We start from the raw sequence: 1,073,124 nt of genomic DNA, 5'->3' as shown, positions 1-1,073,124 counted from the left end.
AGCAGATGCTAGTGGGTCACCGGAGCCTGCTGCACCTAACGAGATCTGTCCTAGTCTTTCCAATTACCTGAACAAACACCTGTCCTTTTATGCTAACCCATGACCCCACAGCGCATGCTGAGGGCCCCGCTCAGGGATGCCTCTGCAGAGCCTGGTCCAGGACCACACTCCCTCCTCAGCACTGTCTTCCCACGTCCAGCACAGCAGGGTGCACACACAGGACAGTGCTAGCAAGGCCAAGAGCACCTTGCTGACAGGGGTGGCCTTGGCTGTCTCTATGGCCCCCTCCATGGATGCTCCTGCCCTCTACGGGGGCAGCACGAGTGGGCAGGCTTCTGTGATAGGGAGGATCCTGGCTCACTGGTGGCCTGTTGTCAGTAGCACTGGGGAGACGTGCAGGGACTGGAAAGGAGCCCCCTGTGCACACAACTCCCGAAGAGAGAGATGAGGGAGGCGGGCCTGCTCCGAAACAAAAGCGTTGCCATGGTTACCGCTGAAGAAAGCGACTCAGCCAGCTTAGGGAAGGGTGCGGCAGCCAGCCCCCCATCCAGGACAAGGACGACAGGCTGGTTGCCACGGAGATGGCCCGGCTGACCAGGCTCTGCAGCTTCCTAGGGGGCCCAGCCAGGGCCAGCTTAGGGTCCCCAAGATCCATCATCTGCCATACCTCCCCCCATCTGTAAGACTGGTCCTTGTGCAAGGGACATGTCCTTGAAGAGCTCAGCTTATCATGTGCCCTTTGACCTTGAGCTCCAGGTCCCCCACCAACACCACCACAAGCTCAGGCACAGCGACCAGACAGGCTGAGCTGGCTGTCTGTCCCCAGCTTTGGAGTGGGTAGATTCTGTTCTCAGGTTTACCTGGGGCAGGGAGAGGACGCTAGTCCCCTAGCCTCAAATTCACCATGTAGCCAAGAATAGCATTGAACTCCAGGCCCTCCTGCTGCTGAGATTAAAAGCTTGTGCCGACACCACACCCAGCTCTCTAGCCTTTTAACATATGTAGTACCCACCCAAGGGTCAGCAGCTGCCTTCCCAGGTCTGGTCCCTGGTGCAGGGTCGGTTATGTAAGCCTTCCTACACTGGAAACAGGGTTTCTTGGGATCACTTCGGGGTGCCTTCATGATCATTGGAAAAGCCAATTCCAGAGGCATAGTTCTCTAGGAATGGGATGGAAGGGTGTGGCAAAGGGCAATGGTGACCCGGGGCCCTGCCCTGATGGTGATCATGATGGTGACATTTGCAGTAAACCTCAAGTGCCCTATCTGGTGTCACCCTTTGCAAGAGCCATTCAAGGCGACACATGTCGTAACTCCCACTTTACAGATGTGCAACCCAACTATGTGACTCCCAGTACTGTGTATGGCTCAGTAAGATCTTGTAGGCCAACAGACTGGCCAGGCCCAGCCCCATGGCAGTCAAGGAAGCCAAGCACTGTCCAGACCAAGGTATGCTGTGGACACAACGTTCCAGTTTTCCCAAGGGGCTGTGGCTGCATGTCCAAAAGTCATGTGGCAGCTGCAGCTGTGGGTGCAATTATTGGTGTCTGAAGTGTGCTGGTCCAGTGGGCTGTTCACGGGAGTGTGTGTCTCCTCCGGAATTGCTCTGGGACCTAGCCATTCTGGAAAGCCTCCACAAGGCAGAGTGTGAATGATCTGCACCTTTCCGTCCCAAGTGCTGAATTGAGGGACATATCATGGGTGGACCTAGAGGCCAACCCAGACCTGGGTTGAGGACATTGAGAACATTGGACAGGGGCTCTCTGACAAAATTCCCAGGATCCTCTCTCAATTCTCTTAGGCAGGGGAGAGGACTAACCCTTTCCCACATACATGCTTTCCTCGACCACAGCTGACCTGGTGAACATGCCCAGTCATCCTGCCTCCTGTCTTTGTCCATGAACAAGGCAGAGCCAGATTTCTGTTCTCTAATCTGCAGAGGAAACTGAGACGCACAGAGCAGGGACAGCTAACCCAGGTCCAGGCTGTCACCACCCATTGCCCTGCACCCTAGTTCACTCTTACCTGTTGGCCAGGGCTCTGAGCTCTATCTGTTCATCTTGCCCTGTTTACTGGGTAGCCCCACCAGCCTAATCAGGGTGTGGCATCCAGGAACTTGGGTGGCTGGCATTGCAGCCCCACCTGGCCCCAGTGATGCTGGCCTGAGGCTGTCCCTGCCCTACACTCCTAGGCTCCCAGGCAGAGCACACCATGGAATCTTCCATAGGGACACAAGCTGGGCAACCAGTGGGCAGCCTGGCCACAGAGGCCTGGCCTAGCTCACGTGTCTCAGCTGATTTCTCCCAGCCAACTCTCAAGTCTCCTCTGCAACGTGACGGTGCTGGCTTCCCTGTTGGGAGGGAGGGTATTTTTAGGTTAAACCCGCCTCGTGAGGAGACAAGTTATCAATAGCAGCCGTAAAGGGTTTTTTCTTGTTCTTTTCCCCCATGGCTTTGGGACATGAAAAATCTACACTCATTAAACTCCCAAAAGCAAAACAGGAAAAACTGTTCTTCCGGTAAACTTTTTACCCTGCAGCTTCCTCCTTGTTGTAGGGAGTTGTCCTGGGGTGACTCATCTTCTCAGCAGCCCCCCCCCCCAACTTTGCCTCTTCAGGGAAGGAAGCTATATCAACCTGCCCACTGGCAGGTGACAGACCCAGCTGAGTGTGGGGCTCAGGACCAGCTGGAGTAAGAAGACAGGGGAGTTGAGGGAGGTCCCCCCTCTGCAGTCTGCTTCTAGCATGGCCATGGATCCTGTTCTGAGCACCATGCTACTTGCTGAGTATTTACTGGGGGCTTGTTGTGTGTCCAGGACTGAGCTGAGTGAGTGTCCTTGAAGGCACTATCTTGGCTAAGTGCCCAGCCACCCATGAAGTACAACCAGAAGGCACTGAGGAGTCTGCCGGCGGGAGTCCCGAGGCCTTGCTGGCCACTCTTGGGAGTTTCTGGAGAAAAGGGGTCTATGGGGACCCTGCCCACAGCTTGACCTACCCACAGGAACCCTCTTCCCCCTCAGGGCTGTCATGGCCCCTCACACTAAGTGGATGGAGGTGCAGGCCACCAAAGGGTTTTATGAGGCCCTGGGCAGTTTCTGCAAGACACTGGAGTGGCCTCCTTCCTTACTAGAGGAAATATTTGAGCCAACTTGGCTGCCGGCCCTTTAGGATCAGTTGGAGCTTTGTATGTGAGAAAGCTCAGAGTAACCAGCTCCAACAAAATAGAAATGTGCTTGTCTCTCATGTGACACTAGCCGAAGCTTTTCAGGCTGGCAGGGGACTATGCACTTATTGTATCACTCTCCTAGGGCTGGCGTCCAGTCTGTGTCACCTCAGAGCCCAAAACAGCCAAGGGTGCTCTAGCCATCACTAATATGTCTGACCAGAAAGGAGGAAGGGAAAAAAGAAGGGCAGGAGTGCTGCCCCACCAGATGAGTCAGCGTTCTTTGAGAATCTGTCCCTGGATGAACCAGGTGCTACTGTTCACATCTAACTGGCCGGAGCCTCATCTCATGACACCGTGTGTGTGTGTGTGTGTGTGTGTGTGTGTGTGTGTGTGTGTGTGTGTTGTGCAGATGAACATATAGGCAAGAGGACAGCCTCAGGTTCCATTCCTCAGCCTTCCCAGTGCTGGGAGTACAGGCATGCACCACCACACCCAGAAGTTTTACAGGGATTCTGGGATCCTGACTTGGTCCTCATGCTTGCAAGGCAAGCACTTGACAGACTGAGAAAATCCCCTGCCACTTGTGACAGGACAGCACTATCTTAGCCACATGTGTTGCCATCCTAAATTAAACAGGGACTAAGAAGACACATATGTGCTAGTCACAGACCTACCTGCCCTACCTAGGGGAGACCCCGAGATCACCTGGGCCCATGCTAGGCCTGCGAGCAGTCCCAGATCAGATCTCCTGCAAGCTCAGAACTCTAGAGGTGACCGTTAGTGTCTTGCACTGGTCAAGTGTGGGCTTGCAGTACTGCATGGGAGCGAGGATGGTGGGCAGACAAATGTCAGGCAAAATTGAGCTCACATTCCTTAGTGCTTCTGCCACATACAGCCTTGTACTGCCACTCTGCCACATTAGCGTGTGGCTCCCCTTCCCATCCCATCTGTACCCTGGTGGATGAATGGCAGGCTCCCTCCTCTCCTCCCAGCACCTCCAAGCACCTGCTGCCTGTTGGCCCTGCCCCGGACCTCACCACAAACCCAGAGGACACACAGGCAAAGGAGTTGCCCATTTCTTGCCTCCCCCCAAGTCTGCAGGGCCCACGTGGGACCAGAAGGATGTGCGCACATCCGTGTGCATGTGCGGGGGACTGGCAGGGCAGGAGGAGCTGGAGGAGCGACAGCTGGGCTGGGATAGATTTAGCCGGGAGCCAAGTGCGTTGGCCGGAGCCGCTGGCTGGGCCTCAGTGCCAGGGAAGCTGTGCACGGGATGGGAGGGGCAGTTTAAACACACATGGAGGTAGAGCAGAGGTGGGGTCTGGACAAAGGGAAGCGGGCTCTTCCTGGATGTAGGCACCCACCCTCCCTCTCTGGCCCCAGCAGCTTGCTCGGGTAAGAAACAAGCCAGACTTTGGGGGCTCTTTCCTCAGAAGAGGGTACACTCCAGCCCATTCTGGGAGAGGAAGCCAGGGAGAATGCAGCCACAGACCGCAGGTGCGCTCACCATGCATGGCCCATGGCTCTCAGTGGAGAAGGTGAGGTGGTCCCTTGGGAGCTCTGTGTCCCCACTGGGAGTCTCACTGGACACAGCTCTGTGCCATCACACATGGCCTGAGGTGAGTTTACTGCTCCGCCATTGCTGTCTTGAATTTCTTAGTCATCTTGCTATAAAGACCTGGCTTTCATTCTGAAACATGTCCAGCAAGGCCCGCAGGAAGGTGGGGGCAGGGTGGGAAGCAGACCCATGGGTACTCCCTCTCTAGAGTGGCATGCAACCAGTCAAATGACTTGCTACCTCCAGGAATGGTGATCGGCCAGGTGAACAGGCTGGGGTTGTTTACAGAAAGAGCTGGAGGGGGCAGTAAGGGGCCTCATGCTGGGTCACCTAGGCCAGGAGAAGACTCAGGAAGGCCACATCCGGGATTTCAGAGGTCCTTGGGGCCAGGTCTCCCTAGGGTACACTTGGAAAACAAGGCCAGCCTGGTCTTCCACAGCTCCCCAGCCCAAGAGCAGCCTAGCCTGCCAAGCCTCTGGCCAGCCTCAAACAGTAGGTGTTCAGGAAACACCCTGCTGTCCACAGGAGGTGGCACAAGTGAGTCTGTGGGTCTCAGCCCAGCCATTTGCTCACGAGGGTCTTAGCTTCAGAGGCTTTTGTGCATCTCCATCTCCTGAGGCTTTGTGACAGGTGTGAAAGCCCTCTGGGCACTGGGCGCTCTCTGCACTGAACACCTGGGGCTCGGCCCAGTGTCCAGTCACTTCTAGGAACAGCCTTGAATCCCCCCAACCTCTGAGCCCAGACAGGGCCGCGTGTGCTGCGAGTGGGGCCATCAGCTGAAGGAGCCAGAGTAAAGAGAGTGGCATGCTGAGAGAAGAGTGGGGCTGGAGAGACTCAGGTGCTGATGCCAGTGGTCCAACCCTGGGGCCAGCCATGCCCCAGAGAAGCACCCCCATCACTGTGCCCTTAGGAGCATGCCAAGGTTTCTGGTCTAGTAGATGACTCTGACCAAGAGGCCCATATCTCCACCTGTGAAGAGGGAGCCACCTCGCCCATCAGGCACCCCAAGCTGGGGTCACCTTTCAGAATGCCACCCAGGTGAGTCACTCAAGACAGACTCTAAGAGCCGGGCTCTGTCAACCTCAGTCAAGACCCAGTGCTGCAACTTTACTCATGACCAGCCACCATAGCCCCAGGCAGAAGTGGAAAGGAATCAGGCCACTTGGCTGGGTCTATGGGAAGAAGCCTCATCAGTTAACTCTGTGCACTTCCTGCTCAGAGTCCAGTCACCTGTATCTTAGCCCTGATGTCACCAGCAGGTCTGGGAAGGTCCCGGGTGACAGCCTGTCCCCTAGTTTTCTTATGTGTTCAAACTCGATGTATGTGTGAACATACCACAGAAGCAGGTGGGAACGTGCCGTGTGGTTGCCAGCACGTGTCTGAGACTTCCACCCAGACTCAGGGCCAGGTTTCCATCTACAGCCAACTCTTGCTGCCTTCTCATTGTCCCCAGGACTGTATGAAGGAACAGGACATTTCTCTGACACTGATCTGTCCCTACAGCACAGAGAGACATGCTCACTTCCTCCTGATGCCCTCGGCTCACCAGACACACTCAAACATACCCATAGCCATGTCCACAGACTCCCCCACACACAACCTCACTCTACTCCTTGGAAGCAGCCTGGGTCCCACCCTTCTTCCCTGAAGGACCCACGGGACTCACTGCATTAATTGGATCAGTGCTATTGGCTCATCAGTTGTTACTCTCTTGGCACTTTCTGTGTCCCCAAGGAACTGCCTGACTCTCCGGGGACATCAGGAGTAAACAGAGCCACCTCACGGGACTAGACTGCCCCCCCACCCCCAGTGGTTCTGAGGCTGTGTGTGCTCAGCCTCCCCTGCTCATGAGGCTGTGGCAGTGAGGGGTTCTGTGGCTCTACAAAGGGCCTCGGAGTCCACATACTCAGAGCTGTGTGCACCACCTGGACCTCACAGCCAGAGCTCTGCAGAGTGCTCATAGGCTAAGCCTGAGGGTCTGTATCTGGGAAAAGGCTCAGGGTGCAGGATGAGGTAGGCACCTGCCCCCACCAGGCTCCAACTTGGAGGGTACTCTTCTGCCCAACAGACTCCCCAGGGTAGCTCCAGTGGCTCTGCCCAGTGTACTTCCCCACTCAGAGCTGGGCCAGGTAGACAGGGCGTTCTTGGCCTTCCCTGTGACCTCAGCTGCCCAGGGAAGGGCTCTCTAAGGTCTGGCACATATGGCTCCCAGCCCAGCACCCGGCCTTATACCACCAACAAAACGGACAAAGGTCACCATGCCCAGTCATGGTGCTGTCACCGTGTGATCCCAGCTAATCTCCGTAGGAAGGCTTGGCGGGCAACAGAGAAAGAGGGAAGGAACTCACCTGTGCCAAGTAGGCCAGAAGGGGCATTTGGGCTGGAATGGGCTGGGATGGTGGCACTGATGGGCAGGGGGCACAGAGCAGATTCCCGTGCAGAGGAGGCAAGTGGCAGGTGGCCATCCGTGACTGGCCATAGGCCAAGACTCCAGATGAAGCAGAGGCTCAGACCCACCTGGCGGGAGCCAGGCCGAAGGTGGGGAGGGCTAGAGTGGGTGTCAACCAGGCCTGGGGAGAGGATCCTTTTCAAGGGCAGCAGACAGCAGAGTTGGGCATGAGAGGCTGTGCCTCCCCTCTCCCCATGGCTGGACCCTCCATCAGAGCAGCCCATCCCTATCTCTGGCCAGACCCAACACAGCCCCATAGTTTGACATTTATCATCTACAGCTGCTTGGAAAGCTGTGATTCAAAGACCCCAGAGGGGTGCTCTGGGGAGCAGTGTTAGGCAGGCCTGGCATGTGGTCCGGTCCCATAGCACAGCCATCAAAGGCTCTGACAAACATTCCTAGGTCTGGATGTGGTGGGGGGATTCTGGTAGTGGTATCCACACAATTGCAGGCCCTCCTAAGAGCCCCACACCAGTCTGCATCCCACACAGGAACCTGGAGAGATGGGGAGAGGGCCATTCATTACTTTTGTCTGGCTTCCGGACTCAGTTTCATCTCTCACCCAGAAGGTGCCTATGGGGGTGCTGGGGCTCCCGTCACATGGCTGAAGGAGCTTACTACCCACCCTGTTCACACGTGAGCACCAATATGATCTGTGGTAGCACTTCCAGGAGTAGGTGCCCTTCCTCCAGACAACAGAAAGAAAGAAAGAAAGAAAGAAAGAAAGAAAGAAAGAAAGAAACAAACAAACAAACAAACAAACAAACAAACAAACAAACAAACAGACACCTTCAGTCTGGGCTGGAGAGATGGCTTAGCACTTGCATACAAAGCCAAAGAACCCAGGTTCAATTCCTTAGTACCCATGTAAGTCAGATGAACATGGTGGTGTATGCCTCTGGAGTCCTGAGACCCTTGCATTCCATTCTCTCCTTACCTCCCTCCCCCTCTCTCTCATAAATAAAAATAAATATATATATTTTTAAAACCTTCAGCCTGGGGCTGGGTGTGGTGGCACATACCTTTAAACCCAGCATTTGGGAGGCAGAGGTAGAAGAATTGCCATGAGTTTGAAGCTACCCTGAGACTACATAGTGAATTCCAGGTCAGCCTGAGCTAGAGTGAGACCTTACCTCAAAAAAAAAAAAAAAGGAGAGTGGCTGGAGAGATGGCTTAATGGTTAAGGAGTTTGCCTGCAAAGCCAAAGAACCTCGGTTCAATTCCCCAGGACCCAGGTAAACCAGATACACAAGGTGGCACATGCATCTGGAGTTCATTTTTAGTAACTGGAAGCCCTGGCTCACCCATTCTCTCTCTCTCTCTCTCTCTCTCTCTCTCGCTCATTCTCTATCTCATACACATTCTTTCCCTCTCTTACTCTCTCATATAAATAGATAAATAAATTAAATTTTTTAAAATTTTTTTGTTTATTTTTATTTATTTGAGTGACAAAGAAAGAGGCAGAGAGAGAGAAAGAGAATGGGTGCACTATGGCGCCTCCAGCCACTGCAAACAAACTCCAGATGTGTGCGCTCCCTTGTGTATCTGGCTAACGTGGGTCCTGGGGAATGGAGCCTCAAACCAGGGTCCTTAGGCTTCACAGGCAAGCACTTAACTGCTAAGCCATCTCTCCAGCCCAAATAAATTAAATTAAAAAAACAACACCCAAGTCTCAGGCTTCTCAGCAGCCTCTGCCCTCAGTGGACAGGTCTGGTGCCCCTCAGACCACAGCTTGGCAGTGGACATCCACTTGCTAACCCTATGGCCACCCCACCCTGTGGGCAAGGGAGACACAGGTACTCAGAGAGGCAGCTGCTCCATGGACCCTGAACTGGTCAGGCCATGTCCACACAGGACATCACATGGGCTTCTTGGTCACCCTGTGCAGGGCAGCTTTTCCTGCTACCGCCCCCCTTTATTCCTCTGTCCTCCATGGCCAGCATGGGTTCAGTTTGAATGAGAGAGATCCACATCAGCATGGCAGACTCTTGACTTCTGTTGGTAGCGCCCTCTCCCCATCGGGTGGGGAAGAGGGGACAGGCGCAGCCACAGGAAAGGATCTTGGGGACTCTCCCAACCTGCAAAGGAAGCAAACACAGCGAGGCAGGGGAGAGCTAGGAGGAGACAGCTGTCCTTGGAGAGCCGAGGCACAGCTATGCCTAAAGCCCATCTCCCCTGGATGCCTTCAGTCTTGGGGAACAACAAATGCGCCTTTTCTTTAGGACTTCCTTCAGTTGGTTTCTGTCACTTCCAGCTAAATGACAGTAACTCTACCTCTGGACCTCCCAGTGCCCTGTCTCCTTCCTAACACCTGGGCCTTGGGCCCGATTCTGCTTGGTCCTCAAAGATAAAGTCAGACCCAGCTTTTGTTCCCCAAATCAGTGGCCTCAGGCACCGTTTTTATCTCATTTGGGCCCTGAGCTAATCAGGATGCACCCAGAGCAGGCTCAGAATGTCACGGGATGGGGGGGGGGGCAAAGAACAAAAAAAGAAAAATCTGCATTCTCATATTCAAATGAGCTTCTGCAGAGGAGAGAGCAGAGCAGCTCCCCCGAAGCAGTGATATGGCAGTGAGGGACCCAGACCCAGGCAGGGCTCAGCCTCGGCCACCATGAGCAGGACAGCTGTCCTACAACTGGCCCAGCAGCCTCTGCTCGCTCTCATTATTCCTCATTAGTGAGCAGAGCTCTGTGGGCTCGCCCTCTGTTCAAGGGAGAAAGGTCTTTTCTGACAGTGTGAGAGAAGCTGGAAGCAAAAGGCCACCAAGGACAGCACCAGGGGACTGCACTGGCTGGACTGAGCCTGTGACGCTTTCGGGCCACCCTGGGCCCAGGTTACCTAATCAACCTCTTCTCTCCACTGCAATTGCAACAGCACCTTTGGGCTGGAGAGATGGCTTAGTGGTCAAGGTGCTTGCCAGCAGAGCCAAAGAACCCAGGTCCAATTCCTCATACCCAGGTAAAGTCATGCATAAAGTGGCTCATGCATATGGATTTCATTAGCAATGGCTGAAGGCCATAGTGTGCCCATTGTTTCTTTCTATTTGACTCTCTCTCTCTCTCTCTCTCTCAAATAAATAAATAAAATATTAAAACACACACACACATATCACAGCCGGGCATGGTGACATATGCCTTTAATCCCAGCACTCAGGAGGCAGAGATAGGAGGATCTCTGTGAGTTTGAGGCTACCTTGAGACTACATAGTGAATTCCAGGTCAGCCTGGGCTAGAGTGAGACCCTACCTTGAAAAACAAAAACAAAACAAACAAAAAACCCCATATCACCCATTACCTCCAACATGCTCATGCCATGGGTGCCAATTCTGCCCTTGGTAGTAGTGTTTTGTTTTGTTTTGAGCCCCAGACTATGGAGGAAGATTAGTCCTCTCTTTTGCTCACCTCACATAGCTTGTGTCAGCCTCCAAAGATATCCAGAGTCTTCAGGTCTCCCACCTGGACATCATTATGCAACTGCCTGCAGCAGGCTCCAAGCTTCTGCCCTTATCCTACCCTGGAAACCCCCGTTGCAGTCCGAGTTCTGCCAAGATGACTCTCAAGCTCTCCCAAAGTTCCCGCCCACCCTGAAGAAACACCAGCATCCTGACCATGACCCCAGGTGCCTCGCAAGCTGCTCTCGCACCTCTCCCACCTGCAGTCTCACTGGCCCCTGGCTGTATCTGGACTGTGTCACCTGCTGCTGCTACTGCTGCTGTCCCACCTAAAGCTCCCTTTCTCCTTGAGGTCTGTGGCCTGGGAGAACCCTTCTCAGTGGAGGCTCCCCGGCTGCTCTTTAAAAGTCAGAACCTGGGTTGGAGAGACGGTTTAGCAGTTAAGGCGCATGCCTGTTGTAGCAGACAGCTTCAGGTTCGCTGAGATGAACTTCCAGACCAGGCATAGTTATGGAGGAAGGGATATTTATTGAAGCTTACAGATCCAGGGGAAGTTCCATAAATGGCAGAAGAAGCTGGCCTGCCTTCACAGGACCAAGCAGAGAGAGAGAGAAGTACAAGCCAAAAAGTCAAAACCCACATAGCACACTTCAGGAACTCCAGCTGGGTACACTTTGTATATATTTAGATTGAAATCTGAAACCCACCACCACACCTTAAGATCACACAGTGACATTGCCTCCAGCCAGGTGACTGCAGATGCAAACTACAAACAATAAAAAAACTGAATATATTGGGGGCCATCTACTCAAACCACCACACCTGTGAACCTAAGGACCCAGGTTCGCTTCTCCAGGTCCCACGCAAGCCATAGGCACATGGTGGCACATGCATCTGGAATTAATTTGCAGTGGCTAGAGACCCTGGCGTGCCCATCCCCCCCTCTCTCTTTAATAAATAAATAAATTTTAAAACCAGAACCTGGGGCTGGGGAGATGGCTTACTGGATAAAGCACTTGCCGTGCAAGTGAGCACCTGAATTCAGATCCCAGCACCCACATAAAGCCAGTCATAGGAACATGTGCAGCTGTAATCCCATGTCCCCAAGGCAAGATGGGAGGTAGCGATAGGAGAATCCCTGGACCCTCAGGGGCCAGCTAGCCTAGTGAACACAGTGGCGAACAATGAGACCACCGTCGGAAGTTGTCCTGTGACCGCCACTATTGTGTGGCACATGCATGCTCACACTCACACGTAAAAATGTGCACACATGCAATCAGAACCTGGGGGGCTGGGGGGAAGGCTCAGTCAGTAAAGTGCTTGCCGTACAATCATGAGAACATGAGTTCGAGAGGGTGTTTCTCTTTGTTTTATTTTATTTTATTTTGTTTTTATTTATTTGAGAGAGATGGAGAGAGAGGGGGGGAGAAAGAGAGGGAGATAAAAAGAGAGAGAGAGAGAGAGAGAGAGAGAGAGACAATGGGTGTGTCAGGGCCTCCAGACAATGCACAGTAACTCCAGATGCATGTATCCCTTGTACATCTGTCTTACGTGGGTCCTGGGGAGTTAAACCTGGGTCCTTTGGCTTTTCAGGCAAATGCCTTAACTACTAAGCCATCTCTCCAGCCCAAGAACTTGAGTTGGATATCCACAATCCATGTTAAAAATATAAAAATAAAAAACACCCACAGGCACAATGGCATGTGCTTGTAATCCTGGAGCTGGAGAGATAGAGAGAGGAGGTTCTTGGGTTCGCTGACCAGCCAGTTAATAAACACTAATTGGCTAGTTTTAGGCCAATTACAGATCTAGCCTCATAAAAGGTAACTGGGACTGAGCATGGTGGCTCATGACTGTAATCCCAGCAATAGAAAGGCTGAGGTAGGAGGATCTCCATGAGTTCCAGGCCAGCCTGGGCTACAGAGTGAGTTTCAGGTCAGCTAGAATGAGACCCTGCCTCAACCACCCTCCCCCCGCCACCAAAAGGCAAATCAAATTGCTCTTAAAGCATGACACAGTGACATCTGAGGATGTCCTTTGACCTCTACATGCGTGTGCATACACACACACCTACACACACACTTGCATCCATACACATGTGATCACACACAAATAAATAAGTAAAAACTCAGATCTTGGCTTTAGTCCAGGCAGGTCTCACAGAAGATTCTAAGCTGGGGCTGGAGGTGTAGACTGGCCAGTGGAAGGAGTGGCAGGGCGTAGGTGGCTGGCCTCCAGTCTCACTGACACAGCCTCCCTCCCTCCCTCTCCAGTCATGTGTAAGGCGTGTGAGCTCTGGCTGCTGTGCCTCCTGCTGATGAGAGCCACTTGTCCTTCCTGACCTCCTTGTCTGCTGAACCCTGGGCATGAGGAGCTTTGGAGACAAGGTCCTGTGACCTCGAAGAGCCTGGTGGGTCATTTAGAGGGATGCCACAAGGACTCTGTCACCACTGAGTCTGGCTCCCAGTCACAGTGCTCGTCCATCCTTTGTAGATGCAATGCCATAGGAAGGCCCCTGGATCACAATTTGCACGTCATAGCACGTGCCCTCACAGCTTATTGTCCCCAGGCTGTGTGCCTGCCGGAGGCTGTCCCTGCAGCCCAGGACACAAACTGCTCCCCAGTGGTGTGAGCTCCAGGCTGTGGGCCCCTCATGTCCTCCTTACTGAAAGTAGGCACCTGGCTGGATGCTGCACATATTCATGCCTATCGATGGGGACGCTGGCTCCCAAAAGGCAGAGTGGGCAGGCGGGAAAACCTGCCCGTGGAGCAGGTGTGGAGCCCTGTGAGGACAGGCTAGCAGGCCACGGGCTCAGCTTGTTACTGGGTGTTTTCCCTGAGGGCCCGGCCCTTTGGGATCTGGACCTATGACCCGACATTCAGAGGCAGCAGGAGCAGGGGCTTAGCCAGTGGATGTGTTCCTGGGCCCACGTGAGACTCGAGTGTGGCCACTGCACTTAGCTGTCATGACAGTCTGGGTGGCCAGTGAACGACAAGAGCTTGTTGCTGTCACCCCTTATGGTGGATGTGTTGTGGTGGGTGTCTGCACGTGACACACACACTGTCAAGTCACGCTGGTGCCCACAGTCACATGCCAGCTATATGGCTCTGGACCAGAGTTCCTTGTCTCTGTCTCCAAGACTTTCCTCCCAGGCCCCTGGGCACTGGCCACTGCCTCTGGATTCCTCCACATGAGCTTGCCCTTTCTGGGATTGTGCTCCATGGCAGGTGCCACACAGTGACCTGCCTGTCCAGTCATCACCTTAGCCCAACCAGACAAGGTACAGTGCCTGGGTGTTGCCACGCTGGAAATTTTTTTTTTTTTGGTCTCAGAGGCCCCCACTTAAGGGCTGAGTCAGGAGTGTGACTCTTGAAAAGGTGAACTCCAGGCCTGTGTGACCCTAGGCAAGTAGCTCTACTTGGGGCATCTGGGAGCTAATGAGGTCATGCTTGTAAGTGCTGGCAAAGAGTCTGGCCAATAGGGGGCGCCCATCACTGCCAGCTGCTGTCCTTACTAAACCTCTGGACTGACCCAGCCTCTCAGCTCTTGCTGGTTTCCATTTTAGAATGATGAAGACCTCCAGGCTCAAAGAAATAGGGTAATTTACCCCCAAGGTCACGTGGCTGGGCTCTCAGTGCTAGGGTATGAGGGGCATGCCCTCAGGAGCTTGGCTTCCTTCTCAGACTTCCCATGAGGGTGGAGGGAGGTGACCTGCAGGACATGGTCACACCATCTGCCCTCTGTGTGTGTGTACCATCTGCCCTCTGTGTGTGTGTGTGTGTGTGTGTGTGTGTGTGAACCATCTGCCCTCTGTGTGTGTGTGTGTGTGAACCATCTGCCCTCTGTGTGTGTGTGTGTGTGTGTGAACCATCTGCCCTCTATGTGTGTGTGTGTGTGTGTACCATCTGCCCTCTGTGTGTGTGTGAACCATCTGCCCTCTGTGTGTGTGTGTGTGTGTGTGTGAACCATCTGCCCTCTGTGTGTGTGTGTGTGTGTACCATCTGCCCTCTGTGTGTGTGTGTGTGTGTGAACCATCTGCCCTCTGTGTGTGTGTGTGTGTGTGTGTGTGAACCATCTGCCCTCTGTGTGTGTGTGTGTGTGTGTGTGTGTGAACCATCTGCCCTCTGTGTGTGTGTGTGTGTGTGTGCACCATCTGCCCTCTGTGTGTGTGTGTGTGTGAACCATCTGCCCTCTGTGTGTGTGTGTGTGTGTGTGTACCATCTGCCCTCTGTGTGTGTGTGTGTGTGTGTACCATCTGCCCTCTGTGTGTGTGTGTGTGTGTGTGTGTGTACCATCTGCCCTCTGTGTGTGTGTGTGTGTCATATATCCCATAACACAGAGGGGCTGGGTTGCCCCTGCCCAGTTGCTGGGATAGGGAAAGATCTACAGGGAAGTATCCTCTGGGCATGGGCAAAGCAGGAATAGTTCAAGTGACCTGGACATTGTGGGTGCATGGTGAGGGAAGGGAATAGCAGGTAGGTCTCCATGTCACCCAGTTCCTAGTTCTGAGTGGGGTCTCAGCCTCCAGTTATCATACTCAGGCTTGGACAACATCCTGCAAGTTTCTGGAGTAATGGCCAATGCCAGGAGAGCTGGGGCTGGGGCTGGGGTTGACTGAGGCTTTGCAAGGACTCTTCAAGCTCTTGATGACACTGAACTCCCGCAACCTCATGCCAAGATAGGGACATTGAAGCTCTGGCCAGTGAGAGTCAGGCACCGCCCCTCTAAACACTCCCCAACTCCATCTCTTGAGGTCCCTGGAGGTCCCATGCTACATGTTTGTCTGGGACAGCCTCTGGGATGAGGTGGTTGGAGGAAAAGGACCTGGGGGGAGTATTGGCTGGGGCCGGGTGAGCCTTGCCCAGCAACACAGGCCATGAGAAGCTTTGGAGGACAGGTTTCAAGGGGTCCACTGAGGACAAGTAGACCTTTCCGCGCAGCTCCAGGGAACTTTGCACTATGATCACTAATTAGGTGCTGGCTCCAGGTATAGTCCTTGTGCCCTGAATGAATTGGTGTGGGGTGAGGGGAAGCTGAAGGGTCTCGAAGAGGAGGAGGTCAGAGAGGACTTCTGGGAAGGGATGTACTGGAATTTGCCCCTCCCCCAGAGCAGACTCTTCAGTCCCCGAGGGGCTGGACTCTTGGGCTTGGAGCTCCTCCATCTAGAGGTCCCTGTCCCTACTCCCCAAAGTTTCTGGGGGCCCACAGGGTTGGGGGAGGGGTGAATCCCCACATGACCACCAGCTGTTGCCAGATTGGGGGTGCCTGGCATAGCGCCTGGGGTCCTGCAGCCCCTCCTGCTCCACCCACACAGACCAGACCGTATCTCCGTTCTCTCGGAGGCATCCACTGATGTGTGCCGCTGGTGACAGAGGAGTCTCTGCTTCCCTCTCCCTCGGGCACTGTTCCCTGTCTGCTGTCTGATGTCTGACTGTTCGCGGGTCCCTGGCCGTTTCCCTGACCGTGGGTGTCTGTGTGTCGGAGTGTGGGCGTGTCTGTCTGTCTGTCTACAGGGACCCACTCTGGCTCACTCTGTCCTTGACCCTAAGTATCTAAGCTCAGGAATGTTGGAGGAGGGGGCTCCCTCCCACCGCTCTCCTCCCCTCCCCCTCCCCCAGGCGCTAACGCAGCTGCCTCTACCGGCTGCACCTGGCGCTCAGTGACCCCGCCTGTCCGCTGCACCAGTGACCACCCAACGAGCTGTCTCCAGGGAATAGGTGGTCTGCTCCAAGCTGCTGGCGGGTCCTTCCTCCACCTGGGGCCGCTGAGTCTTGGGTGAGCATGCACTGCTCCAGGCTGGGTCCGCTTGGTCTCGATTTTTTTCCCCTTATGTAACTACACATCTGTGTGCGCCTTGCAGGTCACCCTGGACCCTGCTCTGGGGCCTGACCATGCGGAAGCTGAAACCCACAGACCCGTGCATACGAAGGTGGAGAGATCCCTGGCTGTAAAAGCACTCTTAGAGACCCCTCCCCAGCCCTTCTCCTATGGACATTTCTTCCCTTGCAAACCTATTTTCTCAAAGCAAGAAGCAAGACGGGGTCCCGCGGGCAAGTACCTTGGAGCAGGGTGCAGGCATTTCCCCCCAACCCCACCCCAGGTCTCCAAAGGCGCAGGGGCTACGGACAAGAGTCAAGCAGGGGTCACCGGGGCCGAGGACACAGGAACGGGCGGGCAGTCCAGAGACGGGGCCCCAGGCGCGACCTCAGGTGAGCCCCCAGCCCCGTGGCCCGGGGGTGCCCGGGTCGGGCTCCCTGCCAGCTGCCTTGAGCACCGGGGCGGGGGCTCCAGTCGGCTGGGCGGGCACGCGGCGCTGTCCGTGGTGCTGCCCGCGCCGGGCGGGGCGGGGGCGGGGCGGAGGCGGGGCGAGGGCGCCAGCCAATGGCGGGGGCTCTGCGCGGGGCGCGGGGGGCTGCCGACCGGGCGCGGGGCGCACTCGGCTGCGCGCTGTGCTCGGGGGTGCACGGACGCTCGGAGGGCGCCTGGGGCTCTGGCTTGGCTCCCGCTGCAGCAGTCGCGCCGCCCGCCCCGCTCCGGCTGGACTCCGGCCCCAGCCCCCTCTGCGCCGCCCACCCCGGCCCCGGCCCCGGCCCCGGCCCCGCGGACCATGCGCCGGGCGCCCCCCGGGAAACCGGGCTGGGCCGAGAGCCGGCAAAGACGAGGCTCCCGGGCGGGGACCGCCCCTGGCCGCCCAGCTCGCGGCCCGCACCCTGCCCCGCGCCCGGGCGCCGTGTGAACCCGCGGGGCCATGGAGCGCGCGCAGCCCGACGGGCTGCTCAACGCGTCGGGGGCGCTGGCGGGCGAGGCGGCGGCGGCCAGCGGGGCAGCGCGCGGCTTCTCGGCCGCCTGGACCGCGGTGCTGGCTGCGCTCATGGCGCTGCTCATCGTGGCCACGGTGCTGGGCAACGCACTGGTCATGCTCGCCTTCGTGGCGGACTCGAGCCTCCGCACCCAAAACAACTTCTTTCTGCTCAACCTCGCCATCTCCGACTTCCTCGTGGGTAAAGGCCCCAGCCCCCGCCCGCTGGTGGAGCCCGGGGCGGGGGGCGCGCGCGGAGCCGGCCGGGGCTCGGCCCTGGGGTGTCTGCGGCGGGCCGGGGAAAGGGCGCGGTGGGCGCAGGCGAAGTTCCTCGCCTCCCAGGCGGCGGGACAGGGGCTGCCCCGGGAAGTCCCCGGGGAAGCGGCCCCAGCCACCGGGCGAGGGTGCAGCGCCGGTTCCAGCGCCGCAGCCAAACAAAGGCGGCGGTGTCGGCGGGCTCAGGACGCGGGGAGGGCGCTGGGGGAGACTTGGGGGAGGGGATTTGGGGAGCTGTGTTGGGGAAGGGGGCCGTGGGGAAGGCGGGGGTGGGTGCGGGAGATGCTCCGAGGAGCGTGCTCTCACGTGTCCCTGCTCTGCTGCCGACTGGGGGGCGGGGCCCCACGCGGAGGGGGCCGGAGCGCCAGACACCTGTTGGGGCTGCGAGCTGCGTCTCCCAGACGCTGGAAGCCGGGTTTGGCGCTGAGAGCGGCTGGCGGAGCTGCAGCCAAGCGCCCTTTAAGCCGAGAGAAAAGATTTCTCGGTTTTTAAGCTGAGGAGGAAGGCTGTGCGACAGCCAGGACGGGGGCTAGGCTCCAGCATAGGTGATGATTAGAGAGGCTAGGCTCTGTCTTCCCCCTTCCGAGGCTGACAGAGCTGGCAGAAGCCCAGGCTCTGATCTTAAAACGCTCAAAGGTCCCCTTGTGGGGGTCCTTCCTCCTGCCTTCAAGTCCAGGAGATGCCTGTGGGCTTGGGGCACCACGGGTACCGAAGGTTGGTAGCCATTCAGATTTGCGCCTGGCGAGGAGGCGGGTAAGATAGAGTTGGTCCCAGAAGGGTGGCTGCCCTGTGATGTCCAGGCTTCTCCCCCTCTCTCTGCCCCCAGACCCGCCAGCGGTGGTCCTCCCATTTGCCTGCTCTCCCACCCCATCCCTGGTGGTCCCACCACAGTCTCTTTCCCACAGGCGCCTTCTGCATCCCGCTGTATGTGCCCTATGTACTGACCGGCCGCTGGACCTTTGGCCGAGGTCTCTGCAAGCTGTGGCTGGTGGTGGACTACCTGCTGTGTGCCTCCTCCGTGTTCAACATCGTGCTGATAAGCTACGACCGCTTCCTGTCCGTCACTAGAGCGGTGAGTCCTAGGACGTGGGGCTGGAGTTTGCTCTGTAGGGCGGGGAGAGCTGGGCACGCGACAGCCACTTCTGAGCTGCGAGTTGGTGTCCAGTGAGCGTGCTCCTTCAGTGGCCATTGGTTACCAAATAAGACTGGCACCGGCACTGGCAGGAGGCAGGAGACCGGCCTGGTGGCTCCTGGTGCTGCTTCTGCAGGAAGGGCGTCAGACCCCCAGCCTTGCTCTGTGGTGGGTCCAGCATCCTGTGAGTTGAGGGCAAGTCTGCATCCCTCCCTTTCATGAATGTGAGGTGCACACACAACTCCGGGGAAGCAGACCATCATGGCTCCTGACTGCACAGGGTCCCCTTGTCATGAGTGGCTGGAAACTCCCTAGAGCCACCTGCCTGGGAGCTAGTTGGGCACTGGCATAGGGTGGGGCTGCAGTGGCCACTCTTTCACTTTTTCTTTTCTTTTCTTTTTATTGTTTGCTATACTGGGAATTTAACCGAGGGGCTCAAGCATGCTAGGCAAGTGCTCTACAACTGAGCCATGTGTCCAGCCCCACTTCCTCATCTGGATGACTTGCCCACAGCAGGTTTTTTCCCTTGAATATTTATTTATTTATTTAAAAGAGAGAAGGGGAAAGAGGCACATAGAGAAAGAGAATGGACATGCTAGGACTTCCAGCCACTGCAAATGAACTCCAGATGCATGTGCCACCTTGTATGCATCTGGCTTCCATGGGTCCTGGGGAATCCAACCTGGATCCTTTGGTTTCGCAGGCAAGCACCTTAATCTCTAAGCCATCTCTCCAGCTCCACAGCAGGTTTTATCAGGAGCCCTCTGAGGAATAGTGTTCAAAGAGGAGCATGGGACCCTCTTGAGCCTCACCTTGTCCCTTACACCCCTCCTTGAGCCACCAGGAGAGTGAGGCAGTTGTAAGCCTCCTGTGAGCTTAAGAAAGGTGACATCCAAAAGGCCCTCAGCGCGGTATTGGCACACGGCAGGTGCACCCTAGTGCTGTGGTTAGCAGTAGCTCTGACCCCCATCTCATGGTCCCCAAGACAAAAGCTATCAGTGTCAGGGCAGCTATCAGGACCTCCGGGCTTCTTCTGGCTGTCCCATCAGGACCCTTGCCCCCTCCTGCCACACTGCTCCCTGCTGGCCGGTTGCTCTGGAGGACTTGCCGGTCCCACCTTCTCTGAGCATGCTCCTTGCAGAGGTCGTGCTGTAGAGGCGAGGTACTTGGCTCTTCTGGTTTGTGTGAGAGGGCTCTCCAGCAGTGGACCGGTACATGGCTTCATTCCTGCATTTCTAGCTCGAGGGTTGAGGAGTGAGCAGCACAGCAGAGACAGGGCTGGGTCCTCTTCCTTCGGCACAGCAAGTCTCTAGAGATGACCCAGGCCCTTGCAAGGTCCTCTCATCAGAAACAGTTGTGTGTGGCTCCTGGGCATGGCTGACAAACCTGGAGATGGTGATACAGTAGCCAAAGGCAAGCTCACGGGTGATGAGGGATGATACCAAGGCAGGATTCTCGTTGATTGTGAGAGGCTTTGGAAGGGTGTCAGGATATGGCTAGCCAGAGGGCACAGGCAGGGAGGGTCTGTGGGGAAGCCGGACATGGCTGCAAGCCCAGAGCAGTCACAGGTGCATAGAGGGCACCCTGCGCTCTCAGTGCAATGACCCTTCCTCTTACCTGCATGTGCCTCTGCAGGTCTCATACCGGGCCCAGCAGGGGGACACGCGGCGGGCGGTGCGCAAGATGGCGCTGGTGTGGGTGCTGGCCTTCCTGCTGTATGGACCAGCCATCCTGAGCTGGGAGTACGTGTCTGGTGGCAGCTCCATCCCTGAGGGCCACTGCTATGCTGAGTTCTTCTACAACTGGTATTTCCTTATCACGGCCTCCACGCTTGAGTTCTTCACGCCTTTCCTTAGCGTCACCTTCTTCAACCTCAGCATCTACCTGAACATCCAGAGGCGCACCCGCCTCCGGCTAGATGGGGCCCGTGAGGGTGGCCCTGACCCTCCTCCAGAGGCCCAGCCCTCGCCACCCCCTGCACCGCCCAGCTGCTGGGGCTGCTGGCCAAAGGGGCAAGGGGAGGCCATGCCTCTGCACAGGTATGGGCTGGGTGAGGCAGGCCCTGGTGCTGAGGCTGGGGAGGCGGCCCTGGGGGGCGGCAGCGGCGGAGGAGCTGCAGCCTCACCCACCTCCAGCTCTGGCAGCTCCTCGAGGGGTACCGAGAGGCCCCGTTCACTCAAAAGAGGTTCCAAGCCATCGGCATCCTCGGCATCCCTAGAGAAGCGCATGAAGATGGTATCCCAGAGCATCACCCAGCGCTTCCGGTTGTCACGGGACAAGAAGGTGGCCAAGTCCTTGGCCATCATCGTGAGCATCTTTGGGCTCTGTTGGGCCCCATACACACTCCTGATGATCATCCGAGCTGCTTGCCATGGCCACTGCGTCCCCGACTACTGGTACGAGACGTCCTTCTGGCTTCTGTGGGCCAACTCGGCTGTCAACCCTGTCCTCTACCCGCTGTGCCACTACAGCTTCCGCCGAGCCTTCACCAAACTGCTCTGTCCCCAGAAGCTCAAGGTCCAGCCCCACGGCTCCCTGGAGCAGTGCTGGAAGTGAGCCACTGCTCTGCCCTCCGGCCGCCACGCCCTGCGTTCTCTTTCCTGGGCAGCCCCCAGGTGCGGGCCTTGCCTTGTCCACGGCACACTCTAAACGTCACAGCAGCCCCTTAGGTCATCTGCCCTGCAGTAGGGCAGCCTGGTGGGCTGGCTGGGGAGCCCTCGATGGTGGAACTGGAACATGCTGTCTGGTCCCTCCACCGCATCCCACTTCAGCTCAGAAGGGACAGTCCAGGGGTCCCAGGCATGTTGTCTACCCCACAGACAGTGCAGTGGCCCGTGATGTCCCCCTTTTGCACACTTAGTGGTTGGTGTACTCCCAAATGCAGAATTGTGTGTGTGTGTGCCCCAGGCTCCTGCCCCAGCAGTGTGCCCTGCATGTGCACACACTCCCCACACACCCACCATACAGCGCATACCTTCCCTGTTCCCAGCCAGCAGGGAATGCTGCCCTTTTTGCCTCTATTCTTGCTTAAGCCCAGGGCCTGGCTCCTTCATTCTTCTCCTTCCCAACTCTCTACCCAGTCAAGTGTCAAGTGCCCCAGGAACCTAGAAGCCGTTCTCTGCTCTTCCATTCTGGGTATTTTCAGGAAGACGAAGAAGAAGAAAACACGTCTGTGAACTTGATGTTCCTTGGATGTTTAATCAAGAGAGACAAAATTGCCAAGGAACTCAGGGCTGGATTGGCAGGTGTGGGCTCCCACGCCCTCCTCCCTCCATGCTGCGGCTTCCGGCTGAGCTCTTCCAGCTGCTTCTGCCCGCCCCGCCTCCGGGCTCAGGACGATGCCCAACTGGTAGTGATGCCTGCTTGACTGTCCAGAGCCTGCCCCTTCTGTGCAACCAGGATTTCTCTAGGAAGGGTCCTAGCTGTGTCCCAGGGTACCCAAGGCTTTCAGGAAAGTCAGCAGGAGAGCGGAGCTGGGGACGCCTGGGAGGGCCGCTTTGCCTTGTCCTGTGCAACTGCCTCAGGCACTCTGCATGCTGTGCCATCCGTGCCCGCTGCGCTGCCTCTGCCAATGTGAAGACACAATAAAGTGTATTTTTGTATGGGTGCTGATCTCTGAAGACTTTGTGGGAGTGGCCAGAGCTCCAGGGCCCTGGTGGGAGGCCCCAGGGAAATGAGAATGTGAAACACAGACCTCGACAGACCTCGTCGTTGTAAGTGGGGGACTACTGGACAAAAAGCCAAGTGGCCACCCCAGGGTTCAACCGCCACAAGAGGTTGTGCCCTAGCATTGCCCTCACTGAGGGACCCCACACTCTTCAAGTTCTGGCTTGAAGTGGCAGGAGAGGGGACCTGGCTTCAGGAGTGTGACATGGTGCTGGCAAGGGCTCATATCTGCTTAAACATATGGACCCACAGCCTAAATATAGCTAGGCCACCCCATGATGGGTCTCTGCTTCCTTGGCAAATTTCATCCATCTTCACGACCATGACCTTGCACCTGGTAGTGGGGCTGTGCTATATCAAGATGCAGGGTCCAGTGAGAGTCTTGGGCATGTCCTATACATCAAGGGACAGGGGTGGCCTAGGGGCTGGAGGGACCATAGAAGGTTTCTAGGGGGTGGTGGATGCAAATGGGTTTGCTGGTGGTTGGAGATAGAGAGGTGCCATCCCAGGCAAAGGGCTGGCAGTGGTTGGGGCAAGTGAGAAGATGAGAGGATGGAGAGAGGGTGGTGCCCTCCTCCATGAACAGTCACAGTGGTCACCCTTACCTATGTGCCGAACAGTCCACTTGGAACAGGACAGCTTGGAGGGCCTTGCCCTTGGCTCTCACCTAACCATTGCCTCACTCTGTAGGGTCCTCATCTTCCCTCCCCTGAGCACAGGAGAACCTGCCATCTTGCAGCCTGGCACTATGGAGTGGGCTTTGCCACAGCATGGGCCAACAGCCCACAAGACCTTTCTTCGCACCCCAGCTAAACCTGCATGTGCTCTTTCCCAACTCCCTGGAATGCTTCTCCAACCTTTTGCAGACCCCTGTGCCCTCTGACTCTTTCCTACTTCCCTTGAGTTCAGGCAGGACACTCTTCCTGACACAAAACACGCAGTCTCTTCCTTGGTCACCAGAGTGCGGCATACGCTTGGGGACACTGGGCCTTCCTTTACAGTTCTTGCCCCCTGTGACTCCCTGCCCCTGGGCTGGGCCCTGTCCTCGGCTGTTGAAAGCAGTGAGGAAGGATGCCACCTTCTGCACCAAGGGGTCCCTCCTTCCAGTCCCTGGAAGGTCCTGCCCTTCACCTCTGCAGGTTGGCACTGGCCTCCCTCGCTGTGAACCAGGTGTGGCCTCCCCAGCAGGTGTCTGTCCCTGAAGCCCAGAGAGAGATGAGAAGGACAAAGGACTGCTCTCCTCAGCGACGGGCACTTCCACGCGACAGCACGGCCAGCACCCGGGCTGCCCCTCCACCCGGCCCTGCTAAATGGCTACAAATTGGAGGATAAAAGCATGGGCTTTCAAGCAATTTTGCCTTCAATCTCTGGAAACTGCCGCTCCTGGAGCCGCTGTGTGGGGATGGAGGAGGAGAGAAGAAAGACACGGAGCCTATTGGGCCCGCGTCTGCAGCAAACAAACAGCGGAGGGGGTCTTCTGCAGTCCCAGCCCTGAGGAGACAAAGCTGAGCCAGGGCCCAGCAGCGCAGCTGTTGTTGACTGAGCACCTACTGTGCACGGGCGTGGGGAGGCAGGCGGGCGGTGGAGCAACACACATGTGGTCCCTGAGCTGGAGGCTGCAGACGGAGAAACAGGCAGTGCCAGGACACAGCTGCCCTGGGGCTGGGTGGTGGCTGGCCACCCACCAGAAGCCATTGTCAGCCCACCTGGAATAGGGCCATGAGCAGGCTGAGGACTGCCTGGAGGAGTGGGGCTCAAGGTGAGCAGGGCCTGGGGCTGGCACTGGCCGTGGGTGTCAGTTGACTCCTCTGCCCTGCTGCTGGTTCTGAGAGTGCCCCACGGGCACAGCTTTCGGACACAAGCCGGCTGGGGCGTCTTCTCAGCCTGCATGGGCACTGTCAGCCCCCAAGGACCTCAGCAGGCAATCCTACTTGGCTGTAACTGGTCAAATGTTTGTGAGCCAAGGCGGTGAGCAGGAATGGCTGGGGTCTCCCTGGAAAGGCATCCAGAGCCCTGCAGTGCAGGATTTCTGCTTGGCTGCTGTGGTCTCTCTGTGCCCCATCCTGCCCCGGCGCTACTGGGAGGGCTCTGGGGGTATGAGGAACCTTTCACCAACAGTTGTTTGATGCACCAGTTGGGTGCTGGCCCAGGTGAGCACCTCAAGTCCTCCCAGGGACGCTTTCCATCCTGTAGAGCAGACAGCTGGGCCGGGAGGCTGGGGACGCACCACGCATGGCACAGCAGTCTGCAGGGGTCGGTGTCTGAAGCGTACTCCGGTGCCAAGGCCACGGTCCTTCCAACCCATTGCTTCTTCCTGGAGCAATGCTGAGCGCTGCTCCCATGAGATGGCCGCGTCTGAGCCAGTCCCTTCTGTGGGACTGTGCCTTCCTGAAGGGTAGGGGGTGGGGGGCAGAGTCTAAGCCCTGTCACCTATGACCTATGTGCATGGCAGACAGCAGAGTGTCTTCAGGATGGGGAGCACAGTGGGACATCTGGGAAAGGTTCCATGAACCCCAGAACCAATCCTCAGTTCTATTCATCTTAGCACAGAGCACTTGCTGGCCACCTCGTTGCATCTTCCACTGCGTTGGCACGGCAAGAACCAGAAAGCAGCCCCTGCCCTCCCCAGACCCTTGCTGAGTCTGTGCTGCGGGGAAGAGAAGGCAGGAGCAGCAGCAGTGGGATCAAGGCCCAATTGCCCAGGTTGCACAAGTACTTCCAAGGGAAACTGAGGCCCAGGAGGCAGGAGTTGCCCCAGTCTCACTAGTAGGTATGTGTCAAGGCATCCTAAGAGGGTGGCCATGCCAGCAAGTGTCAGAGGCTGTGTGGAGGCAGTGGAGGTCATGGGCTCTGCTTCTCCTCTGAGGCCTGGGGCAGCATAACCCCAAGATGGCTCACAGGCCCGCCCCCGCCCACCCGCCAGCAGGAAGTAGCTCTTTGGGCCGCTGCAGGCCTCCCTGTCATTACCAAAATTGCTGCATTGTTGGCGGTGCCTGCACCTGCTGCCAGTGGATAGCAGCGTGCTAACCTGTCATTAAGCACCCGCAGGGTCCCCCCTCCTGCAGGCGGGCGGACTACGGGGGGGTGGCTGGGGGAGGGCCCTGCTGCCCCAGACCTGGAGGGCTTGCCTCCCACAGCTTCTCTCTGCCCGCCTCACAGTGAGTGGGGTGAGAGCACAGGATCCGTGTTCAGCCCAAACATGGCAGCTTTCTCACTGTGGAGCCAAAGCAGGTCCTTTAGCCTTGAGGACCAAACAGGACCAAATAGGACAGAGGGACATCTTGCTCTGGGTACCCAGGCCCTTGTGGTACCTGAGTGTTCAGGGCTGGGGTGGGGCACCCAGGGACTGGGAACTGCACAAGCGGAGTCAGGGTTAAGGGCTGGGAGACAACTGCACAGGGGCCATGGCAGGAGCTGAGGGATAAGCAGGACTTCCGCACCTGCCTGGGAAGGGTCACCACGGCACCACTCCAAGAAATGTGCTCGGGCCATAACATCAAGGACAACTTGAGGCTGTAACACATCACCTCAGGCTCCACTTGGAGCCCTTTTCTTAAACTTCTCTACAGTGGCTTCTGTTCTTCCCACTTCATGATGATGAAACCGAAGCAGAAAAGGGTAAGTGACTTGCTCAACATCCCACAGCTGAAGAAAAGCCACACTGGGGCTGGCTTCTTATAGAACCATGTCCTAACTCAACGTGGCTCTCAGGGCCACCATCTCACCTGCTCAGGAGATGTTCTTCTCTACAAAACCACTCCTTCCTCACAGTTGGCTCTGTGGGGTCACCTTGTCTTGAGCTCAGGATGGTGGGCTTCCAGGATAGCCATGTAGAGTCACCAGGATGGGCTGAAATGGCACATATCCTTCCAGCCAGTCACAGTTGGCTGGATCCCTGGGAAGGATAAAACTTCGAGAGCTGTAGTTGCTCTGGGCAGTATCCAAGACTGTCTCACCAAGGCCACTGATGGAGGGAGCGCACCTGAGCATCCAACATGGGAGGAAAAGTGAGAGGAGAGCTGGAAGGAGACAACTTCCTGATGCCATTGTTGGAGCAACTTGATCCAGCCTTGCCTGAAGCTGACATAGTGCCTGGGTCATAAGTCACCAGATACACGTTTCCTAAAGCCATATAAGATGTGCTTTTGTAATTGTCATGGGAAAAACATCCCTTCCCAACATGGCCCATGGTGGTCTCCTACCATCTCAGGGCAAAGCAGATCGTGTCTACCCATGGCATGTCTGTGTCATTGACTAATAAAAACAGGGGTCCATTATTAGTCAATAACAGATTTGTTAATGTGTGTTGATAGGAAAATATCTCATTATTATTATTTATTTATTTGAAAGAGAAAGAGAATGGGCACACCAGGGCCTCTAGTCACTGCAAACAAACTCCAGACATGTGTGCCCCCTTGTACATCTGGCTTATGTAGGTATTGGGCAATCAAACCTGGGTCCTTAGGCTTCATAGGCAAGTGGCCTAACTGCTAAGCCATCTTTCCAGCCCTCACTGTTTTTATCACGTGAGCTTTAATATTTATTTACTTATTTACTTGCAAACAGAGATAGATAGATAGATAGATAGATAGATAGATAGATAGATAGATAGATAGATATAGATGGATAAAGAGAAAATGGGTCCACCATGGCCCCTTGCCACTGAAAATGAACTCCAAATGCATGTGCTACTTTGTGCAGTCGGCTTTACATGGGTACTGGGGAATTGAACCTGGGCTGGCAGGCTTTGCAAGCAAATGCCTTAACTGCTGAGCCTTTACCCAGTGCCCATGTGAGAGTGGATGTGTGTGTTTTGGTTTTTGAGTCAGAGTCTCGCTGTAGCACAAACTGACCTGGAATTCACTCTGTAGTTTCTGGTGGGCCTTGAACTCACGGTGATCCTCCTATTTCTGTTTTGCAAGTGCTGGGATTGAGGGTGTGCACTACCACGCCTGAACTGTGTGTGTTTTTGAGACAGGGTCTCACTCTGTAGCCCAGACTGGCCTCAAACTCATGACAATTCTCCTGTGTCAGTCTTCCAAGTGCTAGGGCCACCATGCTCAGCACCAGTTCCCACTGTCAACATGGCTAAAAGCAGCCAGTAGTATATACACGCCTGTATGGTGGGGGGCTGCCGTGACGTTTTCTTCCCAGATTAGCTAGTCCACTACTTTTCAATTCAGCCTCAATATCTCAGGGCACAGACGCGATGTCAACAAATCCCTGGCCAGGCTGTAACATGAACAGCCTCTGGGCTCATTCCAATAGAAGATCCAGTTCTACCTGAAGCCTTGTCAGCACAGGCTTTATGGGCTACATCTCCATCCGCAATCTGCTTGCCTGGTACCCACAGGAATTGTTTACTGAGATTCGGCCTCACAGAGCCAGGAGTGGTGGCTCACGCCTGTAATTCCCGCACTTAGGAGAGTGAGGCAGGAGGACGGCTGCAAATCTGAGGCTAGCCTGGGCTAGAGAGTAAGAAACCCTGTCTCTCAAAATAAAGAATTCATCTTCTAGCATTCTAGTGCTTCTCTTGTCCCTATCTTCAAACTCTTCCAAATTCCTCTTATAAACCAGTTGTTCCAAAGGTTTAAGAATCATGGGGTCATATTTAGTCACAATAATGACCCCATTTATGGTACCATTTTTTTTTTTTTGTACAATATAACCTTGGTATCGCTGTGAGAAAATACCTGAAGAAAAATACTTATGGGGAGAAAGATTTACTTGGCTCACAGTTTCAGAGGGTTCAATATGTGGTCACTTGGTGCCATGGGGCAAAGTGTCTTGAAGAACGGCTTCTTCACATCCTGGCATACAGGAAACGGAAGAAAAGACAAGAACCCAGGATAGCCTTTTCAGACACAGCTCCAGTGCCTGTGTGGGTAAAGTGCATGCTCACATGTACCAGGAGGGCATCTGTGGGAGGAGGAGCTTGCTTTTCCTCCAGCTTCAGCCGTGTGCTGGCCTGTTCTAGGTGCTACTTCACCCAGAGCTCCAATTGGGAGGAAAGAGCTCCTTGATCTTAGCTCCTCCCTGAGGCCCCTAGTAGGGTGCTCTGAGGCTGTGAGGATCTGTGGGGGTCATACAGACATCTCCAGGGACCAGATCTGGCCTCAGGACATCCCTTTAGTCCCCCAAGAGCTCCAACTGCTCCTCCATGGCCCCAGTGGGCTACATAGGTGAGGCCTCTTCACACAAAGACAGGTGTCGCTGGAGAGTGGCAGCTACTGGGCTATACTACAGATGCTAGGGAGGGCAGCTGATTTCAAGTGGCTGTGTCCCAGAGTTCCTGCTGCCACCTGGGTTCATCCTCTCCACAAACATTTCTGAGAGTAACTGGGGAACTGCTGCAGCTGGGCCCTTCCCAGAGTCTCCTATTGAGATCTGCCTCTTTCTTCTTACCTTCCTTCCTTCCTTCTTTTTTTTTTTTTTTTTTTTTTTTTTTTTTTTTTTTTTTTTTTTTTTTTTTTTTTAAGGTAGGCTTTCACTCTATCTCAGGCTGATCTGGAATTCACTATGTAGTCTCAGGGTAGCCTCGAACTCAAGGTGATCCTCTTACCTCTGCCTGGGATTAAAGGTGTGCACCACCACGCCCGGCTGCATATTTCTTTTGAGATTGCCACAGATTTGCATGCTGTTGAGATTTGAAGGAATAGCCCTTTACACTGTGGGACCTGGGGCAGGATGGTCAGAAGCCGCAGGTCAGGCCAGGAGATAGCCACCACCAAAGCATTTAGTGTTCATCCCACCACATCTCTGTGCTTAGTTCTACCTCAGCAAACTTACACTGTGGTGAAGCATATACAACATAAAGGGCTCCTTCTGGACTCAGTGGTTAAAGGGCTTGCTTGCAAAAAGCCTGACAGCCTGAGTTCGGTTATCCAGTTCCCATGTAAATCCAGATGTAAAAAGTGGTACATGCATCTGTAGTTATTTTTTGCAGTGGCAGGATCCCCTGATGTGTTCATTCTTTCTCTCTCCCTCCCTTTCAAATAAATACAAATATTTTTAAAAGTTTCCTTCTGCCACCTCTGTGTGTGTGTGTGTGGGGGGGAACTTTTTGCCTTTTTGTTTTTCGAAGTAGGGTCTCACTCTAGCCCAGGCTGACCTGGAACTCACAACTTCATTCCCCCATTAGGCCCATTCAGTGCCATTCGTGTTATCTTGTGACTGTTATCACCCATCTTTGGAACATGTTTTGTGTTGTGTTTAGTTTAATTTTTTTCTTTCTGGTTTTTTGAGGTAGGGTCTCACTCTAGCCCAGGCTGACCTGGAATTAACTATGCAGTCTCAGAGTAGCCTCTAACTCATGGCGATCCTCCTACTCTGCCTCCCAAGTGCTGGAATTAAAGGCGTGCACCACCATGCCCAGCTAATTTTTAAAAAAATATTTCATATTTACTTTTTCATTTTGGGAGTGAGAGAGTGACAGCGAGAGCAAGAGCAAGAGAGAGAGAGAGAGAATAAGAGAATGGGCACGCCAGGGCTTCCTGCCACTGCAAATGAACTCCAGATGTATGGCCACCATGTGCATCTGGCTTATGTGGGTCGTGGGGAGTCAAACCCAGGCCATTAGGCTTTGCAGGCAAGTACCTTAACCACCAAGCCATCTCTCTAGCCCCATAAATATTTTTATTTATTTATTTGCAAGCAGAGAGATAGCAAATAGAGAGAGAGGCCATACCAGGTTTTCAGCCACTGCAAACAAATTTCAGATGCATGTGTTACTGTGCATCAGGCTTTACATGGATACAGGGGAATCAAACCAGGGTTGTTAGGCCTTGCGGGCAAGGGCTTTAAATGCTGAGCCATTTCTCCAGCCCTTTAGTTTAATTTCTGAGACAAGGCCTCATTCTGTAGCCTAGGCTGGTCTTGAACTCCAAACCCTCCTGAGAGCTAGGATGTCACTACCATGCTCAGCTCTTAGGAACATTTTCTTCTTCTTCTTTTGTTTTTGTTTTGTTTTGTTTTGAGGTAGAGTCTCGTCTAGCCCAGGCTGACCTGGAATTCACTATGTAGTCTCAGGGTAGCCTTGAACTCACAGCGATCCTCCTACCTCTGCCTCCTGTGTGCTGGGACTAAGGGTGTGCGCCACCACACCCAGCTTTTTAGGAACATTTTCATCTTCACACTGGTGCCTGCAATCAGTCACACACAAAGTTCCAAGAGGCTTTTCACACATGTGGATCCCACCTCTGAGGATCCCTCCCACTGCCTTCTGCTGGCCGCTTCTCCAGCTCCATTGCTTCCAGAACAGTGTGTGGACAGGAGCTCTGCAGATGACCTTTTGAGACTGCCTTTTCTCTTAGCCAAGTCTCCCAGAGCCCACTCTCCTTTCTGTCTGAGCAGTGTCCCACTCTTGTGTCTGTGCTGTCACCAGTTAGCTTCTTAGCAGGGCCCAGGGTGATGCATTAGAAACAGCGTTCCCCAGCACGCACAGACTCCCTTCCTGTCTCCAGCCTCAGGCCAGTGTTATCCCAGGCTTGGGGCCAGCATAATGCATGCTGAGCCCTTATAGAACGCTGGCAGCTTCAAACCATGGTGGTCCATTCTGTGAAGGCTGAGTGGGCGTGTGGGCTGCCCTCAGCTTCCCAAGCAGAGGCATGTCATGGGGTGCCTGTGCAGAGCATTGGGCACCGAGAGCAGAAGCCTGGAGTGCAGCCTCCATTGGCCCAGGACCAGTGGTTGGGCATCAGGGCATGGGGAGGCAGCACTGTGAGCTCTGTCTGTGAGAAGGCAGAACGTTTCACAGGCTGCTGCTTCTTGGAAGAAGGGCCAGACCCAGCAGGGGGACTGGTCAGATGGCTTCTGTGACAATCTGAGGGAGGAGTTGGGTTCTGGGTAGTTCTATGTTTGAGCTGATGGGCTGCTGTGGACGAGGAGAGGAAACTGGGTCACAGGAATGCCTAAACTAGCATCTTATGAACTTTATGCATATCTGGCTTTATGTGGTTAATGAGGAATTGAACCTGTGCCCACAGGCTTTGCAAGAAAGAGCCTTTAATGACTGAGCCAGCTCCCCAGACCCTTGTTATGCACTTTATGACATACACAGGATGTGAAAATGATGTTCAAGCTAGTTGTGGTGGCACACGCCTTTAATCCCAGCACTCAGGAGGCAGAGGTAGGAGAAGCACCCTGATTTTGAGGCCACCCTGTGATTACATAGTAAATTCCAGGTCAGCCTGGGCCAGAGGGAGACCCTACCTTGTGTGGGGGGGCAAGATGTTCAAAAAGAAGGGAGAATGTGTGGGGCTCAATCACATCCACCTGGAGCTTCAGTGTAAACCTCGTTTGGAAATTCTGCAAATGTGGTCCATTAAGAATGTAAGAGAGGGTCATCCTGGATTTAGAGTTGTCCCTAAGTCCAATGAATAGTGCTCCTAAAGGAGGAGCTGGGCATGATGGCACACACCTTTAATCCCAGTACTCAGGAGGCAGAGGTAGGATGATCACTATGAGTTTGAGACCAGCCTGAGACTACATAGTGAAATCCAGGTCAGCCTGGGTTACCCTACCTCAAAAAAACAAAAGAAAAGGTGGTCTTGCATGCCTGGAATCTCAAGCACGGGTGACTGAAGCAGGAGAATCAGTTTAAGGTCGACCTGGGCAAAAATAAATAAATAAAAAAGGCTGGCGCGGGGTTGGAGAGGGACATGCTATGCCCCTTCAAGATGGAGACAGAGATTGGAACGATGCAGCCACAAGCCAAGGACACCAGGAACTACTGCAAATGGCAGACAGGCTCTTTCCCAGAATCTTGAGAGGTAGTATGGCCCTGTGATACCTGCCCCATTCCCAGCCTTTAGAATGGGCAAGACAACTTCTGTTTTTTGTGCAGTTTCTCTCACCTTACACACACATTGGAGTCTCTGCCTGCCGCTGTTGTTCTGCTTGACACAAGGGATCCTGCCTGAGTCATGTGCTGTGAGCCAGGGAGCACTCACAGCACGAGATGCAGGCCCCTTGAGGCCTAGTCAATGCCATTGTGTTGGTCAGGGCACCCAGACTGGAAGGGTGAGAACTGGGCTTCACTTCCTCGGGACAGTGATCTGCCATCTAAACAGCCACAGCCTGTAGCTCACAGCTACCTGATGGAGTGCTACCTCAGGGCCCTGGGTTTGTCCAGCCATGTTCAGTTCCTGTCCACATGGCAGTATCTGCTTGCTTCTATTCCCACTTTAAAAAGGGGGCTGGAGAGAGGGGTAGCAGTTATGTCACTTGCCTGTGAAGCCTAAGGCACCGGGTTAGGTTCTCCGGTACCCACATAACTCAGATTCAAAAGGTGGCTCATGTGTCCGGAGTTCATTTGCAGTGGCTGGAGGCCCTGGTGTGCCCATTCTCATATATATATATATATATACATACACATACACACACACATATACATACATACATACATACATATACACACACACACACACACATAATTTTTTTTTTTTTTTTTTTGCTTTTACAAGGTAGGGTCTCATTCTAGCTCAGGCTGACCTGGAAATCACTCTGTAGTCTCAGGGTGGCCTCGAACTCATGGCAATCCTCCTACCTCTGCCTCCCGAGTGCTGGGATTAAAAATGTGTGCCACCATGTCCAGCTAATAATATATATATTTAAAGGACTATGGTAGCAGAACCTCTACGCAGACATGGAAGAGTGGATGTGGGACCTCCACAAAACCTGGTGGCATCTGTGAGAACAAGTTGACAACAAGGACGAACCTCATCTCCTAAAGCCGTGCAGGAGCTGGAGGCCAGCCCCCCAGGACAAGAGGACAGGAGCTCTGGACGAGGGCACCAGGCCTGAGAGTAGAATGCATAGCTTGAAGCTGAGCATAGAGACACTTTGCAGCCTGAGCCTGGAGATTCCCATCCTCAGGCCTGCTTCTGGAAAGGCCAGACGTAGCTGATGCCCACAGGGCATCACTGGGGGGTGACCACTGACAGGAGGGTGCCTCGGCAAAGACAGGCCAAGGGCAAGGCATGGGAGGACACCCCGGAGCAGCGGGAAGCTGGTCTGCTAGGGAAATGTCACCTGTTGGTGGGGACAGATGTTGGGAGGTGGGAAGAATCCAGAAGCATAAAGGGAGGCAGTAAACAACACAGGGCAGGTGCATGCTCGTGGCGCTGTGGCTCCTATAGGCAGCACAGCCCCAGCATACGGCACAGTCCACCGTGGAGAGAGGCAATCAGAAACGTGGCCAGCTCTGTGCAAGTGGCACGTGGCTGGCGGCGGCCAGGCTGCTGCAGTCTTGCAGCACCACTTGACTTTCAAAGTGCTTTGGAGTGAAGAGGAACCGAAATGTGCCTAAAACATCAACATTGCTTACTCATCCCCAACACTTGTGTGCTTCCTTGGGATCAGGTCCACCGACGCTCCTGGGCACCAGCCCAGAGCCAAAGGCCTTGGCATCAGAGGCGACCCAAGTCCCAACACGAGGCGCAGCGTGTACCTACCACAAGTGGCTGCAAGGATGGTGGGCCAACACTGGCTCTGTCTGTGGAAGTCCAGAGGCCAGTCTGTGGGCACAGGAAACAGACTAGGAAGCCTGGGACCCTGGGAAGGGAGACTTGCTAATGGAGACAGGACTGCTTCTGGGGGATAAGTGTGTTGGAAGTGGGCCATACTGACAGCAGGAACTTGTGACCCTGACATACACTGAGTAGCATGTTTTACTTATTGCTATTTTTAGAGGCGGTTTCACGTACCCCACATAGGCTTTGAACTTGCTATCTAGCAGAGGATGACCTTGAACCTCTGAGTTTCCTATGTGTGGCACCGTTCCTGGCTTTTCAAACTGCTATTGTTGCCAGGCATGGTGGTGCACGCCTTTAACCCCAGCACTCAGGAGGCAGAGGTAGGAGGATTGCCATGAGTTAGAGGCCACCATGAGACTACAGAGTGAATTACAGGTCAGCCTGAGCTAGAGTGAAACCGTACCTCGAAAAAAAAAAATTACTATTGATATGTAGTTTTTGTAGTGCTGAGGATTAGAACCCAGAGCCTTACATCTTAAGTGCACTGCCACCAAGCCACGGCCCAGCCCTCCATGGCCTACTTCAATAGGACCACTTTATGACATGTGAACTCTCTGTCACAAGCCTGAAAACACTTACCTCCAAGACTGACAGCACCAGGTGCTTTTTTTTTTTTTTACAGAGTTTTTGCATTTTTTTTTTATTCTTTTATTTTTTTTATTTTTTTTTATTTGAGAGCGACAGACACAGAGAGAAAGACAGTGGGAGAGAGAGAGAATGGGCGCGCCAGGGCTTCCAGCCTCTGCAAACGAACTCCAGACGCATGCGCCCCCTTGTGCATCTGGCTAACGTGGGACCTGGGGAACCGAGCCTCGAACCGGGGTCCTTAGGCTTCACAGGCAAGCGCTTAACCGCTAAGCCATCTCTCCAGCCCACCAGGTGCTTTTATGAGGAGACCAAGTCTAGCTTCCCCCCAAAAAAACAGAGCATTAGGGTGGAAACCAACTCTAGCAACAGTGAAAAGTATTCCACAGCTGTGGTCCTAGGGGTAATATTGGACCTCAATAACCTGTGTGGCAATGGAGTCTCGGCCAAGGATGGCTGGTGGGTCCCAGGACACACTGCAGCTCTGAAGAATCAGCCCAGGTCTCTAAGCCCTGGGAAGGTGGGCAAGGGTCAGGGCAGGAGGCATATTGAGCCCCTCCCCCCAGGGCTGGCACAAAGATGAAAGCTAGTGGCGGATAATTAACGCATGCTAGCCTGGCCTGGCTACAAAACCCTTTGGTGGCTTGAAAGAGAAAGCAATAGATGTGAGACCCGCCCTGGCCTCCAGAACATGAGGACCTTTGAAATTATAAGACATTAAAATAAAGCTTCGGGGAAAAGGACCTCGTGTTCCACTCTGTAGATCAAAACGGAATTGCTCCTGAAAGTGGAGAGCAGGCTTATGTTTCCAGCAGCCTACTTCTCATGTAGAGGGACACCCGTCCTCAGCATGCCAGCTGCGTACCTAACTTCACCCTGGGGCAAGGGTCTCCCCAGAGGGTGAGTCCTATTTCCACCTGCCCCCTGTGTTTCTGAAAGGCCCCTGGGCTATGCTAAGACAGCAGCTTCCCGGGGGAGCATTTTGGGGCACACAGTCCTCTGCCAGTGCGGCCTGCCTCAGGGAGGTGCCAGGGACAAGGGGTCACTCTCCAGAGGGCAGCACCTGGAAGAGCAATGTGGCTCTCCTGATTGCAGCGTGCCCCTACCTCTGCAAGAAGATGGCCCACAAGGTCACATAGGAGTGTCTTGGTGAGCTGAGTGCCTGGTCCTGGCCAGGGCAGCCTGGAAATTCACCCTCTCCCACCACCCTCTTACACGCCCCACTGGGCTATCAGGAACAATGCTGGCAATTCAGGGCTCACGTCCCCTTTTGTTGACAACTAGCTGGCGCATCCTGATGCGGAGCCAGAGGCCGCGTGCCTCGGTCGGATATTGGGTGCATTCAATCGTGAAGCCTGAGGCTGCCTTGGCGTTCGGCCCCCACACTGTTCAGCACTGCGTTCTGGAAACGACGGGGAAGGAGTCGGCCCTCCCTATTCTCGTGTGGCTGGCACTGGAGAACAAAGCAAGGCTGCTGCACTGTCACCCTGACTTAGCTGAGACCACCGAGACTAGTGAGAGGCCCCATGTTTTGTAGGATCGTAGGGTCACAGGTTCTTGGGTTAGGCTTGACTCCATGAGGAAACCAAAGGGTTGCTGTGCTGCAAATATAGCCATGCATGAGAAGCCCAGCAGCAGCGTCTGCTGCCCTCAGCTAGCAGCGGGTCCTCCTACTAATTAGGTGGTAATTAGTGCAAATGAGTCAACTCTGGCAAACTAGTCAGCAAAGGTGACAGGTATGCCAAGTGCTGGAGCAGAGCGGATGGCAAGGAATATTCCATCATCCCAGGCCAGAGGGTGGGGGTCACCTTAACAGAGAGCCCCAAATTGGTGGGAAGACAGACACACCAACACTCTCAAATATTTATAAGTATTTTCTCTCAGGCATTCAAAACTGCCATTTTACAGTCAACATCCGCCCAACCCCGTGTGACACTCTGGGCATGTCACTACCACCTGAGAGGCTGGTGGCTCTGCCCCAGCTCGACCTCCATGTAGGCGTCATGTAGCTTCTTCAGATGCCACAACAGCTGCTCCAGGTTCTCCCCCGTCAGCGCCGACAAGGCAATGACCTCCTGCCCTAGGTGGGCCTGGAGCTGGGGCAGATGGGCTCTGGCCTGTGGGAGGTCGATCTTATTTGCAACGATGGCATGGGGTCTCTCAGACAGGCCTTCTTCATATTTCTCTAGTTCGTGCTTTAAATCCTCGACCTGAGTCCATGGCTCGGGCTGGGACAGGTCAACCACAAACAGGAGGAAGCGGCAGCGCTCGATGTGCCTGAGGAAGCCGAGCCCCAGGCCCCGGTTCTGGTGCGCGCCCCGGATGATGCCCGGGATGTCTGCAACTGCAGGAGGTGAGAGAACACAGCCAGGTTGAGACCCCGTCGGGTCAGGTCGGGTCACAGCTGCCCCGTGAAGCCTTCAACACTGGGTCAGGAGAGGAGACCTGGAGACCCTTCTGGGCCCAATCCCTGGTATTCTACAACTTTCAAGGAACACCTGAAATTAAAGCCATTCATCCACCCCCAGGTGACTCAGCAGGCCAAGCGACATCTAGGCACCTCAGCCTTCAGGTTTACAACACGCTCTGGAATATTTGGGTGACAGGCAAGACGGTTCAATCTAATGAGGAATTTTTAACACATTCCTGTCTCTCCAGCTTCAACTATGATTCAGAAAAGGGGAAAATGGCTTCCTGCACTCTATGAATAATTTGATTACAGATAAAAATCATTACAGAGCACTTTGCAGATATAAAGTGCTATACAAATAACCTTACCAGCAGGCTTACTATTTTTAATGGGTACATTATCTTCTGGAAAAAAGTTTTCCTCTCAAAATGGTACAGGGAAAGCTTTTAAAATCACATGTTGTCTGCATGACTGATGTTGCCGGGTTCCACAAAAGAAGAGAAGAAAGGGAGCGAGAAGAAAACTCTCTCCTCAGCTTTTAAATTCACACTCGTGTTTATGAACTGAACTGATCAGATTTCTGAGACAAGGTGGGGGCGGGGCTAATTTTGATAGAGAACAATTGGCTAAAATTGTTTCAATTAGGGAAAACAATGCCACTTTTTAAGTAGGAAGCTAATCTTAGGGTTACATAATTATTCTCTTGAGTCAGTCAGAAGATCCAAACCTGCAGGAGTCTGAGGCTCTACTCTACCTGCTATCTGCTGGTGGCCTGCATAGTGAACGATCCCCACGTGGGGATTCAAGGTGGTGAATGGGTAGGAAGCCACGGCAGGTTTTGCATTTGAGATGGCTCGGAGGAGCGAGGATTTCCCAGCATTGGGGAAGCCAACCTGGAAGGAAAAGAAAGTACCATGTGACCTCACGGGGGGGGGGGGCTTTGTCACTGGTTCCTGCAGCTGGCGGAGGGAAGGGTAGGTGAGATGGGTTAGAACATGCTTGCAGCAGCTCACCAGGTTCAAAGGACAGCTGCCATTCTCTCCCGGGGCCCCAGTATGTGCCACTGTCAGGAACCAGCATCCCAGCATATGCCAATGATAGGGACCCCCATCCCAGCATGTCCCACCATCAGGAACCAGCATCCCAGCATATGCCAACGACAGGGACCCACCATCCCAGCATGGGCCATTGTCTTGAGTTCCAGGTAGAGAAGGCGCTCCTGTCCAGGTTGTCCAGGGGTGCATGTCACAGGGGCACGGTTATCATTGGCCAGGAAAAAGCGGTTGCCTTTTCCTCCTGCACCCCCAAATGCAGCGATGTACTCGTCACCGGGATGGGACAGGTCAGCCACAATCTCACTTCCCTCCTTCACCAAAGTGCCCACAGGGACCTGAAATGCAGCGGCATGCATGGTAGGGCTGTGTCCTATAATCAGCCAGACGGAGGTCCGTGGGGCACTCTACCCTTGCCCTTAGCCTCTGAGCACAAAGAAGAGTGTCCAGTCCTCAACAGCCAGCCAGGAGGAGGGTGCGCTCTCAGACTCTCTTTAAGGTACCCCCTCTCAACTACCCTGGATCATAGCATGAAGCACCACACCAGTGCAAAGGTCCTGGTGTGGGCATGGCACACCTGCCTGACTTTGTTTCTCACCATGTCTCCAGTCACCACCCATGGATCAATGACAAACAAGGGAGCAGTGCTGGACCCAGCCCTCAGCTTACCCGGATGTAGAGGGCAGTACCACCTCGTCCAGAGCAGTTCTTACTGGCCCCATCTTCTCCACTGAAACCCTGATACTGGGACAGGACCGATGACAGAGACTTGAGATGCTGGTCCACTAGAGTGAGAGCAAGAGCCTCAGGTTGTCTTCTGTGAGGCCCGCCACCATGGCCTGTGCTTAGAGCCTCAAAATGTACCTGGATATGTGGCATGATGCAGAAGCAGAGGGACCAGTATGCGCTTCAAGGAGGGGCATGATTCATACTTGCCCTCCTTGCGTGTGTGCTGCTGGTGAGCCCAAGCGTGTCCTCACCTGTCCTAGCCCAGGCAGAACATAACATATTTTTTTGGCTTTTCCAAGTAGGATCTCACTCTAACCAGGCTGACCTGGAATTCACTATGTAGTTTTAGTCTGTCCTCGAATTCAGAGACCCTCCTACTCTGCTTCCGAGTGCTGGGATTAAAGACATGTACCACCACGCCCAGCTAGAACATGACATTTAAAATATATATACATGTATGTATGTGTGTAGATCATATGTGTGTGTGTGTGTGTGTGTGTGTGTGTGTGTGTATAATTTATTAATTTGAGAGAGAGAGGGAGGGAGATGATGGGCATGACAGGACCTCCAGCCAGTGCAAACAAACTCCAGAGGCATGCGCCCCTTGTGCAACTGGCTTACAAGGGTTCTGGAGAATTGAACCGGGATCCTTTGGCTTTGCAGGCAAATGCCTTAACCGCTAAGCCATCTCTCTAGCCCTAAAACATGACATTTTAATTTTTGTTTGTGCATGTGTGTGTGCTGGAGGACAATCTTGGATGTCATTCACCAATTTGGCTACAATGGCTGGCCAGAAAGCTCCAGGGATCTCTGCTCCCCAGGCTGGGATTAAAAGTGGCCACCATCATGCCTGGTATTCTATATGGTTACTAGGAACCAATCTTAGGTCCTTACACTTGTGCAGCAAGCACTTTACTAATTGAGTCATCTCCTTATCTCCATTTTTTTTTTTTTAAATGAGAGCAAGGGAGCAAATTGGCACACCAGGGTCTCCAGCCACTGCAATAGAACTCCAGACTCATGCGCCACTTTGTGCATCTGGCTTATGTGGGATCTGGATAGTAGAACATGGGTTCATAGGCTTCGCAGGCAAGTGCCTTAACTGCTAAGCCATCTCTCCAGGCCCTCCGCCAACTTTTTTTTTGTTTTTGTTTTTGTTTTTTTGAGGTAGGGTCTCACTTTAGCCCAGGCTGACCTGGAATTCACTATGGAGTCTCAGGGTGGCCTTGAACTCATGGTGATCCTCCTACCTCTGTCTCCCAAGTGCTGGGATTAAAGGCGTGCGCCACCACGCCTGGCTTCAGCCAACTTTTTAAAAACTGGTTTGAGACAAAATCTTATTCTCTTAGTCCTGGCTGGTCTGGAACTTGCTCCTACCTCTGGGCCCGAGTGCTGGGATTATAGGTACACATCACCACAAATAGCAGAATGGGATAAGAAAGCAAGCCAATATCTTACTTGCCTTCAAAACACATGCTCATTTCTGGAAAATCTGAAGTTCTCTTAATACTATCAACTAAAAACATAGCTACACTTCATCATGCTGCAGGCACTTCTGTGTGAACACAGTCCTGGCCCTCTGCTGCACTTTTGGAGGCAGTGGTACAGAGGCGACCTCTGACACATACTATCAAGCAAGGTTCCCGATGGGAAAGCATTTTCGGATTCCTGAGATTAAGCAACCAAGTGGCACCCAGAGCTGCTGAACAGAATCGTTTGTAAAAATGGTGCCCGCACAGTATAATTTTTCATGCCAGGACAGTGTGAAACCTCAACCCACCCCATGTAGCCCTGCTCTTTCCCAGCTCCCAAGACACGTGCCTCTCAGGATGACATGGCCACCGTCGCCGCCATCCCCTCCGTCGGGACCTCCAAATTCCTTGCGGGGCTCACTGTGGAAGCAGCTCATGCCAGAGCCGCCGTGTCCTCCACGGACCAACACTCTCCGGCGGTCCACAAAATGCTTTTTCTACAGAGAGTACAAAGTAACCAGATATTAGTGACCTTTGAAGTCCATCCAGGAGACCTAGCACCCACTCGATTCCTGCCTCTTGTCTGTCAGAGCCAGATGTTAGTAATGCTCTCATGTTATTACTAATCACTCTTAAAACCCACAGGAAAAACCCAGTTTCCACAAGTCTCTAGAACCCACAGGCTGAGGTGAATCACAGCATACACCATGGGTGGCAAGTATGGAACACACTTCAAAAGAGAACTGAGCAATTCCAACCTAAGGAGAGCACAGCCTGTTTAGGAAATGTTCCTTGAACCAAGTGTCCTTCCAGCTTCTTTCAGACAAAATCGCATTACTGAAAAACCAGGTCTATCTTTCTTAGTGGAAAGCTCTAGATCCTTAAGAGGCAAGAGGGAATGAGGTAGAGCCCTTATTAGACAATCCTAGGCTTTAGCTACGAAGAAAGACAGCTTTCTGTGGCATGAACACCAGGGCTTCTGTGTAAACTGCAGAGATGTGGCTAGAACCTTTCCTGGAGAGAAGGCCTCTCTTCTGAACCCTAACATAGGAACGACCAGCTGAAGAATGAGAGCTAACCCACCAAAGCCTCCTGCCACTGCAAATGAACTCTAGATGCATGTGACACTTTATGCATCTGGCTTTATGTGGGCACTGATGAGTTGAATCCAGGCTGTCAGGCTTTGCAAACAAGTACCTTTAACTGCTGAGCCATCTCTCTGCCTCCCCCCCAGGCCCCGCCTACGGTTTAGACAGGATTGCATTCTGGAGCCCAGGTAGCCTCCAGCTTGTGACCCTCCTGCTGCACTCTCCCAAGTGCTGGACGCTACCATACCTGGCTGTTGTTAGCAGCCACAGCAGCTCATCATGCAAGTTCAGCTCCCAAAGCTGCTGGCACCGCCCTTACTGGTGAACTTCAGATACCATGCCACAGAGCATCTTCAGGACAGCTGTGTTTCTATCTAAAAAGGCTACTTTTTTTTTTTTTTTTTTTTGTACACTAGAGATTAAGCCCAGGGCCTTGACCATGTTAGCCAAATACTGGAACACTGATTTATACCCCCTGCCTGTTTTATTATTAAGAGGAGGAGGCCAGGCAAGGTGGCACACACCTTTAATCCCATCACTAGGGAGGCTGAGTTAGGAGGATCACTGTGAGTTCAAGGCAAGCTTGAGACTACATGACCTCATAGTGAATTCCAGGCCAGCCTAGGTTATCTTGAAAAAATAAAATAAAAAATAAAAGAGAGAGAGAAAATAACCCAATTGTACATCCCGCAGCACATGAGTATTGGGGAATCAAACCCAAGCCTGAAGACTTTGCAAGCAAGCACCTTTATTTATTTTTAATATTTTATTTATTTATTTGAGAGAGAAAAAGAGAGAGAGAGAAGGAGGGAGGGAGAGAATGGCACCAGGGCTTCTAGCCACTGCAAACAAACTCCAGATATATCTGCCACCTTGTGCATCTGGCTTATCTGGCTTTACATGAATACTGGGAAATCGAACCTGGATCCCTTTGGCTTTGCAAGCATCTTAACAACCACAGAGCAATCTCTCCAGCCGAACTCTCAAAAAAAAAAAAAAAATGACAGCAATTCTTTTTAGGGCTGTCTAGAATGCACATGGCTCTGGGTTCAATTCCTAGCAGCGCAAATCAAGAAATGAAAAAAACTGCTCACCTGCCAAGCCAGGCACACAGGCGAGAAAGAGACAGTGCACCGTCCTGCCCCAACCAGGCTTTTACCTGGGCTTCTGACACACGGAAGTGCCCAGGCCCCTCTTTGAGCTGCTTGGTGTGGCCTCAGTGGCATAACCAGGGCCAGCCAAGGTGGGAAAAAGTCAAAGGGTCTGGGGAGATGGTTCAGTGGCTGAAACACTGGCTATGCAAGCATAAGGACCAGTGTGGATCCCACAACACCCCCGCAAATGCTGGGTGGGCATAGTGCCTGTGAACCCAGAGCTGGAGGCAGACAGGGGATCACCAAGGCAAGCTGGCTGCTAAAGTAGCTGAACTGGCAAGCTCTGGGTTCAAATGAGAGACCTGGCCTCAGTAGATAAAAAGTGGTGATGCTAACTGCCCAGTAAGCACTTCTCTTAATGTTCATACCCATATATTAAGGCTACTCTCACTTTTGGTTACAGAAGCTTCTCTTTTCAGATGGCAGTGACCTTGGGATGACTCAGGAGGCATCTTAATGCTGGGAAGAAGTGACAGAGGAGTGCTCAGCACTGCAGTATCTCCATCACACCTTTCACGGCTCAGGGTACACTGCGGAAGAGGTGGTGGGAAGAATGTAAGAGCCAAAGGAAGGGTAGGACTCCTTACAGTGTACTCCTCCAGACAAAAAATGGGGGGAGGGCTGGAGAGATGGCTTAGCGGTTAAGCGCTTGCCTGTGAAGCCTAAGGACCCCGGTTCGAGGCTCGGTTCCCCAGGTCCCACGTTAGCCAGATGCACAAGGGGGCGCACGCGTCTGGAGTTTGTTTGCAGAGGCTGGAAGCCCTGGCGCGCCCATTCTCTCTCTCTCCCTCTACCTGTCTTTCTCTCTGTGTCTGTCGCTCTCAAATAAATAAATAAATAAATTTAAAAAAATATAAGAAAAAAAGAAAAAAAATGGGGGGAGGGAGGGAATTAACACAGTACTTTTTTATAATCATGGAAAATGCTAATAAAAATTAAAAAAAAAAAAAAAAGGCCTGGATATCCATGACCTCACAGTGCCTAACACTACGTATACAAGAACATCATAACAGGAGGAAAAGATCATGACATCAAAATAAAAGAGACTGGGGCTGGAGAGATGGCTTAGTGGTTAAGTGCTTGCCTGTAAAGCCTAAGGACCCCGGTTCAAGGCTCAATTCTCCAGGACCCACGTTAGCCAGATACACAAGGGGGTGCACACGTCTGGATTTCGTTTGCAGTGGCTGGAAGCCCTAGCACGCCCATTCTCTCTCTCTCTATCTGCCTCTTTCTCTCTCTGTCACTCTCAAATAAATAAATAAAAATGAACAAAATAAAAAATAAAAAAAAAGAGAGACTGAGAGGGGGAGAGGATCTGATGGAGAGTGGAGTTTCAAAGGGGAAAGTTAGGGGAGGGAGGGCATTACCATGGGATGTTGTCTACAATTATGGAAATTGTCCCCCCGCTCCAAAAAAAAGGGTGAGGGAATGGGTATGATAGCACACACCTTTAATCCCAGCACTTAGGAGGCAGAGGTAGGAGGACCGCCATGAGTTTCAGCCCACTTTGAGACTACATTGTGAATTCCAGGTCAGTCTGAGCTAGAGTGAGACCCTACCTTGAAACAAAACAAAAACTGGTGAATGACCAAGAAAAATAACTGACATCAATCTCTGGTCTCCACACGCGCATATGTACATGTATATCCACACATATTAAAAAACACACAGGGCTGGAGAGATGGCTCAGAGGTTAAGGAACTTGCATGCAAAACCTAATGACCCAGGTGGATTTCCCAGTGCTCAGATAAGGCCAGATGCACAAAGTGGTGCCTGCATCTGGAGTTTGTTTGCAGAGACCCTGGTGCACCCATTCTTTCTTTCTTGCTCTGCTTGCAAATAAACAAATAAAAATATTAAAATCTAGCTAAGTTAAAATTGCTTTAAAAACAACAAAACATGGATACTAGCATGCACACCAGGCCTATGTTTTAAAAAAAAAAAAGCCTTCAAAGTTTGCCTTGCCCTAAACTGACACTCACCATTTTTTTCTCAGATAGTGGCCTCTTTCCTGGGGGCTCCCGATGCTTGGTGCAGTCTGCACAGCCCACCGACAGTGTTCTGGACAACGCCTGCAGAGGAAGGAGCTGGCTGGGCTTGAAGTCAGCTCGTGTACACAGAGTCCACAGCACCACACCCTCTGACATGGTGCGACATTTTGCAGCGAGAAGCCTGGCAGGTATCATGGTCCTAGTGAAAGTCAGACACCAGCTTTAACCCTACACGTCAAACTGAAGCTGGCACACAGCACACCCAGAGGTGTGTGGACACCCCGTCTGCGCATGGGGAAGGGCCTGTGTACAGAGCACCTCAGACATCAGTTTGCTTTGAAGCTGGGGAAGTTTCAGTACCTGTTCAGGGAGGGTACTAACTAACTAGGAGTCTAAATCTCAAGTCAGAATCCCTCCAAAGCAACAAATGGACCTGAAGCACCCAAGACAATGGGACAAATGCCTAGCTCCGCTGCTTTCCTGGGTGACCCAGGCAAGGTCGTGTACCTGCCACCTCAGTTACCTCACCTGCAAACGCATGGCTGGGCAAGGCTGAGATGATACGCGTGGGTGCCCAACAGTCTTCCTGTTCCACCGGGACACAATGAGCAGTATCTATGTGACATGGGCCCTGTTCCAGACAAAGCTCCAAACCCTTCTAATTTCCTGAGCAATGGGAGTGATGGGCACATCTGACCAAGAGTCCCTCAATCCGAATGACAGGAGACTCTGGCTCTAAGGAGGTTACACTTTATGGCTTCTCGGCCTTTTGGCTAAGATCAAGTGTAGGAGGTGACACTTGGGCCCCGGATGGCTTCAGGGCAGGTTAGTCTCCACAAAGACTGGCCAGGACTGAGGCTTGGTACTTACACCTCACCCATCGCCCAGCAGGACGAGGCGGACGGGTCCCCAGCAGCTGTACTCATGAAGAAGCCTGCAGAACCCTGTGGCCAAGGGACAGCTTAATGCCTCTCTATTCATTTTATCCATGTGTGGCTTCCAGGGGAGTCAGTGAGCTACACTGTTACTACTAGCACTTACTGTTATTATTTAGAGACTCAGACTCCAACTGTCCCTGATTTGGTCGGCAGAAGCCACCTCAGGCTTTGTGCACTCCTAGCCCTGTCTTCCTTTGGCCCAGTCTGCAGATGCCTCACATCCAGGAGCCCTGGGACTAGATCTAGGTGCATCCGTTGATTGCTAAAGGAAGGTGCTGTCCCCTGACCTGTGGTGGACAGAGATGGGAGTGTACGTGTGCCTGTGCCTACCTTCCACACTTACCTCTACGGTCATGTCCATCACATCAGGTCTGCTGGAAACCACAAGTTCACATGGTCATACCCAATCCAATATCAGTGTTAATCTAATGTTCCATCTGTCTTTGCAACTTCACTCTCTGCAACAGCTCAAGCTTCCAGTCTCCTTGAAAGTTTTTTTCTTGAGACAAGGTCTCACTCTAGCACAGGCTGGCCTAGAACTCACTATGTAGTCCCATGTGGCTTTGAGCCTATGGAAATCCTCCTGCCTCAGCTTCCATGTTGGGATTAAAGGCATACACCACCACACCTGGCTTTCCTTACTGCATTTCTTTTTTATTTTATTTTTTTGGTGTTTTTTTAATTTTTAATTTTAATTTTAATTTTTGAGATCGGGTCTCATTCTAGCCCAGGCTGACCTGGAACTCACTCTGTAATCCCAAGCTGGTCTGGAACTCAGGGTGATTCTCCTACCTCTTCCTTCCAAGTGCTGGGATTATAGGTAAGTACCACCAAGCCTGGTCCTTACGGCATTTCCTTTTTTTTTGGGGGGGGGGAGGGATGTTTTCATGTAGGATCTCACTCTAGCCCAGGCTGATCTGGAATTCATTTTGTGGTCCCAGGCTGGTCTAGAACTCAGAGTGATCCTCCTACCTCTGCCTCCTGAGTGCTTGGATTAAATGTGTGTTAGTGCATTTCTTTATGTGCCCAGTAAGTGGCCTCACCCCATGGCCTACCTACCTCATCCTCTCTCTAACCTGGGCCATCCTCCTCCAAGGGATTCTCTCCTCTTGCTATCCCTCCTACGGGAGGTTTTTATTCCTAGTGCTGGGGAGTGAACCCAGGACCTCATATATGCTGACAAGTGCTCTGCCATGGAACTACACCCACAGCCCTGCCTGTATAAATATGCTTTTTCTCTTTTTAAAATCTGTACTCACTTGGGAGACAGTGGTAGGAGGATCACCATGAGTCCAAGGCCACCCTGAGATTACAGAGTGAATTCCAGGCCAGGCTGGACTAGAGTGAGACTCTACCTCAATAAATAAATAAATAAATAAAAAATCTGTGCTTATATATCCTTGTGTGTTTCACCCCATCCCTAGTATTTTTCAAACTAAGTCTATATGGGAATGACTAAATTTACAGAGAAGTAGCAAAAGCATTCCTGTATCCCTCTAGTCTCATGCTCAGACAACCTGAACAGTTTCCAAACAGGCATGTACTTGAAAGATTCAGCTGACCCCTCACCCCAAAAGAAACCCAGATAGAAGAATCAGATAACCAGATAAACACAGGGACAAAACAACAGGCCCATATCTACTCCAGAAAATGCATTTGCCAGGAAAGAGCATTCCCAAGACAAACTCCAGACTTGAGTTATTTTCTTGGTAAATTCCATCACACATTCAAGGAATAGATAATGCCAATCTTATATTATCCAACCCATCTTACTAGGTGTGGTGTGATGGTTTATATTGATTTTCCACTTCATAGGACCTAGAATTACCTGTGAGGGATTATCTAGATTACTTTAGCCTCTAGGCATGCCTTCCAGGGAGGGATTATCTTGATTAGGTTAAGTAAAGGTGGAATGGGCACCTTAACTGTGGGTGGCACTTCATGGACAGGGTCCTGGACTGTGTAAACAGGGGAGCTGGCTAAGCAGAAGTGTCTGTTATTCTCTGCCTCCTCAGTGTGGACTGCATGTGATCAGCCAGCTGAAGCTGCTGCCACCATACATCCCCGCCACAATGAACTGCACGCTGAGGGAAGCCTTCCTTCTCTTAAGTTGGTCCTGTTGGGTCTTTAGTCTTAGCAATGAGAAAGTAACTGATGCACGGGGCAAGTGTAGCCCTGATCCAAAACTTGACTTCACACACACACACACACACACACAATTTAGTGGCTAATACCTGTCAGGACCTTGGACAAGAGAGCTTAATGGGCAGCAGTAGGGCAAAGAGCTCCCCACCAACACCCAGAAGGCCTGGTGTGAGGCATCACAACCTCTTTCAGCAGCAGAGCCCAGCTGGAAGCCTCAGCACATGGCAACCCTGAGACCCATTCAAGAACAGGAAGACCAGTACTTCAGCAAACAAGAAGGGAAAGGTATGTCACCAGCTACAGGGCAAGGGGTGAGCCTAAGGTAATGCCACCCTTAATGCAAAGAGTGAGAGCTACCCTGCGACTGAGGGAAAGGCAGGACTGCCTGTGCTCACCTCTCCTGTAAACTACGGTCCTCTTAGATGCTGCAGTAAGGGGACAGAAGTGACATTCCTCCACTTGCAGGAGTGGACTGATTCCACAGAGCATCCAGGGAGAGCTCAGCAACCACCAGAATTAAAAATGAAGTGGGCAAGGTTGTAGATGGTAACAAGGATAACCTGAAGCATCACGTGGGGGGCATTAGGGATACAGCTCGGCTGAGTTAGAGTGCTTGCTGTGCAAGTGTGAGGGCCTGAGGTCAATCTTCTGCACCACACGAGAAACAGGCACATAACTGTAACCCCAGCCAGCACTTGGGGGGGCAGGGACAGGAGGATTGCTGGGGCTCCCTGGTCAGCCAATCTAACCAAAAAATGGTCTGAGCTCCAGGTTCAGTAAGAGACCCTGTCTCAAGGAAATAAGGTAAGAAAGTGATGGATCCCCGGCTCTGCACACATGTGCATCTTCAAACACATGTGCATGTACCACATATCTACACATGCACACATACATGTGTACACATCCACACACACACACACACACACCAGAAAAACCAAATATTATTTGGGCTGGAGAGATGGCTTAACAGTTAAGGCACTTGCCTTCAAAGCCACAGGTCCCAGGTTTGATCCACCTAAGCCAGATGCACAAGGTGGCACATGTATCTGGAGTTTGTTTGCAGTGGCTGAAGGCCCTGGTGCACCCGTTATCCCCCCCCCATAAAAAAGTCAAGTATATTTTTATATGAACTAAAACTATGATGGCAATCTCATTTATAGGAGTACCAAATAAAAAAAACAGATAAATTTAAATAACCGTAAGCTAGATGTGGCAGCTCATTCCTATAATCCCAAAACATGGGAGGCTGAGGCAGGAGGATTTCCATGAACTCTAGGCTACCTGGGGCTACAGAATGAGACTGTTTCAAAAGGCAAACAAGGGCTGGAGAGATGGTTCAGTGGTTAAGGTGACTGCCTGCAAAGCCTAATGATGTGGGTTTAATTCCCCAGTCAAAGTGGCACATGCATGTGGAGTTCATTTGTAGTAGCTGGAGGCTGTGGCTCTCCCCTACCTTATGTGTGCTTGAAAGAATCAACCCATTACGCTGTGTTGTCAGGTCCTAACAGATATTAGCCTCTACTTCTCCCTCCCTCCTTAAAAATAAAATTTGAAAACAAAGGCAAACAAACTATCTCAGTATGATGTCACACACCTGTAAACCCAGCACTTCAGAGGTGAAGGTAGGAGGATCATGTATCCACAGTCACCCTTTCTTTACATAGCAAGTCTGTGGCCAGCTTTTGCAACATGAGAACTTGTCTCAAAAATCAGCCAACCAGGGCTGGAGAAATGGCTTAGTAGGTAATGTGCTTGCCTGCAAAGGCTAACTAGCAGAGTTTGATTCCCTAGCACCCACATAAAGCCAGATGTACAAAGGAGTCCGTCTGCAGTGGCTGGAGGTCCTGGTGCACCTATTCACTCTTGGTCTGTTTCTCTTTTATCTCTCAGCTTGCAAATAAAGAAAAAAATAAATGAATTTTTAAAAATTAATCAACCAACGTACCACTCAAACATTCCAAATCCCTACTTCATTACTTCTGAGATTCTGTTCTATTTGAGTTTCCCGAGATTAACTCATTTAACTGCTCATAAAAACTAAGTGAAGAAAATTATTTTCCTATCCCCACTGTACAAAGGAGTAAACTGAGACAAAGGGAGGGTAAGTGGCTTACCAAGGTCCCAAGAGATTGGATGAAAGGGGCAGGGCCGGAGAGTGAAAGCAGGTAGCTAGGGGCCAAATCACAACACAGCTGTTCTCAGCTGCTCACCACCGCACCTGCAGGACACAGGCCGTCCACACATCTGTGTGCAGGAAGCTAGGCCTCTGACATTGGTGGAGAACCTGAAGGTTGGAAACAGGAAGGGGGATCAGATTCAAAGCCCCCCGCAGCCCTGAACTCTGCACTGAGCCCAATTTGGCACACTTTCTCCTTTCTATCCTTTCAATTTGTGTGGAGACACACTGAGTAACCTCTTCCTATTGCTGTTCAGCCGTCCCATTTTCCTCCTAGGGCTGTTCTGGCACTGTCTGCTGCGGAATCCACGAGCCACATGGGGCCACCAATGATAAGATGAAACAAAATGGAAAGCATTTGGTCCCACAGTGCCACATGCGCCATGACATCGCATCACCACAGGAAAGTCCCACCAAGCAGCATCCACCTGAATTTCACAGAGGGAGCCCATATCCGTCCATGGAAGACCCCTTTGCCACACCCAGTGGAAACTGGCAGAGGATGGTGCTTAACCGCTTTTGCCAATGCTATCAACAGGCGCTCCCACTGGGAAGGATGGCTCATGGCCACCGCTCCTCTACAGAACGCTGAGCTCATTATCAGTGCACAGCGGGGCCGCCAGGAATCTTCTGCAGACTTTATACCTTCCTTGGCCCCGAGCACGGTGGAACATGTCAGCTTTGTACGTACGTGTTTGTGTGGGGGTGTATGTGCGCGAACATGCATGTGGAGGCCGCACTTCATCTTGGTTTTTGAGCCGGGGTTTCTCACTCAACCTAGATCGCATCCATTCTGCTCAGCTAGCTGGCCAGCAGGCCCTGGGAGTCTTCCTGACTGCACCTCCCAGCGCTCTCATGTGGGCTTTTTTGTTGTTGTTTTTGCATGTTTTAAATTTCACCTATATAAAACGCATTCCTTCCAACAAGGCTGCTGTCCGGCAGCCCCCAGGCGCCGGCTCGAGGCCGCGGGGAGGCCGGGCAACCTCGGAAGGGATGGAGACGCGCCCTCCTCCGTGCCGGCTCGGGGCGGGCAGCCCGAAGCCCGCGCAGAGCGCCCCCGGGGCCTCCAGGTCCCGGCAATCCTCCCGCCCGACCCGGGACGAGCCGCCGCGGGCGCGCGCCAGCACGCTCGGACAGCCCTCACGGAACCAACTTCCCGCCCTCACACCTGCCCCCGAGGAGCCCCGCCGCCGCGAACCCCCGCCCGGAGCCGCGCGCACCCACCAGCTCCCGGCAGCCACCGCTTCCGACACTTCCGGGGCGGGCTCGGGCGCGCCTGCGCCTGCGCACTGCCCAGCGCAGGCCGGGCCAGGCCCCGACTCCGAGCGGAGCGAGCCCGCCCGCCGACCCCAGCCACTGGGGCTGAGGCAGGAGGATCGCCGCCGCCTCCAGGCCAGCTTGAGCTTCAGGGAGACCCTGCTTCAAAAAACAGAAACAAAAGAAAAAAAACTAGAAAAGAAATCCAGAATGTTTTCAAAATAACAAGACGGATTCGACCACCTCAATAAACAGAAATGAAGGAATGGCTAAAAAAATTTAATGGAAATGGAAAAAGGTCTTCCTCTTTTTTACAAATTTTAATGGACACCCGACATTGGAACTGACAAACGCAGAGGCCGCCTGTCCTGCAGTCCAGAAGGAGGAAGGCTTCTAGAAGGTTCCAAGCCCTGAGCCTCTGTCCCAGGGCTGTGCTCAGTCCAGAGATCTCGATTCTGCCGCACACCAGCGCCCAGGACACAGCAGCCCTCGCCCTCATGGATGTCGGGAAACGGGAGGAAGAAAGAGCAGCAATTTCCACCTCACTCTTTGCATCTTTCCTGGCCTTCCGTAGAAGGGTTATAAAAACGGCACAACCACACCTGCACGAACAATTCCATTTCCTAGGCTTTTTCAGACATTCATATCACAGAAGAGAAGGTACAGAACAGGTAACGAAAAGGAATTGCTGGCATCACTTTTCGCCACAACATTACATAAAAATGGACAAAACATTAAATAAACATTATTAATCATTAAATATATTAACACCAGGAATCATTATAAATTAAGAAATAAATGTACAAACTATTTCACAAAGTGCTCTTTAAAATATATGTACAACATTCAAGAAATTCTTAATGTAAGACATTTCAGATTGATGTTTTGGGGTGATACATCTTTTAAGTATCCTTTTCTTCCAGAGTATTAATACATCACTTAAAATACACACACGCATGAGCGCACACACACACACACACACACACACACACACAGCATATTCCCAAGTTGGCAAGGAATAAAGCCCATTTTCACAGTTACTTAAAACGTTCTGATATTTTTCAGTGGGAGATTTTTGCCCCCTCTTGAGCTTACAGAATAATTCTATAAAAACTGCCAGAAAGAACAAAAACAAAAGAGATGACTCCCTAAATGATGTTGCCAACACTGTCACTGGACAAGTAGGAAAATCTTGTTTCTGTAAATTTAACATGGTCACAGTGTTAACCAGTGTTAAAGAGTTTGCTAAGACCTGCGCCTACACTCGTATGCCCGCATTTATTGATACCTGTCCTGCAGGAATGTCCTGGAAAAGGACCAGTAGTCAACACAGACCTTAGCTCTTAATCTGCTAATGGAAACAGTCCTGGCTCCATATTGCCTAGTGTGAGCTATCAGGATTAATTCAAGAGAAAAAAAAGTGCTTTAAGAATTCTAAAGCACTAAAGTTTAGATTTAAAAAATTAGTTTTTAAAACATAAAACGGTATCAAACACATCTGAGCCAGGCATGGTGGTGCACACCTATAATCTTGGCAGGAGGACCAGGAGTTCAAGACTAGTCTCAGAGAAAAAAGCGAGTTTAAGGCCATTCTGGGCTACATATGACCCTACCTCAAATAAATAAAAACAAATAAGAAAAAATAAAGAACAAGAAATGTATCTGCTTTGGTGGGCCTGATACGCCAAGTATTCGGTAACTGGATACTTTTTGTATTTTCTTAGTGATTCTCAGAAATACACCCAACACTTATCTGAAGATTTGTTTTAAAAAGGATTCATAGTAAATATGGTTATTATTATCTAAACAAGACTGATCAAATATCCATGCTGCTTGTCTTTAATGTTTGCACAGAATCCAAACAGAATTCAATGTCCTAGGGACATAAAAATCACTCAAATTTTACTATGTAAAATCTTTGCTTCTCATTTGAAAGAACACAGTAAAGATACTGGGTTCTTTTTAAGAATGACTGGATTTCAGACAGCCCTAAGAAAAAAGAACACTCACTTGGAGATCCAAACAAGCAGGTCTTGGAAAAGATAATATAAAATAAGCCACTTGCTGCCTGTTTGGAAAGTTTGTTACCAATACTTACAAGCTTAGGATCAGGCATATTCAAACCCTACAAACGACATCAGACAAAGGCAAAGACACACTACAGATGGGCCTCACTCTTCAGTACACCACCTTCCAGCTGTCCACACACTGTCCTCATGGACATGTCTGTGGAACACGGTCACGTTTTAATAGAGAGATGCATCCCTTTATGGGATCATGCGCACTGGTGAGACATCAGCCCTAGGCGAGCCCTGGAAGTAAGGGCTCACAGCTGCTCCAGGGGAAGCCTATTTTCTGTTCTGGTGGGAAAGAAACTGGCCCAAGACACAGATGGTGCCCTTAAACCCCACTGAGGCACAGGCGGCAGTGGTCACCCAGAGCTCTGTGTGTATCCGGCTACAGTGTAGGCAGTTAAAGAAACATTTACAATCCACACTGTGACAACGGTGCGAGGAGTTGGGGCAGACCAGGTCTGTTTACGGGACTACGTGGGGCATGGCGTCTCTGAGATTGTGTCCCATCACTGAGCACAGACGAACACTCTGGTGACAAAATGACCCCCAGAGCTAGCTAAGAACACTGAAGAGGGGTAAGGGGACAAAAAATGGACACTCTCTCCATTGTATCGACATACAATACTATACACAGCACCAAATATGTCACACCACTGCAGCGCTGTCTTATGTCAGCGGTGCACACTCGGCGTCATACCCAGCACAAAATGAGCACGCTTCACATGCAGATGTGGCATTGGGCAAAGGGTAACCAACATGTCACAATTCATCAGAACTGCCACTGGCTCGTCCATCTCCTGGGTGAGCGTACAACCCCACGGGCACCATCTTGAATGCTTGTCCCTTATTGCTGATAATTTCCGTACTGGCCCTAAAAGAGATAGAGACATAGATTACTCCTCCATAGGCCAGGCAGACTCCTACCACAGCCAGCATCCCCATCACAGGTGGAGGGATGGAGGTCCAAAGGCACACGAAGAGTCTGCCTGAATTACTCGTTTTTTTATTTTATTTGATAGCAAGGCAGAGAAAGAGAGAATGAATATGGATGTGCAAGGACCTCTTGCCACTGCAAACAAATTCCAGGCGCAGGGCTGGAGAGATGGCTTAGCAGTTAAGGTGCTTGCCTGCAAAGCCAAAAGACCCAGGTTCAGTTCCCCAGGACCCACATAAGCCAAATGCACGGGTTGCATGCGTCTGGAGTTCATTTGCAGTGGCTGGAGGCCCTGGTGTGCCCATTCTCTCTCTCTCTCTCTTTCTCAAATAAATAAATAAAGTACTTTTTTTAAAGTTCCAGATGCATGCACCACTCTGTGTGTCTGGCTTTACATAGGTGCAGGAGAACTGAACCCTGACCAACAGGCTTTGCAAGCAAACACCTTTAACTTCTGGGCCATCTCTCCAGTCCTAACTTTTTTTTTCATTTATTTTTGTGTGAGAGAGAACAGTATGGGCATGCCAGGGCCTCTTGCTACTGCAAATAAACTCCAGATACATGCACCACTTTGTGCATCTGGCTTTATGTGAGCACTGGGAATCAAACTTAGGCCCCTGAACCAATGCTGGCAAGCTTTTCAAGCAAGTGCTTTCAACTGCTGAGCTATCTCCCCCAGCCCAGTCTGCCTCAATTTATGGGGTAGGAAGTAGCCCTTTTAGAATGTCTCTCTCATCCTGTGTGATGATTTATCGGATGATCCGAGAGTTTTGTGACCTCATGAAGCAATGGACTCCCCTGGGGGCTGGGCCTGGCCATGTGCCTAACCAGATATCATGTTGGCCCTACCATTACGACTAGGCCCTAAGCTTCTTAAGAGTGACTTGATGGGCAGTGGGGCTAATATTAACTCTAGTTACCCCCACCCCTAACTTGGTAGGAACTGGGGGTGAGAGTGACCCAGGTAACAGGATCAATCAATACAAGATCTGAAGAAGAACAAATTGGAGCCCATGTCTCTTGGATGCAGGATGAAGGCTGAACGAATGGGTTTATCCCTGAGGAAGTTGGCTGAAGGGCTGCTGTCCAAAGTGAAATGGGGCAGTCAACTCAATCCCATTCTCCCTTCAGCTAATGAGCAGGTCTTTGTGCGTTCACAGAAAGGAGCCTCCAGCGCGGCTCCAGTCTGATGGCCTGCTGGTGCCTGTGTCTAGGTGGGCAAAGCAGAGGCACGATGGGCCCTCAGTTCAAACTCCAGGGCAAGGGCAGCCAGCAGCATAGCTCTGCTCAGGCTGGCTGATTTTGCCCCCAGGGAACAGCTGGCAGTACGTGGAGACATTCTAATTGTCAGAACTAGGGACTGGGATGGCAGTGTGGTTACTTGTTTAAATGTCATTTGTCATGATCATAATGGTTGGACAATCTTTTTTCTTTTTGTTTTTTTAGACAGGGTCTTGTTAGGTAACCCAGGCTGGACTTCGTTGGACAGAAACTAGGAACACTGTAAAATACTCACAGTACACATGACGGCCCTGCTTGCCTAGCTCCGTAGGAACCTCATGGACCATACCTAAACCTGAACCCAGAGAATGCATGAGAGGGGGCTGGAGGGATGGCTTAGAGGTTAAGGTGTTTGCCTGCAAAGCTGAAGGATCCAAGTTCAATTTCCCAGGACCCATGTTAGCCAGATGCACAAGGGAGCATCCGCATCTGGAGTTCATTTGCAGTGGCTAGAGGCCCTGGCATGCCCATTCTCTCTCTCCCTCTTTCTCTGTCAAATAAACAAATAAATAAAAATATTTAAAAGAATGCATCAGAGGGATGCAGAGATAGCTTAGTGGTTAAGGTGCTTGCCTGTGAAGCCAAAGAACCCAGGTTCAATTCTCCAGGACCCACATAAGCCAGATGCAGAAGGTGGTACATGTGTCTAGAGTTCATTTGCAGTGGCTGAAGGCCTAGGCATGCCCATTCTCTCTCTCTCTCTCTCTCTCTCTCTCAAACAAAAATAAATAAATAATAACCACAATAAAAGCCTTTGGGTATAGCACTCCTAGGCATATATCCAAAGGACTCATCTCATTTCCTTAGAAGTACGTGCTCAACCATGTTTATTGCTGCTCAATTTATAATAGCTGGGAAATGGAACCAGCCTAGATGTCCCTCAACAGATGAGTGGATAATGAAGATGTGGCACATTTATACAATGGAGTTCTACTCAGCGGTAAAGAAAAATGAAGTTATGAAATTTGCAGAAAAATGGATGGACCTGGAAAGTATTATACTAAGTGAGGTAACCCAGGCCCAGAAAGCCAAGCGCCACATGTTCTCTCTCATATGTGGATCCTAGCTACAGATGATTGGGCTTCTGCGTGAGAATGAAAATACTTAGTAGCAGAGACCAGTAAGTTAAAAAGGAGACATAAAGGGTAGAGAAAGGAAGGGAGGAGGATACTTAATAGGTTGATATTGTACATATGTAATTACAATGAATGTAATGGGGAGGTAATATGATGGAGAATGGAATTTCAAATGGGAAAGTGTGGGGGTGGGGAGGGAGGGAATTACCATGGGATATATTTTATAATCATGGAAAATGTTAATAAAAATTAAAAAAGAAAAAGCCTTTGGGAAAAAAAGAATGCATTAGAGTTCTGGGGTGAGGACACTTGAAGATGTCACAGCCAGACCTCCTCCCTACAGGCAGGTATGTTTAGTTCAGTCTGTGATTTAAGTTAGCATGCCGCTTGTCATTCTACAAATTCCTGACACTCTTTTCAGGCCTCTGGGGAAAAGACCTCTGTGTCCTCAGGACAATCCTGGTAATTCTAGCTCAGTGGTGGTTCCTCCAAGGAGCCAGCTAGCTCCACGTCACCATTCCTCATGATCATAACAGAAATCCTTGCCATGCCTTGACACATGGTGGACAGCACGGCTGACCACATCCAGAAAGCTTGCCTGCTCGTAGCCATAAGGTCGCTGTTGTTGGGCAGAGGGTCCTGTCTGCGATGCTCTGTAGCTTCCGTACTGTTGGCCTTGTCCTTGCTGGTAGCTTGAGTACTGAGAGGGAGCTCCCTGGGCAGGGCCTGTGAAAACAGCAGGGGCTGTGAGAACAACCAAGCCATGTTCCAGCTCCCTGAGCGGTATCCCTCACTGCACGAGCACTGTGCTCCAGCTCACCCACCTGCCCGCCCTGTGCCCGCCACCCTCAGGGGCTTTCCCCGGACTCCTGGCTTGCCACTTCCTGGAAGCAAATGGGTGGTTCGCCCAGGACCAGCTGGTGTAGGTTACAGTGCTTAGAGAGAGTTGGACCTTAAAAATGACAGGAATGGGAAGACCCCTCAGGCCGGAAAGAATGTCATTCTTCCTGTGAAACTAAGTTGAAGGTGTATAGGAAAGGACTGATGAAGACCAAAAAAATGTCAATGCTTATTTATTTACCCTTTTTTTGTGTATGTGTGATGCTGGGATGGAACCTTGGCTCATTACACTACCCAACTACACCTTAGCCCCCTGGTAATTTGTTTAATAAAGGTTGGGCAGTCTTTTTTCTTTTAGACAGGGTCTTGCTATGTATCACAGGATATATAACCTCCTGAGGGCCAGAATCAGGTATGCATCACCATGCCTAGCTCAGTGAAATCATGTTTTATATAAATTTTTATTTATTTATTTTTGAGAGAAAGAGGCAGATAGAGAAAATGGCTGTGCCAGGGCCTCTAGCCACTACAAACAAACTCCAGACACATGCACCACTTTGTGTATCTGGCTTTATATGGTTACTGGGGAATTGAACCTGGGTTCTTTGGCTTTGTAGGCAAGCGCCTTGACCGCTAAGCCATTCCTCCAGCCCTCAAATCCTCTTTTATTATTAATATTTTTAGTGTGTGTGAGTATGTGTCCATGGAGGTCAGAGGACAACCTTCTGGGGTCGGACCTTGACTTCTACCTTATTTTGAGGAAGGGTCTCCTGTCCACTGCTGTGCTGGTATGAGTTTCCAGGAAATTCTTGTCTCTGCTTCCCATCTCACCCTCAGCATAGTGGGGTTACAGCAGCCTTCCACAGCTTTCCTCAGCCTTCCATGCGGCCTGTGGGTATGAGCTCCAGCACTCCCACGTGGGCAGCAAGTGCTTTTTTTACCTAGTGCACTGTCTCCCCAGCCCTCCAGCCATCTTCAGCTGTGGTCTCTTCCTCTACTGAGGCACAGCTGCCTGTAAGCTTGAGAAGCCCGTTCGGGACTTTCCTGAGAGCAGAGGCATTACCATGGCTGGTCTGTGGTGGGCCCAGCTCCTTATTTTTCAAAAAGCTGCTCAGGGGCTGGACAGATGGCTTAGTGGTTAAGCGCTTGCCTGTGAAGCCTAAGGACCCTGGTGTGAGGCTCGATTCCCCAGGACCCATGTTAGCCAGATGCACAAGGGGGCGCACACGTCTGGAGTTTGTTTGCAGTGGCTGGAAGGCCTGGTGTGCCCATTCTCTCTCTCTGCCTCTTTCTCTCTCTCTTGCTCTCAAATAAATAAATAAAAATAAACAAAAGTAAATTTAAAAAGCTGCTCAGGTGATCATCAATGAACCTTACTTCCCCACACAGTTGAAACTGCTATGAGGGACAAGGCAGCAGTCTGTGGTGTGCAGGAGGAGTGATGGGCTCCAGCTGGGGGAGATCCAGGATCACATGTTTACATTTCACTTAAAATGTTCTGGATTGGGTGTGTTTAAGTGAGCATGGGCATGCTCACTCTTTTTGTTGTTATTGTTTTTCAAGGTAGGGCTTCACTCTAGCCCAGGCTGACTTGGAATTCACTCTGGTCTCAGGGTGGCCTCAAACTCACAGCAATACTCCTACCTCTGCCTCCCAAGTGGTGGGATGAAAGGCGTTCGCCACTACTCCTGGCTTTAAGCTCGGTTTTGATGTGTGTGTCACCTGCTTGTCCTGATGGATCAGCAGCACACAGCCTTCTCTGTGATATGGGCCTCAAAGTGGATTAGGGACAGCCTACTCCTGCCCTGACCCTGGGTCTCCTCTGTCTACCTGTCTGGCTCCCACAGGTCCTGAAAGCAGTTTGCTGATAACCCATCAAGTGTGGGGTAGATTTAGCAGTCATTTCTCACAACACTGAATAAACATGGATAAGTGGTGGTGGGTGTATCTGACCCCACGACGTCACTGCCCACCCTAGTGGGGCCATGCGTGCCAGGGTGGGATCTCTGCCTGCTCGACCTTGGTTTCCATCACTCCTCTCCAACAGGGGAGTCAGGCTCCTTAGAGAAGTGCTGATGCAGGGAAGAGCAAGGAAGATGACATTGTACAAAAAAGTCCTGATGTGGGGCTGGAGAGATGGCTTAGTGGGTAAAGACACTGGCTTGCAAAGTCTAAGGACCCAGGTTCCATTCCCCAGGACCCATGTAAGCCAGATGCACATGGTGGTGCATATGTCTGGAGTTTGTTGGCAGTGGCTGATGGTCCTTGTGTGCCCATTCTCTCTCTTAAATAAATTAAAAATAGAGTATTTTTAAAAATCCCAAAGTATTCAACAAGCCACAATGAGAGCATTTCAGCTGAAAGAGCTTCTAAGGCCCAAACCAGGATAATCTGACACAATAAAGCAGAACTGCATTCTCACCCACACAGGCCTCAATACACACGAGCACTATGATGATTACTCTATGGCTGTCAACTTGACAGGCTTTAGAATCACCATGAAAATGCATCTCCAGTCATGTCTGTGAGGGATTTGCTAGATTAGGTTGCCCTGTGTGGGCAGTGCTATTCCATGGGCTGGGGTCCTGGACCGTATAAAAGGAGAACATGCTGGGCGTGATGGCGCACACCTTTCATCCCAGAGCTCGGAAGGCAGAGGTAGGAGGTAGGAGGGTTGCTGTTTGAAGTCACCCTGGGCTAGAGTGAGACCCTATATGGGAAAAAAAGAACAAAAGGCAAGAACACAAGCAGCATTCACCTCACTGTTCTCTTTGCTCCTTCCCTGAGGACATGTCGCCACCATGCTGCTTTCTGTCCCTGCTCTGCCTCTTCCTGCCACAATGGGCTCTACCCTCTGGAAGCAAAAGCTGAAGAGATGCGCTCTTTGCTTTCCTCAGCGCCTTCAGCCTGGGCGTTCTGTCCCAGCAATGAGAGTCATTTATACAAGCACATATTAAAATCGGTAAGTGAGTGCGGGGAGAAGGAACAAATTTTTCTCACTGAAGAATTCCATGGGCTGGTAAGATGGCTCGTCAGTTAAAGGTGCTTGTTTGCAAAGGTGCAGGCCCAGGTTCAATGCCCCAGTATACACGCAAAGCCAGACACAAAAATTGAAGCACGTGTCTGGTATTTGTTTCCACGGGAAAGAGTCCCTGATATGGCCATTCACACATGCAGATAAATTTAAAAAAAAATTTTTTTTTTTTTTGGTTTTTTGAGGTAGGGTCTCACCCTAGCCCAGGTGACCTAGAATTTACTATGTCGTCTCAAGGTAGTCTTGAACTCATGGCAATCCTCCTATATCTGCCTCCCAAATGCTGGCATTAAAGGTGTGCCAACATGCCCTAAAAAGTATTTTAAAAAATAATTCCAGAACTGGAGAGATGGCTTAGCAGTTAAGGCGCTTGCCTGCAATGCCAAAGGACCCAGGTTTGATTCCCTAGTACCCATGCAAGCTAGATACACAAAGTGGTGCATGTGTCTTCAGTTTGTATGCAGTGGCTGGAAGGCCTGGTGCACCCATTCTCTATCTGCCTTTCACTTTCTCACCCTCTCTCTGTCAAATAAAAGAATAATGACAATTCTAAGAAACACATGCAGAAATCCCCTTTTGCATGGAACTCAACAATACACTGCCAAAGGACGCAAGGGGACGAGACAAAGAGGAGCGTGACGGTGGAGACGCCTGACACACATCACCACGGCCAGATGCCAGGCCAGTGTCTTCACAGAAGAGCCAGGCAGGGCCCTGCTCCTTTGTCTGCTTTCCAAATCCAGAACCAGGCTCATCTCCATAAACCCTACTGAGGGGTGTTCTCCACAGTGCCCATCAGTCCACCCCAAATGGTCCAGGCTACAAAAGCAGAGAAAAACGTGAGAAACAGGCAGGGACAAGAGGCATCCATGGACACGACACCTGTGAACGCTACGTGGGATCATGGGTGAGGTCTGGCAACACAGAAAGGAAAGGGCGTGTGGGAAAAATAGTGACGCCTGCACCATCCTCCCAATTCCTCCGGACACCAGTATCTTTACCAGATGAGTTTAAGCACCTGCCTGAATGACAGCACTGCAATGTGTGTAGCCCATTCAGGGTGTGGGGGGGGGGGGTCCCCTATGGAAACATGCCCTCTCTCTTACCGTAGCCTTGCTGCTGCCCTGGGTAGCTCTGCTGGTTGGGGTACTGCTGCTGTGAGTATGTCTGCTGCTGGGCTGTGCCCTGCTGGTACCCAGCCTGCTGCTGACTGTACTGGGAGTTCCCTGCAAAAAGAAATGAACACAATCTCATTTGAGCCTGTGTAGGTGGCTTGCTGTCACCCACAAGAGTTCTCCCTTCTCAGCTGTAAAATCCCTAGACCAGGTCTACTGCAGCCATACATTTTCTTTCCACAATGAGTCAATCACTGTATGACACCCCCTGACATTATTTTATAAAATACAAATGGGAAACCAGAAAACATGAACTGCGAATGCAACAGTTAAGACAGGAAAACAGCTCTGCTCATTGACCCTGTCTCCCCTGTGACGGCTAATCTTGACTGCCCACTGGATCTGGAGTCCCCCCAGGAGACAGACCCCTGGCTGTGTCTATGAAGGTATTTTTCTAAGAGTAAAGGAAGGTCCACCCTGAATGTGTGTGGTACCACCCCACAGGCAGGAATCCTGGAGAAGCACGCTGAGTACTGGCACTCTCCTCTCTGCTTCCTGACTGCAGATGCAACGTGACCAGCGTGTCATGTTACCGTGGGCTGCACTCTCAAACCATGAGCCAGAACAAACCTTCCTTCCTTTAAGTTGTTTCTGTCAGGTTTTTTTTTTTTGGTTTTTCGAGGTAGGGTCTCACTCTATAGCCCAGGCTGACCTGGAATTCACTATGAAGTCTTAGGGTGGCCTCAAACTCACGGTGATCCTCCTACCTCTGTCTCCTGAGTGCTGTGACTAAAGGCGTGTGTCACCACGACCAGCTTCTGTCAGGCATTTTTGACAGAGCAATGAGAAAGTAAGTAACATACCTCACAGACATGTGAGTCCCAAACTGTGAACGGGACCTGATACAGCAACAGGGTCTCTGCAGACATAATAGGATGAAGTTTTCTTTTCTGAGGTAGGGTCTCACTGTAGCTCAGGCTGACTTGGAATGTACTATGTACTCTCGGGGTGGCCTCAAACCCATGGTGATCCTTCTACCTCTGCCTCCCGAGTGCTGGGATTAAAGGCACGTGCCACCATGCCTGGCCAGGATGAGATCTTCTGATTACTAGGCCTGGAGTCCTTATGAGAGGAGGGAAATGCAGACAGATACACAGGATGAACATGTGACAATGGAGGCAGAGACTGGAGTAGATGATTGGACCATTGCCTGATTCCAGCACTGGCCACTGCATGTAATTGCAAACAATGCAGCTAAACCCAGGTGGGCATGGTAAAATATGCCTGTAAGATATATGCCCCATCACTTGGGAGGCTAAGGCAGAAGGATCATGACTTTAAGTCAGCCTGGGCTATGGTGTGAGGCCCTATCCAAAAAGGAAAATAAAAGCCATATTCCCACTGCACAGATTTTGGAGAAACTGAGGTACAGATCTAGCAAACAGAAAAGCAAAGATTCAAACCTGGAAGGCCTTTCATCCTGGGAAGCCGGTGAAGGCAGGGGCCTGTGAATTGGGAGTAGACACATATTCTGTCATAAGGCCACTGCCCTCTCCCTAACTTGAATTCTGTGCTAACGAAGTGGGGCCAGCCGTGTGATGGGGTTACAAGCACACTGAGGACCACCACCTGGACGCGCCCGTTAGTGTGAGCTCCGCTCCCCGCAGTCCAAGAGCGTGTGGGGTACCCTGGCTTCAGCAGCACGTGCCTCCTCCTGCATTTGCTGGCAGAGGTCAGTCAAGGTCCCAGTTCTAGCTTGTCCTTGTGTCCTTGTCATGGGTTTTCCCTCCTCCTCAAAGCTTGTGCCAGACATTAAGAGGCTGCTACTTAGATATCTGGGCTGCTCCTCAGAAGTGAGGTAATGGCGCCCTCCATCTTTACATCTTTTTGCAATTGCTATTTACTTCCCATCCTTGGTTTTGTCTTATCCTACACTTCAGATTTCTATCTGGTGTTGAACTTGCTTTTTCTCAGATTGAAAAGATGACATTTCCCCACGAGCCAAAAATAAATGGGAATTGACAAAAAACACGAAGAAAAAGGCAGGCAGGCAGGCAGATGTAGCCAGCATGATGGTGCATGTCTTTAATCCCAACACTCGGGAGGCAGAGGTAGGAGGATCACCATGAGTTTGAAGCTATCCTGAGACTACATAGTGAATTCCAGGTCAGCCTGAACTAGAGACCCTACCTCAAAAAACCAAAAACAACAACAACATTTGGTGCCTTTAATCACCTGAGCACAAGGGTCTCCACTCATTATAGAACAGCTAAGGGAGAGCTGGGGGCTGCTCATTTTGCAGAGGGCTTGCCTAGTGTACACAAAGGCCTGAGTTCAATCCCCAGCACCATATAAACAGGGTGTGGTGGCACATACCTACAACTCAGCTCTCAGGAGGTGGAAACATGAGGATCAGAAGTTCAAGGTCATCCTCAGCTACATAGCAAGTTTGAGGCCAGTCAGGGTTAAAACTGCAGGATACCACCATTGTGAATGTCCGTTCCTACAAGGACATGTAGGTCACCATCTGACAAAGCCCTGAGAAATGTCCCACACCACACAACTGTGGGTTGTGCGCCTCTAGGAAGATCAATAGTGTGGACAGCCATAAACCCAGGGTCCTTCTCAGTGACAGCCAACAACAATCTACACTTGAACTTTCACTTCTGAGCATGGAAGAGTCTCATGGTTCTCAAGAGGGAAAAGCTGCTTCCCTCCACACCTACACTACTCAGCCCGACCACCTGGCAACCACTGTTCTTGGCTTCCTGTCTGTTTTTCCAGTTCATGGTGTGTACATGGGATTACTCAGAAATGCACTCACACTGCCTTATTTCCCTTGAACACAAAAGGCGCATCCAATCTCAACAGGATGGACCATAGTTGTGTCAAGACTGGGCCACAGGCTCACTTTGCAAATGCCACTAGATTTTGGACCTTCTTCACCATACACTTCCTCACCACCCAAGTACTACATGTGCCCCATAGCACCCTTTAGCGTCCTACCTGGCTCTCTAGGGCCTTCCTGCCGTTGGTCCTGTAGTCAGTGCAATCTAAGTTAACAGGACTCCGCTAGGTTCCTGCAGGTCTAGCTGCCCAGGACACACAAGGTTCATTTGTTATGGGACTAACTTTGAAAAGTCCTGTGTGTTGGTCTCAGCTTATGTAATTCTAAATGCTATTCAACCCTATGCACAATGCCATGGGCACTATATGTTTAAAGTCAGGTGCAACCTGCCTCCCAGTCTTCTCAAAACAGCACCCCTGGGCCTCTCACCCACATATGACCTGTGGCAGTACCACTGTGGGGTGACAGAGGTGTGTTCTGTTTGCAAATGTGTCTCCATGTTGGAGCCTGATTAGCAAGAGCGAACAAGATGTTTCTGAATCAAGAGGAAGTGACATCGCTTGCTGCCTACTGCTAGGGGCCACTGAAACACTTAAGCAAACTTGGCAAATAAGGAAAGCACGAATATATAACTCAAACCAGGGTATAAAAATATGTACTTTGGCTGGGCCTGGTGGTGCATGTCTTTAATCCCAGTACTCAGGAGGCAGAGGTAGGAGGATGTCAGTTCCAGGCTACCCTGAAACTACATAGTGAATTCCAGGTCAGCTTGAGATAGAGTGAGACCTGACCTGGGGGGGGCGGGGGAGTACTTTGGTCGGGTGTGGTAGTGCTTTTCTTTAATCCCAGCACTTATGAGGAAGAGGTGGAAGGATCACCACCGAGTTGCCACTCTGACTACACAGTGAATTACAGGTCAGCCTGGGCTGGAGTGAGACCCTTCCTCAAAACAAACGAAGAAAAAAGTACTTCAAACATTAAAAAGCAAGCAGTACATCCTAGGTTTGTCTTTGGAAAGGTTTCTGTCAAGGAAGGCAGGGTGGCTCCTCAGGGGAAGAGGACAGAGGTCTACTCACAGAATTCCCAGAGCCAAAGATGGCTCCTGCCAATGACCTGCATGCTTGCTTGCTTTAAACATTTTAGGCATGTGTGTGTAGTTTTTCTCTCAATTTTTATTAACATCTTCCATGATTATAAAAAATACCCCATGGTAATAACCTCCCTCCACCCACTTTCCCCTTTGAAATTCTATTCTCCATCATATCTCCTCCCCATCTCAATCAGTCTCTCTTTTATTTTGATGTCATGATCTTTTCCTCCTCTTAGGATGGTCTTGTGTTGGTAGTGTCAGGCACTGAGGTCATGGATATCCAGGCCATTTTATGTCTGGAGGGAGCATGTTGTAAGGAGTCCTACCCTTCCTTTGGCTCTTACATTCTTTCCGCTACGTGTGTGTAGTTTTGAGGTAGATTTTTGCTCTAGCCAAGGCTGGTCTGGAACTGGTCTCAGGCTGGCCTTGAACTCCCAGCGATCTTCCTACCTCAGCTCCCGAGTACTGGGATTAAAGTCACTGTAGCAGACAGATTCAGGTTCACTGAGATGAACTTCCAGACAGGCACAGTTATGGAGGCAGGGATTTATTAAAGCTGACAGATCCAGGGGAAGTTCCATAATGGCAGAAGAAACTGGCCTGCTTTCACAGGACCAAGCAGAGACAGAGAAGTACAAGCCAAAAGCCAAAAGCCACAGCACACTGCAGGAGCTCCAGCTAGGCACACTTTGCATGTCTTTAGATTGAAATCTGAAATCCACCATCACACCTTAAAATCCACCCAGTGACACTGCCTCCAGCCAGGTGGCTGTAGATGCAAACTATAAACAAATAAACAACTGAATATATTGGGGGCCATCTATTCTATTCAAATCACCACAGTCAGGTACCATTACTCCCAGCTTTAGCTTCTTTTAAATCTAATTTTCCTCTTAATTTTATCAAGGTATAATTGGCATATAAAATTATTTCTATTTTAAAATTGTTTGTTTATTTTTATTTATTTAAGAGTGACAGAGAAAGAGGAAGGGTGGGAGAAAGAGAGGGAGAATGGGCACACCAGGGCCTCCAGTCACTGTAAACAAACTCCAGATGCATGTACCTCCTTGTGCATCTGGCTTAAGTGGGTCCTGGGGAATTAAACCTGAATCCTTTGGCTTTGCAGGCAAAGGCCTTAACCTCTAAGCCATTTCTCCAGTCCTCGAGTTTTTTTTTTTAAGATTTATTTTTATTTATTAGAGACAGAGTGAGAGAGAGAATAGGTATACAGGGCCTCCAGTCACTGCAAACAAACTCCAGGTGCATGTGCCACCTTGTGCATATGGCTTACGTAGGTCTTGGGGTACTGAGCCTTAAACTGGGGTCCTTAGGCTTCACAGGCAAGCACTTAACCGCTAAGCCATCTCTCCAGCCCCTATAAAAGTATTTCTGCGTAGCAGGGCGTGGTGGTGCACACCTTTAATCCCAGCACTCAGGAGGCAGAGTTAGGAGGACTGCTGTAAATTTGAGGCTACCCTGATACTACATAGTTAATTCCAGGTCAGCCTGAGCCAGAGTGAGACCCTACCTCAAAAAACCAAAAAAAAAAAGTATTTCTACCTACGGATATACACATCTATAATCTCAGTCCTGGGGAGGCTGAGACAGGAGGGTCTTGAATTTGGGGCCAGCCTGAGCAATATATGGAGACTCTTTCAAAAATAGTAACATGGCATGTGTGGTGGCACAGTCCTGTTAGCCCAGCACTTGGGAAGTGAAGGCAGGAGGATCAGGAGCTCGAGGGTATTTTCCGCTATGCGGTAAGTTTGCAGTCAGCCTGGGCTACATGAAACCCAGGATGAAAACAAAACGAAACCAAAACAACAAAGTAAATGTGTGTGCAAATACAGGGTGCTGCTGACACATGCACACACCTGCATGGTTGACTTTTTCACAGAAGGGGAGGATCTAGTAACAAATTTTCAGATTCAACTTTTGAAAAATAACTTCAGGGGCTAGAGAGATGGCTCAGCAGTTAAAGGTGCTTGCCTGCAAAGCCTGATGACTCGGGTTCAATTCCCCAGTACCCATGTAAAAACAGATGAATAACGTGCTGTTTGCATCTGCAGTTCGTGTGCAGTGGCAAGAGGCTCTGATGTAGCCATATCCTCACACTCCCCCCTTGCAAATAAATAAATAAAAGTATACTTAAAAGCCAGGCATGGTGGAACATGCCTTTAATCCTAGCACTCAGGAGGCAGAGGCAGGAGGATCACTGTGAGTTCAAGGCCACCCTGAGACTACATACGGAATTCCAGGTCAGCCTGGACTACAGTGAAACACTACCTTGAAAAACAAAACAAAAAATAATCCTAGCTACAGATGATTGGGCTTCTGCGTGGGAATGAAAATACTTAGTAGCAGAGGCCAGTAAGTTAAAAAGGAGACATAAAGGGAAGAGAAAGGAAGGGAGGAGGGTACTTAATAGGTTGATATTGTATATATGTAAGTACAATGATTGAGATGGGGAGTTATATGATGGAGAATGGAATTTCAAAAGGGAAAGTGTGGGGGGGGGAGGGAATTTCCATGGGATTTTTTTATAATCATGGAAAATGCTAATAAAAATTAAAAAAATAATAATACGCACACACACACTTGAAAGGTGGGCATGGTAGTGCATGCCTTTAATCTCAACTTTGGGAAGTGAAGTTGGAGGATCCCCATGAGTTCAAGGCTAACCTGAGCCTACATAGTGAGTTCAGGTCAGCCTGGGCTACAGAAAGACCCTAGTTCAAAAAACCAAAAAAGAAAAAAAAAACTTGGAAAATGACTGAAATAACCTCACCAATGAACATTAAGGTTGCACCTGCTTTGCACACCTGGTGAACACTCACAGGAACTCTCCCTGTGGGTAGGACAGGACCTCCAACACCCTCCAGCCCAGAGGCTCCCCATGGGCATCACCAGACACGAAGCCAGACTCTCTAACACAGGAGCAAGGAAAAGGCAGGTTAAATGGGCATGATGGTGGCAGGCATGTCATTCCAGCACAGGAGAGGCAGAGCCGGGAGGATCACCACCAGTTTAAAACCACCCTGGTCAAAAGCCAGGCGTGGTGGCACATGCCTTTAATCTCAGCACTCGGGAGGCAGAGGTAGGAGGATCGCTGTGAGTCTGAGGCCTCCCTGAGAATACAGAGTGAATTCCAGGTCAGCTGGGGCTAGAGTGAGACCCTATCTTGAAAAACCAATAAATAAATTAAATTAAATACCCTGGGTCTCCAAGCTGGCCAGAACTAAAGAATGAAATCCTCTCAAAAACAAAAAAACAAGGCAGGCTAAAATACTACTAGTCTACAAAACTGAACCAAAACATTTCAGATGATGTCTGTGCAATGAACAGGGGACACCAGGTGCCTGTGAGCAGTTGTGCTTTGAGACCCTTGGGAGGTTTTGGTTCTCTCGTTTCACATTCATTCTTAGGTGTCTACCCCAGCCAGGTCACTGCAGTGGCTCTAAGAATAGACAGGGACAATGGAGAAGTGCTCCTCACAGGCCCATAGATCTGGGCACCACTGTGTGGCAGGCTGACTGCACTGCATAGAGAGCAAAAGGGTCAGTCAAGAAGGGGTCCAGAAGGTGGCTGTGAATATGTGAGTATGTGAAGATAGAACAGGGACATACAGCCACATTCACTGCAGCCTTACAGAGGATAGCGAAACCATGGGAGCCACCAAAGGGTCCGTGGGCAGAGGAACAGAAAACAAACTGGGTATCACTGTCTTCAGAGAAGGAAATCTTGATGAGCCATAGCACATGTGAAGTTTAGGGACGAGGTGAGTGAAGGACCCAGTCACAGAAGAACAGACACTGATCTACTCACATGAGGTCCCCAGCAGCCAAATTCTGAGGCAGAAAGAGGAATGGTGCTGGGATGGGCAGTGTGAGGTAAAGAGGTACTTAACAAGGTATACCTTTAGTACTGCCTTCTGGAATATTCTTATTCTGAAGATGGCCTGAGGGCTTTGCAGTGATAGAACTGTGCTTTGTGCCACTGGACCAGCCATTTAAAAATGGTTATGATGCATCCAACTTCTCCCAGCTACGGGAGCTTATGCTTATCCTCTCAGTACTTGGGAGGCTGAGGCAAAAGGACTGTCATGAGCTCACTACTGGCTTGGGCCACATAGGGCGTCCCAGGCCTGTCCAGCCCCAAGCCGTAAGCATCGGGTGGGCATTTTTCACACCCTACGATGGGCCAACCATGGAACAGTTTCACTATGTGGGCTTATTAACCACAAATAATTTTTTGGTGTGTGTTGTGTGCACACCATGTAATTGTGTGCAAATGCATGAGCCTTGTACATACATATGCAGAGGACAGTGAAGGACATCTGGTGTCCTCCTTCACTGCTCTCCTACCTTATTCCCCTGAAACAGAGCCTCTCACTGAACCTGGAGCTCACTGTTTAACAAGAAGCCCACTGACCCTTTGGGCTCCACCTCCACCCTCGGTAGCGGGGTTACAGGCACCCGTGCCGTGCCTGGCTTTCTACATGGGCAACAGCGATGGGACTCAGGTCCTGATGCTTGGGCAGCAGGCACTCTTACCCACTGAGCCAGCCAGTTCTCCAGCTCCACAAATACTTTTTGTTTTTTAAGTGTTTTTAAATTTTGCCAGGTGTGGTGGTACACACCTTTAATTCCAGCAGAAAAGGTAGAAGTAAGAGGATTGCTTTGAGTTGGGAGGTTAGCCTGGGACTACAAAGTGAGTACCATGTTAGCTTGGGCTAGAGTGAGACTCTATTCGAAAAACAACAGCAAGAACAAGCTGCATCATTTGCAGGCCGCCGCGGCTTTCTGCTTTCTCTCCCCTTGGGTCTAACAGTGGCCCTTACAGCTTCCCCACAACAGCTAGACCAGCAAGTCCGAAGCCTGAGGCAGCCAAAGACTGACCAAGTCTATGAGTAGTGTCTGCTCAGGGGGCCCCCTCAGCCTGCTCAGGGCCTGACTCATCTGCCTCAGTTCCTCAGCCAGAGCGGACAGGTCTAGGTCAGAGTGGGCAGGTCTATATCAGGAGTGGGCAGGTCTATATCAGGAGTGGGCAGTTCTAGGTCAGAGTGGGCAGGTCTATGTCAGAGTGGGCAGGTCTATGTCAGAGTGGGCAGGTCTATATCAGGAGTGGGCAGTTCTAGGTCAGAGTGGGCAGGTCTATGTCAGAGTGGGCAGGTCTAGGTCAGAGTGGGCAGGTCTAGGTCAGAGTGGGCAGGTCTGTATCAGGAGTGGGCAGGTCTATGTCAGAGTGGGCAGGTCTGTATCAGGAGTGGGCAGGTCTGTCAGAGTGGGCAGGTCTATGTCAGAGTGGGCAGGTCTGTATCAGGAGTGGGCAGGTCTATGTCAGAGTGGGCAGGTCTGTATCAGGAGTGGGCAGGTCTGTCAGAGTGGGCAGGTCTAGGTCAGAGTGGGCAGGTCTGTATCAGGAGTGGGCAGGTCTATGTCAGAGTGGGCAGGTGTAGGTCAGAGTGGGCAGGTCTATGTCAGAGTAGGCAGGTCTATGTCAGAGTGGGCAGGTCTAGGTCAGAGTGGGCAGGTCTATATCAGGTCTATGTCAAAGCGGGCAGGCCTATGTTAGAAGTGGGCAGGTCTAGGTCAGAGTGGGCAGGTCTAGGTCAGAGTGGGCAGGTCTATGTCAGAGTGGGCAGTTCTAGGTCAGAGTGGGCAGGTCTATATCAGGAGTGAGCAGGTCTATATCTGGTCTAGGTCAGAGCGGGCAGGTCTATGTCAGAGTGGGCAGGTCTATATCAGGAGTGCAGGTCTAGGTCAGAGCGGGCAGGTCTATATCAGGTCTAGGTCAGAGCGGGCAGGTCTATGTCAGAGTGGGCAGGTACTACAAAGCAAGGCTGCTTGCTCAGAGTCATGCTCAAGGCACGCAGCTGCCTGACCCCATTCCAGAACAGCCATCCTGCACTACAAAGATTTTCCACGTTGGAGTCACAAGCTCCTGGCCAAAAGATGTACTATTTAGCCAGTGGAGGTTAGAAGAAATGCCAGGGCCAAATGCACAGTTCTGTCACCCACAAGCATGCTTGGCCTGTCTCAGGAGGCTATGAGTGCATTCAATCCTGCTGAACAACCATGTCTGGATGGCTGTGAAAGTCACTTCTAGGCCTCAGCTGCTTGATTGGAAGGATGGCTTGCCCCAAGTAACCCTGACCCCACATGGCCAGGTGAACCCTGTCTTGTTCCCCAAATAAACAAGGCAAGCGAGATCCTGATGCACAGCCCGGCACTTGCAGCTTTCAGAAGTAATCCCCACTTCACAGAACCACACCAGCCGCGTGCCCTCTGTGCCTGTTCCAGTGACACAGGAGAGACCTACTGGATTGGGCACTGCTTGTTCCTAAGAGGGTGGCGCCATAACTGCTGGGCCCACGTGGTATCTACGCTTTCAGGCCAACACACACCTCCCGGTTTCCTTACCTCCCTCATAGTAGTGCTGTGTGGACTCCTCAAATGAACGGTCATAGCTCTGCTCCGTGTAGGATGACTGCTGGTATGCGTAGTCACCGTGGCCTGCAAGGAAGAGACAGGCTACTGTCAGTGGTGACCTCTTCTTACCCCAACTCTGAGGAAACAACCAGGCCCACGGAACAGGGCAGAGTGCTCAGGCCAGGGGGGCAGACAAGGCTGAGCTGGCCAAGCCTGCCCGCCCCGAGCCTCCTCTCTCTCTAAAAGGCAGCCATCAAGTCCCACCTCCTGCTGCCATGAAGCTGCTGCAGGTCACAGGCCCGAGTTGCGCATGGCCGCCTCCCGACTGCTCACGCTGCTCTCTACTGCCCGTGCCTGCAGCACCTGGGCAGGTGACTGACAGGAGGCCCACAGCGCATGCACCATCTCGTACCAGGTGCTATGTCTTGCCCCACGGCTGCTCTCTGCACTTACCTTGCACCCGTTCCTTAGCCAGGCGAGTGCTAGGATTATAGGCATAGGCCACCATACCCAGCATTTAAGATCATTTCAAATGCTATTTCTACAAATCCTGGAATGACTTAAAAGTTGGCTGAAAGGTGACAAAGAACAATTCGTAAAAGTGACAGCAGGAGGCTGGGAGTTTGAGCCCACCTTAAAACACATACGTGGGTGACAGGAGGCCCCGCCTACTGCTTTTTGGGGATGGAGGTGAGAGGCCCCAAGAGAGTAGGTGTGGATGGCGACATGAGCTGAAGCTTTTCTCCAGAGACCAGGACCACCCTACGTCCCTATGTGCCCACACAAAGGAGACATGGGAGGCTCTGACTGCAGACCACAGGGGTTTTAGGTCCCAGAAGTCGTGAGCTGGCAGGCCTTACCATCTGGGTAGTACTGCTGGCTCATGGGCTCCGCAGCGCCCTGGCTGTGGCTGTACTGTTCACTGTAGTACTCGTCCTGGCCCAGGTACTGCTGAGAGGTGCCTGAGGGGGTGAGGGGACACTCAGAACAGTAAGCAGTGCGGTGTGGCCACCCAGCTGAGCAACAGAGCCCTACCAAGCAGCCTGGCCCATTGAGAACACCCCAGGGCCACCTGACTACAAACCCTCCCTCTCCTCCTATCTCCAGCTCCATGATGCTCTTGACCGTGCACCTGGAATAGCCACCACCTGCTCCACGGACAGCTGATGCATGCATGCTTGGTCCCCACCACACCTCCAGGCTCAACATCCTGGTTCACAGGAAAGAGGAAACCTCACAACCCCAGGTTCTACAGAGACATAGGAGTACCGGCCCGTGCATGCAGCTCTACCTTGCTGGGAGGGCCGGTAGGGTGCCATGGGCCTCTGCCCCATCATGCTGCTCCCTTGGCCTCCCTGGCCCATCATGGCAATGGGCGACTGGCCCTGGTAGTGCTGGCTCCCGCCCTGTGCAGAGTTGTAGTGGGATGTGGCCGCCTGCTGGTGCATCATGGAGACTGCATGAAAGGACAGAGACCTCAAAACAACCCTCAGGAAGTCCCCCCCTTCCTTCCCAGTGAACACCCAACTCCCTCCTCATTACACTGATCCCTTATTATTTTTCTAAGTTACCATAACTCCAAACCACAGCTCTGGAGATGCCCTGGCACATGGTCAGACCTTTGCCCTTAACACCAATATTTAGCCAACGCAGAAAAGATCATTGGGCAGAACAGCCTGGGCCCCCATGGCAAGCAGAAAGAGGCACTTCCCTGCCCATCCAAGGTGACAGAAGACTGAGTATAGTTCTCTGCCCCATCATTAGTCCTGGAGTGGTCACTGTTATCCCGACCACCTCTTGACAAAGTAACCCTTCTCAACTGGGGATAAGCTGTTCCCACTGCTGGTCTGTTCACACACTGCCTGCTTAGAAACTCTCCAACAGAAATGAGATGAGAGTCATACATTAAAGTATGCAGGAAGCCAGGGTTGGTGGCAAATGCCTACCATTCCAGCTACTGGAGAGGTTAAGGCAGGAGGAACAAAAGTTCAAGGCCATGGCTGGAGAGACGGCTTAGCGGTTAAGGCGCTTGCCTGCAAAGCCAAAGGACCAGCTTTGTTCTCCAGGACCCATGTAAGCCAGATGAACAGGTGGCACACGCATCTGGAGTTCATCTGCAGCAGTTAAAGGCCCTAGTGCACCCATTATTTTTATCTGCCTCTTCCTCTTTCTTTCTCCAAATAAAATAAAAGTTCAAGGCCACAGAATGAGTTTAAGGCCAGCCTGGGCAACTTATTGAGACTCTATTTGACGATGAAAGTAGAAAGGGCAAGGGTGTAACTCAGTGGTAGAACATTTGCCTAGCATTCACAAGGCCCTGGGTTCAATACCCAGTATTGCAAATAAGTAAACAAATAAATAAGCTTTTAGTAACCATGCTAAAAAAGTAAAAAGAAACAGGTGAAGTCAACTTTAACAATATGTTCTGAGTATTTCCAAAATTAGTGGTTAGCATGTAATTGTCATAGAAAATGTTAAGAAGATACTTCACAACCTTTTAGTAATATGTGTCTAAACCTAGTGTCTATCACTCAGAGCACATCTGGATTAGGACCCGCTAGCTTTCAAATGCTTCATTGTCCCATGACCAGCAGCCGCTATCACCGAAGGCCAGCTCGAGAGCCTCCAGTCTGCAGAGAGGCCTGGACCTCCAGCCAGGCATTTGGAGCTCTTGCACCCTGGCCTCTGCCAGGATGTCCCTGCATGGGAACCACTGTGCTCCACCTCTGAGCCCTGTGCTGTCCTTCATGATCCACTTCCCTGAAGCCTCTGAGAAACAGTCCAGGGCTGGAATTGCTGCCTAACCACAGCCCTTCCCTGAGGAAGTTTCCAGGCAAGAGCAGCAAGCAGTGCCTACTGGCAAGGCCACATGTCAGGGACGGCAAGACCCACTCATGCTTCCCAGGGCCCGGGGCCAGACCCGGGCTCCCTGGTCACCAATGGATGGGGTTGTTACCTGGGTTGGACTGCATGTTGATGTTGGTCCGAGACACATAGTTGCCAATGGCACCTTGGCCCTGCATGGGGACGCTCTGTGAGGTGGGTCCTGAGTGGCTATAGCCAGGCCCAGTACCATGGCCACTGCCGGACATGCTCATGGAGGTTGTGGGCAGCGTGCTCTGGGCCGTCTGCTGCATGGACACGTGGTTTGGACCTGCGGGAGGGGTAGAAGAGGGGCATGTCAGGTGCTGGGGACCAGGTCACCACTTATAAAGACACCCTTCTGGTGATGTTGAGGGAGGCTACACCAAGGTCAGCAACACCGTGAATGAGTTAATGCTGAAGTGAGTAATAAAATGTGCTAATGAAGGACAAGAAACGCCTGGGCCTGTTGTAACCCACTCAGCCACTGCTAAGAGTTCCAAAGCCAAAGCTTTTCATTCTTAGCAGCGAATTCACAAGGAGCCCCACATTCTGCTTCTGCAGTGAGGTACACACTGGACATAATCACATGGAGCTGCTCAGCTTAAGTCACAGCCTCATGCCTTCCACGTTTTTACTTTACCACCCATACACCAGGCACTGGCAGCGGGTCTGTAGCCAGGATGGAGAGGAGTCTTCACCATGACCAGCCCTGCAGGGTGTATGTGCCCTGCCACAGCAGCCAGCCAGCCACAGCTGCCTCAGTAACCTCATAAGTGAAAAATCTACTCACCATTACCAATCTGGCCCTGCATGAGGGAGGCGGGAGGCAGGCCTGTGCTGATGGCATCACTGAGGCTGCCCTGAGGGTGCAGGCCCTGGCTGGAACCACTCTGACTCAGCGCCCCAGGGCCCAGGTTCATGTTCTGTGTGGGAGGCTGCAGGAACAGGAAGGTCAGTGCTGAGGACAGCTACCACAAGCCACCCGAGTCAATGGATCACAAGGCTTGCACAGACATCTGCTGCGTGTCCACACTGTGACCACTGTCACACTTAGCAGGATGGTGATGGTTTCAGGCCAAGATGTAGACCATATAAAACATGTGGTCTGTGTAAGCCTTCTGACACAAATGAGAGCCAAGTTCATCCACATACATTTGGAAGTTAAAAACTGGCTCCTGGGCTGGGGAGATGGCTCAGTAGTTAAGGCGCCTGCCTTCAAAACCTAATGACCCCATTTCAATTCCCCAGTACCCATGTAAAGCCAGATGCACAAAAGGGGTACATGCATCTGGAGGTCATTTGCAGTGGCTATAGGCTCTGAAATGCCCATTCTCTCTGTCTCGGTCTCTCTATTTGCAAATAAATAAGTTAAATATTTTTTAAAACTGGCTCCTTCCTAGGATGTCAGGGAATCCCTTCTCTTGCTACCATGCTGTGCCCACCCCAACCCTCACGGACTCAGCTGTCCAAGTGACTGAGGGTCCTTGTGGAGCTGGCTTGCCGTCAGATCCCTACACTCTCACTGCCTGTATGCCCTCCTTCTCATCCTCCATCTCCTCAGTCCCAGGACAGAACGAAGCTGGGAGGTGACACATACGGGTGACGCTCAAACTCCCAACCAGATCAAATAACAGCTCCAAAGACTTGCACACAGAGGCTGCCTGTGCCTGACCAACAAGAGAGTCTCCAGCAAAGCCTGATGGCACAGGGTTAGAATCTCAGCTCATTGGGAAGTTGACACAGGACTATGGCAAGTTTAAGGCCTGACTAGGTTACAGAGCAAGTACATACTAACCTTTATTGAGCTGTTTTGTGATCCTGGTGGAGCACACTTTTTTTTTTGTTTTTTGGTTTTTGGAGGTAGGGTCTCACTCTAGCCCAGGTTGACCTGGAATTCACTATGGAGTCTCAGGGTGGCCTTGAACTCACAGTGATCCTCCTACCTCTGCCTCCCGAGTGCTGGGATTAAAGGCTTACACCACCACACCTGCACACACACATTCTTTGTAAGTGCTCATGTCATTCAGAAGGGCTCACAATGTTAGTGAGAATACCTTCTTGCTCCTCACTGTCTGCCCGGCATCATTGCACCATTCCTGGCTGATTCTGGGGTCATTTCCCTCTACTACATAAGCTGACCATAACCTCACTTATTTACCTCAGCCACTGTATCCTCAATCCTCACCCGTGTGACAGGGAGGATCACTTCATGGTCATTTCTACCCCATTTCTGATGCCTCACAGTGCAGGGTTCCTGGTGAACTACGTGAGGTGACATACTCAGAGCCTTGCAGTACTCACAGCAGGGAGTAGTGACTGCATGTTCTGGTTGGAGTCAGCTATTGTAGCCAGGTAGACCAGGTTCCGGTGCAGGATCTGCTGGTACCTGTGGGGGAAGTACATGGGTCACTTAGGAAGACAAACATGCCATGCTTGAGGCAGATCTGAGGAAGAAACTGTTTAACAAAGTCAGCCTTGACCTCCAGTCAAACCCTGTCCAGGACACTGGCCTCAGTGACACCCAGGCTCAGGCCCAGCTGGAGACAAGCAGCCATTGCAGCTCTCCATGGTCAGGAAGGAGCAGGCTCCTGTTCCATACAGAAATCCTGAAAAGAGGGAGGCGAGGGCCAAGAGGAAGGTGGCACTGGGTCTGCTCAAAAAATGAAAAAGGGCTGGAGAGATGGCTTAGCGGTTAAGTGCTTGCCTGTGAAGCCTAAGGACCCCGGTTTGAGGCTCGATTCCCTAGGACCCATGTTAGCCAGATGCATAAAGGGGCACATGTGTCTGGAGTTCATTTGCAGTGGCTGGAAGCCCTGGCACGTCCATTCTCTATCTCTATCTGCCTCTTTCTCTCTTTGTCCGCCGCTGTCATATAAATAGATAAAAATTCTTTCTCTCTCTGTCTGTTGCTCTCAAATAAATAAAAATAAAAAATAAAAAAATATTTAAAAAATGGGCTGGAGAAATGGCTTAGCGGTTAAGCGCTTGCCTGTGAAGCCTAAGAACCCTGGTTCAAGGCTTGGTTTCCCAGGACCCATGTTAGCCAGATACATAAGCGGGCGCAGGCATCTGGAGTTCTGGAGTTCGTTTGCAGTGGCTGGAGGCCCTGGCACGCCCATTCTCTCTCTCTCTCTCTGTCTGTTGCTCTCAAATAAATAAATAAAAATAAAAGATAAAAATTAAATCAAAAAATGAATAAAGCGGGAAGAAGCCATGGAGGTAGAGCGTGAAGTTAACAGAGAAAAGAAGGTCAGAGGTGCTGCTCCATGGAGCCAGGCATCAAGCTAACTCCCTGGCAGTGGATCTCTTGAAAGCCCAGCAAGGAAACAGGAATGACCAAGGAGCCCAAGGTGTCACCCACCATCACACCAGGTAGGGATCCAGGCCTCACACATACCACATGCCCAGGCCCTTGGCATCTCACACAATACCTGAGGGGTCTGAAGCCTTCGTACCACTTGTACCTGGGGGCACAATGCCCCACATGAGGGTCATCAGTGGGAAAGGAGAGACCTGAGGTCCTTTACAAACCTCTTGCCTCTAGGTAGGCCAGTAAACCCACTCTATCCACCCAGAGACACTGGTTGTCCCTCAGTGTTCTGCTACTGCTCCCAGGGCAGCGGGATGTGGCAGGCCTGCACCAATGGTTTTCCTCCCGCCCACTTCCCACCCTGGTGACAAGGCTTCCCACCTCCCTCAGGGCTTGTCCTCTAGGGTCCTATCTGACCTCCTCAGGCACAGCTTGCTCTGCACTCAAGGAAGCTTTCCCAGTACCTGGAGAAAACGAGGTGGTGCTACCTGGATGGGGGCCAGGCTCGGTACCCAGGCCAGCATGGTCACTTACTGGGTGCACTCGGCTGTCTTGCCCTTGCTCTGGTAGTCCAGGATGCACTGGATCAGATGGTGGTTCTCATCCAGCATCTGTGAGGAAAATGGTGTAAGCAGGGAGTGTGGTGCCCTCAACACTCACCTTCAACAAGATCCCACCAGGTTAACAGCATGGACGCCAAGAGCACACGCTCGGGTGTGTGTGGGACAATCAAGATCCTAGTGCCCCCACTGCAAAGGGAGGGTACTGAAACCATAATTGCACAAGCACACAGGGCCACCAGAGGTATCCCTGGGGCAGGAGACTCACATAACTGAAGAGTTTCATAAAGACTTCCCACAGGGGCTATGTTCAGTCAGGACCAGTGAGGGAAAGGAAGAAGATAGAACCACCAGTAGGAATCATGAGGAGCCACAGATATAGACTTGGGCTAGCTGCATGGGGTGGGTGGGGGGACTAGGGAACTATGGGCTACCAACTTTCTGCCTCACCCCTCTTGGTTCCCACAAGCCCTGAGCTCAACAAAAAATAAAGTGGGGAGCTGGAGTGATGGCTTAGTGGTTAAGGTGCTCGCCCGCAATGCCAAAGGACCTAGGTTCAATTCCTCAGGACCCATGTAGGCCAGATACACAAGGTGGCACATGCGTCTGGATTTTGTTTGCAATGGCTGGAGGCCCTGGCATGCCAATTCTCTCTCTTTCACTCACTTGCTCCCTTTCACTAGAAATGGGGCAGTCTGTTGGACTTTCCTCAAAAAAAAAAAATTTTTTTTTTTAAATGCAGTGGGGCAGTAGGACCAGTCTGTGGTCTAAAAAAGTCAATACTGCTCTATTACCCTGTCTTACTCATATTGTAGGTATGTGCGTATGCACAGGCTCATGACCTAAAATCCTAGCCTGAGACTGATCTCACTGAGTGATATAGGTTAGTGACCAGACATGGGCACTCCAGAGATGGTCCTGGGCTCCCAGCTCCGTGGGACAGGCCAGAGCTCCAGTCTCAGCAATGTTGGGAACTTGTCAGAAACCCCTGACTCTGCTCTGCCAGTGGCTGGTGCACTCATCAGTGCAAGAAAGCACTGGGTTGTGATCCCAAGGCCGCCTGGGTGTGCTGACAAGTCTGCAGGAGATACTGGAATGCTTGCTGAAGCCAGCTGTCTGAAGGCCTGTCTTCCGTAGAGCCCAGGGATCCTGCACACTCTCATGTGCTAGCTCTAGCTGTGTGTGGCATGGGTGGGAGCTAGGGGATGGGAGCCGGGCATGAAGACGTCTGTGGGTGGGTGCCTCACATCAGACCTTGGGCAGGTAAAGCACACTTAACCCTCCGCCGGGAGTGCCACTTGGGGGCAGCACTAGAATGGCTAGGAAGAGTTGGAATTGGAGGAGACAGGAAAGTGTGGTGGATCAGAAAACATACAATGGCCAGGCAGGTACAGTGTGGGCTGTTCCTCACCTGGAGTGACCAGTGACCAGCCTCCCAGGGGAACCAAGCCCAGTGACCTGCTGCCTTCTTTTAATTTTTTTTTGTTTATTTTTATTTATTAATTTGAGAGCAACAGACAAAGAGGTAGCGAGATAATGGGCACACCAGGGCCTCCAGCCACTGCAAAGGAACTCCAGATGTGTGCGCCACCTTGTGCATCTGGCTTAGGGTCCTGGGGAATTGAGCCTCAAACCGGATTCCTTAGGCTTCACAAGCAAGCACTTAACTGCTAAGCCATCTCTCCAGCCCATTCAAAGCCTTTGTTTGCCACTCAAAGACAGCCCTTTTTCCACCTCAGCCACAGGAGTCACCATGGACAGTGACTCTGCAGGCCCAAGAAGCAGGTGGAGTCCTCCTGGCTGTGAGGTGGGGGAGGGGCACGTTCCTGCTCTGTTCCCCTTACTCTGCTCTGTAACATGGGCCCCTATAACTGCTGTTTGCCGGTGAGTCAACTGAGCTCAGCTTTCTGCTCCACCCTTTAGCTTGCACAATCTCTTCTGTCCCTTCTGTCAGCTTCAAGTCTTCTCTCTGCTATTTACTGCTTTCACCCCAAGGTGAGGTGATACTATACCCAATATACCGTGCTCACCACAAAAGCTGTTCCAATACAGCGAACCACCAGGTGGCGCTGCTGGCCAGAACTGCCAGTGAGCTCATCTATGCGCCGTGGGGGCGCTTTTCCACCCAGCTCCTGCACACTAATCGCTGGGAAACAACCTCCAGAAGGTACAGGACTTCCTCCCAGGTTTCAGGTGCCCCTCCTACACTCCTGACTGCTCACTCGCAGGCAGGGATTCTTTCCAAGGACGCAAAGTAAACCCCACAGTGGTATGGACAGGATGTCACTTGGCATCAGGCACAGTAGGTAAACAAGAGGGAGAACCCACCCATTATGCAGCATTTACAAGTACAAGGAAACACTGAACTGTTACCATGTTCTCCTAAAGTGCACATAGTGTGTGTGCTAGCTTACTTCAGTAAAAAACATTCATAGTGGGCTGGAGAGTTGGCTTAGTGGTTAAGCGCTTGCCTGTGGAGCCTAAGGACCCCGGTTTGAGGCTCAATTCCACAGGACCCACGTTAGCCAGATGCACAAGGGGGCGCACACGTCTGGAGTTCGTTTGCAGTGGCTGGAGGCCCTGGCATGCCTATTCTCTCTCTCTCTCTGCCTCTTTTTCTCTCTGTCGCTCTCAAATAAATAAATAAAACAAAAAAATTAAAAAAAAACATTCATAGTGGGGCCGGGTGTCCTGGCACACACCTTTAATCCCAGCACTCAGGACGCAGAAGTAGGTGGATTTCTGTGAGTCAAGGCCACCTTGAGACTACATAGTGACTTCCAGGTAAGCCTAGGCCACAGCAACAGCCTACCTAAACCAAACCAAAACAAAGCATTCATAGTGGGGTTGGAGAGATGGCTGGATTCAATTCCCCAGTGCCCATGCCAAGCCAGATGCACAAAGTGGCACATACACCTGGGGTTTGTTCACAGTAGCAAGAGACGGTAATATGTCCATTCTCATATTTTCTTTCTCTCTCTCTCCTTCTGTCTCTGCTCACAAATAAATGAAAATACTCCCAAGACAAGGCCACAGAAACTCTTGAGCCCAGAAGTTCAAAAGGCCAGCCTGGCAACACAAGATTCCATCTCAAAAAGGGGGGGGGGGGGCTGGAGAGATGACTTAGTGATTAAGGCACATACCTGTGAAGCCTAAGGACACAAGTTCAATTCTCCAGGTCCCATGTAAGCCAGATGCACATGGTGACATATGTATCTGGAGTTCATTTACAGTGACTAGCGGCCCTGCTGTGCGTACCCATTCTCTTTCTGTCTCTAATAAATGAATAAATAAAAATAAAATCTTGGGCTGAAGAGATGGCCTAGCGGTTAAGCACTTGCCTGTAAAGCCTAAGGACCCCGGTTTGAGGCTTGGTTCTCCAGGACCCACGTAAGCCAGATGCATAAGGGGGCACATGCGTCTGGAGTTTGTTTGCAGTGGCTGGAGGCCCTGGCGTGCCCATTCTCTATCTCTATCTGCCTCTCTCTCTCTCTCTGTTGCTCTCAAATAAATATAAATAAAAAATATTAAAAAAAGAAACCCAAGTTTAAAAAATAATAATAAAACTTAAAAAAAATCAGGAGTCAGAGAGCTGGGGATTTGGCTCAGCAGTTAAAGACCCATGCTTGCAAAGCCTGCTGGCTGAGGTTTGATGTTCCAACATCCATGTAAAACCAAATGCAAAAAAAGTAGCTGCAGCCGGGCGTGGTGGGGCACGCCTTTAATCCCAGCACTTGGGAGGCAGAGGTAGGAGGATTGCCATGAGTTCGAGGCCACCCTTAGAGTACATAGTGAATTCCAGGTCGGCCTGGGCTATAGTGAGACCCTACCTCGAAAAACCAAAAACAAAACAAAACAAAAAAGTCATTGCATGCATGTGACATTCATTTGCAGTAACAAGAGGCCCGGATGGCCCAAACACAAATACATTTCTAAAGAGTCAGAAAATAAGAAAGGTAATGAAATTATAACAATGTTTCAATTGGGGACAAAAATCAATTACACCCTAAACAGGAAAACATGGGGAGACTTTCAAAGGAGGGATGACACGAGGAGCCATCTTGTTGAAGGGACTTTTGTAGGACAAATGCCCTTGCTTCCTGAGGAACAATGACTTAACTGACTTCTGGAGCAATGACCTAACTGTGAAGAGATTTTCAGAGAAGTGATGATCTGAGAAGGCGTTGGGAAGTATAATGACCTACCCACCCCTGAGGGACACAGTCAGAGAATTGATGACTTAATTAGAAGACTTCTAGAGAAACCACGACCTAACCCTGAGGAGACCTGGGAAGAAGCAGTGATTTCATTCTGAAATTTCTGGATTCAAAAATGACCTAAGGAGGCTTTTAAAATTTTTTGTGTGATCTAGGTATAACGGCACATGTCTTTAATCCCAGCACTTGGGAGGCCAGAGGTAGGAGAATGGCTGAATTTGAGGCCAGCTTGGTACTACAGAGTGAGTTCCATGTCAGTGTGGGCTTGAGTGAGACCCTGCCTTGAAAAAACAAAACAAAATTGTGTATATGTGTGGTGTGCATGCATGTGTGTGTGCACAAGCATGCAGAGGCCACAGGACAACCTCACTGCTACTCTCAGTGGGCTGGCCACCTCTTTTTGAGTTAAGGTTCTCAATTAAGCTAGAGTACCTGGACAGTGAGCTCCAGGGACCCACCTCTCTCCCTTCCCAGTTATAGGTGTAACCACGACTGGCATTTATGTGGGTACAAACACAAGTTCTCATGCTTGTGAAGTGAGCACTTTACCAACTGAGCATTCTCCTCAGCCATAAGGAGACTTTTGATGACGCAAAGATCTAACCATGAGATTTCCAGAGTGGAGTAATGACTTAACCCTGAGGAGACTTCTGGAGGCATGGTGATCTAACCCTGAGGAGACTTCTGGAGGCACAGTGATCTAACCCTGAGGAGACTTCTGGAGGCATGATGATCCAACCATGAGGAGATTTCTGGAGGTATGATGATCTAACCCTGAGATTCTCTTGCTTGAGTTTCAAAATAGCCACACACGTACACACATAAATGTGTTTGGGGGGTGCTGGTTCCTGGCTTACAATCTCACATTTGGTACACATGTCTAACTAAAATACAAACAAAAAAAAAAAAAAAACCCTTTGCTGGAGCATAGTGGCACACACCTTTAATCCCAGCACTCGGGAGGCAGAGGTAGGAGGACTACCGAGAGCTCAAGGCCACTCTGATAATACAAAGTGAATTCCAGGTCAAACTGGGCTAGTGAGAGACCCTACTTCAAAAACAAAAACAATAACAGCAATAACAAAAAGTTTTTATTCGCACTTGTGTGTATGTGTATACATGGATATGTCAGAACCTTTTGCCACTGCAAACAAATGCCTACCCAGCTTCACATGGGCTTCCGGGGAAGTGACCTCGGCCAGCCTGCTTTGCAAGTACCTTTAAATGCTAGACCACCTTCCAGTTTTTAAGCCCAATTTTCCAAGACTTATCTAAGCACATGGTAAAATACAATGATGCTGACACAAGAGCAAACAGATTTTCACTTTCCTCATATGACACAGGTTTCACTTTCTGCCTGTGCTTCTCTGAATGCTTAGAAATGCAGGTTACCACAGCTCAGCACAACCACATCATCCTGCTGCCATGAGAATCTTCTCAGGTTACATTAACATCCAGGCTGTGGGGCTCAAGACAGGGCTCAGCAGTTTAAGGTGTTTGTGTGCAAAGCCTGGCAGTGCAGGTTCCATCCCCCAGTTCACACATCAGCCTGATGTACCAGGTGGTGCAAGCATCTGGAGTTCACTTGCGGTTACGAGAGGCCCTGGCACTCTCTCTCCCTCTGCTTGCAAATAGATAATAAATTATCAAAAATAAAAACCAGGGCTGGAGAGATGGCTTAGCGGTTAAGCGCTTGCCTGAGAAGCCTAAGGACCCCGGTTCGAGGCTCAATTCCCCAGGACCCACATTAGCCAGATGCACATGGGGGCACACGAGTCTGGAGGTCATTTGCAGTGGCTGGAGACCCTGGCATGCCCATTGTCTCTGTCTCCTTCTCTCTCAAATAAATAAATAAAAATAAACAAAAAAAATTTTTTTTTAAAAAAGAAAAGCTGGCAAAAGAGGCCTTAGCACAAAACCTGAAATGTTTACAAGAAGTTCCTCTCTCTCTCCTCTCAAATAATAAATAAATAAACATAACATTTAAAAATTAAAAAATAAAAAAAATAAAAAACCAGCCAGGCGTGGTGGTACACGCCTTTAATCCCAGCACTAGGGAGGCAGAGAGAGGTAGGAGGATCACTGTGAGTTCAAGGTCACCCTGAGACGACAGAGTGAATTCCAGGTCAGCCTGGACTAGTGTGAGACCCTACCTCGAAAAACCAAAAGAAATAAATAAAGAAATAAATAAAATAAAAACCAGGCTGTAATAAGCACATCGTGTCCTCGTGCCAGTAACGGCTTCTTCTTTACACGACTCTTGACTGGCAGTCTCCTAAGGTTTGCCAAGTGCCAGAGACAATTCTGGCCCTCTCCCTCCTGCTCAAGTGCCCCATCACAAGGGTAAAGACAATCAGTTACAACACTGGGCTCGCCGATCACTTCAGCCACAGTATAGCTTGTCAGGTCACATCACCTGCTTGCTGAAAGCAAGCAAACAAGCCCAGAAATCATACGCAGGAATCAGAGAATTTGAGCCCAGTAAGCCTAACGGGCCCTTCTTTACCTCCCTCAGGTCTGAGAATCGTATCTGTGCCCCTTTAACAGGCAGGCTAAGTGGGCCCTGCCCATGGTTCCTTCTGCACTGCACCCCCCAAGCTCTCTTCCTACCCCCATGCTGGCACCTTCTCAGCTGTTGGTTTTCTCTCTCCTTCACATGCCACAGGCTCAGAAGTCGGGCACCACATTTCCCCAGACTGCACGGGAATCAGAGGACAACAGCCCACCCCCCGAATTCCTTAGCTGCCAGCCACCCAGGGCTGCTGGTAGTCCTACCCACCTTTATTCAGCACCTGCTAGGGGTGACTATGGCTGGCCCTTCCCAATGCCCAAAGCTTGGAGATTTCTGGGAAGTGGCTCTGGGACTCCAAGTACAGAGACAGGTGCGGGGTGAGTCCACTGGCTCAGAAACCCAGGAACATGCCCGGGGCATAAAGAAAGAGCCACACCGGCAGCAGCTGTCCTCTCACTCACCCAGTCTCCACACAGCTGAGAAACCCCAGGGCCTATCCATACAGGAGGGGTGTTACAGGGAGGTGGGCAGCACTCAGTCCTGCTCCCAACACCGTCCCTCTTTAGGCTAGGGCAGACCAGAGACACCACTGGAGTGCTCAGTGGGGCACCCAGCCAGGCCTCACTGAGTAGATAGCATGGGCCTGCTGGTGCCCTCAGAAAACACCTGTCCCTGTTCCTCCTTGCCTGCCAGAGCACACTTCTCAGATCCAAAGGCCCTGCAGAGTGGCTCCTTTGCCTGACAGAAGGCAAAAAGAAGCAAAAGGGCTGCCCCTTCCCTGGTGGACCCCAGGACAGAGTAAGCGAACATCACTCCTGCCCATCCTAGAGGCAGAAATATACACCTGTGCTGGGCGGGGGGAGAGTGGGACCCCTGCTCAAGAGCAGATACCTGGAAGTCATTTACCACTGTAGGGACAGTTCTAACTTTCTAAAAGGCCAAGCTGACATCTCAACTGGATTGGTCATGTTCTCTGCTCCACATCTCAGGAAGGCACAGGGTGACTGCTGTCTGCTCAGCCCCCGAACACTCTTGCGCTGCCCACCCTCACCTAGGCTGGCTCCTTGCATGTGGGCACAGGTGCCCTGGGACCAGGCTGCCTGCGCACTCCTGGTCCAGGCGCCCTTTGCTGGCTTTGTCGTCTTGCCCATCCGAGCAGACACTCCTGCTCCCACAGAGCTACCCTTGTCAGCGTCCCACCTGTTCCTGAGAGCGCAGGGCAGGGGAGGGGGCCTTCCACCAGCAGACAGACACCTTCCCATGCTCTAGCTAAGGACACAAACACAGTAACCAAGACATATAACTTTTCCTGAGCAGTTACTGTGTACCAAATGGTAGGAAGCAGCCAGCATCCTCCTCATGTGCCCAGGAACGCAGCCATGAGCACCACTGCACAGACACAGGGTGGAGTACGTCAGGGTTGGTCCCGGGCCACTAGGGTCCGTGGGGTTACCACTCAGCAACAGCTCAAGGTCTCAGGCCCGGTCATGTCCCCGCTGTCCTCACCAACACCCAGCTCTCATCACATCTTCCCCATGCACTGGACTCAATCACCACAAGGCCACTGGCTCCGGGTCAAGCCAGCTCTTCTTCAGACCTTCTGCTCTTGGTCCCTGCTGCCTACACCGGCAGGCCATGTGCAGGGCTGCCCTTGGCCATACACAGCAGGGTTGCTGCCTGTGGCTTGCTCAAGTTTGCAGATTTCACTTCTGCTTTCCTGAAAAACCCCTCAACTAGCTGGGCGTGGTGGCGTACGCCTTTAATCCCAGCACTGGGTAGGCAGAGGTAAGAAGATCACCATGAATTCAAGGCCACCCTGAGATTCCACAGTGAATTCCAGGTCAGCCTGAGCTAGGCTGAGACCCTACCTCAAAAACAAACAAACAAACAAAAAAAAAAAAACCCTGAACTTTGCAAACTGATCAAATTAGGATAGGTGGGCACCTTGGATTAGGTGACAGTGAAACACACACAAGGATGCCTCAGAGGCTGCAGAAGCCACCAGAGCCCAAGAAGGCAGGGTGAGGCAGTCTCCCTGACACCTTGTCAACTGTAAATGAATGAATGAATAGTGGTTGTGGGCTGGGAAGACGAATGAGCCACTCAAATATGAGGGCTGGAATTACAATACCCAGTAAATGCTGAGTGGGTGCTGCGGCCCACTTGTAATCCAAGCATTTCAGCAAAAGCACCAGAAGCATACAGGGATCCCTGGAAGCAGCTGATCAGCCTGACTGGTTCACTGGCGAGCCTTTCTCAAAAAGGTAAGGGGTAGAGTGACCGAGGAAGACACCCAACATCAACATCTGGCCTCTACATGCATGCACACGCACTTGCACACACACAGGAAAAAGGCCCAATACCTTAATGCCAGGGCCAGTGTGGTGGCACGCGCCCTTACCCCAGTACTCAAGAGAATGAAGTGGGAGGATCACTGAGTTAAGAGGCCAGGCTGGGCAACAAAATGAATTCCAGGTCACCTTCCCATGCATTTAATCCTAGCACTCAGGAGGGCTGAGGGAGGTTGAGGCAGGAGAATCACTGTGAATTCAAGGTCAGCCTGGAGGGCTAGAAAGTGAGTCCCTGGTCGGCCTGGGCTACAGTGAAACCCTGCCTTGAAAAAAGAAAAAAAGCTTTACCAGGTCAAGGGCAGTTACTCCCTAAACTAAGGACTACCTCCAAGTGCCCACGGGAAGATTTTCTGTCCGGCATGCTAGGGCGCAGCCAGCAAACCTCCTTTTATTCTGATGTGATATTAGGGGCAGCTCTCCAACACACTCTTGTGCTCGGAGAGTCTGGGGAGCTTCAATGAAGAGCAAACAGGAACACAAATTTCTGGATAAATGAAGCCAAAGGTAGCTTTGGCAACAGTGACTGTCAGGCTCCAAAACCACACGGTCAGTACACCCTTGGGATTTCTACCACCTGCCTGGTGCTCAACCCTCTGAGTACTTCAGTCCCCAACTAATGGGCACAGTTACAGCAGACCCGGAGCCACCATGAGGGAACCCTGCCTAACTCTACCACTCAGCCTTCCCATGCCTCAGTTTCCTTTGTATATAAATTCGGAGAAGCATTAAATGAGAAAGATCTCTAAAGCCTTTCAAATGGAGCCTGGAACGCAGCGTTTATAAAGCCAACTAAAAAGCCGCATTACAAACCACACGCTCCGCTCCAATAATCTCCCCCGTTCAGAGCTGGCTGCAGTTCAAGCATCTGTGAAAAACCTCACATTCCTAAAGATTGGGACACTAAGGGCGATCATAACGCGGGGGGGGGGGGAGGAGAAAGGGAGCCCCAGGAGTCCCACAGCTCTCCAGGGAGAAGCGGTCACCAAGGCCCAGGAGTTCAGAAAGACGGTGCATATTGCTAGGATGTCCAGCAGCTACAGAAAATCAGCAACAACGGCAGTCTCCACGCTAAAACTTAGGGCTTTTGTTAAAGATGTGCCCAAGCCCATGCAAACGCCATCTCTAGAACACGGGGACCCGAGCGAACAGAGGCTGCCGGAGGAACCCGGGTCTCGGTGAGGGTAGCGGGCAGGCGGCGCGGGCTTGCGCAAGCACAGTGACCGGCGAGGGGCAGGGCCGCCCGGCCGGCTGCGTACCGAGAGCCCGAGATCCGGCCGCGGCAGCCGCGCGCACACCTCGGCGTCCCTTTGTACCCGGCGCGTGGGCACCTCCGGGCTGCGCCACTCGTCAAGTTGCGCTCGGACGCGCGGCCGTCGCCACCGAGGCTGTCAGCGGAGCGCGACGCGCCCCCGCCTCGGCCGGGCCCCGAGGGGCGGCGGGCCCGGGGCGGACCGCACGGCCGCGGCCCGCCGCGCGCTCCGGGGCTGGCACCTCCGGCTGCCGTCCGGCGCGGTCGCCCACCGCCGCGGGCAAAGTTGGCGCAGGATCTCCGGTGAGCGCCCGGGGCCGCCGTCGGGCTCTGGGCCGCGGGGCTGCGCCCGGCTTTGTTCACGCCCGGCCCCCGCCCGCAGCCCCGCGGCGCGCGGCCCGGCCCACCTTCTGGATGGTCTGCTGCGTGACCTCGCCCTTGCCTCTGGGCCGCGCGGACGCGAAGGCCACGGACATGGTGCGGGCGCCGGCTCGGCCCGGGATCGTCGGGGTTTATTCTCCGGCTGCGTCCCGCGGCCCGCGGCGCCCATTCTCCGCAGCGCGGGGGCGGGGGCGCGGGCGCGGGCGCGGGGGGCGCCGCGCCGTGGGCTCGTCCTCCCGCTCGCCGCCGCCGGGCGCCCGGGCCCGCCGCGCCCCCGCGCCGCGCGCCTCCGCCGCCCCGGGCCGGGTCCCGCGTGGGGTCCCCGGGCGCCCAGCCCGCGCTCCGCGCCCGGCCCGCCGCCGCCGCGCCGCCCCCCACGCCGGGCGCTGGTGGTTCCTCCCGCCCCGCCCCGCCCCGGCGCGACGCACGTCCTCCTGACGCCGGACGCCGGACGCCGCCGACGCGGGCTGCGTAGCGGGCGGGCGGGCGGCGCGGGCCGTGAGTGTGCGCTTTTGAGCGGCGGCGGCGGCGAGGCTCCCGCCGGCATGAGCTACGACCGCGCCATCACCGTCTTCTCGCCCGACGGTCACCTCTTCCAAGTGGAGTACGCGCAGGAGGCCGTCAAGAAGGGCTCGACGGCGGTGAGCCGGGCCGGGCGGGGAGCGGGGCGCGCGCCCGCCGCCTGGGCCCCGCACCCGCGCGCCTGTCTGCGCGGAGAAGGCGGGCGGGAAGGGGACGCGGGACCATGGGCCGCGTACAGCCGGCCGGCCGGCGCAGGACGGCGGCGGCGCCACGCTCGCTGGCGGGGTCGGCGGCCCTGGCGAGGGTATGCGGGCCACGGTGCCGGAGCCATCTTGGCCCGGTCCGCGCGGCGCCCCGGCGGAGGCCGCGGTCATCTGTCTCCCCGGCCGGGCCCTGGGTTTGCGTCGTGCACAAAGGGCGGCTCGGCCCGTCGGCCCTGCGCGGGTGACGGGCCGCTTCCGGGTCGGCCTGTCCCTCAGACCCTGGGTTCTTGTTCCCGGCGGGCCCCTGTCGACTATCCTGGGCTGTAGTTCAGGGACCTTAGCGACACTTGGGAAAGGTGGTGGCGTCTTCCGGACACACTCGCCTGGCTTTGCAGCGATGTGGGTGGGCAGAAAGCAGCACGCGTGATTCTGAGTCTTGAAGCGCCCCCATTTCCCGACTTTAATCACTTTGAAATTAATTAAGATCCCCCAAATCTGAAACACTCTCTGGCAGGGCCAGGTTCTGTAATCTCCACACTTCGGAAGCAAAGGCAGGAGAATCTCGATAGCTTCAAGGCCGGCCGTCAGTAAGACCAGGACCCAAAAGCGAAAGGAGTTTGCGGGGGCCCATCCCCAGTTACCCTCCTGCCAGCCACCTGCAGTTACCTGCTGCACCCACTTAGCTTCTCTGGGCCCTTGAGTCATACTGCAGGTTGTGAGAGTCGGCACAGGAGGCTTGTGAAAACTGAAACACTGCAACCTGGGCACTGTGGGCGGAGCTGCTCACTTGTACGGGACTGTGTAGAGATGTTCCTGGCAAGTAGAGGGTCAGGGCCAGGCACATTACTCATGCCAGCTACTGGGCTAGCACCCTCTATGCCAGGCATGTCTTATCTGGTTGGTCGTTCATTTGTTTTTGCTTCTTTTTTTGAAGAAATATTCATTTGAGAGAGTGAGAGCAAACGGCAGTGAGAATGGGCACACCAGGGCCTCTAGGCACTACAAACGAACTCCAGGTGCATGCACCACTCTGTGCATCTGGTTCTATGTGGATAACTGGGGTATTGAATCAGGGTCAACTGCCTTAACTGCTGAGCCAGCTCTTCAACCCTGTTTCTGCTTTTTTTCTTGATCCAAGGCTTATCTGACAGTTTGTCTTCTTAAATGTGTGTGTGCGCACGCGCGCATGTTGTAGGGGAACATTAGTCTCAAAGATACTTGCCTTAAGTGGTTCCTGGGGAGTTGAGTCCAGGCTGACAGGCTTTGTAAGTAAGTACCCAGCCATTTTTTTTTTCCCAGAGCTGGGTGTCCAAACATGCTAGTCCAGTGGTCTTCCACTGACCCAGTCCTTTCTGCTATTTTTTTAAAAAAATTTTTGTTTTTATTTATTTGAGAGTGACACAGAAAGGGGCAGATTTGAGAGAGAGAGAATGGGCGCGCCAGGACCTCCAGCCTCTGCAAACGAACTCCAGACGCGTGCGCCCCTTGTGCATCTGGCTCACGTGGGTCCTGGGGAATGGAGCCTCGAACCAGGTCCTTAGGCTTCACAGGCAAGCACTTAACCACTAAGCCATCTCTCCAGCCCTTTTTTGCTATTTTTAATAATAGCTGCATCCTTTTCTAGGATACTAGCCATAAACAGGGAAAAGATATTTACACATAGGAAGTGGTCCATCTGGTAGCAGAGACCCTTCCCCCAACACTGTATGCACTGGCCAAGTGGGCAGGAGAGTGAGAGCCATAGTGTGGCTGTGCACTAAGAGGTTCCTCAGTCCACCGGGTCTTGTGCAGGACTACTTGTTGAATGAAAACATTGACAGTGCCTGCCTTCCTAGGTTTAGTACATGTGTAACTGCCTCTGTGTTTTAAAGAAATGGGAAAGCCAGGCATAGTGGTGCACACCATTAGTAAGCCCAGCACTTGGGAGGCAGAGGTAGGAGGATGGCCGTGAGTTCTAAGCCACCCTGAGACTACATAGTGAATTCCAGGTTCGCCTGAGCTAGAGTAAGACCCTACCTTGAAAAAAATACGAGGGAAGGCATGGGATTGGACACCCCAGTCCTGATACTTGCACTAATCCACAAGAGTGGATCCATGTCCTTGGTGTGGTAACAGTGTGTGACACGTAGTGCAGGGCCGAGTGTAGGGATCACACAGTCTCGTGTGGCAGCTGTCCTAAGCCTTGTGTGGCCTGTGCTGATATCTGCCCTTATGCTGTGTGTTTGCTTAGCTGTCTCAGTTTGGTGTGCCAGGTTAAGCTCTCTCCTGCTTATGTAATTCTTGGACTCTAAAAAGTGACTTGTGCATTGTTGTTTAAGGTTGGTGTTCGAGGAAGGGACATTGTTGTTCTTGGTGTGGAAAAAAAATCAGTGGCCAAACTACAAGATGAAAGAACAGTGCGGAAGATCTGTGCTCTGGATGACAATGTCTGCATGGCCTTTGCAGGTACATGTTGGGCTGCCGGGTCTGCCATCTCCAGCGTCTGTGTGAGATAAGCGGAGCTTTGGTGGATGGTGGGGTGATTGTGGCACCTACCTGTACACTAGATGAATGGAAATCTTTCCCCCCCCCCCCCCCTGTTTTGGTTTTTCAAGGTAGAGTCTCACTAGCCCAGGCTGACCTCACTATGTAGTCTCAGGGTGGCCTCGAACTCACTGTGATCCTCCTACCTTTGCCTCCTGAGTGCTGGGATTAAAGGCGTCATGTGCCGCCACACCCGCCTGGAAATCCTTTCTAAGAAATGGATTTGGTACGAGAATAGGACTTCTCCACTGGGGTAGACCCAGCCCAGGCAACTGAGCCACAGGTATTTTTGGATCTGAGAGGCCAGTAGCCTCCCATGTGGCTCCCTCATTGACATTGGAGGGTACCTGTGGCATGAAGAATAGTGTCTCTCCTCTGCCTTCCCCAGCAGCCACAGTGCTCCCATCAGTAAGGCTTCCTTCTCTTCCTTCAGATCTCAGTTCACCCAAACAAAACTAGGGATTTTCTTGAGATTCCTGAGCACTCACTCAGCCAGCATGTTTAAAGAGGATGTGATACAGTCTGTCATAAACTGCGCTGACAAGCTTTCAGAGAGCAGTTTGTTTTGGAGTGTGACTATACAGTTTTTTGGGGGGGGAGGAGGGAAGGGGGCTTTCGAGGTAGGGTTTTACTTGCTAAGGCTGACCTGGAATTCTCAATGTAGTCTCAGGGTGGCCTCAAATTCACATTGGTCTTCCTACCTCTGCTTCCCGAGTGCTGGGATTAAAGGCATGGGCCACCACGCCTGGCTACCTTTTGTAATTCTTTACTCATTGCAGGCCTCACTGCAGATGCAAGGATAGTCATCAACAGGGCCCGGGTAGAGTGCCAGAGTCACCGGCTGACTGTGGAGGACCCAGTCACAGTGGAGTACATCACCCGCTACATCGCCAGTCTGAAGCAGGTGGGTGCTACACACTCACTTGGTCTTGGCAGGTGTGGCTGTTTTCTTGCGTGCATGTAACTTAAATCTAGCTTCTCCATTTTTTTTTTCTTTTTGTTTTTTGGAGGTATAAGGTCTCACTCTAGCCCAAGCTGACCTGGAATTTACTATGTAGCCTCAGGGTGCCCTCAGACTCACAGCAGTCCTCCCACCTCTGCCTCTTGAATGCTGGCATTAGAGGCATGTGCCACCATGCCAGGCAAGCTTCTATAGTTTGGTGGCACAGTTCTGATGCCATCTTCTGGCTTGGGACCATCCTAAATTTTTGTGTTTCTGGAAGGGTAATACTGGTTTTAATGTTATTTTTTAATAAACATTTTTACTTATTTGAAGTGGGGGCAAGAGAGGGAGAGGAAGAGAGTGGGTATGGGTGTTTGGGGTCTCTTGCAACTGCATAGGAACTCCAGGCATGTGCATCACTTCGTACATCTGGCTTTACGTGGGTACTAGGGAATCAAAACTGGGCTGACAGGCTTCTGCAAGCAAGCACATTTAACCACTGAACCATCTCTCTTAAGATGGAGTACTAGTATTACCTTGCTGTGCTGAACCACTTTTTGCCAAGCATTTGTCTGGGCTGACAGACATCTCCACTTCATAGTGTGCTGTTAGAGTCATTTGTAGCTTGGATGTGGCACTGACTTTCTGGTAGCCCCAGGTAAATTCTATACTGCAGTCCCTGTCTCTAGGACATCTAAGGATGAAAATGCAGAAAGGGAGGCTATTGAAAGCTGTCGGCAGGGGCCATTTGTTGTTGGAACTGTGGGTTGCGTGGAGTGGGCTTAGTGGCGGTCTCTTTCTTGCAGCGTTACACACAGAGCAACGGGCGCAGACCATTTGGCATCTCTGCCCTTATTGTGGGGTTTGACTTTGACGGCACTCCCAGGCTCTATCAGACAGACCCCTCAGGCACATACCATGCATGGAAGGTGAGTTCATGGCAAGACACAGGGACTTTGGGCTGCTGGAATGTACCGGGCTGACTGCCCTGTAAACTCCGTCCGTGACTGGTGACAACTTCTTAGCTCGGTTCTGCACCCATCACCTATTCTGTGACACTTCTACTAGTGAGCACAGACAGTTTACCTTTACTGTGGACAAATTATTACCTCATTTATTTGAAAAACAAATGAACTCCAGATGCATGCACCACCTTATGCATCTGGCTTACATGGGTACTAGAAATTTGAACCTGGGTCTTTAGACTTCACAGGCGCCTTAAACTGCTAAGCCATTTCTCCAGCCCAACAGCTGTTTAAATAGCCCTGTGCTGAAAAGAGCAGGGCCTGGGTCTACAGGAGCTCAGGTACTGCTGGAGAACCACTGGCAAGCTCTGGGTGTCACACATGGTGCTATGTGATCCCACGTCTGTTTTCAGGCCAATGCCATAGGCCGGGGGGCCAAGTCAGTACGTGAGTTCCTGGAGAAGAACTATACTGATGAAGCCATCGAGACAGATGACCTGACCATCAAGCTGGTGATCAAGGCACTCTTGGAAGTAAGTGTGTCTGGGAAAGATAAGCGTGATCTGTGCCACAGGCTGTCTTAAGTGCTGCTCCTCACAGAGCTCTGGGGAGGTGGTGTGGCTCTTGATTCTTTTACACGGTTGAGGCTAGGCCAAGGGTGGAGCATAAGAAACACCATCCTGGCCTTCCAGAGGCCTGTGGAAGGAAAGACCAGGGCTGACGGCTGCAAGATGAAGCAGGTGGAGCCAAAGGGAGCAGCCAGGCGATAAGTGCTGGCTGGAAGTGCCCACTGTGCAGAAAAGTCGCCTAGGCAGCTTGATGAGAGCATTGGGACAAAGTGCAGGTGTTCACACTCCTGTGTGGCAGTGTAGTTGGTGTGCATTGTCTGAGGTCCCTTTAAGACCAGCTTTGGTCTTGACAGTAGACCTCCTTTTTCAAGGTGGTCCAGTCTGGTGGCAAAAACATTGAACTTGCTGTCATGAGGCGAGATCAGCCCCTCAAGGTATGTGCCATACTGTTCTTAAGTTTATAATCTCCCTGCCTTGGCATCCCTAGTGCTGTAATTGTAGGTGTGCACCCCTCCCCCCAGTTGTTTCTTCACCAGAGTTCTGAGCCAGGAGTGAAAACCTTTCCTTGGCTTGATGTTTTCCTCTGAAGTAGAGAGCCTTGCCAGCCGCCCTTCCTGCTTTCGCTGTAGCTCCCTGTGAATGTCTAAACTTCCCTTCTGTAGCTGGAGATAGTGTCTGCATGCTCTCCCAGCACACTGAGGCTGCCAGTTGCAGCTCTGCTGACCAGATTGGTCAGTTGCCTAAAGCCTCTCCACAGCGGCTGTGAAGTTGCTGTCCTACCCCGAGGTGCTGGTACCATGTGGACAGTTGTTTAACCTTGTACTTGTTTCTTTGGGGCAGATTCTAAATCCTGAAGAAATTGAGAAATATGTTGCTGAGATTGAAAAAGAAAAAGAAGAAAATGAAAAGAAGAAACAGAAGAAAGCAGCATCATGATGAAATAAGATTGGAGCAGCTTTTAACGTCAATCATGAACCAGTTGTGGTGACATGTAGGCCTTCCTTCCCATCCTCTTGCCCATCCCTGAGTGCCCAATAAACATCCCCATTTTTTATCCTTTTCTTGTGAAAACTATTATTTAGGTGCAGCTGGCAGTTCAGGTGGGCTCTTCCCCATTTCTCACACGTGAGTGCCTGCGTTCCTTGTTGGCAGGCCCCAAGCCAATGGAAGGCAGGTAGGCGGGTCTACAGAATTCCAGCAACTGACAGGCCAGACCCAGGGTGGTCCTTTTGTGGTACACAGTGAGCAGTCCTTCAGGTTTCAGTCATGTCTTTCCGGCCAGGAAGGGGAGTTCCTCCAGGCTTCAATCTCGTGAACACCCCATACTGCCCCTGCCTCAGCTTCTCCAGCCCTCACCCTTTACACCAGTCTTGTTAAAAGGAGGCTTAGACCAGCATCAAGTGTGTGATTGATAAAATGACTAACAAGGTTAGTAGTCACAGGTGGTACACTATGACTTAATGTTTAGATTCTTAGCAGGATCACCAGTGTCATGCTGGCTTAGACTGCAGGCTATGACCACCTGCACTTAGCACATGAACTAAAAGTTTACTGGTCAAGGACAGGGGCATTTGTCACCATCCCCAGTCTGCCTGTCTCCTGAAGGCTCTTACCCTAGAGTCTGCCGCCATAGAAAGATAATGGATGAAACACTGACCATTTACATGTGCTTGATGGCCCTCAAGAGGACTCTAAGCATCACCTGCAGAGTCACAATAGAGCAGGCTGCTTCTATTCAGTCTAGACAGGGTGTTCCTCCCAGCAGGGCAGTGGACACCCATCAGCAGCAGCAAAGTCACCTCCTTTCTGGAGTACATAGAGCCCACATCTTCCCCTCCTTCCAGCCCCAAATCCTACTAGCCCAAGTGTGGTCCAGGCATGGTAAGAGCCTGTCTCTGGGCCCACATGGACATAACACACATGACAAGGGCAGAATTTGAAAATTTGCATGTTTATTTAGAGCTTACATTACCCTGACAGAGTAGCCCCAATGCTATGTTCTATTCTCAGCCATGACATCCTACAAAAATAAATCCAAGCTTTTACAGTGTGACTTCAATACAGAACTAACGCCTTTTACAGCTATTTGAAGGGAATTTAGTTATCAAGGTGCTTATTTTCAACAAAAATGCCCTGTCAATCAGAAGATGCATGCTTATACTTAAAGTCAGACCCATTTTTACTCATGCAACAAATTTATATTCCCACCCTCCCTCATCACCTCTAAAATAAACACAGAACTATTTACAATTGAGGAAAGAAGGTCAAGTGACCCCCCCCCCACAAAAAAAAAGACTGGCTCATTTCCAAGTGTATGAGAACCCTTGTGTTCAGTCAAACACTGACTGCCCTGGGCTGGAGGCTGCAGGGACAGGACAGAGGGTCAGGGGCAGGCTACCTGGCCTTGGACCTGAAGCCTTGCTGCTTAAGTAACCCAGGCTCCATATGACCTGACAGTATTCAGGACACTGTCCATGACTTTACCCATAGTCAGCCCCCCCCCCCAAGTCACTGGTTCCTTACATAACATGATCCATGGGACACCCACCCACCCCACATACCTCAGACCCACCCTTAGTAGTAGGGAGCCAGGCCAGATAGGCTGAAGAATGATGCATTTGGCCACCACATGTGCCAAATAAGGTTTGGTTCCATTTTAAAAGTCACAGCTGTCATTTTAAAAAAAAAAAAAAAAGAAAAAGAAACAAACAGTCATAAAGTAAGGATAGAGCCTTCCTTATAGAAACCTTTTTGCAAAATACCAAAAACCTTAGAATTAGGCTGTGTGCAACCAAGAAGGAAATGTAGGTCAAGAGACTAACTACAAATGCTTCCCCAAAACAAGTGGTTCTAACCTAGACCATGTCCAAGCTCAGTTAAGTCCAAAACACAAGTAGCAGTGTGGGGAGTTTTCCAGACTTGGTCAACAGGACCCATGTCTCCTGTGAGTATGGCATTCCTATGTCATATGTCGTCACTGATGAACATCGCCTGCTGCTTCCGCAGGAGCCTGCAAGAGAGGAAGTCACCAGGCACTGCTGCCTGCAGAGGACTGGGGATACTTCCCCCACACACACACACACACTGGCCAGGCTGCCCACTCTTATCACCTCGGGGACCAGGAGGCAGCTAGAGGCAGGATGTCCTGGCTCCTCCAGGTCCTATATGGTACTGTACAGGGATGCTCTAGCCAGATCAAGAGTGCATGCAAGTCGGGTGAGGCCTTGCTAACAATAGTCTCCTGCTTAATACTGACAGGGCTGTGATGTTCTTGCTTGCAGAACAAAAGCCAGGCCCCAGGCCCCAGATGGTTGACTGCACTGCAGTCTTCATCTCAGATGAGAGGCAGGGGCCTGGGTCCAACACCAAAGGCCCAAGTCAGGGCCTGACCCAAAGCTCCTAAAGAGCTAACTGATTCTGGGTCAATACTCTCTGTGTCCTGCATGCCCTTATTTCTGTCTTGGGTCACCAGTCCTACCAACTCCAAGCCAAGGATCCAGAAGCCTCCCCACTCACCTAGGTTATATGTACCCTTACACACGACCAGTTCCAGCTCGATGGGATGTTGGGTTGCGCCGGGTTGTCCCATTGCCCCTGCCTCCTCGGAATCCACCACGGGAACTACGGCCACGAAGAAACCTCCCTGATACCCCAAAGGTCTCGGTGTTAAGCTTCCTCTCTTCAGCCCATGTTGTCCTTCTGGAACTAAACCAAACAAGGTTGAGTTCTGACTGCTATGGGCAACAACATGAAATAGGTTTCATCCTCAGAGAGCCAAGAAAGAGGAATGGACTTCTACTGCAGCCATTGCAGAGGTGGGGATACAATCAGGCCTAGAGCTGGAGGCTAACAATGCACAGCTCTGGGAGATGTCAGACAATACAATGGGTGACCAAGGAAGCACTGAGCTTGCAAGGCAAGGAGAGGAGTGCTAGGAAAACCAGGCACACTGTAAACCATAAAACACAGAGCCCTCTAGACTGGGTTTCTCCTAAGTGGAGCCAGATCCCATGAATGTGTTTGCTTTGGGGGGAGGTGGGAAGATGACAACAGTACCAATGTGCTCTGCTGCCCCAACATGCAGAGACGGGGCTCCCGTGTCCAAATTGTGTGCCCAAGTGTTTCCACTGGGTGGTCTAGGCAACTGATCCCTGAGCTTGCTGCACACATTAAAAAAAAAAAAAAAAAACTTTATCCTTCAGCTATCCAAGACCCTGACAGTCATCTTGGACTTCCCATACACACACTGTCAACCTCATCCTGTTAGCATTACCACAAAACAAACTCAAGCCATTCCTGCTCCAAGACACTTTGATTCGTTCAAGCCACCTACCCACCTTCAGACACTCTCCCAAGATGCTGTACAGGGTCATCCTGTTATCCTGAATGACTACCCCTCAGCTCAGAACACACCATCATCATCACCCTGCCCACCCGACTCAGCCCCACAGCACAGCAGAGCTTGGCTCCATCTGGAAATAGTCCCTGCCCCACTCCCGCAGTTGCTGCCGAAACCCGACCACGTCACTCCTCTCTACAGCTGGGCCTCCCCGGTGAGTCCTTCCCTCATTTTCTATGTTCTGGCCAAGTCTCTAGCTGTGCAGACTGCCAAGCAGTCTAGGGTGCTCATTCACCATGCTAAAGATCAACACACACTGTGGGCACAGGCTGTCAGCACCTGGAAGGCCTACATCTTGGTCAGAATGTTCTACCTGTTGCCTCAGATAGAAAGGATCTTAGGTGGGCTGGAGAGATGGCTTAGTGGTTAAGTGCTTGCCTGTGAAACCTAAGGACCCCGGTTCGAGGCTCGGTTCCCCAGGACCCACGTTAGCCAGATGCACAAGGGGGCGCACGCATCTGGAGTTTGTTTGCAGTGGCTGAAGGCCCTGGCGCGCCCATTCTCAATCTCTATCTCTTTCTCTCTGTCACTCTCAAATAAATAAATAAAAAATGAACAAAAAAAGAAAGAAAGAAAGAAAGAATCTTAGGTCACTCAGGCCAGCAGGCAGGCCAGGCAAAAACAAAACAAGTTAGAATGGCGCACTCTTGATTGTAGCCTAGTAGGGGGAGAAGGTGCAGGGCTGGGCTTCAGGAGTCCCTATTAGGATGGGTGATAGCCAGAGGCTTACAGTGTCACATCTGAAATTCTTGTTCCCACTGTGTAGAAATGTTAAGATCCCAGAACATGCCCTGATCATGTAGCTCCAAGTTTGATCTTCACCTCAGTCATGAGCTTCTGGGACTCACAGAACAGCCACCCTTTTCTTCACTCAGGCCTTACCTGGTTTTGAGTTCAGAAGAGATGTTGTCAAAGAAGGACTTGGATTTGTCATAGTAGCAGTTGGGCCCCAGGAGGTCTTCCTCAGCAGGAGTCTCATCATTCTGGGTCATTATAGTGGAGTCCTTTTCTTCCCCTATCTCAGCTTTGTCATCTATAAAAGCAAGTACAAGGAGGAGGATACTTAATAGGTTGATATTGTATTTATGTAATTACAATGATTGCAATGGGGAGGTAATATGATGGAGAATAGAATTTCAAATGGGAAAGTGTGGGGGTGGGGAGGGAGGGAATTACCATGGGATATATTTTATAATCATGGAAAATGTTAATAAAAATTAAAAAAAAAAAAAAAAAAAAGCAAGTACAAAAGTGCAGAAGCAGACACCAAACCCAGGTGGTCTCCCCCAAAGGTCTACTTCCTGTCTTCAGGCCCAGAAGTGACCTATGTCTCATGCCAACACAATCCCTTCTTCTCTTCATGTAAAAATCACAACAGGGCTGGAGAGATGGCTTAGTGGTTAAGGTGCTTGCCTGCAAAGCCAAAGGATCCTGGTTCGACTCTCTGGGACCCACATAAGCCAGATGCACAAGGGGGCACATGCATCTAAAGTTCAATTGCAGTGGCTGGAGACCCTGGAGTGCCCATTCTCTCTCTTAAATAAGCAAATTAAATAAATAAATAAATCACAACAGGCCAGATATGGTGGCACATGCCTTTAATCACAGCACTTGGGAGGCAGAAGTAGAAGGATCACTGTGAGGTCAAGGCCACCCTGAGACTACATAGTGAATTCCAGGACAGCCTGGGCTAAAGTGAGACCCTTTCTCCAAAAAAACACAATAAAGTCACAACAGTTTCACAGAACCACTCAGTATCTCATCTCATTAGCTCCTCAGATACTCATTTCCAAACTAGTTAGCACCTCAGCTGGCTCCACGGACACCCTAGTTGTCCTCATATACTTTAGGAATTCTCTTGAGTGAAAACTTTCAATATGAAAATTCTTATTTTCAGACCTTTAAAATTCAGTTTCTTCTTAAATTCTTTATCAAGCTCCTCTCGGTTGAATTGGGCATTTGCACTCTCAAAGTCAAAGTCTCCTTCAAACTTAATTGTGTTTTCCTTAACATTCGTGGGACGGCTTTGCCCTCTGGATCGATTCCTTGTCCGCCGGTTCCCTGATTGGAGAAAGGACAGCCACGGCTGAAGTCAGTCACCACCCAGTTTCCAGCTGATAGGCGCTCTGTAGACTAGGGGGAAGGGACACTGCACAGTGAAGCACCCCTCAGTCCCATCACCCGAGGAAGGCCAAGCAAAGCATAGGATGATGCTCACGGCTGCAGGGTTACCTGACCGCCTCCGTGGAGGTCTTCTGTTCTCATCATTCACCTGCCCTTGAGTGTGCCCAGGTGCCGACTGGACTACATCTAAGGTGCAAAGGGGAAAGTGAGGCAAAGCTCGCACAGAAGCAGAGCCCAGCCACCAGAGCAAGTCCACTACCGCAGAGCCATGGCATGGGGCCGAGAGGCCCATAGGCCTGCCCGGCCAAAGTATGTGGGGCTTAGGATGGGGTGTTAATGCTTAAAAACTAGCCCAGTGAATAGTGCACCACTTTTGTAACACAAAGCAAACTGCAGGGGAATCTGTTCAAGTACCGCTGGCAGTCTTGCTGCTTGGCTGGGCCTGGCGACCATTTAGCTGTGTTCCGGAAGTGCCCTTGCTGGGTAACAACTTCTTGGCATTCAAGTTATCAACAGAACCAGTCTGGACAGCCTGCTCCACCATGGGGCTCTTGCCGACTGGGGTAGATGGAAAGCCAGCTCCTGAGTTGAAAGGGAGGAAGGTTTAAAACGATAAAGGAAAGCTTTCTATTTCCAGCCACTTCTCTTCTGGCTGGCACTTGAGGTGGAGGAGGGTAACTGCCTAGAGGTTTGAACCCAGGACAGATCCTCCCCCCACCCCCCCAAAAAAAAAGGAAAGAAAGAAAGGCCTAGTCATAGGTTGGGTCCAAGGCCAGTTCATGTTTAACAGCTCCAAAATTTGAGGAAACTGTAAGGAGGGGAGTCACTATGCCTACTAATGGGTACCTCCCCAGAGGCTTATGAATGGCTTCTCCAAACAAGCTCTAACCAACCCTGAAGGAGTCCATAGCCCTGAGATGAATTCTGGATCCAAGAATGCTACATTCTGGTTCATACTGAGACCCAAGTCTGGGATCTTCCAGATCAGAAGCATCTAACATTTTGACAATGTCTTCATTTACAAATGGGTTGGGCCTCATTCATTGCTATCCATGGGATACAAGTTGGATCCTCCTATTCTTTGTATAAAGTGCAGTGGTCAGACTATTTAACAGTCCCTCGAGAGTAAAGGATCCTTGCAAATAAGGGTGTGATCCATGTGGCCTTGGTGAGGAGCTATGCCTCCAGAACTGCATGGGATTCATCTCCAAAACTGAGGCTCAGTGGGAGTCCCAAAACAGATCCTATGTGCTGTCTACTCTCACCTGTCCCAGGCCATTAGCCATGGGAATTAACTAAGTCCTTGAGCCTGGATGGAAATGGACTAAGATTTGAGACAGGAAAAAAAGTCCTGACCATGGGTAACAGAACCTGGAGAAATTGAAAGAGAAATTTTTGCAACTGGGTCAGAGAAGCACTTCCAGGGCAGGTGTCCATAACATCCTCTCTGACAGGAACACGGACCACTTCTCAGGTCTATTATTTCGGCAAGATCATCCCTCAGAGGAAAAGGAGGCAGTCACATAAATGGATAGGGCAAGAATCTTGGGCTCATGTACTGTTTATAAAACCAAACCAGCTAACATAATTCTGCCCTATGGGCAGATTTAAGTAAGTGGTCCTAAGGACAATGAAAGCATCTAATAATGCAGTAGTTCTCAGGTGGGAAAAGATTAGATTAGGACTGCTCTAACTCAGACAATGAACCCTGCAGGACTTGGAAAGCAATGTACAAACAGATCAATACTCATACATCCTTGAGGCCTCAAAAGAGGCTCATGCTGTGGCAATGGACAGGGCGTGGTGTGTGAAGCACAGGCACAAGCGTCAGTGTGAGAATGTTAAGAAAGCCAAAATGTCCAATAGGAGCTGCGCTCTCGGCAGCGAGGTGGTAGACACCAGCACTGACCAGCTAGCCCTCAGGACAGTACTGCTTACGTAGGCAAACATCCAGGGATTGTCATGCAAGTAGAAGAGTGACAGACATGCCACATCTGAGCCACTTAGGAAAGTTCCATTGCAGGAATAGAGAACATGTTTAGGACCAAGCAAATCCCAGGGAAACAGCTCTGTAGTTTCCCATGCAGCAGCTAGGGGCATGTCAGACCCTGAACCCAAGCAGAGTGAAGAGAGCACTCCAATGACTCACAAACCCTTCTTTAGAAACCCTGATAATGAATCAGGCCACATGCTGAATCAAACAGAAACAGGGTCCCTGGTCCCTGGGCCTAGTGCACAATCTGCTCTGGTCTTGCCATCCTGGCTCTGTTTTACCCCCTGGCTCTCAGAATGGTCTGCAAGACAGCATGCAGTTAGTTCTCCAAACTGCTGTTACCCTTGGAAGTGAGCTGAGGTGGCTCTGAGGACATGTCAAGCTCTGAAACGGGCTGTGGAGATGGAGAAGAACTAGGGCTGGAAGCAGCGGCTGAGGCTGGAGGGCTTACCAACTTCTCTACAGAAGGCAAAGGGGAGAAGAGCAGAGAGCACACAAGTCAGTCAGGACAGCCGTGTCTGGCAAGCTTGGAAAGAGCCAAGCACTTTCTTGTCCAAACTTATTTTAGAAACAGCCAGGCTAAGAGGCTACCCAACACACACAACAAACAAGTGATCCACAGAATTGGTTTGGGCCTAATTAGCACTCCCTGCCTTTGCTGCCTCATGCTGAAGTCTGAGGCAGAGTGGGGTGGTCGACAAACCAACTCTATGTTCTAAGCACAGCTATAGAACTATGTCCAGGTCAAGGACAAGGACGATCTCTCAACACAGACTAGATCCTTGCTCTAGTCTAGTCAACCTTGGTGGAGACCATTTTTGTGCAGGGCACTTACAGTAGAATAATAAGGATGTAAGTTACAGGGTCTTAGATGTGCCAACAGCTAGACCTCATCCATAAAACCTACAACAGCATTTCTTGTTAGAGGCAGATGTACCAAGACTTTGGACACTTCAGATATTTGTGTTATGTTTGCCAGATGCACATGTGTGTGGTCAGAGGATAGTGTCATTCCTCAGGAACATGGCCAAACTTTTTTTTTTTAATTCTTTAGACGGAGTCTCCTGCTAGCCTTGAACTCAAATAGGATAAACTGGAGGGCTAGCAAGCCCCAAGGATCTACCAGTCTCCACCTCCCAAACACTGGGACTACAAGCATGCATCACCATGCCTGACTTTTTTTTTCTTTTTCTTTCTTTTTTGTTTTTTTTTGTTTTTCGAGGTAGGGTCTCACTCTAGCCCAGGCTGACCTGGAATTCACTATGGAGTCTGAGGGTGGCCTCGAACTTATGGCAATCCTCCTACCTCTGCCTCCCGAGTGCTGGGATTAAAGGCGTGCGCCACCACGCCCGGCATGCCTGACTTTTTAAGTGTGACTCCTAGATAATGTGAATCCTGGAGTTCAAACTTAGGTTCTGCATGCTTGCAAGGCAAGCAATTTACTGTCTTCCCAATCCTAGATATGTTTTGATTTGAGTCGTCTGGTGTAAAGCCCGGGTAGCTGCCTCTTAGTCTCTGCTGACAGTCAAGTAAACGTTCTAACAAGCTAAAGCTGCACTGGGTAGTTCATTGAGTGGCCCGACAGGTAACTGGTATGGGAACTGAACAAGACATGAGGATGTGTCCCACCCTCAGGATCTATGGTTCTACCTGGTAATCATGAGGAATGGTAGCTAAGCACACAGAATGGTCACTCACCTAGACCTAAGGAGGCGGCATACTGCTGGCTGAGCAGGGAGCTGGCTGCCAGCTGGCCGTAGGGCGGCATCCCTCTGAAGGGGCTGTAAGGCACATGTGGCTGGAAGGGCGAGGCGGAGGCAGAGCCCAGGGAGGACTGAACAATGAGACACACACAGAGGTGAGAGCAGTGCAAGGCCATCCAGTCACCCTGCCGGTCTGTACACTGGGCACTTGCTCAAACAGGAAGAGGGCACCTGCTCTGTAAGACTGCACTCCTGATATGCACAACAGTCCTGGAGGAGTTTTCATTATGGCCTAAACTGCCTTTTCCCCAACATTTCATTCCTAGCTGCATGAACTTCCAACCCCATTAAAACACTAATATCTCTCCTCTGCCAATGCCAGTCTGACCTTCCTACAGGAAGAAATGCCACCCTCAGTTGGAAGTACACTGCCCTGCAGAGGTGTAGGTGTGGGGCCAGGAACTACATGTGCCTCCCCAAACATCCATCTTCTTCTCCCACCCCATCCTTTTTCTCTATGACCCCCACATATCTAGAAGCATGGTTTTTCCTAAGTCCCTCATTTGACTGCATCCTCCCAACTTCTCAGGCCTATTTCAGTTACTTTCTTTTGAAAACCCTGAGTATCCCTTCTAGTCTTCAAAAGTCTACTTGGGCTGCTTCAAGTGCCCTGGAAGCCCACCCCACATGCTCCCATCTGGCAGGTATATCCCCACCTCAGAACCCAGAGCAATCTAAACCTCAGAGGAGCCAACTAAGGCCTAAATTTGCAAAAGAGGGACTAGAGAGACAGCTGAACAGTTAAAGGCACCTACTTACAGAACCAGGGGGCCAGTGTTTGATTCCCCAGTACCCACATAAAGCTAGATACACAAAGGGGCACATGCAACTGGAGTTCATTTACAGTGACAGGAGGCCCTGGTGCATCCATATTCCTAACCTGCCCCCCAAACAAATAAACTTCTTTAAAAAAAAATTTACAAAAGAAAACAATGAGCTGGGACAGCCTGGTAATCCTGGGCCATAACCTAGCAGACAGCCAAGTGGCTTAAGACCTCCAAGTTAGTGCCCAAGCACTGAAATGTAACAGCTGGATACAGGCAATGAACACTGTTAAGCATCTCATGACACGCACCATGCCACTCAGGGTATGACTTCTATGTCCTGGGCACCTGAGGTCTAGAAAGATCGGCACCAGCAACCCCTGAACACCACAGCAAGTCATAGGCCTCTTTCCTGAGGAGTCTTGCTATACACCACTACTCAGTGCATGCTGCATGAATGAACACTTTACATGGGAAGAGAAACTGCCCAAATAGAAACATGGCCAGTGTTACTAAGCAGAAGACGCCAGGTTCCGCCTCTGAAATGGTCCACTCAGCTACTGCAACACACTTACCTGAACGATAGCAGGATCCTGAGGGAGGGTGTGCTGAGCTTTCGGAGGCTCACACACAGTGATATCCTTGATATCACTTCCCCGGAAAATGATGTACTCATAAATTTCCTCTCTTGGGGGAGCAGGTCTATCTGTGGGACGGTCTTCAGTACCAAAGGACCTCACTTAAAAGGTTAAGAAAAAGAAGTGGGGGTAAGTTGTTGTTCTGTGCCAAGTCTGTTCCAGCAATCTAACGTTATGGCTTCTGAGCACCCTCCCTAACACAGAACAGTCTACAATTCAACAGCTGTCCAATCTCCAGGCAAGGAATCAGTTGAAGCCTGCAAGAGTTTGAAGTCACAAGGATGACAAGGAAATTTTCACAGGCTTCTCCTGGTTTCACGAAGTTCCCCATTCTCCAGCACACGTGCAGAGCGCTCTGCAAAATCTGCCTCCTCACATCTGACTTTGCGGATGGGCCAACCATTGCGCTTGAACCTCACTAAACGCTTCAGCTGGGAAGATCGTTTTCTTAGGCAAGTACCAGTAAGCTGTAAGTTGCCCTAACCCTTGTCACACACCCCGCTTTTGGGTAGCTGCTGCAGAAAAAACGGGAAAAGGAAGTCCCAGAAGTTGGACCCCCAAATGCTAGCTACTTAGTAAGGAAATCCTGAGCCCATGGGACCACCGTGGTGTCTAAATCCCCTACCCACAAGATTGTAGGAACGCTACCATCTCTCTTTAGGAGGGCTCCTGGCTTGAAGTAGGTTAGGTACCCGGCTCCATCTAGTAGAAGCGCAACTCCCGAGGACAGGAGCCTACTCTGAGCCTCAGTTTGTCCAATTGGGGCTCTCAGGTCGAAAGCGATACGCTATGGAGCTCAAGTGAACACAAAGCCTTGGAATCCTGAGCTCTCCTGCAGTGCCGCAGTCCGAGTACCAGGCTTCAAAAGCAGCAGCCCCCAGCGCTCGGGATGACCGTCTCCAGGCCGCAGTGCTCTCTCTGGCCTTGGCACACTGGCCTCTCCTACCCTCGCCCCCTCCGTCGGGACCCGCAGGAGTTCAGGGGCGGGCTCAGCACCCACCCAGGGCTGCAGACAGCAGCAGGAGAGAGGGAAAGCGCGCCCCATCTTCGCGGAGGACGGAGACAAAGAAGCCCCGGGGGCCTCACGCTGTCGGCCCTGGCGCTCCGACTCCGGACTTCCTCTAACCCCATGCCCACCCCCCCCCCGAAGGCCGCCAGCGCCCACGGGCGTGGGTCACAAAAGACAGCCAGGTCGGGATGTCCGGACAAGGGCGGGAAGAGTTCAGAGTTGGGCAGCCCCGGGTTAACCGACGTCTATCTCGGCAGGGGCTCCAGCAGGACGCCCCGGCGACCCACCTAACGGGTCCCATTGCCCACCCCGCCCGCCGGGGAGCCCCGGGCCACCCGTCGCCGCGCAGGGGACACCCCGCGGCTGGGGAGGAGCGGCAGCTGGAGGGAGCCCCGCCCCCGGGCCTTTGCCGCCCGCCCGTCCGCGCCGCCCCCGCGGGAGCGGGGAAGACCATTGTGCGGGCCGGGGCGGGGGCGCCCCGAGGAGGAGCCCGCGGGCTAGGAACCCGGCCAGCGGCGTCCAGGCTGTTGGGGCGGCGGTTGGGCGCGCGGCGGCGGCGGCGCGCGCGCTGCTACCTTTGGCGAGAGCCACGGTGGAATTGTCGGTGTCGATGGTGTAGAGGATGCCCTCGTAGCGGATCTGCGCCTTGGAGATGAGGCTGATCTTGCTACCCAGATACGGGGTGCCCGACGAGCCGCTCATGGCGGCGGCCGGGGCGCGCTGGGCGCGGGGAACCAGCGCCGGGCCCCGCCCGCTCCGCCGCCGCGCGGCCGCCCGGCAGCCCGCTCCGGCGCAGCTCCGCGCAGCCTCCGCCGAGGCGCCTCCTGCCTGCCGCGCCCTAAGGGCCTGCGGGCCGCGAGCGAGCGAGCTAGCGAGAGACCGAACGGAGCGGAGCCCGCAGCCGGGGCTCTGAGGGGAGCGGGGGAGGAGCGGCGCCGCAGCCACATCCGGGGCCTCGCGCCGCCACGCACCGCCCCCCGTAGCTCTCCACCCATTGGCTCACTGCGCCCGCCGCCCTTTAAATATGGCCGCACGGCTGGCAGGAGGCGGGGCCGCGCCTGCGCACCTGCGGGCAAGTGACCTGCCTCTGAGACTTTTCTACCGCTGGCTCCCGGCAGGCCCCGCGCGTGGCTTCGGCACAGGAGACGGAGCGGGCGGGGCGGCGGGCGCGTGCGCGCGGAGGGAGCGCTGCCGCTGTTTGCAAACTGGGGGGCGGGGCCGGGAGGAAAGCCAGGATCCACCCCTCGCGCGTGCCGGCTCCGCCCCCCGCCTTGGGCACTGGGTCCCCCACTTCGTTGGGTTTCCGCGTCTGCCGCGGTGGGGAGCCTGGTGAGTCTCCGACTCCTCGGGTGTCCGGGCCTGGGAGCGCGGGGGACCGCGCCGCGGGGTCCAGCCACGCTTCCCGCGAGGCGGCCCCCGAGCGGAGCGCGGCTCGTGGAGCCCCGCCCCCCTCCAAGCCTGCGGCGCCTGAGCTCTTAAAATAAACCCTGACTCGCCGTGGCTCTGACTCAGGGAGCGCTCCCCCTTAGCGTCCAGTGTGCTTTCCTTGCGTGGCGTGACTGTGCGTCTGGTTTGTTTTTGTTTTGCATCTTCACCGTGAACATCATCACATCAGGGCTCACTAAGTTACTCTGAGAAATTGGGTCAGTAGTGACCAGTATTTTGTAAAAGATAAATGGAGTGAGGATGGGGGAACAGCAAAGATGTTTGTTTTGTGGAGCAGGGCCTTTACGTCTCTTGTCCATGTATTACTGTGGAACATAAAGTGTGCCTTGCTTATCACCATGTCAGATAGATGGTGGAAACCTTTTCAGTTTATGATTTTCTACTTACCTATTTTAATTATTTTTTGAGACAGAGGCTCACTCTGTATTCCAGGTTGGCTTGGAATTCATTATGTAGCCCACGTTGGTCTCAAACTCGCAAGTCTGCCTTAGCCGCGAAAGTGCTGGGATTAGTGTGAGCCATCATGCTGGGCACCACTCTGGACTCACTTCCCCAACTTTATAGAGGCAGAAACGAGCCCAGTGTGTAGGTAAAGTACAGGTGAGCCAGTACTCTGAGATATTAGCCTGCCACCCAAGTACCACACACCACATTTCTTGCCTTTGTGAAGCCCAGCCAGTACCACCAGAACCCACCAACATCTACCCCGGAATGGTCAAAGAACAGGAACCAAGAGGAGGTTGAAACATGTATGTTCCAGAATTACTTCTTGGCCCTTGAAAACTGCTCAGGAGCACTGAGATAGCAAAACACAGCTCTAGCCCTGCTGGGGGGAGAGATGTCTCCTGTCTGTGGCACCCAGGCCCTCAGCACAGCACGGCTGCTGTATACCTCTGCCAACTTCTGCCTGGGGTCCTCCTTCCAACTTAGGAATCCAAGGTCACAGAGTGGATCCTCATGCCTCCCATTTCCCAGCCACAAGCCTGCGTGTGCTGGGGCATGTGCATTCTTCCCTAAGGGAAGCTGATTCTGTCTTGCTAAAGGGAGTTGCTTCCCGAGCCTCAGGATCTGAGATGGTGGGGGTGCAGCTCCTAGAGGTCCCCAAGTGCCCACCAGGCTCCTGTGTCTGCAGCTGGGTGGTTCCCTGAGGACACTAGCCACAGTGTAGATGCCCACACAGGGCAGAAACTAAAAATATACACAGTGCTGGGGTCCAGGAATACAGGCCCTACCATTCATTCCTGGTGTCCTGCCCAGCAACAGGAATGAAGGGTGCTTGGGAAAAGCCCAAGAAGGGGAGTGTTGTGCTTGACTGAAACTTGACCTGGGCCTCCACTGGTGAAGTTTGTTACTAGGCTGTGACATCTCCACAATGTCAGCTCTCCTTAGTGTGTGTGCAGGTCTGTAGAGCCCACCCATTTCATATCACCAAGCCAGTGGCAGGCTGGGGATTTTGTGGTCAATTGCTCTACCCCTGAGCTCTACCCCCTAGGCTGGGGATTCTGATCTAAGTCGGCTAACTGTTGACCCTCGGTTCTGAGCCTCTGGGAATCCTACCTCATGGATCTTTGCACTCAGCCCTGGGGACAGAGAGCCCAGATGCCTTTCTGTCCTCAAGCACAGACTCCACAGATGTCTGGACAGAGGCTGTCCTGAAGTTGCATTACAGCAGTGGGGGAAAGAAGCTTATTTCTCCAAGTGTGTTGCTGGGACAAAACATCCAAGCAGCTTATGGAAGGAAAGAGTTTATTTCTGGCTCACAGTTTCCAGGGGAAGTTTCATCAAGGTGAGGAAAACAAGGCAAAAGCAGACATCAAGTGGCACACTTTTTCAGCAGGGAGGAAGTGAAGCCCTGGCTAGCTCTGGCAAGCAGAGCTGAACTATAAAATCCCAAGACCCACCCCCTAGTGACACACCTCCTTCTGCAAGGTCCACCACCCAAAGGCTCTGCCAGCTGGAAATTAAGTATGAGATTTAATCACAAACACATGAGGCTATGGGAGACATTTTAGTCAAACTACCAGAAAGGGTGTCTTCTCTTGGATCCACACTAAAGATGCAGGAAGCCTCCAAGGAAGTTGCCATGACAACCCAGAAGCCTACCTGGGAGCATCCCAGCCAGTCTGGGCACTTCTGGCACCTGTCTAATTGTACACGGTGGCTGCTGGGCAGAGCCACTGTCCCAAGAGTAAGGTCATGTGAATAGAGGAGTGCCTAGGTTCCCCAAGCCAGTCCTCAACCTTCTGGGCATCCTTAGCTGACTTAGGACACTTGTCCCTGTTCTGAGGCTTTCTTACTGCTAGGCCATAGCATTCTGCTATTTTTACTCACATACAGGTTTAACACTATAACCCATTCCTTCTGTCTCCACCTTAACCATCCTGAGAGCAAAGGCTGGATCAGGGCTCCAGGTAGTGGAACTATTGAGCTCCAGGGCTGAGGGTCACAGAGGCCTGACACTGTCAGGAAAGCCAGCATTAGGGTGGTGGAGCATTTTAGCAGGAGGGGCAGAGATGGAAAAGCCGGGTGAACTAGGGGTAGCCCATTTCCCAACGCACCCCGGCCTTCTCTCCACAGTTTCAGTTAGTACCAGGTGCTGCATGTGGGAGCTCCTGCCTCAGATACATTCCTGATAGCTCGTTTTGTTAAGAAACAGTCCCCACCATAATTATCTTTCCCAAGAACCAAAGCTTGATGCTTCCTCTGGCCTTGAGCGTCCTATAGGATAATAACATTGTTTTAAGTGGCATTCTCCAGTGATGGGGGCTTTAGAGCCAGCACTCCAGCATGTGGCTTCTTTTCTGACCCAGACCCATTTCTTATCCATCTATTTGTTTGTGTAACAGTTTTGTTAAGGAACACTAATTTCTACAAAAGTCACTCACACATGAACATGTTTAGCATGTTCAGAGATGTGCAACCATAATCCTAAAAGGAAACCCATATTCTGTTTCCTACCCCTCCCACTAAATAATTTAAGACTTTCGTCCCCATGACCTTCCTAGTCTGAATATTTCACAAACATTTCATATAAATGGAATCATAATATGGAAGTACAATGATTGTGATGGGGAGGTAATATGTTGGAGAATGGAATTTCAAAGGAGAAAGTGTGGGGGGCCGGGGGAATTAACATGGGATTTTTTATAATCATGGAAAATGCTAATAAAAATTTAAAAAATAAATAAATAATTTAAATACAAAAAAAAAATAAATGGAATCATACAATAGTGTTTTGTGACTGGCTTCATTCATTTGGTGTATTTAAAAAAAATCTCTCTCTCTCTTTGTTTGTTTGTTTGTGTTTGTCAAGGTAGGGTCTTACTCTGGCCCAGGCTGACCTGCAATTTACTGTGTAGTCTCAGGGTGGCCTCAAACTCATGGCAGTCTTCCTACTTCTGCCACCCCAAATGCTGGGATTAAAGGCATGTGTCACCATGCCAGGACTTAAAAAATTCTTTAAATTTAGAATTTTTTTTCTGATTGAGTCAATTTATTAAAATAGTTGACACCTGGCTCCATTCTGATGGAAGTCATCTGCTTACCAATCTCAGAAGGGTTGTAAGTGTGTGAGTCACTGTGGATTCTCGTCTGGAAGCTATCCCTTGTCACAGAACCTTCACCATGAGCTGTTTTTCCTGTAGTGTTTGTCAAGGCCTCGGTAGCCATTGGAAATGGTCTTCTCACTTTCAAATTGTTCTTGCTCCTCCAGTCAAGTCACCACACACCTTCTCCAGAGACTGCACCCTGTAACTAGTGAGGATAATTCCTATTAAGTGAATCTCCACATTTGGTTCCGTGGGAAATTTTTTGGTATCTTTAGAAGCTATGGCTTAGAGGCCCAGAAGATGGCTCAACAAAGCCTGCCAGGTTCAATTTCCTGTCACTCATGTGAAGACAGACAGAAAAGTGGCACATATGTCTGGTGTTCATTTGTAGGCAAAACACCCTTGCACATGTGCACACACATATGCAAATAAAAAAATTTATTTTTGGCTTTTCAAGGTAGGGTCTCACTCTTGCCCACTACTCTGTAGTCTCAGGGTGGCCTTGAACTCACAGTGATCCTCCTACCTTTGCCTCCTGAATGCTGGGATTAAAGGATAAAAAGGATTGCCAAAAATTAGAGGCCAGCCTGGGATTAAAGGGTGAATTCCAGGTCATCCTGGGCTCGAGCAAGATCCTACCTCAAAAAACAAACAAACAAACAACGACAACAAAACGGTGTTTTTAAACGCCTTTAATCCCAGCACCTGGGAGGCAGAGGTAAGAAGATCACTGTGAGTTCATGGCCACACTGAAACTACACAGTGAACTCCAGGTCAGCCTGAGCTAGAGTGAGATCCTACCATGGAAAACTAAAACAAACAAACAAACAAATGAAAAGCTATACCGTGGGGATTGAAAACTAGCTCAGTGGCTAAAGGTGCTTGCTTGCAAATCCTGTTGGCCCAGAATCAAATACCTAGTACCCATGTAAAGCCAGATGCAAAAAGCAACACATGCATCTGGCATTCATTTGTAATGGCAAGAGGCCCTGGAACTCCCCCACACACCATGCAATTAAATAAAAACATTAAGAGAGAAAAACCATAGCTGTGAGGGCCTGGAAATGGTTCAGTGGACAGTGCACTTTCCACCCTATCATGAGGACTGGAGTTCAGATCCCCAGTACCTGCATGAGTGCCAGGTGGGTATGGCAGACCACCTGCAATTCTAGCATGCAGGAGGCAAAGACAGCTTGACTAGCTGAATCAGCGAGCTTTGAGTTCAAGTGAGAGACCCCACCTCAGAAGGGGAAAGCAATAGAGGACCTGTCAGCCTCTGGCCTCCACAAACACAGAACCATGGCTTGCATTGTGGCTACCTGACTGTCGCCACAGGGTCTGCTGCACCCAGAGCCATGTCTCAGATGCTCATCCCATTATCATGTGATCAGTGCTTCCTTCCTTTCATGCCTGGATAGTGTTCCTGTCTACTGTGCTGCTTCCCTGCCCATCAGCTGATACACATTTGAGTTGTTCCCTCTCTCTTTAGCTGTCACTTCATATGAGCTGCTATGAACATCTTTGTATAAAATTGTGTGGCCACTTTTCATGCATCCTTCGTATAAACCCACGACTATGGCTTCTGTATTGCTCAGAGGCTCTGCATATCACACTGTAAGTAACTACCAGCTGTTTGCCAACGTGGCTGTCCCACTCCACATTCCCAGCAGCCACATGTGAGGTGGTTCTCTTTCATTGGGGCTGATGATGTGGCGTTCATGTCTCAGTGGGCTCTTTCTCTATTCGGGGACAGGGTCTCATCCTCACTTCACTTGTCCAGGGGCTCAGAGGAGCAAAGTGGATAGAAGCATCTTTCCTAATGGAGACAGGTCTAGCCAACCCCTCCTGGGTAGAGTGACTGGGGTTGCTGCCCACCCACAAAGCCTGTCTCACTTCAACCAGTCATATGGGTGCTTGAGAACAGCAGCTGTCTACCCACAATCCTCAGTTCTTAGTCCCCATCTTTTTTTTTTCGAGGCCTGGACCTCATTCTATAGCCCAGACTGGCCTTGGCCTCCCTAGTGCTGGTATTAATAGGGGTGGGTCACCTCACCCAGATTTCCAGTCCCCACCTTCATTCCTACCTGACATTTCTGAATAGAAAAGCCAATGGAGCAAAAACCTTAAGATGCATGCTGCAAAAAGAAATGACAAAGCTGGGCATGGTGGCACACTGCCTGTAATCCCAGCACTTGGGAGGCAGAGGTAGGAGACCACCCTGAGACTACATAGTGAATTCCAGGTCAGCTGAGCTAGAATGAGACTTTACCTCAAAAAAAAAAAAAAAAAAAAAAAAAAGGAAAGAAAAGACAGCAGAGACTGGAGAGATGGTTCAGTAGCTAAGGCACTTGCCTACAAAGCCTAACTATCAGAGTTTGATTCCCCAGTACCCATGTAAAGCCAGATGCACAGTGGCACATGCATCTGGGGTTTGTTTATAGCAGCTAGAGGCCCTGATGTGCCAATTCTCTCTATCACTCTCTCTCTGTTTAAAATTAAATTAAAAAATTAAAGAAAAAAAAAAGAAATGACAGCAGACTAATTGTCATTACTGAGTGGAGTGTGTGCCGAGCATTGTGCTCAAGAATCTACATAGATGACCTCAGAACAGATTTTATAACTGGCCTCATTTTACAGACATGAAGTTGAGAATCAGGGCAGATGCAAAACATGCTTACCATGCCAGCACAACCAGGATGCAAGACCTGGGTTGGGGAACTGTAGAAATTACCTGTTTTAAAAATATATTTTTATTTATTTGAGAGAGAGAAGGAGGGAGGGAGAGAGAGAGAGAATGGGCATTCCAGGGCCTCCAGCCACTGCAAACAAACTCCAAATGCTTGTGCCACCTTGTGCATCCAGCTTACATGGGTCCTGGAGAATCAAACCGGAGTGGCTTTGCAAGCAAACGCCTTAACCACTAAGCCATCTCACCAGCCCATGTAGCAGTTAACTTTTCATTGCTGGAACAAGACACCCTGCCAGAAGCAATTTATGGAAAGAAAGGGTTTGTTTCTAGCTTACAGTTTTGAGGGTGGGGAAAACATGGCAAGAGCAGACAGCCAGGTGTCACATCTCATCAGTAACAGGGAGGAAGAAGAGAGTGAATTATGTGTGGCAAGCAGGGATAGAGTATAACAACCCAAGGCTTGCCCCCAGCAACACGCCTCCTCCAACAAGGCTCCACCTCCCCAAGGTCTCACCAGCTGGGGATTAAGTATGAGGTTTAATCACAAACACTTGAGGCTATTGAGGACACTTAAGATTCCAACCACCACAGAAACCCATGGTCTTGAGTATAATGTCACTATCCTCCCAAAACGTTTGTTGAGTGAATAAATGACCCCACTCAGCCCTTCCCATCTGGCATTGCACACAGATGTGTGAGAAGGCATTGTGGAACCCTGGCCTCCAGACATAACATGGCATTACCAACCCATGTGTGTACGTGTGTGGCATATATGCATTTGTATATGCATGTGAGCAAACGTGTGCATGTGGAAGGCAGGGGTTGACAATGGGCATCTTCTCCTTGCTCACTGCGATAGGGTCTCTCACTTGAACCCAGAGCTCACCAACTCAGCTTGTCTAAGTAGCGAGTTTGCACAGGGGTCATCCTCTGCCTCCACTTCCTGAGAGCCAGATTACAGGTAGCTGCTACACTCACCCAGCACTTCCATGGATGCTGGGAGTCCAAATCCCAGTCCTTGTGCTTCATTCACTGAACCATGTCCCAGCATCTTAACCAGAGCAGCCATGTCTACCCATAGCAGACTGTCAAAACACTGGGTTGGGGCTGGTCATTAGATTCTCACTTGACAATCCAGCCACTCCCTCCTGTGTTCACCTCCAGCTGTCTACAATTCTGATCAGGCCACACTTGGTGCTAGGAGGTACTGGAGTACACAAAAGGTGCAAGTTTAATGGACGGAGGACTCTAGCTCTGCAGCTTTGGGAGGTTGTCATCATGCTAGAGTGAGATTTTTCAGTGATATAGTTGTTTAGGAGTCACCCATGCTCCTGTAAGTAAGCCCAGTGAAAAGCAAGAGGAGGGAGGAATGGTTCCTGTCACCAGGGCCCTACCTGAGGTGAAAAGGTGTTTGTGTGTTCACATCTTCCCAGAAAGGGCATGCAGCCAAGGGCTGTGTACCCACTCCTCTGAGACGCAGGTGCTGGGTTCAGGAGGAGGTGGTAGTGAGAGAATGACATCTGTGAGAACTGAAGTGGAGAAAGCAGACTCGGGCTGGAAGCCATCACCAGGCCAAAGTGCCAAGTCCACAAGTCTCTGCCAGGCCAGCAAGAGCTCTGAGAACAGTGCCCAGTGCAGAGCTCCACAGTGGGTAGGAATGGCTAGTCCTAGGACTCTGGGGTGGCAGGAAGACACAGCCCAGCCCTGTCAGCAGCCTGAGGAGTTCTCTTTCTCCATAGGAACCTTTACTCAGGTAAAGCCAGGTGCTTGACTATACTGCAGGAAAGGATTTCAGGATAAGCTAGAGGAAAGCAGAGTTAGTGATATGATCCGGCATTGAGGCAGGGTCATGTAGGACAAGGGCAGTACACACCTCAGACATGGGCATGGGCTTGTCAAGAGAGTGCATTTAGGCGTCTTTACAATGACTATATATCTGATCCCGTAGCCTTAAATTTTTTTTTTTTTTTCGAGGTAGGGTCTCACTCTGGTCCAGGCTGACCTGGAATTAACTGTCATCTCAGGGTGGCCTTGAACTCATGGCAATCCTCTTACCTCTGCCTCCCGAGTGCTGGGATTAAAGGCGTGCGCCACCATGCCCGGCTTTTAAAATATTTATTTTTATATGTGTGTGTGTGTGTGTGTGTGTGTGTGTGAGAGAGAGAGAGAGAGAGAGAGAGAGAGAGAGAGAGAGTGGGTGGGTACATCAGGGCCTCTTGTTGCTGCAAACCAATTTTAGACACATGAGCCACTTTGTGAATCTGGCATTACATAGGTACTGTGGGATCAAACCTGGGCCAGCAAGCTTTGCAAGCCACTGCCTTTAACCACTGAGCAATATTCTCAGGCCTGACCCTGTGACTTTCTAAGTTATATTCCTTAAAGGATGTCATTTACAAGGTTTTAAGATTAAGCTTAAATTTTAAGTAAAAATATGTGAACCAGTCTACTAAATAATTTCCTCCTATAAATTAACATGTAAAGTGATTTTATGAGGTGCCTTGTTTAGATTTAGAGATGAGAGAGGAGTGCTGATATGGTAACACTGAAAGTTACGATCATTCTGGCCCTAAGTCAACACAGTACTTTTCAAAACATTTATGTATTTATTTTTATTTCCTTTTAATTTTTTATTTATTTGAGAGACAGAGAGAGTCAGTAGGGAGAGAGAGAGAGAGAGAGAGAGAGAGAGAGTGAGAGAATGAGCATGTCAGAGCCTTCAGATGCTGCAAACAAACTCCAGATGCATGCACCACCTTGTGCATCTGACTTAAGTGGGTACTGGGGAATTGAACCTGAGTCCTTTGGCTTTGCAGGTAAGTGCTTTAACCACTAAGCCATTTCTCTAGCCCAGTTCATTGGTGTTTTTTTTTTTTTCTGGGGGGGGGGTAGGGTCTCTCTCCAGCCCAGGCTAACTTGGAATTGATTATGTAGTCTCAGTGTGGCCTCAAACTCACAGCCATCTCCTACCTGTAGGGTTTTTTTGTTTTGTTTTGTTTTGTTTTGTTTTGTTTGTTTGTTTGTTTGTTTGTTTGCTATAAAGAACTGTCAAAATATTCAAGGAGGTGCTGTTTTCCTACCTAGATATCCCACCTTATTTAGTACTGAGAACTACCCACTAGTGGCCCTCACTCGGTGGCAGTCCATGCTCCCCACCACCTAATTTTAAAAGCTCATTCCTGCTGTGCCTTTCAACGTAAACCCAACCCCAACCCCAACCACAACCACAACCATTTATTTCCTCCTTCCAGCACAGGGTCGAGTACTGCACAGGGCACACCACTGGGACTCTCATTGTTTGTTTGCCTTTCCAAGGCAGGGTCTCACTCTAGCTCAGGCTGACCTGGAATTTACTATGGAGTCTCAGGGTGGCCTCGAGCTCTTGGAGATCCTCCTACCTCTGCCTCCTGAGTGCTGGGATTAAAAATGTGTGCCACCATGTCCGGCTTCTCTCATTTTAAAAAAAATATTTATTTAAAAATTTTTTGCTTTAAAAAATTATTTATTTATTTGAGAGGGCAAGAAAGAAAGAGGCAGAGAGAGAGAGAGAGAGAGCGAGAGAGAGAATGGGCACGCCAGGACCTCCAGCTATTGACACTGAACTCCAGACTCATGTGCCAACTTGTGCATTTGGTTTACGTGGATCCTGGGAAATCGAACCAAGATCTTTGGCTTTGCAGGCAAAGGCCTTAACTGCTAAGCCATTTCTCCATCCCTTAAAAAATACTTTTATTTGAGAGTTCAAGAGAGAGAATGAGTGTGCCAGGACCTTTTACCACTGCAAATGAATGAACTCCAGATGCATGTGCCACTGTGTGCATCTGGCTTTTCATGGGTCCTGGGAAATCAAACCCAGACTGGCAAGCTTTGCAAGCAAGTACCTTTAACAGCTGAGTAATCTCTCTAGCCCTTAATGTTTTTTGTTTGTTTTGTTTTGTTTTTTGAGGTAGGGTCTCACTGTAGCTCAGGCTGACCTGGAATTCATTATGTAGTCTCAGGGTGGCCTCAAACTCATGGTGGTCCTCCTACCTCTGTCTCCCAAGTGCTGGGATTAAAGGCGTGCGCCACCCTACCTGGCTTTTTTTTTTTTTTGTATTTTTATTTATTTATTTGAGAGAGAGAGAGAATGGCACACTAGGGGCTCCAGCTGCTACAAACGGACTCCAGAGGTGTGTGCTACTTGGTACATCTAGCTTTACGTGGGTACTAGGAAATTGAATTTGAGTCATTAGACTTGGCAGACAAGCACCTTAACCATTGACCCATCTCTCCAGCACCAACATATCCACTTTTCTACTGGGTCCACAGCTGGATTCAGAAGGTGCTACCTCAGCAAAATCTGAAGCAAGCATTCGGACTAAGAAGAAGGGTGCTGGGATGCTGGAACCCCAGCCTCACATGTGCTATGAGAGAGCACTCTGCCTCTAAGCTACTACTAAGCTTATTATGTCCCTTTTGAAGGACAATCTGACGGCTATGCCTCACACCTATGACTATAGCCAGCCCCATTCCTCACCCATGAGCATCCCCTTCCTTCTCCATCTTCAGGCCCCACCATCCCACACTCTCTGCTGCAGGTCCAAGTGCCTATCCTCATTCCTGGGGAGCTGAGCCATGGCCACTGCGTCTTCTCAGGCTGGCACAGCTGCTACTGTCCATTCACAACCAACCAGGTGAGAACCATGGTGCTGAGAGCCTCAAGGGCCCTCAGAGTCCAGCCTTTAGACACCCCTGTCTCGTCTCAGAAGAATGTCCCCTTCCCTCTATCATCAGCCCACACAGAAAGGCGCTTGCTGCCTCCTATGGGAAAGGCTTTCCATGGTCTCCCCACTGTCAGCCAGTCCCGCATGGGAGAGGAAGGGACATCTGAGGGTCAAACAACGAACTCCTTAGGACATCTGTCCACATACTCAGACCCATCCTCCCCTGTAGAGAGCCCTGACTTTGGCCTTCCAGCCATGGGATCTGGGTACTTAGCCATCTTGAAATCCATCACCCTGACAGTCAAACCTGGGTCTGAACTTGAGCTTTCTCTGCTCTGAGCTAAAGGCTCTGAGGTTGTGGTAACGATTGCTGGCTGTCCCACTCTGGCCTGTTCTCTTAATTGCCTTCAGCCTGTCATTATCTCCTGAAGTCAGTACAACTGCGTTAACAGTCTTCCAGCACCAGACAGAAGCAAGAGAGGAAGCAAGGGTTGTAATGAAGTCCAAGGCAGCTGGCTGCCGATGGTAGGGCCACCTGGACAGAAAGGCTGCCCTTGCCCCTCTCCCAGCTTTGCTCAGCTCACTGATGGAGCTCCTTGCAGCTGGGCAACTGTCCTTTCTTGGAGAGAATTAGAACACTGCCTCTGTGTCTGCCAGTAAGAGGGTACTGCTATCCAGGAAGCCCTCCTGGAGAAAACCGTTGGCGAGTCACTGTGTGTCACTGGTGGAGCGGGGTGGCTCCAGAGCCTGAGCTGAATGGGGCTTCCAGGGGTCAACTTCGTGACCTCTCCTGATTGAATGGGATGGTCACCTGGCCCAGAGCCTCTTCCTCGGCCAGCCCTGGCAGATCTCCAGCTCCTGGGGCTGAGACTGATGTAGCAGGCCTTCATACAAATAGGGGACTTGCAGGGCCTTGTCAGGGTGACATGGCTGCATGTTTTATGGGGCTTCAGGGTCCCTCAAAAGCAAGAGATATGGGAGGGTCACCCCACTAGGTTCACTATACCAAGAGAGGGAAAGGAAGAAGGGAGAAGGGAGGAAGGAGAAGAAAGAGGATGCTACTGATGCCAGTCCATGCTGCCCAGTTGGTGGGCAACTCTCTGCCTGTGCTAATCTTCATTGGCACTTTTGGTCGTCATGATGAATCCGCCCCCCCCCCCCCCCGGGGACCTCTAGGCCTTTGAATTTGTACAGGAAAGGATAAAGTCTTTTTCAGGTTTGTCGGCCTTCAGCTCCCCAGGAATTAGATGGCAGTCTCTGTTGTGCTTGTAAACTTCATCGCCAGGAATCTTGAAGGCTGGGCAAGGAGGAGAATCCACCTGTCTCACCCCCACTGCTCCTGTATGGACAGATCACAACCATTGGCTAAAGCTGTGGGCATGTGGTGATCCAGGTCTGTCCAGTGGAGAAGGACCCAGGACTTTTGATGTCCAGTTGAGCACAGCTTCTCTCCTTCCCAGGGACTACACAGCTGGCAGATGCTGTGGGAGCTCCCATGACTCTGGACTCCAGAAGCTGCTGGCTGCCCCAATCCACTTGGGCCTTTGCCACTTTAAGGGAGCCAGTGAAGAGCATTGGTGTCTGCCACTTATTACTGGCTCATGGTACAGCCCCTACAGAGCCAGCTAAACCTGAGCCAGGAGATTACCCCGGGACCTTTCCCAGACCCCGGAGCAGGCAGACATGTGAAGCTGGACTCCCAGATCTGTGTAGCTGAGGATGGCCTTGAACTTATGATCCTCCTGCTCCCACTTCCCTAGTTATGGGATTACAGATGCTTTCACTACATTTGGCTTTGTCTTTTTTAAGAGTACAAATCAGCCTTGTGCTTTTAAAAAAATAAAACATATTTGGGCTGGAGAGATGGCTTAGCAGTTAAAATGCTTGCCTGCAAAGCCAAAGGACTTCAGTTCAATTCCCTAGGACCCATGTAAGCCAGATGCACAAGGTGACACATGCATCTGGAGTTCATTTGCAGTGGCTGGAAGCCCTGGAGTGCCCATTCTCTCTCTCTCGCGCGCGCGTTCTCTCTCACTCTCTCTCTCTCTCTCTCTGCCTCTTTCTCTCAAATAAATAAATAAAAACAAAAAAAATTTTGATGCTCTGGATACTGTTTTATTTTTCTAGATACTAACTTGTTCAAGGTTGTTCTTGGTAGAGTGGCCACAAAGGGCTTAAGGTCATGGGACCAGCATCAAGGAAACAATTGGGAGCCAAGCATGACAACATAACCTTGGGAACAAAACAAAATATTTTTTTAAAAAAAGATATATATTAACAGAGAGAGAGAGAGAGAGGAAGAGAATGGGCATACCAGGGCCTCCTGCCTCTGCACATGAACTCTAGATACATGTACCACTTTGAGCATCTGGTTTTACATGAGTACTGGGGAATTGAACCTGGGCCTGCAGGCTTTGCAAGCAAGTGTCTTTAACCACTGAGAAGTCTCTCCAGTCCCTAGCATCTAGATTTTTATCTGGGTTCTGGGGATCCAAAGTCAGGTACTCATTCTTGAGGTAAGCATGATGTGGATAAAGTAGTGTTTTATCCACTGAGCATCTATCTCCTCAGTCCCTTTTGTTTGTATTTGTGCCTCAAGTGCTAGTAGTAAAGGTACACACCACTATAGCCATGTGATTTCATACTGATTGTTCTTTGTGGTGTGTGGGTGTGCTCACGTGTGCAACTGGAGATTGAACCTAGGACCTCATACATGCAGAGCTACTCTCCCAGCACTACTTTTTTCTTTTCTTTCTTTCTTTTTTTTTATTTTGAGGTAGGGTCTCACTCTAGCCTAGACTGACCTGGAATTCACTCTGTATTTTCAGGGTGGCCTCAAACTCATGGTGATCCTCCTACCTCTGCCTCCTGAGTGCTGGGATTAAAGGTGTGTGCCACCACGCCTGGCTCCAGCACTAGTGTTTGCTCTGAAATTTAGCTCCTTGAGGGCTAGAGAGATGGCTTAGCAGTTAAAGCACTTGTCTGCAAAATCAAGAGACCTAGGTTTCATTCCCCAGTATCCACATAAAGCCAGATGCATAAGGTGACATATTCATCTGGAGTTTGTTTGCAGTAGCTAGAGGCCCTGGTGTGCCCAATTCTCTCTCTATCTGCCTCTTTTTTTTTTCTGTCAAATACATAAATATTTTATTTATTTATGTTCTGGGGAGTTGAACCTGGGTCTGCTCCTTAATTGCTAAGCCATCTCTCCAGTCCCCTTGATCAGTTTTGAGTTAGTTTTTGTGTATAGTAAGTGTAGGTGTCCAACTTCATTATTTTGCATGTAGACATCAACTGTTTCAGCACCATTTGTGGACAAGTCTATTCTTTTCCCATGGGCTATCTTGGCATCCTTGTCAAAAATCAGTTGGCCACAGATGAACTGATCCTTTGTGCAAATGTAAGGCTACAGAGTCTAGCAGGGAGTTCAGTGGTGGTTATGTTGGATCTGATATACCAAAATGGCATTGAAAATGCCACTGAAAACCATTTTTCAAGTATTTACATTTTGATATTATTCAACTTTATGATCCATGAACATGAGATGTCTTTCCTTTTATTGTGTCTTTCCTAATTTCTTTCAACAAGGCATTGCAGCTTTGAGAACATATACTTTGTATTTTAAAAATTTGCTTTTAAGGACTTTATGTAATTGCTTTCTGTTGTTTTACTGTTTCCTCTGGGCGGAAACATTTTCTCCTGGACAGAAGCTTAAAGACTGAAGAAGCTGATGGAATTTACAAGGCTGGGGAAGCCAGAAAGTTACAGGTTCACAAGGCTCTTCCCCAAGACTTTCCAGCCTCAAGTTTACAAAGGCATAGAAACCAGATAAAGACATATGACTGCATACACAAAGTCCCCGTGGCAGCAGGGAGATGCCACCTGCCTGGGAAAGCTGAAAGGAAGCCAGAGTGGCTGGAGAGCAGCAGGTGGGGATGATGGCACCAGTGGCTGAGCGCTGCAGGCTCAGGGGCTCCAGAGGTTTTCACGGTAGGCCGCTTATGTCTGTGGACTAGGTGGGGACGGCACATCCTAACATCACCAGGCCCAGTACTTATGAGGACTCAAAGGACTGTATCCATCTCACTGATGAGAATTACAAAGTAGCCAAACTCCACAAGGAGCCTGCAGCACTAGAAACTTCCATGTGAAGAACTTAAAGACAATGTGAGATTATTTGTCACTATGTCCTAAAATAAAGGTTGAAGGTAAGACTTCCTTAAGAACAAAAGAAAGTGAGAAAACCATTGGAGAAAGGTATTAGTATGTTGGAGATGGGCTGGAGAGATGGCATAGTAGTTCAGGCTTACCTGTGCAGCCCAAGAACTCATGTTCAAATCTCCAGGTCCCACATAGCCAGATACACAGTGACACAAGTATGCAATATTGCACATGCGCACAATGGGGTGCATGTGTCTGGAGTTCGTTTACGGCAGGCTGAAGGTCTTGGCATGCCCATTTTCTCTCTCCCTCTTTCATTCTCTCTCAAAATAAAAAAAAATAATAAAAATAATATTAAAAAAGAATATGGGATAGCCTCATATGCTTTTGAATGCTTTTTCCCCAGGCGGTGGCAACTTGGAGATAGAGCCTTGCTGGAGGAGGTGTGTTGCTGGGTGCAGACTTAGGGTGTTCTAACTCAGTTTTCCTTGCTGGTAGGAGCTTGGCTAAGCTCACTCTTGCTGCTACCTTCCAGTTGAAACACATGACACCCAGGCTCTACCATCCCGTCTTTGGTATGGTGAAGTTCTCTTAAAGACTGTAAGCCAAAATAAACTCTTTCCTCCCATAAAAAAAAGAAAAGAAAAGAAAAGAAAAAGAATATGGGAGAAAAATTTTGCCAGAAAAGTAAGGCTGAGCTGATACTCATTCGTCCACCTGTCCACACCGCCACCTGCCAGCCCCATCCACTCGTTCTCCTGTCCTCATGCCCATCCACTCATCCATCAGCCCAGCCATCCACTTAGCCACCCATCCTCTCCACTGAGCATTCATTCCTCTATCCACCTCTGCTTGCCTCTCTTTTTTTCTGCTATCTAGTCATTCACCCATTTATTACTGTCTGCCACATACCAGGCACTATGCTGGGTTCGGGGACCTGTCAGTGAGCAGACATGATGAAGCTCTGTTTGAGTTTCCTTTCTCATTGCTGTGTGACCAAATGCCTAGGAGAAGCAATTTAAGGAAGGAAGGATTTATTTTGGTTCACGGTTGGAGGACACTTTCATGACAGGAAGGCATGGTGGCCGGCGCGTGCAGTGGCTCATCACATTGTGTCTGCACTTAGAATGCATAGAGAGATGAAGGCTAAGGCTCAGGTGGCTTTTGACTTCTCCCCTTTTCTACACTTTGGGACTCCAGCCCATGAGGTGGCACCACCTCCACAATTAAACCTCTCTGAGCATGTCTTCACAAACACACCCAGAGATGTGTCTCCTAGCTAATTCCAAATCCCATCAAGTTGACAGTTGTCAGCACGACTCATGGAGTCCACACAACCGGCAGCAAAAACAAACATTTCACTCTTTATGTACCACAGATACCTGGTTCCCAGGGGTCACATTGTTTAAAGGAAAGATGCAGCCAGCAGAGAGATGGCAGAGGCAGGGTGGAAGTGTTACTCCATCTGGAAAGATGAGAAGGGCTTCCAGATGAAGGAGCTGGGGTGACAGGGCTTGCCTTGGGGAACACTCACAGCTGTGTGAGCGACAGGCAGATACATGATGGATCTTAAGAGAGTTCTAGGCTCCAGGCCTCATGACCAGCTGAGGCTGAGGGAGCAGATGAGACAAAGGGTTCTTTCTCTGCCCAGGTATAATTGTGGCCCACAGATCTGTGAGTCTCACAAACAGATCTTGCACAGCACTGTTGGGGACAGTCATTCTGTAGCCCTGGGAGTGGCTAAGGCTTAAGAGGAAACAGCCCATCCTGGCGGGGAAGGCACAGCAGCAGGAGGCTGTTCCTATTGCGTTTTGGACCTGTGGGTACAGGTGACATGAGCCCTTCAGTCTGCTTGTGTGCTCTTAGCCATGGCAGGTGACCGGGCCTGGCCTTTCCTCCTGCGGGTGCACTAATTCTGTCTTCAAGCTGAGGAGAAGCAAGTGCCATCTTAGCTCATACCCCTCCAGGCCACTTGCAGACCCAGACTCACCCCAAAACTGGGACCTTTGCTCAGCCCATAGTCCTGCCTGGAAGGCCAGTACCTCCTCCCTCCTTGGTGTCTTTCCTCCTACCTCCCCTTCCAGAAAGTATTCCTTAACTGGCACCAGTGGTGACCTGTGTTTCTCAGAAGCTCTGAGAGAAACCACTGTTTGGATGAAGGAAGTTGTAGTCACCTCCTCACAGGCACAGGGTGACCACGGAGTTCACGGCTCTTGGTTTTGTTTCGACGCAGCTGGGCTCGAGTGAGATTGGAAAGAGCTGAGCCTGGGTTGCAGTTACATCACTTTTTGTACTGGCTGGACACCTGCCTGAGGCCAAACCCTTTTCCCTCAGTCTTCTGCTTCCTCTGCCTTCCGTAGTCACCCTGCAGGTTGCCTGCTCTAAGCTGCACCCCCCATGCACACAGCTCCTTGGCCAGCTCTGCCCAGTCTCTTTGCTCTCCTCTAGGCAACTCCTTCAGAAGCTCTGCTGCTCTCAGCCTGCATGGAGATGGAGGTGAAGCTGGCAAGGTCGCCAGTGGACTGCAGGATATCACACCCTGTGAGCTGGCCTTTCTGGAGGAGCTGCCTGCCTCTGGGTCACCTTTGGGTTCATTCCAAGACTTATTACCAAGCACTGACCTGGCCCTGTACTATGTTCTGTGTACCCTCTCCTGTGGGGGGCCGTCCCCCATGACTCCTGGGCTGAAGGCTCCCCTTTCCACTTGTGTGTGAAGTAGATGAGAGCTGCACTGGGACAGAGGTCTTGACTTCTCCATGACAGCCTTTTCTCTCCCACCATGGCCAGGAAATCATGGGGTCTGACTTTCAACATGTATCCAGAATCAGAATCTGACCATGTGCATAGAATCAGATCATGCATGTAGCCAGGCCCCAAACCCTCTGTCATTTCATGTTTAGATCTTTAGTTCAGCTGGAATTGATTTTCTCCCCTGTGGGTAGACAACTGACCCAGCACCAATTATTGAAAGGCCACCCTTCCGTCAGTGTAAGGACCTGTGGCAGTTTGCCTGCATGTGGACACGTCTTTTTCTGGACTCGGTTCCACTGGGCACCAGCACCACACTGGGAATCGTTGTCCGATCACTCTATTGCATGGTGTCAGCACTTCAGCTCTGATCAAGATGACCTTGGCTATATTTGACCCTTTTCATTTCCTTATAAACTTTAGAATTAGCCAGTTTCTAATTATCAACAGTTTAAAATAACATTTCTTTCATGTATGCTTTCACTGCACCTCCCAAAAGTTTGTGAGTGTGTGTGTGTGTGTGTGTGTGTGTGTGTGTGTGTGTGTGTGTATGTTTTGTGATCTCTTTGGATATTTCCAAATGCTTGTGTGTTCTCTAGTCATCTTATTGTTTTTTATTTTATTTTATTGTTTTTCAAGGTAGGGTTTCACTCTAGTCCAGGCTGACCTGGAATTCACTATGTAGTCTCAGGGTGGCCTCAAACTCACAGCAATCCTCCTACCTCTGCCTCCTTAGTGCTGGGATTAAAGGCATGTGCCCCCACACCTGGCTAGAGACATATTTTGTATGATTTATGTCCTTTCAAATTTACTAAAACCAGTGTGCATTCAGTTACATTGCTGAACACATTATATGCAGTAGGAAGGAACGTGCTGAGTGCAGCATTTGATGGGTGCTATTGGAGACAGTCCCACTGCTGTCAGGTCCTTCTTGCCCAGAGGTGGATGTCAAAATTTGCTGATAATCGTGACCTTTCCTTTCCTTTCTCCTTCCCTTCTCTTTCAGTTCCTTCCCTTTCTGGAGTCAGGTTATCACTAGAACGCCAGCTGGCTTGAAACTCTCAGTCCTTCTGCTTCCATCTCCCGTATGTTGGGATTATAGGTGTGTGTCACCACACCCACCACACCTGGTGACAGGTTAGTTTTCTTTCAGTTTCTGTCAGCTTTTCTTTTATGTATTTTGATTCTCTTTTGAAGCTCATACAAATCTAAGATTTCTACTGGGCATAGTGGCGCACGCCTTTAATCCCAGCACTTGGGAGGCTGAGGTGAAAGGACTGCCATGAGTTTGAGGCCAGCTTGGGATTACAGAATGAGTTCCAGATCAACTTGGACTAGAGTGAGATCCTGCCTTGAAAAAAATTAATTAATGAAGATTTCTGTCTTCTCATGAGCTAGCCTCGTTTTCGTTGGTTACTTGTGCTTAGAATTGCTGGCCATACTCTGTGCTGACCTCTGTTCCATGTGGAACAGGTAGGGAGAAAGAGAGAATGGGCACGCCAGGGCCTCTAGCCACTGCAAATGAACTCCAGATGCATGTACCGCCTTGTGCATCAGGTTTATGTGGGTAATGGGGAATTGAACCAGGGTCCTTAGGCTTTGCAGTCAAATGCCTTAACCACTAAGCCATTGCCCCATCTCTCATTTTTCTTTTTCAAAAATATTTTAGTTTTCTTTATCTATTTGAGAGAGAAAAAAATAGGCAGGTAGGGAGAGAGAGAGAGAGGGAGAGAGAGAGAGAGCACACCAGGGCCTCCAGCCACTGCAAATGAACTCCAGACACATGTGCCCCTTGGGCATCTGGCTTACCTGATCCCTGGGGAATTGACCCTGGGTCCCTTGGCTTTGCAGCCAAGCACCTTAACCTCTAAGCCATCTCTCCAGCCCTGACTTTCATTTTTCTGTTTTCTATTTCTTCATTCTAAAATTTCCTCTGCGCAATGTGGTAGCACATGTCTGTCATAGAGGCAGGAGTAACAGACCAGCCTGGGCTACACTGGACCTTGTCTCAAAACATCAAACCAGCCAGATGTGGGCTGGAGAGATGGCTTAGTGGTTAAGTGCTTGCCTGTGAAGCCTAAGGATCCTGGTTCAAGGCTCTATTCTCCAGGACCCAGTAAGCCAGATGCACAAGGTGGCACATGCATCTGGAGTTCGCTTGCAGTGGCTGGAGGCCCTGGTGTGCTCATTCTTTCTCTCTCGCTGTTGCTCTCAAAAAAAAAAAAAAAAAAAAAAAAAAAGCCAGGCATGGTGGTACATGCCTTTGATCCCAGCACTTAGGAGGCGAAGGTAAGAGGATAGCTGTGAGTTAGAGGAGGCCAGCCAGGGACTACATAGTGAATTCTAGGTCAGCCTGGGCTAGAGAGAGATGCTAACTTGAAAAACCAAAAATTTTAAAAATATAATTAATTAATTTTAATAAACCATAAAAACAAACAAAAAGAAAAAAATTATCTGGGCTGGAAAGATGGCTCTGTGGTTAAAGGCTCTTGCTTGCAAAACCTAGATTCAATTCCCCAGTGCACAAATAACGCCAAAAAAGTGGTACATACAACTGGAATTGGTTGCAGTGGCAGGAGGCCCTGGCATGCCCATACACACACTCTCTCTTTCTCCTTCCCCACCTCTCGAATAAATAAATACTAAAAAAAGATAATTTTTTTTAAAAATCCTCTTTTCCTGCTTTCAGGATCAGGGGTATAATAGCTCAGCAGTTTAAAAGTCGTTAGCATTCCAGCTTAGTTAATCTGGGGTTTAAACACTATTCATTTAGTATTTATTTGCAAGAGGAGAGAGAGAGAGAATGAATGGGTGTGTCAGGACCTCTAGTCACTGCAAACAAACTCTAGATGTATGCACCACTTTGTGCATCTGGCTTTATGTGGGTACTGGGGTATTGAACCCTGGCTGTCAGGCATTGCAAGTAAATGCGTTTACCTGCTGAACCATCTCTCCAGGCCATATCTGTTGGGTTTTTAGCTATTCATCTCTAGGTCTGTGACTTTCAGTCACCTTCATACTACTCAGTTCACACATGGGAACATTTCACTTTCATAGGCTCACTTTTTTTTCTTTTTGGTTTTTTGAGGTAGGGTCTCTCTAGCCCAGGCTGACCTGGAATTTATTATGTAGCCTCAGGGTAGCCTTGAACTCATGGTGCTCCTCCTACCTGTGCCTCCCCAGTGCTGGGATTAAAGGCTTGCCCTACCACTCCCAGTTTCACTGTTCAGTATGATGGTATTACATCATAAAATCGCCACCATTCAGTGCTATCATTTTTTTTCTATAAAAGGCATATATGGGGCTCTGGAGATGTCTCTGGCTAAAGGCACTTGCTTGTAAAGCCTATTGACCTGAGCTTGATTCCCCAGCATCCATGTAAAGCCAGATGCAAAACACATATGACAATGAGAGAATCCAGGGGCAAGAGACTCTGCCTCAGAGAAGGCAAAAGAAGGGCTGAAGAAATGGCTTAGTGGTTAAGTCACTTGCCTGCAAAACCTAATGACCCAGGCTCAATTCCCCAGTACACATGAAAACCATATGTACAAGGTGGCACTTGTGTCTGAAGTTCTTTCGGAGTGGCTCAAGGCCCTGGTGCGCCCATTCTCTCTATCTGCCTCTTTTTCTCAATTAAATAAATAAATAAAATATTAGTAAACACAAAAAAGAAGGTGGGTCGAGCGTTGTGGCACACGCTCTCATCCCAGCAGTTGAGAGGCTGAGATAGGAGGAGTACTGTTAGTTCGAGGCTAGCCTAAAACTACATAGTGAATTCCAGGTCAGCCGTGGCTAGAGTGAGGCCCTATCTCTAAAAACCAAAATAAATAAATAAATAAACAAGAAGGTGGAAGAAGACATCTTGAACATCCTCTGACTGCCACATGTGTGCCATAGCCTAGGTGCATCCGCGAACATACACATACGTACATACGTACACTCACATGCAAATAAATAAGTAAATATGTATTTACTTATCTGAGGAAGGGAAGAGAGATTGAGAGCAGGCTTGTTAGAGCCTCCTGCTACTGCAAACAAGCATCAGACACATGTGCCATTTTGTGCATCTGTCTTTGTGTAGGTACTGGGGAATCGAACCTGGGCCATCAGGCTTTGCAAGCAAATACTTTTAACCTTGGCATCTTTCCAGCCCCAAGTAAATAAATAAATATATGTATGTGTATAATATATATGATACTATATATATATGTTATATAATATGTATTATATATAATGTATACATATATTTATTTATTTATTCACTTGCCCAGGCTGACCTAGAATTCACTACATAGTCTCAGGGTGGCCTCAAACTCATTGTGATTTTCCTACCTCTGCCTCCCAAGTGCTGGGATCAAAGGCATTCTCTACTATGCTCAGCTCCCATGAGAATATTTAATTTGAACTCTCAATGTCTGGAGAATTTCTGTCACGCCTGTGTACATGACCATAAGATAATGTTTATTTTCTTAGATTTGTAAAATTAATTTTTATTTGAGAGAGGGAGAATGAGGCAGAGAGAGAGAGAGATAATGGGTGCACCAGGGTGGTCAGCTGTTGTAAATATACTCCACACACATGCACCACTTTGTGCATCTGGCTTATGTGGGACCTGGGTCCTTTGGTTTTGCAGGCAAATGCCTTAACCATCAAGCCATCTCTCCAGCCGCCCCTCTCTCCTTTTTTTTGAGGTAGGGTTTCACTCTAGCTCAGGCTGACCTGAAATTAATTAGGTAATCTCAGGGTGGCCTCAAACGCACAGTGATCCTCCTACCTCTGCTTCCCGAGGGCTGAGATTAAAGGCATGTACCACCACACCCGGCTTCTTCTTCTTCTTCTTCTTCTTTTTTTTTTTTTTTTTTGAGGCAGGGTCTCACTCTAGCCCAGGCTGACCTGGAATTCACTATGGAGTCTCAGGGTGGCCTTGAACTCACAGCAATCCTTCTACATCTGCTTTCTGAGTGCTGGGATTAAAGGCATGCACCACCACACTTGGCTTTAAATATATTTTTGGGTTTTTTTAGTTCTTTTTATATCCTAGATATTAATCCTCTATCAGATGTATACTATTTTTTTATATTTTTCATAGATTTGTTTGCTTGTTTGTTTCTTTTCCGAGGTAAGGTTTCACTCTAAATAGTTTGTTTTTAAAAAATATGTTTGCCAAACAGAATACAAGAGTATATCAAAAAGATCATTCACCCTGACCAAGTAGGCTTTATCCCAGAGATGCAGGGATGGTTCAATATACGCAAATCTATAAATGTAATACATTATATAAATGGGTTGAAGGACAAAAATCACATGATCATCTCATTGGATGCAGAGAAAGCATTTGACAAAAATCCAACATCCCTTCATAATAAAAGTCCTACAGAGACTGGGAATAGAAGGAACATATCTCAATATAATAAAAGCTATTTATGACAAGCCTACAGACTTTACAAAATGGGGAAAAACTGGAAGCTTTTCCACTAAAATCAGGAACAAGACAAGGGTGTCCACTGTCCCCACTTTTATTTAATATAGTTCTGGAAGTCTTAGCCATAGCAATAAGGCAAGAGACACACATAAAAGGGATACAAATTGGAAAGGAAGAGATCAAGTTATCATTATTTGCAGATGACATGATTCTATACATAAAGGACCCTAAAAACTCTACTATCAAACTGTTAGAGCTGATCAAAACCTACAGCAATGTAGTAGGATACAAAATAAATACACAGAAATCAGTAGCCTTCATATAATGCTAACAACAAACACACAGAGGATGAAATCAGAGAATCACTCCCATTCACAATTGCATCAAAAAAAAAAAAAAATAAAGTACCTTGGAATAAACCTAACCAAGGAAGTAAAGAATCTCTACAATGAGAACTTTAAAACACTCAAGCGAGAAATTGCAGAAGACACTAGAAAGTGGAAAAACATCCCTTGTTCCTGGATTGGAAGAATCAATATTGTGAAAATGGCAATCTTACCAAAAGCAATCTACACATTTAATGCAATCCCTATCAAAATTCCAAAAGCATTCTTCATGGAAATAGAAAAATGATCCAAAAATTCATTTGGAATCACAAAAAATCTCGAATATCTAAAATAAAACTGAGCAACAAAAATAAGGCTGGTGGTATCACCATACTTGATTTTAACCTATACTACAGAGCCATAGTAACAAAAACAGCATGGTACTGGCACAAAAACAGACATGTAGATCAGTGGAACAGAATAGAGGACCCAGGTGTAAGCCCAAGTAGCTATAGCCACCTGATACTCGATAAAAATGCCCAAAATACTCATTGGAGAAAAGACAGCCTCTTCAGCAAATGGTGTTGGGAAAACTGGATATATATATGTAGAAGGATGATAATAGATTCTTCTCTCTCTCCATGCACAAGAATTAAGTCCAAATGGATTAAAGACCTTAACATCAGACCTGAAACTCTGAAACTGCTAGAGGAAAAAGTAGGGGAAACCCTTCAACATGTTGGTCTTGGCAAAGACTTTCTGAATACAACCCCAATTGCTCAGGCAATAAAGCTACAGATTAATCACTGGGACCTCATGAAATTACAAAGATTTTGCTCTGCAAAGGACACAGTGAAAAAAGCAAAGAGGCAACCTACAGAATGGGAAAAAAATCTTCGCCAGCTATATATCTGATAGAGGATTAATATCTAGGATATACAAAGAACTCAAAAAGTTAAATAATCAGGAATCAAATAAGCCAATCAAAAAAATGGGCTATGGAGCTAAATAGAGCATTCTCAAAGGAAGAAATACGAATGGCATATAAGCATCTAAAAATATGTTCTACGTCACTAGCCATCAGGGAAATGCAGATTAAAACTACATTGAGATACCATCTCACTCCTGTCAGATTGGCCACCATCATGAAAAGAAATGATCATAAATGTTGGTGGGGATGTGGATAAAGAGGAACCCTTCTACACTGCTGGTGGGAATGCAATCTGGTCCAGCCATTGTGGAAATCAATGTGGAGGTTCCTAAAACAGCTAAAGATTGATCTACCATATGACCCAGCTATAGCACTCTTAGGCATATATCCGAAGGACTCAGGGCCTCTCATTCACTGCTCCATTCACAAACTTCTGGAAAATTTCCCCATCTCACCTCCCTTCTCTGCATAGACATGCTTAAGATTATGGAAGTCTGCCACAGTTTCTGGCCTTTTAAGTGGGGCCTGAGGATCTGAACTCAGGTGCTCATGTGCAGCAAGTGCTCGATGCACTGAGCCATCTCTCCAGTCTAATATAGTTCTCATTATAACTATTGTACCCTGGACATCACAAGTTTGTACAAGTTGAGCCATCAAGTGTCTTTATCTATTGTCCTTCTGCCTTATTTCCTTGAGAGTCTTTCACAGAAATTCTCCACTTAATTTTTTTTAAATTTTTATTTACTTATTTATTTATTTATTTATTCATTCAAAAATTCATTCATTTATTTAGAGTGACAGACAGAGAGAGAAAGAGGCAGAGAGAGAAGGAGAGAGAGGATGGTCACATGAGGGCATCCACCCACTGCAAATGAACTCCAGATGCATGCATCCCCTTGTGCATCTGGCTTATGTGGGTCCTGGGGAATTGAACTGGGATACTTTGGCTTTGCAGGCAAGCACCTTAACCACTAAGCCATCTCTCCAGCTCTGTTTTATTTTTTTTCTACGTAGGGTCTTGCTCTAGCCTCAGCTGACCTGGAATTCATCATGTAGTCTCAGGGTGGCCTGGCTCCTCCTAACTTGGCCTCCCTCCCAAGTGCTGGGATCAAAGTCATGCACCAGCACACCCAGCAAAAACTCCCCATTTTTTAAAAAAAAATTATTTATTTGAGAGCAACAGACAGAGAGAGAAAGAGGCAGATAGATAGATAAAGAATGGGCACACCAGAGCCCCTAGCCACTGCAAAAGACCTCCAGACGTGTATGCCCCTTGTGCATCTGGCTAATGTGGGTCCTGGGGAATCGAGCCTCGAACCAGGATCCTTAGGCTTGACAGGCAAGTGCTTAACTGCTAAGCCATCTCTCCAGCCCCAAACTCCCCATTTTTTATTCAGAATCTGACCAGCGAGCTCCAGCCATCCTCTTGTTTCTGTCCCCACTCAGCACTGAAGTTACAAACATGCAGAGCCATGCTAGGCTTTTAAGAGAAATCTTTTCTTTTCTTTTTTTTTTTTTTTTTTTTGGTTTTTCGAGGTAGGGTCTCACTCTGGTCCAGGCTAACCTGGAATTAACTCTGTAGTCTCAGGGTGTGACCTTGAACTCATGGCGATCCTCCTACCTCTGCCTCCCAAGTGCTGGGATTAAAGGCGCGCGTCACCACGCCCGGCCAAGAGAAATCTTTATTTGAGAGAGAGAGAGAGAGAAAGAGAGAATGAATATGGGTGTGCCATGGGCATGGGTATACCAGAGACTCCTGTTACTGCATACTCCAGATGCATGTGCCACTTTATGCATCTTGCTTCATGAGGGTTCTGGGGAATTAAACACAAACTGACCAGCTTTGCAAACAAGTGCCTTTAACCATTGAGCCATTCCCCAGCTCATGCCTGGCTTTTATTTATTTTTTGTTGTTTTTTGAGGCAGAGTCTCATTCTAGCTTAGGCTGACCTAGATTTCACTATTTAGTCTCAGGGTGGCCTCGAACTCATGGTGATTCTCCTGCCTCTGCCTCCCAAGTGCTGGGATTAAAGGTGTGCATCACCATGCCTGGCTCATGCCCAGCTTTTTATGTGGGTACTGGGGACTGAATTCAGGTTCTCATACTTGGGTAGCAAGGCTCTTATCCACTGAGCCATCTCCCTATCCCTCGTTTGTCTCATATTGAATGTTGAGTTCCCTCTCCCTCCCTCTCCCTCTCTCTCTCTCTCTCTCTCTCTTTCCCCAAGGTAGGCTCTTAGAAACTCACTCTGTAGTCCCAGACTGGCCTCAAACTCACAGTGATCTGCTACCTCTGCCTCCTGAGTGCTGGGATTAAAGGTGTGCACCACCACGCCCGGCTGAAAGTTGAGCTTTTTGTGTCACTTTGCAATTCACTTGAGGACTCAGACTGTCAGCCCTGCTCATCCCCTGGGCAGCCGCTCACCTCTCACTGCAGTTGTCTTGTTTTAGCATCTCCCCTCCCACCCCACGTGGCACAGAGGTCAGCGAGGGATGGAGGCAACACTCACGAGGCTGATTCCAGGGCTTTACCAAGCCCTCTCCATCCCAGGACACCCCACAGCTTCCAGAGGGCCTCGCTACCGAGTTCTGACACACAGCTCTGGGCTGGGAAGCTCTCAGAATCCTTCTGGAGCTTTCTCTGCCTGCGTGCCCTAACCTCAGCCTGGAGCTGTGAATACAGCCGCTCACCTCTGCTGGCGTTGGCTCTTCTCCAGAACCAGCGCCTGGGCTCGTGCTCCTTCTAGGCAAGTGTCAGTGTCTTATTTCACCCAACGTTGAGGGTGCAACCTGAGGAAGGGTTAGCTCTGACATACTTGAAATAGGCCCAGCTTATCAACTTTGGTAAATGACAACAAAAATCAACAACTGGGCCAGGCATGGTGGCGCACCACACTTTTAATCCCAGCACTTGGAAGGCAGAGGTAGGAGAGGATCACCATGAGTTTGAGGCCACTCTGAGGCTACATAGTAAATTCCGGGTTAGCCTGGGCTAGAGTGAGACCTTACCTTAAAAAGCAAACAAACAAAAAAACTGGGATGTAAAACTTCATTTTGGAGCTGGAGAGATGGTTACAGTACTTGCTTGCAAAACCTGATGGTCAGTTCAATTCCCCAGTATCCACATAAAACCAGATGCATATGCATTGAGTTTGCTTGCAGGGGCAATAAGCCTTGGAACATCCATTCTCTCTCTCTCTTTAAATAAATAAATATTTTTTAAAAAAACCTATTTGTATGTGAGGCTAGAGAGATGACTTAGCAGTTAAGGCACTTGCCTGCAAAGCCTAAGGACATAGGTTCAATTCCCCAGTTTCCACATGAAGCCAGATGCACAAAGTGGCACATGCATCTGGAGTTTGTTTACAGCAGCTGGAGGCCCTGGCATGCCTATTTTCTCTTTCTCTGTCTCTGTCTGTCTCTGCTTGTAAATAAGTGCATACATTTAAAAGTATTTATATTTATTTATTTAAGAAAGAAACAGAGTATGGGTGTATCATGGCCTCCTGCCGTTACAAATGAAGTGAACACCAGATGCATGCACCACTTTGTGTATCTGGCTTCACGTGGCTCCTGGGGAATTGAACCCAGGCTCACAGGCTTTGTAAAACAGTACTTAACTGCTGAACTATCTCTCCAGCCCATAATTTTTTTTTTTTTTTTCGAGATAGGGTCTCATTCTGGTCCAGGCTGACCTGGAATTAACTCTGTCATCTCAGGGTGGCCTTGAATTCATGGTGATCCTCCTACCTCTGCCTCCCGAGTGCTGGGATTAAAGGCGTGCGCCACCATGCCTGTCTATTTTTTTTTTTTTTTTTGAGGATGGGTCTCGCTGTAGCCCAAGCTGGTTTGGAATTCACTATGTAGTCTCAGGCTGGCCTCAAAATCACAGATATCCTCCTACCTCTGCGTCCTGAGTGTTAGGATTAAAGGCATGCACTGCTACACCTGGCATAAATAAATATCTTTAAAAAATAAAATTTCAGCCAGGTGTGGCAGTGCATACCTTTAATCCTAGCACTCGAGAGGGAGAGGTAGGGGGATTGCAGTGAGTTCAAGGCTACCCTAAGACTACAGAGTGAATTCCAGGTCAGCCTGGGCTAGAGTGAGCCTTTACCTTGAAAAACCAGTAAAATAAAATTTTAGGCTGGGCATGGTAGTACATTCCTTTAATCCCAACACTCGGGAGGCAGAGGTAGGAGGATGGTTGTGAGTTTGAGGTCAGCCTGAGACTACATAGTGAATTCCAGATTAGTCTGGGCTAGAGTAAGCCCCTACCTCGAAAGACCAAAATAAATAAATTTATTAATTTCAGGGCTGGAGAGATGGCTTGACAGTTAAGGCACTTGTCTGCAAAGACTAAGAACCCATGTTCAACCCACATAAGCCAGATGCATAAAGTAACATAAGTGCATAAAGGGGCACATGCTCACAAGGGGGCTCATGCTCATAAGGTTGCACATGCTCACAAGGTCGCACATGCTCACAAGGGGGCACATGCTCACAAGGTTACACATGCTCATAAGGGGGCGCATGCTCACAAGAGGGCACATGCTCATAAGGTCGCACATGCTCACAAGGTCACACATGCTCACAAGAGGGCACATGCTCACAAGGTCACACATGCTCACAAGGGGCACATGCTCACAAGGGGGGCACATGCTCACAAGGGGGCTCATGCTCATAAGGTCGCACATGCTCACAAGGGGGCACATGCTCATAAGGTCACACATGCTCACAAGGGGGCACATGCTCACAAGGTCACACATGCTCACAAGGTCACACATGCTCATAAGGTCAAACATGCTCACAAGGGGGCACATGCTCACAAGGTCACACATGCTCACAAGGGGGCACATGCTCACAAGGTCACACATGCTCACAAGGGGCACATGCTCACAAGGGGCACATGCTCACAAGGTCACACATGCTCACAAGGGGCACATGCTCATAAGGTCACACATGCTCACAAGGGGGCACATGCTCACAAGGGGGCATATGCTCATAAGGTGACACATGCTCATAAGGTCACACATGCTCACAAGGGGCACATGCTCATAAGGTCACACATGCTCATAAGGGGGCACATGCTCACAAGGGGGCGCACACTTCTGGAGTTTGACTGCAGTGGCTGGAGGCCCTGGTGCGTCAATTCTGTCTCTGATTAAAAAAAAAGCCAGTCTATTGGACTTGCCTCAAAAATAAAATAAAATAGAATTTCATTTTTCACCAAGTCTATACATTATATTGAAGACAAATGACATTTATACAATATCAAGACTTCTCATTCTTTTTTATTTTATTTGTATTTATTTATTTGACAGAGAAAGAGAGAGCAAGAGAATGCATGGGCACACCAGGACCTCCAGCCACTATGAACAAACTCCAGATGCGTGCACCCCTCGTGCATCCGGCTAACATGAATACTGGGGAATTGATTCTGGGTCCTTAGGCTTCGCAGACAAGTGCCTTAACTGCTAAGCCATCCCTCCAGCTCCATCTCTGGATTCTTGTTCTGCTGTTCTTACCTGGGCTCATCTTGAACTTTGGGGGAATTCTCCAGCCTGCCTCCCATCTTGCTATCAGCATCAATGTGCTGAGATCAGAGAAGCCCACCATGGCTTCTGGCTTTTTACATGGGATCTGGGAATCAAACTCAGGTATTCCAGCTTGAGCAATGAGCACTTTATTCATGGAGCCATCTCTCTATCCCTTCTCAGTTTTAAACTTTTTTTTGGAGACAGGATCCCTAGGCTGGTCTTGAACTTGCTATGTAGCTGAGGCTGGCCTTGAACACCTGATACTGCCTCACACTGCCGGCTCTGGGCTGCGTTTGGGTTTATGAGCTGAGCATGCAGACTGAATGAGGGCCGAGTGTTAGTAGGAGTTAACCAGAACCACAGGAAGTTCTGAGGACCACCTGATGGAGCCCACCCACACTGCACCTTCCTGGTGGGGGAGGAGGCGAGGCTGGCTTTTCCCTGGGAAGAAAGGCCAATCCTGTGGCACTCTGGGGACACTGTGGAGGGCTGAGGCCCTGCTGTTAGGCAGGGCTTCCTTGTGAACTCTGAGCAAGCTGTACACCCGGTCAGCCGCACAGCTATAGTTAGCCTTTTGTGGGAGTCAGCCAAGAGGCTAATATCCATGAGTCACCCTAGGGTTTACAGACAACCCACTCTGGTGATCTGGGTCATTCTCTGGGGAAGAGGACAGGTGTGAAATCCATGGCGTTCAATTGCAGGTTGAATAGGAAGGGCAGGGTGGCAAACCATGGAACCAGGACAGAGTGGATGAAGCCAGTGATTGGCAGCTTCAGGATCTGAGTGCTGGCTTTCTTTCTCTCCAAGAGCAAGACCTTGGGCCGTGTTCCCTCAAGAAGCTTCAGTCTGGATCCAGACTGAGGCCGCTTGAGCCTCATCTCCAGTGAGGCAGTCTTGACCAGGCAGAATTGGGCACTGTTACCCTCTAGGGAAAGCAGGGAGGAGGGGCTCCAGACACCTCGAGCCACAGACTGCTGTGTCCTCCTCAGCTTCCCAGGCTTGTGTCTTGGGATGAGGGACTGGTCTGGGCAACAAGCACCTTTTGACCTCTTCAAGGGTTTCTCTCCACAAGTAGATACACTGATGAAGAGGGTTGAGTGGTACCCACCCTGCAGTTCACGTCCACCTAGCACACGAGCCACCTCACTCGGAGGGGAGGCTTTGCAGATGTGATGAAGTAAGGACTTCTCCGAATCAGGCTGGATTTAGTTGGGTCCAAACCCAGAGGCCAGTGTCCTCCCAAGAGAAGTGCAGCTACCGAAAAGATGGGATCACATGAGGACAAGTGCATGGCCAGCGACACAGCAAGACTGTGTCACAAAACTAAACAGAGGAGCAGGTGCTAGAGAGGTAGCTCAGTGATCAAAAGCACTTGCTTTCAAAGTTTTTATAAAACTTGCTTGTCTGGGTTCAATTCCCCAACACCCATGTGCAAAAAGTGGCAGGAGCCAGGCATGGTGGTGCATGCCTTTAATCCCAGCACTTGGGAGGCAGAAGTAGGAGGATCCTCGTGAGGTCAAGGCCATCCTGAGACTACATAGTGAGGTTAGTCTGGGCTACAGTGAAACCCTATCTTGAAAAATCAAAAAAGAAAGAAAAAGCCCCAGCCAGGCATGGTGGCATGAGCCTTGAAGCCCAGCACTTGGGAGGCACAGGTAGGAGGATCACTGTAAATTCAAGGCCACTCTGAGACTATAGTGAATTCCAGGTGAGCATGGACTAAAGTGAAACCCTACCTAAAAAAAAAAAAAAAAAAAAAAAAAAAGCAATGAACAAAAAAAGGAGTGTCGCCGGGCGTGGTGGCGCACGCCTTTAATCCCAGCACTCGGGAGGCAGAGGTAGGAGGATCGCCATGAGTTCAAGGCCACCCTGAGATGACAGAGTTAATTCCAGGTCAGCCTGGACCAGAGTGAGACCCTACCTCAAAAAACCAAAAAAAAAGGAGTGTGACCCCACTCATGCCAGATGTGGCTTTGAAAACCATAAGTGAATATCTGCCTGTTGTTGAGGCACACTCTTTGAGGTTGCTGCAGCCCTAAGAAATGTGTATACCTGTCTATATAGTAGGCTCTTGGTTGTGGATCCATTTGACCACTGGCATCCTGCTGAGTCTGAGGGAGGCTGCTGGCCTCACTGGTGAGCTCAACCAGGAAGTGGGACCCTGGGGATCAGCCCCAGGCCTCTAGCTGCCATCTAACCCTCTCTCTCTCTCAAACTTTCTTCTGGCAAAGGATGTTTCAGGAAGACAAAAGCATGGGTGAGCCAGGCATGCTGCCACACACCTTATATCCCAGCACTTAGGAGGCAGAGGTAAGAGGATTGCCATGAGTTGGAGGCCACCCTGAGACTCCATAGTGAATTAAATTCCAGGTCAGCCTGAGCTAGAGTGAGACCCTACTTCGGAAAACAAAACAAAACAAACAAAAAAGCATGCGTGACGTACAGTACAGACACCATTTTTAGTTTTTGTTTGTTTGTTTTTTCAAGTTAGAGAAAGGAGAAAGAGAGACGGAGAAAATGGGTGTGCCAGGACCTCTAGCCACTGCAAACTTAACTCCAGATACATGTACCACCTAGTGCATCCGGCTTATGTAGGTACTAGGAAGTCGAATCTGGGTCCTTAGGTTTCATAGGCAAGAACCTTAACCGCCAAGCCATCTCTCCAGGCCCCTAGCTATATATGTACTTAGTTTTTTTCTGAGGTAGGGTCTCACTCTAGCCCAAGCTGACCTGGAATTCATTCTGTAGTTCCAGGCTGGCCCTGAACTAACTGTGATCCCCCTACCTGTGCCTCTGAAGTAGAGTGCTGGCATTAAAGATATGTACCACCACACCCAGCTCCACATTATTATTATTATTATTATCATTATCATTATTATTATTTTGGTTTTTTGAGGAAGGTTTTCACTGTAGCTCAAGCTGACCTGGAATTCACTATGGAGTCTCAGGGTGGTCTTGAACTCACAGTGATCCTGCTACTTCTCTGCCTCCCGAGTGCTGGGATTAAAGGCATGCACCACTATGCCCAGGTACACATTATTATTGTTTTCGGTTTTTCTTTTATTTTATCATCATCTTCTTCTTTTTTTATTTTTAGTGTTTCGAGATAGGGTCTCACCCTAGCCAGACTGACCTGGAATTCACTATGTAGTCTCAGGGTGGCTTTGAACTCATGGCAGTGCTCCTACCTGTGCCTCCCAAGTGCTGGAATTAAAAACATGTGCCACCATGCCCATCTGTCTTTGGTTTTCCAAGGTAGGAACTCGTTCTAGTTTAGGTTAACCTAGAATTCACTATGTAGTCCCAGGGTGGCCTCAAACTCATGGTGATCCTCCCATCTCTGCCTCCCAAGTGCTGGAATTAAAGATGTGCAACACCACATCAGGTTTCTCTCTCTCTCTCTCTTTTTTTTTTTTTTCGAGGTAGGGTCTTACTCTAGCCCAGACTGACCTGGAATTCACTATGGAGTCTCAGGGTTGCCTCGAACTTACGGCGATACCTCTGCCTCCTGAGTGCTGGGATTAAAGGCTGAGGTAGGAGGGTCCCAGTGAGCTAGAGGTCACCCTGAGACTATGGAGTGAATTCCAGGTCAACCTGAGCTAGAGTGAAATCCTACCTTAAAAACAAAAACCAAAGAAAACATTTTTATTAACTTATTTGAGGGAGAGCAACACGCACGCACGCATGCACGCACAGAATGATCACACCAAGGCCTGTAGCCACTGCAAACGAACATCAGACACATGTGCCACCATGTGTATCTGCCTTATGTGGGTACTGGGGAATCAAACTATTCTTTCTTTCTTTCATTTTATTTATTTTTTTTCAAGGTAGAGTCTCATTGTAGTCCAGGCTAACCTGGAATTCAGTCCGTATGCTCAGGGTGGCCTCGAACTCACGGTGATCCTCCTACCTCTGCCTCCTGAGTGCTGATTAAAGCCGTGCGCCAAGTGGTGACTTTTTAAAAAAGTATTTTAAGGGCTGGAGAGATGGCTTAGCGGTTAAGCGCTTGCCTGTGAAGTCTAAAGGACCCCAGTTCGAGGCTCGATTCCCCAGGACCCATGTTAGCCAGATGCACAAGGGGGCGCACGCGTCTGGAGTTCGTTTGCAGTGGCTGGAGGTCCTGGCACACCTATTCCCTCTCTATCTGTCTCTTTCTCTCCCTCTCTCTCTCTGTTACTCTCAAATAAAGAAATAAAAATGACAAAAAAATATTAAAAAAAGTATTTTTAAAACTTTTTTTTACTGACAACTTCCAAAATTATAGACAATAAATCATGATCATTTCCTTCTGTCCCCCCTTCACAAATCCACTCTATCAAATACCCTCCTTCTCTCAATTACTCTTTTATTTTGATGTCATCATCTTTTCCTCCAATTATGAGGGTCTTGTGAAGTAGTGCTAGGTAGTGTTTGATTTCTCAGTGATCTTGTAGTCAAAGCCTGGGGAATCTTTAGCAATATGGTCTTACCATCTAGTTCTGGTGGGGGACCAAGAGCTTTGGAAAAAATTCTTGCAAATAGAGAGAGATAGAAGTGACACAGACAGATTGGATGTGCCAGGGCATCCAACTGCTGCAAATGAACTCCAGATGCATGTGCCACTTTTTGTATCTGGTTGTACATGGGTACTGAGGAATAGAACCCAGCTTGTAAGGTTTTGTAGGCAGGTACCTCAATAGCTGAGCTATTCCTCCAGCCCATTTATTTTATATATATATAGTTTTTTCTTCTGAGGTAGGGTTTCACTCCTAGCCCAGGCTGACCTGAAATTCACTATGTAGTCTTAGGGCGGCCTTGAACTCATGGCGATCCTCCTCCCTCTGCCTCCTGAGTGATGGGATTAAAGGCGTGCATACCCGACTAGCCCATTTATTCTTATATTTAACTGAATGTGTCTACTTCTATTGAACAAGACAATATGCTGCTTAATAAATTTAAAAGGCCCAAACACTGCTGGCCTGGAAAGCTGCCTTTCTGCCCACAGCCCCTCATTGACAGTGTAATTATGAGCTGTTTCAGTCTTAGAAGTTTTATAATTTACACTTGCCTTAATTCCTTCTTTTCTCTATTTATGCTAGTTTTCAAATCTGCTTTTTTCTTTTCTTTTTTTTTTTTTCTAGGTAAGGCCTCACTCTAGCCTGGGCTGACCTGGAATTCATTATGTAGTCTCAGGATGGCCTCGAACTCACAGCTATCCCCCTACCTCTGCCCCCAGAATGGTAGGATTAAATTACTTGTCATAATGTGTGTGGCAGCACTTAAAAAACACAGAGATATTTAAAGAAAAACTGTCCCAGAGTCTTCAGGGTAACAAAGGTTAAGAAGCTCATAGTGTCCTCTGCCCCTTGCAAGTACATTAGGAGGGGAGGAGCCACGTGGCTTCTTCACTCAGTACTCTGCAGGCTTAAGGGCTGACCCTTCCCCCTCCCCAAGTTCTTTTGGTGCAAAGGACCCTCCTGTCTGAGACGCTGTTATGGGTGGGCACAGACCCTTACCTCCCTATTTGTAACTGAAGTGACACCAAGAGCCTGGGGGTGGTATCAGCAGTTGCAAAAATACAGGAGGAGGCTGAGCCCATCCTGCTGAAGCTTGGCACCACTCTCTAGTCAGAGGGTTCATGGTGGGCCTTGGGAGGGTGACAAGTCACCACTCTGGAAGATGCAGTGCTGAGCCTCACTCAAAGGTCTTGGGAGTGTGGCAGCAGTGTGGGGATGCGAGCACGTGAGTCACCAGTTTCACACAGGCCTTTGGGCTCGGGGGCTAGGGGTGGGGAGCAGTCTCTGGTATCCCGCCTTCTGCCTGACTCCTATCTAAGCCCCGCCCCCAGATCCTGGCTGACCTGGATCTCACTGTAGTTCTAGGCTGGTCTCAAACTCAGCGATTCTCCTACCTCTCTGCCTCCAGAGTGCTGGGATCAAAGGCATCTGCCATCATGCCCTGCTCATCTAAGGTTTTTGAAGTGCAGACTGCTAAAAACCTGTGGTTCCCTATGATATAAAACACTCAGGGGACTGACTGGTGGCAGTAGCCTGCTGATGGTCTGACCCAGTTTGAAATCTCACCAGTTGCCAACATTTAAAAAATTCCAAGATTTAAACCGTGCGTGGTGGCACATGCCTTAATCCCAGCACTTGAGAGGCAGAAGGATCGCTGTGACTTTGGGGCCACCCTGAGACTCCATAGTGAATTCCAGGTCAGGTTGGGCTAGTTTGAGACCCTACCTCGAAAAACGGGGTGTGGGGGGGAATCCAAGATTTGGGGATGGAGTGCAGGTCAGTGAGCGGTACAGTACCGACCTAGCATGCTTTAGGCCTGGAGTTTGATCTTCACTGGAACCACATCAAAACTCTTAGGTTTTACTTACAACTTCATTGTGTTGGAAAGCCCAAGCCATGCCAATACTGAGCTCTGGTGCCCCTTTGAGTGGGGCAGGGCACCCACGGGCCTGCTTGCAGCACCCATACTTCCTCTTTTCATTGACTTTCATGCCCTGAGGGCGTTTGTTCCAGGATTTTCCTGAACTCCACTGTACACTGCTTAATGCTACTGTTTGAAACAGACTGGTGGTGGGGTTCAGTCATCAATAATCAATAGCAAGCTCCCACAAGATCAGCACAACAGGCTCGGTTATACTGTCCTGAGAGGGAAGAATCCCTTTTAAGGCAGTCGAAAATTTTTTTCATACTATTTCAACCACCTCACCCACTGTTCAGGGTCTGTGTTTACTATGGTATGTCTCTCAGCAGGGACGGCCCTCCTGAGATCTGTTACGGCGAGGCCCCAGATAAGGGGCTCTACTTTCTATAAATCGTTTTAGTTATTCTCAACAAACAGCAGAGAATAAAATCACTAGTAACGTCCAGTAACACGACCTCTGGTTAGGAAAATAACACGCAGAGAGGGATGACATGTTAGAACACTATAGGAAAGGTGCGTGCAAACACAATTTAATTTATTACCTCCCCGCCCCACAGAAAAAAAAAAAAGAACGTGAAGATCAAAACTGCTTCCGGATGTCCAGCCTGGCTCCTGGAACTTGCTTGGTGCGGGCACCCACGGCTCTAAGTCCGGGGAACTGACCGTCGGCAAGCGGCGTCCTGGGCACGCCGGGGCCTGCGCGCTGCCCGCCGCCCCGAGCGCCTCTTCCCGCCCGGATCCCGCTCCGTGTCCGCGGGTCCCGCCTGGGGACCTGCGGCCTCGCGCCCGGGCACCGTCCGCACTGCCGGCCGCAGCCATTTTGGAACGGCGGAGACAAAGGGCGAGACCCCGCGGCAGCTCGGCGGTCAACCTCGGGCCCCGCGGGCCCGCAGCGCCGCGACCGTCCCGGAAGCGCAGCCGCCCCTCGCCCGAGCCGTCCACCGACACCCTTACGCCCGCCCGCGCCCCGGCCTCTGGCGCTCGCAGCCATTGGCCGCACCTTTTAAGCGCGGGCCGCAGCCAATCGCAGGCCGCCGGAGAGCGGGCGGGGGCGGCGCGCGCCTCTGCGCCTGCGCAGTGCGCCGCCCCTCCCCCGCCCTCGGCGCCGCGCCCCCGCCCGCCCCGCGCACCGCCCCCTCCCCCCCCCTCCCGCCCGCCCGCCCCGCGCCCCGCTGGAACCTCCTCCTCCTGCCCAGGCGCGCTCGGCCGAGCGGCGGCGGCGGCGGCGGCGAGGAGGAAAGATGGCGGCGGGCTCGGATCTGCTGGACGAGGTCTTCTTCAACAGCGAGGTGGACGAGAAAGTGGTGAGCGACCTGGTGGGCTCGCTCGAGTCGCAGCTGGCGGCCAGCGCGGCCCACCACCACCACCTCGCGCCGCGCACGCCCGAGCTGCGGGCCGCGGCCGCCGGCGCGCTCGGGAACCATGTTGTGAGCGGCAGCCCGGCCGGAGCCGCGGGCGCAGGGCCGGCCGCCCCCGCCGAGGGCGCGCCCGCAGCGGCGCCGGAGCCGCCCCCCGCAGGTAGAGCGCGGCCGGCGGGCGGGGGGCCGCGGCGCCCGGGCCCCGGCTCACCTCGCCGCCCGCTTGTCCCCGCAGGGCCCGCGCCGGCGCCCGCCAAGCTGAGGCCGCCGCCCGAGGCCAGCGCAGGGCCCTGCCCGGCCGCCGCCACCGCCGCCGCAGTCGTCCACGCCGCCGCCGCCGCCGCCGGGCCCGAGCCTGCCGCCGCCGCCCCGCCCGCCGGCCCCGGCCCCGGCGCCACCAAGCCCGGCCCGCCCGGCCCCGGCGCCGCGCAAACTTTGAATGGGAGCGCCGCGCCGCCCACCGCGCCGCACGCCGCACCTGCTGTCAGCCCGGTCAACAACGGGCCCGCGCCGCCGCCCGCCGCCGGCTCCGTCATCCAGGCGGCCCCCGCGCCCGCGCCCGCCGCGCCCTCGCCGCCCGCCGCGCCCGCGCCCGCCGCGCCCCCGCCGCCCGCGCCCCCTGCGCCCGCCGCTCCGGCCCGGCCGCCCGGGCACCCCGCCGCGCCCGCGCCGCCCGCCGCGCCCGCCGCCGCCGCCGCCGCCGCCGCCGCGCAGAACGGGGCCGGGGCCGCCCCCATCCCCGCCCCGGCCTCCGGGGGCGCCGCGGGGCCCGGCGCGGTCGCGCAGGGGGCCAAGGCCGAGCCGCCCAAGACGGCGGCGCCTGCCAGCGCGGCGACGGGGGTGCTGCTCGGGCCCGCCATGCCGGGGACGCTGCCGGGCCCCGCCGGGGTCCCTCCTCCAGCGCCCGGGACTCCCGCGGGGCTGCCCAAAGGCGCGGCGAGCGCGGTGACCCCCACCCTGCCCAGGACGCCCACAGCCACCACCAGCGGGATCCGGGCCACCCTGACGCCCACCGTGCTGGCCCCTCGCCTACCGCAGCCGCCGCAGAACCCGACCAACATCCAGAACTTCCAGCTGCCCCCAGGTGAGTGGACGCGCACGGCGGGAGTCCGGGACGGGCGGAGCGGCGGCTGCCGCCGCCGCCGCCGCCGTTTCAGGAAGTTCTGGGCTGAGATCTGGGGCCGTGCCTGGGCCGGTGGCTGCGGCCTGCCTTAGGGCGGCCTGTGCCCAGGTGCGGGCCGGCCTGACCTGGGTGACCCGGGAGCCAGTCGTGGTGGTACCCTCGCTTTGGGGCTTGCAGCCTGCCGGTGCTTGGGAGTTGCTCGGCCCGGGTTCCTTAGGGAGACGCTGGACTGCTGGAGTGTGGGGGCATGCCTGTTCTGGGGTTCTCCCTTGCTGAAGTTTATGCAGGGCTTCCCCCTCCTGGTGCTCAGTGTCCTCGCGAAACCCTGCTGCCTAGCTTATTACCCTGGGCTGCCGTGGTGTGTGTGCCAGGGAGCCCTCCCCCTCCTGCAGGTGAGGTCAAGGCTGGGTGAACCCCTCCCCCTTGCAGGCTTTGCTGGCTGAGATGCTGACTGCATGCTCTGGAGCCCGGACTGGTTTCCCTCCACGTTGGTGTCTAAGGGAATTGTGGGTGGTTTTGTTGTTGCCATCCGTGGAGGTCAAGGAGGGGCCTGGGGTGCAGGAAGTCATGGTGATGTGGGTGAGGTGGCTGCTTGGGTGTAGAAGCCTCCCTTCCTCACCCCTTCTGCCTTGTGCCACTGCTTTGCCCTTTGGCCCTGTGATTTCCCAGGCTTCCAGTTTGGTGCGTGGCTGTTGGCCCAGGCTGCTTTTGTTTGGGCGTCTTCTGCGGAGGAGTGCTCCCACTTACCTTAGACTGGAGTGCAGAACTCCGGGCCATGCTCTCGTCTTATGTCTTAACGTCTGGCTCGAAGCAGTAGTAGCTGTGTTGCTGTCTCCGTAGCGGTGGTGGTAGTGGAGACCTGGACCGCATGCTGCCACTGGTCCTTCCTGTTAACTCAAAAGAGCTGCAGCACCTCAGGAACGGGAGAGCTTCCTGTCGAAGCCTGTGGGGGTCAGGCAGGCTGTCAAAGGTCCAAGGGATCTGCTTCATTCACTGCGGGTGTGTGTGTGTGGGGGGGTGTCGTGCTCTTAGGAGGGGATGTGACATGCATCCAGGAGCTGCAGAGGTGTCCCTTGCCACACAGCTGGAGGTGCTGCGAAGTTTGCAGGGTTGTTTGTGTTTGATTGAAGCTTCTTTTGCACTCATTATGTGTGTTCTGACCTTTAGGTAGAAAGTGTGGTTGGTGTTTATGGTTTACTTAGGCAATTCATGGTTGTGGCCTGTTGTGAGAAGCTAGGGTGGTTTGCGCCTGCACATAGAGTGTCCTTCCAGGCCTCTTTCATGGCAAGGATGTTCCCCACACCACCCTTTTTTCACACAAGCTGGCATGTCTTAACTGTAGTGATGTGGGCTTGGCCTTTGCTCTGAGCGCCATCCGGGTAATATTCATCTCTCTCCCTGAGAAAAGGAAGACGATTTGCTGCCCTCTCTGTCTTGAGCTGTCTTTGCTCTGCCTGGTTATGGGTCAGTTTCAGGGTTGATGTGTTTGAGCAGAAGATAACTCCCAGAACACTAGGTGTGCATCTCTGGGTCAGTCCTCATGTGTGCAAAAGCAGAGTGACAGCAGACAGGTAGGTGGGTGGTTTGTATCCTGCAGCTTCAGAGTGACCACATGCTTTCTAGAAAAGACAAGGCTCACAACCATCTATCTCCTGCTTCTGCCTCCACTGCCCTTCTGATAAGTCACGTTGGTTAATAACAGCCAAAGTTAAGCAAGTGTTGGGGTTAAAATACCACCTGTTGTCACAGCCAAAAGTTCCATCTGAGAGCCACAATGATAGTTACACGTTCTAGTTTTGTTCTGTAGCTAATCAGAGACTGGTAACTTCCGGCTGATGTTCCTTCTTCATTGGCTTTTTTATTTTGGTTTTTAGAGGTAGGGTCTCACTCCAGCCAGGGTGACCTGGAATTCACTATGAAGTCTCAGGGTGGTCTTGAACTCAGGCAATCCGATCCGCCTCCTTTGGCCTCCCAAGTGCTGTGATTAAAGGCCCAACTTCATTGACTTCTTTCATAATACAATGTACAGAGCAAAGGTGGATGGTCTAACAAAACTCTTGCTTGGCCAGTCACAGCATTGCTGGGAATGAGGTTTAGGGGAGGGCAGGTTTCCAAACTACACTTAGGTGTGAAGTAGAGTGAGACCATTGGCAGTTGAGTGCAGAGTGTGAAAGGGGTTGAGCCCCTCCCAGTGCCCTTTTTGGTGGAGGTCATGGTGGTCCTGAGCTCTGTTGAGGCCGAGTTTCACCCTCACAGCTCACTGGGAGCTTGGGTTTTGCAAACTCAGTCCAAGCATTTTTTGTCAGTAGGGTTTTATGGAGACACTTCTGTTATTGTGGTTGTAAACTTCTCATTTCAAGGCCAGAGTCTGAGTTTTCTCCACAGTGAGGATTATTAGCCTCCACACTTGTCCTGAGTGAGAGCACCTCCTCTGAACAGTGCCGGCTGGTTGTGTGCGCTTCAGGATGGTCATAAAGGAGAGCCCTATTATGATTTCAGTGCAAAGAAGGGGCGAGTATGATAGGACCCCAGAATTACATGTGCTTCAGTGGTTTGAAAGGCCTTTGTGGAGGGTGCGGCTGGGCAGGATGCGCCTCTGCAGGCTATCTTTTGGAGTGGCAAATTGACCTTCGCATGTCTCTGTCAGTCTGCTTCCAAGTGCAGTTTAACTTTCCTGTTGGTCTAGGGTTTGCTAGAGCTCTGTCATTCCAGGACAGAAGCCATTTCTTTGTCCTTGGCCAGGTGATGTGGCCCATAGAGCATCTGCATACTGCTTCCACGATGAAGTTCACAGGTTGTTCTGTGGGTAAGGACAGATGTCCTGCACTGGTTCCCACCTGGGGTGCGTTCTTGGATGGTGGAGAAGGGCTTGTTGCCCACGCCGACCCTGCCTGGTTGAGCTGGTGGGCTGATTGACATCTGCCAGGAGGGTGCCGGGCTGGGGGCTTTGACACAAGAAGCATTCTTGGAAGTTAAGCTTTTCTTACTCGAGGCCTGTTGCTCATAGAGCCTCCGTTTGCCTAGTGGTAAAGGTGGGTGACGAAGAGCTCCAGATTCTATCAGGATGTGCTGTGTGCACCGTGGTCAAGTTGTGCCTCCTGTTCCTTCATGTGAGGTTTTGTGACATTTTTGCTGCCTCAAGCATAATGATCAGAATGGCACTTAACGTAAAGAAGTAGAAAAGTCTTTTTAAAAAATATTTTTATTTATTTATTTGACACGGAGAGACACAGAGAGAAAGCGGCAGATAGGTAGAGTGAGAATGGGTGCATCAGGGCCTCTAGCCACTGCGAACGAACTCCAGACATATGTGTCCCCTTGTGCATCTGGCTTATGTGGGTCCTGGGGAATCGAGCCTTGAACTGAGGTCCTTAGGTTTCACAGGCAAGCGTTTAACTGCTAAGCCATCTCTCCAGCCAAGGAAAGTCTTTTAAGGACAGTTTTGTTCAAGCGAAAATCCATCTCCAGGGTGGACAACAAGTTTGGGGGCAAGGCTGCTTTGTTTAGTGTAAAGTTGCACAAATAGTCCCCTGCCTGCCCATGGAGTGCTTGCCAAGAGGAACTGGGTAGGGGGCTGGCTGTAGACCTAGGGCAGCAGGGACGTATGAAGAAACAAGCAGAAATTTACTGGAAGTGTAAAGGACAGCACAGGGTCACTCTGCTTAGTGTAGAACATGAGGCAGTTCCAGTGTTCATTTCCCTGCAGTACTGTGGGGTGGGAGGGTGCCCTCAGGTCCTCTGAGGTGACTCCTTGCATGGTGGGGGCTTCACTGCTTTGAAGCAGTCACCACCATCATTGAGAGATTCAGAGCCTGTGGTGATAGGGTTGGGATGGATGACTGTCATCTGAAGGGGTCTTGAGCTTCAGAAGCACGAGAGAAGTCTGTGGACACTCCTTGGGAGAGGAGTGTCTGTTATTCTGTCATGTCTTGGTGTGTACTCTGTGGTCATGGAAGAGGTTCTGAGCTTGAGAAGAGTCCATTTCTGAGGCTCCTGTTTCTCCTTCTCATGAAGGCAGTGTCTTAGTTTGTTGCTTGGGACTCGCTCTGTAGCTGAGATTGGCCTTGAACTGAGCTTCTCCTCACTCCTCAAGTGCTGGAATGACAGGTGTACACCATCCTGCTTGGCTTCTTCTCCAAGTCCTTGTATCTGCCACTTAACAGGCAGAGTGCTGTGTGCTGGGGCTGCATAGCAAAAGGGGCTTCTGACTTAGGGGTTGTTGGAACTGATTTTATTGGGGGCAGTTGCCCCTTAAACTTCCACACAGTTGTCCCAGAGGTGCCATTAGATCAGAATGGCACTGACCTCGTTCAGCCGGTCTTGAAAATGGACTGGCTCAGTGGGACAGTGATCCTACGTGGACATCTTGGAAGTCAAGGTGAAGTCAGGGTGGTTCCTTCCATACTCCCAAAGCCTATCTTGGTGTTTAAATGTACACTTTCCTTCATTTCAGTGATAAATTTGGAGACGGCTCTTAAAAATAGCTGGTTACATGTGAGTTGACTCTTGAAGCAGAGATTTTGGCTCCGCAGAGAAACTTGCCTGAGGTTTGGGGTGGTTGTAGAGTTCTCAGAAACAATGTTGGTGTCTTCCCAGGGTAGTATGTTGGAGCCTCTGTCTCTTGACCTGGGAAGCAGTTGCTGTTGAGGGTTTTCACCTGCTGAACTTGTACACTGCAATTAGCAGCCTTTTAATCAGGCCTTTGCTAGTAATAAAACAGCTAAATTAACTTAAAAAACCAGGAGTAGGGAGGATTTGCTGTAGGACTTGTGGGTGCTGTGCAGCTGGCAGCTTCCCGGCTTTTCTGCCACAGCTGGAACTGGGGTTGCCCGTGTGTGTGGCAGGCAGGTCCTCGTGAGTGCACACGCACAGGGCTGGGCAGCTTTCAGAACTTGGGTGGCTGTGTTGCTCTTCAAGGTGGATCAGGTACTGCAGAGTTGTGTGTGAGACTTAGGAGCTTTATATTCCCAGGGCAGGGCCATCACAGTGTTATACTTCTGAGCATTTGCATCAAGGAAATTTAACCTTCAAAAACTTCACAGAGGGATAAAATTGTATACTATTAGATTGCCTGCCCCAGTTGTGAAAGTTTCACTTGTTTGTGGCCCAGCAGGTTGGTGCACCTCAGCCTCTGCTGAGCACAGGACTGGGAAGCTGGTCGCCTCCCTGCTGCCTGTGCCATGCTTGTCCTCTGGATGTCCTTGGAGGGCCTCTGAGCTTGGACCTTTGTAGCTCTGTGGGTCTGTGAAGCCGAGTGGGGCTTTGGTTTGCCTTCTGGGTATCTGTCAGGACATTCTCTGTCTCTTCATCTGAGTGAGATGATGCAAGAGCATGGCCCAGGGAAGGTGCATGCTGGCTCATTTGGCCCTAAACTTGCAAAGGGCATACGGGCAAGTGGGATGGTGCTGGTGATTTTGAGTCTTCGGGGCATTGCTTCTGTGAGTGTGTACCCTGGAGGCTGGGGGCTCCTAGTTCCCATGACACCCAGACTGGACATTCAGGCTTTAGAAAGAGGCTTAGGCAGTGAGAGGGCTCTGTCTCTGAAGGAATCCTTTATGGGTTTGAGGTCTAAGTGGGTGCTGAATGGATGGGCAGGACTCAAACTCTCCTCCCAGGGGGAATGCTGCTTAGATCACCCATAGGGGCAGAGACTGGGGGTGCAGTTTAGAGCACATGCAGGGGTGCAGGTTGGGGTCCTCTTGATCTGGTGACAGAGTTTGGAAAGGGGGGGGCCGGCAGGTGAAGAGGCAGCTGTCCTTGGCTGGTGGCCTGTTTCACAGTGGGCGAAGGAGGGAGAATGAGCCTTTTCCTAGTTTCAGCTGTGCTCAGGTACATGGGCAGTGGCCCAGGAGAAGTTTTAAGTGGTGTTTGTGTCTTTTAGTTCTTTTTTTTTTTATTATTGAAAGTTCCATTTTATTGCCATAAAATATATAGAATGCTTCATGAATTTGCATGTCATCCTTGTGCAGGGGCCATGGTAATCACTAATCACTGTATTGTTCTTTTTTTTTTTTTTTTTTGTGTTTGGAGGCAGGGTCTCACTCTAGCTCAGGCTGACCTGGAATTCACTCTGTAGTCTCAGGGTGGCCTCGAACTCTCGGCGATCCTCCAAGTGCTGGGATTAAAATGCGTGCACCACCATGCTCGGCTTCATTCCAATTTTAGTATATGTGCTGCCAAAGCGAACACTCTTTTGAGTTTGTAACTGGAGCCCTGTCTTCATGGCTGTTCCTATAATTCATATATGCAGGCTGTGCGGGCAGGCAGCTCTGGCTAAAAAGCTTGAGCCTCATGATGCTGTTGTAGAATACTGGCTCCATAAGGTTAGGACACATACTTGAGGGGAGGGAAAGCATTTCTGGCTGATTTTGTGTGTGTGTGTGTGTGTGTGTGTGTGTGCGTGCAAGTGCACATATGTGTATGTGAAGGACAGAGATAGATATCAGGGGTCTTCCTCAGATGCTGTCCGCCTTATTCTTTGAGACAAGGTCTTTTATGAATCTAGAATTTACTGAGTCCTCTAGACCAGCTGACAATCTCCCTTTTGCTGCTCCTTAATGCTGGGATTCCGCTGGCATTTTACGTGTGTGGTGTGGGGGGATCCACTTTAGGTTCTCATGCTTGTGTGGTAAGCACTTTACCCACTGAGCCATCGCCCCACTCCCCCTCTACCAACCACTTTAGTTTTAGCTGTCCTGGAGCTTGCAGTCCTGCCTGAGCCTTTCAAGTGGGATTATAGATGTGTGTACCACCATACTTTGATGGTTTAAAAGTTATTTATTTATTTGCAAATAGAGAAGAGAGAGAGTGACAGAGAGAAAGAATGAGAATGGATGTGCCAGGGCCTCTAGCCATAGCAAACAAACTCCAGATGCATGTACCATTTTGTACATCTGGCTTTATGTGGGTACTGGGGAATCAGACCCGGGTTGTTAGGCTTTGTAGGCAAGTGCCTTAACTGCTGAGCCATCTCTCCATCCCTTGACTTTTCTTTTTTCCCCTGAGCTAGGGTCTTGCTCTATCCTGTGCTGACCTGGAATTCAGCATGTAGTTGAATAGCCTTGAACTCATAACAGTCCTCTTATGTTCTGGGATTAAAGGAGTGTGCCACCATGCTGGGATTCCTTGACTTTTTTTTATTTTTATTTATATTTATTTATTTATTTTTATTTTAAAATTTTTATTAACATTTTCCATGATTATAAAATATATCCCATGGTAATTCCCTCCCTCCTTGACTTTTTTTAATTTTTTTTATTTTTTGGTTGGAACATATTTCATCTTAGGGACGATATGCCATAACATTTTATTGTATTTTATTTTAATTTTTATTAACATTTTCCATGATTATAAAATATATCACATGGTAATTCCCTCCCTCCCCACCCCCACACTTTCCCATTTGAAATTCCATCCTCCATCATATTACCTCCCCATTACAATCATTGTAATTACATATATACAATATCAACCTATTAAGTATCCTCCTCCCTTCCTTTCTCTACCCTTTATGTCTCCTTTTTAACTTACTGGCCTCTGCTACTAAGTATTTTCATTCTCACGCAGAAGCCCAGTCATCTGTAGCTAGGATCCACATATGAGAGAGAACATGTGGCCCTTGGCTTTCTGGTTGACTTTTTTTTTAATATGACATTGCTATAAAATTATCAGTTATTTGAAAATGACTTCTAAATTTTTGCTTTTTCTGATTATGACATGAGTTTGTAGTCACTGTAGAAAGTTTGGACATTAAGAAAACGGAAGAAGCTGAAATCCCTCACCGCCTTCCTTGCCCAGACTTTCCGGTGAGGGCCGGCTGCTTCAGTCTTCTCGCATGCAGGTGCGCTTCTGTCCTCCTCCTGTTTACAGCGTTTGACCTTCCTCCTGGTCCTGCGGAGTGTCACTTGCATTGTTTTGTGTCCTTTCCCTGGTGACCTCGGAGGCTCTGCTTATTGCCAGGCATCTCAGCCTGTGCAGGTTCTGCACTCAAGTCTTCTTACCTGTCAGTTGTAAATGCACCCCTCCCTGGATATCACCCAACTGTGTGTCTGATGATTGAACATTGTCAAACTTTTGACATGGTTTCTGTACAGGCTAGGCAACTTCATACTTTTAACCATTGCCAAAACATGACTTCTGGGGGTCAGTGACATTACACAGAAGAATGTTGGATCTTATTTGAGGCGCAGCTCTGGCTCAGCGGGAGCAGGCCTTGTCAGCGTGTAGGTTGGAGGGTTGGTGTGGTGAACAAGCGCAGGCTGGCCAGTGAGCAGGCTGAGGTGGATGGTATGCGTCCTGCTGTAGGGTCTGGATACCAGGCCCCGCTCTCCTGGGGTGGCCCTTGTGGGGCCCAGGTAGTTGAAAGACCCTCAGCAAGTATCTCTGGTTATGATGGGTTCTTGTGGTCTACGGAGACTGCTGAGCAGGGAGGGCCTTCCTGGGGAGCCCCAGTGAGAAGGGCTTGGCTGTGTGAAGTCTGTCCAGTGGGAGGACTCGGCAGGGCGGGGCTCTCAGGCCATCAGGAAGGCCGGTCCGATGTGGCCAGTAGGGTGGTAGGAGGTGAGTTGAACTTACTTGCCTGGTCTGAGAGCTTGAATTTTCCCTCACTGGGAGCTGTTGAAGGTTTAAGCTGGGTGGTGATAGAATCAGATTTTTTTTGAGGTAGGTTGTCGCTCTTGCCCAGGATGCAATGGAGATTGAGGTTTTTTTTTTTTTAAATATTTTTATTTATTGGAGGGTGAGGGAGGGAGGGGGGAGAGAGAGAGAGAGAAAGAGGGAGAGAAAGAGGGAGGGAGAGAGGGAGGGAGGGAGGGAGGGGGGAAGGGAGGAAGAGAATGGGCATGCCAGGGCCTCTAGCCATTGCAAGCAAACTCCAGATGCATGTACCACCTTGTGCATCTGGCTTACATGGGTCCTGGGAAATTGAACCATGACCCTTTGGCTTTGCAGGAAAGTGCCTTTACTACTAAGCCCAAGATTGGGTTTTGAGGTCACTTTGTGACAAGTGTGCAATGCAGAGGTGAAGAGGTGCTGGAGACTGGGCAGGGCAGGGGACATAGTATTTTAGACTGAGGGTTGGTTAAGGGGGCCTTGTATGAGAAGCCCAGGAAGGGGTCAATGAGCATGTGGGAATTGGGGCTTATGATGGCATTTAGGGTTTGGGTTGAAAGCAGGGGTCTCCTAGGTATGCTCTGCAACGAAGATGCTGGCTGCTGTTAGGTGGGCTGTGGAGGTGCGTTAAGGCTGGGGTCATGGTCAACAGGCAGAGTCAGCAGATTGGGGTTGCCATAGCCACTGTGTTGGGTCCCTGAGTTGTTGGGACAGGTGTGGTTTCATCCTAGGTTCAGGCTCTTACAGTGATGCTGTAGGTGGGCATTTCTTGTCTCAGTGCCTTACTTCATGCTGATTGTGAACCTTCATTCTAGCCTCTCTGGATCTAGGAGATCCCCCTCCAAGAAGGTGGTAAGTGCAGGAGAATGTCGTGCCGGGGTACTGTGGCCACTTCAAGGAGGCTTGCAGCTTTGAGGTGCCTGCAGCCCTGTGGGCCTGATATGGTTTCCCTTAGTGTCTGCTTGTGTACTTGATACCCCAGCTGTGCAGGGGCAGGTTTCCAGAGGGAGCTCATGAGGTGAGGTGCCTCAGTTATTCCTCACTCTGTCAGGGGATAATGGGGAAGCCCATTTGGTCCAGACTCAGGGTAGGTGTGTGTGCCCATTTCCAGTTGCCTGCTGCTCTGTCTGGGCCAACAGGACCTGGGCTCTGTGGACTTTTATTTTACAAGGTTCCTCTGGCTTGAGTTCCTTGAGTTCTACTTTGGGTCTCTGGGCTGCCTGATTAAGGCTGCATTACAGCTGGAAGGGCAGCAGGTAATGGCAGAGGCTTTCCACAGTCCTTAGGTCTACCCAGAAGAAATGCAGCTCATTCTTGTTCCAGCTGGGAGAGTCTGGTAAATGGTTCGTGAAGCTGTTTAGAAGAGGGGGAGGGGGAGGGAATAGGGACCAGGCTCCAGATGTGACCAAGCAGACAAGAGGGAATAACTAGGAGTCGGTCAGTCAAGCATTAATTCAGCGGTAACTTTAGATCTACCTTACCTTGGGCCTTGTGTGAGGAGTGAGAGATGACTGCTGGTGTGTAGTGTTTGGGGAACACCGCTGTGTAAGGAGTGGAGAATGGGGTTTGTATTTACAATTTCCTAACATGGGATCTAGGCAGCTCTTCCTCATTGAAATTTCTCAAAATACGCCTTTCATCAGTTGCATTGTGGGTGGAGTCACTTTGGTACCACTTACCCATGTGCTTAGCAGTGAGGGAACTTGGTTCCTAGGATGACCTGGGAAGGTACTGGTATGCTGGAGTTCATTACCCTTGTGGCTCCAGGTGTGCCCTGGCCTATCTCTGGTGCAGGGGGCTCTGGTTGGCTCTGGAATGGGGCTTTCACTCTACTCCCAACTCCTGTAACATGGGACTCTGCGCCCAAAAAGTTTGTGAACCCCTGACAGGGCACTGGCCAAGGGCCTGCTGCCAGAGCTCTTCCATCCTTGGGGTGCTTTTAGGCTAGACTAAGCTCCTGTGGAGACTTGAGGCTTGGCTGGGTACAGTGTTGTCTCAGCACCATGGAGAGAAGCTGCTCTGCTTCCAGAGCCCTAGCTTCCAACCTGGCTGTCCCCAGAATCCTGGCATGGATGGTGCTATCACCTATCATTGACTGGTCCTGCTTTCAGGCAGGGCTCCCAGGCTGGGAAGACCATACTGAGAAAGGATTACCCCTCTCTTTTTCTTTTCTTTAAAACATTTTTTTTATTTGACACAGAGAATAGGCACGCCAGGGCCTCTGGCCATTGCAGATGAACTCCAGGCGTGTGTGCCCCCTTGTGCATCTGGCTAACGTGGGTCCTGGGGAATCGAGCCTGGGTCCTTTTCTTTGTGGCATGTGTATGTGTGTGTAGTGTGCACATGTGTTACCTGTGTATGTGGTGCATGCAGGTGTGTGTGTGTGTGTGTGTGTGTGTGTGTGTGTAGGCCATAAATTGATGTTAGGCGCCTTTCTCAGTCATTCTCCACTCCCCCCCCCCCCGAGATAGGGTCTCTCTCTAGCCCAGGCTAACCTGGAATTCACTATGTAGTCTCAGAGTGGCCTCAAACTCAAAATAAAAAGTAAAAGGGGACTGGGACTATAGCTGAGCGGTAGAACCCTTGTCTACCATATGTGATGCTCTGGGTTCAGTCCCCAGCCCTGCTTAAAAGGGAAAAAAAAAAAAAGCAATGCCCTGATGTTTGTGTTGATTGGTGGCCCTATTGTGACTACTGAAGGTCATGACTGCATTTCTGTGATGTGTGCAGAAGCTCAGAGGCATCTCTAGAAGGAGGTGGCAGCTTCCAGGGAGGTGGGGGATGAGGATCACACACTTGATCGGCTTACTGAAGTTTTCTTAAAGAGACCTGAAGCTGCTGTAGGTCTAACTAGCCTCGTCCCTGGTGGCTGGCACTAGAGCATTTCCTTTGCTCTGTGACTAAAGCTGCCTCTGCCAGCTCCAATGTGGACACCGGAGGTGATTGTGCACCACCCTTTTCAGTAGTAGTCAGTGGTCCCTGTGTCTCTTCTATGCCCTCCCTCCTTACTGTTGGCCAGCCCTCAGCTGCTGCCCGCCTCAGGCTCTTCCTATCCTGCACACCTCTTGAGTTCTTCACTGATTCTGGAGTGAGCTCAGAGGTCAGCCTGGCCTTTTGTCAGCTTTGGGCTTTGTCTTCCCTTCTACCTCGTGGGTCATCTACCCCTTGGGATTCGTACTTGACGTTCATGTCTGCTTGGCCTCTGTGAAGCTTGGGGTTTCTTTCATTGCCACTGGATCTGAGTGTCGCTGGGCTTGGGAAGGACGCCCTGTGGGGAAGCAGATCAGGGGAGCCCACCCCACTGTCTTCAGTGCTGGCTTCTGCTGTGGCCTGGTCAGCTGAGCGGGAGCACCCACACGCTCTGGCACCCAGCATTCAGTGCAGGGCTTGCAGTGACTGGAATTCCCTGGGCTTGAGTCAGGGCGGCTCTGGGAGGAGGTGTGGCCTGTTTGCAGGTCAGTGGCCTGCATCCTGGAGGACATTAGTTGGCGTGGGAAGCTGCAGGGGCGGGCATGTGCTCTTGGATCTCAGTGCACAGGCCTGAGTCACCTGAAGCTTGTCACTCCTCCTGTCATTGATGTGGCCATTTCCACACTTTCACTAGCACTTGCCTATAGCAGAGCCAGAAGGACTGAGTTGCTGTCCCGCTGACCAACGACATTGTAGTTTCCACCCCAGCTGTGGCCGCTGCCCTCTGCCCTCCATGCCTTCTGTGTGTGTCCACCGCCTCTTGTTTAATCCTAGGCATGGGTGCTCTGTCTTAGCTCGGACCTTTCTGGTGTTCTCTGGGGACTTTGGCTGCTGGTCTACCTATTGCCAGTGGTTTTCTGTGTTGGTGGCAATCACTGGCCTTTGTCTCCACGGTTCTGTGGTTTCTCTTCTGTTACGTGAGTTTGTGTTATTTGCTGTTTTAAGTACCCTAGCCCTTCACAAGTAGGAGCGGGATGGGCAGGGAGTGTGGCTGCCCAGCCTTCTACAGTACCAAGTTGTCGCTGTCCAGCAGTGCAGCCCTTCTGAGAACAGGCAGTTCGTTTTAGCTTGTCTGTGAGACTGGAGAATGTGACCGAGGTGTGCGGTTTGGGCTGTCTAGCAATACCCAGGTGCGTCCAGGTGGGGACTCGGCACCTGAAACCATGATTGCTCATTCACCTGGTTGGGGAGGAGCGGGGAAGGCCTGTGGAAACTGGTTTTGGTATGGAGGTGGGGAGGTAGGTAGGGCAGGTGGGCAGAAACACGGGGAAACCTGGTGTGGCAGTCAGGTTCGCATTGCTGGTAGAAATCACCCAACCAAGAGCAGCTTCTGGGAAAAAGAGGTTTATTTTGGCTCACAGACTCGAGGGGAAGCTCCATAATGGCAGGGGAAAACGATGGCATGAACAGAGGGTGGACATCACCCCTTGGCCAACAATAGCAACAGGAGAGTGTGCCAAACACTGGCCTTTGGAAACTGGCTATAACACTCATAAGCCCGCCCCCAACAATACACTTCCTCTAGGAGGCATTAATTACCAAATCTCCATCAGCTGGGAACCTAGATTTCAGAACTCCTAAGTTTATGAGGGACACCTGAATCAAACCACCACATTCAACCCTGGTAAACTTTATAACCATACATAATGTAAAATGCAATGCATCCATCTAACTTTAAAAGTCCCCATAGCTTTTATCATTTCCAATGATGATCATACATCCCCATAGCCCAAGTTCTTTTAACTGAGCCCTAATACCAAAAAATAACCTCAAAAAACCCATGATGGCACAAAATAAACATGCACACTGAAGAAGATGCATTGGGCATAGCAAAGAAACATTCAGCCAATACATGATTTAAAACAACCAGGGCAAACATCAAACTCTGTAGCTTCAAGTCCAACAATCCTAGTCAGTGACAAATCTCCAAGTCTGATTAATTCTAACTAGCAATAAGTCTCTGGCATTCCAATTCCGCCCCTCCAGCTAGGCTACTCTCAGTCCTGGAAAACTTCATCAGGGCCGGCAGCTTTCCTTAGATAGCAGCCATTTCGTGGTTCCGGCATCTCTACTGGGTCTCCACTGTAAGCCATGGTTCATCCTCACGGTCCCATGGGGTCTCCATGCAGGCATCCAGCAAACCTGCTTCACACTGCCCATGGCCATTCCCAAAACACAAGACCGTGTTGCAAACTCAATGACCCTGTCTTTCCTGCATTTCTTTTTTTTTTTCTCTCAATTTTTATTAACATTTTTCCATGATTATAAAAATCCCATGGTAATACCCCCCCCCACTTTCCCCTTTGAAATTCCATTCTCCATCATATCCCCGCCCCCTCTCAATCATTCTACTTACATATATACAATACTAACCTATTAAGTACCCTCCTCCCTTTCTCTTCCTTTTATATCTCCTTTTTAACTTACTGGCCTCTGCTACTGAGGTTTTTCCTTCTCACGCAGAAGTCCGATCATCTGTAGCTATTTCCTGCATTTCTTATACTCCACAATACCAGGTAGGGTGCCAATTTGTTAATCCAGGGGGGAATAAAGCAAACTTTGAAGAACAGAACACTTCTTGAGTACTCAGGCCACTTCCAAAGAGTCTACATTCTTCCTGTTGCCCAGTGCAGGTCACCTGGCCCAATCTCAAAGGTTGTAATCTCTCAATTGCAGCTGAATGGGCAGCAGTTCACCCAAAGATTCTTTTTTTTCTGTGCCATATCCCTCCGCTCATACCAGTTTATTTCTACACAAAGCAACCCTGTACAACTTCTCAGGACACGGGCATAACAGCAAGCCTCGCACAAACTGGTAGCCCAGTCCAGGCAAAGCTCTTTCTCACCCTCATAAGCCAAACCTCACAGTCCATAGCTCTTAGTGCATTCAGGTCTTGCAGCTCTGACCAGAATAGTCCATCAAACTATACTTACAGCACTGTAGGGCATCTCTTAGGCCAAGGTTTCAAATCCTTCCACATTTCTCTTGAAAATCAGCTCCAAAAGGCCAAAGCCACACAGTCAGGTATCTAGCAGCAATCCCACTCCCCAGTACCACTACTGTTGTAGTCAGGTTCGCATTGCTGGTAGAAATCACCCAACCAAGAGTAGCTTATGGGAAAAAGAGGTTTATTTTGGCTTATAGGCTTGAGGGGGAAGCTCCACGATGGCAGGAGAAAATGATGGCATGAACAGAGGGTGGACTTCACCCTCTGGCCAACATAAGGTGGACAATAGCAACAGGAGAGTGTGCCAAACACTGGCATTTGGAAACTGGCTATAACACCCATAAGCCCACCTCCAGCAATATACTCCCTCTAGGAGGTGTTAATTCCCAAATCTCCATCAGTTGGGAACCTAACATTCAGAACACCTAAGTTTATGGAGGACACCTTAATCAAACCACCACACCTGGTACAGCAATATGTGAGGGAGGTATGGCCCTTCCTTGGCAGGTTGGAGCCAGAGGACACATAGGGCTGACCTTTGGCCTCAGGCATAGAGGTGAGGGAAGCTGGAATAGGCCAGCCCTGGATGCAAGGCCTGCCCAGGCTGCTTCAGAAGGAATGTTGGAAAGCTGGTCACTGATGTTGGGAATGGGCAAATGTTAAATGTCAAAGGGCAGCTTCCTTGATTGTTTTTTTTTAAATTTTTTTTGTTATTTTTATTAATTTATTTGAGAGTGACAGAGAGAGAAAGAGAGAGAGAGAGAAAGAGGCAGATAGAAGAGGGAGAGAGAAAGGGCACACCAGGGCTTCCAGCCACTGCAAACAAACTCCAGACGTGTGTGCCCCCTTGTGCATCTGGCTAACGTGGGTCCTGGGGAATTGAGCCTCGAACCGAGGTCCTGAGGCTTCACAGGCAAGCACTTAACCGCTGAGCCATCTCTCCAGCCCCCTTGATTGTTTTTTAACAATATATTTTATTTTAAAATTTATTAGAGAGAGAGAGAATGTGAACATGAATATGGAGGCACCAGGGCCTCCAGCCCCTGAAAACAAACTGCAGATGTGTGTGCGACCTTACGCATCTGGCTTTACATGGGTACTGGGGAATCAAACCTGGGTCCTTATGTCAGACAAGCACCTTAACTAAGCCATAAAGGAGAGGTTTTAAAAACTTTTTTTTATTGAGAACTTTAATTCATAAGTATACTGTAATTTGATTGTATTTCCATCCTGTTACATTCTTTGTTTCCCCACTCCCACTGCCATTCAGCTGTGCACCTACTCTTTCCAAGTAGTCCTTCCTGTTTTTTTATTTTTATTTTTTTGGTTTATTCAAGGTAGCGTCTTGCTGTAGCCCAGGCTAATTGAGAGAGAGAGAGAGAGGGCTGGGGGGGGGGGATATGAATGGGTGCTCCAGGGCCTCCAGCCACTGCAAACCAACTCCATACGCATGCACCATCTTGTACATCTGGCTTACGTGGGTCCTGGGGAATCGAACTGAAGTCCTTTGGCTTTGCAGGCAAATGCCTTAACTGCTAAGCCATCTTTCTAGCCATATACATATACATATATATATTTTAAAGATTTTATTTTTTACTTATTTGAAACAGAGAGAGAGAATGGGTATGCTAGGTTCTGTACCTACTGCAAATGAACTCCAGATGCATGTGCCACCTTGTGCATCTGGAAGTAAACATTCTTTTATTTTTTTTTGAGGTAGGGTCTCACTCTAGCTCAGGCTGACCTGGAATTCACTATGTAGTCTCAGGGTAGCCTCGAACTCATGGCATTCCTCCTACCTCTGCCTCCTGAGTGCTGGGATTAAAGTTATGTGCCACCATGCCTGGTATCCCAGCCATATTTTTTATTTTATTTTATTTATTTATTTTTGTTTTTTCAAGGTAGGGTCTCACTGTGGTCCAGGCTGACCTGGTATTCACTATGGAGTCTCAGAGTGGCCTTGAACTCAAGGTGATCCTCCTACGTCTCCCAAGTGCTGGGATTAAGGGTGTGCGCCACCACGCCCGGCTCCAGCCATTTTTTTTTTAAAATATTTTATTTATTGGGCTGGAGAGATGGCTTAGTGGTTAAGGCATTGTCTGTGAAGAAAGGATCCTGGTTCGATTCTCTAGGACCCACCTAAGCCAGATGCATAAGGGGGGGTGCATGTGTCTGGAGTTTGTTTCCAGCAGCTGGAGGCCCTGGCGTGCCCATTCTCTTCCTCTCTCTTTCTTACTCTCTGCCTCTTTCAAATAAATAAATAAAAATATATCCAAATATATCCTCTTTATTTAAGGGAGGATGGACGAATGAGCATACTGGGGCCTTTAGCCACTGCAAATAAACTCCAGATGCATGTGCCACCTTGTGTATTTGGCTTTACATGAGTACTAGGGAATCAAACCCAGGTCCTTAGGCTTTGCAGACCAGCACCTTAACCACTGACCCATCTGCCCAGCCCCTCTTTTCTATTTCAATGTCATCATTTTCCCCTCCTATTAAAACCTTTTCCATTTTTATTTATTTATTAGAGAGGAAGAGGGAGGAGAGAGAGGGAGAGAATGAATGAGAATGAGAATGAGAATGAGTATGGGCGTGCTAGGGCCTCCAGCCACTGCAAATGAACTCCAGACACATGTGCCCCTTTGTGCATCTGGCTAACGTGGGTGCTGGGGAATTAAACCTGGGTTCTTTGGCTTTGCAGGCAACTGCCTTAATTGCTAAGCCATCTCTTCAGCCCCTTTCCCTTCTATTATGCAGGTCTTTGGTAGGTGATGTTAGCCACTGTAAGATCATGAATACCACTGCCCCTTTGTGTCTGGAAATCAGTATTACAGTCCTCTCCTTCCTTTGGCTCCTGTATTCTGTTTGTCACCTTTCTGCAGTTGTCCCTGAGCCTTGGAGGATGTGATAGAGATGTCTCACTTAGTGCTAGATACACCACATCATTTCTTCTCAACACTTTGATAAAAGTTTTGAGTCATTCCAGCGGTCACCACCATCTGAAAAGAGAAGCTTTTCTAACCAAAAGTGAGAGTAGAATTAATATATGGGCATAAGCACCCATATTTAGAGAGCAGTTTGATGGGCACAATGTATCCATTTAGCTAGACAACAGTAATAGTTTCTTGCCTTGGTCTTATAACCTCACCAACCATAGACTTTTCAGTACCATGCATGAATTCCTTCCTTTGGAGCAGGCCTCAAATTCAATCAGAGAGCTGTTGGTTTCCCCTGTAATAGGCATGCCACCATTACACCAGTTGGTATACTTGGCCTGGCTGGTCAGTTTGTAGGACCCACCGCTGGGTAAGACTGTTGGTGATTTTTCTCCCAAAATGGCTTCCATGCCTCTTTCCAGTATCCTGAACAGTTAGTCAACAGGAAGGGGCTTCCAACTCAGTTCCAGCTTAATTTTTCAGTGTCGTGCAACCCAAGCCTGTGGTATTACTGTCTTGTTCTGATGGGCAACGGTTGCAGTCAAGTCGTATTGCTGGCAGAAATCATCTGAACAAGAGTAGCTTGTGGGGGGAAAAGGGTTTATTTTGGCTTACAGACTTGAGGGGAAGCTCCATGATGGCAGGGGAAAATGATGGCATGAACAGAGGGTGGTCCCCTGGCCAACATCAGGTGGACAATAGCAACAGGAGAGTATGCCAAACACTGACAAGGGGAAACTTGCTATAATACTCATAAGCACACCCCAACAATACACTGCCTCCGAGAGGCGTTAATCCTCAAATCTCCATCAGCAAGGAACCTAGCATTCAGAACACCTAACTTTATGGAGGGCACCTGAATCAAACCACCACATCCCGCCCCTGGCCCCCATAAACTGATAGCCATCATGATATAAAGTGCAGTGCATTCATCCAACTTTAAATGTCCCCATAGTTTTACTAAATCCCAGTGATGTTCAAACATTTCCACTGTCCAAGATTTTTTAAAAAATATATTTTATTTATTTAAGAGAGAGTGAGTGTGTGTGGGGGGGGGAGGGGGAGAGAGGGAGAGAGGGGGAAAGAAAGAAATAAAGAAAGAATGTGTGTGTCAGGGCCTCCAGCCGCTGCAAACGAACTCCAGATACGTGTGCCCCCTTGTACATCTGGCTATTGTGGGTTCTGGGGAATTGAACCTGGGTCCTTTGGCTTTGCAGGTAAACACCTTAACCACTAAGCCATCCCTCCAGTTCTAAACTGTTTTTTTTTTTTTAAGTGATTTATTTTTGTGCGTTTGCACGCATGTGGGAGTGACAGTGTTGGGGCAGGTCCTTGCTTCGCAGTCCATTTGTGGCAGGGTCTCCTTCCCGGATGTAGCTGTGCTGCTCTCCCTGTGCTCCCTGTCCTCCCCCCGCACCATCATTGTGGGATTATGGCTTTTATATGAAGTGTTTGGTTTCTGGTCAGGCATGGGAAGCGTAAGAGGTGAATGGCCAGCCCTCAAGGGGGATTACTGGAGACCATGGGGCTTTGGAGGTCACTAGCATGTGGGGAAGGAGACTGAGCCAATAACGATGTACCCTAGATCCTCCTGAGGTGGTGCTCGACACGGCCGTAAGTGTTGCATGTGCAAGTGGCAGGAAGTTGGCTGGTGGGTGCAACCAGGTTAGATGTGGGTGTGCTTTGCAGGACATCAGAACTCCTGGGAGTGGGGTAGGTCCCTCATCCTGTGGCTTTATGGAACTGGTGTTGGGTAGGGACCCCATGAGAAGTCTGTGCCCTGAGGCCAATCCAGTAGGTGACAGGCTTCTTAGCAGGTGAACCCTTGAGGGATGGTGGGTTGACTAAGGCACCTGTCCTTGGACCAGGCTAGGGTGCAGGCAGTTCCCTGTCCCATCAGGAGCGTTTGTAAGTATGAAAGGAAGGCATGAACTAGCTGAGCTGGATGCCAATGCCAGCTGGGGCCCTGTGGGCAAGGTGGCGAAGGTGCTTTGTTTCATCATTCACCCAGGAGCCAGTGACCCTCCAGGGCCCAGAAAAGGCCTTCCATTAGGTCTAACCACCATGCTTCCTTCTGAGCCCATCTGCAGAGCTCTTGTGGAGGATGAGGGGATGATGTGTGGTGCTGTGTGTGTGTGGGTGTCTGCATTCATTCTTGGCTGGCTCACCCCCAGCCTGTGCAGGTTGCGTGTGGAGGTCAGTTGACCACCTTTATGTTGGTTCTTGCCTGTCTACTTCCTTTGAGGTAGGTTTCTTTGTGTAGGGTTTCTGAGCATGACTTTTTTTCTGATTTATTTATTTATTTATTTTTATCAAAGACACTGGCCCCGTTTCTCTCCCACAAACACACGCCTAAGCTCCTGCAGTATGCCCAGCTGTGTGCAAGTTCGTTGTGGTAGCAAAGCACCGTGACTTCGGATCTCAGTGATTATACTTTAGCAGTGTCTCTCAGTTTACAAAACACTGAGCATGACTTTTTAAAAATACTGTATTTTTATTTATTAATTTGGGGTGGGAAAGAGAGAAAAAGAGAGAGAGAGAGGGTGAGAGATACAGAAATAGGCAGGTGGGGGGCTGGAGAGATGGCTTAGTGGTTAAGTAAGTGCTTGCCTGTGAAGCCTAGGGACCCCGGTTCGAGGCTCCATTCCCCAGGACCCACGTTAGCCAGATGCACAAGGGGGCGCATGCATCTGGAGTTCGTCTGCAGTGGCTGGAGGCCCTGCGCGCCCCCATTCTCTCTCTCTGTCTCTCTGCCTCTTTCTCTCTCTGTCACTCTCAAATAAATAAAAATAATAAACAAAAAGAGAAATAGGCAGGTGGGAGGGGAGCAAAAGGGGCGGGGAGAGAGAGAGAGAATGGGCATGATAGGTCCTCCAGCCACTGCAAACTCCAGATGCATGCATTCCCTTGTGCATCTGGCTTATGTGGGACCTGGGGAGTTGAACCTGGGTCCTTTGGTTTTGCAGGCAAGCACCTTAACCACTAAGCCATCTCTCCAGCCCCTGAGCATGATCTTTATAATGACTACATGGTGTGTAGACTCTTGAACATGGCCTTTGTATGGAGTATGTGTTGTGTGGTCTCAAGAACATGGCCTTTGTACTAGTACATGATGAGTAGACTCCTGTCTTTGTATGGTTTACATGGTGTGTGGACTCTAACATGGACTTCATATGAACTATATGGTGTGTGGCTCACAAGTGTGATTTTTATGAATAGTACCTGATATGTGGGCTTTTTTTTTTTTTAAAGCAGCAGGTTTCTTTATTGCAAGAGGCTTTTGAATGGTCTTCATAAGGACTGCATGGTGTGTGCGCTCCTGAGCGTGGTCTTCATAAGGACTGCATGGTGTGTGTGCTCCTGAGCGTGGTCTTCATAAGGACTGCATGATGTGTGGGCTCCTGAGCGTGGTTTTCATAAGGACTGCATGGTGTGTGTGCTCCTGAGCGTGGTCTTCATAAGGACTGTATAATGTGTGCGCTCCTGAGCGTGGTCTTCATAAGGACTGCATGGTGTGGTGGCTCCTGAGCGTGGTCTTCATAAGGACTGTATAATGTGTGCGTTTCTGAGAGTGGTCTTCATAAGGACTGCATGGTGTGTGCGCTTCTGAGAGTGGTCTTCATAAGGACTGCATGGTGTGTGCGCTCCTGAGTGTGGTCTTCATAAGGACTGCATGGTGTGTGCGCTCCTGAGCGTGGTCTTCATAAGGACTGAATAATGTGTGTGCTCCTGAGCGTGGTCTTCATGACTGCATGGTGTGTGCACTCCTGAGTGTGGTCTTCATAAGGACTGTATAATGTGTGCACTCCTGAGCGTGGTCTTCATAAGGATTGCACAATGTGTGTGGTCCTGAGCTAGATAGACTGGCTGGCCAGTGAGCCCAAAAGAGTCACTTTTGAAACCCTATCTTAAGAAACAAAACAAATCAAGGTTCTCTGAATAGTTTTAGTTTTTAGTGCTTATGTCTTTTTAAAAATGTTTTAAAAATATTTTATTTTTATTTATTTATTAGAGAGAGAGAGAGAGGGAGGGAGGGAGGGAGGGAGGGAGAATGAGCACTCCACGGCCTCCAGCCACTGCAAACAAACTCATGATGTGTGTGTCCCTTTGTACATCTGGCTTACGTGGGTTTGCAGGCAAGTGCCTTAACTGCTAAGGCCTCTTTCCAGACCATTTTTTTAAGGTAGGGTCTCACTGTAGCCCATGCTGACCTGGAACTCACTCTGTAGTCCCAGGCTGGCCTCTTAACTCACTGTGGTCCCCCTTCCTCAGCCTTTCAAGTGCTGGGATTAATGTGTGTGCCAAAAGGCCAGGCTTCTTATGTATGCTTTTTAAGAAACATTTACTAATTTATTTGAGTGAGAGAATATGAATGAATGTCTGTGTGGTATGTCAGGGCCTCTTGCCACTGCAAATGAACTCCAGGTGCATATGCCACTTTGTGCTTCTGGCTTTTTATGTGGGTATTAGGGCACTGAACACAGCAGCTTTTACAAGCAGGTGTCTTTAAATGCTGAGCCAGCTCTCCAGCCTGCCTTATGTGTTCTTTCTTATCTTTAAGTATTCATATTTTATGCAGTATACATGGTACTTCTAATGTTTCAGTGTCCATTGATTTATTGCTAGTATTTAAAAATATAACTGCTTTTTTTTTTTTTTGGCTTTTTGAGGTAGGGTCTTGCTCTGGCCCAGGCTGACGTGGAAATCACTATGTAGTCTCAGGGTGGCCTTTAATTCATGGCGATCCTCCTATCTCTGCCTCCTGAGTACTGGGATTAAAGGCGTGTGCCACCACACCCAGCTTTTTAAAACACAGACCTTACATCCTGTGGCTTTGCTGAAGTCATTGGTTCGTATGAATTTCTTGAGATGTCTTGGGCTCTTTCTTCAGACTTGACTACATTGTCATAATAGAGGCTTCCTTTTGTTCTGTTCTACTTCTTTTTTAAAAAAATACTTTATTTTATTTATTGTTTGAGAGAGAGAGGTAGATAAAATGGGCATGCCAGCACTTCCAGCTACTGCAGATGAGCTCCAGACGCATGCATCACCTTGTGCATCTGGCTTATGTGGGTCTTGGGGAATTGAAACTGAGTACTTTGGCTTGTAGGCAAGCACCTTAACCACGGAGCCATCTCTCTATCCCCTGTTACATTTTTTCTTTTTCTTTCTTCCATTTCTTGTTTTGCCTTACTGCATGGTCTATTCCAGTGTCACACTCAATAGTCATAGGAAGGGACGTGTGTGCCTTATTTGTGATCTGAGGGGGCAGTGTTGAGTTTTTTAGTGGTAGGTTTTGTTAGATTGAGGAATTCCTATTTGCCATAGGCCAATTAGTTTGCTGTGATCAAAATACCATAGTCGAGGGAGGGGGGCTTGGCAGCAACAGAAACTTACTTTTCATAGTCTTGGAAGCTGACAGTTCAAGATCAGGGCACCAGCTGATTTGGTGTATACTGGCTTTTGGTTGCCTTTTCATTGTGCTCTCATGTGGTGGGAGGAAGGGAGCAGGCTAGGGTCTGTTTAAGAAAGAGTTGAAAGCCAGGCATGGTGGTGCACGCTTTTAATCCCAGCACTTGGGAGGCAGAGGTAGGAGGATCACTGAGTTTGAGGCCACCTTGAGATTACATAGTGAGTTCCAGGTCAGCCTGGGCTAGAGTGAGACCCTACCTCAAAAAAAAAAAAAAAAAAAAAAAAAAGAAAGAAAGAGGTGAGGGCTGGAGAGGTGGCTCAGCAGTCAAGGCGATTGTCTGCGAAGCTTAAGGACCCAGGTTCAACTCTCCAGAATCCATGTAAGTCAGACACACAAGGTACCACTTGTGCATAAGGTCACCCATGTGCACAAGATGGCGCATGCTTCTGGAGTTATTACAGTGGGCCAATTCTCCCTCCCTCTCCAATAAAGAAAAGAGCACGAATCCCACTCCTGAGGACCCACCTAATTACCCCTTAACCTTCCAAAGGCCGGACCTGTGAACACCATCACCTTGGGGTTAGATGTCCACCTAGGCCTGTATAATATGGGCTACTGTTTCCAGCACCTTCTGTTCTTCATTGGTGAGCGTTCTTGTCTTGAACAGTATTTAATTTAGTCTGTATGGCTTTTCTTTTTCAGCCTTTTGTAGTGAGCTACATTCATTTAATTTTAAAAGTTAAATCTTGATACATTCCTAGGATGAACCCCAGCCGGTCATGAAATGTTGCTCCAGACTTCATGACCTTGCATATGTAAGCTCAGGAGGAGCGTTCATTTGCTTGTCCTTTGCTCTCTCTCAGTGTTCTTGGCTCTGGTTCATGTGAGTGCTGGTTGCAGAAGGGTAGTGCCTACTTCCTTCCTTATGTACCCCAGGGCTAGGGGTAGTTGACTCTGCTTCAGTCCTGAGCTCAGCCTATGCCACCTTCTGTGCCTCCTGGTGCCTTTGGCCATCCTTTTGGGAAGTGGCTCAAGTCTTTATGCCAGTTCTCTTTGGTGCCATTTCTAGGAGTAGGTGATAGGAATTTTGTCTGTCTGGTGCCCTTAGGGTTATGTATGAGCAGTAATTTCTTCAGCTTATGGCCAACTCTGGCCTTTTCTGTCCCTCCCTCCCATCCTTTCCTTCTTCTTCTCCTCCCTCCCCCTCCCCCTCCTATTCTCCTTCCCTCTCTTCCTCTCCCTTTCCCTCCCTTCCCCATAGAGTCTCATGAAGCTCAGTTGGCCTCAGACTGTCTGTGTAACTGAGACAATTTTGAACTTCTGATCTTCCTGCCTCCACTTCCTGAGTGCTGGATTGCAGGCCTGCATTACCAAGCCCAGTTTCCCATTGGATTTATTGATGCACCTTCTGATGAGCAGGTGCCCTGATTACCTCTCTTTCCTGGGACACCTTTCTGAGCCATCTCTTTATGTGCACCGTCAGGCTGGATGTCCCCTCTGGTGTTCGTTTTGTTGTGGAAGACCACGCAGGTGCCTTGCAGTTGGCTTCTTGTCTCTGCTCCCCTGCAGTGCAGAACTGCCCAGAAGCCCCATGCTGAGGTTGCTGGCCCTTCTGTTCATGTGGGGCTGAGAGTTCTGTGCTCACATGTCACCTGCATCCTGCTTGGCCTCCTCCCTCAGCTGTTGTACTGGGTTTGGAGAGCTCTACACCTCGGATTCAGTCTGACTTTCCATGTTGGTGTGGGATGCTGAGCATCTTTTTTTTTTTCTTTGATGTATAGGGTCTCACTCTGGCCCAGGCTGACCTCGAATTCACTATGTAGTCTCAGGGTGGCCTGGAACTCATGGTGAACCTCCTGCCTCTGCCTCCTGAGTGCTGGAATTAAGATGCTGAGCATCTTTTCATTGCTGTGGCCCATCTATTTCTTTGGGAGGTGTTTGTGCAGATATGTTCCACTCTTCATTTTCTTTCTGAGTAATGACAGCCCTGTGTGTTTTGGGAGCACACCCACTAGCTGTGTGTTTTCTGGGTCTGGGGAGAGCAGCAGCTGGAGTTGGAGGTTGTCTTCTTGTCTCCTTCCTCTTCTGTGGACCATGCTTCCGGTGTGGCTTGCCTCAGCAAAGTCATACACTGTCATCCTGCTGGAGTTCTGGTCGCAATTATGGAGGAGACAAGCTTTCTGCCTGTCCTCACCCACTAGTTGCTTGTCTATCTGTCTGGCTCTGCCTTTGCACTCTGGGCAGTGTGCTGACTTACTGACGCTTGTTGCACAGTCGCTGGAGCTTTCTGAGGTCTTGGAAACAGGCTGTATTGGCATCCAGCTTTCTTTCTCAAAGTTGTTTTGGCTGTCCTTGGCTTTCGTAGTCCCTGGCTTCTCTGTATGGACTTGAGCCTGGCCTGCTTGCGTCTGCTCTGCAGGCTGTGAGGCTGATTGGACTGTGTGTGCATCTGCAGGCCAGTGTGACCATGTTGTGGTCAACAGTGACAGCAGAATGTTTCTTGCTTCACATACCTGGGAGGGCTCCCCTTGTGCAGTAACAGAGGGAAAAACAGCTGTAAAGCCACCAGACTTCACCTGCTGCTGCCCACTGCAGTCTGCCCTCTTTGCCGGACTCTTTGTTTGCTCACCTGTCTTTTGTTGCATTTCCACCTGGGGCTGTGCTCTTCCTCTGTGCAGCCCTGGATCCTCAGAGGGCCAAGTCTGCTGGCTGTCCCTGTCTTCACCCTCTATGTTTCAGGGGTGATGGTGTGGCTGAGAGCTGACCCTTACCTGTGGGGAGCATGCCTGGACTCAGCAGCTTCTTGGAGGCTTCAGGATGAGGCTGCTTGCAGGTCTCCTCTTGAAATAGCTTCATTGTCTTTATAGCACAGAGGCTCCTGTGATAAATATGAGTGCACCTGGGAAGGAAGGGCCGTTTGTGTTCAGAAGGACTGCATTTGGGTGGTGTGTGTGTATGTGCATCCATTTGGTTGGTCATGTGGATTCTCTCCAGGATGTTTGGAAACCGGGAAGGTCTGTGGGTGGCTAAGGTTAACCCTACGTCATTAGCACCGGGCTCCTTGGTGGGCAACCATGCTCCCTGAGGACATCCCAGGGTTGCTTCTTTGGTGCCCTGTCTCTGATCGCTGCCTCCCTTCAGCTAGTCAAACTCCTGCTTTGAGAAGAAGCAGGCCCTTCTACTGAGCCTCACAGGTCACCATGCCCGCGCTCACTGTGCCTGTGAGCAACATCTTTGTCCTCGAAGCCTTGGGGGTCTGTACCTCCCAGACCCACATCACCTCACCCTTCTGATCTGTGCACCAGTCACGTCTGGCTTCAGTCTGTGTTTCCTGTGCCGACTCAGGGCTTGTGATTGCTGCCCAGGCTTGTTGTATGGAGGCTTCCGCCCGCCTGACCTCTGGGGATGCTGGCACTCTCCTGGTGCTGGTCATGTACATCTCCGCCCCCATCTCAGAGCAAATCTCCTTTGCATGCAGTCCTGTGTGCTTTGTGTCTTGGTCTTCTAAACTCCCACCCCTGTCCCAGTGATGGCCCTCTTTAGAAGATGCCTTGTTTGAAGCTGGGTGTGGTGGCACTTGCCTTTAATCCCAGCACTCAGAGGCAGAAAGAGTAGATTACATAGTGGCCTGAGCCTACAGAGTGAATTCCAGGCCAGTCTGGTCTAGAGTGAGACCCTGCCTTGAAAAACAAAAACAAACAAAAAAGCCTGTCTGAGATGAGCATCTGAAATGTTTCTTACACTCTTGGCTCAGGAGTGTGTTGGGTGTTGCTGTCTACTCCATCCCAGAGCCCTGGCATGTGTGTGATCTGGTCTGTCTCTGGAATGATCAGTGGTGTGAAGCCCTGTGTGGCCTGGCACTCACCTTCTCTTTCTAGCCTTGACATGGCCAGAGCCCTGCCACTAGTACCTGCCCGGGACACCGCTACTCTGTAATCTGCTCTTTGGCGTTTCCATTGATCTCCTATTGGGTCCTCTGAATTTCTCGTACCTTCTTTCCCTGCTTCGTACCTCCTCCTTTCTTTCTGTAGTGTCCTTCCATAGAGCGCCCTGGGCTATCACTTGGTCATCCTGTTGGTTTATTTTAGCTGTGGTATCAGACATTCTGATGCATTTTAATAGGGTTGTCCCAGATGGTTGAGGCCTGTTCTTGCAGGGGCACTCCGAGAGCCTCCTCATTTAGAATGGCTGGAGAAACTGGGTGATACTAGCTTAAATGAAGAGTTTAGCCAGAGGTCAGGGGGGCTGGTCTCCACTATGATGGATTGAGCTTTAAGGGCTGGCTGGCACTGAGACCCTTTGGACCAGGGGACTCCCGCTGGCCGAGGGGACATAGGGTGCCAGCTCCCCAGCTTGTACTCCTAAAGGCCTGTCCTTTGCAGCGGGGATAGACACACACTCTACAGTGACACCGACCGTGGCCACACAGAATCTCTGCGACATATTGCCAGTCTGGTGTTGGGCTCAGAGAAGTACTTGCCACCTGTGAGCTGGCTCCAGTTGCACGGAGGAACTCTGGAGCCCCGGAGGAGAGTGGCATGTTGTTATACGAGCAAGTAGATATGAACATGAAGCTGTAAAAGTTCTGTTTATGCCAGGCATGGTGGTGCACACCTTTAATCCCAGCGCTCAGGAGGCGGAGGTGGGAGGATTGCCATGAGCTTGAGTCCACCCTGAGACTACATAGTGAATGAATCCAGGTCAGCCTGGGCTAGAGTGAGACACTACCTCGAAATAAAAAAAAAATTGTTTAAAGTGAAACACAGTGGAAAAATAACAGGGCCTATGAAGATTATAGTTGAGAGGATTGGAGGGCTGGAAATGGAAGGCTGGGCAGATGTTTCAAGGGACAGTGGACATGCAGAGATAGGGTGGACCCTCACACTACGTGTCCTAGGCAAGCCTCACCGAGGGCCATCCAGAGTTCTGCATGATGGTGTGAGTGAGGGTCATGTCTTTGAGGGAGGGAGGCCTGGGCCGGGTGCCAGGCCTGGTGTGGGCTTGCAGCCACGGACTCATGTCCAAGCCTCCAGCTTCCTGCAGTCATTGCTGTGCGTGGTTAGGCACTTTCCTTTGCACTACTTGCACAGCTCCTGACCTCCTTTCACTGTTCACTGCCTGCCAGGCCTGCTCTTCCCCATCGTGTTGGAGTTGATTCTCAAGGTTCTCAATGGAGTATGGATGTGCCACCTCCGCTTCTCCCTCCCAATGGAGGCTGGGTGAATAGAGCCATGGTGACCAGCTTTCTTTGGAGAGCCCTGTTAGTCCCTGATGAATTTGTAGTGGGGGACCCCATGGGCTGGCCAGGCAGCTCTGGATGAGTTTCCATACCTACTGGCTGTGGTGTTTGTGAGGAGGTGAGGGGGGGACCATCTTGGGGCAGTGTTCAGGGTGGGTGGCTGCTCCTTCCCTAGCAGCTCATGAGTCGTGCCAGTCATGCAGATGCAGACGAGAGGCTGGAGGAAGGAACGATGGCCACCACATGCTGCATGGAGAGACATGCCACCTGCATGGTATTTAAAAGCTGCTCAGTGTGATACTGAACAGCACTTCATTGCTGCTGTATGGGTGGCTGCTGCACCCACTTGGCTGTGTGAAATGAGCTGTGGAATGAGAGCTGTGCTGTGGTCACAGATCTGTGCATGGCAGGCGTCGTCTCAGTGTTGCCTGTGCTTGTTTTTTCTTTTGTTAGGACTGGTGACTGTGACACCATAACCAGGGCAGTGCAGACCATGGCTGTGGGTACTCTTTGTTAGGGGCAAACCTCAGGTCTGCCTAAAAGGGGTGTTTCCATAGAGCTGCTGTGGCTTGATAGCTGTGTGTTTTCCTCTGTATCCACTTCCCTGCATTTTCTCAACTTACCAGCTCATACCCAAGACTTGCTTACAGTCATGTGTTCACTTTCTGGCAGAACTTTATTTTTTTCTTTCGTTCTTTCTTTTTTTGAGGTAAGGTTCACGCTAGCCCAGGCTGACCTGCAATTCCCTATGTAGTCTGAAGGTGGCCCCCTAAATCACGGTGATCCTTCTACCTCTGCCTCCCAAGTTCTGGGATTAAAGGCGTGGGCCACCTAGCCTGGTGTGGCAGAACTTGTGAATCAGTTTCCAGTTTTTGCCCTAAATGCATTACCTTGGCTGTGCCAAGAAGCATATGGGCCCTGACCATGAGGGAGGCGGCCTCATCCTAGGCCTGTAATACAGCTCAGTCACTTAACCTTCCCCCTTTTATATGTTCAAAATGTTAAGAGTTTTTAGCTGCTTGATGAATATGATGAATATGAAAAATTCCCATAAACTTTTAAAGAGAAAAGGCAACTGATAGGTAACATCTTGTCATTGCTGGCCTGTTTAGCAGATTCTAGTTGGATGTAAACTGTGGCCACTGTTATTCTTGGCCATGTGGTGGTTGAGCCTGACAGTTTAATAACTCCAGAGTTGCGTTGCTCTGGTTTTGTTGCTCCTAAGGAAAACTCGCATTTGACCCAGTGCTGCATGCTGTACATTGGCTTGAGCTCATGATTAGGTGAGTGGTGGGTCTTGGAATGAATTGCAGTGGATGGTGGGTCGAGAAGATGGCACAGAGTGTTCACCAGGCTGTTGTTGTAGGATTCCAGTGTGGGGGCCATCTCATTCTTCTGTTGCTCCTACCAGTCACCTCTGGTGGCAGTGCAGCCCACGACCTGGGCAACCTGTGCAAATGCTGTTTGAACAAGTGTGATACCTCTGACAGCCTCTGAGGCTTTTGGTCCATTAGTGCTTGAGCCCCAGGGTTAAGGTTTCAGTAGAGTGAATTCTTTCAGTTTTGAGTTTTGCTTGTTGGTTTGTTTTGAAAGGGATGGTCTAGAGGGGGGCTCATTCTCATATTGGGCAAAACTGTCGCTTTTTTGATCAAGAATTTAGTGAGTCCAGGAAGAAGGCTCATACCTTTTTCTTGGTAGTGTTCACCCCCCCCCCCCCCACCGAGGTAGGGTCTCACTGTAGCCCAGGCTGACCTGGAATTCACTATGTAGTCTCAGGCTGGCCTCAAACTCATAGCAGTCCTCCTACTTTTGCCTCCTGAGTGCTGGGATTGAAAGCATGTGCCACCATGCTGGGCTTTAGTGTGATGTATTTTGAAAGAACCTAGAGCTTGACAGCATCAGAGACTCTTTCAGAACTTGTACAGTTGTTCCAGCTTATTCCCCCTAGAGGAGAACCCAGGGTTTGTTTTTAGACTATAGGACGATAGGGCGTTTCGGCCTCCTTTCTTCACTGAGCCTCCTGTTTTCAGTGAGGGGAAGGCGAGGCTGTGGAAGCTGCTGGCATGTGTGTCACTTTCCAGCAGGACTGTGCTGTGGGGCTAGGCCATCTGCTGAGGGTGTCCGTAGCCCTCATGCGTCAGACTACTCTGGGAAATGAGAGTGAAGAGCGGTGTGTGTGCAACTGTCTCTCCTGGGAAGTTACAAGTGCTGGTTTGGAAGCCAAAGTCAAAGTCAACCTGGCTGGTAGAATTTGCTTTCCCAAGATCTTGCTGGAGAATCTGGACGGGAAATGGCCAGTCCTTCCTGTCCTGGTTGCTGTGGACAGTGCCTGTGTACTGTGTATCCTGGGCACCTGTGGACCGTACTGCTCCCACAGCTCACCAGAGGGGTCTCCTCACAGGAGCAGTAGACCATTCACTGGCTGTTTGGTTTGAATGACCTGGAACATCTGGCTAGGGAGACATGGCCCTGTGTACTGTAGAAGTGGTCATGCCCTGTAGGCAGAGGCAGTACCCCAGGACTATGGCATACTTCAGTGCTTTGCACAGACAGCTGTGGGGGTGGGGGTGGGCTCAGAGCGCTTGCCCAGCATGCAGGCTCATGGGTAGCGGGGGTGTACCCTGAGGGGCACCTGCCACTCAGTGAGTGTGGACAGGACAGGAAGTTGGTGGTTATGTGCTTGCTCAGGCCTCCACATCTGGGAAGCGTGGCTTGTGGGACAGTCATGTGGGTTGAAGCTGTGGTTATGGAGTGTGGCTTTGCCGGTGAGAGGAGTGAGGGCTCTGGCTGCCCTCCTGTGCTCACACTGCACTATCTCAGCTGCTGAGCTGTGGGCTCTGCTGCCTCCTGTGGTTTCTCTCAGAGCTGATAGGCCCCTTGGTCCCAGGCTTCCTCCTGTGGAGCAGGGAGCTCATCCTGACGCCAGCTCTCATTTGTCCCCCCAGGAATGGTCCTCGTGCGGAGTGAGAATGGGCAGTTGTTAATGATCCCTCAGCAGGCCCTGGCACAGATGCAAGCCCAGGCCCATGCCCAGGCCCAGCCTCAGAGCACCATGGCACCCCGTCCTGCAACCCCCACAGGTGCTCCACCTGTCCAGATCTCCACCGTACAGGTGAGTGCGTGCATGGCCTGACGTGGAGGGCTCTGGCTCTCACCTATTCCCCACCAGCATGCACACTGGAGGGATGCTCGAGCAAAGGTGTGCTCCATGCGAGTGGGTGCCTTTGTGCCACATGTCCATATGACCGGCCCTTAAGAGAGGATGCGAGACAACAATTCTGGTCTTTCTCCTCTTGGCTGTTACTGTTTGCTCTTGGAGGAGCTGGCTTAGTGGCCAGTACTTAACACCCTGGCTGAGTGGGTTAGAGTAGACACATGGAGCCAGCTGTCCTGGCTGAACTCTGGCCTTCCCTGTTACCACCTGTGGGTTCATCTTCCTGTGATTCAGTGTCCTCCTATGTAAAGGACAGATCCCGCTGATACACAGCTTACGGCTCTGAGCTTGCCATGAGATCTGAACTTGTTTGAAGTGCTGGGAGTATGGAATAAAGCCAAGGCTGGCGAGTGTCCACAGCTGTCACCTGGTAGTTTGAAAATTCACAATGCTGCCTCCCCAACCCCCAAGCCTTGGAGTCACAGATTGTGACCCTGTGCTATTGGGGAGGATGGACTCCATTCCTAGTGTGCATCACTTCTTGTCTAGCACCATGGACTTATGAGCAGGTGTGCCTGCCAGCACCTTTTTCCATGCCTTTTGCCCAGTGTCATTCCAAGTTGGCTGGCAGCTAAAGAGATGGCCACAATGATCTTGATAAGTCCACGCTCCCTTTGGGGTCACCCCTCTGTCCTGTATATGGGCATGCACACACTGTGGGCAGACAGAGTCCCCGTCGGAAATGACACCGAACAGCTCCCTTGAGGTCTGCAGTGTTGTGCCCCCAGTAGGAAGTGTGCACTCGGCCTCATACATTCTCTTTGGTGGTGGGCTGAGCCTCCCCAGCCGACTGCTGCACCTGTGCTCACACTTCCCAGCAGGCTCAGGTCTCAGGACCTCTTCTTCCTGGTAGCCCCCGAGTTTCCCTTTTGAGGCCCATGGCTAGAATCCAGGCGTCTCCATCCCTTTTCAGTGTGGGTCAGGAGAACTCCCAAGATTGAGCACCATGACTGGCTTTCCAATAGTCTGCTTCCTTTAAAGATTGTTGTTGGTAGACTTTATTAAAGAAGCCCATGATTGATTTATTTAAGAGAGAGAGAGAAAAAAAAAAAAAAACAGAGGGGGGGAGGGAGGGAGAGAGAATGGGTGCCAGGCCCTCCAGCCACTGCAAACGAACCCCAGATGCATGTGTCACCTTGTGCATCTGGCTGTATGTGGGTCCTGAGGAATCAAACCTGGATCTTTAGGCTTCACAAACGCCTTAACTGCTAAGCCATTTCTCCAGCCTGCCCATTATATTTTTAAGTTATTCTGTAAAGATTTTTTTTAAAGATACTTGTTTGTTTATTTATTTGGGGGAGAGAGAAAGAGACAGATAGAGAGAATGGATGTGCCAGGGCCTCTAGCCACTACAAATGAACTTCAGACGCATGTACCACCTTGTGCATCTGGCTTATGTGGGTACTGGGGAATTGAACCTGGGTTCTTAGGCTTCACAGGCAAGTGCCTAAATTTATTAAATTTTGATCATACACTTTTACTTTGGTTGGAAAGTGTTAGACTTGGGGTGGCTTCTTCGAGAGTTGGGAGGAAACTGAACCCACCTAAATGCATGAGTTACATGTTTAAGAGTTAGTTTTGTAGGGGAAGGTGGGGGTTACTTTCCCTTAGTAGCTCCTAACTTCTTTTTCAGGCTCCTGGGACACCTATTATTGCACGGCAGGTGACCCCAACTACCATTATTAAGCAAGTGTCTCAGGCTCAGACCACGGTACAGCCTACTACTACCTTACAGCGCTCCCCAGGAGTACAGGTAAGAGGTGATGGCATGGCTCATTGGCAGGGCTTCAGGGTTGACATAGCATGGTTTCTTTGATGCAGACACTAGGCTTCAGGAGTTTTTATATTGGGGACCAAGTTGACTTTGAGGAGGAGGGCTGCCCATGCAGATCGTGATTTTTTTTTTTTCCTTTAACAGGAAATACAGGACAGATCCTTTTCTTTAAAAACCACACTGACTTTAACACCACTAGCACTGTAAAAGCTTCTTATGATAAGTAAATTAAAAATATCATTGGGGGGATGGAAAGATGACTTAGTGGTTAAGACATTTGCCTGTAAAGCCAAATGACCTGGTTGCAACTTCCCAGTACACATGTAAAGCCAGATGCATAGTGGCTCTTGCGTCTGGAGTTTGCTTGCAGTGACTGGAGTCCCTGATGTGCCCATTCTCTCTGTCTCTCTCTGCTTGCAAATGAATAAAATATCAATGAAGCTAAGGAAGTGGGTTAGTGGTTAAGAGAACTTGGAAGGGCCTGAGACAACCTGTGCCTCATTCCCCAGTTCCCCTATAAACTGCTGGGCATGGCCACCCATGTCTGTAACCTCAGTTCTCCTGCCTTGGTGGGAAGAGACTGGAGAATTACTGGGACTTGTTGACCAAACACACGGCACATACAATGTGTATATACTACGCACATATCATGACACTCATTGTACCACATATACCACTTTAACATATTTATTTACTTATTTATAAGAGAGAGAGAATGAGCACATGAGGGCCTTTTGCCACTGTAAGTGAACTCCAGGTGCATATGTCACTTTGTGCATCTGGCTTTACATGGGTACCGGGGAATTGAACCCTGACTGGCAGGCTTTGCAAGCCAGTGCCTTTAACTGCTAAGCCAGCTCTCCAGCCCGATACCACTTTTAACATCTGACATGGCGTTCTGAGGTCAGGGAGCCTGTGATGAGGAGAGCCTGTGACTGTATCCCTTGGCCCCATCAAATATTTGTGATGAGCATCATGTCCCGGATGGTGTTTGCTCTGGGTGTGCAGAGATCTCTGTCTTCTGTGGTGTGCTTGTAGGTGAGCTGAAGGAGGTTCAGCTGGCTTCCCACTCTCTCTGCCTTCTGCTTGCTTCCAGACCACACTGCCTCCATGTGGCCTGCAGCCATACAGCACCTTCCTCGAAATATTAAGCCTTTTTCTGTTTTTTTTTTTTTTTGAATTAGGGTCTCACTGTGCATACTTGGCCAGCCTGGAGCTTGTTGTGTAGAACAGGCTTGCCTCACACTGGCTGCAGTCTGCCTCTGCCTCCTGAGCGCTGGGGGTTGTTTGTTTTTAAGTCTAAGTCTCGTGCTCCACCGACTGAGCGAGCCAGGCAACCCTGGGTTGTTTGTTTTTAAATAGTTTCTTAGGCCACAACAGGGGAGAGTGTTTCATACTGTGGTCTAGTGCAGGCCAGTGCCTGAAGTGCAGCCTCTGGCTTATGAAGTCATAGAAGAGAACAGTTTGTGTGCCAGCTACTTCCTTTGTGGCAGAGGGGGATGCAGGTGTCCAGGGTGGGGAAAGGGCTGGCCAGGGAGACACATCTGGTTAGGGCAGTGGTCCTTGCGGGGTGGGAGCATATGGAAGCAAAGAGGCACAAAGGTAGACGCTGACAAGCATTGGCCCCTGATGCCCTTGCTGCGTGCGCCTAGATAAGAGCCTGTCAGTGGATGAGTGTGGCACCTCCTTCTCAGTGGGAACCTGAGGTGGGTAGTGGGCTTTAGGACAGCCTCACAGTTGGACTCTTCTCCCTCATTGGAGTATGTACATCTCAATGCTTCCCTTTGGGGTGCAAACATCAGAAGAGTGGTTCTGCCTCAGGTAGCTGACGGCTTGTAGACAGGTCTGTGCACTTGAGTGCCAGGAGCCCGGGAGATGTAGGGTTTCTGGTAGGAACTGCCAGTGCTGCATTTGGCTGATTGAAACATCTGTTTTTCTGATTTGGGGGTTTCTGAGAAGGTAGTGAATTGTGTCATGCTTAGTGATAACAAATTTGTTGAAATAGGTCAACATTCTCCTCTCAGCATGAGATGTGCACTCCTAGGGCCCATAGAAGTCAAGTGAGGTGAGGTGAAACACCTGGGGGGAGACACGGGTCCTGGATAGTCTTGGGTGTCTCCACTTACTGAGGCCACCTCTTGGTGTGCTGCTTCACGCTCTGTTCACACGAAGTCTTATTTGGTGGTTTCCAGTCACGAGGGCAATGCATGCCTGGCACATGGAGATGCTCATCACCTCTGAATGTCGGAGTAACCTGGGGTGGTGGGAGAGGCCTGGAAGCAGATCAGTGCTGGGCAGCTTCCTTCGTTAGCCAGGGCTGAGTGCCCTGTGAGAGCTGAGGGTTTGCCTCAGGCGGCCCTCTAGTCCCAGAGAGGTTCCTTGCTCCCAGCTTCAGAAGTTGTGAAAAAGTAGTGTTTAAACCGGAGGGAGGAAATGTTGACAGCTAGAAGTATAAATTGGAAAAGGACTCGTTTAAAAATCAGCAAATATTTGCATCATGATTATTCAAGTAAACAAATCTTGGGAATTTGACCACTGCCCAGTGGTTTGGCTCACCTGAATTGTTGTTTGACATCTGGCTACCCCTGTGCTTAGCAAGTGTCCCTGAGTCTGGCCAGGCAGCACCTCTCTGGTGACAGTCACTTTGTCCCTGTACCTCCTTTTGGCGTGGTGTGCCGCAGCTCACTTCTGCAGAGTAGGTGTATTTGGTGGAGCAGGAGCCCCTCCCTGCCCTGGTGCTGTGCAGCCTTGAGCTGGCAAGGTGTGTTTTCAGGCAGAACTGAGTTCTCTCGGGCTCTGAGGTAGGAGCTGGTCTGATTACCCAGTACTCTGAGCCTATCCCTCTGATGGCCGTCTGCCTCTGGTGTGGGCTGTTTACTCAGGCTCTAACCACACTTCCCTGGCACTCAGCACTTAGGCCTGGGTCTGCCATGGTTGCCCCTGGTTGCCGTGAGTGGCCCCGGGGGAGTGATTGGCTGGCACTTGCCCAGATGTTTGGACTTCCCTGCTTCTCTAGGAAGTGTGTTATTTCCCAAGACTGGGGGTCAGGGTCTTATGTTGGTGGTGGGAAATGGATTCACTTTGTGTTTTGGACTCTTGCAGCCTCAACTTGTTTTGGGTGGTTCTGCCCAGACAGCCTCACTTGGGACAGCAACAGCTGTTCAGACAGGGACACCTCAGCGCACAGTCCCAGGGACCACCACCACCTCCACAGCTGCCACGGTGAGAACTAACCTCCAGGGACAGCCCATTGTTGATAGTGGGGGTAGAGGGACCTAATAATGGCTTGGGGCCCACACTTCTTGCTTCCTCCAACTTAGAACACTGTCTAGCACAGAAGGGAACCTATAGCCTCTGATCTGTAAGAGCTTGGGGCCTTGCCTTCTCTTTGTGGCATGGGACCTCTGAGGGGTGGTAACAAAGGGCCCTTGATGACCTACGTGAGCTCTTGGATCCCGTAGACATCTGTGGAACTCATGCTCGGCTGCTGAGTGCCTGCATTCTATCACTACCTCTCCTTCAGGAACTAAATCTTCAGATAGGGAAGCTCATGGCTCCCCATCCCCACCTCCCACGGTGTCTTGCTGTAGCCCAGGCTGGCCTTGAACTCAAAGTAATCCTCCTACCTCTGCCTCCTGAGTGCTGGGATTAAAAACGTGTGCCACAACGCCCGACACGAAGCTCATGGTTCTTGTCAAGTGCTTTTCACCATTTCTAGGAGATGCCTTAGGACCCAGTCCCCCTGTGCACATCTAGGTAGATGGTAGCTGCTTCTGACAAGTAGTGTTATATGTCAGCATTTTCGCAGATGTGACCGTCCATATTGTGGTCACCTCGTTGGTTGCTGAACTGAGAGAGACAGGCTTGGTGGCCTTTAGAGTGGCTGGCTGTCCTTCTGAGCAGCAACTGGCTCATGCCCCGTCAGCCCTCCTAAGGGGTAGCATACTTGAAAGACAGAGGCAAAACTTACAGGCTTTTTTGACTACAGAAATTTCAGTGCAATGAGAACCCTTTTCATCTCCTATGACTTGTATCTTTTAATGCAGGAAACTATGGAAAATGTGAAGAAATGTAAAAGTTTTTTATCTACATTAATAAAACTGGCTTCATCTGGTAAACAGTCTACGGAGACAGCAGCTAATGTGAAAGAGCTAGTACAGAATCTGCTGGTAAGGAACTTGGGTGGGCAGGGGAGGCCTGGGAAGGTCTTGAGCGGGATGTGTGCACCCGTCAGGGAGCTTGCTTGCTCAGCTTGAGTGGCCTAGGGCCAGTGCACCAACACTCCTGCTGCACTTAGACTGCTCTCATGGGGCCACTTGTAGTGCAAAGGAGGGAGGCTTGGGAACCTCCTTCGTAGCAGCAATTGGCTGTCACCTGAGGTTCACAGGGTGTTATAGTCCGGTTTGCGATGCTGGTAGAAATCACCCAACCAAGAGCACTTTGTGGGAGAAAAGAAGTTTTATTTTGGCTTACAGGCTTGAGGGGGAAGCGCCACGATGGCAGGGAAAATGACAACATGAGCAGAGGGTGGACATCATCCCCCTGGCCAACATCAGGTGGAAAATAGCAACAGGAGAGTGTGCCAAACACTAGCAAGGGGGAACTGGCTATGACACCCATAAGCCCGTCCCCAACAATACACTGCCTCTAGGAGGCATCAATTCCCAAATCTCCATCAGCTGGGAACCTAGCATTCAGAACACTTAAGTTTATGGGGGACACCTGAAACAAACCACCACATTCCACCCCTGCCCACATAAACTGATAACCATACATAATGTAAAATGGAGTGCATTCATCCAACTTTAAAAGTACCCGTAGTTTTTTTTTTTAATCAATTCCAGTGGTGTTCATACATCCCCAGAGTCCAAGATCTTTTAACTGAGCCATAATAACCAAAAAAAATCCTCAAAAACCCCATAATGGCACAGAATAAACATTCACACTGCAGAAGATCGCATTGGGCAATGTAAAGAAATACTCAATTGAGCAATACATGATTTAAACAGGGCAAACACCAAACTCTGTAGCTACAAATCCAACAACTCTAGCCATTGATAAGTCTCTAAGTCGCATAATTCTATTCAGGAATAAGTCTCTGGAGTTCCAATTCTGCCACTCCAGCTAGGCTACTCACAATCCCGGAAAACTTCATCGGGCCTACAATTTTCCTCGGCAGCCATCTCGTGGTCCCGGCATCTCCAGTGGTTCTCTACTGCAATCCACGGTTCATCCTCACGGCCCCATGGGGTCTCCATGCAGGCATCCAGCAAACCTGTTTCACACTGCCCATGGCCATTCCCAGAACACAAGACCATGTTGCATACTCAGTGACCCTCTCTTTCATGCATTCCTTATACTCCACAATACCAGGTAGAGTGCCAATTTGTTAATCCAGGGGAGAATAAAGCAAACTTTGAAGAACAGGACACTCCTTGAGCACTCAGGCCCCTTCCAAGGAGTCTGCATTCTTCCTGTTGCCCCAGTGCAGGTCATCTGGGCCAATCTCAATGGTTGTAATCTCTCAAACAATTTGCAGGTGAATGGGCAGCAGTTTAAGCCCATAGATTCCATTTTTTTCTGTGCCATGTCCCTCTGCTCACACCAGTCCATTTCTATGCAGTGCAACCCTGCACAACTTGTCACACAAACTGCTAGCCCAGTCCAAGCAAAGCTCTTTCTTATCCTCATAAGCCAAACCTTACAGTCCATAGTTCCTACTGCATTCAGGTCTTTCAACTCTGACCAGAATAGTCCATTAAGCTGTACTTACAGCACTGCAAGGCCAGGGTTTCAAATTCTTCCACATTCCTCTGGAAAATCAGCTCCAAAAGGCCAAAGCCACACAGTCAGGTGTCTATCAGCAACCCCACTTCTTGGTACCACTTTGCTGTTGTAGTCAGGTTCACATTGCTGGTAGAAATCACCCAACCAAGAGCAGCTTGTGGGGGTCGGGGAGGTTTATTTGGGCTTACAGGCTGGAGGGGGAAGCTCCAAGATGGCAGGGAAAATGACGACATGAACAGAGGATGGACATCACCCCCTGGCCAACATCAGGTAGAAAATAGCAACAGGAGAGTGTGCCAAACACTAGCAAGGGGGAGCTGGCTATGACACCCATAAGCCTGCCCCCAACAGTATGGCCTCCAGGAGGTGTTAATTCCCAAATCTCCATCAGCTGGGAACCTAGCATTCAGAACACTTAAGTTTATGGGAGCACCTGAATCAAACCATTAACACAGTGCATTAAGGCACACCTGACCAGCGCTGTGTACGGTGACAGCTTGTTCTCTTCCCCTTACATTTTTTTAAATTATTTGTTTATTTTTTGAGGTAGGGTTCACTCTAGTCCAGACTGACCTGGAATTTACTATGTATTCTCAGAGTGGCCTCGAACTCGTGGAGATCCTCCTCTGTATCCCAAGTGCTGGGATGAAAGGTGTGTGCCACCACACCTGGCTGTTTATTTATTTATTTTTTTGGTTTTTCGAGGTGAGGTTTCACTGTAGCCCAGGCTAACCTGGAATTCACTCTGTAGTCTCAGGCTGGCCTCAAACTCATGGCGATCCTCCTTCTGCCTCCCCGGGTGCTGGGATTAACGGTGTGTGCCACCACGCCCAGCTTGGCTGTTTATTTTTTTATTGACAACTTCCATAATCATAAACAACAAGCCATGATAATCCCCCCCCCCATTTTCTCCTTCACAAGTCCTTTCTCCATCATATCCCCTCTCAGTTATTCTCTCTCTTATTTTCATGTCATCTTTTCACCTTACTTTTTTTTTTTTTTTTTTGGTTTTTTGAGGTAGGGTCTCACTCTAGCCCAGGCTGACCTGGAATTCACTATGGAGTCTCAGGGTGGCCTCGAACTCATGGCAATCCTCCTACCTCTGCCTCCCGAGTGCTGGGATTAAAGGCGTGTGCCACCATGCCCGGCTTCTTACTTTGTTTTTAATCAAGTTTTAAAGCTGAAGGAGATGGAAAGTGGAGTTCACCAGTCCTCACCTGGCTCACCAGGGGCCTCATTTTTAGCCTGTGTGGGGTGGCCTCTGCACCTGTCTTTATCACCTCCCTACCTTTGACCGTATCAGCGCTGCTTTCTGCAGAGCAGCGTGGTGCAGGTGCCTGTAGCCTCTGCTGCGGCCCATGCTCCCTTCCCAGCTGCCCTGGGGATGTCTCCTTTCAGCAGCTTGCTTGAGTAAGGTTCAAGCTGGGTAATGTGCTGTCGTTGCCTCTCTCTGCGAACCTGAGTGGCCACCACCTCTGCCCCGTGCTCTTTCCTTTCAGTCTCTGTGGAGGTGCTCTTTCAGAGTGGCGTGCTTTCTGTTTTCCTGCTGGTGTAGTTTATTGGTTTAGCCCTGGACTCCTTTCCATCCCACAGAGGCTGGGCAGGGGCAGGTGGTGCTTCCCTGGTGCTGACCAGGCCTTGTCCTTGTCTGATCCTGCTCCTCCCACCTGCAGCTTGTCTTCACTCCTCCGCTGCACCACCAGGGGCCCAAAGGTGTGATTCCTCTTGTCAGGGCCCTAGGGACCCTCTTTCAGCTCACTCTTTGTGGTCCTGAGTTGGCCACCACTTCTGACTTCAGCACCAGTCACAACTGGGCTGGGCTGCCAGCACTGGGTGCCATTTGCAGGGTCAGCACCTTAGCGCTAATGAGGCCATGTCTGCCTCCTCCAGCTCACCAAGGTAGTTGCTCCTCACGGCGCAGCCTGGCTGCTGACGTCTGTATGCCCATCAGTGATGGCACTTATGCACTCACTGCCCTTGGGGCCCCAAATCAGGCCTTCTTCATGGCGGCTTCTGTGTCCAGTCCCAGGTCCAGTCTGCTGCCCATAGATAGTCCACTTTTGCTCTGTCTACTGTTGCTTTGTGGTCCAGGTTTGCCAGCAGGACCAATGATGCAGTAGTCTGCAGTGGCCAGTGTTTCTGCCCTCCACAGCAGCATGGCTAGGCCTTTGCCTGGCCCTTAGGCCCAGTCCATAAAAAAGGCTGTTCAGAAAGGTGTGTGTGTATTTCTGGTTCCTGTCTCTCTTGTGGCACTTTCAGCCATTACACCACACTTCTCTGTTTCAGAACAGAATTCTGTGTCCCTTGCTTGGGGACTCTCACGCAGGTGTAAGTATGGGTGTCAGCCTCCTGATAGGTGCCTGGACTTCTTGCCTGGGCTGAAGCATAGCCCTTGACATCCTGTGCTCACAGCTCTGACTTTCATAGTGAAGTTTCTCTTAGGCTCATTCATCTCCATGCAAAATGCCTGACCATTGGGTAGGTGTCTGGAGAGCCTTGAGTGAAACGGGCATTGAGTGGGAAACTCGTGGAGGGTAGAGAGATGTGGAGTAACCCAGCCAGAGATGTGTTTGTCAACTGCTGCTCAGTGACATCCAGGTGCATGCCAGTCACAGGTGCACTGGCAGTCTGCATGCTGTAGTGAGGCAGCATGCTACCTTTCCGTCTTCTGTCAGAAGGGCCAGGCCTGTGGTACTGTGGCATGTGTGAAATTTTATTCATTGCAGAGTGTCAATGTGGATTTTATTTTTAAGGATGGAAAAATCGAAGCAGAAGATTTCACTAGCAGGTTATACCGAGAACTCAATTCTTCACCTCAACCTTACCTTGTGCCTTTCCTGAAGGTAACTGAAAGCTCATGAGGCAACAGTGGGTCCAGTTTGGGGGTTGTAAGGTGTTACCTAGCTGGGCAGGGACCCTCAGGTACTCTGGGATAGTATGTTGGGTTTCTTTTTACTTTTTGCTGTTTGAAGTAGGGTCTTACACTAGCTCAGGCTGACCTGGAAGTCACTGTGCAGTTTCAGGGTAGCCTCAAACTCATGGCAATACTCCTAACTCTGCCTCCCGAGTGCTGGGATAAAGGCATTTGCCACCATGCCGGCTTGGGTCTGTCCTCAGAAGGGATTTCCTCCCTTCTACCTCTCACCCCTGCCTTGTAGCTCTTCCCGACTCAAAGGTGACAAAGGGCCTGTGCTCCCTGTGGGGAGTGCACTTTCCTGAAGGACTGAAGATTGGTAGTGTCCATTCTCTTGTACTCAGCCATAGCTCTCATCTTGTTTTTCAAAAGTCTTTCAGGAAATAACAAGTTTTAAATTTCAGTTATTTACTTTTAACATCAAGTTTTACCCAGTTCTTACCAAGACCAGTTCTGTTTGGTGAGCATGGGGTGGGTTTTAGTGCCAGATGGATATTAGTACCTTACAACTACAGATGGCTTCTAGAAGGCGTATTTAGGTGCAAGACTATTGCTGAAAGTTTATGCTTTGAATTTGAATTCTTAAGAAAGGTGTGCTGGTGTTTCTGTTGTCCCTGACCACACATGTCTGTCTGTTCCCAGAGGAGCTTGCCCGCCTTGAGACAGCTGACTCCCGACTCCGCGGCCTTCATCCAACAGAGCCAGCAGCAGCAACCCCCCGCCTCGCAGGCCACCACTGCGCTCACTGCCGTGGTGCTGAGCAGCTCGGTGCAGCGCACGGCTGGGAAGACGGCCGCCTCCGTGACCAGCGCCCTCCAGCCCCCTGTTATCAGCCTCACGCAGCCCACACAGGTTGGCGTTGGCAAGCAGGCGTCTCCCGCACCGCTGGTATGAAGGCGTGAGCCTCGTATGATGCTCCCGCCAGTCCCACCATGCTGCTTAGCTAACTGGCCCGGCTCAGAGCCGTTTCTGGAAAGATGGGCTGGGGAGCTCCTTCTGGAAAGAAGTGCGGTGTTTTCTAAGTAACCAAAACAAGAGTTGCCCCCACCTTTGTATGTTATCCGTAGAATGAAGAGAGCTTGTTGGCCCACTTGCTGGCAGGCCTGTCACCTGTCATATTGGGTCCTGGTCTTGAGCCTCTGAGGTGCATGCTGTCTAGGCCAGGAGTGATGGTCCAAATGTAAGAACTTTGGGTGCTAGATCTGCAGAGGCCGGGTTGGGCTGGTCTCTTGCTCACGGAGCAGGGCTGGCTGGCTGCCTTCGGGCAGTGCTCAGGGTGGTGCCATCTGCTGGCTGTTCGGTCTGGCTCTCTCAGCTTCACGATGTCCAGGTTGGGTTCTTTCTCTAGAGGCAGGGCTTTGTGGCAAGTTGCAGGCAATATGGGGCTTATCAAACACAGAAGGGAGCTTTTTAAAAACTTTAAGAAGGGGCTGGTGGTAAGCACAGTAGTAGGGCTTTTTAATGTAGAATTTGTGAGATCTTGTGCTTGATGCCCAGCACTGCACAAAAAAAAAAAAAAAAAAAGTCAAAGAGTATTTCTACTTCTGTAAATGCAGTGTAAAGAATGAATGAGTGCAGGCTTCCTGGTCACTTGTGGCAGACTGCATAGTGGGGGTGGGGAGGGTGCTGGAGCGCCGAGGATGCTGGCTCACATGTGCACTTAGAACTTGCTTTGTCCTCACTTCCTCGGCAGTGAGGACTGCACAGGAGAGGGCCGGAGGGAAGACTGTAAGCAGGGGCTGGGCTGAATGTCCACATGGATGGGTAGGGTTCCCTTTGTTCATTGGACATGTGGAGATTTCTATATCCTTTGCCTTGACATAGTGTAAGTAGGGAACTGTGCTGTTCAGAGCCAACATGGCTGGTTGACCCAGAAGGCAGGTTATGAGGAAAGATGTGCTGGTTCTCTTTTGTTGGAAGGTTCTAGCCTCTGGCAGTTGGTTATGCCAGTGGCATCATGTGCTCCCGTCCCCTCCCATCCCCGATGTCCTCATTGCTCAAGCTGCATGTGCCCCTAACATCCCCTTTCCCATTCTGCTGGGCGGTGTCTGTGCGTAGTAGTGGCCCGTGGATTCTCTTTGAGTCTTCATTGAAGTCAGAGGTGGAAACAGGAGGCTTCTGTACTCTCAGCAGGCCAACTCAATGGAAGCCCTGGCCTGAGCTCCCAGGTTGATCTGTGTGAATCTTCACGTTTTCTTGCAGAAATGGTTCCAGTATAGGCCTCTGCCCTGATCCCTGTGTGTGTCCTGTGTCAAATGGGGTGTATCCACAAAAGTGCCTTTCCTTTAAGAGTTGGGGTCTAAACCCAAGGCTTCACACATGCTAAGCAAGCACTCTGACCCATAAGAGCTCTTTTATAAAAACTAGAAACCTTACTCCCAACCTCAGAGACTTGTGGTCAGGTTGTGTAGGTCTAAGCTATGGGGCTTTCTGGATCCCAGAGCATAGCAAGTGGTCAGTATGGCTGGCTTTTGAGCCTACTGTGTACCTATGTCACAGGACATAAGAGCTGGCAGGCCCTTAAATATGGGACTCAGCTTAGGAGTGCTTAGCCCACATGCGACTCATGGGATGAGGAGACAGGCTTTGCTGGGGCAGGGGACCAAATTAAGAGCAGGACTTGGAAATCTGCTTTTTTCCTTTTTTTTTTTCTTTTTTCTTTTTTTCTTTTTCTTTTTTCTTTTTTTTTTTTGAGGCAGAGCTCACACTAGCCTAGGCTGATCTGGAGCTCACTCTGTAGCCTAGGCTAACTTTGAACTCATGGCAATCTTCCTACCTCAGCCTCTTCCCAAGTGCTGGAATTAAAGGCTCAAAAGCCATCATACCCAGATGGAACTCTGGCCTTATACAAAACTTAGAAGATGAATAAAGCATCTGGCCTATGGACACCAGGTGGCAGTGTCACTTGAGGCCTGAGCACAGCAAACTCCGCCTCGTCCTGCTCTCCAGGACGGGGCTGGAGCCTGGCAGGGCCCAAGTGACATGCGCCCAGTGTGCTCGCTAGGCTGTGCTGTGATCTGCTCTCAGTTCTCAGCTCTCAGCTCTCCAGGTCCTCTTGAGGTCATGTGGCACACTAGTTAGGGTGGGTTCTGCCAGGTTGCTCTATGAAATGGGCTGAGGTGCATGTGTAGGGTCTCCTTCCTGGAACTTTAGGCAGGGCATGGGTGGGGGTGGGATGGGACTGAGGCTGGTGAAAGGAAGAGCTGGCTGCATGGACCGGCTTGGTGGCCCTTTCAGGGGAGGGGTGAGCTCATGCACTCTCCTGGCTGTGTCCCAGGTGATCCAGCAGCCCCCAAAGCCGGGAGCCCTGATCCGGCCCCCGCAGGTGACCTTGACGCAGACGCCCATGGTCGCGTTGCGGCAGCCTCACAACCGGATCATGCTCACCACCCCGCAGCAGATCCAGCTGAACCAGCTGCAGCCAGGTGAGGCTCCACTGCTGCCCAGGACGGGCTGGCCCGGAGCTGGCCACCGGTGGGATGCCCAAATTCCATTTTGCTGTTGTGATGAGATTCAGATCACTTTATGCCTATGACTCAATGGCTGCGTTCATGCAGTGGGCAACCATCACCCTCTGTGATGTGTCTGTCACTTTTAGTATCTTGTTTTTTTTTCTGGAGGCAGTGTCTTACTGTGTTGCCCAGGTCCTGAACTGCTGGGCTCCAGCAATCCTCCTGCCTCAGCTTCCTGAGTAGTGGGGAATATAGGTGTATACCCCTTGCCTGCTCACTGTTAGGTTTGTCAGTAATCTTTCCTCCATTTAAAAGTTTAGGGGAATACAGAAGAGTATTTGCTTGAAAGATGCAAGTTAAGACTTCAGTAACAATTTAGCATTGCTGGTCCAGAGACTTGAGCACTTCATTGTAGCTAGCTAGGAGGTGACAGTTTCTCCCTGGGGCCTGTAAAGCCAGAGCAAGTCGAGCATCTGTTGACAGCCTCTGGACTCCACTGTGTCTTTTGCTTTGCAGTCCCTGTGGTGAAACCCACCGTGTTACCTGGAGCCAAAGCCCTTTCTACCGTCTCGGCACAAGCAGCCGCTGCACAGAAAAACAAGCTCAAGGAGCCTGGGGGAGGCTCCTTTCGGTAAGGACTGAGCCCACGTGAACTTGGGGAGACCATAGAAGAGAGCGCACAGTGCTGCTCGCGCTCTCCACCTGGCTCTCAGGTCTTCCTTGATGGTTCCTAGAAGCTGGAGGCCCCGCAGTTGTTCTTACACTTGGTTGGTTCTGCCCTCACATCTTTGAGTAAAGTGTGCTTCCTGCTATGGGTAGGGCTAGGGAGGCTTGCTCCCTGCCCTCCAGGGAGGGGGAGCAGATACCTGACTTCATGTGAACACAGAGCCCTGAGGTTGAAGTCACTGAAACTCATAATGCAGATGCCATGCACTGCAACTTCTGCTTAGCACTTGGCTCATCCTCAGAACATGTGTAGCCAGCATGAGCATCCCTGTGCTGTGGGATGGACAGAGCCTGTGGAACCTTCTTTGTGGCAGTGCCATGGACTGTGCGCATGAAGTTTTGTGTCACTTCCCTGTCTGAGACTGTTCATTCTGAGAAATGTCAGACAGCTGGCTAAGGAGATGGTGGCCCTAGCAGGGCCAGAACTCAGGGGGTGTTGAGGATCAGCTTGGCAACATGGCATGTCACCTGAGTGGTGGGGAAGGAGACAAGGTTCATGCAGAGCAGAAAAGCCCAAAGGTCCAGGCACCTAGGTGCCAAGGTAGGTTGCTGTCAAGGAAGGGAGCTGGAGATTGGGGAGAAGGTAAGCCAGAATGTGTGGTAGCCTCTGGTCAGAACTGGACATGGGGACATTATGGACCTGAGGATGGAAGCAAGGGCCCCTGCCATGGTCTGTTGGAAGAGCCAGGGAGCAGTCACTCCCCGTACTTAGATATCTTTTTCTTTAATTTAATAAATTAATTTGTTTGTTTATTTGCGAGAGGAAGACCAGATAGAGAGAATGGGCATGCCAGGGCCTCCAGCCACTGCAAACAAACTCCAGAAACATGCGCCACCTTGTGCATCTGGCTATTGATGGGTACTGAGGAATAGAACTTGGGTCATTTGGCTTTGCCAGTAAGTGCCTTAACCACTAAGCTATCTCTTCAGCCACAAATCATCTTCTAAAAGCCATTTTCCAACATAAGGCCAAAGAAGGCTCCTCAGAGAAGAGGTGACTATAGGGCAGGAATAATAAGCAAAAGGCAGGATGAATGGTGGCTACCTTGTCATGTTGGATTATGGCTCTGGTTGAGGCATGACAGCCACCTGGGTTGACTTTCTCCCACAGCCCAGGGTGGGATGTGATATGTGGAGGGTCAGCATGAAGCAGGACAGGGCCATAAGCCTGGGAAGAAGTGAGCCACTGCATGACATGGAAGCCAGAAGATGGATTATGCATAGCCTCAAGATGCCTTTTCCAGTACTGCCAGTTAACCACTAGGGCGGTGACGGGCAGTAGCCAGGAGGAGTTTATCTGTGTGTTAAAAGAGGGGCAGTGTGGCTTGAGTGGAGGGAACTCTGTTAAGGGTTAGTCTGGAATGAGGGCATCCTACCAGCAGCTGGCCTGGTTCTGTGAGGAACACTAAATCGATCTGATGATGGGATGTGGACTCCTGTTGTGGGGAGCACACTCACAGGATAGTGGACATGTGGGCAAGTCTCTGTGGGACATTTTCCACATGGCACCCCATACTGGAAGTGTGGATGTCTGTTAAGGTGGAACTCAAATCAGGTCAGCAGTGTTTTCCAGTGGCTTGGTAAGCTTGGCACATCCTCCATTTCCTCTCTAAGGGTTTGTGTTGTCACAAAAGAAACAAATTCCTATTGACTTCTGCTTACAGAAGGTTCCAGGCAGCACAGAGTCCTCAAGATACAGTAGTCAGTGTTTTGGGTTTTGCTTTGTCTGGATGTCGTGTGGACCTATGGTCATGCCTCCTTCACATGGCTGTGTATGGACTTGGCCCAGCCTGACCCCACACAGCTCTTTCTTAAAAAACAGATTAATTCTCAAACAAGGTACCAAGCCACTTTCTTCAGACAGCAGGACATGGCTAGGCAGGAGCCCAGATGATCCGCTGCCCGTTTCTTACACTGGTTGCTGCTGGAGGACCCGCTGCTTGTTTCTTTGGGTTTCCCTGTCCCTTGCTTGCTGCCGCCAGATTGGAACCATCTCAGTGAGCTCCTAAGATCCCTTGTGCAGTGGAATGATCTCTTCCTCTCCTCTGCAGGGATGATGATGACATCAACGATGTTGCCTCTATGGCCGGAGTGAACCTGTCAGAAGAAAGCGCGAGAATATTGGCCACAAATTCCGAGCTGGTGGGGACACTGACGCGATCCTGTAAAGATGACACCTTCCTCCTCCCCGCACCTTTGCAGAGGAGGATACTGGAAATAGGTATGTTCACACCAAATGATGGTGCTAGGACTTCCAGCATGGCCCTTGTGTGGCACCTCACTGCACATGTGGGCTGCAGATGAGCGTGCCTTGTGCCTCATCCTGAGCCCACTTATATGGTGGCTCCACTGGTGGGTGGTGACAGTTCTCAGGTAGTGGAGGTGTGGGGTAATGACCGTTTTCTTCCCACTGGCCTGCCTGAGCTGCCCCTTGATTGCAAAAGCAGTAACTGGTGGGTAAGGGAAGATGTCAGAGGGGAGGGAAGAAGGCTGTGACTAAAGCATTCTGTGCCTGGCCTGCAGGTAAAAAGCATGGCATCACGGAGCTGCACCCAGATGTCGTGAGCTACGTGTCCCACGCCACACAGCAAAGGCTACAGAATCTTGTAGAAAAAATATCTGAAACGGCTCAGCAAAAAAACTTCTCTTACAAGGTAATGGGGCCATTTTCCTGTGGAGAATGTCTATTGTCAGTTCCCCCTCTGGGTTTGTCTGAAAGCTGTCCATTCCTGGGTAGAGGCTGTGGTACCCCATGTACCCATGTGCTCCTTGAACCTGTTCCTAGTCACAAATGGTGCTCTGCAGACCTGGGTTGGACAAAGAGGGTTAGAGGCCTGCAGGGGACTCTTCAAGGGATTGTGCCTTGGAAGAACCTGCCACCTAGAAAATTATGGAATCTTCCACCTTTATTTGATCCAGGTGTCCTTCACCTGCAAATCCAGGGTGGCTGTGGCCCTGTATTAATGAAGTGCATTGTCAAGGAAAAATATGCCTTGCTCTTCAGCAGTTGACAGGTGGCTACTTGAAGTACTTCAAGTAGCCACCATGATCAGCAGTCTCTACTCCCTCTACCAGTGATTCTGCCTCCAGAGTAGCATTTAGAGCAAACACCCCACATGTACTTCTGTGTATGAGGCGGGGATGGGGGTGGGGATAGAGTGTCATACAAGCCTGAAGGCCTGGGAGGAGTCGAGACCATCTGAATATGATTTCCTAGCACACTCATGAACAGCTGGGCATGGCCATACATGCCTATAACCCCATCTTATGGGGAGCAGAGACCAGAGAATCTCTGGGGCTCACAAAACTGTCAGCTCTGGGTTCAGAGGTACTCCATCTTAAGGAATAATGTGGATAAGCAATGGAAACATTTAACATCTTCTTCTGTCATCCTCTCATGTATGCATAGGGCATATACATCTGCACACACATGTCTATATATGTCATTCATGCACCACACTATGCATGTACATGTAAAGTCAAATTAGTTCTGTGTTAAAAGAGAAGACTTAAATGTTACTTGAATACTGTCAGTATACAAAGCAGAAATCTCCTTGAGGCCCCTGGTGATCTGTGTAAGTCTCCTGCTACTTTGTGAGTGTGTGACATGTGCAGTGGACTATCAGGGGGCTGTGTCTGCTGTTGGTGGGTAGCTGTGGGCAGGATGTGAGGTTCTGGCAGGCAAGCCTTTGCTTACTTGCTGAGTTCCCAAATTTGTGACAGACAGTGTTTTTACTTTTTTGTAGGATGATGACAGATATGAGCAGGCAAGTGATGTCCGGGCTCAGCTCAGATTCTTCGAACAGCTTGATCAGATTGAGAAGCAGAGGAAGGATGAGCAGGAGAGGGAGATCTTGATGCGTGCAGCAAAGGTGAGTGCAGTGTTGCTCCTGGGCCTCCCCCCCCCCCCAATGACTCCCTAGATGGCAAGGGCTCTGCGAGACGAAAAGCATGCTTCAGGCTCACCCAGAACAACATGCAACAGCAGCCCAAGAGCACTCGATCCCTTCACCTCGGTTCCCCAGCTCTTGCCTGTGGAAATGCACTGTGGAGGGAGCGCTGGTGTGCTCACGCCATTCTCAGTCAGCATACTCGCCAGATGCAGGGGAGACTTTACTACCACCATGAAGCTTTCTGTGCAGTGGGAGAGGTGGGCTTTGGTGATGGCTTCAGGCCCTGTCCTGAATCCCCCCCCCCCCACCCTCAGGCCACATCATATCAGAGGCATTGTGACATACTGATAGCCTTATGCCAAAGATTGTGTCTTAACATATTACAGTAGTATTGGTTTTCTTAAAAATAATGGCAATCCCCTCATGACATGCAGTCTGAATTTTTCTTTTGGATATAAGTGTTTAGAAGAGTGCTTTCTCTCATAGGGACCTGATGCTGTTGTCGAATGACTGCAGTAGTGTTTGTTAAATAATCAATGCGTAGGCCACGTCTCATGTTCCTCTTTTCTTCAAAACTAGTCTCGGTCCAGACAAGAAGACCCGGAGCAGTTACGGTTGAAGCAGAAAGCGAAGGAGGTGAGCTTCCGGTCGTGGGTCGTCACACCCAGCACGACAGAGCACGGCTGAGACCCCGGCGGCTCTCAGTGTGGGTGTTCATGTTGCTACTTAAATGTCAGGTCTGACCAGCACGCACACAGGCATTACTTGTGTGCTTCCCTACCATGCCTCCCTCCCTCTCCCATCCCCCTCTGCTGCGTGTGCCTTTTGTTTGTTCTGTTTGTTTTTTCAAAGTAGGGTCGTCTTCTAGCCCAGACTGACCTGGATTTCACTATATTATATGATTCACCTCGAACTCACAGCCATTCTCCTACCTCTGCATCCCAAGTGATGGGATTAAAGGCGTGTACCACCGCCATACCCAGCCTTTTTTTTTTTTTTTCAATTTTTTTGAAAGGCAAGGTCTCACTCTAACCCAGAATGACATGAACTCACTCTGTAACTCAGAGGGACCTTGAATTCAGTGATCCATCCTCCTATCTTAGTCTCCCAAGTGATAGGAATAAAGGCATGAGCCACCATGTCCAATTTTTTTTTTTTTTTTTTGGGGGGGGGTAGGTTCTAGCTCTAGCCCAGGCTGATCAGGAATTCACTATGTAGTCTCAGACTGCCCTCAAACTCACAGCAATCCTCTCAGTTCTTCCTCCTAAGTGCTGGGATTAAAGGCGTGCACCACCACTCTGGGTTGGGGTGGGAAGTAGACGTGCCAGGACCTCTAGCCACTGCAGACAACCTCCAGATGCAAGTGCCTTAACCACTGAGCTATTTCTCCAGCCCAGGTTTTTTTTTTTGAGCCATAGTCTCTTGTAACTTAGGCTGGCCTCAAACTTCATCTAGTTCAGATTGGCCTTGAGGGCTGGAGAGATGGCTTAGTGGTAAAGATGCGTGCCTGCAAAGTGAAAGGACCCAGATTTGATTCCCCGGGACCCACATAAGCTACACACACAAGGTGGCGCATGTGTCTGGACTTCATTTGCAATGGCTGGAGGTCCTGGCATACCCATTCATTCTTATTCTCATTTTCTCTCTCTCTCTGCTGTGCTTGTTCATTCCCTCTTTCTCTCTCAAATAAATAAATAATAAATTAACTCACTCTGCCTGCCTCAAATAAATAAAAATAAAATAGAAAAAAAGGTTGGCCTTGGATTTCTGATCCTCCTTCCTCTCAGCTTCTGAGTGTTGGGGTTATAGGCGTGGGCTACTGTGCCCAGTTTGTGAGTAGGGTTTATTTTTTATTTTTTATTTATTTATTTTTTTGTTTTTCAAGGTAGGGTCTCACTCTAGCCCAGGCTGACCTGGAATTCACTATGGAGTCTCAGGGTGGCCTCAAACTCATGGTGATTCTCCTACCTCTGCCTCCTGAGTGCTGGGATTAAAGGCATGCGCCACCATGCCTGGCTATGTGAGTAGGTTTTTGCCTCACTTGGTCTCGTTTTCTGAGTTTTTAAGATTTATTAATTTAATTTATTTATTTGAGAGAGGGAAAGAGATAGAAAGATAGAAAGATTGGGCATACCAGGGCCTTCAGCCACTGAGGATGAACTCCAGACACAAGTGCCACTTTGTGCATCTGGCTTACGTGGGTCCTAGGGAGTTGAATCTGGGTTCTTTGGCTTTGCAGGCAAGTGTCTTAACTGCTAAGCCATCTCTCCAGCCCATTTTCCCGTTTTCTGAGTGTTTTAAGATGAGCTTCTGTTGCTTTTTAAAATTTAGTTTTTCTGGTTACAGAACACTTAGTTAACAGTAAAGAAATAGTAATTTAGAGTATTCTAAAAATCCCTTAGGACTTTTGTATTGATTTGTAGTAAAGATGTGTGAGAAATGGTAGTCTTTGTTTTCTTTTCAACCCAAAGATGCAACAGCAGGAGCTGGCACAGATGCGACAACGTGATGCCAACCTCACTGCACTAGCTGCGATCGGGCCCAGGAAAAAGAGGAAAGTGGACTGTGCTGGACCAGGATCGGGAGCAGAGGTACAGCATCCCGCAGGGGTGGAGGTCTGGAAGGGACCAGGAGAATGGGCCCTTTAGAACTCCCTTCCTCAGGTTGACAGGAGGATGCATGCCTTCCTTGGCTGCCCTTTGCAGTGCCTCGCCTTCGCTGGAGTATTCAGTTTGCATTTGCAACTTGACTCAAACCTATTTATTTGTGGGTATCATGTGAGCTACAGGCTCTTGTGTAAGAGTGTGCTCACCCTGGCTTGCTGATGAAATTTACACTGACTTTGAAAACATACGGGGGCATTATAACTCATAGATGGCCTTGGGATAGCTGTGTTTCTGACAGACATACCTGTGAGACAGCCTGCAGGAGAAGAGTGACTCAGGAGCCACCACCTGTGTGAGTCCAAATTCTGTGCTTCTTGTCGTTTGCTTTTAACAATTATAAGCCCAATCTTAACATAGTTATTTTTGCTTTAAACTACAAATTGCTTTTTAAATTTTAGGAAGAGAGAAAGCATAGTTGTCCTATTTCCCTCAGTCACAGTGTCTGGCGCTCTTTGCGCCTTCTGTGAGTCAGCTCCTCTGCTCTGCTGTGGCTTGGAGGCCTGCTTTTGGGCTTCTCTGGCCCAGGTTTCCTGATGTAGGCCTTACTCGTTTACTGTGCTGTGCTCTGTTTGCCTTTGGGAGGACTCTGTACCAGTTACAAAGTTCTGGGTGGTAGTTGGGTTTTTTCTTGCAGAACTTTCAGGATGATCCTCTGCTCGACCGAGGACCTGCTCTACCCTCCCTCCCTCCCGTAGGGTCTCACTCCAGCCCAAGCTGACCTGGTCCTCACTCTGTACTCTCAGGCCGACCTCAAACTCACGGTGATCCTCCTACTTTGCCTCCTGAGTGCTGGGATTAAAGGTGTGCGCCGCACCAGCGACCTGCTGTAATTCTTGTCCTTGTTCCCCGGACATACTGTGTCTCCTTTGACTGCTCTGAGACATTGAACCTTTTCTTGAGAAACATCTTTTGTGTTTAGATTGGGTCTCTGTATGTTGTTTGGCCTGTTTCAGTTTTCTGAGCTTCTTAGATCTGTAGGTCATGCTTCATAACACATTTGGGACACCTTGGTCACCATATCTTCAAATGTCTTTTCTGTTCCAATCTGTCTTCTGCTTGGCCTCCAGTTACATATGTACTAGACCCATTGGTCTTTGTGCCTGTGTCCATCTATTTCAGGAAGATTACTATTCCTCTCCGTTCTCCTGATGGTCATCTCTGATGCTGTGCCTGCATGTTCTTGGTCAGATGGGTGCTTACCCATCCCCAGGTGGTTAAGCTCCAATGAAGGTCTAATTTTGCAAGTGATGCCTATTTGGCTCTGACACTGTCTGGTTAGTAGCATATTTCCCTGTCTTCCACTTCTTGAGGCAGTATTTTCCCATGATTCTTTGACCACATGTAATAAAGCTTGCCTTTGGAAGTGTGCATCTAGTCCAACCCCTGACTTCATGGTTTCTCAGCTGGACCATGTTTTCCTGTGTCTTTGCATGCGTAGTGACTGTTGCTTGAGTGCTGGGAGTTGTGTGTGGCGCATGAGAAGGCTCTGAGTCCTGCTTTTCTGTGCTGCTGAGTGTGGACTCTTCAGAGGAGTTTTGGTCACTGGCGGGTGGTTCTGGATTTACCTCGCACTGTTGGGCTCTCAGAAGTGGGTGGGGCTGTTTTTTCTCCCATGTAAAGCAGCTCCTATCCCCAACTCCATCCCTTTGACCTCTGCTTTCTCCATTTGCCTTCAGTCCATAGCAGCTGCTGTTTCTGAGGCCTGCATAGTTGTGGCCTGCTCTGGAGGGATGGAGGTGGACTCTGGGCAGACTTTGGGGTGGTGGCCTCAGCTAGGACTGTTGACTGGTGCTGAGGGAACAGGGTCTGCTCTGCTTTCTAATGTGCTTGCACGCAGAGCCACTGTTTCCTGGAGGCTACAAAACAAGCATCTTTTAGCTTCCTTGGCTTTCCAGTGGTTGGGTGGGATGGGTGGTTGGTTGATTTTGGTACTGGGGTTACACATGCTGAGCATATCATCTGGTCTTTATTATCTGGGTACCTTCCCTTTGCCCTCTGTAGCAAGGGCAGGGCAAGTGCCCCATGTTTCTACCATCTTCTGGTTTAAGGTGACAGATAGTGACCATAGTTATTTAGTTACAAACTTACGGATTTCAGTGTAACTCATAGGTCCAGTGGCCACGTCTGTAGGGTGACTCTGAGTCAGGCTGAGGATGGGATGATAGGAAGTTCTAGGTTTGTCAGATACCTTGTCTTCTCTAGATCTGGAGGGAGAGTGGCTTTGTGAGTGGCATTTAAAGGCCAGAGCATGGGACTAGGGCTCCTGGTGTCCCAGGAAGTTTGAGGCCTTTGTGATGCAGGGAATTCAGGTTCAGAGCCCCCAGGTTTTACTTCTTTTATTTTATTTTTATTTTTTGGCTTTTCTCACTCTAGCACAGGCTGACCTGGAACTCACTATGTAATCTCAAGGTGGCCTTGAACTCATAGCAATCTTCCTACCTAAAGGTGTGAGCTACCCCGCCTGACTTATATTTTTATTTATTTATTTATTTGAGATAGAGTGAGAGATAGAGAGCAAGGACATGATGAGTGAGCCAGGCCCTCTAGCCGCTGTACAGCTCAGGCACCTTGCCATCATATGCATCTGGCTTACGGGGATTTGGGGATTTGAACCTGGGTTCTTAGGTTTCGCAAGCAAATGCCTTCACTGCTCAGCCGTCTCTCCAGCCCTTTACTTCCTCTTTGAGGTGATAATACTGCCTTCTGTTTTAAGAAGCTTGGTCCTGGGCTCTTCTGGCTTAGAGGCTGGAGAGGGGAGAGCAAGAAGGTTCTGGTTCTCATGACCCAACAGATCAGAGAATTGAGTGTACCTGATGTGGCCTGTGCACGGAAGTGCACCAGTTAGGATGCTGTGGGCAGCTAGATGTTTACTGCCTGTGGGGGTTTGATTCAGTGTCCCCCATAAACTTAGGTGTTCTGAATGCTAGGTCCCCAGCTGATGGCAATTTGGTAATTAATACCTCCTGGGGGCAGTGTATTGTTGAAGGTGGGCTTATGGCTATAATAAACAATTTATTCTTGCCAGTGTTTGGTACACTCTTCTGTTGATGTTGTCTATCTGATGTTGGCCAGGAGGTGATGTTTTCCCCTGCTATCATGAAGCTTCCCTTCAAGCCTGTATGCCAACAACCCTCCCTCGCCCAAGTTGCTCTTGGTTGGGTGTTTTCTGTCAGCAGTGTGAACCCCAGTGCAACAGTAAAGTTGGTACTGAGAAGTGGGGTTATTGTTGCTAGAAACCTGACTGTGGGGTTTTGGGCTTTTGGAGCTGATTTTTTAAATACATATTTATTTATTTGAGAGAGAAAGAGGCAGAAAGAGGGAGAGGATGGGCACGCCAGGGCCTTCAGCCATAGCATATGAACTCCAGATGCATGTTCCCCCTTGTGTATTTGGCTTACATGGGTCCTGGAGAGTTGAACCAGGATCCTTTAGCTTTGCAGGCAAACACCTTAACCACTAAGCCATTTCTCCAGCCCTAGAGCTGCATTTTTTTTTTTTTTTTGATATTAGTAAAGTTGCTTTTTTGTTATATAAAATGTGAAACCAAGAACCGTAAAGATAGCCAGACAGCCATTTGAAATCTGTTGTACAAAATATTTTACTTTGGATACCAAGAATGGAAAGACAAAACAAAAAGATACAGAGTGATTGACTTGGATAACCTGCCATTAAATGAATAGCTCACAACTTGTGATTACATGTTTGTCCAGATACAAAATCATATGTAATATGTATGTGTTATGTATACATATATACATACATAATCTATCATCTCTATATTTTTAAACATATTACTTATTTACTTGCAGGGAGAGAAAGAGTGAGAATATAGGCACATTTGTGTCTCTTGCCAATGCCACTAAACTCCAGATACAGGCTGGCAGTGGGGAATTGAACCCAGACTAACAGGCTTTACAAACAAGCACTTTTCACCACTGAGCCGTCTCTCTAGCCCCTCATCTACCTCTTTCAATCAAACCTGAGATTTCTTTTAGTCACTTATTTATTTTCACTCCAACATACTTCTGATTCATAGAGCTGAATTTTTGAGAGGAATGTAGAAGGATTTGAAATCTTAACCTAAGAGATACCTTGTAGTGCTTCAGATGATGGACTATTGTGGTCAGAGTTGAAAGATCTGAATACAGTAAGAACTATGGACTATGAGGTTTGGCTTGTGAGAGGGTGAGAAAGAGCTTTGTCTGGATTTGGTTCATCTGATCCAAGAACATGGAATGCCTTTCCATTTCCTAGTGTTTTCTGTAATTTCTGTCTTGAGTGTTTTAAAATTTTTATTGTAGAGTTCCTTCACTTCCTTCATTAGGTGGTTTGTTCCAAAGTACTTTTATTTATTTATTTGAGGTAATTGTGAACGGATTCCCTGATTTCATCCTTAGCATGTTTGCTGTTAGTATATAGGAAGGCTATTGATTTCTATGTGTTTATTTTGTATCCTGCTGTATGGCTAAATGTACTTATCAGCTGTAACAGTTTGCTGGTAGCATCTTTTAGGGTCCTTTATGTATAGAATCATCTGCAAGTGATGGTAATTTGATCTCTTCTTTTTTGATTTTTATCCCTTTTATGTGTGTGTCTTTACCTTACTGCTATAGCTAAGACCTCTAGTACTATGTTAAATAAAAATGGGGACAGTGGACACCCTTGTCTTGTTCCTAATTTTAGTGGAAAAGTTTCAGCTTTTTCTTCATTTAGTATTTTGTTGGCTATAGATTTGTTTAAGTAACCTTTATTGAGATATATTCCTTCTGTTACCATGCTGTCTTCATAGAAAGAGTTTGGTAGTATTCCTTCGTTTTCTATTTTATGGGAAACTTTGAGAAGCATTTGTGTTACTTCTTTTGTGAAGGTCTGGTAAAATTCCCCAGTGAATTCATCTGGGCCTGGACTTTTTTTAGTTGGAAAATTTCTTTATAACTCCTTAGATCTCCATACTTGTTTTAGGTCATTTAAGTGGTTAATCTCATCTTGATTTAATTTTGATAGGTTATATAAGTCTAATAAATCATCCATTTCTTTCAGATTTTAAAACTTAGTGGACTAATCACATCTTCCAAGGCTCAGGGTCTAATGCGGAAGAGGTGGCGGAAAGAATGTAAGAGCCAAAGGAAGGGTAGGACTCCTTACAACGTGCTTCCCGAGACACAAAATGGCCTGGATATCCATGACCTCACAGTGACTGATACTACCTACACAAGACCATCATAAGAGGAGGAAAAGATGACATCAAAATAAAAGAGAGACTGTTTGAGGTGTGGAGGGGATAGGATGGAGAATGGAGTTTCAAAGGGGAGGTTGTTACCATGGGATGTTATTTATAATCATGGAAGTTGTTAATAATAATTTGGAAAAAAAAACTTAGTGTACTAAATGTTCTTAAAGTATGTACATATGATTTTCTGAATTTCATTGCTATCTCTTGTGATGGTGCCTTTTTCATCGCTAATTTTATTAGTTTATGTTCTCATTTCTTTCTTTTGGTCTGATTTGCTAAAGATTTATCAATCTTTTTATCCTTTCAACTCTTTGTTTCATTGATTCTTTTGCTGTTGTTGTTCCTATTTCATTAGTTTCTGCCCTAATCTTTATTATTTTTTCCCATCTTCTGATTTTTTTGTTTGCCTTGTACTTCTTTTGCCAAAGGCTTAAGGTGAAGCTTTAAGTTGTTTACTTGCATGCACCCCCTTGTGGTACATGTGTGACATTGCGCGCTTGTGGTACTGTGCAGCTGGCTATGTGGGACCTGGAGATTAGAACATGAGTTCTTGGGCTTTGCAGGCAAGCACCTGAACTGCTAAGCCATCTCTCCAGCCCTGAGTCTGAATATTTTGATTTCTTCAATGACTCATTTATCATTCAGTAGTATACTGTTTAGTTTTCCATGATTTTGTGTGTGCTGTTTAGTTTTTCTTGCTGTTGGTTTGTAGTTTAATCCTATTGTGAACAGATGAGTACAAGGTATTAGTTCAGTTTCCCCTGTATTTGTTAAGATTTGCTTTGTGTCCTAATATGTGGTTTTTTAAAAGAGAATGTTCCATATGCTGTTGAAAAGAATGTGTAATCTGCAGCATTTGGGTAAAAATTTCTATAGATATCTGTTAAGTCCACTTGTGCTATGGCCTCATTTAGTCTAAATGCTTCTCTGTTTACTTTTTGTCAGGGTGGCCTGTCAGTTGATGAGTGGGATTTGAAGTCATCCACTACAACTGGTTGGTGTCTGTGACCTTAATTCTAATAGTGATGAAATTGTGAGCCCCCATCTTAGGTGCTTATATGTTTAGAATTGTAATGTCCTCCTGTTGGAGTGTTCCTACATTAATATAAAGTGTTTTTTATCTTTCCAAACTATTGCTAGTTTGAAATCTACCCTGTCACATTAGGGTAGTGACACCTGCTTGTTTTCTAGGCCCATTTGCTTAAAATACTGTTTTCCACCCTTTTATCCTAAGATAGTGTCTGTTTTTTATGGAAATTGTGCTTGGAGGCAACAAATAGAAGGATTCCGCTTTCAAACCCCATCTGCAAGTCGGTGTCTTTTTGTAGAGGTATTGAGGCCGTTGATATTAAGAGTTGTTATTGAAAGGTGTGTATGCTTGCCATTTTTCTTGCATTGTAGTTCTTCCAGTTTTTCCTTTGTTCTCTTGTTAACTAATGGCTAGTTGTTTCCTGTTTCTTTATGTGTGTGCTTTTCTTCTCTTCTGCCTGGAGGATCCTTTCAAGTATTTTCTGTAAAGCTGGTCTAGTGTTCATATGTTCCTTTATCCTGTTTTTGGTTTTTCAAGGTAGGTTCTCACTCTAGTCCAGGCTGACCTGGAATTCACTATGTAGTCTCAGAGAAGCTTCTAACTCATGTGTGCCACCACGCCTGACCTTTAGCCTGTTTTTGTTGTGGAATGTCCTTATTTCTCCATCTATTTGGATGGATGGCTTTGCAGGATAAAGCAATCTTGGTTGAAATTTTATCTTTCAGAACTTGGAATACATGATCCCAAGCCCTTTTGGCATTTACATTATTTATTTATTTATTTGAGAGCGACAGACACAGAGAGAAAGACAGATAGAGGGAGAGAGAGAGAATGGGCACGCCAGGGCTTCCAGCCTCTGCAAACTTAACTCCAGACACGTGCGCCCCTTTGTGCATCTGGCTAACGTGGGACCTGGGGAACTGAGCCTCGAACCGGGGTCCTTAGGCTTCACAGGCAAGCACTTAACCGCTAAGCCATCTCTCCAGCCCGGCATTTACATTTTGTGCTGAGTAATCTGCTGTTATCCTGATGGGCTTGCATTTGTATGTGACTTTATTTTTCTCTGTTTTCAATATGTTTTCTTTGGTTTGTGTGTTTTGTAGTTTAATATAATATGATGGTGAGAGGTTCTTTCCTGATTTTGTCTGTTTGGCATTTTAAAGGCTTCCTGTGTCTGCATTGCATCACTTTCCCTATTTGGGGGGAAAGTTTTCTTCTATGTTTTTTGTTAAAAATACCTGCTATGCCATTGGAGTGAATTTTTTTCTCCTTCAACTATGCTCTGATTTCTTTTGGGGGGGGGGCTGGGGATGCAGGGTTCAAGGTAGGATCTCACTGTAGCTCAGGCTGACCTGGAATTCACTCTGTAGTTTCAGGGTGGCCTTGAACTCACGGCGATCCTTATACCTCTGCCTCCTGAGTTATGAGATTAAAGGCATGCACCATCATGCCTGCCTTTATGACCTGAATTTTTATGTTTGATCTCTTCATGGTGTCCCGAACGTCTTGAAATTCCCATTCATGCCTTCCTATTAGTTTGTCTTTCTCTTTGTTGGACTGCATTAGATCTGCCACCCAGTCTTCTAGCTTAGATATTTTGTCCACTCCTTGACCTGTTCTACTGGTGAGACGTTCTACAGTTTTCTATATGACTTAACTCTGTTTTTCATTTCTAATATGTCTAGCTGTATTTTTCATTTTTTCATTATTTCTATTTCTATTCTCATGTCTTTTATTGACCTCCTTATTTCATTGTTGGTTTCCTGTGTTCCCCTTCAGGAGTTTGTTTTCTTTGATTTATTTGAGTATAGATGTAATAATATTTTTTGAAATCGTTGTGAGGCATTTCATCTTAAACAGTCTCATTGGGAGTCATTTCTGATGGATTTGTAATTTTTGGTGGGATTGTTTTTGGTGCATGTGTTTCTTGCACTATAATGTAGAGATTTTTGCATCTTGAGTTAATTTGATGCTTGGGGTTTCTAATTATCTGCAGTGTTCTTAGCTGTGTAAATCTGATTTTCATATATATATATATATATATATATATATATATATATATATTTATTTATTTATTTATTTTAGGGTAGAAGTGTAAGGTGCCATGTGTAGCTCTTACACTCCAAGAAAACAGCAGGAGTGACCTTAGGTGTTGAGTTTTCCTGCTATTCAAGTATTCTAATAGACTGGGTGATGTAATTTACTGGCAAATTCTAAAATTCAAGTGAGCAACATCCACTTTCAATCTAAACCAATACAGACTATTTATGCAAGAGTTGGGGATTAAACCAAATGGATAATCTAGTAAAGCCAAAGTCCCTCAGGGTGTGTGTTGCCCCACACCCTTAATCCTGTCAACTGGGAGGTTGAGTTTTCTGGTCTGAAATGGCTTCCAGGTCATTCTGGGGCCAAGTTAGACACTGCCCCAATAATGATAGAAGAAAACTATAAAGAACCTATGAATCAGGAAATGTCAAAACCAACAATAGTCAACACCAGAGTACAGCTTATTTGAGAATGGTAATGCCAACCAAGAATATGTAACCCATAATTTGCCCTGACATGGAAAAAGAGATTAGCACGTCTAATGCAGGACTGACTGTGTACCTGGCTTTGTATAAGTAGGCCTTGTTACCAATGCTGAGTGCCCACCTCGATCCCTCTCTGTTGCACTATGGACCCTGAGGACCTAGTGTTCTGATCGTCTGTGCTGGATACTATGGGGCGGGGGTGAATGAGTTCTGTGGAGAATCATGGCACTGGTGGTTGGGTGATGGGGGACTGTGTAGGATGCCTGGAGTTGTACTGGAGCTGCTCAGCTGGTCCCTGCTGTCTTCTCTTTCAGGTTTCTTGACATTGTAAGGAGGCTGATGTGCATGGAAAATCCCTGTATCTCGTGTCTGCCTCTGCAGCTCTGCTGGGCATGCGTGTGCATGGAACGGGGTCACTGTCACCTTGGAGGGATTCTGACTGGTTTCCTTCTCTCTGAAAGATCTTAGTCTCTCCTGCTTCTCTGCTGTGGTTGATAAGAACTTACACACCTTCACTTTTTGGCTGAAGAGTGTATTTTGCTCTTTTTCTGCTTATTTCCCTTCCTTTGTTGCTTTAGCATGGCTCCTGTGCCACCATATTACCAAGAAGTTTTGAATGCTCTTTTTTTTTTTTTTTGATATATCCTGTTGGCCAGTGTTTGGTTGAGAATTTTTGCATCTATGTTCATGTGGGAGATTGGTCTATTATTTTATTTTTTTGTTCTGTCTTTTTCTGGTTTTGGTATCAAGATAATGCTAGCTTCATAGAAAGAATTTGGTAGTGTTCATTTCTATTTTATGGAAAAGTTTGAGAATCATTGGTGTTCTTCTGTGAAGGTCTGATAAAATTCATCAGTGAATCCATCTGGGTGTGGACTTTTATTATTATCTATTTGTTCATTTGCAAGCAGAGAGAAAAGAGGAGACAGACTCAGAGAGAATGGGTACACATATACCCCTTGTGCATCTGGCTTATGTGGGTCCTGGGGAATCAAACCTGGGTATTTTGGCTTCGCAAGCAAACACCTTAACCACTAAGCCATCCTTCCAGTCCTGGACTTTTTTTAATTGGGAGATTTTTTTTTTTTATAACTCCTTTATCTCTACTTTTTTTTTTTTTTTTTTTTTTTTTTTCCTCGAGGTAGGGTCTCACTCTAGCCCAGGCTGACCTGGAATTCACTATGGAGTCTCAGAGTGGCCTCAAACTCAAGGCAATCCTCCTACCTCTGCCTCCCAAGTGCTGGGATTAAAGGCATGTGCCACCATGCCCGGCTAATCTCCGTACTCTCATTATAGGTCTGTTTAAATGGTATATCTCATCTTGACTTAATTTTGGTAGGTCATATACATCTAGGAAATTATTTGTTTCTTCCAGATTTTCAAACTTAGTGGAGAATATGTTGTTAAAGTATATCCTTATAATATTTTGAATTTCTCTGGTATCTGTTGTAATTGTGATCTTTTCATCTCTAATTTTATTAATTTCTGTCTCTTCTCTCTTTTTTTGTTTGGTCTGATTTGCTAAGGGTTTATCAATCTTGTTTATCCTTTCAAAGAACCAACTCTGCTTCATTGATTCTTTTTGTATTGTAGTTTTGGTTCCTATTTCATTAATTTCTGCCCTAATCTTTACTATTTCTTCCCATGTACTGATTTTTTTTTGTTTGTTTTTTGAGGTAGGGTCTCACTCTAGCTCAGGCTGACCTGGAATTCACTATGTAATCTCAGGGTGGCCTTGAACTCACTGTGATCCTCCTATCCCTGCTTCCCAAGTGTTAGGATTAATGGCATATGCCACCACATCTGGCTTCCATCTACTGATTTTTTTTTTTTTTTTTTCCGAGGTAGGTTCTCACTCCAGCCCAGGCTGACCTGGAATTCACTATGTAGTTTCAGGATGGCCTTAAACTCATGGTAATCCTCCTACCTCTGCCTCCTGAGTGCTGGGATTAAAGGCGTGTGCCACCACACCTGGCCCATCTATTGATTTTTTGTTTGCCTTGTTCTTTTTCCAAGGCCTTAAGGTGAAGCATTAAGTTATTCACCTGTGACCTTGCTATTTTCTTTCTTTTTAAAAAATATTTATTTATAGTTTTTGAAGTTTATAGATCCAGGGGATGTTTCATAATGACAGAAGAAGCTGGCCTGCCTCACAGGTCCAAGGAGGGGGGGGGGAGGGAGGGAGGGAGGAAGGGAGAGAGGGATGGGGGGGCTGAGAAAGGCCCCAAGCCAAAATAAAAGTCACATCACAACAAGCACACTTCAGGAACTCCAGGCACTTTGCATATCTACAGACTGGAATAGCAAATCCACCACCATACATACCTTAGAGCTGGACCTTAAAATCTGTCCAGTGAGACCTCCTCCAGCCAGGTGGCTGCAGATCTAAACTATAGGCTAATAAAACACTGAATATGTTGAGGGCCATGTATTCAAGCTTCCACATTTCACCCCTGGCAACCAATTGATTTATAGCCATTTCACATTATAAAGTGTATTTAGTCCAATTTTTTTTTTTTTTTTTTTTTTTTTTTTTGGTTTTTCGAGGTAGGGTCTCACTCTGGTCCAGGCTGACCTGGAATTAACTCTGTAGTCTCAGGGTGGCCTTGAACTCATGGCGTATTTAGTCCAATTTTAAAGGTTCCCACATTCTTTACCAACTTATGATAGTTCCAAAGTCCCAAGTCATCTCTGAGATTTAAGATTGTCTCTTAGTTGTGAGTCCTGTAAATTCAAACAAGTTATGTTCTTTTAACTTAGAAGGGCACAGAGTAAGCATTTTAAGCTATTACAAGGCATAACAGGGAGAGACAGGAACAATGTAAACTCAATAGCCATCAAGCAGATTGTAAAGTTTTGTAGTTCAAGACTGATAGATCCAGTGACTGACATTTTTGGATTTTCTAATTCTACGCCTTCAGTTGGGCTGAGTAGCCAGGGAAAATTTTTGGTTTTTTAAAAAATTTTTTTTTATTTACATTTTTTCTCAATTTTTATTAACATTTTCCATGATTATAAAAAAAATCCCATGGTAATACCACCCCCCACTTTTCCCTTTGAAATTCCATTCTCCATCATATCCCCTCCCCATCTCAATCATTCTACTTACATATATGCAATACCAACCTAGTAAGTACCCTCCTCAGGGAAAAGTTTTATCCTTAGCCAGCAGCCTCCATGGTAGCCCTTGTACAGTCTTGGTATATCCAAAACATCTTTCGGTCTCAATGCAAACCATGGTTCATCTTTCAGAGGCTCTTTCAAGTGTGTTTATGAGGTCATCTCGCCCTGCCTATCTGTGCATCTCAGCAGTGGCTCCTAAAATCATGTGCATTTTATCAACACTCCAAGCATTTTTCTTATGCTTCTGAAGCCAATACCAGGTGTGCAGGGCACAGCTGTGTTCTTAATTTGGGGATGAAATAAATCTTGACCTTGAAAAGCAGGTTCCTTCTCCAGTCAGCTCTTTTATAGAAGATATGTATTTCTATCATAGTCTTTCCTCAGGCATCCTCTCCATTGTTTTAATGTAAAATAGTTGGGTCATCTTCCTTAGGATTGCTAATGTGTTGACAGTAGCTTCTTCAGTGACCTAAAACCTATCTCAGTGCTTGTAATTTTAACTTGCTTGAGGTTTTCCAACTTAACATCTTAAATCTTTACATCCAGTATCTTCAGCCAAGCACATCAGTCCATTACAATTTTTTCCTTGATCAAACTCTCTGGGCCTGGGCAGCAGGATGCAGCCAGCCCTTATGCTAGTAGCCCAGTTCCAACTAAGCCTTGTGTATTTTTTCCTCCCATTTCAATTCTCTCTGCACATAGCATTTTCAGACTCTCACAAGAATAGTCCATAACACTTGCCTTACCTCTCTAAAAGGTATCTCCAGTTGCAAACACCAAGTCTACGCCTGTTCCTCCAAGACAAAAGTTCCAGAAGACCAAAATGTACCCAGTCAGATTCATTTCATCCCACTCCTGGTAACAATTTCTGTAGGAGACAGCCTTAGGTACGTGAGATGAACTTCCAGACCAGGCACAGTTATGGAGAAATGGGTATTTATTGAAGCTTACAGATCAGGGGAAGTTTTATAATTAAATTTTATTATTTATTTGCAAGCAAAGAGAGAGCGAGTGAGAATGGGTGTATCAGGGCCTTTTGTCTCTGCAAACAAAACTCCAGACCTATCTACCTCATTGTGCATCTGGCTTTATGTGGGTACTGGGGAATTGAATCTGGGATATCAGGCTTTAAAACCAAGCACCTTTAACCACTGAGCCATCTCTCCAGCACCTGGTTCCTCACGTTGACAAATTTTAAAGAACTGTTTTTCATTATATTAAATTTTATTTACATGCATGTGCATTATGCATGAGCACACCAGGATCTCTTGTCTCTGCAAATGTATGCCAGACACTTGTGTCACTTTTTGTTTATCAAGGTAGGGTCTCACTGTAGCCCAGGCTGACTTGGAATTTACTATGTAGTCTCAGGCTGGCCTTGAACTCACAGCAGTCCTTCTACCTTTGCCTCCCAAGTGCTTTGATTAAAGACATGTACCACCATGCTTGACCCCCACTACTAATTTCTTAATATACACACTTAAAGGTATAAATTTCCCTCTTAGGATTGCTTTCACTGAGTTCCAAAGTTTTTGGTATGTTGTGTTACTATCATTTGATTCTATGAACTTCTTTGGGGGGGGGTAGAAAGAAATAGTGGTCATGCCAGGACCTATAGCCTGCTGTGAACAAACTGCAGATGCCTATACCCCCTTGTGGCATGTGTGTGACATTGTATGCTTGTGGCATTGTGCATCTGAATAGGTGGGACTTGGAGATTTGAACATGAGTTCTTAGGTTTCTCAGACAAGCACCTTAACTGCTAAGCCATATCACCAGCCCTGATTCTGTGAATATTTTGATTTCCCTTTTGATTTCTTCAATAACCCATTTACATTCAGTAGTATGCTGTCTAGTTTCCACGATTTTGTGTGTGCTGTTTAGTTTTACTTGCTGTTGATGTGTAGTTTTTTTCTTTTCTTTTTTTAAAAATTTTATTAGCATTTTCCATGATCATGATTTGTAGTTTAATCCCATTGTGAACAGATGAGTACAAGGTATTATTTAAATTTTCCTGTATTAAGATTTGCTTTGTGTCCTAATATACGATCTTTTTTAAGAGAATGTTCCATGTGCTGCTGAAAAGAATGTGTATTCTTCAGCATTTGAGTGAAATGTTCTGTAGATAGCTGTTAGATTCATTTGTTCTAAGGCCTCATTTAATCTATATGCTTCTCTGATTATTTTTTTGCTGTTATAATCTGTCAGTTTATGAGTGGGGGGGTTATTGAAGTCACCCACTACAATTGTGCTTGATGTAAGTCTAATAGTGTTTGAAATTGGGGCCCCTCTTGTTAGGTGTATATGTTTAGAATTGTAATGTTCTTATGTTGAATGTTCCTCTAATCAATATAAAGTGACCTTCCTTATCTCTCCTAAGGTTTGAAGTCTCCCCTGTCATATAGTTGTCTAGCAATGCCTGCTTGTTTTCTAGGCCCATTTGCTTGGAACACCATTTTCCATCCTTTCACCATAAGATAGTGCCTTTCTTTTATGGAGAGGTGAGTTTCTTGGAAGCAACAAATAGAAGGATCCTGCCTTTTTAAAAAAAATTATTTATTTTATTTTCTTTTTTTTTCTCAATTTTTATTAACATTTTCCATGATTATAAAAAATATCCCATGGTAATACCCCCCCCACTTTCCCCTTCGAAATTCCATTCTCCATCATATCCCCTCCCCATCTCAATCTCTCTCTCTCTCTCTTTCTCTTTTTTTTTTTTTTTTTGGTTTTTCAAGGTAGGGTCTCACTCTGGTCCAGGCTGACCTGGAATTAACTCTGTCATCTCAGGGTGGCCTTGAACTCATGACAATCCTCCTACCTCTGCCTCCCGAGTGCTGGGATTAAAGGCATGCGCCACCACGCCCAGCTCAATTTCTCTTTATTTTGATGTCATCATCTTTTCCTCCTTTTATGATGGCCTTGTGTAGGTAGTGTCAGGCATGGTGAGGTCATGGATATGCAGGCCATTCTGTGTCTGGAGGAGCATGTTGTAAGGAGTCCTACCCTTTCTTTGGCGCTTACATTCTTTCTACCACGTCTTCCACATTAGACCCTGAGCCTTGGAAGGTGTGATTGAGATGTTACTCAGTACTCCAGTCACTTCTTTCTGGCACTATGATACCTTCTGAGTCATCCCAAGGTCACTGCCATCTGAAAAGAGAAGATTCTCTACCCAAAGCAAGAGTAGCATTAATATAAGGGTATAAATATGAAGAGAAATGCTTACTGGGCAGTTTGATAAGCATAGTATATACACTTATCCAGACATCAGCAGATGTTACAGCCCTAGGGCTCATGACTACCCCTGTTTTAAGTTTTCAGTATCAGGGATGTATTCCTCCCATGGAGTGGGCCTCCAGTCCAATTGGAGGGCAGTTGGTTTCCACCTTGGCAGACGTGCCACTATTGCACCCATTGGCTCATTTGGCCTGGCTGGCCAATTAGAAGGCTTGCAGTGTCCACTGTTGAGTATCTTCACTGGTGGTATCTCTTTCTCCCATTGAACCACATGTAGAATGGCTTCTTCCAGCTTTCTGTCAGCAGGATGCTGCCTTTTAGTCCAGTCTGCCAGCCTGTGTCTTTTGGTTAGGGCATTGGAGTCACGGATGTTGAGATAAAATTGAAAGATGTGTATTTGTTCTTGTTATTCTTCTTGTTTTGTAGTGCTTCCTGTTGTGCCTTACTCTCTTGTATTAACTAATATTTGAGCATGTTTTTCATGCTTCCTCATGTGTGTGCTTTCCTTTTCTCTTCATTGTGAATGATATATTCCTTTAATCTGTTTTGTTTTGTTTATTCGAAGTCAAGTATTTTTTGTAGAGTTGATTTAGTTCATATATTCCTTTAATCTGTTTTGTTTTGGTTTTGGTTTTTCGAGGTAGGGTCTTACTCTAGCTCAGACTGACCGTGAATTCACTATGTGGTCTCAGAGTGGCTCAAACTCATGGTGATCCTCCTATCTCTGCCTCCTAAGTGCTGGGATTAAAGGCATGCACCACCATGTCTAGCTTTTTTTTTTGGTAGATTATTTTGTTGGGTAAAGCAATCTTGGTTGGCAGGTGTCAGAACTTGGAATACATCATTCCAAGCCCTTCTGGCTTTTACAGTTTGTGTTGAGTAATCTATTGTTATCCTGATCCTAATGGGCTGCCTTTATATGTGACCTGATGTTTCTCTCTAGCTGCTTTTAATATATGTTCTTTGGTTTGTGTGATTGTAATTCAATTATAATATGGTGAGAAGAGGTTCTGCCCTGTTTTTGTCTGTTTGGTGTTCTAAAGGCTTCCTGTATCTGTTTTGGCATATCTTTCCCTAGTTGGGGTAAATTTTCTTCTATGATTTTGTTAATACCTATTATGCCTCTGTAGTGAAATCTTCTCCTTCTACTATACCTTGAATTAGTTTTTGGGGGAGGGGAGATAAAGAAGCAGGTAGTAAGAGAGAGAGGGAGGGGAAGAGGATGGGCACACCAGGACCTCTAGCTACTGCAAACATACTCTAGATGCATGTACCACCTTGTGCATCTGGTTTATGTGGCTACTTGGGCATCGAACCTAGGTTCTTGGGCTTTTCTGGCAAGTGCCTTAATGGCTAAGCCACCTTTCCAGACCCTATATCTGAATTCTTACGTTTAATGTCATAGTGTCCCAAATGTCTTGAAATTTCCTTTCATATCTTCCTATTAGTTTGTTTTCCTCTTTATTGGACTATATTAGATCTGCCACCGTGTCTTCTAGTTGAGATATTCTGTCCTCTCTTTGATCCGTTCTACTGGTGAGATTTTCTACAGGTTTCTATTTGACTTACTGTGTTCTGCATTTCTCATACTTCTAGTTGGTATTTTTTTATTATTTCTATTTCCTTACTGATGTTTTGTTTTGGCATCCCTTTTTCTCCTCTTCTTCTCCTCCTCCTCTTCCTCCTCCTTCTTTTGTCCTCCATTTTTCATTAAGTTGGTGTTTTGTGTTCTTTGGATTCCTTTGGGAGTTTGTTTTCTTCATTGATTCCTTTGAACATTGATATAATCACTTTTGTATTCTTTGTAAGGCATTTCATCTAAATCAGTCTCATTGGAGGTCATTTCTTATGGATTTATAATTTTTGGTGTCATTCTATTGTCTTTATTTTTTGTGTTTCTTGTATTATAATGTATAGATTTTTGTATCTTGAGTCAATTTGGTACTTGGATTTTCTAACTATCTGCTTTGTTCTTAGATGTATAAATCCAGTGTTATATATCTTCAGGGTAGGAGACTAAGGTGCCAACTGTGGCTCTTTTAAAAAAAATTTTTTTTGTTGTGTTTATTCTTATTTGAGTACGACAGAGAGGGAGGGAGAGAGAATGGGCTCTCCAGGGCCTCCAGCCACTGAGAGAGAGAGAGAGAGAGAGAGGGAGGGAGGGAGGGAGGGAAAGTGGGCGCGCCAGGGCCTCCAGCCACTGCAAACGAACTCCAGACATGTGCGCCCCCCTTGTGCATCTGGCTAACGTGGGTCCTGGGGAATGGAGCCTCTAACTGGAGTCCTTAGGCTTCACAGGCAAGTCCATAACCGCTAAGCCATCTCTCCAGCCCCCAAGTGTGGCTCTTCAATTACGCCCAGTGGAACAGCAGAAGTGACCCTAGGTGTTAGGCTTGCCTGCTATACAAGTATTCCAGTAGGCTGGATGGAGCAAAACACAGGCAAATCGCTAAAATTCAACTGAGCAATATATATACTTAATCAAAACCAGCAAGGAGTATTTATGTAAGAGTGGGTATTAAAACAAGCAGATCACCCAGCAAAGTGAAAGTCCCTAAGGGTGTGTGTGGCCCCACACCCTCAACCCTGTCAAATAGGAGGCTGAGATTTCTGTCTGTAATGTGTTCCAGGTCAGCCTAGGGCTGAGTAAGACCTTTCCCCCACGAATGACAGAAGACAGAGGCCCTGTATATCAGGAAGCAACAAAGGAAATCCCCATAATGCAGTTTATTTAAGAATGGCAAAGTGAACCATCAGTCAAACCTAACACATAACCTGCCCTGACATGGAGGGTGTGAGTAGCATTCCAGTACAGGCTTACATACCAGGTTTTTGGGCAAGCACTGATCCAGTGCACGTAGGCTGTTACCTTTTAGGATGGCTTCCGATGTCACCTATGCTGTGGGCCCACCTGAGTCCCTGTTAACTCAGCTGGTCTCTGCTGTCCTCTCCCTCAGGTTTCTGACTGCCAGGAGGCTGGTGTGAGTGGAGAGCCCCCATCCTGGACCTGGGTTCTGCTCCTGTGGTCAGGCCAGGCCAGGCCGGGCCGGCACACGAATAGCCTGCAGGGCGCTGATGCCGGCTGCTTGTGTGCTTGCTGGAAGCTCCCAGTCTCCTTTTTCTCTGCTGAGGTTGATAATTTCTTACACACCTTCACTTTTCGGTAGAATAGTGTATTGTGGTAGGGGTTTTTCTGCTTATTCTCCCCTCCCCAGGCTGCTTTGGCATGGCTACTATGCCACCATCTTACCTGGAAGTCTAGTTTTTTGTTTTTTTTTTTTTTTTTTTGGTTTTTCGAGGTAGGGTCTCACTCTAGCTCAGGCTGACCTGGAATTCACTATGTAGTCTCAGGGTGGCCTCGAACTCTCAGAGATCCTTCTACCTCTGCCTCCTGAGTGCTGGGATTAAAGGCGTGCGCCACCACACCCAGCTGAAGTCTAGTTTTTAAAACGTACTTTTACTTATTTATTTGCAAGCAGAGCCTGGCTTCTGTCAGTTTACCTCTGTGCTCAAGAGCCTGGCTTCAGTCAATTCAGGCTCCTTTGCACTGATTCTGGGTCTGTCTTTTTATTTATTTTTTTTAGTATCATCTCTCTTTAGCCCAGACTATCTGGGACTCACTGTGTAGCCAGGCTGGCCTCTAATTATGATGATGATCCTACTAGCTTCTTCCTAGCCTTCCAAGTGTTGGGATTAATAGCATGTGTCACCACAGCCAGCTCTCTGGGTCATTTTGACATGGCCCACCATTTCCCCAACATTACTTGTTTTCAACAAGTGCTGTAGGCTGCAGGACTGGCCCTCTCCAGGGAGCACTGTTCTGTTGGCCCCGTGTTTAGAACAGGAGCTGGGTGCCTCTGGGTCAGTGCTGCTGTTGTGTTTGCCCAGGTTGTCAGGGCTCCTGCTGGGGATGTGTCTGTGAGCACCCTGTTTGTGGTGGTTTCTGTCCTGCTGAGCACATTCGCCTTTGGGCCCCAAGCTTTACATGTCCGCACAAGGCTCCTCAGCTTCCTCGTTCTTATGGAGCTCTGCTTTCGCTACCCACAGTGGCTGGCTAGCTGCTTTGTTTGTTCTTTCCTGAAAGAGGAGGAGTGTCTGTGGCTGAGCCCTGTGACAGGCTGTTTTTGTGCAGATCATCCTGGGCCTTCAGCCTCAGAAGTCCATGTGGTATCTTCAGGTCATTGAGGCTCCCTTTGCACCTCCAGTGGGGCCTTGTGGTCCCTGTGGCATGGTGGGAGAGGCCCTGCACTGGCCTGTCCCATGCCACCTTGCCAGTGTCTAGGCTCATATTCATTACTTTGGGGCACAAAGTTGCCATGTTAGTAAGAGTCAGACCTTAAGCCGGGCGTGGTGGCGCACACCTTTAATCCCAGCACTCGGGAGGCAGAGGTAGGAGGATCTCCGAGAGTTCGAGGCCACCCTGAGACTACATAGTGAATTCCAGGTCAGCCTGAGCCAGAGTGAGACCCTACCTCGAAAAACCAAAAAAAAAAAAAAAAAAAAGAGTCAGACCTTAGCAAAGAAGTGCCAACTCTCTTCACACCCCACCTGCCCCACTTCTTTGTACCCCGTTCAACCCACTGCACACACATGTAATGTTTTCCTTTTGTGTAAAGGGACCCTAGAATGGGCACCCTTTCCCTTTAGCAATGTATCTTGGTGCCAACTTCATGTCACATCATAGATTTCTCTGTGGTCCTTCTGAGAGCTGTATGGCTCCTGTAGCTCATCCAGCCTTTCTGAATGTGTGCATATGCAAAGAAATAGTGGCTGTACTGAGGTCCACTTTTGGTCGGATCATTGTGCCAGAGGTGGGTCTGTGTAGTGTGGTCCCTAAGGTGGGGTTGTTGGGTTGAGCATAGCCATAGGGGCTTTGTCAGTGTGTCTGAGCCCAGCAGTGTGAGCCAGGATAAACGGGTTTTGTTAGTGCGTCTGAGCGCAGTGGTGTGAGCCAGGATACACAGGAGTTTCGTCAGTGTGTCTGAGCACAGTGGTGTGAGCCAGGATAAACAGGGGTTTCGTCAGTGTGTCTGAACCAGGCTACTCTCCCATGGCTTCATAGCATGTGACGTCATGGCCTGCGGTCACACACAGGGCCAGTGTTAGAGTGTGTGGTGGACTCCTAACAGCAAGCTTCTGGCCTGAGTGGAGTTTGGCACTTTAGGACACACCTTTGGATTGGGCCTTGCCTTTTGTGTCCTTGCTTATTTGTGGTGATGTGCCTGTGGGCTGGTGTGGTGTCATTTTTTGTTTCTGTTTGTCATGGTAGGGTCTCACCCTAGCCCAGGCTGACCTGGAATTCACTGTGTAGTCTCAGGGTGGCCTTGAACTCAGAGTGATCCTTCTCCCTCTTCCTCCCGAGTGCTGGGATAAAAGGCGTGTGTGTGCCACTGTGCTTGGCTTGGTGTGTTGTTTTAAAGCTGTTGGCTTTGCCATTTTGTGTCTGCCTCCCTGTGTGTCTGGGGATAGGGTTAGGGTCTCCAAAGGGCCCAACATGTATCTCTGCAATGCCAGTTGTAGCTTCTGTGTTTGCCAGTGTCAGTCTCAGGCTGGACGCTGGACTCGCTTTGCTGTATCAGGTCCTCGCCCTGCCTCCTGGATGCTTTTAGCCTGAGTTGCTCTGTGCAGGTTTGTCTGCAGCTGGGCCTTACATTAGTGCTGCTGACTTGTTCTGGTGTAGTTGGTTGGATGGAGAGGGGGTCTCATGTAGCCTGTTGTAGCAGACAGCTTCGGGTTTGCTGAAGATGAACTTCCAGACCAGGCAGTTATGGAGGAAGGGATATTTATCAAAGCTTACAGATCCAGGGGGAGTTCCATAATAGCAGAAGAAGCTGGCCTGCCTTCAGAGGACCAAGCAGGCAGAGTAGCCACAAGCACACTGTAGAAACTCCAGGTGGAACTAGGCACTTGGCATATCTTTAGACTGGAATTTCAAACCACCACACCTTAAGATCTACCCAGCGAGACCTCCTTCAGCCAGGTGGCTGCAGAGCCAAACTATAAACTAATAAAACACTGAATGTATTGGGGGCCATCTACTCAAACTACGACGCCCTTGAAGGCTTTGAACCTGGTACATAGCTGAGGCTGGCTTTTAACTCATGGTCCTCCTATCCCCAGATTCCAAGTGCTGGGATTGGGTGTGTGCTGCCACACTTGACATTTTTTTTTTAAATTATTTATTTATTTGAGAGCGACAGACACAGAGAAAGACAGAGGGAGAGAGAGAGAATGGGCGCGCCAGGGCTTCCAGCCTCTGCAAACGAACTCCAGACGCGTGCGCCCCCTTGTGCATCTGGCTAACGTGGGTCCTGGGGAACCGAGCCTCGAACCGGGGTCCTTAGGCTTCACAGGCAAGCGCTTAACCACTAAGACATCTCTCCAGCCCCACACTTGACATTTGACACGCACGCTGGGTCCTGTGCAGCACTTTGGCGCCAGAGCCATCTCCCCAGCACTGTTTGTTTGTGCCAAGGTCTTAACTCCAGTCTAGGCTGACCTGGAACTCCATAGTCCTGGCTGGTCTCGAACTCACTGTGATCCTCCTACCTCTGCCTCCTTAGTGCTGGGATTAAAGGCGTGCGCCGCCACGTCGGGCGGTTTTTTTTCTTTTTTAAATCAGAGACTCGCCGTAGTCCAGGCTGCTCTTGCACTCGTGGTCTAACTACTGCCACCTCCCAAATGGTGGAGCAACAGCTGTGCACTGCCAAGCTGGCCTTTGTTCTTTTCAAGTTTGTGACAGCTGGGAAGATTGTTACGTTGTTACATTGGCCCTTAAACCTTTGAAATATCACCAGTCCTGGTTCTTTAATCTGTTCATCAGATCTTCCTCTAGTCTTTGCCCTTAAGAGTCTGGCCACCCTGTCCTTCCCTCTGGGTGGCCGTTTCCGGTGGCCTGGCGGCGGAGCTGCCTTAGTGCTGCTTTCACCAAGCACCCTGGTCCCCAGCATCCAGATGGCCCTGCTTTGTGTGGTGGGCCCAGAGGGTCAGGGGCCTTGCTCATCTAGGCCTCATCTTCCTCGGGAGAAGTAAGCAGCATGTGTCTTAGCATCATTGTCCCAGGCTGGGGTTCTGGGGCTCTCCTCTGTCACAGCCTCTGGGCCTCCTGTCTTGGGGCCACAGTTTTAGAGCTGCCTTGGCATTTCAGGTCCCCGCCTCCTCCTCCTCCTGCCTCTCCTTTCTCTTTCCTGTTCTTGCTTCTAACTCCTTACTGCACGTTCCCTTGGGCTTCTAGTCATTTATTCATTTCTGAGGCAGTTGTGTCTCCTTCCTCCTCTTAGTGGAGTCAGTTCTCATCTTGATAATTTCTTTCCGGGTTTTGAAGTCTGATTCCTACCTGTTGAGCTTCTGGTTCAGAGTGGTTTCCTGACCCTCAACTCATTTCTCACTTAGGCAAGGTTCCTATGCCCTTGTTGCCTTCCCTCTGTCTGGTGAGCTAGTCTCCCCAGCTGCTTGTGATATGTGGATGTTTTGTGGATTCATGGGGTGATGGTGCCCTCTCCTGGCAGCTCGGAGCACTCTAGTCTGCTGTGGTTACTGGCACTATTCAGGACCCATCAGTGTCTGCTGACACAGAGTCTGTGTCTTGTAGGGCCCGAAACTTCTCTCTTGTTTCTTCTCCCTTCACTTCCCTTGCTTGTCTCTGAAGACCCCTCCAGTCTTATGCGAGAACTTTCCTTGTGGCCTGTGCTGTGGGCGCTCTTGGGCCTTGGCACACCTGGCCTCTGTGGCAGTTTTCAAGTGCTTGGGCCCTGGCTGCCCTCTCCTGTCTCTCCTTTCTTTGTTGTTGATGGGTAGCTGTGTAGGGGAGGGTCACATACTGGACTGTGCTTTCCCTTTCTTTGGAAGTGCACACCACTGGCTCCAGGCTCATGGTCAGTCTCTGTGTGTGGTTTCCCATGGAGCTGTTAGGGTGCGCTTCTTGTAATTGGTGTCATTTCTTCATTGGAGTTTTGGAGTGTTTATTACTGCCTTCCAGTGTCTTGTGAGTGAGCTGGGCTTGTTGGGGGCCCATGGAGGCAAAGGGGAGATAGCTGTCCTTGAGGGTCAGGTAGCAGTAGGGCCAGCTGGTGGGGTCTGGTCACCTGCACGCTGCTCTGGCACTGCTGCCCCAGCTGCTCTCTGACCCAGGCTGCTTGCCATTACCTGGCTGGGCAGGAGACAGTGTTGCAAGGTGGGAACCTCCCCTTCCCCAGGAGCCTCTCCACTGTCCTGAGGTACAGAGCTCCAGCTTATTGATGGGATAGGGCTCTCTAGCGAAGAAGAGAACCTGGCCACAGCTCTAACTGAAGCCCAGTGTTCCCCTTGGGACGGGGAGCCACCCTTTGCCTCTGCTTTTTTTTTTTTTTTTAAAGAAGTAGCATCTCACTCTAGCTCAGGCTGACCTGGAATTCACTATGTAGCCTCAGGGTGACCTCGAACTCATGGTGATCCTCCTACCTCTGCCTCCCAAGTGCTGGGATTAAACGTGTGCCCCACCACGCCTGGCACTCCCTTAGCTTCTGTATGGGCTTGGAGCTAGGAGGGTATAGGAGGCCAGACTTAAGAAGGCAGATTTGACTAGCACCCTTTTATTTTTAATACCAGGGTTCATGAGGCCAGGCCTCAGGCTCCAGGAGAGTTTCCCTGGCAGGTCCACAGTTAGCACTTGTGTGTGTATGTCGCGCATCCTCAAACACAAGCCATCAGCACTCTGTAGTTACTGTGCTAGGGTACACCTCCTATGTGGGCCTTGTTGTCTCCATGGCCCCTGTGGAACTGAGCCGAGAGTTGAGTCCCAGGTGGTCAGAGCTGTGCTCACTCTATCCATAGCCCACCCAGGGCTTTAGCTGAGGCCTCCAGGGGCCTGTGAGGCCTCCACTGGTCAGATGAAGTAGATGCTTCCTTTGGGACCCAGCCATCTTCTGTTGCTACAGGGCCCCGAGGCTGGCGGGTTTTGGATATACCCAGTGGCCTCTGTGCTAGGGCTGAGGCCGTACCAGCTCTTTCTTGGGGGCAGTGGCATAGCAAAGATTTGCCCTGTGATCAGAAGTCACAGGCTGTGTCAGGCTGGTGTTCCTAAAGCCCCTAGAACACACCGTAGCACACTGTGGATCATGTGACTGCCGGCTCCTTCAGAGACTGGCTGCGCTGGCAGTGGTGACTGTACCAGGGCAGAGGCCCAGGTTGGATTTGACTGGATAGAACCAGCCAAGTCTTGTGGGCACTGACACTTTCTCACCAGCACGTTTGGGGCACCAGCTCAGTGCTGTTTATCTCAGCTTCTGACCTTTAACACCTCTTTAATTCTGCACTTGAGATGAGTGCCTCATCCTCATCCCAGCTCTGGTTCTGGTTGCTGAACTTGAAAATAGAGAGGTGAAACACAGCACAGACTTGGTGGCTAGGCCACAAAGAAGCTGTGGGTCCAGGCACTGCACACCTGGCATGCCCTGAATTCCTCATATTCAGGCTGATTCTGGTGAAGCAAAGGGACAGGAACAAAACAGTACTCACATGTGAAGGCTGGAGGCAGTGTGGATCCTGCCCCAGGATATGCGCTAAGTCTCCAGGTGCCCATGGACTGTGCTGTTCACTCTCCCTTCCTGGCTCCCAGTCCACAATCAACCTGCTTTTCCTGATACCAGGTGGCCCTTGAGGGAAGTTCCTGCCAGGCCCGTCTGCAGCCTGAGGCTTGGGGGAGGGTGTTGTTTCCTAGCACCTCAGCCATTTGAGGGGCTCCACTTATCTCACAATGAAACTCTCCTTGGAGGCTTCTGCTGCCCCCTAAGCCCCAAGAGGACATGGTCACCAAGGTGATGGTAGAGGCCAGGGTCCAAGATAGATGGTGGTCACTTAGGGCATCTAAGGAGAGTGCCATCTTTTTAAAAAAAATTTTTTTGTTCATTCTTTATTTATTTATTTGAGAGCAACAGACAGAGTGAGAAAGGCAGAGAGAGAGAGGGAGAGGGAGAATGGGCGTGCCACTGCAAACGAACTTCAGATGCATGTGCCCCTTGTGCATCTGGCTAACGTGGGTCCTGGGGAATCGAGCCTCAAACCAGGGTCCTTAGGCTTCACAGGCAAATGCTTAACCACTAAGCCATCTCTCCAGCCCCCATCTTTGTTTTGACTGTCCACATATGAAGAAACTATAGATAGGCCAGGCCATCAGGCATACCTTGTACCTGGCCTACCTGCCAGTCTGGCTAGCCTGTGGAAGCCCATTGCAGTTCAGTGTGTTCACCCAAATACACAGAACACGTTCTGTTTCTCAAGCAAGCACATCCAGATGTGCCCCGGGGATCGGGGGTTGGACCTAGACGGTGGTGCCATAAACCTGCTGGACGCCACTGCCTTGTGGTGAAGTTGCACACTATGGAAACCCAATCCCAGCAACAAGTCTGCTGTCGGGATAGCTGGTTGCTGAGGGCCCAGCTAGGGACTTGGGGAGCCCTTTCCCCTGGCCACAGATCACTGTCGTTAACTACTGAGCAGTCAACCTTCCCAGTACACAGCCAGTCTACTCAGCCCAGGAATTCAGTCCTAATGCCTCTGATGGCCAAGCAGGGATGGATGGCACAACCTCAGGTGTGGCATTGGGTGTAGGCTTTGCTCCTTTCTCCCCTGAGCTCCTTGGGTAGGCTTGCTGTGCTCATTGGGGGCTATAGTGTCTTGGACAGCAGTTTGCCTTGGGGTGGGACTCACTGTCAGTTTGTCTTTCCTTCCATGTAGGGCTACTGTGGGCTGTGGGCACCGAAGGTGGTAGCCCATATATGCTGAGTTGTGAAGTGGGGCTTCCTGCCCTGCCCCTCCATAGAGGAGTTGTGCCTGGCCTGGCTCCTCCAGAATTGGGGTTCTTGGGCTTCCCTTGAGTCACCCTTCCTTCCTGTGTAGCCCACTTCTGAGCACCCACTAATGCAACTGTCTTCTTTCTCACCATCAGGGCTCAGGCCCAGGCACGGCGGTCCCAGGCAGCTCCGGCGTGGGAACCCCCAGACAGTTCACGCGGCAAAGAATCACGCGGGTCAACCTCAGGGACCTCATATTTTGTTTAGAAAATGAGCGTGAGACAAGCCATTCACTGTTGCTCTACAAAGCATTCCTTAAGTAACACAGGACGAGCGGCGTTTCCTTCTGATGAGACGCCTGCGGACACTTTTATAGATTTGCAGATTACGCCTTTTTGTAACAAGCAAACGGGATATTGTTCAAAACAGTCACCTCTTTCCAGCGGAGCAGTTTTTTACTCCTCCAAGCGCGCTCGCTCTTGAGTGCGGCAGAAGCCCGTTCTGCAGCAGAGAGAACACAAAGGCCTGTGGATGCTCTCCAAGGACAGCCAACCCCGAACTCATCCTTGATTGAGTGGCCTTCTTGCCAAACAAGCCATACTTAAAGACTGACGGAAGCGCTTAGCAGATACCTAGCTGCCCTCTGTCCGCTCGCAGCCGTTCCTCCATCCCGTGTGTTTTTTGCTTCTGCTCACTCTAACTACCGTGTAGGTGGATGTCTACAGCTGATGACCTCATTTCACTTATTTTATTTTTGTAGCAGTCAGTTGGCAAAGCGAACTGATTTTTTAGACTATTTATCTCTCCTGCCCCCCCCCTCCACCTGAAATCCCCAGGAATACAACTCATTGCCGCTCCGTAACCTCCGAGCGTGGTCGCGTTTCTGCTTAGTAGAGGTCGGTTGGGGCTCGGCATCTGTACAAATGCATTTTATTTGCTACAGGTTGTGAAGCTGTAAAGTTAAATGAAACGAGAACCTTTTCAGCATAAATATATTTTACTTGCACTGTGTTTTTTAGCTCAAAGTGGAAACTTAGATGAAATGAAGTCAGAGTTGAGAAGAATTATCAACAGACTGTTTCTCAGTGTGAATCAAGTGTTGGAAATGGCTGGTGTATTTTGTCATTGATTGTACATAACTTGGCACATACATAAAATGGCTATGTAAACTATAATTATTTTGCTAAGAGACTGTATGCAAGCTGTGGGCCAACTTTACAGACGTCCAGAGCGAAGCCCCTTCTTTGTACCTATTTTTTTATTACAAATATACTAATTGGTTCTTTATATTTTCAGAGGTTATTGTATTAAATTGTCTATTGATAGTACTTTTATGACTGTAAATACTTTGGCTTTCTCCGTGTGGATTCTCACTTTAGACTTTCATCCGCGCGTGTGAACTGAGCGCTGAGCAGTATTTTTTATCAACACCTGAGAACTGTTACACCTTTTATTTTATCTTTTAGGAAATCCCTGTCTTTCCATTTTTTCATGTAAATTTTGCACAGTTACTTGTTCATATGTAAATATTTTACTTTCAAAAATGAAGTTTTTAATTGCTATTGTTTTATATAGGATTGAAAGAAAATTAACTCCTTTATTAAAAACAAATTTATCTGTATTACCTGTTTCGCCTGTCTTTCTAGCACTTGATAATGCACCACAGGTTGTGGTCTGGTGCTGTTGATGTCTTTGTGCCCCAAGTCCAGTGACCTAGGGGGTGACTATGAGGACAGGTCCACTGTCCAGTGACCTAGGAGGTGACTATGAAGATATCCCGCCACCCAGTGGCCTAGGGGGTAACTATAAAGACAGGCCCACTGTCCAGTGGCTTGCACCTGGGGTTGATGGCTGAGCAGGTCTGTGCTCTCTACCTACTGGCCCAGTACCTGGGCATTCCAGGTCCAAGACTGGGTGGCTGGAGGCCTGAGGTCCAGGTGTGGGCAGGGTGGGCTTCTGAGGCTGCAGGGCTACAATACTCCAGAGCACTCTAGGGCAGTCCTGGGCATGTGGAATCCCCCTTGGGCTTGGTCAGCTGCTGGGGTCGGTCTATGCCAAGGCCTCCCTTACTGTGAGGACACTGTTGGATCACAGACACCTAGGTGACCTGTTAACTTCATTGTCTCAGTGAAAATTCCGTCTACAAAGGTGTCACCTCTGAAGGTTTGGGACTCCACTATAGCTATGGCCTTTATAAAAAACAAACACCAAAAAGAAACTTTAGGCTGGAGACATGGCTTAGCAGTTAAGGCACTGGCCTGCAAAGCCAAAAGACCCAGGTTCGATTCCCCAGGACCCATGTAAGCCATGCACAAGGTGGCGCATGTGTCTGGAGTTTGTTTGCGGTGCCTGAAGGCCCTGGTGCGCCCATTCTCTCTTTATCTGCTGCTTTTTCTCTCCTTCAAATAAAATAAAACTAAAAAAAGCTTTATTGGCAACTTTCATACATATACACATTATGTATTATTTATTATTCATTTATTAGAGCCAGGGCCTTCAGCTGCTGCTAAGCAACTCCAGACACATGCTACCTTGTGTATCTGGCTTACGTGGGTCCTGGGGAATTGAACCTGGGTCCTTTGGCTTTGCAGGCAAGCACCTTAACTGCTAAGCTATAACGGGGTGCTTGGGATTCAGGAAAGTCCTTGAACCCTAATCTCTAGGCCTGTGTCTACATTTTTTTTTTTTTTCAAGGTAGGGTCTCACTGTAGCTCAGGCTGACCTGAAATTCACTCTAGTCTCGGCTGGCCTCAAACTCATAATGATCCTCCTGCCTCTGCCTCCCAAGGGCTGGGATTAAAGGTGTGCGTCACCATGCCCGGCTCCTGTGTCTACTTTTAATCAAAGAATTGACTAAAAAAAAAAACCTGAGAAATAATTATTAAATTATTATATTTATTGAGGGAAGTACAGACCCAAGGAAAGGCATCCATGTGGCTAGAGATCCCATGTGGAGGGTCTGGAAAAACTGTAAAGAAAAGAGGAAAAAGAAAAAGTTTAAAGAGCTCCTACCATTTGGGGAGCTGGAGAGTGGGGTAAAGAGCCCACATGGAGAGTAAGGGCTGGGGGGCTGGTGCCTTAGCTCAACCCAGCTGGGCCTGGGCCAAGCCCAGGGGAAACTCAACCAGCGCTGGAAGTTCCCATATGGTCAGGCAGCTCAGAGAGCTCATCCTCCCCTTGTGAATGTCTTTATAACCTTATAGTGGTGAGCCCTGCCTTATGGCTCAGGTCAACCAGAGGGACAACCTGGTTAATTAAGACTGGGCCTCTCTCAGAGAGAGGCCAACCCTGACACCAAGTTCCGGGAGCTGACCCACGATGTTTCCTAGGAAAGACCTTCCTCCCAGGAGGGGGCCCAGGTTATTAGTGGAAAAACAGATCTAGGGAACTAGGCAAGAGATGAGAAGTCAGCTCATTGATTTCTAGCAAGTCAGTGGACAGCCACTGTGCCAGGCCTCCGTTTCAAGGTCTGTAGCAGGAAGTTGTAGAGGGCACTGGATGCCTGGGTCAAGCTTCTGTGCGGCACGCTGAGCCCTGCTTCCTCCAAGCTTCTGGCCTGCAATCTGCTTGGTGAAGGATGTTGAGTTTCTGCAAGGGTGGTGACTTAGTCTCAGCTTTTTGGCCTTTCCTTCTGGGTCCATCCAGGACAGTCACAGTAACCTTTGGGTTCGATGCTCAGGTGAACTGGCCATGAGATTCCTCCACAAGCCCATGTGGCTATTTGTGCATGAGGGAGTGGGAGGCGGCAGTGGGACACAACTTTCCTGAGGAGGACAGACATGTCTCAGGAGGGTAGGGGCAGTGTGACACCTCTCTCCACAGAGGTCAGGTCAGAGGTGTGACAGACATTTCTCATCACTTTCACCCTTGGAGAACTGTCATTCCAGTCAGGCACGAGGCCGAGACGAGAACAAGGAATGAGTCTGCAGTGCCAGGGATGGGAATCCACATGGACATGCGTGTGGGACGTACATGCGTGTGGAGGCCAGAGGTCAACACTGAGAGTCTTCTTCAAGTGCTGTCCACGTTAGTTTCTGAGGCAGGCTCTCCCACTCATCCCGCAGTCCAGGGCCTCCTCTAGACTTGCTAGCCATCAAGCCCCAGGGATCCTCCTGTCTGTGTCTCTGCCTCCGCAGTGTGGGATTATGGGTGTGCACCACCATGCCTGGCATTTCATGTGGGTACTGGGATCCTGACTCAAGTCTTTGTGCTTGTCTGAAAAACACTTTACTGATGACTGAGCTTGTCCCCAGTCCCATAGAGCACTTTTTAATTTTTATGCAGCAAAACTGATGACCTGAACTTTTCAAAAGAGCAGCATTATGAGAAAGAAAACAAGAGTGGTGGTTTTCAATTAAACAAACAGGAAAAGGTAACTAAGTTTTCAGTCTGTGCACCTTGATGAATCTTGGGTGGGGAACAGCTGGGGCAGTGTGGGTGTGACCACATGCTGACAGGTAGGTGTGCTGTTGTAGCAGTGCCCCTGAAATGCCTCCAGAAACCCCAGGTTTCCTTAAGATCATTCTGCATTTTTTTTTTTTTTTTTTTTTTTTGTTTTTCAAGGTAGGGTTTCACTCTAGCCCAGGCTGACCTGGAATTCACTATGGAGTCTCAGGGTGGCCTCGAACTCACGGCAGTCCTCCTACCTCTGCCTCCCGAGTGCTGGGATTAAAGGTGTGCGCCACCACGCCCGGCTATTCTGCGATTTTTTTTTTCTTCAGAAAAACACGAGGGGACTCAGGGATCAGGGATTCACAGGACAAATTGTCAATATCTCAGTTTGAAGTGTTCAAACTTACGAGAGCAAATTTTGCTCACAGAGGACTCTAATAGGCCTTTCTTCTGGAGACGTCCCTGAGGACTCAGCCCATACAGGCTTCCTGGGCATGGAGCTAGGCCCCACAAGGTAAGGCTGTTCTCGTGGAGTCTATGGTTCCGCCCTCTGTTTGGTCAGCACCTCGGACAGTGCCTGGTGGTCCTGAGTCAGGCAGAGTGCATACGCATGTGTGCACACGTGGTTGTGCATGTCAGAGAGGCTGTGGACTTCCAGATGCTAGCTGGACAAGGCCTCCATCCTCTGTACTGTAGGTGACACCTGGGTGCATAGTCAATACCATGGACACGCGGCTCTGCCCCATGCAGGCCCATGAGCTGATGTCTGTAGCCAAGCAGGACAGCAGACCCTGTCCAATGAAGGGGCCCCCACTGGATTCTTCAGTTCATTTTCACCAAGCTCCTGCCTGGAGCTGGGAGGAGGTCCTTACCAGACCCTCCAAACCCCCCTTCCTAGGCCTACACCCCGGGAGGCTGATTGCAGGAGTATGCTCTCCAGGATGGCCTGTCCTGGGCCACAGCAGCTGCCTAACAGCAGATGTCATTAGCTGCTCAGCACCTCAAAATGAGCAAGTGGCTAATTGTTCCTGCAAATTCTCAGCTGCACCACAATTAACTGTGTGAGTTTTTGTTACGCAAGTCATTATGGATGCAAATTTGTGCTGAAGAAAAGGCTGGTGGGGGTGGGGGTGGGGAGGGGAGCCAGAAGAATGGCCGTTTCCCAGAGATGGGGGAAAGTGTTGCCTGCTGGGTGCCCAGACCTGGGCTGTGCCCTGGCAAGAGCTTTGAGCATTTTCCAAAGAAGCCTGGTGGTGGTGGTGGGGGGGGGTTGGTTTGGGACTCAGGTCTGAGGCGTTGCCACCCATACCGTTCCCAGGGACTTCTCTGCCTCTGAGCTGCCTCTTCAGGCAGGGCACTAAAAAGACATTCGAAATCTACATTTCCACAGTTTTACAGAGGTTTGCTGAGGTATAAGGCGGAATGTGCTTTAACTGCTCATTTGATTTGTCACACACAGGACATGAGGCCTGGCTTCAGTCACGCCTGCATTCCCAGAACCTAGAGTCTTGTTTAGAACACAGCTGAACAAATGTCCCAGAGGCATCTGCTGGGAGAGAGGCCCCACTTCCAGCCTGACCTCCTTGAGGCCACCCACCCGGCCTCTGAACCCTTCAGCTCCTTGATCGCGTGGAAGAAAGCACACTGGGCGGCAGCCGGCCACTTCAAAGGGAACTTTATTTCCTCCTCTGGAGCAGCCACAGCTGGGCTCTGCTCCAGGACACGACAGTTCCGCAAAGCTATCCCTTCGGAACCAAGACCGCCTGGCACTAAAAACACATTGAAAATGTCGACTCTCTTCCCTTTTTTTTTCCTTTTTGTTTTTCGGTACAAAATGATACAAACGACAATACAAAATAGTTGTGCTGTTGACGATTACAAAAAAAGTCAAACATCTGTCTAACCGCGCTGCTCAGAGCTGCGGCGTGAACACGTCCTGCTCCGGTATCTTTCCCAAACCATCATGTTCATGCGGGCTGTTACACATTTGTCCATTTTCAGAAAGAAACATGCAAAAAAAAAAAAACAGTGAAAAAAGGAGAGTAAGGAAAAGCAAAATGCGTTCCAAGTACACACAGAGGTGGCTTTCACTGCGCACCAGGAGCCCTGTGAAGACAGTCTGCTTGAGTTTTGGTATTCCTCTCAGCTTCGATGGGCTGGCGGCTTCCCTTCCCCTGACTCTTTACTTTGCAGAGAACAGAGCTGTCATCTCAATGGACCATGCACTCACTCTGGGGAAACCGAGGCACATCTGAGGGCCTGACAAGTGGCCATTGTGCTGACACTTTGGTGGCAGGAGGCCTAGCATTTTGGATGTGCTGAAAGACACAAGAAAGAGAGAAGCTGGCCTGGAGTCAGAGCGTGAGCGAGATGACCATGGCCAGGGTGTCCTTGTTGATGCCCACAGTGGTGCAGGTTTCTCATTTGGGGAAGAAAAGTCCCTGAAGGAACTAAAACCACACTCTTGCCCTGTGCAGCGTGGGCCCTAGGCCTCGGCTGGCTGGGCCCTGACCACAAGACACGTATCTACAAGCTACAGAAGAGAGACGTTTGACACTGATTGTATGCCTGGCTAATGCTAACTCGTTGGCATTGGAACAGAGTCCCGAGACAGGTCTGGGAGGGTGTGGGACCCCATCTTTTTCTGTCCCCAGGAGCTGACTGGGGGCTGGGGCAAAAGGAGCAAACAGTCCGGATGTCTAGGAAATCCCATGGGTGTCCCTCCAGCTGGAAGTGCATGGGGCTGGCAGTGACAGAGGGCAGAGGAGGACCTGGGCGGCAGGAGAGGCGTCCTGTCACATAGCTGGGGTGTTGGGTCCCCCGCTCCAGGGTCCCCAGGAGACTCCTGGGTTTCAGAGAAGAGCTCAGTGCCGCCTCGCTGCTGAGTGTTTGCACGCCCAGCTCACTCGTGCCCCTCTGCCTTCCAGAGGGCATGGGCTTTGCAGAAAACACAGACAGACAACTCTAGTGCTTGTCTCTAGCCTTGACCACAGCAATCCCACCAGTGGCCTCAGCCCGGGATGCTCAGGACCACCCTCACTGACTACTGATCCAGAGCAATTTTGCATAGCACAGCTGAAGACTAGCCTCCCCTCACCTCCAACTTGTCTCCCATGACCAGCTAGCCTGGCCGGCTGTAGGGAAGAGGACTTCCAGGTGGCCATGGTGGTCCTCATCCTTCCCTGCCTCCTTGGACAGCCACACAAAAGGAAAGAGCCCAACTCATAGCCTGGCTCAAGTCTGGGGAGTTCAGAGGTGGGGTGAGTTTGGTTTGGGGGAGAACCCTGACATCCAATGGGACATACCCATGAGTTTGGCACCCCGTGACTCCACTCAGGTACATCTTTGAGGCCAAAGCTGTTTAGAACAGGGGGTGGCTTGAGCCATGGGAAAAGTCAGAGGTTGAGGAGAGCCATGGATTGGAGATCCCCAGGAAGGAACATGCTGTCCCCTGGGTACCTCCAGCCTCCTAGTCCTTTAGAGGGCTGCCTGGTCCCCAGCAGCAGGCATGGGCTGGGGATCTGGGGAGGACTTATTTTTCATCAATGTCGGCACTTCCCTCTCCACAAGGGTCTGGGGACCCCAGGCCTTCTAGGCTACTGAACCCTCAGATATTTCTTTAGTGGGTGTGATGTTCTGCTTAGAGTAAGCCAGGACGGTGACCCAGCACAAGATGCCCCTTTAGTGCACGCTGCCTGCCCTGGCCCAAGGTGCTTTTGTACCTAGTCAGGTGGATGCCCCTGGCCTGTGTCCCAGTTTCCTGGCCACCCTTAGACATGGCCTTGTTCTTCTGCCCAGTTTGCCCTGTATCATGTCACCTACACAGGAGAGAGAGGGGGTGGGTGGGTGGGCAATGCCAGCTCTGGAAGGACCATAGAATGTGGCAGGGACTTGAGTCCCAAGGAAAGGACTACAGTTTCTGGCAGTAACTGGACCATCAGTGGTCACATGGGCATAGCAAGAGAGTCACTTGCCAGCCACTTGGAGCAGGTCCTGACGGACAAGACCTGGGGAGGCAGAGCAGTTCTGAGAGTCCAGTGAGGGTGGTGGTGCTATCCATCCCTCTCCAGCACAAGGAGGCATGGCCAGGCTCTACTCTGCCAGCTCCACGGCTTGGAGGTGGCTCATGTTGAAAGCATTCAGGGTTTCTGGCTGATGGGAAAATTGCCTGCTGGGCCTCCGAGCCCAAAGGGTAGATGATGTGTGCCACAGTTTTGAAGGATGTTCTGGACCAAAGCCTAAGGGGACTTTGGTGGCATTGGGGATGTCAGATGACTCAGAAGGAGGTCTTCTTGTGGACTAGGGTGCACTGGGGTGGCCAAGGGCAGACGTGAGGAGCACCCGGAATGATCCCTGGGAAGGAACCCCACCCACTCAGCTATTCACAGCATTGGGGGGGGGGGCACAAGTTCATGTAGCTGTGGCTTGGCCGCCAGGTTGGTCTGGCGGAGGGGAGGGGTTTCTGCCACTGGGAAGGATGAGCGTCACTTGTCAGCCGTGGGGAGCCCAAGGGGGTCAGGAGACCCAACTGGGCACAGCAAGAGCTATTGGGATTTGGACCCCAAGCTGTTTTTCTAAATAAATCACCCACTTTCTTAATAAAAGGCTTAAAAAAAGGACTCAATCTCCCTCATTCCTTGCTTGCTGTCTTCAGGGTGGGGGCAGCTGGGTCTGCGGGACAGGCATGGAGGGATGGGGGGCCTTGGGCTGTCCGCTCACTTTCAGTCACTCCTGAGTTTAGGGAATCTGACATGTGTACCAAAAGGCACTTTCGTTTTTTGTTTCTGTTTTTTTTTTTTTTTTTTTTTTTTTCAACAGTGCTTCTGTCCTAGGAAATTCAAGTCAGGCTGGCACCTCTGGCTCTCCCTTCACGGTGCGTGGCTACCGAGATGCAGCGGGGGCAGTGGGCACCTGGTGGCCAGTGTTCATGCTGGACAGTTCCACGCTGGGCAAAGCAGCAGGGAGGCGCTCCTGACCACAGGACCACGGCCAGTGCCTCTGCTCAGTCCTGCCAGGCTGCAGCGCCCTTCTGCGCTCTGCAGTGATGCGGGGCGGCTAGTCGTCCTCGCCGCCCCCGTACATGTCTGCCAGTTTCTTGAACCGGGGACCCCAGTCATTCAGGTAGTCATAATCTTGGTCCCCAGAGCTGGAGGAGTTCAGGGAGCTGACGGAGCCCGCCGTGGAACCACTGCCCTCGTAGTCGAAGACCAGCAGGGAGTCGTAGGGAGGTGCTGTGGGGTCATTGTCAGCAGCTCGGAGCCCCTAGGGGATCACACATAGAAGTTAGGGTGTAGGTGGGTGCTGTGTCAGCCCAGTGATCTGACAGAACAGAATGGGGACACGAAGAGCTGGTCGAAGTGGTTCAGAAAGATGAAATTCTAGGATTTTGCATTCAGTGGGCGTTCAACCAGTGTTGCCTGTGGGTTTTTTTTTTTTTTTGCCAACTATTTCAGAATGAAAGTAAGGAAGTGTGGTGGCAGAAAGTGTCACTATTGGCCACACTGAGAACAGTGCCATGGAGCAGTTGTTCTCGACCCCAACTGATCACACCCAGACGCTGCAGATCCAGGGTGGTACAAGTCAGAACAGAGAGGGTTACGTTAGGTAGCTGCACGATCAAAGCAGGGTCCTGTCCTCTGCATTGGCCAGTACTACCTCCATGGCCAGCACCTATTGTGTGTGTGACCCACAAGGATGCCCTTGGGCAGGCTGCATCTCCCACCTCACTTCAGTGTGGCCACTGGTGGCATGTGCTGATTAGCGCTCTTCTCTGCTTTCTTTGCTCTTTGAAATACTCTGCAGGACAAAAGCAGGCAACGCTTATTAAACACCCCCTCTATGCACGGGTGCAGAACTGCACTTCTCTCTCTCTTTCTCTCTCCTCTTCCTTCCTTCGTTCCTCCCTTTTCTTTCTTTTTGAGGTAAGCCCAGCAGACTGGCTTTTTTATAAGAGAGAGAGAGAGAGAGAGAGAGAGAGAGAGAGAGAGCGAGCGAGCATGCCAGGGCCTTCAGCCATTGCAATCAAATTCCAGACTCATTCTCCCTCTTGTGTGCTTGCACCACTTTGTGTGTCTGGTTTACATGGGACCTGGAGAGTCAAACATGAGTCCTTTGTCTTCACAGTCAAGGGCCTTAACCACTAAGCCATCTCTCCAGCCCAGAACTGCATCTTTCTGTGGCACCTCTCATTTGTGATCTGTGACTAGGGGGACCAGGTACATACCCCAGCTCTCTGCCCATAAAACAACTCTGTTCTACACAAGCTTCAGCAGAAGGAGGGGTCCTCTGAGAACAAGAGGGAGTCAGGTAGCTTTGTTAGGTAGTTTATGGTGACTCATCCCTGAATGTAAAAGGTAGAAATGTCCTTAAGTCTGTACTTTCAGTCTCCACTTTATTAGAGATCAAAGAAGGATCTCTCTTTTTCTTGTCTCCAGCCTAAAAGAGTTTCCTAGACCTGTTTTCCATGAACAATCTGAGCAACTCTGTGAGGGAGTTTCCCTTTCCTAGAATTTAAATCTGATCCTGACATTGTGGTTGGTTAGGCTCAGCCCCAAAACTTGTCGTCATGGCCTGCTTCTTCTTGAACCAGCCCCTGGCCCTCACTCGTGAAGCTCACCACAATAGGGTTATCAACAGACCCTTACCAGGGGCGAGCTCTCTCTGGGATGCCCAGTCCTCGCTCCTGAACTTGCAGGTCCTGGTAAGTCACTCTTGACTCCCGACATGGATTCTCTGCTCCTTCCGCCCTCCACACGGCAGAAGCTCCCTGCACTTCCTCCTCTTTCCTTCTTGAATCTAATAACATCTCTGTAATCCTTATCCTCTGGTCTATGAATTTTAATTATTTAAATTCATAAGACAAGAATCTGGGGCACCCTAAAGTTATTGGTGCATTGGCATATGGGCAAGGAACCCCAAAATTTCCCATTTCAGGAAGAGCCCCAGGTATCCATGGTGGTCTCTGGCCATCTGGGAACCCTCTTGGGTCCTTCCTTCCCTACCCCAAACCATCCTCCCTGGGATCAGCCTCCAGGTAAATGCATGTCTTCCAGTCATGTTTCTGGCTTTTTTTTGGTTTTCCAAGGTAGGGTCTTACTTTAGCTCAGGCTGACCTGGAATTCACTATATAGTCTCAGGGTGGCCTTGAACTCATGGTGATCCTCCTATCTGTGCTTCCTGAGTGCTGGGATTAAAGGCGTGCACCACCACACCCGGCCAGTCATGTTTCTGAATGTGCTTTTGGGACTAAGACTACTACTTCAAATGGGAATAATTATACTGTGCTGACAAACACATGCAAGGATCCTGTCTGCCAGTTCAAGGGGTGAACCGGAGTTACAAAGCATCAGTGGGAGGGGCTTGTCTAGTCACCAGGTACACCCAGAACCTACCCTGAGCTGAGCAATGGACTGGGCCTGCCTTGCTCCTCCTCCTCTGGGCATGGCAGGGGCAATCAGTCACTGATGTGCTGTGACTGCCTCTCTGGGGCTGTTTTCTCCGAGATAGATTCCGGACCCCAATCAGGTATGCTTCGGGAAGGAAGGATTTAGCTGGCTAATATGAATTTATTTTAATATAAATCCTTTTACTAGAAACCAGTTTCTCACAGATTCTGGGGCTGCAAAGACATGGTCTGTAGTTAGAATTCACAATCCATCATCTTTAGAGAGCAGCAAGAAGGGTAAAAGTGGCACTTCATGTGACGTTTGGGGCGTGGTGAGGTGTGGGCTTAATTGCACAGTGGGTCCCTTCCAGACCACCCACAGGCTTTGGAAGCCATCCAGCCTGGTGGTCTGTCTGTTTCTCATTACCTGCTGCTCTGCTAGTTTTTTGTTTTTTAATATTTATTTGCAGAGAGAGAGTGTTAGGGAGCACCAGGGCCTCTTGCTACTGCAAATGAACGAACTCTGGATGCAGGCACCACTCTGTGCATCTGGCGTTACATAGGTACTGGGGAATTGAACCTAAACCATCAGTCTTTTCAAGTAAGCGCCTTAACTGCTGATCCATCTCTCAAGCCCTTCTTTTTGTTTTTGAGTGGGTATGTGTATACACATTTGTATGTGTGTGGATGCACAGGTGTGTGGAATTATAAGTTTGTGTCACCGTGCTTTTACATGGGTTCTAAGGATTTGAACTCAGGTCCTCATACCTGCATACCAAGCACTTTACCGACTAAGCCATCTCCCCAGTCCCAATTGTTGCTTTTCTTAATTCTGTTTTTATCCCTTAGAATATTTTTGTTGGGGTTTTCATCTTCTCCAGATTCTTTATTTATTTATGAAAGAGAGAGACAGACAGACACAGAGAGAGAGATATGCACCAGCACGAACTCCAGATGCATGTGTCATTCTGTGCATTCACATTTACATGGGTACTGGGGAATTGAACCTGGGCCATCAGGTTTTGTAAACATGCACCTTAAACTGCTGAGCCACCCTTACAGCTCCCCTCACCAGTTTGTGAGTTGAAAGTCTAATTCCTTTACATGCATACTTTCCAGTACCCCATGTTTTTCTTTTGGTTTTTCGAGGTAGGGTCTCACTGTAGCCCAGGCTAACTTGGAATTCACTATGTAGTCTCAGGGTGGCCTCGGACTCATGGTGATCCTCCTACCTCTGCCTCCCAATTGCTGGGATTAAAGGCGTGTACCACCATGCCTGGCTTCCAGTGCCCTATTATGAATTTAAGGCTATGCATTTTCCTTTGAATACCTCTTCGGCCCAACCCTGTCCTGGGAGGAATCTGCATTATTCAGTACCTAGGGGGTTGTATTTCCGTCTTTAATTTCCTCTAAGAGTGATTTCAAATAGGGAGGACATGTTTTTGGGTTTTAAACATTTTATTGCCTCTCAGCAGCTCTGGCTTCTGGGCAATTCTAAAACTTAGTGTCTGAAAGGACATCTACTTTGAGACTCTGAGGAGTCTCTGAGTGTTTGTTGACTCAGTCCCTGAGTTATCACCTACGTGGAGAAGTGTGAGCACAGGCCGGGGAAACAAGTGTTGCTCACAAGGAGCAGCTGAGCGCAGGTGGTAAAGCCACAGCCTGCCCCTCCCAAGCTTTTGTTCTCATATGACCCTTACACGGGGTCACCAGGGAAGCTACTTCACTGTTCTTATTTTTCTCACTGTTCTTATATGCTGTAACCCAAAAGACTGAGGCAGGAGGTGTAAGACATGCTAAGATTCTCCCACAGGTAAGATCCAAGGCAGGGAGGTCTTGCCGAATGTCAGGAAGGGTTCTGTAGGATGCCACCTTTTGGGGTTCCTGTCATTGCGTCCTGATGGAGAGCAGTGGGCAGAAGTGGCTAGGTTGAGTTGAGAGCAGGTGGGTCAGTATGCTTGGGTTGGCCTGCCTGGCCACAAGGTTGGCACGTGGCTGGGAAGGCTTATTCAGACATAGTGACCAGGTCTGAGATTAGGGATCAAGAGGCCCCATGTGCCTAAGAGCTGTACCAGCCCCTTGCATATTTCTCCTACTGAGAAAGAGAAAGGTTCTTGCTGCCATACTGGTGTGGGCACAGTGGCATTGGTGGCTCTGAGTTCCTGCTAAGGCTGTGCTGTGAGACAGGCTCCAGTGGTGGAGGTCTTAGCTGTTCTTGGTGGAGTAGGCTTAAGAGCTCATGTGCCCAAGGCTGGGCAGCTGGAGAGCAGGTCTGGCCTTGCACTCTGCTCCGAGCCCTTCTGACCCCTAGATCCTGTGTGTGCACATTCAGAGGGTTTATTTTTACAGGAAGTGCTATGCTCAGGCCCTCCACCTGCCAGGGCTCGTACCTCATTGATGAAATCACCGATGTCACCTGGGTGGGGCACCACAGGCCTCACAGGATATTGGGGTTCGGCGCCCACCGGCCGCTCATCCACCCGCCGCACACCAGGGACCTTGCTCAGTACGTGCTCCATGGCTTCCGGCTGCTGCAGCTGGCTGAGGTCGTAGTCCTGGGGACAGAGGCGATGCATGTCAGGGAGGCTGCAGGCTGGGGCCAGCAGTCAGGACGCCAGGAAATCTGAGTGGACTCTTGTCAGGTTCTGTCACCTGCTCTGAGGGCACCACCCTGCTGTCCCCAACCGTGCTTGGTCTCCAAGCATACCTGTGGTCCTATTCAAGTCCGTTCCAGGCTGCTCTCCCCCTAAGGCCAGCATCCCATCCATTCGCCTCAGTCCTGCCTAACATTCAGGTAGCTGTGGCACCAATGCCTGCCCCCTGCTTTTGTGGACTTGAACCCCTCCAGGTGCCTTTCCTGCCTGCTGGTCAGCAGCCTTGCCCAGTTCCTGAGCCCTGAGTGCTCATAGGTGGGTGCTGGGCCCTCTTCCTCCCCCACCAGCCAGCTCCATGTACTCCACCCACCCTGGTCAGACAGCCCCCAACTGAGAGTGGCAGGTAGGCGTCAGTGTCCCCAGATGATCCTGGACTGTCTCCTCCAGGGCGCAGGGGGTGGTGGCTGGCAGGAGGGAGGAGGGTAAGGAGGGGACATATCAGCTGGGGAGGACACAGATGCCCCATGGAGATGTAAGCCTAGGTAGGGAACTGCAGCTCTGCGCACATGTTTGCACGGGGACACTTTCCCAGTAAGCAGCAGGACAAGACATCTTGTGCAGAGGCCTCGGGGTCCCCGCGAAGGGCGCGGCCCGCTCACCTGGTCCTCCTCCCATCCGCGCTCACCTGCCCTCCTCCCCGCCGCGCTCACCTGGTCCTCCTCCCCGCCGCGCTCACCTGGTCCTCCTCCCCGCCCGCGCTCACCTGATCCTCCTCCCCGCCGCGCTCACCTGGTCCTCCTCCCCGCCGCGCTCACCTGGTCCTCCTCCCATCAGCGCTCACCTGGTCCTCCTCCCCGCCCGCGCTCACCTGGTCCTCCTCCCCGCCGCGCTCACCTGGTCCTCCTCCCATCCGCGCTCACCTGGTCCTCCTCCCCGCCGAGCTCACCTGGTCCTCCTCCCCGCCCGCGCTCACCTGGTCCTCCTCCCCGCCGCGCTCACCTGGTCCTACTCCCATCCGCGCTCACCTGGTCCTCCTCCCCGCCCGCGCTCACCTGGTCCTCCTCCCCGCCGCGTTCACCTGGTCCTCCTCCCCGCCGCGCTCACCTGGTCCTCCTCCCCGCCGCGCTCACCTGGTCCTCCTCCCATCCGCGCTCACCTGGTCCTCCTCCCATCCGCGCTCACCTGGTCCTCCTCCCCGCCCGCGCTCACCTGGTCCTCCTCCCCGCCCGCGCTCACCTGGTCCTCCTCCCATCCGCGCTCACCTGGTCCTCCTCCCCGCCCGCGCTCACCTGGTCCTCCTCCCCGCCCGCGCTCACCTGGTCCTCCTCCCCGTCGCGCTCACCTGGTCCTCCTCCCCGCCCGCGCTCACCTGGTCCTCCTCCCCGCCCGCGCTCACCTGGTCCTCCTCCCCGCCGTGCTCACCTGGTCCTCCTCCCCGCCCGCGCTCACCTGGTCCTCCTCCCCGCCGCGCTCACCTGGTCCTCCTCCCCGCCGCGCTCACCTGGTCCTCCTCCCATCCGCGCTCACCTGGTCCTCCTCCCATCCGCGCTCACCTGGTCCTCCTCCCCGCCCGCGCTCACCTGGTCCTCCTCCCCGCCGAGCTCACCTGGTCCTCCTCCCCGCCGAGCTCACCTGGTCCTCCTCCCCGCCCGCGCTCACCTGCCCTCCTCCCCGTCGCGCTCACCTGGTCCTCCTCCCCGCCCGCGCTCACCTGGTCCTCCTCCCCGCCGCGCTCACCTGGTCCTCCTCCCCGCCGCGCTCACCTGGTCCTCCTCCCCGCCCGCGCTCACCTGGTCCTCCTCCCCGCCGCGCTCACCTGGTCCTCCTCCCCGCCCGCGCTCACCTGGTCCTCCTCCCATCCGCGCTCACCTGGTCCTCCTCCCCGCCCGCACTCACCTGATCCTCCTCCCCGCCGCGCTCACCTGGTCCTCCTCCCCGCCCGCGCTCACCTGGTTCTCCTCCCCGCCGCGCTCACCTGATCCTCCTCCCCGCCCGTGCTCACCTGGTCCTCCTCCCCGCCCGCGCTCACCTGGTCCTCCTCCCATCCGCGCTCACCTGGTTCTCCTCCCCGCCCGCGCTCACCTGATCCTCCTCCCCGCCGCCCTCCTCGTCGTACTTGAGGATGTTGTCGCGCACGTCGTCCTCGGGGTCGATGAGCAGCTGCTTGGTGTGTCGCTCCTTCTCTCTCCGCTTCATCCACACGACGAACAGCAGAACCATGGCTGCGGGGAAGGGCCACGCCGTGAGCGCTGGGAACTGCCAGCGCAGGCCTCGGTGGCTCTGGGGCGCTGCGCGAGCCTGAGATGCGCGCCCCCGCGCTCGGCCCTGCCCTGCAGGCCAGCGGCTGTGCCCGGTGCGCTCTCTGGGAGGAAGCAGCATGGCACAGCCTCGTGCGGGTGTAGTGCTCCGAGCCTTCTGTCACTTCCCCCTCACAGACACAGCGGGAACAGGTACTCCTAAGCACCCCGGGGAGTGGGGAGGGCGAGTGCCAGGTGCAGACCACTGTGGCCTGGTCGGGGGCAGGAGCACTGTGGGCGGCCTCCTGCTCCAGTGACGTGGCTGTGTGAGCGCTCTGGTAAGGACGGATGGTTGGCCAGAGCCCTGGGGGTGACACAGTGTCTCCCCCTGCAGGAGGACAAAGTGGTAGCAAGGCCCCCCCAATGTGGTCCAGGGTGTGGATAAGGGAAGGAGCGGGACCTCTACCTGTGAGCAGCTGGGCACAGACCTGGATTCTAGAGCCACCTTCCACCACCTCCTGTGGTGGGAGAGGCAGTTACCCAGCAGGCCCGCAGCCCATCTCCGCACAGACATGCAGATAGCCTGTGGAGGAGGGAGAGACCCCCAGTGCCTCACCCTCTGACAGGGCTTCGGGGGTGCCTTCCCCTTGATCCCTATCCCACCCCAGGGCTGGGCTCTGGCTGAGTCAGGCCTCACTCACCCCCACAAGGGTAATGCTCATTGCCCCTCCCACTTGTGTGTGTTTGAAGCAGAATGGAGTCACCCCAGCCAGTCCTGCCACAGAGCCATCTCCCCAAGGCATGGCTCTGTCTGTGTGCTCTCACAGAGAAGTCTATCACATTGACTGGCTGTGCAGAGGCCTTGGAACTGGCCTCATTCGGAAAGGATGCTGGGTCTGCAAATGCAAGGGAGGCACGGGTCTCAGAGATGGGCTGGCCATGGGCACTGCTCACTCTGGTTCAAGTGGGGACCTGACACCTGGTCCTTGGCTCCTTCTAGCATATGATAGGGACCCTCTGGCTTGGTGTGACAAGGAGAGTGGCTATTAGCCATCCTTCCCACCCCTCCATACCTCCCACCATGGTCACTAGGCTACCCCTGGGCCAGGGCAACTGTCTAGGTGGGAAGGGGTAGTAAGGAGCGTCCCTTTTTGCTTTTATCTGTACATAATGTAACAATGTAATTTGACCATATCCCTCCAATTACTTTCTTTTGTCCCTCCTCCCCTTTCTAACTAGTCCCTCTTTTATTCTGATGTCATTTTTCCCCTTCCTTCATTGCCCATGATGAAATGTTGATGGGCCCAATATTGTGCATGTCTCGTGCATGTAATGATAGCCATTATGAGCACATGAATGCAATAGCCACTTTGTGTCTGAAAGGCAGTGTCCCAGGGCACTCCTACCCACCCTTTGGCTCTTACATGTTTTTTTTTTTTTTTTTTTTTTTTTCCTGAGGTAAGGTCTCACTCTAGCCCAGGCTTAGCCAGAACTTATTCTGTAGTCCCAGGCTGACGTTGAACTCACAGTGATTCCCCTACCTCTGCCTTCCAAGTGCTGGGATTAAAGGCGTGCCCCACCCTGCCCAGAGGCTCTTACGTTCTTTACACCCCCTCTTAGCAGACTCTTTTCTGACCATCCTTCTCTTTCCCCACAGCCCTCACTCCTTCTGGGGACCTTCACAGATCTGGCAACTTCAAGAAACAACTGGAACATGTGATCTGGGCAGAGTCATTGAGCACACACCCTTCTCAGCCAGTTGCTAGTTCTGAGGCATGGGTGTGCCCTGAGCCAGTTTAATCTAGATTCTGGGCATGTTGATAGTTAGGGAGCTGTTCATAGGCATTGTAGGGGCCAGCCTCGGGATGCAGAGGGTTTGAGGCAGTGGAGTAGGTCTATGGAAAGGGGCTGCTCTATCAGAGACACCCCTGAGCTACCTGTGTGACAGGAGAGGGAAGTCCCAATCTCTTGTCCTGTATGGACAAGTTCCAGTGGGTTTCAAAGGTTCCTGGCAGATAGAAAGCTGCTGAATAGGGCTGTGGAGCCGCCGGAGCCTGGCTCTGCCCAGCTGTCCCTGGAAGAGAATGCCCGTACTCACGAAGCCCCCCGAGCTGTGCCGTCCCATGAGACCCCTTCCCGCCTCCCCTGGCACTTGGCTGCACTCACTCAGTAGGATGACAATACAGATGAGGATGGCCACAATGGCGCCTGTGCCCAGGCCAGCCGCGGCCACTGCGCCAATGGTAGTGCAGTCCCCGTTCTCATCACATGGGCACACCTTGACTTTGATGATGGACATATTGGACAGGGGAGGGTTCCCAGAGTCTGTGACGATGATGGGGACGTCGTACATCCCAGCCTCCAGGTAGAGGATTCGTAAGCTGAGCTGAGCATAGTCACCTGGCGTGAGAAAGGACAAACAGCCAATGGGTAACTGTCCTTCCCAAGCAACGCTTTCGCATGTGGGGCTGAGTCTGATGGCATGACAATCTCAACGTTCATTTTGCATACACACTCATATGCATGTGCACATGTGTGCACATGCATGCACACACACACACAGTACCAACTGCTGTTGTACCATTAAATTAAAGAAATTGGCAATACAAAACAAAAGGCAACTGCAACATGCATGATGCAGAAATAAACCCTGAGCCTGAAGAGTTTTGCCAGGTCTGGGCTGAGTGGGTAAACTGCTGGCTGTACAAGCATGAGGACCTGACTTTGGATCTCCAGCACCTGTGTAAAAACCAGGCACACCAGAGCATGACTGTGACCCCAGCATTGGGGAGGGTGAAACAGGAGGATCTCCAGGGCTTGTCAGCAGTCAGTCTACCTGCATAGATGACACCCTGTCTCAAAAACTAAGGTGGAGAGTGACTTAAGGACACACTTGATATTAACCTGTGGTCTCCACATACATCCACACACATGTACACATACATTCACACGTGTATACTCACACATCAAAAAAGTTTAATCAGGTAGGAAAAAAAACCCCAAAACTTCCCACAGAAACGTAAGCAAAGGTTTTAAGCATAACCAGAACAGTGGGGCTGGAGAGATGGCTTAGCAGTTAAGGCGCTTGCCTGCAGAGCCCCAGGACCCATGCTCTACTCCAGATCCCCCTAAGCCAGATGCACAAAGGTGAGGCAAGTGCAAGGTCGCACATGACCACTAGGTGGCGCAAGTGTCTGGCATTTGATTTCAGTGGCTGAAGCCCCATAAACCAATTCTCTCTCTCCCTTTGTCTCTGTCTCTCTCTCTAAAAATAATAATAAAAATGAACCCAGTGAAACAGGTGGAAGTCTTCACTGGCAGCCAACACACAGATGCCATATCAGCTTTGGACATGACTTTGGCAAAATCTTCTGAATGTGATCCTTGGTGTTGGTGAGGGTTTGAGGAGGTAGGCTTTCTGCTGATGGAAACAGAGATCAGTGTCTGGTCTCCAGAGAATTTATAAGGTTCCCAGTGTTGTCTGTACTTGGAAACAGGGCATCCTTCCATACTAGGAGGAAGGCACTGTAAATAGCCCAAGCAAGGAGCCAGTCAGCAGGCCACTTGCACAGGGAGCAGCTGGGGTGCAGTGAGGGGGGCTGTGAACACTGCCACTGCTGTGCCCCTTGTAGACACTGGGGCAAACTAATGGCCTCATGGGATGTGTGCACCGGGCCACAGGAGGTGCGGCTGGTGATCCCGGCAGGAGCTGTCTGGGAGGACGAGGTGCTCTTGTAAGACAGCCCCTCATTTCTGTGGCTTGCTCTTCTTGGTTCTGGACCTCTGTGGCTGTACCCCAGATCCTGATTCTGTTCATGGCCAGATACCCGCCGAGGAGACTCACCATTTAGGCGTGTAATGGTCCAGTTTTTCCGCACGGTGGTGGGCACGAAGGGCAGCTCAAAGACATAGGGGCCAATGTTGGGGTCCATGTCGGCGTCGGCTGCAGTGATGTTGATGGCATTGAGGCCAGGCCTCTCACAGATCTGCGCCTCCTTGGGCAGCAGTTCGGGTGCATTGTCATTGATGTCAATGAGGTAGATCTGCAGGGTCCCTGTGCCACTGGCTGGGGGGATCCCTGTAGAACATACACAGATGGCCACAAACGTCCCCACACAGGATTGATAAAAAGAGAGAGAGAGAAAGAGAGAGAGAGAGAGGGAGAGAATGGGTGCACCAGGGCCACCAGCCACTGCAAATGAACTCCAGATGCATGTGCCCCCTTGTGCATCTGGCTTACGTGGGTCCTGAGGAATTGAACCTCGGTCCTTTGGCTTTGTAGGCAATCACCTTCACCGCTAAACCATTTCTCCATCATGGCTATTTTTTGATGGCCGCTTCTCACCATGTTGCTAACCACCACATTATACTTGAGGCTGGTAGAGTACAGAGCAAATAGCTCCTTAGATGCCACCAATCTTCCAGAAAAGAAATGCTTAAAGCACCACAGTGCCTGGTTTGCCTTTGAGAGCTGCTTTAAAATTATTTATTGAGCTGGGTGTGGTGGCACATGCCTTTAATCCCAGCACTTAGGAGGCAGAGGTAGGAGGATCAACATGAGTTTGAGGCCAACCTGAGACTACATAGTGAAATCTAGGTCAGTCTGAGCTAGAGTGAGACCCTACCTCGAAAAACCAAGAAAAAAATTATTTATTGGGCTGGAGAGATGACCTAAATGTTAAGGCGCTTGCCTGCAGAGCCTAACGACCCACGTTCGATTCTCCAGTACCCATGTAAAGCCAGATGCACAAGGTGGCACATGCATATGGAGTTTGTTTGCAATGACTGGAGGTCTTGGTGCACCCATTTTATCTCTTTGTCTCTCTACTATCTGTCTCTGTTTGCAAATAAATGAATAAATAAAACTCTTAAAATAAAACTATTAAAAATGATTATAGCTGGAGAGATGGCTTAGCGGTTAAGGTTGCTGGCGAATTGGGCCAGCAGGCTTTGCAAGCAAGTGTCTTTAATTGCTGAGCCATCTTAGCCCCCTGAGAACCACTTTGATGAGATGAGCAGGTGATGGTAGAGCTCACAGGTGGAAGAGGCGTGGGTGGCTTCCCTTTGCCGAGAGTCCCTGCTCCAGTCCGTTCCTGACCTCTCCCACATAGCTGTCCCTGCCTCTTCCTGCCTTAGAAGCCCTCCCTGTCCTGCAGTCTCGCCTCTGTGCAGTCGGAGAGAAGAAGATGGGCTTCCCATCAGGGCTGAGTGCTCACTGCAGACTGGCTGCATGGCCAGCTTCATGGACCCCAGGCCCCGGGGCTGGGGAAGGAAGGAAGGGTGTGACCGCACCCTAGCTATTCCTGATGTTTCAGCTGTTCAGCAGGGTTCTGCCTCAGGACTTTGGCACATACAGCTCCCAATGCTGGGACATTCCTTTCTGGTCCCTCTTTATGGCTTCTCCCATCTGCCTTTGCTTTCCCCGAGCTCCTGGGCAGCTTGTTTCTCACCTGTCTCTCTTGTGGCAGATTTGGGACCTGTCTCCCTGCTGATGGCCATCTTCTGCTTTGTGTTAATGAAGAACAGGACTCCGAGGTTTTACCTGGGCTTGTCCTGGCTGCTGCATTCTCCCCTTCCCTTGCAGCTTGGACATGGCTCTGTGCCTGAGCTCTGCCCTTCACTAGCTTCCAGTGGACGCCTTCTGCGGTGGTTCCTGCGGCTCTTAGAAAGGCATGGTAGGCCCTCACCCTTCCTTCTCTTTGCTGAGTGGCTGGTGCCCAGCAGCCGTGCCACGGCACAGCAGAGGTGGGGCCTGACAGCAGAGCTGGTGTCGGCATCCAATCTGCTCCCAGCCGCCAGGCTCCTCCTGTGTACTGCTCTAGAGTACCACAGAGCCGTGGGTAGAGCCTAGGGCCACACGCTGGACAAATGCTCCACCACTGAGCCTCTTCCTAGCAACCTGCCCCCCACTTTTTTTGGTTTAACATCTTTGAACCCTCGAGCCAGGATCTACAGTGCCCAGGCTGGCCTTGAGCTTGCAGTCGTCCTGCCTCAGCCTCCTGGGCAGCTGAGGTTGTGGTATATACCACCAGGCCTGGCTCAACTTTTTTCCAACCCTCTGTCCTATTTTATTTTTCTTTTCTTTTCCTCTCCTTTTTTCTCCTCCTCCTTCCTTTGTCTCTCCCTCCTTCCCTCCTCCCTATTCTCTGAGCAAAAGCGGGCCTCACACACATGCTAGGCGAGTGCTCAGCTACTGAGCTGTCCCCCGGCTCCAGCCCTCTTCAGTACAAGAAGCCCCTCAGTTGCACCGAGGTCCCTGTCACCATGCAGCTGGAGCTGGCTCTAGCTGACCCACTGAACAGGCGATCTGGTCTCTGCTGCTCCCTGGTGGGCTCCTGGCCTTCAGCGGGCTCTCAGAACAAGACGATGCAAGTCAGAGGCAGGTGCAACTCTGGCCTGGCATTACTTGCCCCCGGCCTGTCCTCAGTGCTGTGGGTGACACAGCTCATCTGGTTCTCAGAGACACTAGGGTGCCCCATTCAGTAGAGGAGGAAACAGAGGCCCAGAGTGGCCAGGTCTTCTCCCACCAGACAGCCAGAGTGCTGGGCAGATCTCTGCCCCAGTCTTTCCTCATACCTACAAGGAGCCACCTTCACAGTGTGAGTGACCCATGAGATTCCTCAGCTGGGCGTTGGGCAATGTGGGCCCAGGGAGGGGTCTTTTGGTTTTGGAGCACAACACACTGCTCCCTAAGACCCAGCCCCCACTCTGAAATGGCAAGAGCACTTGCACCTCCTTTTTCTACTGCCCTTAGCTCCTCTACTGTGTTGCCTGCCAGGGGCCTGGCCGCGGCCTTCTCTGTTGGGCCTGCTCTGACCCAGTGCCACTGTCAGTGGGCTGGGCTGTCCAGTTTTTACTGGGCTGCTTGGCTAGGGCTGTGGGCTGTCAGGAAACCTCGGTTTGCCTCTACTGTCTTGACTTCCGGGCGGGGAAGCTGAGAAGCCAGCTGGAGTTATGCAATGAGAGCCTGCCACCTGCCACCTTGCCACCCTCCCTCCTGACTACCCTGAGCCCTGAGCCCTGAGCGACTGAGAGATAGCAGGAAGACCGTGTGGCGCATGATCAGATGAGTGAGCAAGCATGTAGTGAGATGGAACAGCTGAGGTGTGGGTGACAGGAGGGGACAGGCGGGGACAGTGGTGGGGGATGTTGCCCCAGCTCTTGTCTGTGGTCCTGCTTCAGTCCTGGTCTCTCTGGTCTCTCTGTGACCCTTGATCAGCACCCTCCCTGCCTTTGGCACCAAGATGGAGGTGGGGGGAGCTGCTGTGACACTGCCTCCCTGGAGTGGGACGCACCATTGTCAGCCGCCAAGAAGGTGGCCTCGTAGATATTGTTCTTGGTGTACAGGGACTCGCGGTCCAGAACGGCGGCCGTGGTGATCTGACCGTTGGACATGTTGATGTGCAGCCAGTTTGCAGGGTCTGACAGCTTTGAGTACCTAGGGACAAGGAGCAGAATGTGGGAGGGGGCCTGGCTGGACAACTGCCCCGACACAGCACTCTTCATCCAGGGGAAGGGACAGCTGCTCCTGCCACCGTCACATGCACCGGGCCCCAGAGCCCCAGGCATCAGCATCATAGGCCCCAGCATCCGGGACCACAGCACGCCGGGGTCCTAGAATCCCAGGTGGCGGCATGCTGGGCCTCACTACTGCACTGTTTCTGTCCTGTGGGAGTCCATGGAGGCTGTGTGTCCCACAGAGGGGCGCGTCACAGCAGCAGCTGATGTCCCTGTGCTCTTAATGTGATGGTCTCAGCGTCATGAGGACTCCAGGAGGACCCCAAGAGGTGAGTGCTCTCAACATCCCCATTTGGCAGGTGGGAACTCAAGCCATATACTGATGGTGCAGCCAGAGCCAGATGTAGCCTGGCAGTCCAAACATCTCCCCACCTGTCCTGGACACGGTGACACTGCGTACCACACGCCTGGTGCTGCCCTACTTCAGGACTCCGGGTCAGGCCGAGTGGCTGCTCTTTCCCACTAAACTGATGCTTCAGGTCTGGACACTCCACACTAGGCTTGCCCTCCTTCCTTCCTTCCTTCCTTCCTTCCTTCCTTCCTTCCTTCCTTCCTTCCTTCCTTCCTTCCTCCCTCCCTCCCTCCCTCCCTCCCTCCCTCCCTCCCTCCCTCCCTCCTTTCCTTCCTTCCTTCCTTCTTTCTTTCTTTTGGTTTTTCGAGGTAAGGTTTCACCCTAGCCCAGCCTGACCTGGAATTCACTATGCAGTCTCAGGCTGGCCTCGAACTCACACTTATCCTCCTACCTCTGCCTTCTGAGTGCGGGGATTAAAGGCGTGCACCACCATGCCCAGCTCTCTATGTTTCAGACTTTCTTGAGAACATGGCTCTGAGGACTGGATGCCCTCTCCGCCCTGCCCAAGGGCCAGGCAGGGCCAGGATGACGTCAAGGACCCACCTCACAGCTTGCTGCATGAATCGGTCCGGGTCCACTGCGGAGAAGGTAGTGAGTGTGGTGCCGGTGGGCACGCCCTCCTCCAGGCGGATTAGCTTGTGGTTGGAGGGGAAATAGGGGGCCTCGTTGACATCTGTGACAGAGATGGTCACCCCTGCAGTGGACTGGAAGGACATCTGTATTCCGCTGGCCAGGGGTGCCTGGTTGGACACCATCACGGTCAGCATGAAGGCGCGGTTCAGCTCGTAGTCCACTGCCTGGAAGGAGGGTTGCATGAGCGGTGGCTCCCCGCGTGGGCCACCCACGACTGGCGGTCCCCAGCGCCTGGTTCCTCCTCACCTTGCTCTGTGCAGGACCCCACCCTCTACTAGGGACCCTGTCTCTGTCTTCTTGGGGATCTGGCCAATGGGAAGAGAGGGAGGCTGGATTCAGGATCCTGGCTGGCCCCATGTCCTGACCCAGCACCCCTGCCTTAGCCTCTCAAGGGCTGGAGTGAGCCGTCAGGCCTAGTGAATTCTTGACAACGAGAAAGGGAGACTGCAAACAGAATCCCTTGATCAGCGTGTGGGCCGAGCAAAGACCTCCAAAACCCCTAGGTTCTGACCCAGGGCCTGGTGACCCTGAACCCTGAGAGTGTCTGTGAGCATCTAGAGAAAGCACAGCAGTGGCCACTTCGGTCTGAGGCTGTGGTGACTAAAGGTAAAGAGCCACACTTTCGCCAGACTAGGTGGCACATGCCTGTGCTCCCAGCAATTGCACCCGAGGCAGGGACCCTGCAGGTTTGAGGCCAGCCTGGCTACACAGGGAACCCTATCTCAAAACCAAAACCAGACCAAAACCAAAATAGGCTTAAGCTTTATTAAGTGTTTTCTTGGACTTTTTAGTTCATTATTTTTTAATTTCCTTCCTTCCTTCCTTCCTTCCTTCCTTCCTTCCTTCCTTCCTTCCTTCCTTCCATTCTTTATTTTTCTCTTAGGTTTCTATTTATTTATTTGAGAGATAATGATAGAGCAAGACATTGGGAGCATCAGACCCTCGTGCTGTTGCAAAGGAGCTCTAGATGCATGCGCCACTTTGTGCATCTGGCTTCACTTGAGTACTGGGGAATCTAATCTGGGCTGGAAGGCTTTGCAAGCAAGGACCCTTTTTAACTGCTGAGCCATCTCCCCAGCCCAGAACCTGGGTGTTAGGGATCAAACTCAGATTGTTATGCTTGTGGCATTAAGTATTCTTAAATGATGTAGTTCTGTTTCTTATTCTGAGAATGAGAAATGGCTCCATGGTTAAAGGCTCTTGCTTGTAAAGCCTGCAAGCCCAGGTTCATTTCCCCAGTACCCACAGAAAACCAGAAGCACAAACTAACACAAATATACAATTCTGGGGTCAGAAGTCAAAAGTCAGTGTCCTTGGCCTCTGGAGGCCTCTGTGCTGGGACCCACCCCCATCTTCAGAGCCAGCCACACAGCTTCCCACTTCTGCCTGCCTTCGACCTGTGCCTCTGTCCTCATATGTGACCCTGCTGACCTATAAGATGGTTCTGGGCTTACACAGGCATTGAGGCTCATTGCCTAACCCCAAGACCCTCAATTCTGTTACACGTGCAGAGACCGTGTTGCCATTTGAGGCATAGATTCACAGGTTCCGGAAGCTGGCATGGGTATTCTGAGGCCGTGCACTCCCTCCATAAATCGCACTTTAGATGGCCCCAGGCCCCTCTTGATGAGGAAAGTCTCCAGTAGCTGGACCTAGGAGTGTACAGTATTAGGGAGCCAAGAACAGAATTTATCCCCTGGATGATGCTCTGTCCCACAGCACGGAGCCCCATGCTGCCGTGACTCTACGTGAGGGTCAGGCTGGCACCTACTGAGCCCCTGGCCCAGTCCTTGGTGACCATGAGAAAGCCACATGCTTGGCTTTCCAGCCATCAGCCTCCTCACCCCCAGACCCTTGGGCTAACTCCTCCCTCACAGGAAGTTCGGGAAACATACACGCAGGCCATCAGATCCCAGTGGGTGGGTGTGGCCACTGCCTGTGAGCCCAGAGGTGAGGAGCGCGGACAGGGAGTTCTCAGAGCAGGCTGGCTAGCTAGACCAGCAACTCAGTGAGATTCTACCTCAGGAAGTAAGGTGACGAGAGATGGAGGAAGACACGCGACATCAACCTCTGACCTCCTCACGCACACACGCACACATGCACATACCTGCATCTGCACACTCACACCCCTACACACACATCAACACACACACGCAAGCATACCACACACACCTATACACACACAAGTGGAGAGTGGGCTGGCCCCTTCCTTGTGATACCACTGCTCAGTGCTCCCCATGGGTCTGGCCACTGGGCAGGTGCATTTATGCATGGGCCTGCACGGAACGGTCACCTGGTCGTACCCAACGTCTCTCTAGCTGGCTACACATCTGACACAGTGCCCAGGGCAGAATGATCTGCACTGCCCCTGGAACTCCAGGTGCCACCAAGCTCCAAGAACTACTGGGACCACACTGTGACCAGATCCCCTTCTGCAGAGCCAAATGGCTGCCAATGCAGTGGACCCCTCCCAAGAGCCCCAAGCAGCAAATGGGCCAGTGTGCTCACACACAGTTTCATAAAGCCTCAGAGAAAGTGTGTTCATTGGCTCATGTCCCTGGGGTGGGGGGCATGGAATAATGCTTATATCATGTGATAAAAATCTTGTCACCAGTGTGAGCGAGCAGACCTTTCCAGAAACACTATTACGGCCAGCGAAAGTCCACGGGAGGGTGAAGTGAAACGGGGAGATCAATAGCTAATTTGCTCCAACAGTTTCAATTATGGTGCTGGACAGACTCATGGAGGTAGCTGTATTGACCCCATGTGGTGGCGACCCTTGGCCTGAAGATGGGGCTGGTGTGGCCTGTGGAGAACAGACACTAACATCGTATTAGAGGGGAGGGTCACAGCACCACCTGCTGTTCTGTCCTCTGAGCACCGCCCTGTAAGTGTGAGCACGGGCGCACGTGCAGCCAGACACCCTTGTTCACAAGTAACGACCTGGTGGGGTCTGAAGCCCAGAGTCAGAACCTCACTGCTGCTCCTTCCCAGTGTGACAGTGGTAGACACAGCCCTTAAGAGTGGCCAGACCTACCTGGCATGTGGTGCACACCTTTAATCCCAACACTCAGGAGGCAGAGATAGGAGGATTGCCATGAGTTCGAGGACACCCTAAGACTACATAGTGAATTCCAGGTTAGCCTGGGCCAGAGGACCCTGATGGAGCAAAACACCCATCAATCACGTGCTGGGCTTCGGGCACTGGGCACACAGTAGGGCTGCTTCCCAGCCTGTAGCCATTTAAAAATTTATTTATACAAGCTGAGCATGGTGGTGCACACCTTTAATCCCAGCACTCGGGAGGCAGAGGTAGGATTGCTTTGAGTTTGATGCCATCCTGAGATTGCATAGTGAATTCCAGGTCAGCCTGGACTACAGTGAGACCCTACCTCTAAAAACAAGCAAACAAAAATTATATATATATATAATAGTAGTAGTATCAGGTAGAGGGGGTGAAATCACACCTCAACTGTGGTGTTTCTGGTGAAAATGTGTAATGCTGGCACACTCATGTTCTTAGATTTATCTGCCAGGGAGGCACCAGGCTCAGTGAAGGTGGGTCAGGCCAGAGCAGAGGGACCCTAGGGACCTAGCGGCCAGAAGTTGTCATGGGCCATGCTCATCCCTGGTAGGCCAAGAAGACATGCTGGGGGCGGGGGCTGCTCAGTAGGTAAAACGCTTGCCTCACAGGCACGATGATCTGAGTTTGATCCCCAGCATCCATGTAAAATGCTGGGCATGGTGATGTGCATCTGTCATCCCAGCACTGGGGAGGCAGGGACAGGAGGATCCCTGAGGTTCGCTGACCAGCTAGTCTAGCTGAATTAGTGAGCTCCAGGCCAATGAAAGAGCATATCTCAAAAAAAGAGGCGGATGGGGCTGGAGAGATGGCTTAGTGGTTAAGGCACTTGCCTGCAAAGCCAAAGGATCCAGGTTTGATTCCCCAGGATCCATTGTAAGCAGATGCACAAAGATGTGCATGCATCTGGAATTCGTTTGCAGTGGCTGGAGGCCCTGGCATGCCCATTCCCTATCTGCCTCTCTCTCACTCTCAAATAAATAAATAAAATATTAGAAAAAGAGGTGGGTGGTGTTTCTGAGGATGACCCTGACGTTGTCCACCGGCCTCCACACATACATGTGTCCCGCCATCCCATGCAAACATGCATCCACACATATGTGCACACCACACACATACCCATGTCAACAATAAAATGAAAAGCAGCCATGCTGGACACAGTTAGGCCAACTGAGTGTCGCCCGATGCTCAATGCCATAGGGAAGGTGTGCTATTTCCTCTGGGTAGATGAGGCTGTTGGTGTTTTGGAAAAAATATCCTCACATTTCAGAGCTTTGATGAAGCATGAGGGCCGATGTGCCATGATGTGCCAACTTATGTCCAAGCACTTGAGCAAGAAAACATTGATCAAGTGTGGCACGATGTTGGTGATTATTTGCCCTTGAGGCTGGCCGTGTGGTGGCTTATTTTACTATTCTTTCTGCCTTTCTGTATGTTAAGAGAAAATTTTTAAAAAAAATCAAGTGGGAATTCATCATAATATTCCAACAGAACTTGTCTTCAGCAGCTTGCTTCAAATCCTGGGTTATTAAAAAAGGGCTGGGAGATGGCTCAGTGGGTAAAAACACTTGCTGTGCCCGCTTGATGACCTGAGCTCAGATCGCCACAGGCCACGGGTATAGCAGCCGGTCTGTAACGCCAGCACGCCTATGATGAGGCAGGAGGTGGAGAGAGATAGACTATTCAAGTTTGCGGACAGGATAGCCTGACTTGTATGCAGTGGCGAGAGAGAGCCTGGTCCGGAACAAGTCATGTGAGGGAGTCCACTGACTTCCACATGTGCACCGTGGCATTCGTGTACCTGTACTCACACACGCGGACACACACACACACGCACACACGCGCGCACACACACACATAGATAAAGGAAGAAAGGAAAATGGCTACATTGGGATAGAAACAAGGGGCCCAGGAGAAACAGTTTTCTCTTGTGCAACAAGGGTTTCCATGGGCTTCTTTCTTCACAGAGGAGGATGGGAAATCAGCCCGAGCAGCTAGCTGTCTTCCCCAGTATCTGGTTAATCTGGTTAATCATGACCTTGTGATGTAGTGGAAGGTCCTCTACTAAGGAGCCTTCCTTAAAGTAGCACTAGTTCCTTCCTTTTTCCTGCTGTTGCCTGTGGAATTCTTGTAGTGGCTGGAGCCCTTGCAGCTGTTCTCGGACCTCGAGCTATCTCGGAGGAGGGGAGTCTCCTATACCAGCGGAAAGCTAGAAGGAGCTGGGGCTCTGCCACACTTGCCTCAGTGGCCACCTCAGGGTTCTCACCCTTCTTCCTCCTGTTCCTGGTGCTTGTTCAAGCCTTCTGGATGACACAGCTCCAAAGCTGCCATTCCTTCCCAGTGACGTGTCCTGTCCAGCTTCAAGCACACCGTTCTCTCCTTTCTCTATCCACATCTGATTATCTCCTGCCCTCCTCTTTCTCTCATCCCTTTTAAATTTACTTATTTGTGTGTGTGTGTGTGTGTGTGTGTGTCTGTGTGTGTGCATTTGCCACAGTGCACGTGTGGAGGTCAGAGGACAACAGCAGGCTTTGCAAGCAGTGTTTTTTAACTGCACAGCCATTTCCCCAGCCCGTTATTTTCTTTTTAGTCCTTTCAAAAATTTCTTGGGGGTGCTGAGCATGGTGACGCATGCTTTTAATCCCAGCACTTGGGAGGCAGAGGTAGGAGGATCACCATGAGTTCAAGGACACCCAGAGAATGCATAGTTAATTCCAGGTCAGCCTGGACTGGAGTGAGACCCTACCTTGAAAAACCAAAAAAAAAAAAAAAAAATCTCTTGGGGGCTGGAGAGATGGCTTAGTAGTTAAGGCACTTTCCTGCGAAGCCTAAAGACCCATGATCTACTCTCTAGATCCCACATAAGCCAGGCGCACAAAGATGAGGCAAGCACAAGGTCACACATGCCCACTAGGTGGCACAAGTGTCTGGCATTTGATTGCAGTGACTGAAATGCCAATTCTCTCTCTCTCCTCTCTCTGTCTCTGTCTCTCTCTAAAAAAAAAAAAATCTCTTGGGAACAGTAGGTGCTAATGTCCTTCTCAGTAAATTGTAAATGACAATTGTCATCTCACTCCCAATCTGTTCTTCAGGGTACAAGGAATTGTAAGTACAGGAAAAGCCTTCAGTTAGAGCTCCTGGCACCCTGATAGGCTCCAATGAGCCAATCACAGAACTTAGGCATTGGGGACAGCTTCCTTTTCTTTTCTTTTGTTCTTGGTAGGGTCTCACGCTAGCTCAGGCTGACCTGGAATTCACTATGTCGTCTCAGGGTGGCCTTGAACTCACAGCAATCCTCCTATCTCTGCCTCCCGAGTGCCAGGATGAAAGGCGGCGGCGCCACGCCCGGTTTATGGGCAGCTTTCTCGAAAAGCCATTCTGACCCAAAGTGGTAAAGAAGGCCGACCTAGGGACAAGTCTATCTCATTGTAAGGTGGGAGAAGCGCTGAATGGCAATGAGTGTGGCTGACAGCCCCTGCCCGAGTGACAGTGGAGTCCCATGGGCCTCACAGAGGACAGTGATTAGCTGAACTGGCTTGAGCCAGGGAAAACAGGTGGAGGACAGTTCCCAGGCACATTCTTCTTTGTAATTTTCTTTTCTTTTTTTGGAGACAGGGTCTTAGGTAGCCCAGGCTGGCCTTGAACTTGCTGTATAGTCTGCCTCCACCTTCCAGGTGCTGGGATCACAGGTGTGGGCCACTGCATGTGCTCCCTGGCTTGTCCACAGCCTGGCCTTTAAAGCCCAGGCAGTAGGGAAAGGAGACTGTCACTTCAGCCTTGCAGAAAATCACTGGAAATAGAAGCTCATGGCGTTAACACCCTATCATGGCCAGGGCCCTTCCCAGGAGCATGGGGTGGCTTCATTCATCTATTGTCATAGGATGTTGAGGAGAGACATGTGGTGGGCAGAGTTAGGGAAAGATGGGCATGCCCAGCCCTTGGAGTCATGTGACGGACCCGTGAGAGTCCTCTGCATCCGCAACAGGAGGGGTGTGGTCCTCCTCTCTGGGAGGCCCCGGGCCACACACGGTCTGTTCAGGGAACCAAAGGCACGTGCAGGCACCAGTCAGTCACCCACCTTCACCACGGTGACCATTCCCTCATTGGTGACAGGATCTGTGCGGACACTGAAGTGGCCTGAGGGGTCACCGCTGATGATGCGGTAGACGGCGTTCCAGTTGGGCGAGTGAGGCTGGTCTCGGTCCATCACTGTGAGGTTGGCCACCACGGCCTCCACGCGGTTTTCAGGGACCTCGCCTGCAAACTGTGACAGGAGAAAGTTAGGACTTGGGTGGAGCAGGGACCAGGCATCAGGGCTGTTGTTTGGAGATGGTGACTCGGGCCCTGTGTCATGACATGGTAGAGGAAGGCTGTGGTTCCTCCAGCCGAGGTCAGCAACACCTAGGCACCCACCTGACACATCCACCAAGGGCAAGGCTCCCTCACCTGTGTGCCCGCGCTCCCAAATGAGTACACACTCAAATGTGCACACCAGGCTTCCCTCCCCACTCCTCAAGTCACACCTCACCTGTGCTCACACACATGTAAGTACACACTCACATGTGTACACACCAGGCTGCCCTCTCCACTCCTCACACCTTGCCTGTGCGCACACACTCACACATAAGTACACCCTCGCACACCCTCGAGCTTCTCCCTCGTCACAGAAGACCATGGAAGTAGGTGGGCATGATGGCAATGTTTTTAGTTATTTATGAGAGAGAGAGGGAGCAAGACATAGAGAGAGCCAGGGTACTAAGGCCTCTTGCTGCTGCAAATGAACTCCAGGCACATGGGCCACTTTGTGCATCTAGCTTTACATGGATACTGGGGAACTGAACCCAGGCTGGCAAGCTTTGCAAGCAAGTGCCTTTAATCTCTGAGCCATCTCCCCAGCCTGCAAGTGGCATTTGGGATGGTGAAGTAGTAACCCCAGAGTGGTGCAAAAGACTTCTGGGAGAATTACCTCCGGGCTACTGCCACTGCTCTGGTCCCTGCCACAAGTGGCTTGGGGTCAGCTACTGTGGACAGTGATCAGATATGGAAGCACGAGTGATACTGTGGTGTGAATGTTCACAGACCTCACGTAGAGCCACTGTGGGTGCATGCACACTGGCCTGTGCAGCCTGTGGCTGTGACCCCCGTGCTAGGGGCTGGCTTTGAGGTCTGCACTTAGGGGCCCCTCAGCTCAGTCTGATGCTCTGAAGTTCATCTCGGCTGTTGACAAGATAAATAACTACCTTGCCACTTCAGGATCAGCCAGGAACCTGCTGTAAGGATGTGGCTTCTGGTCCCCACAGCACTGCTCTGGAACCTTCTCTTCTGGCTTTTCTCTGGCGCAGTGGATGAAAGTGCAGTATCTATCATTTCTCTATGTGTGTGCATGGGTGCACCAGGGCCTCTTGCCTCAGAGTCAGAGTCCTTCTGAATTTAGCCTCCTTGACCTTGGACTACTGTGTGGATGCCCAGCCCCTCCCGCCAGAGTACAAGGGGCCCTTGTCTGTCACCCAGCATGTATAAGCATTCAAATCCTGATGCGGTCACCTTGTCAGGAAGAGAAATTGGGAATTTATCCAAAGTGAGATCTGGCCCAGCATGGCCAAGCTGTCTGCAGAATGGCCTTTGGTGACAGCTGGCTCAGTGATAGCAGACCTTAATCAGCCCAGATTCAGACACCAGCATTTGTAAAAACCCAGAGCCCTTCACAGCCGCTGCCACTCTGTTTTGTCCAGGGTTGGTTGGGCTCCCTGTGTCCTTTTGCTCCAGGGTCCAGCAGACTGGGCTTCTGAGCTGGACTTCTTTTTGTAGGAGCATGTGTTCATCTGTGTAAGTCGGGGGTCTGTGGAAGCCAGTGTGCATGTGGCGGTCAGGAGATACCTCAGGTGTCAGTCCCTGCCTTCCACCTTGTGTGAGGCAGAGCCTGTTGTTCTCCCTGTCCAATGCTATGTTCACCAGGGCTTCTGGGAAATTCTGCTTCTGCCTCCTGTCTTGCCATGGGTGTCAGGGATTACAGAAGCCCACCATATCGTCCAGCTTGCATGTGGGCTCTGGGGGTCCAGACTTAGGTCCTCATACTTGTGTTTCAAGTGCTTTAACCACCTGCCCCCTCCACAGCCCCAGGGCCGGGCTTTTCTCAGCACCCAGGAGAGGATACCATGGCCCCCGAATTGGTGGGCTGACAGTTCACTCCTTCTCTTCGCCACTTGTGTGTGGAGCTGTGTGGGACCAGATGGTCCCCAAGAAGACAGGCCTTATCACTCAGGGAGCTGCTGTTCTCGAGGGGCAGGCAGAGAGGCCAGGCGTGGGCGTGAGGATGGCACCACTAGGTGGGCAGCAGGGTACCCATCAGTGGCTGGTCTCTGAAATGGGTGTTTCAGTGAGGGTGGGAGCATGCTGAGAGCTGCCCACCAGCTGCAGGCTGGAGTGAGAACAGCTCTGCCAAGGTTGTGGGCAGGAGGGGTTCTGGCTGCCAGGCCGGCCAGAGGAAGGCCCCAGCAAGGGGGTGGAAGTTGTTATTTTTCTTGTTGTTCTAAGTATCTGTCTGACAAAAGCCACTTAAAGGAGGATGGGTCCACTGAAACTCAACGTTTGAGGGCATCAGCCGTCACGTGGGGAAGGGGTGATGTCCAGTGATGAGGCAGCTGGTCACACTGCTTCCACAATCAAGAAGCAGACAGAGATGAGTGCTGGTGTTCAGCTCATTTTTCCTTCCCCACTTAAAATTTTTTTATTTATTTATGAGCAAGAGAGAGGGCGGGGGGGAGAGAATGGGTGTGCCAGGGTCTTCGGCCACTGCAAATGAACTCCAGATGCATGCACTCCTTGTGCATCTGGCTTATGTGGATCCTGGGGTACTGAACCTGGGTCCTTTGGCTTTGCAAGTAGGCACCTTAACCACTAAGCCATCTCTATAGCCCTCCTTCCCCTGGGAAGCAGAGGCGGTGGTGGTGGGGGAGATGCTAGTCCACTGCCGGAGGCCTCGGGCAGAGGCAGAGGGAGAGCAGGAGCTCCTGCTCTGTGTGAGCGAGGCTGGGAAGGTGTTGCAACAGCCAGAGGACTCGGGTGGTGAACTCACTAGCCTGGGGTCAAAGTTTGCCACATGTTCTGTGAACTGGACCCCCACAGTGCAGAGAAGCACCTAAAGTGGCCGAGGGTCACTTCCTCTGCTGGGGACAATAGCCCGTCTCCAGAGAAGCACATGATTTCCATCCCTTCACCTCCCAGACACCACCAGGGATAGGTTTCTTCTTTTTTAACTTCCTTCCTTCCTTCCCTCTTTCTTTTCTTCCTTCCTTCCTTTCTTTTTTGGTTTTTCGAGGTAAGGTCTCACTACAGCTCAGGCCAACCTGTAGTTCTCTATGTGGTCTAAGGCTGACCTTGAACTCACGGTAATCCTCCTACCTCTGCCTCCCAAGTGCTGGGATTAAAGGCGTGCGCTGCCACGCCCGGCTCTGATAGGTTTCTGTCTCAGGTCTGACTCTGTGTCCCCTGGCAGCTATGTGACACGAGCTGAACAAGAGCTGCTAGGGCCACAGCGGAAGAAAGAGCAGATAAGCCCGTGTGTGAGAGCGAGAGTAGGAGCTGGCCAGGAGGCCAGAGGAGCCCATGCAGGCCGGGCCCTTGGGCAGTGCCAGCTCCTGAGTGAGGATGACACACTAGCAGAGGACAGCCACATGATGCTGTCCCTGGCCCGAGTAGGACCTTAGACCACAGCCTATAGCTGTGGGTCCATCTACGGCTCAGCTGAGGGCATCTGAGCATGGTCTGGGAGCTTCCAGGCAAGCCTCAGTTTGCTGGATCGTAAGGGGCAGCCCCTCACCCCCTCGCCCCAGCCTTGCAGGGTGGTGATGCAGCCTTGAGCTCCTGTGTACCTTCGCGACCTTCAGGAGTTCTACGGGAGGAATGACCAGGCTTCTAGCTCTGGTCTTGGGGCCATGTCACCCCAGCTTTTCTTAGGGGTGGTGGTCAGTTATTAGGCCCAGAGCCTTGGCCCCCACACTTGCTCTGCCACTCATCCCAAATAGCCATGCAAGTGTGTCCTGACACACCTGGCCCTCACGTCCTTCAGTGGCCTCCCTGGGCTTAGAGACCAGTGGGTTCTGGTGGGGCTATAAGTTTTTTAAAAATTTATTTTATTTCAGAGAGAGGGGGGGGTGGGAAATGGGAGCACCAGGGTTTCTAGCCACCGTAGTTGAGCTCCAGACATGTGTACCGTCTTGTGCTCATGCCTCACCTTGTGCATCTGGCTTACGTGGGTTCTGGGGAGCTGGATCTGGGTCCTTAGGCTTCATAGGCAAGTGCCTTAACCACTAAGCAATCTTTCCAGCCAGGGGCTATAAGTTTTAGTGAGGCCCCGCCCCAGGCCTTGGATCTTGGGGTGGTTTACCTAGACGATTGACTTTATTCATACAAGTTTAATGATGGTTCACAAAATAGGGCCTTGGTGGGTTAACTTGGGGATGCTTTTCTTACTTCCCTGAGCCATATATATATTTTTTAATTTAAATTTTCAGATCTCCTGGGTCACAGAGTGCTCCTGGGACAAGGCAAGTATTCAGAGCATCAGTGTGGATGTCTGGCCTTGATCATGACTCAGGATCCAAATGCAAACCTCTCCTGAGGCCTGTGCCTTCAGCGTTAGCAGCCAGCAGGTCGGCCAAGGAAGCAGGAATCCAGGGAAGTCACAGAGCAATGAGCGATGGAGCGAGAGCTTGGGCTCGGCTCAAATGTCTTTACAGTCTCTGAGATGCACGGTCCTGGATGGTGGAACCTGGGCCCGCAGAGGGAAACAGGCTTGCTCCTGCTGCACTGAGCTTGATGTCCCCATTAAACACTGCACCACAGCGACTGGCTAAGGAGGCTCACAGAGGCAGCACGGTGACGCAGGAGGGGCTGACCACAGGCCCGGCTCTGCGCCTGCACGAGCTTAACTTCTGCTGCTTTTGCTGGCTGTGTGGCTCTAAGCAGTCCTGTTGCCCCCCTGGGCATGGTTGAGCACAGCTGCCAGGGGCCGAAAGCACTTCCTTTTCTAACACACGCCTGAGCCAAGCTCACCTGAGCCACTGGGTTGGCAGCCACGGCAGGATCCGAACCCATTCACCTCCCTCAGACTTACTTCTCAGCCTCAGTTTCCACATAGGGAATGCTGGGCACAAGCACTTTGTCCCCAGGCCTCACTCAGACATCAAGCCTGGAGACACAGAGAGTTCAAGTAATCACCCAGCTCACACAGTGGGACCCAAGGCTGCCCCTTCCTCCCACATTCCACTCCCCGTGGGCTGAGGGGTGGCAAAGACCCCACCGAGGTCTCAGCTTGGCCCATCTTAGCAGAAGCTGGTCCTTCAGATGGTTCCTCTCACCATGAGCAGGTAGGTGAGGGCCAGCCCCACTGTTGCTCTGCAGAGCAGCTATGCAGCCCCGCGCCTCCCCTGATTCCAGAGCGGTCCTCTGCCTGTGGGGACTGGCTGAGGGATTGCGTGGCCTCTGCAGTACATGGCGCCCTAGACAAGCTTGTACCTGGGATCCTCCTGTCCCAGGCAGGTGCACGTGGGCAGTTACACCGAGGGCTGAATGCACGCTTGTGCCTGTGTCTGGTGCTGCCCAGGTGATGCCTCTGCTCCCTGAGGCCCTCTTCATACATGTGGAAGAACCCGCAAACAGCTGCATCTCACTTTTGTCCTTCCCACTTTTGGGCTTTCTGCAGCTAGACAGGTGACAAGGTAATACAGCTGTTGCGAGCTCCCATGGAGTGGCATCCCAGAGAGGCCTGGCTTCGTCTCCTGGGAAGGCTTAAGGCCTGGTTGCAATTCCCTCTCTCCATGGAGCAGGTATTAGAGCAGAAACACAGCTCACCCCACAACACTCATCTCTGCTCATTCGGACCATCTAGTCAGTCCTAATTAGGGCCTGGGCCTCCAAGCCACTCTCTGTACCTCTGCTGAAGCCATTGGGAGCTGCGATTCTGGTCTGGAGTGAAGACAGTGGCTAATTAGGGAGGAGACCGCTCCCCCTGCTGCCTGGGGGTGCCCAGGGGCCCCTTTTAATTAGCACAGCCAGAGCTGGCCAGCTGTACTGTCCACTCTGGTGTGGCTTACGTTTCACTGGCCTCAGCTGCCAGTCTCCCTTCTGCCACTGCTTCTGCCTGAAATGCACAGGGTGTTGCCTGGCAGATGCGCCGGATTTTTGAAAGTCACTTTCTCCAGTGAAACAATGGTGCTGTTTGTTGTGCTCTGCTTAAAAATCAGGATGGACTTGGCCTGTGGATCACTCTCAGGGGCCACTTCCTTTCTTTCTCCTGCCCTTTGCAACTGATTCTTGAAGGCTAAGTAAGGTGGCTGGGCAGCTGGCTGAGCCTGGAGTGCCAGCCTGCCCCTGGGAAGGGACTGAGCACTTAAGCTAAAATTAGTGTGTTTATAGTGGGCAGACTAGCTTGACACACAGGGTGTGGTGGTTTGATCCAGGTGTCCCTCATAAACTTAGGTGTTCTGAATGCTAGGTTCCCAGTTGATGGAGATTTGGGAATTAACACTTCCTGGGAGTGTATTGTTGGGGGAGGGCTTATGGGTATTATAGCCAGTTTCCCCACACACTCTCCTGTTGCTATTGACCACCTTATGTTGGCCAGAGACTGATGTCCACCCTCTGCTCATGCTACCATTTTCCCCTGCCATCATGGAGCTTCTCCTTAGGTCTATAAGCCAAATAAGCCCCTTTTCCCCAAAGCTTCTCTTGGTCAGGTGATTTCTGCAAGCAACGTGAACCTGACTGCAACAGTAAGGTTGGTACCGAGAGTGGCGTTGCTGCTAGACACCTGACTGTGTAGCTTTGGCCTTTTGGAGCTAATTTCTAAGAATGTGGAAAGCTTTGAAACCTTGGTCTAAGAGACACCTTGCAGTGCTGTTAGTACAGCTTGATGGACTATTTTGGTCAGACTTGAAAGACCTGAATGCAGTAAGAACTATGGACTGTGAGGTTTGGCTTGTGAGGGTGAGAAAGAGCTTTGCCTAGATTGGGTTAGAAGCAGTTTGTGTGAGAGGCTTGCTGTTATGTCCATGTCCTGTGTAGGGTTTCATGTCATAGAAATGTACTGGTGTGAGAAGAGGGATATGGCACAGAAAAAAAAAAAATCTTTGGGTGAAACTGCTGCCTGTTCACTGGCAACTGAGATTGGGCCAGCTGACCTGCACTGGGCCAACAGGAAGGATGTAGACTCTTTGGAAGGGGCCCGAGTGCTGAAGAAGTGTCCTGTTATTCAAAGTCTGCTTAGTTGCGCCCCCCCCCCACCAACTTAACAAATTGGCACCCTACCTGGTATTGTGGAGTGTAAGAAATTCAGGAAAGAGAGGGTCATTGAATTTGCAACATGGTCTTGTGTTTTGGAAACGGCTATGGGCAGTGTGAAGCAGGTTTGCTGGATGCCTGCATGGAGACCTGATGGAGCCATGAGGATGAACCGTGGGTTGCAATGGAGACTCAGTGGAGATGCTGAGACCACGAGATGACTGCTAAGGAAAGCTGCCGGCCCTGGATGAAGTTTTCCAGGACTGTGAGTAGCCTAGCTGGTGGGTCAGCATTGGAACTCCAGAGACTTGTTGCTGGTTAGAATTATCAGACTTGGAGATTTGTTACTGGCTAGAGTTGTTGGACTTGAAGCTACAGAGTTTGATGCTTGCCTTGTTAAAATCTTGTATCGGTTATTTCTTTGCTATGTCCAATGCCATCTTTTGTAGTGTGAATGTTTATTGTGTCATTATGTGTTTTTGGATAATTTTTTTTTTTTTTGTATTATGGCTCAGTTAAAAAAATCTTGCAATATGGGGCTGGAGAGATGGCTTAGCAATTAAGGAACTTGCCTGCAAAGCCAAAGGATCCAGGTTCGATTCCCCAGGACCCACGTAAGCCAGATGCACAAAAATGCGCACACAGCTGGAGTTCGTTTGCAGAGGCTGGAGGCCTTGGCATGCCCATTCTCTCTCTTTACCTGCATACTTTTGTATCTCTCTCAAATAAATAAATAAAAATAAAACATTTAAAAAAGACCCTAGATTATGGGGATGTTTGAACATCATTAGGATTGGTAAAAACTATGGGGACTTTTAAAGTTGGATGAATACACTGCATTTTATATCATGTATAATTATCAGTTTATGGGGGCCAGGGGAAGAATGTGGTGGTTTGATTCTGGTGTCCCCCCATAAACTTAGGTGTTCTGAATGCTAGGTTTCTAGCTGATGGAGATTTAGGAATTAACGCCTCCTGGAGGCATTGTATTGTTGGGAGCAGGCTTATGGGTATTATGGCCAGTTTCCCCTTGTCAGTGTTTGGCACACTCTCCTGTTACTTTTTAAATTTTTTTGTTCATTTTTATTTACTTATTTGAGAGTGATAGAGAGAGAAAGAGGCAGATAGAGAGAGAGAGAGAGAGAGAGAGAGAGAGAGAGAGAGAGAGAATGGGCGCGCCAGGGCTTCCAGCAACTGCAAACGAACTCCAGATGCATGAGCCCCTTTGTGCATCTGGCTAATGTGGGTCCTGGGGAATCGAGCCTCGAACCGGGGTCCTTAGGCTTCACAGGTAAGTGCTTAACTGCTAAGCCATCTGTCCAGCCCTACTCTCCTGTTTTTATTGTCCACCTTATGTTGGCTGGGGAGTGATGTCCACCCTCTGCTCATGCTCATTTTCCCCTGCCATCATGGAGCTTCCCCTCTAGTCTGTAAGCCAAAATAAGCCATTTTTTCCAAAAGCTGCTCTTGGTTGGGTGATTTCCGGCAGCAGTGTGAACCTGACTGCGACACAGGGTAACCAGCCTTTTCCTCCCATGTGAGGGTTTCTTCCTGAGGCAGGGGATGCTGTTGCCATCAACAGCCATTATTATGACACGACTTCTTCCTGAGGGAACAGTTTTCATGAAGTCACTATTTTTTTTTAATTTTTAATTTTGGTTTTATGAGGTAGGGTCTTGTCAAGCTCAGGTTGACCTGGCATTTACTATGTAGGCTCAGTCTGGCCTTGAACTCACAGTGATCCTCCTACCTCTGCCTCCTAAGTGCTAGGATTAAAGGCGTGTGCCACCATACCTGGGTTTAAATGTTTTTAAAAATATTATTTATTTGCAAGGCAGGTGCACGAGAGAGAGAGAGAGAGAGAGAGAGAGAGAGAGAGAGACAGACAGACAGACAGACAGACAGACAAAGAATAGGTGCACTAAGGCCTGTTGCCACTGCAAATGAACTCTAAATGCATGTGCCACTTTGTGCATCTGGCTTTATGTGGGTATTGGAAAATTGAACCCTAGTCTTTGGGTTTTGCAGGGATGCCTTAACTGCTGAGCCGTCTCTCCAGTCCTCAAGTCACTGCCCATGACACAGCTTCTTCCTGGGTGACAGTTTCCATCAGCTGGTGCTGTTAATGACACAACGCAGCAACAATTACCCCACTGTTGTTGTGTTCATAAGCTGAGCAGCTGCCAAGCGGCTGACGTTTAGGAAGGTTGCATGCCTCACACATCTCACCAGGTAAGAGCAGACAGGTAAGTGGAGGCATAGATGGCCCCAGAACTTGCCCAGGCCAGCAACCGGTGAGTGGGCAGCTGGGTTTGAGGGTGGTTGCTATGGCTCCTGTGCCCTCTCCTCTCCCTACCCTTTGCCCCTCCTCCCCAGCACTGCTCAGCCACACAGGGGTGGGGGTGGATGGGTGGGTCCAGGTACCCCAAGGAGAATAACTAACTCCTTTGGATGGGATCCTGAAGTCCTGGCCCCAGGCTGAGGTCCTGCCATTGTCTGGTTTCCCTCTCATGACTCCTCGCACTTCTACCTTCCCGCCAGGCTCTGCCCACCCTTGCTCTAGATGGGCCGGTGGGCTCTCAGGAACACTGGAGCTCTCCACCAGCCAGGAGTGGATGCTGGCCTGGCAGCAGGGCGAAGCGGAGGAGGTGACAGAGGGTGGTGGGGTGGGAGCTCCGGCCTCAGTGTGCCAAAACCCCGACTGACTACTTCTGGCCGAGGTTTGCTCCGTGTGCCCAAGCGTGATCAAAGGCACCACGTCCATTCTAGTTTTAAGATGCCAAATTCTTACCCTCAGGAAGGCATGCCAAATCAAAGTCTCTCTTCTCTCGGGTTTGTGCACTTAACCGAGAATCCAAGGAGTCAGGGTGCTAGGGCTCAGCCAGAGGGCCTCACTGTCAGGCTGAAGGGCCAGCAGCCACTGGCAGGGGTCACCCTTCCCCAACCATCAGTCCCAGCCAAGGTGCCCAGAACAGCCCACAGTCTAAGTCCAAAGTGGAGACTGTCCCACCCAGCCAGTCCCAGAGAAGGTGCCCAGGCTAGCCTACCATTTAATCCTATAGTATAGGCTCGCTCAGCCAGGCAGGTCACCCTGGAGGACAGCATATGCTATATCCCAGCTTTTGGGGGCAGATGCTTCCAGAAGAACCTCAGAACCTTGGACAGCACAGATACAAAGGTCCGGTGGCTCTCAAACGAGTTGGTCCCTGCCTCTGCCAACCATAGTCAGTCCCTGGGAGTGAGCCAGCTGCCTGCGCTTACTGACAATATTCTTTAGTTCGGATTAGTGTACCCCAAAGCCGTGTTGATGGCTTCCCCAGCCTCTGGCACATCTGGGACAGGTGGAACTTAGGAGGTTTCATGGGAGGAGGTCAGGCCACTGGAGACATGCCGTTAAAGAAATGGCTGGGGCTCTGAACTCTTCTTGTCTTTGTCTTTGCTTCCTGGTGACCAGGAGGTTAGCAGTTTCCTCTGCCAGGCCCTCACCACCATCATCTGCTGCCTAGGCCAGTCCACACCTCTGAAGCCACGATGACTGTGGGGCCACCGGCACCTCTGAAGCCAGCCCAAGCCTTCCTTGTGCACTGATTGTCTCAGTATTCATCAGTGACAGAAAGCTGACATCGTGAGAGCGCGAAGCTGGCTGAGCATCCTTGAGCTGGGCACTGTTGTAAAGCATCCAGTCCCTCATGCTGCTGGGAGGGGACCTGAGGGGACACCACGACCTCACCACCCCGTTCTAGCCATTTACCTCAGTGTTACTCGTGCCTGAGATAGGACACACCACCCCATACAGATGAACCCTGACGTTACACGGCATGTGCCTGTCACACTGTGGTAAGGAGGGCCTCACAGCTGCTCCCCGTCCTTCCTCACCACACGCGAGGCTTTGGCTGCTCCCTCCCTCAGCGTCACAGGCTGGGCCAGGCTTCCAGGTCTGCTCGATGCTTCCAGAGGAGGCCGAGCGCATCGAGTGGGACAGGAGCTTCCTGAAGACCAGGGACGCTCCCATCTTGAGATGAACAACATGCGGTGTAAGACGGGGACACGCTTCTGAGCTCAGAGAGGCCCAGCTGTCGGCCTTAGGCCACATAGCTAGGAGAGGTCAACAGTGGCTTAGAGAGTGACCTTTCAGTGTCCTAAGTTAAATGAGACTTTGTCTCTTCATGTCTCTCCACTTTCCCCATGTGACAATTTGAGTTTTAGTATCAAAATATTCTGGATAAAATAAAAACATTAAAACTTGAACAGAAGCTGGGCATGGTGGTGCACGTCTGTAATCCCAGAACTCAGGAGGCAGAGGTAGGAGGATCAGGGTGAGTTCAAGGCCACCCTGAGACTGAATTCCAGGTCAGCCTGGACTAGAGTGAAACCCTACCTCGAAAAACCAAAAAACAAAAAAAAAACCTGTGAACAAAAAGGGTGGTTTAGGCTTCCAGAATCCCCGAATGTGCACAGGGGCGGGGGGCGAGGTTGGGCTGGAGGGGAGTCCACAGATGCTGGGGCTCCTGGGCTGCTCTGTGCCGCTGGGGCCTGCGCATGGGACACGTTGGAGACTCCTGGGACAGGGTCTGAAGCTTGTGGCCTGCCTCAGCAGGTCCTGTACCACTCTGGACGGGAGGGCTAGCGTCAGGGAGGCCCCAGCGGAGCCGCAGACCGTCCTCCCGGGGCCAGTGCAGCCACACCGGAGCCAGAGCCGGAGGGAAAGTTACTTTTAATTAACAGTTAAGAATAGGAGTCGGAAGCCGGGCGTGGTGGCGCACGCCTTTAACTCCAGCACTCGGGAGGCAGAGGTAGGAGGATCACCATGAGTTCAGGCCACCCTGAGACTACATAGTGAATTCCAGGTCAGCCTGAGCTAGTGTGAGACCCTACCTTGAAAAACAAAAACAAAAAACAAAACAAAACAAAAAAAAAGAATAGGAGTCGGGACTCATAAGCCCCTGGAATCTCCTTAGCTTTTGCTGATTGGATTTGATTAAACTTGACCAAAATAACCAGTGTGTGTGTGTGTGTGTGTGTGTGTGTGTGTGTGTGTGTGTGTGTGTGGTGTAGACAGCCTACCCTGACCACTCCTGACATTCAGTAGTGTCCTGGGGCCTGGCCTGCTCCCCACATGCAGAGGTACAAGGGCCACCTGGAACCCAGGTATTTACAGAGGCTTCTGCCCATCACATTGGAGCAAGGTGAGGAGCTTGGTACGGAAAGTGGGTGATCTGCGCCCATGGGGATGGCATTGCCATCTGCTCATCCCTCCCTGTACGGATGTCCAGGGGACCAGGTGTCTTCACCCTTCCTTGATGGACTGTGGGGGCACAGGGTTCACCCCAGAACGGGATCCATGTCTCATCACTGTGCTTGCAGGCTCAGGCCATTGGCTTAGGTGGAGCCGTGTCTTGGAGTCAGAGCCGCCTACTTTGGATTCTGTTACATCAGACCTCAGATGCTCCTTGTGCATCATGAGATGGGATTCACCCATTTGAGACAGGAGTGGGTCTGACCCTAAGGCTTTCTAGCCCTCTGGCCACCCTGAACCTAGGCACCCATGGGGTCCCCAGCACTCCTGTTCAGCATGGTGGCATGACCCCTATTTTCAGACTGAGCCTCACAGTGGGGTTGGGAGGCAGGCTTGGGCTCCTCTGACGCTCTTTCAAGGAGCCCCTGCCCCCACCCCATGGGCACACTTCTGTACCTCCCAGGCCTGCAGTGTGGGCATGAGGCCAGAGCTGTATTCACCTGATTTCTCTGCCCTGGTTCCCGTGGTGTCCACATGGTCCTGAGGCTTTTTTGGGGGGCGAGTTAGGTGGGAATTCCTGCAGGCAAGGAAGCTGTGTGGCCCCTACACTCCACATCTGGACTCTGGCAGGCTGACACAGGGACAAAGATGTAACCCAGAGAGTGTGGTCCTGAGCCTTGGAGCACAGGTGGCCGTGAACTCTGAAGGGTTGTCCCAGGACCCCACAGCGCTGGCGTCTGGTTTAGGGGGAAGGTTTATGTCTGAGTGTAGTGATAAACACCTCTACTCCTTACAGTAGATTTACCTCGGTGGTTTTCGCTCTGGGGGAGGGGAAGGATACCCTCACGAGAATGCGACAGCAAGGCGTGATCAGGCCCAGGGATGGCTCTGCTCACCTGCCAGCTGCCTGCTGAGTGTCCCTGAGCCTCATGACGGCTGAGGTTGGATACAGCTCACGAAGCACCTAGGGGCCAGGCCCTTAAGGATGGGGTGCGGAGGGCTTAGTGTATGCCAGGGGCAGGACTCGCGCGTCAATGTTTCCATAGGCCCAGGGGCAGCGGCTGCATTCTGGGACGGAACTTAGCTCTGCCTGTCTTGCTGGGAGGAAAGCTGCCAACGCCCAAGAGAGTGGCCCCTTTGAGCCATCTGAAGCCCTCCCTGGCCACACCCCCAGCGCTTCCACGCGATGCCAAATTCTCTGCCAGATCCAGGCTGCCCTGCTGTCGTTACTCCGGACCAGTCTGCACACGCAGGACTGAGCATCTCCAGCCACCAGCCGCTCCCCATCTCTCCAGCAGATGGTGCTATGTGCTCGCAGCCCACAGCCTGCTCCAGTCTGGGAAGCGGGGCAGGAGGGGCATGATTCTCACACTGATCTCCTACCTCTTTCCCCTCCTCTTTCTTTAAAAAAAGTTATTTATTTACTTAATGTGTGCGTGCTTGTGTGTGTGTGTGAGAGAGAGATGGGTGAAGAGGGAGAGAATGGGCACGCCAGGGCTTCCAGCCTTTGCAAATGAACTCCAGACGCATGTGCCACCATGTGTATCTGGCTTACATGGATTCTGGAGCATCAACCTGGGCCCTTAGTCTTCGTAGGTAAGCGCCTTAACTACTAAGCCATCTCTCCAGCCCTTCCTTCCCTTTTTGGCAGCCTAGTTTTCAGGTTCAGTTCCAGCTGCTCCCTTTGTGGCTTTGTGACTTAACGCCTGGAGTCTGTACCTTGGCGCAGCCCTGGGTCCTGACCCTTCAGACTCTGCTGGAGAACAAAGCTGATGGAAGCCTGGCTGGAGCCCGATGAGAGGGTGACCTTCTGTGCAGCTGGTGCTGTCCTCTTGCTATTACAGACACCCCTTCCTCCCCCCCAGTAACTTGGTTCTCCCAGGAGAGATCAGTGAGAGAAGCCAGCCACATGGCAGAGGAAGCAAGGAGCCCTGGGTGCTCTAGGAGCCCTTGCTGACCCTCCCCCTGCTCCTCCTGGCCGGTCACCTGCAGCCTACAGTCTCTCCAGGACACTGGGCTGCGCCATGTGCTGCTGGGTCAGCACCCAACAGAGGCCCACAGGGATAGCTTGGGCACAGTAAGGTTCACCCACTCATGGACCTGGGAATCCTGGAAGAGGATGGTGGGCAGAGAGATGACAGAATCCAGGACCCTACTGAGCATCATGTCTTCTGGGCACTGATGATCAGCGTCTCACAGGAGGGGACTCTTGCCTGTGGCATAACTACTCTGTGGGACTCTACAGGAAATGGCAGCCATGTGATTAACACTGGTGTTTCCAGGATATTCCCTCTGGAGTGGGGCAAGATTTGTCCCTTTATGTTCAAAACCCACAGTGAACTTTCTATACCACAGGTGGGTGCATGGAAGGATGTCCTCTGAGTTTCCAGTGGCCAGGGTGGGGCCTAGTCTTGGCCAGTTTTTTGAAAACAAATTCTTATTCATTTATTTGCAAGGGGGGGAGAGAGAGAGAATATGAATGAATGTATGAATATGGGCTTACTAGGGCCTATTTCTGCTGGAAACCAACTCCAGACACATGTACCACACTGTGCATCTGGTTTTACATGAGTACTGTGTAATTCAATCTGAGACAGCAGGCTTTTCAAACACGTGCCTCTAACTGCTGAGCCATCTTCCCAGCCCCTTGACCAGTTTTCTTGCCTGCTGATGGGGCCACAGGGGTCCATCCTCTCTCCACTGTCACTGGGGACCAAGGCAGAAGGATTTCCCTGCTGTACAAGCAGCTGGTCCCTGACCAAAGCCTATCTGGGAATCTCCTAAGCTGGTGCCCACTCACATAGCATCCCAGAGAGTGTGGCATGAACCTGACCATGATCCTTCCATGTGCTCATCTGTCCCTCCATCAGTCACTCCACCAGCCTGTCCATCCATTCCTCACTATCCCTTCTTCCATGCGCCTCACCTTATCTATCCACTCATTCTTCCCCGTGCCCGCCCACTCATCCATGACCCATCCCGCCCCTCATTTCCTCCATCCACTTTTGGCTTCACAAGGGTGTTGGCCATCTCTCCTTGGAGGGCATTGGGTACTCTCCCCTCTCCAGGCCCACCTTCCTGCTGGTGTGTGTGCAATCCCTTTCCTTTCACACCAGAGAGGGCTGGCACTATGTGACCCCTACATCCACCACCTGAACCCCAGCTTTTATTATCCATGAACAGCCCAGCTCCCCCACCGACAGAGATGTAACGGGGGAAGCCAGAGCCGATGCTTGCGTGTCGCGGCTGCAAGGTGCTCACCGTGCTTGTGGTAAATTCCGGAGGGTTGTCGTTCACATCTGTCACCGAGATGATGGCGGTGGCCGTGTTCGAGAGGCCGTAGTTAAGGTTCCCTTCCATGTCTGTGGCCTGGACGATGACTGTGTACTGCTGGACTTTCTGGAGGGGAAGGAGAGTGGGTCAGTATGGGTTCACTGGACAGGGGACACAGCCTTCCTCTGCAGGGCTTGTCCCCAGCATAGTATTGTCTGGAGCTCCCTTGAACTATGGGAACCTGCCCTTCCCTTGCCATGCGTGGTGGGGTGCCAACGGTGTCCCCATCTCAGTGGCCTTCGATGGACATACACCACCTTTGGTACCAAGGTGGAAGAGGGAGGATGGAGGCCACGGGGACCAGCACTGTCCTCGAGGGGGAGGAGCCGGCTGCAAGGCAAGGGGTAGGTTGCAGCTACCTGCTGGGAAGGATGTCACTGGGATGTTTACACTGTACATTTGAAGTGCCGGTCAGAATTTGAGCTGGGGAAAGAGCAAGGGTCTACTTCCCTCTGAGTAGGCGCTAAGACACAGGCTGTTTTGGGTTGAAAATGGAGCCCTGGAGGAGCAGGTGTGAGCTCTGAGAGGCAGGTGAAGAGCAACAGAGTGATGAGTGTGTCAGATACTGAGGGGCCACATGGCCCACCACCCACTCCAAAGCTACGGCACTGAAATCCCTTCACACACCTCTTCTGACCAGATATCACATTCTGCTGGTGTGACAGCCAAGAACAAGCTTGATGGCCAGTTCTGCAGGGACTCTGGCCCGCCTTTCTCTGGTGCCATTGAGGGAGGGAGGGTGCTGGGGAACAAGGTCTAAGATGCCTCCCTGGATCACCTTCCAAACTCCAGCCCCTCTAAGGAAAGGGAAGCCAGTTCCCACCGCATGACTTGGGGAAACGTGCCTGAGTCCATATGCTGGCTCCATACATTAAAAAAAGCAGATGGGCCACCAAACTGCCTCTTCATGTTCACCCATAATACCTACATATATTGTCCTTATTCAACCAACGCATCCATCCGCCCATCCCTCCACCAACCAGCGCATCCTTCCGCCCATCCCGCCACCAACCAACGCATCCTTCCGCCCATCCCGCCACCAACCAACGCATCCTTCTGCCCATCCGCCACCAACCAGCGCATCCTTCCGCCCATCCCGCCACCAACCAACATCCTTCCGCCCATCCCGCCACCAACCAACGCATCCTTCCGCCCATCCCGCCACCAACCAACGCATCCTTCTGCCCATCCGCCACCAACCAGCGCATCCTTCCGCCCATCCCGCCACCAACCAACATCCATCCGCCCATCCCGCCACCAATCAACGCATCCTTCCGCCCATCCCGCCACCAACCAACATCCTTCCGCCCATCCCGCCACCAACCAACGCATCCTTCCGCCCATACCGCCACCAACCAACGCATCCTTCCGCCCATCCCGCCACCAACCAACGCATCCTTCCGCCCATCCCGCCACCAACCAACGCATCCTTCCGCCCATCCCGCCACCAACCAACATCCTTCCGCCCATCCCGCCACCAACCAACATCCTTCCGCCCATCCCGCCACCAATCAACGATCCTTCCGCCCATCCCGCCACCAACCAACATCCTTCCGCCCATCCCGCCACCAACCAACGCATCCTTCCGCCCATACCGCCACCAACCAACGCATCCTTCCGCCCATCCCGCCACCAACCAACGCATCCTTCCGCCCATCCCGCCACCAACCAACGCATCCTTCCGCCCATCCCGCCACCAACCAACATCCTTCCGCCCATCCCGCCACCAACCAACCCATCCTTCCGCCCATCCCGCCACCAACCAACATCCTTCCGCCCATCCCGCCAGCAACCAACGCATCCTTCCGCCCATCCCGCCAGCAACCAACGCATCCATCCGCCCATCCCGCCACCAACCAACATCCTTCCGCCCATCCCGCCACCAACCAACGCATCCTTCCGCCCATCCCGCCACCAACCAACGCATCCATCCGCCCATCCCGCCACCAACCAACGCATCCTTCCGCCCATCCCGCCACCAACCAGTGCATCCTTCCGCCCATCCCGCCACCAACCAACATCCTTCCACCCATCCCGCCACCAATCAACGCATCCTTCCGCCCATCCCGCCACCAACCAACCCATCCTTCCGCCCATCCCATCACCAACCAACGCATCCATCCGCCCATCCCGCCACCAACCAACGCATCCTTCCGCCCATCCCGCCACCAACCAACGCATCCTTCCGCCCATCCCGCCACCAACCAACATCCTTCCGCCCATCCCGCCACCAACCAACGCATCCTTCCACCCATCCCGCCACCAACCAACGCATCCATCCGCCCATCCCGCCACCAACCAACGCATCCTTCCGCCCATCCCGCCACCAACCAGTGCATCCTTCCGCCCATCCCGCCACCAACCAACATCCTTCCGCCCATCCCGCCACCAATCAACGCATCCTTCCGCCCATCCCGCCACCAACCAACCCATCCTTCCGCCCATCCCGTCACCAACCAACGCATCCATCCGCCCATCCCGCCACCAACCAACGCATCCATCCGCCCATCCCGCCACCAACCAACGATCCTTCCGCCCATCCCGCCACCAACCAACGATCCTTCCGCCCATCCCGCCACCAATCAACGCATCCTTCCGCCCATCCCGCCACCAACCAACATCCTTCCGCCCATCCCGCCACCAATCAACGCATCCTTCCGCCCATCCCGCCACCAACCAACGCATCCTTCCGCCCATCCCGCCACCAACCAACATCCTTCCGCCCATCCCGCCACCAACCAACATCCTTCCGCCCATCCCGCCACCAACCAACATCCTTCCGCCCATCCTGCCACCAACCAACGATCCTTCCGCCCATCCTGCCACCAACCAACATCCTTCCGCCCATCCCGCCACCAACCAACATCCTTCCGCCCATCCCGCCACCAATCAACGCATCCTTCCACCCATCCCGCCACCAACCAACATCCTTCCGCCCATCCCGCCACCAACCAACGCATCCTTCCGCCCATCCCGCCACCAACCAGCGCATCCTTCCGCCCATCCCGCCACCAACCAACATCCTTCCGCCCATCCCGCCACCAATCAACGCATCCTTCCGCCCATCCCGCCACCAACCAACATCCATCCGCCCATCCCGCCACCAACCAACGATCCTTCCGCCCATGCCGCCACCAACCAACGCATCCTTCCACCCATCCCGCCACCAACCAACGCATCCATCCGCCCATCCCGCCACCAACCAGCGCATCCTTCCGCCCATCCCTCCACGAACCAACACATCCTTCCGCCCATCCCGCCACCAACCAACGCATCCTTCCGCCCATCCCGCCACCAACCAACGCATCCTTCCGCCCATCCCGCCACCAACCAACATCCTTCCGCCCATCCCGCCACCAATCAACGCATCCTTCCGCCCATCCCGCCACCAACCAACATCCATCCGCCCATCCCGCCACCAACCAACGATCCTTCCGCCCATCCCGCCACCAACCAACATCCTTCCGCCCATCCTGCCACCAATCAACGCATCCTTCCGCCCATCCCGCCACCAACCAACATCCTTCCGCCCATCCCGTCACCGACCAACGCATCCTTCTGCCCATCATCCACCAAGCAACTCATCCTTCTGCCCATCCCTCCCTTATCCTTTTATCTACCTACCCACCTCTCCATCAACCAATCAGTTAATCCATCTTTCCATCCATTTCTTCCTCCATCTATCCTGCTTCCCCTCTCTACCTATCCTATCTTCCCACCCACTCACCCATCATTTCCTTCCTCCCTCTCTTGCTCCCTTCTTCCTTCCATTCATTTCAGGTCTGTTCCTTCCTCTCTCTGCCCCAGGCACAGGCAACCTTGCATCTGGAGATGGATGAATAAAGGGTGGATCCCAACTCTGCCACCTACCGGGGTGCTGTGAGCTGAATAAGTGGAAAGGATTCGAGATGTTCTCTGACATCCTCCCAGAGTGCTGCCCATGGCACAGGCTCTGTGCCTACCTGCTGACCATCTGGGGGTCACAGCAAGAATCAGACTCCCTGTTCTTTTTCTTTCTTTTTTTTTAGAGGTAGGGTCTCACTCTGGCCCAGGCTGACCTGGAATTCACTATGGAGTCTCAGGGTGGTCTCGAACTCACGGCAGTCCTCCTACCTCAGTCTCCGGAGTGCTGGGATTAACGGTGTGCACCACCACGCCCGGCTCTCCCTGTTCTTTTTCACACAGAACTATTTCCTGGGTCCAGGTTCTGCACTCCATGCTCTCAGCCCACACTGCGTGCCTGGTATGTGTGTTAGTTCCGATGTCACATTCGTATCTTGTCTGTCTGTCTTTCTCATTCACCATGTCAGCGGGTCACACACACAGCTGGTGTCTGGGTATATGAGCTAATGCTGCCAGTGAGGGTAGTGACCTCAGACGCTGAGGAGTGACGGGTCAGCCCACAGAAGTGTCTGGACTGATAGGGAGCCTGGGAATTGAGTGGCAAATGAAGTTGGTATAAAATCCTAGCTTACAACAGGTTGGCAAACTATGGCTCATGGGTGGAAGCTGCCCACTGCTGTCGACCCCACTAACTGAAGCTTTATTGGCACCATGGAGGCGCCAGGACTGGCTCTTGCAGGAGAGGGCTTCTGGAAGGGGCACTGTGAGCTAGGGCAGCAGAGACAGGGCTCAGGGTGTGAGATTCATGGAGGCAGTGAGATCTGGAGCTCAGGGTTGGTTGATGGGGAAAGAATACAGAAAATGCCGGCTTGGGGCATGTCTGATCACTGGAGGTCCGTATGAGCTTGTCTTTCCCATTCTACTGGTGAGGCCGAGTCCCTTAAAGGCCAAGCAGTTCCATGGTGCCGTGATAGAGTGAGAAGCTGGGGCTATGTCTCAGGCCCTGTCACAGGTGAAAAGTGACACACCAAAGGTGCCCATAGCGGCACCTTCCAGGATGCCCTGTGCACCTCTTTCTGGGTATGGGATGGTGTGGTGGTTTGAATAGAATAGATGGCCCCCAATATATTCAGTTCTTTATTGTTTGTAGTTTGCATCTGCTGGCTACCTGGCTGGAGGCAATGTCACTGGGTGATCTTAAGGTGTGGTGGTGGGTTTCCGATTTCAGTCTAAAGATATGCAGTGTGCCTAGCTGGAGTTCCTGAAGTGTGCTGTGGCTTTTGACCGTTAGGCTTGTGCTTCTCTCTGTCTGCTTGGGCCTGTGAAGGCAGGCCAGCTTCTTCTGCCATTATGGAACTTCCCCTGGATCTGTAAGCTTCAATAAATCCCTTCCTCCATAACTGTGCTTGGTCTGAAAGTTCATCTCAGTGAACCTGAAACTGTCTGATACAGTTGGTGTTACATTATTGTTAAATACTACTGACCCTTGGCCGTGGCGAGGTTAGAATTTGCCTTCTAAACACATGCGAATGAATGTTCTTCACCCACCTCCTGGACATTGTGGAGCTGCATTAGCAGAAGTCTCTCTCTGAGGAGCTTTAGGATATCAATGAAGCTCTGCTCCCATCCCTCCCGTCAGCCCAGGGAAGACACTTTCCCACCTCTGGCTGTGAGCAGGCCACTCTCACATAGAGGTAGGAAGGGCCTTGTGGCTCTGGGGACTTCTGGTCTCCCAGCTGCAGCTCTGCTTCTGGCCAGGACACCCGGAGATGGGCACAGTACAATAGGGGACACATGTGTGCCAGGAACTCATAGGCTCATGCCATCCCTGCCTCACCTACCTGCAGTACACGGTCCAGCCATCCCTCCCCAAGGTGATGAAAGTGTGTTTTCTGAAAAATGTCTTCCTGTATACTCTAGTGTCTTTGTTGGAAGTCTCAGCTGTGGAGACCTCGGCACATCTTTGCCAGCCTAGAGGCAAGCTGTGCTTTGCTTCCTGCTCTTGGCCTCACCGGACAGCTGCCCTGTGCTTCCTGCTCACATGCACTGGCCCCAGGGACAGCTGCCTTCACTTGTCTCCAAGGTCTGTCCATTGCAGTGTGGCCCTGCCAGACGGGGTCAAGATCCCCATTCCTTGTCATTGTTACCACCTGTGTGGACCTGCCCTGGCTGTCACCCTCACAACACACTGGAAAGAGGGCTGGAGAGAGGGATAAGTGATTAAAGGTTCTTGCTTGCAAAGCCTTCCAGCCAGGGTTCAATGTCCGTGGAAAGGAAGATACACAACGTGGCATGTGTGTCTGGAGACTGCTTGCAGCCACAGGAGGTCCTGGTGCGCCCGTGCTCCTCTCTCTCAAATAAATAAAAAGTATCAAAATATTAAGAAGAAACCACTTTAGGACTCACTTTAGACGCAGGCATATACTATGTGTGTGCACGTGTGTTCATGTGGATGCATGTAGGGGCACACCCATGCAGGTTCCTGCGCACATGTGTATGGTGTCCGTGTAGCCACTAGAGGGCGGGCTGAGCTTGCCTTTGGGCTGCGGGATTGGCCACAGATTGGGGAGGACATTCTGTAGCAGAGGCCTGGCTTTGCCACGGCCTGGGCCTCTGGCCTCTAGGCAGTGTTTGGGCAGCCTTGGGATTGATGGTGGTGACAGCAGCCTGAGCTTCTCAAGCTTCTCGAGGGCTTGTGTTTGGCCAAGTGCACCTTTTTGACCCAAGTTTGTGCTCAGGAGCTGGCCTCATGGTGACAGGAAAGCATCTGCTTTTAGGCATTTGGTCCATGTTTAGCGGGTGCTTGGTGGTCTCTCTGTGGAACCTGTTTCTAGGTCCCAGAGTACATTTCCTTTACTTGAGGCAGGTGGCAGGGGTCCTGAAGGAACAGCAGACAAGACGGCGACTGTGGGGCTCCCGTGCCCTGAGAGCCAAGCGTGCCACACGCATGTAGCAACCTCCAGTGCTCCTGCAGTGGTGGAGGTTCACTGAATCTCGGGAAGGCCACGGCTTCTATCCAGGCGTGCTCAGCAGTCTCCTGGGTCCCCTTGGGCACTCAAGGGCCTGGATTAGGAGGCCTCTGCTGCTATATTGTCCCTCCGCGGGGAGGGAAGGAGGCTCTGGAAGGAAGTAGGTATTGCGTATGTCCAGCCCACTAGGTGCCTGCTACCCCATAGCACCCCCAGTTCCCGCTGCAGAGAACGATGCCAGGCAGCCTGAGAGCTGGTCACACCAGTGCAGTGGAGCCACACTGGGTTCATTAAAAAGTGATTTGACCGTTTTCAAGTTTGAGAGCAGAGAAGAAAACCACAAGCGTCCATTCCGGGGGCTTTCACTCACCTCCCGCGGCGCAGCATGAGAACTGTGCAGAACAGCCATCAATAATGCAGAGGCCGGCCCGGCCCAGCCAGCTTCAAAGCTCCGCATGCTCGGCTGCCTCCCCCGCCCCGTGCCGCTCCCGCCTGGAGGGATGGAGTCTGCCTCACTTGTAGGCTGAAACGTGCCTCCTTCTCACCAGCTCTCTCTGCCTCCAGCAGGAGGCCAGTAAGGGGTGCAAACTGACCTCCACCCCGCCGCACATCCCTTTCCTCTCCAGTGATGCCAGATCCAGTGTCGCCCATCGGCTCTGCCATGGAAGGGTTAGTCTCTGGCCCCTCTGGGATCCGTGCTGGGCTCTGCTGGCTTCCCACAGCTCCTCCTTGGGCACAGAGAGCATTGGGGGGGCCTTACTTCCTGCCCCCACACTGCGCTGCACCTGGCACTTGCCCTGTTCTCTAGAGTTCAGTCGGGGACTTGCAGGATTGGGTACAGTGCAGTGGGGCATGTGGGTGCTGGGAAACCTTGAGTTGCCATGTGATATGCCACCCCTATTTCTGGGTGTGGATTCAAACTCAGCAAGCAGGTGTCCACCAGCGCTCATAGCAGCACTACACCCCAAGGTGCCCAAGTCCCCAGTGGCCCATCCGAGATGCTCGAAAGGTGTATCCACATGGCAGCGTGTCCGTCCTTCAGCCGTGGAAAGGAATGGTGCTCTGACATCGCTGTACTGCGGTGAGCATTACGTTGGTTGGCATGTCCGGTGAACACAGCCAGGCCCAGCCCAGGAGCCTCAGGGCAGACGCCCTGCTCAGGATGAGTGCAGAGTGGCAAGTCCACAAACAGTGGCTCAGGCCTGGGGCCGGCGGGCCAGGAAGGAGTGAGGAACGGTGCCAGGGCTAGCTACAGGGCTTCTTACTGGATGATGAAAATGTCTTGGGGACAGACAGAGGGCCTGGCACAGCCTTATGCTAATACTAAACAACCCTGAACAAAATGTGCTAAGTGGGCCAATTCTATAAGAATACCGAATGCCTCAAGGGCCAGCACAGAGCACATGTGGGCGCTTGAGGACCCGAGGGCTCTGCACCCGCTCTCCTCCCTGAGGTCCCAAGGGCTCTGCACCCGCTCTCCTCCCTGAGGTCCCAAGGGCTCTGCACCCGCTCTCCTCCCTGAGGTCCCGAGGGCTCTGCACCCGCTCTCCTCCCTGAGGTCCCAAGGGCTCTGCACCCGCTCTCCTCCCTGAGGTCCCAAGGGCTCTGCACCCGCTCTCCTCCCTGAGGTCCTGAGGGCTCTGTATCCGCTCTCCTCCTGGCTCCATGGGCTGCTGGAGGCCCCGCACAGGCTTGCCATGGGACTGCAGACACCCTTGCAGTAGGCCAAGCCCCTTCAGGAAGCTTTCTTTCCCTCCTCAGGGAACTGTCTTTGATTCTTGCTCTACTGTGTGCCAGGTGGAGGGACCTGTGTACCCAGCCCACCTGGCCCAGGTAAGTCTCGAGATCCCAGTGGGTGTGGCCTCTTGCGTGAGCACTCTTATCTCTGCTTGTTTCTGAGGTTCCTTGAATGGGGGTGGGTGGGCTGTGTGTACATGAGGACCCCAGACACTGAGGGCTCATCTAAGTGCAGAACTCTGGTCACACAACAGTACCTGGAAGGGTGGCCCGACCCCAGGATGGCCTGTACCTTTGGCAAACCTGCAATGACTGCCCCTGTCCCTGGGATTCAGGCATCCCCAGAGTCCTTCTTACTCCAGGACAGGATCTTGTCCGTGGCCATCAGCTGCTGGCTGCCCAGCCTTCCACACTGCCCTTTATAGCCTGGGGCAGTGACACTCTGCTTGGAACGTTGGGCCTTGAACCATTTAGGGCCTCCCATCTGCCTGGGCCTGATTCCCTGTCTCTGCCTTGCCATTGTGACTTGCAGGGCTCCCCTCAGTCTCTGCCTTCTCCCCCTCCTTCTTCCCCTTCTCTCCCACCAGCTGTGCTTCCGAGCTGCATAAAACCAGAGACGTGGATGCTTCTCAGTGGGATGTGCCGGGTGGGAGGCAGGCAGGCCCCACGCCTGGGCTTGGGCCATCACCGGGGCTGTACTGCTCTCCTCCTCTCAGCCCTGCCCATTCCCTGGCTCTCTCTGTGTCTTGTCTTCTCTGCTAGACACCACACATGGTGGCTGATGGCCAGAGGAGGCAGGGATGTCCCTGGATTTCAGTGTAGGTGGGGACCCGGGAGCCTCCTCGGGTCACAGCTTTGAATGCTCCTTTGAGGCACATCTTGCTCTTACCGCTGCCCCTCCCTCTTTCTGGAGGGTTCCAGCCCTGCTGTGGCTGCTGCTCTGGGGCAGCTTTTCCCAAGTGGGGACGTGTGCACTGTGGGTGCGGCCCAGCATTCTTGCCCTTTGCTCACAGGGTGTCTGGAATACACCCCCCCCAGTGAGGGACATTTGCGGAGAAGCAGGACTCTAAGAGAGGAGGCAAGCAGTAAATAGCTAAAAAAGCTATCACTTCAGATGGTGACAAAGGCTGTGCTGAAAATTGCAGCCAGGATGGACAGAGGATGGCCCGGAGCGGGGTGCTAATTGAAATAGGACCTCTGGTTAGCAAGCTGGGGGTAGGGTGCGACCCGAGACAGAAGCCACAGCTATTGCAAAGGTCCTGGGGCAGGCGTGTGTCCTGTACTCACTCCAGGAAGAGAGGCCAGTGACGATGTGGGGGACAGGATCAAGGGTGGAGAGGGCCTAAAAGCTAGGTCTACATTTGAGTCTGGGGAGGCAGGAAGCCATCTGGATAGGAGGGTCGCAGGGCTGCTGAGCCCGTGTAGGTGGAAGAACAGCTCAGCAAGGATCACTCTGACTGAGCAGCCTTGACCCAGCGCAGGGGCATGGGGCACGGGGCGTGGGACACAGGGTCTAGGGTGTGATGTGGAAACAAAAGCGCATGTGGAAGAATGGGAACAAGGACCCAGCTGGTCTGTGTGTGGAGGAAGCAGGAAGGCCACCAGTCTGCGGAACAGACAGACATGTGTCACCAACATCATAACCCACAGGGGCACCTTTCCATATTCTTCTGCTACATTGTCTTGAGCCCTTAGCGTCTCACCTTCCTTTCCTCACTGCTGACAGGGGTTTAGGAGTCCTCCCGCTGCAGGTAACTGGCAGCGTGCGTGCACAGCGACACGTGGAGCTGGCCTGGCCTGGAGTCCTAAGAGGCCAAGGGGCCGCAGGCACTCTGGCCCAGGCAGCTCATGGCCTCCTGGTCCCTCAAGGGAAGTGCTTCTGGAGACCAGAGCCTCCACTTTTGAAGGGATCTAGAGATTAGGATTTGTGTGCAAAAGCCTCCTGCTTAAATATGGGCCAAGTTCAAAGATAAATAAACAGATACAGCGTCCATCTGCGGCTGAATCTGTTGCTGGATGTCAGTTTGAGACTGGATTGGAGCCACAAGGCACTGCAAGGACGGAGGCCAGCTCTCCTCCGTGACACAGGAACATGGCACTGCTGCAACTGCTCTGCACATGCGTCCTGTGCCGGTCAGAGGAGCTGGCCTCAGCGACGCATGGGGCTGTGTGCCAATAAAGCTTTATTTACAAGGTCTTTGTAGCTTGTACTTGGCCTGTAGGCCATGGCTGGGTGATTCTGGGCTGAACATTGCTCTGTCCTGCCACCTGTCCTCAGGAGCCAGGGTGGACCCTGCACCCCACACCCATCCACCCTGGGAGGGACACAAAGGCCACACTGTGGCTGGCCTGCTTTTCTCAACCGGCCTCTACAGTGGCCTTGCTTTTCATGCAGGCCACCCTTCCACATTCACTCAGGCCCACCCTCTGGGCTTCAGGGCTCACCCCCCACCAAACAGCTGTCATGGCCACGGCATACTTCAAATAAGAAGTTGACAGGGGACTGACCCTGGGCCTCTGCCCTCTGGAGCCCTCTGAGGAAGAGACCAGAGGTGGGAACTAGGTGAGAGCAAGGTGGCGCAAGAGCTCCCTGGGGGTGGTGACGAGCATGGGTGGAAAAGACAGGACAGAGAAGCACAGAGAAGCAGGCAGCCCAGGGGTCCTGCAGGGTTCCTGTCTCAGGTGCAGGTGCTCTCTTGCCATCCCAGCATGCCTCCCCACTCCTTCCAGCTCCTCTGCAGGGCTCCTGTTTGTGAGCTGCCCCTGGTTGTCCAGTGTCCTTTGTCAGCATGGTATGGTCAGTGTGCCACGTTGGAGTCCAGGGTGCGTCTTCCCCACTGCAGAGTGACGTGGCCCAGGGCCCATCCAGACAACAGGGGCACAGTGTGGCTGGGAACCATCATTGGCTGGGCCTGTGCCAGGGCTGTTGCTTACCAGGGTTTGGTTGGTGGCTCCGGGAGTGTCCTGGATGGCTTAGTCTCCAAGTGGAGCTGGTGAGACAGTTGGCAGAGACCGTCACCGTGCTTGTGACTGCTTTCCTGTTCTTCTGAGAGGAAAGTGTAGGCCTTGCTTTCTCTGGGGTGTTTCGTCTTGGCTTGCTGCGGATTACAGGTGAGGGAATTCGGTGCCAGAACGCCCTGGAGACACTGGAAGCCAGGGCTCTTCAAGAAACACTAACCGATGTCCGTGCCAGTGACGTATCATACATTTCTGGACATATCTGGATGCTCCTGGATTTTCTGAACATGTTTGGATATTTTGGATATTTCTGGAAACTTCTAGATGTTTCCTGGGGGCGGTGCTCCTTCATAGCCCTATTTCCAGATGCTCATACGCCACCACACACTTCTCTTCTCTCCTTGAGCTGTTTAACTGCAGAACCCAAGTGATAAGAATTCCTTCCTGGCCAGGGGTGTGGCTCAGTAGTAGAGGACTTGCTTGGCGTGTGTAAGGCCCTGGGGTCAGTTCCCAGCTCAGCAACATCGCCCAGAGAGCAAGGAGCTGCTCTGTCCCTGAAAGGTGCCCACTGAGAAGCTTACTCATTTTTCTACAAAGTTCTGCCCTTTTCCCAGAAAAGGCTGTGCTGAAAATTGACTCTGAGGCCTACAGCAGCAGACAACGTCTCCACCATGAGGCACCCACCCTGAGTCTCTGTTGTTGACTACGGGCCTGGCACGTTCATGGTGGGGCACTCTCCACACGAAGGTGTGGCTGGCACTGCTTGGGGGTGGGTGTGCCTCGGGCAAGTTCTTCTGGGAAGAACAAAAAGGTACAGAAATGGCCCCTGAACTGACAGGGCAGGCACTGGAGGAAGAACCCAAGACCATGAGTGGGGTCCCTCCGAGAAGTCCCATGTTCCCTGTCTTGGCGGGGATCTGGTGACCCTGTGGCTGGGCTGTAGGGTGGGAACTGTTCTGTGCAGTCGCCCCAGCCTGCACCACCTGCTTTCCCACTAGGCACCCCAATGTAGGGGCGCTGTGCAGGCATGCTCTCCCCTGAGATGCTCGGGCGGCTTTCAGCACGGCCCCGCTAAAAGCCCAAAGCAAGCCGGTGTCACGTCGTGGCTTTCTTAGTGGAGAAAGCAAGCTGTGGTGTTTCTTGCAGTTGTGGGTCGTGGTGCAGCAGCCATGGTGATGACAAACCATCCTGCTCCTTCGTGGGCCAACTTCTTACGCGACGGGCTGGCTCCCTCCGCCCCTGCTTGCGAGGTCCCCCCCCCCATTTTTACTCTTCCTTCTCTTCTTCTCCCCTGCCTCACTGGCCTCCTCCCCTGTGACTGTCTCTACTGTCCCCCTGCCTGATTCTTCCCAGGATTCCAGTTCATGGATCAGGGTGTGTCCTTGTTCAGACGTTGTCCTCCTTTCCAGCTCCGATAGCCGCATCTGCAAAGACCTTTCTCCAAATGGGTTCCTGAGGATGGATGCTGCCATATGCCTTTGGGGGCCTCCATTCCGCTCTGTGACAATGCTGACTGAACCAGACCTGTGGCTGGGTAGTGACTTGGGCCTCAGGCTGGGTGTGGGTGTCACTTGTACTCAGGCCCCAGTGAGGTCATGCTGTCCTCTGCCTGCCTTGCGCCTGGCAATGGCCCTTCTTTCTTGGATGAGTCAGCTTGTCCAGCTGCAGCCCCATCCACTTGGCCCTCTCTGAGGGCAGCTGGCAGTGGCTGGCTCGCTGCACTGGGGTTGTGAGGTGGGAGGGACCCTCAACACCATTAATGTGTGAGATGGGCTTTGCGTCTGGCTGGGGAGTTGGGCCGTGATGCCCTAACTGTGACCCGTGTCTAGCCACTCTCTCTGGATACCACCCTGGCCCACAACTGGGTGTGTTTGTTGCTGGTGGCTCATGGGAAGCTAACTTCCTAGTCTGCTTCCTCCCCTCCTCATCTCTCTGTACTGAGGGTGGCTGTGGTTCTGAGATCAGTCACTAGGAGGTCCCTGAGGTACCCCTCTGCATGTGGCCTGGGTGCTGGCTCTGCGCCACTGACACTGGCTGTAGAATCCTATGGTCCCAGGTCCTCTGTGGGCCCAGGGGCACAGAGGCTCTTTAGTTTCTGGTCCTGAGAGGCCCATACTCAAGGCCCGAGTAGGCTGGGGGCCAATGGCAGGGTCCTTTGGCTCAGCCTCCTCTGTCATCCATACTTTAGTCAAGGACCTGGTCTCCAGGGCCTGTTCCTGAACCACTGACTCCTGACCCTCTGTTCCCTTGCTGGGTGCTGCTCTGCAAACCTTTAGCCTTTAGAAGTCTCCAGGTAGCTGTGGATGCTAACTGTCCAGCACTTCCAGTCTTCAGAGCTCGTGGTGTTGGGTGTGTGTGAGAATCTGAGTATAGACATGCTAGCAGGCCAGTTCCCCAGGCAGGTGGCAGGCCTGTTGAGAAGATGCCACCAAAGGCTCTAACCTGTCATGCTGTGCCACACCTACGTCATGAACTGGCCTGGGTCCTGGTGTGACCCACTGGTGTCTATCTCCTACATGTAGGGTAAAAAGGATGCCCACAAGGTGCCCTGAAGGGCGTTTTCTATGTGCCCACATGGGCCACGTGGAGGGACATGCACCTTCCCTGGTGTGTTGACTCTGTGTGTGGCACCAAGAGGGCAGCCAAGGAGGCTTCTTGGATGGAGGCTCTGCAACACGAAGCCTACCAGGCCTGAAGGCTTTTCTTCCCTGCTCAGGCTCATGTGGTCTCTGTCTCCTCTGGGACTTTGAAGTGTCATGATGCCGGGTAAAATGGTCCCACAGACTTTTGCTGTTCATTGGTAGTAGTGGGGTCAGAGACAATGTCAGGCACATAGGAGAGTGTCTGAGAAGTCACAGGGATAGACCCTTGTCAGGAGAAGACAGGAGGGTCCTACAGATCTGTGCTCAGTGGCCGGGTCATGCATAGGGACCCCAGAGGACCTGCAAAGCCATGGGGCTCTGGGAAGGCTGTGCCAAGTTCTGATTCTGGCCCTTACCTTTATGGGGTGGGATAGGAGGCTTCCCCTCTTTTCTTTGTGTCAACCATAAAAGTATAGTGTTTGCCATAAGGAAAAAAAATCAACAGGAGTTATCATAGAAAAAAACCTCGTCTCCTTTTGGGGCCTGTGGCTGTTTAAATGTCCGTTATAGCCTCATGTGTTTGTGATTAACTGTCATTCTTCTGAGATCAGATGAGCTCGGGTGTGTTCAGGGTGGTATGGCCTTAACTCTCATTCTTTTTTTTTTTTTTGATCCATGTATTTACTTTTTATTGAACTTGTTAATGATACAGAGTTAACTCTCATTCTTAATTCCCAGATGGAACAGTGTTTGGGAGTTGGAGCCTTGCTGGAGGAGGTGTGTCACTGGAGCCAGGGCTTGGAACTATGTAATATAGTCCATCCTTACGTGGGAGAGCCAGCTTTCTGCTTCCTCACTGTTGCTGTGACAGGATGTCACCCCTGGCTGTCTGTTCTTGCCATACTTTACCTGCCGTGATAAAACTTGCCCTTGAAACTGTAAACCAAAACAAACCCTTTCCTTCCGTAAGCTGCAACATCATGGTAACTGCTCTAGGGCCATAGCTGGAAGTGGCTACAACCCCAGAAGCTGCATGGCTGGCTCTGAGGATCCCTGGGAGGCACCCGGTGCAGCAAAGGCGAGGGCCCCGTCCACGGCTGCTTTGAGCACCACGCTCGCCTCAGAAGACTTTCCATGGGAGGCGAGGCCAAGGCCACTGTTTCAGGGTAGAAAGTTGGGGAGGATGACAGCACAGGATGGGGTGACTGCTCTGTGTGTCTTTCCTCCTCGGTTTCTGGTTTTTGGAGGGAGAGATCAAGACTCCTGGCTGAGATCCAATCTAAGTGGATCCCTAGCAAGTCTAACCCAACTGCTAATAAATATTCTTCCATCTGACATTTGAAAGCCATATTTATCTTCAGAGTAGGGCTTCATGAAAATATTTAAAAATCAGCCATTGAGAGAGGTCTCACCCAGACTTGCCCTGGTCATACCCTCCATGTGCACCCTGGGAGTCTATGAGGAGGTGGGTACTCCCAGAACCCCCCACACGACCCATCTCAATACTCTCCCTGAGGCTAAAGCAGGTCTTATCACCAAAGCACACTTCTACTTCATTAAACACAGACATGGGACCTCACTTTGATTCCCACAGAAGCCAGATGCACAAGGTGGCGCATGTGTCTGGAGCTCGTTTGCAGTGGCTGGAAGCCCTGGTGTGCCCATCCCCTCTCTTTTGTTCTGCCTCTTTCAAATAAACAAATAAAAATAAAATATTAAAAGAAAAACAAACAAACAAATAGACAAAAAACAGATGCGGAGCCAGAGGCATGGCAGGGCACACTTCTAATCCCAGGAGGTAGAGGTAAGAGGATCAACATGAGTTTGAGGCCACCATGGGACTACATAGTGAATTCCAGGTCAGCATGGGCTAGAGTGAGACTCTACCATGAAATACCAGACCAAACCAGACCAAAACAAAACATAAAAACAAAAACAGATGCAGTCAGTTTAAAAGGCCCTGCTTGGCCTGAGCTGAGGCCTCTTTGAGTGCCACCTTGCTTCCTCCAGCCTCTATCTGCAAGCTGGAATGGAGCAGTGCCCCCGACCTGCCCGCTTAGAGACCTCCAAGGACCAGAGGTCTTCTACACCTCCCCCTCCATCATTGCCTCCTCGATGTCACTCTTGTAGTCTGTGTCCAGACACATGTCTTTTCCCCCAGAAACTCACAGAGGGGACCACCTCACCTCGCTCCTCAGATTTCTAGAGCCCCCAGCTTAACTCAGCGAACCACCTTTGCCATAGGGCTACAACTCTCTTAATAAAGCTCCGGTTACTAAGGGGCATTTTGTCTCACTACCGCTCACAGAACCAGCCTGTCAGCCTCCCTCTCTTTAACCCATCAGAGTTAAATGACGTGAATGTAGGAGCCAAAGTCAGCAACTGTGGGGATGCCATCCCCTGGCGGTGGAATGGGGCTATCTGTCACCTGCACGAATTTGTCCTCTGATGTCAGTGTTGGTCATGAGGAAGCAGAGGAAGGTCCGTTCTGTGACCTCCCCACAGCCTGAAGCTGTGACTGAGACAAATGTTTGCCTTTCCTGGAAATCTTCTTTTTTGACCTGGGATTAATAACATGGTCTATCATGTTGGGGAAGAAATGTGAGGTTGAGGAAGGTGACCAGTCCATGGCCACCCTGTGGTGGAACCGGAGTTGGGTTGAGCCCAAACAGCAAAACTGGCTTCAAGGACAGCGTGGAAGCAAGTGAGAGAACAACGCTTCGTGCTCACCAGCTGCATGCAAGCACAACGCCGCCTCCGAAGACCCACTCTGACCCCCAGCAGAGCTCAAGAGTGGCGCTGACCTTCCTATTAGGCCATAGGTATTCTAATCAGGAAACACAGCGAGGTGAACCGGGTAGCACGTGGGCAGGTAAGGGGGGCACTGGAGCCGCGCGCTGCCGCCCAAGTCTCTCCTGACATTTAATCATGCAGAAGTGCTCACATTACACGGCTCTCCTAATTAAGACGCCGAGGCAATCATGTTTGTGGGCTTTCCCCTTCCTGAAGATGGTTCACTCCCTGCAGCAACAAGCGGGGACGGCACGGACGGGGAAGACATGTCCTTGAAGATGCTCCCTGTGACCAGGCGGGCACAAAGGTGAAGTGAGTGGCTCGTGAGGTGGCAGTTTCAGATTTGTTTGTGTTCACGTCCAGCCAGAGCAGGGCAGGTGGGCGTGGTGGAGAAACGGCCAGTGCTGTGACCTCCACACAGCCCGATGCCCCAGACTTAGTGACTTCTCAGGACAGCTCATTCCTTGGCCCCTGCTGTGCCAACGATGCCATTGCCAGCGCTGTCTTTGCAATGCCTAGAGACTGTTCTTTTTTTTTTTTTTTTTTTTTTATTGAGGTAGGGTCTCACTCTAGCCTAGGCTGTCCTGGAATTCACTATGTAGTCTCAAGGTGGCCTCGAATTCACACTGATCCTCCTACCTCTGCCTCCCGAGGAGTGCTGGGATTAAAGGCTTGCGCCACCATGCCCGGCTCAAAACTGTTATTTTTAAATGGACTGTGGGGCTAGTGTTTGCCACCGAATGTCCCAAGCCTAGTGTCTTCTAGGGCAGGTGTGTCTGATGCAGAGACCTTCACTGGTAGCCAGTAAGCAGTGTCACCTCATATGACACCTCATATGTCTCAGACTAAACCAGTGGGTCCCTCGATGGAGCTGAGCCTCTGAGCCAACAGTCCAATGAGAAGGTGGGGCTGGTGCACACTGGTAGCTTCTCCATGGGAAGCTGGCACCATTGGAAGGGAGAAGACAGTCCACAGGGAGGATGAAGCAGGTCAGGAGACTCCCAGTGGCTCACGAGGAGGTTGGCACCCAGCACTGCCTCTGTCCACAAAAGCAGCTGGCCAGGGCCCAGCTACCCTCAGAGAGGGCAGTATCGATGCTAGCGTCCTGGATCTGGCTTGACAGGGTAAGTAGGGACAAGCGTGGCCAAAGGAGGGCTCGAGAATCCAAGCTATTATGATTCATTGTAGTCAGGGACAGTCATGGATATGAACAGAGGCCCTTGCAGTGCCCAGGGCTGAGTCCTGGGACCCAGTCATTGCGAAGCGTTAACACAGAAGGGTTTGTCTAGAAGGTCCTCACCTGTCCTTGTGCCCTCCTCTTATCCCTGCCCTGGGAGGGGGTGGCTCAGTTTACCAGCTGTCTTATTCTATGGGGATCTGTTACCTGCCCTGGCAGCTGTGCTAGCCACCCAGTAGGTCTCGATGAACACATGATGGGTGTGTTCTGTTGCCCTCTCTCCCCTACATTTATGGGTTCTCCTGTGGGATGCTTAGAACTGAGCCTTCCTCCTACACTTCTCCTAGGCCCACTGTGGTAGTTTAAATGTATGTCCCCATAGACTCGCGTTTTACTAAAGCTTATAACTTGGATCTCCAGCTGCCACTGGAGGGTGGATCCTGGGGTCCAGTCCTAAGGTGTGTTTTGGGGTGGATCTGTTTTCTATCCTAAAGGTATGTGAGCTGTCTGAGATCTGGGGGAATCCTTGCTGCTGTTTTTATAAATGTATTATTTATTTATTTGAAAGCAGAGGAAACAGAGGTGTGTGTATGTGTATGAGAGAGAGAGAGAGAGAAACAGAAATAGAGAAAGAGAATGGGTGTGCCAGGGCCTCTTGCTGCTACAAACAAATTCCATGTGCATGCACCACTTCGTGCATCTGGCTTCACTTGGGTACTGGGAAATCAGACCAAGGGTGTTAGGCTTTGCAGGGTTGTGCCTTAACCACTGAGGCATCTCTCCAGCCCTGCTTTTTTTTTTTTTTTTCCCTGGCTTTTGGTTATTTCTGTTTGGCTGTATGGGAAAAGCTTCTTCCACCACGAAGAGAACTTTGCCCCGGATCTATAAGCTTGAAATGAATCCCTTCTTCCCCTAAACTGTGCCTGGTGTAGACAATCATCCCAGCAACGTGGAGCTGGCTGTAACACGCACCTACTGCTGGTTCAGTGGGCTGGGGTAGCTCCTGAGAGGGGCATCCTGTGTGGTTAGTGGTCACAATCAGCTTTCTCATTTTTTTTGAGGTAGGCTTTCACTCTATCCCAGGCTGACCTGAAATTCACTATGGAATCTCAGGGTTGCCTTGAACTCATGGCGATCCCCCTACCTCTGTCTCATGAGTGCTGGGATGAGAGGTGTGCGCCACCATGTCCGGCTGAGCTTTATCAGTTTTGTTTTGAGCTAGCAGAGGGGCAAAGTGGGCGGGGAGAGTCGGTGGGCACTGAGTGGGTTCCTGACCCTCTGGGAGATGGCTACAGAGGCTGGGGTTCAACTCTGGCTGCTTGTGTGGTTCGGGAACTAATGTTCTCTGTGACAATGCTCACTGGTGTGTCCATAGAGCCCTTCCTCTCCAACACCCATGCCTGGATGGTTCCCCTTTGTGTTGTCCCTGTACCTTCTCAGGGTCACACTCCCTATGTCCTGTGAGCATGAGGAAGGCTGGGATGCTTCCAGCCATCGACAAGGCATCACACAATGCTCCCCAGGGACTTTTGTTTGGTGGTATTGTGAAGTAAGCCTAGGTTTATTTCCAGAAACTTAACAGGGTCATGCCCCAAAGCCAACTTCACGCCCGGGGACTGTGGCCCCACTATTTCCAGTGCTGTCTGCTTGTCAACCTGATTCCCTTTTGCCAGCACAAGATGGGGACAGTGAAGACAAGAGAATCTTCCTGGAACTGAACAACATTAGCAAGTGACGTCACCGAGAGACAGGAGAAAGCTAGTCACCATCACATGGCTACCAGCCCTGCAGGAGGAGGGCACTAAGGGCCAGGCTCCGGCACGCCGGCCTCTGCTGGGCTCAGCTGTTCCTCAGAGCAGTAGAGGGATGGCTGAGTGTCCAGTGCGCTCAGCTGCTCATCCGCCCAGGCTCCCAGCACGGTCTCCTAATGTCCCTCCTCTTCATCAATCTTTGTCTGCTAACCACATCACTAATGGCTTTTAAATGAGTGTTTTTGTTTGGAACATTTTGCAGGCAATGCTCAAGCCGCGTGACAGCAGACAGCAACGGGACAGGGCTTTGGCCCCAGAGGGAACAGCCAAGGCGACTCATGGCCTGTGTGGTGGGGCAGCCCAGCCTGGGCAGATGGTCCAGAGCCAGGATCATGTCACTGTGGCCTGGGGAGGCTTCTGTGTGGCTGAACTGCCACGTCTGTGGGGGACATGGGAGAGCTGAGATTTGGGGTCCAGGCTGGGGGAGTTTGGTCCCCATCCTAAGCCCTAGCCCACCCACAGGGACACAAGCTCCAGGGTCACAAAATGTCCCTCTTGGGCTGTGTGTGTGTGTGTGTATGTGTGGGGGGTCTGGCCAGCTGGGGAAACCCAAGGAGCCTGAGGACACTGTTGGTCTCTTGTTCCCTCCCAGGCTCTGATGTCCAAAGCCTGCATTCCTGTCTGCTTTGGGGTTTCGGTGTCTTCAGCTCTGACTCACAAGGAGCCACGGGCACTGCCTATACACACGTGCACCCCTCAAATATACACGGAAGACCACGCTGGGCGCTCCTGCTTCCTCCTCTCCTTGGCCAGCGGCGGGGGGAGGTGGTGCCCTGCTGCTCTGTGGCATCTTGGATCACCTTCAACACGAGTGTGGCCCCATTCAGATGCTCACGGGGGCCCTCGAGTTTGTCTTGATGGCTTTAGTCTGCTCTGTCTCATGGAAGGGCATCTTGGGCTGATGTGAACCCCTCGTGTCTGAGATGGAGCTCTGTCTGTGCAGACGACTTCCCCCCAGGGAGAGGCATAGCCCCCCAGTCCTCCCTGAGAGGGTGCGCAGTGGCCATCTTTGTGAAGGGCCTCAGCTTCGGGCTCTGCTCTGATAGACTGCCAAAGCACTCCTCCTCCCTTGAGGACCGAGTGTGCCTGTGACCTGAGGTGCTATCCTTCCCCACTTCTACTCCCTGCCCCGCCTCCACAGACAGCTGCGCAGCGTCCCTCTGCCTGGCTCCAAGTCCCCTGTGGCCCATCCGGCACCTCTGTCCACAGTGCAGGACAGGGACGGGGGCAGGCGGGTGCCGGTTCCTGCCCACGGGTCTGCTGCGGCCTGGCCTCAGCCCTGGGCCTGCAGCCTGGCTTACGCCCCTCCAGCAGCACCTCCCTGGGAGCAGCGCTTCCGAGCCCGCTGGGCAGCAGGACCTGGCTTTCTTCTTGCATGTTTCGTGGGCCACACCCAGTCAGCAGAGGTAAGGTCACTCTGTCTAGCCATCCAAATGCCCCTGGCTCTCCCTCTCCTTCCCTGTGCCTCTGTTGCAGACCTGGGGCAAACAGGGCAGCTGGGGAGTGTGGATGAAGCCCCCTTCAGGGCCACCCCAGGGCTCAGCGTTCAAGGACTGACCAGCTCGCTCTGTTTCTCCAGCTCCTTCTTTCTCGTTCCCTCCTTCCCTTTCTTTCCTCCGCAGGGCAGGTGGGTGCAGGCTCGGGAGGGTCTTGGGACAGTGTCTGTGTGGCTCTTGCTGATCTCTCAGCCTTGGCATCGCTATCACAGGACTATGGGATCATCTTCCCAGTCTTGTCAGGAGTCAGAGCTGGGCACAGCTCGGACACCACAGCCTCATTAGGCAGAGCAGGTGCTCATTTTAGATTGCTGGGGGTGAGGTGACAGGGTCTCACTAGATCCCCTCGTCATAGGACTGACCATAGCACATTCCAGGCATCCTACTTGCTTCCCCGTCACAGTTCTAGCACCGCCTCTCCAGAAAACCCAAAGTCCCCATGACTACCACCTGTGCCAGCCCTGCCCATCTGCCACAAGCGTGCTTTTGACCTTCAGTGCCCTACCTAGGGCTAGCATCGTTACCCCCTTTCTCAGATGAAAGGCATTGTGTCTAGAGTTCGCGGTGTCCTCTGACGTGCTTGCAGCCACACGACCGCGGCTCAGCTGAGGCCAGCGTGCTCTAACCCCCGGCCCCCTCCCCGTCCCACCACGCCATGCAGCTTCCCACTGTTACTGTCCACGTGTCCAGTGCCCCATCACAATGTAGGCATTCCTATGGACAGGGACAGGTGGAATTCTCTAGAATGGCCTGATATTCAGAGCTAAGGTTAAGGTGGAAACTCAAGACATCAAAATCTCTTAGTTCTCAAATCTTTCAGGACATCTGGCTGTGGAAACTCCTGAGGAGGGGACCTGCCTCTTTCTTGCCAGCCTTGTCCCCATAGAGCAATATCATGAGTCCTTGGTTACGGCTCGGCAGCTGTGGCTCTGCATGAGATCTCTGAGGCCACCAAGACAGAGTGTGGCCACAGCCTCTGTGAGTAGCCCCAGAGCAGCAGACCCACTGGGCGCTCTGAGCTCAGCATAGGCTGGCCCTCCTGGTTCACAGAGCCAAGCGTTTCAGTGAGTAAATGACATCTGTTGATATGGCCGGCCTCTGTAGTCACACGGGCACACAGGAAGCCAAACTGGGAGGCCTGGGCAGGAGAGGGCAAGTGACTATCTGTGTTGATGTCCCTGGCTGGTGATGAATCTTATGGGACCCTGAGGGTGGTACTAGATGGGGAACAGGTGTTCAGGACCGCAGTGGGGAGAATCAGCAGCCTCTTCTGAAGTCTGGTTTGAGGAGGTGTGCGGTGGCGTCTACACATTGGTGGATGAAAGGCAGTATGATGCAGCTTTGAAGGGCTCCATGAGGGCCTGTGTGGAAGGAGGGCCACAGAACCCTGTCCAGGTGGGTGACCTGTCAGTATGGCTAGTCTCTCAGGCCATTCTCTCCTGTCTGTTGTGTCATGGAGGGCACACAGCCTCTGGTGGTGGCCTAGCAAAAGGAAGCCAGCTAGGAGAGGTAGGTGTGTGCCCAGAGACCACCCGAGGGGTTCAAACCGTCCCAGGCCTGAAGCACTGTGGTGGCAGGACCTGACAACCAATGGGGTGCTTCTCTGCTTTCCTGGACACCACCCCCCTTTGCATGCCATGGAGTCTGGTATGAGGATGTCACAGGGTGTCAGCTGGTGACTCATTCAAAGCAGTAGAGTAAGTGCGGTGCCAGGTCCATCTCCCTCTAGCCCAAGCAGAAGCTGACACCCAGCTTCCGAACTGTGAGCCCTCAGAGAAGCTCCATCCCAGACCCACACCGACAGTGTGGGTCAGAGCACATGCATGCTATTCCCGTGTTTCCCACAGCCTGCTTACCTCGCGGTCCAGGCCAGCTGCCACTGTCACGATGTCCCCTGTTTCACTGTTGATGGTGAACATGCTCTGGGACGGACTCTGGGGTGTCTGCGTGACCACCCGGTACCGCACCATCCCATTGGCCGTTGTGCCGTCGTCTGCGTCATTGGCTGTGACTGTCATCACATACGTGCCTGGAACAGACAGAGCGACTCGGATGGGGGTGAGCTGACCTATTGACATTTGTCCCTCCACTCAGGACAGATAACCCCAATTGATTCCATGGCTTTTGACCATAGGTACTTATGGCACCCTACCCCACAATGTGCCCTGTGTGCTTCTCTTGTGTGAAGAGCAAACCCATTCATCCTGTCCCTTAGGACTCTACTTTATTCTGCCCTAGGAAGTGATGAGGTCAAGTTGGTGCTTTAAGACAGGCAGAGACAACAGATGAGGCAGGTGGGATGTTGAGTTTGGGGTGAGATGGACCCTATGCACTCACAGGGCCTCAGGCAGAGTGGTTATAGTCACATAAAGACATTTTATTTATTTTTTTAAACTTCTTTAAATTTTTTGTTTATTTTTATTTATTTATTTGAGAATGATAGACAGAGAGGCAAAGATGGAGGGAGGGAGGGAGGGAGAGAGGGAAAGAGAGAAAGAGAGAGAGAGAGAGAGAAAGAGAGAGAGAGAGAATTGGTGCACCCAGGCCTCCAGCCACTGAAAATGAACTCCAGATGCATGCGCCACCTTGTGCATTTGGCTTATGTGGGTCCTGGGGAATCGAGCCTCAAACTGGGGTCCTTAGGCTTTACATGCAAGTGCTTAACTGCTACACCATTTCTCTAGCCCCAAGACATTTTCTTTCTGGGCTTTTTGAGGTAGAGTCTCACTCTAGTCCAGGCTGACCTGGAATTCACCATGTGGTTTCAGGCTGGTCCTGAACTCACAGAGATCCTCCTACTTCTGCCTCCTGAGTGCTGGGATAAAAGGTGTGTGCTACTATGCCTGGTCACACAAAGACATTTCCCCCAGGGGTCATCCCCTGGAACATCTGCTCACTTGCTTATTATCACAGCTTTATTACAACATGACTTCTGGGGAAACATCAGAGAACTTGTGTATTCTGAGGCTCTAGGGGAAAAAATCTTTAGAGACCTACTTGTATTTCATGCAAAGACTTGTGTCTCAATTTTCTTTAAAAAACTTTATTTTTATTTATTTATTTGAGAGGGAGAGAGAGAAGGAGAGAGAGAGAGAGAGAGAGAGAGAGAGAGAGAGAGAGAGAGAGAGGGAGAGAGTGAGAAAGAAAGAAAGAAAGAGAGAGAATGGGTGCATTAGGGCCTCCAGCCCTTGCAAATGAACTCTACATGCGTGCGCCCCCTTGTGAATCTGGCTTAAGTGGGTCCTGGGGAATTGAATTGAGGTCCTCTGGCTTTGTAGGCAAATGTGTCTCAATTTTTATGAATTTGATTATCAATAAAATTTTCCATCTCAGGGCTAGAGAGATGGCTTAGCGGTTAAAGCACATGCCTGCAAAGCCTAAGGACCCTGGTTTGATTCTCCAGGTCCCACATAAGCCAGATGCACATGGTGGTGCATGCGTCTGGAGTTTGTTTGCAGTGGCTAGAGGCCCTGGCCTGCCCATTTTCACTCTCTCTCTCTCTCCCCCTCTCTCTGTCTCAAATAAATAAATAAAAAAAATCCATCTCAGACCTGTCATTTCAGTACTGGGGAGTCTGAGGCAGGAGGATCACTGAACCCACTTTCTTCCATAAGTTGCTTATGGTCAGAGGTATTTTGTCCCAGTTATGAGAAAGTAAGTGATATGGTCCTTTTGTCAGCAAAAGCATACAATTTTTTTAGAGAGAGAGCAAGTGAGCGAGAGAGAATTGGCACGCCAGGGCTTCATTCACTGAAATCGGACTCCAGATGCTTGCACCACCTAGTGTGTGTGTGTCTGGCTTACGTGGGATCTGGAGAGAGATTGAACCTGAGTCCTTAGGCTTCGCAGGCAAGTGCCTTTACCACTAAGCCATCTCTCCAGCCCCAATATTGTCTTAAAGCAGTCTGCCTTGTGATACAAACTAGAACAATGGGACAAAAAAATGAATAAAATTAAAGCCTTTAGAACTACCAAATGTCAGGGATCTCCAGGACTGGTAGAAAAGGAGTTCCCAATACCCAGGGTCTACCTTTCCCTCAAGGCATTTGCTCATTATGCTGTGGCCTTGGGCAAGCTGGAGAGCCTTCCAGGCCTTCTCACAGACACAGGAGCATGGGAGTAAAGAAACAGACTTCAGGCTTGCTGATTGGAAGGGGCCCAGGTAAACCTTCCAGTCTCCTGGCTCTGCAGCACAGTGTCCCAGAGGTGATGTAGAAACAAGCAGCCCAACAGACAGGAGCACTGCTCTAGTTCAGGGAGCTCAGTGTAGGAGACAGGGCTAGATGAGCTTCCCTACCAGGAGCAAAGTAACCCTCCACAGAGATAGCCTCCATGCACCTCTACACCCTTCACAAACAGTGCATAGCCTTCAGTAACTAAATACACAAAAAGAAAAAAAACCCATTATATAAGCAAAGAGAAAAAAACAACAATGAGCAGTTCTAGAGGAAATTCAGATAATGGAGAAGTCAGATTCAGATTTAAAAACCAAAAACAGCTCACTATGTTCACAGAGTGAAAAGGATAAGGTCAGAAACGTGGATAGAGAACTAGAAATTATTTTAAAAGAATAGAATGGGGAATAGTCACTTGCAAAATAACTGGAATTGAGAACTTGAGTGGGCAAACAGTAGACTAGATACAGCTAAAGAGAGAGTCCGTGAATTGGAAAAATGACCTAAAGAAAAGACCCACATTAAACCAATACAGAAAACTGCATAAGAAACCTGTGAGACCATAGGGTCCTAGCTAGGGCCACCAGTCAATGCACAGAGAGGGTCCACCACTCCAGGAAACCGCCTTCCACAAGGGCAGTCATCAGGTTCACTTGTGCACATGGGGATAATGTAGGTGGAAATGAGGACAGCCCATGATGTTCATTAAGCAGGGCAGGATGTGAGCCTGTGGCATTGACTAGCCAGAATACACTCACTTCATGATTTCACTACGTAGCCTGGGAAGTCAGTGTGGGATAGTCATTATCCAGCCTAGAGCCAGTCTGTGACATCCAGCATGAAAGCCAGCCTGTGAGAGTCCCCGGACAGTCAGGAAGACAGCCCGTGACGTTCACTGTCCAGTCCAGAAGCTAGCATGTGGTACTCCATCACCAGGCGCCAAGCCCATGATGTTGACTAAGAAGACAGACAGTGTCACAGGCACAGCCCGTTGGAGTCACTGACCAGAACTGAAGCCAGCTCCAATTCACGCTGGCCAGCCCTTAGCTCACAGGAACCAGACCACTGCCCCTAGGAACCTGCCTCCACCCTGCTGACCAGACAGGAGGCACTGCATCCAGAGCAGTGGTGACAGCTGCCCAGAAAGAGGACCCATATGCTGATCTGTTTGTCCCCTCCCTTCCTCCTCAGGACCCAACAGAGAAAGGTCAGCCCCAAAGCAGTTGCAGAGAAGGCCGTTGGCTGGGTCCTCTGCCTCTCACCTGGCAGCCTCCCCTATTTCCCCTCCGTGCCTCGTGCTCCAACCTTTGTCACCAGAGTCTCCGCCAAGTTCAGAGTGTGATCAGCCCCTCACAGGAACAAGTGCCCAGTAGTCACCTCCCCACAATGGCTCCTGGGTGCTCAGTCTTTGTTCTCATGCTCCCAAACGAGGAAGCTGGATACAGGACATTCAGCCTGACTCATTTGCTACATGCAAATCTAAAATTATCTTGATATAAGAAAGTCGAGCTGATAAACAGTCCCGGTGAGTTGTGACACTCAGATTAGTGGGGCAGAAGATGAAGAACGCGTAAGTAAATGGAAGCGCCATGTCTGTAAAGGACCAGCGTAAGACGTGGAGGCGCAGGGGAGTGTCTGGCGCTGCTTGAAGCCTCCACGAACGTGGAGAAACAGATGCAGCCAAGTCTCACCGTGAGGATGGGGCATGCGGAGAAGGACTACGAAGACGCGGGGCACATGCGCAGTGAGCAACAGCCTTAGCGTGCTGGTGTGCCTCCTGAGATGTGGAGTTTTCCTTTGCTACTTTCTGTGTTTTCCAAGTCCTGCTAAATGCTAAGTGTCACTTAGGAAGCAGAAGATAGAACATCACACACACACACACACACACACACACACACACACACACACACACACCACTATAGTAAGGCTACAGGAAAATGGGAGACTTTTTACATTTCAAGAAAAGCTTGTCACAGTGGCTTTCCCTTAAATAAAGAAACTGTGCAGCCGGGCCTTGTCTGTGGTCAGCCTTAGGATCAGGTGACGATGTTCCAGGCTTGAGCACTTTGAGTAGAAAAGAACCAGGTCCACAGGTTGCCATGGAAACTACCCGGGAGCATTCCCAGTCCGAAACAGAGCAAGGGCTCAGCAGTTTCAGGCAGAAGGGGAGTGAGAAGGAAGGACTCCCCTCTGGAGCCTGGAAAGCTGCCCTGCGATGGGGGTGGACTGTCGTGCTGTCGGCGACTCTCTAGACTCCACTGGTTCCTGTACTGTCCATCCAGAAGCCCTTGGAGATGTCTGCTGGCCTAAAGGGCAGGCTTTCACCTGGGTAGCATCTTGCCTGGGGTTGCTGTAAACTCTCCTCTCCTTGCCATTCTCGCTCTCCTCATGCCCGTGTGTCCCGCCTACCCTGCAGTGGGCACTCTTGGCTCCTCAGCCAACTGCTGCTTCAGCTTAGGGTGGCCTGACCTCACCTGGGCTCTTGGGCTTTCCATGGTAGACACCTCAGGCTTCCTGTCCAGCAGTGTGCTTACCCAGTCCTTTCACTCAGTCAGCTCATGGCCTCTCTGGGGCACAGTGACACGTACAAGATTCTGAGGGGTACAGGCAGGACAGAGGGTGTGGGGGAGGTGCTTGGAACATGACCATGAACTGAGGCAGAAGAGAAGCTGCCTGGCACCGAGCCTTGGAATTCCAAGTCCAGAGGACCCAAGAAGAGCAGGGAGGGTTCGGGCATGTGAGGGAGGGGGCAGCCTTGGAGGACTGGGGTGTGGGGATGGGCAGACCAGTCCAAGGGCTCAAGGGGCCAATGCACTATCTAGTGTCTGGCAGTAGCTGGAGGAGGGGACAGCTTCTGAAGCCTTTGTGCTGGTGGAAGAAAGTAGTTGTTTTGTGCCAACAGGCTTTTTGGGTGGAAGGGGCTGGATCTGCTGGGAAAGGTGGAGCCCCAGCCTCAGGGGACTTCAGAAGACAACCAGGGTCCTGGCTGGGGTACAGTGAGTTGAAGCATGGGCCTGAAGTAGGCTGCCTGGGCCATAGGCACGCCCTGCCATCTCCCATTCATCCGTGGTTTACTTCCTTTCAGAAGGGTTTCCTGCCAGGCACCCTGTCCCCTGGACCCAGACCAGAGACCCTATTGCTTGGCTCCTAGGAGACAGACTTTCTGCTCCACTAAGCTCAGGGCTGGAGGAAGAAGGGTGGGGGTATGGCAGGGAAAGTGAGGTCGGTTGCCAGGATGATGGTCCTGGAGATTGGCTGGGCCTCTCTGGGCATGCCCATCCGTCAGTGGGGCCAGCCATGGGCCTCTGTCAGGAGAGTGAGAAGTCATGTCTCTGAGGACTGTGGGAGGTGTGGGAAGGTCAGGGTGGAAGGAAGGTGTGGCCCTCCTCAGCACCGTAGAGCCCAGGGCCATGCAGAGTGGTGGAAAAGCCCCGTTCAGCCAGTCTGAGGCAGGTAGGGAAGGGGCCTTCCTCATGGAGGGCCAGGACCAGGCTGGACAGGGGCCATGGGGCCAGGGGACAGAGACATCCTCTCATCATAGAAAGGGGCTGGGGCTGCATGGTCGCACCCAGAATGAATAATATTTTCAGCATAACTTCCTCTGCAAAATTCCAACTTCCCCCAGCATAGTGGTGGTGGTGGGGGGTGAGCCTATTTCAGAAACAGAGGGCTGGGCAAAGAGCACTTTCTTCAAGGTTTCAAACATAGCATTTTACTTGTAAATATACTGCCCTTGAAGTGCCTAGAAGGGTCTAGAAGCCTTAGAAGGGGTAGCTGGATGCATCAGTCTTTCATGGTAAAGGTTGAGGATCCAGTGGGGTACTACTGCCACTAGAGGGCGTGGCTTCTAGAGGTATTGAATGGACAGGCCACAGATGCAGGATCCCTGGAGACCTCACCCAGAAGAGCCTATCACTGGTTGCCTCCATGGGCACCTCCTGTATCTGGGGTGACTGAGCCCATACTCCAGGCTCCAGGGTTCTGACGACAGTGTGAAGGTCTTGGTGGCCCAACTCCACAATTGTCCCCAGAATGACATTTTCTTGCCTTCCCCGCCGAGTATTGAGTTCTGCACAACCTCCACGTTGCAGAATGTCCGATGGTCTGGATTTATGGGTCTCAGCAGAGGAGTGGGTGAATTTATGTAGGCCCCTTGGATCCCACAGACAGATGGTGGCCTTGGTGTGTGCTTGGAGGCGATTTCTGAGTTATGGCTGCTGCCAGTGGCCTAGGGAGAAGCAGGGAAGGACTCATTTTTCTTCAGACACTCGCTCCCTCACTGACCTCTCATTTGTGTGTGTCCATTTGCAGACTTAGTGCTGAATTTAACACATGGACCCCCGTGAGGGAGACTGCCTGGACCTTGCTCCGCTGGGGTGCCTGAAACCCTGGGGGAGAGGCTGTGGAGGGGCTGGGGCAGGGAGGACACTGAGAAGCTGTCACACTCAGCCAGGGCCTATAGATTCCTTGTTGAGTCCTGAGCCCTGACCCTCCGGCCCAGGGTGGGGCAGTGGTCAGCCAGCATCCTGAGCAGGAAGCAACAAGGCAGGGGGCCAAGAACCAGAGGGCCATGGAAGCCCAGTGCTGATGGCCTGCAATGCAGCCTCTGCTGTGCCTGCCCTGCTTGGGTCTGTCTCTGCCCTCCAGGTTTGGGGAGCAGACCTGGGAACTCAGGGTTCTCCATTTGCACACATGAAATGCTCAAACAGCTCCTGGCAATACAATACATTCTGGTGTTGCCTAGAAGGGTCTAGAAATTGAGGCAGTACCCTGAGGGAGGCCCAATAGACTGTGGTGTTGCCTAGAAGGTTCTAGAAGTTGAGGCAGCACCTGAGCCCTCAGGCTCTACTGAAAGTGAACTCTGCTTGTCTCTTGGGCTTGCTGTGGCAGTGCTGCTGGCCAGGCCTCAAACAAGTGCTTAGCACCACAGCCTGGAGCTGTCCAGCAGGCAGGCCACCTTCTAGAGGCTCTTTAGTTGCTAAAGGTGGCCATCGGGCCCAGAGGTCCTGTGATTGTGGTCACACCCCTCCTGGTTCTGTCTGTGCCCTTACTGGTGCCGCCCCCCCACCGTTTTCCTCTTCCTGTCTTGGATTTATCTTGACTTAAAAGCCTTACTTAAAAATTGTTATTTTTATTTATTTGAGAGAGGGAGGGAGGGAGGGAATGGACACAGCAGGGTCTCTAGCCAGTGCAAATGAACTCCAGATGCATGTGCCACCTTGTACATTTGGCTTACATGAGTACTGGGGAATTGAGCCTGGGTCATTTGGCTTCTCAGCCAAGTGCCTTAACTGCTGAGCCATTTCTCCAGCCCAATCCTGCTTTTTTAAAAAAAATTTTATTAGCATTTTCCATGATTATAAAAAAAATCCCATGTTAATTCCCTCCCCACCCCTTCTCCTTTGAAATTCTATTCTCCATCATATTACCTCCCCATTGTTTTGTTTTTTGAGGTAGGGTCTCACTCTAGTCCAGGTTGACCTGGAATTCACTATGGAGTCTCGGGGAGGCCTGCAGCTCATGGCGATCCTCCTAACTCGCATCCTAAGTGCTGGGATTAAAGGCGTGCACCACCATGCCTGGCTTCGCAACTCTGCTTTTTTAATTAGTTAATTTGCAAGGGGAGAGCTGGAGAGATGGCTTAGTGGTTAAGCGCTTGCCTGTGAAGCCTAAGGACCCCAGTTCGAGGCTCAATTCCCCAGTACCCACGTAAGCCAGATGCACAAGGTGGTGCATGCATCTGGAGCTCGTTTGCAGTGGCTGGAGGCCATGGTGTGCCCATTCTCTCTCTCTCTGCCTTTCTCTGTCTGTCTGTCACTCTCAAATAAATAAATAAAAATAAACAAAAAAATTAAAAAAAGGTGTGAACAATCACACCCGGCTCCTCCCTTTAAAAAAATTTTCAAGAGGCAAGAGTGAGAGGGGAGGGAGGGAGGGAGGGAGAGAGAGAGAGAGAGAGAGAGAGAGAGAAAGATTGCGATTGAGCGAGTGCACATGGGTGCTGGGGAGTCAAACCCAGGGTTTTAGGCTTTTTTTTTTAAAAATATATTTTATTTTCTTATTTGAGAGAGAGAGAGGAGGGGGGGAGAGAGAGAGAATGGGCACGCCAGGGCCTCCAGCCACTGCAGACGAACTTCAGATGCGTGCGCCCCCTTGTGCATCTGGTTTATGTGGGTCCTGGAGAGTCAAACTGTGATCCTTTGGCTTTGCAGGCAAACACCTTAACCACTAAGCCATCTCTCCAGCCCGGGTTTTAGGCTTTGAAGGCAGGCATCTTAACTGCTGAGCCATCTCTCCATCCCCCCAAACCGTACTTTTACATATGTTTATGTTCTGACATTCTGGGTAGACCTGAGTTTTGGGGCTCTCTGTGGCCACTGGGAGAGTAGAGGCTGGGGTAGGCAGGGCTTGTGGAGTTCTCTGAGCACACTGAAGGGTTATCCTGGGTACTGGGTCTGAATTCTGGCTGGGCCCTCCTAGGCACTAGCTCTTTGCCTCCATGGCACATCTTGGAGCCCCAGGTTCCTCTCCTAGAAGCTGGGCCCAAAGATGCTTTGTGTGCCGGGCCTGCAGTGAAGTATAATATTGAGCATTACAGGCCCTCCTTCCTGCATGTATGCAGGGCTGGCCAAAGTGTCTGGGAAGGTAAGGCCTGGCCCCCACTGTCCCCTTCTGGCCCCTTCCAGTTGGACAAGTCTGAGGCCACCCTGACTGAGTGGGCTCCTAGTTGCCCTGTCCTTCAGTGCTCTTCCCCCCATGCAGCTGGGTCACCAGCAGAAAGGCCCGACTGGCAAGCCTTGCTTGTGCCCCACAGGGAGGAGCAGCACCCATGTGGGGGTGGTACCGTGGTCACTCAGAAGTGAATATGGAAGCCATCTTTCTAGAGCTGCCTCTGAAGACCTCCCCAGCCCTCCCTCCCTGGAGAAAGACGTGGATTGTTCCTGACAAGCAGAGTGGTGTGGCTGTCTTCCCCAGCGCTGGAGGGTGTAGCCTGCCTCTCACCTACAAGGAGCCTGACAGCCTTTCCTTGAATGTGCTGGTAGGTAGGGGGAATGTTGAGAACTCCCAGCTCCACTCTTCCCTGGAACTCATGTACCACGCTGCCACACACTTTAAAGGATTAATTTCACAAGCCTTAAATTGCAGTTTAATTTGAAAACTAATTCAGCCCCATAATTGGCTTTCGGCTCAAATCACTGAGGCTAAAGATTTAAATTCTTAATATTCAGATGCCTTTCGAGTATCTGGGGCCATCTGTGCGTGAATCCTTGCCATTAATCTCAGGGGGACTTCCACCAGCACAGAAATGAAATAAATAAATACACCGGGCCTGCTAATAGAATAATCTATTCTAGCCCAAGCTCTGCCTTGTTCAGATGAAGGTTTTTTTTTTTTTTTTTTTCATTGCATTTGCAGCTTGTAGATTCCACTGTTATTTAATATTTTGAAATGACATTAATTTAAAAGCTGATAATGTGGCCACCACACTGTTACAAGGGGCTGTGGAGAGTGGTGAGATCCAGTCAGACTTCAGTTAAAACAGTTGCCACAGAGGTGCCTTTTTTGAGGTAACCTGGGAGATGAGTGGGTCCTCCACTGCCCTGCTAGAGGATTTGATGACAGCTCCACGTCTAGCCAGGGAATGTTCCAGAACAGAGACAGGTGTAGCAGTGGCCCGTTCTGGGAAGGTGGATTCAGTCAACAGGCTGCTGCTCTGGGTGAGCCCCGACTGTGGGATCTGTTATGATCTGGATGTGAAATGTCCCTCACAGGGCCATGTGTTCAGACACTTGGACTCCAGATGTTGGTGCTGCTTTGGAGGCTATAGACCTTTAGGGGGTAGAAGCTAGCTGGAGGAAGCAGGTCGTGGTGGGGGTGGGGGTGGTGGCCTTGAAGCTTATATCCTGGCCCATTTCCTGTCTGATCTCTGTCTTCTGTTTCCCTAACTGTGAGGAGGCAGAGTCCTAGCCACCATGGGACCATCTGCTGCCAGGCCTGTCCCACCATGATGAACTGTATCCCTTCAAACCATAAACCAACAGAAATCCTTCCCCTCTTAAGTTGATTTTTCAGGTATATTGTCCCAGTGATGGGACACATAACAAACACAGTGTCCTCAGCTTTGAGTGACAAGATGGAAAGCAGGTTCTGGGCTGAGCCACAGAGGAAATGGTTTGGGTACTCAAGAGGACCAGTGGCTTCAGCTGTCAGCCCTGTGGCCTAAGCTGAGCTGCACCGCCGTAAGAAGTCCTGGCGGCTTCACTTCTCTGCACCTGCAGAAAAGCCCACTGAGGGCTCCACAAGGGTCTCACAGACCTCTGCCAGGTTGGAGAGCTAGCCCTGAGTGCTTTGGGAAGCACGGAGAAACCAGTGACAGGACCCCTTCACTATGTGATTATTGACAAAGATGCCATTGTGGGCAGCAGGGGCAGGACAGCCCTCATACACACACGTGCTGGAGCAGTGAGCAAAAGTGTGGAGTGAGCAGAATCAAAAGTAAACCTAGATGAGTCTCACACGGCATTAGTTACCTTTGCAATGCTGAGACAAAATACCTGACAAGAATCACTTTAAGGGAGGTTGGGTTTATTTCATCTTGTAGTTCCAGGCTGCGGTCCCTCATGGGAGGTGGGGGAAGGCACGGTGAGGAGTGCTGCTGCTCAGCCAATTCTCCTTTCAGTTTCTTATTGTTTTGTTTTTTTGAGGTAGGTCTCACTCTAGCCCAGGCTGACCTGGAATTCACTATTTAGTGTCGGGGCAGCCTCGAACTCACGGAGATCCTCCCAAGTGCTGGGATGAAAGGTGTGCGCCAACATGCCTGGACTCAATTCCCTTTTTTGTACAGTCCTGGACCCCAGCCCATGGGATGGTATTGCTCACCTCCATGAGCCTGATCAAAAGGATCCCTCGCAGGCATGCACAGTTCTAACCTGATCTAGATGATCTCTCACAGTAATTCTAGGGCTTGTCGAGCTAACAATCACATGCACGTGCACGCGCGCGCGCGCGCACACACACACACACACACACGGTATAAATCCTCTCACACGTGTTGCACTAACATTGACTCAACACAAAGCATGGACTTTATGCACAATGTCGAGATACGAGACTTTGGAGATCAGGATGAGGGGACAGCTTCAGGACCTAGGGCTTGGGCACCACATCAAAGCCCAGTGCATCAGAGGAAACATCGTCAAGAGTCTGACTGTTCTGATTGTAGAGGTGAGTTACAGAGTGGGGGAAATATCTGCAAACCACACACCAGCGGAGGACGTGTAGCCAGCATGGGTGGAGAAGTCTCAGAGCACCACCATCAGAGAACAATCTAATTAAGAAGTGGACGGGCACGAATGAGCTGCTGCAGAGGGCGCACAGATGGTGAGAAACACAGGACAGCGTGTTGCGTGTCACTCGTCATTAGGGAAATACTAGACTGCCGTTGACATCACTGCTCACCTGTCATCGGCTGTAGTGTGCAGTGATAATGCCTGAGGCTGGTGAGGATGTGTAAATGACAGGCCAGTCAACATGGTGGGCCTGGCGTGCAGGCAGCCTGTTGAGAAGGGAGCACATGTTGCTTACACAGCTGACCACCACTTGGGGTCTGACATGTCCTCCAGGGATCCGTGTGTCAAAGGGTTGGACTCCAGCCTGAGGTGCTAATGGAGGGCGGTGGAATCTTGTCATTGGTTTCAACATGAAGTGTCCACCCACGGGGCTCCTGTGTGGAAGGCTTGGTCCCCAGCTGGTGGATATGATTGTTCAGAGGTGATTGGGTCATGAGGGTTTGGCATAATCGATGGATTAATTCACCGATGGACTAGTGCATGTGGTGGGAGCCAGGTGGTGAGCCTGGGTGGAGGAAGTAGGCCACTGGGAGCGAGTCTTTGGAGATGTCTCTTGTCTCTGGCTCCTCCCTGCTGCCACCAGGTGAGCAGCTCTCCTTCTCATGTCCTTCTGTGACATGTCAGCCCTACCTCAGGTGCGCAGCAATGGAGCCAGCTGACCATAGGCTGAAACATCTGAAACTGAGACAAAACAAACCTTTCCTCCTCAATGTTGATTACCTCTGGTAATTTATCACAGCCTCAGTGTGCTAACACACCACATGAGCAGGACAGGCACTCATGGACCTTTATTCCCAAGAAATGAAAATGTGTGTTCCCACAAAACCCTGTAAGGAAACATATTCTTGGCAGCTTTGTTTGTGATGGACCCAACATAGAAATAACCAAAATGCCTTTCAATGTGAATGGTTAGCACACTGAGGCATGTCTGCTCACACCACAAAACTCTAGCCTGGAATCCACAGGACGGCTTGTGTGAAACTCCAGAGTGACATGCCAAGCCAAAGTGCCAACCCCTAGAGGTCATGTGCTGCTGTGTCTGTCTGTGCAATGTCTCCACAGAGCAAAGCTGCTGAGGGAAGGACCAGATCAGGGCTTGCCAGGGTGAAGGATGGTGGGCGTGGGAGGGAAGGGCAGCAGGAGGGGTCCTCAGATGGGGCCTATATTAGTTACCTTTCTCTTGCTGAGACCAAATGTTTGATAAAACAACTTAAAAGAGGAAGGGTTTATTTCATCCCATGGACTGTAGTCTATCATAGCAAGGCACCACTGTCAGAATCATAGGGAAGACATGGCGGTAGGAGGCTCCACGGTGGTAGGAGTATGTAGCTAACACTCCTCACATCTTGGTGGAACAGGAAGCAGAGCGAGGACAGGAAGGGGGTTGGGCTATCAGACCCTCAAGCTTGCCCCCAGTGATCCACTTCCTTCAAGAAAGGCTCAACAATCTTCCAATACAGAGCCACTCTCTGGGGACCAAGAGTTCAAACACATGAGCCTGTGGGAACATTTCATATTCAAGCCATCAGTGATCATTTCTGTCTTGATGGTGGAGATCACAGTCACACACGTGACAAAGCTGCATATAAACAAAGACACATAGACACAAACACCTAGACACACACAGACGGATACACACAGATATATACATATGCACACAGACAGATACACACAGATATATACATACACACACAGACGGATACACACAGAGAGATACATATACACACAGATGGATACACACAGATAGATACATACGCACACACATGGATACACACAGATATATACATACACACACAGATGGATGCACACAGAGAGATACATACACACACAGATGGAAACACACAGATATATACATACGCATACAGGCAGATACACACAGATAGATATATACACACACACACACGGATACACACAGATACATACATACACACACAGAGACGGATACACACAGATATGTACACGCGCAGACACAGACGGATACTCACAGATACACACACGCGCAGACACAGACGGATACTCACAGATACATACACGCGCAGACACAGAGGGATACTCACAGATACACACTCGCGCAGACACAGGTGGATACTCACAGATACACACACGCGCAGACACAGATGGATACTCACAGATACACACACACGCAGACACAGATGGATACACAGATATGTACACACAGGTATATATACAAACACAGACACAAACACCTAGACACAACAGACAGATAAACACATAGGTCTATGCACACACAGACGGATACACACTGGTGTATCCACACATAGACACAGGAGACATAAACATACAAGTATATACACACACAGACGGATACACACTGGTGTATCCACACAAAGACACAGATACCCAGACACAGGAGACAGATAACTGTACAAGTATACCCACACAGACAGATGAAGGAAGTGGTGTTTTGTGGGGAGTGTCGGTAGGGCCACCAAGCTCTGCACTGAGCCTCCTGCTCTCTCAATGTCTACTGTGGACCCCAGGCCCACATCCAGCCTACATCCCCACAGTCCTCCCACAGTGCTGCAGTTAGACCTTTTTCTCAGGACCTCCTGGTAAACTTTAAATCAATAGTACTTCTTTATGGAAAACGTCTGTATCATAGCACAATCATGGTGTAGGAGGGCCCGTCAGCTCAGGGTCAGTGTCAGAGCTAAACAGTGTGGCAGCTCTTCCTGGACAGTTAGTGTGCCTTGACTATACACCAGATTGGCCAATGAGAGCTCATGGGTGGCAGAGAGTGGGGCCCTCCTGTAAGAACATTGCTGCTTCCTGCCCTGGGCGTGTGAGTCACACGGAGGTACAACCTGGTGATAGCTCCCCGGTAGCTGCCCTGGGGCACAATGGGGAGGAGGTGTGCCCCAGAACTACCTCACATGCCTGGTGCTGCCGAGGCCAGTGTGACCTCAGAACCTTCCCTGAAAATGACCATCACCAAGGAGAGAGGGCCCAGGAGGCAATGAGCCATGATTTGGAAAATTCTACTGTAGTCATCATGCCTGTCCTGCCTAAAGCTACCATCCACCTCTGGGCTTTTTGGTTACAAGAACTGAAACACTGCTTATTTCAGGGACTTTTGAGGTGGGTTCTCCAACAACTGTGATCTTCAGCCACAGTGAATGTGGCTCTACCAGACAGGGAACCATCTGAGCTGCGCTCCACACCCCGTGGGAGCAGGTCAGTGGTACCAAGAGGGCGCCGTACACTTGAGGAATGGCTGGGGCTGAGGAAGAACGTGGGGTGAGTGCCGGCTGCTCACCAGCATCCTCAGATGAACTCCAACCTTCAACGTACCCCTCTATCTTAGTCAATATTTAATATTCCATTTGTCTCCCATTAGAACACACATGGGAAACCTCTCATTAGCCCATCGTTCCAGAGAATAATGACTAATTTCTGGTGGTAGTTTTTCTTGACCCCACAAAGGCAGGCATAGAATCCTTCTGTTATAACTTACGGGTGGAGGAGAACTGCAGAGACCTGGGCACTGTGCTGAGGAAGGCACCTCATATCCTTAGCTCTTGGCCGGAGTGAGAGGAGAGGGGAGAAGACAGGTTCAAGGTGACCTCCTCAGTATTCATTTCAGAATGCATAAACGCATGGTTGTTTTAGGGACCAGAGATGTACTCTGGGACCTTCAGGGCTCTGAAAGTCACACACAGTCCTTGGAAGGTTTGGACACGAGTAAGAGAACCACTGTGCAGGGTGGGATAGAGCCCCATGAGATGGTACCTGTCGCCCTCTTGGGCCAGTCAGCGAATGGTCCACAAACCAGACGTGCTGGCTCAAGGGCTTATAGGGAGATGCGGCTATATGCTGCTTTTGTTGACCTAATGTGTCTAACCAGCTAAGCGTCCCAGAGCACTTCTGCCATCAGTGTGTTTTAAAATAAGACACAAGCAGTCTGATTTCTGAAAGGCCAGGAGCATCTCAATTCTTTTAAATAGGGCTCAGGGCCTGGGGCAAGAGGCCACCTGCGTCCAGGCTAATGAGAAGGCTTCCCAGCTGTGTCCGCGCCTCGCTCCCGCCCCTCCATGAGGCGCCCTTGGCTGCCCTCATTCGTTTTCTTGGGCTGCTTGTAGCTAATTTGCCCACCCACTGCCTGCTCCTGCCCCTCAAGGGACTGTGTGGGGTTGAGCGGCCCAAGGTTCCCCAGAAATAATGTCACGTCCTGTTCCCTCTGGTGACATGGGGCTGGCCCGAGCCTCACCATCCTGAAAGACAATCACTGGAAAATGTGATTCACCTTGTCGAAGCGGCAGTCTCCAGAGACAGACCAATGACAACCTCAGCGACTAGGAGAGTGATGATAAACGTCCGCCTTCCCTCCCTGGCTGGGGCTGGCGCGCCTGACCCTTGCGAGGCCCAAGGAGCTAGTGGAGCAGGCGGCTCCCTGGAAGACAGCCTGCCCGCCCTGGCTCTGTGTACTTGAATTTCTGGGCAGAAATGGTCTCTGGTTTGCCTAGCACCACAGGCTTCTTGAAGAGCTCAGAACATCAGGGTTGGGGCTGCCTGATAAAATACAGGACACCAAGAAACCGGGTGTTCACATTAACAAGGGAGACTCTTAAAGGAACTATGACCCCCAAATTGCTTGGGACATACTGACGTGAAAGTGGTTTGCTGCCTGCCAGAACTTCAAGGTTACCTGAGGGTCATGCATCTTTGTGGCTATGCCTGGCAGCCCACCCTAACGGAAGCTGCCTGGGACTCTGTTCCTAGGGTGCTGCCACGGTCACACTGGACTCTAGCAGGGCTGGGGATGCGGACCCTTGGGTTCTGACCTATATAAGTGGCTTCCTGGTCCCAAGTGTCCTTACTGTTAAACAGCAAGGGACATGCCTACTTCTTTTTAAAAATCTTTTTATTTTTTAATTTTAATTAATTAATTTATTTGAGAGAGCAAGAGAGAAACAGGGAGGGAGGGAGGAAGAGAGAGGGAGAGAAAGAGAAAGAATGGGCACACCAGGAACTCCAGCCACTGCAAACAAACTCCAGATGCATGCTCCACCTTGTGCATCTGGCTTACGTGGGTCCTTGGGAACCAAACCAAGGTCCTTTGGCTTTGCGGACAAGTGCCGTAACTGCTAAGCCATCTCTCCAGCCCCATGCCTACTTCTCAGAAGTTATGGGATGCAAAGATAGGAAACAGAATTCATGCCTAGCAGTCTCCTCCCTTCCCACACAATAAACTGTCATCATCACTTTGGCACATGGGTCAGTGGGAGATGGGTTCTTGGGTCAGCTCTGAGGTGGACAGAGGTCTTGGCACAGGGGTTTACCTCTTGGACTATGGGGGGGGAGTGGGGGTGGGTGGGTGGCCTTTTTTTCCTATTATGCTCAGAGTCAAATCCAAAGTGCCAGCCGACAGCCCTGGAATTGTGGGTCTTGGTGGTTGTCCTGGTCTCCTGCCCCAGGACTTGGCACCTGCGTCGTTTCCCGGGCTCCCTCCCCAGAGCCCATTCAAATCCCTCTTTGGCTCCTGCTGCTTCTTACACTGCACCCCCCCCCCCCCCACTGCAGAGATGCCTTTCCTTCGTGACAGCCTCACTTTGACTCAGCACCTGCGGTCTCCTTCCACGCCTATGCCCGGCCATTCCCCTTTCTGCCCCTTTGTGCACTGGGGGCCGTGAGAGTAAAGACCCGTGGGCTTGTGTATTAGTGGCCAGTCCCACGGAGCTGTCCTCACAGACTAGCCTCCTGCCTGCCTTGGGCACAGACAGCGCCCGTGAGGTTTTCAGGAAGTGCAGGCCTACTCATTCCCGAGCGGCCAGGCTCACCTGGCTTGGAGCCCTCGTCCACGGAGCCGTTGTAGACCTGGTTGATGAACTCGGGCCGGTTGTCGTTCATGTCGATGACGTAGATATACAGGTCAATGGGGTTCTCCACCTTGTTGCCATTCATGTCCACTGCATGGGCTCGGAGCTGTAAAGCAACACAGATAGGTCAGAGCTGGAGGCCATGCTCGGGGAGACTCCTGTCCCTGCTGAGGACGGTTCTCTGGGAAGCTGAAGTACTGCAGGGACAGAACAGGGCCCAGCCCTTGGGGAGAGCAGGGTTAGCCTGGGCAGGCGTCAGTGGGCTTAGATGTTCCCAGACACGGCTCTGAGCCTCGGTTCTCCCCTCTGTGCATACAGAGCTTGTGCAAGCAGGAACAGGGTAGGTAACATTTTAGTTGGTGTTGCTTAAGGTGTGAACTTCTTAGGTCTTCCAGACTATTCTAAAATGCCTGGGGTGGGATGGCACCTCCTGGGTGAGAGTTCATGTCCTACCCCGGTGGCTGCAGAAATGCCTCATGTGTCCAGTGGAGCAGAGGGGCTTAAAGGTTCTCTACTGAGAGTTTGACTAAGAGGAACTGTGGCGGTCTGATTCTGGTGTCCCCCATAAACAGGTGTTCTGGATGCTAGTCTCCCCCGATGATGGCAATTAGAAATTAGAGCCTCTTGGAGGCGTGTATTGTTGGGGGCAGGTTTAGGAGTATTATAGTCAGTTCTCCATGCTGGTGTTTGGCCAGACTATCCTGTTGCTATTGTCTACCTTATGTTGGCTAGGGAGTGATGTCCACCCTCTGCTCACGCCATCATTTCTCCTGCCACTGTGGAGCTTCCCCTTGAGCCTGTAAGCCAAAATAAACCTCTTTTTGTCCCCACAAGCTGCTCTTGGTTAGGTGATTTCTGCCTGCAATGTGAACCTGACTGCAACAGTATTGTTGGTACCAAGAGTGTGTCATTTTCTGCTAGACACCTGACTGTGGCTTTGGCCTTTTGGAGCTGATTTTCTTTTTTTAAATTTTTTTTTTTTTTATTTGAGAGCGACAGACATAGAGAGAAAGACAGATAGAGGGAGAGAGAGAGAGAATGGGTGCGCCAGGGCTTCCCGCCTCTGCAAACGAACTCCAGACACGTGCGCCCCCTTGTGCATCTGGCTAACGTGGGACCTGGGGAACCAAGCCTCGAACTGGGGTCCTTAGGCTTCACAGGCAAGCGCTTAACCGCTAAGCCATCTCTCCAGCCCTGGAGCTGATTTTCAAGAGGAATGTGGAAGGATGTGAAACCTTGGCCTAAGAGATGCCTTGCTGTTCTATAAGCACAGCTTGATGGACTATTCTGGTTCAAGTTAAAAGACCTGAATGCAGTAGAACTATGGACTGTGAGGTTTGGCTTATGAGGGTGCAAAAGAGCTTTGCCTAGACTAGGCTAGAAACAGTTTGTGTGAGAGGCTTACTGTTATGCCCATGTCCTGAGAATTTGTACAGGGTTGCATTACATAGAAATGGACTGGTGTGAGAAGAGGGAATTAGCATAGAAATGAAACCTTTGGGCTGAAACTTCTGCCTGTTCAGCTACAATGGTATGAGAGATTACAACCTTTAAGATTGGGCCAGCTGACCTGCACTGGGGCAACAGAAAGAATGTAGACTCTTTGGAAGGGGTCTGAATGCTCAAGGAGTGTCCTGTTCTTCAAAGTCTGCTTTATTCCCTCCTGGATTAAACAATTGGCACTCTATCTGGTATTGTGTAGTATAAGAGATGCAGAAAGAAAGGGTCATTGAGTTTGCAGCATGGTCTTGTGTTTTGGAAATAGCCATGGACAATGTGAAGCAGGTTTGCTGGATCCTTGCATGGAGACCCGATGGAGCTGTGAGGATGACCCGTGGCTTGCAGTGGAGACCCAGTGGAGATGCGGAGACCACGAGATGGCTGCTAAGGAAAGCTGCCAGGCCCAGATGAAGTTTTCCAGGACTGTGAGTAGCCTAGCTGGAGGGTCGGAATTGAAACTCCAGAGACTTGTTGCTGGTTAGAATTATTGGACTTGGAGACTTTTCACTGACTAGAGTTGTTGGACTTGGAGCTACAGAGTTTGATGTTTGTGCTGTTTAAATCTTGTCTTGGTTGGATATTTCTTTGCTATGCCAAGTGTCATCTTTTACTGTGTGAATGTTTATTCTGTGCCATTATGGATTTATTTTTGATTTTTTGGTATTGTGGCTCAGTTAAAAGACCTTGGACTATGGGGATGTTTGATCATCATTAGGACTGATAAAAACTGTGGGGACTTTTAAAGTTGGACTGACTGCATTGTATTTTATATCATGTATTAATATCAGTTTATGGGGCCAGGGGTGGAATGTGGTGGTTTGATTCAGGTGTTCCCCATAAACTTAGGTGTTCTGAACGCTAGTCTTCCTACTGATGGCAATTGGAAACTAATGCCTCCTGGAGGCAGTGGGCTTATGGGTGTTATAGCCAGTTTCCCCATGCCAGTGTTTGTCCCGTTACTATTGTCTACCTTATGTTGGTCAGGGGTGATGTTCACCCTCTGCTCATGCCATCGTTTCACCCTGCCATCCTGGTGTGTCCCCTTGAGCCCATAAGCCAAAATAAATCCCTTTTTCCAAAAGCTGTTCTTGGTCAGGTGATTTCTGCCAGCAATGCAACCTGACTGCAACAGGAACCCAGGGAGGGGTCTGCATGGTGGGGCGCAGAGAGAGGCCTGAGCGAGCATGGGAGAAGCATGCTGATTTGGACAGCTACCTGAAGGTCAGGCCAATCCATTCCATCCTTTGTTCCAAAAATGATTGAAGGGCCCTTAAGCGCCAGGTGCTGGGCTAGACCTTAGATGATGTGAGTGCCCGGGTACTTCTCATCAGAAGCGGGAGGGACACCGGACATGAGAGAAGTGGTTCATGGTAGGGTGTGGGGACGGCAGCCTCTGAGATGGAAGAGGCTGGGGAGGCCTTTCCGAGGAAGGGGGTTTGTCTGAGACCACAGGGTGGGGCGAGGAGGAGGACACAGAGTGGCTGGGCACTTTGGGCAGGAGGGAGGGCTGGCATGGGACCCTCAGGGACCTGGGACTTTAGAGGTAGAACCAACACTCAGGAAGTGGGAAGGGTAGGCCCTGGATGCACAGGCCAAAGCTACCTGACATTCTACAATGTCCTTGGACACCTGGCTGTGTCTGTCTCGCTCTGTCTTTTGTTTATCTTCTCTTGGTGTTTTTCTTTCTGTGTCTGCATCTCTATCCTGAAGTTTCTTAGTCTACATGTCTTTCTGGGGGCACAGAGGGGCAGTGCTGGGCACGTAGAACACAAGTCACAGCCGTGCTGGGGGCCGGCAGCCATGGTGCGATGCGGTACAGCTGGCTGAGCTCCTATCTGGAGGGCTGTCCCCTTGGCTCTGTGCATACCGTGGTAGCCGGTGGTGAGCTGAGACTCCGAGGCACTTGTGGGGCCCCCATCTTGCCACCAGCATTCAGCCCCTGACTCAGAAGCCAGCTTGTGGAGAGGAGGGTGTATGGGAGGCTCTCAGAGCTGTTGTGAGGGAGAGGAGGCATCTACTCTGCCTGGATGGAAGCTAGCAGCCAGGCAGAACGCCTGTGTCTCCTGCTCATGTCTCCATACCTGGGCTTAGCCTAGGCTACAAAGAACCCATCACGGCCAGGTATGGAGGTGCATGCCTTTAATTCTGGCACTCAGGAGGCAGAGGTAGGAGGGTCACCATGATTTTGAGGCCAGCCTGGGACTGCAGAGTGAGTTCCAAGTCAGTCGTGGCTACAGTGGGGCCCTACTTCACCCCCCCTCAAAAGAACCCAACAGTTCTGGGCCAGTGTGATGCAGGAACCAGTGCCTGAGTCGCGCCTCTGTGAACAAAACCATGTTTCCACTTAGAAAGGACACTGTGACTTTCTTTCTCAACTCAGGCTCCTGGGGGAATAGCTTTCTCCACCCAGCTAACAGGCAGTCTGTCTCTTCACCTCCTTCCCTGACCTTAGCCTCCACCATCTGAGAAGCAGACTGAGGATGCTCAGATGGGGCCTCCTGGGACAGGCAGGGAAGCATTGTGTCGGTGCCTGCCCACCTCTGCCCACAGCCTGTGTGGCTGTGGAGAATCTGGGGACACAGTCTCCTCAGGAGCTTCAGGAAGAGAAGAATTCAGTGTCTCCTCAGTCTGGTACAGTGTTTGCTCCCCAAAGGTGGGACCGTGTTTTCTCTAGTCATCTCTGCATGCCCAGCACCTAACAGTAGCCACTGTGTATTAAGTGCTCAAGAAATGAATGCCAGATGGAAGGATGGATGAATGGATGGGCAATGCCTGAACAGAATGTGAATTGCTAGGTGGACAGATAGATGAGTAGATGGATGGATGGGTGGGTGGGCAGGTGGGTGGATGTGGATAGACAGGTAGGTGGATGAGTGGTGAGTTGGTGGGTAGGAAAATAGGCGGATAGATGGGTAGATGAAAGTGTGGGTGGATAGATTCACAGATAGATATATGGATCGGTGGGTGACTGGATGGTGAGTGGATGGGCAGGGGTGTGTGTGTATGTGTGTGATGAGAGATGAGGTGTGTAGAGAAGGAGGGCAGTATGAAAGGGTCAAGGTTCTTCTTGAAAGCCTTTGGGAGGTGCATGAGTCCAGTGACTGGGGTGACACCAGGTGCTGCAAGCCTGGCTTTGGTCCTTCCTGGGTTTCTGCTCACTGGCAGAAGCCAAATAAGCTTCCAGTTCACGTGGACTAGATGTTGCAGCCACCTGGGGTGGGGCAACTGTCCCAGGGAGGAGACCTTTGTGCCTTCAGAAGGGACCAAGCAGCATCCTGAGGAGGCCCCCCAGTTCTGCTTCACATCCTGATTCTGATGGGGCATCAGGGCTCGTCTGTGAAGGCCACCATTGCTAGTGATGAAACCAACCTCCTACAATTCCCCTGCCCTCTGCAAATGGGCAGTGAGCATGCCCAGAGCCAGGCTCTGTCCTAGGGACTGGGGACACCGTGTGCCTTGCGTATATGGACTTTACTGAAGAGGGGAGACGAATGATAAATCCTGAACAAATGGCCACCAGACACTGGAGCAGCAGGTCAGCCTGCCATCAGTGCCAGGGCTGAGTAGGTGAAGTCACAGCAATTGCTACAGCAGCATGGGGCAGAGGCCGCAAATTCCACCTTTGTCTCAAAGTGCAGTGTGGTCATTTGTCATGACATTAGCCACAAGCATCATCCTTGCCCTCAGAGCAACCTGATAGGAGGCTCTCAGTACTGTCCCCAATCAGGACGGGAGAGACCTGAGTTTGGGGCAGACTCAGAGACTTGTGTAAGCTCACACAGGTGAGGGGCTGGTGTGGCCCTCTCACGTGGTGCTTCCAGACAGTGTGGAGTCAGGGGGCCAGTTACAACCTCACTTGGTTGTCAGGCCAGACAGAGGCAGGAGCCTAGCTGCCTCCCGTGTGTCTGAGGTCAGTGGGGCCAAGGAGGAAGCCACGAACCCCAAGTCTGTCTTTCTCACCATTTTTCCTTTCTGTACAGAGCATCTCATAGTCTCACCTCAGAGACACTTTCCTGATGATGGAAAGTCAGTGAGAAGAACAGAGGGCAGTAGACCTAACCAGAAATTCTGGGAAGGTGTTTGTAACACAAACTTTGCCCCACTCTGGCCACTGAGCTGGGGGCCCTTGGGTGGGACTCAGCAACCATATTTGAAGCAGCCTTAGGGCAATTCTGATCTAGTAGAGCTGGAGTCCTGCTGGGGTCCAGGATCCTGCAGCCAGGCAGGAATGTATCTTTTGCTGACACCTCCCCCACCCCAGGGACTGGCAGGTCGGGGGTGTCCAGACTACCTGCTCCATCCAGATGACCAGCTGCCTTCCATATGCAGATACTCACATGGTAAGAGGCTCTCTCCTCCCGGTCCATGGGCCGTGTGACATACATCCGACCAGACATGGAGTCAATGCTGAAGACCTCCATGGGGGGCTGGTCAGCACCCACACCTGTGATGCTGTACCGGATAGGGATGTCATTGTCCTTGTCAGACCGGATCTGAAAGGACGAAAGATTGGAGATGTCAGCCCACGGCAGGGAAGGGCAGGTATGTTCACTCTTATCCCCTGATGGCTTCTCACTGGCCTACGTTTGTGGAGCTGGGAAGAGGAAAGGCAACCAGTGGCCCAGGAGCTACCGAGTGTCACCAACTTTCTGTCCCATGGTGCATCAGGTGACAAGGAGGCACAAGGTGCAATATCTCAAGTTTAATGTCAGGCAGGGAGTGTGGGACGCCCAGGGGGTTCATAACAGCTGAAGGGGAGGGAAGCCATGGTTCACAGTGGCCGAGGTTGCTGCAAATGCTTATGAACTTCTTCAGTCAACCGAGAAAAAGTGTGAGGCAGAGCAGTGGCAAGGAACTCAGAGGCAACTGTGTCCACCTGTGTAGAGGTGTCACACTGAGTGTCCATCTGTGATGGCATTTCATTGGGCATCCATCTGAGTGGAGATGCCCCATTAGGTGTCTGTGTGAAGGTGCCCTGCCAGATGCCCACGCCTTTGAAGGTGTCTCAGTGGGTGCCCATCTTTGTGAAGTTGTGGAGGTTTCTTGCTGGATATCCACCTACATGAAGGTGCCCTGCTGAGTGTCCAGCTGTGTGAAGTGCCCTAGTGAGTGACCATCCACATGAAGGTGCCCTGCCAGGTGTCTGTCTGTGAAAGACGTCCTGCCATGTATCCATCTGTGTGAAGGTGTCCCGATGGGTGTCCACCTACGTGAAGATACCTAGTCGGGTGTCTACCCATGTGCAAAGGTGTTCCCTAGGTGTCTATCTTAGAGCACTGGTGATTGTGCACAAAACCCTCTCCTTACTCCTCTGTTGCAGACCCTGGACCATATCATATAATGACCAAATCTGAAAAGAAGATTTTGGAGGCTGGGAAGATGGGTCAGCAGTAAAGGCACTTGCTTGCAAAGCCTGCCAGCCTGACTTCAATTCCCCAATACCCGTATAATGCCAGAGGCACACAATGGCGCATGTATCTGGAATTTGTTTGCAAGAGGCCCTCGTGTGCCCATTCTCTCTGACTGTCTCCTTGCAAATAAGTAACTAAAAACATTTTTAAAAGACTTTGGGAAATAGAATTATAATAGCAGAAAAAGTGCACCCATGCCATTCATTGGTTGTGGTAAAACATTCCTTAATGAGAAAGGGAAGTTGGTAAGGTCACGGTCACCATTCCTGTAGGAAGAGAACTGGCACAAAGGAGGGGGGAGGCTCCCTCAGGAAGGTCAGGGAGCCGAGTGAACCCCAGGTGTAAAAAGCATTCCATTTGACAATGCCTTCAGAAAACATAGCTGTGTTTTTAAATCAAGGCTCCTGGGGCCATGACAACATTGTACAGTAAAATGGACCACAGTGAAAATCTCAGAACCTATTCTACAAAGTAGAATTGACCAAGACCTTTTTGCTGAAAGATTAAATTTGAAATTAATGATAAAATTTAACTTCTAGCAATTTAAAACATGTTCTGAAATAACCATCGGGTCATAAATGAATGAAAACTGCTTTAAGAAGCTTTAAAACTATTTCTGGAGAGATGGTTCAGTGGGTAAGAGCACTTGCCATGCAGACACAAGGGTTTGATTCTCCATGAATTCCGCTCCCTAGCGCCTATGTAGATAGCTAGGCAGGGACACATATGCCTGTCACCTCAGTCCTGTGGGGAGCAGAGGCCAGAGACTCGCTAGGGCTCATTGGTTAAATAGTCTGTTAAATAGCAGTTCTGGTTCAGAAGGAGACTTCATCTCAAGCAAGCAGGCGGATGAGTTATCGATAGAGGACTCCCAATGTACTCCTCTGGCCTCCGTATGTGAGCACACGGGACACACACATCTGCACAATCCACGAGTGCATGACACACACCACACCACACTACACCACACGCACTGTCCCATACAATTACAATTATGCTAAATGTGTCATGATAAGACTACCCCACAGCAAAACCCAAGCTTGGCTCCCGTCCTTAAGATACTTTTGTTGTTAAAGCAATTACAGCCGGTGGATGAGGGAGTGTTCCGCGCTGGAGCGAGGGAGAGAACGCAGGTGCAGAAGGGTTAAGGAATGAGTCAGGACAAGAGCACAGACCAACGTGCTGGAAGGTTCCAGAGCTGTACCTGGGGGAATCCCCAAGAGTTTCAGAGGAAAGAGAGAGCCCTCCTCACAGACAGCTCCTCATGCTTTGTTAGCATAGCTGCATGTCTTGGTGAGCTATCTGGCGTTCTGGAAAACACACCTGTCAGGGCTGTTCCCAGTGGGGAGCAAATGAGAGAAGACAGAGGCTCATCTCTGCAGGAAGTGTCCTGACCTCCCCAGAAGGACGTGTCTGAAAGGTCTCCAGAGCAGAGGACGAGGGAAAAACAACCCCTTTGGCTTCCCAAAGCACTGGGGACACAAGCCATCCTGCCTGTGAGCAAGTCATGACACAAAACAGGCAGGCTGTGTCCTGAGTATGCTGGGCCACAAAGAGACCCCAGGGAGGGGGGTGCAGTGGTGGGTTGAAGTCCCCAGCACTCCTGGGAAGGGCTTACTATGGACATCAGGGAAAGTCTTGTCTGGTGCTTGCTGCTTTGCACATACCAAGTTGGGAGCCCAATGGAGGCATGAGGAATTCAAGGACAAGCAACATTTCTGGTTCCATTTGTACCCCAAACTGCAACATGGCCTCTAGAAGAATCCCAATTCCTAGAAGATTCAGCCTGACAGAACGGTACCCTGCCATTGCAATAGGAAGCGGAAGTCCTTCACCCACTGGAGAGAAGACAAGCCTTCACTACACAGTCATTTTCTAGGAAGACAGGGGCCAATCCTGCATGCTGGCTCTGAGAGGAGGCAGGCAGAATTCGGTGCAGGTGCCCATGCTGTGAGCGCACACACACCGGGGTGCACACTCATGCGCACACAGCCTGTGGGGAATGTCTTGGTTCTGGGTCTGTACTGTACTTACTTTCCCATAATCAGGTAAGCTCTACCCAGCTGCCCTGAGCCTGAGCATGCTCATAGGACAGGGCTTCTGAGCCACGGCCCACAGCAGGGTGGGGCCCGGCAGTGGACATCCAGGCTTTATGCCTGTGAGCCGGAGCATCTTCTCCTGCAGAAGCTGGTGACTGCTGGCTAGGCTCATGTGTGCCTTTGCTGGTATCGCCTGCAGACTCCCAGGGCCCTCTTGCAGCTGTCCTGGCTGAAATGGGACGGTCCATGGTCCTCTGTGGGAGCCACCTCTTCTTTTCACTTGGGCAGAGTCTAGCAGAGGGTTTGCAGAGTCTGCCCTGTACCTGAGGACTACTGGGTGCTTGAAGGGCAAGGGGCTGTCCCCATAGAGCGAGAAGGAAGTGTGTGGCATTGGGGTAGTCACCCTCTGCCCTGGTGGGCCAAGCATTTCTGGACTGGTGTGTGGAAAGTTTGCTTTGGTCCTGGGCTTGGATGAGGGCACTTGGAGTCCAGAGACAGGCCTCAAGTGACACTGGCCAAGTTGTATTTAAAAAAATGTTTTATTATTATTTATTTATTTATTTGACAGAGAAAAGGGGGGGCAAGAGAGAGAGAGAGAGAGACAGACAGACAGACAGACACAAGAGAGAATGGGCCTCCAGCCACTGCAAATGAACTTCAGATGCATGAGCCCTCTTGTGCAACTGGATAATATGAGTCCTGGGGAATTGAACCTGGGTCCTTTGGCTTTTCAGGCAAACACCTTAACTGCTAAGCCATTGCTCCAACCCTGCACACATGCGTGCATACACACACACACACACACACACACACACACATATTTGTTTTTTGAGGTAGTGTTTTGCTCTATCCCAGGCTGGCCTGGAATTCACATGTACTCTCAGGGTGGCCTCGAACTCACAGTGATCCTCCTACCTCTGCCTCCTGAGTGCTGTGATTAAAGGTGTGGGCCACCATGCCCGGCCCAAGTTGCATTTCATCAAAGGGACACATGGAGCCAAGGACAGTCCTTGAGAGCAGTGGAGAGCAAGGGTCACTTGGGTCTCTAGCAGCTGCTGGAGGGACAACGTGGCTGGTTTATTGTGTGACTGTCACTCTGTCCTTTTGGCTGAGCTATAGGACATTTAATTAGGACTGTTGAAAAGAACCCACCACGGAGTTAAAGGTAATCTTTCTGTAAAGAAGTCTCATTACATTTTGTCTATCTCCTGGCCACTCAGAGGCATGCTCAGAAACGCTGCGGTCCCGGGGCGCTGCGCCCCAGGTAATGCACCCGGGAGCTCTTTGCGTGGCTCTTGGAATGCTCTGATTCCCCTGCAGTTTACCACATGGAGAAGAGATACAGCGCAAGTGAAACAGCAGGTCAGAGGAGAGCACTTTCCCATGATTTGTGTCTGGAAAATGAGGAAGACATCAGGGGCGTGGATGTGGGGGCCATGAACAAGGAGCGCGGACGGCCTTCCCACCACATGTCCCGCCTGACGATGCCACGGAGAATTCCGTTCCCTTGAATTTGTTATGAGAAGACAGAACAGATGGTAAAAGGTTAGTTTAAAGTGATGTCTGTGTTAAAATAACGGATGGCACCGGTGGTTGTGTTCGTCCGGGGACTGGCTTACAGGCCACTCCGTCCTCGGCGAAAGCTGAAGGGAGGGAGGCTGCCGGGTCCCCCAAGATGACTGTTCCAAATGAACGTGGAGCTGCAGAAAGTCACTGTGTGGCCTCCAGATACAAACACCTGGGCCTTAGGCAACTGTATTCAAGGGAGGAAGTGAGGGGGCAGAATCACATCTGGATAAGAGATGAGAAGACCTCACCTGAGGAGAGGAGAGACAGGCCTGCCTAGGAAAAGCCTCCGTCTTGTGCAGGCAGTGGACAAGCTCCACCTCAGATGCGCTGTGCGCTGTTCCTGTGGGGCCAGCGAGACAGCACAGCTACCTGCCAAGGGACAGGAGCTGCCCCCAAGGGACATCCCATAATCACAGGACTGGACAGATGCTGTTGGGTAAGAACACGGCATGTGAGGGAAGGGGCACCTTGGGGATAGCCACTCTTTTCTGGCATCTTGCAGTTTCTGACACACACACACACACACACACACACACACACACACACACACACGGTACTGTGGATCCACACATACAATACTAAGATGCACACAGATGCACACAAGCTCACGCGAGCGTCCATGCACACCACGGGGCTTCTCTCCCTCCTCCCACACAGCCCTCCGAGGAAGCTGGCTGTTCTCCGGGTAACGGTAACGGCGCTGCCTTTGATAGGCCTCGCTGGCCCCTGGCCAGGCATTTCAAAAGATGCTCAGAAAATCCTTGGGATCAAGCACGTCCACCAGGACGCACTGCTTTAGTGAAGTGTTTCAGCACTTTCTCTTCGTGCCCTATTAGACCCGGAGACTTTCCCAAGAGCGCAGGTTGCAATCTCTCATTTTCCTTCCTTCCGGGAGTCTGTGCGGCCGGCCGGCTGCCGCTCCTGCTTCTTGGTGGGAGAAAAGCTCTGAGTCTGACAGCCGCACCGCCCCCACCCTGCCCGGGGCCTGGACGCTGGCAGATTTACTCCTGGCCGTGGCTGCTGCCCGTAAGACTGCAGCTGGCCAGAGAGGCAATTTTCTTTTAAAATCCTACTCTCGCTGGAGCCCCGGGGTAAGAAGGCGGCTGCACCTAAATGCATTTGTGGCTTCCCGTGGTCTCGGCTATGTGCATGAAGCTCTGGAGCTTTCAGTGCATGACCTCCTTAACTTTCAGGCTGATGGCCACTCCGGGTTTTCTCAGGTTTCTGCATCCTGACTGCTCCTGCTTTGCCTGGACCCTTCTGCCTCTTGTCCCTGCTGAGCATCAAGGACATTCAACACACCTCCCTGAGCCCTGGCGATACAACAAAGTGGTTTGTCTTTAAGAGTGGCATTTTCAGGGCTGGAGAGGTGGCTTAGTTGTTAAGCATTTGCTATGAAGCCTAAGGACTCCGGTTCGAGGCTTGATTCCCCAGGACCCACGTTAGCCAGATGCACAAGGGGGTGCACGCATCTGGAGTTTGTTTGAAGTGGCTGGAGGCCCTGGCATGCCCATTCTCTCTCTCTCTCTCTCTCTGTTGCTCTCAAATAAATAAATAAAAATAAAAAAAATTAAGAGTGGCATGTCCAGTCCTGGCACATGCACTCAGCAGGTGCACAGTAATTGTTAGGTGAGCAAATGAAATGAGGAGCCACTGCTTAGGGGCAGGGCAGACAGGGCAGAGGGCCCAGGTCACTGCCACTGCTGTATGGAAGTCACAGTGAAGTCAAGGCTGCTGTGGGTCCTCAGGAGGGGTTTCTGCAGGAGAGGTGGCCACGCTGAGGCCTGGAAGACAGGACGTGGGCAGTCAGTGGAGAGCTAGCAGAGAAGGTTTGCCTAATCTGAGTTGGGAATGCTTAGGCAGAAAGGATTCTGGAGTCTTTCCGAACAAAGTCTTTCCAGACAAAGATTGGGCCTCTAGGAGCTTGAAGGGAGAAATGGGAAGAGGCTGGCGGCATGGTTACATTCGCCCAGCACATGCCTGGCAGGCCTGGAGCAGAGGAAGCAGGATGAGGGAGGTGCACAGTAATATGAGCTCCACCTTGCTCACCACCCTGGCTGTGAAGGTGCGGTTCACCCTGGAAATTTCTGGTGTCTGGTCTCCAGCCTGCTTGACATCGATTGCCTTGGACCACTTTATAGAATCATGGCCTACACCAGACATAAACAACCTGGTTGTCTGCTCTGACGCTGGCTCAGCGGCCCACTCTGAGGGAGAGCCAGGATTTTCTACCCTCCTTGGAAGTCCTAAAGGGACCATTAAAGAAGGCTCTAGAGGGCTAGGCCACCTGGTTATTGTCCTTCCCCTCTGTAGATGCAGCCATTGAGGCAGAAGGTTTCACACATCACAGGGACCAAGAGCAGAGTTCCCAGGTCCTGCTTGGTGGTCACATTGTCTTACACTGCTTTATTTTTGTGATGGTGGAGACAGAACCCACAGGACCTTGGGTGGTCTGGGCAAGCACTGTACCAGTGAGCTACATCCCCAGTCTAGCCACAAAGCCTTCCAAAGACCTTCTGAAAGCAGACAGGAGGCAGAAGCGATCTTCCTGATGGGAGCTGGAGCCCTGAGCTCATTGTTTGCATGGGAAGTCTGGGCCCCGCTTCGTGTCTCCTGGGATGACTTGACTCTCAGCCCTGGACTTAAGTGCTATCCCTTGCTCTGCCCAGCTCCACAGACACAAGTGCAGGCATGGCAGTGCTTCATCTCCACCATCCACTTGCCTGGGTCAGGAATCAACTAGGGGCACACCTCTGGTCCGTGAGGGCATTTCTGGGAAGGGTAAACTGAGGCAAGAAGACCCTCCCCTGGGCAGCCCTCTCATGGCAGCCCATGTGTAAAGAGGTCTGAGGGAACAGCCCTGGCCTTTTGCCTTGCTGCCTTCGCTCCTGGCTGGTGAGCAAACCCACCCTGGTGCCACCAGCTTTATAGACATGAGAGCTCAGCTTCCTCGGTTCGAGGCTCGATTCCCCAAGACCCAAGTTAGCCAGATCACAAAAGGGGACGCATGCATCTGGAATTCGTCTGCAGTGGCTGGAAGCCCTGGCGCGCCCATTCTCTCTCTCTCTCTCTCTGCCTCTTTCTCTGTCTCTCTCAAATAAATAAATAAAAATAAACAAAAAAAAATTAAAAAAAAATTCAGCCTTCACTTGCACAGAGGTTCCAGCAATGAGCAGAAAGACCCTGAATGTGACAGGAGACGGCACTTGTTGTGAATGTGAAATTGACGTCATCACACATTACTGGTCACGATTACTTTTTTTAAAAAAATAAATCATGAGAAACTCTCAAAGTCAGTGAATATTAATGAATGCCATGGGTATGTTCTCACAGAGTCTGCCTGGTGGGGAGTGGGGATTTAGATATTTCTCACAAATGCCCTTCAGGCCATACCAAATTAATAAGGCGAGGCTCCCTTTATTTTTGGTGAGGGATTACAGCAGACTTTATAGCTGCCGATGGGAATGGCTTCACTATGCATCTGAGACTTAACTGGCTGCTGGCAGCACAAAGACTGGATTTCATGTTTTAGGGGGGTCATCGTAACCAAACTGGGAGACTTTCAAGGTGCCCTGCTCTCCCATAGTCAATGAGTAAGGCCCGAGTCGGACAGGCCGATCATCTTTTCCCTCCCAACCATGACAGTCTGTGAGCATCCCAGGATCCTTCCAGCAGGTTCTATTGAGCTTGGAGTAGCTGGAGGTTTTCATAGCAGCAAGTCAAAGGCCCTGCCTGCCCATGCTGTCCCTTGAGCCCTGTCACTGTGCTCTGCAGGAAAGTGCTTGCTGATCCTGGTGTCACCGTGGTGTTCACTTGGGTCTGGACCTCCCCTCTCCTGCAGGGGACACTATGTCTTGGGATGGGGCCCCTGCAAACGGAGCAGAGTGAGGGCTCTTGTGGGAGTGACTGTCTGGTGGGAGGCTAGGAGAAGGGGTGGCGGGAGGGACGATGCAGCCTCATTCTCTTCCCATGGGACTATTGAGGTGACACTGAGACAAAGCCATCAGGCTGCCTCAGTGGGCCTCACAGTTGGCACTTCTCATGCTTCCCTCGTCTGCTATGGGGGAGTGCAGCTCTGATGGCCTTGGTGCTCACTCACACCGGCGCTCACACTCACCAGCGCTCACACTCACCGCTCTCACACAGGCGCTCACACCACTCTCACACTCACTGCTCTGACACTTACTAGCTCTTACACTCAATGGCTCTCACACTCACCAGCTCTCATACTCACTGCTCTGACACTGACTGCTCTGACACTCACCATCTCTCACACTCACCAGCTGTCCCACTCATTGCTCTGACACTCACTGGCCCTCACATTCACCAGTTCTCATACTCACTGTTCTGACACTCACCACTCTCACACTCACTGCTCTCACATGGGCACTCTCACCGCTCTCACACTCACTGCTTTGACACTCACCATCTATCACACTCACTGCTCTGACACTCACCATTTCTCACACTCACTGGCTCTCACATTTGCCATCTCTCACACTCACCAGCTCTCACACTCACCACTCTGACACTCACTGCTTTCACACTCACTGCTCTCACATGGGTCTCATACTCACCACCTCTCACACTCACTGGCTCTGACACTCATCATCTCTCACACTTACCAGCTCTCACACTCATTGCTCTGACACTCACTGGCTCTCACACTTACCAGCTCTCACACTCAATGCTCTGAAACTCACCACTTCTAACACTCACTGGTTCTCACACTCACTGGCTCTCACACTCACCATCTCTATAACTGGCTCTCACACTCACCAGCCCTGACACTCACTGGTTCTCACACTCATTGGTTCTCACACTCACTGGCTCTCACACACACCTCTGAGCTCTAGCCCCCTTCCTCTAGCAAGGCTTTATTGATTTAGAGTTGTCTGACCTGCAGCTTGAGCTGTCATCTGCCCCACCCCAGTCCTGGAGGACATGCATTTGTGGCACTGGGCCAGGCTCCATGTCTAGCAGAGAGGTGAGTCCTCTCTGGCCCTGAAGCTGCCAGGATGTACACAGAGATCAAGTGGTGGTGGATGGGGCTGATATGCTGAGACAGCCTTGGCAAGACTCCAAGACGTATGAGTGGGACAGTGGCCATGCACAGCCCCAGAGCAGCAATGCAGAGATGCAGGGAAATGGCTGAGGGCTTTGAAAGCTGAGGTATCTGGAGGGGCTTCTTTGAACAGGGAGCTGGGGCTCCCCAGGGATGGCACAGACTTATTGTAGGCCCGTTCCAGACCTTGTCTATGTGCTGAAGGACAGGAGAGGCAGCCCCTGCCCACTGATAGAGCCCCAGCTGGGGGAGGTGGAAAGGAGAGTGTAAAAGATGAAGATAACACAGAGATGGAACAGCAGGACACTCGGGAGAGGACAGGCACCTGCCAGAGCTGTGGCCTTCAAGTCATGGGGAGTGTGTATGGCGGGGGGGCGGGGCTCAGCTCTTCTGCACTCTTCTCCCAGGCTCAGTCAGAGCTGGGACATCTAGGATCTCGCCACCTAGAAGGTTGTGGTGGAGTGGAGCTGTTGAGGTCTTTGCAAAGCACAGCAAGCAGATTTGGAAGGTAGGCTGCTGTCAGGGAACTCCTGGATTTCTTTTTTCTTTCTTTTTTTTTTTAAATTTTTATTAACATTTTCCATGATTATAAAATATATCCCATGGTAATTCCCTCCCTCCCCACCCCCACACTTTCCCGTTTGAAATTCCATTCTCCATCATATTACCTCCCCATTACAATCATTGTAATTACATATATACAATATCAACCTATTAAGTATCCTCCTCCCTTCCTTTCTCCACCCTTTATGTCTCCTTTTCAACTTACTGGCCTCTGCTACTAAGTATTTTCATTCTCACACAGAAGCCCAGTCATCTGTAGCTAGGATCCACATATGAGAGACAACATGTGGCGCTTGGCTTTCTGGGCCTGGGTTACCTGACTTAGTATAATCCTTTCCAGGTCCATCCATTTTTCTGCAAATTTCATAACTTCATTTTTCTTTACCGCTGAGTAGAACTCCATTGTATAAATGTGCCACATCTTCATTATCCACTCATCTGTTGAGGGACATCTAGGCTGGTTCCATTTCCCAGCTATTATAAATTGAGCAGCAATAAACATGGTTGAGCATGTACTTCTAAGGAAATGAGATGAGTCCTTTGGATATATGCCTAGGAGCGCTATAGCTGGGTCATATGGTAGATCAATCTCTAGCTGCTTTAGGAACCTCCACGCTGTTTTCCACAATGGCTGGACCAGATTGCATTCCCACCAGCAGTGCAGAAGGGTTCCTTTTTTTCCACATCCCCGCCAACATTTATGATCATTTGTTTTCATGATGGTGGCCAATCTGACAGGAGTGAGATGGAATCTCAATGTAGTATTAATCTGCATTTCCCTGATGACTAGTGACGTAGAACATTTTTTAAGATGCTTATATGCCATTCGTATTTCTTCCTTTGAGAATGCTCTATTTAGCTCCATAGCCCATTTTTTGATTGGCTTGTTTGATTCCTTATTATTTAACTTTTTGAGTTCTTTGTATATCCTAGATATTAATCCTCTATCAGATATATAGCTGGCGAAGATTTTTTCCCATTCTGTAGGTTGCCTCTTTGCTTTTTGCACTGTGTCCTTTGCGGTGCAAAATCTTTGTAATTTCATTAGGTCCCAGTGGTTAATCTGTGGTTTTATTGCCTGAGCAATTGGGGTTGTATTCAGAAAGTCTTTGCCAAGACCAATATGTTGAAGGGTTTCCCCTACTTTTTCCTCTAGCAGTTTCAAAGTTTCCGGTCTGATGTTAAGGTCTTTAATCCATTTGGACTTAATTCTTGTGCATGGCGAGAGAGAAGAATCTATTTTCATCCTTCTGCAGATATTTATCCAGTTTTCAAAACATCATTTGCTGAAGAGGCTGTCTCTTCTCCAATGAGTATTTTTGGCATTTTTATCGAATATCAGGTGGCTATAGCTACTTGGGCTTACATCTGGGTCCTCTATTCTGTTCCACTGATCTACATGTCTGTTTTTGTGCCAGTACCATGCTGTTTTTGTTACTATGGCTCTGTAGTATAGGGTAAAATCAGGTATGGTGATACCACCAGCCTCTTTTTTGTTGCTCAGTATTATTTTAGATATTCGAGGTTTTTTGTGATTCCAAATGAATTTTTGGATTGTTTTTTCTATTTCCATGAAGAAAGCCTTTGGAATTTTGATAGGGATTGCATTAAATGTGTAGATTGCTTTAGGTAAGATTGCCATTTTCACGATATTGATTCTTCCAATCCAGGAACAAGGGATGTTTCTCCACTTTCTAGTGTCTTCTGCAATTTCTCGCTTGAGTGTTTTAAAGTTCTCATTGTATAGATTCTTTACTTCCTTGGTTAGGTTTATTCCAAGGTATTTTATTTTTTTTGATGCAATTGTGAATGGGAGTGATTCTCTGATTTCATCCTCTGTGTGTTTGTTGTTAGCATATATGAAGGCTACTGATTTCTGTGTATTTATTTTGTATCCTGCTACATTGCTGTAGGTTTTGATCAGCTCTAACAGCTTGCTAGTAGACTCTTTAGGGTCCTTTATGTATAGAATCATGTCATCTGCAAATAATGATAACTTAATTTCTTCCTTTCCAATTTGTATCCCTTTTATGTGTGTCTCTTGCCTTATTGCTATGGCCAAGACTTCCAAAACTATATTAAATAGAAGTGGGGACAGTGGACACCCTTGTCTTGTTCCTGATTTTAGTGGAAAAGCTTCCAGTTTTTCCCCATTTAGTAATATGTTGGCTGTAGGCTTGTCATAAATAGCCTTTATTATATTGAGATATGTTCCTTCTATTCCCAGTCTCTGTAGGACTTTTATCATGAAGGGATGTTGGATTTTGTCAAATGCTTTCTCTGCATCTAATGAGATGATCATGTGATTTTTGTCCTTCAACCCGTTTATGTAATGTATTACATTTATAGATTTGCGTATGTTGAACCATCCCTGCATCTCTGGGATAAAGCCTACTTGGTCAGGGTGAATGATCTTTTTGATATACTCTTTTTTTTTTTAATGGTTTTTTTGAGGTAGGGTCTCACTCTAGCCCAGGCTGACCTGGAATTCACTATGTAGTCTCAGGGTGGCCTCGAACTCTCGGCAATCCTCCTACCTCTGCCTCCCTAGTGCTGGGATTAAAGGCATGTGCCACCACGCCCGGCTTGATATACTCTTGTATTCTGTTTGCCAATATTTTGTTGAGAATTTTTGCATCTATGTTCATGAGGGAGATTGGTCTGTAATTTTCTTTTTTTTGTTCTATCTTTGCCTGGTTTTGGTATCAGGGTGATGCTGGCCTCATAGAAGGAGTTTGGTAGAATTCCTTCTTTTTCTATTTCCTGGAAAAGCTTAAGAAGCAATGCTGTTAGCTCTTCCTTAAAAGTCTGGTAAAATTCAGCAGTGAATCCATCCGGGCCTGGGCTTTTTTTAGTTGGGAGATTATTGATAACTGTTCGGATCTCCATGTTTGTTATAGGTCTATTTAAGTGATTAATCTCATTTTGATTTAATTTAGGTAGGTCATATAGATCAAGGAAATCATCCGTTTCTTTCAGATTTTCATACTTTGTGGAGTATATGCTTTTATAGTATGTCCCTATGATTTTTTGAATTTCTCTGGAATCTGTTGTGATGTTACCTTGTTCATCTCTGATTTTATTAATTTGTGTCTCTTCTCTCTTTCTTTTGGTCAGATTTGCTAAGGGTTTATCAATCTTGTTTATCCTTTCAAAGAAGCAACTCTTTGTTTCATTAATTCTTTGGATTGTTCTTTTTGTGTCTATTTCATTAATTTCTGCCCTAATCTTTATTATTTCTTCCTGTCTACTAATTTTTGGTTTGCCTTGTTCTTCTTTTTCCAAGGCTTTAAGGCGAAGCATTAGGTCGTTTACTTGCGACCTTTCTAATTTCTTAATATAGGCACTTAAGGCTATAAATTTACCTCTTAGAACTGCCTTCATTGTGTCCCAGAGATTTTGGTATGTTGTGTTCTCATTATCATTTGACTCTATAAATTTTTTGATTTCCTTTTTGATTTCTTCATTGACCCACTCATCATTTAGTAGTGTATTGTTTAGTTTCCATGATTTTGTGTATGCTCTATAGCCTTTCTTGCTACTGATTTGTAGTTTAATTCCATTGTGGTCAGATAGAATGCAAGGAATTATTTCAATTTTCCTGAATTTGTTAAGATTTGCTTTGTGTCCTAATATATGGTCTATTTTAGAGAATGTTCCATGTGCTGCTGAAAAGAATGTATATTCTGCAGCCTTTGGATGAAATGTCCTGTATATATCTGTTAGGTCCATTCCTTCTATGACCTCATTTAGTCCAGATGCCTCTCTGTTTATTCTTTCCCTGGATGACCTGTCAATTGATGAGAGTGGGGTGTTAAAGTCACCCACCACCACTGTGTTTGGTGTTATCTGTGACCTTAGTTCTAATAGTGTTTTTTTGACGAATTTGGGAGCCCCCATGTTAGGTGCATATATGTTTAGGATTGTAATGTCCTCCTGTTGGAGTGTGCCCTTAAACAATATAAAGTGACCTTCCTTATCTTTCTTGACTAACGTTGGACTAAAGTCTACCCTGTCTGATATTAGGATAGCAACCCCTGCTTGTTTTCTAGGCCCATTTGCTTGAAACACCGTCTTCCAACCTTTCACCCTAAGATAATGTCTATCCTTTGTAGAAAGGTGAGTTTCTTGGAGACAACAAATTGTAGGATCCTGCTTTTTAACCCAGTCTGCAAATCTATGTCTTTTCGTTGGGGCATTGAGACCGTTGATATTAAGAGATATTATTGAAAGGTGTGTACTTATGTTTGCCATTTGTGTGTGTGTGTGTGTGTTACTGGTTCTACCTGTGCTCTCTTCTGTTAACTGGTATTTGAGTATAGCTTGTTTTTTCTAGGTTCCTTATATGTGTGCTTTTCCTTTTGTTCAGCATGGAGGATTCTATCAAGTATTTTCTGTAGAGCTGGTTTTGTCTTCAAATACTCCTTTAACCTGCTTTTGTCATGGAATGTCTTTATTTCTCCATCTATTTGAATGGATAACTTTGCAGGATAAAGTAACCTTGGTTGACAGTTGTTATCTTTCAGAACTTGGAATATATCACTCCAAGCCCTTCTGGTTTTAAAAGTTTGTGTTGAATAATCTGCTGTAATCCTGATGGGCTTGCTTTTGTAGGTAACTTGATTTTTCTCTCTAACTGCTTTCAGTATTTTTTCTTTGGTTTGTGTGTTTGGAAGTTTGATTATAATATGGCGAGGAGAGGTTCTTTCTGGGTTTTGTCTGGCTGGGGTTCTAAAGGCTTCCTGTATCTGTATTGGCACCTCTTTCCCAATTTGGGGGAAATTTTCCTCTATGATTTTGTTGAAGATGCCTACTATGCCTCTGGAGTGGAGTTCTTCTCCTTCTACTATGCCCTGAATTCTTATATTGGATCTTTTCATAGTGTCCTGAATATCTTGAAATTCCCACTCATACTTTTCTATAAGTTTGTCTTTCTCTTTGTTGGACTGCATTAGGTCTGCCACCTAGTCTTCTAGCTTAGATATTCTGTCCTCCCCCTCATCCATCCTACTGGTGAGATTTTCTACAGAGTTTTTTATTTCATTAACTGTGTTCTTCATTGCTAGTAATTCTGACTGGTTTTTTTTTTATTATTTCTATTTCCCTATTTATGTCTTGTATTGCCTTCTTTATTTCATTAAATTGGTGTCCTGCCTCTTCTTTGATTCCTTTGATTTCCTCTTTGATTTCTTTTTTGATTGTTTTCATGTGTTCTTTGACCTCTTTGAACATATTTATAATTATTCTTTTGAACTCTTTCTCAGGCATTTCCTCTAACTCTTTCTCACTGGAGGACATTTCTGATGCATTAATACATTTAGGTGGATTCATATCGTCTTGCTTTTTAGTGTTTCTTGTGTTATAATGTATATATTTTTGCATCTTGGATTAAGTTAATGCTTGGATTTTCTAGCTAGCTGTGTATTCTTAGCTGTATCAATTGATTTGATGCAATATATTTTCAGGGTAGGACCTTAAGGTATTAGGTGTGGCTCTTAAGACTCTCAGAGTATCTACAAAGATGTTCTTAGGGGTTGAGTTTCCCTGCTATAGGAGTATTCAAGCAGGCTGAGTGGAATAAAATACAGGTAGATTCTAAAATTTAACTAAACACTGTACACATTCAATCAAAAACAGCCCTGAGTATGTATGCAAGAGTAGTTATTATAATGACCAGATCCTCTATCAACAAAGAGGTTTAGATTTCTGGTCTGTTGAGGGATCCAAGTCAGCTTGTGACCAAGTGAGACCCTTCCCTGGTGCAATCCCAGTTACCTTGGGTGATTTTGGTCTCAGTCAAGTTGCTGCCTGGGTTGTCGGGCTGCTGTTCTGATTTCTGGAGCTGGGCACTTGCTTTTCCTAAGGGGCAAACCAGGCCGCTGCTGCTGCCTCTGCTGCTGCCATAGCTGCCACCACCAGAGCCACCACCACTGCTGAAGCTGCCGCTGCCGTGTCCACCGCCGCTGCTCCCCCCGAAGCCGCTGCTGCAGGATCTGCCGCCGCTGCCGCTCCTGGGTCCGCTGCTGCTGGGGCCGCTGGTACCGGTGCTGGAGCCGCTGAAGTTGCTGCCGAACTCTGCTCCTGCTTGGGTCCCACTGTCAGCCCAAGTTGGCGTGGCGGGGTCCCGGGCTGCTGCTGTGTTCGCTGGAGCTGGGTTCAGGCGTTGGGGGAGGGGAGGGAGCCGCGGCTGCTCTGGTTGTCTCGCTGCTCCACGTGTTCTTCTACCTCGCGGTCTGCTCCTCCGCTGCTTGCTGCCGCTCTCCCCTCACGTGTCCCGAGTTGCGGAGAGCGCGGTGTGAGGGGAAAATCCTGCACATGGCTTTTCCTGCGGCTCGAGCGGAGTCTGGCGGTTTTCTGCTGCGCCGCGGCTGCGGCGGTTGGCCAAGCTGCCGGAGCCGCTTTTCCCGCCTGTGCAGGCTCTGGATGGTCTATAACTCTTCTAATTCTCCGCTGCCACCTCAATTTCCTATACACCTCACTTTTTAGTAAAAGTGTGTATTTTGCTGAGTTTTATTGGTCTTTTTCCCCCCTAGGCTGCTTTGGCGTGGTACCTACGCCGCCATATAACTGGAAGTCCTCTCTTTCTTTTTTTTTTTTTTAACAGGATTTATAAGCATTTTATATTTTGAGAAATTTTGGAAAATGACCAAAAGTGCAGTACATCAAAAAACTGGGAGGTGTGTGTAGGTGTGGGATGGTCTATTACCAGTCATGAGAAGGAAGGGTGTGCAGGTGTAGGATGGAATATTATCAGTCATGAGAAGGAAGGGTGTGCAGGTGTAGGATGGTCTATTATCAGTCATGAGAAGGAAGGGTGTGCAGGTGTAGGATGGACTATTATCAGTCATGAGAAGGAAGGGTGTGCAGGTGTAGGATGGACTATTATCAGTCATGAGAGGGAAGGGTGTGCAGGTGTAGGATGGACTATTATCAGTCATGAGAAGGAAGGGCGTGCAGGAGTGGATGGACTATTATCAGTCATGAGAAGGAAGTGTGTGCAGGTATAGGATGGACTATTATCAGTCATGAGAAGGAAGGGTGTGTAGGTGTAGGATGGACTATTATCTGTCATGAGAAGGAAGGGTGTGCAGGTGTAGGATGGACTATTATCTGTCATGAGAAGGAAGGGTGTGCAGGTGTAGGATGGACTATTATCTGTCATGAGAAGGAAGGGTGTGCAGGTGTAGGATGGACTATTATCAGTCATGAGAAGGAAGGGTGTGCAGGTGTATGATGGACTATTATCTGTCATGAGAAGGAAGGGTGTGCAGGTGTATGATGGACTATTATCTGTCATGAGAAGGAAGGAGGTGTAGATGTTGTAACATGGCTGATGTTTGAAAATGCTGTGCTAGTGGAATAGCTGGAAGGCCACACAGGTTAGGAAAATTCACAGTGGCAGTGTGACAATTCATTTTCATTGACGTCTCGACAGTGTTTGGAATCTCCTAGGAGACACATCTCGGGACGTGTCTGAACGAGGGTCACTGAGGTGGGAGACCCACCCTCAGTGTGGGCAGCACCATTCCACAGGCTGGGCTCCTGGGCTGAGCAGCAGAACTCATCTCTCTGCTTCCTCCATTCCATGCAACATGAACAGCTGCTTCCCGCTGCAGCCGCCGACAGCGCACTGTATCCTCCTGAACCATAACCCAAAACAAACACTTCATCAAGTTGCTTCTGTCAGGTATTTTGTCCCAGCAACAAGAAAAGTAATGATTACAGGCAGAAAGCAGATTGCTGATGGCTGGGACAGGGCTGGTAGAGGCGGCTGACTTTAGGGCTTGTGAAAATACCCTGGAACTATGACATGAAGACTTACAGTGAACACGCTAGATCCTAAGAGTGCCTTTTACGTCGTGTGTGTTTTACAAGAACGGGAAAAGGGAGCCCAAAGGAAAGACACTGTTACCAGAAGGGCTCTAATCTCTGTACTTGTCCTGACACTTCGGGATGCAGGCGGCTGTGACCAGAGCCCTGGAGGCAGCCTGCTTCAGGAGTCCCCCAGTAGTCACATGTTCAGGTCCCTTCTCACAGCCCACCAGCTCTGAAGTCGGGTGCTTTAGGTCTCAGGGCTGTGCCCATCCCGGCTCTGCCTGCAGGCTTGGTGGCTCTCAGCCATAGCTGTCTGTGACTCACCACAGCATACAGCACCTGGCGGCTGCTCACATGGCTTTTGCAGAAGTCTGGGAAGTGCAAGATTCTTACCTACCTCTCTGGCCTTTTTCTCCAGGATCTGAAACATGAGACCAACTCAAAGAATCAGCTGCATCTGGAGCCTCCAGCAGCTCCCAGGGTCTTGCAAACCTACCCATTTACACCAGAACTTTCTCACCACAATATTGACATTTTGCACCAGGGCATTCTCTGCCTTGTCGCCTGAGCCTTGTCAGATGCCTGCAGCCTCTCTGCCCCGTGTCCTCCATAAGTAGCACCCCATCACCAGCTGTGATAGACAAATTATGTCTGAAGATACTGTCCATGTCCCTGGGGCACAGAGTCCTCCCTCTTTGAGAGTACCTGGCTCAGCATATTCTGCCCAATGCCATATCTTCCTCTTTCCCAGTGTGTCCCAACGCTGCTGTCTTCATTCACTCCCAAGGGGACAAAGGGCCCAGTTGTGCCTCTTTCTATCTTCATGGGAACTTCCTGAGCAATGAAGGCTCATTCCCCACAAGAGAAATGGAACCCAGGTTCCAGCAATGCTGCAGATGTGGTGGAGAAGCTGTCTGAGTCCAGTGGCCTCTCTGTGACCTGTATAGCCAACTGCCTTTCTTAGGGTCATCCACACATAGCATCCCATCTCTGTTCTTGGTCCCAGTCCCTGTGCCATCCAGCCATGTGCCACAGCTCACAGGGGAATCCCAGCAGCACACCTTCACACAGACCTGCCCTGGCGCTCTCACGTCACTTTCCTCCTCTGTTCAATTCTCTTTCGGGAAAGGTAATTTTGAGGTCCAAGGGTGATTTAATTTGCTCAGACCAAGAAGCAAGTGTCTGGCTATTGCTGGGCCCCAGGCTCCCAGAGGAGGAGGATGCCATCTGCTTTCATCCACAGAGATCTGGAACAATTCCCATGACTGCAGAGGGCAGCCATGGTACAGTAGGCTGAATAGCCTGTAACGGCTTCCCCCACAGATCCCCAGACAGATCCCCAATGGGAAGTGTCTACTGCCCTGCCTGCTGGTGACCAACTGCTGAGGATGGCAGGTCACTTCCGAGTATGGAGAACAATAGAAAGAGGCTGAAGGCAGCTATACAGAGGGCACCTTCCGAGAGAAGGGGTAGCTAGGTGATGGGCAGGACCCGGGGACTCTGCTGACAAATAGTCCTGCAGTGTCTCCAGCCCCAGCATTCATCACGTCACCAAGAAGTTTCCCTCTCATGGGCCCAGAACCACTCAGTCCTAGAGTTCCAACAGTGGTGATGTCAATCAAGATGATGCTAATAATCACGGTGGTGCTGGTGAAGGTGGCGAGATGGTGATGATGGTGGTGGAGGTGAAAGCAGTGATGGTGATGTGGTGGAGTTGGTAGGAAATATGATGGTGATGTGGGATATGGGTACTAGAAGTAATTACAGGGGTGGTGGTAGTGGCAGAGGTGGTGGTGACAGTGACAGCAGAGGTAATGGGGGTGGTGATGGTGATGATGGGGTGGAGCTAATGGTGGTGAAGGGTTTTTTTTAAATTTTTCAAGGTAGTATCTCACTCTAGTCCAGGCTGACCAGGAATTGTGCAGGAGCTGGTCCAGACTAACAGAACTCCCCAACACGAGCCATCAGCAGAGCTAAGGAAGGATGTGGGTCTATCTCCTGCCTCTTCACATCTCCAAGCAAGGACTAGATTCTGGAGATGGCCCCCACACTAAAGCTGACACTGTCAGACCTCCTTGGGCCTATGGCTCCTCTTGCTTGTCACAATTTATTTGTTGGAGAGATGGGATCACTGGTCCTACAGGAGTTAGTTCCATGGGTTGGTCCCCATGGTGATGTTCAGTTGTGCCACCCTCCTTGTGCTACTTAGGTGGTGGTGAGTGTCAGGGACCAGGGCAGGCTCTGTATGACAGGAGGCACCTCCCAGAAGTATAGAGTGTGCGTCCACCCAGAACCAGACGCTGTCTGGCTTCTCTCTGCCCCTCACCAATCTGTTGACTTTTGGGCTTTTGCAGTCTCCATTGACATTGCCCGATCTGTTTTCATCAGGGTCCTCTCAGTGGGACATTTCATCACCCTGACTCTTCTATCAATGGGTGCCCTCGATAAAGCACAAATTCCCCTCCCAGTTTTCTAGGGGCAGGGCACATAAGAACATCAGGAAAGAAGTTTTAAAAATAAGTTGGTGCCGGGCGTGGTGGCACACACCTTTAATCCCAGCACTTGAGAGGCAGAGGTTGGAGGATCACCATGAGTTTGAGGCCACCTGAGACTACATAATTAATTCCAGGTCACCCTGGACAAGAGGGAGACCCTACCTCAAAAAACCAAAAATAAATAATTAGAAAAATAAAATAAATAAAATAAAATAAAAATAAGTTGGGCCAGGTGTGGTGGTGCATGCCTTTAATTCCAGCATTGGTAGTTAGAAGTAGGAGGGTTGCTGTGAGTTAGAGACCAGCCTGGGACTACAGAGTGAGTTCCAGGTCAGCATAGGATAGAGTGAGACCCTACCTTGAAAAACATAAAAAACAAAACAAAACAAAACAGAAGAGTTGGTTACCTGTTACCTCAAGATGACCCATGAGACTTAGATTTTTAACAAAATATTTTTGTTTACTTTTTGGCAAGCAGACAGAGAGATAGAGAGAAGAGACATGGACAAAGAGAATGGGCATGCCGGGACCTCTAGCCACTGCAAATGAACTCAGGATGTGTTCCACTTACTGCATCTGGCTTTACACGGGTACTGGGGAATTGAACTCGGGCCCTTATGCTTTGCAGGCAAGCACCTTAACCACTGACCCACCTCTCTAGCCCGAGACTTAGATTTTTTTTATGTGTGGGTATATGTGTGTGCGTGCATGCAGAGGACACAGGTAGACATTGATGTCTCCCTTCCCCGATCACCTTCCCTTTATTTTTTGAGACAGGGTCTACTGCTCAGCCTGGAGCTCACCAATTCAGCTTGACTAGCTGTCCAGTAAGCCCCAGGGGATGCCTCCTCAGCGCTGGGATCACGGGTGTGTTACTATGTCCGGCAGTTTTACGTAAGTGCTGGGGATCCAAACTCAGGTTCTCACGCTTTCGCAGCCAGCACTAACCCGCTGAGCCACCTCCCCAGCTGGGATTTTCAGCGTCATTATGAGACTGTGAATTCAACCTTCCGGTTAGGTCTCAACTGGTTGCAGTGAGCCTGGAGCCCCACTGGGGACCCTCGTGTCCTGTCCTGTGTGGCCTTCGCCCAGCGCTTCCTCACTCTGGAGGAACCATCAACTCTGGCCTCATCTTGTACATCTGTACCAGATCTGGAGTCAGCATCTCTCCAAGGAGCCCTGGTAGTTCTCTTGGGTGGGAAATAATCTTTAGAGACTGCAGTCTGGGGTAGGGGAGGAGGGCAGAGCTGATGGCTGGCTGGGGTTTCTTTCTTTCTAGGGTATAATGCTCAGAAAAATGTCCTATATCTGGAGCTGATGGGGACACTTCAAGCCAAACTGACAACTTCAGGGCTTCACCAAGCATCGCTGCTTTCCCACTCTGTCCCGTGTCCCAGACTTGCTCTCGAAACACGAGAAGAATGCTGCCACGAACAGCACGGTCTCTGGAAGCCATGATGGTTTTTCTTCCCAGTCTTAGGCCATACCCCACAGACTTACAGTCAAATGATCATGTCTTGAGTCTCGTAAAATAATTGCCACCTGAACATCAAGGTCACCGACTCACTAGATGCACCAATTGCTATAGCTTTTCATTTTTCAGGAGCCGCTTCTGTAAATGCAACTTTGAAAATAACTTGGTCAAAAAAAATAATCTTTCAAAGTCAAACCTAGCAAGGCGCATTCAACAGAGCCAGCTTTTGCCCTGGCCCCTCTGTGCTGGGTCTGTCCTTCCCTGGCTCAGCACACATGCACAGAGGCTACCCCTCTCTTTCTTAGATACTGCTAGCCTGGCACATTTTCTTATTTTTTTTTTTTTTTTGAGGTAGGGTCTTGTTTAAGCCTAGGCTAACCTGTAATTCACTAAGTAGTTTCAGGCTGGCCTTGAACTCACAGTGATCCTCCTGGCTCAGCCTCCCTAGTGCTGGGATTAAAGGAGTGCCCACCATATCCAGCCATTTTCTTTTTTCTTTTTGTTTTTTCAAGGTAGGGTTTCACTCTAGCTCATGCTGTCCTGGAATTAACTATGTAGTCTCAGGGTGGCCTTGAACTCATGATGATTCTCCTACCTCTGCTTCCCAAGTGCTGGGATTAAAGGCGTGGCCACCACACCCGGCTCTGGCCATTTTCTTATTCTCTTTGAGAGATAGAGTTGAGGCAAGTTTTGAACTCATGAACCTTCTGCCTCTATCTCCAGAGGGCTGGGATTACAGGCATGTTCCATGAGGTCTGGCTTTCTACTTTATAGCCTTGGATCTGGATCAAGGTTTTGTCCTCAGTCCTCTCTGTGGGCCATGCAACCTCTGAACCAGGAAGGCTAAGAACAAGGGTGGGGAGGCAGGTGGGAGGCCACTGTGTCACTGTGGTGAACAAGGATGACAGTCTAGTCACAGTGAATGTCATTTCAGGTAGGTAATGTGGGCTTCTGAGCCCCTGCAGCCAGTAGGTGTGGAATCATGGTCTATATGACAATCTTTCAAGAGCAATATTTGGGGAAATCTTTGTTAACAAGCTCCCTTCTGATACCTTTGTCAGCCTATACACAATTTCCTCCTTGGACACCTCATTCAGATACCCTCCCTGAACTGCCCTGTGCATATGTCCCTGTGGCACCACAGGCAGGTAACGCCATCCTAAAGACGGGAGTTTTAAGAAGGCATCAGGGAAGGCTTCTCACATAAGGTGACTCTGGAGACAGAGAAGAGAGCCATGTGGGTGTAGGGGAAAGAGAGTTTCGGGCAGAAGTGACTGAGAAATCCTTAAAGGGCAAAAGCTTGGCGCTGGGAGCTCAGCTGTCACAGGCACAGGTTGGCGAGGTGGCCGGGATGGTGGGAGCACAGTAAGCAGGACAGCGCTTGAAGACACGTGACATGGGGCAAAGAAGACCTTCTAAGGATCCCGGACCACTGGAAAAGGGCGAGAAGATGGTGCTGTCTACCCTGCTAACCAGGAACCACTGGAGAAGGGTGAGGGAGGCTGCTGTCTTGGTGTGGGCGTGTCTAAAGGAGGAGGCAGGGCTAAAGCAGCGTGGAGGCTGTTTCAGAAACACAGGGGAGGGATGGAAGTGACCTGTGTGTGTGCTTGCAGAAGTGTGCATGTATACAGAGGCCCCAAGATGTGCCATCTGCTGTCACTCTTCCTCTTCGTCCCTTGAAACAGGGCTCCTTCTTGTCTCTCTCTCACTGAACCTGGAGCTCACTATTTTTCAGTCAGACTGGCTGACGAGTGAGCCCCAGTGATCCTTCCATCTCTATTGCCCTCAGCCCTGAGGTTACAGGCATGTGCAGCCACACCTGCTTTTTATGTAGCTGTTGGGAAGTGAACTCAGGTCCTCATGCTTGTGCGATAAGCACACTCACTTGCTGAGCATCTCTCAGCCCCTCTAGGTCTGTTGTTAAAAATATTTTTATTTATTTATTTATTTGACAGACAGGGAAGAGAGAGAGAGAGAGAGAGAGAGAGAGAGAGAGAGAGAGAGAGAGGGAGAGAATGGGTGCACTTGGGCATCCAGCCACTGCAAACAAACTCCAGACACATGCACTCCCTTGCTTGTGCATCTGGCTAACGTGGGTCCTGGGGAATTGAACCTGGGTCTTTTGGCTTTGCAGGCAAATGCCTTAACTGCTAAGCCATCCCTCCAGCCCTAAAAATGTTTTTATTTATGTCTTTGCAAGGAGAGAGAATGAGAAATGAAGGGAGAATATAAGCATGCTAAGGCCTCTAGCCACTGCAAATGAATTCTAGATGCATGTGCCACTTTGGGCATCTGGCTTTACGTGGGTACTGGGGAATTGGACCCAGGCTTTCAGACTTTGTAAGCAAGTGCCTTTAACCATTGAACGGTCTCCCCAGCCCCTCTAGGTCTGTTTTGAAGATACAGACAACAAAATCTGGAGACTGGTGTGAGCAGAGACGAGAAAGTAGAAAGTCCCCAGGCCAGGGGAGGATGGAACTGCTAGATGTCCGTGAGGAGTGTGGGTTTGTGTTGGAGGGTCAGCGGATCAGCTGGCCATGCTATGTTTGAGAATCAAGCTGACAGTTCATGACCTAGTGGGATGTGTCAGAGTATAGTAGGTGAGAGTCAGCTCTGGGCTCAGACTCTCTGCGTTCATATTCAGTTCATATTCTACTGTTTTGTTTTCTTTCTGTTTGTTTGTTTGTGTGTGTTATGCATGTTGTGTATGCATGTGGTATGCTTTGTACAGTGTGAGCTTTCTGGTATTATTATAGGATTTATGACTCCTTCGTGGACTAAGAGGAGGGAGGCTGCAGACAACTGAGGTCTAAACTGGAGGGCTCCACCTATTTTAAATATCAATATAATAGGATTACACTTGACCTAGATTTCTTGTTTGGTACCAAATTACCATTTCTTATCAAGGTTTCTTTTCTCCCAAATTTTCCTGCTGGTTAATTCCAAATACATCACCAAGGTCGGTATTAGATACATGAGCATGTACACACAGCCTTTCCTAACAGCTCTGTGGAAGGGTGGAAGGAAGTAATGGAAATTCTGCTTTCTTTGGGAGATCTGTGACCCAGCAGTGACACTTCCCAGAGGCCTCTCTGCTTTAATTGCTACCTGCCTTCCTGCCCTCATTGGCACACTGAATTCACATGCTGGTGCAGTGGGGAGGGGACCCTCCTTCTGGATTCTTCTCCATCTTTGTAAGACTCAAGGGCAGCACTCATCTCGAGCATCCCAGTCACCCAGGGGTGCAGCCATCCATCAGCAACCTGTTCAGACAAGGCAGCATTGGGGTTGCCCCTTCAGGGCAAAAGAGCGTGGGAGAGGGAAAGGTGGGAGTTTTCCAGAGGAAAGCTGGCATGGTTCAGGGCCACCATCCTGAAGCTGTGGAGAGTAATGTTTTCCTGGGGAACATGTTGCTCCCAACACCTGGTAGAAAATTACAGCGCAAAAGAAAACAAGCTGACATGTTTAACTGTGCCAAACAAAATAATGGTCCTTAGTGACTGCTTTCTCCAGCAATGCCTTACTGAGCTTCTAGACATCATCTCTTCCAAGTTTCCCAATAAAGCATATCTTTACACATGGAGAAAGCTGCCCACCACATGCTTTTACAGCACCATGTACGTAGAAGAACCATTCTTTGGCATGGAATTTGCTTAGCACAGAGCAGCATGTCTTATTTTCCAAAGAATCTATGCAAACTAGCAATGGGAAAGTGCTACACACATTACTGCTAAGCTGCCAAATAGTTCAGCAGACACAAGGGGTGCAGACGGTCACTGGGCTACACAAGTGCACAAACCCATGGCGGAGACCAGCATTTTCAAGCATGAGCTTGGGATACACACAGCTCTGAGTTTAATTCCTCTGTGTCCCTGGACAAGTTAGATCATCCGGATTCTTTATCTCTTCATCCAAAAAGTGGGACTAGCGTGCCTACTGCATAAAATTGTCTAGAGGATTAAAGCAAAGATATCTGTAGTTTAGAGGACAGAGAAAGTGCTCAAGAGACAGGGGTACAGCTTCCTCCCCCTTTGCCGCCACCATCACTAGTACATTATTGTTCATCTTAATATTGTCATATCTTCACTTTTATCATCAATCAACACTACGACCATCTACAGCAACATCACTCCATCATAGACATCACCACCATCATCCACATCACCTCCACCATCTTTACCCGCATCACCTCCACCATCTCCATCCATATCACCTTCACCATCTCCATCCATATCACCTCCACCACCTCCATCTACATCACCTCCACCATCTCCACCCACATCACTGCCATCATCTCCACCCACATCGCCTCCACCATCTCCACCAATATTACCTCCACCATCTCCACCCACATCACTGCCATCATCTCCATCCATATCACCTCCACCATCTCCACCAATATCACCTCCACCATCTCCACCCACATCACCTCCACCATCTCTACCCACATCATTGCCATCATGACCATCCATATCACCTCCACCATCTTTATCTATGTGTCTGTCCACATCACCTGTATCACTGCCCTCCTCCTCCTCACTTTCATTATCAGCTCACTTATCAACACCATCTTCTCATTTGCCAAGGGGGAGGATAAGATAGGCAGTGGATGTGCTACTCAACCAGAGGGAAAACTTGATGAACTCCAAAGATGGACATGTACAGAAGTCCTTGTGGGACTACACAATAGTTTCCCAATATTTTAACAGTTTGAGATGGTGCAGTTAGTAAGAAGGATCTAGACATTGTGTCTAATGCCACACATGTCCGATGTCTAACCCCCTATAACTAGTTAGAGCCTCCTTTACTCGGCTCCTTGTAGCCGGTGCTTGTGCACTGACACACAGGTGGGCAGTATGGGGTGGGGACGGAAGGCCAGGTGGGTCAAAGGCCATGATGTTTTTCACTGTTGCCTACTGGAAGTCTGGGGAAGTCCCTTTACCTTGTGGGCCCTTAGTTTTCTTTGTCTTTCAGTGAGGATTGGACTGAGTAATCTCAAACACATCTCTTTTGCCTCTAAACCTTGGTCTTCCAGTTTTTATGAGGATACAAAATGCAAACCCAGGGAAAACTGAGCAGAATGTATCTCAGAGGTGGTGTACATTGCTGAAGCAGGAAAGGGGTTTGACTGGCTTCATTTCTTCTGGACTCTAAATGCCAGAGTACCCAAGAGTGACTGTCATGTGGTCCTGTGTGGCTCTATTGTGTGCATGCGTGTGGAAGACCCTGCATGTCCTCTGAGAAGGCACATGTGCTTCTTGGGAGCTTGATACTCCAGCTGACCTGTGGCAGAGGCATAACAATGAGGGTGGGTCATGAGAGGTGGCACCTCAGAAGGCTGCCTTGGTCCCTCTTCACACAGCCACAGAGATTTCAGATATGCTTGTCAGGTTTCAAAGGCTGGATTTCACTCAGGAATCTGGATGTCTCACTCTCTGAAAAAGTGGGGGAGACTGCAGAGGTGTCTTAGTGGGTAAGTTGCTTGCTGTGTGAGCATGAGAACCTGGGTTCAGATGCTAAGCACCCACAAAAAAATGCCAGGCATGATGGCACACATATGATCCCAGTGTGTGTGTGGGGTGTGGAGACAGAAGGGATGGCTAGTTTTTCTAGCTTGACCAGAGCTTCAGCTTCAAGAGACACTCTGTCTCAAGAAAAAAGGTGGAGAAACAATGGGGGGAGAAACTTCTTGCCTACACACATGCACACGCACACATGCACACTATGCATCCCACATAGTGTGCCCACATACATATTAACACACATGCATGCATACTGCACATACACACACACACGGAAAAATTGGTCATCTGGTCACATTTGACAATAATCTGGGGGAGCAGGGACAGTTGTCCCTTCAAGTCCTCAGTCCCATTATTGTCTCTCATGCAGCTTGGTCTTGGGTCTGTGAACTACCCTCAGAGGAAACCCTCAAGAGTTTTGACCCCATGGTGCTGCCCACCCAGGCTAAGTTCAGGAAAGGGAAACTGGTCTTCCAGGACCACACCAGACTTGCCTGGCACTAGCTACGTGGGACAACCGAGAGCCTACCCCACTTCCAGGTGGTCACACACTCTTCCTCCTCCTTCAGCTCACAAGGCTCTGGGGTCTCAGGTGTGAACTCCAGATCAAGAGTGGAGAAATAGCCAGCACATTTCCTCTGTAGTATCCACAGCCCATGATGGATCCCGCCTTGGACAGGAGGCTGAGAATCTACTCCAAGTATCTGAGGACTGCGGGCTGCCGGCTTCTTGGCAGGCACTGCCACGCCTCCTGCCCGGCTGCCTCCAGCGAGGGTGGCCTGTCTGCCCAGCTCACTCAAGCCGGCGGACAGGCAGCCCTGGGTTTGGCCTTTCCCTCCGCAGACAGCTTGGGTCTCCAGCACCACTCCTCCCCTCGCCCTTCTTCACGACAGCCTGTCAGGTGGTGCGGCATCTCCCGTGACCCCAGGACTCCTTCTGCACCTACAATCTGCCTCTTGCATTTCTGCCTCCCCACCAGCTAGCTGGTCCAGTCCTTCCCAACACCTTCAGCTCATCACAACCTCGCCTACTTATGCTGAACTTGGGCAGTACGTGCCCGTCACAGCTCCCATTCTTCCACTCTAGGTCTCATGTCATATCGAGCCAGTCCCCCGTGACACTTGCCAGCACTCTCAAACCTTGGGTGTGTTAAGTCCAGTGTTGTGAAATACTGGGGCACAACTGGGGAGACGCAGCCTTCCAGCACCAGTGCGATGAATGATCTAAGGCCTGGGACTTGGTATTTTACAGGGATGGTAGGATTTGGGTGTCAGCTTGGCTGGGCCATGGGTGCCGAGGCATGAGGCCCAACATCCTGCTGTGTTTCTATGAGGCTGCTTTTGGCTGAGCTTAGCGCTCACATAGTGGACACTGACTAGTGCCACTGCCCTTCCCAGGCGAGCAGGGTGCACGGCGCACGGTGGGCCCACCTTCCGTAAGCAGGAAAGAGTTCTCCAACAGAGGCCTTTAGACCCATGCTGAACGGCGCCTCTCCTGGGTCCCCAGCCTGCCACTTCAGCCTCTATAACCACCCAAGCCCTCCCTAGTAACGAGCACTTTCTCTAAATCTGCTGAATCACATGGGCAGCGCCACACTGCGGACCACTGGCTGGATGATGAGTGACCTTTAACCCGCTCTGTAAATTTGCTTTTGTAGATTCTGGGAGAGGAGGGAAGAGGGTGTGATCTGCGGCTGGGGTCTGACCTGGGCCAGGAAGCCTACATCAGTCAGGGGAGGAGATGAGGCAGCTGGCCACTTTGACAAGCCCCAGTGGCCTTTGGTGGATTGTGCTTGATGAAAGTTGACCTCTGGCCACAAACTCAGTGAAGCTGGAAGGGGTCATGTGTAGCCCTCTGTGGGAGACATGGGGGCTCCACAGAAATACCTTTTATACTTCCTGAGAGATGGGTCCTCAAATGCAGCCCAACACTTCACCCCTTGCATGGTGCTATGCTGGAGGGGTACTGAGGCGAGTGGCCACCCAGCCTCCTCCTTTGTGGAGACCTGGGAGCTACAGGTACATCAGCCACTCACTTGCCCACTGTCAGTTTTAATTTCAGCTCCATACTTCCAATTATGATAACTTAATTTTGGCAGTCTCCCTGCTCTGTAAGAATGGCTGTCTTGGCTGCTGCCACCATCAGAGGTGTGGTAATCACACTCACCACTAGAGGGCGTGGACACTGTACTATGATGAACAGAAGATAGAGATTTTAGTACGGGGGAATTTTACCCGCAACATGGCATGTGCTGGGCACGAGGTATGAACAGGTAATCTTCCATCACCAGAGTCCAGGCTGCAGGGTCTGAGGACACCATCATTGTAAGTAAGTGAGTCACTAGTGAGACGATGTCTAAAGATAAAAGCACAGAGCTCTAACTTCTTCCCTAAAGAAAGTAAAGCAAGTATCTAGTGTCTATCAAAGCCAAGCACAATTGGAAGTCCACACGTGCTGTATGTAGAGCTCTCCTGACTCACCTATGAAGAGCAGGGATCCGGTCCACACCTGGATGTAGGGGAGCAGGAAGAAGAGTGTGGTGACCCCACAGTCCAGGTGGGCTCCCTTCTTCTCTTCCTCCTCCCTGCCTGCCCTCCGAAGAGGCTGGAATGATGCCAGCCCTTCACTGTCACAGTGCTGCTAGTAGATCAGGGGCTTTATGACACACCCTAACCATGAGACATCGCAGCTCTGTCACACGCCTGAGGTAACGCTGCTTTTCTGACAAATACAAATAGATTGTTACCAGTGGACAAGACAGCAGGTGCATCGGCCACTCTTGCAAGGGCAGGGATACAATAATAGCAGATCCGATGGGGGAGGTGCGAGGTAAAGGTGGCAGCACTGAGTGAATGAAACGTCACCAATGTCAACGCACAACACAACACCAAGGCGGGGCGTTTGGGCCATCAAGCTCCAGTCCTCTGGTCCCTTGCTCTTTGCAAAGTAGGCTTATGGATGCGGTAGGACAGCTTGCTCTTCCACAACCCAGGGGTTCTCGGGGTCAGGAGGGCTAGCTGCTCCCCACCATAGCGGTGGCTTCTGAGATGGCCAAGGACCCCGTGGGTCAGTACCCTCCCACTGGAGAAAGGAGATTCCACTGGACAGGAGCGGATGCTTCTAGCTGATGCTGACATCAAGGGCTGCAGGCCCAGGTGGTCTGACTTGAAGGGGCTTCTAGGAGACCTCTGACACACAGAGGTCTCTGGTCAGAAGCCTGAGGTCAGCACCACTCACCAGCAGAGGTATCTCCATGGGACTTCTCTTCCAGGACCCTGGAATGGGAATGAGGAGGGCGTAGAAAGCTGCTGAGTGGGGATTACATATGTGATTTATTTTCTTTTTTTTTTAAAATTATTTATTTATTTGAGAGCAATCGAGAGAGAAAGAGGCAGAGAGAGAGAGAGAGAGACACAGAGAGAGAATGGGTACACCAGGGCTTCCAGCCATTGCAAATGAACTCCAGATGCATGCACCCCTTTGTGCATCTGGCTAATGTGGGTTCTGGGGAATCGAGCCTTGAACCGGGGTCCTTAGGCTTCACAGGCAAGCGCTTAACTACTAAGCCATCTCTCCAGCCCACATGTGTGATTTTTTAAAAATATTTTTTATTTTTATTTATTTGTTTGAGAGAAGGAAAAAGAGAGGGGAGAGAGAGAGAGAGAGAGAGAGAGAGAGAGAGAGAGAGAGAGATTGATTGAATGGGCGTGCCAGGGCTTCTTACATGGGAATAGGACCTGGGTCCTTTGGCTTTGCAGGCAAGAGCCTTAACCACTAAGCCATCTCTCCAGCCCACATGTATGATTTTTTTTGTTTTGTTTTTTCGAGGTAGAGTCTTGTTCTAGCTCTGGCTGACCTGGAATTCACTCTGTATTCTCAGGGTGGCCTTGAACTCTTGGCAATCCTCTTACCTCTGCTTCCTAAGTGCTAGGATTAAAGGTGTGCACCACCACACCCACCCCATATGTGTGATTTTGCCTCACTTCTGGCCAGCAACATGAGATGTGTGTGTACCTCAGTACTGGGGTCTTGTGGTGGAAACTGGAGAAGATCCTTGGCAAGTAGAGGGTGGAACTTTGCCTCCACAGCTTGTACCTTTGTGGATCTCTGAATTTCCTAATACTCACATGTTCTATTTACAGGGTAGGTCATCATGGTGACCTGAGTATGGGTACAAACCAATTTTTTCTTGTTTAAATCTTATGATGAAAAGGATTCAATATTATATATGAATAAAACAGGCTCAGCTAGTAAAGTTCTTGCTTTGTAAACATGATGACCTGAGTTCAATCCCCAGAAACTACAAAAAAAATGCAGGTGTGGTGGTATATTCTTTATGGTCCCAGCACTGCAGGAATAAAGGCAGGAGGATTGCTGTGGCTACATTGCCAGCCAGTATAGACTACCTGGAGAGCATCAGGCATATATGAGATCATGTCTCAAAACAAAGGGGAGTTGTCTTACCATGACAACTACATGACCATCAGCCCCACATCACCATCAGCCTTACATCAGCATCAGCCTTACATCAGCATCAGCCTTACATCAGCAACAGCCCCACATCAACCTCAGTTCCACATCAACATCAGCCCCACATCTACAACAGCCTTACATCAACATCAGCCCTACATCAGCATCAGCCCCACATCAACCTCAGTCCCACATCAACATCAGCCTTACATCAACATCAGCCCCACATCAACATCAGGACCACATGAACATCAGCCTTTCATCAAATTGAGCCCTATATCAACTTCAGCCCCACATAGACAACATTCAGGAAATGGACCTGTTGCAGTCACATTTACATTGCTGGCAGAAAACACAAGCCAAGCGCAGCTTGTGGGGAAAAAGGGTTGATTTTGACTTACAGACTCAAGGGGAAGCTCCATGATGGCAGGGGAAGACGATGGCATGAGCAGAGGTGGGACGTCACTTCCTGGCCCACATCAGGAGAGTGTGCCCAACACTGGCAAGAGGAAGTTGGCTATAACACTCATATGCTACCCCCTAAAACACACTGCCTCTAGGAGATTTCAATTCAGTTACCGCCAGCTGAGGATCTAGCATTCAGAAAATGTAAGTTTGTGGATGACACCTGAATAAAACCACCACATTCAGCCCCTGGCCCCCATAAACTGATAACCATCATGATATAACATACAATGCATTCAGTCCAACCTTAAAAACTTTTTGTGTTGTTTACTCTTATTTGAGTGTGACAGAGAGAGAAAGAGGGAGGGGGAGAGAGAGAGAGAGAGACAGAGAGAGAGAGAGAGAGAGAGGGAGGGAGGGAGAGAGAGAGAGGAGAGAGAGAATGGATGCGCCAGGGCCTCCAGCCACTGCAAATGAACTCCAGATGCATTTGCCTCCTTGTACATCTCGCTAACGTGGGTCCTGGGGAATCAAGCCTTGAACTGGGGTCCTTAGACTTCATAGGCAAGCGCTTAACCACTAAGCCATCTCTCCAGCCCATCAGTCCAACTTTAAAATTCCCATGGTTTTATCAGTTCTAACGATGTTCAAATATCCCCATGGTACATCATCTTTTAACTGAGCCATAATACTAAAAAAAAAAAAAATTCAAAAAACCCATAATGGCACAGACTAAACATTCACACTGCAAAAGATGGCATTGGGTAGAACAAAGAAGTATTCAACTAACACAAGATTTAAATAGGGCAAACATCAAACTCTGTAGCTCCAAGTTCAACAACTCTAACCAGTGATGAGTTTCCAAGTCAATTCTAACCAGTGACTAGTTTCTGGAATTCCAATTCCGCTCCTCTAGCTAGGCTACTCACAGTTCTAGAAAACTTCATCTGGTGCTGGCTGCTCTCATTGGCAGCCATACCCTAGTCCTGGCATCTCCATTGGGTCTCCACTGTAACCCATGGTTCATTCTCATGGCTCCAGTGGGTCTTCATGCAGGTAATCCAGCAAGCCTGCTTTACACTGCTCATGGCCATTTCCAAAATACAAAACCATGTTGCAAATTCAACCCTTTTTTCCCCCTGCATTTGTTATACTCCATAGTACCAAGTGAGCTGCCATTTGTTAATCCAGGGGCAACAAAGCAATCTTTGAAAAGCAGGACACTCTAGCATCCAGTCACCTTCAAAAAACTCTGCATTCTTTCTGTTGTCCCAGTGCAGGTCAGCTGGCCCAATACAATGGTCATAATCTCTCAAACAATTACAGCTAACTGGGCAGAAGTTTTGGCCCAAAGTTTTCTTTCTGTGCCATATCCCTCTGCTCACACCAGTACATTTCTATGCAATGCAACCCTGCACAAATTCTCAGGACATGGGCATAACAGCAAGCCTCCCACACAAACTGCTTCTGGCCCAGTCCAGGCAAAGCTCTTTCTCACCCTCATGAGCCAAATCTCACAGTCCATAGCTCTTACTGCATTTAAGTCAGCTTTGGATAGAATAGCCCATCAAGCTGTACTTACAGCACTACAGGATGTCTCTTAGGCTAACGTTTCAAATTCTTCCACATTACTCTTGAAAATTAGTTCCAAAAGGCCAAAAGCCATGCAGCTGGGTTTCTATCAGCAATGACCCCACTCCTGGTACCAACTTTACTATTGCTGTCATGTTCACGTTGCTGACAGAAAACACTTGACCAAGAGCAGCTTGTGGGGAAAAAGCGTTTATTTTCATGATGGCAGGGGAAAATGATGGCACGATCAGAGGGCGAATGTTACCTCCTGGTCAACATCATATGGACAATAGCAACAGGAGTGTGTGCCCAACAATGACAGGTGGAAGCTGGTTATAAAACCCATATGCCTGCCTCCAATAATACACTGCCCTCAAGAGGTTCAATTCCAAAATTGCTACCAGCTGAGGGCCTAGAATTTAGACCATGTAAGTTTTTGAGAGACACCTGAATCAAACTATCACAGGACCCAAGATTCCACAGTGAACAGACTGCCAAACAGATGTGACTCAAGCAATGAACTATGATTTAGCCCCAAGAAAGAAGGAAGCCCTGATGTCCACTACCCTGTGAATGCTGCTGACCCAAGGACAGACTGCAGGCTTCCATTACTGGAGGACTCTTGTGGGGTTTGAAGGTAAGACAGTGGTTGCCAAGGCTGAGGGTGTGGGGCTGTAAGGGAGGACGTGTCAGTGTGGAGGGATGGGGAGCCCTGGGATGGGCTACAGTGAGAATGAATTTGGTGCCTTAGGACTGTGCATGTAGACATTGCTGTGGTCACGTTCATGCAATGTACACTGGATTGCATCTCAGCCTGCATCTGTTTCTGCCAGGCACTGTGCTTACCTGGGTCTGTGAGGGCAGATATGGGGGTGACACCTTGGATGGCACTCCCATTGGCATGTGTAGGGGACTTGTGGCTGCTTACGTGGGTCTGAGAGGTATCTGTTACCTGGTCTCTCTCTGTTTGCTTTGTGTCTGGATCATGAAATGTTTTAAGATGGAACTGAATTATAATTGTAGGATTCCCCACTAGCAAGACCATCTTAATTACCCTGAGCAGGCCCACTCAAAAAGCCTTGCAGGCAGTACAGGTATGGTATGGGTCAGCTCACAGGTCACTGTGCTGAGGTGACATCTCCCTCTGGTGCTGCTCTCCCCCGAAGAATGGCCCCTGCTCCTGTGGCTCCACCCCTCACAGTCTGCTTCCCAGATGTTCCAGGGAGTTGTGAGGGGTGGGGGCATGGGCCAGCATGCATGGTGTCTTCTTTTTGCTTACTCCAGTCTCAGCAGCTGCTGTTTTGCACTTCCTACAACTGGAGGTTCTGTTCAGAGGATGCTCAGCCAGAGCCTGGCATACAAAAAGCTATCATTAAGAATCACTACAGGGGCTGGAGAGATGGCTCTGTGGTTAAGGTGCTTGCCTGCAAAGCCTAAGGACTGGAGTTTGGGTCCCCAGTACCCACATAAGTCAGATGCACAAGGTGGCGCATGCATTTGAAGTTCGTTTGCAATGTCCAAAGGCCCTGGTGTGCCTATTCTCTCTCTCTTACTCTTTTTCAAATAAATAAATGAAACATTAAAGAAGAATCACTACAGAAGTTGGCATGAAAGTCCTGTTTTCTCCTGTTTCCCCAAACAGGAGACGGTCCTGGGTGAGGAGGAGCCTGCCTTCCCTGTCCTGGATGTCCCATGCTGGCCTGGAGTGTTTGGCTGGTACATGGCAGAGGCAGAGGCCTGACCCAAAACCTTCCAGTGGCTGGTTTCTACCCTGCTAAAGGTTGTCCTCCTCCTGTATGCCCCTAATCCTGGCTGGTTGAGTCCCCAACAGCTGCACAATAACAGCTACCTGGCCGACAATCCGGTGAATGCGCATGTCACCGACACAACTAAAATAGCCCCTTTAAACATGTCTTCTCCCACAGCACCCAAGCAGGAAGAAGGGGCTATAATTATGTGGCTCATAGTCGACCCAGCCCGGCGGGGGGCTCACAGCCTTCATGAAAATTGCACGAATCAGCAGCAGAGGGAGGAGACCCCTCACAGATCTTGGAGTGACGCTTTCTCCTGACGGTTGCACACGGCACTAAGTCACAGCGAAACAGTGCTGGGGGCTGGCATCGCCAAGCACGCGTTGGGCTTCAGCCTGGCTGCCTTCCTAAATGCATATGATCATCTTAATGATGTATTTGGGGTAGACATGATAAATCACAGAGCCGAGGGAGGCTCCTGCATGCAAATGCATTTGAAATGTTCTCTGGGAGATGTGATTGACGGGCCAGGGTGGCACCTGAGTCCTGGGTGCTCATGGGGTTCATTCTGTTCGCTCTGGCCTTGCTTCCTCGAGGGGGCACTTTCTAGGCCCCCCCACGTCTCATGCCAGCCAGTCTTCTTTCCTATCTACCTGGTCAGATGCTGTCCCAGAGGGTTTAGCTGGCCGATGGAGGCGAGGATCAGGCAGGCATAAAACCCAGACCTCAGAGGTGGATGAAGGATGGCAGAAGGAAAGTAGAGGCCCACTGAACAGGGTCCTTCACCTGACCATGATGGGGACATCTGGTGCAGCTCCACGGCTCCTGCCCCAGTGTCAACTGTGGAAAATCCCAGCTGCCCACAGAAGCTCCAACTTACTTATTCTGGGCATCCCTGCAGGCTGAGCGGGAGGAGACTGGCAGCCAAACCCACTGTTAACTTGAATCATCGGAGTGCTCGCAATACAGTGGCCTGGACTGTGGAGCTGGCAGGAAGTCATTCTCCTGTTCCCCACCAAAGGACTCTATGCCAGAGGGAGGGTGTCAAGGCAGGCTGGTTAGGGGCCTGAGCAGACACCTGGTGGCCACACACTGCGTGGCCCCTGCTCTGGAGTCTGGACCTTGCTTGCGGTGATGGATGATATTCTCAGCTTGATAGGATCTAGAATCACCTGGGAGACAAAGCCCTGGGCGTGTCTCTGAGGGGGTTTGTAGGTTAATTGAGGTGGGGAGACCCATCCTGCACATGGGTGGCACCGGCCCATGGATTGAGGTTCTAACCTGCATAAACAGGAGCTGAGCAGCCTTCATCTCTCTCCCTCCTATGCTTGTGCTTTACTGCAGTTGTCAGGTGCCTCTTCCTAGTCCCGGGCTTTCCACTCTCAGCAGACTTCCCGCCTTGCAGATCAGCCCATACAAAGCCCTTCTCTTCCTAACAGCTTTTCTGTTTCATAGTCCCAAGGAACCAGCCCTCCCATGGGTGCAGAGGAGTCTTTCATTCTAAGGTTCTCCCAAGTCCTAAGATTAGCACATGGTGGGGAAGGTGAGTGGAGACCAGAAGTTGGAGGAGAAGCAACTCAGACAACAGAAGAAAGCCTGGTGGGCTAGGAGCCCTCAGTGTCCCGCCAAGGCAGGCTAGTACACTTCAACCTGAGCAGAGTGGGACCCCCCTTTGCTCGGTACCTTGCTCTAGCACTGGCCTGCTGGACCCTTCCTCGCTCGAGACTGCTGTAATATCCAGCTACATGAGGGACAGGGCAGGGGAAGAACTGGGCGGGCAGCAAACACAATGTTCCTGTGACTCCCCACTGAGTGGTAGGAGTGGAGGATGCCACCAACCAAGGCCGCCTGGCCTGCCGGGGATGTCAGCCAGGGAGTCTTCTGGGGAGTGGGCGCCTGTGGCCTGACAAGGGCTGGGTTGAATTCTGCACAGTGAGGCTGCCTGGGCCACCTTGTCACTGTGGGATTCCTGCAGCTCTCTTGAGTCCCTTCCTGATTCATGGCTTCCCCCCAGGAAGCCAATGGGTTACACTGGAGTCCAGCAGTCTTGGAGGAGTCTGTGTTCCTGGGAGAACTGTGATGGGTCCCTGCTTTTGGGAAGTCTGGCTGGCAAACATTACCCTCTGATACTATAAGAATTAGCATTTCCTGCTATAAAAGAAAATAAGTTTGGTGTTTAAGCAAGTAGAAAATAGAATCCTCCATTGCTTTCCCCACAGCTCAGCTGAACTCTGCCTCGGGAATCGCTTCTTTTCTATTCAAAATATCAGAAAGCAAGTGAGAAAGCTCTTTAATCTCTCACTAGCCTTTTCCCCTCAGTGAACATTCAGGAAAATATTAGGCAGGCGATGAAAGCAAATGAAATTCAAGGAGGAGTTTTGGGGTAGGAAAGATGACAGAGTGTGGCCCTGGGATGGGACGCTGCGAGGCTAATGTGGGGCAGACTTTCAGGTCACACACTCAGCACCCTGCCCTTTCATGGAACATCTGCTCCACGGAGCAGACCATAGGAGCACCCCCACACGCCTGGAGGGGCTGCCTGGAGCACTCCAGTTTGCTCCTGAAATGAGGTGTCTGAGCTTCCTGGGGCTTTAGGTGACCTTAAGCTGCTCAGTGCCGAGGCTAAGTGAAATTGCCTCCTTAAACTTCCTTTTTGTAAATGCAAAGAAGGGAAAGGCTTAATGAGTAAGTGTGTGTGTGTGTGTGTGTGTGTGTGTGTGTGTGTGTGTGTGTGGTGGGGGGACATCACAGATCACAAGGCAGCCAGGATCACGGGGAATAGCTAACAGGGTCCCGGTTCTAAATCTCAGCCACTGCCAGCCTTTCATTTCCGGCTGGGGCATATTTTGCATTTGGTAATCTAGGATTAGCAGTTTCAAAGATTTAAAATCAGAAAACCTCGATTTCTGGGCTTACTTTAAACCCGGCTGGAACTCCCTCAGCGTGGCCCCAGGCTGAAAGTCTCATCTCTGTCTGCATGTATTCCCACCCCTTCAACTGAACCCTCAACACAACAGGTCTTGGGCTCTGGGGAGGGCTTCTTGGGGATCCTCAGTTCGTCCTCCAGGGACCCCAAAGCTGCATTCATTGTCCTCTTCTGGAACCTTTCCAGGCAAATGCGGTCAAGGCCGGGTCAGCAGCTCTCATTGCTCCAGTAAACAGTGTGTGTGGGAGGGGGAGCAGTTGCTTAAATGACCATGGGAGCTGTTACTGTGCAGGGCAAATGCTGCCTGGCCAGAAGACTTACAACCCACAGCCTGTGACCTTTGAGGCAGTGACTCCCTTGGGGCCCTTATTGTGTTTCATGGAGGGATGTGTCAGACTTGGAATCCTGGAATTTGGCCTGTCAGGGCCATCGTAGGTCATTCACTGAAAGCCCTTTTGATTCTATCCCCTCCTCTCCACCCGAGCACCTTGGGGCATAAACCATGCTAACCCTTAAAGTATCCTCATCTGTGCAGGACCCAGTACCCTACTTGTTACTTTCAGAAGTCCTGGGCTGCTGTGAACTAGACCGGGGTTCCTCCATGCAAGGACCCAAAGAATCTCAGTGGGGGACTCACCTCTCAGGGTCCACACCTTGTGCCCATACAGGCATGGAATGTGTGGTGCTTCTCAGAGTCAAGGAGTCATGGGGTGGAGAGGTTCTTGCTCTCAGGGTTGGGGGTCCTTGCATTATAAGATGGTAAGGAGGATGCTTCACTAAAAATGACAGAACCCCCACAGGGTCCCTTCTACTAAGTGCAATAGGCTCCTCCAACTGTTTGCTCAACAGCGCACCCTGGTGGTGACGTTGCATAGTGTGTGCTCTAGAGGTGAGGGTCTCCCTAGCTACTGTGCTGTGTTAGGCGATCAAGGTCCAACACAGGAGGAGAAACTGATAAGGGTGGCAGTTAAGCACTCCAACTTTTTTTTTGAGGTTGGGTCTTATTCTAACCCAGGCTAACCTGGAATTCACTCTGTAGTCTCAAGGTGGTCTTAAAGTCACAGAGATCCTCCTACCTCTGCCTCCCAAGTGCTGGGATTAAAGGCATGCATCACCATGAGAGAGAGACAGAGAGAGAGAGAGAGAGAGAGAGAGAGAGAGAGAGAGAGGGAGAGAGAGAGAGAGAGAATATGCTAGGGCCTCTAGCTGCTGCAAATGAACTCCAGATGCGTGTGCCACTTTGTGTATCTGGCTTTATGTGGGTACTGGGGAATCAAACTTGGGTTGTTAGAAGAGCCTTAACTGCTGAGCCATCTGTCCAGTCCCACGCCAGCCTTTTCATGTGTCTCCAGTGGGTCTTCTTTCTAATGGAGCTCAGGTCCTACCCTGCACAGCTGGCTCTGACTGTACACAGTACTGCTTTCTTGACACATGTGCTCTGCCTTCATCTTTTGGGCAGTGAGTTCTTTGCAGGTTATTTTGGGGGCCTCCAATGGCACGAGGTGGCGCACATTTGTCCCTCAGCCCAGGCAGCATAAGGAACTTCCTTGAGCGGAAGTTCTTCCAGCCTCGGCCCTGGAGGCGGGGAGTAGCGCACAGGGATGTCTGCTCTGCCTGGGCGGCTGCATTCCAGTCCTGCCCATGTGTCCTTGTTATGCTGCCTCAGGCAAGAAACTTGTCTCTGGGCATTGCTCTGTCCACTGACAGGGTGGAGGTCACAGGGTGGGCACTCGTCAGCTACTGGGACCTTCTCAGTGGCCACTGATATCTCTGTCAATGACCGGGCCTGCGGTTCTCCCGGTCACCCAGCTGGGAGATGGTGGCTTAGCTTTGAGGCCAAAGCCTCCCACACCTTCAGGGAGACTCTTCTGGGTTGTGTGGTCCTGGTGCCCATATTAGGGCATATGAGGGTAGGGTGGCTGCCTCCCAACTTCCACTGAGTATGCTCAGACTAGCTTCTGCTTCCGGCCTCCCCCCCCCCCCCCCCGCCGGTATGCAGCCAGCTCCCTGGTGGAGCCCAGAGCTCGGGTCTGTATCCCTGGGTATGTGCTCACTTTCAAGCTGTCCTCACACCAGACCCTGACTGGACCCTGGCAGCTGGTTGGGCCAAGGAGACCCTGGTATATGAGAGGAGCCAGGGCAGCAACAGGTCCCTGGGGGTGAGGGGCCACCCATGGCAATGCCCCTTCATAGGTCTATAAGGCTGGGTGGGGATGTCAGTGCAAAAATTGTCAGAAGGAGTCTGTGGGGTTCTGGGCAACCAAGCATCAACTCCCTGGGGAGTCAGAGCAAAGAACTGTGGGAACAGGGAACAAGGTGAAACCCGAAGCCTGGGGCTCAGGGGATAGCTCCTTGAATGCAGTACTTGCCGCACAGGCATGAGCACCTGTGTTCAGATTCCCAGCACCCATATAAGGACAGGCTTGATAGTGTGAGCATCTGCAACCCCAAGGCACCTATGGGAAGATGGGAGGGGGAGATAGGGAAACCTTTGGCCGCTCACAGGCCAGCTAGGCTGGTGAGTGCAGTGGTGAGTGAGAGACTCTGGCTCTAATAAGGTGGAGAGTGAGAACCAGCCCTGAGGCTGTCCTCCGATCTCCGTATGGGCACTGTGGCATGCATGCACCTATATTTGGACACACGAACACACCACACACACACACACACCACACAGGCACCAAAACACAAAAGTAGGAGGCCTGAAAAGAGGCCATTGTGACAGCAAGTTGGAGCCCACCACAGTCCTGAAGTGTGCAGCTTGCTAGCTCCCTGGTTCTGTGCCCTGGTCCGGTTGTCAGAGACAACCTTACACAAAGGTTTGGGATTGCAGGCCTGAGTTCCAGCTGTGTGATTCTGGGCAGGTGACAGTTTCTCTGAGCTCAGCTCCCTCATTCACAGGAAGATGACCCTAGCGCCTCTGGGAAGACGCCCACCATGCCACACTTTCCACCAGCTGCAAGCGCTGGCCACCATGGGAGGGAACATGGGGGAGAGGCTGGAGACAAGCAAAGGCCATCACAAGCCCAACAAAAGGGCCTGCTACCATTAGCAGCGGACTCCTGGGGCAGTGAGAGCCTGTGTGGCTCTGGCGGGGTGGAGGGATGAGACGCCAGGCTCATTAGTGCGCGGTTGGGGGGAGCAGAGCTGGGGCTTGGAGTTGCTGGCGGGAACTCTCGATGCTCTTTAAACACCCCCTGCCACCCTGTTTACACTGTTAATGCTCAGAACCAGGGTTTTGCCAAGGATCTTAGGAATTCTGTTTGAAGTCTGTGGTGGTAACAACATAAGCCCGCTAGTTTAAAGGGGCAGACAGCAGGACAGAACTTGTGGCCTGTCCAGGTTGGTTTGTGTCCAGCATGGCTACCTCCAGCCCTCAAAGCTCGGGTGGCATGTGTGGCCCTCTAGCTTCCTGACCTGCCTTTTCCCAGAGGCTGCCCTCTGGGCCATCACAGTCAGTCTTATTTGTTACCAGGTGGTGGTAATTCTGCCTGACCTATTTCAGCGAGTGCGGCTGACTTGCTCTTGGCTGGCCAAGCCTGGGGAGCAGAGCAGCTGTTCAGGCAAAACTAATTGATCCTCTCTCTCTCTCTCTCTCTCTCTCTCTCTCTCTCACACACACACACACACACACACGTGTGTGTGGCAGGGAGTGGAGGAGGGGCTGGAAGAGGCTGCAAGCATTTTACACCAATGTAAATTCTAACAGATGAGCATGTCCAAGTCCTAGTGTCCCTATCCTCCCTGCAAAGGGCCCAGGTTGGAAGCTTCTGCAGTCCCCTGGGGAGCCATGGCACCATGGGTGCCGGTGTAGCCCAAGGCGGGGGAGGAAGGGAAAGTAGACAGGGAAGGTTGGGCTCTCCCAGGCATAGCCCTGGCTCAGAAGTCTCAAGGACAGGTGGCCCCTGGTCGCTACAGGAGGGACCCTCCGGGAAGTGCAGGGCAGCGAGGCAGGTGAGGTGGGCCCTGGAGCTCCTGGGACCCGCCGCTCTGTGGAATGAGACAGACCAGTTTCGATTTGCTTTTCTGTTTCCAGCTGGCTGATTTCAGAAGCTCTGCTCAGAGCTCTGTAGCAAGGCTCCTCTCCATCAAAAGGCACCTAAGGTAAATATTTATCGGTCTTGCCTTGCTTCAGATCGCTAAAAGTTTGATCTTGATTGCAGGTGACTCGTGGTCACTGTGCGCCCTTCTGAGTTACCGTGTGAGCCAAGAAGGTGCATTTAACTCCAGCCCCGGAGAAGGCAGCTGGAGATGTTCTTCTCAGGAAACAGTTTCTTAAGCTTCAACCATTTCTATCTTCCCTCCGGCAATTTCTCACTTCCACCTGGATCACTGCTGCAGAAGAGACTGCCTGGGAATTTTTTTTTCTCCTCCTACGACTTGGAGGATGTTGGTGTTCTAAAAAATGTAATTTCTGTCAGGTGCTTCTGGAGCAGCCTGGTTGGTGACAGTGGGGGGCATTTTAACTGTTTGCCAGTGGGGTACCCTTCTTGCTGGGCATGAAGATACAGGTTCACTGGATAGGCCGACTCTTTCCTAGATCTGTTCTAAGTGCAGCGTAGCAGGCCAAGCACGTGGCAGCACTCACACTCTGTGGAGAGCGGCTGGGAAAGTGAAGAGATGCGCTAGGTTTCTGGGATCCTGGAAGGTTCCTGGGGTCTGTGGACACCCCAGACTCTGCTGCATGAGAACTACTTCCAAAGTCTCATTCCCACCTCTGGGAGATGTAGGGTGGGACATAAAGACCCGGTGCTCCATTGAGATTCCCATGTGGGGTCCCTTGTTAGGGGTCCCGTCACAGTCACTTGCTCCTTTCTGCGAGGACGAACAGAATAGGTCAAAACTCAAGTCTGGTTTGTGAAATGAGGATGGTACCAGGGGAAGATTTTGTAAAGGGCTCTGGGACAGTAGCATCTGGCATGTCCATGTTCTGGTGGCTCCCTGACGGGGTTCTGGGCCTCAGCAAAGGCAGCTCCCTCCCCTGTACCTATAGATCCACACCCATGGTAGGTCCCTCTTTGAAATGAGCCGGGAGGGTCTCAGTGTGGCCTCGCCCTTTCACGTATCTCTGCAGCTATTCTGAGAGCTGTCCTGGGCTCCAGCCTCCCCCAACCACCCCAGCCTTACGGATCCCTGTGCTGCCACACCCCTGGGTGCTGAGGGACCCCTACTTTTGTTCAGACATCTTCGTGGTTTTTTAGATTAGCTCTTCAAACCCCCACCCAAACATCCCAGACCATCTCCCTCCACCACACAAGTCCAGAGTGAGGCTTCCCTGCTTCATACAGCTCTTGGGCAGGAACAGGTTCTGTGTGTCCCACCTGGTTGCACCCTAACAAGGCACCTGCTCCATCTCAGGTACTTGTGGTTAGATGCTTGCCTGCATGGAAGGCTCTGCTTTTGTCTGGTGTAAACCACTACCTTGGTCAACAAAATGCCTGCTTCCTAACTACCCCCATGACATCAAAGCTGCAGGCCCCAGCTCTGGACTCCTGTACCCCTCACTTTCATCCTGGACACATCCCTTTGAGCTCTCAGCCTCCTTCTTCCTCCCAAGCACAGATACTAGAGTCTTGGGATCATGTCTACGAGGTTGTAATTGCTCTTAATCATCCAGCACCCAGTGTCACTTGCTTTCGCAGTCTCCTGTATTGGGGTTGGCTTAGTTATATCAACTGTAACAGATAACAAGTACACTGTTCTCCTGGTGTCAGCTGTAATTGGTCTCAGCATCTAATACCACAGATTAATTTGCTTCCTGAGCTCATGGATGGGCCCCATCCATCTCAGAATGCCCTGGATGGGTTGACAGCACTGGGCTCCCAGAAACATGTTAGGAAGAAAGAGAGCCATGGGGTGAGTGGAACCAGACCACAAGTGGCTTAGTCCATGAGATCCCTCACAGCCACATTTCCAAAGTGTGGCAGGGTGTCCCTATGCTGGGTTTAGAAGGGCATCTTTTAGGTGGATGGACACACACTGACCTCAAACACAACACTTGGCTGCCACTGTATTTTTTTCTGAGAGTTCTCTTCCTGCCTAATGGATGGGCTTTTTTAGGGCATTTTGTTAAGCAATGGCTGCATGTCCTTTACTATGGAGCTATTTGGTTTAAAAAGTGAGCCCACGTAAGAGAGGAATCATGCCAAGTACTGTTAATATGGCCAAAAGTTTGTGGCTAGTGGCCTAGGCCCTGGAGGGGGCCATACTGCGGTTATGCTAATTGGACAACATGTCAAACTGCGATGTTTGTCGTCAGACATTAGCACCGCTCCTAGCCTCGAGCACAGAACTTTCTTTATGCAAAGGGCATGATCACAGAGATCCACAGATGACACAGATGCCAAGGATAAATGACTCGTTTGCCATCCCTGAACATGACATCTAAACCCTAGCCTCCAGGCCCAGGGAAGCTCACGGGAGAGGGGCCAAAAGAATGAAGTGCAGGGATGAGCAGAGGGCTACGGAATGCTGCCTTCTGGATGGACAGATCTGCTGCACTCATGGACCCACAGCAAATGGGGTTTCCTGGACATGGCTAAACCTGCCAATCTCTCATCATAGATGAGGGGGGTTACATGAGCCCCCACACCTCCCAGAGTCAACAGTGGAAACTGATGATGTCTGGGAGAGGGGGAATCATACCTTTTAGGGGTGTAACCACAGGAGGATTATCCACTCTCCATTAAATAACCTCTTGCCTGAAGTTATGCAAATGATTCTAATTTAAATAAATGGGTCAAAAAGAATAAGGCATAGAATAGGACAGGGATCTAATGGGAAGAAGAAGGGCTTTAGTGGACGAGGAAAGACGAGGAGAAAAGGAAAATGGGGTAGGGATCAAAATGCATTGTATACATATATGAAATTGAATAAAATAAAAGAATTTAAGGCATGAAAATTTCAAGGTTAAAAAGAGTCCACAATATCAGAGCCTTGGCAGCATGCAAGGTGGAGGTCGCAGAGGTGCGTGAAGGAGACCCTGCCCTCCCCCCACACCAGCTCTATGGGGCAAACTGGTGATGGACAGGGACATGGCTGAGGTGGCAACAAGTTGCCCAAGTGACAGGCCAACTTGCAGGGTGAGAGCATCAGGAAGGAGCGTGCTCATGGGACGTTCACCCAGGTGTAGTGTGGGGTGCACTTCTCTACTCTTGCAGGGCCGGGGAGGTGGCTGTGTGTGTAGAAGCTCTTGCTGCCCAGTAATGATAAAGTCTGATCCTCAGCACACACGTTACAAACAGAACAAAATAGGCGTGACCACATATGGCTGCAGCCCCAGCACTGGGACTGGGGGAGATAGAAGGGTCACTGGGGCTCTCTGGTCGGTCATTCCAGCCAAAAATGTAGGGGCTTCAGTTTCAGTGAGATACTCTGCCTCAGGAAAGTAAGGTGGAAGTGTTGTAGAGGACACTCAATGTCTTCTGTGCGCATGTATGGTGCATGAGCACCCGCACGCACGCTCATGCTGCAGAAAATTCATCACACGCACTGCACACAAGCCCCAAAACCCCACAATGCGTTTTGCATACATTCCCTTCATGTTCTGAAACACAGTGAGCACTAAGGTGCAGGCCAGGCCAAGAGACACTTCCTGCACACCACGAAGTGGGGAGTTTGTCCTGAACGTGTCCCAGGCTCAGCGGGTCTAACCCCCTCCACCACGCATTAAGAAGCGTGCGTCTTCACGGGTGCCGCCGAGCGGCCTGCAGCTGGCATTTAGCTCAGTGGGGACCAGCCAGAGGACTGACCCATCCTCTTGGTTTCAGATCAGTTCGATCTGCAAGTAAGGCTTCCTCAGTGACCCTCGTAGCCAGGCTCCCTCCACTGCCGCACGATTCCCAGCTGCTCCCCCGTGGGTGTGACATCTTCCAGGTTTTGGCTTGTTTCACAGGTTGGGTCTGTTCCGCCACCCAATGCTGCTAGTAAAGCCCAGGGTCTGCTCGCACTCCCTAACATCCCACCACTCTAAGACCCACAGGGGCTGCCCTGCCTCCAGAAGTCATCCTGGGCGCTCAGGCGCTCTCTTTGTCTCCAGCATCACTGGCCTCCCAGTGGTGCCCTCCTTACAGGCTGTTGGCACCTCCCGCCCTCCGTCAGCACTACTGGGAGCTGGGGTGGCGGGTGGGGGCTCCAGGCTGAAAACTGGAAGATCAGGGAAAGAGCGAGACGTTTGCAAAATCACCCAGTGCAGCAGTTTCTTAGCAACCGTTATTAGAGGGCTTCTCGGTAGTTAAAAAAGATCTGCTCTCTTGAAAATGGATCTGTGGATGGAGGAGCCAGCTCTCCGTGATGCCCCTGTGTATCCGGGAAGTGCAAACAAAGCAGTCTTTTAACCCTTTCCTCAGAGCCAAGAGGCCTTGCGTTCCACCTGGGAGCAGGATCTCCTGCTCAGAGAGACTAGCCGAGCAAATGCTCGTGTTGCGATGCTGGGCATTGGGCAGAGTGGTCTGGCTGGGACCAAGGCTCCTTTCTGCATCCCTCCAACTCTCCCCAGAATCAGCCAAGAGTTCAAGGGGAGGTGGCATCTCCTGTAGTCCCAGGTCAGAACGGTGCTGGCCCACAGTGTGCAGCCCTCCCAGCCCACCTCTGCTTAGGTGGGGGTGTGCATTTCTCTGGGGACAGGGTGCAGATCATTCTTCAGGTTCTCAAGTGAGTGTGAGATTGTTTCTATTCCCACTTCCTCAGGGTGCGCTCCACACATCGTGGCCTCCACAGCCCCCCTTCGAGAGGGCACAGGACACGTGAGTGCTCTTCTGTGGGAGCAGGTCCTGACCTCTGACCCTGGTCCTCGACTGTGAAGAGCTTCCTCCTCAGCCTCTCACGGGAAATCTTATGCACGTCTCCTTAGGGCTGGAGCACACATGAGGCTCTCAGGACCAGGGCCCAGCGTCATGTGGGCACACAGGCCTGCTGTCAGTCTGAGAGATGTGGACCCAGGGACCAGGCATCCAGAGAGGCTTTCTTTTTGCAGTTCAGCTGGATGAAAGTTGCTTCCTAGGAAAGGAACTGTTAACATTTCCAACAGAAACAGAAAGAGCTTGGTGGGTCTTTGTGGCTGGCTCTGTTTCCTGAAGGAATGTCCTGTCCTGCCAAGTGGGCAGTGCCTTTGCTTCAAGATGGGCTCAGCCTTTGGGCATTGGCTCACTGGACATGAGCATTTTGAGAGGAAGGGAGGACAGACAGAGTAGGGGAAATCTCTGAGCCTCCCATCTCACTGCCTGTCTCAGTCTTCTGCTTCCTTACCTGCCCCTGATGGGCCCAGACAAGATGGAGTCACACCTGAGGACCATGTGTGCAGTGCCAGGCATCACAGGTATTCAACCCAAGAGCAAATCCCCATTTCCACTTCCCACCCTGCCACTCAGCTGTCCCCGGGTCACGTGAGCAGCAGCTTGGCTACAGTTTTCCCCACCGGAATAACGTCCTAGCCTGGAGTGTCCCAGCCTGTGAGAAATGCACCACTTGGAGTGCCCTAGCCTGTTTTGGTGAGGTCACTCACAGTGCGGCATGAGGCACAGGCTGCCGACAGCACCCGTCCACGGCCTTCGAGACCCCTGATGACCGGGTTTGAGATTCCTCCTGAAAGGAGACAGCACTGGGCCCCGCGGCCCGCTGTTCTTGCTTCACACGACTCTCCTCTCGGGCGAAGGAGACTTCAGCCTTAAGTGTTTTAGGTAGCAATGGAACTTTTACCTATAATGGACTTTATTTCTTTTTGGACAGTTTAATGACCTAGTAATTGGATAGGAAGCTAGAAATCCAGCTGGGCTGTCCTGGATGGCAGAGGAGAGCCTTACTCTCCCCTACAATAGCCTCTGGCACCCCATTGCCTGGACGGCCCCATCTAGGACCCGTGGTGCTAGTCCGAGGGACCTCATTCCTTTGCCCTCCATCTGCCGTGTGCTCACAGCCTCGGAACACAGCGTCTCATCTGGATGGTTTCCACCCAAACAGGAGAATTTGGAGGAACAGGGCTGTCGGCGGAAATCCCCCAGCCACGGCTCCTTTAACGTGTAATCAAGTTAGCGTTCATATTTCCAAATAAAGTTGAGCCGTTGAACTAGAAGATTTCATTTGGGAACCAAACTTAAATTTAAACACTGCCTGCCTCACAGTATTAGGGATTTTTAGACTTTCAAATAACCAAGCCCAGGGAAATTGGTTTGGACAGGCACTCTGGCTGCGTCTCTCTCTGTGGCACTGTTAATTGCCAGCTTGGATGGGTTGTGCCAAGCATGCCAAGTACCCGGCCAGTGCCTCGTGACTGGAAGCATCCAAAAGAATGTTGGAGCTGCCCAGGCCACCCAGAGGGGACCGGATGGCACTTATGCACACACGCCTCATGAGAGGCAGGCAATTCTCTTATAGGTGGGTAGCTATGGGCCTGTGGACGTGTGTAGAGTCACAAACGGGAGGGTAGGAAATGAAGACAAGACTTTGTTCATGCCGAACTGTCAGGAAGTCAAACTGCCCTGCCCTGCTGCCATCATCCATACAGAGTCAGGGAGAAACCTCTCTGAGCTGGATTGAGCCTGTGAATGCCATGCTGCAGAGGGTCAGAGTAACAGAGAAGAGTGAGGGTGCTACAAAGGCCCCTCCCCCGTGGGGAAGGCTGGGTTCTTCAGGCACCTACTGTAAGTTATGGTGGCATCGACCTCTCCATGGGGGTCTAGGAGAGAGTACAAAGAGCTCTCTGGTCTGGCTTTAAACATTTGTTTATTGTTTATTTGAGATATATATATATATATATATATATATATATATATATATATATATATATGAGACAGAGAGAGAGAGGAGAGAGGGAGAGAGAGAGAGAGAGAGAGAGAGAGAGAGAGAGAGAGAGAGAGAGAGAGAGAGAGAGAATAGGTACACCAGGGCCTCTAGCCACTGTAAATGAACTCCAGATGCATGCGCCACCTTGTGCATCTGGCTTACATGGGTGGGTTCTGGGGAACTGAATCTGGGTTCTTAGGCTTTGCAGGCAAGTGCCTTAACTGCTAAGCCATGTTTCCAGCCTCAGATTTTATTTACTTACTTATGAGAGAGAGAGAGAGAGAGAGACAGGACCTCTAGCGACTGCTAAAACTCCAGACACATGCACCATTTTGTACCTCTGGATTATGTGGATACTGGGGAATTGGACCTGGGTCCTTAGGCTTTGCAGGCACGTGCCTTAGCCACTAAGCCTGGTATGACTTTTGTGACTCCAAGATAGTTGGAGCTGGGCGAACTGGCCTCTCTGAGCCTGTTGTCTTTCTGGGAACATCATGTCAGTGTGTTCCTGTCTTTACAGGTCCAGGGTCTGGGCTGCACCAGGGTGAGAGGCCTTTAGCAAGCCCACGGTGAATGTAGCTGATAGGAGCACCCTTGCTTACAGGAGAGCCATGCTTATGTTCCCTGAGAGCACTGTGAGGCCACAGCTCTCTCCCTGGGGTGTCACAGCCAGCAGCAGGCTTACCACGTGAGCCAGTGCTAATCCTGGGACTAATAAAAGTCACCCTTGTTGACTGAAAAGAGTTTTCAAATGTGAAGAGCTTCAGACCTTCTTTAGCGTGATTTCAGTTTATGGGAGCAGAGGAGGTGTGGCGGAGGGACTCCATCCATGATGGTGGGCCAGGGAGCAGAGAGAAGAGGACCTACCTTTAAAGGCTCTAAAGCTTTCAAAATGGTGTCACAAGCCAGCTGCATTGCAAAGCTAGGCCAGCCTGGGCTGTGTGAGACGCTGCCTGAAAGAAAACCACAGCTAGAAAGCTCTGAACTGCCCCCACTAAAACCTGTCAGGAAGTGAGTCTTGAGGACATTGATGGCTGACCCTAATTATCAGCTATTCATGGGGATATTCAAAATGTCCTTCTATAAGATGAAATATATTTAACCTCGTTTTTTCCTCTCTGGAGTATAATAGGCACAGACAAATATGTGGACCTTCCTTTATAATGCCTCCAGTTTCTAGCTATTTAAACATAAGTTCCTGATAGATGAAATAAGACAGTTATTTACTGTATTTAAACTATTCAAATATTATCTGATTATTTAGAAACATTTTTAAGGGATAATTGTAAGTAACAGTTGATCAGAAATGTAACAGCTATAAAATTAATCCTTAATAACCACAGTTCTGACAAGTAGCTGGTATTTATTTCACATATATTAAGAGCTTTTTAAATTTGCATTAAGAGAGCCTTGAGCTTAGCAAAATCTCTGGGGACATTGGTTGCGACAAAGGAGCTGTCCTTTCTTGCCCTCTGCTGTGGAATGGGGCCAGGTCAGCACAGGCTAAGTTTTATTGACTGTGGCTTTGGAAGGAAGCACTGAGCACGCTGATGAGAGAGAGGGGGGCCAGTGCCGGGGAGTGCTCCTGCTTGGAGCGCGGCATCTGCTGGTGCGTGAGGCCACCACAGAAGATCTCTGCCCACCTCTTCCTCTTCTGCAGGAGGATGAAGCAGGTTCTCTAGGGTCCCTGGCATCGGCAAACACTCACAGCCTCTGTTCTGCAAGTTATTGCTCTGTGAATACCAACCCTTACAGCGAGGGGCCTGAGTGAGGTGACTTTTGTTGTGTGGCCTTGTGGAATCTGCTACTGAGCTAGCCCTGTGCTGAGCTGGCAGGTTTTAGACCTGGCATCAGGAGCTGCACTCTGGTGACCACATGCCCCACGGGCTGTCACGTTGCTGTGGCTCTGCACAGGGGTGGCGGGCGAAGGAGCCAGTGAGGCTGCACAGGCTGAGGGTCCATGGTTGACTGAGAACTGGCTCCTGGTGGGGGACAGGGGCCCCGGTCTAGGGGTGTGTGTGCTGGTCAGTCTTGATTGTCAACTTGATGGGATTTAGAACCACCATGGAGACACACTTCTGAGTGAGTCTGTGAAGGAGTTAGTTTCCAGAGAGGATTAACTGAGGAAGACCTACCCTGGAGGCGGGTGGCACTATTCGCTCCATGGGCAGGGAGAGGGTCCCAGCTACTTACAGAGGAGAAAGCAAGCTGACCATCAGCACTCACCTCTCCCTGCTTCCTGGCTGCAGACGCAATGGGACCAGCTGCCTTACCTCCCCATGGCCATTGTTTCCCTGCCATCATGGTCTGTACCTTTCTTGAACAATGGGCCTGAAATAAGCCCACCTCCTCCCTTAAGTTGGCTCATGTCAGGTATGTGGTCATAGCAGCAATAGCGGGAACTGGAGGTCAGCAAGTAGACTTGCCTGGTGGTCGGGAGAGGCTGAGGCTGTGGCTTGCCTTACCACGAGGCCTATGTCCTGTGTCCAGGGCCTTCTGAGAGGCTGTGAAAGGCGAGGCTCCTGGGCCCACGTGCACCTTCTCCATGAGAACCTCCGAGGGGCTGGCCTCATGGTTTTGTTGGTTTGCTTGTGTTGATACATCACAGCTGGCCTAGGCCAGATCTGGCGGCTCCTATTAAAACCCCACATGCTGAGGCTACAAATGCCTCCTCTAGCTGGGTGTCTGTCCTAGGCATTCCTCACTCTCTCTGTGCCACATCCACAGTGGGGACCCGTGGGTGAGGTGACTGCTTTGGCTTGGCAATGACACTGGTGCCCTCCTATACACAAGGCTGAGGAAGGAGTCATGTCCACGCAGGGATCCTGTGCTTGCTGGCCTTTGGGCCCACGTGGCCAGTGTGGCCAGGTCTCCTCCTGCCATCAGCCTGCAGAGAACTGTCTGTGACCTTTAGGCCTAGCTGGTTCCCCTGCCATGCCACCCAGAGACAGGGCGGCTGCCACCTGCTGCTGCTAATGGGGACAGCGTGAGCTATGGAGAAAGGCCGTATGGTGCTGTGGGGCAAGCTCACACCGTCTCCAGTGGCAGCAGGGGCAGGCTGGTTCTACGTGCTTAGGAAAGCACTGTGAAGCCAAAATAACTTCTCAGTAAAGTGGCCACACAGTGGACTCTGCTTAGCAGCTCAGGTAGCACCCCGTCCGCAGTGGCTCCCTGGCCAGCTGAAACCATGCAGGGCGTCACAGCGAGCTCCTGGCTGTGGAGTGTCAGACACAGGGCAGCTGTGCTCTCCCTGTGGTGTCCCCGCATTGAGGTTGGGAATCGCCTAGACCTTCGCTGCTGCCCCCGAGAAGCCATCTGGAGCAGCACAGATGCCCGGTGTCCTGACCGCCTCAGAGCCAGCCAAGTGACGCGAGGCCTGTGGCTGCTGCTGGACACAGAGCCCGCCGGGGCAGGTGCTTCTGCTCTTACCGATCCCCCACCCAACGCCACGGTGAGCCAGCAGCTTAGTGATGGCATTAAATCCCCGACAGTAAATTGATGATGGAAATCTAAAATATTCATGCATTCTAATTGAATATTCTCCGATAAATTATCTGAGCACTTGCAGCAATTTGATTTTACTGTCATTTCTTAAGGAACTTTCCTCTGCATAAATAACAGCCACTGACGCAATTCGGGAAAGGGAACGGTTTCTGCTCAGCCGAGGGATGGTGTGCACGGAGGACCTACTAACTTCTTGCCTGTGACTGATTAAATCACTGAACCCAAGGCAGCCGAGGTGGGAGGGGACTGCGTTCTTCATGTCCCTCTGGCTTCACAAGGACGGCATGATGTGTCCCTATAGGGAGGCTTGCAGGGGACGTAGGACCATCTTACCCTTAGCTACACTTGGGTGGTGGGTGGGAACCACTTATAAATGTACCTGACCCTCCCCACAGGGTGCCAGGAAGGGGACCCTATCTGCAGGCCAAGGGCTGTGGTATTTTGTGAAAGCGGACACATTTGGGAATGCTAGAATTACCCCAGGGAGGGGCTGGAGACATGGCTCAGTGGTTAAAGGTGCTTGCTTACCAAGCCTGCTGGCCCTGGTTTGGTTACCCAGGACCCATGTAAAGCCAGATGCACAAAGGGACGCACGTATCTGGAGATTTTTTTTTTTTTTTTGCAGTTGCAAGAGGTCTTGGTATGTCTATTCTTTTCTCTCTCTTCCTGCAAATAATTGTGTCTCCAGAGGTCAGGGGTGGGGGTGATGGCTTCCACCTGCCCAGTAACGTGGTTCCCAGTTAGTGTGCTTTTTATTTTTCTTGTGTAGTATGTATGGTGTGTGTATGTGTGTGCACGCATGTGTGTGCCCCATGCTTTATTTGACAGGGAGAGAGAGAAAGTGGTAGGGAGAGAGAGAGAGAGAGAGAGAGAGAAAGAGAGAGAGAATGGGCACACCAGGGCATCTAGCCACTGCAAATGAACTTCAGGCACATGTGCCACCTGTGCATCCGGCTTACATGGGTCCTGGGGAATCGAACCTGGGTCCTTAGGCTTCATCGGCAAATGCCCGAACCACTAAATCATACCTCCAGACACTTCTGCCTTTATTCTGTGGGACAAAGTTTCTCACTGAACCTGGGGCTCCCCATTTTTCAGTAGGCTGGTTGACCAGGAAGCCCCAGCCAGCCTCCTGTCTGTTCCCCTCAGCCCTGGGGTTACCGGCACAGGTGGCCATGCTCGGCTTCTTACATAGGGGCGGGCGTGGGGGGCGGGTGGCTGCAGGTTTTCATGATTGTACACCAGACATTCTTACTCACTGAGCCATCTCCCAGCCCCCAGTTTGTTCCTACAAGGAAGTCATTCTCACTGGCTCCAGGGGTGGGCACAGCCTCAAGCCTCATTCACTCCAGAATGTTGGAAGTTGCTGGTGGACCTCTTGGCCCCTCGAACCTCGGACTGCAGCCTCTGAGCTGCCTGCTCTGTCCAGCTATTGCATCTTTCATGTTTTGTTTGGGAGTCACACGTATATCTACAGACATTCCGAACACACAATACAATGCCACATGCTTGCTCTATGTAAGCAGCGGGCTGTCTCCAAAGAAATGCTGAGCAGGATCATTGGTCTACAACACTGTCCCACGTGCTCTTTGTGTCCCCTCCTGCAGAGACATTTCATACCGGTGTGGTCCGTTTTTAGTCTGAAGAAAGCCTTCTCCATTCCTGGTGGCTTGCCTCAGTATAGTCTCCCAGCTTGCACATCAGGAATGTCTGCTTCGAAGGACGCAAGGCGCTCTCCTTGCCCTTCCCGCTGGCCTGCGATATTTCTGCAAAGCCCAGCCCTGGTCCTCACTGCTGCCGCCTGGACGCTGCAGCGAGTCTCAGCTGTTTAGTGGCATACTCCTAAGCAAGCCACGCTGCAGGGACAGTGTGGGACAGAGTTCAGCCAGCTCCATCACATGTTCTCAACATTCTACAAACATTTACACTGACTCTGCTCGGGGCTAGCTGTCGGTCCCAGCCTCCTGCTGCCCCATCTCAGGCTCAGGGCATCACTCATTTGCTCAGCCACATGGAGTCCATGGGGGGGGGGAGTGCTTCCACCTCCACGTTCCCACAGAACCAGCCTGTCTCTGGTCACACCCCATGGGTGTTTCTGCTAGAACAGGAAACAAGGTGGTGTGTGAGGCCAAAGTGGGAATCAAATTTCTCAAAAGGGTGTGAAGAAAATGCTCTTCTTCTGTGAGAGGAAGCTGGTCGTGGCTGCTGGTGTTGGGATCAGATTTTAACAGCTTCCAAGAGCCACCTGCCGCTGCCTGCTTATGATCTCGCTGCGGCAGGCGTGGCCTCTCTCACCTTCTGCACCGTCGCTGTTCCCATGCCAAGCGATTATGCAGATGCTTCCCCGAGTCTTCAGCCACAGCCCCGATCCTGGGGCTTGCTCTCTGTCAGGGCCCCGAGGACTGGTTCACATGACTTCTTGTCTCCTCAAATATCAGTTTCCAAAATTAAACGACTTGTCCCCCAAGAACATGGCTTTCCTCCTCCTCATCTCGAGTCAATTCCCACAGTTGCTGTGGACAACCTCTCAAGTTAACAAATTCTGAATTTTTATTAGATTCAGCCATGGAATAGACCTCTCTCTGCAAGTATGATTTTATCGGCCCCTTGAATCTTGCTGCAGTCAAACATCATGTGTGTGTCGGAGCAGAAAGTGGCTTTCAAAGCTCTGTGTGGATGTTCCTGTGAGGAGCCTTAGCAGTCAGAGGGACAAGAGGAAAGTTGATGGCTGGTGCTTCTAGAAGGTCCCAGGAGGAAGGATTCTTTACCCTGCTCTTTGAATGCTATGGGAGAGGTGCTCCAACCTCCCCATGCTAATGCTGGACTTCTGACTGGGGAGGGTGTCCTGTAGTTTTTCATGGCTCTTCTGTGGACACGACGGAGAGACACGGTGCCTTCTGCAGGATCAGCTCAGTAGCTGTTGTCACCTGCTTCCTCCTTCATGCTGGTCAGCCTTCTGTTCCTGTAGCACATCGGCTTAAAAAACGGAGGGTTGTTTTGGCTCATAGCTTTGGAGGTTTTACTCTGTGACCAGTGGGGACTGTTGCTTTGATCTGGGTGGCAGAATGAATACTGGCAGATCACATGGCATGAAATGGGGTGCAGAGGGAAGTTGCTGACATTGCTCTGTCTTTCTTGAGGGTACATCTCTTAGAAAGGCACACATTTGGGCCCCACCTCCTAAAAAGCCCACAGCTCCCCAAAGTTCCAAGCTTCTGAGGAACATCTGGATACAAACCACGCATCTTATGTCTGAGAGGAAGGGATAGCTGGCACTTCTGAACAGCGTCTCTGAGGCCATCACTACTCTTCATTGTTTCTTAACTTAGCCTGGTGTTAGCTCTACAGGGCAGAACCAGAGGAGTACTACCACACGTGGACCTGCAAGGCTCGGCACCCAGCTGCCAGAACCACGCTTTGCCACGGACTCACGTGACTTGGCACCCAGCTGACAGGAGCCACATTTTGCCACAGACCTGCATGGCTCAGCTGTTCAACCAACAAGAGCCACATTCCCACTAGGCTTTTCTGCCCATGGCAGGTGATCTGTCCCCCACATGGTGGAGCAAGTTCTTGTGAAGCGACATCTATTCCTTCTGAGAAAACAAGGCTGCAATTAACCGAGGTTTGGGAAGAACACTTTATCTCCTCCTCCACCCACTTTCTCAGTTACCACATTTTATCAGAATGAAATGCCATGATGAGCCCAGAGCTGCAGCCGACCTCAGCCGAGCTCGGGGAGTGCCAGCTCTGCTGCCTGCCCCATCAAGCTTCCTTTACGGCTCCGATTCGGGCTTTCAGAGCAGCTCTCAGAACACTGGCAGGAAACTCATAGACTTCTATGGATGGAGATAGGGAGCAGAGCAGAGCCTAAAGGCTCCGTCTGCGCTGGATGAGAGTTAGGGGTGGAAGATGAGAGCGCAGATATGCGTGTGGGTGTGTGAAGCGGGTGATGTGTGTATGAAGTGGGCTGGTGTGTTTGTGCGTGTGTCTGTGTGTGTATGAAGAAAGCTGGCATGTGTGTCTATGAATAAAGAAAACCTGTGAGTGTGTGTATGTCTGTGTGTGTATGAAGAGGGCTGGTGTTTGTGTATATGAATGAAGAAAACCCCTGTGTGTGTGTGTGTGTGTGTGTGTACATGTGTGTATGAAGAGGGCTGGTGTGTGCGTGTCCGTGTTGTATGAAGAGGGCCAGCATGCATGTATGTGAATGAAGAAAACCTATGTGTCTGTGTGGGTATGAAGAGGGCTGGCATGTCTGAGTGTGTGTCTATCCCCCTCTCCATCTGCAACAGATACATCTCTACCTAAGAACCCAGTTCACTTGGCCCCCTGCTTTGGATGGGCAGCAGGAGAGTGGGCCATGGACTTAGAAGCCCTGGGCCCTGGGACAAGCAGCAGAGGCTCCTGCCTGCTCCTAGCAGGGGTGCTCTCTCCTCCCAAGCGTGTCCTGAGATAAGAAGCAGACAGGTGGCGGACAGTGAGACTGAGGTCACAGCACTCAGTGCTACAAAGAAAAGTAAGCCAGGCAGTGGACTGGTGGGTGCGCAGGGGAAGGGCAGGAGGGCCAGAGTGGCCCAGGCTGAGTGCTCTGTGATGTACGTGGGCCATCAGGGAGGGAAGGGCTCTGGCTGGTCTCAGACCTTCTTAGAAACCTGCAGATGGCAGCTACCCATGAACATGAAACCCCTTGCTCCAAGCGTGGAGCTGTACTCCTGGCCAGGCCGCAGACAAACAGGAGGCCCCCGCTCCAGGTGTGGAGCTGTACTGAGCTCCTGGACAGACCTCGGGCACCCACGAACAGGAAGCCCCCGCTCCAGGTGTGGAGCTGTACTGAGCTCCTGGCCAGGCAGCAGACATGGTCACATGCACAATCAAGGCAGGGCAGCCCAGGGACCTTTGCTCTGGACTCCATGTGGCCATGGCACAGAGCCCTCCTCCCCACATAAAGAGTAAGAAATAACTCCTGTGTTTAGTCCTGAAGTATTTGGCCCGTTCCTCATAAACAGTCAAGGGACCCTCACACAGCTGGGTTTGGAGTGCCATTTCTGGATACTCTGCTTCCAACAGGGTACTGGGAAAATCAGATGGCATGAGAGTAGGCGACATGTTAGCCGTGAACCTTAGTGAGGCTTTAAGGCAGAGAGACACTCAAAGTGCTTTCCAGCAGCATAGAACGTGTGGCTTCACAGGCTGACAGCTGCAGCCAAATCACATTTCCTGTTTTCCCTTCACAGGTTTAGGAATCTCAGAGCCACAGACAGTCTCAGATTGTGACCGTGTTGACCATCTGCTCCTCTCTCCAGCCACACCTACAAGGCCTGTGCTAATGGGGAGAGAACAAACAGCCTTTGTAGCCACTGCAACGGGCAAGCCACAACCCAGCAGGACCTTTAGCAGTGGTGAACCCAGCTCTCACTGTGATGTCTGGAGAAGAAAGGTCTCTGGCTGACAGGGGACCTGGGCCCTTGCTGCCTGGGAGAAGGTGGTCATCCCCTGGCTCCAACCCAGACTAATGCCCTCAGCCACTAATACTTGAACGTTCTCAGTGAACCCACCACGGCCTAGGTGGCATACAGCTGGTATCTTCTGAGACATGACTCTCCCCTCAGAGTTCTCCTGCCACGATGGGATCTTTGCATGCTTGTCTACAGAGGGTCTGTGGAAGACACACGACTTGCATTCTCAGTTGGTAGCCTGCGAACTGCTAGGGGATATTCCAGTGTGCCAAGGTTTTGCCCCATGCCCAACACACCTTTGGGGTGTGAGCAGGAACCTCCAGCATACCTCTACCACTCACTCCCTCAACAGATGTTGTGCCTACCATGTGCCCATAAGAAGAGCTAAGGCCAGATCGTTTTGGAGGCTGGGTGTGAATCTGATTGGCAGATGCCAATTGAAATCCAGCCTGCTACCTGTTTTCACAAATATAGTTTTGTGGGCAAATAGCCACACTCCCTGTTCACATGCTGTCTGGCACCGTGGGATCCCTTCCTTCCCAGCCTCTCTTCTACCTTGACGATGCCTGTGATGCTCTGTTGCCAACGTGGCCTATGCACCAACGTGACATCCCTTATTCTTTGAGACAGGATCTCTCACTGAACCCAGAGCTCACCAATTTGGCTAGATTACTTACCCAGTGAGCCCCAGAGAGCCTCTTTTCCCCACTCACCTCCACAGCACTGGGATTACAGGGGTGCAACACTATGACTGGTGTTTATGTGGGTTCTGGGGATTTGAAAGCTGCCCAGGCTAGTGCAGTGAGAATTTTACCTGCTGAGTCATCGCCCCAGACCCTTAAGAGCCACCTTTTCTCTAACAAGTGACACAGCGCACCAGGCACAGCCGAAATAAACCGTGGAACGTCCTTTTGATTTACGTTAACAGTGGATTCCTTGGAGGTAAACCTTAGGTAAATGACAACACAGGCAATCACTAGACACAGCGACATCCTGGGAGCGTTGAGCAGAAGGGGGATCACAGAGCCGCCGTCAACATCACCTTAGTGGCTCTGTGGACTGTGGGGACAGGGGTTATAGCTGCCAGTATCTCTAGAGATGCGGGGTTCCATCTTTGATTGCTTCCTGAACCCCAACTCACAGATCAATCCCCAACCCGGACGAACACTTCCAGGGCGAGAGTGCTCAGGATAAATGCCGTCCATGTGGGAAGTCTGCCGTAGAGGCAGGGGCCATAATGCTACCGAGTGTCCCTGGTGCCGTCTGGGCGTACATGCTGCTTGCGCGTGCCAAAGCTAAGGTTTCTGCCGCAAACTACCCGCCAGCCTCGGCTCCCTCCTGGCTAGGCTAGCAGACCCCTTGGTGGCGATGATGGAGACTCAAAGAGCCGGGGGCTTGGACAATGTCTGCATGCTAAACCCACAACATAGCTTTGTGCTTTGAAAGGAAGGGGCAACAGGCAGGAAATCAGAAGGAAGAAGGGTGATGCCGCCTTCGCACTCTGGGGGGTGCTCACTTCCCGAGGGTGGCTGACTTTTTCACCGTGGCACAGGTTCATCAAGATGACCATCAGAGCAGACATGCCACGCCCCACAGGGAAAGATGTAGATCGTCAGACCACAGAAAAGTGTGAGCACAAAGCCTGTAGCCCAGGCTCCACCCATAAGACGTCCACATACACACAAGCAGGACCGAAGTCACCAGAGCTCAAGAGGGCTGACTGGCACGGTTGGCATAGTGGACGTGGTGCCCCTCTGAGCTGCCTCTGCTCAGCCTTTTGCACATCTCCTTACAGGATAACAGTAACTGGCTGACTCCACCCTCTTTCTTCCACATAAGACCTTCAGCCCTCTGCAGTGTTTAAGAAGAGCCCCCCCGAGCAGCCCCTGGGAGAAGGAGGCCCCACTCACCCTCACGAGCTGCTGAGGGAAGGGTCCTCGGGAGTTCTCTGGCACGTTGATAGGCGGGATGACCCAGTCGCGCTTCTGTCGCCTCAGCCCGTGGGAGCTCTGGTGCTGGGGCCATGGCAGCAGCGTGTCCCTCGGGGTCTGAGCGGGGTCCAGGGCCACACTCGTCTTTCCTTTCTGGGGCATTGTCTGAAGGGAAGAAAAGAGCCAGAGAAGTCTCATGAGGTTTTGCACGTATGAAAAGGGCATCTTAGGAGTTCTCTCCTTGATCAATAGGGCAAAGTTGCCGAAGGCAGGGAAGGGGCTTTCCAGCAGGAGACCCTCATCTACAAGCAGTGGCACAGGTTATAGAATCAAACCATGGAAAGGCTGGGGAAATGGCTCAGAGGTTAAATGTGCTTGCCTGCAAAGTCTGGCAGCCCGGGTTTGGTTCCCTAGTACCCCTGTAAAGCCAAGTGCACACTGTGGCCTGTGTGTCTGAAGTTTGTTTGTAGTGATCAGAGGCCCTACACCCATTTTCTCTTTTCCTCTCTCTCAAATAAATAAGTGGCTAATAATATATTTATTTATTACAGAGAAAGAATGAGAGAGAGAGAGAGAGAGAGAGAGAGAGAGAGAATGGGCATGCCAGAGCCTTGAGCCACTGTAAATGAACTTCAGACATATGCACCATCTTTGTGTCTGGCTTACATGGGGCCTGTGGAATTGAACCTGGGGCTTTTGGCTTTGCAGGCAAGTGCCTGAACTGCTAAGCCATCTCTCCAGCCCCCAAAATATTTTTTTTTTTTAAGGATTAAACTAGGGAAAAAGAAGCCATAAAAGGAAGCAATACAGTTGGCTTCTTAACAGTGTGGATGGATAAAGGCTATTATTATTTATTTTTATTTTTGGTGTTGGGTTGGAAGTCAAGGCCTCATACATGCTAAGCACTCATTCTGTCACAGAGCCATGTCCCAGATGATCAAGCTTTTTAAGGCCAAAGCAAAGGCATAAATCACAAAGGTAAAAACCAGGACACTTTAGTTTCCAACTCTTGATTATGAAAACCTACTCAAAAAGCAAATGACAGATTTGGGAAATATGATTCAAAAGGCACCTCACAAAGGGTTACCAGTCCCTATATAAAGAGCCCCTGGAAATAAAAAGTAATTTGTTTTTTGTAACAGGGAAAGGGCATGCATAGCTAATTCCTATGAAAATAATGGTGTTAATCAATAAACATAAAAATGTTCAGATCTGCTAGGAATCAAAAATGCAAATTAAAGTAATATTTAAACAGACAAGATAAGCAAAGTTAATCCCCTCACTAAGTCTATCAGGGAAGGGTGGTGAGTGAGTGTGTGGGACTTGGCATTTAACCGGGTAAGCACAGTGTTCACGCACATCTAGAGATTTCTGTGGTGGGAAGCAACACCCTGCTCTTGGGATGCACGGGCCTCCTCTTTTGGAAGGCAGGGTTGGGAACAGTGGTGCTGGGGACGGCAGCTCTGAGGTCGTTGTGGCTCCTGTCTACCGCCTGTGGCCAGCACAGCTCCCCCAGTAGAGGCCCAGAGTCTCAGTAACGGGAAGTCTGTCCCAAAAATAAACTCTCTGGAAGAAAGCTGTGTATAAAGATGGCCACTATAAATTATTTTTATAATAATATAAGCACCAGAAAAAGATCTGGAGGCCTGGAAACAAACACACGACACTGCACTCCTATCTTGGGATAGTTATGTCACTATGAGTCACTGTGAAGCTACGGATGTAAAGAAGTGTCCATGGGACATTAGTGAGTGGACAAAAGGCCCAAGCATGTATGTGACGTGAGTCCTAGCGTCTCTGGTTTCCAGTGTTTTGTTACTTATTTTGCTTTGTTCCTTTTCTTTCTAGTATTTTCTGAATGTTGGAATGCATCTGACGCCTTACAGCTCTAAGAGCCACTGCATGCCAGTGACACTGTCCCCAAGGCCCTTGTCCCTGTGTGCTCCAATGGGTACACTCAGCACCATCATGTGGCTGATGTCCACCTTCCTGTGAGTCTCAGGGACTCCACTGAGATGCACCCTGGGCTAGGACAGACCAAAGCAGAGGGGACCATGTGGGCAAGGAGTGTCTGACCACAGGTTACCTATCCAGCGTGGTGTGGTCACCCTCCGCTGAGCTCCAGATACTGGCCCGGTCAGGGTGAGGATGACCTCAGTGCTGCCCCACATGGACTGAACTTACCACTGTTTTCTGGAGGAAGGGTCTCATTTTGTAGCCCTGATTGACCTGGAACTTACTATGTAGACTGGGCTGGCCTTGAACTTTTGTCAACCTCCCTGCTTCAGCTACTCAGGCAAGGGGATTATAGACATGTGTACCACATCCAGAAACTTCTCCTTGCCTTTGGCTGAAAGACTGTATAGACACAGGTCTAACATGCAGACAACTACTGGTTCAATGTGAAAAGTGCTCACCTGCCCTCCCTTGAATACATGTACTTCACACCATGTCCACGGATTCACACCACATCCACAGAATAGTCCATCTGAACCAGTCATGCAAAAAGAATCCCCAGGATGCCTTCCTCTCAGTATCTACTCACAGACCAGGCTCTCCTGTGTTCATGTCTGAATGACACACACACACAGACACATATACACACACACCACAAATGTGTGTGTGTGTGTGTGTGTATATATATATATATATATATATATATATATATATATATATGTATGTATGTATATTTATGTATATGGACCTATATACCAATGTCCACGGTCTTCCATCCTGATCAGAAGGAGCTATAGGAGGTGCCATCCATGACAATGCCTGGATTTCTGTGAAAACTTGACATGTAGCTAACTCCACCAGTCTTCTAGGGGCGGCAGGTGGCTTGTGGAGGTAAATATGGGCTCCTGGGTGATGGCCAGGTAGCTGCTTTAGGGCCGTCCTACGCCTTCTTCTGTGCAAGGCAGCGGCAGCTGCTCTCCATGGCTGCCAGGCAGATACACGCCTCATGCCGCGTAGGGTTCAGCATCTAATGAGGGCCCTGGGTGCTAAGGACCTTGGGCCTGCCACAGGACCTGCGGGGCTCTATTCTAACTCCCCTCAGGGCCTTGGAGTGAGGGAAGAGGAAGACTGCGTCACTCCGCCTGCGAAGCACTCGTATGCACAAGCAATAACGGGACCACACCATGCCCCAAGGCTCCCGGCCAATGCTGCCCCATGCAGACTCTCTCTAGAACTGCCCCTTTCCCGTTTCAGCTTTCGGCAGAAGTGTCATCATCTTCCTCTACCCAGGAGAAGGGAGCTCAGAGAGGCCAGGTACCCCTTTGTATATGTATATATACTCATATACACGCACATATATTTTTGCATACACATGTATGTGTGGTGTGCATGCACATGTACACATTTGTGTGTACAGGTGGGTGAGACCAAAGGTTAACGTCAGAGGTCTTGCTCAGCCCTTCTCTGCTGTACCCTTTGAGACAGGGTCTTGCACTGAACCCTGTCTAGTCAGTTAGGTTAGAGCAGCCAGCCAGTACGCTCTCGGGGTCCCTCTTCCTGTCTCTAGCTCCCCAGCACTGGGATCGCAGTGGTGCGTCCCCACACACGCCGTTTTGCATGGGTGCTGGTCGTCTGACCTGAGGTCTTCATACTTGTGCAACAAGTGCCTTGTCCACTGAGTCATCCTCCCCTCCCCTCCCCCGCCCCAGGTACCTCCTGAAGGTCACACAAGTACTTAGGCAGAGGCAGAGTTTGAACTAATGCTGCTGGGAGTTAAAGCCAGAGCACCCCGCCATAGGCCAAGCCTTCTTGGGGCTTTCGTGGCTATGGAGTGGCAGCCTTGCTCAACGTATGTATCTGCTGAGTCATCAGGTGACCAGCTCGGTGCACCTTGGTGACGGCTGCTCTGCACACTTATGTTGAGTCATCAGGTGACCAGCTCGGTGCACCTTGGTGATGGCTATTCTGCACATGCATGTTGAGTCATCAGGTGACCAGCTCGGTGTACCTTGGTGACGGCCGCTCTGCACGCAGGGGCTCCTGAGCCACAGGTCATCAGACTCAACTGCCCCCAGGTACTTCCCTCTGGAGAAGGGTTATTTTTCCTAGAACTGGGGATTGAACCTAGGGCCTTGTGCATGCTAGGCAAGTGCTCTGTCATTGAACTACATCCCTAGGCAACCCCCCCTTGTTTTTTACACTTTTCATTTTAAGGCAGGGAGGCCTCGAATCACTCTGTAAAACAAAATGACTTTGGATTTGTGACCCTTCAGCCTTAGCCTCCTAGCAGCCATGACGAAAGCCTTGGCAGATGGTTTTTTCTTATCCAGAGCATTTCTGCGGATACCGCCAGACTTAAATGGTGAGATCTGACCAGGATGGTGGTGGGAGCTGCCCTGGCAAGTGTGAATCCCTGGAGGGGATTCCAACCACAGCTCACTTGTCCTCAATGCCCCCAGTGCCAAGAGCCCCGCCAGGCTGTCTCACCCTAGGGTGCCTCTCCAACAACAGCCACCAGGGTCCTAGATGTGCACTGGGAACTCCACAGCTCTTACTGCAACCAGCCACTTAAAAACACACTTCATCTTCATTTGTTTAGGAAGCTCTTGCCCAGCGTTAATTTCCCTGGTGTTGTTTAAATAAATTGCACACATTTGCTACTATTTTAAAGCTGTGAGACAAATGTAATAACAAAATCTGGTGAAAATCAATGCCAGACCTGCGCAGGCTTCTGCCTGGAAGCCGCACCCAACTTCTCTGAAAGAAAGAAAGCCTCTGATGGCAATTAGCAGCTAGCTGGGTGCCACACGTGTATTCTCTCAAACATTCTAGGACCTGGAACCTTCCGGAACATAGCACATACACAGCAAGTATGGATGTGGAAGTCTGCTCACTAGAAACGGTGCTCCGGCTTCTCCCTCCGGTGCGGCCATCCCAGCGCAGGACAAGTGCCGACTCTCCACTCTGCGTTGCCGAGATATGCTGACCGTGTGATCAAGATGTGCACGTGTCCTCTGCCATTCGTATTACAGAACACATCCACACGTGTGTGACGGGCCCTCTGTATGTGGGTCTCGGGTAGCTCTGGCCTTGACTCCCTGTTTCCACCTCCCAAGTTGTTGGGGTCACAGCCAGGCCCAGCTTGCTTGACTCTTAATCAGCTCTTATTTGCAAAGGCTTGTGCATCTTAGACCACCCCACCCCACCCCACCTCATCCTCTGTTCTTGGCATCTGGACATGATCCTGACTCAGGGGGAACAGCACCAGCCTGGTTGCTCCCTCCCCACCAAGGGCAGATCTCTCACCGAACTATTGTCTCTAATCTCCCCGAGGCTCTGCCCTGCCCAGGACCCCTCCCTCCTATAAGGATGGCAAGTGTAATTGACCGTGGTTTCAAGTGAGGTCTTCAGGGCCACTCTGCACCAGTAGGAAGCTGGCCCTTTCTCTGAAGGTGACATTCACAAGTGGGAGGTTAATAATGCAAAACTGACCTGCGGCATGTTCTAAATGATCATCTTTAAAAAAGCAGCAGCAGAGAGAAGAGAGGGAGTACCGGAGGAAGAATACAGTGACTTGCTCCCATCTCTAAGCAGAAAGTCACTATTCCTCATCCTTTCACACCCTCAGGAGGGGTGACTTGCTCCCATCTCGAGGCAGAAAGTCACTATTCCTCATCCTTTCACACCCTCAGGAGGGGTGTGCTAGCTAATCTTGGTTGTCAACTTGACAGGGATTAGATCCACCTAGGAGAGAGGCCTCTGGGCACTGGGCACGAAGTCTGAGACCTGTGATGAGCTTCTAGACTAAGCTGAGGTGTGAATTCCTACCCTAAGTGTGGGCGGCGCCATTCCATAGGCTGGGGTCCTGGTCTGAATAAACAGGAGGGAGCCCGCTGAGCCCCAGCATTCATCTCTCAGTGGACGGAGTGTGACCAGCTGCCTGGAGCCCCTGCTGCCAGGCTTGCACCCACCAGGACGGACTGTGACATTGAACTAGAAGCTCAAACAAGCCTTCTCTTCCTTAAGCTGCTTCTTCTCAGGTATCCTGTCACAGCAACGGGAAAGTCATACAAGGAGTGAAGCTGGAGGGCAGCTTTGAAGTCGGTGTTGTAGTGTCCAAAGCACTCAGGCGAGCCCATGTGGGGGAGTGTACGTGAGCAGGTTGGCCTGGGACAGAAATTCTCTGGTTCAGGTGTGTGTTGCAGGGTGGGGTGTCTGTCCCTGCCATTTTGGTTTGTTGTGGCTGGAAATTTGTTTACAGGTGGGCTATGATTAATATTTACAAACTTCTTTGTGATGGCAATGCAGATGGAGGAGTCCTACTCCTGGCCTTTAGACCATGCCCATGGGCTCCCTGCATTGGGTCTGGGCTTTGTGTGAGGGACACACTCCCTGGCGTAATAGTTACTCTCTTGTTGCTGGGACAAAATACCTGATATGAATCAGATCGAGGAAGGAAGAGTTTACTTTGCCTCACAGTTCCAGGGTTCAGTCCATCATGGCAGGGAAGACGTGCTGGCAGGAGCTGGAGGCAGCTGCTCTGCACTGAGGAAGCAGAGTGATGAGGGCCGAATTCTCAGCGCGCTCCGTCCTTTTACCCAGTGCAGGGCCCCGGCCCATGCAATGGTGCTGCCTAGAGTTAAGGCAGGAGAATCCGGCTCAATTAACCCCGTCAAGATAATTCCTCACAAGTGCACCAGAGGCCAAGCTAATGCGGTAATTCCACACAGGTGACTCTAGGCCCCATCCTTGAGCACCCATGTAGGACATCACATTAGTACACACTGGGCCAGGCTCTCACGCTCCAGTGCTGGCTGTGACAACCACCATACGTGCCTTTGGAGGTATGCGGACGTTCAGAACCAAGAGCTGGTGAATAGATGGGTCCAGGTGAGAAAGAAATATACCCCAATACTCCAGAGAGACCAAGGAGCCAGCCCTGAGCTACCTGGGCATGGTTATAGACATGGGCACCAGAATGCTTCTGAAAACTCCTGAGGGGCTCTGAGCGTCCCACTGTTCCCCAGAGGGGGCACTGCCCCTTAGAGCTATGAAAATGAGAGCTTGCTCCAAGAGTCCCAGACATTACCTAAGAAGGCTGGGTGACCTTGATGTTGGAGGAAGGGTTGTAAATAATAACTATGATGTCCCCACTCTCATCAGAGCCTGGGCAACTCCGATGGACATCGCCTTAGCACCTAAAATTCCTCCCAAATTTGAGACAAGGGCAGGGTCTGAGTCTACCTAATTCAATAAAGGCAGCTTACAGGAACTTTTAAGTCAGTGCCCATGAGACACATGGCAGGGTACCGGGACACTACGTGTTCTGAGTCAGGGCCTCACAGGTTCCTGCCTCACATGGTGAGATGCAATCCTTGGGTTCCACTACTCCAGAACGAAACTCCAAGAAAATCCCCTGTGAGATCTCATTTCTCTGAGGAGCACTGCAGCCCTGTGAACTCATAATGCTGACACATTGCTTCTAAGGACTCAAGCCTGCAGTTTTGATTTACATAAACAGAAGGAGCTGTTTGCTGGACACAGTGGAAAGGAGATGGTGGTGGCAGAGGTGGTGTGTGTGCATGTGTGTGTGGGGGATTGGGAGCAGGGAAGGCAATGAAGAAATGTGGCTCTTTGTACCCTGGTTTTCTTGCTCTCTGCTCTCCCAAGCAGGGCATGGTACCTGGGAGAAATCCAGTCAGAAAGAAAAGAAGCATATATTTTTGATGACCCCAAAGTTGGGCTTCCATTTTCTTCCCTGAACAAGCTCCTAGATGCTCTGCTCAGGCTGGGAGCTGAGACCTCTTTCCTGTGAGGGTTAAGGTGCAGGTTGTTAGCCTAGATCAGCCGAGGCAGGGAGATTCTAAGTTCAAGACCTGTTTGGGCTAAAGATGCTGTTTCAAGAGAGCCTGAGTGAGTACTGAGACTGTCTTGCAGTACAAGTGAGCTGAGGATGCAGCTCAGGGACAAAGCACTTACTCAGCATTCACAAAGCCCTGGGTCCCATCTCTAGTACCAACAAGAAGAAAATAAGAATTAAAGAAAGACAGAGGTAGAGACACTGAAGAGCAGAAGTACGATGAGGTGGGAAAAAGGGGGTCCTGATGGCTTTGGTGATCAGAGAATTTTCTTTCTGTGTTGAGATGCTGTGGGTTCACGTATGAGGACCTAACTGCTGATTCTGTTTTCCTTCCATGGCTCAGGGATAGAGGCCATGCCACAGGTCCATGGCTCAGGGGTAGAGGGTGTGCTGGGGGCCTCCACAGCATGGTCATGTGGCATTTATTAAACGGTGGCTGTCCATGAACAACAAACTCCTATCCTCTGGCAAAACCCTGGACAGAGACACGTGGACTCTGGCTGGCTGCAAGAGCCAGGTCTGTTTTCTGAGTTCAGTCTCCTGACATGGACCTTCTTGTTGCAGATGTAGAGAAGTGAGGTGTCACAAGGATTTTCTTTTACACACATCCCAGTTTCATGTGGGGTGGGAAGTGGTTTGGCTGTGAGTACAGGCTGCCTGTGCTTCAGTATGGAAAGTTCTAGGATCTCTGAGGCTCTGTCTTAATCCTGCCCCTGCCTCTCACAACGCCCATCAGACATCAACCACCCACCCACCCACCTGACACTTCTTTCCTCTCCCCCAAAGCAGCCTTTGCAGCTGTAAGGTCTTTGGCTCCTGGATGCCCATGGGTCTTGAGGCAGCCTGATGCTCATAGTTACAGACATCCTGTCTGATGGCTTGGAGGGGGGCTGTGATGTTTGAGTAAATATGGAGTCAACTTCAGCCATATAAAGAGCCCATGTCTTGGGGGTCTATGTTATAAGGTTGTTGATTGAGTACAGATCTGCAGTCACAATGAAACATCCAGAAAAGACAGGCCATTGCTGCATTTTGAGCAAGCATGCCTTATGTTGGAATAAGGGGGAGATGAGAAGTCATCCTCAAATATCCATGCTATTTACAGATCTTTTCTATCTCTCTGCCTTGTGTCTTCCAGTTTTCTTGGCTTCCTAGAGTTCTGGGTTAAACATACTTCAATAGGTGAAATAATGTGGGCTCTTGCTCCCCAGTGTCAAACCTGGGACTGATTTTAACTGCAGATAATTGGATTTCTTCTTCTTTTTGTTTAAAGAGGAGTACTGACATCTATACAAATAGTTCATTCTTGTACCTCTTACTTTTCAATACACCTTTGAAAGAGGTCCATTTTACTTGCCTGAAAGCACACACATTAAAAATATTTAGCCAGGGTTCTGTCTGCAGCCTCCTATCTGGTTTCCATGGTAGCTAAGGATGGGTAGAAGAAAATGATATTTAACAACAAAATAAAACAACAGAAAACCCCCCTCCCAAAAACAACAACATGTGAGCCATTCTGCACACATCCTTGCATGAATTTGCTCTGAAGAAGCACCAGGACCCTTCCTCACACCAGTGACTCTGGGAGATGAGTTCTGTCCATGCCGCAGGAGCACAACACCATTTCTGACTTCTTGCAAAATGGAGACATGCTGAAATTTCCATAGAAACACACAAAGCAAGGTTCCCAAACAAAGTAAGGTGACTGTCTTCCTTACCATCTATTTGGGAGCAAAGTCTGGGCTCAAACCTTCCATATGAGTTATGTGCAGTATGTCAGAAAATTGACTGAAGCACCTTGCAATTCCCTCGTGCCCATGACAGTGCAGACAGTGGGAGCTGGCTCAGTCTAAGGACCAAGGACCTGATGCAAGAGCTCAGACTATGTCACTGAGTTGCACTGCTTAACCCTTCACTGTGTTTCTGCCTTTTTTTTTTTTGATGTGTGGGTGGGGATGTGGTGGTTTGATTCAGGTGTCCCCCCATAAACTTAGGTATTCTGAATGCTAGGTTCCCAGCTGATGGAGATTTGGGAATTAATGCCTCTTGGAGGTGGTATATCGTTGGGGGCAGGCTTATGGGTATGATAGCCAATGTCCCCTTGCCAGTGTTTGGCACACTATCCTATTTCTGTTGTCTACCTGACGTTGGTCAGGGGAGATGCCTACCCTCTGCTCTTGCCATCGCTTTCCCCTGCCATCGTGGAGCTTCCTCTCAAGTCTGTGAGCCAAAGTAAACCCTTCCCCCTCCCCAACGCTGCTCTTGGATGGGTGATTTCTTCCAGCAATGCAGACCTGACTGCAACGTGGGTGCCCCTAGGTAGACTTGCACCCTTGTGCAGCTCGTGGCGATCAGGACGTGTGGGGCAGCAGGCAGGCTCTCGGCTGGCTCTCCCAGCTACAGAGTGGGGGAGGTCAACTGAGGTTCAGGGAACATCACTTTGGTGGAACAAATGCTTTCTCAGATTGACTTCATGAGCGTCATCACCCTCACTTTCCACCTCACGTGGTGGACAAGGGGTAGAGCCGTCTCATGTGGCCTGACTCTCTCAGCATGGCTTTCCCCCCTCCCCAGTACCTACAGTGGTGCTGGCATTGGCCATGATGACAGATGGCATGATTGACAGGTGGAAGAAGGATGCACCGCAGTTGTGAGGCTTGCAGTCTAACTCTGGGCTCCTGGGGTCTGGTTAGCCCTGCAGCCTATGTGGCCCTGGCAAGCCATGGTACCTCTGGTCACTTGAGTATCTACAAAAGAAAGGGCTGCTAGACACTGTTCAAGGCTGAGAATGTCACTGAGCTTGAACTTTGCAGGTCGGTGGTCCATGCCAAACAGGGGTAGCACAGGCCACACAACTAGAAAGACGTGGCCAGCACTGGGGCTGGAGGGCCACCTGGAAACTGCAGCGACGGGAGGTGGTGAGGATGTGCCATGAAGTCCACCTGCCCTGCCTTCACACAACACAAGCTAACACCACAGGTCATGTGAGGCTTTGGGTACCAACAGCTCCTCACTCCTGCCATGTGGGCCCTGGTGGTCATAGGTATGTCCCACCTGGATTCAGCTCTGGAGAGGGGACAGCTCCTTCCCAGGAGGCCACTCAGCAACATGTGTTGGAAATCAGTGTGGAGAAACAAGTGCCAGTCAGTCACCACACCCATGTCCCAGTCCCAGGGTAATAGTCCAGACTCGCAGAGCTACGAAGTCACAGGGAAGTCTGAACTCTGAGCTCGCAAGACCATGGAGGTCACCACCCTCATTAAACCAGCCAGTGTCTTCAAAAAAACATGAGGAACAGTGACAGGGAGCCTACAGCTTGCCACGGCACCACTGTGGTTTCCTTATTCTGGAATTCATATTCATCAGTGTCCTTGGGGACTATCTTTCACTATTTTCTGTGGTACAAAACTTCATGAACTGGATCCTACCTAATAGCCTTCTAGATGCTTCTCCAAGCAGACCACGTATCTTGGCTTGCACACATATCCCATGTGGGAAGCTGTGTGATAATGGCATGATGTTGCAAGCCCTATGGCCTCTTTTATGCAGAGTCCCTGAACCCTTATGTGTCCAGGCTTAGGCAGTGGACACCAGGTTTTTGAAGTCACACAGGGTGGAACTTACAGGGATCACAGGCCTTTTTCCACACACAGTGGCCAGCCTTTGTGAGTGGCAGAAAGCAACTCTTCGTAAGTCCTCTCCTCTCTACTGTCCTCCCAGACGATGCCAGAGTCCCAGTGGAAGATATAAGACAGAGGCCAATGACCATGGCAAGGGGAGGGTGAAGGGGAAGAGGAGGGGTGATGGGCCACAAAACTAGGTGGATGATAGACTAGAAGGTGGGGTGATAGAGCGGGGATATGGGCATAGGCCCTGGGTATGAGGTGATGGATCACCCTGTCCCTTGCAATAGTGTTCATGGGCTGTATCATAGTTAGAGGTGTAATATTAAACCACCAGAGATTTGATTTCTTCTCTTCCAGTCTCAGAGGTCAAAGTCCAAGATCCTGATTTGGGTGGTAAGGCTGCTGGAGGGGTCTGCCCAGGTCTTCCTGGCCCCGGGCTTGCTGACGGCCTCTGGCAATGTGGGAGTGTGGAGATGGCAACCTTACATTACTCTCATAGGCACTCTCTCTCTCTTCCTTAGGGACACTTACCACCTTTGATCTGGGATACCCTGATTAACTACATTGCAAAGCTGTCTCCACAAGTGGTCCTGGAGGCTGGGACTTTCACATAAACATTTTTGGGGCACAGATAAGCCCATATGGCTGAAGCCTGAAGGAGGAGCAAGGAATGTTGTCTGGCTGAATTTATTCTTCGTAAATGCTGACGTGCTCTAAGACCCAATATTAGTTTCATAAGCAGAGTCTCTGTCTTGCAAATGACACCCATAGGTGCCATTGCTGCATTCTAGCGCTGCACCAGCCGGGCAGATGACAACACAGAGGGCACTTCATCTTCGGTATTTACTGTGAGGCCGGATGCCGCTTGCATTTCTCGGGGGCATCTCAGTGCTCCACTGGGAAATGTGTGACCTCATTTGCATTTTCTAATTGAATTGCTATCAGCTTTCCTGCAAGACTGCACAAAAGAAAGTTCTCCCAGATTCTAGCCCTGTGCGTATCACCCACAGAAAGACCGCCTCTAATAGCTGCTAGGAGAAGGGAGGGAGAGAGGTTGCCAAATTTGTATGGTTCATCTAACTGTAAAGCTGTCAGCTTTTCCCAGCTCTGCGGAGAGTCACTAAAATAATGGGTGGGGAGGTGACACGTGCAGAAGCCTCGACAGAAGAGAAATGAAATGAACAGAACTGAGAAATTAGGGGGGTCTCTGGGCCACAGTCCTTGAGGGATTTGCTTCAAGGCCCCTTTCAGTAAGGGCTTCCCTGGGACTGAACACTGTGCGGACTCAGTCTTCTTTGCAGGGAGTCATTCTCTTCTCTAGAACTTTTGACAACAGAACTCTTGTTCACAGTGCATCCCATCTGGACCCGCCTTCCCTAAACCCAGCCATAAGGCTCTCAGTATTTATGTTTTTAGAAACACTTTGAGAGCTGGGGAGAAGGCTCAACGGATGTCGTGTAAGGCAGATGCTGGAGTGCCAGCATGTGTCATCCCAGCATGCCGACAGTGCGACGAGAATCCCCCGGAAGCTTGTTGTGCAAACAGAGGACGATGCCAGACCCTGCCCCAAACAAGGTGAAAGGTGAGGACTAACACCTAGAGTTGTCCTCCGGCCTCCTTGTGACACGTGGACACACACCAAAAGGAGACACGAGTAGAATGTAAGTGGGCAGCTGATTGGATTATCCTACCCTCTGTGTGCTCCTAGCTGAGCAGCTGTCTCCTGGCTGGTCCCAGCTTGAGCACTGTGGGTCAGTGTTGCCACAGTTGGGATCGCAGTGCACGTGACCATGCGGCATGCTTCTTTTCCTGCCCCAAGCCTGCTTTCTTTGCCCACCACCCATGTGTGAGCCCCTCAGCTTACTGCTTCCAATGGAGTTTGCCCATTTTCACTGCCATATACACTAGTCCAGTGGGTGGATGTGCCCAAATTCACGTAGCCCTTGTAATGGTGAGGGCCTGTGGGGTGCGGCTTTGGGTTATCACGAGTAAGGCTGTTCTCAGTGTCTGCTCTCCACGGAGTCTTCAGCCAGCCCCAGGTGGAACTACGGTCAGGCGTGACTGAGACCCCTGCAGCGGTCAGCAGTGCTTGGACTAGATGCCCCTGCTGAGGCTATGTCCACAATCCCACCGCCCCACACTCTCTTTCCAATCTTGCCACTCTGGAGGCTGGTCCTGCCAAGGCCGGCCACATCCTATGCCTGTTCACCACCAGGCTCTCCTCTTTTGTGAACTTCCTGTTCAAGGCTCTTGCTCATTTCTACTCACAGCCTGAGGTTCTCCACGTCTTTGGGTGGAGCGCCTGTCACTCAGTGTTGCTAATGTCCCTCCACTTCTCACTTTCTTAGACATGTGGTGTGTGTGTGTGTGTGTGTGTGTGTGTGTGTGTGTGTGTGTGTGTGTTTCTAGGTATGGAATCCAGGGCTTGGTGCATGGAGGATGAGCACAAGTCCTGGTTTCTATCAACTCCACCTCACATGTAATGTATGGCAGGGTTAGCTTCCAAGGACACAGACTCGCTCCCTGCTTCCCTTTCACACACATCGGTTTGTGCAGATTTCCAACCCAAATGGACTTGATTAGTGTGGGCACTGGGGCTCACTTCAGGTCGCTCTTAAGGATGCCAGGATGCCCACTTAGTCCAGCATATTGCACTAAAAAGACATTCCTTCCTCCATTGTTAAGTAGGGTAGCAAACTTTTTCTTTAGTGCCATACTAAAATTTCTTTTATTTATAAGAGAGAGAGAAAGAGAGAGAGAAAGAATTGGTGTGCCGTGTCCTTAGCCACTGCAAATGAACTCCAGATGTGTGTGCCACAAGTTTGTCTCAGTAAATAATGTGTAAGGGTTGCATACATTTTTGTTAGATTTATTCCTTTTTTATTTATTTTATTTATTATTATTATTATTATTATTTTTAATTTTTTTAATTTATTTATTTGAGAGCGACAGACACAGAGAGAAAGACAGATATAGGGAGAGAGAGAGAATGGGCGCGCCAGGGCTTCCAGCCATTGCAAACGAACTCCAGACGCGTGCGCCCCCTTGTGCATCTGGCTAACATGGGACCTGGGGAACCGAGCCTCGAACCGGGGTCCTTAGGCTTCACAGGCAAGCGCTTAACCGCTAAGCCATCTCTCCAGCCCTTATTATTATTTTTTTAACCTTCTCCATGTAGACCAGCTGACAGAAAGCTGGAAGAAGCCATTCTATATCTGATACCTTGCTAGACATATCCTACATTTCAATACTGTTGGTTTTCTTCTTATTTATTTATTTGTAAGTAGAGAGAGAAAGGGAGAAGAGAGACAGACAGAAAGAATGGGCATGCCAGGGCCTCCAGCTGTTGCAAATGAACTCCAGATGCATGCGCCACTACATGCATCTGGTTTTACATAGGTACTAGGGAATCAAACCGAGGTTGCTAGGTTTTGCAGGCAAGTGCCTTAACCTCTGAGATACCTCTGGATTTTCTTTAGTCTAATTTCTCTTTCTTGTCTTGTTGCCTTGGCTTGGTCCCTCAGTGATGAGGTAGTAGTCTTCTTATCTGATTTGGGGTGTTAAGGACACAACTTTGAATAGTTCAGCAGCAAATTGGATGGCTGATGTAGGTTTTTGTAGATACTTTTCAGAGATGATGTAAGCACACTTCTTTTCCTAATATTCTCATTTAGGATAAATGTTCACTTTTAACAATTGGTACACAGGGGATTGTATCATAAGATTTTAAAAAATATTTTTATTTACTTATTTGACAGAGAAGGGCGGGGGTGGGGGAGAGAGAGACAGAGAGATAGAGAGAATGGGCACACCAAGGCCTCCAGCCACTGCAAACAAACTCCAGACACGTGTGCCCCCTTGTGCATCTGGCTAACGTGGGCCCTGGGGAATCAAATCAGGGTCCTTTGGCTTTGCAGGCAACCGCCTCAACTGCTAAGCCATCCCTCCAGCCCATTAGATTTTTTTTTTTTTTTAAAATTTCTATTCTGTGTTGAACTACATAGATTATAGTTTTGGAATAAATTCAAGTTGGCCATATTTATCAACCTATGCAAACATAGCTAGATTCATTGTTAATGACTGGCCTCTAATTATTCTTTCTGTATTGCATTTTGGAAGTTTTTGGGTTTAGGTATAGCTTTTCTAGTTTTGGAGATTGTTTTTCCAGTGTGGACAAGTTTCTGGTAATCTTTGGACAAAACTCACATTGTTTTACCAGTATGATTCTTACTTATTTGGGCCATTTTCTCACTGTCTTGAGTTATTGTCTCTGTCAGGTTTTAGAGGGATGATCTTCTCTGTTAATGCTGGAAAGTCTGTAGGGTTAATTTTGATTTCTCCTGATAGCTCATGGGGAGCTTACTAGTGGGGTGAGAGGTGTGATTCTTTGAAAAGGATTTCAGTTCTATTTATAACAATGAAATTGCTCATTGCTCCTTGGCCTTTTGGCTAAAGGCAAGTATAATCAGACAGTACAGATTTTCTTTTCATGTTTGGGTAAATTGAATATTTGTAGACTATTACTCGTGTCTCTGTGTGTGTTTGTGTGTGTGTGTGTGAGAGAGAGAGAGACAGACAGAGTGAGCGAGTGAGCAGGCACACGAATGCCATGGTGCCTGTGTGGACGTCAGAGGACAACTTCCAAATGTTGCTCCTCACCTTCCCCTCGCTTTGAGGTGGGGTCTGATGTCACTGAGCATTGCTGTCACCAGGTAGCTGGGCCTGGAGCTTCTAGGGAGTTCTGTCTCTGCTTCCCTTCTTGCCGGTATACATGGCTGGGTCACTAATGATGACCACAGCGTCCAGCTTTCCATGGGTTCTGGGCTTCTAACGTGGGCACTCAAGCTTGCCTGACAAATGCTTTGTCCAGTGATCCCTCTCCCCAGGCCCCGTCACATGTATTTTTTTCTTTTCAATTTTTTTAACAACTTCCATGATTATAAAAAATATCCCATGGTAATACCCCTCCCCCCACTTTTACCTTTGAAACTCCATTCTCCACCATATCCCCTCCCCTTCTCAATCAGTCTCTCTTTTATTTTGATGTCATGAGCTTTTCCTCCTATTAGGATGGTCCTTTGTAGGTAGTGTCAGGCACAGATATCCACGCCATTTTGTGTCTGGGGGAGCACATGGTAAGGAGTCCTACCCTTCCTTTGGCTCTTACATTCTTTCCAGCACCTCTTCTGCAATAGACCCTGAGTCTTGGAAGGTGTGTCACATGTGTTTTTAAAGCTGGCAGCATAAATGATACATACTACCCTCATGTCACATTTCTAATAGTCATGTGATTGGCCGTGATGTCCTTTTAATCCTGATGTGGGTTATTTGCAGTTCCTGTTTGAGGAGATTGGCTTAGTCATGCTAACAAGCACCTTTTGTCACAGATTCTGCTACTTTGTAATTCCTTGCATTCTCTTGCTTTTACCTTTTCTTTCTTTCTGCTGTATTTGGACCCCTTTTCTGCTCCCCTGGTAGTTTCTCGAGGTGAGTGCCTCGTCGCACGTCTCCCTTTCTTGCCTTCTCACGCACACGCTAGGCTTGGTGGTTCCACCTGGGAGCATCCCTCCAGCTGACTTGCTCAGTTCATATTCTCTAACTCCCTCTTGATTTCTTTTCTGCCCCAGGGCTAAGGAGGCTGTTCCTTAACTTTCAGATATGTGGGAGTTCCCAGGTGTCTTTGTTGCTACTGATTTCAAGATTACTTTCTCTGAGACCAAAGACAAATCCTGTTTTGACTCTAAGTCTTTAAAGTATGGTGAGACTTTTGGGTTAAAAATTTGAAAATAGTCTGGGTCATGAAACATCAGCTGTGCCTGGCAATGGTTGGGTTCTGAGTTATAAATGTGTCTTCACCAGCTCGACTTACTGACTGCGTCGACCTCACCTTCCAGTTCCTTGCTGGTATATTGTCTGCTTGTTCCCTTACTAACGGACAGGCACTTCTAGAACTCATGATGAACACAGACTTACTTTTTAAAATATCTTCTTCCTTTAAAATTTTTTTATTTATTTATGATAGAGAAAGAGACAGAGAGAAAGAGAGAATGGGCATGCCAGGCCCTTTAGCTACTGCATACAAACTCCAGACACATGTGCCCCCTTGTGCATCTGGCTTACATGGGTCTTGGGGAATCAAACTGGGGTCCTTATGCTTTGCAGGCAAACACCTTAACCGCTAAGCCATTTTCGCCAGCTCCAGCCTTATTGTTTATTTCTCTTTTCATTTCTACCAATTTTGGTACCCAGTCTTGAAGTCATGTAAGTGCACACAAATGTGGGGTTGATGTCTTCTTGGTGGCTGATGGTTTTTCTTTGTTATTGTGAAGTGTCCCTTCCCACCACTCTTCCCCAGTTCTATTGTCTGATGTCCCTAGTGTCTCTAGCTCTCTTCTGCTTGCAATTTACATGGAATCTGTTGCTGTCTTATCTTCAACCTGCTCTGTTCTTACATGCTAAGGTGTATATTTAGCAAATGACATTTGCAGGATTTTTACTTAATCTGTCAACATGTTTTCTTTTATTTACACGTTAACATATCTTCATTTTAATAATAATTTATATATACCACCTTATTCAAAAAGAAATATATTAGCCCATCTATTTTGTTTTCCTTTTGTGATCTTTGGACTTGCATATATATATATATATATATATATATATATATATATATATATGCTTATGACAGCAATTTTCTGATGTTAACTATTTAAAAAATATTTTATCTATTATTTGACACACAGAAAGAGGCAGATAGATAGATACATAGATAAAGAAAATGGACACACCAGGGCCTCCAGCCACTGCAAACAAACTCCAGATGCAGGCGCTACCTTAAGCATCTGGCTTTATGTGGATACTGGGGAATCCAACCCCAGGCCTTAAGCTTTGCAGGCAAGTGCCTTAATCACCAAGCCATCTCTACAAACCTTATGTTAAGTATTTTTATCTTACAATTCCGGGCGGGCATGAGGGCCACTTCTAATCCTGTCTCTTGGGAGGTGGAGATAGAATCTCTGGGAAAGCTGGCTAGCTAGACTAACAGAGTCAGTGAGCTCTAGGTTCAAGTGAGGGATTCCATCTCAGTAAATAAAGTGGAGAGTGGTTGTGGAAGATACCCAGTATTGACCTCTGGCCTCCACATGTGCATGAACATGACTCACATATATACATATATACACATGCAAAAAAAAGAGATGGGCTGGAGGGATGGCTTAGCAGTTAAGGCATTTGCCTGCAAAGCCTAAGAACCCAGGTTCAATTCCCTAGGACCCACATTAGCCAGATGCATAAGGGAGCGCATGCATCTGGAATTCGTTTTCAGTGGCTGGAGGCCCTGGCGCGTCCATCAGCACTCTCTCTCATTCCTTCTTTCTCTATTAAATAAATAAAAATATTTTTTTTTTTAAAAAGAGAGCTACTCCTTTGATTTACTTAACTCATAAAACCTCCCAGGATATTCTCAACAGCCCCAGGGCAGGGTGCAGGGGGCATCCCTATTCCACACTCCAGGGCAATCAGTCCAGACACTGTGTAAATGGTCCCCACATCCCGGCCAGCAAGCTGCAGAGCGTCTCTTGAATCTACACCCTGGGGGTGTGTGTGGCTCCTTTACTTTGCCAGGCTCAGCTGAACCTAGAAAGCCACTTCTCATTCCTTCTCAGCACTATTCTTCCTTCCAACGAGGGAGCTGGGATGGCCCAGCTCAGTGTCACTGCCTGGCATGTGAAGACAACGTCACCCTCTGCTCCCAGGTCAGCCACCGTGGGGACTGGCTGAGCCGAGGTCACTAGGGTGGGGCCTGAGTGGAGCTCTACAGAGTCCGGACAGAGCCAGCAGCATCAAGAGAGGCATAAAGCCCACCGGACTAGTCCTGCTGGCTGAAGAGACTGCCTGGCACCTGAGTAAGTCCTATGTCAGGAATGGAGAGGAGACGGGGTTGTGGTGGTTTAAATGTGAAATGTCCCACACAGGCTTATGTGTGCAAATACTTAATAAAGAGCTGGTGGGGATATTTTGGCAGGCTATGTAACCTTCAGGAGATGGAGCCTTGCTGGAGGTGATGGGTCACTGGAGGCGGGCCTTGGGGGAGTCTAGCTGGGTTCCCCACTCTGCTTGCTCTTTGCTTCCTGACTCTGGTGAGATGTGATGCCAGCTTTCTGCCCTGGCCTGCCAGGCCTTCCTCACCATGATGAAATTTCCCCTTGAAAGGGACAGCCAAGGGGCTGGAGAGATGGCTTAGTGGTTAAGGTGCTTGCCTGCAAAGCCAAAGGACCACAGTTCGTTTCCCCAGGACCCACGTAAGCCAGATGCACAAGAGATGCACGCGTCTGGAGCTTGTTTGCAGTGGCTGGAGGTCCTGGTGCACCCATCCTCTCTCTCCCTCTCTCTCACTCTTTCATTCTCTCTCTTTCTCAAATAAATAAAAATAAGTTTAAAACATATTTAAAAAATACGTATGTCAAAAAATTTTTTTTATAAAAAAAGAATGTGACAGCCAAATTAGACTCTTTTCTTTTCATACGTTGCTTCCGGTTGGGTATCTTGTCCCAGCAATGAGAAAGTAACTGATCCTGGGGTGTGAGTTCGGAGTCCCTTGCTCTGCTGGCTGGGCATTTTCCAGGCCAGCCTGCTGTGGGGCGAGGGTAACCTGCTGTGGGGTGGGGATATCCATGCTGTGAGCTGCTAATGCCAGTTATCACTTCAGAACTCGCTTCATCAATGTGCCCAGCAGAAGGTGGAGCTCTGTTCCCAGCTGGGGCTTTTCATCCGGGACCTGTGTCGGGCTGCAGGGAGCCTGCCCTCTGCTCTGAGTACCGAGTGTGCTCTGCAATCCACTGCAGCTTGGCCCACAAAACCCCAGTGAGCAGGGAACCCTGGCCCAGCTATTTCTTCCCAGACTGTGGCTTGTAACAGCAGCACAGGAAGTTGTGAATGAGGGCGCCTGCCTGGCACGGACTTCATTGCCCATGGGGGGGGGCGGTTGGGGAGGGCAGAGGTGAGGGCCCCCACTGGTACCAATACACTTGTGGTGATTACACCTTATGGCCCTCAGGGACACAGGCTCCCCAGGCAACAAACTCTGTTAGTCGCCAGCTTCAATGCCTTGAGCTGCCAAGGGAAAACCGCCCTGGCTTGGTTTCTTTCACTTGGTTTGATATGGGACATACAGGACTGAGTAATCTGAGGATGAGGAGGACCAAGAGCCTGTTGAGCTGGAGTATAAGGTGGCTGGGGCATGTACAGACATGTCACATCTGCTCTCCCTCCCCGTTTTCACAACTCATTTCCTCTCTCTCCTCTGTCCCTCTGCCCCCTCTTTTTCTTGTTTTCATTTTCCTCTACTTGTTTTTATCTCCATCTTCCTCTTTTTATCTCTCTCCTAACCTTTCTATCTTGCTATCCGCTTACTTCTCTCTCCTCACGGCTCTCCCTTTCTTCATCTCTTTCTCCATTTCTCTGCCTCCTTATCTCCCTCCCCCATCTCTCTCTCCCTCATCTCATCTCTTCTCTTTAATTTTTTTCTTTCCTCATCTTTTTCACACCTCTCCTCTCCCTCTCTCCATCTCCTCTTTCTCCCCCCCACTCTCTCATTCTCTCTCTGAATTAGTCTTGACTCTGGTTTCTCTGGCCAACTCTGTCAGCCATGTGCTTGGTTTCCTTTCTTACCATCCCCCCAGGCTTTGAGAGACCACTGGGTCTGGTGGGCACAACCTTGTGGTAGTGCATTCTATAGTTTGTGGTATCCAATTCAAAGTGGGCGTATAAGGGCCTCATTCAAAGTTTACCAAAGATTATCAAGAAGGTGTTGAGGTCTGGTAGACAGAACTTGGGCCCTGTGTACCCAAGCAGGTGGCCTGTCTATGAGTGTGATCCTGCCTCAGGACAGGGAAAACCCCAGGGGTGTCGAACACCATGCCTTTGGATGGGCATGGCCACAGAGTGCCAACCCTTATCCTTGGGGAGCAGAGGTGGAAGCTCTGTCCGTGCCCCTCCTTCCTGCCCATGCTGTCCCTCTCACCTCGTGTCCAGAGTGCGGGGGTGAGGTCTGGGCCACCAGCAGTCGCACCACAGCGTCCCATCTCTTGGCTGTCTGGCGTTCCCGCGCAGTCACAGTGAAAGCCACTTGCTCCGAAGGGATTTGAAGTTGTCGGGTGGCAAAGACTGTCCCATCTGTCCCAACTTTGAAATCCACACTGTTGGTCTCATACTGCATCTGCTTGTTCCCCAAACAGCTGCTGAACTTGACTGTAAGAGGAGAGGAGAAGACGGTCAGGGTAGCTGGCAGGTGGAAGGTGGGTAGCAGCAGGTCACACAGCGTCTGAGTCTCCAAGGTGCATGGAGACTGTCAGGATCTCAGTGAGGTCCCCCTTCCCAAGGGGGGCGAGCATCTCAACTCTGCTCCCAGGAAATTCTTCTGAGTCTGTGATGGATGTGCATCCCCCCGCCCTCCGCAGCCCAGTGCTCTCTGCCGGGAAGCGTGCCTGCCCTTTCTGCCAAACTGTGTTCAGGTGGAGCCTGCCAGTACCCCCACCTGGAAAGGTTCCTGCGGGTCCCTCTCTTCCTGCATGCCAACCTCTGCCTGCGGGTACAGCCTATCCAAGACAGTTCAGTGCGGGGAAAGTAACAGAGAACACGGCTCTGTGGGGGTGTTCTCCAGTGGAAGGGATGTTCTGGGAACAGAAGTCACTCAGCTGGCTGAGGTCCTGGCCCTCTGCGTTACTGAGAGAGACCTGTTCCTGCAAGCCACAGGTGTCCTGCTGAGGCAGAAGAAGGACAGCCGGTCAGCCGGCTTGGCCAGGTACACGCTTTCTCTGTTTGCCACAGACTTGACCGAGTTGTTGATACCACTGGGTACCACACATCGCTTTGCTTCCAAAACATTAATTAGGCACTCAAATCACCAGCCCCTCCCAGTAGCTCACCACCATGGCCATCCTAGCTCTGCTGCAGAAAAGACGTCTCAGGCTGCTTATTCATCTGGGCCACATGAGCGCATTTTTTATACATTTGCTTTTGCGACTGTCACCGAATACCATGGTAAATTAAGAAGCACCACCAGCCAGTGTCACATTCTGCTGATAAAAGCGATGGATAAACTTACCTAGTATTTATAAAAATGTGGGTATCTAAGCAATTATGGTGGGAGGATTGGTTTTTTAAGCAATTTCACTGTCACGGCACACATGATTTAATTACTATTTATTCTAGAAACTAAAAGAGAGCGACTCGCTGTTAGGCTTGATAAAGTGTTTTCCCACGTGATCACCTTTTATTGTTGCCTGCCTTGATGTAATAAATAATGTGTGGGCTCCCTCCCAGTCCTTCACTCCTCAACCCTCCCCAGTGCTGGCTCCTCCCACGGTGGGCTCAGTGTGAAAGGGTTTTGAAATGTGATGGAAACAGACGTTTCCCACCTTGTCTGGTGAGGGTGGTTAGTATAGGGACCTCAAAGCGGTGGGGACAGAGGTTTCTCTGATGGACAAGTGCCTGTTGGGCTGTGGCACCCAGGGGCTATTATTCCCTTCCTCCTTGAAGGACATAGTAAATACTTTTTTTTGTTCAAATGAGAAGAAAATTGCTAACTTTTTAGATTATTGCTCACCCCACTGGTAAAAATATTAAAATCAGCCATAGAGCAAGTGGCCAGTCACTGCTGGCACCCAACTGTCAGTGACAAAGACAAAATGACAGTGAAATAATTGCTGAGAGATTAGCAATTAGCATAAAACAGATAAACAAACCCTTTGTTCTTTAAAGGCAGATTTCTAATAAAACTAATGGAGGTGGACAGCAGGGGCTGCGTTTCTTCGGGATTCAATGCCTCTGTTGCGGTGTTTAAAAGCCAGGCAGGAGGCTCTGCTGACATCTCCAGCCTTGCTGCCTTGAGGAGAGGTCACACCTGAGCTGCTAGTGAAGGGAGCAGTGGGAATCACTGTCTCCCGGAGCTGAGGGCCCCGTGATGGCTGTGTCCTCCACGGAAGAGGCCCTCGAGGACCTCAAAGGAGGTTCCAGAAGCTGCTGTTTTCCACAGCTGAACTGGAACAGCTCACGTGGAGTACAGGAGGGCTGTGGCAGGGGCTTCTGAGACCTTGGTGGGGTTCTGGAAGTTACATCTTGCTGGTCTGAGTCAGATATTGACTGGTTCAGTTATGTCAAGGTTCCTCCCAACTCCTGCTTCCACAGATCCCAGCTGGAGGCATCCTGCTTCTTGTGGCCCTAGGGCCGGGCACATGATCAGGGTGGACTGAGGGTGAGGTGCCCCTCTGGTCTCCATCTTGTGCATGGGGTTTTCTGGTTTGCTGATCACTTCCACTGAACAAACTGGACAGAGACAATGAATTCTGGGAGATTACAATCCAGTTGCTTGCCCATACACAGAGCATCCTTTGCTCCACCCTTGGAAGCCATGGCTGTGACACAAAGCAGAGGTCACTGGCAATCCCAGGCTAGTGGCCCTAGGCCAGGGGAGAGGCGAGGATGCCGCTGGCCCGCCACGATCACGTGTGCCGGCCCTGCACGCGCTGCCAGTGTTAGTCTCCACCACCGGTCTGGCCTCCCAGCCACGCCCACGCCCAGAGCCGGTTCCTGTTGCTGAAAGAATGAATGAGTAAGACACCTACCTGGCTGGACCTCTTGTCCACTACATCTCTTAGGACCCATGACAGTCTGCTCCTTTGAAAGGACACTCTGTGTCCTGTGATGCATGTGGCCTTGGACATGAGAGCTAACGTGGGCAGTCATTCATCTATTGATAAAATACGTACTCATGGGCACACATGACAGCAAGAGCAGACGCAGTGTTGGCCGGGTGGGTCTTGGTATGGGGAGTGGGGCAGCCATCACCCATGTGGCCCATCGCAGCAGACAGGTGGCATGCCAAGGTGTGGTGGACAGGGGAATCGTGCTTTTGCTGACCTCTGAGGAATGAAATATTCCTGTGGAGGCTCCCATGGTGAACATTCTATGCAATACCATTAGCATATGCAAAAGGTCTCAGGGCAGAGGAAGTAAGAGGTTCCAGGAACTGAGAACTTCTGTGACTAGAGCCAGAGGAGTGTGACACAAGACAAAGAGATGCTGCCGGAAAGACCCCAGCCCGGGAGCCCAGCCACACGGTGGTCCCGTATCTATGGTATCTGTGGCAGATAAACATTGCATACATCCCAAGGATGCTGGAAACAACAGACAGCTCTCGACCTGCACATGCTACATTTTTTCCTAGTCACAAATCTATAATAAAGTTCAATTAACAAGTTAGGCTTCATAAGAGATTAACACCAACTAATAACAAGACCAAACAAGCAATCTACCATAATGTTATTTAAAAAAATGAAATAGGGCTGGAGGAATGGCTTAGTGGTTAAGGTGCTTGTCTGCAAAGCCAAAGGATCCAGGTTTGATTCCCCAGGATCCATGTAAGCCAGATGCACAAGGGGTTTGTTTGCAGTGGCTAAAAACCCTGGTGTCAGCATTCTCTCTCTCTCTTCCTCTTTCTCTGTCTCTCTCAAATAAATAAATAAAATATATTAAAAATGAGCAAATAAAAAAATGAAATAGGGGCTGGGGATGTGGTTCATGCACAGAGTCCTGGGTTCAACCCCTACAATGCACAAAACAGGGTGTGGTGGTGTACACGTGTAATCCAAGCACTCAAGAGATGAAGGCAGGAGGATCAGAAGTTCAAGGTCATCCTCAATTTTTAGAGAGTTTGAAGTCAGACTGGGTTATATGTGGCCCTGTTACAAACAAAAACATAGGCACACACATACTGTGTGTGTGTGTGTGTGTGTGTGTGTGTGTTTTGGAGCCTTTTGGAGACCTTCACTTTCTCATATCCCTCCCATAGGCTCCCCAACCCCCAGAAAGTCTCTTGCCTGTCCTGGGTGGGTGTGGGCTGGGCAATCCCTGTAGTCAGGGGAGGTGAGAGGACATAGAAGGTTTGGTGCAATGCTGAAGTTTGCTCTGATCCTTGAAGGTATGCCTCAGGTGGGGCGTCTAGCAGACACCTGAATCCCATGTGTGCATATGTGATCGTATGCATGCCAGCACTCGAGGAAAGTCACTCCCAGGAGATGCAGAGGTGACCTCACACAGTCCTGTGAATGACAAGGCAAACCTGCTCACAGCCAGAAAAGGATCCGTGGGTGTGAACCTCTGATGGAGTGTCACAGCTGGCAGCTTGTTGCTGGACAAACACCTGACCAAAAGCAGCTGATGGAAGGAAAGGGTTGAGTTCAGCCTAAAAAATTCCAGGGAAATGCCATCGATGGTGGAAGCTGGTTCACTTCCATACGTCCAAGCAGAGAGACGCCGTCAAACAGCTAACAGACAAACAGCCAGCAGGAACGGCCGGCACTCCAACTTCCCTCCACACACCCCAGGGGTGGATTTAACATCCGTCCCCAAGCACACCTTAACCTGGACTCCAACAACTGCCCCGGTGACCTGCTTCCTTCAGCAGGGATCTGGAGTCTCGGTGTGCACCGCCATGCCTGGTTTCAGGCGCTCAGGCTGCCTATCTAACTGGCGTCCCAAAAGGAATGCTGCGCTTGGAAGTCCGTGAATTCTTACAGGCTGCAGCTGAGGCAAGCACCCCCCTTGTGAAAAGCCCCCATGTGTGAAGGAGCTCCCCCTGGGCTCCCAGTTCTGAATCCCAAGGAGGCTGCAGTTTGATAGTCTCTGTGTGCACGGCGGCTACAATCCGCTTCTCAGCTGCGCAGCCAAGCTCACTTCTCTTGTCTTCCCGGGATGGCGTGAACAGATGCCTGTCTTTTCTTGTCCCGCGTGTGTGGATATGCACTCCCTGTGTGCATGCGTGTGGAGGGAGGCCAGAGGAGAACACCGGGCGCTCTCTTCTCACTTACCCACCTGCTTCCTCAAGACAGGATCTCTCACTCAACTCAGAGCTGCCGTTTTTTTTTTTTTTTTTTGGGGGGGGTTATTAAGTTCCAGCAATTCTCCAGCCTTCACTCCCCACAGGACTGATGTTATGCAATGGCCATGCCCGGATTTTTATGTGGGTGCTGGGGAATTGAACTTTGGCAGTCTGGTCTCAGGCCCTTATGCTTGCGCCGCCAAGTGCTCACACCCACAGAGCACCTTCCCAGCCCATGAATGTCGTTCTTGGCAGCCAAAGCCCCGTCTCCCCTCGCCTTCCCTCTCTCAGGCCCAGCAATGCCAGGTGCCGTGATACTTGTCCAAAGATGCACCCCATGTGCCCCGCACCCACAAAAGGGGGTGAGGTGTAGCTCCTCAATGGGAGGCCAATGGCTTTAACCTTTTGTCCTCATCACTTCACTGCTGGCTCCATGGGAGGGGCAGGGGTGTGTGTGCGCACGGGCAGGGTGTGGCAGGCGCTTGGGGGACTTTCTTATCAGCAGGCTGCGTCTCCCGAGACAGGCATGTTGTGCATTGTGCTGGGACTGCAGAACACGTCCTTCTGTTATTTCCCTTGTTAGGTGAGGTGCGGAAGAGCAAATGAGCCAGAGGTGAGCTTGTAGCTGGAACCTTGCCGAGGAACAGATGAGCTTCACGCCTGCCGTTCAGCTGACTGAACCAGCTTTCCTGCCTCCTTCTCCTTCCCCCAGCCGCCCACGGCGCCCCTACCACCCAGGCATGGTTCTAGGTGCAGTCAGGAAAGCCCAAAGCCCAAAGCTCGCCACGTGGAGTGTGGCTGGCACATGAAGGAAACGCCCACGGCTGGGACAAGGAGGGTCACCACTGGGCAGAGGCAGAGTGTAGGGACAAAGAGTGTGCTGAGGCGGGACGGCTGTGCAGAGACCCTGAGACAGTCTGCACCAGGGGCAGGACTGAGGAGCGGTCATGGTGGGAGAGAGGGGATGGACAGGAGATGGGAGAAGTGAGAGGGACATGGCGGGTGTGGGTGACTGCACACGGACTAGTCCTGTTGCCCTCCCTCAGCTTTACCTTCCCGTCCCTGCAGCTCTGCCTCACACAGCCAGAGCACCAGTGTCAGGTGCAGAGCTCGACAGAAAACTGGTGAGGTCAGAGCTGGGGGTCCTGGACGTGGCTCCAGTCTGTGGCCTCTGGCTCTCGGTTGAGCGTATGCACAGAGGAGGCTCCTCCCTCAGTGCTGGGTGTCTCTGGGGAGCGTACCCCAGAACACCAAGCCGCTGGCCACTGGGCCTCGTTGGAACAGGATTGTAGCTGGGCTGTGATTCGGACCTCTGGTGGGCTTTGTTACCACGTGGCTGGATGTGGTGGAGCTAACGGGCTTGTCTGAGGGAAGGGGGTCATTTCTCTCCTTCTGGTGCCCCTACCCTCAGCTTTCAGGCCTCCGGGGCTTCTGACAGGTTCTGCCACACTCTTTTATTCCGCAAGCACTTTAACCACACACAGGTGTGGCATGCGCACCTCTCAGGAGTTATCTGCCTGATGACAGTGTGTGCCAATCAGTTGCATTGGGTGTCTAGAACCCAGAAGGGGCTGGGATGTGGCCATCATACGCTCAGGTCTTCTCAGTGGGCTAAAGAGTCTAGAGGGGCTGTTTGTCAGACCTGAGAGTGTCCATCCACACCAGTACCGGAAGCAGTCAGTGTTCCTGTGGCCCTGCACATGTCACCTATCTGTCACCTGGACCACGGTAGGTGACTGCTGAGCCGAGGCCTGGAGGCTGGCTGCGTTTTCTCTCACTTCACACTGCTTAGTAGAGATTCCTAAGGTGGCCATGTGCTGATGAGATCGGAAAAGCGTGTGCCCTAGACACTCAGAGGTGCTCAGGGGCGAATGACCAAGCATGGGCTGAGAAGGTGGTGGGCAGCATGTGTCTACAGCATTCCAGAAAGGACACAGCTGTGGGACAGGTGAAAGGTCAGGGGTGGCGAGGGAAGAATGCACAGGTGGGGCAGAGAGAAGGCCTAGGGTGTTCTGAGTGACAGTGTAATGTGGACACACGTCCTCACCCAGCTGTTCCTAAACCAGAGCCAAGTGTGTGATGCCCACACGTCAATATGGCTGCCCGTCACAGTGAGCGCCGACGGAAGACGTAAGCCACAAGGCAGGCCAGGGTGGGGCGAGCAGAACGCCACGCTCCTATGTCTTTCCCTACACTGAGAACTGCGCTGCAAAATCCAGTGTCCCGCCACATGTCCCTTCTGCAGAGGACGCATGGCCTCAGAAGTGTGAGGAACCTTGCGGGTCAGAGCCAGGTGCGGAGGCCTCCTTCCTGCCCTGTGGCTCATGGTGGATCAGAGACCCGCCTCTCCCAGCTTTCTTCAGAGTAGGCACAGCACCGGCCAGCGGAATCTGACGCCCCACTGACTTTGTGACTTTCACTGCCCGGAAAGTTCGAGTGTGCTTTCTGTTCATGGAAAACCAGCCCAGGTGGAACCCATGTAGTCTACACTCCCAGTAGGCACCCAAAATACTGCAGCAAGAAGCGCTCAGGGTCATCCTCATGGCACTGTGCGAATACTGGCATTGGGGTCTGAAAAGCGGCTTGGCAAAGACAGAGTTAGGCTTGGCTCCTCTTGGGGCCCGGGCCTTGCCGAGAGCCTCCCGGGACCCTAGAGGAGACCGACTTCCACTCTGGGTGGGAAGTGGGAACCTGAGGTCCTTGAGAGGGTGGTCCCGCCATAGCCACTGCTCTCACAATGGAGACTGCAGAGTTCCTTGGAAATGGGAAATGGGAGTGATTTCAGGACTCTTCAAAAAACTTTTCTTCAGTCTGAAAGTAACATTTCATGAGCGAGCTGACAGAAATTATCATTTTGTGAATATTCACTCATTCATGGACCCGTTCACTCACTTATTCTTCCAGAATTCTCTCACTGCCTACGCAGTGTCTTCCTGGGGGCTGCGTCACTCCCACTTCCGAAGAGGAAGCCGAGGGCCGCCGGTGTGCTCCAGAGCACCCACGGCCGTGAAAGGCAAGGCTTCTGGTCCGGGCTGCCTGGCTCTCCCTCTCTTCCTCAGAGATGACCCTGGATCCTCCTTCTGTGGTTCAAGCCCACAGTGAGGTTCAGAGTGTGGGGACAAGAAGACAGCACACTGCCCGAAGATGGCGTGGCTCCATCCACATGGTGATTCTTCCCATCTCCAGTTCTGTTCCAGGAGGAGCGCGGAGAGGAAAGTACCCAGAAGTGTGGCCTCCCAAGCGGGTCGTTTTGTCCTCAGCCCACCATACGGAGCTTGTGTCCTCAGTCAGTTTTGTAGGGACACGACTGATTGGGTTTTTGGGCAACTCTTCTAAGCTCTGGAGAGGCCGGCAGTGCCTGCAGGTGCGCATCCTCCTGGCTCTCCTGACTGTGGCGCTTAGGAGAAAGGGTTCTGCTTTGGGTCCCGGAACCTCCCGGAACAGGATGCACTCCTGGAGAGCATGCTCTCCACTGCCCAGACCCCGCACTCTGGACCCTTTGTTGGGAAATACAGGTGGCACTCATGCTGCGGGGAAGACAGGGTTCCTCTTCTGGGCAAATGTGAACTTACAATCCTTCCTTTAGCCTTCATGATGGGTCGTGGAGGCATGATGGCAAGGGTGATCATGACGACGATGACAGCTCTGACACCTCCAGGTGGAATCACGGGTCGAGTTGAGTCTAGCTTGGTGTGCAGGCATTCCACTCAGTGCCACAGCAGCTGCGGGGTGGGGACCACTACTCCCATTTTGCAGATGGGCCCACTGAAGAATAAACACTGAGTGCGCTCAATGTGGTCTCCAGGATACGTCAGCTTAGCAGGGGGCTTCCAGGCAGAAGACATGGCACAGCCCGCTGAGGCACCTCTGCAGTTCGTGAGCCCCCCCCCCAGGCCTATGCAGAGTCACTGCACCCTCCGCCATGCTCTTCATGCCATCCCCGGGCTGTCAGCGCCCAGCAGCCGGGGACATGGGTTGCCGCAGTAGAAGAGGGCGTGGACCACCTCTGAGGTCTCCCTTGCGCATGGCCTTCCTCTCACCGGCAGTGCCCGGGTTGCTGTCTTCTAATCACACATGTGAGGCGTTTTGAACGATGCTGGCGTCGACAGCTGCTCGGGCTTGGGGGACCCCACTGGAGTTGTGTCTTTAAACCACAAGGAACAGGCCAGAGCACGCTATTTTTAGAGTTGCCAGCCTCTCTCTCATTAGTGTCTTGAACACCAGGATGGAGCTAATGAAATCATTTGCAATTAAGGCCTAGGTAGAGAGATGGCTCTTTCCTGTCCTGGAGCCACTTCCCCCGCTCCCTCTCTGTACATGAGACGCTGGTGGGGGGCTCCAGCCTCAATCCTGCTTTTTTCCCATTTTGCCCACAGTGCTTTGCGAGGTGAGGCTGCTTCCTGCTCTGGGCTTGCTTCCTGTCTTGGCTTCTGCTTTTAGCTTGAGAGAGGTCATAGTCCTTCCTCTCGAGCTTTCACAGCTACTCAAAACATGTGGGAGGAAAGAATGTTAAGGTCATGGTGACGCCAGAAGTCACTGTCCCGGCTCCTACCTGTTGCCCTAGGTGAGGGCACACGCTTGTCACTCTAAGTGAGTACAAACTGTGAATCACGCACACTAAGTAGGCAGGTGTGTGTGTGGGGGGAAGCAGCTGTTTAAAGGAAGGGGAAGAGGCAAGGGCTCCACAGCCCTCTGGCAAGCTCAGGTGTGGGGCCTCAGGGCTGCCAGCAGCTGGCAGCCCCTTACCCTGGCTCACTGGCAGATCTGGTGTGTGAAGGCTGTATGTAGACACCTTTCTAGCCCAGCTTCCCTGTCAGGGCGCCTGTCTTGGCTACAGACTGTGATCCTAGAGTCAACATGAAGCTGCTCAGGAAATGCAAGGCTTTTCTCTCCCACCTCTAACCCTGGCCTGCCCCACAACCTGGCCAAGCTCCTCCCGAAAGACCTCCTGAAAGTTACAAGGGTCACAAGGACCCTCCTTAAGGTTATACAAGCAGTCATCATTGCTGGGCAGAAGAGCCGCTATTATTGGCTACCTGATCTGCTGGTAAATGACTCAGGGTGCTCCAGGGAGAAAGTTCTCAGGAGCCCTTACCTGTGCTGGGACGGGCATTCTGATGACCCAGTCACCCGTGCTCCTGTGAGTCACCCCAGCGAGCTTACTAGTTCACTAAATTGGACTTGGGAGGAAACCTGGCTCTGCGGGCAGTGTCCTCTCAGGAGTGACCAGGCATTTCCTCCTGTCTTTTGGGGTGTTGTGATATTACGTGGGAGGAATTTGGAGACTTCTTGAGATGAGCAGACTCTTGAGCGCCTGTAAACCAAGGAATTAAACTTCTGGCATAAGTGGTGTTTGGGATGGCGTGTCGTCTGCTAACCCCGCTATGAGCAAGTTGTCTATGTGTCCTCAGGAAGCTGCAGAGTCCAGGTCACTGAAGCCGCTGATGGACAAAGATCATAGTGAAGGGTGGCTTGTTGGGGACTCCATAGCGTTAGCTTCTGGGAGTGCCTCAGGAGGGTCCAACTGGTCCTGGAACTCTGGACATTTTCTTGATAGAAGCAGGGCCTGGATAGGTATCCCAGGAAGAGTAGGACATGACCCCACCAGGCAAGCCTGCCCCAGGCAGAAGGAGAGGGCTACTGTATTACTGATCTGGGCTCCGATGTCACAGGGGATGTTCTCAGAAGAGATAGGGCTACTCATGACACCCTCTGAGCCCCTTCCAAGCACAGGACCCCAACACACTCATAGGACCAGGTATCTGGGATGTAGGAGACACATGGCCCAGAGACCTAACTAGGAATGTCAGTGATGAGAATGAAGCCCACCCCAACATAAGTAGGAGACCACAGACCCATGTCTTACCATCTCTCTATTACCCTGGGCCTGAGCATGAGCTACCACAAAGGAATCAGGGGTTGAGATGTGAACTGGTCATTTCCAGCCCTGCTCTGGCTTCTAGAGAGAGTGGTGAGAGAGAGCCACAGATTTTAGCTCACAACATGGTGGTGTTGATGTCCCAAGGAATGTGGTCCAGAGCTAGTGTTGGGGGAAGGGTGAGAACATGTGGTTACTCACAGGTGACAGGTATGACAATGACACACACTGTGTCTTCTTGGGATCTTGGAATTTCCTTCTCTTCTCTTCTTTCTCTTTCCTTTATCCTCTCCCCTGCCCTCCCTTCTGTTTTCCTCTCCTCTTCTCTCTTCTCCTCTCCTCTCCTCTCTTCCCGAACCCTATCCCCTAACGCACACACTGTTGGAGAGTCAGGTATGTTTGTAGGTAGAAGGCTGTCACCCCCAAGTCATGGTCACCTGAAATAGCAGATGCTTGGTTTCTGATCGTGTCACAATCTACTATGGGGCATCTGGACAGCTCTGCCACAGTCCTCAGGAGCCACCCTTCTGCTCCTATGACAGAATGGAAAGGAGCCGACACTGTGGCCTCACAGCAGCAAATATTGATGCACTTCTTTTTAAAACCCAACTCAGTGGCTGAAGCAAGCCTGTGATCATGCCTAACTTACAGGCAGTGGAACAGGGATGTGAAATCTGCCCCAGTGGGCTCTGTGTGGGTGACATGGTGGCACTGCTCACACCTTTCCACCAGGACTAAAAAGGTAGTTATGGACTGACCCTCCAGGTAAGTTCTATGCCTAAAGAAACCACTGATGGGTGTCCATGACATAGACATGCCTTGCAAGCTGAGCCCATCTGATGCCCCCAGGCTTGCAGAGTGCAGCTCCAGCCTCTCCTTGTCTCCGTAAGGCTGCGGGTCCCAGAGGAAGAGACTGTGGGGGACTTTCCACTTTCTACCTGTGGGCCGAGTGCCTCCAGTGCAGGGAAAGGACCTGCGTGCCAGCTGGCTCTGGCAGGAGGACACCTGGGGAGATGCGGGTGCTTCTAAGTGCCTTGCGGTGGCTGACTCTGGGCTGGATAAAAGCCCAATATGAAAGTCAACTAGGACGAGATCAGTATGTGCCTCATGTGGTCCTCGACAGTATCCCCAAAGGCCTTGCCCGGACAAAAACAGCAAGCGGGGCTAGTCACAGCCACTGCCCCACAAGGAACCAGGGTGTGAGGTGGTTTACGCAAACAAGGCACTTCTCCAAGGTGAGCGGTGGCAGTGTGAGATCTTGATAGACTCGCCTTTTACCATGGCAGTGAAGAAGTCCAGCCAAATGCATAAAAATTATGACATTTTACTCCTGGGTGTAAATTAAAATTTGCAGAAAGGTCAACAGACCAGGAATGTTTTTCTCTCCAGTGATTTCATTTTAGACACTGTGAGTCATCAGGACTAGAGGGATAGGGAGATCCCAGGCATGCAGCCTCCACTCTCCCCAGTCAACTCCATCACCTGCCATGCCCACATACCTGGTCGGACTTCCCTTCTCTGACCCTCAGCCCTCCCTGAGTATATATTGCAGGCCAGTGAAGAAGGTTCTAAGCTTTCTTTAGAAAGAGAGAGAAAAGTGGCCTTTGAACTATTCCTTCCTGTCCACTGAAAATGGAAAGAGATGTGGGGGAATGTACAGCCCATGCCAGCCTTCCTCTTGCTGAATTCTGTCTCTGTGTTCAGCACCTGCCTACTACTGTGTGCTTTAACTACAGGACATGGCCAAGGGGCTTGGCATGTTGTCTTGAAAGAGTCCAAGGCTGGGAGCCAGTGGTCCAAGTTGTGTGGCCTTGGGGAGCTTGTTAACTCTCTGAGCATCATGTCTGATCTAGCACAGCACCCTAAAGCTACCAGGCCCAAGTTGATGACGACAGCTTCGGAATTACTGACTCACCGTTGGAGGAGATGGCAGTGAGCTAATGCCACTGTCTCTCCTAGGAAGGGTATTCATGTTACCTGAACCCAGGTTAACAGCCAGCACAATTTCTACATTTTGGAGGCTCGTGGAAGTGATTAAGGCAGGGAAGAAGGTGAGCTTGTGCTCAGATCATGCACTCATCCTGCGAGGCACGCAAACAGCCACCAACGCACAGAGAGCAAGACAGAAGATAGGGCTGCAAAGCTGCAGACCAACCTCTCCCCGGCAGACATCACCAATCAATTGTTGCCCGTTCCCTGCTGAGCTGAGATCAGAGCTCAGAATGCCAGGTACAGAGGCCTGTGGACCTGGCACTGGTTATAGCGGTCTCACCATGAAGCATCCCTTGGGAGGCCAAATGCCCTCCAACACGCCAGTCACCTGGATGCCCCAATGATGCACCAGCCAAGTTCACCACCTCCCTCAGCTCTGCCTTTCACTTATCCCTTAGGTTGCTGAGGAACGCGAGGGCAGAGCAGGGAGGCAGCTGTGGCTCTGAACTCCACGAGGCGGCGCAGAACAGAATCTTATCTCCTCCTCTGCTCTGCCGGAAAGCAAGGTGCTTTCTCCTGTCCACCTCTCTTTATCCCAACAGTCCTGACTCTAAAACACATATTAATTTAAGCAACAATTACAAGCCAAACTCCCAGACTCATCAAAGCCAAAAACCAGAAACTGCAGAGAGCTCAGTACTACAGGAGATACAGCATGCGCCCTCCCACGGCCCAGGGAACATTATGGACGAGGGATCAGAAAGGAGGTAAGAGCCACAGGGTGGGAAGGACCATCCTGAGGTACTGACCCCCAAGAGTGACTGACTGTGCCTTCATGACCTTCCAGGGAAAACCAAAAAGCCAAGTGAGGAGGGCCCTTGGTGGAACAGGGATACAAGAGGGAAGCATAGGGATCTAGGCTGATTGGAATATGGTCATTATTAGGCAATATACTCATATAATAAAGTTCTCAATTAAAAAACTCCCCGGCTGGAGATATGGCTGAGCAGTTAAGGCACTTGCCTGTGCAACTAAGAACTCATGCTCACACCTCCAGGTCCCATGTAGCCAGGCGCAGTGCCACGAGCATGCAATGTCGCGCATGCTCACAGGGGTGCACGTGTCTGGAGCTTGTTCACAGCGGCCGGAAGGCCCTGATGTACCAGTTGTCTCCTCTTTCTGCCTAATTCTCTCTCTCTCTCTCTCTGTCTCAAAAACAATACAAAAAACAAAAAACTTCCTGGGATCATCCTTTTTCAGAAGGCAAGAACAAGAGGACGTTACAGAGGTGCAAGGTCCCCCCACCCCACTGCTGTCTGCGGGAGGCGGGGCGGTGGCTCTGCAGTGAGCAAACTCCGAAGGGGTCTGTGCCTCATGGTGGCAATCCTTTAGAGGTCGGGATACAGATGGAGGAGAAACGGTCTCGCCTTGGGTTGGGAGGACAGAAGAAACATCATTATCCTCGGTGAGATGCTCCATTACTTCCATTATTTCCCACGACCACTTCATAGGTTTTTGCATATTTTCTGCTTTTTCAGAAGGAAAACAGCTTGTGTTTTCATAAACAAGGAATCAGCCCCTCACAGGCCTCTGTGGCTGATGCGTACCTTGGAAGACTCCGAGGAGGCCCTGCGGCACAGAACCTTCCTTTTATTTTTAGGCGTCAAGTGGTGACTTGCATCCCTTTCTGTAATAGTCACAAAGAAAAATCTGCCAAGACCAAACCAAACCGCCCCACCTCTGCTTGGAGGCCTGGGAAACTCCCCATCACATGCTGCCCTCAGATGTGAAGGCGTCTGCCGGCAAATGATGCTGGGATGCTTGGCTGTGGTTTTGATCGGCATCGCACAGGCCCTCCCACGAGCACTAGGGTGGCCAGCTAGGGTCCTTCTCCACATCACACTTAAAGCCACACTTGCCTGCCTGTGGATCGTGTCTGTTTGTCTGGAGCAGAGCAGGGGTTGGAGGGAATTGAGGGGCAGGAATCAATGAAAACCGACTGTATTTGAAAATGAAAAAAGAAAAAAACCCAAAACAACAAAGAATAAACCTATTCTAAGTTTCTGCAAGAGCTGGCCTCCAGAAGCCAGGCAGGCATGTGGCCTGTGTGCTCAGTCATCAGCACTAGGAGGTGGTGGCTGAATGGAGCACGCTGGCCTAGGTGTTCTCCTAAACGGGTCTGATCTTCTGACCCAGTGTGCTGACCCCAGCCATGCTTCTGCAGAGGCAGCAGCTGGGCCCTGCCTGGCTGAGACTGGTGTTACAGGGATTCAGACCATAGTGGGTCCTCCCGGGAAAAGAGAGCTGGGTGTCACCACCCAGGCACTGCCCTACATAGGGTCAGAGAGTTAACAAATGGGTTTCTGGACCTCTTTCAGCACCCTCAGCGACCATGCTTTCCTGATCCTGGGCTGATCCAGGGCTGGACAACATTCCCTTGCTGTTGACCACGTGAGATGTGAGGCTCTGAGGGACAGCAGGGTCCTCAGTGGCAGAGGTGGGGTTTGGGCCAGCTCCCCACACGGCAGGAGCTCCTTGAACTTTCTTTTCCTGTGGTTTTTCCCTGGTCCTCCATGTGGGATCTCTAGCCATGAATGTGCCTCTCATTGACTGCACTTCCTTCAATAAATATAATAATTTAATAATTATCCTTCTAAGGAAATTCAATTCTTTGATTACAATTAGAAATGGACCTATGGTTTGGGGTTCAAGGACTTTCCTGGACTTCTGGCACCCTGTTACCTTGTTAGTTTTCTCATGTTTCACACATCTGCCCAAAGAGCCGAGACTCTTATGCAATCAGATGTCAGATGGGACATTGGGGCCAGAGCCAGCCATGTGAGAGAGCAGCTCTGGTGCCTGCCCTGCCTCAGCTGGCAGCCAGCATCTCCTACCTTGAATCGTCAGGTCTTGCATCTTGGGGGCTCCCTGGCGAGCCTGTGAAGTCTCCATTGTTTATTTACTTCCTTCACTAACATTAAAAAAATGACTTGCTGGGCTGGAGAGATGGCTTAGCGGTTAAGGCGTTTACCTACAAAGCCAAAGGACCTCGATTTGGTTCCCCAGGACCCACGTAAGCCAGAGGCACAAGGTGGCACATGCATCTGGAGTTCATTTTCAGTGGCTGGAGGCCCTGGCATGCCTATTCTCTCTCTCTTTGTCCCTTTCTCTCTTGCTTTCTCAAATAAAGAAACTGCTTTTCTCTCTCTCTTTCTTCTCTCTAGCTCTTTTATCTTACTTATCTCTTTCTTTGTTCTCTTCGAGGGCACTGACCTGTAAGTCCCAGCACCAGCAGGTGTCTATCATCCACAATGAGCTTTTGATCAGAGAGACCTACAAGGTTTCCTAAAAGAATGACAGATTTCTGTCAGAGTATTTGATGACCCACCGAAGGTTAGTGGTAAGACCCTACTGCTGAAGACACCATATGCTGTTGGCACGTAACATGGAGTGACATGGCTGGAAGCTGGAAGAGAGTCAGTCCCCAGACAGTCAGCACGTCTAGTGCCAGAAAGTGCTACATGGGCAACTGGGGGAAAATGACCAATATCTGTCCAGGAAACTCATGGTCTAACCTACTTAGCAGCAAATAACCTGTCGTGATGCTCACACAGTGAGCAATAGTGGCGCACAGCCACGGTGGGGAACCAACTGCTCTTGGTTTGGCTAACTGATCTGCTCAGTGGAACAGAAGCCATAGCTGGAGCTGGGAAACAAGTCAGAAACATCCAAAAATGAGCCCACTCTCCATTATCAAGCCACCAATCGTGGGCTACAAGAGGGCCTACACCTATTAAATTCTCCCTAAAAAAACAGGGGTTATCCCATTTGTCTGGTGCTAACTTTACTTTCCGTCAGAGAATCTGCTTCGCTTTTTCTGATAGACGCAGATATTAAAGGGACAACTATCCCATCATACCTCAAAAGGGCCCCAGCTGAAACTAAGAATAATTGGTGAAATAAGCAAGAGTGATGTTTTCTTGGTGAACCTGGTACCAGCACAAGGATGAAGAAGATCGACATAGAGAACAATCAACTCCTACCAAACCAGATATCCAGAGACACAGAAACTCCCAAGACCTCATCACTGAAGCAGACCTAAAATGAACCCAACATGGCTCAGGGAAATTTGTGGAAGAGGGGGCGGAAAGAATGTCAGAGCCACACATTGGGTCATGACACACACAGACATTTCCTCTTACCCAACACTGATTGCTTAACCCCACAATGCATGACCCATATACCCCAACAAGGAGGGCTCATGTGGAGGGGGAGGACAGGGAGGAGGCTAACAATGGTAATGACTTGACTGTATTCACGGAGTACAAACTAATAATAAAAATAAAATGACTTGCTGCCCGTCAGCAGGAGTTCCGGCCATTCTTAGGTCCTGGGAGGGAGACACTTTCCCGCCTGGCTTGAACTCACACCCAGCGAAGGAGGCTGTATATGAAAAGTACTCTGTGACTATGCTCCCATGCCCACTTCAGGCTCCTGATACCTGCCTCCTGGCCCTGTGCCCTCTTTGGATCAATAGTCTGTACCTCTTTTACCCCTCAGCATCTCCTGCTGCTGCCTCCTGGACTCCACGGCTGATCATTTCCTGCCCTGCTCCCCCTGTGACCTCAGACCTTCTGCAGGGTCCACAGTCCTGCATGAAGTTAAGCTGGTGCCATCCAGCTTGCCAGCCTCTCTGCCCTGTCACACGGGTCAAGGGCCTCACATCACACACCCTCTGCACCAGCTTCGCCTTGCTCTGTCTTTGGCATTCCTTTGGACTGTCAGCGGGGGACGTGGCTAATCGCTGCCTGCCTGTACCACCCGCCCTCGTCCTACGTGGTTCCCAGTGGCTCTCACGGGCCAGTCATCACCATCAGCACCCTGGGTGACGGCACCGGCTCTGTCCCATGCCGGCTTCCCCTTTCCTACAGGTGGGGAGTCGCTTCCCTCCCAGACACCTTAGCCAGCCACCCTGTCATCACCTCCTTCTTGAATCCTGTCGCTCGGCACCGGGGGCGTGTCGACCCACGGGCACACGGCAGTGTGCTGCAGCGCTGGTCTGTGGGGCGTGGTCCTGTTTCTCTCTGGGGGAGGCAGAATAAACCACTCTGCCCCAAGATGGTCATGCCTAAACCCTGTGTCTCCTCACAAGGTGAGGGGGACTCTGAAAATGGGATTAAGGACCTTGAGGCAGAGGATCAGCATGGACATCTGAGGCTAGTGTCCTTACAGAGTCCTCATCCCAGAAAGGTCAGGGACAGGGAGTGATGGGGGCCACTGCACTCCTAGTTCTGGAACTGAGGGAGGGTCCAGAGGCCTGAACATTTTGGAAAGGGATTCTACCCAGGAGAAGCCAGCCCTGCCCCTACAGCTTACATCTTTTCTAGACCCTTATATCACCATGATGTCCATGCTGGGATCAGGGGCCCCAGAACCCACCAGCTTCAGCTTCTCTAGGACATGGGGTTCAGAGGATCATCTAATTTGTCAGAGGACACACTCCAGGTGACAGAAGGACTGCTGGCTACTTATTTTTCTGGAAGGTTCTCTGACTCAGTTACCATCAACCTTGGCTAGGGAAACCACCCCTGCAAGGATAGTGGGGCATCCAGCGCTTGCACGCACAGACGCACTGGCCGTGTCGTCAAGCCTCTCTATGAATTTGGATCCATCACTGTGGGTTCTGCATCTCTGGATCCTTCCTGGGCAGCCGCAGAGCTCAGAGCCACTGCCCACCACCAGCCAGGAATATCCTGCTCATTCAGCTTTTGTCTTAAAAGTTTCCAGCTCGCGGCTGGTGGTGAACTTTTCACTGAAGTACACAGATGGTCCAGTCCAATCCTGCTAATGAAAGAATTCTCACACAACTACAAAAACAGACTCGATCATCTGTTTCCCAACATTTTGAAAAACGTCTACAGAGGTGTAAGGTTCTACACAAATGAGGATAATTAGTTTGTGCCATCTGTGGGAAACAAGAGGACCCCTGCCTGCCACTTCACCGCTCTTCTGGGCTCTGTGAGGGCAGTGAGTGGCGAGTTGCGAGGACAGCATTGCCAGTGACAGCGAGCGCCTCCATTCATGGCACCCTCTGCTCTCATTTGTTTAGGAGACTAGAGCCTGCTCCTCGGCTCAGCTGGTGACTAAAGGCAGTAAAGCATCACCTTAAGAAGCAACTGGAGGCTAGGGAGATGGCTCAGCAGTTACGATGCTTGCCTGTGAAGCCTAACAACCTGGGTTTGATTCCCTAGTATGCATATAAAGCCAGATGTGCAAAGTGGCGCATGAATCTGGAGTTCTTTTGCAGTGACTAGAGGTCCTGGCATTCCCATTCTCTCTCTCTCTGCTTGCAAATGAATAAATATATTTTTTTAAAATAAGTGATTGGCCCTGTTGCCATGGACAGCCAAGCCCTGTAGTGGCTGGTGTGCCCTCTGGGGGCTGTGATATGTTAATTTGGCCTGTGTCATCCGCCTGTGCACTGAGCTCTGGCTCTCCCTGGGCAGGGCTGGGTTGAGCCGCTACCTGTGCAGCCTGCAGGGAGGCAGCCAGGATGAGGCCTAGTCTGGGGACCAGCCTTTGTTGAGTAGTTTCTTCTGTCCACGGCACTGGTGCTTGTGTGAAATCTCAGGAGGAAGTCTCAGGCTGGATGCTGTAGGTGTGAACCACACTCTGAGAAATGACTGGGGAAGAGTGGCCTTGAGGAAGGAGGGTGGCATTCCAGGGCCTGGGTCGGTGGGGAGGACAGTGTACAAACAGAGCAGAGAAGGGAGGGCACTGAGGGCTGGGTGCAGCTGGAGGGCCAGGGGCCAGGAGGGCACTGAGGGCTGGGTGCAGCTGGAGGGCCAGGGGCCAGGAGGGCACTGAGGGCTGGGTGCAGCTGGAGGGCCAGGGGCCAGCAGAGGCACTGCGTGCACGGCAGTGGAGCTGAGCTGTGCTCATTCGGGGCCTGTCCTGGGAAACAGGGCGGGTTCGTTTCTTCACAGGCCTCTTGGGGCAGATGAGGGATGTTGCTGACTCCAGGATACAGAGCTGGGTTTTAATCCAGGCTGAGGAAGCCAAGGTGAAGAAGGAGGGCCATGTCCCAAACCTGTAGGGAGCTCAGGGGACTCAGGTAACGGCAGGCGGGGTGGGGGAGACACAGCTGAGGTCAGAAGGAAGTGTCACGCTTTGCTCGGTGGGAGAAAGGCCCAGAAGGAGGTGCTGCTGCATCCTGTGGGTCTGAACGCACACGGGCTGGGCTCAGTGGGGCCCAGAGTTGTGGGCAGAGCTTCCCAGTACACTGGTGCCACCCTTCCCTGCATTCCCATGTGTACTGCTAGGAGTCACTGTGGAAACAAAGATGCCAACGTGACCTGGGACAAGCCCTGATCCAGGGAAGGGGGGGAGGGCCTCACAGAGGGGGTGAGAGCAAAGAAGGGGTCCCCAACTCTCTGCCAGGACCACCCTGGCTGATGCCCTCCATTCACCCCCTTAGGGGCCAGTCCCAAACTAGCAGCTGCCCCTGCATCTGCATGACCTCAATGTGGAAGGATGCTGTGGCTACCAGAAGGCCACAGAATGAACACCTGTGGCTGAGAAGTCACCAGATCTCCCTCGTGCTCTGAGCTCTCTTGCTGTCTCTCCCCACAGTGTTGGTTGCCATGTCGCCAGGACACTTGGGAAGAGCCGAGGCCTCACCACAATGCCATGAGAGGCAGACACATGGCAGGCGGGCCCAGGAGCCCTGCTAAGTCTTCAGGGAACCGTCTTGACTCTGATCTGGAAGCGCTCAGCTCAGCAGCTCCTGGATTCCTCAACTGCAGAACTATGTGGCAGCAAATGCTTACTGTTGTGAAGATACTGTATTTGGGTGTGATTTGTCCTTTTTCACTTCCTAGGGCCAGGAAATCTGGGCTGAGAAAGTGGGACTCAGGTTCACAGAGCCTAACACACCTCCGGGGAGGAACGTCCCCTCCCCAGACATCCCTCGTGGCGCCTCCATAGGCTCCTCTCCTCTCCCTCTGCCCACATGGACCCAAGCTGCCTCTCCTGGAGGGGCTCCTGTGCGTAACTGGCCCCTCAGGTGGGCAGAAGGGACTAGTCAAGGTCATCCCTGCAGGCTGTGTTGTGGGCCTTGCAGGAATGAGGGGCAGGTTGGTAAAAAGACCAGTTTCCCTGTCTCCCTGGAGGCTTAGACAAGGTCAAAGGTGTTATTCAGGAAGTGGCCAGTAGGCACAGTCCTTTGCCTTCCCTCTTGGGCCCTGGTAGGCAGTCAGGAGAGTGCCCCTTCCCTATGGCATCTCTGGGTGGCATTCTCTCAGCCTCTCCTGACAGCATGCTTCTATTTGTTGAAGTCATTTTGTTTGAGGAAAACAAACAGTGGAAGTTTGCCAAAGTGCACATGGCTGAACTGCTGGGGAAGCATCCCCAGGGGACTGAGGGGGGACATGGGCAGATTCACAGAAGCACTTACAGCTACTCTGACCCTTCCAGAAAGAAAGGGTGTAATCTAGGGCTCAGTTTTACACAGGACTAGGCAAAGAGGAAGGTGTAGCACACGCTTTTAGGGGCCTTGGCATCTTCCCAACCCCCACAGGAATGTGTCCCACATCCCTTCAGCTTGACTGCTTCCTAATGTCTCCCCTGTGACCTGCAGCCAGGTCACAGGGCTCTGCGTTGTGGAGACCCCATCTTGCTTACTGGAACCTGCAGCATTTGAACCCGATGCCAGCCGCTGCTACCCACAACCCCTGGAATCTCTGCTGACAGATGGTCTGCCAGTACAATGCTATTTTCATTACTATCCATTAAAAACAGGTACTCTCAATGAAATAACACATCCAACCCGTTATCCACTGCCACTTCAGCGAGAAGTAGCTCACGGGTCTCCAGAACGGCGCTCGCATGGCTCCCTCCTCCACGGTCTTCCAGCATGGGCTCGATCGTCCATCACACCACTCCATCTTCACTGTACTTGCTTCTGTTCAGCCTCATTGTGCTTAGAATTATGTGTTTAACCTCCGGTTGTCCCACAGAGAAGACCCGGGGCGGGGACTCCTCCCCCCCACTCGCTGCTGCACATGGTCCTCAGCAATCAATCATGACCAACGAGAGAATGCCCTGGGTCCTGCCACCCTCTCCCAGCTTTTCCTGGGGCCAGCTGGACAGTGAGAAGGGTTTGAATGGGGAAACAGCAGTGGAGCAGAATACCATGCAGGAGAGGAGGAGTAAGGGTGTGGTGAGGGTGGCAGGCCTTGATGCCCAGGCCCAGTGATGGGCATCACTGCAACACACACACACACACACACACACACACACACACACACACACACACACACACGACCCACAGGGGCTATAAAAGCTACCTGACCTTCCCCAGGGAGGACGTGTGTCCCCAGGCTCTATGCACTTCTTAGAACCCCACCTGCTCCTTGAGGACAGGGGTGTCCAAAGGCAGCCTGCCCATGCTCCTAGGGAACACAGGACAACATGGACTGGCTGCTGTCTTGGCTCCTGAATTTAACCAGCTTGGCCTCCAGTGCTAGCTGGGAGGACCTGTCTGTGCCCACTGGTTAAAATAGTCCCCAGTGTCACCTTGAGGAGTGATGGTCTCCCATGAGCTAGGCCATTTCCAGCTAGCTGTCAAGGTGTTAGGGGTGGTGGCTGGGGGGAAGCTGGGCCTCTTTGAGTCCCTTCCTCAACCCTGCTAAGCTCCCTCCAATAAACACATAGTCCAAGGTGGCTCATCTGCTGTGTGAATGTGGCTCAAGGCAAGGGAGCACAGTGGAGAGAGAAGAGTGGGGAGCAGATGAGCCGAGAGGAGAGAGGGAGATGCAGTAGTCCTACCCTCCCTCCACTGGCCTCTGTGTTTACCATGCTATGAGCATGAGCCCAGTGGAGAGGGCTGCTGCTCTGCCCAGACAGAACAGTGGGATTGCCAACCCAGAATGCAAGCGTGGGCAGCCCAGCCAGAGCCCATCTGGAGACACCCACAGGCGACACAGGAAGGAAGTGGCATGCAATTTGCTCCCGGCACTGCACATCACATCTGGGGAATCTTGACACAACGGGAGTATTTGACTTAGCTGCTAGTGATGTGATTTTTTTCACTGTTGACACAGTGCCAGCCCCTTGCAAATGGAGCCTCAGGCCACTCTCAACTTCTCTCCCATTATACCTTCCCTCGGTTCCTGCTCAGAGATCCTGTTGTCAGAGCAAGCAGCCTGCTGAGGCCGCATGCACAGGCAGCCAGGGCTGGGAGCTGCCAGGAGAAGCCACAATGAACTGCCGTTGGCACCCAGAGGCACAGGGCTAGCTTGTCACTGGCGGCTCTCCTACTTGAGGGTCCTTTGAAAGAGCTGCTGCTTCTCCCAACAGCCATCAGCCAGAACCCCAAAACCGAGACGGATGCTCTCAGCCGAGATGGCCCGAGCATGTTAAGCTCTTGCTGCACCGCAGGGTCCTTCCCAGAGCCCGGGCATGGTATGCACGTGAGCCAGGGCCTGGGCAAGCCTCTGAGGAACCACCTTGGCTAGGTTAATTGTAGTGGGAAGACCCACCTCAAGTGTGGGCAGCACTATTCCACAGGGGAGGGCGCTGGCTGAGCACCAGCGTTCCTGGCTCTCTGCTTCCTCACTGTGGACACTTGTGACCAGCTCTTCGGGTTCCTACCACCACGCCTTTCCCACCGTGCTGCGCTATGACCCAGAAGTCTGAGCAGACATCAGCCCCTCCTTCCTCAGCTGCTGCTGTTAAACATTTGTTAACTGTGAAGAGAAAGTAACTAACCAAAGGCGGAAGTCAGGCATGGGGCGAGAACTCCCGCAGTGCCCAGAATGGTCCTGTGACAACCAGTAGCTCTCCCATCCTGGCATGAGTGCCCAAACTGAGGAACCCCAGCAGAGACCGGGCTTAGTAATGCCTACATCTCGCATCCCCAACAGAACAATAAGCCTCGATTTTCAGCTTGTCTGAAAAATCAAGATTGCTGACTTATGTTTTCTTGTTGTAGCCATCAGATGGAGATGAGATTTGACCAAGGCACTCGGACGGCAGCCCTCCCTCCTTCTGTCCCTGTCGCCTCATCAATGCCTGGATACTCACCGAGCTGGCATGCTGGCCACCTCGCCATGCTGGTGAGCAACCTGCTATCACCGTTACCAAGATGCAGTGCCAGGCATCTGAAACCAAGGAGAGGCGCCCTAACACACCCCCAGTTTCTGTCAGGGAAGTGTGCTCCACTCACCTTCCCACCCAGGAGTATCTTGGGACTAGGTTTTGGGCCTCCTACTCCCCAGCACCCAGGCCCAGGACTAGTCACCAACAGGGTAGCAGGTCACCACTGCTCCTGGTCGGCCCCATCCCTGTCTGCCCCCATCTGCTTCCCTTTCCATTTTATTGAAAAGTTTAGCTGGGAGTTCTGAAAGGTCACAATTAATATCTCCAAATGAAAAGTACAAGGTGAAGCAGCTCTAAGTAAATATTGTTAAAATCCAAATGTGTTTAAAATTAAAATGAAAAGGACAAGATTGGGAGGGAGGCTGGGCAGGCATCGGGCTGATGCGAACACAGTCTCAGCGCTGCCAGTACGGAGGCTGTGGAGGGACAAGTTAAGCTCTCATGTGGTCATCCAGATGGCATAACACCTATCTGATCATTATTCTTTGCAGATTTGCCTGGCTTCAGGGGCGAGTCTTCCTCTCCCACTTGTAGAACATTATAAACACCAGGTCCCCTTAGTTCTGGGCGTATTCCCAGCCACTCTGCCCTCTCCTTATGAAATGTCTGCCTCAGTTGCCTCCCTGCTCCTGGACACCAGCCCTGTGCACCCCAGGCCTGCTTTCTTGTGACAAATGCTGCCACTTTGCTTCTTCGCCTGTGTTTACTGCCTGTGACCCCTCACTAGGATGGGAGCTCTGCGACACCAGGGTCCCCTCAGCTCGAAGCTGGAGCTGAAATGCAGTTGGAAGGACGGCCCAGCACACCCAGTCCCAGCAGCCCCTCTGAGCCGCCGCCTTCCCCACGTTCGGCAGGCCTGGAAGCTGTGGGGGGCTCTCTGCACTACAGCAGAGACTCAGCAACAAGGTGATGTCTTCCCTGCTTATTGAGCTCCCCCAAAGACTTGCATGGAACATGGCCCGCAGCCTGAGGCGAGCCGTCTGAGAAGGGTGTTCTGTGCATGCCCTCTTTCCTTGCGGGGCCCCTCAGGTGGCAGGGCCACGAGGCTCTGGCTGCTCTGCAAGAAGGTGACAAAGATCAGGAACTCTAAATTGCAATCATATAGAACAACAGATCAATTGCAAAATCCTTCAGAGGACTTTGGAAAAAAGTGAACGTGACAAACCAGAAACTTAATACCTTGCGCCTTTTCTGCAGATGACACTGTTGTAATTGGATTCACAAAGCACTTTTGAATTTGCAACTCAAGTGCAGAGTTTCTGTGATTTTTAAGATGACACGCAGATAAACAAAGATCGGTACAATTATAAGCACTGTTTTGTTTCACTTGCACCTTGGTGGCTCTGAATCAAGGTCACATGCTTAACTTCCCTGTACCTTAAGTTAATTAACCATGTCACTTAAAATGACCACAAGGCCGGAGGCTCCACTAGCATCCAAGGTAGTTGGCTGCACATGGGAGGGTGGCTCTGCCTTCCTATCCAAAGCAAGAATGTGAGGCCTTCTCTGGAAGGTCTCAGAGGACAGAGGTCCCCTTTCATTATTTCTGCCTCATGAGCTGGGCCGCCACTCTATGAGGGCCACTAGTGGGTGACCAGAAGCCATTCTTTTCCTATTTTTGTATGGTTCTCAACAAAGCCCAGGGACAGCAGGGCATTGTGGGTGTTTGATGCTTGTTGGCCAACTCTGTCTGAGGTGCTCCTGACAAGGCTGAAGGGACAGAAGATTCAGAACAAGGCTGATAGCTTTCTTCCATGGCTGACTGCTATCTGGTAGAGCTCGCTTCACTTTAGTAAGGTGGCTCATGGCTCACGTCTTTAATCCCAGCACTAGGGAGGCTGAGGTAGGAGGATTGCTGTGAGTTCAAGGCTACCCCGAGACTACACAGTGAATTCTGGACTAGAGTGAGACCCTTCCTAGAACAGCAGCAGCAACAACAGAAGACTTATCTAGTTCCAGTCACCCGGCGCTGCCTCCCTCCGCCATGGACATGGACGGCTGCCTTGGCTCAGCAGGGTCCCTCCTGGAGGTGACGACAGCGCACAGGGTTGGAGTGGACGCTTGTGTAAGTGGCGCTTTCAGCCTCGCGGTGTGAGCAGATGTGCAACTCCTGCAAGGAGCTCTCTGAGACAGAAAGAAATTCCCTTCTGGGATCGGCTGGCTGGTACGTCTGTGCTCTTCCCAAGAACAGTTGAGGCCACGTCCTTGGCCCTGTTTGGACTGAGGCTGGATGTGGGCAGCGCCGTGGCCGCATGTCCTGTCCTGTCCTGCCTTGTCTGTGGCTCTCCCTGCTGCTTTGTCACTGGACATCACCTGCCCACTCCCAGTCCTATGGATGGACACACCACGCCTCTCAGTTGCAAGCCTGACATACGTGGAGGTGGTAACTTGGGTAAGGAGGAGCATTCTCTGGTCACTTGAGGCCATGGTGATACTGAACCAAACCCGCACTCTGAACTCACCTGTGGTGGGTGATAGCTCAGTTGGTACCAGGGCAGGACTCAAAACAAGAGTCACCGTGATAGCCGCGGCACCCCTCACCTACCAGCCACACTCTGTCCCTTCTCTCGGATGAGGAGGGCCGTGAGTTTTACCCCCGCCTGTCCCAGCCCAAACCCCTCATGCAGTCCAGGGCCTCTCCTCTGTTCCTCTGCCTTCTCCGCGGCCTCTTACATGTGTCTCTGCTGTCCTGCCTGTGGCTCCTTTGCCAGCTGTTCCTGGACCTGTCGGCCCTGCTCCCACCGGACCTCCCTCCGTTTATGCCTTGCTAGGTGGACTGCCTTCATTTAGAAACTGAGCATGGCTGAAGCAGGTGTGGTTGGGTGTCAAGTTGACAAGGGTGGTTTGTGATGGTCAATCTCGGGTCAGCATCCAGGGAAGAGACACTCCTATGGGCAGTCTGTGAGTGTTCCCAGGAAGGATTGACCGAGGAGGGCGGACCTCCCCACTGACTGTGTGCCAATGCATGACACAAGCTTGTGGGACAATCCAACTCAGGGCCTTGGTGGCTGTCAGAAGCTGAGGTCCAGGTGGTCTTTTGCCTCAGTGTTCAGCCACAGAAGGGGGGCTTTACCAGCGGTTCTGTCTCCTCCTCAATTGAGGTCGTAACGAAGAGAGGGCCACACTGCCTGGCCATGTACATTCATGCCCACAGGACCCTAGGCAGGTAGGTTCACCGTGTCACCTGCTGTGTCAGATTCTGACTGAGGTTTCAGGCCACGTGCCCGCGTTTCAGGGGATAGCGGTCTCTCCTCCTGAAAGCCTGGGTCTGGGCTGGCGGCGTGTATGGAAGAACTGTGTCCTCCTCTCCTGAGCCTGCATTCATCTTGCTTATCCCCGTGCAGAGCAGCTAGGTGATGCGATGGGCTCCTGCCCCAGAAAGGATGTGACCATGTCAGGCTCAGCTGGGCATCAGCTCTGCTACTCTCCATCACTGCATGCTTGATCTATTTCCTTCCCTGTCCTCTTCTTTCTGTTTATCTTTGACTGTTCTCCTTTCAACGCCTAATGACACTGTGACCTCCACAAAACAACACAAAGGCAAAAGGAACCACAGATGCCAGGTTGAGTCGGGTTCTGTGTCCTCGGGCTGGGGAACATGACTTAGCGAGCTGACATCTGATCTGCGGATAATGGTCATTCTTTCTCAGCATCTGGGAGCACCCCAGAAGGCCTGCCACGCTGCTTTAATTAGTTGCATGGGGCTCTGCCAGAATTAGGTACGGCCACAGGGCAGAGAGGCCTCTATGTTCCGGGAGGTGAAAGGGCACCTCTCTTTGAGCAGCTGGCCTTGTCACCACGGCCCCTGCCACAAGCTCTGTGGGACCTGGCCACACTTTGGCGGTGTGGGCTTGCAATGCCCCTGTTTGTGAATTATAGTGGCGTGCCCCTCTGCTCTTGTCTTCTCCACCAGGCTTCACCCAGCCGGCCCCCACTCCCACATGCATCCTTGCCACGGTAACCTTCATCAAGGAAGTATGGCCAGCTAATTGAACTCAGGAACATGGGGCAGTCATCAGGGTGGCCTGCCACCTCATTCCATGGCAAGTTCTCTTATGTCATGCTCGAGGCTGAAAGGAGGATGAACAGTCATCTTTCTCCAGAAAAGATCACGTAAACAGATTTCACAGGACAGCCCCCAGCCGGGACCAGGTGGCCATTCTCTTCAAAGAGAGCTGGGGAGAACACCCCCCTGCCCCCACCACAGGACAGCACAGCAGAGCCGAGTAGAGAGCCTGCTGCACACAGCTAGCGCTCAAGTTGTGCTGGCCTCTCCAGTGAGTTCTCTGCTCCTGTCAGCAGGGGCCTCGCCTAGGCTCCCACTCCTCCCAAAGGGCACTGAGGGCAGCGGGTCCTCTGAGGCTGTGGAGACTCGGGACACTAGGCCGCCTTCCAGCCTCTCTCTGTACAGGCTCCGAGCAGCCCGTGTGGGGGTTCTTATTCATGTGGTTGAGGGTCCCATGTCACCTTGGTTCCTTCTGCTTCTTCTAGGAAGACTGGGTTAGGGAGGGGCAGAGCTAGCGCCACCCAGCCCAGCCCAGCCTCAGCCTTCTTTACACCCAGGGCTGAGCCTTGATGCTGTCTTGGGGCTCAGGAAGAGGCAGGGAGCGGCTCCACCTGGGTTGGAAGGGGCAGAGCAGAGCCGACAAGAGCTTCTAGGTGCTGAACAGAGGGGGGGGAGGCCGCGTGGGCACTCACTGTCTCCTTCCCTTGCGGCTGCACTCCCCCGGGTTAGCCCAGCCTAGCACAGGATCTGTAGACAGGGAAGAGTTGGGCTAGACACATGTGGTCGGCTGGGGCCAGCACTCTGCACAGGGAAGTGAACGCCCCAGCGCTTGGTCATCTGAGCTGGTCACTGTCACGTCAACAGTCCTCGGCTTAGTTGTTGGCACCCTTTGTGCTCCTCGCTTCCACGTGGACTCTGCACAGAGGTGCCGGGTGGACAGGGGTAGTATATCCAAGACCTCAAGCTGCACACGGCTGGGCCCAGAGCAGACTGGTGGGTCTGGGTTACTTTGTGGCCACATTTCGAGCATGACCATCACCATTCTGTGGTGCTCTCAGGCTTGCCCGGAACCCCGGAGAGTGGCTCGATGTCTCAGCCCCACTGCTCAGGGCGGCAGGGCTGCATGAGCAGAGGCAGTGCCCAGGAGACGGCTGAGCCTCACTGCGGAGGGCAGACTCGGTGCTGAGCAGGAGTCGCCCTGCCTGGCCGCCCCGCCCCGTGCCCATGCTCCCCCCACTGAGCGTGGGCATCTACTTCGGCGCAGCCTGCCTGGGGGTGGAGCTCCAGGGCATTAAAATTCTGCTGTGCATACACGGCTGTTTGGCTTTTCCTAGGCAGCCAAGCATTCGGAAAGCTGCACGGCTTGTCTGCGCCTATCTGAAGAAAGTTACCGTTTGCACCCTTCTTCTTGCCATATGCTGGGAGCTGAAGGATGGGGGCTTGGCTGTCAGTCTCTGAAGGCAGGCCTTCCTCCAGCTCCACGACGCGACGTGACATTTCACTTCCTCTCTGTCAGCACAGCCTCTGATGGCCGTGACAGCGTGCAAAGGAGGAAACAGCTCAGGGCCCCTTTGAGGTGTCTGCACAGGTTCCTGAGACTGACAACCTGATGTCACAGGCCAGGTCCTGGGTCTGCAGGCTCTGCCTTGGCCTCCCTCCCAGTGAGGTCATCATCCTGGGGTCACAGGAGCACAGCTGTGTCCAGGAAGTAGCTTGCCATCGCGTTTTCGCTTTGGCTTGGTGAGATGACCTCTGTCTCCTTATTTCCTCCGTCACAGGGCCACCTTTCCGCCTTGTCACCTTGACTTCATGAGGGTCAGACTAGGGTGTGATATCCTCTTTAACGACCTCAGTCCAGGCGAACTTTCTGTCACACTCTGGTACAATCAGCAAGTGAGCCGCTGCTCTGGTTGTCACTGGATTTAGTGGTGACCAGTGGGTCCTAGGATGGGCTAACAGTTCCCGTGGATTCCAACTAAGCCGTCCATAATCCCAAACGGTATTTTTCCTACACTCCCTCCTGGGGCTGCAGTCTTCATGCATCATTTTAATTGGATAGCAGAGGAAGAAGCATTCTCCTTTCGTAAACGAGCTGGCACTGTGAGCTCAAAGACTTCCAGGAAAATGTGTTAACTTTTGACCAAAATCCACAAGGGCGTTTTTGAGGTCCCATCTAGCATTTGCAAAATGCACTCGCTGCTGGTAGAAAATAGGGTGTTAAAATAGAATCGAAATCAATTTTTCTGATCAATTGCTGCAGCAATGTGTGTAAGTGGCTGCAAATTGAGTCCCATGGCGCACAGGCGGGCTCTGCCATGAGCGGTGGGAGGCTCTGGGAGTGTGCCCCGCCCACCCTGCAGCACAGGAGCACGCTGCCAGGGATGGAGATTCGGGGAAATTTCCTGCTTAGTCCTGACATGCTTATCAGGAAACGTGGCTGAGCACAGCCATGGCCTTGGTCACATGACTCAATGCTGCACCTCATGTGATTCTTCCAAAAGTCTGAAGGGGGATTAGCCTCTTAAAAATTAGTTATTTGTGAGGGTGGAGCAAGAATATGAGAATGGACACACCAGGGCCTCTTGACATTGCAGACAAGCTCCAGATGCATATGCCACTTTGTGCATCTGGCTTCACGTGGGTACTGAGGAATTGAATCTTGGGCCAGCAGGCTTTGCAAGCAAGTGCCTTTAACTACTGAGCCATCTCCTCGGCCCCAGGGACCAGCCTCTTTTTAAAGCCGATCCCTTCAGGAAGAGGCTGGTGTGGGGAGTGTTTTGATGCCTCTGGAAACAGGGAACTCTTCCTCTGATAAGTTCCTTGATTAAACCTGAGTGAAAAACCAACATAAAGGCTTGCAACCCGGGCTGGAGAGATGGCTTAGTGGTTAAGGGGCATGCCTGTGAAGCCTAAGGACCCAGGTTAAATTCTCCAGGTCCCATGTAAGCGAGACACACATGGTGACACATGCATCTGGAGTCTGTATACAGTGGCTAGAGACCCTAGTGCGTGCAGTCTCATCTCTCTCCCTCCCCTTCTCTCTGTCCCTAAATAAATAAAAATAAATCTTAAAAAAAGCATGAAACCCACCACTTACATAGCCCCTCCCCCCACACCTTCATCACTCATTGGAAGTTATTTTATCTTATGTCTAGAAATGTCCTTGCATTAAGACAAGCAAAAGAATTTTATGTACCTCATATTATTTGTGTGTATATGTACATATGCACATTTATAAGCCAAAACTATATTTATGCATGTACACATGAACATATGTACACCTACTATTTATACTACGCACATGAATATTCACACATATAACTATACAGAATACACACACATAAGTATAGGTACACACACACACACACATATGTATACCTATGTTCTCAAATACATGTTAGATTTTCCCCTTCCTTCCTTACCCAGAGTCTTGTCTTCGCCTTTGGCAGGTTCTGGGCAGACAGCACATGGGAAGGGCTTTGGGAGATGAGGGTTGGGGGTGGCTCGGTGGAGCAGGCTCTCAGCACCGTCTGCTTCCTGGGCTGTCAGGGATGGAGTGTCTCGGGGAGAAAAGGGCTCGTACTCCAAGCCCTTCCATACACTCCTCTTCTCTGAGGAAGAGCTGGGCATCTAGAAAAGTGCAGGCTTGTCTCCTGGGGAAGCTCCCTCCAGCTCTGAGTCTGTACCAGGTGTGTGAGGGTGAATCTTAACGGTCAGCATGACTGGACTTAGAATCACCTGGTGGCTGAAGCACACTTCTGATGTGTGTGTGTGTGTGTGTGTGTGTGTGTGAGAGAGAGAGAGAGAGAGAGAGAGAGAGAGAGAGAGAGAGAGAGAGAGAGAGAGGTGTTTCATTAACTGAGAGAGAAAGACCAACCCTAAGAGTGGGTTCCATCCCATGGGTTTCAGGTCTGAAAAAGGGGACAGCCAGTGAGGATTAGCCATTTTTTTTTAAGCTTCCTGGTCCCTGACATGAAGCGAGCTGCCCTGCCAAACCCTCCCACCATAATGGACAGAAGCCTGGTAGACCATGAGCCTCTTTTAAGATGTCTATGTCAGGTACAGTGGTGGCAGTGACTAAATATGACTCACGGTGGGAGCCACCAAAGTGTCAGGGCAGCTCAGGGTAGGGCTAGAAAATGCCAGCGACTTACAGGACTGCCTTTCTGGAAAGTAAGACAGGGCATTACTACAGAAAGTGCTCTGGCAGCAGGGCATGGGCACCTGAGAAGACAGGTTGTTCCTCATTCTGCACACTCTGTGTCCAGTACCCATTGCTCCAAACTAGTCTTCAAGCTAACCAACCATGCCTCACTGGTCTTGCACAGCACCTCTTGGAAACTCCCAGAGTCCACCTGGCTCTAATCACTGCAGACACCCTGTCACCCCACATTCTTCACATGACCACATCCTCCTGTGACCATATGACTATATGGTTCCTAATATTATGGACCCACAAGCAGGAAAAATTCACCAGTGTGGAACAAAGAGTACCCTCCCCAGACACACTGGGAAGGAAAAGCTGGCTGGGAAGGTCACTTAGTTTTTTTCTGAGGTAGTCTTGCTCTAACCCAGGCTGGCCTGGAATTCACTATGTAGTCTCAAACTGCCCTTGAGCTCAGACTCCTAAGTGCTGGGGTTAAATGTGTGCACCACCATACCTAGTCTCACTTCATTTTAATTTTGGAAGAACAAAACATGTTTTGTGCATGCATGTTCACTCTATACAGAGGGCCCCTCATAGGGGTGTCCATCACTAGTGCTTTGAATATTGGGACATTCCTCCATGGAATCACAGAAAACTTAATCCTAACTTAGCTATACACTAAATGACGCACTGTGGTCCCAGGGTTCCACATTCAGGACATGACAGAAGGATTGAAAATGTGTTTTAAAAACTGCACCTGTAGTGATCACAGACAGGTCCTCATCAACGTTTCCTAAACAACACAGCAGAAGAGCTATTTGCGTATTGATACACCATCCATGTTGTACTTGGGACTACGCATAACCTAGAGATGGGAAAACATTAAGGCAAGATGTGAGATAGCTCCATGCCAACTGCACCATCTTACCTAAGGGGCTGCCTCATACACCCACTAATTCTGGTGTCAAGCTAGGGACACTGAAATAACAATTTCTACCATAAATTTGATATTAATTTGAGGCCTTTAATGCAACTTGATTTCTTGCTATGAAAGGATTCAAAGGCGTACAAACTTAAAAGTCTAGTCTCCAAACTCCCTCTGTGGTTTGAGGTGGGCCGTGGACACCCGCAACCGTAGATGTGTTCCTGTTTCTCTGAGTCGCTTTTCCCTCGCCGAGGGCACGAAGACTAGCAGTCCCTTCTACGGCAAGCCCTCCCTGCCAAGCCTCCCCTTGGATGAGGCGTTAAGGGAGGAAGAACTTCCACATCATTTACTTATGCATGTAAGAAATCTTAAGTGCATTTGTTTGCCAGAGAGGAAGCCCTGGCCTATTTTATATTGTCAAGTCTATTTTAAAATTAAGTTTTTGTGTGCTTGTGTGTGGTTAAACTGCTCCTAAAAATATCTCCCTGGCTCGTTTTGCAGCATTAAAACAAAACCATGGATCAAAGCACTGCCTGAGTCAGCAAGTGGCATTGAGTGGCCCAGGCTGAGGAGGTGGTGACCCCACGGTTTTCACCTGTATTATTGGGTCCCCAGTGCACACCTTCATTCCTCCTGATGCCCAGCAGCTTCGGAGGGCAGGCAGCAACAAGGGGGGCATGGCTCTGGACAAACTAGTCTTCAGGAATCATAGCAGAGGAGAAGGGGGAAGACACTGCCTGGCTCCATCTGGGGACTATGTCTTACGTCAGAAATGGCAGTAGAGAAAGGAGCTGGAGGAGAGAGGGTCATCCAGAGCCTTTCTGGGAGGGGTGGGGCTGATGTATTGACTGTTGGATGCAGCTCTTCAATGTGGCCTGTTAGATCGGATGGGGCCAGCGGGGGTAGGCAGGAGGGAAGGCTGCCTATTTGTTCAGCAGTGACTCTCAGCAAGGGAGAGGCCCAAGCTGAGCTCAAGGGCTGATTAGACCATCAGATGACCAGGTACCTTGTCACTGGAGACACAGGCACTGTGGCTCTGGAAGGAAACTGTGTCTGTCTCAAGGGGGTTCAGGTAGAAGCTGTCACCTCTGTGAGTGCATGCATATGTGTAGCATGAACGCCCACATATATGCGCAGATATGCACACAGACACGCCAGGCTGCTGCCTCTCTGTCATGTGCACTCACAGCCCCTTGGCCAGGCAGTTGCAGGCTGATGAGGCGACAGCTCTCCCAGGACTCCTGTCATCGCATTCATGGAGGTTTGTAGAATCCCAGGAATCTTGTGGAAATTCTGATTCCTTTAGGAAAAGCTGGCAAGAGCCTCGTTCTCTTGGCAGAAAAGTATATGAAACAATCTGCGCCGATGCCACTGGTCTATTCTAACTAGAAAAGCCCCACCCCGCGTCTCCGAGGGTGCCAGCGTGGGCCTGCTCTCTACCTTCAGTGTTTGCCAGAACCACCCAGGACTGTGCAGCTTCTTCTGGTGAGGGCAGAGACAGGGCTTGGGAAGGATGAGGTCATCTGGAATGTCAAATGACATGTGGATCCAACCGGCAGTGCTCCCTCTGTGGTTAACGCGGAGGGTTATGAATAAGGGGCTCTCAGGGCTCTAGGTGTGGGTGGGACACATTGGTCACCATGGTTACTCTATGAGGACTGGACTCTTGTGGCGGTAAGACCATGAACACTTCAGTGCCCCGTGTCAGGACAGCAGATGGAGGAGCTACAGGATGGGGGTGACCTGGTCATAAGTATGTTCATATGGAAGCAAGGTGGCCACTGAGACCAGATCAGGAGCCTGTCAGTGAGGCTCAGACCAGTGGCGAGGGCAGTTAGGAGCAGCTACTGCAACCTGAGGGGCTATGCTGAGAAGAGCACATGCTGCAAGGCAGCTGGTGTGTCCCCTGGTTCACTATGAGGTCAGCACAGGGAGAAGAGCTTGGCACCAGGCTCCCTACTTGACCCTCTAATGGCCTGTGGGGGGTTTGTCACCTCACTTTGTACACAGAGACTAAGGGCAGGAAGACTGAACACCAGGAGCAATGAAGGGAGGAGGAATGCAGGTACTAAACGTGGATCCAAGTCACACAGATGAACCCAAGACCCTGTGCTGAGAGAAGACAGGCAATAAGCCCGAGTTGAATGCTCCATTTGTATGGAATATCCAGAAGGGGCAAAGCTCTGAGATGACAGGCAGAAGACAGAAAGACGGGCAGGCAGGGCCAGCGGGGAGGAGAGGCAGCACTGTGGAAGTGTGGCTTCCTGGTTGGGCCATGTGAATGCTGTGGGACTAGATGATGGTGAAGAGCACATTCTAAGCTGTCAGCTACAGACACACACGCATGGACAAGAGGCCACGCAACCACCCTCCCTGCCTGAGAGCCGTCATCAATGCTCACCGTGTCTCGTGAAGCTATTAAGGTGCGGTTGACCGAGGTTTGCTCAGGACGGGGCCATGTGAAGGTTAAGGAATGTAACCCATGTGGAGGGGTGGTGGGCGTGTGGGCGCAGGTTGGGGCATGCTATGCAGCTGAGCAGTCACTGGGCTGGCATGGTTGAGTGGGTGGGGGGCATAGCTGCTAAGCTTAACCAGCTGCCTCAGTTCCAGCCAGCTTCACATTTCTGGGCATCATTCCTCAACAAGATGACTTCACTCATCTCATTGTTTGGTGGATTCTAGAATGTTCCATGTCACCAAGGGAGGGCTTTGTTTAGATGTCACTGCATCCTTTCTACCCAGCAGCTGTCAATCAGCCAGATTAAGTGAACCCAAGTACACGGGGCTGGACATTACTCTCCATGCAGCAGGAATTCTTGGGGAATAGTGACCTGACCATGGCCTTGGCTACTGCCTGGTGAGACCTGCGTGCTGCCATGTCTCCTGAAGCTTTCCCTCTCCAAGGATGAGCCAGGCAGAAAGCATCCCACCCAAGACACAGGAGGAGATGCTACTTGCACAAAGCAGGATTCCATCACATCATCTTAACACATGGCCAGCTCAAGGCGAGAGGATAATAAATGGCACCTGAGTTACGTCGCTGGTCTTTATGTCAAGGATGTAGGCCATGTTAAGGCAATACAACTTAATATTTGTTTTGGACATTACATTTCAATATATGAAGGATATATTTTGCTACATCAGCAACTGACAAGCTGTAAACAAGTTCCCAACAGCATGCACTGAATACTGAAGTTTTGGGGCTCTGAGATAGCTGGGACAGAATGGTCTTCCAGGCTCCATCCACCTGGCCATACCCCTGGGGCCATTGGCTCACCACCTTCTAGGACTCAAGGTGGGGATGCCAGGTACATGGTGATGGCTCTGAGAAAGCCACCTGTGCTACTGTGGGGCAGCAGAGACCTAAAGAATGCCTGGGTGCAGCTGGGATGATCTCTGAAACACGTTCCTGCGTCTTGTAATTATTTTTCCTCTGCCATCCAGACGTCTGCTCCTTCTGCTTGCAAAGATCAGGATTTTGTGAGACAAACATATGGATCTCAAGATTTACCATGTGCCCTGTGCTGTATAGATGTGGAAATACAGCTGTGTGTTCTTGTTGACATGCCACACATTTGTACCCAGCGTATAAATTCACACAAACACATCCCAGCAAGAAAATATTATGTCAAAGTCATACGAAGCGATACTGTTGCCAGCCCCAAATGACACGGTGACTTTATACGTACTGTTAATAGACTCTAGTCTGTCATCTTTATCTTTATAAAAAGGTGTTAGATTTTTTTTGAAAAGTAGCCAAGAGAGACCCTTCACAATGTGTTTTTAATGAATTCTTTCATGCGATATGTTTTCTAAAGAGAGGGTAAAGCGGGGAGGGTGCATAGCTTGTACTTGCTTTCAAGGACTCTTTTACAGGTATTTTGCCCCCTCCCCAAATTCTACAGCAAATGTCACAAATCTGAGAGTATTATAAAGTCCCACAGAGTAGAACCCTCTGGGATTTCCCGAGCTTTCTCCTCACTGAGTCAGAAACAGATAACCTCCTGGTGGTGGTGGTGGTGGGGGGGGGGGGGTGAGGAAAAAGCCATGCTCCTGCTGGTTAATGTTTTATCATGAATAACTCTTTAAAGCTTCATCTCTCCTTTCCATGTCCCATCCATTCATCCCCCCCTCACTTATCTGTATGCCTATCTACCCATGCTTTTTTTTTTGAGGTAGGGTTTCACTCTAGATCAGGCTGACCTGGAATTCACTGTGTAGTCTCAGGGTGGCTTTGAACTCATGGTGGTCCTCCTACCTCTGCCTTCAAGTGCTGGGATTAAAGGCTTGCACCACCACATCTGGCTCTATCTACCCATTTTTCATTCTTTTAGCCATCCATACTTATGTTCCAAACCCACCCATTTATTAATTGATCCATAGATAGAATCATCATCCATCCATCTCTTTCTTCATATCTCCATATAACTGCCCATTTTTCACCTATAACTTCTCAGATGTTGGGTTCAGATGAATGGCATTTATTCATCTATCTACTTATCCATCTATCCATCCTTCAACCCACCCACCTTCTTTTACCCACTGGAAGTTACTTTCATAAACACAGGCATCTCCTTAGATGCCAGGACCTAGAATGGAGGCAGACGCTCAGCCATCGTGTACTGACAAAAATCACTCCAAGCACTTGCTCCCCACTGGTACTGAAACCTACTGGGCCATTTTCTTTATGACCTTGCATCCAGGCTTCAACCTTTCCTTATTTTCTACTCAAACTGCTTAAACTAGCATACACACTATACACCCACAAAATGCAAACATCAGAATGCACTGTCTTGTCCTCTCCCTGGCCAGGAAGTTGAAGGCATGTCACCCTAACTGGCAGAACCATTAGCTGACCCCTGTCAGAGCTTCCCACTGCATAGCTCCAGGGTTAGGACCCCATCTCAACCATGGGCACCACCATTCCTCCGGGGCCAGGGGAGGCAGCCAGGGATCTGGGCCTGACACCTATGACTTTAGGTTTTCTATGGGTGGATCGGATTCTCTTTCTAAGCACTGGACAGGGTCGCACTTTCCCCCACCTGGTTGCTGAAGGCTCTGGAACCTGACACCTCCTTCTTACACACATACACACACACACACACACACACACACACACACACACACACACACACATGGCTGTGAAGTGCCAAGAGTTGTCTAATGCATTTTGTCACCTTTGGGGTGATTTAAGCCTCATTTTTATGCATGGCAGAAAATCTTAACAATTCAGAAAGAGGATTTTGTAGGATTTGGACAAAGGAGAAAATTTATACCGAGCCCTGCAAAAAGCTTCTTAGCCGTGAAGGACTGTATACAATTTGTAGGTAATTCACATTAAATTATGCCTCAAATTTGCCTATGTGTAGCTGAAAGAGGGGGAAAGCTGTTAGGATAGGAAGTGGGTGTTGTCCCCTGCTGCAGAGTGTTCTGGAATAGCAGAGGCCCACGTGCGCTCCCTTCACCGACACCACTGTGCGCCTTGTTAATGGATACAGGGCACTCCACTTCAAGCATGTCTTTTTGGCTGGGAGGTGGCCCTTTTGCCTTCGGGAGAAGTGAGGGAAGAAAAATGGGCCATCCCTGCTCTCCTGTTCTTGAGACTATGGCTTGCCACTGGGAAAATCAGGAAGCTCTCTAGGAGGGGCAGTCCTGCCAGAGACAGCAGACCCTACACCGACCCTCTGAAGCCACTGGGCAGGAGGGAGCCGCAGGGCCCTGGGTTTGGAGCCTGTCCAGCATCCTGGTAAGACAGGATCCCCTACGTTTGACACTGGTCTGCCATGACCCCAGAAACAGCAGGGGCTGTATTGAGACCTGCTGGTTGTAACTACATCCAGGGCACCGATATGAGACAGTCTGTCTTCTCAGTGCCCAGCATTCAACTCCCAGGAGTCCAATCCCTGACCCATTCAGGTATAGAAGTGCCCTCTCCCTCCAAACCAGCCTCACCACCTTCCTCCATGTCTGGCTCGAGACAGCTGGGGCCTGGGCTGGCGCTGGGGGGAGTCAGCAGCGACCATGACTGGGTGATGGAGAAGCTGCTCCTATGCCTTGGGCAGCGTGGGCTGTGAACTACTGTTCAAGAGAGCTTCCCAGCCCAGCCCAGCCCTTCACTCTGGAACCATTACACCTTGTACTGCAACTTAAAGAGCCATTTGCCCCTCAGTCTGCCCTTTTCTCTATTTTCTCATAGAGGTTTCTGGCCATGAGAAACTTCCTCAGCATCTTTGGTTCTCTGCTTGTTTTGAGGTGGCCCCGAAGGCTGCGGACTGCTGTGGGGCAAGGAGGATTCCTCCCCAGGATTCTGGGCCATGTGAATTCTCCAGTAGTTTTCAGAGGTGGTCAAAGTAGCTCATTTTTTGTGTTTAGTTAGGATCCAGGGAAGAGGCTCGGTAGCTCCCTGAGACGGGAAGCTCTAGAGCTGAAGTGACCCTCCAGAGATCTCTTGCCTATGGAATCAGTGCCTGGCCCACTCTTTTGCATTAGTGTCTATGGGAAGCAACACCTGGAGCACCGCCCCAAGTCAAGAGCTACCCTCGAGGACCCAGGCTCCTGGAGGCTGTGCAGCGTGGACCTGCACAAACCCCCTGCACGTGGACTCCACTTGTACACACAGCTCACTTATGCACACCCCACCTGCATATGCATCCCATCTGTGTACACACTGCCCTTGCACACACCATGCCTGCACACTCACCTCATACATATACGTACCTCACCTGCACATATCATCCTCACAGATGTACCCTACCTACCTCTGTGCCTTCCCTCCACACAACCCACCTGCGTGAGCAGCCCCCTTGCACACCTGCCCCACCTGCAAGCACTATGCCAGCACCGCACCAGTGTGACCTGGCTGCAGGGAGGTGTGCTGTACCCAAGTGTCCGGAGGCTAAAGTCTCTGGCCAAGTGGTCTGCTGCGTGTGACACAGCCTTGGGTGATGTGGAGCTGGGATGGGAACTTGGTCCTCCTGACATCTAGAAGAGCCTTCCATATTTTCTTGGGCCAGTGGTCCTCACAGTAGGTTCTCTGAGTGCAGCATACCTGCCTCCCCACCCCCTAGAACCTGGTAAAAGTACGACCCCCCACAACCACGTCTACCCTATGAGAATGACACTAGCTACTCATGCTTGATAGAGGCCCTCCGGGGACCCTGATGAACCCAGGTTTCAGAGTCACCGCTCTCTACCCAAGGCTGCAAAGAGGCAGGACATGGTAGGAGAAGGGTAAAAGGGAATTGATTCAGCAACCTAAATCATCTGCTTGCCTGCCCACTTGGGCACTCTGGTGGGTTGGCCAGTGTACCCCAAACTCATCCCCAGCAGGACCCTCAGAATGCCACCCTGTGTGTAGATGAGTTCATGCCTGATCTGGGCCAGGAGAGGGCAGTGCTCAATCTAGGAGAATGTCCTTGGAACAGACAGACAGACAAGGACACAGACACACGAAGAGGGCACAGGATGATGAAGTTGGAGTGGACAGCCAGGTGCTCCAGAGGTTTTCAGAGCCACTGAAAGCTAGGAAAAGATTTGGGATAGCTGCCCTCAGGGTCTCCAGAGGAGTCAACCCTAACAACTTTTATTTCAAACTTGGGCCTCCCAGAACTGGGAGTGAAAACATTCCTGCTGTTTGATGCCACCCAGTCAGTGGCTGTTTATTACTGCAGTCCAGGTGAGTAACAGACACCAAGCCAGGGCTTGAAGAAAATGCTCTCTCCCAGGCGATGAGGCACCAGGATGCCCACCACGGTCCACTGTGCTTAGTGTCTGTGACCTTGACTATAGCTCTCCTGCTTACCCAGTTCTGCAAGACGTTGAACTAACTAACCAGACCCCAGCTTTGGAAAAGGGTGGATCTACAGTTGTGGCTATGTGATAGCTATTACCTGTGCAAGCTATGTATCTGTGTCTCTGTCCACACATCTGCCACCTGTGGCTGCCCATAACACATCTCTTTCTGCCACCAGTGTGTCTATCACGTAGGTTCACATCTCTCTGTCTCTAGCCTACTGTCATCCAATGGGTCATGTCAACCTCTCCATACTTGGCCTTGACTTGAAAGTTGGTCACATGAATCAGTGAAGAAAAATTTCTACTGTGTGGAGTGTTGTTGATTTTTTTTAAAGAGACAGCTGCATTCTTTTCAAGCCTATGCATTAACACCAGCCATCACACATTAGCCACACCCCACAGCATGCTGGATGTTGCTGGTAGAAGGGAGACTGGAAATCACAGGCTAGGCTAGGTCTCCCGGGCTGAGTCAAGATGGGCAGTGCTTCTGTTGCCTCTCAGGGGGTCTGGGGAGCATGGGTTCAGAGCCCTGCAGCTAGTGGAGCTGGCCTGCACCCATTCCTAGTCCTGCCTCTGTATCCAGGCCAGCATCTCCAACCGCCCTGGACATCTCTGACTGTGTTCTCTGCATTTAGGACCTGCTCTGGCAGTGCAGTGCAATGTCCTCATTTCAAGGTCCTTAATCAAATATTTCTGAGTCCCTGGTGCCATTGGAGTACACATATTCACAGGTCCAAGGGGCTGGGACATGAACATCCCATCTGCCTCCCACGCGTGACCTCCCACACCGAGAGCACCACGGCGGGATGCTGAAGCCCACGCTTGTCTCGTCTAGTCCCTAGAGATAACGCAGTCAGGAAGTTCCTTGGCCTGGATAAGACACGTGACCTTCACTTCAGGCTCATGTCCTTAGGTGCGTGCTCTTGTCCCTTGGGTCGCAGCACATGCCATCACACTGGCTCTGGTCCCTCTGCTGCATATCCATGGAGCCCTCACACCTTTCCCGAGCCTTCCATCCCCACTAGGATCAGCCCATGTTCTCTCCTTGGCCTCTTTACTTCTCTCCATGAGCTTAATTCTCTTCCCAGTCCCTTACCAAGTGCTCTGCACAGTGAGTGACAAGACAGTCCTGCCCATAGGGACATGGAGTAGTCTCAGCCACACCTGGTTCCCAGGTCTGTCTTACCATCTTCTCCAATATTTGTGGTCTTCACAGTGACCTCAAGGAGCTTCTCCAAGTCATCGTGCCCTTGGCAGATAGATTCGCTGTCCCTTTCTTGGGACCATCTGCTCAGATCTATGTGTCCCACCTTACTCTCAGGGCTGCCTCACCCAAGTACACATTCACTCATTCAACTGCAGTGTGGGTTGCTTGGGCTGAGAACTCACTGCACAGATGTGTCTTGCCTTTATGCAGCATATGATGAGGGTCTGTGTGGAGGGCTTTGCAGAGGGCTTCTTGAGAGATAAGCTTTGCTTAATTAGTTCAGGATTCCCCAGCACAGGAATCATGCCTAACACGGATTCCTATCATATATGGAACACTGGTACGTCCAAGAAAGACAGTACATCCCTACATTTATCCATCCATCTGCCCACCACCCCTTTATCTACCTACCTCTCCCTCATACGTCTCTCCATCCATCCGCTCTCCCATTCTTCCATCCATCCATTCATCCATCCATCCATCCATCCATCCATCCATCCATCCATTCATCCATCCATCCATTCATCCTCCACTCACCTCTTCTGGCAGCCAGTCATCATATATTCATCTAAGCACTATATCTATCTCTTTTCTCCGTGTCCCTCCCTTCTTTCCTCCCTCCCTACCTCCTTCCTTTCCTCCTGCCCTCTACCTACTATCTACCACCCACTATCTGCCACGATCCCTCCCTCAATTCAGCTCTCCCCATCTACTCACAGAGCTCCCCACCCATTCCTTCATGGATCCATCTATCATCCATGCCTTCAGTGCAATGTATGTAGCCTTTAATCTACTTACTTATCCTTCCACATATCAATCATCTATAATCCGTCTGCCAATCCATTCCCATCCCTCCACCCCTCCATCCCTTCAGCGCAAGCTAGCTCTGTGCCAGAGTCTGCAATGCATGTGTAAGTCAGTAAGGAAGGATGCCAGTTGAATACTGGACACTCACAGGTGGTTTAAGCCCATGTTCCCCAGTCTCACCTCCCAGAAGCCCCACCCCTGGTGGAGAGAGCTGTGAGCTGAGCTGTAGCAGAACTGTAGGATGGCTACTCTGTGCACTCAGAACCCATGTCCTCTTCCCCACAGCTTCCGGCGCCCAGCAGAAGGATGGCCATGGTCATTCTGGCTTTGCTTTGTCTGACTACTTCAGCCTCCTGTGCCCAAGCTGGCATGCCACGTCTCTTCCTGGGGGACTTGAGTGCTTCATGGCTTTGCAGGGGCCACCCTTTCCCTCTCTTGGTCCATTTGGCTGACAGGGTGGACCTCACTCTAGGCTTCACTGGGGCGCATGGTCCTGGTATGGTCTGGGCATGGACCCTATGGTCTATACCTCCAGGACAGGTCAGGGGTGTCATGCCCCTGCAGCTGGATGGAAGACACTCATTCCTAATGGTGCCCTAGAGCTAAGGGAAGAGGGACACTCATTCCTAATGGTGCCCTAGAGCTAAGGGAAGAGGGGCACTCATTCCTAATGGTGTTCTACAGCTAAGGGAAGAGGGACGCTCATTCCTAATGGTGTCCTAGAGCTAAGGGAAGAGGGGCACTCATTCCTAATGGTCTCCTAGTGCTAAGGGAAGAGGGATAGAGCTAAGGGAAGAGGGACACTCATTCCTAGTGGTGTCTAGAGCTAAGGGAAGAGGGATAGTTGCACTAAAAGATGAACTAGAAGGAGTTGTTGAGGATCTTATGGGGTGGGGACTTGCCCAGGCACAGTCAACTCAGGAAAGCAGCCAGAGTGGCATGCAAGCCCCCAGGTCCAGCAGTCCTGAAGTCCACATTTCCCTAGATGTTGTAGCAGCTATCTGATAGACTACTTTGAGCCGTGTTCTACTGCCTTGCCCAGTGCCTGCTCCTGACAGCATCATGTTTGGAGTCATGGGCTTCTCTTTTTCCTTGGAGCAGCTGGAGGGTGTGTGGGAGGTGCAGCACGGCCTCTCCAGACAGCCTAGGGCATCCTCCGCCTGGCGCATCCCTGATCTCCTGGCTCAGGAGAGCCACTGGACCCGTGAAGGCAGAACCAGCGCTCCCTCCCACCTCATGTCCGGAGGGCTCCTCAGTAGCCCTGTGCTTTTTATTTATACCGAGATGTTGCATCCCACCCTTATCAGTCTCAAAAATACAGCTGCCAGAAGTTATTTTCATTAAAGCCTTTTGAGGCTAAGGGGAGTGGAGAGGAGGGGTGGGGAAGGGAGGACCCTCTTCTTCCGCACCAGGAAGAAACTGGAGCACTTAGGAAGATGGTTGCTGGGGCTCAGAGGCAGATTTGAGTTTCCAGAGAGAGACAGTGCAGGAGCGTTACGCATGGAGTTGCTTCTGATGGAACTTGAGGCACCCTCCTCAGTCTTCCTCAGTGTTCCCAAACCTCCTCAGTTCCCCTGGACTTGGAAATTGTTGCCAAGGTGTAAACCACTTAAATCTAATCAAATCCATACCTTGTCCTTCTGCCAAAGCCCTCCTTAGTGGTCTTAGAATAAAACCAACATTTTTATTTATTTATTTATTTGAGAGCGACAGACACAGAGAGAAAGACAGATAGAGGAAGAGAGAGAGAATGGGCACGCCAGGGCTTCCAGCCTCTGCAAACGAACTCCAGACACGTGCGCCCCCAGTGCATCTGGCTAATGTGGGACCTGGGGAACCGAGCCTCGAACCGGGGTCCTTAGGCTTCACAAACAAGCGCTTAACTGCTAAGCCATCTCTCCAGCCCTAAAACCAACATTTTAACATGGCCTCTAGGGTCCCCTGTGGCCAGGGCCTGCCCATTCCTCCAGGCTCAGCCTCTCCCACTGCGCTCCCCCCAGGCCTGTCTGTGCCTGGGCACGCAAGCCTTACCCTGCATGGGGCCTTTGAGTATGGTGCCAAGCTGCAGCCCTCCCCATGACTGTGCCTGGCAACCCTCCCCAGCGCTTCATCTGTGGGGAGATCTGTCCACTCCATTCCATAATATTTTAAGTGTCCTCCCCAGTGCACTACTACCATTGGGGATCGATGCTCCCTTGTCACCTTACTGCCAGGAATATGGCTCTATAAGGCTACAGAGAGGGCCAGGGGGCAGCATATACCCCAACAGGGACACAATCTGGAGCCAAAGCCACAATGCAGGTTCTGTAGCACAGCCTGTCTGGTAACTCAGGAACGTGTGTGCGTGTGCATGTGTGTGTGCATGTGTGTGTGTGTGTGTGTGTGTGTGTGTGTGTGTGTGTGTGTGGTTTTGAAGCCACGAGAAGCCAGGGCAAGACTGATCTCCCCACTCTCCCTGGTCCTTCTGCCCAAAGCACCAAGAGCAGAGGCAGCCAAAGAATGTTCCAGAGAAGTGTCCTGACCTCACACACCTAAGCATTATGCTCCCATAGCCCCACTGCACAGTTTGTTTTTTTTTTTTTTTAAATTTTTATTTATTTATTTGAGAGCGACAGACACAGAGAGAAAGACAGATAGAGGGAGAGAGAGAGAATGGGCGCGCCAGGGCTTCCAGCCTCTGCAAATGAACTCCAGACGCGTGTGCCCCCTTGTGCATCTGGCTAACGTGGGACCTGGGGAAACGAGCCTGGAACCGGGGTCCTTAGGCTTCACAGGCAAGCGCTTAACCGCTAAGCCATCTCTCCAGCCCCACTGCACAGTTTTAAAATACCTCACGCTGTGATGGTTTGAATGTGAAATGTCCTTCATAGCCTTGTGTGCTTGTGATTGAGTCTCATGTTCAGTCTCCAGCTGGTGGAGCCTTTGGGAGGTGAAGCCTTGCTGGAGGAGGTGTGTCACTGGGGCAGGCCTTGGGGTGTTACGGCCCAGCCCTCCAATTCAGCTCCCTCTGTCGACTTTCTCCCCACAGCCGTTGAGATGTGACACCAACTGTCTGTTCTGGCCACGCTGTCCCCGTCATGATGCCACTTGCCCTTGGAATTGTGGGTAGAAACAAACCCTCCTCCCCTAAGCTGCTTCTGGTCAGCTGTTTTGTTCCCAGCAAGGAGAAGGTCACCTATACGCATGCCACTTGTCTTTTAAACTGCTCTGTTTCCTATTTAGGCGGGTCCACCTCTCCTTAGGCAATCTGGTGGTCCCCTAATCCCAGGAGGTCACCATATCGATGCCAAACTTAGTGCGGACACCCAATCAGCATAGCATACCACAGCCCAGAAACTCTGAACTCAGGCAATCCTCCTGCCTCAGCCTCCCAAGTAGCTGAGACTACCAGCGTGAGCTGCTGTGCCCAGGGCTACCATCTTCCTGCTTTAAAATCTGACTCCCTTTATCACTGGAGACACAGGCATGTGTAGAGTGAACACAAGGGTCGTCACATAACTTGCTGTCACTCTGTCAATCTCCCAGAGCAGGAAACCAGCAGCCCTGTGAGACGACAAAGGACCAGGAGTGCCGTATGTGCCAGTAAACAGCACTCGGGGCAGGGCAGCTTGATGGTTACAGATAGGCGCACGGGGCAGACCGCCTGGCTGCAGTTCTCCAAAGCTTGCCTGCTCTGTCTCCATGGGCAAGTCTGTCCATCTCTCTGAGTCGCTCTTATTATTAAAACAGTTAGTGGAAGAACCTCACAGTGCTGAGTTGTGCAGATTGACAGGTATAGCCCCAGAGGGCTTGGAACAGTGTCTGGCACAAAGGGTGCGACAGTAGAAGCTGCTGTCATTGTCACTGTGATTTCCAGGGCTGCCATTAGTATTACTTCCTGGCCAAGGCTCTGTGCCTGAGGCAGCTCTTGGCGTTTGGGGATGGAACAGAAGGATAGTCACGTGGGCTGACAACGGACATGTTCTCCTAGAGCGAGCGAGAGCAAGGAGGAGCTTTCCAGAGAGCCTCTCCCCGTGTGACTGCCCTGCACCCTGGTGCTTCCACAGGTCTCCTCTCCCACTGCTGGGCTCAGCTTCCTGCCTAGACCCTGAGTACTCCACTGAGCACCGTGGGCTTTCCTGCCTCTCTGCTGCCCCTGCGTTCCTCGTAGGGACTTGCTTGGAAATTACAAGAGATGGAAAAGACTGGGGAACAGATTATGCCACAGTGGCCCTGGAAGGAGGCTGAGGGTTCTGGATGCAGCGAGGAGGAGGTCCCAGGGAGACAGAGCTATGGCTGAGCCTGGCCAGTGAGGGTACCCAGGGCCTCTCCCACTGTGCCCTGCAGGAAGATTCTGCACAGGTCCAAGGTCCCTGGCTCCTGGGCACAGAGGAAGCAGCTAACAGCATCTTCACTCAGGGCAGCAGGCTGAAGATGCTCAGCTTTGGGGAGCCTGGGACCCCAGGAGCTCCCTGACTTCATTCTCTGCCACTTGCCTCTTTCTTGCCAGGGCCCATGGAATCAGGGCCCTCAGGACCAGCTGAGACATGGCTCTGAATGGTTGTTCCCATATGTCTGGAGGCTGGAGGTGGGAAGTCCTGTGCCTAAGAGATGCTCAGGAGAGGAGTGAGTGAGCCACCCCATCCCATGAGACAGCAGGTTCCACTGACCACTGGGAACTTCACGCTAGCACAGACAGCTCTGCACTCATCATTTGCAGTTCTCTGAGGGGGCTCCTCTCATGTAACAAGCCTGTGACCAGAATGCAGCAAGAGAGGCATTTGCAGGAGGCTTGAGGGAGGGTCCTAAAGGAAGTGGCTCAATGCTGGTAGGGCTGGACTTTCAGCTGAAGGTGTGAGGCCTATCTAGACATGTGGAGCCTACCCTCACAACCTGCAGAGCCCCTATGTACCAAGGCTCACTGTCCCCAGTGAGCCAGTGACCACTCACTGGGTCCCACTCAGAGGACATGACCCACTTAGGGGAAAACCACACCAGAAGCACACATCTGCCAAAGCCATGACCACTGTAAGAGCTGCCAGTGTTCTACGAACCATGTACCCATAGTCCAACAGGTCAGTCCAGGCCCAAATCCCATATGGAATGGAGGGGCTGGAACAGACAGCTGGGCTGAGCTCCAGGTTGGCTGCCAGATTACACACTCCCCCATTTCCCACCTTAATCTCTGGAGACGAGCTCAGCCTGGTGAGAACCAGAGGGCAGTGGCCCAGTCTGCCCTGCATTCACAGTTGTGCCCACTGTGGAACACTGAGATCAGCTCCCAAGTGGTCACTGTGCCTGGCCACGGGCACCGCCTGACCTCTTCCACTACTCGCTCCCATGTCCTCTTGCCTGCAACTTTCCTGTGACAACCACTGAGGTTTGAGAACTGGCTCTTGGGAAAGGAGAGAGCACCCACTGACTACTGGGCAGGGTCACAGGGCTCTAGCTTAGTCCCAGGGAACGTGGAGATGGGACAAAAAAGCCACTTGTGTGCCCTGCCAGTTGCTCTGTGCAGGAATCCAGATGGTCACAAGAACCCCAAAGATTTAACTGTTGGCATCTAGTTAAGAGAGCAATTAGTGGGCTGGAGAGATTGCTTAGTGGTTAAGGCACTTTCCTACCAAGCCTAAGGACCCATGTTCAACTCTCCAGATCCCATGTAAGCCAGACACACAAAAGTGAGGCAAGCACAAGGTTGTACATGCCCACTAGGTGGCACAAGCATCTGGAGTTTGATTTCAGTGACTGAAGCCCTGGGGTGCCAATTCTCTCACTCTCCCTCTGTCTCTCTCTCTCTCAAATTAAAAGAAAAGAAAGCAATTACTAATCATGTGAAACACTAGTGGACCCTGTGTGGCCCTCAGGAGCCCATATGCCTGAGTCCACGTTCTACCAGCCAGGCATGTGGGCACCCAGTGCCGATGCTTGGGCATGCAAGTGCAGAGCGGGAAGGCTATAATCTGCACCAGGTGCGAGCAAACCTTGAAATCTCTAATGATCAGGATCCCCAGTGACTTTATTGTGGCATCCACTGACTTCTGTCTAATATGTTTGATTTACGGGAGCATTCCAGTGAATTAATTATGGTTATTAAATGCTGCTTGCTTAATGAGGACAGAACACATGCCCGCAGGCCTTCCCGAGCTAGCTCGAGGCCAGCAGCACTCAGCTATGCTTGCGGTAACCGAGACAGGACAGAGGCACGGAAGGCAAGGCCTCTGTCCTGGGGCTGCAGGAGCCGGCAGAGAGAGGAGGGTGGGAGGTCAGCTTCCAGGGGTAGGGGCAGTGGCCAGTGGGCAACAACACTCTGGAGAATGGACTGAAGACCGAGAAGGCTCTGAGGGACTGCCACTTTAGGGGGTGGGGTCCACGTTCATGCTTGTCATCTTCTCCACCTGGATGACCTTGGACCTGTCAGCTGACCCTTTGGACAATAGGAGTCTGTGCAGGAGTGGTCCCTGGCATTTGTGGAGTCGGTTTTGTACGTAGCCTGTGCAGTGCTGGCCTGTGTGTGGAGGGCGTGAAGCATAAGACAGGACACAGTCCTTGTCCTGCACCCACGTGGACAGAGGGATATGGAAGGGAGGCCTGGGGCTGGGGGAGTGTGGAGCTGTCCTTGGGGCACATGGTAGGAGGCTATGGCAGGAGACTGAGGGTGACGTGGGTGACAGCCAGGCTCCTGGCTCGGTTCTGCTAGAGCAGCTCTGGGAGTCCAGGCTCAGCCCTTAACCTGTCTCCATGGGGAGCTGAGACCTAAATATCTGTGGATAAAAATGTATGCAGGGGCCATAGGAAACCAACCAGCCTGTTACCCAGCGGTGACCCTGAGACCAGCCAGAGGAATGTAGGGAGAGCAGAACTACCCTAACCCTCAGTGGCATTCTCAGGATCCAGGCAGGCAGCTTAGCCCCTCACACGAGGAGGAGACTGGGGGAGACCTGCGGGACCACTAGGGTGCACGACTGGGTGGTGTTGGGGAAGTGTTTGCCAGGGTCTACACCCATGCCCACAGCCACCCGAGCCTCTTCCTCTGTGCTCTTCCGGGTTTGCACATGGTGGGCTTGCTGGGGTTCTCCGGTGTCTTGCTCACACCCGAGGGGTTCCACAGGCAGGCTCATTCGCCCCACTGAGGAGCTGCCTACACTTAGTGAGACGAGAACTCTTTTTGGCACAAGAAGGAACGGCCCCGTTATAGGTCAGATCCTCGGAATCAAGACACCACACTGTCTGCTTTTGCCGTCAGTTTGGAGTGAGGGTACAGGCGGCCTTGTTCCCTGAAGTCGTGGGTCAGCGCTTGAGCTAAATGGAGCACTGGGCAGGGACAGGCCTCGGGGGGGAGGGGCAGACCGAATGAGCAGGAAGGTGGGCCACTTTCCATCCGTGTGGGCTCCCCAGCCTGCCCCTAGGATCTGCCAATGACTCTGGGGCAGATGGCCATTCCTTTACTTCTGTTGAGAGACTTGCCTGTCGCCCCCCGGCCTGGCTCAGCCTTATGCCCAGCCTCCCTGCAAAACACTGAACCACTTCCAGTGGTTTCCAGAAAACTCTGAGTTCATACCTTCATCTTATAGTCTGACTCCAGACATGACTGACCCTCCCCTGACAGCACACTCACTCACACTCAGACTCACAGATGTCCTCATGGGCCAGCAGGTTCCTACTTCCATTCTGCCCTGACGCAAGCTGCTGCTGGAACAGGCAGGCCACCTGGTCTGCACGAACCTCGTGCCTTGTACACGGGAGCAGCTGAGTGCGTGAATCAAGCGGAAACAACTCATTTGGGGTTTGGTCTCATATTAGTCACTTTCCTCACTGCTATGACAATACATGACAAAGCGGCTTCAGGGGTGAGGGATCTATTTTGGCTCACTTTGAGGGAACGGAGTGCATATGGTGGGAGAGGCGTGGCAGCATGTTGAGTGGGACTCACACCTCCACAAAACAGCAGACACGTACAAAGCTCTTACAAAGTGGGAACATGCTACGAAACCCCAAGGCCCACCTCCAGTGGCCCACTTCCTCCAGCAACGGCTCATCTTCCGAAGGGCCACAAGCTTCCCTAGACAGTCACCAGCTGGGGACCAAGTGTTCATACACACGGGCCTGGGGGTGACAGTCCATATTCAGGCCATATTCATTCTGGAACTCCCACAGTGCAGCTCCGGCTCCCCAAGGCTTCCTTCCTTTCCTCTGCCTTCAATGTGTCTTAGGTCTTCCCGGGACGGTCATCAGAGGGTCAGGTTGTGAAGCATCCAATGTGTTTGAGCTGGACCACAGGTCCTTTGCTGATGGCTTTCTTTGAGATCCCCAAGTGGAGGATAGTGGACACACAGTGGGGCCAGAAATGGAGTGCGGTTGAAGCTGTTTCTGGAAACGTTATTCTTCTTCCTTGACCCTCCACTGAGCCCCGCAGCCGGCTTGTGCCGGGCCCGCACCCGCAAGGGCTTTAGGCAGGAGTGCCCCTGCGCTGCAGGGTCCGCGCAGCAAGGGTGGTACGTGGCCATTGTCACTTCTTGGCAGGTGGGCACAATGCCCTACAACAGCTCCCACCTCTAAAAGTTCCCTTTAAACTGGGGGTTCCTTCTGAGCTCCCTTGGGTCCCTCATGTGTCCTTTGGCTTCTGTGTCCTGTCCCAGGCTGGGCTGGTAGAGCCTGGTGTCTCAAGGCAAATAATCTTGGGAGAGACGAGACTGGCTCAAGAGATCCTGTTGCCCATCACTGGGTAGCAGGCATAACAAGGTCTCCAAAGGCCAAAGTCTGGCCTCCCCGAGACTATAGCTTTCCATGGGCTCCCTCCATCTACCACAGGAGAATGTGTGGCCTCCACGCTGCCCAGCATGCTTGGCATGTTTTGGGGCCCCTTTGGGGGTGAGCATACTCTGGGACCGACTGGTCTGAGGCCTAATATCCTTCTGGCTGCGCTATGTCTCTGGATAACGCTGGTGCTCTGAGTGGCAGGGGCACGTGGGGAGTCCAAGGGTTCCCTCCGAACTGCCCAGAGGGGTTGTTCCTAAGCCCCCGGCCTCCTCGGGTGCGCCTTGGCTTCTCTGGTCAGTTCCAGGCAGGGCTAGCAGAACTGGTGTTGCCCACCAAGCCATCACATCACAGTCCATCGATGGGTGCTGCTGGGGCCACTGTCTGCCTTCGCAGCACATGCCATGTTTTTTGCTTCACATTGGGAATGCTTGCTTGCTTCTCAGCACACGGTGGTTTGGAGACGGCCGAGGTGGAGATACTGGGAGGTAGAGGACTTTTAAGGGGTGGAGTCCTATGGGAGCTCCAATAGCCTCTCTTGCTCCCTTTGGTCCTTTTTTCCTTTAGAATATATTTTATTTATTTATTTATGAGAGAGAGAAAGAGAGAATGGGTGTGCCAGGGCCTCCAGCCACTGCAAATGAACTCCAGACGTGTGTGCCCCCTTGCGCATGTGGCTAACGTGGGTCCTGGGGAATGGAGTCCTGAACCGGGGTCCTTGGGCTTCCCAGGCAAGCACTTAACTGCTAAGCCATCTCTCCAGCCCTTTTTAAAATATTTTTTATTTATTTATTTATTAGAGAGAGAGAGAGAAAGAGAGAGAGACAGAGAAGGAGGGAGGGAGAGAGAATGGGCACACCAAAGCCTCCAGCTACTGCAAACAAACTCCAGATGCATGCACTTCCTTGTGCATTTGGGTTACATGGGTGCTGGGGAAACGAACCTGGGTCCTTTGGCTTTGCAGGCAGACGCCTTAACCGCCAAGCCATCTCTCTAGTCCCTCCCTTTGGTTCTTATATTCCCATGTGATCTCCCTCTCCTCCCATGGAGGTATGATCCTTTACTGAGGCAGGCAGGAAGTCTCACTAGAGCCCATACTTGCTGTTTAGATTTTCAGCCTCCAAAATTTTGAGGTAAACATGCCTTTATTATTTACCAGTTCCCTGCCTTAAGTATTTTCTTATGATAATAAAAAACAGTAACATGGTGGCTCAGTGCTCAGTGGGGATACTCTTCATGACGCATGACGTGTCCCTCAAGTATCTGGGCACATGTAGGCTCAGAGAAATCAGCCTGGGTTCAGCGCACATACTGCTTGATACCCAGCAGAGACCAGAAGGGAGCTGCGCACTGGAGAGTAAGGGAAGTGCAGTGGAGTTCAGCAAGCATGCCTCCTCAGCCCCTCCACCCTCTCTGCGGGGGGGATGAGGAGGGGGGTTCTGCTGAGTAGTGGGGCTCCGCCCACTCTCCTCTCCTGCCTCTCCCCTGAGGTGGCCCCCAGCCAGGCATGCTGAGGAAGCCACAGAGAGGCTTATCACTACATCTTTTAAAGGATTAAGTCCCACTACTGACATGGATCTACCCGTATTGATTTTGGTGAGTCTCAAATCCTGGGTAGACCATTTCATTTGGAAGAGAGCCTGGTGTTTACATTATTAAGGATTCTGCAAATATCTTCATTTCGATCGACGTCCCTTGAGTGGAACACAGAACACTGAAGCCCGTGCCCACGTGCAGCCCAGTCCTTATGAGCTCGTTCCATGGCAGCAAGGTGGGATTTTCCCCTATGGGACAAGGACAACTGTGGACAGGTCATGGAGTCCTCCACCCTCAGCTAGGAACTTGGGAAACCACGTCTCTGCTCTAGCTCAGGTCCTTTGGACTGGTTATTTTCATCTCCCTGCGTGTGTTCATACGTGTGGGTGCGTGCGTGAGTGTGCATGTGGACACCAGAGGTCGACGTTAGGTGTCTGCCTCAATTGCTCTCCACCTTATTTGTGTATGTGTGCGTGTGTATGCATATGCCTGCGGGCTGCCCCCTGTGCTCATTGATCTTCCACCCGTTCTTACTTGAGCCCAGAGTCTCTTACTGCTCCTGTTCTTGTCTGTTTCCCCCAGACTGGGGTTACAGATGAGTGGCCACGCTCCACTGTTTAGGTGGACCCTGGGGATTGAACTCAGACTTCCTCAGGCCCTGTGCATGCACAGGAAGGGCTTTTATGGTGTAGCCACCTCTCTAGCCCTCCACCTTGTTTTTATGAGTCACGGTTTCTCACTGAACCCAGAACTCGCCCACAAGCCCCGAGGATCCTTCTGTCTCTGCCTCCGCAGCACTCTGACTACAGGCATGCAGCAGCTGATCAGATGTCTTATGTGGGTTCTGGGGATCCAAACTCAGGCCCTCATGCCTGTGAGGCCAGCACTTTATCCATCACCTGGAATGGGTTTTGGATAAGTGAGCAAAAGGATCAGGAGGAGATAGCTGGATGTGGTGGTACACACCTGGAATCCTAGCACTCTGGTGGTAGAGGCAAGAGGATTGATTGTAAGTTCGAGGCTAGCCTGGTCTACATAATGAAATCCTTTCTGAAAAGAAGAAAAAGAGAAGTAACTCAACGTTGTGTCTACGCAGTGCCTGACGCGGGCTGAGACTGCAGCAGCCTCACTTGGGCCCTGGGTGGTGTCCTGCAACACACCGAGGAGCCGCTTCACTTTCGTGCAGTTACAGTTCTACGTTCCGTGTTGAAAGCACCGGTATGTTTCGTAGGATACGGGACAAGAAGATGAGAGCTCGGAGGAAGAGGGCGGAGCGGCTGCTATCTGCTCCACCTGGGAGGGCTGCGGGAGGGACAACCTCTAGAGTTCCTGCAAGACAATGGGCCCTGCAGCCAGGTGCAGGAATGGTTCCTGATGCTGGGAAGCCTTGAACCGTGTCCACAGAGGACTCGCCACGAAGCCATCGGGAGGTGGCTCTTGTGAGGACAACATGGAGTCCTGACATTCACGAAGGCTGACAGCACACCACGTCCCACCCCTGTCCTCACAGGCTGGCCCAGACCTTGGCTTTCCACAGCCAAGGCCCCGAGGCCCAGGACTTGCCCAGGCTCGCGCGGTCTGTGCTGGCTGGGCGCAAGCTCTTCTACGGAGCCCGTTCTTTGTCACCATCAGCTTGCACACTCAGGTCACCGTCCCAAGAGCAGAGGGTTTTCTAAGGGTTGAGGTGGAGGGGAGTTGCAAATCTCATGTCAGCCAGAAAGGAGAGATAGAGAGAGAGAGAGTGTGTGTGTGTGTGAGAGAGAGAGACAGCGAGAAAGAGAGAGAGAGAGAGAGAGAGAGAGAGAGAGAGAGAGAGAGAGAGAGAGGAACCAGGGACAAGATTCACCCTTCAACAGCTCAGTGGGCACCCACTTCCTTCCACCAGACCCCACCTCCCAAAGTCCCACTGCCTCCCAGTAACCCATTCCATTACAAATCCATCCCAACAGGGGCCAAGCCTCCAGCACACCAGCCTTTGCAGGAGAGCGCTTCATGTCACAACCATGCCAGATGCCACCTAAACAAACCCCCTCACGTGATAAATTACAAAAAATAAGGAGAAAGATGAAACAGTATTATATATGACAGTTTTAAAGACTATAATGCTTCTCGCCCAATGCAAATGCACAACTAATCAATTAAAATTTCTTTACCAGTTTTGAATCTTTTTGGATATTATGAGAAATGAAAACGTATTTTTTTCAATAAAAAAGCACTCCATAAATGAATGTCCCCAGCGTTATCTCTGAGACTATAATTGGGTAAAATTAAATTTTGAATTCTCATGGGAATGAATGGATTTTTCTTAAACACTTATGGTTGGAATATATGCAACTGGAATTCTCCGAAGGACAGTGTGCAGTGTTTATTAAAGGCATGATAAATGTTTGTGCATTGGGGCCTAACAAAGTCTGTTTTAAGGAATTCATCCCAAGGAAACATTAGACAAATCTGAAAAGATTAAAGGTATTCATCACATTATTTATAGTATTTTAAAATTAGAAACACTCCAAACCCAAGTCAAAAAGGGCCAGTTGAAGAGCTCACGGTCCTTCGTCATCGAGTTCAGATATTTAAAGTAGTGGATGGGTCATCAAGGAAGGAAGCCCAATCGCACTATCACCCATATGCAGGCCTGTCCCCTTTCTGGACCCCTGCCCAGGTGGGCAACAGGAAAAGGAGGGTGGCACCACAGAGGGCCACACACAGCTATTTCCTACGACAGGGCTCTCTATAGCTTATACTAGGAAAATGTGGCATGTTCTTGAAAAGGGGTAAAGAAACAGTGGCATTACAAGATGGTGACGTGGACGGCATCTTACCAGTTCTTGGTCTTTGCCACTGTCTGGACGGAGGCTGTCACATGCTCAGGCGCACACTGTGGCTGAGAGGAGATGGCTTGTAGTCTGAGCACTTGCCGCCTCTTCCTGTGGGACTCTGCTGTCCCCTGGAAGATCATCAGCACAGCACCCCTGGGCTCCTGGGGGGCTTGCTGCTGGATAGCTGGCAAGACTCCATTCCCGTGGAGTCTGGGAGATGCCATTGTGGAGTCAGACGTTCTTTGCAAGTGCCAGCACCTATGGCCTTGCAAACTGTGATTCTGAATTGTGCCAGTGCACCCAACTGGTCCCCGTGCCCACCGTGGCTGCAACATCGTCATGAGCCATGATGTCAGCCATGGTGAAAATGAGTGAGGCCTGTCTTTGTTTTTGCCTTAGAGCATTAAAAAAATCTACGTTTTTTTAAATTTTGGATATTTTTGTGCATGTGTGTAGTGTATTTTGATCTTATTTTCCCCAATTATCTTCTCCCATGAACATACTTATTTTCATGTCTTCTTTTTTCTTAGCCCCCTGAGTTAAATTAGGGTTGAGTGCATGATCACGGTGGGAGGTTATTTTCTATGGCATGGGCCACATTCCAGTGGCCACACCACTGATGAAACTCCCCACAGCCATTAGCTGCCGTGAGCTACTCTGGGAGGTCTGGGGTCTTGTGGCTCCTCTCCCCACTGAGGGTAAAATCCTGACAGGCTCTGTCTTATGCAGGAAACTAGAGCTGCTGTGAATTCAGGAGTGTACCAGTATGGTGTACCCAGAAGGCAGAGCTTCTCAGCCCTCCTCTCTACCCTCTTGCTCTTACGTTCTCTCTGTCCCCTCTCCCGTAAGGGTCCCCGAGGAGACAAGGCCACTTAAGAATGCAATTCTAAGGCAGAGGAGATTGCTCAGTGGGCAAAGTGCTTTCCGCATAAGCCCGCAGGCCTCAGCTTAGATCCCAGTGGCCACATAAAAGCCAAGTGTGGGAAGCACACACTGGTAGTCCCAGCACTCGGGAGGTGGAGACAGGAGGGCCCTGGGACTTGGCTAGCTAGTCTAGCTGAGGTGGTGAGCCAAAAATAAAGTGGAGCTGGAAAGGTGGCTCGGTAGTTGAGAGTGCTTGCCGCACATGCATGAGTTCAATTCTCCAACTTCCACGTAACCAGCTGGATGGGTCTATGTATCACGTGGCCCCTGTCTTGGGGTGAGCAGAGAATACAGAATCACTGGGGCTTGTCACACTGCAGCTCCAGGGTTAGAGAGAGTCCACTTCCAGGAAGTATTCAGATGAGCAACAGAGGCAGACACCCAACACTTCCTGTCCACAACACGTGTGCACATGGGGTGCATGCCTCTGCACACACCACACATCATACCACACACATACCACATCATATAGACATGAAAAAGAAAAATAAGGTGAGGGGCTGTAGAGTTGGCTCAGCAGTTAAGGTATTTGCCTCCAAGACTGAGGACCCATGTTTGATTCCCCAGTACCCACAGAAAGCCAGATGCACATATGTCTGGAGTTTGTGTGCAGTGGCGAGAGGTCCTGATGTGCCCATTCCTTCTTTTTTAAAAAATTTATTTATTTGTTTATATTAATTAGTTTTGTACTAAGTGAATGCATTCAAGTTTGCACCATTGTTAGGCTCATCCATGTCCTCCCCCACTCTTCCGGCCCCTCCTTGTTGAGGTACATGGGTCATGCACTGTGGAGTTAGCCTACAGTTATGGGTAGGAGAAATGTCTCTGCGTATCATGACCCAATGTGTGGCTCTGACATTCTTTCTTTCTCTCTCTCTGTTAAATAAATAAATAATATTTTAAAAATAAGGTGGAGAACAATTTAGGAAGACATTGGACATAGATCTGTGACCTCCACATGCACACACACACATGCCCACACATATACAACTATGCATACACATATGCACACACACCACACATAATTACACAGTCTATATAAGGATGCTTTGATGAAAACCCTGGCTAATGTCCAAGTGAACTAAATTTTACACAGTAAGAGAGGCAGGGCTAACTGCTCATACTTGGAAAAATTAACAAAGTGCCACTTGTGTATGAATTAGCAATACCAAAGACCTATAATTATTATTATTATCCTTAAGAAGGGAAATAAATCTTTTAGAATGCCAGAGAAATCAAGATTGCATGAAACCATCTATCTTGGGGCTAAAGCCTAGTTTTTCTACAGGTAGAAAAGTTGGCTATTCTTCTAATACCCCTCAAGGAAGTGAGGGCATAATGAAAAAGTCTCCGGCTTGTTTTCCTTTTCTTGTTTTCTCTCCTTTCCTTTCTTTTCTTCCCTCCTTTTTCTTCCTTCCTTGCTTTCCCTTTTCCTTCCTTCCTTTCTACCTTCCTTCCTTTCTTCCTTCCTTCTTTCCTTCCTTCCTTCCTCCTTCCTTCCCTCCCTCCTTTCTTTGTTAGTGGCAGTAATTAACACATGCCTCCACCTCCAGTAGATGGTCAATGAGTATTTTCAAAAGGGATAAAATATTTACTAGCAACACTTCCTGGCTAATATTAAGATAACCTGGTTAACAACATCAGACAGCACACACCCACACTCCCAATGTGCGCTGCACCTACTCTCTCATGGATGTAAGCATGAATGAACTTCACAGCAGCAAACACAGCAGCATCAGACAAGTGTATAGTCATTGCCAGTTATGTGCATGGCATTGTGATAAGCATAAGGGATGTAACGGTGAGCCAAGCTCAGCTCCATCCTCACACAGCTCACAGCCAGAGGGGTAATAAATGGCAAGTGGCATCTATCTTACCCATGAGGACTGGCACTGCTGGGCAGTTTTACCTTCTTGCATAACACTGAGGACTGGCTGCACCCCTCTTCATTTCCCAGCATTCTTGGGGAACTGACTTTTATATATTTTTTCAGCCCACACCTGCAGTTTGGAGCTGACACAGAAGCTAAGCATCACAGCACTTTGAAATCAGAAAATCTTGTTTTAACAACATGTTTGAGGCTGGACCCGCTCCAAGTCCTTGACGAAGCTTTCCTTCCGTCATCTAATTCAGAGTCCTTTACTGAAGAGCTTGGCAGAGTTTTCCAGCGCATTTGGTCCTGATGCTATGGTTACTGAGCCTGGAACATGGAGGTGGATGAAAGGGGCTGGAATGCAGAGGCCAGGGCTAAGGCACAGACTTCGCTGCTTAGGGGAGGGTGTGGTTTAGGTGGTGGAGGGGGCAGCAGCTGCCAGAGGGACGAGCAGTGGGAATTGTTGCCACCACAGTAGACAGAAGCCCTGGGATCACAATGACACACCGACGGCTCTCTTAGGGAGCAGGGGAGGCTAATGACACGAGAAGCTTGTATAGAAGGGCACCTTCCTGCCAGAGGTTAAGGACAGCTTTACGTTGGTAGTGCCTGCATGGGCCCAGCCGACTCACATCCAAAGGTGAACTCTTCACACAGTAGGGCTTTTTCTTTCCTACCCTTCACCAGTACATTTCTGCCCTTTCTGTTGCCCCCACATGGTAACTGCCGAGTTGCCTGTAATACCAGGTTGCTTGGTGCACATAGAGGGCACATTCGAAACTATATGGTAGCTTTGTGTAAACACACAGGGCGCACCCTAAAGCATGTGGTGGTCACGCGGAAGCACACGGGGCGGACCCTAAAGCATGTGGTGGTCACGCGGAAGCACACGGGGCGCACCCTAAAGCATGTGGTGGTCACGCGTAAACACTCGGGGCACATCCTAAACTATGTGGTGGCTATGTGTGAACAATCTGTAGTTGCCACATTCCAACTCTATGGCTGCTAAGTGCACACAGACCTGCGGTCTCTCTCCCTTTCCTCTGGGAGGGCTCCGAGCACAGTGTCCCTGCTCCCAGAGACTTCCCATCTGAGAAGAGGTTGCCCAGGGTCTGCTCTTTCCCTCTCCCACCAGGCCAGCTTACAGAGACAGTGGCCACGTGCATACTAGCAGGAGAGGCCTGGGAACAAAACTAGTGCCTCGATGGCAGACGTCCAGCCTCTAGGATGGAGGGAAGTAAATATCTCCTGTCACCTCACAGTCAAGCAGCCCAGCCACAATGCGACAGTGTACATAGCAGGGCCTGTTTGTACAGTGAGGGAGGCAAACAAACAAAATCTCTGCAACACATTGCTTTTGTGAACCTATTTATCTGTGGATCGAATTTCCTTAAAATCAAATGCGCCTCGGGGTGTACCTCAGCGGTACAGTGCTTGGCTAGGCTGTGTGAGGCCCTGGGTTTGGTTGCTGGCAGCACAAGTACACACACCTCTGAGCCAATCTACTTATTAACTGGTCTTCCTAAAAGTATCTTTTATTTTATTTTTACACAGAGCGAGCGAGCGAGTGAGTGAGCGAGAGAGAGAGAGAGAGAGAGAGAGAATGGGTACGCCAGGGCCTCCAGCCACTCTCAATGAACTCCAGACACATGCACCATCATGTGCAGCTGGCTTATGTGGGTTCTGCAGAATCTAACCTCGGTCCTCAGGCTTTGCAGGCTAGTACCTTAACTGCTAGTCCATCTCTCCAGCCCTTGTTAATTGGTCTTTATTCACTTATACTCTTTGTGATTTTATTTTATTCTTTTTAGGTGCTAAGGACAGAACCCAGGGCCTTGTAGTTACTGAGCAAGTACTCTTCCACTGAGTTAAGTCCCCAACCTCTTAATTCATTTATTCTCATTTACATTTTTAAAATAATCCCTTAGTGAGCAACAGGCTCACCAGGCTGCTAAGGGGTTCCTCAGGGAGGGCAACACCTCAGGGACTCTCAGAACTGTCCCTCCCTCTGAATATAGCGAGTGGCGGCAGCCACAGCGGGGAGAGTGCTGTTGCCTGGAAAGCTCTTCCTAGAACAAAAGAAGTCTCGGGAACAAGGCTTCTGTCCTGACTGACTCTCTGAGCCCATGCGACTAGGAGACCCCTGGTCACACGACCTCGCTGTCTTCATGACAGGAAGCCAGTGAATCCACATCCCTGCCTCGGTTTTGCCAACACGTGCTGTCACCACCCCTGCATCTTGACTCCCTCTGGCCTTGATGGCAGAGCGTTTGGTGGCCCGACAGCTGGCTCTCCGTCTGTGGGAGCAGTCAGCATCGTGCACTGTCGCATATGCTCTTCTGACCCTTGGAGACTTCTGACAGACTCCCAGGCGCCTTGGTGAGTCTGAAGCCTAGTGACGTTAGGAGTGGGTGTTCTGGTCTCCACACACCCAGGGTCTGGAATCCCTTTCACACAGTGCTTGTTCCAGAGAGCAGCACCGTTTCCTCGAGGCACCGTGGGTGGAGGAGGTTGGTCTCTATCTTGGCTTGTTAACTTTGCTACTCTTGGCTGCCTCTGTCTGTCTCTGTGCAAAGTATTTCCTAACCCCACAGAGGAGCAGGCATGGCAGGGCGGGTGGTGGCTGTTGGATGAAGCTATTGCCACTGTTTGCGGTGGCTTTGCCTGGACAGCAGCATTCACAGACAGTGAGGGGCCCTAGATGCCTTGGCACCTCTGTACCCTGCTCCAGTGGTTTCTGCCTCTCCACTTTTAGCACTTATCTTGTCTGCAATAACTCCTGGCTGCCCAAAGCTCTCTCTTGCAGTTAAAGTGGGGCCAGAGCTGCTGGGAGCTGGGTCAGCCACACAGCTATTAAAGACCTGGCACTGGGATCCCAGGACTTTGAGCCCTGCTCTGCAAGAGTCTTCAGGGACATGTTCTGGCCCTTTACCTAATGCCAGAGTCACTTCTATGAGTAAAACTAGGCAGCAGCTTGACAGATTGAGGAAGTTCCAACGCCTACAGAAAACACAAAGTGATGGGAGAAAAGGGACGAACCAGGGAAAGGGGGGTTCTGAGTCTAAGAGCACAGGGAAGAACCAGTGGTGAGGAGCTACCTGCCCCACACAGATGTGTGAAGGTGGCTCCATGCAGATGTGTGAAGGTGGCTCCACACAGATGTGTGAAGGTGGCCCCATGCAGACATACACAGAGGCTGGCTGTGCACATACATGTAAAGGCTGGCTCCGAGAACACATGAACAGCCTTGTTCTACAAGTGGGCACAACCACCAGTGCCAAACCCGCCAACAGCAACAGAGTGGGCTCTGAGCCGGTGAGGCTGGGTCTCCGGAGCGGACTGGACTGATGGAATGCTGCTCCTCGACAAAGAAATAAAGGAGTGGAGCGTTTCCCTGACACTCTTGGGGCTCCAGAGGTGTGCTAATCAGATTAATGGTCCCAGGTGGCCATGCACTGACTCCTTAGAACATACTGCATGTCACTTGTCATGGCAAAGGGACCGGCAGGGCTGGTTAATGCTTGGGATGAGGAAGTGACCCTGGCTTACCCTGATGTGTCCTGCAGGCCACTAGAGGTCCTCCCAGGAGACAGAGCGGACAAGAGGGCAGAACTGGTGGTCAGTTGGAGGGGACTGCTACTGTTCATATAGGGGAAGGGTTTCAGTCTAGGGATGTGGGGCCCTCTAGATTCTAGACAAGACAGCAAAGTGGATTCTGCCCAGGAGCCTCCAAAGGGAACCAGCCCTCCTGGCACGTGATTCTGCCCTGAAGGACTTCCTATCTACAGAGGCATGGGAGCATGGGAGGCCATGAACCCATGTGTTCAGCCACCAAGCTCATGGTCCCATTTCAGCACACACACGTGGATCCATAGACATGATCACACATGTACACACACATGCATGTGTATCCCCCATGAATCCATAGACATGATCACACACTCACACAAATGAATACAATATGGGTTGGATTAATTTCCCATTCCGATTTAAAAAAGTAAAATTCCAGGGCTGGGTTCTGCAGCCCCCATTGGACCTGAAAGCTTCAGGTGGGATGGAGTTGGGAGTCCCACCTTTTGTCCTTCAGTTTAAAGCGGAGCACCCAGGAGGCGGCTGCAAACTGTGTTGAAAGGGTGATCGCAGGCTTAGCCACACTGGCCGAAGGAATGGGGAGAGTGAGCCCCGAGGATCGCCACGAGCAAGGGGTGGTGCTGGAGGCACACTCGGCCTGTATAGCTGTGGCATGGTTGGCCCTAAACTCCCTAAACTTGCTCACACTGTGCCAAGTGAGTGGGGCACTGCCCCTGCCAGAGGCATCTGACTCTACTTGGGTAAGGCTCCTCTCTTCCCTGATACCTTATGGCACCGCCTTCTGCTTCTGACGGTTCCCTCTGGACACAGAAGCACCCATGGGGGTATTTGGCAGGGGCAAGAGCAGCTCCTCCCGTGGCCAGGTGCTTGGACGCTGTTTAAGTGTTGAGTACCTCACAAAGTGCCTTGGACTTCAAGGTACCATTCTCATGTTTTCCCTTGAAAACACAGACTGAGTGTTCCCTGGCAGGCCATGCTGCCAGTGTCCTCTGTGGACAGCTGTCCACGCCCCCCAGCTCAGAGCAGGAACTTGCAGTATTAAGCAGTTATCATGAGGAACGGAACCAAGAATCACCCACAGATAGGCCAGTGGAGCAGCCCAAACCCAGGCCTGCTTCAAACAGAAACCAACGTCTCATGTTTAATTAACCTCTACAAGTTTTCCAGGGGATGAAAAGAATTTTCTATTAGTAGGAAATCCACATATTTATCCAAGGCTGTTCTATGAATTCTCTACCACAGACTCCTTCCAAGTCCTACAGATCCACTCCTCTCAGCCTCCAGGAAGCATCCCCATCTTTCCCCTGCCCAGGTGATGGAGACTGCGATCTGCACACTCACTCTCACCTGTCAGCCTGGAGGTGCTCCAGCCACGTGACGCTGCCTCCTGCACCTGACTGGCCTCTCCTGAATCCCACCGTGGGGGCAGCATGCCACACAGAGGCATGGCCCAGAGGCCAGTGCGGGCCATGCAGCTGGGCTGCAGTCAGGTGACATCTGAGTGACTACACTCCTGCACTTCCCTCTCCCCCCTTACACACTCATGGTCTTCTCTGGAGCTGGGGTGCAGAGTGGACAGTCCTGAGGTTGCCGGGTTGGTCACGAGCATGGCCGTCGAGGTCCGTGTGGAACTAGCGCTGTGGCCCTGGTAGCTTTCACGACTTACTTCAGGGAGAGGGACCTGGGCTGATGGCTCAGAGTGCCCAAGACAGAGGGAAGCACGCGTGTTCCTCCAGCTAGAGCCATCTTGCTACTTTCCTTGGGATTTTTACATCAACATCTTCCACCAAACACCAGAGCTTCCCAGGAAAGCTAGATCTTTATCTGTCTCCCCAATTCTGGTCTCCCAAATGTACCATCCACAAAGACAACACAGTTGAACCCATGAGAATGCCATCCTTCCACCTGAACTGGAGATCATTATGACACAGCAGTACCAACCTAGCTCAGTAAGTATGATGGCCAAGGCTGGTATGTTGGCACTACTCAATAACCAGGGGTTTTCTGCCCACAATGGTATCCTAAAGTAAAAAGGACATAACATGACTGGCCAGCTGCCTTAAAGCCCACCAACAAATACAGATGCTGTTCACAGCTTCTGGAACTCTGGGAAGCCCATGCCATCAGCCGTGTTCAGAACATAAATAGTCTGAGGAGACTGAGGCTGGACAAGTGAGTCTCTCCTCTTACAACTTGGCAAGGCCAGCTTAAGCGTGCATAGTACAGTCTAGGTATGGCCTTCCCTCCAAATGTCAAGTTGAACTCTACTGAGCTGAGAGGACCTTCAGCTCAAGGTGGTTATTGTGTTCTTTTATGTGGACAAATGAATATCATGGATGTTGTAATTTCAGGCTGTGAGCTCTTGAGCCAAAAGTACACCTGGGAAAATAGAGAGCAGCGTTCAGCTGTCACCTGAGCAGGAAATCAATTTCCAATACCACTTGCCACACCAGCAAAAGAGTCAATATCTGCTACCAGGCACCAATCTGATGCCTGCTCTTGCTGGGACCACTGCATAGAATGAGAAAGAAAGCCCCATTGGAGTGGTGGGCCCTCCGAGAACAGGCTGTGACTGCACTGGCCATCGTGGTGGAAGTGGCCAGGAATCTACATTCAGAACCCAAGGGTGTCCAGGGGTTCCGGCTCAGCGACTTACTGACTTTGTGAAACAACTGCTAAGCGTCTCTGCCGCTCAAGACAGTGTGTGGACCCACGCACGGCTCTCACGTTCCCCCCGTTCTCATTCGCTCTTCTATCCATGCCACAGAGGCCGGTGGCTGAGCAACATTATCTGGCATCACGACTGCTGCCTGTTTTGCCTCTGACAACATCTCTCAACTCACCCTCCACCTTTTCCTATTGCCTCGTCCATCCACATCTACAACACTCCCAAGCCCACTGCCCATAGCACGCCTCCTCCAGCACGGCTTCACCTCCCAAACTGCCATCAGCTGGAAGCCAAGCATTCAGAACACATAAGTTTATAGGGGACACATGATTCAACCCAAAACACGCCCCCATCTATTCCATTTCATCCATTCACCCCCTATGTATCCATCCATGCATTTATATATCCATCATCAATCTACCCAACCGCCTTCCTTCCCTCCTTCCCTCCCTGTGTCCATGATCATGGCTGGTATTTCCACCACAGCAGGCCCCCTTCAGCTTCCTCACTACATTTTCAAGCACTTGGTCCTAACCTGGATGGGGTCAGCACTTGAACCTTCACAGAGCAGCAAATTCCCTGTCCTGTTCCCTGAAAGGGTCTGGTGAGCCTTCGCCCCACGTTCCTTCTGGCCACGTCCCATTCCCCTGCATTCTCAGTCCTGCTGCCCTCTTGAGTCAGGGCCCACACAGGCTCTCATCATGAGGTTTCCTGGTCTGCAGGTGTTTGACCCCCTTCCTGAGCACCTGCAAAGTCTCCAAGACCTCAACGAGGCTGTGGATCCCACCTCACCCCCACGATGGCCCGTGCTGTAACACATCTCCTTCACTCTGTGCCACACCCTTAACAAATGCCTCTCCCTGGGGCCCCCCACCATGGCCCCATCTGCTGTTTTTGTATCAGGCCTCTGGGCTTTTTCTCTTCCTGTGCCTGATCTAGAGGTGCCCCGAAGGACTGCCGTGTGTCAGCGCCAGGACGTGCTGAGCAAAGCAGAAAAGCAGAGCCCCTGCGACTCAAGCTCGGGCTTCTGCCTGATACTGTGCTAGTGTTCTATGCTGCATGTATGTCCCATGCAAGTTTCGGGGTTGGGGGTCTATGGGTGCCACTTTAGTCTCAAATACTGAAGGAATCCAGAGCCTAGAGCTCCTGCTCAAGGAATGCCCTCTGAGGCCATCAAAGACTGGCTCTCTCTGCCCTTCACCTCAACTGCCCTCTGGGACTCTGAGGGATGGTCCAGCCATCAGAGTCAGTCACAGTCAGACACTGGCATGTCACTTCTCATCCACCTTCCAGGAAGCCAGATATGCCTCATCTTAGCCGGACACAGAATGCGATCTTCTGGAAACTTCTGGAACTCTGTGGCTATCACATTAGTCTGAGATGGGTCCTCTACATGCCAGTTTTCCAACTGAAGCCTCCTGACTTGACTGGGTGCCCTGACAGTAGCTTGTACCCAAATGTTAGCACTGAGACAAGGACACAGCATAGCACACTCGCCTGAACAAACTGGCACACAGGAGGGGACAACAGGGGACAAATGCCGCCAAATGTTCTAGAACTCTCTGTACACCCAGCGTGTAGCAAGCTGAGTGATGAGATACCAACCACCTTGCACTGGCCAATCAGGTATCAACCACACTGTACTGAGGTGACCAGTGCTCCTGAAACCAGTTAAGTTTGCGCCATTTGTGCCACAGTACTTGTTGCCCATTGGCAGGGTGAGCGCCGAGGTCAGGCCACGGTGGCTCAGGGGGCTGGGGTACGTTTTCATCTTCACTGTGTGTGAGGAGGGTGCTCTGCCAGGAGAACCCTGGGAGGGCACGCACAGAGCAGACCGTGTTGGGCAGGAAGGCTGGGCCTCATGACTACAGGGACCGCCTCTGGCATTTGATGGCTGAGCACAGCTGGGAAAATAACCCCCATCTGCAGCCACCAAGTTTCACAGGCCTTTAGCACTGCGAACCTGCAAATGGATACATTAGAGAATGGATGTACTGCGCAGTGCTAAGTGCAAAAGCAATTAAAGCCAAACGCTTTGCAATGGAGCGCGTCCAAAGAAGCCATTCAAAGCCATTGGTTAAGACAGACTGGGCTCATGGAGGGAGGGAAATGAGGGCACCACAGGGTGGGCTCTGTGCTCTTTGAAAGCAGACTCAGAGCTCAGAGGCAGAAGAGTCTTCCAAAACTCACCTTAGGTGAAGAAAATTACCCAGAATTCCGAAGTGAAGAAACAGAAATGAATCCATCACGTCAGCTGCCATTGCTTCGAGTGTGCACTGATGGATCCAGGGCAGTTGGAAAGATGGGAGGGGCGGTTGAGGGAGGCAGAAAAGTGAGCGAGAGCTGCACATGCGGTGAAGGTGGTGGTGGCGGCTCCCAGCCTCACAGTCTAACCTTGTCACCTGTTGCTCCTCGTCTCTCCTAGCGCAGGACACCCTGGCTCTCTCTGTCTCTCTGTGGCGTGCACATGCGTGTGCAGATGACTGTGCCCCATGTGCCCATGTGCACAGGCCAGAGGAGGACATCCTCCTCTGCCATTCTCCCTTATTTCTTTGAGACAGAACTCTCACTGGACTTGGGCTTTGTATTGATTCTGGTCAGACTGCCTGACCAGCAAGCTCCCGTGATCCTCCTGTCTCTGCTCCGCTTAGCATTGGGGGTACAGGCATGTGCAGCCATACCAGGCTTTCTACAGAGGATCGAACTCAAGCCCCCTGCTTGTGCAGCAAGCATCTCACCCACTGAGTCATCACCCCAGGCCCCCCAAATCTGGCTTTGGCACCAATGCAAATTCAGTAAACATGCCAATTATTTTCATGTTCTCATTCCCATGTCATAGGGGTTCATGCTGAAAAGCGAGATGGCTGACATTTTATAAGGCTTGAAGGTTGTTCAGGAAGAACAGTGGAATGGCAGGATGAAGGACAGTGAGATGGAGGTAGGGCTGGAGAGATGGCTTAGCACTTAAGGCATTTGCCTTCGAAGCCTAAGAACCCAGGTTCTATTCCCCAGTACCCATGTAAGCCAGATATACAAGATGGTACATGCATCCGGAGTTTGTTTGCAGTGATTGGAGGCCCTGGTGTGCCCATTTTCCCTCTGTCTCTTTCTCAAATAAAAAACAAAAACAAAAAGAAAGAGGTGGAAGTAGCAGGAGAAGGAAACAGGAGGCAGATCACAGAGAGTCACACGGGACAGAGGCTCAGAGTTACTGCTGGGACTGGAAAGTTGGTGACAGTTGCTATCACTTCCTCTAAAGGTGTGGGGGGGGGGGGGGGAGGGAAGGGAAGAAGCTGGATTCTGAGACACAGGCCCAAAGTCCAAGCCAGGAAGTATGCACATACCACCATGCAGAGGGCCAGGCTAGGGCTAAGCCCTCAGGGCGCTGCTCTCAGCTCTCCTGGGTCTTGGGGCTATACTGAGGGTTAGAGCCACTGCAGGGCATTCCAGGGACATTCTGTGATGTGAGTCACACAGGGGTGCATGTGACATGTCATGTAGCTGACGGGAAGGTGGGAGAGGAGACAGCCTCCTCTGTGCCGTTCTCCAACTTCCCATGACTACAAGGTACATGTGTTAACATAAAAGACTACAGTGATTTAGGAAAAAACGAAAGGAAACACACCCTCAGCTGCAGCCCCGCTGGGCCCAGGTCTCCAGGCCTGGCCCTGGACTGGCACTGCGCAGGTGGTCTGCACAGCCAGGGTCAGATGGGAACAGCAGGCAGACACCAGCTAAGGGCGGCTCTGCAGGGCACAGCCAGGGAAGGTGAGCTCAGTGTGGACTCTTCTTCTGGCTGGTCTCTGCCATTCCTCTAGCTTGTCAGCTTCCCTCTGGGGACCACACTCTGCGAGGTGCAGACTGTGGGTGCTGACACTACACGTGTCTGCGTGGGGTGTGGGGTGCTGGGAAGGGAGTGGAGGGAGCAGGGATGGGGGTACAGAGTGGGGCTGGCATGGTGGGTGGTATTGCTGCTCCCCAGGCATCCCGGCTTTGGGCAAGAACCGGACATAGGGGGCAGGGCGGCAGGGCCCAGCTGCCTGAGAAGAAATGCTACGTGGCAGCCTCAGAACAGCTCCAGAATTCTGAGGTGCAGCTCGGGCTCCCCAGCCCCACTCATGGCTCAAGTGATCTTCTCAGGGCCAGAATCCTGGCTGACTGGTCAGAGTGACCTTAGAGTTGTCAGGAGGGGTTTTGAGAAGGTGATTCGGAGAGGTGCATGTCAGGGGGTCTGCCTGTCATTCAGAGCAGGGACTTCTGAGCCCCAGAAAGCAGGCATCTTGGGGGTCTGGAGTCTTCCCACAACAGAGGTGGGCGGGTCCTCAACCCCATCCTTGTTCTTTATCTGCCTGCTCTCCAGTAGGAGTGTCCCCTACTGTCACCCGGCAACTTTTTTTTTTCTGATCTCATTTACAATGAAAGGCAGTGTGCAAAGCAGAGATCCAGAGGCTCCTTGGAGCTCATCACTAAAGTGGATTTAAAACTCACCCACCATCGCTCAGGGAACCTTGTGGAAGAGGGGGCAGAAGGCTTGTAAGAACCACAGGTTGAGACATCATGCCCAGAGGCATTCCCTCCCCCCCAAAATAACTGCTACTCCCACGAAAATAAACCACAACCCCATAGGGAATGCCCATAACCCCACTGAGGAGGGTCCCCGATGGAATGGAGACAGGGATAAGGGAAAGGATGGTACCAACACTTGATGTATATCCGTACTAAGTATGCCCATAATAAAAAATCATTTAAAAAGCAGTGCTAGGCCCATCCTGGATAGTCAGGCTGATGGGGTACTGATGTCTGGGCAGCCCATACACTCCTCTTCAACCTTCAAATTGTGGGTCCTCTGAGAAAGAGCCCCTGGAGAGGTCAGGAGGGGCATGAGGCAGGAGGGAGAGAATATCCTTTCAGAGCAAGAATTCAAACTAGGAGAGTTTGGTTGAGAGAGATGGCGGAAGAGATGGCTCAGGGTTAAAGACACTTGTTTGTAAACAAGATGGCCTGGGTTTGATTTCCTAATACCCACTTAAAGGTGGCACGTGCACCTAGAGTTCACTTGCAGCTGCAAGAGGCTCTGGGGTGCCCATTCTCTCTCTCTTTCCCTTTCCTTCTCTCTCTAAACTAACTAAATAAAATATCTAAAAAACAACCGAGATAGTCAGATGAGAGATGAGAGAGGAGGGAAGAAGAGAGAGAAAGGAAGGGAGGGAGGAGCAAGGTAGGGAGGAGAGAACACATGCCCATGCTTGTGGACACTCCAGCATGTGTAAGGCCCTGGGGAGGCTCACTGAGGGAATGACTGAGCTTCCCTTTCAAGCCATTGCTCCCATTCATCCTTCCTGCTCTGGCCAGCAGTTTGGAGCCAACCACAGAACCTCTAACCCTGAGCGTGGAGCCTTGAGGGCTCTCAGTGAATTTTTAACATCATGTAGTCTCTTTCTCACTAAGTGGGGCCTTTTATCCTATGAGGAAGAGGAAGGTGCCACAGCTCAGCTCAGTGAGCCTCACAGCAGAGGGTGGAGTAGCTGCGTGGACAGGTACCCATGGCCACGCACCCAGTGATGGCTAGTGACCAGGATTGCCAGTCCTTGGCAGGATCACGTGCACCAGGCCAAGCTGAACTACCTCCCTTTTACCCTATACTCGCCATGGGCTGTGCTCATCGGGCATGCTAGAGTCTGATGGGTGGGATGGGTGTGAGCCTGGTGATGCCCTCCATGTTCAGGCCCCAGCCAGGCACACTGGCTCAGCTGTGATGTCAAAGGACAGGAGTGGTCTGGACGCGGTGCGCACAGTGCTGGCCTTGAGGTGTGACCGGCAGCCGGGGGGCCATGATGGACTCACTCCAGAACAGCACGACCGTCCGTGCCATGAGAAGCAGCCTGTGGGGGGGATGGTGGGGAGATGGGACCCAGGCACCTGCCCACAGAGGTGGGAGTGGCATGGGCAAGTTGTGATGGAAACTTGGTGACCTTTAGTCATCTGTGACTTCTCTGTTCTTCCCCAGCTCCCAGCTGCCCCAGTTAATGTCAGGAAAACCATAGCGCCCTTAACAGAACATTATTAACAGCTTCCCTGCAATTTGATGATAAACCTTCCGAGTTCATCACTGTCTCAAATTCATCTTTAACTTAAAAGGAAATATCAATAATTAAAGCCAACTGTCTGAGGCAGGGCAGCATGTGTGGAGGGCAGATAACAGACCACTGTCCCTTTGATTAGGGATCATTTTTGTCGTGAGAAGTTTTAGTTCCAAGACCTTTGGAGTCCATGCTCTTAATAACTATTTATTTTATTTCACTTCTGGCCCCACTGAGTGCCTGAAGCATCCTGCACACAGGGCTCCTGGGACGAAGCTCCTGGGGACACAGCCAGCTTTGGCGGGGGTGGTCGGCAGTCACCGAAAGCCGCGGTCTGTGAGGCGGTTATTTCCACCCAGCACAAAGAGACAAGTCTGCCCTTCCTTTGTCCCCCGGTTCTAGAGTTGAGGCAGGTGGCTGCCTCTGGAGTGTGGTTGAGTTTTCTCTCCCTGTCTGCTGAGTTAGTCATGACGGCTCGCAAGACAGGCTGGCGCTCACACTCGTGACGCGGTTATCCAAGCCCCACTGCATGCTGCGCAATGCTGGGGATGGTGACGGAGAGACACAGAGGAGTGGAAGAGCCCTCCCTCCCTGAAGGCGTGTGCATTTCTGGGGAGGGGAGGGTTTCCCGATCTGCTCCTGTCCTCGTCACATTTGGTAATCCCTGCTTCGAGGCAGGAATGGGGAAAGGGTCTTGGGTGCTAAGTGAGGCACCTGCTGGGGCCCTGAGCCTAGCATCCACACTCCAACAAGCCCGCTCCCTGAGGTGCTCATGACCATCCCCATGGGACTTGTTGAAGGGCATCTGTCTACTCTGACGGCTGGACACTGGAGGCCTCCTGCCCTGTGGTTGGTGTTCTCGTCTACCTGGAGAGGAAACAGGCTCCTGTCAGGGCCAGGGCCAACAAACTTGGATAAAATATGAATCCATACAGGTTCGTTTTGGGGGCCCCTGCCCAAGGTCAGGGACTGCTGTCGCTTCTGTTCCCCATGACACCCCTGTGCCCAGGAGTCTACAACACACACACAAAGTGTCAGGCACTGCTGGGCAGAGGGTCTCACTGCAGCAAATGCCAGGCTCTCGATGGTATGCCACGCTGCAGAGTGTGGGCACCTCCGAGTGACCAAAGGCTTTGTTGTACACTGCACTGTCCCATCCCCACGGCAACCTCAGCACCCCAGAAGAGCGGTCGGGACGAGGAGATTTGTGTTCTGAAACTCAGGGGCCACACTCCAGCTTGGCCCCTAGTAAGTCACAGCCTTGTTGAGCCCTGACCTCTTGGCTAATCCACGGGGACAGGGACACTCTATCTTGCTCTGGCTTGGAGCAGGGACCGACACCGGTGTTCTAGAGTCCACAGCGTGTGAACAGATGGACAGTGTCTGCAGACGGAGCCAGGTCGACGGAACCAGTGCGCACAGGCCCCGACGGTGGGACCAAACAAACCCGTGTTTGCTCCTTGAAGTGATGCTGTTTTCACAGCTTCTGAGAAGGTTTCTGGCAATCTGCTGGCATTTGGTGCTCACGATAGTTGGTGAACATTATTTCTGACCCTAATACAGCCTGTTTCTCAAGCTTCCAACTCCTACACAAGGGTTTTGGAACAGACAGTCACAGTCTGTTTAAATCTGTGACCACTGCACACTCAAATCCTTAATTATGATACCAAGTAGGTTCAGCAAATGTCAGGGTCTCCTGATGTCATAGAAGGGGAAAATAATCTTGTTAAATATTTGAATGATGAGTGAATATGCTAATTAAATAAACATAGCAACACATGCCCATAGTCTTTCTCTCTACCATCAGGTGCCCAGGAAAGGTTCAGCCAGGGCTGGGGTGCCCCTGGCGACCTTGACCGCATCTTGCGAATCTTTAGAGGTTCCAGGTAGCACTCAGGAAAGAGACTGCCCTTGGGCCTGTCCGGAAGTGCTTTGTCCTGAGGTCCCTAAGCAGCCCATGTTGAAGGGTGACTAGAAGCTCTGGAATAGCCCGGCACGGTGGCGCATGTCTGCAGGCAGAGGGCCATCAGTCAGTGATGGGCTCTATGTGGCTTGTGGCTTCAGTAGCTGTGGTATCATGTCTCTCAGGTGTTTAATTTTGTTCTTTAAATTGTTTCCATTACATCAGCATATCTAGAAGCTTTGGTGAGACCACGTGCAATTCACACCTCTAGCATCTGTTGAATGGGAATTAAAAGGGATCTTAGGCAAGAATAAAAAATCAGCCTTCCCCTAGGAAAGCAATCAATGACAGCGATAGCTATCTTCTGATGACATGCTTTCTCCTGTCTCAGATACCCAAGGACAGTGCCCTGGAGCTGGGCAGTCGCCAATGTGTATTCCAAATCAGCCAGGGGACAAGTCTCTGTGTCCACTTTGGTCACATTGTAGTTGCATAGTGGCCAGTGAGTTGAAGCACTCATCTCGGGTTAGAGAGATGGCTTAGTGGTTAAGACACTTGCCTGCAAAGCCAAAGGACCAAGGTTCGATTCCCTGGGGCCCACATAAGCCAGATAAACAAGGTGGCGCATGTGTATAAAGTTAATTTGCAGTGGTTAGAGGCTCTGGTGTACCCATTCTCTCTCTCTGCCTCTTTCTCTCTCTCTCAAGTAAATAAAAATAGAATAAAGTAAAAACCACTCATCTCATCCCCCCTCCCATTGTTGGCAAGGCGGTGCTCCTCAGGTAATGGTATTGTCACACCCCTTGTTTCTCATCTGATCTGCCAAGCAGGGGTCCTGAGCATGCCTGCAGACTTGTGCTTGTTTTACCCTCTCAGCAGGGTGCATCCTCCTGCAGCCCTGGGTGTGGCTAAGGGCTCATCTCCAAATCCACTCTGCATTCCAACCTAATTGCTTGTCATCATGACTTGAAAGTGGCCTCAAAGCACATGCATTGTATGTCGAGCTGGGGGCGTCAGAGCACTTTGTGACAACAGCTCCGCCCATCATCCTAGGTAGGACGATGACCATCTCCAGCCCTCCTTGGCTGAATTAGCATCCGGTCCCTCAATAAGCCACAGGGGAGCCCTGTGTCCTTCACTCCTGCAGCTAGCTGTGACTCGAGGTCCTCCTAATTTGAGTGGGATTCTCCACGGGGGACATTCTGCATTCCCATCGGGCATGTGGCAATTTAGTTGACACACCTGGTTTGGGGTGCTGGTGGCATCTGCCGAGTAGAGGTTAGGGGTGCTGCCCAGTACCTCATCATGCATAGAGCATCCCCTCTTCCAGAGCGTGACCAGCTCCAAGTGCTGGGGTCTGGGGCTCTGCTTCAGTGGCTGGCCCGTCATGGGGCTTCACTGACAGAGCTCCAGCCTCTGCAGGAAGAACCGAGACTTCTGGACAGGGCACCTGTGGCCTTTCTATCTCTAGATGGCCTCTGGGCTTGGCCTATGGAAGGGCCCAGGCTGTGTACACGGGACCCCCTTCTCACACGCTGCCTACCCAGGAACCATCTCCTGACCTTGAGCCTCGGGGCACACAGCAGGCACTCTCTGCTTCTAAGTGTTTCTTTGAGACAGGGCTCTCGTATGTACCCCAGGCTGGCCTGGAACTTCCAGTGCTCCTGTCTTAGCCTCTCAGGTGGCTGTTGGGATTACAGATGTGTGTCACCACACCCTGCCTGCTCTTTGCTTTCTAGGGAAGGGGGCAGCCGGAGCATGAGAAGCCCCGTGAGCCCCCGAGTTTCTTAGGCGTTTCCCCTGCGCACACATGGAGGTAGGATGGTCACTAACAAGTATGGCCACCACCCCTGTGCTTCCTAATTATGGACCCGAGCGTAGAAACCAAGTCATTTCTTTTGTTGCATTCTCTTCCTTTTGATAACATTCCTGCTCTCAACTAGCTAGAGCAGGCCTGAAGGACACATGGGGACACTGAGGCCTCCCTCATAGGACCTAGTGGTCCAACAATTTACCAATCAGTTCTCACAAAATAGCAGCCAGTTACCGAAAATTACAGAGCTTTCCTGTGTGGCTGGGACCAGGAGGCTTTGATGGGGAGCCTATTTTAATAATTATAGTTTATACACTTAAGCTATTTTTACTTTTAAATTAAATACCTATGTGTGTTAGGATCTTCAGAGAGAAGCACACACACTTCATCCCAAAGAGGGTTTTCATCTGTGGCAAATTAAGAAAAATAGAAAATTAACGAAAGTAAATAATACCAGCGTCTGAATGAGCCAGCAACAGCCATCTTACATTTCAATGACCACATTTTATTTCCAGAAAGGACCCGGAACTATCAGCCGCCCTTACTGCGCACGGCCCAGCTGCTCGGCGCTCCGCGGGCACCGCGTTTCCTCTGCAGCTGGGCTCTCGCTTGCTGTCTCGCTGCCAGCTTTGGCAAGCCAGAGACGCTGCTGGGCGAAGAACGGCACTGGTGGAGGCCGCCTGACAGACGTGGGCATCAACAACTTTGTTACTCTGATTGACTGCACGGTGTTTTAGGCAAATTAACCTGTCCAAAAAAAATTTCTTCATTACTGGGCTCACACACAGGTGGAAATATGAACTTGACAGTCCTGGGTACTGGCTTTGCAATTAACTCAGATGTTTCCATAGACTAACGAACTTTCATTGAGGCGTGCTCTCCATCAACAGAGGAGGCAGGCTGCGTTAGACAGTTACTAGATGTCAAACAAAGTGCTGAGAAACCACAGGCAGCGCAGTGCAGGGAACACAAAGGTGGTGCTGGCAGCGGAAGGTGTCCGAGAAGCCCGGTGCCCAACCTGAAACTGTGGCCCATTACTGGTTCTCTCTCTCTCAATTTGTTCTTTTTAAAAACTGTGTGTATGTGTGTCTGTGTGTACTGCATGTGCGTGTGTGTGTGTGTGTGTGCATAGGTCAGAGAACAACATTGGGTGTAGGCTCTTAGGAACACCAAACGCCTCTTTTCAGACAGGATCTCTCACTGGGTTGGAGCTCACTGATAAGGCTAGACTGGCTTGTCACAAGCCCCAGAGCTCCGCCTCCCAGCTCTGGGATTATAGACATGCACCATCATGCCTGGCTCTTCTCCCCATAGGTTTTAGGGAGCAAATTCAGGTCCTCATGCTTGCAAGGCAAGATTTTACCCACTGAGCTATCTCTCCAATCTTTCTCTCACTCTCAAACCCCACCCAATGGTGGGTTTTTCTCAGAAACCTCAGCTCACAGCACTGACCTTGGGCTGAAGCAGTTCCAATAGGACTGACTGCCTTAAGAGGTCCCCTGGAGGGATTTTAGCAGTGATGGGAGCAGAAAACTAGGCTGCAGATTGCCCTGAGGGCTTGAGAGCAGCTGCGCGAAGCAGGAGACCCACTAGCTTGGGATGAGCCCAGAGACAGCACTGGGGCCCATCAAGGCTGGGGAAATGGGCAAGGGCTTCTTATTGGGGAAGGCAGGATGGTGTGCACAGGGAGGGAGAAGAGCTTCACTCATGTGTCTCCGGAACAAAGAAACAAGCGTCCCTCTCCAGGGAGCCCAAAGGAAAATGAAGGATGCTGGTTTCAATTAAATGAACTATAATTAGAGTAATTTAGACATTTTTGTTAATGAATTTTGGAACACATTGGCAAATAGCAGGTTTCATTTCTATTCTTCTTGATGTGGATATAGCAAAGAGATCTATCCATCCACCCCTCCCCCCACTGATCTTTAACTCACCTGTGCACTCATCTATTTGTCTGTCTGCCCATCTTCCGTCTGTGGACAGGGTAGTGTCCCTGCATGTGTGTGGTTGCCTTTTGATGGACAGAGACAAAGAGATATTGCTCAGTGACAGGACTATGACTGGCCAGCCTGTGCCTATGAAGCTCAGAGGTGCCCTGGGGATGCTGCACGTGGGTGGAGGCCAGGGACAGCTTCTCTGAGGAGGCAGTCATGATGCAGGCACATGAAGTAAGAGAAACACCCAGAAGTGGGGGAAGCCTGCCTGTGAGACAAGGCTACCTTGAGACCATGACCGTAGAGGTTGGTGCCTGTCCACTGATGCCACCATCACCACACCTTGCTCCTCTGCTACGCACCTTTACACAGCCTTGAGCTTGTACTTGGCCATTGTTCCCGGCTCACCACCACCCTTCTGATCTCCTCCTCTTGCCTGGAACCCCCAGAAGGAGATCTTTCCCACAGCTTGGCTGCAGTGGTGCACTCCACTGTATGACCATGCCTGTGGCTTCCCCTGCCCCACACCCCTCTCTGCCAGGGCTGTACAGTACAGGGAAGGTGAGTCTACACATCCCTTCCTGGGTGCTTGTGGGAAAGAGCTGAGCTACCTCAGTGGAAGTCTTGCTCAAGTCTGCGTGACCTCTAACGTTTGGAAATTCATCCCTTCTCAGGGCATCCTCTTATTTAGAAATTGAGATGTCCAATGAGGAAGATTTTTGGGGCGTGGGGATCCTCTCCAGCTCCTGTAAACTTCATCTACAGAGCAAGCTGTGAGGCATGAAGGAAAAGAGACAAATGAGTGTTCAGTAAGGTTTATGTTTGGGGACTTGAGACATGTGTCACTGGGCTGATCTTCTCAGTCACTTGTTGGGGTATCTGTCCATCTTCCAGCAGTGGGGTCAGGCTCAGAGACACCTATAGGATGCTAGTTCTTTCCTACTGAAACCTCTGGCATAGTCTTGATGCACTGGACCCCTGTGACCTGAGGAAGGACTGGGGCTGCAGGATTAGCCTCACCATGGGGTCCCTGGATGGCCAATGGGTCTTTCCCAGTCATAGAGATGATACTACTAACCCCAAGTGGTCACAGAGAAGGTCACAGGGCTTGGAGACCCTCCCTCCCAGCTTTTCTGGTTATAGTTGCAGCTCTGTGACCTTAGATTCCTCAACGACCAGAGGGTTTGCAGGAATTCCCACTCATAGAACAAAGTGCATGGGGTTCACAGCTGGGGGCTGCTGGGAAGCACTGTGTCTCTCCCCTGATGGCGGTGGTAGCTCTGTGGGGCTCTCTGAGAGGCTGCACTCCTCGGCCCCGCCCCAGGCACTACAGCCACATCCCGAGGCCACTCTGCAGGGGTCCTGACAATGCAGAAGACCCACAGCTCAGCCCTCCCCAGCTATGCTCACCCTCACCACCAGCAGGACAAGATGAAGTTGCCCTTTTTTTGTGGACTCTGATTTTAAAGAGGTCGTCAATTCTGCTAGCCCCTGGGTCCCTCCACTTAATAGCCCCACTGTCCGCTGGGAGAGAGCTCACTGGCCTAGGTCTACACATTTTCCTCAAGCTGCTTCAGAGACATGAGCAGGATCCATGGCATCAGCAGGCAGGGTGTCTGCAGGAAAGTTTCCAGCTGTCCACTCAGCTGTCAGTTCATTTTTCTTTACAAATATGAACACAGGAGGCTTAAAAATTCATAAATAAGCTGCATTTGAACATTCTGAAGCTTAACTGATTATAAATTTTTTTTTTTTTTAATCGTGGAACCTTGCTCCCTTATAAGAAACATAAAACATGAGTATAGATTCAGAGGTCTGGAATTCCACCACTGTATCGGAAGTGGGCTTCCAGCCGGGTGTCCTCCTGGTGAGAGGCATCGCTCCAGATTCTTGGGGTGGGCAGAGATTGCTATTTCCTCACTGGTCTTAGACACAGTGGGAAGTGGAGGTGCTCAGGGGTGAAGGGAAGTGGCAGGTAAGACTGTTCCACAATGTGGATCTAAGCACGTGCCCCACTCCCAGGCTGTGTCTGTAGGGAGCCTGTGAGATAGGTCTCCTCCCCGAGGAGAATGGGGCTCTGCTGTAGTCCTGTACAGAACAAGAGGGTTGCACTCTTCCATGGGCTTCTGCTGGGGTCTGCTGTGACGTTCCAGCTGATGGCCATTCTCCCATGCTTCAAGACCCAAACTCTGCATCCTGAGAAGTCTATTCAGGTCTGATCTGATTTGGTGAAGCCCCCAAGGTGAAGGTCTTAGTCCTGGAGATTGTCCCCCTTCAGACCAGTCCTAGCTCTCCAGCCATCAGAATTTCTGATTCACTGGCTGTGAACCAGGGGCTACCATGATTTTCTAGAATGGCTCATGGAGCCCGTGGAAGCAGTTCACCGTCGCTTGTCCTTTAAAGGGCAGACCTGGGAATAGACAAGTGGCAGAGGAGCATACAGCAAGTAGGGCACACTGGGTTGCCATGCCCCTGGGGAGACCGTCCCAGCACCTCCACATGGTCATGGTCAGGCAGCTCTCAGAGCCGTAGCATCAAGACTGTCTGGTGTCAGAGAGTGGGCTCGGGCCTTGAGTCACCTGGTCTTCCTGGTGACTTGTCCCACCCTGACTCTGTCACCACCCATGTCACCAACTCAGGTGTGGAGGGAAGGGGCTACTTCTGAGGAACAAAAGATCTGAGGTGGCTCTGGAAGCTGCAGGGGGCTGGGGAGCCACCACCAGGAATTGGGGACACAGGGCAACTGTGTTTCTCAGGGTGCCACGTCTGTGTCAGCAGATCCCACCAAACCTCTGCCCTGCCCTTGCCGGGCACAGGAGCTGTACCATCAGCCCCTGCCATCTTGGCTGATGGACACGCTGACCTTTACACTGCCTGTGGGGAAAATCAAGGGCAGCAACTAGTCCCCAAAGTCCCCTTGTCTGGGCTTTAAGGATGCCAAAGAAAAGAAGCAGAGAGTGGAAAGGCTACGGAGCCAAGTGTCCCCAAGAGCATGCCTGAGGAGAAGCTGCCCTGGATGGAGTCCAGGGGTGGCCGGGGCAGAAAGGACAAAGGCGGAGGGAGCCAGTCTCCCAGCAAGCTGCTCTTTTAATATCTGAGAGTTAACTATTTCCCTGGTGGTTGGGTCTCCAGCTCTCTTTTTTCTTCTTGAAGCCCCTTTTCCATTTTTTTTTCCTTTAGTGCCATGTCCTGACTCCTCATAGAGATGGACAGTTTCTAATGACTGAGGAAGGCTGTGCTCTCCACAAAGGCAGGCTTGTTTCCTAGGAAATTTTCAAAGATGTGGGCACTGCTGCCTAGCTCTTGAGACTCCTCTCGCTGACTGACATGTGGGCCCAGGCTCTGCAAGCTCATAATGAGGGGACAGTGTCTGCTCTGCCTTCAGATCAGCTGCTGGGACACTTAGATCAAGCCTTTGCTTCGCCATGCCTGGAGGCCAGTGGTGTCTGTCTAAGCTGTCTCTTGTTTTTTATGACTCTGAAAGTAGGCCTTTTTTGTTTGAAGTACTTGATGAAGAATGGAGGCTCTTAGGGGGTTGGGAATGTGAAACCGAGACCAAGCAAGGGGCAGAGGAAGGAGAAAAGTCCTGATTTTTTCAAGAAGCCCTTGGAGGTGAGAAAAGATGGAGGTGGGGTCGGGGCAAGGAGCAACTCTGAGGAGCGGGAGGAGTACTGCTGCACAGAGCCTCTGCTGCCTGGAAAACGGGAACCTGTGCCCACACCTGTCAGGTCACCTGGGGTGTGACCCGGGACTCCCACAGCACTGCGCTGACAGAAGTTGTTTCCTCAGAGCGAGGTTCTCTGCCGTAGACATTAAACAGAAGAAATGGCCAAGGACCCAATAGGTTTACTAGGAGAGGTGGGAGCCAGAGGAAGACATCTGATCCGTACTTCACACTCATTCGTTATAGAGCTGAGTAAAACGTGCAAAACTACAGCAGCTCCGGACTCCAAGTTCTGTGATGTGGGCTTTGGGCTGTAGAGATGGCTCGGAAGTGAAGTGCTTGCCTCACGACTTTGAGGTCCTGAGTTTGATCCCCAGAAACCATGTCAAAAAAAAAAAAAAAACCCCTGAAGGTGGTGGCATGTACTTTTAATCCCAGCACCAGGGAGCAGAGACAGGTGGATCCCTGGGCATATCAGCTAACCTAGACTACTAGGCAAGTTCCAGGCTAGTGACAGATCTTGAATAAATATCAAGAAATGACTACCAAGGTTGTCCTCTGGCATCTGCATGCTTGCACACACATGTATACCCACACTCACACACATAAACCAGAGTCTTTAAAGGAGACCCTGATGTCCAAGGCATGCTTGAAATGAAGCAAAGCCCACAACCGACAGAGCTGAGCAATGAGAATCACGGGAGACTTGCTGTTGGTCCAAATCGGCACATGTCACACTCCAGAAACCTTTGCGAAACCATAAGAAACTTGGCTGGAGAGATGGCTTAGCAGTGAAGGCACTTGCCTGTAAAGCCAAAGGACCCAGGTTTGATTCTCCAGGACCTACATAAGCCAAATGCACAATGGTAGAGCATGCCTCTGGAGTTTGTTTGCAGTGGCAGGAAGCCATGGTGTGCCCATTTCTCTCTCTCTCTCTGTATATTTTTCTCTCTCAAATAAACAAATAAAAATAAAATATTAAAAAACCCTTCAAGAAACAGAGAGGAAAAGTGGTTTTAAAACCACAAAGATATGAGAAGAGAAGTCAAGACTAGATAATCCAAAGTGGTAATGAAGGGCGGCTGTGTCGAGATGCACACTCAGGGACATGCTGCTGTCCATCGGAGGACAGGAAATTAAGTGGGTGAGAGGCGGCCATGGGCTGGCATGTTTCATCTGCTTCCACCCAGGGGGAGAGACATTTGTGTCTCCAGGAATCTGCCCAAGATTTGCCATGTGTTCTGACACTCTCTCTTTATCCCCTTCAGCTTCTGCCTGCCCCCACACTTCTCCATTTGGGTTTAAATAGATTAACCGCAGGGTGGAGCCATCATAAGCCTTTTCTAATGGCATCTGTTTGAGCTCTAGGTTAAAACAAACAAGAACATGAAAAATACAGAGGGAGAAAAATGCCAAGCCCTCAGAACTCTGCTGCTCTGGATGGGAGGCTATGAAATCCCAGCAAAACCACTAGGCGGAGCAGGAAGCCCAGAGGTGCCCACAGCAGAGAAGATCAAGTCCTTTCTGGCTAATGTCTGACCTCGCTTCCTTAGGGTTAGGCTTAGCCAGCCACAGGGGGCCTTCACATGCTCCTGCGTTCACCGCAGAGGAGTTGGCAGCAAGTCAGAACGCGACGCCCTCCCTCAGTGGTTTCACTGTCCCGAGCACACGATGGTGGGGAGTTCCACAAAGCTCCAAACCAGACAGGGGAATTGGTCAGTGATTCAGCAAAAGATGCAGGAGCTGGGTACTGAGCTGACACGTGGAGCTGCCTCTTGGGCACCAGATATGCGAGGCCCCATAGCCAGCCTTGGTGGAGCATCGTGCTGCAGAGCAAATGCCACAGCCACTGCCCAGGACCCTGCTGCCAGACTCAGCTCTTGGCAGGGAGCAGCAACAACTGCTCCACAATCAAGGAGGCCATGCCTGTCCCCCAGTTGGCTGATTGTGTGACAACTTATTGGCAAATCCTCTACAGACACTCCCTCCCCTGAATGAGACGCCTCCCGTGACCCAGGGAAGAATGGGGTGTGCCCTGGGTCCGGTGTGGGGGCAAGGCAGCTGTCACAAACCACGCTCCTGGCTGGTTGAACGCTCCGCAAGCACAGAGCGGAACCGAGTGGACGAAGGACTAAGAGCTGAGGCCGCAAGCCCACCACCCTGCAGGTGTCCTGGGCACTCCGGCTCCAGGCCCGATGCTCTCTGTCCACGTCCTGACTGTCAGATGCCAGCTGTGAGGTTGGCTCCGGCTGCCTATGTCATGCCAGTTCTACTTGGACAAGCAACCAGTGGGTTGGCTACAGAAGGGTGCTTATGGATCGTGCCCACAGAGAGTCTCTTCTCTGTGCTTAGAACGGCAGCTGGATGTCTTGGATGCAAGTCTATCCTTAGTTGGGACAAGTATGCTGGTGAACAGGTTCCTCAAATGCTATGACAAGACACCCTCCCCCGGTGGCTGGATCCACAGTGGGGTTGGTTTCTCCTTGTCTGCCAGCCCCGTCTGATATCCGCAGCAAATGCCTGGAACTTGGTTGAGGAAGAAAGGCATGAAGGCGTGGACTTGGTTTGAACTTGGAGTGTGAGACATAAGAAGAGAAGGGCTGTGGGGCCAGCAGAGGATGAGGGAAGAAGGGAGGAACTGAAGATGCCACACGCCAAAGCGCTAAGGAAAATTTAGTCAGCACTGTGCCTGGGAGGCATCTACGTGTGAGCTGGCCCAGGCAGAGAACCCTTGTCTGCAGAGGGGCCTATGTAATGACCAGGTCCCATGGATCTGATTTCACATACCTGAGTCCCCTCTAAGACGCAGATACACCCATGTGCTGGGAAATACCATCCCATTGGGACTGACTGAGGCCTTTATGACCCCACAGAAAATCCCATACTCCCACAGAGGAAGGCCCAGGGAAACAAACATGGGAGAGGGAATAAAAGTGTATAATCTGTTAAAATAAATAGATAAATAATAAAAAGTCACACACTCTTTACCTAATTCAATCACATCAGCCCTTGCTTTACTTTACTATTACCTTCTTTCTGCACTGACACACATGTCAGGGTTTTTTTGTTGTTTATTTTTATTTAGTTATTTGAGAGCAACAGACAGAGAGAAGGAGGGAGAGATAGAGAGAAAGAAAGAATGGGCACGCCAGGGCTTCCAGCCACTGCAAATGAACTCCAGACGCATGCACCCCCTTGTGCATCTGGCTAACGTGGGTCCTGGGGAATCGAGCCTCGAACCAGGGTCCTTAGGCATCACAGGCCAGCGCTTAACTGCTAACCCATCTTTCCAGCCCACATGTCAGGGTTTTTAAAGTTTGTTTATATTTGTTTAGTTAAGAGAGAGAAAGAGAGAATGGGTGTGCCAGACATGGCCTACACTGAACTCTGCAAATGAACTTCAGACACATGTGCCACTTTGTGCATCTGGCTTATGTGGGTCCTGAGGAATCAAACCTGGGTCTTCTGGCTTTTTAAGGCAGGTGCCTTAACCACTAAGCCATATCTCCAGCCCACATGTCAGGTTTTATGTCTGTTTTTAAATAGTTATACGAAAAAGAACTTAGGAGACAATCATAGATAATGGGTGAGGGGAGTTGCTCTCTCTTCTTAAGTGGAACAGGAAATCTTTTGGGGTTTTTAAGGCAGCTCTTGGCATTCCTGAAGGCTGTGGTTTTACTCTGTGCGTTCATGCAAGAGAGACACAAATGACTGCGGGAGGGAGGATGTCTCAGTTCCCTCCCGCCAGGGTGCAGCGCCGCCTGAATCTGCGATCAAAGGAACAAGCATCAGAGGACCCAGTTGGCTGGGAACAGGAGTAGCTTTCTTTCCTCCCTCATTAGCATATGCAGTTTGGCACGTGGATTTCTGGGGCATGTGGATAAGGTAGATTAAAAGTGGCGGTGTTAAAACAAGTTCATAAAGGTTAACAGACTGGGAAGTGGGCGAATTGTGGTCTCCCACCAGGGACAGGCCAGAGGCTCTATCTCTGTCTCACCTCCAGCTGCTCTCAGACCTTTGGACCTGATTCCCACAGGCTGGACAGAAAAAAAATTCCTGGACACCATCGCTTCCCTGTGGTATCACAGTAAGCATCTTGGATACAATCTGAGGTGACAGCGTCCTCAAGCAGTGTCTCCCTCCCAGAGTCTTCCAGGCTCTTCACATCTGGAGGCAAACTGTCCCAAACTGTCCCTTTTGCAGCTCATGGTCCATGCAGTCCAGTTTTGAACTAATGGCTGCTGGGAACAAGGGTCCCAATTTGAGACATTGTGGAGGTGACGTCATGTGCAAATCTGCCTTTTGGGTGCAGCATCTATCAGGTGACACCTTTGTCTGGCATGTTGCTTATGGCTCAGGGGGCATAGAATGAGGGGAAAAGGAGGCTGAGAGAAGTGGAAAGGAGCATGTGTGAGAGAGACCACCACTGGAAGGTGGGGACAGGGGAGGGAGACAGATGTAGGGTATCGGGGGGGGGAGATCGGGAAACAGGGATGCAGGGAAAGGCAGGTGGAGGGGAGAGAGGGAGACAGACGTGGCGGCGGAGTGTGGCTAGTGCGGCGGCTAATGCTGCCCCCAGCAGCCCAGCCCTGCGTCCCCTCTTCTCAGGGGCCTTCATAGCCTGGGCACCCCCGGGCTTTATTGAGCACATATTTCTGCCTTGACAGAGCCTGACCACCTGTCCCTACCCAGTGACTTCCGGCGACAGTAACTCAAGCTCCTAGACTGACTCAAGGTCTTCCCAAGCACATGTCATGGAGGAGTCACAACAGGTCCTTTGAGAGTCCTGGCCTCTGACATGGCCTACACTGAACTCTGCAGCATGATGCTCCCCAGAGCCCCACTGGGAGGCCCACAAATCTGCACGCAGCCTGGGTTCACTAAGGTCAGGGGCAGTGAGGTGGGCGCCCTGGTCCTCCCAGGGCCGGGCCACTTTTGCTTTTGTCTACGGGTTCATCACATCAGGCTGGGAGCTCTGGGCTGCCTCCAGTACCCTCTAGAGATTCCTACTACGGCATGCACCGGGACCTGCAGAGAGCATTGATGCAAAGGGCAGAAGAGCAGCCTGTTTGTCCACGCCCTTGTCCAAAAGAGCAGTGAATAAGTCCACAAGAGTCACGGGCGTGTGACATGAGCACCTGTGTTCTCGCATATGGGGGAGGAGCGTGTTAGTAAGTATTGATGCCAAGAGGCTGAAGAGACAGAAGATTTAGTACAGTGCTTGCTGCCCACGCCTGAGGGCCTGAGTTTGGAACCCAGTACCCATGCGAACGCTGGCTGCAGTGGTATGCACCTTTAACCCCAGCACTGGGGAGGGAGACACACGGCTTACTAGCTGGCTCTGCTAGCCCAGCTGGTGAGCTGTAGGTTCAGTGAAAGACCTTACATAAAAACAATAAGGGGGATCGCCAGTGAGGGAGACACGTGACATCAACCTCTGACTTCCGTATGTATGTACACGTGTGTACTTGTACTCCATACACATGCAAACATGGATACACGCATGACTACACCCCCACAGTGCACACACACTCCCCCACCTGCACACAAAGACCCTGATAGCGGGCACTGAGCAGCCGGGGCACCTCTCTCCCCGCCTGTGCCGCTCTGACCCACGCAGTGCCGGGGAGCTCGCTTCTCCGAGATGGGGAACAGGAGCAGTATCCAGAGCACAGCGCGTGGCTGTCGCCGACGGGCTGTTCACTGAACAGTGAGGCCAGAGACTATTTCTGCAACCGCCAAACACGTCCCCATTTTGGGTCCCTGGGCTTGACATGTAATTATCTAAGCTGCAAATCTGTATCAATAACTCATCGGAGATCAGCGTCAATGTCCAGAAAGGCTCATTAGGAGCAAAGGAGGCACCGTCGCTGCCTCTGCAGTGAGCGCTCACGTGGTCACTCGAGCTGCATCTTGTCCACCCCCAAGTCCCCGGGGCCCCTCGCTCTCCAGACAGTCTCTATCTCAGCACCCTTCCTCTGGGGCTTAGGGACGCTGCCCTCTCGGCTTCTGGCAACACAGTCAATAGGGGAGAATGCGATGACATCGGTGTGTCGGGCTGGGAGTTGTCTGCATCTAAACGATTCAGCTCTGAACACTAGGACAGTGGCGATCCTGGTGAGGTTTGAAAAGAGAAGTGCCATTGCAGCTGGGTAAATGTCCACGGACAAGTGGTGCAAACACGTATGTGCACATGTGGTGCACGCCCGTGAGGACACGTGTCTGCCGGGGGTCACCGCACCCTGTACAATTCCGGCATCGCCTCTTGTCTCTTGTCATTTTTCTCACTGCATTTCCAAAGGGTACAGAGTAGCACCCTCCCCTGCCCAGGTCCCCCCTTTGTTTGCACCCTTAGGAGTCAGTCCTGGCAGGACAGGAAGGGGGAAGTGGGGAGGATGACACCCCCAGATGACCTCCTCCCTCCCTTGCTGGTGGGACACACGTGGCCTCCCTGCCCGCCGTCTAGGGAGTCCTGCGGTACTGCCCAAACCCACGCTTCTTCTCTTTTGTGCGCCTTGCCCAGGTCTGCGTGGTGGCTCACCTCTGGGCCTGGCACCTGAGTAGCAGGGCTGTGGAGAGTGGCATGGGCCTGGAACGCATCACCCGGCCCCCACCCTCTTGCCCGCCGTTTCTCCCATTGCCGTCATTACTGGGAACACTTGCTGGGTGCGCTGTCCTAGTCTCCTGTGGAGCTCACCGGGAGCCGGGAGCTCCTGCTGGCTCTGTGTGGACACGGGTGATGATGCTGCTCCCCACTTCCCACCCACTGAGCCAGGTGGAGTGTCCAAGGGCCTCCTGCCCCCTCTGTGTACTCAGGACCTTGCAAGCAATGATGCGGGAAGGCTGCTCTGCTGTGCCGTAGAAGTAGGGCCCAGAGTGCACCCTCACCTTGTGTTTGAAATGGGCTGCAGCTGGTGCCCATGTGCTGTCCAGGGACCGCACTATGGGCGGCCAGGGCTTAGCCCGTGGTTACTAGTGAAGGCCTGTGGGTGTGTGTCCCTTGCATCATCTTTCTAGGCACTGTGAGTTCACCGTTGCAGTGTCCTCACCGGCCCAGCATGTTTGAACATACCAAGTGCTTTAGTACTTTTGAAACAAACATATATTTTTAGTGTTTGAACCCAGTGTCAGAAACCAACACCGAGAATTGTGACGCCCTCCTGGGGTCATGGCCTTATAGATTGAAGCCCCCTCCCTGTGTGCCCCTTCAGGCCCAGGAGGACTGAAGCTTGCGGTGTCTGGCAGGGCAGAGCATAGGGCTATTTTGACTATCATCCTTCCTTTTGCATCTGGCTCCACTCTGCCCCTCTTAGCAAGGCCTGTTCACTTGCGCATCTGTCCACTGCAGTCTCTGAGTTTAGACTCCAAGTCCCTGGGGCTTCTTTCCAAGAACTTGGTGTCTGCAGCAAGCTTCCTTTCAGGTCTGTAAGACTCTATCCACCCTCCATCCAGGGGATGAAGTGTCTAGGGTCAGTCAGCCACTACTGAATGGTACTGAGGTGAAAACCTCAGGCCAAGCTGAGCTTTGAGGGGCCATGAGGCTGTCCCTGGTGTCATAGCACCTGATCCTGGCCGCTATTGTGACTGCGCTTTTAGAAAACGCCCATGTAGGGAACTTACAAGAGCTGCAGGGCCCAGAGGAGGAGGAAGGAGAGGAAGAGGAGGAAGATTCCAGGAAGTGGTTGTCTTGATGCCCCTGAACCAGTTGCTGGTGGCTCTGGGCAGCCCTTTGGTGGGAGGTGCGCCAGGGAAGCACGCTTCCTGCTGGCAGTGCTGTGGGCTGCACCAGGGCAACCCATATCCTACCATGCCCTCCTCCTATATTCTTATGCTTTGGTAGCTGGTATTTAAGGCCAACTTTTCTCCAGAATCGTGTTTCCAGCTTCACTTTCTCAGCACTGCAGAACCATGCCACTTGGCATCCACGGGCATCTGGACAGATGGGGCTGGGCTCTGTTAGCAGACCCCCACAAAGGGTGGAGCTTGGCAGAGAGGGGCTGCATGTGGCTAATGGAACCGCAGAGAAGCTGAGCAGCTGTCTTGTCTCTGCTTTCCCCTCTGCTCCTGCTCTGTGTTGTGCGGAGGAGGAGGGCAGGCATGAGGAAGCAGACAGGGCCGGGCATGGGCAGCAGGGAGGCAACTGAACAAGAAGTTCAAGTCCTCCTCAAGCCTATCTGAACAGCAGTACGGCATGCTATCCCAGGCTGCCAAAGTGACACCTGCTGGGCAGAGCCAGGGCCACAGCTCCTGGGTGTACGGACACTGGGCCTCAAGGAGGGGAGCCAGGGCAGCTGAGCCAGGAGGGGCAGTTTCATGAGGTGTGATGAGGCTCTGACCGGAGAGCAAACCGGCTTAGGGCAAAGCCAGGGGTGACAGTGCTGGCTGGCGGGAGGTGGTGCTCAGGGCCTCCGCGTCCACGCTGGGCTCCCGCAGCACCCTGTCAGAACGGTGTTACTGTGGTTCTCAGTCCAGAGACGGGAACCGAGGCCCAGCCCCCGGGAGGAACCTGCCCGAGGGCTCGCGGCTGTCAGTGCGCTTTGCTCAGCACCGGAGGCTGCGGGAGACGCGCCGCGGAAATGCCGTAGTCGTCGCTGTAACCTTCCCGTTTCTGGGACAAAAGCCTGGGGCAGAAGCAGCTGCGCGCAGGAAAGGGTTTATCACGTTGATTACGGCTCACCGTCTCAAGGGGAGCTGTGTCGTGGCAGGGGAAGCGTGGCAGAGCGCAGCCTGCCTTGTCACAGCAGCTGGCAGGCAGTGGGGGAGAGAGCTAGCTCTGGCAGCGGGGAGGGCCAGTCACCCATCCCCAGCAACACTTCTCCTCCAGCAAGGATCAACAACTTTCCCAAGTTGCTATCTGCTGGGGACCAAGCACTCAAACACATGAGGCTATGGGACATTACATTCTACACTACATCCCCGCTACAGGAAATGCCACTTGCCCATGGTTTGATAAGCAGAGTCTTGGTACTGAGAGTCAAAGCCATTACCTTCCTCCTCTTACTATATCACATTTCCCAAAATCAAATGCATAGCCTTTTTATATACTTTTTATCAGTACCAGGGGTTGAACCCATGAACGTGGACATGTTAGGCAAGCACTGTACCACTAACTGACCTCCCGACCGAACCTTTCTGGTTTCCTGTAAAGAGCTGCTTCCCAGCCTTGCTCACATGACAGGGGGTCCTTCCCACAGACCAGCCTGTGTACTCACATCTTGCCAAATTTCATTCTTACGAGGGCTCTGGAGCCAGCTGGTTTTGAGAAACACCTCTGGATAGCCAGACAGTCTATTTGGATAGAAAGCCTTTTAAATCATAATAGACCCTTCCCACCCTCCTGGTCATTATAGCAGTGACCTGTCCCTTTAGCTTCCTCTCAGGACCCGAGAAGTCTGTCCTGAATCATGCTCTGTGAGGGACGCTTTGCCCAGGTGCCTGGAAGAGGCGACTTCATTAGGGAAGGAGGCAGCTGGGGGATGTGCAGGTAGAACCTGGCTAAGAGGAGGAGACATGGCTGCCTGGGAACACAGAGGGTGCCCTACACAGGGATGGTTCTAGAAGCTTCTACACTTATGCCTCTTCCACTAGAACAAGGCCTATAGTGAGCCATTGCCTCAGAGGGAGACCAGGGCAGCAGCACTTCTGTAAGGCTCCTGTCTCAATTGGTGGACTTCCTGGAGCCTGTGGCTATCTGCTCATGTGGGAGGGTCAGGGCTCAAGCCCTTCTCAGCTCACATGCAGTGGCTGCTCTCCCCACTATTCCCAGAGGACCAAGAGGAAGGCTTTACTGGGCACGTCTCTGGCACCTGCAGAAAGCTGATAAAGTCAAACATGTCTCACACCACTGCTGAGAAAGGGCTGGGTGGGGTACCAGGTCAGTGTTGCTACCCAGACACCTGCCTGTCCCGCACTTATTGCCCTGGTGTTCCTTACATGGCCTGCTGAGCCCCAGGAAGAGCGGCTCTGGCCAGTCCAGCCCATTGCTCCCCGATGCACTCCGATGCAGCCACCCCGCCTCCATCAGTGTCTTAGCTGCAGTCCAGAGACACTTCATTTCTATGGGAAGGGGGTGGAGCTCAAGGGAAGTCAGTGTGGAAACACATCCACCACTCCGTGCGCCGCTCGCGGGAGTGGCAGAACCTGGCCCTCACAGTTCCATCTTCTCTGTCAGCTAGCCCCCAAAACTCAGTCCGTGGGATCTAAATGAACCTGTGTGCGAGACATATGCTGGGTGCAGACAGGATCTCTGCTACAATCTCAGGAGCCAACTTCTTCCATGCCACCCAGCAGCACAGAACTCCTGCCAACCCTCTATACACTGACGGAAAACAAAACTGAAAAGTACAAAACACTCCTGTGTAGTTCTTACTGTTGTTTGGGGCACAAAGGAGAGGCAGCCATGGGCGTACCACAGTGGGGTGTGGTCATCACATTATAATCCTTCTTAGAGGGGCTTCTAGGACCACACGTGCTGGGGCCGGGCCCCTGGAGCTCTGAGCCTTGGGGAAGGAAGCTTGGATGGGGATCAGTGCGAGGAGTCTATGTGGGAGATGCCTGTGGTCCCATGTGACCCAGTACTCAGCACGACACATTCTCTACACATACTCAAGTGTGTGCATGGATCTGAAAGTCGAAAGGGAACTGTCCAGGGGAAGGGAAGGAAGGGCTGAAAGGAGAGGGGTTTGGATAGAGTACATTATATATTGCAGGGAAATGTCCTTATGAAACCTAGTATTATGTACAATAAGTATATGACAATAACCATAAAAGCCAAGTTGAATCTACTACATAAAGCTGCCCAGATCAGGGCAGCACAGGGCTGGAGCCCATGGCCACGCTGACAGACTATTCTGAAGGTCAGGCGTCTGAACCAGGTGACCGCATCTGCATTCCTCCCGAAGCTCCTGGGGTCAGTCCTCATCCTGTCTTTTTTTTTTTTGTTTGTTTGGTTTTGCGAGGTAGGGTCTCACTCTAGCCCAGGCTGACCTGTAATTCACTATGGAGCCCCAGCGAGGCCTTGAACTCAGGCAATTCTCCTACTTCTGCCTCCCGAGTGCTGGGATTGAAGGCGTGCGCCACCACGCCCGGCTCATGTCCTGTCTTTTGCATCTACTGGAGGCTGTAGCTCTGACCTCCTTTGACTTCAGCCACCTTGCTTCCCTCTTAAACAGACATGTGGTTTCACTGTATCTACTCAAATGTCCCCTCTTCGATCCTGACTCAATCACACCTACATGGTCCCCGCTGTCACAGCAGTGACACAGTCACCAATTTCAGGGTTTTTTTTAAAAATATTTTTTGTTCATTTTGTATTTATTTATTTGAGAGTGATAGACACAGAGAGAAAGACAGATAGAGGGAGAGAGAGAGAATGGGCGCGCCAGGGCTTCCAGCCACTGCAAACGAACTCCAGACACGTGCGCCCCCTTGTGCATCTGGCTAACGTGGGACCTGGGGAACCGAGCCTTGAACCGGGGTCCTTAGGCTTCGCAGGCAAGCGCTTAACCGCTAAGCCATCTCTCCAGCCCAATTCCAGGGTTTTTAATTGGCCTGTGGCCCCATGCTCTGAAGTGTGACTCTGCAGTAAAAAAGGAGTAAAGTCCTGAAAATGCTACTTGTAGGTGACATGGTGTGGGCGATCCATGGCTTTCCCATAAGGAGGGACTTTTCAGATGGACTGGTGTGATGCCAATACATGTGACATCTTTTTAAACTACTCTGCAAGGAACCAGACACTCAAGTCAGGAGCTCAGGACTCTCTGAGGCAAACTCATCATCCTACCAGCCCGTGCCTGGGTGCAGGATTATGATGAGGATGAGAGAAGCCAGCAGGTTTTGCAACACCAGCTCACAAGGCCAAACGTTAAGAAACCACCCTGTGTCAGAGTCTGATGTCAGGTTGAAGGACAACGCCCACAATTGCCCATATAGAAGACCGGCAGGCATTTCCCCCCACCTACACTCCAGAGCAGACTGAGTTTTTTGCTCACATTCCCTTCAGACCACGCATCCAGGGTGAGGCAGAGGTGGGTCCAGCACCTTCTGCGCACCTTGATGTCAGAGAGGCTGGAAAAAGGCCATGACGGCCCTGTCCGTGTTCGGCTGGTCTGTGGGGATGCCCAGTTAGTTTAGCAGAATATGCTGCTTATGTTAGCATGCAATAGGCATCTTACTGCTACTTTAAAAGGAGCCAGTCACTGCTTTTTAAACACTTGGGTTTTGATGTCTAACCCTCAGTATCCATGGATTCAGCCCATATAACATAAACACTCTGGGACCTCAGCATTTTTTTTTTTTTTTTTTTGGTTTTTCAAGGTATGGTCTTACTCTAGCTAAGGCTGACCTAGAATTCACTATGTAGTTTCAGGGTGGCCTTGAACTCACAGTGATCCTACCAATACACACCTTTAATCCCAGCACTTGGAAAGCAGAGGTAGGAAGATTGCCATGAGTTCGAGGCTACCTTGAGACTACATAGTGAATTCTAGGTCAGCCTGAGCTAGGGGGAAACTCTACCTCGAAAAACAAAACAAAACAAATAAATAAAAGGCATCAGTAAATTTTAAGAACATGCAAGTGCCCAGAGGAGCAGGGTTAGAGAAAGGTATCACAGGCCAACACCAAATGGGGCGGGGCAGAACAAGGGGACTGGGGACTGGGAGGCACAGGTGTCTTTCTTTCAACAGCCTGGGCAGGCACTTCCACCTCAATGCCCCTTTCCCACTGGCCAAGTCCTTTGTCATCTATGACTGGTTTTGATTATACTGTTGGTACACTGGTCTGTCCCCCTAGTGGTCAGGTTCTCCCTGAGGCTGGACACCTTCTTTTTAATGCCATTTTGAAGTTCTGGCGCCTGGCATGTTTGTTGGCACAGAGCATGTGTCTGACACAGTATGGAGGATGGAGTGACAGGTCTGGATGGCTCTTGGGGGTCCCCTCTGCCTCAGGGTGTATCTTCTTCTATAAATGTTTATTTGTGTGCGTGTGTGTATGAGAGAGAGAGAGAGAGAGAGAGAGAGAGAGAGAGAGAGAGAGAGAGAGAGAGAAAGAGAGAGAGAGAGAGAGAAAGAGAGAGAGATGTATAGACACACTATGGCCTCTTGCCACTGCAAAGAACTCCAGACATATGCGCTCCTTTATGCATTTGGCTTTTTTGTAAGTACTGGGAAATCAAACTCAGGTGGTCAGACTTTGCAAGCAAGTGTCTTAACTGCTGAGCTATCTCCCCTGCTTTGGATGTCACCTCTTGATTTTCATGAACTACAGTATAACACTGTAAAGTTTACACCTTAAAAACAAAGTTCAGTGAATTGAGTTAGTAAAGACTGGCTCAATTGTGGCCCTTCTATAAACAACCTAAAATGCAGATGAAGAAGAAATCAATGCTGATGAGCTAGTATCTGGCTTAAGTTCAAGTTGAAATTTTTTTCGTTTTAACACCACAAAATAGTTAGGCAAAAGGAAGACTCGTGTTTGGTGTTTTGCCTCTTCTTGAAAAGTTCTGCATGCAGGTCAGGTGTGGCGCTCACACCTGGCACTCCAGCACAAGGGAGAACGAAGCAGAAGGAGTGCCACAAGTTTGAGGCCAGCCTGCGTTTCATAGTGAGTTTCAGGTCAGTGTGGGATACAGAGTGACATCCTATTTCTAAAAACAAGGAGGCAGAATGGTTATCATTCAGGTAAGGGTGCAGAGGAAAGGGAAGCCTTATCTGCTGCTGGTGGGAGTGTAAACTAGCCCAGCCACTACTGAAATCAGTCAGGAGTCTCCTCAATAAACAAAACTAGGGGCACTGGGTGTGGTGGTCCATGCCTTTAATCTCAGCACTCAGGATCCCTTTGAGTTTAAGGCCAGGCTGGGCTAAAGCAAGACCTTCCCTTGAAGAAAAACAAAACAAAACAACCAAAAACAAAACAACCACAGCAACAACAACAACAAACCCGAGTCTATCATATGATTCAGCCATGCCACTTCTGGGAATTTACGGAAGGACCACAGAGGTGTTTGCATGTCAATGTTTACTACAACGCTGTTCATGATAGGAACCTACGTAGGCATCCATCAGCAGAGGAACGGGTAAAGGAAAAAGTGGTTTATGTACACAAGGGAATTTTATTCAGCTGTAAAGACAGAAATCATGGTGTTTTCAAGAAAATGAATGCAACTGCAGAGTATCATGGTAAGGGAACTAAGTCAGATCCAGAAAGGCAAATATCACAAGTTTCTCTCAAGTGTAGGTCTCGGGTTACATTGGCATTTACAACCACACATGCATGTGATGTCAGGTAGAAGCAAGACTGGGGGAGGGAGGGAAGGAAGAGCAAGGCTGGGGAATGGGGACATGCTCCAAGTACTGGGGGAGGGAGGGAAGGAAGAGCAAGGCTGGGGAATGGGGACATGCTCGAAGTACTGGGGGAGGGAGGGAAGGAAGAGCAAGGCTGGGGAATGGGGACATGCTCGAAGTCCTGGGGGAGGGAGGGAAGGAAGAGCAAGGCTGGGGAATGGGGACATGCTCGAAGTCCTGGGGGAGGGAGGGAAGGAAGAGCAAGGCTGGGGAATGGGGACATGCTCCAAGTCCTGGGGGAGGGAGGGAAGGAAGAGCAAGGCTGGGGAATGGGGACATGCTCGAGGTGACTTATATACTGACATGAAAATGTTCCTATGGGTGCTGGGAAGGTAGCTTGGTGGTTACAGGTGCTTGCTTGCAAAACCCCATGTCCTAGGTTTGATTGCCTAGTACCCACATAAAGCCAGTTGTGTAAGATGGTGCATGTGTTTGGAGTTAATCTGTAGTGGTAGAAGGTCCCAGTATGCCCATATTCTGTCTTTCTCTCTCTCAAATAAATAAATATTTTTTAAAAGTTTTTATGAAAACCAGTACAATGTATAATGAATATATACAAAAACAAAACACAACAACAAAACTCTAAACCATACTATCACCAAAAGTCATCATGTCACAGCTAACCATAGGAAGCCTGTATGCTAAAACTTAATGAGAAACCAGAGATTAAATTTTTCCTGCATATTATGCACAGATTTAGAGCTATGAAGAAAATTCCAAGCAAATGCATCATGTTTTACAAATTGCTAATGCCCAAGGAACAGATTAAGGCGTGCAAGGAGAATCACGGGCGAGCCTCTGATGTGGCTACACACATCTCCGAGCCATTGTCAAAGGGCTGTGAGTACAACAATTAGAGATGTTTGCATGTGCTTATCTTCTTGTGGGTCTTAGGAACCCAGCGAGCTCGAGCTGGAGCCACACAAAGATGAAACAGGACCAGGTCTCAGCCCTCAGGCTCACAATCAAAGTGAGATGGATAAAACGATGCTGACACAGACACAATGTCAGCTGACAGGCTGCTAGGATTTATGAGGTGCAAGGTTTCTTTGCTTATCCAGAGAGTCAGAACGAGAGAGGAGTTCGAGTAACTATTAGCCGCTGTGGACAGAGGTTTCTTGGGAGAGAGTTCAATGAAAGATCCTCGTGCCAAGAGCTGGAGAGAGGGTGCGTGGACTGGGGACGACGGGAGAAGGGAGCCTAGTACGGGGAAGCCAGAAGGCCAATAGCACCTCAGAGCCCATGGACGACTCAATTGCCCCTTGGGGGCTCCCGCATAGCTACTTGTGTCTGGAACCAGTCTCGGTGATCTGGGATCAGCATCTAGAACTACTCCCTGCTCCTGCTCACATGCATGAACGAGTAACCAGCTGAATGAGCAGAGGCAGCCTTGCTTTCCTCCAAGGTCCCTCTTCCATGTTTGCCCACCTCTGTCCACTCCTGCTCACTATATGCGAGTAAGTGGATGAGCAGAGGCAGCCTTGCTTTGTTCCAAGGTCCCTCTCTCCTGCTTGCCCACCTCCGGAAGCAGGGTGGTGCTGCTACATTTGGCCAGGATGGCTCTGCATGGCAACCCCAAGGGGCGGCTGCCCAGGCCTCACGTTCAGTGATTACTACTTTGTAGACCCCATGGCACAGCACTTGCCTGATGTGCATGAGGCCTTGGGCTCAACCTTTCCCCAGAGCTCAATGAGTTGGTTAGTCTATCTTGTCCCAGGGCTCTCGTCTCTGCTTCTTGAGTGCTGGAATTACAAACTGGTCAACATGCCTGCCCAGCATTTACGTGGGTAGTGGGAATTGAAACTCAGGACCTCACAGTTGTGTGGCAAGCAATTTGGTGACTCCTACCTCAGTCCCCCGAGCAGTGGGATTAAAGATGTGACCCGCCATGCCTGGTTCACGCATGTTTCTAAGTGCTTGGAAAGGAAAACACGCTGCAGGAATCGCTGGTGGATGGGAGTGGGGATGGGTTTCACCTGGGGCCAGGGTGGCATGGAGACCCTTCTTGTCTCCTGTGTATATCAAACATGAACTTCAGACCATAAACATGGAAATGGCAGCTGTCTATTGCTACTTTTTGCTTCAGAAAAGCCCCCAAGCCTGGGGTCTGCCTCAGGTCACCTGATAGCCGGTGTCTTTCACCCAGTCCCCACCCCCAGCCCTCTTGCTGGTGGCCACAGAGAGGAAAGAGCATGGAGAACCTTGATGGCTCTGGCTGGTTAAGTGGGCTGACAGCACAATCAAACAAAGTCACAATGCCACGGCCCCAGCCTTGTACCCTGTGCTGGGAACTCTGTTCTGGAAGCTAGGCAGCTGTTTCTGGTGAGTGACCTCTGATAGGACATCTGCAGGAAGATATGGTCCTGCTTCCAAGGCCTGGGATCTAATGACACACTGCTTCAGTCAATTTGGAGATCCAGCTGAAAGCCCAGTGGAGAAAACGCTGTGTCTGCTTCCTGACTGGCTCTGGGCTGCCAGCTGGACATCGGGGATGAGGATAGCGGAGCTGCACGCAGGGAGGGAGGGGTTGTGCTCACGTGTTCACCTGCCCTGTGCTTCAGCGACTCCCACTTAAAACCACCTGTCTTCCTCTTTCCTCCCTGTAGCCAAGCGGCAAGTTTAAACATGAGAAACCTGCTGTCGTTCCCTAAATACAGTACCCATTCTGTACTGATTCCTCCCTTCTTTGGAAGAAAATTTCAGAGCTGACTACATCTGCTGGGTGCCTTGTCCCAGTCATGCCGTGTTCCTGCTCGCGTCCCCCACATGCGGGAAGCCATGGAGACAGGGAGAGCTGGAGCTGCTTCTCTCATACACGCAAGTTCTCCAAAGGCACACCTGCTCTGTCCACTCCCCTCCTTGGGCGTAGTGTGCAGTAGGTGCTCAGGTGTCTCATGAATCACCGTAGCAGATTGACTTTTGAATGATGATTGAATTGCTCTGGATGTATGTGTGGTATAATATGTGCCCATGAGCTGGTGAGATTTCCAAGGCGTACAGGGTGGTGGGCAGCAGAGCCCGTGACTTGTGGTGCCAGGTGGTTCTGCCACTCATTAGATGGGAATGCATCTTATGTTCCTCAAATCCAGAATGAAGATGCTCTGTAAACTGCTGAAACTGTCAGATGAGAAAGGGCTCAGAACCAGGTGAGAACCTAGCAATGCTGGAGTGTGAAGTGTAGCTGCTGTCACTCTCACTGCCACCATAGTCATCATCCTCATGTTTGTTATAACCCATCTTTCTACCAACATCAGCTCTGCCACTACCATCACCCTCATTAACACCATTGCCACCACCACCATCACTAACACCATTATCATCATCACCATCACCCATACCATCATCACTATCACCATCCTCACCACCATCATCACTATCACCACCACCACCACCACCATCATCACTATCACCACCACCACCACCACCATCGTCACTATCACCATCCTCACCACCATCATCACTATCACCACCACCACCATCATCAGCACTACCATCACCACCACCACCATCATCACTATCACCACCACCACCATCATCACTATCACCATCCTCACCACCATCATCAGCACTATCATCACCACTACCACCATCATCACTATCACCATCACCACCACCATCATCATCACTATCACCACCACCACCACCATTGTCACTATCACCATCCTCACCACCATCATCACTATCACCACCACCACCACCATCATCACTATCACCATCCTCATCACCATCATCACTATCACCACCACCACCACCATCATCACTATCACCATCCTCACCACCATCATCACTATCACCACCACCACCACCATCATCACTATCACCATCATCACCGTCACCATTATCATCCTTTTGAATGCACCACCAGGATCCAGGAGCTCCCACAACAGATTCTCAAAATCTTATTGAGTTGAATTTCACCAAATAGTTAGAAAGATAAAACTTCCTCTGAATACAAAGACTCCAAATTAAGGGCTTAGGTGTGGTTAATTGGTATGTGCCAGGCATGTTTGAAACTCTGGGTCAATAGCCCACACTGCCAACAAACAACTCCCCAAAGACCACAAAAGGGGACAACACATAAATAATGCCTATTCTGCAAAATGCACACAAACCATTCACATATCACCAAGATGAGACCTGACTGGAAGTCATCTTGCCATCTGGTTTTCAGTCAGAGAGGGGCAGCTTGGCATGGTAGCCCAAGGGCTGGGACCCTTTCTGCACCGTTGAGGGGTTGTTGCTGGAAGTGACCAGCAGCTCAAGATGTGAGCCTCTGCCGCCCGCACCCACCCACGCAGCTGGCGCTTTTCAGCGGTCTTTCTATTGGAACGTCTCAGAGCCGGGCTGTGGTTGGGCTGCAGTTCTGCTGCTTACGATACGGGTTGCCCTGAGCCAAGATCCCCACACTCTCCAGCCTGGCTCCTTTCTGTGATGTGCAGGCAGAGAAGCTGAGGGAGCCAGGGCCTGGCAAGCTCTGGAGGACGTAGGGTGCACACTCCTTATGCGGGGCTCTACACAGGACCCTCTCGTCTTCGTAGGCTGCTCAGTGACCTGTAGGCAAGCGTCCGCGGGAGAGCTGTGGTCCTGGCGGACAGCCCGCTCTCAGCTCATGGGGTTGGCTCCTTGCAAGCTTGGGACCCTGCTTTCCTCATGGCGGGGATGCTGTCCCTCTAAGCCAATTGCCCACCCCATCACCATCATCACCACATCATTGAGATCACTGTGCCCATCCTGCACCCCTCCCCCAGGCATCTATCAGCTACCATAGATTTCACTATCGTCATAGCAAAAATCTGCTGGTGTATGGCCAGGCAGCAGCCAAGCAACGTGCTGTCCGCTGGCGACAAGGCTCAGAGGGAGAGGAGCTGTAACTGTGCTCCCATCCCCAGGGGAGTTTCATAGCTGGGGAAGAAACTGAGTCAACTATACGGACGCCGTGAATGCCCCGGTGTTTGCTAGCAACTTTCAGAAGAGTCAGAGTCAGAGTCGGGGTGTAGGCAGTAAGAGAACAGGGTGCGCATGCTGGTTTGCAAGAGTCCCAGAGACCTCTTCCAAAGCAGATGCAAAGGTCAATGGTGGCATGGGGACCAGAGGTTAGGATAGAGCATTCTAGACGCAGGAAGGCTGTGGCAAGAGCTGGTAGGGCTGGGTCGCTTAGGGCCTTGATGAGTCGCTGGGGATGTATTCTCGAGGCCATGGCAGCTACTGGAAGGGACTAAACAGAAGCTACCAATGTGATGCACTCTGAAAAGGTAACAGCATCCTCACGACCTGTGGCCATGGGCCAGTCCAGTTGTTGGGCAGTGCAGGAGTTTCATCAGCCTGAGCAGTCAAAGGCCAACTCAGAAGCCCACAGATCTCTGTGTGAGTGGCCTGTTGCCATGGGCCCATGGCTTCTACTTAAAGTGTGCACTGTTTGTGATCACACCATACCCCCGGGACTTAGGAAATAGTATTAAAAACGCATACAGTGAAAATAGTTTGTCTTGACTTCATGTATTGTTTTCTTTATCTTTTACTAATTTTTACTTTTTATTTATTAGACAGAGGAGAGAAGAGAGAGAGGAGAGAATGGGTGTTCCAGGACCTCTAGCCACTGTAAATGAACTCCAGATGCATGTATGACCATGTGCATCTGGCTTATGTTCGAGATGTCTGCTCACGGGAGGAAAGGGAAGAGCTGCCCAGAATTTATGTTTGCAGTTCTCCCATTCATGCCTGTGCTGCCATAGGCACTGGTGAAAAGGCTAACCGGTTTGGAGGGACAAGCCAGAACTGGTGAGGTTAGGACCTGGGTGAGGAAGTGGATTGGTCCAGCTCACGTGTGACTGGCCAGCTATAAACAGGGTAAGCTGCGAGGGCTGCGCAGAGTTGAGGATTCCCTGGGCTGCTGGAGGAAGGACCTTTGTTCCATGCCCACACGCTCAAAGTAAAAGCCAGTCTAAGCCTGCCGAGACCACGCTCTGGGGAGCTGTGTGTACCCCAACTCTCTCCAGTTTCTTTGGCTGCTTTTGTTTCAGTGACAAAAGCCACTTAAGGATGGTGAGTAAATAGGTAGGTAAGAAGGAAGGAAGGAAGGAAGGAAGGAAGGAAGGAAGGAAGGAAGGAAGGAAGGAAGGAAGGAAGGAAGGAAGAGAAGGTGTATATTTTGGCTCACACTTTGAGGGGACACAGTCCATTGTGGTGGGGAAGGTGTGGTGGAGCACAGGACACAGCTGTATCTAGGTGTCATGCAGTGGCCCAGGTCCTGCAGAGAGGCCTGGGACAGTACTCTTTCATCTGAGGCACAAAGAGGGGCTCGTTCAGGGAGGAGAACCAACCTAGAGGTGACATTCTTGTCCTGAGGAGCCTCACACTCTCTCAGGTGAGTCCAAGGAACAGGGCCGGGATTTGGGGTGAACTTAAAGCCTTCTCCACTCTTCCTCCCATCCTCCCCACATCCTTCAGGCAGAGCATCACATGGACGGGCCACTCTACATCCAAGCTGGCTCCCTGCCCAACCTTCCTTGTGCCCCTCAGCTTTCCTTCAGCTACCCAGGGGCACTAGTCTGCCTTCTTTCTAATTAAAAAATGTTTTCAGGGACTGGAAGTTAGGACACTTGTGGTGCAAAGCCAAAGGACCCAGGTTCAATTCCCCAGGACCCACATAAGCCAGATGCACATGGTCATACATGCATCTGGAGTTTATTTGCAGTGGTTAGAGGCCCTGGCGTGCCCATTTTCTCTCTCTGTGTCTCATAAATAAATAAATAAAATATTTAAAAGCATTTGCATATAATGTACACCATATATATAACCCATTATCTGGGTGTGATTGAGCTTAAAGGCACATGTGTGTCTAGGAAATAGGAGCATCCTCTCTGTATGTGAACTTGACTCCACACAGGGCCAGTGACTGACCTCACATGCTCATGTGGTCACCATCGTCCCCTCACAACTGTCATTTCTTCTCACACACAGCCTTCTCTGGAGGCCACACCCCACAGAATGAATGAGCTGATGTCTAACTTTCGAGACTGGCTCGCTAAGGGAGGTCTGCACACAGATAACACTGTGAGGCTCTGGGAGGCTGTCATCATCGCTGCTTCATGGGAATAGACTCCAACCACACTCACATGGCTGTGGTGGCCACTCCAGGTGTGTGGCGTGGTGTCTTCCTTCAGGTAGGTCTGACATGAACTACTTAGGAAAATCCCTGAAGACCAAAGTGGGCATGGGGAGGAAGAGGAGGAAGGAGCATGACTGGGGGGTGGGAGGTAAAAGCATTTCTGGTCAGAAGACCATGGTTTGGCCATTTTTGGGTCCTAAGTCCTGGGCTTACCAGGCATCTACAGACAAGCCAGGAACACCCAGGTGAGAGAGAACACAGCTCCTGCTGAGTCTCAGGCTGGTTCCTCGAATCCACCTGGGAAGTGTGTTTGGGAACAAGGCCTATCTGGAAGTCAGAGACGTCTCCTGTGTGTTTTGGGGCTCACCTAAGACTTGAGGAAACAGCCCTGTTCATAGAGCCTGGAGCTGCACCTGGTCCCGAATCTCCCCTGCCAAGCCCAGCCCACGTGGCCTGGAAACTGCCAGCCCAGCTCCCTGCATGGGCCCAGCACCTGTGGGCATCAAGGACATGTTTCCCAGGCCATAGGCTAGCTGTTTCCCAACCTTTAGCTCAAGATAAATCCTTTCAAGCTGACAGAGGCCTCATGCTTACAATGCCTGTAAATGCCACAGTCCCCACAAGGGCTGTGGGAAGACAGGGTTCAAATTTTTGTCCAAACCACCATGAAGCACATGGGCAGAAGACAACGGTGCATATCCTTTGTTCTTGGAGCCGGAGGCCTGACGTGGACAAGGACGATGCAGGTTGCTGCCTGCACAGCGGGGTGAGGATGAGACCTCCCAGAGTCCTCCCCCACCCAGACAGCAGGGACAGCTGCCGGGTTCTGCACAGAAGTGGTAATGATTCCAGCTATTCGATGCCCCATCTACCCATAGCCCCCCCCACACCAGCCACAGGCCATTTAAGCCGTTCTATGCCACCGTTTTCTTAGGAGAAGCTGTCAAACTTAACAGTCACTGCATGGTGGAGCCCAGTGCACGTGGGGGAGCGGGGACACCACTGGTCCCGTGGTGCAGCAAGAAGGTAATTAGCGCTTATCCCGCAGTCGGCTCAAAACCCAGGGCCCGCCTGTCTTCATCTCAGCTAAGTACCCCGCGTCTCTCAGCTCCGCTTCCCAAGGCCACCCCTGAGAATAGCCCCACTGGGCACAGCCCCACACATAGCGGGACCTCTATGTGACAGAGCCATGCGGTTGCCCAGGGCATGCTGAGAGATGGCTGGATTTCGCGTGATGGGTTGGTTCCCACACTAAAGACTGCTGGGCATGTTAGAAGATGCCTGAATTCAGGGTGATTGATTGGTTCCCACACTAAAGGATGCTGGGCGTGTCAGAAGATGCTTGGATTCAGGGTGATGGGTTGGTTCCCACACTGAAGGATGCGGGGGATGTGGGAAGATGTCTGGGTTCAGGGCGATGGGTTGGTTCCCACACCAAAGGACAGAGCTCAGAACCAGGCTCCTCGCTGTTGTGTAGAGCTCTGAGTGTCCCCACAGCCGTGCTCGGCCCCCCATCCCTCACACGCAGCTAAAGCCGGTATGCAGTGCCAGTAGGGCCGGATTCACGGCCTCTAGTCTGCTTCTACTGGGGCGGGTGTTGTTCATATTAGCAAGCTCACCAGCTAGCCCAGACTCCCCCGGTGTGGACCAGGCCCAGAGATCTCCCAACCCAGATCTGTGTAAGTGTCCCGAGACCCTTTCCCAGCACGGGCGTCTCCCTGCTCAGCTGCTCTTACAGCCCACTTTCTCCTGGGTCTCCAGGGCAGCGGCCGGTGAATCAGGAAGTGACTTCAGGACATGGTGACACATGGAAACCATTGCTCAAGTTCTATGTGAGTCCCATGGATACTGACCAGTCCTAGGGGCCACACTGCACCCCTCACAGAGTGCAGTACCTGGCGGGAACAGAGTGTCTGCTCGCCCCACATCCAACACATGGTCCATCTCAATGCAGGGCAACACAGACTATTACGTACTACATTGGTACTGGCAAGTGCGAGAATGCTCACTATTGGCAAGTGGATGGTTGCTTCCTGTGCCGGCTTATAGTTAATTGTGTGTATGTGATGTGGTGTGAGTGTGTGTATGGGTATATGTGCACCTGTGTGTGTGTGTTGTGGCTGAAGTTATGTCCAGTATGTTCCTTGATTTCTCTCCATCTTTTGTATTAAGGCAGAGAGTGCCACTTCAGCCTGGAGCGGACTGATTCGGCTGTTCTAACTGGCTGGCTTGTCCCAGCGCTCCTGTCTCCTCCCCCGAGTGCTGGCACTTTCCGCGGGTGCCGAGGATCCTCGCAGTTACGTGGCACTGCTTTACCACACTGCCATCTTCCCAGCCTCGAGAGTCAATTTTAAATTCAATTTATCATTACTGGGGTGGAAGCTGGAAAAGATGCCTAAGAAACTTTATCAATCTCTCAAAATCTGTGGAAGAACCAAAGATAACTGAAAGGCGAAAACACTGAATTCTATTGGTTCCTTCCTCAAGAGGTCAGAGTGGTGACAGCGCAGCAGCTCGCAGTGGACCAGGCTTCTGCCCTCCGCGAGGCCCGGAGCCCGGGGAGCAGGCGCCGGTGTAAGCACCTGTAAGGGGGAGACAACCAGCGACGAGAGCGCGTGACCCTGGGCAAGGAGAGGACCTTGGCACGCTTCGTGCTCCTCCAGCTCAGTTAGCCACCCTGAGACAGGATGCCCTGCACAAGAAGGGGCCTCTCCTGAACTCCAGGAGGGAGGCAAAGCCCCTGGGACTCACCCAAGATAGGGCGGTGCAGTCACAGTGTTTGGCAACCCATGGGCACAGGTGGGGACAACTAGGGCGGACTGTGGAGGAGCTTGTGGAAACGGCGGGTGACCATGCATAGCCAGTGGCCTAGCAGAGTCTGTTATGAGACAAGGGACCCAGGAGAAGCCACAGCAGACGTGGACTCCACAGGCCAGTGACAGCCAGTGATGTGGTGAGCCCGAGCCCCAAGGGCAGCACCCATCACCCAAAGTACTGAGCACACAGTAGCCCTCTCCTGTTGTTCCGCTCTTAGACATTTCATCTGCAGGACCACAGTTCAACGATCCTCCCTGGGACACATGCCGAGGTGGGCAGCAAGCTAATGCTGCGTCTGGGGTATCCACCATCGCATCTTACCATGTGGGTACTGTTGTCTCACAGTGCACGGGAGGACAGGTGGCACACTGCTGCAATACAGTCTGAGAGGGACTGAAGTGGTTGAGGTGCCTGTCACAGAAGCATGGGGACTGCAGCTCAGACTCCTGGCACCCGGGAAATGCTGGCTGGGTGTCGGGTGTGGTGGTCTGCTTGCACTTCCCGCACCGGGCAGGCGGCGACAGCGGATTCTCGGGACAAGCTGGCTGGCTAGACCAGCTGTGTCAGCGAACGCCGCGTTCAAGTGAGAAAGCCCGCCTCGGTAAGTAAAGTGGGAAGACGTCTGATGTCACCCTCTCTACCCTACATGCACCTGCACACATGTGCAGAAGCACTTGCACAGATGGGTACCCACATGCTTATGAACACAGACACACACGTGCCACACACACATACAGAAAGAGAGGGCCCGTACCCAAACCCTTTCCATCACAACGTGGGGAGTCCTGATTGTCATCTTCTGCCATGGCTGTTATCATTGCTCAGCACACCTAGTTATACATCAGATATCACCACCCGTGTGTGCATGTAGAGGGAGAACATTATACATTGTACATATACTAAAAAAGATAAATATATATGACTGCGTGAAGTTTCAGGTCTCACTGGGGGTCCTAGACCATATTCTTTGCAGATAAGAGGGAGCTAAGCGTGTGGCCCTAAGAGAAAGGAGCGAATGTTCCTGAAAGCTACAGCAAGCACCTTGGGGTTGCAGGGGGGAGAAGGGGGGCTGGACGCTTAGAGGGAGCTGGCTTGCAAACCCTCCGATTCTGGATCCAGATTGAAGGGCCCTTCTCACAATATCTTCAGTAGCAGACTGGATGCTGATCTCTGATCCAGCCAGCTCGTGCCTTTTGTGAACTGCCATTTTCATATCATTCGACCAGAGCTCGCAGGAGGAGGCCGGAAGTGAGAACAGAGCCACTCACTGCTGCGCAGGCCCAGGTTAGGTTCCTGCGAGCTGCCCCTCTAGGAGCAGGCTTCAGCCGCTCCGAGGGAGACAGAGAGGTGCTTCTGTGGGCCCACCCACCTCCCCGGGCCCTGGTTCTTCCTGCAGAGGTCTTAGTAGCCTCTTCGGCATCAGAGCCATTGCAAGCCAGGGAGCAGAGCGCGGCCAGGCTAGTACGCTCTCCTTGCATGACGACGCACCTGTTCATGTGTGATAATTTGCTGTCCGTGATTTACATATAAAGATAGCTTATTTAACTTTTGAAATTGAGCCTAAAAGCTCTTAATTGAAACAATAAATCAGAGCCATCCCGTGGCCCATGGGACATCATCCATACACTCTGGACTGTTCTTTCCCAGCTCTGCGGTCTGGAGGTAGATGGCGGGAGCTGGGGGAGGCTGAATCCAGGTGGCTGTCACGGGGCCACCTTAGTTTAGGCCTGTCTCTGAGTCCACACTGACCATCCCAAGACTCTGAGATGAGAGTCTCACTGTCCACACAGGCAGTCCCTGCCTCTCTTTGGAGTGAAGTGGGTCAAGGTCTCAAGGTGTGGGGTGGGGAGACAGTCGGTGGGTAAAGTTCTTGCTGTGCACACCTGAAGACCCGAGTTTGACTCCCAGTTACCCATATAAGAAGCCAGGCATGGGGATGCATGCCGGTAATCCCAGCACTGAGGGGTCATAGACAGGGAATTACTGGACTCACTGGCCAGCAAGTCTGGCTGAATCCACCAGCTTTAGTTCAGTGATAGACTCTGCCTCAAGGAGTAAGGCAGAGGGTGATTGAGTAAGATCCCTGACATTAAACTCTGACTTCTATGTCCAGGTGTTTTCACACTCATGTGGACCTGAAGATAAATGTGCATGAACACCACACACACATCACAGTTAAAGAGACAGATCTCAAAGGGCACTTGAGCCTCCCTGGGTCACAGGCATTGCCCAGAGCAAGGGAACACCCAGCTGTCCCTGCTGGGGACAACCAGTGTCTCCACATGGGAAGGAAAGCTCGTATGCATGGAGGGCTGGCATATTTGAATTCTTCCTGTCTGAGTATGAAAGCACAGGTCAAGAAAATTTGTTGTAAAGGGCCAGAGAGTAAATATTTCCCGTTTTGTGGCTGCCAAGTCTCAACTACTGAACACTGTTACTATGGTGCAGAGGCAGCCACAGGCAACCCAGAGCCAAACGGGTGTGGCTGTGTGCCAATAAAACTTTATTTGTGGGCTGGAGAGATGGTTTAGTGGCTAAGGCACTTGTTAAGCCTAAGGACCCATGTTTGACTCTCCAAGTCCCTTGTAAGCCAGATGTGCAAGGTGACACAACTGCACAAGGTCACACGTGTGTACAAGGTGGCACACGTGTCTGGACTTAGATTGCAGTGGCTGGCGGTCCTGGCATGCCAATTCTCTCTCTTACTTTCTCACAAAAAATTATAAAAAAACCCACCCACTTTATTTGTAAACACATGCATGGGCCAGCTTTGGGTCAGGGGTCGCATCATTAGAATCCTCAGACCACAGGGGTTCTTTACCATTGCTGGCACTTTGTGTGGCTTGGAACAATTAAGTGCCCACACTGTGCCTCATGCCCCATCTGCAGACTTAGAAAGAGAGCAGGGTTCTTCTGAGGGACGTAGTGATGAATGGGATGAGGCCGGTGCAGGGAAGTAACAACAGCGCCACTGTCAAGCCCCCATGGCATGCGTGTGCTTTACACGCTCTAGAAGCATGTAGAGGATGTGAACAGAGTCCACATAGGACTCCCCATGTTTCCTGGGACACAAGACAGAAACACTGAGGGGTTTCCACGTCTGCACACTCCCAAGGCCTCGGGGGTGGGGCTGAGGACAGTTATGCCCAGTGCAGCCACAGCCTCCCTCATTCTTGAAGTGCTCTGGAGCTTTCAGTGACATCCCCAGGTAGGACCTAGGTAAGGGGACATAACCAGTGCTCTTGCTGACACTAACGTGGAGCTGTTTCTTTTGCCTGCTCAGCTGGCCATCTGGGCCAGTCCCATAACCAGTGACAAAGGCAAGCCCTAGCTTGTCCCTTCCACATGGGGGTGGGGTGAGTATAATGGCCAGCTGGTTTGTGTCTTGCAGGGGCCAGCACAATGCCCAGAGGGGGTGGCTGATAAGAAAGTTGGTACTGCCTTCCCCTCCACTCAGGGATCATGTTTTAGGCTCCTGGGATGTGACCTCAAGGATGAGGTGGTGGCTGGATGGCTCATGTTATAGGAATGTTATGGGCCTGCTGGGCACAGCCCAGAATTCTGCAGACCAAGGTGCCCAGTCCCTACCGGGATCCACAGGTGGGCACAACTCTCATCTTATTCCCCATAGTAAATGGACTGAAGATATAGGGAACTTGCCAGCAACTGGTGGGTCTGAGCTCAGACCAAGCAAGTCTGAGTGGTCACTCGAACACACTTGGACATGCTGCCAGATGGAAACATCTGGAGAGTAACTTGTACTGCAGCTGCGGCAGGTACTTATAAACTCTAAAGATCTGAATTAAGTCAGCATTGTCCCTCAAACTCCCTTTTTAAAATATTTATTTATTTGAGAGATAAATAGGTAGGTAGGGAGAGAGGGAGAGAGGGAGAGAGGGAGGGAGGGAGAGAGAGAGAGAGAGAGAGAGAGAGAGAGAGAGAGAGAGAGAGAGAGAGAGAGAGAAAGAGATAGAGAATTGGTGCACTAGGGCCTCCAGCTGCCAGATGCGTGTGCGCCCTCTGGCTTACATGGGTCCTGGGGAATTGAACCTGGGTCCTTTGGCTTTGCAGGCAAGCACCTTAACTGCTAAGCCATCTCTCCACCCCAAACCCTTTATTTTATTGTAACCTACTTCTCACACCTATCTTCTTGGCCTTGAAACAAGACAGGGATTTTCCCCCTTACAGCTGTAAGTATTGTTTCTTTAAACATTTTAAGATACAGACTTAGTCAAGGACTTTCTGAAAGGACTCTGAAAACATAGGAAATATCCCCATGTTGACAAATGGGATCACATGAAATTAAGAACGACACAGCTAAGGAAACAATCGGCAGAGTGGAGAGACAGCCTCTGGCATTCAAGGATATCTTTGCCAGCTGCGCATCAGTTAGGCAAGTCACACCTGGAATCTACAAAAACTCCAAAAATTAAACACCAAAACCCAAGCCATCCAATAAATAAATGGGCTAATGAGCTGAGTAGACAATTCTCACAAAAAAGTACAAAGAGCTTATAAAAATTAAAAAAAAAAGTTCAACATCCTGGGTCTGGAGAGATGGCTCAGTGGATAGAGTTCGTAGTACAAGCCTGAGGGCCTGAGCTTGGATCCCCAGAGCCCATGCAAACAGCCAGACATGGTGATGTGCACCTGTAATCCCAGCTCTGTGAGAAGGGACAGGAAATCCCTGCGGCTCACCGGCCGGCTAGTCTAGCTCAATCAGTGAGTCTAGGTTCAGCTGGAGACCCTGTTTCAAAGAATAAGGTGGAAAGCAATAGAGGGAGGCATTTGACATTAATCTCCAGCCTCTACACTCTTGTACACACACGTTCACATGTGTCCACATTCGTGTTAATACACACATATGCACACCTCACTTACATGCGAAATCCAAAACAAATAGGCTTCGATTTCCTTAGCCACCAGGGAAATGCAAGTTAAAACTGCTTTGAGATTCCATCTTATCCAGTTAGAAAGGCTGTCATCAAGAAAAAAAACTGGAGGCCGGAGAGATGGCTTAGCAGATAAAGGCACTTGTTTGTAAAACCTGATGACCCAGGGTTTGATTCCCCGGCATTCAAGTAAATCTAGATGCACAAAGTAGCGCATGTGTCTGCAGTTCATTTTCAGGGGCAAGTAGCCCTGGCACATGTAGACTTTCTATCCCTGTTTCTCTCAAAGAAAGAAAGGAAAATAAAGAAAACAAATGCTGGTGAGGCTCTAGGGAAAGAGACACACATATATTGCATATGGAGATGTAAATGTTATAGCCACTAGGGAGATCAGTTTGGAGGCTTCTCAAAACGTTAAACACAGAATGACCATATGACCCAGCTACGCCACTCCCGAGTGCATTCGTTTTTTTTTTTAATTTTTTTTTAAAATTTATTTATTTGAGAGTGACAGACACAGAGAGAAAGACAGATAGAGGGAGAGAGAGAGAATGGGTGCGCCAGGGCTTTCAGCCTCTGCAAACGAACTCCAGACGCTTGCGCCCCCTTGTGCATCTGGCTAATGTGGGACCTGGGGAACCGAGCCTTGAACCGGGGTCCTTAGGCTTCACAGGCAAGCGCTTAACCGCTAAGCCATCTCTCCAGCCCTCCCGAGTGCATTCTTGAAGTACTCAGTCAACTTACCACAGGGCTCACCCCCTTGCTCTAGTCACCACAGCCAAGACTTGCAACCAGCCTAGATGTCTGCCAACAGAAGAAGGGATAAAGAGAATGTGGTGCATACACACAATGGAGTTTTATTGAGCTTTAAAGAAATCATGGCATTTCCAGAAAAATGGATGAAACTGGAGATTGTGATGCTAAGCTAAATTTACTAAACTGTCATATGAGAATCTAGATTTCAATTCATATACATAGGACATGAAAGTAGGAAGGGGAACATGGGAGGGGAAGAAGAGGTCCTCAGGGAGGAGGAGGGGGGACAGACGAGGGCCATGGAATATATGTGACATGAGAACAGAACAGGGGACTCTTTAGGGTGAGGAAGGGACCAGCAAGAAAAGGAGAGGGTAACTAGGAGGGCAGTGAGTGAGGGGCAAGTGAGAACTGAACTAGGTATTGGGCTGGAGGGATGGCGTAGTGGTTAAGGTGCTTGCCTGCAAAGCCAAAGGACCCAGGTTCAATTCCCCAGGACTCATGTAAGCCAGAAGCACAAGGTGGTGCATGCATCTGGAGTTCGTTTGCAGTGGCTGGAGGCCCTGGCATGCCAATTCTCTCTGCCTCGATAAATAAATAAACAAACAAATAAATAACTAATAAAGTTTTAAAAAGAACTAGGCATACTGATATGCCTACGTGAGCATTCCATAACGAGACCCACGACTTTGTGTGCTAATTATAAAAATATTTGAACAGCCGGGAGTGGTGGCGCATGCCTTCAATCCCAGCAAGTGGGAGGCAGAAGTAGGAGGATCGCTGTGAATTCAAGGCCACGCTGAGACTCCATAGTGAATTCCAGGTCAGCCTGGGCTGCAGTGAGACCCTACCTGGAAGGACCAAAAAAAAAAAAAAAAATTTTTTTTTTTTGAACAAAGGGCAGCCTGCCTACGGGAGGGGGGAGGGGAGGGAATCTGTGTCCATGGTTCTGATGGCATTTTGGTTGCCTGGTTTTCAGCCAGGTAAGGTCTTCCTCTGTCACTGACTACAGTCACTTAATAAATGTGTGATTATGGGTTCATGCCCTGGGTCCTTAGTTCTTCTGTGTACACACTGCCGGGGATTCTGGACGGGGGCACCTCATGGCAGAACCTGTGGGGCATTGGTGGATGCACGGGGTCAGGGTCAGCTGTGGGCACGCTGAGCATAAGCAGCATGGGACTTCACTCTTCCCAAGGGCACCAGTGCCTGCCTGTAGGCACTGCCCTAGCAAGAGAGAAGACCATGGGAGCCTAGTGACACCACCTACTGGTTTAGGGAGTTGTGAGACCTAACCAGAGCGTGTGGGAGGTCTCCAGCTGCAGATGCAATCACTCCAGTACACTGGCTCTCTGAGTGGTGAGAGGGCCCCCTTCCCTGTGAGCAGACCTTAGGGTACCATTACAATTCCAGAGGGCAGTGGGGGGCTTTTGGCTCCCTGCTGAGCTTTGCTCAGGACTGCCCTACAGGAAGAAAAGGATTTAGTCTTTAAAGTCACTTAACACAGCTGGCGACTCATCAGTGAGGGGAGTGAGAGGATGGGGCCAGCTGCCAGCCACAGACACACCCAGAGGCCCCTGCAGGGCTCTCCACAGGGACTATGGTTCTCCAGCTAATCTGGAGGTGAGAGTTTCTTGGGAGCCACGGTATGCCCTGTTGGTGGCCGCTGTTCTACGAGTGGTGATGTTTGTTGGTGAGGATGCGAGCACAGGTGGGGGACATCTGATATGCTATTAGTGACTCTTCTCAGTGCTCACACGATGGTACCCCTAGGAGTGTCCAAAATGTGGTCACTAAAGTGACCTTCGCTACTTAACCCAGGTCTGCTGGGCACCTGGTACCCTATGTAGCACTGGGTGAAACGTGAGCAGGTGCAGACACAGAGAATGCGGCGAAGCCATGGAGGTCTGCAGGGCTACCCTAAGGATTTCAAGGCTACTGCTGTCGTCCCTGACGCGTGTTCCCCGTGGACACAGGTGGCACTGAACAGGAAGGAGGACGAGGAAGGATGCTGGGAGCCAGGTGTATGCACGCCTGCGTGAGGACTTGGAAAGGACAGTGCTGGATCCAGGGCTGGCTCTTTCCAGAACGTGGCAGTCCCTGGTGTAAAGGACTGAGGACCCTGTTTGTTCTTCTTGCATGTGTGTGCATGTGACGGGCTTGCCTATCTGTACATGTGTGCACACACCTGTCTGCATGGGTGCTCCTGAACGTGTGTGCATGTGAGGCCTGAGGGTGAGGTCAGGGGTCTTTCTCACTCACTCTCTTATTCTCCAAAGCAGTCCCTGAGTGCAGAGTTCACTTATTTGCAAGACTAGCTGGCCTGTCTACCTCTCCACTGCTTTGTTTGTAGACGAACACCACCACGCCTGGTTTTACATGGGTGCTGCGGATCCAAACTAGGTCTTCAGGCTTGTGGGTTAGGCGCAATATCCACTGAGCCATCTCCTCAGCCCTGAGCGTTCACTTTTCTCTCTTGAACACGGAGGAGAAAAGTGAAAAGGGTACTTAGCCCAAGTACTCTCTTCTCTCTTGGACATCTGGAAAAGAGTAATTTTAGATCAAGAGCTGCCACCAGCTAAGTGGGGTGAAAGAGACACCATTGTGTTATTAACTGGTAGTCACAGTTAGCCCAAGGCTGCCATTATCACACTGGTAAAATTTTTGTTAGAATTTAATGAAAATGAGTAAGTAAAATTAGTGCACCAAAGTGCCAACTTGAAGCATAGTTGTTCTCAGCCCGACAGCAATTTCAGCACCAACCCCAGCCTACAACCAGAGCCATTTTATTGTCACAGCTTGAAATTTGTTTTGAATTACCTTGATGATAATGCAGCCATTCATTTAGCAAAGGCGCTGCACACAGCCAATGGGTCTCGGAGGCCTAATTTCTGAAAGCCGGAGTTACATAGTTATCATATAACTAGAATTAGTGACGCTCCGCCAGAACGAAATGGTGCGAGTTTGTCTTTGAGGATTAAAACGCAGGTAGCTGCGCATTAATGTCGTTAACAAGACTTTCAGACTCCAGCAGAGCCACCGTCCAAGACGACAGCAAACAATCAGGGGATCTCAATGGCTCCCTTCACCCCGGAAGTCCAACCACTTCTACAAAGTGTGTGATTCTGTGAAGACAAAGATGCAATTCGGAGAGAGGCTGTGAAAGAGCCACATTTTAGCTCATGAATTTTACCTCCTCTTGCTCCTCTGAGCAATCCGAATAATAGCTATCATGTTAAGAAACCCAATTAATGAGCTAGGGAACAGCAGGCTACGGGGAGCAGAGCAAGGTTTTGAGGCCCATAAAATGTACACCCCTTTGGGGGGCAACCTGGAAATTAATTTGCTTTTTCAAGACTCAATGTTGTTTTAGACAGTTACAAAGAGCTGTGAGTCCCTTAGGCCCTCCAACGATCTGGGAGCTACAGACGAGCTGAGGTGGAGGGCTGGCTTTGTCAAAGGCTCCATCCTGTCTGCTTGCTCCATGCATGTAAGCGTGTTGGTGCTGAAACCATGTGTGGCAGAGCTGGGCCTCAAGGACTGCTAGAACCAGAGTCAGCTCCCTTGTGAAGAAGGAGTAGGGGACCTGGAGATATCTCCTTTTGTCTTTTGGGGGGGGGGGCAATGCTGATGTTCCCAGTTGTTAGCTTAACATAGACAGCATCAGAAACACCCACCAGGAAGGGTAAAGCTTAATAAAATTTCTCCTGCATCATCAAGGGGAGACCTTCCACTGGGAAGACCCAGAAATTTCCTTTTTGATTAAATTGAAAACCAAATCAATTGCCAATGAAATTTCTGTTTCTATCAGGCCATAAACTTATGCATGACCACAGCTTTCATGAGAAGGAAGGGTAGGAATAGAGAATTGCTGGCCACTTGTCCCAGGGGCAGGCACACCACTGAGTGTCTCAGGGACAATACTAGGTGGGGGATAGCTATAAAGGCTGGGGGAACCACAACCAAGGGGTTGGGGAAAGATGATGGGCTTCTGTGAGAGGCATCCACAAACAGTGGTGTTTTGTGTGTGGGCTGCCCAGCGCGTGTTTCTAGAGAGGCCACAGTGGATGGAGGAGAGCACTCCAACATCCCCTGGTTCTCAGCTCTGGCTCAGGGTGGGCTGGGCTCTGGCTAGTCCCCTTTAAAGGATTCTTCCCTGTTCAATAACCATACCAAGCACCCTGGGTAGCAGCTGATGGTTATCACTCAGTTACTCTGTGGGGGCCAGTTGTCTCCAATGCCCACACTTCCAGTGTCCCTCTCCACGGCTCCTTTTTTCTCTTATTGTGAGATAGTCTGAGGGGCTCTCTGCCTCAATGTTCCGCATGCTAGCACACACGCGGAACCCACACAATCAAAGCCTGCTCCTTGCCCAAACTTTCTGAACCTAGGTGGGTGGAGATAACTTTAAAAAGTACCTTTGTGTGTGTGTCTATGCGTGTGTGTGCACATTCACATGTGTGTATGCAGGCATGTGTGCCACGGCACACACGTATGGAGGTCAGAGAACAACCTCAGGTACTGGTCCTCATCTTCCATCTTGTTTGAGATAGGGGCTGTGGCTCCCTACATACAGCACCACGCTAGCTGGCCTATGAGCTTCCTGGGGTGCTGTGGGCTCCTCCATCTCCCATCTTGCCATGGCAGCACTGGGACCACAGATGGGTGATCCTACGTCTAGCTTTACCTGGGTTCTGGGAAGCCTAACTCAGGTCTGTCATGCTTGCAGTGGCAAGTGATTTATTCACTGAGCCATTTCCCAAGCTCCTCATTTTTGGCATGTACGCATATGTGTGGTGTGGGCACATGTGTGTAGGCACATTTGTATGTGTCTAGGCACACATGTAATGCACGTTGTGTGTGGAGGGCAGTGGCTGACATTGGGGCCTTCCTCAGTGGCTCTTCACTCTGCTTCCGCTGAATTAGCTAGACAGCCTGCCTGTGACCCAGTGCTGGAATTTCAAGCACTCTGCCATTCCCCATTTACGTGGATCCTGGGGATTTGATCCTAAGATGCCCACGCTTGTGTGGCAGGCACTGTACCCACCAAACCATCTCCCCAACCTGAGGTAACTCTTCAGGGGATACTTGACCTTTAAAAGTACAGTAATCCCAGTCCTGTGGCCAATGCTAAAACCATCCTTGGCAAAATCCTGTCATCACAGCCCTGGAAAGAGAGGCAGGAGAGTGTGTGTCACATGGCAGGAATGCCAGGGGCAGCCCACCAGGGTGCATCTCAACAGGGGAGAGGGCTCCTTGCTCAGAGCCACGGGGCGGCATGCGTGTAATGCTGCACTTTTCTTTCATACCACTTTTAATGTGTAATCAATCTTCATGGGTTGTCCCCAAAGGGCAGGCACAATGGAACCAAGTTGTCACACAGTGCAAATCCTGTTAAAATGGATTGTGTTGTCTTTCCTGGAGCAACACTGGTGGGTCCTTAAGGTGGGTGCAAATTGTTTCTAAAAATGAACACTCCTTGTGATTTAACTAAACTTAATATGATAAAAGAAGGCTCTCTGGGTGCTAATGAGCCTGTAACTCATCGGAGGGGTCCGATTCATCCCAGCAGAATTGCTGTTACGTGGGTTGTTTGAGCGGGGGATGCGGCTGGGTGATACATCACACCAACTATATATCAGGCTCTGCACCGATGGCCCGGAGCTGGGCATGGTCAGAAGATGTAAGGGGCTGCTTCCCCTCTGGGTGTGGGGAGGGAAGGACGAGCCAGGGAAGGGAGGGGCCGAGGGAGGCAGTGCTTGGACTCAGAGCCTCCTGCCGGAGCAGCCAGGGGCTGGCTCTGCAGAAGCCACACCTGGGAGCCACTCTAAGCTTGGCACCAGATTTTCCTGTGAGGACACCTGAGACTGCTGCCCCAGGCAGTGCGATCCATGAGGTCTAGAGGAACCTGGGGGCCTTTAGTTCCTTCACCCCTTGTTCTCACTACCACTCAAAGCCACACCGGCTCCAGCACAAGTGACTTCCACGTGCGTTCGTGGACAAGTTTCCCAGGAGTTGCCTGGGCTTCAGGGCTGCGCAAAGGAGGGTGTGACGTGTCACTTGTGCGGTGGGGTGGCCCGCTCTCCATGGGCCTCCCGCACTCACACATGCGCACAGCTCATCCCAGAAAAGCCCGTGCAGATTCTAGCCATACTCGCTGGCACACGTTGTGATGCCACTTCACATGTGTTTGCCGTGGGCATAAATGTGTCTGGCCTTGCGTTAGACTTTTCATCACTGTGACAGACCCCTGACTTTAACTGTTTAAAGGAAGAAAGTCTGCTTTTGGATTATGGTTGCAAAAGCTTAGTCCCCCGTGTCTGGCTCTGCGGCTGTGGGCCTGAGGTGGTGAGGCAGGTATCGGGGTGACAGCGACAGTGCATGTTGTCAAGGAATCAGAGAAGACAGCAAGGGGCTCAGGCTCTCTGAGGTGCTAGATAGAACCTTCCAGGATATACAAGACACCATGTTCTTCCAGGACACAAGACTACTGACCTATTCTTACAACGAAGTTCCACCTCCTAATCTCCACCACCTCCCAATAACATGAAACTAAGAATCAGTGGGTGAATGTAGTGATTAGGTCAAAACCCCCAAGATCTAATTACATCTCCAGGACTGGAAACCAAGTCTTCAGCATATGAGCCTTTTGTGGGACACTTCATGTCCTAACCATACTAATCGCTCCCTCCTCACACCATTTATTTTCTTTTCTTTTGAATTTTTAAATATTTTTATTTATTTCAAAACAGTGAGAGTTAGAAGAGAGGCAGACAGACAAAATGGACATGACAGGGCCTCCAGCTACCGCAAACTCCAGATGCATGCACCACTTTGTACATCTGGCTTTATGTGGGTACTGGGGAATTGAACTCAGGTTGATAGGCTTTGTAGGTAAGTCCCTTAACTGCTGATCCATCTCTCTAGTCATGAGGTTGAATATTTTCATGTTTGCATGTATTTCTCTTGCCATAAAACACACTTATTTTCACATGCACACATATACACACATGCATATGTGCACACATTCACACACATATGCAAATGACCTTGCTTATACATGCCCACGTGTGCTCTGCAGTGTCAGCCACTCTGCAGGCCACCCGCTGCGGTATCTACAGCAGCTTTGCGGCCTGCAGTGGACACCGGAGTGCCTGAGGTGTCGGCCTGCTCGTGCACACCAGACTGACCAGCTTTAGCTGCCATCTTCTCCAGGCTGCTGAACTCCACACAGGAGGCTCATTCTGGACTCTCCAAGCTCTGGGAGCTCTGATGAGCATGTGCCTTTTGAAAAATCAAGTTCAAGAAAAAGTAGGGGTCAGGCTCTTGGATCCAAACAGATCAGGGCTGGAGAGGAGCCACGTGGTTCCCAGCCCCACCCCGCTCAGCGTAGGAGGCGCTTCCTGCAGTCATGCATCATGGGACGTGTTTCTCTCGTGGCCTGCTACAGTGGTGGGGTTGAGGTAGATGAGAATTGGAAGAAAATTGAAATTAGGCCCCGAAGAACTGCTCAGAGTAACAGAAATGACTAAACCTGGTGGTCAGCAATGAGCCTTGCATCTCTGTTCCCGAGTACAACACTAGACCAGTGATTACTGGAACAGGACACAAGGCAGAGGGCTGGTGGTCAGGAGGGAGGTCCTGTCCCAGGGAACCCTCAGTGCGACGGTAAGCCACCCAGCCTGTGCTAAGGATCTGGTCCCTGCCTCAAAGTCACCATGATGAGGTGGGCTGTCAGTGCTGTCCAATCTCAGGCCAGGCCCACAGTGCCAGGGCTGTCACTTAGCTTGGAGAGGACAAGTCCCTGGAGTCTACGGAGGGGACCTCTCAACCACAGCACGCATGTAGGAGCCACTGAGGAAGAGGAGGTGGGTGCTGGAGCACAGACACGGTCCCTTTAAGAGACTGCTGCTCAAGCTGAGGCCATCCTGAGTGACAACCTTTCCAGGGCCTTCCTGTGGGCGGGAGCAGAGCAGTCCTGCCCCCCAGAGGCCAGAGCAGGCAAGGTCGGAGGTCAGCCTCGAGGGCTTGGTCATCGCCCACTTCACTCATGGCCATGTCTCTTTGTTCCTTGTCCAGTGCTGTGTTCACCAAGCTAGATGGTCCACCAGCTACTGGGACATTCTCCCGTCTTCACCTCTCCGCTCCTATAGGCATGCTGGATTACAGAAGCCCAACACAGCTTCTGAGTTTTCATACGGGGTCTAAGGATCAGAATTCAGGTGCACAGCAAGCGCTTTACCAACTGAGCCATCCCCCCAACCTCTAACGGTTCTTCAAAACCCTTCCAGGCTGGGCTGTGGAGTCAGAAGCTACTAATTTCTGACTTTTCTCTGAATTGCTAAAATATGTGTGCTCTTAGAGGCAATTTATTTGAGACACCCTGAGAATTTATGTTTCTGTAAACACATTTTAATTTTTTAATAGAGATTTTAAGCCACTAAATGCAAGTCATATGACTAAAATGTTGCCCCAAGAATTTCACTTGATGGTTTAGAATTAAATTTTAAAGTGTTACAGAGCTGCGATGGGAGGCAGTAATCCTGACATCTTAAACAAACTCATCCACTGCTCTCCTCCCCGCCCCCGCCGTCCACATTCCCTCCTCTGCAGCCGAGCAGCACCGTGGTCTAAGCGCCTGGCTGAGCATCCACACGGACACCACAGTAGCCAGTGGACGGCACTTGCCCCCACCTCCATCCCTACTGCCTGTCCCCAGCCTTAGCTCCAGAGCACAGCAGCTGAGTGTGGGGATGTGTCCCACACACAAATGGAGCACCAGAAGCTGGGGGCAGAGGGACCACACGAAGTCAGTGGCCAGCGCTCTGCCCTTGAGTGTACAGAGCGTGCTGCAGCTTGGGTTGCTTGCTTCCTTTGTTTTGTGCAAAGACCTCGTGGCCAGGACACTCACCTCACCTCAGTAACCCCAGACACTGCCACTATGTCCACATGCGTGTGTGTGTGTACACGCACACATATTTGGGGTAAAACCTGAGGAATGACCTCAGCTGCTCCCATGTAAACGTCTGTGGCATTGGGCCAAACCCACGAAGGCAGATGTCAGCAGATAAAAGACTGTTCCTACTCCAGTCTATGGGGTCAGTGCTCAGAAACACCCTCCCATCAAATGGTCCCTTAGACCATCCCTAACCAAAGGGCTTGTGCCTGTCAGGACTGTCAGGCCCTCCCAAGCCCAGGTTCCACAGCCTAGGGCAGGAGACACACAGACCAGAGCAGAGGCTGCCCTCCAGCTTTGGGTATAATTAGGTACTGGAGAGGTTGAGGCCAGTTAAAGTGTTTGTACAGGGGGTGACCTGTGGAGGGAAACTTACGTAACCTGCCCATTCAACCAGGACTACTCAGGGTCGGGGATATCCCAGAAGGTCTGCTATGCCACATGGCCAGGTGTCCCTAAATATCTGGCATTTGTAGAAAACATCAATGAGTGACAGAGTGAGCAAGGAACATGGAGGAAATGCTGACTTTTCCAATCTAGAGCGGGATCTGCGGCACGCTCACGGCGCCCTCTGTCCCAGCCCTCCCTCTGCATGTGTGCGCTACAGCCAGGCATGTGACTGCAGTGTAGCCTGAGCTTCCCTGAACTCCTGCGGGGCAGCTCAGGGCTCAGTGAAGAGGGCTCCCTGTGACAGCTGCCCCCACCACCTCCTGTCACACATCCTCCGCCCAGACTCCCATGCACCACAGAGGAGGGGCTCTGGCTCCTTGGTCAATTCTAGTTCTGTCTGGAATTTCATTCTTTCAGATGAGACAGCTCGTCACATTCAGGGCTGGCACTCCAGGCAGTGTGGAAGTCATGGTGGAGCCTGTTTCTATACTTCCTGTCTGATTCTTCATGGTAACAGAGAAGGAAGATACACACACACACGCACACACACCTCCCCCATACCTCTTCCTACGTTAATTTTGGGGTATGAAAAGTGCCAGAGAAATACATAGGTCTTCAGAACACTTCAGCTTACCAAGGACTTGGTTGTGACCTTAAAAACTGCCATAGATGGGGCTGGAGAGATGGCTTAGCGGTTATGCCCTTGCCTGTGAAGCCTGAGGACCTTGATTTGAGGCTCGATTCCCCAGGGCCCATGTAAGCCAATGCACAAGATAGCACCTGCATCTGGAGTTCGTTTGCAATGGCTGGAGTTCCTGGCACGCCCATTCTCTCTCTCTCTGTTGCTTTCAAATAAATTAAAACAAACAACCAACCAAACAAAAAACCTGTCCTAGATTAGACCTGAGGAAATGGCTGTGTGGTTGCGAAGCCTGACAGTCCAGGCTCAATTCTCAAGCATTCACAAACAGCCTGATGCAGAATGGTGTTTGCTTGCAGTGGTAAGAGACCCTGGAATGTCACAAATGCACATGCATAGACTAACTAAATGAAATACTTTTTAAATGTCGTGGACTGCTAGAACTCACTATGTTGGCACTTCCATGCGTCCTCACGTCTGAACAGTGTCGTGTCAGCCCTGCTCACCAACACACCACACGCCTGCACATACATATGCATATGTGCACACACCATGCACACATCACCTGCACGCAGAGTTTTGCACACATATACACATGCCTCACGGTGCAGCCCACATCAGTGCATATACATGCTCCACACACACATCACCCACACATGCACGCTCACAACACACTCCTGCATGTTCTTGCACATGCATGAATATCCTCCTGACACCCTTAGAGTCCAGGGGTGGAGGACATAGTCCTCCTGCCGCCTGGGCCTCCTGTGATTGGCAGGGCCCCGGGAGGCACCTCATTCTCTCAACTGCTCTGCCAAGGCGCTGGCAGCTGTACAATGAAGGGTGACAGGAGAAGGGAATCTGTACGCGGGCCGATGAAGGGAAGCCTGTATATGAAAGAGGGTGGGATGGGCTGGGGGAGACGTGGTGCCCAGACATGACCTAACACAGAGGCCAGCGTAGGAAGTTCCTTGGGAGGTGGGCATGATAAATCCATTGCATGACCCTCAGGAGAAGCACTCTTCTTGGTGACAGGCTGTCAGTTTCAGTGCACAGCGGCTGGTGAAGCTTGAAATGTTAATTGGCCATTCATCGAATTTACTGCCACTTCTCAAATGTATACTTGTTGGGTATCGCCATAATTTTAGCATTTTAAAGGTAATTTTTAACATGGCAGACCACTTGGTCTTTAAAAAAAGCTGTGGTTGCTCCCATGTGGCAGCCATAAATGGCTACATTGTCCCCGATGTTGCCTGGCAAGGCTCACATGGAGCCTTGTGCTTGATGAATTGCTGTGGGCTCCGAGAGGAGACCAGAGACACTGTCACATGGAGTCTACAGAGCCCAAAGGCTCCTGTTGTCAGAGATAGCACAGGGTAGGGATGAGTGACTGTCACCCTCAGAGGCAGCGCTGGCTCAATAACCACTTGGCATGTCAATGCCTCATCACACAAATGCTCTTATCCAGCGTTTGCCAAGCTCCAAGACCCCCAATGGTAGGTAGACCCTTTCTCTAAATGAAGGATTCGTGTTTCTTAGCTTCACATGACCTTGCTTCTTTGTGAAGGCCATCCTTTGGTGGTGGTTGGCTCATTTAGCTTGCTGTGATGGTTGACATTGGTCATCAATGTCACAGGACCTAGGAGCACCTGTAAGGGGCTCTATAGATTAGCTTAGCCTCTGGAAGTGTCTGTGAGGGATGATCTTGATTAGGTTAATTAAGGTGGGAAGACCCACCTTAGCTGTGGACAGTACCATTCCACGGGCCAGAGTCCAGGACTTTATAACAAGGACAGAGCTGGCTGAGCCACACCATTCATTGCTCTTCCCTTCTTCACTGCCGTACTAATGTGACCAGCTCCCAAGTCCTTGCCACTATGCCTATAACCTGAAATAAACCCTCCCTCCCTTAAACAAATGCACTCATTCTCCATAGTTATACAAAACTGCCCCTTTGGTCACATGGCAGGAGGCAGAAGTGGGGTTGGGCAGAGCAGTGCTGCGTGGGGTTGGAGATTGGGGTCTGAGAGAAGGGCTGCATAGGTTGGGGCCTATGGGTCCCTCAGTGTGTCTGAGCCACGGACATGGGTCTCAGTCAGGGTCTCTCTGAGGCCATCATGAAGCTTCCGTTTCCCCGACTGGCTCTGGGGAGCCCTCTGCATGCCATGCTCCTGTCCTAGGACGTGCGAGGAACAGACCCCACAAGCCACAGCCCTGGGCACTCTTACCACCTCAGCAGGGTTCTCAGCCTCCCTGGCACTGTGATGTATGGAGCCAGGCAGTTCTGTTATGGGCCATCCTGTGCAAGTGTGGGGTGCACAGCACTGTTTGCTGCCCACCTCCTGAAAGCCATCAGCTCAACCACACATAATTGTCACAACCCCACGTATTTCCAGGAAATGCCAGTAACCCCAGACGACAGCACCAGACTTAAGAGAACCGTGCGGCCCGTTTCCACCCGGAACCCACTTCTCAGCCTTGGGGCGTGGCAAGGGCAGAAGGCGGGGGTATTTCCCAAGGACCATGAAGAGTCGGTGAGAAGGGAGAACCTTGCTGATGAAGGAAAGGACACTGGCCAAGACTCTTGGCACCAGGATCCCAGGATGTGGGCAGTTCATTGCATTCATGCTCTCAAGAGCTTCTCCCCTTCCCTCCACAGCCTTAGGGGTTGCCTGAGAACAATGCTCCGATGATCATTTGCCAATAAGAGGGTTGTCACATTCTTGCAGCTGAGGGTGGGTTTGCAGTGGCTCACTGTGCCAATGCTGGTCGCAAGGCGGCCCTGCTTTAATCTAACCCCAGCCATTCTTAGCACTGAGCGACCATAGGCACTATCAACTGTGTTGCTTTTTGTCATATACATACATATATATATATATATATATATATATATATATATATATATATATATATGTAGTTTTATAACTAAGTTGAAAAGAAAGCTGCCTGGTTTGGCAATGTCGCAAGTGACAAATGAATCCTATTAAGGTTGTGAAATTAGAGCTAAATGACATTAGTGAATGTAGAGACACTTTTATCACTCAAATGAGTGCTGCCATCCCAACTTCTCTTGACAAAAGAAATTGTCACTTTGTAAAGTCACAGGAACTTTAAACATCATGTAGACAGTCTGTGGAACACTTCCAAAGGGCCAATGCTGCCCTGCGACCTTTGCTTTATAATGACCTCAGACATTGCTGACAGCATTCACAGTACAAGACGAATTTATTAACAGACAGAGAAAATCTCATGCAGGTTTCTGCTTACAAACATTCCCCAAATGTTTATAAGTTTCCTCAGCTCATGAGGACTGCTTTTATCTTTCATAATACCAACATAAATAAATCTCCAATATTGTGTAAAATATGATTTTTGTTTCTTAAAATGGTTGTTAATTCCATTATCAAAGAAAACTTTGTTGTGTGAATGGGTCTATACAGATGAAATTGTTCATGTCCCAGTCCTCCAACTGGGATATGCAGTGAGTGACGGAGCCTGAATTCCCAAGTTCTAAGACCCAGTGGAGGACAGGGCTCCTTGCGCACAACTGTGGGAATGAACCGTTCAGCCTTACTAGAGAGCAAGTGTGCTTCTCAGGGAGGGTGCAAATGCAGGTCCAGATGACTGCTTTGAAAAGTCTTGGCCATGTGGGCCTGGAGGCACAGGTCGAGTCAGCTTCACCATGCTGTTTGTGACACTGGAAAACAACCAGCTCACTTAGTTAGGAGAGGACGGTTCTGTTGCAGCAACAAGCAGCCCCAGGTGGCCACAGCCTCAGTACGAATCTCTTCCCAGCTCCGGCAGGTTCTGTCCAGGTCTATGCACTCTCCAGAGCAGCTGTCCCTCCTGGGTATGGGCTGGCATTCCCAGGGGCTACCACTGGGCTGACTTCCACAGGTGAAAAGAGGCCCACATGACCTCATATGGGCAGGTACGCACTGGAGACAGGTATCATTTCTACTCACATTTTACTGCAAATAAGTTGTCCCTAACATCAAGGGACAATATAGAGGGACCATCCCAGGTACTCTGGAGGAGGGAGAGGAAGGAATCCTGGGGAGAATTCCTGTACTGGGGCACCTAGAACAGGGCTGGGCACAGAGTGGATGCTCATGAACCTGGATGGGTATATGCATGAGATGGCAAAGGAAGGTTTCACAGTGTGGCATTTGATGGGTCCTTCTGGAAAGGAATGAGGCAACAGGTACTGATGAGAAGACCCCAAAACATTAAAAACCATCCTGGTTCCTGGCTGACAGGATATGACGCCATTTATGAGTTTCATATAGTCTCAGTAACAATCTGGCATGATTTCTGTACACACACACACACACACAGACACACACAGAGAGAGAGAGAGAGAGAGAGAGAGAGAGAAGCAGCAGAAGCGGAGAGAGAAATGTTACACGCAGTATGAAGAAGGAATACGGGGGCAGCGCCCTTTCCAACCATGGCTTCTTCCATGTAAGAATCTGGAGCTCGGGGCTGGGGAGATGGCTCAGTCAGGAACGTGTTGCCACATAACATGAGCACCCTCCGCCACGCGAGGAAGACCGGGCTGTGACCGTGCATTCCTGCCATCCCGGCGCTGGGGAGTCAGAGACACCTGGATTCTGGGGGCTGCTGTAGGCCAGCCAGGCCAGCCAAATCAGTGAGCTCCAGATTCAATGAGGAATAAGTGGAGAGCCATGGAGGGAGACACTTAAAAGTGACCTCTTGCCTCAACACACATGTTCACACATGTGCATCCCCTCCCCCACACAAAGAATCTAGAGCTAAGAGAGTAAAAACATTAGTACTGGTTGAGTCTAGATGCAGACAGCCCAATGGTGCCGTGTCTTTGGTACTTTTCAGAGAACTGTGGAATATTCTCTCTCTCTCTTTGAGGCCAGGTCCCACTCTAGCCCAGGCTGATCTGGAAGTCACTCTGTACAAGCTGGCCTCAAACTTTGCATTTTCCTACCTTGGACTTGGAGTGCTGGGATCAAAGGCATGTGCCACCACACTTTTTACTCATGTGCTTGCTGTGAACCCAACACACCCACATGCTAAGCACACATGACGGTGTGGCAGAGGGCACAGCTCAGTCACAGTGAACCCCAGAGAATCTTCCCCCATCTTTGGAGAAGCATTTTGTGTCTTGTTTCCCAGCCTCATGGACAGTTTGTCACGCAGAGTCACCAGCATAGAGAGCCCCCTCCAGCAGCAGGAGTGCAGGTGATGGGAAGTTCGACATTTTGATCACTAAACTGAACAAATACATTCAGAGTTAATGAGCATTGGCACATTTAATTGTTTTCTGGAGAGGCGTGGAAAAGACTTTAATAGTTCCCCTTCCAACTTTCCTGCTCACTGACAAAACGGCAGCCAACAAGCTATTTTATTTATTGATGGGGAATCCAAATTTTCCTCCCACCCAGTCTTCTGTTTATGACAGGCTGTGATGGGACAAGGGGAGCCGGAAATTTCCAGGGGAGTGCATTGTGAAAGACATTCAAGGATGCCATGGGATACCAAGTCTGAAAAGGGGTGGGGAAGTTTACAGCTCAGCGGCCCTTTTGTTTGATTCCTGCTATAACAGATCAGGGTCAGTGCAACCACTGGGAAGCCACTGAGTTCCCAGGAGGAGCCTGAGGTGTGCCTGGGGTGTTAGCATTCCTGCCACTGCCTCCAGCTCAAAGTTGTGCAAAATAAACAGGTCTTGCTGTTTGGGTTCTATCAAAGTTCCAGAAAACTTTCTCCCAAAGCCAGATATTAGAGTAGGAGAGATCTGCTGACAGGGAAGGCTCTTTTGAGCTGACATCCTTCATTGCTGTTGGTTTTAGAAGGGGACAGGACACATCCGCCCACTTGTCCCTGTTGGGTGTCTATGGCATCCAGTGAAGGTAACACTCCCCACGGGAGTTTGTGATCTGAGCCCACACCCCAAGCACAGAGGCAGGAAATGTGTCATGTGTCTCGGTGATTGTGAATGGTTGTTTCCCGGAAAACAGCGTGAGAACTGGTGGACTTTGCTATCCCACAATCCGCACTACGCACTGACAGCTCTGAGGGATGTGAGACACGCGCAAACCGCTGTTCTGTAATGCGTTCCTAGATGGGTGGTGTGCATCTTCTCATGACACAAAGACATTCATTTGCGGTGCAATCTCAAGTATGACCTTTCTAACCACACTTTTTAAAGCTGGATGCCCAATACAACACCTCTCATCCATCCACCCATCCAGGTTCATGAGCATCGGCCCTGCTCTAGGAGCCCAGGTACAGCAAGCACCAGAGTTAAAGCCTACTCACGAGGCGGGTTCCTCTTCCAGTCTCACTCCACATCTGACTACCAACTGGGGAAGAGAATCAACTGGGCTGAGTCTGCATGGAAAGTGGGGACCTTAGCCAAGGAAGAGGAGAGTGGGAAGCTGAGAACAAGGTGTGGTGTCCACAAACGCCCAGCAAGCGTCCTTTTTCTCTTGTGTGCACAGATGTGGTCCTCTGGAATGAAACCTAAGCATGTGACTAGCTCTGGCCAATGGGTGATTGCAGAAGTGATGGCGTCTCAGAGATGGGCTCAGAACCCTCCTGCCCTCACAGTGACTGTGGACGTTGGTGACAGCCTGTGGCTGGTGAGGAGTCTCTCACTATGGCTGAGCTGCTGGACAACTCATGCTTTGACCTTCAACTCCAGCTGCATGCTGCCTTCTTAGCCCTTGGACTCGGGATGTGACAGCCCTGGGAGATAGTAGCCCTTTATGGCGTGAGGCCACTAGGGTGGTCCTCATCAACTTGGACCAGTGTCCTTCTAAGAAGAGACTGGGACACAGACACATACAGAGGGATAGTCAAGTGAGAACACAGAAAAGAGGGCCACCTACAAGCCAAAGAGAGGCCTCAGAAGGGGCTGGTCCTACCATCATGTTGAGCTCAGGCTTAGAGCCCCAGAATTCTAAGCAAACACCAGCTGCTGCTTGAGCCGCTGTCTGATCCTGTATGATCCACTAGAACAGCCTCCACCCTTGCCCTGTGATCAGCCCAGCTAGTCAACCTGGGGACAGCTGAGACTGGGTTAAGATCTGGAAACTGGGGAAGCAGGGAGAGGAAGAGAAGAGGTCAGGGCAGGCAAGGGAGGGGTGCTGCACTCTGCTCCTTCAAGTTCTCCAGGCCTCTGGGTTCCGCTTTGCTGAGTCTACAGCAGTAGGGCATCCCTGCCCCTTAGCTTATGAGTTCTGCTCTAGTCCACAGCTCCTGCCTTTAGCATGTGCAGACAGAAGCACATTTCCTGATGGCTGGAACCCACAGCCAAACCACCCTTACACCTAGCTTGGGGTCCAGGTACATGCCAACCTAGAAGGCAGGAATCTATGGCTCCTGGGGTACCCTCCACACCCATGGAGCAGACACCAGGCTTCCTACATAACAGAAGTCACCTGCCTTGTGCATGTGGCTGTGGGAAGGAAGGCAAGCAGGCTGGTCAGCTCCAGAAAGTGCTATTCAAGCTGCAGGGTCTGAACGCTGGACGGCTGCTTCTGAACAGAACCTCTGCCGACCCAAGATAGTGCCTGGCCGTGCCCGGAACAGAGCTGGGAACTGGGGCAGGAGTGTGTGTCGAGGTGGTTGTGGGGGAGGTCACGATTCCTCTGTCTGTTGGGCAGAGTTCAGTTTTCTATAGCTCTGTGTGATGGGGCCACACAGCTGTGACTGGTGGGCATCCCCGGGCACCAGCCCCGGTGTAGAACTGTGGAGAACCGGCTGACTTGTGCGACTCCCACGGCTCCTTTCATGGCACTGTGATGTTGCTGTCATTCGGGGATCAGCTCTCCATGGCAGCTGGAGCCCCTGGCTTCCAGCTCGCAGAGGTTCTTTCAACCTCTCCTTTGAAGGGCTGGCACACCACTTCCCACAGGGCACCTGGCTTTGGTCTTTGCAGAACAGGAGGAGGGTGGGTTGGAACTGCCCTGCAAATGCTGGGGGGTGGGGGCTTTGTGCAGAGCCCCCTTCCCGTCTGCTCACTGAGTTCAGGGCCGGAGTGTGGCGACATTCTTCTGGGCTTGGATCCTGCTTCCATTTTCTTGGACTTGACAGGGCTCTGGCTACGGCTTCTCCTGAGTGCAGACCTGTGGCTGCCCACCTCCCTGGCATACCTGGTAGGCACCTCATGCTTAGCTACCCAGTGGTTACCGTGGGGAGAAAGACTACAAGAGATGAACGCCCAGTGGCATTTCAGATAGCAGACTCCCGAGCAGCTGTGGGAACAACTTAATGATTCCCGTAACTCTCCACATTGGCATTGACACACTGCACAAGTGACCAAGATGTGGGAATGCGGCTTTGGGAAAGGGTGGTGAGGGCTTCAAAGCACTGAGGACACAGGCTCAGGACTCTGGTGGTGAGGGAGGGGGCCCACACAGGCAAGAGTCATATCCGGTGGTCTCAAAGTGCCCTGGGACCAGGGCCAGGCCTGTAGAAGAAGCCAGGTAGGAACATTCTGGTTAGCTTCTGGAGTTGCTCACAGCATCATTCATTCATTCATTCACTGCCTATGTTCACACCGGGCTATCAGATCTGGAGAACAAAGTGGGCTCACAGTCACAGTGGCCTCTCTGGGGTCCAAGTGGCCTTTTCTATGGAGCAGGCTTGGTGCAGCTGGTCCTTGGCATGTGCCCTTCCCTCCCTGGGGGCATTGCAAGCCTCTCAATAGCATCCCCAGCTCTACACTAAGACATTTCTCTGTGTGAATGTTTACATGTAGGAATACATGTACAGATATGTATAAAATAACCTGGGGGCATATATTTTAATTTAAATGACAATTTATTTGCCAATTGAATTCATCATAGACTTTGCTGCTATTCCTATTGTATTTAGGCTTGTAGGTTTGGCAAGGTGGTGGAGCAGCTGAAGGTGAGGGTTCTGTCTTGATTTGTGTGGGCTCCTATGACCCAGAAGCCCTCTGTCCATCCCCAGCCCCACTTCTCATCCCTCCCTGATTCCAGTCCTTGTCTCTCTCCAGGGCCCACTCCCCGACACTCCCTGGACCCTCTTCACAACAAAGAGGTCATGACTTGTTTGGGGTGTTGGCTCCTCTGCTGCATGGAAGGACACTGTCTCCCTTTCTGTCTTCGGGTGGAGCAGTTTTCTGTTGAGCTGTGTCCTTCCTCTCCCCTGAGAGATCAGGCATCAGAATGCCTCGAGGATGCTGGCAGACAGCAGGGAGGAAGATGCATAGGGGTTTCAGGGCCTGAGGGTTTATGTCTGCCAGTGGGGGCCTCTACATCCATGAAACATGGGTCATGGGTGGAAGGATGCGCGGAGCCTCTCTTCACACTTTGTCCAGAGAGCAGAACCTAACCGGCAGGGGGCCTGGGCTGCTTGCTGGGAAGGCAACAAGGTCTTCTGGATGTGGCCGGGACACAGAACCTGCTGTGACTTCTCCTGATGCCATAGAAAGTAGAAGGCAGGTGTGTACTCTGAGTAGTCCTTTGGGGCAGAAGTGTGGGGTGATAATGCAGACCCTGCTCTCCAGATCTGGCTCATTGGGTTCCATTTCCTTCCTTAATTCTCAGAAGGCTGATAACAGTTCAGGGCACTGGGAAGGGATAGCCATGGGTATGGGGGCTTGAACTGTTGAGGGCCAGACACTAGCATGCATCTTCCTAGAGCTGGCTTCCCAGAGGCCTTGGCTTGGATAATGGCTCTGCTGTTGCTTGCTTAAAATTCCTAACACAACTTGAACAAGGGGCACTTGGTCCCACAAATTATGTCACCCGTTCTGTCTGTCCTATAGGTGGCAAAAACATCCTACTTATAAGGTTTCCTGGATAACTACAGATTAATTTGTTTTTCCAAGCCTAACGTTATGACCACGACTTCTTGTGGTTAGCACCTCGGTAGACAGCTGTCACATCCTCCCTTGCTCCCTGGGCTGTGGAGGGATCTGTACGCACAAGGCTGACTGGGGATCCTCCAAGTGTGCCCCTGGCAGACCCGCCACCCAGCTGGCTCAGATGTCCCCACTATGGGGCTGAGGTATGCCTATCTAGGAAACCCTGCCCTTTCAGGAGAGTCAGTACCCTGCTGGGCCAGGCTGCCATGCCTCAACTTCCTCATCAGAGAAATGGGAAACATGGGGACCACCCAGCCTGGATGTGAAGTTTCTAGAGGATCCACGGTAGCAAGGACTCAAGTGACATCTGCCCCTCTGCCCCTCAGAAGGAGAAACACCTCCAAAATTAGGCTGTGATGGTTTGTGTGAAACAGGGACTTGGGCTCTTTACCTGTCCATCCCTTTAAGTGAGGTGGTTGGATCTTAGTGTAAGTAGAAGAACAGATTACAGGGAGGGGAAAGGCCTAAGCGAGGTCAGGGGAAGAGATTGTATAAGAGAAGGGTGGGGGGGTCAATCAAAATTCAAGATATTCTGAATAAGACATGAAAATCTACTTTCTTGAAAAATGGCAAGTCCAGAAGCCATAGATTATTACTAGAAAAATTTCAGTGCCAGGGACGGGATACCTTCCAGTGGGTTGTTGGCCAGGGAGGTCCCTGTTGCCTCCAAAACATTATAGGCTATTGCCAAGGCCCTTGGTTTCCTGTAGAAAGAGATGGTAAGACCCTATTGCTGAAGACTTCACATGCCTAAGAGGCAAAGTCACTGAGAAATCAAGCTGGTTCTGAGCATAAAATCTTCTCCCTGCAGCCCAGCCAACTGAAAGCTGGAAAAAGCTGCACTGTATGCAGCCTTATGGAAGACAGAAGTCAGCAGCAGTGAAAACAGTGGACATTGGAAGCCTCAAATTTGGCCAGACAGGCCAAATTACTGAACAAGTGCAACAGTGGCATGGGGGAAACCAACTGCTCTCTAATTGGACTGAAGGCCCACTCTATAGGAGGGAATATGTGCCTGGTACTGAAAACCTAATCAAAACCCTATGGCAGGGAAGGTCATGAGCCTTAGGGGTATAAATCTTTCCCTTTTCTTGATAAATGCATATATCACTCTCATCAAATTGCCCCAAAAGCACTATACTTAATGTTCATACTCATATATTAATGCTACTCTCACTTATGGTTAGAGTAGTTTCTCTGTTCAGATGGCGATGACCACTGGGGTGACCTAAAAGGCAACACAGTGCTGGGAAGAAGAGACAGAGGAGTGTCCAGCACTGAAACATCTCATATCCTCCAAGGCTCAGGGTCCACTGCAGAAGAGGCGGAGGAAAGAATGTGTGAGCAAAAGGAAGGGTACCACTCCTTACATACAACTTTCCAGACAGAAATTGGCCTCGATATCCAAGACCTCACAGTGCCTCACAATACCCACACAAAAACCTCATAATAGGAGAAAAAGATGATGACATTAAATTGAAAGAGAGACTAATGGAGAGAGGGAGGGGATATGATGGAGACCAGAGTTATGAAGGGGAGGGGAGGGGAATACCATGGTTTGTTGTCTGTAACTATAGAAGTTGCCAATAAAAAAATATATATATTAAAAAATAAACTAAGAAAATTGAAAAAAAAAAGATGGACATCATCATTTCTGTTGTTATTCCAGAGGCTCCCACCAGGGGGCATGTTGGCAGATAAACTCTACGTTGGTCCCCTGGACGGCACTGGTATAAGGAAGGTCCTCAAAAGAAATGGCATCCAGCCAGTGCAGAAGCCAAGGGCCATGGCCAGCAAAACCACAGCCTCGCACCCTGCTGCTGGCTCTTCCAAGTAGGTCTTGCCAACAGCTGCTGGGGGAGTCTCCACGCAGCTGGTCCCTTGTCAAGGCTATGGGCATGTGGTTTGCTGTTTTACCCGCTTTAAAAATGTATTAAATATAAAATGCATATAAAATGCATTAAATATGTGATGCATGCTGGAAGTCAATATAGTCATGGAAACTATATCTATATATATGTATTTTTTCTTTTGTCTCTTTCCCCCAATCATTCTCCCACCCCACGTTTTCACTTCAGCCCTGGTTACTAGCCTAGATCTGTGACATCCACGTGAGACTCAAGAAGGAAAGAACGGAAAACTCTCAATCATGCTTTAAGCCACAAAGTAATATTTCCATAGCAGAGAGCAAATAGAATTTTACATAATGCACGGAATAAATGCCTCCGAAGATCAATATTTCCAGCTGGATGTACAAATGAAATGATGACATTCAAGAGCAAGATTAAAACAATGATTTAAGATGGAAATGGAGTTATGCTATCTCATGCCTGCCTACTGCTGGATATGTTAATAGAACAAATTTGTTAGCACCCAGTTCATTTATCTCCCTAAACAGAAGGAGGCGGGATTTCTGTCTGAAGGCAGTGGGGATGACCAGGAGCACCTTCCAGGATAGGCTTGGGATAGGCGACTGCACAGTCAGACACGTGTGGACCCAGGGCCCTGGGTGCTGCTTATTCTGACCCTTTGGGTGACTGGGTCTTTTTCCCAGAAACGTCTTTGGACACAAATCTGCAGGCCTAACACCTCTGACTGGATTCCTCCTTGCTGCCAGGGTCAGGAGTGAGGAGGACCGCAGTGAGGCCTGGAGGGTCTGTTCCGTGCTGCGAATGCTCACGGTCACGCCCTCATCTGACTCATCGTGTCTGGTGAGTGGAGTGGGGAGTGGAGGCCAGCGCCGGCCCAGGAGGCACCTCCTGAGCAATGTGCCAAGAGGTGGCAGTGCTAATGACTGGCATGTGGCACTCCTTGATGGCAGATGGGTTTCCAGTGTGGAACTCATTTTGAGAGTGGCTGTGGTCTGGGCCTTCACACGGAAACCAAGTTCTCCTAAGTGGCCTGCCCCCACCTCAGGGCGGACAGGACACTCAGCCAGGGACAATACATCAGGGTCAGCTTTTGAATGGCCCTGGTGGCAGGGCCATACCCACTCTTGAATGACTTATCAGAATCTGAAAGCGGACATGTCCTCTCTCCCTCAGGTACTATGGATGCAGGCTTGAGGCAGCACACACCAATTGTACTTCACTGGGCTCCCTCATTCCCATGTTCCCTTTGAGATCCCTGCTCCTCCTCGGCAGCACCCCTTGCAATCTCAGGGGCTCGTCTTGGGCCATCTCTTTCTGGGCAATGTTTGGTGACATTTCCTTTGGAGGAGGTCTTGTGGAGGAAGGGCCTTGTGAACTTGAATGAGGATTGGGATCCCAGAGAAGAAACACCACCAGGCCAACACCTTGATCGCCCCGGGAGCCACAGGCATTCTGCTCTGTGCTTCTGACCTGTAGAACTGTGGGTGACACTTAAGAGTGGCAGTGGATCACAAGGCACAGCCAGCCTGTGTATGCTGGGCACCTGCCGGAACCAGCAGCCCTCATAGTTTCTCCCAGCAGGCTGCCTGCACAGGACCCCTTTCCCATGCAGTTCTCATGTCTGCTGATCAGTTGAGCTACTCTGTGTGCCCCTGGTTTGCCTGCACAAGCTTCTGGGTGGGAGCTATGGGCATTCCCCCTGCATCGTGAGTGCGTGTGCGTGTGTGTGTTTCTCTTTGCATCTTCTGTCCCTTCGCCCTTTCAGTTTCTGGTAGTGACATCCTGACTGACCTGGAGCAAGCAGCTAGGGTGCTCCTACAAATGCGTGTGATGTGGGGTGGGGGTGGGTTTGAATTAGAAGAGGTTTACTTCCCTCCTGGGCCAGGGGACCCCCATCCACATGATTCCTTCTGTCTTTCAGGGCCCAGGAACCATCAGATAACTCAGAGGTGCTGTCCTTCATATGTGAGGATCCAGGTGGACAGCAAAGACCGCTTGGGCACTGTCCTGCCTGGAAAGAGACAAGGAGAGAAATCTGTGTGTTCGGGTTCTTGTGGAATGGGGCCTCCCTAATGGAGCCTTCCATAGACATGGGCAGGGCACAGGATGTGCCCATCTCTCTGTCTGTCCATCCGTCCACGCACACGCACACGCACAGGACTCTGGGAGCAGGTTCTGCTTGCTCCCGAGTTTTCATCAGCATTTACGAAGATTCTGGCCACAGCCTTAGGCAGCGGCAGGTGTCATTTCTTTGAGAGTGCTGACACTTGTCACAGCGAAGCTGCTGACCTGGGGCCAAAACCTCCTGGAGCTTCCACACTTGAGCAGTGCATAAGATAAGAACAAACTTCAAAATCCGAGCTAATCCACACTTTGCTCATAAGCAGTGTTATCTAAATCCTGCCTTGAAGATTGTACCTCCGCAGCCGGAGTCGGGAGCAGCGGGTTCCACATTCAGACTCTGTCTGCGTTCGCACACGGCCGCCTCTCTTCTGCCTCATGGCAGATCCATCACGCCGCACAACTGGGCCTCTGTCAGCCTCGTCCCCATCACACATACGTACACACGCATGCACACACACACACACATGTACACTATGTGGTAGGGCTCTCTTGACAGAATCCAGAGAGCTTAGCTTTCTACTCTCTACCTCACCCCAAAGACAGCTCATTACTCCTTTCAGAGAGACATTTATAATTAATTAATTCACTAACCAGCATATGTACATGAGATGGTATGAAGTACAGGAAGGAGAGGAACTATGGGACGTGCCTATCTTCCCAACACCTAAAATCTCCAGATATCCAGTCACTGCACCCTTAGGGTCAAGTACGACCTCCACAGAAGGTTAGGCAAGTTGCATGTGCTGTGTGGTATGTCTGGGTTCTCACTCCCTCCTGAAAATTCCAAAGTCCCTGGGATTGCATCTTTGTCAAGCATAGTATAGTCCCAGCTAACAGGAAGTGCACCTTTTCACTAGAAATGCTGTTTTCCAAAGCATCGAGTTCCCTGATTGGTGGGCACACTGCATGTGCTGTGTGCAGCCAGGTGCAAAACCAGGCGAGCCCCGGCGGTCTGGCTCACACCACGAGCCAGGCAGAGCAGCGGCCCGATCGGCCGTCGCCCATCGCCAGGCCTGGCCGTGCCCCGCCCTACCTCTCCAGAATTTCTAGATCCTCTGAGTGTCTGCTTCCACCCGGACCCCCACTCTGGACTGCTCTCCCACACTAAGCATGGCATACTTCCTGCAGTCTCATTTTTAGTTTTCTAATGGGCGTTGCTTCCTGGCTGCTCAGTAAACTCTGTGGGATGAGCTTCTGCTGTCCCTAAACCTGAGAAGAAGGGACACTATGTGGACTGTACGAACGTCGGATCGCCCTAGTGACAGACTCACTCATGGGACCACCATCACCGCAAACCACAGCATCTTAAATAAAACAAAAGCAAAACACGAGGAGGAAAGGGAGGGCTAAGGGGCTGGGGCTGGGCATTTCTGTGCCTGGGACAAAATGTCACGTCACATAGATGTTGTGCACAAGAGCCACACAAGCGAAAAGCCTCCCAAAGTCTGAGACAGGGGCCTCAGGGCTGTGAGCAGGCTCCCACTGCGGGGGGTGCCGTCCATCATGAAGCAGAGGCTTAGGGACGGTGGAGGGGCTCTGCCTGTTGCCTGGACCCCGCTGGAGGAGGATGGCTGGAAAAGCTCCTCTTTGGAAAATGCAGTGGTTACCTCTGTGGAAGCTCGCAGGACCATTTCTGTGGAAAATGGGGATTTTAGTGACAGCAGGCCTCTGCTCCCGTGTTGCTACGTATGAAAACCGCTCAGGGTTGACAATACTCCCAAAGTTCTAGAAATGCTGTGAAGGCAGAAGGGCCTCACTGGAGGTCCAGGAAGGTTCTGGGGTACACCTCCCATGGGCTGCCACCCACTGCCTTGGTGGCAGAGAGCCCAGCAAATCTAACTGGAGTCGATTTCCAGGGAGTTTTGTGAAAGAACATAATTAGATTAGAATGTTACGTTTGTTAATTTTTCAGTTGCTCATTAAAATTGACATGTCATTTGATTTTGACAGAGACCTTTTTATCTTGATATAAGGCAGTAGGATTAAAAAAAACAAGGCTATATTTAGGAAGTCTGAAATATGACAACTATGATAATGAAAGTGAAACCGCTCTCCCCATCATTCATTTCCAGGAATCATGAAATAAGTCAATTTCCCTCATGACTCTAAAAAAGAAAACTCACTGTCCATCGTTGGAGAACCCTGATGGATGTCTGCCCCAGAAGAGGTCTTGGAAGGCTGACTGGAGGATGCCTGTTTCCAGAAGGGTTGCAGTATCTTATGGGAAAGTCAACCTCTCTGGGTTGCCATCCAATGAGACACTAAGCCCACAGGAGACCAGAGGTCTTCTGTAGGAGAGAGACGGAGGGAATACATGGAGGCTTTGGGAAAGCCTAGCTAGGGTTCAAATCCTCCTTTATGTGTTTAGTTACATGTTCTGGGGTACGAAAGCTCATTGTTTATGCCTTCTGCTAACTCTTCAGTAAAACAGAGAAAGGAAGGGCTAGGTTTGAGCAAAGCCGTTTCCTTGACCGTCAGGCACAGTGCTGTCCCCACAGGCTGTGCTCCTGGTAGTGTAATAGTGCAGAGGGATGTAGGCTGTGCTCCTGTAGTGTAGTGTAATAGTGCAGAGGGATGTAGGCTGTTCTCCTGTAGTGTAGTGTAATAGTGCACAGGGATGTAGGCTGTTCTCCTGTAGTGTAGTGTAATAGTGCAGAGGGATGTAGGCTGTGCTCCTGTAGTGTAGTGTAATAGTGCAGAGGGATGTAGGCTGTGCTCCTGTAGTGTAGTGTAATAGTGAAGAGGGATGTAGGCTGTGCTCCTGTAGTGTAGTATAATAGTGCAGAGGGATGTAGGCTGTTCTCCTGTAGTGTTGTGTAATAGTGCAGAGGGATGTAGGCTGTTCTCCTGTAGTGTAGTGTAATAGTGCACAGGGATGTAGGCTGTGCTCCTGTAGTGTAGTGTAATAGTGCAGAGGGATGTAGGCTGTGCTCCTGTAGTGTAGTGAAATAGTGCAGAGGGATGTAGGCTGTGCTCCTGTAGTGTAGTGTAATAGTGCACAGGGATGTAGGCTGTGCTCCTGTAGTGTAGTGTAATAGTGCACAGGGATGTAGGCTGTGCTCCTGTAGTGTAGTGTAATAGTGCAGAGGGATGTAGGCTGTGCTCCTGTAGTGTAGTGTAATAGTGCACAGGGATGTAGGCTGTTCTCCTGTAGTGTAGTGTAATAGTGCAGAGGGATGTAGGCTGTGCTCCTGGTAGTGTAATAGTGAAGAGGGATGTAGGCTGTGCCTACACAGTGGTCAGGAGAGCTGTGCACTCACCCGCTCTCTCCCACCTTCACAGCTGGACAAGGGGACCTGAGGAAGAGAGAGATATGAACCTTGTCCCTTAAGGACAAGCGAGGGACACTGACTATGCCTGTGATGCAGAGAGACTTGAGGAACACCCAGGATTTAGGGCCTCTGCCAAAACAGTCAAGCAATATGGTAAATAAAAATGAAACAGAGGTTTGGGGACTGACTGGACTCAGTGACAGCCACAGAGCAGGACATCTCCTCTTTCTCTTCCTTCTCCTTGCTCCTCCTCCTCCTTTTCTTCCTCCTCCTTCTCACCCTATTCCTCTCCCTCTCCTTCTCCCTCTCCATCTCCCCGCCCTCGCCCCCGTTGGTGTTAGAAAGTCCTGGCTCTAGTGGGCTTTGACAGAGAGGGGTGTGAATGATACACTTCTGGGGACCACAGCTGTCTCTGAGCACAAGGCAAATGAGTGGCGAGCGGTGCCAGGGCAGTGCCTTGCAGTGTGCAGGGCAGAGCAACAGAAACATCCTGCGAGGCCCAGCCTCCTGCAGCCGAGGTATTTTCAGAGCCACAAAGGAGTTTCCAGGACCAGGGCTCCCGCAGCCAATGCCTGCCCCAGGCTCCATCAACGTCAGGAGCCTTCAGGTGAGTTAGATGATTTGAGCAGGATGGAGCCAAAGGGCACTAGGAGCAAACAGGGAATCATGCCTGTGGGGCCGCCAGAGGAGCCACCCAAGCTTTGAGAGAATGGCAGAGCCATCCTCAGGGGTGGCGTGGCCCTGCAGCCAGAGCTCACTTTGGGATGTGCAGAATGGTTTACACATGCATGCCGACTTCCTCCACTGGAAGAGCAGCGGTTGTTTTAAATGGAAGATGTTGGGAATGGGCAGGCAGATGAGAGGCAAAGAGAGGCTGCCTTGTCTGTGAGATTCTGGGTTTATTCCTATTTTGTTTCTGTTAAGAGGCAGCTTGGTGACTCTGCAGTTCAACACAAGAAGCCTGTCCACAAAGGTACATCAGCTGATGAAGGGGATGCCATTTCTCCAAAGTTGACTTAAGAAAAAATTAAGTTTGAAGCAGTTCCAGACTCCTAGGAATGGTGGCATCCATGCAGGGAGTTCCTGAGTACTGCTTTTCCAGGTCCTCCGAGGACAGAGCGGGGACTGGTCAAGGTGCAGCACCAGCGGCTGGGAACTGATACAGGCCGTTTCTACTGCTCTGTCCACCACACGGGACATCACCAGCCCGTGCATGCCCACTTCTAAAATGGTAATCTATGGTTTTTTTTTTTTTTTTTTTTTTTTTTTTGAGGTAGGGTCTCGCTCTAGCCCAGGCTGGTTTGGAATTCTTTATGTATTCTCAGGGTAGTCTCGAACTCATGGTGATCTCACCTCTGCCTCCCGAGTGCTGGATTAAATGCATGCACCACCACATCTGGTGAACATGGAAATCTTTTTTTTTTTTTTATTAACAACTTCCATGATTGTAAACAATATGCCATGGGAATGCCCTCTATTCCCCCACTTTTTCCTTTGAAACTCCAGTCTCCATTATATCCCCTCCCCCTCTCAATCAGTCTTTTTTATTTTGATGTCATGATCTTTTCCTCCTATTATGATGGTCTTGTGTAGGTAGTGTCAGGCACTGTGAGGTCATGGATATCCAGGCCATTTTGTATCTGGGAGGAGCACGTTGTAAGGAGTCCTACTCTTCCTTTGGCTCTTATGTTCTTTCTACGACCTCTTCTGCAAGAAAATGGAAATCTTTAACTGGCTCCATTCTGGAGCTATTTCCCTGGAAGGGAAGCTTTTCGGTAACAAGCTCTCCTCGCACCAGCAGCGTGACTGGCTTCAACAAACTACTGAAGTTCATGGGTTTGTTTCTTTTTGGGCATCAGCTTACTGGAGTTTGTGAACTTATGTCTGCTGTAGTCTTAATGAGAAGCACTGGACAAGAAAAATCAATCAATCAATCAATCAAACAAACAAAAACTACAGTGATGTTAGATCCAGCCGGATACTCAGTGCTGAGCTGAGCAGTTCATAGCTGGACCACTCACTGTCCCTGCATGGCCACATGGAGAGCAGCCCTGGGTCACTATTACTTCCAGAGAGCTCCTAGGGGATTCTGCAAGGCAGCTTCTGACACAGGTGGGAAGTGACAGCAGCTGTGAGCTCAGGTGGGATGGTCCCAGCCCTGCTTCCCTTTCCACACAGAAGCGTTGCCCTTTTAAGGGAAAGCTGCCTGCAGGAGAACTTGGCTACTAGGTCAGGAGAAGCGCACTTTTCACTGCATTTACAGGGCGGGTCCTTCGTGCTCCCAGTCCTGTCCTGTCCTCCCCGCTGCCACCTGCCTCCCTCGACTTTCAGCGCTCAGCACATCCATCTTCATGTACGCGTGTGTGTGTGTGTTCATAATTTGTTCAGTGCCTGGAAACCCTCAGATGACCTGTTTCTTAAGGTGGCTGCACAGGCCATGTGGGACTGACCTTGACCTTATACAGCCTCCTCAGCATGTCTGTCGCAGTGGCTCGGCACCCTTGGAGAGGCATCTCCATCAGCCATGGTTGCCTATTCCTAACCTGCAGACACAAAGACAATGGGGTGGGTGCTGTCTTGATTTGATCACAGCACCCAAGGGCTCTTCCTTGGCATTCTTGAGAGGAGAAAGGGGACCCTTGGCCTTGGATCTCCTAGAGCTGTCGTTACCTTCGTGCTGCTGGAATAAAATGTCCACGCATCTGATGGGAGGAAAAGGTTTATTTTGGTTTCCAGTCTCCAGGGGAAGCTTCATGGAGGCAGAGAAAGGATGATGGAGCAGAGGCTGACCATCACCTCTGGCCACAGCAGAAAGCAGCAAGAGAGTGAGCTCTTCTCTGCCTACAGGGAGCTGTTTATAACACCCCTAAGCCTGCCCCTAGCAACACACCTCCTCCAGCAAGGCTCCCCCTTTCAAACTGCCATAAGCCAGGGCCAAATACTAAAAACACATCCATCTGATTCCAATGACCACACCTGGACCCCACATCACCCCACTATAGGACGAGAGGTGGGCCAGTAAACCTCAGACCTGATTCAAAAAGCAATTTCTTGGGGCAGGAAAGATGACTTAACTGTTAAAAGTGCATGCTTGAAAAGTCTGAAGGACTCAGTACCCATGTAAATCCAGATGCACAAAGTGGCACATGCACCTAGAGTTCTGTTCGCAGGGGCCCAGGTATGCCCATTCCCTATTTCTGCCTGCAAGTAAATAATAAATAAAATATTTGAAAAGGAGAAATTTCTAGGCATGCTTTCTGTTGCTCCTCCTCCAATGTTCTGGTCCAAAACAGGGTGTCACAGAGGTGGCTGCAGTTGTTATTGATCCCTTGGAGCTGGGCAGACAGCTGATGAGGGGATGCCACTCACACCTAGGGCTGTGCCCATGCTGAGTGGTACCAAGCTGAGTCCCAGACCAAGTGTCCGACAAAGCAGCCCTACACAGCAAAGTCCCAGACCAGGCACTCAACAGAGCAGCACTGCACGTGGAAAAGTCCCAGAGCAAGCACTCAACAGAGCATCACTGCACGCGGAAAAGTCCCAGAGCAAGTACTCAATAGAGCAGCACTGCACGCGGAAAAGTCCCAGAGCAAGCACCCAACAGAGCATCACTGCACGCGGAAAAGTCCCAGAGCAAGCACCCAACAGAGCATCACTGCATGCGGAAAAGTCCCAGAGCAAGCACCCAACAGAGCATCACTGCACGCGGAAAAGTCCCAGAGCAAGCACCCAACAGAGCATCACTGCACGTGGAAAAGTTCCAGAGCAAGCACTCAACGGAGCATCACTGCACGCGGAAAAGTCCCAGAGCAAGCACCCAACGGAGCAGCACTGCACGCGGAAAAGTCCCAGACCAAGCACCCAACAGAGCAGCACTGCACGCGGAAAAGTCCCAGACCAAGCACCCAACAGAGCAGCACTGCACGTGGAAAACTCCCAGAGCAAGCACTCAACAGAGCAGCACTGCACGCGGAAAACTCCCAGAGCAAGCACCCAACAGAGCAGCACTGCACATGGAAAAGTCCCAGAGCAAGCACCCAACAGAGCATCACTGCACGTGGAAAAGTCCCAGAGCAAGCACCCAACAGAGCATCACTGCACGTGGAAAAGTCCCAGAGCAAGCACCCAACAGAGCATCACTGCACACGGAAAAGTCCCAGAGCAAGCACCCAACAGAGCATCACTGCACGTGGAAAAGTCCCAGAGCAAGCACCCAACAGAGCAGCACTGCACATGGAAAAGTCCCAGAGCAAGCACCCAACAGAGCATCACTGCACGTGGAAAAGTCCCAGAGCAAGCACCCAACGGAGCATCACTGCACGCGGAAAAGTCCCAGACCAAGCACCCAACAGAGCAGCACTGCACGCGGAAAAGTCCCAGAGCAAGCACCCAACAGAGCAGCACTGCACGCGGAAAACTCCCAGAGCAAGCACCCAACAGAGCAGCACTGCACATGGAAAAGTCCCAGAGCAAGCACCCAACAGAGCAGCACTGCACGGGGAAAACTCCCAGAGCAAGCACCCAACAGAGCAGCACTGCACGCGGAAAACTCCCAGAGCAAGCACCCAACAGAGCAGCACTGCACATGGAAAAGTCCCCGAGCAAGCACCCAACAGAGCAGCACTGCACGCGGAAAACTCCCAGAGCAAGCACCCAACAGAGCAGCACTGCACGCAGAGCCTGGCTTTGTCGCTCGGGACTTTCTTTTCAGGTGTACTCAAGAGCCTCCTCACCCCCTGCCTGGCAAATTCTGGCCATATAGAGAGCACTTCAGAGGTCACCCCTGGACTAGGAGGGGTGTTGTTATCCCATAGGTGGTGGGGGAGCCTGCTGAGTCCCTTTCAGAGCACAAGACAGCCCTCCCTACAAGGGGCCACATATCAGCTGAGTGAACTATGTGAAACTGATTTCTGTCTTTAATCTTGTAAACCAAGACTTCTATTACCATATATTCTCATAAAAATTACCATCATAAACAATTAAACTATATTTTTTTGGTGTCTAGTGGCGGGAAGGTCAGTGAAATAGAAGGAAATCTAGAAACAATGGCGTACCTTTTGAATTTCATATTAAAACACAAATGGAATTCCCTGCAAGGTGGGGGGAGCTGTGGGCTGGTTTGTTGTTCGTTCCCCCTCATAGCCTTACTGCAATGGGCACTCACAAACCAGCTGTCACCCAGCTGCGTTTCTTGTCCCTCTGCCCCCATAAAAAGCCCAGATTTAATTAATTTATCGGTGTTTTTCTTTGTTCTAGTTCAAGTTCAATTACTTGGATTAAATGCCATAATGGAGACAAAAAAGCTTTGAGGAGATTAAAGTGCTCTACACACAAAAAGTGTCATCTCAGAGTCTGTGGAAAATGATTTCACCGATAATCACCCTGCAGATTTGCACGAGTGGGTAATGCCAATGTTCCTCTGGCCACAGCGTCAGCGTGCGTGTCACTGACATGTGTGCCTTTGCTTTAGAAGGAGGTGAGCCATTGACCAGCCAGACACCAGCCCTCCACTTAGAGCTCAGGCTCCACGCTCAAGCCAAGGTAGCCTCCTGCCTCTCAACTGACCCAGGAGGTTGTATGCCACAGAAACCCTGCTGTTTTCAGCGGATAAAGCAAGTAGAGTGGTTGGTTTTGTTTTTACACACATTTAACCCACTCAGGCTCATGCATTTGAACACTTGGTCCCCAGCGTGGTGGCACTGTTTTGGGAATTGTAAGGAACCTTAGGGTCCTGTGGTACATTTGACAGAAGTCAGGCTGAACCTGGAAGGTGATATCACCTGTGGATGTGAGAGACCTGTGCTTCCTGGCTCACCAGAATGTGAGCTGTCACCTCTCGTTCCTGCTGCTGTGCACCGAGCTGTCCCACAGCCAAGCCTTCTCTGCATGATGGACTGAGCCCACGGAAACTGCGAGACAAGATCAGGCTCTGATCTCACACTGCTTCTGTTAGGTTTTTTTTTTTTTTTGTCACAGAGATGAGAAAAATAACTAGCATTATTGTCATTATGTTTTTTTTTTTTTTCCTCAGCATTAGCCATTTTCAAATTTGGATGTTCGGTAAAGAAACACATGATGCTTGGAAATCATATGATTGAAAGGAAGTCCAGTTACACTCCTTGATTCATCAGTGGCACCTGTTTGTTTGGGTGGTTGGTCCCTATCTGAGGCGAGCAGACATTTGTTCAGTTCAGAAAGGTTCAGAATAATCGTGTCCGAGGTCCATTTTCTATTGTATGACAACCACCCTTAGCTGTCACCTGCTCAGGTGTCCATCAAATGAATCTTAATAAGAGCTGCAGATCTTGACTTACACGCTACCCAGATGAAGAAACAGCTCACAAGAGGCTCTACTTATGGTCTCAGGAGAGAATGAACAGGAACCCTGGAAGTATTTTCTATACCACAGGGAACAGTGGCAAGGGGCGGTCTGTGTCACAGCTCTGTGTCCGTGAGCTGGGGCTTGCAGAAAGGAGATGCTGAGTGTGAAAGAGCAGCTGGCTCACAACAGGTGTGATGGGCTCTGGGTTCACTGAGGCCTCCCTGTGCTGCCCAACCTAAGAAGGAATTCTCTTGGGGACACACAGGCTCTGAGATAGGTGTCCTGATGGCAAGAAGAGATGAAGCACAGAGGGAGACACTGAGGTACAGCTCTGCTTTTGTGGCTTGGGGGAATAAACGAAGAGGGAAGGGTGAGTGAACAGGGCCAGCCAGTGAGGGCTGAGGAAACAGAACTCAGAGAGATGGCTGACGGATCCCTGGAACTGGAAGGCCTTGTTTGAGACCATGGCGGTAGGAGCCATCGGCTGGACTACAGTCCACCTGTCCTGACTTGGGGTGCTCCGCCATGAGCCACGGTTTTCCCATTGCTTAAATCAGAATGTGGAGGGCCCTGGCCACTCTGGAGTTGCGAATCTGACTAATCAATTGTCCAGGGTTCCCTGAAACAAGACAAGGACAGAGAGAAGAGGCTCAGGGATGGACGGCAGGCCACCCACGTCTGGTGGTCATTAGCGATGCGAGGGAAGGCAGTGGGGAGGGCAGCGCTGCATGTGTGGTGTATGGCCCGCAGCTCGCCTGGCTGAGGGGAAAATGAGTCAGTTAATAAAAACAAATTACCTTTTACCAAGTTAAATAAAAGCTAATATAAATGAAGTCACCATGTGTAGGGCAGATTTATACTAACTATAACCATTCCATTCCAAGGTGGAATTATTTTAATGCGATATTAAAAAAGATCAAATTAAACTTTAATGATTGCGACACTCGGTGTCAGAAACTGTGCTGTGGCCCTCTCTACATCCTCACAATGTTTAAGGACCAAAGTCTACCTGCACCTACTTCTCAGCTACAGAGGCACTGGAAGAGGCCTGGGGTGGATACCCCCCAGAGCTCCCTCCTGGAAGCTTCTCCCCCAGGCTGCCCACATCCCTTGGCCTGTGGCTTTTAGGGGCTCTGCCTGCAGGTGGATGGGGACAGGGCAGCACAGCCAGGCTTGGTCCGCACTCAGTGATGGAGGAGAGGCCAAGGTGAAGAACCTAAGCCACTATGAACCCAGTGGGGACTTGGAGAAGAGAACAGGAGGACCCCAGGCCCTTCCTGTAACCACGGGCTTGAGAGCGGTGCAGTGGACAGAGGTCAACATCAGTCTCCACCTTCAGCAGGAGCACAAGGTCCTGGACACACTGTGGGGCTGGAAGACTCCTGGAGAAGCAGGTCTATGACCAGCCCACTTCTCTGCCTGCTGGTGCCAGGGTGGGGTCCGCCCTTTGAGCCATACAGAGAAAGGAGGATGTGATTCAGGGTCCTGGAGGCAGACACTGCTATAATGAGCTGATTATTCATGCCTCAGTTTCCCCTCTGTGCAGTGGGGATGGCTCTTCTGGGAATGGGAGTGTTGTATGCTCACTCTCAGCTGTCATGGTCAGGTGCTTACGGGCAACTCAACTTACAAACCTGCCAGTGAAAGATGGTGACAAGTGCCTGGCACTTCCTCCCTCTCCTGTCACTGTCCTCTCAGCGCACCCTTCCTCCTGCCAAACTGCGTCTGTCAGGGCTGAGGTGGGGCTTGGGGGTAGAGCGCTTGCCTGGCATGTGCAAAGCCCTGGGTTCATTCCCCGACACACAAACCCACATGTGCCCACGGTCTTCACACATGCCCACACACACGCATGCGTGTACACAAGCCTGCACACACATAGACACACGCATACATCTCACAATGAGCTTCCCAAGAGGCACATTTGCCCAAGTTCTGGAAGACGATCCGTCCCCTGGCCATCACTTTGCCTTCTGCTTGAGAGGCCATTTTGCAGCACGTTGCAGTGTGAGGTGCTGAGGTGCTGAGGTGCCCACCCTGGGACATGCAGGGGTCACAGAAACAGGTTCGTGGGTGAGACCTCAGCCACCATCAGCTTCCCTGCAGAGCACAGAGCAAACAATGGAAAAGCAGTGTCCTTTCTGATGCAGACTCCAGCCAGCCCTGTTGCGAGTTTCCTCCAAATGAGCAGACCAAGTTGATGGGGCTCACAATTTGAGATAAAAGGTACAGGCCCTCTGTGGCTGGCAGCCTTCCCTGCACTCCCAGCACCTTGTTTCTCCTCATTCTCCAAGGTCCCCCAGCCACACCCCCTCGGCCTCATCCACCTGTTGCGGTCATCCCATATCGCCCTGTGAATGCCATCCCCCATTACAGCGGAGTCTCGTCTCAAGTGCCTGCATCTCATGACCTTACCCCTGTCCCCCGGTGAAGGTGTACCCCCAGCCCCAGGCCAGTGCCTGAGCAGTGTGGGAGTGCTAAGCTTTCGAAGCTGACACATAGCCAGGTGTGTCTTCTGTGGGCTGGCTCTGCTCCTGGCCAGAAGGAGGCAAGATGGCATCATGTCCATGGGTTGCCCAGAGGACTCAGAAGAAAACAGGGCCAATGCTGAGCTGAGTGCCCGTCTCCCAGGACAGCCGCTGTCACCTTCACGTGGCCAGGATACAATGAGCGAGTATTGCATGCTGTGCTAAGGCTGTTCTGAGCCAAGCAGTCACAGCTTTTCATACCCACACCAGTGCATCTCTGCAGGGCCTTCTCTACAGCATGGGACATTGGGGCACAGAGACGCTCACAACTCCCCCGCGGTCACAGCATCAAGAGGTGGAGCTGAGACTTGAGCCCAGTGTGGGGCTCTGCAGCTGGAGTTGTCAGCCTCCAGGCGGCACTGCTTCTTGGGGTACTGGCCTGCATTGAGGGGTGCTCCCTACAGCCAGGCTCTGTGCAGGCCAACTCTTTCTAACATCCTGCCTTACGGGCTGACGACCAAGGTCAAGTGGACCAAGTTGGCACCTCCGCTGATGTGGCACCCATATCAGTTCCCAAAGAAGACACTCCACAGAAGCACACAGGCAGGTCTGTGTACCCATTGGTCTTCCTACTTAGTGTATAGACACTGATGACCCTTATGAGACAGCCATGCCTTCTAGAAAGTTCTTCAGAACTCTGAAGACCCCATCTGTTGGGGAAAGGGAAAAGGATCAAGCAGTGTGAGCTGAGGGTCCCCTGTTACAGAAAGAACGCCCATGGCAAGTCTTGCTGGAAGCTGAAGCTGTGGAGCCGTGTGTGTGTGTGTGTGTGTGTGTGTGTGAGAGAGAGAGAGAGAGAGAGAGAGAGAGAGAGAGAGAGGAAGAGAGTGAGCGGTGGGCCTTGCAGGTCACGCTGCATGGTCCGACCTGGGGACCAAGGAGACCCAGGAAACTCGTGGCTAAGAGCACGGGGCAACACGCATTTCAGGATAGAAAGCTCAAAGTGAGACTGGTGTCCCATCAAGAAGGACAGTGAGGACAGCTGTGCCACTCCCGTGTGCACCACTGGCCATCAGCCAGGGCCAATCCTCCCGTGTCCTCACCTCGAAGCCCAAGGGGTTTATCCCAGGCAGGAACTGAACCCTGATATTCTGCCCTTCCCACTGCACTATGAACGGTGAGCTCTTCAACTCATTCAGCCCCGTCTGCCGGCCTGAGCTCTCCCCTGCGTGCGGCCCTGGCTGCTGCGTCCGGGAATATGCGCCCAGAGATGCAAGCCCGGCTCCACCAAAAGACACATCCAAGACTCCCACTGTGGCCCAGGAACGCAACCTGGGACATTTCCCAAATGCTCAGCAGCCTCTGAAAGGCTCAGCAGCAGGGTCTCTCTGCTCAGGGGACACTAAACCTATGAGGACAAAGCATGGCCACGAGCGACACATGCACATGTCTCACAGCTACATTGGGCCAAGGACACTGCAGTGAAGACGGAGCTCTGCCCAAGTCCAAAGTGGGAAAGGGCTCATCTAGAAGATGAGAAGTCAATGGAGCCCCCAGGAGCCTGAGGGGGGATTTCTGGGGTTTGGTCCAGATGTCACACTTGAGTCTTGGGTCTGTGCAAACCCACAGGCTGCGCACTTAGCACTTGTCTACTTTTCAGTGTGTGTTACACATGAACAAATTAAAACCATGAATTGTACATGTAACCGTGGGCCTCACTGGAGAAGGCAAAAGGAAGCAATTGTGCTCCCGCCTGGATGAGGTGCTTTTGCCGGCACGCTCTGGGAGAGGAAGCCCATACCACCAGGGTGTGAGGGGCCACAGGGACAGCCATAATTGTTCCCTAAAAAGGACCTAAGCAGTGTGGTGCCAGTGCTCTGACCTGGGAACAGGGCCCACCTGCTTATTTTTAGTGACGTCTCAGGGATAAGGCCGGTGTGACATTTCATCCCAAGCCAGTGTAGCAGCCCTGTGTTATTACAGCAGCCTGGGCTCTCCCAGGGCCTGTGATTATGTTTTAAAATAGCCTGGTTACTGAGTTCTCTGCCAAATGACCTTATAAATCATATTCTGTGGTGGCCGTGACACAGGTTTAAGGAAGCAGTTTTAAGGGTGACACGGATCCTGCCAACAGACCACCTGAGGCGGGATCCTAGCTGGGCATCTGGGCCCCAGTTTTCAGCCCGTTAGGTGGAGGCTGCCATCACGTCTGGCTCTAGGGCAGCGAGGCGGGTGAGGGCTCGTACAGCACCCACACGGAGCTCCACGCGTGCTCGTCCCAGCTTCTGGTTCCGGCCTGCGCAGGGCACTGGCGATGGAGGGACGGGACATGGCTGCTAGCGTGACAGAGTGAGTCTGCAGGCTTCCCTATTTTGCTGTCCCAGGCAGAGACATTCCTGGAAGCTTCTCAGTGGGAGAGGTGCCCAGTGTCCCCTCTGCAGCCAGGGGCCCAGGTGGCTGCTGAGGGGGGCTCCCCCTTGTGACTATGGGGCTCCCCACTGCGGCGCTATGGAGCAGGTGTACTGGCAGGCGCTGGAGGCTGGCTGGCCATGCACCGGGGGTGGCAGGGAACACTGAAGTTGCTGTAACATGAGCTGGGGAACAGAGGGAGGACAGCGTGTGGTAGGACGGGCCGGGGCACGCTGCGCTGCACACTGAGTGTGGGCGGGAGGCTTCATGTCGATTCCGATGAGAGTGTGCGGCCCGCCGGAGCGGTCACCACTGCCAGTCCTCTGTGCACCAGGCTGCTTTCCTGCTAAGTGGAACAGCAAGGCTGGCTCCCACTGGGTTGACTACCCCAGGACTTCTTCCACTTTCTATACTCATAACCCCCTTTGCCAGAAAATCTTTACAGGACCCCAAGTATATAAACCAGGTACGTGGGGCTGCCAGTGGTTAAGGTGGTTGCATGCCGAGCCTGTGGACCCAAGTTCAATTCCCCAGAGCCCACGTAAGCTAGTTGCTAAGCCAGATGCACCTGGTGGCGCATGTGTCTGGAGTTCATTTGCAGGGGCTAGAGGCTCCAGTGTGCCCATTCTCTCTCTTTCTCTCGCTCCCCCTCTCCTTCTGTCTCTTAAGTAAGTAAATAAATAAAAATAAAAAGTTAAAAAACAGGTATATGAATCAAACATGTACTGATAATAAATCATTAAGGCATTTATTTTAAAACAATTCCTTGGCATACATATAATTTTATTTATTTATTTATTTATTTATTTATTTATTTATTTATTTATTTATTTGAGAGCGATAGACACAGAGAGAAAGACAGAGAGAGGGAGAGAGAGAGAATGGGCGCGCCAGGGCCTCCAGCCTCTGCAAACGAACTCCAGACGCGTGCGCCCCCTTGTGCATCTGGCTAACGTGGGACCTGGGGAACCGAGCCTTGAACTGGGGTCCTTAGGCTTCACAGGCAAGCGTTTAACCGCTAAGCCATCTCTCCAGCCCTAATTTTATCCTTTAGTAAAGATGAAAGCAAGTTTACATGCTAATGGCATGGATGGCTGTACCTGCCCCTTGCTTATTGTTATGTAAGGAGTTGAACCTTGGCTGAATGGCCCATGGGCTGCGGGGACTCTCCCGTGCTTTCAGAGCATGGCACACGGGCTGCGGGGACTCTCCCGTGCTTTCAGAGCATGGCACACGGGCTGCGGGGACTCTCCTGTGCTTTCAGAGCATGGCCCACGGGCTGCGGGGACTCTCCCGTGCTTTCAGAGCATGGCCCACGGGCTGCGGGGACTCTCCCGTGCTTTCAGAGCATGGCACACGGGCTGCGGGGACTCTCCTGTGCTTTCAGAGCATGGCCCACGGGCTGCGGGGACTCTCCCGTGCTTTCAGAGCATGGCCCACGGGCTGCGGGGACTCTCCCGTGCTTTCAGAGCATGGCACACGGGCTGCGGGGACTCTCCTGTGCTTTCAGAGCATGGCCCACGGGCTGCGGGGACTCTCCCGTGCTTTCAGAGCATGGCACACGGGCTGTGGGGACTCTCCCGTGCTTTCAGAGCATGGCACACGGGCTGTGGGGACTCTCCCGTGCTTTCAGAGCATGGCCCACGGGCTGTGGGGACTCTCCCGTGCTTTCAGAGCATGGCACACGGGCTGTGGGGACTCTCCCGTGCTTTCAGAGCATGGCACACGGGCTGCGGGGACTCTCCCGTGCTTTCAGAGCATGGCCCACGGGCTGCGGGGACTCTCCCGTGCTTTCAGAGCATGGCCCACGGGCTGCGGGGACTCTCCCGTGCTTTCAGAGCATGGCCCACGGGCTGTGGGGACTCTCCCGTGCTTTCAGAGCATGGCACACGGGCTGTGGGGACTCTCCTGTGCTTTCAGAGCATGGCCCACGGGCTGCGGGGACTCTCCCGTGCTTTCAGAGCATGGCCCACGGGCTGCGGGGACTCTCCCGTGCTTTCAGAGCATGGCACACGGGCTGTGGGGACTCTCCCGTGCTTTCAGAGCATGGCCCACGGGCTGTGGGGACTCTCCCGTGCTTTCAGAGCTGGCTGGTACTTTGACTTATAATCGTCAATCCTGAAAACGTCACTTTGTAAAAACATGTAGTACAAAGTGGGCATTTCAAAAGTTGTTGGGGATTCTGTCCTAAGTCCAAGTCAAAATTCATTTAATGATTTTTTTTTTTAATGAAATCCAAATCAGCAACTCAAATGGCAACTTTAGAAATCAAACATTTTGACACAATTCAATCCAAAGGTGTACTAATTTGATACCTACACATTGAGAAATGATGGCAGCAAAACGTTAAAGTTCTTTGTTTCCTGTAATTAAATCATTCTGTTTCTTTGAGGTCAGAAACTTGGTAGATAGAGCAAAAACGCTGCAACTGATAATATACAGTGGTCTTGATTCCGAGCCGACGTGTTCCTGGAAGGGCTTGCTGGCATTTCCTGGGTGGCATCATACGCAGTGCAAGATACACCGTGTTGGGTGCTCACAGCCAAGGCGGCAGTGCAGTCATGTGACACAACGCAGGGCCGGCCTGCCAGAAACACCTCCATCGGTGATGTAATGGGTTGTGAATTAATTTTGGCCATTGTCTGCTTAGAAAACTTGAACTGCTGTAATTTGCTTTTTGAGGTAGGCTCTCGCTCTAGCCCAGGCTGACCTGGAATTCACTATGTAGTCTTAGGCTGGCCTCGAACTCACCGTTATCCTCCTACCTCTGCCTCCCGAGTGCTGGGATTAAAGGCCTGGGTCACCATGTTTGGCTATTGCTGCATACTTTGGTAACTCCCACGTTCCATATATGACCCTGACCCTGCATAGACCTGAGACCCCCAGTTTAGGAGCAGAACAGAATCTAGACCCTGGGGCTTCCATGTATCCATTCCTGGAGTTTCTCCACCCAGGGCCTTCAGTTTGGTGGAACACCAGCTCCAAACCATCTTTGCCAAGGATGCCTGCATAGAGCTCAGGCTCAACTCCCAACAGTGTTCATGGCTTCAGTAGGAGGCGAGGGAACTATTGGCCCCAACTCTAGAGTCTGTGTGAGCCACTCTGGTGAAGCTTGGGGAGAGAGGTGAAGGACCTAGCTGTGCCCTGTAGCCCCAGCCTGAGACTTAGGGTTGTGGGAGAGCAGAGGTGGACTCGTCCTGCGCTCCTACAAAGGTTCTGGTCTTCTGTACGGGTCCTGGGACTGCCACCGTCCCGTGGCTGCTGGCTGCATGCCACTGTGCCCTTCACCATTGTCGAAAATGCCCTCTTTGTGACCATCTAAGTCCCCTGACCACTGTCTGGGAGTGCTCCCAACATGATGAATATTTAGGTCAAAAAATTCCATCTGTATTTTCTGAGGCAGAATAAATCTCTGGTTCCCAGCTCCACTGTGTTGTGGAGGGTCACGTCCATATAATACCTGCTGCCTGCAGACCCAGGTAATATCAGGCCTCAGCAAAGACTTGGCCATTCAATCAACACCCACGGCCCTTCACGGCCCAGTGATGAGAGCAAGGTCAGCTGCCAGTGGTAGCTTGGAGGGCCAGCCAGCCACAGGGATTACGGCTGTGCTGGGACTCAAGCCAAGGTTGTCAGAGTTTTCAAAATTGTTTTTAAGAAAAAAGAAAACTGTTTGTGTTTCAGATGAGATTTGCTTAACGGAAAAAGACGCAGTGTAAGGGCTGTACAAGAGCTACCAGATGTCCAGGACACAGGATGGCTGAGCCATCTTGGCCACTTTGTTCTTCTCGGGCTATGCCTCAGTTTCTCCCTGTAAAGTGGGAGGATGGTGAATGCTTGGTCTGCAGAGCTGCTGTGAAGTGGAAAGGAGGCCCAGCAAACTCCCAGGCACTCTTGTTTGCTACCATAGTCCACATTCAAGAAGAGGTGACCATGAGAAGAGATGACCGTGGGAGAGGGCTGCACCTCCCTTCCTCATCTTGCTCTCCACCCAGCCAGCCATTCTCACTGCTGCTTTCCCACCCAGTGCCCAGCATGCCTTGGGCCCCGTGGCTCCTGCCTTCTTCTCCCAGGTACTCAGACTGTGAGGCCGTGGGGTGGCGAAATCCAGAGCTCAGGCCCCAGCTCTGGGGAGGCAGTGCCCAGCCAGGTGCGATGCCAGTCTCTGCTGAGTGGCTGCCCCTCCAGAAAGACAGGAGAGCACCACGTGGGCCTGCTCTGCCCATCAAGGTCGCCAGGCTGCTGGGTTAAGTGATGGTGTGGCTTCTGTAGGGTGCTTGCTATTTGGAGGGTACCTATATTTTAAAAACGGAAAACATAGAAAAACTCAACTGGGGTTCTGATCTTACAATGAAAACCATTCAGATTTTGATGGACAGGATTTGCAATTTGCCAAAACAAAACAACCTCCATCCAGCCAAGTCCCCAGGCCCCAGTCACAGAGAAGTCCCCTTCAGGAAGTGACATCCCTGTGCTCATGGCCGCAAGCTGAGGAGGAGGAGAAAGCCCAGGTATGCTCCTGCAGCGGTCAGCTCATACCACCTGTGCCAACAGATGTTGCAGGCACACCTGCTGCAGGCCACAGGTTGCCACGAGGAGCGGAGCGGAGTCTTGTGAACGGCCGCCCTCGTCTGCTTAGATGCTCTGCTGAATCCGAGGAGGGAGCATTTTTAAGTGATTGCTCTCCCTTCACCCGACTCAGCTCTCTCTGATGACCTACTTTTGGTCTTTTGTATGCTTGCACTTGAGAACTGGGTCACAATGTGCGTGAGGCTTTGGCGACTTGATTTAATAGGCTGGGGCCGTTTACCCTCCCATCCTACCAGGCCTTAGGCGAGCTGCATAGGAGTTGGAAACGGGCAACTCGGTATAGAGGGCCAGGCCTCAGTGTCCCCACAAAGGACCGCCCTGGGTACAAGAACCTCTGGGGTACCAGGCTCCTGTGAGAATGCACACGCGCACGCACACCCCAGTTCCCACTGTGGGATGCAGAGGCTGCCCAGGCAGCAGGCTTGATTACAGTGGTCACGTGGACAGGTGGAAGCCCTGGGTGATCAGCCGCTGGGCTCCAGGGCAGGAGCCTCGCCCTGACTCACAGCTCTGGCCATCATTCACAGATGGTAACCTCATCCGTATTCTTGGAAACACAGCGGGTGTGCTCAGAGCCTTTGTCACAGGAAGAGCAGGATGAGGGCAACGGATGAAGGGTGTGGCTCCCCCACCCTGTGACACTTCAGAGCCTGCAGGCTGGTGTCACAGTGCTCAGGGATAGGCGAGAGAATGCCCTCTCTGTGGGGGGCTCCCATGTTTACTGCACAGTACATTCCTGAATGTGTGACTTGCATGATTTCGCGATCGAGTGTCAATGTCCTCAGTGTAAGAAATTAACCCCGAGGGCGCGGGACATACTGGGATGGCTTATGTTATCAACTCTATTGCTGAGGACGCTCCGGGCTTTGTAACATCTCTCGGTGATTTGTCAGGCAGTACAACCTTCTCTGTCCCTTCTCCATCTACAAAATGGCCACAAAATTCCTCAATGCATCAACATACATGTGATTCACGATCAGGGCTCTACAAAACTGTGTCATCTCCAGTGATGGCGCGGAGCACCACGCCCTGGTCCGGGTGAAGATGCGATTCTGAGAGTGTCTTTGAGGCGGCAGGCCTGTGTTCCTGTCTACAGCCTCCTTCGAGCATATCTGCCAGAGGGGAAGATTCTCCACACTGGGGAGACACGCCAGAGTCCTCACACAAATGACCCAGTCACAGAACGTTGTGGGGAGAAAGGAACCCAGAAGATGTATTATAGGCTAGTGGCCCTTCGGGTGGGCTTACAGGTTGTGGTACAGTGACCCTGTGCTTAGCTCCAGGAGGCGTGGGCAGGTGACGGACGGTGCAGAGCGAAGACTTCTGGTTCTACTGAGTGGGCCCACCTCATGGGCGCATTCCACCTCACTTCTTGATGGCCTCCTCCTCTAAGGTCATTTAGGACACACATATCCACCACTTCCATTTCCTTTTTTAAAAAACTTTATTTTTATTTATTTATTTGTTAGGGAGAGAGAGAGAGAGGGAGGTACGGAGGGAGAGGGTCAGGCAGAGAGAGGGAGAAAGAGAATGGGCACTCCAGGGCCTCCAACCACTGCAAACGAGCTCCAGATGCATGCACACCCTTGTGTCTCTGGCTTACGTGGGTCCTGGGGAATCAAACTGAGGTCCTTTGGCTTTGCAAGCAAATGCCTTAACTGTTAAGCCATCTCTCCACCCCCCCAACTTCCATTTCTTACACAGTCCCCCAACAACTTTCCATGGGCATTCCACTGAGATCTGCAGGAGCAACCTAGTCCTGAGGTTGATGCCTGAACTGCTCCTCAGACAGCAGACCACGGTGCTATTTTACATAGAACAAGTAAGAGTAAGTCTCTCCTCCTTATAAGAAGTCTCACAGGCTACCTGAGCATTAAGACAGTACACATGTCCATCTGTCTATTTCGGTGGAAGCTGAAGGGCAGGCCCCTCAGGCTCCTACACACTGTCCTGTCCCTGACACCTGCCCTTGTGGCCCTCTAGGGTGGAGAGCTCAAGTGTTAAACCACAATCTGTCAAGACAAATTAAAACAGCAAAGAATAAAGTTTCAGGTCCTCCAAATAACAGGGTGTACAGCGAGTGCATGTTTCTTCCTCCAGGCATCACTTGAGAGGAGTGCCCCAGAGAACAGAGGCTAGCAACCTGAAAATCACTACATTTCTGGACTGAAGATCTTTTTTATTTACCTGTGTGTGTGTGTGTGTGTATGTGTGTGTGTGTGTATGAGAGACAGAGAGAGAGAGAGAGAGAGAGAGAGAGAGAGGGAAAGAATGGGTGCACCAGGGCCTCTATCCATTGCAAATGAACTCCAGACACATGTGCCACCTTGTGAATCTGGCTTATGTGGGTCCTGGGGAATCAAACCTAGGTCCTTTTGGCTTGGCAGGCAAGTGCCTTAACGGCTCAGCCATCTCTGAAGATCTTTTTGATGTGATTGTCAAACAACTTGAAATGAGAAACATTCCACCCTGAAGCACAGGCAGAGCTCTAATGCTTCCAATGGGAGCATTTCAAATACTGACGACAGGCATGGCTGCTAGTCATAGTGATTACAAAACCACCTCAACCCAGCCACTGGCAAAGTTTACAGCTGAACTGGCTGTGAACCTTCTCATATGGGAGCCCCAGCCCTTGCTCTCTCCTCCTTTCACCTTTCATCATGAGATGCCAGCTGTGGAGAGTCACCCCACATCCATCTCTGAAGATGGGGCATGACTGTTTCCCTGGGCTTCAGTGTGCCGAGTCCCCACTCAAGTGCGTGGTGGCCCCTGTGGGGTCTTCCACTTAGGGCTCTCCTCCTCATCTTGCCACCGACACTCTTTGTGTAACTTCCTACCTTGTGCCTGACCTTAAGGTAATGGGACACGGACCAGGCCTCATGGACTTCCACATCTCTGATACCTTCTCCTCCCCTCCTCTTGCTTCCCTCTTCGTGGCCTGGACGAGCTGATCCTCTTATCAGACACCATTCTCTTCTCCTCATCTACGTCTCCTTTCACCCCATCCCCCTCTTCCCCCACTTCATCTGCAGTGCCATCTCCAGGGAGCTTTGCTGGATCCCTGGCCTGTTTCCATATCTCCGACCTAGTCCATGTGTCAACCCACTACTCGGGCCGTGGCCATGTCCAGGTCTCGAGCTCCCCCAGATCTGTTCCCAGCGCAGTGGCGGCTCCCCCTGTGGGGTAACACAAGTAGGAACTGGTTGAAGCGTTCTGTGAGCTGGAAACTCCACACGGCACTGCTTAGACACTCCACATAGGCAAGCGTGGCACGCCAGATCCTAACCCTCCTTTAGCTGCATGCGGCCGGTGCCTGGGAGGAGCTTCTGGTCCCCTTCACTGTGGCTTCACGGTCACTATAAACCCTTCTTTACATTTGACCATGGGAAGAACTGAAAATAAGCCACACCCATTTACAAGATAGACGGCGAGGGAGTGAAGCAAATCCCATGTTACCAAAAAGATGCCACCATCATCAGCCCTGCTCCATCTTGTCCCACAGCCTCCTACTTACACCTGGCACCTCACGCTATTCTGGCGTTAGAACAATTGCCACTGGAAAAAATGTGTATAAGCATGTACAGGTTTATTTTTAGTTGATGAATCTGACTCAAGAAACACATTTCACCAAAAAGCACACCTAAATGTTGCCAGCTAATTGAGGTATAGAGCAAGCACCTGTAGGGCGCTCGAGTCACAGGATGTTCGTCCTTGTGGTGGTGGTGCCTTCCTCACCGAGCAGCTCATTGGCTGGCTTCCCCTCATGGCATTCTAGGATTTCTAAAGCCCACCCCAAGCATTCTGACCTCAACAGCACATAACTTTGCTTTCCCCAAAGACCAGGTCTATTGGTGAGGCCTGCCACGGGACCCTGAGGGCCTTCCTGAGCCACTGTGGTTGCTGGGACCCTGTCTCCTTTTCCCTCCAACTCTTACAAGAGGACAGACAATGCTTCATCAGTAGCCGGTAAACAGTCAGGAATTACTGGACTTACTGAGTTAGTAAAACAGAGGGTTTATCTCTTTGTAAGGGACAAAGAAAAATAATAATATAGACACAGCATAATGCATTCAGCAATTCTCTCAAATTTCTTATAGTAGATACACCCCAGAAAGTCAGCTGCACCTGGAACCAGATCACCGATGGCAAGACACGCTGCTGCAAGAGCACACGTGACCATAGGGTTTGAGACATTTATGCCACATGCACAATGCCCCAAATTTAAGGCTGAGCTATTACTGTAATTGGATTTTAATGAGGCCAGAGAAGTGTCTAGAGCTCTGCTTGCTGCCCGCATCCATGTGAAGTCTAGAGGCCAGAGCTGCTCCGTGCTCTCCCTGTGGGTGAGCTTCCCAGACCTTCTGGAAAGACCTGTTGCTATCACGACATACCTTCTCTGCTCCACCTCTGCATTCTGTGACACACTGAACTGCAATGTCAAAGACACTTGATTTTCACTGTTATTCATGTTCACAATTCTTAAGGGGAACAAATGATCCCATATGGTCTGAGATCACTTCATGATATCTTAATTGCATGTGTGTAATTCAAATACCACATTTTGATGCTGCCTGGGACTTCCAGTGCAGGAGGCTGACTTCTACCCTTCTGAGTTTCTTTCTCAGTCTGGAGGCAGAATCTTCCATGTTCACCCAGAGGGAAGAGGCACAAGGAACAGGAACCCTTAGGGTGCTATGGAACACTGGGTAAACCCATTCTCCTAATGCCAGTAGACGTGAGAATTGGGTTCTTCTGGAGACTGCCATCCTTGAGATTTGGAAGACAAGAATCTCTTGCTCATTCTCCATTTCATTTTCCCACCAGCAGGTTCTGAGCCCCTGCTGTGTGCCAGGAAGGAGCCCAGGTATCTGAGAAACATAAACATAGCCCGCCTGTAATCCAACAGCCTTCTGGTCCCTGGCACAGATCCTCTTACCAGGCGTATGCTCCATGGTCTACAATGACGTCAGGGTCATAGGAATCTCCCAAACCCATGCTCAGACTCAGTGGTCCACGTGCTCATTTCTCTCATTAGGAGCACAGGACGTAGGGAGGTAGTTTGGGCATCATCGTTGTGGTCATCTGCTCCCTTGATGTCACATTGGGTTTCTATTGGTTGGAGACAAGGCTTCTATTATTCTGGGTTGGACTCTAGCTCACTATGTAGCTGAGGAATGACCTCACCTTTCTGCTCCCGCTGCCTCTGCCTCACCAGCTCTGGGACTGCAGGCGCGTGCTACCACACCTAGCTTATGTGATGCTAGTGATAGAACCCATGGCTTCACGCGAGCTGTGCAAGCGCCCTGTCGTTCGAGATCCATGCCAGCCTGCCAGTCACCTTCAGATAGATGAGCCATGGTCATCACGCTTGGCCAGGGCTCCCTCTTTTCTCCACTCCTGTCTGTACCCAGCTGGCTCTCGCCCCAGCCTCACAGTACACTCTGACTCACCCCAAGGGACTCACATCACAGAACCGACTTCCAAGACATGAATGGTCACAGCTGAGTACAGGAAAGTAGTTTCCACAGGAAAAACAGCCCCAAGCCCTACATCTTAAGCAAAGTGTTAAAGAGTGCAACAATGAGTGGGGCTTGGTGCCAAAGGAGGAACACCATTCCCCACCCAGGCAGCAGCCTGGCCTCCTCTGAGGTTCTGCCCCTCCATTAACCAGACACCTCGGGACCAATCCCTCAGCAAGCAGCAGGCAGCAGCGAGAACACAGTGCAGGGCTGAGCGCAGAGTGCTTGCTGACTGCCACTGCAGAGATCAAGGGATGTCACCCCTCCAGGACGCCAGGGAGGAGCCAGTCTCCTTGTGTATCTGGTCTCAATTAGGCCATTCTTCAGACTTACACAGGACATTGTGGCTGCCACGTCTGCATTGTGCCTGGTCTTCTGGGGATACGAGGAACAGCTGGAGTCCAAGGTCCTCTGTGTCCAAAGGTACCCATGTGCTCTGCACTTGGCAGAAAGGAGCCATGTTTGTAACATGTGAGCTCTAAGCAGCCTACCCTAGTTTGGATGATAAACTTAGCAAAGGGCCATGGTACTGGCTGCAGAGTCATGATGGGAGTCTTGGGTCATTGCCTAAGCTCTCTGGCCTCAGTTTCCCATCTGTGATAGGCAGTAGGACTACATGAAGGTCAGAGGGTGTGAGTTGTGAGCGGATGGAGAGAGTCCCTCATTGGACTCAGTTCCAGTGTCCCTAAACTGACCATGTACCTGTTCATACTGGTGCCACTCAGTCCTCAGCCATCATGGAATGTGGGGTCTCCCGGGCTCCTAGTGTTAACATTTGAGGTAGAATGAGGCTTTGTCTGGGGTTCTTTCCTGAGCCCTGTAGAATACTGGGCAGCATCTGTGACTAGCAAGCCATGCCCAGAATTGTGACTAATCAGAACACCTCCAGATGTGGCCCAGTGTTTCCTGGGGCCACATTCAGCCTCATGTCCCCAGAAGACCAGACACAACCCTTAACCTCAAGCTTATGTAAGAAGTCCAGAAGTCACTAGCAATGGTGACTGACTGCAGATCTTATCTAAGGACCGCTCAAAGCATAGAGTCAGGGGTCAGGGCATCTCTCGGGAACAGCACACTTGGGTTGAGGACCTGACTACCTAGAAGGTTTCTTTGAGAGACACCATCATCAAGCCAGCCTCAGGTGACAGAGGACATGCGTCATGCGTGTCCTGGAGAGAACCTTAGGGACAGGCCCTGTGGGTTCCTCCAATCTGACACTATCCCCACACCCCCAGGTACAGGCTTCACTCAGTGACCTTGCAGAAGGCAGCGCGGGCCTCTGAGCCTAAGGCCTTGGGACTCGTGGCCATCCAGACATTTGCAAACAACGAACTTTACATTCCCGAGACCGGGGTGCCGTGGCTCAATGCCAGGACAGGCCATCACAACCGGGTCGGCGGGGAGGCTGTCCTGACACCGCTCATGTCGGCACATGTTACTTGTGCTTCTCTGACCTCCCGTTTTATGGTTTGGCTCACCGACCCTTTTCCTGTGTTCCTTATGACCCAACATGGTGTCGCCAAGCAAGGCTCTGGGAACCCAGGATGGCTTGGCACCTTTTTTAAAACAATCATACAGTGAGCTTGTATGAAAACTTCGTGACAAACCGTGCTGTGCAGAACTGAGGGTAAGATGTTCACATGTGTCCAGCTGCACGGGGAGCGATTCTACCATGCACAAAGGCACCTCAACTTGCCATCAGCCAACAAGAACCTTTACGCGTTTTTAACATTTGCTTTAACCACAAACAGCATTGGTTCCATTGCCACATACCACAAGCAGCACCTTAGCCTGGTGAGAGGCAAGCCCGAGAGCAGTTTGGGGATGCCCCACAGTGGCGAGGGCGTAGACACGGAAGTGTCCATGACAGCCTGAAGAACAAGCACCGAATACAGAATGCTGGGACGAAAACTCCCTCATGGAGGGAGCAGGTTCTGAAGGTCAAATTGAAATTCTGCGCTCCCTCCTCTGGACCCTGCAGACTCCATGTCGGGGCACAGTCTAATCGTTTGATATGCTGGCATCTCAAGTCAGAAAGTCCTCGGCAATTGCTTTTTCTCTGGTTCACTGCCTAGCTATCTCATTTTTACTCCTTTCTTCATTTGCACAAGTTTGACCAAGACGGATCAAGGGATGCCACCCAGGCTTAGAAAGTGCGACCCACATTCCTCACATCCCCCACGTCCCTCGCTCATGGACCAAGGATTCTCGGCCTCTAGGTGTGCAATCCAGAGCCTCTTACTGTACATGGGGTCTTCTCTCAGACATCTCGGGGAACCAGCAGGGGATATGCAACAGCACGTACAGCAGTAGCCGCAGAAGGACTTACCTGCAAGGAAGAGAAAAGTCTCGTGAGTACAGGGAGAAGGACTGTCCCACTGGGTGTCCCCATGAATGATGCTGATGTGGGTGGCGGTAAGGCTGGTTGTGGTGGTGACTCTTCTGGAGCCTCTTTTGATTGATCTTCCCATGTCATGTTTCCCAGAATGCACGCCTAAATATGGTCCGTGGGCCCCATGACAGCTCTGTGGGGGCCAGCAGGAGTCACTGTCTTAGAACCATCAAGAGACAAGGACTGACAGGTTTTTGAGACTGAGTGAGGCTAAAGGAGCTGACACAATGCCACCATCTCCTGCCCTCCATGCCAGGCCTTCTCAGCCACATCTCTCTCAGTAAAAGAAGTCTCACTGACTTTCGGTGGCCAACAGGTAACCGGGAAAACAGCAGCAACTTTCAGCATCTCCAAAGTGGCCCCAGCTCCCTCACCTTGCTTTCCTCAGGGCCTCCTCTGCACAGAAGCAGACATAACCATGCAGGGTCTACATGGCCTCCTGCAGGCCTCAAGGATCCACCCACATCATGGAGACAAGACTGACACCGCAGCTGAGGAGGAGCAGGATGACAGATCGTGATGCTACCATCCCCAGCCTGAGTGAGCAGAAGTGGGCATGGCCTGCTGAGGCTCTGATCCTACCCAGAGAGGAGTTTAGAAACAGCTAACTGCCTGAAGGAGATGGTTCTGCATGTCACTGGTGCCACTCATGGCGGGTGCAGGGATTGCGCAGTTTCCAGGAGACACGGTGTGCCACATTGCAAAGAGAGTTGCTGGGACTTTGAGGAATGTGTGTTTCCTGACCACATGCCAGGAGAAGTAGCATGACCACTAGGGTGTGCACATGCCAGCAGCTTCCCACCCGAGGGTCACTCGGGATCCTGGGCCATGAGGCTGAGGGGGAAGTCTTGGAACTGTTCTGCAGAAGAGATTTGAAAGAGTTTGGAGATGTGAGCTAGAAAAAGTCCAATGCCGATAGACACGTGGACAGTAAAGACTGACTCATGCGTTTACAGGTGGAAATGGTGGCTTTATTGGGACCTAGACCAGAGCCCATTCCTGCTACATTCTGATAATTAGTCTGTCCTGAGATTTTTTTTTCTTTTCACAATTTTTATTAACATTTTCCATGATTATAAAAAATATCCCATGGTAATACCCTCCCTCACTGCCCCCCACCCCCGTCCTGAGATTTTGAGTGAGGCCGAAGTTAGATTAATTGGGCAGACAAAATTCCAAGACATCATAGCACTTGGGCTGTGGCATGGCTATTGCTGGCAACTCTCAGAAGGATAGACAGATGAGGAAAGAAAGAAGAGACTGGCTAGAGGAGTGTGCTAAGGTTGCAGACAACTAGGACATGGCTGTTAGAGATTAACATCATTAAAAAGAAATCAAGTCCTTTGATTCAGGACTACAGGAAAATTCTGGGGAAATTTCAGGGATCAATTAAACCCTACCTGTCAAAGGATGAAGGCCACAGAGGTTTTAACTTATTTGGAAAAACTTCATTTTCAACAGAGAACTAGCTCCAAGCCACCTTATACAAACAAGGATGCCTCTGTAAGTATGTTCCTGGCTTTAGCCTGCCAGGCTCTCAGAGACCCCCAACAGCCATGGTCCAAGGGGACTAGGTGTGGTGGTTTGAATGGGCAATGTCTCCCATAGCCTCAGGTGCTTGTGGATGAGCCTCCCAGGCACTCCCAGGCTGGTGGCAGTTTGGTAAGTTGAGCCTGGCTGGAGAGAGTGAAGCCTTGCCAGAGGAAGTGGGTCAGTCAGGGTGAACCTCGAGATGTTGTAGCACATGCCTCCCTTGCCAGACCTAGCTCACTCTTGCTGCAGCTTCCTAGCTACTGTGGGAAGGTGTGACGCCAGCCCTGGCTCTGCCCTCCTTGCCCTGCCATGATGAAAGGTCCTCATAAGACTGTAAGCTAAAACGAACCCTTTCCTCCCATAGGTTGCTTTTGGTCAGGTGTTGTGTTCCAGCAATGAGAGGATAATTGCGTCACCTGGTTACCACGGGAGCTGGTAGAAGATCTTAGCATCTTCCATGTGATGACAGCTTTTCCTTCCCGAAGGTGCAAGGGTTATGGGGTCATGGATACTGCCACCCACTGAGATTTCAAAGGAGGACTTGAGAGGCCAAGCAATGTGTGGCAGGGTCAGGATTCCAGGAAGCAATTCTGAGAGGGCACTATATTACATAAGGCTGAGGGGAACATCTAAGGTGTATTGGAGACACTAGGACATTAGAGATGCAGGATACATGGAACATTTATGGAGGAAAGCTGCAAGCTATGAGTGGAACCAGTTTAGGAGAAAGGCTATATAACCTGTGAATAGCCAGGTCAGCAGGCCAGGGCTGCCCAAGCCTGTGGAAGCTCAGATGGTAACACCGTGTGTTTGGGATGCTTGCTGTGGAAAAAAGATTTAGCGTGTGTCCTGCTGGGTTTCAGTGTTGCTTTGGTCTGAGTGCTCTTGTTCCTTCCTTTTGGAATAGAAACATTCTAATATTGGAAGTATATGACATGCCTTTTGATTTTATAGCATCTTACAGCTAAGGATTTGCCTTAAGTCTCATAAGACAATTTCTTTTAAAAAATATTTATTTAATTGAGAGACAGAGAGAGAGACCATACCAGGGCCTCCTGCTATTGCAAATGAACTCCGGATGCATGACCTCTCTGTGCATCTGGCTTTATGTGGGTACTGGGGAATTAGACCTGGACCATGACTTTATAAGCAAGCCTCTTTAATGGAAGAGTCACCTCCCCCACCCTCAGAAGAGATTTTCACTTGAACCACAGTAGAACTATTAAGACTTCTGAGACTCTTGGAAATGGGCTAAGTACTTTTGCATTATGAGATGACCATGAACCTATGGGGATTAGGGATGGAATATTTTAATTTAAATATGAAATATAACCCATAGCCTAATGTGCTGAATGCATGTTGCCCAGCAGGTGGCAATATTTTGGGAGGTTCTGGAAACTTTAGGAGGTGGGGGTCTACCTGGAGGAAGTAGATCACTGGGGAGAGTCATTTGAAAGTTATACCTGGTCCTTAATCTCCTCCCAGCGTTCTGCATCCTAGCTTCCATGAGATGAGTGGCCCTGACATATCCTCTTGCCTCCATGATGGGCCTTAATCCAGGCCCAGAAATATGAGCCAAGAAACTGTGGACTGAATTCTTTGAAGCCACGGAGCAACATAAAATTGTTCCTCTCTAATTTCTTATTTTAGGTATGAGGTCAAAGCTTCTCACACAAGGTAACTAACACATTCACACATGTCTTTTCCTTTCTGGGTCTTGGGAGGAAAGAACACAAATGCAGTGTTTGAAGGGTTAATAACTCACCAGAAGTAACAAGACCCACTGACCTAAACAGACAGGCCTCACCTCAGGGGCTATGGTCTCCAGGTCCATCTTGAAAACAAGTCAGCAAAGGAGTCAACCCTATTTCCACTTTTAACTTCCCCACCATTCCCATTCCTCTTCCCATTTGCTTCTTGCCACCCCTGTTCCTTAAAAACACAGTCCAGCCAAGTCTGGACACAGCAGTCTCCCATTCTGGGAGATGGGGAGGAGCCTACTGTCCTTGGTCCATGTCTCTAAGTGAGGGAAGGACAACCTGTGCTGTTGAGCGTAGAGGTCTTCCCTTCCGTTTCCATGCTGCCTTGGTTGGACCCGGTCCTGGCTCTCATCTAACAGCGTTGCCTTCCTTCTTTGTTTCCTCAACATGTACACTGAGTGACTAAGTTCCTTTGAGGGAAGCTTTCATTATGGCCTAAGAGGCCTCGAAGCCCAGGCCAGGCAGAAGTCAGTGCGATGGGGCCTCATGGCTCCATTTCTTTCTAGCTCCATGATGCATAGTTTTAATGAGCAAGTACTGGGGACTCTGCTTCCAAATGTGCATTTTACTTCATTCTGTGACTCCAGATGCCCGCATGAGCAACGGCTTTATAATCTGTAATTATCATGTCCGAGTCCTTGGGATGCATCTCATCTTTATTACCTCTGTTTATCCTATTAAAAATTTAATTTCCATTTCTGAGCACAGCTGGTAATATTTCCATTATTTGACAAACAAAACAGTAATATAAATAAATTACTGACACACACACCCTGAGTGGGGCCTGGGCATCTGAGTGACCTCGTCCTTTTCTCTGAGGATGTCTTGTGGTTCTCCATGAGGACTGGGAAGTGACTGTCCCCATACTGATGGCTATTGTCATGGCAACGAAAATCACTGTATATTAATAATGATAATTCTAATGGCTCTGTTGAGGACTTGGTGGCCCTGAAGCTGTGCATAGCATCCTTCTGAGTGCATTGCAAGGAGGCCTCGCTGAGCCTCCCACCACCCCTGGGGTAGATCTTGTCTGTAATCTGGAATGAGCAACTGAGGTTGGAAGGAGCTGGGCCAAGACAACTTGGAGATGCCTGGCTTGGACCTGGATGAGGTTGGGCCTGCCCCTGTGTGGGATTCCCTCTCTCACTCAAAGCTACTGGTCTTCTAGGATCTGGGGGAACAGCGATGGCTCCGGGTCTTGCCTGCCCTGCACAGCAAGTGGCCCCATGCGTGTCTGTGGCATGCATGGATCTGCCGTAACTCTGCATGCTGAGCTCCCCACTCTGGCCTCAGGGACATGCCTTATAGTGTCAGCCACTAGCACATCAGAGGTGGTCCGCACACAGTCCTGTTGTCCTCCTGTGCTAGGTTTCCCTTTGAAAAGCAGGGGGAGATGGCTCTTAATGGGCAGTAAAGTTCTAGATGCACTTCTTGGGTGATCTGGAGCTCCCCCTGCTGTGCCCCCCACCCCCCAGTTAACGCTCACATGTCCAGAGCAAAGGACAGGCATGACTAGTCTTTTGAGTAGGAAAACAAGGCTGTGGCGGCCTGAAGAGGCTGAGAGAGGCATGGGCTTGCCCAGAGCTGTCACACACGAGCTCGCCCGCTGCACCTCCGCGAATGACAGAACACAACTGTGCAGCTGTGGCGTCTTGGGCCACGGCTGTCCCTGAGGGGCCTGACTCCACCCCACTCCCAGCCAGGTTGAGACACCTCTGCTCCCTCAGAGCAAGTCACAGCCTCGGGACACTGCGTCCTGTAACTGCTCAAGGCTGCCGAGGAGCGTTCTTTCCACTCTTCAGAGTGGGTCATGCAGAGTCTAGAACCAGGGTCTTAGCCCCAGGCTGCTCCCCATTTGCAGACATGTAAACAGATGGCACAGACCTGGAATCCCACAGCTCAGGAGGCTGAGGCAGGAGGATCTAGAGATTGACACCAGCCTGGCCTAAACAAGTCCCTGCCTCAAAAAGAACAAAACCCAACCGCCAGCACCACCGCCAACATCCCGTCATTCTGACACCTGGTCTTCCTGTGCCAAGGCTCGTCACAGAGGGACAGGTAGGGGGGCCCTGGGAGTCCCTCCTGGGGTTCATCTTCAACCACAGTGTTTTATATCAAGAGGGAACTTTAAAACTCTGCAGTATGGACTGAAGTCATTTCAAAGATAGAACTAGAAACTGAGCTGCGCTGCCCAGGCCTCCTCTCCAGTATCTGCTAAACTACTGGTGAAGCGTGGGGCAGAAGGGCGGTGCGTGCAGTGGCGGCCACTTGTGCCACCCCTGCCAGCACGGAGGAAGTGCTGAACGGCTTCCTCAATGAACCGCGAAGTCAGCTGGCCAACTCCAATCCCTTCTCCCGGATCTCCGGTTGCTCCTCTCACCTGCCCTCCGCAAGCTGCTGCCTCGCTCTCTCTTACTTCTAAAGTCATTACCATTACTGTCACACTAACAGTGGATGTTTATAGGGTGCAGTGCGACACACTCGTATGCACTATATCGTGGTCACATCCAGGTGGCTGGCATTTCTAGCTCAACAGTTTTAGAAATCTTTATTTTTGCATGTGTGTGAGGGTGCACGTGCACAGGTGGGTGCATGTGGGGGTCAGAAGCAATATTGGGCATCTTCCCTGGTTGCTTCCTACCTCGTTCTAGAGACAAGGTTCTCACGGAACCCACAGTGCATCGACTTGGCTAGACAAGCTAGCCAGCAGGCCTGGGGGTGCTACCTGACATTTTACATGGGTGCTGGGGGTCTAAACTCAGGTCCCCATGCTTGTGCAGTGAACCCTTTCACTGTGGAGCGACTGCACCATCCCCTCATTATGATTCTTAATGAACAAACAGTGCCTTTGACAGCGTGTATCTGGAGAGTGTGAGCTATGGCTTGGGATCCTCTTTCCCATTCACAGCTTCAGTCCCAGCCCTGCCCTGGCCTCTTCCCCACATGAGCAAATTGCCACATGAGCCTCCTACCTGGAATTTAGCCCCTGTTGCTCCCAGCATTCATAAAAGCTCTCTGTAGAAAGGCCTCCTCTGGCCTCAATTTCCCCAGTGTGGATGGAGCTTGGTGCCCAGTAGGCAGCAGGTGTTCATCAAACATGGGATAGTGGATGGGTGTCAGTCACGATGTGTGAGCAGGAACAGATCAGTGCTCAATGGCTCACAGCCTAGCACCTTCTAGGAGCACAGGATGGGAGCCCATGAGCCCGATACAGAACCCACCAACCAGGGAAGCCACCAGCTTTCAATAGGTGCCTTCCTCTCCTGGGCTTTGTTAGCAAAATTGATGCCTTTGACTACATGTCTCTTAGAAAAATCCTTAGCTGCTATGTAATAAAATCTATTAGAGATTAATTCAAGTTCTCTCACATATAGATTTTTTTGTAGATACAGAATGTTTTAGAAGAATTATTCTCTCACACATATTTTATTAAAAAGCTTGGTGCTAAACATCACTTTTCTTAAAACAAAATTACTACCTGCAAGGAAATAGCTGTTTTTGAAAGAAAGGAGGAAAAAAAGCTTCCAATTGAGCCCTTCTCTGTTTTATTAGGAGCTATTTGTTAAGTGCAGAAAGGATTTGGGGAGAGGGTGCATTTGTTAAATGACAAAACCTCAAATACAGATTCATTTATGGGTTCCTTTCATCTTAGCTTGTGGTTTTCTCAGTCTATTCAAGGGCTGTAGATCTCAGATTTGCAAGGTGGAGACTTCCTCACCAAGTTCAGAAAGAAACCAGGGAGGCAACAGTTTAAACAAAACTTCTCTAAACTTGGGAGGACAAACAAAAGCAGCCATTTTAAAAGCAGCAATTTTAAAGATTTTCAAATGGGTGAGAATGCGGGACATGACTCTTAGAGTTGGGGGGGCATGCGTAGGTGCAGAGGGGGTTCGCACTGAGCACCCCTCCCCTAGGCTTCTGGGACCCAGTTCTATGTACGGGCCTGCACTCCCCTCTGCACCCCACCCTCTGCTTTTCCAGGCAGTTTGATGGGTGCAACACAGCAGTGGGTTAAGTCTTCTCCTGAGGTTTTAGGTCTTCTCTAGGGAGAACCATGGGCAGGTTTAGGGCACTGTCCTCCATCCTCCTCTCATGTATGGCCACCCTGTCCCCACACCCAGGATGTGACAAGGGGTACAGACCATGCTTACTACCTCTGAGATAGGAAACACTCTCCAGGGTTCAGTGGGACACCATCAGACTTCCCTGTTGTCAACCCTAAGAGCCTGACCAGGAACAGCCTGTGGGAACAGGGGAGGAAGGGGAGTGGAGGTAGGTGGGGAGGGGGAGGGCTCTGGAGGAGGGAGATGGGGGACGGGAAGGCGGAGTGGGGTGCGATGCAGAGCCTGAGTAGCTTCAACTACAGGATTCTTACCAGCCCCCTGGTGAAGCAGTATCCACTCTCTGGGTGGCACCTATGTCACTGCAGACTGGTCCTCTGGTGGCTGGCACAAAGGGCCACATGCTGTTTGTCTTTCTTCCTGGGCTACCACCATCACAAGGGAGACTGCCCCTGACAGGAAGCCAGCCCTTGCAGGCACTTCCCACACCAGCCCCGCAGCCCTCAATTTCTAGCTTGTTTCCTAAAAACTTATTTTTATGGGCAGTGGGGTCAGTGACCCGTTGGGAATATAGATTTCTCTGTAAGAAGCAAAAGAATTGGAGACTGAGTCTTAGTCCCGGGTTAGGACATCAGGTCTGAAAGCCAAGCTGCATGGACCACAGGCTGTGGAAAGACCCCTGGGGGGGGTGTGTGGGCCACAGGGAGGAGGGGTGCTGTAGCTGCTTTGGAGGTGCTGGGACAAAGCGCCTGGCCTCAAGCAGCTGGTGGGAGGAAAGGGCTCACTCTGGCTTACAGTCTGGAGGGGAAGTTTTGCCATGGCACGGCCAGGCAGCTGGGAGGCAGCAACCACACAGCAGAGCTCTGGCAAGGGGTCTCTGACTACAACACCCCAAAGCCCATCCCCAGCAACACACCATCCAGCAAGTCTCCAGCTCCCAAATTACCACAAGCTGGGGACCAAGCATTGAAAGCACAGGAGGCTGTGGGGACGCCTTCTGGCCACCCTGGGGGTTGTTACTCATGTTCTACTGGAGGAAGTTCAAGAGCTGCAGGGATCGACTTCCAGAATCATTTGAGCTGAAGTAAGACAGTTTGGGTGATTCCCAGGGTGAAGTTACAGTTCACTCCTGCAGGCGCCGATCCTGAGCCCTGGCACAGCGGCCTGCAGGATGGATGCTCCTTCAGTGGGCGGCCAGTGCTTCTCTGATCCCTAGCCCTGCACACGGGCCCACTCTCAGCAGCTCCATGGTGAGAGCTTCCAGCCCAGCCTCTGCTCTGCCCGCCCTCAGAGCAACTCATGATCATAGCCTGCCAGTCCCCTCTGCCTCTCCAGGCCTCCCATCCTCTTCCCAGAGGATACCCTACCTCCCTCCAGGACATGTTCTTAGGATGGACCTGAAGACAGCATTTCTTTCACTTGCTGTTCTGTAGAAATGTCAGTAGAGACATTCGGTCCTCAGCCTGGCCACGAGGTCATGAAGCTCCTTGATGCCTGCTCCCAAAGTGATATGAGGCTGACTGGGACCAAGAGATGCTCACACAATGTTTGCTGAGTGAGCTATAGGAACAGTGGTGGGGAACAACTCTGCCAACTGCCATGGAGGGCACTTAGAGCAGGGCCCCAGCTCTAGACCAGGAGTCCTGGCCCCCAAGCCCAAGGCTAATGCTGGAAACAATTCCTGCTTGTCCATCACTTTGCCACACTCTGTGCCCGTGTTCAGTGTGGCACCTGAGCCTCAGCTCTGCCTTGGGGTGTGTCCAGAGGGAGGAGCCACTGTCTGCCAAGATGCAGGATGAGAACAGAAGGACACAAGGTACTTTGTTAGCAATTTTACATTTAGCACTTGCTGAGGTTTTGGGTATATTAGGTTAAGGAAAATGCATTTGATCCACCTGCCTCTTCCCACTTTTCCCACGTGGCCACTAGAAACTGTACAGTTCCAGAGGTCCACTCTGACAGTGCTTCCCAGTTCTAGATGGAACATGCCATACGGTGCTCACCTGAGCCCCAAACCTGGGCTCCACTGCTAAGGTGTCTCAGTCTCTCATTTCCACAACCGGACCAGCTCTCCATTTGGTTTTGGCCTCCTATACTCAAGTAAGTGGCCACGTTCTTCCTTGACTCTGGCTGTGCACTTCCTTTAGTGGTGTCCTTTCCTGAGGAGGATGGGATGTAAAAATGTCCCCCATAGCTTCGTGTGTTTGAATACTTACTGGCTGGCTGGTGGCACTGCTTGGGAAGGTTATGGAGTCTTTGGGGGTGGACTCTTGCTGTTGGAGGTGGACTGCTAGAGGTGGGCTGCTGGAGAGGGCCTTGGGGGACTAGAGCCCAGCCCTACTTGCAAACTGAAGCTCATTCTCTCTGTGCAGCCCCCTACCCCTTTGATGAGAAGATGTGCCATCCAGCTGTCTGCTCCTGCCACACCGGTCATGAGGAAGCACCCTTTGAAGTAGTAAGTCGGAAATGAACCCTTTCCTTCCCTACTCTGCTTTTGTTTGTCTGTTCTGTCCCCAGCAATGAGAAGGTAACTGACACACTTCCCAAACTTTCCATCACGTGTGGCAATCTTAAAATTCTGATTCTAGCCTTGACATTTGCTGGCTGATATTGCCATTATATGTTGACTCAGTCACACTACTGGTCTCCCCATCCCCTGTTCCTTCAGGGCAGGCATCTCCCCTAAACTTTTCACCATAGACTCAACAGCCCCAGTGGTGTCTGATAAGTATCAAGTAGCCATGGCTGACAGGATTATGCAAGGGGAAAAAATCCTGAGGGACCCCTACTGTCAGTCCACCCTCACCTGCCCAGCAACGCCAACATCATCAATGTGGACAGCAGCATAGACATCAGCACCAGCACCATAACGTAGACACCCAGCCTCATCATCAGCATCAACACCACGGTCTCAACAGCACCACCAGCAATGTCAGAATGCATGTCAGAGCCATCTAGCCTGATAACAACATCAAGGGTGACATTAGCACCACTGTCAGTTCCAGTACCCACGTCAGCACCAGCAGCACCAGTGCCGCTGACATTGGCATCAACTCCATCGATATCAGCATTAGCCCCCAGCCCCACTGTCAGCATCAACAGCAACACCATCAAAGACACCCCAGCACCATCCCCATCACTATCATCACAACACTAACACCATTAGCACCAGCACCACTGGCCTCAGTGTAACATAAATGCCACCAACATCTGTTCTGTCAACACCAACATTGACCTCAAGACTATTATTAGCACCATCACCAGCAAAACCAGCAACCCACATCTCATGACATCAGCATTAATAAAGTTAACAATTCCACCATAATGCCACCCACTCCTAACATAGTTAACATTAATGCCACCCCTAACACTGATTATATCAACACCACCACTCCAACACCACCAACATCAACAGCACCACTCCAACACCACCAACATCAACACCACCACTCCAACACCGCTAATATCAACACCACCACTCCAACACCACCAACATCAACACACCACTCCAACACCACCAACATCAACACCACCACTCCAACACCACCAACATCAACACACCACTCCAACACCACCAACATCAACACCACCACTCCAACACCACCAACATCAACACACCACTCCAACACCGCTAATATCAACACCACCACTCCAACACCACCAACATCAACACCACCACTCCAACACCGCTAATATCAACACCACCACTCCAACACCACCAACATCAACACACCACTCCAACACTACTAACATTAACACCACCACTCCAACACCGCTAATATCAACACCACCACTCCAACACCACCAACATCAACACCATCACTCCAACACCACCAACATCAATACCACCACTCCAACACCACCAACATCAATACCACCACTCCAACACCGCTAATATCAACACCACCACTCCAACACCGCTAATATCAACACCACCACTCCAACACCACCAACATCAACACCACCACTCCAACACCACCAACATCAACACACCACTCCAACACCACCAACATCAACACCACCACTCCAACACCACCAACATCAACACCACCACTCCAACACCACCAACATCAACACCACCACTCCAACACCACCAACATCAACACCACCACTCCAACACCGCTAATATCAACACCACCACTCCAACACCACCAACATCAACACCACCACTCCAACACCGCTAATATCAACACCACCACTCCAACACCACCAACATCAGCACACCACTCCAACACTACTAACATTAACACCACCACTCCAACACCACCAACATCAACACCACCACTCCAACACCACCAACATCAACACCACCACTCCAACACTACTAACATTAACACCACCACTCCAACACCACCAGCATCATCGCCACTCCAACACCATGAACATCATTACCACTCCAACACCACCAGCATCAGCACCACCACTCCAACACCGCTAACATCAACACACCACTTCAACACTACTAACATTAACACCACCACTCCAACACCGCTAATATCAACACCACCACTCCAACACCACCAACATCAACACCATCACTCCAACACCACCAACATCAACACCACCACTCCAACACCACCAACATCAACACCACCACTCCAACACCACCAACATCAACACCACCACTCCAACACCGCTAATATCAACACCACCACTCCAACACCACCAACATCAACACCACCACTCCAACACCACCAACATCAACACCACCATTCCAACACCGCTAATATCAACACCACCACTCCAACACCACCAACATCAACACCATCACTCCAACACCACCAACATCAACACCACCACTCCAACACCACCAACATCAACACCACCACTCCAACACCGCTAATATCAACACCACCACTCCAACACCACCAACATCAACACCACCACTCCAACACCGCTAATATCAACACCACCACTCCAACACCACCAACATCAACACCATCACTCCAACACCACCAACATCAACACCACCACTCCAACACCACCAACATCAACACCACCACTCCAACACCACCAACATCAACACCACCACTCCAACACCGCTAATATCAACACCACCACTCCAACACCACCAACATCAACACCATCACTCCAACACCACCAACATCAACACCACCACTCCAACACCACCAACATCAACACCACCACTCCAACACCACCAACATCAACACACCACTCCAACACCACCAACATCAACACCACCACTCCAACACCACCAACATCAACACCACCACTCCAACACCACCAACATCAACACCACCACTCCAACACCACCAACATCAACACACCACTCCAACACCACCAACATCAACACCACCACTCCAACACCACCAACATCAACACCACCACTCCAACACCACCAACATCAGCACCACCACTCCAACACCGCTAACATCAACACCACCACTCCAACACCACCAACATCAACACCACCACTCCAACACCACCAACATCAACACCACCACTCCAACACCACCAACATCAACACCACCACTCCAACACCGCTAATATCAACACACCACTCCAACACCACCAACATCAACACACCACTCCAACACCACCAACATCAACACCACCACTCCAACACCACCAACATCAACACACCACTCCAACACCACCAACATCAACACACCGCTCCAACACTACTAACATTAACACCACCACTCCAACACCACCAACATCAACACCATCACTCCAACACCACCAGCATCATCGCCACTCCAACACCATGAACATCATTACCACTCCAACACCACCAACATCAGCACCACCACTCCAACACCGCTAACATCAACACCACCACTCCAACACCACTAACGTTAACACCACCACTACAAACACTGCTAACATCAATATCACCACACTCAATACTGCCAACATAAACACCACCACTCCCAGTAGCAGTAACATTAACAGCACCAATAAAAATGAGGAAGTATGTGTAGATGTGTCCACAACAACAGAGAAACAATGGCTAACTTGCCTTAAAGGACCACTCCCTCCTTTCTTGAGAGCTTGTGTGGAGCTTCCAGTAGGGGACCACATCTACTTGCATTCTCTTCACTCTAGCATGTAGCATTGGGGGGACACACATGGAGTGATAAGGGAGGAAGGGGGCACCTGTCCAGTCAGTGAGACCAGCCAACTCTCAAGATGCCACCATCTGATCACAGTGCCCACTCTCTTTGTCAAGATTGCATCACACTGAGCATCTTTAGCTTAGGTACCATTCAAAAACTCCCCAGACAGCTCCCCGAGACATTCTGCACTGCCTCCCTTTTCTACCTCCTGCTCCTGCAAGCCCTCTTGGGTTAATGAGCTTCATGAGCCAAGCCAAGACTGCCCAGCACATCATCCTTCAGAAGATTTGGGGGTAGCACACTTCTTGATAGCACACCTTGGTGTGCAGCTCATGGACACTGTAACCAAGTGTAGAGCCCAGCTGGAATCCATGTGGCGCTGGACAAGCCAACTCCACACTTCCCTGGCCCCGCTTTCCACGCTGCTCACTGCTGAGGATGGGTGCACCATCCCCGAGCACGCGGCACATCCATGAGGCACACTCACAGTTGACTATGATCCAGGTACAAGGAAAACCCAAACTCTACTACAACCTAGCAAGAGTTAGTAGTTCCACATGCCAAGTGCCGAACCGCACAGACTCAGTGATAAAATTACATGTTATCTTTGTTGAAGGTACTTACTCCCAGGGACTCAAGGTGGCAGATGGTTGGTAAGCTGTTACCTAGCACAGAGAAGGGATTCTGATTAGTGAAACCTACCCTGGGTGTGACCACTCAGATCTTATACAAATTGCCTGTCATCAGACAATTAAAGTACAATCAACAGTCCTTGTTAGACTTTGATTACCTGGAATGCAATTTTGTATTTCCTTAATGGTCCAGGGATATTTTAAGCTCCATGCACTGGATTTGTCACATGACTGTCACACAGCCATGTGCTGCAGGCAGGGCCCACTCAGTCCACAGTAGCCCAGGAGCATGATCTGATCTCAGTGGCACAGGGTGGATTCTCAGAGAACCACACCAGCTGGCATGGTAGCAGTACCAGTGTTGGAAGTAGCTGCCCTAGGACTTCAGCTGTGCTTGCCACTGAGTGGAGGTGGTACACAGCCCCAACTTCTCTCCTAGCTCAGACATATTTGGCCTCAGAGATTTGTGTTCATACTCCAAGAAGCAAAGTTCTTTCTCCTAAAGACTCATGTTGGGAATAGGACTTCTATAGATGCTGTGAAAAACAACTCTGCTGAAGTGTCATGGGTAAGTGGCCATATTAGGAGCACCATGTCCCTTGGGAGGAGGACAATGGGGGCAAAGGGTGGCCACAGGCAGTCAGGTTCAGAGATTCACCTGAGCTTTAGTTTACAAGGTGCAGATGGGCTTGTCCTGTGAGCATGCTGCACAGAGACCCAGCTGCAGCCTGGTCACTTCCCTTCACTCTTATCCATTGAGACGTCAGCAATAACTTGTCATACACTGAAACTGCCACCACTAAAAGACGGCAGAAACTCTCAGAGCAATGGTGTTTTGGCATCCAGTCTCAAATACACTCAGGTGTTTTCATCTGGAGCACATGAACTGTTTTGAACCCTTGCCAACAACCTGCTCCTTTTTCTCAGAAGTGAACTTCAACAAAGGCCAAAGTTCCCCTCAGCTCCAAGGACCTGGGAGGCCGTCCTCCTGGAGGAAGCCATGGTGGCTATGTGCCTTCTGTTCCCAGGACCCATGCTGGCTGGTTCTCCTCAGGGAGAGCCGTTTTCTGGGACCTTGTCTGAGACACTACACAGAACCAGAAGACACCAGCATGGTCCCCACTGATGGCTGCTATCTGTACAAAAGCCTGGACCTGCAGGGACCTGGACTAATGGAGTGGTCATTCTGCCATCCCCCACTTTCTCCTTTGACATTAGGATGGATTGGAAATGAGCCAGGACCAAGGTGTGCAGGTACCCCATCCTGCCACAACCAGCTACTCATAAGTGATCATCCTGAGTCTCAGGGTGGCTCCAGGAGAGGTAAGACGGCTCCAGTTATGCCTTCTAGAACAGGACACAGTTTGGGTTAGTTGTTTACTTTTAAATATATCCATTCATTTGGGAAAAATAATGCATCCCATCACTTACATGTTTATGTCTTGCCTTGTGATACATTTATTGATATCACTGGCTCACTGATATTGCTGGGACACAGAACAGGATCTCCTAGATCTCTGGAATCTTCTGCCTGTCCACTTTTCACAACCTATCTCTATTAAATTACATTCACATTTCTGTGACCAAATGCCTGACAGAGAATTTAAGAGAAGGAAGGTTTACTGTGGCTCCTGGTCTCAGTCCTTCATGGTGGGGAAGGTTGGTGGAACCGCTCGGTTCATGGCACAGGGAGTGTGTGTTGGAGGACAGCTGTTCACATCATGTAGGAATTCAGAGAGCATGACCGAAACCTGGGGCTGGGCTTTCACCTTCAAAGCACACACATCGTAACTGTCTTCTACCAGCCAGGCCTGCACCTCCTAAAGGTCCCATAACCTCTCCAGAGAGCTCTACCAGAGGGCAACAAATATTTCAAACATGAGCCTACAGGGGGCATTCAGGTCCAAACCATGGCATTAGCTTTGCTTCATCGCCTGTCTCTCTACCCTTGCAGCACCCTCCCAACCAGTACACCGCAGCAGGTCGTTCCTAGACCTTCCATCACGCACTCCACCGCGGGGCCAGTAGTCCTGGTGGTGCTTTCCTTCCGGAGTCAACGTGCAGAAGGAACTTCGAGCCTCAGGGCACTGTTGCGAACATCTTCGGGACAGTTCTGTGTGAATATTGAAGGGCCATACCAAGGCCCTCCATACCAAAGCAGTGGACATTGGGGCACCTGAAGATTCTTCCCTTCTTAGCTAGCCAGGGTGGAGCACAGGACCTTACTCACGCTAGGCAAGCCCTTGGACACCGAGCCCCGTCACAGCCCTGTTGTGACGTCTTAAACCATCGGCACTGCCATTTCTTGAGCAATGGATCAAGAAGCTTCACATGTCAGCTCAGTCCTTCCCTGCTTTCGGATTTGTTCCTAGAGTGCTCATGGGGTCTAGGCCTTGGAGATATCTTGGTGTGTGAGAAAACCTGGCTGCTGCCAGATTTTGCTGTTTTTTTTTTTTTTTTTTTTAATGAGAGAGAGAAAGGAAGAAAGGGTGGGGGGGAGGAATTGGCATGCCAGGGCCTCCAGCCACTGCAATTGAACTCGAGATATGTGTTCTGCCTTGTGCACATGTGCTACCTTGTGCTTGCATCCCCTTGTACACCTGGCTTATGTGGGAGCTGGGGAGTCGAACATGTGTCCTTAGGCCTCACAGGCAAGAGACTTAACTGCTAAGCCGTCTCTCCAGCCCTGCGCTGTTGTTTTAACATTTCCTCTGTCATCCTTCATTTTGGATGAAGCCTGGGGAAGGACTTACTGGGCCACTTGGGCAGAGTGACATTTATTGTCTTTTTTGGAAAACAATCAACTGCCATCAACCAGGAATTTTCGAGCTAAAATAGCAGGCCTATCATCACAATTATCTGGGTAGATTTTTAAAAAACATGGGTACCTATGCCCACAGCCCACTGGCACCAAGTCTCCTGGACAGGAGTGTCCCCAATAGTCCTGGTGAGGACTTTCTTGGAGGCTGTGAGCATTCTATCAGAGCACATCTTAGGAACACATACTTTCAGTGTGGTGTGGCTATTGAAGGGATCTAGGACCAGCTGGGCTCAGAAAGCAAGTTGTCTAACTCCGCTGCCTCAGAGTAGACCCCAAGCTGAGGGTTTGAGTCAATCCCTTCTCAGGGCTTCCAAGGTGATGGATTCACTTAATAAGCTTACAGCAGCAGTCTGACCCAAGAAACAAAGGCGGCCATAGTCAGAGACCCACCGATATGTTGAATAACACTGCCCAGGGGCCACTGCATCTTGGCCATGACCACTGACAAGGGGCACTCAGCCTCTTGGGGAACAAGAAGGGTCAAGTTTAGATTCAAATTCAAATGCTATTTAATCATGATTTCATTTGTCACATTCCAGTCACCAAACTGTGTCTAGATGTTAACTCTGGTCCGTCTACACCTGCAAGGCATGCGGAGGGATGAGAGAGAGATAGCTGCCCAGTGACGGGAGACCCATGTGGACAGGACAAGCACACGGTTCAACGCACTTTTCTCACTATTCTTCCTGAGAGGCATCCATGTCGGTGAGGCTTGGAGGAGATGGGGACATTTCCAGCCTTGCAACTGGGTAAACTGTTCATAACTCAAGAACTTGTCTGCTTCTGTCTCGCTCCTTGCCCTTCCCCCCAATCAGAGCTGCCCTCCATTCAGGCCCCATGACATTTTTTATAGAGTGCATATTTCTTGCACTTTAGAACTTATCCTACAATTTAAAATAAATCAACACAGTATAGGTCTTACTACAAGTATAATTCACACCAAGGGAACCGATCCCAGAGCAATCACCTCAGTGGGAAGTCTTTCAGGGAAAGCTACTTAGAAAGATCATTCCACAGGGGACCTGCCTGGACTCTAAGCGCTGCTTTATGGAGGTTCAGGACAAATAGGTTAATCTGGAATGCTCTTTTTTAAAAATTAAAAGTTTCTCTGTTCCATTAGAAAAGTGGGCCCTTGGTTATAGCTACTAGTCTCCCTCATGTCATGCCCCTCTGGGCTTTGCTTTAGAGACAAGCTGTGGGAAGGGATTATGTGTAACTTTGCAGGCCACTCATGGCCATCCCATCCACATAATTTCCTGGAAATGTATGTGAGAGTGACTACCACTGCTTTCCCACAGAGCCATGCACTCTCATTAGGACACTGGTTGGATAGAATAGACCCTTTGGTGATGGTGCTTGAAGACCTGACCCAGGTGTCTCTGGCCCCTCCTTTGGAAACAGCTACCTGTGGTCTTAAAGTCCATAAGTAGTTGTCACTGCAGACCATTTTCCTGGGTGGCGCTTTGTCACTCTAGATAAAACTCCAGGGACAAAGCTGGCTGGCATCTGGACAAGTCATCATGGGGTAAGCATGGCAGTTAGGGAACCAAAGGTTGGGTCCTGATGGACACAAATTGGAGTAGTGGTATTTGCTGATGTCAGCTAGGAAGCCAAGGGACTCTTGGGAATAAGCCTGTGGGAGAGCTCCTGGTGGACCTGCACGTCACATCCGCACAGTGCAATGGAACAGCACACTACCTGAAGGGTAAGCCAAAACTCTCAGCCCGGTGGCCTTCCTCCTACCTCAGAGGATGATGCTCAAGACGCCGAGAAGGAGTGGAAGTTTCACGTTTGAGACCAAGTGCACCTATGCCAAATTCATGCTGCTTAGAGAACTCACTGACAGTGACGATGGATGGCCAGTGATTCCAGCCTCAATTTTGCTCCATCCATGCATCTCCCCAGGGTCCTCTCTAGAAAGCCCGATTTCTTTCAGCACGTGTGCAACCAGGATTCCTCTGTGCTCAGAATTGCCCCTGGCACCGTAGTTAACACATCGTTATTTTTGTGCATGTGTACAGATGCAAGCTCAATGTGCACACGCATGTGGAGGTCAGAGGAAGATGTCAGGATCTTCTCCTACCATATTGCCTTGAGACATAGTCTCTCATTGAACTTGGAATTGCTGTTTTTCAGTAAGACTGCCTGACCATAAGCCTCGGTGATTCTCCTTTTCCACCTCCCTCAGGGCTAGAATTACAGGTATATGTGACCATGCTTAGCTTAAATGGGTGCTGAAGGTCAAAGTCCTTAAGCTTGACAGCAAGCATAAGTGAACCTGTCCACTGAGTGTGTCTCCCCAGCTCTTTATGCCTCTTTGGCAGAGGAGCAAGGCACCACAGTGGGGGGGGGGGGTCATTTTTTCATTCAACAGCACCGGAACAAAAGGATGAATTCTGACCCTGACCTTGAACCCCCTCGTGGGATTCACTCACAGCACATCAGAGAGGAGCATGCAAAATGCAAAGCAAGAAAACTTTGATGATGAGACAACAGAGGTGACCTTGGGGTTGACAAGGACTTCTTAGATAAAACAGGAAAGACCTTATCCATGAACGAAGAAATTGAGAAGTTGAATGCCATTAAAATTAAGCATCTTTGCTTTGGGGACGACACCATCAGAATAAAGAGACAGGTGCCAGGCTGGATGAAAATACTCGCCACAGACCCACCTGAGGTTGAGGACATATCTCAGGTGGTAGAGCGCTTGCTGAGCATGCACAGAGCCCGAGGTTCAACTCCCAGCACTGCAATACCAGGCATGACGATGTGCCCCTGTCATCCTCGCGCTTGGCAGACGGAGGCAGGATGCTCACAAGTCAAAGTCATCCTTGGCTACATAGTGTGTTGGAGTTCTCAACAACAACAACAAACACACACCAGACACGCCTGACGAAGGACTGTTGCCCAATGTGTACCCAGTGTTCACAACAGTCAGAAAATAAACAACTCAATTTAAAAACGAGCATTGGCCTCAACCAAAGAAGATATGCAAGTGACAATTAGTGGACAAGGGTCAGTAGGAGCCTCTGCTTTCAGAGACCGTTAGCAGTCACATTAAGCCCATCAGCATCACACAGCATTCTTGTGTGTGCGCCTCATAAGGAGCTGAAAACTTAGGTCTATGTGAAAAACATGCACATGAATGTTTACAGCAGTTTCATTCACAATCGCCAAACCGTCCTTCCGTAGGTGTGCTGAGAAGTAAAATGTGGTGCATCCAGGCGGTGGAATATTACTCAGGGCTAAAAAGAAATGAGCCATTGAGCCAGAGGATGCAGAGGAAACTAAAATGCACTTTACTTAGTAAAAAAAGCCAACTGGCACAGGCTGTGTGGTCACAACTATATGGAATTCTGGGAACGGCAAAAAAAAAAAAAAATGGGGACAGTAGGAAGATGAGGGGTTTCCAGGGCTGGGGAAGGAGGGTAAACAGGTTGAGTACAGGGGCTTTTCAGGGTAGGGACTAGTTCTGTCTGACGCCAGAATGCTGGGTAAATGGTGTCACGTGCTGACAGAACAAGAACAGAGCACAAATAGACACTCTGCCCTTCCTGGAGGTTCCTTCAGTTTGTGGATTCTCTGTTCACAGTGTCACAGATAAGAGAAAGAGCAGTGTACGCCTATGTAGGCAAATATGTCCACTTCTCACCTATGGGCTGGTATGCCTGGCACCCAGCTCTGTACACCAGTAAAATAGTTCTAGTAGAGAGTGGGTGAGTTGGCACATTATAAAACCAGTGGGGAGAAAGTTCAGTCAGAGGAAATGCAGCTTGGGGTCCGCTCTAGGCCCAGGCATTTCCATTAAGGGAGGGTCAAGGGAGCCTGCAGCTTGAGAGTGAAGTGCCTCAGTGCTGGGCACACACCAGGGCCACAGGCAGCTCCATGTTCCTAAGAACTGCACTGGACAAGTGCTGAGAGAAGTCGGTCCAAGTCTGGCTTGTGGCCTAGGAAGCTGTCTACCAGATTGGCCAGTCAGTGCCGTGTCCCTCAGCAGTCACCCAGCTCTGGCATGTTGGTAGCATCGGCATCACTAAGCCTTCTGTGGCTTCGTGTGAGACCACTGGACCATTGTTTAGGGACTCTGCAAGCCCAATTCCCTGGGCCTCATGGGACGTTCTGGAGGAAAGCCTGGGGCTGGGCCCACAGTAGACACCCAGACCTGACAGAGAGGGATGCTCTGCAGAGTGGAGTGATCGAGTGGAGTGATCGAGTCAGAGTTAAGTATATTAAGAAGTGAATCTAATGTGGCTCTCTACAGGCATTTCTAGAAGCCATGGTGCAATCCTTCCCAAGATGAAATAGGGGGCGTGGACCTGAGTTCTGAAGGAGTGGCTCCTTCACCAAGAACATCAACGTGGTGTGCCAGTTCATTTCACAAGGCAAAGTTGCCCATTGGGACAGGGTGGAATTCTTATTTGTTTTAGCTGGAAATGGCTCTTCCATGGTCATACTTCGTGTTAGAGCACTGATGTGGCCCAACAGGAGAACGTGATGGACACTTGATGCTTGAGTCTGATCAAATCAGCTTGGAAGGCAGATGACCGAGAACTGTACCTTGGCCCCATACTGCAGGGGCTGGTGGCTGGGGAGAGCTCCACATTGCGTGTATATGTGCAATAGCTAATATTCATGGTCAACTTGATTGGGTCCAGAATCACCTACGAGTCAAGTGCCAAACTCAAGGGTGTGCACAGTCGAGGGAGGAGGATTTATCACCCATTTGTTAGACCCACCCCCATAAACAAACAACACAGGGGCCTGGGGTTGAGAGCTATCTGTCTCCTGTGGCTTTGAGCCGGGGCTACTGGGATAGAGTGAGACAGGTGTTCAGAAGAGCCACAGACCTGGTTCACACTGTGGCAAGCCAAGGTGTGAAGTGGAAGACTTGATCCAGGGGTTTAGCCAGTCTCCACTCACCAGGAGTCCAAGCTCTCACCTGGTCCATCAACACTGCCTTACTCTATCTTACCTTCTCTCATTTCCACTTGTCTTGCCTGGGTCCCAGAAAGTCCTCAGGAAAACAGTGTGATGTTCAGAAGACTTGAAGGCTGGCTGCAGGTTCAAATCCCACCTCCACCATCTCCTGAATGCCTCTGTGTGTAGTTTCCTCATTTGCAACTGGGCATTAGGAAGGCTGAGGCTGTGAATGCCAACTTGGCAGGATCTATATTCTCCTGTGAGGGATTATCTATGTGCCCGTCTGTGAGGAATCACCTTGACTAAGTTAACTACCTTCATGTGGGCAACACCACTCCATGGGCTGGGGTCCTGGGCTGGATTACCGAGAAGAGAGCTGGCTGAGCACCAGCGCCCATGGCGCTCTGCTTTGGCTCTGGGGGCTGAGTGTGAGCCTCCAGCCCCTGCCGCCCCTTCCCTGCCACTGATGACCTGGAGCTGTATGCTGAAACACCCCCCCCGCCCTTACATGGATTTTTATCAGGGGTTTTGTCCCAGATACAAGAAGGAAACTAACACAGGCCTCTTACGGGAGATGTGGGGACAGGCATAGGTCCCAGGCTCTGTCAGAGGGAGGGGGAGAGGAGTATCACCAGGGTTCCTGCAGATGGAACTCCCTGGGGCCTTGTGAACAAAAATCAGCCACATCACACTCCCTGGCCCAGAGTGGAGGCTGGAGTGTTTACCAGAAAGATCTGTGCAGTTCAAATGGACCTATTATTTTCATTCAAATTTCCTTATGAATAAAAACTATGCCAGCTGGGGACAGATATTGACAAACATGTTGGAAACATTTGTCCTCCAGCCAAATGTTAACACTCTCTGATAACAATGGTCATTTTCTGGGTCCTAAAGAATTACGTTTCTAGGGCTAGGGCGAATGCTGTGGAGAATGCCGAATGGGGTTCTGACACCACAGTGGTGCGCGCGCCTGTGACCCTGCTGCGCCTCAGGCAATGGGGATGGAGTCAGGAGAACCTTAGGGCTCATGGATGAACCAGCCTGGCTTTCGTAGTGGCAAGAAAACAAGAGACCCTCTCAAGCGAGAAGGAAGAAAATTCAGCTATCTTACCCTTGTGTGCAATGGCACACTCACACATGCAAGCACACATCATACACACGGAATAATAATAATAATGAGGAGGAGAAGGAGGTGGTGACGAAGGAGGAGGAAGAAGAAGAGGTGGACTCTTAATTTAAGTGTTTTAGAACTTGTGGCTTGGCCAGACGACTTCAGTACAGTATCTTGAACAAGAAAGGTCACAGGCCAGAAAAATTCTGAGGTCTTGGCTCTCTATAGCAACTGGCCACATGGCCTGAGAAAGAAGCTACAGAGTTCCTGCTCCGGTAGACTGGAGCCATCTCACCAGGAGGAAGGGCAGAGAAAGCAAAATCCTCATGGGTGAAAAAGAGAAAAGCGTGGGTAGGCATGAAACAAAAAAAATGTCTCATAAGGGAACATTTTATAAATAAAAATTTATGAGCATTTTACTGTATTTGAAAACCATTTGCTAAAGCAATTTGGTTCCTGGAAAGAAAAAAAATTCCCATCATATATTTTGATGTTCTCTTATATATACATAGAAATGCACAAACAGCTTGAAGGCAAAACAAAGTATGGATTCTGTACATCTTTACTGCAGCTTAACCCTCACCAGCAGGTGCTGCCATAGAAGAGCTCTGAAGCCCAGTGAGGTTCTGCAGAGGCGCAGGCTGTCCCAAGAGGATATGACTTTGGTCCGCTCAGACCTGGCACACTCTCTAGAGATATGTTTACAGTGTGTGTCTGGAACAAATGGCAGAACAGGATAAGGGAGGCCTTAGCTTGTCACACTTACTGTCTTGGGTTTCCAGGCCATGGCTCAGGGAGGGGAACGCTGGTTCTCCCTAGTGGAAGAGATAGAGTTGTGAGGTTGGAAGGGGAAAGGAGGAACTTGTCTACTAGTGATAAGGCATAGAGAGGGATTGAGAGAAGGAGAAAGAGAGAAGGAGAGAGAAAGGGAGAAAGAGAGGGTCTCTATACATGGAGGAAGTCACTGTTGACTGGTAGAACCCCCCTGAAGGAATCAGAGGGAAAGTGCCCTGAGCTTAGCTGGGACAGGGACTGGTTGGTTTTCTCATGAACCAGTGTCACATGAAGTAGAGAATTCAGAACAAATCCTGTCCTAGCAAGGACAAGACACACTGAGCCTGGGCTGTAGTTGGATGTTGCATGTCCCCCAAGAGCTTATATGTCACAGCCCTGGTCAGACCCATGGTGGTGCTACTGGGTGGTGGTGGAAACTTAAGAGGTGGGACCAGCGAGAGGTTTCAAGGTCACTGGGAATGTATATTTGAAGGAACTGCAGGACCCTGGTTTGCTTCCTGGCCTTTAGGGGAGCATTTTGCTCTGCCACACACTTCTGGATATTGCCAGAGGCCCAAGGCAATGAGCCTACACAAGCTGGAACTGTGAACTGAACAACCCTGTCTCTTATAGGTCCGTGACCTCAGGGGTCTTTCCAGTGTGCTGGAGGGCTACCACAACCCTGGACTGATGCTATTGTCCTGCCTGATAAAGCTTCAGAAGAGACTGCTTCAAGGTAACCCAGCTGTGAACAAGACAAAGATAGACTGAGAACATCTGTGGGCTTACGGGAGCACCCACACCCACTGGAGTCAAATTCACAGTACCTAGCTTGCAGTAAAACACCCCAAGCCTATGAAGATACCAAGGGCATGACCCATGAAGAGAAGAACGATCTGAATGAGTGATGTAGGAGTGGACATCCAAACGCGGTTATTACTGTGTTTGATCTGCTCAAGAGGACAGAGGCCGAGACACTAACGTGCCCTCAGTGTCCAAACCGAAAGCACTCAGAGCGGGATGTACCGCACAGTGCAGCCCGTGGAAGGTCAAAATGAACCTGAAGATCTCGTATTACAAAGTGAAGAGAAATGGGGAATTATAAGAATATGAGAAGTAGAATTGTTCAAGAAGACTAAAACAAAGCACGGAGACTGAGCTGAGGCACAATTCTAAGTAGCTGTCATTAGAACCACCCAGATGGGGGACAGGAGCAAACATTACTGAAGAAATAATGAGCACAGTTTTCCAAACTTGATCAAAACTATAAATACAGAGATCCAACAAGCTCAACAAACTGTAAATGTGCACAATAATCAATGTGAAAGAAAAAAAAACAGACTGAGGCTGCTTATGGTCAAATTGCTTAGAACTAGCAACAAAACCAGCCAGTGGGTGGAGGGCGGCGGCGGTGGGGGGGAACACACATTACATACAGAGGAACAAACATGAGGTTGTCAGCAGATTTCTTGCCAGAAATGGTGCAAGTTGATAGCCTGAGGTACCATACTTTGCAAGTATTGAAAGAAAACAAAAAAACCCCTTTCAACCTAGCACCCTAGAGCTAGGAAAAAAAAAATATTTCAAAAGTTCTGATAGAAAGACCAACTCAGAGCCAGACATGTTAGTGCATGCCTTTAATCCCAGCACTCAGGAGGCAGAGGTAGGAGGATTACCTCAATAAGGAGGGACCAGTGGCGGGGGTAAGACATGGATGAGCCTAACAATGGTACCAACTTGACTGTATTCACTGAGTGCAAAACTAATTAACTAAAAAAAAAAAAAAAGGAAAAGGAAAAAAAAAAAAAAAAACAACTCAGGCATACACAAGTTGTCCCGGATTTTCACCAGCACTACGGCCTGAGTTGGGGGAGAAGGCGGAAATGCCCCCAGATGGAGGCCAGGGTGTCATGCTCAGATCTGAAGTGTCTACTTGAAAGGCTTGTGTGGTTGGCCCCCAGCTGGTGAAGACAATCACTGAGAGGTGACTGGGTTCAGAGGGCTTTGACCTAAGCAAGAATTCCCTCCCTGATAGAGTCATAATGTGATGCCTTATTGTGGAGGAGAAAGAAATTTTAGGAGGTGGGGTCTAGATGGAAGAAGAAAATCACTGGGGAACATCCTTGGGGACTAGAACCTGTCTTGGGCCCTTCCTTCTCGGTCTCTGCCCCTGTGCACCATGAAGTGACATGATTCACCCAACTATGACGTGCTGCCTCATGGCAGAGGCCCAGAAGCAACAGCGACAAGTGACCTTGGACCGAAGTCTCTGAAACCATGATCCAAAATAAGTCCTTTATCCTTGGAGTGGCTTCTCTGAGCCCTGTTGTCACAGCAATGTGTAGCTGATTAACGTGGCATGTACCTCTTGGTCACACACCTGTGTTCATATTATGCCATCATGTGCTGGGCAACTGGCACATTTGTCTTTCATATGTTATCCTAAGTCTTCTGATTTGAACCTGAATGTGAACCACTCTGAAGGCCCAGCAGTGATCCCACTGCTGCCCAACCCCACAGCTCCTCTCTCCACAGGTGACACCTACTGACAACGATGAGGCTGAACCAGGAAGAGGGCTCTTGGTGCTATGGGATCATCTGTTTCTTGGGCTCCTCTTCCTGTGGCTGATCTCCTGTGTAGCCTGTGGCCACCGTCCAGCAGTGTAGGTGGCTTCTAAAAGCTGAGTCCCATCCTTGTGGTTTTGGTCACCTGCTTGCTGTTCTCAATTTAGAGGAGTATTTTTGCCTCTGAACATTTCTGATCCTTGTCAGTCACAGAAAGGAACTGCCACTTCTCCAAGTTGCAGACAACCTCAAACTCCTACTTCCTCAAGTTATATTTACACCTCACTGATGATGCTAGGGTTTCAAGTTAAACACAGGGAGCTTTTTCTGTGTGTACAACAGAGAGTTAGGACTAATTCCACAGCCATGAATCTACTGCTGGGTTGGGAGGCTCTTCCTGAGAAAGTGTCTTTTGACAGCCTCTCCAGCAAAAGGGTTGTAAGTTGTCCCTAGTGGAAGGACATACTTTTTCTTAAAACATATTTTTATTTATTTATTTGAGAAAGAGAAAGAGGCAGAGAAAGAGAGAGAGAGAGAGAGAGAGAGAGAGAGAGAGAGAGAAGGAGAAAGAGAAAGAGAGGGAGAAAATGGGCACGCCAGGGCATCCAGCCATTGCAAATGAATTCCAGTGGCATGTATCCCTTGTGAACCTGGCTTATGTGGGTCCTGGGGAGTCGAACTGGGGTACTTTGGTTTTGTAGGCAGATGCCTTAACCGCTAAGCCGTCTTCAGCCCAGGACATATTCTTTTTTTTTTTTTTTTGACATAGGGTCTCACTCTGGTCCAGGCTGACCTGGAATAAACTATGTAGTCTCAGGGTGGCCTCAAACTCACAGTGATCCTCCCACCTCTGCCTCCCCAGTACTGGGATAAAAGGCGTGCGCCACTGCGCCCGGCAAGGACATACCCTTATTTACAAGAAAGGAGCAGGAAGCTGGGAAACCACCTAGGTGCTGCTGCAGTAGAAGCTGGCCACTGGACTGCGCTGATGCACAGGTACGTGTGTTAGCTACAGGGCCACATAGCTGTCCACGGAGCCCCACCAGAGCCAAGGAGAGTAACAGTGCCCTGAGCCATGGCACACACCTCCTCCACCTCGTTTCAACCATCTGAGATTTTAGAAGAGCAGCTGACGGTCAGCTTGGAAATGCTCTAAACATGACCTTTGATCATATCTTAGAAACTACTTCTCTTGTCATTACCATCTTATTGCCGGAACCAAACAGCCTGTCAAAAACCGTGCATGGGGAGAAAGGCTTTACTGTGTCTTATAGTCTCAGGAGGAAGCTTCATGATGGCAGGGCCAAGAATGGCATGAGCAGGGCCTGGACATCACTTATGCCTCAGCAGGTGGAAAACAGCAGGAGAGTGAGCTGAACTCTGGCAAGGGGGAGCAGGCTATAACAGTCCAAAGCCTGACCCCAGGGATCACACCCTCTCTTGTAAGCCTCCTCCTCCTCAACTGCCACCATCTGGGCACCTAACACACATGAGTTTATTGGGGCAAACCACCACAACTTCTTTTTCAGTTTGTTCCTGAGACAGGGTCTCACGTGGTAGTATGGACTGGTTTGGAACTCACTGTGAAGGCCAGGCTCACCTCAAACTCACAGCAACTCTCCTTACTTAGCCTCTGAGTCCGCACACGTCAAGAAACCATTTCCCAGTCAGTGAGCCTCGAGGGTAACCGTGGCCCAAGTGCCCCTTCTAGTCCAGTTCATTCCGGAAGGTGAGAAGGTATCACCACTCAGCGCAGACCCATGGGATCGTCAGTGTGATGAGGGATTTGCATCTGCCCAGCTGGTGTGGCACCTGTCCTTTGGGCACTATGGTGAAGTTCTGACTAGGAACTCACTTTTCCAACCTCTCTTTTCAGGTACATAAGGCTTGTGTGTCCTGCCTACTGGGTGGCACGGGTCCAGGTGAAGGGCACAGGGTTGTGCTATGGGCCCCTCACGTGCCTATGAAGTCCTCTTGCCCCCTGCAGACTTTCCTCCACGCCCTCTGCCTCAGGCCTCTGGGGAGCACACCACTCTTTCCTGGATCTGTGCGGCCCCTGGGCTGATCCACCCCATCCCTCCAGCTGCTGTGTCCTACTCTCACTTGTTCTGCTCCTGTGCAGAGTTACCAGGTTGGATACTTTGAACACAGCTGTCTTTGGCAGAGTCCCTTGTCCCCAGAACCCTCTACTCCCTTGCTAGTCAGCTGGAGAACAAGTGGCCTCACCTCCATCTGATCCTGTAAAGCCTGCCCATGTCACCTTCATGATTATAAAGCTATTTGGCAAGAACTCGCTGCAGCTTCTCACCTCCCGTCTGCTATAGCATGTGAACCCACCACTCCAGGAGCTGGGGCAAGGAGGCTGGTCCTTCCACTTACAGTACCGACTCTGACAAGACATGGCTGGTGGAGAGAGGCACGGGAGACGGGGGAGGGCACCTCCCTCTCTCTCTCTGCCACGTTCCCTGCAATGCCAGAGGTCTCCTGAGTCCCACCTGCCCGTCACCCCTGGACTCCCTAGCTCAATGGGCTTCTAACACGACAGGTTTTCTAAGTCTTGAGCACAAGCTCCTGAATTCAGTTCCTCTTGTGGAAGTAACTCGTGTGGCCCTCTTTTCCTGAGTGGACTTTCACCTCTCTTAGTGATCTGATCATATAGCAACCAGAATTCTGTCCCCAGCTGCACTGGGCAACAGTTTCATTTAGAAAAACTTCCAACACAAAATCCACTAGTCTGAAAATCATGGTCAATCTCCCTTCCAAGTACTAACCAGGCTCGACCTTGCCTAGAGCTTCAGAGATCAGGCGCGCTCAGGGCACTTTAGCCATAGACAAAGCCTCATCTTAACGCCTCCCAGAGGTCCCAAAGCTTGGAGGGAAAAGCTCTGAAGTCCAGCACTGACATTCCCACTCACAACATTCCCACTCACACCCGTGCTCCGTGGCTGAGTTACTTCAGCTCCCCAGTTCTCAGCTATCAAAAGGGGAAGCATGGGGCTCCTCCATGGCAATGCTGTCAAGACTGAATTTCACATATGGATATAAATAGACATGTGTGCCATGTTTCTGAGTTTAGGAAGAATATATAATACATAGCTATATATGTTCAGAGCGCACCCACTCTTCTAAGCCAGCGTGGGTGGCAAAGATGCTGTGAATGTGAACTTGAACTTCTACCTCTCTGAGGACAGGAACTTGAACCATGACCCCCCCCCCCCATTTTCCTGGTCCTATTTCAGAGAACAGGCAGGACTGGAATTAAGAAAACACTCAGGGAATAAGAACTCAGGGAAGACATAAGGGCAGCATTGTACACTTGGTTTTGAACTCTGGCTGTTAACCTTCCAACGAAGAACCACAGTGCATCAATTAAGCACATTCCAGAACACTCCTGCACATTGCTGACCCAGCCAGCTGGGCTGCTCTGGGTGTGGCCCGGTGGTAGCAGCGGGGTGTAGTGGGGAGGAAGGCTCCCTCTGGCCTGGACGCTGTTCTCCTGGCTGCCCGTGTCAGGACCCACAAGTCTACCTTGGGCCACGACCATCACAGGCAATGCAGACGCCAGAGGAGCATTCCCATGGAATTAGTAGAAAGGCCAGCTATATGCTGATCTCATGAGCAGAGCTCAGCCATCATCCAGGATACAACAGTGATTCACAATGAACTGAGAGGCAGAGGCAGCCACAAGCCATGGGGAAGCAGGGGCGAGTTTACCATTCCCACTGTCTCAAAACCCAAAGGGGTGTGTAGGGGGTGCAGAGTGACATACTCAAGGGAGCAAGAGACAGAGAGATAGAGAGTGAAAGGCAGGGTGGGAGAGAGACAGAGAGAGAGAGAGAGAGAGAGAAAAGCAGAGAGACAGAGATGACAGAGATGGAGAGAGAGAGAGAGAGAGAGAGAGAGAGAGAGAGAGAGAGACAGAGACAGAGAGAGACAGAGAGAGACAGAGAGAAAGAGGCAAATTCTCTAGACAGGGAGAAACGGGAACTCCTGACCAGGCTCCTTTCACAATCCCTGCATTCCTGGACATCAATTTTGGAGCAGAACTTCAGACCTGGTCACTTGACGGAAGCTGTGATAACAGAAGGATACGTCTAAGTCTCTCCTGGTGGTTTGAGGGGTTTTGCCTCCGAAGCCCATCGGCATGCTGCTTCCTCACCAGTGTGTTTGGTTCTGGGCATGGAGCAACTTTGGGAGAAGTACAAGGTACACACCCCCTTTGTGCAGCCGAGCTTCATGGGGATCGTGCTCTCCCATGAAGCACACCACTCGCTGCGAGGGGAGCACTGTGACCCAAAGGCATCACCGTCAATGCTGATTTTATGTCCTCTGAGTCTTTTGATATTTTCAGAATTTTTGTTTTTGAGGTAGGGTCTCACTCTATCCCAGGCTGACCTGGAATTCACTATGTAGTCTCAGGCTGGCCTTGAACTCACAGTGATCCTCCTACCTCTGCCTCCCGAGTGCTGGGATTAAAGGTGTGCAAAACCATGCCCAGTTTATTTTCAGAATTTTGCAAGAAGATTTCTAAACTGGCAATGGAGAGACCAAAGTTAGAACCCAGGACCAGGGCTCTTACTTTGATATCACAAACTGGAGTGCTCAGTGACGTTGTTAAGATTTCATTCAAGGCAGACGCAAGGGACAGCTCCAGGACATATATCAGCTGCTAGCATCTGCTGTGGCAGAAATTTCCTTCACAGAATATACAAAAATGCCCTTGGTGGAATCAAAAAGGGAAAGGGGAAAAAGAGAAAAGAGGGTATTTCAAGCAAGGAGAAGACAAAAGCAATCACAACTGTATCTTAAGGAGAGGTCTGATTGCTTAAGTTCAGTGGCTCATGGTGATTGCAAATTCCTCCCTCCTCCCAGGTAAGGAGCTTCCTTAATAACCTAAAACCCACCGCCTCCTCCCTCCCACTGCTGTGAGTCCATGACAGGTGTGACCAGAGACACCGTGTCAAGGAACACCAACAGTATCGTGCTGTTCCATTATAGAAAACAGTCTCCACAGCTCCAGAGAGCACAGGAGGGGAACTCGGCCTGGATAGCTCTTGGCCCCTGGCAAAGCAAATGGTCCACAGTGCATGGCATTCCTCTAGCAGAACACAGGGGGAGGCAGGTCAGGGTCAGGAAGAGGACGATGAGCAGGCTGAGCAGGCAGAAGAAAAGGCCCCAGGGCATGGGCACCTGCCCAGATGAGACCACTGAAGCCTCCTCTCTCTACCCTGACCCTGACACAGAGCCACACGCATGAGCACTTTGCACTTGCCTGATTAAAGTGTCTTGAACAAAATCATACAGAGCGGCAGACACTTTCCTCTGGATGTATTTGATTACTGGATCACAGAGCCGAGAACTATAAGCAATCTGCTAAATGAACCAGAAATTCAACTCTCTACTTACGAGTTAAGTTATGGTGCCTGTTGGTTAAATGCAAGCTCCTAAAATACATTATTTCTGGAAGCAAAGACCGAGTTTGCAAGAAACCAAATGTGCTGGTGGACATTAGGGAATGAGAGCTCTTCTTACGGGCCTTGCAAGTTCCTGGCCACTGCCTTCCTGGGGGGACTCAGCCAGCTGTGCACTGCCGCAGGCTCCTGGTAGCCTGATGAAGCCTGAGGCTGAACATCCAGAAAGTCTGCCAGCCTCTTACGTACAGCCACTGCTAGGGATTAATCTGCACGGACCTGCAATGGGCATGCTGCAGTACAGACAGGGGCCATGGTTGCTCAGACACCTCACTTCCTATTGTCAAGCCATGTTTTACTATGATTTCTGCTACCGAAGGCTATCTCAGGAGGGAGAAACGTTATTGCGTGATATGCTGTTTTCTTCTCATCCTGAGCCCACAGTTCAATGATGTCATGTTGTGGCTTGAACTTCACCTTAGAATTAACATTACAGTGACTGGTAGATACTAGGAACCAGGATTCCCTCTCCCATCCCAGGAATGAGGACTTCCCGCTTCATCTGTGTGCCAGGTGTCTTTTGGGGCACTCTGAGGAGGGTGTGGGGACATTCAGCAAGGACAAAGACAGGAGCACCTTCAGAAGAAGTCTCTGAGGTGCCAGAGCCCCCCAAAGAGCCCAGAGTGCCAGGGACCAAGATGCCATACCCAGCTTTCAAAAGGAGCTGGGCACAAAGGACGCCTGGTTCCTCCCCAGCAGATGCTGACTTCGGTGCACGGAGCGTTCTCCCCAGGTCTTTGTCCTCTTCCCCTAGGCTCCCTGTCAGCCACTGGTTGGTGGGGGCTGATGTTCCCTACAAAGCCGTGTGACCTTGAGCAGGAATGCCAGGAGTCATGGATTGTTATGAGAAAATGTCAGTGCCAGGGGTAGGATATCTCCCAGCAAGCTGTTGGTCAGGGAGGCCTCTGATGCCCATCCCCACACCAAACAATTCAGGCTATTGCCAAGGCTCTTGGCTGCCCATCGGAGCAAATGATAAGTCCTGAAGCTGAAGACATCACGTACTTGGGCTGCAGGTCACTGAGAAATCAAGCTGCAGCTGAGCTGGACGCCTCCGCCTGTTGACTAGCTGGAAAGTCCTATGCAGCCTGCCAGGGGAGAACAGTCATCAACGGTCATAAGTAGCAGGGGACACAATGAATTACATGGCTGGCTGGTGAAATGGGCCACCTGGTGCAACTGTGGCATGCCTGGTATGACAGAAACCAATTACTCTACTGATTGGATTTGAAGCCCACTCCATGGGATGGAATTCATGGTATATATTGGAAGCTTAGGCAAAAGCCTGTGGTTGGGGTGGTCATAGGCCCTGGCGGGAAGCTACTATCATTGTTTGGCTATAGTATGCATACCAAAATGCTCTCTACATATTTTCTGGGTGTGGTGGTGCACGCCTTGAGTCCCAGAACTTAGGAGGCTCAGGTAGGACGATCACCATGAGTTCGAGGCCACCCTGAGACTACATAGTGAATTCCAGGTCAGCCTGGGCTAAAGAGTAAGATCCTACTTGGTGAAACCAGCAAAAAAGGGTTATGTTTATGCCCATATATTAATGCTATTCTTACTTTTGGTAGAGAAGCTTCTCTTCTCAGATTATGATGACCACTGCGAAGACTCAAAACTCATCAAAGTGTTGAGAAGAAATGACAGTGGTGTATTTAGCACTAAGTGAGACATCTCTATCACATCATCCAAGGCTCAGGGACCATTTTGGGAGAGGAGAAGAATATTAAGAGACAATGGAAGTGGCAGAGTGGTCTGGAGTCCTGCCTTCCAGACATTAAGTGGCTGGTGCATTCATGACCCCACAGTGGCTGATGCTGCCTACAAAAAACCTGCATAAAGGAAGGCTAAATGATGACCTCAAAGCAGAAGAGAGATGGCTGGAGAGATGGCTCAGCAGTTTAGGAGTTGCCTGCAAAGTCTAGTAACCTGGGTTTAATTTCCCAGTACCTGCATAAGCCAGGTGCACAAGGTGGCACATCCATCTGGAGTTCATGTGCAGTGGCTTGAGGCCCTGGAGCACACATATTCAATCTCTCTCTGTCTGTCTGTATCTCTCCGCTTGCACACAAAATATATTGGAAAACAGATGATAGACCAGTTGGAAAAATGAACGGATTCAGTGGTGGAGGGGCAGCAGAGGGTGGTGAGAGGGGATTATGATCAGAGTTCATTGTGTACGTGAGTGGAAGTTGTCATTCGGAAAGAAGATGTGGTGCGACCTTGAGCACAAACGCTCTCCTTTCTGGGTCAGTTCCTTTCTTTGAAAAACAGCAATGGTTTCTGTGTTTCCATGAATAAATGGGAATCATGCTCGTGATAGCTTATTGAAAAACCTGGCATCGAGCATGCACACACTGTGGAAATATTGTTCAAATCAGCGAGAACACCACTGCTTCAGTGGGGATGGAAAAAGGAGGACTAGGAATTTGAAATTTGAACAAGTGTTTCCAGTGTCTACTAAGAAACCAGTTTGACTGAGTGCTCACACCTACTAGGAAAGGGCTAATTCCTAATGCATCCATGTGCCCCAGTCCTTTAGTTGTGAAGCAAACCTTTTAGTTCCAGAGGGTAATTCTGAGGCAGCACATAGTCATTGCTGAGTATTCCTTCTCTCCCTCATGGGAGGCCCTTGTTATCTGCTGTCCTACTACAGCAGTGTGTGGCCCATGTCCCTTCTTAGCTATGTGAGAGGAAACATCTCACAGGAAGGGCTGGAGAACAATCAACTGTTTTGGTGACTATAATCCAGCTATGTTTGTAAACTATTATCAAACATTTGAAGAGAAGTTTATAGAGACTTCTGCTTTAGCGAGTCTGATGTTGGGGCCACAGGACCAGGGGCTGTGTTGATGTTCTCTAAATATCTATGAAATTTTGCAGCTTAGTGGCTTCAGAGCAGGATAGCTATGGGAAGAAACAAACAGAAATTCATCTGTGGAGAGATACTAGTTCTGTGCCACCCACAACCACGTGTGAGCTAAACTCCGATATACTCTCAATGTGGAATGCTCTTTAAAAGATGGATCTAGACACTCTCTGTTGGAGAATCTGCTTCTCTTTTTCAGACAGATGCAGAACCTGAGGAGAGAATCAGTCCATCGCACTTCACCAGGGCCCCAGCTGAAATCATAGAGCAATTAGAGAAATGAGCAAGAGTGCTGCTTTCTCGGTGAACCTGATATCAGCACAAAGGTGAAGGAGATAGATACAGAGAACACTCAACTCCTACCAAACCAGAGATCCAGAGACACAGAGGCTCCCAAGAGCCCATCACTGAAGAAGCCCTAAAACGAACCCAACATGGCTCAGGGAAATTTGAGGAAGAGGGGGCAGGAAGATTGTTAGAGCCACAAGTTGGGACATTACACAAAGAAACATTGCCTCTTCCCCATAACTGATGGCTACCCCCACAATACACGACCCACAATCCCCATGGGGATAACCAGCACCACAATGAGGAGGGTCCTTTCTGAGGGGGGACAAGGATGAGGGTAAGGATGATACAAACATGTGCTGTTTACATACTGAGTATTTCCATTACTAAAATGTATATATATGCATATACACATATGTATATACATACACACATATATAATAAAAAATTAAAATTATCAAAATAAAAAGATGGATATAGGGCTGGAGAGATGGCTTAGTGGTTGAGGTGCTTGCCTGCCAAGCATAAGGACTCTCCAGGTCCTACGAAAGCCAGACACACAAGGTGGCGCACGTGTCTGGAGTTCAAGCGCACGAGGTCGCACATGCACACAAGGTGGCGCACGTGTCTGGAGTTCAAGCGCACGAGGTCGCACACGCACACAAGATGGCGCACGTGTCTGGAGTTCAAGCGCACGAGGTCGCACACGCACACAAGGTGGCGCACGTGTCTGGAGTTCAAGCGCACCAGGTCGCACACGCACACAAGGTGGCGCACGTGTCTGGAGTTCAAGCGCACGAGGTCGCACACGCACACAAGATGGCGCACGTGTCTGGAGTTCAAGCGCACGAGGTCGCACACGCACACAAGTTGGCGCACGTGTCTGGAGTTCAAGCGCACGAGGTCGCACACGCACACAAGATGGCGCACGTGTCTGGAGTTCAAGCGCACGAGGTCGCACACGCACACAAGATGGCGCACGTGTCTGGAGTTCAAGCGCACGAGGTCGCACACGCACACAAGATGGCGCACGTGTCTGGAGTTCAAGTGCAGTGGCTGCAGGCCCTGGTGTGAGAATTCTCCCTCCTCTCTCTCTCTCTCTCTCCCGACCCAAGATGCTTTCACTTCCTTCGTGGACTCTCCATAGGCACTGCCAGCTGGAAACTGGCCCAAAACTTAGGCTTTCTCTCTGTGGTGTCTGCCCAACACCAAAACCAAGCCCTGTGTGATGCCCTATATGAAAATATTTCACAAATGAGAATCTGTATGTGGGGTAGGCTTCTGGCTATTTGCCAAGGTCAAAATTGAAAATAACCCTTGCAAGCAGAAAATATGCCCACAAGTGAAAGTCAGGCTCCAATTAGTAAGGCTGGGACAGAAACAAAACCAGGGGATGATATTCAGAATTTAGACTGGTCCATAGTTCACCTTCAAACTGAGGAACTTCTGGCACATACACAAGTCCCCTGGGAAGAGGCATCTGGCTATCTGTGCAAAATCAAAACAGACATGAGGTGCACATCACCCACCAGCAGCACCCCACTGTGCCAATGGTGATTTTGTGTGTGTTCTTACAAGTAGGTTATGTGCTTACATATGTGTATAGATGCACATGTGTGTGCACGTAACCCAGAGGGCAATATCAGGTGTTTTCCTTGATCACTCCCCACTTTCTTGATACAGAAAGGTCTCTCACTTTGACCCAGAACTTGCTGACGTGGCTAGTTTAGGTAACTGGCTTGCCCTGACACCACCTGTCTCCATCTCTCTAGTTACCAAGCACTGGGATTAGAGGCAGGCTGCCACACCCACCAGGCACTGATGTGGGTGCTGGCCTGCATGGTTGTCAGCAAGCATGAGGGTGACCACTTTTAAGATAACCAGAGGACATCCTCACTGTCATGGGAAGTGACTTTTGCTAGGAAATACCTGACAGGTCTGAGGAGACTGAAGAGTTTTTAAAATCCCATCTTTGCCACACACTGCTCTCTCCCTGTCATCACACCTCTGAAAAAGTTGTGTTTCAAATGCTTAATTCCACAGAAACCCCTTCTTCCTAAATGCCATGCTAAACATGGGAAACAGCAGGTTCACTGTTTTCATAATCAAACGCAGAATTGCCACCATATTCTCTTTTAGATCTCCTTGTTCCTTGAGGGCAGAAAACCCACCTTTCACTGCCCCTTCCAGTGCTTCACAGCCTGATCAAAGTCCCCGAGACCAGCCCCTGGGACTCTGCAACTTGTCTTAAGTCTAAAGACACACACAGCTTGCACACCTCAGCAAGCTCCTGCTCAGCCTTCAGGCCTGCCCAGTAAAGAATCCACATCCAACATCTGAAAATGCCTTTTTCTTTTAAGAAAGTAAAATGCATGCCCTGGATAAAGGAGCCATTCTCAGCGGGCTCCTGTTCTGAAACAAGCCTCTTTGTTCTCAGTGAAAATTAATTTGGCCACAGCTCCAAGACCACAGTGCAAGACGAGCCTGCCCTTCCACTGCTGGCAGATGCCAGTGCGAGTGTCCGCACTTGCTTGGAAGGGGAGCTGGGGCTCGGCCCACACAAAGACTAAATTGCATCTCACCCCAAAGACGGAAGGCACTGCTAAGTTAGAGACTGGACAGTTAATAAACCCGAAACCCACAGTCCCCGTGGACCCTGCTGGCTGTTCTAGTTGCAGTTCTTAGGAACCAAGAAGTGCCTCTGTGTCAGCCTCACCCAAATCAATTAACTTCCTCTGGTCCTAGCCCTACTTGGGGACAAATGCCACTACTAAAGAACAGAGATGGCTTGGCCCCTGGTCCAGCAGGACCTCCAGAGGTGACCACGAATGAGGATATTCAGGCCAGCAGCATAATACTGGGTCATCCTTACTCAATGGAATTCCAGGGGCCGTGTGAACTTCCCCTCTCCCGTCACCTGAAGATAGCCTAGAATAGACTCTGTACTTGCTCATTTTGTCCCATCTGGATTCTATGGCTGCTTACTAGGAATATCAAAATTATACAAAAAACTGACAGGCTGGGGTTTCTATAAAAGTGCCACATTCAGACATCCTCTTGCTATCCCGCCCCCGTGTCTACAAGGGGGTTCATTCTAGCCTTGTAGCACTGTGTTCCAACCCCAGTCAGGGCCCTGGCACACCCAGTTTTCTAGAAAGTGATACATTCTAAATGCCTGGGTTTCTGAGGAGACAAAGCGCTGATCTCAGTACTCCTGTTACCATAACTTTGAGCCAATGACCAGGGACGGAGCTCTCTTGAAAACAACTCCTGAGGGCCATTTGTGACGAATGAATGCAGCTGGAAAGACACACCTTGAAGCCCTGCTTCACCACCTGTCAAGGGCTCCACATCCCCTGAAATGAGCACACGTCACACAGGTCTCACCTGAGCTCTCAGTCCTCAACCTTGAACCCCTAACCTTCCCAGGATGCCCTTTAACAGCACAGGGGTCGGGGTGTTCCCAGTCACAAGCACCTGTGGGAAGCCTGCTTAGAGACCCACAGGCTGGAGACTTGGGCAGACCGCCATCAGAGGACCCAGACGTCTCTTGCGGGGCCCCAGGATGCATATACACCTTTAACCCCCCACCTCCACGGCCACCCGCTGATGAGATACACAGGAGTCCGCCTCTGTCCTGTGCCCCAGACAAGCCTCCGAATGGCCTCAACACAGGGCCAGAGAGGAGTCTGGTCAGGCTCAGTATCCCAGCAGGAAGGGAGTCTGTTGGGGGCAAGGCATGTGCTTAACAGGTAGATGTCTGTATAACAGTCTATTTTGAAATAATTTTGTGATTTTTTTGGACTACACAGGCAGAAACAAACGCAGGATCCTCAGTCGGGATGGATCCGCAGGCAGGAAAGGCTTTTCTTTTGCTGGATAAACTTGTCTTGGGGAGACGCAAACCAATGTCTGCTCTCCACAGATGGGGTACCAACAATGGATCAAAGTAAGAGTCCACTCAAGTTTAGCCTGGTGAACCAATGAGTTTATTGGGCTTACTTATGGTAGTGTGAGTGAGGGGTCACTTACATGGGTGTCTTCCAAATAGCCTTGTCACTGAAAGGCCTCAGCACAGCATGGAAGCCGACTTCCTCATGACTTCCTCATAGCTGTCCACACGGAGCCCTCCCTTCAGTCCGTCTTCCACACACAATAGCTGCCAGTACCTCCTGAGGCGACAGAGAGCTGACGGATAGGTGTGGGAGGGTCTGGTGAGCCTCTCCAGCCCCACCTCTCCTGAGGCAGTCACAGCTTCTCAATGGAGACAGCAATGGGCGTTCTGCCCCAAGGCTAGCTCTCTGCAGTGACTTTAGTCAGAACTGTAGCTGTCTGCACACAGCAGCTTGTGTCCACCTATGGGACATCCAGGAAGGATGCAGAGGTCACCTGCCACCTGTGGTTTCAATCAGAGATCAAAAGATGCCCGTGTTCTCAAGAGAACTAAATGAAAGGGAAGGAAGGGAACACTTCCATGGAAAGTTCTAGTCCACAGTGAGGCTTTGCAAAGGCTGGCCAAAGATGCAAACCCCCTTCTTATCGTTCGCTCCACCTCCCAGCTTTGTGGAGCCATGGTGTTCCAGCCCCGGGTTAATTTCGGATTTGTCCATTAATCTAGCTAACACCCTTCCTCGTCAACCTCGCTGTCAGAAACTCTCAGTGCTGCTTCATGATTTCGAGTGCACGAAAGATCCTGCTAGAACCTAAACACGGTGTATTAAAAGTGGCATTTCCTTTGTCAACTCAATTTTTAATAGTCATCTTAATTTTTCATGGACCTGGCCATCGGGTTGCACAGTGACTCCTGGGCCCGGGGACTCCAGGGCATGCTGATGCTTTGTGCAGCAAAGTGCTGAATAATCTCTCTCTGATCACTTGCTAGCCAAGTGGAAAGACAGCCTGTGCTTGTTCAATATGATTCCCCTCGTGAACATCCTGCGTCTTTGGCGGGGACCACTCTGGGTCAGTGCACAGGTTAAGTGAACAACTTCACAAATGCAGAAATAACATAGGAGGACAAGGTACCAATTCCAGAGAATAGCAGCTTAGGGAAAGTAACCAGGCCCCTCCCCACCACAGGCCACCTTGCCTCTGCTCCCCAGGGGCTCCTCTGCCTGAGCTGAGGGAGGAGCCTGGCCCTCTGCAGTCAACAGTTTCCAAGAAGCTGCTGGAAAGATGCCCCTCCTTAGGGTTCTGTCTCCTCCTCATGTCCCCAGGGCTGGCCCTAGCCAGAGGGAAGTCACTTTCAATGTCCTTCCAAGATGCTCTCCTTTCTCCTCCTGCTACTGGCAAGCGAGTGTCTGACTGTCAGTTTGCTATTTCAGAAGAGCGTGGCAGTTCATTACTCCTGCCAGGCAACAGCCAGGAGGACAGCTTGGCCTGGGAACCCGCATGGTGGTGGGAGAGCAGAGGCGGCTGAAGGCTGAGCTTTTCCTCAGGGCTGCACCTGAAACTCCAGCTCCCAGCCCTCGGGGCTGTCTGCACTTGCTTCCTGGCTCTCCAGGGCTCAGACTCATGGATTCTGGCTGGTGACTCCCTGCTTGCCCACCACAAACAGAAGTGGAAGACTAATTGCTTTCACAGGACCAACCTGCTGAGGGTGGGGAGTGAAACCAGCTCAGAAATGTTTCATGAAGACCACAGGAGGGAATGAATGCCCCATAGGACAGTATGAGCTGTGGACTTACTGACCAAAAGAAGATAGCCAGAGGGAGGTCTAGGTGAGAATATTCCAGAACTGAGTGAAAATGCCAGGACCTAAGGGCCAGACTAAGTCTGTCGGGCTCTCAGATGGAAGGAAGTAAGCGTGGCTGGGCTGAGATGCATGAGGGATGAGAGAAACAAGAAGAGATGGCTCAGGAGGTGTGTGGGGAGGAGGGTGTATATAACAGAGGGTGGGGGTCTCTAACCCCGCCAGAACTCCCCTCATTATTGCAACTGCTCCATCATCACTAGTACGATGACCACCTTGCTCTCTCCATCGCCACCATTGCCATCACCCTACTTTCTACCACCATTGCCTTTACTGCCATCACCATCACCACCAGCATCATTATCACCCACTGTCTCCATCACCACCACTAACAACATCATCTCCGTCACCATCGTCACCATCCTCCTCTCTTCCTCAACCACCATTTCTCCATCATCATACCCACTCTCTCCATCACCAGCATCCCCATCCTCCTCTCTGCCGTGACCATCATTGCCATCATCAGAACCACCACCACCACCATCCAACTCTCTCCATCACCACCACCATCATCTCTACCACGATCTCATCACAGCCAACACTGCCCATCTATCCGGCCACCTACTCATCACTCCACACACACATCTACCTATCCACCCAGCCATCAATCCATCTGCTCATGGACCACACAGCCATCCATCCAGCCCCTCCGTCATCAATTCACCCTTCCTTCCACCCAACCTCACATGTACACAGGCTTTGGGCCAGGCTGTTGGTGTGATCTGTGAGCCATATACAGGGACTGGGTTCAGATCTTGGTTTTGTTTTGCTAATAAGTTTTGTGCACCTTTGCAGGATTCATGAAAACTCACGTTGAATCTTTCAACAGGGCAACTGCCATCACAAGGAAGGTCTCCTGGGACTTCCAGAGAGCTCTTCATCAGTTCATGCTATGCCTGTGACACCCGAGAGTGCCTTCTCTGCGGAGGTGCTGGCACTGGTCCTAGACCCCGATGCGGGTGCTGCAGAACAGTTCTGCTTGAGCACTCGCACGCTGAGGGCCACTGGGCCATGGCACCACCTTCCTGCTCACCTTCCCCTGCATGACAGCTCACTAGATACCGACCCCTTAAAGTACATGCTGTGGAGAAGGAACACCCAGGAACTCCGACTTGGTAGTTATACAAATTATATGTGAATTTTTTGGAGGGGGGGCAGAAATATTCTATAATTAGATATGGTGAGGTTGCATAACTGTGAATGTAATAAAAGCCCCTGAACTACTCTAAAAGGTAAATTTTATGATATGCAAATTTTATTTCAATAAGGCTGCGCAAACAACTTATATAGTTATCACCTGAACGAGGAATGAAGCCCACATTTCCAACCTTGCTCACGAAACCGTTCTGAGTCTATGCCTCGCCTACCCCAAAGGCTGCTGGCTATTGCCCTCAGTCAGGGGAGGCACAGCCTTGTTTGGGGTCAGGGGTGGCCCACACCAGCCTGGGTCAGGGTCAGGGACGAGCCACACCAGCCTTTTCATATTCCTGACTGTGCCGCAAACCTCTGAGTTCAGGCTGCCCCTCTATGCTATCCTTTGTCCAAACTATTCCACCCTCCACTTGAGTTCAGGTGTAACCTGCTCTACCCTGGCCTCACAGGGCCTTTGCTGACACATGCCCATGTTTGACTTGGGTGGTGTCCCTATCTGCGATTGAACATCCCTATCACGTTGCTTCCCAATTGTAACTGCAATCTACTGTGCCGACCACCCCTTTCTGTGGTGGCTTCCTGAGCACAGGGCCTGTGTCACACTGGGCACAACTGCGTGGCAGCATGTGAGGGCAAGCCTGGAGGAAGGGAAGTCTGATCAGACGGCCTCAGGGACACATACGTACACACAAGCGAGGCACTCCAAGGACAGGCTTCGGGACAGCTCAGGTGACACCACAGAATTCCATGAGAGGACACGTGCTGGCCGCTGTAGTGTCACGGGTGCACGGTCCCCCAGGTGTTACCTGTTCTCTGTGGTTGTGACTGAGAAGGACGAGTCCTACAGGACTGAGCCCCTACCACACCTCTTCCTCAGGATCACTCCCTTAATCCCCATGGCTGGCACGTGGGCACCATCAGAAACCTCTTCAGGTCAGAGGAGGGACACTGAGCATGTCACAAAAGTTCTGGTCACTTTCCTGGGGGATGTGACACTCAGATGGGACTAGATGAATGTGACCCAGTGACCTCAGTGCTGCCTGCTTAGCTCGGTCCCCCTAGGAACCGCTTCCAAGTGTAACCTGAGATCCTTGTTCCCGTGCGGGGAGTGGGTAACCCCCATCCCTGCCACCATTCCTATGACAGAAAGATGAATGCTTCAACCTGACAGTTTCAAGAACTACAAATTGTTCATGCTCCTCGATATCAAATGGTGACATTAAAATTACTTAATTTAATATATCCTCAGTATACTTTTTGGCTGGCTTTTCTTCCCTCCCTTTCAAATTTCTTATGGCTTATTATAAACTGATATAATTATTCCCAGGAAGTTTGATTTTCATTTCTTTATCTGCTTCTTAATAAAAACCTTCTTCTCTACTGCTAAGTTGGGAGAAGACACGTCACAAGTCAAACTTTTAAGAAGTTGCAGGATTAAATGCCGGTTATGCTTTTTCTCAAGTGTGTTATTATAGAAGGCAGATTACTTAGACATTAGGGACATGGGGTGGAGGGATGGATGGGGAAAGGTAAGAACCTGGATAAATGTCACTCACTTTTCCCTTTCAGTTGTCCCCCCTACCCACTACCTAGTCAACTGCCAGCTGCCGCCCCTGCAAGCTTTATCTCCGTTGGCATATGTACTGGCACCAGGAAGCCTTTGTGTGTCTAGAAAGGATGCACCCCTGGGATGAATTGTGAGACGTACAGATGACATGTCTCTTGTCTTCCCTGTGATACCTCCTAGAACAGCTTAGAAAACTCTCCAACAAGCAAAAAAAAAAAAAAAAAAAAGCTAAATAAACAATACACAAATGGCAGATCCACAAAATAAAACACTTCAACGACCCACAATCTCTACCTCTGAAATTCATCAGCTAAGGCACTTTCGGGAGCCTGCCCTGTAATGCATGTGCGTAAAAGAGATGCGTTGATGACTATGGAAACTCTGGCTGTTGTATAGGGGCTGAATGCTTTACATAAATCCCCACTAGGATTAGCAATCTTTTCAGAAATCAAACTGCACACATAAAGCTACTTAAGGCTGGCTTTTTTTTCTCCAGCAAAGTGTAAGGAAATCCTTCAATGAGGGGCTGAGAGCCATTACAGACCCGCAGAAGCAGGCAACGTCTCGTATAATTTCCTGACACATGAGATAAATTCCAAATACGCCTGGGACTTACCATGAAAATGCACCCACCCCTTGGTGGGCTGAGCAGGGAGATGAATGGGATGACTTCATTAAAACCCATCCACATCCCCGCAGCCTTCCAGCGCGGCAGACAGCCCCCGAGCCGGAGCCGGCCGGGCATCACGATCAAATGTCTACAGAGAAACCAGGTTAGGGAAAGTACACATGGGAGCTAGGCCCTCATTTCTGAACACAGAGCGAGTACAAGGTCAGACTGACCATTAAGTTGACAGGTTAGGAAGCGCTCAGCATTGGGTAGGTCTCTGGATAAGGAACTTCCAGGTGCTTTCTCCCCAAGCGCCACTAGTGGGGTACAGGCTGGGGTACGCAGGACACCCTGTGGTCATTGATGGGCCTGGCAGAAGTTCTTACACGGCGTGCTTTGGTTTAGTAGAACTGGTGCCCGAAGCTCACCTTGGCCCTGGGGCTGGAGACGCCCGGTGCGCAGCTGTGTTGGAGGGAGGACCCTGCGGGCCTAGTCCCCACTGCGAGGTCTCAGGAGACAGACCCACCTCTCTGGCCCTTCGTTTCTTGGTCTTTCAGGGGGATAAGGACGCAGACGTCCTCTCAGTTTGTGTGGTAACCAGAGCGATGGGCAGAGTCATGGAACGAACGACCCCCAGGTTGGATCTTAGTCTTTTTATGAGTGGAGCATTGCTAGTTATTTTAGGGGCTGTTGAGCCCCCTCCTCACCCCATCCCATCTCTGTCTCTGTGATACCAGGCCCGTGCAGGCTGAGCACAAACCCCCTCCTCTGCTTTCTCTGGTGGAGTGAGGGGCTTCTTTCTGGGGCAGAGGGAGGCAACTGCACCCTGAGTGGCAGTGGCATCCCCACACCCCACTTCCAGAGGAGAAGAGGTCAGAGGGAGGTGGTCTGCCTGGTCCTGAGAGCCCGTCAAGGCGATTCCTCTTCTCGTCAACAGGAGGGCTGATAGCTAGCCTGCACCTTGACCCTGTGGCGGGGCTTGGCTGGCATGGCCAGTGCATGTAGCACCGCTTTCAGGCCAGCAAAGGGGTCCTTGGCAGGTAGCTGCCCTCCACTGAGGCAGGGCCCAGAAGACGGGGAAGCACAGGGGGCTGGGGGGGGGTACAAAGATTCCAATTCCTCAGGCAAAATGTCCATGAGGGAGAGTAAGGGAAAACATCTCAGCCAGCAGGGAGCTTCCAGGGCTGTGGGTACTGGGCGCCTGTTCATGCTTCACCTAAGGGCCAGCCGAGACTCAGCAAGAACTTCTGTGAATAAATTCCGCAGGCCTCCTGAGTCCCCAAAATGAGGGCTATGCCAAATTTGATGTGAAACCCTAGGACTGTTTGAGGCAGTCAGTTGGTCAAGACCTGTTATATACACCCTTACTGAGATGCCACAGGAGCCTGGCACACACTCCATGGTTGTCAGGCAGCTTCCTGAGGCGCCTCATTTCTCATCCCGGTCTCGATCCCTTCCCTGTCTCCGGCCTGTCACCTCTGTCAAGGTGGGGGGCTTTCGTGGACCTTTCACACCGGTGACGGCTGTGCTCACTCTCGGCTGGCTGACCACGGTGGAGGCGAGGTCTGTGGCCCAAAGCATGCAGGTGCTCAGGAGCGCCTGGGTCGGGTCGACAGAGCTGTGGGCTTGCAGCAGCGCAAGCTGTCCTGGGCCAGGGTCACGGCTACAGGGTTCTCTTGACACACTGCTGCGCACTTCGGGTTAAAACAGAAAAATCCATTTCATGTCTCTCAGAGAAAAAAGGGACAGTCAAACCTGGAGGCAGCTGGAAGGAGGAGGGGCTCACCCATCCCCTAGGCCATTGTCTGAGCCGTGTCCACCAAGCATCAAGGAGCAGGGGAGATACCTTCTTGGCTTGGGATGGTGACAGGAGAACTGAGCTAGAGATAGAAATGCACAGGTCTGGGCTAGAGAGATGGCTTAGTGGTTAAGTGCTTGCCTGTGAAGGACCTGGTTTGAGGCTTGATTCTCCAGGACCCATGTTAGTCAGATTCACAAGGGGACGCACGTGTCTGGAGTTAGTTTGCAGTGGCTGGAAGCCCTGGAACACCCATTCTCTCTCTCTCTCTCTCTCCCTCTTTTTCTCTCTGTCACTCTCAAATAAATAAATAAAAGTGAACAAAAATTTTTTTAAAAAAGAAATGCACAGGTCTGATCTGATCCCATGTCTGTATCAGTGTCTGTGCATGTTAAAGAGACATAGGCATTCACAGCTCCTCAGTAGACTCCCCATTGAGTGAAGAATCAGTACAGGGGTTTGTTGATAGAATGGGCATTTTGGAGGTTTGGGCCAGTGCAAGTCATATCATAAATGGCCCCCACTATGGTGGGAACAGATATAAACAGACAAGACAGGATGGGAGAGGATTCTATTCCTCAGCTTTGTGTGTCATGTGGCTTGCGTAAGTCTCCATCCACATCTTGCTTAGCCCAAACAGATGCATCATTTCCCAATTTCCAACTGGCTCAAGCCTAGAGCCCCAAGGCATTCCATGAATGTGGGTTACAGGAGATGGCCCGACAGATTAGGTTATACATGAAAGAATAGGAGGTCTCTTAGGAAGGCTTCAGATAATCCATTAAGACAGTCTTGACCACACTGGCATCGGCACGGACACTGCAGCAACGGCCATGGCCTACTAGACATGTGCTGGACCATACCCATGTAGACAAAGTTCTGCATTAATCCCCAGAGCGGTGCCCAGCTGGCTGCAAGTGGCCAATTCTTCCAGAAGGAAGTGTCCAGCATCCCTGATGGTGTGACAGAAGCCGTGTATGCAGAAGTGCCACTGAAGGAAAGGCCCTCTTCTGAAACTCGCCATGGGAATCACCACGTGAATGACCAGGAGGACTAAGTGACCTGTGAGGATGGACTGCCACTGAAGGAAAGGCCCTCTTCTGAAACTCGCCATGGGAATCACTGCGTGAGTGACCAGGAGGACTACGTGACCTGTGAGGATGGACTGCCACTGTAGGAAAGATCCTCTTCTGAAACTCGCCATGGGAATTACTGTGTGAGTGACCAGCAGGAATATGTGAACTGTGAGGATGGATTGCCACTGTAGGAAAGGCCCTCTTCTGAAACTTGCTGTGGGAGTCACTGTGTAAATGACCAGGAGGACTACACAATCTGTGAGGATGGACTTCCAACCCAACGCAGTGCTTAGAGGCATGCAGAAAATTAAGTACAGCACTGGAAACAGCCAGGGGAGATGGGTAAGTTGAGGGAGAAAATCAACATTATTTTGTGTAATTTCCCTTTTGTAGATTTAATCGGAAATGCCAGGGCTGGAGAGATGGCTTAGTGGTTAAGGCACTTGCCTGTGAAGCCCAAGGACACATATTCTACTCTCTAGGTTCCACGTAAGCCAGATGCAAAAGGTGATGCAAGTGTGCAAGGTCGCACGTGCGCACAAGGGGGCGCACTCATCTGGAGTTCAATTGCAGTGGCTGGAGGCCCTAGAGCAACAATTCTCTCTCTCTCTTTCACATAAAAAATGCTAGAAAAAACATTGTTCAAAATACAAGCAGAGATGATTTTGTGTCAGGTCTTAGCCATCTTTATAAGCATTTCCTTCTATCCACACACTACTATTAATAATTTTTAGAAAGTATTAAAGGTCACTAAAATTTCTTCTTCCTCTCTATTCTGTCTCTACCCTATTAGGAGACCAAGAAATTATCATACAAGCAAGAGGAGCCCGTGGGAAAGTGTCACATGTCGACAGGTGTGGAGTTCGAGGGACAGGCAGGTCTTCGCAGCACAGGGCTCTGGGGTCAGAGCTGCCTAGAAGGAGCTGAGGGTGGCACAGCATGCAAATGAATCTACCTTGATTTCCCATCGCCAGTTCTGATGGCAGCTGACCTGCTGAGCCATCCACAGTGATCTCCGTTCCTTCCTAGGTGCCCGGCCCCCAGTGGAGATGAATGCAGGGGCCTCAGAGGACAGCCCTGGCTTGGGCTAAAAGCACAGGGCTGGCTGGCACCAGCACACCCAACACAGTGAAGATGAAGCACGGGCATTCCTTGGCAGAGCATACTATGGTGGGCAGGTGTCACCCAATGTCCATCTGCCTATGAGGCTATGAGACAAGAAGAGGAGTTAATGAGAGGGCCAGCTTTAAAGCTTGATAGAAAATAACGCTGCTTACTCAGGACCCGCAGCCCCTCAGTGCGACCTCCTACAAAATCCAGTCACTATGGCTGGTAGCCTGACTGAAATTTAAATATTTCAGGGCTTTAAAAATTTTTGTTTTATTTTTGTGCTGTTATTATTATTTTTATTGCTATTTCTCCATCACTAAACTTAAAGATTGGACTAGAAAAAGAGAAAGAATGGCCCTTTCAGAGATCAAAACGAAAGCTGCCGATGTGTGGGTGCCTGCTTGTATATTCATTAGACAGCACTGCACGTCCACGCGAGGAAAAGTTCATCAGAGCAGGGTTTACCGCAATTACGGCTTCCGAGGCTCTGTCTATTTAAGTCATTTCCTACCGGCGGAATGGCGATAATGCAGTACGTGAATTGCTCCAGCGCCTATCACAGCACAGAACAGCCTGCATCCCAGTCTCCTTTGTCCTTCCAGAGATACCCATTATCTTCCTCAATAACACAATATGTGTTTATTTTACAAACCCCAACACAAATGGAAATAAAAAGCACATTACAGAGATTAGGAGAGCCTGCCGTGTGATGTGTGATTAACCATATTCTGCAGGGAGGCGGAGGAGCGGGCAGCACCAGACGGGCCCCCAGTACTGGTATGTTTTCTCCATTAATTTCCCCATTCTGCTAGTAAAACGTACACACAATGCCTTTCTGGTCAGGAAGAGCATAGGTTTAATAGAAATCTCTTAAGGAAATTATATGGACACCTTCCAAGCCAGCAGAATAGACATCAGGGCCCTCCCCCGACTCCATGATTCCTGGGAAGTAAGGAGTGAGGTGATCCCCTCCTTCAGAAAGACCTTCTGGGCCAAAACAAGGCCATGGGGCTGGGGTAACCCTGTTCTACAGACACCTTATAAAACCAATGCCCAAGACCTCTGTGAGAAATGGAGGACAGGAAGAAGGAGTGAAAACTTTGTGGGTCCCACAAAAAGAAACCCCCTCGTCAGGGTGTTGGGAAAATGGGTAAAAGGAAAGGAGAGAGGGAGAGGAAGCATGGCAGCATGTAGGATTCAGTGGGCAGGATATGCATCAGGGTGAGAAGGGGAAAACAGGAGACCCCATGACAAAGGGCAAGATGAAACCCCAGGAGAGCCCAGAGAGAAAAGCACTTGGACGACACCCCAGGAACAATAGGCAGAAAGGCCATGGTGTAAACGGAGCACAGAGAATTCTTACAAATGAGGCAGAAGACGATGGAAATTCCAGAGGCAGTTATCCAGGGGTTGATAAGCCAGGACAACAAACACATGAAATATGATAAAACAAAGTAATAATGAAATTACAAGGAAAACGGACATGACCAACAAACAAACAGCAATAAAAACCAAGCTTCAAAATCAACCAGCCAGGCAGGATGTAACCATGGACACAATAGTGGCACCTAGGTTTAGGGGTAGCCAACTGCTTTCTGACTGGATATGAGGTGTGCTTAGCAGGAGTGAGAACTGGCAGTGAGAACCAAGTCAAAAGCCAGTGACTTGGATGGACAAAGGCCCCAGAAAAAAGCTTCTGCTGTTCTTTGGTTAAAAGAAGAGGTTCTGCCTGTTAAAAAGTCTTCTAAATGTTTGTATGCTTATTACCTTTGATCCATGCTACTCTCAGTCTTAGTTAGAGAAGCCGCATTTTAGAGATGGCAGCAAATACCAGGGAGACCCAAGACCAATCAGTACAAGAAAAGAAAGCCAACTGCCTAGCTGGAGACGGATCATCTCTATCCCTCCCGCCAGGGCCCAGACAACACGGCAGAGGAAGAGGCCGATGAAAGCTGGGCTCTGCTGGCATTGCTCGCCTGAGAAACTCCTGTAGGGAGATGGCGGTAGATGCTGAGGAGCCTCAAAACTCATCCAGGCAGAAAATCAGAAGCTGCTGGGAGCTCAACACTGAAGGAGGCTTATAACATGCCTTCGGATGAGGGCAAACTGCAGAGGAGAGGGGGAAAGACTGTAAGAGCCTCAGGGCGTGAAAGTGAACAACAGCAGTAGAAGTGTAGCGTCAACAACCATGATGCTTTAAATTTAAGCAACAACATTCTCTGACAAACTGACCCAAGCTAATGCTTATTCATGCCTATGTGTAAATGTACACATGAGGATGCATGTGTACACAAACACACCCACATGTATGCACCTAGGGTTACGATGACACGGGTTTTCCAGTCACACAAACTCATGGCTGGGTTCTCCTGGACACAGGGCAGTGACAAGGGTCAAACACTTAGAGACACCTCAAATTCTTCAGTCAGTCCTGTGTGTTAACTGAAGGGCCTCATCAGGCGTATCTGAAGAACAGGCATGATGAACTCATGATACAAAGTGGAGACCACCTTGCTTTTGAACATGAGGGGAGCAGACATTGGGTAACTACTCAAGAGGGTTTTTATATAGTCAGGAGTTTCAGGTGACAGAGCAGCATAAACTGGAAGAGCAGAATAAACATATTTGTTTGAAACTATGACTGTCAATTTGTCTTAAAATTGCTTCAATTTCACATTTGAGTATGATCAAAGGGCAAAGATGTTCCTTCTGGAAGAGCATTTTTTTGTGGGTAAAACAATTAATCAAGTATTTATTTACATAACATTAAATCTTGCATTCCTACTTATTTTAAAGTCTTTAATTGAAACCAAAGTGAATTTATGGAAATGAATTTTACAGAAGAGCAGTTGGATATTAGGCTTAATAAATGCATTCTGAAATGATGGTCTCTGGCTAGTGGGCCTGGCAGATGATGGGCTCCCCTGTTCCCTGTCAGATGGCAGGAAGATAGCTCTGGGTGAGTCTTGGTGACACACACCTTCCTTCCACACCCACACTTCCTGTCTTTCTGGGTGTGCATGGCACTGCACCTGTTATGTTGTATAAGTAAAGGGCTAGTTAATTGTTCTGCCTGTGAAAAATAGCTCCTCCAGCTAAAAACCTTTACACTGTAGCCTTATTTATTTGCAGAATATGAGTGGCATCATTGTTTTCTAAAAATGTCTAAGACTTCATCATCTTCCCTTTGCGGTGTGTTTTCTTAAATGATACCTAGGAGTTGATGCTCCCACACAGGCCACCCCAAGACTCTGGGCTTGGCCACTGCCCTGACTGCCACAGCATGAGCTTTGGGGTGAGAAGTCCAGAGCCAGGGTTCTGGGAGGAAGCCGCAATGGGGCCGAGTAAGGGATGAATCCGTGACTGTAATGAGGAAGGAGGGCCATATCCAGCATGTGTGTCTAAAGCCCGTATTTATTTCTGCTTCCTTTAACAATCTACTGCCAGCACAGCTAAATATAAGATGGATGTGGGGATCCTGACATTAGTGAGAAAAGGCCACACCTGGAGCCACGGTCCCTTAGCCACTGTTAGGGGTGTGCATGGTAGGGGCATTCTCCCACACTGGCCCTTCTGCAGGCCCACCTTTCCTGTGGCCAGCACTCTTGCCAATAAGACCCTCGCTGTGGGGCCTGCTGCTACCCACTTTGAAGAGAGAGCCCCAGGATCAGCTCAGGACTGGGCCCAGCTGGGCCCTTCTAGAAATTGACCACAGCTAGAACTTTCTGGAAACAGACCACACACACTAACGCTGCCCTCTGCATGGGGGTGATGGGGCCACAGTCTGAGGGTCCAGATGCAACCCTGCCTGGCCCTTTTTGGTCTCTGGGTCCCCAGCTGCACCCATTGATCCTGTAGTCTCACCTGCTCAAAATGACCAGAGTCAGCCTGTGAGTCTCATCATCAGGAGGGCAGGAGGCAAGGGAGAGGTAAGGAAGCAGAGATGTTCCCTAGACCAAGAAGAGGAGGAAAGCGCTTCCTTGATTCATAGGCGGGTGCTCATACACCAATCCACATGGACGTACACAGAAACACCCGTGGATACATAGCGATGCAAGCGGGCACACACACAGGCACACACAGAAACCCACATAGTGACACACACTGGGATGACAGGAACTCAGAGATGCTCATAGATACACACGTAGATATAGACAAACACAGGTGTGCACACACCAGTCCAGGTAGGTACACACATTTACACAGACACAGGTGTGTTCTTACCAGCAAACACAGATGTACACACACATGTACACACACGTATCCATAAACAATACTACAGGTACATATAGGTATACACATACACAAGTGTGCACACACCAATACACACATGCAGATATATCCCAGTATAGGTATGCACACATCAACACACATACGCACACCCATGTGACCAGGGAAGGCCCAGTTTTGCCAGTTCTGCTTACAACATAACCAGTGAGCTCTAGCTCTCAGATTTGCTCATTTATATAACTTAGCCAGCAGTCTTCTCTGGAAATTAATACCAGTTCCAGCGGCTTCCAGCTTTTCTTATGAAAACAGGGCAGCTAATAGGGAAAGGGCTACGGAGCTCGACTCCAGGTACCGCTGGCGTGACAGCTGTGTGATTGGGAAGAAAGGTAGACTAAGACAAAAGGGATAATTAGAGTGAGCTACCAGAACCAGCCTTGGATTTAAATGTTTAAATGTTTTAATTTGAAAGAACAATGGCTCCTGGAAGCGTGTTCTCAGCCAGGCTGACAACCTGCCATTTATTAATCAGTGTTAAGTAACCGCGGCTCGGGTTTGACACCAAACAGCAGATGATGTGTGATGATCCCTAAAATAGCAGCCACGTCTCAGAGCTGATTTCCAAATGACTCTGGCATAACAAGGCAGGCTCCAGAATATTTACAGCAACAATTAGAGAGCATTAGGCAAGGGTACGTGCGGGGAGCAGTCAGGGTGCTGGGGTTCCCGAGGAAGGCAAGGCACCTTTCCCACAGGCGTGCTTGGGACTCTCAAGAGCACTGTGCATTCACACTCGCCAGGAGAGAGAAGACACTTCGGAGCCTGTTTGGGCCTCCAGGAGATGCCTGGCCGTGTCTGGAGCCAGTTTTAGTCAGCATTACTAGGGATGGGGAAGACAGAGGGTACTACTGGGGATGTTTCAGAGAGAGGAACCCAGGAATGCTGCCACACAGGAAAGCGCATGGGGTGACCCCATCCGGAGAGCCAGTCGACCCTCATGTCAGCAGTAGAAAGGCCTGTGGTCAAAGTCCAGCTGCCTTGCCCACAGTGTGTATTTCTATGGGCAAAATACTCTTGGCTAGTCCTTCCTACAAGGATGTGTGGTTGCACAGCGCTTAGGACTAGCGTCTCATTTCTTTCTGGAAGCTGCTGTCACCAGGCTTCAATGAGTACTATCCAGGCACAATGTTTTGCTTAAGCACAGTTTAATGCGTGACCCCAAAGGGAAGACATGAGCCACCATGCCCAATTTTGGCTTGTGTGTGTGTAATATGTGTATGGGGTGCTGTGTGGTGAATGCACTTGTGTGTGCAGATGCGCGTGCTCCATGTGTGTGCACGAGGAGGCCGGGGAGACCGCTGGTTTCCTTTCTTATCACTCATCTGTGCGTGTCCTCGACACGGGCTTTCCTCAGCCTGGAGCTGCAGTCCATCCACAAGCTGCAGCAATTCTCTGCTCTCTGTCGCCCACAGACTGGGGTTGCAGACATTCGTTACCAGGCCAGCTTTTCACGTGGGTTCTGGGGAGTTGAATGTGGTGGTGGAGTCCAGCCTCAGAAGCCCGCATGTAGCAAGGTTTCTTGCCCCGTGAGCCACCTCCCCGGCCTGGCATCTGTTATTTGTAAAGCACAGCACTGTCATAGCTGGAAGACGAGCATGAAGAATTTCGATGCTGTGACATGGTGGGGTTTGTTTAAAGACAGCTTCTGAGTGGGGAATGTGGAGATATTTTGGTGTCAGGGAGCTGCGACTCCCCACTTATTGTCAGAGGCTCTTCCACTGTGCGCGCACAGGGCTCTCAGGCAGCCCAAGAAGGTCTTCCAGCACTGGAGTTTATGAGATGCACACTCACTCTCCTCAAACACATCTTGAGTAAATCCTCCTCCACAAGCTTCATTTATTAAAGACGGATGCACCCAGCATGCAAAACAGAGACACTTAAAATAGCATAACAGTTTCCAGAAGTGGCTGCCCCTGTGCCAATGTGTGAGCCAGTTAAGTTCTGTTGTCAACCTGACCAGATCGGGACTGGAATTGAAGCTCTTAGGGTCTGTTTCCAGGCAGGATTAACTGAGCGAGGGAGGAAGTCTTTCTTCCCAAGAGGGAGGTCCTGCTGCTGGGGACTGTACTTAAGGAAGCTGCAGGGGAACCCTGAGTCCTGAGCCTTGTTTATTGATCTGCCTGCCGGGGCTCTTGGCTGGTGACTGGCTCCCCTGGCTTGCGCATGCCTCTACCGCTGTACCTCTGGCCTCATGGACCAAGTGGATACAGGGCCCTGTGACACTCCTGCCTACTACACCATATTTCCAGTGAGGTTACAGGGTCCTTCTGCTTCCGCAGGGAACTCTTTGGGTGAACCCCACTCAGAACCTGGTATAAGCCTGCACCCTGTCCCGCCCACAGCATGATAATACTTCCACACCAGTGTCCAGTACTAGCCACTGATGGGCGCCATCTTGCATGTACATCCAGCCACAGCTTGGGATAAGTCAAGCCCAAAGCCCACCTCAGTGCAAGGGCGTGGGAAACCCCAGGCATGTTCTGGTTGGGTGCTATTGACCCCAAAAGCACAGAGCTAGGAACTGTGGAAAGTCTCTCATCTGGAAGGCGTGTGAGGCCACATCAGACAACTGCCATGTAGCCTTCAACACTCCTCTGGGACGATTGTTTTTCAGAGACAAGCCCGCGTCTTCAATCATAGCACTTCAGGCACTGAGATTGTTTTGACCATTTTGACAAAAAGTCAAAGTATTTTGCAGTTAAGAGACAAGTCTTTGAAAAGTTAAAAATACATTCAATCAGAACAGCCACCACAGACATGTGATAGGCCGGGAAGAAAAACAAAGGAAGTCTGGAGATACTTTGTCACAGTGTTTTCATTGTGTAAACAACGGTGTGTTGTCATCCTGAGGTGCTCAAAGTGAGTCATATCTTTAGAGTAATTTTTGTTTACTTTTTGGAGGGGCAGGGAAAATGGTGTCTTCCCATGGGTTTCTGGGTATGTCACTGATTTAATGGGCTGGCAAGTCTCTTTCTGTGCAGGATGTTGCTAGACACTTTGGGGGACATTCCTGTCCTATCAGTTTTTCCCAAGTTTTTTTTTTCTCGTATATTGCTTCTTTCTTTCTTTTTATTAATTAGTTTTGTACTCAGTGAATACAGTCAAGTTGGTACCATTGTTAGCCTCCTCCATGTCCTGCCCCCTTCCCCTGCCCCCCCCCCCTTGTTGAGGTATATGGGTCATGCATTGTGGAGTTAGCCCTCAGTTATGGGTAGGAGGAAATGTCTCTGTGTATCATGACCCAACGTGTGGCTCTGACATTCTTTCTGCCCCTTCTTCTGCAAAATTTCCCTGAGCCATGTTGCCCAAGTTTTTTTGAAGCATGAAATAGGTTTTATTTATTTATTTATTTGCCTATCATGATCCCAGAGGTACTTTCTACAGCTTATCCTCTGAAAGTTCTGTCACTTGAGTAAATTTTGCATAAGCAGAGATATACAGCGTCCACAGTTAAGGACTATGGCCAACCAATTATATCCACATGTCATTTTCTACTTTTACAAACCCTTGATAAAAGAGAAAACTCTTGAATCAAGTATTCTGCACCTAAAATATTTCTTTTAGAGAAAAATATGTCCAATTGATTTATGGGGCTCTCTCGAGGAGAACAAAACGTACCACAGAGCTGAAGCTCAGAGGAAGGCCTCCTGGCGTCTTCAGAAGCCGGCCTCTCAGAGTGCGTGGCATGGGCTATCATCTCTTCTCACGTGGGTTCCTCAGGGAAGCCTCATTTCTGTACTGGTGAGTTTAGTTTTATGATAGTGTTATTTATTTATTTTTTAGGATTACATCTCTCAAGCTGCATGGTCTTGCATCCAAGATACCCTTGGGCAATTTCAGTCCATCATTAGGAGAATTCAAGGGAAAGTCACCTGCCTTGGCACCCCAGAATCAGAACTGCAGAGGGACTAGCTCAGCGTGGCAAGGTACAACCATCCTGACCAATGCTGACCTGGGCCGTGTGACTGAAATGTGACTGGAATCCAGGCCGCTTGCTCAGGCATACTGATGACTGGCCCAGGCAGTGTGGTATGAAGCAAGTGTGGCCCTTGGCCCTGGGTACACTGGCAGTCCTGCAGGGCAACAGCCTGCTGACTGCTACTTACACTGGAAAAGACATCTATCTCCTGTTGTCTTAACTGGTTATCTGCTCTCCAAAGGGCTGTCTGTGGACTTCAGGGAATTTTCTAAACAGTCTCTGGGCCTGGTCAACATTGGGGGTCATGAAAGGATTCCTAAGACTCAGTTCCTTCTAAAGGGAGCACAGCGCTGGACTGCCACAGCAGGAGCCTCCAGGGCAGCACTCCTGCAGAGGCTAGGACGGCTGCCCATCTGCTGCTGATTTAATGGACACACTGAAGACCCAGTGTTGTAGTTACTTTCTCATTGTTGGGACAAACACTCAACCAGAAGCAGCTTATGGGAGGAGAGGATTTACTTCAGGCTCACGGATTCCTGGGGAAACTTCACCATGGTGGAAGAAGACAGCTCACTTAATGTCCACAGCAAAGAGACAATGGCCAGCATGGGCAAGCAGGCCCTGACTCTGCACACCTTAGGGCTGGACTCAAGATTTGTCCCCAGTAACACATCTCCCCCGGCAGGGATCTGCCTGTTGGAGATTTAAGTAGAAAGTTTAATCTTAATCAAAAATACCTGGGGCTATGGGGACATTTACATTCAAACCTTCACACCAAGCTTTTCTTTTAATATTTTTTTATTTGTGCATTCCAGGCTCTCTTGCCACTACAAATCCATGTCATATGCACGTACCACTTTTCTTCTCTTTCCTTTTTTTTTTTGCATCTGGCTTTACATGTGTGTCAGGGAATTGCCTCCTGGCAAGCAAGTGCCTTTAACTTCTGAGCCACCCCCCTGCCCCCAAGACCCAGTTTTAAGGCAGCCTGGCACCTTCTTTCTCCTGTTGAGGTGGTCCTTGTTTCCGAGACTGATTTCTGCCACTCTTGGACAAAATGAGTGGCGTCGGGTACCTCATTTAGTCATCAGTGCCTGGTGTGAAAGTGTGCTGAGTCCACGGTTGGAGAACAAGGTACTCTGTGAGCCACGGCTTTTTGCTGTGTCACAGGAGATGAGAATGGCTGCTATTTCCTTGGCTAAATGCTATCATTGTGAGCACGGTTCCAAAGAAAACAGGGATCTTGCCAGAGGAAAATAACATACACCAACAAGGGGAAAAAAGTACCAAGGTAAACAGACAGAGTCCCTTTGCGGGTCTGGAATCTGCACAGCTTTTTACTTCTTGAAAAATGGTGAATAAGCCATGACAGCCCAGTTGGAAGTTTATGCTAATGACCCCAGCATTCAATGTGGAAGACTGAGGCTGGACTGGCATGAGTTTGAGGCTCTAATTGGACTGGAGGCTTGCTCCATTGGAGGGAATTCATCCCTGATACAGAAAACCTACAACAGGGGTAGTCATGAGCCCTAGGGGTGTAACGTCTGCTTCTGTCTGGCTAAATGTATATACTATGCTCACCAAACTGCCCAGTAAGCACTTCTCTTAAATGTTCATACCCACATATTAACGCTACTCTCACTTTTGATTAGAGAACCTTCTTTTCAGATGGCAGTGACCTTGGGATGACTCAGAGGGCATCATGGTGCTAAAAAGAAGTGACAGGAGTGCTCAGTACTGCAATATCTCTATCACACCTTCCAAGGCTCAGGGTCTATTGCAGAACAGGTGGTGGAAAGAATGTAAGAGCCAAAGGAAGGGTAGGATTCCTTACAACGTGCTCCCCCCAGACATGAAATGGCCTGGATGGATATCCATGACCTCACAGTGCCTGACACTACCTACACAAGACCATCATAATAGGTGGAAAAGAGCATGTCATCAAAATAAAAGAGAGACTAATTGAGATGGGGAGGGGATATGATGGAGAATGGAGTTTCAAAGGGGAAAGCCAGGGGAGGGAGGGTATTACCATGGGATATTTTTTATAATCATGGAAGTTGTTAATAAAAAAATTTTTTTAAAGAAAAAATATCCATTCAGGCTGGGGAGATATCTTAATTATTTAATTTATTTATTTATTTGAGAGAGAAAGAGAGAGAGAGAGATACAGAGTAATAGGGCTTCTTCTAACTACTGTATACGAACTCTAGACATATGTGCCACCTTGTGTATCTGCCTTTACATGAGTACTGGGGAATCGAACCCGGGTCCTCTGGCTTTGCTAGCAAGCGCCTTAACTGCTAAGCTGTCTCTCTAGCCCATGAGGAGATATCTTAATGATCAAATGGAGTGTCCATATTGAATCTCTAAACCCCATGAAAAAAAGTCAGAAGCCATGGCTGGTTTCTATAATCCCATCATACTGATGCTCATAGAGAGATGGAAAGCAGAAACAGGAGAAATTTCCAGAAGGAATTTCATGTCAAGAAAAGCAAACAATAGCAGAATGAGAGTCCAGAGGGAGAAACTTGGCCTCTAGGCAGGTGGACAGGTGGGGACTGGCTGGAGAGCTGACTTCTGACCCCTGGCATGCTTATACTCTCACAAGCATTTGAACACACACACACACACACACACACACACACACACACACACAAAATTAGAATTTCAAAAATACTCATTAAATAAATATAGAAGCAATGGCATTTTAAAAATGCCTCCTAACTACTGATCAGTTGGTTTGAAAGAATTCACATGATAAGGTACATGTGTTTGTATGGTGCATAGCATAGTTGTAAGAATCTGGTGTAAGGTGTTTATTTAGGAATATACATTTTTTCAGATAAACCGTCAGGTTCTCTTATATCAAAATTTGACTTCCACTTCCTCTAGTAATGAAAGCTTGGTTTGAAGTTTAAATGCTTGAGTTCAAAGTACTTTAGTTTATGACAAAATCCTTTGTAATCCATCAAAATAGCAGTTAAAGTAGGCTTACTTCAGTTCCCTACCTTATAAAATGGGAATATCTATACCTATCTATATCTGTATCTACATCTATATCTATCTATCTATCTATCTATCTATCTATCTATCTATCTATCTATCTATCTATCTAATTTGAGGTAGAGTCTCACTCTAGCCTAGGATGACCTGGAATTCACTATGTAGTCTCAGGGTGGCCTTTAACTCACAAAAATCCTCCTACTTCTGCCTCCCAAGTGCTGGGATTAAAGGTGTGCACCACCATGCCCAGCTCTGCAAATGTATTTTAGTGACTGTTTCTCATAACTCTTTTCTTGCCAAGTGATTAATAAGAAAGTTTAAGATAATCTATTTTAATTAGAAAAATCCCCAAAACATTTCTGAATGCCTTTAAATAAGACTTGCTTTATTAAGGGTATTTTTTTTTTTCACTGTGAAATCATGTATTGGGTCATAAAAGTTACTTTTGCTGGGCTGGGTTGGGGGATGACTCAGCAGTTAAAAGTGCTTGCTTTCAAATCTTGCCAGCCAGGGTTCAATTCCCCTGCACCCAGGTAAAGCCAGATACAAAGTGGCACATTTAGGCTGGAGAGATGGCTTAGCATTTAAGGTGTTTGTCTGTGAAGCCTAAGGACCTAGGTTTGATTCCCCAGGACCCATATAAGCCAGATGCAGAAGGTGGCACATGAGTCTGGAGTTCGTTTACAGTGGCTAGAGGCCCTGGTGCGTCCATTCTCATCCCCTCTCTCTCTAAAATAAATAAATAATAAAATATTTCCAGAAAGAAAAGAAGCCCCAGACCACTTCCCGGGGCTGCTGGTACTCCTCCTCTCCGATGGCGGTAGGCCCTCTGAGCCAGTGTTACAGCCTTGCTCACAATGAAGCTTCTTGTTGCCTTTCTTCTTCTTCTTCTTTTTAATATTTATTTACTTGTAAACAGAGATAGAAGAGGGGAATACAGAGAGAATGGGCATACCAGGACTTCAGCTGCTGCAAATGGACTCCAGATGCCTGTGCCACTTTGTGTATCTAGCTTTACAGTGGGTGCTGGGGAATCAAACGCGGGTCATTAGACTGCAAGCAAGTGCCTTAACCAGTGAGCCATTTCTGCAGCCCACTGCTTTACATCGTGTGTGTGCCCTTTCAAATTCTCTGAAGAGGCCACCAGGAACCTGGAAATAAGCAGAGAGCACCAGTAGTAACACCACCACCTGCTTGAGAAAAGGGAATGTGAATGTAAGCTCATGTGTGGGGCCAGGGCTGAGATGGTGCCATGGTTGCAAACATCTGCGCAGCAAAGCCAAGGACAGCTATGAGCAGAGTGTCTGCTGTGCATCACGCAGGCCTGAAGCGTGGATTCCACAGAGGTGTGGGAAAGCAAGGCGAGGGAGGCAGCAGGGGAAAGACAGACAGTGGTAAACGTGGGCAGCAGAGATAGTTTAACCAGCAGTTGACCTGCAATTTATTTTATTTTTATTTATTAGAGACACACACACATAAAGACACACACACACACACACACACACACACACACACACAGAGAGAGAGAGAGAGAGAGAGAGAGAGAGAGAGAGAGAGAGAGAGAGAATAGCCTCACCAGGGCCTCTAGCCACTACAAACAAACTCCAGATGTATGGGCCACCTTGTGCAGCTGGCTTACGTGGGACCTGGAGAATCGAACCTGGGTCCTTAGGCTTTGCAGGCAAGCGCCTTAACCAGTAAGCCATCTCTTGAGCCTGACCCAGCAAATTTTATGGCTGACCAGCCAGGCCAAACATGTGAAGTGGCGCAATGGTGGCATGTCTGTTATGTGGGAAGCCAACTGTTTTCTGACTGGATTTGAGGACAATTCTGCATGAGGGAATTCATGCCTGGTGCTTAAAACCTAGTCAAAAGCCTATGGCTAGGGAGGTCATAAGCCCTAGGAGGCAAACGGATATATTATGCCCATCAAACTGCCTTCTAAATATTTCTGGTTTTGCCCATATATTTTGGTTAGAGAGGCTTTTGTTTTCAGATGGTGGTGACTGCTGGGGAGACTCAAAGCTCATCAAAGTGCTGAGAAGTGACAGTGTAGTGTACAGCATTGTGTGGGACATCTCTGTCACACCCTCAAGGCTTAGGAACCACTGAGGAAGAGGTGGCAGAAAGAAGGGAAGGAGAGACGTACTCCATAGCACTGTCTTCCAGCCACAGAGGGTTCGTGGTATTCATGACCGCACGGTGGCTGACGCTGCCTACACGAGGCCACATGACAGGAGGGGAGGGGTGGCATCAAGACCGAAGAGAGACTAGTTGGAAAGAAGAAGGAATTCAGTGGAGGGAGGGGGATGTGGGAGAGGAAAAAGGGAGGGTGGGGAGGGGATTATGATACGCACGGAGGTTGTCAATAAAAAGTTCATGAAAACAAATCTAACAGGTCCTCCAGAAGTTGCCAGACAGGGCTCACCCACTGCAGCCTGGCTTGGTGCCCTCTTCCTGCTGTACGCCCAGAAGAGAGCGGCTTTTGGCTGCTGCTATGTAACAGAGGCGGAGGCAGGGGTGGACCGAGAAATTAAATGTCCTGTGAGCCACTTAGGTCTTTATGAAGTTCGCTAATGTGCTTAAATGAATGTGGAGCTGGTCCTCGCTCCCAGGACCGCAGCCACAGAAGCAATTTCCAGCATGGCTTAGAGTGCTCAGCATTCCGCGGAGCGCACACTCCTTCCCAGAGGAGAGCTGGGTTACGGTGCTGTCTCCGATGCGGCCTGGGTGGGGCCTCCCCATGCGCTGCGAGTGGCAATCCATCTCATAAATGGATCTCAATGTTCCACAAATCACCCACGTTCATCCCCCGGGACATCTTTAACCGGGGGCTTAGAGTTGAAAATGAATTCTACTATGGATGTATTGTCCTATCAAATAGTAGAGAGATGGACCAGCGTGTGCAATGCCTTCATAGAACCAGGCTAAATTAGATCATGCAAAATCTAGTGAGGATGGTCCAGCAAAACCAGGCAGTGATGAGCTGCTGGCCAACCCTGACCTATGCTATTAGCTAGTGTGAATATTCCTGGTGACTCAGTTCTAGGTGCTATTGCCTGGCATGACCTTTGGCACTGAAAGGCTAGAGTAGCCAAAGGGGGAGATATCAGTGTGTGCCCCTGGACAGAACCCCTGGAGAGGGCTCGAGTAGAGCCAGCCTTTCACAGAACACCACACCTTCTATGAGGGTAGGGGGGGACATAAGAGAACCATTGCAAAAATCAAAAAAACAAAACAAAACAAAACACAACACAAAACAAAAGGTTATGACCTAGGGAGATAATGGTTTGCAGTTCACGCTGAGCTTGGATCCTCGGCCCACGTAGAAGCTGGACTCCACAGCAGGCATCTGCGATCTCAGCACACACGTGGCAGGATGACAGCAGAGGCAGAAGAAGGTCCCGGAAGCGTGGGGACCAGCAAGCTTGGCAAACCAGTGGTGAACAGTAAGAGAGAGACACCCTGCATTAGATAAGGGGAAAGGTGAGGGCCGGCCCCAGCAAGCTGTTCCCTGACGTCCATGAGTGGACTGTGGCACGTGTGTGCACACACGCTCACATACACTCACACATACAGAATTTTATTTAAAAAAAGAGAAAAGTAGCTTACACAGGTGGAAGGTGGGCTATTCAAGCTGGGGCTATGTATAAATTCATATACTTGCAGCTTGCCCATTGGGTAACATGTTTTATTTATTGTTTGTGTACTTACACGTGTGTGTGTGTGTGCGCGCGCATGTGTGTGTGTGTGCCAGAGGTCACGGTACTGCATTGTCTTCCATGGTTTCCCTACCTTATTTTTACGAATCAAGATCTCTCCCCGAACCCAGATCTCACTGACTTGGCTAGAAAACTGCCCGGCAAGTCTCATCAGTCCTGTTTCTTCTACGTTCCTAGCAATGGGACTTCAGGCACACATATTCATGCCTGCTGGTTTTCAACATGGGTCCTGGGGATCCAAACTTAGGTACTCACACAACAGTAAGCATTTTGCCCATGGAGTCTCCACCATGTTTAACTGGACCTGTCCCACAAGCAGGCTTTTGCAAACTTTATGGTCCAGGAGCCCAAATAATTACCCAGGATGAGCACCTGCAGAGGCGTCTCCCCATCCCCCATCACCTCAGGAACTGCAGAGCTCTCTTCCCCAGGCAAGCTTCTTTCACAAGCACACCTCTCTTTTCTTCTCTCCAGCCTGAGCCTGGCATCCTAGCCTCTTCAGCTCGTGCATGGCATTAACACACAGGGTTTCACACCAGAGCGCTTGTGGGTATGTTTTAGAGTGAGCTGAAGTGATTTTCAAGAGAGAGCTTGACAATCCCAATCAAAACTCCTGCAGGTTTTATTTTCTAAAATTGACAAGCGGATTCAGAAATTTATATGAAAATGCAAATGGCCTAGAAGAGCCAAGGCAATTTTGAAAAGGATGGAGTTGGACGGTGCATGCTGGTAGATTTTAAGCCTCCCTCTGGAGGAATAGAAATGCAAAGTAAGGCATGTGTAGCTGGAGGAAGCCCAGAGCATGGGATGGAGTGTCCAGAGTTTGGCCACATGCAAGAGGCCACCTGAGATTTGGTAGACCTGCCAGGGTAACTGCACGGGGAAAGCAAAACCTTTCCCACAAATGGAGCATGCTATCGAACAGCCACATGAAAAACAAAAACAAGAGTACGTTGGCCCTCACATAAGCTCTTACCTGACACAGGTCCCAGGCCCAAGCGCACGTGCCAGAACCAGACAAATCGTGTGCTGGAAAGGAGAAGCAGGGTTGGGCCCTGAGGGGAGGAAAGGATTCCTCCCACAGAACGGGAAACCACGAGCCATGGGTGGGTACACTGGCATCTATCCAAGTTAGAACTTGCTACTTAAGAGATGCTCCCAAGGAAAGACCAGAAAAACCACAGATGGAAAAAGAAAACTCACAACACACACCACACACACACACACACACACACACCCTCTATCTATAATCTATCTGTCACTTATCTACCTATCGATCATCTGATCTATAATCTATCTTCCATCTATAATATAATCTGTCATTTATCAGGTATCTACATATCTATCATCTATCTGTCTGTCCATCTGCCTATCATCTGTCTATCTATCTACTTATCTATCTATCTGTCTATCTAAATATCTATCTGTCATCTGTTCTCTCACTCTTCCCTCAGACAAACAGTGCAATTTAAGGATGGATAGAAGTCTAAAATAAGCTCTTGGCAAGAGAGGAAGCAGATGTTCAGTGTGCACCCTGGGAAGTGACACTAAGCATGCTTGTGGGACTGCCCGTCACTGGAGGGATGGCCCATGCCACAGAGAAGGACGGGGAAGAAACTGGAGTCACATGCTGCTGAGAACAAAGACGGCTCAAAGCATTATGAAACACTCTCTGCTGCTGCACCTAGCTAACATTCTTGTCCTTAGTCCCAGCACGTGAAACCATGAAGATCTTGTAGATGGATTAGTCCCTTTTATGCTTCTGTGACATCATACCTGACATAAACAAGGGAGGGCTTCCTTTGGCTCACAGTTGGTTTTGGAGCATCCCAGGCAGTCCACCATGGTTGGGAAGTGACGGAGAGTCAACGGTGGTGAGCGGGTGTGTGCGGGTCAGGAATGACAGCAAGGCCAGAATCAGGGGCTGGGCTGTGAGCTTCAAAAGCCCTCTCACACTCATCTACCTGCGCCAGCCACGCTTCACCTCCGAAGGGAGACACAGCTCCCTGCTGGGCCACAGGTGTTCAATGCACGAGTCTGTGGGAGACGTGCCAGGGTTAATGTGTACAAATGCTCACCCAGGCAGACAAACTGACGTCATGCCCAGTGTGACAGGTGAGCGGGACACAAAAATTAACAAACTGGGGAAGAAGACAGACACAATGGAGTCATGTTTCTAAGTGCAACCTTTCCTAGGGAGGTATGAACAGGCTTTAGTTCATCCCAGATGGGTATAGGAGCCAACCAAGTGGAGCCGTGAGCCAATGAATTCATTGGCGTTACTTAGAGGAGACTGGGTGAGAGATTACTTACTGGTGCATAGATGAAGGTTTACTACAGAACTGAGGGTGAGGGGTTACTTATAGGAGCGCAAACAGCTTCCTCACAAAGACCCACTGCAGGATGAGAGACAGCCTCATTAAGACTGTGTAGATGGGGACCCTCCAGTCAGCGTCCTCATGCATACCCTGATGGGCACGAGGCCAGGCTGAGGGGATATCAGGTGAGGGTTTGATGACTCAACCCCTCTTCCTGGTAAGGGTCTGGCCTCGTGAGGTCTCATGGGTGGCCATAGCTGCTGTAAGTAGGATGGTAGTAGCCATGTCGTGTTTGAAGGACAGCACCTCACAATGCCGTATGCTCCACTGGCATAAAATCGTAGAAAATGACAAGTCTACTATGGCAGGAGATTGGGGCTGCCAAGTGTAGGGCAGAATCTGTGTGGACAGGCAGAAATGGTCTGTGTCTTGTTGATGGCGATGGCTTCACCAATAATGCCAGTTGTCAAAAGTTAAGCACTCAATGCAAAAAGAAGTCATTTGAGCCAGCATGATTTCTCTCTACATTAGAACTTCAGAAGCCAAGGTTTGCTGTATAGGTCTTCTGAGCAGAATAGTGTAGGTCTGGAGGTATGAGCGTCTGCCAATTGGCTTTTTAGATGAGAACCATTTCAACGAAACTTTAAAGTTAAAATCTATCATCTCAAGTACTAATGTGCTGACTTGTTTCCTCTGCCCAGAGATGAAGGCTTGCCTGACTTCAAACTCACTATGTAGCTGAGGCTGGCCTTGAACTCTTGATCCTCCTGACTCAACTTCCCAAGTGCTGGGATGACAGGCATGTGCCCCTGGTGTGCATGCAGCCCCCTACCCACACACTACCCAGCTTCTTTCTGTTTCTCAGCCAGTAGGAAATAAAGAACACGCTTTTAGCTAAATGAGAACCGAAGTGTCTGGGAGGAGCATTATAAATTATATGCAGGCTACCAAATAAAATTCAATTTTCAAGTAATGTGAGGGTGTGATGCAGCCAGAGCAACTGCTTAGCATATCACACGAGCCAGCAGGTAATAAGGTGGGAGGCAGGGCTGGAGACGGATCTGTCAGTGGTGAGGCTGGGGCTGTTTCCTCCCTCCCTCCCTCCTCTAATCGCACCATTGCAGTGTTGATTCAGAACACGCCGGCCCATGAAAAACGTCACCGTTCTGCCGACGGTGCGGATCTTCTAGCAATTGCAGCGAGCAGCGCTGCACGCGAAGACGATAAGGCACTCCATCCTGCCATGCTCAGCAGGCCCCATTCCTCCCGCGATTACACATCAAACTGTTTTAGCTTCACAGACTCTGGAGCTGGAAACGTCCCCGAGGCAGAGGGCCGCCTGGCTCTCCATGAGCGCCTTCAAAGCCGAGTGAGGACGCGGGTCTGAGGGGGGCTACGAAGAGCCACCTTGCTCCTTCCCCATGTACGCCCCCAGGCAGCAGAGCCCCTACGATGTGCAGGAGAAATTAGTCTCTCATGTCTGCTTAGTTCCGTTAACAGAGGGTTTAGGAAAACTGTGACGGCGGTTTTGAGAGAAGGCTCCTCACTCACTCATTTCCTTTCCAGAGGCATTGCAGAGTGCCGCTTCTCCCCGGCGTTGGTCCAGAGATAAGCAGAGACATTCCCAGGAACCTGTTACAGATTAAGGTCTTGGGATCTGTCCATTCATCCAGGCACCCAATATCCATCCATCCGTCCTGCTGGCTCAGGGTGTCCATGCTTGTGGACTATTTCAGTGGCACCTTCAGGGCAGATGCCTGGCTCCAGGATACTTGGAGCTCAGGGAAGGGAAGCCTGAGTTGCTGAGCTCTTCCTGGACCTCTCACCTCAGTCAGGCAACAGACATTCCACAGGAGTCTACAGAATAATCCCTGCTGGGAATCCTACCTGTTATCAATCCATCCATCCACCACTTATAAATCCATCCATCCACCCAACCATTCATCAATACCTCCATCCACACATCCACTCATCAATCCATCCATCCACCCACCCACCCATCCATTTGTCTACTCATCCACCTATCCATCCATCTAGCCATCAGTGCACCCATTCAACCACCCATCATTTATCTATCCATCCATCCATCCATCTATCTCTCCAACCATCACTGATACATCCATCATCCATCCACCCATTCATCCATCCACTATCCAGCCAGCCATCAATCTGTCCATTCACCCATCCACCATTTATCCATCCATCCATTCAGTCACCCATTAATTTACATACCGATCTATCCATCCATTCATCTACCCTTCAATCTGTATATCTATCCATCCAGGTACCTACCATTCATCCAGCCAACCACCTATTAATTTATTCACCAATTTATTCATCTAGTTATCTACCCTTCAATCTAGATGCCTGTCTCTTTAGGCACCTCCCATCCATCCATCCATCCATCCATCCATCCATCCATCCATCCATCCAACAAACTCATGTGATCAGCCATCTGTGTTGCCCTCCTCCTCCTGGTCCTGCTTCCTGCATGGTGTTTTCATCTCTCTTGACCAAGCAAATATGCAGTCTAAGACTCGTACAGCACACAGAGTCACTGTATCGCTTCTTTGCTGTTCTTGTCAGTCTCTTCAAGCTCTAGCTACTTGCAGTGTTCCCAGTGCTTTAAAGGCTCTAGCCATATCTCTTTCCTTCTCCTGTCTACTAAGTAAGTCTAGTCCCTGCCACTGTGCTGCATTGGAGCCAGAGGAACCATGAGACAGGCAGGGCTGCCTGCCTGTGATGGCGTAGCTCAGCTAGAAGAGAAATAAAGAACTGTGTGGGCATTTCCACATCATGAAATTGGGGTCTAGAGTTGGCATTCCAGGCAGGAGAACACCCTAGGTGATGCTGCCCAGAAAACCTGAAGGAATCATATGAAAGGGAGGGCAGGGCATGTGGTTGATGAGTTGGAAGTGGCCAGATGGCCCCAACCAACAAGCAAACCAACATCAGTCAGGGACCAGCTGCTGGTGATGGATGCAGGTTTGTATGAATGTGGAGACAGCATTCATGCAGCAGGCCCCACAACCTGCAGAATAAAACTGCTGATGACCCTGGATTTTGCTTTGTGTAGACCAGAGGGTGACACCCTCTGTCCAGGCCTGTGGAAGGACAGGCCGGCACAGCGCAGCACACAGGTTGCCTGAGATCCCGAGGCCAGAGCTAAGCAGTGCTGCCTAGACCCAAGCCCCCATCTCGGTCTCTGTGTGGCAGGAAGCGGTGCAGCGGGCTTCAGTGTGCCTTTTAATTGCTTGTTTCAAAGACACCAGCTCATAAAGTACTGACTTCCTGATTCCTCCGCTCCCTAATTAGACTTGGAGTGTCTGTCACACACAGGGCTCACTTCAGTCACAGATGAGTGACGTGAATATTAGTATGGAAAATTATTATCTACCTGGAATATAGTCCCAGTGACAAAATGGGCTCGGTCAGCCCAGCACGGGCAGCTGCTTTTGCACAGAGGCCTCAGGCAGGAACTGGGTTAAGGTCCTTTGTATTCTGACTCTCCCGCCTAAGTACATCTGCACATGAACTCTCCTCAGACAATGCAGCCTGGAAGAGTCCTGTGATCCTCCACCAGTGCTGCGGGGAAACCTGCTGCATCAAAGCCCACCTCTACCTTCGGGGAGGCAGCACTGCCACCGAGAAGAGCCGGGGAGTGCCAAGCCTGTGCCCACAATCGCATTCTCATGGAGAACTTCATGGAGGACCCATGCAATACCAACACATGTAACAAACAGGAAAGTGATTAGCAGGTGGGGACACCACACTGCTCTGGGCTGCAGTGGCAATGGGGAACGGAGGAAGAGGAGGAGGAGGTCCTATGGCCTGACCCACAGACCATGAAGGCGCATGCTGATCCACTGTAACATGACGTAAATGAATGCTTACTGCCCAGGGTGTAGCATTCCTGCGCAGCACCACGTCCTGACCCCAGACTGAGTGCTGGGATGGACCCTGAGGTGTGGTTAAGTAAGGATGAGATGGGAGAGGATCCTGGTCGTCTGGTGGCAGAGGGGTGGTGCAGGGATAAAAGAGACACCGCCAAACTGGACAGGCTTTCTATGGTCCGCTGGCTGAAGCCCTTCACCACGTGACCAACGCGTGGACCTTTGGAAGCAGCGTGCAGGGGCATCATAGGCACCTTTGTGCTGCTGGGTTAAAGCACCTGACCACAAGCACCGAGGGGAGAAAGGTTGTTTGTTTATTTTAGCTTACAGTCATGAGGGAAAGCGCCATGATGGCAGGGGAAAGCGTGGCATGAGCAGAGGCGGGACACCACCTCCTTGCCAACATCAGGTGGCCAACAGCAAGAGGATGAGCTGTGGGCTAGCAGCTGGCTACAGCATCCCGACACATGACCCGGCAGCCCAACTTCTCCAGCAAGGCTCTAGTTCCCAAACCACCTCCAGCTGGGGACCTAGCACAGAACACATGAGCTTGTGGGGGACACCTGATTCAACCACTATGCAGGGCTTTGGGTTAATGAAGCTCAGTGGGATTTCATACCATACCAAGGACTGGCAAATGACATCAGGACCTTTAGGTGTCTGTGACTGTGAGGAATTCGCTCACCAGGGGTGTGAGGAAGATGTCGCGCCCACAGACGGGCCTAGTGGGAGCAGACGTTTTCATAACAGCAGCGACTCCACCATAGTGGATGGTGAGCTAAGGCCAGTTCTAAGCCTCTGAGCAGAAGGAAGGCTTCCTGCCTCCCAGCCTGAGGGCAGAAAGAGATGCTATGGGCCCTTCCAGCTCCACTACAGGGCACCAAGCATCTCCAGCCCAGGAAAGGTGTGGCTTCTCGTGCTAGCAGCACCAGAAGACAAATTCCTCTTAGCATATCCACCCTGGGAAACAAGACATCCTCCGGAAAAGCCCTGAAGCCTGGATCAGAAAGGACTCAGACTGACAGCAACATGACTTTCAGGATGGGTACCGTCCCCCAGCCTGCCTACAATGCCACCTGCCCTGTTCACGTGTGCCAGGAAGGGAAACCGTGTCTCCACAGGTGGTCAGATGCTCTGGGTTTCAGTGCAGACGCTGAGCCCAGGTTAGACGTGGCAGGTGCAGAGAGCACGTCTGCTGCCACCGGAGATTCCGGAAAATTCGAGAAGCGTGAAATCTATGTGATGCCCCAGTGCCCGATGCTCTGAGGTCGAGGAGGAGAGTGAAAACTGTGAAAATTAAACAAATTAAACCTAACTTCCTGGTGAAGACTCGGACAGCTGTCCTTGCGTTTGGAAACTGGTGCCATCAGGGAAAACAGAGAAGAGGAGGGCAACATGGGGACATCTCTTCCTGTGAGGACACCCTGGCCAGCCTGTCGCCTGCTCCACTCCCCCCTCCCCTGCCTGCTGCAGCCTCAGTGCCTGGGAGTCTGAAGTGCCCTTTCTGATCAGAAGCATGTGACGACTGAAGAGAAGTGCTTTTCATTATTGCCTAACTGAGGTTGGCAGTCACCTAATTGCTTCAATAAAATATAATTAATTAAGAATAACATGTGGAGATATTCACATGAGCTGGAGGTCCCCTGCTGCAACCTCTAGATCTTTGCTGATATGTCGCGCTCCGCCAGACACTGCATGACCACAGACACCGGCGGCCAGCAGCTCTCCATCAAGCGCCCTGCTTCCTCTGGCTCTCTTCGGGTACCAGAGACAAAAATGACATCTGTGGCCAGGGGTCATCTCTTCAGAGAGAATTCTGGTAGACTCAGGAGGTAAACTGAGGGCTCTGCGGGGAAGTTCAGAATTCAGACTGAGAACAAGGCCTCAGGAAGAGTGAGGGTGCATGGAGAAGCCCTTCCTAGTTTCCAATCTGGCTTCCCCATCTTGGAGTTGGCGTCTGAGCTGAGGTGGGCATTAGGGAATGATCACTGTGGTGCTCTGACCTCAGGGGAGCTGATCACACACCTGACTATGACAGAGGGACAAAGCCACAGGGACTCAGTAGTCCCTTGCCCCTCCCCCACAAGCAGAACGAGCACAGCTTCTTGCCAGGAAGGGTTAGATTGTAGGATGATCGAACTCAAACTTTCATTTGCTCCAGCACATGACGCCCAGAAATTTTCAACCCAGGAGCTATGGTGGCGGCTGGGGTTACAGAAAGCCATCCTCTTCCTGTTTCCCTGCAGGGTGTTTTTCTTATCTTCAGGGCTACTTGATGCTACAGGTGGCGGCTGCTGCACGTCCAGCCATCACATCTACGTCCCATGCCAGAAAAGGTGGAAATACGTAGTGGGAAAAAGAACAACTCTGTAGAAGGGCCACAAAATATTCCTGCTTAATTGCAACACAGCTTACTCACAGACCAAGCCCTCGGTGTAAAATGAGCCTGGGAGATGAATGTTTTTGGCTAGATATACAGTTTGTCACATGCAAATATGTGGATTTGAAAATAAGCAAGAGAAAAAAAGATGATTTTTTTTTTTCCTCTCAAAAACTTCATCTGCTGACTACGGGGCAAGTGGCTTAACTATCGTGTTTCTTTATAAGCAGGCCTGACATGGATTTCTGGTCTGTGAAGTGCACATATTTCAAGAATGAAGCCCTATAAAACCATTCTGTATCACACAAATCCATTCTGTTTTTTACTGACAAAAAACAGATTAATGTTTCCGGGGCAGTTTCTGGCCTCTGCCTCCCATTTCTGAGCCTCTCCACACCGCCTGCCTCCCTGGCAAGTCAGGGGATGGGGCAGTGGGACAGTGTTCTCATCAGCCCACAGCTGGCCAGGGAGTGTCCCACCTGTGGCCTCTGTCCTTGGTGTCCTTTGTCCAGGTGAAGCTGGTCCTTCACTCTCCTGGGCCCAACCCTGGCTAGTCACTGTATCGCCACAGAAATAAACAATCTTTCCCGACTTGGCTGGACAGGGTGATTTTGCTGGTACCATTATGGGAAGAGTATAGGAATGTAAAATATCAGACTGTGTGACCTTCCAGTGGCAAGAAGTTTGAACACTTGGATCCAGTCATGTCCAAAGCCAGACTACCCTTGCAAAAGCCGTGAGGAACTAAGACCTGTCAGCATTCAAGGGCACGGGGGAGCCTCTTATCTGCAAACACAAATTGCTACCTAAAAACCCCGGAGGAGCTGTGCAATGGTTTTACCCAAGCCTTGTTCCATCTGGCTTAAAAGAACACAAAGTCTTGGGCGATTTCTACTGAGTCCACAGCAAGTGACGTCCCCGAGGACAGTCCACCAGGCCCCTGAGGTTTGTGTTTGGTCAGACAAAAGCACCTGCAAATGAGATGATGAGAGATAACCAAATGAGAAGCTGGAAGTGGTCTGACCTTCCCCTAAGGTGACATGCCAGCCAGAGCCTTCCTCAGAGGCAACCAGAGACACACCCGCACCCACTGAGCTTCCAGAACCTGGCCAGGATCCATTGGGACAGAAGGCACAGTGCCCGAGAAGCACACCAAGCATGGGTCCTTCTACTGGCATGCAGTGTGGGGCTGCAGCCTTTCAGGAAGACGTTTCCAGATGACAGAGTGGACTCAGAACCCCGTGGGGGCTGGAAGGTGGAAGGCAGTAAGAACTCCGTGAAGTCTCCTTCGTGGTCAGTAGACTGTGTGCGCAGGAGTGCCGTGTCCTCCCTGCACAAGCTACAGAAGAATGGAAATCCCTCATGGCGCAAAGTCAGGCCTCTGCAAATATTTAAAGCTGAGAATGTTTGGAACAGTGTTAGTTATCAAATCTGAGATAAACCTACGTGTCAGTGCTTGTTCAGTCCTCGCGTGGAGCACGAGACTTGCATGGGAGCATGGTCTTCAGCTCTTCACACCAGCCGGCCCATCTCTGAGTCAATGGGACACGGCATGTGGCAAGTGCCGTGTGGTCCCCAGGCCCCGTGATCGGTATCTGGGGACCATCTTCTTGTTCCATCCAGCAAGTGAGTTCCTAAATCCAGAAAATTCCCTCCTATGAGCCTGGTATGCTCAAAATCCAGTAAGAGGAATGAGTCCACAGCCAGTCTTGTACTGCACCATTGGAGAGCTGCGGCTCTGCCAGTTCCCATCTGCGACGGACTCTTCTGGTAAAAACTAATGTCACTTAAGTGTTAAACCTTATGGGCAAAACTCACAATGTTGGTGGGACTGTGTCATTTTGAAGAAAATTGAGTATCGACTCACAGGGCAACACAGGCGTGGCAGCTGGCCCTAAGACCCAGGCTTCATGAACAACCTTTTTTTGGCAGGTCAAGGTGATTCTAGGAAGCTGGGGGCTTCCTGTCAAAGCCCTGTGTTCCTGGAGGTTCTGACCCAGGTAGAGCAGGCCATCATCATGTAGTTGGCAGATTGTCACAAAACAAATCAACCCACTGTGAAGTCACCCCCAGAACCAGCTCCAGGAAGGGAGAGTGACTGGGTGGAGGCAATGTGACCAAACCTCTCTTGAGCCCAGACAGGACACCAATGACACACCAAGTAATGATTGCACCCAACTTGAGCTTGGTGAGTAAATGGGATTGTCCAGGGTTACTTAAAGGAGTGTGAAACATCCGTCACAACAAGCAGTTCCCCCAGCTTTCTGAAAGCTGCAGGGCCGACTCTGAAGTCGCCCTGCCTGCATGCTCCGAGTCTCCCCCCGCCCCCCCCGGGGGAGACCTCCCTTTGAAGAGTTTCTTAGTTTTTGACACACTTAACATTTATTTGTGTGTGCCATGGTGCACGTGCAGCGGTCAGAGGACAACCTTGAGGTGTTTGTACTCCACCGTCTTTGAGACAGTCTTTGTCTTTTCAAACAAACTTGCAGACTGCAAATGAACGCCAGGCTAGTTTTACTTCCTTCTCCCCCCTCCACAGCTCTGGCTTCTCCTAGTTCCCCCTCTCATTGTCATAGGTACAGTGGAATCACTTTGCATTTGGCTTTATAGGGACGCTGGGGGAGTGAACCCTGGCCAGTAGACTTTGTAAGCAAGCCCCCTTGACCACTGAGTCTCTTTCCTGGCCCCTCACTTTAAAAAAAAAAAAAAATACACACACACACACACACACACACACATTTTTTTTTTCAGGATAATTCTGTATGGTTTAACGACTTTGAGAGAAATGAAAAATACATGGTAAGGGTACTAGAACCCCCCATCTTCCTTCCTTCCTCCCATCCTCCCCCTCCCCTGGGACATTCAGGTTCTGGGTCTTACTCAGAGCTTGTAGGAGACAGAGGCGGGGGCAGAGACTGATTGAATGAGGGGCTCACCCGATGGGATGCAGGGCTGTAAGGTGAGGGGCAGGAAGTCTACCCAAGGGGTGAATGTGCACCAGGATGGCCAGAGATGGGATGCCAGCTGGGGTCTCCAGGACCCCATGGATAGCCCTTGGCACAGATCACTCTAAAACAAGTGAGTTGGAAGAATGGTAGTCAGGTTAGCATGAATCCCACTTGTAGGGACCTCCCCCACGTGGTCTGGATACAGAAAGTGATTTAGAGAAACAAAGGTTTGAGTAGCCAACCTCCAGTGCTCCTTGGGCCTAGCCTTTACTATCCCAGGGCTGGGCCTTTGTGGCACCCTATGTGGGTCCTCCACCTACACCCACGGCTCTTTATAGAAGAGCCAATCAGTACAGAAGGCAAGAGGAACACGTGATCATGTTGCAGAGGGAGGGTGAGGCCAATTGCCAATAAAATTTTATTCATTACTCACAAAGCTAAGCTGGAAGCCACACCTCTATGCCAATCTCAGCTCTTGGTTATCTTGAGATGAAAGATAACCCAGGACCTAATGGGACTCACTAAACATCGCCCTGATTTGAAGTCAATGAACACTATTTGAAATGTGGATTTGTGGGCTGTAGAGATTGCTCAGCGGTTAAGGTGCTTGCCTGAAATGTGAGTTCAGTCCCTCTGCCATTGGGGAAGGAGCCAAGGAAGTGGGTTTTGTGCTCCAGGGTAGCACAGCCGCTGTGGCAGCACTTAGCACGACCCCTTAACAGCCAAGATTCTGGGGTAACAGCATCATCGCCAGGGATCCCCACACATGTCTGCGTCCGTGCCCACCATGCATGAGTGAAGATGGCCTCAAGCTATTAAAAAGTGCAGATTTATTTTCCTTTTCCTACAACATACTATTCCAGAGCCGAGCTGCTTCCTGCATGTGATTTATAACCACAAGCACCAACAGGTCAGGGTTGAGTGATGGTTTGGTTCCATCTGGGGCTTAGAACCCACTGGTTCAGTAGATGACTCCCCACCCCATCCCATTTTGTCTTCTTACCAGGCCCGTGGCTTCAGGGTTAGATAAGGCGAAGGCGGAGAAGCTGGACTTGTTCTCCCACCCAGGGATCTCCCAGCCTGGGCCCTGCTTGCTCTTCTGCATAGGAAACAGGCTTAGGGCAGCATCACAGTTTCTGGCTGCAGGAGTCTAATCTGCGGCCTGAGGGGTCCTGAGTAGGGAAGGCACATGGCTGTCCCAGCTTGGCGCCCTCTTCCAGGAGAATTCCAGAGGTTCAGGGGTTGGGGGAAACACAGTGTCTCAGAGACAGGCCTTTGTGCTACTCAGGTGCGGCAGCTCTGTGTGTGTGTCTATGTGTGTGTGTGTCTATGTGTGTGTGTGTGTGTCTTTGTGGGTGTGTCTGTGTGTGTGTGTGTGCCCTGCTTACGTTTCTATTTTTACAGTTCGAAGTTCTCAGTATTTGAGTTAGTTGATTCCACATGAAAATCTGAAGTCGACTCCTGTGAGGAGGAGATGGAGGGCCTGGTGGAGCTCACCTATTACTTACGGGAGGCATTGGCTAATGGCTCAAAAGGCCCCAGTAGCTGCTTCGAGCAGGCTGGGGTGCTACTGCCCCGGTTCTTAGCTGAGTCCTGCCAGCGGGGAAGCACAGAAGACAGAAAACACCTCTGTCAGCAGAGAGGGGGGCCATGCCTGCTGGGGAAGAGGCAAGCCTGGTGGGCAGACTGCTAAGGGAGGGGTGCATGCTGACCCTTGCAGGTGGGAAGTCAGCTGCTTCGAGGGCCTGAGGTCACAGCCAAGGCGCAGGTGGACGGGGAGGAGGGAGCATTCCCAGAACTCTGGGCTTCTCCTGGGATCCAAGCCCTTGGAGGCTACTGGCTTGTCTCACCTGCCGGAGGCACTGCAGAGAATGTGAATAATGAAGGAACAAGTCCCTCGAGGGCAGGGCAGCCTCTTTCCCACCTGCACACATCTCAGAACCACCACTAAGCTCTCTGGACTAACACAGACAACAACCTGTGTGTTTTTCGTGTAGTTTTGATATGACACAGAGATGCCATGAGCCCATGGTGATGTCAAATCACACGCAACAAACAGTCAAGCTCGCCGTCGTGGCTGTGGATGGGAGGAGGGCCGACTCCCTGGCAGGTGCGGCGCAGACGCCTTTGGAAGACGAGTGCCTGGGACGCGCCTGTCTCGTATCAAAGGCAGACTCGGCTGGCACTCCTGGGGGTTGGCACCGTGAGGACATGGTTAGCGGAACGGGCTCTAGGTCTGGAAAGGCTGGTTTTGAGTCTAGGCTCTGATGCTTGTTAGCTGTGTGGCCTCAGACAAGTCATTGAACCTCTCCAGGCCTAGTGTCCCATGGTTTTGCATATCAGGAGAGAATCTGCCATACTCTGAATAGAGCGTGGGCTGATGTCAGTGAGCCGTGGCTCAGGCCACCACCCTCCCCACCACAAGGACCCAGATGTGGCCATTTGCTGGCTGTTTTACACTATAGGCTATCTCAATGCAGCCAGCACAGCATGTCACCCTCAGGAGCATCCAGCCAGATGCATCTCCACATGGCTGGTGCAGCCTCGGTGGGCGGCGTCACTGCAGAGCTGCGCTGGCCGCACTCACAGCAGAGCTCAGGGAGTGGAAGCTCAGATCCTTCTGCCAGAGAACAGCTGGGCTGGAAGAAGACCTTGGCGAGGCTGGAATCCAGGGCTGCCATGGCCAGGAAGCCTCATTGCAGGGCATCCTTTCTGCTGCTAATCAGAGCCCTACCCCCAGAGGTCCCCGACATCAGGCAGATGTCCCTGGGTGATGGCCCACACTGGTCTCCCCCCCTGCCCTAGGTAGGTACAGGAAGATAGTCTGTGGTTCAGATCCTCCGTGGGAGGCCAGTTAACAGGGCTGGTCGGGAACCTCTGTGTAAAGCAGAAGCGGGCGCAGGTCAGTTAAGATAATTAAAGGGCTCTTCAGAGACTCATTGGGATGGCTGTGCAGGAAAATGGAAGGAAATCAAAGGTACTGATCACAGAGGGATCGGCAGGTGGCCAGAGTTACACTACCCCCACATTTTCAACCCAGGGGTCCCCCACCCCGTGACCAGCTTGGGCATTCCTAGTGGGCACTGGGCTCCTGGACCATCTTCCCCAGCAGGCCATCCATGGTAGTCAACGGGATTACTAAACACAGTGACAGGGCGGGGCTGGGGCAAGTGGAAGACTAATGCGCCTGACATTTCCAAGACTCGTGGGCTGGGTCCCCGAGAAATCAGTGCACAGCATTGAGCTTCTGGCATGTGCTATGAGGTGAGTCTGAGGGTTTGGGAAAATGTCAGATTTAACAGCACAGGGAAATGTCTTTTGAGTTGGAAGATGAGAACTCGAGGGAGTTAGGTTAACAGCATGGCCCAACATTTTACTAAGTAATAGGACCATATTTCCCCTTTATGGGACACTGCTCAGGGCGATATTTAATCTCTTGAGTTTAATGAACTTTTAAAACTACTCAGTGAATACTCAAGGCCGCGACAAGCCCTGTCGTAAGATAAATCCAGCCGCACTTCAATGGGCTGTATCATTTTTGTTATTAAAAAGGTTAATTTTAATATTTGAGGGAATCACTTCTCTGGAAAATCACACCAGGGTCTCAAACGTTCACCCCCAGTGGATCCTTGTGATGGTGCATACTGAGCAGGGGTGATGCCAGGAAGCTTTGTGGGAGGTGCCTGTACCTCTAGAACAATCTGGAAAACAGTAGCAAAGTTGTCAGTCATCTTGTTGGGATCCTCCCAAACTCCCCCAGGGTGCCAGGCTGGGGTCCTGGTCGTGAGGCCAGCAGATTCCATGTTAATAAAGAGGAAGTCTTTGGCTAGGGAGAAGGGCTATGTCCCACCATGATGCATACCCCATTCTTTCTGCTGAGTCCTCCAGCACTTCCTAGACACTCACTGACGCATGGGGGTGGGTGCTCCAAGCTGGTGTATCAGGTGAGGCTGGAGAAAGCAGGCCTAGTCCCTCTTGCCACTTAGGGTCCCCAAGGGCATGGCTCAGGAAAGCTCCCCACTGCAGGAACATTGCATGCTGGACAGGTAATCAGGGACAAAGTGCGGCTGCCCGTCCATTCAGAGCATGGTCATCCAGGGCACGGGACTTGCTTTCCCATCTCTTTACCTAAGGACCTTTCTGCTTGCATCCCCGGGAGGTAAGTGGAGGAGATGGCATCAGCCAGGACCTGGGGTGTTCTTATAGGAGATGAGGGGCACATGTCCTTGCCATCCAAGAAAGGGGTCTGTTAGGTAACCACTTTCGGCAATGAAGGCTGCACTGATGCATGTCCAGTGATGACAACACCCCTCGGGCCAGTGAAGCCCAACAGTGGCTCTTAACGCAGTCATGGCTGTTGGCTTCAGGAAGGACAGCAGCTCACCAATGACACCCTACTGCACCCAGATCTTCCTCCTACTCCAAGTGCCCGATTCAATACATCTGATAAGACCCCAACTGGCCCAAGCCAGGTCTCCCTGATTCCTGGTCCAAGACACAGTGCTGAACTCCTCTTACCTGCGGTGGCCCCCATTTGCCCATGTATGTAGATGACCACATGGTATGGCCTCTCACTTAGCAGCTCACAGACTGAGCACATCTCAGAGGTGCTTTCTAGAATATTCTCTGAGCTTCCCAGTACTCTGAGTCCTGAAGGCAGATGCAGAGATTCAAACTGGGAACCAAAACTTCCCCTGTGCAGGACTAAAACACAGCAGGAGCAATGTGCCATGCCCGGGTCCCTCCTGAGCCACAGCCGCCTCTCCCAGATTCAGGCAAGTAGCAGTACCTTTTCAATAAGTGATCTTGAAAATTATTTATTTGTGGGCATGTTCATGTGTGAGTTCTAAGTAATTTAAAAAATTATTTATTTACTTATTTACTTTTAGGGGGGTGGAGAGAGAATTGGTGCTCTAGGGCCTCAGCCATTGCAATCAAACACCAGACACTTGTGCCATCTAGTGGGCATGTGCACTTGCCTCACTTTTGTGCATCTGGCTTATGTGGGATCTGCAGAATCAAACATGGGTCTTTAGGCTTCATAGGCAGGTACCTTAGCTGCTAAGCCATCTCTACAGCCCCTACATAATTTTGTTTTGTTTTGTTTTGTTTTCAAGGTATGGTCTCACTGTAGCCCAGGCTGACCTGAAATTCACTGTTTAGTCTCAGGGTGACCTCAAACTCATGGTGATCCTCCTGAGTGCTGGAATTAAAGGTGTGTGCCACCACACCCAGCTAAAGTAATTTTTAACTAGAAAATTATCTCAGAGAACTTGAAAAGTTGATATTTCTTTTTAAAAACGGTAGCTAGAAAGTTACAGGTTATATTCTAGGTCTGGATTTGTCAAACCTGGCATTCTGGGAGGACTGTTCCTTGTTGGTTGTGCTTGTGGTGGTGTGCATGTGTGCATGTGTGTGTACGTGCGTGTGTGTGTGTGTGTGTGTGTGTGGTGTGGAGGTCGGGGGCGTGCTGTGTGGGAGGATGTCAAGCAGCATCCCTGGCCTCCACCCACTGGATGGCAGTGGTGTCCACCACCCTGATGTGACAACCAAAGTGTCTCCATAGGTGGCTAAGTGTGCAGGGTCTGGGTGAGAAGGCCTGACCTATGTGAACTCTGATGTGTGGGTGAGATGTGCCCATCTGTCACCATGCATCCCTCAAAGCCAACTGCCACAATCAACACACATCTGAAGGTCCTCCTATGAGCAGGCTCCGGCTCCGGTTTGAGGGGTGCTACTGCAAACAGGAAGGCTGCACTCACGGCAACCAGCAAATACCTGCAACCCAGGAAGTGAAGGGTGTGCACAAGTCCCTCACACTGCTACAAGGCTTGGCGCCCTCCTATCACCAGGTGGCCAGCCTCAGAGCTGAGTGCTAGAGACAGGATGGTGAGGGGAGAAGTGCCGTCTCCCATCAATTGCCACCCACAGGTGCATGGCTACCACTATGCCCGGGAGGTCCTAAGACAGCTTCCCACTTGGAGAAAAGCATTTTTCTTTCAGAGAAAAAGAAAATAAATACCAGCAGGAAAACCTTGATGGGTTCAACCCTATAGAAAGAAAAGCATCTTGACTCCGTATCTCCAGAGGAGACCAAATTCAAATGCAAGAGAATTTAATAAAAAGATTAACATCAAGGCTATTTATCCCAAGGTGATTCATAATTGTGAAAAAGCCATATATACATATGTGTGTATATATGTATGTATGTATATGTATATACACACACACACCCTTTAGTTACTTATAGCTTGTGACGCTCATACAATAACAAGGTGAAAGTTACGCATTGGGTATAGTTTGTCTCCATAAAACAGCTCTAGTAGATATTGTTACATTAAAAAAGCAGAAAACAAAAATGTAGAGCATGAGTGTGTATAGACATACACTTGTTTGCATATACGTGTATACACACATCAACACACACACTCAAAGAGCCAACATTGGCAAGTTGTTTGAGACATATTTAAGGGTCAAACTGTAGCATAATATGGAGTTGGCACGATTTGTATTTAAAATGCTAAGAATAAAATACGATATTAGCAGAAAATATAATTGAGCCAAAGTACCTGAGAGAAGCGAGATAAGGGAGGAAAAGCTTGTATTGGCTCGCAGTTCAGGCGGTTTCAGTCCACCATGGATGGGAAGGCATGGTGGAGTTTGTGGCACTTGCATCGCGTGGCAGCAAGTCCACACATGGTAGCAGATTGGAAGGTGGAGAAAGCCGACGGGGAGCAAGAGTGGTGGTAACTGTCAGAGGCTCACCCTGTGACCTGCTTCTGCCTGCCAGAGCCCGCCCCTTACCGACTTGATAGCCTTCAGAAGAACATGTGCTGGGCACCGGACATTCAAAACAAGAGCCTGTGGGGAATGTTCTGGGTCCTCGGCATCTGCCTAAGAGACACTCTCTGGTATGCACCCCAGAAACAGACCAGGTCTGTCGTGGTGATTCCAGGAAGGATTAACCCAAGGAGGGAAGAACCACCTGAATGAGCGTAGCACCATCCCATGGGCTGGGGCCTCAGGCTAAACAGAGGGGGAAAGGAAGAAGGCAGATGCCCACCATCATCCCCACTCTCTGCCTCCTGCTCTGCCCAGATGTGAGTGAGCATCAAGATCCCGAGCCCCGGCTGTTCCCATCACCAGACCTTTCCTGCCATGGGCTGTACCCTCAAACCCTAAGCCAGAATGAAGCTTTCCTTCTCTTCTGTCAGAGCAACAAGAACAGTAGCTAAGTCATAGTAACCTAGCAGACTCCCCTGGACAGTTCACATGGTCTTTAAAATACAGACCACATGACCGAAGCCCAGGGAGAGGGAGGTCCTAGATTTGTGAATGGACGCTTTTATTAGGACTACTGGCTATCTAGCCCCCCAAACTCTCTTCTGTTACTGGGGCTTGACCACTACATCTTGAAGGACTGGGGGAGGGGCGAGCTTGGGTGGTGCGCAGGGCAAAGGACAGGTTCAGACAGGCCCCCAGCCTTAGGATGGGGTGTACGTCAGAAGTCCCTGAGTGACGGGCACAGAGGCAGTGAGGACATGAGTATACCATCAGGCAGTGTCCCCAAACTGGTATGAAATGGTGTCAAGTCTTCTTAATCTGCCAGTGGTGCCCGCTCAACCACTGGGGCAGGAATAAAGACACTAATGTGACAGCAGATCGTACAGTGTGTATGGTAAGATGGGTATTTTGACCAGCTCAGGATGGCACATAGCCTTAATCAGGTATATTAAAGTCATTCACTACAATGAATAAATAGCTTAATGAGATCTGAGCAGCCCGCCCTCCCCAGAAACGTGTGATGGAGAGAAGCAGATCAGCGCTGTCACTGAACATAAATTATGCAAGAATAATATGCCGGCTCCCACCTCCTCCGTGTGTTATAGCTTTAGTGAAATACTCCCAGGGACAGCTTCCCAGGACAAGACCAGATTAGTCTGTATAATTAAAAAAAAGTCTACAACAAAATCATCTGCTGGACGCTCGTTGGCGTAACCCTCCACTTTAAACAAAGGCCAGTTGCAGTCTGATTCCTTCCTGTTCCTACTCCAAGCAGTGATACCTACTCAAGTGATTTTTCTTTTTGTTTAATATTTCTTCTAAAACTTGCCAAGAGAATTTAAACTAAGAGCATTCAAGCGCAGGTGCATTAGTGGCGCCGGGTCAGCAGTGTGAATGGAAAATATATCACAGGAGTTTTCCCACTGCTTAGAAAACTTCTTGATCACATGTGCAGTGCAAGCTGTAGATGTAGACTGCCCTGTGCTCTTTAGAGCTGCTGAGAGCTGATGCCTTGAACAGGGCACACCACTCCCCCCATCTCAGCCCCAGACGTGTTTATCTCAAATCATCTCCAAGACTCCTTGTCATGGGGCAGGATGGCCTCCAGCTTTGCAACCATGATGGGACAAAAGAGAACCGGACCCCTTGAGGGCTGAAAATGCTGTGCCCTTGAGAAGAGTGGGAAGGTAAACCATCAGACTAGCCGGTGCCTGCCTACATCTTAAGACTTGAACAGATGTCACTATTGTTTAATTCCACTGAATAAAAATGCCCGTGGTGGCAACTGCCAATAGGAAGCCTCGCCAAGAGGATGTTCTGCATGGGACCCTCAGCTGGGAGCTCCAGGTAACTGTGTCAACAGGGCTGCTGGTGGTTTCTGCTGGGTGCTGTGAGTGCGCGATCAGACGCTCCTGTTTATTTGTTCTGTCTCCTTTCGGTGGGGCGGTGGGAGTGCCCAGCACACGTGTTCTGCGACTTTGCCTCAGTCAGGACCCCAGGCGTTTCTGCTGGATGCTGGAAGTGCTCATCTTGATGTTCCATTCTTTCTCTGCTACTCTCCTTTGCTCTTTTACTTTTGCTTGCTATGTTCCTAATAAGCTTATGCATCTGAAAGTATGGCTCCTGCAGACTATTTTGCTGGGCAGAACAACATTAATGCACGGAGTAAAGCATTCTGATAATCATTCCCTGAGAAATAGGAACCTTCTGGGTGTGGTGGTGCACACCTATAGGCTGAGGTAGGAGGATCACCATGAGACTGAGGTCAGCCTGGACCAGAGTGAGACCATGCCTTGAAAACAAAACAAAGCAAAACAAACAAATGCAGGAGACCCTCTCTCCACTGCAGATTGCCAAAAGAAGGCACTCAAGGGCAGGACATCCAGTCCCTGTCTTTAGCTTTGGGAAGATAGGGTCAGAATTTCCTTAATGACCTTTAGAATGGTCCCTACACTGACTCCAGCATTGGGTTTCCTCAAGTAGATGTAAAAACTTTGCTGTAGCTGTGCATCCTGCTTGGCTTGGTATTTCTGGCCAGGCGTACAGGATGCTGTGCTCAGCGGACTGCCAGGCAGGTACCGCCCCGCTTCATCTGCCTCACGGGACTGAGCAGAGCTTCCGTGTCACAGCCAGGCCTCGCTCGGCCGAGTCGCGCTCATGCCTACACCTCTCTCTGCAGCTGCACCTACGGTCTGCCTCCTTATGACGGGGCAGGTCCCTGCTTCAGATCTGCTAGAAGCAACAACATTCCCACATGGTGGGCAGGCCAGGAGCCCACAGCTTTGGTCTTGTGACCTCACCAAGTGTCCATATACACCTAACAGGGCATTCTCCTGTCTCCCCTTTGCATAGATAGAAAATAAAAACACTGAGCCCAGAGTTAAACACTGACTTGATTCATGCTGCCAGGAAGGGAAGGTTGAGATCTGCATCTCTCTGGTTTAAAATTAAACCCCATGGGGAATTTGGAGGTGCAGGGGACTCTGCCCCAAACTATGTTGGTGAATGATGTCTGTCTCTGGGTTTTGCCACACTGGAGGTGACAAGAAATCACTTCCACTTGGGGAATTTAGGAAGGGATGGCCTGTCCAACTTCCCTATGAATCTCTAATTGTTTTAGGAAAAGAAGCTTAAAAATCATGCTAAGCCACCTCTATCCCTCTGCCCCACTGCAGGCAGTGAGAGGCATGAGGTCCCAAGAGACATCACGTCAAAACCCTGGATGTCGAGAGGTGTCTGCAGACATGGCTTTGGAGGTGGGCAGCAGGGGTGTCAGGATCATCCTGGGTTAGAAAGCAGGCCCTAAACTCAGGAGCATAGCTGTAGAGGGACACATAGAGAAGGGCGACCCAGTGGGGACACAAACAGAGCCCAGAGCAGCCACACGCCTGCAGCTGGAGGCTGCCAGAGTCCGCAGGAGCTGGAAGGGCCCGAGAGCCTACAGAGGGAGCGACAGCCCCTCCACACTCAGAGCTCATATGTCTGCCTCTGTCACTGAAGGAGCATCGATGTCTATTGACTTAAGCCACCTAGTTACAGCAGTTACAAATATCATACTGGTCTTCAGCTCTGCAGCCCATGCAACCTCGAACTCATAGCACTCCTCCTGTCTCAGCCTCAAACCTAGACTTTTTTCAGTGCTAGTGATGGAACTCATGGCCTTGCCAATGCTAGACAAGCTCTGAGCCCTATCCCTAGCCTCTTTCTTTTCCCTAAAAAAATGTTTGTTTATATTTATTTATTTATTTGAGAGTGACAGAGAAGAGGGAGAGAGAGAGAGAAGGAAAGAATGGGTATACTAGGGCCTCCAGCTACTGCAAATGAACTCCAGATGCATGTGCCCCCTTATGCATCTGGCTAATGTGGGTCCTGGGGAATCAAGCCTCAAACTGGAGTCCTTAGGCTTCACAGGCAAGTGCTTAACTGCTAAGCCATCTCTCCAGCCTGCCTCTTTCAAACTCTTAAAGGAGAGAAAACTTGACCCAGTGCAGTAATTACAGCCATCTTTCCTAATCCATATGCACAGATCTGGTAACATTAATAAATCCAAAAGTACCGAGTGGTTGCATTATTCTCTACAAAACTGAAGTACATTCACAGTAGGACCCATTCCCCACCAGCCATGCACTATCTCCCAGCTGCTAAGGAACGCAAATCAGTTCAGTCCCACAAAAGCTGGGTGCCTGTTCACAGCTACCCTATGCAGTCACAATGGCCAGTGCATGGAAAGTGCCTTTTCCTGACACAGACCACTCTAAGTCAGTGACCAAGATGTGTGGTCATCCTCTGGCTCTGGCCTGAGAGGAACCCAGAAGTTGCTTAGGACAGATGGATACTCCTGAGAGTCCAGATTATACTCTTAGGAACAAATTAAAGTATCAAAGGTTGTGTCAAAGCTAGAGTGATTTGGTGAATTATTTTATGTCATAATGACATCTGAAGGTCACCTTGGGGAACCCCACTCCTCCCCCAAGAGACAGTTGGTGATGCTTTGGTATTGAAGGGCTTTGTGCTCAGACTATAAACTAATGGAAGTAGGGAGAAGATGCGGGGGGGAGTTTGCCAGGGGACAAGGCTGGCAGAATATTTTGGCAGTCCAATTTCTCCATATGACCGGCATGGAGACCTGAAACGGGAACCTCAGGCTGGCTCACAGCTCAGGACAGGCAGAGCTGCCGGCCAGCTCCTCCAAGCCCTTCCTACTCTGTTCTGCTCCCTTGAGCCCCTCAGCAATTGCAGATCCCTGCTTGCAAAAGACATCACTCTCTGTCCCTTCCTAATCCCCAGTTTCCCTGGCAACACAGACATGAAGCACAGCAGGCTGGTGGCAGGTGTTGGGGGCAGGTAGACATCTGAAATTTGGCCAACCCATGAATTCAAGATAGTCTAGCTAGTGCTTACTGGATGAGATGAGAAAGGCAGCCCAAAAGAGTTGAAAAATTTGCTCTCAATCAAGGGTATGTCCACCTAGGTCAGGCCACCTAGAGACTGTTGGACGGGGCTGTGTCTCACAGGACGTATGAGTGAGGAGGACCTGGGTGTGTGAGCCCTGCCCTGTGTCCTCATCAGTGTGAGGACAGGCCATGTCTGTGACCATGTCCTTCAGCTACAAGACAGAAGAGTGGGTTCTCCCCCGAGGACACCCTGAGCCCACGTGCTGAGACCCATAAGAGAGATGCTGGCCACAGAAGTGCCATGGGACCCATGCCACTAGAGAATGCCAAGAAGACACACGTCAAGGCCAGCCAGTCTCCCCACTGCTAGTCTGAACTCAGCCAGGTGGTAGTGGCCACCAGAGCCTCCCGGGCCCATGCCTCCCTCCCCCCAGCCTCTGCACCTTCCTTTCCTGCTGCTCGCCCTGCATCTTTGCTCTTCAGGGGACAGCAGGCCTTCCTGCCCACCTCTGTCAGATCCCAGACTTCTCCTAGAAGATGTCTCAGCCACTACCGCCCTCCCTTCTCTGGGATCTTCTTCGAAAGCACTCATTCCAGGCCCCAGGGGAGGCTCTGTGACCACTTTCCTGTGGAGTCTCTGTTCATCTCACCAGGGCTAGTGAGGCAGGGACGACAGGACACTGCCACCATTGAGGCTTCAGCCAACAGCCCTGCACTGCCAGCACGAGCGTGACTGGCTCCCTCAACCTCACCCTCAAAGCAGCATGCGTCCTCCCAGCACGGTCAGCACCACGCAAAGCCACGTGACTAGCACTGTCAACAATACCCTCAGCGCCATGACCTCAGCGTGTGGCTGCTAACACCTTCACCACCACCACCATCGACGCCACCAGCACCAGCACCAGTCACTGTTCACTGCCATTCCACAGCGCTACCATCAGAGAACCTCCATATCGCTAGCCTTGACCATCACCACCACCATCCTTAGGACCACTTTTTCTTTGCTTTGTTTGTTGTTATTGTCACCATCATCACCACAATCCAGTGACCACCATCACTACTACCTCTGTGTTCATCACCACTGTCACCATGGTTACCACCATCCCCATCCAGTACACCTGAGTACACTTCTAAGTGCCCTGTGCAGGACGCACTATTACCATCGCACCTTACAGCCGAGAACACAGGCCTGGTATCTTTAATAACTTGCCCAAAGTCATCAGGGAGCAGGTGGTAGTCTGTCTCTCAAGCTCAGGTAGTCTGACACCAGAGAGGACCACCTGACACCTCTCTAAGACTCCTTGGACTTCCTAGGCTTGGCATGTCATGTCACACTGTAGCAGCAACAGGATGTCCTAAAACATATGGGTCACCCAGCCTTGCTGGTCTTCCCCACTTCCTGCTGCCTTCCTGGGCCTGCCCTGGCCTCATGGGTCTCCTGTGAACTTTACTGCTCTGGCTCTCATTCTGTGATCTGAGGCAGCGAGCTCCTGGAGGTGGGAGGTGACGCTGTGGTGGTCACACACAAGTCTCCAGCTCAGAGCCTGGCCCACCAGGTGCTAATCAGTGGGTGACTCATCTGAATCAGAAGTAAGGTCCCTAAATCTCCAAGCTCCCCCACATTTGTGTGCTCTACATCTGCGCTCTCTCGCCAAGGTAAGAAGACCATCCCATTACTTCTTGAACAGAGCAGGAGTGCCAGGGCGCTACAGGGTCAGGAGCAAAGAGCTTGCATGGGCACACAACGCAGGCACCCCCACCCCCAGCAGGGTCTTCAAGTCTCCATACTGGGATGAACCACTCTCGGCACGTGTGCCATCTCAACGCTTTCACAACCCGTTCTCCTCTCCCCAAACCACATTCATCAGGGGAGTGTGGTCCCTGGGCTTCGTGGCAGACAGAGCCACCCTGAATGCTCACATGAGCAGCAAGCCGAGGACAACCAGCCATTATCTGGTTCCTCATGCTGTCTGCAGGGCGGCTGCACCCAGCAAGGTGTCTCTGGAGTGTGAGCTGCTGCAGGTCTTTCTCCATTAAGTCCAGACGGCTCTGAGAGGTCCAGGAGGACGTTCATTATGGGCAGTGTAATAGGAACACCAAGGCCATATCATCTTCATAAAACAAAGAATATCATTGCTGTTTTTAGAGAAAGAAAAACGCCTCTGAATGAGTAACAACCCAAAGCCCGTGAGCCAAGGACGTGGCCCGTTTCTCTGCCCCTGTGCAACTCAGAGCAAGCAGCCCTTGACCCAAGTATCCAGAACTGTCCTGAGCCCCAGGAACCCAGGGAGGAGCTGGCCATACCACTACCACCTGCACAAAAGCAAGAGATTCTGTACTAGGCCCCAGGAGCCAGGTGGGTTGTGGGGGCTGCTGGGCCTCGGCAGGAAATGGAACCAACAGAAGTTGCCTGGCTATTGGGGAAAACACTCCAAATGAGGAGTGGTGAGGAATCAGGATTTGGGGGGAAAAATATGATGGACAGTTCACATCTAGATTTAAACCCATTGGAAGCAGCAGATAGAAAAGACCATCAGCCCAGCAGATCTGGTCCAGTGGAGCTGGTGACAGTGACTTGATGTCACAGGTCTGAACATCCTTTGTACACTGTGTGGCCTGTGGAGCAAATGTAAAAAGCTTGTTGTTACCTGCTGGTTATATTTTCTTCCCTTGAACTGGCCACTCCTTCTGCCTGGGCCCGGACTTGGGAATCAGCTTCCCTAATCCTTATGGTCTGTGCTTGGCCTGCTGGTGGAGTATGAGGTGGGCCCTGGCCCCAGAGCTTCCTCAGAAGGGCTCAAACTGTCACCAAGATCTCTACAGCCTCCCAAGGCCACCATATCCCTATAGTAACCCAAGGGTACTAAAAGGCATGTCCGTTGGTTGTCTGAGTCAATCACCTCCCTCCCCCCTCCGTGCACTTATAGAGAAAGAGAGAGGCCACCCACAGCCCCCCTGCCCCAAGCAGCACCACATACAGTCCTCTGCAGGGCCAAGACTGGGATGTGGCATGTGTTTGGACCACAGCTCTGTAGGCTTTCATATGAAATGAACACAAAACAGGGAAGGCTGAGTTCCCAGTCCTGATACAGCAGTCTTACGGTTGTGTGTGACACATAGGCCATGTCACCACTGTATGACTTTGAAATAGGCGGCCAAGTCACAAACAAGGGCTGGGCCATCAGGAAGACGTGGCATTTGGCCCTTGGGGACCACCAGCCAGCCACGCAGGTCACAAGATTTACTTGGGGCCAAAATGCCAGCCCCGCAGAAATGGATGGGACTTGTGTGGAGGGGGAAGAGATGGGCTCACAGATGTGGGAAGAATGGAATGTGGGGACGGAGGCACAATTCCAGCTCACAGGCCTCGCTTCAAGTAAATGACTGGCCTTAAAACGGCCCTGTTTACACCCATGAGGCTTGGTGCCTCCTGGCCCAAGTGACACAGCACATGTGCTTGGCCGGGTGGGGAGCAGAGAGAGTTTCACCAATCTTGTCCACCCAGCTCCACTCAGGACTGCTCTGAGCAGTCAGAGTCCCACCTGAGGCACACGGGCCCCCTTCTCCAGGGGCCCCGTACAAAGCTGTGACACGCTAGCCTGCAGTGGCAGAGGTCCGCCCAAGGCTCTCTGTACATGACTATGCCAATGCAGAATAAGTGGAAAGGCTTTAAGAAAGAGAAGGTATTTAACGAGAGGCCAGATGGTACCCTGCAGGACCTACCAATGTGACTGCTTTTCCTCTGGCCTAAGAGTGGGAAGAAGAAAGCCTTCCCCGTATGTCGGCTTCCCGAATCAGGAGGGGGGCTTTGCCTGCTGACCTCATGCTGGATGCAGGGTTACCCCAGGAAACAAGGTCCTACAACAGCAGGGTCAGGGGCAGCCTCCCTGGCAGCTGCTGCCCAATGACAAATGGCCTCCTTGACCTTGGGACACAGGGGGCTTTGCTTGTGGCCTCTGAGGTGCCCACCTCTCTGTCTCACACCCTCCTGTGCCCTGCGGCTGCCAATGCTGTGCAGTCTTGGCCAAGCCAATCACGGCTGTTCTGGAGTCTTCCACAGAACTCCAAGCACCCGGCTGCAATCAGATTACACGCTCCAGCGCCCAGCCCTGCTAGCTCCAAACAGAACGGATCCATTCATTAACACGAAGGCCAATTAAAAAGTAGGCATGCTCCCAATAAAAAAATCCCCCAGGCTGTGCATTCTCAACCTTTCCCAGGAAGCTTTGCTAAGCGACCACTGCCGTGCGCAGCGGGGGCTCCTAGGGGGCAACCTGGGTAGAGGGAAGGGAGAGTGCAAGGACAAACGGCCTCTCCTGTTCCATTCCCCAGCAACGACAAAAGGTTGTTCATCAACTCCTTGGAACCCTTCCGACGTTAATATAGCGTTAAGCCCCAACACAGCTTGCTCCACGGCAAGTTTTATAGAGCCAGCTCGCATATTCTCATTAAAGCGCCTAATATCCAAGTGACAGGGGGAGAAACTGTCTTCTCATTACAGACTCTGTAAAGACAATATTGTAAAAATTTACCATTGAGTTATTTACAAAGCAAAAGATGTAATCACTATTTAAGCCCTGGCTGAAAAGATTGCCCTCTGGTCACATAGCATGTCAAAAGCCCAGGCTGGCTAGTGGCTTTGACTATAGTCCTTGTCCTGACCTCAGAACACACCAACAGGCTCCATCCCAGGACCTCCGAAATCCCTCTCCTTGAAGGTGGTGATCTCAGTAAACGAAGTAGGGGGTGAGGACCCACAGCGAGGTGTCACCCGCTGCAGTCCCCAGTGCACAGTCACTAGTTGATGGGTGAGGACATAGGGGGTGGAATTTCCACTTGATGTGCGTCTGTGTGTTCATACCTTTTCACACTCAGCCTTGAGTATCTGTCAGTGGGTTTTGCCACAAATCCTTTGTCAGTATGATGCCCGTCTAACTGCAATGTCTAATCCCACGGTTCCTCCCCCGTTTATCCCACTGTGGCCTCAGGATCTTACTTGTTCTCTAGGTTAGGGTCCATGATGGACGCCCCTTACTTCTGATGCCTGGCTTTCCCTGATCAGGTGGGTGGGAGCATTGGAGCAGCAGGCCGCAGGTGTCCTTCCTCCTGCTTCCTTACTTCTTTACTTCCTGCATGGCTCTTTTGTCCCTTTAATTGGCTTCACTCATAATTAGCTGGGATTCTGTTGCTTAATCACTCCTTCTCCGATGTTATCTTCCCGGCAGCTTTGCTCACTGTTCTCATGGTCAGAAACCCCAGAAAGGGTTTGGCACAGAGCAAGTTCCTAAAGAGAGCAGGGTGCCTGCTGTGTAGGGACATCACGGGATGGGGAGCTGGCATTCACTGGCGCAGCAATGGATTCTCTGGGTGTCCTGCCCTCCTCAGCCCCTGGATCTTTCCCTGTGCAGTTCTGGTACATGAGCATCAGGCCAGCTGGGGACCTCCCCATTTCACTAGCTGAAACCCGCATTCCAGTGGTGAGCTATGCCCGTCCTGCAGGAGGTCCTTTGAGGACAAAGCCAGGGCAGACTTCCGGCCCAGGACTGTGGCCATTTAATATGGTTTTCTTCTTCTGTCTCCCCTTTCTTACCTGCCCCAATTTTTTCTCATCTTTCTTTTCCGCCCTCCCTTCTACCTTTCCTCCCTCTCTCTCTTCTTTCTTTCCTTTCCTTTCTTTCTTCTTTCTTTTGTTCTTCTCCCTTCCTCTCTCCCACCCCTTCTTTCTTTCTTCCCTTTACTTGGTCCTTTTTTGAGACAGGGTCTCACTATGTGTCCCAGGCTGACCTGAAGCTCACCATCCTCCTGCCTCCACCTTCCCAGTGCTGGTAGGATAGGAATGCACCACCATTTCTGGCTTTCTCCCTCCCATGTTTCTTGGGCTCTGCTCTCAAGTCAGCTGCTTGCACCTAGCATTTGACGTGGGGTCCATTTAGGTCCCATAAGCCAAGACAGGAACTCATCTTAGGATGGGTCAAACCCTGCAGAGGCAGTAGAATGGACTCAAGGCCAGAACTCAGGGGCACTTCACAGGGACCTGACTTACTGTAAAAGTGTATGGATTTGGCCTTTCTTCTGCAGAGCTGGGCTTCAGCTAAGATGATCTCCCAAAGGGGAGTTAAGACCTGCCTGTCCTCGGATCTCATCAGCCTGGTCACAGTGGAAAGCTAGGGGCTGTGTGAAACCCTGCCATCACCCCCTTTAGAACAACAGCTCTGGGGCCACACACCCACCTTATTCTGCACTGGGCAGTTCACTGTGCTTAGGTTTTATTCCAGCCACGTGTGTGTCATCACCCGAGACAGCATTCTCCTGTCTCCCCACTGTGGCAGAATCCTTGTCCTCCCATGTGACATTGGTCCCAGAAGAAATGTGGGGTGCCACCTGCAAGTCACGCATGCTGAAGAAGCCCTGCCCATGGCTGAAGGGGAAAGTAGATGCCCTCAGCAAGGCAGTACCCACTGTGCAGACTGTGCTGTACGAGGAGGTTCCCCAACATGCCAGGCCCTCCACGGGTGCTCCTCCCTACCTGCTGAGCCCATCCCTTGGGAGTTGCTCTGCACCCTACCCTGAGAGCCTTTCTTATGTCTGTGGCTTCTGCCATTCTCTGGTCTTCATGTGCCCGTGTCCCCTTCTTAGCTGTGAGCAGTTCCAGGACAGAGCCTGTCCACCTGCTGCTCCTGAGGCTGGTTGACAGATGCATGCAAACTGCAGAGAAGCCCACCCCACGGAGGACAGGCAAGTTGCTTTCCCAGAGTGCTCAAAGCAGAAACTACCCCCCTCTAAACAGGGTAAGGAGGCGGAAAGACATTCTATGGCAAGGCCATATGTCCTTGCGGGACAGGATTAGCTGTCCCAGCTTCACTCCTGCGCCTCCCCATTCAACAAGTGCCCCTGGTGTTCTCTGAGCCAAGCACAAAGCACGCAGAGGGACACAGCAGGGCCACACAGGGGCTGTGTCTGCAGTGGGGCGGGGGCGGGCACTGCGGGCGCGCCCCACACCCGCTATATTAATTAGTAAACCAATCCGCTTCGTGCACCCACCGTGTAAGTCCCTGGAAGTGTGCTGGGCATACTGAGTTCTTTCCTGCCAAAGGAAATGGCATGCACTTGCCCATTTCTCACTGCACAGTCCACACCTGGAGTTGGCAAGATTCTCCTGAGAGGGGCCAGGAAGCAAATGTGAAATGCAACTGCCGGTGCTTCTGGGACATTAATTCCACCCCACAGTGTGAAAGCTGTGCTGACAATGGGCCAGGGTGTAGCTTCGAGCCAAGGGAAGCAGCTGGGGCTGGTGTTGTCTCAATCCCCAGTGATGCCTACCTGCTGTACCGTGCACACTCCCCTCTATGCCTGGGACCAGAGCGTCTGTGTGGTACTGGGCACTGGGGTGTCTTGAGGCACAAAGCCTCTGATTCCTGGAGGCAGGACTGGTGTGCTCACTGGTAAAGTCGCTTTCCACATGCGTGTGGTGAAGGGCCTGGGCAGGTTTCAGACCTGAGCCCAGCAGCTCTGTGGGTGCTCACAGGAAAACGTCAGAGCGAGCTCTCGGCCCGGAGGACCCTCTGGAAGAGCTTCAGTGGGCTTGAGGGTAGTCAGAACCAGCCTGGCTGCTGGAGTCATATTTGCACCACTGGGGTGGCTGGCTTTTTCCTCTTGACTCTGAGTACCTAAGTCATAGCCACCACAGTCCAAGGTATACCTTCCAGGCTTCCCCACCCACTCCAGGCAGAGTGGAGCACCTTGCCCTCCAGCAGCAAGGTTTCAGGACTTGCCCTTTAAAGAGGGCCTGAGCAGAGGCTACTGTGGCTGGGAGCAGCTTTTGGCTAGTCTTATGCCTTCTAGGGAGGTTTAGCTCTATGTGGTTGGAGGGGCAGAGGGTGTTCTTGATAAAGCTTCCTGGGCTGCCCTCACAGAGGTACACGAGTGACTGATGGAGGTTCAAAAGAAGCCATAGAGGTGGGGTCAGGTGTGGGGAGGGGATCAATTGACAGCTCTGTGGAGTCCAGTGAGATGTGGGCCAGGGCCACAGTAGGAAGAACCCACGTTGTGTGCTTAGCGCCGAGCTGTAGAGGGTTGAGACCTGGCCCTGGCCCTCGCAGAGCTGAACTCTGCCTTCCTGATGAGAAAGAAATAGGAACAGTCCCTCTTCTGGGGCTTTGGGAAATGCAGGCGAGATCATCCCTGTGGGAAGGACAGGGGGGAAAACACTCAGCCTTCAGGGTGGGGAGGAGGTGGGACATATCACAGCTCCCAATTTATCTACACACAACCAGTAGGTGGGACCACTGTGAGCCCACACTGCGCACAGAAAGCTGGCCCAGAGGCAGGTCCACAGGTGTTGGGGCCAGGACTTGATCTGAGGCCCCTATTTCTGCCCCAGGAGCTCCATGGCCTTCGGGTACTATGGGACCTATCTGAGAGGCAGAGGGAATCCTGATGAGTTAAGGCATGGGGAAGTGAAGGAATTTCAGGGTGAAGGAGGACAGAATAGATGGATGTCATCTAGTAGAGGAGACAGGAGGCACGTGAGCGGAGGAAAGAGCTGGCTGGTGTATTCCTGTCAGCTGCTTCCAGGGCATTCTGGGTTCTGAGTGGGCTCTGAGGCTGCGGGATTGTAAGAGGGGAGGGCACACACAGAGTCAGCGCTGTCAGGTTGTCCTCGCTCCTTCCGAAACTCCTGCACGAGCTCCTGTTGTGTGTTCAGAGCAAGGAATGGGTGTTAGCCATGGAGGAGAGAGCAAGACCCGGGGCCACAGATGAAACTGAAACAAACGCATTGTGCTCAGTGACAAGTGCTAAGATGGAAACAAACAAAGGCAGAAGTGAGGACTCTGAGGGCGGGGCCTGCCATGGCAAGTGTCCCCTGCAGGCCTGTTTGAAGCAGTGACCCACCTAGTTAAGAAGGGGCTGGCGATGACCCAAAAAGCAACATAGTGCTGAGAAGAAGGGACAGAGAAGTGTCTAGCACTGAAACAGCTCACACCCTCCAAGGCTCAGGGTCCACTGCGGAAGAGGTGGCAGAAAGAATGTAAGAGCCAAAGGGTACCACTCCTTACATACAACTGTCTGCACAGAATTTGACCTTGATATCCAAGACCTTGCAGTGCCTAGCAATACCCACACAAGACCCTCACAATAGGAGAAAAAGACGATGACATCAAATTAAAAGAGAGACTAACGGAGAGAGGGACAGCAGAGTTATGAAGGGGAAAGTGGGGGAGAGAAATACCATGGTTTGTTGTCTGTAAGTATGTAAGTGGTCAATAAAAAGCATATATATATGAAGGGGCTGGCATGCAAAGGTCCTGGGGCAGGGAGAGGACACTGGATACAGAAGTTTCAAAGGCTGAAGTCTGGCCTGGTGGAAGAGCATCTGAGTGCTCCAAAGAAGCCAGGTTTCACACCACTGTCCTGACTTGGCTGTGTACCCACACCGTGTGGCTGGTGATGGGGCGGGAGCTGCCCTCAGAGGGGCCAGAGGGGAGCAAGTTAAGAGATGAATGCAGTCAGTAAAACTTAACTGTCTTGTGTCTGGGCTCCAGGGACTGAGTTTATGTACGTTGCTGAAAGAAAAGTACAAGTTTGGGGCAAATTTAAACAGCTCTAGGGAGTACATGAGGATACTGTCCTGAACGGATGACACAGCATGCGGCGTTGTGTCGTCTTGGAATTACAAAGAAGGACGGGTGGGGGGGAAGGCGCAGGAGCCAGAGGTGGAGGAATTATGTAAATCCACGTGTGCACTGGCTGGACTGTGAGCCTGGGTCCCGGTGGACCTGCGGAGGCCATCCTGAGAGATTGCCTCAGGTGTGCTTTTGTAGCCACCTGGTTGGGTCCTTACCGGCCCGTGCCATCTCTCCAACCAAAGCAACATAACACAGCCCTGAGGGCAAATTCTTCGTCTTTGAATACCAGGTAGGGAACAGAGGGTCAGGATCACAGGGGAGGGCACCAGAGAGCTGAGACCTCACATGCCATATCTAAGAAATGGGAAGCCAAAGACAGGTGTCTCAAACCATCCATAGCATGCATTACCAGGAAGTTTTGCAAAATACAAAGAATTATTTTCAATGAAAAGCACATAAAAAATCACAATAAAACCCATTTCTTTGTATGCTAGCTAAAAATTTAGCAAAACAATAAAGCATTATTGAACTTTGGTTTATAGATGGCCCATGAGCAATTTTTATATACATTTTCATTTTTTTCAAAAAGTGTAGGCATTTTTTATTGAATACAATATTTATATAGTTAAAAATAACATTGTTAATTATGTTGTTTGAATTTTCTAGAGTCTTACTTTTTTTGTAAGGTCATAGCAATCTAATATTATAGTAAACAACAGTGTAAAAATTCCTTGTAGACCCCTGAATATATGTAAACTTCTTTATAGCAATTCTCTTTTATTGCACGCATGCATGTGCATGTGTGTGCATCATGTGTGGTATGGTGTGGATGGTGTGGATGCAAATGTGTGTGCGTGTGCAGATGCATGTGTCCTGAGCCTGTGTACCCAGAGGTCACAGCAGAACACCCAGTGTCTCCTATGACTCAGTGGCGTGTTTCCTTGACACAGAGACTTTCACTGTCCCCAGAGCTGCTGTTTTCAGTTGGACTCACTGCCCAGCAAGCTCCAGTGAGTCTTTTGTTTCTGCTACCCATAGGACCGTGGTTACAGACATGCATAGCCATGGACAGCTGTCAATGTGGGTTCTGGGAATTGAACTCAGGGTGAATCAGGACCTCCTGATCCTCACACTTGTGTAGAAAGCACTCTTCCCTGCTGAGCCATCACCCCAGCATGGCCAGAAAATCGAGGGGATTACAGGCACATGTTACCTAACAACAGACAATATTTGAATGCCATGGACTCTCTCCCAGAGAATAAGAAAGTTACAGAACATGGGTCATTTTGTATACTGAAGTAAGTCTAGCTTCTATATCAAATCAAGAAAAAGAAAAAGAAATACCTGAGAAACAAATGCTCACCCTTGAACTCTAAATCCAGAAAGGCTTAGAGAAGCACACTGCGGCCATGCTGAGTTTATCTCAGCGATTCCAGTTTGAACCAACAGCACAGTGTTTTGTAGTATGGTTTTTATGTTCACAGATTAAAGCGAAAACCTGCATTCTTATCTCATCAAGAAGGGAGAAGCCTGACAAAAACTCATAGCAAAGCAAGGATGACAGTGCTTCCTAAGAGACATCTTAAAAAAAAAAAACAAACTTTCAGCAAACATCATCCTTCATGATGGACCGTCAGAGCCATTGTCTTTTAAATTAGAAACAAGACAGCTATCCACTATTAATTAACACCTCAATTTAACGTCTACTAATTAACAAGAAAGAAGAATCAGTGATTAGAAAGAGATAATTAAGATTAGCATCACACATAGACGGGATGATTTTCTACACTGAAAACTCCAAGGAATCTACAATTTATTAGAAACTAGAAGTTGAACAGATTGTTAGATATACAGTGAGTTTACAGGTGTTCACTGGGTTTGAACACAGTAGAACAGACTGTGTACCTCATAAGAAGTGGTACCTATGGCCACAACGTATGAAATCCCCACAAGTAATCCTAAAAGAGTTATGCCAGAAAATCACATATTACAGCATAATTGCAATGCTTACGGAAGTTAAAAAAAATCTTTATTGTAACCAGAATTAGATGGTAAGAACTATTGCTGACGATACCGCACACTTGGGTTACAGGACATAGGGAAATCAAACTGGAACTGAGCAGGAAGTTTCTCCCTGCCAGACAGAGTTCACAGCTGGAAGGTGCCATGGGAGCTGCTGGAGGATTGAGGCCATCAGCTCAGCTGTGGCCCAGCGTGAGCTGACCTGACAGGCAAGGTGTGCCTGCCAACGGAACAATAGCGGCATGACTGTGAGAAGAGTAACCAACTGCTTTCTGATTGGGTTCGAGGCCTGCTCCACAGGAAGGAATTCATGCCGGACGTTAACCTGGTCAAAAACGTGTGGCTGGGGAAGTCATAGGTCCTACTGGGTCACCTACTCCTGTTGTTTTGCTAGATGGACATTGTGTTCCCATAAAACTGCCTTCTAACTAGTTATGCTTATGTCTATAGGTTAGCATTGCTCCCAGCTTTGGCCAGAGAAGCTTCTTCTTTGCAAAGGGTGGCAGTTACTGAAAAGACTCATGAGTGGTCCAACTGCTGAGAATGAGCGACTGGCGAATGCTCAACATCCGTGCTGCCCCCTGCAAAGCTCAGGGAAGGGCATGCTGAGAGAGTATAAGAGCTGGACAACGGGGAGAGGTGCTGTGGAAAGCTTTCTTCAGGGCGTGACATGGCGCTGCGCTCTTGGATGCTTTCCGTCCGTGACACGACTGCACATCAGTGGGCTCGGGGCCCTGCTGCACGGAGCAGGGAGGGCTCGAGCTTCTGGGAGCTCGCGCTGGCTGGGGCGGGAGAGGTGCTCTCTTCACTGGTACAGGCCTTGGTACGTTACCTGTTGCTCCTGACAGTAATCCCTACCCACACTCCTGCGAGAGCCCTAACAGAGTAAGGAAGGGAAGACAAGAAAGTAGCAGGGTGACTGTTGGCAAGAGGAAAGGGAGTCAGTGAGAGGGGGAGGGCGTCAGCAGAAGATGAATATCAGAACACATTTATATACATGCATGAAAACAATGAAACCCTTCATTATGTGTGATTAATATACGGTAATAAAAAGGTAAAAATACCTCAACAAAAATTCTATTGTAAATATACAGGTTCTTATCTCACTGTATAGGTTCAAAAAATGGTCTTCAAATTTCAGAATGGTTTCTGTGGAAGCTAAATTACCCCACTACAAAGCAGAGCATCTTTGAAGCTTCTGACACTGCTCTGAGACGCTCTGGGAGGGTGGGCTGGATTCTTCAGTCACTGTGGGAAACACACTGGTGCTTTCTGCTGGGTACTAGCCTGGGGCTGCAATTTCACCCCCAAGGGCTTGCAGCCCATGTCTGAGAATCCATTACCCACCTATGAGAAGTTCACAGCCACGCCACGCATGGGGGGAGGGGGAAGCTGGCGACAAATGAGTGGTCCATGAAGGGCAGGGTGGGGAAATGGCGCTCTCACACAATGGAACTCCGCAGCAGAGAGGATGCATGCCAACAGCCCGGCTAAACTGCACCGCAGGCAGTGTTTAATGTAAGAAGTCCTTGTTCTATGGATGCTCAGATACAGCGGGTGCCCTGCTAGCATGCCCAGTGCTTTGGGAATGCCAGGAGAGGATGCTGAGGCACAGAATTCGGGAGGCTCCAGACATTTGTGGCCAATCTGGGATATAGCCATAGCAGGTCACGGTCCAAGTCAGCGTGGAGTCCTTTCCTGTGCTGCCCCTTAGGATGGAGACTAAAACCCCATTCAGACTTTGTTGTTGCTGTTGTTTTTCGAGGTAAAGTCTCACTCTAGCCCAGGCTGACCTGGAATTCAGCATGTAGTCTCAGGGTGGCCTCAAACTCACTGTGATCCTCCTATCTCTGCCTCCCAAGTGCTGGGATCAAAGGCATGCACCACCATGTCCGACGTCCGGCGAGGAAAAGAAAATTAAAAACCATTCAGAATGTATTAGGTATGACTCCAATTACTTTTTTCTTGAGTGTGCATGTGTGTGAGATGTGGGTGTTGCGTGTGGGGCCTGTACACGAACGCACATTTACTGTACCCCATGCTCTTGCCTGTGGCAGGGCATGCTTGTGGCTGAAGTCGAACTTGGGGTGTCCCGCTCCATTGCTCTGCCTATTTTTTTGTACTTGAGCTGGAGCTTCTCGCTGATCCTGATCTGGCTGTTCCTCTACCCTGCGAGCTCCGGTCTCTGCCCACCAATGGGATTTGAGTTGCAGACTCACGCAGCCTTGCTCAGCTGTTTACGTGGGGCCTGAGGTATCAAACTCAAGAGGACTCTCAGGTTATTCAGTCCCTCATGCTTGCACTAAAAGTGCTTTGAACGACGGGGCCATCTGTTCAACCCGTGTTTCCATGTTACTAAAGCTCAACACACAACACCAGCAAGACAAGGTGTTGCGGGGGGGGGGGGTGTGGGGCAACAGCCGCAGGCTTTTGGGGCAAGCAGCGAGGCGAATGGCAGCTTTGGCTTCGGTTGGGCTTGGGTTTTGTTTCCATGTTGGGAGCATAATTTTCCTTTTTTAAAAAAGCAATATATTTACTTTTCTCTGCAGAAAATACTTTGAAGCTATCTTTTAAGAAGAGACGAAGACACTCGGTCTGATGCTGGTACGAAGGGACTGTGTGGATGGCAACACTCAGGTTAGGGCCGAGATAGAGGGAGTTTAGTCCAGCAACGAGGGGAGTTGGGGGCTGCAGTCCCTGACCCTGAGCCCTTGCCACACTCGCCCTGGAAGCCGCAGGTCCTGTCCTCACACCAGTGCTCGTGATTCAGTCACTCTGGGTGGGGCCCGAGAGTCTGTGTTTCTTCTGTGAGTGAGTGTGTCTGTCTGTGTGTGTGTGTGAGTGGGGGAGGGAGGGGGGGGAGAGAGAGAGAGAGAGAGAGAGAGAGAAGCACGTATGTGTGCTCACATGTGTGCACCTATGTGGAGGTCAGAGGTTGGTGCTGCGTGTCTTCCTTGCTCCGTATTTACTGAGGCAAGGTCTCTCACCTGAACCCAAAGCTCATTTGTTCAGTTGTCATCTCGCTAGCTAGCTCACCCCAAAGATCCTATCTCTACTTCCCAAGAGCTGGGATGGCAGGAGGTCATCACAGCTGCCCATAATTGACGTGGGTGCTGGGCATTTGAACTCAGGTCACAGCAGCTGCTGAGGGTCTGGGGACCCCTTGAGACTCACTGGGAACAACCCAGCCCTCGGGACTCCACCGGTTGGTTACTTCTGGAGCTGTTTGGCCGTGGGCTGGGTGTGGTCCAGGTAGGAATCCCTTGCTTGCAGGCATTCCCACTAGAAGCAAACCATGGGCCAGTCTCTCCATCCTGGCATTTCAATGAAGCACAGCCATCATGCACATTTTTGGATATCATGTGCCCCAGACATGCAACGGAGGCCTGGGAGCCAATAGCTAGTGCCATGGCTGGGCAAGTCTCCTACCCTCTTGGTACCTCCCTCTTGACTGCAGGACGCAGACAGCAGGTTGTGCCCTTAGAGGAGCAGGCGGATCTTGTTTGGCCCAGGGGACAGGGTCTGGAGGACCCTGAGCTCATGAATATTCATGGTGGATCTGAAGGTGTGAAGAGCTCTCAGAGCACTCAAACTATTAGCAAGACGGGCAAGCACAGTGAGAACCGGCCACCCCTGGCTCCAGTCATAGTGAGTGCCTAACAGCAAGAGGCCCACGTGACTGCCCTTGGGCAGGCTACCCTCCCGGGAACCTTCTAGAAGCCTCAGCAGCTCTGCCCAGGGCTCCGTTGTGCTCTGCTCTCTCTGTGCTGAGCTACTGTGGGTTGGGGAGCTGGCTGACCTTGTTCTTCATGTCCAAGGGCACACCGGCCCTCATCTGTGTTCAGCTCTTAACATGAAAGCATTCTTCCTGCAGCTGGCTTCCTGCCTCTCTGACCCTTCTGGAGGCTTCCAACAAGTTCAAGTTAAGTGCAAGAAACCCGTGTATGATCCAACAACTCCAGAGCCCACCCAGACCTACTTTGTCAGGCTGGAGAGATGGCTTAGCGGCTAAGCGCTGCTTGCCTCTGAAGCCTAACGACCCGGTCGAGGCTCGACTCCCCAGGACACACATTAGCCAGATGCACAAGCGGGGGCACGTGTCTGGAGTTCGCTTGCAGTGGCTGGAGGCCCTGGCATGCCTGTTCTCTCTCTCTCTGTCTGTTGCTCTCAAATAAATAAAAATTTTTAGAAAAGAATGCCTTTGTCTTCTGACTCCCCACCTCAGTTCCCTTTCTAGGCTGAGTGGCTTCTTCCCACTGGTGACATACCTAACACTCTTCATCCCTGCCCATCATGCTGTGCTGAGGCCACAGGTCCCCTAACCCCGGCTTGTGGACAGGAAGGTGTCTTTTCTATGTGACTCCCAGCAAGTTCCGGGAGTGAAGAATAATGGGAGGAGTGGGCATGTGACTGTAAAACAGCCTGGTTCCCTGACCGTAGTTCACACTGCTATCCCTTGCTACTGGGGCATATGCTACCCTCATCTCTGTCCCGACCTCCCCTATTTGTGTCTGTCTGCACTTTGAAAGCCCTTCCAGGGGCAGAACCCACCAGTTCATTGAGTGCCTGGCTGGGTCTCTGCACATAGTGCAGACTGCATCCTCCCCCCTGGTAAGCTCGCGGCTCCCAGGCCCAGCAGCACTGTCTTCCCACATGCTGCATGCCCACGCAGAGGGTCTGATGGCAGCCCTGCCGGCATCTTAAGGACCCAGGTGTCAACTGGGTACAACGAGAAGAGAAAACCGCATAGCTCTTCACTTCTCAGGGTCGCTCTCCACATCTTTCAGCTTTTGTTTGGTTATTGTTCTTTCCAGAAAGTCAGTCCTGGTCTCTGCTCACTTTCCTTCCATGTGCAGTCTCATCTCAGTGTCTGTGGATGATTCTTCCATAAAGTTTTCTTTCTCCAGACTTTTCTCTCAAGTGCCACATTCCTGGTGACTTCCAGGCCTCCTCTTTTGATTTCCCTCCACAGCTGCCTGCTTCTTGCAGACCTCTGACAGATCCCGATGGGCGCATGTAGAGCTTTTCTCATCACCACCCCGCCCCTGCCTTTCTCAGGGGTGCTGGAAGCTGAAGGATGTGGAAACAGAGACAGGGTCTGTAAACCCCTGATCCCCAAAAAGGAGCACCGAGTTCTGCGGTGGCTGGGATGGGGCCTCATGCTTCATTTGCTACTGTGTGCCCTGACAAAGACCAGGCTAGAACCCCTGTGTCCTCGGGGACCGCCACAAGGGGAGTGGGAGGGAAGGAGCTGGCCTTGTGTTTCAGGTCGTCTCTGTGTGGGGAAGCAGACGGTTTAAAGGCACCTGTGAGTTGAACATGACGGTACATGTCTGTAATCCCAGCACTTGGGAAGTGGAGGCAGGAGGATCAGGAAGTTAAGGCCATCCTTGGCCAGCCTGGGCAACTATCTTTGAAAAAAAAAAAAAAAAGGCCATTGCTCCTAGCACAAACCTGAACTTGGATCCCTGTGTTTCACTGTGGTTTTCCAGGGCTGGGCAGGCTGGAGGACACATGGGATCACATGACCACAGGCTTCTGGGGGGGGGTGGAGAATAGCCAGGCTGACAAAGGGGGACCCTCACGACTGCCACCCCAGCTCCTATGAAAGTGAGCAGAAACTGTAAAGAATCTGCCGGGGTGAGGAGGCTTCTGAAGGCACTCTGTGGTTGAGATGTGTGAGCTTTCTGTGTCTATGAAAACAAAGCAAAACCAGAGATCAGAGACCCAGACACTTCGTTGGCAAGAAGGAACTCAGGCTGCCAGGGAGTGAAAGACAGGCGTGAGTGTTGGTGGCAGATTTCTGTGCATGGTTGCCTGATCTTGGCTCTGTGGTTTTCTGGCTGTCTCCCCTGACAGGCTCACCGAGGAATTCAGAACACTCATTAGAGACCCCCTGGCTCAAATTTGGGGTGCTCTACAGCCAAGAGGCCAATGCACTGTGGAGCAAATGCCCTCCCCCCTCTTGTGGCATCTTGGGCTGAAATTTATGGGCAGTGGTTGGCAGGATGGCTCCCCACAGAGCAAAGGTTTTCTACAGCTTTATGGATGCTTCCCCAGCTCTGCTCCTGCATTAATGGGGTTGTTCCCGAGGTAAGAATTACTGTCTTCGGCCCCAGGCCAGGTTCCCTGTAGCCTGAAGCTTCCAAACCCAGCCTGTGAACACTGAACCGAATCTGTTCTCAAGGCAGATTTGGCATGGTGATGCTCTGGGCAGAAAATTGAGGAAGGACCAACCGAGCTCTTGACCCTACAGCAAAGGACCACAGGTGCAGCTGAGTGAAATGGCTTGGTTTTAGGTTTTGTTATTTTGGAAGATGATGCGGAGTGGTCCAAAGCCCTCTCCTTTAGACCCCAAAAAACCTGGGAGGGAAAGGATGGGGAAAGCAAGTCACTGGGCTTTCCTATTCAGTCAACACCCTGGGAAAGTCACTGTGTCTGTGGGGCCGTGGGGTGTGGCAAGGAGCTTGCCACATATGGAGCAGCCTTCCCTGAGGAGCCCAGGCTCCACAAGATGCCATGTGGATGCACACGCTGGATCATGGTGCTGGGCAGGAGGGCGGAGCTCTGCAGGAGGAGATCAATGTCTCCTTGATCTCCCCACACCCACCACCTGAAGGATAGGCCGGAGAAGTTTGCAGACTTCAGTGCAGGAAACACTCCTCAGGGGGTGGCTGGTGGGTCAAAGGGAAATGAGAGCAATTCTTTCTTAGGGGTCCTGAGTGTGTGACTCTCCTACTGTGCTGAGCACATGGGGCGCACACAGCTATGACTCAGCCTTGAGCAAAACTTCCCCAGACGGTGAGTATTAAAACTTACTGAGGACCACCAAATGATCTTTTATAAACCTCTTATAAGGGACAAAGAGATAAAGAAAGGTCAAAGAATAATCAAGATCAGAGATCACCAACTGGTTCCCTGCCCCCTGGTGACTTGGCATGGCTAGCCAAAGTGTCCAGGACGTAGGAACCAATTACCTCTCCATTCTGAAGATTCACAATACGGTGGCCATCTGTCCGTTTCCTGAAGTTCCTGAGCATCAGGTCCCCAGGGGCACTGCCAGGGACCAATGGGAGTCTGCAAGTATGAAACAATAGTAGGAGGAGACATATGAAGTGCTCTCTGCAGGGCTAGGGGCATCATGGGAGCCTTCATAGGTCAGGGGTGGTGCCACAGGTCTCCTAAGAGTCAACACAGTGGCAGCATGGGTCTTGGTCAACCAACGGAATCAGTGTCTCTGGGAAGTCCAGGAAAACTGTCAATAGTGGGAGAGGCCAGAACAAGTCCCAGGACGGTAAATGAAGAGACAAGAGAACCAGAACATGGGGGGGGGAGGGGACGGGGAATGAGGAAGATCTCAACTCCACTGGGGACAACACATTCCTGCAGGGTACCCTGTGGTGACCTCGTCATGCCTCCACCTCCAAGTTCCCACCACCACGTGGAACTGGCGGGCGTGGAGGCGGAGGTCACCTGCCGCACATCTGATGGAGGTGGCGCTCTACCCTGAGGGATCCCCTTCCTCCCAACACATTCTCCCGCATGACCACGGGCTCTTCCTTCCAGAGGGCTCTGATGGGAAGAGGGAAAATACCAGCCAAGCTTCATTTCATATTCTTTCAAATCTGTCCAGTCAATCCCAACCCAGCTCCAATCTGCTGACAGCAACAATCCCAAACTGGCTGATTTTTCAGTTGCTTTGGCTCATTTTTTTTTTAAAAGGAATATTTTTCTAATAAATGAAAAAAATACTTTTCATGCTTCGCTAATGCAAAAGCAGCTGAACCAATTTAGCTCAAACTTTCTCAATAGCTTGTTACAATCCTAATTAAAATATTCACATACAGTGCAAGCTTTGGGGAACATAACATTGCTCTGTCAGTCAAATTTTGCCTGAATATTTCAACCAGCTCAACAGAAAAGCAACGACGTGGCTTTTACTCTTTGTTGACTCTTGAAGTAAATGTGGTCAGACAATTAATGGTGAGCGGGTGCAGGCAGTGAGGGGCACGGGGTTTCTCCGCTTGGCTAAACTCATAAACAACGAGGACTAAGACGCTTGCTACCTTGCTATGCTTGGGCAGGTCAATGCCGTAGACCTCGTTTAGCCATGGTCCCGGGAAGGTGGCTGTCCACCCAGGGAACAGCTGAGGGGTAGGAGAGCTGGCTTCAAGTCCAGCTGCCTGTCTCCTCTGACTATACAGCTCCTGGACAGCGAGTATAGCCCTACACAGACAAGCCCTCATCTGTCCACGGGAATTCTAATTTCCCATGATGCAGTTCACGCGAAAGTCTACCCTACCACCTGGCACACAAATGACCTCACTCCATTTCATTATCTCACCTCCACAGGACACCCAGAAGAAGGTAATTTCATGGAACAAAAACTGTGACGAAAGCCAGGTGTGGTGTTCCCTGTCTCTCCTTCTAGCACTTTGGAGGAGGAGCTGGAAGCCAGCCTGGGGTCGAGCGAGACCTTCTGTCAGTAAAGGCAAAACAAAAGCAAACAAACTAAAAACAAAAGCAAAAATAAAACCTGTGACTAAAATGCTTAACCCTTCTGAAAGGAACTTTCCCCAAGTAAATGATAAAGCTTGTTCCTCTGAAACACTAGAAAATGCTCCCTTGACTACCTGGATCACTTCCAGAACATTCTAAGAGCCTTCCCACCATACACACATATGTCTTTACGAGCTGTGAAGGGAGGTGTTCTATTGAGGTAATTACATCGCCGCCTAATCCATTTCAGTCCTAATGACTATGGTGTGTATGCCTGTGTGCATGTGTGTGCACGCGTACATACATGTGTGTGTTCATGCGTGTCAATAGAAAGGCAGAGAGACCTGCATGGATGGGTGACAGACAGGCCCATACACATACAGACACTGCCCACCTACGAGTCCCTGTGCCCAGCTCTCTGCCTCTGGCTCTCAGGGCGGCAACCTACACAGCCCCAGCTGCTTCTCAGGCAGCAGAGAGCCAGCCGGCTCCTCGAGGTGAGGGCTGGGTGAGGAGTCGGGGAGGACTCAAGGCTCCCATCGTGACTGCTGTGATCTGTCTCACTTGTTGCGCATTCATCGGAGATCCATAAACTTCCATAGAGGAACCCTGGCCCCCTGCCCCCTTCAGCCCTGCCAAGCTCTCTTCTCAGCTTCAAGGGTGTTTAAAGCCCATGGCTGTGGGCTTTGCAATCTGCCAAACACACTGGGGACAGACAGAGACCTGTGCTCTCTGCTACCACCTCCCTGAATGTCTGCTGGTCTGTCACTTGCTTGGCGGGAGTTCTTTCTAGGGGATGCAATTCTCCAGAGCAGGTTCATTTGCTGTTTATAGCCTAGAAATTAAAGAATGTGGGGGTCTCTGCGAAGGAACTAAAATGGAGGGCTTCTTCTCAGTTCAGTGAACATGGCCATGTTTGAAGACTTTTATTCCCACAGTGACTTCATCTGATGTGCTGAGTGTAAAACTAAACCTCAGAGCCAGCAAGAATTGCACTGGCTTTGCTTTTCTTCCTGAGAAAACGGCCTATAAAACAATCCGTGTGTCTCCAGGGCAGCTGGGGATACCTAGTTAGGGGGTGCTCTTAGGTGCAGAGAAAGCAAGTCTCTCGGCAGTTGGGGAGCACTCCCTGGCTCTGCTGCCCCTCAAAGGCCTTCTTCTCAGCCTCCCAGGTATTCGCCTCCCACCCTGGACCCAGAGGGAAACAAAAGCATGGCCTGGAGTGTGGGATCACATCACTGGGACGAAGCTGTGGCAAACCTGCAATGACAAAGCTTCTCTCAGACAGGGTGGCTCTGGTGAGGCCTGGCTTACCCACTCAGGGCCTCCTGTGCAGCTGAAACAGAAAGGGATCCAGGCAGGTGACAAGGCAGGATCCACAGGCATATGTAGGGCCACCCAAAGCCTGGGTGGGGAAGGCAGGGGGCCTTTTTGTTTTTGAGGTGGGGTCTCGCTCTAGCCTAAGCTGAGCTGGATTTCACTATGTCTCAAGGTGGCCTTGAACTCATGGTGATCCTTCTACCTCTGCCTCCTGAGTGCTGGGACAAAAGATGTGCACCACCAAGCCAGGCTTGGGACTTTTGTCTCCTCATCTTTGATTCATATCCACAGCTTAGCAGGGACTGCCATCTGAATGCCACCTGCTCATGGTGCCTCCAGAAGTAATTATCCCATGATTGTCATAGGACCCTTCACAGTCAAGGTGAGTTCATTACCAGGAAGCTGTTCTCAGTAGAAGTGAAGTCACTGACTGGAAGCAAGGCCAGGAACTACATGTGACCTAAACCTTGAAGACTCTAGAATCTTCTGACAACCCAAGCTTGCCTCTCCTTTATTGTGGGAAGAATATTCCAGTGCATGGGCATGAAAACTACCTACTCCATTGCAGCTGGAAGAATGTTCCAGTGCATGGGCATGGATGCTTCCTCCTCCCTTACAGCTGGAAGAATGTTCCAGTGCACGGGTATGGATTCTTCCTCCTCCCTTTCAGCTGGAAAAGAATTCCAGTGCACGGGCATGGATGCTCCCTCCTCCCTTACAGCTGGAAGACTATTCCAGTGCATGGGCATGAATGCTTCCTCCTCCCTTTCAGCTGGAAAAGAATTCCGGTGCACGGGCATGGATGCTCCCTCCTCCCTTACAGCTGGAAGAATATTCCAGTGCATGGGCATGAATGCTTCCTCCTCCCTTACAGCTGGAAGAATGTTCCAGTACACAGACATGGATGCTTCCTCCTCCCTTACAGCTGGAAAAGTATTCCAGTGCACGGGCATGGATGTTCCCCCCTCCCTTACAGCTGGAAGAATATTCCAGTGCACGGGCATGGAGGCTCCCTCCTCCCTTACAGCTGGAAGAGTCCTCTAGTACCCTGTGAACGATGTTCCCCCTGTCTGTAAAACTGGGAAACAGAGACAAAGTCAGACCCTGAAGGCAGGGCATTTAAACATTTGCACAGCATTAGGTGAAAAGTCGTCATTCTCCTGTGTGCTTTCAGATAAATTTCACATGGACAACCAACCTAGGAAGCAGATTTAATTCTCAGATGTTTCTAGGGCAGTAGAATAGAAGGGGTGAGGAGGAAGAGGATAGAGTAATAGGGGGAGAGAAGGGGATGAGGAGGCAAGGGGAAGAGAAAATAAGGGGGAAGGAGATGACGAGGGGAAGATATGAGAGGATGGGTGGGAAGAGGAGAGGGAGGGAAAAGAAGGAGAAGGGGATAGTGGAGGGGAGGGAAGAAGGGGAAGATGAGGAAGAAGGGAAGAGGAAACAGAATTAACCTGAATTAGAAGCTGAGCTATAGGAAGTGATTAATTTGAACCACATCCACTGTCTGGGCTGTGGACTACAGTGGAGCCTTATAGGAAGACCACCAGCCACAAAACCTCACTGTTTCACAGGGAGGCCTTCTTCCATGGAACCTCACTGTATTAAGGCAGTTTACCAGGTAATGAGTTAGATAACAGTGCCGAAATGGATTTACAGATCAGATTTTTAGGCATTATGCAATCCACGATGGTCTGGCACATCACCGGAGATTGCGAAATTAATTTTAATGGAAGAGGAAATGTTAGTCAGGAGACAGGCTGCTTCGGGGAGACAGGCCACCAGCTCTGTGCCAGTGCACCCCAAAGTTCCACTCCCAAAATACTTAGGTCTCCGTTACCTATCCTAGCTGTGGGCTCCTGTAAAGGAAAACACAGCTTTGTCATTAGTAGTCGGTGGAAGCCGAGGACTCAGGCCAGCCGCAGTGGAGCATGCTGGGAGAAATCCAGGGAGAGATTCGGAGGGTGGGGGTGATAGTCACAGTGAAAGTCAAAAGCCTAGTCACCAGCTGGGAAGATGCCTTAGCCGGTAAAGTGCTTGCCTCACGAGCTTGAGGGCCTGAGTTCAGAACCCTGGCACACACATACCTGCTGATCGTGGTAATGCGCACCTTGAATCCCAGCACCAGGGAGGCAGAGATAGGTGGATCCCCATGACAGCGTGCCAAACTTGTCTAGCCAAGTAGGAGAACTAGACCATGTATCAAAACAAAAGGCAGGGAGTGACTGAGGAAGATACCTGTGCCTAGTCATGCATGCATACCAGACACACATATCCACAGCAAAAATAATCATAAACAAGGTACTAAAAAGCCTCCTTTCCCCAATGAGTCAACGTGTGGAAGATAAAGAGATGCTGGGACCTCAGGAGACAAAGGCTACAGAGGCATCTAGGAGTTGTGCGTATGCACACGCACACATATTCTCAGATGTCGAGTGAGGTCCGCAGGGTCCCTGACCTGTGCCAAGTGAGGAAAAGAAACAGACTCTGCTTCTTGCTCTCAGCACCTCATACTTGCAGACAGACAGATGGACTCAGAAAAGCAAGAAAGGGACATACAAAGATCAGAAACTAAATGAAAAGTGCGAGAAGCTAGAATATACAAGGAGCACCCACAAATGAGTAAGAACACCCTCATCCACCCAGAAATACAGTTAATATCAAGCATGACCTGGTCTAACCCACTAGTTACTTATAAAAATGAAAAAAACAAATGCAACCCGCCTTCTGAAAGCAGATGTCTGAAATTAAAAGTGCCAGAGATGCTGGGCTGGGTGGGTCCTGATGAATATGCCAGGAGCCATGGGAACTATTTTGTTTTGCTTTCTGCTGATTAAAAAAAAATCATTTATCTATTTGCATATATGGTTGTATATGTACCAGACACATACACCACTTTGTGTGTAAGTTTACATGGATACTGGGAAATTAAAACTGGGGAAGCAGGCATTACAAGCCAGTGCATTTAGCCAATGAGTCATCCTCTCAACCCTGTTATACAGAGATTTTGAGACAGATATTGCTATGTAGAATAAGCAAGTCTGCAAGTGATTCTGTACAAAGGATGGACTTAAACTGGCAATGACATTCTTGCTTCAATCTCCCCAAAAGTGCAGATCACACCAGGTATTGTTTATTTGGGACCCACATAAAAACATCACTTCTGAGACACCATGTGCTGCAGCCTTCCTGCATCTCACCTTGTCCTCACACTTTCAGCATCTCACCTCGTACTCATACTTCCTGCACCTCACTTTGTCCTCATACTTCCTACATCTCATCATGTCCTCATACTTCTTACACCTCACCTTGTCCTCATATTTACTACACCTCAGCTTGTCCTCATACTTCCTACATCTCAACCTGTCCTCATACTTCCTACATCTCACCTTGTCCTCAAAATTCCTACATCTCACCTTATCCTCATACTTCCTACACCTCACCTTGTCCTCAAACTTCCTACATCTCACTTGTCCTCATACTTCCTGCATCTCACCATGTCCTCATACTTCCTACACGTCACCTTGTCCTCATACTTCCTACACCTCACCTTGTCCTCATACCTCCTACATCTCACCTTGTCCTCATACTTCCTGCACCTCACCATGTCCTCATACTTCCTACACCTCACCTTGTCCTCATACTTCCTACATCTCACCTTGTCCTCATACTTCCTACACCTCACCTTGTCCTCATACTTCCTACATCTCACCTTGTCCTCATACTTCCTACACCTCACCTTGTCCTCATACTTCCTACACCTCACCTTGTCCTCATACTTCCTACACCTCACCTTGTCCTCATACTTCCTACACCTCACCTTGTCCTCATACTTCCTGCACCTCATCTTGTCCTCATACTTCCTACACCTCACCTTGTCCTCATACTTCCTACACCTCACCTTGTCCTCATACTTCCTGCACCTCACCTTGTCCTCATACTTCCTACACCTCACCTTGTCCTCATACTTCCTACATCTCACCTTGTCCTCATACTTCCTACATCTCACCCTGTCCTCATACTTCCTGCATCTCACCTTGTCCTCATACTTCCTGCATCTCACCTTGTCCTCATACTTCCTGCATCTCACCATGTCCTCATACTTCCAACACCTCACCTTGTCCTCATACTTCCTACATCTCATCATGTCCTCAGACTTCCTACACCTCACCTTGTCCTCATACTTCCTACACCTCACCATGTCCTCATACTTCCTACACCTCACCTTGTCCTCATACTTCCTACACCTCACCATGTCCTCATAGTTCCTACATCTCACCTTGTCCTCAGACTTCCTACATCTCACCTCGTCCTCATACTTCCTGTATCTCACCATGTCCTCATACTTCCTACACGTCACCTTGTCCCCATACTTCCTACATCTCACCTTGTCCTCATACTTCCTACACCTCACCTTGTCCTCATACTTCCTACACCTCACCATATCCTCATACTTCCTACACCTCACCTTGTCCTCATACTTCCTACACCTCACCTTGTCCTCATACTTCCTACACCTCACCATGTCCTCATAGTTCCTACATCTCACCTTGTCCTCAGACTTCCTACATCTCACCTCGTCCTCATACTTCCTGTATCTCACCATGTCCTCATACTTCCTACACGTCACCTTGTCTTCATACTTCCTGCACCTCACCTTGACCTCATACTTCCTACACCTCACCTTGTCCTCATACTTCCTACATCTCACCTTGTCCTCCTACTTCCTACACCTCACCTTATCCTCACACTTCCTGCTTCTCATCTTGTCCTTATAATTCCTACATCTTAATTTGTCCTCATACTTCCTACACCTCACCTTGTCCTCATACTTCCTACACCTCACCTTGTCCTCATACTTCCTACATCTCACCTTGTCCTCCTACTTCCTACACCTCACCTTATCCTCACACTTCCTGCATCTCACCTTGTCCTTATACTTCCTACATCTCACCTTGTCCTCATACTTCCTACACCTCACCTTGTCCTCATACCTCCTACATCTCACCTTGTCCTCATACTTCCTACACCTCACCTTGTCCTCATACTTCCTACACCTCACCTTGTCCTCATACTTCCTACACCTCACCTTGTCCTCATACTTCCTACATCTCACCTTGTCCTCCTACTTCCTACACCTCACCTTATCCTCACACTTCCTGCATCTCACCTTGTCCTTATACTTCCTACATCTCACCTTGTCCTCATACTTCCTACACCTCACCTTGTCCTCATACCTCCTACATCTCACCTTGTCCTCATACTTCCTACACCTCACCTTGTCCTCATACTTCCTACACCTCACCTTGTCCTCATACTTCCTACACCTCACCATATCCTCATACTTCCTACACCTCACCTTGTCCTCATACTTCCTACACCTCACCATGTCCTCATAGTTCCTACATCTCACCTTGTCCTCAGACTTCCTACATCTCACCTCGTCCTCATACTTCCTGTATCTCACCATGTCCTCATACTTCCTACACGTCACCTTGTCCTCATACTTCCTGCACCTCACCTTGTCCTCATACTTCCTACACCTCACCTTGTCCTCATACTTCCTACATCTCACCTTGTCCTCCTACTTCCTACACCTCACCTTATCCTCACACTTCCTGCATCTCATCTTGTCCTTATAATTCCTACATCTTAATTTGTCCTCATACTTCCTACACCTCACCTTGTCCTCATACTTCCTACACCTCACCTTGTCCTCATACTTCCTACATCTCACCTTGTCCTCCTACTTCCTACACCTCACCTTATCCTCACACTTCCTGCATCTCACCTTGTCCTTATACTTCCTACATCTCACCTTGTCCTCATACTTCCTACACCTCACCTTGTCCTCATACTTCCTACAGCTCACCTTGTCCTCATACTTCCTGCACCTCACCATGTCCTCATACTTCCTACACCTCACCTTGTCCTCATACTTCCTACACCTCACCTTGTCCTCATACATCCTACACCTCACCTTGTCCTCATACTTCCTACACCTCACCTTGTCCTCATACTTCCTACACCACACCTTGTCCTCATACTTCCTGCATCTCACCTTGTCCTCATACTTCCTGCATCTCACCTTGTCCTCATACTTCCTGCATCTCACCATGTCCTCATACTTCCAACACCTCACCTTGTCCTCATACTTCCTACATCTCATCATGTCCTCAGACTTCCTACACCTCACCTTGTCCTCATACTTCCTACACCTCACCATGTCCTCATACTTCCTACACCTCACCTTGTCCTCATACTTCCTACACTACACCTTGTCCTCATACTTCCAACACCTCACCTTGTCCTCATACTTCCTACACCTCACCTTGTCCTCATACTTCCTACACCTCACCTTGTCCTCATACTTCCTACACATCACCTTGTCCTCATACTTCCTGCACCTCACCTTGTCCTCATACTTCCTGCACCTCACCTTGTCCTCATACTTCCTACACCTCACCTTGTCCTCATACTTCCTACACCTCACCTTGTCCTCATACTTCCTACACCTCACCTTGTCCTCATACTTCCTACACATCACCTTGTCCTCATACTTCCTGCACCTCACCTTGTCCTCATACTTCCAACACCTCACCTTGTCCTCATACTTCCAACACCTCACCATGTCCTCATACTTCCTACATCTCACCTTGTCCTCATACTTCCAACACCTCACCTTGTCCTCATACTTCCTACACCACACCTTGTCCTCATACTTCCAACACTTCACCTTGTCCTCATACTTCCTACACCTCACCTTGTCCTCATACTTCCTACATCTCACCTTGTCCTCATACTTCCAACACCTCACCATGTCCTCATACTTCCTACATCTCACCTTGTCCTCATACTTCCTACATCTCACCTTGTCCTCATACTTCCTACACCTCACCTTGTCCTCATACTTCCTACATTTCACCTTGTCCTCATACTTCCTACATCTCACCTTGTCCTCATACTTCCTACAGCTCACCTTGTCCTCATACTTCCTACACCTCACCATGTCCTCATACTTCCTACAGCTCACCTTGTCCTCATACTTCCTACAGCTCACCTTGTCCTCATACTTCCTGCATCTCACCTTGTCCTTATACTTTTTACATCTCACCTTGTCCTCAGAATTCCTGCATCTCACCTTGTCCTTATACTTCCTACATCTCACCTTGTCCTTATACTTCCTACATCTCACCTTGTCCTCATACTTCCTACACCTCACCTAGTCCTCATACTTCCTACACCTCAACTTTTCCTCATACTTCCTGCATCTCATCAGGTCCTCATACTTCCTGCATCTTACCATGTCCTCATACTTCTTGTATCTCACCTTGTCCTCATACTTACTGCATCTCACTCTGCATTCTTACTTGATCTACTTGCCTGGCATCCCAGCCACTCTGAGCTATTCCTCTAAATCATCAAAGCAAGCATCATGTTTATAGACCAACCTTGAATCACTTACACAAAGGAAATTCAGGAAAATCAAAAAGAATAAAAATGATGCCCTCACTAGTAGTTCAATTTTAAGTTCATTAATACTGGGCAAAACTCAACTCCTCTTCCACTGGCTGAAGAGAGATTGTCCACAATAACCTTGTCATGAAAGCCAGAAATCATCTGCTGTTCCCACAGCACACACCCTTCAAATGTTGAGGTGTTTCATGATAGTTGTAACAGGGTGCTGGAAATCACTGTCTTGGGCTCCTGTGTCCAGTAGAATGTTTTCCCCATAGAAAATGGAGAATTGTAGTGTAATCTGTGAAGATCTCAGAACATGGTGTTGACTGCACAGCATCCATTTCCCTGATGATCAAACTCTGCAAAGCCACAGGGCCACCCAATACTCTCTGCATGGCTCAGCAGCTCCTGGTTCGCCCTCCCACCCATTAAAACCAGTGATGCTGAGAAGGGGCTGAGGCCGTGTCATCTCATCAGGTGTCTCAAGACAGAAGAAGGAGCTGGAGCCTCATGGACCTTCCAGCTGGGCTCACAGTGCCTGGTAAACACCTGCTATGTGACTTAGTGGAACGTGCACCTCCAGGTAGGTGAGGATTAAAACCGCCTCGAATGCCTCTCTTGGCGTTTGTTATTAGAGCAGAACTGCAAAGGTCTAATTCATTTGAAATAACACCGACAGCTGTCATTAACGATTCCTTCTGCGATTTGTCACAGAGCTTTATATTTAGTCACCACAGGAAGAATCGTGGGAGTCAATATCCTGTTACATTTTTTTTCCTCTCTTTGGTGGAGTCTGAAGGGGGATGTGTTGATAGGGTTTTCTTTCTTTTTTTTTTTTTTTTTCTTAAGTGAAACCCAAGTAAGAAAAAGTGAAGCCAGAGGCTGCTTACTCAATTCTCAGATTGCCTAAAGCATGGCAGCCACACACACTCAGTGGCTGAAGAACATACACAGAGTTTTGACAAAGGACAGTGTGTCAAACAGTGTGTATGTGGGGGTGGGGGCGTGCATGTGTCATGGCAAGTGTGTAGATGTCAGAGGACAACGTTGGGTATTTTTCCTCACCTTACACTTTGCTTGAGGCAGTCTCCTTGTTTTGTTGTTCACTGCTGCATCCACCTGAACAGCTGTCCTCCAAGCTTCCAGAACCCACCTCCCATCTCTCTGTCAGAGGCTGGGATTATAGATGCTCATTACGGCGTCTGGCTTTCACATGGATTCTGGGGATCTGAACTCTGGTCATCATGTCTACACAGAAAATGATGTAGCCATTGCCTCTCTCACCAAGGCTGCTAAATGGTCCTTTTAAGTTACAGGTTGGGATTTGTGGCTACATGTAGCACATTGTTACTGTTTTGCTTCCTCCTAGAATTCAAGCTGTGGTAGCTTGTATCTGTGAGCTTGAGCTCATGGACTCTCTCTGCAAGATCAGGACCCCTAGTGGGTTCTAGAATGAGAAGTAGGTAGAACAAGGGCTGTGGATGGATGTAGCTCAGTGGTAGATCCCTTGCCAAATATGTGTGAGGCTCCAGTACTGCAACCAATCCATCAGTCAACCAATTGATCAATTAATCAACAAAAGAAAGAAAGTAGCTAAACAACATATTGCCTTTGGAGAGCTGCAGATTAATCAGAGGTGAGTGTGAACAGAGAAACATCAGAGGGCACGGGCTCCTACCTACACTTGACAGTCTGCACGGGAACACACAGGGCCATCTGGGTGGCAGGACCGTGATGATGTACACACTGGTCAGCAGCTGTTGTGGAACCCACTTGCCTTATGTCCCCGTCCCAACCCACTTGCCATGGCCTCACATTACGCAGGGACATGGCCCCCGTCGCTCTTCCTCCCATGGCCTTCTGCGCTCTCTGCTTGTCCTGCACGGATGCTGTTGTGAACAGAGGGTGAAATGTCCCCACAGGCTCATGTGCTTCAATGCTCGGACCCCAGCTGGAATCGCTGGTTGGGAGAGTTGTGTTCTGAAACACGTGTGCTCTCACACAACTAAAGACTCGGAGCTCAGTACTGCTCTTTCTCTGCTCTTGGCTCCCAGCCAGTCTCTTGATATTATCTGAATAAAAATTGCTTTTTTCTTTTGGCAAGGACAACTAACTTGAAGTTTCTTTTACCTTAATTCATCATCATTTTGTGACTTTTTTTTTTTTTTTTTTTTTTTTTTTTGGTCTGGAGCAGATATGCATCGTCTTACTTACATTCAATTTGCTAAGTGAGAAAAACACTTCCGAAATGTAACACTTTCCCAGTTGTGGTGGTGAGTGTCCCCTACCCATGAGCAGCTTGGAAGAACCCCTGTGACATGTTCTGAGTCTGCATCCTCTCAGACATGGTGCCTGGCAAGGTCAAGCAAGGAGAGGCTTGGGTACTTTTCTTTCAGTGTGGGCAACTGAGAGGGGCAGAGGAAACACCAGGATCACCCCATGAGGTCACGGTGTATGATCTCAAAGGCATCCACATTAACGTCTTCATTTGCTTCCATTTCTTTGGATTAGAAAGACAAGGCCAAATTTTTATTTAAACATCTGTCCAGGATGACCTCCTGGAACTCTTGAACATAGACTTTTCCCTATGAACTCCTCACTACCCCTGCTGGGCTCCACCACCGAGATTCGAGTTGCTTCCCAGGCAGAAAGGGTGCCAGGAAAGGACCTGCACACACAAGCACAAGTCTGTTCCTCCTGGCAGGGCAGCGCCTCTCTCCGCACAGCGACAGGATGCACGGGCTGCCTGCTCTGGGCTACGCTACCTGCCCAGCCTGCTCCCAGGAAGCCAAGACCCAGCTGTCCCCAAGCCTCGCCTTTAAAGAGTTTGCTGAGTTGATTAAGTGACCATGCCTCAGCATGCACTCGCCACCTGCGTCAGGTACTCCTTCTGTTGCTGTGACAAAATACCTGACAAAAGCCACTTAAGAAAAGGAAAGGTTTCTTTCAGCTCACACGTGTTGAGTGAGCTGTGTTGGGGAGGCTGGACCTCACACCAGCATGTCAGGGTGGGCTTGGCGGCTGGAGCCTGAAGCAGGTGGTCACATTGCATCCACAGCCAGGAAACAGAGGGATGAATGCTGCTGCTCAGCCAGCTGCCTCTTTATTTTTTGATTTGTTATTTATTTCTAAGTTTCTTTTTTTATATTCTTTGATAGTGTCTCTGGCTACTACAGTCTATCTGGCCCATGAGCTTTGGACTATCCTGACTCTACTTCCCACTGGATAGTCAGGGACACATGTGCCACTTTGCATCTGGCCTTACCTGGGTGCTGGAGAGAATAGAACGCATGCCAGCAGGCTTTGTAAGCAAGCTCCTTCAACTGCTGAGCCATCTTCCCCGCCCTGTTTTGTTCCTTTTACTCAGCCCCCGTCCATGGGATGCAGCTACACGCACTCAGAGTGGGTCTTTCTACCCACTTTTCAGTTAACTCCTTCACAGACATGCCCTGGGATATGTCTCCATGGTGATTCTAGAGCCAATCAGGTTGACAATCTAGACTGACCATGGCACCATGCACAGATGCCCGTGAGTGCGAGAACCAGAGCTGCTCGCCGTGAGAGAGGCCAGGTGACTCCAGGGCCTCCAGCCAGGGGCCCGAGTCTCCAAGGCACATCTCCATCCAGGTACCCCTCCCTCACCCACAGGCGCTCTGCACTGAATACACTGAGTACGTCCATTAACATGCAGCCAGCAGATGGGCCAACTCCGCCTTCTGCCAATCACTCCCAATTACCCAGCTTCCTATTAATAGCATGCGACAATTAATCAACAAAGAAAGGTGTTTATCGTCTGAGGAAAAGGAACCTGTGCTTCATAATCATGTCACCCGCCATCTTCTCATTTGCAAGCTCTGCAGCTGTCAAGAGTTGTCATCGCCACCACACGTATCCAGAAAGGTGTACTGGGTACAAAGCCAAGCTGCCTTGTCCTCACTCTGGCTAAGCCACGGTAATGGTGTGTTTTGGCCACTTCACTACTCCCAGATTCTGGTTAATCTTAGGTCATAAAATTCATTCATTCATCACCAGAGTCACTTCCTTCTCCCCAAAGTTTATATAGTTGAACACATTGAATAAAAGTAACAACAGTGAGTAATACGTACTGAGCTCAAGCTACGGACTGTGCTCACAGCTGAGTACCTACTCCGCTTCTGACTGAACCCCACACTGCAATGCCTTTAACAAGAGATCTCTGTTTCGCAAGCAGGGAAGAGCCTTGTAGCTGCCTGCAGCAACCCGAGGGTTCCTGGGTGGCAGGCAGTGTCAGGGAGCCCCTCCCCCTCTGCCCCTGCAAGGAAGGGGGCTAAGAGGAGGCAGGCAAGGAGCAGGTGTGCGGAAGGAGGAGCCTGCTCGGCTCCACGGGCTGCCTCACAGCGACCGGCCCCGTGGTTTCTGTTCTGCGTTTTCTACTTTGGCAAAGGCAAGCGGACAATCCCCTTCTACACTACACTCTTGCAGCCTTGGCAGATGTAGTACTTGATGGAACACACATCCATCTGATGTCTTTGAACCCCAGTATCCAGAGCTTTATACAGACGCAGAATCAAACATAGGCCCAAGGGACTAAGAGAGCCTCACTGGGTTGATATACACTGTACACTGTTGGCCCAGCCACTGTTTCATGATGGATAGCTTTAATATGCATCACTACAGAATCCTGAGGAATCTCTGTAGCCATCTTGCTGGACACCTGGCCTTCATCTACTTGCTCCAGACATGGGCCTATGTGGTGGTTAGCTGTGTGCACACAGTGGCCTGTTGCTAGAAGGACCTGGCTGGGGGACACCTATCCATACACTCACCTGAGAACATCTGCTGATGTCCCTTGTGGTGTGACCTGAAGGTCAAAACAATCCCTTCCTAGGCATTCCCTCCCCTGTCAGCTATGGACCTGAGCACCTCTGCTCTTCCAGATCTCCATCACGCCCTGTCCTCCTGTTGCAGGTATTGGCTTGTGTGGTCAGAAGGGAACTTCCTGGCTTCCAGTCCATACAGGGTTTGCAGTGATGGGACTGTACCCATCTGGGGTTTTAAATTGTCAAACAGGCTTTCTGGGAATTGTAATTCACTAATAAGTCATATTAAACGTGGTACCGTAGGAGCTGGAAAGTCACAGGGTGGCACTTGGGATGGGCCCACCATAACTCAGGAAAGGGCTCTGCAAGGTCGCCCTCTCCAGCTTTCTGCAGCCAGCTGCTGGGTGTGGAGTGCAGAGGGCATTGCTGTGTCCAGCACATGGGAAGCCTTTCTCAACTTCCACAGCAGATCGGGAATCCTGCTGGATGTGCGCTCCCAGCCGCGGGTTGGGGGGGGACCCCTGCTCGAGGATACACCTGGACGGCCCCACTCTCGGTCAGCAGGAAGGGAAGAAGCAGACAGAATGCTCGGGTCCCCGTCTGTCATCCGCACAAAGCCTGGGCCTCTCTCACCTCTCAGGGCCTGTGTCTAGATTTAAGACTTGCATATCTTCTGAGATACTGTGAGGCAACCATCACTTCATCAAGCCTGAAGCTGGACCAGTGCTATGAAATGTCTCAGCCTGTAGACACAGTGCGCGCGCGCGCGCGCGCGCGCGCATACACACACACACACACACACACACACACACACACACACACACTTCTAAGTCCAGGAGTGAGGATGTGCACATCCCATCTGTACACCCTCAGGAGCCGTCACACCTCAGGGTGGCTCCCCTGCTTTTCTGCCAAACCCCGTACGGCTCCCTCTGCTCACCGTGATGACCTTTAAGTTAGTCTGTGTGCCTTTGTCAGTATTCCTGTATCTGCTCCTGAGTATAAACCAAACACAGCATTTAGTGGGCCTTCGGCATCACATCAGCGGTATTGTCCACGCTACTTTCATGTTTCCTGTGCCTCTCTGTCAGTGCTCTGTCCATGCGGACATGTGTGTCAATGGTCTCTCAAAGAATGACAATGTGGGAGTGTGTCATGACAGACACACATGGTCTCCTATCAAGGGACTTTAATTTTATTTCATGGAAAATTTTTGTGCATGTTTGTGTGGTGTGTGTGTGTGTGTTCATATGTATGTGGTGCATATATGTGTGGGCGTCCATGTGTAATCCTCAGAAATGCTATCCACATCTTTTTGAGACAGGATCTTTCAATGTGTACACTAGAGACAATGAGCCCAGGCATTCTCTTGTCCCTACCTCGCCAGCACTGGATAACAGTCATGTGGCCACCACACCTGGCATTTAACATGGACACTGGGGACTGAACTCAGGTCCTCATGCTTGGGAAGCAAGCATTTTGCCCACTGATGATCTCCTCAGCCCTCAAGAGGCGTAGGCTGTCTCCGGTTACTGTCTCTGCTGCTGTGGTCAGTACTATAATGAACTTCCTGGGTGCCCTCCTTACAGTCAGGTTCAAAAGCATCTCTAGGTGTTTAACCAGAAGTCGCAAATTCTCTACCAGACATACAGGCACATAACATGCCCAACAGGGAATTCTCCATGATTCTCAGCCTCCAATGTCATCTTGGTCCTAAGGATAGTTCAACACTTAAAAGAATAAAATACCTTCTTGGGAGCCATTAGTATAATTAAGTAGACGCTCTCTTCCATTCCAATTTAAATCTCTATATTGGGCGAGTTCTTGATATTATGAGCTAGAATAAAGGACATGGTCAGCCAGGGATCAACTTTTCCTGGGATTGAGGGGAGACGTCTTGAAGCAAGGACAGTTGAGGCCAGGTCAGAGGTCAGGAAAAATCAGGGAGGGGCAAGCACTGGTCTGCTTTCTGTCACATGCTCTGGACTACACTTGACAGTAAGCAAGCTGGCTGCCCGGCCTTCCGCCCCACCCCTTGGCACTCATCCACTACTCAGTCACATCTAGAAGGGACATGCTCCTTTGAGCATTTAGTGTTGGAAAATCCTTTCTGCTTGTTTTTGTTGTGTGAGGCAGGTTCTCACTCTAGTCCAAGCTGACCTGGAGCTCACTATGTAGTCCCAGGCTGACCTCAAACTCACAGCGATCCTCCGACCTTGGCCTCCCAAGTGCTGGGATTAGAGGTGTGCGCCACCATGCCTGGCTCCTTTCTGCTTGTTGACACTCTGGTTCTCTTTTCATCAATCACTGCCCAACCTCCTCCTTAAGGAATTGTGGTAACCTGTGCTTTGGGAAGTTTCGTGAAGTATGTCTGTGGAAGATGAAGATTGAACATTTGGGTCAAACCAAAAAGGCAAGCCGGGCCCATGTCCCTCCCTACTGGGGGCAGGAGAAGCTACTCCAGTGACGCCAGGCCCCCTCAGTCTCGGCTCTTTGCATTCCCACCACCCAGCCCTGTCACTCAGCGCTTGCCAAAGACCCCAGTGAAGGGGAGGAGGCCTTCAGCATCTGCCCAATTAATAAGAAAACTGTAAATGCCATTGTGAAGAAACAAAACTAATTAACCCCCTGCAGTTGGAGAAAACTAAAACCCCGGGTGGGGGGCAGAAACTCACACCTCTCAGAATTGCCAGGGAAAGAAGGAAGAGCCATCTTTGCCTCACAGCAGCTCCCATCACTGGCCTAGGCACAAATGAAGAGAGCAGAAACCCAGGGGTGGGGAGACAGACACCACAGCTCGAAGGAATGGGGCCCTGTGACTACAAAGGGGGTAACTCGGGTATCTCTCTGTTCATCGGAGTTATTGCTGCATCCCTGTCAATAAGATTATTGTCACCATGGGGACGTCCTCGTCCTCAACATCATCTTCACTGTGAGAACCACCACCACCATCATTTTCTTCATTATGACCCCATCACCCTTTTCATTGTCATCATCATATTTATCACGGCTGCCGTCATGTCCTCTTGTCATCATGATCACTATTTCTGTCCTCACCATCATCTTCACCACAAAAGACACAGCCCTTGCACATGCATGTGATGGCCAAGGGAAGATGGTGGGGTCCTCTCCTGCACTGCTCTCCTGCCTTACTTCTTGGAGATAGAATCTCTGGGGGTGGTGACTGACTAACGGGAGTGTGTGACCACCCCTGGATATTTGGGTGGGTGCTGGGAATCAAACTCAGGTGCTCACGTGTGCACAACAAGTGTTCTTACCTGAGGATCCATCTCCACAGGCCCAGTCTACATCATTTACCTCGCTGGCACAATCTAATGCACCCTGCCAGTCACATTCTAAAGACTAGCTCCTTAAGCTTTAAGGCATCTCTGGGACATTGATGTCTACACCATGGTCACTTTACAGTAAACATCCATCACTCAGAGAAACACTGTATTTTCCAAGGGACAGTCCAGACAAGAATAATCAAGGCAAGATTCCAAGCTGAGTCAGTATCTTCCGGAGCTCTTGCTGTGAGCCTCACATTGAGAGGAGATGAAGCGCAGGGGAACATGGCAACACATGCGTCCACTCTGCCAAACAGGCAGGCTGCAGTCAACACCAACCCGCTACCCCTCCAGGACCCTGTTCTCCTCAGGGCGTCCACTGCTCCTGCCTATGTGACTGGGCTGTACTAGGAGGGCTGATGCTGCCATGGAAGAAGAGAAGACAAGGACCGCATCTCAACCTGGCCTCTTCTTGGGGCTTGACCGCACTGACCTGCCCCCACCTTCCCCAGTTGCCTCCCTTGAAGACCACCACCCATCAAGCCATGGTTATTCCTATCTATGGCCCACCCTTCTTCAAAAAGAGCCCATAGCCCTTAGCGTGGGCAGGGCAGACGGCTACCCCTGTCTGAGCTCACTCATCTTGGCACTGTCTAGGCTTTAAAAATGGGAGGGTGTGCTGGGACCACTGAGGGAATGTCACTGTCCTAGCTTCCTTGGGGCAGGTGAAGGTCCAGACTCCATCCATGGGAGTAGGGACAGCTAGCTGCAGGGGGATTGCTGTCCTGATGGGCAGGAGGAATTCTGGGAGGTGCGGTGGGAACAAGGACCCAGTACATTCTGACAATGAAGAAGTGATAATGCTGTTCAGCTAGTTGGATGGGCATATATCCCGTGGAGCTCTGCTCCCCAAAACTTGCCACAGGCCAGGAAACCCTGAGACTTATAAGCAGAGCTGAGCCCAAGCCTGTTGTTCCCCGTCGGCTGCCGACATGGGCCCTGTGACAGAGGAGCTGGGCCAGACCACCCCCCCAGGAAGGACAAAGAATGTCGCAGGGGCAGAGGCAGGGACAGGGTGAACCCTAGGTGGATAAGGGACAGCATGTCCTCTTGGCTACACAACAGAATGCCATTCCCAGTCCTTGGAGGGTCAGGTTGGTGTGTTCTTCCTCCTGGCCATAGTTACTAGAAGATTCCTCCCACCCATTCTCTTCCCCCCACCCACCACCCGGTGGCCTCACCACCCAGCCCTGGCAGGCTGCAGGCAGCGTGTGCAAAGCATGGCATCAGAGCTGCATGGGCTCTGCTTCCACAGCTGGGCTGCCGGCCAGCACACAGTTTAATTTTGTGCCACTCTGACACTAGGACAATAAACTTCCCATCATGACACACCTGCTTGGGATATCTGCCTGGGCTTCTGCAGGGACACGTGAGGCCAGAAGTGGCAGAGGTGGCCCTGTGGCCTTGTGTTCAACCTCTCCTGGTGTCCTCTACTCCCCAGCTGCCTGGGTTGCTTGTCGGTACAAGGACCACAGAACCCAACCAGAAGGCATCTCCCTGCAGGTGCGCACTCCTGGTGCCCGTGACCCTCCTTTAACCACAGCTGCTGCGGGGAGTCCATCCAGGCTCACTGTCTCGTGACCTCTTGGGTAGAACGGCAACTTTGTGGGGAGGTCCTGTGCTCCTGGCCACACCCTGCAGCCTCCAAAATGAAGGTTCTATAACCTGGATTTCACAAAATATTCAAGAAAATAGAACCTGCCCAGCTACCCAGCCCAGGTGTGTGCATGTGAATGTGTGCACACATGTGTGTGCGTGCAAGCAGTTGGCATGCTGCCTCCCTCTGTTTCCTGTATTAAAATGCCCAAACCGACCCTAGTCTGCGGAGATGGCTCAGCAGTTCAAGGCACTTGCTCGCAAAGCCTGCTGGCAGGGGTCTGATTCGCCAGCCCCAGGTCCAGCTGGACACAAAGTGGCTCGTGCACCCGTGATGCCAGTGTGCCAGTGACAATGGGCAGCGAGCCAGGGGATTCTGAAGCTTGCAGGCCAGTGGGTGAGGCACGCTTGCACTCGGCAGTTCACTCACGGGGACAAGAGACCCTGCCTCATAGAAGGCGGAGCACCGACACCCCAGCTTGTCCTCTGACCTCCACACGCGTGCCATGGCACTCACACCTCCTGCCACAAACAAGGAAATACGATTCTCAAAGAATAAAATAAAAACAATTCATTTTCTCCAAAGGCCAAGGCAGATAGCCCTAGTCCAGGTGGTTTTCCCCAGAGCTCGAGGATCTTCTCTTTGCCATCAAGCAAGCGTCAGGCCAGGTCTCGGAGCAGAGGCTGCTCCTGCTGTGGGAGAGGACGGGAAGCTTTGTGTAGGGTGAGGCTCCTGTGGTCTGTGGTCTGTGGTCTGGGAAGGAAAAGGGCCTCGCGGGGCTGGGCAGATCCTCTCCGACCTCTCTGACGGCAATTTTGTAACCACAGCTTTGCTTGAAACAGCTTGGGTCGCGTACAAACGCGGGAGGCCAGAGGAAAGGCTGGAGCCACACCCAGACAGGGATGGTGACACTCAGAAGAAAGCCACCTCCCCCGGGAGAAGCAAGAGAAGGAGAGATCGAGTCTGAGTGAGGCATAGCTCGGCCCAGCTGGGCAGTGCCAGGTCAGAGTCTGCATTATCCCAGGACTGTGTCCTGGGGAAGCCAAAGCAACAGGGACGAGCTACCCCCTTCCCCACATCACGGGAGGGAGGCGAGGCGGTGTCCTGAGTTTTCAGGGCTTGAAGAGCCCTCTGCCTGCACAGGGGAGGCTGGAAAGATACACCTGAGAGGCCCCTCCACCCAACAGCGGCAGAGACTGGGGAGGCAGGCCTATGGGCTCCCCTGAGAGGGGATGGCATCCCTGGCATATCCCGCCCTCTCAGGGACCATCTGGGTCACATGGATTCTTGCACATGCCCAAGGCAGGAAGCGGTACCTCCTGGACTGGGGATGCCACCTGCATTTTGAGGGGTTTCCGGACTCTTCAGGAAAGCAGCCTGGCTTGTCTGGCCAGGTTATAAGCACGAAGATGTGGACACTGGTGGGAGCGCTGGCCTCCTGTGCACCCGATGTCCATGCAGAGCACGGCCCTGGGGCATCAGCGCGAGGCAAAGGCCTGCACGGGGGGAGGAAGGTGAGGAGGACGGCGCAGACACACTGTAGTGGACAGGCAGGTTCCTCTGTGGAGGAGGAGGGAACAGCAGCCTGGGAATGTTTCCCATGTGGGACACAGGTGTACAAACACCGTGGAAGTATTGTCGTTAGGAGACAGTCTTCGGCTCAACAGCCCTCAGCCCCCAACACCCACATCCCCTTCCCAAGCTTGCTCTGCACATGGCCTCCCAGGTGTCCCAGGGCCCAGCAGAGAGATTACGACAGGAATCTGAGGACGCTCAAATCCCATTTGTCCCTCAGGAACTGTTTCAAGCAAGAGTGGAACGTCCGTGGAACAGAAAGCAGGGGGCCACTGAGCAGTGTGACATGGGGTGGGGGGAGGCATGGGCAGTCACCCTTCCATGAGGAACACAGCGCAGGCCCATATGTGTGCTATGGCATGGCAGGGCCGACAGAACGGCCCTCAGGTGCAGGTGGCCTCATCCAGACAGCTGCAGGCGCTGAGGTCGGGCCTGCAGCGCAGCGGCGCAGATGTGGGGGGCCAGCAAAAGCCAGCTGAGGCCAAGGCATGTGGTATTTTTTTTTTAAAATATTTTATTTATTTATTTATTTATTAGAGAGAGAGAGAGAGAAAGAGAGTATGGACATGCCAGGGCCTCTAGCTACTGCAAACGAACTCCAGATGCATGCACCTCCTTGTGCATCTGGCTAACGTGGGTTCTGGGGAATCAAACCTGGGTCCTTTGACTTTGCAGGCAAATGCCTTAACCGCTAAGCCATCCCTCCAGGCCCCCGGTATTCTTCTTGATGGGATTTTCTCACCATGCCTTGCTTCACCTTTCGTTTTAGTTCAGGCTATGCTGGTGGGCACCAAGTAGTCAAACGTGGCATCCCAGTCTGTGGAGTATGGGTGGCTGAGTCCTCGCCTCCCTGTGTCTCAGGAATATTGACTAGTGCAGGAACAACACAGCAAAAGGGAAGAACAGAGAAGGAGGGAGGGAGGGGCAGACCTCCATTTCCACTCAGAAATGCCGTTAGTCAAGGTGAGCAGACACTCACAGCCACCTGCATATACTACCAACGTCCCATCTGCAAGGAGATGGGAGCCACAGAGCCTGCCGGCTTCTCCAGCACCCACTCCTCCAGCGCCAGTCTAATGAGGGCATCTTGGGAGCTGAATTTGTGGCAGCTGGGGTGCGGAGTGATGACTATCAAAGGGGTGTGCCTCCAGTCGGGGCAGACAGGAATGCTGTTTGTGCCTCACAGACAAAGCTAACCCCTCTTCCCACAAGGTTCTCAGATAGACGTTTGGTTAAAGATTAATTCTTCCGACAGACAAAAGTCTTGGCGTTCTTGCCTTTCACTTCCTCCCCTTCCCCAAAGGAGTGGTGACCTTAAACGCCCCTGCCAAGTGGTCTGACTGCGTGGAGCACATGGTTATTTGTGTCCCTTTTCCCATAAATGGGATCCTAGTAAGGGTCATGTTAAAAAAAAAAAAGGAAACACTTTTTTAAATTTTTATTTTACCAGAGAGAGAGAGAGAGAGAGAGAGAGAGAGAGAGAGAGAGAGAGAGAGAGAATGGGTGCACCAAGGCCTCCAGCCACTGCAAACAAACTCCAGATGCATGTACCACCTTGGTCATCTGGCTTACATGAGCCCTGGGGAATCAAACATTGGTCTCTTGGCTTTGCAGGCAAGCGTCTTACCCTTTAAGCCATCTCTCCAGCCCTAGGAACTCATTTATTTTAAAATTTTTATTTATTTATTTGAGAGAGAAAGGGAGAGAGAGAGACAACGCTGATGAGTATAGCAGGGCCTCTAGCCACTGCAAACGGAACTCCAGACACGTGCACCACCTTGTGCATCTGTCTTACATGGGTTCTGGGGAATGGAACCTGGGTCCCTTGGCTTCACAGGCAAGTGCCTTAGCCACTAAGCAATCTCTCCAGCCCCCCAGGAACTCATTTTTAAGAAGATTACACATCATAGTTCCTCACTACTCATGTGGTTACACCTCTCTCAATGAGCACTGGGGCTTCCATCCTGGGGATGTCCTGAAGCCCCTGCTGGAGATGGTTGGGGGTCCCCTTTCCCACCACTAGTAGCCCTCTGGACCCTTGTGCCTTGTGCTCATCTGTATCGTGAACGCGTCATCCAGTCCTTCAGGAGAGTTGAGAATTATCAAAGGAGTCGATCCCCAAGTGGACCTGCTGGGTCCAAGCCTGTGTCCAGTTCATGTCTTGGTGGATGGAGATGTTGCTTCCACCCAGCACCTGTGCGGGCCTGGACCTGCCACAGGCCCTGAGCCCTGTGACTTCTGATGGGCTGAATAACAAAACATCGGATGTGACACGATTAGCATGCAGGCGAGTGCGTGTTTCGGGAGGCTGTCCAGCCACCTAAGCCACCTTCACGTTTAACTACAGGCTCATGTCACTGACCAGTGCCTCTTAACACCCAGCCACACTGAACCTTCGGTATTCTCACTGACTTTGAAACGGTCGTTGTTTATTAAGGAAAACTGTCAAATGTGGTTAAAAATTCCCTCTATGCTACTATCTTTTTCTGTAAAATTTAAATATATGCATTTGATAGTCAGAGCCTTTAATTTTTATGGAGTCAAACAGATCTGCCTTTTCTTCTGTGGCTTCTGGGCACATGAATTTTTCAGGTGAGATATGAGACTTCAAAGCAACCGTTTGCTTCCCTCAAACCCCGCCGGGCGCTGTCCGCAGAGCCCAGGGCCGCCTCCCCGCCTCGGCTGTGCGGGCGCTGCAGGAGCAGGGGCACAGCTCGCTGCCGCCCCGCCTGCCGGAGGGGTCTTAATCCCGCAGCCAGCAAGCCTGCCCCGCGGCACGGGGGCTTGGAGTGACATATGAGAAGGAGGCTTGTCACAGCTCCCACAGCACACGGTGCTCAGCAGGGCCCTAGGGTGCTCCAAGAAGACGGAGCTCCAGGAAGTGGTGCACCTCACATTTACTGTGCCTTCACTCCACCGATGCCCAAACAGTCTTTCCTCTAGGGGAGTGGAAACCAGTCCCTTTTATTTCCACCCGATGCCACCTAACACGGTGTGGGCTTCCTTCTGAGGCATCCCACTTCAGTCACACCTGGGAAGTGTACTTACACGGATGTAGCTGCCCATGGGGCTCCAGTGACAGCCTGGTGGGGGCCTCCAGAGAGGGAGTGAGCGCCCTGCTCTCTCATTGCACCATGAGCTGTTTTCTTTCTTTCTTCCAAATATTTTTATTTACTTATTTTCAAGGAGAGTGAGAAGAGAGAGAGAGAGAGAGAGAGAGAGAGAGAGAGAGAGAGAGAGAGAGAGAGAGAATGCATATACCAGGGCCTGTAGTCACTACAAATGAAGTGCAGATGCATGCAACACTTTATGCATCTGGCTTTATGTGGGACTGGGAAATCAAGCTGGGTCATTGGGCTTTGCAGGCAAGTGCCTTAACTGCTGAGCCATCACCCCAGCCCATTTTCTTATACCGAAAATCTTTACAGTGCTCGCTTAACTCACATCTGGCAAAAAACGGTTGCCCAGTTCAGATGTGTGATTCTATTGGCCAGGCCTCCACCACTCTCATCAGTGGAAACATCAGCAACCCCAGCTGGACAGCCAGTTGCTGTCTAGGAGTCTCCAGGGGAGCCTGCATCCATGCAACATATTTGAGAGAACACTTAGCGTTGCAGCAAGTTTCCTGTCTGGGTGCTATTTCATATCTGAGGTCATATCTGAGGTCAACAGAGTCTTTACTCATTCTATATGTATTTGTGGAAACCAAATGTTGGGTAGCCCCTATTGAAACAAATCTGAGATGGAGAGATGGCTGTAGGAATAAAACAGATGATTCCCCACCCAAGGGAGAGTTCCAAGAGATAGCCATTGTCCTTTCCAGGAGAGGACTGCTAGGTTGCTGCTTTCTGACAATGCTGGCTCAGGATCAAGACTGTTTTCTTCCTGGAGGGGGGTGGGGGGCTTCAGCTGGAGGAACCCAGGCTATGGGACAGCCCCAGGAATGGGAGGCCCAGCCCATCAGCGCAAGCACCCGTGATAAGAAGTCCAAACTGGGGGTGAGAAGGCCCCCAGTTTTCCCATAATTCCTAGCAAAGCCCATTGGTGTTATTGGAGGCACCCTGCACAGTCCAGGGCCACAGAACTATAGACCACAGTCCTATCTGTGTTCAAAACCAGCTTGCAACACATCTGTGGGCCTGTGGACGGCACCGGCTGTGTTTCTCCATGCCCAGACCTTTGCACCGCCTCGCTGCGGTCACCAGGGCAGTGACAGAAGTGGACCTTTAGCACAAGGCTCTGCAAAGACAGCCTCCCCCTCAAAACAAAACAAAACATAAACACCCACAAACAGTGCAGTGCTGTGGGCAGAACTCCCAGCATCATGTCTCTGTGCATGCGTAGTGGGAACTTAGTTGGGACACACCCCATACTGGGACTTCTCTCTGCCGGCTGGGGTCTCCACTCCCTGACATGGTCCACCCAGGGGCCTTTGTCTCACTCAGTGCCAGATAAAGGGAAGAGGTGCATAGGTGTGCGTGAGTCCGGGAGGGGCTCTGGGAGGAAGCTGCTCCTTGAGCAGGTAGGTGCAGTTTTAGTGCCCACAGACCCCACACTGCGGTGGCAGCAGTCACAGAAGAGCTGCAGGCTCAGGCGAGGACCTCTGGGAGGGAAGGGGGCCGCACAGTTGCCCATGGGGGTCAGGTCTCTGCTTTGCCTTAGCTCTGGTTGTGCACTGGGGATACAGGGGCTCTGGGCTACGAGAGCCAGTGTGGTACCTGTCTAAGCCAGGTGAAAAGCGCTGTGTATGTGTGTGTGTATTTGGGGGGGGGGCATTAGTGAAAAGAAAAAGAAGGTCAAACCAAGGCCAGCAGAGGGCATAGCACCTAGGAGGTGCCAATGTCACACAGGTAGATGGACATGTTATCGCACCTAGGAAGTAAGGAGACTGGGAGGTGGGGCTGGGCCCCATGCACTCTGTCACATCTGTGTCCTGGCAAACTCTGAACAGTCAGTCGTGTACCTTTCAGCCTCTCTGTGCATCAGTTTCCCCATCTGAAAAATGGGGACATCAACATGGCTGTTTGTTATACTATATACATTCCACTTCATGTCAAAGTAATGTGTCATGTGATAAGTACATTCTCCAGCATGTTGTCGGGTGATTCTGTGTGTTTCTGGATGGCAGAGGGCTGGCCAGGTTGCCTGCAGAGCTTTTTTGTCACCACTGACCATGGGCTCCCGAGTTTTCTCTGGTGAAAGTCACTGGAGAGAATTCACTGGCTGCGCCTCCTGGGACACATGTGCAGCGCAGCACCCCCATGGTCTGATCTAAGGTCCCCAATGCTTTTGGCTTCTCCAGTGGGGCCCTACCGACAGGCTAAGCATGGTCATGTTCTTGGATCACTGTGGATCCTCCCAGAAGTCTCAGGTGGCAGCTAGGGCCGTACGTGGGTCTCCCTGAACCTCACCTTTGAGGAAAGACCCAGGATCTCTCTTCATAGCACACATAAATATAGGTAATTTGCATACTTTTTACGAAGGAGAAACTTAACAGATTAACATTTCAAAGCTCACATTTTTAAGACATTAGAAAATGAAAAAAATAAAAGAAGAAAATCAAAGCTGAAATGATCATGGTTTCCCTGTTAAAAGGTAACCTCGCCTTTGGAACCACAGAGCCTGCCCCACCTCCTCCCTCGGTGCACCTAGGTGGAGCGGGTAGTTCCCTGGATCAATGAGAAGACTACATTCGTTTCCAAGGAAATTAACTGGTCTAATTTGCAGAGTTAAATAAACGCTGAGGCTCTCTGACCTCCATCAACTGCTAATGAGACCACAGAGCTTGCCTCCCCGCTTCCCCTCCCTCCGCCTCTCTCTCTGGAAATCTATAGTGTGGCTAACCAAAGGTGAGACCAGGTGGGTTACTGCCTCCCCACAGATAGCCCAAGTGTCAGGAGACTCCAGAGGAGGAGACAGGTGGCTGAAAGCGCTGGACACGTCAGCTGGGCTGACCATAGATCAGAGAACACGTCTCAGAGCAGGTAGAGGCACTTCCTTCCAGTCCACCAAGGTGCCAAGGCCCCGTGCCATGGTCCTGCGCGTCCATCGCCTGTCTCCTCAGCGTCTTGTTTTCCTTGCAGTTCTCCTACCACGGGCCCTTTGCACTAGCTGTGACCTTTGTCTAGGCTTGCACTCTCTTCAGATCAGCTACGGGCTTTCTTACTCTCTGCTCCATTTGGGGTGGAATCCTCCTCTACTTGAGGCTGTTTCAGGCACTGTGGGTCCGCTAGTCCCTACCACAAAGTGGCGCCAGAGCCCTGGACGAATGGGACATGTCCCACTGAGGAATCACATAAGGGTCATCATAGCAGTTACTCAACTTTAAACCACAACATTCCGCCCCTGACCACTGCCTGGTGTGTGCAAGCACCAAAGGCTTGTCTAAGAGCACTGGGTCACTTAACCACAGCACACTTGCATGCCGGGCTGTCTAGAAATTTCCTCCACCAAACAAGCTAGTCCATTCTTTTAACTTCAGTCTTCACTCAAGTTCTCAGAACATGAGCAGAATGTAGCCAGGCTCTCTACCCACATATCACATGAACCTCCTCTGGTCAAGTTCCCAACAGAGTCCTTGTTCCCTTTTCAACACCTGGGCTTCCAAACTCCCACCAGAATGACGCCCTAGGCTCTTCTGTCAGCACTGCAAGGCTTCTTTAGCCCAAAGTTGCAAATTTTTCCATATTCTTCCTGCAAACCAGTTTCCAAGGGTCTAAGAACCATGTTGTCAGGTTTATCACACTAATGGCCCCACTTCTCAGTACCAATTTCTGCCTTATTTACTTTTGGTCAGCCAATCCGACCAAAATGGCAGCTTGGGGTCCAGTGAGAGGCTTTGCATGCATGGCACACATGAACATCTTCACATACATGTGCATGTACATACACACACTGCACACACACACCACATCAAAAATATCAAAATAAAGAAATGAATAAATGAAAAGAAACATGACATGGGAATCAAGAAGCACGTTGAGTCTAACTCAGTGACAAACATCCCATGACTGCCAACTCTGTGCCGCCCACACCTGGCTGCAGTGGTAGGAAGCCAGACAGGTTGCACACACTTCCTGACCCCCAGAGTTTGTAATTTTCTAGCTCATGTTATGCACAAAGCAAATACGCTGGCTGAATGCTACCCTCCCCAAATCTGCCAGGCGGGAAGCAAGCCCACAGCTCTTCAGGAGGAGGCTGTGGGCATACAACAGGCAGTCGACAGCCCCCGAATCACCGTGCAATGTAAAACTACCGTGGAGTAGGCTTCCTTAGGCAGAGCTGAAGTGATCCTAGGATATAAATCGGCAGGTGAAAGGTTAGGGGGGAAATGCGCTGGTTAAAGCCATTTTCATATACTTAGGATTCTATAGTCATTCAAAACAGAACCCCTGGTTGTGAGGCTACCCCTTATGGTGGTCATATAGGGTCAGTTGAGGCCTGTGGATCCTGGCAACAAAGCCAGGATTTAGGGAGCCTGGGTACAGGTGGACAGGCACGGGTGGGCACTGTGCAGAGAGGAAACATTTCAAGATTGGACCTGGGCTCCAGCTAGCATGGACATGCTGCTCTTCCCAGTCCGTGCAGTGCTCACAACGGAGTGGAGGCATGCCATCCATCCTGCTGGCAAAACTGTCCTTAGCAAAGACCAAGAGTGCAGACTAGTTCTTCAGTGCAGTCCTGGCTTCTCCGGCCCCTCTCAAGTTTACTAGACACAAGTATAACCGGAGTTCTGCTCAGAGACTGCCACACACGCTGCCTGAGCAGGGATGGCAACCTCAGCCCATTGGTTTCTACCACGCCTCATTGCCTTTAGTCTTTATTTAAGTAATTAATTTGTTTATTTACTTATGTATGAGAGAGAGAGAAAGAGAATGGGCACACCAGGGCCTCTAGCCACTGCAAACAAACTCCAGACACGTGTGCCACCCTGTGCATCTGTCTTACATGGGTACTAGGAAATTGAACCTGGGTCCTTAGGCTTCTCAGACAAGTGGCTTAACCACTATGCCATCTCTAGAACCCCCATGCCCCATTTTCTGACACCAATCCATAGGGACCAAAGGAATTCGCCCTTGTGTGGAGGAGTGGATACCCACAGGTAAGCAGAGTGTCCCTTCCCAGGTTGCCCTTGACTGAGAGCTGTGGCCTCACGTGGGGAGGGGGCTTCTGGGCTTCCCAGGGATGCTGGGCAACATCTGGAAGGAATCTGGGTTGTCCCCCAGATGCAGGGGGCCATGTCACCGGTCCCAGGTGTTGGAGACAAGTTGTTCTTCTGCTCAATATACTTCAGGACACAGGATGGACCCTGTGCAGGGAGTCACCCAGCTTGAGTGTACCAGCATCAAAGCTGGCCTATGGCAGAAACCTCAAGGGGCTCCCACTGCCTGTGCTCTGGCAGAATGCAACATGGCTTCAGGCTCCCCGTCCTTCAGGCCACACAGACAGGGATCCCAGTCAAACAGCGTTGACAGGATGTGCAGCATAGGCACCTGGAGCCACGGCCCCTCAGCACAGGCTGAGCAGGCTCGAAGGGGACTGTGCACGGGGCTGTGCCTACCATAGAGAGGCTGAGGACTCAGCTCAGGGCAACCCCATCTGACTAGCTTGGACTGTCACCAAGACAAATAAGTGGATGATCCCCAGCTGAGAGGCAAGCCCCCTCCCTGCTCTGGAAATCAGTGCAAGGCCACTGTGCTGACGGTGCGGGCTGGCTCTGCTTCCATCCAGTTCATGGTCAACGTGCCTTCGCTCCCACTTAGCCAATCTGTTTGATCAAGACTCACTTCCATCAGCCAGCAACATTGGTGGCCTACTTAATTAATTGTGCTGCAAACCAACTCTTTCCTAACAAGCAAAGAGATCCCCGCTCTGAGACCCAGCAGATGGTGGACAGAGAAGAGAGAGAGGGAATCTGATAAGGAGCAGCTGACGGCTTCATTCTTCCTCCCAGCCTACAGTTTATTCTGCCTCTGCTCTCGCTGCTGGAGCGACACATTTGTTTCTCTGCCTGCACCTGACTAAGGGGACAAGTGGACGTTTTCAAACTCGTTAGAGCCTTCCCATTACAAGCCTGGTCAGGAGTAGGCTCTGTCTGCTAGGCCCAGACCCCGTGCCATCTCCGAGGCTCCAGAAAATTAGATTTCCCTTTTCATAATGTCTCCCAGTGGAATGGGTTTTGGAAAATGTAGATCAATCAAAAAATCTATCTGAAAACACTCTTTTGTTTGGGAAATCAACTTCTACATCCTGTTTCATTGGTTTCCCTGAAACTGGACCCAGCCAACCCAAAGGACTGGACCAATGCCTGGGGCAGGGGAAGTGTGGACAAGGGGAAGGCTAATGGACCCACTGAGGGGTGTCTTTGCGGGTGCAGAGGCCTTCCATGGCCCTATCTTGCAGCCCCAGGAAAGTGTCCTTCTCTTGGAGTTCTCTGCCTGCCACAAGCTGGAAAGCTTCATGAGGAATGGGTCCCACTGGCTGCTCACTCCTCCTGGAGCCTGGCTGCCCCAGTGGGCACTTGTCACATCAGCCACTTCTTACCCTGCCGTTTCTCTTCTGCAGTGCACGACGGAACACCACCCTGGGCTCTTACACCACCATGGGTGTCGCTTCTGCCCAGGGGAATCTGGAACCTGCTGGCCCCACACTGCTGAATAGGCTTCCCCATCTCCTGACCTGTCCTTCCCTGTCCTGCCTGACCTGTCCTGACTTGTCCTGACCTGTCCTTCCCTGTCCTGCCTGACCTGTCCTGACTTGTCCTGACCTGTCCTGTCCTGATCTGCCCTGCCTTGCGCTGACCTGTCCTGTCCTGTCCTGACCTGACCTAACCTGCCCTGACCTGTCCTGTTCTGTCCTGTCCTGACCTAACCTGCCCTGACCTGTCCTGCCCTGCCCTGCCCTGCCCTGACCTGTCCTGTCCTGACCTAACCTGCCCTGACCTGTCCTGTCCTGCCCTGCCCTGACCTGTCCTGTCCTGTCCTGACCTAACCTGCCCTGACCTGTCCTGTCCTGCCCTGCCCTGCCCTGCCGTGTCCTGTCCTGTCCTGACCTAACCTGCCCTGACCTGTCCTGTCCTGCCCTGCCCTGCCCTGACCTGTCCTGTTCTGTACTGACCTAACCTGACCTGACTTGTCCTCTCCTGCCCTGACCTTTCCTGACCTGGCCTGTCTTGTCCTGTCCTGTCCCTCTGCTTCAATCTCTGTGCTCCCTGAAGGCACAATTGCCGGGAAGTTCTCCCCATGTGGAGCTGTCTGTGTGGTCTCTTCCCACCAGGTAAGGAACTCAGAAAACCTAGAGCATCGGTCTGTCCTGATTGGGTAGCTGAGGAGGCCGGGGTGTCCTCTACGCCCATACTCAGCCCTGGAAGAGCCCAACACAGAGCGTTCTGCTGCGAGTCGTGACCATCGTCTCTTATTTTGATTGTGGTTGGCCAGCTTAAAATTAAGGGTTAACATCCAAAATATGTCAAAAATACAAACAAACCAACATCCAGGGGACAAATAACTCAACTTTAAAGTTGGGCAAAGAGCCAGAATACAGTCTTTTCCAAAGAAGGTGTGTAAACGGACATGAGCTTTCTGGAAGAAAAAAGAAGTTCAAAATTGCTAATTAACAGGAAATTTTGAATTAAAACCACAAAGAATATCATCTCACCTCTGTTTGGATGCCTGTTATCAAAAAGATAAGCGGTAAGTGCTGACAAGGATGCAGAGGAGAGGAGTCCCCTGGCATGCCTGGTGGGTGTGAAGCAACACGGCTGTGGTGAGAAGCTGCAGAGAGCTCCCCGAAGACCTGAAAGCGAGCATTAGCCCGGAGCCAGCAGCTCCACTGCTGCTCAGTAAACACCCGAAGAAAACGAAACTCGGTCTTAAGAAGTTAAGCATGGTCTTGGGTTCATGTAGTACTCTTGGAATAGCCAAGATGTGCGTCAAGCTGGAGGTGCCAGGATGGATGAATGGGGCAGGACACTATGAACATACCCATAACATAGTGGACCACTCTTCAGCCATAAAGAGGAAATCCTGCTGGCTGGACTTAATGGACAGTACACTGAGTGAAGTGACCCAGCCATGAAAAGACAGAAGCAACATCTGTAAAGATCAAACTTGTCAAAGCAAGAGGAGGATGGTGGTTAAAAGGGGCCAGGGCAGGGAATGCCACACTCAGTTCTAAGAGGAGAAAATCATCCAGTGGGTAGCACCATCCTCTATGTGACATTTGCTGACGTGTTCTTACCACACAAATGTAACTGGGTGTGGCATGAGGAGAGTCAATAACTTGACTGCAGAGACCATCCCATGGCGCACATGGGCAGCAGTCATCAGGTTGACCGCCAGCAACATGTGGAACTTGTATTTGTGGCTTACATTTCAACAAGCCAACGCTCCCAACCCCGAGATAAAGCTATTCACTTGCAGTTCTTGCTCAGAGAACACTGACTTGGGTTGTATGTACTGAGACAAGTGGTAGAAGGCTTCTCAACAGGCTGGTCTCTATGAGAAATGGTGTCCAGGGTGCACAATGGCAAGGAAGCTACCAGAGAGGGGCCCCTTGGCAGTGCCATGTCAGCGGGGCCTCTGTGCTCCTCAGGCAGCTCCTGGGGTGATGATGTTTGCCCAGGCTCTGCCCTTTGCAGTGGCTGGAGATTTGCAGAGAAGCACTGTTAACCACCAGGGCTTAGCCGACTGCTTATCAGACTCGAGCTAAGCCAGGCCCTGTGTAGTACATGGGATTGAGAAGTGACGGCATGAATGAGATTTTAAACACTGCGAGGCTTTCGCAAGCCTAAACAAGAAAGGCTTACTGGAAGGGAGCCAGCCTGAAATATAAACTCCTCCTGGTAGGTCTAGATTCTCTCCAGGAGGCTTGGGGGAAGGGGCTACTGCCACAGGGAGGATGTGGCTCATCCCTGGGGGAGAAATGCCACCAGCTAACCCTGCACCAAGGAAGGGGGACATCCAGGCACCTGTGCAATCCAAGTGGGCGTTACCCTGTACCAGGGAGACAGAAGAGAGGACTGGGGCAGAGAGCGGATCTGAGTTGCTGCCCATCCCACAAGCTCCAGGTGCAAAGGTTTGGGCTCCATCCTGTCAGTATGAAGATGCACAAAATGACCCACAGGGAAACGCAAGTAAGTAGGGAGGCCGCGTGGGCCCAGTCTTCAGGGGTTCCCAGGGCATGGGGCAGCTGGAAGGAGACCCAGGCACAATTGGTGAAAGGTTGAACTGAGTGTTGGGCATGCCAGGTTTGTGCATGCAGGTGGAACCCATTGGAGCATGTGGAAAAGTAACTCTGGGCTGAGACTTGACCAGGAAGGATGAACAGAGCCCGGGGTGTTGGAAACTTCCAGGAAGTAGAGGCCCTGAACATGGGAGAGCATGGGGAGGGGCCAGAAAGGGGCAGAGGAGAGCCCCTTGGATCTTCAGGCACTGAGCCCCACTCATGCTTACACATACAGTACACACATTTAGCACACACAAAACCACAGGCAGACACCTGTGTTGTATATTCGCACATACACATATACTTCCCTCCAGCCCAGAGCGTCCTCACCCGGAGAGAGAGCCGGGCCAGCACTGACCCATTTTTGGGTGAGCACATCTTGGTGCTGGGGGACTCTGCAGAGGGCAGAGACTAGACAGTGACATGTGAGGCTGTGTGCATGTGGCTGTGAAGCAGGCTACGGGCCTCACTGATGGTGGAGACAGGAGTGGCCCAGGCCAACTAAGCCAAAGAGACTTTTTTCCCGAACTTAGACACAGAGGTGGCAGCAGAGGCAACAGGAAGTTGAGGTGTTCTGCTGGCACACCCCACCCATTGCTCTGACATTCCTTTCCAGACCTCACTAGAGCTGGTGTGGCACAGACTAGGCACATGGCCACCTCTCTGGCTAAACACAGACTTTGAAAAACTACTAAAAGATACACACACAAAAACACACATGCACACACACACTTTTACTGGTCAGCCCAGAGGCAGAATCATTTCCCAGCTCTCCCCCTGGTGAGTGGTGAAGTCACCCCCGTGACCGGACTGGACAAACCTCTGCACTGGCCACGCTGTCACCTGTCATGTTATGGTACTCTTCTGGTCTGCTCCAGGCTCTCCTCATCCCCACCAGTCCACGTGATGCTTCCTGGTCAGGGGCGAGCAAGTCTTCCTCATATTGGCACCCATCGTTCCTCCTGATCCACTTGCAATAATTTATTTATTTGAGAGAGAGAGAGAGAGAGAGAGAGAGAGAGAGAGAGAGGGAGAAGAAGGTAGATCTATAGAGAGAATAGGCAAGCCAGGGCCTCCAGCCACTGCAAACAAACTCCAGACACATGGGCCACCTTGTGCATCTGGCTTTATGGGGGTCCTGAGGAACCGAACCTGTGTCGTTACACTTTGCAGGCAAGTGCCTTAACTGCTGGGCCATTTCTCCAGGCCCTGCTTTGCTTTTTAACACAAAAACCTCCTGCATTTTACAAAATGTTTTGAAAATAACTTGGGTAAGATCTGGCCGTTTTCCTTGCTGATCTCACCCCTTTTGTATCTATTCAGCAAGGTCTTTCCCTGCTTAAGAGTGAAATGGCATCCACACATTGGATCCTTCATACCATAAACTTAAAACTTTTTTCAGGTGTGTGTTCATATATGGGCGTGCATGTGTACATGTGTGTGTGGAGGCCAGAGGAAGACACTGGGTGTTCCCTTGATCATGTTCCACCTTATTTATGGAGACAGAGTCTCTCACTGAACCTAGAGCTCACTGATGCAGCTTGTCCAGAGCTAGCTGTTCAGGGAGCTGCCTGTTTCTGCCTCCTGAGTGTTTGGATTATAACCACACACCACCACTCCCACCTGGAGAGCCAAACTCACACCCTCATGCTTGTACTGCAAGCTCTTTACACAGCCCTCACATATGAACTTTAAAAAAATTATTTTTACTTATTTATTTGACAGAGAAAGAGGGGGAAAGAGAGAGAGAATGGGCGTGCCAGGGCCTCCTGCCACTGCAAATGAACTCCAGACGCATAAGCCTCCTTGCGCATCTGGCTAATGTGGGTCAAGGGAATCAAACCTGGGTCCTTTGGCTCTGCAGGCAAATACCTTAACCACTGAGCCATCCCTCTATCCTGCCTATGAACTTTTAAAGAGGGTTTTCTCGCAGCCAGACTTAACCCAAGGACTCTAAGCGAATGCTCTGCATGACATGACAGAGGGACCTTCTTGCTGTCCTGGACCAGACCTCTCTTTGTCCTCTGCTAGGGTTAGGCCCTGCTCTTGGGATGCAAGAAATACTGTGGAATGGATGAGCAAGATATCCTAAAATGTGTCCTCACAATTGTCCAATTCAACAAAATATACAAAGCATTATAACGAAGCCCATGTCTTTCCTTGACATGGCATGAAAGAAGATGACCAGTAAGGGATGTTTGATGTCTGCAAACCGTTTTTCGACCTTTCCTCCCAGGGTTGGTTTGTTTTCAAGCAAAAGCCTTTAACCTCTAGCCATCTCCCCAGCCCTCTTTGCTTCTTTTCTATTTTGCTTTCAAACCTCCATCTTGCCCATAGTGTCCCCATGCACTGCATGAAGCACCTCCAGTGAAAACATCCAGGTGGGGACAGCAGGCGGTCAGCCCGTCCTACCAGGGAAGAGGAAGAAGCCGTCGTGTGGGCGTCCCGGCAGAGGCTGCGGCAGGGCACACGCTGACCCGCAGGCGGGGATGCTGTGGGCTTCTGCAGAGCCACTGCAGTCACCGTCACCCGCACCTGAGCTCCTGCAGCACAGTCCCTGGGCCACCCCTGTCTGCAGTCCTCAGAGCTCTGCCACTAGCCTCAGGCCTCTCTCCAAGCAGGTCACAGCGTAGCTGGGCACCAGCTGGCTGTGTAGGGCTGGCCTCCTGGGCGGGACCTTAGCAGGGACAGAGTCCTGAACTCAGGGCCTGTGCTGGTTGTCACGGCCTGCTGCCGCCATCTTGAAACTAAATGAGTTTTGAGAAGGGACCCTGTGTTTTCATGGTACTTTGGGCCTGCTCGTTTGCAGCCCATCTTGCTAGGACCAAATCTATGAGGCATGAAAACATTAAGAGCCCCCCCACCTTGCAAGGCTTCCTCCTCAGCAGGTGGGATACAAGCCCCACTTCCCTGGGCCAAGCCCTCCACCAGGCCCTGAGAACCCTCATATGCACAGGCAGAGGGAAACGTAAGGACCACGTGGTCTGCTCCTAGCCAAAGCCCCAAACCCTCCAAAGTCAGAGGCAGCCTTTGTGGCACCTGCCGTTGTCAAATATGACAAACAGACGATCTTGGGAAGGGACCACAGCAGGTATAAAGCACACAGTGGTTAACAGGGAATGCTTGGCATCTTGTCTATATTGTGCCAAACTATAACCCAGCTTCCCATTTCCGGCCACCTACCCAACACTGGTCATTATGCCAAGGAGAAAACGCAGCAGCCACCTCAGCAGAAAACCCTTAGAGCCCGTTGGCACATCTAGTGTTTTCCAGTTCACAGGTCAGTAAAGAAGAGCTGTGGGCTTGTGTCACTGCAGTGACAGGAGTAGGAGGCCTGACTACACGGCTCCTCGTTTCCCTGTTCCACAGAGGACTTTAGTCCCCGGGAATTTGGTAGCATCAAACCAAGTCCGCCCACCTAACACTGCAGCTCCCAGCAGCTTTGGGACGACTCAGATAAGCACATGCACTGCTAACTTAATTTGCTTTCAAAGAACTCATCTGCTGAACCCTTAAAAATCCCACCACCCCCAGAATGACCCAAACACAGGGAATGGGCTATATGCACCCTACAACAGTGGATTCTGCAACCCCTCTAAGATTCAGGGGTACCCCCACCTCTCCTGGCCTCAGAGCTCAACATGACACACGCCAGTTTGCACCTGTCCTTGCATTCCTAGAATTCTCATCATTGACTTTCTGGAGGGCCACTGGGCTCTAAAAGGCCAGCTGGACAGGTGGCCCTTGAGTGGGCAGCCTTCACATACGACAGCATCTCTAACGGCATCTTCAGTAACACACTAGAGTCCGTGGAGGAGAGCAAACTGGACAAACTGAGCCTGGCATGGTCAGGGATGAAAACATCCAGCAGTGGCAGGAAGAAGCCACATGCCCTGCTGAGGGACAGAAGACAGGAAAAGAGTGAGTGGGACCCATTTCCACCAAAGTTCAAACACAGAAAAGGCAAATTCGTAATGAGCTGACCAATAGGAGGAGGGTCTGAAGAAGGACAGGGGAGGACCCGTGGTCCCGTTCTGATAGACTGCAGCTGGAGCTGAGGGTAACTCCATTCTGTGCGACCTGTGCTCTTTCGGAACACAGCCCTGTGTCCCTGAAAACTGAAGAACTTCCCCACTACTCAGTAACACAAGCCACGTGGAACCTGCATTTCTAAAGGAACCTCGGGTGTTTTGCTAGTAACAATATAGTCACTGAGTCAAAATTCGCAATGAGTTGCCTTTCCAACAACAGTCTTTGAAAGACTTCTGCAGTCAGCACATGAAGATGAAACCATGTAAAACAAAGAGGAGGGCAGCAAAAGACTATTCTAGAATGACAGCCCAAAGCTCAAGCACACAGCCCGCCCTATCTTAGACTCCAAGTCGTGCTAGAGTGTCTGGCTCTGTCATAAAATATTAAAAGGACCAAGATGAAAGAAGGGTGATATTAGAATGAGGTTATACTGTCCAAGACTAATTACAGACAATATATTTATTACTGTTGGGATCTGTCTGTGGCCTGGATTTCAAATCAGAAGCCAAGTGCATAGATAAATTCAGATCTTCAGCTCTTTGGCTCTGAGTGGGAGCACACTGCATATCCACTGGGGATGTGGAAATACCTTTCCTTCACTTCCATCACCTCCTTTGCAAGTGCACACTGTAGGTCCCAAAGCACGGTGGCTTGTAGCATCCCACTGTTAACCCAACTTTCCAGGGCCACCGGGGCAGTGAGCCACATAACACCCCCGGGTCATACCACTGATGTTCCGAGACACTCCAAGGAAGGGAGAGGAACACTTGGTGACAGTGGGCAGGACAGTGGCAAGGATCTGAGGCTTCTGTTTAGGATCATTCAGGAGCTGGCTTGAGGACCTGGAGCGCCACAAAGTCGGTGTTCAGCCTCCTGAGCCCTCCTTTCATCAGTTGGGTGCCCAGCCAAGAGGCAATGGCACCACCAAAATCTTTAGAGACATTCACAGACTCACCCATGCCCTCAGACCCCACGATCTCAGCTCTGCAGTGATGCAACGTGACCCCAAGACACTGACTCAGTGAAGCCTGAGCCTGGCCTGAGGTATAGTGACCCCACAGACTGCTTCCCTCCTCTGGGACAAAGAAGCTGCAAGTCACAAAAGATTGCTGTCCATTGCATCTGCCTGGAGAGTGCCATGTCCTCTCACTGTTCCCTCCTTCTACCTGGAGACGTTTGGGGCAGCTTCCCCTATGTAAGTCAGCACTAGAACACAGTGTAAAAGTGCATGTAATTTCTAAACCCCCAGTTGTTAATGAAATCCCAAACACTCCGATTTTAATTGAACTAGATAAAGATTAAGAAGCTTAGCAGCAGCTGGCACTGGAATTAGTTCTCAGCCGAATTTTACGTTGTACTCTAAATCATTGCTTTTGTAATCGCCCTAAATTGTCCTTTATCTTGCTAATGCAGATATGATTCTCTGGGACCATCAGGCATCCTGTCACCCTGCTGCCTGAAAGGTTTTGATGAGTAAAGTCTTCATAGTAATTTTAATAATATTATGACCTATGTGTATGATATATATTCAATAAATCCTTACACTAATTAGAAGAAAAGCTGAGGCCTTTATGTGACCTATTTTTAGAGATGAATTTTATCATCTGAGAATAATTGCTGGAAACAACTTAAAAAGCAGAAAACTCTGGAGGCCGCAGGGCTGAGGCGGGAGCATAACAAACCAATGGGAAGTTGGCAGGCCAGTTTGCCCAAAATCCAAGTGAAAGACTCCTGTTTAGGCAGAGCGAGGTGTTGGTGAACATTTGACATTAAAGGGGCACTTGTTCCACAGTGTGGCTGTTACGTTCCTGGGTAGCCATCCGGGTGCGTACAGTGTATTGATTTTTTGCCTATGAAAACATGTGAGGCCAGCATTGCTGTCCCCCTTGACTGAAAGAGAGTGTGAGGCCTTTCTGAGACCCCAGGGATACAGCTCTACTCTTCTGGTCAAAGGAGCTCTAGCTCCTCCCGTGAGAGGCCCAGAACACTGGGTTGCAAAGCTGCTGGCAACATGCTGCATGCAAGAAACTCACAGGCTGGGCTGGTAGAGCATGTCAGGAGCTGCTCTGTTCCTCACTGTTAGCTGTCTTAGAAGGCTGCTGGGATCCCAAGGTGGGACAGACAAGTCTATAGTTTCACCAAGGCTTATATGAGGAATGGGAGGGATTTGATAGGTGGTCACCATTTGAAAATGTTCCTTGTCTTAGTGACAAGTTGGAATGTTCTAGAATAAAGGGCACAGAAAGGGGGCTTATTTCTCAGATCACTGCCTCTTCATGGCTCTACTAGAAACCCCCCCTTTTCCATCTAAATGGAATGGTGGGAGTGGAGGAGAGCCTTCCTGCTTTCTGCAGAAGACCCTGAGGCTTGCAAAGGGACACAGCCCACCTAGAGGCCGGCTGGGAGATAGGAGTGAGGCCAGGGACCCTGCAAGGCGGAGGGACAAAGAGGGGAGACAAGCCAAGATGGATGGGTGCAGACAGGGGATGTGGATGAGAAGATGGAGACCAGGGAGCAGGCTGAGGACAGTGAAGCTTGGCTACGGTGTGCTAGCCCAGCTGAGAGGCAGAACTACTGTCCAGACATCTGGCCAGGGCCAGAATCCAGCTGCAAGTCTCCCAGGTTCTTTATGGAGGGCACAGGGTCTTGTTCCCTCCACCCACAACTCCCTTCTATCCTTAAGTAGCTGCCTCCCCCCCCTTCTTCTTCCTCCCCTTCTACTCCTCTTTCATCTCCCTCTGACATTCCCTATAAGTCACACCCCTGACAGATGTCCCTGCCTCTGGCCCACGTATCCCATTATCTGCCTTTAAAGCACCAGCCTAGTCCACAGGAGCTCACCACATAGCTGTGTTTCCAGCTTTCCACTTGTGACTGAGCTGTGAGCAGGCTGGCACTGCTCTGTTTATGTCCCAGTAGGTCACCAGTGTCCAGAACAATCTACACATTTGTTGAATGAACAGACACATGTGCAGAGCCCTAAAATGTCATTTTCAGTAATATTCCCTTATAGGAATTCTCCAAAACTTCATCCTGCTCCTAGCAGACACTTGTCCTTGCTCCAGCTGCCTGTGGCAGGCATTGTGTCTCGTGGCATCTGGGGTGTGATTTTAAAAGGCCCTTACTCAACACGTTCCCAAAATCTTCATCCACTCTGTCCTCAGCACCATGTGTGCACACAGGGACCCGCTCTGTGATCCTCTGGCAAGGCAGAGACCTAAACTGTCAGGGCACAGGGCTGGTTCCCATGGTGAGTTTCACAATGTCGAGATATGAATGAAGGGGCACCCAGAGGCCTGGCATCAACCCTGACATTGCCAATGAAGCTGTCCAGTAGCAAGGCAAGCCAGGGACAGAACTCCTCCCCTCACCATGGACGAGGCTCCTTCCTCAAAAGTCATGCTGGGCGCATCTAAGAAGGGGAGTTCCTGAGATGTCCCCTAAATGGCTTATCCCTTCCTGGCTTCCCAACCATCGTTCACACAGGGAGCTGGTTTCCTGAGGCTGTAGAGAGAAAGCTCTGGAAACAGGGTGACGAAGACCACAGAAACCATCCTCTCACAGCACTGCCAGCCAGAAACCAAAATCTAGCCATGCATGGCCACACTCCCTGCAAAGGCTCTGGAAGATTCCCTGCCTCTCATAGACTTGACTCCACCTTCAGAAACCCCATTTTCCAAATGAAGTCACAGTCACAAGTTTTGGGTTAGGGACACTCAGTACAGCTCACACACTCAATGATGACAAGTTGGACATGAAGGCTGTGGCTCTGCTACTCTCAGAGGACAACTCAATTCTTTCAGATCCTTAATTATGTCAAACTGTTGTGTTTTTCACACAGAGACATATAACCCACTTGCTTTTCTTGTTACCATGAGAAAAGAAGGACTCTCACCAGTGATTACTTTCAGACCCCTTTCCAGCCTGACTTGGGAAACATTCTTTTTTGGTTGTACTCTATGAAGGTTATTTTAAATACTTTTTTGGCAAGAGGAATGGGTGCTGATCAGAGTGGAATCAGATGGTCCTGGGGGTGCCAGAGTCTCAATGTGTCTATCAGAATAAATGTGCAATTCTCTAAGGAAGCAAGGCACCTGTGGGTGCCATTGAGAACCGAGCCACAGAGGCCCTAAGATGACTGCAGGCAGGCCCTGTCCTTTCCGGAGAACTGAGCAGGCCTGTGAGAGCCTTGTTCAAATGCAGGAAGGACGGAAGTGGGGAAGGGCTTTCTGTGGCGTTATGGACCCTCAGCTTATGAGGGACTGTAGATCACCCAGACAATGGTCTGCCAAGCCCATGGGTTCCTTTTTAGCCTTTGCACTTCAGACACAGCTTAATTATTTCCCCGCCAGTGCACGGGTGGTGGCCAGCACACCTGTGGTTGACCAGGACTGTGTCACTGTGCTGGAGACCATGGCCAGGGGGCCTTGAAACAGATACCAGGCACCCAGCTTCTCAGGAAATCACCCCGCGACTAAGGTGATTCATTCATTATTACAAACACCAGCAAACTCCAGTACGAGAATCAGGAACCAAAGGTCACAGCACCATGACTGAAGCCTTCCAGGATGCTGGTGTGGTCATCCCTGATGTGGGGCACCAGGTCCCCTGAGCCAATCTGGAACCCAAAACCGACATGAAGGGTGAAGCACTTTGCACCAGCGAAGACGCCTTCACAGGCACAGTCAAGCACCTGATTGTCATTCACTCCGCACGATGTAATGCATTCACTCCTGTTCCCCATGGACTCATGAAAAGTTCAGCCAAGGGCACGTACTTATTAGATTAAAGGAACATGCTGAAACAAGGGGAACCCCCAGTACAGAGTTTGACACACACTGATGTCTCTATCACACTGGGGGGGGGGGACACAAAAAACACGGTGGGGCTTCTGGAAGCCAGCCTCCAAGGGGAGGAGGCAGGGGAGTCTCTATATCAAATGTCTACTGTGTGCCTCATGCTGTCCTTGGCAAAGGGGAATAGCAGCTAAGCGAGCAGGCAGAAATCCTGCCCTCAGAGGGGCTGCCATTGGGCAAAGCTGGTGGCTAGCCAGGCACCCAAGCCCCAGAACCTGGCTGGTCATTCAGTCAGCCAGGAAGTGATGCATTGCTGGGACCCACACCTTCATCCACACTAAAGACAGGACACTCCTCACACCACGAGCTACGTGTTTCCCTGCTCCAAGAGTCCAGCAGGGTGGGGTGCCACCCAACTGCAGTGCCAGATACTTGGGGGGACATATGATCACTTAATCCCAAGAGGTTGAGTCCAGCGTGGGCAAAACAGCAAGACCTCGTGGCCAGAAAGAAAGGGAGAAGGAGAGAGCTTCAAAAAGAGTTCCTTGGGCTGGAGAGATGGCTTAGCGGTTAAGCGCTTGCTTGTGAAGCCTAAGGACCCTGGTTCGAGGCTCAATTCCCCAGGACCCATGTTAGCCAGATGCACAAGGGGGCGCACACATCTAGAGTTCCTTTTCAGTGGCCGGAGGCCCTGGCGCGCCCATTCTCTCTCTCTCTACCTGCCTCTGTCTCTCTCTGTCTGTCACTTTCAAATAAATAAATAAATAAAATAATTTTAAAAAAAGAGTTTCTCATTAGGAACCCATAATAAACTGCAGGTAAAAGGACTGTGACTCTAGGGCTGGACAGTGCTTGGTGGTGGGGGTGCTTGTCTGAAAAGTTGATGACCTGGGTTTGATTCCCCAGTACCAACATAAACCAAAATGCACAAGGTGGCACGTTTGTCTAAAGTTCATTTGAGAGGCTAGATGCATTGGTGTGCCCATTATCTCTGTATATCCATCTCTTCTCTCTGCTTGCAGATAAGTAAATAAATAAAAATTATTAAACAATAATTATTGGGATGGAGAGATGGCTTAGCAGTTAAGGTACTTGCCTGCAAAGCCAAAGGACCCAGGTTTGATTCCCCAGGACTCATGTAAGCCAGATGCACAGGGTGACACTTGTATACACAGTTCATTTGCAGTGGCTGAAGGCCTTGGTATGTCAATTCTATCTGGCCCCCCATCTCAAATAAATAAAAAAAATATATTTTTTAAAAGGTCCCTAAGTTCTGTCAACCCTACAACTCCAGAAAATATGCTGAGTGCCAAAATTAGGAAGAAACCAAAAGAAACACATTCATCCTTCTACCTGCCCACTCATCCTTCACTTTCCATCCTCCATTCATCCAGCAACCCACACTTCACTCAGACACTCTCTGTCTACCCGCCCATCCACCCGTCTTTATCTACCCACCTACCCTCCCCATTTCACCCATTCACCACCCAAATTCTACCTATCCACCTGCCCACCATCCTTGATCCATGCACCTTACATCTACCTATCCATCCAACCCATCTGTCCATCTGCCATCCATCCATCTACTCACCCTTCCATCTGACCTGGGCTGAGCCCTGCAGCTCATGGCTCTTCGCCGAGTCTCTTTCTAGGCCATTGTCAAATGTTCCAGTGCCCAGCCATCCGCAACATACTCCTCATACCACGGGCAATGTGGTAGTGCGGGACCGCGAACTCATCACTTTGTGTGACGAGTATGTTTGTGTGTGGGTGTGTGGGAGATGACTCGTGTGCAGGTGGGGGTGTGTGCGTGCGTGAATGGGGATTGGCAAGTGTGCACTGGCTTACAATCAGATTATTTTCTAAAAGCCATGATCAGAATTTGTGAGAGGTGCCCTGGGTTCATATGACATGGCCCCTGTGATCACGGGCTTCTCAGTTTGGCACCACCAGCGCTGCGACCAGCCGGCAGGTCGAGGACGCGCCCTCGCGTACTAGAGCTCACGCCCATCCAACCTGGCACATAGTGCGACATCTTCCTAACGGCCTCCGAGCCCTCTCCTGCTCAGACAACTCCTTGGTCCTCAGTCCCACCTTAGCCATTGCCTCCTGCCTCCCCTAGGCCCTGGCCTCCTGTGTGGGAGGGCCCTGTCCCACAAATCAGGCACACAGTATTATATTCCTCCATGCCAGCCCTTGATGGGTCAGCAACCTCCGAGAGCTTGTGGGCTGACATCCCAGGGAATGGACGATGGCTTACCTAGGTAGAGAGGTGGGCCCCTGGGGCTCAGCAGGGTAGCCCATGACATGGGGCCAGGCTTCAGCTTCTGAAATCTGAACTCCACACTCCTATCTGTGCTCTGGCTGCCAGGGCTAGGTGCTGTCCCACTTACTCCATGCATGACACCACAGTGGTTCAAGAACATGACCCCAAACCTACATGAGCAAGTCCCAACCACAGCAGAATTAAAACCCTTTCCACAACCAATGACATACTCTAGCTGCATTTTAGAAACAAAGTGTCCTCCCAATTCATCAAGTGATTGATGCATGCAAATATGCTAGTGATTGCTCTGCATTATCCCCAGAATCTGGCTTCCAAGAAACCACCCACAAGGCTTCTCACTTGCCAGTGTTAAAGATGCAGGGCCAGGCAGCCTGCTCTCCCATTCCAAGTAGATAGATTTTAGTTCACAGTCTTACATTTCTTCCTGAAATGCACCACAGCCAAGCCAGTGTGGAGGACAATGCTGGGGGACCAGAGCAGTGACCCTGTGTCTGACACTCCAGCTGGGACTGTTGTTTGGGCTGGGGCCCTCAGCTGTGCTGACGCCTGTCGTCTGTCTCATGATGAAGGCCCTGTTCTGGCCCTGTGTTGGGGCCTCATTTTCCCCAGTGTTGCCCAGAGGACATCAACCCTGTGTCTCACAGGTTTGGGCAACTCTGGCAGGTAGCAGTGTGTGTGTGTGTGGTCACCTACACTGCCTGGGGAGCAGGTGGTGTCCAGTGTGCGTGCATGGTGCAGTGCCCTCCCCCAGTGGCCTGGTCATGTGGTTTCCTGGAGGTTGTGCTAGGTGTAGGCTCTGTAGCTTGCTGTGGGGAGAGTGGAAGTGTTGGATAGGCCAAATGCTCTGCCCATGGTGACCGAGGCCATGTCGCACCACACACACACACACAGACACACAGAGCTGTTGTCATGTGGAAAGGCAAGGCCATGCACAGGTCAGAGGAGAGGGAGAGCAGAGCTGGCTCCGAGCTCCTGCAAACTTCCTGTTTAGTCCTAGAGCAAAGCCATCTTGCACCTGCCCACGAAGTGCTCAGAAACTGCTTCCCACCACCATCGCCTGGGAAGAAGGAGGGATGACCGCTTTCAAAGAAGGCTCTCCATCCGTCCTAACAGGATCTCTATAAGCCACTTTCCCTCGCCCCCAGTTGACTTTCTAGGAGTGAGCGCCTGTGACTCCCCCTGAGACCGTGATGACCCCACCAGCGCTCGCAGACAAGGAGCGCCCTTGAGCCAGGCAGGCGTGCTCCAGGCGCCGAGCCTTCACTTGCAGCAGTCTGCAGCACCGGCCCAGGCCTCGCCAGGCTGAGCCACACAATGGCACGTCACCAGGGCCTGTGGTTACTGCATCTCTGGCCGGTCAGCTGTAGTGCCCACCCCACCCCACCTTCCTCAAGGGCTCTTCAGAGCGCCCAAGACAACACAATTCCCACCCAGACAAAGACCCTAGACTTGCTCAAGTGTGGACAGTAAATTGCCTGACAGCCATAGCCTCAAACTGTCACATGCATGCAGATGTCAGCCAGGGGCTAGCAACAGGATTTTTCCAGCTAAAGCACTTTAAACAGATCGGCTCTGGGGCCTTGGCCACAAAGCTGAGAAATCCCCATTTGTACAGACTGGCCAGGGGACCAACCCCGTGAAAAGGGATTTTTTTCAGTGAAAATGTACCCGGATACTGTCACCAACAACGATGAGGCTGCATTGTCCTTACGGAAAACAGAAGTGTGGGGATCAAAAGGCGACGGAGCTTCTGTCACCAAATGGATCTAGAGAAATGCAATGGCTTTTTGCTTGTCTTGGTTTCTGCAGGGAGAGTCTCTTTCCAGCCCAGGATTGCCAGGAATTCGCTGTGTAGCCCTGCCAGCCTCAAATTCCCTCTGCCTCAGCTTCCTGAGTGTTGGGATCGCAGCCATGTGCCATCAAAGCCTGGCTAAGCATGGTATGTGTACACATGTTCCTGTGTGCGAACACATGTGGGGTTGTGTGTGCATATGTGTAGACATGCATGTGGAGGCCAGAGGTCAACAGTCCGTGTCTTCCTCACTCTCCACCTCATCCCTTGAGATAGAGCCCCTCACTGAATCTAGAGCTCACCAAGACAGCTGGACCAGCTAGTGAGCCCCAGAGAGCCCCTGTCCTGCCCCCGCCATGCACCTGGCTTTTATGTGTGTTGGGGATTTGAACGCAGGTCCTCATGATTGCTTAGCAAACACTATGTTGACTTCCCATCCCCGGCTGAAAATTGTCCTAAATCCTACTAGCTGTCATTTTCTTTCCTTTTGTAAAATTTATACTTCATTAAGAAATAACCCCACCCCAAATATTGAAATGCAGTTATCCAAGAAAGGATTTATTCCCTAGCAGATGTCTCTCAGTGCCAGTTACTGGACCAGGTGGACACATGGTCTGGCTTTTTCTGGATGGTTTTCCCATTCCCCGGGAAGCCAGCACCAGGCAGTTCTTCCCACGTGGGAGGCTTTGTGTGGGGTTTACATGGTTTGGCCACAGGGAGGACTAGAAAGCAGGACCATAGTCATGCCAGGCTCTAAGTGCCAGTTCGTCCATGCCAGCAGCCACCTGGGACTTCAGTGGTCCCGTGCCATATGGACAGGGTGAGTTCATCAGTTATGGAGAATCAAGATGATGAGGCCACCTGACTACCCGCCATGATCACAACTCTACTTTGGGGTGTGTTTGGTCACCCTCATAGGCCTGCAGGTGCCACCCACGGTGAGGAGTGAACAGGGCTTGGAGAGGCTCACAGCACCCTAACAGTGTCCTCAGCAGCCCCTCTTTTACAGAGCCGCTGGCACGGGTTGAGAAGTGACCGCCCTCCAGGCTCTCCACAGAGCCACTGGTGAGCAAGGCCTCTTTGCACTTGGTGACACTAGGAAGTAAAGAGACTGGGAATCACACAGGGCACAGGGATTCAGGGTCAAGAGGTCATGTGGAGAGGGAGAGGGCTCAGAGTCTGTGAGCATATTGATTCTTGTGCACATCTGGGTGTCTGTGGATCTGTGTTCCCATCTAAGGAGGCTGTCCCACAGACCAAATGTTTCATGAAGCTTCATGGAGAAATCCCACACTCGATATATCTAGATGGCAGCCATCAGCTCTTCTAGAGTTAACACTGATATCCTTCCAGCTGGCCTACGTGACATTAAGCCTTGGGCAAAGAGAAAGAGAGAGAGAGAGAATGAGAATGAACCAAACAACCCCAGAGGATGTCACATAAAGAAGTAACAGATGTAACTCTGAAATCTGCCCATAAACAAGCAAAAATGAACCCATCAGCTATTCGGGGCCCTTCCTGCAAGCTGGCACACACATCCTTGTTCATTGTTTTATTTTCGGTTTCCGATGCCTTGTGAAGCAGGCCAGCACGCGGGGCTGTTAAAAGCTTCTATGCCGTCATATGTTTGTTTTCTCAAACTTGCTGAGCAGAAGTGTTTGTGAGGAATTTCCCTTCTTGAGCGCCAAGGCACTTGGTACCTCTCAGTTTCTGAACTTCCGTCAATCCCAACCCCATCCTAGCCAAAAGACAAGAACAAATACTGCATCTGGAGGGTTCTGTGGAATCACATATGTTGATGGCTTCACCAAGACACTGGTCCTCACACCTGTCCTCACACTGAGCCCAAAGACTTGCCCAGCCCCCAATCATGTGTGCCACCCGTCAACTGTGGTGCCAGGCAGGCCTGGCTTTGAACGGAGGGGCCCACAGAGCAACACTTCCGTCAATCAGGTCATGCCAGAAGAAAGGATTCAGACGTGGGGGTCTGAAGGGTGCCCACCTTGGGCACTGGAAAGAAATGGTGGATGACTTGCCAGTGACTTTAACACTGTCTCCTTTCTGCCATGTGCTCCTCAGCAGGACCAGCTTGCAGAGTCAGGGCAAGGCTTCTGACCTGGAATCACTTCCTCAGCTTGGCTCAGTTTCCCATACCTGGCTGCAAGGTGCACACGACCCCAGAAAAGCTATGACACACAAGAGGGATACAGAAAAGAACCCGTCCAAAGGGCCCTGGCTCCCTTGGGACACTCGCCCTAAGCTTTCTTCCCTGACCACTCAGGCCCACCGGTGGGTTCGGCTCCCATTACATCCTGAGCCTGAGCAGGCGTGTTCTTTACTTTCTTCATTTTTGTAACCAAAACCTGACAAGAAGCAGCTTGGGGGAGGAAGGGGCTATTTTGGCTCGCCATTTAAAGGTCCAGTCCATCATGTTGGGGAACACATGGTGGCAGGACCATGAGGCGGCTTGCTCACATCTGAGAGAAGGCAGGAAGTGGGCCAGGCCCTAATCTTCAAGGCCTACCTTCCAGAAACCTACTTTATTCAGCTAGGCCAGTCCCCAACTCTCAAAGAACCCCTCCAAGTCTAAAAGAGTACCCCAATTTGGGGACTCCAGTTCTTGAGCCTATGGGGGGAGCATTTCACCTTCAACCCTGACGGTAGGTGAGTGGTGACATCACCAGAGCCACGGGGCTCCTCGGGGAGCCTCAGCCAGTCAGTCCCTCTAATGAGGCAGAAAAGCAGCGTTTGGGACATTTGGATTCTGTGTCTGTGGAGTTCTCCTTCCATTTCCTTATCTGGGATGAGCAGAGCAAAAGGAAGTGGGAAATTGGCTTGTTCTTAACTACAGATTTGCAGTTGCAGATCGTTAAATTGAAAACTGAAGACGCTATCCATCAACGGTTCGGAATGTTTCATTTCCTTTATCTCTCATTACTATGGCCGTCACTGCAGTGTCACCATTATCATCTGCCCTGCAGAGAGTGCTCCGTGACAGGGCTCCAAGGGGCATCGCAGGACGCCCTCCCTGCCCGGCGGTGTCTGCAGCCTCACTTCCTCTGCTTCCCTGAAGGGGACCACGGCTCACAGACGGGCACCACCACCTTCAGCCCCACTCTGGACTCCATGTGGCTGGTGTCACTGCCAGGCAAGGATCCAGGGCCATCGCTACCACCAAAGAGCCACAGGACCTCAGCTGTGTCACCACCTGCATCCCCAGAGCATTCTGGCCTTAGTTTCCTCACCTGCTATGCAGAGCCCAAGCACCAAATTTCGTGAGGTTGTGCTCAAGACCAAGGGACACTGTGAGAGCAGCCTTCCTCCAGAGCCCTCTTCCTCCAAATGCACCCAGGAGGAAAAGCTGGGCTGGAAGGGAGCCAAGCACAGAGAATGAAGGAGAAGAGCAGAACCCAGGGGCTCTGCATCCTTCCCTCTAAGGTCGAATCCAATGCCAACTGCTGTTGTCAATAAAGTTTTATTGACATAGACACATCCACTCATTCATTTACCTACTGTCCACAGAATCCTCTGAGCCAAATGCAGCACTGACTGATGACATCACCATCCCATCCCCTCTGGTCTGCCAAGCCTTAGGCGATTACTCTCTGTCCCTTTGCGAAAACTCTTGCGAACTCCTGTTCCAGGGATTGCTGCCTCAACCTTTTTACCCTTTGTTTCCAAGCCCTAGAAAGCTCCACTTCTTGTCAAATAAAAACAGACTCAGTTAGCTGTCCTCATGGCCAGCACCTCCATGCTGTGTTCATGCTAAGCACATGCTAAGCAATTAGAACAGACTCCTAAGAAGGCCCCAAAAGTACATGAAATCTTACATGTTGCTGAGGTGCTAAGCGGTGACATGGCTGAATGGACAGCAAAGCCGTGTGTGTGTGTGTGTGTGTGTGTGTGTGTGTGTACACGTCTAAGACCCCAGGTGCTTCTTCATTTGTGCCAAACCATTCTTGTTGCCTACAAGAGAAGAACTGTCAACAAACAGTTCACCAAGAGGAAGAGAGAGCAGACCAGGTTCAAAGATTCTCCTGTCTCCTGGTAAACAAAGGCGAGACAGAGTGATGCCTGGCAGGACACAGACCAGAAGACTCATGACTGAATGCCAGGCCAGTGAGGCGGGGGGGACTGAGGCATTCTGGCACTTACTGGGGCACAACCTGACGCCACCTCCTGACACATCTTTTCCATGCCCGGATCCAGGCCACATCAAGGACAGAGTCGAGAACCAGAAGGCTGCATGACATCTAATGACTGAGAATGAAGGCGTCAGGAGAGATGCTGAGGACATGTTCAGAGGTTCTCCTCCTTCTTGCCTCTCACATATGGTCATGCATGCTCATGTGTGTGTACAATGTTGCATGACACACAAGCACATAGGTTCACTTCCACACAAATGAATATACAACGTGTACACACAATTTACAGCACCCCCCATGCCAGCCTGAGTACACACACTCACACACAATGTGGTACATGTGCATGCACATGCACATGAGAGAGAGGCCCTGTGGTTGAAGGAGAGCTGCTTAGCGAGGAGAGGTGAGGTTACAATTGCTTTCTTTGCATGTTTTCTTTGGCAAGCTACAAAAATAATTTTTTGGGTATCTAAAAAATACAAAATGGGGCAGGGTTGATGGCTCAGTGGTGAAAGGCACTTGCTTGCAAAGCCTGCTGGCCTAAGTTTGGTTTCACAGTACCCATGTAAAGCCAGATTCGCAAAGTGATACACGTGTCTCGAGTTCATTTGCAAAGACAAGAGGTGCTGGCACATCCACATCCATCCTCTCTCTCTCTCTTTCTCCCTCCCTTCTATTCTCACTCCCTTTCTCAAATAAATGAATAAAATTATTTTGACAAATACAAATATTTAAGATTGGTATAGTTCAACACAACTTTAATCTTAGCAGTTTGGGAGGATGAGTCAGGAGGACCACTAGTGTGAAGCTGGTCTGGGCTATTGAGTAAGATGCTGTCTCCAAAAAAGAAAGAAAATGAAAACTGCAGAATATTCTTTTTTTTTTCCCCCCGAAGTAGAGTCTCACTCTGTCTAGCCCATGCTGACTTGGAATTCACTCTGTAGTCTCAGGCTGGCCTCAAACTCCCAGCAACCGTCCTGCCTCTACCTCCGAAGTACTGGGACTAAAGGCGTGCGCCACCACATCTGGCTCAGAATATTCTTAAAATAAGATGGATGAGGTGAAAGGTAGGTTTTTTTTTAGTGTGCTCTCAAAAGTGAATTCTTCCTTTATGCCATCAACACTTCTGTTTCTGATTCTCTTCCCAGCATCAGTCTTCCTATCAGTTAGAATGCTGAACAAAACATTAGAAGTAGATGCACAGTTATGCAAACAACTGTTTAATGTGTCAGCCATCATGGTGGATGGTGGACATGTGATGGTGGCAGTGCCTGTCCTGAGGAGAGCCAGTGTGGGTCTGCCCCTGTGGGGAGGAGGTCAGCTGATGGGAGTCAATGCAGTTCTGACCCTCTGGGGTGGAGGTGAGCTGATGGGAGCCAGTGCGGGTCTGACCCTGTGGGGAGGAGGTGAGATGATGGAGTCAGTGTGGGTCTGACCCTGTGGGGAGGAGGTGAGCTGATGGAGTCAGTGTGGGTCTGACCCTGCGGGGAAGAGGTGAGCTGATGGGAGCCAGTGCAGATCTGACCCTGCTGGGTGGAGGTGAGATGATGGAGACAGTGCAGGTCTGACCCTGCGGGGTGGAGGTGAGCTGATGGAGTCAGTGCGGGTCTGACCCTGTGGGGTGGAGGTGAGCTATCTATCAGACAGGTAACATTAATGCCTGGCTCCTTTGTGAGGCTGTCCTTGGCTGCCTGGAGGCAGGTTAGGTGGAGACACATAGCTCTATAAACCTACCAAATCCTAGGCCTTTGGGGGTAGTATAAATAACACCATTGTGTGGATGAAAACCACAGAAACCTATTTCCACAATTCTGAAACTGAAGATATCAGCAGGTTCTGTGTCCACTGAGGAATCACTTTCTGGTTCACACAAAGGAAGAAGCACTCAATCCCAAGGTCCCTGATCCCCTTCATGAGCATTTCACACTCACAAGACCTAACCACTTCCCCCACGTCATCTCCTCACACCATCTCTTCCTAACCACTTCCTAACACCTCATCTCCTCACACCATCTCTTCCTAACCACTTCCCAACTCCTCATCTTCTTGCACCATCATTTCCAGCGTGAGGATTTTGGCATGAGTTTTGGGGACACAAATATTGAGACCACAGCATTAGTCAGGACATATTTCACCCCACAAACCATTTGTTAATGGGGACACGAAGGTAGCCATTCCACAGTGAATGTCAGGGAAGCTTGCATCCTGCCCAGCTCACCCAGGCTCAATTCCTCACATTCATACCTGAGGAAACCAAATCTAACACGGCCACTCTGCTTCCTTTTAGCAGCCCCCACACACAATGTGTGGAGCATTTCCACACCATGAAAAATGGGAGCCGGTGGTGGGGAGTGCACAGGGAAGGCTGAGCAAGCATGAAGGACAATGGAGACAATAATGTCAGGTCTCATGCAGATACTAAAGCTCTCCCCTCTTGTAGGGAGCTGAGACGCTCATAGGGAATGCTCAGAGGCATCCCAGCAGCAGACTGCTGCACCAGGAGGTGAACACAGCCCATGCAGGCATGAGTGTTGTAAAGCTGCCTTTGGTCCAGGGCAGCTGGAGTTATGGTCACCCTATGACCCTTCCCTTGATTTCAGACCCAGCTTTTATTGTCATTGACCCCATTATTTTCTGTAAGGACGTGTATCTGGAAAAGATATTTATACCATGACCGTAGCACTGAACAATGTCCCTGACGCTGTCTTCATGTCAGGGCTCACTTTTGAGGAAGGGGAGGTTCAGCAGCAAGAATGCCTGGGACCAACCTGGCCATGAGAAGAGAATTGGAGGCCCTTGCTTTTTTCACTAAAAACCTCCGTCACGTGGAGACCCTGTTCGTGCTATGGTGACACCCTTCTGCACTAGGCTTGGATCTAGGCAGTCACTTGGAAAGAGCTGAGAAGGGGCCAGATGCTGTGGGTCACATGGCTCCAACAGCCTGTGTTCAAATAAAAATCATCAAAACCCTGTTTCCACCACCATGGACATTCCAAGTCAAAAGAAGCCATTCCAAGGGTAGTATCTGTCTGCACCCCTGACCTACCTGCCCTTGCATCTGACTTCTCACACTTCCTCCTCAGAGAACCTATGTCACAAAGAGCACTGTGTCCCCAGAGAGGGCCACCAGTCCCAGTAGACTCACTCAAGGATCAAGGCCAGTTATACTTGGAGAATCCTTATTCAATGGAACAACATGAAGGTTCTAGTCTTGCCTCAGAGGTCTCCAGTAATGCTAGTCTGGCCAGCCCTTGCCACCCGGCTGACCTGTGTATTTCAAGCACCATCTCAGGCCGGTCTCATCAACTCAAAGAGGGCGACTTTGCCTGTGAAGATACATGTGACCCGCATGCACATGTGGGGGTCACAGGAGGGTGTCAGGCATGCTTGTGGATCACCTGTCAGCCTGTTCCCTGGAGATGGACTCTATCACTGAACTTGGAGTTGCCACTTTCAGTCAGACTGACTGGCCAGTGAGTCCTAGTCCTTCTCCTGGACCCACCCCTCACAGGGCTGGGACTTCAGATGCACATGTCCGTGCGTGGCTTTTCTACAGGGTGCTGGGGTTTGAACTCAGGCTGTCTTGGGCCCTCAGGCTTGCGACAAGGACTCCAACCCACTGGGACGCCTCCTCAACTCCTCAATAATGTGCTCTGATAAGAGTCTACAGACATGGTGGGGGAAGCTTTACTAATGAGTCATGACCAGAGGTGGTCTATCCCTGGGATCAAAGGAATATGGACAACAATGAAGGTAAGAGAAATGGGGCCATCTACATTTGGACCCACGGTCCTGGGGAAGCCTGCCCCTCCCCACCACTGACCTGCACACCTAGTTACCTCTGTTGCTCATATTGAAACCTGCTTTAGTGAGGGCTTGGGTGATGAATCCCACATCTCTCCAAGTAAAAGTCCTTGCCACTGGACTCCAAGGACAGCCCCTCCTGAAGAATGGAATGCTATCAAATCAACTTCCAGATAGCTGACAATTTATGACTCCTGAATGGTTTTATGCTTGGAGCCCTTACCATCTTATGGACTTGTGCCCCTGAGGAGTGAAGGTTCTTAGCAAAGTCTCACCTCCTTCCAGAGGAAAGAAAGCCTGCTTTACAGAAGAGTTCTTTCTGAATTCCCCTTCCAAATGGCTTCTATGTATCGTACATTTTTGTACATTCTTGTGCAGTACAATATTATGGACACTTTAAGAAGTCTCTAACAGGGAGCTAAACCAGGAAAGATAGCAAGTCAAGGAAGATTTCTATTCTCAAAGAAGAAGTTTCTCAAAGCCACTCAGCTACATGAAGTGTGCTTCCTGAAGGCACCCAGACCATGATGACAACCCATGCTCTCAGTCCACAAACACGCCCTGTGTGGACATCTATGCAAGGCCAGTGCCACAACATCCCTACCACATGGGGAGACCTCTGGCTCAGCAAAAAGAGGAAGGAGGTGAATCACTAAAATGCTATCAGCACATTTAAGGACACGGACACTTGTAGATCATAGCACGTAAGAATCAATATAATTTTATACAAGTTCTCAATTCTCAGGAGCGAACTGAAATTGGAAGACAGCACTACCAAGGGAAAGGTCGGGAAGGGGAAGGGGCAATAAGTCAAACATTTAAAACAATACAGCAGAGGATAGAGATGAGTCTCCTTGGTACTCTGACCCAGAGACAAGTGACTGCCTGGCTTGCAGATTTCTGGATGGGCGAAGAGTTACTGGATTAAGACTCTTACCAGACGGCAGCAGAAATACTGTTCATCGGGGCTGTGACATGGGTCTGGATAAGAGAACAGTAGCAGGGTCTGAACTGTGGGGTCTATCAGCGCCCGTTATTCAATTCCGAGCCAAACCTTGAGGTGGAAGAGTCAGCCCATCCCCTGTGTCCTCAGGAAGCTCGGGGTCTGCGTTATGCGGGAGGCAACAGAGGGAGAGGCTGTCCAGCATGGAGACTCCCTCTGCAATAATTGTCATTGTTACCAATTATGCTCTGAATACCTGATGCTAACATAGCCCCCAGAGGGCCAATTTCATTAGACTAAGGCCCACTTGTCTTATTTTACTTTGATAATGGCTTAATAAATAAACTGAGTAAGCCATCGTACACAGGTGCAAAATGAAAAATACTTCAACTTTTCCATTTTATGTCTATCATTCTCCAATTATCATGCTTTCATATTTTCTCACTTGTCAGTGCAGCTTCTCCTCCCTCCTCGAGGTGGAAGAAAGCGTTCTCTCACAAAGACTCCTTCCTGGAGAGACAGTCTGGGCTTATGTAGATGCACTGGAACATTTCTCTCTCTCTCTCTCTCTCTCTCTCTCTCTCTCTCTCTCTGTCTTTCGCTCCATCACACATACACACTTATGTCACTTCTGCAGCTATTACCCAGCTTGCACACATGCACATGCAAAATCACAGTGTGATCACAATTTGGCGAGACATGAATAAAGCACAATAAACATTGTCTCATTACACATTTTATTAAAGTGATGAAAAACCGAGGTGAAAATAATACAACTTAGCTTAGGCAGATGGAAAGGTTAGCAGCACAAACAAAAGGAACATTTGAGTTAGAACCTTCTAGAAGGTGTTCTCAGGCCACAGGGTAAAAAAACACAGGAAGGCTGCAAGGAAGTAAAGGGCCGGTGTCACCTTTAAAACACATAAATAAATTAATTTTAAAAAGGGGTCTGGTGCCTAGAAGGGAGTAGGCATGGCCTAGGGAAAAGAGGAGCAAGGTATGGGGGCCATTGGATGAAGAGCCTAAAACAGAGCATTTATTCTTTAATTGGTGGGGCACATAAGTTTTCTGACTTTGTAGAACGTCTAGGACTCTCTGGGATTAAGTGATTATTGCACAAAGATGGCTATAACTACTATGATATCCAGGGAACTCCAACACCCCTGAGCATCTATGAAGGAAGACACCAGTGAGAACAAGGGGCACCAGAGAATGCCCGACGGCCCCCTGCCTCTCTTCCGCAGACTTGCCCCTGCCTCTGTGCCACCTTAGAGCCCTGGTGATAGAACAGTGGACCGAGGCACTACTGCCCAGCCCCAAAGTCGATCCTCCATGGATGTCCATCTTATCAAGCAACTAAGTTGGCCAGAAAGCAAGGAACAGTTTTAGCAAGAGAGTCATGAAATACCAGCCATAGTAGTTTTGGGGGATCCTGGGCACAGCCCTTTCATTGTCCTCAAGGTAGTAGAAGTGTAGCGGAAAACCAGGATGGCATCTGCCCACTGCTCCACAGGGCCTCTTACACCTCTCTCTCCCCAGTGCAAGGAAACCAACAAAATTCACGCCTTGATCCAAAACACCCCCCGAATGTAAAATCATTCATCCCAAGTCTAGCCAGGTGCATCCATGGTCAAAGTTCAAATTGAAATACAAAGGCACAAACCTTTGCAGATGTATTTGCCTATAAAACACACAATGTACTTGTGATGTTACATTCCAGCTTAAGAATTCAGACAGAAATGAGACTTTAAATTATGCTCAGGACAATAAAAATAGATTAACAGAGTCCAAGTCAAAAAGCTAGAAGAGGTTTTTCTATGCCAAAGGACAGGCACTGCGAGTTTTCCTAAACAGGTTATCATTTTAACACCATAAAGCACTAGACTTATTTTTTAAATAGCAAAACTGCAATTATCTCTGCATGTCCTGTATCGCCGCTCTGCAGCGCTCCGACATAACGAATCAACTGTCAGCGATACAGGCTGGATGAGAGTGTCTGTACCACGCCAAACGGCCAGACTTATCAAAACCCATCCATATTAATCCTTTTTCTTATATCAAAAATCAAATAACTTCCTGAAGAGAGGCCACAGTCTCACCAAGCACAGTCCTACCGGGAGACTGCAGGTTGAGATTAGCAGTGCAATCTACTAGGAAATAAAGGATAAGTCTTTATCTCCACTCCTGTGGATGTTCAAAGCCAGGGCTCCATCAGAAACGCACAGACACGGTCTACAGTTGCACCCAGTCTCTCCATTAGCATTTCCATTCCTGAGGGTGACCAGGGACATTGACAATAAACAATGTAAACAATGCACTCATGGAAGATGCCATTTTACAACAACAAATGTTTGACCCATTTGGCATTAAAGCAGAAGAAAATAGTATTACTTGAAACCTGATAAGGGAGGCCTGCAATAAGAGGATCTCTCAATAGCTACATGGAGGGATGCCATACAGATAAAGGAAGTACCTCTCAAAACGAGGAAACAATGTGATTTTCTGCCTGGCAGGGAGGAACAGACAGACAGAGGGTAGATGTAGCTTCCTTATCTCCGGAGCAGCTCCTCGGTTCCCCTGGGGTTGGAAGAAGTGATTAATTAGTGCCTCCTTGAAGCACAACCTTAGAAAACTGCTGGGGGACTTTTTATGTGCCTGTCACAGGGAGAGATCTTTCCAGATTCCTCCTTAAAGGAGTCCACCGCGAGGCAAGTGCCCAAACATCCTGAAGACCAGCAGGCTGGAGCCTCGAGGCTGCCGAAAGGACCAAGGCCCCGTGAGAAAAGGAGTGTCTTCTTGGGGCTTCTTTGGTAAGGGGAGGAAAAGCCATCAGTGACACAATTTAAAGGAAGTGAAGGAGGTAACCGAGTTGTGAGAGCAGCCACATGCTGCCAGGCCTCTGACCTTCTCGCTGGTTCCCCCACTACCTGCTTCCCCGCCTATCCCACCCACTGGCTGGTCTGTCCTCTCTCTCAGGTGAGTGACCTTACATGTGACCCATGGAAACATGAGTCTGCCATCCAGAGTCACACCTGCCCCTCAAAATGAACCTCATCCCACTAGGGACACTCAACCACACCTCGTTCAATTACAGAATTCTCTCAAATTGAAACAGAATCAATTCATTAGTGACAAACCCTCTCTCTCATTTCAGGGGAAGGGGCAACCTCTAGTCCATAGTGCCTAAAATTCAAATTCTTAGTTTTTGCCCATGTGGCCTGGTGCACCTCACGGGAGGAGGGCTGGAGAGGGCACAGGCACAGCACCAGGGAAGCCTGGGAGGCTTTCAGGACTTAAATGCAGGCACATGTGCCCCTGGGCTGTATCCTCATATTCCAAGGCAGCAGAGCCAGGGCCTGTGGCTCCATGCCAGCCTGCAGGGTAATTTAATCCTGCTCACAAAGAAATTACAAAGACAGCCCACTGGCCTGTCGGTTGCGCTGATTCAGCGGGCTGGATGCAGAGGCCGTCTTCCATCACTTAGGGAGAAGGAACTCTTGTCAATGGGCTCGATTTAATATAGCAGAGGATACTAGACGCAAAGGGCACTGAGAAATTAGCACAAAGAGCAATTAATTCTTAGTGAGCCTCTCTGTATATGTCCTCGGGATGCACAGGCCTTTGCTCAAACCTCATTCCTAGGAAAGACAGGAACATGGGATGGATATGCTCAGACAAGGGAGTCCTGTCCTCTCTCCTCCCACTTTGCCCTTTAGACCCCTCAGAAAGTTCCAGAATCTGTCTCTGTATAGAAAATACAAACTAAAAAAGTAAAGATAACCCCTTTCCCATGCCCTACACTTCAGCAGAAATCTCTTACTGTCATCATATTTAAAACCTGAATTAATTTCTATTTGTTGTGAAGTAGGCATACAGAATTAGGCACTGTGCGGCCTGGCGTTTGTAAGCACCAGTTGTGGTAGTTGAGCCTCCTCCTCCTCCTCTCCCCAACTCACTCCCTGACAGCCTCCTCCTTCCGCTTACGTGTCACACGCGTGTCCATGTTCTCTGTTGCTCTATTTATAATAACTAAGAATTGGAATCAGCCTAGGTGCCCATTGACAGATAAATGGATAATGGAAATGTGGTTGCAGACACTCAATGGAATTTTATTCAGCAACATAGAAAAATATGAACTTATGAAATTTGCAGGAAAATGGATGGGCCTAGAAAGACATATTAAGTAAAGTGATCCAAACACAGAAAGACCAAAACCACATGTTCGCTCTGATATATGCACGCCAGCTTGTAATATCTGTAAGTCTGTTTATGTAGGAAGACAACTGTGGGCAAGACCTGTAAAGACAGAATGGCAACCAAGAGCGAGTATAGAGAGATGACCACAAAGAGAGATGAAGGAAAGGCTGAAAATTTTTCAGGACTATTTATGCTCAGAGCTTTTAACAGAATCATCCCTTAGGTCCCTAGGAGAGACACAGGGGTGGTCAGGCTCTGTCAGGGGTCAGCTCTACCACAACACAATGCCCTGGCACTATACAGGACTGGAGATTTCATGACTCTGGCAAGTGCTCGAAGCCAAGCTGCTGGGAGAAACGCGCTCACCACGGTGGACAGACTGGTGAGCTCCTCTCCAGGCACCGCTCCTCGACCACTGAGAAAACGAGAAAAGACGCTCCACGCTCACACCCCCACACACCAATTTCAAAGAATACAAGACTTCAAAATGGATTTCAAAGGCCTCTGTAATTCTGGCAGCATGACATTTTATGTCTTATAAGCTATTTTTATTAGCCAGGATTGTAGAAAATTGGTGCTTACCAGCCATTAACCTTTCAAGCATATAACTCCATTTCCCCCCCACATGGAAGCCTATCTTACAGTGGGATGAGGATCAATCCTTCAGCTGTCTAGATCCGTTAAGGGGGAAAAAAAGGCATCTGTGAAGCCACATTTCTCTATCCTCAAGAAAACATAAGTTCTATAATTTTACAGACTTTGCTCATAATTTTATAGCCTTCAGCCCTGCAACTGGAATTCTGTTTTTAATCGTAAAATATAAAAACCAGATAAGGCAAGTTTTATAATCCATTCTAATTGAGAGGAAAATGGGGAAAAAAATAAGATAACTGAAGAAGAAAAAAGTTTATTTTTAAACAGCCAGGGGTCCGCAGTAGTGCTGTTCTTGTAGTAACTTATTTCTAAGCCCACCAGTTCATGAGAGCTAAAGCACCAAATACAAGATAGTATATCCCAATGACTCTGGTGCCTACAAATAAATCAACGCCGACGGCCGGGGGCTTGGGCTCATGAGCTCCCTCTCCCCATAGCCCATGGAGCTTTAAACAAGCCACTCTATAATTTATTTATTCAATTTTAAAAATACGCCTTTCGCCAAAAGGTCTCTGGCCGCACATTAGAATGTAAAGGTCAGTACGGGAAAAGTCCCCAAACACAACCATAAACTCTCCGAATGAAGCTGCCATCTGCTGCCTGAACAGCGGCCTCAAAGGTCAGCCCAGCCTCTCCACACTTCAGGGGCCAGACTCCGGGGGAGGGGGGTTGCTGGGGGAGTCTGGGGTCCTCCACACACAGTTGGGAAGGGTGGGCATGGAAGTCCCCAAGCTGTTGGGTGTCCCCTCCTAACTGGCCAACGGATGGGGTGAAGTCTTCAGGAAGGGTCTGGACAGTCCAGCATATGAAGCTCTGGGGGTCTGCTTCCTGCAGCAGCTCTGAAGGTAGGCTGAGATCAAGACTTCACTGTCCCTTAGTGGAGGGGACAGCGGCTTCCCACAGGAATCAGAGCAGAGAGCTCATGCTGGGCTGGGCTGACAGAGTCGCGGTAATAAGAGTGACAGGGAGCAAGACAGCACATGTGGCTCGGTGTCCTCTGGAGCCAGGCACCTGTGACACAGCTTGTCTTGCTGGACCCTCAAACGCTGCTAGGAAAGTCACCGCTGCCTGTCCTATGGGAGGTGGTAAAGGTCACAGGCCATGTGGATGATGGCTGGGGGGAGGGGCAGAGCCGACCAAACTATGAACCACGTGACCCTGAGGCAATGCAGAAGGCAGGGGTGGAGGCTGAGCTCCATCCAACACCAGTTTTTCCAGAACCAGTGCTGAATTCAGGTAAGTGAACCCTAGTCCTCTTGCCAGCACCTCAACTCTTTAAAAGGGGGTTAATAATGTGCCTCCTGCTAGGAGGGAGTTGTGTAGATTTAAGCCAGTTTGTAAAGGCATGATACCCACCCAGTGCCTGGCACAGAGGATGGGAACTATGCTGTCCACTCCTCCATGGGTGCTGGACGTGGGGTGGTGACAGGACTGCACGGGAAGCTGACGCTGTCCTAGGGCACCTGCAGGAAACAGTGGGCCCTGTCATTGGTCCCCATTAACCCTGTGTCAGTGGTGTCCCCAGCACCTATCCAGTCAGCCTGCTGAGAAAGAGGAAGAGGGCGCCTCCCCCTCACAGCGAGCTGATGCAAGTAGCAATGAAGCACACCTGCCTTTGGCTCTGCCCAGCAGGTCCTTCCTGCTCTGTCCAGTGACCACTGAAGGGAAATGTCGCCTTCAGCCCCAAGGCCTGTTTGCTCTCTCACAGACTCAGAGCTACTCTTTGGGCTGGATGAGCCATGCCCTGTCTCATCCCCACACTGGCTCTTGGGCTGCCCACTGCAGCCCAGAGACGGGAGAGCCAGACCACCTGACCCACAGTCACCCACGCCTGTGTAAGACCCAGGCTCGCTTGGAGGAACTGAGGTCCCTCTTGTCCACTACAGACACGGGCATCGTGTATACCTATCCAGTTTGCAACACCAGGGTGACGATGACCAGACTGGAGTCCTCAGAGCTGAAGCTCAGCTGTTGTCCCCCAACCACTGTGCTAACTTCCGCCTCTGCTGGCTGGAGCCGAGTGGCCAGGAAGCCAAAGCACATGTCCCAGAGGCACAGATACAAGACGCCTGCAGCCAGGAGTGCTGAAATAGCGGCTGTAAAGCAGCTGGGGGAGAAAACACATGCGCTGTGAACGTGTCCTCCGGTGGCATGCTGCCACTTCCCCTCATCGCAGGGAGTGTGCCTTCCCATCCTCTGTTGAGTGATCCACTCCCAAACACCATCCTTGGACGAACAGCGTATTTATAAAGTCTCTGCCTTCTCATGTGAGCTGCTACCCTTGTGAAGCCCCATCTGACAGAAGAAGGTGAGAGGGAGAACAAATGCCCCATATACATCTTAAAAATATTTTTGTTTTATTTATTTGCAAGCAGAGACAGACAGAGGACGACATAGAGACAGAGAGGGAGTGGCCTTCCAGGGCCTCTCGCCCCGCAAATGAGCTCCAGATCCATGTACCTGTTTTAGCACCTGGCTTTATATGGGTACTGGGGAATCAAACTCAGGTCGTTAGGTTTTGAAGGCATGTGCCTTAACCACTGAGCAATCTCCCCAACCTCCTATGCATATTTTAATCACAATTAACCCATTCCACATTGCAGTTTGTAATGAACAATGTGATGTTATAGCTCGAATGCATCTCATTTCCACTCCAGCAAGATGGGAATGTGCGGTGTTGCTCAGCCACCCACCACGCTGTGCTTCAGGATTGAGCACAGTGACACATGCCTTGGTGGGTAGCATGGGTACTCGCAGGGGATGCACCGTTTGGTGCATTTAGCATCCTCTGAACTGGAAGCCCTCAGGCTTTCATGAACATCATCCCTCAGAGAAGGGTTTTAGCAGGCAGATTCTAGGCCATATTCTCAGGACTTCCCAGTCAGTGGGTGGATTAGTTCCCAGTGGCTGTCATCACAGATGAGCATGAGCTGGTGGTGTGAGACACCAGGCATTTATTCTCTGTTGTCTCAGATGTCCAAGGTCAGTCACAGAGGGTTCAGTATGCACTGACGTTCCCACATCTCTTCTTCCTGGCTAACACCATGCACCAAGCTACCCCGTCCCATTCCCTTCCCACTATGATAGAATGAATTCCTCAAAACTGTGGACAAAAGAATCCTTCCTTAAGTTGCTTTTTGTGATGCATTTGGTCATAAGGATGAGAAGAATAACTAATACAATAAACTAGTACAAAGAAGTGGGCTCTCCTTACTGTGATAAACCTGGCCATATGGTACACAGGCCTTCAAAAAATATGGAAAAGTATGGAGCTTTGGCCTATAGAAGCCCTAGGATTGTAGAAGCAGAGCTAAACGAGCCATTCCAGGGTGATTCTGGAAAACCAGAATGCTGAGAGGCATGTGGATGGTGGTGGGAAAGGTTGTTGAGGCTTCAGAGGGGAACAAGGAGTCCTCTTGGGGGCTGAAGCCATTCTGGTGAGTATTTGCTGGTGTGTTCAGGTCCCTATTAGTTTCAATGAGGCTCAATTTAAAAGCAAGAGGCTTATTTGGGTGGCAGAGGAAATGACAAAATAGCATGGCATCCAACTGTGGCTTGGTGACTGTTCACTGCTCTTATATCTACAGGGAGAGATGTGAAGCATGTGAAGTTTGGCAAGGAAAGGAGATGAGCAAGTTTAAACGTGCAGACAAGGCAGGTGTGGATAAAGCAGCTGGAATTAAACTCATTAAAGAGAGACCTTTTGTTTTGTACTAGGAACATAGGAAAGGTCCTCTGGGGAGAAGAGCCCACACATTCCAGGCTACCATTTCTTTAAAAAACAAAGGCATGGACCGGAGCTGTTCTGAGAGAGGATGAACATGATGTAGGTGACAAGGGACGGAACCACCAAGGCTGCAGATGTCACCAAGGCCCTTCCATGCAGACTTTGGTGTGTGCCCAGCTGGTCTTCAGTCTGGCTTTTGCTTTTACCAAATGTTTTCTTGATATGCCCCTTTCATCCCTTTTGGAATGAGAAAATTTACACTGTGTGTATGTTGGAAGTGTATAACTTGGTTTATTTTATTTTATTATGTATTTATTTTTTTATTTTATAGGAGCTCACAGTGAAGAGATTGCCCTGCTTTTCAAAAGACTGCAGGCAGTGCTAGAAATGGTGAGTATGGGCTTTGAGTCGGGATGAGTGTGTTCTGCAGTATGCGTGACTATGGAGGTCAGAGATAGAACTTTAAAGTGATGTATTTGTGGGTAGAGTTGACAAGGGTGGAGTTGTGATGAATAACTTGGTCAGTGTGATTGGATTAAGAAACATTTAGAGTATTGATGAGGCACACCTTTGGGTATGTTTGCGAGAATTTTTTTCCTGAAGGGATGAGCTAAGGGGTAAGATCAACTCTGAATATGGGCAGCACCATTCCCCGGGCTGGCATTCCAGACAGAATCAACTAAAGGAAGAAGAATGCCAGCTGGGTACTGGCCTTCCCTTTCTCTGCTTCCTGGTCGGTTCCACGGACGAAGCTGATCCTTCTGCCATGTTCTCACTGCCCCGGCAGATGGCATGCCTTCATCACCTACGCGGCGGCTGGGATTCTGTAGACTGGGTTAAATAAAACAAACCCTTCCTCCCTTCAGTTACATTTTGCCAGATACCTGGTCATAGCAACGAGAAAAACCAGTAATAGATATGACATCCAAACTTATATTTGGACAGCAGAAAGCAGAAAACCTGACCCTTCTCTTCTAAGATGCCAGCCTCTTGCACACATGAACACACTCCTAAAAGAACTAGGAACTGAGCCTTGCGTCTCCTCATAATGACCAGAGACACAGGGAGCCGGGTCCTGCTTGTAGGACACCCATACTCCTGGGCTGGACGTGCATGAGACTGGAATGTGTACCCTCTCTGAGCATAAGACTACCATGCCTGTGACTCACCTGTGCCCGCTGCCTGGGTGGGAAGCATCCCATATCCACAAGGGACATCCCCCTATTAGCCAGGCATGGGTGGCCCTCACGCACCTGTGGATATCCATCTGTCACTGAAGGATTACCTTAAGCCTCCCTCAATCCCCACACGGCGTCAGCAAGAAAACACAATGAATCCAAGCAAGGCCAAGTACAAGCAGAAGTTTGGGCGCTGCTGTGGCTGCAGGCAGGGCAGGCCTCTAGACCCTCACCGCCGCCAGCCCCCACTCGGCTGGCCACTGGGAGGTGGCTGCCCACCAGTCCTAATGACTGATGTGGGATAAAGCATCATCATCACAGGGTGGGCTGAGAGCCTAACAGGCAGGGTGAAGTGCTGGGAGTTCTCCACTTCCCAACCCAGGAGGCTCTGTGCCTTAGTTTCCTCAGCAGGGAAGTGATGTGCCACCCTGCGATGCTGGGGTCCCTACTAAAATGTCAAAGCACACTGTGCCGTGTGGGCTTGGTTGGCAAGTCCTCAATTTCTGATAGCCAGCGAACCTTCCACATCAGCTGTGAACACGGCCGACAGCTCAATGGCTCCCTGCGCCCCGTGAACACATCGCCTGCGGGGCAACCGGGATTCTGTAGATATGGTTAAATGAAAGGCCTGGGGGTAGGAGGTGACCGTGGACTACCCTGGTGAGCCACTGGCATCAGGAGCTTTTGGAAGCAGACGAGATGGGGAGCAGCGCGAGTGTGGAAGGAAGCCGGAGGCACAGTGCTGCTGCCTAGGGGCGAGGCTGGGGCTCAGGATGGGGGGCAGCTGCTACCGGAAGCGGCAACACTCTCCTCTGGAGCGACCGGGAAGAGCCAGCCCTGCTCCCATCAGCCCAGCGAGGCCTGTTGCCACCTCCTGAGGTCCAGAAGTGTGAACTGAGAAATTTTCACTGCTTACATGCCACATTCACAGTGATTGACTTCATAAACCACTGGGACTAAATGTTCTACACGTGGCATCTGATCTTCCTAACTACCACGTCACCCAAGGAGACACATGGGCATGAAGAATGCCCCCAAACATGAGCTACTGCCCTGGGCCCTGGCTCCTGATGGGGTGTTAGAAGGTATGAGCTGGACACAGATAATCAACTATCATGGTGGCTTTTAATTTTTTGGTGCTGGGGCTAGAACCCAGGGCCTTGCATATATGAGACATGTGATCTTCTACCAGGCTGTGTCTCCAGTACCTTGACATGCTTTGATTAAGAAAACAAATGAGGGCTGGAGAGATGCCTTAGTGGTTGAGGTACTTATCCGAGAAGCCTAAGGACCCAGGTTTGATTTCACCGGTCCCATGTAAGCCAGATGCACAATGTGGTGCATGTGTCTGGAGTTCATGTGCAGGAACTGAAGGCCCTGGCACACCCATTCTCTGTATCTGCCTCTGTACTCAAATTAAATAAAATATATAAATTTACAAAGGAAAACAAATGACAACAAATGCTGGTGAGGGTGCAGGAGCAGGAACCCCTGTGCACGGCTGGTGGGAGAGCACACTGGGCCAGCCTCTATGGAAATCAGGGTGGAGGCTCCTCAAAAAGATCGACAGCAGTGCCATGGGACCCAGCCACAGCACTCCTGGCCATGTCCCCAAAGCACTCCTCACCTACCACAGAGACACTCGCACATCCACGCTCGCCGCTGCTCTGCTCACAACAGCGAGAAAGCCGAACCACTCTGGACGTCCACCAACTGATGAGGGACGGTGCAAACACGGTGCATATACACAACGGGATTCTACTCAGCTATAAAGAAAATTGAAATTTGCAGGAAAATGGATGGGTCTGGAAATTATTATATTAAATGAGGTAACCCAGACTCAGAAAGACAAATGCTGCATGTTCTCTCTCATATCTAGGACTGAGCTTTTAATGTGTGTGCGTGTGTGTTAGTGTAAGTGTGGGTGCATGTCTTAAAAGTATAAAGGGGACCACGAGAGAGGGATAAAGAGATGTTGTGGAAGGGAGGGGTCAACGAATACAAGATAGAAAAGTGGAAGGGGACTGGTGGGGGTGGCTTCAAGAGGCAGGGAGTAGGGGAAGGGGGAAGAAGAGCAACAGAAATAATTACACATGACTCTGTCAAAAAAGGCTGTTATGCTTATTTTAATAATAAACTAAAATTTAAAAGAACCAAAGATAACCCACCCATTGATCCTTGGCTGATGACAGTACCAAAGGCTACCAGAAGAGGGCAGTCTGGAGCCCGGGTAGCAACTGTCCAAATTCCCATGCTTTTGTCAATTTGCCCCAAATACCAACCTCCACAGTGCCCCTGTCAGGTGAAAGGAGCAAGCGGTGCTGAGAGGTTCTGCAGGAACTCTCTCAGAAGAGCTCTGTCACCCTTGACGGAAAGAAACTTCTCTCGGCTAATGGTATTTTTATAGTGGAATTCACTTGCAGGAAAAATTGCTCCTTCACGAAGTCAGAATAATAGACAAGGCCTTTGAAAAGAGGAGCGCCTGCCGGTGGCTCTCGGTTTGTGATTAGTGCCATTTACGTAACCATACTTTCAAAGGAGAGGGAGGGCTGGAGGAGGGAAGGAGGGATGGGCCCCTTTTCTGACGTTTAACCCACATCCATTTGTGAACATAGGGAATTCACAAAATCTCCACATTTGGATATTAATATCATGAAGCAAATACTACAGGAAATTGTACCAAATACACTTGGTTTAAATAGTAATATGAATTTCATTGTGATTTCAAAAAAAAAAATTAAGAACCCTGCAGGGTAGAATTAGAAAGTCACTCTTTCTGAAACAAAGAACGTTCATGCCTTGGCAGCTGATACAAAACTCCGAGTGCCATTCAGTACCTGAGTGAGCGAAAGTGAACCAAGCCTTGCACAGAAGTTCACCTCAAAAGTGCCCTGAGGAGAGGGTGCACAGCCAGGAGAAGCCTCAGGGCCCTTGGGTGCCACACTTCCGGGCCCTTCCGGTTGCACTGGGCACCTTGCTTTCTTCGAGCCTAGGACAGAAGGGGCTTTGAGTATACCCAGGACGCCAGGTCCTGTGGGGACACAAGGAATGTCTATTCTCCATGTCCTGCTAGCCATGTCAGGCAGCTAGAATCACAGATGAGCCATGACCTGCCTCCCGAGGCCCACAGTGCCTGGGTCACAGTGTGAGTGTGGTGACCAAGTCAGTATGTTCAGGTTTCCAGATGCGGCCAACCTGCATCTAGATCCTTCTCCGCACTGTGCCCCAGCGCTGGCCCAGTCAAAAGCCACTGACATGGCAGGACCTCAGCCTGTCAGTGCCAGGGCACATCTGAAAACCGCCTGTCTTCGGCGCTGGACCCAGTGCAGAGAACCCAGGACATGAGCAGTGGGGTAACAGTCACATCTCTTGATGGCCGGCCCGCAGCTCCAGGTCTCCATGCAACATCTACCTTCATGTCACAGCGGAGATCAGAATGAGCTGGGGTGAGAGGCTGACAAAGAGGGAGACAGCAACGTGGGTTCATCTGGGCCAGTTCGGCCTCACAGCCTTCAGTTTGTGATCCACAAAACAGGAAAAATCTCAGCTCCGTAGAAGGGCTTTGGAAGATGGAATGAGATGTCAGCTGGCAAAGGGTTAGGCAGACGCTCAAGTTATGACATCATAGTTACACAGTCTCCTGCTCATGTCCTGATTTGATTGAAGTGGGTGTTCTTTGGGACTGAGGGTGTAGCTCAGTGGTAGAGCACTTGCCTAGTATGTGCAAGGCTCCTGGTTCAACCCTCAGCACCATGAAAAGCAAACAAACAAAAAACTAAGCTTTTGTGACGTGCATGTCTGAAAACATGGGTTTTTCAGCAATGTGTGAGTGAGTGAGACCTGATGACAGTGAGTACCCACAGTCACTCTGTAACAGTTGTGCCCACTGCCTGCACCCAGACACAAAGGACACTATTTCCTGACAAAAGCCGCTCACGGGGTCAGACAACAGGAGCACAGCAAAGAGCCGCGGCTCCCTCAAGTCTCAGGTTCCTCAGGGGGAACAGGGACCTCGGTGGTATCTCCCACAACGTCCACTCGGCAGTGAGAACGGCTGACTGGTGTAGGCACATGGTGGCAGAGTGCCAAGGGCAGCAGTACCCTTGTCCTCTTGCCATGGCGGCTGAGGCCACCCTCACCTTCCCTCTCTCTGTATGAGCAGCACCTACCCAGGGCTAAGCAGTTTCCCATGTCATATACATGGGCACACCTTCCCTTTGACCCTTCCTGCATGGCTAGCCACATGCAAGATGAGTGGTGACAAACATCACTGGCTCCAAAGATGGCCAACGAGGGGCCACAGGCTGCATGACTGGCGTTGGGTGCTCATCTTCTCGGGAAACCCCTGGAGTGACTTCCAAGGGGCTTAATGGGATCTTGTGATGCTAATGACACGGCCGGCTCTTCTAGCCTCAAGTACTCAGAGCACCCAAGCCTCCAACAGAGCTGAGTCCCCTCCACTTCCCTCTACTCACAGCAGGGACGGCAGTGGTCTGGAGCTGGGACTGTGCACACTGCGACCGAGCCTGGTGAGGCCTTTGCTCCCTGCAAGGCGAGCAGGGCATGGAACAGGAGTTGGCTCCCGGGGAAGTATGTGCGGAAGGCCCTGGCCTTGTATGTTTAGCGGCTCCTTCGCAACCTGGCTGGGATGCCAGGAAGCCTGAAGTGGCTGTTCATTTCACTTACTTAGCAAATATTCACCCAGTGCCTCCGGGGCATCCCAGCGTGCAGGCATGCTCCACCCGGGCACTCCTGTGCCCAATACTTCCCAGCTCACGCACGAAGAGTGCTGTGTGTGAGGCCTAGTGCGGGACATGGTTATACATGGTGAAACCCCTTGCCCAGCCAGAGTTGCCTGGATGCTGTGGTGAGTCCAGTCCTCTTGGGCACAGTCTCTTCCCCCTGTCTTATGATAAGGGCAAGGCGATGACACTTGAGGGCACAGTTCACCGTACTGTGACACATTCTTATTTATTTATTTATTTATTTTTAAATTATTTATTTATTTATTTGAGAGCAACAGACACAGAGAGAAAGACAGATAGAGGAAGAGAGAGAGAATGGGCGCGCCAGGGCTTCCAGCCTCTGTAAACGAACTCCAGACGCGTGCGCCCCCTTGTGCATCTGGCTAACATGGGACCTGGGGAACCGAGCCCCGAATCGGGGTCCTTAGGCTTCACAGGCAAGCGCTTAACCGCTAAGCCATCTCTCCAGCCCATGTGACACATTCTTGCCATAGATTCCATCCACCCTGCAGCTGTCTTCTCTCAGACAGATGTACCAGTCACTGCCTCAACCCTCGCAAGATGGAGGCAGGAGGATCAGAAGTTCAGTCATCCTCAGCTACTTAGTGAGTTTGAGGCCAGCCTTGGCTACGTGAGACTCTGTCTCAAAATGACAGACCAAACACCAAAACTTCACTGCCATTCTGCTTCGGGTGCAGGGTGGGGCACTGGGGAAGCATCCCATGGTGCCCTCAGTGTCCATCCTGTGCCCTTCCTTCCAGTTCCATCCTGAGATAGTTTATGAAAAGACTAGGGAGTGGACTGTGAGGGGCCCAAGGCCAGCAGGACAATGCATTTCCCTCTTCTAGGACAGACCATGAGAAAAAACCCATGTTCTCCTTGCACAGAACATGCGAATGCAGCCGCTGTTGCCTTGTGTACAGAACTCAGATGTGCCACAAGGAGCCACAGCAGCTAGCTTGCAATGATGAGGTGACACACGGGCAAGCTAAGGACAGCAGAATGGTAGGAATAAAGGTGAGGCTCACAATGACCACACTCACTTGGCCATTGCAGCCTTTGAGTTTATTTCTATATTCATTGTAATATAGAAAAGCTGACCCCCATTTTCTCAAGATTCTGTTAATTAAGTCTTACCCTGTTGGTAACGTATGTCCTGAAACAATACAGATGGTTAAAGACATGCTGAGGAAGGCTCCTCTGGGACTCTCCAAGTTTAAGTAAGCGAGATAGCTATGGCTGATAAGAAAGCTGACTCTCCTGTGAGACCACAGGGGTGGGATGTCCTACACTAACCGGCCACGGGAAGGGTGAGGGTGCCTTCTGAAGTCCTTGATTGTGAAGCCCTGCTTTCTACATGTTTGAGCTCACAGTGCGCCCTTTTTTCAGCTAACCCTGACCCCAGCTTCCTTCTCCCAGTAAACGAGATCTCTGATGACCTGCCCCCTTTCCCCTAAGAATGAGGGGCCGACACAATCCATGCATCCTTGCCTCCCCCACACCACCTGCAACCTTCCCACACTCACTGGGCCTTCTGCTGTGAGGCTGTCCCCAGGCTGGCCCAGCATCTTGCCACCATGCTGGAGGGCAACACAGGGTAACCGCATCGGGCTGCAGCCTCTAGCTCACTGGCCATGAATAATTCACCGAACAGAGAAGGAAGCTCAGCACTTGCCAGGACAGACAGCGACACGGCTCGGAGCAGGCTGGGTTTCAGTGTGACCAGCGTAGTTAAGATACCACCCCGTGTCAGTGACTGGGATATAAGGAAATTGTCCTAACAATAAAACCTGGGCCACCACTGCAAGCTCTTACACTCAGCCAGAACAGGCAGGATCCCTGAGGCTGAAGGGAGCCAGGATCCAGGACACCACGAACCAGTATGAGGGGCTCAGGGCTTTGCGAGCTCAGTGGCTCCTCACCTCCCCAGGGCCACAATCCACGTATCTGTTACCCTATTGGGGGAAACTATTTTAAGCCTAATTAGCACGATTTTTTTAAGAATGCAAATGCTTTTCATTTAGACATAAAACAAAATGCCACGACATTTCTTCCACCCATTTATCATAAACAAGTTAATTACTGTGTAACAAATCTCTCCTGCTGGAGCGCGTAGGCTTGGGGCTGCCGGGGAGCTGACTCAGGCAGAGACAGGAAGCCACGGAGTGGCCAGTAATAGCTGATGGCACTCACCATAAAACTGTGGAGCCTTGCTTGTCACGGTAAGGTTAAGCACTCTCCCTCAGAATACCTCAGTTAGAAGTAGTCATTATCTCTTTAGCTGGGGTGCTACCAGAAGTGCCTGGCTTCTACTTGCACATGATGAACGCGTCCTCTCCATGCAAAGTTTCCCTGCACATGGAGATTGCTGCGTGTCCTGGCTTGAGCTTATCACAACCTCGACTCTTGCCTCTGTATGTGCAAAATTGTTTTTAAGACATAAAACATCTCTTGGCAGCTGACATTCTGCACCCTGGGAAGAATGAGGGGGAGAAAGCCAGGAGGGAAACGACAGACTTCCCCCACCCTCCCAGAACTGAGGAACCAGCCTCCCGGACCCCAGCTGCTGAACTGGGTCTGTGCCGCACACTGCAACGCAATGCCCGTGGTCTGCTTCCAGTTCACCTGTCCTGTGTGTTCTGAGGAGCCCAGGCCATGATCCGGCCAGTGATTCAGCTCCTCCACCATATCTGCCAGGTGCAGAGGTACAGTCTGGCCTGGGTGCCCACACAGCCAGGATACTGGTGAGGTGCATACTGGGTGGCAGGTCACAAGTCTTCAGTTGGCAGCAGTTATTACTCACAGGCATCTTTTCCCCTAAGTCCCTGGGTGAGATGGACACTCCAAGATCTCCGTGTATTTCTTGGAAGGCCCCAGAAGTCTAGTCTGCCACTTTCAGCATAGTGGAGGAGTCCAGGCTGCACAAACAGCGGGACTGAGCCACAGTGGACCCTGAAAGAGGGCTGTTCTCATCACACTGCAGGCCGGCACACATGTCTCTTCTGAAAGCACTCTCTCACATGCCTGCTACTTGGAGTAGCCTTTCTACTACTGGGCCCACGGCCTGCAGAGTTTCTGTGTTTTCTTGAGCAGTGAAAGTCAATGGCCTCCCAGCTCAGACAACAAAAGACAGTAAGAAAAGTTGGATTTGGTGCACAATAAAAATCCCGACTCACATTGTCAGGTATGAACAAGAAATGTGAGCGTGCTTCCTGGAAGGGTGTGCTTAAACCATCACCCTAAGCCGTGTCAGAACCTACACCACACCTGTCCTGTGAGCACCCAGCAACTGCTGCTAGCTCTTGAGGGAAAAGGCTATACTTTCCGCCTGAGGATTACTTAAGGGTGATGTTAAAATCAGACCCCCCATTTTCACTTTGAAATCAACTCAAAGCCTACCATTTCTGGGAAACTGAGGCCAGGAGCAAAAGCTCCTAGCCAAGATGCCCAGGGAGCAGCCCTGCCGCCTCCCCGCACGGACTCACGTTCCTTCCCATGCAAATACAAAGTTTAATTAGTTTGGCTGGAGAGAGAAACCGATCAACTGACTGCAGAATAAGCCATCCGCAGCTGGGCCCCAGCCACCACCACTCCCCGGACGCACGTGGAGGCCCCAGTCATGCTCAGGAAGCCCATCGGTGCTCCTTCCTGCGCGAGTGTTTTTGCGCCGTCGGAGGGCAGCAATACAAACGAAGGCCACATTTGTGAGCAGACCGTCTGTGGGCTTGTTTACCGAACTTCCAGCAACACCGTCTGCCTTGTCATGCATTTCAAAGCAGGGATAATTTAAGAATCCTGAATTTCATACATAAAAACACTCAGTAAGAATGCCTCTGAGCACACCACTGGAGATGTTCCACCCGAATTCCAGTGTGCTGCCCAGAAATGATTCACTCCACTCCAAAATGACAGACAGACCATTGAGTCACCCACCTTGATGCAAAAGGCCTCTGGCTGACCAGTTTGTACCTTGCTGAACTCACAACCATCACTCTGCAGAGATCACAGCTCCAAGACCATCCAAGTCTTCTTCACCACTTCCCTAGCACCATCTCTACTGCCCTGGCCTACCTTTGAGAAGCTCCTCTCCTTCCAGAACGCTTGGGGAGATCAGTGCAGTGTAGCCTTCTTCCGAGAATCCAGCCTTGCAGCTCGCTGTGACTGTAAGATCCCCGCGATGGGCCTGAGGACAGAATGGACAGCGGCGAAACAAAAAAATAAGTTCACAGAAATTTAATCCAGCCCACATTTGTCACGGCCTGCTGCGCAGGTCTCTGGCTGAGAGCAAAAGGTGGATAAAACACCATCTCCACCCAGAGGTGGCACCAGGATCCTCTGGGCTCTGGAGACTTTGGATAGCATTGGCCCCAACTGGGAGAAGCTTCCAGCACTGGACAGCTGTACCTGCTGCTGTGGGAGGCACCAGGCCAGGCGAAGGGCGGGGGGAACTATGGGGCCTTATTGGCACCGGGCAGGAGAAAATGACAGAGAGATACCCAAAAGGCAGGCTGTGGCAGGCGTCCCCAAGCAGTTCATTAAGACAGGGAAGGCCATGCCATAGAGAACCAGTGTGGCTGGGAGCCACGTCTCCCTGGGGCTGCAGAGTTATAGCTGCAGGCCAGGAGGGGTGGCATTCTGAGAAGCAGAGAAGGCAAGGAGGGAGATATTCCAGGAGCATTTTGGAGCTGGGCAAAGAGGACTACCAGCTAGGCCGGACCCCTCACTACAAGGGGACAGGTATGGGGGAAGATGGCTGGTTTCTTTCTTCACTCCTCCTCTCGCCTCACACTACCCTGGTCTCTTGTTCACCACAGATCCACCACCTGCAGCCCAGCTAGGCAAGAGGGGTGCCGGGATCCAAGGGGTGTGTGTCCTGTTCCGGTGGTAGTAATGATTGATAGGGGAAGAAAAGTGGACAGCAGTGCTCCACCCAAGCTGCCAGGAACCAGAGCCCAGCTTATGTCACCACGAAGCCAGCCTGGGGGCTATCAGAGAAAGAGCTAGTGCCTCGCTCCAGGCGGCAAGCAAGCAGGCGTGCCGAGCGCAGGGCGCAGACGGCACCCTGCAGTCTCGTCTTCTCGGGGCCTCGGAGCGGAACGCGCCTCCCCTCTCTTCCGCCACCCGCCCGGGCTCAGGCTCCAGAGGCCGCCCCAGCCTGCAGCGCGGGATCGAGGCCGAGCCCCGGAGGCGGGGAGCCCCGACCCAAAGGCACCTCTGCGGGGAGGGAGGGTGGGACGCGGGGTCCGTGGGGCACAGCTCCGAATCCTGACCCTGGTCCTGGGGAACAAGGTTCCAAATTGCACCTGCAGCCCCGGGGAAGGCGAAACTGGCCCGGGAAAGTTTCGGTGTCCCCAAGGCGTGTGTGCCCGGCACACTCGCGATTGCCCAGAGGCCTCGTAGCGGGTGGCCCGCCGCCAGCCCCGGTTTATTTCCGAGGCGACTACGGCGTGGCTTGGGAGGAGACTGCGAGGCGGATCGTGAAAGGGGTTCTGGCAACTCCACCTCCGCCCAGGGGCGTCCGGGGAGCGGCCGCGCCAGCCGCCCGGTGCACCCCGCGCCTGGCCCCGCGCGACTAGGCAGGGTCTCGGCAGGGAGACGGCGCGCGTCCGGCTCGCTCTCCGGGGCGCAGCTCCGCGCTGCTCCCGCACAGCCGCGCTCGCCCGACCCTCCGCAAGTGCACGGAGCTGCTGCCCGCGCCCGGGGCTCGGTGGCCGGAGCGCCCCGCGGTCCACCCCCGCCGCCCGCCGCTACCCGGAGCCCGAGGCCACTTCCCGCTGCGAGCCCGGCCCGGGGCGGGCGGGAGGGAAACGTCGGAGAGGGCGCCCCGCCACGCTGACCCTCGGCCGGCTGCTCCGGGCGCCCGGGCTCGGCAACTCGCGGCGGGCGGTGGAGGGCGCGCCGGCTCCGCGGGTGGACCGCCAGCCTGCCCCGCGCACCGGCCGAACCGAGCCGAGCGCTGCGCACGCCCCGGGTCCCGCCCGGGCGGCCCCGCAGACCGCAGCCGGCCCCGTGGAGCCCGTGCGCTGCAAGGACGACCGGCGCCGGCCGGGGACCCCCCACGACAGCTCTGCGTCGCCGGCCGGGAGGCGACAACTTACCCCGAGCGCGCCGGAGAGCCCGAGCAGCAGGAGCAGCACGCCCGAGCCCGCGGTCATCTTCGCCGCCGCGCCGCCCCGGCGCCCGCCCGGTGCCCGCTGCCCGGCGCTCCGATCCCCGCCGCCCGCCCCCGCTCTCGCCGCCTGGACTCGCAGAGCCAGGCCGAGTCAGGCCGGCGGCGCGCTCCCTCTGGCCCGAGCGTCCGCCGGCCTCGCAGCCGCCCGCGCCTCTGTTCCGCGCGCCTCGAACTGCAGGTGAAGCCGCGCGGAGGCCGCCCAGGCCCCGCCCCGCTCGGCCTGACGCGGGCCTTAAAGGCGCCGCGCCCGCGTCCCCGCTAGCCACCCAGCCGGGCCCTGGCCGCGGGATGAATGGAGCCCCTTTGGGGCAGAAGCAGCCAATGACACGCAGGCTATGGGGACAAAAGGGGTGTGTGTCTAGACTGAAGAAGGTGCCAGGGTACCTGCTCCCAAAACTGGCACCCTTTGCAGATTGTGGGACCCCCCCCACCATCATCTTGGGCCCATGGCCTTCCCCGTGCCACGAGTGGAAGTGGGCACTTCGCTGTGTCCTTTCTTGTCATTCTCTCCCCGGACCCTGGTCTATGCAATGGCCTCCAGCCCACTGCGGACAACTTAAGAGTGAAGGTCCCTCTTTGCAAGGCCATCAGAGAAGAGAAAATCAAGGCGTGGGCACTCCAAGATTGTGGACAGTGCTATTAATTCCTGCTTGTGCATCAACATGCTTTGTTAGGCCTGGAAAGTCAAGAAAGGAGCGAGAGGCAGCCCCTACTGGAGCTGGCCCTTGGAAGCAGAGCGGTCAGGTTCGCCAGGGTTCCTGCCAGGCCAGCTCCATTCACTCTGTACAGCGCTCTCTCCCCCCCTCCCGCCCCAACTCGAGGGCGGTTCTTTAGGGGATCATCGAGTGGAAAACGCAGGCAGTTGGAAAGCGAGTGAAGGTTTCTGCAGTCCCTACACTGGACATGCGGAGAACAGGGGTCCTTTTCTCCCATACTTCCACATCTTCTTTGTCTCGGTTTGGAGGCGCTCTGTGTCCAGAATACATTGGTTCTGGCTTGAGGAGCACGTTGTCTGCCTGCCTGCGGAGGAGGAGGAGCGAGTGGAAGATGTGAGCCTGTTTCGCCCCAGGTCAGAGTCAGCATGAGCAAGAGAGCCCTTCCACCTGTCTTCTCCTCACCGAAGCTGCCACAGGGGTGGTGCTTGATGGCTAGTCCCCTTGAGCATCTGGAAGTCGTGCAGTGGATAAATTCAGAGGGGCAGAGTGGACGGTGCCCAGCTGTATGAGGCTGGGGCTGGCTTCACAGCCTGGGCATCAGGGTCTCCAACAGGGCTCAAAGTCTGTACCACTCCTCCCCCATTACCAGGTTGCTGGGGCATGAGGAAGGTGCTAACTTAACATGGCTCCATAAGCTGCTCTTAAGCTGCTACCCGGTGGCTTTTCCTGGGGGACATACCCCGGACAGAGGCGACTAGTGACCCCAGAAGGAAGTCCAAGTCAGTTTGGTGTAGCAGTGCATTTGTTGGGTTCCTTAAAGGAGCATGGCGAGTCTGACATAGTGCTCCCACCCCAGACTCTCTTGGTCTGCCTCATGAGCCTTCCCCCGGCTGCAGGGGAAGTGAAAACAGCCGGACCTCACAGGAGTCTCCTGTGGTCACCACACCTTCTCTGTTTCAAGGCGGCAATGACCATATCTGCCCCAGGTGAAGTCACCCTGGATAGTTCTGTTCCTTGGCCCCGATGGTCAGTGTCCCGGAAAGATCAGAGAGTCCTGTCCTCAGTACTGTCTCGAGATGGCCAATGCCAGGCCCACCCTGTGCTCTTAGGAGGCCTTGTAACTAAACAGACTGCTTCCTGGAAGAGGTGCCATGCCCATTCCCCTGTCTTCCCCTGCAGCTGCTCTGATTGCTGGTGAAGCCACCCAGGAAGGACATCTATGCCAGCTTGGGGAGCCTTGGTGTTGGGGAGCATCTGGGTTCTCAGGCCCAAACACTGGCTTCCACCCATTCCCCTGTTGCCTACAGTTGAAAGTGTGAAGGGTGTAAACCTCCCCCCCACCACATGCACTGTGGTTCATCCTCACATAACCAGTCCCTAGGGGGTGTGCACAATGGGCCAGGCCTGAGTACAGATGTGTGTGTAAGTTAATTCCCCTTTAGGGATGGGTTTATAGTGGTCCCCCTTATACAGTAGGCCCTAAGGGAGGTCCAGGAAGATCAGGCACCAGAACCTGGCTGTCAGCATTTGCACCCAGACCCTGGTCCCCAGGCCTGGACAGCATACCCTGAGCTTCCTTGTCCAGGGAATGTGCCAGGGCGGTGAGGAAGGAACGGCTGTGGGAGTGCTCACTGCTAGGAAGGCAGCCCTGGCACACGCTGCAGTAACGCATGCAAGTCCAGCAGAGAGCATTGGTTTGTCAGACTTGCTCTAGAGAAGCTGAGAGAGCAAGCTGGGCTGAGACACAAAGCGGTGCTTCCCAGGGAAGGCCTGTCACCTACAGCGAGTCTGCGGGATCTGACGGGTCACTGCCCCTCGCCACGCCCAGCACACTCTGCTCATTCCAGCAGTTTCTGAGAATGCACATTCTGCAGCCCAAGTCAGTATTGTTCTCTCCCTCCTTCCCTCCTATCCTTCTTCTCTCTCATTCTTTCCTCCTTCCCTTCCTTCTTCCTTCCCTCCTTCCCTTTTGTCCTTTCCTCCCTCCTTTCCTTCCTTTACCATTTTTTTGTTTTCTTTCTGTTATTTTATTTTATTTTTTGTGAGGCAGGGTCTCACTCTAGCCCAGGCTAACCTCAGACTCATAGCAGTTCTCTGCCCCGCCTCCTGAGTGCTGGGACTACTGATGTAAGCCAGTGCTCTTCCTTTCTTAAGCTTTTCCCTTTCTTTATGCCTGCCTGTGCTTAGGTCTGTATTAAACCCCCTTTTTAATAAACCCCAACCTTGCTTTATAGAAATAACTGATGCCAGGGCTGGAGAGATGGCTTAGCAGTTAAGGCACTTGCCTGCAAAGCCAAAGGGCCTTAGTTTGATTAGGACCCACGTTAGCGAGATGCATAAGGTGGCACATGCATTTGGAATTCCTTTGCAGTGGCTGGAGGCTCTGACATGCCCATTCTCTCTCTCCTCTCTCCTTTTTTTTTCTCTTTCTCAAATAAATAAGTAAAAATTTTAAAAAAACTTAAAAAATGATGCCGGTTCAAGCACCACCTTAGGTTCTTGGCCATGGAGCTCGGGAGAATGGGCCCCTGGATCCCCCACGTTCAGCAGCCTCCCCTGGTGGCTAGTCACAGTGGCATTTGAGGATGCAGACATTTCTTCCAATAGAACCCCCAGGGCTGAAGAAAACCAGAATGCTTCTTCCTGGCCTCAGCCCTAGATGTTTTGGACCTTGAAGGCCAAGGGGCAGATTCTGGGGCCCTATGGGAGAGGGTTGAAGGAGCACTGGCTTAGGTGTGGGTAAGGAAGGGTCCTGCCTGCCACTGCCTACCAGCGTGGTGAGGCCCTGGGTTAGAACTGTAACCTCATCACCTGGGTAAAGGGCCCTAGAGAGAAGTGTGCTTTTCTTCTTAAGAGAAATTAGGAAATCATGTCAGGGAAGGGGTGTAGAAGGGATGGTTTCCTCTCAACACCTGTAAACTGTTGACTGTAATTAGACTCCAGATGTTTGCAGATGTGCAGTCTTCTCTGTCTTCCAGTTGTTGGGATGTCTGGTTAGGGGGTCCTTGGCAAGCCACATGCTTGCCATTGGCTGTTATCTCCTCTGATCATAATTTGTGCCCCTACCCCAACAATTTGAATCATCTTTTTAGCACCTCGACGCCACCCCAAAAGCTGATTTGTAAAGAAATCAGGGAGAAGTCTGTAAAAGATGTGTTCATAAAAAAAAAAAAAAAAAAATCCAGGCCCTTTCAGGGTAAGGGAAGATATTTGAGGCAGGGTGGAAAAGAATGAAATCTATCTGCTATCCATGTCCAGAATCCCTCTTGTTCGCCACACTCTATAAGCCAGGCTCAGCTCTTAAGTGAAGAAGAGAGGGGGAGAGACACAGAGAAAGGGAGCAAGGGAGGGAGAGCCAGCACAGTAGCTCTCTGCCTTCAAGTCCAATATTGCTCACCTGCTGGCCAAGCTTCCCTGGAATCAAGGCAAGGAGGTGGCCTCACTGTTTGTGTTTTCATATACCAATGTGCTCTTTCTCCCTTAGCATCAACTGCCTTTCACAGTGAGCCAGGCCTTGTTAGGAGGCTTAGAATCATGGGGTCATGCAACACTCATACAGCAAGGAGGTGGGCCCTTCTGTGCCACACAGGAGATAGACTAGGTCCTGTGGGTGTCCTGTCCTGGGGCTCAGGCAAGTGCCTTGTCATTGTCATACTGATATTCTTCTTCGCTCTTCCCTCTTCTTCCTCTACCCCTCCACTTCCTTCTTTTCTGCCCTTTCTATCCTGTGGGGTTCTGAGACAGGATCTTCCTATGTAGTCCAGGCTGGCCTTGAATTTTTGGTACTTCGACTGCATTAGTCCCCAACCCACCTACACAATGAGGGTCTGCATGAGGCAGTGTGACTTGGACGTTGACCCTGGGCAAACAGGATCCCTCCTGGTGCGATGACCCTATAAAAGAAGGTGGCATTGCAAGGGTCCTGGACTTCCCATCTTCTTTCCATCCCACTCTCATGTCTTGGCCTGACTCTCTAGCCACGAGTACAGATGCCTGCCCAGGCCCCACTCTGCCCTGTAGTGCCTTCTCTCAGCCCAGAGCAGGGCCTCCTGCCTCTTGCTAGCACTGGGCATGCCCCTAGGATGGGGAGTAGGCTGGGCAGTGGTGGACGGTGAAACCTGCCCCTTTCTTCTCACTGTTAGCAGAGGTCCTTTCTGCATCTGTTCTCTGGCCTCCCTGAGAAGCTGGAACAAATATCTTACCCACCCCACAAGTAGCCAAGAGAACCATCTGGTGGATATCCTCAGTGGGTGGACAGATATGAAGCCATTGCCCCATGGGCTGCATGCCTTACTCTGGGTTTGGGCTGTCACCTTCCCAGGCAAAGACACCCAGGCCTGAAGCCAGTGGGAAGAGCTTAGACTAGGACTCTGATTGGAATGTGCTCCTGAAGTTTCCTGAGATTAAAGATGGATCTCAGGCCATGACCCCAGTGTTCCCTGGCGGCCTGTGACGAGGGTGAGATGAAGCCTATCGTACGTGTCTATAGGGCGAGAGGGGCGGCCCTCAGAGCACACCTGCCAGAGAGGCCAAACCAGCTGGAGAGGTGAGTCCAGGCAATGCAAGTCGGAAGGGCATCTGAGGCCCCGTTCCTGGCCTAGGAGGAGGAAGGGTAACTGCGAAGGCCAGGACTTTGCTCTGTTCTGTTGCTTCTTTGTGTGGGGTTCCTGTCTTGTTGTTAGAAGAGGGGAGACAGCAACGTCAGGTCAGAGAGATGCATGTCACAGAGCACCAGCTCGCGGTCTTGCTTCTCATCTGCTTGCTGGCTTACAGAAGCAGCTCAGCAGGAAAGGAGGAGGTCAGAACAGAGCCACCCACTGTGGGAGACAGCATACTTTGTCACACTCTCTTGGAGGCATGGGTCCCTGACTCCTCAGATCATGACATTGTCTTCTTCCCATCACCTGCTCCCCAGGACCACTTCACTCGATGGAGTTAAATCTGTCATGGGCTGGATGCATATGCCAGCCTGGAGCCCACAGTCACTATGGCCGGGCTGCGGATTATTTTAGCTTTACCATTCCTTCTTTTACGATGCTTCCACCAAAGCATACGCCAGGTCCATGCACCCTGTCCAGCTGGTAATTTGAACCCACCATCTTTCTCTTAGGTCCACCTAGCTGCCTTCTCTTCACCACACTCTGCAAGCCAGGCCCTGTGCAGGGTCCACAGGGACCATGAATTAGATGTGGTCATGTCACAGGCAGCCACCTCCTAAGCTGTTTGGCAGCCCCCTTGGGGCATCTACATAGTCTCCCGTGATCCTTAAGTTCCTGTGTCACCTGGTCCCCTGCCAAGTGCTTACTGGCCCCTCCTTCTAGCCCTCTCCTGTTCCCAAGGAACTGGGCCTGCACTGACTCTGGGGACCATGCTGTCCAAGTCTCCTGCTGACTGCAGTTGTTTGTTCAGTTCCTGGAAGGCCGGGGGGACCCCTGGTCAGGCTGCATGCCCCATTCACACACAGCTAGGAACATTCTAGCTTTAGGTCTCAAATGTCCCCAAGAGGGGCATCTCTGCCCATGCACTGCACTGACCCAGCAACCCCTGTGCATGCTCAGCAAATATCTCAGTGACATTCTGGATGAATGATCGGGAAAGTGGAGTGAAGAGGTAGAGACAATAAGACGCTCCCCCAGTGTGGAGGAGGGTTCCTGTGACAGCACCTGGGGTGGGAGGGAGGAGCAGCAGGAGGCTGGTGGGGGTGGATGGACGCCTCGCAATGCCAGCAGGAGGGGGTCCCAGCGGCAAAGGGGAGGAAGACTATAAAAACAAATGTCCAAGGAGAGGAAATCAAATTAAACAGTAAAGCAGATAATATCAGACTTAAAGGGAGGAAGCGAATGTGGGGATGCTGGGAATACGAGCAGGCAGAGAGTGGTAATAAAACACACAGAAAGGGACTGAGGAGAAGCAAAGGAGATGGGGAAATGGGCTTTGCAAGTTACAGCTTCTGCCTGGAGTTAGGAAACCTGCCCCCATGATGCTTCAGGGCGTGGACAGTCCCATGCAGGCCCGAGGGTCATGGCTGTCACTCGCAGATGGCTGGGCAGGTCCTCTTAGGTTGTGCTGTGACAGAATTCAGGGACTGCAGCTGTCTTCTGTCAAGCAGGAGACCTACGCAGCACAAGTGTGGCTGGTCCCCTGGCAACGTGCTCCCAGCTTGTGCTCTTCCACCCAGGTAAGCATGTCAGGCCCGCCCAGGTAGAGCACCCCAACTTCTGGGGTTCCTGTTTTCTTGAGGTCTAGCAGAGTAGTGGGGGATGCAGGACATGAGAGGTAACAGCATCTCCCAGGGGGCACATCTGCATAGGCTTATACATAATTGTGCATATTCATGGACATTGATTTTCCTGTTGTGTTCAAAATGCCATTGACTCTGGTATGTAAAATGAAATAAAATTAATAGTTCAACCCAAGTCAAGTATATTCATACATATTATGTAAGGCCAAGGGTGAGGAAGCCAGTGGCTGCCATCAGAACAAAGGGCTGGCTGGCCTGTTCTCGGAAAACGAGGGCTAAAGCTGAGGTGGCTGAGCAGTCTGTGAGCTTCAGGGAGTGGTGGTGGTGGGGGAGTCCTGAAAATGCCAGTCAGGAAGCTAGAATTACAAAGGGAAGACATGGAGAAAAGTGCTTTTGCCATTCTTTTTAAATTTTGTTTTTATTTATTTGTTTATTTATTTGAGAAAGAGAAAGAAAGAGAGAACGCACAGGACCTCCAGCCACTGCAAACGAATTCCAAATGCGTGCGCCCCCTTGTGCATCTGGCCAACATGGGTACTAGGGAATCGAAGCTAGGTCCTTCGGCTTTGCAGTCAAATGCCTTAACCACTAGGCCATCCCCCCAGCTCTGCTTTTGCCATTCTATGCTATGCCATCTATGGTGGTTTGATTCAGGTGCCCCCATAAACTTAGGTGTTCTAGGTTCCCAGCTGATGGAGATTTGGGAATTAATGCCTACTGGAGGCAGTGTATTATTGGGAGCAGGCTTATGGGTACTATAGCCTGTTTCCCCATGCCAGTGTTTGGCATACTCTCTTGTTGCTATTGTCTACCTGATGTTGGCCAGGGGTTGATCCCACCCTCTGCTCATGTCATCGTTTTCCCTGGCATCATGGAGCTTCCCCTCATGTCTGTAAGCCAAACTACACTCCTTTATCCCAAAAGCTGCTCTTGGTTGGGTGATTTCAGCCAGCAATGTGAAGCTGATTGCAACAGTAATGTTGGTACCGAGAGTGGTGTTATTTTCTGCTAGACACCTGACTGTGTGGCTTTGGCCTTTTGGAGCTGATTTTCAAGAGGAATGTGGAAGGATTTGAAACCTTGGCCTAAGAGACGCCTTGCAGTGCTGTAAGTACAGTTTGATGGACTATTCTGGTCAGAGTTGAAAGACCTGAATGCAGTAAGAACTATGGGCTGTGAGGTTTGGTTCATGAGGGTTAGAAAGAGCTTTTCCTGGAATGGGCTACAAGCAGTTTGTGTGAGACGCTTGCTGTTATGCCCTTGTCCTGAGTGATGGTTGTACAGGGTTGCATTGCATAGAAATGGACTGGTGTGTGCAGAGGGATATGGCACAGAAAGAAATCTTAGGCCAAAACTGCTCCCTGTTCAGCTGCAATTGTATGAGAGATCACAACCATTGAGACTGGGCCAGCTGACCTGCATTGGGACAACAGAAAGAATGAAGTTTTTTGAAGGGGCCTGAGTGCTCAAGCAGTGTCCTGTTCTTCAAAGTCTGCTTTATTCCTCCCTAGATTAACAAATTGGCACCCTACCTGGTATTGTGGAGTATAGAAATGCAGGAAAGAGAGGGTCATTAAGTTTGCAATGTGGTCTGGTGTTTTGGAAACAGCCATGGGCAGTGTGAAGCAGGTTTGCTGGATGCCTGCACGGAGACCTGATGGAGCCATGAGGATGAATTGTGAGTTAAAGTGGAGATCCAGTGGAGATGCCAGGACCATAAGATGGCTGTAAGAAAAGCTTCCTGCCTCAGATCAAGTTTTCCAAGGCTGTGAGTAGCCTAGCTGGAGGGGCAGAATTGGAACTCCAGAGACTTGTTGCTGGTTAGAATTATCAGACTTGGAGATTCATTACTAGCTACAGTTACTGGATTTGAAGGTACAGAGTTTGATGTTTGCCTTGTTTAAATATTGTATTGGTTGAATATTTCTTTTCTATGCCCAATGCCATCTTTTGTAGTGTGAGTGTGTCATTATGGGATTTTTGGAGATTTTTTTGGTATTATGGCTCAGTTAAAAGACCTTCCTATGGGGATGTTTGAACATCATTATGATTAATAAAAACTATGGGGACTTTTAAAGTTGGATGAATGCATTGCATTTTATATCATGGATGGTTATCAGTTTATGGGGGCCAGAGACCGAATATGGTGGTTTGATTGAGGTGTCTCCCATAAACTTAGGTGTTCTAGGTTCTCAGTTGATGGAGATTTGCGAATTAACACCTACTGGAGGTAGTGTATTGTTGGGGGTGGGCTTACAGGTTTTATAGTCGGTTTCTCCATGCCGGTGTTTGGCATACTCTCCTGTTGCTATTGTCCACTTTATGCTGGCCACCGTGGGGTGATGTCCATCCTCAGCTCATGCCATCATTTCCCTGCCATTGTGAAGTGTCCCCTCTAGTCTGTAAGCCAAAATAAACCCATTTTTTCCAAAATCTGCTCTTGGTCAGGTGATTTCTGCCAGCAATGCGAACCTGACTGCAACACCATCCTATCCTATTCTTGTGTATATGTGTAATGTGGTGTGTGTTTGTGTGTGTGTGTGTGTGTGTGTGTGTGGTATGGGTAGTTTATGCACATGCATGTGCCCATGCAATGCCTCATTGGATGCTGTCCTGTAGCAGGGTGCACTTGCCTGTGAGGTCAGAGCAGAAGGCTGGGTGTCCTGTTCTACCACTCCTCTGCCCACTCTTATTCGAACTGTCTCTTCCTGATCCCAGAACTTGTCATTTTTTTCACAAGTTCCAGTGATAGTTGGGTATCTGTTCCCCCATGTGCCTGGGGTTACAGATGTGCGTGACAAGACCCAGCTGCTTACGTGGGTCCTGAGGATCGAACTTGAGTGGTCTTGCTGGCCTCTCCAGACCCTCATGCTTACACGGGAAGTGCTGTTAAACCCTGACCTCTCTCCAAGAAATATTCTATTATTTTTTGAGGCAATGTTTCGATCTGTAGCCCAGGCTAGCTTGTAACTCACTAGGTACCCCAGGATAGCCTTAGACTTCCAGCTTTCATCTTGTCTCCGCCTTCCATCCCTGAGTGTCATGATGGCACGCAGGGACCACCAGGCTTGTCTTTTCATTCTAAATGACACAGCTTTGTACCTCCAGGTCACTTTGCACTCTGACACCTGGAGAGCTTGTTTTGTTGTTGTTTTTGTTTTTGTTTTTAACTGTATTATCACACCTGAAAGAATTCCAGACCTACTGCTAATTAGGAATCAGATATCTGTGGCTGCAAGAACAGGTTAGTACTCATTAGAAAAGTTGGTAAGGAGCTAGAGGGATGGCTTAGTGGTTAAGGTGTTTGCCTGCAAACCGAAGGACCCAGGTTTGATACCCCAGGACCCACGTAAGCCAGATGCACAAGGGGGCACACACATCTGGAGCACATTTACAGTGGCTGAAGGCCCTGGGATGCCCATTCTCTCTGCCTGTCTGTCTCTCTCCCTCTTTCTCTGTCAAATAAATAAATAAATGAAAATAAATATTTTGTAAAATAAAGAAAGGTTGGTAAGGCTTGGGTCCTAAGTTTATCATTAAGACACTGTGTTTCAGTCAGAAGAGATGGAACTTCAGCTCAGAGTGGCTGTTCTTACTCAGAGTGGCTGTTCTTAAAGAGAGGTATTAGCTCAAGGAACTCAGAAGCCAAGACACACACTGACTTCAGGAGTAGCTGGATCTGGGTGGGCTTTATCTCCTTTTGAACTTGGGCATATTAGGCCCATTTTGCATGGTACTTGTTCCTTCTGGTGGCAGGAAGGTCTGTAGAGGCTACTGAGATACATTACCCTCTCGACAGCCCCATGATGGGTGAGCTGAGCTTATTTAATGCCTCAGCAAAAGGTATGGAAATAAGCCTCCCTGGGCCACCTGCTCACAGGGTACTTGCTAAGCTGGTCACTGTGCCCAGTCATTCAATGCTCCAAGAGCCCAGCGACCACAGTCAGAGGTCTGGTTGGAGTTAGTCCATGAGTGCACTGACCAGGAGAAGAGAACCCCAGTGGATACCCAGAGTGTGTTTCGAGAAATAAGGAGTAGATACTGGGAAGACAGAATCAAATGTCCCCATGGAGGTGGCTATACTGCTTCTCCATCCAAGTCCAATGCCTGGTCGTGCTGCCAAAGCCAGGGCACACCCTGTGGAAATTTGCTACTTGTCAAAGAATCCATAGAACATTCTGGTGTCAGAGACTAGAGCTATCTTTGCAATAGTTCTAGGTACTCATTGTACCTTCTTATTGATGAGAGCTTAAAGGAACAATAAAAACCTTACTGTATGTGTGTGGCCTGGATGTTGGGACCCTCCCCAGTGACTGTGGCTTGCAGTATACACATGACCTGGGTGTCAGATCCCTTGCCAGTGACTGTGGCTTGCTGTATACATGTGACCTGGGTGTCAGATCCCTTCCCAGTGACTGGGGCTTGCAGTATGCAAGTGTCAAAGTGGTAGGACCCTTCCTGGTTATTGTGGCTTGCTGTATGTGTGTGGTGTGACTGTCAGGAAACTCCTCCAGTGACTGTTACTCACCCTGCCTGTACTCGCCCGGCCCCTCTCTAGGCTCCTGAGGCCGTCTCTTGATGTGAGGCAGGTCAAGATGGCCCACCCTAGGGGGGTCTCACCTTGTGCAGAGCCAAATGGTTCCTGCTCGGGTCACTGCTCAGATGCCACGGGACCAGCGCCCACAGAGATGATGCTTCTAAATCAATAGAGAGTGATGGTGTGGCATTTTCACCTTCACAGAGCGGCTCGGCAGCAAAATTGAAAGTAAATGGAATTTCAGGGGTGACAGCGGCAGGGGCTGGGTGGTGGGGTTGCCTTTGTAGCATAAATTCATATGCATTATAAAAAATATCGCACAAATCTAAAGAACTTGGCAGCGTTCCAGGAGACGTGCCGACACTCCAGCCGTGTTTACCCAGCATGCTTCAGTAAACTTCCAATCTATTTACAGGTATGCATGACAAAGTGCCTTGAATGTATGAGTTATTGGTTCTCTTATAAATGAAATTAATAATGTGAGGTGGAGGACCTGGAGTAACAACATGCTTCTGAAGTCAGCTATGCTCAGAGACCAGAGACCAGCTCTCTGCACATGGGAGGTTTCTCACTGTCAGTGGCCCTCATCCAACTGACTGGATGCCCCCAGGTTATCCAAACAAGAAGACAAGAAAAGTGTTTGTGCAAGTGGTTAGAGAGTGGATAAATCCCAAGGCATGGGAAGCTAGAGGGTGAAAGCTAAGAAGCCCTGTGTTCTCACCAAGGCCAGTGGTCCCTAAATAGACTGTCACCCTAGTTACAGAGGGACAGTGACGATGCAGTGCCACTGGGCAGTCGTCTCAGTGGGTCATGGGTGACTATGGAGCAGACGAGTGATGCTCTGCCTTCTTCTGTAGATTAGCCCATCACTCACTGAGTCCCACATGGAAGGAGAAAAAGGGTTCAGATGTTGGCAAGCTGGGAAGCTTTAGATACTGGGGACTCTTCATACATGCACACATATCAGTCCATGTTCTCTATAACCATCTCCATAAATACACACACATCACTCAATGTTCTCTATGACAATCTCCATACACGACACACACTGCTTCATGTTCCCTATGGACAATCTCCATACATGACACACACACCACTTCATGTTCCCTATGGACAATCTCCATACATGCCCAGACATCATTCCATGTTCTCTATGGACATCTCCATACATGCACACACATCACTCCATGTTCTCTGACAATTTCCATACATGCCCAGACATCATTCCATGTTCTTTATGGACATCTCCATACATGTACACACATCACTCCATGTTTTCTATGACCATCTCCATACATGCACGCACATCACGCCTTACTCTGTATGGTCAACCCCCCCATTCATCAAAGCATGAGATCTGAATAATTCATACAGACTCACATCTAATAATATTGTGCCTCACTGTGATTGACATGCTGGGGTGTGAGCCTGGGAGCTCTGCATTTCCGTTGCTGCTAGCAAACAAATTAGGAGGGGCAGACACACAGAGGGAGGAGAGCCCTGGCTCTGATGTCACCCCTCACGCTTATTTGTCAGAGGCCAGGCGACTTTGCAATTATTGTAATAAAGAAGTGGTTTGAAAGCAATGTCAAGTAGCTGCCAGCATTACGATCCCTTGATGATGTGCTGTCAAACCTCTGAGTGTTTGGGGTGTGCGTGGCTGGGGAATGCCCCGCTGGGGTGTGCCCTTTTTTTTCTCAGACTTGGGTGGTGGCATCTTCCCCTCTTTAGAGCCAGCTGTGTGGAGTCTGTTGACATTCTCATGGCATTCAGAGTCTGTAAGGGTTGACAGATTGAGCCTCTGACAGTGAGGACATCTTTGGGGGCAGCTGGGAAGTGTTGCTGAAGACTTGTCTGGGAGTTGATATAGACTGGGCTTGGTGCTGTACTGACCTGAGACTGGCCTGGGTGGCCGCCTAGGTTGTTTGTTTTCCTGGTTAACTCAGAATATGCACGCAGGGGCAGGCTCTTCTTCCTTTTATGATGCCATTATCCTATACTGAGTCCCCACCCTCGGGACCTCATTTTACCCTAACCGCTGTCCAAATGCCTCTCTGTAGACACCTTCCTACAGGGCCAGTCTTCCACCTGTAGAGTTTAGGGCCGGGTCAGCCCACCCAGGTACACAGAGTACCCAGTGGGTTACCATGTGGGCCCTGCATTTCCAGTCTGGGCTTAGAGCTGGTAGTAACCCTTCAGGACTCAGTGCTCTGGCCTGTGAAGTGGAGATGCAAGCAGATGCACCATAGAACTGTGGGTGACCTCAGACGAGGGGGCCCAGGGGGGATGCATTGCAGGGCTGTGGTAGACAATGCGTGAAGATGTACAGAGGACTGACCTACCACAAGGCTGTGGGGATGGCAGGTAAGGGGGTCCCCAGGGCTCACACACAGGACAGGTTCCAAAAAATGGCCAGGAAGGCTTTACAATGACATCTCTGGTTGTCCCTTGGGAAGGAGGGTGTGACTTTTGCTTTGTGAAGCAGTGTTCTCTGTCCTGGAATCCTCCAGCCAGGTCTGCCAAAGCTCCCAGCACTGGACCCACAGTGAGCACGTGAGGGGCACTGTGTTCACAAGGAAAGTTCTGGATCAGCATGTGACACCACCTCTGTCAGAGGCACCCCTGCAGGCTCAGAGGAGCCACTTTACCACCTTGGCACTGGTGGCAGGAGGGGACATTTGGAAGCTGCTTAATCACTGGACAGATGTTTTAGAATTTGCCCATGCAGAAAGGGGCTCACAGGCCTCTTTGTGGAGAGAGGGCCCCTCACACGAAGCAGTGCTCAGACATGAATGCACCAGAAGTTTCCTTTTCAATTTCTAGGGGATATTTGGGTTGTTCCTTGTCCTGATTATTGTGGCCCGGGCTGTTATAAGCATGCTGGACACATGCTCTTATTTCCAGCTGTCAGGAAGAAGATGGCTGTGTTTCTTTAACAGGGCCTGCACAACTGTTTCCACAGAGGCTCACACTCTGCATTTCCACCAGCACAGGACATCCTAAGAGGGACGACATGACTGCTGACTCGAGCTCGGCCCTCGTTTCCTGACCCTCACCACCACTTGCCCATCTTCGGGAAGGTGGTCATGCAAATGCTTCCTGCTGCCCAGGACACAGGCACACTCTGTAATAGAAACCTTCCATTTCCGCAGTGCACCGAGTGCCCTGTGGACATGTCTGAAAGGGGGGTTGGAACAGGTGGGACAAGGATTTGGTGTACAGAGGAAGTCATGAAAACAGAACAGGAGCTCCTGGTGGCCTGTGGGTGTGAGGACAGCCAGAGTCCCAGGGGAGAATCATAAATGCTTCTTTGAGGAGGCAGCACGGACAGGACCCTGCAGATCCCAGCAGAGGAGACACCAGCGCCAGAGCAGAGCGATGGAGCTGGTTCACGGGTTCAGAGGGAGGGGCCTGGGCTGGGAGCTCAGGAGAAGCAGTCTTGGGCTTCTCCTTTTCTCCTTTTCTCAACCGACTGGGACCACTGCCAGCATGTGATGAGGAGGGATGCTCTCCGTTGGCTAGTAGTGGCCAATCACAGACCTGCTGAGAGTGCCTGGAATTGAGGAAAGGGCCCAGGTCCTGTGGTCAGTGCCTAGGACCCAGCAGACCACTGGGCTCCTGAGGTCTTTACCCATCCTGTCTGCATTAGGCAAGCTCAGGAGGAAGATGCCTTGCCTTAGAAACTGACAGTCAGCTTTCTGCTTCGGAGAAGGAGCCTGAGCTCTTTTACCTCAGGAGTGTGTTCTCGGACTTTTTCTGTGTTTTCCATGCACAAATTTCAGGCTGATCTGCTGGACCACTTCTCACTGGGCAGCTGACAGGGTTCTGCTGAACATATCAATACACATGTGTGCATTATTGAATTCTACTCATGTCCCAGATGTTGCCTTCGAATTCCAGAAGAGCTGGTGGAGCCACAGAGAGCTGTGGGTACCGAGTGAAAATTAGAAAAATAAAACCTTCCTCCCACCCCACACGTCAAAACCGGCAGAGCTCTGCATGGCCAGGAACACTCATAACTGTAGAACACTAGGTGGCGCTGCTTGCAGTTCCAAGTCCCTCACCTCCCACCCTCCCCCACTGCTGGGTTTGAGGACCCGCCACCCACGGTTGTGGGGATCAAGACCTGAAGTCTTGTAATCAGCCCAGCAGCGATGGATGCTACCCTTTCTAGCTCAGAAGTACAAGCAGAAGGGAGGAGGACTCTCTCAAAGGCAATGAAACAGGAGTCACAGGGAACCTGTACCAGAAAGCTGCAAAAAGAAAAGAATTTACTTTCAAAAATGGCTAAGGGCTAATAATGTGTTGTGATTGCACAGTGTAAACACGAGGCCTTTGGCTTTCTCTATGGAAAGTAAAAAGAAAATAGAAGCTGGGCATGATGGTGCATGCCTGTAATTCTACACTTGGGAGGTGGAGGTGGGGAGATCAGGAGTGTGGGGTCACTGTTGGCTACATAGTGAGTTTGAGTCCAACCTGTGCTATTTGAGACCCTGTTCTATAAACACATAGGCAATAAGCACACAAGAAAATAAGGAAAAAGAAATAAAATAGTTCACATTTCAGAAAGCTTAGAAGCATGAGACCACATCTTTCCCTTTGAACAATACTGAGTGAAGCCACGTAACCCAGCATGGCTCAGAGACTGCATAGGGCTCACTCCATCTAGATGGGGCCAGGGTTGTCCTCTCATTCGGCTCTCCATAGACAGTCAGTATTGTCAATAAGGCACTCGTCAGTGACATGCGTGGAGCTTGGTGAGGTATAGGAACCCAGGACCCAGAAAATTCTAGCTTCCAGGAGCTTAGACATGCTTACCAAATGAATGAAGGCGGAATGAACAAGAATGAAACAGAACACTGGGTTCCACTGCAAGGGAAACGGCCCAGGCCTGCAGCCTGCATCTCTCTGAAACCCCACCCGTGATAGGCCTGCTGTGAACCTGGCCACCACTGGGCCCCGCTAGTTTTGCATCCTGTGGTACATGTGCACAGCCTTCTCTCTTCCCATCCTAGCGATGGCATGCCCACATTGGGTGCTGGTCTCTGTTTTGTAGTGAGGGCTCTGTGGTGCTTGAGATGTGTGGGGAGCTTGACCGCAGGAAGTCTGACTCTAGAGCTGTGTGAATTTACTGTAGGTGCTGTAGTCTGTGACCTCAAGTACCATGAGTGGGTCATTGGCATTTCTGGAGCCTCTCTGGCCAAGGTGCAGCTTCTGGTAGGACTATTTCCTGCTGGGCGCTCCAGGGGCACGTGGCTTCCCTGCATCCCACAGCTTTGCTTGTCACCTGGTTTCTTTTTCTCCTTTAGGACAGTCTCATGTCTCAAGGTTCCTTCCTCCCTGCTTCCCTCCCTTCCTCTCTTCCTTCCTTCCTTCCCTCTCTCTCTCTCTCCCTCTCTCTCTCTCTTTCTTCCTGTGCATGTGTATATATAGTACACATGTATGCACATGTGTGCACAGATTCACCCATGAGCAGAGGCCAGAAGAAGACGTAGGGTGTTCTATCTTGTTTTCCTCCTCATTTCCCCGCAGCTCACGCACAGTTTTCCAGCCTCACTCGCTGACCTGAGAGTCCCAGGAGCCCTCCTGTCTCCACTGTCCCTCAGCACTGGGCTTGTAGGCCGCAGACCATGCTTGGCCTGATCCATGCCTGCCGGGTTGGAACTCTCACTGCGGAGCTATCTCCCCGGCTCCCGCCTGGCTCCAGCCTTTTGGCTACAGCTGCCAAGGCTCTTCTGTCACATGTGGCGATGTGTCCAGGGTGCTTGTGGTAATGTGGGGGCAATTCTTTGTTGTCGTGGGCGTCTGTCAGCCTTTGTCCAGCACATGGTATATGCATGAGCTGGTTACTGTGTGGCATGGGTGTGAGCTGGTTACTATGTGGTATGTGCATGAGCTGGTTACTGTGTGGCATGGGAGTGAGCTGGTTACTGTGTGGTATGTGCATGAGCTGGTTACTGTGTGGCATGGGTGTGAGCTGGTTACTATGTGGCATGGGTGTGAGCTGGTTACTGTGTGGCATGGGTGTGAGCTGGTTACTGTGTGGTATGTGCATGAGCTGGTTACTGGGTGGCATGGGTGTGAGCTGGTTACTGTGTGGTATGTGCATGAGCTGGTTACTGGGTGGCATGGGTGTGAGCTGGTTACTGTGTGGTATGGGCATGAGCTTGTTACCATGTGGTATGGGCATGAGCTGGTTACTGTCATGTCCTACAACAATTTTATGCTGGTTCCCTGTTCACAAGCCGCCTCCCAGCCCCTTCTCATTGGCTTTGGTATTTTTCAATCTCTAGCTATAAAAATAGTGGCGTCCATTTTAACTGCTTCCAAACAGTTTACATTTCTCACATTCTGAATAGACAATTTCCTAAACCCATTCAAAATTGTTTGCTATTCTTCCATTGTTTTGGCAGCAGGTGACCCCACCATGAATTTAAATCCAGAGCCATGAGGTGAATGGGATTTCCCAGGGCCGAGTCCCCGAAAGACACCCAAGGGATGCCTAACTTGATCATTTGTCTGACCCAGATCATAGGCTAAGTGTGGCAGAGCTGGTTAGCACGCCCGTGTTGAGCACGAGTTTAGTTGGAATATTAACTCCCTTTAAGGCAATTTCTTCTTGATCTGATTTGATTTGCTCTGTGTGTGTGTGAGTAGAGGTTGGGTCTGAAATTGATGTGTGGATCCTAAGCATGTTCTCAGCAGTAAATAGTGGGAGCCTCAAGGGAGATGGGAAATAAGCCCACTCTTTTCTGAGGCAGGCTCTTGCCTTCCAAGGTGGGACCCAAAGAGAGTGGATGCCGAAAATGTTCTTGTGGGGCCAGGCAGGCAGGAGGGAGGCCAGGAAAGACGCTCAGGGCTGGAAAGGTGGATCTGTGGGGAGAAACTGCGGAGGCACAGGGTCCTGGATGCTGTCCGCAGATGCTGGTGGTGGGCAGAGGGAAGCTGGAAAGTGCTTACACGTGGGAACTCCAGTCAGCCTTGGGTCAGGACCCTATGATACCCCTTTCAGCTAGTGTGGCATCACACTGTGTCCACAGACCTGCCATGTGGAGCCCACCTGCAGTCCCCAGGCCTGGTGAAGCTGAAGGAGCCAAGGCTGAGGAGTGACACAAAAGGAGCATCTCTGGAAGAAGGATTCAGCAACAAGACCACAAAGAAACATGAAAAGGTCTCCTCTCTGTCACATGGGCTCTGAGTAGTGAGATCTGAGCATACGCAAGCACACTGTCCACATGACATACAGATCCAGAGGGACGCATGCATGCCCATGACCCATGAACATTCATGACACATATATGGACACATGATACAACACACACATACTCGTGTCCACAAAGACCATATGGAAATACGTGCAAACACATATGCATGCATACAATATACAGTGTACATACATACATGGATGCACAGACACACAGAAACACAGACTTACACAGAGACACATGCAGCACCCAATTCCTCCTTTAGACAGGAAATAGAAAATTGTAAAGGGTGGGCTGGAAAGATGGCTTAGCGGTGAAGTGCTTGCCTGTGAAGCCTAAGAACCCTGGTTCGAGGCTCGATTCCCCAGGACCCACGTTAGCCAGATTCACAAGGGGGCGCACGGGTCTGGAGTTCGTTTGCAGTGGCTAGAGGTTCTGGCGCGCCCATTTTTTCTCTCTCTCTGTCTGTCACTGTCAAAATAAATAAATAAAAATAAACAAATTATTTAAAAAAAAGAAAATTGTAAAGGGGAGAGAGTTATGACGTCATGCAAACATTTTGCAAGAGACACAGTTCTCCTCTTTTTGCATTCATAGAGGTTGTTATTATTTTTAACCCACAGATTTTGAGTGATGTTTTGACAAGCCTGTTGATCTCTGGAGATGGCAGCTTTGAGAGGTGCTGGGACCCAGCATCTTCGGCTTTGTGCAGCTTCTGCTGGGAAAGTTATCTAGTCCTGTCCTGCGGAGTTACAAACAGGAAATCAGTCCAACATGTACCATGGATGAGGGCAGTGTCTGCTTTTTCACCCGGGTTTCCAGGGGACCTGAGTATTCAAGGACAGTCCATCTAGGGCACTCATCTGCCCAGCAGCAAGGTCCACTCCAGAAAGTGTCTGTGTGGCTTTTGTGACTTCCCTATCTCTCTGTTTCTCTAGCCTCCCAATACCCTGAGCAGGGCAACTTTCTAGGTCTTTTAGTTAGTGATGCTGCCCTGATGTATATTAAAACTCTCTGGGATAATTCAAAAGAAGGCCTATCCCTGAAACATCGCCTCCAGAAATGATTATCTTTCTAGCCTGCAGTATGTGTGCGGGCACTGGCACTGCAGAAGTCTTCCGGGTGATTCTACAAATGGCTAGGGTTGAAACCACTTTTCTCTACATCCTTTGCACTTCATAGAATTAAATTATAACCTCTGATGTCACAAACAAAGAGCCCCATCATGGTGTTCCCCAGCAGTTCCAGGAGTTCAGCCATTGAGTATCTGAGTCGTGCGTTAGCGTGGCAGCTCCCGACAGCTGTACCTGGTGCTGCTTCTGGGTCTTTCCTCAGGATGGGCGAATAGTGACTCATGCCTTCGTTCACAGAGTGGGCGCCCTTCCCAGGTGCAGCAGCATCTCAGGCGGACTCCCAGCACCTTTGGAGTATGTAGCAGGCCAGCCATGTTTATGCTATGCCCTTTTGCTGGCTTGGTACAGTGGCACTTTTAGCTGAGCCGCCTAAAGTGCATGTGTGGGGCTCCCTTTGAGTTATTGCATTCAGATCCCACATGTTCAATAAGATAACTTCATAGTAGGTGCGTGGAGTGGAAACATGCTCTTAAGAAGTGGAGACAATTTCCTCCCATTGGGCATGGCATGAGTGACTGTGGCTAATTTCAGCAGTGATGTAGGTGGGGCAGAGCCACACAGCTGTCATTTTCCCCAAAACCCAAACAGCCGGCATCCTACACAACACTTATCAAATGTACACTATGGAGAAGAGGACTGAAATGCTGAGGCCAGCAAGTAGATCTATAAATCTCGTTTTCCTCATTTAAAAATGCCCTTTAACCTGGAATATGACCTGGGTAGGCTGACGCATCTGAGGGTACTTGTGACCACTAAAGTGGAGGTGATAAATGTGTGGCTGCAGTGGTCTTTATCATGCCAAGGTGACAGTGGCTGGGAGGCCCTTCCTTTCCAAGAGTGAGACATGAGGATGCACTCCCTGGTGAGGAGCGTTTACCCAGCATCCCCCAGGGCTCTGTCCTCCCGCAATCAAACATCTGTCTGCACATGGTACTGTGAACTCTAAAAAGTTCAAGGGTACCTCTGATTGGGACCTGTGCTTTTAATTGATGGCAGTCATTAACACTGTATTAATTTTGTGTGTGCTATAAAAAGGTGCTAAGAATGGCCACCTCAGGGCATGGGTCTCAGATGGGGCACAATGTGTAATACAAATTGACAGGTACGGTAACCAATGACAGATACAAGAAATTCAGGCTAAAGGTCTTTTTAAAAAATGACAGGATGATGGATGAGTGAGCACAGCTTTTCACAGAAGGGATATTCTCCAAGATTCTAGAGGCTGGGATGAACCTGTCTGCAAAGCTGACCACTCCACATGCCCTGGGGGCCATGGAGCATCCTGAACATGTGAGTTCACAGTTCCAGGCCTCTGGTACAAGAGCTACTGTCCACATGTGGGCCATTGCATTTAAATTAAGTAGGACAAACAGAATGTAAATGAATCACCAGCCAGAATGGTAGCTGATGGCTGTCTTAGTGGTCTGGGTAGATAGGGGCAGTTCCAGCATTCAAGAAAGTTCTATATAACAGAACACCCCTCCCCAAATCTTTCATTATTAAAGTAAAACCAACAGCTTCCAACTCAAGGGAGATTTCTACATGTCTGGAGCACACATTACACACCAATGCACTCTCAGGTGAGCATACAAAACCTGTCTAGCTCTCCCAAGTACGGGGCAGTCAGTGGGCTGTATTCTGCATGCTGCCTTACTGACCGCTGTCCTCACATTACATGACCAGCCCTTCATGACCATGAACCTGGCAGAGGAATAGGTCTTACATTTATTTTGAGGAGAAAGAGACCACTTTGATGTAAATCTAAGCCCCTATTAGTAAGACCCCTTAGTAGTGAGCGGGTGAGAAGCAGTAAGTTCAGAGTAGAAATTTTCCATACAGAAGAGGTGAATGTTCCAGTCTCCTCTCCTAAGTGATGAGGAAAGTGAACAATCAGTGGAAACCCAGGCTTGGCCTTGGAAGTAAACCTCAGACAGATTCGCAACCTGCTTTTCAGGATTTTATTAGATAGGGCTCTGAACTTGTACTTAACCATCTCCCAGTCAAGCAACTAGTCATTCAAATGGGAGGATGAGGAGGTGCTCTTGGCGAAGGGCTTGGGGAAGCTCAGAGGCCATGAGGGTTGGCGCCCACCCTTCTGGGATGAACCCTGTTGAATGACTCTCTGTGTCCTGGGAGACCCAGAGTCTTTACAGAGGCAGCTCCATTCCTGGCCCATGGGGGAGGGTTTACTTGGGTACATCTGCAGAGTGCATGAAGTCATTCCAAATCATGGGTGCACAAGCTGCTCTAATGTGCTTCATGCCTAGAGACTTAAGAACAGTCACTTCTGGCTTAGGTCAAATGTCTTGACACAATGTCACAGGTTATAATGAAGACTTCAGAAGTGCCCAGTTCCTTTCCAGATGCTGGAAGCCACCTGCAACCACTGGGTTGTTAAGCCTTCCTCCATGCTCAAGCTCACAGTGTCAGGTTCATTCATTTCATCCAGACCTCTTTTTCCTCCCCCCACCTCCATTTATCCATGGATGGAATGGCGATTGCGATGGTGAAAGCGGCTGTGATATCCTGTGCACTTGTCTATGTAAGGCCCGCTGGTGAGCAGCCATCATTCATTCATTCATTCACCAAATGTTACACATGGAGGCTGGTTTGGAGGGTTAGGAAGGAGGTGGGCAGCTTTGAGGATAATTATTCTGCTGGTGTCCACCTTGAATAAGAGAACAGAGACCAGCAAAGCCCCTGATGCATTGGTTAATAATAATATCACATCTTTAACTTGTAGAAGGGACATTTGTCCATTTTGTCCTTCCATAGCCTCCTACAATTAGGGAGGAACATGGCCAGTGAGCTATTGAGGCAGGTTCACTTGCTGTCTTCATCCTGTTTCCCACACCACACCAAGACAACCTGTCCTTGAATTCATGCCTATGGTGACTTGAATCTGAAATGTCCCCCACAGGCTCATGTTTTGAGCACTTGGTTCTCACTGTGCGAGGTGATTTTGAAGGCTATAGAGCCTTTAAGAAGCTGGTAAGAAGAGGTCACTGGGAGGGCACCTTTGAAGTTTTCGCTCACCCCAGGTCCTAACCCAAGCTCTCTGCTTCCTGCCTGCCATGATGTGAACAAGCAGCTGCTTTAACTCCAGCCACACACCTTCTGCTGATGGTGGACTGAAATCCTCCAGAAACCCTGAGCCAAAATACACTGTTCTTGCCTCACTTGTTTCTGTCAGGCATTTGGCACATCAGCAAGAAAAAAAAACGGCACACAACATTGGAATCATGCTATGAATATCCCAACTGTGTAGTTCTGGGACATCCAGTACTTGTTTGTGAGGAGTTCAGAACAGTATGGAGCTGCAGGCTGGGTTGTCCATAGAACGCAGTAAGCAGAGATTCCTGGGGCATTCTGGTGAGCTTTCAGAAGCCTGAGATGCTGATGCAAAGACTGACCTCATGAGGCTTCAGGTGGGACCTGAATCAGAGGCCATTCATGCTACATCCTTACATCCTGGGCTGTATTTTTGCCATGCTCCAAAAGCCTGAATGAGACTGAGTTTACAAGCAATGGACTGATGGAGCTGGCAAGGGGACTTTCACAGAATCTGGGTTGTGGCATGGTTTCTGCTTGCTGCTTTCAGCCAAGTTTACAGTGAGAGTCCAGAACTTAAGGGGAGCAGAGAATGTGAAACACATAATTTGGGTAGGAAAGGGGTATGAACCTATACAAAGCTGTGGAAAGGGCAGTCACGGACAAAACCACTGTAATTGTCAGAGTCTGGCACCACCCAAGAGAAACTGTGCACTTTGCCCTTGGCAAATCAGAAAAGGGCTTTAAGGGTGAGACGTGTCTGATGTGAGGCCTCAGAATGTAAGAAGCAAGTGTCTAAACAGAGAGAGACCCTCCAAATGTCCTGCTCAAAAGAGCCACTTAGGGAATATTTTGGGGGGTTCAGCCAGCTGCGCACACAGATACAACATTGATAAAGAAAGCCTGGCTACTGAATGAGTTGGAGACAGAATTGGGATCATACAAAGGTACACAGAATGCAAGAGTTGCAAGGCTGTGGAGCTTGCACCAGGGCTCTAGAAAAAGTTCATGTGGGCAATGAATGTACAGCAAGCGGATGCATAGACTGCTTAGGGTTAAGCTTACATTGTAGTGCAGACCCTGGGATACTGAAAAATCCGGGAATGTGAGGCATTTGTTGAGGAACACTCCAGGCACAGAGTGGAGCCTGTCTGTGAGAAGCCACACTTCACACATGGCCAGGCCACAGGTGGGTTGCGGAGGCAGCATGGAACTCAGCACCGTGGTGCTCACTGAAAGAGCGCTTGCTCTTCTGGGTTTGATTTTGCTTTGTTCCAGACTCTGTAATATCCTATCCCTCTTTTTCAGAATTTTCTAAGTGGAATGTTTATACTTTGTGCCATTCCATATTGGTTTTAGATAACTCATTTTGATTTGATTATTTGATTTGATTTGATAGGGACTCACAGTAAAGACTGTATTCTGATTCTCAGCAGAGTCTACATTTTTGAACAACGCTGGGATTTTTAAAGATGATGGAGACTTTTGAAGTTGACCGAATGCACTTTGCATTATGAAATTGTCACAACACCAAAGGTAGAGTGTTAGGATTTGAGCATGAAATGTCCTCCACAGGATCATTTGTTTGAACACTTGGTCCCCAGTTGGTAACACTGTTTTGGAATGTTGTGGAACCTTTGGGGCACGTGGCAGAGCTGATGGAAATAGGTCACTGGGAAAAGGCATTTGAAGGTTTACCCATTTCGGGTTCTTGCCCAAGCTCTCTGATTCCTGCTTTGCCATGGCATGAACAATGTTGCCACATGTTTTGATACCATGGATTCTCGCCATGCCTTCTTGCCATGACCCTTTGGAATCATGAGCCAAAATAAATCCTTCTACCTGCTTCTGCCAGGTGTTTTGTCGCAGTGACACAGGAGTGACTGTGTATCTCTAAGCCAGGTGTGCAGATGAAGGCCAGGCACAGTGGCTCTGCCACCTGCTCCCGAACTTGCTGCTTGCTGGGCTGTTTGAGTTTAATGACTATAAAACACCTGAATTCCTCCCTCAAAGGCATGCTTCAGACCCACTCTCTTTCTGTCCTGTGCCCTTTTGGTGGCATCACATAGGTGGTTTGTTGTTTGTCAACTCCTTAGAATGGAATTTTCTGGAACAATTACATCATAGCCCATGACGAGCAGCATCTGTCTAATGATACTAGTTTTCCAGTATGATAGTTAAGGAGATTATTTAATGAGGCTGAAGTCAATGTTACTTAACATTGCACTACTTAACATAACATTGCAGTATTATTTAATAAAACAAATTTTAAAATGATGCTGGGGAATTAGGTGCACCACTCTCGTTATTGTTAATGGTTGCTGCATACCTAATGCCCTGCTCAGTGCAGGAAAATCCTGGCTCCCGCTCCTCCTCCTATGGAAATGAGCTCACAAGCATCTGTACAGAGCACACTGGCTGCAGGTATAAATAACCACAATGATGTTTCTTTGTGTATGTAGAAATTAGCCCTGACCCCGACAGAGGTAACGGCTGCATATAGATTCAATTTGACAATTAGTAGCATGTAAGGGTCATTACCAAAGAAATGAGGTAAACATCTAATTAGTTTTTATTGACTTTCACACTCAGAGTGTAAATCTTGGGAATAGGTAGGACTCATCATCCGCCAGGGTCTCCACACCGGTATTTATGTGTGTTCAGCAAGATGGTTCATGTGTCTGGTGGCAGCTGTAGGACGGACAGCCCTGCTGGCGATGCTGGAAGGCGTCCTGCACTTAGCCTGGAGCACCGGAGACACGTGAGGGCTCTCTAGCAAGCCTCTTGGTCCTGTGCTGAACTCTCCGGCAAGAAGCGCTGCTGTCCACAAGAGAATCTGGGGCTCAGACACTGGGGAGGCCTGACTGGAATCTGTCCTGGGCTCTCAGTCTGCATGGACAGCTGGGTAGTGGCTGGATGGAGTGATTGGTGTTTTAGTGCACAAGTCCGCATTGAAAGCCCTTTTGTTGGACAGCTGCAGAGATCTAGCCAAACCAGGTGGATTCATTGCTTTCTTGTTGCTATGATAATATACCTGATAAGACTAAGCTTAAGGAAGGAAAGGGTTTATTTCAGTTTACACATTCAGGGGATCTTTTCTATCACTGTGGGGAAAGTATGGCAGCAGAAGCAGGTGGCTGACTGCTAGCATTGCATCCAATGGACAGAAAGTGGGGCCGGTCTGTACAACCTCAAGGCCAGTCCCCAGTGACTGATTTCCTTCACACACTTCTGAAATGGTGTCACTAGCTGGAGACCAAGTGTTCAATCATGGATATTGGAGGGAAACCTGAGTTGAACAAAAGAGACACCCCTTAGCCCATGTACAGGTGTGAAGTTCAAGGGCCCTGGGATTCAGACACGGCTGGATCCAGATGCTAAACTTACTGAATGACTTCCAGGTAAAGTCCTGTGGTTGTGTCTCACAGGTCTCGTGTGTGTTCATTGAACTCGGCTGTGGCCGGGGTGGGGTAGGTGGCAGACCAGGGTCCGAGATCTGCTCCTCCCAAACACATGGGCCCCAGGGAAGGGGAAGGTGCTTTCCCAAAGGACAGATGGTGCCTCGCATGTTTCTGTTTCATCTGTGGAAAGGTCTTCCATGCCCCCAGGATAGCTGTGGATGTGGGAACTTAGGATAAGATTCCTCACTTCGTGGTGTTGTGTTAAATGCCTTTGCTTGGCTGGAGCTGAGCACATTTGCTTGTGTTTCACCAGGGCTCAGGTGAGGAAGGAGCAGTGTGCCGTCATCCAGGAGAATGACAAAGATCCCAAGCTGTGTGCTCACTAGGAAGCAGACAGGTACCTCTGAATTTCATATAAGCAAGGAATGCTTTTAGTGTTTCCTCTGTGCTATATTTGAGATCTGCTTATACTTTAAAATATCTATTGCATAGGACATATGTAGACTAAGAAAGGATTTATCTGACATTAAAATATTGTGATGGCTACTCTCTGGTTGTAACTTTGACAGGGTTTAAAATCAGCGTGGAAACAAACCTCTGATTATGTCTGTGAAGGATTTTCTACATTAGGTTTGTTGAGGTGGGAAGACCCACCTTGTCCGTGGAGGGCGCCACTCCATGGTGCTGGGTTCTGGACTGTATAGCAAGGAGAGAGCTGCAGAGCAGCAGCATCCATCACTCTCTGCTCCTCGCTGTGGACTGGCTGAGCAGCAGCATCCATCACTCTCTGCTCCTCACTGTGGACTGGCTGCAGTAAGCTGTCTCAGGCTCTTGACGCCATGTCTTCCCAGCCATGATGGACTATAACCTAGAATGGTCAGTGGAAATAAATCCTTCCTCCTTTCAAATGTTCATTTGTCAGACATTTTTGTCCCAGCAACAAGATGGTAACTAAGACAAATATCATGTTCACCTTCTTGTTGTTCTTTTGCTGAATCTGACCCCCCCACCACCACCACAGTCATCACAAGTGCTGTGCGTTTCATTCTCAGTCACGTGTGCTTCCCCTCTTCTTTCAGCACTTGCCAGGGAGGGCAGCATCCTGGTACCAGTCAGTCACGTGTGCTTCCCCCTCCTCTTTCGGCACTTTCTGGGTGGGGGGACAGCCTCCTGGTACCAGTCAACATGGCTCAGGGGACCACAAGCAGCTGCTGATCTCACGCTCTGATGGAGCAGAGACAGGGGATCCACAGAAGATACTCAATGAGGCAGCTCCAAAGTCAGGGCCAACAGCACGTGAACTGACCAGATTAGGTCATGGGGCAGTGAGGAGAGAGGGGAATTTGTTCTCCAAGTCCCCACCTCAAGTGTTTAATGGAATGTGAGGAAACTTATCTTAGACTAAATAGAGGAAGAGTGAATTCAGGGGATTGGTAGGAGGCACATGGAAGCCGTTAAAGGCAATACACATGTGCACACACATAGCATCTGTGTACTTGCATGTATATGAACAGCCACTTTTGTGCTCTGAGTGTGTTCTGGGGAGGCAGGAGCTCACTGGTCAGGGACTTGAGAGTTTCAGCTAAGTAAGGGAAATATCACCCTTCACACATGGGAGCAAACTGTGTGTGAATACTACCTCAAGCATTTGGGGATGGCTCCATGCACCTGAGTGTGACTCTATCTGCCTACACTTGCTCTTGCATCTATAGCTAACCTGCATCCACAACTGCTCCATCTATACTTGCACCTCCGTCTACATCTGACTTCTATCTATACTTGCACCTGTGTGTACATCTGGCCTCCACCTATACTTACACCTGTGTCTATATTTGGCCTCCATCTGTACTTCCACCTGCATCTATATCTGGTCTCCATCTATACTTGCGCCTGTGTTTATAAATGCCTTTCATCTACACTTGCACCTGTGTCTGTATCTGGCCTGCATCTGCACTTGCACCCCAACCTTTGTCTCTAAACCTGCATCAGCTTCTGCATACCAGTCTGCCTTACCTGCACCTTTTTCATATCAGCTGCAGGCTCATAGGTACTCAAAGTGAGAAAATCTTAAAGGCGTCACTTTTCAAAATGAGAGACATGTGGTGATTTCCTTAAAGAGGCATTCAGATGCGGGTACACAATGTGGCTACTACCCATGAGTTGCTCTTCTGTTAAGGTGAGGTTTGAGCTGGATATTGGAGTGTGGATAGGAATCTGCCTCTGAAGAGCAATGAGGGCTGCTCCATGGAGCAAAGAAATGAACCCCCACACAGATATACAGCCACTGACTGGATGGCCAAGCAGTGATTTCTATCTGCAGCTGGTGGCTGGCTCTCATGGCATTGGCCCTCACCTCACACTGTCTGTGTTGACTGGGATTTGGGATAGCTTAGAAAAGATTTAAGCCAATATCTCTTGTAGAAAGAACCTGGATGGGTGTCCACAATGGGGCCAGAAATAGCTGTTCCAGAGGGTCAAGTAGTAACCCCTGTTTCTGCCTACCAGCCCACCCAGAACCTCCACTTTCAAGGTCAGCTCATGGCTCATGAGGACTGCAAAGGCCCATCCGAGCTGAAAGAAGAGAGAAAGACACGGAAGGGGGCCTTGCTGTGTCTCAGCATCCCCCAGAATCCAACATGGCGGTTCCCGTTGCACTTCATTAGCCAGATCATGGTCCTCTGGGCAGGTGCTGCTGTGTGCCTCAGGCAACGGGCTTCTCCAAGGAGGCCGAGTGGTGGCCAAAGGACACAGAACATGTGTGGTCTCACGAGTTCCAAAGAGGTGATTTTGGCACAGGCTGCAGAAGACATGAATCAAGCTGGCATCTGTGCAGTAAGAGGATGGGGTTGGAAGGGGTGAATGTACCATCTAGGCATTTCTGGGGCAGATTTGTCAGACTCTGGTGACCTAATAGAATTATTGGGTGTCAGAGAAAAAAGGTGGCAAGTTAAGCCCGATGATCTGGGTGGCAGCCATGTCTTTAACTGGAAGTGACTGGAGAGTTTCGGCTATCTGCCAGACATGAGGTGACATGGAGCACAAGACTATAAACAGTGTCTGGAGCCCGCCAGACAGGCCCCCTGGGAGGAGCAACTTGGTAAGCACAGCATAGCTATCACCCCTCAAACATCAGGTGGGTGAAGCTAACAGAGAATAAAGGACAAGGCCACAGAAAGCACTGCCATCCAATGCCCCAGCTGAAGCAGGGCTGGGCTGAGGAGATGCGGCCACACAAGGCAAGTGAAGAGTGATTCGCAAACAGAGAGGTGAGATGCTGGCTACCACAGCGCTCCTTGCCAGAAGGCCCTGGAGACCTCATGGCTACAAGGTGGAGACAGGAAGAACTCAAAGGAATGGGAGTAAGTGTATGCCCCAAATGCCATGATGGAAATGGCTAGGGAAGGAGAAACAGGAAACCAGAGCTGGTGTGATGGGGCCCTGTGGGCCAGGGCTGAGAAATCTTGGCATGGGCAGGAGAATGACAGGATTGTTATATAACCTCAGATAAGCAGAAAACTGAAGTATGAGTCCATGTTCAGACTCAACAATCAACCACGCACACACCAAAGTTAGGCATGTGAGGAAGCTCTTTTGTATGGACAAGAGCGATGAAAGAAGCCGTCAGTCTTCAGGGCCAGCATGCTGGATCCAGATAAGAACGTCTGTGGTGGCTTGAATGTAAATGGTCCCGTAGACTTGGGCATTTTTTTAAAATTACGATTAAGCTTCCTACTTAAGTTCCTAGCAGGCAGAGTTCATCTTGAGATCTTGAGTCCAGCCCTAGTAAGTGTGTTGAGAGCAAGTCTGAGCTGTGGCTGTTCGCACTTGTTGGTGTTGGCCTCTCTCTCTCTCTCTCTCTCTCTCTCTCTCCCTGTGTATATTGAACTGAGCCACCTTCTTCCACCATGGAAAAGCTTCTCCTGGAAGCTGGAATCCTGAAATGAACACTTTTCTCTCTTAAATTGCTTCTGGTTGTGTGTTTGTCACTGCAGCAACATCAATGGATGCTAAGGTCATGGGATGGAGGAGCTCTGTTGAAGAGGTTGTCCACACCATAGTCACAGATTACTCATTTATCACTGAGGGTGAAGCAGACCTTGATATGAGAGGGGCCTGTCAGACCCTTCTTGAACCAGTGATCAAGCTTAACACATTAAGCAAAGGTTCTAGGTGACTTCCAGAGCCCAGATGGGCTGCCCTGCAAAGGGGACAGTTCCTGTACAGCGCTGTGCCCAAAAATGATTATCCTGGATCAAATGATAAGGAAGTAATCAGATAAGTTAATTTGAAGGATAGCTTGCAAATTAATTACCCTGGATGCATCAGGAGATCAATGCCTTGAAAGACAAAAAGTAAAGGAGGTCCAGGGAGCTGTTTCAGCTTAGAGGGGATTAAGGGATCTTGCAGTGAAAGGAACTTTTTGATACTTAATTATCCTGGATTAAAATTAAAACAGTTATAAAAAGCATTATTGAGACAATTGGAAAAAATTTGAATATGTAGAGTACTTTAGATAATAAGGTTAGATCACTGTAATTATGTAACGATGATAGTTGCATGTTGAGTAATAGGGTGCTGCAGGTGTGCAGGGTGCCTGCGGGTTAGGACACATGTGTTGCTTTAATAGTGACAAGGTGTCGTGATAGGAGTCACAGGGTTTAGTAAGGCAGTATGTGGGTAGGCATTGGATCTGTATGTGTGTGTGTGTGTGTGTGTGTGAACTGTAGCTGTCTTGCAACTAGTATATAGATATACAATTTTGAGAGTAACAAGTTGGAAAGAAGGGACAGATTTGCAGTTTGTCAAATATTGTGCGTGTACTGTGAATCTACATAAATTGACATGCAACACGTGGATCAGGATGGACACATCTGTACCTGAGCAGACCCTTCAGAGAGTCATGTGCTCATAAAATGTGTGCTTTATATTTTTTTGCATAAAAACAAACAAAACAGCCCAGAAGTAAACTGACTATCCATCTACCAATGATTTGAAAAGTGGAGCATTTATAACATGGAGTTTCATGCAGCTATTAGAAAGGATTTCTCTGCTAGGATGAAGGGTGAGTTGGAAAAAAATCTGCATGGAGAAGAGCCCCAAATGCTGGCTTGGAGAAGCAGCCCTTCACAATGCCCGCCATCCTGGCAGGAAAGGGACTTGTCCATGGAGGACAGCAGCTGATTATCCAAGGAACCCAGAGCAGAAGGAACAGGCTGGCTTGGGGACTTTTGGACAAGTCAGGACACATCGGCTTGGGTTTGGGTTTGGGCTGGAGGAGGGAGACAGGGACTTGGACTTCAGCAACATGATGCATCAGACAGTACATTCCTCTCCTGAAATAGCACCTCAAAGGATGGCACCTTCCTTATAAGTTGAAGTGTCATGAATCTGCCCCTTGGGGACTGCAAGGCCAAGTGCCTGGGTCGGACCTGGAGGAAGGAGAAAACCCATTCCTGAAAGGCCTCAGTTCTCACACTCAGACTGTGCACTTACCTCAAGCAAGACAAAATAGCCATGTGTCTAGACACACAGTGAGAACGGTGGGACTCTATAGACAAACTTCAAGAACCCAGACTGAAAAGATGGCTTGCTTATACTTTCCTGACAGTTACACAGACACTTAATTGGCTCTACAGTAGTAGCTGCATATATTTTCCCCTGCAATCTTCAGAGAATGGCCTCTTCCATTTATGTTTCTAACTCACATTGAATTGGTTGTTTCCATGTGTGAATTTGAGGTATAGGTAGTTTCCACTGCAGGAGAGCAATTGGTTGATACCATACTGCAAACTACCCGGGTCCTGGCCCTGTCCTTCGGAGCTGGTGCAGTCGCTGATGAGGTCTGCACAGACGTTCAGCTCTGGGTTCTGATGCTTCTGCTCCTGACTTGCTGACCTGCTCTGGTGCTCTTCCAACACCACGTATGGTTCTTAGCAAGGGAAGTCCTCTTACCTCCATTTTCCCTCATGCCTTGTGGGCGCTTCTGGCCCTTTTGCATGTGGTTTAGAGTTTAAACACAGTAAGTTCCAGGGTACTGATTGGGATGATTGTGGTTTCACTATATCTGCACATCATTTGAGAGAAAATTGACTTTTGCTTTAAAAATATTGAATCTAAGGCTGGAGAGATGGCTTAGCGGTTAAGCGCTTGCTTGTGAAGCCTAAGGACCCCGGTTCGAGGCTCGGTTCCCCAGGTCCCACGTTAGCCAGATGCACAAGGGGGCGCACGCATCTGGAGTTCGTTTGCAGAGGCTGAAAGCCCTGGCGCGCCCATTCTCTCTCTCCCTCTATCTGTCTTTCTCTCTGTGTCGTTCTCAAATAAATAAATAAATAAAAATTTAAAAAAAAATTGAATCTAGGTGTTCTGGAGAGATGGCTCCACCGTTAAAGGCACTTTCTTGCAAAGCCTACTAGCCTAGGTTCAATTCCCAAGTACCCATGCACAGCCAAATGCATAAGGTGGCACATGCATCTGGAGTTCATTTACAGCCCTGGTGCTTCTCTCTCTCTCTCTCTCTCTTTCTCAAATAAATAAATGTACTTTTAAAAATAAATATTGAATCTTTGGGGAGATGGTTCAGCTCACCAAGTGCTTACTTGCCATGTAACATGAAAAGTTCGAGGTGTGGAGAGATTGCTTGGTGGTTAAATGTGCTTGCTTGAAAAGTCTAAGGACCTGGGTTCAATTCCCCATACCCACATACATCTAGATGCACAAGATAGCACATATATCTTGAGTTCATTTGCAGTGCCCGGAGACCCTGGTGCATCCATTCTCTTTCTCTTTCTCTCTCTGCCTCTTTCTCTCATAAATGAATAATTTTTTTCAAAAAAAAATACTAAGTTAGAATGCCCACAGGCATGTAAAAGCCAGGTGGGGTGGTGTACACCTGTGATCCAGTGCTGGGAGGCAGAGAGTGGAGGACCCCGAGGTTTGCAGACTAGCTGTTCCCGCATAATTGTGAGTACCTTTCTCAACAAGCTGGACTGCATTCCCATGATAAGACACCTGATGTTGTCCTTTGGCTTTCACACCCATGCATCTGCACACACACACACACACACACACACACACACATGTTTGCATAAAAATGTTGACTCTTAAAACCTGTTGCAGTCAGGTTCGCATTGCTAACAGAAAGCACCAGAACAAGAGCAGCCTGTGGGGAAAAAATGGGTTTATTTGGCTTACAGACTTGAGGGAAAGCTCCATGATAGCAGGGGAAAATGATGGCATGACCAGAGGGTGGACATCACCCCTTGTCAGCATCAGTTGGACAATAGCCACAGGAGAGTGTGCCAAACACTGGCAAGGGGGAGATGGACATCATCTCCTGGCCAACATAAGGTGGACTACAGCAACAGGAGAATGTGTCATACACTGGAAAGGGAGAGCTGGCACTAATACCCATAAGCCTGCCCCCAACAATGCACTGCCTCCAGGATGCTTTGAATCCCAAATCTCCATCAGCTGGGAACCTAGAATTCAGAACTTCTAAGTTTACGGAGGACAACTTACTCAAACCATCATAAACCCCATTTACTCGTGCACATTTTCATTTATTTTGGGGTTTCTTTGTGCATCCGTGGAAGTTTATGAATTTATCCCACAGAGATCCTACAGAACCCTTACTGGCTTGATGCCTGATACTTAGCATTTTGGTGCTTCCATAATTAACAATTTAAGCATTTCCTTCTGTCTGTGGCTGCTACACTGGAATAAAAAAATTGTAGAGCTGTATTTTTCTAGGTACATTAATAAATGGTCTAACTTATTAATCTGATAATTCTACTCATGGTTATTGATAGTTTTGTTTTCTTTCAACCCTGCTTACATATACACATTGTTATTTTCTGTTGTGATCTACTTTCTTATTTTATTTTGTAAATTCCCATCCTTATATGCATTATTTATTCTTCCTTTCAACTAAATTTTTCTGCCTCTTCCTCTGAATGCTGGGATTATAGACATTTGCAACCATAGCTGGCTGAAGGTGGTCTTTTTAAAGGCCAATCAGGTTTCTTTTACATTTCTTACATTTTTGTGTGGGGTATTGAACACAGAATGCAACTATAATAATTTTATTAATGCTCTTTTCTTTCAATTATTCATCAGTTCTGGGATGGTTTAAGAAGATAAGTTTTCTAACATTTTACTGACAACCTCCATACATATAGACAGTAAACCGTGATGGTCATCTCCTCCTAAAACCTCCTTCCCCCCTTTCAATTCCCCCCTCCACAGAATTCCTTCTTCTTTCCAAGTCTCCTCTCTTCTATTCTGATGGCATCATGTTTTACTGCTACTAGGCAGGCCTTGTGTAGGCAGCATCAGCCACTGTGATCAGTGGATAATTCTTATTAAGGTTTGTGTCTTCCTGGATTTTGCATATCTGCTAATATTTGATTATATGTCACACATTGTATGTTTTGTTATCATTCTGAGTGCTGGATCATTTTGTGTCCTTATTAAAATCCTGAAGTGGTTTTAAAATACCTTTTCTGAAATGCAATGAGGTGAGGCAGAGACCATTTGTGATGCTGTCTGTGGCTACAGAGTGAAGCTCAGTGCAGCGCCAAGTTTGGCACTGTAGTGAGGCGGGCCCATCCGGAATACCTTGCTCAGGGCCCCGTGCCTTAGAGTTTTCTCAGCTTGGCTGTGGTGGGCGCTGCTGCTTCTGACCCTGTATGAGTGTTGGTCACTTCTCCCTCCCATCCCCTCAGGCCACTGTCCTCCCAGCCTGCCTCCCTGGTAAGGGCTGGTCATCTGTTCTGATCTGTCCTCAGGTGAGAACCCAGGAGCTCACTGGCAGCCAGCAGCTTCCTCTCTGTTATGCTGATGAAGAGGATTCTACCGTGATGCCAAGGCCAGGGTCACATGGGACTGAGCGCCCCAGAGACGGCTGTGCCCGTGGACCCCGCCCTCTGCATGCTGTCCCTGCAGTGTCTCTGACTTCCTGCAAACTCATGGCCCAACTGTCAAGAGTTCTGTGGTAACTGTTGAATGACATTGAGATAGACGAGCAAAACCAACCAACCACCCTAACCGGGACTGTGTTAAATGTTCATTAAAAAGGCCGCTATGAAAACCATGGCACAAAGCACTCCTAATTAGGTAATTAAAATCTCCATCCAAGATGGGATGAGTTGTAGTGAAATCTGGTTAATTAAACCAATTAATTACTTCTTTTATTTGTTTTGTTGTTCTTGAGCTGAAACATACACTCTTGAAGTAAATATACCAGTTCTCCGAAGTGTCGGGAATACTCCCTCAGAATCCACACATGCGTAACAGGTTGAAGATTACGTATTCATGCCTGCTTAACTTTTCTCCTTTGGTCCTCAAATCTCCATCCTCCAGCAGAGAAAATGAGGCTAAGCAGGTGTGACTAAGTCACCACCTGCTGCTCACAGCTGCAGATGGGAAAAACATCACAATATCAACAGAGCTTCAAGTACCACATGACTATTTAGCCAGTTTATTGATATTTAATCCATGTGTTGGTCATTTATATTGTGTAGTTCCACAGTTTTGGTACACTCAGAGTCACTGTAACCATAGGCAATTTTAGAACTAGGTGTGTGTGTGTGTGCAGAGGTGTGCCCTGTGTATACTAATGCAGAGAACAGAAGACATCAGAAGTGCTTCTCAGCTGCTCTTCCATGAGACAGAGTCTCTCTCTGCTGTGACTAGGGAATCTGATGGTCCTTCTGGGTAACCCTTCAGGGCTGGGTTATAGCTGTGAGGGCACACCTGGCTTTATGTGGGTGTTGAGGATCGAAGTCAAGTTCTCATGGCTGATCAGCAGGAGCTGAGTCTTCCTCGGGGCCTCTAGAACAGTGTATCCCCTAGTCCTCAAAGAAACTTTGCCTCTCTTTAGCAACTTCATTCTCACTTTTACAGCTCACTTGTCCAGCCCTCAGCAACCATGAATCTACTTTCTATTTCTACATATTGACCTTTGCTGGAAACTTCACAGGAACCCTGCAATATATGCTCTTTTGTAATGGGCATCTATCACTCAGCATCATGTCTCTAAGTTCTTGCTCATAGCATCACACAGCCGCAATCCATTCCCTTGAATGGAAGAATCTCCATTGTGTGGCTGCATGGTGTTTTTGTTCATCCATGCATCTTGGTTGCTTGCACGGTCTAGCTAACATGAGTAATGCAGCCGTCACACTGTCCTCATTCCTGTGTCCATGTATGTGGGGGGTGGGACCATTGCTGCTCGCTCCAGAGCTGCACCTTCTAAAATCCCCACCAGCAGCATGTGAGGACTTCACTTCCTCCCTCTCATACCAACCGGGTCTTGCAGCAGGTGTGACCTCAGAGATTGCAGATGCATGGGGCAGCAGCACTGATTTCTCCCATGTCTGCGCATTGGCCGGGGTGGCTTTCTTGTCTCCTCTCGGCTTTGCCTGGCATTTTAAACTGTTGTTCTAGGCTGAAGACTGGACTGGCATCCAATTCCTCCCACCTTATATGTCACAATGCAGAGTAAACCATGTGGCCCAGTCTAAAGCTGAGAGCGGCCTAGAAGGAAACAGAGCTTGCCCAGGAGTGGCTTTCCATGTGAAGGCAGAGGCTCCAGCATGGTCCTGGACAAGGCCATGCTGCGTGGCACTGTGCTGGTGGTCATGGCTGCCATAGCAGAACTGTCTGAGTCTGGGCTCTGCAGACTCAACTACATCTTAGGGTTTGCTTAGGACGAATGCCAGGGGACATTTGATCGTTATGTGATTATCATGTCCAAGATCCCACAAAATACTACTGATTAAACAGAATAAAGACGAAGTAAGTTTCCCAGCAGAAGAAAACATACTTGTTTTCTATGGAAAATGAATGCTAAGTTCTAAGTGGTGTTTGTGGATGCTTCCACTGAACGAGGAGTCCTCTGTGCTGTGTCTCGTGTGGGTGGCAGACAGCTGTGGAGTCACAATATGCCACGAATAATTTTGCCATCCACAGCCTCGCACTGCTCATTCAGCATTAGGAATTCTCCACATACTTATATGTGACTTAAAACATTCGACGTGAATGTCTCAGTCCCCTTGAATACAGTGGAGGTTATGGGAAGAAATTATTTTAGAACTCGGCTTCCGAGAAGTCTGGGACAGAATGCTCCAACACTACATGGTGTGGGAAGAGCCTGAGTGGACGCTTCCTGTAAATTCACCATCACACATCTGGATGCGTTTTTGGAAACTGAGGAAATAGTAAGAGACTGCTGCCCTTAGACTCCCACTTAGTGGATAAAACTACTAATCTTGTCGGAATACACGATACCATGACTTCTACCAGAGACTCCAGCCAAGGCCAGTAGGTAGTATGAGGTCCGAACATTGTGGAGCTCTATTTCTCCTACTAACCAGCAAGTTGTCTGCAGCTTTCTAACCCGTGCCGGCAGCCCCATGACTTCCGCAGATGGCTCTGCAAACACCGTTGACTCTTCCCATTCTGAGTGTCATTTTGGACCTGTTGGCTTTTCACTGAATTGGCTCATTTGAGTTGGATCACCTATAATGGCCACTCTCCTGAGGATGGTCACTTTGTCACAGTGTATCTCTTGGCAAGGCTCTTGCATTAGCTTGTATGTCCTTTTGAAATGATTTCCAAGCCATTTAGAGAGAATTCTGGTGACAAGATTCTCCAGCATCTTCCCCACTTTTCTCTTTGCAAGTGTCAGATCAAGCTCTGGAGAAGCTCTGTAGCACTTTTCTCAGACCAGCAGCTCATAGCATGACGTCTCAGAGTACCTACACCCCCTTTTCTTAGTCTGGGATACAGTAGCATGACATCCCAGAGAATGTGCAACCACAGATTGTCCCATCCCAGCCTCGATGGCTGCTCCCCTGATGGAGCTGGGAGTAAACTCACCGTTCAGAGCCAAGGTTACAATTCTACTCATCACCTGAAGTGACTGACAATGTGTATGACCATAATGTCGAAAAGGAAGGTTTGGCCACCTGAGGTATTAGCCCAAATGTTTAACAGGAGCTGTGACTGAGATTCCTGTACATGTCTGGGGTGCACCCGAGGGTCCCTTGCTTTGCTGCTCTGCTCCTCTCTTACTCATATCCTGCCTCTCCCCTTCTAGAAGCTCTGTCTGTGCCCAGCCTGGAGCTAAGTCCTAGACATAAGGTGAGCAAGACAGACCTGTGCTTTGGGCTCAGGGGTTTCTCATAATGTAGAGCGGGGACATGGGAGCATGGGGGTGACATGGGGCTGGACCCCATGGACAGAAGTGGATGTGGGCATGTGGGAGCTGTGGCCCTCTCCTCAGGGCTTGGGGTACCCTCCTGTCCTCCCTGCCCTGTCTCCTACTCTCTCCTTATTGGCTTATGTGATGTTCCTCATCTCCACCCTGTCTGTCTGTCTGCTCAGCATCCTGGTGCCACCAAAATTGCTCCTGTATGAACCACCAGGCTATCAACAGTGGTGGGGAGGAGGGCCTGCTGCAAGGGGTGTGGCTTCTGTAGGGTTGAGGGGAGATGGCTCTTTAAAGTAGGCTGGGCAGCAGTTTGGAGCCTTCAAGCTCACCTACCATCAGTGCACAGGTGAAGAGTGGGAGGGTGCTCAGGTAGATTGCTAGCCCCTCCCCATGGGGACTCTCTAGATCTAGATCCAGATCCAGAGGGCTCCTGTCCCTGCAGGAATGACTTACAAGTCAGAACCCCAGAAGAAAGCCATGTGCAATCACGGGCTTGTGTCCCTAGACATCTTGAAAAGGAAAGCGGGTACCTCCACCTTCCAACACTGAATGATGAATTAAGAACATCGGAGCATATGCGAGTGAAGGGTTATGGAGCCAGCACTCTCAGAGGGGACCCTCAGGCCCCTGAGGTCCACCAGCATCTCCTTGAAACACACATGCTACCAGTAAGGAGACTCATGATGGATGCTTGGGGTGCTTAAAGTCAGGATAGGGTCTTTAGAACTGTTTTACTTTACAGAAATTCATCATTCTCCATATTAAGAATAAAACACAAGAAAAAAGAAAAAGAAAAGCAAAAGAAAGGCAGGGAAAGAGAGAAAAAGAAGGAATAGAGAGAGGGAGGAAGGAAGTATTCAGCCCCTAAAGCTGAAAGCAGAAACTCCCCACGGCAACAATGGAAGGAGAGAGACACGAGCAGCCACAGCCGCCTGTCAGCGGTGGCGTTACAGCGGCTGAATGCCACAGCTGCCCAGATGAGCTAACACCATCTTCGTCAGGAACAATTACCCTTCGAGTGCCTTGATTCTGGAAGATTTGCTTAATAAAAGAGTCAATCAGAAATAAAGCAGCTGCTTTTAATGGGGCTGGGGGAGGAAGTTGGCTTTTGCAATAACTCCTATTGCTGGGAGACTTGAGAAACAGAGTGTGCCAGGGTGGGAGCCCCACCCAGAGGGCACAGTGGCCGCGGCTGCATGCCGGTGTCCACACGCTGGGCCTCATGCCTGAGAAAAGTCTCGGAATTCCACGCTGGAAAATTCAAAGCCTGGTCCTCATGCCTTTGCACCCAGCCTCTACTTCAGTCACCCCCCAGCTCCTTATGTTACCCCACTTCATGTGAGGAGGCCTGGGCACCTCTTCTGCAGTCACCCCCCAGCTCCTCATGTTACCCCCACTTCATGTGAGGAGGCCTGGGCGCCCCAAGGGAACCGAGTGTCCCTGTCTTCTTGCTCACACGGCTGCAGAGAGCTGAGCTGACTTCAGAATGCGCCATGCTCCTGCCCTCAGCTGAGCCCATTGCCACCAGCCTAGGAGCCAGCTATACTGGCCTTCCTGAGCAGGCCCCGGGGCTCAAGGTCAACGCTTCTGAAGGTTCAAAGAGGGCTGCACGGGGGGGTCTAGTCCCCAGCCTGTGTTGTCGTCATCACTGCCACTCTGGGTCCCTTCAGGGTTGGCATTTACTCTTGGGACCACTGCTTCCGCTATGCTGGTCACAGTGCCCTGCTTGGTTGGGCTCAGCCCAGGCTTCTTTCCTGATAAAAATGATCTTTTAAGAACTGGACTCGCCCATCCCCAGACGCATGGGTGCTGAGTAGGTCCTCCTGCCCTAGGAACCATGCCCAGCTGGTTCTTCGGGGCTCATTCAGCATCACCTGGAACTGGGGGTAGAAAAGGGAAACCATCTGCATTTCCGCCAGGATTCCCTGATTTGATGGGCGATGGGATTTCATCTTCCCCTCAGGAGACCCATGCTCAGAGTTACACAATGGCCCACCCCTAAAATTTCCTTACCTGATAAATCACTTGTTTCTTTAGCTGTGTACCTGCAAATCTCCATATTAATTTTGCAGGTCCCTTTCAGGCCACAGGGTAATTATATCTGTTTAGAATTTATCACCATTGTTTGAACAATGCACTATCATTGTCTCACACTCTGTGTTTTGCCTCAAGCATAAAACGCTAAACAATGAATTTCAAAATACTGGCAAGAACCACCCCTGTGAGCGCCTGAGAGCCGCAGGAGACACTTCGACCCATAGTGCCCTCCGGTGCTTGCGTCCGCGCTCACAGGGGCTCCACAGGGCTGTGCTTGTCATCCTGAAGAAGCGCAGAATGTGGCAGTGCTTAGAAGGTGGTGCGTCCCGGAAGCCCTGTCTCTGGGTCTTGGCTCAGGTTCTTATGACAGACTCAAGTCCATCACAGCTCACAAGAGCCGGTTGGGTTAGGGGTTCTTCTGCATTCGAGGGTATGGAGAGACAGGGTGACACTGCACAGAGACAGAAGAAAACAGATGGCCTTCCAACACCGTGAGCACAGGAGCTGCCCCAGGCAGGAAGGACTTCAGTGGTGCTGGAGCGTAGAGAAACTGGCTTGACTTGGATACCTTCCAAGGAGGCAATTACCAGGTCACCATGGAAACACATCCTTACCTCTAGCAGAGCCTGTGAACTGGGAGCTTGTGGGGAAGACAAGGATGCCCATGCTGTGTTCTCAGTCTACACTGAGCCACCGTCGTGCCGGGCAGCCCAAGGGAGAACCTGTGGTTCTGGAATGTGATAGGAGGATGAGGACATGATGGGACTGGTGTAAGGAAGGACTGGCCTATTACTGTTTCTCCTCAAAAAAATTTCAACTTCTGGGATAGAGGGGTGCCCCATAGAGCTTTGCCCCGTGTCTCCAAGGCCACTGATGAGCATAAGAAATGGCAGCCTCACTCCAGGGTTCTAAAAAAGTTGACATTTTGTTTGTAAACTTTTCATCGTGAAATAGTGTCGGCTCACAGAAATGTTGGGGAAAACACAAATTCCCCTTGTAGTTCCCACGTACTCCTTCCTGCCACTGGGTGACTGTGGCCAACAAGACAGCGCCTCAGCTCTGCTCTCCACCAAGGCGCAGCTGGGCGTCCTGCTCCCCTGATGACGTCCTCTTCCTCTTCCTGTCCCGGGAAGGAGGCCAGCATCTTCCTCCTTCTTCTTCTCTAGTCTGTGATGACGTCCTGGTCTTTCTTCATCCTTCCTGACCCTGAGCCCGTTGCAGTGGCCAGAGGCTTTTGTAAAGTGCCCTCTGCCTGGGCTTGTCTGCGGAGAGCACACGCGTGGGCGGCTTGGCCATGGAGGAGACCTCGGCGAGGGTGCGAGGGTCACGTTCAAGGGCACAGGCTGTCCACCGGGCACTCCGCCCAAGCCTTCGACCTCTGGCCTCGGAGGAGGGGTGATGCCAGTGTTTCTCCTTCTGTCCTCTGGGTCTGGATGTGAACCCCTGCAGCCCTTCCTCGGGGAGACTTTCAGGGAGGCACCTTCTTGTGGAGGCAGGAACAGCGGAGCTTGAGCGCAGGTCTTGACGCCAGCGCTTGGTCCTTCCGGGAGGGCGGCTTTGAGACTGCAGAGCCCGCTTCTCCCCCGGATCTTAACCGTCTCCATTGACTCTTGCCGCAGAGGCTGTCACCGTGCCACTCCCAGGAGTTGCTTTCTATTTCCTTTATTCCTGCGCTTATTGGAACTCTGCTGCAAAGATGCCACCCTCCTGTCCTATGCCATTGTCTAGTCCATGGTGAGTTTAGATGGGATGGTCTTGAATAATCAGGCAGCTCTGTGGTGGCGGCTGAGCACTGTGCTTATTTTATTGCTCAAGCGGATCCACGCTGGCTGTTAGGAGCGCTCTTGGACCAGCTGCTGTGCTCCTTTGGTTTCTATGAGTTTTAAAGTCTTCCTTGTTCTTCATCTTAAAGATGCCCTGAACTAGGGGCTGGAGAGATGGCTCAGTGGGTAAGAGCACTCGCCACACAAGCGTGAGGACTTGAGGTCAAGCCCCGGCCCCCACGTGAAAGCAGGCATGGCCACACATGCCTGCAGCCGCCATGCTGAGGAGGCAGAGACAGGAGAAGCCCTGGGACCCAGGTCAGCCAGTTTGATGGGAACTGGCAGCCCTGGGTTCAGAGAGCCTCTGTCTCTAGGAAACGGTGTGGAACAGGGATAAGGGACACTCTGTGTGGCCTCCGCACATGTATGCACTGGCACATACACCTGCACACACGTGTGCATTATATGTACACACATGCAAAAACCTAAGTATGACTCCAAATTTAAACTTTCTCTTCTTTACAAATTTTTAAAATATTTTATTTATTTATTTGAGAAAGTGAAAGAAAGAGGCAGGCAGAGAGAAAGAGAGAGAGAGAGAGAGAGAGAGAGAGAGAGAGAGAGAGAGAGAGAGAGAGAGAGAGAGAATGGGCACAGCAGAGCCTCTAGCCACTGCAAATGAACTCCAGAAACACGTCACCTCTGCATCTGGCTTTACATGAGTACTGGTGAATTGAACTCAGGTCCCTATGTTTTGCAGGTAAGCGCCTGAACTACTTAGCCATCTCGCCAGCCCTTAAGCTTTCTTTTTACCAGCTCTAGAAATGGTCATTTAGTGGTTTCTCTTGGATCCCAAGAGACTTCCTGGCAGGTGCCAAGACACCATCACATCACATAGAATATAGGCTTGCAAACATTTATTTCTGCACAGTTTCTGCAGTCATTTCTCAAGTTGATGTTATGTCATGTCATTATAATAATTAGATTCTTTTTGGTTCCCAGTCTGTTTTCACATAACAATAGTCATGCATCCCTGTGGGTTTTGGCAAACACACAGAGCCACCTGTCCATTAACTCCTCCCCACCCCCACTTAAAGATATTCTGTCACCCAAACTTCCCTGCACAGCCCCGTGTAGTCAAGCCCCGCTCCCCGGGCACTGCAAAGTATCAGTCTACCTCTTCCCTTTTTCCGGAGTGTGTCTAAGCGGGCTTATCTTCTCTGTTGCCTCTTGAGTCTGGGAATTTTCACTTGGCCAAAGGAATTTAAGAATCCTTCCCAATATTGTTTATCCTCATCATTCCTTCCTTTATACTTGTGGGCAATATTCCACTTTTATAGACATACCACCATTGGATTGGCCATTCAATGGTTAAAGGGTATCTAAACTTCTAACTTGGGGGAGTTAAGGAGAAATCTTATATTATGGGTAGGGTGTTTTGACTGCACATTCTCAGGGCATTTGAGAAAATAGCGGAAAGTAGAATTATTGGGTGGCATTGCATATAGATGTTTTAGCTTTATAAAAACCCGAACATCACATCTCTTATCCAAAGTTCCCATCTCACCAGCAGCAGGGGTGCTGCAGCATCGGATACCAGCACTTCATGTTGCTGCTTTGCCATACTTTGTTGTCCAAGTGATAAGAGAGAGCATGTGACCAGCAACCAATGCCATCCGTCATCTTTTAAAAATTATCATTTTTATTTATTTAAGGGGGAGAGAGAGAGACAAAGAGAATGGGGGTGCCAGGGCCTGTGGCCACTGCAAACGAACTCCGGACACATGCACCCTCTTGTATATCTGGCTTATATGGGTCTTAGGGAATCAAACCTGGGTATTTTGGCTTTGTAGGCAAATGCCTTAACCACTAAGCCATCTCTCCAGCCCTCTATCATCTTTCTTATAGATGATAATATTCATTAGCATAAATGCACAAATCCTCAAGAAAACAGAAATTTCATTCTTTTTCTGATATTAATTCTGGGAAAAGTCTCTGTGTCTTTGGATACCTGGTTTGGTAAGAGTTGAGTGCTCTCTGTGCTGGTACCAGGTTCCCCAAGAAAGTAGCACTCTTGCTTATTTCCCCAATTACTCTTAGTTTCAGCTGGGGCCCTTTTGAGGTATGATGGGCTGGTTCTGTCCTTAGGACCTGCAAGTATCTGAAAAAGAGAAGCAGATTTTCCAACAGATAGTAAAGCTAGCACCAGATAAATGGGCTTTTTTCTTCTTCTTCTTCTTCTTCTTCTTCTTTTTTTTTTTTAGTTTTTTGGTATGGTCTCCCTCTAGCCAGGCTGACCTGGAATTTGCTATGTAGTCTCAGGATGGCCTTGAACTCACAGTGATCCTCCTACTTCTGCCTTCCGAGTGCTGGAATTAATGGCGTGCACCACCACGCCCAGCTTGGGCCTTTTACTTTTTAAAAAATATTTTATTTTTATTTATTTGACAGAGAAAGAGGGAGGAAAAGTGAAAGAGAGAGATAGAGAGTGAGAAAGTGGGCACCCCAAGGCCTCCAGCCACTGCAGACAAACTCCAGATGTGTGTGCCCCCTTATGCATCTGACTAACTTGGTTCCTGGGGAATTGGACCTGGGTCCTTTGGCTTTGCAGGTAAACGCCTTCACTGCTAAGCCATCCCTCCAGTCTGCTTTTTACTTTTTGGGAAAGGATTACACTCAGCTGCTCATGCCAGCCTTGAACGAACTCAGTAGCCCCAGAAGGCCTTTAATTTGTAATCCCCCTGCCTGCATACTAGTCCCTGTCTCATTTAGAATAACCATTTTTTTATTTTAATAAGTTTATTTGAGAGTGACAGAGAGAGAAAGAGGGAGAGGGAAAGAGAGGGAGAGGGAGAGAGAGAGAGAGGGAGAGAATGGGGGTGCCAGGGTCTCCAGCCACTGCAAATGAACTCCAGAAGCTTGTGCCACCTTATGCATTTGGCTAACGTGGGTCCTGGGGAATCGAGCCTCAAACCTGGGTCCTTAGGCTTCACAGGCAAGTGCTTAACCACCAAGCCATCTCTCCAGCCCTAGAATAACCATTTTTGTTGCTATTGTTTGTTCATGAGGCAGGTTCTCACTCTAGCCCCGGCTGACTTGTAATTCGCTCTGCAGCACCAGGCTGGGTTGAAGTTCACAGGCGCTCCTACTGTCTCTGCCCCCAGAGTGCGTGGATAAAAGGCATGTGCCATTACGCCTGGTTTGAATAACAAGTTTTGAAGCTGTTTTGTTGGTACATGTTGAGGAACTGCTTTTTAATCACCACTAGCATCTCCCTTCCTCTCTGATAGCGTTCCTTATCCTAAACTGTGCTTTGTACATAATTAAAATAGTGCCTCCAGCTCTCTCTTGGCTTGTGGTATGCATGGTTGTCTCATTCTCCCTTCTTTCACTCCTGATGTGTTGATGCTTCTGTATTTAAAATGGATTTCCTGATACAGAACAGAGGGGAAATTCTTTTTCTTAATCCAACCTGACAGTCACTGTCTTTTAACTCTACATCTAGACCATTCATATTACAAATGACCATTGACATAACTAGCTGAAAACATACCATTTTGGCAACTGTTTTCTGTTTATCTTCACCCTGCATTCTCTACATGTAATTGACTGTGTCTGTGGTTAACATTTATTTCTATTGATTTTTATACTTCTAAATGATTTACTATTTGCCATGGTATTTGTAACATATATCTTTAAGAATCCAAGTTTACCTACAAATGGTATTGCAGCAATGCAGAGCAGTGTAAAGAACTTAGCCCTGTTTATGGTTCCTCTTTCTGTCCCTGCTGCCAAGGCTGTCAAGCACCTTTTGGTGACTTGCATGACCAACACAAGACATCGTATGTTTAGAAGGGGCAGAGCCCATGTGTGTCTCTACCTCCTGGGACATGACCCCCTTGTGCTGGTCCAAATGCACACATATGGAATCAGGGGACACCTGAGCTGGTGGCATTACCTGGTCCTCTAAGATGCAGGTACCTGTCTCTCCCAAGGTGAGAGGGGCCCTGCTCGTTTGCAGCTTTAGCTCTGGGAAGGGGTCAGTGGTTGGCAGCCTGCGTGGTTCTTGGGCTGTGGAGGTGGAGGTGATGTTCTCCCCATGTCTTCCCACCAGAAGCTGAGCTCTTGCTCCGCTGTGAATGTATTCAGGCCTGTACACGTACAGCTGTTCTGTTACGGGCGCGTGCTTGTACATGGCTGTGTGGCCAGTGCATTTTCTAGGAAACTGTACATGTACAGCTGTGCTGTTACGGGCACGTGCTCGTACATGGCTGTGTGGCCAGTGCATTTTCTAGGAAACTGGTGGAGTGTCTGCCAAGGCAATGAGAGAGCCAGTTTCATCTCTCCCTGGAAACTTGTGTTCTGTCCTTCTCAGACTCCTTCCTCCTGATCTCCACAGACAGATTCTCAGGAACCCTCCCAGGTACCCTCAGAATGGCAGTGGTGTCTGAGTCACAAAGCCTTGGTCTGTGTCCTGTCCCAGACCTTCCAGTGGAACCAGAAAGTAAACTTCCTGCTATGGCCCTAGAACAGACAGACGTCCCCACGTGTCTCCCTCTCACATAGGTGATACCCACACAGCCACTGTGCTGTTCAAGCTTGCAGGGTCTCCTTGTAAGTAGTGAATGACTGCTTGTATAACTCAATGGATGCTTGGAGGCCATTATTTATTTATTTATTTATTTATTTATTTATTTATTTATTTGAGAGGGAGTAAGAGAGAAGAGGCAGATGTAGAGAGATAGAGATAGATAGATAGATAGATAGATAGATAGATAGATACATACATACATACATAGATACATAGATAGATAGACATATAGATAGATAGAAGACAGAGTGAGAGAGTGGGTGTGCCAGGACTTCTAGCCGCTGCAAACTAACTCCAGACACATGCACGGCCTTGTGCATCTGACCTTATATGGGTACTGGGGAGTAGAACTCGGGTTCTTAAGCTGTGTAGGCAAGCACTTTAACCATCAAGTCATCTCTCCAGTCCCTGGAGGACATTTTTAAAGGAAGTTACTTTGGAGGACATTCATTAAGGGGAAAATGTGTTCCTATTCCAGCATGGAATGTTCAGCACCCAGAAGCTTCAGCCCTCCCTCACGTGCAGCTGCTTCCTGTCCAACCAGGGCCTGCACCCATTCCTGATGCACCTCACACTTCACCATCACATCCTGGCCCTCTCCAGTAGTGCCTTCTGAACCCCCCTTTTCCAGACCCTCAGTATTCATCTACTATTGCACCGCTGTCACCATAAATTCTTCTGCCACAAACGTTCATGACTCTCAGCTAAGCAGTTTTTCCAGACAAGTCCTGGCTCTCCAAGGGTCAGGTTTTTGCTGGCTTCCATGTCCCCAGTGCAGAGGATCTTCACTTATTGCTTTTATTACATTTGCTCAAACTTTGGTCTCTCAAAATTGCCAAGTGTGCAAATCATTCTAGAGATGATTCAAGATGCACTTTTCAGAAAAGGTGCTTTGAGGCTACTCAGCGAACACAGTTGCAATCTAACATCTTCAAGACAGTCTTTGTATTTAGTTTTAATTTTGTGAAGGTCCAGTTGGGAAATAAATCAATGCTCTAAAAATATCAATAACACAACCTGATGTAAAACCATGGCAAGTTAACTTTATAACTATAATAGACCTCCAGGGTCACGTGGCTATGTCCTGATACTTTATGGAGGGCACAGAAATGGAGAGTGGCCTACTCACCTTTCCTGGGGCTGATGACCCCAGGTCTCCTTTCAGCAGGATCAACAAGCTGCAATTCACAACACAGCTTTGCTTGGAAACCAGTGCATTACTAGGTACTGTCAGATAGCAGCTGGGTCCAGAGGCCCAAACAGACCCAATATGACATGTCTCTGGGCCAAATCTTGGATGATGTCATAGGGTGGACTTAGGCTGAAGACAGAGTCAAATGTTCAATTTTCATCACACTGATATCTATACTTTGGTTTTATTTATTTATTAATTATTATTATTATTATTATTATTATTATTATTATTAGTTTTTAGAGGTAGGGTTTCTCTCTGGTCCAGGCTGGTCTGAAATTAACTATGTAGTCTCAGGGTGGCCTCGAACTCACAGTGATCCTCCTACCTCTGCCTCCTGAGTGCTGGGATTAAAGGCATGCGCCACCACACCTAGCTTACTTTTTCAATAATTTTTTTTGTGGTGCTAAGGATAGAACCCAGGGTCTCATGCATGCTAGGCAAGGGTTATACCGCTGAGCTACATACCCTCTCTCTTACTTTTCATTTTGAGACAGACAATCACTAAGTTACTCAGGCTGGCCTTGAACTCACTCTATAGCCCAAGCTTACCTTGAGCTTGTGATTCTCCTCCTCATCCTCCTGAATAGCATAGGTGACAGATGCACATCATCAGGCACAACTAGTTTTGAAATGCATAAAAGTAACATGTGCTGGGAAAATTATCCCAAGTAATAATCCCAGTCTCAATTGTTTCTTCTGTCACAAAAAGAAGATTAGTGCTTCCCTGGGAAAGAAAGACACCTGAGAGGAGAGGAGAGGAGAGGAGAAAAAAGGAAAGGAGAAGAGAGGAGAATACCTATGGGTCAGGAGGAGGGGATGAGGGTGATTGTGCTGGGGGTGATTGTGCTGGTGGTCTTGTGGGCTCACTTATGTCAAAGTACACCACAGTACGCACTTCAAATATATGCCACTGGTGGTGAAGTCACTATCTGGACCAAGATGATTTTAAAGGTACCCTGGCCACTTGTCAGTCATTTAGATTGACATCTTTGGATTGGCTGCACAAATTATTCTCTCACATAGACACCCCCAAGTTAACTGGACCCCTCATGATAAGTGTCTATTCTGTCTCCAGGCTTACGTTATTCATGATGGGAACCATATGTGGCTATGACTTTGTGCATTTTGTCATCGTTTCTGAAGATGGATTTTCTAGAATTGGAATTGTTGGGTCAATGGTATGCACAGTTTAATTTCTAAATGATGCTGTCCAACCGCTCTGCAAAATTAAAGAAATCAACCTAAAGAGACAAGAAATAACCTAGAAGTGTTCCCCTGTTGGTCTCTTATCAGCAGGGAGTAGAACTCATTGCCTGTACCCTTAGCAGCAGTGGCCCAGATAACAGGGCCGGCACCCTGCTATTTCCGCTAGGCTAATGGGATGGTTGACCCTATCAGTATAAGGGCAATGATGTGGCTATGGCAAGCTGCCACGTGTGCAGGTCCCTATGCCTGGGGCATCTGGGAATAGTAGGGGCGGAGGGCTCACGCATGTGAAAAGTAGCTCAATGCACAAATGACAAACAGGGGTGACTATTGTCTTGGAGAGTTCTGTTTGTAGACCCCTGCATACTCTGACATGTTGGCCCACATCTGTCCCATTGCTGTGATGTGCCCGGTCAGAGGTGACACCCACTGAGACACTCCGTGGTATGTGTGGATGCGGACTCTGCCTCCTCCACCCAGTCTCTGGGCAGATGTGGATCTTGGCCACTAGCTGTGAGTTGCATATGATTCTGTCATCGGCACTTGACCTTTGACTCGAAGTTCTGAGATGGAAATTTGCATACCAGCTGCGCCTCAAGCCCTGGTAATCGCCCACATTCACAACATAGCTCAGCCAGCCAAGGGGCCGCTTCTCACCACACATGGTGGACTGACTGCTTCCCCATCTCTTCCATACAAATCCCAAATAAAAGCAAAACTGGGGCTGCAAGATGGATCAGCAGTTAAAGATGTTTGCTTGCAAAGCCTGCTGGTCCATTTTCAATTACCCAGCGGGACCCACATAAATCTAGATGCACAAAGTGGCACATGCATCTGGAGTTGGTTTGTAGTCGTAGGAGGTCCTGACATGACCATTCTCTCTCTCCCTCCCTGTCCCTGCAAATCAATCAATAAATAAAATAAAAAGTATTTTAAAAAATATAGTTTCTTGGGGGGGGTTTCAACCAAGCCCCTTTCCTTTTCTTGGTCAATGAAAATCCCACAGCAGAGATGGGTCTGCCTTTGTCTTTGAAGGTGACATAGACTCTGCAGAGATCTTGTGCTTGACGCCCATTCCCCAACATCTTTCCCAGGGAACACCAGTGTTGGGATCTGATCTGAATCAGGGGCCTTGCTGCCAGGAGAGGCAGGACCCTGGGAGAGGTTCAGAGTTGAAGTGTGAGAGCTGGGTGAGGGATGATATCCCCTTTAGCTCTTATCCTTCCTCCCACCTGTCCTGTCCTTCCTTCCTCCCTTCCTTCCTCCTTTCCTCTTCCCTTTCTCCCTCCCTTCCTCTTCACTTCCTTTGCTTCTAGCTTCCTGGCCTCTACTGACTCTTACTCCAACTTATATACATATCTAAAGTGTACAGCTCAGATCTGCACGTGTGAGAGAACATGCAGCGTCTCTTTCTTAGCCTGAGTTATCTCATTTAGTATAATATTTACAGGTCCACCCATTTTCCTGTAAAAGTCACAATCCTATTCTCGTTATAGCTGAATAGAATTTCACCATGTATGTGTGCTGCATCTTCACCATCCGCCCACCGCATGATGGGCCTCTAGGCACGTTCTGTTTCCTAGCTATTGCGCATAGAAGAGCAACGAGCACGGACGAGCAGGTGTCTGTACGGTAAAGTGTGGCATCATTAGTGGTATGTCCAGGAGTGATATCGCTGAGTCATGTTGTAGTCCTTTGTTAAGCATTTGAGAATCCTCCACAGTGACTTCCATAATGGCTGCACCAGGTTGTACTCCCACTACCAGTGAACAAGGGATCTTCTTTCCCATAGCCTGGCCAGCATTTGTTTTCATTTAAAAAGTTATTTATTTATTTATTTGAGAGAGTGAGAGAGGTAAAGAGGCAGAGAGAGAGAATGGTCGGGAAAGGGCCTCCAGTCACTGCAAACAAACCCAGAAGCATGCACCACCTTGTGCATCTGGTTTATGTGGGTCCTGAGGAATCAAACCTGAGTCCTTTGGCTTTGCTTGCAGCCTTAACCACTAAACCATCTCTCCAGCCCCTGTTTTCTTAGTTTCTTATCCTTCATGGCAAAATCTCTCTGATGGCAGGCAGGCTCCTTGTGCTCTTGAACCCTTCTTCAGCAGTTCCAGTTTCCACTCTTCCTATCTGAAGGAACTTCCTCTCCTACCGTGGTCTTGAGGCCTGCTTCCTTTCTAGATGGGGACTTGAACTCTGCAGGCATCTTCTTTGTGAAATACCAGCATGGGTAGTACAGATTTGAAAACCTGCTGTGTTAGTTCTTAGACCAATGTTTCCAAATGCTTGCAAAGACCTCGGGGAAGACCGCAGTCCACACATACCCAGAAATGGGACCTAATCAGCTCCTTTTCAGGCTCAGAGCACTGGAGGCCAATTTTATCACCTACTTTATGAGAAAACCAGGATGCGGGGTGGACAAGACATGTGAGGCTGGTGTGGCCTCCTCTCTATGTCAGGCTGGCTCTGCTCTCCCACATACACACGGTCCCAGCAGGGCTATCAGACAAACAGACCAGTTTGATGGTGGGATGAATGGTACACAGATGCAATAGCAAGAAGGGACATCCTTAGCCTGGACCAGACAGATGTGCCCCTCCTCCTGCCTCTTCTGTAGCGATGGGCCTTTGGCAGGACAAGCTTCTAGAAGATCCTTATGAGAAACCCTCATAAGTTCTCATCCCAGTTCTAAAGTCAATTCTTTCTCCACTGGCCCATGGGGGGTCTTTGTGTCACAGACAGTGGCCAACGTCATGGCTCAAGGCTTCCTGCCATCTTCCCCCAAGATTACTATTGGACACGGGCCAGCACACCAGTAGCTTTCCCCTTCTCCAAGTCTCTCCTTTGACTCAGCCGAGCTGCCAGCCTTGTTTCAGAGAGGAGTCTGGTTTTCCACTTTGGACCTAACAGGGTTCCTCCCAGGTGCACACTGGTAGGTGGACTGACTCTACTGGCCACAGTTTCTAAGAATATGTGATCAAAGAGCTCACAGAAGACATGTGGTGGGACCAGGATATAAGAGAAAGAAGGCCACCTCAGTGGGAAATCTGCCCCTGGAGCCACAGGGCAATCCTTACACTGAGCACTGTGTAGAGGCTGTGAGAGGGGCACTTGTATGTGCTGGATATGGAGCAGCCCCAGGAGGGAGCAGAAGAGGTGAGAGGTCACCAGTCCCAGCAGCAGAGAAAAGTCCAAGGTCCCCTCAAGTGAATTGTGGTGGATGGTGACCGATTTGAAAATTGCCAGTCATGGTATAGCAGGGATGAGAAGAAAGAAAGTTGGAAAACTGATGAACACAAAGCAATTCTGAGTTTACGAGGAATTGGATTGCAAGAGTAACCAGGAAAAAGTTTAATGAAATATCTTATTTCAGGCTCATTGGCATTGTCAAAGTAAAGTGTACACTGATCAATCCATTGATTGTTCATTTATCCAAGCAGAATCTTTTGTTTTGATGATTTGAAGCAGGGTCTCTCTCTAGCTCAGTCTGGCCTTGGATTCATAGAAACTCTCCTACCTCTGCCTCAAGAGAGCTGGAATTGTGTGTGTGAACCACCACATCCAGCTCCAATTAGACGTTTACTCAAGAAAATGCTCTATTTTAGGTAAAATGTGCTAGGGTCACATTGGTGGACAAAATAGATAAGGCCCCTCTTTGACTGCCTAGCAAGAGAGACAAGCATTGATAAATGTGTGGTTGTGATGCTACTAGTGTGGTGCATGTGCCTGTGGGGGCAACCTGCAGAGCAGAACGTGTTTGAAGGTGCTAGAACACAAACGACCAGTATTTGGAGGGTTAAGAGTGTGGGGGTCAGCCACAGGGAAAGCTGGGGCCTCGGCACTCACCTAGGTCTTGTGGGCTAAGAAGCCCAGGGAAGAAGGCCGCCAAGAGCAGAGAACCAGGCAGGGCATGGTCATGTGGTCTGGTATTTTTAAAGTGTGTGTGTGTGTGTGTGTGTGTGTGTGTGTGTGTGTGTGTGTGTGTGTCTGTCTGTCTGTCTGTAGGCAAATACGTGCTGTGGTACACATCAGCAATCTGGACAAATCCAGGTATTAGTCCTCACCTCCTACCTTGTCTGAAGCAGAGTCTGGTCACTGTTGTGGCTAGCTGGCCTATGAGCCTCCAGGACTCTCTTGCCTCCAGCCCCTACCTACTGTGGCACTGGGGTCAGAGTCACCCACTAGCATGTTGCTCTGGCCTGCCATCCGAATGCATTCCTCATGCTTGCGTGGCAAGGGTTTGTATCCATCGGGCCATCTTCCCACCCCACATGGGATGTTTTAAGGACCCCTATCTCTAAGACACATGGACCATCATCAGGTCCTATTGAGCAGGCAGAGTGATAGATTTCACTAGGCTGTCCTTCCTCACATGTTAACCTCAACTTTGGTCCCGATGCCTCTGGAAGGAGACCAACAGCACCTGTTCCTTGCTGTTTGATTTTCATAAATGCAAATTAAAATGCTTATCTTCTCCATAGAGACTTGGCATATTTAAATAATCATTATCCCTTCATGAATGCCAGGGGGGTTGGCATCATTATTTTCAGGTACCATAGGTGCTTAGTCCACAGGGGGCATTAAAAGACGGCCATCTCTTGCCATCTGACCCAAGTGGTATTGTAATGTGTTTGCTCAGGCTTCAGAGTGGAATTCAATTAGGATAGAAAGGGTGTTAAGTAATTACTATTGTACTCGCCTGGCAGGCAGGGTTGCTGAGCTGGGAGGGAAGAAACTCCCTAGCAGCCTAGCTCCCTCCTGCTGGTGGAGAGGAGGAGTCTGCTGAGTCCCAGCCATCCTTGAAGCCCGCTGGGACAGGAGGACTAGAAGTCACTGATGTGCTCTGGTCCATTACCAGGTGTGCCTGACTGGAGCTGTCTGAGGGTTTCACTCAGAGGCAAAGCAAGGCACTGTGAAGGGTGGACAGGTGGGAGGGTGTTCCCCTGTTCTGTGTGACCATCTCTGGGGTGGACTGAGAGTCCCATGGACAATGCAGCACTGGGGACATGGAAGGCAGCTGTTCGGAGGCCTGCCTTGGTGCCACTGAGTGTTCTTGCAAAATGATCATGACAGAACTTTTTAGCTAATTGAAGCATAAAATGTAAATAAAACAATGACCTATTGTGAGACCTTCCCAGGGCGATGATCAGACACTTAGACACACACACACACACACACACACACACACACACACACACACACACACTATCCAAGTCCAGCTTGAGAACCAGTGAGTTTACTAGGGTTATGGGGCAATGGTGAGCAGTCACCCACTGAAGTATAGCAACCTGCAGGCAGCTGTCCACCAGAGACCCTCCTCCCCAGCCCTGGTGACAGCTTATGCATTGTCAGGGAGGGGAGGGGACTTGTGAGCCTCACTATCCCCCACAAGGGAGTATTAACGGGTCTGGTCTTCTGAGGGTCTCGTGTGTGATCTCAACTGCTCTGATTCAAGATGGTGATGGTCTTATCCAACCCGGAGGAAAAAAAAAATCTATATAATGAGATCTCTTTAAAACGCTGATAATTAAAAAAGGCCCTTGCAAATAGATTTTTAGTGTGGCTGTCCATGCCTGACAAACACTACAAACAATTATCCAATGCCTTGCTCCTGCAAACAAACTCCAGATGCACCCACCTCCTTGTGCATCTGGCTTACATGGGTCCTGGGGTATTGAACCTGGGTCCTTTGGTTTTACAGGCAAGTGCCTTAACTGCTAAGTAATCTGTTCAGCCTTCATTTTTATTTTTTCAATACTAGGAATTGAACCCAAGACTTTATACCCTTCCAATCTTACACTGTCTCCATTTGAAATTGCAATGCTTATTTAATTTTTATATTTGCAACTTTTTTTTTTTAATTTTGAACCCAGAGCCTGGCACATGCCAAGCAAAAGCTCCATCACTGTGTCACCTTCCAGCTCCACACTGTGTCCATTTGAGCTGCTGCTCAAATCCAGCCTCACCAACCCAAACCAACGCCTTCCAGACACAACTCAGATTCCTCATATAGAGTGAAGGAACAAGATGTCGCCTTCCAGCTCCACACTGTGTCCATTTGAGCTGCTGCTCAAATCCTGCCTCACCAACCCAAACCACGCCCCTTCCGGACACAACTTAGTTTACTTGGATAGAGTGAAGGAACAAGATAGCGACAGCCTCCCTCCTCTTAGAAAGTGAGTGATGGATAATTCGGCGTGAGAGGGAGAGGGAGGAGGGGCTCCGAGTACAGGGGCTGTGGATTTCTAAGCCGGGTGTTGAAATTCAAGCGAGGATTGAGACAAATGATAGGAAATGTTTGCAGTCCCCTGACAAATCGCAGCCCCAATGAATTTTTCATGCATGCAGGATGAAGAAGGTGGCTTGGCAGCTTTCAAAATATTTCTTAGCTCGCAGAAGTGGCTAACATATGATCATCGTCCCACACGCGCCTGTGTCCCCTTCAGAGCGCCTGCGAGCAGATGGCACGTCTTTGTGAAGATCAGGACGAGGCACGAGGGAGCTTGGAGACGGGCCTGGGAGTATTTGACTTGGAGCACTGGTCACCTGGGAGGCTGACCAGGAGAACATTCCAGAGTCCAAGTGAAAAGGTTATTCCCCTAAGCATATGGAGGAAGAAATCACTCATGCAGGGATTTTTTGTTGATGTAACATGTAGGGCTCAATTTCCAATTCAAGCCATTTCCAGAGAAGCTTGGAGCACTTAACGCTCATGCTTGGGAAATGAGGTCACCAGCTGGAGCACTGAAGCCAGGCCTCACCCTCCAAACGGCAGGGGGACAACTTAGATGTCTATGGAAGAGTGCACTTGGCTCAGTGTGAAGCCCAGTGGGTGGGCTCCCGACTGGGCACAGGAGTGCGGAGTCCTGCAGGGTGCTGCCCTGTTCAGCGAAGGCCGGCGTGAGTGTGTGGTGTACACTTACTATTTGCCGCTGGCCATTAGAAGAGGCGTGTGCCTCACTCACAGAGAAGTATTCCCCAGCTTCCTCCTGAGGGTGCACGCCGTGGATCCCACAGAAACACAGTTGACTCTTCCCTCCTGCTTGCCACTGAGCCCTGACAAGGCAAGCAGGCTGGGATCAGTAAAGATTGCCCTGAGGTGAGTACTACCTCCAAACCCTCCCTCCAGGGCTCAGGTGTCTCCAGGCTCTCCTACTCTCTGGCCAGGGGCTGCACTTGCTAGTCTCAGAATGGCCTGAAGTTTGCTCCAGAGAACAGGTCACCGGCTCTCAAAGCGGCTCCCAGCCACCCCTGGCTGACCTGAGAGACATGTAAGTTCACGAGCGTGTCATGAAATAGATGTGATGACTTAACATTGTGGCAACTTTGGGTCATGGTAAATAAATGCTTTCACAGTACCCTGGAAGCAGCTCTGAGTCCTGGAGACATCTCCACATGGCTTTATGGACATGAGCAAATCCATGTGACCTCTCCAGAGGGTGGAAATTACAGTGCTAGTGAAGCTTATGTTGAGCAAATAAAAATCTGTGGTTCAGCTTGAGGCATGAACCCACTAGGAGCAAATGGCGCATCCATGAGGGACATTCTTCTGGTCGCTTCTCCAGCATGCAGCTGGTACGTCCGGGGTGAGCTGGCTCCTCTGGCAGGTGCAGCAGATTGGGCACGCAGAGTTTTTCACTTGGTGGCGGGCAGCGGGTGGTGATCTGAACTCTCGTCCTTTCCTCAGTCCACTGATGTCTTTCTGTAAGCGGTGTCAATCCTCACATCTGGCCAGCTCCTGAGATGGACCCTGGGGGAAGAATAGACCACTTGTTACAATGACGGTGGTGACACTTGTTACCTCAGAGAATTCTCACAAAGCAGGCATTATCATTCCCGCTTCATAGAGAAAGCTTAAGGAAAGAATGACTTCCCCAGTCAACACACAGGGGTGACTGGGACTGAACCTCTTACCCATTCAACTGTTGAGCTATACAGTGGCCCCTCAGCCAGGGAGCGGCAGACACCACCTGACACGCACCACCTGACGTGAGCTGGCCATGGGAGGGACACGTTGTGCACGCCGTCGCTGCACCTCTGCAGGCTCAAGTTAACTGACAGCCAGCGCAGCACTAAGGCATGCCGTATCAATTGCACATCAATACCCCAAGATCATTATCTAAGTGGATAGTTTCAGAAGCTGGCTTCCCTCGACATTCAGGTGATTCCCTAAGCGAGGAGTCTTCTGGTCTTGGAGCCAGGGCTTGGAAGTGGCTGCCTAGAAATTCCTGGAAATGTCCCTCAAATGCTGCACCCTCCATCTAGTCCGGGACACCTGATTACCATGACCTTGGCAGTGAAAGGTCACTGGATCACCTCTCAGCAGCTTCATCAGTCTTAAGGTGGGGTAGAAGATTCACGTGGGTTCTAGAGGACTGTGCCATAGACAACAAATGACCAAAAAAAAAAAAAAAAAAAAAAAAATTCACAGCCTCTCAACTTCATGGCTTCAATTGCTCACTGCTGATTTAAATGTTAAAATGTTTCGATTATACACCCTGAAGCATGGCTTTATCCTAAAGCCGCCCCTTAATAACTCATCCCTTGCAAACCTCAGTGAGACTCGTATTACAATAGAAGAGCTGAAAGTAAGATGATAAAGACTTTTTCTAACACCTTCTCCCCGTTCCCATTAGGTGACAATTTTGTTTACTTGGCTCCAGTAAAGTTCCAGGTGCATTGTGAGTTTCTGAAGGAGAAATTGATTTTCTCCCTGTGCAGCGGGAGCGCAGCAGCTCTTATAATCACTATACAATCTTTACAATGATACGTAAAGAAGGCCACTGCTGCATACAAACCCATCAGAGCCAAGGCAGCCAGCTGCTTTTGGCCCTTCACCGAAGCACCAAGAAGTCAACTGGCCTGTCAGGGAGAGGTTCAGACACACTCAGGGGTATTCTCTGCAGAGGATCTCACAGTGAATCGTCCCAGGGTCAGGCCGGGTTCCTCAGTAAGGAATACAATGGCATTGATGGGCAGACAACAAGAGGAACTGCCCTGCCCCACGCTCTCTCCCTCCCTCCTTGTATCTACTGTGAAGGCCTGTCATGTGGGAAGGTATCTTTGATCTTATTTTTCCACAAAAGCCAGAATTATTTCATTATGTTTTTGTGGTTTTTTAAAATAATGAGTATGTATGTATATATGTATGCATGTGTGTGTGTATATGAATGAAAAGGCCAAAGGACAACCTTTTCTTAAATTTATTTTTATTTATTTATTTGAGAACCAGAGAGAGAGAGAGAGAGAGAGAGAGAGAGAGAGAGAGAGAGAGAGAGAGAGAGAGAGAGAGATTGGGTTCACCAGGGCCTCCAGCCACTGCAAACGAACTCTAGATCCACGTACCATCTTGTGCATCTGGTTTACATGGGCACTGGGGAGTCAAGCCTCAAACCAGGGTCTGTAGGGGTCAGGCAAGTGCTTAACCACTAAGCCATCTCTCCAGCCCAGGACAACCTTTTATGAGACAGGATCATTCATTGGCCTGGAGCTCACCAATCAGCCTAGACTGGTTGTCCAACAAGCCCAGGGAGCCCTGTCCCTGCCTCCCCTGCACTGGAGATGCGAGCATGTGCCGCCATGCCTGACATTTTTATGTGGATACTGGGGATCAAATTCAGGCCTTCATTTCTGGGAGGCAAGCACTTTACTGACCAAGCCACCTACCCTGCCTGGAATCTCTCAAGTTTTAAATATATTTTATTTTTATTTATTTGAGAGTGACAGACAGAGAGAGAAAGAGGCAGAGAGGGAGAGAGAGAGAGAATGGGCACGCCAGGGCTTCTAGGCCCTGCAAACCAACTCCAGACACGTGTGCCCCCTTGTGCATCTAGTTAATGTGGGTCCTTGGGAATAGAACCAGGGTCCTTAGGCTTCACAGGCAAGGGCTTAACCATTAAGCCATCTCTCCAGCCTTTTATTTTAAAAAATATATTTTTAATTTTTATTTTTATCAAATTTTAAATATAAGTCAGTCATTACAAAAAAAAATGGCAAGGGATAAATGAAACAAAATTCCTTGCCATCTAACTGTAGCTGCTGACCCCAGGGCTCCTGGGCTCTCGTATCCACAGACCCGCCCGGCCCCTTCTCTATAGCTCAGTTACTCTGAATGCCTGCTCTGGACATTGACGCTTTTATACACACAAATGCCACCCAGTGTGCGGCTACCTCATGATCTGTTGTCACCTCAGCATTATCACCCACAGCCTGATGTGACTGGATGCCCAGCTCTGCTCATACAGCTCTCCCTGACTGTCTGTCTACTTAGCTGTCCTTCGTGTGCACTTGGAGACACCCGGCGGGGGGGGGGGGAGGGGGTGCCTCACATGCATCCAACACCGAGCAGGTCCCCACAGGTTTCATGCCTTTTGGAGCCGCACATTTAAAATTCACCGTTCTCTTATGTCCTTGTTGAGGTTCTACTCAGTACTTGATGCTAATATTACTTGACTTATCATTCAATTGATGATTCCAGAGAACAATTGGTTTCTCCCATGAATGTCCTTAATTTCCTCACTTTAATTCCCAGAGTCATTCTTATTAACTCCCCAGTGGAATGAGCTCTTGGAGGGGTCCTCACGAAGTCCAAGCCTGTGGAGGTTTGAGCTTGAGCTGCTCGCCCTTTCTCTCCTTCACTGGGACTGTGTCATCCAGAAGAACTAAAGTAACCCCATGTCAGATCCATATGCTCAACCTTTCCATAATTCAAACAGGGGCTGGGGAAGAGGACCGTGGACCTGAGTTCAAGTCCCCAGCATCCACATAAAGGCTGGGTGTTCTCAGCACTGAATGAAACAGCTACATAGTGCCTTTCTCAAGGCCCAGGCAACACTGACGAAGAGGGGATGGAAAGGACGTAAGAGCTGGAGGATGGGGGCAGGAGTGCTGTGGACAACTTCTAGACGTGATGAGACCATGCCGTTTGCGCCATATTATGATGGTTCTGACCTGTCCAAGACCTGCCCGGTACTCGGCCGGTAACACTTCATCATGGATGGTTGGGGAGGGCATAAAAATATCTAAGTCGAAGAGGGACTAGTTGGAAAGAAGGGATTCAGTGGAAGCTGGATGGGAGAGGAAGGACAGAAGAAGATCACAGTAGGGGCTTACGTTTAAAATACACTATATACATGTAGGAAAACTATCAATCAATAGTTTTAAAAGCTGGGCATTTTGGCATGTACCTGCAATCCCAGGATAGGGAGACATAGACAAGAGAGGGAGCTGGGTCTATTCTAGTTGAATCAATGAGCTCTAGATTCAGTGTGAGACCTTGTCTTGAAAACTAGTGTGTAGAATGACAGTGGGGAATGCCCAGTGTTGGCCTTTGGTATGTACACATATATCATGTGCCCCCTCCACACTTCCATTCCTATACACACGTATGCATGCATATAGTTACAAAAATGGAACCCAGCCACCCATGTTCCTAGCTATAAAATAAACGGTCATCTTATATAGATTGTAGAGGAATTTGAAAAAGTAGTTCCTATAAATGTTCTATGAGCACACATCTAGAAGTAAGAACACAGGATTCCAATGACAAGCACTTCTTTGAGCAATCTGCTTTCGCCAATAAAAGATGTGCTCCCAAAATACGAAATTAGCAGTGGTATGTTGGAAATTGGCATGAACAATGTTTATACACAGTGCTCTTGGTCCTGATGCCGGGGAAGAGCCTGCTCTGTGAAAATCGATGATTTTATTAATATATACTGGACTCAGACCTCATCCTAAGCAGAGGCTTCTTAATGAGGCCAGCACGGCAAACATGGGCTTCTGAAGAAAAGTTGAATGAATGACATGTCAGTTCTGCTCAATCACGCCTGGTTATATATTTTTACCTTTTTCTCCTCAAATCCAGCAGGCTAAATAACCATGGCACTTGAAGTCTTTGTGCACCTGTAAAACTGGGCTATGGCCCCTGAATGAAGACACAAGACTGAGGCTCAAACAATGATCTGTCCTTAGCCCACAATGCCCAGATCTGGATGCATCCTCGCTGGGGCATGTCTGTGAGATGTGTAAGATATGACTCTCATTAGTACCTCCGTACCGTGGTAACAACTTCTGGAGCTGCAGAGAGGCCTAATTAGGTGGAATGAGTGATTTTTAAACACTCCTTGCAGTGGATGACACTCTGCAAATAAATCAAACCTCCACACACTCCTCTGGCCGGGTGGGTGGGAACAAGGGATGCTACCTGGGTTTTGATCAGTTGTGGCTGGAGTTCTCATGGCAAAGGCTGGCAAGGGAGTCTGGGAACACTCAGCATCCACGTGGAGCTCCTGGAGGTGACACTTTTGTTTTATTTTTAATGTTTTTTGTATATGTGGTGTGTGTGTGTGTGTGTGCACATGTGATGTGTGCACATGTGTGGTGTGTGTGTGGTATGTTGTCTGTGTGTGGTATGTGTGCATGTGTGGTGTGTGTGTGCGCACACATGTGGTGTGTGTGTTTGTGCACGTGTGGTGTGTGCTCGTGTGGAGTGTGTGCTTGTGTACATGTGAGGTGTGTGCTTGTGTTGTGTGCATGCATGTGGTATGTGCATGTGTGGTGTGTGTGTGTGGTGTGTGTGCATGTGTGGTGTGTGGTATGTGTGTGTGGTGTGTGTGCATGTGTGGTGCGTGTGTGGCATGTCGTGTGTGTGTGTGCGTGTGGTGTGTGTGTGGCGTGTGTGTGGCGCATGGTGCGTGGCATGTGGAGGTGAGAGGCTGACAATGGCTGTCTTCTACAGTTGCTGTCTACCTCATTTTTTGAGACAGGGTCAGTCACAGAAGCCAGGGCTCACCAGTTCGGCTAGAATGCCTGACAAATAAGCCCTTGGGATCCTCCTGTCTCTGTTTTCTCAGTGCAAGGATGGCAGGGCTGTGCCACCAGACCTGGACTTCGTGTAGCTTCTGGGAACCTGAACCCAGGTCCTCACGCTTGTGCGGCGAGCACTGAGCACTTCGCCCTGGAGCACCGCCAGCCCCCCCACCCCGCACTGCCCCAGTCTTGATTAGAATATGTGATTCTTCTAAGAGGAGGGAGACCCGCAGCTTATGGGGACTCCAGCGGTGATCTCCTTTCTGTATTCCTAATTGCCTATTTCAAAGGCAAGGCATGCTCCACACCCTGTTCATCAATTCAGCAAGGTGAGAAGTAATGGGCTATGATTTAGTGTCTTCCTTAACACTGCAGCCTGGCCTCCCATGAGCAATCCGTCTCCCGATGACACTGCGGAGCTCGTGAGCCCCCAGCAGGGCTGGGCCTTGTGACCTTCGGCAGGCCCTGGGTAGGAAGCTTTCCCGAGGGTTGCAGCCCTTCGTGACAGTGTTCTGTCCCTTACCTACATTTGTTCTCTCCTGCATGCCACTCTTCCCCTTTCTGCTTCTCTGCCGTGCTGTGATGGAACCGAAGGCTTCATGGGGATGCAGGCTTTTTGGCCCTTCCAGCTTCCAGTGTTGCAAGTGGAGCAGACACATGTACGCAACCCGAGCCCAGGCCCAGTATTCTGTTACAGGCCCTACAGGCCAGGAAGCCCAAAGCCGCATTTCCTGCACATGCTCTCACTTCTCTTTCTGGGTGCAGCTGTCTGCTTAGACTCCATCTCTGTTCACACATGTGTGTGCATGTGTTTCCTTGTGTGTATGCATGTGTATGAAAGTACTTGTGCCTTGGAATACATCCATGTGTGGGCAAATGTCTGTGTGAACTTTGTGAACATGTATGTATGTGTGTGTGCCTATCTATGTGTGCATGTTTTTGTGTGTACACACGATGTCTGAATACACACACATCTCTGTGTGCACAAATGTTCATACATCTGTGTAAATAACTGCCTGTACAAATATACATGAATGCACATCTGTGTTAGTGTATTTGTATGTATGTATTTATGTGTGTATCTGCACGTGTGAAAATCTGTGTATGTGCATACCTGTGTTGGCATGTCTGCTTGTGTGCATGCCTGTGTACACATGTCAGTATATGCAATTGCATGCATGCATGTCCGCCTGAGTGTGCACATCTGTGCATGTGTGCACATAGTTGTGGATGAATATATTTCCTTGTGCACATGTGTGCCCATGACAGCACACATCTGGAAGTCCACATAGGCATGACTTCACCTGTCTATAGCGGCGCTGTGGCATGCGGGTGGACATGCCCACTGTGGTTTTTTCTTTTCTTTGCCAGCATCTGTAGCAGTTGTACCCTCTGCAGTTCACGGGGATGATTTTGCAGTAGCAGCAAACAACTGTGAGACTGGACACTGGCAGAAGCCAGTTGCATGGTCTTCCCAGGGCGCAGGCAGCAGTTACTGTGTGACCTGTGAGGACGGTGGGGCGTCGAGTAACATCACTGTGTGTGCCAGGCACCTCTGAGCAGAGCTGCCGGCTCCCTGGAGAAGGAAGGTGAGGGCCTTTGCTGTGCTCCCTTGGGGAATTCAGCAGGCCCAGAGATCAAGAGTCGTCCTCCTCCTTCCACATGCAAAGAGAGCAGGAGTTCAAGGTCTGCAGAGCAGCAATGGTGCTGTCCCCGTGTCCTCTCAAGTACTCGGTTCCAGCTCCACAGAAGAGTGGGGCAGATGCTGTCATCACTGAATCACGAGCACACCCGCAGAGCTTGGCCCAGAGGCGTGACTGGTTCTTCTCTGCTCCTCTTGGGGGACTCCAGCCCAGGAACGCTGTCCTTGAGGGAAGAGCACTTGGAGGCGCGGCTCAGCACAAGTCTGACCTTGGCCGTGTCTGACTTTTATCAGAGGGCCCAGCTTTTCCTTCTAAGTAAGGTAAGGAGTGGGGAGGGGTGCAAAGCGGGTGTTAGGGGAGTGGATCCAGTCTCCGTACCGTCCTCTGCTCTCTTCCCTACTTCCCTGGGCAGGTGTCCCTTCAGGGTCTGGCAGAAGCTGAAAAGCACAGGACCCACGGAGTCACTGTCAGGGCCCTTGTGGCAACAGTGCTCTGACTCCCAGAATAGAGATCCCAGAGATCAACTAACACATTCCCAATTTAGGGATGGTTTAGGCTTGCTAGGAACTGGAGGTTTGTCTTCCACCAAATCCACGCCTTTGAGACCATGAGTGTGCATGACGATGGGCAGAGAGGGTGCTCTGCAATAAAATGAGCCCTGAAAGCTGAATAGAAGCTCTCCTTCCCCCTGTCTTCATGAAGGACACAGAGGACAGCCCTCTGCCCAGCCACGAGTGAGCCCTCCCCAGACCAGGTCTGCAGGGGCAGCGGCCTTGGGCTTCCTGTCTATAGCACCATAAGGAATAATCAGTTGTCACTTATGACACCTACGTAGTCTAGGAAATTCGTCACAGCAGTTGGAACTTACTAAATGAAGACTCATCATTCAGTTAATTTTCCTCGTACATACAGTACACCCAGGACGCAGTTCACCACATCAGCCATTTAGAAAGTACAGTTCAGTGCCATCTGGTGAATTACCAGATGGTGTCACGTGATCTCCATCGTCACAGCAAAGGCTCTGAATCCATTAGGCAGTAATTCCCCAACGCTCCCATCCCTGGTAACCAACTTTCTACTTTCTGTCCTAGACTTTCCTACTTACTCAAGACACTTCATATAGATGAAATCAGGCTTTACCAGTCCCTCTGTGTGGGGCTTGCTCCACTGGGCACTCTCCCTAGCAATGTCAGAATGTCTTCTGAGGCTGAGTAATATTCTTTCATGTGTGAGGGCTGCCTGGTGCCTTATTTTCAATGCCTGGCTTTAGTGAGGGCCGCTTCCCATTTGCACAAACAGTTGTGTACAGGGTCCTGTCTTCTCTTCTGGTAATGTCCAGAGAGGAGCTTGAGCAGAAGTCATGCTCTCAGTGCTGCCAGAAGTTCTGTGAGTCCTTCCACGCCTTGTTCCTTGCCACTGCCTGCCTGGATCTCCTTACAATGTGCAGGAAAATCGCTGGATGCAATCGGAGTGCATTTTAGCTTCTTTTGCATGTGTTTGTGTGTGTGCATGCTTATATTTGTGGGCGTACATGTATATGCATATGTTTTCATGTGCATATGTGAGTGTGTGTGTGTAGACCAGAAGACAACCTCAGTTGTCAGTCCTCAGGAGATATCAAAGTTTTTTGAGACAGGGTCTCTGTCATTGGATTGGAGTTTACCAAATAGGCCAATGAGCCCCAATGATTTCCTGCCTTTCTTCCTCAGTACTGGAATTAAAAACACACACCACCTCACCTGGCATTTTTGCATGGACTTCACAGAGTCAACTTAGGTCCTCATGCTTGCAAGATAAGCACTTTACTTGTCTCCCTAGCCCACATTTCAACTTCTCAGTGGGGGTCGCTCCTCCTCCATCCTCCAGACCGCTGAGCCACCAAGACCTCTCCCATCATTGGAGACACTGCAGATGAAGCCAAGAATACTAGAGAAAAAATAAGCTTTGATCCGGGCTTTCTGGCACACGCTTTTAATCCCAGCACTCAGGAGGCAGAGGTAGAAGGATCACCGAGAGTTCGAGGCCACCCTGAGACTACGAGTTACAGGTTAGCCTGAGCTAGAGTGAGACCCTACCTCAGAAAACAAAACAAAACAAATCTTAGGGACAAGAGGCTTATACTACACTTGGCTGTGTGCAGTGACCTTTGTGTGACTTTAGAGAAACACTGGCATCTTTAAGGCATACACCTGCCATGATGCTGTTCTGTGTAGCTCCAACTTACCCTAAAATAATTGCTTTTGAATATTGTCATTGAGATTCCAGAAGACAAACATTAGAGCGCTCCAGCTCCTTCATCTTTCTGATGCTCTGGCTTGTGAGAGTGGCCCCGGCTCAATCTGCTTGCTGTTTGCACACAAAGTGGGGAGCAAGGGCAGGGGCCTCAGTGGACCCCTGTGCGTAGATTGAGTCCCAAGAGACTCGCCACTGGCCCCTGCTTTATGTAGGTCACACAATGGCTAGCACGAGGCCTTACTCGCCATCCCCCACCCCTGGGCATAGACGAAGCCAGATGGCTTGAGCCCTTTGCAAGGCACAGGTTGAGGAAACTGAAAGTCAAGATGAACAGCTTGGGCTTTCAGAAGTTCTTTCACCCTTCAAAGAGTGGCCTAACCCCAGTGCAACCTGGGTAGTTTAAGACTGGCTTGATTTGGTGGGAGGGACTGTGAGTGGAGGGAATCCAGGCTATGAGGGGAAGGGTCATGGAGCAGAGGTAGGGGTCCTCCAGAGACCCTTGATGTGCTAAAGTACCCTCTCCAGGGGTTTTCACGTGCCCTGAGTCCCTCTATGAGACCTCTTTGCGTGTGGAATTGCTCCTGCTAATGGGATGCTTTGTGGATGATGGTGTACAGGAAGCAGTCTCTGCAGTGTCTTCCTCTGATTTCCTCTTGTTTCCCAGCCAAGCAGCTGGGAAGAAGGAGGGCCGAGGAGCAGGCCCCCGGGGCTCACGTTCCCCAGCCCTTGGCAGAGGTCCAGGCACACCCCCCCCCATCTCCTGTCTGCTTCTCTTTGCTTTGCAATTGAACACTTTTTTTTTTTCTGCAAAGCAGTGTTGTGCTCTTGGGCTCACAGCTGTGAGATCTGCTCTTCTCTTGGGACCAGGTTCAAGGGCTGAGATCAGACCCCGGAGTGGTCCTCCTCCACCCTGGCCTGACTCAGGGAGATCACACACCTGCCTGGGACTTCTTTTCTCAGGCAGAGGATTCACGCCCCTTTCCTCTGATAGTCTCAGCAGATGTCAGTCAGGGAGCTAGGCCGCCAGCGACTCACACCCTGCTTCTCCTTATAGGAAAGTCTGCAGTGCTCATCTTGCCTCCGCCCTGCCACAGGGACAGCAGTGCGTCTGCAGCTTGTCATCTTGCCTCTCTCACCCTGACCATCCAGGGAACATCTCACCTCTGGTTGAGATAGTGACATACACTACGCATCATCTGGCCCAAGTACGTAGCAGGCCAGCTCTGCCCTAAATGAAACCCTTGAGAGGATTTTGTGTGGTGGGCTGGGGCGGGATGCTGGGCAGTTTCTGGAGGGTCATCTGGGAAGAGCTACCCCCTTCCTGCCACCTGGACTACAAGCCTCAGGCTTGGGGTTGCCCTCACATGGAGCCCTGGGAGAGCTGACATCTCAGCCTGGGTGCCCAGGTTTCCCTGGGAGTCTGTGCATGGATTTGTGTATAATCTCTCTGAAAGGGGACTTGCTGCTTTCAACCAGAGCTGAACTAAACCATGGAGCTTTTCATTAGGTGCTGGCAGCAGTAACAAACCTAAAACCTACCCAGTTCTTATTGGGTGTGGAGTCCAAGCTAAAATCTTCATGGGAGTGTGTGTGTGTGTGTGTGTGTGTGTGTGTGTGTGTGTGTGTGTGTGTGTGTTGGCCCCTAGTGCAAGCCAAACCCAGTTTGGGTGTCTAACGAGACCATGACAACAAAGGAGACAGCCACCCCAACCCAGAAGTTTGCATTGGAACACACTTGCACAGGTGGGGTGGTGGACAAGGGTGCGGACAAGAAATGGACAATCCAGGAGCAGCGGCTTCAATAAGTGTCCTGCCGTGAGCACTCAAGTCCCCAGGAGCACCTGACCAGGCCCCCACAGGGGCCCTTTGGAAGATGGTGGTGGGGACGGTTGCACGCCCAATGTGCTGAGTGCTGCTGGACCGCACACATAGCCCACGGGGAGAGCTTGCCGTGAGTCAGCACTTCACGCAAGCATGGCACATGCCGCCCTCCTTAGAAACCAGAGGTGGTGAAAACTCCTCTGCTGTTGTCTTTGGTGTTAATAGTCTGAATCTGAAACAGCCCACAGGCTCCTGTTTTGAACACTTGTTGTCCAGCTGGTGGCTCTGTCGTGGGAAGCTGTGGAAAGTCTGGGAGGTAGAGCCTGGCGGGCGGAAGGAGCCACTAGCCACCTTGAAAGGTTTTACGTGGCTCTGGCCCAACACTTAGCTTGTGGGTTTGGTCACCGTATAGGAACTCCATCACGTGCTCCGTGGCTACTCGGCCATTCCGCCATGCCTTCTTTGCCAAGATGGTCTGAAACCAAGAGCCTTAGGTTGCCTGTGCCTGGTGTTTTGTCACAGCGATGAGCAAATAAGGAATGAACTTTTCCCAATGAAAAGTGAAAGTGCTTGATGTCCTTCAAAGTCACAGCACTGGGCTGGGGGACCCTTGTCTAAATTCGAGACCAGCGACCAGAGGAAGGGGCTCAATGGGTAGAGGTGTGTGGAGGGCTCTGCAGTGGGGAGACCATGCAAGATCACTGGGAGGCGAGGGCCTGTGAGAGGAAGGCAGGGGGCTGCAGCCCTACCCAGGGAGGGGAGGGAGGGACAAGGGACGACGGAGTCTTTCAGGGCTCTGGAGGACAGTGGCTCTGTTAATATCTGGATTCACAGTTCTGCTTCTAGATTGTGAGTGAATTGGTGGTGGTGGTGGTGGTATTAAAATAAAAATGGCCTGGGACAGAAGAGCAGGCAGAGGGAACAGGAAGGGCCAGACCTCCAGGAGGGAGATTGTGGGGGGGGGCAGGACCCGCGGCTGTGTGGCAGGGTGGGCCCCGCAGGCCTGCGTGGACGGCCAGGCCCTCTCAGAGAAATCTCTTCTCTTTACCACACAGCCAATGACCCTGCTCCTCTGGTGAGCTGGGACTGACACAGCCGAGCTCCAGGGTCAGGGCAGCCCTCGTGCGGACTCCACCCTCACAGCAGAGGGCGGGGGAGAGCAGAGAGGGGCTTGCCAGGCCGATGCCCTGTGAGCCACTCCTGACTGCGCCTCTCTGCTCACAGTGGCTGTGCCCATGTGCAGGCAGGCCACAAGGGGTCTGTCTGAGGTTTCCGTCTCATGTGACGCTGCGGGAGGAGGGAGCCCCACTGTGCAGGATAGGGCCTGCTAGGGCTACCACATGGGCATGTCTCACATGTAGTTGTGAGGACGGGGCCACCCAGGAAGCTGCAGGTCTTCTCACCAACCCTCCTCTGCCTGCGCTCCATCATGTTTGAAGCCATTGCACGTTGCCTATCACCACAAGGACCCACAATGTCCCCAGTGCTCCTGACTCCTAGTATCTCATCCTCTCCGTCCTTCTCTGGTTTGTCCTGACAGGGATTTAGGGCAGGGGACACACGTACACTTTTAGAAATCAGAAAAACCCCAAACAAGAATACTGTTTCCAAAGTTTGGTTTCCCACAAGATGGCAGGTCCCTTATGACACACCCACAGTGACCAGACTCTACAAAGGGACACAAGGACATGGATGAGTACAGAAACTCACTGTTGGCCACTTTAAAATACTGGGCAAGCCAGCTGGGCTCCACCCAGTGACGAGCAGGTGCTGGTGGCTTCCTCCAGTCAAAGAAACATGCACCCAGAGAAAATGTCACTTTTTATTTTAGATGATTTGGTTCCAGGTTTTTTAAATTATAAGAAGCCATATTATTCCATAATAGAAATTAAAGACAGGTTAATATGGTTGGTAATTAGTAGATAATAGAATCTGCAGAGAAGTGAATGTCCCCAACCTGCTTAGAAGCAGCGTGTGCTTTTAGGCAGGGATGTGTTTTCCCAGTAATTATATTTGTACTGAGGTCTGTCTACTAAATCAAATTTTCCTTATGAAGACCATAAAGATATTTTTCAAGCCAAATCCTGATTGCATGGGGACAGATTCTGAAGTAGCAGAGTCCAAATTGGTGACAATTTCCTGCAATTAAAGTGATTTTCAGGCAAGCATTGGGCCATTGCTTGCTGGCTGTGTACACGGGGCATCGTTGGAGACAGAACAGAGCGGGGCGGGAGGCTTTCTGCTGACTAAACAGTGCGGTCGAGGCGCCGCGCTTCCACAGAGCCAACCTGCTCTTCCCCTAGGCTCCTAATATCCTGTTCTGTGTCTGTGCAGGAAAAACAACACACATTTTTGCCTTTTGATCCATAATTCACAAGCTTGGTGCACCAGGTCTACTCATGATCACGACGGCCAATGTTTTCTCTCCTAAAGACAGGTTCAAACAAAGCTGATATTTTCATGTTGATAGTCAGTGCTTGCTCGACATAATTTGAATATTACTTTCTTTTGAAACTGAAAGGAAAGGAAAGGCCGTCCCTTGAAATAAAGTTCTGGGGTATAATGACAACTGCCACATTTAGCATTCAGAACCCGTTTATCTTCTGTTGTGTAAGAAATATTAAAAAATATTTGCAGTGGCAAGATATCATTCCAGCAGTCTGCAAGATAAATTAGGAACAATGGTATCTTGCCTTTGATTTATTGCATAGCAAATGTAAATACAATCCTATGTCTATGATTCCTTGAGTGAAAAATGCCGAGTGTGGCTACTAAGATTACTGTGGGCTAAAATCTCTGTCCCACTGTGGCTGTACAGACAAGTAATCCACATGGCATCTTTCTCTTAGGGGACGCTGGGAATCTCAGTTCTTCTCCCTGGCAGTTAGATGGCAGGCAGGAAGCTCAGCCTTCTGGGCTGAGTGGTTTTCTTAGGTGAACAATTGCCAAAGCTAGGAAGACTGGAACAGCATGCCAGACCCTTCTCAAAGCCTAGGCATAATCACTGTGGCTTCCTCTAGCTTATTGGTGTGGCTCTAACACACCAATTGACACTTGATTGACTCTGCAAGTCTACAGAGATGATGCCTCCTGTGCAAGAGCCAAGATTGAAAACAAGCAACCAAACAAACACAAAAAGCTCAGGGTCCAGGTCCCATGACATCCCCTACCATCTAGGAAGTCATGTGCCACCAAGATCCCCAGCTGCTCAGTCCTCCTGGTGTGAGTGCCACAGGCTGCATACAGCCACAGTCATCTCCCAATCCTTTCTAGAAATGTCTAGCAAGACAATCCATGACGTTTATAATAAACATGGAAAAATAGTGTGATGTCACAGCTCCAAGGTAAGGAACAGTTTAGCTATATCACCATGGAGACCCCGTCCCAGTGAACCAACACCTGAGCTGTGTGAGGTGTGCAAACAGGGCTTGGACTCCTTGGTCCTTAGTCCCACCCCAGAAGGGCAGTGTTTATTGCCACCATCCCTATGTCAGGCATGAACTCTAAGGACCTAAGAGGCAAAGTGACTGGCCGTGGTGACAGGAGGGACTGTGCAGGGCTGGGGTTTGAATCCAGCATCAGCTCCCTTCTCCTCCAGCAGCACTGCAAGGGCTTCTGTCCAGGATCAGGGAGGTGGAATTTAGAGAGAAGAGGCTTGAAGAGTAAGACCTTTAAATGCCCATGGCTCTTCTCTTAGTCTTCTTAAGCCCTCTGCAGTCCCCCACCTGCCCTCTCTGGGCCATGGGAATCAAGCTGAGTCTCACAGGACTCTTCAAAGGACAGGATTCTGGCCTGGCCTCTCGGAAGACCACACATTGATTCACTCGGGGTGTGCCAGCTTCCCATCCACCAGCCTCAAGAGCCAAATGCGTGGCTGCCCAAGTCCCCTTGCATGTGAGCAAGGGCTTCTGGGCAGGTGCCTCCTTTCCTCTTTAAATATTTCGTTTTTATTTATTTGAGAGAGAGAGAGAGAGAGGGAGGGAGAGAAGGAAGCACATAGAGAGAATGGGTGTGCCAGGGCCTCTAGCCACTGCAAATGATCACATGCACCACCTTGTGCATCTGGCTTACATGGGTCCCAGGGAATCGAACCTGGGTCCTTTAGCTTTGCAGGTAAGTGCTTTAACTGCTATGCTATCTCTCTAGCCCAGCCTCCTTCTTTCCCTTTTGAATTTGAGGTTGTTGGAAATGAGAGTTAAGAGAACACCAGCATGTCATCTCTAAGCATGTCTTAGATGGCCTTGGTTTCATCCTGTCCTCCATCTGGTCAATTACAGAGGACAGGTGGCATCATGTGCAAAGCTATGTTCTGAAGGCATGCAGTGTTTCAGGACAGAGGGGCCTTGACATTGCAGTCCAGTGAGCCACACCTTGGCCACTAAGATTCTGGCCATCTCACTCATGGCTCTGTTGAGCTTGGCATGAATACGTTGACTGACTTCAGTGTTCTAAGGGTTGAAGTGCCTAGAAAGTCTTTATTAATGACTAAAGTGTGCTCAGCCCAGGGCAGGGAGTCTATTTCTATTCACTCCAGATACATAGAGCACAGACACACCAAAGGAAGGGTTACGTCCAGCTTGATGAACACATGAGTTGATTAAGGTTAAAGGAATATGGACGAGGGGTTATGTCACAGTTAATTTCTGTTGTTCACTTAATTATATCTAGAATTACTTAGTAGACAGATCTATGAGCATGTCTATGAGTAAGGTTCTAGATTGGGTTAATTGAGGTGGTAAGACCCACCCTAACTATGGATGGCACCATTCCATTGGCTGGGGTTTTAGATGAGTAAACAGGAGAAAGTGAGCTGAGCACCAGCCTTCATCTCTCTTTCTGCTTCCTGACCATGGCATGTAATGTAACCCAGCCATCTTCTGATGCCACACTTCCCCTCCATGGTGGGCTATACCCCTAGAACTATAAGCCAAAATAAACCCTTACTCCATAGAGCAGTTTCCCTGTCATTGCTGGTACAAAACACCTGACCAGAAGCATCTTATGGGAGGAAGGGGTTTATTTCCGCTGACAGTTTCAAGGGAAGTTTCCTTGTGGTGGGGAAGCATGGCAGGAGGAGGCAGCAGAGTGTCACATCTTCACAGCAGCAGGGAGAATGTAGCGGGAGCTAGCCATGAATACTCAGCTGGCTGGACTAGTAGACCTCAAGGCCTGCCCCAGTGATGCACTTCCTCCAGCAAGGCTGCACCTCCCAAAAGCTCTACCAACTGGGGATTAACTATGAGGCTACAGGACACCTTGTATTCCTACCACCTCACTCCCTGAAGTGACTTTTTGTCAGGTATTTTTGTCATAGCAATGAGCAAAATGACTCCTACAGAATCCTCACAGGGTCACGGGTGACTGGGCAGCTGCATCATCCAAAAGCCCATGCTAATATGAGTGTTTACTCACAAAAGTTACATTACTGGACTCCCAACCCCATCCAACCCTCTACCTCCTATACACTCTAGCACCTCCAGGACCTCTGAAGCTGGTGAGGAGAGCGGTTGAGCTCTCAGGAGAGCGTCTGATGATCCTGCCACTACGTGTGGAAAGGAAGGTTAATGGGCCTGACCTTGTGAGGACCTCATCTTGTGAGGGTCTCTTGCAGGTGATTCCAGATGTATTAATTTCCAGATAGTGATGGGCATGTCATGCCAGGGAGACAGAGTTCTCCAAGAGAGGTCTTAATAAAAGACCACCCACAGCCAGGAAAGCCTGGGACCTAACATGAAAACTGCATCCATCCAGGCACCAAGACTTTGAAAACAAGCCAAGAAAGATAAATAAGGACACACATCTTCGAAAGTAATAAAGAGAACTTTGACATTTTAGAGCCAATATTGTATCAGAAATAGATTTTTTTATCTCTAGTTTTCATTTGCCCTTCAGTCTATAGATCACAAACCAGTAAAGCAAATAAATGGGCCCATGTTACTGGCTATATAGTTTACACCCAATGGAGACATTGTGGTCAAGTCTTCTCTTCCATGTCAGTAAATAAAATAATGCTATTACAAGATGTAATCAAAGAAATAAGAAATACAATCACCACTGAGGAAGCCAATGCTGCTCTGGGCATCCTCTCAGGACAGCAACAGCTGCCTCTACAGGGCAGATTTCTGTTGGCTCTCCCTAGTTTCTTAGGTCTCTTGCTGACATAAATGGAAACCCAGTGCCTCTGTGTCCCTGGGACCGAGCCCTGCACAAATCACAGGGCACAGCTCAGCTCCTGCCCTGCTGTCGCATAATAAAAATGCCCAGTTCTGGGGCTCTAAGCCAGAACGTGCTCCTGTTTGGGGCCAGCCCACTCCCCGTGATGACCAGCATCTAAAGGGAGGGAAGTGTGCACGTGGAGCGCTGGGGAGGAGAGGGACGGGGAGAAGACGCAGGGAGGCACCGATGAGGAGTAAGCGGCGACTTGAAATGAGCCGGCTTGGCCAGCCTTTGCAGCAGCGGCACACTTGCCCAGGGTCATGCCCAGGATGGTTTCTGCAGCACGGGCTTCTAGGCCACCCTCATTCCTACCCAAGGCAGGCTAGAGCCATCAATAGCCACACTTGATAGGGTTCTCGTAGACCACGCCATGTCTCCTTTCCACTGTAGTGCCCCCACGAGTTCAAAGGGGCATGGTACCAGTAATGTTGACAGATGCCTGGAATCACTTTGGGGGATTAAATTCCCAGAGATTCACTCCTGGAGCCTGAATCTTGTTACCTTTTAGTGGCCAAGTCATAACTATGCCCAAGTCTTGGGAAGACACCCTTGGCTGTGCCCCTGTACAGCAGCTTAATGGGCTGTGTGGTGTTAGGGCTTCTTTGGTGCAAATAGTGGTCTCTCCCTAGACACTGGAACCCAACCTCGTGACATGGGAGGGCTCCGAATGCTAGACGATAGACATCAGGGGTCTGGGAACAATAAGGGACAGAGGCAGCTCACATGGAAAGGGCTTTGTCACGCTGTGAGGATTTGCTTCTTGCCCCATGGAGCAGCCAGCCAGGACTAAAGACCCAGGTTTAAGGTGTCCCCAGCCTTTTCTCCTCACTGCTCTGTGTGGTCTGGGTGCCACTTGTCCAACCGGGTAGATGGGTAGATGGCATAGAAATTTTGCAGCAGCCTTGCCATGTCTCAATATGTTTTGCAGAAGTAAAGGATGGCATAATTTATCACCGTCGAATATGTGCTTTGTTCAATGACAGGGTAATTAGACATTCTTTCTGCAGACACATTAAATATATACTCACGCATTAAAGCTCTGTGTCTTGGATCAGCTCTGTTGATTTATTCTTTATGCTTGGATCTGTGCCTGTTGATAGCCATATAAAACTAAACTTCCATGCCAAAGAATAAAAGTGACAGAAAAGAGGCAATGTCTTCCATATGTTAACTAAGTCAAGTTCAGGGGTGGGGGATGGGCTAGGGGCTGGAGAAACACGCATATTCAGGCATGTGTGTGCATGCACACATGAACACGCACACACACTTGTCCCTCATGAACAGGCTGGGGCTTGGTTCTCTCCTCTCTACATCACCAAGCATTAATTATGCAGTGATCAAAATAATTTTGCATGCATAATGCTGACCTCTCTCACTAGAGGGCAACAAAACCCCAGCTTAAGGAGCCTCCACCTTCTGCTTTCTGTGACAGGAAGCATTTAATAAGATGCCACATGGACTTCGTAATGAGCACCCTATCAATTTTACATAAGTGTAAAGTTACTTTTGAAAATCCAGCCTGTTTCTGCGTAGACATGACTTGGCCTTCCCAACAGGTGGGAAGGAACGTTTTCTAGTTCTTTCCACTGGCCCAGTGGGGCACAGCGAGGTTAGCACTTGGGGGAGTGTTCTTGTAAGAGCTATACTTGATTTCCCGTGAGCTCCTCACTCTGGAATGGAGTGCCGCTTTCACATATGGAGAGTATATGGACTTCCCTCCAGATCACCAGGCCACAGCTCTGCCTCTTCCCTCCTAATGAGCATCTTCTGGTTCACCCCTGGGTGCAGCTGCTTCCTGCCTGGTTCTCAGAACAGCCCCCCTAGTTTTCCACCTCAAGGGAACCTTGGGGCACGGTTGCAGGTACCAGGAACAACCATTTTTTCCCAGAATCACTCATTCACTCCATGAAGGCTTGAACTCGGTTTCAAGCAGAAGAGCCCGTTTCCATCACTTAAAACATTGAAGATAGAAGACAGGTCACTCACCACCACAATGTGAGCTCACAGTGACCAGGTGATCTTTAAAACCCCTCATGATTTAATAAAAGAGGCACCCAGATCTCCTTACCTGGCTCTGCTGAGGAGGGAGAGGCAACTAACCCCACTGAGTTAGCCACCTGAAACCACAGCATAAATTTGTCCCATGTTCCTGATTCTGTTTTGGTATTCAAAATCATTAGAGAAACGAAAGAGTTTCAAGGCTGGTTGTACCAATGGGTTTGTGTACAAAATGGGTGCACCTGGGTTTCTCCCATGAGAAGCATTTCCAGCCAAGAGTAGTGATGACATTCCAGCAACTTCCTTACTCAGCTTTTTCAGTTTTGCTTCTAGAAATAGCCATGCAGCCTTTTCTTCCAAATGAGTTCTTTGAGCCTGGTGCTTAGCTATGTCACCTGGCCAACATTCCCTGCTGGGAAGATGGATGGGTGGGGTGGAAGGTGGTGGAGACATGCAGACTTCAGCTGACAGCCCTTTGGGAGAAACATCCCTAAAGCTGCATGGGACTGTCCACAGAGCACCCAAGGTGTTCCCGTGTGATGTTGAGAAGGTTCTAGGAGCCCCTGTATACTTCTGCCTTCCTCTCTCTATGGGAAACTACCACAGGTTGCCATCTCCAAATACAAGGGGTGCTGGTACTGCCTCCCCTCTCCAATCCATGAGCAATAATGCCTGACCTGTGCTGGAACATTCACCAATTTCCTTGGAAATGTTGCTCATCCTAGGAAGCAGAACTAAATGAAACCACTCCAGAGAGAGAACAGATTGTAGCTATAGATTAGGAACGCAGCCTAATCCTTCACAAGCATTAAATATTTAACATAACCGTATCACAGGTGCCAGGAAGATGTCGGCATTGTTTAATTAGACTTAATTAAACATAAGGAAAAAACCTGATGCTAATTCAGGTTGAGTCTTTTAATCGATTACAAAACCTTCCCCTCTGAGGTCCCGTGTGTCAGCCCTATGACACTCACCCTGTATTAACTAGGAAGCCAGCGTGGCCGGGGTAGAGAACAATGCAAATAGTGCCTGTGCGTGACAGAATCTTATTCATGAATGAGGCAAAGGATGCTCTTTTATTAATGATTAGTTTTATTATTATGAACTTTACAGACTGAACATACTGCATGTTGGTCATATTCCCATTGGATTACATTCTTATATCCCCTCTCTCCTTCCCCCACTCCACTGAGGGCCCTCCTTGAGGGGTTATGACTGCACCAGTCAGTCTCAGTGCAGGGGACAATGACTCAGGATGCACTTTTCGACCCTATGGCTCTTACAATATTTCTGCCCCTCTTTCACAATGTAACCTTAGCCTTGGTGGGCATGCTGTAAGTCTCCTTCAGTTCTGGGGGCTCTGTATCCTCTGAATTTCTGCATTGATGAGCTTTGAATCTCCTCAGGGTCTACCACCATCTCCCTCGCGTATGTTTTCAGGCTAGCAATGAGAGCAGCACTCAAGTTAAGATCGCCACTTCCTCTATGTGTCTCCTGGGCCCTGGCAGGCGTGGTAAAGATGGCTCATCTTGCGCTAGTCAGTTATCTATATTTCTTGTCAAATTGATGGGTATTAGTTCTCCCCAGTAATCACTGCCATCTGTTTAAAAGAAAAAAAAAACAGATTCTCCAAGAGTGAGAATAACATGGATCAAAGGGGGAAAACATATCATTTCAACAATTTCTTGATAGGCATAACATCTCTTCTTAGCCGAAGTCGAGTGGAAGAATCTCTCTAAAGTCTATGACCTTCTTATCCATAGGCTCTGACTTGGTCCTCAGTGCCAAGTATTAATTCCCTCCCACTTGGTGGGCCTCATATCCAACTGGAGATCAGTTCATTACTCCCATAGCATGTGCACCATGGTTGTGCAAGCACGCACAAACTGCATCAACTTTGGCCTCCTGCAGCTTCTACCTTTCTCATGTCTTGTTATTGATCTAAGTCTTTTTTTTATCCAAGAGAGTGAGAGCAAGAGTGAGATCAGGAGTGAGAGAGAGAGAATGAGAGAGAATTGGCACCCCAGGGCCTCCAGCCATTGCAATAGAACTTCAGATGTGTGCACATCCACTTGTGTGCATGTGTGATGTTATATACTTGCATCATTTTGTGTGTCTGGCTTACATGGGACCTGTAGAATCAAACATGAGTTTAGGCTTTGCAGGCAAGCACCTTAACCACTAAGCAATCTCTTTAGGCCTTATCTAAAATCTTTTAATTGTGATGGGGACATTGAGCCATTAATAATATGTGCATACACATGTGCATGCATGCACACTTGCACTTTCATGAACAAACTGTGCTACTTTGTGTTGGAAAGAACAGAAAGTGTGACAAATTATGCTTGTTCTATCTGATTCTAAGCAGGTGTGTCCAACTTTTTGACATTGTCACACAACCTTGTCATTTACAAAGTTCATTTCTGAGACCTGCACAATGGAATTACAAAATAAAATCTCTAAAAAGAAGGTATGGTTTTGTGTTGGGCTGTGTTTGTAGCTGACCTCAGCTGTATGTGGCCTGCAGACCACAGGTGGAACATGTATGTGGGTCTAAAGACTATTCAAGTGCAGGCAGAAACATTGCACATATGAGAAAAGTTGAACATTTAGTATTTACCGTTGAGCTCATACCATCAGAATGATGGAAATTAAGAGGCAGGTAGCTCCTGTTATAGGCAGCTTAGCCGGGGGTCACAGGCCTGCAAGGAGAGATGAACGTTGTCTGTCCCAACATCCAACAATAAGGTCCGGGGCTAAAATTCTCAGAGAACTCTTACTCACCAAGGTGATGAAGGCTGACTCATAAGGACACCACTGACCACCGGCCTTCGGCAAGTGTCTCCCTTTCCTGATCCTGAAGAGTCCTTAGAATTTTGAATGGCTCTCCTCGAGTCCAAACAATCTCTCCTTACCTCTTCACCAATGTGTTACGATCTGTACCTGCCCAACACCTAATGTTCATAGACGTCACTCCTCAGACCTGTTGCAAACCTGCAAATCCACTGCAATCTGAGTGCTGGATTGGTGAATTTTTAAAGTCCCTTCCACTTCCACAGGGAGCATTCTTCTGTCTCCCTCCAGTAAACCTTGCTCACAAGCTCTTCTGTGCCTGTCCTCATTCACTGCTCCATGTAAGTGGGAGACAAAGAGTTTGAGAGTCACTGGCTTGGAGAACTTCCTTCTTCTGCCTAACACTTTCCAGCACTATGACCACTTACACAGCAGGAAGGAGGCTGCCAGCTCAGTTGTGGCTTCTTTTCTCAGTGTCCTACAACTGAGGCATGTGGATTCTTCCCCAAGAGGGTCTTACCATCTAGTTCTGGTGGGCCACAGAAAGCCTTGGCAATAGCTTCTAATGTTTTGAGTACCTCAGAGATCTCTGGGGTCAATAGCTCACAGGAAGGTAACACTGGCTTGAGCCAGTGGGTTTTGTTTTTTCTTTAAATTTTGAGGCAAGCCCAGCAGACTGGCCTTTTTTATGAGAGAGAGGGAGAGAGAGACAAAGAAGTGGTGCCCCAGGACCTCCATCCACTGCAATTGAACTCTAGACATGTGTGCCTCCTTGTGAGCATGTGTGACCTTTTGTCACTGTGTGTCTGGCTTATGTGGGACCTGGAGGGTCAAACATGAATCCTTAGGCTTTGCAGGCAAACACCTTAACTGCTAAATCATCTCTGCAACCCTGGCTTGAAATTTTAATGATTGTTGATTGTCCAGCACTCTCACACCCAAGCTTAGCCCACTTAGGGCTGAGAAGGGATCCGTCATTCAAAACCCACAGCAATAATATCAGTGCTTATGAATGTGAACTTATTTTGATTTCCTATGTGGCACTTCTCTAAAATGAAGAAATAACACAAAATCTCAGATGATGCCAAGCAGCCACGAGAAACACAGAATCTTCTTACAGTTGATCTTCTGCTTGCTGTAAGTATATTTCTCACATGCATCTATCTTGGATCCAAAAATGATCTGCTCTGCCCAGACTGGCCCTGGAGTCTATGGCATGTGGCAGGAGCCTGTGAGCTCTGAACTGCTCTGATAATAGGAATTCAACTTGCAGACATATGTTAAGAAATAATCATGGGCATGCCCACTGATGTAACAAGGCAGATGTTCATTACAGTGTTGTTTAAAATATCAGAAGTTGAGAGATAGCCTGGATGTTTCTTCTGTACTAAGGAACCCTTGAACACTGGAAAACAAGACTTAATGACATGAGAAATCAAAGGATCCCACCCATTGAGTTGCTCTATGGTCTCCAGGTGTCTGATGCCCCTGCGGGTTTTAGATGACTGCATAGGTGGTAGCATAGGGCTCAGCACTGCACAGGGCAGCGAGGCCAGTGGGAGGAAGAGCCTCCACCTCTTCCCTAGTCAGCAAAGCACATGTGTCCCTAAAGTGCCCAGGTCCCAATGTTGGGTTAACTTATTCGGGGAAAATGAACAGAAACTTCTTACACTATGACATAATGACAAACCAGAGTAATGATTCCATCAAAGTCTAACTTGGTGAAACAAATATTGGGAATACTTATGTAAGGATGGAGGACTCAAAGGCAACTGCATCACTGGAGAGCCCATCCCAGCATGAGTGGTGACTGATGGACGTGGACACCCAGCAGGAGTGATGACTGGTGGACATGGACACCCAGCAGGACTGACAACTGATGGATGTGGACACCAAGCAGGAGTGATGACTGATGGACATGGACACCCAGCAGGAGTGACGACTGATGGACATGGACACCCAGCAGGACTGAAGACTGATGGATGTGGACACCCAGCAGGAGTGGTGACTGATGGACGTGGACACCCAGCAGGAGTGACGGCTGATGGATGTGGACACCCAGCAGGAGTGATGGCTGATGGACATGGACACCCAGCAGGAGTGATGGCTGATGGACGTGGACACCCAGCAGGAGTGATGGCTAATGGACATGGACACCCAGCAGGAGTGACAACTGATATACATGGACACCCAGCAGGAGTGATGGCTGATGGACATGGACACCCAGCAGGAGTGATGGCTGATGGACGTGGACACCCAGCAGGAGTGATGGCTGATGGATGTGGACACCCAATGGTAGTGATGACTGATGTACATGGACACCCAGCAGGAGTGATGGCTGATGGACGTGGACACCCAGCAGGAGTGATGGCTGATGGATGTGGACACCCAATGGTAGTGATGACTGATGTACATGGACACCCAGCAGGAGTGATGGCTGATGGACATGGACACACAGCAGGAGTGATGGCTGATGAATGTGGACTCCCAGCAGGAGTGATGGCTGATGGACGTGGACACCAGCAGGAGTGACGGCTGATGGATGTGGACACCAGCAGGAGTGACGGCTGATGGACGTGGACACCCAGCAGGAGTGACGGCTGATGGACGTGGACACCCAGCAGGAGTGATGGCTGATGGATGTGGACACCCAGCAGGAATGACAACTGATGTACATGGACACCCAGCAGGAGTGATGGCTGATGGACGTGGACACCAGCAGGAGTGATGGCTGATGGACATGGACACCCAGCAGGAGTGATGGCTGATGGATGTGGACACCCAGCAGGAGTGACAACTGATGTACATGGACACCCAGCAGGAGTGATGGCTGATGGACGTGGACACCCAGCAGGAGTGATGGCTGATGGACATGGACACCCAGCAGGAGCGATGGCTGATGGACATAGACACACAGCAGGAGTGATGGCTGATGGATTTGGACACACAGCAGGAGTGACAACTGATGTACATGGACACCCAGCAGGAGTGATGGCTGATGGACGTGGACACCCAGCAGGAGTGATGGCTGATGGACATGGACACCCAGCAGGAGTGATGGCTGATGGACATGGACACACAGCAGGTGTGATGGCTGATGGATTTGGACACCCAATGGTAGTGATGACTGATGGACATGGACACCCAGCAGGAGTGATGGCTGATGGATGTGGACACCCCAGCATGATTCAAAATTGATGGGACATGGGTATTTTAGAAATAAAATTATTCTTAACACAATTGCTTTTATACAACTTCAAATTAGTTAGAAGCCTTAGGAGAGTGGGATTCTAGACATAATCAGTGCCTTTGGCTAGAGCTGGGGTTGATGCAAACATGTCTCACTCGTGGGCCTGTATGTACTAATCCATGATTGCACAAACAAAGGCGAAACATGTGGATGCTGAAATGCTCGTGTGCTTACTGCCGAATGCAGAGATGATGCGTACCCTGACTTGCTTGTTTTTGTTTACCTGTCTTCTGCACTCCCACTTTTTCAGTCTGTTAAGGTTGCCTTTGTACTGTACATTACTTTTATTTTAAGTTTAAAAACCCTGTATGCTAAGTACACATTTAAGACTAACATGATAATTTTCTATAGGAAATCAACTGGTCTGGAAATTAACATGTCATTCATATTTGACAAATGGTAGAACTTTAAACCTTATAAATATAAAAGTCAAAACACTTTCTAACACACAATTTTATAAATTTTCCTTCCTTCATTGGTGGTATCTCTATATTATTTGCAACAATTGCATAAATTAAGATTTTTTTTAAAATTCAAAGCCAATTGGGTTAGTTTTTGGAAAATTGAACTTTATATACCAGCATTGTACAGAATTTCTTGATGAGCATTCAAACAAACATAGAGATCATTCCCACAGATGCTGATAAAAAGGTCTGAACATCATGTTCTAGAAAGAACTGTAGGCATCTCTGATGTACACATCCAGGTGTCTCTTTGGCCTGTTACAGAAACTGCTATTCTGGTCTACAGATACAATGTTTCATTTGTTTCCAGGGTATCACTTAGCAGTACTCAGATGCTGTAGGACTGCTATAAAATTGGCACCCATGTGGGGATACTGCTGCTGTGATTTGAATGTATCCTCAAAAATCATGTATTGGACACTTAATCCCCAATGCAACAGTGTTGAGTGATGGGGTCTTAAGAGTTGATTTTGTCCTGTTTCTTACTCAGATGAACATGTCATTGAGGGAGTGGGTTCCTTATCACAGAGTGGGTTGTTATAAACTCATGTTTGCTTCCTCTGGCCCATTCTCATCACCTCTACCATGCTGCGACACAGCAAGAAGCCTTCCCTAAACATAGTTTCCTGATATTGGACTTCCCATCCTCTGGACTGCAAACCAAAAAATCCTCTACTGCTACACATTACTCAGACTGTGGTGATCATAATAGCAGTATCTATCAGGCTAAGAGTAGGTACAGGTTCACCGTGGCTCATTTATCCAGCAGTCCCCATTTCCAGTCAGGGGTTTCAGGACAGGCTTCTTAGAACATAAATATAGAATAAATGACTTCAAAATAGAATTTGAACACAGCACTGCTCTCAAGCTATCAAGAAAGCCTTTTTGAATCAAGAGGAGAAGTTCTGGGTTGACAAATAGGCATAGAGGCATACATGGTACATTGGTTGAGCCTAATTTTCCCTCAGATCAGAGGATAAACCTCCTTGCTTGATGATGGGAGAGAACGAGGAAGTGACATAGGCAGCAGAAATGACTCTGTAGCATGTGCCTAGTGTGGAACTGCTAGAATACTCCACAGTCTGCAAAAGGAGAGTGAAGGGTAGAGTCAGCTTCCCACCTGGACTTGGGAAGCACAAATTTCTTACCACAGTGCTTGCAGTTGCAGTGTGGGTGAAGATAGAGTGAATGTGGGCTGCCACCTGAAATCCCTTCAGCATTGGGCGACTGTGTAGGGCTCCACCCTATGACCAATACTAGTGAGTGGGCTCCTTAGCCAAATCACAGCAGAGGGATCCAGAAGGGGGGATACAGGGGGCTAGCAGAGAAGTTGGATGAAGATGTAGGCCCACGCTCACCTGGTTGAATGCCAGTAGTCATGACCACAATCCAGCAGGGGTAGGCATAGCCTCATGGTGGTACTTGGTCATATCTTCCCATCACAGTGCTGGTTTTCAGTGCACTTAGCTTGTGGTTAAAACAGAAGGTTTCCTGGATAAAGCACTTGCTACCAAATGGTAAATACCTGAGTTTGCACACCCAGAACCCATGTACAAAAAATTATCAAATCCTGGATGTTGTAGCAAGCATCTGTAATCCCAGTGCACCTGGCCAAAAGGAAGGTGGAGACAGAGGAATCTCCCAGAAGCTTGTGGGCCAGCTAACCTGGCAAACAGAGCAGGGACCAAAGAGACCCTCCCACAAACAAAGTGAAAGGTTAGGACTGACATCTGAGGCTGTCTCTGACCTCTATACATGTGCTGTGACAGACAGACACACACACACACGGACACAGACACACACACACACGGACACACACACACACACACACACACCCAAGAAGGACAGCCCAAGACAGTTAAGAGAATCTCATATGGCTGGATTTCAGTTCTCCAGTTGGGGGGTGTCAGGATGCAGGGAGAGGGGTCGTTGTGCTGAGCTTTTTGCCAGTGCAGGAGCATTACACTTGCAGATGATTCAGCTCATAAGTCAAGTTCTCCTGCTCGTTAGTAATTCACGTTAATATTTTGAGCACAATCATACTTATATAAAACACAAATTAATGTGATTTTTCCCATGCTTGCCATGATATCTCATGCTCACACAGACCAGGTGACTTTTGGATCCTGTCTGACTTTCTTTTTCTGCCGTAGTGTTGAGGTTGCAACTCTACCAGCCCCCTGGGGCACGAGTGGGTATCTCAGGGCAGCAAGGGGCTGGTGTCTGTGGTGTCACGGGAGCTCTGTGGACAGCTTGAGTTACTCTTCCTGTGGCTATTGTGATCAACCACACCTCAGTGGGACTCTTCAGGCCCATTCTTCCTGCTGGGTGTCCTGTGGGAGTAGCTGATGTTACATATTTTCCTTTATTTCTGTGCCGTAGTCTTTTTCTTCTTCTTCTAAGGATTGCTGCAACTCCTGGTTGCATGATCTTATGAGACCTTTCTACCCTCATGCATCACTCTGGCCTTCTGGATTTGACTCTTAACCTGATGTTATGGGCTGGGGTAAAGCACTTGCTGTGATTTGAGTTAGGATTCCCAGAGCCCATGTAAATGTGTGGTGAGCATCATGGCACCTGAGTGTGGAAAACTGTCTGGGTAGACTATCAGAATTAGCTAGCTCTGGGTTCAAGTGAGAGACCCTGCTTCGGACAAGAAAGTGGAGTGTGATTAAGGATGATGCCTGATGTCAACCTCTGTTCTGTACGTGTGTGTGTGTGCACGTGCACACATGTACACTCTCATTCACACATGTGCACACACATGTGCACTCATATCTTCACATGTGTGAATATATCACACACATACATGCATTAAAAAAGAAAAATCTGAGTGGGAGAGATGGCTCAGTGATTAAGTACTTGCCTGCAAAGCCTAAGGACGCAGGTTTGATTCACCAGTACCTATGTAAAGCCAGATGCACAAAGTGGCACATGCATTTGCAGTTTGTTTGCAGTGGCTGGAGGCCCTGGGATGCCCATTCTTTCTCTCTCTCTCCCTCCCTTCCACTTTCTCTTTCTCCTCTCTGTCTCTCTCTGCATGTAAATAAATAAATAAATACAATATTTTTAAAAAGAATAAATGTCATGATGATATCAATCTCTTCTACATTTGCCAGCTAGTGATGTAAGAGAAGAGAGGATGACAAGCTCCCCTTCCTGGCATGTACGAGTTGGGACATATATATGTACATCTCCTCCATCCACTGCAATGAATTCTTATTCCCCAGTGCCTTTCACACAGGAAGCACTGTGCTTGGCATTTTGCATACAATGTCCCTACCTCTCTCATCAACCTTGCTAAAAGGGAAATCACACATTCTAGAAATCTCCATCTTATGACTGTTCAGCCTGTGCGTGGAAAAGTCAAGGCTGGGGTTTATGTCCGAGTATGCTCTCTGGTTCTGCAGCCTGTTCAGTCCTTGAGCCTCCCCTGACCCTGACAGCCACGCTAGTGTAGGCTCCTCTGGCCATTAATAGCGTGTAGCTCTCACTCAGATAACCAACTGTAGCCAGTGTTCTCTGAAAGCTTCCCGCAGCTCCTCCCCCTTTGGAGGAGACTGCCCTACTGACTGAGGACAGGCACTTCAGATGCCAGCCCTGCCCACCAGCTGGGCCCCTTCCATAGCTGTCTACACCTAGAAGAGTGGGACAGTGTGGAAAGTGTGTTACCACACGGCGAAGCCAGACACACAGGCCGTGACTCCTGTGCCCATCCACAGGCTCCCTGGAACACAAAGAAAACTGCAAGCTGCCAGGGGCCGGGGGAAGGGGGAGGGAAGGGAAAGAGGACTCCTCTGTTGTGGGGGGAGCTTCCTGTTAGGGTAACAAAGGTATTCTGCACTTAGACAGGTGGCTGTCCAGCTTTGTGAATGCACTAAGAACCACTGAATAAAAATGTCTAATGTGAATTACCATGTGACCAAAAAGTATATAACTCACTAAACAAATTGTTTCATGTTTAAAGAGAGATGATACAAAGTTCATATTGGATTTACCTAGGATCTGCTTTTATTATTAACTGTTAAAAAGTGTGTCTGAAAATGCAGTGCTTGGAGAACAACGAAAGACCAGGGAGACTCCCTTGGAAATTTGTGAGCACCTCCTGCATGGTGCCTTAAGGACTCAGGGAACCTCACTCCCACTCCCCCCAGCGCAGGGCCAGAGTGGTTCATGGGGAAGGGAGGGGATGCCGGGAGCACCGCCACCCCATAGGCTTGGCCATGGCCCTGCAGGGCTTGAAGTCATCTCCCCATTCCGAGCCCGCCTACAGCTGTCTGTACATGCCTCCTAGCCGGAGCTCTGCACAGCCTTGTCACTTTCAGGACAGAGGAGCACCCCAGTGTTCTGGCTAAAACAAGTTTCTTGCAAGTCTAAACACAGGACCTCCAGCAGGGTTAGGGTCCCTGCACTCCCTAGGGCCATATTGATTCCTCCCACATGCATGTGGTCATCTCACAACTGCCCTGCGCGTCCACTGTGCACCAATGTATCCGGGATATGACAGTTTGAAATGACTGGTTTGAGTGTCAATTTGACAGGAGTTGGACTTTGATAATTCAGATTATCAACTTGGTCTCAAGAAGCATCCTGGGAGACCACCTCCTTAGTCCTGTGATTAGGCAATTTCATACAACTGCCGCTAACATCTGTACTTTCCAGAAAGACAAGCAATTATGAGAGGAAGTCAGGCGCGGATAAGGTAGGGAGTGGATTTCTGAAAGCCTGGGGCTGTGGGTCCTTCCTTTCTGGGAGATGGCTGAGCCCAGCCTTGGCAATCAAGTCCCCAGGCAACTGTCCTCACCAGCCCCTGTCCCCACAGTGCAAAAGGGAATGCCTGTCTCAGTGGAAGCAGATTCCCAGGGCCATTCCAGTTCTCACTTCACTGTAAGACACACTGGGTGGGGGGTGACAAATGCACCATGTGAGACAGTCACTATGCCCCAGTCACCAAGAAAATACATTCAAACCACTTGACAAGTCCATGAGAGTTTTGTCATTTTGCATGTGTATGCAAGTTTGTGTGGCATGTGCATGTAGGTGGGGGGCATGTATGTAAGCAAATGCACACCCACATGTTCTCCAAATACTGCATTTTCAGATACGTTTTAACAGTTACTAATGAAAGCAGATACTAGGTAAATTCAACATGAACTTTGTAACTCTTTAAACATGAAACAATTTGTTTAGTGAGTTATATACTTTTTTGGTCACATGGTAATTCACATTAGACATTTTTATTCAGTGGTTCTTAGTGCATTCACAAAGCTGGACAGCCACCTGTCTAAGTGCAGAATACCTTTGTTACCCTAACAGGAAGCTCCCCGCACAACAGAGGAGTCCTCTTTCCCTTCCCTCCCCCCTCCCCCGGCCCTGGCAGCTTGCAGTTTTCTTTGTGTTCCAGGGAGCCTGTGGATGGGCACGGGAGTCATGGCCTGTGTGTTTGGCTTCTCCGTGTGGCAACACACTTTCCACACTGTCCCACGCTGTAGCATGTGCTCAGCTGTCATTCCTGTTCACGTGTCTCAAGCCATTATATGTACATTGCATAGGCTGCAACGAATCTGTTAATGGACATCTAGGACTTTTCCTCCAATTGGTCACCCTAGATGTTACTGCTGTGAATGTGTGAGGATCTGTATGTGGGTGACCACTTGTTTCCAGTCCACGTGAGGGTGTAATGTGATGTGGCGTGTATGTGTGGTGATGTGCATGTATGTACCCTTGCATGTGTGGGTGTAATGTACTGTGGTGTGTATGTGCAGTGCATGTGCATGTGCATGTATGTACCCTTGCATGTTTGGGTGTAATGTGGTGTGGTGTGTATTTGTGGTGCATGTGCATGTATGTACCCTTGTGGCCCCTGTGCACTGTCTTGTGATGGGGTGTCCTCACCTGCAGTAGCTGGAGAGGAACGTTGGGGGTTCCCTTCATTACTTTTCTGCTCTTTCTTACTTGAGCCAGAGTCTTCTGCTAATTCCAGAGCTTGCCATCTTATTGAAAGCTCAGGCGATTCTCTGGTCCCTGATCCCCACAGGAGCAGGTTTACTGACACGTGGCCATGCCCAGCTGCTTATGTGGGTACTGGGGATTGAAACTGAGCAGTTTTTCAGGCCTCCTTATTCCAGGCTGGCTTCTATCTCACAGTCAACTCCTGCCTTAGATTCTTGAGTGTTTCTGTTACAAGTGTATGCTGCACTGTCCTCACTTTCCTGGTAGTACCCGTGGAATTTTAATGATGTCCACTGCACCTGTGTGGTATTTTGTAGCTCAGGCTCTCGGTGTCTGGTTAAAGACAGCATCACTGAGGCTTATACTGCGAAGGCCTGCTCTCATTCTCTTGTTGTTTACGCACTGAGAGTTAGGGTTTGCAGACAGGGGGAGGTGGGGGTTCCACCTCCATCATTTACATGTAGATGCCCAGTCTCTTTTTTGGTGTGTTTGTTGTTGTTGTGTGTGTGTATATATGTGTGTGTGTGTGTGTGTGTGTGTGTATGTGTGTGTGTGTGTGTGTGTGTGTGTGTGTGTGTGTGTGTGTGCGTGCTTGCAGCAGTACCTGTTCGTTGCTATAAGCAAAGTGGCGTCTTAACACTCGGGAGATCCTGACAGGCCTTCGTTCCAGCACTGCCGTGTCCCTCTGCATGCTGCCCAGTGTGCTGGCATGACTACTTCTGCTCATACCTATCCTTGGTACCAGACTGCTCCCATCTGCTAGCAAAGGTAACCTGAGATGGGGCTCTCGCTGGGTACACACATCCTGTCCTAGGCATGGGCTTCCACAGCGGTGGAACTTCCTGTAGCACGTTGCCAGGGGAGGGCAGGAAGGCATTTTCTGGAGGGCTGTGATGTGTTTCTAGAGATACCAAGTCAGAGCCAGACAGGCTTCCCCCACGGTTCTGCTCAGATGAGTTCCAAGCAGCAGCTTTTATACCTGTCAGTCCACAAGATGCAATAAATAAATAAATAAATAAATAAATAAATAAATAAATAAATAAACTATGAGTGTCCATCAGTAGTGTTTCCTAGGTTACATGTCTCCTTTCATTCCTCGCCACATAGGCTCGCCACTCTTTCAGGAAACTGCCATTAGGAAAGACACCCATGCTCTCATGCTGAGGAAGAAACCCAGCTCTGCACACAAGGCCCCCAGAGCTAACTGATTTCTGTGACTCACGGCTTCTTACAGCCCTCATTTTGCTGCCTGAACCCTCTCTAGCCCCACACAACATGTTTATACCTTCTTCCTTCCAGGGTTTTCCTGGGCCTGCATGAGAACCTGCCTTCCCAATACCTGGTCACTGTGTGACGCAACAGATGACCAGAGCATGTCCTGCAGCTGCTGCCACTGCTGTACTTGAAATTGGGTTATGGGAACTGGAGCTGGTTTTCAGAGACATCTCACCTGCAGTATTGAAGTGCAGTGAACAACCATTGCTTCTCAGATGGGGGCTTCGTATTGATGGGGACCTGGGCCTACAATTCTGTGACTATTCTGCCACGAGTCACTTTGCAACACAAAGGGGAGGGAAGGGGTGGGTGCAGACCTTGTATTAGCTGTCATATCTCCTTGTTTTGAAACAAACAATTAAAGGCGACTGTTGCAGTCCGGTTTGCATTGCTGGTAGAAATCACCCAACCAAGAGTAGCTTCTGGGAAAAAGAGGTTTATTTTGGCTCACAGGCTTGAGGGGAAGCTTCACGATGGCAGGGGAAAACGATGGCATGAGCAGAGGGTGGACATCACCCCCTGGCCAACATAAGATGGAACACAGCAACAGGAGGGTGTACCAAACACTGGCAAGGGGAAACTGGCTATAAAGCCCATAAGCCTGCCCCCAACAATACACTCCCTCCAGGAGGCATTAATTCCTAAATCTCCATCAGCTGGGAACCTAGCATTCAGAACACCTAAGTTTATGGGGGACACCTGAATCAAACCACCACAGCGACCAAAAGGGGAAAATAGGTCAATGGTCACAAGTGACAATGTTCATAAGTCAGTAATCAAACTTGAACAGAAGGTAAACAAGCAAGTTGACAGATATTGGGAGACCCCCCAAAGGCAGTAACATTGCCCCCAAAATTTGGCTGAGCTGAATAAAGGACTGTGAAGTGGACGAGGCCTGTGAGGCTGTACTTAGGCCTGGACAGTGTTCAGAGTACAGCAGCCTTTAACTATTCTTTTAAATTAAGATAATCATAGAAAAAACAGGAAATCCAGCAAAATTTGATTTTTCAAAAAAATAACTTCAATATGTTTATAATATTACACAGGATACATTTATATTAAAAAGTTATTTGTCATTCCAATTTCACTGGGTGCCAAGTATTTTTACACATCTGGTCACCTTATTTAAAATAAATGAGCTGATGACTGCTTAGGAAATAGCCAAGAAATGCAAAAGAGACAATTCGTACTATCATAATGTTGGTAACAATGAAAAAAAAAAAGTCACCTCTGAGGCACAGAGCAAGAAAATGATGAGGTTGTGAATTAAGTTCTACTAAATTAGCATATTAAAAACTATGTGAGCACAATTGGGGACAGTGTGCCATAATCATCGATCGCTGGTGGCGGTATACGTCGGTACACAAATCCTTGCAAAAATAATTTGATTGTTCATAAAAATGTAAACCTCAACCAGAGACAGCGAAGTCTCTGAAGTCTTGGGAATCTATCCCAAGGAAGAAGCCTGGTGACTTTCCAGAGTGAGGAATATCTCAATGTCTTGTGCCACTCAGAGTGCCTGCTGACCCTGTCCATCTGTCCTCTGCTCCAAACCCACACTGCTCCCAGTTCAGAATGAAGTCCAAGTCCTTGTGGTGGCCACAGAGGCAAATGCTCGCCCTGGCCCCTCCCACCCATCACCACTGGCCTACCTGCTGTGCCTTCAACACACCAGCACCCACTGCCCTGCTCCCCTCTGGGCCCCTTTCTCACCTCCTCCAGTGGACCTACATCACCTTCTCAGAGAAATACTACATCTGGAGCTAGAGGGATGGCTTAGGGGTTAAGGCACTTGCCTAAGAAGCCAAAGGACCCGCATTTGATTCCTCAGATAAGCCAGATGCACAAGGGGGCACATGCATCTGGAGTTTGATTGCTTTGGCTGGGGACCATGGCGTGCCCATTCTGTCTCTGTACCCACTGATTTTTCTCTCTCTCTCAAATAAATAAATAAAAATAAAACATTTCTAACTTTTTTTTAAGGAAGTAGTTCATCTGTCCACTTGCCTTACCTCCCACATATTTCAGCTCTTACACTTCCACTGTGCAGCTTATTTTTCTCTTTCCCTGTATTTTTGGATAATTTTATTGGAAACTTTAATATATTTGGTCATATTCCCATTAGGTTATACTGTTATGTCCACTCGCCCCACATTCCACTGAGGGCCCCTCCCTGTGGGTTTATGGGTGACCTCTGTGGGGTCATGAATGCCTTTTCACCTTTCCCTGGGGACATGTAACAACTTCAATGACTGTTGTTCTGACCTTGCCCCACAGACCTCCAAACTATGAGGAGTGTGTCTCTCTGTTCTTGTGTGGCTCAATGAACATTTTTAAGTAAGTGAATGAATGAAACTCAAAGTCCAGCAAGAGAGAGTATCTAACAAGATTGTGTCCTGGTCCCTTGCTAGCTTGCAGCCATTGCCATCAATGCAGGGAGGGAGGGAGAGTAGGACAAGATGAAGTCAAGGGAGACAACAGAACAGCCAGGCTCCTGGTCATGCACCACGATTTATCCTTACAAATCGGGACCAAACCGGATCCCCGGTGGCAGCTGTGGGGAGATTCTCAGTGCTTGCAAGTGACTGCTCACTGTTCCTATCGTGTGTGAATCATGAGGTGAAAAGCGGGTAGAAGGGAAACCAGACCTTTTCAAGCAATGACAAACAATGACAGATTGGGACCCTGTATCTGACCAGGCAATTGGCAAGCACAGACGCTCTGGATGTTTAGCCACATTAGCCGTGAGCAGGTTCTGTGGCGGGTCAGCAGCCTGCAGCTGGGTCCTGGATAACTGGAGGCCCACCTGACATTGGCTCAGGAGAGAGCTGGCCAGAAGCTCGTTCCTGCTCAGCTGTGCCACAGCACCAGCCTGTCCATCACAGCACCCCATCACTGTGGGGACCCCGTGAAGCCAAATTGCCTCCATCCTGCTTTGGAGAACATGGGTAACAGTTTCTTGTTGCTGGAACAAAATACCTAGCCAGAAGCAGCTTAAGGAAGAAAGGATTTATTTTGGGCTTCAAGTTTGAGGGGAAGTCGATCATGTTGGGGAGAGCATGGCAGGAGCAGGAGCTAGCTCCACATCATCACAGCAGCGGGGAGGAAGCAGCAGGGAGAGAGAACAAGTAAAGGGGCCGGGATGCAGCACCTAGAGACCCACCCTCAGTGAGTCTTTTCGCAGTGACACATTTCTTCAGCAAGATTCCACACCCCAAAGGCTTTAAAACCTTCCCAAACTGCACCATTTTGCTGGGAACCAAGCATGCAAATATGTGAGTCTCTGGGGGTCATGCCATTTGAGCAATAGATAGCACATGATTTGAAGGGAGCAGGATAAACAACTTCACATGGACTCCTGCACAAAAACAACTGGAGCCTGGCTTTGCCAGGGACTGACAGCTCTCTCTACTCCAAAGGCTTGCAGACATTCCATGCTAATCTAATGTCCCCAGACAGGCATAAGGAGAAAAACCTTGTGTTGCACTGATCTTCAAGATGCTAAAACAAAATACCTGACCAGAAGCAGTTCATGAGCTCATGAGAAAGAAAGGATTTATTTTGGCTTAAAGTCTTGAGGAGAAGTTTCATCATGGTGGGCAAGAGTCTGAGTATCACATCTTGTCATGTATCAGGAACAGGGAGGGAGTGGCCAGAGTTAACTAGCATGGGAAGAGGGAACACCCTAAAGCCTGCTCCTAGCAACACACCTGTCCCAGCAAGGCTCCTCCTTCCAGAGGCCCGACAACCTTCCCAAATGGTCATTAGCTGGGGACCAAGTATTTGAAATATCTGATCTTATGGGGGTCATTTCATTCAAGTCACCATGCCTTGGGAAGCAGAGGGGAGTGTCACATGTATGGGAAGATCACGTCTAGGAGTAGCTTGTCCTTAGGATGGAAGATCAGCAGCTGCTTTTAAGGATTATAGCCTGTGTTGTTTTCACGTGAATTCTGCTCCCGATTTTTTTGGTTGGGATGCGGAAGAGCAGAAAGAGCAACAGTGGTGCTTGGCTTCACCTCTGACTCCCCCAGACCTCTGCAAAGAGCCTGTTCAGCTGCACACAGCCCCCTCCCAGGAAGCACCCCGAGTCCCAGGAGCTCCAGAGAGGACCCCCATGAAAACCACCCCGTGCAAGTCTCAGTCACGTCCCTCGTGACAAGAGGACAGTTCAGCAGTCGGCCGTGTCCATAAACAAGCTTGGAACCCAGGGCTGACATTTCTCACAACTGGATCCAAAGAAGCCAGTGGCAGAAACCTGCATTTGAAATTCCTTTTCATCCATGACAGCCCTGAGCTCTCCTTCTGATGACACTGTGTGGCTGTGTAACGGACAGGATTCCTTGTGAGCTCCGGCACCAGTCACTCATGAAGAGCTCTGTTATTGGGAAGCAATGTCCCCTGAGCCACAGAGGAGGCCCTTATGCTCTCTCAAGTTGGGTAATGAAACCTGGAAGTGGCTTACAGGGCTCTGGGCATGGGGAAGACCTCCTTGTTTGCAAGCTGGGAGTCAGCTGGTCCTTCAGTGCTTCCTGCCTGGCCTGGGGCCTGAGGTGCTCGGCAGGAAGCTTTGGGGGAAGCCATGTCCACTTCTAATTCGCTGGGAGGAAAGAAGAGGTGGGGCGTGGCAGAGAGAATTTAAATAAATGTCCATGAATGCATGATTACAGCCCTTACTGGGAGTAATCAGGCCTCATAGCAATTTAAGGAGCTATTTCTAGGTTGGTCCTAATTAACAGGTTGATGAATCTCTCAATTAACTCACACAATTGTCCAACTGTGTCTTTTCATCTTGTTCAACTGTCCAAAGAAGTGCTGAGGTAGAGTCACCAGGTTTAGGACTTCAAAACCCAAGTTCAGACAGAAAGAGAATAAAGGGGAGGAGGGACTGAGAGATATCTTAGTGGCCATGGTGCTTGTCTGTAAAGCCTTGAACCCAGGCTCAATTCTCCAGCACACAGGTAAGGCAGATGCTCAATGAGGTGCATGCTTCTGGAGTTCTTTTGCAGTGGCTAGGGGTCCTGGCATACCCATTCTCTCTCTCCTCTCTCTCTCCCTATGTAGCAAATAACTAAATAAAAAAAAATTTTTAAGAATACATTTTAAAAGAGAGGAGGAAAGAGGATGAGAAGATAGAGAATGGATAGATCAAATAACTGAAATTAACTCTCAAGGAAACAGCCATGGTGGGGAGTGACTGGGTTGGCCAGACACATCTCCTTGGCATGGTCCTCATGTGCTGCCCTGGGTCAGGGTACAGGTGAAGTGCAAGGTGCAGGCACAGGGTTGCCTTGTTCCTGTGCAAGATGAAAAACTTCCTGATGTTGCTCAGGAAAGTCTGATCATTGTCACCAAAGAAATACAACGTAACTTTGAAGAGGAGATCCTCAGCGCAGGACCCATGCAGTGATGTTGAGACCCCTCAGGTTTGGACCTTAGTCTTCCAGGTTTATACAGAATTTGCATTGGGGGTCACTGTATGTTCATGCAGCGCACCTTGGAGGGGTGATTTGGCTAGCAGGAGTCACCTAGAGTGCATGGGAAGCCTTGAAAGTAGAGAGAGAAATATAAGGAAGTCTCAAGTTCACAGGGACATCATGAAGCAGTGATGGGTGGCCACTGAGCTGCACCATGCCAAGGAAAATCACTACCTCAGAAAAACAAAAATCCTGAAGGACCATGGGAGCAAAACCTGATGTCCGGAGTGAGTGAGGGACTGCAGGTCCTACGGGGAAAGCTCATGGGTGATGAGAACCCGTCAGTTTTATGATCTCGTAGTAGACCCATACCTGGGTGCGGCATTTCTAGAGAGGATTCACTGAGGTGAGACTGGCTCTGAGTGTGGGTGACCCCATTGCATAGGATGAATCCAAGGTTGAAAATGAGCTGAGCATCATCATTCGTCCTTCTCTGCTTCCTGACTGAGGGTGCAACGTGCCCATTGCCTGCTGCTCCGGCCAGCAGGCCTCCCCCACCGTGACGGATGGTATCCCTCAAACTGTGAGCTGGAACACACCCTTTGTCTCTTAAGATTTTTAATTTTTTTGGTCAGGCATTTTGTTACAGTAACGAGAAAGGTGACAAACCCGAGCAGTGCTTGGCCACAAAACAGGAAATCGGAGGCAGTGTGGAGCCTCCTTGTAGCCCGGCTAGTTCTCTCCACACCCAGAAGTCTCCGGGCTCTGTGGTGGTTTCCTCTGTCTGGATTCCCTTGTGTGCTCAGTAAGGGAAGGCGGTAGAAGCTTCTTAGGAACCAAGTACCTGAGACCAAGTTCCGGCTGTGTCTGCTCGTGCTGGCTCCATGTGTCCTGGCTGGCCTAGGACCATGAAAACTTCCTGGGTCACAGTTTCACTGGGTTCCTTCCACTCTCAAAGTCCCCAGGTCACAGTCCTACCAGGCACCAAATGTGACACAGGACCTATGTCTGGGACAGCTGTGGCCATTCCTTAAGATATGGCATGGAGATCTTACATTTCTTACAAACTGTCTTAGTCTTCTATCACTGTGACCAAATATCTGGAAGGAAGTGATTTAAGGAAGGACTTGTTTACTCTGTCTAGTGGCTTGAGAATGCAGTCTGGCGTGGTGGGAAGGCAAGCTGCAGGCTGAGAGGTGGCTTGCTCACGTCAGAGAGCTGGGACAGAAGTGTGACTGGGTGAGACACTTCAAGGCCAGGCCCCAGTGAGCTGCACCCTCCAGTAGGCTCCACCTCTAAAGTTCCACAGTCTCGTCACACAGTGCTACCAGCTAGGGTCCAAATAGTCACACACATAAGCCCACGAGAAACATTTTCCATGCAAACCATCACATAAGATCAGCCATTGCAGCTCTTACGATGAGCCTGGGTAGAGGATCGGGAGTGGGGGGGACCAACAGTGTCAGACATACTGTGAAAGCACCCCAAAGAGATAGCCCTGGAGTGTTCCCTAACCCCTCCCCCAGAGGAAGGAGGCCGCCAGCTCTCTCCGTGTTGGAAATCAGTCAGGCTGTTCATCTTAGCCTGATAGAGAATGGCTCTCAGAGGCATGGGCAGCTTCATCCCTTCTATGCCTTTCCTAATGACATGTTCTTAAGCTGTTCTTTAATACTCAGTTATTATAACCACAGAAAGATAAGAGCCTGATGCTCATATGGAATAAGAAATCATTATTTAACAAGTCTAACATATGCAGACATAAAATAGTAGCATGTTTCCTAGATTCCTAAGTGACCAGTCTGTCCCCTAATCCCTACCCTCACTAGGCCCACTCTCCTGGAATTATTTTAAGGTACATCTCAGACCTTTGATTATTTATTTATCCATTTATTTATTTTGCATTTAGAAGCATTAATGTTTGAGCCTCTGAGAATTGTTTTCTACCTGGCTTCTTCAATTTAGAATTCAACCTACTGCATAGTATAGTTTAGGAACTTGGACGTAAGCTAATGAGTCTAATGAGTCAGCACGGGTTTTTCTGCAGGAAGGGAAGGTTGGTGTTTGTAAAGCACACGTCCAGGTAGATGGATCCTTTTCTGAGTGAGGCTACCGTGACTTCCTGAGATGACTCCATCTTCCCACCCAGTGGTGCCATTGGCCCCGTAAGATTTTCAAAGAAAGATTCTAGTGCAGCTCATCTGAGAGATATTCCGATGAATTTCTTTTAGGGGAAGAGGTTCACAGGGAGGGGTTGGTATGGGAGGGTTCCAAACCCACAGGAAGTCTTCAGTGCTGAAGAACAAAAGGGATTTCTTGCTTTGAAAGTTCTGGGGGGAGTTCTTCATGCCACATGACCCAGCCTAAGCCCTATGAGCCCCAGAGGCAGTGCACGGGGCGAAGGAATCAGCAAGGAATGAGACAGGTCTCGTGGCTCAATCTTGAATGGCCCTGGGATCCCTGGCAGTGGGGAGGCTGGTCTTGCTTTCTCATTTGGCCTTTGTTGTTAGGCAGCAGGGAAAGGATGGGCCTGCTTGTCAGAAAAGACGCTGCTGCCAGTGGGTGTGGTTAGATCTCTTTGGAGGCCTGGTGTCTGGTTCAAAGTGGTGGCACCTGTGTTTTTACAGGTCCCATTCCCATCTAGCTCCTAGGGGTGAGGTACGCAGGCAGGGGACAGCCTGCCAAAGAGGTCCAGCCGAGGTCTATTGCGGCCCAAGGCTGCAGATGTTTCCCCAGTGGAAAGGCTGAAGCTGCAAGGGGCAGGACCGACTTTCTGCCTCCATGAGATAAACCTGCCTTGGAGGGAAGCTAAGAGAGCTTTGTTCCAGGCCCTCTGAGAGATGGCTTGAGGCCCCAGCAACTCACACAGTGGCACCACGGTACCCACATTATCAGCAGAGCCTGAGTGACAGCACCTGCCTCCTGTCGCTGATCCATGGAGGACTGTTGGCCTTCATGTTACTTCATTCTGCTGCCGCTGAGCTTCCCAGCAACACAGATCAACGTTCATCTCTGAGCGACGAAGGTGTCAGGAGAACTGGCCCCTGGGGTTCCATTTGGTGCTTCAGCCCAGACTCCCCTCACTCCACACGTGCGAGGCTCCTGAACACTTTGGTATGGCTCACTGTATCTGGGCCAAGGAGGGTTTCAGTGTGGGCACAGTTTTACTTCTCCTCCACTGACTGCAGGGGATGTTGGCAGTCTTAAGGAACCAAAGCTATCACCCAATCAGACTTAGAGGGGAAGGAGCATAGCTGTTGGAAACACTATTGTTAGAGGGACGATAAGTTAGAATGCTTGGAGGGCTACGGAGCATGCTCTCCCGTCACTGACTTACTATCCCCAGTTCAGAGACGCTTTAGGGAAGCAGGCCACTCGATGTTTCTGTGCTGTGGACTAAATCCAACCTCCTGTTTGTCACCGCAGAATACCCGCAGAGAAGACTGGGGTGGGGGAACCAGTCACTAGCATGTCGATTTGCATTGTATCAGAACTCTCTTGACCCACCCAGGCAGATGCTCTAGGTTGCATTTTGGAGGGTGTGAATGAATGATGGACAGATACTATCTGAGTTTGGAGGCCTCTTGACCCACCTCATGGAGGCCATGGTCAGGGTCTCAAGAGATGTTTGCCAAAGCTCAAAGGAGAGGGTGAGCAGTGTACGCCCATGTCATAGGCGAGGAACATGAGCCCCAGCTCTGGGAGGCGTGGTCATGTGGCAAATCAGGTCCAGGACACTTGTCGTCACTCCCTTGAGCTCCTCTGTGGGTTTGCTCTCATGAAATGGCACTCAGGATTACTCTATGGGGATGGGTTTATGGAGTAATTTGAGTCAAAATGACTTCCAAGTCTATTTTCTCACTGTCTTCAAAATAGGGAATTTATAACCTGTGATTTTGTTTCGGAAAGGTTTGGACCTCATCCATGTTCATTCCCAGGTACTTTTTGGAAACAGCTGTTTTCTAAAATGCCAACAGCAGTGATTAATTTCTGATACTCTGTGGTCCATCTGTTTCAGGGTTGGTGACATCACCAGCCCAAACTGATACTATTGGCAGGGGCTGTGCCTGGACACCCCGTGCCTGCGTGTGTCCCCTAAAAGTCATGTAATGCACTTTAAAAGATTTGTTCACAACTCTTACATCCAAATAGCCTTCATGCCTTTTGATATTTTCACACACCCCAGCACCTCCGTAAATGACAAGAAGTCCTGGGGGCACACAGGCTGGCGGTTTGCAATACACTTGCTTCCCAGGACAGCTGCTCATGAAGTTCCAAGGATGGAAACTGATTCTTGGTGCCTACAGTCACATCTGTAAGGGTGGGAGGTGGGTGTTCTGGGAACACTGGTGGAAAACATCTGTGTTCAGACAAGCACAGACCTGTGGTCACTTAGTCCAGGATCGGTTCTCTTCGAGACGGGAGCAGGGGATGAACAGAACCACCAGGGCCCATATCCCCCAGTGTGGAAGAGGGATGGCCATGGAGATGACATCTTTGGGAACTCTGGGTTCTTAGCTCAGTGATCCTCATGATCATTCTGTAGATTAGTCAAGATCATGGAATGAGGTCCTCAGGATGGGACAGAAGCCCATAGCAGATGGCAGGAGACATCGCAGAGCAAGATGCTGCAGTCAAGGGAGAAAGAGCTACAGCTGAGGGGGAAGATAAATTAGGGTTAGGATTGGCAGAACTAACTTGTGGTCAATAGATTCATCAAATGAATGCTACACAGAAGGACCAAATCCCTGAAATCTAACATAGTCCAATTCACCAGAATCAGTTTGCAAATGTATCAATTGGGTGAGTTACCTGTGCGCTAAAATGTGTTCTGCTCACCGCTGATGATATAAGCAGCGGCTCCATCTGCAGAGATCGGCTTCAGCTGTCTACCAGGATGCTCCCAAATGAACTGGGGAGGAGATGAGTTCTGGACTGTTTTCGGATGCTGTCACTGAACACTGCAGACCAGGAGATTTATAAATAGTGGGGGTTCTGGAGGCCTGAAGTGCAAGACCAGGTGCTGGTATCTGCCTGTTGTCTGGCAAGGATGCCCTTTCTGCATCTGACTTGGTGGAGGGCATCCCAGGATGAGACAGCAAGCATGTGTGCGCCCTTGGGTCTCTCTTCCTCTTCTTATAAATCTACGAACGACACCCTCAGGCCTTCATCTAATGCTGATCACCAAGACTCTGCCTCAAAATCCTGCTGGTATGAATCTTTCCCAACTTGGTAAACAAATCATAGTGCATGGGTTTTGGGGTGCGCATTTAGCAAAAGGAGAGACATCTGAGTGCCTGGTGCAGAGCAAGTAAGTCAAAGCTCCCCCCCGCCCAAGTGCACATTTCCATGCTCTTTCCCACCTTCCTCACTTTCTGAATCAGGCCCTTAGAATGGCACAGAGCGGGTTGGCTGGTGGTCCTGCAAAAGGTTGGTGTTTTGGTCAGAAGCACATGTGGACTGCTTGGATTTTCCTCAATTTCAAGGGGTTCGTGTGCAGAAGGGCCCAGCGCTGTGAGCACTCCAGCGCACAGTCACCATCCTTCCCTCTGCCTGGCGGCCTGCAGCACCCCGCAAGCTTTCCAGCTTTCTGACAGATGGCTGAGGTTTCCCCGCTACATACTCAGCTTCTGTGTTGGACCATTCCAAGCCTGCAACTCCTCACTTGGACGACTGTCCTTACTTTGGCTTTAAAACAAGATGGCTCCCATGTGGCCCTCAGGGCCAATCTATTGACTGAAAATAGACCAGGATGTAGGTTCCTGGAAGACCAGCCCATACAGCCCGCAGGCACAGAGGGCCTGCTCAAACCCATGTTGGTCCCACAGGAGATCCATCTGGGGTCCCACCCCTCTCCAATAATACAGGGGTTGTTACATTCACTCTTATGGAAACTGTATACAGTGTTTCTTACTTATCCCAGCATTAAACCTTCCTTCTCCGTGTCTCATCATCTTTGCTCCCCCATCCCTGCCTTTTTAAAAATCAGTACCATTGCGAGTTTTCTTACCTGACACTTGTTCCTGAATGACTTTCTCTCTTACCCTTGTTCTACACACAGACTCACCTGGATGCACCCAGGATCTGTACTCACCACCCCTCAGACCTTGCTGTGTAGCTCTTTGCAGGAATGAGCAAAGTGGAGTTGGCACGACTTCCTTGGTTTCACAAAACACAGGCGTTGGGCAAGGCCTTTTCTAAGACCCTGCCTAGGGTTCTTCCCTTTGCTTCTGAGGCTCGGGAACAGCATGGCTTCCTGCAGTTGGTGTGCGAGAGAAGAAACGGAGATCACCAGGAGCAGCCTTCCTCAGCGGGATGGAAGAGACCACAGGAAAATGACCAGACCGAGGAAGACCCCTCCCTCCCTCAGGAAGCCCGTGCTCTGGGGGAGGGAGGCAGGGTGCAAGTGGCAAGTAAGTGGCATTGTAAGTAGAGAAAAGTGGCATGGAGCGGATAAAGACACCAAGGGCCACGTGTGAGAGTTCAGATTGAGCTACATTTTAAAGAACGTGCCAAGAAAATGCCACCAAGAATGGGGCGTAAGGACCAAGACGTGAGAGGAAACTACGGGATCGGTATGTGGCTAGTCCCATGCCCTGGAGAAAGACAGCAGTTTCTACATCCCCACAACTCCCAGGCCTCTACCAGCCTTCACCTCTGCCTGTCCCCAACCCTGTGCCTCCCTATCCATTCCTCCAGAGCTCCCCAAACCCTGTGCACCCCACCCCTCACTTGCATATGTGCTCCTGCTCACCATTACCCTTGCATGTCCTGCCCCAGAAGCCCGACTTCCCAACTCCTCTCTTCCTGTCGATGTGCCACCCCTGCAGTGACATGGCCTTTGTCACCCTGAAACTCTGTGCCACCTGCCTGCTTGGCTCAAGCATCTCATTCTAGACATGGAGGCTTGTCTGTCACACCTCACGTGTACTTACACCCAGAATCCTCAGAAGAGGCAGACGTGCACAGGATTTGTGAGAGCGCTCATCAAAGGCTGACCCCAGGAGCCTGCACGTCCTTCAGTCAGTGGGCAGCAGTGGGAGACCTGGGTCGCGCGAGCAGGTCCTGGGCCTGGGCCTGTAGACAGTGGTGCTGCTTCCCAGGGCGTCCTGCGGCTTGTGAATGCAAGCATGGAAGGCCACCCTCTAGCCCCGGGCTGTCCTCAGGGTCACAGATATTTTAAATATTAAAATCTTAAACATGTTTTTGGAGCTGAGATGATCAGACATGGCAGATTTCTTAGTTACCTGCACATTTGCTTGGGAAACATAGTAGGTCAGAGTTAACCAGGTAGTCAGTGTGTAGAGCTCCACCTCTGGTGAGGATATCTCAGGTATGGCGGTGTGACGGCTCATACTGATTGTCAGTGTGACCGGGCCTGGAAGCATCCATGAGGGGCTATGTAGATTAGCTGACCTCTGGGCACATCTGTGAGGGATCCTTTCAAATATTTTTATTTATTTATTTGAGAGAGGGGAGAGAGAGAGCATGGGCATGATGCCAGGCATCCAGCCACTACAAACAAACTCAGATGCATGTGTCACTTTGTGCATCTGGCTTATATGGGTCCTGGAGAATCGAACCTGGGTCTTTTGGCTTTTCAGGCAAACCCCTTAACAGCGAAGCCATCTCTCTAGCCCTGTGCGGGGTTTTTTTTCATTGGATTAATAGATGTGGGAAGACCCATCTTTGCTATGGGAGCATCACGCATGCCTTGGGCTAGAGTCGTGACTGGATAAATGACGAGAGAGCTGGCTGAGCTGCAGCACAAATCACTCTCTGATTCCTCATCATGATAAACGTGACCAGCTGCTCCAGGCTCCCTGTCATTCTGCCATCCCTGCCTTGACCTGGAAACGTAAACTAAAACAAAACCTTTCTCCCTTAAATAAAGTTTTGTCAGGTATTTTGCCCAGGCAACAAGAAGCTGACTAAGCGCAGTGGGTGCCACCCAGGCGACAAATGATAAGTCATCCACATGAATATTTATGTCTTGTGTCTGGACCGCAGTGGGGTCCTCAGGGAGTATTCTGCAAGATATAACTTCTAAGCTCTGTCTTTCACATTGCCGCAGGAAGGGAAGATGGTGTCCTTTAAAGATGTCCTTGGGTGGTTTGAAATTTCACACTGTTTTTATTACTTCATTAGGAGAGTGTCTTACAATGCCAGCGGAAGATAGAACTGCACAAAAATGCCAGTGCTCCTTCCTGCCCTGCCATATTTTCAATATGCAAATCAGGTTTCAAGGTGTGCCTCAAAGGTAGTCTGACTTTGTTTGTGATCAAGCCATTCCTCCCTCCATGAGGGGCTGATTCTCTCACAGGCTTGGGTTATTGGGGTACAGGAATCTCTGAGCAGGGGGGCAGGAACGTGGCATGAGAACACCCACCTGTGCCTTCCTCCCCATGACAAGTTTGGCTTGCAAGCTTTGAAGGCCATAGGCGGGCTGTTCTTCCTGGCTGTATTTGTGGCTGCGGCTTTGGTGGTGGGTAACCGTTGACCTCACTTTCATAGACGTGCATTTAAAATATTCAGCTCCCCACTGACAGCTGCACCCCATCCTCTGCTCCCATGGTGTTCTCCCATGGTGTCAGAGCAAGGACACACTCAAGCCTATGGAGAATGATGGGTAGGCATCAGTTGCAACAAAACTAGGCAGCTATGATCCCACTCAAGAAAATGCAGGTGAGCGTCAAACTCCCTGGAGCCCTGCTGTCTGACCCACCCATTCAGAGCCCCCATGAGCCATGCCTTCAGAAGTGAGCTGTGCAGGCGAGCCTGTGTACCTTGCAGGGAGGTGGCTGTCATGGCTGTGACGATGCACACCTCTTCCTCAATCTCTTTATTTACAAGTCTGTCTCCATGGTGAGCTCCAGGAAGGTCCCTTGAGTCTCATTCACCATGGTGACCCTGTGTCATTCTCTCCATGTACCCAGAGCTTGGTCCAACAAGAGACCCAGTGTGCCCTCCTTGGGTCTGAATGAAAGCATGGATGAGGAGGCTTGTGATCCATGCAACCAAGCTCTGACCTCTGACCTTTAGCTCAGGTATGGGGAGGATGGGAAAGTCATGCTCACACTGAGACGTGATGGTCAGGAGGTAGCCTGGGCAGGCATTATTTGGATAGCATGTTGAAAAACTCAGACAATGAAAAAACAGGACAAATGGGGTGGTTTTAAGCAACGGGTGTCAATTCTATCACAGTTCTGGGGACAGAGGTCTGATGTCAGAATGAGGCTGGGCCAGGACATTCCTGCCTCCTCCGGCCTCTGGTGCTACAGGTCTCACTGAGCTCCTGGTGGCATCACTTGGATTCTGACTGTTTCTTCACTAGCTTTCCAGCCTTTGAGTGCCAGAGCGTGTATGTCTCCTCCTCATCCTGGTCCTTCCCCATCATTGTATTCGTGGCTTATCTGGACTTCAGGGTGACCCCAAGGTCCTTAATTTCAGCTCACCTGCACAGACCCTCTGTGATAGTTAATCCTGATGGTCAACTTGATGGGACTGAGAGTCACCCAGCAGATCAGGAGCACACCTTTGGGCATGACTATGACAGTATTTCCAGAGATAAAAAGAAGGTCCCAAGTGGAAGAACTTTATGAGCTCTGGTTCAATCCTCTGGTGGTTCTATTTTGAATGGATTTTCGGGGGTAATAGACCTGTATAAGGTGGGGCCTGGCCAGAGGATGCAGGTTACTGGGCTCATGTTGTTGGGGGCAGTCATGACCCAGTCCCTTCCTGTCTCTGTATCCTGGGTGCCATGCAGGGAGCAGCTTCCTTCACCACACCCGTGTGCCATCAGGATGCTCCAACCATTACAATGGAGCCAGTGACCATGTCAGAAGTCTCTAAGATTATGAGCCAAAATAAATCTCTCCTCAGGTTTGTGATACTGGTGAGTACTGACATCTCTAGTTGTGAGTGCTGATTCACACATCCTTCTTCCAAACAAGGTCACATACAGCATGATCTTGGAGCTAGAACTTGGACATATGTTTTAGGGGCCACTGCTTAACCTACTATAGACCTCTATACTGCAAGAGGACTGGTGGCCGTGGGTAACAAAGGACACTTGGGGCCATAGTATGTCTGTGTTCTAAGACCTGGCCAGGAGAAGAGGATTCTGGAAAGTGAGGGGCGCAGTCTCCTGAGCTCTGGCACGATGGTTAGTTAATGAATATTTATATGTGGTGGAATACCGGGTCACCGGGTATCTTTGCACTTGGTAACAAAGGTATATTGCCCCATACAGAGAATTGAACAACATAAGAAGGATGGCTTACATTGAGGACTGGTCCCAAACTCTGCGTGACCATGGGAAACTGTTTTGCCTGGCCTGCATGTTCTCAACTGTCTCCAAGTTTGACACTAACAGTCACCAAGCACCATTGCTGTGGTAATGACTATGCTGCCACAGTAGTTAGTGCGTGTGGAGTGCTTACCTGAACAGGTACAAGTGGGGACTGTTCATCTGGTTTGTGGATACAGCCCCACTTATAGCTGAGAAACTGAGATGGAGGGAGGAGTCAGACCAGAGTGCTCAGCAGGTGGGCGCTGGGCTCTTGCCACACTTGGTGAGCCTGCATAGAATCTGCACCACCTCCAGGTCCTGCCAGAGCACAGACATCTCAGTCAGATAGACACTACGTGAGAAAGGGCAGTGGTCACCAGGGACTGACGCCAGTAACCCAGAGCCTACAATCAGTGACTTCATTCTCAGGGGCTCTGGTCCTAAGTGGGTGTGGTGGTTGGAATTAAATAGTCCCCCATAGCTTCATGTATTTGGGATTAAACCTCAAACTCAATCCCCAGGTGGAGACATGCTGGAGGAGGGGGTTGCTGGAGGTGGACCTTGAGGGTTATTAGCCCAGCACACTGGGTGCTCAGAGCTGGCTTTCTCCCTGTTTCATGCCAGCTGATATGACAAGATGTGACGCCCAGCCTCTGCTCTGCCATGCTCTCCTGCCATGATGAAGTGTCCTCTCAAAACCGTGAGCCAAAATAAACCCTCACCTCCCATGAGCTGCTTCTGGTCAAGTGTTTTGTCCCAGCAACGCAAAGGTAACTGCTACAGGGAGTGACTGCTCTCACCGGACACCCTGGGGACATCGCACAGACCAAAGGGTGGCCAAGGCTCCCTAGGTAATTCACCTACTGTGCTTTCATGATGCGGCAGCCATGTTGTTCAGCCTGTCATGCCTTTTCCTCTCTGAGCTTGCATGTGCAATTTCATTGTCACACCTGGTAAAGTTTGTTCATTTTATTTGCTTTGAAAAAACAAACATGCTTGTGATTTTTATTGATCAATCCTAGCTTTATGTTCCAGTTTTAGCATTTGTTCAGCGTTTCCTCCAGGGCTGGAAGAGGGGCATACTCTTCACAGCACACAGGCAGAGGTCTGCTCTGGGGAGGAAATGACAGCAGCGCGGTTAGCCCCAGGAGCAGTGAGGAAGATGGTCAGGAGGTGGTGGCCAGAGTTGGTTGGTCTGCCAGGCTATGTGCTTGTGGCCTTGCAGAGGTCAGAGCTGACCAGGCAGGAGTGATTATATTGGTACACCTTGTCTTCCACTTTTCTCTCTTACTACCTCTTCTTCTGAGGGGGTGGGGTTCGAGGTGGAATCTCACAATAGTCCAGGCTGACCTGGAATTCACTATGTGGTCTCAGCGCTGCCTCTGCCTCTGCCTCCTGAGTGCTGGGATTAAAGGTGTGCGCTGCCAAGCCCAGACTCTTTGCTTTTTATGTCATTGATTCTGCTTCCTTTGGGTTGCCTATGGCCTCTGCCCAGAGATAGTGCCGAACGTGATGGTCATGAAAGCTCTGAGGCACGCTGCCTGCCCTTTTACTCATGGGACCCGGATCTTGGGATTCCTCAGCCACCTTGAGCCTCCGTTTTCCCTCTGTGAAAGCAGGAGACTGAGTCCTTCTCTCACCATGTCTGGGGAGAGAATGAGCATGAGCCAAGAGCTCATGGCTCCTCCATCTTTAACTGCATACCAAAGTGTTGTGAGGCTCAGGGTGTCACTTAGAGACAGAGGACTCTTCTCTTGCTGACCATGCTGGTAATCTTACCCCGAGTCCCCAACCTGCTTGAGAATGCTCACTTTCTACTCTGCACCCTGCAGATATCTCAGCGCCCCTGCCCAGCTCTTCATCCTGATGTACCCTGAACCTGACACATGAACTTGGCCATAGCCAAGTCTGATATCTTGTCAAAGTTCCCAAGAAAGGCTCTGCTCATGCTGAGCCCTCGCCCTCTGGATACACCTGCAGCTCTCAAGGGGGAGGGCCTGGGCGCTTGCTGCTCCTGGGGCTGCTCCACAAAGCTAGTGGGGACACAGGAGGCTTTGTGGGGGAGGCTGGGGGCAGCACCCAAGGATATTCTGAATGTGGCATTCTGTGCCCTACTCCACAAAGGGTTGCGGATACAAGTTTCCTGAGTAACAATTTAGATGTCTTGTTTGGAATTAATATCTTGCAGCTCTTAAGGCCCTGGCAAAAAAAGCTGAATATTAGTCAGGTATTTAGTTGCTAAGAGACCAGTACGGAGGCAGGTGGCCCTATGTACAGAAGACTCTGGAAGTGCCATGTACCACGGAGCTTAAAATGCGTGATTTGTGCCAAGTGAAGCTCTTTTACTACACCCTCAATTTGTTTTTAAGCAAAATGGAGCTTCCAATTTCTCATCCCATCCCCCTTGTTCCCAACCCAGTCTCCCAAGAGAGAGAAAACGAAGCGAACTGGGGAGATGCTTTGCTAGTGAAGTGTTCACCTCTGAAGCTTGTGGTCTTGAGTTTGATTCCCAGAATCTATATAAGAATGCTGGGTGTTGGGGGCTGGAGAGACGTCTGGGTGGTTAAAAGCACTTGCTTGCAAGCCTGACAGGCTGGGTTCAATTCCCTAGTACTCATGTAAAGCCAGATGCACAAAGTGATGTGTATGTCCGGAGTTCCTTTGCAGTGGAAGGAGGCCGGGCCACACGCGCACTCACTCGCTCTGTGTTTCTCTTCCTGTCTTACATGTACTGTGTTTGAGCAAGTGCCTGTGATCCCAGCACTGGGGAGCAGGGAACAGGGTCCCTGAGGCTCACTGGCCATCCAGTCTGGCCTAGCGGGTGAGCTCCAGGCTAGTGAGACCCTATCTGTGCAGAGGTGAGAGCATTCCTTGGAAGTGACAGCCAAGTTTGTCCACTCACCCTCACACTCGCGTGTGTACACCAACATAGGCACATGCACACATGAATAAAAGAAAATTTAAAAATGAGTTCAACACTGAAGTAGACTAAAATCGCACTCACCAGGTCTCAGGGGATTTTGCAGAACAGGGGGCGGAAAGAAGGTATGAGCCACAGGGTTGGGGGAGTATCCAGAGACATTGCCTCCCCACAGTGACTGACGGCGCTCTCAAAACTAACTCACCACGCCCAAGTCCGCGGTGAACCCCAGCAGTCCCACTGAGGAGGGCCCGCAGGGGGATGGAGGCAGGAGGAGGGAAATGATGGCAGCAACATGTGATACATCCATACACAGTTTCTACTTAATAAAAAAGAAAAACAAAACTTGGGGGAAAGCAGATGACAGGAACTTTTCTCTGTGCCCTAGGTCACCCTTTACCCCGGGGCTGCCACCTGCCACATAGGCACAGCACCACCTTATGTTACTCACAGTTGGATGGACAATAGGGTGGACACAATTTGGGCTGGGATAGATTCTGTTTTGGGAATCTGAACTTGGGTCTCAGAGATATTTGGGGAGTGTCTCTCTGGTGCTGTGGAACATGCTGGGGACCAAGAGACAACTGTGTGCATGGTGCTTGGAGGGAGCAGCAGAGGAGCAAAGGCGAGGCAAGCGCTAGACACAGCCCATGGTGTGACATCTTTCCCTGAACCCACCTGCGCTCTGACTGGAAGCCTACCAGAGGGGGTATTCTTCTAATGTTTCTTCTCTCTCCAGTGGCATCATAGCTCAAGTTGTTTTCTATTTCTTGCAACTAACAATTCCTAATTAATCTCTTTCCATTATTAGAGCTCACTCAGAAACTCATTTCCATCTTCTGCTTCTCCCAGGGGATGGTGGTATTCAGTGACTCTGTCCTCAGCCATCCTTGGAGTCTTAAGACCTGACTCACAGCATCAGTGACAATTTTCCTCAGGGTTAGGGTCTCAGAAATCCTGCTTCTCTCCTGGCACCTGGCAGACCTCTGGTCCTCCACACCCACGTCCCTGGGCAGAGGAGGGTGTTGAATAGATGACAGCATCGCCTGATACGTTTTGGAAATACAGGCTCATTACAGCTCAGGATGGGTGTTTAGATGTGGAGCAATGGCTAATAGCTACTGAGGAATAAACAGGTGACAGTTCACCATGACTTTAATTCTGGCTCCACTGTTGCTGGGCCCATGGCCTGGGGCATGTCATTAAATCTTCAGTCTCACTTTCTCACTTTCACTCCGCATTAGGAAAAGCATTTCTAGGTTTGAAGCTCGCATGAGGTCTCCTGTTGTTAGGAGTTTCATTGAGTCTCCCCCACCCTACCAGAATGTGACTGCGGAGACGGGGTCTCTTCCATGGTAAAATGAGGTCACTGGTGGGATGCAGCCCACGTGACTAGTTTTCTGGATTAAGAAATTAATTCAGACTCCGATGCTTCAGGGAGAAGATGTGGGCAAAGTCCACCTCCCAAGCCATTGAACGCCAGAGGCTGGCAGCGGGAGACCATGACTTGCCATCAGAACTCAGAGGGAATCTCCCCTATGGACACCTGGATGCCAGGCTTTTGCTTGCTGCAGCTGGAAGAGAATGAATCCCTCTGCCGCTGAGCCAGAGATGGAGCACCTCCAGAGAGCCTGCAGACGCAGCAGACCCTTGTGCCTGCTGCCTCTTCCCGGTCCTCATTCCCTCGCCTCCTCTCCCTCTCCTCCCTGGATCACTTCTAGTTTAGCCCAGACCTTCTCCTGCTCAGAATGACACTTTTGGGAGGAGGATAAATATGAAGGGCGCTCCGTGGAGCTCAGAGTACTGCGGGAGGCTTAGTTGGGCTGCAAAAGTCCTTCTATGCTGCTCCTTTTATGCTCCCAAGACAAAATGAGGCCATGGGGTAGGTCGTAGCCCACAGTGGGTGATTCAGATGCAGATGTGACCCGCAGAGAAAGGAAGAGAATCCAAGGGTCTTAATGTACTGTTTCCTGCTACTGAAATACTCAGTGAAGGTTGAAGGTGAGGAAGAGGTGAGGGGCTTCAGAAACCAGGCTCACACCAGCTACCAACGAAGTGTTTCGTGATCCCTCCAGGAAAACAACCATTTCCATCCTCATTGGAAGCAGCAACCACCCATAGGAGAACATAGAGATGGCCTGTTGATACCCGCCAATAGAAGGAGAGGGCAGGGCAGGGGCATCAGAGTCGCACCTGTGATCTCACCATCCCCTGTGCCAGCTGTGTGTGATATGCATGTGGTTTTATAGCCTCAGAGGGAGGTAGAGAATCTAGAGGTGGACGATCAAAGGGCAGGAGTTCCATCTGGGCAGCTATGACCATCTGTGCTGGGACTAGACTTTTTGATGCCATGGCTTCTTTGGGGTCTCCACACTTCTGTAAGCAATGCACTCTTCCACACTCTGTAAGAACCCCAATAAATCCACTAAGTGGGGGTCTGGTGAAATTGTCCTTTAGTCTATCATTGGTGCCCTAATCCCTGGAGGCGGCGCAGGCCCTGTCACTATCTCCCTGGGAAAAGTTTGCAGGACAACCAAGCTTTGCAAAAAAGACACCATGACATCTGGGGTCAGGCTGGCTCTGTGGAGAATTTTGTCTCAGTTGTTGGGGAAGGGCTGCTCATTCTATAGACAGGTCTGTCTCCACCTTGCCCTGCTCCCACATACCACCTCCATCACATTGGACTGGCAGAGCCAGTGGGGGCTCTAAAAGAAAAAAAAGAAAAAGTGAGGCTCAAGGGGACCAGAAAAGAAGCCATTACTGGGGGAGACAAAGGGGAGAAACCAGGAGAGACAGGGCGAGGCAGAGACAGAGGCGACGGAGAAACTCAAGCAGAGAAGCCTTCTGGATTCCACACTAGGCTTTGCTTGTCTAATGTTAAAATTCATTTTCTCTTGTTCTGGTGATGGGTGACCGCCTGATCTTTCCCAAGTGCAGCCATCAGCGGGACATCTCAAAGCAAGAGGTCCTGAGATTCTGAGTCCACTAAGAGACTAAGAGGGAAGGCCAGAAGGAGGCCTCCTGGACACATGGCAGCCAGTTGTGGCCTGGGTACATCACAGCCTTGCTTTAGATGTCATGGGAGAGGGGAGGGACAGGCCTCACTGGTGACATGCCCCTTAGACTGAGGCTCTTAGATGACAAGGAGAAAAACAAGGCCCAGAGCCCAAGTGGTCTTCTGAAGGGCACAGCCTAGGGACTAAGGAGAGCCTCTCACACCCCCTTCCTCTGTGCATGGCCCTGACTGACACTCTGTCAGCCTAGCTGACACTCCCGTTTTCACTTTTAAGCTCTTTGATGAGTTGTGAGTCTCCCCAGTGGTCACTGCCATCTGCAAAGAGAAGCTTTTCTGACCACAGCCACTGCCCTGTCCACACAGATGTGGTGAGGGGGTTACTGTGTCTTACAGGGAGCATTGAGGATGCAGCTGGGTAGCACACAGAATGACGCTGCTACTGCGTGCCCAACGTACACAGTCTGGCACATGGTGAAATGGGCACCAAGAAATGGGAGCAAGAAAGCTGGGGGTGAGGATCAGGGCCTGGGGATATCACTTTGCTGTAACTCAGTTTCCTTTACCTGCTTCCTTGCCCACAACTCTGCCCTGTTCCAAAGCACCTCGTTCAGTGTTGCTTTATTTTTGCTTTATTTTGAAGGAGGGACAGAGAAAGACACAGAAATGCAGTGTGGGAAAGGCCCACTCCAAGCTCACGTGTGGGGTATACTGGATTCCTTGCTGGTCTCGTTTGTGTCTTGCTATGAGCTAGCCTGTGGTATAGACAATGCCCTGCCCTGAGCTAGCCTGTAGGGCTGTACATCCATTTCCTACTGATGTCATAACAAATTATCTAAAACATCCAGCTGCGTGCAGGAATAGAGATTCTTTGCTCTATCGTTTGGAGATCAGCAGTCCCCAAATCGGTGAATCAGGCTGCTTCCTGGAGGGGCTCTAGAGGAGGGCTAGCTCCCTGGTCTTTCCAGGCCCTGGGCTCTGCCGTGTCCCGTGACTGTGGCTCCCTCCATGGAGCATCTCCACCTCTGACGCCGCCCCGCCGGCCGCCTCTCAGAAGGGTCCTCATTGGCACTAGAGAAGATTGCCTGATTCATGACAACACCCCACGTTCAAGTTCTTGGTTACGTCTTCCAAGTTCTAGCTTTGATGTGAGGTGACACAGTCATGTGTCTCAGGGGTTAGGACATGGAGATCTTTGAGGGCCCTGACCTAAGAGGATGCTCGGATAGTTTAACTAAAGCCCACGTCTGCACATATGGCCCTTGTGGGCATCATCTTTCAGGGTGTCCATCCTCGCCTTTGCCAGGAAGCACACGGTTCAGTGTTTGTCTTCACATCAAGGAGATTGAAAAGAAAGATCTTGGAATGTCCTTACTTGGACATTTTCAGATGCAACAGAATCACTGTGAGCTTGAACTGTCTGGTCTTCTCATTCCAAAATTCCTCTGGGACCTATGGCCACCTCAGGGGGTGGATGAGATTGTTATCTCTCTCTCTCTCTCTGCGTGTGTGTGTGTGTGTGTCTGTGTGTGTGTGTGTGTGTGTGTGTCTGTGTGTGTGTGTGTGTGTGTGTGTGTGTGTGAATTCCAGAGTGGTACCCCACAAAGAGGCAGTGTCATTGATCAAAGAGTGATCCTTAAGGAAAACTACCTTGTTTATCTTGTCTCCATGGTAATAGGCTTTGACTGTGGCAGGGGAAGTCATCTCACAGAGCATTAGAACTCCTCACAGTGTGATACGCTGGCAGAGAGGCAGTGGGGGAGGGGTGCTTACCTCCGCTCAGGATGGAGAGGAAAAGGCCACGCAGAGGTCCCTAGTGGACATGGGACCCACCTTGTGTTCCTCCCGCTCAGGGCTCCAAATGAGGTGGGAAGACAGATAAGCTCACTGAGCTCCCATTCACAGGAGCTTGGAGTGGGCCTTTCCTGCACTGCTCTCCTATGCCTTTCTCTGTTCTCCTTCAAAATAAAGCAACACTGGGGCTGGAGAGATGGCTTAGCGGTTAAGCGCTTGCCTGTGAAGCCTAAGGACCCCGGTTCGAGGCTCGCTTCCCCAGGTCCCACGTTAGCCAGATGCACAAGGGGGCGCACGCGTCTGGAGTTCGTTTACAGAGGCTGGAAGCCCTGGCCCGCCCATTCTCTCTCTCCCCCTCTATCTGTCTTTCTCTCTGTGTCTGTCGCTCTCAAATAAATAAATAAATAATTAAAAAAAAATAAAGCAACACTGAATGAGGTGTTTTGGAACAGTGCAGAGCTGTGGGCAAGGAAGCAGGTAAAGGAAACTGAGTCACAACAAAATGACATCTCTGGGCCTTGACCCTCACCCCCAGCTTTCTTGTTCTTTGGTGCCCATTTCACCATGTGCCAGACTGTGTACGCTGGGCACACAGGAGCAGTGTCAGTCTGTGTGCTACCCATCTGCGTCCCCAGTGATCCCTGTAGGACACAGTGACTTCCTCACCACATCTGTGTGGACAGGGCGTTGGTTTGCCAGTGAGGTCGAGGTCTCTAGGGAGAGCCAGATTCTTAGCTTGAGGTTTCAGTCATTGTGTTTATATCCAGATCAAAATTTGATAAAGTCTATAAGGCCAAATGCAATCCTTACACCATGTGGCTCCATCCTGGGGAAAGGCCAGATCCAAAACTTTCTAAACTGCAGGCCAGAACAGGAGGCATGTTGTTGTGGGGACAGCATTTCCCTGGGGTCTGGCATGTTCACTGATAGCACCCTTGGAGACCTGCATCATCTCCCCATGCAGCAGGCGCCTTGGATAACTTCCAGGCCAGTCCGGCCCTGTGGCCCTGCAGGCAGCTCAAGTCAGAGTCCTGGACCTGTGTGGAATTGTCTAGCGATGTCACGCAGGATGCATGGTGGCCTGGACCACAGTGTGGGGGTGTGAGGCCTTGCTCAGTAAGAGATAACATTCCTCAGCAGAAGTCATTTGACTGCTCTTCCTTGGGAAGGCACAGATTAAGCTATGGTGGCCGCTCTCAACTTTGGGCCTTATTGTCTGGATAGCAAACAGCATGTATGTGGGGGGGGGGGGTCAGTGCGTGTGGATTACTTTACCACATTTTACACTTCCGTGTATCCTGGAAGACTTTTGTGCTTACGTTATTCTAAATGAAGATGTCATAGGCACTGCCATGCCTCTCCTCCAAGTCTCAAGGAAAGTCTGGCATTGCCCTTGGCAGGAGGGTCTGAACCACGGGAAAGTCTGAAGCAGCAGCAGGTGTGGGCTGGGACCTGTTTCTGCAGCTGCTGGTGCAGTGAGCCCTTGCCCATCGCAGTGCGGGGTCACTCTCTGACCCCCGAGCCCTTGCCCATCGCAGTGCGAGGTCACTCTCTGACCCCCGAGCCCTTGCCCATCGCGGTGCGGGGTCACTCTCTGACCCCCGAGCCCTTGCCCATCACAGTGCGGGGTCACTCTCTGACCCCCGAGCCCTTGCCCATCGCGGTGCGGGGTCACTCTCTGACCCCCGAGCCCTTGCCCTTCACAGTGCGGGGTCACTCTCTGACCCCCGAGCACTTGCCCTTGTTGATAGGTCCTGGCTTGAGGGCAGACCTAAAGAGCATGTCTTCAGCTGAGCTTCTGCCCTGTTTGTGGATGATCTGGTTGGCACCTGCACAGGTGGTGCTGTGCCACTTTTATGGAGCAGGGATACCGAGGTCTTGGGGGTACAGGAGGCATTGGAAGGACAGCTCTACTCAGTCCAGGAAGCACGGAGAATAAGGGTGGGGCCCTGGAGGGCCCTTTTATTTCCACCTGTCTTCCGTATTTTTAACATTTTATTAACACCTTCCATTCACATACTCAACATACCCTGATCATAACCCCTCCTACCACCCGCTTTTGTCCTCTCTCCCGCCCACCTCCATTGACCTCACTCTTCTTTCCAACCAGTCCCTCTTCCATTTTGATGTCATTTTCCCTCCTATTATGCAGATCTTGTGTGCTTAGCATCAGCCACTGTGAGGTCATGCGTGCAATGGCCACTTAATGTCTGAAGACAGTGTTCCAAAGCCCTCCTCCCCTTTCTTTGGCTCTTACATTCTTTTTTTTTTTAATTAAAAATTTTTATTAACATTTTCCATGATTATAAAATATATCCCATGGTAATTCCCTCCCTCCCCAATTACATTCTTTCTACCACCTCTTCCACCACGGTGCCTGAGCCTTGAAGAGTGTGATAGAGATGTTTCACTCTCTGCTGAACACTCCCATTGTCACTTCGGAGCTCTTTGATGAGTTTTGAGTCTCTCCAGTGGTCACTGCCATCTGAAAAGAGAAGCTTTTCTAACCAAAAGCGAGATTAGCACTAACATATGGACATGCACATAAGTATTTGGAAGGCAGTTTGGTAGGCATACCATATCCATGTGGCCGAACACAATCATAGCTTCCCTACTAGGGCTTATGATCTCCCAGCCATAGGGTTTTGATAAGGTTTTTAGAGATTAGCTGATTTCCTTAATAACAGACATGCCACAATTGCCACAGTTGGCACACTTGGCCTGGCTGGCCAGCCATGTAGCTCACAGGGCCCACTCCTGGTTAAGACCTCTGTTGACTTTTCTCCCCCAACAGGCTGCATGGCATTTACCTTTTTTCTATATTGACCATGTTCCTTGAGAGTCATTGAGCTTGTTTTCACTGCCCTCCCATCATGTGATGGGGTCCTTTTCTTAATCCGCAAGACATCAGTGGGAAAACCAGGGCTCACAGATGGTCAGCCATTTCCCCAGGGCAATCCAGGATTGAAAATGGGCTTTGAACTCTCTAAGGAATTTTCTACAAGGATGCCTTTGAACAGGCCAGTGGCACTGTGTCACCGTCTGTGGGCTCCCAGGGCAGGGACACATTAGAAGATCAACCCTCAGGAGATTTAGCAGGGTAACCAGAACCCAGTTGTTTCCCAGAGAGAAGCAGAGCTCTCTGGGAGGGGCAGCCTGGGAGCCCCTCAAGGTCAGTCTGAGCAGGGAGAAGGGTCCTTAGCTGACCCTGCCTCCAATGTCCCATGCCGGGAGGCCTCTGACATCCGGGCACTAACGCAGGGTGGGATAAAAATGACTGCAAGGGCCTCATGGTGGGTAGTCCCTGCTGGGAAGCACACTGCTGGAAACCCTGTAAAGCCCAGCTCCAGGAGGCTGGGGTGAGCATTTTTCTGACCATATTTGTGGAGGAAAAACATGCAGCTTTCTTAAATTCTCAAAGCACTACTTTTCTTCCTTTGAAAAGGAGAATTAAAAGCAAGAGCAGAAGCCAATTCCAAGGGTGCCTTAACGATCGCACACATAGTGCTGGCCGAGCCCTGGGAGAAACCCCTGTACTACATGCACTCAGTAAATTATGGCTCCTAATATTAATGTTTAATTACTCCTGTGATTATTAAAATGAACTCTAAGACTAGGACTCCGGAATTTGAGCTGCAGAGAAACAAAATCCTCTGGATCAAAATTATTTCCAACATCTACTTTCCTTTTGATGGTATGCTGGGGCCGAGGAGGCACCCCGGGAGGGAGGAGCTCTGCTGGCCTTGTCCTTTCAAAGTACTCATCAATACTGGAGGGCCGGGCTGTCTGGCTCCAGGCTGCTCCTGGGTTGAGTCACATTAAACCAGAGCTGCCCTGGGTCACAGAGGGACACAGCCTGTGGAGACTGGAAGCAGTTAGGAGCCTGGGCAGCTGTTATAGAATTCTGGACAATGGAAGGCCAAGGCAGTCTGAAATCTCAGGGTGGGGCAGCCAGGTAAAAACACTCCAGGAAAGTCACTTTTGAATTGAGAAAAGTCCTCAGAGCCTGGAATAGTCCATGTTAGGCAGCATCATAAAGGTGTGTGTGGGAGGGAGCATCACACTGCATACATTATGCAAATAAGTATTCATCACACATTCATATAGTATGCACATGCAAATACTCATGGAGCACTGTGCTGTCCTAGGGACTGTGACACACCATGAACAAGAGCAAGAGCAAGACATCTTCCCAAACCTATGCACAGGAATGGGGTGAATAACTGCAGTTAGGTTATGCTGGAGTACATAGTCACATATAGATTGTGACCTCCCTAAAATATTAAAAACTGTTTCACTATGGACCTGGGAGCATAGGTCTGTTATCCAAGCCAATTGAGAGGTTGAGGCAGGAGGTACACAAGTTCAAGTCCTGCCTGGACTACTGAATGTGATAAAAGCCAATCTTGTAAGGTAGCAATGTAGTCAGTGCTTCTCTCAAAGGAAAAAGTACAACTAGGGCCGGAGAAACAGCTCAGTGGTGGAGCCTTGCCCAGCATGCGTGAGGTTCTGGGTTTGCTTCCCAGTGCTGTAAAAGGTTCCCATGAACAGGAAAGCCAAAACCCTCAGCTGGTGTGATGATTAAAACTGGCTGTGGGCATCTGTAAACACCAGGGCAACAAAAGAATGACCCCAGGAGTCATCCATCAAGCAAGCAGGACTGCACAGCCCCTACCCAGTGCTTGATGCAAAGCTCAAAATTCAACACCTGATATGGTATATGCCATGCTGTTGGAGGACAGGCTGTCTACCTGTCTCTAGACCCTTCCTCAAAGATGCATTGTACCTGGGAGTCCTGACCCAACAGAGCCCCGTGTTCTCTGGCAGAGACAACGGCTGCTCCACCTGACATGTCCTGTTTTGCTTGCACCTGTGCTGGGGTCAGTGTTGTATTCTAAATACTCCCAGCTTTTCAGAGCTGCCTGCAGACAATGGCCTAGCCTCGCTTGGGTCACTCAAAGTTCTCAGGAGGGAAGCCACATGTCCCAGGCCCTCTCTGCATCCAGAGGGGCTGCAGATGCTAACCCCACCAAACATGTTCAGGGCGTTGTGAGTACTGGGCAGAGGAAAATGCAGTGACTTTAGAAACGGGACGTCATATGGGGTTGTTTATAATTACCCAGTTAGTGTTTCTTCATGCTGGTGACCATAGAGGGTAGCGCAGAATGAAGGAAGGGATGTAGAACAGGGAGGCACGTGATGTCCCGCTGGTGAGCGGGGAGCGCTGCGGCCCCACGAACGTGTTTGCAAAGATTCCGCCTCACAGAGCCAGAGCCATCTCAGCCTCACATCATCCTCCCCATCCCACCTGTTCTCCAGGGGAACCCTGCGGTTCGCTGTTTAAATGAGGAGAAAATTGGTTATAAATCAACTTAATTTTCAAAGATATTAATCCAAGGAGAGCCCGATTTTGTGTGTGGTAGTGGCTCCATTAAGAATACTGGAATGCATCAGAAATGAAAAGGAAAGAAACGTGACTCTTAAGCAGAGTCGTGGAAATATGGCACATTGCAGTAATATTACATTTTAAAGGCTGTCCTTAAGCCCACTCCCTTCCTGGTTTTCATTTACTTCCCTAGTTTGGCATAACGACAGAAAAATCCCTAGTGGGATGGTGGAAGGTAAGGTGTTTATAGATTGCTGAGAGCCCAGAGGCCCTGTTACGTGTGTGTCCTTGACCCCACAGAGAGATGTGGGGCTGCACAGGGTGGAGAAGCAGAGCGGGGAATTTTAAGCCCAAAGAGATCTACCTGAAAGTAGGTTAAGGCAAAATGAATGCAGACACCGGCATCAGGAGACTTAAATGGTGGTGGTGCTGGCTCCGGGCCCAGTGGAAAACGTGTTTGTTGCACAATTGTAACGGAGTTCAGGATCTCAGGACACATGTAAAAGCAGGGTGCTGTATCACATACACCTACCAACTTAGCATGCTTACAGTGAGACCCTAAACCCGCTTATTATTTCCTTCTTCTTTTCTTCACATGTATGACCTGGGGACGCAGAGACAGGACATTCACCCCGCAGCGCACAGGACAGCTAGCCTGGCAAGTGCAGTAGAGAACAAGAGAGACCTGTCCCAAATGAGTTTCAAGGCAAAGATGGACTCCGGAATTTGGTGTTTCAGTTTCATCTCATTGTTAAGATACGGCATCCTGCCAGAGCACCTGATGAGAGGAAAGTTCTTTTTAAATTTATTTTTGTTTGTTTTTTAGCTTACAGTCTTAAGGGGAAGCTTCATGAGGGCAGGGGACAACATGGCATGAGCAGAGGCTGGACATCGCCTCTGCCACAGCAGGTGGAAACAGCAGCAAGAGAGTGCTCTGAGCTCTGGCAAGGAAGAGCTGGCTATGGCACCCCTTGTCCCCCGCCTCCAGGGCACACACCTTCTTCAGCAAGGCTCCACCTCCCAAACTGCCACCAGATTGAACCAAGCATTCAGATCACGTGAGTTTATGGGGGACATCTGATTCAAACCACCACAGTTAGAGTCTATTTGCATATGTATGCTGTGGTACATCCCCTCCTGAGTCCCCCTCCACCCCGCCACACACAGTGTTTGTGCCCATCTTGAGCCAATGACATTTTCTGCACTGAAAGGACCAAGTGACACAGGGAAGCCTTCCCTGAGCCACATGAAGCCATAATCCAAACGTTCTCCACAGTCGCAAGCAGGGGCCTGGGCAGCAGGTCAGGCCCCTCTGCTGACAGGCACCCTGCTGGGCACGGTGTTGTCTGTGTGTGTCTCCCTCAGATCTCTTCAGTGTCCTCTCCATTTTTTCCCGAAGGCACTGGCTTCCCACACACCTCTGCCCTGTGATGTGTCACCCTGGTACCTGTGTCTGCCAAGCTGCTTCTACTTAAAGCATGTTGCCCAGGGTCTAGAGTAATATGACGGTTAAAGCTGGCTCTCTGCAGTGAGTGCCAGGCTGTGGAGGAGGGGTCCAGTGGAGAGCCTCTTCCCCAAGAGTCCTTGAGGGAGAGGACAGTCTGTGCCGCACCCTGGCTCTGAGGGTGTTCCTGCAGAATGCTGCACGACCCTCCCTCTAGCCTCACCTCTGTGAGACACAGTCCTGGGCTCTGCGTGGAGTGGCAGCTCTGTCCCCTGCATGTCAATGGGGGGTGGCGCTTGTCACTGGAAACCACAGAGGAAGGTAAGGTGCATGGATGAAGAATAAGAAAGGTCTCACTGGGCTTTTGAAATTTGTTAATTATATATCTCCAAGATGTAAGATATAATTCTGATACCCTTAGTCCAAAGTAGGTCTCCTTTCTGATCCCTTGTTCATTATTTCTTATCCTATCACATGGTTTTAAGTATACTGATTTATAACTGCTCTTTCACTGTAGAACATTGTGGAGATATGATTTTTTTTTGAGGTAATTAACCATGTTGTAACATACCTCCCTGGGTACTGTGCCTGGCCATGCCACCTTTAGTTAAGTCCAGGTAGAGGGATGGGGACTGTCCTACTGGATCCAGGTCTGGGCACTGGAAGATGTGCCCTGACCTGGCTACTCACTGCCACCCACGGAAGAAGTCTCGCTCCCACCAACGAGGCTCAGAAAGTGTTGCTTGGGGAGGCTTGTGGTCCTCCTGGGATGAGGGTGGTGCTGGTTTTCTGGTGGTCCCCGTGGGATGGACACTGGCTTCTCAATCAATGTGGCCCTTTCTGAGACGGGGAATCTGGAGGAGTGCAGGTGAGGGATGGCGCCATTGATTTCTATGTGACAAAGGCCAAGCAATACAAAATTGAATCTGTGTCATCCAAAATCTTCTCGCAGTTGTGTCCGGCAGATTCATCTAAAGGATTGGTTTTGGGGTACTGTGCCAGCAGAGTCGCAGCAAACCCTTACAGCTTGAGGTACCCCATCTGTGCCCCAGTGGCAGCTGTGTGTGGTGCCAGGGTGCCTCCAACCCTGCTGGAGGGAAGCCAGCCACCCAGGCTCACAGAGGATACACGCTGGAGCTCCAGGGCTGTCACGCCGTGCTCTGGAGGCAGGATCTTGAGGGAAGTGCTCCTCCCTTTGGAAGGCAGTGCTGCTCAGCGTGAAGCCTTGGCGGGCCTCCTCGGCATGACTGCCTGCAAGAAGATATTCCCCAGCTGCTGGCACTGAGACCAGTTCCTCAGTTTGGGACCTACTGTCTGAAAGTGGTACAGCTGGGAAGGGCAAGTTTGTGATAAGGGCCCAAGGTGACATTATGGAGACCAAGAATAGGAAAGCTCCTAGTACCCCTCACTGGAGGCTACACTGGTCTTGGTGGATCCTGGGGTCCCACTCTCCTTCCTCCATGTCACGGGACCTAATGTGGCTGCCTTGGAAGTCTTGTCTTCACCTGCAGCCACGTCAGGTGACTTTGCAGATGCTGGCCACATGATCTGTTTCAACACTGGGCTCTGTTGAGAAACGGGCTCAGCTTGGAAGGGGTGACACTCTGTTAGTTACTTTTCTCATTGTTGGGAGTGAGTACCTGGCAGAGAAAACTTAAGGGAGGAAAATTTATTTTGACTCACAGGTCTGAGGAATTCAACCCATCATGACAAAGAAGACGGGAGCGTCTTGCAGCTGTGGCTGTGGGAACACAAGGCAGCTGGTTACACCGTGGTGCCAGTTGAAAGTTTGGAGCTCCAGCTAGAAGCAGAGATGACCTATAACCAACCCTTAAACTGCACCCCTGCACCCCTACCTCTGCTAGCTAAGCCCCACACTCAAAAGATTCCAGAAACAATAACACCAGCTGGGGAACCAGGTGTTCACACACATGAGCCTGTGGGAGGCATTGACATCCCAAGTACGACTGCCTGTGCTTCAGGCCTACAGCCAGGACATAGCTGATGGCCTTTCAGGGAAGGCGGACAGGGTCCAGGTTGGATCCTTGCCTTTTCATCCTCTCTGGATGCTTTGATGCTCTGGCTACAGGGGGCCAGGCCTGGTGGTGCGTGGTCCCTGTGGCTCTCTATGCCCTGATGCACACTTTCTCTTGTATACATGACACGTTTCAAGTGTGGAAAGCACAGACATCAGATGAGCTTCCTTCTGCAAAGAGCCAAAGGTCTTATCTGCTTCCTTGGCAGCTATAGGAAGCAACACTTCAGTCACAGCGTCCAACAGAGCCTGGAGGTATTGTCCCATCAGCCTCTGTCACTCCCTGACCCTGGCCCCACTCTGGAAATGCTATTCGACCAGGTCAGTGTATATGGACATTCCTTACACACAAGGTATCATTAAGTGTGGTTGAAAATCGAATGGCCCTTCCACTAATGGGCCCGTTGTCAGGAATGCAGAGCAGGCATTTCTGTAGAGCCCTTCCTGTGACACACTTTACAATAGTGGGCAGAGCATCCCTTGCCTCTGTACAATGAAGTCCTGATAGACATGATTATCCCAGGAAGGAGAGGCCACCCGCACTGGTATGCAGGAACCCTGTGAATCATTGCCTGCCCAGTATCATTATTCCTTAGAAATTTAAAATCAGAGGCTGGGCAGCGACTCAGTGGTTTATGGTTCTTGTTTACAAAGCCTGCCAGCCTGGGTTCAATTCCCTGGTACCCGTGTAAAGCCAGATATACAAAGTGGTGCATGTCAGGAGTTTGTTGCAGCAGCAAGAGGCCCTGGTATGCCTATTGTTTCTTTCTCTCTTTCCTCCTTCTCTCTCTCTCTCCATATATATATATATTATATATATGTATATATAATATATATATATACATACATATATGTATATATATGATAAGTAAATAAATAAAAATATTTTAAAACAAATAAAAACTAACCTCTGCATTATCTGCTCCTGCTTCACAGAGGCAAAATCTCCTCCCTTGGAGTGAGTTACTTTTGGCTGCCCTGGAAACAGCAGGTCACAGTCCCCAGAATGGGCTCCCACTGTTGCTGGCAGCCATCATGGAGGAGCTGGCGCCTACCAAGGCTGAGCCTCCAAACAGGGAATAGAGAGAAACCACAAGTCTCTGGAGCTGGGCTAATGGCAAAGATTCGTGGAATAGATTGCTTCTTAAATTCTCTTTCCAAGTTTGCAGAGAGCATTCTAAGCAGAGCCCAGGAGTGTGGATGGGACAGAAGGATGTTGTCAGCAAAGCCCTCCTCCTGGGCTTCCTCTGTCACCCAGAGTGGGACATGCTGGCCAGCACAGGGCTAGGTAAGGGCATATCCTCTTCTTTAGTGGGATTTAAAGTCAAGTCATATGATCCAGGAAGGCTCAGGCACAGTCCAGAAGAGCCACAGAAGGCCACAGGTAGTTACAGAGAGAGATAGCAAGACACTCACCGTACCCGTGACGCCTGCGGCTCTCCACCTGCAGTGCCCACCTACGCATGAGGTGGGAGTGTGGGTGGCAAGCTGAATGCATATGCTGGTTCACGCCTGTGTTGCTCATGGAAGAGGACAAGGTGGATGGTGGAATCTTGAGGTGAGATCGCGTGTGGTTGGATGCTCAAAATGCTCAAGCGAAATTCTGCCTCAGCCCAAGACAAGAGGACCAGCAGGTAGCCAACGTGCCATCCTTCCTGAGTGGGCATCTTGAGCATTTGAACCTCGTGGGCTTGGCAGCAGGGGCTGTGTACTGGCCTGGCAGGCTCTAGGCTGTGTGAACGACAGTGGTGCATCGCTTGCCAGTTGCCCTGCTGGCTGAGCAGTGCATCAAAGCGATGAAGCTGAGGGACCTCCTTAGGTGTAGGGCTCCACCTCCAGACCCCCAACAGCCAATGCCATCCCTCTGTCACAGAGACCCTTGTAACCTGCGGTGAAGGTGAAGGGGCTAGCTTCGGTCACCCTGGTCACAGACAAAACCTGATAATTTGCCTCTCTTCTTGCCTCTGGGACCGGGATGTCATATTGGTGGCTTGTAGGGTATTTTATTATGATATGTGGACTTGGAAAACGTGACAAGTCACCCCTTGCTCTGGAAATCGGGTCATTAAAGCACTGGTGGTTATTTCCTGCAGGTAAGACCCATGTTTGCTCTTCAGCCCAACAATGGCTTCCACATGAGGTAGAGACTGATGCCCAAGCCTTTCAGGTAGGTAACCTATTCAGTGAGGACTCTGGAGGGACAGAAGTGGTAGAATCACCATGTATTAGCATACAGGGGATTAATTGGATTGGTTTAGACAATATGGGCTGGGTGGTCCAACAGTGGACTTTAGGCTGGAGAGTCTGAGAACTCTGTAGCTAGCTGCTCAGTCCACAAGGCTAGATGTCTCAGCAGTCCCAACATGGAGCCTGGAGGGCTCCTGGAGGACCACTGGACTTCAGTCTATGTTGGAAGGCTGAAGGAGCTGGGTTATGTGCCTGTGAAGGATGGCTGCAGCAGGGTCAATGCTCTTGCCAGGAAGGCTTAGGGACAGTCAGGCCAGAGCCTTTTCCTGGAAGCTCTTTGCATCTAGCCTGCCACTGGCAAGGTCTGGGTCAGGGTCTTCCTGTCTTTCTTGGAGATGTCCTCAGATCTGCCCAAGAGACATGTCTCTTACTTGACTCCTGATCTGACCAAGCAGACAGTATAAGTTAACCATCACAGAGGCCAGGAAACACACACGCTGCCTTGGTGGCAGTCACAGTGGGCATTGAATCTCCCATTCAAGTACCCACCAGGCCCAAGATCGCCCAGGCCCCGAGATCCATCAAGATCAGGTATATTCAGGGTGGTGTGGATGCTCAGAGATGGAGGGCTCTCTACAGAGTCTGGGAAGGAATGAGCCACGTGCTCCACTCGCTCCCAGGGCGTCCATGGCTGCAGCTGTGGTGACCCTTTGCCAGCTTCCCTATGTCTGTCCTCCTCGTGAGGCTTGGTTGGTCAGCTTTTCCCCACAGCTGTCTGGTAACCCCAGCACCTGCTGCCAAGTGCACCCCTTCTGCTATTTACAGATGGTGAGGGTAACTCTGCTTTCTGTAGCTTGCATCAGAGCCAGAGGGCCCCACCCAGCACGCTGGCTCAGCAGGACCAAGGTCCTTCACGCATGCTCACTAAGCACTCTGCCATGGCGATGCTCAGCTCACTTGCAGGACTATTGTTCTGAGCCTCAGCCTAAGTGCGAGGAGGAGGGGAAGCCCAAGGAACTCGGAAGGCCACACCTGGAGGCCCTGCCTCATTAGTGCGTTGCCTGAGTTCTGTCACTTTCACCTTCTCTAAATTCTCTTATTTATTCATTTATTTAGGAGAGAGAGGGAGATTGAGAGAGAAAGAGAGCGCGCGCGAGAGAGAGATAATGAATTGGCATGACAGGGCCTCTTGCAGCTGTAAATGAATTCCAGACACATGCATCACTTGTGTTTCTGGCTTAATGGGTATGGGGAATTGAACCTGGGCCAGCAAACTTTGCAAGAAAGTGCCTCCCAGCCCTATTTCTGTTACTTTTTAATATTTATCTTTATTTATTTATTTGAGACAGAGAAAGAGGCATAGAAAGAAGAAGGAGGGAGGGCGGGAGAGAAAGAGAGAGAGAGAGAGAGAGAATGGACACACCAGGGCCTCTAGCTTCTGCAAATGAACTCCAGACACATACGCTCACCTTGTGCATCTGGCTTATGTAGGTCCTGGGGAATTGAATCTGGGTCCTTTGGCAAGTGCTTTAACTGCTAAGCTATCTCTCTAGCCCAATTTTGATTACTTTTTAATGAAGCCCACAGTGTGTCTTGTTTGATGAATGTGTTAGTGGCATGTAATGGGCATTACTTATGGGGGAGGGGAACTTTCCTTCCGGCTGAACCAACCAGGGGCTCATTTTGTAGGCTCTGAGAACTAAGGGGCGAATCCTGGTGGAAGCGTTTCCAGAGAGCACATTGCAAATATTTCTCTGATGGAGCAGGGAGAAGGAGCCCTAAGGGGTCTGCTTAGACAGGTGATTTGGACATATGCAAGGAAGCAGAGAGCTGCAGAGAAAAAGGCATCATGTATTCAGAACAGGGCAGGGAGGCCCGTGCTGGCTGCCAATCAAAAATAGAATCTGCTAGGAGGTGAGTTCGGAGGAGTTCATGCTGGCGGCTTCCTCTGAGAGCCCCTCTCTCCAGGAAAATGGATTGGCCACTCAGGGACGAAAGTGAAGCGAAGCTTTTCAGCCTTGCCTTGGGCCCACGGCTGTTTTCTCTTGGGGCAGGGTTTGGGGAGAAGGCAGGAACATCTCTGAGGTGTATTTTTTTAAATAGGTATTTTTATTTATTCATTTGAGACACACACACAGAGGGAGGGAGGGAGAGAGAGAGAGAGAGAGAGAGAGAGAGAGAGAGGGGGGGGGGGGGGGACTAGTCAATGCAAACAAACTCCAGACACATGGGCCACCTTATGCATCTGGCTTACATGGGTCCTGGAGAATAGAACCTGGGTCCTTTAGCTTTGCAGGCAAATGCCTTAATTTCTTTAAAAAAATATTTTATTTATTTATTTGAGAGAGAGAATGGGAGCACCAGGGCCTCCAGCCACTGCAAACAAACTCCAGACGCATGCGCTCCCTTGTGCATCTGGCTTAACGTGGGTCCTGGAGAATCAAACCAGGGTCCTTAGGCTTCACAGGCAAACGCCTTAACCACTAAGCCATTTTCCCCAGCCCAAACACCTTAATTGCTAAGCCATCTCTCCAGGCCTCCGAGGTGTATTTTGTTACAGAAGGATGTGGAAGAGAAGGTAGGCACACTTGCTTCTGCTAGAGGTTCTCAGCCTTACAGCTAAACTGGTTATCCGGGGGGACTGGTCTTAACCTCATGTCCCTTGATGGGGCAGGGCTGCTGGCATTTGAGTCTAAGAGGATGTCTCTCGGGTGCAGAAGAGCACTGCCACTGGCTCTGGCTAGTTTTCCTTTGGTGGCAACCTCCTCTATCTACACAGCTTTCATTGCCTTACACACCCACTCTTTCCTGAGATAGCGCCTGTCTATCTTCTGTATACTAGGCACCCCCGCCATGGGTTGGCAGACACGTAAGTCAGTGATGCAGCCCACCATGTCTCCAGCAGATGACTGCCTGACCTCTGATGGTTATCTTGCCCTGGTGACCCCCCAGCCTCCCTCCCACACCTTTGCCTCGCTGAGCTTTCTGAAATCCCTTTTTCTTGCTTTCTCTGGGTCCATAGCCATGTAGCATGGGTCCTATGGCCTCCTGTCTTGTGGAGCATCCCCAGGGCCTCCCGTGGTTCCAACAGAAGTGCTCCCTGGTGCTGCTCTGCAGCCCGTGTGTGAGCACATCTGCCTGGGGCTCCCTCCGATGAGCCAGGCCCCTCTGCTGCACATGGCCCTCCCACGCCGCTCTGGCCTGCAGGCCAGAAACAGAAAACTAATGTGGTTTAGCGCCAGCCACGGGTGTAAGGAGTCCATGCGCTGATGCCTCAGCTCCCTTGTTCCTAGACGGGCTGTTCTGAGGATCGGGGCTTCCAACTCCCATGAGCAGCGCATTCTCTGCCATGCGCCCGCCCTTCCTCTCCCGTCTGCTGGGCTCTCCGCTGGGGCGGTCCCAGGGCTTGCTTTCCACGACTGCTTGCGCTGGACCCTGGCCTTGGCTGTTGCTGTGGGAACACGGGTCAGGGGCTTCCAGGTTGTTCTGAAGAAATCCCTGACCTCAGACACTGAAGGAAGGACAGGGCTTTGTTTGGGCCTATAGTTCTGAGGGAAGCTTCAGGGCAGGGCAGGTACAATGGCAAGTGGGGGCAGAGCTGGTCACGTTTCAGAAATGAGGCAGAGGACGAGCAGGAAACCGAAAATCGGGTTATGACCTCTCAAGTCTGCCCCACACGGACCCACTTCGTCCAGCAAAGCTCTGCCTCCTAACGGCTAGCCTTACCATCACCGCAGGCTCGGAGCCAGGCGCTCACATGCGAGGCTGTGGGGACAGTCGGCATCCAAACCACCACAGAGCCCGAAATAACACCTGGACCCGTGTCGCGCTGCTGACGTGCATGCTCCAAGTCGCAGTGACCATGGACATGTCCCACCATATTGATTATCAAATACCTACCACGAGGCCCGCTTCCTGGTACAGGCCAAGGCCCCAGTGACCGGGGTGGGCAAAGGCAGGCAGGGAGGGAGGGAGGAAGGCACGAGGCCTCTCTCACTGCTTAGCCAACTGGAAAGTAGGGTGCTTGTGGGTCTCTGGGCACCCACTGGCCTGGGGACTCAATGTTGCCTGATGTGTGAGTCCTAGGGGACGAGAGGGCAGGGTGCGTTGATGCTGTGTGCACCTGCTCTTTCTGACTGAGGGAGACAGAGGCTTCTTAGGTGTTACTACTGCGGAGGTAGATGGTGGCAGCTCAGCACGTTGGCGTCCTTACCCTTCTCCTCTTGGGAGACCAAGAATCCATGGGCTTATTTGTAAATGGAACCCTGCGGCCCGGAGCTTGCCCTGGCTGCAGGCAGATGGACAGCACCCGCTCACAAAACAACATGGTGATGTTACGTAAGCACACTGCTTTCAGTCTCTGTTCTATTGTGAGCATTTTTTTAAGAATAATAAAATAAAGTATTGACTGAAATGCCCAGCACCACTTTCTCCGTTTATTAAAAATTACTCCAATTCCTATAGAAATGGTACCCAAACAAACAGAAATTACCCACAATTTTCTCTTGTCAAAGATTAGTCAAGATTGCACTGTTGAAGCTGATCCCCAGGAATGCATGGACAATTCTGTCAACGCCTCCAATGAGTGCTAATGGTGTGGGATCAAATGGCTTCCATGGCCCTTGCTGCCCCTGACCTCAGAGTGCAGTAACTCCAGAGGGAGGGCAGGCAAGCACTGTCCCCTGTTGGGCCTGGCGACTGCTGTGAGACTTGAGGATAATTCTGGCACTTGTAGGTAATTAATTTTCTAAAACATGAAAGAGCCATAGGCACCACAAGAAACAATGGGGAGACAGATAAAACAGGGAAGCTGGTCTTTGAGGGTGGCATCAGCCAGAGGAAAGGACACCTCAGGGCAGGTGGATTCCTTCCTTTCAGCCTTCGGAATTTGGCTCGGGCATGGAGGAAAGAAGTCTGCATGGTGAAAGGCTGTGATTTGGTGGAATCTGCAAACATTCCACAACTAAGAGACTACTTTTACATAATAAGTGCACTTCCAGGGAACTCAGGCCTAACAGAGCCTGGCCAGCAGGGAGAAGTCAACCCGCCAGGAAGGCACCGTCCCTGACGAACAGGCCTCACTGGAAAACACCTTCTGCTGCCAGCCAGGCCTACAGCTCTTTCTGAGGTAAGTAGTTTCCACAGCCAGTGGGTTGATTCTGAAGTTCCAGAGACCAAAACTTAAAGAACATTACTGCATGCTGATGCAACGAGGGTGATAGTAACTGCGGTTCACGTAGAACTGCGCAGTTAACAAAGCACCTTCACACTCCCCTCCTTCCCTTCTCCCGCCCTCCCTCCCTCCATTTCCTCTATCGTCCCTCACTTCCTTCCTCCCTCCTTTCCTCACTTCCTTCCTTTCCCCCTTCCTCCCTCTGTTCCTTTCTCCCTCCCCCTTTCTCTTTCCTCTCTCCCTCCTGCTTTCCTATCTTCCTTCCCTCCTTCATCCCTTTTTCCTTCCTTTCATCCTTTATTCTTGCTTCCTCTCCTCCATTCCTTTTTTAAATTAAGTTCTTTATTTCTTATTCTTCAAATGTGTCTCATGTTACCCAGGCTACCCCTGGACTTGAGGCAGCCCTGCCTCAGTTCCCACATGCTGGGATTACCGGCAGGGGCCATCACAGCCACTAGGATTTCCTCGTCCAAGAGCAGGGCATGGCCAGTGAAGCCGTTGACAGAAGGGGTTGCTCAGACTGCGGAATGGCCACTCTGCCAACCCTTGGACGTTGGCACAAGGGTCACCAGGTCAACAGCACCAGAGAAGGGCCTTTGACTCCTGGGACTGTGCTGTTAGCAGACAGAAAACCCGACAGCAACCAGATGTGCATGTCCCAGTTTCCACGCCATCCTCTGGGCTCAGGTGGTGATAAAGAGTAGTCAAATCCCAGCTGCTGCGGCGTCCAGCCTCTGCCCCGCTGCGCTTTGCCCTGCCATCATGACGCTTGCCCTCAAGACTGTAAGCACACACATGCCCTTTCCGCCCCTCAGCTGCTTTCGGTGAGGAGTTTTGTCTCAGCCACGCAAGGTGACTAAAGTATAACACCCCATCTCAAACAAATAAGGAGGAGGGCTCTCAACATCCTCCTCTAGTTTTCACATGCATGTCCATGGGCCACACAATCTGCATAGTCATGTGTGATTCATGCATATACCACACACACACACACACACACACACACACACACACACCCCACATAAGACACATGCACCCAAATAGTTATGGAGGGTAGTTGACAGAATGAAGGGAGGAAGGCAAGAAGGACGCTGAAGAGGTTGTCTGATGCAACCTGATGAAGGCTGCGGTGGTTCCATTCCCTTAGGACCAGTTCTTACCCCGGGAAAAGTCGCCTGGCAGGACCTTGAGGTGAGTGTCCTCCTCATTGCGTCTCATAAGGGGAGAAAAACCGGTGCTCTGGTACGTTTGCACACACGACAGACACCTCATTTAAGATGCTGTGTGTCTCGTGGTGTGAGTTTCAGAGTCTCTATTTCTTGTCTTGAGCCCCAAGGTGTGTGGTGAACCACACTCCTCTCATTCCCAGGCTCCACAAGCATCACTCAGACAACTCCCTCTTTTTTAAAGATGAGTCACACGGAGCTTTGGTGTGACACTGGTGCTCCTTCACCCTCACCACTAATGAAGCAGCTTTTGTGACTTTGGATTTATCCACAGAGTTTCATGCGGGCCATAGCCACGAGCTCCCGGAGGGTGAAGCGTGCCGGGAGCTCATGCTCCCCCTTTGGCGGCGGGATACAGACTGCCCCTGGGGACAGAACAGGAAGCAGGGCTTTGAGACGACCTCACTGAGAGAGCCTGAGCTCTGTGGTGTCGCCTCTGGTGGGCATCTGCACAGCCCCTCTGGGTCCGAGCACCTCTCTCGTGAAGAGAGGGGTTAGGTTAGGTCTGCCTCTGCCCGGGAGCTGTCCTGGCTGTGGCTGATTGTGTCTCCTACCTCACGCTCCATTCTGTTTCCTTCTTTCCTGCCGGCTTAGCTTAGTTTTGTTTTGCTTTACATTGCACCTCACCTCATCCACTGGCTTTTAAATCATAACTCACAGCTTCATTTTCTTTGATTTTTCCCATGAATTATGCTATTTGGCAAAACTTCTCACAGCTCAGTATGCTGTACCGTGTCATGCAGAATGTTGGATATCAGCAGAGCACATGCCACTCTCCCTCTTGTCCTTTGTGATACGGCCATACAGTCTACAGCATTCCTCTTCTTTCAATATATTAATCATTTAATAATGGTTTTATTGCAACCTTTTTGTAAGGTGTTTTGGCCCCATTATCCCTTCTTATCAGCCCCAAGGAATATTGTTATTTTTGTGTAAAATTTTTGTTTAAAAAGTCCAAAAAGTAAAGGATCCTTCTAGATTGTGGTTCTGGTCATTTCCTTATCCTTAGCAGATCTAAGGTTCCACCTGCTCTCACTCCTCTCCCCCAGAGGAGTTTTGCTGCTGAGTCCAGGCCCTGGCACCCACACGAAAAGCCTCAAACTATCTATAAATATTTGCCTGTGTCTTGGAAGCTACTCTGCTGGATATAGACTCCTGGGATGAGCTTCTGCTGCACCCTCACCCCACACATGCACCCCTGTACATAAACGACTCCTTTCCAGCTGCGTGTGGTACTCACGCCTGTATTTTGAACACTTAGAAGGCTGAGGCAGGAGGAGATCTGTGAGTTTGAGGCTGGTTTAAGCTATACTGCAAGATTCTGTCTCAAGACCCTCCAAATAAAAAAAAAAATGACACTTCCCTCCTGTGTGCAGTGTTGTGTTGGGACCTGTGAGAGGCCAGCATCTAACCTCGCAGCAGTACAGGGTGTGTGGGTTTCTTTTATTCTCCCCAGAAAACGACCCCTTTATCCCTGGTTCTTAACACGCTGACTCCACAGCTTGTGAGGACCTGTGGGTGCTGGCACCATTCAGTTGGCATACTCCTCGAGGAGCCCGGTCAGCTGAGCATGAGCTCACTTGACGTTATTCCACGTTGTGTTCAGTTCTCTTCAGCCTCTCCCCTGTTGTGCTTTGTGTAGTTTTGATTTCCTTCTCTTAACGGTGACTGGTTTTTCTCCTCTGGCCCTCACTGTGCTGCTAAGGTAATCAGTGGACTTTTCCTTTCAGATATTGTATTTTTTTTTCTGTGGGAAGATGGCTGTACCCTCTTGTTTATAATTTCCATTTCTCCAGTGGCCATCTCCATGTGTGCAATCATTGTATCTACTTTTAGTTTTAATACTTAAATATATTTATATTATCACTTTAAAATCCCCACCTCATGATTTTAGAATTGCATTCCCCTGAATATTGGTTGCATATATTTGCTGGGTCACACATTCCTGCTTCTTTCCAAGTTTACTTAATTTTTCATAGTATGCTGATTCCATATGTGGGTAGTGAGCCTGGACTGGGTGGTCTTCCTCTGCAGACCATGCTAGGGCATGGGGACGGCCATGAGCTTTGTGAGAATGGTGGGGGGCGTGGGAAGCTCTGCTGGGAACAAATTGCTGTGTGGAGTCTCAGCTGATCATCTGCAGGTCCTGGGTGCACCCCTCTGGCTGTCCACCTCCCCAGTGCTTTGAAGCCGTTCAGAGTCTCTGGTCTTTCTCAGCCTTCAGCTTCCTGCCTCTGCATTGTCCAGCTCCGTGTGCAGCCAGATTGCCACAGGGTCTTCTGGGCCAAAGGGTCTGTGGTGAGAAGGTGGGGGCGGGCTTCCCAGGAGCCCTCAGTGCTGCAGAGTGTGTGTCCGACAGGCCAGGGAGTACTTCCAGCCCTTCCAGATGCCTTATGAGTACATCTTCCTGACAGGGTGGGTGGGAGAATTTCAAGTACCAAACCTGATGTGCCCAGGTCTTTTGCAAGCTTGACTGCTGTCAAGCACCCATTTTACGGGGTGAAGTTAGGCAAAGTTATGACCGCTCTGTCTGTACAAGAACGAGGCCGTCGTGAGATAGCAGAATGGTTTATAGAGCTTTCCCCATGGGCCTGGGCTTTAGTGGGCTCTGAAGAAACAGACCATGTTTCGCTGCTTCCTGCCAGGAGCTTGTGTTTTAGCTCAGGACGCTCAGGCAGGAGTCACTTGCCAGCACAAGCCAGCCATGCAGTTCTATTTGCTTGCTTTTACGTACAGGGGAGGAGAGGCGGCTGCAGGGGATGGGGAAGGAGTGGAGACCACCCCCGCCCCCCGCCCTGGGCTGGGCTCTGACTGTTAAATACCCATCTCTCTGTCTTGACAGATTCTGTGGCAAAGAGCATGTCAAAAGGCAGCTGGATCCCTCCATTCCTCCTCTGAAGAGGCTAGAAGTCAGGGGAGTGCAGGCCTCTTACTAACTGTGTTGACATAAAGCCCAGCTTCAAGTAGAGTGGGAACCCGTTTAAATAATAATAAAATACTGACTGAATGGGAAAACCCATTTGTGTACTGGTTTCTGAAATGAAAGAAGCAGCTTTCCTTGTAATTGCTGTCAGGTTTTAAGCCATCCTCTTTTCAGAACGTGCCTCTTAATGCAACCGTGAACATCGTTACCAAGCAACCTGCGGCCTTGGGTGGTGGGAATCCAAGAGTGACTGGCATGGAGACTGTTCATCCGAGGATGAGAATGCCGCACCTCGCCAGCCTGCGGGCGCTGTGTGCTGGCAGCAGTCTAGCTGGCGAGAGCTCTGTGCGAGGACACCAACCACAAGACTTAAAACAAAGAAGTAAACGGATGCCCTCTCCCGCCAGCAGTGGGCTTTTGGGGTTAGGCTTGCTTTGGGTGCAAGCAACGGCCTAAGACTGAGATCAAGTCTCATGATCTGCTCTGGAAAGGTGGGCTCCACCCAGGTGGCATCACCAGAGGAGCAGAGAAGCCCACTGCAAGGCCAGTACTGACCGCATACCCTGAGGCACACTGTGCCAGGCCTATAGGGGTGTTGAGCCTGGATAAATCTACTCTATTGCACCCAAAAGGTGGGTGATGAGTTCCAATCAAAACAACCTTGATTCTAAATGGCTATCTCACTCCCTCAAGGTGGCAGCAGGGTGTCCATGGCCTGTCCAGCATAGGCTGTCACTTTGGAGTATGTGAGCTGACTTTTGTGGTTTGTTTTTACAGTCCTAATTTCTTCCACTGGACATTCTATCCTGATTCACAAACTATATGTCTTTGATTCTTAGCCATTGGGTTATTTCTTCTGGAACAATCTTTTCCTCTGACATGAGTTATTTGGCCATTGTCTTCATTAAAAAAAAAAAAAGCTATTTTTATTTATTAGCAAGCCGAAAGAGTCAGGTAGGGAAGGGAGGAGGAAAATGGGTAGACCATCGCCTCTTGCTGCTGCAAATGAACTCCAGATGTATGTGCCACTTGGTGCATCTAGCTTATGTGGGTGCTGGGGAAGCTAATCTGGATCAACCCAGGCTGGCAGGCTTTGCAGGCAAGCACCTTTAGCTGCTAAGCCATCTCCCCAGCCCACCATTGCTTCCTTGATTTTCGTCAGCTCCATATTCCAGATGAAAAAAAAATAGAGGCACAAAGCATAAATTTATTTTTCAAAACTCACATAAATGTGAAATAAAATAAGAGAGAATTGAAATGGGGTTGCTCCTGGCATCTGCTTGGCGTGCCCAAGGCCCTGAGTTTGATCCCTAGCACCTCTAAAAGACAAAACACTGGCAGGGGTTTGGAGCGATCTGTATCTACCTTGGTGGGTACAGGGTATGTTGTAGGCATGGATTTGCTCTAAAGGTTTGTGTACCTTGCCCTACAGAAGAGATCCCTCACTGTTTCCTTCGGTTCTGGGATTAAACACAGGGCCGTGGGCGGGTTAGGTAAGTGCTTCTCCACTGAGCACAGCTCTAGCCTTCTCTTTACTTTTTACCCTGAACTCTGCTTGTTGCCTGGATAGCCTTGGGCTTGTTATGATCCTGCCTCAACCTCTCGAGTAGCTGGAATCCCAGTCTCACTTTCTAATGCAGTCAAGGATCAGTGTCTTCTGATATGGAAACTCAGTGACGGGGGAGGGCCTCGTGTTATCAGAGATCTTCCCTGGGCATGGCCACCGCCAGCTTCTCTCAGGGAGACCATGGGGCAGAGCCTGCCTGCTCCTGCAGACCTGTTCCGGTGAATGCTGTCCCGCCGCCCCAGGTGACGCGGGTTAGTGACACTCGGTGCTGGCCACACTTACTCTTGCTTCTGTTGACTGATGTGCCTTTTGGTCAAATGTCCAAGTGGTTTGGATATTTTGGAAAAGGCACACAGACTTGGAGTTCCTGAGGTCTTTTGGTGTCCACTGCCAGGAAGAAAGTGTGTGTTCATTTGATTGATCTCCATGGGGCTGTGTGAGGGAAAAAATACCCAAGCATTAGTAGACATACCAAATCACTGCTTTTTTTTATTCAGACAGATGGCAGCAGAAGCTGCTCAGTACCTTCAAGTTCAAGTTCAGCCTGTACCCTGTATCCTAGAGATGTCTGTCCCCACAGGCATGTGTAGGAGACTGCTTCATGCCTGAAGTCATATTCCCTCCTGGAAAAAAAAAAAAAAAAAGGAAAACCATTACTTGTTGGTTCATCATTCAGACCATCAAGTGATTTTTGTCAATGAATGTTTTTTCAAACGGCTCCCTCTATATTTCCTGGAGCACATTAAAATTCATCCATCCTATGAAATCGTGCATTCATGTGTCACCTGGGTCCACTCAGTGACCTAAACAGTGTGTGCACTGATGCACCTGTAGCCCAGGGCAACAGTGGTGCTTAAGATCTGGGGACTTGCAGGCATGACTCCAGGCTCTTGGGACCTGTAGAGCAAGTCCTCGCCTAAATTCAAGTGGAGGAAGTAGGCACTAAGTAAAGCGGAAGAAATGCTCTGCCGAGACCCAGTGTAGTGAGGGTGCCAGGTGACAGTGAGCAAGACGTCACCAGGAGAAGCTTCTGGGTCCCTTTGTTGAGTGTCCTGGGTTGTTGAGCCTCAGATTCTCAAAGCCTGCTGGGCCACCTCTTCAGAGCACTGCCGGTTGGCCCAGAGCTGAGTGGAGAAGGGGGACTTGTGGGGGTCTAGACCAAGCACAAACATATAAAACAGGGTATGACAGCTCAGCGTGTGCCCATGGATTCAGCCTGTGGCTGCCAGATCCCACTAATGCAGATGGGTCCCCGTGACCACATAGATACTGACCTCAATGATGTAAGGAGGCTGAGAACTACCAACTAAGCACTTGGGCTCAGGAGTCTGCTGGCCCCACCGTGACTGGGAAGATCCTTAGATGACATCTCACTGACACTGCCGCCTCCTCCCCAGCATTGGCTGGAACACACGAAGTTGCTTCTGTATAGCACAATGGCTGCTGTTCATGTGTTCACACATCAGCCCATGCCCTGGAGCTTCTCGGGCAAGGGTGGCTGCCCAGCTTGGGTTCATTGTTGGAGTCTCTGGCCCTTCGATTAAGTGGCTGAGGACATGCCTTCAGGTCTGCTTTAGGTGGCCTTAAGTCTGACAAAATGGCCGGAGCTCTGGTCAAGAACTGATCAGAGTCCTCTGACTTTGTTCATATTAACGAGTCTGCGCAAAATTCCCCATCCTATTCCTGGGATGCTCCTGCTGCCACTCAGGGTCCGTCTCCAACTCCGCCTGTTCACTGGTGTTTATCTGACAGATTAAAGCCGGCAAGAATCAGATGCTTCATTAACTAGCTGAGAGGAACAATCTTCATAATCAATGTGCTGTTGGCGTCCAGAAAGTCCCACCAGCTACAGCTTTGCTCTGAGCCTAATGGGCTGTGCCACAGAGGGTGGGGGGAGGGCTGACGAACCAGCCTGCAGCTGGAACCCACCCTGTGCTCTGGGGTAAAACACCCAGATACCACCGAGCAGCTTGCAGGGCTGCGAAGAAGCTGAGCTGAGGCTTGATGCCAGTTGAGGTGTCTGGGAGAGCCTGCTTCCTTCTCCTGGGAACTTCCAAGTGGCTCCAGCTCATTGGTTACCCTGGATGTCAATACACATGTGATAAGTGGCAGGAATGGCATGATATCAGTAGGTGTGACAGAGGGGCTGGAGGGGTTGTCCGTTTACAGGGTGCTATACTGAACACTCTCTCAGGAACACAACCCAAGATGTCCCTGGACAGTTGTCACTTTATGAGGTTCAGAAAGGAGCTAGTTGAAATGGTGGGAGAGGGGCCCTAGATCCACACAAGAGCTCAGTTTATAAAACGCTGGCTTTGTAAGCATGAAAACCTGAGCTCATTTTCCAGAAAACCATGTACAGTTCCAGAGGTGGTGGTTTGAATGGAAAATGTTCCCCATAGTCTCATGTGTTTTGGAAACTTAGTCCCTGGCTTGTGGCAATTTGCAAAAGTGATGAGGCCTTTGGGAGGCAGAGCCTTGCTGGAGGGGGTGTGTCACTGGGAGCAGATATTGGGGTTCATTAGCCCAGTTCTACTGGGTGTTAGCTTGTTAGCTGATGTGGACTACTTCCATCCTATGGCTGAGTGAGAAGATGTGACACCCTGGCTGCCTATTCTACCAAGCCCTGCCTGCCTTGATAAAACTTCTCTTCAACACTTCTCTCCTCCCATGAGCTGCTTCTGGTCAGGTGTCTTGTCCCAACACCAGAAGGCAACTGCAACACCAGGTGTCCTGGAACATGCTCGTAATCTCAGTGCTGGGGAGGTGCAGAGATGAGGGTCCCAGAGCTTGCTGGGCAGCTACTCTAGCCTAACTGGTGAGCCACAGTGAGAGGCTCTGGCTCCCAAAAGGTAGATGGCATCCCTGGGAATGACACTTGAGGTTGTCCTCAGGCCTCCATGGACACATGTACTCTTGCCCCCAACACACACACACACACACACACACACACACACACACACACACACACACAATGACCTTAAAGAAAGGCAGCTCATGCACAAGGGCCCAGTGGTCACTTCTGCTCCAGGGTGGAAGCTGGACATTCTGTTCATTTTCAGAACTGCCCACATTTCTCAAGTTGATAGCCAGGGTCAGAAATGCTGATAAGAGGAGATATGCTCGCACAGGGTTGTTTTGCGTTGCTTGAAAGACTCCCCAGTTAAACATTTTAAACTACTTTGCCAGTAAATATTGATTTCTCCTACTTTATTGTTTACCATGATGGGCCTGTAGGCACAGTGACAAAAAAAAAGCCTACAAGATTTTAGCTTTCATGGCAGACATAGGGAACATGCAGACCTCAGCCACATGTGGCCAGTCTCAGCCTCAGAGGATAAGCTGAATGTGGGCAGGAAGAGGAGTGAGATTGGCCCGAGACCTGTTGTGCAGTGTGCCTGTTACTATCTCCCCAGGGACCCTGGGATGTTACAGGTATAGGAAGAGTTGGCACCTTCCTGTTGGGTTTGCCTGGGGTGGTACCATGATTTGGTGTCATGCGGGGTGAGCTGAGACAACATGGAAGCACATGGTACAACATGGAGGCACAGGTCTCCTTTTGGACGTTGAGATGGGTTTTATTTGCATTCGTGAGGCCAGAGGTAGCATGTGACATATCAGTGACTCATCTGTACCTCCAGGTCCTCACCTCAACACGAGGTGCCCAGTTTCCACTGGGCTGCCTGTGTGTGCTAGGGGCACCAGCGCCAGGCATTGGGACGGCTGTCCATGGGGAGGCAGTGGCTCCAGGGAAGAGAGAAGGGTTTTTGGTAACAGATTGTTTTGGGTTGAAACCCTCCTTCTTCTGCTTGCTAAGTTACTGTGGCTGGCAGGTGTCCCTGTGTATGAAAACTAGGAGTAGTGGGAGTGCTTCGCAGAGGCTGGTGGCTGAGCACAGTGCGTAGCTTGCCTGGCTCCACTGCGGCTCAGTGGGTGCTTCACGAGCAGCAACAGACACCCAGGGTCTCAGTAACGCTGCGTAACAAACGTCCTAGCACCTAATGGTCTGAATGGAATACCACTCGTGATTTCCCCTGAGCTCCTGGTTGAAAGGGCAGCTCTGCTAACCTGATGGGGTGGCTTTGTCTGCCGTTAGCTATAGGCTGTCTGGAAGGGTCTGGATAGCTTCGCCTCATCATGATGGGGGCAGGAAGGACAGTTGAGGCACTTTCATATTCTGTATTACAAATGCACACCCATATTGTAGAAAGGAATCCATGCACAAGTGATTTGAATATCTCAGTGTGTGTGTACACACTGCTAACAGTGTGTATGTTCTAAGCTACCTCCCCAGAGTCCGTGTGCTCCTGGAAGATTTCAAAGATGACACCAGCTGACATAACTACCTGGACCCAGCATTTTCTAGCATGTCAGCACTAAGTGAGGCATATCTGCTACACCCTCCAAGGCTCAGGGACCATTGTGGCAGAGGTGGCAGAGAGAAGGAAGGAGAGGAGTGCTTACAATACTGTCTTCCAGACACAAAGTGGCCTTGATATTCATGACCTCACAGTGGCTAGTGCCACCTACATGAGACTTTAATAATAGGAGGAAAAAAGGAGACATCAAAACAGAAGACGGATGAGCTGGGAAGAACAGATGGACAGAGAAGGGATAGGAAAAGGGACAAAGTATGGTTTGGGAGGGGATTATGATCAGGGGACATGGTGTATATGAATGAGAATATTCAATAGAAACTTCAAAACAAATGCCTGAGCCCAGGCATCCAGAGAATGAGGGAAGAGTTCAAGGAGCAGACATCACGTGCCTCAGATATGTGGCTGACCACCTGACCAGAGGGCAACCTGAGCTCCAGGATTTTGTTTCTATACCCTGCCACTTATCAAGACTGCTGGCTGGAGACAAGAGGGATGACATTTTGTGTGTGTGTGTGTGTGCATGCATGTGTTTCCCCTTAGGGTGTGAGCCCACCTCCTTCTCAGATTTCCAGCTCTCTGAATGAAGCACAGCTTAAAATTTCAGTGTGTGTGTGTGTGTGTGTGTGTGTGTGTGTGTGTCCCTCTCCAAACTAAGCACTGGCATTGGTGGTGGTAGGCGTTGTGAATAGAGTTAGTTTCCACTTTCATGGGTTGGCCATCTTTGTTTCTGGTAGGCTTCCCTGAATTGCTTTTCATGATGGTGTCAGAAGAGAGATGCCCAAGTGATTTCAGATCTCCGTTTGGATTCCATCTACTTAAAAAAAAAATTTTATCAACAACTTCCATGATTGTAAACAATATCCCGTGGTAATTCCCTCCCTCCCTCCACTTTCCCCTTTGAAACTCCACTCTTCATCATATCCTCTCCCCCTCTTTATCAGCCTCTCTTTTATTTCTATGTCATTCACTTTTCCTCCTGTTATGATGGTCTTGAGTAGATAGTATCAGGTACTGTGAGGTCATGGATATCTAGGCTTCCATATGATTTATTTATATACTCTTAGATTTTGATTAGTCCTCCCTCCACCTTTCTTTACTCAATCTCTTCCCCTGACCTCACTTAGGCCTTTTCACCCATTAATCTGCTCGTCAGGTTACATATTTACAATACCATCCTGTTAAGTCCCTCTCCCTTTCTCTTCCCTGTCATATCTCCTTTCTGTATTACTGGTTTCCATCTACTTGACAAAGCATGTCCCCTGACTGAGGTTAGAGATGGTGGAGGAAACATGTCCTGGGAGGCCTTCATCCACCAGGAATGTGCTTGCTTCTCCAGGACAGTCACAGGTCTTCTGTAGAAGGGCCTATGTGGAAGAGTGAATGTAAAGTATCCCTGTGGGGTTCGTGAGAGCGTAACTAAGCCTCATACTTAACCCCCAGATGATAGCAGTGGAAGGTGGATCCTTGCTGGAGATCTATAATGGGGGGAAGACCTTGAGCTTAGCAGGCCAGTTCCCAGGTCTGAGACTACTTCCATCCAGGTATGCAACAGCTTCCTGCCTGTGTCACGCTTCCCCACCAGGGTGAAATGTCCTCTTGAGACTAGAAGCCGAAATGAACTCTCGCCTCCCAGCAGCTGCTTGTGTTTTGTCCCCACAACGAGAAGGTGACTGCTACAGCCTGCAAATCTTATGTGTCATTTTCTTTATGCTGACCTGTGGTGCTGCTTGATTGATGGCAAGGTGAGGCATGTAAGCTACCTTTAAGAAGACTGCCTGAAGCTGGGTGGGAGCACATACTGCTAGTTCCAGCCCTCAGGAGGATCACACGTTCAAGGCCAGCCTGGGCTACAGAAGCTAACATACGTAACAAGAAAACCAGTCACATACCCAGATAGACGGCCACAGTGCTGGAGAGAGAGGAGAGGTAGAACAGGCCCTTCCCGAGTCCGCTGGTTGTGGTGATCAGGTGATTAAAGTCCAGCTGTGTCACGAGGCACCCTTCAGGTCTGCAGAGCAAGCTTGCTTTTGAGACCTTACAGACAATGCCTGCTGGATAGACATTTTCTTCTACAGTTTTCTCAGCAGTAAACATTGAAATAATTGTTTGTGGTTCAGAAATAGTTCTTTGTGTGAACTAATCAATGCCTCTCAGGGTTGCATTTGCGTGAGAATGTGAGTAAAGGCGGCCATGTGCCATTGACTCCACCTACTACCAGGACGTGAAGAGCTTTCTTAGTGACAGAGTCAGGAAGGTGGGTCTTCTCAGGCAGCCTGCCCACCTGCCAGCAATGACTAAGCAGAGAATAAGACAATGTTTAAGATTAGAAAAGATCTATATTCGAAATAATAAAAGCAGAGCTGGGTGTGGTGGCACACGCCTTTAATCCCAGCACTCGGGAGGCAGAGGTAGGAGGATTGTTGTGAGTTCAAGGCCACCCTGAGACTACACAGTGAATTCCAGGTCAGCCTGAGCTAGAGTGAGACTCTACCTCGAGAAAAACAAAATAATAATAATAATAAACAGAAACCCAAGAAATGATGTGAGCTAGGGAGAGAGGAAGCCTCTCAACTTCCCAGGACCCCTCCTCTCCTGTTGCCTACCCTCTTAGGGAGATGCTACCTCGAGGGTCGCTTGAGGGTTGGCAAATTTGCCTGTACACCAATCCCACTGACCACTTGGGGGAATGGCATATGTGTCCTGATTTCATGCTGCTTTTGAGGTAGTAGATGCCCGAGCCGGCTGGCTTGGGACCCATTACCTTCATCTCTATTTTCTCCCTGAGACTGCCTTAACTAGTGTTTGCTTTCCCTAAAAGCTGAGCTATTTCTTGTGATCACATCACTTTTCCTCTGCATTCCAAACTTGTTTCATGAGATGAAATATTTAAGTAAAAAAATTATAAATGCACTATAAAATGCTGATGATGTGATTAATTTCTTTTTATTTTGCATGTTTGAAGGCTGTGGGGATTACTGTTTTGAGTTAGACCAAGTTATAGTTCTGAAATTTGTGCAAAGAGAATTTGTCCCCAATAGTTCCTGAGGGGCAGTAGCAGACTTTCTTGCCTGATCTCTCAGCCCCAAGGAAGCCCTGGCAAGGAAGAGGATCTGAGGTGCCAGAAGGGGCTGGATGAAGCTCTCTTCCCTCCCTACCCCACCCTCACCCCGGCATTGCTGGTTTTGCCCTAGCCCAGCTGTGACTTCCTGACTCTTGCACAGCCCAGACGGTCTATACTGTCTCTCACGACGTAGGCTGGAGGTCATAGAAAACTACCCAGACGTCAGCTGTTCCATCTGTAAAACAGGAGACAGCTGCTTATTTCTGAACCTGCTGAGTATACCTGGAAGTTGCAGGCTGTGCCTCAAAGGCCCAGAACTTCCAAGGATTTTCCAATGCTTGCACTGAGGAGCCGTCATAGGGACTCTTGCTGTCCCTTACGTTGCTGGAATTACTCAGGTAACAGTCAAAGGTATCAGCAGAAGGTAAAATCCAGATCACCACAATGCCAGCATTTGAACTCATGAAGGCGATTGCTATGATCCCAAGCTGACTAGAGAGCTCTGTGCTTTCAGAAGCCCATCTGTTCACTCACAGGTTCTTCACAAGGTACTGGTCTTGGTTTGTGAGTGTGTGTATGCGTGTTCACATGTGTGCGGTGGTTCTCACTCAGGTCCTCGTGCTTCTGAGGAGTGTTTTGCCCACGGAGCCTCTCCCCACCCTATTTACAAGCTTTCACTGTACATGTTGACCCACAGGGAGCCCGGTGGCTGTTGTGCTGGGTGTGAACTCAGCTTGCTAGGAACCTAAGAAGTGAGCCCCTGCCTTTCAAATGCCCCACTGCACAGTGCATGTGTGGGTGGGTGGGGAGTAACAAGCCAACAGAATGGAATGGGGAGATGCCATTCACTCTGGGTGTGTGTGCAACACAGAGGTGTAGCCAGGCTCCGATTTCACAAGCCCTCTCTGGGCTTCTTGTGCCCAGCTTGGGAGACTCTCAGCTGTCCTCAGGAGCCTCTTGACTTGCAGCTCTGTGGAGTGCTCAGCAGAGGTGTCTCTGAGTCAAGAGCAGGTAAGATATGCAAATCTGGCTCTTGAAGTCATAATCCTATCAATGACTTTGCTTCAGGTAGCCGTGGTGATTATTATGTTATCAGGAGATTATCATTTCCTGTGAAGAATGAATTTTTGAGGACCAGACCAACCCCAAATTAGAAAAACACCCTGTTCATGAACACTCATGCTAAAAAAACTTAAACATAAGAAAAGACACATTCACCAACAAGTGTGTGTGCCATGACAGATTTTTTTTCCCTGCCCATAAAATGCTTTTTACCTTTTTAAGTTCAAAGCTTGTTTTAGGACAAAAAAAAAAAAAAAAAAACACAAACAAGCCCTCTTAACAATAGAACAAAATGGGTAAATTTAATGAGAAAAATTAGAGAACATAAGAAAAACAGAGAAAACACAAAAGTGGAAATGTAGCAGGTAACAATAGAAAAACACAAACAACTTTCAATGAAGAGAGACACTGAAAATACAAGTAGAAGAGCAAAAGTATTTTAATCATTTCATTACAAAGAGCAAGCAGACCAGCTGTCCCCCATAAGAACAGTTTAGCACAAAGGAGAGCCCTGGAACTTTCTGCGTGGCTGACTGGAGAGCCAGTGTCTGAAAGGGGACTCGCGTACTTTGAGCGTGCTCTGTTGTGACTCAGGCTGGGGTCCCACCTTTGTGGCCTCTCTAGCTTATGTTTAGCAGTGAGGACGATGTGGAGACACAATTGCCTGTGTGGAGATCTCAGCGTTTCACTCAAAACATCTCAAGCAGAAATGCTCCCATCCCATCTGAAATCCTGATCCCCCTTAAGTTGTGAGCAGGAGGCTTGAGTACTGGTTTCAGGCCACAGGGGTCAGGGCATCTGTTGTGGATTTGGCATTTGTCTCTGGAACAAAACGCACTTCATCAATGACCTTCTTTGGGTTTTTACTACTTGCCAAATAGTCAAGCCGAGACCCGCCAGTACCTGTCAGCAATGCCGCAGTGATGCCGGGCAACAAGCCTCTCCCACGGCCTCGTGGAACCCAAGAGGCTTTGCACAACTAGCGTTTCCTGTCACGGGTCAGCAGGTGGGTGGTGACACGCCTTGGCCAGGTGCGGCTGGACTCGGCCCCCAGGCTTGGCTCCAGGCAGCTTGAGTTGTGCTCAGGGCTTTCTTCTCCTGCTTGGGACAGTGGCAGTCCAGAGCGTGGCCTTTGTGACCACAGTGAAAGCCTCACAGGGCACGAGGAAGGCCTCCAGGGAGCACGTGGGGCTTGGCTCTTTGCTTTATGTCACACACTGATGGCCACCTGCAGCCACAAGCCATTCCTGCAGGGTGTCAAGAAGATGGTGGCTCTGTTTTGGGAGCTGGCCACAACTCTGGTCTGGATCCGTGTCAGAGTTGGGCACCTTCAGCCACATTTGCTCCTGCAGGAGCCCAGGGAAAACTGGCTTTGGAGTCTGTTCCTGCGCAGCCCACTCCAGCGTGCTCAGGAGTGTGGAGAGTTGACACCACAGCCTGCGTGCACGCAGCCAGAGCTGGGCAAGAGCAAGGAGTAAACGGACCCCTGAGCTCATCAGCCAGCCAATAAGTGTCAGGTGGCTGTCACATGGTGGTGCAGGGGACAGGGCAGGCCATCCTTGGCTGCCAGGGGTCAATCAATAAATACAGAAGCAGTGTAAGCAGAGCGTGGCAAGGGTAAGGAGTGCTGGACAGAGGTTATGCAGGTCAGCCTTCAACGATGGGCCATGTTTGATCCAAAGCCTCAAGGAGGTGACCACAGGGTGGCATCAGGAAAAGTGTTCTGGACAGAGAAGCCAGCATGTCCCCAGCTCTGGGCACTCACCAGCAATAGAACTAGCTAACACAGAAGATGCTGGCTGTGAAAACAACACGAAGGTGGCCATCTGCAGATGGACATTGATGTACACTGTTCTCTGTTGTGTCCTTGCAGAGAGGTCACTTCCCAGTATGCACCAGAAGCCACTGGACACTGCCCACAGCATGGCTGTAGACTAATGTTGTCATCCTAAAACTCCAGAGAAATACTTAGAATTTTGCAACCCACTGCATTACCTTTTTTTTTAAACCAGATATCACCAGCCACCCTAAACTTTCCTTGTCCTGTTTAAGGACAAAAAAGACCACTGTACTCAGAAGCCAGGCTCAGAGAGAATGCCAGCCCAGGACCAGCTCTGTCACCTGTCAGAATTCCTGGGACAGACTTTGCCACTGTTCCTTGTCCCTCCTCTTCTGAGGTCCCCACCAGCATAGCCACACACCCCAGGACTGACTCACTGGCCCGTGCCATGTCCCCCGGCTCCTTGAGGGTCTCGGGCATGGCACGGAGTCCTTTTGTTCATCGTCTAATTGACTATAATTCACTGAGGAAAAGAATGAAAAAACAGGCTCAGAAGAGGAAGAAAAACATGAGGGAAGCTAAGATAGATTGTTAAATTGAGCGTTGATAGAAGCATCATATTCCTGCTCTAATAACCTCGGTTAATATGCAGCAATCAATCATGCCATGGCGGGCCTTTTTAGCTCACCAGCTTATCAATATGAGGTGGTTTAATGTGGATGGTCCTGATGTGTTCCCGATACAGAGCAGGAGGGTGATGGCCGGCTCCTCGTCCCTGAACACTCGAGATCGCGATGGCCGATCAATGTGCCTCGGAACACCCCCATTCTTCTGCAAGCCACACTGGGGTGACAGTGATTAAGCGGTGGGTGATGGCTTGCCTGAACCCAGAACCATTCTGCTGCAAACAAATATCTCATTGATCACATATATTTTATTTTTAATATTCATGGATTAGTTACAGGGCCTAAGTACCCCATTGCTGTGTGCATGCAAAATGAGCCCTTCACAGGGATCCAAATCTGTATCCGCCCCTTGGATCTGCTGCAACCCAGGGAGGCCTGTCTGTGCTCTCTAGTCTCTGCCTGGAGCGAAGGCTGGCCTGCCTCGTCCCCAGCCCAGGGCCTCCCTCCAGGTAGCCGCATTCCACTCCAGAAGGGGACTGGGTCCAGGTCGGGTTCCAGTGGGTGCCGTGCTTTTTTCAGTTGAAAGGTACTTTATGGAGGGAGACTACAACGGCATCCTCTGCCCTTCCTCATTCCAAAGTTGCAGTGCGCCCTCAGTCACTGGCTGCAGACAACCGCCCTGGGTATTCGAGGTGGGCAGAGGCGCACGCTGGGGTCTCTAGTTCTCCTACGGGGGCTTCTGTGGACAGCCAGCTCCACTGTCAGCAGGCGCCTCACCTGTCTCGTACCCAGATGCTCTAAGGAGTGAGCAGGTGTTGCTGTGGGAGAAAGCCTGGGCTGGAGGGGACTTCCTGTGCTGGCCTTTGTGTCGCATGGCTGAGGCCATGGTACAGATGCGGGAGGGGTGCAGGGCTGCAGGGCTGCTTCCAGTGCGGGGATCCTATATATGGCTGTTTCTGGGCAGGAGGCTCTGCACGACGTGGGCCTGGCCCTGTGGCCCCGCACCTCAGGGTAATGACCTGCTGCCATCAGTCTTTTCTGAGCAATGGGCCTGTTGTCCCAGCACTACTGGACAGAGCTCAGCCTGACCACATAGTGGACATGAGGCTTGTGGACAGCTGCCACATCTTTGCATTTGAGTTCCGTTAGCCGGAGCACTCCTGCCCCTCGCTCTCTCAACACTCCATCCCAGGGCCCCTCCTCTCAGCAGCCCCTGGATCCATTCTCCAACCTGGAAGTGGCTGTGACTTGGGGTCTGGCCTCTGGAAAGCCTCCATTTGCACATTCATCTTGGTACATTAGACATGCCTACTCTCTTGGTGTATTTGCTGAGAGCTGGCTGGTCACCAACCTGAGATTTATTTCTAAATTTCAGATGGGAAAATTAGAGGGATTATTTCTTTAGGAGATATTAAAAATTATAAGGCAAGAACATTTTATTTCAAGGAAATGCTTCTTTCCCTTTTGATCTGCCTTTAAAATACACCCCACACCATGCCTGGAATCATCTCTGACAGTCTTCTCATCAGTTAAATTTCCTCTAGCGATGCACACAGATATTGCGCTCACACATGCCATAAATCACGCTGGGCATCTGCGAGGGCTCAGTGCTGCCCGCAAACGCAGCCTCCTTCTCCTGCCGATGGAGGCTGGGCGCTGCTGCACAGCCTGTTGGGGGGTGGCTGTGTAGGCATGCATACACACAGATGTGCAGGAGGGAGCCCCCAGGCCTGTGTGTAGATGTGCATGGGTGCACACGTGTGATGGCTGGTGGGCAGTGAGGCCAGTGTGCATAAAACACAGATCCCATGCACTTGAGGCTTCAAAAAACCAAGACTACTGAGGTTCCTGCTTCTTCCTCGGAAGTTCCATGGTCCCCTTTCGTATCCCAACCCGTATGTAGAGTGATGACAAGAGCAATGGCTTGGAGTCGGGCCATGTGGCACAGTATACTGGCGTGGCCTGGACACCTATCTGTGAGGTGGGACAAAGGCTTAATGGTCTCCCTCTTCAAGAGCGCCAAGTTGCTCAGGGTATGTGTCCGTTCCCAGAGGCCTGCAAAGACCTCAGCAAGGGAAAGTGGTGGGAAGCAGCAGTGATTGATGCGGGCAAAGACCACACTGACCCTGGCCTGGGCTGGGCTTGTTCGTGTAAATCTGGGATGGGACCCAGGCTCTCCCAGAGGGTCCTGGAGGCACAGAGAGGCTGGGCTGAGCCACGCACAGGCCCTCTGGGGTTTCTGGACGCTGTTATCCCTGCCGTGTCCTCATGCCTGCCTTCTCCGCCATCACCCTGCCTTGAGCACCCAGAATCCATCCTGGCTCTGTGTCACACAGCAGATGGGTGGACAGCATTTCTGAAACTTCCCCTGCAAAGCTGGCCAGCTTGGTTGCAATGGGCCCTGCTATGTGTGACCCCCTCCTGCCTTCTGCCCTCGCTGTCTTCTCCTGGAGTAGGGCCCAGCGACCCCCTCATGCTAGAATCCCATGGCCAAAGCCAAGTAGGAGACGGTTGTAGGTGGACCCGAGAGGCTGCACCTTCAATGTACCACTCCCCAGTCTTCCTTTTGCGCATCTGTCTCCTCCCCCAGGTGCCCCTTTGGTGGTGTCCCTCATCCTCCGTGCAGGGAAAGGCTGGCCTTCCCTGCCTCTGTCAAGATCCCTCTCCTGCCAGCTTAACTTCCTGAGTCGCAGGCTGCTCCCAGGCAGTACCTGGTGACCCGTTTCCTCATAGAACTGTGTCTTTCCCCCTGGGCCCATCCACCAGGTCTCTCTCTTTGCAGCCCAAAGGGCCATTTGCCATTTTCCCTCCGGCCAAAAGTCTACAGCTGATATAATTCTCCCACCTTCCTAAGCTGACTAAGCAGATGCAATCAACTTATTATTTTTTAAAATTGCCTTTTTCCCACCATGCAGGCTGTCAGCTCTCCCGACACCAAAGTGAACTGGCAAAAGCTTATGCAGAGAATAAAAGCCAAACAGCAACAACAACAATTCTCAACTTTTTCTCCCCAGCACCTTCCCACAGTAGCCACCTGTCACCATGACAACCTCTAGCCCATATTCCAGAACTAGTGGTCAGGTGTGTCACTGGAATGGAGAGCCAGCTGTCTGGCTGTCTGCTTCCAATGACCTCTGGTAAGCTTGCCTTTGCCTATGGTCTCCTGTGTCACTCATTTGGCAATGACACCATAGAAATTTCTAGAAGCATTCTGAAAGACCACTTCGACCAAGGCAAAGGGCTTCACTGGCATCCATGGCAGTCACCTACAGTGCCACCCAGTGCCAGGTGAGCAAGAAGATTGCAGAAACCCTGCCGTGATGTGGTGAGGAGGAAGTTACTCCAGAAAGAGTGGTTTTAGCTCCAGGCTGACAATGAATGACATCAGATCAAGAGAAGAGGCCCTGGGACAGCCGTACCGCACACCAATGTGTGCATGTACTGCTGTGAGAGTGGACTCAGTGAGAACACCGACAATGGCAAGTGTACGTGTGCACAAGAGCACAGGCATGCCCACTGGCTGCAGTGGGAATGCAAAGCAGGGCGGCCACTCTGGGGCGCAGTGGGGAAGGCCACGGAGGACTGCAGACCATTGCCACCACCCGGGCTTTAGCTCCTTGCCTTAAATACTATCAGTGCTCACATAAAACCTGCACAGGAGTATTTACAACAGTCGCATTTGTGTCGATCTAGAAATACCATCTTCCTTTCAGTGAGTGCCTGGCCGTGGTGTGTCTGCCCAGTGGGACATCACACAGAAGGAGCAGGCATCAGGTGGTGGACTTGGGTTAAGAGCCCTTGCCACTTAAGCACGAGGGCCTCTTGGGCCAGAAACCATCAAGTTTGACTCTCCATGATCCGAGTAAGAAGCTGGCCATGTCTGTGCATGTCTGTCACTCTAGTTCTTGGAGGGGAAGGTAGGAAGCAGAGATGGGAGAATGGCCAGGGCTCACTGACAGAGAGCAGCTCTGGTTGAGGAAGAGACCATGTTTCAAGGAAATCTGCAGGTGAGTGACTATAAAATTAACATCTGATATTCTCCTCTGGGTTTTGCACATATGCACATGGGGTGCCCGCAACTACACACACACTTGCATACACCACATATCACACATCACTTACCATACATACATGCAGACAAACCCATATTACCTTATGTATTAGTGAATTTCTCATTGCTGTGACAAAATACCTGACCAGAAGCAACTTAAGAAAATAACAGTTTATTTCCACTTACAGTTCCAGGCGATGGCCCGCCATGGCAGGCGAGGCGTGGTGGCAGGAGCTTGAGACAGCCGGTCACATTCAGTGCACAGTGAGGAAGCAGAGTGAGGCGTGCTGGCTCTCAGCTCATTTTCTCCTTTCTATTTACTCAAGGGACTTAGCCCATGGGGTTGTGCCATCACAGTTGGGGGAAGGGTGCATTTCTTCCTTCCTCAATTAACCTTATTTTGAAAAATCCCTTATACACATGCCCAGAGATTTGTTTCCATGGTGATTCTAAATCCTGTCAAATTGACAACCAGAGAAGAACCATCACAGACGGCATGCGCAATGTAGCCTCAATTGTGAGACAATCTTGAAAGGCCCTGCTGTTGGGGGAAGATGAGAGGGATGTTGCTGTATAAGAGCATGTGGGAAGGGTGTCGGGATTGTCAATTCTGACTGTGGAGTGGGATCAAGTCTACACTTGGGCAGAAGACATTGAATTGTATACCACAAAGATGAGTTTTGCTGTGTCCAAGTTTAAAGCTGGAGGGCAGAGGGACAAGAAATGCTTTGCCCAAGTGTCTGGGCTTCTGGCCTTTCCACTAAGCAGCGTGGCCAGCCAGGCCACCATGCTGAGATCCAAGCCTCTTCCTAAGCCTGGGCCCTGTGGAGCCTGAGTTCCCATTGCTCTTTGGGAGTTCACCATGTCCAGGAGCTCCACTGCTTGAGGACAGTGGAGAGCTAACCAGGCAGCCCTGTGCTTACTGGGCCCACAGTGAGTGTCTTGGGTGAACTTTCCAGGACAGAGAGTCCAAGGACGTGGAAACCAGGCTGTGAAAGACATAAGCCATACAAACCCCATACTGCATAGAAAGATGGCACATTCCTCCATTCTGACTCCTCCTGAGCTGCTGGTCACAGAAAACTCTTAAAGTCTTGAGGCTCCACTTTGGATTTAATTAAAACTACCAAGGTCACTCTCTGACTCTTCCAGCTAGTTCTGAGGTCTGTTCAGTTTTTATGAAATCCCATTAAAGTTCACTGCAGATATGTTAAAAACTTTAAATGTTTCACAGAAAGTTTTAAGCCACATTATATGACTTTTTCTGAGTAGGACAAGGACATTGGAGACTTTCTGGAGCAGTTGGACTAAAACTGGGACAAACCCAAGCCCAGTGTCCTAACACTGGGGACTGTTGAGGTATAGGTGGAAATACCCCACAGGCTGAGTCCTGTGCTGGTTATCTGCAGTCACCAACTGTGCAGAAAAGTGCCTGTCCCCTTCCCCTCAGGCTGGCAGGGACCAGGCACCCTGAGCACTCTTCTCCCTCCCCAGCCCTGTCGGCCCTCAGCTTCTGCATGGTTGGCTTTTATGGCTGCTCATCTGAGCAAGGGCTATGAGGCTCTTCCCTCACCTGCTGGAGAGAGCATGCTTCCTCCAGGACAGTGGCATGTCCGGGGACATACATGGCACTCAGATCCAGGACAGTGGAAGGTTGGGGACATACAGAGCACTCAGCTGAACTGAGCTACCCTGAGCAAAGTCTTGCAACTGCGCAGAGGGCTCAGAGCTCAGTTATTGGGTCCAGTGTGCTTGTGTGACTCTGGATAAGGAAGCTTGTAGCAAGGGTTCCTCTCCTATGACATCTACGATATCGTGGTAGCCATCCTCACCTGAGAGGAACTTGGAGAGGCTAGGATGGGACCAAGTGTGCCTTGAGTGCAGCCTAGAAGCGTCAGGGGTCATAGGGGTCGTGAGTACTGCAGAGCCCATAGGAATCATCACACGCCTGAAATGATGATGTCAACAGGTCTCATGATTGTGGTTCACTCATCCATCTTTCCTGCTTCCGGGGATTTGAGGCTGTGCATCCCCTGACCACCTGTCAGAGGCTCTCACTGGAGACCTCCCATCATGGGCCCCCATGACATTTGTCTGGCTCAATGGACTGGAGAATGGCTGGTGTAGACTGTGACCAGGGCCCTGCTTGGCTACCTGGGAGGCCCAGAAATCCCTTAATGCCATTAAGCAGCCCCTATAAGACTCACTCAATGTGGCCCACTGTGCTGGAGCCCCCAGGGGAGTAATTCTCCATCCAGCACGATTGACATTTGGGTAGAGAAATCTTCAGGCAGGAGCCACCCTGCATGTGTATTCTGTGGTGTTTCATATCATCACTAGAATCCAGTAGCATCTCGTGACAACAGTTTCTCTGGGTGCTATTACACGTCCTCAGTGGTGGCTGAAGGTGAAGGCCTGGTCTGGAAGGGTCACCTCAGCATCTCCTTTCACTGTTACAGTGATCCATGAAGGCTCTCAGAGCCCTGCTTCCCTCTGGGCCTCGTAGAAATGAGCAGAATCCGCCAACACATTGTTCAGAACCCAGGGTGGCAGGCCCAGCTGCCCACATGGAGGTTCTGGCTAAATATGTTGGAGACAAAAATCCCTGGTCCTGCAGATCAGAGTTGGTATGTATGTCCATGTGACCTGCTGACATCTCACAGGCTCAGCGATGCTGGGCAAGTCTCCATTTTCCCTGCCTTCCTCCATGTTTTCCTCCCCAAGCATGGTGGTCTCAGGTCTCTGTTACTGAAGACAAATCTCTTCTTTCTCCAGTTGTTCTGACAAGTTGTTAGCACAGGCCATGTGCACTTAGGGGAAAGAAAAGAGGCCAAGGGCAGGGCATTCTCGTTTCAGCTTGCCACATGGCCGGGGTACATGGAAGGCTGGAATTAGAGGGAGGAGGTGAGAGATGGCAATGGGCTCCCTCCATACTACGGTCTCTCCTTTCCTGGTCCCATATGGATTTGCTTTTAATTCTGTTCAATTGGGGGGCCAGAGTAAAACATTTTTCCTCCCTAAAAATAGCTAAGGCATGGTAATACTGAAAAGAGCAATTTGCATGTTTACTGCAGAACCACGTGGAAATTAAAGTTTCATCAATTATAACATAGACACACTCTCCTTAAATGTAAACACCCACATGCAATTTACTCTACTTGGAAGTGTGTACACACACTGATACCAAACAGTATTAAATGATCATCAGTGACAGACCGCTGAGACTCCCTGCTGTTGCCTCTGGCTAGAGATGTTGCCGACCTATCACAACATGTGGTGCTGTCCTCAGACCATCTTTGGTGTTTGGATTCATCTGATGCCCTGAACATCATTGGTGACTGTGGATTTCAGCAAAGAGATGGAAGAGGATGATCTACCGAGTCTGATATAAAGTCTCCGGGATAAACAGGCTGGAGATACGGCCTTTGGTCCTTCAGTGCAGAGAACTGGTATTGACACAGGATCAGACCTCTTCTCTATTCTTTTGCTTCTCCTTCCAACACAGTTCTTAGCCCCGAGCCTCCAGACTGGGCTTGTCAGTTTGTCTTACCCCAGATTTTGTGTACTTTGGTCATACCTAGAAATTTACTTTTGTCACATACAGTATATTAACCAGTTTATTTGTTTTGCACATAAATCCCCAGTGTGAGCCCTGGCAGAGTAGGCATCCATGCATCCATCTACCCACCCATTGTTGACCCACCTGTCTACCTACCCACCTACTCACGTCTGTCTACTCCCTCCCCCAACCCATCCATACATTAATGTAGTGTTTATCTGTTCACTCATGCTTTCATCCATCTATCCATTCACTCACTCATCCATCTGTCTATCCATCCTCCAATAACCCACCCATTCACTCATTTATTCATTCATCAACCCACTCAGCTATCCATTCCCCCACCCTACTCCATTTGTCAGTTCATTTATCCATCCACTCACCCGGTCATCTATTCATGCATTCTGTCGCTCACCAAATTCTATTCAACCCAAGTAGCATTTGTCTGCCAGGTTCCTTTATTTATAAAAGCTGAAATTGACTGAGGGTGGCATTGTAATAAGTGAAAATAAATATGTTTGTCATGAGGGCTATGGATCCATAGCTGGTGAAGGGTGTGAACCTAGTTTCCCTCCCAGGTGGCCGGTGCAGGACTCAGAACAGGGGCCTCGGAGACCACCAGTGAGATCAGCACCAGCACCAAAGACTGACACGGCACGTAGGGGCTTGTACCCTTGTACACCTCGCAGGCGGACTCTCTAGCTTTCCTCGTGTGCGCACCCAGTCTCCAAGGGCAGACTCCGAGGCCAAGGGGTCCAGCTAGTCACGCGTAACACAAGGCGCCAAAGAAGTCTGAGGGCCAACGTGGGTGAGGCTTCAGGATTTAGTCTTCCCTGATGAACACGGCTGTCAGCCCAGATTTCCCGCTGGTCACCTGAGCGTCGTCCTCTCATGTCATGGATCTCTGTGTCCGCTCAGGGAAGCAGTGATGTGATGTTGCTCAAGAAAGCACCTATGGTTCTTTTGTATTTCCATAGACCTCTGGAGGGTGTGCAATAGAGACCAACATGATCCCCTGAGATTACTCTACAGTGTCCACTCTGCAGCAGGGAGAGTGCTGGCTTGTGTCCACCCGGTCCTGTGGGAGGGTAAAGCACACATGTGTTGTTGTCTTCATTTGGACAAGCTGTCTTCACTCGCCTTCCTTCTCAGCACTTAGGCCCCCTTCCCAGACCCATCTCACCAGGAAGCCATCATTCTTTCCTTGAGCAGCATTTGGATAAAAAAGCAAACAAAAACAATAAAAAAGCCTATTGCAGACAAGCAATTCTCTTGTTTATTGATTTGCCCTGTCAGGCTCTTTTATGCAGACTCGGGTTTTATGATAAAACTTCAGTCTTGCCTTTTATGACAATAAATAATGCATCGTGTTTCTTGAGCGTTGCTGTGGCGCGCTGGCCGTGCTGGCCTCACACATCTGGGCGGGCCTCATTCCTTCAAGTCGCATTCTTTCAGAGTTATGATCAATTTTCTCCCTCTGGAGATAGTGTCATGGTGGCTGGCTACAAACCGGTGTCTCTAATTGCCAATTAAACTCTCCAGTGTGCCTCCTTTTGTTGCCTCTTCTCTCGGCGCTGGGACCCTGTCAGCAGGTGGACAAGGACCAAGACCTGAAACGGGCTCACACACTTCTTCCATCTCAGATTTCCTCTTTCCTCCTGCCCTGCAGTTCACTAAAGAGGGGAGCAGAATGCTGTTAGAAGAGTGATCAGGGTCCTGGGGCTTCGGGAGGGAGCCCCAGAGGGGCCAGGTGGCTCTGCGGTAGAGAGGTCTGTGTCCTGCTGGGGTTCCCTCCCTAGCCAGCCTGCCACACCAGAGCTTCGCTTCCTTCTGCTTTCCAAGGCTTTCTGTTTCTTGGATGGCCGAGGCGAGGCAGAACTGATGCTGGGAGTGGCTGCACAGAAGGACGTCCGGGTTTGTGGTGTCTGGGAGCCAGCCTAGTTCCTCTGTTCATGCAAGGGCCAAAGGTGGGTCCTGCCCTGAGAGGCAGGAAGGAGGCTAAGGAGGCCAGGAGCCAGCCTTGTGTCCAGAGGGACGGGGCTGTGGAGGGGATGAGGGCGTGATGTTATACACTGGGCTTCTGTGAGCCAGCTGCCTGTTCTCCTGACCACTCTTGTACCAGTAGGGACTCGTGCAGGATCCATTTTCCTTGGGGCCAGAGGCCAGAGCCAGTGAAATGGTTGGGGATCATTAATGACATGCAGGAGATGGGCTGGACTCCCATGGCATCACTGGAGCCAGGTAGAACCCCACCTTGCCCACCAAGCAGCAGGGGAGTGTTTGGCTCAGGAACCCTCGGGTGGGTGGCACATAGGGACTGTAGGAATTCTGCTGGGCCTGGCCGAGCAGCCCCTGGAGAGCTGTGCTGGCAGCTGGCTGGGGAAGCAGGAGAAGTCCACGTTCTCTGATAATGACGGTGAACTTAGTGGTCCCTTGATGCCCTGATGGCTTCCTGTGGTAGTAAAATGAACAATTCATGGAAGATTATTTGAAGGCAAATAGCTTTAAGTGTAAGGAATAAAAAGACAAATTGGCAATTGGATTTTGTGAGAGACCGTAAGTGGGTGATTTGCATGGGCGAGGAAACTAGGGAGACTTAACAAGCTGTAGCTGGAGGACGGGATGAGATGAAGCGGGTCAGCTAGAGACTTTGTCGTGTGGAGCTCTGTTGAGCATTGTGGTCGGGCACATGGCAAAGTTCTTTTCTAGTGGGTCTGCCAGGGTGCGATGGGGCTTTCTAAGGAGGACCTGAACAACATTGTCATCCATGTCACTGATGTTTACATGACACTTACATATAACTGAGGGGCTGGAGGGATGACTTAGCAGTTAAGGCATTTGCCTGCAAAGCCAAAGGACCCAGGTTTGATTCCCCAGGACCCACGTTAGCCAGATGCACAAGGTGGTGCATGCATCTGGAGTTCGTTTGCAATGGTTGGAGGCCTTGGTGTGCCCATTCTCTCTCTCTCAAATAAATAAATAAAAATAATAACTGAGAACTTTATTGTATGAACATATTGCATATTGACGGCATTCCCATAAGGTTATTACTCTTACGTTCCCTTTCGTTGGCCCCATGCCATGGAAGACCCACCTTGGTGGGGTTATCAGTATTCACTGTGGGGTCATGAATGTACCAGTTGGCTGGTGTTCTATGCTGAAGTATACCTGTGTGGCATGCATCCTGTCCGCATGTTATGTGTGGGCTCACTGTGTGTGTGTGGACATGCCTGTGCAGGACAGCAGGGAAGTGTCTTTCTCAGTCGCTCTCACGGTGCCTCATTGTCTCTTACTGACTCTGGAGCTTACTGATTAACTAGACCATCTGGCCAACAAACCCCAGGGACCCTGTCTTCATCTGTCTGGATTTAGGATTACAGCACACACCATAGTGCTGGGCTTCTGTGTGTGTGCTATGGACCGAAAACTCCTCCTCACACTTGCATGGCAAAGAGTTTGCCCTCATTCCTTACCTGACACCTTTTTATGGGACAGCTGTCTGGGATTGGAAGTGCTGTGAGGAGTTCCCATATCCATATGGCAAACCTACCCACTCAGGAAGTGGCTTTGTGGATGGATAATCTCTTGTATGAAAAGGAGACCTGGAGACTTGACCATGGGAAGCTTTGTAACCTCACTCCAGGGAAAAGACCCTTGCAGAACTCATGGCAGTGCAATGGGGCCATTTGGGCAGGGGTGGGGCTCCCCATGCCACATGTTCATGAGCCAAGCAGAGTGTCCAGGGCAGGGACAGCTCCTGGACACTAGGCACAGAACCCAGCAGGGGCATATGTACCTACTTCTGGGGCTGCCCTTCACCGCAGCATTTCTTCCCAGGCATCTCAAGAGCTTTGATGGTCCTGGGCTCTTGGATATTTTTCCTGCGCCCACCCCGTCCCCAGTCTCATCCCACTTCACAGGCCTTTGAGGAGATAGCTTTTTGATCAGATCAATGTGTGCGCTTTAGAGAGACGCGGGGAGGAGGCCCGCTGGGCTGCAGCACCTCTGCGCTGAGGTCAGGGACCGGCAGGGCTTCGCTTTGGCTGCTGGCTCTGTGATCCTTGGCCAGAGACAAACACCTGGAATTCCTGTCACTCTTGGGCAGCTCAGCCACGAGACCTCAAATGGAAGAAAAGCAGCGACATCTCCGGTCTCCTGAGGAGTGACCCAACACACGTCTGCTTTGTCTCCAGGTGTGCACACATGCACCTCTGCTGGGGTAGGGCTGGCTTGCGGAGTCTCACTGGTCAGCTTCTTAGCATGATTTGATAGTAATTCAATCCTGTCAGCTGCCCAGCCCTGTGCCCTCCACCTTCCTGTGGCTCCCCGGAGTCACCTACAGCCGCCTTCTGACCCAGTGTAGCTCCTGGCCCCTCCAACACCTCTCTCCCTGCAGTGTTTTTATGTCCTACTGCCACCAGCTTCTTCCTTGGGATAGTCAGTGACAGACAGCCACATGTCATTGATAGGAGGAGTGGTTCCATCAGCCCTAATGTCATGAAAAAACAAATGCAACAAGTGCATAAATGACACAGTGGTCCACATGTGTCCTTACACACACCTGGGCAGGGCAAGAACAGCTGTACACTGGAGTTCCACTGCAAGGCAGGCAGCTGAGCGCCCCACGCCCCAGGCAGTGGTGGGCTCCCTGAGCACCCCCATGCACTTCTGAGAGGCCTCGAGCAGATAAGATCCAGGGGAGGGGAGAGGAGAGGAGTCAAAGCCATGGGAGGGAGAGGTGCTGTGCGGGCCGTGGGAGCCACTCTGGAGGCACATGAACAGCACTGCCTAGAGAGCACAGGCTCGGGTTAGCATAACTACCCTGGAGCAGGCAGATACCTTGTTTTCAGACCTGAGACAACATTTGCAGATATTAAGACTTTCTCGGATAAATTAGGGAGATGACTCAGTGGGAATGGTGCTTAGCACACAAGCCTGAGGACCTGAGTTAAGATCCATATAAAATAACAGGCATGGCAGCACATGCTGGAAATCCCAGTGCAGGGGAGGTGGAGACATGAGGATCTCTGAGGATCTCTGCGGATCTCTGCAAATCAGTGAGCTCCCTAGTCTCTGTCTTAAAGAATAAGAGGCGAATACTGGAGGAAGACTTCTGACATCAATTTCTGGCTTCCACATACACTTGCACCTTGTACACATGTGTATGTACACATGCATGCCTGTACACACACATTCCTATACACAAGAGCACACACAAGCAACGTACAAACACACACATGCACAGACCATGTATAGAAGCTCCCCAACCAACAAAAATAAAAATAAAAAAAATTACAGGCTGCTTCTGGTTGGGGAGAAGGAGATGCTACTGGAGATCCTGAGGTTGCTGACCACAGAGCGGTGTAGGAATGAAGGTATCAACCCTCTGTGCTGTCTCTGTTCTTCCGTCAGTGGCTGACCATTGCTGTACCGGGCAGTGGGTATCCTAGTTTCTGGGACAGAGCTTGGCATTGGCTGGGTGCTTAGTAAACGAGTCAGAAGGAACGACCCCACCACGGCAGAGAGCTACCATATGACCATCGCAGCAGAGGGTCCGCCCTCTGCAAACCATCACAGGGTCATATCAGGAATCAATACTCACAGCCACAGTCTGCTGGGGACATTGCTCAGCCAGACGCCATGCTAAGCACTGTCGTTAGTCAGCTTGAGCTGCCACCAGCAGGAGTCACACTGCTAAGGCGCCTCTGTGGCCAAGGGTGACATGTGGTCACTCCCAGTGCCACCCACAGAACAGCCTCTGAGTCTGGCTTCAGCTCGGATGTGCTGTGCAGAAAATAAAGGCGGGATGGGCCTGTCTTCTCACCCAGCACGAGGCCACTTCTCTCCCAACCTGTGTCAGCGATCCCTGCCCAGGCCCACAGAGGGCCGTTTCTTTCTGATAGACAGCTGCCTGTCTCTAGACTCCTGCTGGAGTTAGAGCTGTCTCCTGGGCATGTGGTTCCTAGCAGGGAGGCTACAGCCCATCTTGGCCACAGTGAGGACCAGCTGATTCTCAGAAAGGCTCGTGACAGGCTTAGCCTGAGGGTGAGGGCTCTGCCTGCACTGGGCTGGTATTCCAGGTAAGCCAGCAGAGTCAGCGGTCGGCCCACTCTTCCACATGTCAGTGTGCTCATGTCTTTTCTTTCTACCTTCCAGGTTTGTTATGTTGACTACAGCTTGCCAAGCAGGGAAGGATATGTATATATAAATACACTGGCTCTACACAGTCTCTTATTTGTTGGAGAATAAATCAACGCTGACTTGGCCTGTCTCCCAGCCACATTTAGACAAACAACCTCACAGTCCAATTCCAGTATTTTCTTCAGGAAACTCCAACCCAAACCTCAGAGGATGCTTCCTTCCCTGGGCCTTGGGTCCTGGTGATGATACACCGGATCAGAAAGTCTCCAGGGGCGTACAGCGTTTTCCTTGGAGGCTGGACAAGAAGAAGGGCGGGTCGCTGGCAGGAGCATCGAGTGCAGGGTTGTGATTCGGCTCCAAGGGCCTGAGGGCAAAGGTGGTATGCCACAGTTTCCCTGGAAACGTCACCGACCACCTGAGGGATCATGTGTGTTTCTATGTATGTGGTATGTGTGCGGTTGTGTGCACATACACGTGGAGGTCAGAGTTTGACATTGGATATCTTCCTCAGTCACTCTCCACTCATTTTTATATAGAATCACTTTTATTGAGAAATTTAAAATATGAACATTTTGCAGATTGATTGTATTCCCCCTAATTTTTTGAGAGAAGATCTCTCACTGCATCCAGATCTCACTGACTGTGCTAGAATAGACGGCTGGCAGGCGCCAATACTCCTGCTTTGCCTGCCAGTGTTGGCATGGCAGTCGAGTGTTATCATGCCTGGTACTTATGTGGGTGCTCGGGACCCAAGCTCAGGCTCCCGTGCTTCCCAGTGGTGACTGTCCCCACTGAGCATCTCCCCAGCCCTCCATTCATCTGTCATATCACTGAAAAGAAACGCTTTGTGTAAAGTGCCCAAGACTGCAAGGAGCCCGTGGTCCAGGCTCAGCTCTGCCTACACTGTGCCTCTTATCGCATGGCCACACACACCGCTGAAGCTTGTGTTCCTCTCATGTCCCTGAGGGAGTTGGCTAGGCTAGTGACTACAACAGCTGCCCACCACAGTTCCCAGGGGATATCTGAAGCACTCAGACCTGTGAGATCCTCCAGGAGCCTGGGTGTAGATGGTTGAGTAGCTAGGGTCTTTGGACCTGAAAGCTCCTGAGACCTTTCCTTTTAGACAAGCCCATGGTTTTGAGATTGTGTGTAGAGGGAATAGAAAGGGAGGGGTGACTTAATAGGATGGTATGATATATGTGTAAGTAGAAGAACAGAATAATGGGGGTGAAAAGACCTAAGTGAGGTCAGGGGAAGAGATTGATTAAAGGGAAGGTGGAAGGAGGGATAATCAAAATCTAAGAGGATTTAAATAAGTCATATGGAAACCTACTTTTTTAGATAACGAAACACACAATAGCCATAGATTGTTACTAGAAAATTTTCAGTGCCAGGCATGGGATACCTTCCAGTGAATTGTTGGCCAGGGAGGTCCCTGATTCCCCCAAATCATTACAGGCCACTGCCCAGGCCCTTTGTTTCCTACCAGGAGTAGATGGTAAGACCCTATTGCTGAAGAATCTACATGCCTTTGGCTGCAAGGTCACTGAGAAATCCTGCTGGAACCCAGCTGATAACCTCCCCCATGTAGACCAGCTGGCAGAAAGCTGGAAGAAGCCATTCTGCATGCAGTTCAATGGGAGAGAGGAAAAGCACCAGTGACGATACTCAATAGTGGACTCTGCAAGCCTGATAGTTGGCCAGCCAGGCCAAATAAGCCAACAGATGCAATAGTGGCTCATCTATTATGGGGGAAACCAACCACCCTCTAATTGTACTGGAGGCCTGCTCTGTGGGAGGGAGTTCATCCCTGATACTGAAAACCTGCAACAGGGTATTCATGAGCCCTAGGGTGTAACATCTGCTGCTGTCTGGCTAAATGTGTATACTATGCTCACCAAACTGCACTGTAAGCACTTCTCTTAATGTTCATACCCATCTATTAATCTACTCTCACTTTTGGTTAGAGAACCTTCTCTTTTCAGATGGCACTGACTTTGGGATGACTCAGAGGTATCATGGTGCTAAGAAGAAGTGACAGAGGAGTGTTCAGCACTGCAATAACTCTATCACACTTTCCATGGCTCAGGGCCCATTGCAGAAGAGGTGGTGGAAAGAATGTAAGAGCCAAAGGAAGGGTAGGACTCCTTACAATGTGCTCCTCCAGACACAAAATGGGCTGGATATCCATGACCTCACAGTGCCTGATACTACCTACAGAAGACCATCATAATAGGAGGCAAAGGTGATGACATCGAAATAAAAGAGAGACTGATTAAGAGGGGGAGGGGATATGATGGAGAGTGGAGTTTCAAAGGGGAAAATGGGGGTAGGGAGGAAATTACCATGGGATATTGTTTATAATAATGGAATTTGTCAACAAAAAAAGAAAGAAAGCAAACACAGTAGCTAACATCCATGGAGGGACCAGCCAGAGGTTTTTATAGGGTCACCTAGGCCATGTTCAGGAGAATTGGTGCTGGAGGTTCTTCTGTCCCCCCAGGTTCCATGCAGATGGGAGGCTGAGGCCTGAAGTGACAGCCCCTCGCTGCCCCACAGGGTGGTCTACAAAGGAAAGGCTCCATGCGGTGGTTTGAGCTCTCTGGGTACTAACTGGGCTAATAGGGCTCAGGTTGACTTTCACCATTGCTATGCCTAAATGCCTGGCAGAAATAATTTAAAGGGAGGAACTGTATATTTTGCTTAGGATTCCGTTCATGTTTGGCCCATGCTCTTGATTAGACCTCACAGTGGCAGGAGAGTGTGATAGATGACAGCTGATTGGTCATGGCAGGAAGTGAGCAGAAAGATGGGGATCTAGGAGTAGTCCCCAAGGACCCACCCCAGTGAACTACTTCCTCTGATCAGTTTCCACCTCCTGCCTTTCACTGCCTCCCAGTAACACCGCTGAGGGATTGGCCCACTCATTAAGTCAAGGCCCTTAATATCTAATCATTTCTAGAATGCTGTCACAGACACACTCAGAGGTACACTTCGTTAAGCTCCGAGGAGTCCCCCAGCCCAGCCTTATTGATGATGAATATTACTCATCACACACTAGAATCACCCAAGCAGCGAGTTTTAAGAAGCTGGGATTCCCCAGAACCCGCCTATGACTACCTGAGTCAAGTGACTCTTATTCTAGCCCTGGGCATTGTGAAATGTCCCTAGACCCCAGGGAGCTGGGAGCTGTGCCTGTAGCTGAGGCTGGAATGCAAACTTAAAGGAATATGAGGCTTTGGGTCAGTTATCAACATGAAAATCTGTCTGTAGGTCAGACTGGGCTCTCCAACAATCCTGCATGATGAACTCTGCCTCAGCTGGAAATGCTGGGTAAAGCACATTGGATTTCGATTATCAATATAGTATCAACTTGCAGGATGAAATCCAAGCTGCTCTCACACCCTGATATAAGCCCCATAATAATTTCTATACATAAAACTCTAAAAGGCAACTCAATTCATTAAAAATTCATTAACTACAATGTGAGCAGAGAGGGAAATTCCAGACCAGAGTGGAAGAAAATACTGGGGACAAGAAGTGCCACAGTAGAGATGGGGACCACCTTTGCTGGGCCATGAGCCCACTGGAGCCACAAGCTTGAGGTATGTGGACAGTACTCCCCAAACTTAAGTGCATAATGAGAAACTACATAATATTTTGGAAAGATGGGAAAATGTCATGAGGGGTAACAGTTTATTGAAAAAGCAGACATGTAAAGAGAGGAGCAGAGGAAGCATGTGTTGGCACAGTAGAGCTTGCTCAATTAATGACACCATGAAAGATCACAAAGCCATACCCAGCATCAGCCTCCTGTGGGCATGTCAAACAAAAAAGAAAGCTACAGGAAACAGAGGACAAGGCAAGAGTCTTCAAAGAAGACAAAGGAACCAAATGCATGCCTAGAGGGAGAGGGCCAGAGCTCTTGACCAAGACCAAGATAAGGTGGAGGAGAGGAGAAGGTGGAGTGTTGGGGAACCCCACCCCTGCCAGCTGAGAATCTGGAATCTAGTGAAAATATGCCCCAAAGTGAAGGAGAAAAGAACTCTCTCAGACAAGCATCAGTGATGGAATTCACAGACACGGGGATCTGTAAGAAATGCCAGAGGAAGAGACTGATAGACGAGAAATACACTCCCTCATCAGGATAGGCAGCAGACTCTCGGTTTCTCTCAGCCATGACGATGTGCCAGGCAGGAGTTTGATTAAGAGGACCACCAGGGACTGCTGGCTGGGGAGATGGCCCAGGAAAGTGCCTGCCATGCAAACATGAGGACCTGAGTTTGGCTCTCCAGCATCTATATAAAAGCTGGATGCAGGGCTGGAGAGATGGCTTAGCGGTTAAGCGCTTGCCTGTGAAGCCTAAGGACCCCGGTTCGAGGCTCGGTTCCCCAGGTCCCACGTTAGCCAGATGCACAAGGGGGCGCACGCGTCTGGAGTTCGTTTGCAGAGGCTGGAAGCCCTGGTGCGCCCATTCCCTCTCTCTCCCTCTATCTGTCTTTCTCTCTGTGTCTGTCGCTCTCAAATAAATAAATAAATAAAAATTAAAAAAAAAAAAAAGCTGGATGCAGCAGTGCCCACCTCTGATCCTAGTGCTGAGGAGTGCAATCAGCATGCCTTGGGCTCTCTGACCAGTGATTCTAGCTGAATCAGTGATCCCTGTGTTCAGTGAGAGACCTTGTCTCCAAATACAAGGTGGGGAGCAATAGAAGACACCTGACATGGACCACCTATCTTCACACATGCACACACACCTGCACCCACACCTGTACATACACATGTGCCAGTGCAAATACAAGCATGATTCTTACATGTACATTACAGGAAGCACAGCAGCAGTGCTTTTGGTGGAGAGAGAAATGCCAGCAATGTTAATAAGTGTAAATAAGGGAGGGAGAAGCAGGGGATAGTGGACTGTTCAGGACCTGATCACCCCTGAGAGCTATAGAGCACTCTCATGGTGGACATAGATGGCTACCACAATTAAGCTACTAAGGTAAGGACCAGGGAAATGACTCAGTTGGTGAGAATGTCTGTTGGTTAAGCATGGGAATCTGAGTTCAACCCCCAGTGCCCACATGAAAACCTAGATGTGCCAATGCACGTCTATCGTCTTGCACTGAAGGGGGCCGAGACAGCATTGCTGGGGCTTCCTGGTCAGCCAAAATTACTGGAAGATGGGGAGCTTCATGTTCAGTGAGAAGTCCTGTCTTGGGAAAATAAGGTGGAAGATGAGGACACCTGCTGCGGCTTCCGGGCCCATGTACATCTGGTGTAAGAACACACCGGACCACATACTGCACACACACACACACACACACACACACACACACACACACACACACAGCTACGAAGGTAGTTATCAGAAATATTTGAGCTGGACATGGTGGCACATGCCTTTAATCCCAGAATTTGGGAGGCACAGGTAGGAGGATCACTGTGAGTTCTAGGCCAGCCTGAGCTACAGAGTTCCAGGTTAGCCTGGAGTAAAGTGAGACACTACTACAACTCCCTCCCCCCACCAAATATTACAAAAAACTAGCCAGGTGTGGTAGTGCACACCTATAATCCTATTATTCTGGAGGCTGAGGGAGAAGATGTGGGAGTTTAAGAGTAGTGTGGCCTATATAGTAAGACTCTGTCTCAAGTAACCAAAAAGAGCAACAACTACAACAACAGCAAAAAAAACAACAACAACAAAACAAACAAAAAACAAAAACTCCGGAAGTCTGTGCATTAATAAAGGGAATATAATCTAATCATATTTCATGCTGACTTAAAACCAGGGAAGATGAGTCAGGACAAAGGACGAATGTGAATGACAGAAAAAGGTTCCATACATGACAGATAAATTACTGCAAATATATCAGTGTGGATTGTCTAAATACACCAATTAAAAGACAGAGACATCTAGAGTAGGTTTTCTAAAGCCCAAATGCACACTGCCTATGAGAACCCACTTTAAACACAGTGATCCAGACCACCAGAAGAAAGCCATAGCAAGCCAAGGCTCAAAAAAACTCAGAATACCCATAGGATTTCAGGCAAGAGGCATCAGAACAGGGACCGCATCAGTGACAAAGGGCAGGGTTGGTGACTCCCTTCCTCTGAGGAGACAGAACGATCCTGAAAGTCTAACTATTTAGCAAGAGAGCCAGGAAGCAAGTGGGGACAAAAAAGAAAAACCTCACAATAGAACCACAAAGTAAAATAGAAAAACCTACTCTTATTATTGGAGGCTTCCTCACCCTCACGCAGTAGCTGATTGATTAAGCAGGCAGAAAATCAGTAAGGATATTGTTGAAGTGAACAGCACCATCCATCATGTTGATCTAATTGACACTTAGGGAATTTTCTCCATCCAATAAGAGTAGAATACACATCTTTCTTGAGCTGTGTGGACTACTCACCAAGACAGACCTCATCCTGAGGCATACTGCAATGCTTACATCATAGAAACACACAGAATGTGTTCTTGGACCACAAAGGAATTAGACCACAAATAAAAATTAAAAAGGAAAACAGAAAGATTACTGGACACTCCCTAAATGTTCAGGGATGACCCAACATGGCTGTAAGTAACACAGGGCGAAGTCAAAAATGCATTCTAACAAATTAAGATAAAATAAGACAACACATCAAAACATGAGGGATACAGAGAAGGCCACAGCTAGAGGAAGAACTGCAGCAGGAAATGCATGTATTACAAAAGAAAAACAATGGAAAATTGTTCCTTCTTAGGAAACAAGAGAGGGGAAAACAAATTAAGCCTAGTTGATGTGGGTTTGATTCAGGTGCCCCCATAAACTTAGGTGTTCGGAATCCTAGGTTTCCAGCTGATGGACATTTGGGAATTGACACCCCCTGGAGGCAGTGTATTGTTGGGGGTGGGTTGTGGGTGTTATATCCAGTTTCCCTATGCCAGTGTCTGGCACACTCTCCTGTTACTGTTGATGTTGGCCAGTGGGTGATGTCTACCCTCTGCTCATGCCATCTTTTGCCCTGCCATCATGGAGCTTCCCTTCATGTCTGTAAGCGAAAATAAACTTTTTTTTTCCTCACAAGCTGGTCTTGATCAGGTGATTTCTGCCAGCAATGCAAACCTGACTGCAACAGTAAAGTGGTACCGAGAGTGGGGTCATTTGCTGCTAGACACCTGACTATGTGGCTTTGGCCTTTGGAGCTGATTTTCAAGAGGAATGTAGAAGAATTTGGAACCTTGACCTAAAACATGCCTTGCAGTGCTATAAGTACAGCTTGATAGGCTATTCTGGTCAGAGCTGAAAAACCCGAATGCAGTAAAAACTATGGACTGTGAGGTTTGGCTTGTGAGGGTGATAAAGAGTCTTGCTTGGACTGGGAAAGAAGCAGTTTGAGTGTGAAGCTTGCTGTTATGGCCATGTCCTGAGAATTTGAGCAGGCTCCATTGCACAGAAATGGACTGGTGTGAGCAGAGGGAAATGGCACAGAAGTTCCAATTCCACCCCTCCAGCTAGGCTACTCACAGTCCTGGAAAACTTCATCTAGGGCCAGCAGCTTTTCTTAGCAGCCATCTCATGGTCCTGACATCCCCATTGGGTCTCCACTGCAATCCATGGTTCATCATCAGAGCTCCACTGGGTCTCCATGCAGGCATATAGCTCCACACTGCCAATGGCTGTTTCCAAAACACAAGGTGTGTTACAAACTCAATGACCTTTTCTTTCCTGCATTTCTTATACTCCACAATACCAGGTAGGGTGCCAGTTTGTTAATCCAGGGGGGAATAAAGCAGACTTTGAAGAACAGGACATTGCTTGAGCACTCAGGCCCCTTCAAAAGAGTCTAAATTTTTCCTGTTGCTCCAGTGTAGATCAGCTGGCCCAATCTCAAAGGTTCTAATCTCTCAATTGCAGCTGAAAGGCAGCAGTTCACCCAAAGATTTTTTTTTTTTTTCTGTGCCATATCCCTCTGCTCACACCAGTTAATTTCTATGCAAAGCAACCCTGAACAACTTCTTAGGACACGGGCATAACAGCAAGTTTTTCAGACAAACTGCCTTGGCTCAGTTCAAGCAAAGCCTTTTCTCACCCTCACAAGCCAAACCTCACAGTCCATAGTTCCTACTGCATTTGGGTCTTTCAGCTCTGGCCAGAATAGTCCATCAAGCTGTACTTACAGCACTGCAAGGCATCTCTTAGGCCAAGGTTTCTAATCCTTCCACATTCCTCTTGACAATCAGCTATAAAAGATCAAACCCACACAATCAGGTGTCTAGCAGCAATCCCACTCCTTGATACTATTTTACTGTTTTAGTCAGGTTCACATTTCTGGTATAATCACCCAACTAAGAGCAGTCTGTGGGGAAAAGGTTTATTTTGGCTTATAGCCTCAAGGGGAAGCTCCATAATGGCAGGGGAAAATGATGGCATGAGCAGAGGGTGGACATCACCCTCTGGCCAACATATTGTGAAGAACAACAGCCATAGAGTGTGCCAAACACTGGCAAGGGGAAACTGGCTATAACACCTGTAAATTCGCCCCCAACAATACACCCCCTCCAGAAGGCATTAATCCTCAAATCTCCATCAGCTGGAAACTTAGAATTCAGGACACCTAAGTTTATGGGGGACACCTGGATCAAACCACCACACTGCAAAGCCAAATGACCCAGGTTCGATTCCCCAGGTCTCCACGAGTCCATCTCACAAGCTGAGCTTTGGCTGGATGCGTTTGCACCTGGCTGGTGATGGTGTTGGTTCTGATGACACAAGACGAACAGGCCCATCTGTGTGCATTCAACATGCCTTTCTTGTCCGGAGAGGCAAGCACTGACTTCTGTGGTAGCTCAAACAGGATTTGAGCAAGAACAGCCTCGCCCAAAGTGTGAGATGCTTGATATCGTCAAATAACCAAAACAAAAGCCTGATTGCCCTTCCACTTTCTCAATTTAAATGAGGTGGTTAGTATAGTTCAGGGAGTGGGGAAGACTGGCTAAGAGCTAAAAGCCTAGCTTAGTTTATACTTTCCTTATTTCCACATAATAACTTATATATTTAAAGAGAGGGTCACATGCACGGCCCCCTTTCCCCACAGTGGTTAGCCCTGTCCTTTCCTGAGTGGGAGTGTGGAGGACTGTGGTAGCAGATGTGTGATAACGTCATATCAGCCATCTTCCTCCTTAAGTCTTTCCGGAATATCTTACAGGTGTTCACCCCCTGGATAACCTGAAAACCCTGCAACATACCATCGCCACTGTCCCCCGCCACCACTGGCAGCCCCGTGGGGACTGAATCCCATTCCAAGTGAGAGGACTATAATTTGCTAACACTCAGTCTTCTGTGCTGCATCCAAGTTTCACATTAAGCAGTTACACCTCAGAAAGCATTATTGGGTTTACATTTCTGAAGTATCTTTCATTATTCATATTTAAATTATGTTCCTTTGAGGAGGAGATAAAGGCTGGGAATTTTTACCAAGAGACAAATAAAGTAGGCAGAAAAAAAAAATCTCTGCCTTTCATTCTTGAAGGTGGAAAACATTCCAACAGGAACCAAAATACTTAAAAGACCACAGAGCTTGTCCATCACTCATTCAGTGATGGAAATGGATAGCAGGTTAAATATAGTGTTTAATTTAAAATGCTTGTATTTAATGAGGCTGGTCAGGCCATCACGGAGTCCAAAGGGAGGTAAGAGAGCTAGCGAGATGGCTCAGTGGGCAGGTAAACTGCTTGTCATACGTGACAGGCTGTGTTTGAACCCCCAGCACCCACATAAGAGCCGGGTATGAAGGCTCAGGCAGGCCTGTCATCCCAGAGCTGGTGAGGCAGAGGCAGGGCGCCCTTGAACTTGCTCTTCCAGCTGCTCTAATCCACTGAGTGAAGTCCAGGTTCAGGGTGAGACACTGTCTCAAAAAACAAGCTGCAAAGAGATTGAGAAAGACCCTTGGCATTGACCTCTGGCCTGCACATGAGCACATGTACACACACACCAGTGTACACATGCAAATAAACATATACATGAAGAAAGAAGGAAAGAGGAAGGAAGGAAGGAAGGAAGAGATGGAGGAAGGAAGGAAGTCTCCAGGCTTATATGTACCTGACTCTCAGGCCCATGGAGGGTCCCCTGTAAGCTGTCACCCAAACTCACATCTGCTCAGGGAATAGCTCACCTCCATGAGAACACGCCCCCAGGAAGAGATCTAAGTAGAGCCAGGAGCACGTTCATGAAGAAAGTGGCATTCAGCTTGGATAGGATGGAACATGATGCTACAGTGTGAGTATCATTTCTCAGTCTTAGCTAAGTATTAACTCGGAATAGATGCTTTGAGTCTGTGGTCTTGGTGATTCAGGGAGCTGAGGGAGGAGGACTGTTGGAGCTCAGGATCTGGAGACCAGGCTGGGCTAACTCGTCTCAGAAAAAGGGAGAGAGGGAGGAGGAGGGGGAGAAATAGATGGAGGGAGGGAGAGACAAAAAAAAAAAAAGAATTAACTCTTTTCCAAAGAGAAATTTTGAAGCAGTCAACAGAACCTAAGTACTCACCAATGCAATACTCTGTTTGGCAGAAACCCACGAAGAAAGCAGGGTGATGGAGCTCATGTAAGCTTTCCATTGGGTGCTGGGTGGGCCAAGCTCTGGAGGTGTCTGGGGGCCAGCAAGGCCATGGCTCTGGCTGGACTGATCACTTCTTCTGATGACCCTCCAGGCAGGCTGTGTGAGGCAGGACCTCAGCCCCCTGTTCACCCAGAAAGTGCCCATCTGGACCGTGTCACCATGAAGCTGTGGGTGGTGTCTTCTGGGTCTGGGATGGAAGGCAGAGGGAACAGGTTAGGGAGGAATGGGAGTAAGCTGGGGAAGAACAGAAGGGGAAGAGGGAGAGGAATAAGGAGGAGGCAAAAGGGGAGAAGGAGGGGAAGAAAAGGAGGAAAAGGGACGGAAGGAGTGGAGGAAGGAAGTGGTCTTCTTGGGATCTCTTCTTCTGCCATTTGCCTACCTTTGTGGGTAGGGCCTCACCCCAGGCTGTGCTGCTGGGAGGAGCCTTGAGACGACCAGGCTGAAGCCAGAACATGGCAGGGAGACTTCACCTCAGGACAGACACTGGCCCAGCCCCTGTCTCTCCTCAGTGGTGGCTGCCCTGGAGTAGCACCCAGTGTGGGGTGCAGAAGAGGAGTGCCCTCTGTTCTGTGGCTTCTCCTACCACAGTAGAAGGAGCCTGGAACCTTCTCCTCTCAGCAGCCAGACAGGGGTCAATCTGCAGTATCCCCAAACATCATGGGACTCCCTGGAATGTCAGAGTTCCCTCAGCCACTTGTTCTTTTCTGGGGTGCTTCTCCCACAGTGGAGGCAGCACTGTGGAGCTGGAGGGACTGCACGACTCCTTCACCTCCCAGCCCATTGTGCTGCAAAGCTGGTGATCCGACTCTGCCCGGGTCACTGGGTCTCCACTCACTCTGCACATATCCATCACAGGAGCCCTAGCCAGACACGGTCCTCACTGGACCCATTTCACAGGTGGGTAAACTGAAGCTCATGTACCATGAATTCCTCTCCTGGATTTGGCATCTATAGAAGAGGCTTCAGGATTCAAACCTCTGCTGGCTGAGCTCTGACTCACACTGTGCCTGTGTGTGCCCAGGCCATCTGAAATTCAGGTGGATGTGTGTGATGGGGGCATATTTGGCCCCCAGCCCTACCCACTGCTATCCCCACTCTGCTCGGGGCTTTGCTGTAACTCTTGCCCAGGGCTCAGTTCCCAACGTGCGCTCAGTGGATGAAGTCACCGATGACCTTTCAGTAAATGGCAGTAACCCAAACAAGTGGCTGCCGGAGTGGCTTAAACTAGAGTGTCTCCTATAGATTCACCTGACTGACGACCACGCTGGGGCTCCTGGGAGCTAGTCAGAAGTGCTGGGTCCCCACAGACCGTGCAGTGCTGCTGGGTGGCTGACAGGGCACAATTTGAACTTTGTAACAAGGACTCAGAAACAGTAGGGGCAGACCACACCTTGCAAGCAGCCAAGATCAAAACTAAGGGACACTGCTGGAGAGATGGCTTAGTGGCTAAGGTATTTGCCTGCAAAGCCAAAGAACACAGGTTCCATTCCCCAAGACCCACATAAGCCAGATGCACAAGGTGGCACATGTGTGTGGAGTTTGTTTGCAGTGGCTGAAGACCCTGCCTCACCCATTCGTTCTGTATCTACCTCTTTTTCTTTCTCTCACTCTTTCTTTAAAAAAATAAATAAAATTAAAAAAAAAAAAACCCTAAGGGACAGATGTCTCCAGATTTTCCAAAGACGGGGGATCATATTGGGGACCCTGCAAAGAGGTAACAGTTTGTGAAACCATTGGTATCTGCAGAGAGAGATAAAGAAAATGCAAATTGCATGGAGGCAAGAGGCCTGGGAGAGAGCAAGCGGGGCTGGAGGAAGGTGTCCTGGACCTCCTGCCTGCGCTGTTTTCCCCAGAAGAGGCTCCGGCGGCAGCAGCAGATAAATAACCCCTCCGAGGTAACAGATCAAAAGCACTTAAGCGCAGATAAAAGGATGAAATACGGCTACAATTCGTGGTTATGGGATTCTGTCGGGAGACACTGAAAGTGCAAGGTTAAATTTAAAAAAAAAAATGGAAGAGGAGAGGAAAAGCAAAAGAAAGAAATAGATGGTGTTGGGATGCCCAGTAAATACAAGTGCAGCCTTGGAGGCTAGGCGTTCCAGTATTATGTGCTATTTTCCTGGAATTTGGAACAAGGCTGGGTTAGACACGCAAGTTACACGCGGAGGGTCTGGCTCTCCCTCTCACAGGGATGTGAAATGCTATATGGCAACACTTTACTTTAGAGTCAGAAAGGGGCCATTCCTGGGGAGCATGGTGGGAGAGGGGTACTGGGCTGCAGCACGGAGACCCCCCCCCAGCAGGCTGTTCATGGTTCTTCATACTTGGGGCCATTGCCCCCGGTGTGGTCTGGGAGGTGAGTCTGCCCTGCTCTGTGACGTCACCCTCCTTGCCGACCTTGATGGTGGTTCTGGAACATTCCAGAGAGGAAGGCTGGGTCCTGAGCCTCTCACCTGGCTTTGTGGCCCCCCTAGAGGAGTCTTGCCATGTGGGGCACTTTTGTGGAATCTGGCCGGCAGTAGTTCCAGCAAATTTGTCTTGACAGAAGAACAAAACAGAGACACTATTAAACAAACTATATGGGGACACAGACTGGCCTTCTGCGGGGAGCACCCCAGATCCCTTACCCCTAAATGCCCTGAATGCTGGATTGGCTCAGGGGCCTAGAGTGACCCCAGGAACCTGCCCTGCCATGGGAGGAGCAGAGAAGGCAGCTGCCCCCTCTACACCTTCAGCCTCTGGCACACTCTCCTCCCTCCCTGGTCCCTGGTGCCCTTGGCTCTCCCTTTTGTTGAACGGTTCTGAATGTGTTGGGGAAGGGGTACGGCAGAGCCTCGGGGCCGTGCTTGATATTAAATGAGGTCAGCCAAGTTCAGGCTAAAGAACACAGCACAGGTCAGTCAGGTTGGGAGGAGAGAGCTCTGTGTGGCGAGTTTCCAATAATTCTGACCTAGATTCCATGTTTATAAACCCCAGAGAACTCACAGAGTTGAGTAATTAGTTGCTTGCAAAGGTTATCCTATTTTAATTTAATTTAAAAAATCAGTGTACTTTGATAAAATCAAGACTATGTAAATGAGTCAAGCAATTTTTAAATCTTTTCTGTTTCCTCAATAAAATAATTAAAAAATACAATAAAGTATTAAAAAATACTATGAAGCTAGACAAGGCCACTTCTCTTCGTTCGTGGAGCCCCTCCTCCCTTCCGCCATGTGCTTGATGACCGCGGGGTGCTGGTGGACGTTGTGCACCTCACTCGGCAGGGTTAGGACCTCTGGGCTACTGCCACATCTGGGGAAGAACCGGGTTTCCTAGTCCCCTGTTCCTTGGGTCTGGATGCATAGGGAATGTATTTCAAATTTGATAAGACAAATACCCCATGCCGATATAGCCGACCCCCAAAGACATCACAGTGACCTGCCACTTCCGTGTTCCATTTCTTCCTGCTTACCCTCTCACGGTTACGTAGGGCCTGGGGCAGAGAGAAACCTAGGATGATGTAGATAACTTGCTCCTTCTCTAGGGTTCAAGATGAGCCACGCTGGCGTACTTTTCATAGCGTCTGTTTAGTGGAGTTAGTTACTTCCTAATCAATAACCACACAGAGGGTAAAGTCCTGGACACGTTCCCTCTGGCCTCAGGGGAAAGGCTGCACTGTGTCCTCACACCTGTTCATTCAGCATTGTATTTAAGGTCCTAGCCAGTGCAATAAGGTACGAAGAAATGCAAGTCTATGTGGAGAAAGCAAAGATCAAGTATCTGCAGCTGGCAGCAGCTTGTCCCTCAGAACCAGCATGGAGTCCAGAAGACAAGCACAGGAGCCAATGGATCAGAGCAGCCCAGTGAACAGGGTCACTGTGGAAGCTTGGCAAGGTCTCCGTGGCAGTTTCTTTCCTCCCTCGACATGCAACATGGCCTCAGAGAGAAGTGAAGCCATGGCCCCAACCTTGAGGGATGAAGCTGGCCTTGGTCATTCCCTTTGCCAGTGCAGTGTGATGGAATTGCCATCGAGCTCTACACAAAGAAGGTAATATGAGGTTGTGATGCCCCATGCCATGGGATTTCAAGGCCATCTGGAAAAGCATGATGGGATCAGTGTGTGTGTGTGTGTGTGTGTGTGTGTGTGTGTGTGTAAATGCATGGGAGCATGAGTGCACACATGTAGGGGATACCTACAGGGTGAAGGCTGAAAGGATTTATTCAGGACTGGTCTGCAATGGTGAGCTAGGGATCCAGGGCTGCTGGTGACGCTGGGTTCCAGGCTTGGAGAAAGGACCCCCATACCTTTCTCAGAGAGGGAGGGAGACCTCACCAAGGAGAGGTTGAGGTGAAAAAGAATGAAATCTGTGTAATTAAAGGAAAGGGTGAGGAGAAGAACAACTGATACTGGGTGTGGCCATGCAACCATCTAAGCCAGTTACCTTGAGAAGACAAAGCCTGCATTGTCTGCAAAATTTTAGGGTCACAATTAGCTCCATATTATATATTTAAAATATGTTCACATTCAGCTGTAAGAAATAACACGGGGAAATCCCGTGTGCCCATCACCTACATTCCCCAGTGGTGACATCTGTCTTGGCACTGGTGCCGTGTCACCAGGATGTCCCTGTGGACACTGTGTCAGATTTGGGAGCTCTTGTGTGTGCATGTGTGTGTGTGTTTGTGTGCACATGTGTGTGTGCATGCATGGGTGTACACATGCGTTCCTTTCTATGCAGTTTCTTTTTTATATATAATTTTAAATGTTATGTCTCTATCAGAACTTGACTTTTTCAAATAATTTTACTAATTAAAGTAAAGGCAATTGACAAAGGAATTGAGCACTCATATAAACATTCTCATTAAATTAATGATGTGGTGGCCACTCATTGATCTATATAAAACTTGAAATTTCTTAATTGAAATGTGGATGGGAGGGGGATAAAAATCTATCGTAAAAGCTAATGGTACGAATGGGCTTCTCACAGCCTGATTATGCAGAGCTATAATTAACTGAAATGTGGACCATGAACCTTTCCTCCTGGATATAAAGCCACCATGAAAATGGACTCTCCTTATGGTAAGGGTTAGTGCCCAAATTTATTGTCTGAGCTTAGTCAGCAAAGTCACAGATATCAACATGCTTGGGTGCTGGGAGCCAGCAAGGGTCATTCTGGATCTTATCTCAAGGACAATGCATTTCTTGGAGGATGCAATCCTCGTGAACATCTGGTTTCTCTGGGTAGCATGTAAATTGCGCCATCACTGAGCTCTCACTGGGCGCCACGAGTGTTGCCTTAGGAAGCTCCTCAGCCACCAGTCTAGCCACACAGGGCAGAGTCCTTTGTGCCTGGGCTGCAGTGGGGGAAACTGAGGCCCACTGAACTTGAATAACTTCTCAGAGTTCCTGGCAGTGCGAAGTTTATGCTACATCATAAAGTCAAGACAATGGGACCCCCATGTCCCGTTTCTTTTTTTAGTGTGATGTGTGTAAATCGCCTGTGTGCTACACATATGTGTAGAGGCCAGAGGGTAACCTCACATATCATCCTCAGGAAGGCCATCCGCTCTTACTGGCCAGAGAGCCTCAGAGACTCTTGTGTGTCCACTTCCCCCTGATGGCATGACAAGCACGCACCACTGTTCCTGGCATTTCTACATGGGTCCTGGAGATTGAACTCAGGTCCTCAGAGCTTGGGAAGCAACGACTTTACCCACTGAGCCACGTCCCCAGCCCTCAATCTCTACTTCTCCATCATCACGGCATGTGCATATCTCTTCTGTCAATTTAGTGGCTCGTCTGCACGGAACCTCCATAGAAGGAAAATAAAAGCCAGATATGTTCGTCTGGAACGTTCTCATGTTACATGCTGAGGTGGTCACTTTTTCTATCTTCTCCATTATGGTGACCTGATCCTGGCCCCTGGGCTACCGTGAGCCCTCTCATGGATCTCCTGGCCTGCATTCCAGCGTGTCGTGGTCTGTTATCAAAATCAGCCAGAGAGATGCTCCCCAAAGGTCAGTCTGCTGGGTGTGCTTAGAACCGTCTGGTGACACTCAGAAGCCATGTTGGAGGCTGGGTGGGTCCCTTCCCCTCCAGCTCCTCCTGCCTGCTGCCCTCCCTACCCCGTAGCGCCGTTCTTCACCCAGCAGGCTCCTGAAGTCCCCTTCCCAGCAGCTCCTCCCCCTGCTTCAGGCTCTAGATACCACTGCCCTCTCTCTACCTTGAGGCTCCTTCCTGGACACAGTGGTGCATTGAAGTCTGCCTTGTCCTCTCTAACATATCTGTCTTGGTGGCCCATGGCTCCATCCAGAGGGTGAGGTACCCCTTGTTTGAAATCTCCAAGGGCAGTGGGCTCTCTCACTGGCTGCTTAAGCTCCAGCACCTGTCGCATAGCAGGTGCTGGCCGAATGGGTCTTGGTGCTGGGGAGTCACAACAATGATGCCCATGCAACGAAACCACTGCAAATGAGCAATGGGGAAGGTTTCTCCCAAGTCACCCAGAGACCTTCACCAGCGAAACTGCTCCATCCCCAGGCCATAGCACTTTTCTCTCCTCAAAGCACTCAGGACCCATTGCAGGCACCCACTGCCGGGAAGGTGTCCTGGACTTGTCCTCTGTTCCCCAACCCTCGCCACCACACAGTAGTTCTGATCCCAGCAGCTCCCCAGGGCACCTGCCTTCTGCTTCTTTCCTCTTCGGTCAGCCTGAGCTCTGTGTCTGTGTCTTCGCAGAGGTTGTCAAGTGTATATCTGTATGACAGTTCCCACGTTTTTAAGGATTTTATTTTTATGTATTCATTTATTAGAGAGAGGGAGATTGAATGGACAAGCCAAGGCTTCTAGTCATTGCAAATGAACTTCAGATGCATGTGCCGTCATGGGCACCTGGCTTATGTGGGACCTGCAGAATCGAACCTGGATCCTTAGGTTTTGCAGGCATGCGCCTTAACGGCTAAGCCGTCTCTCCAGCCCCCAGTTCCCATTTATCTCCTGCCATGGATAAAGGTCCAAGCTAGACTCAGGCACCAATCCCCAACTCTGAGCTGGTACTACAGGCTCCTGTGGCTCTGCAAAGATTCGGGAGGATGGAGACCTTCCCCCAGTTGATGGTGGTGTAAGGTTACACGGTCTCTGGGTGTGTTTTCCTGAGGCTCGCTTGGCTATTAGGAAGATGACAAGCCACATGGAGAGGGCCAGGGTCCTTCCAGTAGCTGGATTTGTGGGCAACTGAGAGACCCCAGGGGCCAGCTGGGAGAAGAGGTATGAAGCAGCTTGAGTGTGGTCTTGTGTTGGCCAGGGTCTTTGTGTGCTCGGGCTCTCTCTGCTGGAGTGAGTCTCACTGGACTGTGTGTCAGGGTTAGTGCAGCTTTCCTTAAAACGTCCAAGAACAGCTGCTAGGGGAAGGAGCTGGGTCATCAGGAAAGCCTAATTCAACCTAGTGAATATTCTTCCTGGCTAACCCTCAGGGTTCCCTGAAGCCTTTTCTTCACACCCACAATGGCAGCCATATACACATGTGCCTGAGGTGTGTGTCAGTGTGTGTGCATGCGTGTGTGGTGTGTGAAATATACACAGCCTTCTCTCTTTGTCCCTCCACCTCCTCTTCTCATATGAGCATCCTCAGCATGGGGCCTATGGTTGTATCTCTGATTTCACTCCTTCCACCTCTCACATACTAAGGCGGTTCCTACAGTCGTATCTCTGATTTTGTTCCTTCCACCTCTCACATACTAAGGTGGTTCCTTTTTCTAGTGGCAGAGTAATAATAGTGTTTGTACTTGTCATAGAGATTGCGGTGATGGCACTTGGCATGCCCAGTCATACTGGTGGTACCTACTTCTGGTAGCAGCTCTTGTATGGACCAGTTCATGTTCTTTTGTTATAGCCACTTTGGGATCCCATAGGAACATTCCAAGGTTGCAACCATCTGCCCAGATCCCAGATCAAAGGCAGGAGGGAAACAGTGTGGTAGCTCGAATACCTAATGCTCGCCCATAGCCTAATGTGTTTGTGAGTAAGCCTCCTACTCAATTCCTAGCTGGTAGCAATTTAGGAGGTGAAACCTGGTTGGAAGCAATGCAATACCCATGGTTGCCCTTGAGGGTTGTTAGCCTGGCTTGCTCAGTCGCTTCAGACAGATGCTCCTTCCACCCAGACACAGAACGGCTCCTGCTCCACCACATGATGGAGCGCCCCTAGAAATGACAATCCTGAGATAAACCCTGGCTTCCCATAAGCTGCTTCTGGCCTGATGCTTTGTCCTAGCACTGAGGTGATGACTGCCTCTCACAGGCCATCACTGCTGGGTACAGCCTCGAGTTCACCTCAGAAGAAGGTAATATGTTGCCATTTCTGGGCAGAACCAGCTGCCATCTTCCTTTGACCACTGAGCCATCTCCCCAGCCCATCTTCCTTTAGGAAGCCTTCCCATCCGCTACCACCTGACTTGGGACATCTCTGGACATCCCTGGAGGCCATCACTTATGTCTTTATGCCATGTCCTCATGTGATGGGGCCCCTCCTGGGTCACCTTCTCACTCACATTTGATCCCAGCTCAGAACAGGCCAGTAATGAATTCTTCAGATTCTGCTCATGAGCACTGGAGCACGGTGCCTGACAGAAAAGGTGTGCGTGTGTGTGTGGTACTGCGGATGTGCGCACTCCTCTTTCGTGCCTGTGGAGGCCAGAAGAAAACACCAATGTCCTCTGATACTGCTCAGCCATGTCTTTCCTTAGATGGAGTCTCTCATCGAACCTGGGGCTGCAGTTTGGTCAACCAGACAGGCTGGTGAGCAAGCCCATGATCCTCTGGCCTCTGCACCCCGCTGCAGGACTGGGGTGGGGCTATGGCCTTCATTCATGTTCTCACCCAGCTGTTCATGTGGGTGCTGAGGATGAAACCCAGGACCAGTCAGGCCCTCTAGGGCTGTGGTTAGTGCTCTTCCCTGTGGAGACATCTCTCCAGCCTGCCAAGGCAGGTTTGTTCTGTGGACTGGCTGGAAGCATGGGACCAGTTTCTTCTTTTTCCCTAGCTGACTTTGTGCCCCTGCTCTGTGGTGTCAGTGCGGTTTCCTCATCCACAGGGGAGATGATGGTGCCTGAATCACAGGTCCTCCTGAGCCAGCATTCTACCTATGGCAGGACACTTCACGTGAAGCAGGCACTTGAGGATGGCGCTTTGAATTTGAGAAGATGTGGGAGGTGAGGGAGGAATGGTGTGTAGCAGAGAAGTGTGGATGGTCAGATGCAGTGGAGAGGGGCTGGGCAGGGCTTCTAAGGGAAGACCAGGAAGGCCCTTCAGGCTGAGGAGTGGTCTCCAGCCAGTTGCCCCTAGCAAGAGTAAAGCTGCCTTATTTCAGATCTGAATCAGCTGTCTGTAATTAGTTCCCCACTTAGCTCAATAAATTCCCATGCAAGTGTGTAATTCATTACAAATAAATATTACCATGGAAATGTAGTGATTATAATAATTCTTTGAATGCTTGCTCTATACCAACGCTTGTTAACCATATGCATTTTACATTGTGTGGCAAATTCCCGGGCCACATAATGAGCAAGTCACTGAATGTTTATGTTCTGATTATTATCTTCATGAGCAAACTCTCAGAGCTGGGAAACAATGGGAGCGCGTGGGAGTGCATGAGACAATGGTCCGGTGGATTCTTCTATTTCGGTCTAAGTCAGAGGTTCTCAGGGGCCCATGAAAGCAATGCTGAAGTCCGTACTCATTCCAGCTCTCACTGCTTCAGCGTGCAGGGTCATTGTCTGGTGGCCATGGGAACACCAAGTGGCATTCTTCCTCTGAGGGTCAAGGTCATTTGAGCAATGTCCTCTCTTAGTATGGGACATTTTTTAGGACCCCAGAGATGCCTGGAACTATTGTCAGGATCTAGTATTGTTAGAACCCACTATGCTTATTTCTATGCTGATGTACTTAGGATCAACATTAAGCTATAAATTGGCATAGGAAGAGATTCCCAACGATGCTGTTGATAAAACAGTGATGGCAGCCTCCTGGAACAAAGGCTGTTTGGAGTTGTGTCTTCCAAGAAGTCTTTTTGGAGAGCAATTGATCCTGGATTACTGAAATCATGGAAAGCAAATCCAGGGGCTGGGGCACTACTGAATGTGCTTTCACTTTCTTAACGATTTTCAGCTCTAATTCTAATAGAGCGATCAGGGAGAGACACCACCCATTGTCGTGTTTGGACGTGAAGTGCCCCCTACAGTCCTGTGTGTTTGAACTGTTGGTCCCTCCCCAGTGGTAATGTTTGGGAAGGTTGTAGAACATTTAGATCAGGAGGTGGAGCCTTGATGGAGGAAGTGGGACCCTGGAAGGAAGGCCTTGAAGGCTATAGCTGACCCCCACCACCGGCCTGAGCTCCCTGTGTTTCCTGGGCTGGCACCATATGAGCAAGCCAATCATAAAACTCCCACTGCTACAGACAGCTTCTCCAGCTGCCAGGCCTCCCTGAGCACGATGGATGGCTCCCTCTATACTGTGAACCAGAAGCAATGTTTCCTCCCTGAGGTCGCTTCTTCAGGTCCCGCAATGAGAAGGGTAACTGATAACCCCACCGAAGGGGCAGCTCTCTGGGGCTCTTCACTAATTTGAAGAGTTGAAAGTATGTCCAGAGACCATAAATTTAGTGAGCAGGTTCTAAGTTGTACCTTCCACCTTCCTGCCCACCTAGAGCCAGTTCTGTCCCTTGGAGGTGCCATAGGCCACTGCTGACTGTGTGAGACCGTGGGGAGAAAGGGAGGTGGAGGAGGAGAGGGAAGGAAGAGAACACTCTTAGGGGTACACCACTCTAACCCCCTAAAACTACTCTAATGCATAGGCTTCAAACAAATGCCTCAGAGACTTCCTACCATGTTCCTCATGATTCCGAGGTTTGGCAGCTTGATGGGAGATTTGCTGTGGCCATTGGAGCTGCTGATGTTAAGAGAAACTGTGATATACAGAGACAATGCCAGAGATAGAGTGGAGAACCAGAAAACTTAATCATGTCAACATGGACTCAGGGGAATAACCTCAAAAGCCTGAGTACTGGGCTCCAAAAGTTCGGGGGTTTTACAGACAGGGTAGTGGGCATTTTGACATCATCTTGAATTGCTTATATTATTGATGGATTAAAAATTTCTAAAGTTACATGATTTGGGGACATAAACAGAAAATTCCTTAGAAATAAATCAGTGATAAGAACGTACAATTATAGCACAGAAGGCTGCATGTTCAGGGATGTTTGTGTCTATGGCTGCACTAACCACGTACCATATGAGCAGGGTGTGGCAGCCTAGATGCGGAGGAGATTTGGGGTCAGGCTGTCTCCCTCATAAAGCTTGTACAATAGAAACTGTGTTCTAGAGGATCACCTGGGTCTGCTTTCTTTGTTAAGTTTCTTCTACCACATTGAGACATCTCCTTCTGAAAGTTGACTTGGTGTGGCTGTGTCTTTTCCTCCCACAGGTCAACTAAAATGTGCCTCAAAGCCTTTTGATCCTACAGTGTAAAACCATTCTTGGCCTAGCAGATCCCAGGCCCAGCCTCACAGAGGCTGAGACAGAGCACTTAACTCTTTGTTTGAAGAAGTACAGAGGGGCCAGAGAGATGGTTCAGTGGTTAAGGAGCTTGCCTGCAAAGCCTAAGTACCCATGTTTGACTCTCCAGATCCCACGTAAGCCAGTTGCACAAAGGTGAGGCAGGCGCAGGGTCACACATTGCCCACTAGGTGGCGCAAGCATCTGGAGTTCATTTGCAGTGGTGCAGGCCCTGGTGTGCCAATTTTCTCTCTAAAATTAAAAATAAAAAGAAGTTCAGAGGGCACAGGTTATGTTCTAGCATGATGACCTAGAGCTAGTTTGGAATCAGCCTATGTGGATGTCCCTGTCAGTCTCAGTCTCCTGGCTCCTCCATTGTCTACCAAGGACCCCAACCTCCTTCCTCTGGAGGGTGCAAAGGAATACCATGCCCACTAACAGTGGACTGTTTTCACGGTGAACCTATGTCAGCAATAGCAGCACCTCTGCTTCAGAGTGTGGACTCTGCCTCGTGTCTAAAGATCGTTATTTGTAAGAAGCAGATGGCTGAAATTATAACCTATTTTTCTCTGAATCAAGCATGATTCAGGTAATCCAATTGCCTCTGAAATGTGCATTGTGTTGATAGAACTTGGACATTAACCAGAAATGTGCACCTGTGTGTCTGATTCACATTATCTGACAGCCAGGTCCCCAGAGTCCCATAGGCATCAAGTGTGACTCACGTCAGTCATTTCCAATTATTTCTCCCAAATAAATGTAGCTGTAAAATGGTTAGGGAGGTGTAAAACCTTTAAGTAGTAAGAGAGTTCTTTTTCTTAGAGACAGAGTGAGGTTTTATGAGAATGCCAAAGTGGCAGGCTATATTTGTTCGAAACTAGATGACTAAACTTCAGAAGCTGCTGCTACATGGTAGACCGAGAAAGTAGAATCTTAAGGAAAGGAAAGAAAATGATTTAATTGTCTTGATTTCCATTCTTTCTTTCTTAATTGCAGGCTTCAGGTTTTAAAATAACTGTTAGCATTTGTAAAGGTACCATGTTGTTAGCTCGCATCAAGTTCCTTGTTTCAATGCCAGAATTATCTAGAATCTAACCACAGATGGCCCTGTACCACGGCCGTAAGTGTCAGCAGGAGCAACCTGGCGTCTGTCTCTGAATATCAGTGTAAGAGCCCATAAACAGATCGTGGAAATGAACCACTTAAATCCTTAACTGGATGACAGTTTCCTTCGAGCATTTAGCACACAGAAATCAGAAGCCTCTTGGGAAAAAGCATCACGTGTACATGTATGTACACCTTCCAGAAGGCTCTTCCATGCACGCCTGAGTTACACTGGGATTAAAACTGACAAGTTGCATCCTGCTGGAAGCGGCATGAAAGATACTTCCGCAGCCGGAGATGCCATCCCTTGGAGTTACCACTTGTCTGACCCCCCTAGGCGGCCAAAAGGGTCAAAGGAGTGCAAGATCCATGTTTAGCTTGTTCTCGGCCAGCCGACTTAACCAACATTCCGCCCTGAGGGATTTGGGATGGCCTTACCTGGTTATGCTGGTAAACCTGAGTGAACAGCTGCGTGATTTGCTATTGATTTCTCCATGCATTCTTGGTGACTGGTCTTCCCAGTGGGAATTCAGGGCTAAGACCAAGTCCAGCTCCCGAGGGACCTTGGTTCTTCTTCATGTTAGAGAACTCAAGTAAGTCTCTGCTGACTCAGTTTTTTAAAATATATAATTTAAATGGATAGATTAAATCAAACATTTTTTATATTTTATTTATTTATTTATTTGAGAGAGAGAGGAGGAGAGTGAGAGTGAATGGGCATGCCAGGGCCTCCAGCCCCTGCAAATGAACTCCATATGTGTGTTCTACCTCGTGCGTCTGCCTTAAGTGGTTCCTGGGGAATCCAACCTGTGTTTGACTTTGCAGGCAAGCGCCTTAACCACTAACTCATCTCTCCAGCCCCTGACTCAGTTTTGTTGGGGTGAAATTCTTCTGCAAAGGTGAGGGAGGAGTGTGGGAGGGTATTAGAAAAGTCTAGCCTTACTCCCAAGGCAGATGAGACTGTGGTGTGTCACTTGTGAGTTTGTAAGTCTGTGTATGCTGATAAAAACTTATACCTAGTATTCACAATTGTATCCACATTGTAATTCTTTTCTCCTTTCTGTGACAAACACCTGACAGGGTTGGAGAGATATGTCAGTGGTTAACGATACTTGCTTGTATAACCTAACAACCTGGGTTCAATTCCCCAGTATTTGTATAAAGACAGATGCACAAAGTGGTGCATGTATCTGGAGTTCCATTGCAATGCCTAAAGGCCCCCCTTCATTTCCTCTCTCTCTCTCATTCTTTCTGCTTGCAAATAAATTAATAAATATGTATTTTTTACAGAAAAACACAATGCAGAGCCAAAGTTAAGGAGGAAGGGTTTACTTGGCTTAGGACTTCAGTCCATTGCCACAGGAGGAGGCATGCAAGAGTGCCTGTGGTGGGAGTGTGTGGCGGACGCACATCAAGTTGCAGACAGGGGACCACAGCAGAGCTCTCTCCATAGAACCCTCAAGGTTGACCTCTCATCTGCTCTCCATCTACTAGGTGGGCCTTGCAGCCCAGAGGTCTTACCATGTCCCACAACAGCATCAAGAGCTGGGGCCCAAGTCTTCAAACACATGAGCCTGCTTCAAATTCTTCTCAGAGACTTTTCACATTCAAACTGTCACAGCAGTCAATACTGATATGCTTGGTGTTTCCCACATGCAAACACAGAGACACCACCACGCTGTGTGGATCATGTGTTAGGAAAACTGAAGTAATTGGGGAATCTAAAAAGTTGATTTGGCTTTCATAGGGCTTGAAACATCTTACTTGGAGCTTTTTAAAGCCTCTTGCCAGGGAATATTAGTGTTTGAATTGTGTCTGGAAGTGGGTCACAGTATAATGCCAGAGAAGAAGGGAACATATCTGTCAATGACGACAGGGACTTGCAGTGACATTGCCTCACCGTGCGATTTGCACACCTATCACTGGGACATTATCCATCGGCACGAATCACCCCTTTAGAGGGAAAAAGCACCAAGCCCATCACTTGCCATTACTCTGGTCTCATTTACCAGGCCTGGAGCTGCTTCCAGCAGGTGCTTTCCCTTCTCCCTTGGCACCGTATACATCCTCATGCTATGGTTTCGTTCCCATTTACAAAAGAAAACTTATTCACCAGAGGAATTTTACAGATTGACATGGAGCACTTTAAGAACATCGTTGAGGGCTGGGGGGGACATTCAGTCAGCAAGGTGCCTGCTTTGCAAGCACGAGGACCTGAGATTCCCCCCAGCACCCTGTAAACGCCAGGGGTGGTGGCGCATATCTATAACTCCACTGCTTAGGAGCAGAGACAGGACTAACTGTGGAGTTTACTGGGGAGATCCTATTTCTTTTTTTTAAAATAGTTGGATGGCACTTGAGGATGATACCTGAGGTTGTCCCCTGACTTACACAATTCCCCCCCCACATGCACACACACACACACACACACACACACACACACAAACATAGATGTGCATGCACACTCATACATGCACATGTGCTAACACATATATGAGCATGCACAGACACACGCATATATACCACACACAGGCAATAGGAGTATCTTTTCAATTTTTACTTTTATTTATTTGAGAGAGGGAAAGATGCAGAGTGAGAGAAAAAGGGAGAGAGAGAGAATGGGCACACCAGGGCCTCCAGCCACTGCAAATGATCTCCAGATGCATGCACCACCTTGTGCATCTGGCTTATGTGGGTCCTGGGGAATCACACCGAGGTCCTTTGGCTTTGCAGGCAAGTGCCTTAACCACTAAGCTGTCCCTCCAGCAGAGGACTGTCTTTTGAACAGGAAGATTTTGCTCTGGCAAGGTTCTCCCATTTTGTCCTTGTTCCCACATTTACAGAGGCCTGCTGGTCCTCGGCTTTCGCATGTCCTCCTAACAGCCTTGTCCTTGGGACACATGTCTAACGCTCCCACTTCACTGGCAGCCAGACCTAAAGGGCCCCTTTGCAGGCTATCTGCCCATGCTCACGGTAAGATGCCACCAGCTCTGAAACAAAACATTCAGATGCTTGGACTTTTTCATCCCTCCTATTAAATAGCCACAGGATATTCTAGCAATGTGGAATTTAAAATTGCATTCATCGGGCTTCAGGATTTCAAAAGTGAATTCCTACATTGCAGCAATCCAGAAGAAATGGGATTTTGAAACTCAATTGCACTCTTGCGTGTGCCAAGGGCAGAGCCGTAACTCAATTCTCAGTGCGGGCGTGCGCTTTTTGGAGAGCCGCCGTACAACTCGCCCTGCAAAGCCACCTCGCCTGAGAGAACCTGAGTGAAGGAAGAGCTCTCATAGGCCCTCTTCCTCCTGGTGGCATTTTCCACGGTATCTCCTTTATTATTAAGAATTCTCAAGCCGGGCGTGGTGGCGCACGCCTTTAATCCCAGCACTCGGGAGGCAGAGGTAGGAGGATCACTGTGAGTTCAAGGCCACCCTGAGACTCCATAGTGAATTCCAGGTCAGCCTGGGCTAGAGTGAGACCTTACCTCGAAAAACCAAAAAAAAAAAAAAAAAAAAAAAGAATTCTCCAGAACAAACCTTGGGAAGGAGTGGCAGACAGCTGCAGAAGCATGCATTTACTGATCGAAGGAGCCAGGGGAAGCATCGGCGATCCCACACATCACTTATTGGATGCACAGTTTGCATATAGGAAGGCGGATCTGATGTGGGTCCCAGCTGCTGTACACAGTCTGAACCCCCAGACCTGTGAGGATAAAACCCTGAGACTCATGCTCCTGTGTCCTGGACAGGTTCACTCGGCACAGAATAGAAGGGGTGTGTCACTCACTCCCACTCAGCATAGAATTGTCCCCTTTGCTTGATGATTTTTCTGTTTCTATGCAGAAATAGACAAGACCACTGCAAACGTGCTGAAAACAAAAATCAAAGGGGTGTAAGGCTTTTAAAAATTATAGTAAAAATGTTACTGTCTCCACTCTCTGCCTGCATTTCTCTCTCCCTCCTTCCCCTCCCTTTATCCCTCTTTCCAACACTCCCTCTCCTTCTCTCTCTGACATTACAATTGCCTTCTTGTTGCTGGGACAAAACCTCCTAGCAGAAACAGATTGTGGAAGGAGAGGGTTTATTGCCACCTGCAGCTGTGAGGGAAGCTTCACCACGGCAGAAAAAGTATGCCAGAGCAGACAGAGTATCACATCTTGTCACCTCAGCTGGAAGGAAGTCATCAAAGTTCTGGACTTGGAGCTGGGCTATATTACCCCATAACCCATCCCAGTTACAGACCTCTCTAGCAAGACTTCGCCTCCCAAGGGCCTCACAACTTTTCCCAAGTATTCAAAATGCATGATGCTTATGGGGCGCCATTTTACATTCAAACCACGCATCTCATTCTGGTGTTACTTTTTATATAGTGCAGGCTGCTCTCAAATGCATGGCAACCTTTCTGCCCCAGACACTCAAGTGATGGGATTACTGACATGAACCACCATGTCTGCCTCCTGTCTTGGCAACAGCATCAAAAGCAGGTTTAGAGGTACAGTCAAATGGCAGTGCCCCATGACCCCTGAAACCACAGTAATTTCTGCAGGCTCTCTGGACAGCAGCTATCTCACTGGAAATGAAGATGTCCGTTGTCACATTGTGAAAGCAGACATAGACCTGTCCTCTAACAGCCATGACATCAATAAAAAGCATGGGTTCTCTCAGATTACAAGATAATTAAGTGAGCCCATGGTCTGTGTTTGGTTTGACTACAGCGATTATAAAAAAGGTATTTTTTAAAGCACTTGGAGAAATGTGCACATGAATGGGCTATTACACACTTTAAGGAAGAACATTTATTTTCTGAAATCTAATGATAGCATTGTGGTTTACAAGTGTGTTTTTCCTTTAAGAGACATACCGAAGTACTAAACTCAAGTTGAAATGTCTTAATGTCAGTCATTAATTTTTAAGATGCTTAAGCAAAAAAAAAAAAAAAAAGTGGAGGAAACATGGCTTAATACAAATAATTGTTAAATCAAGAGGATGTTTGGAGGTCTGTCATATTTTCCTTTTCTTTCATTCATGTTACAGTTTTCACAATGATAAATTAAATATGATATGCTAAACTAAAATTCTTTGCGGTGCCCAGGACACTGGAGGTGTGGAATGCAGGCAGTCTCTTGTCAGCTGATGAGTTTTTGTTGACCTTCTTCTCCTTATACAAGAAAGGAGAATGAACAACAACAAAAACGGGCCTGGTGGTCCATGCCTGTAATCCCCGTGCTGCAGAGGTAGAGATAGGAAGACCCCTGGAGCTGTTGGCCAGCCAGTCTAGCCAAATTAGTGAACGTTAGGCCAACTGTCGAAAAACCTTGTCTCAAGAAGAGCTCAGGGTATTCTGTGCCCTGAACCACACAGCAGCTACCCACAAGGCCTACAGATCATTCCTTTGACGCCCCCTGGGTGTCTTGCACATGTTCTAGGCAGTGAGGGTAGCCCTACAGCCCGAGGGGCCTGGGAAGCAAGGGGCAGAGTGGCTGTAGCTGCTCCCTGGTCCCCCGGGGCTTGAAGCTGCAGTTTCTTTTCCCCCATCCATCTTTCCTGAGAGGCGACTCTGTCGGTGGCTGATGAGGAGCACGGTCCAAACCGCTTTGCAACTCCCCAGCTGCTTAGAGGCTCGAGGCGTCTCTAACATGACGTGTGAAGAACGACCGAGCATATGAGGTCAGGTGTGGGAGGCATCCTGAGGGTGGCGTGATTAGAACTCGTGAGCTTGCAGAGGAGGTGACCTGAGGAGAGGAGAGAACCTTGTCACGTAGGGCCCCACCCAGTGGGATGCAGGAGGGAGGCAGAGGTGCGCCCATCAGAGTCTGCTCTGTGCAAAGGCCCTGCCCTTGCTAGCCATGCTGCAGGACCTTGGCAGCTAGCTATGTGCTGGGAACTCTGGGAGCCAGCAGGATCGAGGTTGACCAGAGGAGGGGGTGGGACGACCCACACAGTACCTTTCAGGGGAGGGTGGCATCTATGGCATTAGTGGTGGGCAGTTGCGGAGTGTGTGAGAGGCATCACATGATCTGAATGTTTCTCTGTCTCCAACAGTCCATGCTCTCTGCCTCCGTGGACGCATTGTTCTTTTGTATGGGGCTGAGTGGTTTTGAGTGGTTCCAAAGGGCATTGCTCTGTCCCGTGGTGTGTGTGTGGAGACGCGTTCTAGATGTACTTCAACGTCTATGGATTTGCATGTGCATGCATTTGAATATTCAGAAGGAATTGTTACCTACAAGAAATACTAATTAGCTGCTACATTGATGCTATATATGACTTTTCTCTTTCTGTCTTCCTAAAAGCACTCCTGAAGTTATCCTCCCTCCTCTTTTAAGAATAGCGAAACCCAGGCTAGAGTCAAAAGGAGGTAAGCCAGGCATGGTGGCACAGGCTTTCAACCCCAGTACTCAGGAGGCAGAGGTAGGAGGATCGCCGTGAGTTTGAGGTCACCTTGAGACTCCACCATGAATTCCAGGTTGGCTTAGGCTACAGCAAGACCTTACCTGCAAAAGCAGTAAAAAATAAAAAGGGTTTTTGTAGCTGACCAATCTTCTCACAGCGCCTCTGTGTGTGCCTTGAATACTTGGGTGCTGAAATAAAACTTCTTTATGATTTCTTTCCAATCCTGGGCAACTTTACAAAGAGTTCTATGTGGTCAGGGTCAAGACAGAGGGGATTCAGGGGACCCATCACTTGTACTTCCCCCTTTCTAACGTGGGGAAGGATATGAGTCCTGAAGCAGTGGGAATGGGCTGAGAGGGTCCCCTGCGAGAGAGTGGGGAGGAGGGTGCTCTATACTGCACACACGGGTGCTATAGCTGCATTTCACAAAAGTGAAAGAACAGTACCTTCCTCCCCTCAGATGTCCCCCAGGGCGAGGAAATTGTAGCTCACTGAATGGGGGAAAAAGGATGAAAAGACCACAAAATTCCCAGCTGCAGCATTGCAGTGGGGCCTGTGGTGTTGGCCGTACCAGTCTAGTTTCATCATGAGGCGCAGGTCCCCAGCGGGACATGAGCCACTGTGTCAGCCAGGAAAAGAAAAGAAGATGACAAAGGAGAAGGAGGAAGAACTCACTCTGGTAACACTCAGGCTTGGGAAAGAGAGGCTTTCAGAAGGAATCTTCTGTGAAGGATCTGGATTTCCTGGCTGGAGTGTAAGGGTGGGAAGCAGGGGCTCTCTTGGCTTCCCAGTCTGCAGTCTAGCAGAGTGTTTGCTAACCTCTACCTGAGAGACGCTTCAGACACGCAGAAAATTAGACGAGGAATCTCCACCCAATCACTGACATGTTCCTGCTCCGCCCTGGACTCTTGCCTTGTGAAGTGTGGCAAGATATGTTAGGGATACACACACATGCGTGAGCGCAGGCACACACACACACACACACAGAGAGAGACAGAGAGAGAGAGAGAGAAAGAGAGAGAGAGAGAGATGAAGTAGCAAGGGGACTAGATGGAAAGAAGAAGGGTTAGTGGGATTTGGAGGGCGACGAGAAAAGGTAATTGAGCTGAATATGATCAAAATACAGTATGTGTGTGTATGCGTGTGTATGTGTGTATGAAGAAAACATACATTTTCTCTGAAACCCTCCAGGCCCACAAGACACTTTGTAAAATGAGCATTGGTCACCCTGAACTCTGATGTCACTATGCTTTGGACATCTGTGTTCTTCCAAAACTTGTCTTGACTTCAGAATACCTTCCTCCTCACTCCCTTGGGAATGCCATGAGCTCCAGCCTACCTAGATACATGGCTTTGGGATGTTGTCATTTTCAAGAAATATTTTTAGATTTTGTTATTTGCAAGGGCCAGGGGAGAGAGAAAGAATAGGCACACCTGGGCTTATTGCCAGTGTAAACGAACTCCCGTTGCCTGTGCCACGTTGTACATCTGAGTTTATGTGGTCACTAGTGAATTGAACACAGGCAGTCAGGCTTTGCAAGCAAGTGCCTCAAATTGCAGAGCCATCTCCCCAGCCCTGTTGTCTTTTTTTTTTTTTTTTCGAGGTAGGGTCTCACTCTGGTCCAGGCTGACCTGGAATTAACTCTGTAGTCTCAGGGTGGCCTTGAACTCATGGCGATCCTCCTACCTCTGCCTCCCGAGTGCTGGGATTAAAGGCGTGCGCCACCACGCCCGGCTCCTGTTGTCATTTTTAAGTCAATGGGACATGACCCATCTGTGAAAGGGCAGTTGATGTGTACAGCTCCTGGCCTGCACTTCACTAGCACATGTAAGGTGTGGTTCCCTTGGGTGAGGACAGAGTGGGCTTCCATGCGGGCCTCAGTGCCTGGCATTAGTAAAAAAGAAGCTGGGTGGACCTGTGGGCTGGCTGTTGAGAGAGGACGTAGCCAGAAGGGCAGCTTGCGTCTGGTGCCCGCAGGGAGATCTGCCACTCTCTGTCCTTTGGGATATATTCTTGTGAAGGAGATAGACAGTGGATGGGACTGGAGTCTCACTTTATGACGCCACCTGCCTGTAGAGGGCTAACATCATGAACAAAGGGGCAGGAGCACTGAATGCAGACACAGATCTGCGGTCTTCTACCTTGTGTTGTCAAATGCTTCACACAGGCCCAGGAGGCAGGGCTAGTGTGCGTGCGGACTCACAGATGGGGAAACTGAGGCTTGGTGGGGTCACCCAGCTGGGCACTGGTGCAGCTGCTGGCCCCATGACACCTATGGGTGTGGATTTGGGTGGCTTTCAGCTAGAAATGGTTATTACTTTTCTCAGAAATGTTCACTGTGTGCCTGACACAGTCATCCGCCTCAGAAAGTGTGACACTGGCACCTTCTGCAGAAGTAGGTAAAATAAAAAGTTACATCTGATGAGGAATCATGGTTGCCATGACACCAGGAAAGCGCATTTCCATGCACAGAGATTTGCTGCATGTGAAAATGTGTGCCTTCTCCCAGGAGCGCTGTATTTTTGAGACAAAAGCCTTCAGCAGAAACGGCTAACAAGCAGGAGCCTCCCCGGAGATTCGCTGCCCCCCCTTGCTTCTTCTACCTCCTGCTTTGGAAGGTCAGCATCCCTGAGAACACCTTCTCTGGCCAGGCTTGGGCTGTTGCCAAAAGTGAAGGGAAGAGACAAAACATTAAGCTGTACATCAGGACCTGGACTAGTCTCCACTCAGCTGCCAGGCTCAGGGACGCACCATCCAGTCATGGATGGTTTGACCATCTCCATTTTCTGTCCCTTTTTGCCCTAGCCTATCTCTCTATCTGCTCCAGGAGCCCACAGACAGGACTGTTGACTCCAGGGAACTAATGGGCCCACTGAGAACTATATTACCCCCTTCAAAGGATGGTTTCTCTGTGACCTGATCTCTTTACAGTAAACCCCACCTTTTAAAGTTCCACTCACTACCCCTTAGGATTGCCACTCTCAGGGCCAAGTGCCAACATGTGAAGCCTTGCAGAATACACTCAAACCATATCTTTGCCACAGCATACACCAACAGAGTGTGTGAACCAAGTGTATACAAAGACATTCACACACATGCTGAGTTGTTTACTGAACACACCATTGTAAGAGTATGAGCAAGGAGGACTAGATGTAATGAAGGAAGCCCTAAAGGGACAAGTAAGGCCAGTGGGAGTCAAGGAAAGGCACGAAAGAAGGTGCCTGTGGTGGTCTAGGTCACTGCTGAGAAGGAAGCTGGCTACTCCTATCTGAAGTATTTGCCAGCCCCACCTTTCCTTCTGCCCCAGGCTGTGAATGGGATGATCTCATGGCCTGGCAGGAGAGTTACTGCTCCTTTCACCTTCTTCAGGTTCGAGGGCTCTGCCTCTCCAAATCCCAGACCAAAGGTTACTTCCTCCTAACCTCCCGAACTTCCTTGGCTCCCTATGCCATCATGGGTCTGCACAGCATCTAGATCATCTCAGAGGGTAGGTATGGCTGTTCGAATAGGAAATGTCACCCATGGCCTCATGTATGTGTGATTAAGCTTCCTATTTGGTGCCCAGCTGGTGGAGCCATTGGGAAGTGGGGTCTTTCTGGGTGAGGTGTGTCACTGGAGACTGGCTTTGGGATTTTTAAAAATATATTTTATTTATTTATTTGAGAGAGAGAGGAAAAAAAGAGAGAGAGAGAGAGAATGGGCATGCCAGACATCCAGCCACTGCACATGAACTCCAGATGCATGTGCCCCCTTGTGCATCTGGCTTACATGGGTCCTGGAGAATAGAACCAGGATCCTTTGGCTTTGCAGGTAAACACCTTAACTGCTATGGCTTTGGGATTTTATAGCCCATCCCCACTTGCCAGTTGCAGTGAGCTCACTGTATCTCCTTCCTCCCTGCTGATAAAAAAGATGTGATGCACCATTGTCTGGTCTGTTCTTGCCATGCAAGAGTCCAAGTAAATCCCCCCCTGCCGCCAGGTTGTTTCTGCCAGGGATTTTGTCACAGTGTAACCGACTGTGGGCTTCTTTACTGTCTGCTCCAGTGTCATTTCCACACACACAGATGTGCTCACTGCAAGCAGAGCTTCTGGAGAGGTGGAGAGGCTGGGACATGCCTTTGTAGCCACAGCAGTGACCTTTCTCGTTTCTTCTTGGTTTCTGCTGCGTCATCCCTTGCCACAGGCCCTGTTAAATGGATCACAGTAGAGGGCTCTCTGCCCACAGATAAGGACTGGTGAGCCTCACTGGCACCTTGGGGGCAGAAAGCCTTCCTCATGCTGCACTGATATAATGGGTATGCTGCTCCTGCCTGCCATCTTTGCTCTTTGCCACCAAGTAGTGCTGACGCCTCAGGCAGTACTCGGAAGGAACAACTGTCACACATGCTCTCAGGTGACAGCTGTGAAGCCCCACAAATCCAGCTGGGTATGGGAAGTCGTAATTTGAACTCAGTCCTTCCCTCATCAATCCTGAGCGGCCAGCTTTCCTTTGAAAATGAGAACAGGTGATAGACGACCAGGACGAAAGCTAGCCACATGGAGCTACTGGTACCTATGACCCATTCGCCTCCAGATAGCAGAGTAGCCAGGTTGCCGCTTCCAGAGCTCAGGAGCCAGGTCTGGGCCTGTCAAGGCCTCTCACGTGTTCAGAACTTGGGGCAAATCACTTAGCCATTCTGGCTCTCGGTTTCCTCATCTGTACGACGGGCCTCCTCTTGCACAGTCACCCTGGGGTGATGTGCGGAAGAGCATGCTGCACCCTGCTGAGAGCCAGGTCCCTGAAGGTGAGGGTGACAGCGCAAACCGTGCTCTACAGAAAGGCCGGGGCCGCAGCGAGCGTCTAAACAGCTTTCTTGGCTGCCATTGCTGTCTGTTGCCTAAGCGGCTTTTGATTTAGGTGCATGAGGCCAAAGCTGCCTATCCTCTTACGTGTCTGGTGACTCAGGGGTCAGAGCAAGCTCCTCAGCTTAGCGTCTGCGTGTATCAGTCTTGTCAAGTGCACTTGGACTGTACGGGTTCTTGTACATCTGTCTGCTGTGAAGAACTGTGTTTGACTCTAGGTAGAGATGGAAATTCAGTTATAAGAAAGAAAGGAAGGAAGGAAGGAGGAATGAAAGAAAGAAAGAAAGGAAGGAAGGAAGGAGGAATGAAAGAAAGTTAGGTCTGGGGGCACACACCTATAATCCCAACTGCTCAGGAGGCTGAGGCAGAAGGATGACAATTTAGTGAGCCAATCTGGACAACTTAGAGAGCTTCAATCCAAAAGTCAAAAGAGCATAAAGCAGACTAGAGTTGCAGTGCAGTGGTAGAAAGCCTGCCTTGCAGGTGAAAGGCCCCGGGTCTGGTCTTCCGTAGTGCAATGCCTTTTACCAGCACAAAACCACACAGAACATGAGAGTGCCAGCATTCTCTGGGCAAGCCCAGTGTGAAGGTCCCCAAAGTTTCCTTCAGTGTGTCCTGTAGGAGAAAATATGGGTATCAGCAAAAGAAAGGAAATAGTACCATTGTGACCCTAGGCAAAGCTCTTCACAGGGCCCAAGGAGGGTCTGCAGCCCCAGCAGCTGCAGCAGAGCGAGGCTGAGAGGGGAGGCTGCCCACAGCGACCTGACGCTCACTGCGTGCACGGGGCCGGGGTGACGGTGTCCTGACGCCGGCCGCGTGGAAGTACGGGATGAGAGCGCTCAGAGATTGGCAAAACCCATTGTCTTCAAGCCAGTGCGGTGCCCATCAAGGCTGGAGAGCAGGTGGGCGATTCCGAGGGAGGAGACCATTCTCTTGGAGTGCCACGTAGAGGGTTAAAGCGAGGAGCTTCACAGGGCTCTGCTCTCTCCCACAGGGTGGCAAGGCTCATCGAGGCTCTGAAGGCTTCAGTGACTTGCTGGAACCAACTCAGGTCCTGAGTCGAAGCCACTGCGTTGGTGAACTTGAAGGCTTCAGGTGCAAGTGGTCAGCTTTCTGCAAACCAGCCCTGTTTGTCCTCCCAGCAGTCCCTCTCCACGCTGTCAACTTAAAAGGCAGGAAGCTACACAGCCTTTATGGTGGTGGGCAGACAGGCCACAGTCCGACCACACATGGGATGTGCTCCTGCTGTAGAAAGCAATGAAGAAGTACCAGGATAAGAGAAAGAGGCCAGACACGAAGACCACCTACCACACAGCAGGTTGTCAAAAGGCGATCATATAGGGACAGAATGCAAATTAGGGGTTCCCAGGTTGAGTGATGACAGGAGAGAGGGACTTGCTACACACAGAACCTGGGGTGGTGGTGGGGCTTCTGGAGGAATAACTTGGAAGTGATGAGGCACGGGCTTAGCACTCAGGGAGGTTTCTGAGGCTACAGAATTGTGCTCTTGACACAGGCTAGCGCCCTGAGAGGAACAGTGATGTGCCTCAGTGCAGTTACTTGAGGAAAGCCCAGTGACCCCGTTTTGCAGTGCTGAAAGAGTCGGACTCCTCATTAAAATCGAAGCATGGAGAGTGTTGGCGGTTCACCAGCGACTCAGAGAATGTTCCCAGAACATGGAGTGTTCCTTTCACAAGGTGTCAGGAGTGACATTCCCTGGGAAGCAGAGTGTGGAAGGCCCAGCGACAAGACAGCCTGGCAGAAGGGCAGGCGGAGTGGGTACAGATGGGGACGTGCAAGGGTGCTCGGTTCTTGGGTTTCTGCTCTTCGTCCTGTCAGGATGAGCTACTGAAGTGTCAGCCCTGGTGGGATGGGCCGCACGGTGAAGCGGAACGCCATCCGCGGGGGTGGGGGGCTTGGGGTTCTGGCTCAGCCTTCCTCTGCTCATGAGCTGATCCAGGCAGGCTGGATGCGGTTAAAACACATCTTGTGCCTGGCTCCCAGGCGGTCATCTGAAATAAGCGAGCAGTCAACCCCATTTGGAGGGAGGCAGCCTGGCAGCTGTCTTTCACACATCCAGCTTTCTCCAATCCCCACAGCACACGTTAGACTGTTCTTGGGAGCCCAGAACAACAGTGGAGCCTGTCCATCGCCTTCAGGTCTTGGACATTGTCCTCAAGGGTAGCCTCTTTGTCTACACACTCTTTAACATATTAGGAAGTACCTAGACCACAGGTGCTTTTGTCCCCTGTCCTAGGCAGAGAGTTTCCAGGTCAGAATGTTGACACAATTTAACGTAAGTGGCAGCAGGTATCGGAAGTCAGCGTTCTTGGTGATTGAACTAGACAGGGCTCTCTGACTACAAGTGCCAGTGGGTGGCTGAGGGACAGACAAAAATGTCTCAGAGAATCTTCAGTGAGCTGCCCCTGTGGTGGGAGCAGGGGCTAGGGAGAGGCTCTCAGGGCTCCAGTCTCCGAGCTATTTCCTCTTCACTGATTCATTGCAGGCCAGCTTTTTCCTGGGGTGAAGAAGACACCCCAAAGCCAACAGGCTGGCTTGATCCACATTGGGTGGTCTGGAAGAAGGCTTAGCATGCTGGGATTAAGTTCCGCAAAGCCAATCTATGAACCAATGGCTGTGGTGGTCTTGCCAACAAACCTTGGAAGGCAAGAGCAAGGGGTGGGGTGGGCACAACTCACCATAATGGCAAGCCACGCAGAAGGGCAGCCCCTCCTGGCACCTTACTGTAGTAGGAGACCGTGGTGTCATGCCACTAGCCCACTCTGGCTGTCCTGCAGGACTTGGAGGGCTTGTGTAAGGCCTGTGTACAGCATGGTCCAGCTGCAGCTGCTGCTATTGCTCAGATCATCAAGGGGAGGGTGATGTCACCTTTATAAACAGGACATCCATCAGCCTGGCATGGGCCCTGGCTATCCTTTCACTGCAACCTGAAGATTTGGCCTGGTCTGTCCTAACTAGGGGACATTTGGACACTTCTTTAAATGACCACCTTACAGGCTCAGCCTGCAGTCTGCTTTCCTGAACCCAATGGCAGCCTGAGGGACAGAAGATGCTATTTTGCCTCTGTCTCTATGTCCCCACCCCAACCACCATTCCTTGGTTAACTTCACGTTAACTTCCAGCATTTAAACAGCTTTACACGGTTCTGTCAGATGCCCTTGGCTGGAGCTCTCTCACTCCGAGTGTCTCAGCCATATCTGGCTGCACAGTAGATGAACAAGAACCACAGGAGACTTGGAGGCCACACGGGAGCTAACAGAGGTTCACGGGTTGGCTACTGTCTGAAGTCTTGCCTCATCTCAGGACTGAGTAGCGGTGGACCCTGTCTCCTCACCCATGAGCCCTAGGCGTAGCACCTACCCATGGGCCACTCCTCACAGCCACTCATGCTAGGGTCGAGGAGTACTCCATGGCAGGGGTCCGTGGACAGCTGCTTCCATCTCGATGTAGAAGGCCAGCCAGAACTCATGGCTGGTGGATGCTGGAGAAGGCAGAGGCAGGTTCAGAGCCAAGGTTTCTTAACACTGCAATGACTTTACTCTCGCTGTCTCACCCTGAAACACAGGGAAGTTGTCAGTCAGATCATCTGTTCCAGTAAAGACTCGATGGTGAGGAGTGTGTGTGGCAACTGTCTCATTATCTCTCACTTCTTGTCAGAGAACTCTGGGCATGGGAAGCTTGGTTTGGACTGTGCAAGAGGAGAAATTAAACATTTGGAAACACATCTTTCTCTTTTGTATGCATCTGCCCCCCACACACCCATGACCTTTTGATAATGTCCAGCTCAAGACTCCCACATAGCCTGGGCTTCAGGCCACATGTCTTCTGGCCCGTGTCCTTGGTAGGTCGTACTTATAGGTCAAGACCACATGCTTTTTGGCAGGTGGGGTCTTAGGCTTCATTGGTAACCTGCTCCCGTATGTTCATGGAGGAAATCAGATTTATTGTGATCTAGGTCCAGCATGCTCTTAGCCTGTGATGGCTCTGCTTGGGATACGTCCTTCTACAGACTGGTATGGGGGTGTGTACCCAATGGTGCTCACAGGTCTGTGGCCAGCTTTCCATCTGGGCGACGAAACAAGTAGAAGGATGTGGACTTAATCTCCGGGCAGCAGGAGGATGTGCACATCTGGAATCCATGGATACTGAGGCTTCACGATGCTGACAACACTGGACTGCCCACTTTAAAGGTGAATGTTGTGGTGTGTCAGTTTGTGAATCCAATCTCAATGAAGCTGCTCACTAATACCAGACATGGGGCTAAGCTGGTGGCTCCGGAGGTGAGAGAGCGGCTGTGTAAGTCTGAGAGCTTGAATTCTGTCCTCAGCGTCCATTTAAGAGGCTGAGTGTGAGCATGCACACCTGACCCCAGGGCAGAGAGGGGCAGAGACAAGAGGATCATGGGGCTTGCTGGCTAACCAGTGCAAGCTAAGCACGGTGTGAACAGAGACTTCAGTGAGAAACTCTTGCTCAAGAAAATAAGACAGGACGATGGTACAGGAGGATGCTTGATGGCCTTCCCTGACCTCCACACATGTGCAAGTTCATGCACACACATCACACACACCACTCATGCTACACATGCAGAAACAAAAAAAATGGATTGATCCCTTGTCTGCAGGATTGACAAGAATGTCATCCATTCCGTCATGGAGAGCTAACATGTCTCCTTGCATATTGGATTAGAATGTGTGGGTACCACAAAGCCACATGGATAAGGAGACAATCCTGGAGTCCCACTGGCAATGGCAAGCAGGTGCAGTGGCAGGAGCAGCTCACAAATGAGGCTTAGTTTCCCTCTCAGGGTCCTGTCATCCTGATACATCAAGCAGCGGGCCTCCTGGGGAGGTGGTTAGAGTTTCCCTCTAGTCCAGGCTGAGCTGGAATTCACTATGTAGTCTCAAAGGAGGTACCCTCTTATGAGATAGAAAGAGAGAGAGAGAGAGAAGGAGAGAACTCCAACAAACCAAAGAAAATATTCCACAGGTGAGCCAGAGAGTTTATGGGATAACTTGCAAGGGCATGGGCCACTCAAGGGCAGCTATACCACAGAGAAGCTCCTTAGACAAGTTACAAATTACAATTTGCACTATGGAAGACAACTCACAAAGAGCTGCTTCACCAGAATCCCACCTCATCAGCTTTTTTTGTATAGTTTAAGGGGGGAAAGGGCTTGGAGGGGATCTTGTGAGGGAGGGTCTCAGGAGCCCTGTGAGCCCCATGAAACTCCTCATCCTAGGCCTAGCCTCTTGAAGCCCTACTGTGGTCCTGACAGCTGCTCTGATTCAAGGCAGTGATGGCCATGTCTAAAAGGATAAAACAGCTACATTACAACCAGTCTCTGGCCATGGCCACCATTTCTACCAACAGCTACCACTGACCTGCTACAAAGGTAGAGGGGAGTGGCTGTGACTGACACCATAAGGCCCTCAATACCTTAAACATTTATCCCTCCTTCCTTCCCTCCCTCCTTCCTTCTTTCCTTCCTTACTTCTTTCTCCTTCCTTCCTTTCTTATTTATGGCCTCAGACTTAAATGTCACCAAAGCTAGCACTGGACTCCTCATCCTCCTATCTCCACCTCCCAAGTCTTGGGATGATAGATACTTGACATCACAGGCAGCTTTGTTGCCTGATTCTCTTCCCACTGTGAAGGATCCTGCCTCCCCATCCCTCTGACCTTGCATCATGTTTCCCTCCTTTCTCTGGAAATACTCAAGTCCAGTGAGCCACATGGAGAAGGTCTCTACTCTGTGGACAACAACCACCCCTAAGGACACAGATGTGGATCTAGGAGGCATATGTTCTTGCCACGGTGCAAGGGGTGTCTCTGCCCTTATGGCTTCTGGGGACTGCCAGCCTGGTTGGTCACAAAGTGGTGGCTACCCTATGCATGTTGCATGTTTATGGGCATCCGCATGTGTGGAGCCAGGGGCTAATGTGAAGCACTGGACATGGATGGAAGTGAAACAGTGTCTCAGAGTCCTGTGTTCATTTTCCTGGATAGGCACCATCCTTATAAACACCCACACATGGGTGCCCTGGTCATGGCCAACTCACAGCCACCATGTGCTGTGTCTTCCCACACAGCTCGGGCTGCTGGGTGTCTCAGTGGTGCAGTGTGGGCCAGGCTCAGGCTGCTGGGTGTCTCAGTGGTGCAGTGTGGGCCAGGCTCAGGCTGCTGGGTGTCTCAGTGGTGCAGTGTGGGCCAGGCTCAGGCTGCTGGGTGTCTCAGTGGTGCAGTGTGGGCCAGGCTCAGGCTGCTGGGTGTCTCAGTGGTGCAGTGTGGGCCAGGCTCAGGGTGCTGGGTGTCTCAGTGGTGCAGTGTGGGCCAGTCCTGGGCTGCTGGGTGTCTCAGCGGTGCAGTGTGGGCCAGTCCCGGGCTGCTGGGTGTCTCAGTGGTGCAGTGTGGGCCAGGCTCAGGGTGCTGGGTGTCTCAGTGGTGCAGTGTGGGCCAGTCCTGGGCTGCTGGGTGTCTCAGCGGTGCAGCGTATGCAAGGTGAGCTGCTGCTGACAGGGCTGTCACGCCCCTTCCCCAAGATGGAATGAGAGCTGTGGATAGATGATTAATATTTGTTTCTAATAGTCATGTGCCCTGTAAGTGTGTATTTAAAAAATCCGCGTCTTTGTTGATATTCTAGCCTAGGATGAGGTCAGATACTGTTTTAAAACAGAAGTTGATTGAAAGACAATATCAAGTAAATTATAAAGCACGAGCCAGCTAGAAAAGGTAGCCCGAGAGGTGGCGACCCATGCGGGGAGAGTGTCAGGAGCAAAGGCCTGAGATCCGGTCCCAGTTCAGCTTGACTATGGGGATGACGAGGTCTCAGACATGCAGCAGTCAACTTAGGCCTCCACCTGGCTGCTGGCAGGATTGAGATGAAAGCCTAGGTTACTGCATCTGAATGACCCCACGTTCATTGCTACCGAAGTAAAGGCCTTGCTGGGGTTTCCATGGGGCAGCACAGGTGGCAGTCAGTTCAGAGGAGTCGCCGTCCCCGGCCTCCTTCCCCGCTTACTTAGGCCTTCCCTGTCATTTTCCAGTTTTAGAGTTACGTCTTGAGCATTTGGTTAGATTTATTCCCTAATATGTAATGTTTGCTGAAGCTGTTGTAAATGACATTTTTAATGGTTTGTAATATGGGGCTTCCTGAGGGTGTGTGGAGGTCATTTATGTATGTCGACAGTGTTGGATGCTGAGGTACAACCCTGGGTCCTCCCAGCCACAGCTGAAGTCATAGCCCCTTGGGGCACTGGTGTGTTTGAAACGCATGGGTTTCAGCCGAGTCCCTCTGGCTTCTGCTGGGGGAGCCATCTTGGCCAAGGTTCAGCCTCCTTCCTCCCTCGGGAAGTCTGACACACTGATGGGTGTGGAGGAGGGCCAGGTCCCCGTCTGAGCGCTCCATGAGTGCAGTGTAGCTCTGAACCTCTTCCCCCAGACCTTGCCTTCTCCTTCTTCTCACCCATGTTGGCTCTGGGACAGCCTTCTAGAACGTCTGCACAGGCCTTTCCAGAAAATTCCTAGCTAGACAAATGTATTCCCACAACTGATACCAAGCATGGCCTATGGAAGCCCTCTCCCATTCTGTAGTGTGATGACAGACAGAGCATTGGAGGCCCCGATGTGTCTCAACGCGAAAGGCCTTCCTCCACAGACTCGTGTTCGAAGACTTGGTCCCCATGGTGACACTGCTCTGTCAGGCAGTAGAACCTTTAGGAGGCAGATCGCAGTGGGAGGAAGTGAGTCAACAAGGAAAGCCTTTGTAGCTTCAAGTGGGTCCCTGGTCCTATCTTCCCTCTGCTTCCTGTCTACCAAGAAGTAAGGAACAGGTTCCCCACATCAGCCACCATGCTGCTCCCACAGTTGATGGGCCATGTGACAGTGGACACGAACCCTCTGAAGCTGTGAGCAAAGCCTATTTTCCCTCCTCTGAGGATGTTGTATCAGGTACTTTGGCCCCAGCAATGATAAAATAGGTGGTACACATCTGGCATATGTAGCACAGTGACTGGAAACACCATAAGGACAGAGTACACTAGGCTTTATGTAGAAAATTGATTAAAATAATTAGAACTGGGCGTGGTGGCACACGCCTTTAATCCCAGCACTCGGGAGGCAGAGGTAGGAGGATTGCCATGAGTTCAAGGCCACCCTGAGACTCCATAGTGAATTCCAGGTCAGCCTGGGCTAGAGTGAGACTCTACCTCAAAAAAATTTGCTTAAAATGGTGTAAAACAGGGGGTTTTATATATTTCTTTGCAACTATGTGTTTATATTCTTGTGGAGTTTTGGTGAGTTATATGGTTTAAAAATTTGCAATTCTGTCTATATTTAAAATTTATTGGGATTAAACTATTCATAACATTCCCTTATCAACTTCATAACTGCAGCATCTTAGTGAAGGTCCTCTCTTTATTCTTGATATTGGCAATTTCTAATATCTCCTCTTTCTTCATCTGTCTAGCAAGCAGTTTAATAACTTTGAAACAATGTTAGCCTTTTTAATTTTCTTTATTGTTTACTTTATATCTCACTGATTTCTGTTCTTCCCTCTGCTGTTTGCTTTTTTCTAATTACTTCTGGTTTGATTTATTATTTTTCTAGTTTTCTCTAGGTTTAAGTTCAGACCATGGACCTCTCTACAGCTGGCACTATAAGAGATGCTGAGCAGGGTGGCACACTCCCATTGACATCATCAGAGGCAGAGGTGGCATGGGGTGGGAGCTCAGGGCCATGGTCAGGCCTGGCAGGGAAGTCACTGAGCTTTCCTGGGTAAGAGCTGAGGTTTGCACTGTACACATAAGCCCTTCAGACGTACTTCTCTGCCGATAGAATGAGTGAACCTCCTGTGTTTAGGGAGCTTCTAGACAAGAAAAGGTGGAGACCAGGTGGACTGACCAGGTTGGGCTGGAGTCCCACTGGAAGCCCACTGCGGCCCCCAGCCATGTCTCCTTGGGGGAGCTGTGGGTCTCCTTGTGGTTTCCTCCTCTGAAGAGATGGTTTAGGACCAAACAATCTCTCCTCAGGGCTTTGTGTCAGTTAATCTCTCCAGTTAATTGGATCAGAAATCAAATAAGAGACATGCCTCTTGGCCGGTCTGTGTGGGCATCTCCAGGAAGGATTGACTGAAGGGGAGAGACCCCCCCCCATGGGGCAGCTGCCATAAAATTAGTTCCAGGGAGAGGCTCTTGTGTGGCTGCCCTTGCTACTTGCTGGGACCCGGTTTCTGCCATCCTTCCTGGACATCAGAACCAGCCTCATCAGCGTTTCAACATGGACTGAAGACAGTGGCTGTCCAAGAGACCCTCCGGGGCATCAGCACCAGACTGGGACTGCTGCGGCCTCCAGCCCCATGCACTGAGCAGCTGCAGAGGTCTCGGCCTCCGCAGCCTGCAGAATGGAGGGGCTGCCCATCGTGCAATGTGTAAACCAGTCTAAGAAGTCCTTTCCTGTATTATGCATTCATTCTATCTCTTCTGTCCCTCTAGAGGGGCCTGGCTGCTCCGGGCTTCATCTAATGAACTCGTCTGGACAACGTGCTGAGCTGGGTCCTGTGTGTAGGGAGCACGAGACCGAGGCATGCAAGGAAATGACTTCACTTTGGGCAGGAGAAACTGGAAAACAGCCAGGCTAGACCCTGTGGCACTTGGTGACTTAGGGCAGCGACAAGAGTGCATGTATAACGCCAGTCTAGCTTGCCATGGGAATCTTCTCAGGAGCTCCTTCCCTCCCCCCGCCCCCACCGCCACTGTGTCCAGAGGAAGCCTCATGCCTTTGGCCCAGGTTCTTTCAGCCTTTAGGAAAAACGTGTGTCCAAGAAAAAACAAAAGAAAGCCATGACTACACTTTGGAGTAAGTTTTTCTTTGAAATCTCTGCTTAACTCCTTTGAATGATGGAGTCCTTTCATGCTATTTTTGAATCTAATTTCATATTAATCTTTTAATATGATCTGATTCAGTCACGAGTTTCAAATGTGTTATGGTGAATTCTAGACTCTATTGCTCTAGTGAGCACCCTGAGGTGGGCTTAAAGAGAACCCGCTTCATATTTTGCAAAGTGGAAGTTACCTGCAGCAGCTCCTCCTCTATGACATGGCACAAAGCTGGCACACGGCATGTGGCATGTCCTCTTTCTCACGCACTGCCCCGCGCTGGCCTCGCCAGCAGGGGAGGTGGTTGACATGAAGCAGCAGGGTCGGCGGCTTTGCCTGGCTCTCTGCACAAAGACAGTTGAGAACTTTGGTCCAAGGAGCTCAGGAGAGTCTCGACAGAGGACCCGGTGCTCCTCACTGCTGAGGCCACACGTAGCCCACTGCTCCCATTACAGAGAAATTAAGAAAGACAAGGAGAGCTAGGTGGCACCCTGAGTCTGCAGGGCCAGCCTGTCCCCTGGAGCACATGTGACGCTTGGAGCGGGAGATGTTTCTGGCAACTTCTGTGTAAAGACAAGGGATATTGCTACACACCCCACAGAACACAGAATGGTTTCTGTGACAAAAGATTAATTCCAACCTGCAGAGATGAACACACCCTGACTTAGAGCAATCTCCTCATTTAGCAGGACAGATGTGATTCTGAATAGGTCTGTCCTGACAGGCACCTTCAGGACCTGGGATTACTTTATTAAGAAAATGTCGACTTGGCCCTCTTGAAATCCTCGGCACTGCACCTGGGAGGATTCCAGACAAAGCCTAATTAAGATCCATCCTCCTAGAACATGTGGCAGGGACTGTGGGAAGCCATACAAGGCTTGTAATGACAGGGTTCCCTCAGCATGTATAGTCCTGACCTCAGTTCTACGTGTTGTGAGGGTTAATTTTGTGTGTTCATTGATGGGGCTCTGTAGTGCCCAGATGTTTGTCATTAAGGGTTTCTGGGTAAGACATCATTGGGATGGATGGATGGGGTAGACATTGGCCCTTCCCATAAGGGTAGGCCTCTTCTAATCAGTGAAGACCTGGATAGAACAAAAACTATGGCCTCCCCTCAAGTAAGAGGGAGCCCCTTCTGCTAAATGCCCTGGGATGGGACCTTCTTCTTCTCCTCCTCCTCTTCTTCTCCCTCCACCTCCTACTCTTTTCTTTTTCTTTTTCTTTCTCCTTCCACTTCTCCCTCTTCCTCCTCTTTTTGGTTTTTTGAGGTAGGGTCTCACTCTAGCCCAGGCTGACCTGAAATTCACTACATAGTCTCAGGCTGGCCTTGAACTCACAGAGATCCTTCTATCTCTGCCTCCCAAGTGCTGGGATTAAAGGTGTGTGCCACCATGCCAGGCACATTCTTCTTTGTTGAACTTTGGACCTGAATCCGGTCCCTGAGTCCTCTGGTTCCTGAGCATATCTGCTCAGAGTCGGAGAACCTGCTGCTCTCCTGGACCTCCTGCTGGCCAGCTTGTCAGCCACTGCCGTCATGAGCACCAGTTCCTCAGACTAAAGCTCTTTGTGCGCACATGCATGTATGAGCTTACACATATCTATACACACACAAATGTGCACGTGACCATAATACATGCACACACACATGCACGCACTCATATCCTGCACACACGTGCACAGTGCAGGTGCCACCCCTAGGGCAGAGGTTGGGACGTGAAGAGGACAGCATGCCAGGGATACAGTGGCTGCAAGAGCTGCTGGCAGCTCCATCCTGAGTCTTACCAGCACAGGACTCAAGCTGCCCTGTCAGGTCTAAGCTGATTTCAGTACCATTTCTGTTGATCCAATCAGAGGAGTTAACCAGTAGCTGACATGACAACCTCCTACCAAAATAAAGCGTATCAGAGCATTCACACTGATCCTTCTTCCCCTTGTCACCCCCCATTTCAAACACAGCCACCGGACGCCTGGCCACACTGAAGAGAAACGGGCGACTTGCTGTGATTTCGAGTCTCATCTGTCCTTGGGCCATAGTAGAACCATTTTCAACGAGTTACCCCTCTTCACGTGCACTGTCACCAGAGTGGGACGAATAAGTGAAGACCCTGGGTCTCTGAAGTCCTAAGACTTGTCTGTCAACTCCGGACTCTGCCTTAACCCTCCCACCAGCTTCAGTTTCTAATCCTTCCACAAGAGCCTCTCCCAGGTGTCCGCCTCTAACTGGCACATAAAACAGAGCCAAGTGAGCATTTGTGATTGTGAGGTGACTTCCAGAAGGAAACGGGACCATGACAAAGAGTGTAGCTGTCATCATCCTGAATGGCTCTGGCCCAGGGCGCAGCTGTCTGCAGGGTGAGAATGATCAGGAATAGATGTGCAAGCTCGAGGGAGGGGTGGCCGGCGGCGGGGAGCGGGCTGAGGTCACCCGTCTCTGTTTCCACATCATTTGTATTTACTTCTTGGAAAGATGAATCCAAGTCCCCAATCCTCAACGGCGTCTCTGCATTGATGAAGGCAAACTCATCTTGAGAGACATTCCACCTTATCAGGTTAACCCTTCGGCAAGATCTGCGTGCAGAGGCCCCATGTCTTGCCTGCCCAACCACACAGTGTTCCTTCAGTAAACATGACAATGAGAGGTCATGACAAACAGCTGTGGGGAAGCCGGTGCCATGGCTTCTCATCTTTCCACAAGAGCAGGGAACAGCCACCAGGGCCTCGTGCTCGTGGTCTGCTGATAATTCACCGTGACGCAGGAGATCAAGCCAGGTGAACATTTGTGTAGCTACTTGAAGATGGGGCAACTTGCAAAGATTCTGAGGGGACACCAGATACCGAGTGTCATTTTCCAGGTCCACGCTGGGAGTGTGCTTTGAAATTGGCGAAGAGCTTCTCTCTCTGTCCCTTCCAGTGAAGAGATGCAGGTATGTTTTTGTGTCTCCGTGGTGGGGCACAAAGTCAGCTGCTCTCTTCCTGCCTGGAAGCATTTTGGTCTCCCTCCCTGTCTTTGCCGCTCACTCCCTTCCTCTCTCCTGCCTGCCGTCCCCCACACCCTCTCCAGGTCCAGGGCCTCTCTTCACTCCTGGCCTCCTGGATTTATAATAAACTCTGAGATTTGCGGGGGAGGGCGGGGGGGATTGCTTTCCTTGAGCAATTCTCACATGGGAACCTGGGGGAACAAATCTGCTTCCCGCTCAGGGTGGCCAGCAGCAGGCCTGAAAGCCACACACCTGTTTTCCTCAGTGCATGGCACGTGCCAAAGACAGCATGGTGGGCATGTTTTAATTCTGCAGTAAATGTCTTCACGACAAAGGTTTCTTCACTAAAGGGCAATTTTCACTCTCCTGAGGAGCTGAATCCAAGCATAGTCCCAGAAATAGCTAGGAATTTTTGTGTTCTCTACAAGTTTGGATAGAACAAAACCAAAAGGATTGGACAGTTTCAGGTGGTACCAGAAATGTGTGTTACCAGAAACTGGGCCTTTCTTCACCACGCTTGGCTCTCTGGTGAGACATGCTATCTTAAACTACTGTAAGCACTTACTGTATCCTGAGTGTATCTTTTAATTTTTTTATTTTTTGAGTTGCTGGGTGACTTCTTGGTTAGAACTGCAGAAAATCTTGTTAGCAGCTTTCTGAAAATGACTGCCTCTGTGGAGAACCCAAAAGATCAGGAGAGGAAGGGCTTTCTGAAAACGACTGCCTCTGTGGAGAACCTGAGAGATCAGGAGAGAAAGGGCTTTCTTTGGCTTTAAATGAGTTCCTTTCAAGTTGCTGAGAATCTGCCGATGTCATAGTTTGAGGCCTTGTCTTGGCCCCTGAGAGGTGCCAGTACTGACAGCTGTCTTTGTGTTGGAAGCCAGACTAGAGCTACTTTCTCTAATGCCACCTTGCTCTTTCCATGGAAGAACCGCTCCTCTTAGCCCTGCTCCCCCGATCATCCTCATTAGGAAAATCTCTGCCTTCATTATGGAACCCAAGGTGACATCCAGCCATGAGCCCAAGCTTGGGGGAGGGAGTGTGGAGGGAAGAAGGGAGTGTGGAAGGAGGGAGGGAGGGCTTCTCTGTGTATAGTAACGGTTTCCAGCATGGGGAAGAGTGCACAGTGCTCTCAAGAGGGGACAACTACAAAGCCCCTCCTTGGCTGCTATGCCCACCATGATCCTGGACCATGTCCCCAGTGGACCAGACTGTCAGGCGCCTGAGGAAGAGGGCACTTTAGATAACCACTTAGTGACACCCTCGACAAATGAGTCCTCTGAGGCCTCCTGGACACGAGGAGCTGCTCAGCACTTGTCCAGTGTGGACAGCACTTGTCCTCTCCAGTAGACTGGAGCTGAGAGCCCTCAGTGGCTTTATGTAAGCTGGCAGTTCCAGGCTCCATAATGGCCCCACTGCATCACCACATCTGGCTTCTTTGACGGCTTGTCATCTAAACGTACGGAGATGGGCTGGGGAGATGGCTTAGTGGTTAAAGACACTTTCTTAAAAAGCTTGCCAGCCTATGTTCAATTCCCCACATAAAAGCCAGGTGCTCAAAGTGGTGCGTGTGTCTGGAGTCCATGTGTCAAGAAGTCCTGGCTCACCCATAATCTCTCTCTCCTCCCTCATGAATAAATAAAAACGTTACATATGTGATCAACCACATGATGCTGAGGAGCAGCACACATGGCTGAAGTTCTGTTCCGATACATGCCAGCTGTGTGGCCCCAGCAAGTTTACCAAGTGCTGGTGTCCTCAGAGGACTCAGCTGACAGAGACAGTGGGGACGATGAGAGCACAGGCATGCCCACAGCCCGCCTTTATCGCTGTTGCTGTCCCTTGGCCTTCTGGCCTCGTTTGTCCTCGTGCACGCACACCTCCTGTGCACACTGCCCGCAGCGTTCTAGTTAACACGCAACTGAGGTCCGACCAGCGAGTCAGTCTGCAGCGAGGGCCTCCTGGGTCCAGCAGCACCTGAGGCTGAGCCCTCAGTGGCTGTCCACAGTCGACTCACAGCTCCCCGGGCTGCCCCCGTGGCTTCCACAGAGTTGGCCCATCTCATCCTTGCAGGTGTCTCAGGTCCCTCCCTGGGGGCTTGCCTTGGATAGGTGCTTGGGCTCCAGCCAGGGCTTTGAGGGGCAGCCGAGGCTGGTGGTGGAGGGTCACCCTGAGAAACATTGGCCTGTCTCTGGGGGCTACGAGCTCTCCTTGTCACACTACACGCCACCACAAGCATGATGATTTAAAAGAGTGTGGACTTATTATCTCACAGTGCATAATTCATTTGTCACAGCCCAGCCGGACCTTCTGCTCAGAGCTTTGCCAAGTTGCACCCAAGGATCTTAGAGGGGCTGAATTCATTTCTGACATTTGGGCTGTGTCTTGGCTGATGTGGCTATTGGTAGAAGTCAGTTTTTATTTTTTAATGGAGGAAGCAGGCCTACTTTCCCTGCCTAGATTCCTGAGGTGCCAATCTCTCTTGAACACTATTGGCCATGGTGGCTTTTCCAATGGCAGCTGTAGCACTTACCAGCTCCTTGCTGGGACAAAACACCCAACCAGAAGCAGCTCACAGCATGAAGAGCTTCATTTCTGCTCACAGCTTCAAGGGGAAACGTCCCTCATGCTGAGGAGAGTGCGGCCCGAGTAAACAGCGGGCGTTCCATCAGCAGGAAGGAAGTGAAAAAGACAGAGCACCAAGTGGGAGCAGACCGTGACGTCGCAAGCCCCGTGACACACCTCCTCTAGCATGGCTCCGAGTGGTGCCACCAACGGGGGATTGACTGCTATACCTGCATCCATGGGGGACATTGTATATTCAAACCACCATGCCAGTGGAGGGTCCTCTGAGGTCAGAATGCTGGGACACAGGCCTGTGTGATGCACTTGACCATGGGAACATCTGGCTGTTTGTCTACGTTCTATCAAATGGAAGCAGCTCTGAGCCCACTCTTCAGGAATATGGACAGGACGTAGACTGGGCAGACCAGTATGCATCCTAGCATCTGCTTGCTCTAGCACACACATACAAACTCGTGCATGTTAGGTTGTGAAACACAGACTCATGGCACTAGCTGATAACATTAATTTGGGCGGAAACTGGCCTCATTTGAAGGGTCTGACATTCGAGAAAGGGAGTCTGGTAGAGGGAGCAAAGGGCCGCCCCACATTGCCAAGAACAGATGGTTACTGCTTACAGACAGGAACCTGCACACTGTTGGAGTGGAGCGAGGCCACCACCATGGGACAGCCAGAGTGGCTGGGGTCAGAGGTCATCAGAGCAGTAGGAAAGTCCAAATCTCCAAGCCAAAAGCCTGGCTGCCGAACCGCCGAGCGGCCCTGGAGGAAAGGACAGGGTCCTCGTGGAAGGAGGACATGGCGTGGCATTTCAATGTGTCCTCTTGCGGTAAGCCCAGTGCGTGGGGTGGCCTGAGAATGAACACACAGAGCACCACACTCTGTCCCATCCTCTGTTTCCCTCCTTGCGTCCTCCTGGGGCTCCCCTGGAGTTTCCAGGCCTACAGCAACATGGCAGTCTCTTTAGTCATCTCGAGAATTCTGGGAGCACAGAAATTGTTGCAGCAGGCTGCCTCTGTCCTTGTCTCTGACCCACCCACACAGTAGGTGGTGGCCAGATTCCGTTGTCTCTTCCCAGAGGAGTTAGTGCATGAAAGTTGCTTCCTGACCAGTTCCTGTGGGGATGCACTTAATGTTCAAGGGAGAGACACGGGTTTGATGGACTCCAACTTTGTGCAGCAGATCCTCAAGAGCTGCGCTTTACAAAGAGAACCGGAGTGGTGATTCCCTCATGTGCGGATGGGGATGGTGACTTCCACAATTGCAGCTCAGAGTGGTGATGTCTCTGTTGGGTCAGTGACATTCAAATGTGCAGTTTGGAGCAAAGACATTCCTGAATGTAGACTGTGGTAGTACCAACCCCATGAACAGTTTGAGATGGCATTATCCATGTTGGTAGGTTAGCGTGACAATGTTCTTGTGCACAGATTAGAGCATTTGCAGACACTGGTCCTTGCTGTTGTCAGTGCCCCAAACTATCCTGAAAGTGACCAGGAACTTTGGTAATGGGTGCCCCCCCCAAAACCCCTTTCAGGACCCAGGAGAATTTGGAGAGGAGCAGCGTTCAGATTCTGCATGGGTGCTCCCTCACTTGCTTTCCAGGCAGGTGGACACATAGCTGCTTCAGTGACCTGTGTGGCTCCACTGCCTTCCTCTGTCCTCTCCTGCCTTCCAATCATAGCCAGCTCTGTGGCTTCTAGATGCAAAGCACACTGCCTTAAATTGCATAAAGATCTTCTGGGAAAGGGATTTTCTCCTTGGTGTGTAGAATTGTATTCCTTACTTCCAGGCATGGGTTATATGTTCTCCAAGTCCAAGTCTGGCCTTGCTGCAAATAGCCTTGACCTTGAGCACATCTTTGGGGCATTGCTTTAGTCTCTCTCCTCAAAGCCCTCAGCTTCCCTCTACGTCCATCCCCACCTCAGTGGCCATGAGGATGGAGCCCATGGGTTCCATTTGCTGCCAATGGTGGCAGAATCATGTGGTGAGATTTCAATTTTAGAGAGCAATGGGACCTTCTGAAGAATCTCCTGCCTGGGGTTCCAAGAGAAGGAGGAGCTGAGAACAGGGAAGCTGGGTCTGGGAGGAGCGGGGTGGTGAGAGAGGCCACTTTGTCTCTGGGACTCCTCTGCTTGGGAGATGGGCTTGGAAGAAATGTTCACTTCCAAGGAACCTGGCTAATAGCCACGCCCCATGGCTGGCTCAGGGGGCGTCGTGCTGCCTGTGGGCAGGACTGGACTCTCTTGAGTAAAGATGCCCTGGGGCTGCCTTTCTATGACCCTCGTCACTCTCTTCAGTTGGAAAAACCTACCCTGTTCATCAGCTCCAGGCCCAGGGACAGTGACCCTTGGTTGGCCATTCACAGCCCTCCTGACGTCACGGTGAGCTTACGGCCATTCTACCAATGAAGCATGAGAAGGAGATGGTGGTGCAGAGGTGCCGCAGAACCCTGCCCAGAAGACTGGGGAAGCCGCACTTCCTGTCTCCTGGTCAGGAGCGGTGTGGAGAGCTGAGATGCTCCATGCTGGGAAGGTGCAGAGAGGCTGGCCTAGGGGCAGAGCCAGGGAGGAGGAAGAGCAGAGTCCTCGGTGGGCCACTCTGTGACCCATGGGACTCCCTCCACCCACACTTCTCGTTGCCTCTAGACTTGCCTTTTGCACCTGGTGCTCTGTCTGCCGCTGGTTCTGCTGCTTGCAACTGACTGAATCCTGTCAGGAAGAATTGCCGAGGCAAACCTCTGCTCCCGCTCCATGCAGCCCTCTCTCCTGGGGGTTTTCTCCTCCACCTCCTGGCCATGTCTTTCTGTTCAGAGCCAGAGAAAGAGATGACTGCTCCCCACTTCTGCAGCACCGGGCCCACTCCATTCACAATAACCAGGAGGCAGGAGAGCGGAAGGGAGTCAGGCTGAGAGAGAAAATTAAGAAATTGCAGCTCCCCAGCTCCCCAGGCAATCCCAGCTGCCCCCTGAGCCCTCTGCAGTTTTCATTTTTGCCTTGGTTCATAACGAAGTCCTTACTTGGGCAAACTGCCTAGAAACTTCAGTTGGAAGCCTGACCCTGGAAAACTTCCTTAATTAGAAATAATGTAATTAATAATGAGGACTATAACTGCTCATGGTTAAGTACTGGCTTCAAATAAAAAATGAGGCTCAGGGGGAAGGGTTAACTTTCTTTTGCTTGGGAAGGCTGAGTGACGTGAAAGAGGGAATGGCAGGTGAGGGGACTGGGGCCAGCACGTGGTGGGGGGCTTAATTACAGCCCCATAAAGGAGTAATGGACAAAACTCTTAAGATTCAGGGAACAATGACTGCAAAAGGAGCCAGAAAGAAGACAGGAATTTCAAGATCAAATGCAGGGCAAGTGGTATTGGGGCTCTCAGGCAAACCTACCCATTGCTCAGGTCTAGGAGGGGCATCAGCTGTGGGACAGCTGGGGCGCAGGGGGGTGGAGAATCTACGAATCTACAATCAGGAGGAGCAGGCTGGCTGCAGGGAGATCTTGTGAGTTCCTCCTTGGGGAGGAAATGAAGAGTATATCTCACGGTGTTGGGTCCACGTCTAGACCCCATGATCTTCTATGGGACTCAAGTCTCCTGAATGGGGGCCTCAAGGTTTCAGCAATTCTCCCAGTCACACTGAGGCACAGCTTGACTGTTCCACTGGGTTCTCGCTTGTGGTGACTGCGCAAAGGCCATGGTGAGCCGGGCTACAGAGCCACGAGGCCTCAGCGGCTGTGGCCCCTAGCCGCAGGGCTGCCGCCCCACGCTCTTCACCTCCGCGTGCTCCACCACACAAAGCGGCCCGTTTCACTGCAGAGCTTTCTAGAGAAGATCTGTCCCTTCGGTCTTGACCTTGGAGAGCCGCGAGGTGTCTGTGCACTAACCAGGAGAACAGGCCTGTCGCTGGTGAGCCCTGGAGTCCTGCCCCGAGGCCTGGAAAACAGGTGTGTCAGAGCCCCGTGCTAAGGCCATGCTGGCGTTCTGGCGGGGGGGGGGGGGGGGCCGGGGGGCGGGGGGAGAGCACAGCAGGAGCCACAGAGCTGAGAGAGGAAGAAAGGGAAAGAAGGAAAAGTGAATAAACAAGCAGAGACTGACAGAAAGAGAGATGCATGAGTCTGTGATCTCTCGCCTAGCATGCATGGCACCCTAGATTGTTCTTCAACACCAAGAAATAAAATAATGTAAAGAAAGAAAAATTTAAATAAATAATGAACAAAATGAGCCTGTCACTTCAAGCTTAGAATGTGAGTTTCTAAATTCAAAATAGAAAGTTTATTTCTACACTCCTTTCATGTGGCAGCTTACCAAGACTTATAGGTTCTCCTAATGAGATCTGGTCTGGCAAGTGAGGTGTTTTGACTCTGAGATGTGGATCTGCATAGCGCAGGGACCAACAGTGTGATCCCATTGAGCTCAAAGATCCATTTCACGTTCAGGGTGCGGGGGTGGGTTTTCATTTCACAGGGTGTAGAAGGCTCACTGACATTAACTTCAGACCTCAGTCATGACACGCCACAGCCAAGTGTTGATGTGGTCTCAGGAAAGACTGTCCACAGTGACCTGAAAGGGCCTGAAGACATCAAAACAGAGTTCCCTTTTCCAGCACCATATTTAGGTGAGGCTGCATTTTTTCATAGATTTCCACCAAAGCAATATATCAAGGCAGATGGCTGGAGAAGCAGATGTGAGAACCCCTGCACTGAGCCCCCGTCTGAGGCTGGCCCACCTCTGCCTCCAAGACATCGTCCTGTACGTGGAGCCTGTCCTCCAGAGCTCCCATTTTGCCTGCATGGTTGGCAGGTGCATCTGTCCTCAGTGCCAGGGGGATTAATATTTCGGTCTCTGGCCTGGGCCGGCAGAGTCCCACCCTGAAATGTCCCCTTAGGAGCTCGACTTAGTCAACCTTTCCAAGTCTCAATTTTCTCTTTTGTAACATGAGGAGATGGTGGTGCAGTATTAAGCCCCTTGACGTTTTGACACCTGTGACGGAGGCTGTCCAAAAGTAAAACAAAAACAAAACAACAGACATCAAAATAGAAGAGGGAGTAGTTGGAAAAAAGAAAAGGTTCAGAGTAAGGGGAGAGAAGAAGGGGGCAAAAAAGGCAATGGGGGGATAATGATAAAATTACATCATGCTCATGCATGAAAATTGTCAAGGTGAAAGTTTTGAAAGGAGGTAGTCATGGATCTGGCCACCAAGTCCTATCCCAACTTTATAAGCTAGGAACAATGTAGCTCTTTACATATACCATCCCCACAACACATGTATGTATTTATTATATCATTATGTACATCTGTTACACATGTACACGTATGCTACAGTTGCTATTTCATGTGTGTGACGCTGTAGAGGGAATCCCGTTCCTTGGACATAAAGCGAGTGCTTACCACTGAGCAGCACTTCCAGCCCACTGTTCTTACGTCTGCATTGATTCACTGTGAGGTCCTGACAAGTGGACTCAGATGCTCCCAGCAAATGTCTACGAACCTCAGTAGCAATGGGAGCGGAGATGTACCTCAGCCCTAGGTTCTATCCACAGTTCTGCAAAACTAAGTACTAACAGAAACAGACTAAACATGTAGGATTCACATAAGCATGGAATAAGCATATAAGTGGTACATAGGCAAAGGAATACATAACTACCCAAAAGAAACATGCTTTAACTACTTGCTAAACCTCTGCTGAAGTGCCATTGACCTGCAAAACTGAGCTCGTATCGGATGCAGGTTTCGGTCACACTTGCACACCTGACATGCTGTCACCACAGTTGAGGCACCAAGCAAGCCCATCAACTCCAGACCTCCTTTCACCTTCACGGGGCTTTTCCTTTACATAGTAAGCACAGCAAGGAAGAAACCCTTCCCCTCGACACTCCTGAAGGGCACCTCAGAGTGGAGAACTATAGGTGACGCCCGTCGCCCTGCCAGCCGGCAACTATGTGCTTGGGAGCACCAGACCCTCCCTTCCCCTCACCTCCTCCCTGGAAGTCTGGATGAGCTTGGAGGCCACTATGCTGAGAGAAGCCAACCAGGCACACAGCAAATCCTGCCCAGCTATCCACCATGGTTCAGCTCACAGAAGCCAAGAAGAGACTGGTGTCAGCCTAGATGCTCTGTGGTCACCACAGCGACCCTGTCTCACCATGTTTGCAGCAGAGTAATGAAGGATTCTACGATCTTCTGCCCAGCAGGAGCCAAGGGGCGAAGGGGGCTCTCTGCAGGGCCAGAGACTCCATGTGGCTGAACTCCTCTCATTCTCCTCTGTGGTTTCTGATAAATTTTCATTTCCTGCTGTCAGTTTAACCACAGGGTGGTGTTGAGAAAGTAAAGCTTTCGGCAGCGCAGGCAGATCGAAAGCCGAGGACACGGCCTGCGTGTCTCTGGTGTGTGCACATGTACAGTACCTGCTATGGCTGTAGGAAGGTGTGCTCCCCTGGGAGCAGTCTCTGAGGTGGAACACGCAGAAGGAAGTGCCAGGGCAGGCTCAATTCTCGCCTGGGGTCCACCCCTAGCAGTCTCCTCCCCTGGGGATGGGGAGGGGAGAATACCACCACCATACCCTGACCAGGTGCCAGCATCTCAAGTTACAGAGTCTGAAATGGACAGACACAGGCTGGCAGTGTGGGCCAATGAGATCACCCAGGAACAAGTGGCCTGAGCACCTGCCTCTCCTTCCAGAATCCCAGGTTCTCTTCATGGTAGAAAGAATGGGAGGTGGCCATAAAGCTGAAATTAATGTGAGGGGTGGGCTTTTCTTTTGCTGGATAGGGAATTCTTTCCTATGGGCTTCTGGAAAAGTCCAGTGATAAGATGTATGTCATATGGTTGCTCTTCAATGCATAGGGCTCTAGAATATTAAGACTATCACGAAAATAGCCTACCACCTGTTAAAACTTGTAGAAGCTTTTCTTTAAATTTCTACTGAATTTGCTCTATAAATATGTTTGTCATAATTCAAAAATGGCATTTCAGGGCTGGAGAGATGGCTTAGCGGTTAAGCGCTTGCCTGTGAAGCCTAAGGACACCGGTTTGAGGCTCGGTTCCCCAGGTCCCATGTTAGCCAGATGCACAAGGGGGCGCACGCGTCTGGAGATCGTTTGCAGAGGCTGGAAGCCCTGGTGCTCCCATTCTCTCTCTCTCCCTCTATCTGTCTTTCTCTCTGTGTCTGTCGCTCTCAAATAAATAAATAAAATAAAATAAAATGGCATTTCAGGTTCTTTCCCTGTATTAGACTTGCATGCAGGCCTTGCCCATGGGATGGCCTGGAGAGATACTTGGCCAAAGCTAAGCCCTCTTAGAGAAGCTCTTCCTGGATCCCTCCTTGGCTGTGTACGGCAATGATCATTTCACCAATTCATGCTTAATTGGACATTGTAGACTTGAGATGTGGAGCCTGGGAGGTCAGGATTTAGAAGTACTATGGATTTTCTATCCAGAGCAAATGCATGTTGAGAGAAAATGGGTTAAAAATAGCCACGGTGAAAGTTGCCCTAAAGAGACATATTGATCATTGTTTGATGCATAAAATAATAACAAAATTGCTAGAAAGCTGAGGATGTTCAAAAGCAAAACCCTTGATAGGGGTGAACTCTGCTGGATGGTTGAGTGTGTCCAGCCATGCCACTGGCTGTGCTGGACGCTCAGGGAAGGGTCTGCCTTCTGGTGTGTGTGGCCAAGTTTGCTCTTTGTGTTAAGGTGACACTAAGAGACCTTTATTTCCTGGTAACTGGGTAGAATCGAGGGACCCACGAGAGTCCCTTGCCCCTCCCTTACTGTGCCTTCATCCTTAATCACCGATGACGGAATCCCCGCCATGTGCAGGCACAGCTGCAGGAGGGCAATCTGAGGGACAGCACCCCAGTCTTCCAGACCAGACCCGGGACGGCCGTCAAATAAACAAGCACACAGGTTTATTTCAGGCAGCGATAGATGCCGAGAATCAAATAAGTCTCAGGGATTACTGGGACTTCATTCGGGCAGTGACTAGCATCAGCTAGTGGGGTCAAGGAGACTCTCTGAGGAAGTGATACTTAGATTCAATGCTAGTCAGGGTAAGGGCATTGTATGAGAGAATGATGACAGCAAGAACAAATGCCTGATGGTGTTAAGGGACAAGATACATTGGGGGGCAGCTCTGCAAGTAGGGCTGAGACAGTGGACACAGAGAGGACAGGTCCAGGGGAATGGCAGGTGTCATATTACCCAGGGCCAGGCAAGCTGTGCTGTTAACTTTGGATCCATATTTAATATGTGCACCTAACCCTCTGAAAATTTTATCAGTTAACCTATTTTACCTGCTGAAGTCACTCAGAGCCGCCCTCTTCCCACTACAGCCCTTCACTGTAGACATGACATGTTCTCCCCGCTCCCCATCATCCATCACTGGACTCATTGTTCTCAGCCTTCCAGTGTTTCCCTTCAGTGTTTTGAAGTTTTCACCATCTGGTCACCGAGGACACTAAAGCAGCCCCGCCATGGTGCTGGTCCCCTGAGCCAAATGGCACTGACTGGACCTGAGCCTGCCCCCCCCCCCTGCCATGACGGCTTCACAGTCTGCTCATATCCAGCCTGTGGGAGGAGGCTGCAGAGAGGTTTGAACACCTGGATCCTTAGATTTCCCAGTTGTTTTCATCCCTTGCCTTTCTACTCAATTCAAATAGATCAAAATTGGTTAAGAAAAAAAAATCACCGAGATGAGGCTAGAGAGATGGCTCCATGAGTGAACGTGAGTTTGCATCCCCAGTACCCACAGAGAAACGTGGCATCGTGGCTCATGTTGAAATCTCTCTAGTGAGCTAGTCTGGCTGTATCAGTGAACTCAAGGTTCTATGAGAGACATGGTCTCAGTAAATAAAGTGGAGAGTGATTGAGGTAGAATCCTAACATTGACCTCTGGTCTCCACACTCACATGTACAAACATGCACTCACACACATGAGAACACGTTTGCACAACACACACACACACACACAATCACTATGATAAAACCAGCGTGAAAGGAAACAGTATGTGTGCACCCTCCATGGAGAGCTCTGGGCCAGATGGGGCCGTTTCCTCCTGGGAAGGTGCGCTAGGTTGACCCCCTTGTATCAAACTCGGACCATCTCTGTTCCTCTCGGCCATGCTTGTGGCATCAGTGGGAGATGTGTACCCATGATGAGCGTGCATGTCTTTGAGTGTGGGCAGGAAGAGCAGATGCTGGACACATTGTCAGGCCTGGTGCTGTGCTCACCACGTGGCTCTGCTTGGTGCCCGAGAGGGCTGGAGGCAGGACATCTGTCTGGAGAATCTGTGGTAAAGTTGAGGACAGCTTCCGTGCCCACAGAGTCCTTTGTGTATATCAAACGGCTTTTTGCCCAAGTGCTGGCTGGCCTGAGTGCATCAGCACAAAGCATCTCGGCCAGGCAAGAGAAGTTCTGGGCTAGTAGCACCTGCCTCCTACCTGCTGCCAGAGCTGTCAGGCTCATCAGTAGTCTAGCCCACTAGCTTATCCATCTAGCCATCTACTAGACCTTCCACCTACCCACGCACCTATCATCTACCTCTCTGCCTATCCATGCAGACATCCACCCATCCATCCATTTACCCATCCATCCACCCACCCGCTCACCTACCCAGACACCATCCACATTCATCCCATCAAACATGAATTGACCCACACATGAACCCATCCATTTATCTATCCCTCTGTTATCCATCGACATGTGCACCCATCATCTCTCCTGCCTAAATGCATACACATCCATCTGAAAACACATCTTTCCTTCCATTTTCCCTCCTCTCTTCCTTTCTCTCTCTTCCCTCTTTTTCTTGTCCATCCAACATCCATTGATAGTGAATTTGTTTGTTTTGCATATTGTTTTATAAGATAAGTTCTCACTATGTAGCCAAGCTTGATCTTAAACTCACAGTGGTTCTCCTGCCTCGGCCTCCTGAGTGCTGGCATTAAAGGTGTGGGCTCCCATTTGCAGCCTAACACCATGTCCAGCCCAGCATCGGTCTTAGAATGTCTCAGGCATACTCTAGGTCCAGGGGAAGAACATAACTGTTACCCCCATCCTCTCAGTGGCATTCAGTGCACCTGGAGAAGACTGACAAGTAGACAATCAACAAAGTGGCTCTAGGAAGTGACTGAGGTATTACAAGCAAAGGAGTGTGACATGGACTATCCCTGGGAGAAGGGGCAAGTCTGATCAGGTGCATGGAGGCCAAGACTTGAATCACTGACCAAGGACAAGACTTTAAGTAGAGGCTCCATGAGAGCCACAGTCTAGCTCAGAGGCAATAGTGGCCAGATGAGGAGGCCAGTGAGCAAGGAGGGACAACACAGGCTGGGCCAGGCAGCCTATGGCAGGGAAGTGAAGACACAGAAATGGATCTCCTGGGTCTGGGTGTGTATCTTATGCATATCTCATCTCTGGGCTCACCCTGCAGGCCATCTGTCCACTTAGGTCCTATATGTTTATGTTGTCAGGATCAAGCAGCCAGGTAAAATGGAGAGCTGTTGACGACCTAAAGGTCATTCACACATCCATCCACCCACCCACCCACTCACCCACTTACCCATCCACCCATCCACCCACCCACCCATCTATCCACCCATCCACCCACTCACCCATCCACCCACCCACCCATCCACCCACTCACCCATCCACCCACCCACCAACCCATCCATCCACCCATCCATCCACCAATCCACCCATCCACCCACTCACCCATCCACCCATCCATTCACCCACACATCCACCCATCCATCTACCCACTGATCCACTCATCCATCCATCTACCCAGCCATCCATCCACCCACCCACCTACCTATCCCTCTAACAAATACATGGTGGATTATTGCTGGGTGTGAGACTTACTTCTTTCCTCCACTTTGGCTTCTGCCTCTCTCACAATTCATCTGCACTTTGGCACACATCACAGACTCTTTCAGCTGCCATTTTACAGTAAGGAGCCACCAAGGTGTCTGACAGAGTATGGAGGAGCTCTGCCACCGTGGAAAGATGCACACTCACCAAGTTCCTGTCTACTGTTCCTGTCCCATCCCGCAGGACCTAGTTATTCATGGGGGCGAGGAGGACCCTAACCTGAAATAAGATGGGCGAGAGAGAGGAAGAGACTCAAGCAAATGTACACTTGTCAAGAGTCCAATTTTATTGAGCCACAGCGGCCTTTTTAAGGGGTTAGGGTTAGGGTTTTTGGGTGAGGGAGGGGCTGGAGGAGGCAGGTAATGGAAAGTTACAGAATCTTCTTGGCCTTTGCCCTAGGACAGTTTGCGGTTGTTCTGAGAAGTCACGGTATAGTTCTCATGTCTCTGCAGCCGCCAGGCAGGATGTTAATCAGTTAGGTGTGACAGGGTGGGGGGATGAGAAAAGGTCAAAAGTTGCACAGGGCAGAAGTTACCTCAGGACAGAAGTTTGCTCAGGGCAGAGGTTATCTCAGGGCAAAGGTCTGTTCAGGGCTCATCACCTCGTCTCCAACAGTTCCTTCACACCTTTCCTAAGGCTCCACCTCAAAGACCCATCTGTCCACATGCTAGAGGAGCTGAGGAGCCTCATGCTCAGGTAGAGATGGGCAGGGTTACCACACTTCAAATGTGGGGGTCAGTGGTTAATAAGACCCATTGCACATCAGTGAAAACGTAACCACACTGTGTGGGTTGGTTTCTCACTGCGGGTGTGCGGGCTCTGACTGCTATGCCACGTTAGAGAATCATGTCCACACATTTAAGAGTCAGGTGTTAAAATCCACAGTTCACAGAGAAGAACTCAACAGAGGTTAGAACTTGCCCAGCATCCCCTGTTACAAATGAGGGGTTCAGGGGTCAAATCCAGGTAGCCCCACTTACACTGGAAACCATAATCATAACCATTCTACTATATTTATCCTTAGAATGAGTGAAGTCCCAGATAAGGATTCCAGGGGCCTCAAGAGTCAGTTATGAGCGCTCACCAGACACCTCTTTAGAACAAGCCATAGCAAACATTCTTTGCTGGGCCCTCAGTATATGAGATGCCAAAGACCTTTGTATCTCGTTGTCATGGATACCACCCCCCCCAGGTAGGAATATTTTCTGTGTACTGTCTAGAAAATAGTAACTCAGTTATACCAGCCAATTGCATTAAAGACAAAGCTTTCCTTTAATAGAAGAAAAAGAAAATTAAAAAAAAATCCAAATCCCAACGCAACATGTTCTGAGACATCACACTTATTTTGTTTTGTGTTCAGGTATTTTCAGCAATATTCTGCCGTGTGGCTGGACGACAAAGTCACATTTCAGAGCTTCACGTTTTGCACTCAGTCACTGCATGCAGCCATCTCCCTATGGGCCAGGACGGTAGGGTGAAGCCAAGCCTGTCCTCCTCTTAGTCGACTTGGGAGACAGGGCCTCATCCTGGGGAGCCCAGGGGGGCTGGACAGTCTGGCTGACAGACACAGAGTCAGTCAGGAAACAGTTTGCTGATGAGAGCAGCAGTTCTGGAGGAGGACTCTCGGGACCTTTTGCACTTCTTGCTGTGAGCCTCCTAGCCGGGTTGACAGGGAGCGCAGAGCTAGAAGGGGCCAGACGAGGGACTAGCCTCATAGTCTCCGAACTATCCAGCAGGAGGTGCGGTGAGGCTTGAAAGCTCTTTGGAGCAGGTCCAGTAAGCCTGGGCAGGTGGAGTTTCAAGTCTCTACTGAAAACAGACCTGTTGGCTTAGGAGTCAGATATTTTTCTTAAGATACAGTTTTGAGGCTGGTGATAAAATTTTGGCTAGTAGTTAAGAGCACTTCCTGTGCAAGCATGAGGGCCTCACACAGCTTTGATCCCCAGGACCCACACAAACAGTTGGGCATGACCACACACATCTGTAACTTCAGTCCTCTGGGAGAGGAGCTCTAAACAGCAGCAAGCCCTGGGATCAGTAGTGGTTCCACTTCACGTAAGAATGGGAGCAGAACCAATGAAGGGGGACATATAACATCCCGTCCAAGCACTGCACGGGGCTCATGAAGGGGGACATCTAACACCCCTCTACACACTGCAAGGGGCTCATGAAGGGGGACATCTAACATCCCTCCACACACTGCACGGGGCTCATGAAGGGGGACATCTAACATCCCTCCACACACTGCACGGGGCTCATGAAGGGGGACATCTAACATCCCTCCACACACTGCAAGGGGCTCATGAAGGGGGACATCTAACATCCCCTCCACACACTGCACGGGGCTTATGAAGGGGGACATCTAACATCCCCTCCACGCACTGCATGGGGCTCATGAAGGGGGACATCTAACACTCCTCCACACACTGCACGGGGCTCATGAAGGGGGACATCTAACATCCCCTCCACACACTGCACGGGGCTCATGAAGGGGGACATCTAACATCCCCTCCACACACTGCATGGGGCTCATGAAGGGGGACATCTAACATCCCCTCCACACACTGCATGGGGCTCATGAAGGGGGATATCTAACATCCCCTCCATGCACTGCACGTTGCTCATGAAGGGGGACATCTAACACCCCTCTACACACTGCACAGGGTTCATGAAGGGGGACATCTAACATCCCCTCTACACACTGCATGGGGCTCATGAAGGGGGACATCTAACATCCCCTCCATGCACTGCACGGGGCTCATGGAGTGCCTCACGGGTATGCACGCCCTAACGCACACCCCACTGCACACGTACTCCACACTCACATATATACAAAAATATAATTTTGATGCAATGAAATTTGACCTTGTTAGTATTCATAATGTTGTGACCACACCCCTGGCAAAACTGATAGCATCTTCCCAGCTGAGCTCCTGACAACCACTGATCCATCCCCCACCTTCTAACGTTCTCTGGACTGCTGAGTCATTGAATCCCACGCGGTGTAGTGTTTTGAGTCTGCTGTCCTCTAGTGCATTTGTGACTGGGGAGTTTTCTCCTTTCATTGCTAACTTTTACTAAATGCCATGAGTCTATCTATACATTCTCCAATTAAGGGACATTTCTATTGTCCCCATTTGGGGTGATTATAATATATATGAATTATCTACTTGAAAAAGAGGGAGAAAACGAAAAAGCGTGAGAGATAGACACTGTATGGGTGTGCCAGGGCCTCCTGCTGCTGCAAACAAACTCAGACACATTCAACACTTGTGCATCTGGCTTTACATGGGTGCTGGGGAATGAAAGCCAGGCTGTCAGGCTTTGCACACGAGCACCTTTAACAGCTGAGCCATCTCTCTAGTCCCTAGAGTGATATTTTTAGACCGAGCTACTCTGTGTCATTGCTTTTATTCTGGAGAAGCTGTGAGGTGGGATTGTGCCCTGGAGGATAGGTTCGACTTTACTGTCGAGCCCCACTGAATCACAGAGTATCACTGATCCACTCAGAATGGACGGCCCGCTGCTCCTGACTCTCACCACATTCCCCAGTTACCAGTTGTGTGTGTGTGTGTGTGTGTGTGTGTGTGCTCATATGTGTGGGCACACATCGTGTATTTGAAGGCTAAAGATTAACATTGATTGTCTTCCTCTATCGCGCCTCATTTGACCCAGAGCTCAGTGATTCGGCCAGGCTAGCCAGGCTGCCTGACACTTTCCTGGGATCCTGTCTCCACCTCCTTCGTTCTGGGATTGCAGACAGGCTGTCGCACTGCCTGGCATTTACACTCAGGTCTGCACGTTTGCACAAGCTCTCTCCTGACTGAGCTGTCTCCCCAGCCCTGGCTCCCGCTTTAGGTGAATCATGCTGGCAGGCAGACTGGCCCCTTCCTGATGTTTGAGTTTGCATTTCCAGAGTGGCTTTGGGCATCTTTTCATGTGCTTGCCTCCCATTGCTAGATAGTCTTATTTGAAGTGTTCATTCCAAACTTTGTTTGGCGGGCTCGTGTTTGCCTCAGGCACTGAAGAACTTGCTAAGGTTTCCTAAGAGGACCGGAAGACAGGGGAGCACAAGAAAGAGGGCCAGCCTGAAGAAACGAAGTGGCCCAGGGAGAAGTAGGCTCCCTCACCGCTGCCTCCATCCCTGGCCCAGAATGCCAGACAAGGATAGCATCTGGCGTGTTCCAGGGCCACAGCAAAGGCAGGTGGATCACAAAAACCCTGCTGGTGGCACTTTCAAATTCATCTGCACGTTATTTTTATTTATTGATTTATTTATTTATTGAGGTAGGCTCTTGCTCTAGCCCAGGCTGATCTGGAATTCACTATGTAGCTTCAAACTCATAGTGAACCTCCTACCTCTGTCTCCCCCAGAGCTGGGATTAAAAGCGAAAAGCCAGTGCCACCACTTCTGGCTCCCTCATTACATTTAAAGTAAGCAGCCAGCAACCTGTGTGGCCATCTAGCAGAGCTGTAATCACCTCACTGACAGAGCTGGGTGGGAAACTTGCCTTGTGATGACAGCTAAGGGGTTTCCTTATCTTTAAGGGAACTCAAATCAGGTCAAACCAGACCCATTGCTTAGAAGCAGAAAAGAATTTCAGTGTGCACCATTGTGATGCAGAGTTGGGATTTATTAAGAGTTTTTTAAAATACATTTATTTAAGAAAGAGAGAGAGAGGAACTTATCTCTGCAAATAAACTCATGTGCCACTTCGTACATCTGGTTTTACTTAGACAGTTGTGAATTGATTCTGGATTGATAGACTTAGATAGCAACTCCTTTGACCATTGAACTGTCTCCAAAGTCCTTAAAGAGAGTTTAATATAATTTTTTTTTTTTTAATCACAGAGGCTAAGCAGAGGAGAGATGCTTGGAAAGAAAGTAAAATGCGTCAGAGAGTGAGTGCAGCCGTCTCAAGGATTCACACCGCGCTGTCCTTACCACAGCCTCATGCACCACTCTGGGTGGGGTTTGAACTATTATCTTCAGAGGGTTGCTAGGGAACCTAAGTAATATCAGAGTGGTTCCTGGGGCATCTGGCAGGACGCCCGCTGATAGGCGACAGTCTAGATCAGGGGGAAGTAAACAAACTGAAAAGGTCTTATTTGAGAGTCTCAGAAAATGCTGAGGGAAAGGAACCAGGCACTACCCAAGGTCATAAGCACTCGAGCTTTAAGTGTGGTTCATTGCGGTGTTAACATAAAATATCAACGCACGAAAGGAGAGTTGACTCTGTGTTGGAAACCTTCACAGGACGCGTCGGTGGTTGTGCTGGGACTCTTGCTGCTCAGCTCAGACAGGCGTCAAGGAGGCTCGTGGCGAGGGCCTGCTTCCCTGCCAGTGAACTTCCCTGTCTTTCCACCAAGCCCCGATTTCATAGTATTCATCTTTCAAATGGTGAACTGCTGATGCCAGCTCCTTAAACCCTTGCTGAGAAAATGTGGAATGCTTCCCCTGCCCACAGGATCCTTTGTTCGCTATGGAAAATCAAGGTTTCTGTATCCGGGCAGAGAATTAAGAATGAACTTTAACACTGAGTATTGAAGAAATTACACTTAGAGAAGAGGATCACGGAGGCTAGAACGTTTTCCTTTGGAGAAGTCGGGCTCGTGCCTGTAATGAGCCAGGGAAGGGGAGGCCCGGCTGAGGAAGGAAGGCGTGGGCTCTGGCGTGGTGCAGTGGGGTGGGGCAGGCTGGTGGGAGCAGAAGCCTGAGCCATAAGCAGAGTGTGATGGTGGGGGTGAGGCTCAAGGGTGGTCCATTGCGGAGCACCTGCCTCATGACAGAGGACTGGTTTGGGTTTGTCCAGGGTCTGCCCTCTCAAAGCTCTGCCTCAATTTTGACATCAGACCTGCTGGTCCCTGGGGTAAGCCAGGCAGAGGCACTTGTCACATGAGGTGCCTGCTCTCAGGTTTGTAGTACGAAGACACCACACCAACTGGAAACTTCTAGCACTGCATGAGACCAGACAACTCAGACCATGCTAAGAAAAACTCAGTAACAGAGGCCAGTAAGCTAGAAAGGAGATATAAAGGGAATAAAAAAGGAGGGAGGGGGTACTTCATAGGATGGTATTGCACATATGTAAGTAGAAGAACAGATTAATGGGGGTGAAAAGGCCTAAGTGAGGTCAGGGGAAGAGATTGAGTAAAGGAAAGGTGGAAGGAAGGTTAATCAAAATCTAAGAGGATATAAATAAATCATATGCAAACCTACTTTTTTGGACAATGGAACAATCAGGAGCCATAGATTGTTACTAGAAAATTTTCAGTGCCAGGGATGGGATACCTTCCAGTGAGTTGTTGGCCAGGGAGGTCCTGATGCCCCAAAAACGTTACAGGCCATTGCCGAGGCCCTTGATATCCCACCAGGAATAGATGGTAAGAACCTATTGCTGAAGACTCCACATACTTGGGCAGCAAATTCACTGAGAAACCTGCTGGAACTGAGCTGATAACCTCTTCCATATATACCAGCTGACAGAAAGCTGGAAAAAGCTATGTTGTATGCAGTTCAATGGGAGAGAGAGAAATCATTAGTGAAGATACTCAACAATGGACACTGCAAGCCTGATATCTGGCCATCCAGGCCAAATGAGCCAATGGGTACAATACTGGCACATGTGTTATTGGGGAAACCAATCACCCTCTAATTTGACTGGAGGCCCACTCCATGGGAAAGAATACATCCCTGATACTGAAAACCTACAACAGGGGTAGTCATGAGCCCTAGGGGTGTAACATCTGCTGCTGTCTGGCTAAAAGTATACATTATCCTCACCAAGCTGCCCAGTAAGTACTTCTCATAATGTTCATGTCCATATATTAATGCTACTCTCACTTTTGGTTAGAGAAGCTTCTCTTTTCATATGGCAGTGTACTTGGGATGACTCAGAAGGCACCATGGTGATAAGAAGAAGTGACAGAGGAGTGCTCAGCACTGAAATGTCTGTATCACACCTTCCAAGGCTCAGGGTCCATTTCAGAAGAGGTGGTGGAAAGAATGTAAGAGCCAAAGGAAGGTTAAGACTCCTTACAATGTGCTCCCCCCAGACATAAAATGGCCTGGATATCCATGACCTCACAGTGCCTGACACTACCTACACAAGACCATCATAATAGGAGGAAAAGATGATGACATCAAAATAAAAGAGAGACTGATTGAGAAGGGAGGGGATATGATGGGGAGGGGAGTTTCAAAGGGGAAAGTGGGGGAGGGAGGGCATTATCATGGGATATTGTTTACTATGGTGGAAGTTACCAGTAAAAAAATAAATAAATCAGGAAAAAAGTTGGCAATATGAGAGAAAAAAATTGGGGCTTTTCTAAAGAATCAGCATGGGTTCTCATGATCGCCCATGACTTCTTGTGGAACTGGTTCTTAAATGCATGCCTTAAGAATTGTGTTCAGCCATGCCTGGTGGCCCATACCTATAATCCCAGCATTCAGGACGTGGAAGCAGGAGGTTTGAGGTCAACCTGGACTACCATGTGAGAACCTGTCTCAAAAGCAAACAACAAACAAGCATCAAGCTGCACATCAGTGTGTCTGCAGTTGTCTCGTTCTTGCTCTAGGTTGTGACCACGTCTCAGGTTCCTTGAACATCTCCTGCTGAGCTTCCTCTATTGAACAAGCAATCCATACACATCGATCCCATCGCTCAAAAGCAGAGCTTCTTGCAGGTCGATGTGGAAACGAAATCTATTTACCACGACTAAATCTACAGTCTGTCCAATAGCCAAGTCCCCTGGGAGGCTCCCTAGAATAGGATGACGTGTGAGAATTCCATGGCTGGGCTTGTAGGCCTTGAAGCCAACATGTCCTGTTGGCAAACATGGGACAGTGGGCTCTAGGAAGAGAAGCAGACAGGAACCTCTCTAAGATCCACTGGAGGAGAGGCAGAGTCCTCCCCTGCCCTCAAGTACACACCGCGATCCCTGTGACATGTCACCATGCAGTGAGAGTGATATCCTCTGCCTTGACAGACATGTGAGGGGCTCCCCACTTCTGTGAGGACACTGGCTGCCACCCTGATGCTCATGCACTAGCTTTGTTCAGAAGTGTCTGTGGAACTGTGGGGAAGGGATGCGCCAGAATCAAGTCAGAACAATGGAGTCTAGACACTCTGATGTGTCTAGAAGCCCTCATTTGCCCTCCCGGGGAACCCAGCATTGACACTTGTGAGGGACAAGGCAGTGCATCTGGTGGTCAACCATCATCCAGCTGGCTTTCCTCCTCTGTGGAGAGGCCCTCTAGGAGCTGGCTCACCATCATGCCCAGCCTTCACCTCAGACACAGGGCTGAGGAGTGAGTCCACAGCTGGCCCTGCCAGTCCATAGAGGCTGATTTCAGGAGGCCACAATCACTCACTCCGTATCTCCCCATTGTCAGTGGCTTCTAAACACTCTTCCAGTGGATCCTCACATCCAGGGATTGGCACACCTCCCACCTGATGCCCAACTTCATGTTATGAATAAAGTTTCACTGGGATACAGGAATGCCTGCTCGTTGCCCTGTAGCTGCAATGACAGAAGTGAAAAAGCTGTGACAGAAATATCTGTCACAAAGCCTGGGATGTTTATTGTGCACAGAAAGTACACCAACCCAGGATTAGATAGCATAAAGCCACTGACATGGACAAACATGGACTTCTTTGCCAAGGTGGCCCCAGCGGGGTGGGGTGTGGCGCCAAGCCGTGAGGGTAGCGTCCAGTGGACAGCTTCCTAGCACCCTTCAAGAATCAGGCTACGCCATCTCCCAGGTGCCTCTCCAGAGGGGTCACTTCCATTCTACCTGCTTCCCAGTGATACCCCTGGACTCGGTGGCTGAAGGACAGTGGCATGTCACAGGGTGCTCTGAAGTCCTCCCCCGTGACTCCCCCTTAGCTCCTGACTCCCTCATTAGTTGCATACTTGTGAGGTTCAGAGTTGTGTGAAATCGCACAGAATATTCAGTGTATTTGGCTTGTTTTGCCTGCGGCTGTCGACAGCGTCTGTGCAGAGAGGCACAGCGATCTTGACTTTAATGATTTTTACAGTTAAGCCGGCTAGGGCTGGAGGGAACATGCAGTCACCCAGGCGGAGGCAGAAATCCAGCCAGCAGCCTGCTCCTGCTCTAGCCTCTCCTAATGCTAGGTGACCAGCAGGCTCCACATGGCGAGGCTTGATTAGGAAAGAAAGAGGAGTTTTAGAGCAGTTTGTCCTGATTTGTATTCCTTCCAGTTCTCTTTTTTTTCCTCAGCCTTCTGAGGTGAGGGAAGCACACACCCTTAGGGGAGACATGGACCACCCCAATTCCTCAAGCTGACACCCAACAGCCAATTCATCTGAGCTCTTGAGAGATAGGCTACTGTGTCCCAGACTAGCCTTATGACCGGCAGTGCTGGAGAGGCAGCTACGGGGAGAGCTCACGGCTCCCTGAATGGCTGCCTCCCTGAGGCCGGGAGCCTGCATTTCTGCAATGTCTCCAAGAGAGTCCTAGCATAGCGTCTTTAGAGAGCCGCAGGTGAATGCTGAGAGGAGCGGGTGCTGGCCTCACTGCTCTGCCCCTCCATTCTCTGAGCACATGGCAGCATCCCTGCTTCAGAGAGGAGAAAGAGGGTCTCTTGGGAGAAATGGCTCAGTGCTTAAAGTGCTTGCTTGCAAATCCTAAGGACGCAGGTTTGATTTCCCAGTACCCACATAAAGTCAGATGCACAAAGTGGCCCATGCATCTGGAGTTCATTTGCAGTGGCTAGAGGCCCTGTGTGCCCATTCTCTGTCTCTGTCTCTCTCTCCTTGCAAATAAATAAATAAAATTTAAAAAGTGAAAGACAGTCTCTTGTACCTGGTGCCTGTGCTGCAAAGGCTTGTGAGAAAGGTGGCTTGCGAAAAGAGCGCAGTCCTCATTCACTCTGTACCTAGGAAGCTAGCAGTGTGGTATTCATAGGCAGCACAGCCCTCAGGCTGCACTTGGCATTAAGGTCTGTGTGTCTTTATTTGCATGGACTTCTGAGTCTGTATTTGCTGCAGTGTCAGCATCTATGTAAGTAACATGCCATCACAGAGTCATCTTATCACATATCATCATCTTAGAATATCATATCATCACTTACTGATACAGGAATTTGGGGTGTTTTGAGAGAAGGGAGTCATTCTCAGCTCTTCATTGGGCTTTAACCTAGGAGTTAGAGGGCTGGACAGTCATGGTCACACAGAACTTCCAATGGGTTAGTGGCCTCCAGGTTCTTGCCTTATAACTGTGAAGAATAAAATCCACAGACCATAGAGAGTAAAGTTTACAAAGACTTTACTATAGAGCTTAAGAGATGGAAAGAAAGCAGAATTCATGTAGGACAGGAGAAGTCCGAAGTGAGGAAAAAGAACCCATCTGGTGACTCTGATTCAGGTCTTTTCTAGAAATTTACTGTCAGGGGTGGGGCTGAGCTGGTCAGTCCAGTTCTCACACCAGGTGTCTTCTTTACATCCTCTTGTCAGGTTTCTAGAGAAGCGGAACTCTTTTTGGGATGATGTAATGACATGCGTTCAGGTACTTAGTAATCTTTTAAAATATTTTACTTTATTTATTTGTAAGCAGAGGGAGAGAGAGAGAGAGAGAGGGAGAGAGAGAGAGAGAGAGGGAGAGAATTGGCACACCAGGGCCTCCAGACACTGAAAATGAACTCCAGCAGCATGGCTTTATGTGGATACTGGGGAATTGAAACTGGGTCATTAGGTTTTGCCAGAAAGCACCTTAACTGATCCATTGTTCCAGCCCCTTAGTAATTTATGTATGTCCTCCTGTCAGGTTTCTAGGAAAGAAGGACTCCTTTAGGGAAAAAGGTAAGACTCCCTCCCCTTTCTGGCTCAAGGTCAGTTCCTGTTTTAGTCAAGAAAGTATTTGCTCATTCTAGAAGGGTGGATTTTACTCTCAGTTGCCTATTACCATCTCCTCATCTCCTTTCTGAAGAGGCTGTCCTCCATGCCTCCATAGCTGCAGCTTATGTGCACAGCATCTCACTTCTACATCCAAGGTCCCAGCTGCAACCCCTCTCTAGGCTCATCTTATCCACACTATATGGACTTCGCTACCTGCTTGCCCACCTGCATGCTTCAATCCTGACTAGGCACTTTGTACCAGGTAGGAGCGATTCCTCTAGATTTGTTTTTACTAAATGGACACAGCTCCTGATGCTGCAGAACATCCCAGTTACCTGGAAGTCAGACGATGAACATCTCATCGTCCTGGGCCACCATCCAGTCGCCATCCTTTACTTCCACCTGGGAGTCCTATGTGGCCTGTCAATTGCACTGGGCATGGGGCATGTCAGAGGACAGTTGTTGAGAGGCAGAGGACCTGCCTGCTGAAACAGGGAATGCAGAGAGCCAGGCACGCTTCCCCTAAGGCCTCAGACCAGGCAGCACTTTGAGTTCCGGGACTCCAAAGGCTGCTGCCCCTGATGAGGTGGCAGGGGAGGGGGGCTCCTTGTACAGAGGAGGAGGAGGGTCTGCAGAGTCAAACACCACCGAGATGGCACCCAGTTTTCAAAGACACCCAAACTTCTCCAGCCTGCAATCAGTCTTTGATCCTGACCCCTATTTGCCTAGAACTCTTCCTCCATTCATTACCCCTCTCCCCACAAGGGGCCTGGGGTATGGGACCTTTGTTGGAAAGAAGAAACCTGCTTCCTCATGGTGAGCTCAGCACAGATCGGCAGCCCTTCCATCACCGAGCTAATGGAGGAAGCCAGTCTGGACATCAGGCCTTTCCATCAAGTTCCAATTATGAAAAGTCTCTTAATCAACATTCCCAGCCTGCAAGGCATATTTAATTAAAAGGCTGCGTTTTAATCTGTAAATTAAATGATGAGAAGCCCTTGTGATCACGCACACATACTGGGAGCCCCGGAGCTGCCCTCTGGGAGGAAGCGTGCTATGAGTCGCGATTGCACGCCTCACCAGGAGGAGGCCCGGGAGAGGCCCGGGAGGCTCCGTGAGTGCGAGCCGGGGAAACGATGCGCGTGTACTGAGCAGCACCCTTTACCATTTCTTGCTTGTTCTGGGTCCTTCCTGTCTGCTTTAGATGCTTCTTGTCCCATCCTCGCTTGAGGGATTTCCATTGGATACTTGACACCAGAATTGTTTAAAAAATTCTTTTCACCATCAAGATGAATGTAAATGGGTTGACAGTAACTTCTGGACGTGGTTAAGAATGCTAACCATTTGTTCTGTGCTGTGACCAAGCAGGCTCCGTGGCTTTCAGACTCGGACAACTGGCTCCCATCTCCACAGCAGAAGTGGCTTCTGCGTCAAGATCAGAGCCCCTGGAATTTTAAAGGGACCCTACCTCAAAAAGCCAAAAAAAAAAAAAAAAGAGGAAGGAAGGAAAAAAAGAAATACTTGAAAAAGGCACAAAGATGATTACTCACAAAAGAGCCAGACTGTTGGACCTGAGCCAACCTTGCTGGAGACAAGTCTTGACTTGTGAATTAAAATGCAGTAAAAAGTTTAAAAACACAAATCTTAAAATTAAAAGCAATAAATTCAAATATTGTTTCACCAAAAAAAAGTAAAAATGAAGAGCAGTTGAGAAAGATACCTGATATTGACTTCTGACCTCCACAATGATGCATGCACACACATGTGCACCCATATACACATGAACATGCATATACACACATATACCACACATATACACACAGCAAAAACAAGACTAAGCTTAGCTTGGCTTAAAAGTCAGAAAGAAGGGTATGGCATTTTAGGGCATTTTACAGTTGATTTGGTGTGGCAAAAGAAAACCCACCTCTTTGTACTTACACGTGTACAGTGAAGGGAGGAGCCTGGCTGGGGAAGATGATACAGACAGACCCTCCTCCTGGCAGAAGGTCCTTCCTTCCCTCACTAACCCCACCTAGGCTGATGGCATTAGCTAGCCCTTCTCCAAGGGGCTTGTCTGTGCATCTGACTGCCTTTGCACATTTAACGTATTCCTGTATTCACAGAAGCCCCACAGTGTGACACGGATTCTGCCTTGGCAGCTTCCCAGGATAACACTCAGCCCAGGGCTCCTAATGACCCCCCCCCCCATCTCTCTCTCTTTCTTTCTCTCAGTACTTCCTTCCAGAGTCTTTACAGGTAAGCGCTGGCATGGTATCCCAGTCCCTCCCGGCCATAGTGAGCACCACACCAGTGTCAGTCCTTGTAAAGGGAAGGGTGGGTCACAGGGCTTGTGTGGTTTCACAGTGGGAACTCTCTTGGGACCAGGTCTGTCCTCTGATTGGCATTAAACGGTCATAGTCACTGTCACACTGTTAGTGCCCTTGGGGCAGTTTTCTAGAAGGAGCTGGAAATGGGTCTCTAGAGCCTGTGTGCCCTGTGGACACACTCCTCCCATGTGGGGTGGGAGGTGAGTCCCTCCTCTTACTTGGAACCAGGTCAGCCACACTCCCCAATGCGATGGGATGATTTCAAGATTGGTATGTAAGGGCCATGGGGCCAATTTTGAATTTACCCTTCATTTGAATTTAGGACTAGGGAGATAACAAGACCCTGGGCTCCAGGCTCAGTACTCCCTTTCCCTAAGAATAAACAGGCTCAGACTCCCCCCTCAGCACTCCCTGTTCCCATGCACTAGCTTAGACCCATCCAAGAAGCAATTAAATTGATGTTAAAAGGTGATTGGAATAACTGTGAATGACCCTTAGGGAAAATGCATTAACTGAGAGAGATAGTGTGGGTGTGGAAGGAAAATGGTGTTGGAGAGGAGAATGGGCAGGGAGGGGCAGGGTGCAAGGGAGAAAGACAGGGAGTGTGGAGGTGGAGGGTTGAGGGAGGACAGGAAGGGAAGGAGAGGGGAGAGGAAGGAGGAGAGGAAGCAGAGGGAAAGGGAAAAGGATGGGAGGTAAGAAGGGAAAGGAGGTGAGCAGGGAAGGTGAGAGGGGGATGGGGAGGGGAAGGATGCAGGAGGAGAAAGAGGAGAAGGGAGAAGAGAAACAAGAGGAGAAGGAGGATGGACACCAAAAGAAAAAGAGGGGGAGGTGGAAGAGGAGGAAGGGAGAGAGCAAGTGGGAAAGGAGGATGTAACCTTGGATCAAGTTTTACTCAAGTTAGGCTGCACCGCAGACCTGGAAGTCCTGTCAGTCTTTGGCCTCATTACAGCCACAGTTTTAAAAACTGAGCCAGGGCCAAACCTGACAGAAGCAAGGAGAAATGCAGAGGTAGCCTGAGCAGAGCTGTGGAGGGGATGGAGCCATGGTGTTTGTCCTCTCGGCTTCAGTCAGAGGTGGAAGCAGATGTGCCTTAGGATCCCCTTTGGCGTCTTGGATAATTAGCCAAATTTGGATCTGATTGCTAAAGATGTTTGTTCCCAGACAGCTGAGGAGTGGGGCAAGTGCCAGAGACTCCTCATCACAATGCAGTGTGTTCTATGACAGCTGGGGACAGAGACCATGCAGCCCATGACCTTTGTTCCCTGAGAGTCAACACGTGCCTTGAAGTACTGCTGTCCAGTCCTCATGGTCATTCAAAGATTCAGTAATCTTCCTCGCATGCACTCGGCACCATGAATCTAATCTGGTGGTTAGGGACACTCACAGCCCCCTTCCCCAGAAGTAGACTAGGTGCAGAGGAAGGACTCACCTGGGAAGACTGAGCAGATGCCCACAGGTCTGCAGCCAGGCTCCTATCCTGTGATTTTTTTTTTTTTTTTTAATACTCAGAAAAGGCAGTGCCCGCTCCATTGCAACACCTGCCTAGGATGGTGATGGTTGGGAAAAACATGCAAACAGTGTGAAGAACTCAAAATATCATGCAAGTTGTCAAGGAGGCTTTCACAGAGCAGAGAGGCTGTGGGGAACCAGGTGGTGTGGGAGACAGAGGCAAACTTGGGTGTAATCAGCTGGAGCATATTGAGGCTGACTCCAGGGGACTGGAACCCACTACAGCCCTCACCTGACCAATAGCTTTTAGAGTCTTTGTTGTGGACTGTAAACACATGGACCTCCCCATGAGTCAGTTGCCCAACTTCCAGTTCTCCAGAGAAGGGGACATGGAGGTCACCAGTAGTACATGGACACCCAAATAAATCTTTTTGAGATAAAGAAATCTTGCTCGAGATGAAGAGATTCTGCGTGCAATGAAGAGATCTTGCTTGAGCTGAGCAGGCCATAGGTACCCACAGAGTGGCCTCACTCTTGACTTCTTTAGATCCTTGGCTCAATTCATGGCCCACCCTTACCTCTCTGGTGAGTCTCCATTGCCCCAGGTACCTGACTATGCCTCCCCATAGCCTCAGGTTAGCTAGCTGTTCAACTTACAGCATTCAAAGCCTCCCACCAGCCTCTTTCCACCTTCAACATCTGCAGCCTTCACCCTTCTTGACCCAGAGTGGTCACACTGGCTCATTCACCAAAGCAGTGTTGTATGGATGGAGGGCATTCTCAGGCTGTCTCCATCTCTCAGGGAATCTCTTCCTGCTTTTTTTTTTTAAAAAAAAATAATTAACAAGTTTATTTGCACATGAAGAATTAGGTTTTGTTGTGGCATTTTTGAAGCAAACTGTTTTGTTTCCCTTCTCATCTCCTTTCCCTACCCCATCTAATCCTTCCCTGACACAGCCTCACGTACATTTTCATGTTGCAAGAATCCTTTAGCATAGTGTAAAATGTACCTCACAGGCTCATGTAATTTGACACTTGGTCCCCAACTGGTGATGTTCTTTGGGAAGGTTGTGGAGCCTTCAGTAGGTGGATCTTTGCTGGAGGAAGTGTGTCTCTGGGGGCTGGTCTTGAAGTGTCACAGCCCAGCCCCAGCTGCTCCCTCTACTTCCTCCCCACGGATGTGAAGACATGATGGGTAACATTTTGCATTCAAGCTACGTGACCCAAGCTATGAGTGTGTCTTCTCAGCTCAGCCCTATCCGACTAAGATTCCAAGATGGGACAGCCTTCCTAGGTAGAGCACAGTGCTGGGAAATTCTCAGCAAGCTCTTGACATGGAACACCCTCTTCTGCATGGCTATTTCTCAACTCAGCCATATCCAGCTAAGATCACAAGACTGGACAGCCTTCCTAGGTAGAGCACAGTTTTGGGAAATTCTCAGTGAGCTCTTGATGTGGAACACTCTCTTCTGTATGGCCATCTCAGCCTACTGGGAGCATGGTAGATACACTGCTACATGAGGACAGGAAACTGAATGCAGTGGCCCCAAGGTTCATTAGAAGAGATGATTCTCGCACAGGCCAAAAGACAAGGTCTAATTGTAGCTTCCTTGACATCTTCAATATGAGGATGTTTAGCAATACCCCCTTGCTATGACCCTCTGCCAAGAGGAAAGTGCTCAAGGTATGTCAGACACCCTTGGAAATGGCTTTCAACTGTGACACTTGGGCATGCAAAGTCCTGGCAGAATTATAAGGTAGCTCAGGTGAAGAGCATAAGGAAGAAAAGAGAGAAAAGGGACACAAATTCTAGAGGAAATTAAATGAAGGCAAGCTCAGTTTTAACACTGGGCTGTGGTGAAACAATGGAGGGACATGGCCTGCTTTATAATTTATGCACCACTCTGAAAGTTATCTATAAAGGAAATTGTGTGACAGACAGTAAATTGAACAAAACTGCCCTATAAATTTGGATTAAATCTTACATTGGTTTTAATATTTAACATATCATCACAAATCACATTCTCAAAAACCACAAGGCAAGTTCATAAAGGCTTTAGAATTAGTCAGATCATCTGCATTATCATTATTTTATCATCTTCATCTTCCACTAAGATTTTCCTTTAAATAAAGCATGGAAAAATATTGTATTTACAATAGAAAGAATCCTTCCGTCTTGTTGTCCATAGATGTTTCCAGATTTGATCCAGAAGAGAACCTCTATCTGTGTATTACCAGGATAGCACAGATTACATCCGATAAGAATCAAGTTACAAACTCATTCCCTCTTGATTTCTTTAATGAATTTTTAAAGGAAGTTGGCTAGACAGCTGATCCTTCAAGGTGCTCTGTGTTCCAGCATGCTCTGAGAATGGGCAAGGGCATGAGACAAGTCCAGCAAGGTGGCTGTGGGCACAGCTGCCTGTGAGACTCCATCCAATGTGTGCATGGGCAGTGAATTGAGGGAAAACACTTGCATGGCTTCACGTAATGCCCACATTCAGTGAGCATCTTAATCTGAGCCTTGTCACTCAGGTCTGAGCTCACAGTGATGAATCCAAGTTCAGATGGATAGTGCAGGTACAGAGGTGAGGAAAATGAAACCAGAGAGTGCCCAGCACAGTGCATAACTTAATGAGATAATCGTGTTCAAGTGGTACTTGGAAAATTTAAGCAGGATCCCAAACAGACTACTTAGGCACTGCTCACCAAGTCGCTGGCACTTGTACCAGATGCCTAAGCTCAAATGCAGGCTAAGCATTCTGATTTACATGGGAACTTACACTGGGTCAAGGGAGACTTCAATGGAGGAAGAGTGGCATAACATGAACTGGGAGCTCTCAACAGGGACGGGGTGTTACAGGAAACAAAAGAAGGAGGCTAGAACAACCCACATGGTGATGGCTAGACTAGGAAAGCACAGTGTGAACTCATGTTGAAAACAACATAGTTGCAGGTGGTCACTCACAGAAATATTGGTAAGTGCATAGGCGCAGTTAACACACATGCAGAATCTCCTGGCTCTGCTGGTTAAGGGAGCAAAGATACCCAATAGCAAACAGCATGGCCTGAACCAATCATTGTTTCCACAGCCTTTCCTGATCAAAAGAACCAGGGTTCCTCAGGACCAGGGGGGATTTGAAGGCAGGATATGCAGCATGAGATGCAGCCCCTGGGGATGCAGGAGAAGAAGGAAAGCCCTACACTGGTGGGTGCATCCCAAAGGGCTTTGGCACCAACTGGCATAGCTTCAAATAGTCAAAGTGGGAGCAACTTAAACTTCAAACAAGTGACACTGAAAGAGGGGTTAGGGGTTTAGAAGTTTGGAGTCTTTGAACACATACATTTGAGCAGAGAAGTAGGAAGACTAAGAAAGGTCAGAAGGGGACAGATTGCTTGGGAAGGAGGGTGATTTGGGCAGCTGGAAGCCCCAGATTGCACCTAATGCAGAGTAAATTATGACTGTTCAGAAAATATGTTCCTTTCACCTTGAATTTCTCACTTTTCTGAGAATTAGGATTTTGCTGCAGAAAGCTGGAGAGGTTGGTCAGTGTATAACATGCTTACAACTGAGACTTGAGTCCAGAACTCCAGGCCCCATGTAGAAGCTGGAAGCAGTGGCGGACTTCTGTCATCCTAGTGTGCCTATGGTGAAGAGGGATGCATGGAAACAGTAGAATTTTCTGGAAGCTCTAGGACCAGCTAGACTGGTGAACAGAATAGTGAAGAATAATGAAACCCTGTCTCCAAATGAGGGAGAAGGTGATGACCAACCTGAATGCTGTCCTCTGGTCTCCCCAAGAGTGACCACACATAGCACATGCAACACACACACACACACACACACACACACACACACACACACACCACGTAAATAAAAATAATCATTCACTGACTCCAGTTTTCTTTTCTTTTTCACATAGCCCCTTCAACATTTTCTTGAGAAGGGGCTCTTCTTTCTTCATGGCTACACTACGCTCACTCAAGGGTCCCAAAGTGCCCTTTCAGCTATATGGAATCACTGGGACTTTTTACTGAAACAAGCTGTCAACTTTGCCCATGTCAGACAACAGCAAGAGTGACAGGTCACCTGCCCAGCTCAGTGTAAAGTGCCTGCTGGGGAAGTGGGTGATAAATAGCCCAGGAGCTTTTGCCACCCCTGGCTTAAGCAGGCAAATGGATCAGGGGGTCCCCAGGGCAGATGAAAATGGGCTGGGCTCCCCTTCTCCACCCTTAAGCTGGAGAGTTTTGAGCCAGGGCCAGCCCTCTGCTAGCAGACCCCAGAGTTATTTCAAACCCTTAAGAGAACAGTGAACACTGTGGGTTTGACAGGAACATGACAGCATGATGTATATAAAATGTAATTTGGGTCACATTTTCTCAATGGGTATTCTGGGATTAAAAAAAAAAGAAAGAAAAGAAAAGAAAAACAGCCTGGTTATCCTCCCAAAGCTCTTCCATGTAGATTTAGAAAGCAGGGCCATCCTTCTCTTTGGAATCACAATGTAGCCTACAGTGGTTACACACTGTGTGTGCGTGTGTGCATGTGTATGCATGCGTGTGTGATGGTTGTCCCTGCATGTTCCAGTGTTGCTCCTTGCTACAGCACATGCATTATTTCTCCTCAGTAAGCATGGGCCAGGCAGTCAGTATTGGGTGTTAAGTCCTGGGATGGTCCCCAGCCAGTGACAGGTGTGAACTAAAGGATTGACACCACAGCTCTGGTCTCTGGGGTGACTTTGTCCCACATGTATTGATGCCTGTCTCTGGAGTCTGTGGTGGGATGGAACCATGACTTTTTAAAATAAACTCACTTGGGATTCATAGAAAATTTACAAAGGTAGTGTAGAGTCACATATACCCCCACGAAGCACTCTGTTGCCCTGCTGTTAATTAGCATCTCACATTGCCAGGCAAATTTGTCCTGCTAATGGCCTGAGATGGATGCAATCTTGTTACTTTGGTGTTTCTGAGACACGGTTTCACTCTGCAGCTCAGGACAGACTGGAACTACTGTATATCGCAGGATAGGCTCAAACTTGCAGCAATTTGCCTCGACCTCACAGACATGTGCCACCGTGCCAGGTTGGACGGGTCGTTACTTGTTTTTATTAACTGAGAAATGTATACTCTTATGCTCCCTCTCCCCCGATCCCATTCCCCTGAGGGCCCTCTCACGGGTTATTGGTATTCACTGTGAGGTCATGAAGGCAAAAATCAGTCTCTCCATGGGCTTGGCAATGCCTCAGAACACACCTGTCCACATGGCCAGGAAACAGTAGAGAGCTGGCGGATTAAACATGAGTGCTGCTCTCCCTGCGGGCAGAAGGACCCCTCCAGGGAGATGGTATAGACACGGAGGAGACAAAGCAGAGACCAGAGGCTGCAGAGGCTCAACACTACAGCAGCCGTGTAGTACGCCAGGGCTCTGGGAAGATGGTGGAGGAGGGGAAGGAGTGGTGTGGCCCTGCTGCTTGAAGTCCGCGCTGCTGTCCTGCCCCAGGACGCTCCCCAGGGCGACATGCTGCATGTGATCGCGGCTCACTGGGCTCCTCTGGGTGACCTCATGCCTCAGACCTGCCTCTCTTCTGGTGACCTTGACAGTGTGGACAAACACTGGGCAGATGAATGTCTGACACTTCTGGTTTGTGTGATGTTTTTGTTTGCTAGTGGTTCAATTGACAATATGGGCTTGCGGAGGGAAGGTCACAGACGAGAACAGCCATGTCATCTTGTGGAGTCAGGAACACTGGCCATTAGCCTAGCTTGTTGGTGTCAGTTCTGATCCTTACCTGATCTAATCTGAGGTCAGTGCCAGACTTCAACCCTGCCCAGTTGTTTTTCTTTTTACCTCCTATACTCTTTGGAAGGAAATGGCTGGGCATGGTGCACACCTATACAGGTGAAATATTGCTTCCATGTTCTTGATGGGTGAAGCCTGAATATACTGAATGTGTGACCAAGTTCAAACTCAAAATCAAATTCAATACTTCACTTACCGTGGCCTAGAGGAGGCAAAAGTTGGACACCCCTGGCTTTGGTGTTTTCAATTCACTTTTTTGTATGGATTTATCTCTTGTGCTTTATGTGTTTATTTATCCTATTTTTCACTCATCCTTCTATATTTTTTAGAAATTGAAATACTTATTTTAAAATTTATGTTGAGGAACAGACCTAAGGTAACTGTCCAGTACTGAAGAAGATGGAAGACTGACAACACTTAGCTTCTCACCTCTTGGGGCAGTGAGGGTGCTCACTCCTTAAAGGTGCTTGATTGCAAAGCCTGCTGGCTTAGGTTCACATCATTCATGCAAGCTGGATACGAAACATGGCTAAAGTACTTATATTTATTTGCACTGGCAAAAGGCCCTGGTGTGCCCATACCTCCCCCAGTCTCAAGTAAAAAAAAAAAAAAACTTACTACAAGATGCAGTAGTCAAGACAGGGTGGCATTGATGAGAGGAAAGGGATAGATTAATGGCACAGAACAGACAGCTCAGAAGTAGACCCACATGAATGTGTATCTGGGAAAGCAGAAAGCAAGCACGACTTCATGAAGAAAGAGTGGTCTGTTCATCACACACTGCAGGGATAATGGCATGTTCACGTGCAAAAGTATCTAGATACAGACATTACCTGTCATGAAATTTAATGCAAGATGTATCTAATCTGAAGTGGAAGTGGATTTCGCCTGTACAACTTCTAGAAGAATGCAGGATGTAACCTATGCACTTTGTATTTAGCAGTAACTTTTTTGATACACCAAAAATGCAATTCATGGAAGCCCCCCCCACACACACACACAAGATGATAAATTGCACTTTCCTGGTGTTAAGAAGCAGCTTCCATTCTGTAAAAGCTGCTGTGCCAACAATGAACACTCAGGTCACAGAATGAAGAAACCCTGGACAGGACCAGTATCCAACATGTGCTTTCACAGCGATGAGAGAACAACCCAGCTAAAATGTGTGTAATTGACATCGCATAACAAACATACATTTGGAAATGCATATATGCAATATATGTGTCCGTGCATGTGAAAAGCACTGAGACTCCTCTGCGCACCTGTGAGAAGGATGAGAACCCCGAGCGCACACAAGGACTGCAGCTGGGGTGCTATGGAGCCAAGAACTCTCATGCTCTGTTGCTGGGAATACAGAATGGGGCGGTCACTTAAAGAACAGGTTGGAAGGTTCTTACAGAGCCAAGGATAGCTTTATCACATGATCCTATGATGAAGTGAGCTATGCATGGTGGAAGCCAGGCTGCTTAGCACTGGCCCGGGAACCTGAAGGGAAGTGAGAAGAGGGACCCGATGTTCCACTGGGATGCACGTTCACCAGGTACTGGAGACCACCTGTCTCAGTTACATGAGGTGAGATTATTACTTACCAACCACTGGGGTACACATTCACCAGGTACTGGTTACCACCTGTCTAACTTACATGAGGTGAGATTATTACTTACCAAGGATCAGAAAGTACAGCAGGAGCCCAGGGCCCATTGTGAGCAGGTTCCCCAAGGCTCAGAAAGCTGCTGAGATGGTTGGAATTTGGCAGAGCATGCTCACTTTCAATGCAGCTGATGGGTCCCAAAAAGCAGCCCAGCCTGCATCTCAGGAACAAGATGACTCATTAGAAACAGTTTGGAGCAAAATCTGCTTCTGTGGGATAGAGGAAGAGAGCTTGGACTCTCCCAGGCTTGCTCCCTAACTCAAGACTGAGCATTCTTGTTCTTGAGTGTCCTTCCCTGTATCAGAACATTGCACTTTAGCACGTTACACAGTTATTCTTTTTTTTTTTTTTTTTTTTTGAGGTAGGGTCTCACTCTGGCTCAGGCTGACCTGGAATTCATTATGTAGTGTCAGGGTGGCCTCGAACTCACAGTGATCATACTACTTTTGAGTGCTGGGATTAAAGGTGTACACCACCACACCTGGCTTACATAGTTATTCTTGATAACTTCAAGCAAGGAACAGGGGAACCTGGGTCTGTCCCCTGTTTTCTGGAGAATGGTCCTGCATCTAGATGGCAACATATCACAGGTGGAGACAGCAGAGTGAATTCACCTTTTGCTAAAGATGAAGCACGGGATACCACTGCAGAGTTCATTGCAATGCCCACCAGCCCAAGTTAGTACACACTTGCTTTCTGCAAGTCTGAAACAGTGGCTCCTTGGTAGCGGTAAGCACATCTGGTGCTCAGAGTTTCATTTCTCGTTTCATTTTTTATTTTTGCATGTGTACGTGAAGTGCCTTATGTGTGTGCATATTCCAGTGTGTGTGGAGTACCCATGCCTGTATGTGTGTGCATATTCCAGTGTGTGGGGTAGCCATGCCTGTATGTGTGTGCATATTCCAGTGTGTGGGGTACCCATGCCTGTATGTGTGTGCATATTCCAGTGTGTATGGAGTACTCATGCCTGTATGTGTGTGCATATTCCAGTGTGTATGGAGTACTCATGCCTGTATGTGTGTGCATATTCCAGTGTGTGTGGAGTACTCATGCCTGTATGTGTGTGCATATTCCAGTGTGTGTGGGGTACTCATGCCTGTATGTGTGTGCATATTCCAGTGTGTGTGGGGTACTCATGCCTGTATGTGTGTGCATATTCCAGTGTGGGTGGAGTACCCATGCCTGTAGGTGTGTGCATATTCCAGTGTGTGTGGAGTACCCGTGCCTGTATGTGTGCATATTCCAGTGTGTGTGGGGTACCCGTGCCTGTATGTGTGTGCATATTCCAGTGTGCATGGAGTACTCATGCCTGTATGTGTGTGCATATTCCAGTGTGTGTGGAGTACCCAAGCCTGTATGTGTGTGCATATTCCAGTGTGTGTGGAGTACTCATGCCTGTATGTGTGTGCATATTCCAGTGTGTGTGGAGTACTCATGCCTGTATGTGTGTGCATATTCCAGTGTGTGTGGGGTACCCATGCCTGTATGTGTGTGCATATTCCAGTGTGTGTGGAGTACCCATGCCTGTATGTGTGTGCATATTCCAGTGTGTGGTGGGTACCCATGCCTGTATGTGTGTGCATATTCCAGTGTGGGTGGTGTGCCCATGCCTGTAAGTGGAGACCACAGTTTGATGCTGAGTGTCTTCCCCAATCACTCTTCCAGCTTATACTCAGAAGCAGGCTGCCTCAGTAAACCTAGAAGTTACTGATTCAGCTAGAATAGCTAACCGTTGAGCCCCAGGGATCCTCCTGTCTCCACTTCCGTAGCCCTGGGAATGCAGACACATGTCACTGCATGCAGTATTATTATATGAGTCCTGGGGATCCCGCAGTCAGTCTTCATGTTTGCATGGCAAGTGCTTTGCCTCGGAGCCATCTCCCCAGCCCTGCAGCCTTCGTTTCTAGTATGATTCTTCAACACAAGTCATGAGTGGCCCCTGGGAAACAGGCTGATTTGGAGACCAGAGCAAGTATTGAGTAAGATGACCATAGACTATCTTACAGTGATAAAATCAACAGAGTGCTAAACACACACACACACACACACACACACACACACACACACACACACACGGACATGACAGGAGCACAGAAGCCAGTGGAAAGATCTTAGTTGCACAGGTGGATTAATATGATTAACAGAATAAACACAGATTTGAATCATGACTCAAATTATGAAATAAATGTCCGTGACTGCACAATGATGTAAATTGGTGAATGAGTAAAGGAGCAAGGGAGGAAGACTTATTTCCTATGTGGAGGAACTCCAAACAATACATCGCCACTGTTCCGGAGCTACCTGTACCTAAGGAGAGTACAGTATGAGGAAGAGAAAAACAGTGATCTGACTAAAGAGAAACCAGATCAAAGGTATGTTGTCCAGGTGACCAAGGTCAGCAAGAAGAGCAGTCAGCTTGTCGCCTTCAGGGTGCCTTTGGCATGTTAGGATGACAATGGCATTTTGTCCCTGATCTTTTTCTTCAAATCCGAACCTCAGTCCAGCCTTGGGAAAAACCAACACAGAAATGCAAGCAGAGGGTCAACTCACAAATACCCAACGAACGCGGGGGAGGCCCTGCAAAGCTGCATGAAAGAGTTCACAGAAAGTGTCCCAAGAGCCTAAGGAAAGCTGGGCTCCAAGAGCAGCGTGTGTGCCGTGTGGGACTCTGACACGGAGAACAAGACGTTAGGTAAAAAGTAAAACAATGGGGGGGAAGCATGGATTTTAGTCAATGACCCCTCAGTATTGGTCCATTTATTGTGACAAACGGCTGCAGCAATGTCCGATGATAATAACGGACGTGGCGTAGCGGGAGGCTCAGAGACTCTTCTCAATTTTTCTGTTAACCCAAAACCGTTCTAGAAAACAAATCCTGTTATACAAAAGTGCTCTGTTTTAAATAGGTGTGATAGGTGTTGTCAAAATGCCAGGCAGGTTTTTCTGAGAAATGGAAATTGTCCATTATTTGTGTAACTGATACTTATAGAATGCCTCTATCAAATCCCTTATGAAAACAGAGGTGCTATTATATATCACTTACACACAACCCTACGTGCTTTCAACCAGTGCTCAATGACCTATAACACCTAGGCAAGGCACATGTTATATATCGCTGGCACTCTGCCTTTCTTATGGAACCATGACCAAAAAAAAAAAAAAAAAAAAAAAGCATACATGTTCAGTTGCAGGTACATAGTTTCAAAAAAAAATCTGATTCATAATTAGTTGAATCCACAGCAGCAGAACTTGTAGATATGCAGAACCAACTCCCCATGTCTTATAGAATTCATCTTATTCTTGTGTTGGGAAGTCCTGCTTTCTATTGTGAACCACACTGATGGATTCAAGGGTCAGATACAGCCCAAAGTCCCAGGGCATGGTGCAGCTCTTGACAAAAGTCACATGACTAAAAAATTCCCTTTTGTTTGTCAAATTATTATTAGCCATCTATCCTGTGTTGGGCACTTGGCTAGGTCTAAAGGTTCTGGAGACAGTACCAGATGTGTCTTATGAGGGTCATCTGTGTATGTGAGGGACGTCTTTGGAACAGGCCTGGGTTAATCGTGATGACCACCGGGAGTTATGGAGCACAAGTGGGGTTTGGCACCTCATTCCCGGTAATGATGTGCACAGAGCTGTTTCCACGGAGGGAGAATTAGGCATTCAGTGCATGCCATGCCCTCAAATGCAGTGAATTGTTTGGATAATGACTTTGTTATAAATAACTTCACTAATCAGAAGAAAAATTGCGTTGAATTATTGACGATGCTCACAGAGGCAGGGAAGGGGAAGAAAATCCTCACAAATTAACTTTTCCTGCTCTTCTAATCAAGGAGGGGTGCTGGCTGAGAGACAAGGACTGTGGGGCTGGGAGCAGTTCTGTCCCACTGTGACTTCCCGTCCTCGCTGCCATCCCATCCACCGGCATAGATGCTCTCACTTTATGACTGACTTGTACCAGAAATGATTGTTGTCTTTAATTAACAGAGTCCACGGAAATGCTCTACTTCCATTTGCTGTAAGTTTTTCTTGAAGTGGACCATATACTTCTGCTGGATTCAGGTGGGGGTGGGCACTGATCTTGCCTCTGTCGTCTTCTGGGGACGATAGGAATGGGTAAAGGGAAGTACGCTCATGATTACAATAGTCAGGGAGGCTAGCCACGACACCAGACACCTCCCTGTGACCAGCTGACTTGTCCTCACTGGCCAGAGTTCGCAGCTCCCCTCACTATGCACATCCCCTTTCCTGAATGACCATTCGGTGGCATTTGGCTACCAACTCAGCCCCTTCTCCATCCGCTCTGTCATCTGCCCTCTGGGACTCGATTATACCATGGATTCTTCTCAGACCTGAACCTCCCCAGCTGCCCCACAGACTTCCTGGAGTCTGCTGTGGAACTTTGCCCTTTCTGGAATAAGCTTTAGCACTTGGGTCTTTCCTGTGATTTTGGTTCTGGCTGCAGAATGGCCTCTTGGGCTCAGGCTTCTCTAGCCATTCTAATCTAGGGACCAATTCCCTCTCACTCCAGAGGTGAGGAATGAATCTTCTGGTTACACTACTGTCCACTCCAGCACTAAACAGAAGACGTGTGTGGCTGCGTCCTTGAGGCATGGTCTGGTGTATGAAGACTATGGCCCTGCGCTGGAGATATGACTTAGTGGTTAAGGTGCTTGACTGCAAAGCCTATGGCCCCAGGTTTGATTCCCCAGTGCCCATGTAAGCCAGATGCTCAAGGTAACACATGCATCTGGAGTTCATTTTCAATGGCTGGAGGACCGGGTGAGCCCATTCTCTTTCTATCTACCCCTTTTTCTGTCTCTCAAGTAAATAAATAAAATATTTAAAAAAAGAAACCGTAGCCTCAATCAGTTCTTATTACCACCCTTGCAGAGTCAGCATTGTCTATGGTTAGAACAAACAAACATGTTATGGCACTGAGCTGAGGTCCAGAAAGTGGTGCGTGGACAATGGGTCAGAACGAGGACTGGGCAGGGGAAGAAAGCTGTCAGCAGGGTCAGGCAGAGCGCCAGTGGGGGCTGGGGACTGGACATATGGAGCTGAGAAATCTCCACTGGAAGCTCTATGACCACAGAGACGCTCTTACATCCTCATCTCCACAGACGGCAAGAGCATCAGGTTCATCTCCCTAGACAGCTGTCCAAGACTTCTCCACTCTGAGGGTCAGCATCTGCATGGCAACAGAAAGCGGACTGAGGAGGCAACAATGCACAGACCACCATGAGCCTGGTCACAGCCAGGAGTTCTTCACATAGCCAGGCTTGCAGAATGTCTGTGTCTTCACAGGAGGCGGGCTCCCTACAGCGTCGCTGAGGCTGGGTTCCTCTATCTCAGACACTTTGTCACCTAGGAAGGGGCCTCTGAAGGAGATGTGGGCTCACCTCACAGCTCTGGCACTCCCATGCTGCATGGTCTCCACACAAAAATAAACACTACCAGGGCTGGGGTGATGGCTGAGATGTTAGAGTGCTTGCCTAGCAAGCATGGAGCCCTGGGTTCCAGCCCTAGCATCTCATGAACCCAGCATGGTGGTGCACACCCGTAATTCCAGCACTTGGCAGGTGGAGGCAGGAGGATCACAAGTTCAAGGTTGAATTAACCATATATTAGGCTTGAAGCCAGTCTAGGCTACATGAACTCTGTCTCAAAAGGAAAAAGAAAAAATTAACACAGCCATGGAGGTCCTCCAACCTCAAGGTTATCATCATGCATGACACCTGGATGCCACCCAGCAGGCAACTAAGCAAGGGAGCTGGGGAGGAGCTCACTGGCTCTTCCCAGTCCCCTGTAACCTCTAGCCCATCTGATCTTAGCTACAAACTGTGACACACAGCTGGGCACTGCCCTAAAGGGAAATACCATTTTGATATTTTGATTTTGTTTCATGAAAAATGTCCACAGAACATCTCTACCTTCCGCTTCCCACTCCCCCCGCCAAACATTGTTTCCTAACCTACTTCACAGAACTCAGTGCAGCCCTGCGTGGAAGTGGGAGGCCAAACCGTCCTGACTGCCACACCTGTAATTAACACACAGAGCTTGTCACACCATATAGTCTTCCTGGGGTCTGTCCATCTTTGTACTGCCAGCTACCTGTGGAGGTGCTGGCCACAGCCTTCTTTTGCTGCCCCATGTTTACGCTGCCCTTACTGCGTGACAAGCTGCTGTCCCCGAAGCCTGCTTTTCCTTTCGTTCCCCCCTCACTGTTGATCTTGACTGGGGGCCGTGATGGAGCATTCTGCTTCCAGGAAAAGGCAGGGTCGCCTTAGAAAACAAAGAGCCCATCATGTCCCCAAAGAGACCTGTCTCCTTAAATATGTAAATATGTCAGGACCTCTCTGCAGCAAGGCTGCACAGCCCGGAGCTCCCTGGGCTGGCTGCTTTGATTTGAAGACTTTCTGACAGTGTGTGCTGGACAAGCAGGGAAAGAGGAAGGAGGGAGGGAGAAGCGGGGTGGGAGAAAGACCGAGGGTGAGGGGACAGACAGAAGGATAAAGGGGAGGTGAGGAAGAAATGGGCTCAAGAAAGAGGGAAGGAGGAGGGAGGACGGGGGCAGCGGCAAGAACTGCCATCTATCCCTGCCCTGAAAGAGATGCGGGAGCTGATGGAACCACCTTTTTATTTCTGCGCTGGGATCTCCAGAGCACTCTTTCTGAGCAGTAATCTTTTAGAGACGGCAGCAGCGCACACAAACACCTAACCCACTGGGGACAGATCTGCCACGGCAGCCTTGGAGATGAAGAGATGCTCGGGGGTGCTTTATGAACAAGCCATCTTTAAGATTTGGAGGCGGGTCCTGTCCTGATGGGGCTGTTCCTGGTGCTCACAGCAGAAAGCCAGCGCTCTCCTCTCCCCACAAGAAACACAGGGTCCAGGACTCATTCTGCCAAATTCCCAAAGGAAAGGCCCTGGCTGGCAGTGGTGGGACCTCTTACTTTCCCGAGCTGGGTGGCTGTCTTGTGGGCACAGGGACATCGAGTTGAAGAGTGAGGGATGAGAAGAAGGCAGCAACCATGCCCTCAGCTCCCTGAGGCGGGGAGTCCCTCCTGCGTCCTGTCTTACCCTCCCTATTGTTGACCACTCCTGTGCTCAGACCTAGAGTTGAAACTTGGTCTGTAATGTCCATGAAGGAGAGAAACGTGTTACCATCCCATTAACAGTCTCCATGTCTTAATCCAAAGATATGTTTTTCTCTTATCGATCGTGTTACTGTGAGTGTGTGTGCGTGTGTGTGTGTGGTGGGGGGGGGTCACACCTGTGTGCAGATGCCTGTGCCTGTGTGTGTGCTTGCACACAGAAGCCCCAGCTCAACATCAGGTATCTCCTTGGTATTCATTGTCTCTGCTTTTGGATACAAGTCTCTCACTGAATCTGGGTTTCACTTTTTCAGTTAGCGAACCTCGTCAGCAGGCCCCAGAGATGCTCTTACCCCTCCCTCTCTGGTGCACCACCATGCCTGAGTTTTATGTGGTTATCAGGCCTCTGAATTTAGGTCTTCATACTTGTGGGCAAGCACTTTATTTACTGAGCCATTGCCCTAATCCAGTTTTTCTCTTTAAAAATATTAATATTTAATTGCAAGGAGAGAGAGATAGAGTGAGAGAGAGAGATGAAAACAGAAAAGGAGAGAGGGAAAGAAATTGGGCATGTTAGAACTTCCTATCACTGCAAACAAACTCCAGACACATGTGCCACCCTGTGCATCTGGCTTTATGTGGGTTCTGAGGAATTGAACCCTTGTGCTTAAGAAGCAAGCAACTATAACTATGGAGCCATCTATCCAGCCCATTTCTAAAAGAAAAATTAGGAACTGGGGACATGGCTCACTTAAGAGCACTTGCTTCTTTTTTTAAAAAATTTATTTATTTATTTATTTGAGAGCGACAGACACAGAGAGAAAGACAGATAGAGGGAGAGAGAGAGAATGGGCACGCCAGGGCTTCCAGCCTCTGCAAACGAACTCCAGATGCGTGCGCCCCCTTGTGCATCTGGCTAACGTGGGACCTGGGGAACCGAGCCTCGAACCGGGGTCCTTAGGCTTCACAGGCAAGCGCTTAACCGCTAAGCCATCTCTCCAGCCCTAAGAGCACTTACTTCTTAAGCACAAGGACTTGGGAGGGCAGAAGACCACCTGAGTTTGACTACCCAGAATGCACACAAAAGGTTGGGCATGGCCATCCATGTCTGTATCCCCAGCACTCAGGTTGCTAACCAAACTGGCAGCTCTGTGTTAAGGGGGAAACCCTGTCTCAAGGAAGCCTGAGAACGAGGAATAGAAAAAGGCACCCAAGGCTCTCCTCTGGTCTCCACACACATGTACATATCATTTACCTTTTAGCACATCTGTGTGCATGCACACACACACACACACACACACACACACACACTTTCTATTCTCTAATGGTAAAAATCTAAGCAAAAATTCTACAATCCTGTTTCCTGAGTTGTTGTCTATCTAGTCTATATGCTTTGGTATTTCATCAGGATATAAGCTTCACAAAAAGAAAATCGATTGACCATTTTAACCACTGCTACCCCCAGTGCAGTGCTGAAGGCTCCCCAGCTGGATGAATCAGTGACCAGGTGAGTGTGACAATTCAGCCTGAATACTGTGGAGGTTGAGTAGGGAGTCTCACATAACACATTTCATTGACCACTACCAGGTTTTCTTTCCCAGTTTCTGGAGTATTCCAACCTGCTCCCTTCTACCAGCCCCGGGCAGTATCCATTGCTGAAAATAGCCTCACATGACTGTCCAGTGGATATTCATCTATGTGCAGTGGCTCTTGGTGGTGACCAATGGCTTCACACAACCCTGGCCACCTTCCTTCTGCTTCTCACTGTCAGCTAGTTCATCCAGGTAGCCAGTTGAGAAGTTAAGCATAAGCTTACTGTTTAATAGATGCCTAATGTGTTGTGGCATGTTTTAAATCATTTTATTATTTAATTTATTTGTGGTTCTTTGATCACTCTCAATGATTCTGTAATGAGAATTTCATCTATTGACAGTTTTGTACTATGTTCTTATATTTGTAAGGCAGAAAGTGAGACTTTTGCCATAAAGCCTGCTATTAAAGCACATAAAATTTAAATGGATATGATTTACTTACATGAAACATACGGAATTTATGTTTTCAGCACAGAATCATTTTTTTTTTTCATGGAAAAGCGCAGGCACAAGTGCTGTCCAGTCATGCAGTCACCTCAGTCTGTTTGAGCCACCACAACAGAACACTGTCGACTGGGAGAACTGAACGTAGAACCTCATGTCCCGTGACTAGAGGCTGGGGCGGGGTCCGTCGATGGTGATCCCCTTTCTCGTTTGCTGATGGTCACCCACTGTCCAAGTTCTCACCTTTCAGGGCCACTGCAGTGGAGTAAGGACATCTGTGCTCATTCCCATAAAAGAATCAAAGCTACAGACACCCACAGGCCTGCCCAATGCCTCCACGTGTACCTGGGTGTGCATTATGGGTTCTCAGAAGGACAGGAGAAAGATGAAAGGAGTATTGAAGTAGTAACTTCTCTAATTCAATGAAAACCATTAATTTACACACCCAAGAGATTTACAAAGTAAACTAGGATAAGCGTAAACAGATCCACAGCCAGATATGTGGTAGTCACACTGTCACCAACCAAAGATAAAAAGGACAAGCCGTGAAGCCACAGGAGGCAAATGATTGTCCACATGCTGGACTTCTTAAGAGGACTGACAGTCGTGGGGTTCGGTGTGGCTCCATGGGTAGAGTAGTGACCTGTCATTTATTTGGGTGTGGGCTCCATTTCCAGCACTGCATAAATTGGGTGTGGCGATGCACCCTTGTGACCCCAGAACTTGGGATGTAGAGGCAGGAGGACCAGGAGTTCACACTTATCTTCAGTGATAGTGAATTTGAAGCCAGCTTGGGTTACATGAGATCCTACTAAAAAAAAAAAGAAAAAAAAAAGTTTATCAGCAGGCAATTTCTCTTCAGAGACCCTGGAAACAAGGTATCGGTGGAACGATGTAACTATGGTGAAACGCTCTCAAATCATGAGGCATTGGAGCATTCCTAGATCAATACGGACAGAGCCTTCCTCGTGAGTGCACTACAGGTGAATCTTAAATGTCTCTGCACAGAGCATGTGGTGTGCCCTTATAGGAGATCCTGCGACCCCAGCCCTATCCTCTCACTTTCTCTGCTTCTGATGTCATGCTTGGCTGAAAGCCCAAAACTACAGTGACAAGAAAATATGGACTGGAACCTTGAGTATAAGTGACCCTTCCCTCATTTCCCATGGCTTATCTCAGGTGGCTTGTCACGGTGACGGAAAGAGAACTGACACACAGGTGATGCTAGTAAAAATTCCCCAAGCATGGGTGGACATGTTGGATCCTCATGGTGAAGAAGAGGACTGTGGGAGTAGCTGCACAGATTCATGTAAGAAGGGGACACCTGCACTTGAACTTGAGAAAAACTAGTAAATTCTAAAATGTTGATGCTAAATAAAGGCAGGACTGAAGGACAATGGCACACCAAGGCAGGGAGAGGCAAGAAAGCAAGCTACCCCAGGGAAGCCTCTATGTGCTACTGAGTTCAACGTGGCATCCATCCAAGCCGGGCTGGTTTACATTACACTGTGAGCTTCAACCCCCAGGGAAACTTTTTAGAAAATGACTGAGAAATACAGCACAAGAAATATGGGGGTTGAAAGGCCACACCGGAAGATTTCCCTTTAGTGCTAAAGAAGGCAGTCACAAAGGAGCAATGAAACAAAAAACATAAACAGCAAAATTTCTGATGTCTTTCTATGTTTAAATCAATCATATTAACTTTAAGTCATTTAGACACTCTAGCCTCAGTTTAAAAAAAAAAAAACAGGCAGAATGGCTAAAATGTACTAAAATGGAGGCAATATAGGCAGTCCCTAACAGATGGTTTGGGTATCAAAGCGTATGAAGGTTGAAAGCAGGAGGGGAAAGTGTGGTGTGCTAACAGGAATCAAAAGCAGGCCAGAGGCTAGAGTGGCCAGCAGCTGGGCCTTTAGGGAAGAATTGTTTCTCAGACAAGGTGGTATATTTTCATATTTCTGAAAGATTGAATCCTCCAGAAAAGCATTGTAACCATAAATTAATAATCTACCCAGCGAACAGTGTCCCCAGATACAGGAAGGACAGAAAAGACTGGGACATGCAGGAGATAAGTCACCAGCTGGGCAGCTTCAGCGGCGGATGAACAGGGTGGGCAGAAGTTGAGCAAAGGCACACTTGGCTGGCACCGTGAGCCTGCAGGACCTGACAACCTTCAGAATGCCTCCTTCCCAGCACCTCAAAGCCTTCTCCAGGACCTACCACAGGTCAGCCCCACACCCGAGGTCATCCAAGGTAGTTGTATGTCTACAGTGGACTACGGGCACTGTAATTACCACAGTTAAGTAAATATATGTCTTTACATTTTGATGATGTATCAAAAAATTTAATTCAAGAAAGGTTGCTATATGGCTATTTTTGTTCACTTGTAAATTTGCTAGTCTGATGAGGAAGTGGTTTCTTTACTTGGTTTGAGGTTATACTCCCCTGGCTGATTTTGATTGATGGCAGAAATGTAGTTCCCCATTTGCAAAAACAAAACAAAAAAGTCTGCATTTATAGCCCTTTTTTCTGTTAGGCAACATTTGTTGACAATATTTAGATGCTATGGATATTAATCCTCTGCTACAACTCGTGCAAATACTAGCCCATTTGCCTGTGAACTTGTCCAGTTTTGAACGTGCACGTGTTTGATGCCAGGATCTGATGTTCATTTTGTCAAATGGGCCAATGTTTGGTGCTTACAAAAATGTCTGCTTTCAGACTATACTCTAATGTGACTATTTTTTCCTAGAACTTCAGTAGCTCCTTTGTGCATTTAATTTCATGCACCTGGATATATTCATTGCAAGGACCGAGGCTGTGGAAATCGTTCTCTCGCTCTTCCTCAAATGCCTGAGCAATCCCATCGGGGCCGACGCCTCTCTGACAAGTCAGCTGATCCCCATTCTCCGTTCTTTTAACATTCCACAAGACGACGCTCCATTGCTTTATCCATTTTTTATAACATTTCCACAACTGGTTTTTTTCTTTTTCTGTGAGAAAATATACATGGCATTGAACAGACCATCGTAACCACAGGAAGTCCACACGTCAGAGGCATTGAGTCCATTCTCAGAAGTGTGACTAACCTTGCGGTTGGTCTCCAGGATTCTTCATACTCCAAAGCCATTACCATGGCTGCCCTGCCATGGGAGGATGCGGCTCACACTTCCATTTTGTCTTTTTTGTGCTGTTTTACTTTTTTGGCATTTTCATTTCTGCCGTTTTTTCTTCTAGTGAAAAGGGGGCTTTTCTTTTCAGAAATCTTTACATTGGGAATTTGTTGGAAACAGATGACTAGAATGAATTCATATTTAGCATTCTCAGTTCAGGATATCCTAAATTTTCAATGCTCAACTACTGATAAGATGTCACTGTCATAAGATTATTCTGTGGGTATTTGTCCCTTTGCTGAAATCCCTTAAGGGAACAAATGTGCCACTTTGTCCTGTGCTGGATGCCTAATGCCTGACTTGGTTCAGCATGTGATAAGAACATACTCAACACATTAGTGCCTCCACAAAATGACATATTTTGTGTCAGATTCAAGCTGTTGTAGTTAATATTGATTGAGCTGTTTTTGAGGCAAGTACTTCAGTGGAAAGCATGCCCCAGTGACATTCCAAGCTTCTGAAAGGTCATCTGCACATGGTGAACAATGTCATTTGAAAATTTGTACATGGGGGCTGGAGAGATGGCTCAGTGGTTGGAGGCACTTCCTTTCAAGGTCTGATGACCTGGGTTCGATTTCCCAATACCCATATAAATTCAGATATGCAAAGTGTTCACTTGCAGCAACAGGAGGCCCTGGTGTGCCCATTCCCTCTACTCTCTCATAAATAAATAAATAGATTTTTAAAAAATCATACACAGAGCTTCTTGTTTACAGTACCTCAAGAGTGTGCTCAGGCCACGAAGCAAGGTCACTGCAGGTGTAATTAATTAAGATGACTCATACTGAAGTGGGGTGAGTTCCTGATCCAATGTGATCAGTGTCATAATCAAGGGGGAATTTGGACACAGACATGCACATAGAGAGTGCACCATAGGTGATAGGGACAAACATTTGGACATGCTGAGGACATTAAAGGCTGGCAGAACACCTCCAGAATCCACAGCCCAGGGCAGACTCTCCTTCACAGCCTTCAGAAGAAACCCAACCTACTGATACCTTGACCTTGAACTTCCAGCTTCCAGGATGGCAAAACAGGATGTTTGTTGTTGAAAATACCCAGTCTGTACCACTTTGCTACAGCAGAAGAATGACACAGGGCTTGGGTCCATAGAGTCCTCTCTCCTCAGTGACAGAAAAATGGTACCTTATTCTGCATGGGTGGAAGGCAGAGGGACACTTGACCATCCTTTCTAGTCCTCTTAGGGCCAGCTCCCAAGCTTCCTTGTCTTCCCATTACTTGTGTCTGGCCATCTTGTATCCACAAGACCAAGTCACAGCCTACACCTGAACTGACAGCTGACATGTCTCCTGAGAGTTAGGATTAAAGGCATGTACCACCATGCCAGGCTCTGTGACTACATAATTAAATGAGAGATCTGAGCACTTTATTTTTTGATCTCATAATCATTTTTTGTGCAAGTCTTTTATTCTTTCTCCTGTAAGAGATATCCTTGTTTTAAATCCAAAACTTCATCCAGTTGAAAGAAAGAAGAGTTGAATTAAAAACATAAAAGCAGGCTGGAGAGATGGCTTAGCGGTTAAGCACTTGCCTGTGAAGCCTAAGGACCCTGGTTAGAGGCTCAATTCCCCAGGACCCACGTTAGCCAGATGCACCAGGGGGCACACCTGTCTGGAGTTCATTTGCAATGGCTGGAAGCCCTGGCACGCCCATTCTCTCTCTCTCTGCCTCTTTCTCTCTGTCTGTTACTCTCAAATAAATAAATAAAATAAACAAAAAATTAAAAATAAATAAAAATAAAAACAAAATCCCCCATTGCCCTTGAGTATTTAGGTTTGGGGAGAAGTTGTTTCTTTAAGGCCATGTGGGGTGGGGTTGGGGGCTAGAATGTCTCACTACCTGGGGAGGATGTCTTGCTGCCAGGCAGTAGCTGTGACAAAGCAGAGCAAATAACTTTCAATAAATCAACCCTAGGAAATTCACGCTAAAAGCCAAACCAATACATCAAGCCTTGCATCTCGGGGGAATCGCAGGGTGCCCCCTATAACCCCAGGAAATTCACACTAAGAGCCAAATCAATACATCAAGCCTTACATCTCGGGGGGATCGCAGGGCGCCCCCCTACCTCCTCAGAGGCTCCGGTGGCAGCTGCTTTGGAGCAAGACACTAACTGCAGGTCTGGTTGACATGAAAGACCAGCCTGCCTCCTGTCAATCTGAGGGTGCTGGGCCTGCCACGGGGTGTCCTCAGGAGTGACAGACTCTTGGTGCACCACCAAGAGCCTAGCCTTCTTTAAACTGTGCCCTGCGGACACCTCTTTCCCTGAAGTGAGTGTCCCCCGGGTTCTTTATTGGACCTGGAGTGCTCTGTATGTCCTCCCAGGCCATGTCCATCCGCTGCCCACTCCTGAGCTCAGGGGATGGAACCACACATTTTTCTATGGCCACATGTGACTTCCTAATGAATAGATAGCCACTACCATCCTCCTCACCAGCACCATCACTATCACTATGACCACCCATGTCACCAGCAAAATACCACCACCACCGTCCCCAGTCAGCAGCACCCCGGTTTTTCTCTGAGTGTGTGAGGAATGCTGGGTTTCAGGCCTGACCCTACCCATGGGTAGCAGGATGCCCTCCCCTGGGGTCTGAGGGCTCGCTGCAATGGAGACATGCCACACTCTGTTTCCTCAGAGACAGCTCTGTTACAGGCCACGATTTGGTCCTGTAACTGTAGGGCTGACCTACTGTTGGCCTAGACCCATGACAGTCCTCAGGTGGATGCTGGGATGTCACCCGCCACTCTCATTTGGAGAACAAAGGCGATTGTTACCAGCATCCCCAGCACAGCAACAGGGCTGAAAGATGCAATGTCTCCTGGAACTGGAATTGGGCACAAGACCCACATGGGACTGAGACACCTCTCCTTGATGGGAGGGTCACCTTCTACTGTCTGCACATCAGGCTGCCACCAGCCTCCTACCCTGTGCAGTTATCCCACCTGATTACACGGAACTATCTTTCCACATCAAAGGAGTTACTATTGGCTGTGTTTGTTGGGATCTTTCTGTCCTTTCGAGTTCTTTTATCTATTGTGCATAAAATAGGGTAATACAGTGGAGTGACCTCCTTTATAGCATTATGGCAAAGACTGAAAAAGACTAAGAAGACCACATGTAACTGCCGTTGATTAAATGGAAGAGGTCTATGATCTCACTCGTGTGATTGTGCTGGTATCACTTATTTGGTTTGGTGTTGATTTGTGACTGTCTAAGATGACACCGTACAGGGAAGAGGGAAGAGGAGCCAGGGATCTATATTCTTTCTGCATCTTTCTCCACACTTACAGCCACACACAGACACAAAGGCATTGTAGAGGGATCTCTGCTTTGCTGGACAAACCTGGCAATCAAGGGGGTCTTAGGAGAATGGGAAGGGACTTCTAAACTCTAGGATCCCTGAGTGAGAAAAGATCTGAGGGAACAGTGGCCTTGTGCCTTGGAGGGTCTTGTCAGTAGAAGCTGATTGAGAATCCCCCTCTGGATGATGAATGCACTCCCTCCTGCCCATCATTTCATGACCTGGCTGGGGGCTCTGATAGATGCCAAGTGGGGAGATGGTGACCTTGTGTTGACTACCTGTGGGACCTGGAGACAGGGAAGAAATGACCCTTAGGTGATGAGATGTCCTGCTGGATGAATCCAGGGGTTCTCTGTGAACATTTGGAGATTTTCAGGTTTTTAATTTTTTAAAATATTTTTGTTTATTTTTATTTATTTATTTGAGGGCAACAGATAGACACAGAGAGAAAGAGGCAGGTAGGGAGGGAGAGAATGGGCACACCAGGGTCTCCAGCCATTGCAAAGGAACTCCAGATGCATACGACACCTTGTGCATCTGGCTTACGTGGGTCCTGAGGAATCGAGCCTTGAACTGAGGTCCTTAGGTTTCATAGGCAAGTGCTTAACTCTCCATCTCTCCATCCCTAGACAAAGATTTTTTTCTTTTTTGTATTTTATTTTTTTTCTCAATTTTATTAAACATTTTCCTTGATTATAAAAAATATCCCATGGTAATACCCCCTTCTCCCCCTTTTCCCCTTTGAAATTCCCTTCTCCATCACATCCACTCCCCATCTCAATAAGTCTCTCCTCTATTTGGATGCCATGATCCTTCCCTCCTCTTATGATGGTCTTATGTAGGTAGTGTCAGGCATTATAAGGTCGTGGATATTGAGGTCAATTTTTTGTCTGGAGGGAGCATGTGGTAAGGAGTTCAATACTTCCTTTGACTCTTACATTCTTTCCACCGCCTCTTCCACATTAGACCCTGAGCCTTGGAAGGTGTGATCGAGATGTTACTCGGTACTCTAATTACTTCTTTCCAGCACCATGATAACTTCTGAGTTGTCCCAAGGTCATTGCCATCTGAAAAGAGAAGAATCTCTATCCAAAGTGAGAGTAGAATTAATATAAGGATATGAATATTAAGAGAAGTGCTTAGTGGGTGGTTTGATAAGCATAGTATATACCCTAATCCAGACATTAGCAGATGTTACAACCGTAGGGCTCATGACTACCCCTGTTTTAAGTTTTCAGTATCAGGGATGTATTCCCTCCCTTGGAGTGGGCCTCCAGTTCAATTGGAAGACAGTTGGTTTCCACCATGACAGACATGCCACTATTGCACCTGTGGGCTCATTTGGCCTGGCTGGCCAATTATAAGGCTTGCAGTGAGGTTTTTAATTTTGAAACAGGGTCTCATGTAGCCCAGAGTGGCCTTGAACTTGCTATATCACTGAAACTAATCTTGAACTCTTCATCTTTCTGCCCCTACCTCCAAAGTACTGGGGCTACAGGTGTGAGCCACCATTTCCAGCTGAATATTTTGATGGGTAGCCAGCTGCAGCTCCACATTTGCAGACCAAGTGAGGCAACATCTTTGCAGGGCAGAGCTAGCATTTTCCCAGCCTCACCTAGGCATGTGAATGCAATTTCATGGGGGAGGCAGCACTTCTTCCCAAGAGATGCAAGAAGTGTGTTTCCTCATGTTTGCTCTTGAACTCCCATTATGAGTTATTCAGAAAGTGTAGTGCTGGATTTCAGCTTGCACACACTGTCTCATGTGGAGGGAAGTTCATCAATAAGAAACCAGGAAATGGAGTCCATCCCCACTACAGGCTTGGGATGGAACCCTAGGCTAGATCTGAGGAGTGCTGTAACCTATATTGTAGAGCCACAGCCCCCGTGACTTATGCTTGGCCAGGACTGCCCTCATTTGCACAACTCTAATTTGCATATCCAAGACTGCACAAGTGAAAATTATGGACACAGCAGCTCACACTAACACCCTCCCAGAGCCCGACCCTGGCCAGCTGAGACTGTGTCCTTTGCATGGCTTAAATTAATTGCAGCAAACTATACACTACAAAACTTACTTAGCAGAACCTCATAACTGGTCAAGGTGCTGAGAATAGGGGATTGTTGAGTATCACCACTCCAAGGCTTAGGGAACATTGTGGAAGAGGAGGCAGGAAGAATGTAAGAGCCACAGGATGGGGTGGTGGTGCTGTGGAGTGCTGTCTTGTAGATATAATAATGCTTGTTACTGCTGTCAGGTCCGCATTGCTGGTAGAAATCACCCAACCAAGAGCAGCTTGTGGGAAAAAAAGAGGTTTATTTTGGCTTACAGGCTTGAGGGGAAGCTCCATGATGGCAAGGAAAATGGTGGCATGAGTAGAGGGTGGACATCACCCCCTGGCCAACATCAGGTGGACAATAGCAACACGAGAGTGTGTCAAACACTGGCATGGGGAAACTGGTTATAACACCCATAAGCCCACCCCCAACAATCCACCACCTCCAGCAGGCATTAATTCCCAAATTTCCATCAGCATTTGGAACGCCTGCTTCTGCGGGACACCTGACTCAAACCACTACACTTGTTAAGTTCATGAGCCCACAGCAGCTGTGGCTACCTGCACAACACCCTTCCAAGGTTGGGCATGTCTGCCATGAGCGGAGGAGGCTCTCGCAAGTCCCCACCCCTCCCTAAGGAGCTACCGATAGTTACAGCTGTCGGAGGAGGGTGCTCACTTGGGTTCCTTCCATGGGCAAGTCACCCATACTCCAGTAAAGAACCCTCACCCATGCTCATGCAACTCACCCTAGTTAAACTCAATGGGGCAAAACTGAGAAGACATGAAAGTGGAAGGGGAGTAGTTGGGAAGAAAAGGGGATTCAGTGGGAATGGGGAGAGATGAAAGAAGGTAATGGGGGCTCGAATATGGTCAAAATACATTATATACATGTATAAAATTTTCACAAAATAAATGTATTTGAAAGAAAAGAAGCTCACCCTATCTGTGAAAGTAAAGCTCCCAATAGGCCCCAATGACTCATTGCTGTCAGCTACAGCTGGACTCTCATTACTGCCTGTGGCTCTTTGAATCACAGATCCTCCCTAAATTCATGTGGCTGGAATGCTTTCTCCCCAGCTGTTGGTAACTTGGGAAGTGGAGGCTTGCTGGAGGAGGTGTGTTGTTGGGGGGCAGACCTTGAGGCTGATTAGTCCCTAGCTTGTTAGTGTGAGTTAGGCACATTCTCCTGCTGCACTGTCTACCTGATGTTAGCAAGGAGGTGATGCCCACCCTCTGCTCATGCCACACTGTCCCCTGACAACATGGAGCTTCCCCTTGCAACTGTCAGGCAAACTTTTTAAAAAGGCCTGGAGAGATGGCTTAGTGGATAAGGCATTTGCTTGCAAAGCTAAAGGACCCTGGTTTGATTCCCCAGGACCCGTGTTAGCCAGATGCTCAAGGAGGTGCATGTGTCTGGGGTTCGTTTGCAGTGGCTGGAGGCCCTGGAATGCTCATTCTCTCCCTCTCTCCCCCTTTCTTTTTGTCAAATAAATAAATAAAAATAAAATATTTTTAAAAATTAAAAAAACACACACACAACTTTCTTCCAGCAATGAGAAAGTAGTTGGAACCTGCCCTTCCCCCTGCCTCTTGCAGAATACTCACAAGCATTCTTCCTTCCTGTTCTAAGGGGGCGTTGTTTGTCCGCTGTCTGCCACTTCCTTCCTCACTGCCCCTTATGTAAAAGGGAGAAAACAATAGTCACTTCTACTCCTTCATTTCTATGACTGTTAATGTAGTTGTAATGATATCCCCTAAGTCCTTTGAAAATCATCAAACTGTTTCCTCAAGCACTTCACACAGATCACATGGGGCTGAGAACTGGAAGCATCGCCTGTGCCGATCACTTCATTATGATGCCATGATGGAAACATCCTAACTGTCATCTTCCAGTCCACAGTCTTCGTGTGGCCCTGGATTGATGTCTCTGTCTGTGACACTCGTGCAGTGACAGCTCTCAGAAGACACCAGCGCTTCTCTCATAAATAAAATCTAATACTTGTGTGACCCTTCCAGCTTCCTGTTGTTGGGGGAGACAGGGGCACCTCAGTTTTGAAGGGTCTCAGGAAAACAGGAGTCTTCAGAAAACACTGGAGCCCTCACCCTTGCCCCCGTTCTCGAGATACCTACTGCTCATGACAGCCGGGATGGCTCTGAGGCGGGCAATGCTAATGCAGGGGCGACCCTGGGTCAGTCCAGGGTCTCTGAAACACCCAGCAAATTGCTTGCGGGCAAGGTCACTGGGCCTCGGCAGAGCTGCAGTTGCCCTGCTCTTGTTTTCTGAGATCCTGGGAGAAGGGAGTCCTTGGCCAGGACGTCCTGCTGGAGGTCACCCCTGTGCAAGTTCCAGGAAAGTCTTCTGCAAAATGACTTTACAGACACTCTGTCCTCCAGACCGACCCCATGGGGCAACTAGTTGGGAGTCAGTGGTCTGGCCGCTGCTCTCGGGTCTTTCTCTGGGGCTGCTGGAAGGCGACACCAGATGGGCTTTCTGCGGCTGCCTCAGCCTTGCAGAGGGACTCCAGCCAGGGGGTTCAGGAGCTGGACTGCGTGTGTGCCGGCCACTGCCAGGCTCCTGAGCTCCAGAGCTCCAGAGTGAGTGTGCACCCCTCACCCTGCCCCCACTAAGAGAGGACGAGTGTCACCCCCACCCTGGTGCTCCGCTTCTGACAGCGGCCCTTGGTGTCCAGGGTCTGAGACTTCTGACTCCTCCCTTGCACCTGTCTTCCGTCTGGTTCCTGAGGTCAGCCGGGCTCCGTGCGCCTGCGCTTCTCTTTGCTTTGGGTCTCAGCTGCACTTCTGTGTCACCCTCTTCTGAGTGTCCTACAGAATTTGGAGTGGCTCCCCTCCCCTGTCTGGTCTCACTGCACTGAGGCCCCGAGTCTCTGTTGCTTGCCCATCTTTTATTCTGTTCCAGCCGCCATGATCCCTTGTTTGTGGCTTTGCTCTGTAGCTAAGCCAGAGGCTCCATGGAGTGAGGGGATTCTGCTGTTTCCTTCACTCGCTGTGTCCCCAGTGTTGGGGGCAGAATCCATTGCTATGACAATTAAAGCAGGCATGGATGGGGGAGGGAGGGGGTGCATCATAAGGGCACATAAGCTCAGCTCATCCCAGGTGTTCAACCCACCCATTTCATTGTTATTGCTGGTGCTGGGCTGGATTACTGGGAGGCATTACATCTCCATAAAGATATAGGGGGCCCTCGCTCAGTGAACCCCAACATTGGGTCCTTGTCCAAGTTATCAGAGAGTTGAAATCATAGACCTGGAGAAGGAAGGTTATCTAGGGTTAGGAGACTTGTTCTAGACAGTGTTAGGAGGGCAAACCAAGCAGGAAAGAAATTCTCCCAGGGCGGTGCAGGGGGCAGAAACAATCTCCCTTGCGTTCCTGGAGAGGAAGCCTCTCGGGAGGTGCTCACACCCATGTGGAAAGGGGAGCAGCAGGGCTCCCTGGAAAAAAAAAAAGACCTTATCCTCACTCCCAGCCAGGTGGGAAGGGGGCTGGGTCGAAGGTCTCCCCCACATGGGTGAGGGAGCAGGAGGGGAGGGTCAGGGGGTCAAGAGAGATAAGAAGAGACAGGAGCTCACAAAAGGGGGCCAGAGCCAAAAAAGCTCAAGAACCAAGAGGCTCGCAGGCACACGTGTTGCAGGCCCGTTTATGTGGCTCCAACATTCGCTCAGGATGAGCCTCATCGGAAGACCAGGCTTGTGAGGGAAGAATCCGATTGCACGGAGGGTTCAAGAGACGGACTTGGGAGAGGCCAGGCTACAGCCTGAGGAAGAAGCAGGGAGCTGCTGCTGAGGGGTTGTTGCTGGAAGCCGTTGTGAATGAGACTGGATCAGACAGGAGTCCTAGTCCAGCCAGAGCAAGCGAGGTGGCAGCCATGCTTCTGCGGGCCAGTCCCTGGATTACTACCTACGGGAACAGAAAGGCTTTCGGTATCTCTGGTGTGGGGAAGCCGGACACCCAACTAGCCACCAGGAAAGGTAAAATGAGGACAGTGACAGAGAGGGACAAAGTGCTTCTGAGGTTCACATTATGGGGATGGCGGGATCACAGAGCTGGAGAGTGGTGGGAGGGGAGAGGGTAAGATGACGCTGGCCCTGAGCCCTTCAGGAAGAAGGAGAGGGACCACAAGAGGTGAGAGAGACTACACTGAAGGTGTTGACACTTTCACATGCACTTGAAGAATTCTTGCTGAACAGGGGTATGGAGGATCTGGAAAGAGCTACTCATTTCCTTAGAGCTCCAGAGAGGATCCAGAGGACAGCCAGGATGTCTCAGTGCTGAATGGTCTACCTGGCTGAAGGAGGTGCCTCCAAGTGCAGTCTCTGCTCTCTGCGGCCTCTCTGCTCCACCACAAGCCACTGGCATCTTTGGGGCAGTGTGATTTAAAGGCTTGTCTCTGAGCTCAGGTCTGCACCTGTAGAGTTTGCATATGAGGAGAGCTGCAGGTGTGGGGTCACTACTGTCTGCCGGCTGTTGGTGCCCAGTTGCTCATCCGTCTTGTCCCTGGAGGTGTACAGAGGAGCTTGCTCGTCTTCCCCGTGCCTCTTGCTAACCTCCCTTCACTTCACACAGCACAGATGCAAGTTTCATGGCAGCTTTTGGAACTACTGGGGTACAGTGCCTGGTTCCAGTATGGAATCTGGACAAGAAGCCCTATGAAAAGCACAGAGCACAGAGTGCCTCAGGAAAGCCAGCTATAGACAGGCAAGGAGGCTGATAAGCAGAGAAGAGGATGGATGTGTGAATGCCACTGGCCTCTGTTTTGCCTCCACCTCCCAAGGTCCCAGCTGCGGAGAGAAGCTAGCTGCCTCGTGTGCCCATGGGATCATACAGTATGGCTCTGGAAGGCAGCCGCTGTGGTCCAGGCCTGCACTGGGTCCTGCAGGGAGCCACAGTCCCTGCTATAATCCATCTTTCAAGGAGCTCCGGAACTGGGGAAGCAACAGCGTGTGGGAGGCCCAGCCCTGGGGTCCTCCACCATCACTCTGCTCGAACCATTATGCAATAAGTCATCATGAGAACCAAGCAAAGTTGCCATAAATCAGGAGCGTTTTAATGAGTGAGAACAGTGAACAGGGATTGGCGGGGTGGGGAGACAAGCCTGGCAGGCAGCTCAAGAGAGCCCTGCCCACCCTGTGTGTAGACTGCTGTCGCTCCTCCTTGCTCCATCTCTGCCTTTGTCTGGGATAAGATAACAATACGTGTTTCTCTCCCACTCCCAGAACAAAACAGGGGTGAGAGTCCTTAGCTCTCAGGGTGCAGCTGAGCCAGGTTTTCCCAGAAAGATGTTCTAGGAGAAAAGAGGATGGCACTCTCTGCAGTCTGAGTGATCTGCGACCAGAGGAGGAACAGAAGGGAAGGTTCATCCAACTTAAGATGCATCATGACATCCACCGCGTGTGTGTGAGTGTGTGCATGCACATTCTTCTGAGGATTCTTTTTTTTTTTTTAAATTTATTTGAGAGCGACAGACAGAGAGAAAGACAGATAGAGGGATAGAGAGAGAATGGGCACGCCAGGGCTTCCAGCCTCTGCAAACGAACTCCAGACGCATGCGCCCCCTTGTGCATCTGGCTAACGTGGGTCCTGGGGAACTGAGCCTCGAACCGGGGTCCTTAGGCTTCACAGGCAAGTGCTTAACCGCTAAGCCATCTCTCCAGCCCCTTCTGAGGATTCTTTTGCATCCATGAGGGTGCTTACACTCTCTAGCTAAGTTTACTTTTTGGTCATTTTTCTTTCCTATATTTTTCTCTGTGTGTGCAGATGCAGCATGGTGTGCATGTAGGTATGTGGGTGTGCACATGAGTGTGGGCCTGTGCAGGATGCCAGAAGACAACCTCAGGAATTAGCCTACAAAATGCCATCCAGATCTTTTGGAGACAGACTCTCTCACTGGCCCAGACCTCACTGATGAGGCTGCACTGGTAGGGTAGTGAGTTCCAGGGATCCTTCTGCCTCTGGCTCTCGGTGCTGGGGTTGCAGTTTTCTACTGCTGTGCCCAAGTTTTTGCAGTGTTACTAGGCATAAACATGGGGCCCTGTGGCTGTGAGCCAAGCACTTGACCCATGAACTGTCTCTCCAGGCTTTTGGGTTAGCTTTTTAAAAATTAAAATATTGTTTACTGTGCTGGAGGGATTTCTCAGTGGTCAAGACACTTGCTTGAAAAGCCTAAGGACCTGAGATCAAGTGCCCAGTACATATCCCAGATGTACAAAGTGGAACATGTCTGGAGTTCATTTGCTGTAGCTAGAGACCCTGGTGTGCCCGTTCCTTTCTATCTGCCTCTCTCTCATAAATAAATAATAAATCAATAGCTAAATAAATATTCTTTATTTGGAAGTATATATATATATATATATATATATATATATATATATATATACATATACATATATATACTTATATATAGTATAATTATATATGTAATATGGATATAGGTAGATAGAGATAGAGAAAGAGAGAGAGAGAGGGCACACCAGGGTCTCCCACTGCGGCAAATGAACTTCAGATGCATGTGTCACTTTGTGGGTCTGGCTTTATGTGGGTACTAGGGAGTCAAACATGGGCTGGCAAGCTTTGCCAGCAAGCACCTTTTAATGCTCTCTCAAGCTCTGTTTAGCTTTTTTGTTATAAAATTTTCCAAATGTTCAGAAGAGTCAAGCAAATGGTGAGGCAACTGCATGTGCTAGTCACTGGCTTTAAGGGTGGCATTTGTGTCTCTGTGACAGTCAATCACGTTCACGTTCTCAGTTCAACTGAGAAGTCAGGCCTTCCAGAACCATGGTTAGTTATCCTACCTGGAGGCCTCTTTTTCTGCCCTGGTCACAAGCTGATTCCATGCCTTGAAGTTTCAATTTCCAGTGCTCACTCCTATGTCAGCATCTATAGCTGAAAAGCAAAGGTGACAGTGCCGTCCTCGTGTTCACAGCTCCTTGGGAGGGAGAAGTGTGCTCTGGGAGAGGGAGCTGGGGCCAGGCGAGGGGATAGGAATGTCCAAGCTACTCCCTTTTCCCTCTTAGCACTGCCTTCTATTTTTCATGACAAATTCTCACTCAGACCTCACGGGCATTTGGAACTGGGCTTACCAGGTCAAGGCGTGACTTTAGGGAAGCAGGGAATGTTCTACCCACAGCAGGCTGCTCCCTGCTTGACTCATAGAGCTGAGACATTTCCCCAACCAGTCTGGATGGGAAGGAAGTCCAGGGACAGTAACGAGAGAAATGCAGGGTCTAAGCCCCGGAGATGCTGGCCCCCCTGCCTAAAGTGTCCTAAGTGCTTCAGTTTCTGTGACCAAATGCATGACAGCACCTTAGTAGGAGGAAAGGCTCACTCGGACTCCCACTTCAGGAGGGTGCCTGGCATCACTGATGAGCCTGGCATGAGGCAGTGCTTCATGGCTGGGAGGAAAGTGGTGGAGCATAGCTGCTCACGTGGGAAAGGGACACAGGAAGTAGAGTGGCTCTGGGTCCAGATACTCCTTGTAAGGATGAGGCCACAAAGTTCTAACTTCCTCCCATTAGCCGCACCTCCCAACATTTCCATGGTTCCCAAAGCACAAAGCTAGGGACGGTGCCTCCAACATGTGGGCCTTTGGGGAACATCCAGATCCAGACTTCAGCCCCCTGGATTAGAGAGCACTAAGCTGAAGGCACAGGTGAGTGGAAAATGGCATAGATGGCTGTCTGGACTTTTCTTTCTTTGTTCAGAGGCAGAGAGCTAGTCCTGCTGGTGGGACTGGGAGGGGACATAGGGGCACACTGTGCGGTGATCACTCTGGGGCAGGCCACAAGGAGAACTGGACTGGACAGGGTTCCCTGGGTGCATGTCCTAAAGCTTGTCACACTCAAGTTACACATTTACAAAACCCACATAGAAACAAAACCTTCAGAAAGTTCTATGTGTCCAAGCAGTGGGTCCTGTGCATGGTTGGGTGTCCCGGGAAAGGGCGTCATGCCGTGATTCAGAAATGATGACCAAGTCAATACCTGGTGACCAGAAATCATTGTCACAAAATGGTGCTCAGAGGAATAGCAATTGCTGCCAAGGACAGATCTAGTTCTGTGACCCAGGAATAGCCCTGTCCATGTGACCTCAGCACAAGCCACCCACTTGTACCTGGGAAATGGAAAGACAGCCATGAAAGTGAAATGCTTGTCTGAATGTGGGCATTCCTAGGCTAGGGTATGGCTTCATTTTTCCCCCCATAACTTTCTATATTGTCTAAAGAATACATACACACACCACAGTAGGCAAACATTAGCTTTTTTAATATTTATTTTTATTTATTTATTTGAGAAAGAGAGAGAAAATGGCTGTGCTAGGGCCTCCAGCCACTGCAAACGAACTCGAGACACAAGTGCCACCTTGTGCATCTGGCTTCAGTAATTCCTGGGGAATAGAATAGAGGTCCTTTGGCTTTGCAAGTATAGGCTTTAAACTGCTAAGCATCTCTCCAGCCCAGAATATCTTAGATTTACAGAGAGAATTAATAGATGTTTTAAGTGAAAATAAGTCTTGCACAGACCTGTAATTTGGGAGGCTGATCTTGAGTTTAAGTCCAGCCTGAGATATGCAATAAGACTCTGGACTCTAAAATCTCAAAGAATCAATAAGAGGAAGGGAGCAAGGGAGGGAAGGAGGGGGGAGGGAGGGAGGGAAGGAGAGGGATGGAAAGAAGCAAACTCTCCACGTGTGATTCGAAAGTATAGATAACTCTACACTCAGGTGAACATAATAGCAGCAAACGCCCAGTGAACATTCTAGAATGTTCTCTTTCTCCCAGGTGACATTATGTTCTTTTCGCTCAGATGCCAGCGTTGTTTTCCGTGAAGCTCTCATCAGATGGAGGCGTGTTCTCCCTAAGCACACCTGGCATTTCTGAGCACCTGTCAGCTCCAATACTGGTATCAACGGGGACCCTTTCTGTTCTGCCCGTGTCTCATTATCTCTGCTTCTCCAGCTCACTAATCCGAAAACCACATCTCCCCTTCCCTCAGATTCAGTGTGAAGGAAGCTAGGAAAGGTGGTGTGTCGGCAGCTTTCTTGGCTCCAATTGTTCTTTCTTAGAGAGAGGCTGGGGAGCTCCTCATTTAAATGAAGATTTGAGCCCATGGCAGGTGCCAGGCCAGCTCCACCTGACTTTTGGTTTCAGGGCGACAGCTCAGACCTCTGCAACGTTCCTCAAGGCTCCTTCTGCCTGTCTTGGAGAAGGCCTTTTTGTGCCATCAAAACAGGCAGCTTTGCTCTGAGGGGCATAGATTTGGAAGTCAGAAATCTATTATTTAAATTAGGCCTTTTAGGCCATTTTTAATGGTGATGGATTGGGAGAGTGACTCCATGAGGCTGAGAACATAACTCATTTGGATGGCATGAAGAGTTTAATTGAGCTGTATCTTTTCTGAAAATCCCAGTCGTCCCCCCCAAAAAAAAATTCAAATTGAAAATAGTGGTTCTTTGAGAGTGTGCATTTTAGAGCAGGAGAATGAACTGCCCTGGGATAATAGTGAGTGCTTAAGCTACCGTCAAAATCTCAGCCATAAATCATAGAAAGGCAAAAAAAAAAAAAAAAAAAAAAAAACCAGTTTTCTCCTGCGGGTCTACTTAACAACCACAAGCTGGGGGGCCTATCCGCTCCTTGCACTGCGTTGCTTACCTCTTGAGGAGGATGGAGCTTGGGCTTCTGTGATGTGAACTTTCTAACTTTCTATCTGCTGTTTCCAAACTCTAGATGAAAGACAAGGCTCATCAGCAGCCTGGAGGATTAGTGGCACTCACTGTGGTCATGAAGCTGGAAGTTGGGCCCTGGGATGAGACTCTCAAAGAACCATCAGTGGGCTACTTGCCCAGGGGTTCTGTAGTATCAAGCTCCTGGAAAAAAATGTCACTATCCTCTCCCATTCCCCCCCTCCCTCCCTTTTCTCTCCTTTCCCTTTCTCTCTCTCTCTCTTTTTACTTGTTTGTCGGCGTGCATGCGATTTTACCTTACTTGTAATTGTTTCATGCGAGCTCATTCCTATAACTCATTTCAGTTTAATTTTCAGATCCCAGAAATGGAGGCTGAGTCCTGCTGACCTTCACTTCCTGTGCCAGTTGAATGACCCAGATTTCCTCGTGTGTTTCTGAGTGACTACCTACAAGCTGAGGTTCCCACACCCTTGTCTCCAGACATGATAATTTCCACGGATGGCTCACCTAAATACTCAACATTAAGAGAGACACTTAATATTTGTTGTTATATAGGGAAAAATGGATAAACATCCAATGAAGATACATGTAGAGAGGGGTCTGGAAGGGTCTTTAGTACAGCGGCATCTGTCTCAGTGAATTCAGGGTGAGCCACCCTCATGACACCTGAATGTGTTCTTTGCCGAGGATCTCACCCCCAGAGTTCAGGGACTTTTGTGGCAGTTTCACCATGTGAGACTGATTACTGACTAGATCTGCAGCTCATTGAGAATGAGAAGGGATGGAGAGTTCTGAGGCTGTCCTCCCTTCTTGGCCTTCTGGAAACCAGCCTGATCCAAAATCCAGCCTTACTTGCTTTATTAGAACTGGAGATGTGCCTGTCACCAAAAAAATTCCAAAGGCTTAGTAGCTGTGTCAAGAACTAAAGTCAAATACAAAATACAAGATCAAAGAAAGAATTTGAGAATTCCTGCTACTCGGGATATTAAACAGGTTTTTACAAATGCTGTGCTAAAAATTAGACACAACACTAAAACTTATACTTCTCATAAAAGGTCGCCCTCAAGTAATTAGTGTGTGCAGCAAAGATTGGAGAAGCCTGGATGGTCAGTCTGTGGCGCTTCCTCTACTCCACTAGATATCACTGTCATCACGATCATGAACAACATCGCCACTAACTGCAGAATCATCATGAACATCGTCACCACCATCATCAGAACCTTCATGAACGTCACCACCTCCATCATCAGAGCCATCATGAATGTCATCACCATCATCAGAACAATCATGAACATCATCCCCACCATCATCAGTACCATCATGAACATCATCATTACCATTATCAGAAGCATTATGAACGTAATCACTACCATCATCAGAACCATCATGAATGTCACCACCAACATCATCGAACCATTATGAATGTCATCACCACCATCATCAGAACCACCATGAACGTCATCACCACCATCATCAGAACCTTCATGAACGTCATCACCACCATCATCAGTACCATCATAAACATCATCATTACCATTATCAGAAGCATTATGAACGTAATCACTACCATCATCAGAACCATCATGAATGTCACCACCAACATCATCGAACCATTATGAATGTCATCACCACCATCATCAGAACCACCATGAACGTCATCACCACCATCATCAGAACCTTCATGAACGTCATCACCACCATCATCAGAACCATCATGAACATCATCACCACCATCATCAGGACCATCATGATTGTCATCCCCATCACCATTATGAACATCATCACCATCATGATCACATGATCATGACCACTCTCATCACCATCTCCACCACCATCATCATCACAACAGGAGCAGTTTTGCCAGCACCACCATGATTAATATCACCAGCATGATATTCATGGTCATCATTCTCTCCCTACTTCTCATTGTCGCTCTCGCCAGACCTCAACACCGTCTCATGAAAGGTGCAGCAGAAGTAAGGCTGGTGTGCACTCTCAGAGCTCCATGTTATTCTGTACACTTGCAATTTTCTTCTACCTCTTTTGGATTCTTTCCAACTCCTATTTTAGGGTATTTGAGTCATGTGATTTTATTACTGACTCCAGTCAGCCTCACTGAGTAGAGGAGAGTAGAATTATGGGGACTGTGAGTTTAATCTAGAACATCCAGATGGTCTGTCTGAGAAGCCTCATTCATACAGTCCATTCTCCAAGGCCTGATGGTAAGTTGTTCACAGGGATTCCCAGAGAGCCTCTTCCCTCTTACTAAACTCTACCCAGCCCCCAGCCCCAGACAGAGGGGGTTTCAAAAGAATATATGAAAGTGTAGGTCAATCTCTACCATTTTTTTTTCCTGAAGTACCAATTAAGTACTTCAATGATCCAGTGTCCATGTCAGACATCGCATGAAAGTATTTGTGCATGACTTTTCACCACCTAGCCAGCATCAACTGTCCCTCAGCCCAGACGATACACAATCCATTCTTGTGACTTTTAAAGGGCTCCCTCTGTTTCTAGACACAAGGATTTTTGGTATCTTGGTTTAAAACTTAAAGTGTCAAAACATGCCCAAAGAAGTTATTAGACATTGACTGAGATCTCCATCAGACCAGACATACCTCACACTGTCTCCCAGCATAGTGTTGGGTTGCCCTCCACTGCTGTCACTGATGGGAGGAAATCATTGTCTTCCCCCACTTTGCACTTTATGGACTCAGGAGGCAAAGTTTTCCATGTTGTAGTAAATTTCCATGATTTTGAGGTATCTGCTCAGCAATTCTCTCACATACTATATCCACTTGCTTGCCCTGACTTGAACTTTCCTGAATAGGCACCGTATGTCTCCTTGGCCCAGCATGGCTCATAGCTTTGGTATAGGAAAGTACGTCTGGTTGATTTTTCATATTCACCAAAGTTGCTGGTGTATCTGTGGATGGTGCCAGGCGTGATACTCTAGATTGTCATGGCAACCGGATGAGAGTCAATGATGAGGGGATTATTGGATCTTTGTCCCCATGAGATTCTGCCATCACCCACATGTGATTTGTGGATTGGGATCTAGTCATTCACTTATTAATGGAACCAGTCCTTATTAAAATTAAATAGAACATCTACATAAAATTAATCAGATTCCCTGGAAGCCCAGAAGAGAACAGAAACAGTTAGTTCTTGGCTAGTCACAGCGATGAAATTTTTTGAAATATTTTCACATACTATCTTGGGAAATACACATGACAGATCTGCACAGGTGACATTATATTCCCCCTGCATGGTGAAGGCTGAGCAGAGGCTCAGGTGATCACCCCGACAAGTAGTGGAACAGACAGTTTAGTCCGTCTCCTCGTCCTTCCTGATCCATTGTTCATATGCCATTCTGCCTTTCTTCCCCATGGCGCTAGAGATTGCAGATCACAGGGGCTTTCTGTAGATCATTTATCTCAAGGTATCCTTGAAATTGGCCTGTTAGTCCCCTCACTGTGTGGTGAAGAAATTGGTAATTATTTTTCTCAAGTATGACTCTTGGCCAGACAAGAACAATGACCCTTGGTCAGAAATGAGGGTAGAATGTTGACCAGTATAGACTAGCTTCCATTCTTCTCCTTCACATGACCTCATGATTCTGGAACATTCTCATCTCAGGTAACTCTGTATTAGCTCTTTGAACCAAGTAAAGTGCACGTTGGAAATTAAAAGACAGGCCAAGGTGCTGTGCCTGGATGTGACCAAACTGAGCTCAAAGTCTCCTCATCCCATGCTGGTGACCTGAAGAATCTAGCACTGACCCGAAGCTACAGAGAGTAGATAAGTGCACACAGAGCAACCACAAGCTACAGGTGGCACCGCGGCTGGTGATGGTAAATGAGCTACTGACGTCTGCTGGGATACAGTCTCTTCCACTGGAGAGCTGCGCTCATCCTGGCTGTGCTGATGGGGTCCTTTCGGTCCTCTGGGGATGTATAAGGGGAAATGCTTTGCCTATTGTAAGGCTGAGTACAACAGAGTGCCCAGTGTGGTTCGTGACAGGAAGATGATGTCTTTGGTCTTGTTTGGTAGCTCATTTGGAGAGTGTGTAAGGTGCATTAGTTTACTGCAGCTGGCATAACAGATCATCACAGCCTGGGTGCTGAAAACCACAGATTTATTTTGGCATGTTTCTGGGGACCAGAAGTTCTCAATCAAGGTGTTGGTAGGATTGTGGTCCTTGCATCAGCTCTGGGCAAGGATTTTTTCTCCTCCCTCCAGCTCCAGGAAATGGTGGATGCTCCTTCACATGGCGTCTCACCTCTGCAATCCCAGCCTATGTCAGCATCACACACACAAGAAGTCACAGAATGGCATTTAGAGCCCACACATATAAACCAGAACAATACCTGTCACCTAACTATGTTTTTTCAAACGTGGTTAGTCACCAGGGACTGGTGTGGGGGCATATTTTTGTGTGGAGAGGCATCATTAATGAAGTACAGATGGTAGTGAAAGAAAAGATACAAAAGAATGTGGGGTTGTATGGCTTGGCAAAAGATTTAAACTGACTTAAATCAAAGAGCGGAGGCTCTGATCACACGGCTGCTGAGTGTGGTGGGTGCTGCCTGTGCTGGCTCTGAAGAGATGCTTTGGGAAGGGCTGGGAAACGAGTCAGTCCCAAAGCTTGGCTCAGGGGCCACATTTAGACCGAGCCCACAACTACAGAGCATGGGACTCATTTCCTGAAAACTCTCATATCACTTTTCTTCACCCAGCTTCTAATTTTCTTCATAGGTCCCTGTGAGTCGCAGCGCTTGAGTGGGCGTAAATTGCACCATTCTCCTCTGGGGGTTGAGGTGGAGAAGGAGGAAAGCGATGGCGCTCCTGGAGTTTGGTTGCTTTTTGCTTCTGGAAGCACATTTCCTACCGGAGGCATCCTTGGGGCCCTTGGGGGGGGGGACTATAATTTACTCCTTGAGCTGGCAGACATATTTATGGTTGGTGGAAATGGCCCCCTATCATCCCAAGATCCTCCCTGCAGATTCCCTGGACCCTCATTAGTTTAGTATAGAAGAAACTCCTCCACCCTTTGCAGAAATGAACAGTTCAGCAGAAATCAAACTCATTTAATTCGAATTTAATTAAAGTTGGAGCAATGCTTTGAACGCATTGGTCCTAATTATAACGTTGCTGCATATGAACTCACTGAACACACGTGGGGCAGTAATGGGAAGGGGATTATAGACAGCCTTGTCTGATCCAAATGGATTGTAGAACCTTGTTTCTAAGTCTCAGAAAGTTCTGGAAATTCAGGACTCTAACAAGGCACCATCTAAACTGGAATCTATTCTTTTAGCAGATTATCAGAAATGAAGTCCACTATTGTTGTGTGTGAAGGAAACTGGCTTAGTGGAGGTCACTCCTGACAGATGCTATGGGATATATCACTGGTTCATTCATTCATTCACTATGCATAAAGTGCCGACTATGTGCTAAATCCTGTTAGGACCTCAAGATAGGACTCTAAATAAGACCAAGTCATCACATCTTCTGCCTCTCCAGAGCTCAAAACCTACTAACACATGATTTTGACAAAATCTCTAAGTTGCCATTGGAACACCATGTAGGGCTATGACTGTAGGCTATTGGAGCCTTGGGAAGCTTTCACAGAATGGACAGAATGGGAGCATTCCTGTGCTTGGTATACCAAGACACTTGGGACTTTCCTTGTGAACATATTGGGCTGGTCACACATCAGGGCCTGGTCACTAGGTGCTTTCTGGGCCTGAATCTGCCTTCCTCCATGTTTATGCAAATCCAAGTTCTTTCTTGTTTCTGCATGTGCATATGTGCGTGGTGTGCATGAGGGTAGGTATATATATTCTTATATGAATGTGTGCACATGTGTGTGTGGTTGCACATATGTGTTTGTATGCACATGTGTAGAGGCAGGAGTTTGACAACTGGTGTCTTCTTCAGTCACTCTCCACCTTATTCTCTGAGACAGGCACAGTGGTTGAATCAGATGCTCCCCATCAAATCACCTGTTTCAGCATTTGCTCCCTAGCTTATAGCAATTTGGAGGTGGCACCTTGCTGGGGGAGGTGGGTTGTTGGGGGCAGGCTCAGGGATGTTGTAGCCAGCCCCCCTTTGCTCAAGTTTGGCTCACTCCCCTGATGCTGTTTCCACCTGCTGTGGCAAGGAGATGATGTCTGTCTTTTGCTCACGCCATGTTTTCCCTGCCATCATGGAGTTTCCACTTGAGACCGTAAGCCAAAACAAAAGCATTTCTCCCACCAGCTGATTCTGGTCAGGGTGTCTCCCGATTCAGCTAGACTCACTTGTGAGCAAGTCCAGAGAATCCTCCTGTCTCCACATCCCCAGCACAGGGAATACAGGCTTGAAGTAGCACACCCTGCACTCTACCTGGGTTGTGGAGGTTGAACTCAAGTTCTCACGCTTCTGTGGTAAGCACTTCCCTCTGAGAATGTTCCCAGCCCAAGTCCCTCTTGCTATCATCTTTCAGGTCCCCCTTCCACGGCTCCTACTTAGAAGGCCTGCCTAGCATCCCAGTCAAACATGCCTGCGCTTTGTCCTGACCTCATCATTCATGACGCCTTCTTTCTTCTCCTCATATAATGTTAACAATGATAGCTGTCTTGTCCAATAATTAATCATCTTGTTTCTACTTTCTCATTCCTTCCTATAAAAGATGAACCCTGGATGGAGATATGGCCTAGCAGTTAAGGTGCTTGCCTATAAAGCCTAAGGACCAATGTTGGACTCTTCAGATCCCACGTAAGCCAGACACACAAGGTGACACAAGCGCACATGTCTGGAGTTCAGTTGCAGTGGCTGGAGGGCCTGGTGCTCCAATTCCCTCCCCCCCCCATAAGAAAGGCATTAAAAAAAAAGATGAACCCTATGAGAGCAGAACCCTGGCTTGCTTATTTGACAAAGCCTCTCAACTGAGGTCTACCTCCACATGGGTCAGGGACTCCTCAGGATCTTGTTGAAGAACTTGTCAAGTCATCATTGAGTTGGCCTGACAGGAGGGGTGGCAAGCAGAATGGGGGACACATTCATTCCAGGAAGAAGCCTGGAGAAGTGCAGACTCTGGGGCATGGTAGGTGTGGAGGCAGGCAAAGAGGACGGCTGTCCCGTCCCTCTCGCAGGACCTGGCTCAGGACCAGGCGGGACCCTGCCTTTACGTGTCCGAACTGATTTGGTGTGGGTCCTGGTGAGTTGCCTCTTCCCACACCCCAAGCTATTAGGAGCAAAAATGTTCCTTATTTCCTGTCAAAGCTGCGTGAAGAGTGAATTATTGGGCAATTTCAGAGAGGGCATTTAGGAAGAAGACATCAAATTTAAGAGGTTGTGATGACTGTTCAGAGGTCAAAAGAATTGGGGAAAATGACTTTATGATTTTTCTTTTATAAAGGAAACACAAGTAATGAAATAACAAATGTGTGAGGCCCAGGCCCTTCTTCTTCTCCGTGTATTTTATGCAGCATAAAAACATGTCTTTGGAGCTTTCTTTGAGTGATTTAAAAACCAGATGGAAGGCGGCAGGCAGACCGCATCTGTCCCAGGAATGCTGTCATTTATTTCCTGGGTAAGTGAGTAGAAATGGTGGCCCCTGCTTTTCACGGAATGCTGAGCACAGAGCGTGTGGCCTCCAGCTAAGTCGCACATAATTTCTATGCATGATGGATCCTTTCAATAACAAGGCCCTGCTAAGGCCCCATCCAGCCAGAGGTATCTGGTTCTGCTGCTCTTTTCCCCTGTGAGCCAAGCTTCTCCACACAGAGCGCCCAGGAGAAGCCACGGAGCTACGTACTGTCTAGTCTGTCATTTACTATCCCTTTTTGTCCTTTAGGAAACACAACAGGTGCAGTCCAAACTTGAAATATGACCATTGAGAAAGGCAAAATAAATAAATAAATAAATAAAAGTAACTGAGTAGAATTCCTCAGCATGGGTGTGCAAAGAGTTGGGACACCTTCTTCCCAAAGCGTGGGCTTTATGATCTGCAAGCAGAGGTGTGCGATGCTCGCCCGATGTTCATAACTCACGTCTCAGCCCTTAGACAAAGAGGACTGCATGCACCGTGGGCCCGGTTTGCGGCCCCGCATTCCCACTGTGCATGGACTGGCTTTTAGTTATTGTATTTCTTCTTTTGGCAGCAGTCGTGTGTGTGTGTGTGTGTGTGTGTGTGTGTGTGCGCGCGTGCTTGGTGTGTGCTGGGCGACGTGTGGTGTAAGCATGAGTGCATGCACATGTGCACCCCCTATGCAATTAGGTTAGGAGGCCAAAGGAGAGCATCTGTTCACTTCCTGTTTCTCATCCACACACTTCCTGGAGAAGAGGACTCTCCTCGACCCGGCGCTGCTGCCTCTCAGTGAGCCCACTGTTGCTCCAGTCTTCCCCACGGCACACTAGGTTAGACATGTGCTTGTACATGGCCACGCCCAGCACGTTTTGTTTTTTGTGTTTTTTTCCCCCATGGGCTCTGGCGAGTCAAAGTCAGGGGACCCTGGCCTGAGACACCTTCATGTTCATGTGGCAAATGTTCTTTCCTGCTGAGCCACACCCTTCCCTATTCACTGTGTTTCTTCCTCTGCCCTTGCAACCCTACAACCCTAGCCTTCTCCCCATGAGGTCGCCTCTCTTGTGTCTAGACATCATCAAATGCACAGGTTGCCTTCTCTGGCTCTCACTTGGGGTGTCTGTGAGATACTTCAAATTATCCCCACTTCCTGCTCGTCCCTTTGGCTGACACAGGGTCCCCACTCCAGGGGTACATTCCTCTCCTAATGAGCAGCTACATTCTTTCTTATTATTACATTTTACCTAGTTATTTATTTTATATGCATGCATGTGCTTGTGCATGTCTGTGAGTATGCAGGTGCACACGTGTGTGCATGCATGTAAAGATCAGAGGACCAGCACAAGTGTCATCCTCATGAACATCACCCACCTCCTTTGAGACAGGGCTCTCAGCAGCCTGGAACTCACAATATGTCCTAGGAAGTTTCTGTCTCTGCTTCCCCTGCACTGGGATTGCATGCCTGCCCCAGGATGCCTGGCATTTTACATGGGGACTAGGCATCAGAAGCAGGGCCTCATGCTTGCCCACAAGCCCTTCACCCTAGCATCCTGGAGCTCTCGTTTTTGGTTATTGAATGTTAGTGAGCTGAGGCGGTGTCAGGCACATGTCTGCTGATGTCCGCTGCCCTCGGCAAGGTTCTTTTCTTACGAAGATGTTGCAGTCATGACCTTCTCCATCCTCAGTGTGGCCAACAGCTTTCACTCCTGGCACAGTGTCCAGACTCCTGACAGCTCTCATGACTTTTCAAACTTGGGCAAGTTGGCTATAAGATTTCATGTTGCACTGTCCCCATGTGTGTGTTTGGGCCTGTAGTAGTGACTGGTGCAGCTCTGAAGTCCTCATGAGGCGGGCCGTCTGCTCTGGAGTGCCTGCTCCCCATGGCCAGCCATTTCCTTGTGTCTACCATTCTCTTCTTTCCAGTGTGCTACACATGGTGCATGTTAATGACATGCATGGTGAATTTAAATGTCAGGCGTGCTCATAAACAGATTAGGAGGCTATCACTGACATGCAGGATCCTGGTTGTAGGATCACGCTCTTCACTGTAAAGTGCACAATCAACATATGTACCACTTACCTTCCTGTGGCTGGGACAAGGTCCCTGACAACATCAGTTGAAGGGAGGAGGAGATGACTTCAGCTCAGTGCATCATGCCCAGGAAGGCGTGGCTGCGGCACCCTGAGGCTTCTGCCTCCAATCAGCCCATAGCAGACAGCAGAGGGATGAATGTCGCTGCTCAGCCAGCTCTCTCTTTTATACATGGCCAGGACCCCAGCCCACAGAACAATGCTGCTCATAGTCAAGGGGGTCTTCCCACCCCAAACTCACCTAGAAAACTCCCACAGGTGATTCTCGGCCCTGTCAAGTCAACAGTCAACAAGTGTAAACCATCACACTTAATGGTAACAAATTTAACTATAGAGATTGCATATGAATTTCCTTGGTCAAATAGAAGCCATGAAATCAGAACCACGGAGAAACAGTGGCTCTGCTGCGAAAGGAGGACCAGGAAGGCACAGGTCTATTGATGTTTTCATCCGCCGCCTGGCTCCACGGCTCAGGGTGGGTGCCCACTGCCCTGACCCCTCTTTCCTATCAAGAAAGCAACTGTTCCTTAGACAGCGGCAGCTCTAACCAGGACACAGGGACTTCCTACCTACAACATCGGTGAGAGAGATTGATCTTTAAATAAAATCCCTGGGGCCTGGACGAGTTCACATAGTGCAAAAGAACCACTCTCTAACGACATCAATTTTATTTTTTGCTGACAAACATGGAAGCGAATTTGGTCATTAAGTAAAAAAAAAACCAAACAAACAATACTTAACTGCGTCCGAGTAACATAAAGGTAGTAGAGAGATTATGGTGGCACTTCACGTGCATAGCAAACCCACGCAGTGAGGCAGGTCTCCCAGGCTCTGTCTGTGAACATGAGCACGTCTTGCACGACGTTTCCGACACACACACGGAACGAAGGCACGCACAGAGGATAATTGTGCTTCCTTTTAAGTGTGGAGATTATAATTCAATTTCATTTTTCTTTCTACTTAACATTTCCTCCTACTTTCTCTAAAGTTAATATGCAATTATGGGCATAATAATGAAAAAGTAGAATGTATTAAAATAATATTTATAGAGCATATAACAACTCAGGAAGTACTTGCAATATGTTAATGAAAAGAAACCTGTTGCAAACCTGCTTGTCTGTTCTCACTGTGACAGTGGTTAAGCCAATATAAACAAAAGCCATAAGTGGAAAACAACAGAGGGAAGATGTCTAGATTCCACCAGTGCTGCGACTACAGAGTGTGGCCACGCGGTGCTTCTCTTCCTCTTATTTGTCCTTCATTTTTTCTTCTTTTTCCTTTCACTTTTTGTTGAATTCATGTGGCTTACAAACAAAACCATCTGGAAAACTTTGAAGAAAGTGTAAAATATCTGCCACAAAACTTGCACATCATGTCCTTGTCAGCCCCAGGCTGATCAGGGGCATGGAAGGAGCTCTGCTGACTTTTCCAGATACAGAGATGATGTGTCCTGCTTGGGATCTGCCAATGTGTGTAGTACACGTCCATGTGCTCCATCTATTCACCTACACACCACCACCACTGACACCATTGCCACCACCACCATCATCCTAGCTACCATCATGACCATCCTCACCATCACAGTCATCACTGCCAACATCACCATCATATCTATGACCACCACCATCAGCATTACCACCATGGTCAACATCACCATCATCATCATCATTATAGCCAACATCACATTATCACCATCATACTTTTAGTACCATCATAATCATGAGCTTTTCCTTTTCTTTTTTTTTTTTCCTGGTAGGGTCTCGCTCTAGCCCAGGCTGACCTGGAATTTACTGTGTAGTCACAGGGTGGCCTTGAACTCACAGCAATCCTTGCCACCAATATCAATAACATCACCACCACCATCATTGTTATCATCACCACCACTGTCACCACCACATCGTCATTGTCATTATCATCACTGTCATCACCACCACTGTCATCACCACCATCATCACTGTCATCACCATAACTGTCATCACCACCATCATTGTCATCACCATAACTGTTATCACCACCATCATCATTGTCATCACCATCATCACTGTCATCACCATCATCACTGTCATCACAACCACTGTCATCACCACCATCATCACTGTCATCACCATAACTGTCATCACCACCATCATCACTGTCATCACCATCATCATTGTCATCACCATCACCATTGTCATCATCATCACTGTCATCACCATCATCATCACTGTCATCACCATCATCATTGTCATCACCATCATCATCACTGTCATCACCATCATCATTGTCATCACCATCATCATTGTCATCACCATAACTGTCATCACCACCATCATCACTGTCATCACCATCATCATTGTCATCACCATCATCATTGTCATCACCATAACTGTCATCACCACCATCATCACTGTCATCACCATCATCATTGTCATCACCATCATCATTGTCATCACCACCACTGTCATCACCACCATCATCACTGTCATCACCATAACTGTCATCACCATCATCATTGTCATCACCATCATCATTGTCATCACCATAACTGTCATCACCACCATCATCATTGTCATCACCATCACTGTCATCACCACAATCATCACTGTCATCACCATAACTGTCATCACCACCATCACTGTCATCACCACCATCACTGTCATCACCATCATCACTGTCATCACCATCATCACTGTCATCACCACCACTGTCATCACCATAACTGTCATCACCACCACTGTCATCACCATCATCACTGTCATCACCACCACTGTCATCACCACCATCATCACTGTCATCACCACCACTGTCATCACCATAACTGTCATCACCACCACTGTCATCACCACCATCATCACTGTCATCACCATCACTGTCATCACCATCATCACTGTCATCACCATCATCACTGTCATCACCATCATCACTGTCATCACCACCATCATCATTGTCATCACCACCATCATCACTGTCATCACCATCACTGTCATCACCACCATCATCATTGTCATCACCACCATCATCACTGTCATCACCATCATCACTGTCATCACCACCATCATCATTGTCATCACCACCATCATCACTGTCATCACCATCACTGTCATCACCACCATCATCACTGTCATCACCACCATCATCACTGTCATCACCATCACTGTCATCACCATCATCACTGTCATCACCATCATCACTGTCATCACCACCATCATCATTGTCATCACCACCATCATCACTGTCATCACCATCACTGTCATCACCACCATCATCATTGTCATCACCATCATCACTGTCATCACCATAACTGTCATCACCACCATCATCACTGTCATCACCATCATCATTGTCAACACCATCATCATTGTCATCACCACCACTGTCATCACCACCATCATCACTGTCATCACCACCATCATCACTGTCATCACCATAACTGTCATCACCATCATCATTGTCATCACCACCATCATCACTGTCATCACCATAACTGTCATCACCATCATCATTGTCATCACCATCACTGTCATCACCACCATCATCACTGTCATCACCATCATCACTGTCATCACCATAACTGTCATCACCATCATCACTGTCATCACCATCATCACTGTCATCACCACCATCATCATTGTCATCACCACCATCATCACTGTCATCACCATCACTGTCATCACCACCATCATCATTGTCATCACCATCATCACTGTCATCACCATTACTGTCATCACCATCATCACTGTCATCACCACCATCATCATTGTCATCACCATCACCATCACTGTCATCACCACCATCATCATTGTCATCACCACCATCATCACTGTCATCACCATTACTGTCATCACCACCACCACCATTGTCATCACCATTACTGCCATCAACACTTTCATCATTGTCATCACCACCACTGTCATCACCACAACTGTCATCACCACCATCACTGTCATCACCATTACTGTCATCAACACCATCATCACTGTCATCACCATCATCATTGTCATCACCACCACCATCACTGTCTTCACCACCACTATCATCACCACCACTATCACCACTATCATCAGATAGTTATGCACACACATACCTAATGGTATGCATATATGCAGGTGCAGGCCATATGATAGGCATCCTAATCAGCTTCTCCTATCATGCTTTCAGACTGCTATTGAGCCTTTTTCAAGGCTTTCATTATTGTTGAAATATTTTGAAACTTCATGGCGCCCTTTTTCCTTGCTTGCAAGTTTCACCCATTGCTTCATTAGTTCTGTGGCACAAAAAGCCCTTGCTGGGATATTTGTCAGTGAATTCTGGCTCGGTGACTCTGGAGGTCTGGCCTTAGTGAATGTGGTGATGTAACCACATTACCAAAGGCAGCATCAAGGCTTGCCAGTGGGATCTCTGCATTCAGCAGGGCAAAGCTCTTTGTGCCTTCTCTCGTTTATTCCTGGTAGCTTACTCATAGCAGGTGGGTAGTACTTTCCCATTTCTCATAGGATATTTACATGTATCTTCTCATTTTTTCCAATAATTATTCTAATATTAGAAAGCACAAAATACCACTTTGGAGGGGAAACTGGTTATTCTTTCTTTTTGCAGTGTCACCTTTAGAAGTCCCCCAGTGTGGCCTATGGTTGCCCCTGGAAAGCTTGGTTATGTGGGTTGGATTTCCTTGTGTCACCAGGGCTCGTTACAAAGCATCTGCTCTCCCCTGGTCATAGTATTAGTTGCCAAGGATGGTAAATGATGAAGATTGCTCTTACCCAGAGGAAGTCTGTGTAGTGGTTATCATTACATGAAGAGTTGATTATGTTCAAACCTTTGAAAGCCAGAGGCAACTCAGATGAATGACCAGAGCAGAGAGAAGTTATTCACGTTATCAAGATTATGTTACCCGGATGAAAAACAGGATATGTGGAGACAGGATGTGCAGAAGTATAGATGGGTCAGTGTGGCTGGACCATGAATCATGATTCATTAGCTCATTTATCCAATAAATGGCCATCTGTTTTGTGCAGAGAAAACTGGGGGGAAAGAGAGGATGTTGCCTGAGGGTGGGAGATGTGGTATAGACATTAACACATCCCTGCCACCTGGGAACCATGACCTGTTGGCCACAAGTGCCCAAGGTCGAGGTTACTGGAAATTGAGCTTTCAGGCACCTTCCCTGGGGATTTTGACTCATGGATCTGTCGAGAACAGAGACTCTGGGCTGGTAATGGGGACCTGGGATTTTGATGACGGGGATGACAAGGACACATTTTTAGTTATAGCAAAAGCAGCCACTGTATTTTCAGCTGAGATGAGAAATGGGTTTAGGGCTTAAGCCCAGGAACCTATAAGAAGTAGAGTGACAGAAAGAGTATGGAAAGAGGGACTGGAGGTATGGCTTAGTACTTAAGGCACTTGCCTGAGAAGCCTAAGGACCAAGGTTCAATTCTCTAGGTATCAACGAAAGCATGATGCACACGGTAAGACATGCATCAGGAGTTCGTTTGCAGTGGCTAGAGGCCATGGCATGGCCATTCTCTCTCTCTCTCTCTCTCTCTCTCTCTCTCTCTCTCTCTCTCTCTCTCTCACACACACACACACACACATACACACATTCTGTCTGTCTCTAATAAATAAATTAATTAAATAAATTAATAGGTTGATATTGTATATATGTAAGTACAATGATTGAGATGGGGAGGTAATACGATGGAGAATGGAATTTCAAAGGGGAAAGTGTTGGTGGGGGAGGGAGGGAATTACCATGGGATTTTTTTTTTTATAATCATGGAAAATGTTAATAAAAATTAAAAAATAGAGTATGGAAAGAGGGCTGATCTGGGAAGAGAAGAAACTAGATTCCTCGTGAGGAGTGGGAAGAATGGAAAGCTTCTAGACCCAGGAAGAGGCAGATCTCAGCTCCCGGATCTGGGAGGACCACTGTGGAGGAGGCAGGTCTCAGCTCCTGGATCTGGGAGGATCACGTGGAGGAGGCAGGTCTCAGCTCCCGGATCTGGGAGGACCACATAGAGGAGGCAGGTCTCAGCTCCTGGATCTGGAAGGACCACGTGGAGGAGGCAGGTCTCAGCTCCCGGATCTGGGAGGACCACATGGAGGAGGCAGGTCTCAGCTCCTGGATCTGGAAGGACCACGTGGAGGAGGCAGGTCTCAGCTCCTGGATCTGGGAGGACCACGTGGAGGAGGCAGGTCTCAGCTCCCGGATCTGGGAGGACCACATGAAGGAGGCAGGTCTCAGCTCCTCGCTGTGTGCATCTCTGTGGAGGAGGCAGGTGACCCAACTGCTACTTGTCAGAGCTTCAGAACTGAGGACCAAGTGTGCAGTAGCCTAGAGTCCATTCGTAGGGATTCTGATTGTCAAGGGAGATGGACATTTATGTAAATCATGGTGACCCTACACTGTTGTATGACTTACCCTCAATTATCTTAAACACAACATAATTAAAATTTCAGAATATGGAGAATGAAAGATTCATAGACTTCACCCTCCTTTTATCTCTTCCGAATGAACACCTGGTAATGTTCTGACTCTACCCTCTGCGCCTCAGCCCTCTCTGTCTGCAGGTGACCACTTCAGCTCCCCGTGGATCTGGGCGACACCCGTGATCCCCAGCACACTGCAGGGTCACCACAGGGAGGAGGCCCTGGCTTCTCAGCTGAGTCTTTTCAACCTTCTGTCATTTCCATAATTGCCCTGGAGCAAGGGCAGTGGTGGCAACAAAGTGTCCTCAGCCCACCTGCTGGGAGGCAGTGGTCACATTTGTTCAGACCAACCACAGGAGTCTTGGGAGAGCCAAAGCAGCCTCCAGCCAGGCCTGAGACCTGCCATTGCCTTCCTTTGGGTGAATGGTATTGATCTCAGACAAAGAGAACCTCCTCTCTTTGCTATTTAACACAGCCTCCGGGTCAAGCCAGCAAGTCTCCCACCAAGGCCAGCGGCTCTGTGGGGTTTCTTCCTCTGGCCATACAGGGTTGCCTTAGAGAGGAGGCCTGATCTTTGCAGGAAGTTGCTTCGAAACAGAAGACATACATGCATTTTTCATATTTACTGCCACTAGTACAAAGAGATCCCTCCCTGGCTGAGATTGTGCAGGACAGGATGGGATTCTGGAGACCACTCCACACTCCATTCTCCTGGGCCATGGGGCTGGAGCAGCGCAGTGGACTGCTGGTGTGTGTTTGGCACTTCTCTTTACCATGTTTCTGTTCTGTAGGACTGGAATGGCCCACCCTCTGTTCTTTCTGTGCATCTCACATTTTTTCACATGGAAAGGCTTCTTGATGCTCAGGCTCATTAACAACTGTAGGTAGGAATGTCCTTAAACAGAGCAGAGGGCATTTATCTGAAAACAGGGATCGCTCTCTACATGTGGTTATAATATTTGTACTGGGCACCTGCCTAAACCAGGTCAGACATGGTCCCTCCCTTCTTGGTTCTGGGATAGTGGACCTGAACCTTGTGGTTGCCTACCAGCCATGGATAGTAAAACCTCTTCCTGGGAATCAATACTCATTAGACATATTTTTATGCTCCAAGTCCCTCCCATCCTTTCACTGTAAATTGGGGCCCTGGAATTCCATCGCAGTGCATGCAGCTCCTAGAAGCCTTGCCACAGGCACCAGAAGATGTTCTCCATGATAGACATCTGCTCATTTGCCCCTCAAGAGCCATGCCCCTGCCTTCTCTCTCCTCCCTCGCTCCTCCTCCTTGGCCTTAGCAGTGTAGGGGAAGAATCGTTTCCTACCTGGAAGAAAGGCAAGTGCATCCACTGTGCGGACCTCTAAGCTTGTTAGCGGCTGCAGAGATCAGGAGTTGTGGTGGCACATTTGGGGCCACCTATACCATGTCAAGGCTGCAGCACCCCTCCTCTGGCTTGAGACCATGAAGATACCAAATGCATGTAGGGATGCCAGTCAATCCAAACCTTCCTTGGCTATGGACATTGTGCTCCATAGTGAGAGAGCAGTCTGTACTCTTCCTCTGGGATGGGGTGATTTCTCTATGAGCTGTTATATCCATGAACAATGCCCAGTGGGGTTGAATGAGAAGTGATGAGATGCTCATGTCAGATGAGCTACCAAATTCCCTGGTTGATTCATTCTCAGTCTGGAGAAGTCAGTGAGCCAATGAGCCTGCCGGGAGGAGTCTGAGCAGGCCCTCCTGACGCCCCACTTACTTACTTGTTTTTGGTGTGTGGAGGGGGCACCGTGTGTGCCGTGGTACATGTGCACGGGAAAGAGCACAGCCTTGGCGTGTCAGTCTTTGCTTTCCATCTTGTTTGAGACAGGTTTTTGACACTGAGAATGCCAGGCTGGCTGGCCTGCAAGCTTTGAGGTTCCCTGAACTCTCCCTTCTGTAATTGTAGGTGCCTGGGCTCCGCCGTGGACACCCACGACCAGCGTTGCGTGAGTTCTGTGGTCTGGGATGCTGATTGTCAGGCTTTCGCAGAAAGTGCTTTGAACTGAGGAACTGTCTCTCCAGCCCCCCTCGGACACTTTAAAGGAAACCCCCAGATCTGTCTGTCTAGGTTTTATGGTGCACATGAGGAATGTCCAGCAACAGGATTTGCAAATTGGGCCCCAAACCTTTTTTTTTTTCTAGTCCCAGCTGAACACCTTCCACCTGTCCCCCTTCGCTTGGCTCGGGGAGTGAGCGCTTCTGCCCCTTTGGCAAATGCTTTGCATGTTGAGCATGAACCGGAGAATGCGGGGAAATGAAAGAGAAGTGGAAAAGGGGACTCGTGGCCCGAGCATTCCAGTTCTCACAGAGTCCCCGCAGGCGGCAACCCTGTCATGGGTGTGCTCTTTGTAAAAGCCTTCCATTGCCTTCCCAGAAACCAATTTAAATGGTTCCCTTCAACACCCACACTCAGGAAGGTATCCCTTGCCACCAAGAAGAGACACGTTCGATTTTAAATCCTGAATGCTTACTGAAAACATTTAACCCTAAGCCTAGAGTGGCTTTTGGAGACATCTCAGTGCCACCTTGCTCTGGGTCAGGTGTGCCTGTGGTTTGTACCCCTGGCCAATGACACCTCCACGTAGGCTGATCTCCAGGGTCAGGCTGCTATGTGGGGAAATGATACTTGGAGGCTAAAATAGCTTGTCAATATAACTGATGTAAATGGCCACAGTATTCACTGCTACTCCGTGTTCTGCTCCAAACCTCATCCTCTGCTTCCTCACATTCACGTTGTCAACTCAGGAGACCAGAACCCTGTCAAGCCGAGCAGAAGGCCAGGCAAGGTGCACAGTGTACACCTTTTATCTCAGGCACTTAGTCCGAGCTCCAAGGCTCAGATCTACCTGGGCTCCTCACATGTCACCGAACCACTTGTGTCAGTGTTCCTCTGTACCTCTCAGAACAAGGAGATCTGGCCCCTTCAACTCGGCTGTGAGACCCTCTGAAGAAGTGTGCACATCCGTGAGCCACTTTGATTTCTATCTCTGACACAGTGTGTCGATTTCCCATGGGATTCATCCCTTCTTGGCAGCCCTTTAGTTTCCCAATACCTAACAGCGTTTTTGAGAAGCCTGATATGGGTTTTACACATAGCCCCCACGATAAAAACAAAACCTCATAAACTGTGAGTATGCAAAAGTGCACATATTTCCCATGACTTATTTTACGACAATCAAAGATCTATATGTCTTCTAATAATGGCAAGTTACTGCCTAACGATGTGATGTCTCAGTTATTTCTGGCTTAAGCTTTAGTCATACTGAAGCTTCTTACCCACCTTCCTGTGTTTTTCCCTGTCTTTCTCACCTCCAGGGTTACTTGGAATTCCCTGAGAACTGTGGGGTGCCCCCAGTGGGCTCCATAGAGCTTCTTACATTGTCTTTATCTGCCATCTCTGATGCCCATTCTGAATCCAGGGCACTTCCGTACACTTCCCCCGTTCTGGCCTCATCTCCCTTTCTGGTATCATATGGTTCTCTTGCCACAGCCTCTGTCTGTAGGTCTGCCCCCTAAAGTTTTCTTCACGTCACCTCCCAGACTTCGTGGCCTTATTCCAGGCAGTAGGAAGGTTTGGCTCTTCCCTGAAGCCTCTCCGAGTCCTGAGTAGAAAGTGTCAATCCATTTACTGTGGTTTTCAATAGTCCCCAACATAATCAGGTTATGTATCTATCGAGTGACATGATGGGGCCACTCTAGCTCTAATTTCATAGACTTTCTTATTCTGAGAACCTGAAGGAAAATACTGTTCTCCAGTAGCACAGGTTACAGGGGCAGAAAGATGACTGGAGTGTGGTTGGTGACATCAACTTGTGTCTACTACAGTGTGGGCGGTGCCCGGTGAGTTTCCACACACAGCAACACAGCCAGGAATGGGATGCGTTAGGTTGCTCGGCAGACAGAGCGGTGCCTACGCACACAGGAAGGTGGTGAGTGGGTCAGGGTCTAAGTCCCAGCTGGCAAAAGCGCAGCACCTTAATCTAGATGCTGTCCAGTGCACAAGCCAAGGCGGCCCAGCAGATGTGCAGTCCCGACAGGAACCTCAGCATGGGCCAGAGATGGGAGGGGCCGCTTGGGAGACACCACTAAGAGGATTGCAAGTGTGAGCTGGGCGCAGTGCAAAATATCAGTGTTGGGCTGGAGAGATGGCTTAGTGGTTAAGCGCTTGCCTGTGAAGCCTAAGGACCCCGGTTCGAGGCTCGGTTCCCCAGGTCCCACGTTAGCCAGATGCACAAGGGGGCGCACGCATCTGGAGTTCGTTTGCAGAGGCTGGAAGCCCTGGCGTGCCCATTCTCTCTCTCTCCCTCTATCTGTCTTTCTCTCTGTGTCTGTCGCTCTCAAATAAATAAATAAAAAATGAACAACAAAAAAATATTAAAATATCAGTGTTTGCTGAATGTTCATCCTTGTGCTGGGCCAGCCTGGTGTGTGGTCATAGAAAGCAGCTGGAGAAGAGCCCAGGAAGGAGGAGGTGGAAACAGACTGAAATGAGGGGCATGGGGCAGTTGCACTTGTCCACTCACTTGGTCTGCTGTGTGATCTGAGATGTCACTGCAGCATGTGGCCACCTCAGTGCTTGTGTCCACCCCTGAGCTGAAACAGTACCCACTTCATATCAAACTCCGTGGGTGGCTGAAGGTTACACGGGTCAGAAGCTGGGCAGTGCAGGGGTGGGCAGGGGCATTCTCCAGTGCTCCAAACACAGCCAGGTCTGGGCCCGAAGCAGCAGCAGCAGCTGGTTGGTACCTGAGCGAAAGGCATCTCCGGGCTGGGCTCGTGGCTCAGTGGATGCAGTACTTGCTGCACGGGCCTGAAGACCAGAGTTTGGTCCAGACTTCACATAAGTGTCACATAAGCTCGGCAGTCATTTGCAATCCCTGTCATCCAGGGGTGGAAAGAGGGAACCCGCAGGGCATTCTGGGTGGCTAGACTAGTTGAGTCGAGAAGCACTGAGCTCCTGTGTCAGGAAATCTCAGAGGAGGGAGACCAAGGAGGACACTTGATGTCAACCTCTGGCTTTGTGCATGTGTTCACTCACATGCACATGCTACACACATATGTGCAACATGGACATTCCCAGGTCCACTTCACATCCCAGAGTCTTGAATCTTAGAGAACCTGTGCCTTACTTAAGGAGGAGCCATTTGGATGGCCCATAGAGACACAACAGCCTCAACACTCCTGCTCCAAGAGTGCCTGGGCTCCATGTGGGTCCTGAGGTGGGAGAGACCCTGAAGACCCTGAACTGAGGATAGGCAACACAGAGATGCCACTAGGGCGGTGCGCTCTGCTCTGTCTTTTCCAACTACCTGCGGGCACCAAGTACCCGGTGGTGGGCTTCAAGCCTAAGACGTCCAGTTGCTGTGAGTAAGCCAAGGTCTAAGACCGTCAGGGCTGATTGAAAATGGAGCTGACCCCACTCCCCATCTGGGAGTGGATCTGAGGCCTGAGCTGGGAGCAGCAGCCAGTCAGGGCTGTGAGTCAGGGGAGGAGCAAGCCCTGAGGGAGAGTCAGAGGGAGAGGCACGGGCGAAGGTGCAGCAAGGCAGATGGTTCTGGAGGCCGGGGAGACGGCTCACCGGCGGGGGTGCTTGCTGTGTGAGCACCAGGACCTGGCTTCAGCCCCCAGGACCCTTTCAAAAATCCAGATGTAGTCACACACACCTGCAAACCCAGAACTGAGGGGGACAGAGGCAGGAGGATCACTAGGGCTCACTGGTCAGCCAGTTGAACCAAACGACAGCGTGAGCTCCGGGTTTAATGAGAGACTGTGTCTCAAGGAAATGAAGCATGAGAGCGAGAGGAGGACACTGAATCCCCTCCTCTGAACACCTCCCATGAGAGACTCACACACACCTTACACCATGTGCACACATGCACGCGCACACACACAAAAAGAGGAAAAGGATATTGTTAGGCTGGAAGAAGCTACAGGCGAAAAGCACCCGCCTGTGGTTTGTTCTGGTGGAATCAGGCCCTTCCCAACATTTCCCTTAATTTCATTGTTGAAATATTTAAACTTCCTGTCCTGATGTATGCCAGGGATTTGGAGACTTGGTTTTCAGAAGACAGGGAAAGGGCTCACATGATGAACATGGAGGACTCTCTCAGCTTGAGCAAAATAATTGGGCGGATTAGGGGCTGTCACAGCATGTGTATAGATCCCACTTCTGAGAATTAGCTCAAGAAGGTACAAGTGGTTCTCTGGGCTCCCGGCAAAGTGCCGCCAGTCCTGTGCTATGTCTGGCAGAGACATCTTGGACAGCAGCACCCATGTGCCCCTCCTTCAGGTCTGTGGTGCCATTCAGAGACCCCTGCCCCTCAAAGTCTTCTGTTACAAGTCCAACTTGGGCCACTTGGGTATTCACGGCACCTAGGATCCCTGTGGCTGACGCGCTGCTGAAAATGATCATCCGAATGAGTTCTGAGGGCCGTTGGCTGACTGGTCTGTGTTAAATCAGCAGTTTCTCCAGGATTTCCTTGTGGGGCTGTGGGGATCTACAGCCTGCTGGAAGTTCTGAATGATTGCCTTGAAGAATTGGTTTTGCCCAAGGCATCATAGCTTTTTTTCCACATTCTTGGAATTAAGCTGCCAGCATTCTGTGGACTCGCTGGGGGTCTAGAGGTACCAGCAAACTCCATCCCTATGACTGACGGTAATTCTCCAACAACATAACTGGCAGTCTTTATGTAGACCTTAGGAAACCACCACAATGAATTCTTACAAGGAGAAAAAGTTTCAGAAGGAACGAGAACCAGAAACTGTTTTATTACTGTTTGCCTCAGTCCACAGTAATCAGAACGAGAAACAATGAAGAATATGTTTAGGTATAAAAGTAATAAAATGCTCCAAACAATTATGAGATAAGAGCACACAGCAAAGCGCTGCAAGTCAGCGTCATAGAAACACGGGGAAGAAGGAAACGCAGTGAGACCAGGCGAGCAGCTTACAGCAGTGCTCGGTGGACATTCAGATTCACCAGTGCAGACTTCACGGCAGGTCCGGTTTATGCCGTCCATCATGCAGGCTCCGCCATGGGGACACGGGAGCATAAGGGATTAAAGGATGTGGCGTGCTCTGTTTGGGGCCATGCCCTCCCAGATGCTCGGCCCAAAAGTTGTGTTTTGGAACACAGTGATGTTCCTAAATGTCCAGAAGCAAGAGATCAAGAGATGAGTGAGATGTGGATCAAATAGACCATCCCACCATCACACACCGCTCGGGATAGCATGCGGGAAGGCAGTATCATGGACCCTGGAGAAGCCCACAACTGTGACATGGGGACGTCACCTCCCAGGCCAAGGGACTCTGAAGAAGGGGTTAAGGAAAAGGTCTGGGAACAGGGGGATAACTTCCCAGGTTAACATTCAGGTGCTCCATGGGGGATGATGAGGCCTTCCTGAGGGGTAGAAGGACAAAGAGGGCAGAGCGATGTTGCCTTGGCTGGCCTCAGGCATTGCAGAAGGGTCTGGACTCAGGAAGGTGGCTGCTGCAAGAAGCTGGAAGGGAAGAAGACAGGCTGTTAAGGAGGGATGCAGGGTGCTGACACCCTTAACTAACAGCAAAACCCACCTTGGACTTCTGGCCTCTAGTGACATGGAACTGCTTCCATCAGGTGTAGGTGTGTGGCATCCACAAAGGGTGCCAAGGATGTCATAGTACCTGGTTTTGTCTCCTAAGACATGAAGCTGATCCTAGCCACTGACAGGGGCTTATTCTGTAGTCCTTCTCAGAGATATCTGTAGTTTTATGGGGAACATTTTTTTTAAGACCAGAATATCTTCAAGCCTCAGAAAAGATAGAGCTGTCATAAGGAGAAGCAGGAACATCGGCTGGAGTCTCTGACAGTCTCCACGACCTCAAATTAAATTGAGCCATTCTGTGGGAGCAGTTAGCAATGGCTTCTTGGATAGTGGGGCATTTTGTCTAAGGAACAATTTTTATGTCAATCATATATTTCAGAGCAAATGTTAGAACACCTGGTCCCATGATGGAGGAGGATATGCCATTTTAGAAGCACGGTCTGCAGTCTACAACTCAGCCTCTCTGCATAACACGAGGCGGTAAGACTTACCTCAAGTGCTCCCACTGTGTATTCACTGCGTATCTTCAGCGGTGTTAGAGCTTGGTGGTAATCCCAAGGTTTTGGTGCCTTGTACACCTGAATCAGGCTTCCTAGAAATGGCCTTAGCCAAGGTCCTGAATGCCTCTCAGCCCTCTTTGTTTCCTTATCTAGGAAATGCAGCTAGGAAACATTCTGGTGTGCAAGGTGCAAAAAAGTGTGTGAATTGGATAGGTCTATCAGTGTTGTGTGTAGTCCAGGGCTTTTACACAGTGAAGATGGCCTTAGGGATGCCAGTTTTTGGGGGGAATCAGTGTCACTTTTATCCTGAGCAGCCTGGAACTTTCTGATGCTGGGTATGGCATTGACACACTTGATGCAGGTTGCCTGTGTCCCACTACCGCTTTTAGGAGTTCTGGTTTCCACTAACATGATCATAAGTCCAGGGCTGTTTGTCTTGAATTGTGTTTCCTTTTTTTCCAGGTGCTATAGTGAAGGCTGGTGAAGCAAGAAGAGAACACGTGGGTGTTTTAACAGATCCCTGGGGACACCTCTGAGGCAGGTGGTGCCACCTAGCACTCCTCATGTGTTCTCCTTATTTTTTTTTATTTTAAGAGACATTCTTCCTAAGTAAATGCATCTGGGCTTTTACCCAAGGGTTATTCTGAGCACACAAGAGCCTGGTTGAGGGGAAAAAAGAAAAGTGACCGTCCATGCTGTGAAACTCCTCTTGAGTTCCTTTTTCCAGAGGTTTCTATAGAGACCCCTCTAGCAAAAATGAGCTACTAACTGTGGGCTGCAGCAGAGGAGACACCAAGCAAAGGCTGGCAGAGAAACTCCCCAGTTAACCAGGAGGCTTTGTGTTGTATGCAGAGCCTTTGCAAGGAAAGAGTTTTTTTTTCTTATTTGTTTGCTTAAAAAAGAAGTCCAAGTAAGAGAAACCAGCTGGGCTGCCAGGAGCACCTCAGGCCTTGCTGGAGCTCACACTGAGATAGTAATATGCAAAAAAAGAAAGAAAAGAAAGAAAGAAAGAAAGAAAGAAAGAAAGAAAGAAAGAAAGAAAGAAAGAAGGAAAGAGAACCAAACCAAACCAAAACAAAAAACATAGACTGACCCTGCACCCCTTCAAGAGGGCCTCCGGCTCCTGCTCACCACGGTATAAGTAGATGTGGGTGAGATTGAAACTGTGGATCATCCTCCAGGGTCCTGGTCAGTGTCCACCTGTGGCAAGTGCAGTTTTTCTATGAGAGACCCTCTGTAGTGGTTTGGCTGGAATGTTCACTATACGCGCATGCATTTTACATACTTGGTTCCCAGGCATGGGCATCCTGGAGAGAGGCCTAGCTGGCAGAGGTGTGTCACTGCGGTTTATTAGCCAGCCCACTGGGTTTCCAAGGGAGCTCCCTCAGACACGTCTTCATTCCTGCTCGCTGGTGTATGACAATGCGAGACAGCTTCTTTCTCTGCCCTCTTTCCACACCACAATGAAGCTTCCATCTAAAACTGTGAGCCTGAAATAAACCCTTTCCTCACATAAACTGTTTCTAATCAGGCATTTTGTCCCAGCAATGAGAAGGAAACTGCTACATCCGCCTAGGTGAGGCTTTCGGCTGCAACTGAAAATCTTTTATTTATTTATGTATTTTTATTTAAAAGCTTTTTAGAGAGAATATCAGGGCCTCAGCCACTGCAGTCGAGTGCCAAATGCTTGCACCAACTACTGGTCATGTGCAATCTTGAGCCTGCCTCACCTTTGTGGGTCTGGCTATGTGGAATCTGGAGAGTTGAAGACCGGTTCTTAGGCTTTGCAGTCAAGTGCCTTAACCGCTAAGCCATCTCTCCAGCCCACAACTTCAAAATCTTAACCAGACTCCTCTCCTCTGTTCTTCAAAACCCACGCAGCATCTCCCAGTGGCTGGGGATGTGACTTTGTGGACACAGTGCCTGTCTAGCATGCCTGCAGTCCCACATTTAATCCCCAGCACCACATGGAACCAGATATAGTGGTGTATCTCTGTAATCCTAGCACAGTCAGGAGTTCAAAGTTATCCTCAGCTACATAGCATGTTCTGGGCCAGCTTGGGCTACATGAGACCCATCAATGTAAGTAGGAATCAGGCTCAGCATCGCTGCGACTTCCGTGCTTATAGGAAATGGGAGTGTCTTGATGAGTCCAGCCACCTGAAGGGCTGCTGGTTACCCTGTCTGTGTCTTTCCCACCATGGTTACCACACCTGACCTCTTGGGAAGACTGGGAGTTCCTCTGCTTGTATACTTAGGTGATATTGATCTACTTCCTGGATCTTCCCCTTTCCCTTGTAAAACATTAGGGTTTTTCTCAAACAAGCATGCAGGCCTCTCCAGTTGGGTCAGTCACGATTCCTGCTCTTTGGGATAGTGGGGGATGTCGGTGAAGGGCTCAGCAGCCTGGTACTCGGAGGAGCTCAGAACATGCTGGCCACCCCAGAATCAAAGTTCGCTGTCTGTTCACGGTTCTCAGCTGCCTGTTCCCGTGTCAGCCTTTGTGAGATGGCTGCCAATCAGCCCGAGGGGGCAGCCCCGGGGCAGCGGGGCTGGACAAGTGCACCAGGCTCACACAAAACACACAAGCCTCTCAGAGGCCAAGCGAAGAAAACTGAATAATTTACCTATAATTTTGTCACCTTCTGTTCTCTGTCACCAAAGGGGATGATTCCTGGGAATGCAGCATGTTGTAAACTTCCCTTTCTCTCAGAGGTTCATTCACTGACACATGAGTTGTGTAACTGAGCCATCCCTTTTGCTCTTTCTCATGCCCTGCCATGGGGGCTGGCAGCGTCCTCTGGTTCCTCCCTGTCTCATGCATAGAAGAGGGCATGGACACACAGCATGAGACTACTGCAGGAGGAGGCTGTGGGAAGAGCCCTCAGCTGTGGTGGGATGGGGCATTAGAGGAAGGCACATGAGAAGATGGTCGCTTTCATGGCAACCTTCACCAAGACGTAGGGTGGGAGGAACAGACCAGGCCTCTGAGAAAGATGCATGTGCAGATGTGCATACATGCATGCATGCAGCACACACACACACACGCATGCACCCCCCCCCCCAGCAGCTGAGATCATCAAGGTCAGAAGAAGAAAGCGTCACTGTGGCTACTGACTCGGTGGCTTCCGGCCAGTGTTAAATGCCACCTCTTGGTGAGAGCACATGACAGGGCTGTCAGTCATCTAATGGCCACAGTGTGAAACACGAGAAAGGAGGAGGGGCTAGAGTCACATCATGCCTTTTCAGAATGCTCACCCAAGTGACCAGATGGCTCCCCAAAGACCTCACCTACTGAAGCTTCCACTGATTCTCAGTAATAGTAAGCTAGGGTTCCAGTGATGACGCATAGCCTTTGGGGTCACTCTAGATCTGCACTATAGCAATGCCTTTCTCTCTGGCCCTGAGATTTGTGAACACCCTGGACTTATAGCATGTGTCCAGTGGTTACAGTGGCCACTGCCTCCCTGAGCGCTTGTTTAGCTCCCTCAACCCTTCCTCTGTGACCTGGCATCTGTATACTTGTGTGGCATTAGCATGACCTTCCTGAGGTGACATCCACTTCACACCATTCTTCCTCCTTCTCCCCACTCCAGGGGATCCACAAGGCACAGGCAGTATCCGAGCGCCCTGTCTGTCCTGTTGTAATGAACGAACTGCTTAACTTAGATATACACGTCTGTGTCTTACTTGGCCTAGGAAACAGAAGTCAGGCAATACCTGTTAGCCTAAGGTTTTAAGTGATTACTTTCTCTTGTCTAGTGTCCTGGCTGAGGGAACCCCTCTCATGGAATGAATTCCTCTCAGGCTCTGCCTGGGCCTGCAAAGCCTCCAGTGAAGGGACCTGACCGACCCTTCCTTGTCACTGGCAGGCACTCACTGGTGGGCTTCCTGTCAAAATCTACAAGAGACATGTGACTGAACTCACTCCAACCCACCACCACTAGCAATGTGGAAATCGACCAGAGTTATGACACGTATGGGAGATTCACTGACAAGGCAGCAGGTGTGCATGCATGGGACATTAATGATGGCTTAGTGGGTTTAGGGAAATGGCTGGGAGCCTGTCATTTGTTCTCGGAGTATTATTTTCTTCTCATTTGTCACAAGTGCCATGCTGGAAATTTTATTTTTGTGCATCTGATTTTTTCAAATGATGTTTTTATTCTCACCAGTTTTTCTGATGCTCTAGTAGAGACTGTCTGTCACTGAGTCTCTGCTGCCAGCAGCCACTGCTATAGAGTGGAGGAAGGGACTGTACAGGAGAGAAGTGGCTGCTCTAGAACAAAGTGGCTGTTATCAAGTGGAAGAGTGACTGCTATAGAAAGGAAGTGACTACTGTAGAATGTAAGAAGTGACTGCTCTAGAATGGAAGTGACTGCCACAGAACAGAAGTGGCTGCTCTAGAATGGAAGTGGCTGCTCTAGAATGGAAGTGACTGCCACAGAACAGAAGTGGCTGCTCTAGAATGGAAAAAGTGACAGCTCCGGAGTGGAAGTGGTTGTTATAGGATGGAAGTGGCTGCTATCACATGGAAGAGTGATGCCATAGAACAGAAGTGACAGGTATAGAATGGCAGTGACAGCTATAGAACAGAAGTGACTTACAGAGTGGAAGAAGTGACTATTATGGAACGGAAGTGGCTTCTATAGGATGGAAGAAGCAATGGCCATAGAGTGGAAGCCACGGCTGCAGGACGGAAGCGGCGGCTGCGGAGCAGGACCGGTGAGGAGCGATGGGGAGACGTGTGTGACAGAGCCTGCTTCGGTGGAGCCTCCACGATGCCTGGCAGTGTTGACACCCACGTTCTCCAGGTCCACGTTCAGTGTCCCCATCACACAACGGAAACAAGAAGCCTCATCCTGCTTACAGGCTGCTTATAACTTATTTTAAAAATTCATTTCCCTAGAGATGAGTCAAGAGGATTGTCTCTTTCTTATAGATTATGAGGCATTTTATCCTCCAAGGGAAAGCTCAGGAATCAAAATAATAACTTTTAATTTATTCTTCACGTGAATCCAGTCTTTTTAACAATGTTTGCCTTTTCCTCAATTATAGATACAATATTATGGTAGAAATGCAAGAGAAATAAAAGGACAGAGGAATTTTAAAAGAGGAAGAAAATACCAAGCTTACCTAAAATTCTACAACTCAGAGATAACAAAAGTTGGCATTTTGATGTTTAACTGGTGTGTGTGTGATATACTTAATTTTTGAACCATATTACATTTTAGAAATGTTCTCATATGGTTAAATCTTAATAACATTATTAATTTATCAGATGTATATATCCAAACTTGTTTAATAATATTCAAGTTTGGGGACATCTATGTTTTTTCCAATATTTGTGAATTTTATTTGAGATAATTATCTGTTTATGTGAAGCCCAGAGACAACTCTGCTGATGTGAGAGTTGCTTAGGAACGTGGGAGGCAGATGGTCTCTTCCTTTGTATATCTTCCTTTCCATTCCATCTATGATTTCTGCTTCTGTGTGTAGACAGTACAGCCTCATTTGTACATTATTTGGTGAAGCTCTTTATTATTAATTATAACTTTACTGTATAAAATATCATGTGCTGGTTCCATTCCTCCCTTTTTCCCAACCCCCCCATTCCACTGAGGCCCCTCCTGGGTGGGGTTGTTGGTAATCAATATGGGGTTATGAATGCATCAGTCTATCTCTGAGGGTGGGGGCAACGCCGCAGGATATTCCTACCCACCCTGTGGATTGAAGTTAAATATATCCACAGGAAAAAAAAATAGACATAAACCTTATACTTGTAGGTCCAGGAATTCCCCAAACAGCACATATGGTAACCAGCACTGAGGTCAGAAAACTGCGGCAATGTCAGTCCAGAAACTGCTCTGGCACCCCCTTCTCCAAGCACCTTCCTCCCTCTGGTCACCATAAACTGTTGCTGTTGTGAAAGTCGCATAATGAATCGCTTGTGTCCAGCTTTCCCTCTGAGTGTTCCAGGCAGGACCCGGTGGGACTTCTGTCCTGGCCGTCACAGGTAACAGCATTTTGGGTGTTTCTTTACTTTGCAGCAGAGTTTGGCAAATATAACCTAGGTACCATACCTGGCCCTGTGTTTCTGAACCACCTGGTGAGGAAGGCATGGCGTTCATGGAAATCAGAGACCACGGAGTGCCTTGATGGTGGTCTTGTCTTTGTCTCCACTCACGTATGTCCTGTCTGGTCACTTACAGGAGGCACATTTCAATTCCTGTGTTAGTCAACTCCTTGTTGCTCTGAGCTGACAACCATCAGTGTAAGGGAGGAAGGATTTATTTATCTCACAGTTCCAGGTTATAGTCTGTTGTGATGGGGAAGGTGTGGCATCAGGACCTTGAAGCAGCTGGTCACCCTCAGTCCACAGCGAGGAAGCAGACAGTGCTTAACGCTCGTGCTTAGCCAGCTGTCTCCTTTTTCTACATTCCTGCCTCATAGACCGGTGCTGCCCATGGTTAAGGTATGTCTGCTCACCTTATTTAACCTAATCAAAATAAGGCCTCACATACATGCCCACAGGCTAACTTAATCTACATAATCCCTCACAGGTGATTCTAGGTTCTACCAACTTCATGATCAATGTCAACCATCATAAATCTTGACTCGTATCATCTTCTCAGAGGTGTGGGATGCATGTGTGTACCGAATCATTGTCATTTGAGTGTCACCAACTACTGATGTTGTTAATTACATTGAGATGGACATTACATGCCCAGAGCTATACAAACACCTTGTCATGCTGGTTAGGAACCCAGACTCAGGAGCCTGTTCAGCTGCCATGTCTACCACAAAACTACATAATGTGGTTACAATTTGCTCTCACACCTCACAGCATTGGTGGAACTTTCAATGCCATGTGAATAATAATATTGACAGCTATTCTTCTTTGGCTCTTGATTTTAGAATTTCACTGTCAAATGAAATTTTAAGTCATGTTTAACTTAATCACCTCTATAAAGACCATTTTCAGATACAGAAACATCCCTAGCCTCTGGGAATTTGAGCCTCAGTGCATTGTACATTGGATTTTTTGGCAGAGCTTTAAATGAGCGCATAGTAAACGTTGAAGGATGAGGGGACAAATGCAGTGGCGATCCATCACTCAGTCTCTTGCTCCTCAAACATACACTGATGTTGTAGCAGCTTTGGGGCACCAGGACCCTAGCATGACTAGTGGGTTGGGATATGCTCTGGTCACATGGAAGGAAGCAAGGATGGATGTACAACACCCAAGGAGGACGGCACTGAGGGAGCAGCACTGGGTCCTTTGAGCAGGAGCTGTGCTGTGACGGGCAGAGGAGCAATGGAAGCCTTTCTTCATAAAATTGACTTCTCAGGAGACTTTCTACCCTCTACCATCTTCAGTGACATGTTCACTGGCTGCCTGCACACTCTGTCTCTGCCTGCAGCCCACACCCCACCCATAACCCAGGCTGCTCCAAGGCCAGCAAACAGCCAAAGCTTAAAGAGATTCAGTTGTATTTGTCATCCAATCACCAGATACTTATCAACATAGTTATGTGACCACAAAAATATTGCGGAAATCAATGGCCAGCGTGCAGGAGGAGGACTGTTAATGTTGTGGGAATTTATTTATTTTTTTTCCAGGCAGGGTCTCACTCTAGTCCAGGCTGACCTAGAACTCACTCTGTAGCCCCAGGCTGGCCTGAACACACAGTGATCTTCCTACTCAGCCTGCTGAGTGCTGGGACTAAAGGTGTGCACCATTTTGCCTAGTTTAATATTGCTTTTTTGGATTGCTTGTGTTGTTTTTAAGTAGCCTCAAACCTATAGCAAGTCTCTTGCCTCTACCTCCAGAGCATGAGTGACAGGATAGTCACAGAAGTATGAGTGACAGGGTAGCCACAGGATCATGAGTGACCGGATAGTTGCAGGATCATGAGTGAAGGACGGTTACAGGAGCATGGGTGAAGAGTTTCCTATAGGAGTGAGGGTGACTCACAGGCAGCTACACCACTGAGAAACCCACCCCAGCTTAGGGAGAACTCATGAAGTTTGCATCCCAGGACCGTCCTGTGCACCTTCCACGCAGTTCCACTGGAAAGGTTCCCATTCCCAGAAATTTCTTCCTGTTATATAACCAAGGGGTGGGTCTTGTGACTTTCTTTTTTTAAAATTATTTATTTATTTATTTAAAAGCGACATACACAGAGAGAAAGACAGATAGAGGGAGAGAGAGAGAATGGGAGCACTAGGGCTTCCAGCCTCTGTAAACGAACTCCAGACGCGTGCACCCCCTTGTGCATCTGGCTAACGTGGGACCTGGGGAACCGAGCCTTGAACCGGGGTCCTTAGGCTTCACAGGCAAGCGCTAACCACTAAGCAATCTCTCCAGCCCTTGTAACTTTCTTTTATTTTATTTTTATTTTTTAATTTTTTTTTCAAAGTAGGGTCTCACTCTAGCTCAGGCTGACCTGGAATTCACTATGTAGTCTCAGGGTGGCCTCAAACTCATGGTGATCTTGTAACTTTCTGAGCTTCCCAAGCCTTGTAATTCACATCAGCTTCCTAAGTCTCATGAGCCTTTCTCCTCCCCTCAAAGGGGTTTAAGTTCTGAGGAAATAGGTGTATAACGGTGAAGCCTTCTGTTGGTGAGCCTGAGGTAGATGGCATTTCCTTCTTGGAAAGCAAAGGCAGCCTCTGCGGCTGAGCTCAGACCCGTCACCCCAGTTGTTTGCCTCATGGAGAGGCACCAGCCTGCCTCAGACACGCCCAGGTTATAACGACAAACCTGACCCTGAGGAAGCCAACGTTTGATGTCAAACAGAAGCCAATGGCTGGCATCACATACCACACAGAAACTTTAGAAGGAAAAGGAGAGCGGGGGCTGCAGCCAGGCCAGCTGAGTTCAGAGAGGCACTTGGTGGTGAGCTGTGTGGCTCCACAGAGGTGCCTGTGCTTTTGGCTTTCAGTCCCCGTGCCGTTATTTTCATGCGCTTTCCTCCTAAAAGTACAGAGGTGAGGAGCCACACCATTCCTCGGGGACACCGACAGTCCAACTGGCTGAGCTTCCAGCGAACAGGCAGCGCGCACCTCTACTCTTGCAGGAGGGTTGGTGGGTGGGAGGCCTGGGCCAGTGTGCCCTCTGGGCTCCATACCCTGCGGCGCCCCACCCCAGGCCTCGGCCCTGCGGGCCCGCCGTGATGTCAGTGGCCACAAGGTTGGAGCGCTTGCACTGAAGAAGGGCAGGTCAGCCTTTCTTCCTCTTGTTTCTGAGAAAACAGAGCGAGTTGCAAGGTTCTGGCTAGAGGGAGAATAAAGAAAGTGTCATTGGCCCAACCTTGATCTGTTACTTGCCCACAACGTGGGACTTTCCATTTGTAGAAATCTTTCTGTTTCCATCCCTCTGAGCATTGTCTGCAGAGTGACGGCCAGCCTGCAGCCTAAGTGGGTGGGTGTGAGGCTGGGAGGCACGCCGGTGTGTTCTGATATTTAAAAATGTACCTTTATGCTCTGCAATATTTCTCTTTCAGCCTTTCTCTGAATTAATTCGAAAAAAAATTACCCAATTTCTCATAACAATATTGCAGAAAACCCAAAGTGATTCATTTCATGGTTAATTTAGTTTGTAATTATAGATCTGTTGGTAAACAGTGCCATAATATTTTTTCATTTTGCTTATTTATGCTGTTTGTACTCTGAAGTTCTCACTCTGGAGTGATAGCTGCTCATGGAAGACGCTCCCTAACTACGTTAATTCAAATAAAATTATCTGCGCTGCACATGTGCACGCTTACAACGCTTATGTGGAAGCTCATCTTCGAGGAGGGCCTTTTCTCACAAGAAGGAAGAAAATGCATATAATCTATTTTTATTTTTAATTAAAAATGCAAGTTAAAAACCAATATTAAATTTCTTATTCCCAATTTTAAGACCATTATGTTAGCACAAATATTTTCATCTCCAATTCTGGAATCTATGTGCATGCATATTTTAAAAGATAAGCAGCTATCACATTTTAGCATGGCAGTTTATTTTGATCATACTTTTTATACTCATGACCTTGATTCACAGATAATTCAACCACAGAGAGAAAACATTCAGAGGGGCTGGAGAGATGGCTCAGTGGTTAAAGATGCTTGCTTGTGAAGCCTGACAGCCCTGTGTGTGGGAGCACAGCCGTGTGTGTGCACAGGTGTGTGTTTCTTGCTCTGGTGTGTGCGTGCATGCAGATGTGAGTGTTGCTTCTCACAGAGTGAGCATTCTCCCTTGTTTGTGCCCCCTTTTATTACATTAGTGATGCATATGATTCCTTGATAGACAACATCATGCTCTGTGTCTTTTTTTTTTTTTTTTTTTTTTTTGGTCCTTGAGGGCTGTGAGCTCTCTACCCATAACTCTTTGAAGTGGGCACTGCTGGTAGGAACTCTGATTCCAATGCTAACTCTAAAAGAAGCTATAAGCTATGCATGCATGCTCGATATAGCTATCTTGCATTCTAGCTTGCCATCATGCAAGCTGGATTGCATCATGGTAAGCAACCTCCATACATATGGTCAATATACCATGATCATAAACCCCTTCCATGAGCCTTCCTTTTCCCTTCTTTTCCACTTGAATCCCTTCTTCTTTCCACCTACTCTCTCTTTTCTTTTAATATTTTTTGTTCATTTTTTATTTATTTATTTGAGAGCGACAGACACAGAGAGAAAGACAGATAGAGGGAGAGAGAGAGAATGGGTGCGCCAGGGCTTCCAGCCTCTGCAAACGAACTCCAGACGCGTGCGCCCCCTTGTGCATCTGGCTAATGTGGGATCTGGGGAACCAAGCTTCAAACCGGGGTCCTTAGGCTTCACAGGCAAGCGCTTAACCGCTAAGCCATCTCTCCAGCCCCTACTCTCTCTTATATTTTGATGTCAGCATGGTTCCTTCCTATTGTGCAGGTTTATGTAGGTAATGCCAGCCACCGTGAGGCCAGGCATATTACCACAACTGTGTGTCTGGAAGACAGCATTGCAAAGCACGTTGCTCCCCTACTTTGGCTCTTATAACTTTTCTTCTCTTCTGATGTGCAGCAGATATCTTCTGATGACCCTGTTACTGAGCTTTTGAGACCATGGGGTCTCTGACATAGAAAGGGGCTGTGGAGTCCTCCCCAATGCTAGGTGGGAAAGGAAGCAGGCCCTGGGACAAGTTCCTGGAGTGGCCACCTGCTGAGAGAAGTAGCAGATAGAAATACTTGAGCAGAGCCAAGGGCGTGTGTCCACAAGGACACGTGGGAAGGTGGGCCTCCACTGCTTGTGCTCACACAGGCTGGCAGCAGCGGGCTGGGCACCCCATGCCTGGGAGGCTTGGGAGAGGAGCGCAGTCTGTGTGGAGAAGCGCCTTCTGCTTGCCTGCTCACGGTGCCTAGAAGCAGTAAGGCGGGGGGCGGGGGGCGGGGGGTACTTAGCAGTGCTGATGGGTTTGAACTGTTTGCTTTTGATCCACAGTTAGTTAGCTCATTAACCTCCCCACGTTCCACTCTTGTTATTAAACTTAGGGGATTTTCAGAAACTTTCTCATCAGCGTTTCCCCAATAACTTGAGTTATTTGTAACTACTAGTTTAAAATTGTTAGCATGTGTCATGTGTGCAGAACAGTAGATCTCGTCCTGTTTTTCACACACACATGCGTTGTATCTTCATCATATTAACTCCTCCTCAGTGCTCTTGGCCTCTCTTGTCCCACTGGTCCCTCCCTTTCCAACTTATTCACTTTCATGTTTTTTTCTCCTTTTAAGTCTAGATCCTGCAAAGGAAAGAAATCAGGTGCCACGTGTCTTTCTGAATGTGGCTTATTTCTAGCACATCTCCAGCTCCAGCCATTTTCCTGCCAAAAACATAATTCCATTTATCTTTATGGCAGAATAAGATTCCACTATGTAGACATATCACACAAGACTCCACGGTGTAGACATGCCACACAATACTCCACGGTGTAGACATGCCACACAATACTCCATGGTGTAGACATACCACGCAATACTCCGTGGTGTAGACATACCACACAGTACTCCACGGTGTAGACATGCCACACAATACTCCACGGTGTAGACATACCACACAATACTCCATGGTGTAGACATACCACGCAATACTCCATGGTGTAGATATGCCACACAATACTCCACGGTGTAGACATGTGTGGTGGTTTGATTCAGGTGTCCTCCATAAACTTAGGTGTTCTGAATGCTAGGTTCCCAGCTGATGGAGATTTGGGAATTAACACCTCCTGGAGGGAGTGTATTGTTGGGGGAGGGCTTATGGGTACTATAGCCAGTGTCCCCTTACCAGTGTTTGGCACACTCTCCTGTTGCTATTGTCCACCTTATGTTGGCCAGGGAGTGATGTCCACCCTCTTCTCATGTCATCGTTTTCCCCTGCCATCGTGGAGCCCCCCTCGAGCCTGTAAACCAAAATAAACCTCTTTTTCCCAGAAGCTCCTCTTGGTTGGGTGATTTCTACTAGCAATGTGAACCCGGACTACAACAGTAAAGTGGTACCGAGGAGTGGGATTGCTGCTAGAGACCTGACTGTGTGGCTTCGGCCTTTTGGAGCTGATTTTCAAGAGGAATGTGGGAGGATTTGAAACTTTGGCCTAAGAGATGCCTTGCAGTGCTGTAAGTACAGCTTGATGCACTGTTCTGGTCTGAGCTATAAGACCTGAATGCAGTAAAAAGTATGGATTGTGAGGTTTGGCTTATGAGGGTGAGAAAGAGCTGTGCTTGGACTGGACTATCAGTTTGTGTGAGAAGCTTGCTCTTATGCCCATATCCTGAGAAGGTGTGCAGGGTTGCTTTGCATAGAAATGAACTGGTGTGTGCAGAGGGATATGGCATAGAAAGAAAAATCTTTGGGTTAATTGTTACCTGTTCAGCTGCAACTGAGAGATTACAACATTTGAAACTGGGCTAGCTGACCTGCGCTGGGGCAACAAGAAGAATGTCGACTCTTTTGAAGGGGCCTGAGTGCTCAAGGAGTGTCCTGTTCTTCAAAGCCTGCTTTATTCCCTCCTGGATTAACAAATTGGCACCCTACCTGGTATTGTGGAGTATAAGAAATGCTGGAAAGAGGGTCATTGAGTTTGCAACATGGTCTTGTGTTTTGGAAATGGCCATGGACAGTGTGAAGAGGGTTTGCTGGTTGCCTGCATGGAGACCCCATGGGGCCATGAGGATGAACCGTGGATTGCAGTGGAGACCCAGTGGAGATGCTGGGACCATGAGATGGCTGCCGAGGAGCTGCCGGCCCCGATGAAGTTTCCCAGGACTGTGAGTAGCCTAGCTGGAGGGGTGGAATTGGAATGCCAGAGACTTGTTGCTGGTTAGAATTACCGGACTTGAAGATTTGTCATTGGCTAGAGTTGCTAGACTTGAAGCTACAGAATTTAATGTTTGTCCCAGTTCTTTAAATCTTGTATTGGTTGAATGTTTCTTTGCTATGCCCAATGCCATCTTTTGCAGTGTGAATATTTATTCTGTGCCATTATGGGTTTTTTGAGGTTATTTTTTTGGTATTATGGCTCAGTTAAAAGATCTCGCACTATGGGAATGTATGAACATCATTGGAATTGATAAAAACTATAGGGACTTTTAAAGTCAGACTGAATGCATTGTATTTTACATCATGTATGGATATCAGTTTATGGGGGCCAGGGGCGGAATGTGGTGGTTTGATTCAGGTGTCCCCTATAAACTTAGGTGTTCTAAATGCTAGGTTCCCAGCTGATGGAGATTTGGGAATTAACACCTCCTGGAGGAGTGTATTGTTGGGGGTGGGCTTATGGGTGTTATAGCCAGTGTCCCCTTGCCAGCGTTTGGCACACCCTCCTGTTGCTGTGGTCCACCTTATGTTGGCCAGGGGGTGATGTCCACCCTCTGCTCATGCCATCATTTTCCCCTGACATCTTGGAGCTTCCCCTAGAGCCTGTAAGCCAAAGTAAATCTCTTTTTCCCAGAAGCTGCTTTTGGCTGGATGATTTCTACCAGCAATGCAAACCAGACTGCAACAACATGCCACACAATACTCCACAGTGTAGACATACCACGCAATACTCCGCAGCGTAGACATACCGCGTAAGACTCCACGGTGTAGACATACCACGTAAGACTCCACGGTGTAGACATACCACGCAATACTCCGCGGTGTAGACATACCACGTAAGACTCCACGGTGTAGACATACCACACAATACTCCGCGGTGTAGACATACCACGTAAGACTCACGGTGTAGACATACCACGTAAGACTCCACGGTGTAGACATACCGTGCAGTACTCCATGAAGACATAGCATATCTTCTGTGCATGGTCATCTGTCCAGGGACCTCTGCCCTCATCCATCACTGGATCTGACAGTGCCTTTCAGATGATGCTGGCATTCACTGTGCATATGTTTCCTTGTTCTGTTGAGTAGTTACTGGACAAAATTTTCAAGTAGAATTTTGCACTTTGCAGAGAAAGGTGCTGGCAAGCTCAGGTCCTTGCTTGTAGCATCTCTTTGTTTCTGGAAAGGCTTCCCTGTGATTGTGATGAAGAATATGAATGTTTCTGCAATCTCTAACAGGATTGGGTGGTCTTAACTTTCTTTTTAATGCTAAACTGCTTATAAGACATCAGCTTAAGACTCATCCGTTTAAAATGAAACACTTTGAGTTCTGAGAATGGGACAGAACACTTTTAGAGTGGCAGTGAGTTATGTGACATTACATTGAAACACAGACTCATCTGAGTTAAGCATTTTCACAGGCTGGAGGTTCTATCCACAAACACTATTTTGGAATCTTTTCAGTTGAAGAGAGGTGCGTCCTCCAGCCAACATTAGTGGGAAGGAGCGAGTGAGACACATGTTCAGGTGACAGTTTGGGCAATGACTGGCACAGAACATAGAACATGGCTCCTCCCCACTGCCCATCTTTGGCCACACCACACAGAGACCATAGGTAGCAGTGGCAGCAGCAGGGTGTACTTGCCAGCTCCGGCCCCTGCAGGGCACAACCAGGCTGAGGATGTCTGAAGAGCACCCCTGGGTGAGGACACCTGGGGGTCAGGTTGTGAATGACTTTAACAGCTGCTTTGGACTGGCAGCAGAAACACATGAAACCAAAGGCAGTTCTGAGGTATTGAAAGCAGTGGGCTTCCCGGTGCCCAAGAGTGACGTGACAAAGGCCAGTGGGCGTGGCATGCTCTGCAGACAAGCGCACTCCTGGCTTTGCAGCCCCAGTGTGTGAGACCCTGTCTTTCCTTGGGCTGGGCTGGCCTCTAGCTGGGTTGACTCCTGGCTCCCTAAGTCTTGGGTGGGGGCTTTTAGTTATGCCTTTCTGTCTGTGTGTTCCCATGGGGTGACAGGAGCTGACGTAATCACTGAATACAGTTATACTTCAACTAAAATGTTGACTAGGAAAGTGTTTGACCTATTGTTACTGATTGTGCATATTAATCAACACCAGGCTCCATTCAAAACATAGGGAATCACTTTATTGTTGGCTTTTAAATCTTTATATTGCAGGCAATATAATGTTGACTTAAAGGGCATTTTTCAGTAACTAAGAGTTCCTCTTGCATGATGACAAGGGAATCTGTCAAGGTCCCTGCAAGGTCCTTGGGGAATTGTCTGAATAGCTCTGATGCCCTCCCCAAAGGCAGGACTCTGATGCTGTTTATCGTTCCCTGCCTTCCCTATCACTGGAGGTCAGCACCAGGGAATGAATTCTAAGCAGAGGTCAGGCCTCAATAAACAGCTGTCACAAGGAATGGCTAAGGTCAGGCACTCTGAGCCATCTTTGTACCCTGAACTCTTGGCTCTGCACCCATGGGCCAAGATATGTCCTCAATGCTTCTGGGAGTGTCTTCTGCTCTGTCAGCTGCTCTCACCGGGGCCAGGCCACTCTGAAGCCATATCTAAGCTGCCTTGTCTAAGCTCCCCAAAGGTCCCTGCCACCAGCTACGGAGCTCTCTGTCAGCTTTCCAGTACTGGAGTGGGGGGGGGGGAATGAAATAGCTGCCAAGCTAACCACTCTGTCTCTTCTCTGCCCACCCTTGGGTGACAAGCCCTGTTCCAGTCTGGAAAGTAAGAGGTCCTGCTTAGAGCGGCCCCTCCCCCTCCCACAGGGCCGTCACAGGTGACACGGAATGCTACATAGGAAGGGAGCACACTGCAGAGGAAGGGGCTGAGAGTCTTCCGGGGCCACGGAGGATGCTCCGTGCACGCAGAACTCCTCAAGGAACGCCTGCTGTGCGGAGGACATGCAGCTTGGGGTCTCCCAAAGCTCCGCTTGAGTGGCTACGAGACACTTGCGCCCTTGCTCCGCTCCCCTCGTAGGCCTAACTTCCTCTGCCTTGGCTGGCCTGGCCCTCAAGCACTGGGCAAGCGCTGCCTGCCCGATTTAGGCTCTCACTGCTCTGCCTTCCACACTCTCCAGCCCTGACCCTGTGGGGACATTTCCCGTGACTTTCCTGTGCTGTCGGCCCATGACTGCCTTGGGCAACACTGTCACTTTTTTATGTTTAGTTCTTTTCCTAAGAAAATGGTGTATTTCTGCAGTTAGAGGCCATGTGATTTTTTCCCCCATGCCTAGTCCACCTGCACCTGGCAGTGACCCCAGTGGCACTCACAGAAAGAATGTAGTGGTCACACTAGTCACAATGACAAGGATATTACAAATGCTGCTTGCCACCGGGGAGCTAGAGGATGGAGATGAAGTCTCCCCAGGAAATGATCTCATCCCTTCTTCAGTCACTGCACAAGGGAGCCCACTTAAGTCATGGCGCACTGGGCATCCTTGACACCGGCCAAGGCCAAAGGTCACACACAGGGTACTTGCAGTGAATGACAATGTCTGAGCTGGAATCCTGGAGTAGAATTCCAATCTGATTCTTCAGGGTCCAACTGTATCTCCAAAGAAGAGGGGCTTCCAGAAAGCCACGGTCTAGGAGAAAGGCAGGCTTGAAGCATCTCTCTGCCCTCAGGCAGAATGTCTAATCTCTGTTGATGATGTAAGTTATAATTGTAAACTTGTTCCATTTGCAAGAATCATAGCAGTGAGCATATCATGTTTTCAAGAGCAGTGTCCTATTGGGACTTATATGCCACTTTCTACTGCAGAGACTCGGGTTTGCTGTACCCAATGGGAAACACCCAAATTCAGTTCCCCTCCCACCAGGCACCCCTCTTGGTGGTGTTGAGAAGTCAGAGGGAACAGCGCCATCTGCTGGAATGCTGGCCAAACAAGTTCCGTTTCTCTAGGGGCCAAGTTCTCTTCCTGCAGAGCTCATATGTGGACAGGTGACACTCTCAGATGCAAAGAATGTGCCACAGAGTGGTGGGCAGCCGCAATCCACCTCCAGAGGAGCCACTAGGAACTTCCAAGTCTCAGAGATTTAGTTCCCACTTGTGGGTCAGAGAAGGGGACTTTGATCAGGGGCTCCTAAGTGTCCCTTCTCCATCTGATGAAAACCTCCTTGTAGAGACAGAACAAAAGACGCTTGCAGAGAACCAGTCACAGACAAAATGTCTTTCGGTCAGAAAGGGGAAGACGTGTCTTCAGGTCCTGTAGGAGACAAGTAGGAGATGAGGACTGAAGCCAGGCTCGGTTGGTGTGAGCCACCTCTGCTTTCAGAACTACCACAATGCCTCTAGAAGCCACTTGGCTCCTTCCTGTGACCTGCGATCTTTTCTGAGGCCTTGTTACAGTCAGTTCTCAAGGATTCAGTCCCTCTATGGCTTGAATGCGTGTCCCATCAAAGGTGGTGAGGAGGGCGATGTTATCATCCTGGTCACCTCTACTAAACATCTGGGAATGTACCCTGTTCTACCCTTTCCCCAAATCTCCTCCCTAGTTCAACACATCGAGACACTAATATCCCCTTACAAAGCCATAGGTGCCGCTGCTTGGCTCTTGTGCGCTCAGCATTGTTGTCCCAGGCCCCTTATAGTTTGGCCAGAATCACTGTGTCTGTGTATGAATTTTATTTTTGCTATTGTCATACATGTAGAGATTTTGATCATATGTACCCCCAATGCCAATAGCCTCAGTTATGTACCTCTTTTCCTGCTAAATTCCCTCTTCTTCCCAAAGAATCCTCACTCTACTTCCATATCTTTTACTTTTTTTGTGACCTAGTGGGTTATACTAGGGTTGCCTAATTTAACTGGAGTATGAGCAACTTAACCAGTAGCTATACCATTGAACATGACTCCCCGTCTCCTAGCAACCATCAACTGTCAGTTGTGTCTCTGGCAGGAGTGCGGTCTCCCGATCCCCCCCAATCCATGATGGGATGTTGAGGGGTACAGGTTCTGTGAGTTCATGAGTGTTACAGCCATGTCATTTTCAGAACATTGCGTTCCACAATGCTCTTCCCATCTCCAGCTCTTGCATTCTTTCCTCCTCCACGTCTGTATTGCTCCAGGTCTTGCAGGAGATGATTTTGGTGTCTTAACAAGGGCTAGGTGCCAGATCATCTTTTTGCAACAAAATATGACCATGTTACCTTTTGCCTCACACCCTTCATGGCCCATTGTCTTCCTACCCTCCGAGGCCTTGGCTGTCCTTGTTGGCATCTTCTAGTGTGACTCCCACTGGAATCTCTGTGGACAGATTTATCTTTCTTTCTTCTGTTCCTCAAAAATATCTGCTAAGGTTGTGGAGGACTTTAGGTAAGGCCACTTCAATCTTGGATGTGCTAACCTGTGCCTTGGTTGATACTTCTCCAGCCTGGCTCTTCTGGAAATCATGGTGGCCCAGCAGGCTGCTCTGGTGGTTCCAAGAGTCAGTACTGAGCTGCAGGTTCTACGGCCCTGGATTCTGGAACAGTGGCGACAAGATCACACTTTTACCAAAATTCCTCTGTGTGTGATGCGTGTGTGTTCATGGTTTGAGTTCCATGGCACATGTGTGGGGGTCAGGGGGCAACCTTGGTGCCAGTCCCCAACTTACACCTTGCTTGAGGCAGGTGTCTTGATTGCTGCTGTGTTCTCCAGGTTAGCTGGCATCCAAGCTACCGAGAATTCTCTTATCTCCACCACCCATCTTGCCATGGGAGCACTGGGATTACAGACACTCATCAGTACCTCCTGCTTTGCCTGGGTCCTGGAGACCTGAACCCTGGTCTCCATGCCCGTGCAAGCACTGTGGCCGCTGACCCATCTCACCGGCCCCACACACTCACTCAGGCTGAACAGAAAACACTGGTGAGCAGCTGCCTCTGAGGTCGTGAAATAAACTTGATACTCAGACATGAAGGAGCATCTCCAGGCTACAGACGTGTAATGTTTCAGTAAGCTGAAACAGAAACACTGGCAGCGGTCTCATTCAGGGAATTGGGAACGAGTCAAACATGCTGGATGAAGACACTCAAGGCCTAGAGGGGGGTTCCAACACCCTGGTATGTGCCTGGGTTGTCAACCAGTACATGATCTAAGCACTTGCAGGCTGTCTAGGAGAGACACATTCTTCTCTCCACTCTGTGCCCACTGCCCCATCAGTAGTGGATCCTTTGTTTATTTTGCTCTTTGGAGGAAAGTCATTGCTAGTGAACATGCAATTGGTCAAGCAGTAGACTTTTAGGAGAAGTCTAATAAAGATTTTATGCCCTGTGTTCTGTTGTGGCTGCTTCTCTAGAGCTGGAACAGGCAGAGGTCAGTGTGGAGCGGATTATTTGTTACACACACATGTTATATACTGTCATGGCCCTGGGGTAACTTGGGACATGGCAGGCATCATCAAACAAGGAGTTTCTGACCCAAAGGGAGAGTAAATATTGACAAGGTAAGGGAGATCATTGTTTAAGAAGAGGTGCTGAAGATCTTCCTCCCCAGGTAGGTGAGGATGGAGTTGCAGTGTGAAGAAGGGAGGGATGAGTTGTGGACAAGTGGGGCCATGGGATCCTGGAAGAAGACACTGAGTTGTGGCCTGGGTAGGAACTTAGTAGAGCAAAGGATGTCCATGAGACATGCCCAGGTCAGCTGCTGCCATGTTAAGGATTTGCAGCGTTAGGGAAGCAGTTAGGGATGGATAGGGCATTGGCTCTACAGACTGATGTTTAAAAACTACTGGTTCTGGTTAGAGGATCACAAATGGGCAGAAGGAGTCAGACATGGGGAAGGGCCTCGGTGGTGTGATGCCAGGAGGAACAGTGGCCTAGCATGCAGAATCAGAATGGGGACATATTTTGAGGGCATTCTCAGGAGGGGGCAATTTGAGGCTCAATATGCCATGAATGAAGGGTCATTGATGGTGACAGAAAGCTGTGATGATGTTTATAGTTGAGTACTGAAATACTACACTGTGAGGCTGGTGTTTCTGTGTCCTCTAAACACTGGGAACTCGACATTGCATTGCATACTGTGTGTACATTGACACAATGCTTGTGTTTTCAGAGGGGAATTGCTTCACATGGTGGGCCACACATAGGCACACACACACGCACACAGATGCATACAGACAGACACACAGAGACACATGCACATGCCCCTAACACTTTTCTTGTCAGTGAGGGAGGGATGACCCAACACTGTGACATGGAATCTAATGAGCTATGGTTCTAGGACCTGAGTCCCAGCACAAGCGGCTGAGGGACCCGTGAGGAAGGCTGGGGTGGTGCCTGCATGGAGGAGCCACACTCAAGTAGGAACCCTGAGTGAGCTTTCAGTTCTGTGACTCGAGAGGACACCTTTACATGCATTGAACATCCAGTTTGAGAAAACATGGTTCAAATATTCCTGGGGAGGTAAGTACCAAATTTACTAACATCTGTATGTGGCAGGAGCCTGACATCTCAAGATAAGCTTTCCCTGGAGCAAAGGGAAAGCTCCACCTTTGGGGTTTCCAGAGAGCACCAGAACCATGCCAGCAAGGTCCTCTCCTTAAAGACAGTGTGACAGTTTGCTCCAGGAGGGGTTCTTCCACAGCGCCATTCTGACCCAGCAGTGCCCATGTCCTTCACTTTCTATGTTAAAGGCAATTGACAGTGGAATCCAGTATCTGTATATCTCCAAATCATTCCTAATAGATAGTTGATAAATTTTGATTAAATTATTCCAGGAGACTTTTCTTCCGTCATCTTGGGGCTTGAATATAGGACTTAGCACATTCAAAATAAGTGCTCTAACACTGAGTTAAGTGCAAAACCTTTCTTTTACTTTCTTTGTTAAAATTTGTGAAATAAGGTCTCTCTATGTTGTACAGTCTGGTCTTGAACTCACTAACTCTGTAGATCAGGCAAGCAATGAACTTGTTCACTTCCTGCCTCAGCCTCCCGAGTGGCTGTAATTAAAATCTGTGCCACCAGGTCCAGCTCCTAAGGAGCATTTCAAAACTAAGGTGTGAAACAGATGTGGTGGCTCACACCTGTCATCACAGCACTCAGGAGGTGGAGGCAGAAGGATCTGAAGTTCAAGGCCATCCTGGTTTACACAAGTTGGAGGCCAGCTACAGATTCATGAGATGCTGTCTCTAAATAAATAATAAATAAATAGATAAATAAATGTTGTTAATCACCAATAATCCCCAAGACACTATCAGTTCAGAATTCTTTAAAATTATGAATTTAAGCCAGGTGTGGTGACACACACCTTCAATCCCAGTAGTTGGTAGGCAGAAGCAGGAGGATCACTTGAGCTCAAGGCCAGAAAGGCCAGACTGAGGCAATAGAATGAGTTCCAGGCCAGCCTGGACTAGAGTGAGACCTTACCTCAAAAAAAAAAAAAAAAAAAAAAAAAAAGGATTACGAATTTAAAGACATGACTTTCCCCTTTCCAAACTTTGCTAAATTTGATTCCTGACTCCATAGGTAAGTAAACGTGGGTGCAGGAGATGAGCTTGCCATATATAATTCATGATTGGTACCACCAAACACTAATGGCGAGAGAAGACAATCATAGTCCCCTCCTGCCAGAGCCAGGGAAAATGATCAATATTTCATTATATGGCGCTTTTCAGACATTTGAATGGCCCATCTGTCCTATTTATGCCATCTAAAATGAATTCAACCTATCAGGCCTAAATGCATTTTTAATGTTCCTCGTTACCTTGGAGGGAAGCCGCAGACAGCCACAGTCCACCTCCTCCTTGCCATACCTTCACTCTGTGATGCTCCACACATGAACTGTTTATGTGGAAGTGACTTCTCCTTCCTGAAAACAGAACCTCTGCATGGGGAGGAAGAGATGGTCCGTGGTTGGCACGGCAGGAAGTGGAGTGCAGGAACAGCTGGTTCACTATATTTCAGATGCCACATCTATTTTGCAGATTAAACCTGGTCCCAGTCTTTTTCTGCATCTTAGTTAGGGCTTCTGGCTATACCTCCACCTTTCTCATTATTGTTGTGTCTGTATAGTGATCTATGATGTTGATATTGTCATTGTTTTGGGGGTGCCACAAACTTTACTCATGTAAGATGAACTCAACTAGCAAGTATTGTCTGAGTTTTCATTATTCCAGCAGCCAGCTGTTCCCCCCATTTCCTTCCCTCTCCCTGGCCACCGTCCTCTGCAGTATAATAGTGTTGCAGTCACCACCACATCACTGATACAAACATCCAACCCAGACACAGCTTATAGGAAGCAAGGATTTATTTCAGGCTTACAGAGTTCAGGGGAACACCATCAATGGTGGAAGAAGCTGTCCCCTTTTATAGATCCAAGCAGAGAGACATGACTGCAACAAAAAAAAAAACACCCATCTTAGCAAGTGTGGGCACCCAGAACTCAAACTGCTGGGCACACACCTAGCAGGGCTGGACCCAGACCCCCCAGTGACACCTCTACCCTCTGTGGCTGGGACCTGCCACTAGGGACTCACTTTTCAATCTTAATTTCAACAAGAAGCCAAAGCTGATGGGGCCATGCATTTAAACTATCACATTCAAAGTACCACATTCTACCCCTGGCCACCACAGACTCATGGCTATCTCACAATGCAAATTGCATTCAGTCTAACTTCAAAGGTCCCATAAGCTTTACCAATTTTAAGAGTTCCAAGGTACAAATCTCTTTTAAAATTTAAGACTATCTCTTAACCACAAAAAGTATTGAAATCAGGGTAATTGACAATCCACAAATCCTCTAAGTGTTGAGTAAAAGAATCATGGGCCAGGGAGATTGCTCAGCACTTAAGGCACTTGTTTAAAAAGCCTGCCAACCTGGGTTAGATTCCAACAGACCAGATAAAGGCAGATGCACAAAGTGGCATATGCATGTAGAGTTCTTTTGTATCAGCAGGAGGCTCTGGTAAACCCATATTCTCTCTCTCTCTCTCTCTCTCTCTCTAACTCTTTCTCTTTATTTTTCTCAAGTAGATATGATAAAAATATTTTAAAAATAAATTTCAAAAGGAATAATGAAGAATCACAACTGTTTTAAATCAAAGCTAGAAATGGTTGTTATTGAGGATATGTCCATGGCTGAGGCAAATGCACATGAAGTGTTCTATACTAGTTAGACAAGCTGTGAAGGCAAAGAAACAGTTCTAGAAGGAGCACAAGAATGGTGAGAAAGTGAAGCAGCCTGCTGTTGCTGTTGAGAAAGTGTTCATGGTCTGTACAGAATACCACACCAACCACAGCATACCTCACCCTCAGCCCCATATCAAGACAGACCCCCATTCCCTTCAATCCTATGGTAGCTGAGAGGCAAGGAAGGAAGAAAGGTAGCAGTTAGGCCTCTGAGGGTTGAGGGAAGAAGTGTCCCTAACACAGGGCTGCAGGCAAAGCAACAGGGGCCCATGTGGAGGCTACAGCAGGTTCCTCAGAAGATTTCTTAAAGTTCATGAAGGAAAGTGCTCCACTGCCCACAGGTTTTCCATGTGGATGAAGCAGCCTCTCCTTGCAAAGAGATACCATCTAGGACTTTCATGGCTGAAGAGAAGTTAATGCCTGGCTTCAAAGTTCCCAAGCACAGGCTAATTTTCTTGTTAGGGACCAAGGTAGCTGGTGAGTTGAAGTTGAATTCAATGCTCAATTGAGTTTGATGATCCCAGTAGTTGTGATGACCTGGGATCATTCAATGGAATGACAAAGTTGTGGCAGCACTTCTGTTTGTAGCACTGTTTTGTGAATATTTTCAGCCCACTGTTCAGGAAAAAAAAAAGGAGATTCAAAATATTGCTGAGTAGCCACACATCTGATCACCCAAGAGCTCTATGGGAAACACAGTGAGATTCACCTGTGTTGCTACCTGCTAATGCTAATGCAATACTTTTACCCATGGATCAAGGAGTAGTCTTGATATAACCTTATGTAAGAGGTACATTGTGGTGGTTTGAATGTGAAATGTCCCCTGTAGCTTCATGTGATTGTGATTAAGGTCATAGTCAGTCCCTAGCTGGGGGTAATTTGGGAGCTGGAGTCTTGCTGGAGGAGGTGAGTTACTGGGAGTGGACCTTGAGGTTTATTAGCTCAGTGCTTAGATTACTTCTGCTTAGATATATGATGGGAGCCAGCTTCCTGCTAGTGGCATGCTTTTCTTACCATGAGGAACCTTCCCCCTGAACCAGAAAGCCTGAAGTAAACCCTTTTCTCTCATAAGCTGCTTCTAGTCAGGTGTTTTGTCCCAACGATGAGAAGGTAACGGCAACATGTTTGGTAGGACTATAGCTACTGTAGATAATGTTTCCTCTGATGGACCTGGGGAAGATAAATTGAAAAGTTTCTGGAAAGGAGTCACCATCCTAGACCTTATTAACATCCATGATTCATGGAAGGAGATTGAAACACCAACATGAAGAGTTTGGAAGAAACTGATTCCAATCCTCATGGATAATGTGGAGGGACCCAGACCTCTATGAGGAGAGTAGCCAGAGATGTGGTGGGAATAGGAGAAAACCAGAGGCTGAGGGTCCTGCAGGATTACTGCAGGATATGTAAGAGTGGGAACTGACATGAGGTGGCTTCATAGGAGGAGCAAAGATGGTAATTTCCAGAGATGAAATCTGTATCTGGGGAGGGGGCTGGGAACATGGGTACACTGTTGAAATGACAAGGAATTCAGAGAATAACACAAGCAGGGCTGGGAACATGGGTAGGTACACTGTGGAAATTAAAAGGGGTTTCAGAGCATAACACAAACAGGGCAGTGAAGATTGACTCCAGTTGTAGAAGTCCTCACATGAGCAGAGTGCCCTCAGGTGCCATTGCACCCAGGAGAATTTAGAAGAACCAATCAACACAGCAGATGTCATTGTATGAAGTGGTCACTCCAGCCTTCAGCACCTTTCTGTGCATCATCAGCCACCAGCATCCCAGCAAGACCCTCCTCCAGCTGTGCATTCAGGGGACATTCTTCTAGCATCCAGACAAGTCCCTTCTTCAGCTGTGAAGTCTGGGGATGTTCTTCTAGCATCCAGGCAAGGCCCTCCTCCAGCTCAGAAGTCATTAAACATTCCTCTAACATTAGCCGTGGTTGGGTAACAGCAAAACTCTAGAGCTTCCTGAGATCCACCTGCAGGCTGCCTAAATTGTTCTGGAACCCAAACCAGGGACTCTTCTGGAATCATCAGCATGGACACTTGGGCTTCAATGTTTGCTCACACAATCATAATGCTTTCCAGCTGACTTATGTAACTGGCTTTATTTCCCTTAAACTTAACCACTCTCTCTTCAGAAGTCTCTGGATTTCCCTAAAATCTCAGTTCAGTGTCTCCCAATTTGGAATTCATACCCTCAGATAAAACTCTTCTGAACTTCCCGGCCTCAATATTGACTAGTGACTGACCTGGCAGAGGGTGAGTTTACAGAAGGGGCTGAGTGCTGTCTGCCTGTGTTCACAATAAAGCATTAAAAAAAATTTTTTTGTTATTTGAGAGCGACAGACAAAAAGAGAAAGAGGCAGATAGAGAGAAAGAGAATGGGTGCACCAGGGCCTCCAGCCACTGCAAATGAACGCCAGATGCATGCACCCCCTTGTGCAACTGGCTAACGTGGGTCCTGGGGAATCGAGCCTCGAACTGGGGTCCTTAGGCTTCACAGGCAAGTGCTTAACTGCTAAGCCATCTCTCCAGCCCCAATAAAGCATTTTTGATATAGGTCTCTACATTTTTTAGACAGAGCTGTTGCATACTTACAGTCATTTTTAGTTCGACTTTTGTGAGTATGTATGGTGCACATATGTGTGTGCATATATGTGTGGGTGCGTGTGTAAGGGTGTCCAGCAGCACATCTGGGCATGTGTGGGCCAGAGGTAGACATTGGGTATCTTCCTCAATAGGTCTCTGCCTTGTCCTTTGAGACAGGGTCTTTTGCGGAACCTAGGGTCACCAGTTCAGCTAGAATAGCCAGCCAGTAAGGCTATGGATTCTCCTGTCTTCACCTCCCCACTGCTGGGATTAAAGGTGAGAACCATCATGCCCGGTACTAGACATGGGCACTGGCGATCTGCACTCGGGTCCTCATGCTTGCATGACCAGCCCCTTGCCCTCTGAGCCATTTCCCCAATCCAAACATAGCTGTAATTGCACCGGGAAGCCAACATATCTGTGTGACTGAATCCATGCACATCTTGTGAGGTGTGTTTATTACTTTTGCTTGTTTATTCATAAATGTGTGTGTGTGCTTGTGTGTGTTCATGGGTGTGCAGATACATGTGCACACGTGTGGGAAGATACATGTGGAGGTCAGAGGACAGCGTCAAGTATCCTATCTTAGGAATGCTATCTACCTGGTTGGAGACAGGGTCTCTAACTGGCCTGTAACTCAGCAGACAGGTAGACTATCTGGCTGGTGAGCCCTAGAGATCTGTCTGTCCCAAGGGCCCCCCTAGCTGACATTACAAGCAGACACCACCATGCCTGGCATTGTTACACAGGTTCTGAGGCTTAAACATGGGTCTTCATGCTTGCAAGGCAAATACTTTACTGATTGAGCTATCACCTAGCCCTTTTTTGTAAGGCCTTGTTCTAGAATAGAAAGCAGTGTTTACTGAAGAAATAAGTCTTGCCCAATGCTCCTGAGCTCCTGTGCATGAACAAATGGCACAGGGCACTGAATGACAGCTAGTACCTGCCAAACACCTGCTAGATGCCAAGACTTAATGACACATGGACATTTCTCAGTTACACCCCTCCTTCAGGCCGCCACCAGGTAGAAAATAGGGTCCTGAACCTTCAACAAGGAGACCGAGGTTGAGAGAGGTTACTCCACACGACCACATTCTCCATCCGTCTTTAAACAGCAAGGAAACAAACGCAGCCATGTGGACTCTCGGGCTCCGGCTTGCCCGACTTGCCATTAATATCTGACAATAAGGATTACTTGCTGACAGTTTGCGATTCTTTTTTTTTTTTTTTTTTTTTTTTTTTTTTTTGCTTTTTCGAGGTAGGGTCTCAGTCTAGCACAGGCTGACATGGAATTCACATGGTGTCTCAGGGTGGCCTTGAACTCACAGCGATCCTCCTACCTCTGCCTCCCAAGTGATGGGATTAAAGGCGTGCACCACCACGCCCGGCCAGTTTGCAATTCTTGATTAACTCCTGCAGTGGTCACAGATCCTGGAGAATCAGCTTCCTCCGAATTATTCATCTTGATGGAAATGAGGGAAATGTAAGGGGGAGAGAGAGGTGACCGGCAGTGCTCCTCCCTCTCCCAACTCTGTCCTTGTTTGGTGTTGGCCTGAGCAGGCATCAACCCCCTTAGCATCTTCCTGTTCCGTTGGGAACACTGACCAAGCACACCCGCTTCTCTGGCATCTTCCGTGGGGTACATCAGATGACAGCCTTCCTTTTCAGAGCCCCATTCCTGCGGTAGACTGCCCTGTAGCTGAATTTCAAGATTTAAGAACCTGGTGTATAGATTGCAGAGTCGTGGTTATTTATTAATGCGTTCCCTTCACCAATAATGGAAAAGAGACTCACCAAGGCAAGCCGAGAATGGGGAGGGGGCATCTTGCAGGAGATTTTCCTCCTTTCCTCCCAGCTGCAAAGGCACTTTTCAGTGGCCAAATGTTTTATCCACTCACACCTGAGACAGAGACTTTATTCCCTGCTAATGGTGGGAAATTAAGGCTCTGCTCACCTCACTGTTCCAGGTGTGCTCTTATTTATTTTGAAGGCTCATTATGGTTTGTCAATAGAAAGAGGTGATCTGACAGATAAAACTTAAATTTCTGGCATCTCATGCTCAAAATAAAATTTCAGATTATCTACCTTCATAGCAAACACCTGAAAGACAGCTATCTATATTAAAGAGTAAGGAGCAATGAACTATCCCTTCAAGCTTGTAAGAGAAAGTGTGATAATGGACATGTCACCTTTACTAGAGCACTGGAGCGGCCCCTGGGCTGTGGCACGTGAGTCAGAAGAGCCCTGGGTCCTGCGGCGTGGTGATGGCTGTGGCTATAGTCAACTGAAGTGCCTTCTGTCCTGACCTAGTCACTGGAGGGGAAAGCTAGGCCACCTGTGCGGTCACAGCTCAGGGAGAGGGGCGGGGCTCCTGTGGAACTATCTGGAAAGGAAGACATGTCCAGAGCAGGCTGCACTCAGAAGTGGTCTCACCTGTGTGTCCAAGCTCCAGGCTCTGCTCTGGTGGCTTGAGATCTGGGCTGTCTCACAAGCCCCAGTGAAGGGTGGGAAGCTCTGGACTTCAGCTTGTGTGGATCCTTGGAATATTCATGTCAGGGGGTTTCTGTCCCAATGTCACAGAGGTTACTGGCCCATGATATTTGTAACCTCACCTAATGCTGAGCCCAGTGTGATCCCAACCCATCCCCCTGAAGAGTGGGGATCAGAGGCAAGGCGTCTTTCAGTTCAAAGGCACACCCAGGACCTTTTCCACCAACCCGGAGCCTGCAGGCAGGTATGCTCTGGACATGGTCCTAAACGGGTGTTGAGCTCCTAGCATCACTTTGTAAATGGGATTGGTGGTACATATTCATAGTCTGCTATAATGTCTTATTTCCTGTGCCCAGAGAGCAGTATTTGTCTTTGATCTTGTCCTAGAAGGAAACAGAAAGAAAAGACAGCTGCTGCCTTGATCCATGCAGTGGCTCCAAGGAGAAGTGGACATGTCTTCTCATCTTTCTAAGAAGAGACAGCTAGGAGTGTGCGGACAGGAATGCTAGACATGGCCCCATTTGTGTCACACACGATCAGAAGATAATGCAGTGTGTGAAGGGTGTCATAGATCCACCTATGAGGTATGGCCCCGTGTCATAGAGGTAATAGACCAGGGACTGGCCATGGGACAGAACTCTGAGTACTGGCTATTACCTGGTCTTGGCCCAGTGCAGAGAAGACACCTTACATGAACTCATCACCCCTTGCAAAGCCCACCACAGTCCTCAGGACCAGCTCTATTGCTGTCTGATTCTAATAGCACTCCCTCCCTCCCTCAGGACCAGCTCTACGGTCTCCTGATTCTCAAACCCCTCTCTGCTCACAGATGACACTAATCCTGCTTTGGCTAAAGAAATAAGAAAGGCAATCTATCACATCTCCTATTGCCATCTGAATGAGTCTTTCATTGAGAGTTAGTCTGGAAGGCGATGCCATTCTGAAGACTCCACCAAAGAGGAACGTGCCTGCATGGACAGGGCGCTAGCAGAACCAACTGGAATGGCATGACCACAAGAGTCTGTGTCTTTTTCCAATCTCAAACCCACCTCCCCTTCCTCTCCCACATGACTTGGGCTCTAGTCTCCTCTTGGCTGCTTGGAGATGTTGTTACTTCATTCTCACCTCTGGCTCTGCATCTGGGCGTATCCCTACCTGCACATTCACTGACTATTGCATTGTATGCTGAATAAAAATCACAATGTTCACAATTCTCAAAACCACTCCAGAGCAAGGCTAAATGGATACCCAGACACAGCCTGGAAACTGATCCGCCTGTGTGGATGCTTGAAACGTGACAGAGGTGATGCTGAAGACAGAGCAAGTGCTCTGGGATGGCCACTCTCCCAACTCATGATCCACCCAAAGATACACTCTAAGGATGTGAAATCTAAGTGTGGGGAGGAAATAAACCACTACAGGAAAACGCAGAGAGGTATCATTTTGACCTTGGGCATAGGGAAATATTTCTTAAATTAAATGGAAAAAATCATCTTGCATATGCTGTCCATGGAGAGTGACAAGGTAAAACATAAAAGCTCGTGTACAGAAAGGGACACCGTCAGGGGAAGAAGAGATGGCTATGCGGGCAAGAACACTCACTGCACAGCTCGAGAGGGCCAGAGTGCAACCTCCAGGACCCAGGGGTGAGCCGGGAATAGTTGAGCATGCCTGTAAGCCCAGTGCTGAGTGAGGACAGCGATAAAAGTGGCCAGAGCTCACTGGCCAGCTAATCTCACTAACAGTAGAGACTTGATCTTAAAGAGACAACATGGACTAGAGGAGGGCATGGAGATCCTGGTACTACACATGTGTGCACATCTACACACGTGTGCACACACACACACAAATACCATAAGCAAAGTAAAACTTACCTTGGCCTATTGGCACACACTGCTTGAACAGCAAAATACCAGGGGAATTCTGTCCATCAGCCAATTAGCAGTGAGCAAACTCTAGTGTTTTATTCATGCAACGAAGTTCTAAGGGCTTAACAAACTTAAGTCTCAAGAAGCAACAGGGATGGTTCTTAAGACTGTCCCTATGAACAATGAAAGCAAGCCGAAGTCTGTGCAATGTTGTATCACTTGTGTAAGTTTCAGTGTGCTAAAGAACCCTGCATAGTCTGTAGGGAGCTGCCCGTCAGTCCATTCGATGACCATTCGAGAGGGAGGGAAGCTCAGTGCAGAAGAGAGGCGCTTTCTTAAGAGCCATGGCACCGTGCTACAGGAAGCAGAATGGGGTTCCATCAGGAGGGGGAGAAGGAGCTTTTGGATCCCATAAGGGAAGTTGGTCTACCATGAAAGAACATGAATAACCAAAGGTTTGCCACAGCCAGAGAGAGGGGGCTTTAGTATTTTAGATTCTCAGAAAGGGCAAGGTCCCATGTCATCTGACCTAGCCTGTGTGCTGGGAGCCATGAAGGAAGACACCAGATAGGACCCAAGGCCACGGACTCAAGTGACCTTGGAATCCTTGACTTCAGGAGGGGCTGAGCAGGTGGGTCTTCCTTTCCCACTTGACCTTGGGTCCCAGGTAGCAGAGTGTATTACAGTAACTGATCTGTGTTATAACACCACTGCCACCTACCTGTCTGTCTGTCTGTCTGTCTGTCTATCTATCTATCTATCTATCTATCTATCTATCTATCTATCTATCTGTCATTTATCCATCATCTGTCTATCCATACAGTGTAGTCACAACCACATATATCACCTGAGAGTTTCCTGGTACAAGCACAGAATGTCACTTTCCTTGCCTGATGACACACATTGTCCTCTGAGGCTGAGGAACCCATGAAGGATGACACGTTAGAGAAGCAGGTGACAAAGAAGTGGCTACTTCAGAGGAGAGTGTTTTTTTTTTTTTTTTTTTTTTTCTTTTTGACCATAGGAACAGTGGTAACATGCCCTCTGCTTTGCTTTCTGGACTCCTGATATCACAGCAGTAGGACTCAGCCAAACCAGACCACGGTGGAGTGATGAGCTATCAGGGGCAGACACTGAGGTTGTGCCTTTCCACTACCTCTGACTTGGTTTACCTGCTAACTTGGTTCAGCACACAGCTCCAGACTTCTGTGGCTCAGGTTCTGGGGGAGAAGGCTTTTCTTCCCAAATTCCAGTGTGGAGTGCGGGGGAGGGGATGGTTTGTATCAAGTGCTCCTGAAGTCCTTTGTGCAGAGCCTGTCTCATCCCACCTCCTTGGACATAGTTGCGTCTGAGCCAGATGCCCATGTTCTAGTGCCTGCTATGCAGTTTTCCATGGGGGCTGGGGAACCTCTTCCATGAGGTCAGAGCTCCGATGAGGCTGGGAGGCTGGAATGCAGCACTGTCGAGCACCCTGAGCCACCCCAGGCTCTGAGGATGGTGTGTTGTGCTGCAGCCAGCACTCTGTGGAAGCCTTTGCACTGGGACCAATCCTGCCCTTCCCGGTGCTTTTGAAGATGGGCAGAAGCCAGGGAGATACCAGGCCCCTTACCAGATGTCTCCTGCTCCCCATAGCAGCCCCTATATTACAGGGCTCTCACTTGCTCCTGAGTGTGGGACCTGCTCATACCCCATGACGCCTGAGGTGTCCTTGCTCATGTGTGTGAGAACAGATGTGCTCTGCAGGGATGGGTAGGGTATTCCCATGGATTTTCCTTATGCTTGGACAGGTATCCAATATTTTCTCCACTGAAAATAATAACTGCAGTGTGCTTAAATCCAGAAGTGACACTTCTCTAATATCTTGATGTCACTCTAGTAATGGTAGCAGAGGGGACAGCAAGACAGAGAGGGTGCCGCGGCAATGTTCTGAGGGACCACATAAATTGCTCTCTATTTCACAACCTAGCAGCCTTTGTGGGAGACGGTATGAGAAATGTCACTGACACTGAGTGTCCAAGGAGGGAGCTGTGAACAGGCCCTATCAGAACTTGTGGCCTTTTCTCATTAACCCAGACCTTCAAAACAGGGGGACAGAGTGCTTCCCAGAGGAAAAACAAGAAAGAGAATGGTCAAAATTGCCCTTTTAAAAACGCATAATTTTTAATAACGAGACACCTTTATTCTGCATAAAGCAAACATAACCCACCCCCAACTGGGTTTAATGTTTGGTCATGAACTTAGAACACATACAGGTTAGGATATGAACATAGAGAAGATATAAAATTAAGACAGGCCAAGGAAAGGGATACTTTGCAGGGATGTTTCTAGTTTCTTCTACTTTTCCTCCTTCAATTTTCTTTTTCATGTTGCAGTTTCTTAACAAAATTTAAAACAACTTTAATTTTTAGCATGCAAGTATGGGGGGAACATTGAGTCCCTTGCCTCTGTAAATGAACATCAGATGCATGCTCCACATTTTGTGTCAAGCTTTATGTGGGTACTGGGACACAAAACCTGGGTCTGTAGGTTTTGCAAGTAAGTGCCTCTTTGTACTGAGCCACTTTTTCTACTGTTTATTTTAATTTTATTTATTTATTTATTTGAGAGAGAGCAAGAAAGAGACAGAGAGAGAATGAGGGTGAGGATGGGCATGTCAGGGCGTCCAGCCACTGCAAACCAACCCCAGAAGCATGTTCCACCTTGTGCATCTGGCTTATGTGGGTACTGAGAATTGAGCCTGGGTCTTTAGGCTTTGCAGGCAAGCACCTTAACCACTCAGCCATCTCTTGAGCCCTATTGTATTTTTTTTAATTTTAGGGCTTATGAATGTCTTGTCTTAACCAGCTTTTCATCACAGCAACAAAAGACATAAGGGAATCCACCGAAGAAGAGCAAAGGATTATTTGGGCCCAGGCTTTGGAGGTTCAGCCCAGGGTCAGCTGCCTGCTCTGCTCTAGAGTCTACGGGGAGGCAGTACGTCATGGTTGGAAGTTGGGATGGAGCCAAGTGCTCACCTCTTGGGTGTTGGGAAGTGAAAGACAGAAAAGGAAGAACCAGTGGCCCAACGCTCCCCAAAGTCAAGCTGCCACGTGAACAGAGACCTTCCACTAAGCCTTGCCTCCCACAGCACTGCAGGCTGAGGACCAAGCCTTCAACACACGGACCTCTGGAGACACTTATCCCAGCATAGCACAGGGTCATGGCACACATGGACCTTAGGAGGTCCTTATCTTCACTGGGTCATTCACTGATTATCACCAGGTTTCCATTTCCAGCTCTACATGCCCAATACCTCACCCTGAATGAGACTCTCTGCCTGGCTCTCACAGCCTGCAGGACCCGCATTGGCCCATGTCAGCTGCTGATCAGTAACTCGCTGGTGCTTTGATGCTTGACCTGGAGAACACCTGCAAGATGGAACCATGGACTGTTGGACACCTGCAGTCCCTCATCTCTAGAACCTCACTCTACTCTGTCTCTGTCTCATGTGCATATTCGATACCTGCTTCTTTTAAAGGCTGAAGCCATTGTGTATGAAACTATCTTGGTCTCCGATCCAGCCAGGCAGAGTC

At 50.2% G+C, this 1,073,124-nt stretch overlaps 7 protein-coding genes, 1 long non-coding RNA gene and 1 pseudogene across 13 annotated transcripts; 3 read left to right on the top strand and 6 right to left on the bottom strand.

Annotated features, from left to right (window-relative positions):
• The first annotated feature begins 17,309 nt into the window (after positions 1-17,309).
• Hrh3 (histamine receptor H3) lies at positions 17,310-22,019 on the top strand. 2 transcript variants are annotated; one of them, XM_012951429.2, is made up of 3 exons: positions 17,310-17,562; positions 18,542-18,708; positions 20,404-22,019. In XM_012951429.2, the coding sequence occupies exons 1-3, from the start codon at positions 17,310-17,312 to the stop codon at positions 21,322-21,324; spliced, it is 1,341 nt and encodes a 446-aa protein (XP_012806883.2). In that variant the 3' UTR covers positions 21,325-22,019. The 2 variants fall into 2 exon arrangements, with proteins under 2 accessions (XP_012806883.2, XP_045013137.1); XM_045157202.1 differs by lacking the exon at positions 17,310-17,562 and adding an exon at positions 18,043-18,350.
• Positions 22,020-36,404: 14,385 nt separating this feature from the next.
• On the bottom strand, positions 36,405-50,966 carry Mtg2 (mitochondrial ribosome associated GTPase 2). Of its 2 annotated transcripts, none has more exons than XM_045157826.1 (8): positions 50,933-50,966; positions 49,647-49,816; positions 44,441-44,648; positions 40,566-40,713; positions 38,685-38,800; positions 38,135-38,353; positions 37,718-37,856; positions 36,405-36,897 (listed from the first exon to the last, which is right to left on the bottom strand). In XM_045157826.1, exons 3-8 carry the CDS (start codon positions 44,642-44,644, stop codon positions 36,503-36,505), a joined length of 1,221 nt encoding a protein of 406 aa, XP_045013761.1. In that variant the 5' UTR covers positions 44,645-44,648; positions 49,647-49,816; positions 50,933-50,966; the 3' UTR covers positions 36,405-36,502. The 2 variants fall into 2 exon arrangements, with proteins under 2 accessions (XP_045013761.1, XP_004669542.1); XM_004669485.2 differs by lacking the exon at positions 50,933-50,966 and adding an exon at positions 50,400-50,697.
• Positions 50,967-51,223: 257 nt separating this feature from the next.
• Positions 51,224-89,297, bottom strand: Ss18l1 (SS18L1 subunit of BAF chromatin remodeling complex). 2 transcript variants are annotated; one of them, XM_045157398.1, is made up of 11 exons: positions 89,161-89,297; positions 78,399-78,475; positions 76,856-76,940; positions 75,345-75,489; positions 74,646-74,843; positions 72,981-73,145; positions 72,550-72,651; positions 71,681-71,773; positions 61,312-61,431; positions 56,930-57,057; positions 51,224-53,911 (listed from the first exon to the last, which is right to left on the bottom strand). In XM_045157398.1, the coding sequence occupies exons 1-11, from the start codon at positions 89,227-89,229 to the stop codon at positions 53,885-53,887; spliced, it is 1,209 nt and encodes a 402-aa protein (XP_045013333.1). In that variant the 5' UTR covers positions 89,230-89,297; the 3' UTR covers positions 51,224-53,884. The 2 variants fall into 2 exon arrangements, with proteins under 2 accessions (XP_045013333.1, XP_045013334.1); XM_045157399.1 differs by lacking the exon at positions 89,161-89,297 and adding an exon at positions 88,761-88,780.
• Positions 89,298-89,619: 322 nt separating this feature from the next.
• Psma7 (proteasome 20S subunit alpha 7) lies at positions 89,620-95,918 on the top strand. The gene is made up of 7 exons (XM_045156290.1): positions 89,620-89,775; positions 92,178-92,304; positions 93,162-93,286; positions 94,132-94,254; positions 94,704-94,823; positions 95,231-95,293; positions 95,700-95,918. The coding sequence occupies exons 1-7, from the start codon at positions 89,680-89,682 to the stop codon at positions 95,793-95,795; spliced, it is 750 nt and encodes a 249-aa protein (XP_045012225.1). The 5' UTR covers positions 89,620-89,679; the 3' UTR covers positions 95,796-95,918.
• An 873-nt stretch (positions 95,919-96,791) lies between these two features.
• Lsm14b (LSM family member 14B) lies at positions 96,792-108,290 on the bottom strand. 3 transcript variants are annotated; one of them, XM_045156287.1, is made up of 10 exons: positions 108,125-108,288; positions 106,478-106,641; positions 105,074-105,209; positions 103,718-103,834; positions 101,797-101,964; positions 101,491-101,568; positions 101,158-101,319; positions 100,141-100,291; positions 98,376-98,564; positions 96,792-97,869 (listed from the first exon to the last, which is right to left on the bottom strand). In XM_045156287.1, the coding sequence occupies exons 1-9, from the start codon at positions 108,249-108,251 to the stop codon at positions 98,393-98,395; spliced, it is 1,275 nt and encodes a 424-aa protein (XP_045012222.1). In that variant the 5' UTR covers positions 108,252-108,288; the 3' UTR covers positions 96,792-97,869; positions 98,376-98,392. The 3 variants fall into 3 exon arrangements, with proteins under 3 accessions (XP_045012222.1, XP_045012223.1, XP_045012224.1); XM_045156288.1 differs by lacking the exon at positions 101,491-101,568 and having other exon boundaries at positions 108,125-108,290; XM_045156289.1 differs by lacking the exon at positions 103,718-103,834 and having other exon boundaries at positions 108,125-108,289.
• A 38,434-nt stretch (positions 108,291-146,724) lies between these two features.
• Taf4 (TATA-box binding protein associated factor 4) lies at positions 146,725-228,055 on the top strand. The gene is made up of 15 exons (XM_012951428.2): positions 146,725-147,925; positions 179,028-179,194; positions 180,930-181,049; positions 184,173-184,292; positions 185,117-185,239; positions 189,611-189,700; positions 190,414-190,659; positions 193,049-193,196; positions 193,740-193,854; positions 196,001-196,170; positions 196,473-196,603; positions 197,696-197,821; positions 198,422-198,478; positions 200,314-200,433; positions 226,590-228,055. Exons 1-15 carry the CDS (start codon positions 146,725-146,727, stop codon positions 226,755-226,757), a joined length of 3,102 nt encoding a protein of 1,033 aa, XP_012806882.2. The 3' UTR covers positions 226,758-228,055.
• LOC123463164 lies at positions 153,889-153,980 on the bottom strand (annotated as a pseudogene).
• A 4,429-nt stretch (positions 228,056-232,484) lies between the features above and the next one.
• Cdh4 (cadherin 4) lies at positions 232,485-744,952 on the bottom strand. The gene is made up of 16 exons (XM_045156945.1): positions 744,881-744,952; positions 742,854-742,965; positions 402,915-403,141; positions 381,431-381,616; positions 321,041-321,196; positions 315,165-315,309; positions 297,698-297,870; positions 274,404-274,541; positions 258,705-258,890; positions 251,455-251,708; positions 250,337-250,479; positions 246,886-247,119; positions 245,208-245,441; positions 242,887-243,026; positions 240,601-240,765; positions 232,485-236,088 (listed from the first exon to the last, which is right to left on the bottom strand). Exons 1-16 carry the CDS (start codon positions 744,935-744,937, stop codon positions 235,882-235,884), a joined length of 2,757 nt encoding a protein of 918 aa, XP_045012880.1. The 5' UTR covers positions 744,938-744,952; the 3' UTR covers positions 232,485-235,881.
• Positions 744,953-879,768: 134,816 nt separating this feature from the next.
• Positions 879,769-886,340, bottom strand: LOC123462713. Its single transcript, XR_006638478.1, has 4 exons — positions 886,286-886,340; positions 881,292-882,097; positions 880,543-880,640; positions 879,769-880,449 (listed from the first exon to the last, which is right to left on the bottom strand). It is a non-coding gene; the product is annotated as an uncharacterized LOC123462713 (long non-coding RNA).
• Positions 886,341-1,073,124: the final 186,784 nt, after the last annotated feature.

This window comes from Jaculus jaculus, chromosome 8 (assembly GCF_020740685.1).
Source record: "Jaculus jaculus isolate mJacJac1 chromosome 8, mJacJac1.mat.Y.cur, whole genome shotgun sequence".
Taxonomy (NCBI): Eukaryota; Metazoa; Chordata; class Mammalia; order Rodentia; family Dipodidae; genus Jaculus; species Jaculus jaculus.
This window is presented reverse-complemented; position numbering and strand designations above follow the sequence as displayed.

What these genes read in the sequence shown, in the direction of transcription:
- Hrh3 (XM_012951429.2), top strand. Translation starts at nt 17,310, where the DNA reads ATGGAGCGCGCGCAGCCCGACGGGCTGCTCAACGCGTCGGGGGCGCTG. An exon ending in CATCTCCGACTTCCTCGTGG is followed by an intron (nt 17,563 to 18,541) that starts GTAAAGGCCCCA and finishes TCTTTCCCACAG; the next exon opens with GCGCCTTCTGCATCCCGCTG. An exon ending in TCCTGTCCGTCACTAGAGCG is followed by an intron (nt 18,709 to 20,403) that starts GTGAGTCCTAGG and finishes GTGCCTCTGCAG; the next exon opens with GTCTCATACCGGGCCCAGCA.
- Mtg2 (XM_045157826.1), bottom strand. Translation starts at nt 44,644, where the DNA reads ATGATACCTGCCAGGCTTCTCGCTGCAAAATGTCGCACCATGTCAGAG. An exon ending in GTACTGCCCTCTACATCCGG is followed by an intron (nt 38,354 to 38,684) that starts GTAAGCTGAGGG and finishes GCTGCATTTCAG; the next exon opens with GTCCCTGTGGGCACTTTGGT. An exon ending in AGGCCACCAGCAGATAGCAG is followed by an intron (nt 36,898 to 37,717) that starts GTAGAGTAGAGC and finishes CACCTCCTGCAG; the next exon opens with TTGCAGACATCCCGGGCATC.
- Ss18l1 (XM_045157398.1), bottom strand. Translation starts at nt 89,229, where the DNA reads ATGTCCGTGGCCTTCGCGTCCGCGCGGCCCAGAGGCAAGGGCGAGGTC. An exon ending in CAACATGCAGTCCAACCCAG is followed by an intron (nt 73,146 to 74,645) that starts GTAACAACCCCA and finishes CCTTTCATGCAG; the next exon opens with TCTCCATGATGCACCAGCAG. An exon ending in CCAGCAGTACTACCCAGATG is followed by an intron (nt 71,774 to 72,549) that starts GTAAGGCCTGCC and finishes TCTTCCTTGCAG; the next exon opens with GCCACGGTGACTACGCATAC.
- Psma7 (XM_045156290.1), top strand. Translation starts at nt 89,680, where the DNA reads ATGAGCTACGACCGCGCCATCACCGTCTTCTCGCCCGACGGTCACCTC. An exon ending in ACATCGCCAGTCTGAAGCAG is followed by an intron (nt 93,287 to 94,131) that starts GTGGGTGCTACA and finishes TCTTTCTTGCAG; the next exon opens with CGTTACACACAGAGCAACGG. An exon ending in TGATCAAGGCACTCTTGGAA is followed by an intron (nt 94,824 to 95,230) that starts GTAAGTGTGTCT and finishes TCCTTTTTCAAG; the next exon opens with GTGGTCCAGTCTGGTGGCAA.
- Lsm14b (XM_045156287.1), bottom strand. Translation starts at nt 108,251, where the DNA reads ATGAGCGGCTCGTCGGGCACCCCGTATCTGGGTAGCAAGATCAGCCTC. An exon ending in CACCGTGGCTCTCGCCAAAG is followed by an intron (nt 106,642 to 108,124) that starts GTAGCAGCGCGC and finishes TAACCTTTTAAG; the next exon opens with TGAGGTCCTTTGGTACTGAA. An exon ending in GAAGAAACTGAATTTTAAAG is followed by an intron (nt 100,292 to 101,157) that starts GTCTGAAAATAA and finishes TTGCTTTTATAG; the next exon opens with ATGACAAAGCTGAGATAGGG.
- Taf4 (XM_012951428.2), top strand. Translation starts at nt 146,725, where the DNA reads ATGGCGGCGGGCTCGGATCTGCTGGACGAGGTCTTCTTCAACAGCGAG. An exon ending in AGGCGTCTCCCGCACCGCTG is followed by an intron (nt 190,660 to 193,048) that starts GTATGAAGGCGT and finishes GCTGTGTCCCAG; the next exon opens with GTGATCCAGCAGCCCCCAAA. An exon ending in GACCAGGATCGGGAGCAGAG is followed by an intron (nt 200,434 to 226,589) that starts GTACAGCATCCC and finishes TCTCACCATCAG; the next exon opens with GGCTCAGGCCCAGGCACGGC.
- Cdh4 (XM_045156945.1), bottom strand. Translation starts at nt 744,937, where the DNA reads ATGACCGCGGGCTCGGGCGTGCTGCTCCTGCTGCTCGGGCTCTCCGGC. An exon ending in TCCCTCAGCAGCTCGTGAGG is followed by an intron (nt 321,197 to 381,430) that starts GTGAGTGGGGCC and finishes TCGTCCTTTCAG; the next exon opens with ATCCGGTCTGACAAGGACAA. An exon ending in GGACGAGGGCTCCAAGCCAG is followed by an intron (nt 297,871 to 315,164) that starts GTGAGCCTGGCC and finishes TGTCTGTTCCAG; the next exon opens with GCACGTATGTGATGACAGTC.